The following is a 1,072,611-nucleotide window of genomic DNA, read 5'->3' as shown; positions in this document are numbered from 1 at the left end:
GATTTGAGGAAGTCATATCCCTGCTGCAGAGCCACATTCAGAATCTGATCCAGTCCCAGAAAGTATCCTGTCACAAGTGGGGCACTTGTGTGGTTCTTCTGTGGGAGGTTCTGGGTTTGAGAGGATGAGGAAGTGGCTCTGGTTATTTGCTTCTGTACCAGGTCGGGAGGGTAGTTGCGGGATGCGAAAGCTGTTGTCAGGTTGTTGGTGTAATGCTTCAGGGATTCCGGACTGGAGCAGATTCGTTTGCCACGAAGACCTAGGCTTTAGGGAAGGGACCGTTTGATGTGGAATGGGTGGCAGCTGTCGTAATGGAGGTACTGTTGCTTGTTGGTGGGTTTGATGTGGACGGACGTGTGAAGCTGGCCATTGGACAGGTGGAGGTCAACATCAAGGAAAGTGGCATGGGATTTGGAGTAGGACCAGGTGAATCTGATGGAACCAAAGAAGTTGAGGTTGGAGAGGAAATTCTGGAGTTCTTCTTCACTGTGAGTCCAGATCATGAAGATGTCATCAATAAATCTGTACCAAACTTTGGGTTGGCAGGCCTGGGTAACCAAGAAGGCTTCCTCTAAGCGACCCATGAATAGGTTGGCGTACGAAGGGGCCATCCTGGTACCCATGGCTGTTCCCTTTAATTGTTGGTATGTCTGGTCTTCAAAACCTGGTACCCATGGCTGTTCCCTTTAATTGTTGGTATGTCTGGTCTTCAAAAGTGAAGAAGTTGTGGGTCAGGATGAAGCTGGCTAAGGTAATGAGGAAAGAGGTTTTAGGTAGGGTGGCAGGTGATCGGCGTGAAAGGAAGTGCTCCATCACAGCGAGGCCCTGGACGTGCGGGATATTTGTGTATAAGGAATTGGCATCAATGGTTACAAGGATGGTTTCTGGGGGTAACGGATTGGGTAAGGATTCCAGGCGTTCGAGAAAGTGGTTGGTGTCTTTGATGAAGGATGGGAGACTGCATGTAATGGGTTGAAGGTGTTGATCTACGTAGGCAGAGATACGTTCTGTGGGGGCTTGGTAACCAGCTACAATGGGGCGGCCAGGATGATTGGGTTTGTGAATTTTAGGAAGAAGGTAGAAGGTAGGGGTGTGGGGTGTTGGTGGCGTCAGGAGGTTGATGGAGTCAGGTGAAAGGTTTTGTAGGGGGCCTAAGGTTCTGAGGATTCCTTGAAGCTCCGCCTGGACATCAGGAATGGGATTACCTTGGCAAACTTTGTATGTGGTGCTGTCTGAAAGCTGACGCAGTCCCTCAGCCACATACTCCCGACGATCAAGTACCACGGTCGTGGAACCCTTGTCCGCCGGAAGAATGACGATGGACCGGTCAGCCTTCAGATCACGCACGGATAGCCTGGGCTTCAGCAGTGGTGATGTTGGGAGTAGGATTAAGGTTTTTTAAGAAGGACTGAGAGGCAAGGCTGGAAGTCAGAAATTCCTGGAAGGTTTGGAGAGGGTGATTTTGAGGAAGAGGAGGTGGGTCCCGCTGTGACGGAGGACGGAACTGTTCCAGGCAGGGTTCAATTTGGATAGTGTCTTGGGGAGTTGGATCATTAGGGGTAGGATTAGGATCATTTTTCTTCGTGGCAAAGTGATACTTCCAGCAGAGAGTACGAGTGTAGGACAGTAAATCTTTGACGAGGGCTGTTTGATTGAATCTGGGAGTGGGGCTGAAGGTGAGGCCTTTGGATAGGACAGAGGTTTCGGATTGGGAGAGAGGTTTGGAGGAAAGGTTAACTACTGAATTAGGGTGTTGTGGTACCAGATTGTGTTGATTGGAATTTTGAGGTTTTGGAGGGAGTGGAGCTGGAAGTGGGAGATTGAGTAGATGGGAGAGACTGGGTTTGTGTGCAATGAGAGGTGGTTGAGGTTTGCTGGAAAGGTTGTGAAGGGTGAGTGACTTGCCTTTCCGGAGGTGGGAAACCAGGAGATTGGATAGTTTTTTGAGGTGAAGGGTGGCATGCTGTTCTAATTTGTGGTTGGCCTGTAGGAGGATGCTCTGAATAGCCAGTGTGGATCAGACGAAGCGGGACCCCTTTCTTATGAATCTTGGGTAGGCCGTATAGTCTCGGTGGCACGGCAGCTTCGCTTCGCTTCATCCGATCGTGAGTAACTTGGGTGCTCCTACCTACAATCTAGCCAAGTATTTAGCATCTGTTCTTGGCCCTCACGTCGGTAAATGCAAACATCACATTACCAATTCTATGGTGTTTATTCAGAGATTGAAGTCCTTGTCTCTTAGTCCCTGCGATTTGCTTGTGAGCTTTGATGTCATGTCGCTTTTTACCCGGGTTCCTCTGGAAGAATCCTTGCAATGAATTGGTGAGAAACTGGATGAGGAAACAACCAGGCTTTGTCGCCACGTGCTGACGTCGACGTACTTTTTATTCAATGACACATATTTTGAACAGACTGACGGAGTGGCTATGGGGAGCCCATTGTCCCCAATAGTCGCCAACCTTTTTATGGAAGATTTGGAGGACATGGCGCTGAAGACGGCGTCCTTAAAACCAACCTGTTTCTGGAGGTACGTTGACGACACGTTTATGGTGTGGCCTCATGGGAGAGAAGCTCTTGACCGCCTCCTAGACCATTTCAATTCCCTGCATCCTAGCATCACGTTTACCATGGAGGTGGAAAGTGATGGAAAGCTTCCGTTTATGGATGTTCTGGTGTACAGAAAGGATGATGGGACACTGGGACACAGTGTTTATCGAAAGCCTACGCACACGGACTGTTACCTGCATGCTTCTAGCTGTCATCCATCGTTCCAGCGTACGGGGGTCCTGCGGACTTTGGCGAGAAGAGCTTATGCCATTTCAGATGGAGAAAACTTGACACAAGAATTGGACCACCTTAAGGCTGTGTTCAAGCAGAATGGCTATACAGATAAACAGATCCATCGTGCTTTCCAGTTTGGACCATCGCCTGAACCACCAGAAGATACTTGCAAATCGGTGGCTTTTCTGCCTTTTGCTGGGAGCACATCCTCGAAGATAGGAAGAATTCTAAAAAGATATCACATCAAAAGTATTTTTCGTCCGCCAGCCAAGATTAGAGCGCTTCTTGGCTCTGTTAAGGATGACTTGAGTTTGAGGAAGCCCGGTGTGTACAAGATCCCTTGCCACTGTGAGAAGGCTTATATTGGTCAGACAATCCGGACCATTCAGGACCGATGTGTTGAGCATCAGCGGCACACACGGCTGCTTCAACCTGAGAAATCCGCAGTGGCGGAGCACTGTCTCACCGAGGGACACAGAATGCTATATGATGCGACACAAATGGTTGCCCCTGCATCTCGCTATTGGGACTGTGTTTTAAAAGAATCCATAGAGATTCGTTTATCTGACAATCTTATTAATAGAGACAAGGCTTATCTTTTAAGTAAGACTTGGGACCCGGTGTTATCTGACATTAAAAAACAACGGTCTGTGTTTCAATCGTCAGAATAAAAATTTTTTTCTTTTATTTTTGACAGCGATATCTCGATTTCGCCTCTTTCCACCACTGGCGGCGCGGCATGTTTACTGTGCTAGAGGGCAGCTACAGCACCTTCTCACGCACGTGTTGTGGGTCTTCTGTGGCCTATATAGGGGCTGCCGCTTGTGCTGGGAAGTCATTTCCGGCGAGATTGTGCACCAGCGCTCTCACCTGAAGATGGCGGCCAGTTGGACCGCGGAAATATTGTGTCATGAAGACGTTATGATCCGGCTGCATACCTGAGAAGAATATTATCAATTATTACGCCAGGAAAGCCTTCGTAGTCACACTAGTAGCAGTTACTTCTGTAAAATATCTGGGAGTATGCGTGCGGAACGATTTGAAGTTTAATGATCATATAAAATTAATTGTTGGTAAGGCGGGTACCAGGTTGAGATTCATTGGGAGAGTCCTTAGAAAATGTAGTCCATAAACAAAGGAGGTGGCTTACAAAACACTCGTTCGACCTATACTTGAGTATTGCTCATCAGTGTGGGATCCGTACCAGATCGGGTTGATGGAGGAGATAGAGAAGATCCATAGAAGAGCGGCGCGTTTCCTCACAGGGTTATTTGGTAACCGTGATAGCGTTACGGAGATGTTTAGCAAACTCAAGTGGCACACTCTGCAAGAGAGGCGCTCTGCATCGCGGTGTAGCGTGCTTGCCAGGTTTCGAGAGGGTGCGTTTCTGGATGAGGTATCGAATATATTGCTTCCCCCTACTTATACCTCCCGAGGAGATCAAGAATGTAAAATTAGAGAGATTCGAGCGTGCACGGAGGCTTTCAGACATTCGTTCTTCCCACGAACCATACGCGACTGGAACAGAAAAGGGAGGTAATGACAGTGGCACGGAAAGTGCCCTCCGCCACACACTGTTGGGTGGCTTGTGGAGTATAAACGTAGATGTAGAATATTATGAAGAGGATAGACTGCTACTCACCATATAGTCTAGATGTCGAGTTACAGGCAGGTACAAGGAAAAGACTGCTAACCAAGTAAGCTTTCGGCTGAAAGGCCATCTTGTGAATTAGACAACATAAATACACACACATTCATGCAAACACAACTCACACATAACCAGTTTCTGGATGCCAACGCCAGACTACTGCAAGCAACAGTGCATGATGGGAGAAGCAGTCTGGGTTGTGGTGGTAAGGAAGGTAATGGGTTGGAGAGGGGGAGCAGTCAAGAGGTTAGACCGCGGGGGGTGGTGGTGGGGGGTGCAGAAGAGGGGAGAAGTAAAAAGACTGTGGGTGTGCAGTAGATGGCTGTGTAGTGCTGCAGTGGGAATGACAGTCACTAACAAAGATTAAGGCAAGAGGGTTACAGGAATGTACAATGTATTGCAGGGAGAGTTCCCTCCTGTTCAATTCAGAAAAGCTAGTGATGGTAGGAATGATCGAGATGGCACAGGCTGTGAAGTAGTCATTGAAATGATGAACTTTCTGTTGTTAAGAAACTGGGTGGTCTGGTTGTTTCTTGGCCACAGTTTGTTGGTGGCCATTCATGCAGACAGCTTGTTGATGGTCATATCCACATAGAACAAAGCACAGTGGTTGCAGCTGAGCTTGTAGATCACATGACTGGTTTCACAGGTAGCCCTGCCTTTGATGGGGTAGGTGATGCTTATGACTGGACTGGAGTGGGTGGTGGTGGGAAGATGTGTGGGACAGGTCTCATATCTAGGTCTTCTACAGGTATAGGAGCCATGAGGCAAGGGGTTGAGAGCAAGGGTTGAGTAGGGATCAACAAGGATACTGTGTAGGTTCGGTGGGCAGTCAAATACCACAGCAGGAGGAGTGGGAAAGATATTGGATAAGATATTCCTCATTTCAGGGCATGACGAGAGGTAATTGAAACCTTGGTGGAGAATGTGATTCAGTCTGCTCCAGTCCTGGGTGGTACTGAGCGATGAGGGGAACTCTTCTGTAGATGGGCAGCATGACTTTGGGAGATGGTAGGTGACTGGAGAGATAAGGCATGGGAGATTTGTTTCTGTACAAGGTTGGGAGGGTAATTAAAGTCTGTGATGGCCTCAGTGAGACCCTTGGTATATTTTGAAAGGGGCTGCTCATCACTACAGATGCGATGGCCACGGGTGGCTAGAGTGTATGGAAGGGACTTCTTGGTATGGAACTCTCTACAGTTCCTGTTCCTTTACCACACTGCCCTGCTCATCACTATTGGTGCCACCTTCCTTTACGCTAACATCCCTAATGCCCAAGGCCTTGCCACTATTAAACACTATCTTTGTCTACATAACTACCTCCATCCAGAGCAAACCTACCAACCACAAGGAATACCTTCACTTTGACAGCTGCCACCAAATCCCTACACCTCTCGTAATACATCTCAGTTTTTAGATTACACAAAAAAATTTACAAACTAGATATGTATTGCATTGCATACAAACATGTTTGGTCCACTTTGGCTATTTTGTTGTTTATCAGCCTGATTATTTATTTGTAATAATTTTTATTGCATGAACTCTTTAACTGAATAAAAATTATTTTTAATAAATATACTTTATTATTATATGTTTTATATTTACACAGTGTCAGCTCGATAGCTGAATGGTCAGCATGACGGGCTGCCTTCCTAAGGGGCCCGGGTTCGATTCTCAGCTGGATCGGGGATTTTCTCCACTCAGGGACTTGGTGTTGTGTTGTCTTCATCATCATTTCATCCCCATCCAGCACGCAGGTTGCCCAATGTGGCATCAAATGTAATAAGACCTGCACCGAGGCGGCCGGACCTGCCCCATAAGGGGTCTCCTGGCCAATGACGCCAAACGCTCATTTCCATTTTTCCATTTACACAGTTCACTCATATATTTGAAATCTTTTGGCACTTTATTACATAATTTCAGTCCATGGTAAAACATACAGGTTTGGGTCTCAACATTATTTCTTCTGTCCAGGCAAAAGCAACCATTGTATCTGATTTGGTGGTGATGTATGGAGCTGTTTGCTGTGTAGTACTCAATGTTTTTCTGTATAAAAACAGTAGTCCGAAAGATGTATTCACTTGTAACTGTCAGAATACTCCCATTTTTTAAATAGCTCAATGCAGCTGACCCTTCTGTGACTTGCCCATTATTCTGACGGCCCATTTTTGCAGTTATAAAACATTTTCCATATTCTGAGCAGTTGAATCCCAGAAAATTATGCGATAACAGATGTTGGTAGAATTTATATGTGCAAAGAATGTTGCTCTTAGGCATGAGCTATTAATATTTGTAGGGCACAGAATACTTTACTAATTCTTTTTACACATATTCTGATATTTTTTTGTGCTGCCTACACATGCTATGCTCTCATAAGTACTTTAAGTCTTGTTGTATTAGGTTCCTTAATTATATAGAAATTAATATTATTAGTCCTACCATTTCTGGTATCTTATTTACTATATTACTGTCAAAAACAAATAACACTGTTTCACCTTGTGTGATACACACTGGGAAATCAATCTGTAAATGGGAAACAGTATTGGGACTAACACACTCTCTTAAGGGACTCCAGAGTTAAAATATTCTGGATGTGAAAGATATTTTACCATATATTGTGAGCCACTTGTAATTTGAGAGATCCCTACCCCCTGAACTCTGCTAATGAAGCACAAAGAGCTCTTTATGTGGGTAAGCTGCAACTTTATACATCAATTTTGTAAAATGAAGAAACCGTACAACAGTTGCTGAAACAACAATTTTTTATTGTCTGCATAACTGGTTTTGGAACACTTGAAGTTCCATCTCATCTGTGTAAACTGTAATAAAGAAAACATTGTGTTACAAGATAGTGGGAGGGGATCCTCAAATTAAAAAAAAAATGTTTATTCAGCATCTGTTGTATGGTTTCTTCCTTTTATTGTACTGCTAAGTAAGGTCAAAACAATTTATTTATAACCTCTATTACCCCCAGTTCTTCAAGTTTACCTATACATATTTCATGATCAGCTGTGTCAAACAATTTATTGGGATCTAGTAAAATACCTGTTACATGTTCTCCTTTATCTAGGGCTTCTAAAACTACTTTTGTAAATTTTGTTACAACAACATCTGTTCCCTTTCCAGATTTAAAATAGAATTATTCTTTGCACAGAAGGTGGTATTTATTAAAATGATCCCTAAGTGTGTTTTTCATAATAGTTTCAATTATGTTTGAAAAAGAAGACAGGTAATCAGGGAAGCAATTCAACCAAATGTAACTGCCTCATTTATAATGTTAGTTAAGGGTTCTTTTACGCTGCTAATGCAATGTTTTAGTAGACACTGTCCAGTTTTCATTGCCGATGGTGGGTACCAGCAGCATTGTATAAGATACATAGTTATTTGTAACTACATGTTGTACTTTTGAAGCTTTTCTTGCACTTGTTGCTAAACAACTAAAGTAATAGTTTACAAAATTGGCCAGGTCCTTAGGGTTACTACTAAACAATTTTTGTTCTTGAATATGGGATGTGTTGCTTGACATTTGTAAGTAGATGAAAATCACCCTGACTACTGTCTAACGATTGGAGCTGTTGTGAATCAGTGTTGTGGAAGAGCTCCCAAGAATCATGTACCTGTGATACTGGTACCAGAGGTACCTCAAGTAGTATCCTCTCTGGATCCTGTCTCCTCTGCAGGAAGTATTGGATCTGTCATTACTTGTCCACTTGACTGTGAGTGCCATACCAATGGTAGATTTTGGCATCCTCTACAGGGTTTGAAGGGAACCAGGGAGTACTCAGTGTATTGTACCGATCACCCTAAGCAAGAAATTTGAGGTGCTATCTTTCACTAAAACTGAAACTGAACCAGTGGGACTCACTTCATCTGTTTTGGGGAAACCTGTTTTGTCTGATGTCAGGAGGAGGCAAACACAAAAGTGTAGGCATCTGTTAATCAGCAGCAGTTCAGATTTACAGTGAATGATGGTACTCCTTAGGGAAATGGCAGCAAGAGACAGAAAAGAACACCAAGTGCACTCAGTTTGTATGCCTGGGGACCTCATTAAAGATGTCAAAGAGGCTATTCCAGCAGCCACAGAGGAAACAGGGTGCAACCAACTGCAGATTGTGACACATGTTGGAACAAATGATGCCTGTTGTCTGGGCTCCGAGGTCATTCTTGGGTCATTCCAGTGAATAGCAGCAGAGATTGAGAAGACCAGTCTTGTGCATGGAGTTTCAACGAAGCTTACAATTTCCTTATTGACTGAGACTATTGTCTCAAAATATGGTAGAAAACCCAAAGAGATTCTGGTCATATGTAAAGTACACCAGTGGTAAAAAACAGTCAATACCGACACTACGCGATAGTGATGGAAACGTTACCAATGATGGTGCCACTAAAGAGGAGTTACTAAATACAGTTTTCCATCATTCCTTCACGTAAGAAGGTGAAGTAAATATTAAAGAATTCGAACCAGAACAGCTGTTAGCATGAGTGACATAAAAGTAGATATCTTAGGTGTTGCGAAACAACTCAAATCACTTAAGAAAAGCAAGTCTTCCAGTCCAGATGGTATACCAATCAGGTTCCTTTCAGAGTATGCAGACACAATAGCACCTTTCTTAGCAATCATATACAACCACTCACTTGATGAAAGGTCTGTCCCTAAAGACTGGAAAGTAGCACAGGACACACCAATATTCAAGAAAGGAAATAGGAGTAACCCATTGAATTACACCCAAATCACTGACCTCAATTTGCAGTAGGATTTTGGAGCATATACTGTACTCACACATTGTGAATCACCTTGAAGAAAATGACTTATTGATACATAACCAACACGGATTCAGAAAATATTGTTCTTGTGCAACACATGAAGTAATGAGTGCTGTCGACAAGGGATCTCAGATCGATTCCTAGATTTCCAGAAGGCTTTTGATACCGTTCCTCACAAGCGACTATTAATCAAATTGCGTGCATATGGAGTATCGTCTCAGTTGTGTGACTGGTTCATGATTTCCTCTCAGAGAGGTCACAGTTCATAGTGATAGATGGTAAATCATCAAGTAGAACAGAAGTGATATCTGGCATTCCACAAGGTAGTGTCATAGGCCCTCTGCTGTTTCTGATTTACATAAATGATCTAGGTGATAATCTGAGCATCCCCCTTAGATTGTTTGCAGGTGACGCTGTAATTTACTGTCTAGTAAAATCATCAGATGATCAATTCCAATTACAAAATGATCTAGAGAGAATTTCTGTATGGTGCGAAAAGTGGCAATTGGCACTAAACAAAGAAAAGTGCGAGGTCATCCACATGGGTACTAAAAGAAATCCGATAAATTTTGGGTATATGATAAATCGCACAAATCTAAGGGCTGTCAATTCCATTAAATACCTAGGAATTACAATTACGAGCAACTTAAATTGGAAAGACCACGTAGAGAATATTGTTGGGAAGGCGAAACAAAGACTGTGGTTTGTTGGCAGACAAACCCACTAAAGAGCCAGCCTACATTACACTTGTCCGTACTCTGCTGGAATATTGCTGCGCGGTGTGGGATCCTTACTAGGTAGGATTGACAGAGGACATCGCAAAAGTGCAAAGAAGGGCAGCTCGTTTCATGTTATCGCGCAATAGGGGTGAGAGAGTCACTGATATGATACGCAAGTTGGGAAGGGAATCAATGAAACAAAGGCAGTTTTCTTTGCGGCGAGATATATTTACAAAATTTCAGTCACCAACTTTCTCTTCTGAATGCATAAATATTTTGTTGGCACCCACCTATTTAGGGAGAAATGATCATCATAATAAAATAAGAGAAATCAGAGCTCGAACGGAAAGATTTAGATGTTCTTTTTTCCCATGCGCCATTCAAGAGTGGAATGATAGAGAAGTACTATGAAAATGGTTCAATGAACCCTCTGCAAGACACTTAAGTGTGAATTGCAGAGTAACCATGTAGATGTAGATGTAGATGTGGCCCTGAATTGAGTGGAAGGACTGAACCAGAGACTTTGATGGCTCTGTGATAAGCTGACTGTGTGTGGGGTGCACATAAGGGTTTTTCAGATTAGGTGACTCTCCACCCAGTCCAGATAACAACAGCTGTAGGAAACCCAGAAGTTTCAGTGTAAGATCAAAAGCAGTGCCTCTCATAGGTGAGAGTATTAAAATCCTAATGGTAAACTGTTGAAGCATTCACAACAAAGTGCCAAAGTTTGAAGCACTCATGAAAGGCAGTGGAGGCCCCATAATACTAGATACAGAAAGCTGATTGAAACCTGAAATTGGTAGGCAATTAGATTTTAGGAGAAAAAATTTAAGTGTATATCAAAAGAATAGTCAGATAGGAAATGGAGGTGTTGTATTTGTTGCAGCAGACAACAAACTCAAAGTCACCAAGAAACAGAAGCTGCATATGAGTTTGTTTGGGCAAGACTCAGTGTCAGGGGTGGGCATAAAATGATAATTGGATCATACTGTTGCCCTCCATACTCATCACCTGATGTTAGCATAACCTTTAGTCACTTTCCTTGTACATAAGTTCCCCATTCATACTGTAATCATCGGTGGAGACTTTAATCATCCAACAGTTAATTGGGAAAATTACAGATTTGTTATTGATGGGCCTGATAAGACATACTGCAAGACATTGCTTAATGCCTTCTCTGAAAACTATCTAGAACAGATAGTTAGGAGCCCCACTCATGATGGAAATGTATCAGATCTAATGGGAACAAACAGACCTGACCTCACTGAGGATTTCCACATGAAAATTGGTATCACTGACCATGACGCGCTTGTGGAAACAATGATTACCAAAGTTCTAAGGACACCTGAAACAAGCAGAAGATAAATGTGTTCAGTAAACTGGATAAAAAATCAGTATTGTCATATCTGAATGAGGGAATTGAAACTTTCAGCAGAGGGCAGGAGCAGGTAGAGGAACTATGGCTCAAGTTTAAAAGAATAGTTGCCCATGCATTGTATAGATACATACCCCTAGTATAGCCCATAATGGGAGGGAACATCCATTGTACACAATCACTGTGAAGAAACATAAGAAAGGAACTGAAATAGAGGGTAGCAAAGCAAATGCTGAAGTGCTTAACTTAAAATTCAATTGTTCTTTTTACAAACGAAAACTGAAGAGAGTTGCCACAATTTAATCCTTATACCACTGAAAAGATGAATGAAATAAGTATTAGTGTCAGTGGTGTTAAAACTGAAATTGTCAAAACTGAACAAAGGTCAGGGCCCAATGGAATCCTTGTCAGATTCTTCTCAATTTGCGGCTGAGTTAGCTCCATTTCTAACTATAATCTGTCATAGACCCCTTGAAACTGTGCCCAGTTCTTGGAAAAAAGAAGCATGTCTCCTGCATCTAAAAGAAGGGTAGCAGAAGTGGTCCACAATACTATGGTCCAATATCCATGTCATCAATTTATTGCAGAATCTTATAACATATTCTGATCCCAAACATAATGAAGTATCTTGAACAGTATGACCTCCTCAATGCCAGATTGTGAAAACATTGATCATGTGAAACACAACTTGCACTTTTCTCACATGACATTCTGAAAACTTTGGATGAAGACAATCGGGTAGATGCAATATTTGTTGGTTTCCGAAAAGCTTTAGACTCAGTGCCATATATACACTTACTGTCAAAAGTATGATCATACAGGGTATCACATGAAATATGTTACTGGAATGAGGACTTTTCGGTTGGGAGGACACAGCATCACGGATGGAGAGTCATCGTCAGATTTAGAAGTAACTGTGGGTGTGCCCCAGGGAAATGTGTTGGGATCCTTGCTGTTCATGTTGCATATTTATGACCTTGCAGATAATATTAATAGTAACATCAGGCTTTTGCAGATTATGCAGTTATCTGTAATGAAGTACCATCTAAAAGAAGCTGCATAAGTATTCAATCAGATCTTGATAATATTTCAAAGTGGTGCAAGATTGGCAACTTGCTTTAAATATTCAAAAATGTAAAATTGTGCACTTGACAAAACAAAAAAAAAAAAAATAATATCCTATGATTATAATATTAGTGAGTCACTGTTGCTATTGGCAAACTCTTGCAAATACCTGGGCGAAACACTTTGAAGCGATATGAAATGGAAAAATCACATAGGTTTAGTCATGGATAACAATCATTCTTCCCATACTCCATATGTGAATGGAACAGGAAGAAACCCTAATAACTGGCACAATGGGATGTACCTTCTGCCATGCACCTCATGGTGGTCTGCAGAGTATAGATGTAGACGTAGAACATTTCCACTATTTAAGTTTATCTGTTTTGGTTTCATGCTATATGTTTCTTGTTTTACTATATTCCAAATTGCTTTGATTTTATTGTTTTAATTCTGTATGGTCTTATCATTTTTGATTCTTTATTCATCTTGCAGCTGTTTCTTGTATGTCCTTTTGCATCTGAGAACAAACTGTAAGAAGACTGGGTTACTCCATTATCTTTGATAGAACTGAGATATTTGAGTGTTTCAGAGGATTTTCTAGTATGTTTCATTACCCAGGTCTTATTACTGGATTCGTCAACAGAACATACTATTTTAGGAAATGCCTTATCATATTTTAGTGTGAACATAGTCATGAATTTGTAGAACTTTTCATTTACATGTTTTCTTGAATATACCCCTTACTGTGGTAAGCTGGTCATCTGCACTGAAAATTCACACTTTTTTAAATATGAAGTACACCCTTCTGTTGCTAACCATGTGGTTTTTTTTGTGGTGATATTAAGCTTTGCAGTTTCAACAAAATGGTCTGATACCTTGAGGTTTTCTGCAGCTACCTCACAATATTTTCAGTTGATAAGTGCATCAATGAGGACGAGTGTTTGGTTATTCTTGTTACGCTTGCTACCCACAGTGAGATGCCGTAACTGTACAAGATATTCAAGAACCTGTTACTAACTTCATCCACTTCCATTATAATGATATTTAAATCTCCATATACTAGAATATTTTGTGTAGGAGTAAATATCTTGTCTAGCACTTGCATTGATTTTATGAAAAAGATATTGACATCAGCACTGGGAGATTTATACAGGCACAGTATAGTCAGTTTCTTAAGTGTATTTTGTTCATTAACTCTACCACCAAAAGCTCAAAATGTTTTCCTTCACTGAAAGAAATCATATCACTTCTAACTATGAATCCTTAATATAAATAAGTGAGTCTACACTTTTTTTAATTATCTGCTATTTTAACTCACTAATTCATAAGATGTATTAGTTTCAGTTCTTATACACTAGTGTTCATTAATGTATACTACCAAGCTATCAATAGCTCCCAGTTAAAGTTCTAATTGTTGCACTTGTTCCTTATTGATTGAACATTCTGGTGAAACACTGTAAAATAATGTTTCTTATCTTTGGCACTTCTGCATCCTTTCTTCTTTTAAAAAAATCCTTCAGCTGGGAGGGAGGCAAGTCCTTTTACTCACAATGTTTGGTTCTTCTCCTGTTGCTGCTCCTAATGTTACAGCTGTGTGTGGTAATGTTATTGGTGTCACTACCATTGCTTCTCTTGGGTCATCTGTGATATGAGAAGTGGATACTGTTCTTTTTTTGCCCACTTCATTGCATCCTGGATCATCATTGTTACTCATTTCACATTCCTTTGATGTTGTAGTAGCTGTTGGTATCATTCTCCTTTGTCAATGATATCAACATTGTTCCATTTGCAACTGCTACTTCTATGACATCTTGAGGAGGAAGGCAGGGTTGTCTTCATTTGTCAGTTGCTGCTTGCCTTCTTGAGGTTAGCCTCTTTTGTCTGGATCTTCTGCTGTCTTCATGGTGTTCAGTCATTTGTTTTGCTGTTTGTGAAGATAGTTTTCATGAACTCGCCAAGTTTTTTTACATTAATAGGATTTGCCTTTCTTGTGTAAGTTCATTTCACTTCTTGTGAAACACATTCTTTCCAAATCAATTATGTTAAGAAAGGAAACATTATTTATAGCTTTGCAATGTTTTTGTAGACTATATTTGCTTTCTGGATTTCCTTGTTTACACATGAACAGTTCATTAGATCATGTCTGTGAGTTGTATTACAATAACTGTGTGATATTTTATTCTATTTAAGACTGTCTTCAGTGTTTGAGAAGCTTCTCTAAGCTTGTATGTACATATATTTTGCACTACCAAATGTTACTATGAACTAATTTTGCAATACCTGATTACTATAATTAGTCTTTGAAAATTTCTTTCATACATGCACCCTGTTTAATAAAACTGTAGCTTTGGGTCCATTCTGATATCATAGCATTTCTGCTAATCCTCTTTCATGACTTTCTGAGTAGAAGATAACATCTCTTGTTCTACTGCTCAGAATGTTTGGTTTTAATTGATGTCCATTATTAAGCATTTCACATCCAATTGGTCACTTGGGATGTTGGTTTTGATTGTGAATACATTGTTCTTCTCTCCTCATGGATGCAGAATTGTTGTTTACATGACATACAGATGAAAGTAAGATCTATTGAAAATTCCTGATTTGGAAAGCCAACACATGAAAATCTAACAATCCCACAGACCTTCATACTTGGCCATTACTTACAGCACCATGACTGTCAGAAGGGGAGCGGGGACTTTCATCATTGCTTGTGGCGATGTTTCATCTACATATTAGTGATGTACATGGTGTCTTGCTTTTCCTATGATGTCTCTAGTTAGTACAAGTTATTTTTGACTGTTTATAACTTATCCAGAAGAATAATTTTGTAGATATAGTCCATCTCTTATTGATAACTTACTATTGCCACAAGAGCATTCCATTTCAAAATAGAAATAGGTCAACTGAAACTGTGAACTAGGTGTGGCAACTTTGTTATGAGGTCAATGATATTTATAGTAAGTGTAGTTGTTTTCATATTTGAATTTGAGTTGAGTTTGTAATAATTTATCTTTTTTCCTAGTCAGAAAATCATTCAGATCTGCAAACACAAGGGAGCTGCGTAGTATGCAATGATTCAAATATGGAAAACAGCCAGACAACAGCGCATTCAGCAGGAAGCACATTTTCAGAACCAGCTACAGAAGTTAAAATGCAGGATGTTAAAACAGAATGTGAAGAAACCGTTCCCTTAGATTCAATGGACTCTGAACTGCACAGGCAAAGTATCAGTACTGTACATAATGGTATATCTCAGCTACTGAAAGATGCAAAAGATCATAGAGTACCAAGAAAAGCATTTTGTAAGCATGGAACACCTCAGTATAACAACAGATCCCTCTGCTATAAGCAACATGGTCTAAATCATGATGAAATTGCCAAACTAAAGTCAATTCTGAACTGTATTTGGAACATGGAAGGATCTGATTTCATTAAATACCCTTACACATCAGAAAAAGTAAGTATAAATAATCTTGATGCTTTCAAAATAACAGTAAAATTGTCCATTTTATTGATTTTGAAATATATTTAATTTGATCCATTACAAATGAGAGAGAGAGAGAGGAAGACAAGGTAAGAGGGATACGGATATAGTTAATATCTGCTCAAGACATAAGCTTTGTACTCAGTTCAGGCAGGAACAACTGTATTGTGTATTTTATTGTATAATGGACTTTATGATAACAACTATAGCCATAGCTATTAAGTCAACAGTGCATTACTGTTATATAACTAACAAAGAGATAGAGGGGCTGGCCAGTACTTACCTCAGCTCAGTACAGCCGATAGATAACACAAAACAGAACAGAAAATTTTCATTCCTAGCTTTCTGAACTTTGTTCCTTCATCAGGGAGGAGAGAGGGGAAAAAAGGGGAAGAAGGGAAAGTGGATTTAGTTACTCATAACCCAGGTTATGAAGCAACAGGGAAAGGTAAACAGGGAGGGTAGCAAGGATGGAGGCATGGTTGTCAGAGGGAAGCCAAAGATATTCTACTGTAAGTACTGTGCCAGCATCAAACCAAAGAGGATGCATACAGAAGTAAGAGGTATATAGTATAAAAGATAAACACAACTATGTAGGATGAAAAGATGCGTGAATGGCTAAAGAGGAAAGGGAAAGAGGAGAAGACTGAAGAGTAAATGGGAGTGAGGTTGTTTAACGTAGGTTCAGTCCAGGGGGATAGCGGGATGAAGGGATGTGTTGGAGTGCAAGTTCCCATCCCCGCAGTTCCGAGGGACTGGTGGTGGGTGAGAGAAGCCAAATGGCACATACGGTGTAGTAGGTTCCTAGGTCCCTAGAATTAAGCTGGACGGCATGCTCTGCTACTGGGTATTGGACATCTCCTAGGCAGACAGTTCATCTGTGCCTGTTCATGCGCTCAGCCAGTTTTGTTGTCGTCATACCGATGTAAAAGGCTGTGCAGTGCAGGCATGTCAGCTGATAAATGACATGTGTAGTTTCACACGTGGCCCTGCCTTGAATTGTGTATGTTTTACCAGTAGCAGGGCTGGAGTAGGTGGTGGTGGGGGGATGCATGGGGCAGGTTTTGCAGTGGGGTCGGTTACAGGGGTAGGAACCGCTGGGTAGAGAAGGTGGTCTGGGAACATTGTAGGGTTTGACAAGGATGTTACGGAGGTTAGGGGGGCGACAAAAGGCAACTCTGGGTGGTGTGGGGAGAATATTGTCAATGGATGATTTCATTTCAGGGCTTGACTTGAGAAAGTCGTATACCTGGCGGAGCAATCTGTTGATGTATTCGAGGCCAGGATAATATTGGGTGACAAGGGGGATGCTTCTGTGTGGTCTGGGGGTAGGAACATTGTTGTTGGGCAGGGAGGAATGTATTGCTCAGCAGATCTGTTTGTGGACAAGGTCTGCAGGACAGTTACGGGAGAGGAAAGCACTGGTCAGGTTTTTTCTAGGATGATGTTCCTGAGTGTGTTCTCCAAGCAGGGATTTGAGAGGTGGAGGACTTTGAAGAGAGATAGGAGCAGTTGGGAGTGGTGGTTACACGAAGTAGTGTGGAGATTCAGGACAAGTTGGGTAAGGGCTAAGGATTGAAGGTTTTGGAAGTCCAGGAGAGACTGGTGGAAGGAGGGATTGCACCCAGAGATGGGAACTTTTAAGGTAAGTCCTTTAGGGGTAATTCCAAAGGTTAAGCAGGACCGGAGGAAAAGGTTAAGCAGGACCGGAGGAAAAGTATGTGGGATTGCAGTTTGGCTAGGGTGAAAGCATGTTTCCGGAATGAATGTAAATAATGTGGTATAGGATTAGGGTACATAGTGGATAACTGGTGGGTAGGGAAATTAAATAACCTGCCCCATGCATCCCCCCACAACCACCTACTCCAGCCCCACTACTGGTAAAACATACACAATTCAAGGCTGGGCCACATGTGAAACAACACATGTCATTTATCAGCTTACATGCCTGCACTGCACAGCCTTTTACATCGGTATGACGACAACTAAACTGGCTGAGCGCATGAACGGGCACAGATGAACTGTCCGCCTAGGAGATGTCCAATACCCAGTAGCAGAGCATGCCGTACAGCATAATTCTAGGGACCTAGGAACCTGCAACAACGTATGTGCCATTTGGCTTTCCCTCAGAACTACGGAGATGGGAACTTGCACTCCAACACATCCTTTTATCCCACCATCCCCCTGGACTGAACCTACATTAACTGACCTCACTCCCATTTACTCTTCAGTCTTCTTCTTTTTCCCTCTCCTCTTTAGCCATTCATGCATCTTTTCATCCTACATAGTTGTGGTTATCTTTATACTATATACCTCTTTACTTCTGCAAGCATCCTCTTTGGTTTGAAGCTGCACAGTACTTAACAGTAGAATATCTTTGGCTTCCCTCTGACAACCATGCCTCCATCCTTGCTACCCTCCCAGTTTACCTTTCCCTGTTGCTTCATAACCTGGGTTATGAGTAACTAAATCCACTTTCCCTTCTTCCCCTTTTTTCCCCTCTCTCCTCCCTGATGAAGGAACAAAGTTCAGAAAGCTAGGAATGTAAATTTTCTGTTCTGTTTTGTGTTATCTATCGGCTGTACTGAGCTGAGGTAAGTACTGGCCAAGCCCTCTATCTCTTTGTTAGTATTTGTTTCACATCTTTATATGAGATTTTTCATTAATTATTTGCATTACTGTTATATGAATTTTTTGTATTAATGCTACATTGTAACTGATATAGTGAGAGCAAAAGGGGCTGTTGGATATTACTTACTGGGAAATAATTAGTGATTTTCAGTGCATATATTCTACCATAAATATAGTTTTTGGTTACTCACTGCTGCTCTAACTACTTTGTTATATTGCTATATCCTTGTGGCAACCCAAAATTTCAAATATGAGTGTATACAGGTGTACATTTTTTGCAACATGACTTTGATGCAATTCAATTATTACACTGGAATTTGTGTCTCTTAAAAACCACTTCATACAAGTGCATGGACTATAACAGACTATAAATAGAATTTATTACCATGCACTATGGTTAATAGTTCAGTTTAAACTGCAGATCCACTATATTTAGCTGCATAAATCAATTCAGAGACCAGTCTTCCATTAAGAGCATGCATAGTAAAACATTGCAGTGTTTGAACCAACCTTCAGGTGGAGGACAGTTTTTCTTTTCTTAAAATAATGAACGAATAAGTTATTTACTTTTTATGTTTTTTTTCTTTTACTGCAGGGATCTGAAAATGAAAAATCTCCTGATGGGTGTATAAGTCTCCAGACAGTTGCCTACAAACTCCAGAATCATTTATATGCCTCCATTGACCAATTCGTATATGATTTTCACCGAATATTCCACAAGTCAAAAGATGATAATAAGGTAAGTTGACATATTATTTATAAATTATGTATGACATAATCCAGAACTGAGAATATTCTTTTAGTTGTCTTGCCAAATAAAGTGTATCAACTTTTGATAAGGAACAAGCTAAGGCTGAGTCAGTCAGAATGCCGTTAATGTCTGTTACTGTCAGTTTTGAGCTAACATGAGGAAATAAAACTATATCTACAAAGTCATTATGTGGGAATCAGAAGTAAACTATACAAAATAAGAATGGATACTAAATGTGAACAAACTATGAGATGCAGTCATGTAATGGAAATTTCAAAAGTGTTGTTTTTATCTACATTTATTATTCATATAATTCCTTTTGGTTTGCATTAGGTATATTTGTTACAAAACAATAGTTGCCAGAAATAATTAAGGATGGAAAGAAAAGCCAGAATTTATAGAATATGATGCGAGAGTGCTTAGATCACAGTCCTGATCACCTCCAGAGAAAACTACCTTAAACTTTTACCAAATTTTTGTAGGATGAGGAATAAGTGAGTGTGGATAAAAGAAACATATTGACTTTTATATGTTTTAGCTCCACCTGTTTGACGGAACCTAGGACTACAGGGTGTTGCCTGTAAAAGCCCTAAAAACCAAATTATACATACATTTGTTGGTAGCAGTGTGTGAAGAGTAGAAGTTCTGTAATTGCAATGTCTCTGGTTTGTTTGATATTATCATTATGTGTTAGTCATGATTGAAACTAGAAGCATGTAAGTTTTCATAGAAATGATTCTCATTTCAAGTATGTTATTTACTGTCTTGTGGTGTGGTTTCCTCGTTAGAGTCACAACCAAGGCTGACATCAAACACATCACTGAGATTACTCCTTGCCTTTCAAAGAGCATACCAAGCTTTGAGTAGTACCAGACAAGCCTTGAATGGGATGTTCTGCGGACATAGATGTTCACACACAACTGTGGTTAATGTCCCTCACTTGTTCCAAATACAGTGTGGTCTGGATCTAAATTTTTCTGGTAAAGGGCAATGTGTACAGAGGCAAAAAGCAGTGTTTTCAGACAAGCCTCACAGTGGTGGCCACAATCAGGCACACAAAATTGTTGAACACCATAGTAGATGAATGATAAGTGTGACGGTTTGGGTTGCCACTGAACACAATATGCAGCCTTGACCATTACATGTTATTATTGTAATATGAACACAAACTGCTATATGAGAAAAGTTTTGGAGCCTGAGGAACTGCAAATTCAGTATGTTTTATTCCAGCAGAATAGTGTGGAGTAACATTTGGGCCATCAAAGCATTCTTGAAAGCATTCTAAGATCAGGATATTCACTTGATGTTTCCGTCAGCAAACATGTAACAGATATGGTTGGTGATGAAGTCATGTGTAACAGTTCTCCAGGAGCCACTGTTTATGTTTTGTGGACAAATTTTATGGAGGGAGATTTCCCAGTAACATATACAGTCTGTGTTTAATACCATATATAATGTTTATAGTCTGTGGTTCAGCACATGGAGTCTTAACAGCATACTGCATTCTCAAAAGTCAGAGATTATGTACAGATCTGTAACACTAATCATTTGTGTATAGTCACATACATTATCTGTGGTGTAAAAATTATTTCAGTTAGAAGTATATTTTTGGTATCGCAGTTTCCACAAACATGAGTGTCTTATTATTTACAAGGTATATTTGTTTGTATACCATAATAATTTACTGTAATTAAACATTGTGTCAAAATTTTCAGGTGCAGAAATAGTTGTGTGGTTCAAACACATTGCCTAATTTCACTCAGATATTACCAAAATGAATTCATCTGAAACTTCCTGGCAGATTAAAACTATGTGCCAGACTGAAACTCAAACTCAGGACCTTTACCTGTCGCAGGCAAGTACTCTACCAAATGATCTACCCAAACATAACTCACAATCTGTCCTCACACCTTTACTTCCACAAGTACCTCATCTCCTATCTTCCAAAAGCCTACCAGTAAAGCCGTGAGGATGGGTCGTGAGTCGTGCTTGGTAGCTCAGTTAGTAGAGCACTTGCCCACAAAATGTAAAGCTCCCGAGCTCGAGTCTAGGTCCGGGACACAGTTTTAATCTGCCAGAAAATTTCATATAAGTGCACATTCTGCTGCAGAGTGACAATTCACTCATGACTTAATCTATTTAGAAACACTGACATCCTGAGAGTGTCAGAGTTACAGTACGGCCTCACCCAGCTTTGTCTATTGTGCATTATTATATTAGGGCTGTAGTTTTCATGGGTAGTTTTTAATTATGTGTGTAACCTTGACAGAATGGAGTTCCCAGCAACACCTTCCAATGTGTGAGAGCTGGACATGAGTATAATCACTTCATATGCCAGGTGCATGCCAATGAAGGAAGCATCTTCTTATGGCTGCAAGTGAGAACTGACTCAACTCCATTCTGTAGAGGGCAACTTGATTTACAGTTCATTCATTATATTATGTAGGTACATCAATGCAGAAGAATGTTCAGGGATGTGGAATGAGTCAAGATATACATTAACCAAGTGGAGTGGCTGTTGGAAACTGCGTTTACAGCTCTCTCTAACATGCTATAAACTATTTGTATTTATTTAATGCAAGCCTGACGTAATAATGTTAGAAGGAGAGCTATTATTCTGAAAAAAAGTTGCAATCTAATGTGTATTAAGTAGCTGCATTTTGCCTCCTTCTCCTCCTTATTATCTCTCTAGTGCTCTTTCAATGGCGTTTGTCAAGACCAAGTAAAAAACTTTCTCAAAATCTGTAGATCAAAGACAAAGAGTTAAATTATGTTTATTTCTCCATTCTATAATTCAGTTTCTTTTGGTGGCTATATATTTACTTCCTCCCCCAGCATTTACATAAGAGCAGGAAGCAGAAATACACATAATGGGCAGTCATTCCACTTGCTTGCTGGGGATGTTCAATTCATGACCGAATCACTGCTTTGATTGAAGAAAGCACATTTTCATTAGGGATATGGGTGGCACCTACTACAGCAAAGAGGTGTGGAAGAATTATTTTGAAAGAGGTACTACCAACAGGAAATCCTCACTCAGGCAGAAAGAGATTAAGCAAACACCAGGAGAACAGAGAACTTGCATGTAATTTCTGACAGCTTCTATTCAAAAAATGTGAAGCATTTGTGGTGAGGACAACTTCCACAGTTCCAATGAAACAGTTTGTCATAGGCTGAGGGGAGCTTTGCTGTATGCATAATGATCCAACATAAACATGAACTCACCAAGGAAATTGTTTTATATCGACTGGTCCTGGTGGATCTCCATCTGAGCATGGTGTGGGATGACATAATTTTTATTCATGAAAGCACGTTTTCCATGAGGGACATGTCCTAGAGTCCCAGAGTGATTTATGGGCCACAAGAGACTAGGCAAAATGAGGAATGAAGAAATGGGCAGCTATGGCTTTTTGTTTAAGTTGAATTTCTGCAAGAGGAGCAAGAATACTTCATAAAATTGAAGGAACTCTTGATAGCAGGCAGTATGGTCATGTACTGAAGAACGTATTTCTGCCTTTAGTGCAAATGGTCTGTAGTGAAGGAGATTTCACATTGCAGTATGAGCACTGTTCTGTCTGTAAGTCCACATTCACCCAGCAGAAGCTGTCCAACAAGGGTATCAACATCACAGACTGGCTGTTTTGGGCTGCTGATGGACATCCAGTGCAAAATATATGGGCTGAGATTAGATGAACACCATCAGATTACTGCTCAGTTAACCAATCAGTTACAGATGTCTCCTTTGAGACTGAGTTTTTGAGGTGTAGAAGGAAGTTGCTTATTCTGGCAAATATGTCCAACATTTAAGAGTTTGATGCCTAGATGCATAATTGAAATTTGAAATAATCATGGGTTCTGGACAAGATACTGTAGTCCTGAAAACACTTAATCATCTTTACTTGTTCTTGAGCTCAGTTTTCTGTCATTGAGAACCAGTGGAAGATCACTTGGTGACAGAGAAATATCAAACCTGAGATAATAAAATATGAGTTTTTCATTAAGTTACCTTTTTACTTGAAATAAGTTCCTTTTGAATATATATTTTTTTCAAATATTCCATTTCTCTTGCATTTGCTCCCTGCCCATATACTTACAAAAGGAATAAGTTAAAAGGGACTTTTTTAAAAAAGCTTTTTTTGATATTCCAAATTCATGTCTCTCTTTCCTCCAACCATTGTTTCACCTCTCTGTCCTTCCAAAAATGCACAGAAAATTTCTTGTAATGTTAATTCTGCTTTAATATCTATTTATTTTCCCTCCTTCTCTCTCCCTCCAAAATTTCTCTCCATCTCTCTCTCTCTCTCTCTCTCTCTCTCCCTCTCCACCTCCCCCCCCCCCCCCACCCTCTCTCTTCTCTTCCCTTGCCCTGTTTTCAATACAGAATACAGTCTTGTGTTTTTCCAACCCAACAAGGATGCAAGTGATGAGTGTGAGGGCTACAAAAATGCTGAAGTGCAAAATAAGACTGCTTTAGTGGAAAAAATTCAAAGACATCTGAAGAACAAAGAAACAGCTCAAGCAGAAAAAGATTGCTGACAAGTTGAAGGTGCAAACTGAGAGTACATTTCTGTGTGCCTGTTTTAATTTCCAGCAGGTCCTCAGCACTCCACACTGTGAAGTATCCTTGCTCTGTTACCAAATAAAGTTGAGCAACTACAATTGACCATCTGCAATGTGGAAATATGAAAGGGAATGTGCTTCATGTAGCACAAGGAAACTGAACATAGAGGAAACATAGCTAGCTATGTCTACAAATTCCTAAAGCAGCAAGGAAGAATGACTACAGAGACGCTTCTTTCCTTTCTGACAATTGCACTGGTCAGAATAATGTATCTGTACAGTGTGAGTGTACTCTACAAATTGATTAAGTTGTCCATAAGATTCTAGAGAAAGGGCACATCCAGAAAGAAGGATACAGCATGCACAGTGTTATTGAGAAGGCAAAAAAAGGCATGAAGATGTATGCACCACAGTAAGTGTTACACTTTAATAACAAGCAAAATGGAAAAAGATGATGTATATGAAATGTCACAGAAGGATTTCTTAAGATTTCAAATGGGCTTCATCAATGGTCTAAAACTGGACTAAAGCCAAAGGGTAAGTTGGTCTGATATCAGAGTAATGATCGTGAGGAAGGAAGAACCATGGATACTGCCTCTTAAATATGATAATTATGAGTCAGACTACACTACAATTGATTTACTACACAAGTTTTGAGGTCATAGGCCAAGTATAGAGCATGCTGTAGCAGACTTGCAAATGCAAATTCGTCGTCACTACCTATTTCAGAGGAAAAATCTTCTGATCTAATGCTCCTCTGCCAGAACAACATCATTCCAACAATTTATCATGAATCCTACCACAATCTGAAGCATGGGGAAACTCATAATACTGAAGAAGAAAATGAATGAAGTGTTAAAACAATTTAATTTTAATATTAAATTTAAGATACAGTCTTTAAATTTTTCCTGGGAACTATTTTTGTTGTGTTGTGTGTACATGTCACCATATCTGTGTATTAGAAAGCTTTGGTAATAAGAACTGTCATCGAGGCATTTATGAAATAAAGATATTCACATTTGTAGCCACATGCTGATGTAGTACTATATCAGTGAAATATGATAGTTAATGACATTAATGTCAGACATCAATACCCTCATCAATAATACAATCTCTACAGTAACTTCTGGAACATTCTTGGTTATAAAGTACTTAATAACAGTGGAACAATGGGACTTTCTAAGAATCATTCACAAGTGAATGTTTCCAGGTTGATTTCTGGTAAATAATGGAATTTCCAGTTCATCATACTGTAAAGTTTAAGAAATGCTAGTTTCAATGGTATTGTTCTGAATTGTCATAGTGAATGCAACTTAATAATAATAATAGCTTTGTTCAACATCGAATGGTACACTGCACATGTACAAAGAAACAGCAATGATTAAAGTTATTTGTACAATACACAAGACACATTCTTCTGAATACGTCATTAATTTACAACAAAATTACAATAAGGTGTTTACTTATTTCTATTCACATAATTTCACAAAGTATTTGTTGTTCTTCATATAAGTATGGTACTCTTCTAATGTGTAGAAAGGGTGTTTCACTAAAAATTTCTTAAGCTGATGTTTCAGTTTAATTGTAGGAAGAGCCATGACTGCTCTAGGCAGTGCATTAGCTAATTTTATACCTGCATACTGAGGCCCCTTTTCGTAAAGTGCTGTTCTGTGGCTGCCAATGTAAAATCTTTCTTTATTTCTAGTATTGTACTGGTGGAAATCTGAATAAGTGTTTGGGTGCAGTCTTTTCACAAGCAATATGGCTTTTAGAATGTATGTGTTTATAACAGTTAACACCTTTGTTTTTGGAAACAAGTTGCAACAAGATTCCCTATATTTTGCTCCACAGATTATTCTCACACCCCTTTTTTGAAGAATGAGTAGCTTATCTAGATTAGCTTTGGTTGTTGCCCCCCAAATTTCAATACCGTAGTTCAAGTGAGAGGAGAAAAGAGCACGGTATGCAGTCTTTAGGACTACGGTGTCTCTACAGAACTTGCTAATAGTACTGATTGCAAATATATTTTTTGACAACTTAGTTGCTAGAGAGTCAATATGTGTGTCCCATTTCAGGTTGCTTTGGATTCTTACGCCAAGGAATTTTACACTAGACTCTTTCTTTACCAATTTGTTGCCCATGTATAATTTAATTTCATTATTCAAACTACTTTTGTTAAACTCCATCAAACATGTTTTAATAGTGCTTACATGTAAGTGGCTTTCATTAAAAAACTGAACAATTTCTTTTGTCACATTATTACACTCGGCCTCTAGTTCATTACATGATTCTTTTTTACATACAATGGACGTGTCATCGGCATACAGAACAATTTTGGAATTTATAGTACAGTATTTAATATCATTTACATAGATCAAGAACAGAAGGGGGCCCAATACCGAGCCCTGGGGCACCCCATATTTTATGCAAGTGATCTCTGATTTGTAGACACCACTTTCCATTTTATGTAGAACAAACTGCTTTCTATTGCTCATATAACACTTTATTAGGTCATGAGCAGCGCCTCTAATGCCCATGTTCCATAGCTTGTCTAATAGGATGTCAACGTTCACACAATCAAAGGCTTTTTCCAGGTCTAGGTATACACCTGCCACATGTTCCTTGCTTTCGATACCCCCTAACACCTCTTCAATTAGTTGAGCAGCTGCAGTGCTAGTTGATTTACCTTTTACGAATCCATTTTGATTTTCGAACATCAGGTTGTGTTTGTTAAGAAAGTTTATAATCCTGTTGTATATAACTTTCTCAACTATTTTGGAAAAGACAGGAAGGATTGAGACTGGTCTGTAGTTTTCTATTTTGTTGTTGTCACCTTTCTTAAAAATGGGTGTTACCTGTGCTATTTTTAGTCTGTCTGGAAAGGTGCCTGATTCTATTATATTGTTGACTGCTGCAGACAGAGGTACAGAGACATTTTGGCTACAGGCTATTAAAACATTAGTATTTAGGCCATCATGCCCAGCTGAATTAGAGGGTTTTAGAGAGCTAATGATGCCCATTATTTCTGCACAGTTTGTGGGGGCTAGATATATACTATGGTCACATGTATTACCTTTAAAACTGTAGTGCATGTTTTTATGTTTGTCATTTATGGCTTCCCCTACGGAAGAAAAATATTCATTAAAAATATTTGCAATTTCCAGTTGGTCTTTTATGAGCATGCCATTGTGGTTAATAGTAAAGTCCATACAGGATTTGTCATTGCCAGTTCTAAAACTGTTTATGACTGCCCAGATGCCAGTAGTTACGTTGTGTGAGTTTTGAAGCTTATTTGCAACATAGTTGCTCCTGGTCTGTGTAAGTAAGTCCTTATAGTGTTCTTGATATATTTTGAACGCTTCCTTTAGCTCAGGAATCTCTCTATTATTCAGCATTGCACTGTGAAGTAGTTTTAATTTTTCCCTCGCTTCAGTGACATTACTATTTACCCAAATATTTTTGTTTATATTTTTTGTTTGTTTCATTTTTGTGATTACAACTGGGCATGTGGTATCAAAGCAGTAATAGAAGTCAGCAGCAAAGTTATCATATGAAAATCTATTATTTTCAAACCATTTTATTTGTACTAGCATCCAGTTTAGTCTATTTATGTTGTCATTATACATTATTCTTTTAGTTACAAACTGTTGCTTTGTGGTGATAGTGGGGGCCTCATGGCGTTCCAATTTAAGCTGTACTGCATGGTGATCTGAGATGGCTAGTTTTAAAACTGATGCACTGTGGGATAGGTGGGTCATGTTTGTTATTATGTTGTCAAGACATGTTTTACTATTGCCAATTTCTGTAGTGGGTTCCCGAATGAGTGGGGTCAGGTTAAATTCATCACACAGATGATGTAACTTTTTGGTGCTGACATCATTTGTTAAAAAAACTATATTTATATCCCCTGTAACTATAATATTTACATGTCCATTTGGCCCAGAAAATGTTGTGTCTATATACACAAGCAAGTCAGAAAGATTTACAAAAAAGGTATCTGTATTTGCTGCAGGTGGCCTGTAAACACCAATAACTGTTATGTTATCTCTACCCCATTTCAGGTTTATTGCAGCAAATTCTGAGACTCCTACCAAGCAGAAGGCACTCACATCAATAACATTAAAATTACTTTCATTTACAGTGAAAATTGCTACACCTCCCCCAGTCTTGGCAGTCTTGTCTTTTCTACTGAAGGCTGTGCAGAATTTCATACACAGTGGTTGACTAATGCTAATCAGAGCTTCATTGTACCAATGTTCAGTTACAACTAATATATCGGGTTGTCAATCCGTGAAATTACATCTAGATCATTATGCTTATTTCTAAGACTACCAAGATTCTGGTGTATGATTTTAAGGCTGAGTTTTACCTGCTGGACCTTAGAGGATAATTTTGGACTAGCAATGAGGCCAGCAGGCTTCACAAGTTTCCCTGGCTTGCCAGCAGTGGCTGGTGTTGTGGCAGATTTTGTTGAGGTGGGTTGTACCACCCCATGCCAATGGACTTCTTTTCATCACTTTGTGAACAATGTCGCCTGACTTCCTCAATAATTTTGCTACTAATGATCTTTTTGCCTCTTTTGTTCATGTGCAGACCATGAGATGTGTGCAGCTCCCTTTCTAGATAGCTGACATCTACTAGAGACACATTCTGAAATTTACTACACAGATCTTGAATCCTGTCATTTGTTTTATGAACTTCCTGGTTCACAATAGACTGTTTCATAAGATCATGCCTCTGTGGAATGTTGACAACAACTGTTTTAGTGTCATTTAACTTACCCAGTACCATTTTCATATGTCTAATTGCATCATTTGCTTGATTTCTTGCTACATCAAATGAACCTCCCATAATAACGACACAGTCATTGGATGAGAAGGAGTCACACTCCTGCATGCATGGCTTCACCACAGCAGAAAGAGGGGCTCCAGGCTGGATGTGGCCTACAGCTGCAAAGTTGTCTTGCATGTTTGCGATGTTTTGCGCTATTTCACGTCCATGGCTGTCTCCATATAATAGAATCTGGCCCTGCTTGTGATTCTGATTGTCGTCGTTTCTTCTGTTTTTCTCTAGGGATGGTTTCTTGCATGTAATTTCACAGATTCCACTTCCTTGGACGGTTTGTTTACGTTCAGTTTCACGTTTTGCACACGAGTTTGGGACTTCGTGTTTTCTGAACTTATCACTGACAGTTTTTTTGCTGCTTGAAGGATTACTTCTAGTTTGCACGGACTGAACTTGTCCTTGTTCCACTATTTCTTCGAGAATTTGAAACCTGTTTTGAGTATTGACGGCAAGAAAGCTTTCCTTGGTTTTTAGTTTAGGCCTGCAGTCGTTCATCAGGCGCTGTTGTTCAAATTCACTCACCTTCTTATTTAAGAGAGTAACTTCAGCCTTTAGGCTCTGGATTTCACTTACCATATCGCCGACTAGAACAGATAATTCACACCTACAGTCACAAATTTTTGCTTTATGATAATTATCTGAGTTCTGAACGCAGCACTGACTACAGTTCCAGCATGTTATAAATTCATTATTTTCTTTCACAGATGAGTCCACTTTTGCACATCGAAAATGATACGAGTTGTTACATTCCTTGCGCGTGAATCCGGTTTTCAGTACTTTTCCGCATTTTTTACACTTTTCCACGTCAAAACACAAGTTTTTACGTAAGCTAATAACTTTACCATTACTATTTGCGCCATCTTAGATCTAGATCTTGATTGTATTGTTTCTCACGTGGAGCTTGAAATCATGATCATTCAAAAGAACTAGATCTCAAAGTCTTCTTACAGAGTTCTTTCAACATTGAAAGCTGTATATGTCCTACAGCTGTACGTGTACTGTCAAGCCATTTGGGATCACCAAATGAACAAGTTCCTTTTCCAAAAGAACAGACACCTTGCATTCATATACCAGAAATAGTTGCATGTTTCAAAGAAATTACCTGATTTCATTTTCAAGGCAACATTTTCAAGTTTCAATAAACTATCTTAATGAAACTTGATTGGTGTGTAGAGGGGTAATATTTGTACCCAATTTCACTTTTTAAGGCAAAATGACACCCCAAAAGGTATTTTCGTAGTTTAGGTTTAGAGGGAATGTCTTTAAAATGATAATACATAAAAATTATTATTCACATAAAAGCTGATATGTAATTAATGTTCTTGAAAACCATATAGTCAACTTTTGTAATAGTTTGAAATTATGAAAAATACCCCACCACATTAATTAATTTGAAAAATGAAAACTTTTGTTAAAACATAAATTAAAGAAGCATTCAAGCTACATACATCCTTGTGTATACCACATGGGATTCGCATCAGTGATACATATTACATGTCACCGCTTAGTCTACAAGAGGCCTCGATGCAGCTGGTACCATTAGTTCCTGCCCCCCTTCCCCTTCAATTTGCATAAAACTATTTCTGCGCATGCAAATGATAACATAATGTTTAATTATAGTCAAATATTATGGTATATAAACAAACATTCTGTGGAAATAATAAGACATTCATGTTTGTGGAAATTGCAACACCATTATACACTTGATTGAAATAAACTTTACACCACAGATAATATATATAACTATACACATATGCTGTTGCTTGAAGTATCTCACTAGTTTCTGAAGTAGAAGGGAAATAATTGAATTACAATGCAACTGATACAGTAAGACCAATTATTTCATTAATCTTACATTGGATTTCATAATTTGAATGAATATTATTTTGTAATTTTGCTGTTTTTTTTTTCTTTCTAGTGCATTTGTTTGTTGAAATAATAAATAAATGGAAGCATCAGTATTTGAAATCCCGTATTTTCAGATTATCACTTCACATCTCTAACCATTACACCATGAGAAGTAGACATGAGAGTCGTCTCCTTTAATACAATAATCCTTTTGCTCATGTAGATAACTTTCTAACATTAATCTTCACTTCAAAACATGCAGGGCTGTTATTTCAGTTTGAAAAATACTTTAGAAACAAAAAACATGTTGGTATAATGGGACTTAGATTCTTAGCCATCTTCAATTAAACATTTAAGCCCTAATGAGCACATTCTTAAAAGCTGCATAGCCCCAGTGCCTCAAATATGTTGGTATTTAGTTGCAACTACTTTGGTTCTAACATTCAGTCAGGTCCATAATCTGTCTCACAGCCACCAGAAGTTCTGGAATGACCTCGGCCAGCTAATCAGGTAAGCAATTGTTGGCACACTAACATTTGAAATTACAGAATGAGTATCAGACATCTCTCATTTCCCATACCAGTGACTCAGCATATGGTAAGAATTTTCTGCCATTTTGGCTATAAAAGGTACAATTTTTTTGCTGTTGAGTATATTTTATAGAGAAGTGTTGATAGGTCTGTAGTTTTTCAGATCTCTTATGTCTCCTTCCTTGTGAAGCACAATAATAACTGTATTTTTCCCATTTTGAGGAGCTGTATCCCTCTGATAACATTCTGTACACAAATCTGTGAGTTCCTTTTGAATTACTCTTTAACCTTGTCTACTGAGACACCATCATCTGTTGGCAGCTTTATTTTCACACATAAGTGTTGAATGATGTAATTATGGCTGTAATGAAAACTAAAAGCTAAAACCAAAACTTAGACTTGTTGCCAGTGAAGCATATAGTCGACTGACCAAGAAAGTTCTTAATAGATTCCAAGAGATAAGTAAAGTACCATATATCATTATTTACCTTAATTTTGTTTCTCATTCATGTATCAAATTACACAAACATTTGAAAGAGTCTTAGATGGTTGACACTTTGTTTGCTGCTGTTAGTTACTTTCCTGTCTGCTATTTTAGTTGATGACATAAGTTTCTGTTTGTGTCTTTTGCACTCTTGTTTTAGTTATATATCTTAGCATAATTTCATCATATTTTCTCACATTCTCTCAAGGACTTTTTTTAATTGTTGTTTTTAATTCAGTATATTTTACTATGAAATGAATTAAATGCATTGAAGTGAAGTGAATTGATTAATGGGGATGAAGTTAATGAAGATGAAGTGAAATGAAACGATGCCAGTGCAAACCATTTAAATATACTGAACATTCAGTGTAATCAGCCTTTTGGTGACAATTGAAAAATTTTTATAAGACAAGGACTAGAACCTGGATTGCCTGCTTATTTCATGTCATTAATCTTTGTTGATTTCACCCCATTAATCATCTATTTCATTTCGGTGCATTTAATTAATTTTATAGGTACCCTTGAGGTAGGGTAAGCCAAAGTCCTCTACTGATTCCGTTCCTCCAATGCTACTATTCCCCATATCCTGTGGGAGAACGTCTGATAGGTGCATTCTGAAATCATTGGTGTAAACATCACTGACATTGAAAGTTTGAATATTTTAATTTTGTACTTATTTTACTATATAATGATAGGCAGTAAATATTGTAATGATGTTCTCCATATGTAAAAGTAAATTATACATGAAATTATTACAATGCAATGACACATTCAAGTATATACATAAAATAGTACACACAATACACAAAAAAGTAACACAAATAATAATAATGTTATAAATTCATACTGATAAAAATTTATATACATACGTGCTTCAGTTATTAAAAATCATGGTCCGTTCTTTTATCCTCTTCAGCCAGCAAATCCTTCTATACACCAGTGATTCAGTAAAATATGGGATGGTTAAAAGGACATATAAATTCAGATACTTGGGAGAATGTGTTCAACCCAATGGACTCGATAAAGAAAGGAAGAGCAAGAGAATTAGACCTTGCTTAAAAAATAACACAGAACAGGTGCCGCAAGTGAGTGATATCATACAAGGCCAAAACCAGGCATTGTAATTCAGAATGTCTTATTTTAAATAAAAGGGGATAGCTGGCAGAACTTGAAAAGAAGGGAAGGAAGATTTTCAGAAAAAATCTGGGACCCCAGAAGACAACTGATGGGACTCAGAAGAACAGGAAAAACAAGGAATTTTACACATATACCAAAATATCACAGACACAATGCAGAAATGACCGTTGAAATAATTTTATAGACACCTAGCAAGAACTGAGTGCTTCTGTATCTGAGGATTTGCATAATGTCAAGTGCCTGTAGCAACTCAGACCTCCAGTCAGTATTGTCATTTGGCAATTACTCAATCTTTGTGTCATCCACTATATATGTAGTCCAGAGGGCATTAGATTTTGACTCAGTATGGTGTCTGTGGTGCATGTTGATGAGCAGCCCATTCATATAATTGCTCATAAAGTGATTTTGCAATATTATTAGCTTTTGCATAATAGCAGCTACATGGTATGAACATCTGAACACTGGGATTTATACTTGTTGATTCACTTAATTCTCACAAAGATGTAACTAAAGGATTTCCCACAATTCTTTGATCATTTTATATAATGACATTGACAAGTCACTTAGAAAAAAGATTACAGAATGAAGACTATATAGCATATGCAAACAAATTTTTGTCTGAATTATATACAGGTGTAACGAAAATGATATGTTCTAATTCATATCTCTTCAGTTCCACACAAACACACACACACACACACACACACACACACACACACACACACACACACATCCTTATCAAATTAACTTGAATTAAAGTAATGCTGAGTCTCTGACCAAATATCTGTAGTATCACAGACAGCAAACTGTGTTCACTGTCAATACGTATGATAATCATTACCCATACTACAACGTCAGAGTCCTGTCTGTGATTATGGAATGTATAATGAAGTAATTGTGCTTGTTCTAGGAGAATCATCAGAGCAGTGAAGTAAGCTCGATGCTGTGTAAAAAATTTGATAATCTCATTGAAGAACAATTCTGTGGCTTAAACTTCAAGTTTATTTCTGGATCATATTCGCAGAATGCAGGTATATCATGCACAAGAAATAATTTCCTTGATCACCATAAGAAACATAATAAAAAGAATTCGTTTAAAGTTTCAAGCCCAAAAAAATCTGATGCGCCAAATGTTGACACTACAGTTAAATAATATGTAACATGCTTTCATTTTGTTGGTTTTTGTAATCATTGTAAATGTGAGCATTTTGTTGATGTACTTAAAAAGTGATATATTTTCCAGTATATTTCCATCCACATACAAGAATTCTTTTATGAAGGTGGAAATAAAGTTCAGATCGAGCTAGATATTATAATTCCTCTTCATAAATGTTCCCAAAATTATGTAAGGCATTATGATGTACCGTGTGTTTTCAGCTCCCACTGTTGTTTGATTACAGCACTTAGGAATTTGTTCATAATGTAATGAAATATTCAGTGATAAATGTCCAAATATATGTTAAGTATTACAGATTTTTATTTAAACTATGTAAGAAAAAAATGACTGAATGGTTTAATACATAAATAAAATAGATATATAATACTATGCTAAGGACTGTCAATATTACAATTTAAAAACATCTTTTCATCCAGATACAAGAATTCAGCTACAAAAGTGGGAATAATGTTGACATTGAGCTACATATACCAGTTTTAATTGATCCAAAATTAAGCATTATAATGTCCAACATGTTTACAACTTCCTGTATTGTTTGACTACTTAGTTAGAAATAATCTGTAATCCAATGTACATTCAGTTATAAATGTCAAAATGTATGCTATATATTATAACTGTTCATTCAAACTATGCAAAAGAAAATGATTCAGACAATGTCAAACTGCTTACTTAATGTCTAATGCTATGAGGGAAGGTACTGGCATCATAATTTTGACAATAGTTCTATATTTTGTGAAAACTTAAATTTAGTTTTCTGAACTTGTTTCACAATGTGTTTGATATGTACATATTTTCAGTCAGTTGAAGTTACAGCTGTGATTTAAGTTACACATTTCACGAATAGTTTTCCGGTTGTTTCAGTGTTGTCAATCATGTTAAAGTGTTTGATTCTATGGTTAATGTATTGAAGATTTCTGATAAAAAAAATTGAAAATTACTTGTAATTGATAAAAAATGAAAATATTTTTCAATTTTTCACAGTCTATAATAAATTGTAACTAATTCTGAATTTAATTTGAGAGATATATGCATTACATAAGACTGTATACCAATAAATGTGCAGTACTGCATCATAAGCATTTGACTTTTATTTCACTAATATATGTAACAAAAACTTTCTTGAATACACACACACACACAAACACACACAAAAAATGTCCAGTTGTATGATTTTGTAGTAAATTCTCATAATTGTAATTTTTAGTTATCCCTTAAATTATCTGTAGTACACCTATGTACTTGTAACATAGGATACGTCTTTATGCTTAGAGTCTACACTACATAATATACATATAACAGCTTGCACAGTGTATACATAATCATACGTGACACAATGATTTACAATAAATAATCTTTTACAATACATGATGTTCCTGACTATGTTACATAATGATATACAATACCAGAGCTTAAAAAATTAGTTTTGTTAACATTATCTTTGAATGTACATGAATGGTTATAATTCTAGTTTACATTCTAATACTAGTTTCCCTTAATGTGGTGCATAAAATTTGTTACTCAAAGAGTGAACATTAGCCCACTGTCTGCACAGATACTCAGCCATGCCATAGAGCTCTTTTTCCATCAGAAACTTATTGGGGTTACAGGAAAGTCTTCTCAGTTTTGAAGTTTTGTAATTATCTTGAAAATGCTCATATTAATTTGATACCAGACTATGGAGGTCCTTTTTCAACAATCTGTAGCTCTGTCTCTGACGTGCAATAACATAGAGAGACTAAAATAAGCTGAAAGACGAAACTACAGATCTTGCTGGCACTGTCCAGTTAAGTTTCATTAAACAAAACTTTTGGTTTTTCAAACAATGGAAACTCCAGACTGGCATATCAGCAGTAAAAGGAAAAAATAGATTACTATTTACCGTAAAGATGACACTTTAAGTTAAAGATGGGCACAACTAAAAGACATGGAAACATTGGCTTTTGGACACAGCCTTTTTCAGAAAAAGCGACACATACACACTCATTCACACAAGCAAGTGCACTTCTGCACACATGACCACCATCTCCGTCCGGCATTCAGGTCTGGGCTGTGTGAGACAGGTAATGTGTGCTTGAGGTATGTATGAATGAAAGTATGCATATTTCTTTCTCTGATGAAGGCTGTGGCTGAAACTAAAGTGTAAGTGTATTTGAGTTTGCCTGTCTGGAACTCAATGTTTCATCTTTACGTTAACTAGAAAACTAATTTTTTGTGACATGAAGGAACACACAACAGGTATCTGATGTATTCTTGCTCACTGGGTGTACCAAAACATAATGCATCTTTTGTAAAGTTAGAGAAAGTGTGGTGTCACCGCCAGACACCACACTTGCTAGGTGGTAGCTTAAATCGGCCGCGGTCCATTAGTACATGTCGGACCCGCGTGTCACCACTGTCAGGATCGCAGACCGAGCGCCACCACAAGGCAGGTCTCGAGAGACTTACTAGCACTCGCCCCAGTTGTACGGACAACGTTGCTAGCGACTACACTGACGAAGCCTTTCTCTCATTTGCCGAGAGACAGTTAGAATAGCCTTCAGCTAAGTAAATGGCTACGACCTAGCAAGGCGCCATTTGTACCATTGCATGTATCTCAAGATAGTCTCACTTGTATCATCAAGAATGCTGTATACCAAAGGACGATATAAAAGTTAAGTCTTCTAGTAGCTACGTTCTTTTCTTTATCACATTCATTACAAATCCTGTTCCAGACTTCGCGCCAGTCGGCGTGTGTGTACGTGTGCCCTTTCGGCTACCCGTCACTGTGGACTGGCTGCCTTGTCAGTCCACTACAGAAAGTACCATTCAAAACATCAGTGTACCCAACACTGCTGTTTTAACAGTTACTTTTCATCAGTAAATGTGCAGTATAACATAAAACATTTTATATTTATTTCACCACCCTGCGTAATAAAAACTGTCTTGAATATGACAAAGTACAAATCTTGTGAGTTTCTAGCAAATTTTTGTTAACATCTGACACTTCTATGCATTAGCATACACAGTCCAAAATAACCTGAAGGTAGTGGAAGCTGAAGAAGCTATTTACTGTTGTTTTGGTCTTCAGTCCAGAGACTGGTTTGATGTAGCTCTCCTTCCTACTCTATCCTGTGCAGGCTTCTTCATCTCCCAGTACCTACTGCAAACTACATAGCTTCTGAATCTACTTAGTGTATTCATCTCTTGGTCTCCCTCTGTGATTTTTACCCTCCACACTGTCCTCTGCCTCAGAACGTGTCCTACCAACCGATAGCTATATACTATCTTATACATAAATAATATATTTCTGGATTTGTTTAGCAACTTTTTCAGCTATCTTTTCAGTACATGTGATAACTGTTGTAGGTGATTTAAAAATGAAGAAACTAGTTTATGCTACATATTTCCATTCACTAATGAGTTATGGAATCATTTTCTGGAGAAATTCAAGTTACAGGGATGGTATTTTCAGCAAACAGAAGTGCATATAAGACTTAGACCTCCTGTTAATTCAAGAGCATCTTGTAGAGACCTCTTCAGGAAACTGGCATTTTGACACCTACAATACATATATTGATTAATGTTCTTTGTCATTACAAGTATTCCAATTTTCACAAAAAAATAATGAAAATCAGGAATATAAAACTAGGACCAAAAACAAGTTCTTCATAGACCCCAAGGAATTAATGTACATGGGTATGTATAAATTCAGCAACCTACCAGAGTACATTAAATGCCATGTAGGTAATGTAGTAGAGTTTAACACATTCCAGCTAGGCCACAGTAACTACTGCTGTCCCCCATGCATCATAAAGTTTTTCGACTTCTTTGTATGGCTCCTGCTTGTAAGATAAAGGTTTATCCGATTACTGTGATTTCAGAAATACTGTCATCAGTTTCGAAACCATTATGATCAATTTTTGAATGAGATTTTCAAGCAGCCTTAGAATTTCTTCATCAGTCAAACTGACATATTTTATGACAAACCTTTGCAATCAAGGCAACTACAGAAGCACACTGCAACAACTAATATGTGGGAACTTATTAAGCTTGTAATGTGTCTTTCAAGTCATTCAGCACTTCGTGGAATCAGAAATATTCATTTAGTGTCTCTCCAAAGTATGAAAAGAGTGATGAACTGACTTCAATCCATCACTGCTCGGATTAATGCATCATAAAGTAACAGTCAGGAAAGCAATGCTTGGAGATTCTTTAAACACTGACTGTTAGGGGTATCACAATGTGCCCATAGTTTATACATCAGAGACCACAATATGTTAAGGATGAACTGAAGAATTTTATGTTGGACAACTCTTCTACTCCAATTAATAGCAGCTTCAGAAAAATACTTTAATGTATTAGGTTGAAGTATAATCAGAATTACACTGTACTACAGTAATGTAATGTCATTTTGCTGTTTTTCACGTATATTAAATCAGATCTACATTACATCTTTGACTTCTTTTCACATCTCAGAGAGACCTATCCATGGAATGCAACTAATGTAAATGGCAAAAGTACAATGCCCACAGCAAACAAAGGTTTAGTACACAAAGCAGACAAGATTTTGAGCATTTAGTGATGTAAGAATAGTATTTAATTTAATGGCTACTGTTTCAGTTTGACAATGATGTGACAGGTAATCCCAGCGGTTGTTGTTGTAAGAAATATCTGGGCATTTGCCAGAATTAATTTTGGGAAACCATACAAAAACTAAATCAGAATACATATTAGAGTCTCCATTCTTCTGAATACAAGGCTAGTCTATTAAAAACAAAGCAACCTCACTTGGATTATACCTAGTGCACAATACTGTCTTATGTTCCTGCAAAGTCATTATTTCATAATGTAATAAGATAGTGATACACCATTCATTTCATTTCTGAATACTAATCACTGTGTACACTATACACACATTATTTCATAATGTAAAAAAAATGGTGCTACACTGTTCTTTTCTGAGCAACCCCACTGTCCACAACACACACACACACACTTTTGGTTAGCAAAGGACCATGATGGTATGTTTGAGTTCCATTTTTAAATTTTTCTTTGCTTTCCTGGAAAACTTAATCAACATCTTTCGATGATGAGTGAGGTGTTGAGCTCAGGCAGAAGACAAAATGTTAACATTACTCATAGCAGAGCTTTGGCATGTGCTCTTCCAGAAATTCAAAGATAATTTATAGAAAGAAAACTTAAGGATTTTAAATTACCTATTAAATATGGAAAACTGGACAGGAATGTATGATGAAAATGACACTAACCCTTTTTCACACTTTCATGTCATTCTTTGATTAAATGCTGTGTGGACTGCCTGTGGCTGGTAACTTTCCATGTAACTGTGCTGTAAAGCTACCTTTCTTTTCTATTTTTACACACATACCAGTTTGTGTAATGTATGACTTCAGTGTGAGTTATGATTTCTACTTGTGATTGGGTTCACTCTGGGATATGATTATTATAAAAAGTAAAACTGTTTTTGAATCCTGAACATTGCTTTGCGATAACTTTCATTTATTCTCCAAACGCAGACTTACAGGAGTCACATATGTCAATTGTCATGTTCTTGCATTTTGATGCACTGCACTGCAGTCTATATTTCTTACTCAATGGTTTGTCTGTGTTATTTGATTCCTGCTGATTGCAGGAAATAATTTTGGTATCTATTTTTCACACTTTCATGTCGTCATTCTTTGATTAAATGCTGTGTGGACTGCCTGTGGCTGGTAACTTTCCATGTAACTGTGCTGTAAAGCTACCTTTCTTTTCTATTTTTACACACATACCAGTTTGTGTAATGTATGACTTCAGTATGAGTTATGATTTCTACTTGTGACTGGGTTCACTCTGGGATATGATTATTATAAAAAGTAAAACTGTTTTTGAATCCTGAACATTGCTTTGAGATGTTGTTGTTGTTGTGGTCTTCAGTCCTGAGACTGGTTTGATGCAGCTCTCCATGCTACTCTATCCTGTGCAAGCTTCTTCATCTCCCAGTACCTACTGCAACCTACATCCTTCTGAATCTGCTTAGTGTATTGAACTCTTGGTCTCCCTCTACGATTTTTACCCTCCACGCTGCCCTCCAATGCTAAATTTGTGATCCCTTGATGCCTCAAAACATGTCCTACCAACCGATCCCTTCTTCTAGTCAAGTTGTGCCACAAACTTCTCTTCTCCCCAATCCTATTCAATACCTCTTCTTGTCCAAACTATTTATCGTCCATGTTTCACTTCCATATATGTCTACACTCCATACAAATACTTTCAGAAACGACTTCCTGACACTTAAATCTATACTCGATGTTAACAAATTTCTCTTCTTCAGAAACGATTTCCTTGCCATTGCCAGTCTACATTTTATATCCTCTCTACTTCGACCATCATCAGTTATTTTACTCCCTAAATAGCAAAACTCCTTTACTACTTTAAGTGTCTCATTTCCTAATCTAATCCCCTCAGCATCACCCGATTTAATTTGACTACATTCCATTATCCTCGTTTTGCTTTTGTTGGTGTTCATCTTATATCCTCCTTTCAAGACACTGTCCATTCCATTCAACTGCTCTTCCAAGTCCTTTGCTGTCTCTGACAGAATTACAATGTCATCGGCAAACCTCAAAAGTTTTTACTTCTTCTCCATGAATTTTAATACCTACTCCGAATTTTTCTTTTGTTTCCTTTACTGCTTGCTCAATATACAGATTGAATAACATCGGGGAGAGGCTACAACCCTGTCTCACTCCTTTCCCAACCACTGCTTCCCTTTCATGCCCCTCGACTCTTATAACTGCCATCTGGTTTCTGTACAAATTGTAAATAGCCTTTCGCTCCCTGTATTTTACCCCTGCCACCTTCAGAATTTGAAAGAGAGTATTCCAGTTAACGCTGTCAAAAGCTTTCTCTAAGTCTACAAATGCTAGAAACATAGGTTTGCCTTTTCTTAATCTTTCTTCTAAGATAAGTCATAAGGTTAGTATTGCCTCATGTGTTCCAACATTTCTACGGAATCCAAACTGATCTTCCCCGAGGTCCGCTTCTACCAGTTTTTTCCATTCGTCTGTAAAGAATTCGCGTTAGTATTTTGCAGCTGTGACTTATTAAACTGATAGTTCGGTAATTTTCACATCTGTCAACACCTGCTTTCTTTGGTATTGGAATTATTATATTCTTCTTGAAGTCTGTGGGTATTTCGCCTGTCTCATACATCTTGCTCACCAGATGGTAGAGTTTTGTCATGACTGGCTCTCCCAAGGCCATGAGTAGTTCTAATGGAATGTTGTCTACTCCCGGGGCCTTGTTTCGACTCAGGTCTTTCAGTGCTCTGTCAAACTCTTCACGCAGTATCTTATCTCCCATTTCATCTTCATCTACATCCTCTTCCATTTCCATAATACTGTCCTCAAGTACATTGCCCTTGTATAAACGCTCTATATACTCCTTCCACCTTTCTGCCTTCCCTTCTTTGCTTAGAACTGGGTTGCCATCTGAGCTCTTGATATTCATACAAGTGGTTCTCTTCTCTCCAAAGGTCTCTTTAATTTTCCTGTAGGCAGTAGCTATCTTACCCATAGTGAGACAAGCCTCTACAGCCTTACATTTGTCCTCTAGCCATCCCTGCTGAGCCATTTTGCACTTTCTGTCGATCTCATTTTTGAGACGTTTGTATTCCTTTTTGCCTGCTTCATTTACTGCATTTTTATATTTTCTCCTTTCATCAATTAAATTCAATATTTCTTCTGTTACCCAAGGATTTCTATTAGCCCTCGTCTTTTTACCTACTTGATCCTCTGCTGCCTTCACTACTTCATCCCTCAGAGCTACCCATTCTTCTTCTACTGTATTTCTTTCCCCCATTCCTGTCAATTGTTGCCTTATGCTCTCCCTGAAACTCTCTACAACCTCTGGTTCTTTCAGTTTATCCAGGTCCCATCTCCTTAAATTCCCACCTTTTTGCAGTTTCTTCAGTTTCAATCTGCAGTTCATAACCAATAGATTATGGTCAGAATCCACATCTGCCCCTGGAAATGTTTTACAATTTAAAACCTGGTTCCTAAATCTCTGTCTTACCATTATATAATCTATCTGATACCTATTAGTATCTCCAGGATTCTTCCAGGTATACAACCTTCTTTTATGATTCTTGAACCAAGTGTTAGCTATGATTAAGTTATGCTCTGTGCAAAATTCTACAAGGCGGCTTCCTCTTTCATTTCTTCCCCCCAATCCATGTTCACCTACTATGTTTCCTTCTCTCCCTTTTCCTACTGACGGATTCCAGTCACCCATGACTATTAAATTTTCGTCTCCCTTCACTACCTGAATAATTTCTTTTATCTCGTCATACATTTCATCAATTTCTTCATCATCTGCAGAGCTAGTTGGCATATAAACTTGTACTACTGTAGTAGGCATGGGTTTCGTGTCTATCTTGGCCACAATAATGCGTTCACTATGCTGTTTGTAGTAGCTAACCCGCACTCCTATTTTTTTATTCATTATTAAACCTACTCCTGCATTACCCCTTTGAGATAACTTTCATTTATTCTCCAAACACAGACTTACAGGAGTCACATATGTCAATTGTCATGTTCTTGCATTTTGATGCACTGCACTGCTGTCTATATTTCTTACTCGATGGTCTGTCTGTGTTATTTGATTTCTGCTGATTGCAGGAAATAATTTTGGTATCTATTTTTCACACTTTCATGGCGACATTCTTTGAGTAAGTGCTGCGTGGACTGCCTGTGGTTGGTAACTTTCCCTGTAACTGTGCTGTAAAGCAGCCATTTATTCCACTGAAGTCAAATAAAATGTAAAGCTTTTGTCCTGGCCATCTCCTTAAAGGTGCTGTTACTGAAAAATTTCTAGCCATTTGTTCCAGTAGATCCACTCTTTGTTTTATTATAAAATTCTACAGTTGTGGAAGACACTTTGAATCATTCCTAATTTCCCATTGAAGTGTAGTGAGAACAGCATTACTATTATTTTTGTTACCTTGATAACTGCACATTGTTGTCTCTCCATGCTTCATAACAGTAAGTTTTTAATGGTGTTTGTTGCTGCTATGGTCAATGGTTTAATTTCTCTGGACACAGAACACACACTTTCACATGGTTCAGCACTGTCTGGAAATATTCCAGTAATTATTTCTCTGACAGCTAATGAGCCACTTTCAAAATCAGTATCACTCCTTGATACAACCAGGTATTTTAGGTATAGTGAGATGCAGTGATCAACTAAGAAGCTAAGCAAACATTCTAGCATCATACCACAGTCATGTGCAACATAACTGAGCATTCGCTGTTCTCTCAGACAAGATAGGTGCATAAAGAAACATAAAGCAGTGAAAATGATAGCTGTTGTCGTTTTAGGTATACAGTGATAGAAAAGAAATGAAATTCACAAGATTTTAGTTTTCCAAAAAATATTGTCATTGCAGATAGAAAAACTTCAACAAGTTAATTTGACTGTTTCAGTGATTTTAGTGTTAACATAGTGTTTGATTCATTTTGTAAAATATTTCTTCACTCTTTCTACTGAAACCAATGAAAATTTGAAAAAAAAAATCATGCATTGTTGGCTAAAATATTGGTGTAAGAAGGTTCCTTACTTTACTGAAACAAATAACATGATGTAGGTTGGTTCTTTACTTTATTGAACTAAGTAACACATTAAGTTACAAACACAAAGGACAAGTCTGCATGTGGCTGCAGTAACACAGATGGACTCAGGTTCAAAAACGTAAATTAGTCACTCATTCGAGATGCAAATGCACAAGCCAGGCGCAGTGCAGTAGCAACAGAGGAGTTAAAGAAATCATTGCCTTGTCCCAGTGTTCACTGCACAATAGCTGCACTCAAGATATCAACACTTAAACATGCAACACGAAAATTATAGTCTGCACATGAGCATGATGCAAAAAGACAATATCCTTGGCAATTGCGTGCCAGGTGTAAAGACAGTGAGGGCATCTTACAACATTGCAAAAGGAGCAGCGTCAGGTGTGTCGTCACGTTGCCAGTTCCTCATGGCACAGCCATGGAGCAGCAACTGAAGTGGATACAATGAGGGATGGACAAACACTGAAGAAACTCAGTCTGCGGAAATCTCACTGTGGGCAGCTATTGTTCTGCACCAGTAGTTAGCAACCATAGTGGTGAAGTGTCCAACCACACAACAAGATCAACAGTCATGAATGGAAGTACTGCATGTGGGATGAAGCTCACTCCTGTAGCAGATGGCCGTAGCGAGCTGTGAGCATAGGGAACTGCTAAGACCGCTAAGTGGTGATTGCTGGGTCACTTCTAGGCTCCGGGAGAGATAGAGAAACAGGGAAGTGAGAGTCCTCTGTGTGTGTGTGTGTGTGTGTGTGTTGGCGACAGCTGGTGGGTCAGGTGCAGCGCTGGTGTAGCATGGTGAGTTTTCCGTAGTGTTTTTGGCTGGAGTGTTGTGGGCGTGTATCCCATGGGCTTTGGTGGTGAAGGCAGATGGCAAGGTGTCGTCGATGGCTTCGGTATCGTCAGAGGGCCTGGCATTGACGGAGGAAGCATGCATCAGTGGGTTGTTGATGTATATGGTAGTCAAGCTGGGCAGCATGGGGTCAGACAGCATATAGTCAGACAGCATATAGGCGAGCTTCAGCCTATCAATGGAAACACTGTTTGGCATGCATGGAGATGCAAGGTGAATGTCTTGGAGCCCATTTCAGGATTCAGTGAAGGCTGGAGTAGTGCGGCTGGAGAGGTGTCTGGTGAGCATTGATGCACAGCGTAATGTGGGTGCTTGACACAAGGTCACTGTGAATGGAAGTTCTGCGTTTGCTGGGGAAGGTGGGTTGCAGGTGGACTATGGAGTACTGCAAGTCGGCGGCAAACTCAGGACTGATGTCATCTGCAGGTGGGTCAGCAAGCTCCAGGAAGTTGCCCGGGACAGCAAGCAGCTGGCTGTAAACAAGATCGGCCTTGTGAGCATCAAGAAGTACCAACGGCAGGGCAACGATCCACCTGTTGTTGTGGCAGGAGAGGACGGCCTTCAAGGTGCGATGGAGCTGTTCCATCATGTGGTTGGTGACAGGGTGGTAGCTCAGTGTCAGGTGCATGTCAGTCCTGCACAGAACTGTCAGCACATGAAAAAGGCTGATGTAAACTGGCGCCCGTGGTCCATAGTGATGTGACGTGGCCTGGAGACAAAGATGGCTGCTATCTTGGTGTTGCTAATTTTGGGTACTGGCGTTGCCTCAGGCCAATGAGTAAACCTGTCCACCATACTAAGAAGCTAGTGGCAGTCATCAGATAAAGGTAGGGAACCAACAATGTCCATATGAATGTGGGCGAAGCGATGCCTGATGTCTGGGAAAACTGATGGGAGCTTGTACATGGTGGCTCACCTTGACAAGTGAAGCAGGTGTAGGCCCAGGTTCTATAGCCCATCTGAATACCTGGTCAGGCAGAGTGCTACAGTACCAGAGTGGCAGACACATGCATGCCGGGTGCGCCAGATTGTGTAATCGATCGAATGCAGCCTTGTGCAAAGCAGTGGGTAGCAAGGGGTATGGTGAGGTGGTGAATAAGTCACACCAGATATTGAACTTGGAGCCAGGAGCCAGCATGCATTGAAGGTGGAGGCCAGAGGCAGCATCCTTGTGGTGTTAAGTACCTCTTTCTTCAGTGATGAAATGATGGTGCAGGTTTGTCGAGGTAGCCATTGATGACATTGTCAATTATGGTGCTGTGATGAATGTCAGTTGTAAATTCTGAGATGAAAGATAGCTTCTGGAACTGATGAGGGGAGCACTGGTTAATGTCTTTTGTAAGGGTAAACATTATGGGTTTGTGGTTGGTGCAGACCATGAAATGACGGGCCTCCATCAACAGCCAAAAGTATTTGATAGCCTTGTAGGTGGCAAGGGGCACTCTTGTAATATGTGCTCCCATGCTGTTGAGGGTGAGAGGGCTGGCAAGAGAAGAAAGCAAGTGGCTGCCAGGTGTCGCCAACATGTTGCTGCAGGACAGCACTGATAGCCATCTGGCTGGCATCGATCATGATGGCAAGTGGGGCGGCCGGGTGGGAATGGACAAGCAGGGTGGCATCTGCTAAGTCGCACTTGGTGACCAAAAAGATGTGTTCCATTTATGGTGTCCATGGCACTGGCTTGTTGCCCTTTTGCTGTGATGCCATGAAGGGTGGCAGCAAGGAGCTCCTGCTTGGCAGTGGCATTTCTTAAATGGCAGCGAAAAAATTTAACATGCCGAGGAAACAGCAGAGGTCCTTGAACGTCACTGAGCATGTAAGATCGAGTATAGCTTGTACTTTGTCGGAAAAGAGATGTGAGCCAGTGATAGAGATGGTGTATCCCACATATTGATCTTGCTGGTGCCGAGCATGCATTTTGCTGCGTTGACAGTGATACCAGCATCATGGAGACTTTCAAAAATACTGCAGAGTTGCTCACAATGTTCCTCTGGTATTGAGGAAAAATTGAGTACATCAACCAGGTACTTGAAACAGCAGGACGAGCCTTGCAGGATGCTGTACAAGAACCGCTGCCACGTTTGGGCAGTGTTATGGAGGCCAAAGGCCATAAAGTCTGAATGGTGTGATGATGGCTGGCTTCTGGATGTCCTCAGGTGTGACCAGAATCTGGGTGAAAGCCTTGTGCGGTTGGTCGTCATGAAGATTGTAAACCAAGCCAGCTCATTGTAGTAGCTGCATAGGAATGGCAATGGGTACTGGTCAGGAATAGTGTGGGTGTTTAAATTCCATTAATACCTGCATGGAGCCATCGTGCTTCTTGGTGAGGTGAAGAGCAGATGCCCATGAGATCTTCAAAAAATGCAGTACACGAGCTGCAAGCAGCTTGTCAAACTTGTCCTTGGTGATCTTCAGTTTATGTAGTGCTAGGTGGTGTGGGCAGCCCAAGACAGGTGATTAGAGGGTGGTACCAAATTAGTGAAGAGTAGAGTGGCAGACCTCCCAAGGTGCACTATACAGCTTCAGATTGAAGAGAACAGCAAAACGAGTGGTGTACGTTTATGAACTCCCAGTGTCGCTGCCAATGAGGAACCAGCTGACAACATCAGGGAGCAGGCGATAGTGTCTGATAAAGTCCGATCCAATAATGGGCTCAGTGACATCGGCAATGGTGAAGGTCCAGGGCATCCCGTTGCAGGCCGAGATCAAAAACATGATAATGAATGCCGCATGTAGCAAAGGTGGAATAATTCGCTGCTGTCAGGAGGATGCCTCAGGTGGTGGCAGAATTCTGTATGAGCCATGATAGGACGATAGACAACTTGAAGCCAGTATCAGTGAGGAATAGTGTGGCAGAAAGGGCATCACAGAAAAACAAAAGCTTGGAGACCGAGCAACAACCGGGCACACCGAATGCCAATAGTTGTTGGTGCCAAGAGCAGGGTTCTCTGCAGTTCACGGTTTCCAGGTCAAAGCGGTCATGATGCTGGCAGAGGCCAGCCATGTCGCAAAGGGCATTGGCAGGTTGGCTGGAGCTGCGGCATTGGTAGTGGACATTGTACCAGAGAATGGGGCTGTGCTGACTGAGTCAAGTCAGGCCATGGTCACTTTCAGTATTGTCATGTCAGTGCTGAGGTGGGAAAGCACGTCATATATCCTGGCTGCTGAGCACAGTGCTGCAGGCTGGCAGGGAGGAGCAGGGCCGGTGACATCATTAGCAGTGCGCCGAGTGACGAGGATGAGCATATGGCAGGGTGACTTGCAAGATAATGGCCAGCTGGCTGCATCGGGTGTGGGTGAGGATGGTGCATGGTGGTGGCAGGGGTCGGCAGAGACACCAGCATCTCACACACCCTATCAGCGAAGCCGAGTGACGAGGATGAGCATATGGCAGGGTGACTTGCAAGATAATGGCCAGCTGGCTGCATCGGGTGTGGGTGAGGATGGTGCATGGTGGTGGCAGGGGTCGGCAGAGACACCAGCATCTCACACACCCTATCAGCGAAGCTGGCGGCATTAGTGAGGGAGAGCTCAGTGTGTCTGAATTGGGGCTGGGAGGTGAGCCAGCCAGGTATTATAAAGAAAACCATCAAAGACAATATGTGGCTCCATCAGATAATGGAGGTGGTGCCGGAATTGAGAGGGTTGGTCCTGACACTGCTCGAGGAAAAGGAGGATCCACATGTGCTGCATTTTGAAAGAGGTGAGTTGCATCTCGAGGCAGCAACAGCATCTCTCGTAGTGGTCAGTGGCAGGGCATTACGAGGTGACATCGCGGACTTACATTATGTGTTTTAGCTCAAGCTGCTGATCACCACAGCGAACTTTGTGGCATCCGGGGTGATTACACAGCTGGCGAAGATACCATACACCAAAGAAAATCATAGGTGTTGGTCCCAGAGGTTGAAGGGCAGTTGAGCTGCAGGACACCCAGACAGAGTGTTGGCAGTGTGCGGTGGATCAGTCGGCTGCAGTTAGAGCCTGGTAGGAGCAATGATGGAGGTGATGGAAACCAGGGCTGGAGTGGATGGCGATGTGGGGTCCAGCTTTGGGGGCTGGGCCACTGGCAGTCGGGTCACGGTGAGTTGTACACAAAGGTCGGCATTACAGTGTTTCAGCTCCAAGAGGCACATGGTCAGCTCAGGGATAATGTCGTGTGGCCCTCGTGTGGCAGCTGCGCATGGTGGGGCATAGTTGGGAAAGTAACATTAGCCACTGGTCTCTATGTTGCACAAGAGGTGGCAAAACACATGTAAAGGAATGAGATCATAGTGCAAAGCACACTAGCATGCACAGTATGAAAACAGAAGTTGCTGGGTGCATACATGCATGAGCATGTGCCTAATGGGGCGAGGTGGCCAAAAACGTGCCAAAATAGAAAATTAACTGGCTGAGTTCATCATCGGGTCACAATGTACGAATATCGATTACTTATTGAAACAAATAACATGGTGTAGGGAGGTTCCTTACTTTATAGAACTGAGTAACACAAGAAGTTACAAATACATAAAGGACAGATCCGTATGTGGCTAGAGTAACACAAACAGACTCATGTTCAAAAATGTAAATCAGTCACTCACTTGAGATGCAAATGCAGTAGCCAGGCATTGTGCGACCAGGAACGGCTGAGTCAGAGAATTCGTTGCATTGTCCCAATGTTCACCACATCATATCCACAGTTAGACACAAAATGCAAACTTTTACAGTCTGCAAAGGAGCATGATTCAAAAACGCAATAGCCTCAGCAAAAGCATGATAAATTTGTCACCTTGAAACCCTGTGGCAGGTATCCAAGTAAAGTTGTGAGTGATGGGGTCACAGTCATTGGAACATATGGAAGGGCCAAAGTGATTGAGGAGGCTGCCCGCAACAAGTGGGAAATTCATGTTTGAGTCTTAGTCTGGCAGAAATTTTGAAGCATCAGTAAAGGTAATATTGTTACCTTAATAAAATACGAACATGAAAGTTTTGACCCCTACCATCAACAAAATATTGGCAGAGTGGTAAAAAAGAAACTACTTGTGATTGTCATCAAAGAGTAAAGGTTAGTAATAAGACTAGTAGGGGACTGATGCAGGAAATTTTGTCAAACGAGAATTTAGATCTCACACCGATTGACATTTTTTGGTCTGTTACCAGAGGCAGAAGGGTGATATTGTCATGTCTTTGTGATCATTGATACTTTGCTTACTAATTTACTATGTTTTCCTGTGGCTCCTCTAATTTTTTCTCCAATTACTGGTATTTCTACAAAACTTGTCCCATTTTTGATTTAAAGACTTTGTGATATTTCTGGTATAAAACTCCCTGTTGTAGTACGTGCTGTATGTACACACACACACACACACACACACACACACACACACACACACGCACACACACACTAATAGTCTATAGTCTGATTTGCACACCCTAAAATGAAGGTGACTTTTGTTTTCTTTAGAAATCATTCACATATCTGTCATTATAACTGCATCAAAGTACAATGTTTGCTTATGCTGTGATGAAGTGTTTATCTTGCTTGTATGTTCTTTTGTGCGCTTCTCCACTGACCTGAAAATGTACGTAATGTTTTTAACAGTGTTTTTAACAGAGAGTGTGGTTTCAGTTGCCTGAGATTGCAGTCATGTGTGTGAGTTGCCTTTGCATGAGTATGTGTTATTGTGTATGTGTGTCTATTGTTGACAAAGGCCATTGACCGAAAGCTTTAAGTGTGAAAATCTTTTTGTTGTGCCTATCTACGACTCAGCATCTCCACTATATGGTGAGTGGCAACTTTCCTTCTCATAACATTGTTACATTCCATCCAGGATTTTCCATTGTTTGTAAAGGTTTTAAATAATATTTATAAATAGGCATAGACAAATTCTCAGGAAACTCTGAAAGTGGTAAGCAAGTGCAGGGTGCAGATACACTCACCATTCCACTGTGTGGTTCAGCTTTAACTTCATATAAAAAGTTCAAGTGCATGCTGTGGATGCTTTGACAAGATGACAAACTTTGCTATCTCTGAAACAATCAACATAGGTTTCACAGGAATGCTGGTTCTACCAAGTGAAGTTTCGTACTCATACCTCTTTTAATAGTCTATATTGTCCAAAAAAGTACCTCAGTCCCTACTGAATATACAATCACTTTCAGTATTAATCGTGTCTAATTTGTCTATAGGGTAGAGACAGTACAATGTGTCAGTGAGGCACTTACCTTCCCACCAGTCTATTTTAACTTCAATGTGTGAACAACCTACCTCTTTATCATGTCGCTTCCCTTCTGAAACCTCATATAAAAAATAATTTTCAACATCTTTGAAATTTCCCCCATTTCTATCCCTTTCAGTTTTGATTAAATTATAGAGGCATCAGAATCTTCATTATCAACATTAAATTTTGATGTTGGTTGCACACAAAACAATTTATTATTAGTTATACATTTTTTACTTACTTTCTTTTTTACTGCAGTCCAATATAATGCTTTCTACTCATTGCTAATTGACTTCAAAATATTTCTCTGTCAGTACTGTGCAAAACTGATCCTATAGTGATCTTAATAATATCTCCCCCCTACCTTCCAGACTTATATGCAAATCTAAACAACACATTATTGTCATTCTTATGTCTACATTCTTCACTGACTATGGACTGACTAGCATGGGCACACAACAACTGTTTTTCAGAAGCAGTTTCATCAACAAAAACATCATCAGTGCCAAGTTTTGACATTTCATTTCAATCTACTTCATTGTATACTTTATATTTATCTAAATGATCTCTTTTCCCAACAGTAGTATCCACATCATTATCATCACCTCGTCCCCTCCCCCCCTCGCCTTCCCTGCATCATCCTTACAGCTTCATATAGCAACACCTTCATCTAAGTCGTCATCCTTTTATTCAAATAATTTCCCCAACTGCAAACCATTGCACTCCCACTTTCCTCATTATTATTTATTCACAATTAGCCCAGTTGTAAAAATTACTTATATCCTCTGTACCTGGATCTGGATTCTCAACTCTTTTCTGAACACATTTATTCCTTAATGGATCATTCCACACAGTATCCCAAATTTTTTTTATTGAAACTTTATGATTCATCTGATGATCTAACCGTGCGCTTTGACTCTGTATATTATCATTAGTCAGCCTATTTGAATTCCAAAAGTTGTCCTTTTGTAATTTGATCTATTTGTCTCGAAACTATGAACCTTCATTGAGGTGTTCCTATTTCTTCTGGATGGTTTCCCCTATTTCTGTGTCTCCAATTAGTTTGAATTCTATGTCCCCCATCCCATCTTCTATTTCTCTTATCAACATTTCTTTCCCAACCTTTGTCTCTTCTGTTTCCATTGTAATCTCTTGCCATACCATCATGATTTTCATGTCTGAAGTTCCCATGATCCCTTCAATTAATGTCCCCACTAAGATCAGAGTTTCAACCTTCGGAGTGATAATTCTATTGACTAAAGTTTTGTGAATGATTTCTCTCCATAGCCCTATCTAATTTGCTTACATATTTAAGAACGTTATCAAGTTTATCACCTGACCCATGAACTAGATCCCAATGGTAAACTTTCTGGGAACCTTCTTTTGAGTATGTCTCAGACATTTCATCAAAAGGCTTATCTAAATGTACTAATTTCTTTAATTGGTTTCTGCAAAAATCTTTGATAGTTTCATTCCTCCCTCAAAAAACAGGCCCACTGAAAAAAAAATCATTCTTAATTCTAGCTTGCTCAAGACTCTGACCAAAACTTGTTCAAAATATGTTTCTTAAAATAAAAATTTTCCCACTGATCAAAATCTTGATTGCCCATGACAGTGCCTCCTCTTAAGAAACTTTTTGACAAATTTAATCTTTAAATTATCTTTCATGCAAGGTACAAGGTTATCTATTGCAAGAAGTCGACAGGCTGTAAATTATCACAAGGAAAGCTTCTCACTGGTAAGCTGGACCACATTCTACCATTATCCACACTCAAGTTTTTTCATAGAAAACTTTCATGAATTTCATTTACATTTTTACTGAACACATTCACATCATTTGTAACAGTTTAGTCACACTTTAGTTTGCTGAAGAACACAGAAAGGTAGTGCTTCAGCTTACATTGTTGATAGCATAGAGATTAGATGTCCGGAAGATTCCAGACAGATCTAATTACTTTCTACAAGGGAAAACTGAATGAGAAGAACTGACCATAACAGGATGACCATCAGCTGGCACATGTTCAGCATGTGAACTGGTCATGTCATCCACCCTTGACATTTACAAGCAATTGGAAATGGGCTGAAATTGCTGAGACCAGCTCGTCTGATGTTGGTGTCTAGAACTGGACTTGTGTCTCGGCAAACTTAATGAGTCAGACACACTAGTGTAATATGGACAGAATTGTCAGAGGTCCTAATTGTTATATGAAATTCATAAGATGTCAATATCTCAGACTGTATTACAGTATACTAGAAGTAGCAGACTGAGGGGTGTAAGAATAACATGGACATGGACAGCTGGTGTTACAGAAAAACTTTACTACACAGAGTCTGTTTAATACATACATACATGCACACACTGTTGTTGTTGTTGTGGTCTTCAGTCCTCAGACTGGTTTGATGCAGCTCTCCATGCTACTCTATCCTGTGCAAGCTTCTTCATCTCCCAGTACCTACTGCAACCTACATCCTTCTGAATCTGATTAGTGTATTGATCTCTTGGTCTCCCTCTACGATTTTTACCCTCCACGCTACCCTCCAATGCTAAATTTGTGAGCCCTTGATGCCTCAAAACATGTCCTACCAACCGATCCCTTCTTCTAGTCAAGTTGTGCCACAAACTTCTCTTCTCCTCAGTCCTATTCAATACCTCCTCATTAGTTACGTGATCTACCCACCCTATCTTCAGCATTCTTCTGTAGCACCACATTTCAAAAGCATCTATTCTCTTCTTGTCCAAACTATTTATCGTCCATGTTTCACTTCCATATATGTCTACACTCCATACAAATACTTTCAGAAACGACTTCCTGACACTTAAATCTATACTCGATGTTAACAAATTTCTCTTCTTCAGAAACGATTTCCTTGCCATTGCCAGTCTACATTTTATATCCTCTCTACTTCGACCATCATCAGTTATTTTACTCCCTAAATAGCAAAACTCCTTTACTACTTTAAGTGTCTCATTTCCTAATCTAATCCCCTCAGCATCACCCGATTTAATTTGACTACATTCCATTATCCTCGTTTTGCTTTTGTTGGTGTTCATCTTATATCCTCCTTTCAAGACACTGTCCATTCCATTCAACTGCTCTTCCAAGTCCTTTGCTGTCTCTGACAGAATTACAATGTCATCGGCGAACCTCAAAGTTTTTACTTCTTCTCCATGAATTTTAATACCTACTCCGAATTTTTCTTTTGTTTCCTTTACTGCTTGCTCAATATACAGATTGAATAACATCGGGGAGAGGCTACAACCCTGTCTCACTCCCTTCCCAACCACTGCTTCCCTTTCATGTCCCTCAACTCTTATAACTGCCATCTGGTTTCTGTACAAATTGTAAATAGCCTTTCGATCCAAGGAAGTGCAGAACACTCTTCCCCGAGGTCGGCTTCTACCAGTTTTTCCATTTGTCTGTAAAGAATTTACGTAAGTATTTGGAAGCTGTGACTTATTAAACTGATAGTTCGGTAATTTTCACATCTGTCAACACCTGCTTTCTTTGGGATTGGAATTATTATATTCTTCTTGAAGTCTGTGGGTATTTCGCCTGTCTCATACATCTTGCTCACCAGATGGTAGAGTTTTGTCATGACTGGCTCTCCCAAGGCCATGCATACACTATGTGATCAAAAGTATCTGGACACTCCAAAAACATACATTTTTCATATTATGTGCATTGTGCTGCCACCTACTGCCAGGTACTCCATATCAGCGACCTCGGAAATTATTAGACATAGTGAGAGAGCAGAATGGGGTGCTCCACGGAAGTCACAGACTTTTAACGTGGTCCGGTGATTAGGTGTGACTTGTGTCATATGTCTGTACATGAGATTTCCATGCTCCTAAACATCCCTTGGTCCACTGTTTCGGATGTGATAGTGTAGTGGAAACATGAAGGGACATGTACAGCACAGAAGCGTAATGGCCGGCCGACCTCATCTGTCGACTGACAGAGACCGCCAACAGTTCAAGAGAGTCGTAATGTGTAATAGGCAGACATGTATCCAGACCATCACACAGGAATTCCATGCTGCATCAGGATCCACTGCAAGTACTATGACAGTTAGGTGGGAGGTGAGAAAACATGGATTTCATGGTCGAGCACACACCAATCCAGTAAATGCCTTGCTTGGTGTAATGAGTATAACCATTGGATGATTGAACAGTGCAAAAATGTTGTGTGTAGTGACGAATCACGGTACTCAATATGGTGATCCAATGGCAGGGTGTGGGTATGGTGAATGCCCGGTGAACATCATCTGCCAGTGTATGTAGTGCCACCAGTAAAATTCGGAGGCATTGGTGTCATGGTGTGGTTATGTCTTTCATGGAGGGGCTTTCACCTCTTGTTGTTATGTGTGGCACAATCACAGCACAGGCCTACATTGATGTTTTACGCTCCTTCTTGCTTCCCACTGTTCAAGAGCAATTCAGGGATGGCAAACTGGCCTGAATCCTATAGAACCTTTGGGATGTTTTGGAACTCTGACATTGTGCCAGGCCTCACCAACTGACATTGATACCTCTCCTCAGTGCAGCCCTCCATGAAGAATGGGCTGCCATTCCCCAAGAAACCTTCCAGTACCTGATCGGATGTATGTCCACAAGAGTGGAAGCTGTCATCAAGACTGGGGATGGGCCAACACCATATTGAATTCTAGCATTACCGATGGAGGGGGCCACAAACTTGTCATTTTCAGCCATGTGTCCAGATACTTTTGATCACATAGTGTACATACATTAATCCTTGTTCCATAGATCATGAATACGACATTTAATAATGATGTGGAATGAGTTTAAAATAAAGTATTATGATTCATAAAGACTTGACACAGAAATCTGTACCCAGTTCTTGGAAAAAGACACAGGTCACACCTGTCTACAAGAAGAGTAGTAGAAGTGATCCACAAAACTGCTGTCAAATATCCTTGACATTGATTTGTTGTAGAATCTTACAACATATTCTGAGCTCAAACATATTGAGGTATTTTGAACAGAATGATCTCCTCAATGCCAACCAGCATGGATTTCGAAAACATCAATCATGTAAAAGCCAACTTGCACTTTTCTCATGACATACGGAGGGCTTTGAATAAAGGCAACTAGGTAGATGCAGTGTTTATTCATTTCTGAAAAGCATTTGACTCGGTACCACCACACCTACACTTACTGTCAAAAGTATGATCATATGGGGTATCAAGTGAAATCTGTGACTGGATTGAAGACTTTTTGGTAGGGAGGACACAACATTTTATCTTGATGGAGTTATCATCAGATGCAGTGGTAAATTCGGGAGTGCCCAGGGAAGTATGTTGGGACACTTGCTCTTCATGTTGTATATTAATGACTTTGCAGAAAATATTAACACTAAAATCAGGCTTTTTGCAGATGATACAGTTATCTATATGAAGTACTATCTGAGAGAAGTTGCATAAATATTCAGTCAGATCTTGATAAGGTTTCAGTGTGGTGCAGAGATAGGCAACTTGCTCCAAATATTAAGAAATGGAAAATCGTGCACTTCACAAAATGAAAAAATGCAGCATCCTATCACTATAAAATCATTGAGTCACTGTTGGAATTGGCCAACTCATACAAATACCTGGGTCTAACACTTTGTAGGGATATGAAATGGAATGATCACATAGTTTCAGTCATGGGTAAAGCAGGTGGTAGACTTCGTTTATTGGTAGAATACTGGGGAAGTGCAATCAGTATGCAAAAGAGATTGCTTACAAATCACCTGTATGAACCATCCTAAAATATTGCTCAAGTGCGTGGGGCCCACACCAGATGTTGAAGGTATACAGAGAAGAGCAGCACAAATGGTCACAGGTTTGTTTAATCCATGGGAGAGTGTCACAGAGATACTGAAGAAACTGAACTGGCAGACTCTTGAAGACAGATACACACTATACTGAAAAAGTCTATTAACAAAGTTTCAAGAACAGGCTTTAAATGGTTACTCTAGGGATACACTACATCCCCCTACATATCACTCACATACGGATCATGAGAATTAGATTAGAATAATCGCTGTATGTGCAGAGGCTTTCAAACAATCATTCTTCATGCACTCCATGCGTTAATGGAACACCATGATATCCTAGTAACTGGTACAATGGGATGTACGCTCTGCCACGCACCTCATGGTGGTTTGCAGCATGTAGATGCAGATGTAGACTGCTTCTACCACACTCCACATAGGGACCATCAACTGTAGGGCACTTAGGCCAGAAGGTAGGCTAAAGGGACAAGAAATTTAGCTAAATAGTATCAACTGATGTATCGTTATGGTGTCAACTGTAGGACACATAGGACAGAAGGTAGGTAAAGGAACTAGACGTTTAGCTAAATAATATCAAATAGAGTATCATTATGGTGGCAAAGATATGATAAAAGGAAGAGGATTAGATAAAATTTCATACAGGAAATATCTTTTACCATAAGGAACACGTATGAAGGCAGGTAATCATTAATAAAAAAAAAACTTAAATATTCCATTGTTAACACTGAAGTAAACTCAGACAGAATACAAAGAATGGTATTAAAAATAAATAACATAGAACTTCCCAATAACCACACTGCTGAGGAAGTCAAAGATCTTTGTGAGGAGTTACAAGAACCGTTAAACTAAAGCAATTTTCCCCACTCGCCTGATTCTTTAAAGAATCTAACTCCCACATATAAAACAACTCCAAACATCTGATTACTGTGCAAATGAGTGAATGTGATAAATATTTGACATTAACAATGTAAAACCTTTATGACTGGTGGTGCAAAAAACTACTTATGTTGGTTTTATTAGTTTTGCATGATCCACTAACAGGGTAAGAAAAATTTAGAGAAGGATTGGAATTATGTTTAAAGTTTGTTGGAAGTCAAAGAGTGTTATCATTATAAAACCCTGGATGAGTCCAGTCTGGGTAATTTATGCTCAGTCTTAATCTGAAGCTAGTTTTTCACACATCTCAAAGTTTATGAAGTCATATTCCTGAACTAAGCGTCATACAATAGTATAATTTTGCAAGTACTTTCAACGTTATATGTGTTTGTGGAGGGAGGGGGGGGAGGGTGTCAGTGAGAAAAAGTTTCATAAGGGTCTCAAAATACGTGTGTGGTTCATTGTATGTTGCTAAGGGCTCTCCTTCTCCAATTCTGGATGAATATACTCCATTTAATTTGTGTACCATGACTTATGCTGCTTCAAGATATAGAGGTGATTTCTAACTGTAATATTTGGCTTGCAGTGTTTTGCCTTTTAATGAGAATATTACAACAACATTTTAAATTTTGTCATTAATTATATGAAATGTAGAAGGATGATATATTGTATTTTAAGTACAAGTTTTTCACTGCACTATTTATTTATATGCTTGTAATGATACAAGTTACACGATGAGCTCATTTCAGTGTTTTTTCATTGTCAAGTGAATATCTTAGCTGGTATCATATGGCCCATACAGTATCTTGGAGCATAAATGATGGTTGTCTTCTTATTGTGACATCAACATGTTATTTAAATGTTTACCTTTTATTTGTGTGATATTGTAAAGATATTCTAGCAGCTTTTTTGACAGCTTACATGATCATGCAAGCAAAAAGCTAAAATATAAATAACATGATCATATCATAACAAAAAGAAAACCAACATTTATGCTCTGAGACGTGATATGGATCACATCATACCAGCTAAGATGTGCCCTTGACAATGACAAAATGCTTAAATGAGCTTGTTGTTGTTGTGACTCGCCGATCATTCAAAGTGCCGCCGCACAATTACGCGCATCCTCTACGTGCGGCGCTGTCTGCCAGCCATGCAGCAGCTGCGCCACCTAAGCGGCCGCTAGACTTGGACTCAGTGCTCATTCGAATGTTACTGTGTTCATATGTATTGCTTGTCAACTTGCTCTGTGACTTACATGTGTTGTGTCGTTTTGAAATATATGTGTTCAACTTGATGTTATAAAAGTTGTGTAACCTGTATCACTACAAATATATACATAAAGAGCACAGCAAAAAACTTGTACTTAAAAAATAAAGTTTGTCATTCTTCAACTTCATGCAAACAGCAGGCCCAATGGAAAGGAAATTCTTGAAATATTGAAAACCAAATTTTTGTTGCCCCTGGAAGCTGTTAGTTAGGCAACCTGCAAGTGAGACATTACACCATGCACTATGCATTAAGTTACCCATTTTGTAATATAGGTGGGTGATTGTGATGTAAAAGTGAGGATAAAGTTGAAAAATTTATCTTCAGTAGGGAACCTTAGTTTCAGTATCAGGCACAACGCATCAGGCATGCTAGTGAAATTCACTGAGAAGAACCAAATGTACATTCTAAACACTATTTTTATGATAAATTCAGGCAGTTAATGAACATGGAAGGAAGAAACTGCATTGAAAATGAGACTTACTAGGTCTAGTCAAATAACAAATAAATTGTGCAGGATGCGCTGGGCTTAAACTTGTTCAGGGTCTGGCTTCAGTAGCCAGAGACTGGTAATGCATGTGAGAGTTGCATTTGTGTGAGTGTGTGGGTGCATGTGTGTGTTTGTGTGTGTGAGTGAGTGTGTGTGTGTATATGTGTGTGTTTGGATGTTGTCTTTTTCCAATAAAGGCCTAGTTGGCCGAAAGCTCACAGACTTTTTGTTGTGCTGTCTGCAACTCAGCATCTCCACTATATGCTGAGTAGTAACTATCCTTTTCATTATATTTTTCAGGGTCTTTAGTGGCTGTGGTTAGTAAGCAGAGGGGGGGGGGGGAGTCTAAATTTATTCAGGAAAAATCCAATTCAGTGTTTTAAAAAAGTTTGGTATAGAGAAGGAAGAACACCAATTAAAGCTGACAAACAGGTTTAAGGCTCTAGAGAATGAAGGATCCATAGACTGATATATGAAAAATTATGCTTTAACAAATATTACATGGAAAACAGTTAATGTGCTTCACTGGTGGAGATGAACAAACAAAACAGAATTTCAAAAGCCACAAGACACAAGAAGAGAAAATAATTAAATATAAACGATAACTGATGTCAGATGGAATTAATGACACTAGTCAAAAACACCCACAAGAAGATCACTGATATAATGATAAGAAAATTAGAAAAAAGGCAGCTGGGAACAATCAAACTATGAGTGAAATCGAAAGTAGGCACATATGTTACATAGATATCAAATCACATAAGATAGGATGTCAGATGGCATTGTAATGACAAACCAGATGTCTGAAGATTTTTTCAAAAGTTATATACTGAACCTAAGGCCTCTAGCATTCAAATAATAGACAGACAAAATGAGTGTATTTTAGGAATACTACCCAATAAAATATTTATATTTGTTTATTTAGCATCATCATGTTAGAGCCTTCAGGCCCTATCTAACATCAGATGAGTATTTTAGATGTAAAAATCAAACAATACCAGAGAAGGAAAGATGCTACTCACCATATAGCGGAGATACTGAGTCGCGATAGGCACAATAAAAAGATTCACATACTCATAGCTTTCGGCCATTAAGGCCTTTGTCAGCAGTAGACACACATACACACATGCACGCACACACACACTCATGCAAACGCAACTTGCACACACGTCTGCAGTCTCAGAGACCTGAAACTACACTGCGAGCAGCAGCACCAGTATGCTGGGAGTGGTGACTGGGTGGGGATAAGGAGGAGGCTGGGGAGGGGAGGGGGAGGCATAGTATGGTGGGAGTGGCGGACAGTGAAGTGTTGCAGTTTAGACGGAAGGCAGGAGAGAAGGTTCGGAGGGGGAAGGGGGTAAGTAGCGGAAAGGAGAGAAATAAAAATAAATTAAAAGACTGGGTGTGAAAGTGAAATGACGGCTGTGTAGTGCTGGAATGGGAAGAGGGAGGGGGCTGGATGGGAGAGGACAGTGACTAACGAAGGTTGAGGCCAGGAGAGTTACAAGATCGTAGGATGTATTGCAGGGTAAGTTCCCACCTGCGCTATTCAGAAAAGCTGGTGTTGGTGGGAAGGATCCATATGGCACAGGCTGTGAAGCAGTCATTGAGATGAGGGGTATCATGTTTGGCAGCATGTTTAGCAACAGAGTGGTCCACTTGTTTTTTGGCCACAGTTTGTCGGTGGCCATTCATGCGAACAGACAGCTTGTTGGTTGTCATGCCTACATAGAATGCAGCACAGTGGTTGCAGCTTAGCTTGTAAATCACATGACTGGTTTCACAGGTAACCCTGCCTTTGATGGGATATGTGATGTTAGTGACTGGACTGGAGTAGGTGGTGGTAGGAGGATGCATGGGACAGGTCTTGCATCTAGGTCTATTACAGGGGTATGAGCCATGAGGTAAGGGATTGGAAGCAGGGGTTGTGTAAGGATGGGCAAATATATTGTGTAGGTTTGGTGGACAGCGGAATACCGTGGTAGGAGGGTTGGGAAGAATACTGGGTAGGACATTTCTCATTTCAGGGCACGACGAGAGGTAATCGAAACCCTGGCGGAGAATGTAATTCAGTTCCTCCAGTCCCGGATGGTTCTGAGTTACGAGGGGAATGCTCCTCTGTGGCCGGACTGTGGGACTTTATGAGGTGGGGGGAGACTGGAAAGATAAGGCACAGGAGATTTGTTTTTGTACAAGGATGGGAGGATAATTACGGTCCGTGAAGGCTTCAGTTTAGAGAAGGACTGCTCATCACTGCAGATGCGACGGCCAAGGGTGGCTAGGCTGTATGGAAGGGACTTCTTGCTATGGAATAGGTGGCAGCTGTTGAAGTGGAGGTATTGCTGGTGGTTAGTAGGTTTGATATGGACGGAGGTACTGATGTAGCCATCTCTGAGGTGGAAGTCAACATCAAGGAAGGTGGCTTGGGTTGAGTAGGACCAGGTGAAGCAAATGGGGGAGAAGTTGTTGAGGTTCTGGAGGAATGTAAATAAGGTGTCCTCACCTTCAATCCAGATAGCAAAGATGTCATCAATGAATCTGAACCAGGTGAGGGGTTTAGGATTCTGGGTTTTTAGGAAGGATTCCTCTAGATGGCCCATGAATAGGTTAGCATAGGTTGGTGCTATGCGGGTGTCCATAGCCATACCGCGGATTTGTTTGTCAGTAATGCCTTCAAAGGAGAAGTAATTTTGGGTGAGAATATAGTTGGTCATGGAGACTAGGAAGGAGGTTGTTGGTTTGGAATCCATAGGGCATCTGGAAAGGTAGTGTTCGATAGTAGTAAGGCCATGGGCTTTAGGAATGTTAGTGTACAGGGAGATGGCATCAATAGTGACAAGCAGGGCACCGTGTGGTAAAGGGAAGGGAACTGTGGAGAGTCGGTCGAGGAAATGGTTGGTATCTTTTATATAGGAGAATAGATTTTGGGTAATAGGTTGAAGGTGTTGGTCTATGAGAGCAGAGATTCTCTCAATGGGGGCACAGTAAGTTGCCACAAAAGGGCGTCCTGGGTGGTTGGGTTTATGGACTTTAGGAAGCATATAGAAGGTGGGAGTGCAGGGAGTGGTAGGGTAAGTAGAGAGATGGACTCTGGGGAGAGGTTATGGGACGGGCCTAAGGATTTGAGTAGTGACTAGAGATCCTCCTGGATTGTTGGAATGGAATCACTTTAATAGACATAGATGCAAGACCTGTCCCATGCATCCTCCTACCACCACCTACTCCAGTCCAATCACTAACATCACATATCCCATCAAAGGCAGGGCTACCTGTGAAACCAGTCATGTGATTTACAAGCTAAGCTGCAACCACTGTGCTGCATTCTATGTAGGCATGACAACCAGCAAGCTGTCTGTCCGCATGAATGGCCACCGACAAACTGTGGCCAAAAAACAAGTGGACCACCCTGTTGCTGAACAAGCTACCAAACATGATACCCCTCATCTCAATGACTGCTTCACAGCCTGTGCCATATGGATCCTTCCCACCAACACCAGCTTTTTCTGAATTGCGCAGGTGGGAACCTTCCCTGCAAAACTTCCTACATTCCTGTAACCCTCCTGGCCTCAACCTTCATTAGTCACTGTCCCCTCCCATCCAGCCCCCTCCCTCTTCCCATTCCAGCACTACACAGCCATCATCTCACCGCCACACACAGTCTTTTAGTTTATTTTTATTTCTCTCCTTTCCGCTACTTACCCCCTCCCCCCTCTGCACCTTCCATCCTGCCCTTCGTCTAAACTGCAACACTTCACTGTCCGCCACTCCCACCATACTATCCCTCCCCTCTCCACCCCAGCCTCCTCCTTACCCCCACCCAGTTGCCACTCCCATCATGCACTGGTGCTGCTGCTCACAGTGTAGTTTCAGCTCTCTGAGACTGCAGACGTGTGTGCAAGTTGCGTTTATGTGAGTGTGTGTGCGTGCGCATGTGTATGTGTGTCTGCTGCTGCCAAGGGCCTTAATGGCCGAAAGCTACGTGTGTGTGAATCTTTTTACTGTGCCTATCGCGACTCAGAATCTCTGCTATATGGTGAGTAGCAACTTTCCTTCTCTGGTATTTTACCAAAGTATTTTTTACATCATAGCATCCACAGCCCAAGGTGTAGTGATTAAGTGTCACTGCATGTTGATTGCAGGTTCCCGGGTTCTATTTCTGACCAGGCCGGAGATTTTATTCACTTGGGGACTGTGTGCCTAGGTTGTCATCATTTCATCTCATCTTCATTGTCACACAAGTTGCCAAAGTTGTGTTAAACAGGACTTGCACAAAGTGGAGGAACAATCCCAGATGAGGTTTCCTGGCCAGTAATGTCACATGATAATTTCATTCTCTTACATCACAGTTACTTGAGAAATGACAATAATTTTAGTACGATGAATAGTAACACAATGATGTTAACATAATTAAAAATGAACTGAATGTGTCTAATGACAACATGAATACCAGTCCTGACTAAGAACTAACGATATTAATATGAAAGGTACTATTACTAACACAATTACTACTTCTGCTGATGCTACTGCCAAATAGGTGTACAAAAATTATATTTTTTGAGTTAATGAGTTTTGATGGAGGGAAATTAGGTAACCTGCACCAACTAGGAGGCTTGGGAAAGAAGAAAAATGTATTTGGAAAGATGGATACTAAGCTGTAATGGGCCAATGAGTGCATACATGAAGGAAGGCTGACATTGTTATTGTTTTAGTCATTAATTGCCTTTTGAAGCTGTAGCTGTTGTTCAGTTCCCTAGCATAAGGAATGAAATAATTCCAGAGATGGGTTCCTGCTACTGAAAAGGACTTCCAGAATGTGGCTGAGTGATAGAGTGGGACAGAAAGGACTTTGCTCTGGTGGGAATGAGTGTTTCTGGTGTGTTATTCAGTCAAGAGTGTTAAGATTGAGGAGAGATATAAGGGACAGTGTACATTGATAAGATAGTTGATAAGACAGATGGTATGGAAATCTCTGCATTTGCCTGAATGCAGGCAAAATAGCTGTGCAAAAGATGGTGAAATATGATCAGGAAGTCAAATATCATAGACATAATTATCATATGCAGATGTTCATCACCAGTTCCAACTGCCATTAGCTTTCCTGAGATTCATGTGCAGAGCAACAGTCCTGTAATCAATAACTGGAAGTGTTTGTAGACCTTTCTTGTACAGGTCCAAAGCAAAGGGCTTTCTATCCTTTGTAGGGCATGGAGAGATGCTGATGCCTTCTTGCACATTGCAGTTATGTGCTCATCCCAGTTTAGGTTTTCATCTATTATTGCTTCTAGACACTTTGCTGAGCAAGAGAGATTGACATTTGTCTTATGCAAGATTAAAGATAGTAGGGATTTCCCGCATTTCAGGCTAATGAGCCTATAATGACCAACCACAACTACATGGGTTTTGAGTGGAGTGAGTTTAATCCTATATTCTATGCTAATTTTAATAATGCACACAGGTCAGCATAAAAAATTCTTTATAGCTGTTTTCAAGTTGATTGGTTTTGCACTTGGATATAAGTGGAGGGCATCAGCATACATGTGGTATTTACAGTAGGACCGAAATGATGACACATCACTGATATACAATGAAAAGAGTACAGGATCTTGTACCACATCCTGTGAAATGCCCAACATTACCTGTCTCCTTTGGGACTTTATGGACCAGATTGACAACCATTAGCAAGGCGTCACATGACTGAAACCACTGCACTGTATTAAAGAAAAATTTAGGTTGCTGAGTTTGGCAAGTAAAATATTGAAGTCAACAGTTTCAAAGGTTTTGTTAAAGTCTAAGAAGCAGATAGTAGTCACCTCTTGTCTGTCCATGGCTAACTTCAAGTGAACTGTAATTCATATGAAAGCAAATGTTGTGCTGTGATGTTTGCAGAAACCTAATTGGTATTTGTCTAGTAGGTTATTTGTAATTAAGTAGTTGGTTAGCTGCTCACAGACTGTATATTCTAAGGCCTTACACAGGGCTCAAAGAAGAGAAATAGGTCAGTAATGAGAGAATGTTCTTGTGCAATTTTCTTTTTGGGTAGTGGCTTCACAAGTCCTCATTTCCTATCCTCAGGTACAACACTTGCAGCCAAAGACTGGTCGAAAATATGTGTTATTATGGGTGATAGCATGTCAATAATCAATTTCACCATTTGAATTGTGATGTTATTGTGTCCAGTGGATGTTGATCTGATACACATGACGAATTTTTTGACAGTATTGACACACTTAAGACAGAATTTTTCATGACTACCATAAATTACCCCTATGAAGTAGTCAATAAGTCTCTGACTTGTTTACGTTCAGTTGTGGTTGCAGCTAATCTGAAATACTGGATTAATTCCTTAACTAGGACTGTAGGATCAGATGCAAATTTTTCTTTGCCTGAACCAAGACCATGCAGATATTTCCATTGTACAAATGGTCTGTGTCTGTTGTCAGATAATGTATTTCATGTATTCATGAACATAGCATTTCTTACCAATTGACTAACTCTGTTCCACTTCTGCTTGTAACCAAATAATTTTCAAGGGTTGTGCATAGTTTGTGTGCTCCCTGTAAAGCATATCTGAGATTCATGCACTATTTTAGCTCAAGTTTAGCCAGTGTGAAGGTTTCCTTCTCACTTATCTGGCCTTAAGGGAAGTGTTATTGTCATATAGTCAAGTACATTTGTTGGTAAATCTATGGGGTTTGCTGTATATGTCTGGGAAAGGAAGTCATCTCTCAAACTGTTTCTTGTTCTTCAGTGGCAAGTTCTGATAGATTGGTGCATTTCAAGTCTCTGTTTCTTTCTTGGACATCATAACAAGTACATCATGAAAAAGACGTCTTGGGGACTTCATTTCTATGAGATTGTGACTGTTGGCAGTATGATGGGTAGGTGCAAGACGATGTAGTATCAAGTTTGAGGAAAAAAGCATAAGCTAGATTTTTACAGTGGTGGGACTGCTGTATTGAACATTTATATTAGTGTCACTGGCAGTATTTATATGATTGTATGTTTATTCAAGATGTGGGAAGACAGTTTCAAAACCTGTTAACCCTTCCTACTTTCACAGGTTTGTACGGAACTCATATTTGGCGTGTCTGTTAAGCAATTTGATCTTTATGAACATATATTCCACTTGTTTATCTTCATTATTTTTTGTTATCTGATAATAAATCCAAGTGCATGTACATTCTTACTCCATGTCCTTGTCTGATACATCTGTTGTGTCTTAGAAAGACATGCTGGCGCCCTCTAGACTGAGGGAACTGGTAGTAACAATACTGCTAGCTGATACAACATCCAGCTGTGGGTCAAAGCCTGCACAGGGTCAAACATGAGGACTGGACTTAGTTGAGAAAGCTGAGGGATGCAAGAGGGAAAAGCAGATTGGGTAGGTGTAGGAAGAAGGGAGCTGTTGCAAACAAGGCCAACTGGATTTGCAGCAGTCATGTGACAAGGAGTAACATATCATTTCTGAACCATGATTGTCAGTGAATGCTGGTCATTATTGTCAGCAACAGCATTAGTTTCTCTGCCTCCAAGGGGTGGGAACTGTTCTCATGCCTGGAACAAATTGTGTGCTCATTGCTTAATCCAGCTAACAGGTGTGGCATGGCCCAATTGGGAGGCTTACAAAGGCAAGTGTTTCCCACAGAATGGCTGGCATTTCCTAGTATCCTTTGTGAGTAAAATACTGAGTGTCAGGCAGCAGCACTCTGCAGTAGTACTACGACAATCAGTGGGAGGTGACCAACAGAGTGCCTACTTTCCTTTCTGGAGGGTGATTGGCTGAAATCTCGGCATGTGAAAAGAATTTAATTGAGCTGTGAGAAATTGGAAAAATCACGAAAGCTTTGGTGATCCTGGTAGAGTGCAGGAGATGAGTTGGGCCCTTCGGGGTGGACATGGTTTATTTTGGAAGAGATCAGTAAGGTTGCTCTCTATGTATTGAAAGTTCAGATAGTGTTCCCTTGTGCAGGCATGTGAAAAATCTTAGTCTATTGCCTGTTTTTGAGATGGGCATTGCTGTTTAGTGAGTGTACTCAGACTGTTTAGCAAGAGGACGCATAACAGTGTGTGGAGCAACTGGCTATCTGGAGGTGTTGTCTAACTGATGAATCAGATTTGGTGAGCGTTATTAGAAGTTAATAAACTCAATCTTGCTCTAAAAGAAATCTGAAGTATGGAATTCTTGTGTACGCCCTTACCCTCTTTGACTTTAGACTGGGTTTGTGTTTTGTTTACAGAAGACATGGGAGAAACTGGTTCATGTAAATGTGGTGACTGACTACAGTGTTTGTTGTCCAGTCCAGTGGTTGGACTTGGGAGTTTTTGAAAGTAGTCAGATGGCTACTGGGTAATGAGTAGTGGTGTAGAGGAAATGACTATTATAACCCTGCTTCACATGTGTAAGTGAGGCTGCCAATCCTGATTTAATCTGTTAGCATGTATGTAGCAGTGTGTAGGAATTATTCAGGTCTGCCAACAAACATTTTGGAGGAAGTTTACAGAGCAATGCATCATGTGATTTGTCTCATACAATGCATGGTGCTAAGAGTACATGGACTCTGGCAACAGCCATGACAGGACTTTACCAGATGCTGCAGAAGCTGTGAGACAACATACTAGGAGGAATGTTTCACTTATTGATGCCTGCCAGGATTGTAATCACTCTGCAGAATTTCATATTCACCAGCTGGAGGGATCAACTATTGGGTGTGCACAATGGAGAAAACTGAGCTACATAAAAACTACAGCTCAGTATGGTGTTGTTTTGATCAACTGTTTGGCACGGTTGCTCACTTTTGTGCATGTGGTGGCTGTTTCCATTGAGTGCAGCAGCCTGCTTGAATCTGTTGTGAATGTGTACTGTTTAAATGAGAAATCTGCGAGTAAATAGCTAGGGGTGTCTCTTGTGATGGAGTTTAGAGACGGTGAAACAGAGAATGAAGCTGAAAGAACTTAGTGCAGATAACATGGATTTAATAGTAAAAGTTTTGGCATAGAGGCAGATAAGAAAGAGAGGGAGGCAGAAAGAAAGAGAAAAAAGCTAGGGGAACACAGAAGGAGGCTGAAAAGGAGACAGAGATGAGAAGAGGGTCAAGAAAGAGCATAAGATGAAGGGATGGGAGAAAGAAAAAAAAGTAGCTTGAGGATATATCAGAACAGTTCAAATTAGTGTAGCAGGCATGTAAAATGGAATTAGAAGAGAGAAAATTAAATCACTACATTGGAAAGATGATCATGATAGTGATTCCAATATTGCTCTTTTTCAAAATAATAGGGAGGAGGATGCACAAGAAGTCGATGGAGTTTTCTCTCTTGTCTCTAATAGCAAAAGTTTGGAAAATGAGGAAGAGACATTTTCACCTGAACCAGAAGCTGCATGTGAAGAGAGGAGATCAGATTTTGAAAGTGTTGTGTTGCATTAAGGTATTGTTAAGACAGGTATTGTTAACGACAGTTAAAAATTAATTCTCAGAAGTAAGTTCTCTATAAAAGCTGGAAGCAGAAGATGAATCAGAGGTCTGGGGTGAGAAAACACTTATCCTGTGATCAAGTATGGGAGGACTTAGCTGAAATATCCATAGCAAAAGACTAGTGGGAAGAAGAAACAAAGACGTTGGATGGAAAAAGATCAAGGATTTTTTGTTAATGTAAGATCCAGGGGAAATCAAAATGAAATTCAGAACTCTGTAGCGTTTGGCGTAAATGCATGTGAATCATGAAGATCATGGGTGTTCAGTTGGCCTAAGGTGTCTATGTTTTTGTGCTAAAAATTTGCTTGGTGTGTGGCTTCCAATAATGAGCATTACTAGATGGGTTGATAGCAACAGTATTATAATGTATGTAATAATTAAGTAGATTTCATTTTAATTTCGTTTGGATTAGATTCAATATCTTATTTGAATTTTTTTATCTGCTGATTTCTTATGCAGTTAGTTTCCAGAAATGTGATGGACAGGAAGATCTTTAAATTTTGTGCCCTAGTTATTTAGTGTTTCTTAACAGTGCTTCTGAGATGATAATTTATTGTAGAGCGATGTAAGTTTAATCCATTATATTTAAAAATTTAAAGATGCCGTACAACTTTCTTTTCCTTTTTTAGTTTGGTATAATTTTTTTATTCATTATTGAGTAGAGTGCTGCATCCTTAGGATATTTTACTTTGAACTGATGGACCCTGAATTATTGTTTCTGAATATATATACTTGTATTTGTGGCTAAGGATAATTTTATGCACTATGGGATTTCTCATGCCTAGAATTAAGTGGGCTGTCTTTGCCTGGCCCAACTGGAAGGTTTTCAAAGACAAGTGTTTTCCACAGAGTGGCTAGCATTTCCTAGTACCCTTTGTGAACAAAATACTTAAAGTGTCAGCAGACAGCAGCATTTTATAGTAGTACTATGAACATTAGCAGGAAATGGGCCAATGGCAGTGTGCACTTTCAGCTCTGTTGGGAGGGGGGAGTGATTTTCTGCATGCAAAAAGAATATCCTGGAGCTGTGAGCAGCTCTCAAAATTGGAAATCTGTCAGTGGCCCTGGTAGGGTGCAGGAAGTGAGTTGGGCCTACTGGGGGAGGTGGTGCAGAGATATATCTCGGAAGTTTGTAGTCAGAGATCAATAAGGTTCTTCTCTATCTACTGAATGTTCAGAAAGTATTCAGCAATGTGTTCCTTCGTGCAGGCATAGGAAACATATTAGCCTACTCCCTTTTTTCATGGTGGGTGTTGCTGTTTATTAAGCATACACAAGACTGTTTAGGAAGAGAGTGCCCAACAGAGCATGGAGCAACTGGTTATCTGGAGGTGTTGTCTAAAAAATGAATCAGATTTGGCAAGGGTTATTAGAAGTTAATAAACTGAGTTTTGTTCCAATAGAAATTTGAAGTGTGGAGTTCTTGTGTATGTCCTCACCCTCTTTCCCTTTAGACTGAGTTCATGTATTGTTTATAAAGAAGATGTGAGATTGTGTGACTCAAAACACAATTATGTATATTCTATATGTGAGAATACATGCACCTGAAACTCTCAAACTCATGAAATATAATTACTTTTGAGTGAATCCAGTACCTCTAATTAATGAATGTTCTGCCTGAACTGTGATGTGATCAATAGGTCCTGTGAACTATCATCGTCATTGGATTGATTCAGTGATTCAAGTGAAGGAATCACTTAAATCACCAAATTGTAATCTTCTTCAACATATTACTAAAGAACTGTGCTAAGTTAGATCTATATTGTTATAAATGGGAACTGTGGTATCTTAGTATAAATAGTAACATTGTTTTGGATGTGGTGGGGGTGTGAGTGGTAAGATAGAGAGGATTCCCCAGCATACTGAGGCAACCTTCGGTTGGCTGATATGAACCCTTGTTAATTAAACCAGTAGAAAAGTCTGGATCAGGAAGGTCACTGGGGAAGTCATATGGACCTCTTTGTGCAGTCCCACAAACCAACACATCTTAGAAGTGTTCTTCTGCAAACACTTGTTTCACACCCAAAAGTTTTTCCAGTAGTATGTAGAAAGGCCGGACACCTACCCTTGTTATACCGAGCAGCCTCCCTCCAGTATTCAAGCATGATGTTATTTCTTAAAGATTCCCATTTCTTCCTAATGACCTTAGGAAGGTGGTCATCAAATGACCACAGGTTGGAAAGTGGCAAAGTAATAGGGAATGTGAACATAAGTTTGGAGGAAGTGGTCCTATGAGTCTCACACATGGCTGTGTTAAGGGCAAAATTAAGCCATGCAGTGGATTCATTCCAATTTGGCTTCCAGTCGTAGATGATCAAGGTAGACTCAACATTGTAGTTCACATGCCATGAAAAGGAGGATTGTGGGTTGTAGGGTGTAGTGGTTACATGGGAAATAGCACTGGTAAAGCTTAACCTTTTAAATTCATGGGACACAAAAGCTGGCACATTGTCACCAACCAGAACTTTTGGGGTCCCAAAGATAGAGAGAGAAAATTACACTATGTTGCTTAACTGTTGTACTTGTAGTACCTGCTCTCCTTGGCAGTACTGCAAAAAAATGGGTGAAGATGTCCACCACTACCAACATGTAATAATAATAATTATAATAATAATATTTTATTCAACCCACGAACCTACTACATTGCTGTAGCAGGTGGACAGATGGTACTCCGATGTGCCGCATCCCAGGTGGCGAATAGGGGGGTCCTCACCGGCTTGCCGGCGAACTTGAGTGAAATAAAATAGCTCTCGCGGACCAAATACACAACATCAAGAAATCCAGTAGTGTCTGTTTTGGTATCCAGCGATTAGTGGTCAGCGTCTGTTCACCTAGCTGGTGCGGCTGTGAAATATGGCTTGATCTCAACAATCAAGTCTGCAATCAATGTGATCTTTTTCAAAGATCACCGCAACTAAACTCAACTTGAAGTGATCATGATGGAAAAAAGGAAATGAATCCACTACCCCAGGCACAAGTCAACGCACTGGATTTTCCTGGTCATCAGATTCTAGGGACCAGGAACATCATGAGAAAAAGAATTGGAGCTTTTCAAAATCTCTTCGCAAACACTACATTGGCACTCTCAATACAAACACACTTTGAAACTTGGAAAACTAAAACAACTCAAAGACACACTAGAAAAATTTCATATCAAAATTCTCGCCATTCAAGATACGCATTTCAGAGATGAAAACCATTTCAATACAGAAAATTACATGATCTACAAATGGAAACCTGCTGTCAGAAGAGGCATACCATCATTGTTTGGTACAGGATTTGCTGTACATAAATCAGTCATGGATAACATCATGGACTTAAATTCCATATCAGAACGTATTTACACACTCTCCTTCAAATCAGGTAATAAAGCATACACAATTATCAATGCTCACACACCACCAAATGACCATAATAGAAAAAATCCACAAGAAGTTGAAAACTTCCAGGAAGACATGGAAGAAGTAACCAACAACATTCCAGAAAGACACGTGAAAATTTTAATGGCAGATTTAATGCACAATTAGGTAAAGAAAAAAGTACAAACAAATCACAGGTCCACACTGAGCACATGTTCGTACAAACAAAAATGGAGAACACCTCATAAAATATTGTCAAAATTTCAACCTCAAAGTTATGTCAATGCAATTTCAAAAGCCAAGATGAAAATTTACAACATGGAAAGCATCCAACATCGTGTGGGGAGAATTAGAGATTGATCATGTTGCCCTTTCCACCAAATGTATGTGGGAAATTCTAAATGTCAGAACACATAAGGGATTTTTCGGATCTGATCATTATTTACTACAAGTTAAGATCGGGACAACCCCAAGACAGAAAAAAACAGCACAAAACAAAATAGTCAAACCTGATCCAGAATATTTGAAGATAAACAGGGACAAAGTTGTTGAAGAGATTAACAGGCATTGACACTTGGACAGACTTTGCAAAAACAATTCAGAAGGCAATGCGATGGGGGCAACCTCCTAGGAAACGAACACATAGATGGTGGAACGCGAATTGTGTTCCAGCCATTGAAAGAAGAACACAGCATGGAAGAAATTCAGCAGTAATAGAACATCAGAAACATGGAAGGAATTTCACGAGGCTCAGAAACAATCAACAAAGGAAATCAGAATAGAAAAATGGGCATATGATAACAACAGGTTGAAGGAGCTGAAGAGCCTTCAGTAACAACAACAAAAGTGAATATGCAGTCAGGGTCATCAAGGAAAACACCAGAAACAGTTTTAGAAAAGAAGAAGGTATCCACAGTCAACACTAAGTCACCAACAACATCCTATGCAAATATCTCATCAAGTGCCACAAATCAGTCAGCCCACGACATCCAAGTGGAAACAACAAAAAATGTGCAGCCACACTCCAAATCAGTATCACTGGAAACTGTGCCAAGATCTTCAACACGAAAACGCAGACCTCCAGCCCACAGCCAGGATTTTTTATGGGCAAGAACACCAGTAGCTCCCTGCTAGCAGCAAACCAAAGGAAAACAGGTGCAGAGCAAAATTTTCATGAACCAAAGCTACAAGAAAACCCAGTGAGTGGTGTCAAAAATCATTCCATTGGAAAACAGTCACTATTATCCTTTAAAATATTACACCATAATGTGTAGTCAATGTTTAATAAGTTACTAGAAATAGATCTCTTCCTAAAAACAAAGCCACACTTAAATGTTCTCTGTATTACTGAACACTGGTTAACAGAAGACAAAATTAAAAAAACCCCACTTGGCGAATTTACTCTAGCTGGTTATTCTTGTCGGAACAAAAGTAAGGGAGGTGGTACAGCAATCTATGTCAAAAAATATTTAAGATACAAAAGCCTCACAAAGTACAATAATATGCAAATAGAAACAGACTTTGAATTCTCCTTAATTATCTTAACAGACTTGTGACACAAAATTGTTAAGGCTTTCGTGGCCACTTGTTGACAAACTGCCTATTGGCTTCTGTCTCGGGTTCTTCGGCCGACGTTCATCTAATGATTTTTCTGACGTTTCGCCAGCACGAGTGGCTGGCATTGTCAAAGCTTCACCCTCCATTGCCGGTGGTGAACTGGAGGCGAGCTCGCGGCCGCAGACTATATGTACCTGGCGCGCCAACGTCCGAGGGCTTCTCCGCGGTCATTTCCGGTGCGGTTCTCCTCTTGCTACCTGCGACGGTCGTTCGCTGCAGTACGGGAAGCCAGGATCCGTTTACCTTAAGGCTTTCCTCTTTCTTGTTGTTTCAACAAGAAAGAGGAAAGCCTTAAGGTAAACGGATCCTGGCTTCCCGTACTGCAGCGAACGACTGTCGCAGGTAGCAAGAGGAGAACCGCACCGGAAATGACCGCGGAGAAGCCCTCGGACGTTGGCGCGCCAGGTACATATAGTCTGCGGCCGCGAGCTCGCCTCCAGTTCACCACCGGCAATGGAGGGTGAAGCTTTGACAATGCCAGCCACTCGTGCTGGCGAAACGTCAGAAAAATCATTAGATGAACGTCGGCCGAAGAACCCGAGACAGAAGCCAATAGGCAGTTTGTCAGACTTGTGACAGCCAGAGCGAGAGCACCAGCAGCAGCGAGTACTGTTTGTATAAAGCGTTTATTTTGCATTTTGTTTACGACCTTCCACTAAGGAAGGGATTCTATTTGTGCTTATCTGCTCTGCATAGAAACTAACAGTTCTTGATCGTTAGGAGAGAAATTTATTTTGTACTTATTTGCTGCGCTTAGCTTCTAAATAGTTTTTCTGGGAAAACCTAGCGTAGTTTTCGCGTCTCGTATTTCAGTGAGTGTTTCTTGATTATCAGAGTAGCTCATCAGAAGATTATCTTGGGAATTTGTCACCGTATAGAGTAGGGTAAACATAGTCATGTGTAGGGACTGTGGTTGTTGTGAGAGGACGCAAGGAGAATTGGCCACTCTTCGGGGGCAGGTGGAGGCTTTGTCTGTTAGGCTCATCAAGCTCGAGGCGCAGGCGTCGGCTCGTAGTGGCGTTGGGGCAACTGTGGTGAGACCTATGCCTACTTCGGTGGCCTTGGAATCACATGGAACCCCTGATGTCGCTGCGTCTTCCGGCAGTGAGCATCTTACCGGTCAGCCATCACTCCAGGGTGAATGGCGGACAGTGGTGGGCTCGCGCGTGCCTGGCCGAAAGGCGAAGGTGGGATCTGGCCGCGTGGCAGCTGCCTTACCCCTTTCCAACAGGTACGGGGTGCTTCCTAGCGGTGATGACATCGTTTCCGAGCCACCACAGGATGCCTCGCCTGTTGGGCCAGTGGCCGATTCTCCGGCAAGGTCCCGACAGTCACAGAGGGCGGGCCTATTAGTTATAGGGAGCTCCAATGTTAGGCGGGTTATGGAGCCCCTCAGGAAAATAGCGGGTAGGTCGGGGAAGAATGCCAGTGTGCACTCGGTGTGCTTGCCGGGGGGTCTCGTCCGTAATGTGGAGGAGGCCCTTCCGGCAGCTATTGAACGCACTGGGTGTGACCGGCTGCAGATAGTAGCACATGTCGGAACGAATGACGCCTGCCGCTTGGGTTCTGAGGCCATCCTTGGTTCCTTCCGGCGGCTGGCTGATTTGGTGAAGACAACCAGCATCGCACGCGGAGTGCAAGCTGAGCTTAATATCTGCAGCATAGTGCCCAGAGTCGATCGCGGTCCTCTGGTTTGGAGCCGTGTGGAGGGTCTAAACCAGAGGCTCAGACGACTCTGCGACTATAATGGTTGCAAATTTATCGACCTCCGTTATTGGGTGGAGAACTGTAGGGCCCCCCTAGACAGGTCAGGCGTGCACTACACACCGGAAGCAGCTACTAGGGTAGCAGAGTACGTGTGGCGTGCACACGGGGGTTTTTTAGGTTAGAGGGACCCCCCCTTGGGCGAAACGATAAAATACCTGACGGCTTACCAGAGAGAACATCAGCATCGTTGATAAAGAACGTCCGTCCTCAGAGACCAAAAACAGGAAAAGTTAACGTAATATTGGTAAACTGCAGGAGTATCCAGGGCAAGGTTCCTGAATTAGTATCGCTTATTGAAGGAAATAGTGCGCATATAGTATTAGGAACGGAAAGTTGGTTAAAACCGGAAGTGAACAGTAACGAAATCCTAGACACAGAATGGAATATATACCGCAAGGATAGGATAAACGCCAATGGTGGAGGAGTATTTATAGCAGTAAAGAATTCAATAATATCCAGTGAAGTTATTAGCGAATGCGAATGTGAAATAATCTGGGTTAAGTTAAGTATCAAAGGTGGGTCAGATATGATAGTCGGATGCTTCTATAGACCACCTGCATCAGCAACCGTAGTAGTTGAGCGCCTCAGAGAGAACCTGCAGAACTTCGTGAAGAAGTTTCGTGATCATACTATTGTAATAGGGGGAGACTTCAATCTACCAGGTATAGAATAGGATAGTCACACAATCAGAACTGGAGCCAGGGACAGAGACTCTTGTGACATTATCCTGACTGCCTTGTCCGAGAATTACTTCGAGCAGATAGTTAGAGAACCAACTCGTGAAGCTAACGTTTTAGACCTCATAGCAACAAATAGACCGGAACTTTTCGACTCCGTGAATGTAGAAGAGGGTATCAGTGATCATAAGTCAGTGGTTGCATCAATGACTACAAGTGTAATAAGAAATGCCAAGAAAGGAAGGAAAATATATTTGCTTAACAAGAGTGATAGGGCACAAATCGCAGAATATCTGAGTGACCACCATCAAACGTTCATTTCTGAGGAAGAGGATGTGGAACAAAAATGGAAAAAATTCAGAAACATCGTCCAGTACGCCTTAGATAAGTTCGTACCGATTAAGGTCCAAAGCGAGGGGAAAGATCCACCGTGGTATAACAATCATGTACGAAAGGTACTACGGAAACAAAGAAAGCTTCATAATAGGTTTAAGAGTAGTCGAATCATAGCTGATAAGGAAAAGCTGAACGAAGCGAAAAAGAGCGTAAAGAGAGCAATGAGAGAAGCATTCAACGAATTCGAACATAAAACATTGGCAAACAATCTAAACAAGAACCCTAAAAAGTTTTGGTCATATGTAAAATCGGTAAGCGGATCTAAATCCCCTATTCAGTCACTCGTTGACCACGATGGCACCGAAACAGAGGACGACCGAAGAAAGGCAGAAATACTGAATTCAGTGTTCCGAAACTGTTTCACTGCGGAAAATCGTAACACGGTCCCTGACTTCAGCCGTCGCACGGACGCCAAAATGGAAAATATTGAAATAAACGATATCGGAATTGAAAAACAACTGCTATCACTTAGTAGCGGAAAAGCATCCGGACCAGACGAGATACCCGTAAGATTCTACAGTGATTATGCTAAAGAACTTGCCCCCTTTCTATCAGCAATTTATCGTAGATCTCTGGAAGAACGTAAAGTACCTAGCGACTGGAAGAAAGCGCAGGTCGTTCCCATTTTCAAGAAGGGTCATAAATCAGATGCGAATAATTATAGGCCTATTTCGCTTACGTCAATCTGTTGTAGAATAATGGAACATGTTTTATGTTCTCGTATTATGACGTTCTTAGATAATACAAATCTCCTTCATCATAACCAACATGGATTCCGCAAACAGAGATCATGTGAAACTCAGCTCGCCCTATTTGTCCAAGAAATTCACAGTGCCGTAGACACTGGCGAGCAGATTGATGCCGTATTCCTGGACTTCAGGAAGGCATTTGATACGGTTCCGCACTTACGTTTAGTGAAAAAAATACGAGCTTACGGAATATCGGACCAGGTTTGTGATTGGATTCAGGATTTCCTAGAAGAAAGAACACAACATGTCATTCTTAACGGTTCAAAATCTGCAGATGTAGAGGTAATTTCGGGAGTACCGCAAGGAAGCGTGATAGGACCTTTATTGTTTACAATATACATAAATGACTTAGTTGACAACATCGGTAGCTCCGTGAGGCTATTTGCAGATGACACGGTTGTCTACAAGAAAGTAGCAACATCAGAAGACTCGTACGTACTCCAGGAAGACCTGCAGAGGATTAATGAATGGTGCGACAGCTGGCAGCTTTCCCTAAACGTAGATAAATGTAATATAATGCGCATACATAGGGGCAGAAATCCATTCCAGTACGATTATGCCATAGGTGGTAAATCATTGGAAGCGGTAACGACCGTAAAATACTTAGGAGTTACTATCCGGAGCGATCTGAAGTGGAATGATCACATAAAACAAATAGTGGGAAAAGCAGGCGCCAGGTTGAGATTCATAGGAAGAATTCTAAGAAAATGTGACTCATCGACGAAAGAAGTAGCTTACAAAACGCTTGTTCGTCCGATTCTTGAGTATTGCTCATCAGTATGGGACCCTTACCAGGTTGGATTAATAGAAGAGATAGACATGATCCAGCGAAAAGCAGCGCGATTCGTCATGGGGACATTTAGTCAGCGCGAGAGCGTTACGGAGATGCTGAACAAGCTCCAGTGGCGGACACTTCAAGAAAGGCGTTACGCAATACGGAGAGGTTTATTATCGAAATTACGAGAGAGCACATTCCGGGAAGAGATGGGCAACATATTACTACCGCCCACATATATCTCGCGTAATGATCACAACGAAAAGATCCGAGAAATTAGAGCAAATACGGAGACTTACAAGCAGTCGTTCTTCCCACGCACAATTCGTGAATGGAACAGGGAAGGGGGGATCAGATAGTGGTACAATAAGTACCCTCCGCCACACACCGTAAGGTGGCTCGCGGAGTATAGATGTAGATGTAGATGTAGATTGCATGTGTTCATAACCTTGTCGTTGGTTAGGCAGCGTCAGGGGGCGGCGGACGGCGCAGCTCCACACCTCGCCGTCTCGGAAGCAACTCACTTCTAACTTCTCCTTACTACAATTTACCGAGGTTTGTTTAAAAAAAGCTATCTGGCTGTGTTTTCAACTGACCAATCAGGGTCTCAATGTTAACCTTAAGCTCCGCCTACAAAAATTCTGTCTATCCAATGAGAAACGTTATACTTTTCGTGGTGGGGCAATGTTTTTAACGTTTGCAACGTAACAGAGACGCGAAAAAGTCTTACGCTAAAACTTGCAGCTGGTGTGGCGCTTTTAGTTTTATCGTAAGATCTGTACTGTTCTTCTGGAGGGCTCTATCTTTTAACATGGGCTGGAGGGCTCTATCTTTTAACATGGGCTGGGGGTGATTTTGGCGGTCGGCTGGCGACGTGTGTGTCCGTCCCTTGTTGTAGGGCCTCCTAGCCTACATGATTCTGCTCTCGGCTTCTGTTGTCGTTTCTCCCCTCGGAACTACGACTGTTTCACGGTGGGAAGGTATGACATGCATTTAGGCGTTCTTGTGTTAGTCTGTGGTATTCCATTTGCTCACTCGTTGATCGTATTACTTTGGTTAATTTAATGTCAGGATTCATTTGGAGCTATGTGACATACTGCCGGATTTGCTATTCATGTCAGGGTTTTCATGGAAGGTGTTGGATTTGCCTGACACCTTACATGTTGAGTGCTACCGACCAAGGATTTCAAATTGATTCTGTATTTCTAGACTTCCAGAAGGCATTTGACACTGTACCTCACAAGAGGCTTGTAACTAAATTGCGTGGTTATGGAATATTGTCTCAGTTACGCTACCGGATTCGTGATTTCCTGTCAGAGACGTCACAGTTCGTAGTAATTGAACGAAAGTCGTCGGGTAAAAGGAAAGTAATTTCTGACGATCCCCAAGGTAGTATTATAGGCCTTCTGTTGTTCCCTATCTGTATAAACGGTTTAGGAGACAATCTGAGCAGCCGTCAGGTTGTTTACAGATGATGCTGTCATTTATCGTCCAGTAAGGTTATCGGAATACCAAAACCAATTGCAAAACGATTTAGATAACATACATGTATGGTGTGAAAAGTTGCAATTGACCTTATATAGAAAAAAGTGTAAGATCATCCACATTAGTGCTAAAACGAATCCATTAAACTTCGGCTACACGAGAAATCAATGAAATCTAAACATCGTAAATTCGATTACCTAGGAATAACAATTACAAAGAAACTGTAAAGAACACATAGATAATGTTGTGGGGAAGGCGAACCAAAGACTGGCAGAACACTTAGAAGACGCAACAGATCTACTAAAGAGACCGCCTAAGCTACGATTGTCTGTTCTCTTTCAGAGTGCTGCTGCGCGACGTGGCATCGGTATCACACAGGATTAGCGGAGCTCGAGAAATAGGAGAGAAAGTATCATGGACACGACACAATATTTGGGATGAACATCATTAAAACAAAGGCGTTTCTCGTTAGGGCAAGATCTTCTCACGAAATTTCAGTCAGCAGCTTTCCCCTCCGAATGCAAAAATATTTTATTGATGACTACCCACGTAGGGAGAAACGATCATCGCAAGACAAGGGAAATCAGAGTTCGCACGGAAAGATATAGGCGTTCATTTTTCCGAGCGATGGTCGAGAGTGGAATATGAGAGAATTATTGTGAAAGTGGTTCGATGAACCCTCTGCCAGTCACTTAAGTTTGATTTGCAGAGTATCCATGTAGATGTAGATGTAGAGTATTACGCAGCTCTGTACTTTTTAGCTGAACAACTGTACATTCACATGAACTGAATTGCTGGTACGTCTTTACATGATGGGGACACTTTTTGGAGTAATACTAGCATTGCTTCTCGTCACATGAAAAGTAGAGTCCCTGCCAAGAGTCCAGCTATTATGATTCACATTTTCACAGACAAACTAAAGAAACGTTGCTAATGAACTTTCAGAGGTATACTTATGACGGCTGATGCCTGAAGTAGTAGATTGAACAAAAGACCAGGGATGACAATTTATTGATTTATTTTCTCATCCAGGGATCAGCTTACAACAATATAGACTCGTCAACATAATAAAATGAAAATAAATAGCTCAAAATATACATAATACGCAGAATACATAAATACTCTTTTATTGGGACAGAAGGACAGGATAGGTTATTGATCTTGGCTTTGGTGAAGGAATCATCCTGGTTTTTGCCTGAAATGATCGAGAAAGACGTAAATCAGGACAGTAGGAGAAAGAGAACTCCAGTCTCCTGAACATGAGATCACTGTCTTAACAGCTACACTGCATGATTTGGTTGGCTTTGTTGTACGGTGTTCTTTGACAAACAAACAATTTGTACCAGGTATTTATGTTTATTTATTTATTTATCTATCCATAGACAATATAAATTGTATGAATGTTGTTAACTCATAAATATACACAATACAAATACAAAGACACATAACTGTATACAAATACAACATGTAAACAATTACTTATATTATTTGCCTTTGTTGCATGTTTGTAGATAACATTTCAGTATTCTATTGAACATAAAATGGCTGTTAGTAATTACTAATTTGCATGATTATCAACAGCATAAAAACACTTTTCTGTCAGATAATTGTTTAGGGTATTCCTGAGGGCAGGTATTTCCCTTTTGTCTTTGTCCTGTTGTGGAAGTTTATTGTATAGTTTAATTCCATTATATAGCACACTATTTTGGATTTGTTTAGCTGTCTTTTGTTTTATTCTACTGAGATGTAAGTGGTGGGTGGATCTGCTTCAATCTTCATGTAGAGACCTGTTCATTGGGTACCAATCGAAGTTTTTCTTTATATAGATCACTGTTTGCAATATGTGTTAACATGGAATGGTCAAGATTCCCAAAGATTTAAATAACTCATTGCAATGAGTTCTCTTGCTTCTTTTTGTAATAATTCTTACAGCCATTTGTTGTACATTAAAGACTGTTTGCAAACTTTGCTCATTTGTTCCAAAGAAAATATCCTATAATTAATTACAGACCGAAAACACGGAAAATATGTTGTTATGGTGCATGAGCTACTACAAAACGAATTTATTATTCTAAGTAGAAAGCATTCTGAAGCTGTTTGCTCCACATGGGCAGTAATATGCTCAGTCCACTTTATTTGTGCATCAACACCCATTCCTAGAAATTAAGTTTTTGATACGCATTCTATGAGCTCATCTTTCTCTTCTAAAGAGTTATTTTTCTGCTTGTAAGGAAACCAATACTGTTTATTTTTTCATTTAAGGCTAATTTGCTGCTCTCTACCCACCTGTGTATGTTCTTGATAGTTTCTTCAACTTTGTCATTTAGTGCACTTGGTGATACATCACTGAGAGAATGTTACTGTCTTTACCAAACTGTACTGTTTCACTGTGTTGACACCCTAGACATAGTCGCTGACATATATGAAGAACAGTATCAGCCTAAGCTAATTTCCTTGGGGGACTCCAATATTAACGTACACTGCGTTAAGAAGGTGTTTTATGGTGTGACTGAAGTTTGTTTGAAAGTTCTCTACCCGCTGCAGTCAATTTCTCAGATATGAACGAAACCATTTATTTGCTTCTTATTATTAAATGGAATTGTGTGGTCTACTGTATCAAAGGCTTTGCTAAAATCGAGTTATATGATCTCATTTGTCTAGTGCTTCCATGACAACATTTGTACGTTGAGCTATATTGTTAGTGTGCTTTTACCAGGCTTGAAACCTAACTGTTCATTACACAGGAGATTGTTCTTTGTTAGGAACTCCATGAGTCTAATTTTCGTTATGAATTCTACTACTTTTGAAAACGATGACAGTAAGGAAGTGGGCCTATAATTTTCTGTATTTTCAGTGCCGCCTTTCTTATGTAGAGGCAGGACCTTTGCATGCTTTAGTGTCTCTGAGAAACAATCTGTGGTGAAATGATTTACTTATGCTGTGCAAGTACATAGGCATTTCATCTACACCTGCTGACATTTTATTTCTTAGATTTTTTTGTTTAGTTCTTCTGCATTGGTGGGTCATAACATCATTGTGTTTGGAACATAGTTCAATGATTGTACAGACTGTATTTTATCAAATTTGTGTTGTAGCTTGTTAGCTATGTTTCTGAAGTAATAATCTGCAAAGTTAGCTGTTCTTTTTTTGTGATCATATATTGTGGTACCAGTGTACTGAAATTGTATGGTCACCTGTTTTGTCTTTTTTCTGTTTATCTCCTGTTTGGTGACATTCAAGGCTACTTTTATCTTGTTTAGTATAGAAACCAAATGACAGTCATAAGAGTTGAGGGGCATGAAAGGGAAGCAGTGGTTGGGAAGGGAGTGAGACAGGGTTGTAGCCTCTCCCCGATGTTATTCAATCTGTATATTGAGCAAGCAGTGAAGGAAACAAAAGAAAAATTCGGAGTAGGTATTAAAATCCATGGAGAAGAAATAAAAACTTTGAGGTTCGCCGATGACATTGTAATTCTGTTAGAGACAGCAAAGGAGTTGGAAGAGCAGTTGAACGGAATGGATAGTGTCTTGAAAGGAGGGTATAAGATGAACATCAACAAAAGCAAAACGAGGATAATGAAATATAGTCGAATTAAGTCGGGTGATGCTGATGGTATTAGATTAGGGCATGAGACATTTAAAGTAGTAAAGTAGTTTTGATATTTGGGGAGCAAAATAACTGATGATGCTCGAAGTAGAGAGGATATAAAATGTTGACTGGCAATGGCAAGGAAAGCGTTTCTGAAGAAGAGAAATTTGTTAACATCGAGTATAGATTTAAGTGTCAGGAAGTCGTATCTGAAAGTATTTGTATGGAGTGTAGCCATGTATGGAAGTGAAACATGGACGATAAATAGTTTAGACAAGAAGAGAATAGAAGCTTTCGAAATGTGGTGCTACAGAAGAATGCTGAAGATTAGATGGGTAGATCACATAACTAATGAGGAGGTATTGAATAGAATTGGGGAGAAGAGAAGTTTGTGGCACATTTTGACTAGAAGAAGGGATTGGTTGGTAGGACATGTTCTGAGGCAGCAAGAGATCACCAATTTAGTATTGGAGAGCAGTGTGGAGGATAAAAATCGTAGAGGGAGACCAAGAGATGAATACACCAAGCAGATTCAGAAGGATCTAGGTTGCAGTAGGTACTGGGGGATGAAGAAGCTTGCACAGGATAGAGTAGCATGGAGAGCTGCATCAAACCAGTCTCAGGGCTGAAGACCACCACAACAACAACAACATTCCCACTTTTATAAATTTATCATTTTGAGACTTTTTGCTGTTTGTAAAATTTTCTATACATGTTTTTGTATGTTTGACACTTTTTTAAAAATGCAGGATTATTTTAGTTGTTTTTTATGCTGCTGAGGTGCTTGAGGGTACAGAAAATTTTCTTATCCTGGTGGTACCTAGTTGCTTTTGTTTCGTGCTTTAATGACACTTCATACTTTTGGGAACGCTTCCTCTAATTCGAATTTAAATATTGATAGAAAATTTGAGAAGTTCCCATCCATACTAGTCTCTATGCACAATGCTTCCCATATTTCATTCTTCACCTGTGTAGCAAATTCAACTGTTTTTGGCTTAGAGAAAATTCTTCTGTATATATTTTAGTTCTGCTTTCTACAGCTATTGTTAATTGTAAGAACTAAGTGGAATGATCTGAAAGGCCTAGGTTATCTACAACATCACAACTTTGTTTCTCCACTTGGTTAATATATGGTCAATGAATGATGCTGTTTGCTTGTTTACCCTGGTGGCAGTGTTAATCACTGGTAATATTCTATGGCTGCACATAATATTCAAAAGTGTGTTGCAGATCCTAGACAGGCTCAATGTGTTGATGTTTAAATCTCTACAAACGAAAATTTTGCCCTTAAAATTAAAAATCATGTCCGATACTTGGATTAATTTTGCTATGGAAGTATCTATGTCACCAATGGGTGAATGTTAAATACATAGCATAGTTAGTCTTTGAAATATATGTGGCTTTCTTGTCTGTATAGCTGATATATCTACATGGTTTTCCTCACTTGATGAAATAACTTTCTAACCTCATTTACATATATACATAACTTCCTTTACATATATGCATGATCTACCATCTCTCATAGTGATTCTACTATAATGACATGCTAGATAATACGAGTTTAGAGCCAAATACGTTAGTTCATATCCTCTTTAGCAGTGTTCTATTATTCTGTGCTTCTTTGTGGCTGAACAGTGGGTATGTGGGAGGTGGCAGGTAACTGGTGAGGCAAGGGATGGAACATCTCCTTCTGGAAAAAAATAGGAGGGTAATTTCTGTCAGTGAAGGCCTCCATGAGACTATTGGCATCTTTGGAGAGGGACTGCTCCTTACTACAGATGTGACGAGCACAGATGGCAAGGCTATATGGAAACGAGTTCTTGATATGGACTTGATGACAGCTGTTGAATTGGAGGAAGTCTTAGTGGTTTGTAGGTCTGATACGGCTAGATGTACTGATGTAGCAGTCCCTGAGGTGGAGGTCAACACTGAAGAAGGTGGCTTGGTTGGTTGAGGACGATGAGGTGAATTTAATGTGGCAGAAGGTGTTGATGTTCTGGAATATTGTCCATAGGATGTCCTCACCCTGAGTCCATATCATAAAGATGTCATCAATGCATATAAACAAGTTGCAGAGTTTGGGGTAATGGATGATTAAAAACGTTTCCTCTGGATGGCATTGGATGGCACTCTGTGGTGGCCATTGCTGTATCACAGACGTGTTTGTAGGTGATTCCTGGAATGCAAAATAAGTGTGCATGAGGATATAGTTCATCCTGGTGACCAGGAAAGAGGCAGATGTATGAAGTTAGTTGGGCATTGGGAAAGGTAGTGTTCAGTAGCGGGAAGGCCATGAACATTGGGGACGTTACTGTAGAGTGATGCATTGACAGTGATGAGGAGAGCACCTGGTGGTTAAGGAACAGGAACTGTGGAGAATCAATGAAGAAAATGGTTGGTGTCTTTTATATAGAAGGATAAGTTACAAATAACAGACTGTAGGTGTTTGCCCATGAGAGCATGGAGTGGTTGGGGAGAGGAGAGAGATAGACTTGGGAAGATGGACCTAAGGATCTGAAATGGTACTTTATATCCTACTATATATCTGGAGTGAGGTGGCTGCAACAGGATTAGCATGTCGCTGAATCTGATAGCTGGCACATTCCCTGCAGCAGATAATCCCTTTCTTCAGCAGGTAGGATTATAAGGTTGGCGTCAGTCTGTAGGTGGTGGATTAAGGTTCTTTCTGTGGATGTTAAGTTGGTTTCCATGTTGAGGGATCTGGGGAATGATGGTGATGTGAGGTTTAAGGTTAGGAAAGTCTGAGAAGTTAACAGGGGGTGACTTGGGGGTAGTGGAGGTGGAACACAGTGAGATTGAGAAGTATAGTAAATCAGGCAAGGTTCAACGTTGCCTTTGGATTGTGCCTGATTCGTAGGGCTGACTCAGTCGAAGCCCACGTTGAAACCTGCCTCCTTCCACATTTGCTATTTTTGCTACACATGCAATGGCAATTTATAATTAAGTACAACAAATGTTGGAGAGTAGTTACATTAGTATGCAGTACTTAGACATTATTATATGAAGGCATAATATCACTGAGCTAATTTTTATTGTTATATGACCTGCAGTTACCATACCTTAATTGCATTCTCTCAAACAAGCATATAGCATCCCAATTTCTGGAATTTCCGAAGATGACATATCCATAAGTGAAACTGAACTCCATGAAAATGGAGGAAACAATAATATATTCATCTGTTTTTTCGGTTAAGCCAGTCATCTAGATTGTGGAGAACATCAGACCTTCCATGCTCTGGAGATGTGAGGCCTGCTTCACTGTCCATAGTCGTAACTGGAACTCCTTCTTTGATAACGATCTTTGTCTGTTTCCGTTCTTATTTCATGGTTTCTATTGTACTAAGTGTAATAAACACGTTTTCTCACTTTGCTCATACCCTTCATTTCTTGTATTTTGCGTTATCACTACCATTAGTGTTGGGTTGATTTGGGGGGAAGAGATAAAACAGCAAGGTTATCGGTCTTACCGGATTATAGAAGGATAGGAAAGGGAGTCGGCCATTCCCTGACAAAGGAACAAATCCAGCATTTTCCTGAAGCGATTTATGGAAATCACAGAAAACCTAAATCAGGATGGCGGACGATGCGTTGAACTGTCGTCCTCCCAAATGCGAGTCCAGTGTGCTAACCACCGTGCCACCTCACTCGGTTATCACTACCTTGCCAGGAAAGCATTTCCTGAAAGTTTGTAACCACTGTGCTGAAACATCCTGTATATGTTTCAAAATGGCTCTAAACACTGTGGGACTTAACACTTGAGGTCATCAATCCCCTAGACTTAGAACTACTCAAACCTAACTAACCTAAGGACGTCACACACATCCCTGCCTGAGGCAGGATTCGAACCTGCGACCATAGCAGCAGCGCGGTTCCGGACTGAAGCGCCTAGAACCGCTCGGCCACAGCGGCCGGCATCCTGTATATAGGATAAACAACTTGTGTAATGGTTTAAATGCTCTACTGTCGTAGTTAAAACCGACTGTGAGTAAGAAAACATGCACATTTTCGCAGCACAGAATTTTCTTTCTGATGTTTTGATTTAACAGCAGACCTGTACATTAGTGTTCAAAACAACATGCAGCCTATGTCTGTCTGATTATTATTTACTGGAGTATTGTGTAAAAATTTGATGTAATTCGCTTAAGAGCTTTTCGAGATGTTTACTAAAAACCTTTCCCCTGTATATTACTATAGCACACTTGAAGTCTAGAAAGTAATAGTATTAAAAGTACTCATTAATACGTGAGATCGTAGAGCCACTGATTGCCCTACTGCAACAACCATAAGTTTGCCAGATCAGTTCTCTGTAGTATGCACTCCATGCTACACGCACTGTGTATGCGCTGCGAGAGGAAAAGTTTTCATAGCAAGTGACGGCAGTGCGAGTGATTATTTATCTTCGTAATTACCATGTCTGCTCCCCAATAGTTACAAATACATGAGATGGGCATCAAACTTTAAGTATATTTGTAGTAATGGTAACAAAAAAGAGAAATAATTATAATGAAGACCATTATTAATTACAGTAATTCCTCAAGTGTGGAATATAGCTTTTGAGTATCTGCATATATGGCATTTTACACTATTTCGTAAATAGAGCCTAGAATACTGCATCTGAGAAAACTAGTAATAACTTTTTGTACATGAATGAAGATATTTATTTTCATATATTGGAATATGTATGCTTAAGCAATAATATTTTCGGATCAATATAAGCAAGCTTAAAGCCACGTTCACACATGCAACTAAAATGACACAACTTGTAACATCTCATAAAGTCATCATGAGCTACTGTTCACACAGGACACCACAATTCTATGTAGTTGCATAGTTTTCAGTATGGTGTCAACTGAAATCTTATGGACGAGTACTAATGTTATAGTATAGGTTAGTTGTAGGGTAAACTATGTATGGCCCCTCACTACATTGTGGCCGAATTTATTCAAGATTGCGCATCCAAGATGGTGGCGATAGATATGGCAACTTCACAATGACATCATGGCGGGAAGTTCAAATTTTGGCGGGAAAATAGGTCAATTGGGCTACGTCTACTAACCTAACCCCCTCTCCCTCTTCCTTTCCTCCCGTCCCCCATAAAATGGCGAGAAGTTCAAATTCCAGAAGGACAATGCAACACACCACACCTACCTACACTAACTAAAATGGTGGGGGAAAAAGGTCGCTTGGTCTACCTACACTAACCTAAGTCATCCGACTGCCACCTCTTCCTAGGAATTGGTGGGAAAAGGACTCAGCCTGTGCTGGGCTGCTCCATAGGCTGGATGTAAGTCTTTACTTTGCTTGCAGTTTTTATTTAAACAATTTAAGGCAGTAGCTGCATCCAATGTGTTCACCATGAGGTCCAGAATCCAACTGACCTAGTACACAGTACCGTCACCAGAGGGCGCTGTCGTCCCTTCTGCGGACTGCTGGAGAGAGGAAGTAGTGTACTTTATTTATTTTGGAACAATTTATTTAGGGATGGATTTCATGTAGTTCATTTATTACACTGATACAAAACACTTAACCTGACATGCTTGGGGTCACACATACAGACACGCAAACAACTCGTAAATTATCGAAACAATGCAGTGCACTGACGTACAGACACGTAAACAACTCGTAACTTACCGAAATAATGCAGTACACTGATGTAGAGACATGCAAACAATTCGTAAATTACAAAAATAATGCAGTACACTGATGTGCAGCAAGCAAACAACACGTAAATTACCGAAATAATACAGTACACAGCATACAGAACTGCAAACTACTCGTAAATCATCGAAATAACGCTGTTCACTGATGTGCAGACACGCTCACTAATAAAACACTGTCAAAATAATGCATACAATTTATTTAGGTACGGATTTCATGTAGTTTACTTATTATTGTGGCCAAGATATACACGAAGCCCACGCCCACTACAGTAGTACAAGTTTATATGCCAACTAGCTGTGCAGATGATGAAGAAATTGATGAAATGTATGATGAGATAAAAGAAATTATTCAGATAGTGAAGGGAGACGAAAATTTAATAGTCATGGGTGACTGGAATTCGAGTGTAGGAAAAGGGAGAGAAGGAAACATAGTAGGTGAATATGGATTGGGGCTAAGAAATGAAAGAGGGAGCCATATGGTAGAATTTTGCACAGAGCGTAACTTAATCATAGCTAACACTTGGTTCAAGAATCATGAAAGAAGGTTGTATACATGGAAGAATCCCGGAGATACTAAAAGGTATCAGATAGATTATATAATGGTAAGACAGAGATTTAGGAACCAGGTTTTAAATTGTAAGACATTTCCGGGGGCAGATGTGGACTCTGAACACAATCTATTGGTTATGAACTGCAGATTAAAATTGAAGAAACTGCAAAAAGGTGGGAATTTAAGGAGATGGGACCTGGATAAGCTGACTAAACCAGAGGTTGTACAGAATTTCAGGGAAAGCATAAGGGAACAATTGACAGTAGTGGGGGAAAGAAGTACAGCAGAAGAAGAATGGGTAGCTCTGAGGGATGAGGTAGTGAAGGCAGCAGAGGATCATGTAGGTAAAAAGACGAAGGCTAGTAGAAATCCTTGGGTAGCAGGAGAGATATTGAATTTAATTGATGAAAGGAGAAAATATAAAAATGCAGTAAATGAAGCAGGCAAAAAGGAATACAAACGTCTCAAAAATGATATTGACAGGAAGTGCAAAATGGCTAAGCAGGGATGGCTAGAGGACAAATGTAAGGATGTAGAGGCTTGTCTCACTAGGGGTAAGATAGATACTGCCTACAGGAAAATTAAAGAGACCTTTGGACAAAAGAGAACCACTTGTATGAATATCAAGAGCTCAGATGGAAACCAAGTTCTAACCAAAGAAGGGAAAGCGGAAAGATGGAAGGAATATATAGAGGGTCTATACAAGGGCGATATATTTGAGGTCAATATTATAGAAATGGAAGAGCATGTAAATGAAGATGAAATGGGAGATGCGATACTGCGTGAAGAGTTTGACAGAGCATTGAAAGACCTGAGCCGAAACAAGGCCCCGGTAGTAGACAACATTCCACTATAACTACTGACTGCCTTGGGAGAGCCAGTCCTGACAAAACTCTACCATCTGGTGAGCAAGATGTATGAGACAGGTGAAATACCCTCAGACTTCAAGAACAATATAATAATTCCAATCCCAAAGAAAGCAGGTGTTGACAGATGTGAAAATTACCGAACTATCAGTTTAATAAGTCACAGCTGCAAAATACTAACACGAATTCTTTACAGACGAATGGAAAAACTGATAGAAGCGGACCTTGGGGAAGATCAGTTTGGATTTCGTAGAAATATTGGAACACGTGAGGCAATACTGACCTTAAGACTTATCTTAGAAGAAAGATTAAGGAAAGGCAAACCTACGTTTCTAGCATTTGTAGACTTAGAGAAAGCTTTTGACAATGTTGACTGGAATACTCTCTTCCAAATTCTAAAGGTGGCAGGGGTAAAATACAGGGAGCGAAAGGCTATTTACAATTTGTACAGAAACCAGATGGCAGTTATAAGAGTCGAGGGGCGTGAAAGGGAAGAAGTGGTTGGGAAGGGAGTGAGACAGGGTTGTAACCTCTCCCTGATGTTATTCAATCTGTATATTGAGCAAGCAGTAAAGTAAACAAATGAAAAATTCGGAGTAGGTATTAAAATCCATGGAGAAGAAATAAAAACTTTGCGGTTCGCCGATGACATTGTAATTCTGTAAGAGACAGCAAAGGACTTGGAAGAGCAGTTGAACGGAATGGACATTGTCTTGAAAGGAGAATATAAGATGAACATCAACAAAAGCAAAACGAGGATCATGGAATGTAGTAGAATTAAGTCGGGTGATGCTGAGGGAATTAGATTAGGAAATGAGACACTTAAAGTAGTAAAGGAGTTTTGCTATTTGGGGAGCAAAATAACTGATGATGGTCGAAGTAGAGAGGATATAAAATGTAGACTAGCAATGGCAAGGAAAGCGTTTCTGAAGAAGAGAAATTTGTTAACATCGAGTATAGATTTACGTGTCAGGAAGTCGTTTCTGAAAGTATTTGTATGGAGTGTAGCCATGTATGGAAGTGAAACATGGACGATAAATAGTTTAGACAAGAATAGAATAGAAGCTTTCGAAATGTGGTGCTACAGAAGAATGCTGAAGATTAGATGGGTAGATCACATAACTAATGAGGAGGTATTGAATAGAATTGGGGAGAAGAGGAGTTTGTGGCACAACTTGACGAGAAGAAGGAATCGGTTGGTAGGACATGTTCTGAGGCATCAAGGGATCACAAATTTAGCATTGGAGGGCAGCGTGGAGGGTAAAAATCGTAGAGGGAGACTAAGAGATGAATACACTAAGCAGATTCAGAAGGATGTAGGTTGCAGTAGGTACTGGGAGATGAAGAAACTTGCACAGGATAGGGTAGCATGGAGAGCTGCATCAAACCAGTCTCAGGACTGAAAACCACAACAACAACAACAACTTATTACACTGATACACTCACCCTGGCATGCTTGAGCTCGCAGTAAATAGTCTACAGACCTGCAAACTTCTCTTAAACCACCGAAATATTACATTACACTGATGTGTAGAGACGCAAACAACTCGTAAATTGGCCGGCCATTTTGACCTTGTGGTTCTAGGCGCTTCAGTCGGGAACCGCGCTGCTGCTACAGTCCCAGGTTCGAATCCTGCCTCGGGCATGGATGTGTGTGATGTCCTTAGGTTAGTTACGTTTAAGTAGTTCTAAGTTTAGGGGACTGATGACCTCAGATGTTAAGTCCCATAGTGCTCAGAACCATTTGAACTATTTTTGAACTCGTAAATTGTCAAAATAATGCATGTAAAAGACTCTGCAAACACGCTTGCTAATCGACAACTGTCGAAATCATGCATTGCACCCCTTGCACACCTGTTCGCAAAATAATGCAATAGAGACGAAAACAACTCGTAAATTGTCAAAAGATAACGCATATGTAACGATAGGCAAACATGCTCAGAATGCTTAAACAGCCGAAAAGGCAATGCTCCAACAATCATTGCACGTAAAAGAAAAAATGGATTCGAACTATCGTCAACCACGACATATCAGCGGCTCCAACATGCGCACACCTCGACGCCACCGCTAGCCACTACGAGATAGACGAACGCATGGGGTGCTTCACATTGCTCTCAGGCCGCTACCGCATACAGCCAGCAGGTGAAAGTCATGTCTGAAGTTAGAGTTCTTCCAGTGTTATACTGATGTCACATGTCTATATAAATAAGAGCCAAGTCACCCTCTGGAGTGCGCACGCGTGTTTAGCATTGCTGGAGCGATACCTCTCTACCTGTGGATATTGATGTCACAGGTCGTGCTATAGAAATCAGTTCCAATGCTTCCCAGAATTGCAAAGGATGCATTGTTCATAGCTATCCTAAAGGGACATTTAAGCTGCATCTAGCTGTGCATGAATGTATAGTTGCCCAGCGTGACACATCCCCGCAAAATGTTTGAGCAGCGACTCACCATCTAAAAGGCTCTCAGTGTTATATTGATGTCACATGGCTATGTAAATAAGAGCCGAAACAAGCTCTCGGGAATTGTATAGAGTCCCAGAAATAGTTAACAGTCGCTTTTGTAGGAGCTTTTGTGATGTCTCAGCTTGTCTGCATCGAAATTCTTGTCCTAACAGAACCTGTTTAGGAAAATAGCGCAGAATAACGCCGAATGCATTCCTCCTGATGGCCCTAAAGTGGCATCAAGTCTTACCCTTCCTGGAAATCGTTAAGTCCTGCTTTCAACAAACATCTCTGAAATGCAAACGTTGTCACTCCTATGTAGAGACTCCTATGTCCTGGCACAAAGGATGTCTTGTGAATGAACTGAGCTTTATGATTGGCCCTTACTGAATTTACCTGCGAAATTACTGACGCCACAGTTGTGTAAGAACTGCAGCTTTTTTTTATTTCTGGAGACGTGGCTTTCAGTGGCAAAAAACTATTTTATACAGATTGCCATATTGCACCAACAATTAAACCCTGAAAACTGACCTACATATAGTCAAATACGGAAAGACTCTTACTTAATTACACTGGTCTGCCACTAAGGACAGAAGCTTGAATGTTAGAGCGCGAAACAGATCCCGACCTGACAATATACAAGTATCACATCATACCTTGGCAATGTAGTATTGTATTGTATGTTAACCGGGAACCTAGAAACGACAGAGAGGCTACGTCCCCGCTGCAGCCTCAGTGGTCCACAGCCCTACGACGACTACAGCAGTCCACTTTACCCCTCCGCCGCCCCACACTGAACCCAGGGTTATTGTGTGGTTCGGTTCCCGGTGGACCCCGCAGGGAACGTCTCACACCAGATGAGTTTCTCCCCTACGTTTGCGTGGTAGAGTAATGGTGGTGTACGCGTATGTGGAGAACTTGTTTGCGCAACAATCGCCGACATAGTGTAACTGAGGTGGAATAAGGGGAACCAGCTCGCATTCGCCGAGGCAGATGGAAAACGGCCTAAAAACCACCCACAGACTGGTCGGTTCACCGGACCTCAACACAAATCCACCGGGCGGTTTCGTGCCGGGGACCAGGCTCTCCTTCCCGTCGGAAAGCCATGTGTTAGACTGCTCGGCCAACCGGGCGGGATTTGTCAATATAGTAGTAAACATACAAATTGTATCCTGCACCAATACAAAATCACCCCTTTAGCATCGTTCATATAGCTATCGACCGTGAGGCACTCGTATGTATACTGCAAAGACTGTTGTACAAAGGCTGGGTTGGTTCCCCTTGGCACAAAGACATCACCATTTTGGGTCCCGATCTGCTTGGTTGCTTCCTTCCTGCACCAATCTCAGACTCTGGAGTTACAAAAACATATGTAATTTCACATGTTTTGTCAGAATATCATACCATTTTTTTCGAGACACTTTTCGATATCAAGCACAAAGCAGTATGTTACCGATCATTTGCACGGTATAATTCCGAAGATAGAGACTGGAAATTATTTCCCAAGAAACCCATACCTTTATTCAGGTGAAACATGCTGTAAACCACTGAGTAAATGGAAACTTATACCGCCTGCTAAGATCTTTACGTGAAAATTCGAAAAAATAGAGGGAACTCATATTTCCACCCGCGAATATCGATGTCGGTGTTATAGCAGATTTCAAATGATCCTTATACTTTAAAAAGTCAACTAAGGTGTGTCTCATGTCTATAGAACCAGCAAACCTGTCTTCCATCTGTCTTTCACCTGCTAGATGTGCACACTACAATCGATATTCTCTCAACTAAATAAAGACGGGAAATGTGAAGAAGCAGTCAATCTGTCAATTTACATAGGAGGGAATAATGGTCCAGCGCTAACACACGTCCATATTGAATCTTCTCAAATTTCCACGTGATCACGAAAGCTATCCAACACATACTGTTAGTTCCCTATTTGGCTGTCTAGAGGACGACAAAGTTATGTCAGCTACATTCCTGACTCCCAACAAGCGTCTCTATTCGGACAGCTCCTACCCTCAGAGTGATTGGTGGGCCACGTTATCGATAAGCAGCCCGTTTCAATACACCCCAGGCATGTTCGATAGGGTTAATTAGGGTTAATGTCTGGAGAACATGCTGGCCACTGTAGTCGAGCGACGTTGTTATCCTGAAGGAAGTCATTCACAAGATGTGCACGATGGGGGCGCAAATTGTCGTCCATGAAGACGAATGCCTCGCCAATATGCTGCCTGTGGTGTTACCGCCAGACACCACACTTGCTAGGTGGTAGCTTAAATCAGCCGCGGTCCATTAGTACATGTCGGACCCGCGTGTCGCCACTGTCAGGATCGCAGACCGAGCGCCACCACACGGCTGGTCTCGAGAGACTGACTAGCACTCGACCCAGTTGTACGACGACTTTGCTAGCGACTACACTGACGAAGCCTTTCTCTCATTTGCCGAGAGACAGTCAGAATAGCCTTCAGCTAAGTCCATGGCTACGACCTAGCAAGGCGCCATTTGTAACATTGCATGTATCTTAAGAGTCTCACTTGATTCGTCAAGAGCGATGTACCACAAGGATGGAATAAAGTTAAGTATTTCCGCAGCTACGTACTTTTCTTTATAGCATTCATTACGTATCTTGTTTCAGACCTCACGCCATCCTTCGTGCGCTTATAGCGTGCATTTCGGCCCCCTCAAACACACTGTGTCGGCACCTCAGTCGACACAACACTGCCAATATGGTTGCACTATCGGTCGGAGGATGGCATTCACCTACCGTACAGCCGTTACAGCGCCTTCCATGACCACCAGTGGCGTATGTCGGCCCCACATAATGCCACCCCAAAAAAGCAGGGAACATCCACCTTGCTGCACTCGTTGGACAGTGTGTCTAAGGCGTTCAGCCTGACCGGGTTGCCTCCAAACACATCTCCTACGATTGTTTGGCTGAAGGCATATGCGACACTCATCGGTGAAGAGAAAGTAATGCCTGTACTGAGCAGTCCGTTCGACATGTTGGGCGCATCTGTACTGCGCTGCATGGTGTCGTGGTTGCGAAGTTGGACCTCTCCATGGACGTCGGGAGTGAAGTTGCGCATTATGCAGCCTATTGCGCACAGTTTGAGTCGTAACACGACGTCCTGTGACTGCACGAGAAGCATTATTTAACGTTTTGGTGTTGCTGTCAGGGTTCCTCCGAGCTAAAATCCGCAGGTAGCGGTCATCCACTGCAGTAGTGACCCTTGGGCGACCTGAGCGTGGTGCGTGGGTCCCGGGGGCAACTTTGAAACCTTCAATTTACAGATTACGATTCTAAGGCAAAATCTACATACGTTTTGTCTGAAGCTTTTCCTTTGTTTCTCTACAGATGGCGCTGGGAGGAACAGGAATGGATGCACAAAATCGGAACCCCACCTACATGCTGCGAGGGTAGGGCAGGGCAGAATTTCATAACTGCTAATTGGAAACCCTATTCACAATGTTATACCTCCGACATATTGAACAGGGCGAAAGACTGCGAAACTGACGGTTTCGTCGACTTTCACATTATCGATATCTGTGACGAAAATTATGTAGAGTGATACGTAGATCGAATTAATTCGATTGGAAAATATGTTTTTTTTTATGAAAGATGATCCGATAGCGAAGTACTTATAGGCGTTTTATTTCTTGAGAATTACATTTGGTTGGGCTGGCAATTTCGCAGACAGATGGCAGAGCAAAGCGAGGCGAAGGATACCATTAATTTAACTCAGGCTGTAAGAGGTGATGCCGACGCCATGTAGAACAGCGTTCGGCGAAGGCTGTTGTGAGTACTGATCAGGGCGAGGGGACGCTCGTGCGAGACGACACAATGCAGACAGCAGGTAACGCCGTCGGGATTCTGCACGAGATGACCGCCGCTCCCATGTACCTAAAGTGTTTTTCTGCGCTGAGCGCGTTGTTAAGTACAGTAAAGGTCCCGGAAAGCGGGCAGCAATGAGCCTTGGGCGCAGAATGCAGTAAAGACGGCGCCAGTCTGCGACAGGAGAGGAATATACCGGTGGATATTATGGAGGCTCTGCGAAAGCTACAGGTATTTATGGCTCTATGCTCTCGGCAGAGCAAGGTATTTGGGGAGTGACGATTCTAGAAGTGTGAGATTTTCTTATATCAAAAATACGTGTAGCTGGCCCCTCATATATGTAGATATGAAACAGATCTTAGGAGGGTCATAGGAAACAACATCTTAACGTACTCCTTTGAGGCACCGACAGTACAGGGACAAAACACATTTCTGTAGGCATCTGGGCTCGAAAATACGGGAATTTCTTTGGTGAGCCTGATCTGACGTAGTAGTTTTCATTCATTACATACACACACCACGTGATCAAAAGTATCCGGACACCCCCAAAAACGTACGTTTTTCATATTAGATGCATTGTGCTGCCACCTACTGCCACGTACTCCACATTAGCGACCTCAGTAGTCATTAGACATCGTGAGAGAGCAGAATGGGGCGCTCTGCAGAACTCATGGACTTCGAACGTGGTCAGGTGATTTGGTGTCATTTGTGTCATACGTCTGTACGCGAGATTTCCACACTCCTAAACATCCCTAGATCCACTGTTTCTGATTTGATAGTGTAGTGGAAACGTGAAGGAACACGTACAGCACAAAAGCGTACAGGCCGACCTCGTCTGTTGACTGACAGAGACCGCAGACAGTTGAAGAGGGTCAAAATGTGTAATAGGAGACATCTATTCAGACCATCACACAGGAATTCCAAACTGCATCAGGATCCACTGCAAGTACTATGACAGTTAAGTGGGAGGTGATATAACTTGGATTTCATGGTCGATCAGCTGCTCATAAGCCACACATTGTGCTGGTAAATGCCAAACGATGCCTTGCTTGGTGTAAGGCCGTGGCCTACGTGAGCATCAGAAGCAAGTGACAGCGAGCGACTTCTGGATACGCGACACTCCAGCGACAAGCAGCAGCATCAGGCGAAAAGCTTGGATGTCCTGCGTGTGAGCGACCATGTCGCGCTACAAGATGGCTGCTTAGAGCCAACCAGCTGTTTCTCTAAAATGGCGTCCCTAACCTGTAGAATACTGTAGCTGGAGAGTAAGGCCACAGAATTAGGTTTACTTAAGAAAATAAAGCGAAAAGGAATGCTGTACATGAAATTTACAAAGGGAGAAATCTCCATAGCGAATTTCATAAATATCATCAACTACAAAGATCACCAGGCAAATAGTTCGGATGAGCAGAGGAGCATTAGACTGTCTCATCAATAAATTAAATACGAATGTTTTTTTTACATGATCAAGAACTTTTAACAGCCAATAACTGCACAGGAATGACTACTACATGACTACATGTACATCTACATCTACATCCATACTCCGCAAGCCACCTGACGGTGTGTGGCGGAGGGTACCCTGAGTACCTCTATCGGTTCTCCCTTCTATTCCAGTCTCGTATTGTTCGTGGAAAGAAGGATTGTCGGTATGCTTATGTGTGGGCTCTAATCTCTCTGACTTTATCCTCATGGTCTCCTCGCGAGATATACGTAGGAGGGAGCAATATACTGCTTGACTCTTCGGTGAAGGTATGTTCTCGAAACTTGAACAAAAGCCCGTACCGAGCTACTGAGCTTCTCTCCTGCAGAGTCTTCCACTGGAGTTTATCTATCATCTCCGTAACGCTTTCGTGATTACTAAATGATCCTGTAACGAAGCGCGCTGCTCTCCGTTGGATCTTCTCTATCTCTTCTATCAACCCTATCTGGTATGGATCCCACACTGTTGAGCATTATTCAAGCAGTGGGCGAACAAGCGTACTGTAACCTACTTCCTTTGTTTTCGGATTGCATTTCCCTAGGATTCTTCCAATGAATCTCAGTCTGGCATCTGCTTTATCGACGATCGACTTTATATGATCATTCCATTTTAAATCACTCCTAATGCGTACTCCCAGATAATTTATGGAATTAACTGCTTCCAGTTGCTGACCTGCTATTTTGTAGCTAAATGATAATGATTGTATCTTTCTATGTATTCGCAGCACATTACACTTGTCTACATTGAGATTCAATTGCCATTCCCTGCACCATGCGTCAATTCGCTGCAGGTCCTCCTGCATTTCAGTACAATTTTCCATTGTTACAACCTCTCGATACACCACAGCATCATCTGCAAAAAGCCTCAGTGAACTTCCGATGTCATCCACCAGGTCATTTATGTATATTGTGAATAGCAACGGTCCTATGACACTCCCCTGAGGCACACCTGAAATCACTCTTACTTCGGAAGACTTCTCTCCATTGAGAATGACATGCTGCGTTCTCTTATCTAGGAACTCCTCAATCCAATCACACAATTGGTCTGATAGTCCATATGCTCTTACTTTGTTCATTAATCGACTGTGGGGAATTGTATCGAACGCCTTGCGGAAGTCAAGAAACACGGCATCTACCTGTGAACCCGTGTCTATGGCCCTCTGAGTCTCGTGGACGAATAGCGCGAGCTGGGTTTCACACGACCGTCTTTTTCGAAACCCATGCTGATTCCTACAGAGTAGATTTCTAGTCTCCAGAAAAGTCATTGTACTCGAACATAATACGTGTTCCAAAATTCTACAACTGATCGACGTTAGAGATATAGGTCTATAGTTCTGCACATCTGTTCGACGTCCCTTCTTGAAAGCGGGGATGACCTGTGCCTTTTTCCAATCCTTTGGAACGCTACGCTCTTCTAGAGACCTACGGTACACCGCTGCAAGAAGGGGGGCAAGTTCCTTCGCGTACTCTGTGTAAAATCGAACTGGTATACCATCAGGTCCAGCGGCCTTTCCTCTTTTGAGCGATTTTAATTGTTTCTCTATCCCTCTGTCGTCTATTTCGATATCTACCATTTTGTCATCTGTGCGACAATCTAGAGAAGGAACTACAGTGCAGTCTTCCTCTGTGAAACAGCTTTGGAAAAAGACATTTAGTATTTAGGCCTTTAGTCTGTCATCCTCTGTTTCAGTACCATTTTGGTCACAGAGTGTCTGGACATTTTGTTTTGATCCACCTACCGCTTTGACATAAAACCAACATTTCTTAGGATTTTCTGCCAAGTCAGTACATAGAACGTTACTTTCGAATTCATTGAACGCCTCTCGCATAGCCCTCCTCACACTACATTTCGCTTCGCGTAATTTTTGTTTGTCTGCAAGGCTTTGGCTATGTTTATGTTTGCTGTGAAGTTCCCTTTGCTTCCGCAGCAGTTTTCTAACTCGGTTGTTGTACCACGGTGGCTCTTTTCCATCTCTTACGATCTTGCTTGGCACATACTCATCTAACGCATATTGTACGATGGTTTTGAACTTTGTCCACTGATCCTCAACAGTATCTGTACGTGAGACAAAACTTTTGTGTTGAGCCGTCAGGTACTCTGTAATCTGCTTTTTGTCACTTTTGCTAAACAGAAAAATCTTCCTACCCTTTTTAATATTTCTATTTACGGCTGAAATCATTGATGCCGTAACCGCTCTATGATCGCTGATTCCCTTTTCTGCGTTAACTGTTTCAAATAGTTCGGGTCTGTTTGTCACCAGAAGGTCTAATATGTTATCGCCACGAGTCGGTTCTCTGTTTAACTGCTCAAGGTAGTTTTCAGATAAAGCACTTAAAAAAATTTCACTGGATTCTTTGTCCCTGCCACCCGTTATGAACGTTTGAGTCTCCCAGTCTGTATCCGGCAAATTAAAATCTCCACCCAGAACTATAACATGGTGCGGAAATCTACTCGAAATATTTTCCAAATTATCCTTCAGGTGCTCAGCCACAACAGCTGCTGAGCCCGGGGGCCTATAGAGACATCCAATTACCATGTCTGAGCCTGCTTTAATCGTGACCTTCACCCAAATCATTTCACATTTCGGATCTCCGTGGATTTCCTTCGATACTATTGCACTTCTTATCGCTATAAACACGCCTCCCCCTTCACTGTCCAGCCTGTCTCTGCGGTATACATTCCAATTTGAGTTTAGGATTTCATTACTGTTTAGTCTGGTTTCAGCCAACTTTCTGTCCCTAGTACTATATGGGCGTTGTGACCGTTTATTAATGAGAGCAGTTCTGGGACCTTTCTATAGACGCTCCTGCAGTTTACTATTAGCACATTAATATTGTTATTCCCTGTTGCATTTTGCCTACTCCTACCTTGCCGCGTCTCAGGAGGCGTCTTGTCGGGCCTAGGGAGGGAATTCTCTAACCTAAAAAACCCCCATGTGCACTCCACACTGTAAGGGTCCGCAGGCCCTTACTACTAAGTTTGCATCAGCACAGGTCGACAGGGCAACTATCGATAGTGTGTTGGGTCGCGAGAGGAGAGTCAGTTGAGCAGTGTGTGTGTGTTGGGTTCCCGCGAGGCGGGCAGAGAGAGCTGTGCAGAAGCCAGCAGTTGTAATAATTACTAGAATTACCGACAAAGGGAGTGGCCATCGCCGCGGTTTAACCCCTTTGTGTTAGTATTATACGGGAAAGTGAAGAAGTTTAATTACGAGTGTAATCAGTGATATTTGTGTGCCGTTATTGAGATTCCGCGTCTACCGCGCCGGCATTATTTGGATTGCAGTGTTGGATTACAGTGATTGTATTTTGCGTGTGACGATTATGATTAACGAAGAAACCTGTGCTGAGATTAGCCGTTATTAACAGTGTATGACGAAGGCAGTGGCTGTCTCCTTATTTTGGTGTTTTTGATACGAATATAGGTCTTGATTAGTGAAGCTGTGTTTGTTGTTCTTCTTGCCAACAGACAGTTCATTATTACAGCATTTGAGAAGGACAGAATGGAATGTAACAACTCCGAAGCAGTCCAATCCGATTGCCAGCCCCATTAGGTACACGGTCACATTAATTAATTATTTATTTGGGCTGCTATTCAGATCCCGAACGAACGGGCTATAATAAGAAATTATAAGGGAGTGTTACAACATGTCCTCCGCTACCCTTGTAGCCGCTTCCGGCGTGTAGTGCACGCCTGACCTATTCAGGGGGACCCTACATTTCTCCACCCAATAGCGGAGGTCAAGAAATTTGCACCCCAGATCTCCGCAGAATCGTCTGAGCCTCTGGTTTAAGCCTTCCACTCGGCTCCAAAACAGAGGACCGCGATCAGTTCTGGGAACGATACTACAAGTAGTTAGCTCTGATTCCACCCTGCGAGCGAGGCTTTCCGCCTTCACCAATTCTGCCAACCGCCTGTACGAACTGAGGATGACCTCTGAACCCAGACGGCAGGAGTCACTGGTGCCGACATGAGCAACAATTCGCAGTCGGGTGCACCCAGTGCTCTCTATCGCCGCCGGTAGGGCCTCCTCCACATCTCGGATGAGACCCCCCGGCAAGCAGACAGAGTAAACACTGGCCTTCTTCCCCGACCTTTCTGCTATTTCCCTAAGGGGCTCCATCACCCGCCTAACGTTGGAGCTCCCAATAACTAATAAACCCCTCCCCCCGTGTGCCTGCTCGGACCTTGCTGAAGGAGCAGCCACATGTCCACTCACAGGCAGAGTGGGCGATGCCACACGGCCAGCCTCCACATTTACCCTCTGCCTCGTGCGCTGCGAACGCCGCTGAACCCGCCACTCCCCTTGGGGAGAGGGTGGCCCAACTGCGTCCGGTATCCGCGAAGATGTCTCGACAGCAGCGACAGTGGGTGAAGCATGCAGCAGCCTGAAGACGGCTGACCGCGGCCATCAACACGTTCAGCTGTTCGCGAACAGTGGCCAGCTCCTCCTGCGTCCGTACACAGCAGTCACACATCCTATCCATCCTAAGGAATCAATTTACTGAAGAGAGTTAATAAACTTTTAACTAGACTGCTAATTCACTAAAGGCGGCTTATTATTGACTAAACCGTGATTGCTAGCCACTTCTTGTAGAAAACAATGAAATTAGCACTACCTGTCTCTGGACTGTATTGAAAACAAACACTAGCGCTACTGGCACTATGGTTGACTAAAGGGACTCTCTCTGACTGTAGTCAAAAGACTAACTACGCTAAATACAAAAATAAGTATACAGATTGATACCAGTGAACTAAAGCTAGGTGTGGCGTATGGGTAGCATATACAGTTTATGGTTATGTGTTAGGAAAATGTCCTGGGTTCGATTCTGACCTGTTTTTACATTTTTATTGACTCAGTTACAGTTCTGTATACTAAGCTTTATGTATACTTTTTACAGTGCATCGCTAAGTATGTATTTGAGGTCTTGCCAAAGAACTTGATCTTCATACCTATCCAAATATAACACACACATTTAATTCGTAATAAATTACAATGAATCATAAAATTTTACAGATATTTTATGTTGCGAAGGTAATTCATCAGCAGTCGATGTTAAGGCCAAGCGTTTCAATTACTCTAAATAGTCTGTAAAACTTACAAAATTTTTGAAAAGAAAGTAAAATGTTTTGTGTAATGATTTGTCTAAGAGTATGAAATAAAAAATATTAGTGAAACGTTTGGTGCACCTCATCTTCTGTTCATGATTTCGAGCAGCATTCAAAGGCACGTAGAATGTTTCTCTGATCTACTTATTTCTTTTACACAAATCATTTCATAAAATATTTGACTGATTTCTTTCATTTTTTAATTTCAAGTTTTATTCAGAAAGCATGTTCTTACTGACTCCTTGTTTGCCTTTCCTAATGTACTTGATTCGAAGGAAGCCTGTTTGACATTTAAGTACCGCACTAATGTATCTTTTTATGTGCAAAATAACTAGGTCTTGAACAGATGAAATTTCTGACACTTCATTTACAGCAGCTTTTTGTGAAATATTTCAATTTTTCCTCAGATTATTCATTAAGTTTTCGTTAATTACCCTGATTACTTTAAAGCAATTAAATATTTTCATGCCAAACTAGACATCATGCTGGTCACTTTGATACCCCGTTTAACTGTTTCTCTCCCTTTGTTTGGGTATGAAAATTTGGACAAAACCTCATGGCGTAGAGTTATAGCGAGTCTTTGTTTTCGCTCTGCTCATGCGTTTACAAAAACGTATCGAGTGTTATTCATATGATAAAATAGTCCTTTCTGCGCGCTGTTATTTCCGAAATTCGTCGTTTCGATATCTTGAACCTTTTATGAGATACGACGATTTTTACGACCACTTGATTACCGAAGCGCAGGAAAGGTTCGGACGCGCCGGGAGCGACTCGTTCGCGGATATAACAACCAATTTCTCAAGAATGAAAAGAGATATAATTCCGGTCTCAACTTTAAATATATTTAGGTATATTGGTAAAATTTCCTACGCAATAATGTATGGCCTTAATTGAACTATACGGAAAGTCTACACAATGTGATTTTACCTCTGCAAATTCTTAAAAATATCGTGCAGCCATGTACTCAATTTCGTGCGGCACAGTAACTATGACGAATAACGAAAATAAATTCAGACCGTTATCGTTTATAGATATCAAGCTATAGGTTGCGACAGAATCAAATTTTTTCACCGAATAGTTTTCTTAAATTCGGATGTTACGTAATTCATAGCTGCCGTCGCGTCCGCTCCAATGCTTTGCCAAGAAGACACGTGCCTGTCGCTCTGTGTCACACGTGCTGCAGCGACAAGATTCAAACACGTTTAAATTCAAACGTCGCCAGTTGCAGTGGGAGACAGGCAGCGACACAGATGTCGCTCACGTAGGACACTTCCGTAACTACATCTGTGGTTGTGTTTTGTCGCCTGAAGCTGTCGCGCGCTGTCACTCGCTTCTGTCGCTCATGTAGGACACGGCCTTATGGCGTGGTCACGATTTTCGTGGAGGGGACCTGCACCCCTTGTTGTTTTGCGTGGCAATATCGCAACACAGGCCTATATCGATGTTTTGAGCGACTTCTTGCTTCCCACTGTTGAAAAGCAATTCGGGGATGGCGAAAATTTCTTACCTATAGTTAAATCGTTTCACATAAAACAATCATGTGTAACTTACTGATGCAGAGATTTCATCTGCAATAAGAGGTCAAGGGCGCTCTATGACAGTATGAATTTCTAGAAACAAGTATTGTTTCAGTGTACAACTGTCCTTTCAACACGATCGAGAACCTGTTCATAATACACGGTTTGTGGCGGAGTGGTTACACGACAGTTAACATCCCTGTAATGGACTGGCCTGCACGGAGTCCTGGCCTGAATCCTATAGAACACCTTTGGGATGTTTTGGAACGCCGACTTCGTGCCAAGCTTCGCCGACTGACATCGATACCTCTCCTCAATGCAGCACTGTGTGAAGAATGGGCTGCCATTCCCCAAGAAACCTCCCAGCACCTGATAGAACGTATGCCTGCGAGAGTGGAAGCTCTCATCAAGGCTAAGGGTGGGTCAACACCGTATTGAATTCTAGCATTACCAATGGAGCACGCCACGAACTTGTAAGTAATTTTCAGCCAGATGTCTGGTTACTTTTGATCACATTGTGTATCTCACCTGCTCTGCCACCATCCTTTTGAAGTCTGTACGGTCATAATTTAGCCTGTAAAAGAAATCGTTGCTGAAAAAATGATAGTTTAAAGTCTTCATTGAACATCTACATACCGGGACATGTTACTTACCTAAAGACGTAGGCAGTTGGGTGGTACGTTTCTGGCGTACCCATGCCAGGATCATGACAGTGACTGGAGACTTTGTTATGTAGTCAGGAATAAGTCTTACACTTTTAAATTTTTATGACTATTTTTAAAACATTTGCCTAACGTAATGCTCATAGAGCAAAGTGAGAAGTAAATTTTCGAAAATTAAAGTTAGACTGTTTTGTAATCAAAATTCTAGAGACACAAATCCACGTTAGTCATAGAACTTCTGCTGTCGCAGTTTAAATAATCCATGTATGTGATGTTTCGGCTTTCTCTGGTTCGTGTGGATTTTACTCCACATCCTATGGATCTATCAGCCTTTATGCAAAGTCGAAATTATTATGGCTGGGTTTAATAATATTTTATGTGCTTGCATGTGAGGTGTTTTGAATACGTGTTTGAATGTGGACTAAGAGTCAGTCGAGAGAAGCTAGGGAGTTATTTAAATTAACGGAAATTTCGAATATGGAGCGAGATCAAGATGGGGAATAATCAGGTATAGTTGAGGAGCACATGTTCTGTTACTCTATGGCAGCTTCGACTGCTCCAGAAGTGTTCTATAATATTTCAGAAGTAAAACAGTCTTGGTTGCAGGTGAAACAATATTTTTATTGATGTGTTACGCTCTTCTGCCACTGAATCATCAGAAACGTTATAGGAAAAAGAAAATCGTATTCGTCAGGGTATGGTCCTATCCCGCAGAGCTATATTGGTAGTTGAAAGATGTGCTATAATAGATTTCACTTTTTTAAATAAATTGGGACATGTCCCCATTTGTTTTGTGCATAGCTCACATATTCAAAAACTGTTATTAAAACAGTTTCATAAACCGTTAACAAGTTTTTGCAGCAATATTCTTAGACAAATGTACGTTAGTTTTCTTCTAGTTTCAAGAATCACAAACCAAGGGCACTGCTTAGTGTTAGAGTAAGTATTTACCTGGCGTCAAAAGGAGCCAAAGGAGCCAGCAGAGTTATACTGCTACTAGTGTAGCACTACGTCAAAATTTCTTCTATAAATAACAAAGGTCCATAACAGAGGATAAACTGCAGCTGGGTTATATGAAAGCAAAATAACTCTCAGTCTAAAATTAGCAGCACTTCTTGGATGTGAGGAAGATATCAATTTATGATTAAATAACAGCATAGATTAAAAAGCAGAAGCCTTTTGTTGCAGTAGGATAAGTTGTACCTTAAAAATGATTACCTTTAGTCATGTTAGAGTATCGACCTGGTTACATGTACACCAGTTCGCACATATTTGAATTCCTTCTTTTCTCTGGGAACTAGGATTATTTCTGTTTTCCCCTCATGTTGCAAAACACCTACCTTACGTGTTTTGGCTCACCTCTTCTTCTAATAACACGTCAAATTTCACTGTTTTTCACTCAACCAAAGAGTGATATACAGAAATCAGGCGTTTTATCTGTTTGGTGAAATGAAAAGATCGAGGGAAGTTTTTTATTATCACAAAATTTTATCACTCTCTATACATTATATTTCTTACAATCCAGAATATCTGGGCCCACTATTATTATTGTTATCTACATAACAACTACAATATAACATAAGCTAAATATATTGTTGAACAGAAGTCAAGATGACACTTATATAATGTTTTCAGACTATTTCGTAAGACATATGGCTGACACTGGAGATCTGTCAAAAATTTCTGTTTGGAAGAAATTTTCACAGCTCTGAGATCCCAAATTGTCAGAATTTTAATTTTAGCTTCCTAACTATTGTACAAGTAAGAAAAGATTTTCATTCACACTAAGAACTGAAATAAATCTGTGCATTACTGAGAATTGTAGTACTATGTGGCAAATATTTCATGGAAAATAATAAGTTTATAATCTAACAATGGAAAATCCAGGATGGAATAACAATATGGGAAGGATAGATTGCTACTCACCACATAGAGAAGATGCTGAGCCACAGACAGGCCCAATGAAAAAGACTGCTAAATCATTAGAGCTTTCCAACAAAGTCCTTCCTCCAAAACAGAAAGCACACACACATTCACACAAGCACAAGTCACACAAAAATAACCACAGTCTCTGAGCATTGGGCCCAGACAACCATTCCCAAGGGCCCAGAGACAGTAGTCATGTGTGAGTGAGTTGTGCTTGTGTAAAAGTGTCTGTGTTTTCTATTGTGAGAGAAGGAATTTGTCCAAAAACTTCAGTATTCTACCAGTCTGTGACTCAACACCTCCTCTATGTGGGGAGCAGCAACCTATCCCTTCCATATTGAAGTTTAAAATCTAGTCACTTTAATGACTGTTAAATTGATAGACAGATCCAGATGAAGTTGTAAATATATTTCACATGGTTTTTCAGTAATGAGAGATATGAAATACCAGTGCTTAGACTCGTATGATGTTTGCAACAGTTGATGGTTAGCAGCAGATGAAAATATTCAATAAAACTAAATGTTTTTGTGTATTACGTTCTGAGGAAAATATTACAGATATTTCATGATTTTCTCTGCAGATTATTTGCCACAATTAATGACAATTCATTATTTTTGGCCAACAGTCCTCTTACACCTTGGATTTTTCACGATTTTGCATGTAATATTTTGAAAACAATACAGTTGTAAAACATTTTATATTATTCTCTGTAGAAAATTCACTGCAATATGAACTAGACATTCTTTGTTATTTCATTGTCAGTTGGTGTTATACAATAAATATCTTATTTCATTTCTAGTTTGTCTGTTTTCCCTTGTAAGTAAATGAGTTTGTAGTCAAATTTCCATTACAAGGTCAAATGTTTGCATCACTTTTCATTTAAAAAATTAGGGGCACGATGGCAGATAAAACAGTTTTTACAATATGATTTAACTTCTTTCTATATCATGCATGTTAGTCAATAGACGACATAAATTAATTCATAGATGTAGGTTTGAATTCTCATCCTTTCTGTACTGTTGACTTCTAGAGCATCAACAGAAACCATTCTGATATTATAACAAAACTATTCAAAGATTCTGTTTAATTTACAATATATTATGGATGATTGAATGGTCTGTCTCCTGGTGAAGTGCAGAGGAAAGGTTGAATTTCATGGATGAAAAGGAATGCCACCTAGTCACATATGAAAATCCAAAATGTTGGAGCATGACTTGGTGACCGGGCCTTAGTTCAAGGCAAACTCCATCCTTATACCTTTGTCTGTTATACATTATTTGTAATAAGACAATGATACAAAACATGAGAAATAGACAATAATTGGCACATAGCTATTATTCAATTTAAATATAATATATGACTGAGCACCATCAAAATAATCATTACTGAACATCTCAGATTTTAAATTTTGTCATTTTAGTTTTAGCAGGTGTTTTATCATTAATCTACACCACTAAGCGAAAATTTCTTACCTATAGTTAAATCGTTTCACATAAAACAATCATGTGTAACTTACTGATGCAGAGATTTCATCTGCAATAAGAGGTCAAGGGCACTCTATGACACAGTATGAATTTCTAGAAACAAGTATTGTTTCAGTGTACAGCTGTCCTGCAATTAACTCTTTTCTTTGTAATGAGAGTTGATTGTACATCACCTAAATATTAATATGTCAAACAAAATAAACAATAAAAACAACTCACTGCAGATGTATATGATTAGTGTTACACAAGTAGCAACAAAGTGAGCATTTTTGTTTCGATAGAATTGTTTCAAGCACTTCATAACATCAACAAATCTAATATATCTGTAATTCCTTTGTAAAGCAGGATATGAATCAGCATTTACCAACATTACAGAATGTAGTCAGTAATAACATATTCTCCTATAGATAAATTGTTTCATAACATTTACAATGCATTATTTTGACATAAATTTCAATTTTATTGATCTGTTTTATTACATTGGTGAATAATGTTATTGTCCTATTAACAATGAATGCCACTCACTCACAACACATATAATCTACTGGACAAGGCAGGTTATTTTTGAACACAGAAGAATTGGTGTAATGACCAAAATTCAGTCTGCAGATTCCCTGCATTAAGTCACTTTTTCTAATTGCTATAATGCCAATCTGGCTTTGAATTATTTTTTTCTGCACTCAGTAATCTTTAGTAGTGCAGTTGACTAAAATAAAAGTTTGTATTAAAATGAAATTTGCAGATTGGAAATTTATTGTAAAAAGTCATTTTTGCATTATATATAAAACAGAACATATTCGTGAAGATTTCTCTATAATATCAATGCTGGCTGTGACATGATGTTTCATCTTCTTTATCAATTCAGTGAAGCAGCAAAATTGTATGATATCTTGGTGATAATGTGTAATATCTGAGTACAGTTTATTCACTATGGTATTTTTCATGTGGCTGTAAAGTATAATCCTGTGTGGGCTGAGGTCATATACAAAATTACAGAGCAAGAATATTCTAGTAATACGGTCACAAAATGACATGAAATGGTGTGTCTTAAAGTTACAGTTACCTTCTGTTGAATAAATGCATCAGAAAAGCATAAGTTCAAAATGTAACCAACTGCAAAAAACCAATATAAAAATAATGCACTGTTGCTTTTTTATTTTTGGGTTTAAAAATAGGTTTGTGCATCACTATTGGAAATGAAAATAATGGTTTTGTGCAAACATGTTCCCACGAAGATAATAAATTTGTAACAATAAATATGCACAGTTTGTAAGATGAAGGCAGTAAAGAGGGAAACATGCTTTTCACAAACAAAATTTTCATCAAAGATGAAGAAGCATATTTTGCTTACAAACAGAATGTCCCACATGTGGTGAAAGAACCATATTGTTGTTGTGGGTATAATGATTATTTGCTGTTCTGTAGTCAATAGCACTAAGTTCAGAATAAAAATCTGGCAATATTGAACACAAGTACAGCCATAGTACTTGCACTAGTGAAAGATATTGGAGCGGAGTTGCAAAGAGGCTTGTCACATGAACACACTTCCTGTCGACCACCAAACCCAGAGCGGTGATAGCAAGCATTTTGGTAGTTTGAGTCATCCCATCCGCAAGTTCGAATGATGCGCTTCTCTGGCTTATCTGCAAAAAAAGGGAACAAAGTGTACAATAACTGAACAGTAGAGTAGTGTGAGATATTGTGCAATTATAAGTGAATCAATTGACTACATAAAGTTAAATAGTGTTCCCTATTTGTATCGTTATTTTACATAAAAGTCACATGAAGTTTGGTAGGAATTATCACAGTCAGTCTGTATTTTATGTTTCATAAAGGATGTGCTTCCAAAAATTTGCGTATGGGATAATCATTCAGTTACTGGATAGAATGTAATACGGAGTAGTGGCTGCTAGTACACAAATGAAGGTTTTCATTGCGTCAGCATGCGCCGTGGCAGATTAATAGACTTTAAACAATGTGCTGCTTAAGAGAGTGCACAATGAGGTAATAAATAAAACTTTTTATTCATATTGTATACACAGCACTGAAACTACCACTGCAGATATAAGAAAACTTTTATGATTCTTGTTTTCTCCACCTAGTTATGTATGCAGTATGTGGCATTTCCTCCTGAGCAAAAAAATAGTTAGTGAAAAAGAATGTCAGACGCATCTACAGAATAATAAACATGAATATTATAGGCCACATTAAAAAAGTGCAATCAAGAAAACCAACAAAATTTCAAACTGTAATGGTCTGTCATGAGTACAACATTTATCAAACAACTGACATCTCTGCTATCAGATTTAGCAAGACACAAAATAGTTACAACCACAAACACACACACACACACACCCTTATAACACCGGGTCCGACAGCCGATCAGTTCCAGTCATTCCACTAGGAAGGAGGTACACAGCTCGTGTTGGCTGTAGTTCAACCATGTCTAGACGGTCAATAACGCGGTTCGATCGCGTCCACATTGTTACTTTGTGCCAGGAAGGGCTGTCAATAAGGGAAGTGTCCAGGTGCCTCGGAGTGAACTAAAGCAATGATTATGCCTCGGAGAAATCCTGACAGCAATGTCACCATTACTGCTTTTCCTGAAGTCACAGGATGTCGTGCTACGACTCAAACTGTGCACAATAGGCTGCATGATGTACAACTTAACTCCCGATGTCCATGGCGAGGTCAATCTTTGCAACCACGACACCATGCAGCGCGGTACAGATGCGTCCAACAACATGCCGAATGGACCGCTCAGGAATGGCATCATGTTCTCTTCACCGATAAGTGTCGCATATGCCTTCAAGCAGACAATCGTCGGAGACGTGTTTGGAGGCAGCCCGGTCAGGCTGAACGCCTTAGACACACTGTCCAGCGAGTGTAGCAAGGTGGAGGCTTCCTGCTGTTTTGGGGTGGCATTATGTGGGGCCGACGTACGCTGCTGGTGGTCATGGAAGGCGCCGTAACGTCTGTAAGATACGTGAATGCTATCCTCCGACCGATAGTACAACCATATCGGCAGCATACTGGCGAGGCATTCGTCTTCATGGACGACAATTCGCGCCCCCATCGTTCACATCTTGTGAAAGACTTCATTCAAGATAACGACATCGCACGACTAGAGTGGCCAGCATGTTCTGCAGACATGAACCCTTTCGAACATGCTTGGGATAGTTGGAAAAGGGATGTTAATCGACGACGTGACCCACCAGCCACTCTGAGGGATCTACGCCGAATCGTCGTTGAGGAGTGGGACTATCTGGACCAACAGTGCCTTGATGAACTTGTGGATAGTATGCCACGACGAATACAGGCATGCATCAGTGCAAGAGTACGTGCTACTGGGCATTAGATGTACCTGTGGGTACAGCAATCTAGACCACCACCTCTGGAGGTCTCGCTATTTGGTGGTACGACATGCAATGTGTGTTTTTCATGACCAATGAAAAGGGTGGAAATGATGTTTATGTTTATCTCTATTCCAATTTTCTGTATAGGTTCCGGAACTCTCGGAGGCGAGGTGATGCAAATTTTTTTTGTTTCTGCAGCTCTCAAAGGCTGTTTCCGCCTTTGCCTTTGGTGCAGATTTGATTTGGAGTGCATTAAAATGGCGGTAGTCCAGGAGAAGGTGCAGTGTGTTATCTGGTATGCAGAATACAAATCTGCGTCAAAGTAGTGCAGAATTATCGAAGCCAGTATGGGAGGTCACCACTGAAAAAAAAAAAAAAACATAATGAAGCAGTTCAAAAACTTTAAAGAGACAGGATGTGTCGAAGACTTTTCTTGAAGTGGACATCACCCTGTGTCTCAATCACGTGTTGACAGAGTGCAAGGTGTATTTCAACGCAGCCCCCAGAAGTCAATTAGTCGTGCTTCATGCGAACTGCAGGAACCAAGATCAACTGTCCAGCTTTCCTGAGAGGTGGATGGGCTGTGATGGTCCCATCGCATGCCCTGCATTCCTTCCCAGGGTCACGCCATTGGACTTCTTTTTGCGGGCCTAAGTCAATAATTGTGTGTACACAACACCAGTCAATGACACTGCTACCGTTCATGCATGTGTCACTGAAGTAATCAGAACTGCTGATACTGCAATTCTGACCTCAATATAGGCAGAATTCGAATATCACTTTGATGTCCTACAGTCGACAAATGGAGTACGCATTGAAATTATGGCATAGAAGGAAAACATCAGAGCCACTAAACGTTTTACAACAAACCAGAGCGCTGTATCTGTAGCAGTTACAATTTTTTGCAAATTATAGAGGGACTTTAAGGACGTTTTCGAAATTATAGTGGGACATTATGAGCACCCCTGTGTTATTAACCTGTGTCTTACTATGCATACATGCTCTATCTCTAAAACTAGTTTCAGCAGTCACAGAAAAACGACTGTCTAGACTGGATTGGAAAAGAAAGGAAATCCAAATTCTGGAAAAGAAAGTAAATAACCTGAGGTTTGCCGATGATACTGTGCTACTTTCAAATCGTGTAGAACAGCTTCAGATTTTGGCTAACGAAATTTCGTTAGTCTTTTCTGAAGCTGGCCTAAAAATGAACTGTGATAATCCCATGATCATGATGAGTGAATGGATACCGGAGGGAAATATATCTGTTGGAAGTACATGTCTGCAAACGGTTACAGAATATGTCAATCTGGGTCAACTTGTAAATATGAAAGGAGGCCGAAAACCCAGAGATATTTCGACGTATTAAATTATGCTGGAAGCTTATGGAATATATTCTTTGGTTTTGAAGAGTAAGATATCAGCTGAGCTGAAGAGAACAATTTTTGACCAGGTATACTATCAGTAATAACTTATGGCTGTGAGACATGAAATGAATTCATTGTTATAAACCTAAGAGTGACTCAAACAGGAATGGAAAGATCAATGTTGGGCTACAGAAAAAGAAAGGCAGGAAGAAAGCAGTGGATATCAGACGGACAACAAAGAACAGGGATATAATGGAAAGAGTGAGTAGCTTGAAATGGCAGTGGACTGGTCATGTCACTCAAAGAAAAGATGGCAGATGGTCAAATCAAGTACTACACTGGAGCCCAATTTACCATAAAAGACCAAGGGGAAGACCACCGGACATATGGAACAGAGACTTAAGAAAGATAGCGCGGCTGAACTGGCAACAGGAAGCTTATGACAAGTAGAAATAGAAGGAGCTGCAGGGATTCTATTTTGCACGCCGACTCAAAGAGGCGACCATCAGGTAATCGAACTGGCTGATGATGATGATGATGATGCCAATGATGACGCACACATGATATGTATTTAAAATTATAACATTGATTACTTGGAAATGTTTATACATGGGTAAATGAGTAAGTCTAAACCTGAATATCGCCACAAGAAGACTTTACTCGTACTGTTTATTGGATCAGTTATCGAGCCCGACAGACGCTATTCATTCCTCCACTGTCATATATACTTTCTCTTGAAGGTACAAGTCTGTTCAGGCAACCTAAGTAGACACGACCATAAAAGAACTGTAATACTATTTACAGGTTTCTTAAACCGACATTTATGGAAAACGTCTACAGCCTGGCTGACATTCTTCCACCGAATATTTGCCGAAAAGTATCCGTTGTTAGTGATAGATGAAATGAAATGTGCGCTATGCGTGTATCCAAAACTCCAATACGAAGTACTCGGAGAAATACAGCAACCAGTCACTTTTTATATAGCTTTGTTTGTGTCAAGACGCTTTTACTTATAAGGGGCAGTCAAATGAAAACGAGACGGACGGAAAAAAAGTAAGTAAACTTTTTATTATTTCAAAAGCAATCGACGTAACTGTTAATACTGCGCCAGAGCTTTCATGGAAAAATGTTTGTGGTTTCCTACGGAACTGTTATTGTACTGAGGCGAGCACCTCTTCGTCCGAAGCAAACTGACGGCCACGAATGTCTTCTTCAGGGCTCCAAAAAGATGGAAACCACACGGGGAGAGATCGGAACTGAATGCAGGATGTTCAAGGGGTTCCCATCGCAGTGTAGTCGGAACAACGTTGGCAACATGAGGGCGGGCATTATCCTGAAACAAAATGGTGCTCTCCCTCAACATCTGGGACTTTGCGCGCTTCAGTTTTTGCGAAGTGTGCGCGTACCGCTGTGCGTTAAATGGGGCGCCATGTTCCAGAAAGTCAATGAGTAGCGCGCCTCTCAGTCAAAGAAAAGGATCATCTTGATTTTCCCTGAGCTGGCGTGCATGGCTTTGAATGTTTTCGTCGCGGTGACTCCATGTGCTCGCACGGCTGGCTTTGACGTTCACTCTCCGGCTCAAAATGATGCCATCATATTCCATCTCCCGCGACAATAGGGGATAGGAAAGACATTCGTGGCTGCCGATTTGCATCAGAAGAGGAGATGCACGCCTGGGTACTATCATCGTTTCGTGGGCAACCGCAAATGTTTTCCCATGAAGGCACTGACCGTCTTATCTTACAGTTGGATAAATACATTAACAGCTATGGCGATTACTTTTGAAATAAACAGTTTATTTAATTTTTTCCATCTCTATCATTTCATCTGAATTCCACTTATACTGTACTTGCACGGGGCAAGAGCCCTATCGACCACACGCCTACTTTACGAGCCTCTTCCATTTCTTTCTATCGAGTGCACTGTTTGTCCATTTGGTGATGATGCTCATTCTAGCTGTGTCCTCTCTGATGATATTTCGTCTTCCTATTCTGAATCTTCCCCTTCTTTTAGTTCCATCTATTGTCCCGCAGAATGCCATAATATGTAATATGTTCTCCGTCATTTTTGCTACATGACTAGCCAAGTTCAGCCTTCTCTTCTTTAGCATTTCGACAGTATTAGATATTTGTACAGTTCTCGTAATTCTTCATTTTTTTCTCGTTTTCCATTCCATGTTGTTTTCATTAGTATTTTTTTAGAATTTTTCTTTCGAATCTTAACAGTATTTCTTCATCTTTATTTCCAAATAACTTACTATAGCTTCAAATTCGCATAATGTTACCTGTGCAACATGCGATTGACACAAACGAATTCTGAAATTAGTGCTAAGTAATCTCTTCCTTAAGATTTTGATACAACTAAAAAGTTTTTTGTTCGCTGCTGCTAGACGGGTATCTGTTTCTACATCCATTCTGTTGTTGCTAGAAAGCTTCTCCAAATACTTGAAGCGGTCAACTGTTTGAAACTGAAACAGTCTACAGCCAAAGATGCATGACTTTGGATTTTCTTTCTTATGGGCAGATAATCATTCTTTTCTTCATTAATACGTAACCCTATCTTCTCAGCGAATCTGTAATAATTTTGCATCATTCTGATTAATTCTGTCTTGGAACTATTTATTAATGGTACATCATATGCGTAAGCAAGTCTAGTAATGTTCACCTTCTGCAGTTGGATACCTCGTGGATTATTACTGATCTTGCCGGCCGCTGTGGCCGAGCGGTTATAGGCGCTTCAGTATGGAACCGCGCGTTCCCTACGGTCGCAGGTTCGAATCCTGCCTCGGGCATGAATGTGTGTGATGTCCTTAGGTTAGTTAGGTTTAAGTAGTTCTAAGTTCTAGGGGATTGATGACCTCAGACGTTTGAACCAGTTATTACTGATCTTCTCTAAGATGATGTCAAATAAAACAGGCAAAATGGCGTTCTCTTTTCTCAGTCCAGCGTGCACCTTAAGAATTTCAGCTTGTCCTGCAGATGTCTTTGTTCGACATAAAGTTACGTCTATTCACATTTTAACTAAACTGATCAATTCTGATGGTATTCAAATTCCCTCTTTATACACTGACTCAAAAAAATCGGAGCACCAAAAAAATAATTAACGTAGAGTAATGAAATTTTGGGAATACATTTGTCTAGGTCAAGTACTTAAGCGATTAACATTGCAAGATCACGGTTAAATATAAGCGCGAGATAAGGCATTATAAATGTAAAATGCTGGTACATTAATAACCAGTAACGGAAATGCCGTGTGGCTATGGCCTCCCGTCGGACAGACCGTTCGCCTTGTACAAGTCTTTCGAGTTGACGCCACGTCGGCGACTTGCGTCACGATGGGGATGAAATGATGATAAGGGCAACACAACACCCAGTCCCTGAGTGGAGAAAGTCTCCACCCTAGCCGGGAATCGTACCCGGGCCGTGAGGTATGACATTCCGTCGCGCTGATGACTCAGCTACCAGGGGCGGGCATCAACAACCGGTGTAACCACCAGTATGTTGAATGTAAAAATACGAACGTACATGCATTGTGCTGTACACTTGCCAGATTACAGTTTGCGGGGTGGAGATCCATGCCTGTTACACTTTATAATTCAAAGAGTTCAAATGTGTGTAAAATCTTATGGGAATTAACTGCTAAGGTCATCAGTCCCTAAGCTTACACCCTACTTAACCTAAATTATCCTAAGAACAAACACACACATCCATGCCCGAGGGAGGACTCGAACCTCCGCCGGGACCAGCCGCGCAGTCCATGACTGCAGCGCCTTAGAACTTCATCAGTCAGTACGGGTACGATTAATGATGTTTGTGGATGACGCTGGGGTTATCGTCTGATGATGTCCCATATGTGCTCGACTGGAGACACATTTTGTGATCGGGCAGGCAAAGGCAACACGTCGACACTCTGTAGAGCATGCTGCATTACAACAGCGATGTGTGGGCGACCTACCTGCCGGAAGACACCACCTGGAATGCTGTTAATGAATGGCAGCACAACAGGTCGAATCGACCGACTGACGTACGATTTTGCAGTCAGAGTGTGGGGTAAGTAAGAGAGTGCTCCTGCTTTCATATGAAATCGCACTTCAGATCATAACTGGCCATCAACGGCACCAAGGCAGAATCAGCTTTCATCAGAAAAAAACAGCAGACCTTCGCCGTACCATCCAATGAGCTCCTGATAGACACCACTGAAGTCGGAAACGGCGGTGGTTAGGAGTCAGTGAGCCGGCCGCTGTGGCCGAGCGGTTCTAGGCGCTTCAGTCCGGAACTACGCTGCTGCTAGGGTCGCAGGTTCGAATCCTGCCTCGAGGTTCGAATCCAGCCTCGGGCATGGATGTGTTTGATGTCCTTAGGTTAGTTTGATTTACGTAGTTCTAAGTCTAGGGGACTGATGACCTCAGAAGTTAAGTCTCATAGTGCTTAGAGCCGCTTGAACCATTTAGGAGTCCGTGAAACGTACGCTGCAGGGCGTGTGGCTGGGAGCTGACCTTGAAGTAACCGATTTGTAACCGTTTGTTGTCTTCACTTAAAACTTCCGGGTTGATAGGCCATGGTCGAAGTATAAAACTCTCTCCTGACGTTTCGTCTCCAACTGCGGGAGACATCCTCGGAGGTAAAGCGGCGAACTGCTGTTGTGTCACTTTTGTGCCAGCTGCTGCTCAAATTGCTACTGAAGATGCAGTATGATGCCATACTCCGAACACGATGGTCTTCCCGCTCGGTTTTGCCAAGCGGCTCTCTGGAGCCCGGTCTTCTTGCGACCGTACATTCCCGTGACCACCGTTGCCAGCAGCCACGTACAGCGACTACATTCCTGCCAAGTCTTTATGCAATGTCGCAAGAGGAACATCCAGCTTCTCGTAGCCCTGTTACACCATCTCGTTCAAACTCAGTGGAGTGTTGATAGCGTCTTTGTCGCCTTAAAGGAGTTTTTGACTAAAATCAACTCACTTCGTCCAATCTTAAAGGTAACTACGCTCATGGCCGTTACAGTGCGTGTTTAAAGCAAACCTGATTTGCATCGTCATACTGGTGCCATTAGCGCCACTCTTTTGCGACTAGCACAAAATTTGAACAGACATTACCTTTCAGGTGTAAAAACACGCCTAGCAACTTCCATTAATGTCGAAATTTATTTATAACTTCATAAATACAGACTTCAGTCGCCAAAAACGTTGTATTTATGAAGATATAACTGTAATTCGCTAACTGAATATGGATGAAAGCCTGAAACGCATCTCGACATAAATGAAGCAGTATAACAAGTGGCCAGACGCTTTATTTTTTGAAGTAATTCAATCCACAGCCACAGAGTTCAACCACCATTAACATGGATAAATTAATCAAAGTAATGAAACATGGATACAGCTAACGCACTTCATCATCTGTATTAAATATGACACGTCAAAGAGCCAGCGAGAAGCATAACGGGCGATGAGAAAGTTCCCTTTCGAAGGCCGTACAGTTCCGAATCGGGGTGCCAATCTGGCAAAATCACCATAAGCACTGAGGCAATCAACCTACCGAGGCAGCAGGTTAAAGATATCCGTTTGGTAGAACACCGGGTTCTGCTGTGTGAAGAGGTCCGTAACTACTTGCTGCAAATTCTCGTCCGACAGGACTCGTCGATCCTTCAAGGCCTTTTTGAAGCGACCGAAGGCATGATAATCGCATGGGGAAGGATCAGAACTATAGGGCGGGTGCTCGAGTGTCTCCCACTTGAGTTGACACAACTTCTGCGTTACGAATTTTGCGATTTGGGGACGTGCGTTACGATGAAGCTTGTCCGCAGCGGTGGTTTTCGACAGACATGCTGCCTCATACATAGTCTTCGTTCTCCTAATGTCGTCGAAACGTTTACCAGACAGAGATAGTCACAGCTGCCTCATGTACAAGTAATTGAATAAACGAATAGAGCAGCTGCGAATAAATCGAAGATGCATGAAGTTGGTATACTGAAGAATTTATCGCAATATAATCGCGGAAAGGAGTACACAGTGAAATTTATGTGCAGGTACCTATCTTTCCCCATTTTGTGCAGAGAGGAGCGATTGCTCAAGCCTAAAGACAAATTCAAGATTGACTACAAATGAGATATAATACCTGATGAAACAGTTCCATGCAATGAGCCTGACGTACCAAATATCAACAGAGTTGAGCAAATCCTCATAGACACAGTGGTGGATACATTTGGGGGGGCGTCCCCCCCCCTCCCCCCCGGCGGGGTCACCCGCATCCACCCGCGGCGCCCACGGTAGTCAGCACTCACGCTATTCGTTTCTTTCGTCAGTCGTCTCGACTGAATCGAGCTATCGAGTATTTGCACTTTCCTATGCAGCAAGCGCGTCCGCGTCATCGTATTTTACACGTTTCTGTCTGGCACACAGAAAGCTAACACATACCTACGAGAAAAATCGCGGCCATTCTACTGATCTCGATACGTTAATTCTGTCTGGCATTTGTTCGAGAAAAGTCGCGAATATTCTACTGCTTTGTTGTACAGAGAACCTTTGATACGTAGCGTTATAAATACGGACAATTCGCCAAATGGGAAGGTAGTTTACATTCAGAAGCAGAAATATTAAGATCCAAGAATGAATAAGTAAAAACTCGTAGTTGTAGCAAGTGAAAGTGTGAAGATTAGTCGAGAGTGAGGGTGATCAGTTGATTGTGAATTATTAATAATAGTAATTTGTAGCAATTTCTCGGTAAAATATTGTTACAAGACTCGTAACAAAATTTTTACTAATAACGTAACAATAGTTTCCCATACCCAAATATTGATGCGTATATCTCCGGTAATAGTGACTTTCGAGAAGTTTCCTGAAAACGCATTGTTACTATGTAGGCCCTCTATCGATTCCACTAGAAAGAAACAAAATCGATAATAAAAGTTCCACACAAATAAATTGCCAGATGACGTCATCATGACATATTGGAAAAGAACTTTTTTTATTCCAACACTGGACCACGTTACGACTGACACGAGAGAACATTTTGATGAAGGAAATATTTATCATTTAAAATTCAACATACTTCTGCCCTTACAACTACTGAAACATGACGGTAATGATCTGGCACATAAATTGAATCAGTGCTTAACTGAACTACTGTCCTTTGAAGAAGAATCACTCTTTATGATTAAAAAGAAACTAATGGGAGAGATTCTTCAATACAAGCAAACGAGCATAAACGTCCTTAATGATTGTGATTCTGTTATGCAAGCGTTGTCTGTTTGTACTAGATCTGACTATCCTACTTTGCACACGCTGTACAAAATATTTGCTTGCCTACCTGCGACTATTGCTACAGTAGAAAGAAGTTTTTCAGCATTGCGGTGTACAAGGACATGGCTGAGGTCGACAATGAAGGAGGATCGACTTAATGGCTTAGCTCTGTTGAACACTCATCCTGACAATGATTGTCCTATTGACGACGTAATTAACCAATTTGCCAGGAAGAAGAGGCGCATAGAATTCATCAATAAGGAAGAGAACCACAATTGTAATTTTTTTATGTAATAAGATGGCATTGTCTTGCATATGTGTATACTCAGTTTAAATAAAACTTTCTTAAACTTTGCATGTGACTTGATTATTTTTTATTACAGTAAAAGTAAAGGAAGCTCAAGATATCTTTAGCGCCCCCTCCTTGAGGTTTTTTTGTATCCGCCACTGGATCAGCATGACTATAACCAACACACACAATCTCCCAGCCGCCCGAAACGAGCGGATGACCATAACTGGGGTCTGGCAGAAGTAAAAGACAATCGGAAATAAAAATTTCTGCACGTATAAGTAGACTGCGAGGAACCTACAGGACGCAAAACTGCGTCCTGCGCTCTGCTGGCAGATGCTGAAGGCGAGGCTGCGACTCCTACAAAACTGCGAGAAGAGCGAGGTGGCGCAGTGGTTAGCACACTGGACTCGCATCCGGGAGGACGACAGCTCAAACCCGTCTCCGGCCATCCTGATGTAGGTCTTCCGTGATTCCCCTAAATCGTTTCAGGCAAATGGAGGGATGGTTCCTTTGAAAGGGCACGGCCGGTTTCCTTCCACATCCTTCCCTAATCCGAGCCTGCGCTCCGTCTCTAATGACCTCGTTGTCGACGAGATATTAAACACTAATCTCCTCCTCCCTCCTCCTCCGTCATCGGATAACATACGAAGGCAGGTCACAAAGTGACTGCGAACATTTTTCCGATTTATTCAAAACATTTGGAATGATATAATTTTTCATCATAGCCACGCTGCTTTTCGATGCACAAGCTTTCCAATATCACCAAAAATAAAATTAAAAAAAATCCGTTGAGTAGTAAGTCACCGTTTACCTACATCTGCATATATACTCTGAAAATTACTGTGACGTAAATGGCACAGGGTGTTTCCATTGCACTAGTTATTAGGGTTTTTTTCACATTCCATTCTCATAAGGATCGCAGGGAGATTGATTGCTTGGATGTCTCTGAGAACGCTGCAATTAGCCTTCACGATCCTTGCGTGAGAGATACTTAGGGCGTTGTAGTACGCCGGTGTGCAGAACTTACGGACGGAAGTAGCTTTCGTATGATGTATCAGTGGCAAGTAACATAGCTCGATGAAACTTGGACTGTACATAGAAAGACCTGCTATAGTATAGTATAGTATGGTATAGTATAGTATATTATACACTGAAGAGTCAAAGAAACTGGTACATCCGCCTAATATCGTGTGAGGGCCTCCGCGAGCACGCAGAAGTGCCACAACACGACGTGGCATGGACTCGTCTAATGGCTGAAGTAGTGCTGGAGGGAACTGACACCATGAAGCCCATAGGGATGTCCGTGAGGGTACGAGCGGATGGAGATCTCTTCTGAACAGCACGTTTCAATGCATCCCAGATATGCTCAATAATATTCATGTCTGGGGAGTTTGATGACCAGCGGAAGTATTTAAACTCAGAAGGGTGTTCCTGGAGCAACTCTGTAGCAATTCTGGACTTTTGGGGTGCCGCATTGTCCTGCTGGAATTTCCCGAGTCCGTCGGCATGTACAATGGACATGAATGGATGCAGGTGATCAGACAGGATGGTTACGTACGTGTCACCTGTCACAGTCGTTTATAGACGTATCAGGGGCCCCATATCACTCCAACACACGTCTCACACCATTACAGAGCTTCCACGAGCTTGAACAGCTCCTGCTGACATGCAGGGTCCATGGATTCCTGAGGTTGCCTCCATACCCGTGCACGTCCATCGGCTCGATACAATTTGAAACGAGATTCGTCCGACCAGGCAACATGTTTTCAGTCATCAACAGTCCAATGTCGGTGTTGTCGAGTCCAGCCGAGACATAAAACTTCATGGCGTGCAGTCATAATGGGTACACGAGTGGGCCCTCGGTCCCGAAAGCCCATATCGATGATGTTTCGTTGAATGTTCTGTACGCTGACATTTGTCCAGTATTGAAATCTGCAGCAATTTGCGGAAGGATTGCACTTCCGTCGCGTCGAACTATTTTCTTCAGTTGCCGTTGGTTCCGTTCTTGCAGGATCTTTTTGCGGCTGCAGCGATGTCGGAGATTTGATGTTTTATCGGATTCCCGATATTCACGGTACACACGTGAAATGGTCGTACGGGAAAATCCCCACTTCATCGCTACCTCGGAGATGCTAGTTCCATCGCTCGTGCTCCAACTATAACGCCACGTTCAGACTCGATTAAACCTTGATAACCTGCCATTGTTGAAGCATAACCCATCTAGCAACTGCAATAGAAACGTGTTGTCTATATAGGTGTTGCCGACCGCAGCGTCGTATTCAGGCTGTTTACGTATCTCTGTATTTGAATACGCATGCCTATACCAGTTTTTTTCGCGCTTCAGTGCAGTATAGAAGACAACTGAAAAAAATACACAATGAGGCGATCAGAAATGACATTTATTCAAAGACAATAATTACACTGAAATTACCTCAATTTATGATGGTCTTTGGACATTACAAAAGGCAGCACATGGTTCTTAACAGGGTGTGTGATCACCACGAACAGCACTCCATGCTCTGCAACGTGGTCCCATGACGGCAGCAAATTTGGTAAGGAGTTTTTGCGGAAAGGTGTTTCATTCCTCCTCCAGCGCGATTGACAACTGTTGCATAGTCGTTGGTACATTTGGACGTGGTGGCAATACGTCACCCCAACCCATCTCATACGTGCTCGATGGGATTTAAGACGGGGGCACGGGCAGATCAATCCATTCGCCGAATATCCTCTCATTCCACGGGTTCCTCCACGTAGCTGTTCATTGCGGTAGCGCATTATTATCCATAAAAACAAAGTCAGTTCCATAAACGCCCCTGGAAAGACGCACTTGAGGAAGGAGAAGAGTGCCACAATAACGTTGACAGGTGAGTACACTATGTTCAAAGATTGGGAGGTCAATACGTCCATGCAACATTATTCCTTTCCACGTCATGAGTCATGGACCAACAAAACGATCATGTTCGACAATGCTAGGCGCACCCTGATATGGTGGGAGATGGGAACACATAATAAAACCACGTACATTATCGAACATGATCTCCAAAATAAGGTACACGCACGCACTAGCCAACGTTATTGTGACACTATACGTCTTCTCCATCTGCAACTTTTCAGGGGTGCATTCCGCCTTGACTCCGTTATTATGGATGACAATGCACGACCGCATCGAACAGCGCTGGTGGAGGAGCTGTTGGAACGAGAGGATATTCGGCGAATGGACTGGCCTGTCCGTTTCCCCACCCAAATCCCATCGCGCACGTGTGGGATGGATCTGGACGACGTGTTGCACCAGCGACCAAACAGCAGTTGTTAACCGTGTTGAGGGAAGAATGGAACGCCCTACCACAAGAACTCACGAATCTTGGGCCAGCAAAGCAGCACGTTGCAGAGCATGCAATGCCTTTCGTGACGATCACGCATCCTATTAAGAACCATGTCCAGTCGTTCTTAATGGCCAGGGACCATCATGAATCGCGGTGACTTCAGTGTAATTATTGTCTTTGAATAAAAGCGTCTTTTCTGTTAGTCTCATAGGGTTACCTTCTATACCATGCTGTAGTAGTTCTGTCTATGTATGATTCAAGTTTCATCGAGCTATGTTACTTGTCAGTGACACATCATGTGAAAGTTGCTTCCATCCTTAAGTTTTGCACGCCAGTGTATATTCTTTGATTCATCAGTCAAAATTGGATCGTTGAGCTTTTTAAGTATGCTTTCACGAGATAGTTGGGATCTATCTACAGGCGTTTGCCGGTTCTGCCTTTTCAGCATCTTCGTCAGACTCTCCCATGGGTCAAATAAACCTGTGCACAAACGCTCCACTTCCTTCAACTTTTCATCGGAGGTGACTCGACGACTTCTTAAGAGGGTGGGGAGGGGGGAGGGGGGGAGGGGAGGGGGGGCGAGGACGCCAAAAATTTAAAAAATTCATTTTTTCAAAAATATGCCTGTTTTGTAGCGTACAAAATGGTTCAAATGGCTCTGAGCACTATGGGACTCAACTGCTGAGGTCATTAGTCCCCTAGAACTTAGAACTAGTTAAACCTAACTAACCTAAGGACACCACACACATCCATGCCCGAGGCAGGATTCGAACCTGCGACCGTAGCGGTCTCGCGGTTCCAGACTGCAGCGCCAGAACCGCGCGGCCACTTCGGCTGTAGCGTACATTTTCCTGAATAGTTTGGTGTATAAAACATGTATATTTGAGAGATTATAAGGCACGTATTTGGTCTTAAGTTACCAAGATGCAGCGCCACACCTTTTTGCACAGCATTCTGTCATATGTAAGTGTATTTCGCTCTGTAGAATTCGAATGTTTATATCGGCGCCAGAGATTGTCATTCGTGGAACAAAGGACTATTGATATCGATACTTTCTCGGTTGCTATCGACGTGAATTGTTTTGATCGCTGACTTTGTTATCTGTTTTGAAAGGGTTGCAGTGTGGTGTTGTGAATTTCGAAACGATTTACATTTGCCTGTGTCCTTTTGTGTTCGTTTGTGGCATATTATCGCACAAGATGTCTAGAATTCGTTGCTTCAACCGTAAACAATGTCACCAGGGCAACAGATACACAGTAAAGGATGCTACAACAAGTGTTACACCAACCTCTCACAGCCGGTAAACAAACCAGCGCCGAGTGCTTCAAAAAGGAAACTTGTTTTTGGTGCTAATGAAAATGAAGGCTGTTAATCTGAAGGTTCGTGTAATATTATTGTTGATGTTAACATACTGTTACAGTTAATATTGGACAATGTTATGTGCAAGCATTGCTTTGGTACGCAGTGTGTTTCTATGGTGGAAGACGAGTGTGCCACGAAAGGGTTGCTACGAACTTACCTGTGATATGCACCGAACGCTACTTTGGTGCGTCTTGCATGACATCTAATATCGTAAACAAAGGTTATGATGTGGATTTGAGAGTAGGATAAGGCACGCGCTGTATTGAGATGGGAGAGAAGGCAGCAAGAACACTTTCTGCAGTGATGAATGTTCCACCTAACTCAGAAAAATTTGATAGATGTTATGGCTTACTGCTTGGGGCTGTAAAAGAAACTGCAGAATGAAAAGTGCTGCAGAAGAATATACTATCAAAAATGGGGACATAGTTCCCGACACTGCATTGAATCGTGTTGTTACAACATCTGTTGACAATGGCAAAGTATTAGATGTTGAAGTGTTGAGCAAATTTTGTCGTAGTTGTGTGAAAAGGATTCCAATCATGAATTTAATCTGAACTATAAAGGCTCAAGCGGAGGTGTGGAAGTGCAGGGAGTTGACAGCTTGTTTACCAGATCCTGTTCCCTCCCGTGGCCTGCGATACGTAAAGTACCTTAGTGATGGTGATAGTAAAGCTTTCCTTGAGGTTCAAAAATGTGCTCCATATGGAGCTGAGACTGTTGTCCAGAAGTTAGAATGTGTGGGACATGTGCAGAAAAGATTTGGCTCTAGACTTAGAAGGCTGAGACAAGATTTGTCAGGAGAAAAAATTATCTGATGGGAAGGGAAAGGGGGACTGACGGACGCAGAAATTGACTAGCCCCCCCCCCCCCCCCCCATGAACCATGGACCTTGCGTTGGTGGGGAGGCTTGCGTGCTTCAGCAATACAGATAGCCGTACCGTAGGTGCAACCACAACGGAGGGGTATCCGTTGAGAGGCCAGATAAACGTGTGGTACCTGAAGAGGGGCAGCAGCCGTTTCAGTAGTTGCAGGGGCAACAATCTGGATAATTGACTGAGCTGACCTTGCAACACTAACCAAAACGGCCTTGCTGTTCTGGTACTGCGAACGGCTGAAAGCAAGGGGAAACTACAGCCGCAATTTTTCCCGAGGGTATGCAGCTTTACTGTACGAGAGCTGCATCAAACCAGCCTCTGGACTGAAGACCACAACAACAACAGACATATTATGGCTTGGCAATATGAAGGAGCACAGGGGACTTGAAAAATATGAAGCAAGCAGTTTGGGCCTTATACTTCCACAAAATGTCCACAGACAATAACCCTATCCACAACTTGTTCCCAAAAGGAAGTGAATCGTTGTTTGGTTACTAGACGTCGATTACCGGTGGTGAAGAATATCATCACACGAATTCTCTACCAACTGCCGTAATGGAAGCCATCAAACCTATATTTAGAAACCTTGCAAATGAACACTTATTGAAGAAGTGCCTTCATGGCGGTACCCAGAACACAAATGAAAGTTTTAACCAACGTTTAGGGGAAAGATTGCCAAAAACCATTTTTGTGGGAAGAAATGCACTTCCTATTGGTGTTTATGACGCAGTTTCATGTCCTAATGATGGTGTGCAAAGCAGGATATATGTTTTAGAGAAAATGGGAATTAAGCCCGGAGTGAACAGCATCAAAGCTTTGTACGCGACAGACAGAGGGCGTGTAGGGTAAGAAGATAAATCATTTTTGGAGGAGGTAAAATCAAGAAGAGTTCATCATAGGAATGTGAAAAGGGAGAAAACTGATTTAGAAAATAAAAACGAACCTGCTTATGGTGCTGGACTGTTCTAAAAGAATGCCAAATACAAGCTGAAACTTTAACGGCCATTTTCCGCAAAATACAAATTTCTGTACTTAGGTACATGTAATATAGAAAATAAATATGGCTTTACTTTCAAACTTGGTATGCTTATCAAACACAAACTCCTTAATGCGAAACTTATTGTAGTCGAGTTTATTAAGTGGGTTAAAACTGTGGTAAAAATTGAGATAATTAACTATAAAATACGTGTTTTTTCTAAACATAGAGTTTAAAATGTAACAGCTCATTCATTTTTTTAGTAAATTAAATAAATTATAGAGTTTTATACATCTGTAAGTATGGTTTGTATGCTGTGCAAAATTCATCGAAGAATCTCTCTTATAAAGAAAAGTGTACCTATAGCAACAAATGCAGCCAATAGTAAGTGAAAAAATGATGAAATTTCGCATGGAAAAAAATTATTTTGCTATGTTTTTGAACTTCCACTGCTATAAGTGTGAATCCTGATTCCTTCCTGGTCATGCTGACAAAGTTTTATGAATTTATTTGTAAAGGTATAGACAGTGGAAATTAAAACGTCCTGTGGTGCCTCTCCTGCTCCAAGGCGGCCACTGTGACGCCATTAGACCCCTTACGCCACCTGTAAGAGGATCCAACAAATGAAAATACGACAGGGCAAGATGGATATTGGACGTAGGATGCCCTTTTCTTTTTTCTTTTTCTGAATCATCAGTCTGGTCTGCTGCAGACCGCCACGAATTCCTTTCCCGTGTCAACCTCTTCATGTCAGAACAGCACTTGCAACCTATGACCTCAATAATTTTCTGGATGTATCCCAGTCTCAGTCTTCCTCTACAGTTGTTGCCCTCTACAGCACCCTCTAGTACCACAGATGTCACTCCTTGATGTCTCAGCAGATGTCCTATCATCCGGTCCCTTCTCCTTGTTAGTGATTTCCACATATTCCGATACTGTGCAGCACCTCCTCATTCGTTACCTTATCAGTCTACCTAATTTTCAACATTCATCTGTAGCACGACATCTCAAATGCTCCGATTCTCTTCTGTTCCGGTTTTCCCATAGTATATGTTTCACTACCATACAATGTTGTGCTCCAGACATACATTCTAAGAAATTTCTTCCTCACATTAAGGCCTACGTTTGATACTAGTAGACTTCTCTCGGCCACGACTGCCCTTTTTGCCAGTGCTTATCTGCTTTTGATGAGCTCCTTGCTCCGTCCATCATTGGTTATTTTACTGCCTTGATAGTAGAATTTCTTAACTTCATTTACTTTGTGACTATCAATCCTCATGTTATGTTTTTCGCTGTTCTCATTTCTGCTACTTTTCATTACTTTTGTCTTTCTTCGAATTACTCCTAATCCATATTCTGTACTTATTAGATTCTTCATACCATTCAGCAGATCATGTAATTCTTCTTCACTTTCACTCAGGATAGCAATGTTGTTAGCGAGTAGTATCATTGATAGTCTTTCACCTAATTGCACTACTGAACCTTTCTTTTATTTCCAGCATTGCTTCTCCGATATACAGATTTAACAGTAGGGGCGAAAGACAACATCCCTGTCTTACACCCTTTCTAATCCGAGCACTTCGTTCTTGGTCGTCCGCTCTTATCATTCCCTCTTGGCTCTTGTAATACTGTGTATTACCCGTCCCTCCCTATAGTTCATGCTATTTTCCTCAGAATTTTGAACATCTTGCACTATTTTACGTTGTCGAACGCTTTTTCCAGGCCGACAAATACGATGAAAATGTCTTCATTTTTCTTTAGTCTTGCCTCCATTATCAACCACAAGGTCAGAATTGCCTCTCTGGTGCCTTTACCTTTCCTAAAGTCAAACTGATTGTCTTCTAACACACCCTCAATTTTGTTTCCCAGACTTTTGTATATTATTCTTGTCAGCAACGTGGATGCATGAGCTATTAAGCTGACTGTGCGATAATTCTCATACCTGTCAGCTCTTGCAGTCTTCGGAATTGTGCTGATGATATTCTTCCAGAAGTCAGATGGTATGTCGCCAGCCTCATACGTTCTACACACCAATGTGAATAGTCGTTTTGTCGCCACTTTCCCCAATGACTTTAAAAATTCTTATGGAATGCTGTCTGTCCCTTCTGCTTTATTTGAGCTTAAGTCCTCCGAAGCTCCCTTAAGTTTGATTCTAATACTGGATCAGCCATCTCTTCAAAACTGACTCCTTTTTCTTTTTATATCACATCAGGATGCCCTAACGCTTCAAAATGTATATTCTAGGCAGTCTGAACGGTGTGGGCAGCAATATGTGAATTTATATCGACAACAGCGTTTGTTTCGAATTGCAGGCCTCGACTCGTTTTAAGACATATCAATGGAACGTTGACTATTGACCAATCTCCCTGGCAATGTTTCAGAATTTGCCCATGTGCGTCCCAAAAAAACAGTGAGCTTCACTTTTCCTGCAGAGGTTTGATTCTTGAATTTCCTGCTGGCTGGAGATCCATTCCATTGCTCCCTCTGGCGTTTGCTCTCTGGTTCAAAGTGATGGACTCAAGTTTCATCTCCAGTGAGGATTCGTTCAAAAAGCTTTTCATCTTCATTAGCATCGCAGTTCAGTGGCTGTTGAAGATTCTTATACGATCACACTTGCGTTCTCCATTTTGCTGATTTACAACCCATTTTTGCACGGACTCTACGAAAGATTAGCCTGTTATGGATGTTGTCACATGCAATACCGTGACTAACATGGCAATTCATCAACAGACACTCATCAGTTGTTTAAAATTTACAAACCTGCACAATACGGCATCAGTAGTGGAGGTGACCGGACGTCCTATTATTTCCTTGTCCTTCATGTCTGTTAGGCCATTTTGAATCGTGCAGTTAACTAGTAAATACACTATGTGATCAAAAATATCCGAATACCCCCCAAAACATACGTTTTTCATATTAGGTGCATTGTGCTGCCACCTACTGCCAGGTACTACATATTAACGACCTCAGTAATCATTAGACATCGTGAGAGAGCAGAATGCGGCGCTCCGCGGAACTCACGGACTTCGAACGTGGTCAGGTGATTGGGTGTCACTTTTGTCATACGTCTGTACGCAAGACTTCCACACTACTAAACATCCCTAGATCCACTATTTCCGATGTGACAGTGAAGTGGAAACGTGAAGGGGCACGTACAGCACACAAGCGTACAGACCGACCTCGTCTGTTGATCGACAGAGACCGCCGACAGTTGAAGAGGGTCGTAATGTGTAACAGGCAGACATCTATCCAGACCATCACACAGGAATTCCATCAGGATCCACTGCAAGTACTATGACAGTAAGACGGGAGGTGAGAAAACTTGGATTTCATGGTCGAGCGGCTGCCCATAAGCCACACATCACGCCGGTAAATGCCAAACGACGCCTTGCTTGGTGTAAGAAGCGTAAACACTGGACGATTGAACAGTGGAAAAACGTTGTGTGGAGTGACTAATCACGGTACACAATGTGGCGATCCGATGGCAATGTGTGGGTATGGCGAATGCCCGGTGGACGTCATCTGCCACCGTGTATAGTGCCAACAGTAAAATTCGGAGGCGGTGGTGTTAAGGTGTGGTCGTGTTTTTCATGGAGGGGGCTTGCACCCCTTGTTATTTTGTGTGGCGCTATCACAGCACAGGCCTACATCGATATTTTAAGCAACTTCTTGCTTCCCACTGTTGAAGAGCAATTCGGCGATGGCGATTGCATCTTTCAACACGATCGCGTACCTGTTCATAAAGCACGGCCTGTTGCGGAGTGTTTACACGACAGTAACATCCCTGTAATGGACTGGCCTGCACAGAGGCCTGACCTGCATGTTTTGAAACGCCGACTTCGCGCCAGGCCTCACCGACCGACATCGATATCTCTCCTCAGTACAGCACTCCGTGAAGAGTGGGCTACCATTCCCCAAGAAACCTTCCAGCACCTGATTGAACGTATGCTAGCGAGAGTGGAAGCTGTCATCAAGGCTAAGAGTGGGCCACCACCATGTTGAATTCCAGCATTACCGATGGAGGGCGCCACGAAGTTGTCATTTTCAGGCAGGTGTCCGGATACCTTTGATCACAAAGTGTACTTCACTATGGTAAGGCATTGTCCCGTATTGTACTGAAAGTCTTTATGGATTTAGCTCCTGGTACCCCTCCAGACCACAGAAAACTGAAAACAGAACGCTGTTCTTCATTGGCGCAAATGGAGAATACCGCAGACCTGTTTAGTTCGCGCAAAGTGAAATGATGTAATAAGGCTGGAACCCGCCATAAGCGAAGAAAACGTTGCCAACGAGCGGCTGGCATGCATATTGCCAACCTTAAGATGATCAAAGTCATTTGAAATGAGATAGCCAATAAATAATAGTTATAATCGATCACATCTGAATAAACTTACTGCCGTTCACTTCGAAGTCAATGTACTGAATGATCTTGCGGCAGAGCTTGTACTTGGCGCCTTCTATGTGCGTGGAGCAGTCCTTCTTCAGAGTGTCAGGAGGCACGTCCTTCGCGCAGTTGCTGTCCGTGTGGCTGTTGCACTCGTAACATTCCAGGGACTCCACTGCAAACAGAAAACGTTCTATGTAATACATTGTAGTACCGAACATGAAAGATGAAGAACAACAATAAAAACATGTAGAATTCAGAGAAACGTAGTTCCTTCTCGGATGAGGTTCCTTAGCGACACAAAACAGTCAGCAATACAGCGAAGCTATTACACAGTAGACTAAAATAACTAATAGGTCGAACATGGTGTTTGCATCTCACCATTGTTCTCCACCCTCACAAAATCCTGATTCGACCAATCCTCTGCTATGCAAAATGTTGCATGGCTATCCATCCCACCAAAGTTCTAAATGTCCCTCTAAGCCCTCGGACGACATACACTCCATCTAGCTTTCTGTAACCGTTTACCTTCCCCCACATGGAACCTCTACTACCTTATCAAATCTCCACCTCTCCTTGAGCCCCAATGGCCTGCGAAGACGTGTTTGGGCGCATCCCAGACAGTGGTGTGGCACCAACTTGACTGTCGCCAGCCGTACGGCCCGACAATCAGGAGAGGTGGTCTTGAGTGCCTTGTCTTTTCATAATAGGACCCCATGGGTTGTCGCCGCGCGGGTTTAGTCGAGCGGTCTCAGGCGCTGTAGTCATGGACTGTGCGGCTGGTCCCGGCGGAGGTTCGAGTCCTCCCTCGGGCATGGGTGTGTGTGTATTTGTCCTTAGGATAATTTAGGTTAATATATATACAAAGACAGTAACTTGTTCTCGAAAGAACAGTTATTGTTGATGACCGTGCAGCTTTTCCCTGAAATAAATGATGACTAACTGACAACCTCAGCTGCTGACAGGTGTTGTTGTTATACCTCGATGTGGACAACTGAAAATGTGTGCCCCGACCGGGACTCGAACCCGGGATCTCCTGCTTACATGGCAGACGCTCTATCCATCTGAGCCACCGAGGACACAGACGAATAGCGCGACTGCAGGGACTTATCCCTTGCACGCTTCCCGTGAGACTCACATTCCCAACTGTCCACAATTCTACATATGTATTGTACCTTATAGACATTTGCCCACCCACTCATTACTCGCGCACGCGTTGGCGATTCCCGTAAGAGTTTGGGCAACCTGTGCGCATTGGCAAATGTCTATAAGGTACAATACATATGTAGAATTGTGGACAGTTGGGAATGTGAGTCTCACGGGAAGCGTGCAAGGGATAAGTCCCTGCAGTCGCGCTATTCGTCTGTGTCCTCGGTGGCTCAGATGGATAGAGCGTCTGCCATGTAAGCAGGAGATCCCGGGTTCGAGTCCCGGTCGGGGCACACATTTTCAGTTGTCCACATCGAGGTATAACAACAACACCTGTCAGCAGCTGAGGTTGTCAGTCATCATTAATTTAGGTTAAGTAGTGTGTAAGCTTAGGGACTGATGAGCTTAGCAGTTAATTCCCATAAGATTTCACACACACCCATTGGTTGTCATCCGCAGCACCAATACAGCACAGCGGTACGTCGACGATAATCTATGACCTTTTTTGTAGCGCTTCGTCGTAAACCATCTTGGGCTTACATTTAATCATTTTCGTGCTTGCCAAAAGATATCTTGGCCAGAAAGTTCGCCAGATCTCACTCCAACTGAGAAGATTCGGAGCATTATGAGCAGCACTCTTCAACAAGCTCGGGATTTTGACGATCTAACGCGCCAGTTGGACAGAATTTGGCACGATGTCCCTCAGGAGGACATCCAACAACTCTGTCAATCAATACCAAGCCGAAAAACTGATGGCATAATTGGCAGAGATCGTCTAACGCGTTATTGACATGCTCAATTTGTGAAGCTCTTTCTTCTGAATAAATCATTCAATTTTTCTGTAATTGTAATTATTTATCTGTACCTGTACACCAAACCTCCCAGTTTCCGTCCCATTCGGATAATTCCTTCGTGCTGCGTCTAGTTTTTGTTAAAGTGTATCAATACTACCTCTGGTCTTCGTTTATGGCTTCGCTAGCATACGCTGTTACACTGGATCTCGACTCAAATGTAGCATGTTCGAGTCTTTAAGTTGGAAGACGTTTTCGTCATCTGAATTTGGCCGGCAAGGAGAGGTTAATAGCAACGTCAGTGTCTAATCACCAGCCCTTGGCCAACGAAAGCAGTTAAATCGTGAAATCTGTTAGTTTTATTCTGTACATTGCTCTCATTTCTATAACCAGTCGTAACAACAAAAAGAAATCACGCACGAGTACTTACCGCCGTAATTCACATGATAGGTGTATGTCATATGAAAGGAGATCAATGAGAAGCTTACAAACGAATTCAGACACAGTTTTCTTAAAAATAGCCTTGTTGTTGTTGTTTGTTGTTGTGGTCTTCAGTCCTGAGACTGGTTTGATGCAGCTCTCCATGCTACTCTATCCTGTGCAAGCTTCTTCATCTCCCAGTACCTACTGCAACCTACATCCTTCTGAATCTGCTTGGTGTACTCACCTCTTGGTCTCCCTCTACGATTTTTACCCTCCACGCTGCCCTCCAATGCTAAATTGGTGATCCCTTGATGCCTCAGAACATGTCCTACCAATAGATCCCTTCTTCTAGTCAAGTTGTGCCACAAACTTCTCTTCTCCCCAATCCTATTCAATACCTCTTCATTAGTTATATGATCTACCCATCTAATTTTCAGCATTCTTCTGTAGCACCACATTTCGAAAGCTTCTATTCTCTTCTCGTCCAAACTATTTATCGTCCATGTTTCACTTCCATACATGGCTACACTCCATACAAATGCTTTCAGAAATGACTTCCTGACACTTAAATCTATACTCGATTATCCTCATTTTGCTTTTGTTGATGTTCATCTTATATCCTCCTTTCAAGACGCTATCCATTCCGTTCAACTGCTCTTCCAAGTCCTTTGTTGTCTCTGACAGAATTACAATGTCATCGGCGAACCTCAATGTTTTTATTTCTTCTCCATGGATTTTAATACCTACTCCGAATTTTTCTTTTGTTTCCTTTACTGCTTGCTCAATATACAGATTGAATAACATCGGGGAGAGGCCTAAACCTGTCTCACTCCCTTCCCAACCACTGCTTCCCTTTCATGCCCTTCAACTCTTATAACTGCCATTTGGTTTCTGTACAAATTGTAAATAGCCTTTCGTTCCCTGTATTTTACCCCTGCCACCTTCAGAATCTGAAAGAGAGTATTCCAGTCAACATTGTCAAAAGCTTTCTCTAAGTCTACAAATGCTAGAAACGTGGGTTTGACTTTCCTTAATCTAGCTTCCAAGATAAGTCGTAGGGTCAGAATTGCCTCACGTGTTCCAATATTTCTACGGAATCCAAACTGATCTTCCCCGATGTCCGCTTCTACCAGTTTTTCCATTCGTCTGTAAAGAATTCGCGTTAGTATTTTGCAGCTGTGACTTATTAAACTGATAGTTCGGTAATTTTCACATCTGTCAACACCTGCTTTTTGGGATTGGAATTACTATATTCTCCTTGAAGTCTGACGGTATTTCGCCTGTCTCATACATCTTGCTCACCAGATGGTAGAGTTTTGTCAGGACTGGCTCTCCCAAGGCTGTCAGTAATTCTAATGGAATGTTATCTACTCCCGGGGCCTTGTTTCGACTCAGGTCTTTCAGTGCTCTGTCAAACTCTTCACGCAGTATCGTATCTCCCATTTCATCTTCATCTACATCCTCTTCCATTTCCATAATATTGTCCTCAAGTACATCGCCCTTGTATAGACCCTCTATATACTCATTCCACCTTTCTGCTTTCCCTTCTTTGCTTAGAACTGGGTTTCCACCTGAACTCTTGATATTCATACAAGTGATTCTCTTTTCTCCAAAGGTCTCTTTAATTTTCCTGTAGGCAGTATCTATCTTACCCCTAGTGAGATAAGCCTCTACATCCTTACATTTCTCCTCTAGCCATCCCTGCTTAGCCATTTTGCACTTCCTGTCGATCTCATTTTTGAGGCGTTTGTATTCCTTTTTGCCTGCTTCATTTACTGCATTTTTGTATTTTCTCGTTTCATCAATTAAATTCAATATTTCTTCTGTTACCCAAGGAGCCTTGTGTAACATAATTCAGGCAGCTTGATCTCCGGGTCGTTTGTGGAGACAAAACTGCTGCTGCGTTTAATTAAACGCTCAGCCCGTCCACAGACTAAATTGTCAGAGTAAACAAGTTTCTTGTGGTGGCCATTCTTTTAAACCACTGCAATTTATGTTAGAGTAAAACTGGTTCCATTGCTCCTGGTAGATGGACGACAAAATGATATGAAATAGTTTCTGTTTTGTTGGGCTGCAAGTATCTCTCCCGAGTAATAACGACTATGACGGTGAGATCAGACAGTTTCGGGATTATGTGTGTACGTACCGATAGCCGCCTTTCTCACACGCCATAAAAAAGTGAAGCACAACAGGGTGGGAATATTTTGGTACACTTTGCACTCTCTGCTACAAATCGGACAACGAATTACGTAACAAAGACGTAGACGTGAAATTGTGCACGAACAAAACTTCGAAATTCGGCAGCAGACCGTTTCCCTAATAAGACGAAGAGCACACAAGTTGACATTTCCCCGTAATGCACCGGTCTTAGTTTCAGCAGTTTATGAGAAGGATACTGTTTGAGCTACCGTACTATGTTAACAAAAACGCAAGTAGTTTATTACTGGCAAGGATTTCGACTTGTGGTGTACTGTGGCCATAAGTTTTGAGGGATCGATGTGTCGAGTTGCTAGTTCTTCGGCAGCATATAGTGACGCCGCTGGTGACGTACTGAATATTAATCGCTATAGCGTATCTTTTGTTCTCTACCTCTCTCCTCATCCGTCCCACCCACTGGGTTCAATCCCCTGCGGTAGTACTGTCGCAGGAGCACGACTTCACTTCATTTACTAAGTGTGACTGACCATCTCCATTCCCCACACTGCACACATATTAACTGCTGGACAGTCACTTTCTATGCGAATGTTATAGCATCTTGTTGGCTTTTAGTTCTCATTGTGTCTTTCTTTTGTTGAGGCGACGTCCAATATCAAATTTAACCAGATCATTTCAAATGGCTCTGTGCACTATGGGACTTAACTTCTGTTGTCATCAGTCCCCTAGAACTTAGAACTACTTAAACCTAACTAACCCAAGGACATCACACACATCCATGCCCAAGGTAGGATTCGAACCTGTGACCGCAGTGATCGTGCGGTTCCAGACTGTAGCGCCTAGAACCGCTCGGCCACCCCCGTCGGCCCAGATCTTTTGTTAACGCTTTACATCATTGTGTTTGCGACAAAACTTTCACTGACTTGTGTATATAGCCGGCCGTAGTGGCCGAGCGGGTCTAGGCGCTACAGTCTGGAGCCACGCGACCGCTGCGGTCGCAGGTTCGAATCCTGCCTCGGGCATGGATGTGTGTGATGTCCTTAGGTTAGTTAGGTTTAAGTAGTTCTAAGTTCTAGGGGTTTGATGACCTCAGATGTTAAGTCCCATAGTGCTCAGAGCCATTTGAATGCATTTTTTGTGTGTATACCGGGACTGCTATCTGCTGGTAATTAACACACAGTCATAAAAAGACAGAGTTCCATGGCATCACTGGATGGGAGACACTGAGAGGCTATTCAGCGGCGTAATTCGGGTTTCTGCCTCCATGGACATTGGCAACCCGCTTTTCGAAGACAATATATTGTGCCTTAAATGTATCTGGGTTGTGCAGACGAGTGATACTTGAGATTAGTGTGACGTGCAGCTATTCAAAGAAGTAAGTAAGATTACATTTCAGCAATCCATTGTCCCTGAAGTCGTTAAGGAAGGAGCAACAGGTCGTACATTGGCAAGAATGGCACAATGGTAAAGTATGGCCCTATTTTTCAAGGGATACATCTAGTTCTAGGAATTAATCAATTCAGGGAAACCTAGATCTGCATGGTCAGGCAGAGATTTAACTTCGATTCCTACCGATTCCGAGTATCTTGAGAAGGAGGAGACGGTGAAGCCTGGTATCTAGTCATGAACTCCTCTTCAAATGCACCGAGGGTTCGGGCGAGCTTAACGTCTTCATTCGACGAGCGGGTCACCATCCTCATTTCATGAGAGGGATAGAGATACAAATAATGATAAAATAAAATCTCTGTTGTACGGTTACGTAATTATCTTCTTCTTCTTATTATTTTTCTTCTCCAACTCAACAGATGACGAACTGAAGAGCTACACAGTAGTTCTTGACATACAGACATAAAGCGCTGCACGGGACATAGTTTTATAGAAACATAAAGTTATCATAGAGTTGTCACTGAATTTAATGTAACTGCGGAAGGTTTGACATAAGACCCGATACGTTTCCATCGATCATCGGTCGAATCCCTGTGGCCCCGTGCCCATTGCAATCATAACTGACGATGTCGTTGCGTAAACATTTGAACACGTAGGGGGGCAGAGCTGCATGTTCGACAATGTACGATGAGCGGCGTGCTCTGAAACACATGTGCGTGCACCAGCATTGTGCGTTTTCGGCAGAAATGCCACAGAACACCACCTATTCTACTTCACAGAGTAGACAGGCCTCCGGATCCCACATTCTGCGACGAGTTGTGGACGTCCAACCATTTAGCGCCTAGTTGTAGTTTCACTGCCCTTCTACCGCTTTCCCTAGATGCTCACGACAGTAGCACGCGAACATTCGAGCAGCTTCGCCGTTTTCGAGACATTCGTTCACAGGCCCTGCGTAATATTAATCTGCCTTTTGTCAAAGTTGCTTATCTCAACGGATTTCGCCATTTGCAGCCCATATCTTCACTAGGGTTTACATACTTTCGTTACGCGTCGCGTGCTTGCAACGTCACCTGACGGCATCCAACGTCGCGGTGGGCAGCAGTCATGTTTTGGCTGATCGGTGTATATGGAAACAGAAGTTACTGACTACTATAAACGCCAGAAACGTACGTTAACAGAATGTATGCTGCATTGCACAGCTAGACGGTGACCTGCTTCTGTGCGTGTACGCCAGGTAAGGTGTGTTTCCGGGAAAGGTCTCTTCCCCCACCAGAAACACTCCTTGCGCTGGTGGTTTGCAGAGAGAACGCTGCCGGTGCGTGAGGAGGGAGCTATCGGAAGGTGCGGGTGTGAAGCTGAGGTCAGTGCTGGGAACTCGGCCACCGCCGCGCCGCGCCGAGCTCAGCCGATCAATACGCGGCCACCGCCCGCCGCAGGACCACGCGAGGCCGGAGGCTGGAGGCTGAGCTCCACACAGCAGCTGCCTTACAAGGGGAGGCCACGACGTTTAGAACGCGGATTTACTGCAAACTTCGTACAGTCGTAGTACTCCATGAGGACAACAAAGTGTGTAAGCAGTAGCGCGCACTTCCCAAGCGTTATTGAGAAAATCGCAAGATAATTTCGGTCGTCGAATATATACAGTGTGAGTCACCTAACATTACCGCTGGATATATTTCGTAAACCACATCAAATACTGACGAACCGATTCCACAGACCAAACGTGAGGAGAGGGCCTAGTGTAATTGTTTAATACAAACCATACAAAAATGCACGGAAGTATGTCTTTTAACACAAACCTACGTTTTTTAAATGGAACCCCGTTAGTTTTGTTAGCACATCTGAACATATAAACAAATACGTAATCAGTGCCGTTTGTTGCATTGTAAAATGTTAATTACATCCGGAGATATTGTAACCTAAAGTTGACGCTTGAGTACCACTCCTCCGCTGTTCGATCGTGTGTATCGGAGAGCACCGAATTACGTAGGGATCCAAAGGGAACGGTGATGGACCTTAGGTACAGAAGAGACTGGAACAGCACATTACGTCCACATGCTAACACCTTTTTATTGGTCTTTTTCACTGACGCACATGTACATTACCATGAGGGGTGAGGTACACGTACACACGTGGTTTCCGTTTTCAATTACAGAGTGGAATAGAGTGTGTCCCGACATGTCAGGCCAATAGATGTTCAATGTGGTGGCCATCATTTGCTGCACACAATTGCAATCTCTGGCGTAATGAATGTCGTACACGCCGCAGTACATCTGGTGTAATGTCGCCGCAGGCTGCCACAATACGTTGTTTCATATCCTCTGGGGTTGTAGGAACATCACGGTACGCATTCTCCTTTAACTTACCCCACAGAAAGAAGTCCAGAGGTGTAAGATCAGGAGAACGGGCTGGCCAATTTATGCGTCATCCACGTCCTATGAAACGACCGTCGAACATCCTGTCAAGGGTCAGCCTAGTGTTAATTGCGGAATGTGCAAGTGCACCATCATGCTGATACCACATACGTCGACGCGTTTCCAGTTGGACATTTTCGAGCAACGTTGGAAGATCATTCTGTAGAAACGCGATGTATGTTGCAGCTGTTTGGGCCCCTGCAATGAAGTGAGGACCAATGAGGTGGTCGCCAATGATTCCGCACCATACATTTACAGTCCACGGTCGCTGTCGCTCTACCCGTCTGAGCCAGCGAGGATTGTCCACGGACCAGTAATGCATGTTCCGTGGATTCACTGCCCCGTGGTTTGTGAAACCCGCTTCATCGGTAAACAGGTAGAACTGCAACGCATTCTCTGTTAATGCCCATTGACAGAATTGCACTCGATGATTAAAGTCATCACCATGTAATTGCTGAAGTAGCGACACATGAAACGGGTGAAAGCGGTGACGATGCAGTATGCGCATGACACTACTTTGACTCAGTCCACCGGCTCTCGCAATGTCCCGTGTACTCATGTGTGAGTTCATGGCAACAGCAGCTAACACACCAACTGCACCCGCTTCTTCTGTGACGGGCCTGTTACGGACCCGTTTGCGTGCTACGACCATACCTGTTGCATACAGTTGGCGGTAGATGTTTTGCAATGTGCGGCACGTTGGATGCTCTCTGTCCGGGTACCGTTCTGCATACACCCTGCAGGCTTCAGCTGCATTTCGTCGACACTCGCCATAGATGAGTATCATCTCCGCCTTTTCACAGTTAGAATACACCATGGTCACAGTTACTACAACACTACACTATCACAGACGTCTGGTAACACGGTGTACTACAGCTGGTCTGCGTGCGGAGACGAATGCAGAATAACAATAGCAGCAAGCGCCACATGCGGACACTAAGACAGCTAGACCAAACTACAACAGTGCACTGCAGCCACACTCGTAAACACGGTCGTCATCGTAAACATGTCCCTGCAGATGCTGCTCACCGACCGTGGCCCGTGTTTGTTACAACACGCAACTGAACGTCGGAGGTTTCAAGCGTCAACTTTAGGTTACTATATCTCCGGATGTAATTAACATACATTTTACAATGCAACAAATGGCACTGATTACGTATTTGTTTATATGTTCAGATGTGCTAACAAAACTAACGTGGTTCCATTTAAAAAAGAACGTAGGTTTGTGTTAAAAAACATACTTCCGTGCATTTTTGTATGGTTTGTATTAAACAATTACACCAGCCCCTCTCCTCACGTTCGGTCTGTGGAATCGGTTCGTCAGTATTTGATGTGGTTTACGAAATATATCCAGCGGTAACGTAAGGTGACTCACCCTGTATATATATGTGCGTGGCCATTTTAACCATTTAGCGGCAGCAAGAGTAGAGCCGTGCCGGTAGCTCAGTGTGTTCGGTCAGAGCGTTAGCTACTCTTTATAATAAAAAAAAAAACTGAGCGAACGGATCATCGACAAACTGAATGGGTGTCATTGGACGTCCGCCCTGAACAAATTCAACGAACAATATAGAACAAATAAAAAAAAAACTGTTTGGCGTTCAAGCCGCTGGATCGCTGGATCTAGTTGCGTTCGTCAGTTTTTTTTTATTTTCAACACAGTCATTTTCTTTATTATTTGTATTACAACTGATCTAATGGGGAAAGTACGTGTAATCGAATGATATTTTATTAAATTTACAATGTTATTTGGCAGTCTAAAAATTTTTATTATCACAAATAATGTAATATTTATAACTATCGACTATAGTTCAATTCTTTTATCTTGGCGATTCGCGCATGCCCACCCATACGCGGGAGAATGCTGCGTTGCCTGTTGTACGCGCCAAGAAAAGCAGCGCCATAGTATAGTTCGCAAACTTACGTTTAGGAGGGAGCGCGCAGTTTATGAAGTAAAGCTACCACGGCCGCATTAATCCTTTCGCTGCTACAGAGACATGCTCCCCGCGATGTGCGCGATTTTGTCATCATTGCACTGCTCGCCTGTGCAGACACATGGTGTTTCGACTGCTTTGACACACTTTATCATTCTATTTCACAAAAACTATTTGGCCCAAAAATTTGATTTTTACATATCTTCTTGACTGATACCTTCCTCCCATAAATGACTTAATTTTGTTTCGATGTTCAACGCAGTTATAGTGCAGCATTAGATGTAGTAAACTATTGCACGAAATTTTGAAGAGTTTGCAGAGGTAAAAGTCCATAGCGTATACTTTCTGTGTGGTCGATTTTAGTTGCCACTAGAAATTTCAAAAAATTACATTCAAACGAATAAAATTCATGAAGTAAGACACTTCGATATTGTTTTTAAATAAGGAAAATGTTAAGCATCGATCAAGGTTTGAACCCAGAACCCTTTACTTACCAGCCATACAATTTAACCATTACGCTAACGCAGCTCATCGTTCAATATGTCTCCCGGAGGACTCAATACTGACAAACACTGTTGGTATGATTATGAATTACTCACGTTTCATCGAAGTACAATAGGAAATAAACAATTATCACTGTTCTTTATTGCGAAAAAGCGGTTAGTGAGAATGATACAAACAACTTTCCTTGCTATGGCCTGAATTAGGAGGCTTATTGCTTGTTTGGTTTAATTAATTAATAGAATATGAAGCAATTGGTAAAAAGAATGCTTTTTCCAAGGTTTCTATAAAAGAAAGTCTGCTATCAAGACATTGCTTTTGTTCAATTACTTTGTTTATGACTGAACGTTTCTAAAACTGAAGACATTCGTCCGTGCTCTGCACTGCAGTCGGGCTCTGGCAACGTCGTTCTCTGTTCATTGGCTGACTGTGTTTTGTGACGTCAGATGCGCAGAACGAACCTAAACTCGCCGCCGTCAAAAATGACGCGCACTTTAGTAAACGACCAATTGCATAAAGTCATACTGAAAATATATGCTTGTCCGTGATTTGAGAAATCCCTTATACATGGAAGGAGCCCGAAACGACTTGTTACCTCCGAGTTTTGACCGGCACAGACGGCTTTCGAAAGATGTACAATTAATTGTCGCTTTCGACGTTACGAGCACAAGTTGCAGGATGGTATTTTTCGTAAAAACATGGAAAACATGAAGTTAAACGGCACCAGGTCCATTGAATAAATGCTATGTTTCCGCATACGCAAGGTCTTCTGACGTTTTCTGTGGAAAAACAAACCTTGTTAACATTTTGAAAAACCTCCGTTTCAGACGATAGTTGGGAAGCAAACCATGCATAACGCAGTATTTCCTTAAAACTCGGCGCTAATAATGGGTTATGCAGTACCGAGTGTATTTTAATAGCGTCTTAAAAAAAAAACCATTTTGTTCAGGGCAGACGTCCGATGACACCCGTTCAGTTTGTTCGTTCATCTGTTCGCTCAGTTTTTTTATTAGAAAGGGTAGCTAACGCTCTGACTGAACACGCTGAGCTACCGTGCCGTCACCACTCAGCTGCAGTCGCTTCATTGTTAAAATGGCCACGCACAGATATATATTCGACGACCGAAATTATCTTGCGATTTTCTCAGTAACGCTTGAGAAGTACGCGCTACTGCTTACACATTTTGTTGTCCTCATGGAGTACTGCGAGTGTACGAAGTTTACAGTAAATCCGCGTTCCAAACGTCGTGGCCTCTCCTTGTTAGTCTGTGCCGCAAGCGCGCAGTATCGCCGACTGCCACCGGCGCCAGTACCTAAGAAATTAAACCAGCTCACTCCACCTCTCTTGCTGGCCGGAGTGGCCGAGCGGTCAAAGGCGCTACAGTCTGGAACCGCACTGTTGCTACGGTCGCAGGTTCGAATCCTGCCTCGGGCATTGATGTGTGTGATGTCCTTAGGTTAGTTAGGTTTAAGTAGTTCTAAGTTCTAGGGGACTGATGACCATAGCAGTTAAGTCCCATAGTGCTCAGAGCCATTTGCACCATTTTTTTCCACAACTACGAGAGGTACTCAGAAAAGTTTTAATTATCACATAGAAAAATTTAAGTACGTAATCAATTTTTGTTTGTTTGCAGATACGAGGCGTGTGAGAAAAGTAGGGAGACTGACAATACTGCGAGCGATCTGGCAAAGCCGTGTTGTTCTGCTAGTGTGGACCGGTGTGTTCATCCCTTCCAGATGCTCAGTCCGAGTTTCAGTTCCGTACAGCCATCACGGGATATTTGAGAGCGCCGTCTCTGAAGCTGTGTCTTTGTTGCGTGTTACGAAAATGGGTCAGCGGAATTTAGAGCAACGTTTTGTGTTGAAATTGGTGAATCCGGATATGTGACCTTTGAAAAGTTGAAACAGGCGTGTGGGGAGCACTTCTCATCAAGAGTACAAGTATTTCGCTGGCACGAATTGTTTTTGGGAAGATAACCTCGCTCAGGGAGATCTTCGACTTAAAAAAACAGACGACAATGTCCAACGCGTGCCTGCTCTTGTGAGACCAGACCATCGTTTAATCATACGGATGATGGGTGACCTGTTAAACGCGTTCACCGTACATCAAATTTTGACCAAAGTTTTGCACATGCAAAAGATTTGTGCCGAAATGGTGTCGAAAAACTTCACAACAAAGCAGAAAGTCAATCAAGGTAACGTGTGCGTCGAATACTATCTCAGAGCCAAGCGGCAAAGTGAGGAGTGGCACTCTTAGACATCTCCTCGACCGAAAAAAGCCCAAAGGACCGAATCAAAGATCAAAAAAGTGCTGATCTACTTTTTTGACCGTAGGGGTATCGTGCATAAAGAATCTGTGCGTCCAGGACAAACTGCTAACCAAGTGATTTATAAAGATGTCCTTGAAACGTACAGCAAAAGGGTGAATCGAGTGAAATCTGGCAATGCAGACAAGTGGACACTGTATTATGACAAAGCCCGATGTCACTCGGCCACTTCCATCAAGAAAATTTTGAACTCAAAAGGCATTCCTGCAGTCCCACTGTCCCCCTATCCACCTGATCTGAGTCCTTGTGACTTCCTTCTTTCCCCGAAATTGAAAAAGTCTTAAAAAGGCGTTATTTTAGGACTCTGGAAAACATTCAAAAGAATGTGGCCGATATGTTAAAGGCCCTGCCAATTGAAATCCTTTCAGCGCGTATACCAAGATGGGAGCAATAACTCCACCAGGGCACAGCTGCCGAAGAGAACCACTTTGAAGGGGACAGTATTGATGTTTGACAAAAAAATAAAAGCTTAGTTAGATAGAAAATCAATCTCACTACTTTTCTCGCATACCTACTAAACGTCTGCAATCCTAACACATTGCAATCACTGCGACAAAGTACCGGAGCACGCCACAGCAGCGCGGTCCACTAATAAAGTTACTCGTTTTCTGCATTTCAAGGAGAACAACGCTGCAACAGACAATTCTGAGTTGATGAAAGTATGCGGAAACAGTGGTAAGGTAGCGGAGATGCTTCCAGTGTGGCGATACAAGTCTGAATGATGAAAACGAAGTGACAGACCATCTTTCCGTGAAGAACCTGGGAGCAATAGTGGTGGAGACCCTGGGGCTCGAAGATCAGCATATCAGAGGTGGCAAAAAGTAACCTATGTTACACAAATAACCGGTTACTGAGACGAAGCAGTTACTGAAACAATTGCTCATCTGTTGCTAGCAGTTATTTTAATACAGTGCTCGGCGCCATCGTTTTACCGAGGTCTGTACTACGATTTCGCGTCATCTAATGTCCGACCACGGATAAATGAACACAGCAGAGAGACATATCATCTAGAATAGTAGTCGTGAATTTTTTTTTGTTCAAGAGCCAATAATGATATTGTGCGACGGCACCTCGGGCCGCATAATCACTTATCGTATTATTAATTGGTAACCTATACAAATTAGTATGTTACGAGCGCCCAGTACACTAGCTCTAGTAACGGCGTAATAAGATGCCCACTGACCACCAAGTATTGATCGTTAGAAATCGGCACCATTTGGAACGTTTCGTTTCGACTGTTCTGTTTCAGATGCCTGCCAATCTCAGCGACTCCAAAGTTGTTACACGGTAACGACCTGAAGAAGTGTTGTTTCTTTTTTATTTCACGCGTCTATCACCGTAGGACTACATTGAGGAGCAAATCTCCGTAGTCCTGGAACGTGTCAGTAAATAAAATTTCATCAAAAAGTAATAATAGATAAAATAAAATGTTTAATAATTCTAAAAAGACAACAAGCTATAAGTTTGTATAAACGCAGTGAACAATGTAACACAGGATTTAGCTCCATTTTTCAAGGTGTTCCTCAACAGAACAGGAGGGGCCCATGAGGAAACTCTTCAGTTTAGATTTGAAAGATCGTGGATTACTACTAAAATTTTTGAATTCTTGTGGCAGCTTATTGAAAATGGATGCAGCAGAATACAGCACGCTTTTCTGCACAATAGTCAAGAAGGTCCGATCTAAATGCAGATTGGACTTGTGATAAGTATTAACAGATTGAGAGTTGCCAATTCTTGGGAATAAGCTGATACTGTTAAGCAGAAGCGACATTAAAGAATATATACTCATGTTCAAACTTTGAACGACTAGAGATAGGATGTTCATATTCGTAGGACGTGTACATTAGTATGTTCTGCAGAAATTATTAGCAGTTGAACCATGTGGGCTCGCAGGTTCAAGGTCAACATCGACATCGCGGCGCAACACCACCTAGCGGCAAAATGTGCCTGCGGCTCCCGTTGTCGCTATAAACCTAAGGTAGTGGGTGAGTGTGACTTGAACAGAGGTGTAGAAGGCCTCGCAGACGTATGAGCGAATACTGCCTTCAGATCAGTGGGTTCGAAAGCGGGCGTATTATTGGCTTGAGAGAATGTGATGAATCCATCCAGGGAATTGCTACTCGTGTGGGACGTTTCGGCAGTGCAACGGGTGTGTGCAGAATGGTTCACTGAAGGCCGTAGAATACGATGAGATAGGTCAGCTCTCACCGTACTTTTGTGGTATAGAATCACAGTGAAGAGGAATTTTATAGTTTCTTGGTGCATTTAAATAGTATTATCCAAAGATACAATTTACTATGGAGAAAGAGAGCAATTGACAACTAAATTATTTGGATGTATCAGTAATCAAACGGGCAGATGGAAGTCTAGGGCATGAAGTGTATAGAAAAGATACACACACCGACCGTTACCTCCATAAGGATTCGAACCATCGTTGCAGGCAGATGAGAGGTGTCATTAAAACATTGGTGGACAGAGCTAATAAGATCTGTAAGCCAGTTTATTTGCAAGATGAAATAAATCATTTGCGAACGACTTTTAAGAAAAATGGACACGGTGACAACGAGATAGTTCGAGCACTTCATCCCAGAAGAAAAGTGTCTGACAGCAACAACTACAGTCATCTGGAAAAGTTTTTCTTTCATTTATTCGCAATATTACGGACCGTATTGGGAAAGTTCTGGCCAAGTTTCAAGTTGAAACAATCTTTAGAACCACCAAGAAGGTTAGTGAGTGTTTAAGATGGCGAAAGACGCACGACACCCATTAGCAACTCCTGGGGTGCATAAAATTGCATGTAGTTGTGGGAAGGTTTATATTGGAACAACGAACAGAAGTGTCAATACGTGCTTAAGCGAACCAAAAGGAACTGTCGGCCAGGACATACCGACAAATCAGCTGCAGCGGAACATGTTTTTAAAGACGGTGATCATGAATTAAAATTCAGTGAGACGAGAGTGCTAGCCAGGACATCGCATTATTATGTACGTATGTATAGGAAAGCTACAGAGATTCATAATCACCACAATAACTTTAATAGAAAGGAGGAAGGTTTAAAGTTGGACAAGTAATGGCAGTCGACTTTGCACCAACAATGTGACATTCGATTACCTTTAATCGAGAATAATGACGTTAGAGATAGACTTACAGTCGGCCCCACGTGACGTATTGTGGTGCCCTCTATGCGCTCTACGTAAACGGGACCTCGACGGCCTGGCAGCCAGTCGCTGACTCACCTCGGAAGATGTTGCCCGCAGCTGGCAAAGAAACGCCAGGAAGAAGAAGAAGTCTTACAAATCGTCCACGGCCTCTCAACCCGGAAGCTTTAACTAATGATGACGCTGGCCGTGAAAGCCTACACCATATGACCGCTGTCAGAGGAATCACAACGATTTTCGCTTATAATTTTCAATTCAGTCCCTATAATATACGGCGACGATTTTTAAAGCACAAACCGATTTTTAGTGGAATAAAAGAAACTTTATTTACGAACGTAAATTGTATCACAAACCAGAATATACACCTTTTTTTCACTTTTCAGCAAAGTCGTCATGAACATTTTAACATTTGTCTAGTCGTGGCACCAGTTTTTGAATCCCAGTATCAAAGAACTCAGCTGCTCAGTAATATCTTTAGTTACAAGGAACTCTGCTGCCTGACCGTTAAACCAGTCAGTAACAGTTTTTTTCAACATGACATCATTTTCCAAGCGCTTTCCACCAAGAAATTCCTTCAGTTTTGGAAACAGATGAAAGTCTGATGGTGCTATGTCAGGGCTGTATGGTAGATGATCCAGTGATTCCCGATGAAACTTGTCCAGTTGCGTCTTTGTTCTTGCCGCAACGTGAGGCCGAGCATTGTCGTAAAGCAGAACGACGACGCTAGAGAGCAATCACCGCCGGAGATTTTGAATGGCGTGCCTAAGCTTTAATAATGTTTCACGGTACCTCTCACCATTTATTGTCATTCCCTTGGCAAGAAATCTAACCGAAGAATGCCTTTCCGGTCAAAAAAACCGTGGCTATGATTTTCCGTGTTGAAGGTTCTCGTTTGAATTTTCGTGGTTTCGTCGGGGACTTTGAACGATGCCACTCACTGGATTGACGTTTATTCTCTGGAGCGGGTGCGCAATCCACGTTCCATCCCTGGTCACAATGTGACTCCAGAACTCGTCACCATCCCTGTGATAGCGCTAATTCGTCACCATCCCTGTGATAGCGCTAATTCGTCAACATCCCTGTGATAGCGCTCCAAAACAGACAGTGAATGTGCCATTCGCTTTGTTTTGTGTTCTTCCGTCAACACTTTCGACACCCATCTAGCCCACCTCCCGTAGCTCAATGGTTGCCGGCACGCTAGCTCAGCGTGTTCGGTCAGAGGCCGATTGTCCTCTGTAATAAAAAAAACCGAGTCGAGGAATTAACGATCAACTTGAGCGGATGTCTTGTGACGTCCGCCGAGACCAAACGCAACGACCTGTATTGAGAAAAAAAAAAAATGGTCAGCGTGACGGATTGTCAATCCTCTGGGCCCTGGTTCGATTCCCGGCTGGGTCGGGGAATTTTCTCCGCCCAAGGACTGGGTGTTGTGTTGTCCTCATCATCATCCTCATCCTCATCGACCGCAGGTCACCGAAGTGGCGTCAATTTGAAAGACCGGCACCTGGCGAACGGTCTGCCCAACGGGGGGCCCTAGCCATAGGATTTAAAAAAAAATCTCGCACACATATTTTTATAGTGAAGTTTAACAGTAACAATGTGAAAAACTACTGGTCTTTAAACGGAAATTTCTGGTGCAGCTCGTCAGTAGTGAGGCGCCTGTTTTGGCGAATTGCCTCATCAACTTTTTCTGGCAAGTCGTCATTCACGACAGTAGGCCGTCCAGATCGTCCTTCATCATGGACACTTGTCCTTCCTTCATTAAACACTCCATTTACGCACGTAGTTCATTACACCAGCGCCAGAAACTTCAACAAGCTATCGGTGAATTTCAGCAGGACGAACTTGCTTTGAATTTAAGAACCGAATAACCGAGCGCACTTTACAATCGGCGGGATTACTGATTGAGATGGCGACAAACGAATCACTATAACCATACAACCAACACTGGCAGATTGTGAAACGTAATGGCGGCGTAGTGAGAGACTGACCAAGAGTGGCCGACCGTGAAGGACGTCACGTGACAGGATGCGATGGTACGATGCGCTAACGGTTCTTACTTGAGAAATGACCCTCGTACATTCACGAATCCACTTCCGTTTGAAATGTATACCATAGCAGCTGATCGGTATTAGTCGAGCACGCCCGTGAATTTTCAGTACCGAGAGACAAAGCATAAAACATTCCCTCCTTCACATCCCCTATGCCTCTGAAGCAAGCACCGTAGTCACTAACGTCAATTACAGTTAAGCATGTCTTAATACCGTGTTTGTAACCATTTTTGTTTGCAACTGAGAAGGAGAACCACGCTTTTAAGAAGCTATTGACGTTTTTGGATTCAGCTGTTAGTTGCTAAATGTGTGTTACTACAAAATAATGCCGAGAATCGTGGACCACACGACCGCAATTTGACGACCACAGATCCAGGAGGTATTCTGCAGCTTAAATAACTGTGAGACTGCGCGCCATCGGTTTATCGTAGTGTACTAGTCTTTAATATTATCTAACTACACAGTGTGACCATTAGCATTTTTTTATCCAATTTATTGATTTTCGGAACTAGCACATACGGCCATCTCAAGAGTGGAATGTCAATTACGACGACACAAACGTAACAACAATGCCCAGTCTCCGAGCGGATATAACCTCCGACCCGGCCGAGAATCGAATCCGCGCTCTTGCGGTTAGCAATTCGCCGCGCAGACTGGCAGCTGCCGAGGCGCAGAACTGTTAGATTCATTCGTCTATGGAAATAACCGGCAGTGAATAAGTATAAGTTTTCTTCTGCCGCACTTATACTATTCGTCCACAGTTCTTGTTCTCTGAGAGTTAGGGCTACCACTACAGTTAACCTGGAAGTTGATAACTGTGTCCCAGACTCCAGTAGGTCGTAGCAGACGCTGATGCTTCCAGAGAGCATATATATTCGAGTGAAACAAGTATTTTCGTACTAATACGGAAATAACCGCCGGCCATCAGAGGGTTTCAATCTTTCATTTATCAACGTAAGCCTGTTTTTACTAAATACGACGTGCTCCCTCTACTGTTAACTGGTCTGCTACAAAATGGTGATTTTACATCTGGAATTTCGTGGGGAGCCAATATTTTTCTTGATTTATGGCCAACTTGAAGCCTGACAAGATCTTAAGTGTCCTGCAATATATGTCGAACACATAAAATCAAATACTTGAAAATGGTTAAAAGGCCGAAACCTGAGATGTACTGAAATAAACAACACAATAATCAAATGGCGGTGTGTTCCTTTAAAAAAGAAAACTCCTAACGATGGACCTCCGCAGCCGACGACCTTTGCACGTGTCAATGTTAACACGACGATATCGGAAACTGCGACTTAAGTGGGTACGTGACTATCAGCAATGGACGTAGACACAGTGGCAGTGCGTTGCATGGTCTGATGAATCCCGATACATTCTTCATCATGCGGATGGGGGAGGGGGGGGGGGCGTGGATCCGTCGACGTCCAGGGGAACAGCTCCTTGACACCTGTATTGCGCCGGCCGGAGTGGCAGAGCGGTTCCAGACGCTACAATCTGGAGCCGTGCGACCGCTACGGTCGCAGGTTCGAATCCTGCCTCGGGTATGGATGTGTGTGATGTCCTTAGGTTAGTTAGGTTTAAGTAGTTTTAAGTTCTACGGGACTGATGACCTCAGAAGTTAAGTCCCATAGTGCTCAGAGCCATTTGAACCATTTGAACTTGTATTGCGGGACGGAAACGAGCTGGTGGCGGCCCCATTACAATCTGGGGAGCATTTACGTGGTCCTCCATAGGTCCAGGGGAGCTCGTGCAAGACATCATGACGGCCACCGAGTATACCGAGTTCATCCCTTCATAATGATCATGTTTCCTGAAGGCAGCGGCATTTTTCAAAAAGATAATGCACCATGACACAAGGCCAGTAGTGTGATGGAGTTCGTCGAGGAACACAGCGGCGAGTTCCAGTTGGTGTGCTGGCCCCCAACTAGTCAGATCTGAACCTGATCGAACACATGTGGGATGTGATTGAATGTGATGTCAGAGCTCCTCTCCCTCCTCCCCGGAATTTATGGGGATTACGTGACTTGTGTGTGCAGATATGTTGTCAACTCCCTCCAGTGACCTTCCAAGGCCTCACTGCTTCCATGCAACGACGCGTCGCCGCTCTTATCCTCACCAAAGGTGGACATACCAGCTATGAGGTAGGAGGTCACAATCTTTTGTCTGATCAGCGTATACGCTGTAAACCATATTACAGTTGGTGGCAAAGTATACATTTGTTCCCCTTATTGTTTTACCTCACTTTCCTATTCCGTTCACGAACAGTATGAGTGGCTGTTACTCAGCCTCCGTATGGGTCATAATTCCCTTAATTTCCTCAAAAATGGTTCAAATGGCTCTGATCACTATGGGACTTAACTTCTGAGGTCATCAGTCGCCTAGAACTTAGAACTACTTAAACCTAACTAATCTAAGGACATCACAAACATCCATGCTCGAGGCAGGATTCGAACCTGCGACCGTAGCGGTCGCGCGGTTCTAGACTGTAGCACCTAGAACCGCTCGGCCACCCCGGCCGGCTGATTTCCTCGGCATGGTCATTTCGTGAGATGTGTATGGAAGGAAATAAAGCTGCTTGATCCTTCTTGCGATATGAGCTTTGTGGAAAGTTTAACAGTAAACCTCTCTGTGATACGTAAATCTCTAATAGTATCTACCATTGAAATTTGATGATCATCTCCGTAACACCCTCACTCTCTCCGAATGGACCAGTGACGAAACGCGGCGCTCTTCTTTGGATCTTCTCTTCCTCCAGTATTATGCGTAACACTACCTGTTAACGATCACAGGCAAAAGAAAATTTGGAAATTTGTGGTAAGGTCTTATGGGACCAAACTGCTGAGGTCATCGGTCCTTAAGCTTACGCACTACTTAATCTAACTTAAACTAACTTACGCTATGGACAACACACACACCCATGCCCGAGGGAGGACTCGAACCTCCGACGGGAGGAGCCGCGCGGACCGTGACAAGACGCCCAAGACCAGACGGGTGCTCCGCGTGGCCCAGACTAAAGAGCACACTGGACTTGCATTCTGGAGGACGACGGTTCCAACCCGCGCCCGGCCATCCCGATTTAGGCTTCCCTTAATCACATCAGGCAAGTGCCGGGATGGTTCCTTTGAAAGGGCACAGCCGACTTCCTTCCACATCCTTTCCTAATCCCATGGGACTGATGACCTCGCTGTTTGGTCCCCTTCCACAAATCAGCCAAAGAACTAAAGAGCAGCTCTCAAAAATAAGTTGTGTGTTTTGTGAGCCACTTACTTTGTAAATGAGCTACATTTAGTTTATACGACGTTTTAAGGCAGTTGTGTTGCATGTACACTCCTGGAAATGGAAAAAAGAACACATTGACACCGGTGTGTCAGACCCACCATACTTGCTCCGGACACTGCGAGAGGGCTGTACCAGCAATGATCACACGCACGGCACAGCGGACACACCAGGAACCGCGGTGTTGGCCGTCGAATGGCGCTAGCTGCGCAGCATTTGTGAACCGCCGCCGTCTGTATCAGCCAGTTTGCCGTGGCATACGGAGCTCCATCGCAGTCTTTAACACTGATAGCATGCCGCGACAGCGTGGACGTGAACCATATGTGCAGTTGACGGACTTTGAGCGAGGGCGTATAGTGGGCATGCGGGAGGCCGGGTGGACGTACCGCCGAATTGCTCAACACGTGGGGCGTGAGGTCTCCACAGTACATCGATGTTGTCGCCAGTGGTCGGCGGAAGGTGCACGTGCCCGTCGACCTGGGACCGGACCGCAGCGACGCACGGATGCACGCCAAGACCGTAGGATCCTACGCAGTGCCGTAGGGGACCGCACCGCCACTTCCCAGCAAATTAGGGACACTGTTGCTCCTGGGGTATCGGCGAGGACCATTCGCAACCGTCTCCATGAAGCTGGGCTACGGTCTCGCACACCGTTAGGCCGTCTTCCGCTCACGCCCCAACATCGTCCAGCCCGCCTCCAGTGGTGTCGCGACAGGCGTGAATGGAGGGACGAATGGAGACGTGTCGTCTTCAGCGATGAGAGTCGCTTCTGCCTTGGTGCCAATGATTGTCGTATGCGTGTTTGGCGCCGTGCAGGTGAGCGCCACACTCAGGACTGCATACGACCGAGGCACACAGGGCCAACACCCGGCATCATGGTGTGGGGAGCGATCTCCTACACTGGCCGTACACCACTGGTGATCGTCGAGGGGACACTGAATAGTGCACGGTACATCCAAACCGTCATCGAACCCATCGTTCTACCATTCCTAGACCGGCAAGGGAACTTGCTGTTCCAACAGGACAATGCACGTCCGCATGTATCCCGTGCCACCCAACGTGCTCTAGAAGGTGTAAGTCAACTACCCTGGCCAGCAAGATCTCCGGATCTGTCCCCCATTGAGCATGTTTGGGACTGGATGAAGCGTCGTCTCACGCGGTCTGCACGTCCAGCACGAACGCTGGTCCAACTGAGGCGCCAGGTGGAAATGGCATGGCAAGCCGTTCCACAGGACTACATCCAGCATCTGTACGATCGTCTCCATGGGAGAATAGCAGCCTGCATTGCTGCGAAAGGTGGATATACACTGTACTAGTGCCGACATTGTGCATGCTCTGTTGCCTGTGTCTATGTGCCTGTGGTTCTGTCAGTGTGATCATGTGATGTATCTGACCCCAGGAATGTGTCAATAAAGTTTCCCCTTCCTGGGACAATGAATTCACGGTGTTCTTATTTCAATTTCCAGGAGTGTATTTCGTTGCGAATCCAGGGCTGGCCACGATGCGCCAAACCGTACGCCAGTCCGATGTGCGGATCGCATGCCGGCCAAGGCTCGGCCTGTCTCGGCTTTGTTCGCCCTTCTTGGAAGTACCGAGTACAGTGCGACATTTCATTTAGTATCGCGGTGCGGCATTTTTCGGTCGGCAGACTCTCCTCATTTTGACGGAATCTTGGTGTCAGCTGTTTACCCTTCGCTATTTGTTCGTGGTATGAAGTACATTCACAGGTCCCGTGGCTGTTTGCAGAAAAAGAGGCAGTCTAGCGACCGATCTTCACAAAACTTTAAAAATGAATGGCAATGGTAGAAAAGAGCGATGATAATTCTCAATATCTATTGTGCAGTCGCATTATCGACTCACTCCTCAAATTAACTATGAAGCGGCATTACAGTACCAAGCAGAAAGAAGTTAAATATTTAGTTCGCAGTCAAACAGCAAAAAATTGCAACGATCGGCAGAGAGGATTTATTGTTCTGTACATCGGGAAGTGCACTGTGCAAAATTTGTATGGTGGTATGAATAGTAGAATTTCTGAAGTCGCATGCATAAAAGTTTTCGATGAAACAAATCGAAACGGTGTGAAAACTTTAAATGTTACTGCAAAGAACATTTGTTATTTCAAGGGCCATGCCTGGCACCTTATTTCCATTTCAAAACCCACTATTGTTGAATTTCTGAATGAGAAAGGGGTGCATGAAAGACAATTAGAACATCCGGAATGGAGTGCAGACCTCGCATTTTAAATGAAGTTGACTGTATATTGCCCACAGCAAGTCATTGCAAGATGATAAATAACTTATTTCAAATTTTCTGGGAATGCATTTAAAAAGAAAATCACGTTGTAGAAGCCACAAATTCTGACAAGAAAAACACACTGCAATTTCCTAAGCTCACTGGCCTTAAAGAACAGGCAAGGATTGAAGAATTCATTGTGGTCTTCAAGTAACAAGGATATTTTTCCAAATGTTTTGAAGATACTGCCAGTCATACATCTTTTTACGAGCTCTTTCAAGACTGCTTACCGTTTCAGTTGAAAGTGCCCCTGCACTTGTGCAGATGTAGCTGATTGTTCTGCAGTGTAATTCCGAGTTTAAAGACGAATCCTTTGACGATAAAACTGTCCAAGATGTCTACATTGTTTACCTCAGGTAGAATTTCCACAACTTCATAACGAGGCCCCCGAAAGAGTTACAATACTTCTATCAACATATGTGTATGAAAGACCTTATTTCGATTAAGAAACTAAAGAAGACATTACATAACTCTTCTGGACCACATGGGTGAAAAAAGTGGGAATAGGCCTGTCTGCAAAAGAAAAATATCTAAATGATGCACCAGCCTACATAGATTCCTTGAGAAAAGTGAAAACTGAGAAATATGAAGACAAACTGCAATGAGTTAAAACCAGAAAATAAATGGATTTCTGACATAAAAAGTTTATTTATATCATTTCTCTTGAGGAGGTAGGTAGAGCAGAAAGGAAGTTCTGCCCAGCAGACAGATTGACAAGGGGTGGTGGGGAAGAGTGAAAGGGCGTGGTGCAGTAAGGACTGAACAGGTTCCGCCTACCCCATGCAGTGCATGTACAACACGTCTCAATCAGTACTTGGTGACACCATTAGTTATTTCCTCATATGACATATTTTAGAACATATTTTATCTGAGGAAGCGTAGGTAGCTGCCACAATGGAAACAAAATTGCTTCATGACCCATTTTGAAATAAACAAGCTAACAGCCATAACATAATTTATTATTCAGAAACGTCCTAATGGTTTTGATAGATTTGACATTTAACCCCTTACGATTCTAAGCCAATATGTTGTTACGAAAGTAACTCCACAAGTCGTCATCTAGCGCTCATGGTCACTTATATTCCGCTAAACGACTTGATGTGTTACTACTGTAACAAGATACTGGTTCTGATGACGATTCATTGGAGTCGAAACAAAAGAACGGTCATAAATCCAATAAATGTGATCAAGACATTTGTCAATAATAAAGTATTTTTTAAAATAGGCAGTGTCCTTCAGTATGCAACATTGACAGTTGCAGGACATGAAATGCTAATGCCCCGAAATTTCAGATTGTTGTTGTTGTTGTGGTCTTCAGTCCTGAGACTGGTTTGATGCAGCTCTCCATGCTACTCTATCCTGTGCAAGCTTCTTCATCTCCCAGTACCTACTGCAACCTACATCCTTCTGAATCTGCTTAGTGTATGCATCTCTTGGTCTCCCCCTACGATTTTTACCCTCCACGCTGCCCTCCAATACTAAATTGGTGATCCCTTGATGCCTCAGAACATGTCCTACCAACCGAACCCTTCTTCTAGTCAAGTTGTGCCACAAACTCCTCTTCTCCCCAATCCTGTTTAGTACCTCCTCATTAGTTATGTGATCTACCCATCTAATCTTCAGCATTCTTCTGTAGCACCAAATTTCGAAAGCTTCTATTCTCTTCTTGTCCAAACTATTTATCGTCCATGTTTCACTTCCATACATGGCTACACTCCATACAAATACTTTCAGAAAAGACTTCCTGACACTTAAATCTATACTCGATGTTAACAAATTTCTCTTCTTCAGAAACGATTTCCTTGCCATTGCCAGTCTACATTTTATATCCTCTCTACTTCGACCATCATCAGTTATTTTGCTCCCCAAATAGCAAAACTCCTTTACTACTTTAAGTGTCTCATTTCCTAATCTAATACCCTCAACATCACCCGACTTAATTCGACTACATTCCATTATCCTTGTTTTGCTTTTGTTGATGTTCATCTTATATCCTCCCTTCAAGACACCATCCATTCCGTTCAACTGCTCTTCCAAGTCCTTTGCTGTCTCTGACAGAATTACAATGTCATCGGCGAACCTCAAAGTTTTTATTTCTTCTCCATGGATTTTAATACCTACTCCGAATTTTTCTTTTGTTTCCTTTACTGCTTGCTCAATATACAGATTGAATAACATCGGGGAGAGGCTACAACCCTGTCTTACTCCCTTCCCCACCACTGCTTCCCTTTCATATCCCTCGACTCTTATAACTGCCATCTGGTTTCTGTACAAATTGTAAATAGCCTTTCGCTCTCTGTATTTTACCCCTGCCACCTTTAGAATTTGAAAGAGAGTATTCCAGTCAACATTGTCAAAAGCTTTCTCTAAGTCTACAAATGCTAGGAACGTAGGTTTGCCTTTCCTTAATCTTTCTTCTAAGATAAGTCGTAAGGTCAGTATTGCCTCACGTGTTCCAGTATTTGTACGGAATCCAAACTGATCTTCCCCGAGGTCGGCTTCTACTAGTTTTTCCATTCGTCTGTAAAGAATTCGTGTTAGTATTTTGCAACTGTGGCTTATTAAACTGATTGTTCGGTAATTCTCACATCTGTCAGCACCTGCTTTCTTTGGGATTGGAATTATTATATTCTTCTTGAAGTCTGAGGGTATTTCGCCTGTTTCATACATCTTGCTCACCAGATGGTAGAGTTTTGTCAGGACTGGCTCTCCCAAGGCCGTCAGTAGTTCCAATGGAATGTTGTCTACTCCGGGGGCCTTGTTTCGACTCAGGTCTTTCAGTGCTCTGTCAAACTCTTCACGTAGTATCGTATCTCCCATTTCATCTTCATCTACATCCTCTTCCATTTCCATAATATTGCCCTCAAGTACATCGCCCTTGTACAGACCCTCTATATACTCCTTCCACCTTTCTGCTTTCCCTTCTTTGCTTAGAACTGGGTTTCCATCTGAGCTCTTGATGTTCATACAAGTGGTTCTCTTTTCTCCAAAGGTCTCTTTAATTTTCCTGTAGGCAGTATCTATCTTACCCCTAGTGAGATAAGCCTCTACATCCTTACATTTGTCCTCTAGCCATCCCTGCTTAGCCATTTTGCACTTCCTGTCGATCTCATTTTTGAGACGTTTGTATTCCTTTTTGCCTGCTTCATTTACTGCATTTTTATATTTTCTCCTTTCATCAATTAAATTTAATATTTCTTCTGTTACCCAAGGATTTCTACTAGCCCTCGTCTTTTTACCTACTTGATCCTCTGCTGCCTTCACTACTTCATCCCTCAAAGCTACCCATTCTTCTTCTACTGTATTTCTTTCCTCCATTCCTGTCAATTGTTCCCTTATGCTCTCCCTGAAACTCTGTACAACCTCTGGTTCTTTCAGTTTATCCAGGTCCCATCTCCTTAAATTCCCACCTTTTTGCAGTTTCTTCAGTTTTAATCTACAATCTACAATCTACAATTTAATTTCAGATTACTAATGAAAAAATGAAATGTCGTGTGGCTAGGGCCTCCCGTCGGGGAGACCGTTCGCCGGGTGCAGGTCTTTCGATTTGACGCCTCTTCGGCGACCTGCGCCTCGATGGGGATGAAATGATGATGATTAGGACAACACAACACCCAGTCACTGAGCGGAGAAAATCTCCGACCCAGCGGGAAATCGAACCCGGGCCCTGAGGATTGACAGTCTGTCACGTTAACCACTCAGTCAGCTACCGGGGGCGGACAGATTACTAATGACTCCTACCAATAGAGAAGTAGAGCGCACAGCGATCAGAAATTCTCGATTAACGATAGTTTTTCTCTTACTGACCGAACACTTTTCACCTTTCCCATGAATATCGTCCCAAATTGATGTCGTCACCTCAGCTACACTGTAAAAGCAAGGACAGTAAGTGTCCTTACCACCATCTGTCTATTTATCTCAAAACAGAATATGTCATCCCGCATTTTCTATGATGTATTGTACCTTTCATCAGACTTCTGTTGTGTTTACTGTTACGAAGACATACTTCACGGAAACTGCCCGAGTGTGAGCCAGCTGACTTGGATGCGAGCCGCTGATAAATGCCTCAATAAAAACAGCCGTAGGACCCAAGTATCGCTGACATCGAACTAGTGACGGCTGTGAATGGTTGCACTCGGGCCAACACACTCTTTTCCATTCGGGGGCGCATCTGACGTCTCCAAACAGCTGCAACCGCACAGCCGGCCGGAGTGGCCGAGCGGTTCTAGGCGCTACAGTCCGGAACCTCGTGACCACTGCGGTCGCAGGTTCGAATCCTGCCTCGGGAACGGATGTGTGTGATGTCCTTAGGTTAGTTAGGTTTAAGTAGTTCTAAGGGACTGATGACTACAGCAGTTTAAGTCCCATAGTGCTCAGAGCCATTTGAACCATTTTTTGCAACCGCACATCAAAGTCAAAACTCACAAACACGCACCTTTTTAGGAGCGAAACAGTTATGACTTGAAGAGATGAACTTTTTGGCACTTCATTTCCCTTCCTAGTGTCCTCTGTCCTCGAAATATCTTAAAATCAGTACTTGATTCGAAGGAAGCTCTTTCGACAGTTAAGTATCAGAGCAATCAGCAACCGTTTACATGCAAAACAGCTATGCTTTTAAGAGATGAACTTTTTGACGCTTCATTTACATAGCCGCTGCTCGTAAAATATTTGAATTTTTCCTCAAATAACTAATTGAGTTTTTCTTAATTGCGCTAATTAGTATCAATCAATTTCTTTGCAAAACTACACCTCACCCTGTTCAGTTTGATATTCCATTTGTGCTTTTCTCACTCTTAGTTTGGATATGAAAATTCAGACAAAAACCCATTGTGTAGTTTGCACGGGGTCTTGTTTTCACTGCGCTCAAACATTCTACCAAAAAAATTCAGTTTCTGATTTTTTGGCTATCTTGTAACAAAGAATGTAAACACAAATTAAATGCCTAGTCATAAGTACTAAAGGAAGGTTACTATTTTTAATCGTGAAATTATGAGTTGAAAATAGTCGTCGAATCATTTATCTACGATAATATCATCAACATAAGTGCAAACTCGATTTTTTTACGTGTAAAACGTGGCAAATGAAACTTAGAAAAATTGTAAAGAAGAAATATGTTTTCAATGCTTAATAGCTCTGACGCATCTGCTTGCCATCAATGCTACATATTTGTCCTGTCTCAGTTACTAGCATAAGTGTTTAAAATGACATTTTCGGTTTTGAAACATGTTGCATGAAAGGATATTCGGTGACACGTTTTTTCATGTACAAGGAGTAACTGCAGTTGAATTTCGTGTCCACTTGTTTCCCTGTGTCGGAGAGATAAGCTGAAAGTCTTGTCATATGAAACCCATAACTACTGATGCGAATGCTAAAAATCTTGAGAACTGCCCTCTAGCACAGGAAGGGGCCACTTACAGTCGCTTCGCGGACAGGAAGACTCCACTTATCGACGTCCTTCTGCCTTGAGGAGGTCCTGTAAACAGACCGACTTAAGTCCCTGGAAAATAGCCTTTATAATGTAAATGGAACGTGGAAGACTGTTAGAAGCATGTGCAACACGAGTGAAAAGTTCTGGTGTTTCCATATTATGACGTCAGACTTCGTAGTGAACTGGCATAGATTTTCGCGTAGCTAAACGAACATTTAGCTGGGAAGAAATCGAAATAGTCAAGTGATAAAATGTAAGAATTCCAGTGGAAGCTCCCACCTGCATCAGCGACATATTGCTTTCTGCCAGCGTGAAATTTGTTTGAAATCAAGGGTGACTATGCAATTTCTAAGAAAGGCTGGCTTCCTTCAGTGATATGTGAGAAATTTTTCCTGAGACAGTTAGAGTGCAGATACATGGATGATATGTCAAGGAATTACAGACACACTTTTCTCACAACATAACAAGAAAAACATAAATTGCCCGCAAAGTAACGTAATGAGATTAACGTAGAAAAAAATTTAGAATTGCACATTAGCCGATCTGTTTCTACATTAGACGATCTGTTTGAAATTTTCAAGTCATAAAAATTGTTATAATGTTACCAACTTGTTGAAAATACTAAAAATCTCCTCTAGTTTCTGTTTATTCAGGACCATTGGCTTGGCGCCTTTTAAACGACCACCAGAGGGTGTTTAAAGGTCTTGCTAGTTTCCATGTCACGTTGAAAAAGCGTCCAGTCATTTGAATGTCCGTTGTACAAGCTAATTGTTTTAGGCTCCCACACGAATAAAAATGTAAAAAGAAGAGAAATGGGATCGAGTGAACTTGCAGCGCTTGAAACTATTCTTCTACCTGCCCATTTATCGTAGTAGACATCGGCAAAGGTATCTAAACACAATGCGAATGTGCTTCAATCCCATCATGATTCTTGTTGCTGCTTGGAGTATATTCTGTAGAAGATATTGGGGAATTTATCAACAGATCTACTTTACTCGCTAGCTTAATATAAAATGATTTTTCAGTGGTACGTCAAGAACTGAACATTTACAGATTGTATTTTCTTTCCTTTGGTCTGACTTGTAGTTATTTTTGATAGTTTCCAACTATTGCCTAAGGCTTATCGACGAGCGAAGAACTGGAACCTCATTTTCTGAGTGAAAAACTCTCTACGCCACCAGTAACAGAGCTAATGATATCAGTCGAAATAAAGCCACATTTGGAAAAGATTAATAAATTATTACTAACGTAAGAATGAAAAACACGAACAGGGTATAATCTACTGTATCGTTGGAAGAATCTATTAATATTTACGAACAACGCTTACTGTACCGAGTAACTGTTAGGTGATTCAACGTCAACATTTAACATAACAATGAATAATGTCGGATACTGCACGAGGGGCCTGAAAAACAGGCAGATGTAATGAATGGGCACAAATCTCGGTAATAACGGCAATATTTGTGAATTATTGTCTTGTAAAGTGAAGTAAAGCACGAAACAACAGGAATATTGGTTATAACGCTCTAATGTGTTTTAATTGAAGAAAGAAGAAAGTATAAAAACATAGCAAGTGAAGCAGGCAAGAAGGAATACAGACGTCTAAAAAATGAGATTGACAAGAAGTGTTAAACGGAAAGCAGGAATGACTAGAGGAGAAATACAAAGCTGAAGCAGGATGTATTACTAAGGAAAAGATGGATAATGCCTATAGTAAAACTAAAAGACACCTTTGGAGAAAGGAGAAGGAGCTATATGGATATTAACAGCTCAGATGGCAAGCCAGTACTAAACTAAGAAGGGACAAATGAAGGTGAAAAGAATGTATAGAAGGGCTGTACAAAGGAAACGAAATAGAAAAAAGATATGGAAGCAGATGATGATACGGGAGATATGATACTGCAAAAAAGAATTTGACAGACACTGAAGACCTACATGGAAACATGGAGGATGGAGTGGACGATATTTTTCCTGTATTACTGTAATCCTTGGGAGAGACAGTAATGGGAAACTGTTCCACCTGGTATGCAAGATGTATGAGACAAGCAAAATACCCACAGGCTTCAAGAAGAATGCAACAATTCTATTTCTAAAGACGGCAGGTTTGAATATTATTGAACAATCAGTTTCATAAGCCATTTTTGCAAAATAATGTCATGAGTTATTTACAGAGGAATGGAAAAATTGGTAGAATCCGATCTCGGTGAAGATTAACTTGGATTTTGGAGAAATGTAGAAATCCTCGAGGTAATACTGACCCGACGGTGTAGAAGATAGACTGAAGAAAGGCAAAAATATACATTCATAGCATTTGTGGATTTAGAGAAAACTTCAGATAATTTTCACTGGAATACACTCTTTGAAATTTTGAAAGTAGCGGGGAGACAGAGATCATCTGCAACTTGTACAGAAACCAGCCTACAATTGAGAAGTGGGTGAGGCAGGACTGTAGCCTACCTTATTCAATTTGTACTGTGGACAAACAGTAAAGGAAACAAGCGAAAAATGTTGAAAGAGAATTAAACTTCAGGGAGGAAGAAATAAAAACTATAAGGTGTGTCGATGACATAGCAATTCGGTGATAGACAGCATTTCAGTAGAACGGAATGGATGGTATCTTGAAAAGAGGCTGCATGAAGAACACCAACAAAAGTAAAACAAGAGTAATGGATGGATTCGAAACAGGTCAAGCGGTACTGAGGGAACTACATTGAGAACTGAGACACTAAAAGTGGTAGATGAGTTTTGCTATTTAGGCGGCAAAATAATTGACGATGGATAAGTAAAAAGAGGAAAAAATGCAGACCGGCAATAAAAAGAAATACGTTTCTCAACAAGGAAATTTTGTAAGCATCGAATGAATGGTTCAGACAAAAGGAGAATACAAGCTTTTGAAATGTGGTGCTACAGAAGAATGCTGAAGATTATATGGGTAGATCGGGCAACTAATGACGAGTAGTGAATAAAATTGGAGAGGCAAGAATTTTAAGGCAAAACTTGACTAAACGAAAGGATCTGTTGTTAGGACAGAACCTGTGGCTCCAAGGAACCGTCAATTTGGCAATGGAGGAAGGATTTTCAGGATCAGACAGTACTAAAAAAATAAACAATTCGAATTGTACATGAGATGGGTGAAATTAAATGCGATAATGAAACGAAGTGTTTGTTGCCCAAGGTAGAATATCTGACGCTGTTTTCATTTCTAGTGAGAGGCGCCATTCTGTCCTCAGTATCACAACTGATTTCATCTGCAACGTTTGTATTCACAGCTCTCGGGCTACATTCATTTATTATTTACCTTATGACCCATATCATATAAATTACTACGTGGTCTGAGGTTGTGTTATGTTTCAGTAGACCCTGGACGTCGAGGTTATCAGCGTATTCATCTGTATTCATAGGCTGGGCTGAGGTAGAAGACCGAACCGTCTGACGGCGTAGCTATGGCACTCGGTGCTCCAATAAGCCATTTTTGAGTCCTATGAAGCGTGCATACACAGAGTGTACAAAAACATGCGTCAGAAACTTTAGAAATTTATTTTCGACATGACACGACAAAATTTCATACGAACATTGGTCCGAAAATCCTTCGTTAGGGAGGTATGAAAGGAATTTTCTATAGTGACTACTGGTTGTGTAATTAACATCATTTGTACTCATTTTCTTGTTCATAGGAGGTCATGATATTTTTTTTCTTTATGTCTGATTGTTGTTTGCTGTTTCAGGGTAAAGCCGATATTACATGATACACCTAACGTGTACAAGTTAAGTGTGGGCGGCCAGCCATCTAGCGGCACAACTGTTGAAGCTGCAATTTTAGCTGACGGTTTTTCTGCTAGGGAAAAATAGGAATCATTCTGGTCTTTGAATGAGGTGAAATGCATGTTCCTGTCTGATGATAGGTTATGAATTTCGTACGTCATGTGCGGAAAATAGGTGCGAAACAACGGAAAAAATGAATAGTGTAAACTTACCACGTAATACAAGAAAAGCGTTTTTAACTTTTCAACGCCAGCGAACATTGGGTCTTCCAGCCTGTTCATGCATATCACTTCACTCAACAGGCAAATTTGCTTACATATTTTTGTAAACACTTCACAGATGTTGTTGTACATGGTGTGATGAAAGATGAATTTATTCGTAGTGCCAGAGATCTAATTATTAAACAATTGACATATTCAGGGAATAACTTTGGGATAGGTCTTTAAAATTACTGAAATAGCTGTGGCATGAAAAATCTGTCTGTTCATTTAACGTAGATTCTGGTTTTATGATTTTATTGAGGTATACCTTCAGTTGTTCTAACAGATTTAGGGTCTTGCCTTTGGTTTCATTGTACCAAATTGTTTTCTAGACGATGATATATTTACTTTCCAACATATGTTCTGCAATAACTGATTTTTCCGAGTGGTTGAGCCTGAACGCATTTATGTTTTCTTGAAAACGTGATTTGAAGTTTCTGCCCGTTTTCTCTACATAAAAGGCAGGACAACCGGGGCGTGATACTTTGTACACTCCACTGCTGCTGAATTTTTGTACATTTGATTTTATGTTATGGTCGTGTAAGTTTCCTAACTTGTTACTAGTTGAGAATGCAACTGGTACATTTGTTTTTTTTGAAAGGGTTAGTGGTTTTTTTGTGATATGGAACTCATTTACGGGATACTTCTTTCGCACTGTGGCCATTTGCTGTCTTACTTTTGTGTATATGTCTGTCTAAATTGTCAATAGTTTTAGCTGTGTAACCGTTATTTATGGCATTGGTTTTTAGTGTATCTAGCTCATTCCTGAGGCTGTTTTTTTTTCTAAGTCAATGTACTCTTTGTAACATGGACCTAAATGCAGCATATTTCTGAGTGGTAGGATGATATGGTGAGTTGTCCAGTGTTATTATGTCTGTGTATGTGTGTTTTCTGTGTATGCTGAACTTGTGTTTTGGTTTGTGGTTGGTGATTTTGAGATCCAGAAAATTTATGGTTTTGTTCTGTTTTGAATTTTGTTTTTTTGTGGAAATAACTTAATAATGTTAGTAGTTCTTCAATCTCCTCTTTTGCTCTATCAAATAGCAGCAGCGTATCATCAACGTATCTCCAGTAATATATTACTTTACTTTTGAATCTATCGTTGTCTTTAAAGAACTTACTTTTCTTATGATTGAGAAATATATCTTCCACGAAACTAGATATGTTACTGCCCATTACTCATTGTTTTTCATTTCTGGTCAGCAAACGAGAAATACGTGAACTTTCGACTGTTTTGGCCATTGAGCGAGGTATTCTACACATTTTTGAGTGAGTAATTTTTTATAAATACTGTAATAAATCAAATCAAAATATATTTTTTGTTTTGTTGTCGAGAAAAGCTATATATCTAATGACAGCTTAATATTGTAGGAATAGAATGAAACAAAGAAAGTAAATGAGAGCTTACTGAGGCATACAGCAAGTAATGGTGTCTATATGATCCTCTAGATACTCTGTACCATAGTAAGGAATGTCTACAAATGTTTAATACGGATTTCATACGTTTTACGTTAATCTGCAGCTAATTGTACCTTCGATAGTCATCTTCATTGATGAAAGTATCGCACGTGTTTCATTTCATTACATGTTTTGTGTTATTTCAGTATGCTAGGAAGGACAGTATTTATTGAATACCCCAAGAGTCAGAGCAGTTGTGCCGGACCGACCAATGAGGACTGCAAAACCGTATTGCATATTTGCGGACGCACTAATGTGAAATAGCTTCCCTCACGACTGTGTCAGTTGCGCGAATCCCACCATGTACGATCGATAAGGCACATGCATTTTGACAAAGTTCCTAAGTTCTTGTGGATCTTCGGGCGTCAGCTCTGTCATTAACAGGGGGTAGACGTCCTGGCATTATGTCGTCGTTCTGCCCTTCTCCGAACGACTAAGGCGGATACTGTCACGGCAAATGCTGCATGGGTAATTGCGCCCTCCGTGTCTACAGTGCTGCGAAAGGTAAACATAGCTAATCGTCTGCTTGTACCACCATGACATAAATCCATAATCCTTTATAATCATAACACAATTTCGTTCAAGCTGCACAAGATAACAATAACTGTTTAATAAATACGAATGTAGACCTCTCAGAAGTTTCAATATGAGAATATTGCAGCTATAAAAAAATATTGACTTTCACTCTCAACGACGTAAACAAGCCTGTAGTTCCGAATATGTACCCTTAGGGTTCTGATGCAGACTAACTCGTTATGTATATCCTACATAAGTAACGCCACCATATAATAGGGCTAATGAATAAGCTGGCAATTTCAGACTTGTACGCTCGGGGCGCAGGTATAGGATAGGTGTGTCGTGTAATGCTGGCTTAACTTCCATCATAACAATGTATTCATGCCTGAAATGGCTAATACGCAGTACATGTACGGAGCAGCAGATTGCAGTGTGTACGCAGCAAGTCAACTGTATGTTGTGCGTTATTCTGGGAGGCAGTTACCTTGTGCAAAAACGTTTGTACGACTCCACCAACGCTTGCAGTGACAATATGCAGAATACGTGCTTCATACAGTTGCGTAGGTTCCCATTGCAGTTCTGTTTTGGACAATGTCATTGGCAAAATGTCACTATTTATAACGGAATGAATATTTCTCCTACGTTAGTGCGCTGTGAACAGAGAGATATACGCTCTCTGTTGCGCGCCGAAGCCGGTGAATTATTTGTGTTGTAGCTCTGCATCAAACTGGTTAGTTGTTTGCACACACTCGTGAAGTTATCTAGGATTATTCTCTACAGAGAGGAACGCTAAGTATTGTATGTGCCACGTGTAACAAAGAAAGACACAATGTCAAGCAGTAACCTTCAGAACGTCGTATGTTCCAAACTATGAAACAGTTACGAAACAAAGGGCAATTTCATATCAGAATAACAGAGGAGACTTCTTTTGCCTGTGGCTTGTGTCGTTTAAATGAGCCTGACAGTACGATAATTTTCTAAATCAGAACACTTTCGACTCCGTTCATGAGGTAATTTCAGCTCATCTTTTCGATTACTGACTTGATCCTAGTTTATGCCTGAAGGAAGGTCAGGGCTTAACGTCCCATAGCTTCGTTAAAGATGGTGCACTGCACTAGTGACGTCACACAAACGAGAAGCAAAACGTCATTAACCTGTTGTACGGCGAAAATCTGCACAGACTGCGAAAATTTCCCGCCGTTGGAAACACGTAACACTCGCTTAGCCGATATATTGGAGGCAAGAGAAGTCAGCAACTGTACAGACATTTAAAAATTTTATATAGCGTTTTCTACCTTTCTGCTTCATCTGCAGATCTACGTACTTGCGTCTCAGTATGTCGCATCTGTATCGGAACTACACATCAGAATACAGTATTTTGATGTGTAGCTCCGATACAGACACGATAGGTTGCTGATGCAACTACGTAGTATATGAAGATGAACCAGCGACATCGAAACTATTAGTACTATAAAAATATGAATCTTTGACTGGAAAATAAACAATACGTAAAAATTTTAAACACCAAAGACTCTCTGCAATAACTCAGTTTAAATCCAAAACTTCACAATACGTTTCGGTGCATTCACTCATGCAAACCTTTTTATGAAACGCATAACATATAGCTGTTTATAAATCATTCATTAACGTTACGGTTTACCGTTAATGACTATCATCACAGTATAAAAGTTCAGTACTATTTACGTATCCTGTGATGTCACATGAAAATGACAATGATACTACGTAAATAGCATATGAAGTTTTATACAGCAGTGATGGTTATTGACGGAACGCGGTAGAGGTAATACAGGACATACAGACAGCTGCATGCTATGCATTTCATAAGGTGCTTAACAGCTGTTGTCAATCGTCTTAAAATGTTTAATTTCCAAACCAGATGTAATGTATTCTGACAGTTATTCTTGTGAATAACATTTTAGCTGAAGCATGTGCTTACGATGGCTTTGTGGGAGCAACCTATGAGCATTAGTGACTCTAGCTACGCCGCAAAATCGTGTAAGAAATTTGCAAATTGCGTTATTCATTCGATGACGAGCGTATTCATTTGATGATGGGAGTTTAAATTTGCTTAAATGAGTAGTGAGATCATAAATGTAAAGGAGTCTTCATTGATAGTCCTCGGTGTTTCCAACTGATACTCAGAACAGTCCTGTCTAATCAAACTTTTATTGGCGATTCCGAAATTCTAGCCATAGCATCTTGTGAAGAAACAGCATACTTTAGGAATATTATCGCTGCAGGAAAACCTACAGCTTACCTCTTGCCTCGTGACTCATGACTCATAAGGCACTGTTCTCGTGGAAAGTTCAAGTATGCGAACGCTAAAGAGAAAAACGACGAAATGCTTGTCCGTGTATTAGCTGTGACTGGAGAAATTAAGCAGAGACGTGCTTCTTTGAACGAGGCTGACAGTTATTATTGTAATTGCATAATTAATGAAGTCAAGTACAGGGTAGGTACTTTGAACAAATTGTGCAATTAAAGGATGAATAAATTAATTATTTAATTTGTTTCGCCACATAATACGTGAGCACAGAGCACTGTGATTCGTAGCCGAGTACAGTTTAAGGTAATATTTTAACAAATATTGTAAATTGCACTGCAGTTAAAGGCTAGCTACAACACAGATTTGAAACTTCCTGGCAGATTAAAACTGTGTGTCGAACCGAGACTCGAACTCGGGTCCTTCCCTTTTCGCGGGCAAGCGCTGTCTCAAGTGAACTACCCAAGCACGACCCGTCCTCACAGCTTTACTTCCGCCAGTTTCTCGTCTCCTACTTTCCAAACTTCGCAGAAGCCTTCTGCGAAACTTGCGGGACTAGCACTGTTGGAAGAAAGAGTATTGCGGAGACATGGCTTAGCCACAGCCTGAGGAACGATTCCAGAATGAAATTTTCACTATGCAGCGGTGTGTGCCCTGATAGTAAACCTATTGGCAGATTAAAATTGTGTGCCAGGATCGAGACTAGAATTCGGGACCTTTGCCTTTCGAAGACTAGTGACAAAGATAGCGAGTTCGAGTCTCGGTCCGGCACACACATTTAATCAGCCAGGAAGTTTCCTATCAGCGCAGACTCCACTGCAGAGTGAAAATTTTACTCTGGAAAAACAGATTTCATTGCCGTCGTTATGTAAAACGTGGCTACAGGGTACTCGAGGTAGTCAACACATGCTCGTACTGTGGTGATAGACAACAGATGTAGCCGGTTCATCTGCCTACTTTGTACGAGTTCCAAGTCCCCCTCAATTCGTCCTTTTATGGTCCACAGAAAGTGAAAGCTAGAGGCAGTGGAATTGTTGTGCAGTCCATTACAAAGGCATGTTTTCTAAACTTCCTCAAAAGCGTTTCCGAAAATATATTATCGCGTTCCGAGACACACACAGAGTGAACCCGAACTCGTGTACTTTGATATAAGGGCACGTGGGTCGTCACAGAGTGCTAACGGAATTATGATTTATTCGTTTTGTTACCACAGTTACCTTTTTTCTGTCCGCCCCAGTAGCTGAGTGGTCACTGCGACAGAACGTCAATCCTAAGGCCCCGGGTTCGCTTCCCGGCTGGGTCGGAGATTTTCTCCGCTCAGGGACTGGGTGTTGTGCTGTCCTAATCATCATCATTTCATCCTCATCGGCGCCCAAGTCGCCGAAGTAGCATCAAATCGAAAGACTTGCACCCGGCGAACGGTCTACCCGACGGGAGGCCCTAGTCACAATACATTTACATTTACCTGTTTTTCTGTAAAAAAATATTTTCACAACATTGAAAAAGGTTGTAATGTGTAATCACCGCAACACGGAAGGATCCGGTTACACGTAAGAAATCGGGTAGCCAGGGGATTATGGTAAACTCATCCTGGACTTTTAAGCGGAATCAGCGGCGACGAGTGAAAATTTGTGCTGGACCAGGACTTGAGCCCAGGATCTCATGCTTACTAGCCAGTTGCGTCAACCACTGCGTCATCCGGAGAGAATTTTTTGCTGTGAATGCGCGGACTATCTCGGTTCGCTCCTCGACTGACCCACATTCCCACCTAGAGGCATCAATCCGTAGTTCCCGTCCGTGTCCTCCACGCTCGCTAATTTTAGATTCCCGCTGGACCTCGAACGTAAATGTGCATCTGTAACGAAGATTGTGAATTAATTGTCCATCGAGGCAAATCGGTTATATGAATGCGTGGTGTCTGTTCTTTCTTCTAAAACTAGTGAGTATGGAGGACGTGGATGGGGACTGCGCCCGCATCTCGTGGTCGTGCGGTAGCGTTCTCGCTTCCCACGCCCGGGTTCCCGGGTTCGATTCCCGGCGGGGTCAGGGATTTCCTCTGCCTCGTGATGGCTGGGTGTTGTGTGCTGTCCTTAGGTTAGTTAGGTTTAAGTAGTTCTAAGTGCTAGGGGACTGATGACCATAGATGTTGAGTCCCATAGTGCTCAGAGCCATTTGAACCATTTGATGGGGACTGCGGATAGGTGGCACTAGGTGGGTCAGCTGGGGAACCTGTCAAAGTAGTCCCCGCATTTGTGACAAACACTATTGGCTAACGCAACTGCCGAGTAAGCTGGAGGTCCCGGGTTCGAGTCCCAGTCCTGCACATAATATCAGTCACTGCCACTGATTCCACATAAAGTACCGATGCAACTGATATCATTAGTTTCTTCCCTTCCCTTTACTTTCTCTCCACTCCAGCTTCAATTTACATAATTCCTATTCTGGCTTCTGAATATTGTAGAGGGGACATAGCAGATGAAGTTTTGATAAAGAAATCTCCGGAAATGTAGCGTTTGGATGTAAAATAAGGTTGCAAGTCGGATCTCTGTCGAATGTCCCTCTTTACGGTACGGACGTATCGGAGACATACAGCTCTCATCGGTGTGCTCTGCAGGAGCCCATAGCATGGGCAAGATTTCATGCATATGTTGTCGTCTTCTACCTTGAGAGACCGACGCACCACAGTCAACCATCCTAACTGCGAACGTACTAGTTTCTCTCCGCCGTTACTGTAGTCGAAAAAAACTGTCTGTGATGTCGTAGTTAGAACAGGGAATGACATCATCGCCCTCTTCTCTGGGGCCGGCGAGAAATTCGGGTCCAGCAGCGAACTTGTGACGTCACACTAGTTGCCTTGCGCGACATTCATGGCGAATGATCGGCTACGTCCGAGGTCTTGCGGGAAATCTGTGAAACAAAATGTCCGCCTCAGCAGCGTAGAGGTAGCGTTTCCACCTACCACGCAAGGGGGCCCAGGTTCGATTCCCGGCAGCGGACTGAGTGTTGTGTGTGTCTTTCATCATCATTGACCCGCAACTCATCGAAGTGACGTCAACTAAAGAGTCAACTAAAGAGGACTTGCCATACGGGGGTCGAATTCCCCCGCATGGGGCCTCCCGGCCAACAATGCCATACGATCATTTCGTTCATTTTTGTGAAAGAAAACGCACCCACTAAATCCCTTAACTTTGCCGTGGTATCGAGAGCTTCACTGTATTTAAACGCGCACCTGCGAAATATTAAACTGATTATGAAGTATTAAATTGGTGTGAAATAGTAACAGGCTTCCCGCCAGAGACGGTCGCTGGCACTCGTATGACCGTGTAAGCGTACTGTAGTATCTCTGCCTATACCGCTTGCGGAAATCGGTAATCTCCTCTCTGGCAAAGTACGGATTCCAACTGTAGTGTCGTGGCTAAGTTTCCATGGTGTGTGTATTGTACAGTGTTGGTGCCGCGGCTGCAGAACGCTGTTTGCAGTTCGTTGCCGTATTAATTATTATTCACACCAAGGGTCTTGTATATTTCATATGAGTGTGGATGGTTCAGAATTTGTGACTTACTTGAGAACGATGATTCCGAAATCGTATGTCGTGCCGGGAAAACAACAGTCCAAACACGTCTGAAGGATAATGGGCAAGTAACGTATACAGAACAGTTATCCGCGTGAGCACTAGAAGTGAGAGGGAGAGATACAATCCGTCTGACTAAATACGAGGGCTATCCAGAAAGTAAGTTCCGATCGGTCGCGAAACTGAAAACATTGTGAAAAATCCAAAATGTTTTATTTGCAACAGTAAACCACACCTTCCAGCCACTTCTCTACCTAATAACCGCTTCGACATAGACATAATGTCGTAGCGTTGTACTCACTTTCCAATTCCCTCGTCATACAAGGCAGCCGCCTGTGCTTTCCGCAAATTCTCTACGCTGATCTACATACAGCTCGTTGTCTGTGCCAAAACGTTGTCTTCATAGTCAGCAGTTCATGTGAGCAGAGATGAAACTCAGCGGGAGCCGTTTACGGACTGTATTGTGGGCGATCAAAGATCCGCCAGGATAACCGAGAGCGCTAACGCGCTGCTTCCTGGACTGGGGAGGCGCGCCGGCCCCGGATCGAATCCGCCCGGCGGATTACCGACGATGGTCGGTGTGCCGGCCAGCCTGGATGTGGTTTTTAGGCGGTTTTTCACATCCTACTAGGTGAATACCGGGCTGGTCCCCACGTCCCGCCTCGGTTACACGACTCGCAGGCATTTGAAACACATTCACACTATATCACGATTTACACTAGAGGCAGACAGCTGGGGTACACTAATTCCGTTCTGGGGGGTATGGGGTGACGGCAGGAAGGGCATCCGGCCACCCCATAAAATTAACCATGCCAATTCCATACTTAACCCTGCCGACCCTGCGTATAATGCGGGATAAAAGGCAGTAGCCAAAGAAAGAAAGATTGTGGGCGATCAAACACCTCCTATCGGAAACGCTGCAGGAACACCTTCATTGCTCCTGTAGATTGCAGCCGACAATTGTCATGAAGAAGGAACAGTATGACAGGCGATCAAACACCTCCTATCGGAAACGCTGCAGGAACACCTTCATTGCTCCTGTAGATTGCAGCCGACAATTGTCACGAAGAAGGAACAGTATGACAGTTACGTTATGTAGGCTGCATGTCATCAGGCGAAATCTCTCGCCAGGCCCTCATACTACGCGGGAGACACTATTGTTCTAGGCGTCTTTACGTGGTCACTGTGCGCTCAGAACTGAAAAGAGCGACATGACGCGATCGACGGGCATACTAGAGAACTGCCCAACACATACGTGCAAAGCTTCATCGGATTTTCACAGTGGTTTCTATTTCGTGATGGGTCGAAACTTATTGTCCGGATAGTCCTCGTATTACGAGCGTAGATACACATCGTCCGGATATCATACAGCCACATCATCTACTACAGTAGTACAAGTTTATATCCCAACTAGCTCTGCAGATGATGAAGAAATTGATGAAATGTATGATGAGATAAAAGAAATTATTCAGATAGTGAAGGGAGAGTGTAGGAAAAGGGAGAGAAGGAAAAATAGTAGGTGAATATGGATTGGGGCTAAGAAATGAAAGAGGAAGCCGTCTGGTAGAATTTTGCACAGAGCATAACTTAATCATAGCTAACACTTGGTTCAAGAATCATAAAAGAAGGTTGTATACATGGAAGAATCCTGGAGATACTAAAAGGTATCAGATAGATTATATAATGGTAAGACAGAGATTTAGGAACCAAGTTTTAAATTGTAAGACATTTCCCTGGGCAGATGTGGACTCTGACCACAATCTATTGGTTATGAACTGCAGATTAAAATTGAAGAAACTGCAAAAAGGTGGGAATTTAAGGAGATGGGACCTGGATAAGCTCACTAAACCAGAGGTTGTACAGAGTTTCAGGGAAAGCATAAGGGAACAATTGACAGTAGTGGGGGAAAGAAGTACAGTAGAAGAAGAATGGGTAGCTCTGAGGGATGAAGTAGGTAAAAAGACGAGGGCTAGTAGAAATCCTTGGGTAACAGGAGAGATATTGAATTTAACTGATGATAGGAGAAAATATAAAAATGCAGTAAATGAAGCAGGCCAAAAGGAATACAAACGTCTCAAAAATGAGATCGACAGGAGGTGCAAAATGGCCAAGCAGGGATGGCTAGAGGACAAATGTAAGGATGTAGAGGCTTGTCTCACTAGGGGTAAGATAGATACTGCCTACAGGAAAATTAAAGAGACCTTTGGAGAAAAGAAAACTACTTGTAGGAATATCAAGAGCTCAGATGGAAACCCAGTTCTAACCAAAGAAGGGAAAGCAGAAAGATGGAAGGAGTATATATAGGGTCTATACAAGGGCGATGTACTTGAGGACAATATTATAGAAATGGAAGAGCATGTAAATGAAGATGAAATGGGAGATGCGATACTGCGTGAAGAGTTTGACAGAGCATTGAAAGACCTGAGCCGAAACAAGGCCCCGGTAGTAGACAACATTCCACTAGAACTACTGACTGCCTTGGGAGAGCCAGTCCTGACAAAACTCTACCATCTGCTGAGCAAGATGTATGAGACAGGTGAAATACCCTCAGACTTCAAGAAGAATATAATAATTCCAATCCCAAAGAAAGCAGGTGTTGACAGATGTGAAAAATACCGAACTATCAGTTTAATAAGTCACAGCTGCAAAATACTAACACGAATTCTTTACAGACGAATGGAAAAACTGGTAGAAGCGGACCTTGGGGAAGATCAGTTTGGATTCCGTAGAAATATTGGAACACGTGAGGCAATACTGACCTTAAGACTTATCTTAGAAGAAAGATTAAGGAAAGGCAAACCTACGTTTCTAGCATTTGTAGACTTAGAGAAAGCTTTTGACAATGTTGACTGGAATACTCTCTTCAAAATTCTAAAGGTGGCAGGGGTAAAATACAGGGAGCGAAAGGCTATTTACAATTTGTACAGAAACCAGATGGCAGTTATAAGAGTCGAGGGGCATGAAAGGGAAGCAGTGGTTGGGAAGGGAGTGAGACAGGGTTGTAGCCTCTCCCCGATGTTATTCAATCTGTATATTGAGCAAGCAGTAAAGGAAACAAAAGAAAAATTCGGAGTAGGTATTAAAATCCATGGAGAAGAAATAAAAACTTTGCGGTTCGCCGATGACATTGTAATTCTGTCAGAGACAGCAAAGGACTTGGAAGAGCAGTTGAACGGAATGAATAGTGTCTTCAAAGAAGGATATAAGATGAACATCAACAAAAGCAAAACGAGGATAATGGAATGTAGTTGAATTAAGTCGGGTGATGCTGAGGGAATTAGATTAGGAAATGAGACACTTAAAGTAGTAAAGGAGTTTTGCTATTTGGGGAGCAAAATAACTGATGATGGTCGAAGTAGAGAGGATATAAAATGCAGACTGGCAATGGCAAGGAAAGCGTTTCTGAAGAAGAGAAATTTGTTAACATCGAGTATAGATTTAAGTGTCAGGAAGTCGTTTCTGAAAGTATTTGTATGGAGTGTAGCCATGTATGGAAGTGAAACATGGACGATAAATAGTTTGGACAAGAAGAGAATAGAAGCTTTCGAAATGTGGTGCTACAGAAGAATGCTGAAGATTAGATGGGTAGATCACATAACTAATGAGGAGGTATTAAATAGAATTGGGGAGAAGAGGAGTTTGTGGCACAACTTGACGAGAAGAAGGGATCGGTTGGTAGGACACGCTCTGAGGCATCAAGGGATCACAAATTTAGCATTGGAGGGCAGCGTGGAGGGTAAAAATTGTAGAGGGAGACCAAGAGATGAATACAAGCAGATTCAGAAGGATGTAGGTTGCAGTAGGTACTGGGAGATGAAGAAACTTGCACAGGATAGGGTAGCATGGAGAGCTGCATCAAACCAGTCTCAGGACTGAAGACCACAACAACAACATCAAACAGCCGCGTACAGATCAGTCATGCGTATGTAAGTGAGAACAACTAATTTCGTCACTCGGACGGATTAATGCCAGTTGCAAGAAGTGAGTCACTCATCTATGCTTATAACAGCATGTTTGAAAAGTGGATTTCATGTGCTGTACCCAGTAATAATTTTTCGACAACAGACATTCCAACGGACTGTGTGGTAGAAATGCTAATGAATTATTAGATCGATTATTTGATATATTCGTTTTGAAGAGTTCAGCCCAAAAAATAAAAGGTTTGATAATCAGAATATATTTGGGACTTGCCAGTTAAATCTGTATCTCATTGTGTGTCTCCCCAACCTGCCACAACTAATTACCAGTATATGAGCAAATCTTTAGCTAGCAGTGGATGGAGTAAAAATACGGACGAAACCAGATACGTAGGGTTTAGGTACGTGGTAAATATCCAACCCTTGTCCCTGTGTTTCATGTGACTTGTGCTGTGTACTAGAAGTACCAGTAAACACCGATCAGCCAAAATTTTATGACAACTGCCCACCACGACGATGGATGCCGACTGTTGGCGATTCGGGGATGTGACGCCGTAACGGAAGTATGTAAACCAAGCAGACAAGGACGGGAGATCACCCTCGCGAAGATATTGCCTGCAAATGGGGAAATCCACTGAGATAAAGGACAAAGGGCAGATTATCATTACGCAGAGTGTGTGAACGAGTATCTCGAAAACGGCGAAGCTGGTCGAATGTCCACGCGCTGCTGTCGTGAACATCTACGGAAAGATGTAGAAGGACAGTGAAGCTACCACTAGGCGCTAAATGGTTGGACGCCCACGACTCTTCGCAGAATGCGGGCTTCGGAGGCCTGTTTGTTCTGTAAAGTAAGACAGATGGTGATCTGTGGCATCTCTGCTGAAAGAGCACAAGGTTGCCTCACGCACAAGTGCTTCAGAGGACACCGTTTAACGTACATTGTTGAATGTTGAACATGGAGATGACTCCCACGCGTTCACTTGTTGACCCAACGACACCGCCAATTACGATTGCAGTGGGCACGGGACTATCAGCATTCAATCGTCGATCAATGGAAACGTGTCGGCTCTCTGGCTAAATCACATTTTTGCTACGCTAGGTCTCCACAAACGCCGTCATCGATGTGCACGGCTGCTCGAAACGTGCAGCACGCCACGCACGCAGGCTGGTGGGAGCAGTATTATGCTATGGGAGACATCCTCCTGCGCTTGCATGGGACCAGTGGTAGTAATCGAAGACACGCTGACAGCTACGAACCACATGCATCACTTCATGCTTGATGTCTTCCCCGACGGGGATATAATCTTTCAGTAGTATAATGTCCGTGTCTCTGAGCCGGAACCGTGCTACAGTGGTTTGAGGAACATCGTACTGAAATAACTTTGAGGTCTCGGTGACCAAATTTTCCTGCTGTAAATCCTATGTAGTCCGCGGTGGTCAGCGCGGCGGTCTGTCACGCCAAGGGGCCCGGGTTCGATTCCCGCCTGGGTCGGAGATTTTCTCCGCTCAGGGACTGGGTGTTGTGTTGTCCTCATTATCGTTTCATCATCATCAGTGGAAGGCAACGGGAAACCACCATTGGAATCACTTCCATAGATGCTCATGAGGTGAACCTGTCTGACGAGGCTTCCCCATGACAAGAGCTGCCGTAAGGCAGAACGAAAAAGTTTTTTAAATCCTATGGAGCCCCTCTGGGTCGCTAACGGGCGCCATCAACGCGTACGCAAATCAGCGACTGGTTATTTACACGAATTACATTACTTCTGCGTAGACATCTAATGCCACATACCTCCACAAACCTACTAACAACCTATCGGATCCCTGATACGCAGAATCATTGATATACTTTTTTCCAAAGACGAACAAGCAAGCTATTAAGCAGTTGGTCACAATGTTTTGCCTCATGAGTGTATTTAGGTGTTTTTTACTCCCGGATGTCTTACAACCTGTAGTGTCACGTACTGCGACACACGCCACAGGACCGGTCCTCTTCTCATTTGGTGCGCGTACCGTGAAGCGGGAGATTTGAAAGTGATCCAAACTTCAAACTTATTCTACACTACTGGCCATTAAAATTACTACACCAAGAAGAAATACAGATGATAAACGGGTATTCATTGGCAAAATATGTTATACTAGAAGTGACATGTGAATTCATTTTCAGGCAATTTGCGTGCATAGATCCTAACAAATCACTACCCAGAACAACCACCTCTGGCCGTAATAACGGCCTTGATACGCCTGGGCATTGGGTCAAACAGAGCTTGGATGGCGTGTACAGGTACAGCTGCCCATGCAGCTTCTACACGATACCACAGTTCATCAAGAGTAGTGACTGGCGTATTGTGACGAGCCAGTTGCTCGGCCACCATTGACCAGACGTTTTCAGTAGGTGAGAGATCTGGAGAATGTGCTGGCCAGGGCAGCAGTCGAACATTTTCTGCATCCAGAAAGGCCCGTACAGGACCTGCAACATGCAGTCGTGCGTTATCCTGCTGAAATGTAGGGTTTCGCAGGGATCGAATGAAGGGTAGAGCCACAGGTCGTAACACATCTGAAATGTAACGTCCACTGTTCAAAGTGCCGTCAATGCGAACAAGAGGTGACCGAGACGTGTAACCAATGGCACCCCATACCATCACGCCGGGTGGTACGCCAGTACGGCGATGACGAATACACGTTTCCAATGTGCGTTCACCGCGATGTCGCCAAACACGGATGCGACCATCATGATGCTGTAAACATAACCTGGATTCATCTGAAAAAATGACGTTTTGCCATTCGTGCACCCAGGTTCGTCGTTGAGTACACCATCGCAGGTGCTCCTGTCTGTGATGCAGCGTCAAGGGTAACCGCAGACATGGTCTCCGAGCTGATAGTCCATGCTGCTGCAAACGTCGTCGAACTGTTCGTGCAGATGGTTGTTGTCTTGCAAACGTCCCCATCTGTTGACTCAGGGATCGAGACATGGCTGCACGATCCGTTACAGCCATGCGGATAAGATGCCTGTCATCTCGACTGCTAGTGATTCGAGGCCGTTGGGATCCAGCACGGCGTTCCGTATTACCCTCCTGAACCCACCGATTCCATATTCTGATAACAGTCATTGGATTTCGACCAACGCGACCAGCAATGTCGTGATACGATAAACCGCAATCGCGATAGGCTACAATCCGACCTTTATCAGAGTCGGAAACGTGATGGTACGCATTTGACCTCCTTACACGAGGCATGACAACAACGTTTCACCAGGCAACGCCGGTCAACTGCTGTTTGTGTATGAGAAATCGGTCGAAAACTTTCCTCGTGTCAGCACGTTGTATGTGTCGTCACCGCCGCCAACCTTGTGCGAATGCTCTGAAAAGCTAATCATTTGCATATCACAGCATCTTCTTCCTGTCGGTTAAATTTCGCGTCTGTAGCACGTCATCTTCGTGGTGTAGCAATTTTAATGGCCAGTAGTGTCTATTGAACATTTCTGGACATGGACTTTTTCTAGAACCGCAAGAAGTCTGTAATAGCAGTCGTGAAACACCCTGTATAGATGTAGATGCTTGTTCCAGCGACGCAACGCAACTGTTTCCAGGAAAGACGGGCCGGCGTGCAGCAGGAAGACGCCCGCTGCCGGTGTTGCGATGTGCGACGTGCGACGGCTGTCGGCAGCGTCATAATGACGCAACTCGCGAGCAGGAGTGCTAGCGCCCGCCAGCTGCGTCTGCAGAACCCGCGGCAAACAGCGAGCAATAATGGCGCGTGTCTCCAGGCGCCTCACGGAACTCTGACGAGAGCCTGTTTACCAAGCCGGCGGTCGATGCAGCAGCCTTTCTGAAGCGGCCTCGCCGGCGCTGTCAACAGGCTATACACCGAGCGCGGATAGAGGTCTCAGCGACACGCTGCTCGGTTTTAACGCTACTTGCGTCTCTAATCGAATCAGTTCCCAGGATGCCCACGAGGTTACCGGGAAGAATCATCCTTCACGTCATAAGGCGAATTGACTCAGCGACAAGATCTGTACCAAACAAGCAGCAATAAACTGTTCCATCTGTACATCGAAGACGCAATGATGGAAATAGAAGAAAGCTTCAAGAGCAAGATTAAAATTCAGGCTGGAAGAATAACAGTGATAAGAATCGCTGATTAGTTCGTTATCATCAGGAAAGGTGAAGAACCACAGGAGATGTTGACTGGAACGAATAGTCAGGTTGCAATGTTCGTCAAAGTGCGGCGATCCGAATCAGGCCGGCCGGAGTGGTCGAGCGGTTCTAGGCGCTACAATCTGGAACCGCGCGACCGCTACGGTCGCAGGTTCGAATCCTGCCTCGGGCATGGATGTGTGTGATGTCCTTAGGTTAGTTAGGTTTAAGTAGTTCTAAGTTCTAGGGGACTGATGACCTCAGCAGTTAAGTCCCATAGTGCTCCGAGCCATTTGATCCATCTGATCCGAATCGAAAGTTCATGCGGCCCGAGGTTGTCAGTCGGATGCATCTACAGCAGAACCCAGAAACGCCAAATAATTTTACGAGCTGCGTAAGTGTAATATTTCTGCTCAGTAACAAACAAAAATACAGAGGCAGTAATATTTTAAGATGTGCTTAATTTTGACGTTGGTGATTTCGTTTGTGAGCTAAGTTAAACTGACCGCAGTGACAGAGGGTAAGTGGGACGGGCACTGCAGGGTTAAGAGGATGTGAGAGGATGAATGTCTTATTACACGAGGGTTGTTTTTTAAGTAAGGCCCGTTTTTATTTTTAAAAAAAGATACAAATGCGTTTGTAAAAAACTTTTATTTTCTGATTCTACACACTTTTACCTATTTTTCTACATAGTTGCCTTGTTTATTTAAGCACTTGTCATACCGTACAACAAAGTTTTTAATTCCCTCTTCAAAGAATTCGGCCGCCTTCTCCGACAGCCAAGCGTTCACGGCCGCTTTCACTTCATCATCGTCATTGAAGCGCTGCCCGCCAAAATGGTGTTTCAGGTACCGGAAAAGGTGAAAATCGATATGAGCAAGGTCGGGGCTGTATGGTGCATGGTCCAAAACTTCCCAGCCAAAAGAATCAATCAAATCCCGAGTCTTTTGAGAGGTGTGAGGCCTAGCGTTATCGTGCAGGAGCAAAACTCCTTTTGTCAGCATGCCGCGCCTTTGGTTTTGAATTGCTCTGCGGAGCTTCTTTAGAGTTGCACAGTAGGCATCTGTGTTGATTGTCGTTCCTCGTGGCATAAAGTCCACTAGCAAAACACCGCGCCGGTCCCAGAACACAGTTGCCATAATCTTGCGCTTTGACAGCGTCTGTTTGGCTTTGACCTTGACGGGTGAGGTTGTGTGTCGCCATTCCACCGATTGTCACTTGCTTTCGGGAGTGATATGGGATACCTATGTTTCATCTCCAGTGACAATTTGACTCAACATGTCTTCCCCTTCTTCCTCGTAACGAATCAAAAAGTCCAATGAAGTGGCAAATCTCTTCCCTTTGTGGTCCTCTGTGAGGAGTCTGGGTACCAACCGAGAACACAGTTTCTTAAAGTTTGGGTTTTCAGACACAATTTTGTACAAAACCGATCTTGAAACTTGTGGAAATTCCAAAGAAAGAGTGGAAATTGTGAATTTTCTGTCCTCACGAATCTTTGTTTCGACTGCAGCCACCAAATCATCAGTGATCACAGAGGGCCGGCCTGAGCGTTCTTCGTCATGGACGTTTTGACGGCCATTTTTAAACTCTCTAACCCATTGACGCACTTTACCTTCACTCATTGCATTCAAGCCATAAACTTCTGTTAACTGACGATGAATTTCTGCAGCTGATAGGCTTCTCGCGGTCAAAACACGTATCACTGACCGTATCTCACACGCGGCGGGCGATTCAATAATCGTAAACATTATAAAGTAGCACAGCGATGCGTTCACGTCAGCTACAGAGCTGCAACTTGCACCAGTGTGAACCGGAAGGATGCCGGCATGTGGCGCTGTGGCTTGTTGCGGCGTCCGCGCGAACTACGGGACTATACGCGCGAACGGCCCTTACTTAAAAAACAACCCTCGTATGTCTACCAATGCTGACAAATGGGCGTGCGCGACTCATACTAATCAGCCGCTATAGTACAAATTTTAACACGGCGCTGACACAGATTCGTGAATGCACGTTATAGAGTTGGTCATCTTCAAATGCGGTACGTATATGTAGTAAGCAATATGAAATTAAAAATGACGCAAATACATTTAGCAAACATTTGTGATTGTGTCTCATACTGCACAATACATTTAAATGTAAGTACAGTTACTGTTGTTAATCAGGTAATCATTCGCTCACACAGAAAAAACAACAAAAACAACTCATGAGGCGATTACAGTTACCTCACTCCCAAAATCGGATTTCGTTTTCCAAGACAGCTTCTGGGTGGTCATGTAAGCACTCCAATACGGATTCTGGAAATCCGCATCTAGTTGCCGGTTTTCCAACTCCGCAATCAATTTTCGCTCCCATGTAAACGCAACAGGTTTTGGAACGTGCTTGGGCTCTCATCTTTCGCCTTGTTTTTAAAAACTGTTGACTAATATCGACGGAGTGGCTTTTAGCACAGTGAAAGATAAGTAGAAATATTAGACTGAAGCTGTTTACACTTCGTCTAATTGAAGAGAAATAGTGACTGTGCTCACTAAATCAGAAAGTGGAACAGCTGTTTTCGAGGAGCCATATTTAACTGGGCTAACAAATCCGCTTCAAACCTTAACATATAACCATGTCAGCGAAAAACGGTTTTTGAAATTTGGTTTTCGTCTTTCGGAAGTTGTGTCGCATTTAAACGTAGTGAGTGTCACAACTTTTGCAGTGTTGCGAACAGCCACCATACTGGAGCTAGTTGTGTTTTTTATCTCGTGCGAACAGACACCAGACTATCGCCGTGTTTTTTAAATTGTGCCTGTCTATTTATGTTATGTTAACTGGAGACCTAGAAACGACGGAGAGGCTCCGTCCCTGCCGCAGCCGCAGTGGTCCACAACCCCACGACGACTACCGCAGTCCACTTCACCCCTCCGCCGCCCCACACCGAACCCAGGGTTATTGTGCGGTTCGGTCCCCGGTAGACCCCCCCCCCCCCCCCCGCCCCCCAGGGAACGTCTCACACCAGACGAGTGTAACCCCTATGTTTGCGTGGTAGAGTGATGGTGGTGTACGCGGACGTGGAGAACTTGTTTGCGCAGCAATCGCCGACATATTGTAGCTGAGGCGGAATATGGGGAACCAGCCCGCATTTGCCGAGGCAGATGGAAAACCGGCTAAAAACCATCCACAGACTGGCCGACTCACCGGACCTCGACACTAATCCGCTGGCCGGATTCGTGCCGGGGACCGGCGCTCCTTCCCGCCCGCAAAGCCGTGCGTTAGACCACACGGCCAACCGGGCGGGCTGCCTGTCTATTTACTATGTGTTTTAATCAGCATCGCCGACCGTTTTGTTTTTACATTTTCTTCGTGTCTTTTTCTCCATGTTTCAGTTTTTAACAGTCACCGTTTTATCGCCTGCTTTCGTTTGTTATTCATACCTCCTGATTCTATTTTTTAACTTTTGTGTAGGCTGCAGAGCGGCGTATTGTGCTGCTGCCAGCCCGGCCCCCCTCTGGGGGGTGGGGGGCGAAATCCAATAAAGAAAAAAAAACACAACTTTGGGATCGCTGATGGTGGCAGCGATAGTAGCCGCAGTCTGAAACAGTGAACAGTCGACACGAAGTTTACCGAATGGTAGCAACTTTCAACGATTAGTACTCGGGGCTGGCTGCTATCTTACAACGTCCTCACTGCAGCTAATCTACAGCTCACAACACATAAATGTGTGTATGTTACCAATTAATAACAAAATCGGTACACATGCTGCCCAAGGTTCCGCCCTACAATGCCAGTTTGACACCACTGGTTTACTGGGCACAGAATATAGATTGAGAGTTAACCGAAGAAAGACGAAAATTACGAGGAATAATAGAAATGGATTAACGATAAATTCACCATCAAAGTTGGTGACCAAGAAGCAGGCGAAGTTAAAGAATTGTACTATCACTGAAGCAAAGTAACAGGTGACAGACGAAGCTAGAAGCAGCTTAAAAGGCAGACCAGCACTGGTATTAGTATCAAACATCGTCGTTAATTTCAGGAAGAGGTTTCTGAGAATGTTCATACATTTTGAGCACATTATTAATTGGAAGACAATTACGGACTGACGGAGAAACGAAAAAGAAGAGAATCGAAGCTTTTGAGACGTGTGCCATAGAAGGATGTTGGCAATTGGGTGGACTTACCTATATTACTGAACAGCTAACGCAGTTCATGGTTCACGGCTCATGGTACATATTCTCAGTTGCAGGTGTCCTACCTAACGGCTCCCAGAGGCACCAAAAATTTCAGTTTCAGTACTTCATACAATTATGAACCGAATTTAAAAATTTGAAATGCTGTCGTAATCTACTCAGTAAGAGGTATAACGTTATGTTAAATGAGTAACACATCTTGACAAGCTTTAAACTGTGTATATGTTTTGAGGCAGCATAACTCATCGGGCGCTAATACTCAGAATATATTCATCCAGTATTTCAGAAAGGGAACTCTTAGTAACTTGCAACAAACTTTACACTTAATTTCAAACTTTTTAGAATCTTTTTCCTGCTGATACCCTCTCACAAAGCTATGAAAGGAAAAAAAATACCACTCCACAGGCATCATAGCAACGAAATCGCAAGTTTCCATCAGATGTTGACAGTGGCCGCGGGTGATCTGGTGGACCCCTTAACGCGTGCCCAATGAGCCAAACCTCCAGTGGCTCCGTACGACAAGCGCCCTCTGGCGCTGCAACATAGGGTGGTCGGGGGCAGCGACACAGCCCTTTTGCGTCTGGAGCCCGGCTGCATCTTGATCGTTCGTGCTTTAGTAAAGACGGCCTTTTCCTTGGGGACATGGTGGTAGCTGGACTTTTTTTTATTGTCGCATTACTTGTAACGAGTGTTCGTACACTTTGAGAAATACAAGTTATGTAAATCTCCTGATTGAGATGTTAACTTGCTCACTAAGCATTTCTGCTGCTTCCAGTTTTTGTACGATGACAGCTGCCACATCGCTCCGTAGCCCACCGCTCCTTACCACTGTGTACGAAGTCGTATTCAACAAGAAGTACATCGCTTAGGACACTTACCAGTTATTGCAGTAAAACTGCCGTATCAGGCATGAGGTTTTAATTTATTACTTATTTACTACTAAATTCTATTTGCAACACGTTTTGCAGACAGTTTCTACAGATACCACTGAATGTACCTACAAAATTTTATCATTATACAACATGTAATTCAGGAGATATCGAGTGATAAACATTGTGATGCGTCAAAAATTAGTTTTGCTTAATACGGAGTGCGATTTACACAGATTATCCGCATCCACAATTTGATAATGAGAGCGCTTCATGACTTCCAACAAATTTTATACGTAATTTCAAACCTTTTATATTGTTCTCGCTTACATGCTTAACATCAAATATTTAACGCCTTTATTTATTTGTGAAGTATTCACAGTGCAGCTGTATTATTCACCGAAGTTCGATGCTTCAAAGAAACTGTTGTTTACTGGCAAGATAGCAAATGAGGAAACCAACATGTGGAGAACACCATCAAGACAGAGAGACAGGTTGACATTACTTCTGTTAAAGACAGTAGGGCAACACTTGCATAGTAATGAAGCTGTAGAGGTTTAAAACAGTGCAGCGGGACAGAGACTGCAATATATCGAACAAAAAATTGAAGAGACTGGATGCAAATTCTGCTATGAGAGTAAGATATTGACGCACAAAAGGATCGTTGTGGGTCGCATCAAACTTGACACCGGCGAGTGGGGCTCGCACTCTGAGAGTTACTTTCAAACTTAATTAGGTACACAGATAATAACAATAATAATAATTCCATGTGGCTGACAGACAAGGAGCAACTCTTTCTATTGGATGCTGCTTATCGTAGAATCCGAAACACGTGTTACCTCGGGCGACTCCTCATATCCTTGGTAGGTGAAGGCTAGGCTTAAACGAAGACTGAAAAAAAAACCCTGGTCCGCGTTTGCTTCCTAATATGTAACAAGAAGGTCTGGTTCTGCCTTGAGCAAATGTAATATTTCTTGTTTTACTACCCATACATGTTTCGAAGCAGTTTCTCAACTTCAGTGGGTTTTATTTATTATCTGTTGAACAATGTACAAAGAAAAATCATATTTACCAGTTTTTGAGATTACAGTATTTACATTACTATAAGTTGGCAATTTATGAAATGCCATCATGCAAACTTGTAGAGGAAGAAAAAGATCCATACTGCGCATTGATGGCTACTGTATTTTTGATTCAGGAAGACTAAAGGAATTTCTTCGCAGAACGAGATTTGGATGTGGTGACTCCCTTGTGAAGGCTGATAGCCAGTGGCCCAAACGTTTTGGTCGGGACTGTTACCGAGCAGGTATATAGGCATCAAATCCATGGTGGAGTAAGGGAGTTGAAAGGGACGGAGATTATCTAGAGAAAGTTCATTTCGTCTCTCAAGAATGTATCAAAATACCACAAAAATGTCAAAGATATGGAAAATAAACAGGACGTTTTCCGAGTCACCCACGTACCAATATGTGCAAAGGCACTGAAGTATACCAGTAATTACATTGAGGTGAGCGATGTGCCTATTTACAGATGGCGGCAGTATCGCATTCACAAGGTATAAAAGGGCAGTGCACTGGCTGAGCTGTCATTTGCACTCAGGTGAATCATGTGAAAAGGTTTCCGACGTGATTATAGGCGCACGACAGGAATTAACAGACTTTGAACGCGGAATGGTGCAAGAAGAATGGGACATTCCATTTAGGAAATCACTAAGGAAATCAGTATTCCGATATCCACAGTGCCAAGCAGGTGCCGAGAATACCAGATTTCAGTCATTACCTCTCGCCATTGACAACGCAGTGGCCGACGGTCTTCACTTAACGACCGCGATCAGCGGCGTTTGCGTAGAGTTGTCAGTGATAACAGACAAGCAACATTGCTTGAAATAAGCGCTGAATTCAATGGAGAACGTATGACGAATGTATGCGTTACAAGAATGTGGCGAAATTTGGTGTTAATGGATTAGTGGGCTATGGCAGCAGACGACCGAAGCGAGTGACTTTGCCAACAGCACGATACCGCCTGCAGTGCCTCTCCTGGACTCGTGACCATATTGGTCGGACGCTAGACGATTGGAAAACCGTGGCCTGGTCAGATGAGTCCCGACTTCAGTTGGTAAGAGCTGATGGTAGGTTTCGAGTGTGGCGCAGTCCCCACGAAGCCATGAACCCAAGTTGTCAACAGGGCATAATGCACGCTGGTTGTGGCTCCATAATGCAGTGGTTTGTGATAACATGGAATCGATTGGTTCGTCTGGTCCAAATGAACCGATCATTGACTTGAAATGGTTATGTTCAGCTACGTGGAGACCATGGAGACCATTTGCAGCAATTCATGGACTTCGTGCAAACAATAATGGAAGGTTTATGGATGACAATGTGCTATCTCCCCGGGCACAACTGTTCGCCACTGATTTGAAGAACATTCTGGACAGTTCGAGCGAATTATTTGGAAACCCATCTCACCCGATGTGAATCGCTTCAAACATTTATGGAGGCTAATGGAGAGGTCAATTCGTACACAAACACCTGCACCATCAAAACTTTGGGAATTATGTATGGCTGTAGAGGCAGAGGGTGCAAGAGAGATGCAACAAATGTTAGATGATCTAAACACAAAATTAGAAGAATATGGAATGAAGATTAACAAGAAGAAAACGAAAAGCATGGTAATTGGAGGAAAGGGGAGAAAATGCCATATGAAAATAAGGGGAGAAGAAATAGAGCAAGTGAACGACTTCAATTACTTGGAAAGTGTAATAATGGATGATATGTATTGCTCAACAGAATGGCAAAAGAAGGATTCAAGAAGAAACAGAAATTACTTTGCGGACCTCTAAACAAAGATCTGAGGAAAAGACTTCCCAAGTGTTACATCTGGAGCGTTGCACTGTATGGTGCGGAGACCTGGACATTGAGGAAGATGAAAGAAGATTGGAGACACTAGAGATGTGGATATGGAGAAGAATGGAAAAAGTGAAATGGGAAGATCGAGTAAGGAATGAAGAAGTATTAAGAAGAGTTGGAGAAGAAAGAAACATGCTGAAAGTCATTAGAAAGAGAAAACGGAACTGGATTGGACATTGTTTGAGGAGGGACTGTTTATTGAAGGAAGGCATAGAAGGAATGGTGGAGGGAAAAAGGGGGAAAAGGAAAAAGAAGATATCAAATGCTGGACAATATCTAAGGAGACAAATATTCTGAAATGAAAAGACTGGCTATGGACAGACAAAAGTGGAAGAGGCTTAACCCATGACAAGATCTGTCGTAAGGCAGAATACCTACTACTTCTACTACTACTCCTATAGAGGCAGCGTGGCTCAATATATCTGCAGCAGACTTTCAGCGACTTGTTGTTACCATGCCACGTCGAGATGCTGGACTACGCTGGGTAAACGGAGGCCCGGCACGATATCAGGAGATATCCCATGACATGTCAGCACAGTGAAAACTGGATGCTTCAAAATGAAGTGTATTTCTTTTGGGTGACTCTCGTACCAATATGTGAAAAGACATTCAAGTAAACCACTAATTTATTTGGTAGTGGAGGCAGTAGTAGAAGGAAATTGTACACTAAAACAAAGATTCTAAAATGAAAACATTACGCAGAGCCGAAGACGTTGGCAAGGAATAGGAGATGAAAGACCAAGTCGGAGGACTAATGAGTCTGAACAACAGAAGGGAATAAAACAACAGAAATGAGGGACTTCATTGACTGCATGTGGTCAGCTGCTTTCGAAATTGTCTCGTGCGTTAACCTTGTGCGTCATCTTCCAGCCAGCCTGTTTGACGAACGGAAAGAAAACGACGTCTTTTGAAAAGGCTTTTCAGTGCGAAGACGCCTGCATTGTTTGAGAGTCTGGGCTCCCTCCCTTTGAAAGTAGAGGAGTTGCTGATTTAGAGAAGAGCTTGCACACAGGCAGAACGCCGGCGACGGCGCGTATTGTTCTGCAGCGCTTGTGTCTGGTAAGAAAAAAAAGAGTGCGAAAGGGAACTGCGGATGGCTGTGGCGGGCCATTACAGATCCCAGTCGCGAGGCCGCGGCATTTAAATTAACGGAAGACAGCAATGAAGCAGCCAGCTACTGGGATCACACGCAATCCGTCTGGCTCTCCGACTCGACTAAAGGCCCTCCACTGAGAAGGTAACAGCAAGGAACTGTACAAGCACAAGGGATAGAATGGCATTTTAACATTTCATTCCATTGCCAACAAAAATATAACTTCCGTAAGGTTCAACACGTATTTTGGAATACCGGATGTTATTATGCAAGCAAGAATTTATTTTCTGAAATATGCTGCTAACTGAACACTTACTACTAATAAGGCAATAAGTCCTTCCGAATCTCGAGGACACTTACACTGGATTACTCAAAATAGCTAGATCGTTAGATAAAGATCGAGTATTTAGCTTTGAACTTTTACATTACTAAAATTGATGTCGTTTATTTGAACGGCATTTTCTGTTTGTTCAGGATGCTGCTTTCCGCACGAATTTACTATCAGTACAGCACTTTAGAAAGACTAAACTGACGGAAGATAGTTCTATAGCTCAAAAATGTTCAAATGTGTGTGAAATCTTATGGGGCTTAACTGCTAAGGTCATCAGTCCCTAAGCTTACACACTACTTAACCTAAATGATCATAAGGACAAACACACATACACTCATGCCCGAGGGAGGACTCGAACCTCCGCCGGGACCAGCCGCACAGTCCATGACTGCAGCGCCTTAGACCGCTTTTTTTTATTTTTATTTTTTTTTATTTTTTGGAATATCGATGGAGCGTGGTATTCCAAGTTACAACTCAGATTTAAAGTATTTCTAAGAATTCACAGACTGGAAGAAGTCAGTCCCGCAGTCGTGGCATAGACCAGATATCTACTGAAACTTCCTGTCAGATTAAAACTGTGTGCCGGACCGAGACTCGAACTCGGGACCTTTGCTTTCGCGGGCAAGTGCTCTACCAACTTTTTTTTGTTTTCTTACTTTTTTTTATTTTATGTTATTTTTTTTAGTGAGGGGTTTTATTTATTGATTTTATATGAAGGAAGGTAGGAGAAACAGAAACCTTTATTATTCACAAAATAAACATAGTACGTCCTGCCACATGATAACTGTTCTGGAAGGATCCTCGCTGCCGTCCTACCATGCAGCATGAAATAACAACAAAATCGAAGTGGGCCACCTCCGGCACCCTAAAGAAAAGTATGTTGGATATGAAAACAAAATGTGAAATACATCCATTTGATAACTGTTCAAGCGTGAGTTTTTCGTAGGTCGCAAACTCGCATAGTGTTCTTAGTCGATCACTTTAACTTGGTCGGTGTCACAACGACAGCACCGCCGCTCATCTTTGCGCACCCGGCACACCCCAGGTATATGGCGGGTCCGCAAAAACCGTTACTAGGAAATTGGCATACCAATCCTTGTACTTTTGTAGCCGTAATAGTGTTGTGTGTCCATCTTGCAAGTATTGCTAGTAATCCAGGACGTGGAGTAAGTGCGTACGTGAGTCTCTATAGATGTAATGGACCGTCATACCTGTGATCCACGCCACCGCGTTCGTCTTATGACGCGGAAAATACGTTTCTTCTGGAAAAAATACTATGTCAGAAGAGACTGCTGTATAGATAGTGCGCCGCATGAACGCTATTATCTTTCTTGCGAGAGTCCAGACAGCCAATGCCTCGCCGCAGACCAGCCGATGGTCGTCCGTATCCAGCACGCCGCATTGCTGACACAAGGGCGAATCCGCCAAATGTATTGCGTACTTTCTATCGTTTGTAGGGTATTTTCGGTTGACGACAATGTACCATGTTGATCTGACTGATGTAGGTAGGTGGGGGTGGTGGACCGTCCGCCACACCACGTGCCAATTAACAGCTGGATGTTTGCGTTCCACCTTATTCCGGGCGATCTGTCGAAGAAGCAGATGGTACACGTCCTTCGATGTCGACTGTCGGGTCGTCGGTAAACGCTCTCCAACGTAACTGTGTTCCACGATGAACGTGCGCACATACGTTAAAGGGGGCGATATATGGCCGACACTGACTGGAGGAAGATGCGATGTTGGTACGAGTTCTTCGATGATCGTCCCCGTAAGCGAGTGGTTCCTGTTGCGCCACCGTTTGAGCATAGTATTAATAAACATGGCACGCGCCTTCTCGTGCACGTTCACTAAACCAACGCCCCCCTCTCGCGCTGGGAGGGTAAGCGTGTTGTACTGCACCTTAAAGAGTTGTCCCAGGCACACATAGTACCCAAAAGCCGCCTGAATCCTCATAGCCATCGTACGCGTCAAGGGGAGAAGGTGTGTCAGGTGGCACATCATGGGCGCAAGATAAAGGGTGACGAGTAACACTCGCTGCAGCATATCCATCGATCGTAGGGCGTTGAGTCGTACTGCCGTGCGGACTCTGAGTAACAGTCTTCGGTAGTTGTCCGCAGCCGTTCCCGCTGTCTCTTTATGAAAGGTGATACCCAAACAGCGGAGTGTTTCCACCGCAGGTAAGGGCCCTTCCGTTCCCGGTTCTAGTCCACGCCGCCCCACATGCATGAATTGTGATTTTCGGTAGTTGACCACACTTCCAGCTGCCATCCCATACGTCACTAGCCAATCCAGTGCTGTTTGAGTCTCCCTCTCATTCCGCACGAGGAACACAATATCATCCGCGTATGCTCTGCATTTGAATGATAAATGCCGTAGGGAGATCCCGGAAGACGGCGGCGAAGGCCTGCGAGGCACGGTTCTAAGGCGATCGCATAAAGGAGGATCGACGAGGGGCAACCCTGTCTCACTGATCTTAAGATCGTAAAATACTCAGTTCTCCCTCCGTTGACCACCATCGCTGATCTGGCGCCGTGCAACAGCCGCATCACAGCATTGGTCAGTAATGGCGAGACACCCATCCTTTTCATCACCGCCGCGAGGTACACATGATCCACGCGATCAAAAGCATGATCGAAATCTACAGCAACCATCGCCCCCCGAAGGCGGCATGCAGCCGCGAGGGCGACGACGTCACGATAGTCTCCCAAGGCTGTGTGGATATTACTGATGCCGCCAAGACAAGTCTGATCGGCATGTATTCGATCGCTCGGATAATCCCTTGCGGCAGTTCTATAGCTTGTACTTTGCAACACCTAATCTTTGGAAGCAGACATCTTCCCTATCGTTACATCCCATTCTCTTCCCCCTGTCCGTCAGAAAATCAGTACCTCTATCATATCGTGAATGTTATCCCCTCTTCCTTGTTTGCCTTCTCTCTTTGTCTTGGGTCATGATAACTTTTCCTTTCATTATATGTTCTGCTTACTTTCCCCATTAATTTCTTGCTCTTCCGTAGACCAATTAACATCTACTTAAGATTTTATTCTTTCCGTGTTGTGCTAAACCTTCAGTATTATTTATTTATTTATTTATTTTGTTTATCATTATTCCATGTTGAGAGGAACATTATCTTATGAGGAATGTAATTTTAACCGACTGATATTGTTGTAATATTTGTGTTTATTCCAATAGCTGTTTTCATTATCATCATCACTATTATTATCATTATGTGCAACTCATTTATTAGGCGAAACGAAATATTATCAACAAACAGAATTTCTAACGTGCCAGGTTAAATGTACAAGAGGGGCTAAAGACGCTAATTACGCGTAATAAAATATAAAATTTGCTTGGGCCTCCACAATTCTGTAAAACAAAGATGAAATGCGTCTTTCTTAGCGATAGTGTTGTAATAACTTGCCAAAACACACTACAGCTGAAAAACGACAGAAAGTCAAACCATCGCTGTCAACATGTTCACATTTGTAAGGAAAATTGTTTTCGACTGCTGGGCTAACGCAGGCATACAACACAACTGCACACGTCCACTTGTAAGAAACGATTAAAACCTCCTCTTAGTTCATGTATAGTAGGGAAATATACCCTTTTCTGCGCTATTTTATTATGTCACATAACATTCACGAAGTGAAGTCTGTAATATAAGTGTTTGCTGATAAGACACTCTAAGAGAAAAGACTCACCAGGAAAGAATTATTAGAAGTATTCGGAAATCGGTAGATGTGACGTACATGCACAGCAAACAAATCACTACAGTTTCAGAAAAATTGTATGATCTATCCAAGAGGAAGAGCTTCAGAAACTGAGCAAGTCAGTAACGTGCTAATCAACCTCTGGCCATTAAGCAGACAGTTATTCGTCTTGGAATTTATGGGCAGAGTTATTGGATGGCCTCCCGAGGGTTACCATGCCAAATTTTTTTTCAATTGGGGCCTTACCTCTTCAAAATCCCGAACTGGCTGGAGCGCCTTGGCCATAATGATCCCCATTTTGTCCACTGGGAAGAGATCCGGCGACAATGGTGAGCAAGGTAGGATTTGACAAGCACGAAGACTTTCGCTGTGTGTGGGCGGGCCTTATCTTGCTGAAATGCAAGCCCAGGATGGTATCCCATCTACAACTACGTCTACATGGATACTCTGCAAATCACATTTAAATGCCTGGCAGAGAGTTCATCGAACCACCTTCACAATTCTCTATTATTCCAATCTCGTTTAGCGCGCTAAAAGAATGAACACCTATATCTTTCCGTACGAGCTCTGATTTCCCTTATTTTATCGTGGTGATCGTTCCTCCCTATGTAGGTCGGCGTCAACAAAATATTTTCACATTCGTAGGAGAAAGTTGGTGATTGGAATTTCGTGAGAAGATTCCGTCACAACGAAAAACGCCTTTCTTTTAACGATTTCCAGCCCAAATCCTGTATCATTTCAGTAACACTCTCTCGCATATTTCGCGATAGTACAAAACGTGCTGCCTTTCTTTGAACTTTTTCGATGTACTCCGTCAGTCCTATCTGGTAAGGATCCCACAACGCGCAGCAGTACTCTAAAAGAGGACGGACAAGCGTAGTGTAGGCAGTCTCCTTAGTAGGTCTGTTAAATTTTCCAAGTGTCTTGCCAATAAAACGTAGTCTTTGGTCAGCCTTCCCCACAATATTTTCTATGTGTTCCTTGCAATTTAAGTTGTTGGTAATTGTAATACCTAGGTATTTAGTTGAAATTACGGCTTTTAGATTAGACTAATTTATCGTGTAACCGAAGTTTAACGTGTTCCTTTTAGCCTTCATGTGGATGACCTGACACTTTTCGTTATTTAGGGTCAACTGCCACTTTTCGCTCCATTCAGATATTTTTTCTAAATCGTTTTGCAGTTTGTTTTGATCTTCTGATGATTTTATTAGTCGATAAACGACAGCGTCATTTGCAAACAACCGAAGACGGCTGCTCAAATTGTCTCCCAAATCGTTTGTATAGATAAGGAACAGCAAAGGGTCTATAACACTACCTTGGGGAACGCCAGAAATCACTTTTGTTTTATTCGATGACATTCCGTCAATTAGAACGAACTGTGACCTCTCTGACAGGAAATCACTGATCCAGACACATAACTGAGACGATATTCCATAAGCACGCAATTTCACTACGAGCCGCTTGTGTGGTACAGTGTCAAACGCCTTCCGGAAATCCAGAAATACGGAATCGATCTGAAATCCCTTGTCAATAGCACTTAGCACTTCATGTGAATAGAGAGATAGTGAGTTTCACAGGAACGATGTTTTCTAAACCCATGTTGACTGTGTATCAATAGACCGTTTTCTTGGAAGTAATTCATAATGTTCGAACACAATATATGTTCTAAAATCCTGCTGCATACCGACGTTAACGATATGGGCCTGTAATTTAGTGGATTACTCCTACTATCTTTCTTGAATACTGGTGTGACCTGTGCAACCTTCCAGTGTTAGGATATGGATATTTCGTCGAGCGAACGGTTGTAAATGATTGTTAAGTATGGAGCTAATGCATCAGCTTGCTCCGAAAGGAACCTAATTGGTGTACAGTCTGGCCCATAAGACTTGCTTTTATTAAGTGATTTAAGTTGCTTCACTACTCCGAGGATATTTACTTTTACGTTACTCGTGTTGGCAGCTGCTCTCGATTACAATTCTGGAATATTTACTTCGTCTTCTTTTGTGAAGATACCAGCTACCTGCGGGTGCAGCGTCACCGAACCGGCGTGCGTTAGAGACCTGGGATACGGCGGGATAAACTGATGTCGTATCCATCTCCGAACACTTTTTTGTGTGGTCTGTACCCGTACTTGTTTATTCATTCCACAACAAATAGCCCCGTCATCATCGTGAGTGCAATTTGCAATGCCAGATGTACATCATGCAGAACAGTTTGTTTGCCATGACAATATTCCGAGGAAGTGCAGCTCTTAAGGTAAGTTCTGTAGCTCTGCAAAGTACTGACTTTCAGACGTTCTTGTGTTTCGGCGTGCAATAAGAGCTCGATATTGGAGCTGTTGTGGGACGGCTATTCCTGCTGGGCCCGTACTGGCCCACGAGGAACATTTCCCGATATGGCGATTATCGCCAAAGCTTTCACTTGACATTCTAAGTTACACTGAGCGCTGCTAGCCCTGCGGTATGTGTTTCACGTCACTAGAATTCTCTGTAAAATATGGCCCATAAGGCGTCTTTGTTGTGTTACGTCGTACGCTTGACTCGCCCCGAAAGTTCAAGAAATATTGATTCTTTGTGGGACTTACGTTTTGTTTTTCTTTATCTGTGTACCATGTACAGGGCTATTACAAATGATTGAAGTGATTTCATAAATTCACTGTAGCTCCATTCATTGACATATGGTCACGACACACTACAGATACGTAGAAAAACTCATAAAGTTTTGTTCGGCTGAAGCCGCACTTCAGTTTTCTGCCGCCAGAGCGCTCGAGAGCGCAGTGAGACAAAATGGCGACAGGAGCCGAGACAGCGTATGTCGTGCTTGAAATGCACTCACATCAGTCAGTCATAACAGTGCAACGACACTTCAGGACGAAGTTCAACAAAGATCCACCAACTGCTAACACCATTCGGCGATGGTATGCGCAATTTAAAGCTTCTGGATGCCTCTGTAAGGGGAAATCAACGGCTCGGCCTGCAGTAAGCGAAGAAACGGTTGAACGCGTGCGGCAAGTTTCACGCATAGTGATGTGAAAGATTCAGTGTTTAAACCTCCTCTACCAAGAAACGTGCCAGAACTGCGAGCTCGCATTAACAATGCTTTCGAACTCATTGATGGGGACATGCTGCGCCTAGTGTGGGAGGAACTTGATTATCGGCTTGATGTCTGCCGAATCACTAAAGGGGCACATATCGAACATTTGTGAATGCCTAAAAAAACTTTTTGAGTTTTTGTATGTGTGTGCAAAGCATTGTGAAAATATCTCAAATAATAAAGTTATTGTAGGGCTGTGAAATCGCTTCAATCATTTGTAATAACCCTGTACTTACTCTGCTACGTCATGTCGTCAATATATTCAGACTCAACAATGACCCTTGCGCTTCTCAGCAAACCTTTCTATAATACAAGTGTATCTCTTCAAAACAACAGCGTCTTTTGACGACTAGTTTGTACATCGAAATTAGCGGAAGGTAAATTCGACTGTAACATCCTCTGTGTATTGCCCTAAACTGAAAATTCTACGCAGTGGAGGCACATACAACAACATCTGTATAAAACAGATAATGAAGTGAAGTCTTTGTAGATTGCATACAGCGGTCATGGCTTACGTGACAGCGAGACATTCGATGTGACTTGACCCGCCCGACGGCACCAGTGGCGTGACACATGAAATTCCCAGCAGACGTTGTTGTAGATGTCGGTCGATATCCCAATTCCATTACGTCGTACTGTGACCTCAATCAGCTGAGCATCCGCAGTTTTACGACATGAATTCAAAATCCTATTTCAAAATTATGTTCGTCGGATACAGAGGAAAATAGCGCACGAAACTACAACCAGTCGCTTTCCAATCTTTTAACAGCTTTTACTATCCATTATCTATGCAGGCTTACCGTGATGTGCTCGGTATTTATAGGAATTGTTGGCTACCTGGTCGCAAATAGTTCTTGTGATCTCATACAGCAGCATGTTGCGACCTTGGCGCTTAAGAAGGGTCTGTTACATACCACCATCGAAACACAGCATTTGGATGTACGTGCTTTAACGTATATAGCGTATCAATGCCTTGTGTCCCTTTTGGTATATAGTAGACCTTTTTTTAGTGCCATACTCATAACCTCCTGTACAGTACGATGCTTCCACTATCCCAACGCCTAATGGCACATGGTATACAAATAAAGCTCCTGCATTACCCATCATCTTAAGATGAGCCTGAAGGCCCTAGAAAGCTGGCGAATGGTAACGTAAAGGACTTAAGAACATTATAAAGCAGCTAGTTGCAATTTCCACGCAAATTAACAGCTATTTAATCACAGTTGCAGTATTCAGCTTTCGTGATGCAGAAAACAAATTTACAGAGTAGAAGTCTTCACGATGCTACCTATCGTTGAGCTGTTCTGCTGTTCCTCGTAATAACGCCACGGCATGTGATTTTTAGAAAGCACTGAACAAAACACCACGTTGTTATCACCCTGGTTGTTTTACGTACCATCTCAAAGCCTACACGAAAGTAGGTGAGAGGGAACACGTGTTGAGGTCAATCTGCTATCGCACATATGATCTCCATCTGTTAGCTGTTTCGTCAAAGAGATTAGGACACTGTGCTGCTATCGGCAGTCAGTCGCCTTGACATCCAAGGTGCTACGCAAAGACAGTAGAACACTCAGTCTTGTGGACTGCCAAGCTGCCGCTCTATTGATGGGCCGAAACCATTCACATCGTAACTACTGCGTTGCTTGCATCGCAGCTGTGGATTTACTGAGTTTTCGAACATAAGCATACCGGATAAAAAATTATTCACTCTCAGGAGACATCACGGTAATACTGTGTAACACCGCTTCGGACCTTGATAGATGGTTTCCGTTCCGTAAGGAAGAGAGTCCGTAAGTTTCTTCAGGTGCTTGTCATCTGTGGCACATCCTGCTGAAGCCATACACTGATGATTAGCTTCCAAACTGCGGAAGTGTTGACTTAAGATCAATAGGTGTAGTGGTCCTGTCGAGGTACGATGAGGTGCGTAATTAGGGCTTACCTTAGCCCATCAGCTGTACAGTTTCATGATTATTCTGTAACGTTTCCGATTGTCGCTCGTCATTGGTGCTCATTCCGAAGCGGGAATCATAACTGAAGACAGTGCCAAGCCACTCAAGAGATTGTAGGCCGAAGATGTTTGTGGAGACGGCACGGGAAGCGGTGAGATACCAATCTGACTTTCGTCCTCCGTGTTGTTGTTGTTGTCGTGGTCTTCAGTCCTGAGACTGGTTTGATGCAGCTCTCCATGCTACCCTATCCTGTGCAAGCTTCTTCATCTCCCAGAACTTACTGCAACCTGCATCCTTCTGAATCTGCTTAGTGTATTCATCTCTTGGGCTCCCTCTACGATTTTTACCCTCCACGCTGCCCTCCAGTACTAAATTGGTGATCCCTTGATGCCTCAGAACATTTCTTACCAACCGATCCCTTCTTCAAGTTGTGCCACAAAGTCCTCTTCTCCCTAATTCTATTCAATACCTCCTCATTAGTTATGTGATCTACCCACCAATTGCCTCTTCTGTAGCACCATATTTCAAAAGCTTCTGTTCTCTTCTTGTCTAAACTATTTATCCCCATGTTTCACTTCCATACATGGCTACACTCCATACAAATACTTTCAGAAACGACTTCCTGACACTTAAATCTATACTCGATGTTAACAAATTTCTCTTCTTCAGAAACGCTTTCCTTGCCCTTGCCAGTTATATTTTATATCTTCTCTACTTCGACCATCATCAGTTATTTTGCTCCCCAAATAGCAAAACTTCCTTTACTACTTTAAATGTCTCATTTCCTAATCTAATTCCCTCAGCATCACCCGACTTAATTCGACTACATTCCATTATCCTCGTTTTGCTTTTGTTGGTGTTCATCTTATATCCTCCTTTCAAGACACTGTCCATTCCGTTCAACTGCTCTTCCAAGTCCTTTGCTGAATCTGACAGAATTACAATGTCATCGGCGAACTTCGAAGTTTTTATTTCTTCTCCATGGATTTTAATACCTACTCCGAATTTTTCTTTTGTTTCCTTTACTGCTTGCTCAATATACAGATTGAATAACATCGGGGAGAGGCTACAACCCTGTCTCACTCCCTTCCCAACCACTGCTTCCCTTTCGTGTCCCTCGACTCTTATAACTGCCATCTGGTTTCTGTACAAATAGTAAATAGCCTTTCGCTCCCTGTATTTTACCCATGCCACCTTTAGAATTTGAAAGAGAGTATTCCAGTCAACATTGTCAAAAGCTTTCTCTAAGTCTACAAATGCTAGAAACGTAGGTTTGCCTTTCCTTAATCTTTCTTCTAAGATAAGTCGTAGGGTCAGTATTGCCTCACGTGTTCCAATATTTCTACGGAATCCAAACTGATCTTCCCCGAGGTCGCCTTCTACCAGTTTTTCCATTCGTCTGTAAAGATTTCGCGTTAGTATTTTACAGCTGTACTACCCGACAAACTACTGGTGATGGTCTGGGATGCCATGTCATTTCACAGCAAGACCCCTTCGCTTGCCATCCGTGGCACCCATACAGCGGAGAGGTGAGTCGACGATATTCTACGCCCCATTGTGCTGCCCTTCATAAAACCAAGCCTTCTGGTCCAGACTGTATACCAATTAGGTTGCTTTCGGAGCATGCTGATGCATTAGCTCCCTACTTAACAATCATTTACAACCGTTCGCTCGACGAAAGATCCATATCCAAACACTGGAAAGTTGCACAGGTCACACCAATATTCAAGAAAGATAGTAGGAGTAATCCTCTAAATTACAGGCCCATATCGTTAACGTTGATATGCAGCAGGATTTTAGAATATATATTGTGTTCGAAAATTATGAATTACCTCGAAGAAAACGGTCTATTGACACACAGTCAACATGGGTTTAGAAAATATCGTTCCTGTGAAACACAACTAGCCCTTTAGTCACATGAAGTTTCGAGTGCTATTAACAAGGGATTTCAGATCGGTTCCGTATTTCTGGATTTCCGGAAGGCGTTTGACACTGTACCACACAAGCGGCTGGTAGTGAAATTGCGTGCTTATGGAAAATCGTCTCAGTTATGTGATTGGATCTGTGATTTTCTGTCAGAGAGGTCACAGTTCGTAGTAATTGACGGAAAGTCATCGAATAAAACAGAAGTGATTTCTGGCGTTCATCAAGGTAGTGTTAAAGGCCCTTTGCTGTTCCTATCTATGTAAACGATTTGGGAGGTAATCTGAGCAGGCGTTTTCAGTTGTTTGTAGATGACGCTGTCGTTTATCCAGTAATAAAGTCATCTGAGATCAAACAAACTGCAAAACGATTTAGAACAAATATCGGAAAAAAATGGTTCAAATGGCTCTGAGCACTATTGGACTCAACATCTGAGGTCATCAGTCCCCTAGAACTTAGAACTACCTAAACCTAACTAACCTAAGGACATCACGCACATCCACGCCCGAGGCAGGATTCGAACCTGCGACCGTAGCAGTCACGCGGTTCCAGACTGAAGCGCCTAGAACCTCTCGGCCACCGCGGCCGGCCAAATATCGGAAAGTGTGAGGTCATCCACATGAGTACTAAAAGGAACTCGTTAAACTTCGGTTACACGATGAATCAGTCTAATCTAAAAGCCGTAAATTCAACTAAATACCTAGGTCGAACAACTTAAATCGGAAGGAACACATGGCAAATGTTGTGGGGAAGGCAATCCAAAGACTGCGTTTTATTGGCAGGACACTTAGAAAATGTAACAGACCTACTAAGGAGACAGCCTGCATTACGCTTGTCCTTCCTCTTTTAGAGTACTGCTGCATGGTGTGGGATCCTTACCAGATAGGACTAACGGAGTACATCGAAAAAGTTCAAAGAAAGGCAGCACGTTTTGTATTATGGCGAAATATGCGAGAGAGTGTTACTGAAATGATACAGGATTTGGGCTGGACATCTTTAGAAGAAAGGCGTTTTTCGTTGTGACGGAATCTTCTCACGAAATTTCAATCACCGACTTTCTCCTCCGAATGCGAAAATACTTGTTGTCACCGACCTACATAGGAAGGAACGATCACCACGATAAAATAAGGGAAATAAGAGCTCGTACAGAAAGATACAGGTGTTCATTCTTTCCGCTCGCTAAACGAGATTGGAATAATACGATGATCCCTCTGCCAGGCACTTAAATGTGATTTGCAGAGTATCCATGTAGATGTAGATGTAGATGAACCCTCATAAAAGAAAAAAAATTCAGGGGGGAAGGGAAGTGTTGGTGGCGCTGCTCTAATGTCCTGGATTAAATTCCATACATTCCACGGTGTTTCATAGAGTGAGGGCAGGTGACTCTGTCGATAGAGATCCTTCCGTCAGATATCAACGCGTCAATGTTATTCACAGAAAGCTTAACTATTATTGAAGTTTCATTAAATGTTATTAAATCAAATTATATAAGATTGCTATTGAGTTCATTTAAGCCAGAGTTACTGTCCACATCCCAAGAATCAATTACTTTTCAAAAAATATGAACCAAGAATGATAGCAATGTTTTTAGAGAACGAATTGTACCTTTGCATATCTCAATAGTTAGATTTTGCAGCTCTTGTTAACGAGATGCGGCTTTATCCACTGCGACCCCGAGAATCCAAATAGTGTAGAAAACAGATTATTCCTTTAATTAAGTTCCACATGGATCAACTAAAGTTTCAGAGCCACCAGTTGTTCATCAAAGTTCATAGTCAATTTTTTGATAACAATAAGCTTCAGATAGGGCTTGATTTTCTTAGAATCCTCGCAGTTAGATTTCTCCTTCCTTTTGAATTTTGTCACTGAGATCATTACGCAAGCTTTAAGGTCTGTTATGCGCATCATCCAATACAGGAAGCCCAAAGTTTAGCATTTAACAGACAATTTAATGTTAAAAAACAACCAACATTACAGATCCGCTTTCAGTAAAATACACTACTGGCCATTAAAATTGCTACACCAGGAAGAAATGCAGATGATAAACGGGTATTCATTGGACAAATATATTATACTACAACTGACACGTGATTACATTTTCACGCAATTTGGGTGCATAGGTCTTGAGAAATCAGTACGGGTCGTAACACATCTGAAATGTAACGTCCACTGTTCAAAGTGCCGTCAATGCGAACAAGAGGTGACCGAGACGTGTAACCAATGGCACTCCATACCATCACGCCGGGTGATACACCAGTATGGCGATGATGAATACAGGCTTCCATTGTGCGTTCACTGCGATGTCGCCAAACACGGATGTGACCATCATGATGCTGTAAACAGAACCTGGATTCATCCGAAAAAATGACGTTTTGCCAATCGTGCACCCAGGTTCGTCGTTCAGTACACCATCGCAGGTCTGATGCAGCGTCAAGGGTAGCCGCAGTCATGGTCTCCGAGCTGATAGTCCATGCTGCTGCAAACATCGTCGAACTGTTCGTGCAGCTGGTTGTTGTCCTCTAAACGTCCCCATTTGTTGACTCAGGGATCGAGACGTGGTTGCATGATCCGTTACAGCCATGCGGATAAGATGCCTGTCATCTCGACTGTTAGTGATATGAGGCCGTTGGGATCCAGCACGGCGTTCCGTATTACCCTCCTGAACCAACCGATTCCATATTCTCCTAACAGTCATTGGATCTCGACCGACGCGAGCAGCAATGTCGCGATACGATAAACCGCAATCGCGATAGGTTACAATTCGACCTTTATCAGAGTCGGAAACGTGATGGTACGCATTTCTCCTCCTTACACGAGGCATCACAACGACGTTTCACCAGGCAACGCCGGTCAACTGTTGTTTGTGTATGAGAAATCGGTTGGAAACTTTCCTCGTGATAGCACGTTGTAAGTGTCGCCACCGGCGCCAACCTTGTGTGGATGCTCTGAAAAGCTAATCATTTGCATATCACAGCATCTTCTTCCTGTCGGTTAAATTTCGCGTCTGTAGCACGTCATCTTCGTGGTGTGGCAATTTAAATGGCCAGTAGTGTAAATTTAAACAAGTAACTTTCAGCATTAATGAGTGAAGAATCTACTGCGAAGTTTTGATAACGTCAGCCGCAAGTTGTCTGGCGACGCGACGCCAGGTTGATGAGCTGTTTGGAACGGTCGTGCTCTGTCCTGGCTGAGGTCAGATAACGCTATCTGCGGCGCGCAGGTCTGTGCGGTCAGCCAAGTCACCTTCCCAACAGCTCTTCCTTATCAGTTGGTCGCTTCCTTTCCGGTGAACACGACACTGCATTCTCTTCACTGTATTTGGCCCGTGTGCTCAAAGAACTGGTAGTAGTCTGACAAGAGTTGTTGTACTGATGAGGTCTCAAAGTGTAAATCAAGCAGTTTTTGTATTACCTGTTTTGCCCCATTAAACATTGTGATTTCATTTGTGTCATCAAATGGTTCAAATGGCTCTGAGCACTATGGGACTTAACATCTGAGGTCATCAGTCCCCTAGAACTTAGAACTACTTAAACCAAACTAACCTAAGGACATCACACACATCCATGCCCAAGGCAGGATTCGAACCTGCGACCGTAGCAGTCGCGCGGTTCTGGACTAAAGCGGCTAGAACCGCTCGGCCACCGCGGCCGGCTGTGTCATCCCACTTAGTTTTCTGAACTTGTATATGTCTGAGATTCTTTGGGTAAAAGCTTCTAGATCGCTTAAGATGTGTCTTTATTTGTAACATCGTGTCGGCTAGTTCCATCATCAGATCCAACTTAGAGCTTGTAAAGCAAGTTTCAATGTTGGTATCAATAAAACCTAGACTCTTAGCAGGGGGATAACGCAATCAGCCACAAATACTTTTCAAAAACTTCCATTTCAGAGCCATAACCGATTTCGGACATTCGTACCCATCTTCAGATAGCTCACGTTCCCAGTTACATAAATCATTTCCTCGCCAATATGTCTTCAGCTCCAGCAATGCAAGAAAATTTCAGTATTTAGTGCCACTTTTATGTTGTTTCGATGGCAAAAACATGCTAATACACCTGCATTTGTTTAGATACAAGATGAAAATCTCACTGCGATCTTTGCTCAGGCTGTTTCTTTCGTCTACATTCGATATGACCCGTGCACCTGTGCGTTCTTATATCGTGGGACACCATACGCCACTTCTTCCAACCGAAAATGTTCATCATCGACTGAAGGCATCGGACTAATATAATAGTCAATCAAGTATCTGTAACAGTTTTAAATCGGCAACAGTTTCGGGTGTGTCAAGGTGAGCATGCCAGAAAGACACTCCTTTCTAAAACAACGTCGCCTGACACCAAAAAATGTTTCGTTTTATATGCAAGACACATTTAAAAACGATCGTTCGTTGGAGCGGAAGGTTAAAATGTGGTGAATGTCCACGATAGGTCTTAGTCTTTTCTTACCATCAAGTTCTCCTCCAGTAGGAGCGCCCATATAACACAGGACTTCAGAATCATTGATCGTGTTCATCTGCTCTAAGCAGATTCACGTTATGGACATAAGCGCTCTCAGTTCAAGAGAAAGAAGAGCCAAGCGTGCCCGAATAGGAAAAAAAATGTGCCAGCTTGAATGAATTACTGCACGGGCAACAAATGCTTTACTGTGTATTTTGATTCATACACTGTCACTTTATGAACATGCTGACAAATTTACAGAACTTATGGAGGAACTTCCCGATGTCTTCGCAGCTTGGTGAAGCTGTGACGACAAAAGCAGAGAACCGTAGCTGTACTTTGAGTTATACGATACATATATTTTCGATTAATGACGTACACAACTAATTAAATCAGTTGCAGGAAGTTTATTTATTTAAATTTGACAGAGGATTTGATACCACTGTTACTATCTTCTTCAGAAGTACATGATGTTCTTTGTTACAGTAATTAGAATATGTCACATGAATAATTAATGTAACGAAGAACATCATGAACTTATGAAGAAGTTATTCATGGTAGTATTGAAAGCTAGATGAAGTATAGGTAAATAAACTTAATTGGCTATTTACTTTACTAACTGAAGCTTACTCACAGTTGCTGTTAACATCGACATTCAATTTTTGATACACTCATTTTTGTGTATCCTATTAATAGCCTATATACTACATATAACGAAACGAATCACTTGATCCAACACAGCTAGAAACGATGGTTAACATTCCAGAGCAGTTACAATCCCGTAATCCAGAGAGATACGCCTGAATGGTCTTGTTATGACTGCTTTATGGAAGATATTGTATTTAAGCCCTTCCTTCATTGTTGCGGGTGTCCTACAGCTGTCGCCGCTTCCCGCATCTCTGTCACAAAATGCCTCGATCTCGCCATTCTTCCTCATCCTCTTCCATTCCTCTTCTCTCCATCGCTCCTTGGGTACCATTTAGCCACACTTTCCGTGGTCTCCTTCTCAATCCAGGAGGTTGCCATCAAATTACCCTCTTGGGGCGTCTGCCTTCGTCCATTCTTTTGATATGCCCAAATCATCCTTTCTTTCCCTTACTTCCTCATTTCTTACATGGTCAAGTCAGGAAATACTACAGGCATTTCTAAAGTGGCCAATTCCTAAAGCTCTAAGTCTCTTTTTTATTTCATTCTATGAGTTCTGAGCACTTACTCCCACAGGTTGTTATTCGTTACACGATAGATTTATATAACTGAATTTTAACCTTTAAACTCATTTTTTATGACCAAAACATAGGGTTTAATTTTTGGATAGCCGCTCTTCCCTGTCTGATCCGTCGTTGGATATTTCTGTCACATCTTCCATCACGTGATATGATACTACCCAGGTACGCTACTTAAACTCCTTACATAATGTAATAAGATATCCGTCAATGTCCAGGTTACTTCCCTCCTCCACAACATACATATTCCGTCTTCTCAAAATTAATTTTCAAGTCCAACTTTTTATATTCTTCCAACAGCTCCTTGAGCATATAAGAAATACACTCTTCATCGTTAGCTGCAATGACCTGATTTAGGCCAAGTGTTAATTATGTTTTCAGAGTATCATTCCAAAACACATATTGTGATTCTGGCGTGTTTTACTACGAAACATGAAATGGGTGTGTGTGCTTATAGTCAGATTCATGTGTGCGCTCGATAGAGAGACGAAGGTGGCACGGAAAAGCGGGGAATCTTGTTACAATTCTACGGTTCACTGTCCCATCGGCAATAGTGGGAGAGAGTAAGGCTACGCCAACATGTGGTATTCCTCGAACGAGACTCGAGCTGGAAAAACGCGGCAGAAATAGAACTGCAGTGTCTATAACTCACGCCGCTGCTGCACAGACGGGGCTCGCTTTCAAGGACGCACACAGCAGGATGCTGCAGAATTCTGACAGGCTGCCTGTGGCTGTCCACACGAGCAGTTTTCCATGCGGAACTCAGCCTCTCGCGCCTCCCCCCCCCCTTCCTCCCCCCCCCCCCGACTAGAATGATATGGATTATTTGGACAGTGACCTGTTACATACAGTCGCAAGCAAGTTCTTCTTCAAATTCCGTTTAGGTAAACCATTAAACCATTTAATATTTACTCATTACAAGAATTTTGCCGAGGAACTGTTCAACAACTGCCGGCCGCTGTGACCGAGCGGTTCTAGGCGCTTCAGTCCGGAACGGCACTGCTGCTACGGTCGCAGGTTCGGATCCTGTCTCGGGCATGGATGTGTGTGATGTCCTTAGGTTAGTTAGGTTTAAGTAGTTCTAAGTCCAGGGGACTGATGACCGCCGGCTGCGGTGGCCGAGCGGTTCTAGGCGCTTCAGTCCGGAACCACACTGCTGCTACGGTCGCAGGTTCGAATCCTGCCTCGGGCATGGATGTGTGTGATGACCTTAGATGTGTGTGATGTCCTTAGATGTGTGTGATGTCCTTAGATGCGTGTGATGTCCTTAGATGTTGAGTCTCATAGTGCTTGGAGCCATTTGAACCATTTTGATCCACAACTACAAAAGATATAGTGGGTAAAGTGGCCTCAGACGAATTTGGCGCATGTGTTGCCTCTAGTCTCGCATTCAGACATACGAAGGTCATTCAATAAGTAATGCAGCACATCTTTTTTCCTGAAAACATGATGGTTTTGTACAGGATTCTAATACACCATATTATTCCCCACTCTTTTGGCAACAAAACCCTATTTTTCAACATAATCTACCATCAATGCGACGGCCTTACGCCACCTTACTTGTAGAGTCTTCATGCCCGCAAGATAACACTATACTGGTCGACGTCGGAACCAACTTCCTGCTGCATCAATGACTTTCCTACCATGCACGTACTGCTTCCAGCGGAGTGCATCCTTCATCGGGCCAAACAAATGAAAGTCGGAAGGTGCGAGATCCAGTCTGTAGGGTTGATGAGGAAGGAAAGTCCAATGACTTGTTATGTATTTCACTGTTATTGTCTAATATGCTTCAGAAAACACTTGATAATGGCACTTTGAAGCCGAAATCGTGATCGCGTAAGTGTAAATGTAACACGCAAATAAACAACAGTCTAATGGCCGTACTGACTTTAAAGGAAGTCCAATGAAGTTTTGTGAGATCCTCTCGGGCGCGCAGACTTCTCTGAGGCCTTGCGTTCTCACGGAGAAGTTCTTTTACATTTTTGTGACGACGAATACGCTGAAGTTGTTGTTCCAGTTTCCTGAGGGTAGCACAGTAAACATCAGAGTGATCGTTGCACCATGGTGGAGGACATCAAACAGAATAATCCCCTTAGGAGTACCAGAAGAGGGTCGCCGTGACTTTATAGGCTGGGGTCGCAGCCTTGTACGTTTTCTTCCGAGGAGAAGTGGTGTGACATCACTTTATGGATGGCAATTTTGTTTCCAGTTCGAGGTGATGAACCCATGTGTCATCGCCGTTGACGATGTTCGGCAAAAATTGGCAGGATGAGCCTCACAACGAGCAAGCAATTCTGCATAGTTGATCCATCGTTACTCTTTATGGACTTCTGTTAGGTGGCGAGGAACCCAGTACGCAAACCGCTTTCGAGTACCTCAACTGGTGGACTAGTGTGTCAGCATTACCAACAGAGACGTCGAGATGAGCACCGAGATGTTTGACTGAGATCCGTCGATAACATGACATGAGAGTATCTGCGTGTTCCAACAATGCAGGAGTCACACAGCTGGGTGTGGGCGGCCGGCACGTGTGAGATCGGACAGGTTTGCACTGCGTTGTTGCGATGATGACAGACGACTCACCCAAAGACACACCTGCTTGTGTTCACTGCCAGGTCTTCGTAGACATTCTGCAAACCCCTACGAATGTCGTCTCTCTGCTTGTAAAGCACCGCCGTCGCAGACGCCAACTTGAAGGTTACGTATAGCGCCGCCACCTATCGAAACTTCATGAAACCATAGAGAGTGAAGCGGGGGAATATTCCATGACGTGCCACAACGAACTCCGCATTTCTTCAACCGAAAATGGGTGACAAAAAAAGTGTTGCTTCACTTCTGAGGATGACACGGCGGTCGGATGGTCCCGGTAGGCCACTCGTGGCCTGAAGACGGAGTGCTTTTTTTTTCACTTACTGAACGCTCCTCGTACTTGTCACGTACATGTCCAAGTGTCCTAAAATTTGTAACTGTCAACAACGCTCACATAACCCAGTACCCAGTATGTTGTAACTATAATGTCAAAAAATTCAACAATCACATTTATCGGGCAGTGAAAAATTCGTCATTTACTTGCTAAAAAACAAACGCTTCAACAAAACGCCTAATTCTTAATAATTGTAGTGGATTTTATTTATTTATTAATTTATTTTTAAGGTGTCAAGTTTTGTTCTGGGAAACGTTTAAAAAGGTTTCGCATAGATTGACTGCTTCATCAGTTACAAATACAAAAGGAAGAGGTGTACTAAACTAGTTTCGCATGGGACAAATTTAATGCCCGTGCGTAATTTTTTTCTCTCTAGATCAGCTGCTTTGAATTTCCTTCAAAGTCTGCCACATCAATGTATCTGAATAGTAATTGGTATCTGCCACAGCTACAACGACTAGGTGTCGAAAAGAACAATCCCTGATCTGTTTTCAGAAATGTCAGTTTTCACAATAGATAACCCGTTTTCGAGTCAAGTAACTAACATCCACAACATCCAAAAAATATACAGGGCTGATTCAGTTCCTATGGTATAAGGATGAAATCTCCCTTTGTTTACTTGTCACTTTCTATGGGATAGAAATGTCTGATAATAAAAATTTCACTGCCACTAATAAATGGTTTAAAACTAATTCACTGTTATTAAACTTTGCAAAGACCCACTATATGCAGTTGAGAACCTGTATGAGATTTCCCTCCAGCATGCGTACAACATATGAAGACACATGTATAGAGGAGGCTGATAGTGTTAAATTTCTGGGATTACAACTCGAAAATAAATTCAGTTTGGAAGGGCATGCTACAGAATTGCTGAAGCTCCTAAACAGGTCTATATTTGCGATACGAATTACGTAAGATGCAGAAGACACAAATATAAAAAAAAACTTGCATACTTGCTTACTTTCATTCTGTTACGTCATATGGGACCATATTTTGCGGTAACTCGTCAAAACGAGCAAAAGGTTTTAGAGTGCAAAAGCGTGTAATAAGATTTGTGGTGTAAGTTGAAGAATATAATGTAGAAACCTGTTCAAGGAAATGGGTATTCTAGCCACTGCTTCTCAGTATATTTATTCCTCAATGAAATTTGTTGGAAATAATATGTCTCTATTTCCCACCATTAGCTCAGTATATGAAGGACTTATTTCAACAGTGGTACAAGTCCATTTTTGTTCATTTTGAGATACGGAGTCCTAAAGTTAACTGAGCGGTAAAAAATCTGCAGTTGAGATACCAGAAATATTCAAGCATATGGCCTCTTGCTAGAGATGAACCTTTCTTCTGTTTGTTTGGATCATTAATTTCAGAAGCATTATAGGCAGAAAAGCGGAGGTAATGGACTTGTACCACTACTGAAATAAGCCCTTCATATAGTATCAGTACTAGGAATAAGATGATCTACATAAAGACCTAAAATTACTTATCTTGATAAAAAAAGGGGGTCCAATATTGGGAAAGACACATTTTCAATAAATTGCCAGCAACTATTAAAGACTTCGTTTCAGATCAAGTACCGTTTAAACAGAGTCTGAAAGACTTCTTGGTAGGTAAGTCCTTCCACTTTATAGATGAGTATCTTAACAGGAACTGTTAGACCAGCTTAACTAAAAATGTCTGTTAGAGTTCAGCTTTGACAGCACATGGTCACAAGTCAAGATTAAGTGTTTTGTGTATGATAAATTTACTACAGATGCATAACTATGTTTCATTCTGACAGTATATTAATTCTGTAAATATTGGCTGCTCCAGTTTAGTATAATGTTTTCACATATTTTGACAATCCGCTGACAAGTGATCAGGGAAGTGAGTGTTATGTTCAAATGCTCTATGTTTTTTATGTTATACTTTCTGACATGTTCCACACCCACGAGAATCAAGTCATTTTTGGGTCTATGGAACGAAAACTGAATCTAATCTAATATAAAACTTCCTGGCAGATTAAAACTGTGTGCCCGACCGAGACTCGAACTCGGGACCTTTGCCTTTCGCGGGCAAGTGCTCTACCAGCTGAGCTACCGAAGCACGACTCACGCCCGGTACTCACAGCTTTACTTCTGCCAGTAGCTTGTCTCCTACCTTCCAAACTTTACAGAAGCTCTCCTGCGAACCTTTCAGAACTAGCACTCCTGAAAGAAAGGATATTGCGGAGACATGGCTTAGCCACAGCCTGGGGGATGCTTCCAGAATGAGATTTTCACTCTGCAGCGGAGTGTGCGCTGATATGAAACTTCCTGGCAGATTAAAACTGTGTACCCGACCGAGACTCGAACTCGGGACCTTTGCCTTTCGCGGGCAAGTGCTCTACCAGCTGAGCTACCGAAGCACGACTCACGCCCGGTACTCACAGCTTTACTTCTGCCAGTACCTTGTCTCCTACCATCCAAACTTTACAGAAGCTCTCCTGCGAACCTTGCAGAACTAGCACTCCTGAAAGAAAGGATATTGCGGAGACATGGCTTAGCCACAGCCTGGGGGATGTTTCCAGAATGAGATTTTCACTCTGCAGCGAAGTGTGCGCTGATATGAAACTTCAAGGTAGGAGACGAGGTACTGGCAGAAGTAAAGCTGTGAGTACCGGGCGTGAGTCGTGCTTCGGTAGCTCAGTTGGTGGAGCACTTGCCCGCGAAAGGCAAAGGTCCCGAGTTCGAGTCTCGGTCGGGCACACAGTTTTAATCTGCCAGGAAGTTTCATATCAGCGCACACTCCGTTGCAGAGTGAAAATGTCATTCTGGTAATCTAATATAGATCTAAATCTAAGCACCATTTTCTCAGCTGTCTTTGACTTCGACGACGGAGTCGTTTTCCGTCGTCACGGGGCGTCGTATGAATGGCGCGATGATGAGTACTTGTTTGGACTGACTCTGGCTACACATTGAAAAAACTAAATTGCTAATATCTGCCAAAATGCCAGAGAAAATGTGCCAGATGACGTTTAGGAGGGACGCCATATACAGGGTGATCAGAAACAGTCTGAAAAGCTTGTAAGGGTGTTGCAGGGAAGGTTGTGTTGTGAAATAATTGTTTGCAAGTTGATCAGCATTAAAGTTATCCAACCAGGCCGTTGCGTGCTCAAATTCAAGCATGCGGTCAGAGATGTTTGGTCTCCTAGAACGGAACAAGAGAGCGATACAAGAATTGGATGTAGGACGATAGTAAGTATCATTACGTAATACCAAAATAGTGTGACTCGCTATTCGCCAATGACTGTCTCCCTCGTGACTTCACAGGGAATTGTAGAAGCCTGCGGCCGGTGAGCTGCCTTTCAGGGATTAATTTATATGTTCCATCGTGTACACTACGGCCTTAGCTTTCCTGGTCTTTTTTTTTTTTTCTTTTTTGTCACGCTCTGTCCCAGACGTGGTCTGAAGGACCATATATTTAAATGACCATGAAAATTGCATTCAGAAATTTTAGTGAAACAGTTCGGTTTTTTAATGTAAAAGGGTACGTTAATATCACACAAAAAATATACCGTATTCAAATAAATTTTAAAGTTTATTTTTTTCGAAAAAAAGGCATTTAAATGCAAAGCTGCACAAAATGAACATAATATTACATCATGATGTTAATGTTATGGAAACTCAAATGCCCTGCACTCTACATTTTACTTTTTCTTTCAATTTTATAGTTTATTATACATGTAATAATAAAAACGTAAAAAATTATAGAACTAATAATAAAAACATTAAATCTCCCATAAAACAATAAAAAATGAAAAACTGCACTAGTACATCGTAGGTTTTTAGTTTTCTTCTCAGAGGTCTTCTTTACATTCGCTGGAAATTTTTGTAGAGAGTTCAAGTCAGGTTGGCTTCTTGCAACAGTGGCAAATATAAGGAGTTTTTCTCTTCTTTTGGCTCATGGGTGGATCGTGTTTTGCGTTTTTCCAATCGTTCTACAACGACTTCTAATTCTGGTTCAGCTACACTTAAAACATAGTGAATGGGCGCACGAAGTTCATCGGCTTTGTGATAGTTGTTGACTCGCTTTATGTTTGTGCTGTCACCAACGAGTTAGCAACTTCTTCAAAAAATGAAAGCGGCTCGCTCGAGTGTTATCTTTGTAGGAATTGTGAAGGAGAAACGCATTCACCCCACTCATGTCTAACATGCGGAGAAATAATGCCATTGGCTGTCGTTGGAAGAGGCTTCGACGACCAGTGATATTTGTTTCAAAAATGACTCTCAGCACTATTGGACTTAACTTTTGAGGTCATCAGTCCCCTAGAACTTAGAACTACTTAAACCTAACTAACCTAAGGACATCACACACATCAGTACCCCAGGCAGGATTCGAACCTGCGACCGTAGCGGTCGCGCGGTTCCAGACTGTAGCGCCTAGAACCGCTTGGCCACCCCATATTTGTTTCGACCAAATAAATTTACAGCAGAACCTTTCGCTAAACATTCAGTCTCTGCTCATCTGTCTTCATCTCAATGATCACTTGTTTCATTTAAGGACTTCACAGGTGGCAAAAAAAGCTCTTCTTCACTTTTGCACTGTTTCTGTTCTGAATTACGTTCACTTTAAACTTCGTTGTCACTGTCTGGGATACAACATTTCCCAAACGGTCCTCAGACCATTTTAGAACAGTATTCTCAAAGTCAGGGTCCGTAACATGAACAGTAGAAGAAGACCTGGTTACTGAATCCGTTACGCAAAGTTCCAGGTGCGGTCTGAGAGACTGCTAGCATGAAAGAAGCGGTAATGGTATAGGTCCACGTCACATTCAAGTGGCTAATGAGAAAGGAAGCGATAGAATCCTCGGAAAAGAAAAACTACACAATGCTGTAATCTCCTACCCCACTACTATGTATTAACAACAGAGCAACAATGAACAGTAGCGCTTTGCGAGACCGTACCTGAGACTCTTCAGGGTTAAACTGAAGTAAGAAGCATGGAGGGAAAAATAGTACATTAGCAGACCTGCTATTCTTGCATGAGAAAGCAAGAAGCCGACCTACTCTGTCATGACACAGTTAATTATCTTCGATTTACCAGGGGCATTACGACATGGGGTGAGCCTCAAGCTAGAGAACTTTGCTCACTTCTTATGTTAATGTAAAGTATTTATAGCTGAGTGTTCAAGAAACGTCGAAAGCAGAGATAACACCAGTTTTCTTTTTTCTGTACTGCTCTTAGTTCAGGCTCAAAAGGAAAAAAATGGTACCAGAGCGCTGATAATTGTATTCGTTCAACATTTTCGAATTCTACAGGCATTTGATTTTCATTGCTCGTTCATTGCTTCAGAATCTTTACAGTAAACGTTTTGTAAATATTTTACTCGCCTGGATTGCTGTACTGTCACGAGTAACTGCAAATAAAGCGCATGCAGAGGTCACCTAGAGATAACCCACTGAGTTATCTACTCACAGCTCTGTGACTGTGCTGTGTACTGCGTCCTTCCATGGGAGGTACGATATCATTTTACTTGTGCCAAATAATAACACACTACTGTAATTACAGGTGTACAGATGACACCACTGATCTAACTGTACAGTAATTAGTACTCTAAATGTTTCCGATGATAGTTTCAAAAATTCCTGTCGTTGTCTGAACGCCTTCGTTCTGTTACTTCAGCATATTAATCTGTTCTGTCTGCAGCACCAGAGAATTTACGTTTTCTGATTTGGTTCCTCATTCACAGTTGGTGTTCCACACGTCAGCTATTTTGTTATCTAAAGAAATATTATGTGTCTCAAAAGAAATTTCATCTCACCCCGTACATAGTCACAATATCGTATCACTCTTTATTTGTAAATTTACATCCAGACACCCCAGGCCATCATACTTTGGGTATCACTATCATGATCTCACATTTATGTTCCATTCGAGCAAATGGTTCTCGGGAAGAGGCCTCCGTATGTTCTCTGATTTTACCGCCATAGTCACTTTCCGAAGTGTATTTGGGAGGACGTTATATACTGCCTGCCTCTTCTTGGCCCGTCCGCTCTCGAAATTGCAAAAGTAAACCTTTCCGTAACGCCCCAGCGCCTCTCTTATAGCTCCTGCCATTGGAGTCGGATGAACATCTCCATCATGCTGTCATGGTTTATCAGACGAAACCGTTTCGAAAAGCACTGCACTTCTTTACCTCCATCTTACTTGGTGAGGGTCCCAAACTAACGAACAATAATACTAGGTCGAATGAACATCTTGCAAGCTGCTCTCTCTATGTATTAATTACGCTTCCGCAGCAGTCTTCTGCTGATAGTTCTGATACAGCTAGTTCTACTGAGTTGCTCCTAAATAGTTTAGGGTATTTTTGTTATAATGGCTGCGATCTTGTTTATCGGCTAGAGTTCTGTTACGATGTTGCTCTCACGCAAGGTATTATTGTCGTAATTCCTGTCACAAACAGTCACTACTTTCCTAGCTAGTACAAATGAATGTTATTGCATAAATGTCTCGCATCCATTAACGCATACACCAATTGCAAACCTGAATCTTAAAGGTTAGCAACTGCCAGATCACTACATGGTACCGTATTCCTAAATCGTCAAGTTTATTATAGTGAAATATTCGCATAATAAGTTTTATGGTTTCGACATACAAGATCAGAAGTGGTCTGAAAAGCTTGTAAGGGTGTTGCAGGGTAGCTTGCGCTGAGAAATAATTTTTCCGAGTCATTTAACATTGAAGTTAGTCAATCAGGCCATTACGTGCGCAAATTGAAACGGACCGCGAGATACAGTTAGTGTCAGTTATAGCATAGACGAAGCTGCTCAGACTTTGGCTCGATCCTTCCTTCCCACTTTTCGAAAAATGTTCGAAACACAAAACATGCTTATTTTTCGTAAGTAGAACGCTAGTGCGACCTCCGTGTGACCATATGAGAGGAAACACCGATGCCAACTAAAACCATGAAGAAACGTAAGTCATCACTTATTTACATAAAAAGCGAGAAGTGAACTGTTTTGTAATTTACGAATAATACGTATCAAAACAAAAGTGTCCACATACGAAGGCTGTTCAGAAAGTAAGATCTGATAGGTCACGAAATGGAAACCACTGTGAAAGTCAAAAATGGTTTATTTGCCACACTTAGCTGCTCCTTCCAGCTACTTCTCCACACAGTCGCGGCTCCGACTTAGACATCTGTGGTAGCGCTGTGCCAGCTTTTTAATATCCTCGTCATAGAAGGGAGCCGCCTGTGCTTTGCTCCAATTGTCTACGCTGGTCTACAGTTCATTGTCTGTGCGAAAATATTGTCTTCATAGCCAGCGGTTCATGTGAGCAGAGATGAAACTCAAGATGAGGCAGTTACGGGCAGTGTTTTGGGTGAACAAACGCTTCCTTTCGGAAATGCTGCAGGAGTATTTTCATTGCTCCTGCAAAACGCGGCCGAGAACTGAAGAAGGTAACGCATGGCAGTTATGTTATGTGGGCTGCTTGAAATCAGGCGAAATCCCTCACCAGGCCCTTTACTTGGCGGGAGCCACTGTTATTCTAGGCATCTTGACGTGTTCGCTGTGCGCTCAGAACTGACAAGAACGGATTGACGCGATCGATGGGTGTACTAGACACACTGCCCAACACATCTGCGCAGAGCTTCATTGGATTTTCACTGTGGTTTCCATTTCGCGCCCCATCGTACCTTATTTTCCGAATATCCCCCGTACATAATTACGTTTGTACAGGAACTCTCGGTGCGCGAGTCCTACTCGCATTTATAGGATTTTTTTCCTTAAGTCACTTTTTCTGCCACCTCTCTTCCTGCACTCCTCGCTGAGGCCAATCTTGTCACCCCATCGGATATGGGCGTAATTTCTACGAGGTCGTCGTAATGTGTACATAGATAAAGAGGGGCACTGTAGACTATGAAGTCAATGAAAGTGTGACAAGCAGGATAACAAATGTCAAGAGCTTTCTTTTGTAGTGACGCAATGTGCATACAGTTCTTTCAACGTTTGAAAGCTGCTGACGACACAGCCCTGCGGAAGGGCTAGAAGCGCTAGTGGCGTGGCCGCCGTGCGGTGGGCGACGGGGGCTTCGCCTTTGTGGTCGCCGCCGGCACACAGTCTGAATTATTACTGAGCTGGCGGCAGGGTTTTGCTGCCACAGTTTAGACGCGCCACCTCCTAAACTCAGCTTCCTTTCACGGCCAGACAGTGTTCACCCCACACCCAACCCCCGGGACGAGTTGTATCTGTTTGCAGATGCTTATGTTTACTTCTGTCGCCACAAGAGAATCATTTCAAATGGTTCAAATGGTTCTGAGCACTATGGGACTTAACATCTGAAGTCATCAGTCCCCTAGAACTTGGATCGACTTAAACCTAACTAACCTAAGGACATCACACACATCCATTCCAGAGGCAGGATTCGAACCTGCGACCGTAGTGGTCGCGCGATTCCAGACTTAAGCGCCTAGAACCGCTCGGTCAAAACAGCCGGCTCAAGAGAATCATTTAATACAGTACAAGTTGTGAGATATTTTTGTGAGGGGGCTAATCTACATCTACAAGCCGAGCGAGGAGGCGCAATTTTTAACACGCTGGGCTCGCACTCGCGAGAACGACGGTTCAAACCCGCGTCTCGCCATCCAGATTTAGGTTTTCCGTGACGGTTCCTTTGAAAGGACACGTCCGATTTCCTTCCCCATTCCGAACTTTTGCACCGTCTGTAATGACCTCGTTGTCTACGGGGCATTACACACTAATCTTCCTTTTTTTCTACGAGGGACGTTCAATAAGTAACGGAGCACATATTTTCTGGAGGCACGGTGCTTTCATTCAGGATTCCACTACATCACATTATTCCACATCCTTCTGGCTACAAAACCCTATTTTCCGACAGCCTTACGTCACCTTACTGGCAGAGTTTGTAAACTCGCAAGGTAGTACTCTACCGGCAGACGCGTCTTGCTGCATCATGTGGAAGAACAGTCATACGAAGTTTTTTGAGCTCCTCTCGGGTGGGCAGACTTGTATCAGGCCTTAGGTTGTCATGGAGAAGGAAAAGTTCGTATGCATTTTTGTGATGCTAACTCGCTGAAGTCTTTACTTCAGTTTCTTGACGGTAGTACAATACACTTCATAATTGATCGTTGTACAATGAGGGAGGACATCGAACCGAATAGCCTCTCAGAGTCTCAGAGGATGGTAGCCATGACTGTACCGGCTAAGGGTACGGCTCTGAACTTCGGAGAAACAGAGTGTCGCCACTCCATGGATTGCCGAATTGTTTCCGATTCCAAGTGAAGATCCCCTGTTTTATTGCCTACGACGATGTTCGACAGCAAATTGTCGCAATCAGCCTCGTAACGCTCAAGCAATTCCGCACAGACGACGCTCCGTTGCTGTTTATGGTGTTCTGTTAGGGGGAACCCATCGGGTACACACCTTAGAGTACCCCAACTGGTGGACGAATGTGTCAACACTGCCAACAGAAACGTCCAGTTGAGCAGTGGGGTGTTTGATTGTGATCCCTCGCCCGCATCTCGTGGTCGTGCGGTAGCGTTCTCGCTTCCCACGCCCGGGTTCCCGGGTTCGATTCCCGGCGGGGTCAGGGATTTTCTCTGCCTCGTGATGGCTGGGTGTTGTGTGCTGTCCTTAGGTTAGTTAGGTTTAAGTAGTTCTAAGTTCTAGGGGACTGATGACCATAGATGTTAAGTCCCATAGTGCTCAGAGCCATTTGAACCATTTTTTGTGATCCCTCGATCACCTCGAATGAGAGTGTCCGCACGTTCCAACACTGCAGGAATCACAACTGTGTGCGGCCGGCCTGCACGCAGGAGATAGGAGAGGTTGCATAACCTTGTTGCGATGAAGACAGACGTCTCGCCCAACGACTCACCGTGCTTTAGTTCACTGCCAGATCTCCGCACACATCCTGTAACCACCTATGAATATCTGCAGTCCTCTGGTTTTCCGGCAAAAGAAACTCAGTGACAGGTCTCTGCTTGGAATGCAACTCCGTTACAGAAGCCATTTTGAAGGCTACGTATAGCACCTAACGGATCTTCATGAAAGTACAGGTGCTGAAGCGGGAATATTTCACGATGTCCCAGAACAAGTTCCGCTTTTTTTTTAAGCGACACTGGCATGTTGAACACCTCTCCTACATCTACAACACTACTCTGCAGTTTACGCTTACGAGACTGACAGACGTTCATGGTACACTTTCATACTATTTCTCGGTCGTAACACTCTCCAATAGCACGTCGCAAACGTGAAAACCTAAATCTATCGGTGCGAACTATGATTTCTATTGTTTTAATACAACGGTCATTTCTTCCTATGCAGCCGAGAGTCAACAAAATATTTTGGCATTCGAAGAAGAAAGTTTGAAATTTTATGAGTAGCTCTCGCCCCAACTCGCATATCATATCTATGACCTGTTTTCCCCTATTCCCCGATAATAGGAAACGAGCTGCCTTTGTTCGGTCATTTTCCATGCCCTATACCGCGCAACCATACTCCAGAAGAGGTGCAGGCAGTCTCTTTAGTAGATTTGTTGTATCTAAGTGTACTGCCAATAAACGCAGTTTTTGGTTCACTTTCCCCACAACATTTCTGTGTGATGGGTCTAGTTTCACGTGTTCGTAATTATAATCTCTAGGTATTTAGTTAAGTTGACAACCTTTAAATCTATTCTTGACCTCACATTAATTATTTGAAGTCAACTGCCATTTTTCGCACCATCAGCCAGCTAATCGACAACCCTTTAACTGACATTTCTTTTATTACTTCCTTTAGACCTATTTATTCTATTCTATTTCTGTAATAGGCTGTTATGTTTTTCGACTGATTACAAAGTTATGTGTGAGTGTAATAATAGAAATAATAATATTAATAATAATAATAATAATAGTAATACTTATGTTGATTATACAAATACAAATAAAAGGTGTAATTATAATAGTTCGCAGTGGGCAAGTGGATAGAGGAGTACGTTGATGCTAAGGACAACGAGGCAGAGGGGAGCAAAATGACCGCTGTGTCGCTACCCAATCCACTCCTCTCAAGTAGCAACTGGGGAGCCGTCCAACTTAACAGCGCTATCAGACAGGCGAATCACCATCAACTGTGGGCTCACCATGAACTACTGGAGGGATACTGCAATTTGTCCAGGACATTAGCCTACGTAGCGGTCGATAGAACTGAATGCAGATATGTGTCGTCCTGTTCGGATCAAATAAAACCGCACACAGTATTTTAACAATGTCACGGCGAACATTATCATCTTCTTTTGCCTCTCTAACAACAGCCAACAGAAAAATGCTACTACATAATTAACTAACCATTAAAATGTTATCGTATTTACCTCGCCTACAGTAGTGTACCTGTGTTTATGGGGGCTGAAATACTCGAAAGTAAATCATGTCTTTTAGTCAACGAGTGTTTTTTCAGTGACATCATCTTCACAACCGCCTTAGCTGGTGAAATTTTATATTTATTCTTATGGTACAACTGCTTCTTAACTGTCGTAACAACTAAGTAAGTATTTATGCTGTGACATATGTACGTAATGAAACGAAACTCAGCCCGAACAGGCCATGAAGGCCCAACGGCGCCGACCAACCGCCGTGTCATCCTTAGACCACAGGCGTCACTGGATGCGGATTTGGAGCACATCGCTCTCCCGGCCGTATGTCAGTTTACGAGACCGGAGCCGGTCCTTCTGGATCAAGTATCTCCTCAGTTTGCCTCACAAGGGCTGAGTGCAACCCGATTGCCAACGGCGCTTTACAGACAGAATGGTCACCCATCCAAGTGCTAGCCCAGCCCGGCAGCGCTTAACTTCGGTGATCTGACGGGAACGGTGTTACCATTGCGGCAAGGCCTTTGGCGACATCTGTGCGTAAACATTGTTAATTCTGCTCATTTTCATATCGGACTTTTGATAATGCATTTCTCCTGAAACAAGTGCGCAAGTTCATGAATGAAATATTGATGCAGCTATAAGAGGTTTGTGAAGATGATGTCTTTCAGAAATGTGGAATGCTTCCCTCTGCCTCATAATTTGTAATGACATGACAATGCGTACACATTTTCCTGTCAGAAAATGACGAGTTGTGATGAATTCGCAGATATCCACAAACTACTGAATAACACCACTGCTACCCCAATGAGTCAATTTATAATCACTGTACGGCTACAATGACTTCAATTTTTCTTATTTCCCACTATTTTCGGGTAAGTACGCAAATACTTGCTCATCTGAGAGCTTAGCAACTTCACAATAAGCTACGAAATGATGTTTTGAGATACTGGTATGCACTGAATTTTCAACAGTGGGCCTTTCTATAATATTCAAACCGTTTTGTTAGCAGAAAACTTGGGAAGGAGAATAATAAGAATACAACTCCATGTCGACGCCACGGTCTCTCTTTACAGTCAGTGGTCTTGTTCTTTTGGATGTGAAGGAGAAAGGAAATCACAAAGGTGAGCTTAAAAATCCTTCCTGGAGTTCGCCTAGAATTATTCAAGGACTCCACGAAAAATTCAAATTAAGCTTCTCAGCTAAGAAATTGACGCACATCTCTCTGTTATGTTCGTAACCCCATAACCTTCAGTTTTTGTTCAGAGTCGAACAATTTATATGCTTGCGGTCTGTTTATAGCTGTAAATCCGCGTAGATTTCCTTTCATTTTCATCATTGCTGGCGATAGTAACCGCATTATGAACAGTACAAAATTCTTTTGGACGTGGTTCACTAGTTGTCTTGGCTAATTGTATAGCTGATCACGCCCGTACGACAGACTAAACTTGGTCCTCCGTTGTGTCAATCACCTTCAGATCTCGTATCAATCGAACGTGACATTATAAGCAATGAAATGTGGGTGCAAGTATTACAGAAGTATCGTGTAATAGGCCTATACATCGTATTCAGAAAAAAGATCATTCAAAGCATAACTGCGGCAGTGATTGTAACGAAAAACCACATCAAAAGCTTCGGGAATGAATTATGTAAATAGCGTCTGATTAAAATATAATTGAATTTACTTAGTCCATAAAAGGAATTTCGCACAGGGGACTATCACATTAATGTTCGCAACGCCATTGTGTGTTAGAGAAATGTACTTATTTTTACTCTGCAAATCGATTTCGGTCATAGGCTGATCGTCCTCGGCCCATAAAAGACGTATTTAACCGTGTATTTCACAATTGTAATAATTAATCAAAATATTCAAATGCTCCATCTTCGTATAACTTGTGATACAGCTAATCATTACATCTGACTAGCGGTGTAAACTGTAAGTACTGTTGGAAGAACCCTAGTGCCTTGTCTGTTGTTAAAACTGCCCAATTTTAAACAACAATGGAGCATTTCAAACCTTTGATTAATTTTTGCAATTGTGATACGCACAGTTAAATTCGTCTTTTATGATCCTAGGATGATCAGATCGTGGCCGAAATCGACTTTAAGATAAAAGTAAGTAAGTTTACAGCTGTGTGTTCCACGATGCAGTTCCTAACATTTATTAAATTGGAACTTCCGGGCAGATTAAAACTGTGTGCCGTACCGGGCAAATACTCTACCAGTTGAGCTATCCAAGAACTACTCGCGACCTCTCGTCACAGTTTTACTTCCCACAGTCCTTCATTCCTTACCATCCAACATCACGAAAGTTCTCCAGCGAAACTTGGGGGACTAGCATTCCTGGAAGAAAACATAGTGCGGAAACATTGCTTAGCCAAAACCTCTGGGGGTTTGTTTCCAGAATGAATTTTCACCCTACAGCGGAGTGTGCGCTCACATGAAACTTCCTGGGAGATTTGTTAAAGCTATTCGACTCCCCCTAAGCAATATATTTATAACAGTGTTTGTTCTGGTGTTTCTAAAGAGGAAGGGCAAAACCGGCTACTTTACGCTACAGCGTTGCTAGTTTAAAACAGGAGGCTACGTTGTGACACTGTGTGTAATCGTTTCGAGGATGTAAGTTCACAGCATTTGAAAAACGTACAAGGTGAATCAAGTTTAACACATTTAACTGGGTGGAAAATCATTTTTACTAGACGTACTGTCGAATAAAAAATCCTCCGTCCCATATAACTGCAATAAATAGCACGGAAACTAAAAATTTATTTCTATCCAACAACCACGTTCATGAGCTTAATATTTCCACAGTTTTATCTCCTATTTCGATCTACATCGGTGTGCAAAACTTAAGGATGAAAGTAACTTTCTCAAGACGTGTTACTGCAAAGTAATATAGCTCAATGAAACTCGGACCACACATAGAAATAAATGCTGACTACAGTACAGTACAGTAGGGAAGGTAACAAAAAGCGATACGCGATGAGTTAAACAAAAATGACACTTGTATTCAAACACAATAATTCACGTCGATTTATGATGGTCGCCTGGCTATTACAAAAGACGGGACATGGTTCTTGCCGGCCGGCCGGTGTGGCCGTGGGGTTCTAGGCGCTTGTCTGGAACCGCATGACCGCTACGGTCGCAGGTTCCAATCCTGCCTCGGGCATGGATGTGTGTCATGTCCTTAGGTTAGTTAGGTTTAAGTAGTTCTAAGTTCTAGGGGATTGGTGATCTCAGATGTTAAGTCCCATAGTGCTGAGAGCCATTTGAACCATTTTTGAACACGGTTCTGAACAGGGTGTGTGACACCACACACGGCAGTGCATGGTCTACAACGTGCTCCAATGCTGGTCACAAGGTTGGCAACGAGTTGTTGTGGTAGGGCGTTACATTCCTCCGACAGCGCGGTGGATGGCCGTTAGCGCATGTGGATGAGCTGTAATACGTTTCCCCAAAGCATTCCACACCTCTTCGACGGGATTTAAGAGGAGGAATGGGCAAGCTCGTTCCAAGAGCTCCCCCATCTCCGCTTTTCGATGCAGTTGATCGTTTTCATCCACAAAAATGAAGCCAGGCCGAATGTAGCCCTTAAAAGACACACAAGGGGAAGGAGTACAGTGTCACAATAACGTTGACAAGTGAGTGTCCTGTGTTCAAAGATCTGGAGGCCAGTAAACCCATGCAACACTATGCCTCCCCACATCGTAATACATGTACCACCAAATCGACCATGTTCGACAACGTTCTTGAGTGCATTACGTGTTCCGACCTCTCGCAGTATGGGGGTACGACCGGAATCACTGCTCACGATGAATTTTGTTCCCTGCGAGAAGAGCACGCGATATCACTTCTCTTTGGTCCAGTCCCTAAGCACTTGGCACCTTTGAAAATGGGGCCGCCGATGCAAAGGCGTCGACGGAACACAACACACTGGTTGTCGAACAAATGTAATGGAGTCAAAAAATGGCTCTGAGCACTATGCGACTTAACTTCTGAGGTCATCAGTCGCCTAGAACTGAGAACTAATTAAAACCTAAGGACATCACACACATCCATGCCCGAGGCACGATTCGAACCTGCGACCGTAGCGGTCGCCCGGTTCCAGACTGTAGCGCCTACAATCGCACGGCCACTCTGGCCGGCTGTAATGGAGTCACCGTGTCACTGTGGAGCGTGACAGTCTTTCTCTTGCAGTCCTGTTCTATGTGGTTGCAGTATTGCATCCGCTGCTTCAGGTTGTTCCCTTCTTGCCTGTGAAACCTCCCCTTAGAAAAATTATTGAATTACTGTGCTGATAAACCTTTTACATTATTTGATTTTCAAACAGCTGAGCAGAACTGAATGTACTCAGACATTTCGCTCTTTGCCTATTCTGATCAACACTAAACTGACACACAATATATTTAGCGCAACGCAATCTGACTTTCAAAAATGCCTACAAAAGAATAACCCTGACTAACATTAACCCATACCTTTCACAAATCACTTACCTCACAAAAATCTTCGTTACTCGAACTACTGCTATACAGCGAGCGCCACTACTGCCAGCTAAGTAAAAGATTCTAACTACTGAAGGCACTAACTACTGATAGGCATAGCTAACAAATGAAAGATTTTGATAGAGAACAAACAATGTATTTACCTTAATGGTGTTCAAAAGTCAGAATATATATAGCAGTTCATGACATCCAGTCTTACAAATTTACTGTCCCTGATGGACACACGTCCAGATCATCCGCTCTCAAAACTCCGCCGTTTCTCTCCCCACATCCACCACTGCTGGCGGCTTATTTCCAAGTGCGTAACGCTATGCGCTGTTAACAGCCAACTGCCGAACACTACAATTGCGAATGTTACAACAATGCCAACCAGCCACAGACTGCTCACAGCACAGCCAGTGAATTTCATACAGAGCGCTACGTGGCGTTTCCAATATAAAAACCTAAACAGCCTACTTACACCTGTTGTGCTCAATGTAGCGGTTATCTGTTGCTTTGCTGACCGTGATCGACCACATCACCTCCTTTGGGCAGTAGTGCGTTTGGTTCGAAACCAAGCACGTGAAACAATGTTGTGGGCAATACCAAACTCCTGGGCTATACTCGTCACACTCCTTTCGTCTTCCAGCTTCCCGATGACTCTTCCCCATGTATTGTAAAAAAGAACACTACCACACTGCACCGTAAGGTTTGCTGACTGACACACACCTACTTCCCCGTTGGGCCCTATAGCCACCCTTACTTAAGCCAAGCGATGTCCGCCGGCCGGTGTGGCCGAGCGGTTCTAAGCGCGTCAGTCTGGAACAGCGCGACTGCTACGGTCGCAGGTTCGAATCCTGCTTCGGGCATGGATGTGTGTGATGTCCTTGGGTTAGTTAGGTTTAAGTAGTTCTAAGTTCTAGGGGACTGATGACCTGAGATGTTAAGTCCCATAGCGCTTAGAGCCATTTGAACCATTTGAGCCAAGCGATGTCCAGCATTCTGTGCACGGCTGGAAGCACCCCCACCTCAAGATAGTGATGCTGGAAGACCTCTGGCAACATGCTACCGCTCTTTCATTTCCACCGAGTTGTTAATATGTTATGTTACTTTATCCACCTCGTCCTCAAGTTTTGCAAAGCACAGTAGTTTTAAATTTACATGCTTCCAGGAACTTCTTACGTAATGTGTATATAGTACTTTACACATCTTCAGCCAATCTAATGTATTTGTGATATTGTCAATAAATCAAATATCAGCAATAATGCAAATAGCCGTGAAAGCCTACGTAATATGTAAGTGTATTTGTTGGAAAACTCTTTTGTGCAGCTGGTTGCTGATTTATTTCAGCGAATATATGCCTTACTACATTAAACTGCACACGTGCCTGGTCATCAGTTTAACCTACAAAGGCTAATTGCTTTTAATAGTGAGCTTCGAACGTGATTCGATTATTGATTTGCTTAAGCTGATTTGACTGACCGGACACGACTGATCTCATTTACAGCAACTACAGGGGAGAATGTCTGCTTCTGACGTCGCCAGGAGGATTACTAGGCACTCCGTCATATGAGCTTCTCCGTTACCATTCAAATGACTTAACTGACGGGTGAGTGTATTCGGGCATGCATGACTACAGTTACACTGAAACATACATTTTTTCGTGATATTTCCATATGTGACATGCTTTTCCTGTCATGAACCAATCACATAATACAAGGCACAACGTATCCGCTGCAACGCAGGACTCAAGTATGCAATACGCCTGGAGAGTGCACTGCGTATTCGTGTGTGCCACTGGCCATACCAAGGCGTGGCATATAGACCGGTCTTACTTTCAAGAAGCTCTGAATGTTCGATAATAGATACATGGAGTAAAGCAGTAAGGTTCATGGAAAGTAGTAGATTCCTAGGTGATAATGATTGTAATAGTACACGCGACTCGTACAAAGACATCACAGTTAAGAGTGATAGTGGAAAGGATTCCGATAAAGAGCAATGCAGCCAGTGATACGTAAGTGACGATGGGACTGAAGCAACCTTACGTTGACGAAAGCCTGCTCTCCCAAACCACAGTTGAATGTGAGCTGCAGAATCTCAACATCCAAGTCCTACCGAGCGTGGTGGCGCAGTGGTTAGCATACTGGACTCGCATTCGGGAGGACGACGGTTCACACCCACTTCCTGCCGTCCTGATTTAGGTTTTCCGGGATTTCCCTAAATCGCTTCAGGCTGGGAAGGACCCTTTGAAAGAGCAAGGCCAACTTCCTTCCCCACCCTTCCCTAATCCGATGGATCAATGACCTCGCTGTTTCGTCCCCTCCCTCAAATCAACCAACCATCCAAGACCTAGTGTGAATTTCCAAACTTAGAATACGCGTTGAGACGAATAAAACGCCAAAGCAGCTGTCCGCTAAATACTCAGCATGTTTCCAACAAAATCAGTGAAAGTCCAAAAAATGTTATGCGTCATAAGGCCAATTCCACTCGATTGAATATGATGACGGTCGTTTCACAGTGATACAATTGCTACTTTCTACGAAATAAATATGTGCCTCGCTGATGCGAGCTGTTAGGCATTCCAGGGCAAGCTATAAGAAAGGAATTATATCCCAGCCAAGACGCCATCTTAATTCACGCTACTATGTCTCTTCAGGTTAACATCTCAGTTACGTGACAAACATTGCTGAGACCTGCCATTAGCGTCAGAGCGTAAAATCTGGTGCAGATTTTCTTCCTCATTGTCGGAACTACAAGGTGTATTGTGTAGCTAATGGTACAAAATGCCTCTAGAAGCAGTGCACAAAAAGCTGTCACCAAACTAAAGGTGTTCCAGTAGGTACCGATAGTATTCGCTTAACCGCTCTCATTGCATTGTATTCTCAATGTACACTATTTGGGGTAAAATTTCTTCTTACTTTGTTTCTTCTTCGTCGTCTGCATCTGTCTTGTAGAGTTTAGACTGAATCTGCTCCGGTTTCAACATCTTGTCCTTGGCCCTCCCACACAGTTTCCTCCTAAAGGGTTTTTATAAAAGATCTGTCAAGAAATTTGGTTTTTTTTTTTTTTTTTTTTTTTTGTTACTGGTTGCATACTCCACTCCTTGATGGTACAACCAAACTCTGAGAAACTGGAAAGTCGGAACAGCCCAACCACCTGACTCACTCTGAAGAGATCGCCATCTATTTATAGAAGATTTATATTGTATTCATGTTCGATACACAGTCTCGGATAAAGAGGTACAATACGGATTCATTGTCTTGGCGACGGTGTAAAGCTGTTGATTATCTCGGAATGCAAACTGAACCTGGATTTACTGCAACTACTCCGTAGGATGAGCCATTAGAGCGTAACTCAGAAGCCATGTAACAGATCCTCAACACTTCCCTATAGCGATGGTCTAAACTGTGACTTCCCGAAATCAGTGATTTCAGTGAATGCTACTACTGTTCGGTATCTGCGATTTTTAACTGCGATTGGTCAGAGTTTACAATAGCAGTTCACGAATTCACAACTTGTATGCTCCGCTCTCTACCAACGTTAAAATGCGACTTCTGTGATTTAATACCGTAGATGTTACATTGTGATTAGTCGTTAGAATCAACTAACAGGCACTGGCAAGTATATCTGCTAACTGCTATTTCTGGCAGGTGAACTGTGTCAATGCAAAGAAGCGATAATACGTTATCTCCTGCAAAGTGTGCGATTTGAGTATTTCAGCAGTGTGTCATTGATGTAGCTAGGCGATTTGAAAGGGGTGATAAATAAATCTGAACTACACTGTGAGTGAATAATGAAAATTCTGTTGTCCCCTTGTTAAAGCCGTCCATACCCCTGAACTTTCTACCAAGTAGTTATTGATGAAGGGTTGACTTTCTTCCAGCGCTTGGCTGAATGACCAGCGCGCGTCTGACTGCCACACAGCAGGTCCAAGTTCGATCCCCGAAGGGATTGAAGATTTTTTCCTCTCGGGGACTGAATGTTCCGTTGTCCTCATAATCATCATCATCATCATCGAGACGCAAGTCGCCAAATGTAGAGTCAACTGAAAACACTTGTAAATCGGCGGCCGAACTTCCCGGCCGTCGGGCCCTTACGATCATTTCTTTCACTTGGTTATGTGTTTTAAGACTGATAATATGCAAGCGTAAACTATGAGAAGTACAGATCTTACAGTTATAAGTTGATATCGGAAATAGTTTAAGTGCAATATCTGAAGATAAACATAAAAATTTACTTGTACGTATACTGTAGTGTTGAAAAACAATCCACTAACCACGTAATGGACACACCCTTGCATTTTTTCATTGTTGATGTACATTATACGAATATAATACGCATAAAAATAATCGTCGAAGGCTTGTCCATTATTTAATGTACGTTTACTGCGTTTACCTTACAGTTTCAGTTTTTATGATGGAAAGTGCATTAAGTTTGTTTAAATACGGCGCGAACGCGAACATTAGGCTTCACTATAGGTGAATCTATTACCATAACTTCTATTTGGCATTGATATTCGTTGGCTTCATCGACTCTCAATCGAATTATCATCTTTCAACCTAAACTAGACCTCGGGCTACGCCACACAACCAAGGGGTGCAATATCACACTCAGGCCAAAAATTTAAGTGCTGCTGCCAGGTAAAATAACAAGTGTAAATTTTATCTCAGAGAAAATTAGGTTCTTTGTTCATTTCATCGACCACATTTAGGTAATACGTCGATAGCATGAGACACGAGGTTCTTACAACAATGTTCGAACGTCGATCAACAGACGACACACGGTGTTGAATGTTAAATGTTACTTTTAGTTGCTACTTGCTTCTTCTGACTTCTAGTTGTGACTGAAATCGCAGACAAACACTGTAAAACTGTTGCTGTGGAAACTACGACTTGTCAACTACAGTGATTTGCAACAGATACGTGGTTTCTTACCCATCCCTACTCTCCCCTGTTGTCCGAGTCTGGTCTTCGTTGCGTGATGTTTGTGGAATCTACCTGGCAGTTTCCAAGGTTGCTTACGGAGAAGAAAGAGCCTGCAAGGGTCAGCAGCTAGTAAATAAGGGACACAGGATACCCCGCAAGTCAATTCACGCGGAGAGGAGGGCAGTGAAGCAATATGGGATCTGTGAATCCGCCTTGATTCACGCTTCTTGCGGCGATAAAATACCCATCATTTTTATATTTTTTATGTTTCTATATTTTAAGTGTCACAAAAATATTAAGAGTAACGTGTTTCCTCATACTGCATGTCATGTGTTGGTCTCGATCTACTAGCAGACCGAAAACTTCATTAAGTGTGTAGAAAAACGCAGCTGGTTAGCCGGCTGCAACAGTGTGACAGAGAAGCTGTTTTTCATGGGATTGCGTCTACTGTTCGAGCTTCAGTTTTTCTGAACGGGTACACACACTTTCACTGACAGTCATCCAGTGATGACCAAAGGAACTGAAACTCGCCTGCCGGCCGCTGTGGTCGAGCGGTTCTCGGGGCCTCAGTCCGGAACCACGAGGCTGCTACGGTCGCAGGTTCGAATCCTGCCTCGGGCGTGGATGTGTGTGATGTCCTTAGGTTAGTTAGGTTTAAGTAGATCTAAGTCTAGCTGACTGATGACCTCAGATGTTAAGTCACATAGTGCTTAGAGTCATTTGAACCATTTGTAACTCGCCTACGCGGCAAATCAGAGTCAAAATCTGACCAGAGTAGCGGAATGTCGTGTTCCGCCAGAGAGTGTAGCCAGCGGCAGCGTACACTCCAGTACTCCTACAATTTAAATGCTACACTTCTACACGCCAGTGTCCTACTGAGCACAATTAAAACTGGTCGAAAACACGCCTAGCACACTGTCACTGTCACAACATTTATTCACAGTGTAATGTGTCTCAATAACTCAGAGGTTGCTTTAAACGTGATGCTTCATATTTTTTGTAAAGTTTTTTGAAACATTTGCATCTATACTCCGCAAGTCACCTTTCGGTGTGTGGCAGAGAGTACTTTGTGTACCACAGTCACTTTCCGCTTTTTCCAATCGCGAGTGGTTCTTGGGAAGAACGACTTCTGGTAAACTTCCGTGTGGGCTCCAGTCTCTCTCGTTTTACTTTCGTTTTCTTTCCGCGACATATAAACAGGGAACCACGCCTTGATGCAGAACTCCTCTCTTCCAGCGTCTGCCACTGGAATTACTGAGCAACTCCGTGAAGCTCCCGTGCTTACTAGATGAAGCTTTAACGAAATGTGCTCCTCTTCTTTGGGTCTTCTCTGTTTCGTATTTCAGTTCTATCTATTACATATCCCAGAATGACAAGCAGTATTAAAATATCGGTCGACGAGGGTCTTACAAGCAGCCTACTTCGTTCATGGACTGCATTTCCTCAGGATTCTTCCAAAGAATCTCAGTCTGGCGTTTGCCTTACCTGCAATTAGTTTTATCTTTTTGATGTTGTTGAGCAACAGTCATACAATATTTTTTAAAGGAACACACCCTGTGCTTAGTTAACATCCTTGTAATAAATAAGATCTGTATCTATTGTAATTAAGAAGGACTGTACACATACACTAACCTATTTATGCTTTGTAAAATCAAAGTGACTTTCTTTAGGTGCGGCTGCTACTCTATTTCATACAAGTGTAATGCATTTTTACATTTCCATAAGCATATTATGATTACTATATATTCTCCGACTTCTACTGTATTTTATAAATATTGCACTGTGACTGCAGTCCCATGTTTTCTATCCACCTTGGACCGCCCCCCCCCCCCACCCATCCCCCACCTGTACCTCATCCCAACTCCTCCCCCCCCTCCCCCCTCCCGCCATGTCTTCTGTTCTGGTCTCTCTCCAATTCTCTTATCCCCTGCTCTCCTCCATCCTGCCATCAGCATTACTACACCAACCTAATCTAATGGATCACTATCCTTCCTCACACAACCGCCGCTCCCCCCCCCCCCCAGTTCCTCAATGCTTTGTTCGTCATTATATATCACAATCTCTTGTCTCCCCCCCCCCACTCCACTTTGAGCCTTCAACACTCACCTATGGGTAGGTCCATTGAGGTTTATTGCTCCGTTCCCCACCTCCCATCCACCACCCCAACTTTCTCCCACCTCTTCATTCTCATTTTGTTTTTCCTGCTTCAACATTTAATCAAATATGCATTCATATCCCTACTGTCTTTTATTCAGCCCCCTCCCCTCCCCATCCCATACATATACCCACCTCTAATACTGATTTTCCCATTTCTCCATCTTGCTATTGTCCTTTGACACTGCCACCCTCCTCCCCCCACACTTGATTCGACACCTATTTCTCTCTCTTAATTAAACTGTTAACCATCTGAATTTTATTAATTTTATAAGTCTTGGCTTAACAATGTATATTCCTGTATCTCTCCCATTCCTCTTCAGCCACCATCCATTTACCCCTCACACTGCCCCTCCCATTGTTAACTTTCTTATTTTATTTCGCTTTGTTCCTTTCAGACTTTAGTTCCTCATCAAAATTAATGTAGGTTCACTTAGAGTTGCTGACAATGTGATGTATAAATGTTTATTGCAAATATGATGGTGCACAGTACCACCCCAAAGATACTTATACATAGTCTGAAGATATGTACCATTAATATTCATATATCTTCTATGACACTTTGTCATTTCAGTATTCATACTGTCTGACTTCACTACGATTACGTTTGACCAACATAGGAGGTGCGAAAATAAAGTAATAAGACTGAAGTGAAAAAATGTTGCTTACCGTTTTAGTCAAGTTTAGTGTTTTCTGCTTCAAAGTAGTTCCCTTCTGATTGCACACACTTTTTTCAGCGCTTCTGCCATTGGTGGTAACATTTCTGGAACTCATCTTCCGTAATATCCTCCAAGACCCTCGTCACAGCTTTTTGGGCATCTTGTGTTGTTTGAAAATGGTGTTCCTTGACCGCCGTTTTGACTTTTGGAAATAGAAAAACGTAGCACGGAGCGATATCTGGTGAATAAGGTGGCTGTGGTGGTACTGAAATTTGTTTTGAGGTTAAAAATTGCTCTATTGACAGAGCAGTATGGGATGGCGCATTATCGTGATGCAGATCCAATTTTGCACAAATCTTTCTCATACCAAGCTCTTCGTTCTAGGCGCTCAGTCCGGAACCGCGCGACTGCTACGGTCGCAGGTTCGAATCCTGCCTCGGGCATGGATGTGTGTGATGTTTAGGTTAGTTAGGTTTAAGTAGTTCTAAGTTCTAGGGGACTGATGACCTCAGCAGTTAAGTCCCATAGTGCTCAGAGCCATTTGACCCAACCAAGCTCTTCAGTTACTATTAGACGAAACGTTTCTCGATTGATGTTCAGTTCTTCTGCAATCATTTTCACGGATAATCTTCGATCAGATCGTACGAGTTCACGCACCCTGGCCAAGTTGACATCCGTCCGTGAGGTTGATGGTCGTCCACTACGGTCTTCATCTTCAACACTCGTTCTGCCTTCACTAAACATTTTCTGCCAACGAGAAACTTCAGTTCTTGACACAACCTCCTCTTCAAAAGCCTTCAGAAGCTTATCATAAGTTGTCATCGCGTTTTCATCCAATTTAACGCAAAAAGAAATGGTATACCGTTGCGCAATATTATGTGGTTCCATTTCCGTGACGAGAGACACAAACACATGTTAACTTATTACAGCACAACTCACGACTGAGCAGTTTCACCGATGTGCCGCTTGGACTAGAAGCAACTTATAGACCAAGGTCAAAGATATTGTTCCTACGCAAGCCTGTAGTGTTGCCACATCTTGCAAAGAAAGTCAGTCTCATTACTTTACTGTCGCACCTTGTATGCTCATCTTTTATTTACCAAAGTAGGCCTGTTTTTACTAAATATGACTTGCTCCTATGATTATTTACTAATCTATTACAAAATGGTGATTTTACATCGGGCGTTTCTTGGGGAGCCAATATTTTTCTTAATTTATGGCCAACTTTGAGCTTGACAACATATTAAGTGTCCTGCAATAAAGACATAAAATGTAATTACACACCAATTTCCATTCATTGTTTAAGACATTTTACATCTTTTGAAATTTCGCATGGTCATACTGTATGAAATTTTTGCTTTTAGCAAATACTTGAAAATGACATCAAAGGCCGAATCCTGGATTGTATGTACACAAACAATAAAATTGTTTTATCTTGTTGTTCCACTTTAAATTGCTCCGTTCGTATACTCCTAGATGTTTATTGAAGTAACTGCTTCCAATGGTTGCTCTGCAATCGTGTAATCAGACAGTAACGGATCTTTCTGTCTATGTATACGCAATACGTTACATTTGTTTATATTGAGGATCAGTTTCCACTCCCTGCATCAAGAGTCCATCCTCTACAGGCCTACCTGCAGTTCGCTACAATTTCCTTGCTTTGTATATATAACATTTCTCTGTGCATATAACAGCATTACACGCGAAAATTCTCACGGAACTTCGGACGTTGTGTAGTAGGTCATTACATATTGTGAAAAGTTATGGTCCTACAACACCCCCTTGGTGTAAGACCGAAGTTACTTTCTTGTCTTACGATCACTCTCCGTTGAGAATGACATGCTGTGCTCTATTTGCTCGAAACACTTCAGTTCTATGACACAGTTTGGTCTGATATATCATAAGATCAAACATTTACATTAGGCGGCAGTGCGGGACTGTATCGAATGCCTGCTGGAAGTCAGGGAACAGGGCATCTACCTGGGAGACTGTATGTATTGCTTTCCGATCTCATGGAGGGAGAGAGCAAACTGGATTTCACAAGATCGTTGTTCTCGGAACACATGTTGATTCCTACGGAGAGGCATTTTTGTCTCCAGAAACGTCATACTACGCAAGCATAAAACATGTTCCAAAATCCTACAACAGACATAGTCCTATAGTTTTGTGAGTCTGTTCGACGGCCTTATTGAAAACGGGAATGACTTGTGCCTTTTTTCCAATCACTAAGAAAGCACCGCTCCTCCACGACATGCGAAACAGTGTTGCTAGAAAAGAAGCTAGTTCTTTAGCACAGTCTACGTAGAATCGTGTTGGTTTCCCCTTTCCTTTGCTGAGCGGTTTCAGGTACTTTTCTATTCCACGATCACTTATTTCGAAATCAGCCATTCTGTAGTTCGTGTGACGATTTAAAGGAGGTACTACAGTGCGATCTCCCCGTGAGAAACAGTTTTGGAAAAAGAAATTTAGTGTTTCGGCCTTTTCTATGACATCCTCCGTTTCAGTGCCATTATGGTCATTATGAGAAACTTAAAGTAGTAAAGAAGTTTTGCTATTTGAGGAGCAAAATAACTCATGATGGTCGAAGTAGAGAGGTTATAAAATGTAGACTGGCAATGGCAAGGAAAGCGTTTCTGAAGAAGAGAAATTTGTTAACATCGAGTTTAGATTTGTCAGGAAGTCGTTTCTGGAAGTACTTGTATGGAGTGTAGCCATGTATGGAAGTGAAACATGGACGATAACTACACTCCTGGAAATTGAAATAAGAACACCGTGAATTCATTGTCCCAGGAAGGGGAAACTTTATTGACACATTCCTGGGGTCAGATACATCACATGGTCACACTGACAGAACCACAGGCACATAGACACAGCCAACAGAGCATGCACAATGTCGGCACTAGTACAGTGTATATCCACCTTTCGCAGCAATGCAGGCTGCTATTCTCCCATGGAGACGATCGTAGAGATGCTGGATGTAGTCCTGTGGAACGGCTTGCCATGCCATTTCCACCTGGCGCCTCAGTTGGACCAGCGTTCGTGCTGGACGTGCAGACCGCGTGAGACGACGCTTCATCCAGTCCCAAACATGCTCAATGGGGGACAGATCCGGAGATCTTGCTGGCCAGGGTAGTTGACTTACACCTTCTAGAGCACGTTGGGTGGCACGGGATACATGCGGACGTGCATTGTCCTGTTGGAACAGCAAGTTCCCTTGCCGGTCTAGGAATGGTAGAACGATGGGTTCGATGAGAGTTTGGATGTACCGTGCACTATTCAGTGTCCCCTCGACGATCACCAGTGGTGTACGGCCAGTGTAGGAGATCGCTCCCCACACCATGATGCCGGGTGTTGGCCCTGTGTGCCTCGGTCGTATGCAGTCCTGATTGTGGCGCTCACCTGCACGGCGCCAAACACGCATACGACCATCATTGGCACCAAGGCAGAAGCGACTCTCATCGCTGAAGACGACACGTCTCCATTCGTCCCTCCATTCACGCCTGTCGCGACACCACTGGAGGCGGGCTGCACGATGTTGGGGCGTGAGCGGAAGACGGCCTAACGGTGTGCGGGACCGTAGCCCAGCTTCATGGAGACGGTTGCGAATGGTCCTCGCCGATACCCCAGGAGCAACAGTGTCCCTAATTTGCTGGGAAGTGGCGGTGCGGTCCCCTACGGCACTGCGTAGGATCCTACGGTCTTGGCGTGCATCCGTGCGTCGCTGCGGTCCGGTCCCAGGTCGACGGGCACGTGCACCTTCCGCCGACCACTGGCGACAACATCGATGTACTGTGGAGACCTCACGCCCCACGTGTTGAGCAATTCGGCGGTACGTCCACCCGGCCTCCCGCATGCCCACTATACGCCCTCGCTCAAAGTCCGTCAACTGCACATACGGTTCACGTCCACGCTGTCGCGGCATGCTACCAGTGTTAAAGACTGCGATGGAGCTCCGTATGCCACGGCAAACTGGCTGACACTGACGGCGGCGGTGCACAAATGCTGCGCAGCTAGCGCCATTCGACGGCCAACACCGCGGTTCCTGGTGTGTCCGCTGTGCCGTGCGTGTGATCATTGCTTGTACAGCCCTCTCGCAGTGTCCGGAGCAAGTATGGTGGGTCTGACACACCGGTGTCAATGTGTTCTTTTTTCCATTTCCAGGAGTGTAGTTTGGACAAGAAGAGAATAAAAGCTTTCGAAATGTGGTGCTACAGAAGAATGCTGAAGATTAGATGGGTAGATCACATAACTAATGAGGAGGTATTGAACAGAATTGGGGAGAAGAGAAGTTTGTGGCACAACTCGACTAGAAGAAGGGACCGGTTGGTAGGACATGTTCTGAGGCATCAAGGGATCACAAAGTTAGCACTGGAGGAAAGCGTGGAGGGTAAAAATCGTAGAGGGAGCTCAAGAGATGAATACACTAAGCAGATTCAGAAGGATATAGGTTGCAGTAAGTACTGGGAGATGAAGAAGCTTGCACAGGATAGGGTAGCATGGAAAGCTGCATCAAACCAGTCTCAGGACTGAAGACCACAACAACAACATGGTCACAGATCCGTTTGATGATTCGATAGACCAAAACTTCTTAGCAATTTTTTTCTGTCTAGTTATCTCGCCTGTTGTTTATTCTGGCACCTCGCAAAACCAAATCTCTTTTTCTCCGAATTTTCTCGCTAGCCTCGCCTTCCTTTTATGTGCATCAAAGTAGTGAAGTTTTCGCAACTGGCGCTTCTTTATTTTGTTCATAATATCGCGGAGGCTGTTGCCTAAAATCAAACACATTTACCCATATCGTCAATGGGATATTTTTTGTGTGCACTTTGCTTCTTGTTATTGGAAATAGATACTTGAGTTCCACTCTATTAGACATCGTGTACCTCTTTCCGTAACTTGCACACCATCGACTTAACTTTAACATTTCGCTTGCATCTTTTCCTTGTACTCTGTCAGTACTTTCTCCTTTTCATCGTCAATACATCTGTGATGTCATTAGCAAGCCGTTGTGCCTGTTTGCAAAACTTCATTTTACGCGTTCACTTTCCAGGCTTGGAGTGCGAGATAACAACGCACATTACTTTGAACAGGTTGCACCTAATCACGCGATCATCAATACCGTCCTAGCAAGCAGGAGACCACTATACCAACGATTCCCAGAAGCACACTGCTGTTTTCCTCTCTCACCAGAACAATGCTTCGCCGAACTGCAGTCTAGGCACTGGATGAGCCGAAGGAGGATAGAGTTGTGGAAAGAGGCCGTACTCATATTCGCGATTAGTGGATTAAAATACACATTCGGATACCAGCGTCTCTACATCGCTTCGGGCTAAAGCCGTAACAATTCCTTATAAAAGGGGAGGGTATCCTGCTTCATCCAGATGATTTTTGGTCTGTTGCTAATTACTTCGACGTCAAAATGATGATAAGCCGTCACATCCTTTCTTCTACCCCTGGATGACAAATTTGTTGGGTGTAGAACAGCTCTGAAAGTCCTGTTATGTAAGATTCCAACCATTTCGCAGCACTGCCTGTGACACCGTAATATTCTAATTTACTTAAGACAATGCTGTGATTCACACAATCAAAGGCTTCTGACAGGTCACAGAAAGATTAGGGCGTACTTTGTAGACAGATATCTCTCAGGCAAGGGCAAAGCTACACATGGCTCTTCCACACATGTGACTGTGCCTTACGGAGTTGCTCCTTGTACAGACAGAGCCTGATAAACACGGGCGGTGATGTCGAAAACACAGAGGCGTCACGAAGCTGCAGACAGTAGCTGAGCGCGCTGTTGCGTGCCTTGCGTCACTTGGGTGGAGCGCCCACCTGTGACCGTGTGCCCTTGGCCTATCGAGCTACAAAGCTGTCTGTGATGGGCTGCACCGTTCTTCCCAGTTACACCACCACTCCTGGTCATTTTTAAATAGGAGCGGAACTCGTCAATGCCAGTCTGCGGAAAGGTAGATTTTACCTAACAAGAAATTTAACCTCTCGCGTATGTGTTGGTGCTTGAGAGATACAAACGAAAACCTTAGTAACTCATTATTATACAAATGAGGTAATGCAGAAGACTGCAAATACACTTTCGACGTAGTCCTCACGACGTGTAATGCACGCATTCTACCGTTTCGGAAGTGCATGGACACCTCGGTACACGGATTCTTTCAGTTGTGAATGTAGGCAATCGTGCACAGCGGTTTTCACATCATTGTCACTTCTCAAATGCTTGCCTCTCAGCACTTCTTTATGCCGTCCGAACACATGAAAGTCACTCGGGGTGAGATCTTCAGAGTAAGGTAGATGTTCGAGACACTCAAGTTCCATATCCTCTATTGTTGCTAAGATTGAGTGGGTAACATGAGACCGAGCATTGTCCTGTTGTCACAGAACACCTCCTGCGAGGATTCCTCGTAGTTTACTTCTATATAATTGCATAACAAAGGAGATTTCGTACAAGATTCGATACGTAGTATTGGTGATTAATAATCACCTCGGAACCTAAAAGAGTGAGTACGACTTTTCCTGCCCTGATGGTTAAATGCAGATTTTTTTTAGTTTTGAGAAAAATCTGTGACGCCATTCATTGTTCGATCTTTTCGTTTCAGGTTGGTGATAGAGCATCCAGGGTTTCATCTCTTGTAACATATCTGCTCAGAAGCCCATTATCTTCGACCCAGAAACGCCGCGCAAGTTCCTCACAGGCATCGACGCAAAGATTTCTGGATTCGATAGAAACCTGACGTGGCACTCATCCTGCAGACGCTTGATTGAATCGTAGCATATCATGGATAATTTTTGATACTGAACCAAGACTTATATCCAAAACAGTGGCTATTTCGTTTACAGTAATACTCCCGTTTTTCTTCACAAGCTCTTCCACTGCGGCTGTGTTTTCGTTAGTCAAGGTGTGCCTGGCCGAGCGCATAGTCTTCCACAAAAGTTACGGCTCTCTTAAAATACCTGTACACTTGCTGCAAGAATACACACGAATCGCCGTTCTGTACTTTTACCCAACGTTGCAATTCCACACGTTTAATAGCTTCACTAATCAAAAAAGTATCACAGGTCGATGCTCCATCACGTTGCCCAAGTGGAAAACGGGGCGGCAATCTTTGCACTTACACAGTTTCCTTCGCTGTGATGCAACGACGAGCTACCAATTACTGACGAAAGACTAGGATAACTCTTCCCAACTTCCAAATAGACAGTAAAACTTTCAGTAATTTCATTGCACTTTTAGTGTTTCATTTTTGCGATTTTACATAGATGAAAAAATAAATTTTTCGTGTCATCTCAGTAGAGTCGCCGAGAGAGGCTGCAAAATCATTGGCAAGCTAGCTCCAGTGCAACTGTCACTTATAGTTTACCGTTTCCAAGAATGAAGCAGTATCATATTGCCATGGTTACTGCTATTGTTGGATTTCAAGAAAGTGTATGGGCACAGCAATTGTGGTGACTACATGCGAAAGCATCTGTAATGGGTACAACAATAATACAGTAGTTTTGGTAATATTAATTTTGGTAATTGTTAAGAACATAGATGCCCACCCTACCTGCACGGAAATAGGCAACAGATGACGAAAACTGATAATGTTTAAAAACTTTTTAAAAATATTCATCCATAAGAGGGCTGCATGTATACTGCGCAAATATACGTTGTGGGATCGCTAATATCCCATTCTACGAGTATAAATGTGATAACAGGAAATGTGAACAACAGTTCTTAAAGTTGACAGCGGTATTGTTAGACGCAGTGAATATCCCATTGACTTAAGAATTTAGATTTAGTGCAAGTAAAGGATCAGGGAACATTGTAGCTTTATTTTGATGCCTTCTAAAACCGGTTATGCAGCAGCAGTGAAGAAGTAGATGTTTCGAACAGGCGACTGTATTGTTGCTAAAGGACCAACACAGAACGCTAGAGAAAAGCATGTTCTAGTCGTCAGCTTCTTGTATCTTTACTGATTTCATAAGATGTAAGCCTTGATAAGAATGTCGAGAGTGGCATATACTGAAAGAAAGCTGTCAGCCGAGCAGATTAGGCATCAATCATACACTCCTGGAAATTGAAATAAGAACACCGTGAATTCATTGTCCCAGGAAGGGGAAACTTTATTGACACATTCCTGGGGTCAGATACATCACATGATCACACTAACAGAACCACAGGCACATAGACACAGGCAACAGAGCATGCACAATGTCGGCACTAGTACAGTGTATATCCACCTTTCGCAGCAATGCAGGCTGCTATTCTCCCATGGAGACGATCGTAGAGATGCTGGATGTAGTCCTGTGGAACGGCTTGCCATGCCATTTCCACCTGGCGCCTCAGTTGGACCAGCGTTCGTGCTGGACGTGCAGACCGCGTGAGACGACGCTTCATCCAGTCCCAAACATGCTCAATGGGGGACAGATCCGGAGATCTTGCTGGCCAGGGTAGTTGACTTACACCTTCTAGAGCACGTTGGGTGGCACGGGATACATGCGGACGTGCATTGTCCTGTTGGAACAGCACGTTCCCTTGCCGGTCTAGGAATGGTAGAACGATGGGTGCGATGACGGTTTGGATGTACCGTGCACTATTCAGTGTCCCCTCGACGATCACCAGTGGTGTACGGCCAGTGTAGGAGATCGCTCCCCACACCATGATGCCGGGTGTTGGCCCTGTGTTCCTCGGTCGTATGCAGTCCTGATTGTGGCGCTCACCTCCACGGCGCCAAACACGCATACGACCATCATTGGCACCAAGGCAGAAGAGACTCTCATCGCTGAAGACGACACGTCTCCATTCGTCCCTCCATTCACGCCAGTCGCGACACCACTGGAGGCGGGCTGCACGATGTTGGGGCGTGAGCGGAAGACGGCCTAACGGTGTGCGGGACCGTAGCCCAGCTTCATGGAGACGGTTGCGAATGGTCCTCGCCGATACCCCAGGAGCAACAGTGTCCCTAATTTGCTGGGAAGTGGCGGTGCGGTCCCCTACGGCACTGTGTAGGATCCTACGGTCTTGGCGTGCATCCGTGCGTCGCTGCGGTCCGGTCCCAGGTCGACGGGCACGTGCACCTTCCGCCGACCACTGGCGACAACATCGATGTACTGTGGAGACCTCACGCCCCACGTGTTGAGCAATTCGGTGGTACGTCCACCCGGCCTCCCGCATGCCCACTATACGCCCTCGCTCAAAGTCCGTCAACTGCACATACGGTTCACGTCCACGCTGTCGCGGCATGCTACCAGTGTTAAAGACTGCGATGGAGCTCCGTATGCCACGGCAAACTGGCTGACACTGACGGCGGCGGTGCACAAATGCTGCGCAGCTAGCGCCATTCGACGGCCAACACCGCGGTTCCTGGTGTGTCCGCTGTGCCGTGCGTGTGATCATTGCTTGTACAGCCCTCTCGCAGTGTCCGGAGCAAGTATGGTGGGTCTGACACACCGGTGTCAATGTGTTCTTTTTTCCATTTCCAGGAGTGTATATACTTCAGCTTTTTGATTTATTATTGGTTCTTTGCCCTTCTGATAACGTGATCATGTCCGTTCACGACTTCCTAATTGTATGATATGAGACAGTTGTTATTCGTTCATCATGGCTGGCAATTCTCGTTGTGCAATGCACTAATATTTTCTCTGCTGCAGTGCTGAATTCTTTCACACAACTGAATAGTAGTGGGCATATGGAGTGGCTAAAATCTCACCTCGGTACCTTTGCCTTCTAGAGACCACACAAGCATTTCTCTCTGGTGAAATGGCTGCACAGGGCCGTGTCTCGTACTCTATCACGAAGACGGGAGCGCTATTCTGCTAAGAGCTGTAATGTATCTTTTCTACGTCGGTAAGGCCTGTTTGACGGACATGCAGCTTTACTGTATGATTAAATGATGATGGCGTCCTCTTGGGTAAAATATTCCGGAGGTAAAATAGTCCCCCATTCGGATCTCCGGGCGGGGACTACTCAAGAGGACGTCGTTATCAGGAGAAAGAAAACTGGCGTTCTACGGATCGGAGCGTGGAATGTCAGATCCCTTAATCGGGCAGGTAGGTTAGAAAATTTAAAAAGGGAAATGGATAGGTTAAAGTTAGATATAGTGGGAATTAGTGAAGTTCGGTGGCAGGAGGAACAAGACTTTTGGTCTGGTGATTACAGGGTTATAAATACAAAATCAAATAGGGGTTATGCAGGAGTAGGTTTAATAATGAATAAAAAAATAGGAGTGCAGGTAAGCTACTACAAACAGCATAGTGAACACATTATTGTGGCCAAGATAGACACAAAGCCCATGCCTACTACAGTAGTACAAGTTTATATGCCAACTAGCTCTGCAGATGATGAAGAAATTGATGAAATGTATGACGAGATAAAAGAAATTATTCAGGTAGTGAAGGGAGACGAAAATTTAATAGTCATGGGTGACTGGAATTCGTCACTAGGAAAAGGGAGAGAAGGAAACATAGTAGGTGAATATGGATTGGGGGGGGGGGGGGGGAAGAAATGAAAGAGGAAGCCGCCTTGTAGAATTTTGCACAGAGCATAACTTAATCATAGCTAACACTTGGTTCAAGAATCATAAAAGAAGGTATACCTGGAAGAATCCTGGAGATACTAATAGGTATCAGATAGATTATATAATGGTAAGACAGAGATTTAGGAACCAGGTTTTAAATTGTAAGACATTTCCAGGGGCAGATGTGGATTCTGACCACAATCTATTGGTTATGAACTGCAGATTGAAACTGAAGAAACTGCAAAAAGGTGAGAATTTAAGGAGATGGGACCTGGATAAACTGAAAGAACCAGAGGTTGTAGAGAGTTTCAGGGAGAGCATAAGGGAACAATTGACAGGAATGGGGGAAAGAAATACAGTAGAAGAAGAATGGGTAGCTCTGAGGGATGAAGTAGTGAAGGCAGCAGAGGATCAAGTAGGTAAAAAGACGAGGGCTAGTAGAAATCCTTGGGTGACAGCAGAAATATTGAATTTAATTGATGAAAGGAGAAAATATAAAAATGCAGTAATTGAAGCAGGCAAAAAGGAATACAAACGTCTCAAAAATGAAATCGACAGGAAGTGCAAAATGGCTAAGCAGGAATGGCTAGAGGACAAATGTAAGGATGTAGAGGCTTGTCTCACTAGGGGTAAGATAGATACTGCCTACAGGAAAATTGAAGAGACCTTTGGAGAGAAGAGAACCACTTGTATGAATATCAAGAGCTCAGATGGCAACCCAGTTCTAAGCAAAGAAGGGAAAGCAGAAAGGTGGAAGGAGTATATAGAGGGTTTATACAAGGGCGATGTACTTGAGGACAATATTATGGAAATGGAAGAGGATGTAGATGAAGACGAAATGGGAGATAAGATACTGCGTGAAGAGTTTGACAGAGCACTGAAAGACCTGAGTCGAAACAAGGCCCCGAGAGTAGACAACATTCCATTAGAACTACTGATGGCCTTGGGAGAGCCAGTCATGACAAAACTCTACCATCTGGTGAGCAAGATGTATGAGACAGGCGAAATACCCTCAGACTTCAAGAAGAATATAATAATTCCAATCCCAAAGAAAGCAGGTGTTGACAGATGTGAAAATTACCGAACTATCAGTTTAATAAGTCACAGCTGCAAAATACTAACGCGAATTCTTTACAGACGAATGGAAAAACTGGTAGAAGCGGACCTCGGGGAAGATCAGTTTGGGTTCCGTAGAAATGTTGGAACACGTGAGGCAATACTAACCCTATGGCTTATCTTAGAAGAAAGATTAAGGAAAGGCAAACCTACGTTTCTAGCATTTGTAGACTTAGAGAAAGCTTTTGACAATGTTAACTGGAATACTCTCTTTCAAATTCTGAAGGTGGCAGGGGTAAAATACAGGGAGCGAAAGGCTATTACAATTTGTACAGAAACCAGATGGCAGTTGTAAGAGTCGAGGGGCATGAAATGGAAGCAGTGGTTGGGAAGGGAGTGAAACAGGGTTGTAGCCTCTCCCCGATGTTATTCAATCTGTATATTGAGCAAGCAGTAAAGGAAACAAAAGAAAAATTCGGAGTAGGCATTAAAATTCATAGAGAAGAAGTGAAAACTTTGAGGTTCGCCGATGACATTGTAATTCTGTCAGAGACAGCAAAAGACTTGAAAGAGCAGTTGAACGGAATGGACAGTGTCTTGAAAGGAGGGTATAAGATGAACATCAACAAAAGCAAAACGAGGATAATGGAATGTAGTCAAATTAAATCGGGTGATGCTGAGGGAATTAGATTAGGAAATGAGACACTTAAAGTAGTAAAGGAGTTTTGCTATTTAGGGAGTAAAATAAATGATGATGGTCGAAGTAGAGAGGATATAAAATGTAGACTGGCAATGGCAAGGAAATCGTTTCTGAAGAAGAGAAATTTGTTAACGTCGAGTATAGATTTAAGTGTCAGGAAGTCGTTTCTGAAAGTATTTGTATGGAGTGTAGCCATGTATGGAAGTGAAACATGGACGATAACTAGTGTGGACAAGAAGAGAATAGAAGCTTTCGAAACGTGGTGCTACAGAAGAATGCTGATGATAAGGTGGGTAGATCACGTAACTAATGAGGAGGTATTGAATAGGATTGGGGAGAAGAGAAGTTTGTGGCACAACTTGACTAGAAGAAGGGATCGGTTGGTAGGACATGTTTTGAGGCATCAAGGGATCACAAATTTAGCATTGGAGGGCAGCGTGGAGGGTAAAAATCGTAGAGGGAGACCAAGAGATGAAAACACTAAGCAGATTCAGAAGGATGTAGGTTGCAGTAGGTACTGGGAGATGAAGAAGCTTGCACAGGATAGAGTAGCATGGAGAGCTGCATCAAACCAGTCTCAGGACTGAGGACCACACCAACAACAAGGCCTGTTTGATGGACGGGTGATTATTCTAGCGAAGGAGCGGCCTTACTTGCTATAATTGCGATGCGAGAAACCACATAGAACTTGAAACTACTGTGAACATTGCCGGTGTTTTTGAAAGTTGTTCTGAACCGAGCGTGGTATGATATTCAGGAGAGCTTTCAATGCTTTGCTGAAACTTCAGGGCCTAGCTTAGAACTGACAAGGGTAGAAAGGGATTTCCGTGACGTCGCGCAAACTCTTATCGTCATAACTTGTTCTGCCAGGAGGGAGCACCGAATGCAATTGATTTTAGCTGTAGAGGACAGTGAAACCATTGAAAGTGCCCACGGACGAGTGACAAGCCAATCATTCAACAGCCTCAGCACTGATTAGGTAAAAGGCCTCAAATGTTTTACCAATTTTGAGCGTCTTTCTATATAATACTTGAGAAACTTTGGAGTCGGCCAGCCACTGTGGTCGAGCGGTTCTAGGCTCTTCAGTCAGGAACCACGCGGCTGCTACGGTTGCAGGTTCGAATCCTGCCTCGGGCATCGATGTGCGTGCTGTCCTTAGGTTAGTTAGGTTTAGGCTGTTCTAAGTCTAGGGGACTGATGACCTCAGATGTTAAGTCCCATTGTGCTTAGAGCCATTTGAACCATTTGAACTTTGCAGTTGGTCATGGTCCCACGGTGGCAGTTACGAGTTACGTAGGTGAATGTTGCGTTATTAGCAAAGGCGAGCGTGATTTTACCGTGGCGTCTCTGGTATAATGACAGGTGATTCACAGTTTCCAGCTTTGCGTTCCGTGATTTAGCCTAAATGACGTCGTTGTTGAGCGATAGTCTTATACTAGATCGGAGAGCTGATAGTTGGAGGATGTACTAGTCGAAGAAACGGACTTTATGAGATTTATTAGAGTAAAATAAGCTATGTAGTTTGAGCACTTACTGCAGTGACGTTCTAGTGACAATTTCTGGTCTTCAAATCTTTCAACAGCTATTTTGTTGCTCACTCTTTGTTGAGATGACAACGATGTTGCAAGCAGCCAGTAGGAGTTTAAAAAGAGGCTGGTAGCGATGTAAACTTGAATTCCATTGCTCGGATTTTGGAATTTGTCTGAGTGCAGACGGTGTACTCCTGGGACATGAAACTGAAAGAGATATCGCAATAGGGAGACTATGCGTTGCTATTCGGGAGAAAGGCGGTTCGAATCCTCTTCCGTCAATCAAGATTTCTGTTAAAATGAACAGTCGAGATCGCAAAAATATTTGTTTATTGGCCGGTTTCATCTTCAGAATTTTTGTCCCCCTATGGCTGATATTGGCGGCTCGTCGGTTTTCTCGTGATACCACGAGCCACGAGCACCAGCCATAGGAGACCAAAAATTCTAAAGGTGGCTTCTACATAAGCTGAAGCCAGTCAATAAACAAATATTTTTGCGAACTCGACTGTTCATTTTAACGTGAATATAGCATCAGGGCGCTATTTTACATAGACTGAATAAGATTTAGTTTTTCCGTGATTTGCCGGGCGGAGTGACCGAGCGGTTCTAGGCGTTACAGTCTGGAACCGCGCGACCGCTACGGTCGCAGGTTCGAATCCTACCTCGGGCCCGGCCGGAGTGGCCGTGCGGTTCTAGGCGCTACAGTCTGGAACCGGGCAACCGCTACGGTCGCAGATTCGAATCCTGCCTCGGGCATGGGTGTGTGTGATGTCCTTAGGTTAGTTAGGTTTAATTAGTTCTAAGTTCTAGGCGACTGATGACCTCCGCTGTTAAGTCGCATAGTGCTCAGAGCCATTTGAACCATTTGAACCTGACTCGGGCATGGATGTATATGACGCCCTTAGGTTAGTTAGGTTTAAGTAGTTCTAAGTTCTAGGGGACTGATGACCTCAGAAGTTAAGTCCCATAGTGCTCAGAGCCATTTGAACCATTTTTTCCGTGATTTCCTTAAAGCTTTCCATCGGGTCGTCGAAGAGACACTCTACTTTTCCTTCCTTTCTGGGCCTCAATCAGTTGCATCAGACTCGTGTCATTTTACTTGGACTTCTGTCATTTGAAATGCGCCTCGAGGGTCATAACGCGGCTGACGACGATTATTCACAACAATGTTAGGCATTTTTCGAGACTTGAGATGCAAACAACTATCTTGGCTGTTCGGAAAATGCTTAAATATTCCCTCTAACGTCATCTGTTGACAAGTGCGTCAGACCTAGTGGAGTGCTTTGAAACTTGTCAAAACGGTTCCAGCAGCTTGTAGCCTTACATGTAACGTCACTATTGTGCTGTGACGGACACGGCACCTCTTAATTTACACCGTGCTGGGAACGGCACCGTTCAGCTTGAATTTTCCGGCGTCACTGCCTAACGAGGACACTGGAGGGGCACTGTTGTCCACGTCTTGGCCGAGATGGCCGGTTACGCACAGAGCGTGAAGTCTGATTCAGCGGGAGTTCGAGCAGACAGCAACCAGCAGGTAGGCCGCGAACCGGGCGTGGCTGAGTTGGTGGGAGGGCCACTGACCGAATTCACACTGCGGCCTTCAATGAGCTGGCGATGCGGTCATTGTATGTTGTTGTTTACGTCGGTTCGATTGTTGTCCTCAGTAATTTATTAGGTCATTTCGGTTGTCAATAGAGTCACCAGTTAAGAGACCAGCCTTAAGGGCGCTATACACACACCAATTTATCGGCCAGCCGAAATCCCGACCAATTTCATTGCAGCCTACACACGTCCCGACCGACTTCTCTCGGCGATTACAGCGTCGCCTTGTTCCTGCTGCTGATTGTGGATTGTTGTCTTCTGTTTGTTAAGGTTGGTATCACACAGACACAAAAACTGGGATTTGCCTTGGCTGTTTTGCAACTAATAAGGAAAAAAAAACCGAAAGAAAGTTTTGGGCACAGAAATAGTTAACGCAACGGATGGTTCAAATGGCTCTGAGCACTATGGGACTTAACAGAGGAGGTCATCAGTCGCCTAGAACTTAGAACTAATTAAACCTAACTAACCTAAGGAAATCACACACATCCATGCCCGAGGCAGGATTCGAACCTGCGACCGTAGCAGTCCCGCGGTTCCGGACTGCAGCGCTTAGAACCGCTCCACCACAACGGGCAGCTAATGCAACGGAAGAAATTCACGCACGCTCTGTTACGTAATGAGCTGGGAACCGAACATTTTCGAAATTATTTAAGGATGGAAGAAACATTCTTTTCGGACCTGCTGAATTTCGTCAAACCATATTTGACGAAAATGAGTACACTCATGAAAGAACCTCTAAGCTGTGAGGAGAGGCTGTTACCTATAATTCGGTTTCACCACTATCAGAAATTACAAGCACTTCATTCACTCCAGTAATATCCCCACAATTATTATCTAAAATTATTCCTGAAACCTTAATTGTGGCCGGCCGGTTCTAGGCGCTACAGTCTGGAACCGCGCGACCGCTACGGTCGCAGGTTCGAATCCTGCCTCGGGCATGGATGTGTGTGATGTCCTTGGGTTAGTTAGGCTTAAGTAGTTCTAAGTTCTAGGGGACTGATGACCTCAGAAGTTAAGTCCCAAAGTGCTCAGAGCCATTTGAACCATTTTGACCCTTAATTGTGGTTTATAGCTGCCTGAAAAGTACATCATGGTAAAGCTAAATAAACAAAACAAACGCTATGCAAACTTCACTAGTTTATTTACTTATGTAGTATTAAGAAACTTACTTCAGAACAGAAGAAGAAAGACTACAAATGATGGTGGCACACATCATACAATAAAGAAATGAAGCCGGCCGGAGTGGCCGTGCGGTTCTAGGCGCTACAGTCTGGAACCGAGCGACAGCTACGGTCGCAGGTTCGAATCCTGCCTCGGGCATGGATGTGTGTGATGTCCTTAGGTTAGTTAGGTTTAAGTAGTTCTAAGTTCTAGGGGACTGATGACCTCAGAAGTTAAGTCGCATAGTGATCAGAGCCATTTGAACCATTTGAAAGAAATGAAGGCTGTAAATTCAAACAAATACTTAGGGATTACCATTACAAATAATCTAGATTGGAACGATCACATAGATAATGTTGTGTGTAGGGCAAACCAAAGACTGTGATTCATTGGCAGAACACTTAAGTGATGTAACAGGTCTACTGAAGAGACTGTTTACCCCACGCTTGTCCGTCCTATTGTAGAGTATTGCTATGCGGAGTGGAATCCGCATCAGGTAGGACAAACGGATATCGAAAAAGTTCAAAGAAGGGCAGCTCGTTTTGTAATATAGCGAAATAGGGTAGATAGTCACAGACATGATATGTGAACTGGAGCGGCAGTCATTAAAACAAAGGCGTTTGTCGTTGCGAGGAGATCTTCTTATAAAATTTCAATCACCAGTTTTCTCCAGCGATTGCGAAAACATTCTGTTGGCACCCACCGACATAGGGAGGAATGATAATCGCGAGAAAATAAGAGAACTCAGGGCTCGCACAGAAAAATTTAAAGCTCGTTTTTTCTCGCGCGCCGTTAGAGAGTGGAACGGTACAGAGACGACAGCTTGAAGGTGGTTCATTGAACCCTCTGCCAGGCACTTCATTGTGAATAGTAATCACGTAGATATAGATGTAGATGATAGAACTGTAAAAAAAATCCTACGCTTTGTTCTTCGTAAAAAGGCGTGGCGATAGGCTGGATTTTTTTTAACACTTGCTACAATGAAGAAGTAGCTATTTTACGAATAAAAATCTCTCGACTGCCTATATTTCAGTCTTTAGATTTTATTTCCGATTCGTAAGGGAAGTGAAATGTGAAATGTGATCTGTCTGTATTTCACTTCCGATAAATCGAATATGTAATCTGTCTCTGTTTCGGCTTTTCAATTTTATTTCCGATGACTACCGGTACTGGAAATAACACGTAAGACTCGAAACACAGAAGATCGATGGACTTTCATTCATAAAACTATAATCTTTTACTGTCTGTGTGTGCCACATGATATTTATTCATTAAAAATTTATTTTCTTTATTCGTTAAAAAATTATACAAGAGCTTCATTTCTTGCATCTCTATTGCTATACTCCTCGCACGACGTGTCGCACAAACATCAGAAACTTTGTCATCAAAATTTCATCCGCCTCATTAGAACAGCATTTAATCCAGCGTGCAGTGGCAAAAGACGAACTTTTGTCGGGCAACGCACTGCAAGTTTCGTTGAGTGAAGTGTGCTGCGGTTGGTGGAGAGGGGTGATGGGGTGGCGGGGAGGAGGGGGTTCGCTGTCGTGTCCACGTCATACCCAACCGAACATCCGACAAGAACATTTCGTCGGTCGGTTGGCCAAAGCGCCTACACACGCCCATTTCATCTGTCAATTCTTTGTTTCAATATTTGGTTGACGGATTTCGTTAGTGTTTCTTATAAAGTGGCTATCATGAAAGACAAATTCTAATCTTTAAGGCAGTGATGTAGTTCTGTATTATGTAAATCCTGCAAAGTTAATTTTTGTTTTCAAAATGGTTTTAGTGTCAAAAATGGCTCTGAGCACTAAGGGACTTAACATCTGTGATCATCAGTCCCCTAGAACTTAGAACTACTTAAACCTAACTAACCTAAGGACATCACACACATCCATGCCCGAGGCAGGATTCGAACCTGCGACCGTAGCAGTCGCGCGGTTCCGGACTGAGCGCCTAGAACCGCTAGACCACCGCGGCCGGCCGTTTTAGTGTCGTACAGTGCGTTATTGTTAAATGTGATTAACGGTTCTCAGGATTACATATTCTGATTTGTTAAAATGTTGAATTTGCACTGTAGAGATAACGCTGGACGTCATAAATTTTAATTATCTTTTTTAGAATTTATTTAAGAAATTAGTTTTGAATAATTGTAAAATAAATTGCACGCAAGCAGTATCTTTCTCTCAGTCCCCTTCCGTCCAGTATCAGTTACGCAGAGCTACATGTTGTTGAAAATGATACAGTACGTACCATAGCACTCTACAAGGTTTTAGGCATTTGTTGTCAGATGATGTTGGATGAATGCAGCCGGTTGTGAAAGTTTAAAGATTTCCTATACAACAGTTGCAGAGACGGTATAACTTCAAGCTTTTCATTAATACAGTAGTGTAGAGAATAGGTGCGGGTCCGTTCATAAACCGTCTCTTCTTCGACAGAGCTGTAGTTATGTCGTGTTGAGGAATCGCGTGCGTCGTAAGTTGGTGCAGAGCGTGTTTTCAGGACCTCCAGCAGTTAAGACTCGACAAGCATAATGCCACAAGGTGAGTAACCATTTGTAAACTCCACACTTTCTTTTGACTGATGGACGAACATTATGTGCCTGACAGACGTATTACCAAACTCTGGAACAGTATTTGGGGCACGCAGCCACTGTTTGATTACTCAGGAATTATTCAAGCGCATCGATCCTACTCGTTATGGCTTACGTAATGGGTAATTTCTGACAAAGTTTTCGTGACTATATTCGGAACAGCGTCCCCTTGGTCGTAAGCTCTCCTGATCGATGGAATGCTGACAAATCTGTAGTGTTCCTAGGACAATGTTGTAAACTGTAGAGCATGCTGGGCTACGTCTATAAAAAGTTATCTCTCTTATTTACCAACAATGGTGTAACGAATGTGGCAGTTCTCATTAAGAGACACAATTAATGTCTTTTCAAATAAAGATGTAGTGTTTTTAACAGAAAACCCGCATGTCTGCGCAATATACACCGTGTCCCAGGTGGAGTGGCCAGTATTCAGGAATATGACAGGCACAGCCATTCGAAGCAAAAAAGTCTAGGAAACAGGGCTTCTAAAATGCATACCTTAAGAGTTACGAGCACTTCTTCATCTTCATAATGTAAAACAAATCTCTTCAACTGCAAGCTCTTTGCTATCCTCATTTTGGCAGTTGGTAGTATGGACCAAAACAAGAAAATAAGTCCAGTAAAAGTGCGTACCTTAACAGCTATAAGCCTTTTTTCATCTTCCTTATTGTGAAACTCATCTCTTCTACTGAATTATTGCTCGAAGCTCTTAAGGTATGCTTATTAGCTACAGTGCACAGCAAAGCCCGTTTTTGCTTCGAATGATCGTTTCTGTCACATCCCTGAATATTGACATTCTTTCCTGGGATACCATGAGTAACTTGGCTCTTCAATTCCTCAACTCGCAAAACTTCTGTTATGGAAGTGAGACGCCTTTTATGCTGTCTCCTTCCCTTGAACTTGTCAAGGATCGGCGCAGTACTTCTTCATGAAATAAAACGTGGATGGAGTAGAGAGCAGCTACTCTTTGAATATACTTACTGTCTTCTGTTACTGTGAACTGCGAAATGTTCGAGCAAAATCTTTTGGGATAAAAAGTTCTCGGGTTTCCAATCAATTCGTGGAAAATGTGCGACGTTTCGAATAGTGTCTCACCCATCATCTATATTTATAAAGAACGACATCGACACTACTTCGATACTTTTTCAGAATATGATGTGACACTCATCTAAACGTCTCACTATTTCGATGAACACACCCTCTTGGAAAACCGAGAACATTATGATATTAATGATTTTTATGTTAGGACCCTCTTTTTGCAACTGAAGAAAGGCAATATTAGTTTTGCAAGACCAAAAAGTCATTAATATAGTATTAATAACAACTGAGGGTTGACAGATCAACATTAAAAATGTAACACATTAGTCCAACTCGCCGGGAAAAACAAAGACAAAGAGATCATATTAAGACTTTAATTTGTGATGCTTTCCCGGAATGAGAGAAAAGTATATGGACCGGATGAGATGCCTGTGAGGTATTACAAAATCATGTAGAAGAATTCCTGAAAAATCAGTGAATAAATTACTGAAACAGTAACTACCATACAATACCTAGGAGAAGGAATGGCAACGTAAAGCAAATTATAGGAAAAGCAGAAGCCAGTCTGACATTCATTATGAGACTCTTAAGAAATATAATGTATTCATGAAACAAGTGGCTTCCAAAACACTTGTTCGTCTGATACTTGAGTACTGCTCATCGGTATACGACCAGATACAGGTTGTATTAATGGAAGACATGGAGTAAATCCAACGAAGAGTGCCGCGTTTCGTCGCGGGATCAGATAGTCGAAGAAAAGCGTTGCGGAGATGCTCGACAAACTCCCGTAGCAGACGCTACAAGAGAGGCACTGTACATCACGGAGGGTCTCATACTGGAGTTCGGAGAAAGTACGTCCCGGGAAGAGTCAGACAACATTACTTTTTTCTACATACGTCTAGCGTAATCACAACGAAAACTTCAGAAAGACTGGGAGCTCATACGGAAGTTAATTCTTCGCACGCGGCATTAAAGAAGGGAAAATAGAAAGGGGGGAAAGAGGGAGGGGGAGACGAGAGTGCTACTTGAAGTACTCTCCGCCACACACCGGAAGACTGCTTGGGGAGAATAGATGAAGGTAGAAGAAGTATTAGTTATCCAGCTGATTACGATTCGTTTCTTCTACAAATACTTCGACGAAAAATACAGTACTTCGTCTAGGGCAAATGAATCTAATGAGTGTCCGACAGGTGTTACGACAGGAAAACTTTTAGACGTACTCAGTGTCTCGACTCTAACCAGACTGTGATGCATTGATTGCACTCCAGCCGCTATTTATACTCAGATTCGATTAACAGCGTCGGTCACGCCACCGTCGTTAAATGTGCACGTTTGCTTCCGGCGTTGGCAGCTGCCTTCCGTAATCCGTTCATTCACTTAGCATTATCCAAATCTGGCGCGGCAGATCTTTGTAATTTAGGTGTCCAATTCCTGGCCGTATCAAAATCGAAGCTTCCATCCCTGTTCAACAGGTTTCTCGATACTCTTATTTCCACTGACTCATTAATTAAGAAGCTGGAAGACTGGTCGCGGTACTGTTTTGCACCTGATCCAAAAAAAGGTACTCAGTGGACTCCGACAAATGTGTTGCTTACTGCTCTAGTCAAATGTGCCACTGGTACTCACTCCATCTCTACTCAACTCTACTGCCCCATATACGATATGCCACAGATCTCGCGAAACCTGAAGAAAACCTTTGCACTCTATTTTATTCCTGAAGAGGTTAACCCTTCATTTGAATTTTCTTACGAGCTGCAGTCTGTCAACAGCGCTCCATATGACCTGTATGCCATACTCGTCCTACCTTGTAGCATTTTTTAAATTTCTTCTCAAAGATACTTCTATTATTTTAAGCCCTGGGTCCACTGGAAAGGAATTGTTGAATACTCCCATCAGTTAACATCGTATCAACTCATACCTGATGGCACAAAAGTAAAGACAGAAAAAGATACATTATTGTGCCAAGGACATACATTTACTGGATAGAGTTGCTTTAGTGCTTTTCTGTTAATTAAAATAAATATGTACTCAGCACCCTTTTCAAGCAGAAATTAATCTGTAAATCAGGGGGAAATATTCAGTACGTTGATTGCAAAATACTTATGAAGCTGTTTTCTAATTTTGCTGTAATTTTGTTGTAATGGTGACTGAAATGCTGCAGTCCCAGGTCATCAGTAAATTTTTGTAGTTGCTGTACATTTTCCAAAAGGCGTGTGTACATAACAGCATCAACCTAGCATCTCGAGCTTCGTCTATCAGTCACGCCAGGAATGGGCAACCTTTGGTGAGCAACAGGCCTGATTCACGTATTTAAACTCGCGGGACGTCTCTACACGAGAAAGCACCGCTCATAGCGCTTCAAGTCAAAACTGTAGCTTCCGTGAGATTGATGTTTATGGCGAGTTGCCCACATGTGAGTTAAGCGTATTAACTGGCTACAAAGGCTGGATGCACACATAGGCTGGTATGACAGTTTTCAAATGCCATGAGCAAATATCTGTTCAGTAAGCAGTTCTAATCCTTAATGAATAGATGACAATGTGTAAATGAGCTCGAATACTATCTTCATGTGTGTGATCGCGTGAGATGAACGCTATTAATATTAAAGAAAGAAAGGAAGAAAACAATCATCAGCCTTAATGCTGGCATGAAGGGCAAATGGTTTGGTTGGTACAAACTTTGTCGCTTTGATCGGTAAAATAAGGCACTGTACCAACATTAGACCAACTAAGCCATCATGCCATTCCTATGAATGATCGATAATGTATATTTTATTTCCCACGATGTCGGCACGTCGCTATAACTGAGGGTAACTGTAACAGTTTAACGACAATTCTATACGAAGTTATTAGAGGTAAACCACTGTCTTGGTGATGATAGGGAGATTCAGCAGCGGGCGAGAGCCATTCTGGCATGCTTTTGTGGTGGTTGGCCTACAAAATTCGTGGCTGTTTCATGCAACGTTTCGCTCTCTGTAAATAAGGGCACGAAACAGGTATCTCACGAAAGAGACTCGAGCAACTATTTTGCTAGGCAGGTTACGCATAGTGTAAACGCACCTTAACACTTGACAGAGGACAGCATTTCCACTAAACTCTCCCTACCGACGAACAATTCTGTAACCAATCGCACTGCGTGTCTTTGTACACGTCGTTTGTTAGTCCGAACTGACACGGATCGGCAAAATCTTGACAAGCATTCCACTACAGATCGTGCGTTTTGTGTGAAATCATCTTCGTTGGCAACCTGCAGTTTCCCAGTATCCCGTAATTAAATTGAACCCTGTAATTTGATTTACCTATAACTGATAGCATTTTATCATTGTCCTTCAAAAAAATGGCTCCAAGCACTATGGGACTTAACATCTGAGGTCATCAGTCCCCTAGACTTAGAACTACTTATACCTAACTAACCTAAGGACATCACACACATCCATGCCCGAGGCGGGATTCGGACCTGCGACCGTAGCAGTCACGCGGTTCCGGACTGAAGTGCCTAGAACCGCTCGGTTGCCCTTTACTCTCAACTCATTATTACTTCCAAGGATTTGTTTGACTTGATTGACTTAGTCTATGACTCATTAACCCTGCAGTCAAAGGCTGCCACATTTTCACATTTCATGAAATGCACAGCCTTTCACTTCTCTACATGAACGGCTAGTTTACCAAATTGCGCAAATGTTATATTTTGTCCTTATTCGGTCGGACATTGTAAAAATTATTTCTGGACTGCAGTTTTCGGTAGATACCCGCATCACCCGAAAACGTCTGAGAATGAAACTAATAATACCCACTAGAACATTAATAAACTACTGTTTGTAGAAAGTGAAACATTCAGAAGCAATGGTCTGCAACACAGCACGATAAGAGGACGTGTAGAAAGCAGAACCATAACAAGTGATTTAAATGGAAGAGAGGTGGCGTGCACGTAGGACCAACAGTGCCTTCTAGCGTGACCAGACAGGTCAGTATTACATAACACCCAGTCGTTGCGGGGCCGTCATTAAAAGTGGAAATGTGTAATCAAGTGCCGCTGTGCTTCGCATACATACAGGCTGGAATGTCGACATGTGAGTGTGTTGGAACGCGGCAGAATGATTCGTCGCCGGGAGTAACACTGCAGCTCGCCTAGGCCACGCTGCTTCAACAGTGAGGTGTATATGAGACCAGTGGAGAGAAGCGGGCCGTACACAGCAGTGTACTGGATGACACATTGTGACCACAGCGTGAGATGACCGCCATCTTGTCCGCTTGGCCGTAAAGCACAGAACACCTCCGCCCACACTGTTGGCGCAACGTTGGAGCACTGCCACATGTATGGACATATCTGAGTCGACGGTTCAATGCCCTCTTCTGCGTCTGATTCCACTGACCAGAACCCACCAACGGTGCAGACTGCAGTGGACATGTGAATGCTGACACTGGCGTCCTGAGTGACAAAATGTAGTTTTTCGGACGAGTACCATTTCAAGTAGTCCTACAGTGATGTCCACATACGAATTCAACGCTTCCGTGGTGAACTCAATCGGGCAGTCTATATTCCTGAACGGAATAGCAGACAAACGCCAATTGTGATGGTTTGGGGGGCCATTGCGTGTAACACAGGATCTCGTCTCGTAAATGTTGGGGGCAATTTGAACATCTACCGCAATATCAGGGAGTTTTTTACAACCCGAGGCACTCCCCCTCCTGTAGGCCGTTCCACATTCCAGACTTCAGCAGGACAATGTCCGGCCGCATGTGGTGAGGAATGTGCAAACCTTCTTCACAAGGGGAGGTTATCACTGCTTCCCTGGTCTACCTGTTTGCCTGACATGACGCCCATCGAATATGTCTGGGATATGGTCAGGCAGCAACTTGTTCGTTCAGGTCATACTGCAGCCACAATTGAAGCTTTGTGGACGTGTCTACAAAACGCGTGGCAGTGTACTCCCCAGCAGTGTATTCAGGTGCTCTTTGATTCCATGTCGCGACGTCTAGCGGCTCTGACTGCAACACGTGGTGTTGCTGCTCCGTACTGAATTTCCGTAGTCCACAGTGTACAGTCCACAGTGCATGTACAGGTCTATAATGCTTATCATTTGTGTAGTGTCGTGTCCCTAATCGGTCGAACAAATTTCACTCTCTTTCTTTCTTGCTTGCTTTCTTTTGCTGGTGCCCTGTCCTGCAGTGTCGCAGGGTCGGCACGGTTAGGAACGGATTTGGCAAGATTAGTTAGAAGGGGTGGCCGAATGCCCTTCCTGCCGCCGCCCCGAACCCCCCGGGATGGAATTAGTGTACCCCAGCTGTCTGCGTCTAGTGTAATCCATGAAATAATGCGAACGTGGTCAGATGTCTGCGAGTCGTGTAACTGAGGTGCAACATGGGGACCAGCCCGGTATTCACCTAGCAGGATGTGGAAAACCACCTAAAAACCACACCAAGGCTAGCCAACATAGGTAATCCGCCGGGCAGATGAGACCTGGGGCTGGCGCGCCTACCCTAGTCCAGGAAGCAGCGCATTAGCGCTCTCGGCTAACCTGGTGGGGGGTCGAACAAATTTCACCGTGATCACAAAAAAAGGTTCAAATGGCTCGAGCACTATGGGACTTAACTTCTGAGGTCATCAGTCCCCTAGAACTTAGAACTACTTAAACCTAACTAACCTAAGGACATCACACACATCCATGCCCGAGTCAGGATTCGAACCAGCGTCCGTAGCGGTCGCGCGGTTCCAGACTGTAGCGTCTAGAACCGCTCGGCCACCGCGGCCGGCCACTGTGATCACATTTCTCGGTCTTCGTGTGTCACTGTTTCCATACAGCAGTATGTGCAACTAGAACAGCAGTGGTCCTGTCCATCTTCCTGGGGTACATCTGTGTCTATGGATGACTATCCTGAATAAAGCTCTGTCAGGACGCTTTTTCTACACAATAAAAAAACCCAGTTACACATCCCATACAAATCAATTTTTTTTTCGATGCGTGACGGTGCAGCTCTCAATGGAAAACTGAAGGACTATGAACGCCGAATCGATCTGATTTCTTCTGTGCAGTATTCTTGAATACGTGTTACGTGAATCAGTACCGGTGTTCTTTCTATAGATGAGTGTGACCTATGCTGTTTCCTAGTTGCCGGTAACGCTTATCTGCTCAGCTGATGTTTGGTAATTATGCTTTAAGGCGTAGCCAGTTCACTGACAAAATATGGGAAGCGCTGTGACTGCTCTTGGAGAACTGAGTCAATTTCAGCTGAGAGATAAATATAAACTGTAGGGGTTTACTTAGTGTTCGCTCTTTTATCTACTGTCAAAAAAAAAAAAAAAGAAATTAATAGCTTCATCTGATTCCCGCCAAATCCCAGATACCCACTTCGTTTGGTCACGTTATACAGTGAATCAATATAGGAGGCAGGAGATTCCAGATCATCTCCTGAATTGGAGTTCATTGTATTAACATGGTGGAGACTTTGCTTCCTGAAAAGATTTCCCCACGGTTTCCAGGTTTTCCGGGTTCAAAGTTCCGGACGCACCTGAACCATTTTTTCTTGTATGTGAGAGTGTGTTTTATGTTGGTGTACTTTTCAATGATGACATTCACTTTATATGTGCTGCTGTCTGTTTCTGAAAATAAAAATATTCGTCCGGCAAATTAAGGTTTTTCCAAATGTGAAAACGTGTTCCAAGGTACAAAATGCTCATGACCCTAGGAACACATATTCCATTTAAATTTAAAGCATTTCAATCAAGAAAATAGTCTATCTTTTACATTATTAGTCTACTACACACCAAAAATCAGTAAGCGAAATCAAATTATGCTGAAGTTTTATAAAAAAAGTTACAATTAAATACATTTTGAAATAGAAGCTACTGGAAAGTAATGCAGAGTCACACTTTCAAGACAGTTAAAATAATACATTAAAGAAATTAAGTTCATTTGCAGGAATCACATGTTCCACATTAAAACACCTTCTGTTTCAAGATACAAGATAGTGCACGACCGACGAAGTATGACTTAACTGTCTACGTGTTACGTAACTAGTTCTAAAATTTTAGCGTGTTACACACAGTAGAATTCTGTACCTGAAGAATTAACAATATATTCCAAACAGATTTAATAGCAAGGGTGAGTCACTAACTATTGCCACCAAGAATAACTCCGAAAGTATGATAGGAGCTGAAAAGTTTGTGGGACAAAAGTTGCATGGGACAACGGGGACCATAATATGACGTTAGTTTTTTGTTGCTAGGTCGGGTCACTTCAGAGATATGAAGGTAAACTTTATTTTTTTTTAATGGGATGCTGTAGTTTGGTACTTATTTTCTGATAGCGACTATCGAGTCGAATCCAGTGATGTGAAACAGTAAGGTCTTTGAAGGTCAACGATGGTCTCAAAGGTGGTATGAACGTCCATTTACAGAATGTGTTCGAAGTGATGACCATTGGTATCAATGCAGTGCTGCAGTTCTTATCATAGATTGAGTGGTATTCCTTATCACATCAGTACTTATCGAAGCACATGCTCTGACAATTCTCTCCGCATATCTTAATGCGTAATTGGAACATCTTTATAAACAATGTCTTTTACGAATCCCCACAAGAAAAAATCCAGAGGCGTCAAGTCTAGCGAACGAGGGCCACGACACATCTCCTCCGCGTTCAGTCCAAAGATTTTGGAATTGTCTCTGCAACTCATTTCTAGCCATCAGCAAAAAATGTTCCAAACACCCATCGTGTTAATGCCACATTCTGTTCCTTCTTATTAAAGGTATTTCTTCCAATAACAGACCTAATGTTTCTTGCAGGAATGTGGTGTACTTCTTACTGTTAAGATTTCCTTCGATGAAATAGGGGCCTATAATTCTGTCCCCCAGAATCCCACACCATACATTGACAGACCATACATTCACAGACCACGGTTTTTGGTGTGCAACGTGCCGCAGCCAACATGGATTTTCAATTGCCCAATAATGCATGTTATGTAAATTAACATTTCCACGGTTAGTGAATGTAGCCTCGTCAGTAAATAAAATCAAATTAATAAATGTGTCATCCCTTTGGATCTGAAGTTGAGCCTATCGGCAGAATTCAGTGCGACGCATACAATCCGTACCAGTTAATTCTCTGTGGATATTGATATGGTAAGGATGATATTTATGGCGATGCAGAACACAAACTACACTACTCAGGCTTATGCCAAATTCCCTTGAAATTTGACGCGAACTAACACAACGATCTCGAAACAGTGGCAAGAGTACCAATTTCCGTTTCCTCGTTAATAACTTTCCTTTGCCGGATATGTTTCAGATGCGTTTAAGTTCCAGTTGTTCTCAATTTATCATACACATGTTTAAATGTACGACGTGTAGGGTGAGTACGTTCAGGATATCTTCAGCGTATAAGTCTCTAGCTCTCACTGAATTTCGTTGGCATTCTCCGTACATGAGAAGCATATCGACTTGTTCTTCGAAGGAATACATCATTCACATTGCTTGATTCGACGATACTAGTCTTACCCTTCCTACTAGCGTCGTATTGCGAAACCGTCGAATGGTGTTTACATGTCAGTGGCACGTTAGATGGATACGCTGTATTCAGCGAATATTTTCTACTTGCATGATATACGAGAGAGAAGTGACAGAGCATGTGCTTCGATAAGTGCCGAAGTGATAAGGAATACCAGTAAATCCATGATAAGACGATTGCAGCACTGCATTGATACCGATGGTCATCACTTCGAACACCTTCTGTAGATGGACGTTCATACTACCTTTGTGACCATCGTTGACGTTCAAAGACCTTACTGTTACACATGATTGGATTCGACTCGACAGCCGCTATCATACAAAAGTACCAAACTACAGCGTCCCATTAAAAAAAAAAGTTGAACTTCATAACTCTGACGCGAGCCCACCTAGCAACAAGAAACCAACGTCGTATTATGGCCCCTGTTGTCCCACGCGACATTTGTCCCACAAACTTTTCAGCTACTATCATACTTTCGGAGTTAATCCAGGTGGCAGTAGTTAGTGAGCCACCCTGTATTATAACGGACGTAAAAGTGTAGAACGCAAATTATATACAAATTCTGCACAAAACACACTTCGTGTCTAACAACATCAGATACTGTGGAAAATGGCAGTTTCTAATGCGCATTTCTTCATGTAATTCTAAAAATCAGTCACTAGATGGAGCACCAACCAAAAAAATTCTGTGTTCCAGAAATTCTCTGCCCCTACTAGTTTTTACGGCCGCAAATGAAATGTTTGAGTTGACATTGTATTTGGGCTGCTTCTGTGTTGGCAGAACTGTGTAGCGCTTTGCATTGGATCTCTGACTGCACTTTCTTTGTAAGAAACTCTGTGGCTGGTCGGACTCGTTGGAAGTTGTCTCTGGCAGGGATGGAAGTACAGTTGGAGGTGAACAGCCAGCAGTGATGGATGTTAGATGTAAGAGGTTAGCATTGATGGAGGGTGGACGTCTGAACTGTTAGCGTAGGCTAACGATCTGTGCGTGTTCGATGTTCGATTTATATTCGTGTCTGACCGGGATGTCACATTATTAAGGTAAAAAAAATACATTATTTGGCTTGCAACAAAATCTTTCCTTTTGCTAACCACATGCCCATTAGTAGTTAGGGGCTTTTATTTAGCTGGCAGTATTGCCTCTCGCTGTATGCTGTAGTTCGCGTAATGAAGATTTTTGTAGGTAAGTGTTTAATGAAATGTATAGGTTATTGTTAGGATTTCTTTTTAGTCATGGCCATTCATTTGAATTAATTATTTGAAGTCAGATTATCTTTTTTTTGAGCAGTCAAATTGCAGTGCGCTAGGATATAGTGGGTCTCGGTCATTCAGCAGTTTAAGTACAGACAAACTCATTTAAATAAAGAAGTTTCAACATGTCACTTGTTACTGATCACTCCAAGTTCAGCTTTGAATTACAGTTTTATCAATAATACTGTAGAGTTGCTAGATCTTGGCGCCCCTGAAGATACCTTCGTAGCGTCTTTCGTCACTTTTCCGTGCCATGTGTATCATTGTGCTATAACCTCAATAATACTATAAACACTCGCTGTAACACGCGAAATTTTGGTACTGGAATATAATATCAAACGACTTTGATAGCAACGACGCACTATGTTCGATATTAAGTGCTTTTCACACTAATGCCGCTGTTACCTCGAAGCATGTCGCTGCAAGAAAAGTTGACAAAGTGCTACTTTTCACTGAAGTGATTAAAAGAAGAAACCGAAGCCTCGGTATTCAAAGCTGCTGTACAAAACATGCGTGTTCGTGTATGGATCCTTCTGTCATTTTCTATGACATTGAAAAACATACCATTGCTTTTGTTCAAATGATGAATTCATAGCTACGTGACAGGCTGTAAACCGCACGTTACACTGCGTCACACGGTCTATCAGGCGATATGAAACAGACCTTGAGTCCAAGGACCCATCGACAGTAACGTAGTAGATTTCGTCGAGTTCCTTGGGAGTAACTGAGAAACGAACATTACAGCAATTCAGTGTGCAGTAGTCCACCTTTCCTTACACGACTTCAATCGAATGTTTCTGGCGCAGAATCTCTGAGTCGTTTGTAACAAAATGATTCAGAACATTTCTTTCCGTCATCGAACGGTTCAAGTCTGCCGAGAGTCTCTCAGAATTCCATTGATTCTTTTTCCCTCACACACACACACACACACGCACACACACACACACATTCACACACAAACACCATATATTCGGGCAGGCGCTGAACTGCGCGTACCCTCTGTAAACACATGGCTCCCTCAATGAACGCCTGCAGCTCGTGGCTAGCCACAAAGCGACTGCAGCCAAGTAACAGCGCGATAAAAACCGGGCGGCGTTTTACGACCAGCCAAGGGCAAACTACCTAGCCGAACAGTCTGATGGACTCGCGAAAGAAGAGGGAACGCCAACTGCTTCTTACTGTGGCAGTCTATCTGCTGCATCGGAGCGTTAATAACACGCGAATCGTGTTTTTGTTTGTCATCTGTCTTCGGTGTACATAATGAAACCAGCATCATACACTCCTGGAAATTGAAATAAGAACACCGTGAATTCATTGTCCCAGGAAGGGGAAACTTTATTGACACATTCCTGGGGTCAGATACATCACATGATCACACTGACAGAACCACAGGCACATAGACACAGGCAAAAGAGCATGCACAATGTCTGCACTAGTACAGTGTATATCCACCTTTCGCAGCAATGCAGGCTGCTATTCTCCCATGGAGACGATCGTAGAGATGCTGGATGTAGTCCTGTGGAACGGCTTGCCATGCCATTTCCACCTGGCGCCTCAGTTGGACCAGCGTTCGTGCTGGACGTGCAGACCGCGTGAGACGACGCTTCATCCAGTCCCAAACATGCTCAATGGGGGACAGATCCGGAGATCTTGCTGGCCAGGGTAGTTGACTTACACCTTCTAGAGCACGTTGGGTGGCACGGGATACATGCGGACGTGCATTGTCCTGTTGGAACAGCAAGTTCCCTTGCCGGTCTAGGAATGGTAGAACGATGGGTTCGATGACGGTTTGGATGTACCGTGCACTATTCAGTGTCCCCTCGACGATCACCAGTGGTGTACGGCCAGTGTAGGAGATCGCTCCCCACACCATGATGCCGCGTGTTGGCCCTGTGTGCCTCGGTCGTATGCAGTCCTGATTGTGGCGCTCACCTGCACGGCGCCAAACACGCATACGACCATCATTGGCACCAAGGCAGAAGCGACTCTCATCGCTGAAGACGACACGTCTCCATTCGTCCCTCCATTCACGCCTGTCGCGACACCACTGGAGGCGGGCTGCACGATGTTGGGGCGTGAGCGGAAGACGGCCTAACGGTGTGCGGGACCGTAGCCCAGCTTCATGGAGACGGTTGCGAATGGTCCTCGCCGATACCCCAGGAGCAACAGTGTCCCTAATTTGCTGGGAAGTGGCGGTGCGGTCCCCTACGGCACTGCGTAGGATCCTACGGTCTTGGCGTGCATCCGTGCGTCGCTGCGGTCCGGTCCCAGGTCGACGGGCACGTGCACCTTCCGCCGACCACTGGCGACAACATCCATGTACTGTGGAGACCTCACGCCCCACGTGTTTAGCAATTCGGCGGTACGTCCACCCGGCCTCCCGCATGCCCACTATACGCCCTCGCTCAAAGTCCGTCAACTGCACATACGGTTCACGTCCACGCTGTCGCGGCATGCTACCAGTGTTAAAGACTGCGATGGAGCTCCGTATGCCACGGCAAACAGGCTGACACTGACGGCGGCGGTGCACAAATGCTGCGCAGCTAGCGCCATTCGACGGCCAACACCGCGGTTCCTGGTGTGTCCGCTGTGCCGTGCGTGTGATCATTGCTTGTACAGCCCTCTCGCAGTGTCCGGAGCAAGTATGGTGGGTCTGACACACCGGTGTCAATGTGTTCTTTTTTCCATTTCCAGGAGTGTAGTTCAACTGATAAAAAACGGCATCGCGAAACCACCAAAGCTTCTGTAATGTGAATTTAATTATCGATATCCAGTTTGGTTCCAGTGGCCGTCTTCGAGTGTCTGACACATCAGATTAACGGAAGCTTCCTCGGCGTCTCGTAATTACAATACTGGCCATTAAAATTGCTACACCAAGAAGAAATTCAGATAATAAACAGGTATTCATTGGACAAATATATTATACTAGAACCGACATATAATTACATTTTCCCGCAATTTGGGTGCACAGGTTCTGAGAAATCAGTACCCAGAACAACCACCTCTGGTCGTAATAAAGGCCTTGATACGCCTAGGCATTGAGTCAAACAGAGCTTGGATGGCGTGTTCAGGTACAGTTGCCCATGCAGCTTCAACACGATACCACAGTTCGTCAAGAGTAGTGACTGGCCTATTGTAACGAGCCAGTTGCTCGGCCACCATTGACGAGACGTTTTCAGTTGATGAGAGATCTGGAGAATGTACTGTCCAGGACAGCAGTCGAACATTTTCTGTATCCGGAAAGGCCCGTACAGGACCTGCAACACGCGGTCGTGCATTATCCTGCTGAAATGTAGGGTTTCGCAGGTATCGAATGAAGGGTAGAGTCACGGGTCGTAACGCATCTGAAATGTAACGTCCACTGTTCAAAGTGCCGTCAATGCGAACAAGAGGTGACCGAGATGTGTAAACAATGGCACCCCATACCATCACGCCGAGTGATACGCCAGTATGGCGATGACAAATACACGCTTCCAATGTGCGTTCACCACAATGTCGCCAAACACGGATGCGACCATCATGATGCTGTAAACAGAACCTGGAGTCATCCGAAAAATGACGTTTTTCCATTCGTGGACCCAGGTTCGTCGTTGAGTACACCATCGCAGGCGCTCCTGTCTGTGATGTAGCGTCAAGGGTAACCGCAGCCACGGTCTCCGAGCTGATAGTACCTTGCTGCTGCAAACGTCGTCGAACTGTTCGTGCAGATGGTTGTTGTCTTGCAAACGTCCCCATCTGTTGACTCCGGGATCGAGACGTGGCTGCACGATCCGTTACAGCCATGCGGATAAGATGCCTGTCATCTCGACTGCTAGTATACGAGGCAATTGGGATCCAGCACGGTGTTCCGTATTACCCTCCTGAACCCACCGATTCCATATTCTGCTAAAAGTCATTGGATCTCGACCAACGCGAGCTGCAAGGTCGCGATACGATAATCCGCAATCGCGATAGCCTACAAATCGACCTTTATCAAAGTCGGAAACGTGATGGTATGCATTTCTCCTCCTTACGTGAGGCGTCACAACTACGTTTCACCAGGCAAAGCCGGTCAACTGCTGTTTGTGTATGAGAAATGGGTTGGAAACTTTCCTCATGTGAGCATGTTGTAGGTGTCGCCACCGGCGCCAAACTTGTGTGAATGCTCTGAAAAGCTAATCATTTGCATATCACAGCATTTCTGTCCGTTGAATTTCGCGTCAGTAGCACGTCATCTTCGTGGTGTAGCAATTTTAATGGCCAGTAGTGTATTATCAGTTGCAGCATCGTCGCTCATACATACGTCTATTGCCTTCGGTTACAGACCAAAGTCTGTACATACGTTGCGCGCAGAATCGCGGTTTAGGGGGTGGGGGCTCCTATTTGAACTAAGAAAATGGGGTCTGGTCAAAACAGTTGCTCTCGTTCGGATTTTACGTGCAAAAACAGTCACCCTTAAATAACTCTGTACTGGAGCGGGTAATCGTTCAAATGTTGTCCACCAGTGTACTGGACCTTGGTCCAAGGTCAGTCGTAACCGTTTGAAAAAACGTTGCTGCGTTTGCATTCTACGTGCAAAAAACAAGTTTTTCTGGGAGGTTTTTACTCGCGCCGCTTCTGTGTTTCAAACCCCTGCTAATCGGTTCAAACTTTGGACGATGGTAGACAAATGAACAAAGTTAAAACTAAATCTTTTTATCCAATAATGTTTATCCGTTATCGAGATGTGATGGTGTAAAGTCAAGCTAAATGTAGAGCTAAATGTGGCTCGTAAAATTCGTTCTTACGTGAAGTGAATGAGCGGAAACGGTTTAAAGTGAATCAAATAAACAAAAAATACGTTGTTACGATAAAATTGAAAACACGCTTTCAAAAAGCTGCCTTCATTCGTATTTTGTGTGCAAAAAATACATGTTTTGTGAGTTTTTTTACGCGTGCTGCTTCAATGTTTCGAACGTGTGGGAACAGATCCAAATATACGTCATTAATGGTCGTCCTGTTGTTTTGTGAAAGCCTTAGCCGTTTCTACCATACAAGCAACACGGCTCGAAACACAATAGAAGAAACTATACGGGTTCAGTCGTCGTCTGAGTCAACAACAATCTACATCAGTTGCAAAGCTGTGGCGTTCTAATGTCAAAATTATGGTAGAGAAAAAACTGGGAACCAGATTGAAAAATGCCCCTAACGTAGCATAAAAAAGGTGAATATGTGTTGGGCAGTGTTAGGGATGTAAAAGAAGCGAACTATCTTTTCGACTTATCTGGCAGCTTCAAAGATATTGGAATTGAAACACTTTGACATATTTGAGAATTTTTAGAATTAACCCTACTTCCCCAGCGCAGTGAGCTCTTTCATCTTCGAGGTGTTGGCGCACCTGCCAGCCATAGTAAACGAAACATACTATCATATGGAAAAAGAGCATAAATGTAATAGCTAAAAATGTTTAAATGTTTTTCTGGGGGGATAAAATTTGTGGGGAGGATTTGTTCCTGCGGGGAGGGGGACACTATAACAATTTTTTGATTTCCGGAAGGGGGGAGGGGTTGATTTTTACCCCGAGGAGGCCATTTCTCCCCCCCCCCCTCCCGTTACATGTATGGTGAGAATTATATATTCTTAATCTGAAGATTTAGATTGCGTACACTCTTGACTACGCAGTTTGTAATCTGAGGAAATCCCTTGCATAATTTCTAGGCGAATGCCACAGAGAAATGCACACATTTTAAAATTTCATTGTAAATTTCAGCGTGTAATTCCAAGAAAAATATTACGATTTCCGCAAACAGGTATGAACACTGGTCATAACAACCAGAGCCACTTCACAAGTGTGTACCGCTTTTCATACAAACAAATAAATGAAATTGTGTTTGTGTTTGTGTACACAGAGATGCCGCGTGTTCCAGAAGCCTTGAATTTCAGTCTTAAGCATTAAATATCAGCGATAAAATGTTGTTATGCTACTTACCGTTTCCCGATAAGATATCACGTAATACTATCATATTTCAGGAAGGAAGGTTAGAGCTTAACGTCTCGTAAATATCGGGCTCGTCAGAGACACAATCTCAATTGGACAAGGATCAGGAGGTAAACTAGCACTGGCCATATTACAGGTTATACCGTGTAGCAATCCGATGGCAGGATTTGGGTTTGGATAATTCCTAGAGATCATTACCTGCTGTGTGCAGTGCCAACAGTGGAGTGCCGAGGATGTGGTGTCACATCTGCGCCTGCCATCCGAGAAGTAATGGACTCCTTTTAACATTCTGTGTTAAATCGCACCATCGGCCTGAGACTAGCAGCAGCCGGACAGGGGAATTACCGTCCCATGCGTAGTCCGCCGTTATTACCACAACACAAACGGCTGTGTTTTGAGTGTTGCTGTGACCTGGAGGCATAGGATGCCAGAAAATGGCGTCGCATTGTGTTCAGCGATGTATCTCGGTTCTACACCTCCATTCATTATCGTCATCGGCTTCTGAAGGCGCTGAACTGGGAAGAGGTCTCATTCTTACAGTAGTGTTACTTCTAGTGTCATGGTGTATCCAATTTCAGATTCCGGCTGCTAGTGACTGAGGAAACTGACTGCACAATTGTAACTAACGGGTATCATGCATCCTCTCCTGCGAGAGTATCGTCATGCCATTTTTCAACAGGACAACGCTCGTTCACACATGGCGCGTGCCTCTGAGTTGTCTACGTGATGCTGAGGTACTTCCGTAGCGCCGGCCGCGGTGGTCTAGCGGTTCTGGCGCTGCAGTCCGGAACCGCGGGACTGCTACGGTCGCAGGTTCGAATCCTGCCTCGGGCATGGGTGTGTGTGATGTCCTTAGGTTAGTTAGGTTTAAGTAGTTCTAAGTTCTAGGGGACTTATGACCTAAGATGTTGAGTCCCATAGTGCTCAGAGCCATTTGAACCATTTTTTTGAACCATTTGAACCATACTTCCGTAGCCAGCACGATCTCCGGATCGTTTTTTTTTTCTTTTTTTTTGTTGTTGTTCGGCTGTCTATTATCTACCTTCTGTTCAAAAAATAATACTGGAGAGATAGAAATATCAGTTGTATACTCCCTATAGCGACCTATGACTGACCATCCATTGCGCCACCTGAGGCGTAGTAGGTCTGTGACGCTTAGCAGCTCGTGGGAGTATTTTTAGCCTAGCTTGCCCTTCCTCTATCTCCAGCCCATTTCCACTCCCCTCCACTAGTCGCGCAAAGAAGAAACAGTGACGGGAAGAACAAACACTTCCGAAGCGTATAGAACAGTCCGGTTGGATACAAAGGGCTTGCACAAGGCGACTAGTTCAGGGTCGATGATTTCGCAATGCCCTGTTTAGAAAAACAGTTTAAAGCCCACCTGCCGCTACTACATTAACGTTCTCATACTGAGAGGCACGGGGCAATTATTTTCGGAGGAGCAGCGTTCTGCGTTCGACCTCGTTGATTTACGTGTTCCGTCGTTTCTGTAAACAACTGCAGGCCCGTGGACACAAATGATTTCCTCCTTAATCCCTGCTTCGACTGAGTTAATATACGTTATCGAAGGTTCTCGACGTCGACGAGATTGAAACTCTTGCTGTACTTTAGTTAAAACTCCTATTCTTCTGTGCTCTAAGCTTGCTGCAATACTCAAAGCGTATCTTAAAGTGCGAGGTGGGGCAGTGGTAAATCACTGGACTCGCATTCGACGGACGCCTGTTCCAATCCCAGTCCGGCTATACAAATTCAGATTTTCTGCGATTTTTCTAAATGGCAGAAGGCAAATAACGAAATGACTCCAGAATGAGATTTTCACTCTGCAGCGGAGTGTGCGCTGATATGAAACTTCCTGGCAGATTAAAACTGTGTGCCCGACCGAGACTCGAACTCGGGACCTTTGCCTTTCGCGGGCAAGTGCTCTACCAACTGAGCTACCGAAGCACGACTCACGCCCGGTACTCACAGTTTTACTTCTGCCAGTACCTCGTCTCCTACCTTCCAAACTTTACAGAAGCTCTCCTGCGAACCTTGCAGAACTAGCACTCCTGAAAGAAAGGATATTGCGGAGACATGGCTTAGCCACAGCCTGGGGGATGTTTCCAGAATGAGATTTTCACTCTGCAGCGGAGTGTGCGCTGATATGAAACTTCCTGGCAGATTAAAACTGTGTGCCCGACCGAGACTCGAACTCGGGACCTTTGCCTTTCGCGGGCAAGTGCTCTACCAACTGAGCTACCGAAGCACGACTCACGCCCGGTACTCACAGTTTTACTTCTGCCAGTACCTCGTCTCCTACCTTCCAAACTTTACAGAAGCTCTCCTGCGAACCTTGCAGAACTAGCACTCCTGAAAGAAAGGATATTGCGGAGACATGGCTTAGCCACAGCCTGGGGGATGTTTCCAGAATGAGATTTTCACTCTGCAGCGGAGTGTGCGCTGATATGAAACTTCCTGGCCGATTAAAACTGTGTGCCCGACCGAGACTCGAACTCGGGACCTTTGCCTTTCGCGGGCAAGTGCTCTACCAACTGAGCTACCGAAGCACGACTCACGCCCGGTACTCACAGTTTTACTTCTGCCAGTACCTCGTCTCCTACCTTCCAAACTTTACAGAAGCTCTCCTGCGAACCTTGCAGAACTAGCACTCCTGAAAGAAAGGATATTGCGGAGACATGGCTTAGCCACAGCCTGGGGGATGTTTCCAGAATGAGATTTTCACTCTGCAGCGGAGTGTGCGCTGATATGAAACTTCCTGGCAGATTAAAACTGTGTGCCCGACCGAGACTCGAACTCGGGACCTTTGCCTTTCGCGGGCAAGTGCTCTACCAACTGAGCTACCGAAGCACGACTCACGCCCGGTACTCACAGTTTTACTTCTGCCAGTACCTCGTCTCCTACCTTCCAAACTTTACAGAAGCTCTCCTGCGAACCTTGCAGAACTAGCACTCCTGAAAGAAAGGATATTGCGGAGACATGGCTTAGCCACAGCCTGGGGGATGTTTCCAGAATGAGATTTTCACTCTGCAGCGGAGTGTGCGCTGATATGAAACTTCCTGGCAGATTAAAACTGTGTGCCCGACCGAGACTCGAACTCGGGACCTTTGCCTTTCGCGGGCAAGTGCTCTACCAACTGAGCTACCGAACCACGACTCACGCCCGGTACTCACAGTTTTACTTCTGCCAGTACCTCGTCTCCTACCTTCCAAACTTTACAGAAGCTCTCCTGCGAACCTTGCAGAACTAGCACTCCTGAAAGAAAGGATATTGCGGAGACATGGCTTAGCCACAGCCTGGGGGATGTTTCCAGAATGAGATTTTCACTCTGCAGCGGAGTGTGCGCTGATATGAAACTTCCTGGCCGATTAAAACTGTGTGCCCGACCGAGACTCGAACTCGGGACCTTTGCCTTTCGCGGGCAAGTGCTCTACCAACTGAGCTACCGAAGCACGACTCACGCCCGGTACTCACAGTTTTACTTCTGCCAGTACCTCGTCTCCTACCTTCCAAACTTTACAGAAGCTCTCCTGCGAACCTTGCAGAACTAGCACTCCTGAAAGAAAGGATATTGCGGAGACATGGCTTAGCCACAGCCTGGGGGATGTTTCCAGAATGAGATTTTCACTCTGCAGCGGAGTGTGCGCTGATATGAAACTTCCTGGCAGATTAAAACTGTGTGCCCGACCGAGACTCGAACTCGGGACCTTTGCCTTTCGCGGGCAAGTGCTCTACCAACTGAGCTACCGAAGCACGACTCACGCCCGGTACTCACAGTTTTACTTCTGCCATTCTGGAAACATCCCCCAGGCTGTGGCTAAGCCATGTCTCCGCAATATCCTTTCTTTCAGGAGTGCTAGTTCTGCAGGGTTCGCAGGAGAGCTTCTGTAAAGTTTGGAAGGTAGGAGACGAGGTACTGGCAGAAGTAAAACTGTGAGTACCGGGCGTGAGTCGTGCTTCGGTAGCTCAGTTGGTAGAGCACTTGCCCGCGAAAGGCAAAGGTCCCGAGTTCGAGTCTCGGTCGGGCACACAGTTTTAATCTGCCAGGAAGTTTCATATCAGCGCACACTCCGCTGCAGAGTGAAAATCTCATTCTGGAAACATCCCCCAGGCTGTGGCTAAGCCATGTCTCCGCAATATCCTTTCTTTCAGGAGTGCTAGTTCTGCAAGGTTCGCAGGAGAGCTTCTGTAAAGTTTGGAAGGTAGGAGACGAGGTACTGGCAGAAGTAAAACTGTGAGTACCGGGCGTGAGTCGTGCTTCGGTAGCTCAGTTGGTAGAGCACTTGCCCGCGAAAGGCAAAGGTCCCGAGTTCGAGTCTCGGTCGGGCACACAGTTTTAATCTGCCAGGAAGTTTCATATCAGCGCACACTCCGCTGCAGAGTGAAAATCTCATTCTGGAAACATCCCCCAGGCTGTGGCTAAGCCATGTCTCCGCAATATCCTTTCTTTCAGGAGTGCTAGTTCTGCAAGGTTCGCAGGAGAGCTTCTGTAAAGTTTGGAAGGTAGGAGACGAGGTACTGGCAGAAGTAAAACTGTGAGTACCGGGCGTGAGTCGTGCTTCGGTAGCTCAGTTGGTAGAGCACTTGCCCGCGAAAGGCAAAGGTCCCGAGTTCGAGTCTCGGTCGGGCACACAGTTTTAATCTGCCAGGAAGTTTCATATCAGCGCACACTCCGCTGCAGAGTGAAAATCTCATTCTGGAAACATCCCCCAGGCTGTGGCTAAGCCATGTCTCCGCAATATCCTTTCTTTCAGGAGTGCTAGTTCTGCAAGGTTCGCAGGAGAGCTTCTGTAAAGTTTGGAAGGTAGGAGACGAGGTACTGGCAGAAGTAAAACTGTGAGTACCGGGCGTGAGTCGTGCTTCGGTAGCTCAGTTGGTAGAGCACTTGCCCGCGAAAGGCAAAGGTCCCGAGTTCGAGTCTCGGTCGGGCACACAGTTTTAATCTGCCAGGAAGTTTCATATCAGCGCACACTCCGCTGCAGAGTGAAAATCTCATTCTGGAAACATCCCCCAGGCTGTGGCTAAGCCATGTCTCCGCAATATCCTTTCTTTCAGGAGTGCTAGTTCTGCAAGGTTCGCAGGAGAGCTTCTGTAAAGTTTGGAAGGTAGGAGACGAGGTACTGGCAGAAGTAAAACTGTGAGTACCGGGCGTGAGTCGTGCTTCGGTAGCTCAGTTGGTAGAGCACTTGCCCGCGAAAGGCAAAGGTCCCGAGTTCGAGTCTCGGTCGGGCACACAGTTTTAATCTGCCAGGAAGTTTCATATCAGCGCACACTCCGCTGCAGAGTGAAAATCTCATTCTGGAAACATCCCCCAGGCTGTGGCTAAGCCATGTCTCCGCAATATCCTTTCTTTCAGGAGTGCTAGTTCTGCAAGGTTCGCAGGAGAGCTTCTGTAAAGTTTGGAAGGTAGGAGACGAGGTACTGGCAGAAGTAAAACTGTGAGTACCGGGCGTGAGTCGTGCTTCGGTAGCTCAGTTGGTAGAGCACTTGCCCGCGAAAGGCAAAGGTCCCGAGTTCGAGTCTCGGTCGGGCACACAGTTTTAATCTGCCAGGAAGTTTCAACGAAATGACTCCATTGAAAAAAACACGGCTGATTTTATTTCCCAACCTTCCCTAATCGGAGCTTGTGCTCCATCTCCAATGTCCACGTAGTCGCCGGCCAGGGCTGCCGAGCGGTACTAGGCGCTACAGTCTGGAACCTCGCGACCGCTACGGTCGCAGGTTCGGATCCTGCCTGCGGCATGGTTGTGTGTGATGTCCTTAGGTTAGTTACGTTTAATTAGTTCTAAGTTCTAGGGGAATGATGACCTCAGATGTTAAGTTCCATAGTGCTCAGAGACATTTGAACCACTTAGTCGTCGGCATGTTAAACAATATCCTTTCTTTCTTTCGGAACGAAATATTAAAGTAAATTTCAATGTATTTCCGTGCATGAGAATGTTTTGTAAATTGCGGGAAAGGCAGCACTTGAGAAATAGTAGCGATTATAGACGGATGCAAAAAATAAAGTCTAAAATGAACAAGCAATAAGAATAGGTGAGAAAAGACATCTATGGAGAAGTGATAACAGAACAAGGGATTGGTAAAACAAACACATTACCATGATAACATAGTGTAGAAATACCGTTACCATTCAAAACTGATTCCAGTCGGCTCAGAATGGGTAAAAGCAGGTCCTATATGGTTTTCAATGGTATCTTATGCTATTCCTCTTGCAAAGTAGTGCCACTCTCAAGTAAAGGTGGTGGGGGTGGATAGTAATTCGGCACAGTTCTCTCCAAAGTAGTCCACAAAGGTTCAATAATATTGAGATCTGGTACCTGTGGTGGCGAGAGGGGTTGCGCCAATTCATCCTCGTGCTCTCAAAATCAGTCCTACGCGATGCGAGCTGTGTGAACAGGGGACTATCGTCTTTGAACACAACATCACAATTGGGGAACAAACATTGTACCATGGGATGGACCTGATCAGCCAAAACAGTTGCATAATCTTTGGCAGTAATGAGAAATTGCAGACTAGCTACGAGGCCCATAGAATACCACGATACGGCTGCCCAAATTATCACCGAACCACACTCATGCTTCACTCTTGGAACGTGAACTCGACCACAAGTTAGAAATAGTGTGCAACAAAATATCCGATCAAACGACATTCTTCAGTTGCTCCGTAATCCAGTTTTTATAGCTTCTGCACTGCCGTTTCCAGTTAAGTGCATTTTCATCACTGATGGGTTTGTAATTCCAGCTCGTCCTACAGTTCCCTGTTTCTGGAGCACCTTCTAATTGTTTTGCTACTGATAGGGTTCGCGGCTGCGACATTCAGTTCTGCAGTGAGTTTTGCAAAAAATGGTTCAAATGGCTCTGAGCACTATGGGACTTAACTGCTGTGGTCAACAGTCCCCTAGAACTTAGAACTACTTAAACCTAACTAACCTAAGGACATCACACACATCCATGCCCGAGGCAGGATTCGAACCTGCGACCGTAGCGGTCGCGCGCTTCCAGACTGTAGCGCCTAGAACCGCGCGGTCACCCCAGCCGGCCCGCATCTGAATTTTATAACTGTATTACATATTGGGTGACATAATAATAACGCATATTCCATTGCAGCTCTGACCTTTCCTACTGTTAGCAACGCTCGTTGTTACCGTGAAGCGCTTCACTTTCGCTGAGACCAAAAGAGGTTTACCACTGAAATGTGACAGGCGCATTGCAACTGATTGACAAGTATAAATTACATGTTACCAACCGTAGAGTCCTTCCGATCACGTTGAGAGACAGCATGTGCAGTGCCGGTGCTGCTGCAGTTGACACTAGTGTTAAAAATACCCACGAGATATATGGGGAAACGGGCGCCACTCGCTGTCGCTAATTCTGAGCGGCCAGAAATGACACATGGTGCAGATGGTCAGTCGTATGCGCTGGACGACAAGACAATGGCGAATAAGCAGAAGAGCTACGTCACAGCATTGGCACGATTTATTCATTAACCAAATGGCGAATACAGCTGTCTCTTAATAGAGACAAATATATGCCTTATAAAGTAACTTCAGCTACAGCTTTTGGTGTGGAACGAAGTGAGATATTCTGGTCTGCCAACCGTCCCGTATTATATGGGATTTTCCGTATTTACGGAATAAAAAATTGAACTCGTATTTGATATTTTTCCGTTATTTTATCCCATTCGTGTAATTGATTTTTCGAATTTACTTGAATGTCAGGCCTACATGTCGCTGATCAATGTATGGAAGTAAGAAATCGTCGTATAACACGTTTATCATGAGCACAGTACGGTACATCATCAATTTACTTATTTATTATTGGACAGTGCAATTAAGTTTGAATTAACCTTATTTAAATTGTGGCCGAAGTCAATTGTCAGAATAACTTAAATAATATGAACAGTCTTAAACATTGGCGACAGCAGCAACTGTAAACAGACGTTCAATAAATGATCTACATCCACTTCAACATCTACATCTATACTCTGCAAACCACCGTGAAGTGCATGGCAGAGGATAGATGTAAACAGTCAATCGACTTATTCTAATAAGCTTCATGTGACCTGTTGGCTGTATACATTTATTGAAAATTTAAATAATACGGTTTATGTATTATTAAAATTTACTTTTTATGGTTTGAAAGGTTGCGACAACAATGAACGATGCTTTATTTAAAGCAGCTAATACTAACTGTGGCTCCGAACCAAAGGAAATTACGCTAGACCGTATGGCATTGTTGGCCGGGATGTCCCATTCAGGTTCGGCCGCCAAGTGCAAGTCATATTTCATTCGGCGCCACATTGGGCGACTTGCGGCCGATGATGAGGACAACACAACACCCAGTCCACGGGCGTAGAAAATCTCCGACCCGGCCGGGAATCGAGCCCGGGTCCAGTTCATAGGAGGCAAGCACGTTACCACCCAGCTAAGCAGGCGGACCGCTAGACAATAGACATCAATCATAAACAGTCGACATCAGTAGTGTGTTGCACGAATACGATTAACATCGAAGTAATAATGTCTAACTCACCTATTAAGTGAGTTAAATAGCTGTGTGTTTTAAACAGAGTGGAAAAGAAATATCCATGGCTATCAGCCGTCAATAACAATTCGTTTACGGCGAAATATGTTAGTTGTAATTTCTCTGTCGCTGACGGGAGGGGAAGCGGTAACTATATCTGCACAAAACGGTTTCGTGAACAGACCTCAGTTGTGGCGTTTAAACGTCGTTTGCGTTATCATATCACAGTACCGAAAGATGTAAAAGACATATTGAAGGACCTCCTCGAACGCACACAGTTAAAACATTTCCTTCCACTGATGCTTCCAAGAAAAGGAAGCACAAAAATTTCCGTTCCATATGCTCTGCGTAGGAATACGGTGGAAACAATTTATTTTTATTAGGGTTAACGGGCTATATAACTTTCAACCTTGATTTCGTTGTTGGTTTTGAATGTAACTGAAGATGCTGACGAATTAGTGTCCAGTGCTTATGAAACCCTAAAAAAATTCGCTCAGTCATTTAGGCTGTCTCCTATAAGTCTGGCTTCATATTCAACAGATATTGCCAATGCTAACTTTGCTAAAAGTGAAAAATGATGATAAAGGAATATTAAAAACTAATTGCAATGCTTATGTGACACATAACTGCTATATGCATGCTTGTAGTATTCTTTACGGAGACATGGAAAACATATTGCCATTTTTCTTGCTCAGCTAGTAGGTGGACTGATCTGATATCACTTTTTGATTTTGCTGAACCAATAGACAGTGCATTCTAGCGCCTAATATGGAACTATTGCTACCAACATATGATGCACTCGATAACACAACAGACAACGTGAACATTTTAATCCTTCCTAAGTAGAGTGTTAGCTCGTCTTCCGCAGACTCCTCCAACTACGACGTTTCCCAAAATTGTAAGACAATGAATGTTGCTTCCAGAATGCTCCCGCGAAAGGCAAAGGTCCCGAGTTCGAGTCTCGGTCGGGCACACAGTTTTAATCTGCCAGGAAGTCTCATATCAGCGCACACTCAGCTGCAGAGTGAAAATCGCATTCTGGAAACATCCCCCAGGCAGTGGCTAAGCCATGTCTCCGCAGTATCCTTTCTTTCAGGAGTGCTAGTTCTGCAAGGTTCGCAGGAGAGCTTCTGTAAAGTTTGGAAGGTAGGAGACGAGATACTGGCAGAAGTGAAGCTGTGAGACCGGGCGTGAGTCGTGCTTCGGTAGCTCAGACGGCAGAGCACTTGCCCGCGAAAGGCAAAGGTCCCGAGTTCGAGTCTCGGTGTGGCACACTTTTAATCTGCCAGGAAGTTTCAATTAATGTTGCTGTTATAGATTTAAATTAACCGCGTGACACACGAACTACTCCAATTTTCCGATTTATGCTTTTATGATTTTCTGAATTGCAAAGTCTTAAACGTTCTGGTAAGGCAATGCACGGCTACTGATGTAAACAAATGAATATTATTACATGACAGTATTTTATATGTTGAATAAAAACCGCTGCAACTGTTATATATCCTTTACTAAAGACATGATCGGTTTCGTAATTTTAAATTACATAATCAGGTGCAGATCTGAATAAAAAGAAGAAATTTTGAAGAAATTGTGATAATCTTTAAGATTTTTATAATTCTATATGTTATGTTTGTAAATGGCCAACAAAAAGCTTTAGGGTTTTATCTTTAGACTATATCTATAAGTTATTCACTTGACAGTTGCTATTTTTATTGATACGTTTATTTTTTAACGCCCGGTTTCTAACCATCTCCTTTAAAGACCAGTCACTCCGTGTATTCGTCCGCAGCTCATGGTCTATTAGCTAGCGTTTTTGTCTCTGTATCGCGTGATCCTGGGTTCGATTCCCGGTCGGGGCTCGGGATTTTCTCCGCCCGGAGACGGGGTGTTTGTGTTGTCCTCTTCATTTCATCACCAGTCGGGAAAGTGGCAAGGCTGGACAGTGAAAAGATGGGAAATTTGTACGGGCGCTAAGAATCACGCCGTTCACTACTTCACAAGCCAAAATCAACGTGATCACCACTTTTGTATGGGAGACGCAGCGTTCCGTCACGGCGCGGCTTCAGATGCGACAGCGCTTAACTTCGATGACGTGAGGGTAACCGGTTTTACGTCTGCGGCGTGGCTGTAAACTGTAATATTCTATGGTAACTAAACAGTGTATTATTATATCAAAGCATTTTATGTTTTACCGTTGTTAATATTAAAATCATAGTTATCTGAGACACGTTAAAAGTGAGGATGGGGGGGGGGGAGGAGTGACCGTAAGTTACATTTGGGAGAAGGGGGGGGGGAGGCGGAGACAGTAACAAACCATGATCTCACGTCCGCCCTCCCCTCCGCACCCCCGCCACCGAACAGAGCCCCGATTTCACACTGCAATAAAGTGTGGTTTAAAGAAAAATCCATCATGAAAAAGAAGAAAATTATTATAGCCCAAAGCAGAAAGGTTTTGCAATACATATTAATAACAATCTAATTAGCTGGGTAACAATGTGCTCGGGAAGGACGCAGGTCTTATCATATCATCAGAAACAAGGCAACACGGCGGAGTCCCACAAGTCCTCTCTCTTTATGTTTTACGGTCTGCCTTACAGGAAGATGGCAGTGATCGTTAAGTCCAAGCACCGGCAGGCTGCTGGCCACCGCAGCAGCTAACGAGGGGAGCAGCATGCAGAAGCACGTAGGCGACGAGGGAAGGAAGGGGGTGAGGGCGGGGTTGCTCCTTATGGAGGCTGTTCGCGACCGAAGCTGGGCAACAGGGGGGACTGGCTGCCTTAGACGCGGAGGATTTCGCCGATAAGGCCGAGCTGCGATCTTATTATCTGGGACTAGGGCGCGGCGAAGACATCGCGCAGAGTCATCCTAGGAGTGGTCTCTGAGTAGAAATAGCTGTCTGCTGCCTCTCTCTCACTACAGCACGCTGTGCCAAAAGTGTAATTTGGAGCAGAGTAACACTAATTGTACTACGTTACGCGGTCACCAATAATTATATTATTGAAGATATCACAGAAAGTTTTCACTAAAGCATAATCCACTATGGGGCCAGCATTTAGAAGTAACTTTTGCGCGTAGAGACGGAGGTAAGGTAGGAATAGTAAACGGCATCTGTATATGTGTGAGATTCTGCAGAGACTGTTTGCTCCCCTCCAAGCAGTGATATTTCGTAGGTCGCTGTACCAACGAAGGATACTTAGCGAAGGGAAAAAAAGAGAAGGCCATTCCCGCGTTCAAGAAGAGTCCGGGGGCAGATGCACACAATTATAGGCTTATATCGGAAGTCAATCTGTTGCAGAAGTGTGGAATACGTTTCATGCTCACGTACTATGACGATTTTTGGAAAACGATGACCTCCTAGTTCTAGGGGACTGATGACCTCATGTGTTAAGTCCCAAAGTGCTCAGAGCCATATGAACCATTTGAACCAACTACCTTCGGCTTAGAATGGCACTTCGTCAGCTCGGCAACGCAGGCAGACGAATTAACTCTAAGAAGGTGCGGACGAAGTACGTGTACTCAAGTAGGAGATTTGGAAGACCTAATAGTGAATGAAATTTTGGCGGCGAGAGCTGATCAGAAACGTCATCTGAAAGACAGTTCCCTTTGGGCAACATCATAAGGGCATGGTGGGGTAGTGATATACTATTGCAAAATACACGAAATAAGTGTGAGTATGGAAAAGTCTTACCAACTTTTATTTGCAGCATTGTCCCTTGTAGTAACATCTAGGTTTTCGTAACTGATAAAGTTTCAAAAATGGTTCAAATGGCTCTGAGCACTATGGGACTTAACATCTGAGGTCATCAGTCCCCTACGACTTGGAACTACTTAAACATAACTAACTTAAGGACATCACACACATCCATGCCCGAGGCAGGATTCGAACCTGCGATCGTAGCGGTCGCGCGGTTCCAGACTGAAGCGCCTAGAACGGCTCGGCCACAGAGCCCAGCGATAAAATTTCAATGCATTTAATTTTTGCCTCTTGTAATTCTACGTATTGTTTGCCTATGCTGGCATGCCCACAACTGTCTGTGTAATGCTGATTAACACATTATACACTGAGGTGACAAAAGCCATGGGATACCTCCTAATGTCGTGTCTGGCCTTCTTTAGTCCGGCATAGTGCAGCAGCTCGACGCGGCATGGACTCAACAAGCCATTAGAAGCACTCTGCAGAAATACTGAGCCATACTGCCCAGTAAGCTGTCCTTAAAGCGAAAGTGTTGCTAGTGCAGGATTTCTGCACAAACTGACCTCTAGATTATGTCCCAAAAATGTTCGATAGGTTTATGTCGTGCGATCTGGGTGGCAAAACATCGCTAAAATTGTCGAGAATGATCCTCAAATCAGTTGCGAGCAACTGTCACCCGCTGACACGGCGTGTTGTGTTGTATGAAAATCTCATCGTTGTTTGGGTACATTAAGTTCATTAATTGATACAAATAGCTCTACATAACCATACAGTCAATGATCAGCTCCATTGGACCAGAGATCCCAGTACTTTCATGTAAATACAGCCGACACCATTCTGGAGCCACCACCAGCTTGCATAGTGCCTTGTTGACAACTTGAGTCCATGGCTTCGTGGGGTCTGTGCCATACGCAAACGCTACCGTCAGTTTTTACCAACTGACATTGGGACTCATCTGACCGAGCCACGGTTTACCAGTGGTCTAGGATCCATCCGATGTGGTTACTAGCCCAACAGAGGTACTGCAGGTGATGTCGTGCTGTCGTCTCAATCGTCTGCGGTCATAGCCAATTAATGCCAAATTTCCCCACCCTGTCCTAAGGGATACGTTCGTCGTACGTACCACGTTGATGTCTGTTATTTCACGCAGTGTTGCTTGTCTGTTAGCACTGACAACACTACGCAAACGCTGCTGCTCTCGGTCGTTAAGTGGAGGCCTTCAGCCACTGAGGTGCCTGTTGTGAGATGTGATGCCTGAAATTTGGTATTCTCGGCACACTCTTACCCCTGTGCATCTTGGAATATTGAATTACCTAACGATTACCGAAATGTTCCATGCATCTAGCTCCAACTACTATTCCGGGTTCAAAGTCTGTGAATTCAATTCGTATGGCCATAATCACTTTGGAAACCTTTTCATATGAATCACCTGAGTACAAAAGACAGCTCCGCCAATGCATTACCCTTTTATACCTTGTGTATGGGCTACTTCCTCCATCTGTACATGTGATATTGCTATTCCGTGACTTTTGTCACCTCAGTGTAGCATGGACCGGGTACAGATGCAGTAAATGCGAAAACTCTTAAAACTTTTAAAATAAAACAAACGTTATTAACATTCTACATCGTTATTCTGCATGTCTACGTATCTGCAGCCCTCTGCCGCTGCAGGGCTCCGAACTGTAGCGTATAACATGGCGGTGTGTAACGAAGCTATTCAGGCGCACGTGAAAGAGAGTGCTGTAACCGATTTTCGAATTCGAAGAGTTCGTCCGCTCATGGAGCACTCTCTCCTTCAGCGTGAAAATGGCATAGCGACATCGGCAACAACCCTAGGTCTTGGGTTCACTGTCATCTAGCATCCTCCATAAAGTCCCATCTTGGCACCATGGGATTTTCATCTATTTCCAAAACTTAAAGAGCACCGTCGAGAACTAAACTTTGATAGTGATGAAGCGGTGTAAGAGAGGAGAGGCCGTGGCTCCGTCAATGCAAACATTCTACAGTGGTAGTACCAACAAACTGATCTCTCGTTGGCAGAAACGTGTTCGCCGCCAGGGTGATAATATTGAGAAATAAACATGTAGAATAAAGATGTACAATGTTAACAACGTTTATTTTATTTAAAACGCTTTAAGGGTTTTCACATAAAAATACGAAGGCATTACTTTTCAGCACACCCTAATAGAACACGATAGAACGAAGTACACTACTGGCCATTAAAATTACTACACCACGAAGATGACGTGCTACAGACGCGAAATTTAACAGACAGGAAGAAGATGCTGTGATATGCAAATGATTACATTTTCAGACCATTCACACAAGGTTGGCGCCGGTGGCGACACCTACAACGTGCTGACATGAGGAAAGTTCCAACCGATTTCTTATACACAAACAGCAGTTGACCGGCGTTGCCTGGTGAATCGTTGTTGTGATGCCTCGTGTAAGGAGGAGAAATGCGTACCATCACGTTTCCGACTTTGATAAAGGTCGGATTGTAGCCTATCATGACTGCGGTTAATCGTATCGCGACATTGCTGCTCGCGTTGGTCGAGATCCAACGACTGTTAGTAGAATATGGAATCGGTGGGTTCAGGAGGGTAATACGGAACGCCGTGCTGGATCTCAACGGCCTCGTATCACTAGCAGTCGCAATGACAGGCATCTTATCCGCATATCTGTAACGGATCGTGAAGCCACTTCTCGATCCCTGAGTCAACAGATGGAGACGTTTGCAAGACAACAACCATCTGCACGAACAGTTCGACGACGTTTGCAGCAGCATGGACTATCAGCTCGGTGACCATGGCTGCTGTTACCCTTGACGCTGCATCACAGACAGGAGTGCCTGCGATGGTGTACTCAACGACGAACCTGGGTGCACGAATGCCAAAACGTCATTTTTTCGGATGAATCCAGGTTCTGTTTACAGAATCATGATGGTCGCATCCGTGTTTGGCGACATCGCGGTGAACGCACATTGGAAGCGTGTATTCGTCATCGCCATACTGGCGTATCACCCGGCGTGATGGTATGGGGTGCCATTGGTTACACGTCTCGGTCACCTCTTGTTCGCATTGACAGCACTTTGAACAGTGGACGTTACATTTCAGTTGTGTTGCGACCCGTGGCTCTACCCTTCATTCGATCCCTGCGTAACACTACATTTCAGTAGGATAATGCACGACCGCATGTTGCAGGTCCTGTACGAGCCTTTCTGGATACAGAAAACGTTCGACTGTTGCCCTGGCCAGCACATTCTCCAGATATCTCACCAACTGAAAACGTCTGGTCAATGGTGGCCGAACAACTGGCTCGTCACAATACGCCAGTCACTAATCTTGATGAACTGTGGCATCGTGTTGAAGCTGCATGGGCAGCTGTACCTGTACACGCCATCCAAGCTCTGTTTGACTCAATGCCCAGGCCTATCAAGGCCGTTATTACGGCTAGAGGTGGTTGTTCTGGGTACTGATTTCTGAGGATCTATGCACCCAAATTGCGTGAAAATGTAATCACATGTCAGTTCTAGTATAATATATTTGTCCAATGAATACTCGTTTATCATCTGCATTTCTTCTTGGTGTAGCAATTTTAATGGCCAGCAGTGTATCATCGTCATTATCATAGTCATCATGCATATTCCCCTTCATCTTTTTTCCACCTCTCACCTGCCAAATTCACTCCCCTGATTTCCCCCCAAAAATTTACTTTTCTTTGCTCACACTCCCCACAATGGACCGGGCGGAAACTGGTGAAAAGTGGGTCAAGGCCGAAAAGCGTCTGCGTCTCTACGCGACCGAAAATCAATAGCTGCGATGCCGCACTGGCGAGAGGCGGCCCCACTTTCTTCCGTCTCTGGGGAGCAATGCACCCTCCGCTGCTGTTACGAAACAATGAGGTGCTAACAGGGTGCATTAGTGCCCGGCGTCAGCAGAAACTACACCCATTAAAAGCGCCGCGCTGCTTCTCTTACTTGACAAGTTTGCTATTGCTGTAATCATTCATGTGCGGTCTCTTTCTCTCTCTCTCTCTCTCTCTCTCTCTCTCTCTCTCTCTCACTCTCTCTCTCTCCCTCGCCTTCGGAGAGGTTCATCAGTCTCTTTGTCGTCTTTGCCACATTTCTTTGTGTGGAACTCGAGTAAGTTACACCTTTCTGAAGAAATTACTAGTTATTTTTACCTTTGTTCTATTTGGCGATACGCAAACGCACAGATTCCCAACCTTTCATAGAGTGCAGTCAGGCTTTAGCTAGCACTCCCCCCCCTCCCCCTCTCCCTACCCCACTGCCAAGACATTTCTTGGAATAATTCGATTTTTAAAATGATGAAAGGTGAATTGTGTGTATGTGTGGGGAGGGTGTTCCTCACGATTTCATCATCATTTGAGGAAGAGCGAGACTGGACACTGAAAGGATTCAGAATTTGTACAGACGCTCATAATCACGTTGTTGAGCGCCCCACAAACCAAGTATCATCGGCATCATGTATAACCCTCTTCACTTCTTTTCCATCTCTCGCCTGCCAAGGCATTTCGTGGTGCTTCACAAATGATACCTACAACTCTTTCTCAGATAAGAAAGGTAACTATCCACATTGAGGGTAGATACTCGTTACAAAACATACTTCCCTTGCATTACTCCTCTCCATTCTGGCACTTGCTTGACCTGCACACTGCAACCCGATTTAAAATCAACGAAGTTAGTGTACATTATACTTACTGTTTGTAAGTCACTTGATTGCTGCGCTCCTTACTTCTGAACTGGCAGAAATTGGAAGGTTTCAGGATGTTAATGCTTAGTGTCTAGCCATTCTAATAATAATAATAGTAATAATGATAATACTGTGTACAGCAGTATAGTAGCTATTATGTAGTTTCTGATGTGTAATTAGCCCCAGATTAAGAACCACTGGTCTAACTGAATGTTACAGATTCGAATCTCGCTTGGGCATGGATGAGCATTTTAAACACTACGCTTTCCAATACATAGTGCTCAATATTTCCTTTCGGCGTTGTTTATGCTAGTACTGGCCGATGGCCACAATCTTACTGTGCACACAATTAATGCTAGATAAACGTTACGGAAATATAGTTTCCGACAGTTGATACAACTCACAGATGTGAGTATTTTGCTGTGTGGTCATCTTTTCGTGCTGAAATACTGGAATGAGTGTTTTATAGTTCGAAGGGATGCTGCATTTTTATCATAAGTGTAGAGCTTTTGTAAGGTGGAATATAATATTACAACAATTTTTAATAAGTGTAATGTTTCTGTAGAAGTAGTGGTGGCTGCTGCATAAGAGCCTCAAATATGCTAATTCACTCACTGTATACTGTAGTAAAATTAGTTCGGACGTCAGTATATTTTAAAGTTGTACTGACAGTAAATCTATTTTGTGCATTTCTGAAAGAGTTATTGAATATTACGTTATGAAATTTATCGTACAGTATTCCATTTGAGGCGCTGAGAACCACAAGGACCTAAAACACATCACCGTCGATTGTAAGATTGTAGCATTTATTCATGCTTCTGAAACCTGTTGATCTTATTGTGAGTCAGGTTTATCTGTGCTATAGGCCCACATTGTATATAAAAAATTCACGAAAAGCTTTATCACTGTGTGCTTCAGGCCCTTACGGATCTCAGCGCCTCATTTGTATTCTACTCAAGTGACCATGTTGGTAGACTTGAGTTTAATCATTTCCATAAACAGCACATTGTGTTTGGAGTTGATTGTTGACTGTGAGGACGGGTCAGTCGCGGCTGAGTAACTCAGACGGTAGAGCACTTGCCCACGAAAGGCAAAACTACCGAGTTCGAGTCTCGGTCCGGCACGCAACTTTAATCTGCCAGGAAGTTTCATATCAGCGCACACTCCGCTGCAGAATGAAAATCTCATTCACGGAACAGAAAATAAAATTGTCAGGAAAAGTTAGCCTCAAAGGAACTAGGTCCTCCGAGAACAGATCCTTTGATTGAGTGACGGAATGAAACAAGCGTGCCTGCAATTTCACATTTAAGAAGACAGTTTACAGTTAGCACAAAGTTGACTTGTAGGTGCAGCGTAAGAATATTTAATTTTCAGCCCAGAAGTAAATTCGTGAACTAATATATCTGTTAGGGATCCTTTACCTTTGTCCGAAAAAATGGAAAATCACGAAAACTCCCATTTACACAAAAAAGCGAAATGGAGAGTTGCGAACGCTTACGCATTATTTCTTTATTACCCTAAACCGTACTTACTGTGTACAAAACAACAAAATTCCAGAAAACAATTCTTTCGTCAGATAGGTTTTGCTTATTCTTCTTCTTATTATTATTATTAGAGTTATTATTATTGGCAGTGGTTGTAGTTGTATAAACTTGTTGATAAGCGCAACTGTTATACAGTAGATGCTATTAATTTCACACACTCAAATTTTTCTGAGTCTAAAAACTTGTGAACACCCAGAATTTACACTCGCGACCGCCTCTGCGTAGAAGTAACTGCGGTATCTAAAAAATGACTACGGGTGCAGCACTGTTTCTCCTCCATCGGCATAGTAAACTTCATAGAACAGACCTGGACCTATCATTTGACCCTACAACTGTGTGTGAATGAAAGATATTTTACCCCGATTTTCTGGAAGTTTCCTTTCTCGCCCTAATCTGTCTCAAAGGAGGCAAACCTGCAAACTATTAATGAATTAAAGACATTCAGACAAAAGAGAAGTGCATATCCAGAAAAATGATAGTGTACACGTAGCAGTACACGGGCAACATATAATTCGAATACATTCATTAATCACGACGACGTAACAGCAGTCATTCGCTAGGAGTACAACATTGCAAATGTCATAGTTAAATTTGCAGACATGGTATCGCATCTCGAGGGTAACAAGACTTGCGTTGGTTTTCCTATTATTGTGACGCTTCAGCATTCAGCAAATAATACTGTCAAAACGGCCCCTAAGCAGTGGACGCGTATGTATTCCTCACAGGCTATACAGAATGTGAAAGCGCGTGTTGTCCCTCCGAAATCTAGCTAGATAGTGAGGTCCTATTTGCAGAACCTGTCTGGAGAAAAACTGTCGGTTGTTTGTCAATTGGAAGTCCTTATAGTGGCCTACCTAAATGGGTCGTTCAGCAGCAAGTTCTGAATGAAGCTGTTGCTTAAAATTTTGCGTAGGCATTTCATCAACGTGCACAAAACCGGACACGATACTCGGTCAGGGGTTTTGGGCATTTTTTCGGAACATCATCTATTCCACAACTGTAGTCTGTGAGACTCATTACGTATGAAAAAGGTATATCTTCTCGCTTCCTTACGCCTTCAGATCCATAATTCTTGACTCTGCATTATGTCATAGTCCTTGGGTGTTGCAAGACTTCTACAATGCTACAATGTTTCTAGCAGAAGGAACCTAACTTCCTGCTTGTTGCGGACTACGTCAGACGATTCGTTATTGCACAAAAGATGTAATAATAGTCCTACTATAGAAATATTGCTAGAGACAGCATCACAACCGTTCGAGAAGCAATCAGTCACTGTATGTTGTCCCTGAAGTCGCAATACGCCGCTCATCTAAAGTAGAACTGCATCCAGTTCCAATTTTTCTTGCTTTTGTATTTTCTCTTACTTATTTCCAGGTAATGTTGGAACGGATTTTGTACGGAGGAAATACTTAACGACCGTTGTCCCCAAACGTTACACCATATTCTCTTACAGAGGAATATGGAACAACGGTTAGTACACTAGGCGCTCATTCAAAAGGGCGGCGATTTAGGCCACACATTTAACCATCCAACTTAATGTTTTCTGTGATTTCCGTAATTGGTAAGGCAAATGCTGAGATGGTTAATTTGAAAAGAGCATGGCCTATTAGTTTCTCATCCTGCCCTCAATCCGAGTTTGTCCCTCGTCATTAATGAAGTTCTTCTTTCTTGTCGTACACTGGCTCCGCTACGGAAATTTTAGCCGCCGGAAAAGCAGAACGCACAATTCCTCAGTTAATTCTGCTCAGTACTGACCGAGACACATCCGTATTGACGATTGACATAGTGCGTCGGCCAACCTTGGAGCGAATACTGGTCGGTTTTCTGTGCCCATTCTGCCCCAAGTATATTACAAACAATTAAAGTACTAAGGCACAAAGAACAGCGTTTGTACAGTCAACGAATAAAGAGGCATATCTGTAGTGCTATTAAAAGTGGAAAAAGAAATGAAGCCTGTAGTGCTATTAAAAGTGGAAAAAGAAATAAAGCTTATAGAGACAAATCCTGCAAAAGTGGGACAAAACGAAACAATCAAAATTAATGCTTTCTAAGACTGGGTCCCCCTTCTTTCAACAGATCATAAATCCATTCTTATTACTTTTTACAGCAGCGAATACAGTATAACAGCCTGTCTGACCTACAATTTCGACGCTTATGCCAGTTCGAACAAATGACGTATTATCAGCTGTGAAGTACAGTTAAAAGAACTGCTGTCTCGTGAACAGTGTTTTCTTATCAGTGACTACCGACTGTTTTCTCTTGGCGTATCGGAACCGGTTTAGTTGCGTCGCAGTACGCTTAGCCGCGGATAAGGCACTGCTTTGTTCCACAACAAGCAAAACACATTCTACACGCGGAAACGACAGTTGGGCGAGCGAAGGTCAGCAGCTCTTCCACTCCTACGACGAGTATAAACTCCATGCACAGCATCTAGGATCAGAACAGTAGGTTCTACCAGATGCATTGAACACCCAAGAGAGGACAGAGATTTGGATTACGTTCTACATCTACATACATACTCCGAAAGGCGCCATAAGCTACGTGGCGGAGAGTACCTTCCCTTTCCACACGCAAATGGAGCGAGGAAAAAACGACTGTCTCTATACTTCCGTACTAACCCTGAGTTCTCAAATGTCGTTGGGAGTACGACCGTTCTTCAGTCAGCCACAAATTCCTTTTATCTCAACTTTCTCAACAGCGTTTCGCTAAAGGAATGTCTCTTTCTCTGCAGGGATTCCCTTTACTTCATTTCCTTAATATTCGCATCTGCAGTCTGGCGCAAAAGCAATTTCTTAATACCCGTGTTTTGATCGGACCTGCTGGCAACAAATCTAGGAGTCCGCCTCTGAATTGCTTCGACGTCTTCCTTTAATGCGACCTGGAGGGATTCCAAGCACTCGAATAGTACTAAAGAATGGGTCGCACAAGTATTCTATACGCGGTCTTCTTTATAGATGAGCTACACTTTCCTAGAATTCTCTCGATAAACCGATGTTGACCATTCTACTTCCCTGCAACCGACTTTACGTGCTCGTTTCATTTCATGTCGCTTTGCAATGTTACGCCAAGATATTTAATCGAAGTGCCTCTGTCACACAGTACACCACCGAGCATTATTTTTCCTACTTGTCGGCATTACATTTTTCCACATTTAGAACAAGCTCTCATTAATGAGATCAAATAATATTCCTGAGTAAGTCATTCTGCACCCTCCTACAGCCACCGAACGACGACAGTTCCCCGCAAACTACAGCATCGTCAGCAAGCGGCCGCAGTCTGCTGCCCAACCTATTCATCAAATCGTGTATGTATAAGCTGGCTGGTGTGGCCGAACGGTTCTAGGCGCTTTAGTCTGGAACCGCGCGACCGCTACGGTCGCAGGTTCGAATCCTGCTTCGGGCAGGGATGTGTGTGATGTCCTTAGGTTAGTTAGGTTTAGGTAGTTCTAAGTTCTAGATGTTAAGTCCCATAGTGCTCAAAGCCATTTTAACCATTTTTTTTTTCGTCTATGTATACAGGGAACAGAACAGCAGCCTTATTAAAATTCTCTGAGACACTTCTGACGATAACCTTTTCTGCAATGAACACTCGCCGTCCAGGGCAACTTTCTATTGTCTTCAAGTGCTCACACATCTGAGAAGCTGTTTCGCACGTTCGGATCGTCGTTAACAGTTATAATAGGATGCACTAATTATGCTCTGTACGAAAATAAATTGTGAAAAATTGCGAGTCCTCTGTCAACAAACATAAAGACTCTAATGAGTCTGAATAATATCGAAATGAATCATGTGGTAGCATGCTCTCTGTAATAATCCCATACAAATGTCTGACTAATGAAGTATTGTGATCTGAAAAAATTATTTATGTATAACTAAGTTTATATTTTATATTTTTCTACGTCAACTAGAACCTTTAAAATCACCGTTGATGATCAAAGATGACTGAGTTGGAAGTTGACACGCATGTGGTTTTGAGGGTACATATTAACGATTTCTAGCTTCTCTCTCTTGTTAAGCAGGTTCCATTAAAATATATTGTTGTGAAAGAAATTAGGTACAAACAAGTTGATGACATTCATTTTTAATTACAAATAAGTAATCCACCTTATAATTAGAACGTTTACATGAGCTCCTATATTCGTTTTATCCTATTACCAATTTCCCAATACGGCTTTTGGTTCATCACGTAAACACTCCACTAACGATTAGGGAATTGTGGATTCTCTCTATGTAAAAGCTATACCGCATTTGAATTGTGACTGGGTTGTCAGATTGCTAGGTTCTTATTTAAACGTCAGTTAGTTTAGAGAAAATAATTTTGTACAGAACGGAGGAAAAGAAACTGTGTTGGACTCGATGGGATGTTAATAATTTCTCATGTTTGCTCTAAAACACACACATTTTAACTTTTATTACACGGAAAGAGTCATAGATATTGTGTTAAATTTCCTAAATTAGCAAAATCGAATTGTTGACGACCTTCCATGTCGCACAGATGGCTAATTTGTAAACTTCTTTCCCCATTATCTCTTTTTGTACCAAAGGCTCACACATACAGTGGATGATGATAAAACGTTTGGTGATACTGTGCACGGGAATACGTCTATCGGTGTCTCGCGTTTGGAAGTTTTCCAAGCCATCCAGAGTCGCCAAATTGTTGGAGTACAACAATGTTTTCCACCAATGACCACTTTGCACATTTTTCCACATAGCTCGTGATCTAGATGACTATAATGAAAGTTTCCCAGGTATTAATTGGCCTGGGTAAGATTTTCGCATCTTTTCTTAAACAATCTCATCGCCTCCCTATGATCTCAATATCAGCAATGAGTAAATCGTGTTCTCTGTCTACTAAAACATGACGAAGCTACTAATAACCTCATCTGAGAAAACTTACAAAGTCGAAACAGCTGATTCCTAAACATAGTTCCTGTTAAACAAACTCTGCTTGGAAAACAGGTATATGATCGGGCTAAACATGAAGGCGAAACACGGTTTCTGATAGTCGGTTTTTGTCTTCCGCAAGTTACGTTACATGGAAAAGTCAGTGACTGTGAAAATTAGTTTTGCTTGTAGGTGATTACATTGCTTAGGCTTACAACAAAAATCCGGTCACAAAAAATGTCATTGTCTGTGAATGGCACCGTGACAAGTGTCTATGAAATAACTCTGCCCTTAGCGGTCGAAAGTAGTGAAAGGAACAGTGTAAATTGACGAATTTATCTGTCAGTAGCCAAAAACTGTTTTGAGGAAAACCTAAAGAATAATGGCAGGCGAACTGATGCAATAAATAAACTGGAGGCTGTCGCTATTAGGAACGTGAGGTTATACAAGATGGCCGAAGCAACGAAGGTTTTAACTATAAGGCTATCAAAGGTGGAGAGAAGATACCTTTATCAAACGAAATTACCTGGTGTCTAATACTGGCCTACAATGTAGAACATAATGTCTGAAACTGCATATTAAGGTCTCAGCAGCACTGTACGTAAGCGAGACCTAGACAATGGGCAAACAGAAATGGCAGAGACTTTACGTTGTTGAAATGCGGTGACGCAAATAACGTTAAAAATTAAATAAATAACTGTCACAGGAATTTTAAGTTTACAATTTAAAGGTAATGTTGCGAACGTGTTCATTTTTCATTTTTTGTTCTCGAACACTCTAATATCGAGACACGATTTAGAGCCCTGAAAATGTCGGGCCGTGTACCCAGATAAATTATAGTGATTACCGTCTGACTACGAGTCCAAAGGTCTGGCTCTGAATTCTCACCTGATCCTAGGATTTTTTTCTGTTACCGCATCTTTCTCTGGCAACAGTTTGTATATTATAAGTCGGAGAAGACAAGGGGACGCCACTCCAAGTAGGACCATACCTACTCAGGCATTGAGGTGATCAAACGAACCCTCCAACTGACAACTTTACTCTGCAGATCAGTAATATGTTCGTGACAGACAATACTTTACCCACCTTCGTAGTCCGCTGACTAACGTCGCTAGATGCTGAGGAAGAAATGGTGGTGATCACTTACCTAGTTTTGCTGGTGGTAAAGATTGAAATGAGACCCACTCGATCCAAATGGGAAGCTATTTGATTAAATAAGTTGCTAAACTGACACACGACTCACCGAAGTGGATTCAAACCGAGACTGATAGCCATACATTTATACAGGGAGTTAGGGGGAAAACAGCAGATACCGTGATCATTGGTACCTTAATTGAATCCACTTGTGTTAGTTGTTTTTTTCTGTGCATTTAAGCCTTCCCGCGAACACGTCAGATAATTTATTACCTGATGTTTTCTACACGGTCGTAACTGCATCACTAAGTGGGCTAGATCTGTCACTATAGACTAACTGTTTCGCATCCTCGCGTCCACACTTGAACACCTTACATGTTACATGTCTGGGATTAATGGGTTGCTCTTGCCACATGCACTTGGAGGTACTAAACAACCTAAAAACATACTACTCCCAATAGCTATAATTATTAGTCTGCAAATGTAGTAAGTGATGATGTAATGTTGTTCAGCACACTGTCCTCGATCCCCAATAACAATATCTGCACTACCACCTTGTATATTACGATTTCTTACTGTATCATTGATGGACAGACCCCAAGAAGAATGATTGCTTATGGGACCATGTGTGACCTCTTACTAGTGTTTCTTCGCGATCCCTGAATGGATATGTATGGAGGTAAAGAATGTTAACAGATTTTGAGGGTGAAATTCAGTTCCGGGACTATTCTTAGCAGATTTTTGTGAGATTTTAGGCGTCTTTCTTCAAGTGCCTGATTATTTAAATTCCCCCTGAATGAAATACGCCTGTTACTAACCGCGTTTGCTGGCCGGAGTGGCCGGGCGGTTCTAGGCGCTGCAGTCTGGAATCGCGCTACCGCTACGGTCGCAGGTTCGAATCCTGCCTCGGGCATGGATGTGTGTGTTGTCCTTAGCTTAGTTAGGTTTAAGTAGTTCTAAGTTCTAGGGGACTGATGACCACAGCAGTTATGTCCCATAATGCTCAGAGCCATTTGAACCATTTTGAACTAACCGCGTTTCTTTTCGTTGTGCACATTCCATGTCCACTATCAATTTCGACACAGATGCCACTCATGTACACAGTATCTCAATAAAGGAAGTGGAAGACTGTGGACTGCATCGTAGAGGGCTACCCAAACCGCTCATTTGGAGACTTTTAAACGGGGTTATTTTAAGTGATGTGGAAGGTTTGTCAAGCTAAAATCCTAATTTTTAATTATTTCGATTTATGGCAGTATTGCTAATCTGTTAGTGGATACAGGTCGTACAGGTGATTTATAAACAGTATCTTGCGGAGGCAAACTTCAGACAGTGGGAGATGGCGCTGTGGTGAGACACGGGACGCGCATTTGGGAGGACGGGGGTTCGAGTCCCTGACCGTCTATCCAGATTTAGATTTTCCGTGGTTTGCCTAAACAGCTGAAGGTCAATGCCGGGATGATTTCTTTGAAAAGGAAACGGCCGGTTTCTCTAAGCAATCCTAGCTTGTGCGTCGTCTCTAATGACATCATAATCCACTTGACGTTAACCCATATCTTCCTTTTTCTCCCTATAAACTTCGTCTTCTTAGTATGTTAACGAAGAATCGAAATATGCCATTAACTGTACCTAGAACTGAGCGTACGCGACCGTTTAAACCTTTCAGCACTGTTACTTCCAAACTTCGATGTGACATGTAGTCCTTCATTTTTGACTGTGTAGTCAAAGTGCACAACTTTATATTTCTCTCCGTCTACATTTTACTGTCAATCTCTTCGCACCAGGAAAGTAGTTCGTCAAGATTTGATCGCAAAGACTTTGGAATATTTTCATTTTAAGAAGTCATGCAATGATTTTGGTCTGGATAAACCGTGAATATTTTCGTTTAATGACTCGTACTCTTTGAATGGTCTTTCAAAGGAAAAATGTTTACGGTTGTGCACTCCCGCAGACGACTAGGTCTTCAGAGACCAGAATACAGCCTTGGACTGGAGAAGAAAATCGACCGTACCGCCCCCCCCCCCCCAAAAAAAAAATAACATCCGGTACTTACCGTAAGCGATTTAGGGTAATCACGGAAATCTTAAATCTGGAAGGCGATCGAGGCCTTGACCCGTTTCCTCCTGGGGGGCTTTCAGAACAGCGTGTGATCGCACTGTGTTGTACAACAGGAAGACAAATCACCGTCAGACCAATATGATGAATCAATTTTCAATGGGGATGTCTACAAACATGCTTGCAGAGTGATTGCAACGAATCAGTTACATGAAGTGTTATTTCGTGTGTCGAAGGCGACAACCGTTGCCTTGAGATGTTGCTGTGTTTTACGAACTTAAGAATTCTGTTGGGCGTGCCGTGATAACCGCCTGTTTCGTCTGTAACCATAAACTACATCTGCCTTTGACACTCTTAAACAACTCATATCGATCGGAATTGGTCTGAAGCGCTAACGCTTCATTCTCCAGCAGTACTGCGCAAGGAAGACCGATTGTACGAGTCATTGTGAATGAGAGTATCTGTTTCAAAGAAACACTGCCAGGATCCGAACAAATGGTTGAAATTTTTAATCTTCCAGCAATGTCGTTGACACTGTTCTCAAATTAACGATTTCCCTGCCTAAGTAGCTGCTTCACTGGAGAGGAATCCTGGAATGCAACACTGAAAAATGCCGTTTAAGTTTCTACTGAAGTCAGAATACAAGAGGAAATTTTGTTCTCTATAGGAAAATCAAATGGCAGCTTCTCGCTCCAGCATTGTCACCAATATCCTGTCATGCAATAACATCAAACATAAAACTTAACCTTTCTAAAGCTGTTATAGTACAAACTTACTGAGACAGATTACGGTAAAGTAATGTAAGAATAAGGACTCATGCAGTCAATAACAGAAACGACTGTTGTGCGACACCATGAACCCATCTTCATGACAGGAAAGTAGCGTAAATGCCATAGCAAGAAAAACACAATTTAATGTGCGACGTGCATTTCTAACAAGTGCATGGGAATGTTTCACATAATAGTCGTCCAGTAAACGCATTCTCGATTTTGTATGGATACGACAAAGTACGTTGTTGGAATTTTAACTGAGCTAAATGTGCCAATCTGAAGGACGTCCGTTGTTAAACTTCTCACATTACGTTCTCTAGAAAGCAACGACTTATTGCACAAATTGTCTTTTTTTGTGATTCTTTTTTCAGCTGAAGATCTTCTGCAGTCCTACAAAGGCGGGTTGATTACAGACGTTAATGTAAGGACATTCCACAGTGAAGGATCTAGCACAATGCTTTAAATTGTCGGGAAGCTGAATTAGACCTACGTATTTTGTTTTTAACGCAGATTTGAAATGTGAAGCACCCACTTCCGGTAATCCTTTTAATACGTACTTTTGTACAGACAGCACAGATTTGTGTCGTATAAAGTGACTGCTGAAATATTATATGTCAGAAACAAGAGACTTCTGAGTGCAAACAAGCGTAATACTTCACAGAAGATTGATTGTAGACAGGTGTTCCATCGCTAACTGCCATTACCTATGACACACACACACACACACACACACACACACACACACACCACACACCACACACCACACACACACACATTCATTCATTCTTGCTGAAGCACACATCGTACTACAGCGAACCATTCATGATAGAGACGTCGGCTCACCTGCGACAAGCGTGCAGAGGACCAAGAATCCCGCCAAAGCGACTGTCGACCCTGCCGTCACCATCTTGCGCCTTGATGTATCTATCGACCAGAACCCGCGTGCCGTGTCCTGCAGGATCCACCGAGCCGCCCGTTGCCTGACTGCAGACCCAACTGGGTTGCGCGCGCACCTCCGCTACCCCCGTCTCCCTCACAGCGACCCCTACTCCCCTACCGCTGTGACAGCATAGAGGGTCACGTGACGCGGCGCCTCAGTGACGTCACCGAGTCGCGGATGCTGGACTCGCAGAGCGGAGCGATCGGTGCGGCGCCGGCGTCTAGCCGCGGGCTGTGCACCAAGGTCGCTGGACCCCCCGCTACAAATAATATCTCTGTGAGTGTGCCCTCCACTCGGCGGCGGGGGAACGACGTACGAACGAGCGCAGCCCATTGGCAAGTGCCCTAAACGTTCTGCGCGCAAGCTTTGACCTACTACCGCACTTCACCGAGTGCGTAACGATTTACTACGAGCCTGTTTTTGAGTCATCCCTTTCTGAAGTGCAACAAAGGAGCGGACAAGCACGTCGGAGCTGATCCGTCTACCACTCGTCTTGTTATAAATAGCGATATTTTATTTTATTTCAACTTTGTCGTATATTTTTTGGTTACTTTACGTCTATTTCCGTTTTATATTTATTTTTATTACACACTATCCTAATCTAAATATAAACTGGAATATGAGAAACAGGAGAATATTTATTTCTTGAAGTTAATTCCGTCTTCTTCCTTTCTAGGTCTGATTTTAGAGCCTATACACTGTATTCAATTTTAGAATGATATCTGTAATCAGTTCTTCTTTTTTAACAGTTTGTTAAATTCTGACCAGTTTAATCTGTCAGAAGGCGGATACATTTTATATGAACAAACATTTTTTACATTAAAATAACTGCCTTCTTATAATCAGCTGCGAATAAAGACGTGTAATTTTAAATGAACGTCATGCATGTATCAACCATCTCTAGGATTGCATTGCATCCTACATATAACTGGTTGATGCGTGCATAGCAGTTTTGACTCGTGTTTTTTTACACGTTATGACTTATTGCAGTGCAGTAGAATGGGAGGTATATTTTTTATTATAATTTCTGTCATTTGTTTTTAGTATGTTAATGTATTACTTAGTAATGTACTTTCTTTTACTTCTATTGTACTGAAGATGACTATTGCATAACAGAAACCGGCAATTCAGTCCAAAAAGCTGTCCGATCAAGACAAATAAAAATTGTGTTCATCATGATCGTTCTCCAGATGGCAATTTTATGCCAAATTCTGTCCAGTGAGCCTAACATTGTTGGCTTCGTGCATAGCACCTGCCGCTCTTGAGGCTGACGACCAGACAAAAACTTAAATAAAATAACATCGACTTTTGGTTTAGAATGTGTTTTACAAACGGAACATACCCATTATGTTTTTCTGTCTTAAGCAGACAGCAATGTAGGACAGGGTTACATCAGACGCACTTTACTTTCATTTGCAAAGCATGTTCAGCGTTGAGTGGTGTTTATTACTCAAAAAGAGGCTCAGAGCACTATGGGACTTAACATCTGAGGTCATCAGTCCCCTAGAACTTAGAACTACTTAAACCTAACTAACCTAAGGACATCACACACATCCATGCCCGAAGCAGGATTCGAACCTGCGACCGTAGCGGTCGCGTGGTTCCAGACTGTAGCGCCTAGAACCGCTCGGCCACCCCAGCCGGCTTTTATTACTCCTTCTTACATGAATGAAGTTGACAGGCTAGCAGAAGCTGTAGCCGCGAGAAGACACGGTTGTGCTTTAACCTTTCGTAAGTTTTATGCTTTTTGGAACTCGAATTTTATTTTTCCAAATTTTCATTTTTTGCACTTCACTTCTGTAAAACTTTACACAAGTTATCCATGAATTCGAATGATAACAGCCAGTGTCAATTTTTGCAGCTCTGTCTGTATCCGCCAACATTCTGTAAATAATTTCGCAGTTTTCTTTTCAACTTACACTGTAGATATAGTAATTCATATTGAAATACACTCTTAAAAAAATCAAAAAGGAAAAAAGAAAAAAAAAAACGACGCACCGCGAAGGAATTATCCGAATGGGACAGAAACCTATTGATGTAATTTACATGTACGGAAGCCGGCCGCTGTGCCCGAGCGGTTCTAGGCTCTTCAGTCTGGAACCGCGCGACCGCTACGGTCGCAGGTTCGAATCCTGTCTTGGACATGGATGTGTGTGTTGTCCTTAGGTTAGTTAGATTTAAGTAGTTCTAAGTTCTAGGGGACTGATGACCTCAGATGTTGTCCAATAGTGCTCAGAACCATTTGAACATGTACGGAGCCGGCCGAAGTGGCCGTGCGGTTAAAGGCGCTGCAGTCTGGAACCGCAAGACCGCTACGGTCGCAGGTTCGAATCCTGCCTCGGGCATGGATGTTTGTGATGTCCTTAGGTTAGTTAGGTTTAACTAGTTCTAAGTTCTAGGGGACTAATGACCTCAGCAGTTGAGTCCCATAGTGCTCAGAGCCATTTTTGAACATGTACGGAAAAGCAAATAATTACAATTTCAGTGAAACTGAATTATTTATTCATATTGAGGAAACCAGTAGCGCGTTTGCCCACCTTTGGCCGTCATACAAGCAGTTATTCGGGTTGGCATTGATCGACTAAGTTGTTGGATGTCCTCTTGAGGGACATCGTGCCAAATTCTGTCCAGCTGGTGCGTTAGACCGTCAAAATGCTGAGCAGGTTTGAGGATCCTGCCCATAGAGCTCCTAACGTGCTCTGTTTGGGAGAGATCTGGCGACGTTGCTGGCCAACGCAGTGATTGGCAAGAACGAAGACAAGCAGTAGAGTTCTCACCGTGTGCGGGCGGGCATTATCTTGCTGAAATGTAAGCCTAGAATGGTTTACCATGAAGGATAACCAAGCGGGGAGCAGAATGTTGTCGACGTACTGCTGTGTTGTACGGGTGCTGTATGAAAAGAAAATGCACTGCAGACCATCATTCCTTGGTGTGGGTCCATATGCCGGGCGTCACTCTGGTTGGTATCACATTGATATCTGGGGCATCTTCGGACACATCTTCGCTAGTCTTCGGGGCTTAATTGGACGTGGGACGCAACACTGAAGGCATTTCTACTCCAGACAATAAAATTCCAGACGGAGGCGTGTCTGGTGACACCTGGACAGCGGTGGAATACCAATCTGAATATCGCCCTCCATATGGCCAGACAACCAGGAGTGGCAGTGTGGAATGCCATTTATTTTGGTTGGTTGACGTGAGGGAGGGGACCAAACAGTGAGGTCAAATTGGTTCAATCGGATGAGAGAAGGATGGGGAAGGAAATCGGCCATCCCTTTCAAAAGAACCCTCCTGGAATTTGCGTGATTTAGGGAAATCACGGAAGTCCTAAATCAGTGTGGCTGGACGCCAGTTTGAACCGTTGTCCAGAGTGCTAACCACTGCGGCATTTCGCTCGGTCCATTTCTTTTCTTAGCAGGACCCCTGTGGTTGTCATCCGCGGCACCCTTACAGCAAGGCGATACGTCGACGATATTCTGCGCCCCACTTGGTAGCCCTTCATGGAAAGCTAACCTGGCCTTACATTTCAGCAAGTTAATGCCGCCCGCTCACAGAGAGAGTTTCTACTGCTTGTCTTCGCCCTTGCCAAATCGCACCTTAGCCAGCATGTCAGCGGATGTGTCCCCAACTCAGAACGTTTGGAGCATTATTGGCAGGGCCCACCAACCAGCTCTAGATTTAGTCTATTAAATGTCCCAGCTGTTGTTGTTGTGGTCTTCAGTACAGAGACTGGTTTGATGCAGCTCTCCATGCTACTCTATCCTGTGCAAGCCTCTTCATCTCCCAGTACCTATTGCAGCCTACATCCTTCTGAATCTGCTTAGTGTATTCATCTCTTGGTCTCCCTCTACGATTTTTACCCTCCACGCTGCCCTCCAATATTAAATTGGTTATCCCTCGATGCCTCAGAACATGTCCTACCAACCGGTCCCTTCTTCTAGTCAAGTTGTGCCACAAACTCCTCCCCAATTCTATTCAGTACCTCCTCATTAGTTATGTGATCTACCCATCTAATCTTCAGCATTCTTCTGTAGCACCACATTTCGAAAGCTTCTATTCTCTTCTTGTCTAAACTATTTATCGTCCATGTTTCACTTCCATACATGGCTACACTCCATACAAATACTTTCAGAAATGACTTCCTGACACTTAAATCTATACTTGATGTTAACAAATTTCTCTTCTTCAGAAACGCTTTCCTTGCCATTGCCAGTCTACATTTTATATCCTCTCTACTTCGACCATCATCAGTTATTTTGCTCCCCAAATAGCAAAACTCCTTTACTACTTTAAGTGTCTCATTTCCTAATCTAATTCCCTCAGCATCACCCGACTTAATTCGACTACATTCCATTATCCTCGTTTTGCATTTGTTGATGTTCATCTTATATCCTCCTTTCAAGACACTATCCATTCCGTTCAACTGCTCTTCCAAGTCCTTTGCTGTCTCTGACAGAATTACAATGTCATCGGCGAACCTCAAAGTTTTTATTTCTTCTCCTTGGATTTTAATTCCTACTCCGAATTTTTCTTTTGTTTCCTTTGCTGCTTGCTCAATATACAGATTGAATAGCATCGGGGAGAGGCTACAACCCTGTCTCACTCCCTTCCCAACCACTGCTTCTCTTTCATGTCCATCGAGTCTTATAACTGCCATCTGTTTTCTGTACAAGTTGTAAATAGCCTTTCGCTCCTTGTATATTCTAACAAGTCTCTATTATCGTTTACTTGAAATACATTTTCTGTAGTAGCTGCTTCTTTCTATTTTATGTAATTGCTTTTGTTATTTGCGTAAGTATCTTTTGTCTTTTTCTGTATAGTGTTATCTTTAAAAGAAGCTCAGCTTGTTGCTTGAATTCATCATTTACGTCTCCCTTTTGTTAAGTGTCACCATGTACAGGGTGTTTCAAAAATGATCGGTATATTTGAAACGGCAATAAAAACTAAACGAGCAGCGATAGAAATACACCGTTTGTTGCAATATGCTTGGGACAACAGTACATTTTCAGGCAGACAAACTTTCGAAATTACAGTAGTTACAATTTTCAACAACAGATGGCGCTGCGGTCTGGGAAACTCTATAGTACGATATTTTCCACATATCCACCATGCGTAGCAATAATATGGCGTAGTCTCTGAATGAAATTAGTCTCTGGCGGAATGGCTTCACATGCAGATGAGATGTACTGCTTCAGCTGTTCAATTGTTTCTGGATTCTGGCGGTACACCTGGTCTTTCAAGTGTCCCCACAGAAAGAAGTCACAGGGGTTCATGTCTGGCGAATAGGGAGGCCAATCCACGCCGCCTCCTGTATGTTTCGGATAGCCCAAAGCAATCACACGATCATCGAAATATTCATTCAGGAAATTAAAGACGTCGGCCGTGCGATGTGGCCGGGCACCATCTTGCAAAAAACCACGAGGTGTTCGCAGTGTCGTCTAAAGCAGTTTGTACCGCCACAAATTCACAAAGAATGTCCAGATAGCTTGATGCAGTAATCGTTTCGGATCTGAAAAATGGGCCAATGATTCCTTTGGAAGAAATGGCGGCCCAGACCAGTACTTTTTGAGGATGCAGGGACGATGGGACTGCAACATGGGGCTTTTCGGTTCCCCATATGCGCCAGTTCTGTTTATTGACGAAGCCGTCCAGGTAAAAATAAGCTTCGTCAGTAAACCAAATGCTGCCCACATGCATATCGCCGTCATCAATCCTGTGCACTATATCGTTAGCGAATGTCTCTCGTGCAGCAATGGTAGCGGCGCTGAGGGGTTGCCGCGTTTGAATTTTGTATGGATAGAGGTGTAAACTCTGGCGCATGAGACGATACGTGGACGTTGGCGTCATTTGGACCGCAGCTGCAACACGGCGAACGGAAACCCGAGGCCGCTGTTGGATCACCTGCTGCACTAGCTGCGCGTTGCCCTCTGTGGTTGCCGTACGCGGTCGCCCTACCTTTCCAGCACGTTCATCCGTCACGTTCCCAGTCCGTTGAAATTTTTCAAACAGATCCTTTATTGTATCGCTTTTCGGTCCTTTGGTTACATTAAACCTCCGTTGAAAACTTCGTCTTGTTGCAACAACACTGTGTTCTAGGCGGTGGAATTCCAACACCAGAAAAATCCTCTGTTCTAAGGAATAAACCATGTTGTCTACAGCACACTTGCACGTTGTGAACACAACACGCTTACAGCAGAAAGACGACGTACAGAATGGCGCACCCACAGACTGCGTTGTCTTCTATATCTTTCACATCACTTGCAGCGCCATCTGTTGTTGAAAATTGTAACTACTGTAATTTCGAAAGTTTGTCCGCCTGAAAATGTACTGTTGTCCCAAGCATATTGCAACAAACGGTGTATTTCTATCGCTGCTCGTTTAGTTTTTATTGCCGTTTCAAATATACCGGTCATTTTTGAAACACCCTGTACATTTCAGACTTCCTGTCTGATGAGTCGTTTCTTTTTTCTTGTGTATCTATTTTAATCTGCATTTTACGGATCGCTTCAAATTCGGAAATGGTCATATCCTATAAGATTTCTGTATCTTTAGATTAAATGGGTCTGTTTCAGTTGATCCATGTCTATTTTATATTTCTTCTGTAAGGGCAGATATGTTATTCCAACGGCAAATTCGTGTATATGTGGTCTCTGTCATTTCTGGTATATTACTCGAAGTTTCCCACTGACAAATTGTAGCTTAGTCGTCGTTCGATTGTCTCATCTATAGGTGGAAAATTCTACTTGCATCAGTATGGGGTAGATAATGAGATTTTAATGGTCCTTTGCAGAGTATTCGTCTGTCCAGAATGAGATTTTCACTTTGCAGCGGAGTGTGCGCTGATATGAAACTTCCTAACAGATTAAAACTATGTGCCTGACCGAGACTCGAACTCGGGACCTTTGCCTTTCGCGAGTTCGAGTCTCGGTCAGGAACACAGTTTTAATCTGTTCGTCTATGATACACAATATCACTACAAAATATTGCAACATATACTTTCCATTCGTGTGAATTCATTTTATACTCTAGTTACACATAAACGTATCTTGTTTTTTTAGTTACAATACATTAACCATATCTCACCACATAAATAGTTGCTCTGTATATTGATTAGTTCTTGCAGTGCACAATGGAAACAACTATCCGCAAAAATACCATACATATGCCACATAAGATAGTATTTCAAGCGGGTTGTGAATCACCAAAAAAATTTAGTAAAATGTGAGCTGTTCACTTCATAATCTGTACTGCACAATTCAAGAACCTTAACTGGAGTCAGTCATATCACTCGATGAGAGTAACTGTGGTGGATATAAGAAATCTGAGGGGTAGATTGGTTTTGGATGCTGGATAATTGTTTTGTCTAACAAAGAGAACACTCATGATCCCCTTATGTGACCGATAATGGAGATTACTCCCGTGCAGTATCAGTATCGAAGTCAAGGTTGTAAATAGGAAACTTTTCTAATAACACAGAGAACCCACGTTAAGAAGTCCCAACGACCATTTCGTTTAGCGTTACAAAGAAGGGTACGTGAAATATTTAATTAGTGTAAAATCCGACAGCAGATTCGAACTGTAAAAGAGATGACAAACCAGACAACTGCAATCATGGATGATTGCAAGGATAATTAACGAGTTGCTGATTTTGATTGGCAAATTCCACCGTTAAAAGTAATTTTCCCAGTAATTTCGAACCGACCATTGTATTGCCAAGGAAAAGGACCTCAGTAAGCAAAATCCACATAATGTTGTTTAGATTTATGGAAATTAGTATAGTAAAATAGTCCGAATATGGCTTGTTCGTTGAACCGGGGGGACATGAGCCGCCGAGTTCAAACCCACTTCGAAAGATATAGTTCCGTGGAGGGAGACGTTGTTCTCACGAGGGGTGCTGATCTGGCGTCCCCACAGAGTGTCAAGCCTAAAACTCCAGGGGACCCCAGCCTCTCCACCTGAAACCAACTCCACCTAGAGACAAGGCCAAACGACCATACTGTAACGCCAAATGGTTCAAATGGCTCTGAGCACTATGGGACTTAACATCTGTGGTCATCAGTCCCCTAGAACTTAGAACTACTTAAACCTAACTAACCTAAGGACATCACACACATCCATGCCCGAAGCAGGATTCGAACCTGCGACCGTAGCGGTCGCGCGGTTCCGGACTGAGCGTCTAGAACCGCTAGACCACCGCGGCCGGCCTACTGTAACGTCATAGCCAAGCGGAGATCGTAATACGAAAGAGCCAACGGCAAAAGAACTATGTGGTTTGTAAAATTATTGAGTTGTACTTAAATGAAGTTAATTAACAGAGACATCACATATACACTCCTGGAAATGGAAAAAAGAACACATTGACACCGGTGTGTCAGACCCACCATACTTGCTCCGGACACTGCGAGAGGGCTGTACAAGCAATGATCACACGCACGGCACAGCGGACACACCAGGAACCGCGGTGTTGGCCGTCGAATGGCGCTAGCTGCGCAGCATTTGTGCACCGCCGCCGTCAGTGTCAGCCAGTTTGCCGTGGCATACGGAGCTCCATCGCAGTCTTTAACACTGGTAGCATGCCGCGACAGCGTGGACGTGAACCGTATGTGCAGTTGACGGACTTTGAGCGAGGGCGTATAGTGGGCATGCGGGAGGCCGGGTGGACGTACCGCCGAATTGCTCAACACGTGGGGCGTGAGGTCTCCACAGTACATCGATGTTGTCGCCAGTGGTCGGCGGAAGGTGCACGTGCCCGTCGACCTGGGACCGGACCGCAGCGACGCACGGATGCACGCCAAGACCGTAGGATCCTACGCAGTGCCGTAGGGGACCGCACCGCCACTTCCCAGCAAATTAGGGACACTGTTGCTCCTGGGGTATCGGCGAGGACCATTCGCAACCGTCTCCATGAAGCTGGGCTACGGTCCCGCACACCGTTAGGCCGTCTTCCACTCACGCCCCAACATCGTGCAGCCCGCCTCCCGTGGTGTCGCGACAGGCGTGAATGGAGGGACGAATGGAGACGTGTCGTCTTCAGCGATGAGAGTCGCTTCTGCCTTGGTGCCAATGATGGTCGTATGCGTGTTTGGCGCCGTGCAGGTGAGCGCCACAATCAGGACTGCGTACGACCGAGGCACACAGGGCCAACACCCGGCATCATGGTGTGGGGAGCGATCTCCTACACTGGCCGTACACCACTGGTGATCGTCGAGGGGACACTGAATAGTGCACGGTACATCCAAACCGTCATCGAACCCATCGTTCTACCATTCCTAGACCGGCAAGGGAACTTGCTGTTCCAACAGGACAATGCACGTCCGCATGTATCCCGTGCCACCCAACGTGCTCTAGAAGGTGTAAGTCAACTACCCTGGCCAGCAAGATCTCCGGATCTGTCCCCCATTGAGCATGTTTGGGACTGGATGAAGCGTCGTCTCACGCGGTCTGCACGTCCAGCACGAACGCTGGTCCAACTGAGGCGCCAGGTGGAAATGGCATGGCAAGCCGTTCCACAGGACTACATCCAGCATCTCTACGATCGTCTCCATGGGAGAATAGCAGCCTGCATTGCTGCGAAAAGTGGATATACACTGTACTAGTGCCGACATTGTGCATGCTCTGTTGCCTGTGTCTATGTGCCTGTGGTTCTGTCAGTGTGATCATGTGATGTATCTGACCCCAGGAATGTGTCAATAAAGTGTCCCCTTCCTGGGACAATGAATTCACGGTGTTCTTATTTCAATTTCCAGGAGTGTAGTTGTATGAGTGGAAATCAAACAAAAAAATTAAGAACGCTTAACTGCGATTAATTTGGTGCATAGCATATACAATATAACTAACACATTTCTAAACAGAATTCACGTCTTTGAAAAAATGCGTTATTGTTTTCTTCTGTTAGGAATGTCTGGAGCGTTTTTAAATGTACTGTAGTTATTTAATCATCTTGGGGTTAAGCTCTTTTTTCCGTGTTTGCTTTAATAATACGTATGTTTTTGGATAGGGCAGACAAGCAGAAACTTTACTACCAGATACACAGAACACAGAAGAGCATTAAAAAGTAACAGCTGTCATTCCACTTTTGCTGAACACCTCATGGACAAGAAACATAACCCAACAAATATCAATACTGATTTGAAAATTCCCAAATGCAGAAACAGCCCCCTCCCCCCACAAAACTAATAATTGAAGAAAATTATCAGATACAAAAACCATAGCGGGATTAGCCGAGCGGTCTTAGGTGCTGCAGTCATGGACTGTGCGGCTGGTCCCGGCGGAGGTTCTAGTCCTCCCTCGGGCATGGGTGTGTGTGTGTTTGCCCTTAGGATAATTTAGGTTTAGTAGAGTGTAAGCTTAGGGACTGATGACCTTAGCAGTTAAGTCCCATAAGATTTTACACACATTTGAATATTTTTGGAAGGAAAGCAAGTGATAAATGAATACACAACTCTCTGCAATGGAACTCTGTTCTCTGCCCTCAAAGAATATGAGACAAGACCAACCTATAGAACTCTCTCCCCCCCCCCAGGCACCCCCCTATACACACACAAAAATCGTAAAACCTACTGTCTCTCTGTCTCTCTCTGTCTCTGTCTCTCTCCCTCTCCCTTTTCACACACACACACAAATTCAGACACCTCTGAAAGATTCAGAACAACTGCCAGGAACACCTTCAGCTGTTCTACTGTCAGCCATCTTGTTTGTACACCTTCAACTGTTCCACTGCCCGCCATGTTTGTTTTTGCAGCTGGTAAACAGTGACAGTGACAGTGACAGTGGCAGTGGCAACTCAATATATAGTATTTGACAGTGATGAAGACGAGGAAAAAGAAAACGTAAGTGAAACATTATGTAAACACACACACACACACACACACACACACACACACACACACACACATACATATAGAATTAATTAATTTCAGGCATAGATATAACAATTTTCAAATCGTAATTTTTGCTTAAACAATTTATCTAAGGTGTAAGTGGTTGCAGATGACAAACTGTGGAACAAAACAGTCGTTGTAGAAACACAACACATCAGAAAAACCACACCATGTGGTAAAAAGGTATGAATTCATAATTTATGTGTTTTTTCAAATATCTGTAATTACGATTTCAAAATGGTTCAAATGGCTCTGAGCACTATGGGACTCAACTGCTGTGGTCATCAGTCCCCTAGAACTTAGAACTACTTAAACCTAACTAACCTAAGGACATCACACACACCCATGCTCGAGGCAGGATTCGAACCTGCGACCAATTACGATTTAAAAACGAATAGTTACATGTATACAAACAGTAAAAAAGATTCTTTATCTTTAACAGAACGAAAATAAAAGCCCACTGAAGATTCTGCAACTGCAGTGAATCATGATTGGGTTAAAAAACAAAACTTTGTTTTTATAAAGGCAGACGCTATCCAGAAACATACGTATTGCAATTATTTAGTAAAGCGTTCACACATTTCCAAACAATACGCCTTCAGACAGCAGAAAAGAAAGAAAGAAAACGAAAGGACGCATCTCGAAGGAATTGTCCGAGTGAGACGGAAATCGGTAGATGTGATGTAGATGTACAGACAAAACAAACGATTACAATTTCAGAAAAATTGGTTGATTCCTTCAAGAGAAAGAGTTTCACAAATTGAGCAAGTCAGTAACGCGTTGGTCCACCTCTTGCCCTAAACACTAAGAAGAATCGCTTCTCGGCTTTTAGCAAGATCAAAGTTTGTAGTAATGATTATTAATAAATTAATTTACTCTATTAAGGTAAAAGATATCTACCCTAATGAAACAAATACCCTAAAAAGGAATTATTCTGCAACAAGGTCCTAATAATACTAGGTCCCTTGTCGCTGCAGAAAACAGAACGGGGCGTACAGCATCGTCGACGTACCGCTATAATGTAAGCGTGCCGCTGATGACAAGTAAAGGGGTCCTGCTATGAAAAGAAATGGTACCCAAGACCATCTCTCCTACTTGTCGGGCAGCTTGGTGGCCGAAAGTGAAGTTGGTATCCCACCACTGTCCGGGACGTCTCCATACGCGTCTTCGCTGCTCATCGGAGCGCAATCCGAACCGGGACGGATCACTGAAGACAGTTCTACTCCAGTCAACGAGATTCCAGGCCCAAGATCTGTCTGGAGACGCACCGGAGAGCGGTGGGATACAAACCTGACTGCTGCACTCCGTGTTGCCCGACAGTTAGGACTGACAGTCTGGGGTGCCATTTATTTCATAGCGGGACCATTTTGGTCGTCATACGCGTCACCCTTACAGCACAGCGGCACATCGACGGTATTCTACGACCTGTTTTGTTGCAAGGTAATGCCCGCCCGAATACGGCGAGTTTCTATTGCTTGTCTTCGTGTTTGCCAAGCCCTACCCTAGCCAGCAAGTTCGCTGGATCTCTCCAAAAGTCAGGAAGTTCGAAGCATTAAGGGTCAGCCCCCCCCCCCCCCCCCAAACCATCGCGGGATTTTGATGATTTAACGCACCAGTTGGGCAGAAACTGGCACCATATCCCTCAGGAGGACACCCAACAACTCCGTCAATCAGTGCCAAACCGAATAATTGCTTGCATAAGGGCCAGAGGTGGACCAACGCGTTATTTTCTCAGTTTGTGAAGCTCTTTTTCTTGAATAAATTATCCAGTTTTTCTGAAATAGTAATCATTTGTTTGTCTGCTCACGTACATCGTATCAACCGATTTCCGTCCCATTCGAATAATTCCCTTGTGGTGAATCGTGTTTTCTTTGCCTTAGAGTGTATTTCTATACAAAAACTGTAAGACATGCACGAAACAGTCGGTTGTATTCACACAAGTCTCTGTACCAGTATAACCCAAAGAACAAGTTCAATGACTAGAATTTTGTTTAATGAAACTCCTTTTCAATAGATTTACACTTTTGACTGATTAGCAATCACAATATAAAACTTCCTGGCAGATTAAAACTGTGTGCCAGGCCGAGACTCGAACTCCGGACCATTGCCTTTCGCGGGCAAGTGCACTACCATCTGAGTTACTCAAGCACAACTCACGACCCCTCTTCACAGCTTCAAGTCTGCCAGTACCTTGTCTCCTACCTTCCAAACTTCACAGAAGCTCTTCCGCGAACCTAGCAGAACTAGCATTCCTGGAAGAAAGGATATTGCGGAGACTTGGCTTAGCCACAGCCTGGGGGATGTTTCCACAGTCTGCAGCGGAGTGTGCGCTGATATGGAACTTCCTGGCAGATTAAAACTGTGTGCTAGACCGAGACTCGAACTCGGGACCATTGTGCCGGCCGCGGTGGTCGTGCGGTTCTAGGCGCTCCAGTCCGGAGCCGCGCTGCTGCTACGGTCGCAGGTTCGAATCCTGCCTCGGGCATGGATGTGTGTGATGTCCTTAGGTTAGTTAGGTTTAATTAGTTCTAAGTTCTAGGGGACTAATGACCACAGTAGTTGAGTCCCATAGTGCTCAGAGCCATTTGAACCATTTTTTTCGGGACGATTGCCTTTCGTGAGCAAGTGCTCTACCAAGTTTTGCGGAAGAGCTTCTGTGAATTTTGGAAGGTAGGAGACGAGGTACTGGCAGACTTGAAGCTGTGAGGACGAGTGGTGAGTCGTGCTTGGGTAGCTCAGACGGTAGAGCACTTGCCCGTAAAAGGCAATGGTCCCGAGTTCGAGTCCCTTTCGGGCACACAGTTTTAATTTTCCAGGAAGTTTCATATCAGCGCACACTCTGCTACAGAGTGAAAATCTCATTCTGGAATCACAATATACACCAACTAATGGGACTCCACAGACAGCTCGATGTATTAAAAATAATATACTCTTCTTTTATTTTTTTAAACCAGTTCTTATGTGAAGATATCAGATTAACTTTATCTTTCACTTCCTGGACGCTGTTATGTGACACTCTTTTTAAATACTCATTCTGGCTGGCTACATCAATCTTGATGCTTTCTTGCAATGCTTCTGCCTCCAACGTGCTCCTTTTTTCATCTGGTCCCTCTGTGGATGGTCCTGTAGCTGAGGGTTGTTAGGCTGGACAGGTAGAAAAAGTTGCATGACACTACATTTGAATCAAGCCGCTGTAATGAAAGTGAAGCAGCTATGGTTTTTCCATCTGTGGCAGATACTTCCCAGATAATGACGTTAGCTTTGAAATGTCTGTGACGCTCCTGAAAAGTGAGCCGTACAGTACAGGAATATCGTAGCCAAGCCAAGTGGTCCGGTAATCTGTATACCATAATCTAAAACAAGCATTAGTAAATTTCATTCAAATCAAAGATACGAGTTAAACTTACCAGTGAATAATTTGTAATTGTGAAATTCTGCCTTGGAATTGAAGGGGCCATCTCTGTCTCATTATATCGTCTTCAGGAAATTTGAACACATGAACCTTGTTTTCTTCTGTGTAATTTCCTTTACCTTTCGGTACGCAGCACATCATAATCATAATGAAGATGAAAGTGAATAAACTTGTATTATGTTGCTTTAAACTCATAGAAACACAACTTAGTAACACATAATGATTTCTGTTTACTGAAATACCAACCTCGTAACTATCACATAGTGCAATGAGCTTTTTTGTGTCCAACATTTCGTTGATACAAAGCAAGACAGCTGTTGACTTTTTGCCGCTTCTCAGTGACGTCACAACTTCGAGTTTTCTCAGTTGCAGGGCTTTTGCATCTAGGTGGCGTCACTGAAACACCACAAGAGGTCAGAACTGCCGCTTGGTCAAGTTTCTTTCCGGAGTAGCCACGCCACCGCTGACGTAATAATACTGAGATGCTCGTTCCGGAGACCCACTCTGAAGCATCTTCTAGTCGCAGTCGGTTGATTTCAGTACTTCGGGAAGTTGGGCCTGCAAGGTAGCCTCTATATTAGCTGGAACATGTTCTGGACTTGACTGCTTTGAAGTCAGACGAGTACAGTAAAGTCAATTTAGGAATTTGGACACATCTGAAGTAGATGCATGTAATGGCCGTGATCGGAGTAACGAGACGCAGTCGCGGTTCTACAAGCTTCCACCGAGTGCTCGTAAGTGCATCTGTGAAAATCAATGCGTTCATCTGCCCGCCTCTTCTTTTTCCGTTTCTACTGCTCTCGTGGCTCATTAACTGCTTGTTTATTTCCTTCTGATTAGTTCTCTCTCAATGCAACGAGTAATTTTCCCCGTAGACTGGAACGAACACCCACTGTTATTTTCGTGTTTAATTTTTATATTATTATACTGTTGATAGTTCGCTTGTGGCAGTAGTATCCCAGAATTGTCGATTTATGGCTTTTCCAGCATTGTGAAAGCTGCCTTACTTTTTTCCCGTAAGCAATTCAAACACGCTTCTAGTCAAACATAATACACTCCTGGAAATGGAAAAAAGAACACATTGACACCGGTGTGTCAGACCCACCATACTTGCTCCGGACACTGCGAGAGGGCTGTACAAGCAATGATCACACGCACGGCACAGCGGACACACCAGGAACCGCGGTGTTGGCCGTCGAATGGCGCTAGCTGCGCAGCATTTGTGCACCGCCGCCGTCAGTGTCAGCCAGATTGCCGTGGCATACGGAGCTCCATCGCAGTCTTTAACACTGGTAGCATGCCGCGACAGCGTGGACGTGAACCGTATGTGCAGTTGACGGACTTTGAGCGAGGGCGTATAGTGGGCATGCGGGAGGCCGGGTGGACGTACCGCCGAATTGCTCAACACGTGGGGCGTGAAGTCTCCACAGTACATCGATGTTGTCGCCAGTGGTCGGCGGAAGGTGCACGTGCCCGTCGACCTGGGACCGGACCGCAGCGACGCACGGATGCACGCCAAGACCGTAGGATCCTACGCAGTGCCGTAGGGGACCGCACCGCCACTTCCCAGCAAATTAGGGACACTGTTGCTCTTGGGGTATCGGCGAGGACCATTCGCAACCGTCTCCATGAAGCTGGGCTACGGTCCCGCACACTGTTAGGCCGTCTTCCGCTCACGCCCCAACATCGTGCAGCCCGCCTCCAGTGGTGTCGCGACAGGCGTGAATGGAGGGACGAATGGAGACGTGTCGTCTTCAGCGATGAGAGTCGCTTCTGCCTTGGTGCCAATGATGGTCGTATGCGTGTTTGACGCCGTGCAGGTGAGCGCCACAATCAGGACTGCATACGACCGAGGCACACAGGGCCAACACCTGGCATCATGGTGTGGGGAGCGATCTCCTACACTGGCCGTACACCACTGGTGATCGTCGAGGGGACACTGAACAGTGCACGGTACATCCAAACCGTCATCGAACCCATCGTTCCACCATTCCTAGACCGGCAAGGGAACTTGCTGTTCCAACAGGACAATGCACGTCCGCATGTATCCCGTGCCACCCAACGTGCTCTAGAAGGTGTAAGTCAACTACCCTGGCCAGCAAGATCTCCGGATCTGTCCCCCATTGAGCATGTTTGGGACTGGATGAAGCGTCGTCTCACGCGGTCTGCACGTCCAGCACGAACGCTGGTCCAACTGAGGCGCCAGGTGGAAATGGCATGGCAAGCCGTTCCACAGGACTACATCCAGCATCTCTACGATCGTCTCCATGGGAGAATAGCAGCCTGCATTGCTGCGAAAGGTGGATATACACTGTACTAGTGCCGACATTGTGCACGCTCTGTTGCCTGTGTCTATGTGCCTGTGGTTCTGTCAGTGTGATCATGTGATGTATCTGACCCCAGGAATGTGTCAATAAAGTTTCCCCTTCCTGGGACAATGAATTCACGGTGTTCTTATTTCAATTTCCAGGAGTGTAGATTGCGAGTTCCGAGGCTGAACGATCAAGGAGATATTTAGTTTTGATGGTGAGCCCAAATTGCTGTGTAAAATTTCTGGAAGCAGTGACGTAGCTGAAGGTACATTTGTGACCGATCGTGCCCCATATTTTCATTTAATTAATCTCGTCACGAGAGGTGACGAATCAGCGATATCACTCCCTCTACGGCTTCACGGGCCTGGATATTTGTATCCCCAGCAAGAGGAGTTACATGATGAACAAACATTGGCATGCCGTATACAAAAAGGCCTGCGCAGATATTCAATATTTGCATGATATAAATTTAACAGCAAGCTGACACAAAGAGATACGCTTTAATGTCGGAGGGCGGAATTGCGAGGTTTATCCGAAAGCGAGCGAGGCGGTGCGGTGGTTGTATTAAGTCATAGTATTAGTGCGCTGTGCTCGTGGAGAGCGGGGATCAATACCCACTCGCCCCTTCCGATATAGGTTTTTCGTGGTTTCCAAAATAACAACAGGTGACGAACGGTATCATTCCTTAAACAAGCTGGAACTTCATGCCACATTCCGTGCCGGACCGAGAATTGAATTCTGAACCACTCCTTTCGCAGACAATATTCTTAGCTATCGGGGTATCCGGGTAGGCTATTACTTCACATAATTATGCGTTCAATGTCAACAATTCTTTCGTCTGATTTCTTTTGTGGTATAGAAGACCTCATTAGTATTACACACCAACGTAGAAGGCTAAAACGGCCGTGCCGTCCAGTTATTGCGTTCTTCATTATGCTCAAATGCAAACTGAAATTACATTCGTGTGAAATTCCAAATTTGCAGGAAAAGAAAAGTTCTTACCCGTATTGTTCTCATAACAGTAATGAATGCACGTTAAAATCTCTTTCACATGGTTAAAATCTCGCATAATGACGTTAACGACAAACTTAACAGAATTAAAGGATAACTCTTTCGGAATCCCGTAACGCTCATGTTTGAAATTTAGCTCAAAGATGAGTACAATCTTTCTCTGCAATGGCGGAAAAGCGTGGCGTTCAGCGTCGAGCTCGACGCGCTTTGAACAGCAAGGTGTCCACACATGCGGAAAAAAGGCTACAACCCAGTAGTTCACATGACGTCTAAGGTGGGTTAATGATGTCATATTGGCACCAAATTTCACCGTAGTTCTGACCAATACCATCATGGACGTTATGCACAATCGAAGTGCCGTAACACTCCCTCTTACCCACAGTTCATCCACTCTTTTGACGCCTCTGCGATGGAGGTCAGAGCCGCGACCCCCAGCGTCGAAACCACGCGGTTTTGTTATGGATGACCGAGGAAAACATTCTAACTCCGGCACATTTTGCGGTCGAAAACAAGAGTTTGCAGTGCGACGAGAAACAGGAAGACGTTCTTCACACCCTTTGTCACCGCTGACACCCTCGGGCGTTTCAGTCCTCCTCTAAGGACAATGTACGGCTATCGAATGTGATCGCACCCTTTTTGAGTGCAGCGCGACCACAATTTTTGCTCCCGTGTACAGGTTAGAACTACTAGCGACCATTCAAAACCACTCGACGACATTTGAACGTGATTCAAATCAGTAAAAGGTACTTATGTTTTTTCAGCGCTCCTGTTTTGTGGCCTTCTGTGGCGTGATCGCATGGGGATGCTACACTGACACATGCGTGAATAAAACGCCAAAGAGTCACCCTAAGAGCCCCTCCCCCTCCCCCGCCCCCTCCTCAGTTCAACAATACCCTCGGCGGCATCCGCGCCATTACAGAAGAAGGTTGTAAGCAGCTATGAGCCAAATTTCAGACTTAAGTGTTGCAATAGGTGAGAATTACGGAATTTCGAGAAAGTGATCCTTTAATTCTGCGTTTGATAGAGAAAATAAATGTACAATCTATATCTACATTTACTTCCACATTCGTACTCTACAAATCACTGTGAACATCATGGCCTAGTGTACCACATAATACAATTTCATCACGTTGCATTCGCGAACAGAGGGTGGAAATAATGATTGTTTAAACGCCTCTGCGTGTGCAGTGATTAGTCTAATCTTGAATTTGAGGTCACAATGGGAACCATACTTGGGAGCTGTAGTGTATTCCTAACGTCTTCAGTAATACTGGTTCTTGAAAGTTTGCAAGTAGGCTTTCGCGGGAAATTGGCGTCTGTTATCTAGCGTGTGCAGATTGAGCTTTTATCAGCGTTTGTGTAACCACTTGTGCTTCCTTTCTTTGTATATGTTCAGTAGCATTATATCCATTGCGGATAGCGAACTGAAATTGTGGTTTAAATTGGTGGTATATGAAGGTATAATTGGGAACCAATCGCTTTTTGGTTTATTGTAGAGACAACTGGTTTTCGACCCACTGCAGGCTCGTTGTCATATTGACGTATTACTAAATGGTTCAAATGGCTCTGAGCACTATGGGACTTAACTTCTAAGGTCATCAGTCCCCTAGAACTTAGAACTACTTAAACCTAACTAACCTAAGGACATCACACACATCCATGCCCGAGGCAGGATTCGAACCTGCGATCGTAGCGGTCGCGCGGCTCCAGACTGTAGCGCCTAGGACCGCTCGGCCACCCCGGCCGGCGACGTATTACAAATTGTGGTTTAAATTGGTGGTATATGTAGGTATAATTGGGAACAAATCGCTTTTTGGTTTATTGTAGAGACAACTGGTTTTCGACCCACTGCAGGCTCGTTGTCATATTGACGTATTACAAAATGGTTCAAATGGCTCTGAGCACTATGGGACTTAACTTCTAAGGTGATCAGTCCCCTAGAACTTAGAACTACTTAAACCTAACTAACCTAAGGACATCACACACATCCATGCCCGAGGCAGGATTCGAACCTGCGACCGTAGCGGTCGCGCGGCTCCAGACTGTAGCGCCTAGGACCTCTCGGCCACCCCGGCCGGCGACGTATTACAAATTGTGGTTTAAATTGGTGGTATATGTAGATATAATTGGGAACCAATCGCTTTTTGGTTTATTGTAGAGACAACTGGTTTTCGACCCACTGCAGGCTCGTTGTCATATTGACGTATTACTAAATGGTTCAAATGGCTCTGAGCACTATGGGACTTAACTTCTAAGGTGATCAGTCCCCTAGAACTTAGAACTACTTAAACCTAACTAACCTAAGGACATCACACACATCCATGCCCGAGGCAGGATTCGAACCTGCGACCGTAGCGGTCGCGCGGCTCCAGACTGTAGCGCCTAGGACCTCTCGGCCACCCCGGCCGGCGACGTATTACAAATTGTGGTTTAAATTGGTGGTATATGTAGATATAATTGGGAACCAATCGCTTTTTGGTTTATTGTAGAGACAACTGGTTTTCGACCCACTGCAGGCTCGTTGTCATATTGACGTATTACAAAATGGTTCAAATGGCTCTGAGCACTATGGGACTTAACTTCTAAGGTCATCAGTCCCCTAGAACTTAGAACTACTTAAACCTAACTAACCTAAGGACATCACACACATCCATGCCCGAGGCAGGATTCGAAACTGCGACCGTAGCGGTCGCGCGGCTCCAGACTGTAGCGCCTAGGACCTCTCGTCCACCCCGGCCGGCGACGTATTACAAATTGTGGTTTAAATTGGTGGTATATGTAGGTATAATTGGGAACCAATCGCTTTTTGGGTTATTGTAGAGACAACTGGTTTTCGACCCACTGCAGGCTCGTTGTCATATTGACGTATTACAAAATGGTTCAAATGGCTCTGAGCACTATGGGACTTAACTTCTAATGTCATCAGTCCCCTAGAACTTAGAACTACTTAAACCTAACTAACCTAAGGACATCACACACATCCATGCCCGAGGCAGGATTCGAACCTGCGACCGTAGCGGTCGCGCGGCTCCAGACTGTAGCGCCTAGGACCTCTCGTCCACCCCGGCCGGCGACGTATTACAAATTGTGGTTTAAATTGGTGGTATATGTAGGTATAATTGGGAACCAATCGCTTTTTGGGTTATTGTAGAGACAACTGGTTTTCGACCCACTGCAGGCTCGTTGTCATATTGACGTATTACAAAATGGTTCAAATGGCTCTGAGCACTATGGGACTTAACTTCTAATGTCATCAGTCCCCTAGAACTTAGAACTACTTAAACCTAACTAACCTAAGGACATCACACACATCCATGCCCGAGGCAGGATTCGAACCTGCGACCGTAGCGGTCGCGCGGCTCCAGACTGTAGCGCCTAGGACCTCTCGGCCACCCCGGCCGGCGACGTATTACAAATTGTGGTTTAAATTGGTGGTATATGTAGATATAATTGGGAACCAATCGCTTTTTGGTTTATTGTAGAGACAACTGGTTTTCGACCCACTGCAGGCTCGTTGTCATATTGACGTATTACTAAATGGTTCAAATGGCTCTGAGCACTATGGGACTTAACTTCTAAGGTCATCAGTCCCCTAGAACTTAGAACTACTTAAACCTAACTAACCTAAGGACATCACACACATCCATGCCCGAGGCAGGATTCGAACCTGCGACCGTAGCGGTCGCGCGGCTCCAGACTGTAGCGCCTAGGACCTCTCGGCCACCCCGGCCGGCGACGTATTACAAATTGTGGTTTAAATTGGTGGTATATGTAGATATAATTGGGAACCAATCGCTTTTTGGTTTATTGTAGAGACAACTGGTTTTCGACCCACTGCAGGCTCGTTGTCATATTGACGTATTACAAAATGGTTCAAATGGCTCTGAGCACTATGGGACTTAACTTCTAAGGTCATCAGTCCCCTAGAACTTAGAACTACTTAAACCTAACTAACCTAAGGACATCACACACATCCATGCCCGAGGCAGGATTCGAACCTGCGACCGTAGCGGTCGCGCGGCTCCAGACTGTAGCGCCTAGGACCTCTCGGCCACCCCGGCCGGCGACGTATTACAAATTGTGGTTTAAATTGGTGGTATATGTAGATATAATTGGGAACCAATCGCTTTTTGGTTTATTGTAGAGACAACCGGTTTTCGACCCACTGCAGGCTCGTTGTCATATTGACGTATTACTAAATGGTTCACCGGGCGAGGTGGCGCAGTGGTTAGCACACTGGACTCGCATTCGGGAGGACGACGGTTCAATCCCGTCTCCGGCCATCCTGATTTAGGTTTTCCGTGATTTCCCTAAATCGTTTCAGGCAAATGCCGGGATGGTTCCTTTGAAAGGGCACGGCCGATTTCCTTCCCACTCCTTCCCTAACCCGAGCTTGCGCTCCGTCTCTAATGACCTCGTTGTCGACGGGACGTTAAACACTAACCACCACCACCACCACCACTAAATGGTTCAAATGGCTCTGAGCACTATGGGACTTAACTTCTAAGGTGATCAGTCCCCTAGAACTTAGAACTACTTAAACCTAACTAACCTAAGGACATCACACACATCCATGCCCGAGGCAGGATTCGAACCTGCGACCGTAGCGGTCGCGCGGCTCCAGACTGTAGCGCCTAGGACCTCTCGGCCACCCCGGCCGGCGACGTATTACAAATTGTGGTTTAAATTGGTGGTATATGTAGATATAATTGGGAACCAATCGCTTTTTGGTTTATTGTAGAGACAACTGGTTTTCGACCCACTGCAGGCTCGTTGTCATATTGACGTATTACAAAATGGTTCAAATGGCTCTGAGCACTATGGGACTTAACTTCTAAGGTCATCAGTCCCCTAGAACTTAGAACTACTTAAACCTAACTAACCTAAGGACATCACACACATCCATGCCCGAGGCAGGATTCGAAACTGCGACCGTAGCGGTCGCGCGGCTCCAGACTGTAGCGCCTAGGACCTCTCGTCCACCCCGGCCGGCGACGTATTACAAATTGTGGTTTAAATTGGTGGTATATGTAGGTATAATTGGGAACCAATCGCTTTTTGGGTTATTGTAGAGACAACTGGTTTTCGACCCACTGCAGGCTCGTTGTCATATTGACGTATTACAAAATGGTTCAAATGGCTCTGAGCACTATGGGACTTAACTTCTAATGTCATCAGTCCCCTAGAACTTAGAACTACTTAAACCTAACTAACCTAAGGACATCACACACATCCATGCCCGAGGCAGGATTCGAACCTGCGACCGTAGCGGTCGCGCGGCTCCAGACTGTAGCGCCTAGGACTGCTCGGCCACCCCGGCCGGCGACGTATTACAGAAACATTATGTTGTGAGGTGACATTTGAGCTGTTTAGCATGTCCCTAAGATGCTATAGATCCTATCCTTGGTAAGCTAAAGGGATGGAAAGCTTCCCACGAGAACAATCATAATTTAAAGGACATAAGGTTGTGCAACGGATAACAGATTATTAAATGAAAATTACTAGGGGTGCACCAATTAAGCACGAAAGCGTGGGTATCTGACGTTCCACGGATATATTTATAACGGGACCCATGAAACTATGAAATGTAATTAATGGTCATTATAACACAATGGTTTATTGCCAAAAGATTTAAAATGAAAATTTACGTACCGAGTTAAAAATACAAACATTTATCAGGTGGACTGGAAATATGAACTATAACCTGGTAGTGGATACATAAAAGAACAATATAAAACTGTATTGCGGATAAGATTATTAATTTAAATAAAGGTCCCGGAAAAGCAAGAACGAACACGAATACACTCGCCCAGGTGCAGGATGAGTGTAATTACCTGGCTGTGAAAGTTAGATCTGCGAAAAGAAACCCTGATGCAAACTGACTGACTTCTCGCTCGTCTCATCCCATTGGCTGCAACAAACGCCCATGCTTACTACTCTTAAGCTGTGCGAGAGCAGAAGATAGCAGCAGTGACAGCTGAAAATTCCAAGCTCAGCTCGGCCTCTGTACTCTGCTCTACGTTGGAGACATCTTTCTCTGCAGCTCTCTGCAACGACCTGGAGCAGGTATCTTCTGCGGCTGCCTAAGGAGACGTGTGTTCCTACTTTACTCTACGCAACTTAGCGTCGGAATTTCTATGGGCAATTGCGGCAGACCTTGCGGGTTCCAGCCAATGGTAATTTAATAAACGACCTAAACAATTTCCTACTCTTGCAGATTTTGCCGCGGTTAACCAATAAGGTATATTTCTCCCTTGGCACAGGGAAGAAGGCAGAAAATCTCTCATACAATATGACAGATTTTCAGTCATGACCAACTGGAAGACGTGCATTTACACACGCGCGGGACCTCTCCCTGCAACTGAAATAATTATTGAGAGCCAAAGAGAGAACTCCTTTCTAAAATTTCAGCAAACATTGCAGCTGCGTCCACTGGACATAACAGCTGTTCCCACATTTAGTAGACTCATGTTCTCTCCTGTCTTTCGGCGTCTTATCTTAGCTAACAAGGATTCCTTTTGATTTTCATGCAATATAGTTTTATGGCACACTGCCAGTTGCATTCCATGCCCTGCTGGGTTGTGCTGGTAGATTCTCCTCCTTTGCTCTACTTATGTATGGAGAATAACTTTCAGCAGAAATCAACTTCACGATCACTCATTCCCCTCAGTGAAACTTCCCTTTCGTGAGCCAGGTAAAAGCCCAAGGCTGCCGTAATGACACGACTCCCTCACTGTACCAAGAGGTAAGGAGATATCGAAGTAATTAGAAATGCAATCACAAGCAGTGGTGAGTATTTCTTGCGCTTCTTATGCAGCGTTAATGATTTGACTATGACTGTTGTGATCTGCTTATTAAATAATAGAATAGGTTACGGGACAATCTGAAATAAACTGCCACATAACAGCCGCGCGGGATTAGCCGAGCGGTCTCATGCGCTGCAGTCATGGACTGTGTGGCTGGTCCTGGCGGAGGTTCGAGTCCTCCCTCTGGCATGGGTGTGTGTGTTTGTCCTAAGGATAATTTAGGTTAAGTAGTGTGTAAGCTTAGGGACTGATGATCTTAGCAGTTAAGTCCCATAAGATTTCACACACATTTGAACATATTTTTGCTACATAACAAAGAAGTGGAGAAACTGCAACTAGACTCTAGGGTTGTGGTGCTGGCGGAAATAACGGAAATTTCGTTACAGTAACGAAATATTTACGAAATGAAAAGATCATTTGCACTGGATTGCCTCGTGGTATTCATGACAAGTTCATTCTGATAATCTAAATTTGCTCAGCTTACAGATACACACACACGCACTCAGTATTAACTGCAATTGGTTTCACAGTAAACAATAAAGAGTATGAAGGTGGTAGGTGTCACACTTTGCCACATGATGATCTTTGACATGAGATGCGTAGATAATGAACGTAGGTGAAAACCGCAAGCTACAAATATGTATTGTCAAAAGTTGGACACATCTGCAGCTTGCAATCTTTATTTACGTCTATTCTCTATGCTTATAAATATTTTATTCTGTAATTTAATCCATCTCGTTTTCAGGTTCACAAAATGTGATATATTGCGTCTTCATGCTCTTTGTGCATACGTTTGGTGTTTTGTTTACTGTTAAACCAGAAATAAAGTGCATCTAAATGTAGTTAATGATACAATAAATACGTATCACATTCAAAAAGCGACTGTTTGCATACTGTAACTACACATACCGCCATGTTCATTATCCATTGTTAGTCTCTTTTGGTGTGGGATCCATATACTTGAGCATATATTCTAGGATAGAATAATCGAGTGGATTGTAGGCAGTCTTCTTTACAGACTGACAGCATTTTGTCAGTATCTGCCTATGAACAGAAGTTTGCTTTACTTAAACTGCACCTACATGATCATTCTATTTCACAAGTCCACAAATCGTTACCACCAAATATTTATGTGTTGAGCGAGTCATGGGTATTTGTCATATGATACTGTGTTTACTATGTGGCAAAGCACTTTTCTGGAAACGAAAAGCCGGTCGGGGTGTCCGAGCGGTTCTAGGCGCTTCAGTCTGGAACCGCGCGACCGCTACGGTCGCAGGTTCGAATCCTGCCTCGGGCATGGATGTGTCTGATAGGTTAGTTAGATTTAAGTAGTTCTAATTTCTAGGGGACTGATGACTTCAGAAGTTAAGTCCCATAGTGCTCAGAGCCATTTGAGCCATTTGGAAACGATAAGATTACGCCATCGAATACCGGTCGGACCAAGGAAATTTTGGAAATTTTGTCTGCCTTTAAACTAGTCTTCCCTCTCAGTGACGTGAAGAGTCACCGGTAAATGTACGTGATTTGGACTCCACGTTAAACTGTAGACCCTGTAGATAACTGGTGTAGATTAGGGACTCGCAAAGCGATGAAATAGCGTCCAATTGAAAGACTTTCCCCCGGTAACTGAAACACACGACATTATTATTATTACCCGGAAATCCTCTATCGAGCCATATATTTCACTTGATGTCCCACTCTATCATAGGAAATGGATATCGTATGAAAAAAAAGCGGGAACTGAGTTTCACTCCGTTAAAACCACTAAAGCGCTGCAGTCATGGACTGTTCTGCTGGTCCCGGCGGAGGTTCGAGTCCTGCCTCGGGCATGGGTGTGAGTGTTTGCCCTTAGGATAATTTAGGTTAAGTAGTGCAGTAGTGCGGCCATAATCACGTCGGAAAACTTTTCACACGAATCACCCGAGTACAAACGACAGCTCCGCCAATGCACTGCCCTGTTACACCTTGTGTACGCGATACTGCCGTCATCTGTATATGTGCATATCGCTATCAAATGGTTCAAATGGCTCTAAGCACTATGGGACTTAACATCTGAGGTCATCAGTCCCCTAGACTTACAACTACTTAAAACTAACTAACCTAAGGACATCACATACATCCATGCCCGAGGCAGGATTCGAACCTGCGACCGTAGCAGCACCGCGGTTCCGGACTGAAGCGCCTAGAACCGCTCGGCCACAGCGGCCGGCTAATCGCTGTCCCATGAATTTTGTCACCTCAATGTATTTGTAGAAGAAAGGTCCAGGAAACAGTTGAAATCTCAATGAATGAATGCAGTTTCACTAACGACGACGGCTAGAGGTTTCTGGCGTTGTGGCTACTCATCATCAAGGAAATAAATACCTAGTCACTGCGCACGGGCGACATAAAAAACTACCAGGAAACCACAGCGGCGGAACAACCAGAACTATATTTTCAAAACACGCCCCCTGTCTTTCACTGCCGCCTATGAGTATCTGTTCAATGATAATGTCTCACCAATGGCAGGCTGAAGACTTTCACCCAGTAACTCCACCAGAAAAGCGCAGGGAAACAGCCTTCTATAAGTGGACGCGACGCTGTTTGTCTACACGGTTCAGCCACCTGATGACACTAGTAGAATCCCGAAGAAGATCGCACCAGAGAGATCGAAACGTCGAGCATGCTAGATGTTTTTGGAGAAATATGACACAGCCTTACAGCTGAGAAGATTTTATCATCAATAACGTACGTATAGCCTGGAAACGGAATCCTTCCATTCTATTTCCACAAATATCGTTCAAATTATCGACAGAGTGTTTAAATAACTAACCAAAAACACGCAGATGACAAGTTAGAAAATTTTGTTTTGGCATTTCTCACTGACTATAGAATCATTGTACTGGAATGTTCTGTAGTTGTATATATATACTGTATGTGTTCTGGCCGGAGGCAGTTCGCTCCGCGCTCTTGTATCAATCGGTTATTGACTGGAACGTTAGTTGGAGACCATTTGCAGCCTAGAAAATTTTGTTTTGGCATTTCTCACTGACTATAGAATCATTGTACTGGAATGTTCTGTAGTTGTATATATTTACTGTATGTGTTCTGGCCGGAGGCAGTTCGCTCCGCGCTCTTGTATCAACCGGTTATTGACTGGAACGTTAGTTGGAGACCATTTGCAGCCAGTCATGGACTTCACGTTACCAAACAACGATGTCATGTCACTGGGCCACAATTATTCGCTATTGGTTTGAAGAACATTCTGGAAAATTCGAACGAACGATTTGGCCATCCAGATCACGCAACACGAAACCCATCGTCCTAATCGAGAGGTCAGTTTGTGCATACGAGGGCTATCCACAAAGTACATTACGTTTTGGAATTAAAAATAAATAAAGTATAGGAAATTTTCTTTATTATATACAAGGAGTATATAGAGGGTTTATACAAGGGCGATGTACTTGAGGACAATAATATGGAAATGGAAGAGGATGTAGATGAAGATGAAATGGGAGATATGATACTGCGTGAAGAGTTTGACAGGGCACTGAAAGACCTGAGTCGAAACAAGGCCCCCGCAGTAGACAACATTCCATTGGAACTACTGACGGCCTTGGGAGAGCCAGTCCTGACAAAACTCTACCATCTGGTGAGCAAGATGTATGAAACAGGCGAAATACCCTCAGACTTCAAGAAGAATATAATAATTCCAATCCCAAAGAAAGCAGGTGTTGACAGATGTGAAAATTACCGAACTATCAGTTTAATAAGTCACAGCTGCAAAATACTAACACGAATTCTTTATAGACGAATGGAAAAACTGGTAAAAGCGGACCTCGGAGAAGATCAGTTTGGATTCCGTAGAAATGTTGGAACACGTGAGGCAATACTAACCTTACGACTTATCTTAGAAGAAAGATTAAGAAAAGGAGAACCTACGTTTCTAGCATTTGTAGACTTAGAGAAAGCTTTTGACAATGTTGACTGGAATACTCTCTTTCAGATTCTAAAGGTGGCAGGGGTAAAATACAGGGAGCGAAAGGCTATTTACAATTTGTACAGAAACCAGATGGCAGTTATAAGAGTCGAGGGACATGAAAGGGAAGCAGTGCTTGGGAAGGGAGTAAGACAGGGTTGTAGCCTCTCCCCGATGTTGTTCAATCTGTATATTGAGCAAGCAGTAGAGGAAACAAAAGAAAAATTCGGAGTAGGTATTAAAATACATGGAGAAGGAATAAAAACTTTGAGGTTCGCCGATGACATTGTAATTCTGTCAGAGACAGCAAAGGATTTGGAAGAGCAGTTGAATGGAATGGACAGTGTCTTGAAAGCATAATACAAGATGAACATCAACAAAAGCAAAACGAGGATAATGGAATGTAGTCGAATTAAGTCGGGTGATGCTGAGGGAATTAGATTAGGAAATGAGACACTTAAACTAGTAAAGGAGTTTTGCTATTTGGGGAGCAAAATAACTGATGATGGTCGAAGTAGAGAGGATATAAAATGTAGACTGGCAATGGCAAGGAAAGCGTTTCTGAAGAAGAGAAATGTGTTAACATCGAGTATAGATTTAAGTGTCAGGAAGTCATTTCTGAAAGTATTTGTATGGAGTGTAGCCATGTATGGAAGTGAGACATGGACGATAAATAGTTTGGACAAGAAGAGAATAGAAGTTTTCGAAATGTGGTGCTAATGAAGAATGCTGAAGATTAGATGGGTAGATCACATAACTAATGAGGAAATATTGAATAGGATTGGGGAGAAGAGAAGTTTGTGGCACAACTTGACCAGAAGAAGGGATCGGTTGGTAGGACATGTTCTGAGGCATCAAGGGATCACCAATTTAGTATTGGAGGGCAGCGTGGAGGGTAAAAATCGTAGAGGGAGACCAAGAGATGGATACACTAAGCAGATTCAGAAGGATGTAGGTTGCAGTAGGTACTGGGAGATGAAAAAGCTTGCACAGGATAGAGTAGCATGGAGAGCTGCATCAAACCCGTCTCTGGACTGAAGACCACAACATCAACAACAACATATACAGATGAAAGCCACACTTAAATACTACTTTTCTACATAGTTGCCATTTAAATTAAGGCACTTATCGTAGCGATGGACGAGCTTGGAAATTCCTTCATCGTAAAATTCGGCCGCCTGCGCCTTCAACCACGTGATTACCTCTTCTTGAAGCTGTGCGTCGTCATCAAAACGCTGCATAGCCAACCACTTCTTCATTGTTGGGAATAAGTGGAAGTCGCTCGGTGTCAGGTCGGGACTGTATGGCGGATGAGGAAACAACTCCCACTTAAAAGATTCGAGAACTTCACGAGTGGCATTTGCCGTGTGGGCCCGGGCGTTGTCGTGAATCAGCAAGATCTTTGAGCCCAACTTTCCCCTGCGCTTGTTTTGTATTGCTCTTCTGAGGTTGTGCAGAGTTTGGCAATACCTTTGAGAGTTTATTGTAGTGCCTCTTTCCAGGAAATTCACAAAAATCGCACATTTTCTGTCCCAAAAGAAGAGGTAACCGCGTGGTTGAAGGCGCAGGCGGCCGAATTTTACGACGAAGGAATTTCCAAGCTCGTCCATCGCTACGATAAGTGCCTTAATTTAAATGGCAACTATGTAGAAAAGTAGTATTTAACTGTGGCTTTCATCTGTGTATAATAAAAAAATTCCAATACTTTATTTATTTTTAATTCCAAAACGTAATGTACTTTGTGGATAGCCCTCGTAAAATCCAGCACCGGCAGCACTTTCGCAATTATGGACGGCTATAGAGGCACCTTGGCTCAAAATTTCAGCACGGGACTTGTAACGATTTGTTGATTCCATGCCATGCTACGCCGGGCAAAAGGAGGTCTGACGCGATATTAGGATGCATCCCACGACTTTTGCCACCTCAGTGTTTTGGTTACTTTGGCTGACACTCAAATGCTCTTAAAAACTACAGTACAACCACATTCTTCTTGGCACTGTGCTACTGCACATTCAACACTTTGTCTTAAATTTGTGTGGCGTTCGTGGATTTCAGCTGTAGTGGCGGCATGACAACAATGAGATTCTGATAACATATCCCTCCTTTTCAATGGCTGCTATCAGTATTTATCCAATGATGATGGCCAACCAATGGTAGCATAAAGATTTTTGCTCTTGAACTCCACTCCTTCGGAAAAGTGCTGGAAGACAGCCTTTTATATGTGAATGCGGTACTGTTTTTCATCATTGTTCAGCGTGTTACATGAATGTTTTATCCAAACTGTTCTGTAACTTTTGTGAAATCTGTTAGCGATGATCATATTAAACTGGAGTAACTTAATCCTCAGCCGGCCGCGGTGGTCTAGCGGTTCTAGGCGCTCAGTCCGGAACCGCGCGACTGCTACGGTCGCAGGTTCGAATCCTGCCTCGGGCATGGATGTGTGTGATGTCCTTAGGTTAGTTAGGTTTAAGTAGTTCTAAGTTCTAGGGGACTGATGACCACAGATGTTAAGTCCCATAGTGCTCAGAGCCATTTGAGCCTTAATCCTCACCAGATAATGAATCTGAATTTACTAGTAAATTGCCAAAACATAACTACATATATCTGGATTTCACATGTTAAAGTGCATGCCTAGCTACATGAGAGGCCTCTGTAAAAGCAAGTTGGACGTTGATGAGTGTCAGGGGCGTGGTGTAGGCCATAAAACCTGTGTGAAGGAAAACGTGAGGCATGTGAAATCGGTCAGAGCAATGTTTTGCTGAGAGGGAGAAAGAGTGACACAGTTGACACCGTGTCTGCCAACTGGCAATGCAGAGTACATATCATAAATGTGCAGAACAGCAGTTTGTTTTTTACAAGCCATGTCCACAGGATGCGTGCTAACTACTGTCCGGAGTCCCAGAAGAACTGCGTGTGTAAGGGGAAAGAGCATGAAGTCAAATTTCGCCAAGGAAGATGGACTGTTAAGATAACAGCTTAGAGTGTGGAATGGGAGAAGAAATTGAGACTCCTTTGTAGCACATGAGATGCCAACACCCGACAGTGTGACTGAATGAATGTTTAAATAAATGTAAAGAAAGCTCCTATTGGCTCACATAAAGAATGTAGGAGTGGGAGAAGAGAATCTAACCATATTGCCCAGCATATGATGGAAGGCAAAGAGAAGAAGTGAATCGAGCACATTTTAGAGCCCCAAGACTATCAAATTTCTTAACTAGGTGACCATATGAAGCAGTTCTATGTGGAGTGGGGAGTGGCCATGAACATAAAGAAGAGTATTCCATTTGAGTCCGTAGATGTATCACGGCATTGCACTGAACAGGTATTTGAATGTTGAGCAGGGGCAGTCGAAATTAGTGAAACTAAAATTCTAATTGTTTTTGTTTATAGGTCCACTAATTCTGACTTCAGAGCATTTCTGCTCAGGCTAGAGAGGGTTCTTGGTTCACTTTATAGGAAGTAACAAAAAGTAATTATATTTGATGGCTTCAATATTAATTTTATGTGTGATTGTGCAAGAAAAAGGACGTTGGAAGATTTTTTACATTCATATGATCTGATGCAGCCTGTGTGTTTTTTTTCAACCAGTTTGAAAGGGAACAGTAGCACAGCAATAGACAGTATTTTTATTCATTCTTCATTACTAGATGGGCATTTTGTTAGAAAAAGGGCGAATGGCCTTACAGATCATGACGCACAAATTTTAACACTAAAAGGCTTTTGTAGTCAAACGAATGTTATATATAATTACAAACTATGAAGAAAAGCTAATCAGACAGCAATAGATAGTTTTTCAAAGCTCGTTAAGGAACAAGAATGGCAGGATGTTTATAGTGCTGATAACATAGATGATACATGTAATGATTTCCTTAACACATTTCTCATGCTCTTTGAAAATTAATTTCCTTTAGAACGTAACAGGGTAATTGCAGTAAAAGGGAGCCTGCGTGGCTGACAAGCGGGAAATTGATATCTTGTAGAACAAAATGGTAATTATGTCAAAATGTTAGAAGTAGTCACAATCAGGCTACAGTAGCTCATTATAAACAGTGTTGTAAGGTACGTAAATATGTTATTAGGAAGGCAAAGAGTATGTGGTACGCAAATAGAATAGCTAATTCACAGGATAAAATTAAAATCGTATGGTCAGTCGCGAGAGAAGTGTCTGGTTAGCAGCACGTGGTCGACGATATAAAGTCAGTTCGTAGTAAAAATATTTCTGTTACTGTTAAGTCAAATATATATGTACAGCATTTAACAATTATTTTCTGAGCATTGGTGGTGAATTTCTACAGGGAATCATATAACTCTCTTTGAAAATGCCTTTCCAAGATTGATATCTGAAATACTCCTCTGTGATATTGACAAGGGGGAGATTGCGTCAATAATTAAATCTCTGAAGTCTAAGGACTCTCATGGATATGACGGACTGCCTAGCAGAATATTAAAGCGCTGTGCTGCTCATGTCAGCCCTGTAGTTAGACATATTTGTAATTTTTCCATTAGGAATGGTCAGTTTCCTGAACGATTAAAGTACTCAGTAGTAAAGCCGCTTTATAAAAAGGTAGAAAGGGATAATGTAGGCAATTTTCGACCTATTGCTATGCCATCAGTGTTTGTTAAAGTTATTGAAAAGGCTGATTATGTAAGGATAATATTGATCATTTTATTTCACATAGTTCTCTACCAAATGTAGAGTTCAATTTTAGAAGTGGTTTAACAACTGAAAATGCTACGTTCTCTTTTCTCTGTGAGGTACTGGAGGTATTAAACAAAATGTTTCGAACGATAGGCTTCTTTTTTGTTTTATCTATGGCATTTGATGGTGTTGATCACAAAATATTTCTCCAGAAATTGGTCTGTCATGGAATACGGGGAGTAGTTCACAGTTAGTTCACCTCTTACTTTAACAACAGACAGCAAAAGGTCATTACCCACAGTGTTGAGAATGGCTATGATGTGGGGTCTGAGTGGGGCACAGTAAACTGGGGGTTGCCCCAGGGATCAGTGCTGGGGCCACTCCAGTTCCTTATGTATATAAATTATATGTCCTCTAGTATTACAGTTGATTCTAAAATATTTCTGTTTTCTGATGACTGAGATAGCTTGATAGTAAAGAATGTTGTGTGCAACATTGACACCGTTTAGAATTGTGCAGTTAATGACATAAATTCATGGCTTGTAGAAAATAAACTAACGCTAAATCACAGTAAGACTCAGTTTTTACTGTTTCTAACACACAATGCAACAAAAGACGACGTTTTAATTTCACAGAATGGGCACATGATTAGTGAAACTGAACGACTCAGAAACGGGCGGTTTGGGCAATAAATGGTGTAAGTTCGCGAACCTCTTGTCAACACCTGTTCATCAGTCTGGGTATTCTGAGATTGGGCTCTCAATATATATATTCTTTACTGTCGTTTCTTAGTAACAATATCAGCTTATTACCAAGAATTAGCAGCTTTCACTCTGTTAATACTAGCCAGAAACCCAATCTACATTTGGATCGCACTTCCCGACCCTTGTGCAGAAATGTGTGCAATATAATGCCGCATCCATTTTCAGTAAGCTGCCACAAGAATTCAAAGATCTTAGTAGTAATACACGCGCTTTCAAATCGAAACTGAAGAGTTTCCTCATGGGTAATTCATTCTATTCTGTCGAGGTGTTCCTTGAAAAATTAAGCTGATTCCTGTGTTATATTGTTGATTGCGCTTACATGAAGTTATGACTTTTATTTTTTGGGTTCATACAGATTTAATTTTATCTGTTGTTACTTTTATGCTGTAATTTCATGTACTGACACAATCCATGACCTTGGAGACTTGATATTCAATTTGGTCCTACGAAACTAGACCTGTGAAATAAAATTTAAAAAGTAAACGAGTAAGAACGGGAGGCCCGAATCTTGTAAAACAACGTCTTACTGGTCGGTACTCACAAGAATCAGTACACCGCAAATAAAAATTACGCAACCCCGAAAAACACAGAGCTAAAGTTTTCCCTATCGGAAGCGCTCTGCAGATCTCCAGATAAAAAATGCCTGCTCCTTTTTGTGATAGGCAAGTACGGTTATAGATTTCTAATTACATATGAAAAAATTCAGTGCTGAATCCAAAATTAAAAATTGTCTGCATTATTTATCAAAGGCAAATAAAATTTGGAGTATAAAATACACTTGTAGCATTAATTTCGTAACTTCAGTGTTCTGTAGGAACTTCCAGAATAATGGAGTAGCTTCAGTCAGCAACGTCTATTAATCAGTAGAACGAAAAACCAGTCTGAAGTTGCAAATTTTTACTTTATATTCATTCGATGATTGTTTTGGGCCTAGATCCATTTTCAAATCATCCTAACATAGTAGAAAATGGCATTTTCGAAGACGTCAAAAATGTGCAATACAGATAACTGTAACGTCAACAAAACGAAGCAGAACTTCAGACAGAGGAAACATTGCTAAGAAATAGCATAATACAAAGAAATACACACTTGAAAGTGGGAATCATTTCCCGAAACGCGTCGTGTAAAACATAAATAAAAGAAAATCGTGACTGGTAGCATTGTTTTCTCAGTGGCAGGTTTTCAGGAAAACCATTTATAATGGATAGAAACATATTAAAAGTCAGAACACTTTTATGCATCTCTCACACTGTAATAAATGGTTCAAATGGCTCTGAGCACTATGCGACTTAACTTCTGAGGTCATTAGTCGCCTAAAAATTAGAACTAATTAAACCTAACTAACCTAAGGACATCACACACATCCATGCCCGAGGCAGGATTCGAACCTGCGACCGTAGCTGTCGCTCGGCTCCAGACTGTAAAGCCTAGAACCGCACGGCCACTCCGGCCGGCCTGTAATAAATGTTTAAAAGAAATACATAGGAATATAGTAACATGCATGGTTGAAAATGTAACATATGATGTAACTTTTTGGGTCGGTAGTCCCTCATTCGGGAAAGTTCGGCCGCCGAGGGCAAGTACTTATTGCACTCTACGCCAAGTTGGGCGACTTGCACGTCGGAGATGGGAATGAAATGATGCTGAGGACAACACAACACCAAGTCCCTGAGCGGAGAAAATCTCCTGTCCCAGCCGGAAATCGAACCCGCTGCGCTGACCACTCAGCTAACGGGGACGGGCATATATACTGTACAAACTTATTAATACATGATTATTCTTCTTTCATCATAACCATTTGGCATACCGCAATATTCAGCAAATAATTGTCTTTTGTGCACGTTAAATTTTGTGCTGCTATGTAATCACCCAATTTGATGCCCACTGAAACTTTAAGTCACATTGCACATTCCAGCATGTTATTGACCACTTTATCTACACTGTCAGTTAACTGGCATATTCTGTCTATGGCAAAAGACACAGCTTCAAATGGACTTCGTATGCGTAAAACATTTTGCTGTTTTAAACATACACTAAGTGTAGCCTCAAGATCCAGTGGTTTCAGTGCTGTACCACCGGACACTGTCACTATTGAGGCTGCTACTGCTGGTGTTGTTGTCCACCTTGTGTGGACTGTGTTTTGCAGTGAGTTGACTTTTCGATTTATGGCAGATTTTTGCACTAGCACCTCCACTCTGTTTGATCAAACTGAATATTTCTGCACTGTTATGCACTCTCTCATTCAACAAACACAGCAAACTCGAAGTCTGGCACTATTCAAATAATAATACATTTTGACCTCCAAGAAGTCAAATAAAAGGTACATATGAATGGCAATACTGCTTTGACAGCTACATAGATGGGTCAACTGCAGGATTTACAGCCACACAGACTCAACCCACGCTGGTTACTGTCTACCAATCAAGACAGCCGATGTCAGCCTCGAGTGGTGGGGAGAGCTACCAAATCAATCAGTCCATGGTGAACAACCTGGAGCTTGTTCAAACCTGTCAATCAAGGGTGATGGGGTAGAGTGAGCAAACTGAAATAAGTTAGTCCAGGATGGCCAAGATGGGTGGAGTGGTGGGGAGGGCTACTATTTTGAATTTCCTGGGTGTAGGACCTTTCACAGCAAATCAGTAGGTCATAGGCTAAAAATAGAATTGAAAGGATATCACGAACTGTTTTTGTAAGCAAGAGGGAGGGAAGCAGTGCTCTGTAAATAATAAAGTGGGTACAGTTTACTTCGATTATTGTAAGGAAAGGGCATTCTACTATGTGCTACATAGTCCGAATATGAGCCTGTGACCCAGAACATAAAGCATGCGTTTTGTGAAGACGGCACTGTCTGGGGACACTTCACCAGTTAGTCAAAGATGCAAGTATGAGATCGCAGTAATCAAGAATGTTGACAATACATTGAGGTTTGCAGTATGTATCGCTTTACTGCACAAGGACGCAGTGTACATATACACCGCTAAATTTCGTCCCTAGACTGATGTTTTGGGGCGTAAAGCAGATGTTAAGCAGATTACAGTGGCAGTCGCTACAAGACAGGAGCTGTGCATCACGGAGAGGTTAACTGCCAAAAAATACATTGGGGTACGTTTTGGGAAATATAGTATTTCCTCCCGCGTACGTCTTACAAAATGATCACAATGAGAAATTAGAGCTAATATTGGGTTCTTATTGACAGTTTTTTTTTTTTTTTTTTTTTTACAAGAATGGAGTATGAACATGGGTCAAAGGCTGGAAACCATTATCTTAAGGTTGCATGCGGGTGTTGCACCTTTGATTTTCTGTATAGGCACTAGGTTCATCTCGGAAAGCTGTTGTCTTTTTTTCTTGGAATCCCATTTAAGTTGCTACGGAACACACACGTAGGTTACATGTCATGATCCTGTAGTATGATTGTAAATCACTCATTGCTACGACAGTGTCAGCATTTTGGAACTTAATGAGGGGAAGTCCATCGACCTTTCTAAGGTGTTGCTTTTTTGCTTGGAATCCCAATTCAGTTCCTACAAAACACACATGTAGGTTGCGTGCCATAATACATTAATGAGATTATAAATCTCTGTTACGATAGTGTTCGCATTTTGGAACTTAATGAGGGGAAGCCTATCGCCCTGTCTAATGCCCTAACGTTGGTGGTGATATGTGGTCTACAACTGAGTGCAAATGAACCATTATAATATATAGCAGTTTTTTGCTGTCATGCAGAAGTACTAGGAACCTGCCAATCTCGTAGTTGTGGAAGGGGTATACCATTAGTTGTCGAAGGAGTATACCATTATGGAATCAACAGTGGATTAGTACATTTTGGATGAAATCCAGTTTAAAATGTAACAATTACAGAAAGAGATGTGCTGACAACAATAAGCAAATTGCATATCAATATCAGGAAAACGGGAATTGGGGATGCATAATGAAGACTGTAGTTTTTATGTTTCATTTGATAATGGTAAGAATATATGAAAAATTAGTAACAAGCAGTAACATAAAAGCAGACTGAGAGATGTAGTGTAGACAATATCTTTTTAGTATGGATTTGCTGCCAAGAATACTAACAAACATTTGTTTGGATTTACTTCGAAAAGGATGTTTACTTTATATCAACATCTGATGCACTGGACACTGTGCATCGTAGTATTCTATAGCATTTAAGAAAAATCACTGTAAACTGTTACTGCTCCCGTAAACTCTGTTACTCCACAGGTATTAAGAAGATGAGGCAATGTAAGAAATAGACTTAAGCAGATCCCTATTTAAAAAATTGCTTTTAGCTTTCTAAAATACAGGGATGAAATATATACTACCCTGCACTAAATCCAGTATGAATGTAATCCCACACTTGAATAAGACATGGGAGATGAACAATGCCTGCATCAAACCCCTATATCTTACATACGGTATCTTGTTGTTCGGTGTGTAATATTGTTAAGCGACGCATAGCTCAAAGTATTAAATCCACTTTTCATCCCAAATAGACCCATACAAATACCACAGATCACTCTACACGTCAGAGTGTTTCTTCATACAGAGTTTAGCCATTTTTCTGCCCTGTATGCATATTGAGCAATGGAATAGAGGTTGTATACACATACTCTAAACTCTCTAATCTTGTTCCTGTGCCCTCTACACAAAATATATTTATGATGGTAGCAGTATGATTATCATACAGTTTGCCTCAAAGGCTTGTTCCTTAAAATAACCCAATTAGCTTAAGGACCTAGTTGTTCTTCCACAAAATCCCATTTGCTGTGGAAATGAGAAATCAACCCAGGAATTGCACATTATATGTTTGAAAAAGTATTTGATTGACGTGTGTAAGAGACAAATGGTTGCAAATCCTGCGGTGCATATACACTGAAGAGCCAAAGAAGCTGGTATACCTGATTAATATCGTGTGGGGCCGCCGCGACCATGCAGAAGTGCCGCAAGACGACGTAGCATGGACTCGACTAATGTCTGAAGTAGTGCTGGAGGGAAGTGACACCAAGAATCCTGCAGGGCTGTCCGTAAATCAGTAAGAGTACGAGGGGGTGGAGATCTCTTCTGAACAGCATGTTGCAAGGCATCCCAGACATGAACATTGTTTGGTGGCCAGCGGAAGTGTTTAAACTCAGAAGAGTGTTCCTTTAGCCACTCTGTAGTAATTGTGGACGTGTGGGGTGTCGCACTGTCCTGCTGGAATCACCCAAGTTCGTCGGAATGCACAACGGACAAGAATGTATGCAGGTGATCAGACAGGATGCTTACATACGTGTCACCTGTCAGAGTCGTATCTAGACGTATCAGGGGTCCGCTTCACTCCAACTGCACACGATCCACACCATTACAGAGGCTTTACCTGCTGACATGCAGGGTCCGTGGATTCATGAGGTCGTCTCCATACCTGTACACGTCCATCCGCTCGATCCAATTTGAAACGAGTCTCGTCCGACCAGGCAACATGTTTCCAGTGATCAACAGTCGGTGTTGAGCTGCCCAGGCGATGCGTAAAGCTTTGTGTCGTGCAGTCATGAAGGGTAAACGAGTGGACCTTCTGCTTCGAAAGCCCATATAGATGATTTCAATGAATGGTTGGCACGCTCACACTTACTAATGGTCCAGCATTGATATCTGCAGTAATTTCCGGAAGGGTTGCACTTCTGTCACGTTGAACGATTCTCCTTAGTCGTCGTTGGTCCCGTTCTTGCAGGTTGTTTTTCCGGCCGCAGCGATGTCTGAGATTTGATGTTTTACCGGATTCCTGATATTCACGGTACACTCGAGAAATGTTCGTACGGGAAAATCCCCACTTCGTCGCTACCTCGGAGATGCTGCGTCCCATCGCTCGTGCGCCGATTATAGCACACTACTTTCAAACTCACTTAAATCTTGATAACGTGCCATTGCAGCAGCAGTAACCTGTAGTGGACTGTTAAGGCAGCCAGTCCACAGTGAAGTAGCCGAAAGGGCACGCGTCAACTCACGCCGTCTGGCGTTAAGTCTGGAACAGGATTCGTAATGAATGTGATAAAGAAAAGAACGTAGCTACTAGAACACTTAACTTTTATATTGTCCTTTGGTATTCTGGATGATACAAGTGAGACTCTATCTTGAGGTACATGCAACGTTACAAATGGTTATTGGCGCCTTGCTAGGTCGTAGCCATTAACTTAGCTGAAGGCTATTCTAACTGTCTCTCGGCAAATGAGAGAAAGGCTTCGTCAGTGTAGTCGCTAGCAACGTCGTCGTACAACTGGGGCGAGTGCTAGTCAGTCTCTCGAGACCTGCCTTGTGGTGGCGCTCGGTCTGCGATCCTGACAGTGGCGACACGCGGGTCCGACATGTACTAATGGACCGCGGCCGATTTAAGCTACCACCTAGCAAGTGTGGTGTCTGGCGGTGACACCACATAACCAATCCAACATCTGCCCCAGGCACTTGTCGTATATAGGCGTTGCGGACCGCAACGCCGTATTCTGCCTGTTTACATATCTCTATATTTAAATTCGCATGCCTATACCAGTTTCTTTGGCCCTTCATTTTGTAATGAGTATGGGACCGATGACCTTGCTGTTTTGTCCCCTGCCTCCATTAACCAACCATGCTTGTTTATAAAATAATTTTTCTTCTACCACTAGCAATAATTTTTTTATTTTTAAAGAAAGGTTGTAATACGAGAGGTGGGAACACCACATATTAAATGTCGACTGGTTGGTCTGCAGATACTTTTCATCGCACAATGTAAGTGGAATGTAGATTGTGTATTGCTAAGATCGAAGCAACTTTTATAATTAGACGTGGATCTGTTAAGAGTTGTATATGATTGTCGGATCATGAGCATTAGTTTTACAAGCTGTTTGGGCTGGTCACGATGGTTGCATGCGTGGTGAACAAAAGAGGAATGGACGGTGCCAGAGTTCGAAGAGAAAGGTCTATTTGTTTCTGCTGCTGCTGGTTGCGGTGACCTGTTTATGCAGGTGTCCTGCAGTAGCCCCTTGGCAGTTGTTCCATCCTTGCACAGTGTAGCTGGCATCGCTATTAAAATCATTTGAGACTTCATTTCCGACTTGAGTAGACGCAGCACGTATGGTGACTGCTTGCTGCATGTCAGGCACGGTGATCACAGAGGTGGTGCCGGCAGTGTGAGTGAAGGCAGTGGCAGAGGCAGAAGCAGTGGCAGCATTGGCGGCCTGACCGTGTATGGAATGATGTCTATATGCCTGGTGTGTCATGGCGCGAACGGAGCAGATCATGGAAGATACTCTCCCACGTTTTTTCTTATTTATAATAAATACTTCGTTATTGTTTCTCTCATATTCCAGTGGTGCTGGTAGCAGCACAATTGGGTGGGCGAAATTGTTTAAACGTAGGATACCAGTATAATTTGGTGATGTCTTACGTCTGTCTTTTTTAATATTCATTCATGGCTGTAGAAATGTTCCTGTTTGTTATGAATTTCCCGCCATTATTTACGAGTCTACTATAATCTTATAGTTGAAACATCCCCTTAGAAAAATTAATGAATTACTATGCTGATAAACCCATTACGTTATTTGATTTTCAAACAGCTGAGCAGAACTGAACGTACTCAGACATTTCTCTCTTTACTTATTCTGATCAACACTAACCCGACACACAATATTTTTAGCGCAACGCAATCTGACTTTCAATAATCCCTACAAAAGAATGGCCCTAACTAACAGTAACCTATAACTTTCGTGAATCACTTACCTCACAAAAATCTTCGTTACTCAAACTACTGCAATACAGCGAGCGCCAATACTGCCAGCTAAATAAAAGATTCTAACTACTGAAGGCTCTAACTACTGATAGGCATAGTTAGCAAATGAAAGATTTTGATAGAGAACGAACAATGTATAATATTCAAAAGTCATCATATTAATATATAGGTTCATGATATACAGTATTTCAAATTTACTCTTTCTGATGGACACACGTCCAGACCCTCCGCTCTCAAAATTATGCCATCTCCCTCCCCACATCCACCACTGCTGGCGGCTCACCTCCAACCGCGCAACGCTACGCGCTGTTCACATCCAACTGCCCAACACTACAATAGCGAATATTCCAACAATGACAACTAGCCACAGACTGCACACAGCACAGCCAGTGATTTTCATACAGAGCGCTACGTGCCGTTACCAACATAAAAACCTAAACAGCCTACTTATATAGCCCCCGTGAAAGTTTAAGATTGCTTTTTATTCATTCAAAAAGTCTACTCCCAATATAATTTCCGTCGACAATAATGGAACAATAAGAAAGTTCATAGAGAAGCTCTGGCTTTGACAAAAGAATTCTAAGTTGGTTTGTTGGCGTACATCTACACTTTTTCCAAAAATTGCACGTTGTAATTTAATCTTACGTAAAGGAAGTGTGGAGCAATCGTTCGATTTGTTGCTTTTGCTAAAAGCTGTTTCATTAATTACTGAAATGGGACTGCCAGAGTCAAGTACTGCCGTAAATTTTACGTCATTTACTGTAATGTGAATTACAGGATAAGGAATGTTGTTATGTTTTACTTCGTGTTCCTGGAGTAATATGTCCCTAATGTCTTCCATTTTTACATAATTACTAGCCACGGCAGCTACGTCGTTAGCTTCATAAGTACGTTTTGTGGATGCTAGCGGTGTGAGTCATTGCCTACTGTCTCTTAGTAGGCGCGCGTCGTTATTGGGATTAGGAGACCTGACTTCTACAAATTCACCTTGTCGAGAGGGCCCTGCCCTGTTTGAATCCCGCCAGTTCTGACTGAATTCTGGCCTATTGTTAAGGTTAAATCGTCTGTCGTCATGTCGGTAGTTGCTGTAATTTTTTTCTTGTCGGTCACGTGGTGGAGAATTTCTCCATGAGTCGTAATTGCGCGGTGGACCGTTGCGTCTGAAGTTATTCTATCTCCTTTGATAATAATTATTTTGGTTCCCACATTGTCTGTTTCTCTGAATGTCTCTGTCATAGTCATTACCGTGAAGAGGTGATTTTTCCCTGTAATTATTACTACTCTGCCAACGGTTGTCATACGGCTGGTGTCTGTTATGGTCACGACTTGCGTTTTAAGAATAGCCTTGTCGTGTCCAGTTATTTCTAGATGACATCATGCCCCTTTCACAGTAGCAAAGCACATGGGCCAACTTGATATAAACATCACTCCTGCAGCCTTCCAACCTGGAGGAGTGTTGGTCTATCCTGTCCTCATTAATACTGTCTCCAATCTCTGATGGACGAGCACATCCTACCTGGAGGATACTGCAAGCCTCAGTGCTGTTCTTTCAGTCAGGTCAATACGTATGGGGATGACATCAGCCAACAGGCTTTCTGGTGGGTCGAGGAAGCGGTCAACAATCGACACTGTGGGGGGCGCGCTGTAGCCACTGCCTGCCTTCCGTTCCTGTGGGCGTACTTTGGTGCTGTGGGCCTTACTACTGTCGGAGGCTGCAATGTGAAACAGCCGGACTTTGCACACTCTGTGCAAAACCAATGGGTACTTCCTGGGCCGCCGTCTACGATGCCAACAAGAGTATCCTGAATGAGATTTTCACTCTGCAGCGGAGTGTGCGCTGATATGAAACTTCCTGGCCGATTAAAACTGTGTGCCAGACAGAGACTCGAACTCGGGACCTTTGCCTTTCGTGGGCAAGTGCTCTACAATCTGAGCTACCCAAGCTGGCCCTGTCCTCACAGCTCAGTTGGTAGAGCACTTGCCCACGAAAGGCAAGGTCCCGAGTTCGAGTCTCTGTCTGGCACACACTTTTAATCTGCCAGGAAGTTTCATATCAGCGCACACTCCGCTGCAGAGTGAAAGTCTCATTCTGGAAACACCCCCCAGGCTGTGGCAAAGCCATATCTCCGCATTATCCTTTCTTTCAGGAGTGCTAGTTCTGCAAGGTTCGCAGGAGAGCTTCTGTAAAGTTTGGAAGGTAGGAGACGAGGTACTGGCAGAAGTAAAGCTGTGACGACTGGGCTGAGTCGTGCTTGGGTAGCTCAGTTGGTAGAGCACTTGCCCGCGAAAGGCAAAGGTCCCGAGTTCGGGTCTCGGTCTGGCACACACTTTTAATCTGCCAGTAAGTTTCATATCAGCGCACACTCCGCTGCAGAGTGAAAATCTCGCTCTGGAAACATCCCCCAGGCTGTGGCAAAGCCATGTCTCCGCAATATCCTTTCTTTCAGGAGTGCTAGTTCTGCATGGTTCGCAGGAGAGCTTCTGTAAAGTTTGGAAGGTAGGAGACGAGCTACTGGCAGAAGTGAAGCTGTGAGGACGGGGCGTGAGTCGTGCTTGGGTAGCTTAGTTGTTAGAGCACATGCCGGCGAAAGGCAAAGGTCCCGAGTTCGCGTCTCGGTCTGGCACACAGTTTTAATCTGCCAGGAAGTTTCAAGAGTATCCTGGTTCCCCCACATCCCCGCCAGTCCTATTAGCAGCTGAGGCAGCACAGAAGACTGTGGCTGAGCTGCGTCTAGCGATACGTGACGCCGCTGGACGGTGAGCCCGTTCTTCCATCTCTGCAGGGAGCGAGACAGCGCGGCGTACATGGGCGTCTTTGCGTTCTGGCGGGGCGTGCGCCACTTCTGCCCACCTTTAATGCTGGCAGTCACTTATTTTGAACAATAAATGTTCGTTAATGATGTTTTATTAGCGCCTTCGGGCGTCGAACGGGCCATCTCCCACCGAGCCCCTGCACGCCCACGCCCAAGGGTGACGGGCTGGCCAAATACTTGCACTGACAACCAAACGCCGACAACTGACGTAGCATCCGGTTTAGTGGGTGGTACATATACACGTGGATGTACAGTGGAGGCACAGGCGAGCAAATTTGATTTGGTCAGTAGTTTTAGTGGATACATTATGCAATTAAGAGTAACATTATGGAATTAGGAGTAACGTAGTACTTACTGTTTCATGCTTCAGGAGTCGAGTAACCATTTCTTCTAGGATGGGGTCGTTGAATACGTTGCACTGAAATTTTGAGGCTGAATCTCACACAGCCACATTTTCGACCTTCGTGTTATGAACACCGAGGCGAGAAATTGATACTAACAGAGGAATCATCACTGCTGTCACTGCCACTTTTGTTTATGGTCACTTGAACCGAAGTCATAAGTTGCACTTTTAACTCAGACAAGTACCTTATCTTCCATCACACTTTTTCCTTAAGATCCATTCAATAACGCTTGCAGCTGATGAACCGCCTCAGCCAATTTTTCTTCTGTCGTATTTTCTACAGTTTCACTAGATCAGTGGTTCCCAACCTGGGGGTAATTACTGCATAAGGAGTAAAATGAAATTTCCTGAGGGGTAAAAACTAAACGATTCGATTCTTTTTCTGTCACGAAAGTAAATTATTTTCAAAAGATCATTACTATTATCACAATTTTGTAATACTCTGATACTGATTATCAATAACTACTTTTTCTCGATTAGGAGCATTAAAGCGATGGAGGTTATAGGTTCCTCACATAGTCCATCCACTACACACATATGTTGTTATTTTTCCCGTACATCGCTGATGATAAAAGTGAAACATATACATAACAATTGCTAAATATCTCAAGAAAATGTCGTCTCCAAGTTGTAGATCTCAGCTACAGTAGTCCAGAAATATGCTTCATTACTCGCTTCGAAACAGATAAACGAATTAGTTGACAGTATGACACGGCAGTAACTACATAAGGACTGCTATCGTAATGTACACAGTATTATTATTATTATTGCTATTGGTCAGACACAAAGCATTAAGAGCCTGAAGTCTTCCTATTTCTGCAAGTTCAGAAGTAAGAAGTGCAGCAAGCAACAGTAAGTACAGTGCACAGAGCTGAACTTGGTTGGTTTGAAATGGGGTTGCAGTGTGTAGGTCAAGCAAGTGCCGGAATGGAGAGAAGTAATGCAGGGGAAGTATGTGCTGTGACAAGTGTCTACCCTCACTGTGGGTAGTTAGCTTTCTTATCTGAGGAGGAGTCGTGTGTAGCACTTGCGATGCTCCACAAATTCCTTCGTCATTCATTCTAATACCCTCCCCCCCACAAACTACATACCATTCATCTCTCATAACTTTAAAAATAGAAGTATTCCAAGAAAAGTCTTTCATTCTGTAGTTTAGTTGGGTGCTAAAATTGGTGATAAAGTGGAGCAGGGGGGCGGGAGGGGATACAGACGGCAGCGGGATGGGCAAGGAGGAGGGGGCGGTGGGGGTATAGCTAGTGTCTAATTGCACTCAAGAGTAATGGTCTAAGAAAGGTTGGGAACCACTGCACTAGATGGTTCCATAACGTCTTACATTTGCTTCAGTCATTTATTTCTGTGAACCTAACATCCATGATAATCTCATTTCTACATTAAAATCTTTGTCGTGCATAAACATTTTTTCCGTCTTCTGTTCGTTTCAATTCCAGGTTAACTACATTTTGATGTTTTGTCAGATATTTCCTTCAGCTGTTCCTTCTTCTGCCAATGACTTTCAACAGACTTATTCCTCGTCTTTCATTTTGTATCTAACTCCGTGCTGCTTCCATACATTTACATAGTACGACGTTCAAAATTCTTCCAGTTCCTGCTTTCAGGATTTCTCACCACTAAAGTTTCACTTACATACAATGCTGCACCCAGAAACATCTTTTCTTTCTTGTCAGCATTTGGTATCTGCGTATCTCTTTTGTCCAGGAAATCTTTGTTTACAAATTCCAATCCCTTTTAGATGTAATATATGTACCAGAATAGTTTCCTTCTTTGTAATCTGAATTCTCCAATTAATTTCCTGCTTTACCATTACCACTTGCGTCTTCACATTTTTCTCGGCTTCGCGTATTCGTCACACAAGTCTTGCACTAATAGGCTTTCTTCTGCATTTCATATATGTTCTACGTCTCCCTCAATCGACATTGTGGTCGTTACAGGCATCCAGGAGTTCGCTATTACTGACGATGCAGGTATAATCCATGTATTCTTAGTAGCTCTCTCTTTTCCTTGGGAGAGAGTTTGGAATTAATCATGCAGACATTTCAGTATCCCCGCCCGTGATTCATTTACCCTTTGCAACCCATACGGGCTCAAGTACTGGATGTTTCGTAAGTTAATTGTTTTCAAGTGTGGAACCGACACTCGGATAGGTTTTACCTGGCCAAACTACATAATGAGATATCTTAATTATTCATAACCTGGAGCCGATAGATTGCCCTTCCCGACAGAAGACAGTGTAATCTTTTTTACGTCAGTAATGGAGAACGGTTCTTTATCTTCATTTGAGAGATTTTAAAAACTGAGCACTTTCAGAAACAACTGATTTTCAATTTAGTCTGTAAAATGAATAACTACAGTTCCAGGTACCATCGTGTTCAACAATGGCCGTTATGGTCCATTCAGGACTACCAAAAGCTATTATTCCTTTATCATTCTCACGAGATTGTTTCTGTTCTTTTGCAACCATAATATTGACCTGATTCACTGTTATTTGGACCGTATCACCTTTCCATGATCGCGTTCTTCGTTTTTCAGTGATTGACTGCATGTATTAGCCTCCACATGCACTGTCGGAATGTTGGTGACGAACCTGAAACCAAAAAGAAAAGTAACAGTAATAGCAATATGATAATGCTGCACAAGGACAAATGTTAAATGTAAGGCTTTCTTTCCTCCATTATCCAGTGAAATTAATTATTGAATGGTTTAGGTTTGTACATAAAAGTTCTACAGCTGTCTGAAATGTTACGATAACTGTGTATCTGTGTATTGTTTACTTGACGCAATGGTTGTTGGTGGAAACTGGTAAACGTGTTGTGGAATTCATTACAATATGATATATCCCCTATGACTCAAATTACTTTCCCGAGTTATAAAATATATTCTTGCTGAATATTATTAGTGATCTATTAAACAATATAATTCAATTATTTTAAGAAAATAGCTCATTACATTTTTTGTTAACATTGATTTTTGTATTAATAGAGCTTTTTTTTTATTAATAGACATTTTGCTCTGAGGCCTCATTGGATCACAAGGTCTTACAGAAAAATTCTTTTTGAAAATAGGCCGACATGTCGATCGAATAATAGGAGGCAAGAAGGCCTGCAGTCGTTAAGATTTCATTAATATGGTATAACGTGAAACCCTGGAACTGTGTGTAGTGATAATAAATCATACCAGCAACATGATTCTCCTGTCGAGGACCGTGATAATAGCGACTTCATCCGCGTAGCAGGCTCAAGAAATATTCGTTAATAACCTATAAACGCAAAAAACGCAAACTGCATGGAAGTAAACCTTATATACGAGGGCGGTTCAGAAAGTAACCTCCGATTGGTCACAGTGCGGGTTGTGGGGGGAGTAGCGACGCCATCTGTGCGTTCACGCACTCAACAGGTCTGTCGGCATCAAGCCGTGGTCGAGTGAACGTCGTACCTGCAATAGTTTAGTTTTTGTGGCAGTTTGAAATGTGTGCTGCAATAGAAAACCCCGCCAAATGTGAAGTGCGTGCTGTCATAAGGTTTTTTACAGCCAAAGGATATTCTGCAGCAGCTATTCATCGTGAGCTTTGTGCCGTGTACGGACCAAGAGTTATGAGTGAAGGAGTTGTCCGTGAATGGGTACGTTTATTTAAAAGTGGACGAGAAAACGTTCATGATGAAGAGAGGAGTGGTAGACCATCATTGGTGACTGACGAACTCGTTCAGACAGTTGATGCAAAAGTTCGTGAAAATCGACGTTTCTCAATGTCGGAGTTGTCTACTGGTTTTCCACAGATTTCTAAGACTCTCTTGTACGAGATAGTGACAGCAAGAGTTCAAAGATGCGGTCACAGGCTGGCTCCAGGCACAAGCGGGTGATTTTTATGCAGAAGGAATTTCAAAGCTTGTGAAAAGATACGATAAGTGCCTCAATCGCTATGGAGACTATGTAGAAAAATAGTGCAAAGATGTAGTTGTAAGATGTATATATTAAAATATTTTTATTTAACTTGGTGTATTTTTTTAAATCAATCGGAGGTTACTTTCTGAACGGCCCTCGTATATAATAAGCACATACTGAGGTGTGAGTTGTTAACTCTCCTGTTCCTAACTGTTTGGAGTATGTTAATTTAATGTGCCTGGAAGGTATTTGTTCCTCACGTATTGTGTTGGTTCAGTTTAAAGTCAAAATATGACGATTATAGTTTCCATGTATCATGTCTTGTCTGTTATGATAAATCCCTGAACTGGACAGGACGTAGCGTAATGGTTAATAATTTTTTTTATATGTTATATTTGTTCTAAGGCGCGTGGCCTGATATTTTTATCTTTCTTACTTTTTGCAGGTAGTTGTTGATAAAACGGCCGATGGAGCTCCAATCAATATTTTGCGGAAAGTGAAGTAAATGTTACTAAGATTATCCCTCCCCCTCATTTCGTATATGAGAAGAGTCATATGTTGTCTTTGGTGGCTTGTGTTCATGGTTGATTACTTGTGTAGTAAAATTGATTTTGACCTATATCACTGAACTCAATCGAATGCTCCATTCGCATTCCTGTCCGATGTTTCCACTAACGCACCTAACTCCACATTTCAAAAGCTGCTACTCTCTTCTTGTCGAACTGCTTATCGTCAACGTTTCACTTCCGTACAAGACTACACTTCAAATACCTCCAGAAAAGACTTTCTAAATTTATATTAGATAATAAATTCCACTTTTTTTAAAATTTGCCTACTTCTTTTAGTGTTTCATTTGCTAATCTAGTTTTCTCAGCCTCGCCTGATTTAATTCGACTTCATTCCTTTGTCTTTGTTTTACTTTTTTAGTGTTCATCTGATAATTTCTTTTCAAGACACTATCTATTTCGACAACTGCTCTTCCAAATCCTTGGGTGTTTCTGACAGAATTACAATGTCATTGGCAAACATCAATTTTTTTGTAAGTACTACATGAACTTTAATTCCTTTTCCAAATTTCTTCTTGGTTGTCTTTACTGCTTGCTGAACGTACGGATTGAAAAATACTGCTTGCCTTGCAAGCCCTTCGATTCTTATAACTGCAGTGTGGTTTCTGTACACTTTGTAAATGACCTTTCGCTCCCCGTATTTTATCCCAGCTACCTTCAAAACAGTAAAAAGTTTAGTCCAGTCAACGTTGTCGAAAGTTTTCTCTAAATTTACAAATGTCAAAAACATATATTTGTCTTTCTTCAACCTAAGATATGTCATAGTCAGTATTGCCTAGCGTGTTTCTGCATTTCTCCGGAATCCAGACTGGTCTTCCCGAAGGGAACTGATGATTCAGTAGTTTTCACACCTATGTTCTTTTGAACTGTTATTATATTCATCTAGATATCTGTATTTTACTTGTCTCGTATACTGTATTTTGCTCACCAGGTGGGATAGTTGACATAGCTGGCTGTGTCAAGGATCTCAGAAATTCTGAGGGATGTGGCCTGATCCAGGGGATCTTCTTTCCACTTAAGTCTTTCAATGGATTGGATTGTTTTGGGGGAAGAGACCAAACAGCGAGGTCATCGGTCTCATCGGGTTAGGGAAGGAAGTCGACCGTGCCCTTTCAAAGGAACCATCCCAGCATTTGCCTGGAGCGATGTAGGGAAATCACGGAAAACCTAAATCAGGATGGCCGGACGCGGGATTGAACCGTCGTCCTCCCGAATGCGAGTCCAGTGTGCTACCACTGCGCCACCTCGCTCGGTCTTTCAATGACCTGGCAAATTATTCTTGTAGTATCATATTTCCAACCTGTTCTTCATTTACTACCTTGTCCTTTTCTCTATCACTGCCTTCATTTCCGTTGTATAACCCCTCTACATATTCCTTCCACCTTTCAGTTTTCCCGCCTTTGCTTAGTACTGGCTTTCCATTTGAGCTCTTGTTATTCATACAGCTGCTTGTTGGTGCAAATGGCTCTGAGCATTATGGGACTTAACTTCTGAGGTCATCAGTTCCCTAGAACTTAGAACTACTTAAACCTAACTAACCTAAGGACATCACACACACCCATGCCCGAGGCAGGATTCGAACCTGCGTCCGTAGCGGTAGCGCGGTTCCAGACTGTAACGCCTTGAACCGCTCGGCCACACCGGCCGGCACAGCTGCTTGTTTTTTCTCCAAATTTCTCTCTAATTTTCCTATGGGTGGCAGCTATTTTGCCCTTAATCATACATGTTTCTACAACGCCGCATCGTCCTCGAATCATTCCTGCTTAGTTATTTTGTATTTTCAGTCTCTGTTTTTAGACGTCTATAGTTCTTTTCGCCAGCTTCAATTGTTGCATTTTTATTTTGCCCTTTAGTCAATTAACTTCAGTATTTCGTGTGTCACCCAAGGATATCTATTAGATTTTGTCTTTTTACTTATTTGAACTTTTGGTGCGTTTAGTATCTCTTCTCTCAGAGCTAACATGCGTCGTATGTTGAATTCCGTTCCCCTCTTTCAGCCAAACTTTGCCTTATGTACGCTCTATTACGGTAAACAGCTCATAACACAGCAGGTGCGCAGGAATTGTGTGATGCAATGAGATAATGAAAAATGTGTTCATTGTAGGAGTTTGACCTATTGTGTTGAATCTGAAGGACGTTTTCACTGTTGGAGTATTGGGCCTCGTGGTCTGGCGTGTCTGGAAAACCAAAGGTCACGGATTCAGTCCCTGTCAGACATCTCATCTTTCAGTCTGTAGTTGCTCCAACATTCACTTTTCAATGTCTGTGGAGATTCTCCAGAAATGCCACTAGTCAGGTTAATAAGTTGAGAAATTTATTTGACAACAAACTAAAACATATACATACACCATACATGAACAAAATAAAAATTCTTTTACAGTTAACAATACGTACTACCACCCGCAGCGCCGATAACTGCTTGGAATCTCCGAGGCGTGTCTGAAACCAACTTTTCCGCATGTTCACGTTGAAGAGAGCTCCAAATGCGTCACATCTGAATTGATAGCTGTTTCAATGTGAACGTCTTTTCTCCTTGTAACTTATTTTTGATTGGAAACCACACATTTTCAAAAGAATTAGCGTCAGGTGACTGTGAGGACCAATACAGTACCTGCACACCTTTCTCCTTTTCCCAGTCGCTGCAAAGCCTGCTGCTGAGCTTCGGATCATTGTCCTCCTGCAGTATCCAATCTCGATTTTTGCCGATGAACCACCGTTTGGCAGTCGGCATCAAATATCTTTGATAAATTGTTAACATCTTCTGTGTGTTTAAATCTTCAGTAAATACGTGTAAAATTCAGTCAAGAATTCAAAGTAAACTAATGCCTTATGGACATTGCACGAAGGACAAAATTTCCGTCTAGGGGACTGTGAAAGAACTAGGATGATATCTTTTGCCATCATGTGTGTAATTCCAATCATGTTCTTACTTAACAGACTGTATCTGCATTGGTTATAGTGACCAAAACTGTGGTGTCTTTGGTGTGACAAAGAGCACACGTTGGTGTTTTGTCTCCACTGCGACCGCAGTGCTAATCAGAGCGCCATTAGGCCGTGATTCACATCATGGAATAAATTCGCTGCGTAAAGTATGTCCATTTCAGGAGCTGCAGACATTGCGACAGATCAGATGCCGTGTTTCTAGGTTGAGGTTAATGAGACTCAACAAGTACCGGAATAGCTCGCAGTAAAGCTAAGCAGCCCAAGGCTGTGTCAGTTGCTTTGCTATCGCGAACCCCCTAACCTTCGTCACTATTGTAAGATGGAACTCTAGACCAGGTCACCGTACCTGTCGTTTGCAACGCAACGTAAGGTGGCTTCCTTGTTAGTGGAATAGTATGGCACATACTGCACGCGACATCCTTAACTAAACCCGCATAACATAATGTTATTTACACACGCTACATGTTTGTTTGTTACCGGGTGTGTGTTTCCTGGAGGAATAGCTGTTGTTATGATACTGCATACGCCAATTTATTTTATAACTAGCTGTTCTGACCAGGCTTTGCTGTGGCTTGGTCTGGTTGAGTGGAAAAGAAATAAGAGAGGAAGCACACATTTTTAATATGTTTGGGAATTGAATATACGTCCTATTCTCCTTCTTTCCCCTGTCTCTATCCATCTCCTCCTCCTCCTCCTCCTCCTCTTTTTGTCAATCTCCTTTTCTCTCCTCTCTCTGTCCATCTCTTCCTATTCTCTCTCTCTCCATCTCTTCCTGCCCTCTCACTCTCTCTCTCTCCATATTCTCCTGTTCCCTCTCTCTACCCCTCACTCTGTCCATCGCCTTCTCCCCCCTTTCTATGTTCATCTTCTTCTCCCTCCTCTCTCTCCATCTCCTCCCGCCCTCTCTTTCTATGTCCATATAGTTATAACATACATTAAAAATATATTTAGCCTATATGTGTCCAAAAGTTGATTATAGTAACGTGTAAAAATCTGAAGTAAATCGGTCGAGTACTTTTTGAAATTTTTTTAACAATGTTCCCATTTATATATTACATATATATTTACATATTACATATATGATAAAATATATTGCTTACGTACTTCGGAATGTTCATTAAAGTATTGTTTAAAAATTTGAATTAAATCGGTCAAGAACTTTTCCAGATTCTTTGTAATATTTTCCCCTTTATATATTATATGTATTAAAATAATAGCTATATAAAAACACGCGCGCATTCGCATGCAACATTGTGCCAAAACTTCAAAGCAATAGGTGAAGAACTTTCGGTCATACACAATTGTGAACAAACTAACATTTACATTTTACTTATAAAGATATTATTTTTATCACTTTTATAATTCTCATGACAGGTCTTGTTCTTTCGAAAGCCGTGAAATCGTTTTGCATTGTAAAAGGTGGTTGAGGCTAAATTTTAACATTCATTTGAGGTTCTGCCACAGAAGCCCTCTGTCGTAAGCTGCTATCACTAAAGTGTAATGTGTTACTTAATCGAACAACCCCCAACAATAACTTTCTATTTTTATATTTGACACAGCCTCAATATAACTGCTGTATGTAACTGCTACTAACGCCGTTCGAATTTGACTTGTTGGCTTTCAAGACGGATTAATACTTGGGGATTCGAAAAGGGTTACCTGCCTTTTAATACCACTTCACCATTTCAAGACCCTATTACCTATCTCCTTCCCTTTAGGTCCTTGCTCCTGAAAGAAAGTTACACAGATTCGAGGCCCGATCCGAGCGTAATTGAAGTAAGTCGTGGGTGCTGCAAACAGCGAAATACTTTGCTATTAGGAAAAGAGGTAAGCAGTTCGTCTTTTGTGGATTCAGCACTGCGTCATTCGAAACTTAATATCTATTTAGGAAGTGACGGTCTGTGTAGTAAACTGAGGTACGCTGCACTTTACATGAATATACATCTTGGCACTGTCATCGCCTTGTGAGACAAGTCCTTAAGGAAAATATGATTGGCTGCACTGATAATGAACTGAAAAATCTTACATTGTCGTGTGTACACAACTGTTTCCCGTACACTCATTACTTCACTGAAGTACGGTCGTGTCATCGCTAATCTAACAATGGTGGGCAAGAGCAGAAAGCAACTTCGCAGAAAACACTACGAACTCATGAAGCATGCTATCCCTCCTTATCAGATTAGGAACGCCATGAGAGAGAGCCGGAAGAGAGATGGATCAGGATTCAAAATTTACTACCCATGCCCTCTCGATTCGTCACTGTCACGTGTTTTCAGTTGGGGGAGAACGCACTGTCCATTACGGTAATGGATCCTGCAATCTGCCGAGAGAAGTGGGTTGTTTATCTAGGTTAGAGACTATGATTCTGATACCGTCTGACAACATAGCTGTAAAAGAAGCGAGTGCCTGTTGTGCATCGCTTATCACATTCTCGTTGCTAATTAGTGCGCTGTTGGAGCTTCATTAACACATTAGAAACGTCCGTCACTTAACTGCCGTTGTATAACTCCTGGCTAAGTGAGACTGATCGGAGGCGCTTTCTGAGGAAAACCTAAATGCGTACAATTTTAGACAATATGTACAGAAACAGACGTGTAGTCATCAAATGTAAGGACGTCTTATACAGACATCTGTTGTCGGGAGTCATGTGTGGGAAGCAAATAAGAGAAACTCTCGAGTTTTGGTAAATGAAAAGCACTATACTGCTTATGTTCTAGAGGACTGATTTATTGCGTTAACCGGTTCTCAGTTTGCAAGACCATCAGACTTTAACTGGGTAACGTCGCCAAAGAAGTTACAATATTTGTTATCATTGGAAAGACGTTGCACATCTAGACTGAGTCACAAACAGACAGTAATGACATGTTTGCCAATGTTGTGGTAATGCAATTTAAAAGGTAAAAGGTGAAAGGCATATCAACAAATAAATATAAAGGGAGCAAACGGGAAAAAAAACATTTATGCTAAACTGGAAAACGGTGCCTACATACCAGTTTACATTAATAAACAACTTCAATAAAATAAAATTAGTACTCGACAAGGCTACTTGAAGGTGTCTTAAATATGGAAAGGGTCACAGAAATCAAGTAAAGAGAAAGAATTAATATTTGTAACTACAGAATATATGGAATACATAGGTAATCCGAAAAAATCAACAAATACAGGGAAATGGAGGAATATGAAGGAACAGACAGCGTGGGATGCAATGGAAAACCGAGAGGATTGTGTGGAGTTAAGACGGAAAATATTAAGCTGTGTTTTGTCATTTGAGATTATATCAGGGTGTGGGCTGTATGTATATCGATTTTCATGGCTATCAGCAGATTGAGTCTTTAACGTTTGTTTGCTAAGTGAAGAACATGGGACTGTGGGTGATTGTTGTGACCCTCACTCAGTACATGCTCAGCAAATGTGGAGTGAGAATTCTGCACCCTCCAGCTATGATCATGTTCAGCCAGCCTTTTTGCTATGTCTCTGGCTGATTGACCAATATAAAATTTATCACTATCAGAACAAGTAATTTTGTTGTATACCCCCACTCCCGACTACTAACTGGGTCTTTCCTTGCTGTTGAAAACAGTCTGGGCTGTGACGTTCTTCACATAGTAGGAAATCTTATAGCTGTAGAGAGGGGCAGTAGTTGGGCATAGAGAAGGGGTATAAATTTTAATTTTTGTTTCCCATGTAAGATGTGGTGAATCAGGATGGGATTGTAGCTGTCGGTTGAGGCAATAAAATTTATCGTATCTCGATTTTTGGCTTACAATTTTCACGTATTTATCGCAAATCAAAAACAGAATGGAATATCTTTATTAGTCGTAATTCAACAAGTTAGAAAGCTCACCGCCAATTTCACAATTGCAATTTTACTACATAAACTTTTTACAAATTGGTATTATGATATTATTATATACATATCACAGAAATCTCTTATCGGTTCTCCATACATACATTCGTTTAGAAAGTTTTTTGGGAAAGACGTGACGCCAGTATGACTAGCTCTTATAGGTTAACGCTCAGCGTAGAGTCTTACGAGACAGCGAGGTGAGGCAGACCCAGATCGAGTACTCGCGTCGAATTTACAGCTATGGGTTTGGGTCACTGGCCAACCTGAATGTACCTTCTGGGATGTTTCACAAGCTCTTTTACGGAAGTGCAAAGTTCTTTTAGGGAAACGCCACTCTCCGCCTCACACTCCATTGAGAATCTTTTGTAATGTCCAGGGGACCATCATGAATCGCGATAACTTCAGTGTAATTATTGTCTTTGAATAAATGTAGCATCTACATTGGGATTTGACTTTGTTATTATGAATGAAAATGCGCGACCGCATCGAACCGCCCATGCTCTGCCAATTACTGTGAAGAAAATGGCAGAGGGTATTTCCCATTGCACCAGTTGTTAGGGCTTTCTCGCATTCCATTCACGTACGGATCGCAGGAAGTCTGATTACTTAGATGTTCCCAATAGGGCGGTTCTTCGAGAGTTGCTGGTGAACAAAACTTACTGACGAAAGTAGCATTCGTGTGGTGTGTCAGTGCCAAGTAATATAGCTCGATGAAACTTGAACCATACACAGAACTGCCTCAGAATTGTATGGTATAGTATAGTGTAGAAGGTAAGTCAAAGAAATACACAATGGCAAAACAGAAATGACACTTTTATTTGCTGTTGTTGTGGTCTTCAGTTCAGAGACTGGTTTGATGCAGCTCTCCATGCTACTCTATCCTGTACAAGCTTCTTCATCTCCCAGAACCTACTGCAGTCTACATCCTTCTGAATCTGTTTAGTGTATTCATCTCTTGGTCTACCTCTACGATTTTTACCCTCCACGCTGCCCTCCAATACTAAATTCGTGATCCGTTGATGCCTCAGAATATGTCCTATCAACCGATCCCTTCTTCTAGTCAAGTTGTGCCACAAATTTCTCTTCTCCCCAATTCTATTAAATGTCTCCTCATTAGTTATGTGATCTACCCATCTAATCTTCAGCATTCTTCTGTAGCACCACGTTTCGAAAGCTTCTATTCTCTTCTTGTCTAAACTATTTATCGTCCATGTTTCACTTCCATGCATGGCTACACTCCATACAAATACTTTCAGAAACGACTTCCTGGCACTTAAATCTATACTCGATGTTAACAAATTTCTCTTCTTCAGAAACGCTTTCCCTGCCATTGCCAGTCTACATTTTATATCCTCTCTACTTCTACCACCATCAGTTATTTTGCTCCCCAAATAGCAAAACTCCTTTACTACTTTAAGTGTCTCATTTCCTAATCTAATTCCCTCAGCATCACCCGACTTAATTCGACTACATTCCATTATCCTCGTTTTGCTTTTGTTGATGTTCATCTTGTATTATGCTTTCAAGACATTGTCCATTCCGTTCAACTGCTCTTCCAAGTCCTTTGCTGTCTCTGACAGAATTACAATGTCATCGGCGAACCTCAAAGTTTTTATTTCTTCTCCATGGATTTTAATTCCTACTCCGAATATTTCTTTTGTTTCTGTTACTGCTTGCTCAATATACAGATCGATTAACATCGGGGATAGGCTACAACCCTGTCTCACTCCCTTCCCAACCACTGCTTCCCTTTCATGCCTCCCGACTCTTATAACTGCCACCTCGTCTCTGCACAAATTGTAAATAGTCTTTCGCTCCCTGTATTTTACATCGTCCTTGTATAGACCCTCTATATACTTTTTACACCTTTCTGCTTTCCCCTCTTTGCTTAGAACTGGGTTTCCATCTGAGCTCTTGATGTTCATGCAAGTGGTTCTCTTTTCTCCACAGGTCTCTTCAATTTTCCTGTAGGCAATATCTATCTTACCCCTAGTGATATACGCCTCTACATTTATTTAAAGATAATAATTACAGTGAAATCATCTCAATTTATGATGCTCCCATGGACGTTAAGAAAGGCGGGTCTTTGTTCTTTCTTAGTAAGGTGTGTGACCACGACGGACAGCAATAGACCCTGTGCAACGTGCTCCCATGCCGGTAAGGAGTTCTTGGGGTAGGGCTTTCCATTCCTCACACAGCGCGGTTAACATCTGCTGGATGGTCGAAGATGCATGTGGCCGTGCTACAATACGTCTTCCCAACGCAACGCCCACGTACTCGAGGGATTTAAGTCGGAGTAACGAGTAGGCCAGTCCACTCAGCGAATATCTTCTCGTTCTCCGAGATCCTCCACGTATCTGTTCTCTGCGATACTGCACTTTCTTAAAAAAGCAAAGACTAGTGAGTGTACCTAGTTCAAAGATTACGCCGATGCGACATTATGCCTCTCCATACCATAGCACATGGACCAACAAAACGATCATGGTCGCACACCCTCGTATGCCGAGAGATGGGAACACGTAATGCATCTTCGTGCATTATCGAACATGATCGTTTTGATGATACATGTGTTACAGTGTGGTGAGGCATAATCCTGAATAGGCATACTGATCTTCAAATCTTTAATCATGGTACACTTGCCGGTTATTGTGGCTCCGTACTGCTTCCCCATATGCGGCTTTCCAGGGGTACTCTAGGCACCGACTTAATTTTTATGAGTGGCTATGCACGACCGCATCGGACTTCGCAGGTGGAGAAGCTCTTGGAACGAAAGGACATTCGTCGAATGGACTGGCCTGCCCGTTCCTCCGACCTAAATCCCATCGAGCACTCTTGGGATAGGTTGGGAAGACATATTGCAGCACGCCCACATGCACCAACGCTCATCCAGCAATTGTCAACCTCACCAGGGGAGGAGAACGCCCTTCCACAAGAAGTCCTTACCAGCTTCGTGGCCACCGAGGGAGCACATTGCAGAGGGTACAATGGCGTCTGTGGTGGTCACGCACCCTACTAAGAACCATGTTCCGCCTTTTTTATGTCCAGGGAACCATCACGTCTCGCAGTGACTTCAATGTAACTATTGTCTTCGAATAGAAGCGTCATTTCTGTTTGTCTCATTGCGTATTTGTTTCAGTTTCTTTCATTTACATTGGGTACTACACTACTGGCCATTAAAATTGCTACACCAAGAAGAAATGCAGTTGATACACGGGTATTCATTGGACAAATATATTATACTAGAACTGATTTGTGATTACATTTTCACGCAATTTGAGTGCACTGATCCTGAGAAATCAGTACCCAGAACAACCACCTCTGGCCGTAATAACGGCCTTCATACGCCTGGGCACTGAGTCAAACAGAGCTTGGAAGGCGTGTACAGCTAAAGCTGCCCATGCAGCTTCAACACGATCCCACAGTTCATCAAGAGTAGTGACTGGCGTATTGTGACGAGCCAGTTGCTCGGCCACTATTGACCAGACGTTTTCAATTGGTGAGCGATCTGGAGAATGTGCTTGCCAGGGCAGCAGTCGAACATTTTCTGTATCCAGAAAGGCCTGTACAGGACCTGCAACATGCGGTCGTGCATTATCCTGCTGAAATGTAGGGTTTCGCAGGGATCGAATGAAGGGTAGAGCGACGGGTCGTAACACATCTGAAATGTAACGTCCACTGTTCAAAGTGCCGTCAATGCGAACAAGAGGTGGCCGAAACGTGTAACCAATGGCACCCCATACCATCACGCCGGGTGATACGCCAGTATGGCGATGACGAATACACGCTTCCAATGTGCGTTCACCTCGATTGCGCCAAACACGGATGCGACCGTAATGATGCAGTAAACGGACCCTGGATTCATCCGAAAAAATGAGGTTTTGCCATTCGTGCACCCAGGTTCGTCGTTGAGTACACCATTGCAGGCACTCCTGTCTGTGATGCAGCGTCGAGGGTAAACGCAGAAATGGTCTCCGAACTGATAGTCCATATTGCTGCAAACGTCGTCGAACTGTTCGTGCTGATGGTTGCTGTTGACTCAGGGATCGAGACTTGGCTGCACGATCCGTTACAGCCATGCGGATAAGATGCCTGTCATCTCTACTGCTAGTGATACGAGGCCGTTGGGATCGAGCACGGCGTTTCGTATTACCCTCCTTAACTCACCGATTCCATATTCTGCTAACAGTCATTCGATCTCGACCAACGCGAGCAGCAATGTCGCGATATGATAAACCGCAATCGCGATAGGCTACAATCCGACCTTTATCAATGTCGGAAACGTGATGGTACGCAATTCTCCTCCTTACACGAGGCATCACAACAACGTTTCACCAGACAACGCCGGCCAACTGCTGTTTGTGTATGAGAAATCGGTTGGAAGCTTTCCTCATGTCAGCACGTAGTAGGTGTCGCCACTGGCGCTAACCTTGTTTGAATGCTCTGAAAAGCTAATCATTTGCATATCATTTCGCGTCTGTAGCACGTCATTTTCGTGGTGTAGCAATTTTAATGTCCAGTAGTGTATATTGTAGCAGTTCTGTCATTGAACTAGGCTATTTTGTAGTAACAAATCATGTGAAATTTACTTTCATTCTTAAGTTTTGCACACCGGTGTAGTATATGCTTGTGAGTCTCAGCTGTGTGCTGGGTGAGACTTATTACTGTTTATCTTTTGGGGAGCTAGAGAAGCTGTGTGTCCCTAACAAGATGGAAAAGTTTGCTGAATAGCTCAACAGATAGTAATGTGAGATTTGGGTATTTTTCAGTGTAGAGCGCATGGGCTCGCTGAAAAGTACAAGCGTATTATTTGTGAAGTAGTAGACCTCCACTGCTAACAAGTGATGCCAAAGAGAATAGAAAATGTGTCTAGCCGTTCATACCGGGTGGTTTTAGATTCTTATGTCTGTTCCTGTTTTCTCACAATCCATATTTCACTACTATATAATGCTGTGATCAAAGCGTACGCCTATGTTTGGTACTAGTAGACGTTTGGCCAGCAACGCCCTTTTTGCCTGTGCTAGTTTGCTTTTCATGTCCTTGCTCCGTCCATCGTGTAATATCACTTGGCCCGTGCTAGCTTCTCGTCAGAGAAGTCCAGTTGGACTGTAATTATCTTATGGCAACGAAACTTGATAGAGAAGCTAAAGCGTTAATGCGGAACGTTTTTACCCTGGAAAAAATTAGTTCCAATTTTGATCACCAGGTGCAAATATGGCGCTGGGAATCACGGAATACGTATAGAAACCTTACCATATTTCATGGATTAGGAACGGGACGTCGGCAGAAAAACCAAACAAGAGGGAGAGGCATGATGTTGATTTTTGTTGATTTTATCATCAGCTGCCGCTTGCAGTTCGTTCAATATCGATTTCGGAGACTTCGACGAGACGTTGCATACGTAAATCGACGTGATCAACAGTTGCTCGCAGCAGTTCCGGTGAGTGTGAGCAACGTGTTCCTGTATGCTGGCCTTCAGATCAGGTCGAGCGAAGAGTCGCAGGTGAGCTTTAGGCCCTGCATCTGGAAAGCCTCTGAAGATAATACATTGGTGGATGATTGCATTGTGGGCGAGTGACATGAGGTGTTGCCTCATCTCGCATGAAAATAATGGTTCCCATACAGTTGCACTCTTCCAAAGAGCAAGTTACTGTACATCTGGCACACGCTCAGGGAATATTCTCTTCAAAGAAGAACGGACTGAGAATAAAGATGTTTGCGAATCCACACCGCATAGTCACAAACCGACGAATGCAGTGGCTCTTCGCGCCCATCTCGCAATTTAACACAATCCCAAATTCGGCAGTCTGTGTATTCACTGTACACTGTTGTGTAAAATGTCACTCAATAGAATACTGCCCGGCCATATATCATCAACTTCGATCCTTCCCAGAAACCGAAGACAAATTCAAAACGTTGTTGCGGATCAAGAGGTCTCAGTTGCTGCACCGTACTGACCTTGCATGGGTATCAGTGAAAAATAGGCCATAAATCATTCCATACTGCTGACCATGGGATAGACAATTCTCAGGAGACTGCACGAGCTCTAACACTACCCAGGGGACGTGCTTCGTGGTCAGTTACAGCAAGAGCAAAGAGCACCCTCGTCAGTAACTTCCTCCGGGACAGAAAGCTCTCCTCTTTCAGATGCCAAACCAGGTCACCCGTGTTTTCGAATTTCATTATCAACTTCTTTACACCATTTAATGACATCAGGCCTCTTTTCAGACCTTTTACTTGGCGATACTCTCTCCATGGATCACTGTAATTGCCACGGTTCACATAAAACAGTTTCGTTAACAGCGCACGGTCTCTCCTCCCGATAACCACACTGTTTACACACTTCATGGCTTGTCAGATAAGAGCGTGGATGTTATACCGTCATAAAAACAGTATACTATGCCGGATTTGCACCCGGTTATCAAAATTGGAACTAACTACACTCCTGGAAATGGAAAAAAGAACACATTGACACCGGTGTGTCAGACCCACCATACTTGCTCCGGACACTGCGAGAGGGCTGTACAAGCAATGATCACACGCACGGCACAGCGGACGCACCAGGAACCGCGGTGTTGGCCGTCGAATGGCGCTAGCTGCGCAGCATTTGTGCACCGCCGCCGTCAGTGTCAGCCAGTTTGCCGTGTCATACGGAGCTCCATCGCAGTCTTTAACACTGGTAGCATGCCGCGACAGCGTGGACGTGAACCGTATGTGCAGTTGACGGACTTTGAGCGAGGGCGTATAGTGGACATGCGGGAGGCCGGGTGGACGTACCGCCGAATTGCTCAACACGTGGGGCGTGAGGTCTCCACAGTACATCGATGTTGTCGCCAGTGGTCGGCGGAAGGTGCACGTGCCCGTCGACCTGGGACCGGACCGCAGCGACGCACGGATGCACGCCAAGACCGTAGGATCCTACGCAGTGCCGTAGGGGACCGCACCGCCACTTCCCAGCAAATTAGGGACACTGTTGCTCCTGGGGTACCGGCGAGGACCATTCGCAACCGTCTCCATGAAGCTGGGCTACGGTCCCGCACACCGTTAGGCCGTCTTCCGCTCACGCCCCAACATCGTGCAGCCCGCCTCCAGTGGTGTCGCGACAGGCGTGAATGGAGGGACGAATGGAGACGTGTCGTCTTCAGTGATGAGAGTCGCTTCTGCCTTGGTGCCAATGATGGTCGTATGCGTGTTTGGCGCCGTGCAGGTGAGCGCCACAATCAGGACTGCATACGACCGAGGCACACAGGGCCAACACCCGGCATCATGGTGTGGGGAGCGATCTCCTACACTGGCCGTACACCACTGGTGATCGTCGAGGGGACACTGAATAGTGCACGGTACATCCAAACCGTCATCGAACCCATCGTTCTACCATTCCTAGACCGGCAAGGGAACTTGCTGTTCCAACAGGACAATGCACGTCCGCATGTATCCCGTGCCACCCAACGTGCTCTAGAAGGTGTAAGTCAACTACCCTGGCCAGCAAGATCTCCGGATCTGTCCCCCATTGAGCATGTTTGGGACTGGATGAAGCGTCGTCTCACGCGGTCTGCACGTCCAGCACGAACGCTGGTCCAACTGAGGCGCCAGGTGGAAATGGCATGGCAAGCCGTTCCACAGGACTACATCCAGCATTTCTACGATCGTCTCCATGGGAGAATAGCAGCCTGCATTGCTGCGAAAGGTGGATATACACTGTACTAGTGCCGACATTGTGCATGCTCTGTTGCCTGTGTCTATGTGCCTGTGTTTCTGTCAGTGTGATCATGTGATGTATCTGACTCCAGGAATGTGTCAATAAAGTTTCCCCTTCCTGGGACAATGAATTCACGGTGTTCTTATTTCAATTTCCAGGAGTGTATTTTCCAGCGTAAATCCGTTGTGCTTTAGAATGGTTAACAAGTTTCGGTGCAGTATTATAATTACAAAAATGGTTCAAATAGCTCTAAGCACTATGGGACTTAACATCTGAGGTCATCAGTCCCCTAGATCTTAGAACTACTTAAACCTAACTAACCTAAGGACATCACACACATCCATGCCCGAGGCAGTATTCGAACCTGAGACCGTAGCAGCAGCGCGGTTCCGGACGGAAGCGCCTAGAACCGCACGGTCACAGCGACCAGCTATTATAATTACAGCCAACACTGGATCTCCGCGAGTGGCTGTATATTAAATATAATCACACGGTACGTACAAACTGTCTAATTACAGGGATCAGAATAGTGAAGTCAGTTTTGTGAGTGTTTAAGCGTGTACTGTATCCAGGCTGCGACATCTCGCATCACCAAATGTGTACGGGAGGACGAAGATTCAAACGCCCGCCCATCCCGATTTATGTTTCCCGTGACCTTCTTACACTGAACTCGTAAATGCCCGGATGGTCCCTTTGGAAAGGAAACGGCCAATTTTGTTTTGCAGTCTTTCCCAGTCAGACCTAGTGCTCCGTATCGAACGACCTCGCCGCCGATGGAACGTTGGACCCTAATCTTCCACCTTCATACTGGACCAACCCTACGCATCTTGGTGTGGGGGGCGGGGGGGACCACAGTTTTCTTTATTACGTGGATAGAAAACTGTTCTTGGAGCAGAGCAATTTCGCGTGCTTTATGTTCTCGTTATCTGCATCGTGCGCAATATTACGGCAGAAATATTCGCTTGGCCTCCATTGCGATTAAGGTTAATCAAAAATGCTAATTTTTTGCCCTGCTTTCAATTGCGAAAACGGGTGGAATAAGAAGACCTATCTGATATTGCGTGGCAAAACATTACAAAAATTGGCTTCTTCAGATCAGGAGAGCGAGCGCAGTTTCTGCAGTTCTTTATTTCTGCTTCGATACGATAAGCAATCGGAAGTGGGGAAACATTGAGTGAGAACAAAATTCGTTAAATAACGACTATCTCCCCCTCAGAAACCAGTTAACTTAAGCCAATATATTGAAAATCTCTCTAGCGTAATGAATTATTTCATATCCTAAGTACAGAACAAAGTACAATGTACAGTCGCACTAATGCGACTACCTGTCAAAAGTCTGAATAACCACCTTCTTCAGCGCGAACCGCTGCGAGATGTGCAGGAATGGAGTCAGTGAGGTTCTTTAATGTACGGACAGTGGTGTGTAGCTATGCCGACGCCAGTGCCGTGGTCAGCTGCGTTAGGTTTCTCTGTTGAGGACCCATGGAGCGATCAGCCCGATCGCAGTGATCCAACAGATTGTGGACTGGGTTTAAATCCAGGAAGTTTGATGGTCAGGGGAGTAAAACAATCTCATCCTGGTGCTCTTTGAACCACGCACGTACATCTAAGCTGTGTGACCAGCAACATTATCCTGCTGGTAGATGCCATCGTGCCGAAAAAAACAAACTGTGTGTATGGGTGAACATGGTTCAAAATGGTTCAAATGGCTCTGAGCACTATGGGACTTAACTTCTGAGGTCATCGGTCCCCTAGAACTTAGAACTACTTGAACGTAAATAACCTAAGGACATCCCACACACCCATGCCCGAGGCAGGATTCCAACCTGCGACCGTAGCGGCCGCGTGGTTCTAGACTGTAGCGCCTAGAACTTCTCGGCCACCCGAGCCGTCTGTGAACATGGTCCTCAGGGATAACTGCATACTTGTGTTGATCCACTGTGCCTTTCAGAATGACGAGATCACCCAGAGAATGCCACGAAAACATGCCCCAGACCATAAAGCTCCCTCCTCCGGCCTGGACTCTGCCAGCGATTGTTCAAGGGCTGTACACATCAAAGGTCATCTGTCCGATGGAGCATGAAACGTGATTCATCCGAAAAGGCCAACTGTCACCACTCAGTGGACGTCCATTTTCGGTATTTGTAGTGTCTAGGAATCCTGTATACTCGGTTTGCTAGACAAACAAGCAAACAACTCGTATTAATGAGTTTTATTGCAATAAGGCAATTACAAATACTTTTTGATAGATGTGTCGCAACAAAGGGCGACAAACAAAATAATCAGTCTTCTTCAGAGCTGGCTGGTGTGGCCGAGCGGGTCTAGGCACTTGAGTCTGGAACCGCTACGGTAGCAGGTTCGAATCCTGGTTCGGGCATGGATGTGTGTGATGTCCTTAGGTTAGTTAGGTTTAAGTAGTTCTAAGTTCTAGGGGACTGACGACATCAGATGTTGAGTCCCATAGTGCTCAGCGCAATTTTTAGTCTTCTTTAGAATAGACAAACACAAGTCTGCGCTACATGCAGAATACTAATGATATAGGCTAAGGTGCATCTGCTAACGAAGTGGCTAACATTGAAGCTGCTATCAAGGTGGGCCACCACCAGTCGGGGGCGGCGCTTATGTCCTCTTCACTTAGGGACCGCTGCCGTTGCGTTGTCGTCATGGAGGGAGGTCAGTCACCGTGCGATTGGCTGACCTTTTCTCACAGCTGTCTCTTCTCTGTCGTTCCCGGCTGGCGTGCCAGCACTGGCTTTACGCCGTAACAGTACTGGAGTGCCAATTCCAGCCCTCGTCGTCGATGATCAGTACGAGTGCATCAATAGGCTCCTACTGCGGAGAGCTATACTTAGCAACGTTCGCTGGATAATCTTTAAGCAGACACTGGTGGTAGACTACTGGCTCATCCGTGTGATCGGTTGCTCAACAGTTGTACATCTGATCTTCCGTAAACATCTCGGTAGGCGTCATTCACCAGTCATCTGTGGCCTGGGGTACACCACAGTTCCTACGGCGCCGGTTTTGGATAGCGCCATTTTGCTATGCACGGTATACTTTAACTTCAGCAGCAAGTGAACGATTTGCGGGCTTAGACGTTTCAGAAATGCTTTCACCCGTGGCCTGAAAGCCAATGATCATTCCATTTGGACGTCAGATAAGTCACTACGTTTCCGCGTTGCAACCAGGACTGCATTGTTTTCCGTGTCATTCGACAGGCATTATTTACTCCACCGATAGTAATGCCATCTACCGTCTGTGAATGGTTGTTGTATGTTGACGTCGAATATAGACGGAGGTCACATTAATGTGACTGGACGACGTATTTTGATTTAAAGTGAGATTAATTAATCTTGGCCGGCCGAAGTGGCCGTGCGGTTAAAGGCGCTGCAGTCTGGAACCGCGAGACCGCTACGGTCGCAGGTTCGAATCCTGCCTCGGGCATGGATGTTTGTGATGTCCTTAGGTTAGTTAGGTTTAACTAGTTCTAAGTTCTAGGGGACTAATGACCTCAGCAGTTGAGTCCCATAGTGCTCAGAGCCATTTGAACCATTAATTAATCTTGATTATTTTGTGTTCAAAAAAATGGTTCAAATGGCTCTGAGCACTATGTGTCTTAACTTCTGTGGTCATCAGTCGCCTAGAACTTAGAACTAATTAAACCTAACTAACCTAAGGACATCACACACATCGATGCCCGAGGCAGGATTCGAACCTGCGACCGTAGCGGTCATTCGGCTCCAGACTGTAGCGCCTAGAACCGCACAGCTACTCCGGCCGGCTATTTTGTGTTCCGCGACTGTATAAAGTAACTGTTAAAAGAACCACCAGAGATGTATTTCAGGTACGTTTATTATGCCACAGTCAGATTCGTTCTAGAAGAATATCCTCAGGTAACACAAATTTCACCAACAGTCTTCACAGATAATTCTCACATAGTAGCATAACGTGCCGTTGGCATTATGTTACACATTTTCAAGGTTGTCCTGTGTTATCCGTCAGCGGGATATACTCGCCCGGCAGTAATTACGACGCAAATGTCGGTGACGTCACACACGGCGGGAAGCATCATTCCATGTGTTTGTAATCTTTGCCTTAGCTAATGTGTCAGCTGCAACTACGTGCTACGTTCTTGTCAAGAGTTTCGCAACTGTGAAAAGCGAGCTCTAAAAACTTAGTGGCTGTGAAACTGAAAGGATTGACGGAAGGAACTGCTAACCAACGAGAGCATTATTTTAAGTTACTGCACGTTACATGTTGGTTAAATTATAAGATAATAATACAAGTACAGTAAGACAAAGCAGTTCATACAGTAGAGAGTTCCTTCCAGCTGTTCTAATGTACGAAGTGGCCGTGCGGTTAAAGGCGCTGCAGTCTGGAACCGCAAGACCGCTACGGTCGCAGGTTCGAATCCTGCCTCGGGCATGGATGTTTGTGATGTCCTTAGGTTAGTTAGGTTTAACTAGTTCTAAGTTCTAGGGGACTAATGACCTCAGAAGTTGAGTCCCATAGTGCTCAGAGACATTTGAACCATTTGTACTAATGTAACTATTTGTTACCAACATTGAAAACGTAATAGACAAAGGAATGATACTACTCATGGAGAAATTGTGGGCTAGTACAGGATGTTTCAAAAATAATATACGTATTTTGAACGCATGTAAGACAAACAACTATCAAACTTGGGACACATATTTACGAAACTCTCAAGTTTAGATTAGAGATATTCAATATGTCCTCCGCTAGCGAAACGAACAATATCACATCGATACTCGAATTCTTCCCATACTCAGGTAGGAATGCTGCTCGTCACTGACGTTGTGGCAGTACGTATCAGGTGCTTTAATCTTTTAGGTTCTGTGCTAGTGTTGGTGCATAAACCCCACAGGAAGAAGTCACAGGGCGTCAAATCCAGTGACCGTGGAGGCCAGCAGGGAAGTACTAATTCTCTGGCTGTTTGACGATCAATCCAACGGCTCTGTAGAGTCTCATTCAGATATTCACGCACTTGACGACTCCAGTGAGGGGGCGTCCCATCTTGTTGAAAAATGAAGTAGTTCTCGTTCAGTCGCGGAAACAACCAGTTTTGTAACATACTGTTGACCGTTAATCGCGTTTTCATCAAAGGAAAAGGGGCCATAAACAGATGAGTTAGGTATCGCACAAAACACATTTACTGTGAGTGAATCTCCTGCATGTTCAATGTTTGCATGTGGGTTCTGTAGGCCCCGAATTCGGTCTCTGTGTTACATTACTCTTCCAGTAGGTGGAAAGTCGCTTCATCACTGAACACGATACGTTGTGCGGAAGTGTTATCATAGTCAAGAGCATTTTGAAGCTCGTCAGAAAATGCCACACGTTTGCGTTCGTCGTCATGTCTTAGACCCTGTAACAGCTGCAACTCGTATGTTCTACGCAGTTATAACTTCCGACTGCTTCTACGAGTTGATTTCGTAGGACTACGTTGGAAAGCGGTTTGAATTCGTGCGACATTTTCGTCGGAAACACAGAGCGGCTAGGTTTCTCTCCTTTACATACACATCTTGCGTCTCCCAAATGTCTAAGTCCTTGCACTCTAATCACGGAATCAAACCTCGCAAACTCGAGAACACAAAATGATTATTGCTGCAGAGTAGCCGTTTTGCAACATGTGACTAACACCAAGTTAAGAGAAGACAACTGACTTATAGCAGCAATGAATACCAACTAGGCAATGTGTTCACTCCTCCAGTAACTGAACCGTGGCCCAGCGATCGATAATTTGGACAATATAATACTTCGTAATACGTATATTCTTTTTGTAACACCCTGTACCTTCATCCACCGACCGTTTCAATTTATATTGTGTCGCAATAGGGCTCGTTATCAGCAAACATCGAAAGTGTTTAGCCGTTCAGCCGGAGAGTATAATGATTTGAATAAGAATGCATGAGCGGAAGAGGTAGCTATTGCTTGATACAAATGATACAAAATCAGGTCGAGGAATTAATTGTTCCTCACTGCCGAGACAGCGCACAGCGTCCTGAGGTGGAGTTCATGTTGGCGTATCAATAACTAGACATTTCAAGTGGTCCTAGAGGGGAATACCAAGAGGAGTTAAAACTGGCCTTCAGGGATTCCAAATAGAAGCGCCATCTCCGCCTACCCCTCCGATAGCATGTACTGCGTCTGATCGTGTGCTGTTTGCCTTTATCGTATGCAAACACAAAACTGTGGTGGCTATTCGAAAGAGAACATCAGAAGGGTGGCGTTGCATTGTAATTATGCAGAATTCGCCGCCCTTTTTGTCAATTTCAGATCGACTGCAAACACTAGATCTACATCTAATCCATTGCTGCTGACGTAGGGTACTTTATTCATCATAATCTCAATTTTCACGTAAAAACATTTGGTTCTGACGTAACGTAACAGACACTCTTTGTTGTAATAAATTATTCATCTCTTTTCGTATCAGTATTTTAACTTCTGTGATGCACGTTTTCGCTAAGGGCTTTGATATTTACAAAGTATGCCCAATATTAGTAACATTTATTGGAAGTCAGAAACCCACTTATTCGCAGTGACGTAACAGATTTTGTGGGAGACAGCTGCAATGGACTAATCCCGCTGATCGTGATAAGATGGCACGCCACACCTTATTTTTTGATAATTTCTTAAAAAACCGTTTTGAAGCTATCGATGTCCTCAGTCGAAATACGAGGTCAAGTAATGCCGATATAGGTAATTTGTTTCATCTAATTAATTAATTAAAATATCGATAAATGTGCATCGACAACTTCCAAGATACTTTGCTTGAACAAAAAACGATTCCAGATTTGTAATCAACCAATGAAATCATGAAGTACGTCTACATCCACGTGATTACTCTGCAGTGCACTGTTGTCCCTGATAAAGGATTCGCTGAACCACTTTCACACTATTTCTCTACCGTTTCACTCTCGAACAGCGCACAGGAAAAAAAAAAAACATCTTTCTGTGCCAGTTCTGCTTTCTCTTATTTTATTGCAATGATAATTTCTCCATATGTAGGTTGGTGTCAACAAAACATTTTTGCATTAGGAGAAGAGCATTGGGGACTGAAATTTCGTGAAAAGATCTCGCCGCAACGAAAAACGCCTTTGTTTTAATGATTGCCACGCCAATTTGGGTATCGTATCTGTGACACTCTCTGTCCTCCTTCGCTATAATACAAAACGATCTGCTCTACTTTGACTTCTTTCGATGTCCTCCGTCAATCTAATCAGGTGAGGATTCCAACAACTCGCAGCATTACTCCAGAAGAGGACCACCAAGCGTAGTGTGGATGATCTATGTAGTAAATCTGCTGCATATTCTAAGTGTTCCGCCAGTTAAACTCAGTCTTTGGTTCCTCTTTCCAACACAATTGTCTATGTGATCTTTCCTTTTTAAGTGGATCGTACGAGGACTATTCGGAAAGTAAAGTCCGATCAGGCGCGAAATGGAAACCACAGTGAAAGTCCGGTGAAGCTTTGCACAGATGTGTTGGGCAGTGCCTCTAGTATGCCCGTCGATCGCGTTACGTCGCTCGTTTGTTCTCAGCGTGCAATGTGCATGTGAGCATGCCTAGATAAATAGTGAGTCCCACCAGGTATGAGGGCTTCGTGAGAGATTTCACCTGATTTCATGTAGCCCCACATAACGTAACTGTCACGCATTTCCTTCTTCGTGACATTTCTCAGCCGTACTCTTTAGGGGCAATGAAGATGCTTCTGCAGCGTTTTCGATGGTTTGATCATCCACAATACATCCCGTCATTGGCTCTCTGTGAGTTTCACCACTGCTCGGATGAAAGTTGGCTATGAGGATAACATTATGGCACAGACAACGAGCCGTAGGGAAACGTAGAGAATTGGCGGCGGAAAGAACTGGTGGCTGCCTTCCATGACGATGGTATTGGAAAGTTGGTTGAATGTCACAACAAATTTCTAAGTCGGAGCAGTGAGAGTGTAGAGAGGTAGCTGGAAGGTGTAGCTCATTGTTGCAAATAAAATATTTTGGATAATCATAGTGCTTTCGATTTCGCGACTCATCGGAACTCGTAATCCTTACACATTTAGTTAAATTAACAGCCTTTACATTTGTGTGATTGATTGTGTAACTGAAATTTAACGGACTTCTTGTCCGCCTGCTTAGCTGAGTAGTAACGTGTTTGCCTACCATGCAGCAGGCCCCGTTCCCATTCCTGGTCGAGTTGGAGATTTTCTCCGCTTGTGAACTGGGTGTTGTGCTGTCCTCCTCATCCTTTCATCATCATCATCATCGACACATAAGTCACCTCAAATAGGACCTGCAACCCGGCGGTCGAACGTCCCCGCATGGGGCCTCCTGGCCAACAATCCCACACGATCATTTCATTTTTTCCAACGGATTCCTTGTAGTACTCACGTCAATGTCATCACACTTTCCGTTATTTAGAATCAGTGGCCGCTTTCTGTATCCTACAGATATCTCGTCTGTATTATTTTGCAAATAGTTTTGATCTCCTGATGATTTTACTTCACGATAAATGACAGCACCATCTGCAAACAATGTAAGAGGACTGCTCAGATTTTTGCCCTTAATTATTTATGTAGCTTACGAACAGCAGACAGCCTATAACACTTCCTTGGGGAACGTCAGATGTATTTCTTCCGTTTTACACGATGGCTTTCCTTCAGTTACTACAAACTGTAGTTTTCGACAGAAAACCACGTATCCAGTAGCTCCAGTCGCTCAACTCCATAGGCACGCAGTTTGATTAGAAGTCGCTTGTTAGGAACGGTGTCAAAAACATCCTGGAATTCTAGCAATATGGAATCAATTTGAGATCCCCTGTCGACAGCGCGCATTACTTCGTGTGAATAAAAAGCTATTTATGTTTCACAAGAACGATATTTTCTGAATACATTTTGGCTTTGCGTCAACAAATTGTGTATGAAAACAGTATAGGTTCCAAAGTCCTACTGCAAATCGACGTCAGTGATATGGATCTGTAATTCAGCGGATTACTCGTTTCCTTTCTTGACTATTCATGTGACCTGTGTAACTTTCTAGTCTTTATGTGCATGTATTTCGTTGGGTGAGCGGTTGTATATGATTGTTATCTGTAAACTATTATATCAGCATACTCTGGAAGGAACCTAATTGGTATACAGTCTGGACCCGAAGACTTGCTTTTATTAAATGATTTAAGCTGCTTCCCTACAGCAGGGATATTAATTTTAGTGTTTGTCATATTACTCAAGACATTCTTGATTCGAAGGTAGGCTGTAAACATTAGAGGGCAGTTGCAGCAATAAATACCTAGGACTTGCGTTTTGGAAATAGGAGGAAGAAGTGTCTGGAGCGAGAAAAGAATTGCTCAGAGGTCACTACAGACATGGCAGGTACCTACAAGCCCAATAAAGTAACAACTGTATCCTTCAGACGTGATGTTCCGCCAAATGTGCGACACATTGCACACTGAAATTAACCATGTCCTCGTAACTATTAAGAAAGAAGTTCTCCTTTCCATTGTGTTTTAATTAGGTCTTACCCTGCAAACAGTGGGTGTTGTATTCAGGCAAGTGGTATCCATTCACCGTATTTAAATTTTCTTTCCTTCCTTATTAAATACATAGGATGTTAAAGAAAAGTGTTCAATATTTTGAGAGGTGGCGCTATAGACCAAAACAACAGAAAAACGTCCAGTAAACATGGGCTTTAAAACGCCTAGTTTAAGAGCTATGAGCACTTATTCATATCCGTTATTGTGAAACATCTTTTCTGTTGCTAGCTCTTTGCTTTCCGTATTTCGAGTATAGACCAAAGCAAGGAAAAAAGTCTTATAAAAATGAAATTCTAAAGTGCCTACCTAAAGAGCTACGAGTACTTGTTCAGTAGAAGCGGTTTGTTTCACAGTAGCCAAGAAGATCAGCTGCTGACGTAGGCGTTTTGAAGCCCATGTTTACTGGACTTCTTATCTTGGTTTGGTCCATACCATCGCCTCTCAAACCCTGTATACGTTTATTATTTTAATATCCCTAGCATCCAGAAACACGAAGATTGTAATCTTTTGTAGAGAAAGTATGCACTGTGGCTATTTTATACCACTACGTAAATCCGTCTGATGCCTTAAATCTACGTTTTTATTTCTGTCATTTAAAATTAAATGTAAGTCAGTAGTGTTCGTGTTTTCGTATTTCGAGGAAGAGACTGACAGCATAGCAGGCAAATATGTAATACATGATGTGGATGAGAAGTATCATGACTTAAAATCAAAGAACTTCTGCCCCAAAATCTTACTGACGCTAGTGTTTTCTAACGAAATATTTGTGATTTGAATTGTTAAAGCCTAAAATGGAATTGATACGTTACGTATGCTGCTGCAAAGATCAAGTGGTGGCTTGTGCGTGATCAATGTAGATGGAGATGTTCTGAGATTTATATTCCTAACAATTTCATATGAGGCACTGGTTGACTTTAAGGCTATATATACAGAAATCACAAGGCTGTCGAAGAGGTGTTACATCAGTGTGCTTACTTTACTGACATAGTTGAAGGCAACATACATGAATTGGCACCAGTGCGTCACGTGCAAAAGTTTTCTGTGAGCATTAAAAAATAGAAGCAGTGATTGGTTAGTACTTCCCTTCGTTTATTAACTACACTACTGGCCATTAAAATTTGCTGCACCAAGAAGAAATGCAGATGATAAACGGGTATTCATTGGACAAATATATTATGCTAGAACTGACATGTGATTACATTTTCACGCAATTTGGGTGCATAGATCCTGAGAAATCAGTACCCAGAAAAATCACTTCTGGCCGTAATAACGGCCATGATACGCCTGGGCATTGAGTCAAACAGAGCTTGGATGGCGTGTACAGGTAGAGCTGCCCATGCAGCTTCAACACGATACCACAGTTCATCAAGAGTAGTGACTGGCGTATTGTGACGAGCCAGTTGCTCGGCCACCATTGACCAGACGTTTTCAGTTGGTGAGAGATCTGGAGAATGTGCTGGCCAGGGCAGCAGTCGAACATTTTCTGTATCCAGAAAGGCCCGTACAGGACCTGCAACATGCGGTCATGCATTATCCTGCTGAAATGTAGGGTTTCGCAGGGATCGAATGAAGGGTAGAGCCACGAGTCGTAACACATATGAAATGTAAAGTCCACTGTTCAAAGTGCCATCAATGCGAACAAGAGGTGACCGAGACGTGTAACCAATGGCACCCCATACCATCACGCCGGGTGATACACACTTCCACGTGGCTTCACGATCCCTTACAGCCATGCGGATAAGATGCCTGTCATCTCGACTGCTAGTGATACGAGGCCGTTGGGATCCAGCACGGCGTTCCGTATTACCCTCCTGAACCCACCGATTCCATATTCTGCTAACAGTAATTGGATCTCGACCAACGCGAGCAGCAATGCCGCGATACGATAAACCGCAATCGCGATAGGCTACAATCCGACCTTTATCAATGTCAGAAACGTGATGGTACGCATTTCTCCTCCTTACACGAGGCATCACAACAACGTTTCAGCAGGCAACGCCGGTCAACTGCTGTTTGTGTATGAGAAATCGGTTGGAAACTTTCGTCATGTCAGCACGTTGTATGTGTCGCCACCGGCGCCAACCTTGTGTGAATGCTCCGAAAAGCTAATCATTTGCATATGACAGCATCTTCTTCCTGTCGGTTAAATTTCGCGTCTGTAGCACGTCATCTTCGTGATGTAGCAATTTTAATGGCCAGTAGTGTATAATGGATGCTACTGATCCACCTAGATTCTGTGCTGATAACGACACAGAGAAGGACTCCTTCGTGCCGTAATGAATCGAATGCCACAGTACCACTAACACTGCACATCAGAGCACAGAGAGTGCTGGCGAACTGACTTATTTAAAGAAGGCGCTGCACCTGCCCGGACTGTTAGCGTGTCGCATCCCGTGTTGTTGCGAATTGATCACGGCAGGTGGAAAAAGCCGTCCAGTTGTGCAGCAGTAGCGGTAGCACGGGCTGCGAAGTCTGCCTTGCGTAACGTTTCGGTAAGTGTGAGTCTGTTGGTTTCGCTAGCGTGTCTGGCTGCTTTACGGGAGGGCGATAAGGTGCTATGGCAGACGCGGCGTTCTCAGCTGTGTCTCAGGCACTGTACGAGCCGTTGATGAGAGAGTTGTGTCAAAACTCTAGCCCACAGTTGGTGTCGTAGCAGGTGCAAGTATCAACATTGCACCTCGGAAACTGACAAAGGGTCTAACAATTATGAAAGGTTGATACGCGGTGTCAGGTATTCCCTAATTAAAAGTCCAAATACCAAAGGTACTGAAATAGTAGACTTATGAAATGATACATGAGATTGATTATGTGGTAGATGTTCTATGTAATGTTTCCACCATTGATATTTCGTAGATATATCACGTCAAAGTTTCCGACACCAGGTAGTAGGCACAAGGACAAGTATTTTGACTGAATGATTCGTGATCGAAGTCAGTCGAGATTTTCAGTCAACTAAGTTTTTTTGAACAGGCCAATATGCTTTATTTTGCTTCATTGTAGAATTCATTAGAAGAGCTACTGAGATTTGATGCTTTTTAAAATTCGCAGTGAATCACAACAAAAAAAAATTGGAAAACGTGCTGAGTGTGGAACTCAAAGCTGCTCTCACTGACATTTCGCCCAGTTGTGTGATATTTACTGTACAGCAGACATTACTTCTCGTTGGCGTTTAGGCTTTGCATTTAACACGTTTTTGTAATATTGTCAATTTATCAGTATAAACTATACTTGAAATATTGGACCCTACACGACAAGTGGTAATGTGCTACACGGTCCAGTCACATCGATATAGCAAACTGTCAAAAGCTCGAATAACCATCTTGTGCAGTATGGACGCTTAGGAAGAGAGTCAATGGGATCCTGGAAGGTACTGACAGGGATGTAAAGCCATGAATATTCCCGTGCCGTGGCCTGCTGTGTTATGTTTCTCGTTTGAGGACCCATGGCGCCAAAAGCCCGATCGAGATGGTCCCCGACATTATCGATTGGATTGAAATGTGCAGAGGTTGGTGGCGAGGGGTGTAGGGTACATTCACCCTGGTGCTCTTCGCAACGCTCTCACACAGTAGGGGTTGTGCGACACATTGGATTGTGCTGCTGGTAAATACCATCGAGGCGAAGAAAAACCAAACTGCAGGCAGGGGTGGGCATGGTTCCCAAGGATAGATCACTTGTGCCTTTCAGAATGACGAGGGAACGCCGCGAAAACATTCCCCAGGATCATAACGATCCCTCCTCGAGCCTGGACTCTTCTGACAATTCTGCGGGGTCGTATACACCAACGGCCATCTGTCCGATGGAGTATGAAACGTAATTCATCTGAAAAGGTTACAGTGGACGTTCAGTTGCGGTACCGGCGAGCAAATTCCAGCCTTCATCGCCAATGCACGAACCAAACGCCTGCTGCGGAGGCCCATACGCAGCAACGTTCTCTGAACGGTCGTTGAGGAGACTCAGTTGATAGCACAACGGTTCATCTGGGCGATCAGTTGCTCAACAGGTGCACGTCTATTCGCCCGTACACATCTCCGCAGCCGTCGTACACCTCTGTCATCTATGGCCCGAGGTGCGCCACAGTTTTCTCGGCGCTGGTTTTGGATAGCGCCATTTCCCTATGCACGATATACGAGGGCTATCCACAAAGTACATTACGTTTTGGAATTAAAAATAACTAAAGTATTGGAAATTTTTTTTATTATATACAGATGAAAGCCACACTTAAATACTACTTTTCTACATAGTTGCCATTTAAATTAAGGCACTTATCGTAGCGATGGACGAGCTTGGAAACTCCTTCGTCGTAAAATTCGGCCGCCTGCGCCTTCAACCACGTGGCGACTGTCTTTTCGGACAGAAAAGGTGTGATTTTTGTGGATTTCCTGGAAAGAGGCACTACAATAAACTCTCAAAGGTATTACCAAACTCTGCATAACCTTAGAAGAGCAATACAAAACAAGCACAGGGGAAAGTTGGGCTCAGAGACCTTGCTGATTCACGTCAACGCCCGGGCCCACACGGCAAATGCCACTCGTGAAGTTCTCGAATCTTTTAAGTGGGAGTTGTTTCCTCATCAGCCGTACAGTCCCGACCTGGCACCGAGCGACTTCCACTTATTACCAGTAATGAAGAAGTGGTTGGCTATGCAGCGTTTTGATGACGACGCACAGCTTCAAGAAGAGGTAACCACGTGGTTGAAGGCGCAGGCGGCCGAAATTTACGACGAAGGAATTTCCAAGCTCGTCCATCGCTACGGTAAGTACCTTAATTTAAATGGCAACTATGTAGAAAAGTAGTATTTAAGTGTGGCTTTCATCTGTATGTAATAAAAAAAATTTCGAATTCTTTATTTTTAATTCCAAAACGTAATGTACTTTGTGGATAGCCCTCGTTCAAAATGGCTCTGAGTACTATGGGACTCAACTGCTGAGGTCATTAGTCCCCTAGAACTTAGAACTAGTTAAACCTAACTAACCTAAGGACATCACAAACATCCATGCCCGAGGCAGGATTCGAACCTGCGACCGTAGCGGTCTTGCGGTTCCAGACTGCAGCGCCTTTAACCGCACGGCCACTTCGGCCGGCAGGATAGCCCTCGTAATTTAACCACGGCGGCACGCCTTTGGTCCAAAAGCCAATGATAATGCCCTTTGGACGTCAGATAAATCTCTCTGTTTCCGTATTACGACAACGACTGCACTGTTGTCCGCGTCTTCTCCGACACACTTTATATACCCTCCACTGGTAATGCTCCTACCTGTCGTCTGTGAGTCGTTATTGCACGTTGAAGTTGAACACAGGCGGTGGTCACATTAATGTGACTGGACCGTGTATAAACAGAACTCAGTATTTGTACACTACTGGCCATTAAAATTGATACAGCACGAAGATGACGTGCTACAGACGCGAAATTCAGCCGACAGGAAGAACATGCTGTGATTTGCAAATGATTAGCTTTTCAGAGCATTCACACAAGGTTGACGGCGGTGGCGACACCTACAACGTGCTAACATGAGGAAAGTTCCCAACCGATTTCTCATACACAAACAGCAGTTGAACGGCGTTGCCTGCTGAAACGTTGTTGTGAAGCCTCGTGTAAGGAGGAGAAATGCGTACCATCACGTTTCCGACTTTGATAAAGGTCGGATTGTAGCCCATCGCGATTGCGGTTTATCGTATCGCGACATTGCTGCTCGCGTTGGTCGAGATCCAATTACTGTTAGCAGAATATGGAGTCGGTGGGTTCAGGAGGGTAATACGGAACGCCGTGCTGGATCCCAACGGCCTCGTATCACTAGCAGTCGAGATGACAGGCATCTTATCCGCATGGCTGTAACGGATCGTGCAGTCACGTCTCGATCCCTGTGTCTACAGATGGGGACGTTTTCAGGACAACAACCATCTACACAAATAGTTCGACGACGTTTTCTGCAGCATGGACTATCAGCTCGGAGACCACGGCTGCGGTTACCCTTGACGCTGCATCACTGATAGGAGCGCCTGCGATGGCGTACTCAATGATGAACCTGGGTGCACTAATGGCAAAACGTCATTTTTTCGGATGAATCCAGGTTCTGTTTACAGCATCATGATGGTCGCATCCGTGTTTGGCGACATCGCGGTGAACGCACATTGGAAGCGTGTATTCGTTATCGGCATATTGGCGTATCACCCGACGTGAGGTGCGTATATCGGAACGCAACTAAAGTAAGTTCTCAGGATATTCTCTGAGCAGGCAAGTTGTATTTGTCAACAGATCCATCTAGGAGACATCTGACGCCTCCTGTTCAGTGGGAACAGTGCTAATGATAGCATAACGCAACCTGAGAGGCGAATTTACATTAGAAGAAGCAGAGCTTGCATTAAGACTCTTTAATCAGCACTCTGTTAAGTGTGCTGCAAATAGGAGTCGAGCACGGTGAACGCACATTGGAAGCGTGTATTCGTCATCGCCATACTGGCGTATCACTCGGCGTGATGGTATGGGGTGCCATTGGTTACACGTCTCGGTCACCTCTTGTTCGCATTGACGGCACTTTGAACAGTGGACGTTACATTTCAGATGTGTTACGACCCATGGCTCTACCCTTCATTCGATCCCTGTGAAACCCTATAGGTGGCCGAGCAACTGGCTCGTCTCAATATGCCAGTCACTACTCTTGATGAACTGTGGTATCGTGTTGAAGCTGCATGGGCAACTGTACCTGTACGCGCCATCCAAGCTCTATTTCACTCAATGCCCAGGCGTATCAAAGCCGTTATTACGGCCAGAGGTGGTTGTTTTGGGTACTGATTTATCAGGATCTATGCACCCAAATTGCGTGAAAATGTAATCACATGTCAGTCTAGTATAATATATTTGTCCAATGAATACCCGTTTATCATCTGCATTTCTTTTTGGTATAGCAATTTTAATGGCCAGTAATATAGATATAAAATATATTTTATTATGATAATACAATTCTAATCAGGTACATACTAGGCTAGTAATAGCAGATAAACAAGAGATATATAGTATAAGTGAGGAGATAGCAGCTTTTCTTCAAAGCAATAGCTTGCTTGCTAATGTACTCGATTAAATGTAGATGACGTAAGCGTTAATAGCATTAAGCAGTAGGTAGCAGTTTGTTGGCGATACGATATACAAACTAAGTTTCTATAATTGTCTTTTGACTCCACAGCCACGAAGATTTTCCTTCTTGATGGCATCTACGGATCACGATAAAAGAATGAAAGAATGAAAACTAATGTTACTTGTTCCGGGAATTTGAAAAGTTCATATGAAATACGAAAGATGGCTACGTTCCAAGGAACACACTGTGCAGTATGCACGGAGGTGACAAAAGTCGTGGGGTACCTCCTAATAACGTGTCGGACCTTCTTTCGTGCGGCGTTATGCTACAGCTCGACGCGGCATGGACTCAACAAATCGTTGAAAGCCCCCTGCGGAAATATTGGGCCACGCTGCTTCTACAGCTGTCCATAATTGCGCAAGTGTTCCCGGTGCAGGATTTTGTGCACGAACTGACCTTTCGATTATGTCCGATAAATGTTCGATGGGATTCATGTCGGATGGTTCAAGTGGCCAAATCAGTCGCTGAAACTGTCCAGAATGTTCTTTAAGCCAGTCGCGTACAATTGTGGCCCGCGTACACAGACTACTGTCATCCGAAAAAATTCCATCTCTGTCTGGGAACATGAAGTCCATGAATGGCTATAGATGGTCTCGAAGTAGCCGAACTCAACCACTCCCAGTCAATGATAGGTTCAGTTTGACCAGAGGACCCAGTCCGTTCCATGTAAACGCAGCCCACACCATTATGGAGTCACCACCAACTTGCACAGTGCCTTGTTGACAACTTTGATCGATCATGGGGTCTGCGCCAGACTAGAACTCTGCCATTACTTCTTACCAACTGTAATCGGGTCTCATTTGACCAGCTCAAGGTTTTCAAGTTGTCTAGGGTCCAACCGATACTGTCACGAGCCCAGAAGAGACGCTGCAGGCGATGTCGTGTTGTTAGCAAAGGAACGCGCGTCGGTCGACTGCTACCAGAGCCCATTAACACCAAATTTCGCCACAGTGTGTTAACAGATATGTTCGTCGTATGTCCCACATTGCTTTTTGCTCTCGTTTCACGCAGTCGTGCTTGTCTGTTAGCACTGACAACTCCACACAAACGCCGCTGCTCTCGGTCGTTAAGTGAACACCGTTGACCACTGCGTTGTCCGAGGTGAGGCGTTGTGCCTGAAATTTGATATTCTCAGCACATTCTTGACACTGTGCGTCTCGGAATAATGAATTCTCCAACGATTTCCCAAATGGACTATCCAATGTTGTAAGTAGGCTGTTTAGGTTTTTATGTTGGTAACGCCACGCAACGCTCTGTATGAAAATCACTGACTGTGCTGTGTGTAGTCTGTGGCTGGTTGGCACTGTTGGAATATTCGCTATTGCAGTGTTGGGCAGTTGGATGGGAACAGCGTGTAGCGTTGCGCAGTTGGAGGTGAGCCGCCAGCAGTGGTGGATGTGGAGAGGGAGACGCCAGAGTTTTGAGAGGCTGCTGTAAGCGGACGACCTGGCCGTGTGTCCGCCAGAAAAAGAAATTTGTAAAGGTGGATGTCATGAACTGGTATATGTATATACACTCCTGGAAATTGAAATAAGAACACCGTGAATTCATTGTCCCAGGAAGGGGAAACTTTATTGACACATTCCTGGGGTCAGATACATCACATGATCACACTGACAGAACCACAGGCACATAGACACAGGCAACAGAGCATGCACAATGTCGGCACTAGTACAGTGTATATCCACCTTTCGCAGCAATGCAGGCTGCTATTCTCCCATGGAGACGATCGTAGAGATGCTGGATGTAGTCCTGTGGAACGGCTTGCCATGCCATTTCCACCTGGCGCCTCAGTTGGACCAGCGTTCGTGCTGGCCGTGCAGACCGCGTGAGACGACGCTTCATCCAGTCCCAAACATGCTCAATGGGGGACAGATCCGGAGATCTTGCTGGCCAGGGTAGTTGACTTACACCTTCTAGAGCACGCTGGGTGGCACGGGATACATGCGGACGTGCATTGTCCTGTTGGAACAGCAAGTTCCCTTGCCGGTCTAGGAATGGTAGAACGATGGGTTCGATGACGGTTTGGATGTACCGTACACTATTCAGTGTCCCCTCGACGATCACCAGTGCTGTACGGCCAGTGTAGGAGATCGCTCCCCACACCATGATGCCGGGTGTTGGCCCTGTGTGCCTCGGTCGTATGCAGTCCTGATTGTGGCGCTCACCTGCACGGCGCCAAACACGCATACGACCATCATTGGCACCAAGGCAGAAGCGACTCTCATCGCTGAAGACGACACGTCTCCATTCGTCCCTCCATTCACGCTTGTCGCGACACCACTGGAGGCGGGCTGCACGATGTTGGGGCGTGAGCGGAAGACGGCCTAACGGTGTGCGGGACCGTAGCCCAGCTTCATGGAGACGGTTGCGAATGGTCCTCGCCGATACCCCAGGAGCAACAGTGTCCCTAATTTGCTGGGAAGTGGCGGTGCGGTCCCCTACGGCACTGCGTAGGATCCTACGGTCTTGGTGTGCATCCGTGCGTCGCTGCGGTCCGGTCCCAGGTCGACGGGCACGTGCACCTTCCGCCGACCACTGGCGACAACATCGATGTACTGTGGAGACCTCACGCCCCACGTGTTGAGCAATTCGGCGGTACGTCCACCCGGCCTCCCGCATGCCCACTATCGCCCTCGCTCAAAGTCCGTCAACTGCACATACGGTTCACGTCCACGCTGTCGCGGCATGCTACCAGTGTTAAAGACTGCGATGGAGCTCCGTATGCCACGGCAAACTGGCTGACACTGACGGCGGCGGTGCACAAATGCTGCGCAGCTAGCGCCATTCGACGGCCAACACCGCGGTTCCTGGTGTGTCCGCTGTGCCGTGCGTGTGATCATTGCTTGTACAGCCCTCTCGCAGTGTCAGGAGCAAGTATGGTGGGTCTGACACACCGGTGTCAATGTGTTCTTTTTTCCATTTCCAGGAGTGTATATGACTTTTGAACATTATTAAGGTAAATACATTGTTTGTTCTCTATCAAAATCTTTCATTTGCTAATTATGCTTATCAGTAGTCAGTGCATTCAGTAGTTAGAATCTTTTATTTAGCTGGCAGTGTTGGCGCTCGCTGTATTACAGTAGTTCGAGTAACGAAGATTTTTGTGAGGTAAGTGATTCATAAAACGCATAGGTTATTGTTAGTTATGGCCATTCTTTTGTGGGGATTATTTAAAGTCAGACTGCATTGCGCTAAAAATATTGTGTATCAGTTTAGTGATGATCAGGATAATTGAAGAGAGAAATGTCTGAGTACGTTCAGTTTTGCTCAGCTGTTTTAAAATCAAATAACGTAAGAGGTTGTCCAGCAATGTCATTTCTCAGTTTACTTCCGAGCCTAGTGTTACGTTTTTCACACGCCCCAATTGTCAAAATATTTCACACGATAACACAGAAAAGCACAATCAGAAGAGCACAATGAGAAAACACATTAACGTAGCACTGACAATAATGTCTGCGAAATACTTGTTGCAAATCTACATGCATGCCACAACTGTTTTACAGTACAACAAAGAAAAACTACAACTACAAAGGAGATTAGTCAGATTGTGTTGCACTAAAAATATTGTGTCTCAATGAAGTGATGATTAGAATAAGTAAAGAGAGAAATGTCTGAGTACGTTCATTTTTGCTGAGCTGTTTGAAAATCAAATAACGTAAGAGGTTTTCCAGCACTTCTAAGAGGACTTTTCAATGTGTCTAGCTCCAACTATTATTCGGCGTTAAAAGTCGGTTACTTCCCGTCGTGCGCCCATAACCACTTGGGACACCTTTTCACATGAATCACTTGAGTACAAATGACAGCTCCTCCAAAGCACTGCCGTTTTATACTTTGTGTACGCGATACTGTCGTCATCTGTATACGTGCACATCGCTATCCCATGACTTTTGACACCTCAGTGTACTCGTACATGAATCCTAATGCTTGATGACAGTTAGTGTGAAAGTGACCAAAAGAAACAATCCACCAAGGGACGCTCATCCAGTGTGGATAGGATTAAGCTGAGAGGACGTTTTGACGCCTGGTTCGACAGGATGTTAATGCTGCAATGTGAATATCTAATATCGAGATGGTGTACCTAGAAATACGGTGCCGAGGTTTGAAGATGCAACTGGAGTTAGCGTCTTGCATAAAGAACAGAGCGAATTGACGTGGCTACAGTATGGATTTCACACACAGGAGAAACAGGGCTCAAATCTACATTTCGTCAATCTTTATGCAGTCTTACGAGTTCCTTCAGCTAATGGGCAATGTGTCGTTTAAGTTACTCCACGGACTATTCCGTTCCTCGTCCTTTTCTATCTGAGCTAATAGTTCGTGTCTGTTGACGTCGGTATTGACGGGACGCACAATGACAACTTCTTTTTTATTCACGTGAAAGAGATACGTCTTTTGGACCTTTGTGGAGTCTGCAGTGACTAGTATCAGAAAATCAATTACCAAAAAGAGTGTAGCATCTTGATCCACGGTGTTAGATACAAGTATTTCACCGTTGCAGTAAATCTTTTCTACTGTCTGTGTGGAATGTTTGCAAAATAGTAATAGAGCGGCTAACAACACTATGAAATGCCTCCCTCAATACTCTTGTGTAGTGTATGTGTTCATGACAAGTAATGGAGTTTTAACGTCAAGGTTCTGACAGCTGAGGCTGTACTATAAAAATAAGTTATGGGATTCATATTTTTCTCTATCAGTAGAAGAGAGATTCCAGTTACAGAGAATAATATATAAGAAAATAATCCCTGCAGCAATTGAAGCAGACAGTCAGATAATCATCGTTTTGCTTTGAGCTCCGACAGTAATCGTGTTTTCAGACTAAAATGTGAGAATTCAGCTCCGCCTGTTATGTAAACAATTTCTGTTATTTGTAAATAACCTAAGAGATTTCGGCACTATCAGTTGATACCCTTATTCGAGTCTTATTCCTGTGTAACCCGACATTCTAGAAAATACGACCGGAATAAAAGTACCCTCTTATGATGCCACAAAGGTGCCGAAATATGTTAGGGCATTAAAAGAAGAAAAAGAACGATTTCTGAGAGTTCACGCAGCCATGAGTGGATTAAATAATTCAAGAACCAGATGATGAAAATTTCAGCCATTATCACTAAGGCTTGGTTGATGCAGTTTCCATGTATATCCTCTTAATTTCAGTATGACTGCCATGTCACACAACGCCAACAGTCTGACATATACAGTCGTATCTAGGTCTGCCTCTATGATTCCTTCCATCTACAGTCCCTTCAGCTGCTGTTTTTAGGAACGAAACATCTCAGAATATGTACTCAACCGTTTAATTCTTTGATTCACTATTTCTGAGACATCATTAGGTGGAAATAAAAAAGAAAAATCTGTATAAACCTAAAGAAACACCTCCTTGTTTGTTTTCGCAAAACTTCATTTTCTTGCGTTCCAGTTTTCGGACCATAAGCCCATTTTTGTTATTCCAAACGTAGCAACCAAGTAAACATAAACACAAAAAAAAAATGGCTCTGAGCACTATGGGACTTAACATATTCGGTCATCAGTCCCCTATAACTTAGAACTACTTAAACCTAACTAACCTAAGGACATCACATACATCCATGCCCGAGGCAGGATTCGAACCTGCGACCGTAGCAGTCCCGCGGTTCCGGACTGAAGCGCCTAGAACCGCACGGCCACCGCGGCCGGCAAACATAAACACATTATCAGCTCCTTAATCTATCGCCGGTTCACTAATAAACGTGGGGATACACACAACTGTTTTTTTTTATTTCTTTGACCAAAATAAATATTAGAAATTAAAAAGTAGATGTATGCTCCCATATTTATGACTGAACGAGCAGCCTCAATTCAGTTAGTCATTCCTTTTAGATAATACTCTACCTCATAGGAATCGTGCTGATAACAATTTTGGAAACCTTCTGGCTTTATTCAGGTGTAAGTGTTTCATAAATAAAATTGTCAACAGAGATAATTTTCACAGTTTAACTCAAGGAACGACGGATTAATAAACTGACAAGTATTTGTCTTTGCTATGTTACTATCTTTGGAATCAGTTGGGTACTGGAAAATGAGCTTACAACCAGAAACATAGATCGTACGAAAATAAAATTTGGTGTTTCGTTCAGTTGATATAATACCAGCTGCAATTCTTCACGATGTTTAATATCTGCTAAATAAAGTTACTTGCCCTGTGGCTTGCTGGATACTCATAGCGAATTCAAAATGCATGGGAAATTGCAATCGCTTTAAATCGAAGGGCATTTTTAAATAACTGGGTACCAGTGGAATGCGGGGAATGAATACCTTCATAGCCAGCCTTGTTCTGTTCCAAGTGTAACAACGATAACTAATCAATAAATAAGAGTTCGCAATCATGTTTCTGTCAAATTTTCGAGATTTCGCTCGTCCCGCGATTTAGTGACGTCTTATGGAACTATCTCCAAGACGGGTACTGCCGCTGTAATTTATTCTCGCTATAGAAATTACAGTCAGTTTACCACGATATATTTCGTTTGTTAGGCACTTAATTTATCATTAATTTTCTGCATTGTTTCGAAATTTTAAGTAAATCGGCCAAGAACTTTGAGATTTTTTGATAATAACATTTCATCTTTATATGTTATATTCATATATGTTTTAAGTTATATTATGAAATATTATGCAGATAGTGATCTTCCTCTTGTTTTGAAGGTAAAGTGGACAAAATTTCATCAAAATCGGAATAAAACTGTGGATTTGTATAAATTACAAACAAACAAACGGACCCTCTTCTTTAGTTAAAGTGTTTGTGTTTTGCTGAGTGCAGTGTCCTCGGATTGTGTCATCGCTTAGCAAAAAGTGACCTTCAAACCCCTGTGTAGATAAGCTGTTCTTTTATTTGTTACTTGTAGTCGTGTACCCCGGGAACTCCTCACAATCCACTGCCTTGTAACCTATCCAGACTACCCGACAGAGTACCAGAAGTTCGCAAGCAATGAAGCAGCCGCACATCCAACGTTCCAGAAAGGTACGCACGGCCGTACCGACGGCGGCCAAGTCTTCTCCGGCCGGTTAGGCCTCATTACTGCTGTAGCACAATTAGCGCTCGGGGTTGGCCAACCTGTTTACTGCACGGCCCTCAACCAATTTTCGACGGTTCGCTAAATCCGCCCTGCAAGGTACTGTGACCGACTTTTCGTACGGACTGCCTTCTATAAATTACGGTAGATAGTGGAAAATTGTGAAATAGTATTTGTATCTTATTCAGTGCTGTTTTATTTTTGGTGGTGTTTGCTGTTCATCCATCCAGTCAACACTTTACAGCATAGGCAGTAAATCTGATGATTAAAAAGCTATGGACGAACACAAAGAGCAAAACTATAGAAGGAAAAAGTCAAACAGTAGTACAATCACTAAGTTGTGTTATTCTTTGACATTGTCTGTGGGGGGGATACGTGATCTGTTCATTTAAAACGGGTGTGGATAAAAAACCTACATCAAGATCGAAAATTTTCTTTACTGATTTCCGGTGTCGGCACATTACCGTGCCATCTTCAGATCAAACTAAAATGCTGTGCAGTGTATGACACTCATTACATGTTGTCATATTTTTTAGAGCTAAGACGCCCTAGTTAAATACAATCCTAAAGTGAAACTCTTAGTCGATTATATAAATTGACAATGGCAATCACTAATCAAATGTTGTTACAGCAGTGCCCAATTTGCCACACATATGTACAAACACTGCCCCCCTGCCCCCCCCCCCCCCTTCCCATGAACTATGGATATTGGCGTCGGCGGGGTGATTTGCGTGCCTCAGCGATACAGATACCCATACCGTAGCTGCAGCCGAAATGCAACCCTAATGGATGCGTATGCATCCATAGCATAGTCGCCTACAGTCGACTATGTTGTCTATTGCTTTAAAAACTGTAAGACGCGAACGCCTACATCTCCTAAAATAACGTGGCATAACTAATCTGCCTCGATGCTGCTGCACGTGCGGCTGCTCGACGACTGACGCCATCTTTCCAGATTCATTACTTATATAGCTGCCAGTTATCAAACCACAACTTCCTGGCTGCGGCGCAGTGGCAGCGGAAGCGATAGGTCGTTGGCCGGAAGTTTTGATTTTACAGCAGCGGCCGTCTTGTTAAAACTAGAGACGGCCTGGCGCGGCAGATAGGCAACCAGCTACAACACTTTCGAAAGAGATTTCCGCCGATATGAACAAATATTAAAGGGCTAGATAATTTCAATTCACGTGATGTCATCGCTTATCGGACAATTCAGATTTGTGAAGTTTACAACAGAGATAGGGGTTCATCGTATTACATGTCGACTATGCCTTTGGTTTTCAGGACCAGGACTCGTCGTAAAATAAATGAATCGGAATCTGTCTCAGTGTGGGTAAAAGGTGTTGACAACTGTAAAAAGATCGCAACCGTTTGTGATCTGACTCATTATTAAAGAAAGTAAATAAAGTTCCCTTCCTTTTCAGTAGTTGCAGGGCAACTGTCTGGATGATTGACTGATGTGGCCTTATAACATCAATTAAAATGGCCTTGTTGTGCTGGTAATACGAACGGCTGAAAGCACGGGGAAACTAAAGCCGTAATTTTTCCCTAGGGCAAGCAGCTCTACTGTGTGGTTAAATGATAAAGGCGTCCTCTTGGATAAAATATTCCAGAGCTAAAAAAGTCCCACTTTCGGATTTCCGGGCGGAGTCTACTCAGCTGGATTTCATCATCTGGAGAAACAAAACTGGCATTCTACGGATTGGAGTGTGGAATGTTATATCCGTTAATCGGCCAGGTTGGTTAGAAAATTTAAAATGGTAATTGATGGGTTGAATTTGGGTATGGTGGGGATTAGTGAAGTTCGGTGGCAGTAGGAGGAGGCCTCTGGTCAGGTGAATACAGGATTATAATTATAAAATCAAATGGGAGTGATTCAGGAGTAGATTTAATAATGAATAAGAAAATAGTTATGCGGATTAGCTACTATGAACAGTATAGTGAACGCATTATGTAGCCAAGCCACACCCACCACAATAGTACAAGTTTATATGCCAACTAGCTCCGCAGATGATGAAGAGACTGAAGAAATGTATGACGAGATAAAAGAAATTATTCAGATAGTTAAGGGAGACGAAAATTTTATTGTGATGGGGGAAAAGGAAGAGAAGAAAAAATAGCAGGTGAAGATGGACTGGGGAAAAAGAGTAAAAGCGGAAGCCGTCTCGTAGAGTTTTGCACAGAGCATGATTTAATCATCGCTAACACTTGGTGTAAGAATCATAAAAGAAGGTTATATATGTGGAAGATATCTGGAGACACCGAAACGTTTCAGGTTGATTATGTTATGGTAAGATAGAGATTTAGGAACTAGGTTTTAAGCTGTAAAACATTTCCAGGGGGCAGATGTGGGCTCTGGTCACAATTTACTGGATATGAACTGCAGATTAAAACTGAAGGAATTGCAAGCACGTAGGAATTTAAGAGATGGGACCTGGATAAATTGGAAGAACCAGAAGTTGTTGAGAGTTTCAGCGGGAGCATTACGCGACGGTTGACTTGAACAGGGGAAATTAATACAGTAAAAGAAGAATGGGCAGCTTTGACAGATGAAATAGTGAAGGCAGCAGAGGGTCAAGTGGGTAAAAAGACGAGGGCTAGTAGAAAGTAGGTAATAAGACCAGGGGTAGTAGCTATCCTTGGATAACGCAAGAGATATTGAATTTAAATGATGAAAGGAGAAAATATAAAAACGTAGCAAACGTAGCAAATGAAGCAGGCGAAAGGGAATACAATCGTTTAAAAAATGAGACTGACAGGAAGTGTAAAATGGGTAAGCAGGAATGGCTAGAGGACAAATGTAAGAATTTGGAAGCATATTTCATTAGGTGAAAGATATATACTGCTACAGGAATATTAAAGAGGCCTTTGCAGAAAAGAGAAGCAGTTGTATGAATATCAAGTGCTCAGGTGGGAAAACAGTCCTAAGCAAATAAGGCAAAGGTGGAGGGTGGAAGGAATATACAGAGGATATACACGAGGGACATAAACTTGAAGGTAATTTTGTAGCGAAGGAGGTGGAGTAGATGAAGATGAGACGGAAGATATGATACTGCGAAAAGAATTTGACAAAGCTCTGAAAAACCTAAGTCGAAACAAGAGCCTGGGAGCAATGTTCTTGTAAGAACCACCATGACAAAACTCTTCCGTTTGGTGAGCAAGATGTATGAGACAAGCGATATACCCTCAGACTTCAAGAAGAATGTAATAATTCAAATTCCAAATAAAGTAGTTGCTGACGGGAGTGAAAATTACTGAACTATCATTTTAATAAGTCATGGTTGCAAAATAATAACACGAATTCCTTACAGAGGAATGGAAAAACTGATGGAAGCCGACCTCGGTGAAAATGAGTTTGGACTCTGGAAAAATGTAGGAACTGCTTATCTTAGAAGATAAAGGAATGCCAAACATACGTTTACAGCATTTGTAGACTTAGAGAAAACTTTTGACAATGTTGGCTGGAATATTCTCTTTGAAATTCTGAAGGTAGTATGGGTAAAATACAGTGAGCAAAAGGCTATTTACAACTTGTACAGAAACCAGACGACCGTAATAAGAGCAGTAATGACAGGGAAGCAGTGGTTGAGAAGGAAGTGAGACAGTGTTTTAGTCTATCCCCGACGTCGTTCAATATACAAGCACTAAAGGAAACCAAACAAAAATTTGGAGTAGGAATCAAAGTTCAGGGAAAAGGAATAAAAACTTTGAGGTTTGCCGATGACATTTTAATTACGTCAGGGACAGCAAAGGACTTGGAAGATCCGTTGAACGAAATGGACATTATCTTGAAAGGAAGATATAAGATGAGCGTCAACAAAAGCAAAACTAGAATAGAGGAATGTAGCAGAATTACATCAGGTGATGCCGGAGGAATTAAATTAGTTTTGCTATTTGGACAGCAAAATAACTGATGACGGGCGAAGTAGAGAGGATATAAGGCGTAAAAATGGTTCAAATGGCTCTGAGCACTATGGGACTTAACTTCTGAGGTCATCAGTCACCTAGAACTTACAACTACGTAAACCTAACTAACCTAAGGACATCACACACATCCATGCCCGAGGCAGGATTCGAACCTGCGACCGTAGCGGTCGCGCGGTTCCAGACTGTAGTGCCTAGAACCGCTCGGCCATCCCGGCCGGCTATAAGGCGTAGCTAGGCAATGACAATGGCAACAAAAGCGTTTCGGAAAAAGAGAAATTTATTATCATCGAGTGTAGATTAAGTGTTAGGAAGTCTTTCCTGGAAGCATTTGTCTAGAGTGTAGCCATGTATGGAGGTGAAGCATGGACTATAAATAGTTTAGACAAGAAGAGAATAGAAACTTTTGAAATGTGCTGCTACAGAAGAATATTTAAGATCAGGTGGGTAGATACGTAACTAATAAGGAGATACGGAATTGAATCGGGGAGACAAGAAATTTTTGGCACAACTTGAGCAAAAGAAGGGATCGGCTGATAGGACACATTCAGAGACAACAGACGATCATGAATTTAGTACTGGAGGGAAGTGTGAGGGGTAAAAATCGTAGAGGGAGACCAAGAGATGAATACAGTAAGCAGATTTAGAAGGATGTAGGTTGCCGTAGTTATTCGGAGATGAAGAGGCTTGCACAATACAGAGTAGCATGGAGAACTGCGTCAAACCAAAACAGCATCATGTACAAACGGTTGAATACCATTGCTGTCAATCGCTTGTACATATGTGTGACAAAAGTGGCACTGTAACAGTATTTGATCAGTGATTAACATTGTTAGTTTATATACAGGGTGAGTCACCTAACGTTACCGCTGGATATATTTCGTAAACCACAACAAATACTGACGAACCGATTCCACAGACCGAACGTGAGGAGAGGGGCTAGTGTAATTGTTTAATATACACCATACAAAAATGCACGGAAGTATGTTTTTTAACACAAACCTACGTTTTTTTAAATGGAACCACGTTAGTTTTGTTAGCACATCTGAACATATAAACAAATAGGTAATCAGTGCCGTTTGTTGCATTGTAAAATGTTAATTACATCCGGAGATATTGTAACCTAAAGTTGACGCTTGAAACCTCCGACGTTCAGTTGCGTGTTGTAACGAACATGGGCCACGGTCGGCGAGCAACATCTGCAGGGACTTCTTTCTGTGGGGTACGTTAAAGAAGAATGAGTACCGTGATGTGCCTACAACCCCAGAGGATATGAAACAACGTATTGTGGCAGCCTGCGGCGACATTACACCAGATGTACTGCGGCGTGTACGACATTCATTACGCCAGAGATTGCAATTGTGTGCAGCAAATGATGGCCACCACATTGAACATCTATTGGCCTGACATGTCGGGACACACTCTATTCCACTCTGTAATTGAAAACGGAAACCACGTGTGTACGTGTACATCACCCCTCATGGTAATGTACATGTACGTCAGGTGTTAGCATGTGGACGTAATGTGCTGTTCCAGTCTCTTCTGTACCTAAGGTCCATCACCGTTCCCTTTGGATCCTACGTAATTCGGTGTTCTCCAATACACACGATCGAACAGCGGAGAAGTGGTACTCAAGCGTCAACTTTAGGATACAATATCTCCGGATGTAATTAACATTTTACAATGCAACAAACGGCACTGATTACGTATTTGTTTATATGTTCAGATGTGCTAACAAAACTAACGGGGTTCCATTTAAAAAAACGTAGGTTTGTGTTAAAAAACATACTTCCGTGCATTTTTTTGTGGTTTGTGTTAACCAATTAACTAGCCCCTCTCCTCACGTTCGGTCTGTGGAATCGTTTCGTCAGTATTTGATGTGGTTTACGAAATATATCCAGCGGTAATGTTAGGTGACTACCCTGTATATCCATCTAAGATCTTCACTTTACGGCGATGTTGCTCTCAATAATACGACGATGTGTAATGAGTGTTACACTCTGAATATTATTTTAGATCGATCTGAAGATAGCTCGGTAATGAGCCGAAACTGGTAATTAGTAAGGAAAAATTGTGATCCTGACATAGAATTTTTATCCACACGTGTTTTACACTAATTTGTTGTGAAGTTGCTACATAGCTTCTGTTTATACGATGGCTTCCATAAGGCAAAGACGAAGCAATTTGTATACATGGCACTGTCATCTGTTTTAATGTTGTAAATGTCACTGCAAAATGGTTCAAATGGCTCTAAGCACTATGGGAATTAACATCTGAGGTCATCAGTCCCCTAGACTTAGAACTACTTAAACCTAACTAACCTAAGGACATCACACACATCCATGCCCGAGGCAGGATTCGAACCTGCGACCGCAGCAGCAGCGCGGTTCCGGACTGAAGCGCCTAGAACTGCTCGGCCACAGCGGCCGGCAACGTCACTGCACATATCGCGTTTGAGATTACATCAGTGCTATTCGTAACAACTGGGTTTAATCTACGTGATCTGGCGACATACAGGTAATCGTTATGTATTACTTGGTTTCATTCCAAAAGGAAAACCATAGAAATGATGGTATTTTTCGTTGCAGCCGATCGTATTGTACTTCTTTCATGACCCTGGTAGTGTCCCATTGGATCTACCGATCATTGTTCGCTTTATTATTCGTTGTTATTCGTTAATCACAGAATTTTACGGTAAGAATGCTGTATTGCGAAATCTGCGGTCTCAAATCGTTTCCCAGCCCTGTGGATGACCACTTGAACAGCCACCCTTAGTACACCCGTATCTGTCGTAGTGTTCAGGGTCGTGCCTCTTGTGTGTTTTGTGTGCCTACAGGTGGGAAATGAAGTGTCAACGACCATCCGTGATAAGCCGTGTGGCCACTATTAAGGTTACTCGTATATCATAAAGCGAATCAAAGCAGATGCGACAGCGATCTGATGCTGTTCAGTACAGAAATCAACTTATTGACAAACAGTGCTTACGACCGGAGGCTGACGGTGCTTGTATCAAACGAGCGTCAAAATGGATGACGTTCGGTTTAGAATAAAAGATACTCTGAATTACGCGGAGAAGAAGGCACAGGTTATTAAGATCACTTTCGAATGTAAAGATTCTGACATTACAGTTTTTGCTCGAGCAGCTACTGTTCTCTCCATCAGTAGTTGTATAAAGACATACACCTGTTATAAAGTCAGACACCCTGTGAGAGCCTTCGAGTAATCTACCTGCCACGCAAGTCGGAATTTCGGACATGAGTATCAGAGAATCTTTTCTCGACCTTTTCTGGGTGCAAATTTCACTGGGCGTAATTTCAGCGGGCACAGTTTACAGGAAACCGAAAGTCCACAATTTTGTTTAAATAATGACATGTTGTTGTTGTTGTCTTCAGTCCTGAGACTGGTTTGATGCAGCTCTCCATGCTACTCTATCCTGTGCAAGCTTCTTCATCTCCCAGTACCTACTGCAACCTACATCCTTCTGAATCTGCTTAGTGTATTCATCTCTTGGTCTCCCTCTACGATTTTTACCCTCCACGCTGCCCACCAACGCTAAATTTGTGATCCCTTGATGCCTCAGAACATGTCCTACCAACCGGTCCCTTCTTCTTGTCAAGTTGTGCCACAAGCTCCTCTTCTCCCCAATTCTATTTAATACCTCCTCATTAGTTATGTGATCTACCCACCTAATCTTCAGGATTCTTCTGTAGCACCACATTTCGAAAGCTTCTATTCTCTTCTTGTCCAAACTATTTATCGTCCATGTTTCACTTCCATACATGGCTACATTCCATACAAATACTTTCAGAAATGACTTCCTGACACTTAAATCTATACTCGATGTTAACAAGTTTCTCTTCTTCAGAAACGCTTTCCTTGCCATTGCCAGTGTAAATTTTATATCCTCTCTACTTCGACCATCAGTTATTTTGCTCCCCAAATAGCAAAACTCCTTTACTACTTTAAGTGTCTCATTTCCTAATCTAATTCCCACAGCATCACCCGACTTAATTCGACTACATTCCATTATCCTCGTTTTGCTTTCGTTGATGTTCATCTTATATCCTCCTTTAAAGACACTGTCCATTCCGTACAACTGCTCTTCCAAGTCCTTTGCTGTCTCCGACAGAATTACAATGTCATCGGCGAACCTCAACGTTTTTATTTCTACTCCATGGACTTTAATACCTACTCCGAATTTTTCTTTGGTTTCCTTTACTGCTTGCTCAATATACAGATTGAATAACATCGGGGGAGGCTACAACCCTGTCTCACTCCCTTCCCAACCACTGCTTCCCTTTCATGCCCCTCGACTCTTATAACTGCCATCTGGTTTCTGTACAAATTGTAAATAGCCTTTCGCTCCCTGTATTACATAACGACATAGTGGCACCACTAAAAGTTGCTGTAAGGTTTATTTCTTTATCGAAAACCAGGTTGGATCGAGCGGCCATTTCCAAGTTACAGACACCATTACATCAGATTACAGAAAGGCTCCTTGGCGTCGAGTACATAATTATTGTCAGTTGCAGTAGTTATAAAACGTTAATTATACGACTTTAGTGAGATAGTATGCGGAACAGTGCCAATGGTCTGTCAGTTTGTGCACAAAGTAACAGAAAAATGTGGAAGACAACAGAATCATGTGTGACAGAAGCGTTAACTGTACTTGTCACCAACGAAACTTCCTTTACACTGATGTAATGGTACCCGTGACTTGAGCAACTCTGGCCCATAAATAAATACACATTACACCAGCTTTTGGTAAGATCTTGGAGTAATATTTTAAATACATTGAAGGTGTGCACAACAGTTTACAAAAAATATTCGATCATGTAGTATTTCATCTAACAAGGGAAGGCCGCCAATTGTGAAATTCAGATTCAATTCATACTGCGCATAAAAAAAGCTCATGGCCAGAGGTGTAATGTGGCAAAGCACCAAGATGCACTTCTCAGCCGTTGTCGAGAAAATGGACAGTTAAAATAAACCGTTGCTGTGAAATACTCTCTACGATTAACAACTTCCTACAGTGTCGTGGCGCAGCGGTAAGCGCTCGGGTTCGTAATCAGCAGGTCGCCGGATCGAATCTCGCGCCATGCAACTTTTTTTAAGTATTTTTTTTGTAATATATATATATATATATATATATATATATATATATATATATATATATATATATATGCAATTCCCGGCAATCAGTTGCAATAATTATGCATATAATAAGTTGTTGAAAGCCGTCTGTCGTGGAAAAACTGGCGACTTCGAACATCATTATGTTTTCCGGCAACAAAGTTGTATTTCACAAATGTTATTAATTGTCTTCATAATGTTAACCACGTATAGTTAACGGAAGACGTAGAAACGATATTCCGAAACGAATACGTATAGCGTAAGTCAAACGTTCGAATTAGAATAGAAACCCCACGAACACAAATTTGCTGTGGCAGGTATGAAATACAAACTCCGTTACTCGCTCGTTACACTTGAAGGACAGACGTTGAATGGGCCGAAACGAGCCGCCGCATAACAGCGTAGTTGCCTGCTAACTTCGAAAGAAGGTAGATGCGGTCCCTAGCGCAACTTATAACATCGCCGAAAATCAGTGCGGACGTGAGAGCTTTGGTACACCCTGTTAAACAAACGGAAAAATGGAAGCGGTACAATTGGAGAGCGATCCGCCTTCACCAACATGCATAAGCAATTCATTAATATATATATATATATATATATATATATATATATATATATATATATATATATATATATAAACTATTAATGAATTGTAATTCATATATATATATATATGAATTACAATGAACTAATACTAAAAAAAATGTTGCATGGCGCGAGATCCGATCCGGCGACCTTCGGATTACGAACCCGAGCGCGTACCGCTGCGCCACGACGCTGTAGAAAATTAATGATCGTAGAGAGTATTTCACGGAAACGGTTTGTTTAACTGTCGATTTTCTCGACAACGGCTGAGAAGTGCATCTTGGTGCTTTGCCACATTACACCTCTGGCCATGAGCTTTTATTATGCGCAGTATGAATCGAATCTGAATTTCACAATTGGCGGCCTCCCCTTGTAAGTTTATAAGTTGATTGGTTGGAATGTCCAGCATTTCATTATGAGAGATGCTACTAAGGCCTGCAGTCTGTAAGCTTACTGTCGTTCACCCCTGCTACATGTGCGATGACGGGTGTACGAATAATAGACACAGATTTATGTGCTTGTAGAGAGTGAAATGAATCTACATTTGGAGGTAACCGATACTGGGCGTCCACCTACATAACAGGAAGTATCCCAGAGTGGGGATGCATGCGTCCTAAACTTTAATGATACATTGTCTGAAATAGCACGACATTACAAATGCCATATTGGGGAATATGGTGGCATGTGGCATGTTGTACGTCATGAGATCATTATGTTACTTTACTTGACACGATGCATTATATTGCATGCCATGGGTACTAATAATAGCAAGTAAAAAAGCGCGACTATGTGAAGATATTTCGATTTAAATGTCTTTGAAGCTGCCAGATAAGTCGAGAAGCTAGTTCCCTTCTTTTACGTCCCTAACTCTGCCTAAGACATATTCGCCTTCTTTATGCTACGACAGGAGCATTTTCTGCTATGGTCAGAAATTGTAGTTGACAGACTCATAGGGCCACACACTTTACCCAACATATGAACAGGTGTTGTGTATCACGGATTTGTGCATGGCGAATTATTACCAGTGCTATTGGAGAACTTCACCCTCGCTGAAAGACAATGATTGTGGTTGCTGCACCACAGGGCACCTCGCTGTTTACTATGTATCGTGCTACATACAAGCTCCTGGAGCATGGCCTCCCCATTCAACGCATCTGAATCCGTCGGATTTCTGGCTATGGGGACACTTAGGCACTGGTGTATGCCCAACCCATCGACAACGTACAGAGGTTACAGGAGCGTGTGACCAATGCACGTGACGCAATCCGGAAGAAAACAAATGTATTTAAAAGAGTGCGTTCTTCATAGCTAAAGTGACGCACAAGCACTGATTGAGTGTAACTAGCAACTGTCGACGCGTAGTCAACACTGTCGACGAGTACGCGCCACCAATTATGGTCAGAGCGAATAGGCGTATGCAGGGCGTCACCTACTCCTGCAGTAGGTACTATTGGTCGAAACTAAAAGAAAAGTCCCAATAAATGTCCTGAAACCAACATTTGATGAGGTATTGGTTGATCTGTCCTTTCATTCTCATCTGCCTGTTATGTAGAAGCAAACAATATAGTCACTTTAGCGGTGAAGAACGCACTGTTTTAAATACATTTGTTTTCTTTCGGATTGCGTCACGTGCATTGGTCACACGCTACTGTAACCTCTGTACGTTGTCGATGGGTTGGGCATACACCAGTGCCTAAGTGTCCCCATAGCCAGAAATCCGACGGATTCAGATGCGTTGAATGGGGAGGCCATGCTCCAGGAGCTTGTATGTAGCACGATACATAGTAAACAGCGAGGTGCCCTGTGGTGCAGCAACCACAATCATTGTCTTTCAGCGAGGGTGAAGTTCTCCAATAGCACTGGTAATAATTCGCCATGCACAAATCCGTGATACACAACACCTGTTCATATGTTGGGTAAAGTGTGTGGCCCTATGAGTCTGTCAACTACAATTTCTGACCATAGCAGAAAATGCTCCTGTCGTAGCATAAAGAAGGCGAATATGTCTTAGGCAGAGTTAGGGACGTAAAATAAGGGAACTAGCTTCTCGACTTATCTGGCGGCTTCAAAGACATTTAAATCGAAATATCTTCACATAGTCGCGCTTTTTTACTTGCTATTATTAGTACCCATGGCATGCAATATAATGCATCGTGTCAAGTAAAGTAACATAATGATGTCATGACGTACAACATGACACATGCCACCATATTCCCCAATATGGCATTTGTAATGTCGTGCTATTTGAGACAATGTATCATTAAAGTTTAGGACGCATGCATCTCCACTCTGGGATACTTCCTGTTATGTAGGTGGACACCCAGTATCGGTTACCTCCAAATGTAGATTCATTTCACTCTCTAGAAGCACATAAATCTGTGTCTATTATTCGTACACCCCTCATCGCACATGTAACAGGGGGTAGGTATAAGAGAGATCACTGCACTAGGGAAGGAGGGTTAACAACTAAAAAGATGCGAATATATCAAGACGTTTTGATTTAAATGTCTTTGAAGCTGCCAGATAGGTCGAAGAGCTAGTTCCCTTCTTTTACATCCCTAATTCTGCTCAGGACATGTTCGCGTTTTTTGTGCTACGACAGGAGCGTTTTTATCCTGGTTCTCAACTTTTATTCTATCATAATTTTGACATTAGACGGCCATAGGTTGAAAACGGATGTAGATTTTTGTTGACTCTGACGACGACTGATCCGGTATGATTTTTTATTGTCTTTCGAACCATGGCTCAAATGGTTCAAATGGCTCTGAGTACTATGGGACTTATCTTTCGAACCATGTTGCTTATATAATGGCAACGGATAAATCTTTCATAAAACAACAGGACGATCTCTAATTAGATGTATTTTTCTATCTTACTACATGATTTTCGCACGTAAAATGCGAATTAAGCTAGATTTTTGAATGCGAGTTTTCAGTTTTATTGTAAAAATACATTTTTTATTTATTTGATTCACTTTAAACCATTTCCGCGCATTCAGTTCACGTAAGAACGATCTTACGTGCTACATGCAGCTCGAATTTAAACCACCGTATTTCGGCAACGGATGAAGATTATTAGATAAAAAATTTCCTTTTGACTTTATCCATTAATCTACCTTCGTGCAAAGTTTGAAATGCATTGTACAAAGTTTAAAGTATAGAAGTGGCGCGCTTCAAAAACTTCCCAGAAAAACGTTTTCTTTTTCATTTAAAATCCAAATGAAGCTAGATTTTTCAGCCTGTTAAAACTTATCGTAGACCAAGGTCCGAAACACCAGTGGACCAAATTTGAACTATCAGTCTCGCCCAATCCCGAGTTATTTAAGGATGGCTGCTTTTTCACGTAAAATCCGAACGGTGCACATGCAGAGGGTGTCTTTAACTCTGCATTAATTTCAGCCAAATTAAAATCTCTTGCAAAAGAAATTAATCGAGACGCACAATTTTCCCAGGCGCCAGCTCTGCTTCGTAGTTCAAACTTTGCTTATTATACTGTTAACAGCTACAGTAAGACAGATGTTCGAATGGCTATACAAATGGCCGCTGTCCCGAGCTACACCAAAAACTTTTCATCCCATCTTTCTAGCTCAAATAGGAACAGAGCGCCAAGACCCCCTCCCCGCTTCCCAACAAAGCCGCGATTCTGCGCGTGGCCTTTTCAGACACGTTTGTTACAGCGCTTCCGCGCTGTGACGATACGGAAGCGATCGTGATGCCTCATCTCCATGACTGTTCGAGGATGTGCATGTGCCCACACGTGCGTATGATGGTAATTTACTATGCCACATCTTGTGAATCCGAATACTACACATTACTCGCCACAACCGTGTAAATTTTAAACAAGTAATTGTGTAATTTTTAAATTCCATGTAAACATGATGTGTCCAATATCTTTGTACAGAATGATATACGCACAAATAAAACTAATACTATTACTAATATTACGAGTAAAATGGCCCACATTTCAGCTGGTGTTGGCATCTGGACATACACTCCTGGAAATGGAAAAAAGAACACATTGACACCGGTGTGTCAGACCCACCATACTTGCTCCGGACACTGCGAGAGGGCTGTACAAGCAATGATCACACGCACGGCACAGCAGACACACCAGGAACCGCGGTGTTGGCCGTCGAATGGCGCTAGCTGCGCAGCATTTGTGCACCGCCGCCGTCAGTGTCAGCCAGTTTGCCGTGGCATACGGAGCTCCATCGCAGTCTTTAACACTGGTAGCATGCCGCGACAGCGTGGACGTGAACCGTATGTGCAGTTGACGGACTTTGAGCGAGGGCGTATAGTGGGCATGCGGGAGGCCGGGTGGACGTACCGCCGAATTGCTCAACACGTGGGGCGTGAGGTCTCCACAGTACATCGATGTTGTCGCCAGTGGTCGGCGGAAGGTGCACGTGCCCGTCGACCTGGGACCGGACCGCAGCGACGCACGGATGCACGCCAAGACCGTAGGATCCTACGCAGTGCCGTAGGGGACCGCACCGCCACTTCCCAGCAAATTAGGGACACTGTTGCTCCTGGGGTATCGGCGAGGACCATTCGCAACCGTCTCCATGAAGCTGGGCTACGGTCCCGCACACCGTTAGGCCGTCTTCCGCTCACGCCCCAACATCGTGCAGCCTGCCTCCAGTGGTGTCGCGACAGGCGTGAATGGAGGGACGAATGGAGACGTGTCGTCTTCAGCGATGGGAGTCGCTTCTGCCTTGGTGCCAATGATGGTCGTATGCGTGTTTGGCGCCGTGCAGGTGAACGCCACATTCAGGACTGCATACGACCGAGGCACACAGGGCCAACACCCGGCATCATGGTGTGGGGAGCGATCTCCTACACTGGCCGTACACCACTGGTGTTCGTCGAGTGGACACTGAATAGTGCACGGTACATCCAAACCGTCATCGAACCCATCGTTCTACCATTCCTAGACCGGTAAGGGAACTTGCTGTCCCAACAGGACAATGCACGTCCGCATGTATCCCGTGCCACCCAACGTGCTCTAGAAGGTGTAAGTCAACTACCCTGGCCAGCAAGATCTCCGGATCTGTCCCCCATTGAGCATGTTTGGGACTGGATGAAGCGTCGTCTCACGCGGTCTGCACGGCCAGCACGAACGCTGGTCCAACTGAGGCGCCAGGTGGAAATGGCATGGCAAGCCGTTCCACAGGACTACATCCAGCATCTCTACGATCGTCTCCATGGGAGAATAGCCGCCTGCATTGCTGCGAAAGGTGGGTATACACTGTACTAGTGCCGACATTGTGCATGCTCTGTTGCCTGTGTCTATGTGCCTATGGTTCTGTCAGTGTGATCATGTGATGTATCTGACCCCAGGAATGTGTCAATTAAGTTTCCCCTTCCTGGGACAATGAATTCACGGTGTTCTTATTTCAATTTCCGGGAGTGTATAATTATAGGAACTTTACTTCTAGTTTTTACCAGTTCTAACTCCCGTGGGAATATGTGACACTTGTAGTCATTTAAAGATACGTGTGGCCTCTGTTCTTTCAGACATCTCGTTGGGACAAACAATAAACGATTGAGGTTAAGCAGTCTTTATATTCATAACTAAAGGGAAATTTGTATGCTTTGGGCTTTGAAATAATTCAACAGCTGCACGTGAAACTTTGTGACCAGCCGGAAGTCGAACCCGGATTCCCCGCTCCTCGCGAACTGTTGCCTTGACAACTTCGGCAATCCACAGACGCTTCGCTTCCGACTCAGATTAGGTGTACTGCTCACCACTGATGTTGTGACCCCGTTCATTTTCCTCTTTGCTCTCAGCCTTGAGAATTTGAGTCGGACGAGAGGCTTGTTCGGGTGGCCGGTGTGATCAAGATGACCATTCGCGAGAAGCTGAGAATCCGCCTTTGAGTCCTGGTCCAGCACGTGTTTTCAAGTCCAGCTGTTGAATTATTTCAAATCTCAAGGCAGTTAAGTCATACGAATTTCCCTTTACCTTTAACCATGCGACGTCCGCAGTATACAAGCACCATTAAGTTACTATTACGTTAAAATACGTTGTTAATGAGGTTGCAATTGTGTAAAAGCGTACGGATTTTGTTAGAAAAGTGTACTTAATGAATATCTGATGAATATAAAGTGACTGCCTATAGGAGCAACAATTGGTATGTTCAAAAAATAACGTAATTTTTGTTTTTTTGGAACTAATATTATTTATTCGTCTACATCAACATAGTTCTCTTCAAAATATTCCCCACTGGATATTATACACTTACGCTAGCGCTTTCTCCAATCCCTGAAACACTTTTGGAACATGATTTTTGGTATAACTGTTAGCTGCCCCAGATATCAGTTTTGAATTTCATCTGTGCTTTTAGAATGGCGATCCCTGAAGGTGTTCTCTATTTTTGGGAACAGAAAAATTCGCATATTTGACGAATGTGGGTACTGGGGCCTCAGTATAGTACTGTTTTTGCCAAAAATACACAAACACGAAAGGAAGTGCTAGCAAGTGCAGTATCGTGATGCAAAGGCCTCGAACTGTCTTGCCAAAACTATGTGGTTCTTTCCATATTATTTATTCCATTCTTAAACCAAAATTTAATACAAATTTTCTGATCTATTATTAAACAAAATAAATAATCGCCATTATTACCAAAACACATGTAACATTTTGGCAGCTGACAACACATTAAATATCCGATATGTATAATACTGCGCAGATATTTCTCATACATGTTTACCAACACAATAATTAAAATGATAGTCGGACTGATACAAAAAGTGAAGTTACAGAATTTTTAAACACGCGGCACTGCCATGTCAGCAATACCTTTAACTTTGAAATATTTTCATAATATGATAAGACATATTGATATTCGTATATTCAACAGCGTTGGAAGTAAATCAGGGCCAGAAGGATTTTGGTAATCAAAATTAAACCTCGTGTGACTAACGTAGATTATACGGGCTTTATAACTACAATAGTGATCTGCCAATAGATTCCCATGGCTACAAGTAAATCAATGTGTATAGGACTGTGTTAAAAATAACTGTGTGCTGTGGACGAACACTTCCATAACATAACCAAATATAAGTTCGAAGGCTTCCATGGTCGGTGTAATTTTGAATAAAATAATTTTGCTTCTTGGGACGCGTCGTTGTAAACTACTAAAGCAGCTAATTACTGACGGCTTTTCTGGACCACCCTGAATAGGTCTGCAGCAAGTCGGTCGAAACGTCGGCAGTTAGTTGCTTTAGTAGTTTCATGACCAAAATTGTTTTATTCAAAATAAGCAAGTATGTTCACAACTTGTGGAACTTTCTTTAGTGTGATCTCCATCTGTGCAGTATGATGAAAGGGTAGGTGCTGTCCGGATTGGGCACAGCGTGTGGCTGAAGTACAAATCAACGCAGAGGTGAGTGATTTCAACGAGCTGTGTTCGAGTGACGTTGTCACCCACTCAAAATTATGCGCAGGCTTTATATTTGTGATGCGCCCCGCATGAGGATTAGCACACCGCACACTGTCAATAACGGTTTACTACCGTTCCAGCAGGAATAGGAAACTGATACCTGTGTGCGTTTGTAAGCTATTACGGTGTTTTCAAGTGCCTCAACCTGGAGGTTCTGTAAAACTGTATATAATTCTAAGCGGCACCTTTTGTTCAATTGAAATTTTTGAGCGTGACAGTATGCCTAGGAAATCAGTATCGACATACTGCTCAACAGGACGAAATTACGGCGTTCACTCTCGTGCAGTCGAACGAGAAGCTGCTTGAATAAATAAGTAGGGAACTAGACACGCAAGCCACCGAAGTGGCGTCATATTGAAAGACTAGCACAATTCTGGGAACACCACAAGAAGACGAAATGCTATGGAGTACATCAGAAGATTGAAAGTAGACCTTGGGCAATGGTCGTAAAGAAAAGGTGATTATGTGGACGCCCTTCTGTTGTTCATATACTACCAACAATTTATAGCTCAAGTTCCTCCATCCAAGCCGGCCGCTGTGGCCGAGCGGTTCTAGGCGCTTCAATCCGGAACCGCGCTGCTGCTACGGTCGCAGGTTCGAATCCTGCCTCGGGCATGGATGTGTGTGATGTCCTTAGGTTAGTTAGGTTTAAGTAGTTCTAAGTTCTAGTGGACTGATGACCAGACTCTGTGTCGCCTGGCCACCAAGAGACGTTGCATAACGATTTGATTCACAGATCCAGTTATATGGCTCCTTCCGTGTATAGCGTGTTTACGAATATGACGTGTGGGGCCTGAAGATGGCATCAATGTAATGCCGAAACTGGTAGCACATAGAAGTTCATAAAATAAATTTCTACAATACATACGGCTGTTGGTAAATTATTGCATCACGAAATACATGCCAGCCGTTGTCCCACGGTCCATAATGGATCAACGAAGATTTTTGCATTTAGTCCTCTGTTTGCACATTTAGTCTTCCCCATTTTTTTTAGTTGTTCTTTACTATACCGCCAATCACGAATCGTATTTTTCTGTTGATGGAGAGCCGAAATGCCGCTCAGCTACTCTGTTTCCATGATTTTCTGCATATACTATTTTTGAGCATAAGAAACACCTGAATTTGTGAAGCAATTTTTCGAAGAAAAAAGTGCGTCTTATAGTCCGTAAAATACGATAGTAGAATGGATAAGGTGTGTACATGCTGTTTGCGGACACAGTAACAGTTGGCCGCAATTCGCGATTAACTGATGATGCTTACAGCCGCAGTCACCTGTCTGCAGATTGTTACCTCGGGGTGTGGCGGCAGTGGAGATACTGACGCATCGCATGGGATAGCTCAGATGTCGTTTGTGTCGCTCAGGGGTCCTGCTGTCGAGGCATCTACCTGTGTACCCGACGCGATGAATCCATCCTCAGTGCAGAATGAGTGGTGGCTCGTTACGTCGTCGCGTCACTCCAGACAAAGAGTCAGTGTGGAGGCTGGCCGTCTGGTCTTGCCCATTCACCTTGTGAGTGGACGGGTAGCTACTCCTTCGTGAGCCGGCCGCTGTGGGCGAGCGGTTCTAGGCGCTTCAGTCTGGAACCACGCCACTGCTACGATAGCAGGTTCGAATCGTGCCTCGGGCCTGGATGTGTGTGATGTGCTTAGGTTGGTTAGGTTTAAGTAGTTCTAAGTCTAGGGGACTCATGACCTCAGATGTTAAGTCCCATAGCGCTTAGAGCCAATTGAATCATTTTGAACTCCTTCGTGAGGGTCCGAGCAGACATACGGTGGAGGCGGGGGGGGGGGGGGGGGGACGCGATTTACCAGTTATCGGGAGATTCAAAGTTAGGTGCGTTATGAAACTCCTCAGGGTAGTAGTGTCTAGGGATGGAAAGAGAGCCACTGTGCACTTGGTGTGTCTGCGGGGGCATCATCAGATGTGCAGGAAGCCCTGCCTTTGGCTATCGAGGGTGCAGAGAGCAGTAGGCTGCAAGTTGTTGCACATTTCGGCACGAATGACGTCTGTCGCTTGGGTTCTGATGCCATCCTCAGTTTCTACAGCCTGGCGGAAATGGTGAACGCTGCTAGCCTCTTTAGAGAGGTGCAAACAGAGATCACTATTTGCAACATTGTACCCAAAGTCGATCTAGGTCCTTTGGCCGAGTGGAGGGTCTCAACCAAAAGCTCCGTCGATTCTATGACAGTCATGGCTGCTGATGTATGGACATGCGTTTTGGGGTGGAGAGTTGTAGAACTCTCTTTGATAGATCATGGATGGACTACACGAAGGAAACTGCTACCCAAGTAGCAGAGTAATTGTGGAGTGCACATGCCTCTGAAGAATGCTCGAAAGTCGATACGCAGAGAGCGAAATCAACCCGCGTACGAAATTGTAATATTTACAGTTTTGTCTTGTCGTACATTTTTGTGATGGCGCATGTGAGCCGACCGCAGTTTGGCAGCAGTTAGTACAAGCTGCCTGTCACAGTTGCCAACTCAAAAAACGATTAACTCAACAAGCAATTCTACGCCTTGTATGTCTACAAAACAACGGAATGGCAATGGCAACTATAATCACTCATGCCACTCAGAGCAAATACAGTGACGTTTAATTAGCAAAAATAAAAATAAAAAAATTCTAAAAAGGAAATGAAACAATTTACGTTCCTGGTTAATCAAAAATGTTCCTAGTAATAGTATCTCCTTTATACTGGAACACGGACACAGTGGGACCACAGTTCCATCATATATAAACAACTAACGATATTTATTAAGACTGAAAAAGGGCGCCTCATCAGACAGCTGGCGGACAAAAATGATGATACTGAAGGTGTTAAAATTAAACATTTCTTGACCTTGAAAATGCTTCTCAGATCAAGATAAACTACAATTACAATTCAAGGATAAAAATTAATGAGGGAGGAATTATGGTGGTGGTGGTGGTTAGTGTTTAACGTCCCGTCGACAACGAGGTCATTAGAGACGGAGCGCAAGCTCGGGTTAGGGAAGGATTGAGAAGGAAACCGGCCGTGCCCTTTCAAAGGAACCATCCCGGCATTTGCCTGAAACGATTTAGGGAAATCACGGAAAACCTAAATCAGGATGGCCGGAGACGGGATTGAACCGTCGTCCTCCCGAATGCGAGTCCAGTGTGCTAACCACTGCGCCACCTCGCTCGGTCTGGAGGAATTATAAAAAGTTACTTTAAGCATTGGTGAGACAACATTCCAATCAATTCTGAAAACACTGCACAAATGCCGAAACCACCTGAGTGCTATATGGAAGATTGCTACTCAAAAAGCAAATGAATTTTCAAACTCTGAGCAGCTCGCGAATGCGAGAATACTGGTGAAGATCGTCTGACATTCACTGTACAAAAAATTAATTCAAAAAGCAAACTCACGTTGCGAAATAAACTCCCAGATTGTGTGCTGTGCAGAGGAAGAGCACGCGACACTTACTCAGAAGACAGCAAAAGAAGCGTCAGGATGGGCTATACACCTCTCGAGGTCTCTGCGCCTAACCGTCGCCCTGCTGTTCAGAACGCCAAGTGTAGTGTACCGTCTACGATCTAACCCGCTGACGAGCGCACCACGCGGAAGGGAGGCTGCGCGGGTTTTGCCACCGTGACAACCGAAAATTTTTTCACACCTTCCAAAATTCAGGGAATGACCACAGAACTTTCTCAACAACTGCTTGTTGTATTTCCATAAACTTACTAGAAATTGGCAATGGACTGGCTGAAAATTTATCTGGTCACGATAGGTACCCTGTTTCCTCACGCTTTGTACGGTGAAATGGCGGTGGTTCGTTACCTGCATATGAAGAGCACAAGGCAAAAATGATGATAGTCACTTTTTTGTAACTTTTGAGGACGACGAATTTTCTGCTCTAGTCTCTTGTATATCATAAACGTTCACCGTATAATTATCACAACAACATTTTTATTGTTCTATATCTATTTGTTTAGGTAATAAATGTAATACAATAAAAACATTTTCAATTTTAAGGTACTTTATTAATTAAAAACTTAAATAGGTACACAAAAAACATGGTAAAAGTGATGGAAGTCATAAAAAACTTGGTAAAAACGATGAAAGTCCAGTATCTTTCTGTGTTTCTTCAGTGGATCTTGTAACCTGTTAACAGTTTCTGTTTACTGTTTATTTTATAAGATTTATAATATTCTAGATTTTAACACATTAGGCCCATATAGATTTTATTTTAATACTGTTAATTACAACTTACGTTTTGTCAATGAGGATGTTCTTCAAAGTACTTTTGAGCAGATGGACTGCAAAACTGCTTCAGCTGCTGCAGGTCTTGGTACTTTCCAGGTTTTAACGGCAAAAATATTTCCTGTACTGATAAGTTTTCATTACTTTCAAGGTTACACTATTGTTATGAGGTATTATTCTATAACTCATTATAGGTCTATAGATTATCGATATGTGAAAGCAAAGGTAAAGTGTTCAGTCATTTTCTATTACCTTCACGCAGAATTGGTGGTAAAGGGAAGGACGTATTATCACCAGGGTCTTCTGTCTCTCTTGAAAGCTTGGTAAGTTGGTGTTGTGTTAGGATCAGTGACATCAGAAAGTACCCAGTGTAAGATGATCTGCGTTCAACTAACCTACAATGGTCTTTTGAAAATTTTATTTCACGAATTGTCGTGTAGCAAATGGGCATTTCTTGTGATAGTGATTTTCCAAAAAAGCAGTCCATTTTCTAAATAGGTTTTGGTCAGCTTCAATCACAGTGGAAGGCGAAGGCTCTACTCTGGCATTCTTTATTTCAGTGCAACATCGATACTACTTCGTCTGCACCTTTTCCTCCTTCTGTTTCTGGATAAGCAAAAAAAGTTGCATTTCCCGTAGATAGGCTGTGGACATTGAACAAATACAATGACAATTGACGGCGGTAGTAAACGTCATTTGTGGTCAAATTAGGTAACCTTCAATTTTTTTGAAAATCAATGGTAAGCGCCTGAGTATCCTCCCTTTTTTTTTGAAATTTTTCTACATTTTCTGTTTGTGTCATAAAACATGTTAGCTTTCCTCAAGTGTAGTTCTTTCTCACATTGTTTTGTCTTAATGCTGCTTGAAATATTTGCTTTTTCTTTGTCATCATTAGTCTGTTCCAGCTGGAGGTTTAGAGCTTTCATTTCTGCTTGGTACCTATCACATGCACTGCAGGTGTCGCTTCTGGGATATCCGAAAGCTATGTTAAACTTCGATACGAATATCTGTCTATAATATTCATAGGACACAATCTTACCATTAGGCCTACCTGTCTTGTACAATGTGTACATTTTTTTCAAATTTAAAGTGTCTGGCAAGTATGTTTTTTTTTAGTTTTATCAATACTATAATGGCTTGTACGGCCCTTAAACGATGCAATGTGATCAGTGACACTTTGCTTAACTTCTTCTGTGGTCCTAAAATGTTTGTGGTCATACTTTCTTCTCTTGCCTATTGGGGGTTCACCTGTTCCTTTCAGACTCGTTTGAATAGTTTGAGCCGGCCGCGGTGGTCTCGCGGTTCTAGGCGCGCAGTCCGGAACCGTGGGACTGCTACGGTCGCAGGTTCGAATCCTGCCTCGGGCATGGATGTGTGTGATGTCCTTAGGTTAGTTAGGTTTAAGTAGTTCTACGTTCTAGGGGACTGATGACCACAGCAGTTGAGTCCCATAGTGCTCAGAGCCATTTGAACCATTTGAATAGTTTGAACCCTTCTCCCAGTTGCACAAAAAATAGACAAAAATGCTTTATAACACACAGGGGTGTCAATAAAATTATCACCATCCTTTATTCTTACTTAGTAGGCATAGCTCTTATCATTAAAACGTGATTCATTTTCAGGCTTTCTTGGTCTGTGATTTTTGACGTCATAAACATTGATAAGCCCAGCCAAGTATGTGGACTGAGCATCATTAGATTCTAAACGATTATAATGGGAAATTAATCTTTTTCTTTCACCTTCACAAACTCTATCAAAACACTGTAGTCTTTTACATGTGCAATCGGGCCCAGTATTTTGAGTACACACTTTAAGTTTTTTCATCACATCTCTTACCCTTCCATGGGATTTTCTCTTCTTTGTGCTAGGTTTGCTGACGTTTTCACAATCTTCATCTATACTTGACTCACTTAATTCACTCGTTTTCCCTGAAACTACTACCAAGAACACAAGCTATAAACGTTGGCAACTTTCTAACCACAAACAAAAACATGAAGACAGCACGTTGAACTCCTGATCAAGCAGGTTTTGCCACCATTATGAAATGACTCTCATCATATGTGCCGTGAACACAGATGACGTTCATCAGTTTTACCATGCACAACAAAAATAAAATGGCAAATAACTTAGTAGCTGCCAGCATTCTTGCCGTGTACACCTCCCTACAAATTCGGCCGTATTTGAGCTACAAATTCCTGTCCTAACCTGGAAATGGGAAAAAATTGACTGTCATTATTTTTGTCTTGTGCTCTTCATATGCTTCTAGGAAAGTCCGTGGGCATTTCTGCCTACTCGCTAGGGACCTCTCGAAGTTCGCACAGTTCTGAAGAGGCGCTTTGCTGTTCCCTGCCCTAGGATCACCGTTTCGTGCATCGGCCTTCTCACGCGGCTACGTCGTCCATGAGGGAATTCGGGGAAACTTCCCGTATGTCGGCTACTCAACCACCCAGCGCCTAAAGCCTGCAGCTGGGCTTTCACCACGTTCCAGTAAAGGGGAATTTTACAAGCTCAAACTACAGACTTCAATAAGCCTTGTTCCTTCATCCAGAAAATTTAGGGTAATGCAACAGCAAAGAAATAGTTTATCATCGCTTAGCGACATGTGAGTAACAAGTTACGACACAAAGTAAATACTTTATTACTGTTAAATTTTAACGTGGCATGAAACGTATATCGAAAAGACAGATTAGGCGCCATAGGAGGTATATCTTTCTATCTCTTTATTTTTGTAAAATGGTTTGTTACGTTTGGAATCGTGGATGAAAACATTTCTAAGTCGTGATGTCGAGTATATTTAGCGCACTCGTAGTAGCGGCTAAAATACATGCTAACAATAATCAGTCTTGCTACGTAGGCAAACAATTCTGAGTTGGGTTGTAACAATTTACGTATGTTGTCAACACACACTGCTAGCTCAAAAATTCACATGGTTTGTTTAGAACTGTAGTAGTTAATGCACGATAAATAAATATTGTTGGAGAGAGAGAGACGATATAATCATCTACGTAGCTGCGCTACTGTTCTCAGTGTTACGTAAATTCTGTATTAAGCACTGACATTTTATAGTGTTAATCGTAATTTGAATAATATTTCTGGCAGTGAAAATAAGATTATCAATGATTTACTCATAAGAAAGCCTGAACTAGTATTATTATTTATTATCTTTGCGTTCGTCGTGTATATTTAATGAAAAATTTTCGGAAAAAATTTGTTTTCCTGATACCAAAATATTCAAAGTCTTTTTTGTTATCTTGTGGGTGAAGCCTTAAAAATCATGATTAATTATATTTCACTTAATGGCTGCCAATGCGCCATTACAACAAAAGAATCGCATTTGGCCAATGACAAAACTTGAATTCTAGCGATAATCAATTATTTCCTCTTAATTATAATCACATGGAGGGAGACGTGTGACATGAGAATAAAAGGGCAAATACTTTTTATACATAGATTCTGAAAAAATTTACGCACAAGTAACAAAATCGTGCGTTCAGAAGCAGCCTCGTACAAAAGGATTTAATAGCTTCGAGAGTTAACACCAAAGTTATAATTTTATTCCTCACACAATTATATAGAAATTCCATGACATGATATAGTCTTTGTTAATCTTAGTATTTGTTACACAGAAATATATTTGTTATTAATAATATTTTATGTTCAAAACCTGTAAAGGGGGAGAGCTTCCTTCGTTCAAAAATAATATTCCATGCTTAAGAACACATTTACATTCAAAAAACACATAGTTTTGTTCGTTATTGACACATTTCACTCGTGTTTATCCTAACATTTTACTACGGTTTTTAGATGGCTTCCCGGGAGACGGTACAGAGCGAGTTTTCATTGCTGTTGACAAACATATTGTGCACATTTACATGCAAAAAACACGCATAGTTTTGTTCGTTATTGGCCCAGTTCACTTGTGGTTATAGTAACATTATGCTACGATTTTTAGATGGCTTTTCAGGACACGCTACAGTCGGAGTCTTCGTCGCTGTTGATAAAACTGTTGTGTCTATCGAGGTCGAAACTGAGCCTGACTGTAAAGTCATCTGGACACCAGTAGCGGATCAAGGTGAATTCATATTGATCAGCGGATGTTTTTACCGGCCACCCGATTCCACCGTAACACTTGTATAATCACTGAAAATAAGTCTATGCTGAATAGCGCGGAAACACTCAGATATTCAGATGCAATATTACTTGTAGGCGAGTGTGCACTGCGACGTCTGTGGATTCATCGCTGGTGGTACAGGCAGACAGTCTCGTAAAGTACTTGTGAACTGCGTTAAACAACTACTTAGACAACCCACACCAGAAGGAATTATTTTAGACTCTGCAGCTACAAACAGGGTTGAACTTATAGACACTGTCATTAAAGAGACAGCATTGTTCATGATGACACTATAGTGACGACGGTTACTGAAGGTAATAAATCGTTCAAGAAGCTTAGGAGGGTGTTTATGCATCCCAGCTACACAATGAATGGAAATCAGTTAGTTTAAATAAGACGGACGTTGTGGAATTATAGGCAAAGTTTAAACTGATTGTAAATTGCGCTCTTGAGACGTGTGTACCACGTAAGGAGACTAAGGATGGAAAAGACATAGGTTAATAACAGAATACGGCAAATGCTGAGGAAGAGGAGACTGTTGCACTCTCGGTGCAAAAAGAAAGGCCCAAACGTCGTCTGGAAAAAGTTAGTAGAAATTCGTGCGTCAGTAAGACGATTCATGCGCGGAGCATACAATTTCCACCATCATATCTTAACGAAATATCTCGCCGGAAACCCGAGAAAATTCTAGTCATACGTAAAATCACTATGAAGGTGTGTAAGTAGGCTGTTTAGGTTTTTTTATTGGTAACGCCACCTCTGTATGAAAATCACTGGCTGTGCTGTGTGCAGTCTGTGGCTGCTTTGCATTGTTGTAATACTCGCCATTGTAGTGTTAGGCAGCTGGCTGTGAACAGCGCGTAGCGTTGCGCAGTTGGAGGTGAGCCGCCAGCAGTGGTGGATGTGGGGAGAGAGATGGCGGAGTTTTGAAATTTGTCATGAACTGATATATATATATATATATATATATATATATATATATATATAATATCAAGGTAAATACATTGTTTGTTCTCTAATAATATCTTTCATTTGCTAACTATCCCTATCAGTAGTTAGTGCCTTCCATAGTTTGAATCTTTTATTTAGCTGGCAGTAGTGGCGCTCGCTGTATTGCAGTAGCTTGAGTAGCGAAGATTTTTGTGAGGTAAGTGATTTGTAAAAGGTATAGTTTAATGTTAGTCAGGGCCTTTCTTTCGTAGGGATTTTTTGAAAGTCAGATTGCGTTGCGCTAAAAAAAAAATACTGTGTGTCAGTTTAAGCACAGTCGCGTATCATTGTTCTAAGGGGACGTTTCAGGTGACCGCACCAATTTCCCCTGACCTATTTGATCCATACTGACAGGATTTTAGGGCGCAACTAGGACTTTAGCAGCTGTAAACACGAAGGCACAACTCTCAACCGCTGTCGAGAAAATCGAATTTTAAAATTTTAAGTGTATTATATGCGTCGTATGGTCGGCACTATTCAAAGATTCCGCAGCCGAGCGAGTAGGCGCCTATTTTCGTGAGCGAGAGGTCTGTAGATCGAATGTCGCTGCCCATAATTTTTTTATTCCTACGTAATTCTAACAACAGATATGCTTGATGTGCCACGAAATTGTATGATGACCGAGAATCGTTTACTAATGTAAACAAAGTTTTTTTTTTTGCAACAGACAATGATAAAATCATGCACATGCAAAAATTCGGTATTCATTTCATCTGCTGTACCTCACAGTAATTACTAATTTCATGCTTATACGACTAGTATCTCATGATTCGTGCAATGCTTCATAGGTTAGGTATTATACTTGTCACAAATGTAGATACAACAGTATAAATAAAATGACTATACTTATTTGAGTGAAAGTTCTTGTGCATGCTTTTTTATTTCGAGTCTCCTTACGACAATTTTTCTCATTTTTTTCGCCGTAAATATTACGAAAATAGTAACTGAATCATTAAATGTTGATAATTTGCACAGTCATGGTAAATGTTTTGTTGGGACTATGTGAGGATTAGTAAAAAAGAAGAGACAGCTGGCTGATTCGCTTCAAAGATCTGACGCTTTTAAGCTACGCGCTTCCACTCTCGGCGACGTACTCGTTGAGTAATAGCGACCATATAAAATATACACGAGCGAGTAAAACGTTCTAATTGTCGGTTAAAGTTGAGAGTTGCATCATCCTGTTCACATGTTGAAGTCCTGATCGTGCTGTATATATCCTGTCAATGTGAATCATATCGGTGAGGGGAACTTCGTACGATTCCCTCGTAAGCGGGTGGAAGTCTTCTATTGAGTCATCTACCTGTCTGGTGTGGCAGTAGAAGACATCAAAAGGAAAGCTGAAGTTTTAATCTTCACGTTTAAGAAATCATTAGCGCTGGAGGATCGTACGTACAAACATATCGTCGTTTGACCGTCATAGAGACTCCCGTATGGTGGACATAGTAATAAGTATCCCTGGCGTACAGAAGCAATTGAAAGAGTTAGAAACAAATAAGCCGCCAGGTCCGAATGGAATCCCGATTCGGTATTATACACTCCTGGAAATTGAAATAAGAACACCGTGAATTCATTGTCCCAGGAAGGGGAAACTTTATTGACACATTCCTGGGGTCAGATACATCACATGATCACACTGACAGAACCACAGGCACATAGACACAGGCAACAGAGCATGCACAATGCCGGCACTAGTACAGTGTATATCCACCTTTCGCAGCAATGCAGGCTGCTATTCTCCCATGGAGACGATCGTAGAGATGCTGGATGTAGTCCTGTGGAACGGCTTGCCATGCCATTTCCACCTGGCGCCTCAGTTGGACCAGCGTTCCTGCTGGACGTGCAGACCGCGTGAGACGACGCTTCATCCAGTCCCAAACATGCTCAATGGGGGACAGATCCGGAGATCTTGCTGGCCAGGGTAGTTGACTTACACCTTCTAGAGCACGTTGGGTGGCACGGGATACATGCGGACGTGCATTGTCCTGTTGGAACAGCAAGTTCCCTTGCCGGTCTAGGAATGGTAGAACGATGGGTTCGATGACGGTTTGGATGTACCGTGCACTATTCAGTGTCCCCTCGACGATCACCAGTGGTGTACGGCCAGTGTAGGAGATCGCTCCCCACACCATGATGCCGGGTGTTGGCCCTGTGTGCCTCGGTCGTATGCAGTCCTGATTGTGGCGCTCACCTGCACGGCGCCAAACACGCATACGACCATCATTGGCACCAAGGCAGAAGCGACTCCCATCGCTGAAGACGACACGTCTCCATTCGTCCCTCCATTCACGCCTGTCGCGACACCACTGGAGGCAGGCTGCACGATGTTGGGGCGTGAGCGGAAGACGGCCTAACGGTGTGCGGGACCGTAGCCCAGCTTCATGGAGACGGTTGCGAATGGTCCTCGCCGATACCCCAGGAGCAACAGTGTCCCTAATTTGCTGGGAAGTGGCGGTGCGGTCCCCTACGGCACTGCGTAGGATCCTACGGTCTTGGCGTGCATCCGTGCGTCGCTGCGGTCCGGTCCCAGGTCGACGGGCACGTGCACCTTCCGCCGACCACTGGCGACAACATCGATGTACTGTGGAGACCTCACGCCCCACGTGTTGAGCAATTCGGCGGTACGTCCACCCGGCCTCCCGCATGCCCACTATACGCCCTCGCTCAAAGTCCGTCAACTGCACATACGGTTCACGTCCACGCTGTCGCGGCATTCTACCAGTGTTAAAGACTGCGATGGAGCTCCGTATGCCACGGCAAACTGGCTGACACTGACGGCGGCGGTGCACAAATGCTGCGCAGCTAGCGCCATTCGACGGCCATCACCGCGGTTCCTGGTGAGTCCGCTGTGCCGTGCGTGTGATCATTGCTTGTACAGCCCTCTCGCAGTGTCCGGAGCAAGTATGGTGGGTATGACACACCGGTGTCAATGTGTTCTTTTTTCCATTTCCAGGAGTGTAGATCTGCGGCATTGGCCCTTAAGCCTAGTTTAGACGATGACATTGGGTGCGCCGCTCGTTGCGTGGAATGAGTTGCACGCAAATGGTTTCATATTTGACTGTAGACAAGGCGAAACCAGTATACACTTCAGTTTCGTCGTTTTGTGGGTTCCTGAGGCGTGTCTGGAATGAAAGTTTTGGCAGCTGCAGGTCGGACGAATTGTGATGGTGTTAAATGTGTGTTCAAACGTGTGTAAATTTCTAAGGGATCAAATTGCTGAGGACATTGGTTCCTAGACTTACACACTACTTAAACTAAATTAATCTAACTTATGCTAAGAAAATACACACACCCATGCCCGAGGGAGGACTCGAACCTCCGGCGGGATGGGCGATGGAGTCAAAACTTGTTGCGTGGAATCGCTGCATAAGAAAAAAATAAGAAATGTGTTTCGATTCGTGACTGGTTGAAGAAAAGACGTCAGCTCGGTTGCTCAGCATCCTTGCTGAAATAATTTGTAATGGAAGACCCAAGAAGTTCTTTTAGTTATCTTAGAATGTCACCAGAACTGTTAACGTTTCTTCTAAATAGAGTTAATTATGCGATAAGGAATTTTTTTATGTCGTGTGACTAGGGCCTCCCGTCGGGTAGACCGTTCGCCGGGTGCAAGTCTTTCTATTTGACGCCACTTCGGTGACTTGCGCATCGATAGGGATGAAATGATGATGATTAGGACAACATAACACCCAGTCCCTGAGCGGAGAAAACCTCCGACCAAGCCGGGAATCGAACCCGGGCCCGTAGGATTGACATTCTGTCGCGCTGACCACTCAGCTACCGGGGGCGGACGCGATAAGGAATAAATATATTGTAATGCATGAATCACTGTCGCCACAACTGAAATTACATATCACATTGCGTGCATTACAATCGGGAACACTGGGCGCATGCTGTAAGATTCGGTTTTAGTTGGTGATGACGCTTTTTCATTAACACCAATAATTATTAACAGTAATAATTATTAACATTAACAGCAGCAATTATTCTAAGCTGGCCGCATTAAGAAGAGAATAGTTTGCAAACTATTCTCTTGAAGACAGAACTGTACAGTAGCAATATTTCAAAATTCAAACATATGTGAATGGGGAGCACTGCTGCGACGTTTTAAAGAGATGAATATTGAATAACGAATGTAGCTTCTTGATTTGCGTAGCCTTCCCTCCTGTAAAAAATATTCCTTAAAAAAAGAAAGAGTGGACTAACTCGAACGATGGGATTTTAATCTTGTAGACAAGAGCATTTCTACAGCTAGAATTACATTTGCTTGTATTTTTCTTAATTCAGTTGTATATGTGCTCCTAATTCAATAAATTTTTCCCTGCAGCTCAGATATTGTCAAATTATCTGTTCGCACAGACGGTCTCAAGAGCAGCAAAATGTTGCTTATTTTTGTAATCAGCATCGTTGAAACCCCACAAACACATATGCAAGGCATAGATATCCAAAAAGCGAACGTTATTCTCCGTTCCCCACTTCATATTTCAGTTTGCCTACACTCTACGAACACACGTAACCTCAAAACTCACGCAGCTAGTGTCGCCAAAGTTGGAACACGCCAAAACCGTTTAGTTTCACCACCGAGTTGCGCATGCGCAGTGGCTGGTAGCGCAGTTGTCTGCAACGTAGTGTTGTCGTGTAAACTAGGCTTTACTTATCTTACATTTATCGCGAATATCTCGCCCTACGCAAAATCCCGAGTGGAAAAAAAAGTGCAGGTGACACCTATATACGAGGTGTGGCTAGAAAAAAACCGGACTAGTACTGGTGAAACAATAAAACGAATGCAATAAGGCTGAAAGTCGCGTGGCCTGTCACGTGACTCTCGCTCCGCCTACTGCTCGAGTTTCATCTGCCTCCTGCACTCAGTCTGCCCGTGGCGTCTGTTTTAAGTAGTTGACGTTTTGTCTGTGCGTCGGAAAATATTGAGTGTACAGAAAGAACAGCGTGTTAACATCAAATTTTGTTTCAAACTAGGAAAATCTGCAAGTGAAACGTTTGTAATGTTACAACAAGTGTACGGCGATGATTGTTTATCGCGAACACAAGTGTTTGAGTGGTTTAAACGATTTAAAGATGGCCGCGAAGACACCAGTGATGACACTCGCACTGGCGGACCATTGTCAGCAAAAACTGATGCAAACATTGAAAAAATCGGTAAACTTGTTCGACACTTTCCTTGTCAACTCCTGTTAACTCAGACACTGCTCTGATTGTTAAACGGCGATCTTGTCGAACAAGTTTACCGATTTTTTCAATGTTTGCATCAGTTTTTGCTGACAATGGTCTGCCAGTGCGAGTGTCATCACTGGTGTCTTCGCGGCCATCTTTAAATCGTTTAAACCACTCAAACACTTGTGTTCGCGATAAACAATCATCGCCGTACACTTGTTGTAACATTACAAACGTTTCACTTGCAGATTTTCCTAGTTTGAAACAAAATTTGATGTTAACACGCTGTTCTTTCTGTACACTCAACATTTTCCGACGCACAGACAAAACGTCAACTACTTAAAACAGACGCCACGGGCAGACTGAGTGCAGGAGGCAGATGAAACTAGAGCAGTAGGCGGAGCGAGAGTCACGTGACAGGCCACGCGACTTTCAGCCTCATTGCATTCGTTTTATTGCTTCACCAGTACTAGTCCGGTTTTTTTCTAGCCACAACTCGTATAAGAGAGGAAAAGGGACGAATCCCTATAATTACAGACCAATATGCTTAACATCAGTTTGCTGCAGAATTCTTGAGCGTATTCCAAGTTCGAATATAATAAATTTTCTTGAGACGGAAAAGCTTCTATCCACAAATCAACATTGATTTAGAAAGTATCGCTCGTGTGGAACTCAGCTTTCCCTTGTCTCACAGGCCGGCCGTGGTAGCCGAGCGGTTCTAGGCGCTTCAGTCCGGAACCACGAGGCTGCTACGGTCGCAGGTTTGAATCCTGCCTCGGGCATGGATGTGTGTGATATCCTTAGGTTAGTTAGGGTTACGTACTTCTAAGTCTAGGGGACTGATGAACTCAGATGGTAAGTGCCATAGTGCTCAGAGCCATTTGAACCAATTTTTTCCATTGGTAGCGCCGAGCCCCGATTACGTCAGCATTTCCTCTCACGTGTCTCCCGCCCACCGCAAAGGTTCAAATGGTTCAAATGGCTCTGAGCACTATGGGACTTAACATTTGTGGTCATCAGTACCCTAGAACTTAGAACTACTTAAACCTAACTAACCTAAAGACATCACACACATCCATGCCCGAGGCAGGATTCGAACCTGCGACCGTAGCAGTCGCGCCCACCGCAAAGGCCAATCTTGCCATGTAGGTTTTTGTTCATCACTTTCAGCAACTGTTTTTGAAGAATGCCGGTGTGAAGAAATAGCACACTAGTTGCGTTAAAAATTGGTTTTTGACCCAAATGGTGCGCTATTTCCTCACATCTGTTATTGTGTTGTTCTATCAGCCCCCCCTCCCCCTCCCCGTGCAACTGGACTTCTTCTTTGTGCCATCGACACTTGCTTCACACAGTGAAAGAGAAAGATGGGACCTGATGAAGGCTCAAAAAGTAGTAAGACTCCTCCACACAGTGAAAGTAAAATTATGTTCTGCTACAATGTCAAAAAATCAAATTCAAATATTTACGAAAATTGCGAAAAAAATAATATAAAATAAAAATATCAGCACTCGATCCTGCCATTTCGATATCAATATTTAGGTGAAAATACATCGTTTATGAATGTATCAACACCTTTTAAAAATTATCGATATACCTATATTTTGTCAACGGCCCTAATACGTATTATGTAGTCTGATACGTTAATGGCTCGAAGACCTGGTAAGTTGTTCTCGACGGCGAGTGTTCATCAGAGACAAGGGCATCGTCAGGAGCGTCCCAGGAAAGTGTGATACGCCTGATCTTCTTCTCTGTATACATAAACGATCTGACGAACAGTGTGAGCAGGAATCTGAGGCTGACGACTCTGTAGTCTACGGGAAGCTATCGGCGTTGAGTGACTATAGAAGCATACAAGTTGACTGAAACAAATTTCTAGTCGGTGTGATGAATGGAAGCTTGTTCTAAACGTAGAAAAATGTAAGTTAATGCAGATGAGTAGGAAAAACTATCCAGTGATGCTCGAATAAAGCATTAGTAGTGTGCTGTTTGACACAGTCGCTTCGATCAAATATCTAGACGTAACGCTGCAAAGCGATATGAAATTGAATGAGCACGTTAGGTTGGTAATAGGGAAGGCTAATGGTTGACTTAGTTTTATTGGAAGAATTTTGGGATAGTGTAGCTCATCTGTAAAGGAGATGGGATACAGAACATAAACGCGACCCATTTTTGAATACTGTGGGATGTTTGGGATCGCCTCAAGATCCGACTAAAGAAATACATCGAAGCAATTCAGAGGCGTGTAACTAGATTTGTTACCGTAGGTCCGATCAGCACATATTAGGGAGCGCTTCGTGATCTTAAATGGGAATGTCTGGAGTGAAGACGACGTTACTTTTGCGAGGCACTGTTGAGGAAATATAGAGAAGCGGGATGTGAGGCTAACTGCAGAACGATTCTTCTGTCGCCAATGTACATTTTGAGAAAAAAGGATTAGGATTCGTACAGTGGCTTATAGACAGTCGTTTTTCCCTCACTCTATTTGCGAGTAGGACAGCAAATGACTAGGAGTGGTTCGTGGTATCCTCTGTCATGTACCATGGATAGCTTGCAGAGTACGTATGTAGATGCAGATGTAGACAAATGGAATAGGACATATTGTCACGAATTACTATGCTAAGGTGCCTTATACAGATAGCCGTCAAACAGAGCACGGTGTATTTACACGTTTTCAGTAATCATACATACAATATGTCACTAATCCTCATTACTTCATTTCACACTGATATGGGAGTTAAATGCCTATTTCGACTTCCTCTTTCAGACTCGAGTACACTGTCTCAACTAGCCAGGATATAGCATTCCCGCTCAAGCAGCATTTAATCCACTCGACCAGAAGTGGCACATCCTCAGACTCGATCATCACTGCTCACTAGACATGTAAACAATATTAAAATTGCCCTAAAATCTCGAAGAGTTAGGATCCTGAAACCTCAAGCAGTTTCGAGACAAAACAAATCTATAATCACTTTGGATACTAGGTCGGGACTCCTCCATGGAAGGAACGGTTCTCTCTGATTTGTAGGTCAGTGTGTATGTGTGTGTGTGTGTGTGTATATGTATATGTGTGAGTATGTGTGTGTGTGTGTGTGAGTATGTGTGTGTGTGTCGCCATGGCCACCACAAAGGTTTCCTCGTGTGAGTAGTGAGCACAACGTAGTTCACGAGCGTCCACTTAAAATAAGTATGTAACTGATTTTAATGTGACTCTTATATGGAGAAGAAGGGTTGGTTACACACACAGATCTGAGAATGATCAACTTTAATTGAAACTAGTCAAACCACAAAAATAAATGCGAATGAAATGACACAATTTCAGATACTTTACTGGTCTCATACAGATATGATTTTATGTATATAGACTGAAGAAGCGAGTGACAATTTGTACCAAGGCTGGGAGTCGAACCTGTGTCTCCTGGTTACTAGGCAGTTACTAAGTCGCCTTGGCACAGCAGTTCGCACAACTGCACGAATTATCCTGGCACGCCTCCCTTCTCGATCCACATGATCACTGCCTCCCCAGTCTACTTTAAATTATCTCTTACACACAAACTGAACCGTCGAGGCTCTTCGCGTTCTGGAATAGCACCTCAGCAGCGAATGTAAATAGGGGACCCAGCCTGAAACCTAGGTGCAGGTGCCAAGATAATCCGTAGAGTTGTCTGAACCGCTATGCTAAGGTGGCTCCGTAGCTAACGTACCTGCCTAGTAAGCAGGAGACCTGCGTTCGATTCCCGGCCTTCCCGCAAATTTTAACTCGTCGCTTCAGTCTATATACACAAAAATAAATATGGAACTAAGACAGCATAATAAACAATATGTTTTAAAGGACGATTTTAGTGGAACAAAAACGCAGGGCGTTTGTTTTTCAACGTTAAATATTAAGTTGTTCTACCTAGAATTCATGAAAGAATCCATAAATACGAAAGTCTTTGACGTTAATTGGAAAAAAAATTGTTCACAAAGATAAAATATTAGATTATCTCAATTAATGAGGGGAGTAATGAATATTTTTATGATACAATGGCCGGCCGCGGTGGTCTCGCGGTTCTAGGCGCGCAGTCCAGAACCGCGCGACTGCTACGGTCGCAGGTTCGAATCCTGCCTCGGGCATGGGTGTGTGTGATGTCCTTAGGTTAGTTAGGTTTAAGTGGTTCTAAGTTCTAGGGGACTTATGACCTAAGATGTTGAGTGCCATAGTGCTCAGAGCCATTTGAACCATTTTTATGATACAATGAACCGTTTGATTAGGAACACAGCAAAGTAAAACTGGGTTGGAAAATATTTAGTGGACTTTAAAATATGCAACCCAGCTCATATTATCCACACCTGGGGCAGATTGTGTGTGCTGAGTGGTATATCTTAGGGTGCATGAAATATTTTCCGGGCCAGTTTTATTTTGCTCTCCCTGTAAAAATAAGTCGTAGCGAGGATCTTATTATGAGGCAGAAGGTAGAAGGTGTGCGAAATCAGTTTAACTCTCGCCTCAGTGAGTTAATGTGCGGTAAAAGTAATGACCTTTCCTCTCTGAGAAGGCACGTTGCGCGGTAGAAAATTCCTCCACTTGCGGAGTTTCCGACATTAAAGGGAGTGTAGGGCTGGCAGCGCCAAACACCGGCAGCCTTTAATCTGTCAGCTGGCGCTGGAAGCCCTTTATGCAGCTGGACAGCGGGACCAGATGGCTGGCAAGTGCCCGATTACGCCGAAGAAAACAGCTGAAATTGTGCTGAAGGAGGCACGGAAGAAAATAACAGTAACCGTCAAGCAAGGAAGCAAGCAATATCGTATTTCGCCTAGTAAGCATACAATGCATCACGCGAGGCATGATACACAAGAAAGGCAAAACAAGGCACATAGATTAACTGCTGTTTCCTCCAGAGGATACGGGACATATTCTACATAGAAGAGTGCTGAGCTGCCTACGACTCAGATGGAACATTGATAAGGTTAGGCTCCAGAGAAGGTGCTCACAACAAGAACTACGTTACGCATCTGCCTTACGTCACGCAAATAGTTCTCAAGTGGACCTCCATCCGCCAAACTGAATACAAGCGGACATACGGCTCCACCCAGCAAGTGGTACCTCAGGACAGTTATTGGACAATCGTAATACAGTATCAGGACATTGTTTCAGGAAGCATTTACAGTCGCTGCCAAGCAGGGCCAAACATTAACGTCAGCCATCGTTCACTGCATTGGGAATTATACTAGTGACATCCTGAGGTGTAGGGTATTCTGCAGGTGATGAGGGTCGTTCATGAACGATATTTCGACGTGACTTGTTATCTTCCTCAACTGCTACCTGATAATGCTCGTCGAGGTGTTTTTGCGCTTTTCATTCCTTTCCCTGAAGGGCATGGGCGGGATACGTGAGGACTTGCTACGCCCTTATTTCTTTACTTATTCATATTTCATGCACAACTGCGATTAATCATTTTTGACAAAAATTTTTTTGAGCTTCATATTGAATAACTGTACATATATAAGTTATAAAATTAAGGTTAAAATTATTAAACATTATATAATTAGTAAAAAGAATAAATTTTTAAGGCAGATGAGTTAATAACAAAGGAGACTTCATATTTCAGTCGTTTTGAACTTAACACTGAAAGCAGTAATTTATTTTATACAAAATGTATGGAACTGGTAAAAATAATTTACCGAGGTTAATGAATTAATAAAGTTAAGGTTACAGGTTTTAAGGTGACTGTTTTATGTGTTTTGGTCCAAGTCTGTGGTGTTACATTAGTTGTGTTTTTGTTGGTATTCATTTAGACTACTACTGAAATCACTTCTTAAGGGAGCAGAGTACTAAAACTAACGAATATGACGAGTGCATGAGCTTGAGGAATAGTTGTGCAAACGAAAGAATAATTAAATTAATTCTTGTTGGCGTGTATGTAAATTTGCTTCCTGATAAGAGGTAGGCCTAAAAATTCTAGCTCTTTTCGTTCACCATATTATGCTGTTTTATTGGTGGGAGGCGAGGATAATTTTAGTACAATTTACAATTTATTTAGTCGTATGGCTAGAGCCGCTCCACCGGGCAGACCGTTCGCCGGGAGCCGGTCTTTCAATTTGACGCCACTTCGGCGACCTGCAGTCGATGAGGATGATGATGAGAACAGCACAACACCCAGTCCCTGGGCGGGGAAAATTCCTCACCCCAGCCGGCAATCGAACCTGGGCCGAGAGGACTGACAATCCGTCACACTGACCATTCAGCTACCGGGGGCGGACACAATTTACAACGCAGCCTTAGTACAATTTACAATTTGTTGTTTGTGTCAGCTATCCCCGATTCTACACCAAAGCCTCCTGTCACCGTAGGAAGTTAACTGAAGTGGGCAATTATAAGATTCTTTAACCTGAGACAGGCGACCCTAATTCAAATATATTCATCCAGCGCTTACAGTAGCCCATAACACTAGCAAAAAGTACCCGGACCTTGCCCCCACTATGGAACCTTTAACATGAGAGTTCCCACTACCTCAACACCTGGACCAAACGCAGAATAACTAACCACACAAAAGACAAACACACTATATATATATGAGAGAGAGAGTCTGTTTGTGTGTTTGTTCGTGATTGAGCCTAGTGTCGGTTTCCTTGTGGTGTGTTTGTCTTTTGTGTGGTTAGTTATTCTGCGTTTGGTCCAGGTGTGGGAGCAGTGGGAACTCTCATGTTAAAAGTTCCATAGTAGGGGCAAGGTCCGGGTACTTTTTGCTGGTGTTATGGGCTACTGTACGCGCTGGATGATTGTATTTGAATTTGGGTCGTCTGTTTCAGGACGTCTTCCATGTCTGGGCGTTTCGTCAGCATGTGTCGTCCATAGTTTGTACTACGTTTAGTCAGTCTGATCTGCAGCGGCTGTACTCCAGTAATGTCATGTAGGTCATCACTGGGTGTAAGCCTCGGCAGTCTGGAGACGGTACTTAAGAGTCGCCTTTCAGTCGAGTAAAGTTGCTACTGGTTTACGTATGCACCGTAAGGGGGTCCGGCGTATTCTATGACGGATCTAATGTATGTCTTGTACGTGTGAATCGCGGTTTGGTCGTCGCAGCCGTTGGATCGTCCGTGGACTCGTCTGATTAAGCTCTGCCTCTTTCTTGTCTTGTCTAATAGGTATGTTAAGTGCGTTTGCCAGTTTAGGTATTTGTCTAGGAACACACCTACGTACCTAGCAGTATCATCAGGTCTCAGTGCTGTGCCCCAGAGGGTCAGCTCTATGTTATCTATGTTTTGTCGTCGTTTCTTGTTCAGGTGTCTACGTGTGAACGGGGTCATTTTGATTTTTGGTGGGTGTAGCTGGAATCTCCACTTAGCTATCCAGTTTTTTAGTCGTTGTAGGTAGGTCTCTGTCTTTCGTTGTATGGTTGTCGTCTTGAGTTCTGAACATCAGTGAGCCGTGTCGTCAGGATAGAGTCCTATTGTGTCTGAGGGAGGTTGTTACGTGAGTCATGACAAGCACCTACAATAGCGGGGACAAGATGCCCCCTTGTGTTACTCCTGCCTGAGTTGTGAATTCTTGGGAGGACGCACGGCCGACATATACCTCACACTTCCTGTTGATGATATACGTCTGTATCGTACAACGCTGATCAGGACGTCCAATTGGTGTATCAGAGCTGGTCGAAAGCACCTTGTCGAAGGCTCGCTCTATTACTAAGAAGACAGTGAGTGTGCAATATCCTCTGTTGAAGCCTTAAGTTATTCCGTCGGTCAGTTTGATCAGCGGGGCGTTGGTCAAGTGGTTTTGTCAGAGACCTGATTGAGTGAAGTCGATTAAAGATATGGGTGTGTAAGATAGTTGGGTCAGTCTTTGTCTTGTCAGGTTTTGGAACCATTACTGTTTTGATAGTTTTCCAGGCGTTCGGTAAGGTTTCGTTGGTCAGGCAATAATTCTAGACGAGGGAGAGGATGGGTATTAGGAAGTTGGAAACGTCTTTCTGCAGATGTATGCGTTTTCTGTCATTCTGTCCAAGGGCTGAGTTGCGCCCGGAGTAGACTGCTTTTATAGTTTTTGTTTCGGTGATTTTTTTGTCAGTGTGTTTTCTTCTTCTGTCTGTGTTGATGGTGTACTCGTATTTAAAGTCAAGGTTAGTTATTCCTGTATACGTTGCCTGAAGTTGTCATTGAATTGTCGTCTTGTTGGTAGATGTATACTTATTGTAGAACTTGTTCCGTTTTGTCTGTTGGTGGTTTGTTATCCACTATTAATGTGGTGTGGGATGATTGCTGTTGTCATGTCAGCGTCTTAAAGTGCAACCAGAACTTACCTCCTTCCTTGTAGTCTAGTTGCCTGCACGTATCGTCCCACTGTCTTTGTCTGTAATCAGAGATGATTTTTTTTTATTTTCGCTTTAAATCTGTTGCATTGTCCTTTCAGGACTGGGCTGTTGCCGCGTCTGATTTGTCTGTAATTCTTTTGCTGTTGTATTAGGCTGAGAGCTTCTTGGGAGGTGCTTTGTTTCCAATTTTCAACTTCTACAATATGGCTTCGTGAACTGCTTGGTGCATGGCAGTTTCTAGTCTGCTGATGGCGTCTTGGGGGTAGTCGTCGTCTGTTATGGCTACTGGTATTGATAGGCATTCTCAGAGTACGCCTGCCGGCCGGTGTGGCCAAGCGGTTCTAGGCGCTTCAGTCTGGAACCGCGCGACCGCTACGGTCGCAGGTTCGAATCCTGGTTCGGGCATGGATGTGTGTGATGTCCTTAGGTTAGTTAGGTTTAAGTAGTTCTAAGTTCTAGGGGACTGATGACCTCAGATGTTAAGTCCCATGGTGCTCAGAGCCATTTGAGCCATTTTTTTGAGAGTACGCCTTTGTATTTGTCCCAGTTTGCATTTGCGTATTTGCGAATCGTTCGTCTTGTGGGGAGTTGGTCTGGGTGCAGTGTGGCAACGGTCGTGAAAAAGGCTGGCAGATGGTCGAGCGTTATAGTGATCCCGACGCCGGGCTCTGACTTTGTGTCGCTAGTGTTGTGGCTATATAACACGTGGTCCGATGTTAAGTGACCTTCGTGGTCGGTAGAGGTCGGCTGGCTAACTGGTAGTCTGCGGCGCTTTTCCGTTATCAGCTTGTCCCTTTCAGGTGGTGCCTTGCATTGATAGCAGCCTAGGATTATACAGAGGGTTCCAGAAAAATGTAGACACTCTTTGATAGTTAATATCTTTGGAATAAAATGACATATCGTTGCAATTTAGTGCGGTAGCGTAATCTATTGTTTTCTTAACAGATCTTAGCAGGTATTTTCCAGCAGGCCGTACTGAAATGGTACTGGAAGAACAAAAACATGATGGAGATACATCAGCAATGGCGTAATGTGTACGGAACTCAGCCACCAAGACGTACAACAGTTTATCATATTCGGGATAAATTTGAAGGTGACAGTACTGTTCAGTATGTGCATAAGGAAAGGTCTAACAGACCAAAAACATCAAAAAGTCCAGCTTCCAGTGCTGCTGTGTTGCAACATTTTATTAGATCACCTAAAAAAATCTGTGAAGAAGGGTGCACGTGAAAGCGGGGTAAGCCAATCAAGCGTACGACGAATTCTGAAGGCTGCAAAGTGGAAAGTGTACATTCCAAGACCGATGCATGATATGTAGGACGACGACCCGGATCGAAGGATGGAGTACAACAAGTGGTTTAAAGGCATGCTCGGCGAGGATGAATTGTTTGCGCGGATTCTTATCTGGGCTGATGAGGCGCAATTCAAACTCAACGGTACTGTAAACCGCCACATCTGCGTTTGCTGGGCTCCTGAAAATCCTCACGTTCTCGTAGACAAACATGTTAATCTACCGGATGTTAACGTTCGGTGTATCTGTCATCGCGCGATTTGATTAGCCCATTCGTCTTTTAAGGCACCGTAACATGTGAGGTGTATCTTCATATGCTGCAAACATCGATTTTACCTGCCACCCGAGAGGTCTTTGGAAATGAAATATTTTATCTGCAACAAAATGACCTCCACCTCACTACAACAGAGATGACAGAGTCTACTTGTATTGAAATCTACCTGAACGATGGATAGGTCGAACAGCAGCTGTTGAGTATCCACCATGATGTCGAAACCTTACACCTCTTGACTTCTGCTGCTGGGGGACCTTGAAAAATGAAGTTTAACAGAAGATAGCTACATTGAACGAGCTACGAGAAACCACCGAGGCGTCCTGTTCGGCTATCACACCGACAGCCGTAGTTCTGTTGCCACGACGTTGTAAGATGCTAATGGGAGTCACTTTGGACAAAAAAAGAACCTTCGCCCCGTACAAGGATTGTAATAGCATGTCATTTTGCTCCATTAATATTAACTATAAAAGAATGGCTATGTTCTTCTGCAACACTCTGTACATCTATTGTACGTCATGAGTCGTAGGAAATGACGTGGTATAGGATTACTGATGGGTTGTACACACAGGCTGTGGTGATGGTGCGAATGTTTCTCTTATCCAAACTATTATTAATTCTATATTGTTAAGTGCTACTGGTAGAATGATTTCCTTTGCTGCTATTGTATCTCATATACACTCATGGAAATTGAAATAAGAACACTGTGAATTCATTGTCCCAGGAAGGGGAAACTTTATTGACACATTCATGGGGTCAGATACATCACATGATCACACTGACAGAACCACAGGCACATAGACACAGGCAACAGAGCATGCACAATTTCGGCACTAGTACAGTGTATATCCACCTTTCGCAGCAATGCAGGCTGCTATTCTCCCATGGAGACGATCGTAGAGATGCTGGATGTAGTCCTGTGGAACGGCTTGCCATGCCATTTCCACCTGGCGCCTCAGTTGGACCAGCGTTCGTGCTGGACGTGCAGACCGCGTGAGACGACGCTTCATCCAGTCCCAAACATGCTCAATGGGGGACAGATCCGGAGATCTTGCTGGCCAGGGTAGTTGACTTACACCTTCTAGAGCACGTTGGGTGGCACGGGATACATGCGGACGTGCATTGTCCTGTTGGAACAGCAAGTTCCCTTGCCGGTCTAGGAATGGTAGAACGATGGGTTCGATGACGGTTTGGATGTACCGTGCACTATTCAGTGTCCCCTCGACGATCACCAGTGGTGTACGGCCAGTGTAGGAGATCGCTCCCCACACCATGATGCCGGGTGTTGGCCCTGTGTGCCTCGGTCGTATGCAGTCCTGATTGTGGCGCTCACCTGCACGGCGCCAAACACGCATACGACCATCATTGTCACCAAAGCAGAAGCGACTCTCATCGCTGTAGACGACACGTCTCCATTCGTCCCTCCATTCACGCCTGTCGCGACACCACTGGAGGCGGGCTGCACGATGTTGGGGCGTGAGCGGAAGACGGCCTAACGGTGTGCGGGACCGTAGCCCAGCTTCATGGAGACGGTTGCGAATGGTCCTCGCCGATACCCCAGGAGCAACAGTGTCCCTAATTTGCTGGGAAGTGGCGGTGCGGTCCCTTACGGCACTGCGTAGGATCCTACGGTCTTGGCGTGCATCCGTGCGTCGCTGCGGTCCGGTCCCAGGTCGACGGGCACGTGTACCTTCCGCCGACCACTGGCGACAACATCGATGTACTGTGGAGACCTCACGCCCCACGTGTTGAGCAATTCGGCGGTACGTCCACCCGGCCTCCCGCATGCCCACTATACGACCTCGCTCAAAGTCCGTCAACTGCACATACGGTTCACGTCCACGCTGTCGCGGCATGCTACCAGTGTTAAAGACTGCGATGGAGCTCCGTATGCCGCGGCAAACTGGCTGACACTGACGGCGGCGGTGCACAAATGCTGCGCAGCTAGCGCCATTCGACGGCCAACACCGCAGTTCCTGGTGTGTCCGCTGTGCCGTGCGTGTGATCATTGTTTGTACAGCCCTCTCGCAGTGTCCGGAGCAAGTATGGTGGGTCTGACACACCGGTGTCAATGTGTTCTTTTTTCCATTTCCAGGAGTGTATATACTGGTTTAATAGCTTCCATCACTGCAGATGGTATGCTGTTTTTGTATCTGCTGCCTGAGCCCCCCGGTCGACAAAGATTATGTATAAGGTTATCATCGCTGTATGATCTGTGGAAGAATGTAGCCCACACTGGAGTTTCCATTTCTTGTAGGTTATATAAGTCGCATCTTATTGACATTCCACAACAATGCTGTTCATCAATGTTTTTATCTTATGTCCTCCTTCAGCATTTAGGATTTATTATTTTTACAATTCAGTATTTAGAAAGCACTAAAGGTATGCAAAATACAACCACTTCTGTTTGCATAGCGTAAACCTCTTAACATGAGCATGAAATCAAGGAATAAATAACTGAAAACGACAGCCTTCTAGACTGAATACTTCCAGAGATAGAGACAGTTAAGTAAACCGTTGCAGAACAGCAGGATTTTATTGCGTTATCTTTGAAATGATAAAAGGTGCACTTCCAGTTGAAATTATTTGATAAATAATACATAAAATTTTCCAGGAGACATAAATAATTATTATTAAGAAATAATAATTTTAAAATGTCACTTGTAAGCAAATTTCACCATGCTTACTTCCCTTGAGTTTTCCAGTGTTCTGGGCGAGCATTGCAATTGAAATGAAATGATTGTATGGCGTTTTTTGCTGGGAGACCTAGTCCAGGCTTGTTTGGTCGCCTGGTGAAAGTTTTTCTGTATCACACCACTTCGCGACTTGCGCGTTGATGAAGATCAGATTAAATGATTTTGGCACCACAAACACCTAGGAGGCGATTGAAGAAAATCCTTGACCTAGCTGGGAATCGAGCCTGGAACCCAGTGACCTACAGGCGGCGACAGTAACCACTACATCATGAGATGTTGCCTTTAACGCGTTTACACCAGCGTGTACCACCTGTGACTCACATTAGACTGTCCCACGAGGCAGCGTGTATCACTGGTGGCTCTGCTAGGCTGTCCCACCAGGCAGTGTGTACCATCAGTGGCTTACGCTAAACTGTCCCACCATGCGATGAGTATTACCGGTGGCTCATGGCAGACTGTCCCACCAGGCAGTGTGTACCACTGGTGACTCACACTAGACCATCCCGTCAGGTGGTGTGTATCACCAGTGGTTCATGTTAGACTGTCCCACCAGGTGGCATGTATCACCAGTGGCTGACGTTAGACTGTCCCACCATGCAGTATGTACTACCTGTGGCTCACACTAGACTCTCCCAACAGGTGTCGTGTACCACTGGTGACTCATGCTAGATCCTTCCACCAGCCAGCATGTACCGCCAGTGACACATGCTATACCACCCCATCAGATGGTGTGTACCATTGGTGACTCATGCTCTACTCAAAGAATTACGCTACGAGCAATACACTAACGTATGATCTACTACCTATTCACTGGGTGCAGCAAACACCTGTGAATACAATTTTGTGTGACCCCTCAACGAGAGAGCTTTCTGAACATATGAGATACCACATAATATGTGATTAATTGAGTGTAAATTTTTTGAGATCTCTCGTTGTTTTAAAAGAAAGCACTCATGCCAATTTTAAAATAAAAAAAATGGAAGACTATTCAAAAAGTGGTCTAGGGCGTTCGAGTACGATCACCGCCCCAAGGCGAGGAATAGGAAAAGCGGTGCCGCTACATGAATGGGAGCATGAATACGTGTGCCGTCTCACAGTGAGAGACACAGCGCCGGCGTGAACGTGTTAAGTGACCATGCACAATTACACATCTAATCACAGCCCTTACATCATATTGCTGAGTCAATAGCTGGCTGGACGGTAGTGTTTTTGTGATAGAGATGGACTTGGCGAGGTTTAACAGAAGAAAATAAATATAATCTGTTTCCGCGAAAATTTGCTCTCTGTCTATTGATTCTGAACTGTACTCCTATTACTTTGTTGCGGTGGTTTTCGGCGGGTGTTGCTATTAGCCAGTTTGGGACGATTTATTGAAACGTTTGGGGTGAACACATGACAGTGCAGTGATCAGGCGTCGGAATCTTTCCTAAAACTAGGTAGTTTCGAGGAGACTACAAAAACTAAGTTAAAAATTATTATGCCGGCCGCTATGGTCGAGCGGTTCTAGGCGCTTCAGTCCGGAACCACGCGGCTGCTACGGTCGCATGTGTGTGGTGTCCTTAGGTTAGTTAGGTTTAAGTACACAACTGGCCATTAAAATTGCTACACCAAGAAGAAATGCAGATCATAAACGGGTATTCATTGGACAAATATATTATACTAGAACTGACATGTGATTACATTTTCACGCAGTTTGGGTGCATAGATCCTGAGAAATCAGTACCCAGAAGAACCATCTCTGCCCGTAATAACGGCCTTGATACGCCTAGGCATTGAGTCAAACGCAGCTTGGATGGCGTGTACAGGTACAGCTGCCCATGCAGCTTCAACACGATACCACAGTTCATCAAGAGTAGTGACTGGCGTATTGTGACGAGCCAGTTGCTCGGCCACCATTGACCAGACGTTTTCAATTGGTGAGAGATCTGGAGTATGTGCTGGCCAGGGCAGCAGTCGAATATTTTCTGTATCCAGAAAGGCCCGTACATAACCTGCAACATGTGCATTATCCTACTGAAATGTAGGGTTTCGCAGGGGTCGTATGAAGGATAGAGCCACGGGTCGTAACACCTCTGAAATGTAACGCCCACTGTTCAAAGTGCCGTCAATGCGAACAAGAGGTGACCGAAACGTGTAACCAATAATGGCAACCCATTACCATCACGTCGGGTGATACGCCAGTATGGCGATGACGAATACACGCTTCCAATGTGCGTTCACCGCGATGTCGCAAAACACGGGTGCGACACTCATGATGCTGTAAACAGAACTTGGATTCATCCGAGAAAATGACGTTTTGCCATTGGTGCACCCAGGTTCGTCGTTGAATACACCATCGCAGGCGCTCCTGTCTGTGATACAGCGTCAGGGGTAACCGCAGCCATGGTCTCCGATTCCATGTTATGCTAACAGCCATTGGATTTCGACCAACGCGAGCAGCAATGTCGCGATACGATAAACCGCAATCGCGATAGGCTACAATCCGACCTTTATCAAAGTCGGAAACGTGATGGTACGCATTTCCCCCCCTTACGCGAGGCATCACAGCAACGTTTCACCAAGCAACGCCGGTCAACTGCTGTTTGTGTATGAGAAATCGGTTGGAAACTTTCCTCATGTCAGCACGTTGTAGGTGTCACCACCGGCGCCAACCTTGTGTGAATGCTCTGAAAAGCTAATCATTTGCGTATCACAGCATCATCTTCCTGTCGGTTAAATTTCGCGTGTGTAGCACGTCATCTTCATGGTGTAGCAATTTTAATGGCCAGCAGTGTAGTTCTAAGTCTAGGGGACTGATGACCTCAGATCTTAAGTCCCATAGTGCTTAGAGCAATTTGAACCAACATTATTATGGCAGACCAAGTAACTATTACTGAATGCTGCAGTACACTTCGGACTGATATAGATACACGATCCTACTTTTTAACAATCACCAGGCCTCTCTAAACAACGAACAGAACGTTGTAGCAAGGAGTTTCTCGACGTTAGAAAGCTGCTACTTGGTCATGGAGCCATTTGCGAATCGCTGTGTGAAAGTCCTAATTGTCGTAAAATCTGCGACTGCTGCGTGAACATTGTCGTCTGTGATAGCGCTTAATTTCTGAAATTTGAGGGACCGAAACCGCAACTTTCGATTTTTGAAACCTTGTGCTATTTTTAACAAAATAGTGTTACGAATTTAAAGTTTTTAAAACATAATTTCTTACAATCGAAGTAATAAAACCGCAAGATTTTATATAAACTACAGGTGCGACAGCCTGTCCCAGTAGCAGTGTCGCCGCGCGGTTTCAGGTGTCATGTCACGAATTGCGCGGCCCCTCCCGTTGGAGGTTTGAGTCCTCCCTCAGGCATGGGTCTGCCTGTTGTTCTTAGCATTTTTTTTTTTTGTCATCAGTCTACTGACTGGTTTGATGCGGCCCGCCACGAATTCCTTTCTTGTGCTAACCTCTTCATCTCAGAGTAGCACTTGCAACCTACGTCCTCAATTATTTGCTTGACGTATTGCAATCTCTGTCTTCCTCTACAGTTTTTACCCTCTACAGCTCCCTCTAGTACCATGGAAGTCATTCCCTCATGTCTTAGCAGATGTCCTATCATCCTGTCCCTTCTCCTTTTCAGTGTTTTCCACATATTCCTTTCCTCTCCGATTCTGCGTAGAACCTCCTCATTCCTTACCTTATCAGTCCACCTAATTTTCAACATTCGTCTAGAGCACCACATCTCAAATGCTTCGATTCTCTTCTGTTCCGGCTTTCCCACAGTCCATGTTTCACTACCATACAATGCTGTACTCCAGACGTACATCCTCAGAAATTTCTTCCTCAAATTAAGTAGACTTCTCTTGGCCAGATATGCCTTTTTTGCCGTAGCAAGTCTGCTTTTGATGTCCTCCTTGCTCCGTCCGTCATTAGTTATTTTACTGCCTAGGTAGCAGAATTCCTTAACTTCATTGACTTCGTGACCATCAATCCTGATGTTAAGTTTCTCGCTGTTCTCATTTCTACTACTTCTCATTACCTTCGTCTTTCTCCGATTTACTCTCAAACCATACTGTGTACTCATTAGACTGTTCATTCCGTTCAGCAGATCATTTAATTCTTCTTCACTTTCACTCAGGATAGCAATGTCATGAGCGAATCGTATCATTGATATCCTTTCACCTTGTATTTTAATTCCACTCCTGAACCTTTCTTTTATTTCCATCATTGCTTCCTCGCTGTACAGATTGAAGAGTAGGGGCGAAAGGCTACAGCCTTGTCTTACACCCTTCTTAATACGAGCACTTCGTTCTTGATGGTCCACTCTTGTTATTCCCTCTTGGTTGTTGTACATATTGTATATGATCCGTCTCTCCCTATAGCTTAGCATAAGGTAGTTTAAGTTAGTTTAAGTAGTGTGTAAGTCTAGGGACCAATGAGCTCAGCAGTTTGGTCCCTTAGGAATTCACACACATTTCGACATTTTTGAAGTAGCAGTGTCACTTTATTCTCTATTTGTGCTCGATGCGTATTGGCACAAGTCGGTAGTCTTCGTGGCTATGACGCCATGTTTTAAAATGCTGCCAGCCGCAACTTTCAAACAGTTGCATTGCAGCTACTCGGTGAACGTTATTTATTCCTCATTGACACACGTTACACAAGAATTAGGCGTACTGGTAGATCGCTGAGGTTGCTGGCAAACGTAAACAAGACAGTCGACATTTCGTTGGTCAGCCACTGTCACGTTCGCTGGTGCCGGCACAGCGACAAATTATAGTTGCGTTGCGATTTAATACATGCGTAGTGTTTTAAATTTTTGATACCGACTTGTTCCACTGACTAAAAAAAAAAAAAAAAAAAAAAAAAAAAAAAATCCCTGCGTTCCGGCCGAAATTAAGCCCCGATCTATGGTCATTGTCGATGAGCTTCCTTCCCTAACAGCATCACCCACGGTTTTGCAGCCTTGTTCAAAGTGTTGACACCGTTTTAGTATGGCCTCACGCGGTGGTGGATTTCGTCCATGTGGAGCCAGAGCTACATGATGAATACGTGTGTTTAGACGTTTTCCCCGCAAGAATCGCACTGTTCCGCGTATTTCAACGTTTCCAGTTGCTGCATCTTTTGACTCCCATTGTGGGATGCACGTCTCATCCGTACCGCAGCATTACTGTGTCTGCAGGACACACGTAACCAGTACTCCCTTCAGACAAAGCGGCAGTCGTGTTGAGCATTGTTCTTTGCTCTGGACGACGTGAGTATCTTATTTCTTGAAGTCCCCTCGCACAAGGAATTGAATTATTGACTTTGCACTTGTGGCGAGCTTATCGTTGTCTCACTGGTCGAAGCGAGGCTGATGTCCCTTACTTAGAATGATTGGAAGTGTAGCAGAGCAGAAAATTAATCCCTGTCGGAAATACGTGTTTCCGATTAATTCTGCCGAGCAGTTCGTAATTTATTCCACTCGCCTCACGTTGCTATGTGGGACATCGTTTAACGCCACAGAAGCTACGAGGTTCGGACGAAAAGAACGTTGCAAACTATACTATGGAAATTCGGGTATGGAGATAACAATCAAACCAAGTTGGTTAAGAGTCACAGACAAGAGAGTGAAGAGTAGGATTATGGTATATCTCTCAGTATACTGTCCAGGAGAGAACTACATACAGCCATCACGCTTGAGGAACGCAGATCCTTGTTTCCTTCGAAAGAATGGTATGAGATGGGCTATTAATAGGAGAATTCATTATACGTTTCCATCCCCTTTTAACAGTTTCGATTATTTGGAAGATTAAGTCTGGAATACAGTGGCATCCCTCATGGTCGTTAAGTGCAGCGAACAACGGGATACTTGTTTTCATAGTAACTTACTTGGCTCGAGAGAGACTGAGGAACATTGTGCTGCAGGTTTTCTGCACAAAAGCATTTACCTGTAGATCTGCATCCACCCCACGATTCACACATTATGCAAGATCTTATGAATGCCCGACCTGCCACAAGCAGTTCACCTACAAAATAACCACGAAAGTTCGAGAACACACAGTTTATACTATTCTCGACAAGTGAAGTCTGTGGAATCCTGCCCATTCGTCTCTTATAGGGTGCCTAGGAAGCTATTCTCTCGGATAACTAGACAACTTACAAGCAAATAATATGAATAAAGTTTATTACATTAATTAAATTGACAATACTTAACTTTCGTTTCTAGGTGATGGGTCGCAAGCAATCAGCGACATGCAAATAATCAATGTCCTATGATATACACACATCAAAAAAAGTTTTGCATCACACCGGTTCCCAGAACTCCTGAAGATAGACGTTGACTGTGGATAATGTATCACAGACACAGTCCCTCTGACTGTTCAGAGATGTCGCTAAACCCGCCCAACGATGTAAACAACCATGCATGAGCAGCGCCTATTAGACGGAGGGGTTCGACAGGCGATCAATTCCAGTCATTCCACCAGGAAGGAGGTACACAGATCGTGTTGTCTGTAGTTCAACCATGCCTAGACGGTCAATACCGCCGTTCGATCACGTCCACATTGTTAATTTGTGCCAGGAAGGGCTATCAATAAGGGAAGTGTCCAGGTGTCTCGGAGTGAACTAAAGCGATGTTGTTCGGACATGGAGGAGATAGAGAGAGACAGGAACTGTCGATGACATGCCTCGCTCAGGCCGCCCAAGGCCTATTACTGCAGTGGATGACTGCTACCTACGGATTATGCCTCGGAGGAACCTTGATAGCAACGCCACCATGTTGAATAATGCTCTTCATGCAGGCATAGGACGTCGTGTTACGACTAAAACCGTGCGCAGTACGCTGCGTGATGCGCAACTTCACTCCCGACGATCATGGCGAGGTCCATATTTGCAACTACGACACCACTTTGTACGGAACAGATGGGCCCGACAACATGCCGAATGGACCGCTCAGGATTGGCATCACGTTCTCTTCACCGATGAGTGTCGCATATGCCTTCAACCAGACTATTGTCGGAGACATGTTTGGAGGCAACCCGGTCAGGCTGAACGCTTGTCCAGCGATTGAATCAAGGTGGAGGTTCCCTGTTGTTTTGGGGTGGCATTATGTGGGGCCGACGTACGCCGCTGGTGGTCATGGGAGGCGCCGTAACGGCTGTACGTACGATACGTGAATGGCATCCTCCGACCGATGGTGCATTCATGTCGGCAGCATACTGGCGAGCACTCGTCTTCATGGACGACAATTCGCGCCCCCATCGTGCACATCTTGTGAATGACTTCCTTCAGGATAACGACATCGCTCGACTAGAGTGGTCAGCATGTTCTCCAGACATAAACTCTATTGGACATGCCTGGGATAGATTGAAAAGGGCTGTTTATGGACGATATGACCACCAATCACTCTGAGGGATCTATGCTAAATCGCCCTTGAGAAGTGGCACAATCTTGATGAACTTGATGAACTTGTGGGTAGTATGCCACGACGAATACAGGCATGCATTAATGCAAGAGGACGTGCTAGTGAGTATTATAGGTACCGGTGTGTACAGCAATCTGGACCACCACCTCTGAAGGTCTTTCTGTATGGTGGTACAACATGCAGTATGTGGTTTTCATGAGCAATGAAAAGGTCGGAAATGATGTTTATGTTGATCTCTATTCCAGTTTTCTGTACAGCTTCCGGTACTCGCGGATCCGGGGTGATGGAAATTTTTTTTTTGATATGTGTATACAATTTCAGCGCAAGCTAATTACTGAAGTTCATAAGTCACTGCTATCATTAATATAACTGCGGTCTCTTCTAGTGCGCGTCTTATACTGTGGGTCTACTAGTGCGACCGAGGCTAGGCGGCGCGTCTGTTTCATTCTCTTCGTGTAGATGCCGCTCCAGTCGTGGTGACATCATAGTCAGCGTGCTATTGGCTGACGTCGTCTCACAGCCCTCTCTGCTGTATCGGTCTTGATTTTCGTGCCGGCGCTCGTGTTATACCGGAACAAATACAGTACCCTATTTTTCTCCCTTAAAAACCACAAATTAGGCTTGCTACTACATGCTGTGGAAATTTCTAAATTTTGATGTCTTGCGTAAGTCTTGATGCAGAGTAATTAATCTGCAAGTATTCGAGCCAGGCTTTTCTATATGCCAAGCTGATCACTAGCCTGAACAAATTCCAACAATATACAGGGAGAACAGTAATAAAATCGACAAACAGTAGAGACGGCTTCCTGATTGGAAATGGAGGGAAAAAGGTTCTACGAACATGTGTCCAGAAATACATCGTTGGCACGGTAGATGGAGCTGACGAATGAGCATCCTCTGACCACGTGCCGTGTGGAGCTGACGAATGAGCATCCTCTGACCACGTGCCGTGTGTTCTTCCTTGTGCAAAAGGTGTTCAAAAAGTTTTACACAGTCGTTTCTAGTTTTTTTTCTTTCTTTTTTTTTTGCAGGAGGAGAATGAAATTTTTTGTGAACATAATTGGAACATTTAGCTATACGTTGAAATATAAAAACATTTAATTTTATTTACTGGTGAGCCACAGGGGACGGTGAAGTAGATGTCAGGTTTCGACAACCGTCTGTGATGGAGTTTCTCTTCAAGACCGGCGTTGACTCTGCCACGTCGATTCACAGGAAGTTGCTCCCTGTTCATGGGGAGGACACAGTGAATCGCAGCAGTATCCAGCAGTGGTTGCAGAGCTTTAAAGAAGGTGATTTCTCTCAACTGGACAATTCACGATGCTGTAGACCATCGACGGCAGTGAGTGATGTGAATAAGGAGGCCATTGATCAAATCATCCAAATTGACAGATGTGTGACGACACGAAAGCTTGCTGAAATGACTCGTTTGTCATTTGGTAGAGTGGTATCACTGGCACAGTTACTAGGATACAGAAAAATCTGTGCACGTTGGGTGCCTAGATTATTGACAAGAGAAATGAAAACGATGAGGGAGAATGTGTGCGACGGTCTCATAAAGACCTTTACAGAAGAGTGGAAACAGTGTTTTGACGGCGTCATTATCCAGGATGAAAAATGGTTGTTTTTGTCCGAACCTGAGAGCAAAACCCAATCCATGATGTGGCATCATCTGGGTTCCCCTTGGAAGAAGAAACCAAGACATTCACGAACAGCGGGCCGAAAGTTGATGGCCTCCTTCTTCTGGGATCAGTGTGGTGGCATTTTCATTGACTTTTTGGAACCTGGCTCCACAATTAACAGGGACCATTACTGTTTGTCATTGGACAAGCTGCGACGTGCCATTAAGACCCATAGACCACAGCTTCAGGGACAGCTCATCAGACTACATCATGACAACGCCAAATCCGTACAGCCCTTATGACGCAGGAGGAAATCGGAAAACGGGTTGGAAAATTGTTCCTCATCCTCCCTACAGCCCGGACTTGGCTCCGTCTGATTTTTACCTCTTTGGTCGTCTGAAGGTCCACCCGCACGCTAAAAATTTGATAGTGAGAAAGACCTTATTTCCTGTGTCAAGCGACGGTGTAGAAGTCAATCCCAAGAATTTTACAGTACGCTGCGTCAGTCGCACAACCTGCAACACACCAGGAACACAGGCACAGGGGCGTAGGAACTGTCAGTTGTCACCGTCATCTGACCGTGGCAATTCTGCATTTCCGACACATGTTCATAGAATCGATTTTCCTCCATTTCAAGTCAGGAATTCGTCCCTGCAGTTTGTCGATTTTATTAAATTTCACTCTGTATATTTGGCTGAGTGATAGTCGTGGAACCCCCATTTGTGGCTACGGGTGATATTATTTATTCACACTCATCTTACTTGTGTGTGTGTGTGTGTGTGTTTATTACCTTTTGATTCGTGTCCATTCAGCCATCTCAGTATTGGAAAGGCGGTAAGACAGCTTACTGGAGACAATTCATTTGTTATTTACGACGATAAGAACTTAGGGTACAACGCAAGACCCAGTCCCCAAACGGAGAAAAACTCCGACCCCTCCGGGAATCGAACCCGCGCCACTTCAGTAAGCTATGTGCCACGCTGATCCCGCCACTAGCGAGGCGAATATCAGACTTGTATTTATAGCTCAATAAACTTCTCGTATCTGCCTTCTTTCCGTCTCCTTGCAGTTTATCAGTCCAAATACGCTGATTTGCGTCTTCGTGTAGTTCAAGAGAAAGCTCCCTGTATAGGGTAGCGTGTTTGATCAGTAATAAAAACGTCCACGGTCCCGGGTTCGAAACGTGACACCACTTAAATTTTCAATAAAAGTCATCATGAGGATGCAGAAGGCAATGGAAATCACTGCATTAAAGACACATAACGTGTATCCACAGGACATATGGCCTGTAACTGAAAAAGTGTCATGATGATCTCTCCATTGGCAAAAGATTCCCGATTTGTCTCCCTCCCCCCTTTCTGTAGTATTCAAATTCATTTCCCTCGTACAATCCTTTCATATATTCCTTCCACCAGCTGTCCCTTCTTTGCTTATGATGATGATGATGATGATGTTAGGTTTGTGGGGCGCTCAACTGCGTGGTTATCAGAGTCCGCATAAATTCCCAATATCTTGCACTGTACAGCCTCGCCACTTTGTCGAATGATGATGAAAGGATGGGTACAACACAAACATCTAGTTCCCAGGCGGAGAAAATACCCGGCCCGACCAGCAATCGAACGGGGGACCCCGTGATTCAGAGGCAGCAACGCTAGCCACTGGACCATGAGCTGCGAACTGCTTAATACTGCCACGTCATCTGATCTGTTGATAGTAGTATCGGTGCTTCTCTTTCTTCCAAAGATCTCATTAATTTTCCTGTAGGCGCCATCTGTCTAGTTGTGCATGTTTCCACATCTTTGCATTATTCGTCTAGCCACTCGTGCTTAACCATTTTCTGCAATATCTGATAATCTCATTTTTAGAGGTCTGTATTCCCTTTTGCATGCTTCATTTGCTACTTCCCTTGTTCGAGAGAGAGGTACTTCATTGAAATAGCATAGATTTCGAGATAATGAGGCAATCCGCCAGCAGATGGAGTCCATAGATGGTACCCTAGTGACGTCAAGGACATAAAATAAACGTTGCTAGATCCGAAAAGCAATGGCTTGATGATTTCAGGAAAACTGTTGGATAGCGCCAGCACTAGGTACGGAACCGAGTGATGTGAAACAATATGGAGGATGACTGCATTCAGCAGAGGATGGATAATGGCTAAAGAAGGACGTACAGGGTGTTTCAAAAATGACCGGTATATTTGAAACGGCAATAAAAACTAAACGAGCAGCGATAGAAATACACCGTTTGTTGCAATATGCTTGGGACAACAGTACATTTTCAGGCAGACAAACTTTCGAAATTACAGTAGTTACAATTTTCAACAACAGATGGCGCTGCGGTCTGGGAAACTCTATAGTACGATATTTTCCACATATCCACCATGCGTAGCAATAATATGGCGTAGTCTCTGAATGAAATTACCCGAAACCTTTGACAACGTGTCTGGCGGAATGGCTTCACATGCAGATGAGATGTACTGCTTCAGCTGTTCAATTGTTTCTGGATTCTGGCGGGACACCTGGTCTTTCAAGTGTCCCCACAGAAAGAAGTCACAGGGGTTCATGTCTGGCGAATAGGGAGGCCAATCCACGCCGCCTCCTGTATGTTTCGGATAGCCCAAAGCAATCACACGATCATCGAAATATTCATTCAGGAAATTAAAGACGTCGGCCGTGCGATGTGGCCGGGCACCATCTTGCATAAACCACGAGGTGTTCGCAGTGTCGTCTAGGGCAGTTTGTACCGCCACAAATTCACGAAGAATGTCCAGATAGCGTGATGCAGTAATCGTTTCGGATCCGAAAAATGGGCCAATGATTCCTTTGGAAGAAATGGCGGCCCAGACCAGTACTTTTTGAGGATGCAGGGACGATGGGACTGCAACATGGGGCTTTTCGGTTCCCCATATGCGCCAGTTCTGTTTATTGACGAAGCCGTCCAGGTAAAAATAAGCTTCATCAGTAAACCAAATGCTGCCCACATGCATATCGCCGTCATCAATCCTGTGCACTATATCGTTAGCGAATGTCTCTCGTGCAGCAATGGTAGCGGCGCTGAGGGGTTCCCGCATTTGAATTTTGTATGGATAGAGGTGTAAACTCTGGCGCATGAGACGATACGTGGACGTTGGCGTCATTTGGACCGCAGCTGCAACACGGCGAACGGAAACCGGAGGCCGCTGTTGGATCACCTGCTGCACTAGCTGCGCGTCGCCCTCTGTGGTTGCCGTACGCGGTCGCCCTACCTTTCCAGCACGTTCATCCGTCACGTTCCCAGTCCGTTGAAATTTTGCAAACAGATCCTTTATTGTATCGCTTTTCGGTCCTTTGGTTACATTAAACCTCCGTTGAAAACTTCGTCTTGTTGCAACAACACTGTGTTCTAGGCGGTGGAATTCCAACACCAGAAAAATCCTCTGTTCTAAGGAATAAACCATGTTGTCTACAGCACACTTGCACGTTGTGAACAGCACACGCTTACAGCAGAAAGACGACGTACAGAATGGCGTACCCACAGCCTGCGTTGTCTTCTATATCTTTCACATCACTTGCAGCGCCATCTGTTGTTGAAAATTGTAACTACTGTAATTTCGAAAGTTTGTCTGCCTGAAAATGTACTGTTGTCCCAAGCATATTGCAACAAACGGTGTATTTCTATCGCTGCTCGTTTAGTTTTTATTGCCGTTTCAAATATACCGGTCATTTTTGAAACACCCTGTAAGATACAAAGACGCAGTAGAGAATCTTTCTCTTTACAGTGGTACTTGAAGCGCGGCTAAACTGTCCAGGTTCCCATGTCACTGCTCGGAGTGCACAAGAAGCGGTGTTCGCATGGCAGCATTCTTCCGTTGGTACCAAGAAGTGGACGTCAGATCATTGTCGGACATGTTTAATTGACTAGTAGTAAACAGACAGCCTGCTGGTGGCGGGATTAGCAACACTGCCGACACTAGTAAACACTAATCGTTACGGAGGGCTCGGCCAGAAACAGGAATAACCAATAGCATTTCACGGCATTCGTGTCGGGTCACGTGACGTCGCTCGTTTTCTACTTGGAGAGTCCATATTGAATTTCACGTATGCTATTGTTTCTGTATTACAACTTGCGTGTTATGACAGTTTGTCGTTTCACGGAAATGACCCATGGAAGACATCACAGACGTCACTCTTGGTACGATTTGTTAAAATTAAATGTAAGTTAACGACAAATAAGCGGTTAAAAAAACGCTTTAACAGATCGTAAGGGCGAGTTTCTAACGTGAATGGCGTGGTGTTGCGGTTAGACATGTGGTTTTGGTGCTGGAGGAAGTAGGTTCACATACTGAGTGATGGAATTTTTTTTTTCATTTTCGTGTTCGCAACAGATTCAGGTTATTTCTTATTCGTGTAATAGAAGTATGTTCTGCAATGTTTAGTGTCACTCACATATACGAGCGGTGCTCTCACAGGAACAGGTTACTCCTATTTTGTGACTTCAGGCCTATTAAAAAACCAAATATGAAACTTCCGCAAGTGAAACGACCAGCAGTGATAACCACTTTCTAGTTTGTTACTAATGCTTTGCTGATAATTCCGAATATGTGGCAATTTCCGAGGACACCTTAAATCGCTGCAAGTGAAACAAGCAGCAATAATTTTTCTAGTTTTGTTTCTCAGAAATACTTTACCGTTTATTCATAAATGTTGCGATTTCGGAGGGTGTGATTAGGCAGGAACCTAAGAGTGCAGCTTAAATAGCTGCTAGTGAAACGAGCAGCAATGACATTTATATTCTTGCTTGTCATACATATTTAGCTACGATAGAATTGTTAACAACACTTAGATGAGCTGTGAACACAAAAGATCGCACCACAGAGCGAGTATGGACTTTGTGCAAAATGGGGCATGTACAGTGATGTTATGCTGTCCGACTCTGATTTTACCATAATTCCATATTCGTTACAGTCTGGAACCACGCGACCGCTACGGTCGCAGGTTCGAATCCTGCCTCGGGCATGGATGTGTGTGATGTCCTTAGGTTAGTTAGGTTTAAGTAGTTCTGAGTTCTAGGGGACTGCTGACCATAGATGTTAAGTCCCATAGTGCTCAGAGCCATTTGAACCATTTGATTTTACCCAAGAGGACGCCATCATCATTTAACCATACAGTAAAGCTGCATGTCCTCAGGGAAAATTACGGCCGTAGTTTCCCCTTGCTTTCAGCCGTTCGCAGTACCAGCACAACAAGGCCGTTTTGGTTAGTGTTACATGGCTAGATCAGTCAATCATCCAGAATGTTACCCTTGCAACTACTGAAAAGGCTGCTGCCCCTCTCCAGGAACCACACGTTTGTCTGGCCTCTCAACAGATACCCCTCCGTTGTGGTTGCACCTACGGTACGGCTATCTGTATCGCTGAGGCACGCGAGCCTCCCCACCAACGGCAAGGTCCATGGTTCATGGGGGGGTCGGTGTAGGTATGTTCTCGAAACTTCAACAAAAGCCCGTACCGAGCTACTGAGCGTCTCTCCTGATGAGTCTTCCACTGGAGTTTATCTATCATCTCCGTAACGCTTTCGCGAGTACTAAATGATCCTGTAACGAAGCGCGCTGCTCTCCGTTGAATCTTCTCTATCTCTTCTATCAACCCTATCTTGTACGGATCCCACACCGGTGAGCGATATTCAAGCAGTGGGCGAACAAGTGTACTGTAACCTACTTCGTTTGTTTTCGGATTGCATTTCCTTCGTATTCTTCCAGTGAATCTCTGTCTGGCATCTGCTTTACCGACGATCAACTTTATATGATCATTCCATTTTAAATCACTCGTAATGCCTACTACCAGATAATTTATGGAATTAACTGCTTCCAGTTGCTGACCTCCTATATTGAAGATAAATGGTAAAGGATCTTTCTTTCTGTGTATTCGCAGCACATTACACTTGTCTACATTGAGATTCAGTTGCCATTCCCTGCACCATGCGTCAATTCGCTGCAGATCCTCCTGCATTTCAGTACAATTTTCCATTGTTACAACCTCTCGATATATTACAGCATCATCCGCAAAAAGCCTCAGTGAACTTCCGATGTTGTCCACAAGGTCATTTACGTATATTGTGAATAGCAACGGTCCTACGACACTCCCCTGGCACACCGCTCTCTGGGCCTTATGTCAGTTTCCGAGACCGGAGCCGCTACTTCTCAATCAAGTAGCTCCTCAGTTTGCCTGACAGGGGGTGAGTGCATCCCGCCTGCCAACAGCGCTCGGCAAACCGGATGGTCACCCGTCCAAGTGCTAGCCCTGCCCGACAGTGCTTAACTTCGTTGATCTGAAGGGAACCGGTGTTACCACTGCGGCAAGGCCGTTGGTTTTATACTGATTTCTGGTAAAATAAACGCAAACTTGCAATATTTCCGTTTGTTGCTTTAATTTTGGAACCCAGTGGTGTGTTTACACATACAAACGTGTGTGTGTGTGTGTGTGTGTGTGTGTGTGTGGGTGTGTGGATGTGTGGGTGTACAAAATTGAACCAAAATTCGTACACTAGGATCTCACAGCGCAATTCCTTGCATACTAACACAAATATGTGTCTATCAAAATTTCGAAATGTGAGTATTTTCAGTGGACGTCTGAGAGCAATTTGGCAACAATGTAATTATATGTATGACAAGTGCCTTCGTTCATTATTGTTTATCAGTGGTGCCTAGTTAGTGCAATGGATAGTGTATCGCATTAGAATACTCGAGTTCCACACTATGATTCTGGGTATAGATGTATTTTTTTAATTATGATGTGCTCAATAATGGTGTTACCTGTTTTATAAACGATACGTATCTTACAAGTTTTTAACGTTGAACTTAACAGTTAGTGGTCAGAGCGTCACAAATATCAGTCTGTCACAGGACAAATAGTTCAAATGGCTCGGAGCACTATGCGACTTCACTTCTGAGGTCATCAGTCGCCTAGAACTTAGAACTACTTAAACCTAACTAACCTAAGAACATCACACACATCCATGCCCGAGGCAGGATTCGAACCTGCGAGCGTAGCGGTTGCTCGGCTCCAGACTGTAGAGCCTAGAACCGCACGGCCACTCCGGCCGGCGTCACAGGACAGAAATAACTACAAAACTTACTGTGGAGATGGTAAACATACATACTATATTCATGAAGAACGGCCAGTTGACTAAACGCTGAAAGGCATAGCTAGTTTTTATATCATGATGGTGATAAAAATAGTTACATAGTTGAGTAATTAGCTATGATGAGTGTTGCTATTCCTAATGGTAACGTAATGTCCTAATAAGATATAATAGACATTAAAATGGTAAGCAAGGTAGTTGGTACTAGTCGAGTTAAGTAATGTCTGGAAAGTACAACGGAAACCAGTTTCGTATGCAGTCGATGAAGTAAAGTGAAACGATGTGATTTTCATGGTAGTGAGGGGACTACCCGGCACACAGCGACGACTGACGGAAATCTTTCATTCGAGCACAGATCCAGTAGCTACACTTGTAAGTTTGAAGCACATTTTATTAATGTTCGCCATCCTCACTTTGTCTCGGGACATAGTAACTTACACGCAATTCCATCAGTATAGATTTAGGGTCCGAGGCTCTCTGGTTGTAGTAAAACAAACTGTAGAGCAGATTTTTGAATGGGTTAGCTAACTCCTAATATTCCTTTCAATCATGTCGTAGCTCAAAAGAAAAACTCATGTTATAGTAAGGTTTTGTGTGACCATCCTTCTGATTGACGGGTTGTGGAACTACGGGCGTTGATTCACGTAACAAAATTTCACACCTGCAGCCGTCGTTTTGATGCTGTTTGTAGGCCGGCCGTAGTAGCCGAGTGGTTCTAGGCGCTTCAGTTTGGAACAATGCGACCGCTACGGTCGCTGGTTCGAATCCTGCCTCGGGCATGGATGTGTGTGATGTCCTTAGGTTGGTTAGGTTTAAGTAGTTCTAAGTTCTAGGGCACTGATGACCTCAGACGTTAAGTCCCATAGTACTCAGAGCCATTTGAACCATCTGTTATTTGTTATACTGTAATCAGTTTCGGTGACTCAATACATCGTCTTCAGGCCTTAACTGACGCTGAAGGTGTGAACTCCAATCGTATACACGATCCCATCAGAGGCCAACATCTAATTGGAAATTTTTGGAAAGTTCCTATGGGGCCAAACTGTTGATATCATCGGTCCCTAGGCTTACACACTACTTGAACTTACGCTAAGGACAACACAGTCACCCATGCCCGAGGGAGGACTGGAACCCCCGCCTGAGGGAGCCACGCGAACTGGGGCGAGGCGCGGCTCCCAGGCGCGGCACCGAACATCTGTGAACTGGTTTCTGTAGAATTCTGTAACAGCGATGATGTGTCTGCAAGCATCAACTGCAAGCAGCTGGTGGTTGATGGTTGCCCATCTTTTGGTCATAAATTTCTACAGCTTAGTATTCCCTATACTACTTAACACAGATCAGCTATCAAAATGAAACTCTTACCGAAACTAAATCACAAAAACTAGCCTTCCAAAACCATAACTGCCAAAAACTATGACCTTCATTATGCATCCCTTAGTCTCAGAATCTTTGATACTGCTAGATGAACTCAGAATTTATCGTTCACTTTGTTAAGCAAAGTATTGATCAGACCAATGTTATGTGTGAAGGGAGTTTTACTCTGTCTTTTTGAATACATACTTCATTCTAAAATTCTCGTCTTGGAATACCATTTCATAGGAATGGTTACTCTCCACGTCCCACTGTTTAAAGCAGGTTTATCATTAGGCATTACCACATTGCACCATGTGGTATGCAACAGTTTGAATACTGTTTGGAAAATTTATTTAAAAATATAAATCTAGCTCAGTCGCTGCCTGCTTGCTGTTTGCTGTTGTGCTTTCGAGAAATCTGCAACAATGTTGTCAAGACGCGAGGTAAGTGAAAATTTTAATTAGAGCCTAATAATTGTTTTACTTCAGCTGCGCATTTGATACACTGAAGCGCGCAAAGAATCTGGTAAAGGGATACGTATTCAAATACAGAGATATGTAAAGAGGCAGAATACGGCGCTGCGGTCCGCAACGCATATGTAAGACAACAAGTGTCTGGCGCAGTTGTTAGATCGGTTACTGCTACTACAATTGCAGTTAATTTAAGTGAGTTTGAACGTGATGTTACTGTCGGTGCACGAGCGATCTGGGCAGCATATCCGAGGAAGCAATTAAGTGGGGATTTTCCCGTACGAGCATTTGACGAGTGTATCGTGAATATCTGGATTCCGCTAAAACATCAAATCTCCGACATCGCTGCGACCGGAAAAAGATCCTGCAAGAGTGGGACCAACGACGACTGAAGAGAATTGTTCAACGTGACAGAAGTGCAACCCCTCCGCAAATTTGGCCGTGCGGTTAAAGGCGCTGCAGTCTGGAACCGCAAGACCGCTACGGTCGCAGGTTCGAATCCTGCCTCGGGCATGGATGTTTGTGATGTCCTTAGGTTAGTTAGGTTTAACTAGTTCTAAGTTCTAGGGGACTAATGACCTTAGCAGTTGAGTCCCATAGTGCTCAGAGCCATTTGAACCTCCGCAAATTGCTGCAGATTTCAATGCTGGGCCATCAACAAGTGTCAGTGTGCGAACCTTTCAACGAAACATCATCGATATCAGCTTTCGGAGCCAAGGGCCCACCCGTGTACCTCTGACGACAGCACGACACAAAGCTTCACGCAGAACCTTGGCCCTTCAGCACCGACGTTGGACTGTTGATGACTGGAAACACGTTGCCTGGTCGGAAGAGTCACGTTTCAAATTGTATCGAGCGGATGGACACGTACGGGTATGGAGACAACCTCATGAATCCACAGACCCTGCATGTCAGCAGGGGACTGTTGAAGCTGGTGGAAGTTCTGTAATGGTGTGGGGCGTGTGCAGTTGGAGTGATAATAGGACCACTGATATGTCTAGATACAACTATGACGGGTGACACGTACATAAGATTCTGTCTGATCACCTGCTTTCATTCATGTCCACTGTGCATTCCGACGGACTTGGGAAATTCCAGCAGGACAGTGCGACCCCCACACGTCCAGAATTGCCACAGAGTGGCTCCAGGAAAGCCTCTTCTGAGTTTAAAATCTTCCGTTGGCCACCAAACTCGCCAGACATTAACATTACTGAGCATATCTGGGATGCCTTGCAACTTGCTGTGCAGAAGACATCTCTACCCCCTCGTATTCTTATGGATTTACGGACAGCCCTGCAGGACTTATGGTGTCAATTCCCTTCATCGCTATTTCAGACATTAGTCGAGTGCACACCACGTCGTCCTGCGGCACTTTCGCGTGCTCTCAAGGGCGCCCTACACGATATTAGGCAGGTGTATCAGCTTTCTTGACTGTTCAGTGTATGAAGACAAGTTGTATTGAGATCAGTTACAGTTTATTTCAAATTGGGTTCTGTTTAGTCAAAAGTTAGCATACGAGTTTATGTCGGAGAACAGTTTGTGGGTATATAGTTTTGGTAAAACGTATACTTCTTATAGAGTGGGAGGTAAATTTGGACTAAATTTCATACAGAAACACACAGTGGCGAACTTATAAATGTTTCACATGTAAACATTCAGCTTTTGTTGTGTCTCCAACAGCGCCCACAGAACACTAAAGATAAAAATGTCACCACACGACGGTACACAGCCTCATGGAGAACGAGCGGTCCTGTTGGGTCTCGCTACTCTGAAATGCTATGGGTTATTTAGGTTCCGGGCCGAGCTGTCCCTAATGATAAGTGTAGTAAACAGAGAGGCTGCCGGTGGAGGGGTCCGCAACGCCGGTGGAGAGCGGACGGTGGTGTGCTGAGGGCCGCGCGGCGCTCTCTCACGTGGCGCGACCTCGCGCTAACAGGTCACGTAGGCGGTCTCACTTTATCTGTTGAGCACAAGTAGCCCGCCACGCCACGTCAGCCGCTCCACACACGGGATCGCGGGCCGCCGGCGCGTCCCACTCGTCGTGAGGCCGACACCGGCTCTTCTGCTCGCGATTTTGTTCACCGCCCTCGTGCTGGATACAGTAACGCATGCCGTAAAATCGTATTTGAGAAACAAGAGACAATAAGAAGCGGAGCACTCACCGCCAACTAGGGCTACTTGACATCAAAACAAGAAAGGGACATCTACAGGATGTCTCATAAATAATAGCGAAAACTGAGTCTGGTGAAAGTGTACCGTAATGGAAGCAAAGACCTTCCAGTAACATGAGTTAGCAAACGAGCCCATTGCGTGACACGCTGATGAGCAAAAACATGAGCGCTGTCTATCGTGAGACTGAATTCCGCCTGGTGGCGCTGTGGGCGTTCCAGAAATGTTGTACCAAACTCGCAGGGTAGGTGGGGCACATCATGAGGGCTTGGCAAGCACTTAGATGGTTGACCGTCCGGTCTGCCGAGCGCTGGTGGTAAGCGGGGTGCACTCAGCCTTTGTGAGGCAAATGAAGAGCTACTTCGTCTCGTAGAGGAGGAGGAGGAGGAGGAGGAGGAGGAGGAGGAAGTTACTGTCTAACGTCCGTCGACAACAAGGTCATTAGAGACGGAGCACAAGCTCGGATTAGGGAAGTATGGCCAAGGAAATCAGCCGTGCCCTTTCAAAGGAACCATCCCGGCATTCGTCTGAAGCGACTTAGGGAAATCACGGAAAAACCTAAATCGGGATGGACGGACGCGGGTTTGAACCGTCGTCCTCCCGAATGCGAGTCCAGTGTGCTAACCGCTGCGCCACCGCGCTCGGTACTACTTGCGGTAAACTGAAAACGTCCGGGAAAACGGTGTGTTGACCACATCCCCCTCCACATTCACATCCATTAACGCATATAGGCCCAGGATGACACGGTGTTCGGTCAGTACCGTTGGGCCTTATGAAACCTGTTCGGACGAAGTTTAGTGTTTTAGTTCTTTTTTTATTAACTGGCCTAACTCACATGCTTGCTCACTGCGTGTTACGATACACGAGCAGGTCAACAAACGAGTTGTGATAGCAATAAAATATAAACTTACAATTTAAATTCTTTGAATGATTCTATGTATGTATTGTATTACGCAAAATTTTGTCACAGCATGGTAGTAATTTATCGCCTTTGAGGTTGCGGCATACGTTGGTGTAGCTTTTGACGTGTGATGCACTTGACCGAGTCGAGGATATGAAATACCTCGTTGTGGACTCGCATTCGGGAGGACGACGGTTCAATCCCGTCTCCGGCCATCCTGATTTAGGTTTTCCGTGATTTCCCTAAATCGTTTCAGGCAAATGCCGGGATGGTTCCTTTGAAAGGGCACGGCCGATTTCCTTCCCAATCCTTCCTTAACCCGAGCTTACGCTCCGTCTCTAATGACCTCGTTGTCGACGGGACGTTAAACACTAACCACCACCACCACCTCGTTGTGGAATGACAAATTCTACAAACAACTGGAAAACGTTTTGGATAGTCCATTTAGTCCAGTAGTGGCCAGGTTCTTCATGGAAAATTTCGAAGTACAGGCACTGGACTTGGCTTCTTGGAACCTAAGGCGCGGTACAGATATGTCGACAATATCTTCGTTGTGTGGAGCCATGGTGAGGACCAGCTCTGTGACATCCTGACACCTGGACAGTCTCATACAAACATAAAATTTACCATAGAGGTACAAAAGGACCAACAGCTACCCTTTCTTGATGTGCTGGTCACAGGGGATGATGAAAACCTGGGGCAAAGAGTGTATCGAAAACCTACACACACGGACCGATACCTGCACTAACAGTCACGTCACCACCCAAGCCAGAAAAGAGGCATGATTAATTCGCTCGTAACGCGAGCAAGACAAATATGTGAGCCGGAACACATCAGACGCGAGGTGCAACATCTACAAAGGGTTCTGAGGAGCAATGGGTACTTCACAGGTGGTCACAGATTCAAACACAAGGGCAAGTGACACTTCTGGAAAAGAAATGTCGTGTTCGGCCTTTTTGCCATACATTCCCAGAGTGACGGACAGAATCGGACGTATACTGTACAAACACGGCGACTATTTATAAACCGACAAAGAAGATCAAAGGTGGTCTCATATCGGCAGTGTCGAGAATATACTGCATAACGTGTACATGTGGAAAAAGTCTGTGTTGCAAATGACTTTACGATCAATCAGAAACCACGATCACCTAACATATGCACCATTTCATGTTGGGGCAGGTGGAGAAATCGGTCGTGGCGGAGCACTCGCAGTATGAGACCGAACACATAGTAAAATTAGCCGACACGGAAGTTGTGGCCGTAGAGAAGAGCTATCTCAAACGCTTGTTCAAGTAAGCTATAGAAATATAAAAGCATGAAAATAGCTTCAATGAGAAAGAGGAAAACCTCAAGGTGAACGGAACCTGCATTCCAGCGCTGCATGAAAGACCAATGCAGATACTAATGGGAAAAGAACACCGGAAATGACCACGGGAAAGCCCTCGGACGTTGGCGCGCCAGGTACATATGATCTACGGCCACGAGGTCGATCCAGTCCACCACTTGTAATGGGGCGTTAAGCTTTAACAATACAAGCCGCTAGTGCTGGCGAAACGTCGACCGAAGAACTCGAGACAGAAAACAAAAGGCAATTTGTCTTCAGACTTTGTTGACACTGGCGGTGAACGTTCTGCTTCCTGCTTTCCACATATGAAAAGAACCACTACCCTCGAGCTTTTACCCTTACCTTACAACGTTCCAATTTACACAAAAGAATTGGATGGTCAACTCAAATGCTTTTGTTGAATCAAACCAAACACCTAGTTATCATCAACCTATTTGTTAGCTCAGCTAACGACTCACACACGAAATAATAAATTGTAAATTGCATTTTCTACAAATACTTTTTCCTGAGCCGAGACTGCGAGTTCAAGAACAAATCATTAGCACTAAGATGTGCTATCAAACACTCCAGTAAAGATTTATATAAAAATTGGCTGTAATTGTCTACATCATCTCTTTAACCCTTTTTATACAGTGCTTTCACTAGCGAGTATTTTAGTGTCAGGAAAGTGACCACACCTGAAACACAAATGGTTCAAATGGCTCTGAGCACTATGGGACTTAACATCTGTGGTCATCAGTCCCCTAGAACTTAGAACTACTTAAACCTAACCAACCTAAGGACATCACACACATCCATGCCCGAGGCAGGATTCGAACCTGCGACCGTAGCAGTCGCGCGGTTCCGGACTGCGCGCCTCGAACCGCTAGACCACCGCGGCCGGCCCTGAAACACACACTGCAAGGTGACTGAGGCCAAAGGCACGGATCTTCATGTATCTAATTGATATTTCATCATACCATGCGTATCTTTACTCTTTAATTATTTAACAACTGATTCAGTTTCATGTTTGCTCGTATCCTGTGCCTGGGTGTGATACAGCTGCCTCGGAATATCAGCTTGTAAGAGCGAGCCCCTGTGTAATAAAATCTTGATTTAACTTGCTGGCTATTGACAAGTAGTGATTATTGAATATTTTGGATAACCGTGGTAGATCACTAACAGTTTCATTTTCACCCAAGAGAGGTGTAATATGTTGAGCACCTAGAGTCTGTCCTGACACCTCTATCGCAAATGACCAGGTAATTTTCATTTTCTTCCGAGAGCCATCCATTCTTTTGGTGTGATGCGATGGTGTAGAGTGTCTGATGACATTTTTCACCACTCTGCAGTATTGTCTGTAGTACAGAAATACTGTAGTAATAAGATGTACGTACAGCAGTGGTAACTTAAAGACAAATGTAATTATCGGAAGAGATGACAGAACTAATAAGAATGCCCGATTTGGAAACAAAATCTGGTTAACCTTTACGCGGAGAGCTGATCAGCTGGAAGGTCAAACTGTCAATTCTGAGTTCTTCTAGCAGTATCAAAGATTCTGAGACTAAGGGATGCATAATGAAGGTCATAGTTTTTGGCAGTTATGGTTTTGGAAGGCTAGTTTTTGTGATTTAGTTTCGGTAAGAGTTTCATTTTGATAGCTGATCTGTGTTAAGTAGTATAGAGAATACTAAGCTGTAGAAATTTATGAACAAAAGATGGGCAACCATCAACCACCAGCTGCTTGCAGTTGGTAGTTGATGCTTGCAGACACATCATCGCTGTTACAGAATTCTGCAGAAACCAGTTCACAGATGTTCGGTGCCGCGCCTGGGAGCCGCGCCTCGCCCCAGTTCGCGTGGCTCCCTCAGTCGGCGGTTCGAGTCCTCCCTCGGGCATGGGTGTCCTTAGCGTAAGTTCAAGTAGTGTGTAAGCCTAGGGACCGATGACCTCAACAGTTTGGCCCCATAGGAACTTTCCAAAAATTTCGCCGGCCGCGGTGGTCTCGCGGTTCTAGGCGCGCAGTCCGGAACCGTGCGACTGCTACGGTCGCAGGTTCGAATCCTGCCTCGGGCATGGATGTGTGTGATGTCCTTAGGTTAGTTAGGTTTAAGTAGTTCTAAGTTCTAGGGGACTGATAACCACAGCAGTTGAGTCCCATAGTGCTCAGAGCCATTTGAACCATTTGAACCAAAAATTTCCAAATAGATGTTGGCCTCTGATGGGATCGTGTATACGATTGGAGTTCACACCTTCAGCGTCAGTTAAGGCCTGAAGACGATGTATTGAGTCACCGAAACTGATTACAGTATAACAAATAACAGATGGTTCAAATGTCTCTGAGTACTATGGGACTTAAATTCTGAGGTCATCAGTGCCCTAGAACTTAGAACTACTTAAACCTAACCAACCTAAGGACATCACACACATCCATGCCCGAGGCAGGATTCGAACCAGCGACCGTAGCGGTCGCATTGTTCCAAACTGAAGCGCCTGGAACCGCTCGGCTACTACGGCCGGCCTACAAACAACATCAAAACGACGGCTGCAGGTGTGAAATTTTGTTACGTGAATCAACGCCCGTAGTTCCACAACCCGTCAATCAGAAGGATGGTCACACAAAACCTTACTATAACATGAGTTTTTCTTTTGAGCTACGACATGATTGAAAGGAATATTAGGAGTTAGCTAGCCCATTCAAAAATCTGCTCTATAGTTTGTTTTACTACAACCAGAGAGCCTCGGACCCTAAATCTATACTGATAGAATTTCGTGTAAGTTACTATGTCCCGAGACAAAGTGAGGATGGCGAACATTAATAAAATGTGCTTCAAACTTACAAGTGTAGCTACTGGAACTGTGCTCGAATGAAAGATTTCCGTCAGTCGTCGCTGTGTGCCGGGTAGTCCCCTCACTACCATGAAAATCACATCGTTTCACTTTACTTCATCGACTGCATACGAAACTGGTTTCCGTTGTACTTTCCAGACATTACTTAACTCGACTAGTACCAACTACCTTGCTTACCATTTTAATGTCTATTATATCTTATTAGGACATTACGTTACCATTAGGAATAGCAACACTCATCATAGCTAATTACTCAACTATGTAACTATTTTTATCACCATCATGATATAAAAACTAGCTATGCCTTTCAGCGTTTAGTCAACTGGCCGTTCTTCATGAATATAGTATGTATGTTTACCATCTCCACAGTAAGTTTTGTAGTTATTTCTGTCCTGTGACGCCGGCCGGAGTGGCCGTGCGGTTCTAGGCTCTACAGTCTGGAGCCGAGCATCCGCTACGCTCGCAGGTTCGAATCCTGCCTCGGGCATGGATGTGTGTGATGTTCTTAGGTTAGTTAGGTTTAAGTAGTTCTAAGTTCTAGGCGACTGATGACCTCAGAAGTTAAGTTGCATAGTGCTCCGAGCCATTTGAACTATTTGTCCTGTGACAGACTGATATTTGTGACGCTCTGACCACTAACTGTTAAGTTCAACGTTAAAAACTTGTAAGATACGTATCGTTTATAAAACAGGTTACACCATTATTGAGCACATCATAATTAAAAAAATACATCTATACCCAGAATCATAGTGTGGAACTCGAGTATTCTAATGCGATACACTACCCATTGCACTAACTAGGCACCACTGATAAACACTATTGAACGAAGGCACTTGTCGTACATATAATTACATTGTTGCCAAATTGCTCTCAGACGTCCACTGAAAATACATTTCGAAGTTTTGATAGACACATATTTGTGTTAGTATGCAAGGAATTGCGCTGTGAGATCCTAGTGTACGAATTTTGGTTCAATTTTGTACACCCCCCCCCCCCCACACACACACACGTTTGTATGTGTAAACACACCACTGGTTTCCAAAATTAAAGCAACAAACGGAAATATTGCAAGTTTGCGTTTATTTTACCAGAAATCAGTATAAAGCCAACGGCCTTGCCGCAGTGGTAACACCGGTTCCCTTCAGATCAACGAAGTTAAGCACTGTCGGGCAGGGCTAGCACTTGGACGGGTGACCATCCGGTTTGCCGAGCGCTGTTGGCAGGCGGGATGCACTCACCCCCTGTCAGGCAAACTGAGGAGCTACTTGATTGAGAAGTAGCGGCTCCGGTCTCGGAAACTGACATAAGGCCCAGAGAGCGGTGTGCCAGGGGAGTGTCATAGGACCGTTGCTATTCACAATATACGTAAATGACCTTGTGGACAACATCGGAAGTTCACTGAGGCTTTTTGCGGATGATGCTGTAATAAATCGAGAGGTTGTAACAATGGAAAATTGTACTGAAATGCAGGAGGATCTGCAGCGAATTGACGCATGGTGCAGGGAATGGCAACTGAATCTCAATGTAGACAAGTGTAATGTGCTGCGAATACACAGAAAGAAAGATCCTTTACCATTTATCTTCAATATAGGAGGTCAGCAACTGGAAGCAGTTAATTCCATAAATTATCTGGTAGTAGGCATTACGAGTGATTTAAAATGGAATGATCATATAAAGTTGATCGTCGGTAAAGCAGATGCCAGACTGAGATTCACTGGAAGAATACTAAGGAAATGCAATCCGAAAACGAACGAAGTAGGTTACAGTACACTTGTTCGCCCACTGCTTGAATATTGCTCACCGGTGTGGGATCCGTACCAGATAGGGTTGATAGAAGAGATAGAGAAGATCCAACGGAGAGCAGCGCGCTTCGTTACAGGATCATTTAGTAATCGCGAAAGCGTTACGGAGATGATAGATAAACTCCAGTGGAAGACTCATCAGGAGAGACGCTCAGTAGCTCGGTACGGGCTTTTGTTGAAGTTTCGAGAACATACCTTCACCGACCCCCCCATGAACCATGGACCTTGCCGTTGGTGGGGAGGCTCGCGTGCCTCAGCGATACAGATAGCCGTACCGTAGGTGCAACCACAACGGAGGGGTATCTGTTGAGAGGCCAGACAAACGTGTGGTTCCTGGAGAGGGACAGCAGCCTTTTCAGTAGTTGCAAGGGTAACAGTCTGGATGATTGACTGATCTAGCCATGTAACACTAACCAAAACGGCCTTGTTGTGCTGGTACTGCGAACGGCTGAAAGCAAGGGGAAACTACGGCCGTAATTTTTCCTGAGGGCATGCAGCTTTACTGTATGGTTAAATGATGATGGCGTCCTCTTGGGTAAAATCAAATGGTTCAAATGGCTCTGAGCACTATGGGACTTAACATCTATGGTCAGCAGTCCCCTAGAACTCAGAACTACTTAAACCTAACTAACCTAAGGACATCACACACATCCATGCCCGAGGCAAAATTCGAACCTGCGACCGTAGCAGTCGCGCGGTTCCGGACTGAGCGCCTAGAACCGCTAGACCACCGCGGCCGGCTTGGGTAAAATATTCCGGAGGTAAAATAGTCCCCCATTCGGATCTCCGGGCGGGGACTACTCAAGAGAATGTCGTTATCAGGAGAAAGAAAACTGGCGTTCTACGGATCGGAGCGTGGAACGTCAGATCCCTTAATCGGGCAGGTAGGTTAGAAAATTTAAAAAGGGAAATGGATAGGTTAAATTTAGATATAGTGGGAATTAGTGAAGTTCGGTGGAAGGAGCAACAAGACTTTTGGTCAGGTGAATGCAGGGTTATAAACACAAAATCAAATAGGGGTAATGCAGGAGTAGCTTTAATAATGAATAGGAAAACAGGAATGCGGGTAAGCTACTACAAACAGCATAGTGAACGCATTATTGTGGCCAAGATAGATACGAAGCCCACGGCTACTACAGTAGTACAATTTTATATGCCAACTGGCTCTGCAGATGACGAAGAAATTGAAGAAATGTATGATGAAATAAAAGAAATTATTCAGATTGTGAAGGGAGACGAAAATTTAATAGTCATGGGTGACTGGAATTCGGCAGTAGGAAAAGGGAGAGAAGGAAACGTAGTAGGTTAATATGGATTGGGGGTAAGAAATGAAAGAGGAAGCCGCCTGGTAGAATTTTGCACAGAGCACAACTTAATCATAGCTAACACTTGGTTCAAGAATCATGAAAGAAGGTTGTATAAATGGAAGAAGCCTGGAGATACTGACGGGTTTCAGATAGATTATATAATGGTAAGACAGAGATTTAGGAACCAGGTATTAAATTGTAAGACATTTCCAGGGGCAGATGTGGATTCTGACCACAATCTATTGGTTATGACCTGTAGATTAAAATTGAAGAAACTGCAAAAAGGTGGGAATTTAAGGAGATGTGACCTGGATAAACTAACTAAACCAGCGGTTGTACAGAGTTTCAGGGAGAGCATAAGGGAACAATTGACAGGAATGGGGGAAAGAAATACAGTAGAAGAAGAATGGGTAGCTTTGAGGGATGAAGTAGTGGAGGCAGCAGAGGATGAAGTAGGTAAAAAGACGAGGGCTAGTAGAAACCCTTGGGTAACAGAAGAAATATTGAATTTAATTGATGAAAGGAGAAAATATAAAAATGCAATAAATGAAGCAGGCAAAAATGATCCCGACAGGAAGAGCCAAATGGCTAAGTGTGGATGGCTAGAGGACATATGTAAGGATGTAGAGGCTTATCTCACTAGGGGTAAGATAGATACAGCCTACAGGAAAATTAAAGAGACCTTTGGAGAAAAGAGAACAACTTGTATGAATATCAAAAGCTCAGATGGAAACACAGTTCTAAGCAAAGAAGGGAAAGCAGAAAGGTGGAAGGAGTATATAGAGGGTCTATACAGGGGCGATGTACTTGAGGACAATATTATGGAAATGGAAGAGGATGTAGAAGAAGATGAAATGGGAGATACGATACTGCGTGAAGAGTTTGACAGAGCACTGAAAGACCTGAGTCGAAACATGGCCCCGGGAGTAGACAACATTCCATTAGAACTACTGACAGCCTTGGGAGAGCCAGTCCTGACAAAACTCTACCATCTGGTGTGCAAGATGTATGAGACAGGCGAAATACCTTCAGACTTCAAGAAGAATATAATAATTCCAATCCCAAAGAAAGCGGGTGATGACAGATGTGAAAATTACCGAACTATCAGTTTGATAAGTCACGGCTGCAAAATACTAACACGAATTCTTTACAGACGAATGGAAAAACTAGTAGAAGCCGACCTCGGGGAAGATCAGTTTCGATTCCGTAGAAATATAGGAACACGTGAGGCAATACTAACCTTACGACTTACCTTAGAAGCTAAATTAAGGAAAGGCAAACCTACGTTTCTAGCAATTGTAGACTTAGAGAAAGCTTTTGACAATGTTGACTGGAATACTCTCTCTCAAATTCTGAAGGTGGCAGGAGTAAAATACAGGGAGCGAAAAGCTATTTACAATTTGTGCAGAAACCAGATGGCAGTTATAAAAGTCGAGGGACATCAAAGGGAAGCAGTGGTTGGGAAGGGAGTGAGACTGGGTTGTAGCCTGTCCCCAATGTTATTCAATCTGTATATTGAGCAAGCAGTGAAGGAAACAAAAGAAGAATTCGGAGTCGGTATTAAAATCCATGGAGAAGAAATAAAAACTTTGAGGTTCGCCGATGACATTGTAATTCTGTCAGAGACAGCAAAGGACTTGGAAGAGCATTTGAACGGAATGGTCAGTGTCTTGAAATGAGGATATAAGATGAACATCAACAAAAGCAAAACTAGGGTAATGGAATGTAGTCGAATTAAGTCGGGTGATGCTTAGGGAATTAGATTAGGAAACGAGACAAAGTAGTAAAGGAGTTTTGCTATTTGGGGAGCACAATAACTGATGATGGTCGAAGTAGAGAGGATATAAAATGTAGACTGGCAATGGCAAGGAAAGCGTTTCTGAATAAGAGAAATTTGTTAACATCGAGTATAGATTTAAGTGTCAGGATGTCGTTTCTGAAAGTATTTGTATGGAGTGTAGCCATGTATGGAAGTGAAACATGGGCGATAAATATTTTGGACAAGAAGAGAATAGAATCTTTCGAAATGTGGTGCTACATATGAATGCTGAAGTTTAGGTGGGTAGATCACATAACTAATGAGGAAGTGTTGAATAGGATTGGGGAAAAGAGACGTTTGTGGCACAACTTGACTAGAAGAAGGGATCGGTTGGTAGGACATGTGTTGAGGCATCAAGGGATCACCAATTTAGTATTGGAGGGCAGTGTGGAGGGTAAAAATCGTAGAGGCAGACCAAGAGATGAATACACTAAGCAAATTCAGAAAGATGTAGGTTGCAGTAGGTACCGGGAGATGAAGAACCTTGCACAGCAAAGAGTAGCATGGAGAGCTGCATTAAACCAGTCTCAGGACTGAAGACCACAACAACAACAACAACCTTCACCGAAGGGTCAAGAAGTATATTGCTCCCTCCTACGTATATCTCGCGAAGAGACCATGAGAATAAAATCAGAGAGATTAGAGCCCACTCAGAGGCATACCGACAATCTTTCTTTCCACGAACAATACGGTACTGGGATAGAAGGAAGAACCGGTAGGTATACTCAACGTACCCTCTGCCACACATCGTCAGGTGGCTTGCGGAGTATGGATGTAGATGTAGATATCCACATCCAGTGACGCCTATGGTCTGAGGATGACACGGCGGCCGGTCGGTACCGTTCGGTCTTCATTGCCTGTTCGGGAGGAGTTTAGTTTTTTAGTTTTAAAAGTAAAGTAGAAACAACATAAAGAATACAGAACGTAAACTAATGCGACGTACTTAACAATAGACGAAAATGTTCTTTTTTTCCACCTTTACAGATTTGCACACACATTGCGACAACTGATTAAGGTGTTCGCTATGGAGTGTCACCACCTCTGGCAGCAATACAGGCTTGACAACGAGGGAGCATGCTGTGAATAACATCAGTATTATGTTAAGGCAATAACGCCCATTCTTCCTGCCTGGCTTCTAGCAAATATTGGAGAGTGGTGGGTGGATGTTGACGTGATGCAGCCCGTCTCCGTTGTGCATCCCAGACATGCTTTATGGGATTAATAGTGGGAGAGCGACCAGGCCACGCCATGAGTGCGGTATCTTCCCTTTCGAAGAAAACGTTAACCACTCGTCCATCAGCACGAAGTCTGGGCGCACATCACATCGCAACAACCGAACATGAGGTTCCAAGACCTTGTCACGATGCCTGACAACGGTTAAACCTTTCCGATTCACCCATACAATTTCATGAAGAGGTGTTAGAGTGGTTAACATAATCCCTACCCACACTTTTAGTTGGCTCTGAGCACTATCGGACTTAACATCTGCCGGCCGCGGTGGTCTCGCGGTTCTAGGCGCGCAGTCCGGAACCGTGCGACTGCTACGGTCGCAGGTTCGAATCCTGCCTCGGGCATGGATGTGTGTGATGTCCTTAGGTTAGTTAGGTTTAACTAGTTCTAAGTTCTAGGGGACTGATAACCACAGCAGTTGAGTCCCATAGTGCTCAGAGCCATTTGAACCATTTGAACTTAACATCTATGGTCATCAGTCCCCTAGAACTTAGAACTACTTAAACCTAACTAACCTAAGGACATCACACAACACCTAGTCATCACGCACTTTTAGTTATCCTCCTCGATATCGGTCTCTTTCCACAATGTTCGGCTCTCGAAATCGTGTTCCACATTCCCTTCACGGGCGAATCCGTCGAGAAACACTCTCCAGATCAAATAGGGAGTCATCAGTGCAACGAACATTGGCCCACTCTTCGACTGTCCAAGTAGCATGCTGACGACTCCACTATAGACGTTCCCTTCTGTGAAGACGCGTCAGAGGCACAGGTACAGCAGGTCTCCGACAATAAACGCTACTCTGTGGAAGCGTTCTCTACACCGTTACCTCAATACAACACGTCCAGTGGACGCTGCGAGGTTCGATACCAGTTGCTGCGCAGTACTAAGACGGTACCGTCGTGTCTTTACAGCGAAACAACGGTCCTCTCTTTCTGATATCACACATGGTCGGGCCTGCTCTGGTCTCCAGGATACAGTTTCTCTATAAATTCTCTGTGTCGTACTACATCGTCTGTGACTGTGTACACAGCGATTGTGGACGTGGGACTACCCAACAAAAACTACTCCGTTTGATAGGTGCCCTGACGTCATCGTTGGCATCTTCAGTGCAGAACACGATCTTACGGACATCTGTTGACCGTTTGTATGATAATGTCGTGAATTAGACACAGGATATAGGTAAACAGCGATTTATTGCTTTAATTTTGGACACCAATCTGTATATACAGAGGGGCCCAAAAAATGTATCCACTGTTTAAAGGTCCATAACTTGCAAACTAATTGATGGAGTTGTCTCATTTTTGGTGAAAGTGTGGCTTAAAGTCCAACTTAAAGATATCACTGTACGAAATGGTCACTATTAACATCCACACACAAACTATGCCTCCGAACTGCAGCATGAACTACTGACTGCAACGTGTTCAGCTGGATATTTGCACATGAATGTACGATGGATTCTCGAAGTAGCTAGTAGTGGATGTCTGAAGCTTCTGAAGGTACGCCTCACCGATAACTGTGCCGTCAAAGAAGAATGACCCAATCAAGCCCCGGTAAGACAAACCACACCACACATTTACTCCTTGCAAATTCACGGCTTTGTCTACATGGACGTACGGATTTTCGGCGGCCCAGTAGATGCAATTGCGGCGATTTACTGTACTACTGAGTCTGAATTGTGCCTCATCGGACCACACAATCATCTATGCAAACTCTTCATCGTTGCGCACCATTCTACGATGTGGGTCGTCCTCGTTCAATGCGTGTAGCAATCGTGGGATGTAGCACTTCCACTTTGCTGTCTTCAAAATTCGCCGAACACTTGGGCGACTCACTCCAGTTTCACGGGCACACTGTCTCACAGACTTCTGTGGTGAGGGAGTGAATTGTTGTAACACACGTCGGGAGTTAGCTGGACTTGTTACTGTTACAGGTCGTCCAGATCGTTGTTTGTGTACATCTTTAATACAGCCTTCGGCTTCAAATTTGTCTCGAATGCGACGAATCGTTAAACGTGTCGGTGGCTCAGTTTGACACTCATTTCGTCATTGTCGTTGAACCTCATTAATGTTTTCCTACTTAAAATACCACTTCGAAACTTCCTTCCATCGAATGTAAGCCTTGCGCCAGCCATGTTTACTCGAGTAAGTAGGTGCAACTAAGAACAAAACACTGACTATCTGGCGACTGTCATCTGACAAAACAAAACACGGAATACAATGCTTGTGTGGCAAATGCCGGAACTACAAACTATTACACTACCAAAGATGAGATAACTCCGTCAATTAGTTTGTCAGTTATGGACTTTTAAACAGTGGATATATTTTTTAGACCCCTCTGTATATGTATATATACATTGGTGTCCAATATATATAATCGGTGGAGTTTTGGTTCACCCTGTATACCTGTATATACAGGCTGTTTAAACGTTTTTCTATCAAACATACTGGGGTGATAGAGCGCGTTATGAGGAACAACTTTAGTTAGAAACAGAATGTTGGCTGACGCTTCCTGGTAACGCTACGCCTCCAATTAATGAATTCGCCCGCCCTGGGACAACTCTAACAAAAGTCTTCCTCATGGCATGATCTATCACACTTCGATGCAAAGACTTTCCTGAATATAAATACATGCAGGGTGTAAAAAGAATACGTATACAAAATTTTAGAGTGTTTAGAGGAGATAAAATAAACACTTTTTATGTGACAATGGTGCCCTTACTATGGGTCCATTTAGGTTTTGATACTAGTGATGTTCAGAGAAGGTGTTCAAACTGCCATGGGATGAATGTTGTTTTAGAGATGTTGCTGACCTCCTACGGCCTTCTTTTTGTGGTGAGAGATGAAGCATTCGGTGTAATAGATACCGATAGACACTCCACTTTTGTTGTTTGCCCATTTGGTTGAAGCTGCAGCTATTATTTGTGAAACAGGGGAAACAGTTTTGAACAGGTCTTGACGAGAGGAATATGTATAGGGTGGTCAGGAAGTCTGGAAAGATTGTAAGAGTGTTGCAGGATAGGTTGTGTTGAGAAATAATTCTTATGAAAAAAAATTCGATACGTTCCGTCATTTTAGAGTTAATTAGCATTAAAGTTAGCCAATAAGACCGTTGCGCATGCTAATTCTAGCGGCCCGCCGATATAATTAGTGTCAATTGTTTTCATAGAGCAGTTGATAGCACACGAGAGTGCTCAGCCTTTGGCTCGGGTTCGATCCATGTCCAATTTTTGTATCTCTCCCTTGTTCGGTTTTAAGAAACCAAATGAAGAACACGTTCGGTGCTACAGTCTCTGGCGAGCCAGTTAAGTATCTCGGGAACGGAACAACATATTGAATTTTGTAACCATTATTTCTCAGTACAACCTGCCCTACAACGCCTTCAAAACCTTCTCAGTCTGTTTCCGAGCACCCTCTAAATATAGGATACATGTGTGTGTGTCTAGCATACCGTCCAAACATCATTGGATCTATTTCAACCAAATTTCGTACACATACTGCTTACTATATTAGAGCCAACACTTTGGGGGCTACGATCCCTAGCTTCCATAGGAGTGGCGATATGGGCGAGATGTAAGGTGCCTTGCACAGATGGTATCAGCAAACCTTGCAGGGGTTACATGTGTTGCTGGGTGTGGATGAGCTGAGAGAGGCAGGGAGGAGATGGATATTGAGAAAGGGGGAACACAAGATGGCCAGAGAAATGGAAAGGAGGAGATGGACAGGGAGAGGGAAGGAGTTGATGGACAGAGAGAGAGAGGGGGGCAGCAGGCAATGGACAGAGAGAGTGTGGAGGAGGAGATGGAGAGAAAGAGAGGGGAATGAGGAAATGGACAGAGAGAGTGTGGAGGAGGTTGTGATGCACCAGGAGAGGAGGCAGCTAGATATGGATGAAGAGAGGGTTGAGGAGGGGACAGAGAGAGTGGACGGAGGAGTTGTGCAGAAGAGGGGGAGGAGGAGGTGGTCAGAGAGACTGGTAAGGGGAGATGGACAGAGAGAGGAGGGACGAGGCGTTTTGTGCAGGTAATATCAGTATGTCTCGCAGAGGCTACAATACGGCTGGGCATGGCTGCACAGAGGGGGTAAGGAGATGGATAATGAGAGAGGGGTAGGATGAGGTGGACAAAAGGGGAAGAGGAGATGGAGAGGCAAAGAGGAAGGGAGGAGGACAGTCCGAGAGTGGGACTAAGTGAAAGAGCGAGTGGAGAAGGTGTACAGAGAGTAGGGAGGAAGGAGAGATATAGGAGGCAGGTGGAAAGTGTAGAGGAGCAGTGGGCAGGTGGAAAAGGAAGAGCGTGGAGGAGGAGATGGACAGAGTGAGGGGTAGGAGGATATGCACAGAGTGAGAAGGAAGGAAGATACGGTCTGAGAGACAGGTCAGAGAAAATGGACATTGAGAGGGGAAGGAGGAGATGGACGGGTAAAGGTGGGAGGATGAAGTGGACAGAGAGGTGGGGAGATGAAGATGTGGGTACAGAAAGGGAGGAGGAAGATAAAAGTGCAGTAAATGTGCCGAACACGTACGGGAGCCAAGCTGCGAGGAAAGATGGTCACGGTAAATGGGACACAAGCAAATGTTGGTCAGCCAGCAATTGGGGTGTTATCCAGCTTTTCTTGTAACTTTATTCGCTACGAAGATATGAACAGTAGTATTTAGTACTGTAATTCATTGTGACCACAAAGAGGGGTAGGTCATTCAAAGGTGCTCACAGTGATGACCGTGGACAGTGACTCAACGGTCTACGCAATGGATAAAAAAAATCATATATGTAAAAGATGGTGGGTAGGTATTACTAACTCACATCTGTGTATCAAGACGAATGTTTAAATGGTCAGCATGTGGCCATATTTATATAGGAATATGAAACATGAAGGTAAAAGAACTCGTTCTACATCATTACTAGTAATCGTAAAGATGATTCAGAGAGCCTGAAGCTAACTAAGTGTGGAGTTCTGCTATCGAATGGTGTCTTCATTGATGATTTAAGACACCTATCAAAAGGGTCTGTTAGCGGGTCAAAAGAGTGTGTAAAATAATGCACAATATGATATTGCGGAACTTGACTACACATCAAATTTGCAGGATCTGTCTGAACTACATACGGACACTGCAGCGAGTCTTGAAGCGCACGCGGCCCTGGTGACCTGGGAACAGGGGCCGTCGGTCAGTGGTAATCGATGAACCAGTGACCGGCATCGGCAAGTAGCCGCGATGTGCAAAGCGCGCTGTGATCACGGCCCCGGAGACTGCGGAAATGACAGCGCGAGACGCTGGAAACGCCGAGGCTTCCGTCGATCTCTGCAACATTTACCTCTTCTTTTTGTGTTAATTTTTTTAAATAAGTACCTGTTCCGTCTTCGTGGACAATTCACGTTGTTTTTTTCTGTGTAACATAAAGCTGCATCTTGAAACGCTTTTCCTGTGGTATCGATCCCTGTACTTTATGCTCAATCCGATAACCAAACTACTAATCTCGTTAGAAGTGGTATCAGTAAATTCGCTTGGCATTTTTTCGCTATTAAGTAAAGGTTAACGTTCGTAACTTGAATAACAATGTTATCAATTCTAGCACGATAGTTAGCGTGTGCTTGCTATCGTAAAAGATGAATTGATCCCTTTCATATTGTGCCATTTAATAATAAGTCAAAATCTCCACGTAATAAAAAGTACCAACTGATGGTAAAAGGAAATGATAATCTAGTCTCTGATAGGCGACAGCTTGTAAACAGACTTTAAAGCAACCCAAACACGGAAGCAACATTTAATTTCAAGTGACACAAAATTTGCGAAAATTCGTAAATGGAAAACTAATTACCTTTTGCAGAAGTTTATATCTCATTGGAAATCTCAGGAGATGAAGAATCCAGTAAAACTCGCACTTTCCTTCAAACTTGCTGGTTTGAGAATTATTCGACATCAATACGAATTTTATTACGTCTTAAACAACTTTTTGAAAACGGAACTTATTCAAACGTTTGTCATTCTCAAAACGTGAAGTTTTTTGATACTGTCAAGTTAATCAGATAACAAAAGCACCGCAGATTTGAGGAACATATAACAAAATATCATTGTTGACAAACTCGCCCAGAGTACAATAAGCGAGTCAAATTACATTGAGTACTTACAAAAGTGTTTGTAGAAGCGTATCTGCATATTTAAGCACTAATACGAGTACCTTAAAATCCCAGTTATGCACAAAACACGTCAATATCTACACTAAATTTCACGTCTATTGTAAACTCTTCTTAACATTTGCGTCCGCCTCTCGTGGTCTTGCGGTAGCGTTCTCGCTTCCGGCGCACGGGGTCCCGGGTTCGATTCCCGGCGGGGCCAGGGATTTTCTCTGCCTCGTGATGACTGGGTGTTGTGTGTCTTTCATCATCATTTCATCCCCATCGACACGCAAGTCGCCGAAGTGGCGTCAACTCGAAAGACTTGCACCAGGCGAACGGTCTACCCAACGGGAGGCCCTAGCCACACGGCATTTCCATTTCTTAACATTTGCACCCAGAACTAATATTGTAAACAACAAGTTGACTCTGAACTTATTCGAAAGACCCCAAGCATTTCTGAAGCGAGACACACGTGTAAAGTGAACGTTCTTGAGACCAGACGTCTATTTGGCTCTGTAAAAGGATTGCGAACACTAAAAAATGTGTTGCAAAGTAAAATTTGGATAGTGGAAAAACTGTCAGCCAATAAATCCATATATCTATCACTATAAAAGCGGTTTTACTTTATCGAACAACAACAGAGACGATTTCCTCAAGGATATGTCCGCAGAATCAACGAACCTGGAACACACAATACAACTCACAGAAGACGACGCTGGAAAACCGAAGTACTAACTTTATTAACATTTACGTTGGCAGACAGCCGTCTGGCATCATCAGGACTTGGTCGTGCGTATCTCATGTCACACACTATAGCAAGACAAGAACGCTGAGTGGACGTTACAATCTGTAGATATAGAATCCTACGTACCCTCGACATACCGTATCCACTTAGCCTGCGTTTTTGCCGTCACATATTCGCTGGTGCAAATTTCGTATGCATCCCACTTCTCGTTATGTCTTTTTATGATTTCCCTTGATTTAATCTCTAATATAAAATGATTGTTATAGCAGTCACGAATTTTATTTGTTCAACCCCGTAAGTGTGTGTTTTTCGTGTGTGCTCCTGCTCCTCTGTAGGTAATTTCCCGTAGCGCTGGCATTACTTATTCGTTAAAACATTTCTTTATTGATTTTAAATTATGGACCCATCCTAAAGTGGTTTAGCATCGAAAAGAATGTACTAAAGAAGAGAATCAAATTTTATTTTCACGTAATTACAGGCAAGTCTCTATGTGAAATATGTATAAAAATTGATGCTAGACGGAGAGAAAGTTCACATTCTGCACAGCAATAAGATGTGTCTTTTCGAAGGTTTCATCTCGTACATGCTCCACACTTCCTTGTTGACCTTTTCTTCTTTGTGGTTGGCAAAATTTCTAGAAAATGCCTGGCTATAAGGCGAGTCGCTTTTGGCATCCGATGTGGGCGTCCACACCCTTGTTCTGGAGAGGATACGGCTAACTGTTCCCCGAGGCTTATCATGAATTCCAATCTGCTGTTTTCACCGCCTTGTTTTTCATACTGAACGTACGTACTGAAGCATGCAATGTCCAACAAATGGAGAAAACTCTTCTGAAAATATTGTTTTCAGTTTGCTCATGACCAACTGGGAATCGTCTCTACTCACGCCTCCCATATTCTTCTTTCAATCCATGACAACACTGGGCTTTTGCACGATGCCATTCTTGGCATTTACTTGTTGAAATGCATCACTCGCGGAACATACCGACCATCGTGAGGTCTCTCTTGTCTGTTTATTTCACCAACACGTGCTTGTTTGCATACCCCGTTGCCTATTCTCCCTTCTTCCGTTTTGCCGCATCATACCGACGACACTGGTGCTCTTATTCATGGGTTGCTGATGAATGGCATCGCACAGTGTTTAACGATGAATTGTGGTTCCTCCCTACCTCAGATGACCATCATTTGCCAGTATAGCACCAACCTGTGGAACGGTCGTAAACTTTCAGTGTTGTGGAATTGCACAGCAGTGTTACTACTGGCACTATGATGTGAGAAGCCATAAGGTATGACTTCATGTCCCAGCTGGTAGTGGTTGACGGAACTCTGACGGAAGAATGGTATGTCACTGACATCCTACATCCTCGTGTGATACCTCTCGTGCAACAGCATCTTCATGTCATTCTTCAACAGGACAATGTTCGTCCACACATCACACGTGTGTCTATGAACTCTTTGGGTGATGTTGAGGTATTCCCGTCACCAGCAAGATCCCAAAATCTTTCCCCAATAGAACATGTGAGGGACCAGCTCGGACATCAAGTTTGTCCCAATGGCAGTATCCATGTTATCAAGGACCATTTTCTACATTTGTAGGCTAGCTGGCCCCGGGAGAGGACACAACAGCTTTATTACAATTTGCCCAACCGAAACAGTGCTTGCATTTAGGCCAGAGTGGGTGCAACGTCACACTGATAAGTGGGGTCAGACTGGTAAGTTCTTTGTATACATTACTCGACTTTGTCAGCTCTGAAATAACATAACATACCCTCTCAACCCGTGAAGCTTCATTTTGTTTCCTCCTTCCCCTATGGGTGCTTCTTTCGTTTTGTCAGACAGCCTATTTCCTGTAACTTAGGACAGGCAACACAACTTATATCACCTGCCTCGGGCGAGGATAATGTAAACGGGGTTGCCTATTTTATGGTTTATGAAATATTTTCGGGACCAGTTTTATTCTGCACGCCCATCACGTTACTGTATATCCCAAGCCATTTTACAGCTCTGCGATCGATCAATGGTCACATTATTGCTGTTTAACCCTGAAAGCATGATCAAACCGATGTCCCTTCATCCGGAGCTCGCTTGTAAATGATATTTAATGTGAGTGATAATTCCAGCTAATGAGTCATAGAGTGGCGTTAATGTGAAGAATGTCTATCGTCAATTTCTCTTAATGAGCACAGGCACAGTTAAAGTTGTTAATGAGCCATGGGATAATTAATCCCAGGCAGAGACTGGACTAGGGTATTGCTTCTCATTAAAGTATACCAAACTCTTGTTTCCGCTTCAAGGTTTATACCATAAAACACCCAGTTCTTTAATAGCTTTGATAAAGAATAAGTTTTTGGTTACATTTTTCAGTACGTTAGACTGAACAAAAACTGCTTTGAGAGGCCCAACTTTTTGTTGTTGCTTTAAAGCTTGACTCTTTAGAGGTAATCAGGAATGAAGAGAGCTACTCTGGAGTAATCACGTATAACTGCCACAGAAATTTGAGATCGTCTAAAGGAGGTGTAGGCACTTGGAGGTCAGTTTCCACAATAGCATTTAAAATTGAAATTTGATATTGTTCTTGTGTTGTTTTGGAATTTGAATGACTCATCAGCTGGAAGTTTAGCCTTCTATCAACTATGAAATGCTTCGTCAAGACAGTTCCTTGATCAATAGTGTACGACCTTTAGAAGAATTTCAATGAAGAACAGTGATATCAATGTATATGAATTAGTTTTATACCCGACGTACAATCTCATTAAAGTCTTGACAGTGCCGACGGCTTGGTGGGTTGTGGGGTGGGGTGGAGTGGGGGAACGTTCCTCGAGCCTCTTCTTACCCCTTCCCCTCCACTTATTGGTGTGCCGGCCGGAGTGCCCGTGCAGTTCTAGGCGCAACAGTCTGGAACCGGGCGACCGCTACGGTCGCAGGTTCGAATTTTGCCTCGGTTAGTTAGGTTTAATTAGTTTTAAGTTCTAGGCGACTGATGACCTCAAAAGTTAAGTCGCATAGTGCTCAGAGCCATTTGAGCCACTTATTGGTGTCACTCTCTGCATGTCTGTATTTTTCCTGCTTCTGTGTTATTCAAGACAACTATATTTTGATTAGTTAACGTGACAGGGCAATCAAAGTTTGGCAGTATAATTTCTTTTGCGTTTCTGAGCATCTGGACCACACCAAATGTCAGCATTTCACACACAGCAAGCATCACATTTTAGTGTTCATTATGTAATCAAAAATCTCGTCCAGCGCAAGATCCATCTTTAAGTGAACTCAGATTATGACAATTGAGCCGTGGTGCGGCTGGCGCCAGTGTTCTCGCACTTAGAATGGCATCGCTGCCATCGATTATACGTCACCATCTTTGCCTTCTCTGATTCAGGCCGGTAGTCGGGTAGTTAACGGGGAAAAAAGAGACAGCGGAGTGGATATTCGCAGGGTCGGAGGTGGCTTGTTGACGTTTACCGTGAGGCCTGTGGGACGACGCCTGTACGCTATGGGCAGGGTCAGCGGGAGATCCCGACAGTGACTTGATGGGACCTCGGGTTTGGTATCGCGGTGCTGCTCTGTTGTGTTTTGTGGCTTTTCTGCTGTGAGGGCATGTACAGGTTCTTGTTACTGGCCATTGAAATTGAGATGTGTCTATGGCGTGACCGAGGAAATGTGTGATGCTCGACGCTGTTGCACGTGAAAACGCTTCGTCTGCCTTGTGTCTGTGCAGGAAATTATGTGAAGTAAATAGCTGATACCACGGCGACGTCTTGCTCTCACGCGTTGTTGAAAATATTTCGGATATCACTGAATGGTGAAGATATCCCACGTGTAAAGCAAATGAAGCCATTTGCGCCATACTAAGGTACTGTTTTATTCTGCTTGAATCTGTGTCAATTATATGTGCATTTATATGCCCTTCTTTAGCTGGAGAAGTTATAGAAGTGTGTAAACAGAGAACTATGTGGAAAGGGATGTAAAGTTGAAACTCTTCCAATAAGTGAATACGCTCGAACCCTGTATTACTAAAGGTGCCTTTCGACACCAGCACCTACCTTGGGTAACAAGTGTTATTCGGAGGTTGTCATGGTACTGCAAGTAATTATTATACACAAAACTGTTTATTCTGATTATTCTAAATTGGAGATGTAAGGGCTGTTGTGCGCCGCTGTAAATTACTATTGTCTCCTCTGTGTGGCAGCCTAGCATTGTCAGTGGCTTCAATCATTATTCCTGTCATATTTCGAGTTTTGTATTCGCGAGTTCACTTAAGACCTACGAACAGGCAAGTCAAACTGAGTATTTTATGAGCTCAAGACGATATTCTATTACGTGGTACCTTAGTTTGTTATAGGTTAGAAGTATTTTACGTGTTATTAATATTCTGCCGTTTGCTTTGTCCAAAGAGGAGCTAGTTCTGTGAGGTAGTCGTTTATATTTTATTAGTGTGTTACGCGTTGTGCCTTTTCATGTTAATTGTTTTTAAGAAGCTACAAATGATTCTGTGTATGTTGCAGGTAGCTGAAACTGACGTGTTCGTGGAGTCACGTCCTGACGGTGTTGATAGGGGCCCTCTTTACTGCGGCACATCCGGCTATCCTCCTTCAGTACATTTGTCTCACTTATATCGTTACTACGTTTGTCGAGTGGAATTAGGGCTTACTGTAATCACATTATATGCTGAAGTTATGTAGCTCCCTTGCCAGGGCGCGAACCTTCGTGGATATAGTCGTATTCTCATCTGTAAAGACTGATAGTGTTATTCATTTGTTCTCGTCATATGTTTGATTATTTATCTTGTTATATTTAATGTGATTAAAATGTAAGTGTTAGCGAGGTCAGAATTGGGACGTTGTATTCTCCTCTTGTGGAAACTAATTTAAGTGATTTTATTCCTTTTTTAAGTAGCCTTTAGATGCGTACATTTTGCCTCCATGTTTGCTGTTTTCATGGCTTCCACGTTAATTAAAATTACAATAAAGGTAAATTTGGCAACGGAGGCTTTCGTGTATTTATTAGTTGCTAAGTGGATCCTAAGTTAAGTACCAGGAACCCTACCAACAATCACATAACTCCAAACGCAGCCGCTTGTTTTCTGTTAACGGCAGCCAAGCTTGTTTCCTGCTAACGGCAAGCCAAGCTTGTGTTGTGGTAACGGCAGCCAACACATGGGACGGTAATTCCCTAATTTGGCTGTTGCTAGACTCTGACCAATGATGAGGGATGCCACCGAATGTTCTCGGCTTGAAGGCGCAAATATGAAAGGAGTACATTGTGTTTGGTGCGCAATACGGCGCTAGTCCCTTGCGGTGGCCAGACATGATCGACAGGAAACTTGACGATGAGTACAGGACTATTCAAAAAGAAGGAAAAGATTTCAAACATTTATTGCTTCTGAAGTGCAGATGACAGAAACACAATTCCAACGTCCCTGGAAAGAGAAAAGATCAAATTTTAATGCATTCAATGTGAGCGCCATGTGTTACATGACAAATATCTAAACGGTGGCTCGTTACCTGCCACACACGAAGCAACTGGTCTCTCGTTATCGAGTTCACAGCTTCTACAGTGCGATGTCGCAGGCTTTCAAGACTGTTAGGCATTTTGTTATCGAGGTCTTCAGTCCTAAGACTGTTTGATTGCATCAAAAAGCTCTCTATGGTACTCTATCCTGTGCAAGCTACTTCATCTCCCAGTACGTAATGCAGCCTACATCCTTCTGAATCTACTTAGTGTATTCATCTCTTGGTCGTCCTCTACGATTTTTACCCTCCACGCTGCCCTCCAATACTAAATTGGAGATCCCTTGATGCCTCAGAACATATCCTACCAACCGATCCCTTCTTCTAGTCAAATTGTGCCACAAACTCCTCTTCTCCCCAATTCTGTTCAATACCTCTACATTAGTTATGTGATCCACCCAACTAATCTTCAGCATTATTCTGCAGCACCGCATTTCAAAAGCGTCTATTCTCGTCTTGTCCAAATTATTTATCGTCCATGTTTCATTCCATACATGGCTACACTGCATACAAACACTTTCAGAAACGACTTCCTGACACTTAAATCTATACTCGATGTTAACAAATTTCTCTTCTTGAGAAACACTTACGTTGCCATTTCCAGTCTACATTTTATATCCTCTCTACTTCGACCATCATCAGTTATTTTGCTCCCCAAATAGCAAAACTCCTTTACTACTTTGTCTCATTTCCTAATCTAATTCCCTCAGCATCACCCGAGTTAACTCGACTACATTCCATTATCCTCGTTTTGCTTTTGTTGATGTTCATCTTATATCCTCCTTTCAAGACACTGTCCATTCCGTTCAACTGCTCTTCCAAGTCCTTTGCTGTCTCTGACAGAATTACAATGTCATCGGCGAACCTTAAAGTTTTTATTTCTTCTCCATGGATTTTAATGCCTAATGCATAGGAGGGATAAAAACGCGGTCTTTTACGTAACCTCAAAGTAAAAGTCACGAGGTGTGAGGTATGGAAACCTGGGAGGGCACCGGCGATTAAGTTCATCCACCGTCCTGGAACGGTGTCATTCAGGTTAGGTATGACGTGCTTAGAGAAATGAGCCGAGGCATCATCTTGCATGACAATGAAGTCATCTGAATCGCCTTCAAGTTGAGGAAATAACCAGTTTTGATGCATGTCTAGAGAGCTTAGTACTAATACCATTCCATGACGTTGGATTGGAAGAGGAAAAGCGGAAGATGAACATCGCCGGTTGCCTCCCAGATCTTCAGACCTCACACCTTCTGACTTTTATCTGTGGGGTTACGTAACAAACCGCTTTTTTTATCGCCCCTATGCCAGTCACTCTTGAATGTCTATGACATCGCATTGTTGAACCTGTGATTTCGATAATGAGAGACCAGCTGCTTCGTGTGTGGCATGACATGAGCCATCATTTTGATATTTGTCGTGTAACTCTTGGTTCTCATATTGAACGCATAAAAATTTGAACTTTTCTCTTTCCAGTGCTTTGGAATTGTGTTTCTGTCTTTCGTAATTTGGAAGCAATAAATGTTTGAAATCTATTACTTCTTTTTGAATAGGCCTGTATATCTCCCATCGTGTTTCTATTCGGTCCAACATCAGGCCACCGTCACGTCCAAAGCTCCACAAAAGTGACCATTTCATGATTCGACCAGCCGCCCAAATGTAGATCCACCATAAAGCTCTTTCCAAACTCTTTGAGGTGCTGATGACGCTGTCTCACACGATAAACAGCACCTCCGTGTCATTGGCAGCAGCACCTCCGTGTCATTGGCAGCGATACTCATCATTTTACGCTGTTCACGTCCCTTATATACCTTATCAAGACTGTTAATATTAAACACGAACAACATTAAAGCACTCTGATCGCTCTTGTAACAGTCAAAGAGAATTGCAGCTCTAATCATATACATATCTGGCGATAATGTGAAGGTTCAAATGGTTCAGATGGCTCTGACCATTATGGGACTTCACTTCTGAGGTCATCAGTCCCCTAGAACGTAGAACTACTTAAACCTAACTAACCTAAGGACATCACAAACATCCTTGCCCGAGGCAGGATTCGACCTGCGACCGTAGTGGTTGCGCGGTTCCAGACTGTAGCGCCTAGAACCGCTAGGCCACACCGGCCGGCAATGTGAAGGTGTATGCAGTTACACTGGCATACGACCATGTCCTCTGGGTTCTTCATTTTTGTTGTCAAACAGTGTATTTTCCGGAATAGTTTCATTTTAACCAAGCTGTGTGACTATTATTTGGGCTGGTCTCGAAAAATAAGTTGTGAATACGGGAAGCCTGATTAAATCCGCGTATGTCATCAATGAAATTCATACGAACAAGCTGTGATGAGAAAAACACACAGAATTCCACTGAGCATGTGACAAATCAGTGGTATAATTGCGTCAAGTAGAGTTTACATGCATACTGCAAACCAGTTTGCTGCGGCGACAGTGGCTTCAGTGACGCGCGGACTAGCAAGCAGAGAGGCTCATCTCCGTAGGAGACGGTCCTACGACACGTCTGCCCCCTCACACAGTCCGTCTAGAAGTAGCAACTTGTTGGACCGGAAATACGTTGGCCTATCTTTTTCCGCGGTTCTCATCGCAGAGTCTCGTCTCTAAAGTAGCCAACTCAATGGCCTTTGTAGGCCTGTGGCTCCTCCACACACGAACCAGAACGACAGAAAAACTTGTCTCTGTTAGGCTTCCTGTTAAGGTGTAAATGACATCATTTTCGTCTTCTAGACGAAGCTTAAACTTACAGGCGAGGCCTCGCCGTCGTGCGGGGTGGCCATTGTACAAAATCGTCCCAATACGCAACCAGGGGCCAGGTGTCGCCAAATGTGCTCCCTGCTGTTCTTTTGTTATCACTCACGCTCTCTTCATTCTTTGAAGTGTAGCCTATATCTTTAAATACGTAATATTGCCCCATTAACAACTGTCCAGCTGTATGGTAACGAACCAAAATGTTCGTATTACTACGTCTGTGACGTAAATATAAACAAAAAAATCCCCTTCCGGAAACTACATTTTTTTGCATAGTTTAAGAGGCCTCTGCTGAGTTATTTTACAACTTATGCAGTAAAGTGCTCTACTGACATCATTAACACCATCAGCTGACAGAAAACGCGGCTGAAGAGCATAATATGGGTGAAGAGCGTCTTTCAAGTTTGTTTTTATTACAATTTCACTGAGAGTAAAACATAAAAATAATGAAAGTGCAAGACTATATAATAGATAACGTTTTCTAAAATATTCAGTTTGCTTTTTGTGGAAACTACTACGTATGCTGAAGTTATAATTGCTCCCCATAACAATACTCTCTAAAATTTGGTTCTATATTTAACGTTATAATTCAGTTACAGCTTCATCACCAAAAGAAATAGACACGAAATTGTAACTGCAGATATAGTTCTTATATAACTAACTCCGTCCGAATAGGCCTCGGAAGGCCCAGTGGTACCGACCGACTGCCGTGCCATCCTCAGCCAATAGGCGTCACTGAAAGCGATATGTGGGCAACACATCGCTCTCCCGAGCATTCTCAGTTTTCGCAACCAAAGCCGCTACTTCTGTCTAGTAGCTCCTTGATTGGCCTCACAAGGGCTGAGTATAACCCACTTACCAACAGCGTTTGGCAGAGTTGGGTTGTTTGGGGGAAGAGACCAAACAGCGAGGTTATCAGTCTCATCGGATTATGAAAGGACGGGGAAGGAAGTCGGCCGTGCCCTTTCAAAGGAACCATCCCGGCATTTGCCTGGAGCGATTTAGGGAAATCACGGAAAACCTAAATCAGGATGGCCGGACGCGGGATTGAACCGTCGTCCTCCCGAATGCGAGTCCAGTGTGCTAACCACGCGTTTGGCAGGCCCAGACTGTCACCCATTGAAGAGCTAGCCAAGTCCGACAACGCTTAACTTTGGTGACTTGACGCGAACCGGTGGCGGTAAGGCCATCTAATGGTTAGTACTAAATTTTGGACGATTTTTATTATCAACTACAGAATTTGGTTTCTTATTGCGCTTATTTACAAAAAATGCGTGGAACACAACAAAAAATTGAGTTTTTATATAACACGCATATTATAAAATATAGTTCCAGTTACTTAATTACTAATTATTCACAACCCCACAGCAGGCCACAGCAGTCCACCCACCTCACCGCCGGCCCACTCCGAACCCAGGGTTATTGTGTGTTTCGGTCTCCTGTGGACTCTCCCAGGAACGTCTCATACCAGACGAGTGTAATCCCAAATGTCTGTGTGGTACAGTAATGATGCTGTGTGTGTACGTGGAAACGGTGTTTGTACAGCAATCGCAGACATAGTGTAACTGAGGCGGAATAAGGGGAAGCACCCGACTTCGCCGAGTTAGATGGAAAACCGCCTTAAAAACCGTCCACAGGCTGGCCGGTACTCTGCACCTCGACACTAATCCGCTGGGCTTCCCGCTCAGGAAGCAGCGCGTTAGACTGCGCGGCTAGACGGGCGGGCACATTCATACCTTACTGGGTTATTGTAGCATAGAAAACGCCGGCCGCAGTGGTCTCGCGGTTCTAGGCGCGCAGTCAGGAACCGTGCGACTGCTACGGTCGCAGGTTCGAATCCTGCCTCGGGCATGGATGTGTGTGATGTCCTTAGGTTAGTTAGGTTTAAGTAGTTCTAAGTTCTAGGGGACTAATGACCTCAGCAGTTGAGTCCCATAGTGCTCAGAGCCATTTTTGAACCATAGAAAACGTCAAAGAAAGATTCTCGGTTATATAACAGCTACGTGGTTTCTTTTTCTGCATACCACTGTTTTAATTTCGTTTTACTTAAGGAACGGTCAAAACGTCTGAAGAAACTTCCTGAAGGCTTTCTGAAATTTTAAATACACAATTTTGTTTCCATATTTCTTGGAAGAGTATTATCTATGTAGATTTTCAATCTGTGAAACACTTAAAACATTTCGTTCCACGTTTCCTAATAGATACGTGTTGTGTGTACATGTTGCTGCTGCTAATCTTGTATCACAATCATATGCGGAAGCATTTATGTGTTATTAATACCTCTTGGCGATATCCTAGCTAGGTACAAAGTAGAATATTTTTGGCTTATTGTTTTATAGACACCAGAAACTTAAAAGTGGGTCATGATAACAGTCTATACTGTGCATTAACTTCTGCTCCAGTTTATATGATGCAGAGGATCCTATTGTTATGTAGTGTATTCTGCTATACTGCCAGTACATGATAGTTACTCTTGTACTCTTCTCTTATTCTACTTCTGCACCACATTTTGTATCTGTATATTTATTTATTTTTTATGTAAATTCCCTACAGTTCACGAAGAAAATTCGTTGCATATTACTGTTTGTTTCATTGCGTATTTTTTTTAACGAATTTTCTTTACTGAAAGGGATTAGAGTGTGACTGGATTAGAAACCGGGTGTGACATGATGTAGGAATTGTGGTATTAGTCACTGCCTCTTTCCTATGAATTTTGTTTGTTTGTGTGCTGTTGTGATAGGTACGACGAGATAGTTAAAGTTTTCGTTTTACCCATGTTCCTCTATGAATACTAATTTATTGTGTATGCGGTGTAAGGAATATGGATTGTTCGTTCACTTTTTACTGTCTCTCTTGATTAGCTGAAATATATCGCCTACGTATCTTCTGGAATACACAATTTTCTTCGGACAAGATTCTTGGCTTTTGAATAGTTTCTGTTGTAAGTGATTTATATACAAGTCAGTTATGGTAGCAGAAAATTACATTATTTAAATCGTGGGTGGCAGCAGCAAATGTTTTTATGTTGAAAACGAAAATCTTTTTTGACAGTCGTATTATTTCTCAAACTACACTCCTGGAAATGGAAAAAAGAACACATTGACACCGGTGTGTCAGACCCACCATACTTGCTCCGGACACTGCGAGAGGGCTGTACAAGCAATGATCACACGCACGGCACAGCGGACACACCAGGAACCGCGGTGTTGGCCGTCGAATGGCGCTAGCTGCGCAGCATTTGTGCACCGCCGCCGTCAGTGTCAGCCAGTTTGCCGTGGCATACGGAGCTCCATCGCAGTCTTTAACCCTGGTAGCATGCCGCGACAGCGTGGACGTGAACCGTATGTGCAGTTGACGGACTTTGAGCGAGGGCGTATAGTGGGCATGCGGGAGGCCGGGTGGACGTACCGCCGAATTGCTCAACACGTGGGGCGTGAGGTCTCCACAGTAGATCGATGTTGTCGCCAGTGGTCGGCGGAAGGTGCACGTGCCCGTCGACCTGGGACCGGACCGCAGCGACGCACGGATGCACGCCAAGACCGTAGGATCCTACGCAGTGCCGTAGGGGACCGCACCGCCACTTCCCAGCAAATTAGGGACACTGTTGCTCCTGGGGTATCGGCGAGGACCATTCGCAACCGTCTCCATGAAGCTGGGCTACGGTCCCGCACACCGTTAGGCCGTCTTCCGCTCACGCCCCAACATCGTGCAGCCCGCCTCCAGTGGTGTCGCGACAGGCGTGAATGGAGGGACGAATGGAGACGTGTCGTCTTCAGCGATGAGAGTCGCTTCTGCCTTGGTGCCAATGATGGTCGTATGCGTGTTTGGCGCCGTGCAGGTGAGCGCCACAATCAGGACTGCATACGACCGAGGCACACAGGGCCAACACCCGGCATCATGGTGTGGGGAGCGATCTCCTACACTGGCCGTACACCACTGGTGATCGTCGAGGGGACACTGAATAGTGCACGGTACATCCAAACCGTCATCGAACCCATCGTTCTACCATTCCTAGACCGGCAAGGGAACTTGCTGTTCCAACAGGACAATGCACGTCCGCATGTATCCCGTGCCACCCAACGTGCTCTAGAAGGTGTAAGTCAACTACCCTGGCCAGCAAGATCTCCGGATCTGTCCCCCATTGAGCATGTTTGGGACTGGATGAAGCGTCGTCTCACGCGGTCTGCACGTCCAGCACGAGCGCTGGTCCAACTGAGGCGCCAGGTGGAAATGGCATGGCAAGCCGTTCCACAGGACTACATCCAGCATCTCTACGATCGTCTCCATGGGAGAATAGCGGCCTGCATTGCTGCGAAAGGTGGATTACACTGTACTAGTGCCGACATTGTGCATGCTCTGTTGCCTGTGTCTATGTGCCTGTCTTTCTGTCAGTGTTATCATGTGATGTATCTGACCCCAGGAATGTGTCAATAAAGTTTCCCCTTCCTGGGACAATGAATTCACGGTGTTCTTATTTCAATTTCCAGGAGTGTATTTTGTAATGACTGAAATGGAGTTATTAGAAATACTTCATTGTAGCTATTTTATAGTCACACAGTCCTCTAACTTTCGTAGTGATGGGATAAGGTAGGAAGAGGAATTTACAATTGTACTGTTGTATTTTTTCGACTATTCCTTCTATTCTTGTGGAAAGCAAATGTTGCAAATAGTTTGCAGCATATATCCCTTTGACATTTAAAGAGTTTCACTTCCTGGTCGGTAACGCCAGTATGGCTAATAGGATAGTGAAATTAATTAAAGGTGACCTTCGTTATTATTTTATATCAGAGAAAATTGTCTCTAATATGCAGTGACTGTATATTTGCCTCAGTCCTTTCATATTTCATAAAGCGGCTACTCACATCTGCAATCCCTTTTTACCGTTTCTTCCTTAAGACAGTATTGAACGCTGTCCCTGTTTACCAGCTTTATATCTCTCTTCACTGATGCAATATACTCAATGTCACCATTTAAGTTCGTAGTTCTGCTTCCACCCAGATGAATTGTAAGATAATTCTCGCAGAGATACGTACGATTCCTCTCATAACAACATTAATCACCCATTCGCGGTACCAATTTTTTTTCCTGTGGGCTATAGTAAATTCTAATATTAGTATCGTTGATATAAAAGAGACATATTTAACAGCGTTCCACCGAAATCTGAATAGAATTTTTGGATAAATTTCGATATTTAGAATTTTATTTCTTTGTTTTCATGGGGGAAGAAGAAAATGAATATTTGCCCCACTGCTGCTTTTGATTGGTTCCCCCTTTAAAGACATCGCAACAGTGCAATAACCCGTTTCATTCCTATCCGCGGGAAAATACGGATTTTAATAAGTCAGAGCGCCATACCCCTCTTCAGCAGTAACGGTACCTCCAACGTGATTCGTTGCTGGATAACATTTCTATTCCAGTAAAGAGATTATAGTACCTATAGATTGAGATCTTGCACTCATTAAGAATCACACTTCAGAGGTGGGTCTACTCGCACTGAAAACGTCGGACGATGGGCATTGGCGTAAAAAGAGAATTCTATCACTTGAGACTTGTCCCGCAGTGACAACCATCGTTAATCGGATTTGGCATGTTAATGTTTAAGGGGTGGCCGGATGCCCTTCCTGCCGCCACCCCGTACCCCCTGGGACGGAATTAGTATACCCCAACTATCTGCGTCGAGTGTAATCCACGGAATAGTCCGAATGTGTTCAGATGTCTGCTAGCCGTGTAACTGAGGCGGAACATGGGGAGCAGCCCGGTATTTACCTAGCGGGATGTGGAAAACCGCCTAAAAACCACATCCAGGCTGGCCGGCACATCGGCCCTCGTCATTAATCCGCCGGGCGGATTCGATCCGGGGCAGGCGCGCCTACCCGAGTCCAGGAAGCAGCGCCTTAGCGCTCTCGGCTACCATGGCGGGTTGTCGTAAAAAGAGAACACGCTGTAAAATAGATTCAGTTTTGAACTGAAGACATATTGACTGGCAAACATTTCCAAAACGGGGTGGTGGCGTCTCTTTAATCTCCCTTCTTCTTCTCCTTTGGTAGAATATTGTTACATAGGTCAGTTTAGAGGTCGTTCCGTCGCAGCCAAGATACCTTCAATACGCTGGTGACGCAAGACGAGGTATATGAGAGAGGCGAGCTAAGTAACCAAGTTAGAGCGACAAGATGTGCTGAAGAGGAAGGCGCGCGAAAATTGGGAGCACGAAATACAATTTCAGAGTTGCTGACGGGCGACAACGCCGGTACTGTGTTAGGGCGCGTACGCTCGCGGCAAACATGGACAGGCTGCAGAATTCGGTCTAACGTGACAGCGGCGCATCGCTCTCAACTTTCGCGACTAGCGGGCTGAACACTAGACATGTCGACGTTAACAGTGTTGTGTAGAGTTTGTATCGGTCTATGTCAACCTGCAGATGGTCATAGTCAATCGAAACCTGTAATTAAATAAAATTTCTTTCAGTTAAGCCTGAAACAATTCTGCATACTCTGGATCGCTGTGCCCGTCATTCAGACCACGCTACATTTCGCTAACAATATTAGCCCCAGCTTGAAGACTGTACAGGAGGCCGGTCATTAGTGAAGCAGCACGCAATGACGTACACTCAGTAAATAGAGTTTATCTATACTCTATGAATCAGTACAGAGTATCTGGTAGGAGGTACTTTGTAGTGTGTCATGTCGTAAGATATCTTCCGCCTCTAATCACGATAATCAAACTTGAGAAGAAAGCCTGTACGATATGTTACTACTTAAATTTCAGTTTCACGGTCTCCTCCATAGCAATGCGTAGGGGACTGAATATCATTCGTAGATTTTTGCCCGAAACAGTGGTTCTCCGACTTTTTATCCAGGTTTTTGCGAGGTGTCCTGTATCTTTCTTTGGATGCTAGCCACTTGAAAATATTCAGTGTTCCTGCTACTCTCTCCCGCGAAGCAAGGACATTCGCAACGGCCTTCTGAGTATTTGCTCGATGTCCCTTGTTACTTCAAACTGATGTGGATTCCACACACTTGAGCCATATTCCCAGGTAGGAGGTTCATGTAGGTTCTGACTGGATTCCATTCAAGACTGTATGCTAAGGTTGCTTATTATATAGTGACATTTTTTTCCTCAGAAGTATTTTATCTTTTTGCATTTAGTTGCAGAGCTGGGAGAATGTATTATCTGCGTAACCATTCGCGAAGGAAGAGAACAGTTAACTGACAGGGATATTTACCTTCCAATATACCAGTTAATGTGTCTACGATTGCGCGAACCAACCAAAAAATGGTTCAAATGGATCTGAGCACTATGCGACTTAACTTCTGAGGTCATCAGTCGCCTAGAACCTAAAGACATCACGCACATCCATGCCCGAGGCAGGATTCGAACCTGCGACCGTAGTGGTCGCCCGGTTCCAGACTGTAGCGCCTAGAACCGCACGGACCCACCGGCCGGCGAACCAACCAATATTACTAATCAATTTTTATATGTCAACAGGAGTCGGACATGTATCAAACATGAATGTTATTTATATCTGCTATCCTGCTTTGCCTTGTGGTGAAATCTGTACCACTTTTCGTTAATCGTTATAAATATAACATTCTAAATCTGTTATGTATATGCTGTTTCGTGTCGCCCTTCATTGCCTGTGATTATTCCTGTCCAATAACTTCTCTGTTCCTTAGCAACTGTCAGGCAGGGTATATTAGGCCTAAAGAACTGTACAGCGTAACGTTAGCAGCGTAAAACATTGTCTTGAATGCTTTTCGTTTCGAGTAGTCCACGGACTTTTAAAATACTTGTTACACGTTTCAATGGCATATTCCATTAAGTCAAGAAAATCTCTTTGAATACATTACGAGGTTTTGGTGACGGTTGCCTCATAGATAGAATTCTCCCGGCTGTTACGAAGGAATACAAAAACTAGTTGGCAATCCAAGATTTCATCAACGTATCCAAACTGCCAGCTATTGCTCTGGGTGACCTTGATATGTCTTATACGACGTCGCTGATCCACGGTAGAGACAGAGGTTCTGGTTAATTCTCGAGACTTGTGTCAGATGGATGGGGAATTCAAAAGTGCGCATCATGTAATCCATAGAGGCAGAACGTAGGCGATGATGACATTAGCTGTCTCAGTAAATATGTAGCTAAGGCTACGTAACTGCTGCGATCCACTCCTCGTGGGGAACTTCTCTCACTTTCTGATATAGTGCACACCGCTAAAGTGACCTATTTACATGACAGGCTATAGTATTCACTGCATTCTATTCTCAGCCTTCTCGTATATAAGATTTTTATCTAGGAAGGGCAGTTATCTCACAGAAATTGCAGCAACATACAGTCCTGTAATGACAAAATATCACCCTGGTACAGAAAAAGGCCCTTGCGAAACGATTAAAGAGATTTAAAATCTACGACATATGGACTGCACCTAGGGAAATTTCAACATAGCATTGCCGTAAGGACCAGCAACTATATTTTGTTATTTATTTAGTTTCCTCTCGCAAGTGCGTACATATTTCCTAATGGTGACTAGTTTCGAACGAATCCTTTTATTTTCGAACCATCACTGCGTCCTTATCAAGCGACTGTAAAATAATGCCAGCGTAATGTTGATTAGACTCCCGTGAAGTATCGCATCTTGCTACATGCACGTATGAGTTCAGTTTATTTGGTTCGTGGAACAGTGTTTTGGGCTGCAGTGCGGTCCGGCAAGAGTTTGCTCGAAGCGGACGCTGGACGTTTTGTGTAGATTTGACGAAAAGAACGCGCTTTGCATGGCAGCGGCCTGCCATATACTTTTTGTTATTATATATTGGCTATTGATGATCTCTGGGTATTGAAGGTGATTTAAAGCTGCTCATAATCTGTTTTCGTTGTGGTCTTCAGTCCAAAGACTGGATTGATGTAGCTCTCCATGTTATTCTATACTGTGCAATCCTATTCATTTCCGAATAACTGCGACAAACTACATCCATTTAAACCTTATTACTGAACTCCGGCCACAATTCTTACCCATACACTTTCCTCCAATACTAAATTGATGATTCCTTGATGTCTCAGAATGTATCCAGTCGACCGTTGAGCCGTGCACGGCTGGTGTTCATGCCATTTATTGTTTGCCATGTTCTATTATGGTATTGCCGCCTCGTTTTCTTATTCCATTTTCTGGCGTCACTGACTTCCTGCCTTACTTGCCCGTGAGCAGCAGCAGCAGCGCGAATCAATAAGTGAACTGTCATACCATCACTGGAGCGACCGATAGTATTTCCGGGCCGTCGTGTGTCTGGCAGTCAGTTGGAGACGGACCAGCAGTGCAGACGGGACGCGGCAGCAGTGAAGTCGGGGACGGAGCGCCGGTGGGGCGCGGACAGCCAGTGCTCGCCAACCGCTGGCGACACACACGAACTGTCCGACGGAGGGAGAGTGGAGCGGGACGACCGTTGGTTGGTCGATGGGTTGGTCGTCTCATCGGCCGATGTATATTTGGTCATTTAACCGTTTCCGGGCCTGGGGAGCTGGGGAGTCGGTCGATTGGCGTGGAGCAGCAAGGAAGTCTCCTGTCGCGCATACTCTGGCCAGGGCCACTGGCGGTGTGCACGCGCAGTCAGAGTGTGAGGTGCCGCTTGCGAGTTATACGAAGTGCGTCGCCCACCGATCTTGGACATGAAAGTTGAGTCCTCACTGAACCCACTATCGAGCCTCAACTGTTTACATTTCTTCGTTTAATCCTGGTTGTCACTTTTGGCACATTCCCGCGAGCAACAACATGTGTGTGTTCAAGTCGGCCAAGATTCCAGCCGTCTTCCTGTGGAGTTTGACTTCATTTATTCCCTGTTATTGAAGTTGACCAGCGGTCTCTTTTGTCTTGTGGCTATTGACGTTCCGGTTACCTGCCCTGGTCGTTGACGTAATTTTCGACAGTGTATTTTCCTCGGGGTGTTGTTGCTGTCCAGTGCGGCATGTAGTTCGACAGCGCCAAGATTCTGTGTGTCGTTGTATTGAAATCTTGTGGTCGTTTTGCTGGTTCCGTGGAGCGGAACTGATTTTGTTGATGGGTCAGTCGGCTGACTGTCGGTTGGGTTGCCTTCAGATTAAGAAGTCGTTGGACAGGCTGCCTGTCTCACCTAAACGGGCGTTAGTGCTACCATCTCAGGCCGACCCTCGGAAACTTCTGAGCGCCGTTCCTTGTGTGTTACATAGTAATTTCCCTGTTTGGGTTTTAGTTACTTGGTTGATGTGTGGCCTTCAGCCGAGTATCGATATCTCTTAAATTAATGTTCTTGTCTTGCCCTTAAGGCATGGGATTGTTATTCTTTTATATGGGGGCCTTTAGCCGAATTTTACATGAGATGTTTTAAGATAAGGCCTTCTGCCTTTTAAATTGAAATTTTTCTAGGCCTTTCAACCGTGTCCTTCTTTCAGTCAAATTATATCATAAATTTCTTTTCTTCTCAATTGCACGCAGTACTTGCTGGTACACAATGTACCTATCTACAGCATGCTTATGTAGCACCGCATTTAGAAGGCTTCTACTCTCGTCTTGTATGACTTGCTTATCGACCACGCTTCACTTTCGTAAAAGGCAACATTCCAGACAAATAACTCCAGAAAAGACTGTTTTATAAGACTTTAAATTTATATTAGATGTTAACAAATTTCTCTTCTTCAGAAATGCTTTCCTTGGCAATGCCCGCCTACATTTTATATCCTCTATACTTCGGCCATTATCACGTATTTAATGCCCAAGCAGCAAAACTCGTCTGTTATTTTTAGGCCTCATTTCTTAATCTAGTTCCCTCAGCATCATCTGATTGAATTCGACTACACTGCATTACCTTTGTTTTGCTTAGTTAATGTTCATCTTATACCCTCCTTTCAAGACGCTATCCATTCTCTTCAGTTGCACTTGTAAGTCCTGTCCTGTCTCTGACAGGATTACCGTCTCATAGGCAAACCTCACAGTTTTTATTTCTTCCTCCTGAACTTGAATACCTTTTCTAGTTTTTTTCTTTGGTTTCCTTTACTGATTGCTCAATGTACAGATTGAATAACACAGGAGATAGGCTACAATCCTGTTTTACTCCATTCTAAACCACGGCTTCCCTTTCATATCCTCCGGATCTTATAAATGCCATCTGTACAAGTTGTATCTTACCTTTTGCTCCCTGCATTTTATCTCGGCTCTCTTCAGAACTTCAATGAATGTACTCCGATCAACATTATCAAAAGCTTTCTCCAAGTTTAAAAATGCGGTAAATGTAGGTGTACCTTTCTTTAATCTTTCTCCTAAGATAAATCGTAGGGTCAGTATTGCCTCACGTGTTCCTACACTTCTCTGGAATCCAAACTGATCTTTCCTGTGGTCGACTTCTACCAGTTTTTTCATTGTTCTATAAATAATTCGCGTCACTATTTTGCAACTATTATTACATCGATAGTTCGGTATTATTCACATCTTTTAGCATCCGTTGTCTTTGGAATAGACATTACCACATCCTTCATGAAGTCTGAGGGTATTTCATCTACCTCATACATCCTGCACTGCAGGTGGAATAGTTTTCTCATGGGTGGCTCTCCCAAGGACATCATAGTTGTTAGGGAAGCTCCTCTACTCCAGGAGCCTTGTTTCTACTTAGGTCTTTCAGTACTGTGTTAAACTCTTTTGCAGTATCCTATCTCCCATCTCATCTTCATCTACTTCCTCACTTTCTATAACATTGCCTTGTGTAGCTCCTCTATATATTCCTTCCACAGTTTCAACTTTCCCTTCTTCCCTTGGTACTGGTTTTCCTCCAGAGCTCTTGATATTCATGGAGCTGCTTCTCTTTCTCCAGCGACCTCTTTAATTTTCCTCTAGTAGTATCTGTCTATACCCTAGTTATGCAGGCTTCTGTAGTCTCACGTTTATGCTCTAGCCATTCCTAATGATACATTTTGGCCTTTTGTCTATCTCATTTTCGTAATACGTATCTGAAATTATACTTTAAAACATACTGATGAGCCAGAACATTATGACCACTAGCTTAGTAGAATGTTGGTCCAGCTTTAGAACGAAATACAGCAGTGATTTTGTGTCATATGGATTGCGAAAGTCCTTATTGGATTTCCGGTGGTATGTAGCAATAGGTGTGTACATTCAGTTCACACAATTCCCAAATAGTAAGGTCCGATTGTTTATGGACGGAGACCTGATAGCGTCCCAAATGTGTTCCATCACGTTCAGATCAGGCGAGTATGATGGCCAAAACATCAAGGTGATTTCAATAACATTCTCCTCATACCACTATAGTACGTTTCTGGCCTTGTGACACAGACAGTTATCCTGCTAGAAGATGCCACCGCCTTCCGGGAAAACACGGAGCATGAACGGGAGCATGTGGTGGGCAGTAATGTTCATATAGTCGACAGCTGTCACGGTGCCAGCGATTACTGGAGATTAGTCCCATGGAATTCCAGGTGAATGCTCCCTATCGTTCAGTACTGTTCCATCGGACTGCGTCTGTAGAGCAGCGTATGTTTCGAGCAGCCATTTGTCTGGATGACGCCATATCCGCACACGATCATCAACATGGTGTAACGAGAAACGCAATTCATCTCCTTGGGCCACACGTTTACATTAATGCACCGTTAATTTTCTGTTGAGAATGACAATTCGCAATTTTTCACAAAACACAACATTTATTGATAGAGTTCACAAGGTTGATGACTGAACAACAAACGAAAGGTAACAATAACGATGCCAGTAAAAGTCTCCTAATTGAGGCAAACGAAAGTTCACTTCTAATTTCCCACAAAGGTTCATGGTAACACACACACATACACTAGTAAGAGTCCAATTCAGAGACGAAGACGTAATCTCCAGCGGTCGAAGTACACGAGGTCGGCATCCGGAGAGAACTGAACTTCGGGGCTGGTTCTAGCCCCTAAATAGCTGTCTCCAGACAATCAGGTTTTGGAGCAGTGACATTTCCTGCAGGCCGTGGCTCGAGCTCCCCATGTAGGAAGTAGTGCTCGGATTGTCTGTTTCGATTATCTAGTACGTAAATAGCCGTTGTTTACCATGGGCGGTTGGTACACCTTGGAAATAGACAACCTCGTCCTCTGTGGTGTAATATGGGTTGGCGGCCCTCAGGGGCTACCTTGGCTCCGGCATAACATTTTCAATAATCAAACGGCCACTGCAGACGTGAATGACGATGTCGTTGGGGCAGCGTGGAAATACGTAGAAGTCGTCCTATATTCGAGAATGTGCGCCGAACGGCGTAGTCTAAAACACCTGCAACTGCACCTGACGTTAGATGAACCACAGTTCGCCACCTGTCGTGCTTTGCAGAGCGGGCAAACTCCCCCATCCGCGTTCTGTGATGAGGCGTGGATACAGCATCATCTTGTCACCTAAAGTTGGTTTTACCATCCATTAGCCACTTTCCGTAGATGCTCAGGACAGCAGCACGCAAGTAGCAGACGAGCGTCGTTCATGCAGAGATGCTCGTTCTCGGCCGCAAGTCATAACAGCCTGCCCTTGTCAAAGTCACTTATGTCAGTGCATTTCCCATTCGCGGACCGTATCGTCGCCAGAACGATTCCCTATTTGTATCTGCTTCACTTACACACCACAGAGGACGAGGTTGTCTATTTACAAGGTGTACCAACCGCACCGTGTCGTCGTAACGCTATCAATCGGCGTTCAGTCTCGCAGTAGGCAGCAGTCATAATGTTTCGGCTCACCACTGGGTGATTCAACTGTTGTCACGTCCGTCGAAACACTAGTTTACTTGCAGTCCATTGAGCTACAGCTTGTTTATTAAATAAGTATAAGGGAGGAGCAGATTGGGGGAGGGATGTTCGCTAACTGGCAAAATTTAAGCGTCTTTCTTATGGGGAGACAGAAGGCAATTTTTATGCCTATTCTGCCAATGCTAGTTTACCCTTTGAATAGGTAAACTTTTCAAAAGAACTATAAGTGATAAAAGAATGAAATTTTTACTGTATATATATATAACATATATGCTTAAATTTACAAGTAAAATGAACATAATACCTCTTATGGTTTTGAAGAAAAAAATTGTCCTTCCACTTGTAAAATTTAGCTTTTTTGTACATTAATTATTATAAAACAGTTTCTGATTGTTTGGTGGTTCTCAATTTACTTGTAATAATTTACTACCATCTGCAGTACAAATTGACCAAATATGATGTTTCTAAACCCATTAGTTTATCAACTAATGGTACCTGAAAGTAAAAAAATGTAGTTTTGAGAAAAATCCTTTTAAAGTTTAATATTGCTATTCTAGTATAGTTATTGATGAGAATTACTTGCCACTAATATTTTCCTGCACCGTACTGAGCATCATCTGAATCATACTGACCTTTTCTTCTCTTGGTCTCTCTTCTTTTCTGTCTGGCTTCAGGAAAACCATCATATCTCACGAAAAATAGTCGTATTTATATAAAACAAAAACTGTTTCACGCAAAAAAGACCAGGCATTTCAAATATGCTAACATCTAAAAATCGAGTTTTCGAAGCACACATGCCTTCTGTCTCCCCTTAAGCTCAGTGATAAATATTTATTTTAACACTGATTAGTTTAGTTTCTTGCTTGTTCCATGGATCACAATGGCGACAAGTTGCTATGACGTGCAACGTGTCACGTGTCATTAGCTTTACGAATAAGATACATTTTCTCTCTAAAAATTTTAATGCTTGCTGGTCAATACACTGCTGTCTAAATTTAAAGCAATAAACCGCTATTTCCCCGTCTAATTCAAGGTATAATCATACAAAATGTCAACAGATGGTCTGCACGGAAGGTGGCATTCCGGTCAATGGGCAACCACGCCAACGATGACGTCGGGGGACCTGTCAAAAGGGGCAGTGCTTGCCGGGTTCCCCACATCCACAATCGCTGTGTATACAGTCACAGACGGTGCAGTATCGCACAGAGAAGACGCCTCGCTTAATGTGAAACGTTCTGTTGTTTCTCGGATGTGACGACGATTTATACAGACCGAAACAATACCCCAAACACCAGGTCAGGGCCGACCACGTGTGATAAGAGAAACAGGTGACTTATTTCGCTGTAAGGGCACGACGGTACCGCCATAGGACTGCAAGTCAACTGGCATCTGAGCTCGCAGCATCCGCTGACACGTGTTGTATCGAGGCAAACGGTGTGCAGAAGGCATCAGCAGAGTGGCCTTTACTGCCGGAGATGTGCTGTATGAGTATCTCTGCCGCATTTTGCACAGAAGGGAACGTGTAGAGTGGAGTCGTCAACATACCACGTGGACGGTCGAACAGTGGGCCAGTGTTCTGTTCACAGATGAGTCCCTATTTGGTCTGGACAGTGATTTTTGCATCTGGAGGGAACGTCAAACAACGATTTCAGGGCCAAAGCATTGTGGAAATTGATCGATATCGAGGAGGATCCGTAATGGTATGGGCAGGGATTACTTGGATCATCCGAGCACCTTTTCATAAAATTGTACGGATGAATCGGCAAGATTTAACTGCTGTCGGGAATCGTGACGAGATCGTGGTACCTTGTGTGCGGTTGTTAGATGATGTGGACCTAGACGTCTTATTGATGGACGAAAACGCTCGACCTCATGGAGCACGGATGGTTGATGTTTTCTTGCAAACGGAAAATGTTGCACGCTTGGCATGGCCTGCTCGCTTCCCGTTTGGAATCCCATAGAGCATGTCTGGGGTGCACTAGGGAGACGGGTTGCATCACGTCAGCATCCACCAGCCAGTCTTCAAGACTTGCGAGCAGCTCTGCAGGAAGAATGGGCGTTGTTGCCTCAATGTGAGACTGAAGACATCATTCACACCATACCCCCACATTGTCAGACCTGCATTGCTGTCAGAGGTGGCCACACCCCATACTGAGTACATTAACCAATTGTCGGTATGTGTGTACAAATCGATTAAATTGGGAAAAACGAAGAACATTTTGTCTACCGTTACGCATATAGCAGCTATTTACGTTCTGTATTCTTTACATTGCTTCATCTTTACTATCACCTGTTTATACTGTTTCCTATCAAGATAAATGCAACCTTTCAAAATTTCCGTTTATTGCTTTAATTATGGCCAGCAGTGTAAATAACCGGAATTTAAAAAAAATTAATATACATAAAAATTTGATATTGTGACCTAATCATATAAATACTACTAAAAAATTCGGATGTGGTGTAGAAGGAGTTCTGAAGGAAGAATAACTTCAGTTATTTGTCATTCCCCTTAATTTACTAGCGAGTGTTCAAATTTTTTATGGCTGCACTGTTTGTTTCACCCTGTGCATAGCAAAGGTGCTGCTAGTGTTATACATAATTACAATCCTACTATTATTTTCAAATTTTCTCTGACTACACAACAAGCTACTTGATCTGACACCTGAGCGGTCGGCAGCAGACTGTGTGGTGTCGTAGACGTGGATCTCGCACGTATTGCTGATAGGTGATGACAGCCAGATGCGATCCCGAAAAAATTATTCCTAACGTTGATTGGATGTACGTATCAAGATAAATGCAACCTTTCAAAATTTCCGTTTATTGCTTTAATTATGGACAGCAGTGTAAATAACCGGAATTTTGTGTACCTGAAGATGGGGCTGGTTGTTCAGAAGTCGATAACGTAGTAAAGAAAGCAAAACCGTCCTTGCAGCCAGAAGCAAAATTTTTTATAACTGCAAGTCATCACATGGCTGTGTCCCCACCATCAACTACGATGGAAATCAAAAACAGTTAGTAGAAACAGTTAATAATACTTTTGAGTGTTTCATGTATTGTTCCTTATGTTGTCCAGCAGCTTCTGACTGGATTACGATACTTGCTGAATGAGCTGTTTAATATTGTCTTTTCCTTCTTATCAGTTAAATATGAATTGAATCACTTAGTTATTATCCATCGAAAGCACACTACACGGATCACTTTATTGATAAGGTAATGAGAAATTTGCACTTGTCTAGGAAAGAGAATGTTTTGTAACGTTATATTTCTTCCCAATTAGGGAAAGCTCAGGAATTTATACCCACTTAATTAATTGTTGGGAAAGGTAAGCAAGAGCTCGGGCGTGGTAAGGTCTGGTAGCGCAGAGAACAAATTTTAAAGTCTCATAAGGTATTTATTTTAACCCAGAGACATGTTGCAAGAAAATTTGACATGTTACAACAACCAAATAGAGCAACAGATAAATTATATCTTTTGCAAAAGAGAATGATAGTAAGTTTACTTTTATTTATACCAAATCTGATCTGACGGCACAATAAACTTTGAACGAAAAATGCCTTAAATTCTTGTGACTTAATTTGAGTCTTAATTCAACCGAAATTTATAATGGCTGAATTAAAATGCAGAAAACAATTTTAATGAATCCAAAGAGTCACGTAACGTAAAGATAAATATGTGTTTTTCCCTTTTTTTAGGCAAGGAGTACAGCTAATAAACTAACATCTGACAATTATAAGACACGTATTTTACAGCATGGAAATTCTGCAAGTGAAGATAATTGTAGGCAAATCACTCTCGACAGACGAGATTCAAATAGCTCCTTTCGCAACCAAACGAATCGGCGAAACACAGTGCAGGAAATAGCAGAGTGACACTTATAAACAATATTAAGAACCCTTCGTGACACCAGAACACACCAGCTACGATAATAAACATGAAGTCAAGTTCTCCGTGACATAGCAATTGACAACAATTAGTAATAACTTTAGCTGAATCACTGTAATAAGTACAATCCGTAAATCTAGAGTGAAATTTTAAAAATAGCGTCTCAACGGACAAAAGATCGTGACCGGAAAACATAACTGAGCAAACTTAAGCGTAGATTGAGTTTCTTTCACAGCGTGTGGCTATAGTCGGAGTACGGCCAGGAGACAACCAACTGTCAGGGGACACAGTGTTCAATATTTTCAAACGCAAATCCTCACCAGCAACAACGACCAAATGGGATAGATCTGAGCCGACCACGACTCAGACTCAGTAGAGCCCATTCTCATTGAGTACATCCTCCTCAAGTTGGTCATGTCTGACGTTTTCTTACACTCTGAAAGACATATGGGGTCAGAGCGTTATGGAGTACCCAGTTCCTTGCCCTTCATGTGAAGCTGTGGCACAAACAGTTTGCAGCACAAGGTCGACCTGAAGGTTGGTTTGAATGACTTTACTAGGTACGGTCCTATTGAAGGTGGTATGCCCATTCCTAGTCTGACCTTTGAACTGACTTACCCCGCCAACTGGCGAGAAATCTATAGTTCACCATCGACTCCAAAGCATTTGTCATTTTTCACCCTAGAATCAGTGACAGAGGTAAAAGAAACTTTAAGTCTTAGGATCTACAAGGTATTGAGTCCCATATCTTCAGAATTGCAGTCTAGTACTTACAAAGTTACTGAGCCACACAGACCATAGGTACATAGTTACTGAATTTGTGGGTACTTACGCCCGTTAATACACTAAGAGGAGTGAGACTGGGAACAAGCCATTAAGTTAATCGCGTTATCAGTGGCTGGCATATGTCTTTCTACATTTTCGAAGGTAGTTTTTTCAAATTAATAGAGGAGGCAATAATTTACATGGGCTAGTATTTCATGAGAAACGGGAAGGGACGTGGTTGGATGAAGTTCCGGATCATCAGACTATGCTCCGATATTGCTGATTAAATTTCAAATATCTCAGAAATTTTACATGGAAACACTGTTTCTGATCATCTCTTGGAAAGCAATGGCAAGAGGTATAGTCATTTGCTTCATTCTCTCCATTCGCTTTGTTTCGCGCTTCTATTATACTCCCGCAAAAGTCCTTGTAGCCATTAAATTTCAACACCTTGAAGACATCATGTATTAACGTAAAATTGTCATTAAGTGTACTACATGTTTAGATATGAATTTGCATGTGCTTGCATTGCAGCGCAACCGGAAAAAGCATGTAGGATTAATGGCATTTATATTCTTTCGACAAGGAAATATTACTGAAATGCCTGGGCTAGCAGGACAGAGCGGATTAAGTAGTGAAAAGGGGCCAAAATGAGTTCCTGTCAGTTCCGCTCAACATACAAATTTTATTTATGAACGCACAATATTACAACAAGGATACAAAGCACTCAAAATTTTAATCGACATCCTTTGATTAACTTTAGATCGGCTGAAGGCCACATTCAAAACCCAAGACACAAGGCTTAAGCAAAATTGAAATACAAGGTTCTTCTGGAAGCTTCACCCAAGAATATTTTCTAAATCTTCAATTTAATCGGCTGAAGTCCTTAGCAATTTAATTTTAATGGAACTAGGCTGGAGGTTGCATATTAAGCAATAAGAGGAGTTTCAATCAAAAGGCAGAAGGCCTTACCTTAAAACATTTCATACAAATTGGGCTCAAGGCCCCATTCAACAGCATAACAATCTTATGCCTTAAGGGCAAGAGAAGAAGATTAATTTAAGAGATATTAAAACATATCAACAAAATTCCTTTAACGGCTTAAGGCGTAGAAAGAGTTTCAATCTAAAAGGCAGAAGACCTTATTTTAAAACCTCTAGAGCACAATTCGCCTGCACGCCCCATATAAAAATATAACAATCTCATGCCTTAAGGGCATATTAATTTAAGAAATATTGATATTCAGCTGAAAGCCATACATCAACCAAATAACTAAAATCCAAACATGGTAATTACTACATAACATACAAGGAACGGCGCTCAGAAGTTTCCAAGGGTTGGCCTGGGGTTGTTACACTAGTGCCCGATTAGGTGAGAGAGGCAGACTTCTTAATCTGGAGGCAACCCAACCGACAGACAAAATACACTGCCTAAAATTACGTCAACGACCGGGGCAGGTAACTGGAACGTCAACGGCCACAAGGCAGAAGATACCGCTGGTGAATTTCCATAACAGGGAACAAATTAAGTTAAATTTCACAGGAAGACGGCTGGAATCTTAGCCGATTTAAATGCTCGCGGGAATGTCTTAAAAGCGGCAACCAGGATCAAACGAAGGAATGTTGGAGGCTCGATAGTAAGTTGAGGACTCAACTTTCATGTCCAGGATCGGTGGGCGACGAACTTCGTAGCACTCACAAGCAGTACCTCACATTCCAACCGTGCGTGCACGCCGCCTGCGGCTCCAGCCCGACTCTGTGCGACGGGGGCTTGCTTGCTGCTCCACGCCAACCGACCGATTGGACTGCTGCTCCGTCGCGACTGCACTGCTGGTGCGCCTCCAACTCACTGACTACCCGACACACGACGACCCGGAAATACTATCGGTAGCTCCAGAGATGGTAAGACAGTGCGCTTATCGATACGTGCTGCTGCTGCCACTCACGGGCAAGTAAGACAGGAAGTTAGTGACGCCAGTAAATGGAATAAGAAAACGAGGCGGCACTACCGTAATAGAAGATGACAAACAATGAACGGGATGAACACGAGCCGCGCACGGCTCAGTTACGCCTAGGGTTTCTAGTTCGGAAATCGCAGTTGAGTGTTGTTTGTTTCTGAGAAGATTGTGTTATGACTCGTCTAAGAAGGAAAAGATTCTGCCAGCGCTTCTCTGAATTCGACAGCGCCAAGATCCTCGCCTATAGAGGCTGCGGGTTCTCGTTCTGCGATGTTGCTTCTCGAGTTAGACGAGATTCCACGACTGTCGTGCTAATATGTTATCGACGCAGTTCAGGAGGGCCACACTCAGCACCATGCGGGATCTCAGTGGCCTCAGGGACAAGAGCTCAAAATGGTTCAAATGGCTCTGAGCACTATGGGACTCAACTGCTGTGGTCATCAGTCCCCTAGAACTTAGAACTACTTAAACCTAACTAACCTAAGGACATCACACACATCCATGCCCGAGGCAGGATTCGAACCTGCGACCGTAGCAGTCGCACGGTTCCGGACTGCGCGCCTAGAACCGCGAGACCACCGCGGCCGACAGGGACAAGAGCCCGAGAGAAGAGACGCACTGTTTGTGAATCGGTAGGAAGTAGGACTGTAGATATATTTAAAAATATCGGGAATCCAATACACCGATACTTATAAAAATATTGTTATCGGCTCTCGATACGTCGAGAAAAGTATCAGAATATCGGTATATCGACGGAAGAAATGGCGACTATCTGCCTATAAAAGTATCGGCTGCACATTGTAAATATACTGCCGGTTATAGAGCTGTATATATAAGTATTGATTTTATTATAAGATCATCAAAAGTTAGCAGCCTGCTTATCCCCCTGGGAGCAACAAGTGAAAGGAAAACGATGCACGTTCACACTTGGCAATAAACACTTTGCTAACAAAGGTAAATGCATGCAAGAGACACAATAGAAGGTATCCGATGAGCCCGTCGTTCGGTTTCGTCACTTATAGGGTTTGTACTAAAATGGAACACCTACAGCAGATATTACGATTTTATTATATGGCTACCAGTTTCGGTGCTTCAGTGCACAGTCTTCAGGCTTTAACGAACGCTGATGGGCTTAACTCCAATCATAAACACTATCCATCAGTGGCCAACATTTGTGAATTGGTTTTCAATGACTAGCTGTGACAACGATGTTGTGTCTCCATCCATAAAGTAGTTGAATGAATCGTGCATACGATTAGAGTTAACCTCCAGGCATTAGTTAAGGCCTGAAGATGGTGTACTGAAGCACCGAAACTACTAGCCATATAATGAATAGCATCGTAAGGACGGCTGTAGGTGTTCCATGTATTACCGAAGTCCCTCAAACCTCCAAGCGTACATATACGATTGTCTGGAATACTTCATTTTGACTTTCTTGTTTTTTTTTCAGTTTTTCAAAAATGTTCAAATGTGTGTGAAATTTTATGGGACTTAACTGCTAAGGTCATCAGTCCCTAAGCTTACACACTACTTAATCTAAATTATCCTAAGCACAAACACTCACTCACACACACACACACACACACACACACACACACACACACATTCATACACACACACATACATGCCCAAGGGAGGACTCGAACCTCCGCCGGGACCAGCCGCACAGTCCATGACTGCAGCGCCTGAGACCGCTCGGCTAATCCCGCGCGGCTTTTCAGTTCTGCCAACGCCAGCGACCTAGCAGTTGTAGCGTCAAAATTGCGTGGTGAAGCTAAACGTTGCAGTTTCTGTTGGTAGCGCCGAGCGCTGATTACGTCAGCATTTCCCCTCACACGTCTCCGCCCACAGCAACGACCAATGTTGTCATTTAGATTTTTGTTCAGCATTTCCAGCAATGGTTTTTGGAGAATGCCGATGTCAAGAAGTAGCACACTACCTGCTTTAAAAATGGTTTCTTAACGCGACAGGTATGCTATTTCTTCACGTCGGACATATTGTTATTCCATTCACACAGCCATCCCCCAGTGCAGCGGACTGCTTCCTTTGTGCCACATATACTTGCTTCACACAGTCAAAGAGACAGCTTGAACGTGATGAAGCTCAAAAAGTAGTAGGACTCCTCCACAGCGTGAAAGCAAAGTTATGATCTACTACAATTTCAAGAGAACAATTTCAAACACTTACCGAAAATTGTGAAAAAAGTATTATATAAAATAAAAATAACGGCACTCGATATTGCCATTTAGATATCGATATATCGTGGGAATAAAAACCGCCCTTATATGTAGTTATTTTTCGGAATAAATTTCGATATATACAGGGTGGCGCACGAAATATGTTACCAATTGTTTCTTTCACAATTTACGACGCACATTAGATATCCCGCTGGGATCTCTACAGCAGTACCAGCAGAGCTTGGAAAAACAAATGAGTTACGAATTGACGTGTAATTCACGATACTGCTGCTAGGAGACTAGTAAGCAGCAATGGCTGACAATGGAAGACTGACGACACAGCAACGATCGGCAATTGTGTTACTTTTTCATGAAACGAAAAGCCTTGTTGTGACTCAGAGGCGTTTTCGACAACTGTTTTAAGACACGATGGGTCCCTTGCAAGAAGACCATCCACAGGTTGTACGATAAATTTTTACAGGAAGGAACAGTATTGGAAGCGAAGCGACCTCGGCCTAAGGCTGTTGTTCGCCGGAGAATATTGAAGCGGTACGAGTTGTTGTACAGAGAAGTCCCGGGAATACTTGTAGAAAGGCAGCAGTGCATCTGGGAATATCCAGACGCTCCGTTCAAATCAAATGGCTCTGAGCACTATGGGACTCAACATCTTAGGTCATAAGTCCCCTATAACTTAGAACTACTTAAACCTAACTAACCTAAGGACATCACACACACCCATGCCCGAGGCAGGATTCGAACCTGCGACCGTAGCAGTCCCGCGGGTCCGGACTGCAGCGCCAGAACCGCTAGACCACCGCGGCCGGCTACGCTCCGTTCAACGCATTCTTAAAAGTGACCTCCATATGTACCCATACAAGATGACCTGTGCACAGAAGCTCACTGAAGAACACAAGCAGCAGAGACTACTGTTAGCTCAGTGGGTGGAGGATAGGGAAGAAACTCTCAACCATGTTTGGTTTTCAGACGAGGCACATTTTCATTTAGACGGTGTGGTTAACAAACAAAATGTACGCTTTTTGGCCACTGAAAACCCACAAATGCTTCATGAACGACAACATTATGCTCCGAGGATTACAGCGTGGGCAGCAATTTCCAGTCACGGTCTTATTGGACCCTTTTTCTTTGAAGAAACTGTGAACAGCGAGCCTTATTTGAGCATACTTCGCAATAGCTTCATTCCACAGCTTCTTGCTACTGCCTTGCCCTTCAACACGCAGTGGTTCATGCAAGATGGAGCAAGGCCACATACTGCAAACACTGTGTTGGAGTTTTTACACGAGCATTTCGACATGCGGATCATTTCACTCACGTTTCCACGTCGCTTCAATGACGGACAAAATTGCCCCCCCCCCCCTAATAGTCCAGACCTCAATCCATGTGACTTTTTTCTTTGGGGGTACCTAAAGGAAAAAAATTTCCCGAAACGTCCACGTGATTTAATGGAGCTCAGAAGACTTATTCTTCAAGCTTGCAGTGAAATTACGGAAGACATGTGCCGTAGGGTAATCACTAACTTCAGTGTTCGTTTGAAGGAAGTCAGGAAACGAAATGGTGGACATATTGAACATGTGCTGAGTTAGAACAAATCTCCATGGACGGCTCTTCATTGTAGTATATGTTCCTTTCAGATTGTATTGACAATAAAGTTTGTATTCAAAAACAAAATGGTAACACATTTCGTGCGCCACCCTGTAGATATTTTGTCAACAGCCCTAGTAGGGAGCCTGAATCTGGGAGTTAAGGCGCTGACTCAGAGGCCGTGGCCTGAGTGGATTGGGGCGGGCATCGTTGAACACCATTTCCCCCCGCATCGTGCAATACGAACCTATCAGACGATACGAAAGTGTTCTGGCAGTAAGCGTTTCGGGAGGCCCGTGCAGTTGACAGTAACAGCGTCCAGCATAGCGTGCCCATGCAACACAAACCAGCTAGTGTTTTTCTAGCGTGCAGCGAGCGGCGAGCCATGTTCTGTAAAGAAATGATGATAGGTGTACAACAATCGTCAGAAATTAGCCTTTCTAGTGATCCTCAGTATAAAAACATCTCGATCAGGATTAAGATATGGAGTGAAACAGCAATGAAGCTTAATGTTGACTATACGTAAATATTTTTATTGTGTCATCCTGTTATGACAAATGTAACTCACACACATCCCTCATATTTCTTGCCACTAGTGATGTTACATGCAATTTTTTAAATTGTGTAGTACTACTTTCGTTTAAGATAACATTTGAAATACCAAAAAGAATGTTGACCTCACTTTTACTTATGTAAAGGTAACTATAAATTTCTCCCCTGGCGATACGCTTGAATGGAAATTGGTGTAGGGTACTCTCAAGCGTGCATCTATCTTTTACAAAACGTAATCAAATGTGCAGACAGGCATTCTTGTACATTCATGGAATTTATCAGAATCTGATCGTTAACTGTCACACAATGCATTAAACTCTCCAAGCAATTATCTCTGTTCCACTAGAATAGTTGGACCTTTCCTTGCACCGAATAAATCGACTTTCAGAAATGTATTCGCTTCCAGTATCAAATCGGACAGCAATGTGTCCTAATCTATTGTTTGTCTGATCTCTGCAGAAGGCTACCACACACCGCTGAACAAAGAACTGCAAATCAGGACACCACAACTCCGCCTCCTGTTATGATGTCATCGAGCATCCTGCCGTCCTAAATATCTAGTGGAGAGGCTTGCTGCGCAGAAGAAATTCACCGATCCCTCAATGAGACGTTTTACATTTATTTTATTATTTTTGGGCTATATTTCACCGAAACTCACTGATTTAAATAAGTATTTCCAGAGTGGTTGTTATTATTGACTTACATGAAAAGATGTTAGAAGGATACAAGGGAATGTTGCTTTGCTACATGGATCGGCAGTGTGTCGTAACCAATAAACTAATGGACATTGACCCCAACAAAAGCTCAATCTTTCTTTCTGACAACCAAATATGTTTAGCAGTTGAACTTCTGAAGGCAATTCGGAAACCAGAAACATGTAATGAAAGGGGTGCCGTGAAAGATTTTTACAGCGCATGTAGGGATTTCATGCAGATGGGATATTCAGAACTGAAAAAAAGATACAACTTTGATGATGCTTTATTGCCATTGCTTGCAGTTTTGACGCCTAAAAGAGCTCTTTGAAATAAAGGGAAAAAAAATTCCCTCTCTTATAACTCTTAAACTCAAAATTGACAAAAATAGTCTCTCTAGATGACGATAAGCATCTACAACAAATCGATGATGAGTGAAGGAAACGTCCTGTCGAAAAAATAGACGAAAAGGTTAAGAAATGTTCACAAGTGGACGTATTTTGAGGCAACATACTCAACATGAAAAGTTTATTTGGCGAGAGAGAAAACGACAGCCTTACCAGAGTTTGCGCTTTCATGTTTATTCCTTTCACATTCAAAGGCTGACTGCGAAAGAGTTTTTAATAAGATGAATCCTATAAAAACGAAAAATAGGAATAGACTCGTTACTTCGACAGTGAATGGATGTTTGCTTCCCAGCCAGTGTGTGAGCAACAGCAGCTCATGCAAAACTTTTGTTCCTACTGAAAAAATGTTCAGTAGCATGAAAAAACCGCAGTTATATTCGAGGCCATCCGCTTCCACTTCTTATGTTCCTGACCTTCGAGACGAGGGAGATGACAATGATGATGGTGATACAATCCATTTTTAAGTCTTATTCCAAGGTAAGCAAATAAAGAAGTAATTTTTACATAATTTTATGAACCATATTTTATTTTTATAAATTGTTTTCTACTAAATGAATTAAAAATCAATGGCATTAAATTGTGGAGAAGTTAACGTGAAATACGCCTATTTCTATGTGGTACCGGTATAAAAGCCCCGGCAGAGGCCGGCCACGAGTTCTTCCCAATGCACTGCAACAATCATAACAGCCAGAATGAGATTTTCACTCCGCAGCGGAGAGTGCGCTGATATGAAACTTCCTGGCAGATTAAAACTGTGTGCCCGACCGAGACTCGAACTCGGGACCTTTGGCTTTCGCGGGCAAGTGCTCTACCAACTGAGCTACCGAAGCACGACTCACGGCCGGTACTCACAGCTTTACTTCTGCCAGTATCTCGTCTCCTACTTTCCAAACTTTACAGAAGCTCTCCTGCGAACCTTGCAGAACTAGCACTCCTGAAAGAAAGGATACTGCGGAGACATGGCTTAGCCACAGTCTGGGGGATGCTGGCAGAAGTAAAGCTGTGAGTACCTGGCGTGAGTCGTGCTTCGGTAGCTCAGTTGGTAGAGCACTTGCCCGCGAAAGGCAAAGGTCCCAAGTTCGAGTCTCGGTCGGGCACACAGTTTTAATCTGCCAGGAAGTTTCATATCAGCGCACACTCCGCTGCAGAGTGAGAATCTCATTCTGGAAACATCCCCCAGGCTGTGGCTAAGCCATGTCTCCGCAGTATCCTTTCTTTCAGGAGTGCTAGTTCTGCAACGTTCGCAGAAGAGCTTCTGTAAAGTTTGGTAGGTAGGAGACGAGATACTAGCAGAAGTAAAGCTGTGAGTACCGGGCGTGAGTCGTGCTTCGGTAGCTCAGATGGTAGAGCACTTGCCCGCGAAAGGCAAAGGTCCCGAGTTCGAGTCTCGGTCGGGCACACAGTTTTAATCTGCCAGGAAGTTTCATATCAGCGCACACTCCGCTGCAGAGTGAGAATTTCATTCTGGAAACATCCCCCAGGCTGTGGCTAAGCCATGTCTCCGCTATATCCTTTCTTTCAGAAGTGCTAGTTCTGCAAGGTTCGCAGGAGAGCTTCTGTAAAGTTTGGAAGGTAGGAGACGAGATACTGGCAGAAGTAAAGCTGTGAGTACCGGGCGTGAATCGTGCTTCGGTAGCTCAGTTGGTAGAGCACTTGCCCGCGAAAGGCAAAGGTCCCGAGTTCGAGTCTCGGTCGGGCACACAGTTTTAATCTGCCAGGAAGTTTCAATCGTAACAGCGCTACAACTCCGTTACTCTTGACGATAAGCATGTAAGTGTGAAAAAGTTTAGAAAACAATTGAAATTATACTTAAAGATTGTTGGAAGTCGCTAAGTCCTTTCATTACGAAGTACTGGATGATTATGGGATAGATGATTTCCGATTCATTTCAAGCAGAAACCTGGTTTTGACGCATACCATTGTTTCTGAAGTCACATCTCCTGAACCGTTTGCTGCACAGTGATATTATGTTGTGGTGCATTCAGCGATAGATGTAGACACTACATTCATAATTTGTTGCGAATGGCATTAGTAATAAAGAAGTGATCAAGTAATACATCACGCTTTATGCTGAAGCTTTACTGCACACCAATGTGAGCAGAATCTAGTTTTTTGACACGTCTAAGTGTCTAGCACGTTATACGCCCCTAAACTGTGTGTCGTAGAGTCATATCATTTTGCTGGTGCATTCAGTGATACATGCAGATACTGTCTGCGAAGTGTGTTGCGCGCAGCACAAGTAGGAAAGAAGTAAAAAATTAAAAATGTCATGGCAGATGTTGAAGTTTGAGCACATGAATAGCGAAAATGTAGTAAGCGATCGAATTTTTTCGTTCCATCACTTTGCGGGGGCCGCCAGCGAGAAAAATATTCGTAAAGGTTTGAAGTTACGCTACTGGCCATTAAAATTGCTGCACCAAGAAGAAATGCAGATGATAAACAGGTATTCAATGGACAAATATATTATACTATAACTGACATGTGATTCCATTTTCACGCAGTTTGGATGGATAGATCCTGAGAAATCAGTACCCAGAACAACCACCTCTGGCCGTAATAACGGCCTTGATACGCCTAGGCATTGAGTCAAACACAGCTTGGATGGCGTGTACAGGTACAGCTGCCCATGCAGCTTCAACACGATACCACAGTTCATGACGACTAGTGACTGGCGTATTGGGACGAGCCAGTTGCTCAGCCACCATTGACCAGACGTTTTCAGTTGGTGATAGATCTGGAGAATGTACTGGCCAGGGCAGCAGTCGAACATTTTCTGTATCCAGAAATGCCCGTACAGGACCTGCAACATGCGGTCGTGCATTATCCTGCCGAAATGTAGTGTTTCGCAGTGATCGCATGAAGGCTAGAGCCACGGGTCGTAACACATCTGAAATGTAACGTCCACTGTTCAAAGTGCCGTCAATGCGCACATGAGGTGACCGAGACGTGTAACCAGTGGCACCCCATACCGCACGCCGGGTGATACGCCAGTATGGCGATGACGAATACACACTTCCAATGTGCGTTCACCGCGATGTCGCGAAACACGGATGCGACCATCATGATGCTGTAAACAGAACCTGGATTCATCCGAAAAAATGACGTTTTGCCATTCGTGCACCCAGGGTCGTCGTTGAGTACACCATCGCAGGCGCTCCTGTCTGTGATGCAGCGTCAAGGGTAACCGCAGCAATGGTCTCCGAGCTGATAGTCCATGCGGCTGCAAACGTCGTCGAACTGTTCGTGCAGACGTTTGTTGTCTTGCAAACGTCCCCATCTGTTGACTCAGGGATCGAGATGTGGCTGCACGATGCGTTACAGCGATGCGAATAAGATGCCTGTCATCTCGACTGCTAGTGATACAAGGCCGTTGGGATGCAGCACGGCGTTCCGTATTACCCTCCTGAACCCACCGATTCCATATTCTGCTAACAGTCGTTGGATCTCGACCAACGCGAGCAGCAATGTTGCGTTACGATAAACCGCAATCGCGATAGGCAATCAAAGTCGGAAACGTGATGGTACGCATTTCTCCTCCTTACACAATGCATCACAACAACGTTGCAGCAGGAAACGCCGGTCAACTGCTGTTTGTGTATGAGAAATCGGTTGGAAACTTTCCTCATGTCAGAACGTTGTAGGAGTCGCCACCGGCGCCAACCATGTGTGAATGCTCTGAAAAGCTAATCATTTGCATATCACAGCACCTTCTTCCTGTCGGTTAAATTTCGCGTCTGTAGCACGTCATCTTCGTGGTGTAGCAATTTTAATGGCCAGTAGTGTATATGTGAAGTTTCAAATGGTTCAAATGGCTCTGAGCACTATGGGACTCAACTGCTGTGGTCATAAGTCCCCTAGAACCTAGAACTACTTAAACCTAACTAACCTAAGAACAGCACACAACACCCAGCCATCACGAGGCAGAGAAAATCCCTGACCCCGCCGGGAATCGAACCCGTATGTGAAGTTTGTTGGGAGTCACTAAGTGTTATCATTTTCATGTTATAAATGAACGAAGTTGGAATACTTGAGCGCCATCAGCTTAAATACAAAGACTTAATTTCTAATTATAATACTTATCGTGTTAAACTTGATTAATAATTAATGAGTAGTTTATGACAGCATGGTAAAGATTTAAATTCGGTCAATAATTACGCGAAATATAGAAAATGAACTTTTTGTTGCCCCTGGAAGCCGTTGGATGCACCACCTGCAACGAAAAGTGCGGAACTGACACCCAAAACGGATTTTATACTGTAGATTGTAGATATAAACCATCCCTTAACGAAATGTACGATAATTTCGATGCAATTCTGCGACCCAGTAACGATGAGAGGTTGGCAACCGTGGCGCTATATGTCTTCTTCAAAATGGCGTCTGTAGAGGAGGTGCGTTCCAAGCAGAGAGTTGTCGTTTGAGTTTCTTTTGCCAGAAAACTAGAGCATCGCAGTTATTCATAGGCGCTTGCAGAATGTCTACGGAGAAGTGGCAATGAACAAAAGCACGGTGACTCGTTGGGCGAGGCATCTGTCATCATCCCTTCAAGGCCGCGCAAACTCCGATCGCCCGCGTGCGGGTCGCACACAACTGTGACTCCCGCAGTGTTGTAATGGACTCACACTCTCATTCGAGGTGATCGGCGGATCACAACAAACACCTCGCTGGACAACTGAACGTCTCTCTTGGTAGTGCTGACGCACTTCATTGGGCTGTTCTTTCTCATCCACTCTACAGCCCGGATCTCGCACCTAGTAAGTTCCACCTGTTTGGCTCAACGAAGGGTGCAATACGCGGGAAGCAGTTCCTGTGTCGTTGGGAGGTTATTAATGCAGTAAGACGTTGGTTTCTATACCGACCAGTACAGTGTCACCATGTGAGCATATGGGCCGCACCAGCAGGGTGACCTGAGGCCGTCACATTGAACGGAGACGTTATTGAAACATAGGGTTTGGTAGGCATGTGAGTGGGGAATAATATGGCGTATTGGTATCCTGAATAAAACTAATCTGCTTTCAGAAAACCAAAGGTTGTTGATTTACTTATTGAAAGTCCCTTGTATTATTATTATGATTGTTTTCAATTTTTTTAAACAAATATGATTTCTCAAATTTGGCGTGATCGTAGGACAATGGAGCTTTATGGAAACATTTGTAAGGACATACGGGCACGAAATAACGAATAAACTATTAAAAAAACACGTGTCTTACATATAACGATTCTCTCGAACGTAGTCAAGTGAAGACTCGTCTCATACTAGACGAGTGTAACCTCTATGTATGCGTGGTAGAGTAATGGTGGTGTACGCGTACGTGGAGAACTTGTTTGCGCAGCAATCGCCGACATAGTGTAGCTGAGGTAGAATAAGGGGAACCAGGGGAACCAGCCCGAATTCGCCGAGGCAGATGGAAAACCGCCTAAAAACCATCTACAGACTGGACGGCTCACAGAAACTCGACACAAGTCCGCCAGGCGGATTCGTGCCGCCCGCGGACCAGGCGCTACTTCTCAATCGGGAAAGCAATGCGTTAGACCGTACGGCTAACCGGGCGGCCCGTCATCCCGAGTAACTTCCAAAGCTGATATTATTTCCACACAGTTAACATTGAGACTATAGCAGGCATCGTGACGTCTCGACCAGGTGTTTCTGAAGGTTGTTTTACGGAGATGGAATATTTTGCAGTAAAAATTAAATAGCTAAACGGCTCATCGAACCTGAGAAGAGTGTAAATTTGTTGCAACAAGCGTAAAAACTAAGCCGCTTGAGGACAACACTCTACAGCACCCGGTCCTAGAAAGTTAAGGGAGTGAGCCGCACACAGCAAGAGGATTGATTTGTTTAATTCTATCATGGAGACCAGAGTAAGTACGAGTGATATTGCTGGTATTGTCGTATGACTTGCACTCATAGGCGATGCGGCTATCACTGCTATCGATCTTCTGTAAATATGTGTAGCAAAATGGGCACTCTAACAACATTTTCTTAGTGATTAACATTGTCGATTCACATAACTAATTCCGATTTACACTTTTTTATTTTTTATTTTACTAGGGCGTCTTAGCTCTAAAAAATAGGAAGATGTGTTATGAGTGTCACATACTAAACAACATTTTAGACTGAAATTTCAATGAATTACAAACTTCAACTGTGTACGGGTCTTTGATAGATATCAACGGGGGGCTTGAAAATGCGTGCCCGCACTCTAACCCCCCCCCCCTCCCCCTTCTTTAATATCTCATTTTGTTGGTTATTGTTCGTTGCATTTGTTCGGGGCGGACGTCCCATGATACCCGTTGAAGTGCATTATTGATCCACTCATTCAGTTTTTTTATTACAAATGGCAATTAACCCTCTGACCGAATACGCTGAGATACCATGCCTGCTAACCCCTAACCCACCGAAGACACAGGAATTAGCGCTGCTGCGAGGACTTATCCCGAGCACGTGACTCCCCCACCTCCCCCCCCCCCCCAACTGCAGACTCACATTTCCAACTTACTCCACACGCTACGAAAGTAGTGCTCCTTGCCCATAAATCTCAATGCTCGTGGCAAGGCCTAATCCCGAATGAGTTCGAGAGTAAGTGCGTATCCGCACAGAAATGACCTTTGGCTTGACGCATGTTTTGGACTGATACGAAGATGGATCAGAAATGAGCCGAAATTGGTACAGTACAAAAATTACCATCTTGATGTAGGTTTTTTATCCAGAAATGTTTTATTTCAATTAAGGGGACGTTTACTATCTTTGGTCCGAAAAAAGCATGTTCTTCGAGAATTTTTTTCTCGTGGTGTGTTATAGATATCAATGTCAAATTTGGTCAAAATGTTTATAGATATATCCTCTACAAACTAGAATTTTTTCGACTGGAAATGTCGAAGAACAAAGGCGGAAGTGCTGTCGGAACGAAACAAAATTTCGATGTAGAACTCCACGCGTGGTATGTCACAGGTCAGCCGGCTCGTCTGAAATCAAAACTAAGTTGACATTAGCGAAGTATATAAGATTGTTTAGGAGTTGTACCTTGCTTAAGTTATTTGGACCGTAGGAAACAAAATAGCGGTCATTTGAAAAAGTAGGTTTTTTTTCATCGATTTTTCGACTTCGTCGGCCAAGTAAAAATATTTATAGTTGACGGATCGGAATAAAAGTGGTACAACTCCTAGACAATTTAGTTAGCTTCGTCGGAAACAAAGAATCACGCCAATTGGTTCAGTAGATTTGACGTTACCATACCGCGCGATAAAAAAAAAGTCATTTCGAGAAAAATGGGTTTGAAGTTTTGACTACATATAAATGCAATATTATGGAACTTACGTTCAGTATGCTATTCCGGGTCCATAAACTAGTCCTTCCTCTTCCTCATAGAGGGCGTTCTGGTCGATCTGGGCCATCCTGCGCTGCTCCAGAGCCGCTCGTACGGCCGGTGACAAGCGGTTTTCGGCCGCTTGAAACCGGTGGTCGTCCGAATGCTTGTCGAACTGCATCGAGTAGAGTCCCAGGGTGACGTCCATCGTTGTCATGGTCTTGAGAATTGCTGAATACACTTCGTTCAAGCTGCTCACTGCCAGGAAAGTCGCAATATCCACAGTCTTTGCACCAGAATGCAAATGCCTGGGGGCTAACTTGTAAACACACGCGTTCAAACTTTCATTTGAATTTTGTGTGTTTCCTCCCAAGCACCGGTACAATAACTTGTCCTCCGAAAGGGCCTCGTAGATCGGATGAATCACTTTTTGAACTTCTTTGGGGAGCGGCTGGTCGTGTTGATATTCGTCCAGATGTCCGGTGGCCTCTGCAATGCGCCACATGCACCAACTAGTTTCCCCAGCCGGACAATTTTGATGTTGTGGGTGGTCATCCGTCTAGTACTTGTGGAAAAACGTTGACCAAATTGCCTTCTTCATCTGTTCCACCGAAATGGAATGCTGTCGGATTGTCAAGCCGTAGTACGTCGTAAGCCCCTTCATCACTTTATCAGTTTTAGTCATGGGAAAGCACATAGAATAACTTTTTACGGTTACAAAGTCGAAATTCCCGAAAAAAAATGGTGCGTGAAAATGGCCGATCTCAGGCAGGTGCATTTTTTTGTTCAACAGCGAATAACAAACATTTCCGTTCCGTATTCGGAAAAACCGTTTCAGGGGTGGATTCTAAACACTTTTATGTATCCAAAATTGCAGTTTTTTAAAAAATCGATTTTTTGAACCGAAAGGTAGTAAATTTCCCCTTCATATCTCAAGGACAGACTGATGGTAGACGTCAGGACGCAGAAAATTATCCTGGTGTTTTGGATCGAGCACTGCATCGTTGTTCAGGAAAGCAGTGGACTAACAGTAGATCATGCGACTGATGGCCAATGTTCTTAGAGGAAAAGATAGATAAAGAAGAATAGATGAAGATCTATTACGGATTGGTTTATGCCACCATTTATGATTATGGAGCAGTTGGCAGACAGAGATATGTAACCCTATTATCTGCGCATTTGTGCGGTTTGTGCTGCGAGACGCGGCAATGTGCAGCACCGCATGACGCCGGCTGGCAGGGACGAATAGCCGCATCAGTTTTCGTCCGTAATGGGGCGCAGCGAAGCGGCAAACACGGCCCAATGTGACACTCACTAGCCGGGCAGCGAGTGGCTCCCAATCAATAACCCATCTCGCGTGGCCGCCGCCACCACCTGTCGCCGAGAGTGACACATCTGCTGCTAAATGCATGCGCTCCAGGCCGCCGTTCTTTGCAACTCTTTAATGTTACCTTCTAGCAGGACCTTAACGCAGGGATGGCGATGGTGAGAGAGGCCCCAGACGACGGCGAACGCACCTAGTCGGCTCCCATTCAAACACAGCAATCACAGTACCTATCCGTACTAAAGATGGTGTAACTATGTAACGTTATTAAACGCAGAACTGTGCCTATAGCCCGATTAAAATTACTTGATAGCTCTCGCCTGTCATTTGCCGTTACAGCGTTGCCACATCGGCTGCCGGTTACAGCATCACATCAAAACTGCTAATAACGTGTAACGCGTATCGATGTTGATGAAGTGGCCGCCGCAAGGTATGTTGGAAATGCGAGGTACTCTGCCGACAGATGATTTTAAGTGACCAGTGACTAAACTGCGGCAAAAGACGCGTTTTGTAGTCCTGATTTTAAACGCATGTCCTACGCTAAACAGATTCCTGATCCGCAACGTGCCCAAAAACCAGCGGCCAACTGTACGCCGGTTAAAACTAACCTCTACGAGAAAACTCGAGGCAGAAAAAGGTCAGTTTCAGCGCTAACAGCAAACCGCAATTTCTCGCTATCATTCGTTACCTGGAACTATTGTCACACTGGCTTCGCGATCTGCGCGTCTCCATCCGGAGAGAAGTCCTCATTGCCACCTGGTTACAGATTATAGAAGACACAGGCAAATTCCAAATGCAAAAAGAATGATGGAAGGAAAAATAAGAGTGAATTAAAAAATCAACACGATGATGATAGTGACGCTACTAAGTATTAGAAATAAAAAAATCTACATTTAAACAAATTAACTGAATAAAAATAATAACGAAACTCTTGATTAGATTTAGAAATAAAAACTTTCGCTACATTTGAACAAATTTGTATCTACGTGAAGTTTTTACGCTAACCACTGCACTACGCCAGACACCTGGGGTAAGCAGTCGCAACGATGAATTGCAGCCCTAAAAAATTCGGCTTCATACAGCGTCCTGCGAAGCTAATCTAATGTACACTGATCTCTGTGCTTTAGATAACTGTATATGTGACTCTGAATCGCGTCTTGTGCGGAAGCATCCAGTAGTGGTTTGGTTAGTGCTGTGTTTGAAACATCTGTATTTCATTAGCATAACTGAGTGTGTGTGTATGTGTATGTGATGTTTTGGTGTTGTTATCATGCGTGATAAAATACGAAATAAAATTGCCAGACACAATTTCGGGATCCAAACACATCAAGAAGGAAAGCCGGACAATGAATTGGAAGTGAAGTGACCAACTCTTGTGGCAGTTCGGCAACAATCAGCTGGCCGGTGTGGCCGAGCGGTTCTAGGCGCTTCTGTCTGGAACCATGCGACCGCTACGGTCGCAGGTTCGAATCTTGCCTCGGGCATGGATTTGTGTGATGTCCTTAGGTTAGTTAGGTTTAAGTAGTTCTAAGTTCTAGGTGACTGATAACCTCAGATGTTAAGTCCCATAGTGCTCAGAGCCATTTGAACCATTTTTTTTGGCAATGATGAACGGTTCGGACGTGACGTTGAGCACTCTGACTGGAGGAAACCAGCTACAACGCGTGAATTGCCACCAATCAAGTAATTTTAATCGGACTACAGTAAACACGCAAACATTCAAGAAATTTAATAATTTAAACTAAAAAGGAATATGTAGGGGATCTATACAACGCAACTAAAGTAAGTTCTCCGGATATTCTCTGAGGAGGCAGAATGCCAGAATTAAGGAAAGATGGGTTCTGTTGAAAAGATTTAAAAGACAGTGCTTCGATAAATGAAATGATGAGAACAGTCTGTGCAGTCTTTTACAAATTTGTTGAATGTTTGATTTACCTAACGGGGCACCTTTTTCATCCTTTGATATCTGACAATTCACTTAAGATATTTTGCAGGTTACAGCTTTTTTTTCATTTTAATTCTCTAGCCATGACGAATTTTAGCTACGTAGACTTCGGATTAAATTGAATAGAAAATAATACATAAGAGTAATGACCTACATACGTCCAGTCGAAAATAACTTACTAGGCATAGTAGAACACACTACCTCTATGTTGTGGACGCATTCGCCAAAAACAGTTTTGAAAGCAGATACATGAAAGATAGTCTTCTACAACAGTTTCTGGAACGAACAAGAAATTATAGGAGGCTATCGAAAAGATTGTGAACAGACACTAGTGTTCGCCTTACCCCTCCTGTCTCACACAACAGAAGGGCACTTCCACACCAACAGCCGCCACATTCAGTACGCATTTTAGGCGGTATTTATAAATAAGGCAGTTGAGAAATCGTACTCCAGTCGAATACAGAGGATACGCCGATATTCGGAGGCTTTCTGTACGTGCATGTAATATTATGCCCCACGTTAGACGGACCTGATGCATTCATTTCGGAAATCTCTCGTCGATACTGAAAGAGAAATATTCAATGCGAACAAGAGGTGACCGAGACGTGTAACCAGTGGCACCCCATACCATCACGCCGGGTGATACGCCAGTATGGCGATGACGAATACACGCTTCCAATGTGCGTTCACCGTGCTCGACTCCTATTTGCAGCACACTTAACAGAGTGCTGATTAAAGAGTCTTAATGCAAGCTCTGCTTTTTCTAATGTAAATTCGCCTCTCAGGTTGCGTTATGCTATCATTAGCACTGTTCCCACTGAACAGGAGGCGTCAGATGTCTCCTAGATGGATCTGTTGGCAAATACAACTTGCCTGCTCAGAGAATATCCTGAGAACTTACTTTAGTTGCGTTCCGATCTACGCACTGTTGTCTGAATCTTGTTTTCTAAAGCCCGGTAGAAATCGAACTATCAAATGTCATATCAAAATTATTCCAATGATCTGACTGCATTATTGAGGATACTTAGTCTAACTAGATTTTTTTATCTATTGACAGCACTATTATCGTTCCGGAACTCCCCCGAGATTACGTCGCTGGTTACATGAGCTGCCAGAAATTCTCCTAATGTTCCTTTCTCTAGCTGAAAGTGGACACCGTCTGAGGCAAAATTCCAGGTAAGCTTCCTGTAGTCTTATTAGCATACAGTGGCTATTGTGCTTGGATATCCCTCTAAGCTTACTGCGCCACAGTCGGCGTCTCTTTTCATAGCAAGTGAATAAAAAGGTGCAGGTATTATTAAAATTCCGAAGAAGATTCTACGCTTTGATATAAAAGTTCGGTAAATTTGCAGCAAGCGTGGTAAGCTTACCGCAACCGTTTCCTGAAACTACGAGTTCCAGACGACGCCAATAAAGTGAATCCCTATCACGAAATTTTTACAAAAGTAGTTTGAATTGTGTAAGAAACAATCATCGCTTCTACTTCGGGCTCACTGCACATATTTATGTGCTGCTGCAAGTAGGACTCAGGAAAGGAGCTTGGATAAAAAATAATGGAATTGTACGTAAGTTTCAAAACAAAGAACATGTAAATGGTTAATACATTTCGTCCACTTTTGTGCATCTTAATTAAAATTCTTATAATATGGACGTCTAATGATCTACAGGATATTTTTTAAAAAACCTGTAGTTCTGGTTAATAGGATCATAGTTGCATTAACACGGCTATTTTGGAGGATAAATATTTACATAAAAATGCTCATCTTTTTACGTATTTTCATAGTATCGCATCACAGCCGTGTAGGTGGATTTAACGAAATTTTCCGTCTTTTAAGTGAGGTACAATTTCTGCAGTTTATTTTAATTTGTATACAAGTGTACATATCGTAAGTAACACTTGTGTTATACACAGAAGCACCAAAGAAACTGGTATAGGCATGCATATTCATATACAGAGATATGTAAACAGCGACTGACAGAGGTGCAACCCTTCCGCAAATTGCTGAAGATTTCAATGCTGGGGCATCACCAAGTGTTAGCGATGGAGCCATTCAACGAAATATCACCGATATGGGCTTTCGGAGCCGAAGGCCCACTCGTGTACCCTTGATGACTGCATGACACAAAGCTTTACGCCTCGCCTAGGCCCGTCAACACCGACATAGGACTGTGGATGACGAAACAAGTTGCCTGGTCGGACGAGTCTCGTTTCAAATTGTATCGAGCGGACGGACGTGTAAGGGTATGTACACCACCTCATGAATCCATGGACCCTGCATGTCAGCAGGGGACTGTTCAAGCTGATGGAAGCCCTGTAATGGTGGTTGGCATGTGCAGTTGCAGTGATATGGGACCCCTGATACGTCTAGATACGACTCTGATAGGTGACACGTATGTAAGCATCCTAGCTTATAAACTGCATGCATTGATGTCCATTGTGCATTCCGACGGACTTGGGCAATTCCAGAAGGACAATGCGACACCACACACGTCAATAATTGCTACAGAGTGGCTTTAGGAGAACTCTTGTGAGTTTAAACATTTCTGCTGGCCACGAGACTTCCCAACATGAACATTATTGAGCATATCTGGGATGCCTTGCAACGTGCTGTTCAGAAGAGATCTCCACCCCCTCGTACTCTTACGGATTTATGGACAGCCCTGCGGGATTCATGTTGTCAGTTCCCTCCAGCACTACTTGAGACATTAGTCGAGTCCATGCCACGTCGTACTGCGGCCCTTTGTCGTGCTCGCGGGTGCCCTACACGATATTAGGCAGATGTAGCAGTTTCTTTGGCTCTTCGGTGTTTATTGTGTTAAAACTACAATTGCTGTCGGGCGATGATCTGTGGTAATCAATAACGCTGTACCACGTCAGGGTTAAATGTAGTATGCAGCACACACAATACCGGATTGTATGTCGTTTCACAACATACTTTGAAGACTCACAACATTAGACTCATTGTCTCCACATTGTCACAGAGTCGTAAATTTCGTTGGAGAACTTGGCAGCAACGTGTAGTCGACACCAGCTACGAAACGAGAACTAAGTTTTGTAGATGTAGCTGATTTCAAATTTGTGAGGGCCCGTATTTCCGCGAACCGCTATGGTCTGCTAAATGAGTGATGGTTTCGTTGATAAAATTATGTCTGGAAGCCCTCCACCCCTATCCTGAGAGCCAGTAAAGTTCCATATTTCATGGAACATTGTTGTGGATGTGAGATCCCGTCGTATTCGCAACGATGAACCCCGCTGACGCTGAGAATCCCACGCATCTTAGCTTGTAGAAGAAATATTTTATTTAGTAATTCCATCTACGCCCTGTACACGTTTCTGATTTACGTAACTGTTATCTAGCTTATGGCTTCAGTTTTCTTGCGTAATAAATATAGGGTATTGTTTACTTATAGTTATTATGAATTCAATAATTCCTAAGAAAATACAAATTTATTTTAATCTTACTATAAATATTACATAATAGGTGGTTCGTGACAGGCTTGTGTTTCAGTACTGCGCTTGATTACGAAATTTCTTTTAACTGCAGATGCTGTACGTTGGTTGATTGACAGTGAAACTCTTGCAGCGAAATATCAGTTATTTTACGTTGAACTGAGAGATTGTATGAGTACTTCATTCTGTTTAGTTTGTTGTTATCCTTCACCGTACAACCGTCCGTCGTGCCGTTTCTTTAAAATTAGCGGTGTATTTTTCAATGATTTCAGACTACTGATTTCAACAATTTTAATTTGTGGGATAGACAATATTTTTATTGTGGAAAATGGGCAAATCCACTGACGTAAACGATTTTGACAAAGAGCAGAACGTTCTGGCCTGGAGCCCGGAAACTTTTTTTTTGAGTCATCGGTCTTCTGACAGGATCGATGCGGCCCACCACGAATTCCTCTCTTGCGCCAACCTCTTCATCCCAGAGTAACACTTACAACCTACCACCTCTATTACTTGCTGGATGTATTCCAATCTTGGTCTCACTCTACAGTTTTTTCCTTCTACAGCTCCCTACAGTACTATAGAATTCATTTCCTGATACCTTAACAGATGTCCCTATCATACTGTCCCTTCTCCTTGTCAGTGTTTTCCACACATTCTTTTCCTCTCCGGTTCTGCGTAGAACCTCCTCATTCCTCACCTTATCAGTTCACCTAATTTTCAACATTCTTCTCTAGCACCACATCTCAAATGCTTCGATTCTCTTCTGTTCCGGTTTCCCCACAGTCCATGTTTCACTATCATACAAAGCTGTGCTCCAAACGTACATTCTCAGAAATTTCTTCCTTAAATCAAGTCCCATGTTTGTTACTAGTAGACTTCTCTTGGCCACGTTTGCTCTTTTTTCCACTACTAGTCTGCTTTCGATGTCCTCCTTTCTCCGTCCGTCACTGGTTATTTTGCTGCCTAGGTGGCAGAATTCCTTAACTTCGTCTACCTCGTGACCATCGATCCTGATTTTACATTTCTCGTTGTTCTCATTTCTGCTACTTCTCATTGCTTTCATCTTTCTTCGTTTTTCTGTCAGCCCATATGCTGTAGTCATTAGACTGTTCATTCCATTCAGCAGATCATGTAATTCTTCTTCACTTACACTAAGAGTAGCAATGTCATCAGAGAATCGTATCATTGATATCCTTTTACCCTGAATTTCAATTCCACTACTGAACCTTTCTTTTATTTCCATCATTGCTTCTTCGATGTGCAGATTGAACACTAGGGGCGAAAGACTGCATCCCTGTCTTACACCCTTTGTAATCCGAGCATTTCGTTCTTGGTAGTCCACTCTTATTATTCCATCTTGGCTCTTGTACACATGGTATATTACCCGTCTCTCCCTCTAGCTTACCTCTATTTTTCTCAGAATTTCGAACATTTTCCACCATTTTACATTGTCGAACGCTTTTTCCAAGTCTTGCTTCCATTATCAACTACAACGTTAGATTTGCCTCTCTGGTGCCTTTGAAAGGGTACAGTACCGCCCGACATTGAAAATAGGTACAACATACTTCATTATTTTTGTCAGAACAACACATTTTTTTGTAAAATAACTCAATTTCAATTAATACAGCGAAGCCGGATACCAGTGTGGGAAAGAATGACAATTCATTTATTTAATTGATCACATGAGCACTCCCACAAAATAAATCCCTATATCCAGTTTGGTGAGATCTGTGAAATGAATGAATGTATGGTCGTCTGCTAACCGCAGATAGTGAATGTGAATATATGATCATCTTTGAGACGATCCTTTGGCCACCTTTGGTGGGACCAAAGAGGTGAAATTTACCTCAGCTTTGAGCGCCTGAAATGTGGCTGACCAATACGGTAGCAAGGTGCTCCCCCACTTCAGCAGAGGTGCGAGAGGACCTGAAGAACGGCCATGTTCCAGCACTCTGCCGCTGGATCTTGCGCTGTTAAGAACTGTTTTAGTTGTGCTCCGTAAAGACAAAAGAGTGGAGACATGGTATGCATGTGGAATATTTAAGAGTAGTTTGAAATAATAATTTCTCTGTTTCAGGAACTTTTGTGGGGAGAATTAAATGTCAGGCAGGTAATATTAATGGGATTGTAGTAATCTTCGGAAGTGACCAACGGTCACAATGAAACCACGTGTAGCAATAAGTTGAAATACTTCCGTGTGCTTAAGTTAAGCTGAATAACTAGCGTGTGTACAATAAGTTGAAATATTTAAGAAATAGCGTGTGTACCATAAGTTGAAATATTTAAGAAATGGCGTGTGCAGGACTTGAAATTAGAGACGAGTACTTCCACGTGGTGAGTACTGTGTGAGTCTCAAACTGTGTATGAGACAAAAGATAAAGAGAAGTACTCGTCCATGGTATCAGTTGAGGACTCGTGTGTGTGATGAATACGTTCTTAATATTACTTTGCGTGAGATGATTCCGTGTGACGCTAGAGTCAAACTCTGAGAGAGAAGCAAGGTGAGTCGGCCGTCTATCCAGCAACGCCACTTGGCTTGCATTGCACAGGAAGACGTGCATATATCTCCAGAGTTCATAGTAGGAAAGTAGAATTACAAAGTGGGGCAGTGTCTTGTGAAACTGGGATAAACACTAATTGAAGTGGGAAAGCTGAAAGTGATAGTGTTGTGACTATTTATTGTATTGTATTCCATGTTGTAGTGTGGTGTATGTCATGTAATTTGGGTATGTGTGGTTTGCATGGGAGAGTAGCAAGGTAGTTTCAAAAGATTAGTGGGTTATGCTTGTTCCTTCTGTACCGCTCGATCTGGAGGAAAGTTTCGTGATGATGATTGTGAGAGTCGAAGTGTGAGATATAATAAAAGATCCACCATCCTATCCAGAAAGTGCACTGTAGCGTTAAATAATTACGAGGCCATAGGATAGAAAATCACCAATGTAAAGCCATGCCCACTGGGCGGAATTTCTCATGTGTTATTGTTGTAGGTTATAGAATTTGTGTGTTTAGGTTATAGAATTTATCGGAATAAATAAGATAGTGAAAGAAAAAAGATTGGTGGACTTTTCCTTCGAATTGTATGTTGTCGTGATGTCCCGAATTTATAATGTGTGCGCCATTCATATTCAGTGCGGTGGCCACGTGTTGATAAAAGCCGTTAAATAAAAGACAAAAAGAAAATGTGGTATTGCCAGTGCGTAGTCAACAGTCAGAGTTCTGTAAATCACTGATAGTCAGATGTGCGTTTCCGTTGCGTATTATTCACACAGGAGGATAATTTGTAACTTAATTGTGAGTACGAGAGTTCATGTTACTCGATAAATAAGAATGAATCAACTCGCTTGGCAGACCACTCATCTTGCAGGCCTGACTGCTTGATGCCACAGTATGAGCAACGCATGTGGGTGCCTCTCACCTTTACCTTTCCTAAAGCCAAACTGATCATCATCTAACACATCTTCAATTTTCTTTTCCATTCTACTATATATTAATCTTGTAGGCAACTTGGTTGCATGAGCTGTTAAGCTGACTGTGCGATAATTGTCCCACTTGTCGGCTCTTGCACTCTTCTGAATTGTGTTGACGATATTTTTCCGAAAGTCAGATGGTATGTTGCCAGACTCACATATTCTTAATACCAACGTGAATAGTCGTTTTGTTGCCACTTCCCCCGATGATTTTAGAAATTCTGATGGAATGAAATGTATTCTTTCTGCTTCATTTGATATTATGTCCTCCAAAGCTCTCTAAAATTCTGATTCTAATACTGGATCCCCTATCTCTTCCATATCGACTCCTGTTACTTCTTCTATCACTTGAGCCAAATCTTCCCCCTCATACAGGCCTTCAATGTACTCTTTCCATCTATCCGCTCTCTCCTCTGCATTTAAAAGTGGAATTTCCGTTGCATTCTTAACGTTACCACTCTTACTTTTAATTTCACCGAATGTTGTTTTGACTTTCCTATATGCTGAGTCAGTCCTTCCAACAATAATTTCTTTTTCGATTTCTTCACATTTTTCATGCAGCCGTTTCGTCTTAGCTCCCCTTTACTTCCTATTTATTTCATTCCTCGGCTACTCCTGAGTTTCCCTGAACATTTTTGTACTTTCTTCTTTCATCGGTCAACTGAAGTATTTCTTCTGTTACCCATGGCTTCTTCGCAATTACCTTCTTTGTACCTATGCTTTTGTTTCCAAATTCTGTGACTACCCTTTTCAGTGATTTCCATTCTTCTTAGACTGTACTACCTACTGGGCTCTTCTTTATTGCTGTTTGTACAGCCTTAGAGAGCTTCAGCCTTAGAGAACTTGCTTAGTACTTCCATATTCCACTTCTTTGCGTATTGATTCTTCCTGACTAATCTCTTAAACATCAGTCTACTCTTCATCACTACTACATTCTGATGTGAGTCTATATTTGCTCCTGGGTCCGAGTTACAATCCAATATCTGATTTCGGAATCTCTGTCTGACCATGATGGAATGTAACTGAAATCTTTCCGTATCACCCGGCCTTTTCCAAATATACCTCCTCCTCTTGTGATTCTTGAACAGAGTAATACTAGCTAAAATTTATTAAAGAACTAATTTAGTCTTTCCTCTCTCCTTTCTTGTCCAAATCTCATATTCTTCTGTAATCTTCTCTTCTACTCTTTGCCCTTCAACTGCATTTCAGTCCCCCATGACTATTAAATTTTCATCTCCCTTTGCTTAATGTATTAATCTTTCAGTATCCTCATATACTTCCTCTGTCTCCTCAACTTCGGCTTGCAACGTCGGCATGTATACCTGAACTGTCGTTGTCGGTTTGCTGTAAATTGTAATAAGAACAACCCTACACTGAACAGTTCACAGTAATACACTCTCTGCCCTACCTTCCTATTCATGACGAATACTAATCCCGTTATGTCATTTTCCGCTGCTGTTGATATTACCCTATACTCATCTGACCAGAAATCCTTGTGGTCTTTCCATTTCACTTCACTGACGCCTTCTATATCTCGTAGTCTGAGCCTGTGAATTTCCCTTTTCAGATTATCTAGCTTCACTGCAACGTTCAAGCTTCTGACATTCCATGCCCCGACTCGTAGAACGTTACCTTTTCGTCGGTTATTCATGCTTTTCCTCATGGTCTCCTCCCCTTGACAGTCCTCTCCCGGAGATCCGAATGGGGGAATGTTCCGTAATCTTTTGCCAATGGAAAGATGATTATGACACTTTTTCAGTTACAGGCCACATGTTCTAGGGATACACGTTATGTGTATCTTTTGTATGTACGTCTTTAATGTACTGGTTTCTGTTGCCTTCTGCATCCTCATCCAGTTGATCACTGATGATTTTTCCACCTTTATGGCAGTTGCCCATCCCAAGGACAAGAGAGTGCCCTGAACCTCTGTCGGCTCCTCCCTCTTTGACAAGGCCGTTGACAGACTGAGGGTGACTGCTTATGGCGGAAGTCTTCGGCCGCCAATGCTGATTATTAATCAAAATTTAAGTGGTGGCGGGTTCTGTACCCGGGATCGAGGACTTTCTGATTACTAATCAAAGATGCTACTTCTTTTATTTAATTATTGTTTTGTTCGTTTTTGTTCGCTGTATTAGTTCGTGCTGGACGTCCCATTAATCCATTGGTCATCGATTCATCTACATCTACATATATACTCCGCTAGCCACCAAGCAGTGTGTGGCGGAGGGCACAATTTGCGCCAAAGGCAAAATCCCCCCTCTGTTCCACTCGCGGATCGCACGAGGGAAAAACAACTGTCTGAACGCCTCAGGACGAGGTATAATTTCCCTATCTCTGAATGGTGATCATTGCGCGATTTGAAAGTTGGTGGTAATAATATACGCTCTACATCCTCGGCGAAGATCGGATTTCGGAATTTAGTGAGCAGCCCCTTCCGCTTAGCGCGCCGTCTATCTGAAAGTGTATTCCACTTCAAACTTTCTATGAGAATTGTAACGCTCTCGCGATGGCTAAACGTACCAGTCACGAATCTTGCCGTTCTTGTTCCATCATCTTTCGGGCGTGCACTCGGGACAGCGACAATTCTTCTTGCGATATTTCGGCTAGAAACCTCCCAGCCATCTTCAAGGCGAGTCAGAGACTGAGTTCATAGCGTTTGCGCGTGCCTATTTATACGGAGAGTCACGTGATACAAAGCTGCTGAGGATTGAAATCGCATCCGTCAAAGATATCAAAGTCGCCACTACTGCGCTAGACATAGATAAGATGTATATAGCAAAGATAAACATAGAAGCGCAGAGTGCAAACAAAATAGTGCTGCTGCGAATCCACCGTGCTTGTAAATAAATAATTAATCTTTAAAAGTGGTAACATCTGTCGGAAGTGAATATGCAGAAATTCTTTCCGAACGAACGTGTGAAATTTCTGCATCTTCACTTCCGACAGATGTTACCACTTTTAAAGATTAATTATTTATTTAGGTGGATTCGCAGCAGCACTATTTTGTTTGCACTCTGCGCTTATATGTTTATCTTTGCTATATACATCTTATCTATGACTAGCGCAGTAGTGGCGACTTTGATATCTTTGACGCATGCGCTTTCAATCCTCAGCAGCTATGTATTACGTGACTCTCCGTATAAATAGGCACGCGCAAACGCTATGAACTCAGTATCTGACTCGCCTTGAAGATGGCTGGGAGGTTTCTACCCGAAATATCGCAAGAAGATTTGTCGCTGTCCCGAAAGATGATGGAACATTATGTCCGCCGGGAAAACTTCAAGAATCACCTTGCCGCTCTTCTTTGGACCTTCTGAATCTCTTGAATCAGACCCAATTGGTAAGAGTCCCATACAGACGAACAATAAGACTGGACGAACTAACGTATTGTAAGCAATTTCCTTTGTTGAAGGATTGCATAGTTTCAGGATTCTACCAATAAACCACCTTGACCGTTACTTGTGTAATCTGATCATTCCATTTGAGACCATTTCCAATAGTCACACCCAGATACTTGACGGATCTTACCGCTTCCAAAGACTGCGCATTTATTTTGTACTCGTACATTACTGGGGATTTTCGTCTTGTTATACGCAGTAGGTTACACTTACCAGTATTGAGAGAGAACCGCCAGTCATTACACTACGCATTTATTTTCTGCAAATCCTCATTGATTTGTTCACAACTTTTGTGTGACACTACTTTCCTGTAGACTACAGCATTATCGGCAAACAGTCTAATACCGCTGTCAATACCATCAACCAGATCGTTTATGTAAACCGTAGAAAGCAGGGGACCTATTACGCTGCCCTGGGGCAGACCTGAAGTTACGCTTGTTTCTGTTGAAGTCACCCTCTTCAGCACGACATACTGCTCTCCGTCTGTTAGAAAACTTTCTATCCAACCGCATATGTCATCGGATAGGCCGTAACCGCGCACTTATTGGAGCAAGCGACAGTGCAGAACTGACTTGACAGCCTTTCGAAAGTCGAGAAATATGGCATCAACCTGGGAGCCGGTATCGAGAGCCTGTTGTATATCATGCACAAAAAGGGCCAGCTGTGTATCGCATGACCGCTGTTTCCTAAAACCGTGCTGGTTTATGCAGATGAGCCTCTCAGAGTCTAGAAAGGTCATTACGAACACAAAATATGTTCCATGATTCTACAACAAATCGATGTCAGTGAAATTGGCCGGTAAATATGTGCATCCGGTTTTCTAGACTTCTTATGGATTGCTATGACCTGGGCCTTCTACCAGTCACGTGGAACTTTCGCTCTTCCAATGACCTCTAATAGATGATGGATAAGAATGGTGCTATATTTGTAGCATAGTCAACATAAACTCTTACGGGGATACCGCCTTGGCCAGATGCCTTCCTGGCGTCTAAAGACCTTAACTGTTTTACAATCCGAGATACACTAAACACTATGTCAGCCATCATTTCGTTTTGTGACGTGACCTGTGCATTTTGTTAATATTTCTTGTCCAAATTCGCTTTTCTAGAGTCATCTTTTTATAAATACAAAATACAGTATCAAAGGAAGCGATACGGTTCCAAAAACCTTTTCAAGTCTCAGACATCTATAGTGTATATGTGCAGACTGGAGCGACGAATGAAAATTTTTGTACCACGGTCAGGATTCGAACCCAGCTCGGCTGCTCATTAGGCAGAGCCACTAACCACTACGCCACCCTGGCACATTGTCTTTGCACAACTGCACAGACTACGCTAACACACCCCCATCCTCAACCCAGGGTGGCATAGTGGTTAGCGCATCCGCCTAGCGAGCAGGAGACATGGATTCACAGGTATCGCAGGTATCGCAACCTCCTAATAGACCAGAAGACGTTCCTCTGCAGACTAGAGAAACCTGTGGTGCCAACATGATGAATGTGCAGCCCACAGTGCACGCCTTCGAGAACTGTTTTCCCAATCGTTGGACTGGACATGCGGGACCTATACATTGATCTTCACGTTCCCCGTATTTGACGGCGGTAGACTTTTTTCACTGGGGTAAGCTGAAAGAGACTGTCTACACCCTATGATATGCAACGAGTTATTACTGCAGCCTGCTCGGACATCTCGGCTGAAATGCAAGCGTGTGTGCAACAGTCGTTCCATAACAGACTGGAACCGTGTATAGCCGCTGCCGGTGGTCATTTTGAGCACAGCCTGTGATGGTCAGTCTCAGAATCCACGTAACTAGTACATGCACTGATGATGTTCTTTGATATGGACTGCCACAGGTATTGTATAAGTGTCGTAAACAAATCGCACCAGAATCCTGCAACAAACACCACTGAAATTCTAATTTCCCCTATTTTTAGTCTGTTAATGTCAATAGGCACCGTTCCATATAAAAAATGGACGATTTCACAAAAAATACGCTGTCCAAGTATTATTACAATGTGTTTATTGGCTAATAATACGAGCACCTCCATACCACTCTATTCTCCGGAAACGGCACATCAATAGCACTTTCCGTTTCCGCAATATTTGCGGTGCAAGTCTTAAGTTCAAATGGTTCACATGGATCTAAGCACTGTGGGACTTAACATCTGAGGTCATCAGTCCCCTTGACTTAGAACTACGTAAACCTAACTAACCTAAGGACATCACACACATCCATGCGCGAGGCAGGATTCGAACCTGCGACCGTAGCAGCCGCGTGGATCCAGACTCAAGCGCCTAGAACCGCTCGTCCACAACGGCCATCTTTTAAGTGATTCATCCTGTATATCTTCTGACTAGGAGATAGGTACAGCGTAATTCGTTAATGAAAAAAAAAGAACCTTTGCAGTAGTTGAAGCGAGTCCTAATGATTTTCTGTCTACAAAGACTGCTGAAGGCGTCGCAACAACATCAAGAAGACAGCCAATGGCTTACCAGTATATTGGCTCTCGCTACGTTTTACAGTACAAGACCATTGTTTGTTATGTTACGTTTTTCTCTGCTTCCCTGATTATCTGTGTTGTTGTTTTTTTTATCAAACTTGTATATCACACAGTGTTATAATTTCCATATTAATATTAGATGAGTAAAAATGTGAAATACAAATAAAGGTGGATTTTCCATACGCATTTAACTTTAATCTCTGTTTTCCTAGTTTCTGTTGCACTGCGTTAGTCAGTTTGGCCTCTGAATGGCACATTACTGTGCTTGTAAGGAGCACGCTATCGATATCTCCTGACGGGGATACTGGAGGCTGTCGAGACGAAGCGTCGCGAGGAGCTGCCCGAACGAGACTGTCTGCTCAACGAAAGTGCACCAGTCACGCATGTTGTTTCTTTGGGCTGTCAGATTCTGCCTCAACCCTCATATTCTTCTGACATCTTTCTTGGATGGAGAAAGCATTAGTTGGCAGCTATTTCAAGAATGACGAACATATGATTCCTGACGTGCAACATTTCCTGAGCAGGCTAAACATCCATTGTCGGAAAAAAATGTGTTGCATTAAAGGGCGAGTTAAATATAGGTTACCAGATATCATACTCACAGCTTCATTTTCTTAAATTGATGGATAACTAAGACTTTTTGATGTCTCTTGTAAACACATCAAAACAAGTTTTGCATCTCCCAGGTTCCCAGAACTCCTGAAGAAAGATATTGGCTGCCGATATTTTATCACAGACACAGCCCCTTAGACTGTTCAGAGATGTCACTAAAGCCGCCCAAAGATGTTAACAACCATGCATGAGCAGCGCCTATTAGACGGAGGGGGTCCGACAGCCGATCAGTTCCAGGCATTCCACCAGGAAGGAGGCACATGGTTCGTGCTGTCCGTAGTTCACCCATGCCTAGACGGTCAATATCACGGTTCGATAGCGTCCGCATCGTTACTTTGAGCCAGGAAAGGCTCTCAACAAGGGAAGTGCCCAGGAGTCTCGGAGTGAAACAAAGCGATGTTGTTCGGACGTGGAGGGGATACAGAGAGACAGGAACTGTTGATGACATGCCTCGCTCAGGCCGCCCAAGGGTTACTCAAAAACTGGCTCTGAGCACTATGGGACTTTACTGCTGGGGTCATCAGTCCCCTAGAACTAAGAATTACTTAAACCTAAATAACATAAGGACATCACATACATCCATGCCCGAGGCAGGATTCGAACCTGCGACCGTAGTGGTAACTCGGTTCCGGACTGTGGCGCCTAGAACCGCTCGGCCACTCCGGCCGGCCCCAAGGGTTACTACTACAGTGGATGACCGCTACCTACGGATTAAGGCTCGAAGGAACCCTGACAGCAACACCCCCATGTTGAATAATGCTTTTCGTGCAGACACAAGACGTGTTACGACTCAAACTGTGCGCAATAGGCTGCACGAGGCGTAACTTCACTCCCGACGTCCATGGCGAGGTCCATTATGCAACCACGACATCATGCAGCGCGGTACAGATGCGCCCAACAACATGCCGAATGGACCAGTCAAGAATGACATCACGTTCTCTTCACCGATGAGTGTCGCATATGTCTTCAACCACACAATAGTCGGAGGCGTGTTTGGAGGCAACCCGGTGAGACTGAACGCCTTAGACGCACTGTCCAGCGAGTGCAGCAAGCTGGAGGTTCGCTGCTGTTTTGGGGTGGCATTATGTGGGGCTGACGTACGCCGCTGGTGGTCATAGAAGGCGCCGTAACGGCTGTACGATACGTGAATGCCATCCTCTGACCGGTAGCGCAACCATATCGGCAGCATATTGGCGAGGCATTCGTCTTCATGGACGACAATGCGCGCCCCCATCGTGCACATTTTGTGAATGACTTCCTACAGGATAACGACATCCCTCGACTAAAGTGGCCAGCATGTTCTCCAGACATGAACCCTGTCGAACATACCTGGGATAGATTGAAAAGGGCTGTTTATGGACGACGTGGCCCAGCAACCACTCAGGGATCAACGCCCAATCGCCGTTGAGGAGTGGAACAATCTGGACCAACAGTGCCATAATGAAGTTGTGGATAGGCATGCATCAATCCAATAGGACGTGCTACTAGGTATTAGAGGTACCGGTGTGTACAGCAATCTGGACCACCACCTCTGAATGTCTCGCTGTATGGTGGTATGATATGCAAGGGCGGAAAATATATTTATGTTGATCTCTATTCCAATTTTCTGTACAGGTTCGGGAACCCTCGGAACCGAGGTGATGCAAAACTTTTTTGATGAATTTTGTCTGCGATTCTTAACATTGCCGTCTGTTTCCCTCCAATAGTACTAGATGGTAGAGTCACACTAATGTGACCGTCGCCTCAGTTCGACCTCAGTCGCACAATAGTCACTCACATAGGTCAAATGGCAGCACTAGCAGTTGAGGGTATGTAAAGCGTGTCGGGTGGATGCGGACAACAACGCAATCGTCGCAATGCAGAAACGGAGCGATTTATGTGACGTGCAAAAGAGCATGATCATTGGCTTTCGGGCGAAATGTGGAAACATTCCCGAAACGGCAAAGTTATAAACTATTCGTGTGCCGCCATAGTTAAAGTATGCCGTGCATGGCAAAATGGCGCTATCCAAAGCCGGTGCACCACGGGCCGTAGATGACAGGGGTGAACGACGGCTGTGGATATATGTACAAGTTAATAGATGTGCAACTGTTGAGGTGTCTGCTCAGTGACCATTGAGAGGACGTTGCTGCATGTGGGCCCCCGCACTAGGGCCGGGTTCATGCACCCACGCTTACTGTCGTTCATTAGCGAGGAAGGATGGAATTTGCACAATAGCACAACTGCACATCCACTGAGTGCTGACAAGTGGTCTTTTCAGATGAATCACGTTTAATGCTTCATCGGACAGGGCCGTCGCCCTGTACGTCGTAGCAAACAGCCGGCAACCAGGAGTAAGTGATATGGACTGGGGAATATTTTCCTGGAATTCCCTCGGTGATGTCAGCATTCGTTAATACGCAATGGGTCAACACAAGTATGTCTCTATGCACCCCTAAATGCGGTTTGTTTTTCCTGGCACCTAACAGCAGGACAATGCAACTTGTCACGCCATTCGCAGTGTACGTACGTCATTCGAAGAGTATCAGGATGAGTTTGTCGTACTGCCCTGGCCCCCAAACCCTCAGATTTAAACCAATCAAGAATCTGTGCGACCACCTCGATTGGGCTGTTCGTGCCATGAATTCTCAACCGAGAAACCTAGCTCAGCTAGCTACGGCAATGGAGTAGGCCTGGTTCCTCATCCCTGTCGGTACATTCTAGAACTCACTGATTCTCTTCGAGCACATCTCGCAGAGGTCTACGATGCAAAAAGTTGGTTTTCAGACTTTCATAGGTGGTCACATTAATGTTAGCTGACAGTGTAGCTACCTCATGTTTCGACAGTTCGTATAGTCACCACCGCGGGTCTAACATACAGGGTGATTCAAAAAGAATACCACAACTTTAGGAATTTAAAACTCTACAACGACAAAAGGCAGAGCTAAGCACTATCTGTCGGCGAATTAAGGGAGCTATAAAGTTTCATTTAGTTGTACATTTGTTCGCTTGAGGCGCTGTTGACTAGGCGTCAGCGTCAGTTGATGCTAAGATGGCGACCGCTCAACAGAAAGCTTTTTGTGTTATTGAGTACGGCAGAAGTGAATTGGCTGTTCCCTCAGCTCGAACAAGAAGCACAACAATTCATATTTCAGCAGGATAGAGCGCCACCACATTGGCACTTATCTGTCCGTAACTACCTGAACGTCAACTACCCGAGGCGATGGATCGGCTGCCAGGCAGCCCGTGACAGAGCACTTCATCACTGGCCTCCAAGAAGCCCTGATCTTACCCCCTGCGATTTTTTCTTATGGGGGTATGTTAAGGATATGGTGTTTCGGCCACCTCTCCCAGCCACCATTGATGATTTGAAACGAGAAATAACAGCAGCTATCCAAACTGTTACGCCTGATATGCTACAGAGAGTGAGGAACGAGTTGGAGTATCGGGTTGATATTGCTCGTGTGTCTGGAGGGGGCCATATTGAACATCTCTGAACTTGTTTTTGAGTGAAAAAAAAACCTTTTTAAATACTCTTTGTAATGATGTATAACAGAAGGTTATATTATGTTTCTTTCATTAAATAAACATTTTTAAAGTTGTGGTATTCTTTTTGAATCACCCTGTACTTTACTAACTATGAATGAAGTATTGTGTTTCAGCAAACGCTTTTATTGAAGATCTAGCACAGTTACTTCTGGGAAGTTTACATCTACATCTACATCGATAGTCCGCAGTCCACCTTACGGGTACCCCTTCCCATTACTACTCACAGCCTTCCCTTTTCCACCCCCATTAGTTGTAAAAGCTTACAATATGACAACCACGCAAATCCTAAGTGAGAAGTTAAGGGAAGCCTAAGAAATTTTGACTTTTCCGTAGGACATACCCTAATTGCTGTTTCTGTCACTAGGACACAGTATAGTTATTCCAAGAGTAAGGCGGATGAGCAGGAAAAACAAACTGTAATGTTCGGGAACATCATTAGCAATGTCCTGCTTGAGAGACAAATCGTTTAAATATCTGGGCGTAACGTTGCGGAGCGATATGAAATGAAACAAGCATGTGGGGATTGTGGTAGGAAAGGCAAAAGATTGACTTCGGTTTATTGGGAGAATTCTAGGAGTGTGTGGTTTACCTGTAAAGGAGACCGCATATGCAACATAGTGCGACCTGTTCTTGAGTACTGGGATGCGTACCAGGTCGGGTTCAAGAAAGACATCGAAGCAATTAAGAGGCAGGCTGCTAGATTTGTTACTGGCATCTTCGAACACAACGACAGTGTTACGGAGATACTTCGTGAACTCAAATGGGAATCCCTGGAGGGAAGGCGACGTTCTTTCCGAGGAGCATTATTGACAAAATTTAAAGAACCAGCATTTGAAGCTGACTATAGAACGATTCTATTGCCTCCAAAATATATTGCGCGCTTGGACCACAGAGATAAGAAATGAGAAATTAGGGCTCATACGGAGGCACATAGAGAGTAATTTTTCCCTCATTCTATTTGGGGGTGGAAAAGGGAAGGCTGTGAGTAGTAATGGGAAGGGGTACCCGTAAGGCGTACTGCGGACTATCGATGTAGATGTAGATGTAAACTTCCCAGAAGTAACTGTGCTAGTGAACCACTCCCGCTTTTCACCGATAGATGACAGCATTAATCTCTTCCAAAAACTGATTCTTCGAGAGCGAGCTACTGAAGTTGTGGCCAAAAACTAATTATGGACAAGTGTGAGAAAATCGAGTTGTTCTTTTAACAAGGTCGAAGTATTTACGAAGAAACATTGCTCATATCAGATATTTAGTCTGTAACATTCAAGTAGGCTTATTACTCTTCACACAACAATTATCTATTGAAAGAATAACGCTGGCTGTCTCAATAGCTGCAAGCATTTCGTATGGCATCTCCTTATACTGTACTACTATTTCCTCTTCGGTGATCAATATTAGGCAGAATGACAGAAAGCTACATGCTGCGGAGAGGGGCAATGCATGTGACATTACGTGGTTCCCCAGGAAGGTACAAACTCGATAACCGCTGTCAAGTCCAAGGTGAGCAACGTATTGCCAAGCTAGATGACTACTGAGAAGGAAACTGTCGTAAGCGTCCAACCACAGCGTCACGTGCTGCATCTGAGTTCTGTTACTTTTAACATGTGCGAGGCTCAGTATGGGTGTAAGTTTGTTTTCCTAGCTGGCATGAGAATCAGTACGGAACAGTTGCATAACAGTCACGTCAATGGACTTGAAACTGATAAATTCCGTTCAGCCTGAGGGAATTAATCTGGAGTTATCCGACAACATGTACTGCACGGGTTGGGTCATGCCTACTAACGACGGCAATGGGTAATAAAAGCCTTGTACGTCTGGGAGCCGTAGTTGGAAGTGGTCAGGAAACGGCTCCGTCTAGGAATCTCACCTGTGTTAGTCGTTCTATTGCCCTTACAACTGCGAGTGACTCTAAAGTTGTTAAGCAAACACAATATAAATAAAATAATGTGGCTGGTGATTGATGAAATAGTTCTCGATGCAATTTAAAAGCTAAAATAGCAGAAAATGATCCGTGAACACCATGAATGGCGCCTCATATTAGCTACAGGGAGGGCTTTCGTTCACTCCTAACCACTAATGTTGCCATACCCCGTAATTAACATGACGACTCCACGAAGATAGGGGATAAAGGCTTGGAAAAAGGAGAACATGAATACCAGCCAGCCGCAAAAAGATATAGCAATCAACAAACGACAAACACAGGGAACCAGGCTACATTACAAAGAATACAGCACGGCACATACTAATATACAGCAACAAAACCGTTCACAGGGTAGAGAACATTCTGAAGAAATAATGACTAGAAGTATCATTTCACACAGACAACACAGTACAGAAAAATCTAAACATTAAGAACACCAGGACAGAGAAATTTTCCAAAGCTGAAATTATCAGTTAACCTGCAGTTCATGCCAGTCTATCTGCATAAGTCAAATATACGTAAGTTTTAAAACTACATATTCTCAACACCTCATAGCCTTAAAAAGTAACAGTAGACACTCTGTTTTTGCCGAACATCTCATTCAAGAAAATCGCCACCCAAACAAAATGCACATACTATGGTTTTTGGGTCTAAAACAGAGAAACAACCATGAGTTTTATATGATATTTTACAGAGATAAATTGAGACCCACAGGAGATGACTCACAGGTGTCGAAACATGTCTGGGCAAATAAAAAAGAAATGCATCGTGTTTTACATGAGGCAGAGTAAATAAAATCTCATGAAATAGTTGGACAGTTGAAAGACCAAATTTCACAACTGAAATTCCAGCACCTCAGGATTCATACAGTATGAAAATGTGTTACCTTGAATCACATAAGGAATTTTCAGCATTAAATAGTTTTGTTCACATTTATGAAACTATAAGTAGGAATATTTTTCATAGCGAGGTTCTCGATCTATAAAAAAGAATGCAGTAGGAATCTAAAATAAACTTAATTGCACTGCAGAAATAAAGAATATAAAATATTAGGTATTCCGAAAATATGGTAATAACTAAGAGTTTTTATAGCACTGAGGCTTTCATAAATTATTCACGTTGGCACGGGCTTTGCACTTTTTTCACAGTACATATTATACAATGGTTTCCTCATAAAGAATGCATCTGCTTTTTGTCCTCTATTTTAGTTATTTTGGGCAGTCGGACGTCTAAAAAAGTCCTCAAGTGACCATGGCGAAAAGCAATAATAAATGAGTAATTGAAATTACATCTGAGACGCACTTATTGTTTATTTTAATTGGCATTAATTCTGGCCCCCAGTAATAACGCAAAATCCCAGATCCACAACCCCCCTAGACATATGTATCTTGTAGTCGTTCATTAGCCATGGTTGTTGGTCCACGACTTCGTATGCGTCTTTGAGATGACATTTTAGGTTTATAAATAGCAACCAACACTTCGAATAATCTTTATTTATTATTGTTGTGTACATAAAGAATATCCGAGCTATGCACTAAATGACTGAAGCATTTCGCTGCCTAGTGATTCAGTGGTCTCACCGTCACTAAAAGAAAAAAAAAAGAACAAAACAACACCAGCTTGGATACATGCGCACATCTGTCGACTGCTAAAGCTTCTGCCAAGACTCTTACCATAACAATCGCTCACGCATGAGCTACTGCGAAAAGAGATCACCCTTCAACTGAAAATGCTGCATTTATTGTAGTAGCTTACGACGTCAATCCTATGGCGTCAGACGAGCCTCACGTTACAATTATGAAGTAGCCTACGACTCAGATATAGTATCGTGCTAATCTAAGTTATGTTTCAACAATATCTTGCAGATTATGTTGATGGATAATAATACGGATAGTTCCAAATGACAATGAGAGATCTCACAAATTACCGGTTCCGGTTTATACTGGTTTGACTGAACCATCTTCCAAGGGGTTGGAAGAACTGAAAACATACAAAAACAAAAATCAATAGAAAAATGACAAAAATCTAACAATGTTACCCCGATCTACATCAGGCAATTCCGTTTGATCAGACGATTACAAGACGGTAACCGGTTTTCGCCTACGTACTGAAGTAGTATGAAAATTATTGGTATATCTTTGTTGATGTTTTAATTAATAAAGAGTAATCAAAACATCGTCTGGCAAGTGAAACTATTAGTCAGAAGCTAGGTATTTTGACCCCCTGGTTAGACTGAAATACATCAATTGCTTCAAAAGACTTTCCTAAAAAAAGTATCAAAATTAAGATGTGCAGTCTTCTCATATCAAATTTTGCAGGATCCATTGATGGAGGTCACCCGCTCCAGTACTTGTCACTTCACTGCGAATAAGATGTGATTCTGACTTCCAGTGCCTATTGGTAAAGCTGGGGATAATTGTTGTTGTTGTGGTCCTCAGTCCTGGGACTGGTTTGATGCAGCTCTCCATGCTACTCTATCCTGTGCAAGCTTCTTCATCTTCCAGTACCTACTGCAACCTACATCTTTCTGAATCTGCTTGGTGTATTCGTCTCTTGGTCTCCCTCTACGATTTTTACCCTCCACACCGCCCTCCAATACTAAATTGGTGATCCCTTGATGCCTCAGAGCATGTCCTACCAACCGATCCCTTCTTCTAGTCAAGTTGTGCCACAAACGTCTCTTCTTCCCAATCCTATTCAACACTTCCTCATTAGTTATGTGATCTACCCACCTAAACTTCAGCATTCATCTGTAGCACCACATTTCGAAAGATTCTATTCTCTTCTTGTCCAAAATATTTATCGCCCATGTTTCACTCCCATACATGGCTACACTCCATACAAATACTTTCAGAAACGACTTCCTGACACTTAAATCTATACTCGATGTTAACAAATTTCTCTTATTAAGCAACGCTTTCCTTGCCATTGCCAGTGTACATTTTATATCCTCTCTACTTCGACCATCATCAGTTATTTTGCTCCCCAAATAGCAAAACTCCTTTACTACTTTGTCTCATTTCCTAATCTAATTCCCTAAGCATCACCCGACTTAATTCGACTACATTCCATTATCCTCGTTTTGCTTTTGTTGATGTTCATCTTATATCCTCCTTTCAAGACACTGTCCATCCCGTTCAAATGCTCTTCCAAGTCCTTTCAAGTCCTTTGCTGTCTCTGACAGAATTACAATGTCATCGGCGAACCTCAAAGTTTTTTTTCTTCTCCATGGATTTTAATACCTACTCCGAATTTTTCTTTTGTTTCCTTCACTGCTTGCTCAATATACAGATTGAATAACATTGGGGACAGACTACAACCCTGTCTCACTCCCTTCCCAACCACTGTTCCCTTTGATGTCCCTCGACTCTTATAACTGCCATCTGGTTTCTGCACAAATTGTAAATAGCTTTTCGCTCCCTGTATTTTACCCCTGCCACCTTCAGAATTTGAAAGAGAGTATTCCAGTCAACATTGTCAAAAGCTTTCTCTAAGTCTACAAATGCTAGAAACGTAGGTTTGCCTTTCCTTAATCTAGCTTCAAAGATAAGTCGTAGGGTTAGTATTGCCTCATGTGTTCCAATATTTCTTCCCCGAGGTCGGCTTCTACCAGTTCCTCCATTCGTCTGTAAAGAATTCGGGTTAGTATTTTGCAGCCGTGACTTATTAAACTGACAGTTCGGTAATTTTCACATCTGTCAACACCTGCTTTCTTTGGGATTGGAATTATTATATTCTTCTTGAAGTCTGCGGGTATTTCGCCTGTCTCATACATTTTGCTCACCAGATGGTAGAGTTTTGTCAGGACTTGCTCTCCCAAGGCTGTCAGTAGTTCTAATGGAATGTTATCTACTCCTGGGGCCTTGTTTCGACTCAGGTCTTTCAGTGCTCTGTCAAACTCTTCACGCAGTATCGTATCTCCCATTTCATCTTCATCTACATCCTCTTCCATTTCCATAATATTGTCCTCAAATACATCGCCCTTGTATAGACCCTCTATATACTCCTTCCACCTTTCTGCTTTCCCTTCTTTGCTTAGAACTGGGTTTCCATCTGAGCTTTTGATATTCATACAAGTTGTTCTCTTTTCTCCAAAGGTCTCTTTAATTTTCCTGTAGGCTGTATCTATCTTACCCCTAGTGAGATAAGCCTCTACATCCTTACATTTGTCCTCTAGCCATCCCTGCTTAGCCATTTTGCACTCCCTATCGATCTCATTTTTGAGACGTTTGTATTCATTTTTGCCTGCTTCATTTACTGCTTTTTTATATTTTCTCCTTGCATCAATTAAATTCAATATTTCTTCTGTCACCCAAGGATTTGTACTAGCCCTCGTCTTTTTACCTACTTGAAAAAACTATTCACAGACTTGAAAACATACGTAATTTGTGTGATACCATGGTGTTAGACGTCGAAGTGCAGATATTGTAATTTTCGGTATCTTAATAAGTACCTCATTTAGTGTTTTAGTTGTTTTTTCTCTACGTCTAACAGTCTTCCCGCAGATGTGTCGCATAATTTACTACTTGAACTTCTCTAGCGTGGCCGCAATTACACCACTAAGTGGACTATGTCTGTCATTACAGTCTAATCGTTTTGCGTGCACCTGTCCATACTTCAGCACTTGACCTGCCGCCAAGGGGAAAACAAGCATTAATGGCTATCTCTTGCCGCACATACTTGGAAGTACTAATCAACCTAAAAATGCAACTCCTAATAGCTATAATTATTAGTCTGCAAATGAAGAAAATACGTATGTTGTGTTGTTCATTACACTATCCTCACTGACCAATAAAAATATATCTGTACCTATATCAACAATATCATATTTATATTTTACTTATTTATTTGTTTTGTGTGTGTGTGTCAATGACTCGAGAAGTGATGCTGTGGCACTATGAATTACAACACAAGGTTCTCATTGTATTTGGTCTTTATTAAGACAAAAATCTGTTTTATTGTTATATTATCTACCTTCTGTTTACAACTGACTTATCCATATCATTGTACAAAATGATCATATCAAGAACAAATATTATTACTATTATAATAATAATTATTATTATTTTATACCCGTGCCATCTTATTTGTGAAGAACGTAGACAGATTAGCATTTAAAAATTTAAAAGTTGAATAATAATATTCTAGCTTATACTCAAAATGTTCCTTTATGTACTGTAAACCATTCTCCATGATTTTTTCTAAATTAGCATATGACTTAGGTGTTGTTGCACACAACCTTACTATCTCATTGCAATATGCTATCGCAGGTTCTAATATGTACTATAGTCACCATAAATTCAGAACTAGCTACTCATCTTGATGGAGAAGTCCAGGAACGAATGTGTATGGCTCTGGAATCAAGACAGGGAATACGTGTGTCTACCTCAGAACACATGTGCTAACATGGACACAAAGCTGACAGCCCACGTCTTACTGGTTGGACAATTCTTCAGCGTGACTAGTCACTCTCAAACAAGATCTCCACAGGACCCTATTGAAATCCAGTTTATTGTAGAAACTGAGTGAGCCATGACATCCCATCTTAAACATTTACTAATCCAGTATGAAAATCCAACCCACAGACCACTGTCAGCACATCAGATACGTCTGCTATGAGGTCATTGTTCCCATGCTCAGCAAGTGAATTCTGGTGTGTTCATGGCTTGTAGTAAGGAGATGCCAGTGCTAAGACACTGTTAATACCAAATAGATATGCAAATTAATGAAACTGATCAATTAATTACCACCCACCGACGCCCACCCTGTCTATACCCCCACACCCCGATGATGTGATGTGTTATCCTCAGCCAGCACGTGGGTCCTCAATCCATCCCCCCTATTCGCCCCTCCCCCTCTCTCCTACTCCTACCTTATTATCAAGAATTTCAAATTTTGGCGGGAATTCCGAAATTTGACGGGAATTTCGTTGTCCCAGTGCAGTGCTGACATCCCCCCCCACCCCCCACCCGGGAATTGGTGGAAAGTGGTACCCTTTCTGGGACTCGAGCTCTGGTTCTTCTGGATAGAAAGCCCAAGTGCACCGCCCAGTGCATGGAAAATGATGAGATGCAGGAGAGGAAGCTTAGTGTACTTTATTTATTTTGGTTGGGAAGCTGAAGTAAAGATCGGTCCTAAGTACGTAATTAAAGATCGGTCCCAATTACACAAATATATGCATAGCACTAATTAAGGACTGACTAAAATCGCAACACAGCTCAAAAATTGACAATGTCATACAGTTGGCGTTATCTAGCTGCCAAAATATTTCATAATACCACTCGAAACTAGTGGCAGATGCACTCAAACTCTACGCTTCACCCACAACACGGAGGGAAAAAAAGTCTGGAGTAGGAGGTACTATCTTTTTTTCTGGTGGGAAATGTATTCAACTGCCGAGATGCTGGTGTTGGGCAGAGAGGAGTTTAGTAAGTATATTACCTGTAAGCACGCAGCTCAGGAGTGTACCTATCGCTGTTTGACGTCAGAGATTGCTACAGAAGCCCGGTCAACAGTCACACAGCAGTCAGTGTAATCGAAGCCAATACACGCTACCGCAGCTGATGGAAAATGCTTCACTGCTCTAATTACACATCGAAATTATCGTGAAAGAAAACAGCATTCATAATCAATGGGTCATAATGCAACACATATACTGGGAAATATTGTCGTCCCAAAAGATTGCAGAGGGAGCGGTAGTTGAATGTGCGTCCTCCTTGATGTACGATCACAAACTGCCACCTTCAGCAGATAGTCCTTCGCCAACCCAAAAGGACATAAAGCCAACTACACAACATGAGATAAATGAAGGCCGCCCTGCCCCACACGCTGCGCTCTGGTCGAGGCACAGCTGCCTAGGGCAACCACACACACTCACTGGAACATTCCCACACTGCCACCCAAGAGCCGCCATTCTGAATGTGAAAGCACTGCACTGTAATAATTGTACTCAACATTAATGCACCTCTTATAATCGGGCATCTTTTAAAAAGTAAAACACAGTCGCAACAAGAATAAATGTCCTCTTTCCACGAAAATAGGTGCAGTCCATTTTCTTTTAGTTTTGTGAACAAAATCTGTATAGTTTTTACATTCGACTGCAGGATATAATTAACATCTCATTCTGCGACTTCTAACGAAGTGCATCGCCGCCGATTACAGATGACCCCCTATACATGTCGACACTGCGTAAAATCGGAGAAAAAAAGACTCCCACTATTTTGCTGCAAAAAGTACTCATCACCATAGAATGTCCTCGCTATATCGAGCCGCCATCAGAGTAAAGAAAAAGCGAGAATTTAAACTTTGGAAAAAAATCTATGTTGATCAATTCTTTAGGCTTGATGGACAAATTACCCAACCAGAAAGCCTTTCTCGTGCTCAAATCAGTGTGTAAATAAACTTACATGCACATGTGTATTACAGTCATCTCAGAGATGTGAAACAAAGTTAGAGAATACAATATTTCACGCCATTTGATCACATGTCTGGAAAAAGAGAATCATTCTTCGTTCGACAGTAAGAAGCTGCAATTCAAGATGACGTTTTACCAATGCGAATCTATATCACACCGACGCTTACGAAACAAATCGTGAGAGCCTGTCTCGAAACAGAATCTCCTATAATATTTTATCACCTCTCTATCTATCTATCTATCTATCTATCTATCTATCTCTTCCGTTAAGTCGAAACCAAATACTGTCTGCCTGCCTACATTTGACGTTTTTGCTCCAGAATTCCCCCCCTCCCTCCCTCCCTCTCCTGACCGACAATAGCAGTAGGTTCTTGCTTTCTAGTCTTGTAAGCAATTTGATCATCACAGGCTGTTTCACGCAACTGGTCACACATCGGGAAAAAACACTATCAAAAATGGTTCAAATGGCTCTGAGCACAATGGGACTTAACTTCTGAGGTCATCAGTCCCCTAGAACTTAGAACTACTTAAACCTAACTAACCTAAGGACATCACACACATCCATGCCCGAGGCAGGATTCGAACCTGCGACCGTAGCGGTCGCGCGGTTCCAGACTGTAGCGCCTAGAACCGCTCGGCACCCCGAAAACACTATCATTTCTAGGTTTCACAACGAGCTGTAATTCAAATGGTGTCTACTTTGTTGTTAGAGTTTATGAAGTATCACCATTAGCTGAACTTGCCACTATTTTGCAGGGATAATACTATAAGATAGCCTTGAAAACCAGGCAGAAGCTGTACTGATCCATTCCGAGACAACGGGAAGCTCTTTTAAACGCCAACAAGTTTCCTACACGTACGTACGTGTTTCTGGTGTTTCCATATTTTTGACCAACCGCTGTATCATCCGCAAGTCTCTTCCCCTCTACATAACTACAGTAAGCTACATCCACCTGCGTCGTTCAAATGTAGTCAGTTCTTGTACGTCCATATCTGTCTACATCTATTTCTCTGCAAAATACTGTGAAGTGCAGGCAGACTGATCTCCCGCTATAATGTTTACATGTAGTATTTCCTGCCATCGCTAAATTAACTATTTCTTCATACACCAGGATGTGTCCTATTAACGTATCCTTTCCTCCAACAAAATTTCTTTTCGCGCCGATTCGGGTAATTAATTCTTACTTAATTTTCAGCATTCATCTGTAGCATAACATTCCACAACCTTAGATTCTGTTCTGCGTATGCTGTTTATGGTCCATGTTGCTCTACCATATAACGCTACACTCCGGACAAGTATTTTCAGTAAAAATTTGCTTACACTTACGTTTACATTAGACTAGCGAGTTGCCACGGCTTCGCAGGGACAGCACTAGGTATCTACGGCCATACGGCTTCTCAGGCGCAGTGGCAAGAAAGTATATATACAAATCTTCCCCGTGAATCAGTCTCTCTCTACTAGTCAAAATCGTATCAAGATCTCTGCAGTAGTTCCTGAGATTAGATTTCGCATAAAGATTGAAAAATTCGGCAGGAGCTTCAATTTACAATATGTATAGATGTTAACGAATTAATCTCTTTCACAGGTTTACTGCTACCGATCTGCCACAGTCGGTTATTTTGCTAGCGGAACAGCAGAACGCGTCTATTACTTTTAGTGTTTCATATGGAAGTACAAGGGGCGGTCAAATGAATACGAGAGAGATGGAAAAAACAAGAATACTGTTTCTTATTTGAGAAGTAACTACCATAATTGCTAATACATTTATCCCACAGTGAGACAAGACGGCCAGTGCTTTCATAGAAAAATGTTTGCGGTTGTCTACGAAACCATGATTGTAACCATGCGTGCAAATCGATACCCACGAATGTCTTTTCAGGGATCCAAAAATATTCAAATCGTATGGGGAGAGATAGGGAGTATGTGTAAGGTTTTCCCAGAGAAGTGTCTGCAGCGTAGTCGAAACAACCTTAGCGACATGTGGCCGGGAATTATCCTGGAACAGAATTATGGCTTTCGTCAACCCGCTGCTCACTGCCTTTCTGGAACACGGTGCTACAATTAACGCCCAACGGAACGTCGACACTTTGCAAAAATTGAAGCTTACCATCAAATCCAAACGTCCAGGATAGTTGACGGACAGCGTCATTCTGTTGTAGGATAATGCGCGTCGACATGTTACGACTACGCCGCAGACGTTTCGCTGGGTAACCCTTACACGTCCTCCATACATTCCCTATCTCTCCTCATGCGATTTCCCTATTTAAAGAGCTCCGAAGGAAGACATTCTTGGCCGTCGATTTGCTTCGGACGAGAAGGTGCATGCCTGGGTACAATCACGGTTCAGCAGGCAACTGCAAATATCGCCCCATGCAAGAGCTGACCGTCTTTCTTACAGTGCGGTGAATTTATTAACAGTCATGATGATTCGTTTGAAATAATAAACTGTTTACTTATTGTTTTGCATCTGTCTCGCTTTCATTTGACTGCCCCTTAGAGTTATCTAATTCCCTAAGATTCACTTGATTTAATTCTACTACATTATCCATTTCTGTTGTTATTGTTGATGTTCATCTTATAACCTCTAATAAAGTCACTATCAATTGTGTTTAGCTGGTCTTCCATGTCCTTTGACACCTCTGACAGAACTGCAGTATCACAAGTAAGCCTTAAAGTTTTTGTGTCTTTTTCATCGAACTTTAACTCACTTCCCAACTGTGTCTTTGGTTTTCTTTACTGTTTGTTGCACGTACAGACTGAGTAACATGGGGTATAGCCTGAAAACCTGTCTCACCCACTTCTCGACGACTGCTGCCCTTTGATGTCCTTCGGTTCCTATAACTGAAGTTAACTGGACAAGTCACCGATAGTCCTTTGCTTCATGTATTTTTTCCCTGATGACTTCAGAATTTCTAAGAGCGTGTTATAGTCAACAGTTAGAAAGTTTTTTTCTAAATATACATATCCTATATTTCTTTGATTTCTTGAAGTTATCTTCTAACATACGTCCAGTTTCAGTGTTAAAAAAATGGCTCTGAGCACTATGGGACTTAACGTCTGAGGTCATAGGTCCCCTAAAATTTAGAACTACTTAAACCTAACTAACCTAAGGACATCACACACATCCATGCCCGAGGCAGAATTCGAACCTGCGACCGTAGCGGTCGTGCTGTTTCAGACTGAAGCGCCTAGAACCGCTCGGCCACATCGGCCGGCAGTTTCAGTATTACTTCACCTGTTCCTACAGCTTTATGAAACCTGAACTATCTTCTACAAACAGGCTTCTGACAGTTGTCACGTCCTTCCGTAGGTAAGTCGTGAAACTATTTTTCAAACATTACTTATGAAAGTGATGGTTCGGTAACATACGCGTCACCACATGCGTTATTCCATACTGCGAAGTCTAAATGTTATTTCGCCTTTCTCGCATAATCCCCATAAGAGCTAGAACTTTACTGTCATCTTTAGATCTCCCAAGAATCTTAGAATGGCGAGGGAATTTCGTCTGCTTCAGGCACACTGTTTAGACTTAGGTCCATCAGTTCTGTACCAAAATCTTCTCGCAGTACCATCTCCCCCATGTCTTAATCCACTTCCTCTTGTCTTTCTATGTTATTGTTGTCAAGTTTCTTTCTTTGTATTCTTTCAATTTTTTTCCTCTTATACCTCCCGTCCGCCTCCGTAGCCGAGTAATCAACGCGATAGACGCTCGTGTGGAGGACCCTGCTTCGATTCCCGGTGCAGCCAGGGAATTTTCCTTGGTGAGAGGTCTGGACCGTGATGCCCTCGGTCTCGTGATGCCAATTGAAGAGCTACCTGACAGAGGTAGCGGCTCCAAGGCCGGGACGCCGACAACGGCATCCTATTATTAATGCTGAGGATGACATGGTGGTGGGTCGACTATCATGAGGTCTTCAAGTCCAGACTACCGGGATTCCTTTTCCCCTATACCTCCTCTCGACGTCCCAGCCTTCATTTACGACTTGTTCGTTACCCGAACAGTCAAAACGCAGTCTTTTACTACCCAGATCTCCAGCAAGTCATCCATCGGTGAAAAATGGTCGCACTGAAGGACATGTTTCATGGTTGCAGCTCGAATTTGGAGTAATTAAAACTGAATGAGGACACCTCGTAGTGGTAACGGCTTTTTAATGTGTAGCATTCCAGTTGTAACAACGTCCTAGGGGTAGACCTTCTGGCAGAAACCAGATATGGTCAGTCTGCAGCAGGCACTGCCTGTGACTCAGAGCGCCGCGGCGAGCGGACCGTGGTTAGCGGCCGGCAGGAAGCGTGCAATACCGCCCACGCGCGACCCACTGCCAAACACGTGCTTCCCCTTCCCCCCCCCCCCCTTCCCCACAGCTAAGGACATGCCAACTCCGCTCCACGACTCCGGAATTCCTCTTGCAGAAACGCCACTGTCCAGTCTTCCATCAACTGGCACATCTGCTAGCGGCTACTGTCTACATCTTGCTTTCCTGTTCCACTCTTTGTAAGGCTGGTATTACACTAACAGATTTCTTTGTCCAATATCTTTGTCAAATATCTTTGTCAAAGAAATTTGATGGTGTAATAGGGAAATTTGTCAAATGTCGTCAAATATTTGATCAAATCTAGGGCCTCGCTGTAGATTTGATCGAAGAAGTCGCTTGTCTTCTGTTCACTGCAATGTGACATGTTACCACATGGAGCGCTAGCATCGCTGCAGTGTTCCATCATCTGTAGTGTTTTCATAAACATTGCCGGTAAATACAATTGGTGTGTACTGACAACTACAAAATTAATAGAGATGTATGAAGCTGATGAGGCGCTCTACAACGTGAGGCACCCTGAATTCAAAAATAGATTAAAAAGAATTGAGACCTAACCTAACCTAACCTATCTCTCTCCTGTAGCAAGGAATCGGAGTGTTACATTCAGCCTGTCTTCTGCAGATATAGCAGTTCTTAAGTGAATATTGTGCTTTGTGATATGAGGATACACTTCACTGAGCACATACAGAAATGTATGCTCATCCATTCTTAAGTAATTGATGTATGACTTGACATTTTCCACTATAAGCTCACATACCAAGTTTTGTTGAATGCTTTTATTTTGTCATCATAAAACCCATAGCTTCACCCAGGTACATTTCCTTTTTCCCCCCACTTCTCTTCTGCGTGTGCACACAGTGCAATTGCGGTACATGTTACTGCTGCAGTTAATGACAAGTTATTGTTGTCAGCCATCTTAAACTTTGACGAAAAATATGATGACAGTGTAATACCCCGTTTTAGCGCCGTGTCAAAGATCTTTTTCAAATATATTTGATGAATATTTGATCACGTCTTTGATCAAATCTTTGACAAAGAAATTTGATAGTGTAATACCGGCCTAAGCTAGCTCCGAAAGACGAAGTCGAATAGGGCCTCGTGTAACGGTCTGGCCACGGTACAAAGAACATCTCACACAGGTGTTCACTGTCAAAGCGTGCGAAGTCAGCTGCTGCACAATCCATGTTGGAACCACATACGTGCGCGATGATCATATGGGATATCTTCAACTATCTTAGGGACTACTGCACCTACATTTACATGTACATACATATTCCGCAAGCAACGGTAAGGTGCGTGGCAAAGGGTATCCTGCACGACCACTAGTCATTTCCTTTTCTGATCCATTCACAAATACAACGAGGTAAAAACGGCTGTCAATATGCCTCCATACCAGCCTCAATTTCTCTTATCTTATGTTAGTGGTCGGTTTCCGAAATGTACGTTGGCGGCACTGGGATCGTTCTGCAGTCAGCCAGTTCTCTGAATTTTCTCAGTAGCATTTGAGTTCCTGAAGCATCTTGGTGACACTTGCACTTTGATCAAACCTGCCGGTAACAAGTCTAGCAGCCCGCCTCTGAATTACTTCGATGTCTACTTTTAATCCCAAACACTCGAACAGCACTCAGTACTGGGTCGCACTAGTGTTCTGTACGTGGTATCCTTTACAGATGAACCTCGCATTCCTCAAACTCCTTCAATAAATCGAAGTCAACCGGTCGCCTTCCCCACTACAATCCTTACATTCTCATTTCATTTCATATGGATTCGCAATGTCACGCCTTCATGTTTAATCGACCTTACTCCTCCCAAACAGGCCATGAAGACCCAACAGTACCGACCGGCCCCATGTCATCCTCAGCCCACAGACGTCACTGGATGTCGATATGAAGGGACTTGTGGTCAGCACACCGCTCTCCCAGCCGTATGTCTGTTTCCGAGACCGGAGCCGTTACTTCTCAATCAAATAGGTCCTCAGTTTGCCTCACAAGGGCTGAGTGCACCCCGCTTGCCAACAGCGCTTGGGCAGACTGGATGTTCACCCATCCAAGTGCTAGCCCAGCCCAACAGCGCTTAGCTTCGGTTATCTGACGGGAACCGGTGTTACCACTGTAGCAAGGCCGTTGGCACTATGTCAAATACCACACTATTAATGCTACAACGAACATTATGGGATTGTGTTGCCTACTCATTCGCATTAACTTAGATTTTTCTGCCATTCATTACAACAACTAAAAATTTTATCTAAGTCGTCTTGTACCCTCTTGCTTATTCAACGACGGCACCTTCCTGTACAACGTAGCAGAATCAACGAAGAGCCGCAGATTGCTCTTTACGCTGTCCGTCAGATCATTTTTGTATACAAAGAGTACCAGCGGTCCTGTCACACTTCCCTGGGGCACTCCCAACGATACCCTTGTCTGTGATGAATACTCGCCGTCAAGGACAACACTTACTAGTGATTTATATTCGCTGATGACCCAATACATATTGACACTTCCCCCCCGAAAGACTGAAGATCGCCTAGTGGCGGTGTGGGCATGTGACACAATAGCAAACTGTATAAAGCGGCACAGAAACGAATGGGGAATTTAACGACTATACGAGCCTAAAATGGAGAACGTCAGTGACGTAAGCGACAATGACGAAGGGCAGGTTGCTATGGCCGGTATTACACTATCAAATTTCTTTGTCAAAGATTTGATCAAAGATGTGATCCAATATTCCGTCCAATATATTTGACAAAGATCTTTGACGTAGCGCTACAAGGGGTATTACACTGTCATCAAATTTTTCGTCAAAGTTCAAGATGGCTGACGACAACTTGTTATTAACTGCAGCAGTTCTACGTACTCCAATTGCATTGTGTGCACATGCGGAAAAGAAGTGGGGGGAAAAAATGGAAACATACATACGAGGTTGACAGTCTTAAAAGTCCTGGGATTACAACTTGATAATAAATTCAGTTGGGAGGAGCACACCACAGAACTGCAGAAACGCCTTAACAAATCTGTATTTGCAATTCGAGTGTTAGCAGACATAGGCAACATAAAAATGAAAAAGCTTGCATACTTTCATTCCATAATGTCATATGGGATAATATTCTGGGGTAAATCTTGAAGTCAAACAAAAGTTTTCAAGGTCCAAAAGCGTGTAATACGTATTATTTGTGGAGTAAATTCACGGACCTCCTGCAGAAACCTCTTCAAAGAACTGGGTATACTAACTACTGCCTCTCAGTATATTTACTTCTTAATGAAATTTGTCGTAAATAATATATCTCTTTTTCCAACAAACAACTCAGTTCATACATACAATACCAGGAACAAAAATGTTCTGCACAAGGACTTAAAAGCACTTACTTTAGTTCAAAAAGGGTTCCACTACTCAGGAACACTCATCTTCAATAATTTGGCAGGAATCATAAAAAATTTAGTTAGAAATAAAGATCAGTTTATCAGTTTAAAAGGAGCCTGAAAGACTTACTACTGGCCAACTCCTTCTACTCCATTGGCGAAATTTTTAATAGAAACAAATGATGTATTGTATTTATTCATACTATTAGTATTTTTATTTCAGCTTAAAAAAATCGACATGTTCCACATCCACGGGGATCTCCTCAGCACGGATCTATGGAACGAAAAACTAATCTAATCTGGGTGAAGCCGTGGGTTTTACGACGACACGATAAAAGCATTCAACAAAACTTGTTACGTGAGCTTACAGTGGAAGACGTCAAGTCGTACATCAATTACTTAAGAATGGATGAGCATACATTTCTGTATGTGCTCAATGAAGTGTATCCTCATATCACGAAGCACAATATTCACTTAAGAACTGCTATATCTGCAGAAGACAGGCTCACTATAACACTCCGATTCCTTGCTACAGGAGAGGGTTATGTTAGGTTAGGTTAGGTTAGGTCTCCAATCTTCTTAATCTATTTTTGTATTCAGGGTGCCTCACGTTGTAAAGCGCCTCATCAGCTTCAGACGTCTCTATTAATTTTGTAGTTGTCGGTACACACCAATTGTATTTAGCGTCAATGTTTATAAAAACACTACAGACGACAGAACGCTGCAGCGATGCTAGCGCTCCATGTGGTAACATGTCACATTGCAGTGAACAGAAGACAAGCGGTTTCTTTGATCAAATATACAGCGAGGCCCTAGATTTGATCAAATATTGGACGACATTTGACAAAGTCCCTATTACACTATCAAATATCTTTGACAAAGATATTGGACAAAGATATTTGACAAAGAAATTTGATAGTGTAATACCGGCCTATAGCCCTGCGCCGGGGAACGAGTAGCTCGTCGGCTGTTCGCGTGCTGTAGTCGCGAGCATCCTTGGAAAGTGGTTGAAGGACTGCGAAGGTGGCAGATGGAGCTTTGCTCTCCTTTTAAAGTACGATAGGCAGTGATCTGGGGCGGATATCTGACGGTAGTCTACGTTTCTGGTGCAGACAAAAGTGTTTTGGAGTACACCATTCAGCGCGTATAATTGAGTATGGTGTTCTACAGGAGAGAACCCCATGTGTTCCCTTGATGACCCAATCACATCGTCAATAACGATAGCAGTGGAACCATCGAGACTGACTGTGAACAAATGGAAATGTGTCGCCTTGTCGAATGAGTCACGTTTCTTGTTACACCATATCGGTTGGTGTGTCTGGATACACCATCGCCCAGATTTATAGTTGGTCGCAACATGTATTGTGACATGGATTCATGTTGGTGGGACGATATTTTGCTGAGAAGGCATTCACCGGACTTCCATGGTACCTGTGGTAGTAATCCAAGGCATTATGACTATTGTGGACTACGTGGGAATTATTGTGGACCACCTGCACCCCTTCATCTTTGATGTCTGACGCAATGGCGGTGACATCTTCCATCAGGATAATGGTCCTGAAATCTGGCTTCGCAGGACAGAGCAAATCAGGTTGTGGAAAGGGGCCAAGGTCAATTACTGTTAGTTATACAAGAACACACACAACTTTATTGCTCAAACCAATGCACAGTTTTCTCTTTAAAACAACAAAGATCAATTCACGGTTGAGGGCCCAAGTAACTTCTCCAGAATAAGTTTAATTGATTGCTTTTAAAACACCAGGATTTAGAGTAACGCCTGAAGGTGTTATTTAAGTAAAATTACAATATCTTCTCAGCTGAAAGCCGAAATATTATTTCAGATCAGCTAAGTACATTCTTTAAAAGCTAAGCATTTACAAATTCCGGCTAAAGGCCATATTAAGGAAAATTCAAGTTAATTCTTTGGCTGAAAGGCCAGTTAAAAAAATTTTCTTTACATAAAAAAGAGAGACTTTAAAGATAAGCCTTTACACAGTACAACAGAAAAACATCTTAAGAAAACTTGAAGTATCTTGTCGGTTGAAGGCCCAAGCAATTACTGAAGAATAATTAACGATGATCTTAAGATAAACATTTACAGAACACGGCTGAAGGCTGTTTCAAGAATTCAAGATTATGAAAGTGAAACCTTACAGACAAGGATTTACATATTAAAGCCACAGATTCTCAAACAAACGCGGCTGAAGTCCTAAATGCAGAGCAACAAGAATTTTAAATGAAACACGGCTGAAGGTCTAATCTTAAAGTTGTTATGAAGTTCGGCTGAAGGCCATATACTAATCATAAAACATACAATATTAATTCACGGCTGAAGGCCTGGCACAGAACCTGTGACCAAATAAAATGACAATCACAAACAACAAACAGTGGTGCTCAGAAGTGTTCCAAGGGTCGGCCTGGGGAGGAAACTCTAAGCACAGTTTAGGTGAGACAGGCAGCCAAGTGTAACACTGAACAATCGGGTTGCAGCACGACCTACGGACGGCTGACGAACCAACCAACCGCCTAATCATTTTCCTTCCACCCGACCAACAGCACGACAACCAAAAGTACCAGCGAAGACGAGGATCGCAGCAGAATTATGTCTTAAAACACTCCTGGAAATTGAAATAAGAACACCGTGAATTCATTGTCCCAGGAAGGGGAAACTTTATTGACACATTCCTGGGGTCAGATACATCACATGATCACACTGACAGAACCACAGGCACATAGACACAGGCAACAGAGCATGCACAATGTCGGCACTAGTACAGTGTATATCCACCTTTCGCAGCAATGCAGGCTGCTATTCTCCCATGCAGACGATCGTAGAGATGCTGGATGTAGTCCTGTGGAACGGCTTGCCATGCCATTTCCACCTGGCGCCTCAGTTGGACCAGCGTTCGTGCTGGACGTGCAGACCGCGTGAGCCGACGCTTCATCCAGTCCCAAACATGCTCAATGGGGGACAGATCCGGAGATCTTGCTCGCCAGGGTAGTTGACTTACACCTTCTAGAGCACGTTGGGTGGCACGGGATACATGCGGACGTGCATTGTCCTGTTGGAACAGCAAGTTCCCTTGCCGGTCTAGGAATGGTAGAACGATGGGTTCGATGACGGTTTGGATGTACCGTGCACTATTCAGTGTCCCCTCGACGATCACCAGTGGTGTACGGCCAGTGTAGGAGATCGCTCCCCACACCATGATGCCGGGTGTTGGCCCTGTGTGCCTCGGTCGTATGCAGTCCTGATTGTGGCGCTCACCTGCACGGCGCCAAACACGCATACGACCATCATTGGCACCAAGGCAGAAGCGACTCTCATCGCTGAAGACGACACGTCTCCATTCGTCCCTCCATTCACGCCTGTCGCGACACCACTGGAGGCGGGCTGCACGATATTGGGGCGTGAGCGGAAGACGGCCTAACGGTGTGCGGGACCGTAGCCCAGCTTCATGGAGACGGTTGCGAATGGTCCTCGCCGATACCCCAGGAGCAACAGTGTCCCTAATTTGCTGGGAAGTGGCGGTGCGGTCCCCTACGGCACTGCGTAGGATCCTACGGTCTTGGCGTGCATCCGTGCGTCGCTGCGGTCCGGTCCCAGGTCGACGGGCACGTGCACCTTCCGCCGACCACTGGCGACAACATCGATGTACTGTGGAGACCTCACGCCCCACGTGTTGAGCAATTCGGCGGTACGTCCACCCGGCCTCCCGCATGCCCACTATACGCCCTCGCTCAATGTCCGTCAACTGCACATACGGTTCACGTCCACGCTGTCGCGGCATGCTACCAGTGTTAAAGACTGCGATGGAGCTCCGTATGCCACGGCAAACTGGCTGACACTGACGGCGGCGGTGCACAAATGCTGCGCAGCTAGCGCCATTCGACGGCCAACACCGCGGTTCCTGGTGTGTCCGCTGTGCCGTGCGTGTGATCATTACTTGTACAGCCCTCTCGCAGTGTCCGGAGCAAGTATGGTGGGTCTGACACACCGGTGTCAATGTGTTCTTTTTTCCATTTCCAGGAGTGTATAACTGCCACACCAAAGAAGTTACAGCAGTACTAGTACCGATAAACGCTGCTGCTGCCACTGATGAAGGCAAGTGAGCAACTCGTTCAGATAGTAACTGAGGGAGGAATAAGACGCCACTCGATGGTGACAGAATGCCCAAAAGGGAAAACGGCATTAACGCGAGCCAACCACGGCTCAGGCCCCAGTCACAAGACCAGTTTTTGAGGAGTGTTGGTAAACTCATGCTGTTGTCTTGGCCACTAAATTCACATGATCTGAACCTCATGGAATACATACCACACGAAATCGAACATCAGCTCCGCGCCTATAGCCAGCGGACCGTAATTTACGTGAATTGCGTGATTTGCGCATAGACATCTGATACCATATACCTCCAGAAATCTACCAAGGAATCCATGCACGCAGTTTCACTGCTATTTTGTGTTCCATAGGTGGACCTACAGGCTCTTAAACAAGCGGTAAAATGTTTCGGTTCATCAATATAAGTTACCAACTAAGCACCCAGGAGAATCCCACGAGCATCATGCTGATACGTCTAACACCGTCTATAGCCTTGATAGCAGACTCAGCTTGACGAGGATGGTAATCGACGAGTATTTTCGCCTACGTCATGTCCAGCTGAAGCCACTCATTGAGAATTACTTCCCGTAGAAATAGCAAACTGGGACAATATTGACTGGCAAGTTCCACCTGTTGTTCAAAACAGTTCCAGGAGCTTTCTGTCTTAAGATCTGGTGATTCAGTTAGTCAGTCGAGGTACGACTGGGTAACTAAGTGTCCGCCAAACCAGGAACATATCCTTGCAACCCACTAAACACGGCCTTCGTCACCTGCAGAGACGGACTGTCCACAGCACACTCAACATGATGTAGAATAAAATGTGATTGAAAGAAACCATCCTGGTGCATGTTCACGATAATCTGAATGAGTGTATTCAAGATATGGTACGAAAAAGTGCCAGAAAACGACAAAGAATAGCCTCTGGACTTAACAACATCCGCCACACACTGCGTGTTGGGCCGTCAGTATACTCGGTGCTTCGCTCATTAGAAAAGACACAGATTCACAACTTGCTGGACCACGCTTCTGTTTTGTTTGAGCACTGAGGACAGAAGTATGAGCCGATGCGAGAAATGTACCTGTGCGAAATATCCGACTCCGCATGTCCATTTCATACACATCCCTTTGCGACGTTCCTTCGGAAAGTGCTTGTGAAGGGTCTGCATTACCTGACAGCGTTTCGTCGAGTTTGAAACCGACGGTAATTGACAAGGCGTGATACTTATCTTCTCTCATTGTCGGTAACTACTTTTTTACTACCTCCGTTCTTCTCTTCCCTGTTACGTAGTTGCGAGTGGTACTCCATACCTTGAAGACGAATTGGACAGCCTGTGCTGATAGCCGTACAATACCGGAGAACTTCTTTGGCGGTGTGGTCATGGGCATCTCCTAACACAATAGCTCCTTTCTGTCGTTTTGAAAAGCCACCATACAACCGAATGGTGTCCGGTGAGCTTCATGAAACTACACTGAAACGCCAAATAGACTGATATAGGCATGCGTATTCAAATACAGAGATAAGCGAACAGGCAGAATACGGCGCTGCGGTCGGCAACACCTACATAAGACAAGTATCTTGCGCAGTTAGATCAGTTACTGCTGCTACAACTGCAGGCTATCAAGATTTAAGTGAGTCTGAACGTGGTGTTACACTCGACGCACGAGCGATGGGACACAGCATCTCTGAGGTAGCGATGAAGTGGGTATTTTCCCGTACGACCATTTCACTAGTGTACCGTGAATATCAGGGATCCGATAAAACATCAAATCCTGCAAGAACGCGACCAACGACGACTAAAGAGAATTGTTAAACGTGACAGAAGGGTAACCCTTCCGCAAATTGCCGCAGATTTCAATGCTGACCATCAACAGGTGTGAGCGTGCGAACCATCCAACGAAACAACATCGACATGAGCTTTCGGAGCCGAAGGCCCATTCGTGTACCCTTGACTGCACGACACAAAGCTTTACGCCTCGCCTGTGCCCGTCAAGACCAACATAGGACTGTTGATGACTGGAAACATTTTGTCTGGTCGGACGAGTCTCGTTTCAAATTGTATCAAGCGGATGGAAGTGTACGGGTACGGAGACAATCTCATGAAACCGTGGACCCTGCTTGTCAGCAAGGGACTGTTCAAGCTGGTGGATGCTCTGTAACGGTGTGGGGCGTGTGGAGTTGGAATGATATGGGATTCCTGATATATCTAGATACGACTCTGGCAAGTGACACGTACGTAAGCATCCTGTCTGATGACCTGCATCTATTCATGTCTATTTTACACTCCAACGAACTTGGGAAATTCCAGAAGGACAATGCGACACCCCACACGTCCAGAATTGCTACAGAGTGACTCCTGGAACACTCTTCTGTGTTTAAACACTTCCGCTGGCCACCAACTCTCCGGACGTGAACATTATTGAGCATACCTGGGATGCCTTGCAAGGTGCTGTTCAGAAGAGATTTCCACCCCCTCGTACTCTTACGGATTTATGGAGAGCCCTACACGATATTAGGCAGGTGTACCAGTTTCTTCAACTCTTAAGTATACATGTACTACTTCAGGTAACATAATCCTAACTGCCATCGCCACAGCCATTTCTGCAAATAATTAAGACCATATCCACTACTACAAATAAATACATCTTTTGACTACAAAGAGTTTCCCAGTTTTCCATAACCTCTCACTACTTCTGACTGGGATAGACTGTTGTTGTCCTCATCAATCCGAAGACTGGTCTGATGTAGCTCTCCACGCTACTCCATCCTGTGCAAGCCTCTTCATCTCCGAATAACTGCTGCAGCCTACATCCTTTTGACCACGATTACTGCATACATCTCATGGTGTCCTAGTACAACCCCCCCTCCCCGCACCCAACCATATTCCCTCCAGTACTAAACTGATGATTCCTGGATGTCTCATAATGTGTCTTATCAACCGATCCCTCCTTTTAGTCAAGTTATGCCACTAATTTCTTTTCTCTCCGATTCTATTCAGCACCTCCTTATTAGTTACACAATCTACGCATCTAATCTTCAGCATTCTTCTGTAGCACCATATGTCAAAAGTTTCTATTCTTTTCCTGTCTGTACTGTTTATCGTCCACGTTTCACTTCCATACAAGGCTACACTCCTGACAAATACCGTCAGAAAAGACCTCCTAACACTTAAATCTATATTCTATGTTAATAATTTCTGTTCTTCAGAAACGCTTTTTTAATATTGTCAGCCTACATTTTGTATCCTCTCTACTTCGGATGTCATCAGTTATTTTTACTGCGCAAATAACAAACCTCAACTACTGCTTTTACTAAGTCGTTTACTAATCTAATTCCCAGAGTAGAGGCTAATTTAATTCGACTACATTCCATTACACTTAATTCCCTTTTTTTGATGCTCATTTTAGATCTTACTTTCAAAGCACTGTCATGTCCTTCAAGACACTGTCAATTCCGTTCAAGTCCTTTGCTGTCTTTGAGAGAATTACAATGCAAGCGGCAAATCTCAAAGTTTTCAGTTCTTCTTCCAGAACTTTAATGCCTTCTTCAAATTTTTCTGTAGTTTCCTTTAGTGTTTGTTCAATGTACAGATTGAATAACATTGCGAAACAAGGCTACAATCCTGTCTCGCACCCTTCTCAAACACTACTTGCCCTTCATTGCCGTCTGGTTTCTGTACATGTTGTATATAACCTTTCTCTCACTGTATATTACTATTCCTGCTGCCATGAGAATATCAAAGAATGTATTCCAGACGACACTGTCAAAAGCTTCGTCCAAATCTACAAAAGCTGTAAATGTAAATTAGCCTTTTCTTAGCCTATGTTCTACCTGAAAGGCAAGTCGTAGTGTCAGTATTGCCTCACGTGTTTCAACATTTCCCCGGAATCCAGTCTGATCCTTCCCGAGGCGAGCTTGTACCAGTGTCTCCACTTATTTATATATTTCGTTTCAGTATTTTGTAACCATGACCTAAACTGACAGTTCCGTAATATTCACACCTGTCGTCACCAGCTTTCCTTGACGTAGAAATTATTACATTCTTCTTGAAGTCAGAATGTTTCGCCTGTCTCACACATCTTGCATATCAGGTGGAATAGTTCTGTTATTGCTGGCTCTCCCAAGGATATTAGTTCTGAGTGCATGTCGTCTACTCCAGGGGCCTTGTTTCGACTTAGGTCCTTCATTGCTCTGTTAAATTCTTCTCGCAGTATCATATCTCCTAACTCATCTGCATCCACATCCTCTTCTCTTTCTACAATATTACCTTCAGAAATATTTTCCTTGAATAGTCCTTCTATATAGTCCTTGCACCTTTCAGGTTCCCCTCTTTCCTTCATACTGTTTCGCCATCTGAGGTCTTAATAGTAGTGCGGGTGGTTCTTTTTTTCTCCAAATTCGCTTTCATTTTCCCATAGGCGGTATCTGTCTTTGTACAATTTATAATAATATATATTATAATAATCAGGTAATTATTGTCGCTAATAACAATTGTTTCCAGACGTCAGGTTCCACAACGCGCCTTATCTCCCTCTGGTCCGTAGGGACATCCTGCCGGTTCTTTGGTCACAGCGGCGGGAGTTGTGGCTAACTGACCTACGCCGTTTTCACCTATTCCGAGGAAACATCGTAGATGCTAACGAGGAGTGCGGTCTCACGCCCGCTCGCGTCAGCCCGACCCTGGCATCTTGGGTGACGTACCCACTGCTGCGGCTCCGTTCCATTGTTTTAGTTATGCTGATGAGGCAATATTATGACCACTTGCTTAACCCTGTGGTGCATATACCGACTGCAGTGCGGAGCTGTTAATGCCGCTTCGTTGCCTTTTCAGTCAGTTCAGAGATTGCAAATGCTCAGGGCCCACTCCATTGGAGCACCCTGGTGGTGCTGTACCCAGCGTGCATTTGGAGTCTCAAGACTTATTAAAACTGTCAACTGTTAGTCCACAGCCGGCCGCGGTGGCCGAGCGGTTCTAGACGCTTCAGTCCGGAACTGCGCGACTGCTATGGTCGCAGGTTCGAAATCTGCCTCGGGCATGGATGTGTGTGATGTCTTTAGGTTTGTTAGGTTTAAGTAGTTCTAAGTTATGGGGGACTGCTGACCTCAGATGTTAAGTCCCATAGCGCTCAGAGCCATTTGAACCATTTGTTAGTCCACCGCAGTGGTCATGCTCACCATAGTCTCAAGAGGGTTTTGGTCTGCATTTGGAACGCAATACAACATTGATTCTGCGTAGCATGGATTCGACATGCTCTTGACAGTTTTCTGGAAGTATGTAGTAAAATGGAAATGAGCGTTTGGCGTCATTGGCCGGGAAGCCCCTTATGGGGCAGGTCCGGCCGCCTTGGTGCACGTCTTATTACATTCGACGCCACATTTGGCAACCTGCGCGCCGGATGGAGATGAAATGATGATGAAGACAACACAACACCCAGTCCCCGAGCGGAGAAAATATCCGACCCAGCCGGGAATATGACTGGTGCGAATTGTGCCCTCCGCCACTCAACGCTTGGTGGCTAGCGGATTGTATGTGTAGATGTAGAAAAATTCAATACATTTAGTTCAAAGCACGCCGTTTTTAGAAATCGAATTAGCAAATGGATCAAATGACTCTGAGCACTATGGGACTTAGCTTCTTTGGTCATCAGTCCCCTAAAACTTAGACCTAACTAACCTAAGGACATCACAACATCCATGCCCGAGGCAGGATTCGAACCTGCGACCGTAGCGGTCGCGCGGTTCCAGACTGTAGTGCCTAGAACCGCTCGGCCACCCCGGCCGGCCCGAATTAGCACAAAAACCTGACCTGACGGAGAAAACCGATGTAAGTTTCGGAATCAGGATTTCCAAAACGTACAAAATATGGTTCAAAAAGTAAACAATTTGAGAACCCGTTTTTATTTAACATTGTGATGTAAGTGACAGGGCAGAATCGTAATTAAAGTTTCATTATTTTCTGACTTTTAACGAGACTCGTCAAATAGAAGTTTAGGACGGGTGCTAAAGACTTCGTTTTCGTGCACCCACGCTAACATATCTTCATCAGCTGTAGTGCCACACTGGAATCTTCTTCTTATGACAGTAGACAGTATTTGACAATTACATGAAGGCTGTTCTTTCGGACACGTGCTATGCGTGCTGTGCTATGCTATTGCGGTTTATTGGTAGAATCCTGAAGCGATGCAGTCCTTCAACAAAGGAAATTGCTTACAATACGTTATTTCGCCCAATCTTAGAGTATTGTTCGTCTGTATGGGACCCTTACCAGTTGGGTCTGATTCAAGAGGTGCTATGCGTTCATGTATTTGATTTGCCTCAATAGCTAATGAATGCACAATATTCAGTGTAGCTTCACATTTACGGGCGACCTGTAGCCTGAATCTAAAATTAGCGAACGTGGAGGACGTGGACGAGAATTGAGGATACGTGGCTCTGGGTAGAAGTGTGCGTCAGCCAGGGAGCGTGCCGACATAGTGCATTAGCAGTGATCTCTGTGTCCAGGTGGGGAAGTGGTTAAAGCCTAGTAAGCACGAGATCGCGGGTTCGAGTCCTGGCCCGGCACACATTTTCACCCGTCGTCGCTCATTCCGCATGCTGCTGATGTCATTACGTCCTTCCTTTTCCTTTCCTTTCTACTCCCTCCACCCAATATTTGACGAGCCTCCTGATACTCGAGGATTCAGAGAGTGCCGTGTTCTCAAACAGCCGGTGCGGAGCCGTCGCCCTCTCGGCTTTAAGCCGCGCTCGCTTGAACGCCGTAGGCGTGGCACTTGGCCCACTGCAGAGGCAGCGCCGCGCAGTCCCACGCGGACCTGCCCTCACTCGCGGACCCGCTGGACCGTGAAATCGCTTCCGCCCCGCTTGCAGGGCTCTCACACGCAGACACACTTCCTGGCGCCACCGACTTGTGTGGATCCCACTACCGATTCACCAGCCGCCCATTCTCCCCGTGTTGGTTGCATCGCGCGCCTCGCTTCTTTCACTTCTCCGCAACCAGAATGACCCATTGGAGATTACTACACTGAACCGCCAAAGGAATTGGTTTAGGCATGCGTATTCAAATACAAAGATATGTAAACAGGCAGAATACGGCGCTGCGGTCGGCAACGCCTATAGAAGACAAATGTCTGGCGCAGTTGTTAGATCGGTTACCGCTGCAACAATGGCAGTTTATCAAGATTTGAGTTTGAACTTGGTGTTATAGTCGGCGCAGGGACACAGTATCTCCGAGGTAGCGATGAAGTGGGGATTTTCTCATACGACCGTTTCACGAGTGTACCGTGAATATCAGGAATCCGGTAAAACTAGGCGGCCGGAAAAAGATCCTGCACGAACGGCACCAGGACGATTGAAGAGAACCGTTCAACGTGACAGAAGTCAACCTTTCCGAAAATGGTTGCAGATTTCAGTGTTGAGCCATCAACAAATGTCAGCAAGCGAACCATTCAACGAAACATCATCGATATGGGCTTTCGGAACCGAAGGCCCACTCGTGTACCCTTGATGACTGCACGACACAAAGCTTTACGCCTCACCTAGGCCCATCAACTCCGACATTGGACAGTTGACTGGAAAAATATCGCCTGTTTGGACGAGTGTCGTTTCAAATTGTGTCGAGTGGATGCACATGTAACGATATGGAAAAAACCTCATGAATCGATGGACCCGGCATGACAGCAGGGGACTCTTGAAGCTGGTGGAGGCTCTGAAATGGTGTCGGGCGTGTGCAGATGGAGTGATGTGGGACCCCTGAAACGTCTAGATACGACTCTGAGAGGTGAAAAGTGCTTAAGAATCCTGCCTGATCATCAGCATCCATTCATGTCCATTATGCATTCCGACGGACTTAGGCAATTCCAGCAGGACAATGCGACACCCATCCAGAATTGCTACGGAGTGGCTCCAGGAACATTCTTCTGAGTTTAAACACTTCCCCAGACATGAAAGTTATTGTGCATATCCGGGATGCCTTGCAACGAGCTGTTCAGAAGAGATCTCCACTCCCTCGCTCTCTTACGGATTTATGGATGGCCCTGCAGGATTCATGGTGTCAGTTCCCTGCAGCATTACTTCAGACACTAATCGAGTCAATAGCACGTCGTTTGCGGCACTTTTGCGCGCTACCGGGGGCCCTACATGATATTACGCAGGTGTATCAGTGTCTTCGGCTGTTCAGTGCATGATGACTAGCAAGGAATCCCTGGAGTGCGATGTGCTAGTTCAATCTTTAGTAAGGCTTATCTCAAAATGTTGTGTCAACAATTATGACGGGGAAAATATTAGCTGCTAATGACTCACCACGTTCATAACGAGGGCGACAGAAAATGGACATCGTCGACATGGTATGCAACCGAATGCGAAACAGTCTGTCGTGGAGCTTTCCCTAAAATTGGCTATGCTTTGAGGCGTAGCTGTAGAGAGTGGTAGAGAGTGTGATAATATGTTTTATAGGTACGGAAAAAATAAACGTGCAGAGGCTGAATTTGTACAGTGGTTTCAGGTCGTAAGAACTGCAATTTCAATCATTTTTCACGAGGGATAGTTTACTCTAAAGGAGTATGATTTTTATACTCAGACCAGAAATTAAGCTGTAGCAAGTTATTTTTACCAGCTATTGCCAAAAAGCAGTGTTCACACCACAGTTGCAGTTCTCTTACGCCCATTTTCCCACTCTTGTTTGCTGTGACGTAAATATTCCCTACTGCCCTTGCAATATTACGAACACAAGAAAAAATCGTAGGTGGTAGACCACCTTCTACTTCTCGGAGCATAATAAATAACTTTTGAGACAATTTACTATCCAGATCAACCGTCAATCTAATTCTATACGAATCCGTTAAGGCTTTGATCTTAGTTGATCTTGATACAACCCTCTTGCTACCTCAAATTTCCACGGTTCATTTCATATGAATCTTCTGTTCAGATCCCGACTGGTCGGAACTGAAAACAAATTCCTTACTGAAGCATGGGATAGGTTTGTTTACCTCATCGACACATGTTGGGGTATATTCCCCAGCTTGCCGTGCATCGTCAAGTTGACGCTTTGCTTGAAATTTCGTCATCTTACATCTTTCAATTCTGTAGCAGTATTTGAAGTTATGCACCCGTCCACTGCTTCCCCGGAAATCAATGTCGTGTATCTTATGCACTACACGGTCACATTGCTGCAGACTTATTCGAAATCTGTTCATAATGGTTTTTTTGTTAACTATGCTGGGGATGATCTTCCATGTATGAATTATGTTTAGTACCCACTCCTTGGATAACGGTAGTCCTTTACTAAGTTTCACTGGAGACGGGATCTGTGGCTCCCTGTCCGACAAGAATGATGAACTAAATGGCTCGACACCTGTTTCACTATCACATTCACTTGTTAAGCACGTATCGTCATCATCGTACTCCTCACATAAATTGTTCGCACAGTTGAGCGCATACGACACCACATATTCCACTACTCACCTTTCGGAAACGCTAATATTTCTCATCTACCACTTCTTTCACACTTTGGGCTGTAGCGGCTTTTAGCATGCCCGAAAAGAACCTACAATGAGTGCCGAAAATTGCGTAAAACAGGAAAGATTGGAAATGCAGCGAAATATTTCAAATCAAATTTTTACTTTGTTACTGAAGTTTATCCATCTTGAGCTGACTGCAATTTTATTAAAAAGAATGTCACCAGACGCGTTACTCTTTTATTTACACAGCATCTTCCGTGGTTATTCTGTAAATTGAATACATACGTTTGTACACTCTTTGATTGTTTTAGGTGAAAAACAGCGTTTTCTTTATAAAGTTGGTCTGCAAGCTACTTACGATGTTTCTTCACATAATCTGCTCCTTTCCTTCTTGCTAGCAGTGGTTAGTGTCGACAAGCTTCATTTCACATCTGCACATGGCAGTATTTCCTGCGCTGCACTGTTTAAAACTGACTTTCTTAACTGTTTTTCATTTTGCACTGCCACAGTGTTTGTGCCTATTCGTTTGTTTTCGTTCACGTTGTGAGCGTTGCCAACCTATGAAAGGATTTGGTGTGGGGGGGGGGGGGGAGGGAGGGAGAGAGAGAGAGAGAGAGAGCGAGGGAGAGAGAGAGAGAGAGAGAGAGAAAGAGAGAGAGTATGTGAAATTGTATGTAGGTAGAGTCGTGAGAGGAGTGGAGCTGTCTTATTTTTTCTTTTATTCGCAACTGGGGCGGGGGGGGGGGGGGAGGAGGGGAAACAAACGAATAGACACAAACACTGTGGCAGTGCAGAATGAAAAACAGCTAAGGAAGACAATAGTAAATAGTGCAGCGCAGGTAACACTGCCAAGTGCAGATGTGAAATGAAGCCTGTCGACACCAACCACTGCTAGCAAGAAGGGAAGGAGCAGATTATATAGAGAAACACCGTAAGAAGCTTGCAGACCAACTTTATAAAGAAAACGCTGTTTTTAACCCAAAATAATCAAAGAGTGTACAAACGTATGTATCCAATTTACAGAATATCCACGGAAGATGATTTGTAAATAAAAGCGAAACGCGTCTGGTGAAATTCCTTTTAATAAGATTGCTGTCAGCTCAAGACGGATAACCTACAGTAACAAAGTAAAAATGTGATTTGAAATATTTCGCTGTTTTACGCAATTTTCGGCGGTCATTGTAAGTTCTTTTCAGGTATGCTAAAAGCCGTTTAGCCCATTTATATGTAACTGAAGCACCACTTTGGACATATTTGTATATGAGGGTAGTGTCTATTATACAGACAGAGCGCTTCATTAAGTTTTATTGGTTAAAAAAAATGATGGCTAAAACGTAGTTTGGTGGCCTCAAAGCAGTTGCGATGACCCTACCACCCCTGTCATATGTTCACAACGTCAGTGAAAACTACATTCACGCCTCAGACCTGATATTACGTGCATATTTTACGTGCGTAAGTAAGGTAACTTTGAAACTCTAGATCTCGGTAACGGATAATGATATAGAAAAAAACTTTGGAAATTTCCCGAGAATATCATCTTAAAACATACTGTAAAAATTTCAGCGACTTGCCATGAATGGAAATTATAGAGTTGACCATTCCACGCAACTAGTACTCTTCGTACCCAAAAATCATTGTTTTACGGGGTTTTGATAGTAACCGCCCATGAACAAATGTTGCTTTTATAAGCTGACTGAGATCACCCTAGACAACAACTATTACAAAATAGCGAACCGATTTTCTCAATTTGTCTGGGCAGGCGGAAGAGTGCAAAAAATGGCTCTGAGCACTATGGGACTTAACATCTGAGGTCATCAGTCCCCTAGAACTTAGAACTACGTAAACCTAACTAACCGAAGGACATCACACACATCCATGCCCGAGGCAGGATTCGAACCTGCGACCGTAGCAGTCCCACGGTTCCGGACTGCAGCGCCTAGAACCGCTCGGCTACCGCGGCCGGCGGAAGAGTGCAGTGTTTAAATTTTGACTCTGTACTGTAGGGTAGCTTGCGAGCTAACATCCCACATATGTTCAGGCTCACATGTAGTTCCTCTTCGTCCATGTGTCTTGGCTCAAACTCGTCTAGGGGTTGAACCGCACGTGTTGCATTACACGCCCTAAATTAGACACTTGTGAGCCTTTGGTTAAATAGTCTGGCTGATGGCAAGTTTGCGACATTGTGTGAAACATACAACGTTAATATAACATATAAAAACAGTAATAATAATATCGGGAGTTGAATTAACGACTGCCACTCGGAGTGGCCCCGCGGTTAGAGGCGCCACGTCACTTATTGCGCGGCTCCTCCTGCCGGAGGTTCGAGTCCTCCCTCGGGCACGGTTGTGTGTGCTGTCTTTAGCGTTAGTTACCTTAATTAGTGTGTAAATCTAGGGACCGATGAACTTAGCAGTTTAGTCCCTTAGAAATTCACACACATTTGAACATTTGAACAAATTAACGACTCATAAATGATGTAGCTCACACAGTTGCGATTTGGTTAGAATAGCGTTAATTCAGAAAGCAAATAACGAAAGAAGTCGTATTTAGAATTACTATTATACTCGAGCGTATATCTATTTGACACAGTTCGATCATTCACAATCTCATCGCGAATTCCAGTCCAATACTCCACCTCGTTAACTACGCGAGAACTTAGAGTTCACACCAGGCGCGCGGCTGCTCACCGCTGCCGGCCGTTGTGGCCGAGCGGTTCTAGGCGATTCGGTCTGGAACCACGCTACTGCTACAGTCGCAGGTTCGAATCCTGCCTCGGGCATGGATGTGTGTGATGTCCTTAGGTTAGTTAGGTTTAAGTAGTTCTAAGTTCTAGGGGACTGATGACCTCAGTTGTTAAGTCCCATAGTGCTCAGAGCCATTTGAACCATTTTTTTTGCTCACCGCTCAGACACTAAATCCCGCGATACCACACAACGCGAAAGTTTCTAAGTCGTTTCACATCCTAGCTACCTAAAGACATTCCGTTTTCGCGTCTCCACCAGCACTGGCCCTCTGCCCGTCCCCAGCCGTGTTTCCTGCGTGCTGAGCCTCCTCGTTCCGCTGTCTAGGGCAGTTCCTTCTCCTGAAGCCGTCCATCTGATTGGCTACAGCTTATTCTACATTATTTTACATTTTAACATATTTAGTAATCGAAGCTTGACCACTTCCAGGTTCTAAATAAAGTAACAATAATATCCATTACATAATAAACATTAAATTCTTTTACATAAAACCAATACAATCTCCTTCGTAACTTCGTATGTCACTGCTTTCTGATAAATAAATAAAGAAGAAAAGTAACTAATACTAAACTTTAACAACAAACTTTACAACAAATACTCTCTTACCTAAGTCCGCAGCTCGTGGTCGTGCGGTAGCGTTCCCGCTTCCCACGCCCGGGTTCCCGGGTTCGATTCCCGGCGGGGTCAGGGATTTTCTCTGCCTCGTGATGACTGGGTGTTGTGTGATGTCCTTAGATTAGTTAGGTTTAAGTAGTTCTAAGTTCTAGGGGACTGATGACCATAGATGTTAAGTCCCATAGTGCACAGAGCCACCATCTCTTACCTAATGATTCAATAAGGTGTCATGCTCTCATCGTTCAGTGTGTTTTGTGTGGAGGAAATGGTGATCTGATGCTCAACTGAAAATACTGATGATTTAAATCTACTATATCTTTTAAAAAAATAAAGTTACACAGTTGATATTTAAAACATTTGTCATTTTAATGATGCGCTGCTATATGAAACGTCGATCGTTAAGATCGACCAAATCGTTCAGATTTTAGCATTCAGGTCTTTGTTACAAAACTTGTTAATTTCACTTTGACAGTAAATCCTAAACTCTTATAGATATGATCAATATTCAAGTTTTATTGGGATCACCATGAAAATTTATGAAGGATGGTAGATTAAAATTTCTGTGTCTTCACTCCCTGAATTACTACAGAATTAATTAGTTTTCATAGATGTTTCCCTCTACGGCCGATCTTATACTTAAATGAGAGCGTTCTTCCGACATATATATGCAAACAGTCGCTAGACCAAGGGCGGAATAAAACGCTTGACACCTTGTCTTTGTGATCAATAGAACACGAGAAATGACAATATGAAAAATCATATCTTCACGCGTGGCTTTTTGAAACGTATTGGTACTGTCGTGCACGGGCCGACATGTACAAAAAACGAAAGGTAACAATAAGAATGGAACACCAAGAATGAAGTGCTCGGATTAAGACGGGTGTAAGACAGCGATACAGTCTTTCGCCCCTATTCTTCAATCTATACATCGAAGTAGCAATGACGGAAGTAAAAGAAAGGTGGAGGAGTGCGATTAAAATTCAGGTGTAATGATATCAACGATAAGATTCGTTAATGAAATTTTTAGCTTCAGTGAAAGTGAAGAATGGAATGATAAATATAATGAGTGCAAAATATGGGTTCAGGATAAACCGAAAAAAGAAAATAATGATGAGCACCTGAAATGAGCTTAACAATAAACTTGAAATGAAAACTGATGACTACGAAGCAGAAGAAGCGAATGAATTCTGGTACCTTGGCAAGGTGAGGGACGAGGTAAAAGTAGCATAGCGCCGGAATAGAGGGCATTCCTCTGCGAGAGAAGGTCACTGGTACTGAACATCGGCCTTAATTTGAGGAAAAAGTTTTTGAGGATGTGCGTTTGGAGGGCAGCATTCTATGGTACTGAATCATGGACTGTGGGAAAACCGGAAAAGAAGAGAATCGAAATATTTGAGATGTAGTGCTAAAGAACAACGCTGAAGATTTGGCGGACTGATAAGGTAAAGTATGAGGAGGGAATCGGCGAAGAAAGAAACATGTGAAACTCACAAACAAGAAAATGGGACAAGATACACTATGTGATCAGAAGCATCCGGACATCCGGCTGAAAATGGTTTACAAGTTTGTGGCGCCCTCCATCGGTAATGCTGAACTTCGATATGGCCTTGATGACAGCTTCCACTCTCGCAGCCATACGTTCAATCAGGTGCTGGAAGGTTTCTTGGAGAAGGGCAGTCCATTCTTCACGGAGTGCTGCACTGAGGAGAGGTATCGATGTCGGTCGGTGAGGCCTGGTACGAAGTCGGCGTTCGAAAACATCCCAAAGGTGTTATGTAGGATTCAGGCCAGGACTCTGTGCAGGCCAGTCCATTAGAGGGATGTTATTGTCGTGTAATCACTCCGCCACAGACTGTGCATTATGAACAGGCGCTCGATCGTGTTGAAAGACGCAATCGCCATCCCCGAATTGCTCTTCAACAGTGGGAAGGGAAAAGGTGCTTAAAACATCAATGTTGGCATTTGCTGTGATAGTGCGACGCAAAACAACAAGGGGTGCAAGCCCCCTACATTTAAAACACGACCAGACCATAACACTACCGCCTCCGAATTTTACTGTTGGTACTACACAAGCTGGCAGATGAGGTTTACCGGGCATTCGCCATACCGACATCCTGCTATTTGATCGCCACATTGTGTACCGTGATTCTTCACTTCAAACAACGTTTTTCCACTGTTCAATCGTCCAATTTTTACGCTTCTTACACCAAGCGAGTCATTTACGTTTGGCATTTACCGACGCGGTGTGTGACTTATGAGCAGCCTCTCGACCATGAAGTACAAGTTTTCTCACCTCCCACCCAACTGTCATAGTAGCTGCAGTGGATCCCGATGCAATTTGGAATTACTGTGTGATGGTCTGGATAGATATCTGCCTATTACACATTACGACCCTCTTCAACTGTTGGCGGTCTCTGTCAGTCAACAGACGAGGTCGGCCTGTACGTTTTTGTGCTGTACATGTCCCTTCACGTTTCCACTTCACTATCACATCGGAAACAGTGGACCTAGAGATTTAGGAGTGTGGAAATGTCGCGTACAGACGTGTGACACAAGTGACACCCAGTCACCTGACCATATTCGAAGTCCGTGAGTTCTGCGGAGCACCCCATTCTGCTCTTCTGCTCTCTCGCGAACGTAATGACTACTAAGGTCGCTGAGATGGAGTACATAGCAGTAGGTGGCAGCACAATGCACCTAATATGAACAACGTATGTTTTTGGGGGGTGTCCGGATACTTTTGATCACATAGTGTAATACGACTTAAGACACCAGAGAATAACTTACGTGGCACTACAGGTAGCTGCAGGGGATAAAAACTGTAGGGAAGACGGAGACTGTAATATATCCCACAAATGACTGAGGCGGTCGTGTGCGAGTGCTTCTCCGAGATGAAGAGGTTTCCACCAGACATGAAGCTGTGTCGGGAAACAAAGGAGGCAAAAGACTGATGGGGAAAAACATCACTCCTGGCGACTGACAGCAAAGTTCTCTGAAGTGTATGTGAAATGCAATTTACCACTGTAGATGGCGATCAGTGAGTCTGTCATACAGAGGACCCAAATTCGATTTTTTTTCGTGTCAGGGATTTTCCTTTGAAGACTGCGGTGGACCAGGTAAGGAGTTACCTGAACGAGAAGTAGTTGACAACCGCTGTGAGAGTGTGTCCTGACCTCATGCTGCTCCTTGCCGCATCTAATTGACGGCACTGCCAGATACTGACACTGAAGTCTCCTGGACATGATCGCATCAGATAGTTTACGATCAGTGTGTATTACCAGCGATGAATTGTTGCAGTCATACGTGGACGTTTAATGCACAGATCATTCGAAAAGTGAAAGTCTATTTCGAAACTGATATATCTCGATCTCAGTTCAGTATTCAGTATCAGATGCTAAGACACTGGCTAGACGTTTTTCTGTCATTCTACTTGTTACTTTCTTTTCAAACGACGTATGTTACTTTTAGAATGGTACCGTGAAACGGTGTCGTATCCGAAGTGTCGTATCTCCTTATGACATTTATTTCCAATCTGTCGAATTTCTGCCGAGGCAATACAACCGCTTTTCTATAAGTGTTGTAGAGTTCCGACACTTTATTCGCGACAGCGTAAAAACCGGCAGGAGGCAAGTCGGTATTTACGTTCTGAGTTTTGTGCTGATTTTCTGGATTATGTGTAACATTGTCATAGTTTGGAGAGGAAATATAAAAAATATCAAGACGATATGCCAAGACGATATCACATAATCCAGCTAAGTGGCAGAACAATAGAGATAATGTGCGACAGTATGTTATTGGTATACAGGGTGGTCCATTGATAGTGACCGAGCCAAACATATCACGAAATAAGCGTCAAACGAAGAAACTACAAAGAACAAAACTTGTCTAGCTTGAAGGGGGAAACCAGATGGCACTATGGTCGGCCCGCTAGATGGCGCTGTCATAGGTCAAACGAATATCAACTGTTTTTTTTTAAAATAGGAACCCACATTTTTATTACATATTCGTGTAGTACGTAAAGAAATATGAATGTTTTAGTTGGATCACTTTTTTCGCTTTGTGATAGGTGGCGCTGTAATAGTCACAAAAAAGTCACAAACATATGACTCACAATTTTAGACGAACAGTTGGTAACAGGCAGGTGTTTTAAATTAAAATACAGAACTTAGGTACGTTTGAACATTTTATTTCGGTTTTTCTAATGTGATACATCTACTTTGTGAACTGATCATTTCTGAGAACGCCTGCTGTTACAGCGGGATCACCTGTAAATACCACATTAATGCAATAAATGCTCAAATGATGCCGGCCGAAGTGGCCGTGCGGTTCTAGGCGCTGCAGTCTGGAACCGCGAGACCGCTACGTTCGCAGGTTCGAATCCTCCCTCGGGCATGGATGTGTGTGATGTCCTTAGGTTAGTTAGGTTTAACTAGTTCTAAGTTCTAGGGGATTAATGACCTCAGAAGTTGAGTCCCATAGTGCTCAGAGCCATTTGAACCATTTTTTTGCTCAAATGATGTCCGTCAACCTCAATGCATTCAGCAATACGTGTAACGACATTCCTCTCAACAGCGAGTAATTCGCCTTCCGTAATGTTCGCACATGCATTGACAATGCGCTGACGCATGTTGTCAGGCGTTGTCGGTGGATCACGATAGCAAATATCCTTCAACTTTCCCCACAGAAATAAATTCGGGGATGTCAGCTCCGGTGAACGTGTGGGCCATGGTATGGTGCTTCGACGACCAATCCACCTGTCATGAAATATGCTATTCAATACCGCTTCAACCACACGCGAGCTATGTGCCGGACATCCATCATCTTGGAAGTACAGCGCCATTCTGTCATGCAGTGAAACATCTTGTAGTAACATGGGTAGAACATTACGTAGGAAATAAGCATACATTGCAGCATGTAGATTGCCATCGATAAAATGGGGGCCAATTATCCTTCCTCCCATAATGCCACACCATACATTAACCCGCTAAGGTCGCTGATGTTCCACTTGTCGCAGCCATCTTGGATTTTCCGTTGCCCAATAGTGCATACTGTATTTTGCCGGTTTACGTTACCGCTGTTTGTGAATGACGCTTCATCGCTAAATAGAAAGCGTGCAACAAACCTGTCATCGTCCCGTAATTTCTCTTGTGTCCAGTGGCAGGACTGTACACGACGTTCAAAGTCGTCGCCATGCAATTCCTGGTGACTTCAAATATGGTACGGGTGCAATCGATGTTGATGTAGCATTCTAAACACCGACGTTTTTGAGATTCCCGATTCTCGCGCAATTTGTCTTCTACTGATGTGCGGATTAGCCGCGACAGCAGCTAAAACACCTACTTGGGCATCATCATTTGTTGCAGGTCGTGCTTGACGTTTCACATGTGGCTGAACACTTCCTGTTTCCTTAAATAACGTAACTGTCCTGCGAACGGTCCGGACACTTAGATGATGTCGTCCAGGATACCGAGCAGCATACATAGCACACGCCCGTTGGGCATTTTGATCACAATAGCCATACATCAACACGATATCGACGTTTCCCGCAATTGGTAAACGATCCATTTTAACACGGGTAATGTATCACGAAGCAAATACCGTCCTCACTGGTGGAATGTTACGTGAGTCCACGTACTTACACGTTTGTGACTATTACAGCGCCATCTATCAGTAAGCGAAAAAAGTGGTCCAACTAAAACATTCATATTTCTGTACGTACTATACGAATATGTAATAAAAAATTGGGGTTCCTATTTAAAAAAAAAAAAACGCAGTTGATATCCGTTTGACCTATGGCATCGCCATCTAGGGGGGCCAACCATAGCACCATCTGGTTTCCCCCTTCAAGCTAGACGAGTTTCGTTCTTTGTAGTTTTTTCGTTTGATGCTTATTTCGTGAGATATTTGGCCCGGTCACTATCAATGGTCCATCCTGTGTATGAGATAGTAACTGCTCTCGAAATAACAGATACCACTGATGACCGTGCAGCTTCTCTAGAATAAATGATGATTAATTGAAACCCTCAGCTGCCGACAGGTGTTGTTGATATACCTCGATGGGGACAGCTGAAACTGTGTGCCCCGACCAGTACTCGAACCCGGGATCTCCTGCTTACATGGCAGACGCTCTATCCATCTTTTTTTTCGATTTGGTAGATCTCATTTTGTTCTGTCTTCTTCGTTGAATTTGTTCGGGGCGGACGTCCGATAACACCGGTTCAGGTTGTTTGTTGATCCATTCACTCATTAGAGAGGGTAGCTAACCCTCTGACCGAGCACGCTGAGCTACCGTGCCGGCACCTCAGTTCTTTCTTACTGAAGCACAATTTGACGCTGCAGGGGCTATCCACCATGCAAGGTAGATGACAAAAAGTATTTATTTCTTGGAAACATACAAGTTCTATGATGAATTTCATTTTTCACTGCATGAACATAATAGGATTTCTGATATTTGTATTTCTCTTATATGAAAACGAGTATAACTTATTCTCCATAAACTGTAAAACACTAACACTCGCTTATGCAATGTAACTGCCAGAGAGCAGTTTTATTTAAACTATTACAACTATTATTCTGCATATCTTGAAACAGAAATAAAATCAGCTGTTATCTGAGCCACCGAGGACGCAGATGCAGTGACTTATCCCTTGCACGCTTCCCGTGAGACCCACATTCCCAAATGTCCACAATCTACGTATCTACATATCTATTAGGTACATTACGTATGTAGATTGTGGACATTTGGGAATGTGGGTCTCACGGGAAGCGTGCAAGGGATAAGTCCCTGCAGTCGCGCTATACATCTGTGTACTCGATGGCTCAAATGGATAGAGCCTCTGCCATATAAGCAAGAGATCCCGGGTTCGAGTCCTGGTCGGCGCACACATTTTCAGCTGACCCCATCGAGGTATACCAACAACACCTGTCGGCAGCTGAGGGTTTTAACTAATTACCATTTATATGTTATTGGTGGTTGTCAGCATGCCCTGGCTTGCAAACGCACTGCCGGATGTCGTCAAACCAGTGAAATTGCAAAGAGGAGATTATCAGAACTTTTATGTATAGCTTTAAAGTGATAAACATAAACTTCAATTGGACAGTCTTTATTAACAACGCTATTCTGGTACAGAAAACTGAGAAAGAGAGGATGATGATCGGCGGCGAATGTTTTTAATAGCATATTTTGGCAAATACCGTTTGACAAACATAATGAAAAAGTATGTTGTGTTATCTTTTTCAGTGTGATTAGAATTAATCTCAAATGAGTGCAATGTTTACTTCTCAAATGGTCGTACAAGAGAGAGGAAAGGTGGTGCATGTATTAAATAAAAAGTAATTTTGATATGTGAACATATTCAGATGTTGAAATGTACGTCAGAAGATTATGGAAGACAAAAATAGGCTACCTTATTTATTGCTTACTTTATGAAACAGCTATTTTCATCAATAATTCTATGTATTTAGTGATTATTATTATTATTATTATTATTGTTGTTATTGTTATCACTCAATGTTTAGAGACTAATATAAATTTATTTTCTAATTCATCGCCTATTTTCCATCTCACTTCAATCATTGCACCCCCAGCTGTATTTTATTCCACTATAATACAGTGCCTCATCACAGTCACACTTTATTTTCAGGCATCACACAATAAGTACTTATCTTCAGACCTTAACATCAGGACGATTTGAAAACTTTTTGTGGAATGTTATAAGCATGAAGAAGAGACTACGACTTGCGAGTATCATCTCTGCCATAAAGTTTTACCACTGAGTTAACCATCGTACTGATATATGAAGGTACAGTGAGGAACGAAAATAGTGCCTTAAATCTGAGAAAAGTGAACAAAGAACCAAATAATTTCATCGTTTGATGGAGGACACTACGGTCTAAATATAATGCGTATTTCTTTACATCGCATTGACTAGGGCCTGTTCTCGCCAAATCTGACAGATTTGGATATCGTTTAGCACTATGGTTCTCGCTCTAAGTAGAGCCAATGAAGTTTACTTCTATACTTGGAGAGAATGTAACACTAAGCGTGGAATTTCAGACACCTACAGTGCAAGCTTCCATCACTGCAAAGACAACCCGGAAATTAGAAACATTTAGTTATTCTGTGATGATTGGGTGTATTGTTATCAGTACCAACCAAACTCAAACACAGGTAATGATATTTTTGAGATTACATTTCCTGCGCATGGTCTCAGTTACTTTCAATCGATAGGGCCTTTGGATGGGTGAAAAATTACTGCGAAAAACCGAACTTCTTTTACCTGAACAGCATTGCAAAGTTTTTCTGGATGTAGGCCAGGTGCATGCTCTTGGCGTCAGCTGGCAGTTTGTTAACTGGAAACTTGCAGCTAGTTCAGACATTAAGATAGACAGATTTTAAGATATTTAACACGAGAACGATCTGTGTGAGCTCGAAGTCTGTCTCTTCCAAACAACAGTATTCTGATTCACTTGCAATGTGTAAGCGCACAATGTTAAAACAAAGCGAAAAATTGTCTTCTTTTGAAGTTGTGGAATCACTGAGCAAATGCCTTAAGTAGGAAAATTTGGACAATGTCATTTAGCTTTGAAGTAAATTAAAGATATGTGATAGGCATTATGCTAGGCCTTTGAATGAAAAGATACACTCCTGGAAATGGAAAAAAGAACACATTGACACCGGTGTGTCAGACCCACCATACTTACTCCGGACACTGCGAGAGGGCTGTACAAGCAATGATCACACGCACGGCACAGCGGACACACCAGGAACCGCGGTGTTGGCCGTCGAATGGCGCTAGCTGCGCAGCATTTGTGCACCGCCGCCGTCAGTGTCAGCCAGTTTGCCGTGGCATACGGAGCTCCATCGCAGTCTTTAACACTGGTAACATGCCGCGACAGCGTGGACGTGAACCGTAAGTGCAGTTGACGGACTTTGAGCGAGGGCGTATAGTGGGCATGCGGGAGGCCGGGTGGACGTACCGCCGAATTGCTCAACACGTGGGGCGTGAGGTCTCCAAGTACATCGATGTTGTCGCCAGTGGTCGGCGGAAGGTGCACGTGCCCGTCGACCTGGGACCGGACCGCAGCGACGCACGGATGCACGCCAAGACCGTAGGATCCTACGCAGTGCCGTAGGGGACCGCACCGCCACTTCCCAGCAAATTAGGGACACTGTTGCTCCTGGGGTATCGGCGAGGACCATTCGCAACCGTCTCCATGAAGCTGGGCTACGGTCCCGCACACCGTTAGGCCGTCTTCCGCTCACGCCCCAACATCGTGCAGCCCGCCTCCAGTGGTGTCGCGACAGGCGTGAATGGAGGGACGAATGGAGACGTGTCGTCTTCAGCGATGAGAGTCGCTTCTGCCTTGGTGCCAATGATGGTCGTATGCGTGTTTGGCGCCGTGCAGGTGAGCGCCACAATCAGGACTGCATACGACCGAGGCACACAGGGCCAACACCCGGCATCATGGTGTGGGGAGCGATCTCCTACACTGGCCGTACACCACTGGTGATCGTCGAGGGGACACTGAATAGTGCACGGTACATCCAAACCGTCATCGAACCCATCGTTCTACCATTCCTAGACCGGCAAGGGAACTTGCTGTTCCAACAGGACAATGCACGTCCGCATGTATCCCGTGCCACCCAACGTGCTCTAGAAGGTGTAAGCCAACTACCCTGGCCAGCAAGATCTCCGGATCTGTCCCCCATTGAGCATGTTTGGGACTGGATGAAGCGTCGTCTCACGCGGTCTGCACGTCCAGCACGAACGCTGGTCCAACTGAGGCGCCAGGTGGAAATGGCATGGCAAGCCGTTCCACAGGACTACATCCAGCATCTCTACGATCGTCTGCATGGGAGAATAGCAGCCTGCATTGCTGCGAAAGGTGGATATACACTGTACTAGTGCCGACATTGTGCATGCTCTGTTGCCTGTGTCTATGTGCCTGTGGTTCTGTCAGTGTGATCATGTGATGTATCTGACCCCAGGAATGTGTCAATAAAGTTTCCCCTTCCTGGGACAATGAATTCACGGTGTTCTTATTTCATTTTCCAGGAGTGTATTTTATTTTCAGTTAAAGTGCGTGTAGTTCCTTGGAAATAATGATTAATTATTTAACTCTTTGTATGAAGCTAAAACTTCTCTTCTACATTTGTAGCCTAATAGGAATATTTCTTCTTAAATCCAGCAAATTAAACAGCGCTTGGTATGAAGTACATGATGATTGATTTTTTAGATTGTCGTTGTTGTGACATTCAGTTCGAAGACTGGTTTGATGCAGCTCTGCACGCTACTATATACTGTGAAAGCCTCTTCATTTTTGAATAACTACCGCAAACTGCATCCTTTTCAAGCTGCTTACTGTATTCATCTCTTGGTCTCCCTCTACGATTTTCATCCCCCGCACTTCGCTCCAATACTAAATTGGAAATCCCTTGATATCTCACTCAGACTGTGTCTTTTCAGACGATCCCTTTTTTCAGAGAAGTTGTGCCACAAATTTCTTGTCTCCCTAGTCCTGTTCAATACTTTCTCATTAGTTACGTGAGGTAGCCATTTGACCTCCAGCAATCTCCTGTAGCACCACATTTCCAAGTTCTATTCTCTTCTTGTCTACACTGTTTATCGTCCATGTTTCACTTCCTTACATGGCTACACTCCAGGTAAATATCTACAGAAAAGACTTATTAACACTTAAGTCTATATTTGATGTAAACAAATTTCTCCTCTTTAGAAACGCTTTTCTTGTAATTGCCAGTCTACATTTTTATGTCTTCTCCACTTCGGCCATCGTCAGCTATTTTGATGACTAAACAGCAAAACTCGTCTGCTACCATAAGTGTCTTGTTTCCTAATCTAATTCCCTCAGCATCGTCTGATTTAATTCGACTATATTCCTTGACCCTTGTTTTGCTTTTGTTGAGGTTCATCTTATATCCTCCTTTAAAGACGCTGTCCATTCCGAACAAGTCCTTTACTGATTCTCACAGAATTACATTGCCATCGGCAAACTTCAGATTACATTGAAAGGATAAAATATAGTATTTATTTTAATGACAAAATGCAGAAAAACCTAGAGATTTTCCTCCAAAACCGAAAGGTTCCTTATCACCAGTTATGTCAGTATTAATGTCATAAAAGTAGAGTCATGTGCCAAAAAGCAGGGTTCACGAACGAAAATTGAGCAGGTTACTTGAAATTTGTGTTTTTTCTAAATTTTCATTTCTTGAGGACAAGTCTCTTTGAAAGTAAATTTTGGGAATTAACTAGGAGAAAAAGGGAAACATACAAATGAAAACTGTAACTATAATCAAATTAAATGCAGATGGGCAGAACATGTCACTAAGCTAACAGACGGCAGATGAATGAAGAAATGTCCGTGCTTGATTCCAAGGGATAAAACTGAGACGAAGATGTAATGGGAGGTGGGTGAATGACATTAGAAAATATGCAGGTAGAAAACGGATGCACATGGCTGGAGACCATAATTCATACAGAAGTCTAGTTATACAGCAGAGGATGATAAGTAGCTGATGATAATGAAGGGACGAGATTAGCCCTATGTCCCTGCAGTACCCGTCCAGCTTGGTGCAATACGCACGGAAAAGACACTTCCTGAAAGTTTTAACTTCACAGGTTGCTCCCTCGGATGTTGAGTTACGTCAGATTGCAGTAATATCCTGTTGTGTATCGCAAGCGCCATGTAGGACGAACTGAGAAAGATAGATGTAGCTACTACCGTTACGTCCTAGCGCAATATGCTGTCAACGCGTCCTACATGTTATGGCGAGGAATTCGAATAAACTGTGACACTGCTATCATGTTACCAGTACTGTAGTGGACATCAATATATCGATTAAGAGCTACGATATGTTTAGCAATAAGACGCAGTTTTCTTCCTCAACTCCAGGAGTTACCAGTAATACTCGTTGTGGATCCTTTTTGCAGTGATAGTGACAACTCCAAGACACATACCAAAAGTAAACTGACTTTGTCTCACACGTCATATTCTGTAGCTCAAATAATGAAGGACATCGTACAGGAGTGTGAAACGAGGCAAGAACAACTATTGCAAGTAGAATTAGCTGTTATAACAACGTTAATATGGCACACAAATGAATCATTATTGGTGCTTGGCAACGTCGTTACTGAAGATTGTTAGTCTCATTCTGTATATTCTTGAAGTGATTCCGAGGAAACACCACAAATACCAGAAGAGTCGTTATGTTAACAAAGAAAGTTACTGCTTTCTGTAGCTTTCGGTCGCTTAGTTAGTTTTATATCAAATTGTTACCAGATATTCGTGGCTTGGGGCAAACTAAAAGACCGTCTAACATAACACAGTTTCATGTACTGTGCATGCGACCCTCATGCCAGTAAAAACAAAATTGGCAAGTTCCTTGCTCTGGAACCTCCTTCCAGTATCCATTGCATTATGTGGCACCACATCGGCTTGCCACTGAGGATGCGTTCACAGCAGTTAAATGTATTGTGGGTTAACCTCATGTTGTCATCAGGAGAGCGATGTCTAAATTTGAAAAATGTAATCTTCTTACTAGAGAAGATTTTTTGGTCCAGATCGTAATAAATACATATAGACAACTAGTTTCGGTAGTTCGAACTGCCATCTTCAGATCATCTACATACATCAACTACTGTGCCACTCAGAGCAGTAAATGACTGACTGTGCACTACGCTGAGTTGCACAATGGTTGATGTATGTAGATGATCTGAAGATGGCAATTTAAATTGCCTAAACTAGTTTTCTGTATATGTATTGCGATCTGCACCAATAAAACTTCTCTAGGAAGAAGTTACATTTTTCACATCAAATCTGTATTTATCACATAGTTGACAGTATATTAAATTAATGCTTAAATCTGCAAGAAGGCCTATCACAGTGATTCTGCTACAACTTATCCAACATTGCAGTTGCAGAAGACCACTGGTGTGTGGTCCACCTATACAGATTGCACCATTTCAGTGCAGTAATATGTCCATTGTAAATAAGTATTATAGTAGTTGTATTACATGTTTATTACCTTATAAATAAATTAAAAAAACTTTTTATTTTAAATTCAGTGCATTAGTCTTTGTAAAATGACTCTTTCATATAGTGTTCATTAAAAAATGACTATCATTCCACTTGGGACCTGTGGAATGGTACATTAGCTTATTTGTTTTAGTTGTAAATATTTGTCATATACTGTTCTATTTCTGACATGTTCCACTTCCTGGAGGACCTCCTCACTACGGAACAATTGGAATGAAAGTAAATCTAATCTAAAAAGAAAATTTTATGTGTTAGCTGGCGTCCACTTGACGATAAAAAATAAAGTAAATATTGTACCATGCTCTAACTAACGACCAGGCATTCGTAAACGTCCATGTGAAATATGGAAGAAGTCTTCTTCATTCCTCGACATTAAACTTACACCACCAAGAAGACGGTATGTAACAAAAATCGAACTGGTCAGGAGCGTAGGACATATTTGGATACGAAAATAATTTACATTACAGCGCAACCTACAGTGTAGATAGCTGTAGCGTCAAATAGATTATGTATACAAAAAAGATTACTCAGTGGGTTTCTTGTTCTGAAATCTCATTTAAATGTTAGTTGTTTGTGAGAAAATCTTCGTAAACCCCTCGTAAGGAGACACAAAAACAGCGTTCGATAATATGAGGTGATACAAAACGTTTTAAATTCACAGAAAAATAGGAGTAAACTGTAGGTAAAGACAGGTAACGTACGATATGTACCTGCTCTGAGAGGGAAAAATAAGAATGGAACATCAAGAACGAAGCGCTCAGATTAAAATGGGTGTAAGGTAAGGACACAATTTTTCTTCCCTATTGTTCAATCTACACATCGAAGAAGCAGTACAAAAATAAAGTAAAGGTTCAGGAATGAGATTAAAATTGAGGGTGAAGTGATATCGATGATAAGAATTGCTGATGACATTGCCATCCTCAGTGAAAGTGAGGGAGAACAGCAGAACCTGTTGAATTGAGTGAACAGTCCAACGAGAACACACTACGTACCGAGAGTAACTCGAATAACGACGAAAGTAATGAAGAATAGCAGAAAAGAGTTCACGATAAACTTGGCATAAAAATTAGGGACCCCAAAGTACCCTGAAAGTAAAATAACACACGACAGGAGTTGCACTCTACCTACAGTTTGGTAGTTCTGACAGCCTGTGTAGCTGACGTTGTATATGGTAGGAGTACCGGAAGTTTTGGTAATATTGATAGGGAAAGAAACATAAATGAATGCGTGAGAGAGGAACAGGGAGTCGACGACCTCTCTTTGTTTGTTTGTTTCGCACATAATTAGAACCAATGTCATTCAGTGTTCGACCTCTGTGTATTTTATGTCCTTACGAAATATAAATGGCATTTTAAAATAAAAAATACCCGCTCACATAACTTCTGCGCTTTTATGCAATCAAAGCAATTACTTTTAATGCAGGTACAGTTTACATCTGCAAACAAAAAAACTCTATATGATTATTTTTGTTATTTTGTGCTCAACGGTACGTTCTTTATCACTATCAAAGGCAAGGGCTTTCTGTTCTTATTAATAAGTGCGAAAGTAGTTTAGTAATAACAAAAATATGATTTACACGCACTTGACGAAGTATTGAAGCGATATTTGATTTGTTTCTGTTTTGCACATTTCTTTAATTTTACCTTTTTGAGGAAATTGCGTTTTCAAATGGTTCAAATGGCTCTGAGCACTATGGGACTCAACTACTGAGGTCATTAGTCCCCTAGAACTTAGAACTAGTTAAACCTAACTAACCTAAGGACATCACAAACATCCATGCCCGAGAATTGCGTTTTCTAGTGCTATGTGATCAATCTGAATATTTTTTATGTTTACCACAACATCCCGCTGTTTCACATTACAAATCAGCAATTTTCGAATAAAACCTGAATTAAACAATGAATGTTTCAATTTTGCTATAAATACTGTTAATTAAAAATAAACAGACAGGAGGTTAATTATGTAGAACAAAAACATCCCCTAAGTTACACGGCCCTTTAGATATCCACCCTCACTTTCTAGATGGTTCATCACCTCCCATATCCAGGGGAATCTAGTAGAAACTCATCGCATACCCACACAAAGCAGTCAAAATAAGATAACGCCCCGATAGGTACGCAACACACCTAACATACAGGTAATGCGGCTACGGTCTTAACTGACCAAAGCTACTAGGAAACCTACCATAATCTACGTTACTTACTATAGTCCATGGTAGTCCACGGCAGCTTTACAACTTATACACGACAGATGAAGCAAGGATGACAAAAAAAGTAGACTAGCACAGGCAAAGAAGGCATTCCCCGCCAAAATAAGTCTAAATTGCTAGTTTGCAATCAGTTACCTCAATATCTGTCATTTCGAAGTTCGTACGATGAGTCAAATGATGGACAATGTTATGATCTTGCGCTGTGAGACTGTTTCGGAAGATCAAATTTAAAAAATTCGGTCTTCTCTCTGTCATTTTCCTTTTCGGTGCCATAGTGGTCATTGAGTAACTGAATAGATGATTACGAACCGCTTATTGATTTTACGTAAGAGCAAAATCTCTTAGGGTATTTTCGTCACATCGGTTGACAAAACTTTACTTTCAAAGTTATTCAACGCTTCTCGCTCATTTTCTGTTCGTTCAGCTTTTGTTTGTCAGCTGGGTTTTGACTTCCGTTGAATCTATGATGAAGCTTTCATTGTTCGTGTAGCAGTTTTCCAACATGGCTACTAAACCACAGTGGGTCTTTCTCATCCCTTATGACCTTGCTCGGAACATGCTTGTCTAACGCATATTGAATGATGCTTTTGAATTGTTCCATTTGTGTTGGACGTCTTGCTCCTCAGCACTGAATATTTAATGCTGACTATTCAGATACTCTGCAATTTGTATCCTGTCTTTGTTGCTAAGCAAAAATATTTTTCCTACCTCTCTTAATATTCCTTTTTACTTGTAGTCATAGATGCTGTCGCAGCCTTACGATAATTGCGTTAATTTATTCTAGAAGTTTACGTCTGTTTGTTTCTAGGCGTCAGACGTTATCGTCTCGAGTTCATTCTCCAACCACCTGCTCGAAGTAATTTTCGGACAAGACATTCAGACTTTTGTCACACGAATCCATGTCTCTGCCAGCAGTTTTGATAGCATGACTCTCTCAATGCATGCCTGGCAAGCTGAAGTCATCCTCTATTAAAACAACACGATCAGGAAAATTACTCACGGTATTCCGTAAGTCATACGGCTCCAGCGACTGGAGGTTTGGTATGGGATGGAAGCACCTGAAAGAAGCAGAAACGAGAATTGAAAATGGTTAAAAGTACAAGAAACACGACAAACATCGTAAACAAAAAGAAGTTTTACATGGTTAATGAAAATAAATAAAAACAGCTGGATGAATGGTCTGTTATTTCGGTTTATGATCGATAGATATATCCTGCTAAAATCAGTGAAATTTATTGAATAAAGTCAAATTCAAATGGTTCAAATGGCTCTGAGCACTATGGGACTTAACATCTATGGTCATCAGTCCCTAGAACTTAGAACTACTTAAACCTAACTAACCTAAGGACATCACACAACACCCAGTCATCAGGAGGCAGAGAAAATGCCTGACCCCTCCGGGAATGAATAAAGTCACTTAATCTCAACATGCTACTAGCGATTCTGTATTGATTAGTTGTCCTTCAGCATGTTGATGGAAGGCGTCACACAGCCGCTGTTAACAAATGTCAGTTTTGTGATATAATTCTGTAGAACCAAAGATCGATCGTAAGCACTCAACCGATATGTCGTCGTTAACTTTCGACTAACTGTTCTTTGTTTCTTAAGACCTAAATTTTCTCGTAATAAAAGTTGTGTCTGATATAGTACAGCAGAGTTTCGGCCATAACATGAACTTGCTCGACATTATACGTTTATCTCCATACTAGTATTTTACTTACGCGAGTATGTTGAATCAACTGTCATTGTTTGATTCGAGGTCGCGCTTTTGCTTGACTTGCGTAAATTATGCCAGACATGACTTATATTTCTGAAAATGCAGTACAGCAGCGGTTCTGCCTCACATGAATTCCACGACCCATTTGTAGGTTTCCGGAGGTATGTGACACCAGATATCTACACCCAGGTTATACAGTTCCCATATATTACGGGCCTGTGGTTAGTGGGTGTGGAAATGAAGCCCGACACCGTCCCAGATGTGCTCCGTTGGGTTGATATAGACGAATTTGGTGGACAAGACATCAACACGATTTCACTATCAGGCTCCTCAAACCACTGTAGCACGATCCTGGTGGAAGAGGCCATCTCTGTTGGGGAAAACATCAAGCATTAAGGGGTGGAGGTGGTCAGCATTAACCTTCACGTAGTCCGCAGCCGCCATGGTGTCTTCGATTACTATGACAGGTCCCACGCAAGTCCAGGTCAATAACCTCCACAACATACCATTTCCCCGACCGACTTACATTAGTGGAGCACGTTTCGAACTGTCGTTCTCATGTATGACCGCGTATTCAGACACGATCATGAGCTTTGTGTAAGAAGACCATTGCCCATGCCTTCGACTGCTGGAGAGCAAACAGTTAGGAACTTATTGTCTTTGCTGAGGGTGTATTGTGAAACGGGAGATCTGAAAGTCTGAAAGTGATATCAGCCTCAAACTTACTTACATCCAAGCGGTACATTTTCGGAGATAGATTCCTCATCAAAAGTTTATCCACTAAATCCCACCTAAGAACTATATATATAATATGTGTAATACATATAATCTTCCTCGTCACGTGTTTCATACGGAAAACGTCGGTTTACACTGAAGCGCCAAAGAAACTGGCATAGGCATGCGTATTCAAATACAGAGGTACGCAACAAGGCAGAATACAGCGCTGCTGTCGGCAACGCGTACATAAGACGACAAGTATCTGGCGCAGTTGTTAGATCTGTTTCTGCTACTACAATGGCAGGTTGTCAAGACTGAAGTGAATTTGAACTTGATGTTATAGTCGGCGCACGAACGATGGGACACGGCGCCTCCTAAGTAGCGATGAAGTGAGAATTTTCCCTTACAACTATTTCACGAGTGTACCGTGAATATGGGAGATGAAGAAGCTTGCACAGGATAGAGTAGCGTGGAGAGCTGCATGAAACCAGTCTCAGGACTGAAGACCACATCAACAACAACAACCGTGAATATCAGGAGTCGGGTAAAACATCAAATCTCCTACATCGCTGCGGCCGGAAAAAGATCCTGCAAGAACGGGACCAACGACGACTGAAGGGAATCGTTCAACTTGGCGGAACTGCAACCATTCCGCAAATTGCTGCAGATTTCAATGCTGGGCCATCGACAAGAGTCAGCGTGCGAACCATTCATCGAAACATCATCGATATAGGGTTTCAGAGCCGAACGTCCACTCGTGTACCCTTGATGACGGCACGACTCAAATCTTTACGCCTCGCCTGGGCCCGTCAACACAGACATTAGACTGTTGATGAATGGAAACATGCTGCGTACACTGGACTCGCATTCGGGACGACGACGGTTCAGTCCCGCGTCCGGCCATCCTTATCTAGGTTTTCTGTGATTTCCCTAAATCGCTCCAGGCAAATGCCGGGATGGGATCTTTGAAAGGGCACGGACGATTTCCTTCCCCATCTTTACCTAACACGATGGGACCGATGACCTAGCTGCTTAGTCCCCTTCCCCAAGCCAACCAACCAACACTACTGTGACATGGCTGCCCTCTCTTCGGGCACAGCTCAGCTTCGAGTAATTGTGCCACTCTTGTACTGCGTTGAGGGAGCTCACATACGAGATGCATATCGACCAGCTCCTCATCAGTTAACGTATCCATACACGAGTGTATCACTGTTAATGTACTACTAACACCGCCGGCAAAACGAACCCCGCACAGCTCTGAGCAGTAATGAATGAAAGCTTGAAGGTCAAGTGCAAAATGGCTGCTACTGTTGTCATCAGTAGGTAGCGTGACCGAATGAAAACAAGACACAAAGAGTATACCATCAACGTTTGCACTGTAGCCGGAGATCGTGAGTCCTTATACCAAAGTACTCGGAAGTTAACCCTGTACAACCTCTTCAAGTTGGTCGGTGGAATTCTGATTCACCCTCTACGTACGAATTATTGCATTTACTACTATTTTAAGCATAGTCAATATGACATTGATTTCCAGATCCGAAAAAAATGCTGTTGCTGCTGAATCGTGAATTAAATCATGTATTGAAATATTCGTTTTAATCTAAGAGGTAGTTGTAAAAAAATATACAAAAATTATACAAAAAATTAAACAAGTTATACAAAATTATATACGTACAAAGAAATTATACAAAAAATTATAGAAATTAAAAATTATACAAATAGAGACTCAGGTTATTAGTGTCAAATTGGAGGTGCATTAAATTATTCGATGGTTTAGATAAATGAATAAGTAGAAACAGTTTAGGAAATGTAGGACCCTTTAATTTAAAAAATCAGCCATATGCAAGTGGGACTCGCGCACAGAAGGTTTCGTACAAATTCAGTTATGTATACAGACAGTTCATCGGTCCCGGAAATCGATAATCTCGACCATTTTTGCCTGTTATCGACATTGATACTGGTAAGATATTGGTCCCAGGGATTCCAAGTGTCGGCCGGTGTGGCCGAGCGGTTCTAGGCGCTTCAGTCTGGAACCGCACGACCTCTACGGTCGCAGGTTCGAATCATGCCTCGGGCATGGATGTGTGTGATGTCCTTAGGTTAGTTAGGTTTAAGTGGTTCTAAGTTCTAGGGGTGTGATGACCTCAGATGTTAAGTCCCATAGTGCTCAGAGCCATTTGAACCATTTGATTCCAAGACTTCCAATAACGTTTTAATTTCAGTATTACACATGTGGCATAAAGTCATGTAGAAGGCGGGCGACCATTATTATAATAATCAGTAGTTATGCATACAGGCTGACTGGGTCGCAGATGTGAAAGTCAAACATCAGGCGACTTTATTACTTACATGACGTGTTTCGAAATTTATTTATCATCAGATTTCCAGGAGCGATTGCTAATCTTCGTATGTTTGTTTCACATACAACTTGAAACACTATATCTATGTGCAGTAATCGCTCCTGCATACACGATGAGCGATAAGTTGCTAAACGCGTCGTATGAGCAATGAAGTCATTCCTTACCGGGTGTCTGTTACCATTGCGACACAGTCAGCCTGAATGCAGAACTACTACTTGTTTTAATTTCAAGTTTTACGTCTGACGAAAAATGATAAAATAAATATTTTTCGTGTGATCTAATTATAAGTTAACAATTTTCGGGTTTTTTCCTTTACTTGTTCTGTGAAACCTTACTCATTACTATCATTTTATTATTGTAGATCAATGGGAAGTACCGTACAGCCTCTGGTGACTGGATTTGCGAGTGTCAAAATGTGACGTAAATGGCCGTACCGTTTGACTGGATTGACTTAGAAGTTACAATTTTTTACACAGTCAAGCGACCATAGGCCTCAGCACCTCATGTAAATTTAAACTTGATACGTCAACCCCTCCTGAGGAAAGATGCTTTTAACAGTCTGGATGACAAACAGACAGATGGATGGACAAGTGAGCCTCTAAAGGTTCCGTTTTTATCGACTGAGGCACGGAACTCTAAAAATTACCCATTCGCTTTGTAACTCGTTACTCCGCAGCACGTGGTTAGCAGGAGTGCTCAGAGGCAACAGGACAACGACGAGTGAACACGCAATGCTCGCCTCTGAGGGCGACCGAGGAATTTTCCACGGCGTCCAAGGACGGGACAGGCTGCCCGAGCATCACGCCGGCGCGGCGGCTGGAATCGTCGTCGGCGCTGTGTCTGATTAGAACGGCCTCTCGCGCGTCTGATAGCCCCGTTCCGGTCCACCAGCCACGGGTACACACGCGGATCGGGCCAGCGCTCTCCAGCGCTCCTTGGAAGCAGTACTGCGCAGTCCGTTCCCAGGCCGACGACACGCGCGTCTACAGTAACGTTCCAAATGGAGCGTGATTCCACGGTAACAACGGCAGGGAAAAAAGCGCGAGTCATTCCCGTATGAAGAATGAACGTCACACAGCTACATATACAGGTGTTCGAGAAAAATAGGAGCCGGCCGAAGTGGCCGTGCGGTTAAAGGCGCTGCAGTCTGGAACCGCAAGACCGCTACGTCGCAGGTTCGAATCCTGCCTCGGGCATGGATGGTTGTGATGTCCTTAGGTTAGTTAGGTTTAACTAGTTCTAAGTTCTAGGGGACTAATGACCTCAGCAGTTGAGTCCCATAGTGCTCAGAGCCATTTGAACCATTTTTTGAGAAAAATAGGGACCTACCGCGACAAATTCATGCTTGAAGATAAATCTTGATGCTAGCCAAGCCTGCGCTGTTGTACCTGACCAAAAACGGACCTGTGCAATGCGCCCAATACGTTGCAAGTGTCAATCGTGGTCAGATCCGTGTTCTGAGTGCCGCCCGCGGTGGCCGAGCTGTTCTAGGCGCTCCAGTCTGGAACTACGCTGTTGCTACGGTCGCAGGGTCGAATCCTGCCTCGGGCATGGATGTGAGTTATGTCCTTAGGTTTAAGTATTTCTAAGTCTAGGAGACTGATGACTTCAGACGTTCAGTCCCATAGTGCCCAGAGCCATTTAAACTATTTCGGTGTTCTGTGTAGTCGTGAGTCCATAATGCCGCAGCTAAGAGAATTCGAAAGTAGACAGTTTATTGTTGCCCGTACGGTGGGTGCTTCCGGAGCCAAGTAGCAGAAGTGTTAGGCCCTTCAAGATTTATACCACATGCAGGGAAAGGGGAAAAAATCATCCACTAAGTCTCAACGCGGACGCAGTTGTTTGTTGAGTGATGGTGATAGGTGGCCATTGAAGAGGACTATGGCGAAAAGTAAGAGGTCGACAGCTGCAAAGTTAACTGCAGAACTGAAAATCGCACTTGCGAAACCTGTCAACACCAAAAAAAAATGTACGGAGCTCCATAAGGTGGGAACTGTAGGTAGAGATGGAATTCAAAAACCACTCATCTGTGCTGCAAGTGCCCATAACAGGAAAACGTGGTGCTGAAGTCATAGATCCTGGACTATTGAGCAATGGAGTAAAGTAAATTGTACGGATGATTCTTGTTACACACTGTTTCCAATTTCTGGCCTAGTTTGTCCTAAAATTGAAAGAACGCGGGGCTTTGGTGATAACGTGGGCGCCATATTTTGGTATTCCATGGGCCTCATGGTTACCCTGCAATGTCGCATTGCTTGTCTAAGATTAGGTAACCGTTTTGGCTGATTAGGGCCAGCATATGGCCCAATTTTTTTTTCCCAAGGGTGATGCTGTGTTCCCAGACGAGCGTTCCTGTTCGCAGATGGCTCTGAGCACTATGGGACTCAACTTCTGAGGTCATCAGTCCCCTAGAACTTAGAACTACTTAAACCTAACTAACCTAAGGACATCACACACATCCATGCCCGAGGCAGGATTCGAATCTGCGACCGTAGCGGTCGCACGGTTCCAGACTGTAGCGCCTAGAACCGCTCGGCCACCTCGGCCGGCCCTGTTCGCAGAGCTCACATCGTCCAGGACTGATTTTGTCAGCAAGAGGATGAACTGTCGCGTCTCCCCGGCCAACACAGCCACCAGACCTCAATATTATTGGGCCTTTGTGATCTACTTTGGGGGAAGGGTACGTGATCGCTGTCCACGTCCATCGCTACCTGAACTTGTCACTATTTTGTAGGAAGGGTGGTATAAGGTTCCCTTTAAAATCATTCAGGGCCTACATTTACCCATACTGAGACAACTGGAAGCTGTTTTGAATGGCAGCTGTTTTCCTACATCGTATTAGGCCTGGTAATGTGTATTTCCATATTTTTCTCTGCCCCGACAATAGTAAGCTGAAGTTGTCTGTTGCAGAGCTGTAGAACATGTTTCCTGCTCACAATTCATAACGTTTTTGACACTCAACTCGCACTGTTCTTCCATGAAATTCAGGACGCATTAGACAAGGGCACTCACTTTGATATCGTACTTCTTTCCTTCCGGAAGGCATTTGATGCAGTTTCACACTCTCTTGTACTATACAAAGTGCGCACTTGTAGAGTATCAGACTGGATTTATGACCTTTTTCAGGACTTCGTAGCAGATAGTATTCAAAACGTTTTTCTTATCATCAGAGGTAAAGGTGATTTCCCGAATGAGCTAATGGAGCATTATAGGGTCGTTACTAATCACAATATACATAAATGATCTAGTGAATAAAGTAATTGCAGAACACTGCAGCGAAAGAAATGAAAACCTACGTAGGTTCCACGATTTGTCCAGATGCTGACCATTCATCGCGAATGTAAATAAATGCACTGCAGTAATATAAGTCATTTGATAGCGATATGCACATCTGCAGATGGCGATAGTATCGCGTACACAGCATATAAAAGGGCAGTGCATTGGCGGAGCTGTCATTTGTACTCAGGAGATTCATACGAAAGGGTTTCGGACGTGGTTACGGCGGCGGGACGGGAATTAAAGACTTCGAACGCAGAATGGTAGTTGGAGCTATAAACATGGGACATTCTGTTTCGGTAATAGCTGGAGAATTCAGTATTCCAAGAACCACAAAGTCAAGAGTCTACCGATGAGCCGGCCGAAGTGGCCGTGCGGTTAAAGGCGCTGCAGTCTGGAACCGCAAGACCGCTACGGTCGCAGGTTCGAATCCTGCCTCGGGCATGGATGTTTGTGATGTCCTTAGGTTAGTTAGGTTTAAGTAGTTCTAAGTTCTAGGGGACTAATGACCTCAGCAGTTGAGTCCCATAGTGCTCAGAGCCATTTGAACCATTTTTGAAGTCTACCGATGATACCAAATTTCAGGCATTACCTTTCACCAAGGACAACACAGTGGCCGAAGGCCCTCACAAAACAACTGAGAGCAGCGGTGTTTTCGTAGAGTTGCCAGTGCTAACAGACAAGCAGTGCTGCTTGAAATAACCGCAGAAATCATTGTGGGAGGTAGGATAAACGTATCCATTGGGGCAGGGCGGCGAAATTTGGCGTTGATGGGCTCTGGCAGCGGGCGATCAACCCGAGTGCCTTTGCCAACAGCATGGATCGCATGAAGCGTCTGTCTGGGCTCATGACCATATCGTTTGGACCCTAGACGACTTCGGAACAGTGGCTTGGTCAAATGGCTCCCGATTTCAGTTGGTAAGAGCTTATGGCAGGGTTAGAGTGTGATGCAGACTCTACGAAGCCATGGACCCAATTTGTAACAAGGTATTGTGCAAGCTGGTGGTGGCTCCATAACGTTGTGGGCCTCGTTTACATGGATGAATGGATACTATGGTCCAACTGAACCGATCATTGACTGGAAATGATTACGTTCGGATACTTGGAGGCCATTTACAGTCATTCATGAGCTTCGCGTTCCGAAAAACGATGGAATTTTTGTAGGTGACCATGCGCCATTTCAGCGGACCAAAACTGTCTGCGATTGGTTCGAAGAACATTCTGGGTAATTCGAGCCAAAAGTTTTGCGGCCCACATCGCCCAACATGAAACCCATCGGACATTTATGGGACATCATCGAGAAGTCAATTCATGCACAAAATCCTACATAGGCAACACTTTCGGAATTATGAACGGCTATAGGGGCAGAACGGTTCAATATTTCTGCAGGGGACTTCTAACGACTTATTGAGTCCATGCTACGTCGAGTTCCCGCACAACACCGGCCAAAAGATGATGTGAAATGATAGTAGGAGGTATCCTATACTTTTATCACCTCACTGAATACGTAAAATATCGCTCGGAAATAGGGGAAAAGATCTATTACTGTGCGATTACGCTACTGGTAAAAAGTAACTGGAAACATTAACAACGGTAAAGTACCTCAAAGTAGGCGAGGGGAGAGATCTAAAGAGAAATGACCATATAAAAGCGGCTCCAAGAAAAGCTGGTGTCTAGTTGATATTCCATGGAAGAATCGTAAAGAATCTACTTCACCCACGAAAGAAGTGTGCCAAAAAGCAATTGCAAGACCGATTCTCGAGTACTACTCATCAGCCTGGGACCTCTACTAGGCTGAATTAATCGAAGAGATAGAGAAGACCCAACGAGGTGCGATGCGTTTCGTCATGGGATCACTCAGTGTGCGCGAGAGCGTCACTGAGCAGCGCGACAGACTCCACTGGCAGCAGCTGTAAGAGTGGCTCTGTGCATCACGTTTATTCATAAAGTTCCGTAAGCATATGTTTCAGGAAGAATCGGGCAATACATTAAATCCTCCCACATACGTTCCGCGAAATCATCGCGACGCGAAAGTCAGTGAAAGTAGAGCCGATACCAAGGTTTATAGTCACGCACGCATCGTTTGGAAATGGTGCAGGAAACGGAGGAAATGATGTACCTCCAGTATCCTCCTCCACATTGCGTAAGGTGACTTACGGAATATAGATATACACTACTGGCCATTAAAAGTGCTACACAAGAAGAAATGCAGATCATAAACGGGTATTCATTGGACAAATATACTATACTAGAACTGACATGTGATTACATTTTCACGCAATTCGGGTACATAGATCCTGAGAAATCAGTACCCAGAACAACCACCTCTGGCCGTAATAACGGCCTTGATACGCCTGGGCATTGAGTCAAACAGAGCTTGGATGACGTGTACAGGTACAGCTGTCCATGCAGCTTCAACACGTTACCACAGTTCATCCAGAGTAGTGACTGGCGCATTGTGACGAGCCAGTTGCTCGGCCACCATTGACCAGACGTTTTCAATTGGTGAGAGATCTGGAGAATGTGCTGACCAGGGCAGCAGTCGAACATTTTCTGTGTCCAGAAAGGCCCGTACAGGACCTTCGACATGCGGTCGTGCATTATCCTGCTGAAATGTAGGGTTTCACAGGGATCGAATGAAGGGTAGAGCCACGGGTCGTAACACATCTGAAATGTAACGTTCACTATTCAGAGTGCCGTCAATCCGAACAAGAGGTGACCGAGACGTGTAACCAATGGTACCCCATACCATCACACCGGGTGATACGCCACTATGGCAACGACGAATACACGCTCCCAATGTGCGTGCACCGCGATGTCGTCAAACACGGATGCGACCATCATGATGCTGTAAACAGAACCTGAATTCATCCGAAAAAATGACGTTTTGCCATTCGTGCACCCAGGTTCGTCGTTGAGTACACCATCGCAGACGCTCCTGTCTGTGAAGCAGCGTCATGGGGAACCGCAGCCATGGTCTCCGAACTGATAGTCCATGCTGCTGCAAACGTCGTCGAACTGTTCGTGCAGATGGTTGTTGTCTTGCAAATGTCCCCATCTGTTGACTCCGGGATCGAGACGTGGCTGCATGATCCGTTACAGCCATGTGGATAAGATGCCTGTCATCTCGACTGCTAGTGATACGAGGCAGTTGGGATCCAGCACGGCGTTCCGTATTACCCTGCTGAACCCACCGATTCCATATTCTGCTAACAGTCATTGGATCTCGAGCAATGCGAGCAGCAATGTCGCGATACGATATACCGCAATCGCGATGGGCTACAATCCGACCTTTATCAAAGTCGGAAACGTGATGGTACGCATTTCTCCTCCTTACACGAGGCATAACAACAACGTTTCACCAGGCAACGCCGGTCAACTGCTGTTTTTGTATGAGAAATCGGTTGGAAACTTTCCTCATGTCAGCACCATGTATGTGTCGCCACCGGCGCCAACCTTGTGTGAATGCTCTGGAAAGTTAATCATTTGCATATCACAGCATCATCTTCGTGTCGGTTAAATTTCGCGTCTGTAGCACGTCATCTTCTTGGTGTAACAATTTTAATGGCCAGTAGTGTAGATGTAGAAGCTGTGTAAGGCAATCCAGGAAAATTTCTATCTCGGTTGGCAGTCGAGGATTTGAACCTTGCCGGCCGGAGTAGCCGTGCGGTTCTAGGCCCTACAGTCTGGAATCGCATGACTGCTCCGGTCGCAGGTTCGAATCCTGCCTCGGGAATGGATGTGTGTGATGTCTTTAGGTTAGTTAGGTTTAATTAGTTCTAAGTTCTAGGCGACTGATGACCTCAGAAGTTAAATCGCATTGTGCTCAGAGCCATTTGAACCATTTGAACCTTGGACTTCTTGAACACTGTGCCACCTGGCACACTCCAACCCGAACGTTTGAGCGAGTTTCATGGTGCGTCTGGGAAAAACAACGCATTACTGCTTTCGTTATTTAAACTAGTATTCGGGGATATTGGTGTAACTGCACTGACCCCATTCGCTGACCCAGACTTAAATTTTCCATAGTTTCCATAAATCACCGTAGGCCAAATCCAAGGCGAGTCATTTAAATAGTCTGTGACCTTTCCTTTCCCCTTCCTTTTATAATTTAGGCAGTTCTCCGTCGGTAATGACCTCGACGTAGCCATGGTGTCTCACACTATCCCTCTGAGTTTTCTCGCCAGCTTCGTCTGTCAGGTGCGCTTGTAGACGACCGTGCTGGATGCTTGTAGTATAATTGTGTGTGATCAGGGATTCTATGGAAATTAAATGAAACGAGAACGTGAACTCGGTGACAGAATCTGACCTACTTCTCTCGAATAGAACCGAAAGGAGTGCAGAGTTCGACGTATCCATACGGTGGAAGGATCTTTACGAACAACGATCGACCTCACTCGATGAGACATTACGGAAGCGCTTTATCTTTAACCAGGAAATTGGTCTGATGGTTAGAAGCTGAAAGCTATAGCCTGTCCCCTATCCAGCCACTTGCTGCGTGTCAACACTTCTTTCTACTAGCACCCATCATTGGCATACGTTTACAGACTTCGGTGACAGAGATGGGGTATATTTTTACACAATACTGATAATCCTTCAGACAAGAGGAAGTAATGTAAGGTAAAGCTTTCGTCTGTTCCTCGACGTTTCCGAGACGTCGCTCTAACTCACATTCGGGGCCGCGCTCAGAAAGCGTGGGACGCGAGACCAATTACGCGACGTACTGCTCCGCGGATTAAATCGAAAACATTTATTGGCAGACCCAGATTAATCTTCTACTCTGCTCCATTATCAAATCACACAACATGAGGTCATCGGCTTCGCTTTGACCCGTAAGACAGTGTTTATATTCTCACTATTCCAAAGTCAATAACCAAAGTCCTATAGCTATCCAAATGTTTACTGAAGAATTCCGAGACGCGGCCACAGGACTGGAATAAATTCACCCACTAACAGCTCATGTCGATAATCTCCACACCACAAAACAGCGTCAAGGGACACAGTGTTACTGCACACACACACACACACACACACACACACACACACACACACACACACTAGTGCACGCTTCAAAATTGATCCCTTATACATGATTCCGAACCCTCAAATGAAATGCCCTCACGCTATTTCCATGTCTAAATTATGACAAAACACACATGCTGAAAAAATAACATCCTAAGCAGGAAGCTGACATTCCATTTATAGACCTAAATGAGATAGAGTACCAAAACAAACGTGACCACGCATATAATTGCACAAAACACATGTTGGCTAAGATGCTACATTAAGTAGGCAAGCACACGAACAAATAGGCAGTATGAATTAGCACCAGCTATTATAAAAGTGCAAAAAATGTGATACTAAGGCCGAATGAGAGTATGAACAAGAACAAACCTCAACAAGCACCATTTTAGCGGGGAAGAAGATAGAAATGCTCGCTTAGTATGTATATAAAATATTTTCTTGTTTAATGTGTCCGTCAGAATGACTAATATTGCCTTTTTTTCTTATAGTCTAGGCATACTCGACTTTATGTATAAAAATAAACTTTCAAGAAAGGCTGCGGCATTTATCTACCAAAATAATAGTGTCAAGGCTCTCCAAAAGTTTAAAGACTCTATTGCTAATCAACTACCGAATAATACCAAACCCTAATCGTAATACTCCAAAATACAACATGTAAACCAACAACTTAGCCAAGACAAATTAACTGACCGAACACCATTTTAGCATCCTTCATAGCAGCCGACGATGGTGCAATATGATTTTTGATAAATAGCTGCAAGCTGTAGGGCACTAACTACTGAAAACAATCAATTATGTTGTGGAGTCAGCCGCCAATCTTTGCCGAAAGTGTTCATGATCTTCTAGTCCGCCTGCATAACCATAACAATTTTCCAACGATGCTTTCTCCCAGTATAGAGAACGCGACGGTTAAAACTGTTTTGGGAAATGTATGGGAAACTGCACATCGGATTACAAAAAGGGTTGTAATAACAGTTGTTGGTCTAGAAGGGGGATATTCAGTAACACTACATTCGATCCCCCTGGCCCACCCCAAGGGGGTGGAAGGGTGTCAAATTTGAAATCTTCAATAGGAACCCCAAATTTTTATTACTGATTCAGATTCTCCGGGAAAAATACGTAACTTTTGTATGGAACAATTTTATCGTTGCGTGATAGATGGCGCTGTAATCGACACAAATCAAAATGGGTTCTAATCCGTTGAAATTGAAAGTATCTCAAGAAATTAGCCAACAGATTAGGATCCTAGGAGGGTAGAAGGGGGGTATTCTTATTTTCTGTAATGCGACACAAGTGTTTTATAGTAAACCAGAGTGAGTCTCCAGATCGTAACACATGAGGGTGTCTACATTATTGGTGTAATTACCTCCACAGACGGTGCCGAAGTGGAAAGCGGTTGGAACGGGTCATTGTTTGTTAATCTACGCAGTAACAACTACATTTAGCATTAACCAGGTTCCCTTTTCTCTCATCATTGGGGTGCTTGTTTTGGGTGAGTTCCCTTGCCTCTCACCATTGGGGTGCTTGTTCTAGGTGAGTCTGCTTGTCCCACACCAGTAGGGTGCTTGTTCTAGGTGAGTCTGCTTGCCTCTCATCACTGGGGGCTCGTTTTACGTGAGCCCACTTGCCTCTCACCATCAACGTGCTTGTTCTAGGTGAGTCCACTTGCCTCTCATCATCGGGGTGTTTGCCTTAGATGTGTCCCCTTGCCTGTCAAAAATCTTCGTGTTTTACTGAAGCAAATGTTGGAAATTGTGCCCGTTTGCTGCAATACACATTGCAACCCTATTTCCGAAAGACAATCCTAAGTCTCTAAGTGTGCCTCTGCTAATATTTGCACATGCACGAGATAATTCACTGCCGCATATTTGCAGGGGTTGTTGGTATGTCCATGTAACATTTTTCACCAGAGGAAAAAATCTGAAGGCGTCAAATTGGGTGAACGCGCAGGCCATTCATGAGGATGTTCTCATCTAATCCAATGACCAGGATAACACCGATTCAGAACTTCACGTGATATCCATGAATAATGCACTGGACAGTCATCGTGTGGAAACCACGTATCCATTGTTGTTTGAAATGGTACATTCTCGATTAGTATTGGCAAAATATTATCTAAGAAGTTGCCATACATTCGATCACTCACATTACCGTCTGTGAAGTATAGGCCAATTATCCGGCTGTCTAACATATCGCATCAAATATTAACATTCGAGGGACGTTGAAGCTCGACTTGGGTTAACCAGTGGGGATTCTCCACTGCCTGATAACGCATATTATGCCGATTTTCGTGACCGCGATTCATAAGCTTTGCTTCATCAGAGAAAAATAACTGTGAATGAAAATCATTGGCTGCTAGCTGTTGCTGCATCCAATTGCAAACGTTCATGAGGCTTTGAAAGCCGCTTCCACGAAGGGTTTGATGCAACGACAGGTGATATGTACGGTATTTGTCTTCATGGAGTATGTGCAGAACACTTCGTCGCGAAATTCCTGTACCACGTTAGATTCGCTGAGAGCTGATGTGAGGATATGCAGCAATTGCAGCTGAGGCATCCACTGCGGCATTTTCGGATTCTTCATGCAGGTTTCAGTTAAACAGTTGGATAACACTGCGAAATGTCGTTTCAGAAGGAAAATTCTTCTCAGGGAACAGGTTAGCACACCACTGACGAGCTTATCCTACATGGATAATCGACACAAAGTACGAAGCAATGGTATCTCCCCTCTTTGCAGTCGTCAATATTGATACACAAGTAGGAAGAGATGCTTGCGGTTCGAATGTTTGCAGTAAAGTGAAACGCAAACGCTTCGCGCCGCCGTTTCCTTGTCCGTCTTTCCCGGTACGACCACAGTCGCACTCGACACAATGGAACTACACTCAGTCGCATAAAGATTCGGACAGCACGTAACGGCGCATAATTTTGCAGTTTGCCGCATGAACAAATACAGAAATTGCACTTTGTAATGAATCTGGGGCTCTGGGCACGATGTCGCAACGTGAAACACGCGTCAAATACGAAGAATTGTTGTTGGACATGTGTCTGTTACGTAATATTTCCTGAAAACGGCATGGAAAGGTGCAACAAAAGTATTCGGACAAAGGCGGACAACGTGAGAGAATAGTTCATTCCGAACTCAGAGAGGGTGAAGCGACTGCAGTGTGTCCAACATTTCCGCGAGACGATAGCGATGATTAGTAAACACGTATCGCGAGCTGTACAGGTCGACGATGGGACGCAGAGCGAAGTGTTCTAAGTTCGAGCAAAGGCAACTTCTCGTTTATCATCACGCGAAGGGGAAAACCTGCAGGGAAATTGCCGCAATAGTGAACATGAAGAAAAGTACAGTTCACGACATTATTAAACGGTTCGAGAAAGAAGACCGATTGGAATTCCGTTGCAGTACAGGACGGCCACGGACATTTTCACAGAGAGATGAACGTGTGATTGTGCGAAAGGTACAACAGAATCCGAAAATATCTGCCACACGAATTTCAAATGAGGTGGAGGGAGACCTTGGTATGAAAGTTCATCCCGAAACCGTGCGGAGAGTACTACGACGAACGCAGTACCATGGTCGAGTGGCACGGCGAAAGCCATTCATAAATGCAGTGAACCAGAAGAAACGTATGCAGTTTGCGAGGGAATACGCCGAATACGATCAGGCTTGGTGGAATCGGATGATATTTTTGCGACGAATGTAAATTTACATTATGACAAAGCGACGGAAAGGCAAACGTGTAGCGAAAGACCAATGAAGAGCCGGCCGAAGTGGCCGCGCGGTTCTGGCGCTGCAGTCTGGCACCGCGAGACCGCTACGGTCGCAGGTTCGAATCCTGCCTCGGGCATGGATGTGTGTGATGTCCTTAGGCTAGTTAGGGTTAACTAGTTCTCAGTTCTAGGGGACTAATGATCTCAGCAATTGAGTCCCATAGTGCTCAGAGCCATTTGAACCATTTTGAACCAATGAAGAGCTGAATCCCAGGAACCCCAAACCAACAGTAAAATTGGAGGTGAGAGCATCATGGTATGGGGATGCATGTCCGGCAATGGTGTGGGTGATTTAGTGTTCATTGATGATATGATGAACAAGGAAGCGTATTTGAATATATTTCGAGGACATTTGAAGCAGAGTGCACGACATCTAGGTATTGCGAACAAGTTTCATTTTTATCAGGATAATGATCTCAAGCATACCGCGCATATTGTACAAATGTGGTTGCTCTTCAATTGCCTGAAAGTATTGCATCCCCCTCCCCAATCACCAGACCTTAACCCAGTCGAACATTTGTGGGATAAATTGAAACGGACCCTCCACGCGGGCAATATCTATACGAAGGAGACCTTGAAAGAGAAACTGCGCCAAGAATGGGCAAATATAGGCCCAGATTTCACGAAAAAACTCGTGGAAAATATGCCTAGTAGATTGGAGGAGGTATTGAAAACGAAAGGTGGACCCACAAGGTATTGACATTTTCGTCGTACAGCTTATGAACATTTATTGGACAGTGTCCGAATACGTTTGTAGCAGCAGGGTGTGAAGGATGTTTCATTTTTGTTGTTAATTTTTCTGTTATGTATATTTTGGAAACGAAATAATACAAGAATTCTTTTGTAATTAATGTTGTTGCGCATATATATTGCTAATAAATATGTTTGGGTTTCATAGTCAGTGTTTCTCGAGTACTCATTGTGAAACTTCCCACTGTCCGAATACTTTTGCGACTGAGTGTACATACTAGAGGTGTTGCACCTACAGCGAGGGACTGACTACGGGCTGCAAAGCGTGTTCACCAACCGTGCATCACAGACGCTTGCTTTAATTATACAAAACGTGTAGCAGACAATGATTAACGTCTCGAACATTCCCCTATCACTTCTGAATGGTTTGTAACCCGTTTTGATTTGCGTCGTTTACAGAGCGCCATCCATCAAACAACTATCAAATTGTTCCATACGAAAGGCAAGTATTTTTTTCAAGAGAATCCGAATCCGCAATAAAGATTGGGCCTTCCCACTGAAGACTCAAAGCTGACATTCCTCCCACACCCTGGGGTGGCGCAGGGGGTCGAATTTAGTGTCACTGGATGTGCCCCTTCGAAACGAACAACTTTTATTACAACCTTTTTTTCTCATCCTGGTTGTAGCGTTCCACATATTTCCGCAAACAGTTTTAACCAACCCATTCTGTATACCTGCCTCGTCTGCGAACTGCTTTACGCTACTTAAAACGTTTCAATTGTACGTTCAAGTGTATCGTTAACCGTAACGCGCCCATCACACTTTGTTTAGGTACATCAGTAACTACTTTCGTTTTTGAGTGTTTAGACCGGTAAGAGCGACACACTGAGTCCAATTTGCTAGCAGTTCTTCATTTCAAGTGCATAGCCGTGTTGGTTGCTATAGAAACGTCGTAGGGTTTACAAAAATGTCATCATATGGGAGCACAGAATAAAGGGCTGCTATAAATGAATCAATCGTTTTCAAACCGCTGTCTTTTCCAATTACATATACAAACAGGACTGATGTATGAACAGAACCATCAGCTCACAATGTTTGCAGTTCGAACTCTACAAATATTCTCTCGAGACGCGACACATGTCCAAGTAGTAGTGTAGTTTGTTCCATTCTGTATGTAGCAAGATCCAGTCAAGGGTCGTCAGAGAAACAGTGACACGTTCTCTGAGCTGTTCCAGTGTTCTTGGTAGTTGGGTTACATAAACACGGCCCTTAAACTACCCGCAAGCGAAAAAGTCACTACGAGCGAGGTCAGGCGACCTGGGGGACCAAGGGAAGAGAGCCACGATATCTTCTACAGGACGCCCAACACAGCGACACGGAAGTTCGTCGTTTAGGTGACGACGAATATCGATGCTCCAATGCGGGGGTGCCCCGTCTTATTGGACGATCTCGGAATTAGCAGGCGGCTGTGAAAACAACCACAACTGCCGCATATCTCAAGATACGAGGTACCCGTCACTGTCCTTTCACAGAGGAAAAACGAGCCAACAGCTTCATCTGTGGTATTCCACAGAAAACATTAACATTCGGCGATTATGGTTCTTGCGCCACAACTTCATGAAGGGTTGCAGTGCCGCTCTCCCTCACATTGTAGTGATTAACCTCTCCAGATAAATGGAAGGCTGTGTCGTCGCTGAACACCAGCTTGGAAGCGAAATGTTCTTTCTTGCTTTGTCGCAATTTTGTCAAGTCACTGCACTTTACGCTACTGGTAAGCACAATGCAAACTTGGCGTTTTTACGGTTCTATTCATGCACCAAGCATACGCTGATGAGCCAAAACATTGTGACCACCTATTTAATAGCTTGTTTGTCCGTCTTTGGAGCGCAATACATAACTGATTCAGCGTATCAGGGATCCGACTGTTTGTTGGTAGGTTTTTGGAGGTACGTGGCATTAGATGTCTACGCGCAGGTCATGTTACTCTCGTAAATAACGAGCCACTGATTTGTGTACGCGGTGATGGCGCCCGATAGCGACCCAGGTGGGTTCCATAGAATTTACAGCAGGTGAATTTGGTCGCCGAGACATCAACGGTGAGTTCACTATAGTGCTCCTCAAACCACTGTAGTACGGTTCCGGCTACGAGACACGGACAATTATATTGCTGAAAGATGACATCACCATAGTGGAAATATCAAGCATGAAGGCTGGCTCTGAGCACTATGCGACTTAACTTCTGAGGTCATCAGTCGCCTAGAACTTAGAACTAATTAAACCTAACCAACACAAGGACACCACACACGTCCATGCCCGAGGCAGGTTCAAATGGCTCTGAGCACTATGGGACTCAACTGCTGAGGTCATTAGTCCCCTAGAACTTAGAACTAGTTAAACCTAACTAACCTAAGGACATCACACACATCCATGCCCGAGGCAGGATTCGAACCTGCGACCGGAGCGATCGCTCGGCTCCAGACTGTAGCGCCTAGAACCGCACGAAGCATGAAGGGATGTAGGTGTTTCGTAGCTGTGAGTGTCTTCGATTACTACCACAGGTCTCGCGTAAACGTAGGAGAATGTCTCCCATGTCATAATACTGCTTCCACCAGCCTGTATCCGTGACGCGCTGCACGTTTCGAGCCGCCGTTCACCTCGATGACAGCATTTGTGGAGACGCCCAGCGACGTGGAGTAGCAAAAATGTGATTCACACGAAGAGGCGGCACGTTTCCATTGATCGACGGTCGAATACCTATGGTGCCGTGCACAGTATAATCACAATTGACTAGCTCCATGTTCAGCAATGTACGGTGAAAGATGTGCTCCCAAACCGTTTGGCTTACACCAGCGTTGTGCTCTTTTGGCTGAAATGCCACCATCTATCATACTCTACAGAGCAGACAAGCCTCCGAACCCCACGTTCTGTGAAGAATCGTGGCCATCCAACCTTTTGGCGCCTTATGGTACTTTCACTAACCTACCTCTTTCCCTTAACTCTTCACTACATTCGACCAGCTTTGCCGTCTTCGAGATACTCGTTCACAGGCTCTGCGTAATAATCATCTGCCCTTTGTTAAAGTCGCTTACCTCAATGGATTTCTCCTTTTGCAGCCCATGTCTTTGTTGGGTGATCCCCCATTCGTGTCAACTCCACTTCCACACTTTTGTTACTTCGTCACATGCCCGCAATGCCACCAGGTGGCATCCAGCGTTGCGGTGGGCAGTGGTCATAATGTTTTGGCTTATCATTATATACAGGGTGTCCCAGTTATCTTGTCCACCCAAAAGATCTCTGGAACAATAACAGCTATTGGAAAACGACTTTCACCGGTATCAATGTAGGGCTGGGGCCCATGAATGTACATATTTGGAAACATTCTAAAACGAAAGCATATGTGTTTTTTAACACAAACTTATGTTTTTTTTTAAATGGACCTCCTATAGTTTTTCTTCAGCAATCCATGGCATGACAAAGCACATACACAATGGCGTTGATTGCATCGCAATATTCCCATTACATCCCGAGATATTAAGACGCGAAGTTGACGCTTGAAACACCCGACATGCGCTGCTAGCGCACGTCCTGAGGCTCAGGCGTGAACCCCATGCTGCCCGTAATCGCGATGTGATTGACATGCGTAATCACACTTCCATACTTATCAAGAGGTCCGAAACGAATAATACGGTCTGCTGCCATCCTGCATTAACGCCGTACATTCCAGCAGGTATTTATCCCATAGGCTAGGGGTGATGCGGTTCTGTAACATATCTGTGTACCGCAACGTTAGTCACAAAGTTAACTTCGCTTATCGTTAATCCGTTACTAAAAAGGTAATGCCGTTCAACGTCAAAACTTTACTTTACTGTAGATCTAGCGCAAGTGACAGTTAATCATTCACTTGTAATAGTAAAATTCATGTTGATGGTTTTAGTGAAACGAGCAAGTGTACTAAAAGTTTTACTGTTGTTTCGGACCTCTTGATAAGTATGGAGGTCTGATTACACATGTCAATCACATCGCGATTACGGGCAGCATGGGGTTCACGCCTGAGCCTCAGGACGTGCGCTAGCAGCGCGTGTCTGGTGTTTCAAGCGTCAACTTCGCGTCTCAATATCTCGGGATGTAATGGGAATATTGCGATGCAATCAACGCCATTGTGTATATGCTTTGTCATGCTATGGATTGCCGAAGAAAAAATATAGGAGGTCCATTTAAAAAAACATATGTTTGTGTTAAAAAACACATATTCTTTCGTTTTAGAATGTTTCCAAATATGTACATTCATGGGCCCCAGCCCTACATTGATACCGGTGAAAGTCGTTTTCCAATAGCTGTTATTGTTCCAGAGATATTTTGGGTGGACAAGATAGCTGGGACACCCTGTATATGTAAATACAGCATTTTGAAAAATACAGAACTCTGAAAACGAACGATTTATTTATAGTAGTCCTTAATGTTCTATAATATTCTACACAATATACAGGGTGTTCACAATCCCTATTACAGGATTCTAGGTATTGTAGAGGGGACTAAGCACAGGGTGATTATAATTAAAGTGCACCTACTGACACTGGTCCCGTGTGGGCTCTAATTATCCTACGGCAACGAATCTTGGTAGATATTCTAAAGCGTTAATGTGAACCGATTGACCCTGGAAAATTAGTTCCCGTTTTGGTCACCAGGTGCAAACCTGGCGCTGTAAATGCAAGAAATACGTATAGAAAAGTTTCCATATGCAGCAGATTAGGAACGGGACGTGGGCAGAAAAGGTCAAACGAATGAGAAAGGCATACAATTGATGATATTAGTAACCGCCACTTACACAGTTTTTCAGTACGAGCACAGAAGTAGTTGACAGTACTGCACCAGATTTGCAACTGGTGGCCAAAATTAAAACTAATTTTTTTCTAGCGTAAATCGGCTGTGCATTAATGCACTAGAATATCTGCCAAATTTCTCTGCCACACGATAGTCGCAGTCCACACGGTACCTCTGTAAGTAGCTACACTTAAATTATAGCCACTTAGTACATAAAGTTTGCTAAGGATCCTATGTCCGGAATAATATATGCCATTTAGGCGTTTGTGCGATGGTTGGAAGGAAAACATATTACCATCTTCCGCTTTGAAACAGTTTCAGGTCACCAAATACAGTTTTTCAGTTCAGCTATCAGAATACATAGGAAAGAGACAAAGTTACTATACAGTATGATTCCAAGTGAATATTTGGTTTTTTACCTTCTTGTGTGTGTTCACGGTTGAGAATTTCTATCAGATCCTAAGTAAAGCAAGTGTTTTTACCGAGGGTAGAAATGATCCTTCGATTTCTCACTTTACGTCCGTAGATATATTATAAAAGTGGGTGTGTTTTTGTACGTTCCACATGTCCTCGTGAACCACTGGATCGATTTCAAGCAAACTTGGTGCACGTATCGTCGACTGTCTGGAAAGAGCCACTCGAGGGGTATGGACGACTTACTTCCCGAAAGGGTGGGGCTGGAGGTGAAAAAGAAACGAATCTCACGACGCGCAAATAGTCAGGCTGTATTCATCCTGATTTTGAGAATGGAAGCACTTAGTGATTTGCAACAGACTTTGCACATAATTTCAAATTTTTAAGACTTTTTCTCGCTGACACTCCACCTCCCCCACAGAGTGACGAAAGGAGAAAAGTTCATCGCTTACTATATTTTCGCTGCTCTTGTAGTACAGCTGCCACATCATGCATGACGTTTTAGTTTATTACTTCTTTACTTTTAACTTTATTCGCGGCACATTTCGCAGATAGTATTCACTGGATGAATCTGCAGAATTATATCATCTTACTAGACATAGTTCTGGAGATACGACATGATAAACATTTTGCTCCGTGAAAACGAAAATGCAGGGCGAAATTCGCTAGAGGAAAATTTAAATATGTATACATATATGTGAGAAATATGTCAAATATATGTGACATGTTTGTACTGTGGCAAATCTATGGATAAAATGCTCCTCCTAAACCCGTGAATCGATTTGATTTCAACAAAATTTGCTTCACATACTCGTATTACTTGACTTCTGGAAAGAGATACTATCGGGGTAAGAACTAGCAAATTTCTATTGGGGTGGGGGGGAAACGTGGACAGAGAATGGGGAAGGAGAAGGTGGACAGTTGAAAGGAGAAGATGGACGTTTAGAGGGGAGAAAATGAGATGAACAGAGATAGGGGGAGGGGAAATGGACAGAAAGGAAGAGGAGGTGGTGGATGCAGAGACGGAAGAGGACGAGACACACTGGAAAAGGAAGGGAAAGGAGATGGTCACAGAGAGAGAGGCCAGAGGAGACGAACAGAGAGAGGGGGAGGGGATATGGGCAGAAACAAACAGAAGGTGGGGACACAGAGAGGGAAGAGGAGGAGATAGGCAAGGAAAGGAAGGGGGAGGAGGAGATGAGAGAGGGAGGGGGGTGGAATGGACAGAAAGGAAGAGAAGGTGGTGGACTCAGAGAAGGCTACAGGCAGGGAAAGGTAGGGGGAGGAGATGGTCAGAGAGAGAGGGGATGGAGGAGACGAACAGAGACAGGGGGAGGAAATGGACAGAAACAAAGAGAAGGTGGTGGACACAGAGAGAGAAGGAGATGGACAGGGAAAGGAAGGGGGAGGAGATGGACTGCGAGAAAGGGGGGAGGAGGAGATGGACAGAGAGAGGCGGAGGGGAATGGACAGAAAGGAAGAGAAGGTGGTGGACTCAGAGAAGGCTACGGACAGGGAAAGGCAGGGGAAGGAGATGGTCAGAGAGAGAGGGGGCAGAGGAGACGAACAGAGAAAGGGGGAGGGGAATGGACAGAAACAAAGAGAAGGTGATAGAGAGGGAAGAGGAGGAGATAGGCAAGGAAAGGAAGGGGGATGAGGAGATGGACAGAGAGAGGGGGGATGGACAGAAAGGAAGAGAAGGTGCTGGACACAGAGAGAGAAGGAGATGGACAGGGAAAGGAAGGGGGAGGAGATGGACTGCGAGAAAGGGGGGAGGAGGAGATGGACAGAGAGAGGCGGAGGGGAATGGACAGAAAGGAAGAGAAGGTGGTGGACTCAGAGAAGGCTACGGACAGGGAAAGGCAGGGGAAGGAGATGGTCAGAGAGAGAGGGGGCAGAGGAGACGAACAGAGAAAGGGGGAGGGGAATGGACAGAAACAAAGAGAAGGTGATAGAGAGGGAAGAGGAGGAGATAGGCAAGGAAAGGAAGGGGGATGAGGAGATGGACAGAGAGAGGGGGGATGGACAGAAAGGAAGAGAAGGTGCTGGACACAGAGAGAGAAGGAGATGGACAGGGAAAGGAAGGGGGAGGAGATGGACTGCGAGAAAGGGGGGAGCAGGAGATGGACAGAGAGAGGCAGAGGGAAATGGACAGAAAGGAAGAGAAGGTGGTGGACTCAGAGAAGGCTATGGACAGGGAAAGGCAGGGGAAGGAGATGGTCAGAGAGAGAGGGGGCAGAGGAGATGAACAGAGAAAGGGGGAGGGGAATGGACAGAAACAAAGAGAAGGTGATGGACACAGAGAGGGAAGAGAAGGAGATAGGCAAGGAAAGGAAGGGGGAGGAGGAGATGGACAGAGATAGGGAGGGGGAGCGAATGGACAGAAAGGAAGAGAAGGTGCTTGAAACAGAGAGAGAAGCAGACAGACAGGGAAAGGAAGGGGGAGGAGATGGATTGCGAGAAAGAGGGGAGCAGGAGATGGACAGAGAGAGGCGGAGGGGAATGGACAGGAAGGAAGAGAATGTGGTGGACTCAGAGAAGGTTACAGACAGGGAAAGGTAGGAGGAGGAGATGGTCAGAGAGAGAGGGGGCGGAGGAGATGAACAGAGAGGGGGGGACAGGAAATGGACAGAAACAAAGAGAAGGTGGTGGACACAGAGAGGGAAGAGGAGGAGATAGGCAAGGAAAGGAAGGGGGAGGAGGATATGGACAGAGAGAGGGAGGGGGGGGAAAGGACAGAAAGGAGGAGAAGGTTGCTGGACACAGAGAGAGAAGGAGATGGACAGGGAAAGGAAGGGGGAGGAGACGGACTGTGAGAAAGGGGGAGGAAGAGATAGAGAGGGATGAATGTGAAATGGATAGAGAGAGGAGAGGAGGAGGAGGAGGAGGAGGAGGAGGAAGAGATGAACAGAGAGAGGGGAGGAGGAGGCCGGCCGGAGTGGCCAAGCGGTTCTAGGCGCTACGGGTTCGAATCCTGCCTCGGGCATGGATGTGTGTGATGTCCTTAGGTTAGTTAGGTTTAAGTAGTTCTAAGTTCTAGGGGACTTATGACCTCAGCAGCTGAGCAGAGCCATTTGGAGGAGGAGATAGGCAGAGAGGAGGGGAAGGAGGAGATGAAGTAATTCTTCTTCTTAGCGTGACTGTCCGCTTCGGACGTAGGCGATCATCATGGCTGTTCTGTCTTTACCAGTTACAATGCGAAACAGGTGAAATTCGCTCTATGCTTGTGCCTTTGATGTACAGATTCACACCTCGAATTTTCTTCCTGCTGATGATCATAAATTCTGTTTTGTTTGTGTTGATGTCCAAGCCATATTTCTTGCTTGTCTCTGAAATTTTGTTTATTAGCATCTGCAGCCCTTCCATTGTATTTGCAGATACCACGGTGTCATCTGCATAATGAAAATTGTTGACTGTGGCCCTATTCACTGAGATTTCTTCTTCCACGTCAAGAAAAGCTTCTTTGAATATGTGTTCTGAATACACGTTAAAGACTGTAGGTGATATTATACAGCCCTGCCTGTCACCACGTCGTATTCTCACTTGTTCTGATTGGTCTTGTTCTATTCTCATGACTGCAGATTGGTTTCAGTATAAATTGGCTATTATTCTTAGATCTTTCCCATCAATTCCTGTTTCCTTTAGTACTTCTACCATTTGCTCATGCTTCACACGATCAAATGGCTTCTAATAATCAATGAGGCAAGCAAATACATCACAATTGATGTCCCTTCATCTTTTGAATAATACTTGTACACTAAATACTGCTTCTCTTGAGCCAACGGCATGTAGAAACCCGAACTGGTTGGGCGCTATTTCGTCTTCACAAATCTTGTATATGCGCTTGTGGATCACTTTAAGAAACAGTTTTAGCAGTTGGCTCATTAAACTGATGGTACGGTAGTCCCCACATACTTTGGCATTTGGTTTCTGAGGTAGAGCAATTAACTCTGTTGTAAGCCATTTCGGGGGATTTTGGCCGATGAGGAAATGTGGTTGAATATTTCTGTGATCATTTTTGCTTTTTCTTTATTGACTAGTTTGAGGAATTCTGCTTGTTTGGCATCTGGCCCAGTTGCTGTCCCTTCCTTCATTTGATATATGGCCTCTTCCACTTCACTTACTACTGTATCTGGTCCCTCTGTGTCTAATATCTGTGGTTCTTGCCCCCTCGGGTCGACTTTGAATAACTGTTCTAGATATTTCTCCCATGCGCTCGTTTTTTCTTCCTTATTGTTTATGAGGTTGCCACCGTCATATACTAGCTTCCCACTGTTTGATTTGCAATATTTTCTTGTTGCACCTCTGACCTTCCGATGCACGTTAAAATCATCATACCTATTCCGATAAAGCTCAGTTCCAGCACTTAATTCAGTTTTCTCCTTCTCTTTGGCTTCTCTGATTTTCTTTCTGATTGTATTCTGTATCGCGTTGTATTCGACCAAATTACCTTTTTTCTTCCTCCTTTTTTCCATGAGGTCCAGAATCTCACTTATCATCCAAGTTTTCTTCTTTCTAACAAGGGAACCTCCCCATCGCATCCCCCGTCAGATTTAGTTATAAGTTGGCACAGTGGATAGGCCTTGAAAAACTGAACACAGATCAATCCAGAAAATAGGAAGAAGTTGTGTGGAACTATAAAAAAATTAGCAAAATATACAAACTGAGTAGTCCATGCGCAACATCAAGGACAAACGTGAGCTCAGGAGCGCCGTGGTCCCGTGGTTAGCGTGAGCAGCTGCGGAGTGAAAGGTCCTTGGTTCAAGTCTTCCCTTGAGTGAAAATTTTAATTTTTTATTTTCAGACAATTATCAAAGTTCAGGCACTAAGACATAATCAACTTCGCTCTCCAAGATTCCAGGACATCTTCAGATTAGCTTGGACATATGCAGGATTTGACGGTCTACACAAGGTAATATTTGAAAACGTTAAAACCGTTAAAAACATGTTTTGACAGAGCACAGGGAAAACTGTGCGACTGTGAAACTGTTGCGTTCATTTGTTGCAGTTTATGTGACACACTCTTATGCTTTCATCACATTTTTGGGAGTGATTATCCCATCCACAAGAAAACCTAAATCGGGCAAGATAAAACCCATTCACCAAGTGTACAAGTTAGGTAGGTCGACAACATATTCCTGTCATGTGACGCACATGCCGTTACCAGTGTCGTATAGAATATATCAGACGTGTTTTCCTGTGGAGAAATCGGTTGACCTATGACCTTGCGATCAAAAGTTTTCGATTCCCATTGGAGGGGCACGTCCTTTCGTCTGCTAATCGCACGGTTTTGCGGTGCGGTCACAAAACACAGACACTAAACATATTACAGTGAACAGAAACGTCAATGAACGAACGGACAGATCATAACTTTGCGAAAATAAACTTTTTACTCGAGGGAAGACTTGATCCAAGGACCTCTCGTTCTACAGCTTCTCACGCCAACCATGAGACCACGGCGCTCATGAGCTTGCAGTATCCTTGCTGTTGCTTATCTTGCACATGATCTACTCAGTTTGTATATTTTGGCCGACCGCAGTGGCCGTGCGGTTAAAGGCGCTGCAGTCTGGAACCGCAAGACCGCTACGGTCGCAGGTTCGAATCCTGCCTCGGGCATGGATGTTTGTGATGTCCTTAGGTTAGTTAGGTTTAACTAGTTCTAAGTTCTAGGGGACTAATGACCTCAGCAGTTGAGTCCAATAGTGCTCAGAGCCATTTGAACCATTTTTTTTGTACATTTTGCTTATTTCTTTTCATAGTTCCAGACAACTTCTTCCTGTTTTCTCGATTGATCTGTGTTCAGTTTTTCAAGGCCTATCCACTGTGCCAACTTATAACTAAATCTGAGGGGGGTGCCATGGGGAGGTTCCCTTGTAAGTAATAGGAGACTGGAACAAATACATACCCGGCCAAGGATAGGAATTCAGCAGGTGTTAACGATAATTGCAGGACAGAACACACAGAACGCAATTCTACATCTACATCTACATGACTACTCTGCAATTCACATTCAAGTGCTTGGCAGAGGGTTCATCGAACCACAATCATACTATCTCTCTACCATTCCACTACCGAACAGCGCGCGGGAAAAACGAACACCTAAACCTTTCTGTTCGAGCTCTGATTTCTCTTATTTTATTTTAATGATCATTCCTACCTGTGTAGGTTGGGATCTACAAAATATTTTCGCATTCGGAAGAGAAAGTTGGTGACTGAAATTTCGTAAATAGATCTCGCCGCGACGAAAAACGTCTTTGCTTTAATGAGTTCCATCCCAACTCGCGAATCATATCTGACGCACTCTCTCCCCTATTACGTGATAATACAAAACGAGCTGCCCTTTTCTGCACCCCTTCGATGTCTTCCGTCAATCACACCTGGTAAGGATCCCACACCGCGCAGCAATATTCTAACAGAGGACGAACGAGTGTAGTGTAAGCTCTCTCTTTAGTAGACTTGTTGCATCTTCTAAGTGTCCTGCCAATGAAACGCAACCTTTGGCTCGCTTTCCCCACAATATTATCTATGTGGTCTTTCCAACTGAAGTTGTTCGTAATTTTAACACCGAGGTACTTAGTTGAATTGACAGCCTTGAGAATTGTACTATTTATCGAGTAATCGAATTCCAACGGATTTCTTTTGGAAATCATGTGGATCACCTCACTTTTCGTTATTTAGCGTCAACTGCCACCTGCCACACCATACAGCAATCTTTTCTAAATCTCTTTGCAACTGATACTGGTCTTCGGATGACCTTAATAGACGATAAATTACAGCATCATCTGCGAACAACCTAAGAGAACTGCTCAGATTGTCACCCAGGTCATTTATATATATCAGGAACAGCAGAGGGCCCAGGACGCTTCCCTGGGGAACACCTGATATCACTTCAGTTTTAGTCGATGATTTGCCGTCTGTTACTACGAACTGCGACCTTCATGACAGGAAATCACGAATCCAGTCGCACAACTGATACGATACCCCATAGGCCCGCAGCTTGATTAGAAGTCGCTTGTGAGGAACGGTGTCAAAAGCTTTCCGGAAATCTAGAAATACGGAATCAACTTAAGATCCCCTGTCGATAGCGGCCATTACTTCGTGCGAATAAAGAGCTAGCTGCGTTGCACAAGAACGATGTTTTCTGAAACCATGCTGATTACGTATCAATAGATCGTTCCCTTCGAGGTGATTCGTAATGTCTGAAAACAGTATATGCTCCAAAACCCTACTGCAAACCGACGTCAATGATATAGGTCTGTAGTTCGATGGATTACTCATACTACCCTTCTTAAACACTGGTGCGACCTGCGCAATTTTCCAATCTGTAGGGACAGATCTATCGGTGAGCGAGCGGTTGTATATGATTGCTAAGTAGGGAGCTATTGTATCTGAAAGGAACCTAATCGGTATACAATCTGGACCCGAAGACTTGCCCGTATCAAGCGATTTGAGTTGCTTCGCAACCCCTAAGGTATCTACTTCTAAGAATTTTTCGCTGTGTCATCAAATAGGGCAGTTTCTTACAGTTAGCGCGAGTGTTAGCTTGTTTCCTGCCTCATCGCGCTAGTAGACGTTTGCCGGCCCCCACGGCCACGAGTAACGTCGTGGTGATAAGGAGAGGAGGCCTCGCCGATGACGAAACGCTGACGCAAGCCGACGCGCCACTCACCACCCCGGTCACGCCTGGGAGCTCCAAATTAGATCTCGGGACGCAGAATCTGGCACAGCTGTCGTAGCGCGCCCGTCGCGAACGTGTTGTCCCACCACAAGGGACGGGGCAGCCTGGCTAAACAGATTATACGAAGTAACCCTCTAAAACGTACATGGAATCGTATACTATCCATCTTCTTCCTTTATTGGCAACGGCACATTGTCTGGGAGAGCCAGTCCTCACAAAACTCTACCATCTGGTGAGCAAGATTTATGAGACAGGCGAAATACCCTCAGACTTCAAGAAGAATATAATAATTCCAAGCCCGCATCTCGTGGTCGTGCGGTAGCGTTCTCGCTTCCCACGCCCGGGTTCCCGGGTTCGATTCCCGGCGGGGTCAGGGATTTTCTCTGCCTCGTGATGGCTGGGTGTTGTGTGATGTCCTTAGGTTAGTTAGGTTTACGTAGTTCTAAGTTCTAGGGGACTGATGACCATAGCTGTTAAGTCCCATAGTACTCAGAGCCATTTGAACCATAATAATTCCAATCCAAAAGAAAGTAGGTGTTGACACATGCGAAAATTACCGAACAATCAGTTTAATAAGCCACAGCTGCAAAATACTAACGCGAATTCCTTACAGACGAATGGAAAGACTAGTAGAGGCCGACCTTGGGGAAGATCAGTTTGGATTCCGTAGAAATATTGGAACACGTGAGGCAATACTGACCTTACGGCTTATCTTAGAAGAAAGATTAAAGAAAGGCAAACCTACGTTTCTAGCATTTGTAGACTTAGAGAAAGCATTTGACAATGTTGACTGGAATACTCTCTTTCAAATTCTAAAGGTGGCAGGGGTACAATACAGGGAGCGAAAGGCTATTTACAACTTGTACAGAAACCAGATGCTTGGATCCTGGTCACCCCATGTTACATAATAACACAGAGATATTGGCATGCACGTCCAGCTATTGGGACAGTATTATTAAGGAGGCAGTTGAGATTAAGAAACTTCCTGGCAGATTAAAACTGTGTGCCGGACCAAGACTCGAACTCGGGACCTTTGCGTTTCGCGGGCAAGTGCTCTACCAACTAAGCTACCCAAGCACGACTCACGCCCCGTCCTCGCAGCTTTACTTCCGTCAGTACTTCGTCTCCTACCTTCCAAACTTTACTGAAGCTCTTCTTACAAGACCAGCACTACTGAAAGAAAGGATATTGCGGAGACATGGCTTAGCCACAGCCTGGGGGATGTTTCCAGAATGAGATTTTCACTCTGCAGCGGAGTGTGCGCTGATATGAAACTTCCTAGCAGATTAAAACTGTGTGCCGGACCAAGACTCGAACTCGGGACCTTTGCCTTTCGCGGGCAAGTGCTCTACCAACTGTTGAGAGCAAATTAGTTGAGATTAAATTATCGAGAAACCTCGTTAACAGGGATGAAGGTATTTGTTTAAACTCTGTTTGGAATCCGGCTCTCTCCCTTGTCAAAAAACAAAGGGACAGAGTCAATACTACCTCACCTGCGAGTTCGTAGTCTATCGATATCTCTGACTTTGGTCATCTATGGTGGCACTAGAGATCAGTGTGTGTGTTATCTTTCCTGAATCAGTTCGAGAACCGAGGTTTTAAGTTTGTACGTACGTCGCCTGTCCGTTGTAGTTTGCCTTGAAAATGGCGGGTCGGGTGTCGAAATATCGGCGGCCGCTGAAAAGTGTTACCTGGCTGAATTACCGGAAGTTATTTGAAAGTTTTATTTGTGTTTGTGGACTCACTTTGTTTACACGAACATTCACATAAAGCTTCCTCGCAAAAAAAAAAAAAAGGCTCTGAGTACTATGGGACTTAACTTTTGAGGTCATCAGTTCCCTCGAACTTTGTTGTTGTTGTTGTTGTGGTCTTCAGTCCTGAGACTGGTTTGATGCAGCTCTCCATGCTACTCTATCCTGTGCAAGCTTCTTCATCTCCCAGTACTTACTGCAACCTACATCCTTCTGAATCTGCTTGGTGTATTCATCTCTTGGCCTCCCTCTACGATTTTTACCCTCCACGCTGCCCTCCAATGCTAAATTGGTGATCCCTTGATGCCTCAGAACATGTCCTACCAATCGATCCCTTCTTCTAGTCACGGTGTGCCACAAACTTCTGCTCTCCCCAATCCTATTCAGTACCTCCTCATTAGTTACGTGATCTACCCATCTAATCTTCAGCATTCTTCTGTAGCACCACATTTCGTAAGCTTCTATTCTCTTCTTGTCCAAACTATTTATCGTCCATGTTTCACTTCCATACATGGCTACACTCCATAAAAATACTTTCAGAAATGATTTCCTGACACTTAAATCAATACTCGATGTTAACAAATTTCTCTTCTTCAGAAACGCTTTCCTTGCCATTGCCAGTCTACATTTTATATCCTCTCTACTTCGACCATCATCAGTTATTTTGCTCCCCAAATAGCCAAACTCCTTTACTACTTTAAGTGCCTCATTTCCTAATCTAATTCCCTCAGCATCACCCGACTTAATTTGACTACATTCCATTATCTTTGTTTCGCTTTTGTTGATGTTCATCTTATATCCTCCTTTCAAGACACTGTCCATTCCGTTCAACTGCTCTTCCAAGTTCTTTGCTGTTTCTGACAGAATTACAGTGTCATCGGCGAACCTCAAAGTTTTTATTTCTTCTCCATGGATTTTAATTCCTACTCCGAACATTTCTTTTGTTTCCTTTACTGCTTGCTCAATATACAGATTGAATAACATCGGGGAGAGGCTACAACCCTGTCTCACTCCCTTCCCAACCACTGCTTCCCTTTCATGTCCCTCGACTCTTATAACTGCCATTTGGTTTTTGTACAAATTGTAAATAGCCTTTCGTTCCCTGTATTTTACCCCTGCCACCTTCAGAACCTGAAAGAGAGTATTCCAGTCGACATTGTCAAAAGCATTCTCTAAGCCTACAAATGCTAGAAACGTAGGTTTGCCTTTCCTTAATCTAGCTTCAAAGATAAGTCGTAGGGTTAGTAATGCCTCACGTGTTCCAATATTTCTACGGAATCCAAACTGATCTTCCCCGAGGTCGGCTTCTACTAGATTTTCCATTCGTCTGTAAAGAATTCGGGTTAGTATTTTGCAGCCGTGACTTATTAAACTGATAGTTCGGTAATTTTCACATCTGCCAACACCTGCTTTCTTTGGGATTGGAATTATTATATTCTTCTTGAAGTCTGAGGGTATTTCGCCTGTCTCATACATTTTGCTCACCAGATGGTAGAGTTTTGTCAGAACTTGCTCTCCCAAGGCTGTCAGTAGTTCTAATGGAATGTTATCTACTCCCGGGGCCTTGTTTCGACTCAGGTCTTTCAGTGCTCTGTCAAACTCTTCACGCAGTATCGTATCTCCCATTTCATCTTCATCTACATCCTCTTCCATTTCCATAATATTGTCCTCAAATACATCGCCATTGTATAGACCCTCTATATACTCCTTCCACCTTTCTGCTTTCCCTTCTTTGCTTAGAACTGGGTTTCCATCTCAGCTCTTGATATTCATACAAGTGGTTCTCTTTTCTCCAAAGGTCTCTTTAATTTTCCTGTAGGCAGTATCTATCTTACCCCTAGTGAGATAAGCCTCTACATCCTTACATTTGTCCTCTAGCCATCCCTGCTTAGTCGTTTTGCACATCCTGTCGATCTCATTTTTGAGACTTTTGTATTCCTTATTGCCTGCTTAATTTACTGCATTTTTATATTTTCTCCTTTCGTCAATTAAATCCAATACTTCCTCTGTCACGCTAGGATTTCTATTAGCCCTCGTCTTTTTACCTATTTGATCCTCTGCTGCCTTCACTACGTCATCCCTCAAAGCTACCCATTCTTCTTCTACTGTATTTCTGTCCCCCATTCTTGTCAATTGTTCCATTATGCTCTCCCTGAAACTCTGTGCAGCCTCTGGTTTAGTCAGTTTATCCAGGTCCCATCTCCTTAAATTCCGTCCTTTTTGCAGTTTCTTCAGTTTTAATCTACAGTTCATAACCAATAGGTTGTGGTCAGAGTCCACATCTGCCCCTGGAAATGTCTTACAATTTAAAACCTGGTTCCTAAATCTGTCTTACCATTATATAATCTATCTGATACCGTCCAGTATCTCCAGGCTTCTTCCATGTATACAACCTTCTTTTATGATTCTTGAACCAAGTGTTAGCTATGATTAAGTTCTGCTCTGTGCAAAATTCTACCAGGCGGCTTCCTCTTTCATTTCTTACCCCCAATCCATATTCACCTACTACGTTTCCTTCTCTCCATTTTCCTACTACCGAATTCCAGTCACCCATGACTATTAAATTTTCGTCTCCCTTCACTATCTGAATAATTTCTTTTATTTCATCATATATTTCTTCAATTTCTTCGTCACCTGCAGAATTAGTTGGCATATAAACTTGTACTACTGTAGTAGGCGTGGGCTTCGTGTCTATCTTGGCCACAATAATGCGTTCACTATGCTGTTTGTAGTAGCTTACCCGCATTCCTATTTTTTAATTCATTATTAAACCTACTCCTGCATTACCACTATTTGACTTTGTATTTATAACCCTGTATTCGCCTGACCAAAAGTCTTGTTCCTCCTGCCACCGAATTTCACTAATTCCCACTATATCTAAGTTTAACCTATCCATTTCCCTTTTTAAATTTTCTAACCTACCTGCCCGATTAAGGGATCTGTCATTCCACGTTGCGATCCGTAGAACGCCAGTTTTCTTTCTCCTGATAACGACGTCCTCTTGAGTAGTCCCCGCCCGGAGATCCGAATGGGGGACTATTTTACCTCCGGAATATTTTACCCAAGAGGACGCCATCATCATTAACCATACAGTAGAGCTGGATGCCCTCGGGAAAAATTACGGCTGTAGTTTCCCCTTGCTTTCAACCGTTCGCAGTACCAGCACAGCAAGTCCATTTTGGTTAGTGTTACAAGGCCAGATCAGTCAATCATCCAGACTGTTGATCCTGCAACTACTGAAAAGGCTGCTGCCCCTCTTCAGGAGCCACACGTTTGTCTGGCCTCTCAACAGATGCCCCTCCGTTGTGGTTGCACCTATGGTACGGCTATCTGTATCGCTGGGGCACGCAAGCCTCCCCACCAACGGCAAGGTCTATGGTTCATGGGGGGGCCCTAGAACTTAGAACTACTTAAACCTAACTAACCTAAGGACATCACACACATCCATGCCCGAGGCAGGATTCGGACCGTAGCGGTCACGCGGTTCCAGACTGAAGGGCTTAGAACCGCTCGGCCACTCTGGCCGGCGCTTCCTCACAGATTTCTCGGATATTCATTTCCATATAAAGCACAACGCACAATTTTGTTGTTGCTCCGCGCTGTGCAGTTCTTATCTAGGATTGCCAACATAATTTGGTGGAACGTTAGTGACAATAAAACAAGAATAATGGATTGTAGTTGGTTTAAGTCTGGTGATACTAAGGGAATTGCATTTAAAAATGAGACACTACTTTAGCAGAAGAGTTTTGCTATTTGGGCAGCAAAATATTTACAACAGTATTAGTAAAGGGGACGTAATATTTAGCCTGGCGGTAGGAAGAAACTATTTTCTGAAAAATGAAAATGAAATAGCTATAAATTTAAGTGAGAGGAAATCTATGTAGGCTTATGTGGAAATGAAGGACGGAGTATAAACAGCACAGGGCTAGAAGATAGAAAAGGTGCTACAGAAGCACACTGAAAATTATATTGGTAGATGGGTAACTAATGAAGAGGCTCTACTGAATGGTAGTTATAGGTGCATATAGAGATGCAACTCAAGAACACCAGTGCTGACAGTTGCGGATGCCCTGCATTCAAGCAAAAATGTTGGACAAAACGACAATGAAGAGGTACGGAATCAAACTTGGGAAGACAAGAGTTGTTTGATGCAATTTGACTAAAAGAAGAGGTAGATTAATATGACATCCTGAGGCATTAAAAATAGTGTATGTGGTATTGGAGAGAAGAGCGATGGTACACACCTTACACGGAGGCGACACTTGAACACAGTAAGCCAGTCAAGATACATATACGATGCAGTAGTTCTGCAAATACGAAAATAGTGACACAAGACAGACAACCGTAGACAGCTTTCTCGTATATGTACCGGTGACAATAACAACGAAATCCTCCAAAAGCCCTACGTTGGGTAGAACGGCAGTTTAGTCCTGCACCCAGGTTTAGTTGTTCAGTCGCTCCTGACGCTACCAATTAATCAGAATGAGCAAACCGGATTCAGTGTACTTCGATTTGCTAATTCGCTGCCAATCCGTTTGAAACGAAAGCCGTATTCAATTAACCAAGTTTGTTACACTGTACAGTTTACACAGCATCTACGGAATTTCCACTTACCTTAATGGCGAACAAATTGCATTTTTTCCTGCTCAGGTACGTCAATAACACAGTCTAAGAAAAAACAAGACTCACCACGAGTGAGACAGAAATTGATATATTTGATGTACATATTGCTACGTTGGTGCCATTTGTTACGTTATATATAAAAAAATTGTATATATATTTTATATATATTTTAATTTTTAATTTATCAGCATGAATTTTTCTTTTGTTAGAGCATGATTCTTTCTCTCAGGGATATTATCTTTTCTTACCACTTTTACCTACGTGCATAAGTAAATATGAAACGGGTTCTTGAAGGACCGCTGTTATTCATGTACCAGCTTTAGATTTTGAACGTGATGACTAAAATATAGTTGCCGTTAACTGAACTGAATGTAATTTTGTTAATTTCTATTTACTGATTGCAAAGCAAGGCTCGAGAGAATTTCGATTGTTGCCGTGGAGCAGCCAAGATAAAACTTACTGAACTCATGGAATCTGTATAATTTAAAAATGAACTTTAACTTAAATTAATTATCTGTTGCAATTTAGAAAGCTTCTTACAACGAAATCTCTCACATTTACAGTTACTGGTAGCACTTTGACAAATAAATTAATACTTCGGAGCGTAACTGCCGACCAGAGGCTGGATCGGAAGATGAGCTTCTCGCAGCGCAAATTACTGAAAAAATGCTTATTAAAAATAATTAGCCGCTGCGACCATTTGAGGCGACACCAATTACAAAGAAATTCATTTTGTGATAACAATAATTAGTTTATTTTAGTAGAATACCGAATAACTTACATAAAATATGTGTAGCCGGTCAATGGCTGCCTTCCGTATCGCGAAACAAAACAGTATGTGTCCCATAAAGTACGTCCTTTCTCCTCGGCCGTAAAATCGCGTCTCTTTACGATCCGTTTTTATTTTCATAGACATCTTTTAAATAAAGATGCTTCGACCATAGATACTAGTAGACTGGCCTTGCTGTGCAGAAGCTATAGAGCTGGTGTGGCTCCAACATAAACCACGTGACTGTTGGCAAAACGTGGCGGGATTTCAAATCAACGGTCTGCCATCCTATGTTTGTATCGTATTTTCCCCACATTTCTCAACTGGCTGCCAAACGCTTCCAACAAAAATTACTTTTTTATTTGTGATAAATTATGCCAGAACTACAATTGACCTGGATTTGTTCACAGTACCATTTGTAAAAATCTGCCAAATACATCGAACGCCACTCTGGTGGGCAGCGGGACGAAATTACTATAAACTATCAATTAAAGTAAAATGTCGTTAAAATTCTTTTAAACAGTAAGAGTGGGCTCGTGTCAAAACTTTAATCATTGGATTCGCCGCGTTTTGAGCTCGAGTCACTTATAAAAGAAAATGGGATATGGGAATTATGTCAACTATAGGTGCCGAAATTGTTGACTTTAGGACCACGTCCATTTTAGAATATCAATTTTAGGTGGACTTCAAAGGTTCAGTTCCCACTATTTTTACAATAGTTTAAACTATCAGTTTTGAAAAAATGATATTTTAGATGAAAGGTGAGACTCTGAAGTTTCAGAAAATAATTTTGGAGCCTAGGTTTAAAAATGACACACACTGTAAATATAAATTATAAACATACATTGTAAATAATAACTAACCTATCAAAACACTTCTCCGCAAAGTGCTTCGAGCAAAGGCGCGTATGTGCAGATGGTTTAAAGTTTTTCCGTTTCTGGGGCTGTATCCAAAGCTGCCTGCGGTTTTCATCCTTAGGGAAGCTATGGGTAGGAACGAGAAACAATTATAAATACTTCTGTAACCGAATTATCACAGATACTTTCCAAAATGTAATATGAGTCTGACTTTACAGGCTTCACTTTCAACACTTTAATTTACGTGATACTCTATTTCAAGTGTAAAAAACGTATAAAAGTCACTTCAGCAGATTTCAATAAATGCAACTGCACTATCATAGAAACACTTACACGTGAAATGTAATGCCATTTCCCCCGACAAAACGCTGAGTACAGCCATAAGCGCAACACGAAACAACCATGTTTTGCCAACATTCACGTGACTTTAGCCCGGAGATGTTGGAGCCACGAAAATGACGTCAGGGCCAGTCTATTACATTTATGGTCGAAGTAAAGATGCTAATTTTAAATTATCGCTGCATATCAGTTGTTTCAAGAACATTAACTGTATCTTGTACACTAATTATGTTCATAAAATACGTTAACTACGGCTTACAACCGATAAAAAGGTCAATATTTATGTGACGTACCGTCATAATATACAGGTAAACAAATGATTATAATTTTAGAAAAATTGAAAATTTATTCATGAGAAAGAGCTTCACAAATTGGGCAAATCAACAATGCGTCGGTCCACCTCTGGTCCTTATGCAAGCAGTTATTCGGCTCGGCACTGATTGACAAATTTAGGATGTCTACTAAGGGGAGTCGTGCCAATTCGATCTAATTGGCGTATGATATCGTCAAACTGAAATGGCACCCCAGACTGTCAGTCCTGGCTGTCGGGCCGTACGACGGGCGACACCCAGGTTGGTATCTCACCACTGTCTGGGGTGTCTCCAGAGTCATCTTCGGCCTGGAAACTCATTGACTGGAGTGGAACTGAGCCCCGATGACCAGTGAAGACGTGTCTGTAGGCTCCCTGGACAGCGGTAGGATACCAACCTGACTGTTGCCGGCCATACGACCCGACAACAAAGAGTGACTGCCTGAGTTGCCAATTCTTTTCGTAGTAAGATCCCTTTGATGGTCCCTGCTGCACGCTTACAGCATAGCAGTATGTCAACAGAATTCTGCGTCCCATTTTATTGCCCTTCGTGGCAAAACATCCTGGGCTTACATGTCAGCAAGATAATGCTCGGCCGTACACGGCGAGAGTTTCTCCTGCTTGTTTCGTTCTTGCCATGCCCTGTCTTGCCACCAGGGTCACCGGATCCCTCTCCAATTGGCCCTCCAACCATCTCGAGATTCTGACGACCTAACGAGGCAGTTGCACAGAATTTGCCACGATATCCCCCAGGATATCTAACAACTTTATCAATCAAAGTTGTTGTTGTTGTTGTCGTGGTCTTCAGTCCAGAGACTCGTTTGATGCAGCTCTCCATGGTACTATATCCTGTGCAAGCCTCTTCATCTCCTAATAACTAATGCAACTTACATCCTCCTGAATTTGCTTTGTGTATTCATCTCTTGGTCTCCCTCTACGATTTTTATCCTCCACTCTTCCCTCCAATACTAAATGGGCGATCCCTTGATGCCTCATAACGTGTCCTGCCAAGCGACCCCTTCTTCTAATCCAGTTGTGCCACAAATTACTCTTCTCCCCAATTTTATTCAGTACCTCTTCATTAGTTGCGTGATTTACCCGTCTAATCTTCAGCATTCTTCTGTAGCTTCACATTTCGAAAGCTTCTTTTCTCTTCTTGTCCTATTTATCGTCGATGTTTCACTTCCATACATGACTACACTCCATGCAAATACTTTCAGAAAGTACTTTCTGCCACTTAAATATATACTCCATGTTGACAAATTTCTGTGCTTCAGAAACCATTTTCTTGCCATTGTGTTTCTCTTCTTCGACCATTATCAATTATTTTACTTCCCAAATAGCAAAACTCATCTATCTCATTTCCTAATCTAATTGCCGCGGCGTCACCTGATTTAATTCGACTACATTCCATTATCCTGGTTTTGCTTTTGTTAATGTTCACCTTATATCCTCCTTTCAAGACACTGTCCATTCCGTTCAGCTGCCATTCCAGGTCCTACGCTGTCCCTGATAGAATTACAATTACAGTTACAACATATCAATCGAAACCAAGCTGAATAACTGCCTTCATAAGGGCCAGAGGTGGACCAACGCCTTATTGACTTCCTCAGTTTGTGAAGCTCTCTCCACCGATATCCGTTCCATTCGGATAATTCGTTCGTGGTGCGTCGTTTTTCGTTTTAGAGCGTATTTTCATGAAACGAGCACTATAGTAACATCATAGCTCTCCCACAAAAATGTATTTAAATAAAGGAGAACTGAGAAACGCATCTGGGCTAACAAGTAGTTTACGCGGAAAATGACTCATATTTATTGCTTTAAGAGAAGACGAAAAGTCTCGATGGAAACTTTCAGATAGGTCACAGTGCGCTTATCTGTAAGCTATAAAGTGAAAGATAGCCATTGCCGTTAGCACAATAAGTGTTTATGGTGTACGCTTGTATACAGCTCAAGGTTTCTCACAAAGAAACGTAAAATTCTGGAAATTTTGAAACATGCACAACGTTTGGATTGGGATAAGCACGGAAAAACTAACTCCATGAACAATGATAATACACACCCATCCTGAGGCGAGACATATTTATTTCATTTTTGTTCAAAATGGTTCAAATGGCTCTGAGCACTATGGGACTTAACATCTGTGTTCATCAGTCCCCTAGAACTTAGAACTACTTAAACCTAACTAACCTAAGGACATCAGACACATCCATGCCCGAGGCAGGATTCGAACCCGCGACCGTAGCGGTCACGCGGTTCCAGACTGAAGCGCCTAGAACCGCACAGCCACACCGGCTGGCTTCATTTTTGTGTTTATGCATCTTAATAGCGGGTCTATTGAAAGCAGGTACTTCTAGTAACATGTATATTTCCAGCTAATACCCCTAAGATGGAATTGTGAGGAAGGGAATCCTAGTTCAAAATTAAATGGGCTTGAATTTTTGGGATGTATTCGGAAAGAGAAACAAGCCTTCTGAAAACCTCTGAGAAATGAACGAAGATTAAAGAGTTTACCGTTCGTCATTAGTGACCGAACATAAGCTGAATTAAGGAAGGATGGAGAAGGAATTCGGCAGTGCTCTTTGAAAATTTGCCTCATGCGATTTAGGGAATAAAGAAAACTTAAATGTGAATGACCGGACGGGTGTTTGAACCGTCGTCCTCGTGAATGCGAGTCCAGTTTGCTAACCACTACAGAACACCAAAATGTCACAAATGCAAGATCCGTGTTACTACGCTTCAACAGAGAACGACAGTTGCGCTCCAAGTGACGTGGCGGTGAACTGTGAATACGGAAAAGATGGCGCGAAGATCTGTATAGTTGCTTTTCCAAAAACTAGTACTGGGTGACAATATGTTTCATTTATACTTTACGGGTGGGTCTGATGGTCTGGTGGTAAAGTGTATTTATTTGTAAAACCCATTATTGCAATTTCGACCATGTGGCTGTTGTCATATGGAAATTATGTTCCTGATTCGACTACCTTGAGCGTATTGCGCTCTTTGAATTTCAACGTAAATATGTTGCTCATATTCTGCTTAACATTTGCTCTGGTCCATAGTATTGGGTGGGCTAAATAATTCCACATTTGTTTTTGTTTCGTACGAAATACAAGGGTCACTCCAAAAAAATGCACACAATTTTTTTAAAAATACATCTTTTATTCTGTATGTTTAAAAGTTTTACAGTGTTTAGATACATCCTTTAGGAACAATATTTTCATTTCTCCACATCATTTCCATCCCTCTCAACTGCCTTATGCCATCCTAGAACCAGCGCAGTAAAATTCTGGACCAACCTGTTGGAACCACTGTTTGGCAGCGTGCACAAGGGAGTCATCATCTTCAAACCTCGGTCCACGAAGACAGTCTTTCAGTTTCCCAAAGAGATGATAGTCACATGGAGCCAGGTGAGGACTGTAAGGCGGCTGTTTCAGTGTTGTCCATCCGAGTTTTGTGAACGCTTCCACGGTGGCCGTGCATTGTCGTGCAACGGCAAAACATCTTGCTTTTGCCGATGTGGTCGAACACGATTCAGTCGAGCTTGAAGTTTCTTCAGTGTGGCCACATATGCATCAGAATTTATGGTGGTTCCACTAGGCATGATGTCCACAAGCATGAGTCCTTCGGAATCGAAAAACACCGTAGCCATAACTTTTCCAGCAAAAGGTGTGGTTTTGAATTTTTCTTCTAGGGTGAATTTGCATGATGCCACTCCATCGATTGCCTCTTCGTCTACGGTGAAAAATTATGGAGCCATGTTTCATCGCCTGTCACAATTCTTCCAAGAAATTCATCTCCACCATTCTAGTACTTCTAATCAAGCTGTGGGCCTATGGGGTATCGTCTCAGTTGTGCTACTGGATTCATGATTTCCTGTCAGGAAGGTCGCAGTTCGTAGTAATAGACGGCAAATCATCGAGTAAAACTGAAGTGATATCAGGTGTTCCCCAGGGAAGTGTTCTGGGACCTCTGCTAATCCTGATCTATATAAATGACCTGGGTGACAATCTGAGTAGTTCTCTTAGGTTGTTCGCAGATGATGCTGTAATGTACCGTCTATTAAGGTCATCCGAAGACCAGTATCAGTTGCAAAGCGATTTAGAAAAGATTGCTGTATGGTGTGGCAGGTGGCAGTTGACGCTAAATAACGAAAAGTGTGAGGTGATCCACATGAGTTCCAAAAGAAATCCGTTGGAATTTGATTACTCGATAAATAGTACAATTATCAAGGCTGTCAATTCAACTAAGTACCTGGGTGTTAAAATTACGAACAACTTCAGTTAGAAAGACCACATAGATAATATTGTGGGGAAGGCGAGCCAAAGGTTGCGTTTCATTGGCAGGACACTTAGAAGACGCAACAAGTCCACTAAAGAGACAGCTTACACTACACTCGTTCGTCCTCTGTTAGAATATTGCTGCGCGGTGTGGGATCCTTACTAGGAGGGATTGACGGAGAACATCGAAAGGGTGCAAAAAAGGGCAGCTCGTTTTGTATTATCACGTAATAGGGGAGAGACTGTGGCAGATATGATACGCCAGTTGGGATGGAACTCATTAAAGCAAAGACGTTTTTCGTCGCGACGAGATCTATTTACGAAATTTCACTCACCAACTTTCTCTCCGAATGCGAAAATATTTTGTTGAGCCCAACCTACATAGGTAGGAATGATCATCAAAATAAAATAAGAGAAATCAGAGCTCGAACAGAAAGGTTTAGGCGTTCGTTTTTCCCGCTCGCTGTTCGGGAGTGGAATGGTAGAGAGATAGTATGATTGTGGTTCGATGAACCCTCTGCCAAGCACTTAAATGTGAATTGCAGAGTAATCATGTAGATGTAGATGTAGATGTACTGTTCCAAAAGTTCGCTGCATACCGTTTTTCTTGTTTCTTTGTGAGCCACTGTCAACATCGTGGGAACCCACCTGGCACAAACCTTTTTCAACGCCAATACTTTCAGTATTCTGCAAACACTTCCTTCCCCTATCCCAAAGTAGCATGACAATTCGTTCATTGTGATGCGTCTGTCAGCAGTCACCAATTCGTTAACTCTCTGCACACTGTCTGGTGTGTGTGCAGTACGAGACCTGCCGCTGCGAGGACAATCCTCAATATTGCCGTGCCCGCTCATCACGTAACCTGCTTGCCCACCGACTAACTGTACTGCGATCGACAGCAGCATCTCCATACACCTTTCTCAACCTCTTGTGGATGTTTCCCACTGTCTCGTTTTCACAGCACAGGAATTCTATGATAGCACGTTGGTTCTGACGAACTTCAAGTGTAGCAGCCATCTTGAAGACATGCTGTGATGTCGCCACTCACGGGAACAGATTGAACTAAGTTTGACAACAAGCGGGAAGAATGTATCTACACACTCTAAAACTTTCACACATGCAGAATGAAAACTGTATTTTTACATAAATAGTTTGCATTTCTTTTGGAGTGACCCTCTCAGAAATTCGTTTCCTCGCATGATATTCTGTGGATTCACGTCTATTTATTGCTGCTTACGAATCCACGTGTGCATTTAAATACGGTGTAAATTTATTGCTCGTATTCTAGGTTACTTTTGTTACAATACATTTTTCCTACTCTCTCATTTAATGGAAGCCACTGAAATTTTCAACGGCGCCACCTAAAAGTACTGTTTTTAGTAGCTGTTAACAATGTGTGAAAACATTTGCATAATTACTGTCGCATTTTTATAGCATTTACAAGGAAAAATGCTCTAGTTACAAAGACTACAAAGCATAGTGACCACTAATCTACGTCTACATCCGTACTCCGCAAGGCACTGTGAAATGTGCAGCACCCAGTGGGTGGCAAAATACTTGAAGGGCGTATCAAAAAGAATCATCCGATTTAAAAAAAAAATCATAACTGTATCTTATTTGAGACATGTGCGTGAACAACGTACTGTTGCAAAGAGCAAACTCTCGAATTTTACATGGTTTAGGCTAAGTAGCAGCAATGCGCGGCCGCTTCAGTTTTAGTAAAAATAGTGTCGGGACAATAAAAAGCGTTTTGTGTTCTGCGTTTTGAGCAGTGCAGGTCAGCAGTAATATCTGTTCAGGGTAACTTTAGTACTAGGTACGTTGTTGGTCCTCCTACAGCACAGAGCATTAGACGAGGGCATGAACAATTCCGAGAGAAAGGTTGTGTAAAGGAAAATCGCTGGGCGTCCCCGAGTGTCTGACACAGACGTCGGACGCATTCACCCATAGCTTCACTAAGAATCAGCAGAAAATCCGTTCGCCGTGCGGCTCGACAGCTCAATATGTCCCCGATGTCCATCTGACGAGTGTTGCGTCGACGTTTGCACATGAAACTAAACAAAATTCTGCTACTGTAAGCTCTTCGTGAAGGTGACAAACAAAAACGAGTGGAGTTCTGTAATTTCGTTCTTGGCAAGATGGGGGCTGACAGCTTCCTTCCACGCTTAGTGTTCAGTGGCGTGGCAACATTCCATTTAAATGGAAAGGTGAGGCCGGCCGGAGTGGCCGAGCGGTTCTAGGCGCTACAGTCTGGAATCGCCCTGCTGCTCCGGTCGCAGGTTCGAATCCTGCCTCGGGCATGGATGTGTGTGATGTCCTTCGGTTAGTTAGGTTTAAGTAGTTCTAAGTTCTAGGGGACTGATGACCTCAGAAGTTAAGTCCCATAGTGCTCAGAGCCATTTGAACCATTTTTTTTTTTTTTTTTTTTTTTTGGAAAGGTGAGCCGTCATTATGTGAGACTGTGGGGTGCGGAACAATCACATGAAGTTGTAAAACATGAGAGGGACTCTCCAAAATTTTATGTATTTTGTGCAGTTTCACGGGAAAAGATTTATGGTTCATTTTTCTTTGCCGAGAACACTGTTACAGGAAGCACGTATCTCGATACACCTTAGAACTTTATTTTCCCACAGTTGGAGACTGATTCAAACGACTTCATTTACCAAGACGTTGGGGCACCGCCAGTCCGGCGAAGCAAAAACAACTTACGTTTTGTATGATGCATAAACAAATTTGGAATCATTTACCCGTCCCAAAATTACGTATGGGAGAAGAACGCGTCAGAATACGAGTGAAATATTTCCAACGCAAATTGAAGAGAGCAGTACATACGAGAAGTCTTAATCAGAAGTACACTGTGATGAAGCCAATTTCACTTAAATACGAAACGAAAACAAAGGTGGAAGACTATAAAAATCAACCAATAAGAAAGCGAGATGATACACTGATAAACTTGTAGCCCAAGTGGCGTGGCAGCGTACCAAGGGCGTGTTACCAGAAGTTCTTAGATGAGTTTAACCCCCCTCGCTAACCACTACGCCATCTAGCCCGGTCTCCGAGTAATGAGACACTCTGGACACACACATATATTTTGTTAATGGAACATTACAGTCTCATTTAAACATACGAATAATATGCGTATCTAAATGTAGTTCTACTTAAATATGAGAAATTGACTGGTAGGTACACACATGGTTCACATAAGAGACTGTGGGATTTGTAGTCTCATATTTCTGAAATGCTCTTTATGGATACAATCACTGCATTCCTCTGAAAACTTCCAAAGATTACTCACAACGGCTCTCTAGGCGTCACGCTGAAGTTGACACATTGACATCTACTTTCTCTGTGGTGCTCCAAAGATATTCTCTTTTCAGTGCAGCGTTGTTCGTAGCTTACTAATACAGCAGCAAATATGTGTAATCCGTTACGAAGAGAAGAGAGACGAAAGACCTCTTTACACCATGTTTAAATTTAATTTTCTTTTCTTTGGAAGTAAGCTTATACTGTATGTCCGTTTATTCCGATTTTTTTCTGGGCTGGCTGAAGTTTACGTAGAACCACGGACAATATTTACCCAGATGAAGGTAAGGTAGATCATATTAAGATTTTTGCATTTCTCGGAAACACATGCACTGAAAACCATGGACAGTGGATGTTTGGACTCGAATGTTAGTATTAGATTGTTCCTCAATACTTGACAGTTGATGTCTGTAAGGGTCCAGATGATGTGACATCACAACAAGTGAAAATTCTGCATTTTCGCGAGATGAAGAAAATTTAAAATCTGTTGTATTTGACGTATTATTCATTTCTGTCTATCATTATTGCTCAGAAACGATTATATTGCTCATTATCGATGTTCCATGCAGACACTAACATTCAACATATTGTTATTTTGAACATAAAAGATCTGTAAGGGATGTGTCCTGTTCCGTTGTCTTGTAAAACGTCTTACAGTTGTTCATTTTTGTCCGTTCTAGGTTCCAACATCATGCGCTTTAACCGAGTTGCGATGGAAGTATGAACTTGATGTCTGCTGCTCACCTGATATTTATCCTTCAGTATTCAATAAGAAATGGTAAGAAATATGTATAGTTCGCTAGTTTCATTGTAAATACAGTTAGAAATCACTAACTCTTTCAGGAATAATTTAAAATAATTGTCACATTCAAAAAATAGCTGTAGTACGTGAACAGGAAAGACGTATCAACAGTGATGTTGAAAACAGAAAGTAATTGGTAACAACTCTGTTCCTACTGCATGACAGGAATGTGGCACTACACAGAAATTAATTGTTTTGTTTTTGAAGAGACTTGGCTGATAATATGGGATATTTTCTGCCGCCTGCTAATTGCTTGGCAACGTAACCATAAACATCTGTTTTGCGTTAGTTAGAAGACTTGGTTACGTACGTCTTTATTGGTGTTAGAAGTTACTTGAAAATTAACATTTTGTATGTGTGATAATGTTAGATGTTACTTGAAAATTAACATCTTATTTTTTTGTGCTTTATGTCCACCTTTTACGTGAAGGTTATTGGTACGAAAATTAAGTCTGCTTTCTTTTTCAGGAGAATAAAATTATCATGCTTCTAGTTAGACATGTTAACGTTTCTATTTATACTTAGATTACAGCATATGTTTAGTAAACTTGAAGATAAATAATATGGCCAATGAAACAAATGAAGACCTTTAATTTTTTTAAAGCGCAAGAAATATTTCTTAGTTAATATATCTTAATTTTCTTATCTCCACGTATCACTACCTTGAGCGTATAATTATTCTGCATTGTATTATACTGCGTTAAATTAGAAGTGGAACGCTAAAGTTCCTTTCTTTACGGAGCTTTGTGCACTGTTTCAGAACTGCAACTTGGATTTTTATTCGTTGTTTTTACAAAACACGAAAACGTAAATGGAATAACTATTTCCACAGCAAGAAAGCCGATGAAGTTTTAGTGCTAGTCTGAATGGAAGTCATGTTCACAAAATTCACAAAGCAGTTTTCGAGACTGTGTAGCGCGCTTCTTTCCCTTGTGTAGCGCCGACCGCTCCATCTCTGAGAGTGTGAAGCAACTAAGATGGCACGATGCCAGAACTGACATCTGGAGGTTCTTTTAGGAACAGAGATCTGTTTTCCGTTCGCCACTACAGATGGCATGCCAATAGTTGTTACTCTTCAGATATATTGCCAGAGGTTCCAGTGAAAGCTTGTCGTGCCCATTGGGGAAACCTTGCAATTTATTCAAGATTCCCAATGACACTTGTTTTTTAACGCATCCCGCATGGTGACAAAATAAGATACATGTTATTCCTCGTGCAAACGAAATGTGGAAGGAATAATAACTTGCTTGCTTCCTCAATGCTGTTATCGGATCCTATATTCACAATTTGCATAAATACGTGGCCACTTGATAATAAATGAATATTATTAAGAGAAAAGTTATTTTGAAATTTTGTGAGCACGTTTTCGTAAGACAATTGGAGGCTGCCAGACGCCACTGTCATTGAAGATTGTTTGGCACGTCCTCAGTGTTCTCCTACGAGAGTGAAGTTGACAATTACGGTGCCTGCCGGTTGATCTAGTGGATATTAATCTGCTTTATACTCCAATCTGTTTCCACAAGAAAGCTGGCATGTGTCACTACCACTTACAACTTCTTGACTTTGTAACAGAAGACTAATCTATTTTCTAGTTTACTGAAATATACCGTAATAATTTCCGTAATCTTCGCCCTGTTTCTAGACAAAATTGTTATAGGTTCCAAGCTGAAGATTATATTTTAGGATATAAATCTTTCATAGCTACAATTAACCTCTTTATCCACCTGGTCTGGCCATACCAAGCAAAGGGTCAAAGTGTACGGCTAAAAAAGTTAATTGTAGCTGGGGGTGATTTACTTCCTGAACCATTATGTTTTACTCAGTGAATGCTCGGATATATGCTACATTTTGAGGAGCATTATATTGCGACTGGTGACTGAACCTGTGTACGAGACTGAACCTATTTGTGTAGGCCCATGTGGATTTTTTGGGATAACCCTTTTGTGGTTTGTGCTATTGACAATCATTTATGGTCTTCATGAAGTACTTAGTTTTCTGCATCACTTATTATTGCTTGACCAGAACACGTATAAATTTTGGTCAGGGTGCAAAGGGACATCCAATTGGCAATGTTTGGCAGGGAATTTCCACTTCTGGCATTTGCCTTACAACTGTATAAAACATCCCAACAGTGTCAATCTGAACTAAAATAATGGAGATATTTTTAATTTTCACAGTGAGAACGTCTAGAGTACATGTGCCTGTAGGGTGTCTAACAATGACTTTCTCCACGAGCATACTAGTATACCTTCCCCAGAATCATAATAGAATAATCCAGGGAAGCGGAATTGTTTCGCAGTTACACTCCTGGAAATTGAAATAAGAACACCGTGAATTCATTGTCCCAGGAAGGGGAAACTTTATTGACACATACCTGGGGTCAGATACATCACATGATCACACTGACAGAACCACAGGCACATAGACACAGGCAACAGAGCATGCACAATGTCGGCACTAGTACAGTGTATATCCACCTTTTGCAGCAATGCAGGCTGCTATTCTCCCATGGAGACGATCGTAGAGATGCTGGATGTAGTCCTGTGGAACGGCTTGCCATGCCATTTCCACCTGGCGCCTCAGTTGGACCAGCGTTCGTGCTGGACGTGCAGACCGCATGAGACGACGCTTCATCCAGTCCCAAACATGCTCAATGGGGGACAGATCCGGAGATCTTGCTGGCCAGGGTAGTTGACTTACACCTTCTAGAGCACGTTGGGTGGCACGAGATACATGCGGACGTGCATTGTCCTGTTGGAACAGCAAGTTCCCTTGCCGGTCTAGGAATGGTAGAACGATGGGTTCGATGACGGTTTGGATGTACCGTGCACTATTCAGTGTCCCCTCGACGATCACCAGTGGTGTACGGCCAGTGTAGGAGATCGCTCCCCACACCATGATGCCGGGTGTTGGCCCTGTGTGCCTCGGTCGTATGCAGTCCTGATTGTGGCGCTCACCTGCACGGCGCCAAACACGCATACGACCATCATTGGCACCAAGGCAGAAGCGACTCTCATCGCTGAAGACGACACGTCTCCATTCGTCCCTCCATTCACGCCTGTCGCGACACCACTGGAGGCGGGCTGCACGATGTTGGGGCGTGAGCGGAAGACGGCCTAACGGTGTGCGGGACCGTAGCCCAGCTTCATGGAGACGGTTGCGAATGGTCCTCGCCGATATCCCAGGAGCAACAGTGTCCCTAATTTGCTGGGAAGTGGCGGTGCGGTCCCCTACAGCACTGCGTAGGATCCTACGGTCTTGGCGTGCATCCGTGCGTCGCTGCAGTCCGGTCCCAGGTCGACGGGCACGTGCACCTTCCGCCGACCACTGGCGACAACATCGATGTACTGTGGAGACCTCACGCCCCACGTGTTGAGCAATTCGGCGGTACGTCCACCCGGCCTCCCGCATGCCCAGTATACGCCCTCGCTCAAAGTCCGTCAACTGCACATACGGTTCACGTCCACGCTGTCGCGGCATGCTACCAGTGTTAAAGACTGCGATGGAGCTCCGTATGCCACGGCAAACTGGCTGACACTGACGGCGGCGGTGCACAAATGCTGCGCAGCTAGAGCCATTCGACGGCCAACACCGCGGTTCCTGGTGTGTCCGCTGTGCCGTGCGTGTGATCATTGCTTGTACAGCCCTCTCGCAGTGTCCGGAGCAAGTATGGTGGGTCTGACACACCGGTGTCAATGTGTTCTTTTTTCCATTTCCAGGAGTGTATATGTTAACGTTACTGAGAGGTAATTTTTCTGACGAAATATTTGCGACGAAATCTTTTACTGCTTCTGTTTAGGTAAACTTACAGAGTGCTTTTGAATCTTTGGTGAACTGACCAGTAACTAAATGGTAACGTCAGTAGAACTTTATGCTTACGCACCGGTATATGTGCGAAAAGGTATGAAGCGAATTGACACCTGCCATTGAACATATTAACAAAGAAACATCACGAACTTGACCTCATATTTTAAGTAGGGAAAAGCACACATGCAAGATATCAGCCCCAAAAATTCGATCCCCTGAAAAAATTTGGATTATAATCATGATAAAATGCGGTCATGACCCTGAGAAAGTACAGTTTTTAATTTTTTGCGAGCTCCGTTTGTTTTTCTCGCGCTCTGCCCCGTTGCAGCCACCTAATGTTTATTAGTTACCTGTTCCACAAATCATTTGAGCGGTTTTTTTTTGTCGAAATATCGTTGAACGGGTAAGTATATATGATTATTTTCAAGATTACCCGGCCGTTGTGGCCGAGCGGTTCTAGGCACTTCAGTCCGGAACCGAGCTGCTGCTATGGTCGCAGGTTCGAATCCTGCCTCGGACATGGATGTGTGTGATGTCCTTAGGTTAGTTAGGTTTAAGTAATTCTAAGTCTAGGAGACTGATGACCTCAGATGTTAAGTCCCAGAGTGCTTAGTGCTTAGAGCCATTTGAACCATTTTTCAAGATTAATGAACATATTACTTTTCACCCTGCTCTGTCAGCTAAACTAACGACCATTTTTAAGACTACCAGTTTTTGAATAAATATTCGTCAGTGGAATAGGAGTAGCTGTCCAGAAGGAATGATTTTAGGTCACATTTAAGTCTTGGTTTGCTGTATGCCAGAAATTTTACGTTACTGGGAAAATGATCAAAAATTTTTGTTCTTATAGTGGGGGGAGGGGGGATGGGGGGGGGGGGGGAAGAGGGCGACAGTTGAAATGCTAAATGCTTGAACAGGTCCCTACAAGGCGACAGCTTATTATTCTTATTGCTCGTTTTTATATAATTAATACTTTCTTTCTAAGTAATGAGTTATCCCAGAACATTATACCATAAGACATTACTGAGTGGAAAAATGCAAAATATTTTAGGAGGTTCACCAATTATAAGATGAGCAAAAGTAGCTGAACTTAATTGTTTGAGTAGCTCAATAATGTACTTGTTGAAATTCAGGTTTCCATCAGTAAGTAAAACCAAAACTCTGGAACATTCTATCGTGTTTACTGACTCCTGTTCAAGTGCTACATCAGTCGGTTTGACTGTTCTAAGGAACCAGTTACAGTGTGTTTTCTCATAGTTGTGGGTATGTTCCTTTTTAGAGAATCATTTAATAACTATTTAAAAAAACATGGTTAAAATTTATTCTGTTGACTTGTGTCTAAGGGGGTTACGATAATATTAGTATTGTCTGTAAAAATTGCCATTTCTACTTGATGCATGTTAAGTGGAATGTTGGTTACGTATGTAAGGAAGAGGTGTGGACCCAAAATTGATCCCTATGGATCTCGCTTTGTGATTTCTCCTAAGTCACTGAAATATTCTATCTTTCAAACTTTTTTGAATTATTCAGCGCAACATTTTGCATTCTGTGTGTTAAGTATGTGTTAAGTATGACTAAAACTAGCTTGTGTAAAACCAATAATTCCATAAAACTTTTCTAAGAAACTAACATGAATTGCGTAGTCAAAGGTCTTGGAAAGATCACAAAAATACTGAATGGCGGCGTGTTATTATTTAAGGCTCGTAATATTTGATGAGCGGTTTATGAATAGCATTGTCAGTCGAGCAACCCATCTGGAATGCAAACTGTGGTGTGCTGGCAAGGGGTCCGTACGAACATCCCCTGACCGAATAAATTCTTGTTGACAGGTTGTGTAGAGCACGATCAAGACTTCAATGTGTGTAAATAGGGAGACGCAACTGTCAACCAGTTTCGAGAAAATTTAGTTTGAAAATTATAGGCGTGCTTATACAAGTTTGCACCTGCTACTGGGCAGGCAAATATTAGCTGAAATCTCAAATAACAAAGCGCTGTCATCTATTAGAACTATTTTAAAGCAAAATCGGGGGGAAATAAAGTACTCCCCCATATTATTCTAGAGTTTAAGAACCACCAGGAGCTGATGTGAAATAAATCTTTAGCTTAAAATTATTTACATCAGCCCTACTGTTTGCGGACCTCGCAGCCGAACGAGTAATCGATTAGTTTAGTTTCATAAGCGCGATGTCTCTTCAAATGGCTCTGAGCACTATGGGACTTAACATCTGAGGTCATCAGTTCCCTACATCGTAGAACTACTTAAACCCAACTAACCTAAGGACATCGCACACATCCATGCCAGAGGCAGGATTCGAACCTGGGACCGTAGCAGCCTCGTGGTTCCGGACTGAAGCGCCTAGAACCGCTCGGTCACAGCGGCCGGCGCGATGTCTCTGGATCGAATCTCGCTGCCAGTACTAGTTTTTTGTGCGTTATTTGCACCAATATTCGGCGCTATGCTTCGATACGCGTGGTACGCCGCGAAATTGTGTGATGACCGAGAGAACCGTTTATGAATGCAAAACAGGTCTGTTTTGCAATAGACACATTGGAAAAAAAGAACTATTGACATGGAAAAATTCGGCGTTCATTACATATGCTGTCTGTCGCTATGATTATGGTTTTATATGTTTCTACGACCGATAGTATCCTGATTTGCACAGTGCCGCTATGGATAAAGACTACGCTTGTTACAAGTGTAGATACTATAGCATAAATGAAATGACTAAACCGAGTTGATTGAAAGTTCTCGTTCATCCTTTTTTATTTTAAATGCCCTTAAGAAAAAAAAGTCTGTTTTCCATTTTAAAGTTTAGGAAAATAGTAACTGAATGATTAAGTATTGATACTTTGCACGCTCATAATAAAACTGTTTCTTGAATTACGCTGTAAAATAAGTTAACTACCGGCAGCGTGATTCGTTCCAGAGACCTCGAGCATATCAGACTAAGCTCTTATCGCTTGGTTTCGGATTCTGTGAACATTAGCTGCACTACAAAGCAGGACTGCTGATAAGACATACATACATCGAAATTTCCTCCAAAAATATCGATGTAGATAGGCGGTGGTTTTTCGCCGAGATATCGATATATTGATGTGGAAATGGCAATACAGAGGGCCGATGTTTTTACTTTATATTTTTCGCAATTTTCAATAAATATTTGCAGTTGTTCTTTTGAAATTGTAGTAGAACATAATTTCACTTTCACTGTGAGAAGGAGTCTAACTACTTTTTGAGCTTTCATCACGTTCAGTCCTTCTCTATGACGGTGTAAAGCAACTATAGATGGCGCAAAGAAGAAGTCTGATTTTACTTGGGGGAGGGGGTGGGGGGGGTGAGGGGGCTGAATGGAATAACAATATTTCCGATGTGAAGAAATAGCATACCAGTTGCGTTAAGCAATAATTTTAAACGCAACTGTGCGCTATTTCTTCACATCGGCATTCTTGAAACTGATGAACAAAGATCTATATGACATCGGACACCTTTTATTGTGCCATTAGTCTGCAGTTACCATTGTTAGCAAATTGGTTACCGCCAAGCGTGAACGTGCATAGTTTTCCTTTCAATTCTTGCTCCAAGTGGATAAGCAGGCTGCTTGCTTGTTGATGTAGACGATATATAATAAAAATCAATACCTAAATATATAGCTCTATAACTGTCAGTATATTTACAGTGTGCAGCAGATATTTGTTTGGCTGGTACGTTGATACCACACCCGTCGATATATCACTAATATAGTTCGATATTTCGATAGCATTGTTCAATATATGGAGCCTCAGTAATGACACTTTTAAATATCGATGTATTGGGTTTCCTATAGTTTTAAAAATATCAACAGTCCTACTACAAAGCATGCAGCGTAAGCACACTTGTAATTTTCAAACTCGATTTTCTCAGAAGCGGTTGAGATTTGCGTCTTCCTGTGTACGTATGATAAGTCCTAGTCGTGTCCTACACGCCATGTCAACATGAATCACATCGGCGAGGGGAAGTTCGTTCGATTCCATTGTAAGTAGACTGTTTCTACTTAAATGTGAGTCTGTTTTTGAGTGCATTGCTTTATCGAATATTTTGGAAAAATATCAGGAAGTAATTTTAGCAATAGTAATTCAAGTCTTTGTGCTTATATTATAGCAAGGTATATGAGGTGTGTGTGTTTCTGTACAGCGCGCTGTATGCAGTGCTACCAGTGTCGCTCGGACCGCGACGAGGGCTGCTACGAAGCGCCCGTCGACGACAATTACCTGCTGAGCTGTCCAGACAACGACACGGGCGGCTCGCCCTTCTGCCGCAAGATACACCAGATACGTACGTACTACACCTCCGCACCTTCCGTCCTAGTTGTTATATCTCTCATACGAGAGGTATCGACAGTCTGTTTTTAATGGCGTCCAGTATTCCATGCCTTCTTCTTTCTCTCTCTCTTCCCTTTCCTTTGATGACTCATCACAGCACACAGTTTCTTCGACACACAGGATATTTATAAATTAGTTATACAAAAGTAAACTTTACTTACGAAAAAGGTAAATAACGTACAGAAATGTTTGACACAGCACTGAATGCAGTACACTGACATGACAAGGATACCTCTTAAACATCGTGTCGGATCTTCTTTCGCTAGGCATTTAGGCAGCAGATCGACGTGGCATCGACTCAACAAGCCGTTGGGAAGTCCCCCTGCAGAAATATTGAGCCATGATGCATCTACAGCCATCCATAACTGCAGAAACGTCGCCGGTGCAGGAACTGAACTCTCATTTATGTCCCGTCAATGTTCGATGTGATTCATGTCGGGAAATCTGGATAGGCAGAATTGTCCGGAATGCTCTTCAAACCAATCGTAAGCAACCGTAGCCCAATGACGTGGCGCATTGTCATCCATGAAAATTTCATCGTTGTTTGGGAACATGAACTCCACGAATCGCTTCATATGGTCTCCAAGTAGCCGAACGTAACCATTTTTAGTCAATAATCGGTTCAGAGTAGCCAGTCCATCCCATGTTAAAACAGCCCACACCATTACGGAGCCAGCAGCAGTGTGTCTTGTTGACAACTTGGGTCCATGGCTCTGGGGGCCTGCACCACTCTCCAACCATACCAGCAGCTCTTACCAACTGAAATCCACCGCGGCACTGTCTTCCAGTCGTCTAGGGTCCAACCGATATGGCCACGAGACCAGGAGAGACGCCGGAAGCGATGACTTGCTGTTAGCACAGGCACTAGCGTCGTTCGTCTGGTACCACAGTCCATTAGCTCCAAATTTCGCCGCAGTGTCCTAAGAGATACGTTCATCGAACTTCCACCATTGATTTTTGCGGTTATCTCACGCAGTGTTGCTTGTCTGTTAGCACTGACAAACGCCATTGCTGTCGGTCGTTAAGTGAAGGCCGTCGACCACTGTGTTGTCCCTGGTGAGAGGTAATGCCTGAAATTTTATATTCTTGGTACACTCTTGACTCCCGATTTCACAAATGTCCCATGTGTCTAGCTGTAACTACCAACCATTCCGTGCTCAAAGTCTGTTAATTCGTGTAGAACGGTCATAACCACGTCGCAAACCGTTTCACATGAATCACCTGAGTACAAATGACTGCTTGGCCAATGCACTGTCCTCTTGTACCTTGTGCACGCGATACTTCTGCGATCTTGCTTATCTGCATATTGCTACCACATGACTTTTGTTCACCTCAACGTGTATCATTGAGTTTTATTTATAAATGTGCAATGTGGGTAGCTTTTGTAAAATGACAAATGTCCCGTCTGTAAACAGTTTCCTGCCAAATCAGTTTATCAGGGTGGCAAGGATATTGTTCCACCACTTCCAATCCAACTCGGCACATCCCTATAGAGATACACAACAACTTCACGATGGAGATGTGGTGCCGCGCCACCCTGCTAGAAAACAACTTGTGTGTCCATATCCTGCCATAACTGAGGCATTGGATAATGTTCAAGCGTGACCAGATACAATAGGTCAGTTACATTTGACTCGGCAAAAAGAACGGACTGTCAATCGACGTAGTTTCTGCTCCTCGAAGATTATGACGGGTGTGGAAGGTGGCTTCGTCAAGGAACACAATTTTTTTAAGAAAATTATCTTCACTCTGCATTTTTAAACATTTCTACACAAAACTCAGCACGTTCTTCTTTGTCACCGTACAGCAGTTCCAATTTGAAAACTTTGAATGGTGTTTCCGTAATACCGTCCACACTATAAGACTAGGCAGATTCAGTTCTAAAAAGGGAACCTCCCCATCGCACCCCCCTCAGATTCAGTTATAAGTTGGCACAGTGGATAGGCCTTGAAAAACTGAACACAGATCAATCGAGAAAACAGGAAGAAGTTGTGTGGAACTATGAAAAAATAAGCAAAATATACAAACTGAGCAGTCCATGGGATACATAGGCAACATCAAGGACACACTGAGCACAAGAGCGCCGTGGTCCCGTGGTTAGCGTGAGTAGCTGCGGAACGAGAGGTCCTTGGTTCAAGTTTTCCCTCGGGTGAAAATTTTTTATTTTCAGACAATTCTCAGACTTCAGGCACTCACACATAATCAACTTCGCTCTCCAAAATTCCAGCACATGTTCAGATTTGCTCGGACATATGCAGGATTTGACGGTCTACACACGGAAAAATTTGAAAACTTTAAAAACATATGTTTTGACAGAGCACAGAGAAAACTGTGCGACTGTGAAACTGTTGCATTCATTTGTTGAAGTTTATGTGACACACTCTTATGTTTTCATCAACTTTTTTGGAAGTGATTATCACATCCACAAGAAAACCTAAATCGGACGAGGTAGAAGAATCTTTTTACCCATTCACCAAGTGTGCAAGTTAGGTGGGTCGACAACATATTCCTGTCATGTGACGCACATGCCGTCACCAGTGTCGTGTAGAATATATCAGACGTGTTTTCCTGTGGAGGAATCGGTTGACCTATGACCTTGCGATCAAATGTTTACGATTCCCATGGGATAGGCACGTCCTTTCGTCTACTAATCGCACGGTTTTGCGGTGCGGTTGCAACACACACACTGAACTTGACAGACAGTGAACAGAGACGTCAATGAACGAACGGACAGATCATAACTTTGCGAAAATAAAGTAAGTAAACTTTTCGCTCGAGGGAAGTCTTGAACCAAAGACCTGTCGCTCCACAGCTGTTCACGCTAACCACGGGACCACGGCGCGCCTGTCCTCATATTATCCTTGATGCTTCCTATGTTGCTCATGGACTACTCAGTTAGTATATTTTGCTTATTTTTTCATAGTTCCACACAACTTCTTCCTGTTTTCTCGATTGATCTGTGTTCAGTTTTTCAAGGCCTATCCACTGTGCCAAATTATAACTAAATCTGAGGGAGGTGCGATGGGGAGGTTCCCTTGTAAGCTGGGGAGTGTCGTCGATTACCCGGACTAAGAATGTAAGATGGCCGATCTTGTTAAATGCTGTGTCAGAGACTTTTGTCTGACCCTGACCTGGTGTCCTATGTGATGCACAGCCAGTTGCAATGAAACGATAATACCAATTAGTAACAGTTTATCTATGAGGTTGTGGTTTGCGATATTTAGTCCTTAATTGTCGCTGAACTGCAGTAGCAGATTTGAGTTCATGAAACTATAAATAACGCTGCGCCATGATGGCTGTTGGAATAACTCATTCGCGCATGCCACCTAGCGGGAACGTCGGGAACTAACAGTGATAGGAGGGAATAAAACTTAAGGATGTATTGCATTCAGAGCTGTATCAAATATTTCTGTAAGTTATTTACCCTTTTCGCAATTAGAGATTACGTTTGTATAACTAATTTATAAAAATCCTGTATACGTTGGTCATTCAGAATTAAATAAATAAATAGCTGCACAAAAAATTTCTTAAATCAATACAATTTGTTGTCAATTTTCGCAGGTACACCTCACCAATTCTAAGTACGTGCACCACCTGCTTATGAGTTTTATTATCCTCTCACAGAAGATTTCTTTCCCTTGATCTCGAAGCGGGTTACGTACTTTGGTCTATACCTCTTCGTTGCCGTTGAACGCGATGCCACGTGAAGCTTCTTTCGTCGGACCAAACAGATAAAAGTCCGAAGGGGCCAGGTAGAAGCTGTAAGGATGACGATGTAGCAGCGACCAATCCACTTGGCCAATAGTTCACAGAGGCATTTTTACTGCATGAGCTCGAGCGTTGTCTTGAAGAACAGCGCGCTTTTCCCTTGATGTCTCCTATCAACCTATTCCTTCTTCTTGTCAGGTTGTGCCATAAATTTTTTTCTTTCCCTGTTCTATTCAGTATTTCCCCATTAGTTAGGTGATCTACCCATGTAATCATCAGCATTCTTCTGTAACACCACATTTCAAAACCTTCTGTTTACTTCTTGTCTTAACTGTTTATCGTTCATGTTTCTTTTCCATACATGGCTACACTGCGTACAAATACTTAGACTTCCTAACAGTTAAATCTATATTCGATGATGACAAATTTCCGTTTTTCAGAAACGATTTTCTTGTCATTGCCAGTCTACATTTTATATCCTCTCTATTTCAGCCATGATCAGTTATTTCGTTGCCCAAATAAGAGGACTAAACTCCTACTGTAAGTGTTTCGTTTCCTAATCTAATTCTCTCACATCTGCTGATTTAATTCGACTACATTCCATTATCTTTGTTTTGCTTTTGTTGACGTTAATCTTATATCCTGCTTTTAAGACGTTGTTCATTCCGATCAACTGCTCTTCCAAGTTCTGTGCTATCTCGGCCAGAATTACAATGTCATCGACAAACCCCAAAGTTTTTATTTCTTCTCCCTGGACTGTAATTCCTACACCAAATTTTTCTTTAGTTTTCTTTCGTCCTTGCATAATGTACAGATTGAATAACATCGGCGATACGCTACAACCTTGTCTTACTACCTTCTCAACCACTGCTTCCCTTTCATGCCTCCCGACTCTTATAACTACCGTTTGGTTTCTCTACAACTTGTAAACAGCCTTTCGATGCCTGTATTTTACCCCTGCTACCTTCAAAATTTCGAAGAGAGTATTACAATGTCAAAAGCTTTCTCTAAGCCCACGAGTGCTATAAATGTAGGTTTGCCTTTTGGTAACCTATTTTCTAAGATAAATTGTAGGGTCAGTATTGCGATACTCTTCCAAAAAATCACAGAAAATGGGATCATGGGAATTTAAAAAGATAGTTATATCGGCCTTACCAACCAATGTTTGCGTTTTGAATTTCTTCCGCACTAGCGATTCAGTGTGTTTCTACTGCATGCTTTGACACTTGGACTCTGGCTCAAAATGATGAAGCCAAGTGTTATCGTAGACTTATATACTCCTCTTGACTTCTAGCATTAGGTGTCATAGAATTCTCAAACATCCAACGATACCTCGATGTTCATTTCCCTTTTCTGAAATGAAACTGATCCTCCTCCACATCATGATCAATTGTTCTATCAAATATCAGTACAATGCTACGTACGTCCTTTGTAATCCGAAATAGTAATCATTGTCCATTCTTTGGCGCTATCTTTCTTAAATAATCGGATTAGCATACCCTTAATTAAATCCTCCAGGTTGAAAGTCCTTAGCGAGCGAGGTGGTGCAGTGGTTAGCACATTGGACTAGCATTCCGGAGGACGAAGGTTCAAACCCGTAACCCCCTTAAGTCGCCTCAGGAAAATACAGGGATGGTTCTTTTGATAGGGCACGGCCGATTTCCTTCCCCATCCTTCCCTAATCTGAGCTTGTGCTCCGTCTCTAATGAGCTCGTTGTCGAAGGGACGTTAAACGCTAATCTCCACCTCGAATGCCCTCGTCATATATCCTCTCGGTAAGAGTAGTGAGTCTGCGTATTGCTCTGGGGGCCTAGAAACAACGGAGAGGCTCCGTTACCGCCGCAGCCGCAGTGGTCCACAATCCCACGACGACTACCGCAGTCCACTTCACCCCTCCGCCACCCCCCACCGAACCCAGGATTATTGTGCGGTTTGGCTCCCGGTGACCTCCCCCCCCCCCCCTCCCCCGCTACCGATACAGGTATCTCTGCCAAAAGCGTTTCGCAGCGATTAAATCAGGCTGTTTTGTATGCTCGGAATTCTGTTAAACCCACTTCAGCTACACCATCGTCGAGAAACAGTACGTTGGTGTAGGGGGCATGTTGGTTGTGGTCAGTAACAGTGATACAGAATGAAGTTCTCCGGCGAATCGCGTTACATTGTGGCAAGTGATTCCGGCCACCAGTTAACGTGGAGAGAGAGAGAGAGAGAGAGAGAGAGAGAGAGAGAGAGAGAGAGAGGGGGGGGGGGGGGGAACACGTCATACGCCACAGATGATCTTGGGTATGGTCCAGGTGTCATGCAGAATGGCCGAACACCGCTGCATACCTTGGTGACAGTTACCGTGACAGCACAGCGGTATTGCAGGTAGATTACCCTGTATGATGTCAGACTGTTTAGGGGTGCGGTGGGCCCCGACTTTGTTGATGGACGACAATGCCCGCACACACAGGACCGTTGAGCCGTCGGACGCGCTGGGAACTCAAGAAATTGAACATGTGGAATGGCCTGCATACTCCCCGCACCTAAAGCCTATAGAGCGTGCGTGGGATGCTCTTGGCAGATGTGATTCTCAACGAACACTCCCTTACGGAATCTTGCTAGAACTGAAAATCATATTGAGAGAGGATTGGCACAATATCCCCCAAGGACTCTTCAACAGTTTGGTAGTCAGCATGAATAACAGATGCAAAATGTGCTTAAGTGTCCGAGGAGGGCATATTCCTTGCAAAGAGTCCGGTGTCGACCTTTACGTTGGGAGTCTGACCTGTGTCAAACATGAACGTTATTTGTGTCCAGTTATCCTGCTTTCCCATGTGGTGAAATCTGTAGCATTTTCCGTTATATATACAACTCCAATACGTATGTACTGTGCTTTACGTCGGCCATCGTTTCCTGTGATTATTACTGTCCAACAATGTTTCGGTATCTTATCATTTGTCAAGCAGTGAAATTCTCATATACCCTTACCGTGCGTAGTGCATTTTACCACGCAGACATACATACCTGTTCGCAAATAAAATGGCTATAAACAGGAGTAACACAAAAAGTGGCGTGAATGAATAAAAAATGATTTGAAATAAAGTTGAAGATTTGCAATACATTCACTGATCTAAATACGAATTCAGTAGAAGGCGCGACAGCTGCTGCGCCTAAAATATGCTTCCCGCTCCACTCGGAGACCGTTTGGGTTGTCTAGAGACGTAGGCACAGTAAGTAGCAATATGACATTTGAGAAACGTTTCTAGAACACGGAATGCTTCATTAAACATAATAATATTTTGAGCAGATGGTTGTAAAACAATGTTAAGTCAAATGATTTGCTTAAATTGTGTACAATTTCTATTGCGCTTGAAGTGACACGTGCTTAAGACTTGTGAATACGACATATAACTCTAACTAGATTACGAATAAGTTACCAATGCAGCTGTTTATGAAGTGTCAGAATAAATTCTATATGGCTATATTAAACAACCAGATCATCACTATAGGTTTCAATTGGAAACATCACGTCAATGTAATGAAGTTTTTAAAACCTTTCTTCGTTCTTCTGCACGAGGAATTGTGGGAGAGGGGATATGAACAACGAGAAATTCCTTTCTTTATTGTGCTAGGTACCTGCCAGATATCATCATTCACCTGCATAGAAATCTGAACAAGCATCCAGAGCGTTCGTTTTAATGAATATAATGCCGTCGGTCAAACTGTCCTTTGGAAAACGTTATACTTATGTATCAGCCATGAATTTATGAAACATCACACAATAAGCTGCAGAGTGAAAGAGTCCTTCTGCAAAAAATCCATTAGGTTGCGGCTAAAGCATTTCTCCATAGTAAAAATTGTGTGATCTGGTCGTGAATGAAGCCTGTAAAGTCAGTCGGTTAGAGCATTATCCTCGAAAGGCAAGCTTTCCGGATACGAATCCTGGTCCAACTCACACTTTTAATCTGCCTGTTAGTTTCATGTAGGAGCTTATGTTTACTGAAAGAACATCCATAGGCTTCAAGTCAGAGGAAAGTGATCCTAGTAATCTTTGTGTAACTGTGGTTTGGTAACATTAAGGAACCAGTTACTTAATACCAAAATCGCACATTTCCACTCATTTTCTCATAATCCAAATAATAAATAATAATATTTAATAACATTACTGAGTACGTAAGGTTTTGCACTAAATCAGCTACAAGAATGTGAATAAAAGTTCATCTCTGGAACTGAAGTCTACTTTACAATTTAACTTTGCTAATGTTCGGGCTTCAATGACAATGGATAATTAATCAAAAGTTTTGTTAGTAGTATTACTCACTCCTTTCGGAGCAAAAGTGAGTTTTAATTAAGAATAATCAAGTCATTTTTCTTCTAGAGTTTTAAGTATTTTTATCATTATTCATTGTAAAATCTATGTATTATCTACACCAACTTTCATGAGAGGCAGTATGTATTGTACTTTGATGGTCTAGTTACAATACCTAACACCACATTTGGTTATGTGACAAGCTTTGGTGAGGATAAGATATTATTCATGTGGCGCACTTTTGTGTAACGACGAATTTATTTCGTGAGAATGAGTTACCCTAGAGTGTAATTTCATATGGAATTATTGCATACAAATGAGCAAGGTATTTTATTACACAGAATTTTTCCCCTCAGTACTTGCAACAACACAAAGTGCAGAAGTGACTGACCAGAGTTGATTCAAAAGCACTAAAATGTGTTTACATTTCACATTTAAGTTGTCATAAGTATGTGCACCCAAAAGTTTTGAAGGTACTTAGAAACACTTGTGCATGCTTTTAAATTCATTTTTGTTGGAATTGTACGCTTTTGTGTGCTGAGTTGAATATGTGGCGTTGCTTTAAAGTCTATGAGAGACTATTTGCAGATAAAGTCAATAATTATTTAAATCACATTATTTACAATTTTCTCTTTGGAGTTAGGTATTTTACTTGACTATCAAAGTTTACATATTCTGCTATATGTCTATTGGAACTGATTATTACTTGTGTAGTCTGTAAAAAGAATTAATTCTTTTTGTCTATGAAAAGAAAAATAATTTACACATATCAGAAACAGTAGTGGAGCTAACATTGAACCTTATGGAACTCCATTAATTATTCCTCCCTGCCCCCCAACTCTCCTCCAGTCAGAAAAACATCTTCTGTCTACAGTTGATGAAGTATGTAATACAACTTTCTGCGCCAAAATCAAAGTTTCGTTCTGCAGACAGAAATCATAGAGCCTATTTCACACTTGTCTGGGCACCATCTAAATGGCACTACGCTCATGGCATGCTGTTTCATTGATTTCACTTCTATCCGAATGCTGTGGTGCACAGTTCACGACGATTGTCAGTGTCTCCCTTCATTTCATTGCTTCCTGTATCTCATTACAGTTCCAGGAAAAGATAACTTGGAGAAACACTAGCATGGATTTCAGTTTACTGTCGGTTAGAAAAGAGGGAGACTCAGAGAAACGTTATTGATAACTAGACTTGAACAGGTATAAGCAGTTGGGCAAATATGTGGAGGAATTTCAGGAAATGTCAGGATAGTGATGACAGATTGCTTGTTGGTGTTATATGTGTCTCTGAAGTGACCAGACGTATAAAATATAGCTTTTAGAAAGATCTTTATTAGTCAGTTTCAGGCAAACACCATTTTTTGAAAATGGAACTATAAAAAATTAGATATTCACTTATTCGGTTCGGTTCTTGCTATTCATGTGTGGAAATAATCCATTCGATTCCAAGAATATATTACTCGGCAGTTTTTTTTATGAATACTGTCCTGGCTTGTTACACAGGCAGTTATGAAAACGAAAAGTAAGGCAAAGCAAAATGACACAAATGGGCATGCAGTGTTGAGTGGTAAGATGTGAAGGTCCCGGCGTGTACAATAGCTGAAACGAAATAACTTTGTGGTTGGCTCACTGCTGCGGTGGGGAGCAGTGCAACCAGCTAGACCTGAAAATTACATGTAAAACAGGCAACACAGAGACCATGTGACAATCGAGAAGGAACCAGGATTGATTGTTGGCTGGTCTCTCTAACATTCCTATCCTTGAGAAATCAATCACAAAGTTACTTTATTTGAAGTATAGGTCCCCGCTAACCTATGCTGCACCGTGCAGAATGTTCGACAGCTGTCCACTACAGAGGGAACGTCTAGCAGCTCCCCCGCTGCCATGTCCCATTTTTTCGGCACCAGCCTTAGCTGAGCAGATGTCCTAGTCACTATATGGTTTTCCGTACCAGTGCCACGCACTTGGCACCATTTAGACGGTTACTGGACAAGTGTGGAATTGACCTATGGCTGTTGGTGCGCACCGAGTTCGTTGAGTAGAAATGTCACACTTTGAAAAATTCTCTAGAGCAGTCTGTTCCAGTGCGACTGGCCACCAGCGGGCAGCCAGGCGCCCATGGACGCAAGTATAGTCGAATTGGCGTAAGGTGATTCCTGAAAACTGGCAGCATTGCCATAGACACGTTTACAAAATCGTATTAAGCGACTGGTTGAGGCAGGTGGGAAGCTGGTTCTCTCAGCCCTCTGCAGCTGTCAGAGAACTTCTTATGGCGACTTTACTATAGGCAGAGGTTTAAAACAAGCTGATGTACAGGCAGCCAGGCTCTGGCCTACGGACTGGACCGGTCAGCCACACGTGTGTGGTTGCTGCCGAGCAGCTCGCGCATGTGTAGGATGACTGGTCGGTAGCATGTAACAGCTGTACCTGTTTGACAGGGAGCTAACGAGGGAACATTCCAAAGAATAAATAAACGATCTTGATGAAACCAGGAAGGTATGTAGGGAGGTCAAAATAATGCAATATTTATTTTTTCGTTTTTGCTCAATTTTACTTTTAAGATGAAAATGCATTAAAAAGCAATATTTTGTATATTAGGTTTGGAAGGAATATCTTCGAATCCATGAAATATAAAAAAATGTGTTTCATATAACAATTGAAATGTAATTAATGTTCTTGAAAAATATATAATCAACTTTTGAAATAATCTGACATTTTGCAAAATATCGCAACATCAATAATTCTGAAAAATGAAAACTTTTCTTACAACATAAATTGAAAAATCTTTCACGCCACATACATCCATGGATAATAAAGCTGGTTTCTGAAATATCATTTTTAGAAAATGAGATGTACGCATTTTACTGCCAGTGTATTTTCAATATACCCAGTTAAAATATATAAACGCCCATTATTACTCTAATTATGTATTTTATTTACTTTTATGTTGCAAGTTGACATTTTTATTTTTGTTTTTTTAATTTAGCGTTCACATATGAATAGCTCCTTATTATGATACAAAATCATGATAATAATGATAATCTGTAAAGAAACGTTTAAAAAATAACTTTTCTTACACCATGCACATGAAATGAACACAATTTCTTCACATAATACACACGATGGACAACGCAATATATTACAAAATTCAGCAGAATTCTGAAACTGCAGCTCCTGATCCTTCAAATATACTGATTTGTGCAATGCACATTTGAGTACATGGAAAACCTTGGCGAGGAGAACTGATTATGTGCTAGTGGGTGCAGCTTGAATATAATGTGTCTCAAGAGGAGATTGACATCATAATCATTCAGCAGAACTAGATCTGAAAATCTTCTCACAAAGTTCTTCCAATATCGAAGATCATGTACGTCCCATGGCTGTGCCTACCCCAGTGCGTTTTGGGATCACCAGATGAACGAATTCCTTGTTCTCAGTTATGACACTCACTGAACCCCCACCTTTTCATAGTTGTAAAAGAAAGTAATGGAGAGTCTGGATCAAGAATTTGAGAATCTGTGTTTGAAGCCCCAAATCTGGTCAACAAACATCTGATCCAGTCGAAAGGTATTTGCAAAACGTTTTCTTTCCCAGTCTGGGAAAAAATCTGTATCATTGTTAGATCCTTGTTGTAGTCAATGGGAAACAACAGTTTTGAACATTGGATGCAAGGAAAAGGAACTAGTTCATCTGATGATCCCAAAAGGCTTGATAGGACACATGCCTTTATTGGCCATAAATGGAATTCGATGTGGGATGACAATTGCAAGTTCTAGTGCATGATTACCATATCACGTTTCCCTTGACAAACAATGTAATCAAACTGCAGCCAGTAGTAGGTAATCAATTCTCTTGACTAAGATTTTCCATTGCTTTGAAAATGCCTTGTACAAATGAGGATATTTAGAGGGTCACCCACCAACATTTGAGAATCCTGCTGAATTTCGGGTTGTCTTGTGTCGTCTGTCGTGTGTATTTTGTGTAGAAATCTTGTTCATTTTATCTGCATAGTGTAAAAAACGTTATGCTTTAATCATATATTTATGGATTATCATTATTGTAATGATTCTGTATTGTAATAATGAGTTATTGCTTATTAACAAAATAAGCATATGTGAAGCAGTAAACGGAAGAAAGTTAATGTAAGACGTAAAATAGCAGTTTTAAACAAAAAACAAAAATAAGTTATATCAACAGAATAATGTTGAACGTTTAGATATTGTCACGTCTGCCACAGATGGCCCCTGCCAGGAAGACCACACTCAAGACACCCCTGTGTACCATATAAAATACACAAGCGCTTGCAGGCGCAACCAAGAGGAAAACAACTCTTCAAAAAAAATATAACGTGCTAGAGACTAATGCAAACCTTTTTCTGCAGAGGTCACCTCACAGATACAGGGAAAGTTGGAGTACTCCGCCAACCTCCGCTGGCTTTATAACGCCAGCGCAGCAGCAGTACAGCCAGTTCCTTGCCGAGCTAGGACCAGCTCCGACGGACCTCACTGATGCTCTTGATGAATGGTCATCCACAGGTTTTTTTGTGTGTATATAGTGATTGTTCGAGAAGTGTAGTTCAGTTTCAATAAACGACATTAAACTGAGTGTATTGCTGCTGCGCTGGCCTTATAAAGCCGGTGGAGTACACCAACTTTCCCTGTATCTGTGAGGCGACCTCTGGTGTAAAAGGTTCACATAAGTCTCTAGCAAGTTCTGTTTGTTTTGAAGAACTGTTTTCCTCTTGGCTGCGCCTGCAAGTGCTTGTGTATGTTATATGGTACACAGGGGTGTCTTGAGTGTAGTCTGCCTGGCAGGGGCTGTCTATGGCAGATGTAACAGATGTTTTGATTGTAAATGTCGAAAATTGTTTGACAGCACATCGTGTACTGTTTATTTTCCAAACATGGTATTTCAGAAACCAACTTTATTACACATCGATGTATGTGGCATGCAAGCTCCTTCAATTTACATTGTAACTGTGATAGGATATTTTGGAAAATTTTAGATTATTAGAAAAGTTGGTTGCACAGTTTTCAAGAACGTTAATTACGTTCCGACCTTTAACTGAAACATAATTTTCAAGTATTATGGTTTAGAAGATATTCATTCTATACCCAATATGCCAAATTACCTTATGGGGTCGATTTTACCCATTAAAAATGAAACTGGGCAAAACCGAAAAAGCAGTTGTTGTTGTTGTTGTGGTCTTCAGTCCTGAGACTGGTTTGTTGCAGCTCTCCATGCTACTCTATCCTGTGCAAGCTTCTTTATCTTCCAGTACCTACTGCAGCCTACATCATTCTGAATTTGCTTAGTGTATTCATCTCTTGGTCTCCCTCTACGATTTTTACCCTCCGCGCTGCTCTCCAGTACTAAATTGGTGGTCCCTTGATGCCTCAGAACATGTCCTACCAACTGATCCCTTCTTCTAGTCAAGTTGTGATCTACCCATCTAATCTTCAGCATTCTTCTGTGGCTCCACATTTCGGAAGCTTCTATTCTCTTCTCGTCTAAAGTATTTATCGTCGATGTTTCACTTCCATACATGGCTACACTCCATACAAATACTTTCAGAAACGACTTCCTGACACTTAAATCTATACTCGATGTTAACAAATTTCTCTTCTCCAGAAACGCTTTCCTTGCCATTGCCAGTGTACATTTTATATCCTCTCTACTTCGACCATCATCAGTTATTTTGCTCCCCAAATAACAAAACTCCTTTACAACTTTAAGTGCCTCATTTCCTAATCTAATTCCCTCAGCATCACCCGACTTAATTCGACTACATTCCACTATCCTCGTATTGCTTTTGTTGATGTTCATCTTATACCCTCCTTTCAAGACACTTTCCATTCCGTTCAACTGTTCTTCCAAGTCCTTTGCTGTCTCTGACGGAATTACAATGTCATCGGCAAACCTCAATGTTTTTATTTCTTTTCCATGGATTTTAATACCCACTCCGAATTTTTCTTTTGTTTCCTTTACTGCTTGCTCAATATACAGATTGAATAGCATCGGGGAGAGGCTACAACCCTGTCTCACTCCCTTCCCAACCACTGCTTCCCTTTCATGTCCCTCGACTCTTATAACTGCCATGTGGTTTCTGTACAAATTGTAAATAGCCTTTCGCTCTCTGTATTTTACCCCTGCCACCTTCAGAATTTGAAAGAGAGTATTCCAGTCAACATTGTCAAAAGCTTTCTCTAAGTCTACAAATGTTAGAAACGTAGGTTTGCTTTTCCTTAATCTTCCTTCTAAGATAAGTCGCAGGGTCAGTATCACCTCACGTGTTCCAACATTTCTACGGAATCCAGACTGATCGTCTCCGAGTATTTTGAAGCTGTGACTTATTAAACTGATAGTTCGGTAATTTTCACATCTGTCAACACCTGCTTTCTTTGGGATTGGAATTATTATTAGTTCTTCTTGAAGTCTGTGGGTATTTCGCCTGTCTCATACATCTTGCTCACCAGATGGTAGATTTTTGTCAGGACTTGCTCTCCCTAGGCTGTCAGTAGTTCTAATGGAATGTTGTCTACTCCCGGTGCCTTGTTTCGACTTAGGTCTTTCAGTGCTCTGTCAAACTCTTCACGCAGTATCATATCTCCCATTTCAACTTCATGTACCTCCCTATAAACAAAATAAGCATATGTGAAGCAGTAAACAGAAGAATGTTAATGTAAAACGTAAAATACCAGCTTTAAACACAAAACAAAAATAATTAATATCACAGAATAATATTGAACGTTTAGATATTTTGATTGGAAATGTCGAAAATTGTTCGACAGCACACCGTGTACACTTTATTTTCCAAACACGATATTTCAAAAATCAGCTTTATTACACATGGATATATGTGGCGTGAAAGCTCCTTCAGTTTACATTGTAACAAAAGTTTTTCTTTTTCAGAATTAATTAAGTGTGATGTGATATTTTGCAAAATTTTGTATTATTAGAAAAGTTTATAGCACAGTTTTCAAGAACGTTAATTACGTTCCAATCTTTATGTGAAACATAATTTTTGAATATTATGGTTTAGAGAATATTCCTTCTATACCTAATATGCCAAATTACCTTATGGGGTCTATTTTACCCCTTAAAAATGAAATTGGGCAATACCTAAAAAGTAGGTATTGCATTATTTTGCTCCCTCTACATAACTGCGTAGTTTCATTAAGGTCTTTTGTGTGTAAGTACGTTTGGGAATCCTTCCTAGTGAGTGACGCTAGGTGACGTTCGCACTGGGTGGGCCAGCTCTGGAACAGACTATCCTAGACAATCGTACTGCAGCGGTTGGTAAAGAGTGCGGTGTTACACTGTGCAGTGTATTTCACGAAGAATAGTGACGAGGCGTACGTGCGGGAGTGCGGATACCTGCGGCACCCCGAGAAGGAGGCGTGCTTCCTGTCCCGGTTCCCACACACGGGCTACCAGCTCACCTGCGAGTGTGTCAACGACGCCTGCAACCGCGCCGAGGCTCGCCACCTGCCGACATTTGCCGCAGCCGCCACGATCACTGTCGTCATCGCCATAGCCATCTAGATCCAGCGGCCTACTGCCACTACCGTGCTGGCGCGAGCGATAATTGGGCACCAAGTATTTTTTCAGATGGAGAAACTTGCATGATTCCACACCTTTCACCGGATTTGTAAGATTCATTCCTATTCCTATTATTTATTGTATGTACACAAAAATAATGCTTCGAACTGAACGCTTCACATAAGGTGCGTCTGAAAGATCCGAAAAGATTTTATGGAAAACGAGGGGAGAAATGGGAACGAAGCAGCACGTTATGGTCTACACAGGCATATTTTATTAGACTGAGTTTTAGAAGTCCCTGCAGCAAGTGCATTGATTATGTGTCAATTTTTAGACCTTTTCTGTAGTATAGTATTTTGTATTTTATTATTTGTGGATGTTATGCATGTAATAAAGATAAAAGGGGAAACAACAAAAATATTTGCTGTAAATGTATCTTCATACTTACTGTATCTAGCAAGTAGTTTGGGGCTGGATAATTAAACAAATACTTCAGTAAAGAAAAACAAATTGTACCTTCTCTGCTGTAGACATACGTGAGGTCATGTTTCAGATATCATGAGCGAGGAATGCACTATGGGAAATCTGCCTCGGGGGATGAAGTAACAAAATCATAGCCACTATTGCATTCAACACAGTGAGTGAGGGGATGAGTTTGCTGGTTCTAATGCTGGTAGTGAAAGTTTGTGTCTTCATCAGCGTGTGGTCAGCAAACAGAGTGAGAACTGTAAACCAATGACTAGTACGAATTGCCAGACTTCTTCACAGTGAGTTATGGAATTGGGGCGAAGCACTCTGTCAATGATAATCTCATACCAGATCATGTGGTGCAGTTCCTAGGAGACTGGGCTCACAATTTGGTGGGACGGGGCTGCTTTCTTTGACAAGCCCATGGTCAATTTCTTCACCAGTCTTATTCCATCTCTAATTACTTCGATATTATTATGCCTGAAATTTCTGATAGAGGTATCACATAGTTGTTGGAGAACTTTCGTAACAGACGAGAATGTTCTAATTTGTGGAACTGCTCGCTGGGATTTCAGTTTATAGAAGAATTCGTTCCTGCTGCGTTCGTTCATGTTTGTTATTGTTTTGGCCTTCAGTCCAGAGACTGGTCTGATGCAGCTCTCCATGCTACTCTATCCAGTCAGAGCTTTTTCATCTCCGAATAACTACTGCAAGCAACATCTTTCTGAATCTGCTTGCTGTATTCATCCATTAGTTTCCCTCTACGATTTTTACCCGCCATACTCCCCTCGAGTGTTAAACCACTGATTCCTCGACGTCTCAGAATGTGTCCTGTCAACCGACCCCTTCTTGTAGTCAAGTTGTGCCACAAATTTCTTTTCTCCTCAGTTCTATTTTCTGTGAAAGACCCATCTAATATTCAGCACTCTTCTAATCCTCTCACTTCGGCCATCATCAGTTTTTTGTTGCCCAAATTGCAAAACGCACCTACTAAATTACTTGTCGCGTTCCCTAATGTAATTCCCTCAGAATCACCTGATTTATTTCGACTATATTTCATTATCCTTGTTTTGCTTTTGTTGATGTTCGTCGTATATTCTCCTCCTTTCAAGGCACTGTCCATTCCGTTCAGTTGTTGATGCTTAAGAAGTTTAATTACTTCTGTGGTCTGGGCGCCTAACTTGTTTCACCAATTAAAACATCCCACAGCGTTCATACAATCCTGAAAGGCAGAATGGTAGGAAAGTTATATGAAAATATGGGGTATAAGGAATGGAATGGAATGAAACATTAGTGGTATGAAACATTAACGTTGGCGAGTACAAGTATTAACCGCTGAAACACAAACACCGTGATAAAATCACGTTACAATGAGTGATTGACTGAAGAAACATTTGCGATCAGCTGCTCAGAGAGCAAAATTCTCCCGCGGTATGTTTCCTAGGTAGCACTAGAGACACATGATGTATGAAAAGAAGTCTGAACATATAGCTGATTGTCCTTTACTACACGTCATTTCTATCAGGCACCTGCCAGTCATCTTCAGGTGGGCCATTAAACTGATGAAGAATTCCCCCTCTGTTTCGAAGTTTATTAGTGCACTGTGTGTATTCCATGCAAGCGTTAAATTGCTTCAAATGGCTCTAAGCACTATGGGACGTAACATCCGAGATTATCAGTCCCCTAGACTTAGAACTACTTAAACCTAACTAACCTAAAGGAATCTCACACATCCATGCCCGAGGCAGGATAAACCTGCGACCGTAGCAGCAGCGCGGTTCCGGACTAAAGCGCCTAGAACCGCTCGGCCACAGCCGCCGGCCAAGCGTTAAAACTGTGGCAAACTGACCACGCTACCCAGTGGGCAGTGACATCGCTGGCGGAATTGCAGAACTCATCTGTTTCCAGGGATGCCACTCGCACTGACCATTGGTGTAATCTGTGGCTTTCGTCTGGATCAAATTATGGAAATGGGCTTTCACGCATTATCCTATTGATACCAGCTATCACGTTTCATCAGATTCAAATGCGGAGAAATACTCAAAACGGAGAATGTAAGGATCCGTGATAGCGGGTACCAGTTGGATAATGCATGGAACCAGATCATTCCCACAATTTTCTCTAAACGAAGACCACAGGTTACGCTGATGGTCAAGGTGAGAGACATCCCTGAGGACAGTTGAGATCTGCAGTTCCACCGGCGGTGTCGCTGCCCGCTGGGTACTGTGACCGGTCTGCCACCACGATCTTAATGCCTGCAAAGAATACTTACAGAGCACTAGTAAACTGCGGGACAAAGGGGTAGTTTTCGATGGATCACCTGAAGATGAGGGGCAGGTAACAAAGTCGAGATACTGTGGAATGTAGTACATAGTGACTGGCTACAAACTTCTGTGAACATTCGTCTAATCGATAATTTTTTAAAAAAATCAGATGTTATGAGATTACGAATTGTCTACAATATGACAAGGTTTATGAAAGTCAACACATTACTGCGCTGTGCAGAGGCAGGTAACATCAAGCTCTGGGTCGGCTGGCCACTGAGCAATGAAGACCAGAGCTGACCGTCTGACTCATATAATCAGGCAGTAGCGGATGGAAAATGTGCTGTGATTGTCGGAACCAGAGTGCGGACAATGTGGCAGTGGCCAGACTACCATCTCAAAGCAACAGTGACCACTGAGGCATCTTAGAGACAGAACTCTGGCTAAGTGTTCTTCTAACTTGCTGATTTACACACATAAAAAAGAAAAGTTTTGCATCACCCCGGTTCCCAGAACTCCTGAAAAGGGACGTTGACTGTGGATATTGTATCACAGACTCTGTCCCTTTGACTGTTCAGAGATGTCACTAAACTCGCCCAAAGATGTAAACAACCATGCATGAGCAGCGTCTATTACACGGAGGGGTCCGACAGCCGATCACTTCCAGTCATTACACCGGGAAGGAGGTACACGGCTCGTGTTGTATGTATTCAACCATGCACAGACGGTCAATACCGCGGTTCGATCGCGTCCGCATTGTTACTTTGTGGCAGAAAGGGCTATCAGCAAGGGAAGTGTCCAGGAGTGTCGGAGTGAACCAAAGCGATGTTGATGGGACATGAAAGAGATACGGAGAGACAGGAACTGTCGACGACATGCCTCGCTGAGGCCGTCCAGGGGTACTACTGCAGTGGATGACCGCTACCTACGGATTATGGCTCGGAAGAACCCTGACAACAATGCCACCATGTTGAATAATGCTTTCCGTGCAGCCACAGGACGTCGTGTTACCACTCAAACTGTGCGCAATAGGCTGCATGATGCGCAACTTCACTCCCGTCGTCCATGGCGAGGTCCATTTTTGCAACTACGACACCATGCAGTGCGGTACAGATGGGCCCAACAACATGCCGAATGGACAGCTTATGATTAGCATCACGTTATTTTCACGGATGAGTGTCGCACATGCCTTCAATCAGAGAATCGTCGGAGACGTGTTTGGAGGCAACCCGGTAAGGCTGAACCACTTAGACACACTGTCCAGCGAGTGCAGGAAGCTGGAGGGTCCCTGTTGTTTTGGGGCGGCATTATGTGGTGCCGACATACGCCGCTGGTGATCATGGAATGCACCGTAACGGCTGTACGATACGTGAATGTCATCTTCCGACCGAGAGTGCAACGATATCGGCAGCATATTGGCGAGGCATTCGTCGTCATGGACGACAATTCGCGCCTTCATCGTGCACCTCTGTTGAATGACTTTCTTTAGGATGACTACATCTCTCGACTATCGAACATGCCTGGGATAGATTGACAAGGGCTGTTTATGGACGACGTGACCCACCAACCACTCCAAGGGATCTACGCCGAATCGCCGTTGAGGATTGGGACAATCTGGACCAACAGTGCCTTGATGAACTTGTGGGTAATATGCCAAGACGAATACAGGCATGCATCAATGCAAGAGGACGTGTTAGTGGATATTACAGGTACCGGTGTGTACAGCAATCAGGACCACAGCATCTGAGGGTCTCGCTGTTTGATGGTACAACATGCGATGTATGGTTTTCATGACCAATAAAAATGGCGGAAATGAAGTTTATGATGATCTCTAGTCCAATTTTCTGTACAAGTTCTGGAATTGTCGGAACCGAGGTGATACAAAACGTTTGTTGATGTGTGCATATCCCGTGGCTTATTCACGTTGGTTCGGTCGTAGTATGTCCATGGGTTTTGGCGCTGCAGCCTCACTGCTTGCTCTAGGTTCCTTTGTGTCAACTTTATTCATCCACCAAACAAATACTGGGTTTCAGAAATTAGACGCTGTACTGACGCAAGATGGGTGGCCGCCTTGTCGGCAGTGGATTAATATCCGCTCCGTTCGTATTACATATCTGCAGTGGAAAACGGAATCTACCAACGTTCGCGTTCAGTTAGCTACTGCATGTAATGGCTTCACTGTGAGTGACTGTAATGCGTGCGTACGTTACTGTGAAAATAAGGGACGTATAAATACTCATCGTGTATTCGTCTGCACGTAACAATGGTTCACCGCGGCCCGGACCAATTGGAGCGCAGCTTACATTAGTAGCGTCACCGGCTCCATCTGTCACGCTGCCAGTTACGGGGGACAGCGGATTCGGCGGCGGAGGAGGTGTGGGACGACGGCGACTGTGGAGACAGCGGACGCGTTACTAACAACGGCGTGTGTACATATAGGTGAGTACCAACACATCAAGGCCTAGGTATCTCATCTACACATTATGAAACATGGATGAGGCAAAAAGCTACACAGAGAGAGCAACAAAGCCGTCCACAAAAACTTCCGATTACTCAGAAACAATGTACAGTCGAACGAACTTGAGGATATAATACACTAAAGAGCCAAAGAAATCGGTATAGGCATGCGTATTCAAACATAGATATATGTAAACAGGCAGAATATGGCGCTGCAGCTGGCAGCGGCTATATAAGACAAGTGTCTGGCGCAGTTGTTAGATCGGTTACTGCTGCTACAGTGTCAGGTTATCAAGATTTAAGTGAGTTGAACGTGGTGTTGTAGTCGGCGCACGAGCGTTGGGACAAAGCATCTCCGAGGTAGCAATGAAGTGGGGATTGCCGGCCGAAGTGGCCGTGCGGTTAAAGGCGCTGCAGTCTGGAACCGCAAGACCGCTACGGTCGCAGGTTCGAATCCTGCCTCGGGCATGGATGTTTGTGATGTCCTTAGGTTAGTTAGGTTTAACTAGTTCTAAGTTCTAGGGGACTAATGACCTCAGCAGTTGAGTCCCATAGTGCTCAGAGCCATTTGAACCATTTGAAGTGGGGATTTTCCCGAACGACCATTTCATGACTGTTCCGTGAACATCAGGAATCCGGTGAAACATGGAAACTCTGACATTGCTACGGCCGGAAAAAGATCCTGCAAGAACGGGACCAACGACGACTGAAGAAAATTGTTCAACGTGACAGAAGTGAGAACCTTCCTCGAACTGCTGCGAATTTCAATGCTGAGCCATCAACAAGTGTCAGCCTGCGAACCATTCAACGAAATATTATCGATACGGGCTCGAAGGTCCACTCGTGTACTCTTGATGACTGCAAGATACAAAGCTTTACGTCTCCCCTGGGCCCGTCAACACCGACATTGGACTGTTGATGACTGGAAACGTGTTGCGTGGTCGGCCGAGTCTCGTTTCAAATTGTAACGAGCGAATGGACATGTACGGGTACGGAGGAACCTCGTGAATCCATGGACGGTGCATGTCAGCAGGGGACGGTTCATGCTGATAGATGCAGTGTAATGGTGTGGGGCGTGTGCAGTTCGAGTGATATGGAACCCCTGATACGCCTAGGTACAACTCTGGCAGATGTCACGTACGTAAGTATCCTGTCTGATCACGTGCTTCCATCATGTCCATTGTGCATTCCGATGGACTTGGGCAGTCCCAGCAGGACAATGCGACACCCCACACGTCCAGATTTGCTACGGAGTGTCTCCAAGAACACTCTGAGCTTAAAGACGAGACATCAAACTCCCTTGACATTAACATTATTGGGCTTATCTGGGATGCCTTGCAGGGTACTGTTCAGGAGAGACCTCCAACCTCTCGTACTCCTACGGATTTCAGGACAGCCCTATAGGATTCATGGTGCCAGTTCCCTCCAGCACTACTTCAGACGTTAGTCGAGTCCATGCCACGTCGTGTTGCGACACTTCAGCGTGCTTACGGGGGCTCTACGCGATATTAGGCAGGTGTACCAATTTCTTTGGCTCTTTAGTGTACAATATATTGATGAGCAATTCAGCGAAACCACAAATGTTGCTGCCTTAAAAGTACTAGAATTGAAATACAAACTCACTCATTGGGCAATAGCGCACGCATAACTGACTAGGTGTATAGAACAGTTAGAAAAAGAAAATGCTAGACTTAGGGGAGAAAACAAAAACAAGAGGTGCGTTCGTTCGCTAGTGAGGTAGCCACTGCTTCAGTCGTTTAGAAGGTCGCCACAAAATCTAAGACTGAGAACACACAAGCCAAGGCAAGATAGCACACTATTCATCAAATCCATGAACACGATAGACGTAAAGAAAATACAGACACGTCTGACAGAGCTAATTGGTCCGAAGAAATAAAAGATAAGAATCAAGAAAATAAAGGCAGAAAATGATGTACGCATAACTGAAACAGAAACAGAATAGGAGTGAAATAATGAAATGACTAGCGAGCCGCCTAGGAAGCGTAGGCCGGAAGTGATAATGGATGACGTCCCAGTTACCATGCCAGGAAGTGAATTAATTGAGTCATTATACGACAGAACTTGGAGGGAACGACAGATAGGAAACAGTACTTAGAAGACACAAAGTCAGATTCAAAACGGGCACACAGCAGAAGATGACAGTAAATTATGTACTGGAGGTAAATCCAAAAGTCAAAGCACAGTTGTTCATTCAGAAAAGAAAATACATTGGATTTAGATCAACCACTGTCGACAGTCGATGAAGATGAAAAAACACAGTGCAGGAAGAAAGCTATTCAACCCGGTCCACTGACCAAAAAGATTATAAAATTACCTGCCATCTTTATATGAAACGGAATCCTCCATCGAAAAGAAAGCGAGATGCAGAAAGAGCCAAGATATTCTGGTCCAATGTGAAGGGCAGAACGAGAAGACATAGTAACACGAACAGAAAACGTGACTCACCTTGTAGACAAGGGCGATAACGAGCTATTCAATGGCATAAACAACAGAGAGAAGGTGTGGAGTTTCTGGAAGTGGCTGAGAAGAAAGGAAACCAAGGAACAGACAGCCTACCTCTAGACAAGAAAGGCATAAAGAATGACATACTATCAAATTCGGAATAAGTCTAAAGTGCAATAAATGCAACGTATGATAGCACGCAATATATTGTAGTAGCGGAGTGTGATAGCACACAACAGCTAACAGAGGAAGATTATGAAAATACACAAATCATAACACCTACAGTCTGCAACGGGAATTACGGAAAGGATGACAGTGATGGACATGATATGAAAAATGGTTGTTTCAAAAATAGAAGAAGATTGTGGTCGGACTCACGGGAAGTTTACGAAATGTGTGAAAATGGAATGAGACTGGCTAAATCAGGGGGGGATATGCATGTGTTAACCATAGCAATAAGACACCCGGTAGGCACAACCACCCAAAAAGATGTACCATAAATCTCCCTGTCATGGAGGAAGTTGATCACATTCAGCTCAGTGTCAACAGTCTGCCAACAAATACGAGGGAACTGCCGCCTCTGCTTGACGTCGTCTTTAAGAGGAGACAGAAGACACTTGATATTCAGCGTCTGTACAGGCAATTGTGACGACACGTGGACGAATTGTATATGATTACAGGTTAGACTGACCCCATAGCTGTGTGCTCACTAGGTTCCCGTAGCATACACTTCCAATCTAACCTTTACCCAACGGTAATAGTACAGAGACAAATGATAAAAATCAGCCAGAAGAAATGCGATGCGCAGTGCCATGACGACTAAGAACTCGGAAAGTATTAGAGGAGTTGAATCTACACATACTACACTGAAGTGCCAATGAAACTGGTATAGGTTCAAATGGCTCTGAGCACTATGGGACTTAATATCTGAGGTCATCAGTCCCCTAGAACTCAGAACTACATTAACCTAACTAACCTAAGGACATCACACACATCCATGCCCCAGGCAGGATTCGAACCTGCGACCGTAGTGGTCGCGCGGTGCCGGACTGAAGCGCCTAGAACCGCTCGGCCACAGCGGCCGGAAAACTGGTATAGGCATTCGTATTCAAATACGGAGAGATGTAAACAGGCAGAATAGGGCGCTGCGGTCGGCAACGCCTATAAAAGACAATAAGTGTCTGGCGTAGTTGTTACATCGGTTACTGCTGCTTCAATGGCAGCTTATCAAGATTTAAGTGAGTTTGAACGTGGCGTTATAGTCGGCGCACGAGCGATGGGACACGGCATCTCCGAGATAGCGATGAAGTTGGGATTTTCCCGTACGTTCATTTCCCGAATGCACCGTGAATATCAGGAATCCGGTAAAGCATCAAATTTCCGACACCACTGCAGCCGAGAAAAGCTCCTATAAGAACGGGACCAACGACGAGTGAAGCGGACCGTTGAGCGTGACGTAAGTGCAGACCTTCCCCAAATTGCTGCAGATTTCAATGCTGGGCCATCAACAAGCGTCAGCATGCGAACCAATCAGCGAAACATCATCGATTGTTGTGGAGGATGGTTGTAAACTGTGCCATGAAATCGCGAAAGAAATCGCCAATGAGATTTTAAACGCTACCAGTAGTACAGCTAACACAATGACTGTGCGTAGGGTGTTAAAAAGAATGGAGTACAATAGTCGAGCAGCTCCTCAGAAGCCACATACGCCGAAAAGCCAAAGAAAGTGCTACACCTGCCTAATATCGTGTAGGACCCCCGCGAGCACGCAGAAGCGCTGCAGCACGACGTGGCATGGACTCGACTAATGTCTGAAGTAGTGCTGCAGGGAATTGACACCATAAATCCTTCAAGGCTGTCCGTAAATCCGAAAGAGTACGGGGGGATGGAGATCTCTTCTGAACAGAATGTTGCAAGGCATCATAGATATGCCCAATAACATTCATGTCTGTGTAGTTTGGGGGCCAGAAGAAGTGATTAAAGTCAGAAGAGGGTTCCTGGAGCCACACTGTAGCAATTCTGGACGTGTGGGGTGTCGCATTGTCCTGCTGGAATTGCTCAAGTCCATCAGAATGCACAAAGGACATGAACGGATGCGGGCGATCACACGGGATGCGTACGTACGTGTCACCTTTTACAGTCGTATCTTGACGTTTCAAGGGTCCCATATCACTCCAGCTGCACACGCTCCATACCATTACAGAGCCCCCACCAGCTTGAACAGTTCCCTGGTGACATGCAGGTTCCATAGATTCGTGCGGTTGTCTCCATACCTGTACACGCCCATTCGCTCTATACGATTTGAAACGAGACTCGTCCTTCCAGGCGTTTCCAGTGATCAACAGTCCAGTGTCTGTGTTGACAGGCCCAGGCAAGGCGTAAACCTTTGTGTCGTGCAGTCATCAAGGGTACGCGATGTTTCGTTGAATGGTTTGCTCACTGACACTTGTTGATGGCCCAACACTGAAATCTGCAACAATTTGCGGAACAGTTGCACTTCTGTCACGTTGAATGATTCTCTTCAGTCGTTGTTGTCGAATCTTTTTCCGGCCGCAGCGATGTCGGAGATTTGATGTTTTACCGGATTCCTGAATTCACGGTACACTCATGAAATGGTGGTACTGGTAAATCCCCACTTCATCGCTACCTAGGAGATGGTGTATCCCATCTTTCGTGCGCCGACTATAACACAACGTTCAATCTCACTTAAATCTTGATAACCTGCCATTTTAGCAGCAGTAACCGATCTAACAATTGCACCAGACGCTTTTGTCTTATATAGGCTTTGTCAGCAGCAGCGCCGTATTCTGCCTGTTTATATGTCTCTGAATTTGAATACGCATTCCTATACCAGTTTCTTTGGCGCTTCGGTGTGGTTCCTTAGACACTAGAAAGTGAGGCTTGAAGTGATGTAAAGATCGAAGGTACTGGCCAGTGGATGACTGGAAGCGAGTAATTTGGAGTGATGAATCGTACTATACCCTTTGGGAATCCCATGGGAGGCTATGGAATTTGGCGAATGCCGGAAGAGCGTTGCCTTCCATCGTGTGTAGTGTCAACAGTGAAGTGCGGAGGAGGTGGTCTTCAGGTAAGAACACATTTTTTAGCATTGTGTACTGCGTACAGTAGAGAAACATGCCGTATACGATGATAGCTTTGTATCGGCAAGACAATGCACCCTAGCATAAAGTAACATCCATGAGTAATAGGTTCTGGACAATATCATTGCTGAAATGGACTGGTCTGCCCAGAGTCCCGACATGAACTCACTGAAACAGATTTGATACGAGTTAGAACGTAGGCTTCGCTCCAGGTTTCAGCGTACAACGTCCTTGCCTTCTCTATTTTCGGCTGTTGGGAAAGAATGGGTTAGCATTCCACCACAGAGACTCAGACACCTAATTGAAATTTCCTCCTGCAGAGTTCAAGCTGTCATAAAGGCGATGAGTGGGCAAATCCCATATTATTGCCCACTAAATGATACCCACATACTTTTGTTCAGATAGTGTTTTTTTAAAAAAGTAATCTTTATTTACTATCAGTAGCTGGTACTTAACAGTTCTCTATTTGCTACGAATTTCGAGCAAGTTGATCATCAGCCAACATGAAATTGTTACAGGAACCTAGTGGCATCGCCCTTACTGCGGCGTCAATAATAAAACTAAAATTACAACAGTCATGTAAATTTCTTTTGTCAAGGCTGAAGTGGATGTATAAATGCTATGTTATCGTTAACTATTTTATATTTCTTGACCATGATCAGGTCCATGTAAACTGGTAATTCAGCTGTGAGGTAATAAGAAAATTAAGATGGTATTAATAAATGTTTATATGCATAATCGTTGCCAATGATGTTCAGTCCCTTAAGGCCCGATCCTTCCGCCCAAGTCAATCAAACGCAAGTAGCGCGTTACAACGGGTTCAGTTCTATGGCTGTTCCTCGTATTTACAGTAGAGAAAAACCCAAAATACGAAGAGGATACTAATAACTAACTAACTTGTGGTACCGCCTCTTTTCTCAAAATCAGTCCACGGAATGGCTTCGGCTCCTGTTTTTTGTCTTCCTGTTGCGCCTCGGCCCCTGAGTTTATTGCAGGCCACGATTGTCTCCCCTCGACTTTAGAACTCTGCCGTGCTTGTCGCGATAAGAAAAGAACGATCGCGGCTGGCTAACAAAAACAGCCGGCAGATATGGCGAACTGGGAGCGAGGAGTGCGACGGCGGAAACTCTTCTTCGGACGCTATCAGCAGAGCAGAAGCCGTCCCACGGAATCAGGGCGACGCCCACGCGATAACAGTCCGGCGTAGCTTCCGGACTTGTGTCTCCAGGGGGCGAGGAGCGCCAAATAAATGAAGTGGCCGACCCGGAACAGCGAGCGATGTGTTTTACGGCGGCGATACAGGGGAGCTGTAGCGGATGAGCAACGGGTCTCTCATGTAAATAGCTGCGCTGCGACTGTAGATTTCTTGTATCTGGGGCAGCATGAATGATGCGGAAGATGAAGGGGAGACGTAGGCATGAGGAATTAATAGTGCGCCTTCAAAATATATAGCTATGACAGGCGGTCATGAAGTTTTGATTGTCACAGAAAAAAAGGTTGGGTAATTATTTTTCTTGTTTGCCGGTAAATGTTGGTAGCCCTGGTACGCACTGCTGTAGAACAGCACGTGGTTAGAGTTACACTCTACCGAAACTACGATTTGGTAGTTTGACAGAAACTCGAAACGGACGACTTCTTTCGTTTTTTTGGTTTCTTTGTTTTGCACATAATTAGAATCGCAAATAGTTCATTGTCAGTAAAATTAGCATTTTATAACTTTACAAAATATAAACTGCATTTTATAAGTAAGAAAAATTGATTAGCTGCCGAGAATTCTTCTATTTTGCCTGGCCATGGTTCATGGAACTCTTCTGTCCCTAACGATTCGTCCAAAGCTACGTTGGACATCTTCGAAGGTGCTCCTGATTGTGCTGAGTCTTGCCGACTGTCGGAAGAATTTTCGGCAGCTGAAACATCCTGTCGTGAAAAGCCTTTATTGTATGAACTGGTTGATCGCCTAACTTCTGTGCTTTTATGTAACCAAAGCACTCACTTTTGATGCAAGTATCGTTTACACGCACAAACATAAAAAGGTCTGTATAATTTTTGTTATTTTGTACTCAGTAGAACGTTCTTCATCATGATCAAACGTAAGAGTTTCCTCTCATTGCTGATAAATGAAAACGTTGTTTATGAAAACAGAAAAGTGTTTTGTATAAGTTTGACTAACTGTTGAAGCGATGTCTGATACATTTTTGCTTTCTGATGTTCTTTTTTTAACTTTATATTTTTATTGCGGAAATTGTGTTTCCTAGCGCCACGTGATAAACCAGTAATTTTTTAAAAATTGTCACCATAACATCCCTCTTTTTCGCGTTACAAATCGACAAATTTCTAATAAAACTTGAATCAAACATTGAAAACTTGACTTTTATTACTAATAGTGTTCATTTTTAAGTAACAGGCAGGAGGCTAACTATGTAGAACGAAAATGTTCCTGTGGCATTGGGCTCTTTACATATCCTAATTCGGCTTCTAGAGGGTTCACCGCTTCCAGGTTTAAGGGGAAGTTAGTAACACACTGGCTGCATACACAAACAAATCGATAGAAATAAGGTAACGCCTGATATGTGTGCAACACGGCTAACTGAGGGGTCATGTGGGTGCGATCTTAACTGACCAAATCTACTATGAAAACTACAGTAGTCTATGCTTCATTAAGATAATCTAGGGTAGCCTAAGGTAGTCTAAAAATTCCACACTTATATCAGTTGGCTGCACCATTTTGTTTTGGGTCCTCTAGCGGGATGGTACAGTACTGTGGTCCGCGGACTGAAGTGCGTACCAGTGCTGCAGACATATGCCTGTTAGTACTTCTAAAAATTCTAGATAATCTTTAGGAAGATATTTGCCGAACAATCGAGTATGACTAATACATTAAGTTGTGTTTCTTTCCAAGGTAGGAGACGACAAGTTAAAAATTTTCTTCTTCGATATGTGCAATTTTTCAGGCTTCAATTCCACAATACCGCTAAGTGCGTTGTCCTGTAATGCCGATGATGTAGTCTGCTAAATTACCGCGAATAGTTTTTGCTACAGTCACTTTGCAGTTTGTAACCGAGTCAGGTACTGTATCTTTAAGACCATTGCACTGCAAAGTATCGTAAAATTTTATTCCTTCTCAAGTGTGGACACATTTGTGAAGCACAACGACAACATTTTATTATGTCTTCCGAAAGTTCGAGGGAGACACTGAAAGATTACTGGAAAAACAGTCCTTATTATTCATTATTCCAAATGTACATCCAATATGTCTCGCTCTTGACAGACGTTAAACTCTCTCTTTACAGAAGATTGAGTTCTTTCAGCAAAAGGATGCATCACGTGTGTGAACAAAATTAATGCTTCGTGTGCAACAGACATATGTATCATATCTGTTTTTGAGACTTCTGGCAACGGTCGTGAGACAGACACATAATATGTCTAGAACTTTTCTTGAAAATCGGTTCATGTAAAACCGGCTGCAAGAAGTGGCTCACTCATTGAGGTGTATGGCCTAATTATCTCCTGCTATTGGAGGTAAAGCAGCGCAGTTGTAGCTTAAATCAGCCAATATTGCGCGAAACTGTACTCTTTTTCCTTTTCGTTATGCTTATTTGGCCTTTAGCTGTACAGCTGTTTATCCTAGTACATTACTCTTTAGTGTGATTAACTGCGTTCGACAGGGCGTGGTCTACGTTCCTCGAAAGAAGAATCCGATGGTGTAACGACAAACGTGAAGGAACACGTTACGGAATGTTGGCTTCAGTGTTAGACACATGATGAACGGATTCTAGTCAAAACACAATGACGATGACTTGGAACTGATAGTAGGCAGCTGACTGCTAGCGAGCCACCAAGCGAATACTGGCTGTTTGACGTGTACAAAGCCGATTTAGGACTCCAATGTGTGGTTAGTAACATTTTCCATAAGCTACAACGTTAAACATATAGAACGATATTTTAAAAATAAATATTGTAGGTTAGTAGATGTCCAGATTTATTGCTCGACACGTGGCTACTGACAGAACGTGTTCCCGTACTGCCACACTAAGGCGTCGGAAATTGTAGCGAAAATGCATAAAATTTTTGTACAACTGTTGCAAATGAACCACGCGACGTTTCATTTTCAACTTTTGGGGGGAGACTTTTTCACTGTGGGTTGGTACAGTGCCGTCAAACAGCTGATCGGTGAAGATTCAGAGCAGTGATATCTCCAGTGGAAGCCCACAGGAAATGCCTCTCCTCATGTAGCAATTTTTGACATTGTACCTGGCACAATAAAGTAATTTTCGTTCTTTAAAGTCAGCAGTGTATTTATGAAAGTACGGAGAATATTTCGCGCTACAGTACGGAACTGAAAATATTGAAGGTCATTCCACTGATGGCTGTGAAAAGTAAGAAACTGTTTAGATAGGATGAATTACTATTTTTTATGAATACTGGGTGTTTTTTAATGACACAAAAACACGGAGCAGCAAGCAACACATTTATACATATGGGCAGAAAAATGAGAAAACATGATTCGGTTTAAGAACGGTATTTAAGCGATGTTATTTTTTGTTCACCCCTGCCCACAAATTCAGACCGATGGGAAGAATTTCATTGATGAAGACACCGCTGTCTTGTCATTAAAAGTGCGTCTTCAGAAAGAAATGACTTTTTAGATCCAAATTATAAATATTACTATTATTAGAGTTTATACATTAAAAGCAATTGTTGTCAGTTACGGCTGCTGGCTAAACTTTTAATAAGCAAGAACTTAGCCGACGTTCTTTTCTAGCAACGAACTCTTTGTGCAGAAGTTACATTTCTATATCATTTCAGTGGGCGGGAAATGTGATAAAAGTAAGTTAAGGAATGATTTAGAGTCACCAACGCTTGAAAATGTGAAAATTGTCCTTATGTCTATCATGTTAGAAAAGTAAAACTTGACTAAAAATGTTATTCTTGTTGTTTTATTGTTTTTTTACTGTTTCGTGCCTGAATATGTGAAAACGGAACCTTTACAGAATCGCTTTAGTGTCCATCTCTCTGACTGTCTGTCTGTCCCACAGTTAAGAAACCAGTTTTATTAGGAATGGATAGACGTATCGAGTTCACATTATGTCACATAATAAGGTCTAAAGTCCCTTGGTGGTGTAAAAATTTTAAGCTACTAAGACAATGCAACGAAAAATACGGCCATATATGTCATATATTTTGATACTTGAAAACTCACTCATCATAACCTATCGGGTACTTCTCGCTGACCTACAATCGTGAAATTTGGTAAAAGGTAATGCTTCGCAGAATAACCAAAGGAAAAAATCCGAATATTGTTAATTTGTGATTATATAATACGAAGAATATGTTTTGTCGTTTTTTAAACCGCCTGTTTGTCATTCTGTCTGTCAAGTTGATGTATTAAGTTCAAATACGTGTTACACACCAAAGTCTATGGTTCCTTGGCGGTGTAAAAAATTTAAGTTTCTAAGTCAATGCAATCCAAAGATTCGGTCATTTATATCACATATTTTGCTGCTCGCAAACCCACTCATCAAAATCTGTAGGGTACTTCCCGTTGACCCACTATCATTAAATTTGGCAAGAAGCAAGATTTCACAGTGCAAGTAAAAAAAAATCTGAAACTTATCAAACTGTAATTATATCACATTAAAATATCTTCTTACCATTTGGACATACATTGCATTTATTATCCGTCAAAACCATAATAGACGAATATTATTATATGCAAACATAAAATGTGAGCTGAAGTCATGTTTTAGTAAGTAAATGAAAATGTTTTATTAAATCTTCTCTCTCTACATGCGTAAACAGAAGTCCCGTGCTCGCTTTCTTTATATATCCGAGCTAGTCTGAGGATCTACTGTAGAGATTTTGATGCTGTCTTCGAATTCCCAGGACCAGTATCTTGCCAGTATCGATACTGATACCAGGCAAAAACTGTTGAGATTCTCGATTGCCAGGATGGTTAAACTATATTGATAGTGACCTGGCCAAATATCTCACGAAATAAGCATCAAACGAAAAAACTACAAAGAACAAAACTCGTCTAGCTTGAAGGGCGAAACCAGATGGCGCTATGGTTGGTCCGCTAAATGGCGCTGCCATAGGTCAAACGGATATCAACTGCGTTCTTTTAAACAGGAACCCCCATTTTCATTACATATTCGTGTAGGAAAGACATATGAATGTTTTAGTTAGACCACTTTTTTCGCTTTGTGATAGATGGCGCTGTAATAGTCACAAACGTATAAGTACGTGGTATCACGTAACAATCCGCCAGTGCGGACGGTATTTGCTTCGTGATACATTACCCGTGTTAAAATGGACCGTTTACCAGTTGCGGAAAAGGTCGATATCTTCTTGATGTATGGCTTTTGTGATCAAAATGCCCAACGGGCGTGTGCTATGTATGCTGCTCGGTATCCTGGACGACATTATCCAAGTGTCCGGACCGTTCGCCGGATAGTTGCGTTATTTAAGGAAACAGTAAATGTTCAGCCACATAAAAAAAAAAAAAAAAAAAACGCCCCCACCCGCTTTTACAAGGCCCTCCAAATCCTTGAACGCCATGCGCTCCGCCTTGCCTTCCGTATCCGCCTTCCTTCCCCCACACGGCTCCTGTATGAACTGATCCCCTTCCCCCATCTCCTCCTGTTCCTCCAACATCTCCGCATCCATTACATTGTTCGCAGGCTTGATCCCCCCCACCCTCTGGTTTCCTCCTTCCTCTCCACCCCCCGCCCGTTGCCGCGCCTCTATCGCTGTATCCCTCCCTCTCTCCACCTCCACACCCTCCATCTCCTTCATCAGGGCAATTTCCAACGCCTCCCCCTCCCGGATGACGAACTTCGCCGTGACATCTACCCTTCCTTCCAACTATAGCCTGGCCTTGTTCCCCCCCCCCCCTCCCCAGGGCCCCCTTTTCCTCTTTCCTCCTTCTCCCAGAGTGGATTTTCCTCCGTCCCCCCCTCCCCTGAGACCCTGCACCCCATACTTGCCTCTCTCCTTCCCACATCCCTCCCTACCTGGCCCTCTTCCGCGCGCCCCCCGCTCACCTCCCCCATCTCTTCCCCTCCCTCCCTTCTCCAGGTCTCCCTCATCTCCTAGCGCCTGGCAGATCCTCTGTGTTGCTCTTCATCAGTGTGCCACATCAGTGTTGTTTAGTGCTGTTTCTCGTGTGCGTCAAGAGGTGTGTTTTAATTGTGTCCTGCCTTGAGGTTCGCCGCCAGTGTTACGTTATGTGCTATGCCGTCCGTCGCTACCTTTATGCTCCAGTCTTACTGTGCCTTGTGTTCTTTTAACCGTCGCAGTGTGTGGCTTTTTATGTGTGCTACTTTTAAATAGTTTTTTCTCTCCATTTTACAGTCACCCCGTTTTTTGTCTATTGCCTTCCATGATGTTCCCCTTTTTTATATCTATGTTCACCTTATTCTCTCCTTTGCTGTTTTTAAATATCTTCTGTTGTTTTGTTCTATGTCTTTCGGCTGAAGAGCAGCGCCTATGCTGCTGCCAGCCCGCCCCGATGGGGAATTGAAATACAATAAAGGAAAAAAAAAAAAAAAGTTCAGCCACATGTGAAACGTCAACCACGACCTGCAACAAATGATGATGCCCAAGTAGGTGTTTTAGCTGCTGTCGCGGCTAATACGCACATCAGCAGCAGACAAATTGCGCGAGAATCGGGTATCTCAAAAACGTCGGTGTTGAGAATGCTACATCAACATCGATCGCACCCGTACCATATTTCAAAGCACCAGGAATTGCATGGCGACGACTTTGAACGTCGTGCACAGTTCTGCCACTGGGCACAAGAGAAATTACGGGACGATGACAGATTTTTTGCACGCGTTCTATTTAGCGTCGAAGTGTCATTCACCAACAGCGGTAACGTAAACCGGCATAATATGCACTATTGGGCAACGGAAAATCCACGATGGCTGCGACAAGTGGAACATCAGCGACCTTGGCGGGTTAATGTATGGTGCGGCATTATGGGAGGAAGGATAATAGGCCCCCATTTTGTCGATGGCAATCTAAATGGTGCAATGTATGCTGATTTCCTACGTAATGCTCTACCTATGTTACTACAAGATGTTTCACTGCATGACAGAATGGCGATGTACTTCCAACACGATGGATGTCCGGCACATAGTCCGCATGCGGTTGAAGCGGTATTGACAGATGGATTGGTCGTCGAAGCACCATACCATGGCCCGCACGTTCACCGGATCTGACGTCCCCGAATTTCTTTCCGCGGGGAAAGTTGAAGGATATTTGCTATCGTGATCCACCGACAACGCCTGACAACATGCGTCAGCGCATTGTCAATGCATGTGCGAACATTACGAAAGGCGATCTACTCGATGTTGAGAGGAATGTCGTTACACGTATTGCCAAATGGATTGAGGTTGACGGACGTCATTTTGAGCACTTATTGCAATAATGTGGTATTTACAGGTAATCACGCTGTAACAGCATGCGTTCTCAGAAATGATAAGTTCACAAAGATATATGTATCACATTGGAACAACCGAAATAAAATGTTCAAACGTTCCTACGTTCTGTATTTTAATTCCGAAAACCTACCTGTTACCAACTGTTCGTCTAAAATTGTGAGCCATATGTTTGTGCCAGCTAAAACATTCATATTTCTATACGTACTACACGAATGTGTAATAAAAATGGGGGTTCCTATTAAAAAAAAAACGCAGTTGATATCCGTTTGACATATGGCAGCGCCATCTAGCTGGCCAACCCACCGTCTGAATTGAACCGGTAAAGGAATTGTAAAATGCCCTAGTGATTCTGTTATAGAAAATATAAAAAAAAGACTGACATATAATTACTCAGTCACTTAATCTCCATGGACAATATGCCTTTGCTACAAAAATGTTTATAAAATGTGTTTAAAGATTGTCTGCTGCATTTATCACAAGTAATTAAATTATTTTATGCAATTGTTAGAATCAGAAAAAATTTTCTTTTGCATTTTGTTCGTGTCATTGATCCCTTCCATGCGCAAAACCTGACGAGGTTACTTCCACATTTGAAGAGAGTGCTTCGACTTACTGCAGAGCTACATAAATTTAGCTAGAGAAGAAATACAACCGTTATGATATTTCTTGCAAACATAATTTACCAAACATGTTTTGCGACTACATTTCAAGAAAGGGTCGGTGAAGCGACGACTGTTAATTCACGTCTCATCGAAACCTTGCTGGATAGCGGCCACGTCGTTTCCTAATGATTCCATTAATTGTTAAATAACTTCATGTAGGTCTTCTCTTTCAAGTCTACCCCGAGTCTGGATTGCTGGTGACCGTTTCTCTTCAAAGTTGTAGTATAGGCATTCACGATTTTCGTGAACATGTTCCGTGTTTTGTCAACAAAAATAGCGGTCAGTTCAGCGAAGACATGTTCATAAAAATTACATCATAGGACTGTGGAAAAAAATCCTTTGTTTTTCTTTTTATACAAGTTTTGCTACCTCTTATTCGTCGCTGTGTTTAGATATGTGGCCGATTTAAACAAACACGTTTTTGTGAATTTGAAAATTGAAAACGCAGCTGCAGCAATCCCGTAAGTTGTTTGAAAACACGGTTTTGATTTCCATCAAACTGATCGTACATACTAAGTGTAGAAATTGGCTGTAGATTAAAAAATAACAATAACAATAAAAATAAAAAAACTAACGAAGACGCATCAAGAGAAGTAGGCTAAGGGTAAATGATTTGTCATCGCTGCCGAAAATTAGCAGGATTTCAGTAATTCTAGTCTGAGCGAAAGGCTATTTACAATTTGTACAGAAACCAGATGGCAGTTATAAGAGTCGAGGGGCATGAAAGGGAAGCAGTGGTTGGGAAGGGAGTGAGACAGGGTTGTAGCATCTCCCCAATGTTATTCAATCTGTGTACTGAGCAAGCAGTAAAGGAAACAAAAGAAAAATTCGGAGTAGGTATTAAAATTCATGGAGAAGAAATAAAAACTTTGAGGTTCGCCGATGACATTGTAATTCTGTCAGAGACAGCAAAGGACTTGGAAGAGCAGGTGAACGGAATGGACAGTGTCTTGAAAGGAGGGTATAAGATGAACATCAACAAAAGCAAAACGAGGATAATGGAATGTAGTCGAATTAAGTCGGGTGATGCTGAGGGAATTAGATTAGAAAGTGAGACACTTAAAGTAGTAAAGGAGTTTTGCTATTTGGGGAGCAAAATAACTGATGATGGTCGAAGTAGAGAGGATATAAAATGTAGACTGGAAATGGCAAGGAAAGCGTTTCTGAAGAAGAGAAATTTGTTAACATCGAACATAGATTTAAGTGTCAGGAAGTCGTTTCTGAAAGTATTTGTATGGAGTGTAGCCATGTATGGAAGTGAAACATGGACGATAAATAGTTTGGACAGGAAGAGAATAGAAGCTTTGGAAATGTGGTGCTACAGAAGAATGCTGAGGATTAGATGGGTAGATCACATAACTAATGAGGAGGTATTGAATAGAACTGGGGAGAAGAGGAGTCTGTGGCACAACTTGACAAGAAGGAGGGACTGGTTGGTAGGACATGTTCTGAAGCATCAAGGGATCACAAATTTAGCACTAGAGGGCAGCGTGGAGGGTAAAAATCATAGAGGGAGACCAAGAGATGAATATACTAAGCAGATTCAGAAGGATGTAGGTTGCAGTAAGTACTGGGAGATGAAGAAGCTTGCACAGGATAGAGTAGCGTGGAGAGCTGCATCAAACCAGTCTCAGGACTGAAGACCACAACAACAACAGTCTGGGTTTCACAACGTGAACGCAGTGGTTAGCACAGTGGGTCAACTTCTTCTTTTCTTCCTTTTTTCTAGGTAAGGGACAGAAGAATAGAAGTGGCTTTCCAAAGCACACAAAACATATACACATATGGAAAAAATCTTAATACAAAAAATAATGAATGTAGAGTAATGAAATTCCGGGAATAACATTTGTTTTGGTTACATATTTAAACGATTAATATTGCAAGGACACATATTAATGAAATGGCGATATGAATCACTGAAAATGTGAAATGCTGGTACACTGATAACCATGTAACTGGCAGAATGCTGAATTCAAGCATGCAAACTTGCATGCATTGTGTTGTTCAGGTGCCCCGCATGTCAGTTTGTGGGATGAGGTTAAAGGCCTGTTGCACTTGGTCGGTCAGAACAGGAATGGTTAATGCTGTTCGTGGATGAAGCTGGAGTTGTCATTCGATTTGAAAATAGATCTGGTGATCCAGCAGCCAAGGCAACTTGTCGACTCTCTGTAGGGCTTGTTAGGTTATAGCAGCGGTATGTGGGAGAGCGCTATCCTATTGTAAAACACTCCCTGGAATACTGTTGAGCCGGCCGGTGTGGCCGAGCGGTTCTAGGCGCTACAGTCTGGAACCGCGCGACCGCTACGGTCGCAGGTTCGAATCCTGCCTCGGGCATGGATGTGTGTGATGTCCTTAGGTTAGTTAGGTTTAAGTAGTTCTACGTTCTAGGGGACTGATGACCTTAGAAGTTAAGTCCCATAGTGCTCAGAGCCGTTTGAATGCTGTTCATGAATGGCAGTGCAACAGGTCGAATCACCAGAATGGCGTACAAACTTGCAGTCATGGTGCGTGGGATAACCAAGAGAGTGGTACCGCTGTCATATGAAATCGCACCCCAGACCGTAACTCCAGGTGTAGGTCAAGTGTGTGTAGCATGCACGCAGGTTGTTTGCAGGCCCTCAACTGGCCCCCTACTCACCAACGAACTGCCATCACTGGCACGGAGTCCGAACTAGCTTTCATCATAAAACGCAACAGATCTCCACCCTCCAATGAGCTCTCACTTGACACCACTGCAGTCGCAAAAGGCTATGGTTTGGGGTCAGTGGGATACAAGCTACAGGGCGTCTAGATCGAGCTGTCGTTGAAGTAACCGATTTGTAACAGTCCGTTGTGGCACAGTGGTGCCAACTGCCACACAAATTGCTGCTGCAGGTGCAGCACGATGCGCCAGAGCCATATGCTGAAGATAATGGTCTTCCTTCTCTGCAGAGCCACGTGGCTGCCCTGAGTAGTCTTTCTCCGACCGTACATCCTTGTGACATCGTTGTTAACAACGACGTGCAGTGGTTACATTCCTGCCAAGTCTTACTACAATATCACAGGAGGAACGTGCCTATTACATGACCTCGTTCAAACTCAGTGAGGTGTTGATAAAGGCATCTTTGTCGCCTCAAAGGCATTCTTGACTAACATCAACTCACCACGTCTAATCTCAAAGGTATCTAACAGCGTGTATTAAAAGCAAACCTGATTTTCATCCTCATAGTGTCGCTACTAGCGTCACTTTTATGCGACTGGTGCGAAATTTGAATAGACATCATCTTTCAGATGTAGAAACACGATTTCCGACTTTCGTTTATGTCGCACAGATCTTTCTTGGTGTTGCGGTTTTCTTCCGTCAGTGTAAACAAAAAGTGTTTTTCCACAAGCACGAAAATTAATCATTACAATCCTCTCACATAACCAATCTGTGTGTGTGCATTTGAGTGTCCCATCCTCTTTGAGAGAAGTGTTTAATAGAGGAATTAAGAAGAAAAGAGAGAAATATCTTGCAAAATATACTGGATCCAAATTTTGTAAAAAATCGAAACAATAAGTGTATTGTTGGGGTTGTTTGGAGGAAGAGACCAAACTACGAGGTCGTCGGTCTCATCTGACTTGGGAAGGACAGGGAAGGAAGTCGGCCGTGCCCTTTCAAAGGAACCATCTCGGCATTGGCCTGGAGCGATTTAGGGAAATCACGGAAAATCTAAATCAGGATGGCCGGACCCGGGATTGAACCGTCGTCCTCCCGAATGCGAGTCCAGTGTGCTAACCACTGCGCCACCTCGCTCGGTATAAGTATACTGTAAACTAGAAAAGTATGAGGACATAAAGAGGTTGTGAACGGAACGGTTACTTTTTACGGCAATATAGGAAGAATAAATAATTCCAAATAGAAGAAAGGCAAGTCTAATGTATTCGAATCTAAATTAGAAACACGTATTCCGTGCTATACGAACGTCAAAAAATATGTAGAGGAAATAGGGTCAAACCAGAAGGAGCGCAAAAACAAGATACCTTCGGAACAGCTGTAGTGACCTTACGGTCAGATTAACGCCCTGACAGACACTGTGCTTTGACGACAAACATCCGGCTTAAAAGAAAAAAAAAAAGAATAACGGAAAAGAAATGTCGTAATGGTTGTAAGCTCATCTTGGCCCTTAGATGACCAACTATCGAAATACCTAAATAAACATAATATGAAATACTTGGCCAACACAATTCTACCCACAGGAGAAGACTGAACTTTTAAAATTATGAATGCACTGATTCAGTCAGCCTGAAACAGAATTTATGTTCTACGATTACTTGTTGGAGCATTACAGAGTTACACAAAAAACTTTGGAAATTTGTGAAAAAATTTACCGTCTTTCAGCTATAGTTGTAGTTCCTAATGTGAAGCAAAACATGGAGAATCTGAAATTTTGTATCTGGTTTTGAGAGGAAGCAATTGCAAATTTTAATCGTATTTCATTGAAAAAGAAAAAAAGACTGTCATTCACGTCGTTGGTCTAAGTGGCGCAGTTATCCAATTAGTGCTAGGTATGCTCCATGATCATCGACATGTACAAAAAATTTATTTCAAACTTTTGAGGATCGATGTTTCAAAATCGATGCTGAAGTCTTAAAAACATCGGAACATCGATGTTAGAGGCAAGTATCGCAGTTCGATGTTGACATAAGAAGCGAGGCTACTTGTTAGCACAGTAAATAATTTTTTCGTCGTTTAAACAAAGCTTTTTCTAAACATATACTTAACGATGCCAGTACCTGTGCAACGCATTTGCGACTTATCAAACGTAGTCGGTGGGAGAGGGGGAAGGACGGAGAAAACTACATTCCTGAACGAAATAAAGCAGCAATATTGGCTGTCGTTGAAGTTGAGTTCATGCTTTCGTGATGTCAGGTAGTGTGGGCAACACGTTCATGCATTACGGGAAGAGAGAGAATGTAAATTTGAGTTCTGGAGTAAACATCACAAAATAACACACGAAAAGAAGAGTTCGCGAGCTGGAAATAATGAGTGCTGTCGACAAGGGGTGTCAAATATATTCCCATTTTTAAACTTCCAGAAGGCTTTTTACAGAGTTCCTCAAAGGGACTTCTAATTTAATTGCTTCTATTAAAGTCATCAGATGATGAAAGCGAATTGCGAAATGATTAGATAAAATACCTTTTTGAGGCAAAAAGGGACAATTGAATCTAAATAATGAAAAGTGGGAAGTCACCCACGTGAGTACTAAATGGAATTCGCCAGATTTCGGTTATACGATAAGTCACACAAATGTAAAGGCTGTGAACTCAACTAAATATGTAGGGATTACAATTACGAATAACTTACTCTGGAACGATCACATACCTACAGTTGTGGGTAAAGCGAACCAAAGACTGCGATTTATTGGCAAAACGCTTAGAAAATGTAACAGGTTTACGAAAGAGATTGCTTGTATTAGGCTTGTCCGCCCTCTTCTGGAGTATTGCTGTGCGATGTGTGATCTGCATCAGATACGTTTGACGGAGGACACCGAAAAAGTTCAAAGAAGGGCAGCTCGATTTGTATTATCGAGAAGTAGGGGAGGGGGGGGGGGGGAGAGTGACATGGATATGATACAGAGGGACGTGATACACGAATTGGTGTGGCAGTCATTAAAACAAACGCGTTTTCCACTGGAGCAGGATCTTCTCATATAATTTAAGTCACCAACTTTCTGCTCAGGGTGTGAAAATATTTTGTTGGCGCTCACCTACACAGGGAGAAATGGGCGTCATAATAAAATAAGAGAAATGAGAACTCGCACGAAGAGATTTAAGTGTTCGTTTACCTCGGAGGCTTTTCGAGAGTGGAACGGTAGAGAACTAGCTAGAAGGTGGTTCGATGAACCATCTGCCAGACACTTAATCGTGAATTGCAGAGAAACCCTGTAGATGTAGATGGGCCAGAACAGACCAATCATCACAGCTCAGTTTTCATCTGAAAATTCACCTCTTAGATCTTAAACGAGTTCTGTTAGAAGTACAGAAACACATAAACGGTATAACCTATCCAAAGACACAAAATTTGTCTTAAATACTTGATCTGTATAGCCACATCGTCAGCTTCTGTAAGCAGCTTTGTCAGCTACGCGACAGACTGAGGGGGAATCTTTTCTCAAAAATGTGGTTTTTACAACCTTTAGACAAAGGATTGTCCGGTATATAATGTTGACTACTGCTGTATTTATTGATTAATAAATATGATGTAAGATGTATTTGCAATTTTTTACTCCATTCCATAAATTCATCATTTAACATCAATGACAAAAACTTTTACATCTACATCTGCATGATTACGATCCACAATTAAGTGCCTGGCAGAGGGTGCATCGAACCACCTTTAAGCTACTTCTCTACCGTTCCACTCCGGAAGAGCGCATGGGGAAAACCAACACTTAAATCTTTCGGATGGGCTCTGGTTTCTCTTATTTTATTGTGATTATAATTGCTCCCTGTGTAGGTAGGCACCAACAAAATATTTCCACACTCTGAGGAGAAATTCGGTGGTTGAAATTTCACGAGGAGATCTGCTGCAACGAAAAACGCTTCTGTTTCAATGCTTGCCGCCCCAATTCCCTTATCGTGGCACCCCCTCTTATTTCGCTATAATACAAAACGAGCTCCCTTTCTTTGAAACGTTTCGATATCCTCCGTCAGTTTACCTGATGTGGATCCACACCGCACAGCAATACTGCAGAGGAGGGCGAACAAGTGTAGTGCTCTTTAGCAGACCTTTGGCATTTTTTAAGTGTTCTGCCAATAAATCGCAGTCGTTGGTTTTCTTTCCCCACAACATTATCTACGCGATCGTTCCAGTTAAAGTTATACGTACTTGAAATCTCTAAATATTTAGGTGAGTTTACAGTGTGATTTATCGTGTAACCGAAATTTAGCGGATTCCTTTTCGTACTCACGTGGATGACTTCTCACTTTTCGTTACTTCGAATTAATTGCTACTTTTTTCAAGATACAGATGTCTTTACTAAATCGTTTTGGAATTTGTTTTGATCATATGATGACTTAACAAGACGGCAAGTGACAGCAGCACCTGCAAACAATCCAGGAGGGCTGCTCCGATTGTCTGGTAAATTGTTAATGTAGACTTGCAACAATAGATGGCCTATAATCCTTCCTTGGGGAAAGTCAGATACTACTTCTGTTTTACTCGATGTCTTTCCTTCAGTTATTACAAACTGTAGCCTTTCTGAGAGGAAATCACTAATACAGTGATACAACCAAGACGATTCTCCACCGTAGGCACGCAATATTGTCAGAAGTCGCTTGTGAGAAACTGTGTCAAAAGTCTTCTGGAAATCTAAAAACATCGTTCTTTTGGGGTTGACAATTATGGGCCATCGACGTACGGATTTCGGTGATCAAACAGAAAACAACATCGATGATTTGCTGATTTTACACAATTCTAATTTGCTGCAGATAGAGTGTTACACACAAAAGCAGAGAACTCACCAAAAATTCGCCTACGAGGACAGGGTTAATGGTCACGCGACACTTGCTACAGCGGTATCGACGTTTGCTACAGCGGTATCGACACTATCCTCGACATGTACTCGGGATTCCAGAGCGCCACTCTCACTTCGCAGCTGCAGTACCGCGGCTTTGGACGGCGCAGCGGCAGAAGCGAACTGCAGCGGCGCCCTCCTCGCTGTAGACGCCAGTGGGGCGATTGTTGACCCCGTGAGACGATCCGGTGCGCGCCTGAACGGGCGGCCTTTCGCCCGAAATATCCGGACGCGCCGCCTCGCGCCAAGTCGATCGCCTCAAACCGCTGACTCCAAGGCCGCCGCCTGCTAGTAGGCTGTACGTGGCTTCAGCCCGATCTGCTGCGCGGGCCTGAAAGGAGCGCTCAGAGGTCGTTGCCTCAGAAAACAGCATGTCCGCTGCGTTCGCCTTCCTGACGTCCGTCTTATTGTTGTCGCTAAACTGGGAATCCTTCCTGGCAACCGCTACCCCCATTTGGACGGGACTACCCTGCCTTTTCTTTTGAAAATCCGAATCCAGGTTACAAACTTGTCAGGGTAGATGTTGTTGTTGTTGTTGTGGTCTTGGTCCTGAGACTGGTTTGATGCAGCTCTCCATGCTACTCTATCCTGTGCAAGCTTCTTCATCTCCCAGTACCTACTGTAAACTACTACATCCTTCTGATTCTGTTTAGTGTATTCATCTCTTGGTCTCCGTCTACGATTATTACCCTCCACGCTGCCCTCCAATACCAAATTGGTGATCCCTTGATGCCTCAGAATATGCCCTTCTTCTAGTCAAGTTGTGCCACAAATTTCTCTTCTCTTCAATTCCATTCAGTACCTCCTCATTAGTTATGTGATCTACCCATCTAATCTTCAGCATTCTTCTGTAGCACAACATTTCGGTAGCTTTTATTCTCTTCTTGTCCAAACTATATATCGTCCATGTTTCACTTCCATACATGGGTACAGTGCATACAAATACCTTCAGAAACGACTTCCTGACACTTAAATCTATACTCGATGTTAACAAATTTCTCTTCTTCGGAAACGCTTTCCTTGCCATTGCCAGTCTACATTGTATATCCTCTCTACTTCGGGTAGTAAAAAATAATATTTCAGTAAATGTAACTCCATCTGGGGTTCAAGAGCGTTGGGCTGCGGCTGGTCGATGAAATGTAATACAAGTAATACTGTACAAACAGCCGTTATTTTGATTGTTTTTATTAGGCAACCAGTTTCGAGGTTCCATTCACGTCATCTTCAGGCCTCTCGCACGAATGACACCAAGTACCACTCGTGTGTGTATAAGACACGGGAACAATAATCGTATCTGGTTCTATACATGTCCGAACTCCATTAGCATGTGTGCTATTCACACACGTGACAGCCAGTGGAGCATCTGAAACCTCCCCTTAGAAAAATGAATGAATTACTGTGCTGGTAAACCCCTTACGTTATTTGATTTTCAAACAGCTGAGCAAAACTGAACGTACTCAGACATTACTCTCTTTACTTATTCTGATCAACACTAAACTAATACACAATATTTTTAGCGCAACACAATATGACTTTCAATAATCCATACAAAAGACTGACCCTGACTAACAATAACCTATACCTTACATGAATCACTTACGTCAAAAAATCTTCGTTACTCAAACTACTGCAATACAGCGAGCGCCAATACTGCCAGCTAAATAAAAGATTCTAACTAATGAAGGCACTAACAACTGATAGACATAGCTAGCAAATGAAAGATTTTGGTAGAGAATAAACAAAGTATTTACCTTAATAATGTTCAAAAGTCATAATATATATATATATATATATATATATATATATATATCACTTCATGACATCCAGTCTTACAAATTTCCTCTTTCTGACGGACACACGTCCAGATCGTCCGCTCTCAAAACTCTGCCATCTCTCTCCCCACATTCACCACTACTGGTGGCTCACCTCCAACTGCGCAACGCTACACGCTGTTCACATCCAACTGCCCAACACTACAATAGCGAATATTCCAACAATGCCAGCCAGCCACAGATTGCACACAGTACAGCCAGTGATTTTCATACAGAGCGCTACGTGGCGTTACCAACATAAAAATCTAAACAGCCTACTTACACATCTTCTGTTGTCTTCTTTGACTGTTCGTTAGACAGTTGCTCAAAATGGTGCAAATTACTCTAAGCAGTATGGGACTTAACATCTGAGGCCATCAGTCCCCTAGACTTACAACTACTAAAACCTAACTAACCTAAGGACATCACACACATCCATGCCCGACGCAAGATTCGAACCTGCAACCGCAGCAGCAGCGCGATTCCGGACTGAAGCGCCTAGAACCGCTCGGCTACAGAGGCCGGGTTTGACAGTTGCTGTCACCTGTGAGAAGAGTACACATACTCATGAAGTTCGGATGTCTACAGAACCAGATGCGATTGTTGGTGCCTTATCCTATTGAACGAGTGGTACTTGCATACGACGGGCCTGAAGATGACGTGATGGGTACGTCGGAACTGATTGCCTAGCAAAAGAATAAAAATGACAGCTGTTGGCACAGTATTATTACGTTCTGTAATATTTCACCTAAGGTATGTGACATCGTAAGGTTGAATTTCAAGCTGCGTAGTATATGCTAACGTGAACAGCAGAATATATTACCTCGCACTTTCGCAACGTACTACTAGAGTGAACCAACTAAGGACATCAACAATTTTGCGCTTTTCATTCATAATTTTGAGGTTGTTCTACCAAGAAGCGACGAAAGAATCAATCAACAGGAATGAAGTTACGTTCTCAAGAGTGCTCCTTCATTTAAGCACTCGCATGTACGCTTTTCTTTATTTGCTCTTTATTTCGATTTGTTATTGTTCGGTTGGCTGATGTGATATTGTCACGTTGTTAGCATGTTTTACTAGAACAAATTCTTGACAGTCTGTTTGTTCACTGCAGATTTCGAAATTGATTTCAAACTAACATCCCAATTAGCCAGAGACTTGAAATCGTCGTCGTAGATCATGACATTGCAATATTAATTCACTCTCTTGTTTGGCATGTTGCAGATGGTACTTTCTTTAACACTGTCATTTCCCGATGAGCTTAAGACTTGAAACTTCCAGCATAACTCAGAACCTTGTGATAATGTAATATTAAATCTCTTTCTTGACTGATGTGCGGCGGAGGCTCATTTCTATACCACTGCCATTTCCACCTTCTCCTGTTCAAGTCTCGAATAAGTCGATAGAAGAACGACTGCTAGTAAGTCTCCTTATGAGTTCCAATCTCTCTAATTTTCACCTTCACGATCTTTCCTTGGCGAGATATACGGAGGAAGACGCAGGGTATTGATTGACTCAGGTGAAGAGAAACTCAAATAAAACCTAAATTTGCCATATGTCTCTGTTGTAATGTCATCAGAATGTTTGAAATCGACTGAAAAATCTCACACACGCATGACTAAAAATTAGAAAATATTTATTTAAATAAAAATCGATTTTTAATACGCCACGTTTTTAAATCAGATTAACACGTCCGATTAATTTCTCCTAAACGCATAGAGATTCCCAGTCCCATACAGATCGTCATGAAAGTTGATGATTGAGAATTTGTAATAGTTACGAAAACGCTTGTAAGATTTAAAACCACAAACGTGGGTAGCGTGCAATACGTAATAGTAAGGAGGTGCACTATGCGTGCGTCAGTTATGAACAGCATGCATGCCATGTTTTTCGCTTTCAATCGTAGAAAATTTTATAGGTATTAATAATAATTACAATCAAATTTTCAGGGCTATCTGTATGAGGTTAGGACTCTGTACACAGCTAGGACAAGTCATTTTATACTTTTGATGCCAGTTTAAAAATGTAGTATGTTAAAATTTGATTTTTATTTTAATAATTATTTCTTTTTTTCAAATTTATTTGTTAGCCGTTGGACCTCCACCCACACAATAATGTAGTTACAATTTGTAATACCCAGTTGCTAATTCATATTATTTGTTAACATGTTTACTAATTAGTTTAAGTATGTAGGATGCAATACATTTTGTTTTGTTGTATTGGATAGAGGGCTATACGATGGTTCAGAGCTAGACGTTACATGCTAATGTTATACTTTCTTCCCCTTTTTCCTTTTTCCATTCGGCACAATTGTATGAACTGAGGCAACGTAGTGATGGTGGTAACCAGATGTCCTTCATGAAGCCACCAGTCCCCCTGGGACGAAATCTGTGTACCCCGTCTGTCTGCGTCTAGAGTAAACCGATGTTCAACTGTTTTACAGATATTTGTGTAGCGTGTGTCTGGAGCGAAACGGGGGTACCAGCCCGGTATTCACCTTGTTAGCTGTGGAAAACCTTCAAAAAGCCACATCCAGGCTCTCCAGCTCACGAGATAACTTCGTTAACGAGCGAGACGGATGCGATGCCGGGCAGACCCGTCTCTCGGAAGCGCGGGCTTTAACGAGCTCGGCTATCCGGGCGGGTACGTGGTATCATAATTTACTCGTATCAGTTTGATAGAAAATGACTGAAAAAGAGTGGTTAAAATCTGCATTTTAATTTACACACGATATAGAACTAACGAGTAATAGACTTAGTTAAAGCCATGGGGTAACGTGAGTGATAAAAGTCCTACAGCTAGGCTACATATTCTGCATAGTTTCCTTACGAGTCAGCTGTACTTACTATATAGAACATTAGCTAGTAAATTTAAATGTAAGTGTTCTTCTATCAGATCTTAGCAGTTATTCCTTCATAGAGTTTTCCTAATTAAATAATTTATTTATGTATTTGACTTTCATGCATACGAAAAGGAAATAGCTCCTTTTATAGCTTGTAGGCCACTTGTCACCATCATTGTCAGCACAGAAGGTGGAAAAGAATATGTTAACGCATCAAGCGCGAACCAGCGTATTGAATTGTTGTCTTCGACTGGTGGTCCACATTGTTCGCGATTACGCATTCAGAAAACGGTGATCTGACCACCTGAATGCGGCGTAAATGCTGTCTGAAACATGAGTGATTGAAGTTCAATGTTGTGCTGTGGTGGATACAATCTATCTCCTATAACAGCTTTTCGCGTACCAGGATCTGCTTTGTTCCATTCATTTCTCGTTAGTGATGCATTCTTTTATACAAATTCGTTTGCCGGTACTTCAGGAAATTGATATATGGCGTCGTATATTGCAATTTGGCAGTACGCTGTATAGTTTTCTTTTATCTCACAGTGGCCGGTCGCTGTGGGCGAGCGGTTCTAGGCGCTTCAGTCCGGAACCACGCGGCTGCGCCGTCCACGGTGCCCACGCGGTTCTAGGCGCAGCAGTCCGGAACCGCGCGACTGCTACGGTCGCAGGTTCGAATCCTGCCTCGGACATGGATGTGTGTGATGTCCTTAGGTTAATTAGGTTTAAGTAGTTCTAAGTTCTAAGGGACTGATGACCTCAGATGTTAAATCGCATAGTGCTCAGAGCCATTTGAACCACGCGGCTGCTACAGTCGCTGGTTCGAATCCTGCCTCGGGCACGGATGTGTGTGATGCCCTTAGGTTAGTTAGGTTTAAGTAGTTCTAAGGCTAGGGGACTGATGACCTCAGATGTTAAGTCCCATGGTGCTTAGAGCCATTTGAACCATTTTTATCCCACAGTGACACCTGATATGGTTCTTCTGCTGTTTTATATTTTCTCTGGAACTATTCTGCGTGCTACAAGGTGATTTAATTTTTGCGGAATTGTTGCTCTTTAGCAAGGAGAAAGCTGGTGTCACATCTGAGGACTGATGTTACTGCTACCGATGATAAATCGTATCGTTCTCATGTTTGTGTTATTTGGCCTCCAGCGTTTGTACTATGTTTAGCCATCGAAAACAAATGTTTACATAGAATAAATAATTGTACAGGAAAAATACATAAATGCTTATTTACAGAATTGGAATCCCAAGCCGCCAAATACTTTTTTCCACAGTAAATATTTAACGAATAGGGTCATAAGTAAAATAGACATTTTTATCTTATTAGTTCACACTATTTTTTAAACTTAATCACGACCGGTACAAATGTATGAAGATTATTAAAATTACCACATTTTTCACTATACTCCCAATGAAGTCAACAGTCACTTTATAAAGGCGAACGTCTTTAGTAACCAAACGAGAAGACGCTGACTGAGTGAGGAGGTAGCCCATACTCATCAAAGTCTCCAAAAATTCCGATCGCTGTCAAATCTTGGACACGAAAACAAGATGTGGCTTATATCATCTTCGCACTCAGAATCACACTCATATGCGTACGAATCAAAAGTAGATCATGTTCAGACGCAGAGGGAAAGTGACATGCTTAAAGCGGAGGCGAATGATGGTGAAAATCGTTGATCGGTTCAAATGCGTCGTCGTTAGGCACGGAATTTTAAGGATTTGAAACTGAAATGCCGCATAATATCCATCTTTCATTTATTGGAATGCATTCCACATATCTTGGCATTGCTGGTTTCGGTGGCCTTTGACTTATCGTAAGATGAATTACCGTAAGTAGTCTGTATACGGCAATTTTAAGTCTAGAACACTTCTTATAGATGTAGAGCTATGCTAAGACGTCAGATCCCTCATTACGGAGTACGCCAGCGTGGAAATGCACCCGCAGCAGATTGTATGCCATTTCCACTCACAGCGAACATATTCAACTAGCACATTAAAAATATTACGGTCGATTGCTTTATTCCATGTTCGGCGTTTAATATTGTTAAGAGCTCTCCGTGAGTCGGACAGGATTAATATCTTTAGGAAGAAAGTTCAAGATACATACTTGATTGCTTCCACAATTGCCACAGTCACCAGCGTAGAAACTGAAGCACTCTTGTGTGTCTTGCCCTGAAGAAGGCCGTTTTAATACGGACGAAACGTTGGTTTTTAGTTTATAATTGAAGTACATCTAGAAGAGTTTTAATCATCATGACACCAACTGCGGAAGCCTACGTAGTTATTTTTCTTTTATGTAGTTTGAAGGCTTAACTGACATGGATCTGAGGGCATACAGAAGCATATGCAGTATACGCCTTTTGTGGAATTTTGGATCCATCGACATATATACAACCAGGCCACTGAGCTTCAACGAGCCGATTAAATCTTAATTTGCATTAAAACTCACTGAGCTTGTCATGATAATAGACTAGAATCTGGCAGCTGAATGTGTAAAGATTATACTCAAATAAAGGCAAATGCGAAGAACATCGCATGGAGTGAATCAAAACTGGTACAGATGATGGGAATTTTAGTTTTCTAATGGAGGCAGTCTACTCTTATAGACAGGACTATCCGTGAAGGCCATGGCTTGAATAAATAATTTATCTGACAGTATTTGAAACTGATACTTCAGGGTACCTCCTGCCTCCACTAAATGGGCGTTTGTAGGCGTCGAGCACATGGCTGCAAGACAGGCACGAATGGCTCCGTACTGAAGAGTATCTAGTTTGGTGAGATAAATCTTAGGCGCAATGTCATACAGTATACATCCATAATTCATTGTAGATGGAATAATACCTCGTTACGTTGTGAGTAGAATACTTTGGTGGGCTCCCCTCCACACACTGGTGAGAGAGTGAATATCATATTTAAGTCTTCTTCCCATTCAGTTGCAATAGACTGTATGTGAGGCGTGCAGCTGATTCGAGTCTCAAATATTATTCTGAGGAAACGAGCCTGAGATTTTATCTGGAAAGTATACTTTACGTAAGTGTTGTGACCAACAATGCGAACAGCGTTCGCTTTGTCAAAAGCTACGGCCATCCATTTCTCAGCCGAAACTCCAGCCCATCATTAGTCATTCACCGATGTGTTCTATAGCAGTGAATAATTCCGTTTTGGTCTGAAGATACGAGTCTGCAGTTGAAGAAACATAGACAGAATTTTCATATTGTAAAACTTTTGTGGGGAGAGTGATTTTTCGTTATACATAACGAGTATAAATAGTAAACGAGCACAAGAGGGTGAGCTCTGGGAGACAAGAAAGGGACCGAGCATGTTTCTTTTGAATTTGACGCAAAGTGTTCTTTGAGCGACCAGAGTACTGGTAACTTATATCTTCCTCGGAGGAATATTAAAATTTGTCAACTTCTTCAAGAGAATCTGTATCTGCAGTGGTCATAAGCCACGATAACGTCAAGAAAAGCTGCAACGGCCGTTTCTGTTTCATTTGAAAGCAAGTGAGTACAGATATTCCGTAGCCCCTTTGCCTTTCCTAAATCCTTACTTACTTCGAAGCATTGAATTACTATTTCCAAGCCACCATTCCATTTCATTTTAACCATTCGCTCCAATGTTTTTGCTACACAGACGAGAACGCGATCGGTTGAATATAAGGAAGATTTTCCAGGATTGCGACTGATTAAGCCGACACAGAAATTCGTTCTTTACGGGTTAAATTTTTTAGCATTTTGTCTTCTTGTGTCCAGTAGCCATTGCCTGTGCCATCTTCGTTGCTGGACCCTTTCTGAATCGCCGAAGGAAAAGCAGACAGAAGCTTTTATTCGTACCTCGGTGGCGTATATCTCAATACAATTTTATTGCTCTCCTATTTAGCAGAAGACGTTTGTGTCATTACCTTTAAACAGAAGCTTCTTTCTATTGTGGTTGCCCGCTCTTATGACTTTCGCATCTTGTTGCGTGTTCGCTAGCTCTGTAAGCGGCTTACTCTGCTTCGTCAGAAATCGGCGATGACCTGCCCCATTGCTCTTTACGCATGTTATCAGCAGAGCAGCAGGCACGTCTTGTCTGTAATCTGACCGAAATACAGAGTGGGTCGTAGCCTGAAGCTTGAGGCTTTTTCAGTGCCAACAAACAAATCAGAAAATACTTTTCGAATGATTTCAGTATGTAATCTGTTTCATTCTCTTGTTTCGCATTCTGACTATATTTCCGAAATCATTTCCCCATTACTGGCGTATATGAAGTTTCTCATATCAAAACCGAAAGGAATAATGGAACAGATGATAACCAACATAAGTCGCCTGTATTGTTTAATCGTTAGGCACTGTCCAGTCACATTGATGTTACCACATATCAAAAGCCTGAAGAACCACATATGGCAGCGTGGACCGCTGCGAAACGTGCAGCAAGAGAGTCAGTGAGGTTATGGAAGGTACCAACAGGGATCTGGAGCCATGCTGAGTTCAGTGCCATGACCCGACAGGGATCTGAAGCCATGCTGACTTCAGCGCCGTGGCCCAACAGGGATCTGAAGCCATGCTGACTTTAGCGCCACGACCTGAAAGGGATCTGAAGCCATGCTGACTGCTGCGTCGTGGGTCAACAAGGATCTGCAACCATGTTCACTTCAGCACCATGGGCCGACAGGGATCTGAACCCGTGCTGACTTCAGCACTGTGGCCCAACAGGAATCTGAAGCCATGCTGACTTCAGCGCCATGGCCTGACAGGTATCTGAAGCCATGCTGACTTCAGTGCCGTGGCCTGACAGGGATCCGAAGCAATGCTGACTTCAGAAGCCATGATGACTTCAGCGCCATGGCCCGACGGGGATCTGAAGCCATGATGACTGCAGCGCCGTGCCCCGACAGGGGTCTAAAGCCATGTTCACTTCAGAACCGTGTCCCGACAGGGATCTGAAGCCATACTGACTTCAGCGCCGTGGCCCGACAGGGATCTGAACCCATGCTGACTTCAGCATCGTGGCCTGACAGAGTTCTGAAGCCATGCTGACTTCAGTGCCGTGGCCTGAGAGAGTTCTGAAGGCATGCTGACTTCAGTGCCGTGGCCTGACAGGGATCTGAAGCAATGCTGACTTCATCGCTGTTGCCCGACAGGGATCTGATGCCATGGCCAGCTGTGCTGGCTTATCGGTTGAGCATCCATGGCTCGAAAAACCTGCTTGAGGTGGTCTCACTGTTCTCGAATGGGTGTAAATCCAGGACATTTGGTGGCCAGGGAAGTACGGTAAACTCATCCGGGTGCTCTCTGAACCATGCTTGTACAATGCGAAATGTGTGACACATTGGATTGTTCTGCAGGTAAATGTTATGACACCGAGGAAAAACGAACTGCATTTAGGGGTGGAGACAGCCCTCAAGGACGGATGCATACTCGTGTTGATCCATTGTATTTTCCATAATGACGAGAACACTCAGGGACTGCAACGAAAACATTCCGCAGACATGGAGCCTTTCGACGACTGTTGCAGGGAATTTGCTTCCAGACGATTCGCACCGTACACGCCAAAGACCATCTGTCCGATGGAGCATAAAGTCTGATTCGTCTGAAAGGGTCCCCACTGAGTACACACCTCGTTGCGGCATTGAAGCGCAAATTCCAGCCTTCGTAACCGATGAATAGCTGCCAGCAAGGGTGTATGAACCAGGAGCCTGCTGCGGAGGCTCATACATAACAACGTTCGCTGAACGGTCATCGAGGAGACATCTCCGCAGCCGTCGTTCACCCTTTTCATCAGTGGCCCCTGGTAAAGCATAGTTGCCTCGGAGCCGGTTTTGGATAGTGCCATTTTGCTTTTCACTTTGTACTTTAACCACAGCGGCGTGGGAACAAACTTAGCCTTTTCGGAAATGCTTCCACCTCTGGCCCGAAAGCCAATGGTCAAGCCCTTTCAGACGTCAGATAACCGCTCCGTTTCCGAGTTACGACAATGGCTACACTGTACTCCTCGTCCCCCCGAGACGCTTTGTGTACCCTCCAATGCTAGTGCTGCCGCCTGCCGTCTGTGAGTAGTAGTTGTTGTTGTGGTCTTCAGTCCAGAGACTGGTTTGATGCAGCTCTCCATACTACTCTATCGTGTGCAAGCTTCTTCACGCAGTGTCATATCTCTCATTTCATCTTCATCTACATCCTCTTCCATTTCCATAATATTGTCTTCAAGTACATCGCCCTTGTATAGACCATCTATATACTCGTTCCACCTTTCTGCTTTCCCTTCTTCGCTTAGAACTGGGTTTCCATCTAAGCTCTTGATATTCATTCAAGTGGTTCTCTTTCCTCCAAAGGTCTCTATATTTTTCCTGTACGCAATATCTATCTTACCCCTAGTGAGATATGCCTCTACATCCTTGTGGTGGTTATTGCACATTAACGTCGAACATAGGCGATGGTCACGTGTGACTGGATCGTATACAATGTTAAGTAGTATCAATTTAATTGAAATAAAGCCTTTCACTCTTATCAGTAAATGTTGCCCAACATTTCAGAAAATTTGTAATGGTAGTATTTGTGTATTAATTATATATTTACCAGTTATCTCCAATTATTGCTTCACTTAGTAAGTATTGCATTTTTTTCCTGTAGAGGGACATACATTCCAAACTGTTTCCAGTCCGTCATCAATATTTCCAGGTGACGAGGTTGTTGACGATATGAACTAACTGTTGGATACGTTAGACGAATATTGGATGAAAGAACCTTCTAATTCAACCTCTTAGCTCGCCAATATGGTGTATAGTAAATAGAACAATATGTAAAGTCAACTTATTGTTTCAGGTAATATACGCAGTGCTATCATGGTAGCCGTTTCAAGGCCAGATCAGTCAATCATCCAGACAGTTGTCCCTGCAACTACTGAAAAGGCTGCTGCCCCTCTTCAGGAACCACACGTTTGTCTGGCCTCTTAACAGATACCCCTCCGTTGTGGTTCCACCTACGGTACGGCTACCTGTATCGCTGAGGCACGCAAACCTCCCCACCAACGGCAAGGTCCATGTTTAATGTGCTGGTACTGCGAACGGCTGAAAGCAAGGGGAAACTACAGCCGTAATTTTTCCCGAGGGCATGCAGCTTTACTGTATGATTAAATGATGATGGCGTCCTCTTGGGTAAAATATTCCGGAGGTAAACTAGTCCCCCATTCGGATCTCCGGGCGGGGACTACTCAGGAGGACGTCGTTATCAGGGGAAAGAAAACTGGCGTTCTACGGATCGGAGCGTTGAATGTCAGATCCCTTAATCGGGCAGGTAGGTTAGAAAATTTTAAAAGGGAAATGGATAGGTTAAAGTTAGACACAGTGGGAATTAGTGAAGTTCAGTGGCAGGAGGAACAAGACTTTTGGTCAGGCGAATACAGGGTTATAAATACACTCCTGGAAATGGAAAAAAGAACACATTGACACCGGTGTGTCAGACCCACCATACTTGCTCCGGACACTGCGAGAGGGCTGTACAAGCAATGATCACACGCACGGCACAGCGGACACACCAGGAACCGCGGTGTTGGCCGTCGAATGGCGCTAGCTGCGCAGCATTTGTGCACCGCCGCCGTCAGTGTCAGCCAGTTTGCCGTGGTATACGGAGCTCCATCGCAGTCTTTAACACTGGTAGCATGCCGCGACAGCGTGGACGTGAACCGTATGTGCAGTTGACGGACTTTGAGCGAGGGCGTATAGTGGGCATGCGGGAGGCCGGGTGGACGTACCGCCGAATTGCTCAACACGTGGGGCGTGAGGTCTCCACAGTACATCGATGTTGTCGCCAGTGGTCGGCGGAAGGTGCACGTGCCCGTCGACCTGGGACCGGACCGCAGCGACGCACGGATGCACGCCAAGACCGTAGGATCCTACGCAGTGCCGTAGGGGACCGCACCGCCACTTCCCAGCAAATTAGGGACACAGTTGCTCCTGGGGTATCGGCGAGGACCATTCGCAACCGTCTCCATGAAGCTGGGCTACGGTCCCGCACACCGTTAGGCCGTCTTCCGCTCACGCCCCAACATCGTGCAGCCCGCCTCCAGTGGTGTCGCGACAGGCGTGAATGGAGGGACGAATGGAGACGTGTCGTCTTCAGCGATGAGAGTCGCTTCTGCCTTGGTGCCAATGATGGTCGTATGCGTGTTTGGCGCCGTGCAGGTGAGCGCCACAATCAGGACTGCATACGACCGAGGCACACAGGGCCAACACCCGGCATCATGGTGTGGGGAGCGATCTCCTACACTGGCCGTACACCACTGGTGATCGTCGAGGGGACACTGAATAGTGCACGGTACATCCAAACCGTCATCGAACCCATCGTTCTACCATTCCTAGACCGGCAAGGGAACTTGCTGTTCCAACAGGACAATGCACGTCCGCATGTATCCCGTGCCACCCAACGTGCTCTAGAAGGTGTAAGTCAGCTACCCTGGCCAGCAAGATCTCCGGATCTGTCCCCCATTGAGCATGTTTGGGACTGGATGAAGCGTCGTCTCGCGCGGTCTGCACGTCCAGCACGAACGCTGGTCCAACTGAGGCGCCAGGTGGAAATGGCATGGCAAGCCGTTCCACAGGACTACATCCAGCATCTCTACGATCGTCTCCATGGGAGAATAGCAGCCTGCATTGCTGCGAAAGGTGGATATACACTGTACTAGTGCCGACATTGTGCATGCTCTGTTGCCTGTGTCTATGTGCCTGTGGTTCTGTCAGTGTGATCATGTGATGTATCTGACCCCAGGAATGTGTCAATAAAGTTTCCCCTTCCTGGGACAATGAATTCACGGTGTTCTTATTTCAATTTCCAGGAGTGTACAAAATCAAATAGGGGTAATGCAGGAGTAGGTTTAATAATGAATAAAAAAATAGGATGGAAGTGGAACATGGACGATAAATAGTTTGGATAAGAAGAGAATAGAAGCTTTTGAAATGTGGTGCTACAGAATAATGCTGAAGATTAGATGGGTAGATCACATAACTAATGAGGAGGTATTGAATAGGATTGGGGAGAAGAGAAGTTTGTGGCACAACGTGAGTAGAAGAAGGGATCGGTTGGTAGGACATGTTCTGAGGCATCAAGGGATCACCAATTTAGTATTGGAGGGCAGTGTGGATGGTAAAAATTGTAGAGGGACACCAAGAGATGAATACACTAAGCAGATTCAGAAGGCTGTATGTTGCAGTAGTTACTGGGAGATGAAGAAGCTTGCACAGGATAGAGTAGCATGGAGAGCTCCATCAAACCAGTCTCAGGACTGAAGACCACAACAAAAACATCATGGTAGCCATCGCACGCTTACATACCACCTAGTTTCAGCAAAAATGAATACCTCTCCATGTCAGAACTGTAAGTTTATAGGTCCATAGAAGTGAAAATTCTGGAAATCAGAGAACACAAACCATTATATGAACTGAATAAAAGTGTTCTGACAACATCGAAGAGCTGAACAACATGTGGCTCGCTGTAAATTAACCACACTATATACAAAAATGTTGTTTTCCCGTCGGCGCTTCTGAACAGAAGATTATGTTTGTGGCGAAGTTAGAGCCACTATGTGAATGAAGAGCAGTGTGCTGCCGGACTTAAGTTTTGAAAATAAAATACTCTTTTGCCGTAGTGAGCAATACCGAGTTGAGAATGTAATTGTTTTTAAACTAAAAAAAAAAACGCCGCGCAAGATACTGAATGTATAATCTCTGGAAACAATTGTATGGTCTGAAAATAACAACAAGGAGATGAACGGTGCGAAAAAGCGAAATCATGAACTTGACACCTGTGCCATCAAAGACTTAACAACACATATATTCTTCCAGTATGGCAGACATACGAAGATACAGACGCTAGTGTGCACAATTAAGGACAATATTATCTTTCACATGGCTCTCCGTCAAGTAACGTAGCTCGATAACACATGAACCGTATAAGAGAGAACTGCTGCAATATAGTACACAAGGCAGCTGAAGTAAATACGCCATGAGACGAACAGAAATGACACTTTTCTTCAGAGACAATAATTTTACTGAAGTCACCGCGATGTACGTGTGATAGTCGCTGGACATTACAAAAGGGGCGACATGGTTGTTATGTGTGGTCACCACGTCCTCCTATGCTGGCCACAAGGTTGCTTCGGAATTCTTATGGAGGACGTTCCATCCCTCCACGAGCGTGGTTGACAAATGTTGGCTGGTCGTTGGTACATGTGGAGTTGCTGCAATATGTCCCCCATCGCATCTCACCCGTGCTCGATGCGATATAAATCGGTGAGGGGGGGGGGGAGGGGGGTGCGGCCAGGCTACTCCATTCGTCCAATATCCTCTTGTTCCAAGAGTTGCTTCACCTGCACAGTTCGATGCGGTCGCGCATTGTCAGCCATAGAAACGGAGTCAGTATTGAATTCAATCTTGAATAGACGCAAATGGGGAAGGCGTACAGTGTCGCAGTAGTGTTGACCGGTGAGTGATTTTCATAGATTTGAAGGTCACTACACCAATGCACCATTGTGCAACCCCACGCTATAACACTTGGACTACCAAAACGATGGTGTTCGACAGTGTTTGACGTACCCTCAGATAGCGAGCGGTGGGAACACACAATTCAGGCAGGAGAAATGCCGAAGGTGATCGTTTGGTGGTCCAGATGTCATGGTGTGGTGTGGTATAATGTTGCATGCCCGTAGCTACCTCGGAATCTTTGAACATGGTACATTCACCGGTCAACGTTATTGTGACACTGTACGCCTGCTCTCTGTGCGTCTTTGTAGGAGTGCATTCGGTCTTCACTTCGTTTTTATAGATGACAATGCGCGACCGTATGGAACAGCGCAGGTGAAGTAGCTCTTGGCACGAGAGGATATTTGAATGGGCTGGCCTGCTCATTCTCCCCCGGTCTGAAACCCGTCGGGCACGTTTGGGATCCGTTGGTGAGACGTACTGCAGCACATCCACGTGAACCAATGACCATCCAGCACTTGTAAGGCCGCGCTGGTGGAGTAATGGAACGCCCTAGAAGAACAGCTTAGCAACCCAGACGCCAGCATTTGAGCAAGCTGCATTACCGTCCGTGGTGATCACACACACTATTAAGAGCCAAGTCCCACCATTTTTAAAGTCCAGAGACCATCATGAATCGTCGCGAATTCAGTGTAAATACAGTGCTTGAATAAAAATGTTACTTCTATTCGTCTCATTTCTTATGGTTTTCACTTACCTTTTGCACAGTAATGTACGAGTCCTATTCGAAAAGTGAGGAACGATCGGTCGCGAAATGGAAAACACTGTGAAAATCCGACAAAGCTTTTCACAGGCGTTTTGGGCAGTGTCTCTAGTATGCCCGTCGATCGCATCAAGATGCTCTTTTCAGTTGTGAGCGCACTGTGAGCGAGTAAAGGTGCCTAGGTCGACAATGTCTCCCTCCAAGTAGGAGGGCCCGCTGAGAGGTTTCGCCTTAATGAATGCAGTCCACTTAACGCAATTACCACGCACTTCCTTCTTCATGGCAATTCTCAGCCGCACTCTGCAGGGGCAGTGAAGACGCTCCTGCAGCCTTTTCGATGGGAAGTGTTCGATCACCCACAACACAGCCCTTATTGGCTCGTCCAGAGTATCATCTTTGTTCACATGAAACGCTGGATATGAAGACATCACTTGGGCGCAGGCTACGCGCTATGGACCAGCGTAGAGAATTATCGGAAAGCACAGGCGGCTGCTGTCTATGACGATGGTGTTGGACATTTGGTATAACGTTCTGACAAATGTCTAAGTCGGAGTGGCGGCTATGTAGAGAAGTACCTGGAAGGTGTAACTAAATGTGCGATGAAAACAGTTTTGTTTTCCACTGTGGTTTCCATTTCGGGACCAATCGTTCCTTACTTTCCGAACAACCCTCTTACTATACCGTAACAGTTCTTTCTATATATGGTTCAAGTTTCATGTTACTTAGAAGTAACAGGTTATTCGAAAGTTACTTCCATCCTTGAGTTTTGCATACCATGTATTGGGAGGGGAGATGAGTTTCCAGCATTCATCTGATAAACAAGGGAATCGTCCAGAAATCCTTGGTCGTAACGGAGTGGCTTGAAGATTAAATCTCGTAGAGATACATAATTACAGAGATGTTGATGACTACGCTTCACTCACTGTTCCAAACAGTCCTAGAAGTTTGCTATGGGGTTAAAAGATGGGGTGAATTAGCGCCCCTATAGGAGTGAATTAGGGACCACTACACCAAGAGAAAGTTGTGTCCATGTTGTTAAATCAGTGTTCTGGTGACGTCAAGCGGATTTGCTTGCTGGGTGCTTTTACAAAATGAAGTAAACAGTAACTTATCGTCTAATCTGGCCAATATACGGGAAGCACAGCAAAAGTTAGTGGTGTATAAGGTTATATTTACTTTAAATGTTTCATCTAGCCAGGAAAACTGTACGACAAGTTAAATATAGGTCAAGTCTACATTTAACAAAATTTTATGAATTGTTAAGTTTCATTAAGGTTACGCAAAGATTATCAAACAACATGATTAACTGCTTTATGAAGTGACGTTAACAAAAGAGACGTTAACACTGGGGAGGTACCAAATGAATGGAAGACTGTATGGAGAATGAAGCACCAAATATGCGTATCTGTGCAGCTTGAGGACAGAAGTTTAAAGAAACATAGTAAAAACAGCAATGAAATCGACAATTCAGGTTATACAGCCGAAACACATGAGGAGCGAGCTACTGAGATTACGGATCACGCTATAGCAGACTGCAAAAACTAACATATCCTCAATTTCAGCGAAGTGTGCCAAACAGCCCCAGATAGTAACCAGCTCCTGACTCCTTCAATTGTCCATACCCCAGTTTCCCAAAAAATTGCTTCCTCCTGCCCAGATTCCAACTTTTCTTACAAGATGCACATCTTGCCGTCGAAAGGCTGGCAGTGGTGTGAAGCAGTGTTACGCTCAATGGTCGGCCTTCGCGCCATGTACTAGATGGCATGACGCAATCTCACTGGATAAACCAAAGGTTTGGAGCGAAGAGGGACCGACGCTTGCATGATTTCCGATCGTTACCTAGGTGTCTGGGCCTTTGAAGTTTGCTCAAAAGGGGAAAATGTCGTGCTCGGGTTATTTCGTGGGGATGAAAAGGTGAGCACAGCGTTCATTGTCCAGCGCATGGGCAGGCGCTGGCCGTCTTCACGCAAAAGGAACAGAGCAGGCCACATCAAGGGCGCCGATACCCGGGACCAAGGGGGAGCTGACCCCCCTCCCCACCAATAGCTCTCAGGGAAAGTGAAAACTATAGTGTAGTCATGCGTTTTTCTTTCAAGAAAATGCATTAAAAGTCGATATTCCGCAGGTTTGTAACAGAGTCGGTATTGGATCTTCCTAATGGCTATTTACAAGTCGCAATTCGTCTTCCTAAACATTAAAAATTCTCCACACCCGCACGTATAGCCCTCCCCACCGCCCGACCCCTACCTCTACAAACTACCGTATGAGCGCCCTTGGGCTACAGCCTGTCTTTCGCTAAGGTTGCTCAACACCCTAGGGATGTGTGCTTTACCTAATGAGAACCGCCGACTGCTCTCTGCCGACAAAGGAGACATGACACTATTCCGGGGCCCACCTGAACAGCTAGAAGGGTTAGAAGTTTCCAAGTACGCGTTTCCAGTGCCCACAAATATAACTGCAAAATAGTGACTCAAAAATAAATTGATATCACAGAGCGATATGTGACGGTAACATCATTTCTTTCTGCCGTTCTTTACGATTGTCCAGTGACTATACTTCTTGTACAGAACATCATCAGAAAATAATCTTACATGGTTGCTGATTCTGCAGGGAAGTCGTTCATGTAGACTAAAAATGTGAGAGAGACCATTACACTTCCTTGGGGCACACACTATGTTGCTTCCTTTCTGTGGGACATTCGCCTTCTGGTATATCGTATTGGGTTCTTTTAGCCAAATATTAATCGAGCGAATCACTCATTTCCGAAGATACTCCACGTGGTCATATGTTGGTCAGTGGTCTACGCTGTGGTACAGTGAGGAACGCGTTTTGGAAATCTAGGAAGACAAAACTCTCTTTTCGTCTGCCACTTTGTTAACAAGATGTTGTGCATGAGTACAGCTAGCTTTTTACATAATCAATTGTTCACTCCGCAATGGAGTGTGCACTGTTGTCCGCATCTCGTGGTCGTGCGGTAGCGTTCTCGCTTCCCACGCCCGGGTTCCCGGGTTCGATTTCCGGCGGGGTCAGGGATGTTCTCTGCCTCGTGATGACTGGGTGTTGTGTGATGTCCTTAGGTTAGTTCGGTTTAAGTAGTTCTAAGTTCTAGGGGACTGATGACCATAGATGTTTAGTCCCATAGTGCTCAGAGCCATTTGAACCATTTTGTGCACTGTTTTGAAACTTCCAGGCCTATTAAAACTGTTTGCCACATAGAGATTCGAACTAGAAACATTGCCGTTTACAGACAGTGCTCTTGCAGACCGAACCATCCGAGCACCGACAGCTCAGTTGGTAAAACCACTGCCAAAGAAGGGCAAGGTTCCACGTTTGTATCTGGGTCCGGCACACACTTTTAACCAGCCTGGAAGTTTCATTGGAAGCTGTGTTTCTCACAAGTCGTTTGTTTCTGGATTCATACTATACTGGTGTGTAAAACTTAAGGACTAAAGAAACTTTCACGTCATGTGTCACTGTCGAGTACTATAACTCGGTGAAACTTGGAACACAGGTAGGAATAACTTCTGCTGTATAGTACAGGAGATAACTGAAAGAAATACGCAATGAGACGACCGGAAATAAAACTTTTTATTCAAAGACATTAATTTTAGTGCAGTCACCGCTTTATGCGATGGTCCCTTGGACATTAACAAGGGCGGAACTTGGTTTCCAAAAGGGTGTGTGAGCACCATGGATGGCAATGCGCTCTCTGCAATGTGATTACAGGCTGGCCACAAAGTTGGTAAGGAGTTCTGGTGGCAGGGCGTCCCATTCCTCCACCAGCGCGCCTGGCAACTCTTGTGTGGTCGTGATGCATGTGAACGTGTAGAAATACTTCTCCTCAATGCATCCGACATCTGCAGTCCACTCTGCGAATATCCTCTCGTTACAAGAGCTCCACCGCCTCCACTGTTCGATACGGTCGAGGGTTGTCATCCATAAAAATAGGTAGAGCCGACTGCACTCCTTAAAAGACGCACATGGGGAAGGAGTATAGTGCCACAATAACGTTGACCAGTGAGTGTATTCTGTTCAAAGAACTGGAGCTCAGCATATCAATACAACATTATAGCTTCCCACACCATAGCGCGTAGACCACCAAAACGATCATGTTGGACAATGTTCCTGAGTGCATTACGTGCTCCAACCTCTCACCGTTTGAGGGTACGTCCAGAATCAATACTCAGACTGAATCTGGTCTCATTTGAGAAGAAGACGCGACCCCACTCCCCGATGATCCAGTCCTTAACTTTGCAATAAAGTGTCGTGTGACTAGGGCCCCCTTCGGGTAGACCGTCCGCCGGGTGCAAGTCTTTCGATTTGACGCCACTTCGGTGACTTGCGCGTCGATGGATATGAAATGATGATCATTAGGACAACACAACACCCAGTTCCTGAGCGGAGAAAATCTCCGAATCAGCCAGGATCAGCCCTTAGAATTGACATTCCGTCGCGCTGACCACTCAGCTACCGGGGGCGGGCAACTTTGCAATCAAGCCAAAAGATTAGGAATGGTACCCACAGTTTGGAAAACGGCGAATGTGACCATAATAAAAATTTCGTTGATAAGGACCCAGTAGACTTGAAATCTTATAGGCCAATTTGCCTAATCAACAAGCTGGCCAGAACGCAACAGAAGCTCTTGTGTAATCGACCTCAGACCCGTCGAAAACTTAAGAGACATGTATCAGGTTCAGTAAAGGCAAATCGATCGATGATGCAACAAATCAAGCCTTTAAGATTACAGGAGAAACCACCAGTAAGTATGCAGTCGCAATAATGGTCGACATCGCGGGCGCTTTCGATAATCTATGGTGGCCTGCGATGTTTGTGAGACTTAAGGTTATCACAAACTCTGTACTACACTAGACTACTGTACGGACAGAATAGCAAATGGGCAGCTGTAAAGTGATCAAAAGGATATCATAGGGATGCCCATATGGGGATGCCCATATGGCCCCATCTCGTTGGACACCAGCATTGAGCCACTCTTGATAATGGATGCTGACAATAGAACTGATGGTGTAGCGGCCTACACTGATGATTTACTTGTCGTAATCTCAGCAGGTACAGGATTACAGTTAGAGGTATGGACCAATGGTACACTATCAACAGTGCCACAATGGTGCAACCAAAACAAACTAACAATAGCAAAAAACAAAACCCGTACATTTTGGTGAAAGGTTCTCTGAAGAGAGGACCTTCCATTACACTTGTGGACACCAACATCGAGAGAACAAGTCACATGATACCTGCGGGTACACCTTGATGAACGACAGATCTTTAATGATCATATCAATATTGCAACAGAAAAAGCAGAAAATTTTTTACACAAACCAGCATGAATTAATACGCAACGATACAGAGTCTCACTAGAAACGATAAAAACATGCCAATGTGCTCTCTTTGATACGATACTAAGCTTTGCAGCCAGCACATGGTCACATCATCTTGCCTTTGTCACAAACGAAACAGCCCTCAGACGTGGGCAAAGGAGTGTGCTACTGAGGCTATCTGGAGCATTTAGCGGCATATCAGTGGCTGCACTGCATGTGGTGCTAGGTATTTACCCCGTAGACATGACAATTAAATTTCAAGCTGCAATGTACTGGCTTAAGTTAGGAAGAGACCGTGACAATAACAGGTGTACCAGTCGAAGATAAGTACCAACAAAAATAGTGGTGGGTTGACTCCAGGCAAACAGAATGGGAGTCATGTGTGAAAGGGCAGTGGATATATCACATATTCCATAATATCGGGGAGAGGCTGCAGATGGACCACATCGACCCAAGTCGTGGAATGGTTCATTTGTTGATTTGGCATGGTCTGTATCCAACCCAATTACATTGTATGAACCAATGGCAGACAACAATATGTACATGTGGGGAAGAAAGATCTTGAGAATGTATGGTTATACAGCATACATGAGCGATATCAACATACCTGCAAATGAAGGATTATACAATACAGTCAGAAACACTGAACACTGGGGAACATTAAACACACTAACAGACATTACCTCAAAGATCACACTTCACGATTTTTCAATGACATAGACCAACAAGGAATGACTAGAATGTGTGCCATATAATGCACAGTAGCATGAATTGCAAGACTGTACTATAAAACATTGCAGCTCAGTGCTGTACATCTATTTTGCAGATGCTATCACAGTAAATGTGCAGCTACTAAAAACACACAATAATATGAAATATACGTTTATACCTTGAAACACTGTAATTCAGTACTACATACCTGTACAACATGAAGTAAGCACGAGACGTTGTAATCTAGCATTGCACATCTATAGAATATTATGTATATATCTGCACATATGTGCTAAGAAATGTACATTTTTAGATCCAAATTAGGCTTACTATCAATACGTACTGAAAGAAAAAAGCTATTGCTAACAGTATTTGAAAAGCAAGATGAAATTGTCTGTCTGTAAATCTTAAATAATGTAGAGAAACCATTTCTGTGAGGATAAAATATCTGTCAGCACTTTATATAATAAAATTGTAATGTTATTCAAAGATTGTATCAGTATTAAGTTTATGGATCTAGCAGTTCTCACTCATTCCTGTCATCTATTCTCTTATTGTTAACATAACATTTATTTCATATTCTCCTATTCCCTCATTTTTGTATTATTTACAAAGTACATAAAGCTGCAGACAAGAAAACAAGGCATGTAAGATAGGCAAAAAAGAGGGATACTGGCATGGCCCGCTCAACCTAGTGGGACATGGGTAACGGCGTATATGACTGTGGAGATTAATGGATACTAATATGTACTAGCTGCCGGTTCTGTCAGTTGCTCCAGCCAGACCTAGCAGCTAAGTAGCCACATGACTCATCACAAGAAATTAGGTGGTGGGTCACAAAACAGCTACAGCATATGAAAGAAAGTGGAAAGTCCCTATACTCTTGGCACTACCGCAAATCATGTCACTGATGTGTAGGTGTGAATGTCGTTGGGCAAAGGGACCATCCCCTTGGAGTTACTGTGTCACTGTGTGGTACAGTTAAATGTGGTTGCTATTGCACTCACTGTTTCACATGGGTTCCTTCTTGACTCCTGCACAAAATGTAGCTGTTGACTGTGCCATGCCAGACCATCTCCCCCCCAGGAGTGCATGTTGGTCGGCAGACTCCCCATATCCCATATACATGAAACAATGATGTGAGCAATACAACCTCCTGAACAATAGCCGACATACTTCACTTTGTCTTTCTTCTAGTTTCTCGATTACTCTTCGTTGTGTGAAGTATCCAGATGTTGTCTCTAGGACATGTTGTAGTGAAGAACACCACCAAAGTGCATCGTAAGTGGCTCTGAGCACTATGCAACTTAACGTCTGAGGTCATCAGTCCCCTAGAACTTACAACTAATTAAACCTAACTAACCTAAGGACATCACACACATCCATGCCCGAGGCAGGATTCGAACCTGCGACCATAGCGGTCGCTCGGTTCCAGACTGTAGTGCCTAGAACCGCACGGCCACTCCGGCCGGCTGCGCTGTAAGTTCTCGATGTTTGACACACACTATCCTTTTCCCGCCCTGTGTAACAGGGCTAGCCCCATTTGGCACTACAGTCACGCTGACTTGACGTCATGTGACATCGAGCTTTCTGTGCACGACTGGGAGACCTCTGGCAACATGCTCCCTTACTTCCACTCATTTCCAGCGACTAGTTAATATCTTACATAACTATGTCGTCCTGAAGTTTGTCAGAGCATCACTTAACACTTCCAATCTGAGATGCTGTGGTCCATACATAAGACTCTCCCCTGACGTTTCGCCTGAGAAATTGCAGGGCACTCTCACTTCTGATTCAGTGTAGGGAATACGATCCACTGTGATTTGACTTCATACATTATGATGAAATGGTGGGAAGTAATTTATGGTCTTGTTTGCATGCTCTAGGGAAGGAAATACGGTGAGCTTTACCTGCGCTCGAAGGAACAGGTTGCCGACTTAAACGACTGCAGTAAAAGCATGGCGTTGGTGGGCCGACAAAGAGCGTTTTTTCTGGAGAACGGTGAGGAGACATTTCCTGACGGCCGCGTGCCACGGTCGCATTGTGCAGAAACACATTAAGATGGCGCCGGACGACTGGCAGATAATATTGGTATACGGCCTAGCGCCGAAAAGTCGCCGACAGCACATTGTAGACTGGGAATAAACCAGAGGATGGACCCTTGTTAGCGAGCAAGCCACCAAAAGAAATGAAAACGTTCTGCAAATGTCTGTGGGACAGGGAAACTGGCGCCCAGATGTCCAGACTTTGTTTCAAAACATGTATTGACAATGCACGAAGCTGCTTGCGAGTTTATGGCCGTTCTTTGCAATGGACGCAACAGGGGAGACAACAAGCTGTTTATGGAGGGCTGTGCTTCCACAGCAAACGTGTGGGAAAGAGGCTGCGGAGCTGAATTGTTTCCGTTTTCTACCAATTAACTTTAATGTCTCTGATTGGCCAAATCGGTTTGCAGTTCAGAGACCATTCTCCGAGCTTAGAATGCCAGGCTCCAGATCGTGATTAGCTTGTGCAAAGTGGAGGAAACACAGATGTAGGAAGAAGGATCACTCTAGTACAAGTCTCTTGTACTGGCGCTTCGCTAGTAAAGAACTGCAGGTCTCTACCTAAACGGTGAGACTTGTGTCCATACCTAGTGTGCAACTTAGAGCCTGTGACAGTCACCTTCTGAACCGTCAGAGGTACTGCTTATATCATCACGGTCACAATGAGTGACACGTGCGTGTACTTATTTGTCTTGAGTTGGCCGTCTAAACATTTGACGTATGCTGACACGTACAGTAGTGGCACGGAGTCAAATTCTTTTGGCAGACCATCAAACGGGTCCACCTGCACACTGGAACCCATCGGGATTTCAGAGGCTCATAGGGAAGTATCTGCATTCTGAATTAACTGAACGCGAGACTGGATACTTGCATTTTTCGGGAACGCGCATTTAACAACAGATTGCCGCTGTCCATGACTTCAGTCGCCGAACGCATCATGGTGTGCCGCCTTCACCAGTAGGACAGTACAGTATTCGCTCCTGCGACGTAGGGCTATAATATATATTTCTCAGCACCCTGTTATTTCAAACCATATTTTTCCTTTTTTTGTATGGTAGAATATAGATGCTTGGTGGTGGCGTAGTTTGATGCCATAAACTGGGTTCACGTCTATGAAGTGAGATAGTAGTGTTCTGGTTAGTGTCGTGTGTCGATCCCCAGTAGATCACATTGTCCACCATAGATCCCATGTTAGTAAGGCATTTGTTAAATAAAAATGTTTTTGTATGATGTTTCTTCAATAATTTTGTTGTCTTGTCATGTTTAAGATCAATAAATCGATTGTGAATTAGACTACAACTACTCCCTGAGTTCTGATTAACAGTTCCTTCGCATTTTTTTATGGCAGTCTAGAACTGAAACATAAGGAGTAGCTTTTTCACTTGGTGTCCACTGCGTGGATCTTTTACTTCATTAACAATAATCCTCTTTCACGTCTTCAACTGCTGAAGGCATCCTCTGAGGACAAAGGACGCAAGAAGAAGTCACAACAACTGTGTTCGCTCACCTTCCTGTTACGCTGCAGGGACACGTCAACCGTTCCGAAATTTCGCGCAAGTGAAGAGGAAGTTCCACTCGGCACAAGCTCATCGAATTTACAGCCATATGGAATCTGGATTCCAGCGGCTATCTGATTTGGTGAAGGCTGCCGGTCTTGCTTACGAGATGAAGGCAGAGCTCACCATCTTCAGCATCGTTGACAGAACCGACTGCGGACCTTTGGTGCAGAGCCGGGTGGAGGGTCTGAATCAGAGGCTCAGACGGTTTTGCGACCGTGTTGGCTGCAGATTCCTTGACTTGCGCCATAGGGTGGTGGGGTTTCGGGTTCCGCTGAATAGGTCAGGAGTTCACTACACTCGGCTGGCGGCTACACGGGTAGCGGAGGGTGTGTGGCGGGGACTGGGCGGTTTTTTAGGTTAGAAGGCCTCGGGAAAGTACGGGGTGGGCTGCAATCTCAAAGGCAAATACAGGACGTGGTTGGATCAAGGAACAGTCGGAATTGTAGTTGTAAATTGTTGTAGTTGTGCTGGGAAAGTCCCTGAGCTTCAAGCGCTAATAGAAAGCACAGAAGCTGAAATTGTTATGGGTACAGAAAGCTGGCTAAAGCCTGCAATAAGTTCTGCCGAAATTTTTACGAAGTCTCAGACGGTGTTCAGGAAAGATAGATTAGGCAGAATTGGTGGTGGAGTGTTTGTGTCTGTCAGTAGTGGTTTATCTTGTAGTGAAGTCGAAGTAGATATTCCGTGCGAATTGGTTTGGGTGGAGGTTATACTTAACAGCCGAACTAAGTTAATAATTGGCTCCTTCTACCGACCCCCAGACTCCGATGATATAGTTGCGGAATAGTTCAGAGAAAATTTGAGTCTCGTAACAAATAAATACCCCACTCATACGGTTATAGTTGGTGGGGACTTCAACCTTCCCTCGATATGTTGGCAAAAATACTTGTTCAAAACCGGTGGTAGGCAGAAAACATTTTCCGAGATTGTCCTAAATGCTTTCTCCGAAAATTATTTCGAGCAGTTAGTCCACGAACCCACGCGAAATGTAAATGGTTGCGAAAACACACTTGACCTCTTAGCCACAAACAATCTAGAGCTGATAGAGAGCATCATGACTGATACAGGGATTAGTGATCACAAGGTCGTTGTAGCTAGGCTCAATACCGTTTCTTCCAAATCCACCAGAAACAAACGCAAAATAATTTTATTTAAAAAAGCGGATAAAGTGTCACTAGAAGCTTTCCTAAGAGGCAATCTCTATTCCTTCCGAACTGACTATGCAAATGTAGACGAGATGTGGCTCAAATTCAAAGATATGGTAGCAACAGCAATTGAAAGATTCATACCTCATAAAATGGTAAGAGATGGAACTGATCCCCCGTGGTACACAAAACAGGTCCGAACTCCGTTGCAGAGGCAACAGAAAAAGCATGCGAAGTTCAGAAGAACGCGAAATCCCGAAGATTGGCTAAAATTTACAGACGCGCGAAATTTGGCACGGACTTCAATGCGAGATGCCTTTAATAGGTTCCACAACGAAACATTGTCTCGAAATTTGGTAGAAAATCCGAAGAAATTCTGGTCGTATGTAAAGTACACAAGCGGCAAGACGCAGTCAATACCTTCGCTGCGCAGTGACGATGGTACTGTTACCAACGACTGTACCGCTAAAGCGGAGTTATTGAACGCAGTTTTCCGAAATTCCTTCACCAGGGAAGATGAATGGAATATTCCAGAATTTGAAACACGAACAGCTGCTAGCATGAGTTTCTTAGAAGTAGATACCTTAGGGGTTGCGAAGCAACTCAAATCGCTTGATACGGGCAAGTCTTCAGGTCCAGGGTGTATACCGATTAGGTTCCTTTCAGATTACGCTGATACAATAGCTCCCTACTTAGCACTCATATACAACCGCTCGCTCACCGATAGATCTGTACCTACAGATTGGAAAATTGCGCAGGTTGCACCAGTGTTTAGCCGGCCGCGGTGGTCTAGCGGTTCTGGCGCTGCAGTCCGGAACCGCGGGACTGCTACGGTCGCAGGTTCGAATCCTGCCTCGGGCATGGGTGTGTGTGATGTCCTTAGGTTAGTTAGGTTTAAGTAGTTCTAAGTTCTAGGGGACTTATGACCTAAGATGTTGAGTCCCATAGTGCTCAGAGCCATTTGAACCATTTTTTGCACCAGTGTTTAAAAAGGGTAGTAGGAGTAATGCATTTAACTACAGACCTATAATATTGACGTCGGTTTGCAGTAGGGTTTTGGAGCATATACTGTATTCAAACATTATGAATCAACTCGAAGGGAACGATCTATTGATACGTAATCAGCATTGTTTCAGAAAACATCGTTCTTGTGCAACACAGCTAGCTCTTTGTTCGCACGAAGTAATGGCCGCTATCGACAGGGGATCTCAAGTTGATTCAGTATTTCTAGATTTCCGGAAAGCTTTTGACACCGTTCCTCACAAGCGACTTCTAATCAAGCTGCGGGCCTATGGGGTATCGTCTCATTTGTGCGACTGGATTCGTGATTTCCTGTCAGGAAGGTCGCAATTCGTAGTAATAGACGGCAAATCATCGAGTAAAACTGAAGTGATATCAGGTGTTCCCCAGGGAAGCGTCCTGGGACCTCTGCTGTTCCTGATCTATATAAATGACCTGGGTGACAATCTGAGCAGTTCTCTTAGGTTGTTCGCAGATGATGCTGTAATTTACCGTCTAGTAAGGTCATCCGAAGACCAGTATCAGTTGCAAAGCGATTTAGAAAAGATTGCTGCATGGTGTGGCAGGTGGCAGTTGACACTAAATAACGAAAAGTGTGAGGTGATCCACATGAGTTCCAAAAGAAATACGTTGGAATTCGATTACTCTATAAATAGTACAATTCTCAAGGCTGTCAATTCAACTAAGTACCTGGGTGTTAAAATTACGAACAACTTCAGTTGGAAAGACCACATAGATAATATTGTGGGGAAGGCGAGCCAAAGGTTGCGTTTCATTGGCAGGACACGTAGAAGATGCAACAAGTCCACTAAAGAGACAGCTTACACTACACTCGTTCGTCCTCTGTTAGAATATTGCCGCGCGGTGTGGGATCCTTACCAGGTGGGATTGACGGAGGACATCGCAAGGGTGCAAAAAAGGGCAGCTCGTTTTGTATTATCACGTAGTAGGGGAGAGAGTGTGGCAGATATGATACGCGAATTGGGATGGAAGTCGTTACAGCAAAGACGTTTTTCGTCGCGGCGGGATCTATTTACGAAATTTCAGTCACCAACTTTCTCTTCCGAATGCGAAAATATTTTGTTGAGCCCAACCTACGCAGGTAGGAATGATCATCAAAATAAAATAAGAGAAATCAGAGCTAGAACAGAAAGGTTTAGGTGTTCGTTTTTCCCGCGCGCTGTTCGGGAGTGGAATGGTAGAGAGATAGTATGATTGTGGTTCGACGAACCCTCTGCCAAGCACTTGAATGTGAATTGCGGAGTAGTCATGTAGATGTAGATGTAGCAATGTTACGAGAGAGGATTCACTAGACGCGACGAGCACTGGCGGAAACCAACAGTAAGCTATTTCAACTTCATATTCTCATTAGTAATACCATGCAGTATGAGGATTGGAATAAGATTGACAACCTTCCAAAAAAAAGTCATGTATGGACCACGGCATCTCAGCCCGGAAGTGTTAAGTGATGACAACACCTGCTGTGAAATCCTTCATTCTATGATCGTTTGTCAGAGCAGTCTGATTCTTTGGCAGATGCTTGTTACCCTCCAGGAACGTCATAATATTTCCACTTAAGAGTACGCTTAAGGGTCCAGCAAAAGATGGTCATTAGTTGTAACCGTTTAGATGCCACTTTTCGATGTGAACTTTCCTTGAGTTTGACAAACCGTGGCATAGTGGTGCTAGACGGTGTTGACACCTGCGTACAGGCAGTGCAGTGACTACCTGCTGGTGTCCGGCACGTGGCGGCCAGATCGTACAGGCAAGTGGGTAGTTCACGACAGCAGAAGCGAGAGCAGCCGTGAAAGGCCGTTGAGTGGCTGCCCGCCATTGTCCTCGCTGCTGGCGCACTAGCCGCGCTACTCCGCTGGCGCCAGCCTCTCTCCTCTTAGCACCCAGCTTTTCCTCGACAGAGATAATCTTTATTCAAACGAGCAGCCACTGCCCATTACGAAAGTACAGAAGTTCCGTCTAGGACCGCGACTCTAGGTATAAATGCGCTGACTGCAAAGATTTACAACCAAATTGAAGATTCCTCGATGCCTCCAGTTACGTCATGTCAAGCGAACGCTTCTCCTAGTCAAGTTGTGTAATATATTCCTTGTTTCCTCACTTCAGTTCAGTAGTTCCGTATTATTTGCTCGACCTACGCTTCTAATCTTTGGCATTCTTGTGAGCACTACGTTTCAAAAGCTTATTCTCTCCTTGTTTGAACCGTTTATCGTAAAGATCTAACTTCTGTACTAGGCTTAAATACGTAGAGATACCATCAGAAAAGTCTTCCTAACATTTAAATTTGTATTGGATACTAACAAATTTCTCTTGTGCAGTAATTCTTTTCTTGCTATTGGCACTCTGCATTTGATATAATCTCTACTTCAGACATCGCCAGTTATTTTGTTGCCCACATAAAACTCATCTACTACTTACAGTGTCTCATTTCCTAATCTGATGCGCCTAGCATTAATTGATTTAACTCTAGCACATTCCGTTAACCTTCTATTCCTGCCGTTGATGGAAATTTTATAACCTCTTTTCAACACATTATTCATTCTGTTAACTACTTTTTTAACTCCTTTGTCGTCTCGAAAGAATGGCAGTGTCGTAGGCAAACCTCTAAATTTCTATTTTTTTCTCTGAACTTTAATTCACTTTCATGATTTATCTGTAGTTTGTTTCATTGCTGGCTTAGTGTACAATATGAATAACATTGAGGATTTGCTAAAACCGTGTCTCATTCCTCAACTAAACCCTGTCTCGCTCCTCAAATACTATTTCCCTTTCATGCCCTGCGACTCTTAGAATTGCAGTCTGGTTTCTCTACATGTTCTAGATAAACTTCCTCTCCTTGTATTTCACCCCTGCTACCCTCAGAATTCTAAAGATCATATTGAATTCAACATTGTCCAAAGTTGTCTCTAAATCTAGTACCTATATGTGTTTGAATCAACACAGTATGAAACTCTTTAGGGCTCTTGAAGAATGTGGGGAGGAGGATTCCTACTGATAGCGACTATCGATGTGCCCCGCCAGACGTTTAACTAAAATTTGACATTTAGGGAGAATACTACTTTGATCTTCCACTCATATACGTGCTCTGCTAACATAGCGCATTTATTCCTTGCCCAAAGTTTATAAAGATAGTGATCTTCTATGAGTAGATGGCATCAGTGACAACAGATTTGTAATCAAATAGAACAGGAGCGCCTTTGAAATTGAGCCTTAATAGCAGAGAATGTCACAAAACGCTCCCAACAACAGACCCATCAAATGGATGCATAGAGTTTGCCACGAGGTAAACTTGCATTCGTCCATTGGAAATTGAAAATTGTAAGGTGTATGCTTCGCCGGCGATGGGCGAGGCATGACAGAATCTCTGACCAGAGAGTAGTTTCTTGTTAGTTGTTGCTTGTCGTGAGTCTGTGCTAGTCTGCGCGAGACGACAGTAGTAGTCAGTCGGATACAGTAGTAGTCAGTCGGCTTTAGTAGCGAGTGGACGGTAGTAGTCTGCGGGTGTCGGCATGCGTCGGCTGTGTGCTCTGCTCGCGACTCTGGTCAGGATTCTGGACGATGGGTTTTGTTGTAGAAGGTAAAGAAGCAGCATTGCTCATATTTAATAATGTATGTTAATTGTAATCTAATTTGTTCAAAAAATGCCCCAATAATAATTTTTATAATATAAAGTAACTCTTTTGAAGAAAAAGCATTCATTTCAATTTAAAGAATTTTTCCAATGCATTATCATTGCTTCCAAGAATAAAAAAAAATACACGCCAGCATTGCACGAAGCTGTGTCGATAAATAAGAGCAGAAATAGCTGCAGTTTTTATTGAGGTAAGAATTTTTGCTTTTGTTATTCAGAATACAGGGCCGAAGGTCAGCTCTGCTGTCCTTATAAAATTTACCAGATATTATTATTTCTGTTAGGAGGTTACATTTCGTTCATGGTTCATTATTTAATTAATATTATTGTTGGTTTATGGTCAATTTTCATTCCTTAATTTTTGTGGGGAGGTTACGCTTGGCTCCATTTCCTTTTTCATTTAACAAAATTTCGTGTGGAGAGGTTACACTTGGCGACATCCGGCCAGGATCGTATTTCTTTGTGAATCTTCTGATAAGTAGTCATATATCTGCTCTTATTTACTTAAATGTAATTAGCATTTGGCGCAACGCATTTACTAATTTGTCACTCTTTCTTCCACAGATCATCGGCAATTTGTTGCTCTTTGTTATAATTGTGTTTGTTGCATTTTGCATTGTCTTTGTTTCATTTGTGAATAATTTTGATTAGTGAAAAATGCCGCGAAAAACTGTTACCAGTACATCGCGATGTGTAATGAGTGAAATAACCGATTCGAATAATTTGAGCGATAGTACTTGCGACACGCAGTGTAATGATGACAATCCTCCATTTACAGACAATCAGTGCGTACCGACCGCTAGTAACGATTTTGATCCTAATGATGAACAAAGAAATTCAATTGTGTCCTCTGTTAATTTGACGACAATTGATGACGCGGGACGTTCTGTTACAATGACACACCCGATTTGCAAAATTTACGTAGCAAACAGATAATTATTTCTAACGAAAATGAACAGTGTACTCAAAATACGGCAGATTTATTAGATTCCGAGGTAGTGACTAACAGTACACATCCGATTGGGAAACCTTTTCGAGAATCACAGAATGACCAAATGGTTACACAAAACGTGACAATTGCAGATACTCCATTACACAGTACAGAGAATACAGCGGCTAATATTAGCATGGATCAAGTTATGGCATTATTGGTGCAACTTAGTGAAAATTTCAAACAAAAACTTAATGAAAATTCCATACAACAGAATGAAAGACAAGACTACAATAACAAACAACTTAATGAAAATTTCAAACAACTTAGTGAACAGAACAAACAACTTAATGAAAAACAAGACAATCTTAATGAAAAATTAGACAACAATTTCAAACAACTTAGTGAACAGATTACAGCCGTTGCCGTGCAATGTCATGATACTAAAGAACAATTACGTGAGGAAATTAAGGCTTGTGCTAGGAACAGTAGTGAAGAAATTAGATCTGTGGCACAAGAATTAAGTAACACATGCAGCCACAACTAAATTACTTAGAGATGAAATTAGTGCAGTCGCTAAACAATGCTCTGAAAACGCAACACAGTTACGCGACGAGTTTAAATTAATGTCAGCAGAACTTTCACGCACGCTGGATGCGAAAGTAGACGCGAAATTTGACCAACAGAACAGCCAAATTGACGAACGTTTTAATCACCACCTACAAAACAGTGAAACGCGTTACAGTAAATTTATACAGGAACAGAATGAAGTAAAGCAACAAGTCATGGAAACAATTACTGCACATACAGAGGAAGATAAACGTAAATTGTTTACGAAAGCAAAAACATACGTAGACAACAATATTGCTACAGTATCAGACGAAATTAATACCATCAAACAGTTGAACACCGAATTGCGCGATGAAATTTCCGATCTTAAATCAAAAACAGATACACACACTGTAGACTTTCAGACAGTGACCGACAGACTTGAACAATTAGAACTAATTCAGGATCCCGATGTCATCAAAGCAGACGTTAAAAAATTGAACGAAACCACACGTAGAATACAAAAACAAATTAATACTTGTGACACTAAAAACGATGATCAGGTAAAAATACTGACTGAAAAATATGATGAATTGGCCAGTCGTATTGACGTTATTGAAAGTAATAATGACAGCAAATCAGACGATACTTCACCGATTTCGTTTAATCAAACACCTGAATTCCAAAATTTACAGCAGACGATCAGTGAGATAGATTCGTCTAATAATATATTGCGTAGAAAATTGTCAACTTTACAACAAGAAGTGACAGAGATAAAAAATATTTCAGTTAATAACACGTCACAGCATACGGCACATTCCGAACATTTGTCACACTCACACAGCCAGTGTAACTTAAGTAATTTACAGAGACTACGCGACTTAAAATCCGAAGTGACACAGACAAACAGATTCTTATGCAATCGTGAATCTGTTCACACATTCAGTGACGAGAACATTGATTATAAGCAATTTGTATGTGTAAAGCCGGCCGCGGTGGTCTAGCGGTTCTAGGCGCTCAGTCCGGAACCGCGCGACTGCTACGGTCGCAGGTTCGAATCCTGCATCGGGCATGGATGTGTGTGATGTCCTTAAGTTAGTTAGGTTTAAGTAGTTCTAAGTTCTAGGGGACTGATGACCTCAGATGTTAAGTCCCATAGTACTCAGAGCCATTTTTTGTATGTGTAAAAAAATCTAAGGTATTTGAAAATGACACAGCACAGGTACACGCATTGAACTGGATACGTCGATTTATTTTTGTACTTTCACCGCCATTACCTGTAATGCAGAACTACAATTAGCATGGATACAGCAATTTATTTTTGAATTTTCACCGGCATTGCCTGTAACGCAAAAGCTAAAATGTAATTGCAGTGCGTAATAGACCTCAGGGGATTCATTACGCTTTAATGAGTATGTGCCGTAGCGTGCACAGGGCCCCGAGCCGTAGTAGTGCTGTTTCATCTTTAGTTTTCTGCACTGCTGCCTTCCCTTCTACTATCCTTTATATCTACCATAACAGCTTTTTACCTATCGCTCTATCTAGGATTAAGAAATGAGTCAAGAAAACCCGATATGACAAATTTTACCGAAAGTGACAGTTCTTTTTAGACACTCCCGAAATGACAACTATCGCCGTAACATTAATAACAGATAAAATTATAATCATTAGTATGTGTAAAATTATCAGCAATAGGAACCACATTTTTAGTAATAATAGAGGTTTTTCTTCGCAATAGCAACAAAACCAGCCGTTAGCATACCTAACCAACAATGTAATGTACAAGGTCAACCGAGCTTTATAGCGTCAGCTCCAACAAATAATAACGCACAGCAACAAGGGAATCAGTACGTACAGAAAACATACTATTTCAATTCCTATCGCAATGCGCCGTATAGAAATGACTATCACGACAGACGTAAAAATAATGCGCACAATTTTCAGCGTACATTTAATAACAGTAGGTCTTATCAGCAGCAAGAACATCAGCAACAAGAAATAATCATGAATGAACCAGACAGTAGGTATCATCCAGAACGTAATACGTGAGGAAGAAGTAATAGAACAGTACAAATAGTTGAAATGCCACAGCATCCTCCTGAAAATAATAACACGCCAGATAGAATTTGATTAAATGCAGTACAGGTTGCATATTCCAGTAACGCAAGCAATACTTTTGATACGCAGAATCTTGTTCACGAGAATGTTATTTGAAACATGCTTTGTTGAATGCACCACTTTTATCGCACCCAGATCTTACCAGAAATTTTTCCATTGCCACCGACTGTTCTAACACCGCTTTAGGCGTACACATTTTTCAGGAAATTGAAGAAGATGGTTGTACAGTAATTAAAAACATCGCCTTTGCGAGTCGCATTCTGTCACTTGCTGAACGAAATTATTCTGTTACAGAACTTTAAACATTATGTGTTGTATGGGCTTTTACCAGATTTAGGCATTTTCTTTATGGAAGACACACTACAGTTTACACAGATCGTAAAGCGATACAATTTTTACTTTCGGCTAAATTTACACACGACAGATTAAGCAGATGGAAAATTTATCTACAGGAATTTAATTTTACAATTGTTCACATTCCCGGCACACAAAATATTGTAGCAGATACACTATCCCGTTCTCTCAGCAACAATCAGCAAGACATCGCAACCAACTTCTGCAAAGCAAATTTCAGCGTCATGTACATTCAACAAGTTGCATTTGGAAATTTAATTTCGTCGTCATTACAAGACATAGCACAAGAGCAGAATAAAGGCAACGTATGGAAAGAGATTAAACACCTTTGGCAAGATAGGAATAATGTTACCATTAGAAACCATTACACTGTACGCAATGACATTCTGTTTCGCCGCTCTCATCCTGACAGCAACAATTGGTTACTATGCATTCCTGACGAACTTGTTAACAAATTAATCTGGTATACTCATTTAAGTTACGCACATTACGGAGCCAGAAAATGTTTTCTTATACTGCGACAGAACTGTTATTTTACCAACATGGAGAAACGTATACGACGAGTTTTGGCGTCATGTAAAATCTGCCAGAAAGCTACATCAGATACGACTTCACATATCCCTCCATTACATCCCATTGTACCTGTTAAATTAAAACACATGGCCGCTGTAGACATTTTTGATCCGATTCCCAGAACTAATAGAGGTTTTTGCTACATCTTTGTCGCTGTTGAACTCACTTCAAAATTTGCTACCTTCACTCCGTTACGCAAAGCTACTGCTAAAACTGTTTCGAAAGCATTTGTAAAACATTTTCTATTTCATGTAGGGCATGTGTTGAAAGTAATTTCCGACAATGGATCACAGTTTCGATCTGCTATATGGACACGTATGTTACGAGCTAGAAACATTTCTCCGGTCTATATATCCAGGTACCATGCATCTTCGAACCCTTGTGAACGATTAATGAAAGAAATTGGTAAACTGTGTAGAATATACTGCCATAAAAAACATATTGATTGGGACACACACATACTCTCATTCCAAGATGTAATTAATTCCATACCAAATGAATCTACTGTACTATGCTATCTCCGTCTGTTATACTGAAAAATGTTGAATCACCTAACAAAATTAAAGAATTAGTAACATTTCCTACATCTCGTCGACTACGACACCATGAAATAATTGACATTGCGCTGAACAACATCAAACGTGCCGCAGAGCGCCGGAGAAGACAGCAAAAACAGGTTTGTATACGCCGTGACTTTCACATTGGACAGAAGATATTAGTACGTACACACTATTTATCCAACAAAGGAAAGAGCAGATGCAGTAAATTTGAGCTTCTATACGCAGGTCCATATCGAATTCGCAGCATTCCTCACCCCAATGTAGTACACGTCGAAGCTTTGAGAGCCAGAAAAACCAAAGGGAACCACCACGTGTCGAACGTCAAACCTTTTATTGAATGAACATAGTTTATGATTTATCACACTGTAATGCCATTTCCTAATTTTTTTATGACCACTTATGCAATCATATTCACATGAACACCTACTGATGATTATCGTATTTTTTTTTCTTGGCAAGTGCCCGGCAAGGTAAGATTAGCAGGTAGCTTTTCTTGTCGTTACACACCAGACCGTGCATATTTTTCCAGATGAACTTACACATTTTATGACCACTTATGCAATTATATTCACATGATTAATTATTGATGACTATCGTATTTTTTCTTGGCAAGTGCCCGGCAAGGTAAGGTTAGCAGGTCGCTTTTCTTGTCGTTACACATTAGACAGTGCACATTTTCCAGATAAAATTACGTATCTTACGAATAATTATGCAATTCTATCTAGTGATATATTAATTTTATCAAATTTTCTCTCTATTAAAGTCTTCAATTCTCGTCTGTATTAACTACACAACGTACAAGATGTACACAAACAAGATCACATTTCTTGTCGTTATACACCCTAGACCGTGCATATTTTCCGTTTTTATGTATGTATGATTGTTTTCCTGTTTTGTTTGTATGTACTATGAAATATTTAAGATATAACAAACACCAGTTGACTTTAACATTTTGCCTTATGATAGCTAAACGTCGTGACTACTTTACTTTTTTTTGCTGCTACATTGTGATACACTGTGTACATTTTTGCTTCTGAACACTGTCCATGATTTGACATATTACGTTTTCTGTCATGCTATGCTGTATGCTCAATTATGTTACTATAAACCAGTTTTTATCTAATGGGTATATGAATTAAATGCAAGACATTAATCTTTGTTCATCATTTTCAGAAAGAAATAACGTGTAAACGAAATAAATTAAATAGAAATGGGAATTTTACCTTCGGAATGAACGAAAGAGGATGCAATACCTCGTGATGAAGAATAAATGGATCAGAATGAACAAGCATTAACAAGAATATGCTATACACATCGTAGAATAGCAGTCTTAACTAATTTTTTCTTTCAGAATGCGAGGCGATTGATGCAGGCTGTCAGACAGAACTACACATATTAGTTTTAGTGATGAAATATGCTAGAAATAAGGAATAGTTGTATAATGAATAATGAAGTGACTCTTTTGCAGATGATAATGAATGGTGATGAATAATGATGAAGAATATGCTACTATGGATAATGAAGTTTTTCTTTACAGGTGATGATAATAATGGAGTTATAGTGATATGGATAATGAAGTTTTTCTTTGCAGATGAAAATAACGATGAAGTTTAGATATTTGCTGTTAGTTAAGAGATGCTATGTAGTTATTTAAGTATTTGTTGCAGTTCGTTTTGACAGTATGTCTTATATCGCATGGTATGATGACTGAAGGTTTTGGAAAGGACAACTAGAGAACATATATATTTTTATACACATTTCACTACCTGTTAATTCGAAGTTCACTACTTTTCAGCATAATATGCGTTTCTTCTTTCAGTTTCATAATCCATTTTGTATATTTTGTAGGAGAAATTATTCATGAAAGTAATGTGGTATAATTAGTTGTTTATTAAACCTATGTCGTTTATGAATGTGATCACATATACTCTACTTGTTTCATAACCTTGCTACAGCTGACTCATGACGAATGACGTTACACATCTTCATTTGCAGCAATAACTCAAAAGCAAACAAAGTAATTACCAGTCCCAAATAATGCTACTAGTTTAAGAGAGATCTGAATAATACTGATCAGCTCTGAATAGTATGTCACTCCAATAATGACTTCTGAATAATACATAAAAAAATGCTTTGTAACTGGCCAATGAATGCCACTGTTTATTGTAATAAGATTACCTATGATGCCAATGATAACTATAATTGGATTAATTATGTATAAATGATATGCCAATAATTAACTCATTTTGAATGATGACTTCTGAAGAATACAAAAAAAAAATGCTTTGTAGCTGGCCAATGAATGCCACTGATTACTGTAATAAGATGACCTATGATGCCAATGATTACTATAATTAAGTGAATTATGTTAATACTATGCCATTCATTAGCTTCTGTTTTGAATGATGACTTCTGATGGTTTGTAACTGGGCAATGAGTGCCAATAATTACTATATTCAGATAATTTTATGAACATTATTCTGTAATACTACATACATGGTACAGAAATGTTCAGTAACTGGGCGAAGAGTGCCACCAATTACTCAAATCAGTTGTTAGACTAGTGTAATTCTCAATGAAGACTACTATGTGACTTAATGTCCTTCACCTTCTGAGCTAATTACCAGAAATTACTGCAATATCCATTTGTCCTGTCTATTCTCATGATCATGGAGCACTATATTTGGTTTTTGCACTAATTCTACGTTGGTCTACTTTACAAGAACATGGTGTTGACACGACATGCTGTCCACCACCTTGAGCGATGGAGATGTTATTATGGTCCCACTGTTTGGTGTACCTAGTGTACTACCAAAATGATAGCATGGAATATTATTACGACATTTCAGTGTCTTGGCTACACTGATTAATACTTCAAGGAAAAGAGCTTCAGATTGTCTCACTTGGTGTTGTGCTTCTGTAGAAAGATATGGACTTTCAGTGCAGCTGCGTGCAACCTAAGTGCTATAACCATGACGCAATCCTTCCCATTCCTTTCCTAATTCTTGTAAAATGATAAAGACATATACTGTGCGTGTGCACTTCCTTTCATTTGTTAATAAGATCAGTTTTCCTGAAAATACTAAAGACTTCTATAGTGCATGTGCACTTTATTTCACTCCTTGACATGTTTATTTGTTGTAAAAAAATGCTAGAGAGTTTTACAGTGTGTGTGCACTCTATGCCATTTGTTAATATGATTTGTACTCATTACGTATACATTTTGTGATTCCCAGATATGTTCTGTATTACAGTGCGTGTGCACTTTCGTCATTTTGTTAACATGATTTATATTCATTGCTTATACATTTTGTGATTTGCTGATATGTTCTGAACTACAGTGCGTGTGCACTTTTGCCATTTGTTAATATGTTTTGTACTCATTGTGTATACATTTTGTGATTCCCAGATATGTTCTGAACTTCAGTGCATGTGCACTTTTGTCATTTGTCAATATGATTTGTACTCATTATGTTTATTAGAGAGTTTTACAGTGCGTGTGCACTTTATGCCATTTGTTAATATGATTTGTACTCGTTACGTATACATTTTGTGATTCCCAGATTTGTTCTGTATTACAGTGCGTGTGCACTTTCGTCATTTTGTTAACATGATTTGTATTCATTACTTATACATTTTGTGATTTGCTGATATGTTCACTACTACAGTGCGTGTGCACTTTTGCCATTTGTTAATATGTTTTGTACTAATTGTGTACACATGTTGCCATTGCTTGATATGTCTGTACTCAGTGCGTGTGCACTTATATATCTGTAAATATTCTGTGATTGTAAAGTTAATTAATTAAGAAAAATTTGTTGCTCATGGCAAGTCCAATTGACTCACCATCACTGCCAAATTTTTGCCCCCCCCCTCCCCCCCAGTGGAGGGTTATGTAAGGTGTATGCTTCGCCGGCGATGGGCGAGGCATGACAGAATCTCTGACCAGAGAGTAGTTTCTTGTTAGTTGTTGCTTGTCGTGAGTCTGTGCTAGTCTGCGCGAGACGACAGTAGTAGTCAGTCGGATACAGTAGTAGTCAGTCGGCTTTAGTAGCGAGTGGACGGTAGTAGTCTGCGGGTGTCGGCATGCGTCGGCTGTGTGCTCTGCTCGCGACTCTGGTCAGGATTCTGGACGATGGGTTTTGTTGTAGAAGGTAAAGAAGCAGCATTGCTCATATTTAATAATGTATGTTAATTGTAATCTAATTTGTTCAAAAAATGCCCCAATAATAATTTTTATAATATAAAGTAACTCTTTTGAAGAAAAAGCATTCATTTCAATTTAAAGAATTTTTCCAATGCATTATCATTGCTTCCAAGAATAAAAAAAAAATACACGCCAGCATTGCACGAAGCTGTGTCGATAAATAAGAGCAGAAATAGCTGCAGTTTTTATTGAGGTAAGAATTTTTGCTTTTGTTATTCAGAATACAGGGCCGAAGGTCAGCTCTGCTGTCCTTATAAAATTTACCAGATATTATTATTTCTGTTAGGAGGTTACATTTCGTTCATGGTTCATTATTTAATTAATATTATTGTTGGTTTATGGTCAATTTTCATTCCTTAATTTTTGTGGGGAGGTTACGTTTGGCTCCATTTCTACTTTCATTTAACAAAATTACGTGTGGAGAGGTTACAAAATGTCTGCATATACATATACACAAAAGTTGTTTGGGATTTGAAAAGGTCTCTGGAACCATATAGTTTCATCTGATTAGAGCAATGATGCCTGTGATTCAGGCAGGATCCCCCGATGATGGGGGTGCTATTTAAATTCTCTAGGGGAGCCTCTGCAATGTTGTTCGAGTTTAGGTGGAATACCAAGTGGACTAAAGCGTGGATGGGAATTTAGATTGAGGAGGGTGGCTTGTTAGCGTAGTCTGAGCGGTCGTGCAAAACCACTGTGCCAGGGGACGTAGTGGTTAGTGCATACGTATTCTGAGCAGGTGACCTGGCTTCGAATCCTCGCCTCGGTACAAATTTTAATTCGTCGTTTCAGTGTGCATATACATACCTTAGATGTCAGAGACTTGAAAAAGTCTCTGGAACCATATATCTACTTCGAAGACTCAGTAGGATTTGTTGGCCCTGGATTCTTCAGACAGAACAGTTTAACAATAACACGTTGCTTATCTTGAAACACTCTCATAGTCTACATTAACCTTCGACAGCAATGCTTTGTGAAGCTTTACTGTTTCTTCGAGTTGTTGAGAATGTTGTCTCTAATTAACAGATGATACTATTTCCCCACAGAGGCACGCAAAGCTCTCACAAGCTTTATAAGTTCAGAAATAGTGCCCCACTTGGCCTGAAAGTTGAGGAGCTTCAGATTGAATCGCGTCTGTTACGCATGACTGCAGTGAGCAAAATGCGCACACGTCCATTTCTCTTAAAAAAAAAAAATGCGTCGTCAGTCCTCCTTATGCTCGCAATATTAGACTACATTTTTAGTTAGTATCGTAATAATGTGCTTCGACAGGATGTACTGGTCTCCAAACGTCAGAGCTTAACATTAAACTGTCATAAAACGTTTATTATACAGGCAAAGCGGGAGACCTATGCAACAAAATACAACAACTTTCTGATGCAATAATACTCATTATTCGTGTGCTACAAACGATGTTTATTAGCACTATGACGAACTTTAGCAGACGCTGTGCCACTGGTATATTACGTATACTGTTTTGAACTGGGCAGTCGTATGTAAAAAAGGGACAGCAACCTTAATTTCAGCAGGTAAGATTGTCATAATGTCATTTATAGAATATGTCACTATGTGATCTCCATTGCTCTCTATCCACAAAGAGCGACTGCTGACAGGTGCTGTGAAGTCAAATTGTTAATGTATGCCGCTGTTGATAAACACACGGGCGCAATGGAAACTATTGCATCATGAAGCACTTGTCTGACATTTGTCAAACTTTCTCGTCCTGTTATAACTGTGGGTTCTTTGATTGCTCTGTGAGGTGCCACATAGGAACTGTTACTCACAAAATATCAGTCACTTTATTGCATAAATGAATAAAATATTTACTTCACTTTGGCACACTTCTTTGCCACAGGATTATTGTATAATTTACAACTGTCATTGGCTAACAAAATATCACTTGATGCACTCATTAACGAACTATTCTCTAGGAGTGCAATGTTTCGCGTTTACAAATGTACAAGTTCGTCTGAAACTTTAACAACTCGTTGATCCTACGCTATAGTGCTGAGGTCACGAACTGGGCCGAGCTCTTGCGTGATTGACACTATATTGACCTCAGTGTGAGGGCGCTGTATGCTAGAGGGAGGTGTGGTCTTCTGGAGTGCTTCCCATACGTTGTTGAGGATTGCGGCGGAGTCTAGCTAATGTCTGTGGTTTGATTCTAATTTCAGAGTTTGGTGTGGTACCGTGATCTCTGGGCAATATCACATATATGTCTACCAAAGGTATCCCACACGTGAACTACAGGTGAGAAGTAAGAGGATTAGGAAGGTTAATGAAGGATACATAAATTACTCACGGTGTTTGTGGCGTGAACTGTAGTGTGGGGCTTGCATTTTTCTGATGGATATGAGATTTGGTATCCTGGTTATGAAGGGCATGACAAAAAGGTTTACCATCCTTGCCATGTACTGGCGAGCAATAAGTTTCTGTGCAACATTTACCAGATCGTTCATTTTCTCATACCCTGTAGCTTCCCACAGCACGATTTCAAGAGTTCAAGAGGCATACACCTTGAGAATTGCTGATTCCTATGACCTTGCACATGGTTTCCTCTGGACATGTTGGCACTGATCGGACCACCACACAGAGAAGGAAGGCTCATCGCTAAACACTACAGAATACTTCTCAATGCCACATTTGACTCTGGGTCTGCAGTATGTGCGTCTTTGTTGTGTGTGGTATGGCGGCCGCAGTAAATGACGCGTGGAAATTCCACTCAGCTTCCAGAAATCTATTCCCGGCTGGTCGTGGTGAACCGGTGGTACTCGAATTTCACCCGCTGTCATCTGTTAATTAATAGGGCCAGTCAAGCAATTCTTTTGGAGGACCCATGCCTACTATTCTTGCCACACAGCTGTCCTGAGTCCATTTCTTTGCCACTGGATCAGCAATCATTGTACTGCAGCCAACTTGTCAGTAACGTCTATCAGCATGAAGTTCCCATGTCCCTCATACTAATAGTTTCCAAAGTTTGCAAGATGTCAATGAGCTGCTTGCCAAGTCCTCTGGTTGTGCTGTGTTGTAATATCCACCTGAAAAGTTCCACTAACACCATGCACACAATAAATACTCACAACATTCTTCATCGATAGGCATGACTTTTTCTGTACTAAAAGTACTGAAAAGGAACTCTCATAAGGTTGAAATATCAATCAAAATGTCCAAAAGGCGTAGATAAACACTAGCATCAGTTTTGTAGCGTTCTAGCACGATATTCATTTTCGTTTTCCGTCGATGTGCCTCGTTAATTGTGTTGGCAAAATATTTGATGTTTTGCTTAATTTATTTGCACAACCAGAAGCAGAGTTATACTCAATAAGTTATGTAGCGAATGTTAACTTAAACGACGTTTCTAAAGTTGATTTTATCTCTGTTTATTCGCCATGGACACGGGACATCGGCTAGTTAAGTAATTGTCAATGAAATTCACCAACAGCCGTGTAGCTTATGATGTTATTTTATTTTGAAGACCACCAGTTTCAGCATTTCAGTATGCCATCTTCAGACCCCATATGCATCTCTACAAATAAACATTCGCTCTTAATAAGAAATGAAGAAATACGCAACGTTGCATTTTGAATAAAAACGTCATGAGTTGTTACACCTTTACAGCTACGACAAGAGAAAAATTTTATTTTAAACCAGCAACACCGGCAAAGCTTAGCAAATGCTAAATATGTATGGGATTAGATGTATGTCCTGATCTCCGTTTCTCCCCCTCTCTCTCTCTCTCTGTCTGTCCATCTCCTCATCATCCCCCTTTCCTTGCCATCACTCCTCCCCCCTCTCAATCCATCCCCTGCTCCTCCCTCTCTCCACGTCCTTCTCCTCTCTCCATCTCTCTCCTCTCTCATCTTCTCCCCTGTCCATCTCCTCTTTCCTCTTCTATGTCCTATTTCTTCCATCATTTCTCAGTCCATCTACTGCTCCCCTCTCTGTGATCTTGAGCCTTGTTTATTGTTACTACAAATTCATAGTCCGAAGTAACAGCACGTTATTGCGTGTGCAGTTCTTGTTTAAAATATGAGATACTGTTGTATCGATACTCGCGATCAGAAAGTCTCTTTACGCTGCGCTGAGCTCCGGATTCCGTGACGGGAGGGCGCATTACACGCGAGTGAGGAGATTAAAGGTCCAGGACAGGGGCTGGAAGGGGAGATTGCTGCTACTGACTAGAGCGCCAGCGGAGAGACGCCACGTTAAGTCAGCGGCAGGTCAACGCAACGTTTGAAGAGCGGCTTGCTGTTCGATGTGTGGGGAAAGGATACTAGAGGAGCGCACGATAATTGTCGCTGATGGTATTGTGTCCGCAAGCCATCGAGCAAGTTCTCTGTTCCCTGTTGCTCACCTACGGGTTCGCCAGCACATCTGGATTTCAGTCTTAGAGACGGTGAGCATCATTGTTAAATTGTGCTCTGAATTTCCTGACAATGTGATAACTGGTTATCAGTGTTGTGTGGTTATGCTAAATGATGTCATCATTCAGTCCTTGCTGGTAGTTAAAGTCTGCTGAACCAGCGGTAGAAACTGTTGCGGCTTATTAATAACTTGACTTCTAATGGCGGTTCTTTCATGACGTCCATTCACTGGCGTTGATGCTTCAGTTTCTAAAGATGCAGCGCTTCTCACTGGGTCAGTGAATACTGTGTGGATTTTCTTAAAGAAGGTTAATGTTGGTAGTAAGGCAAGTTGTTTGCTGGTAATCAGTTTAATTACGCGGTACCTTTCGTGCCGTGAATGATTGTGTTTTATGGGATAATGAATGCTCATGTTTTCTAAATATAACAGACTCGTCTCTAGCGAAATTAACTGTGCAGCATTTCTTTCGTACATTCAGTAGTAACTGTTTCCATTCAAGGCAAACACAAAGCGCCAGCAATTAGTAAATGTGAGTGAGCAGTAATTTCCACCGTGCACTAAAGGACTGTGTTAACTCTAACTGTTTGTTAACAGTCAATGTTGTCGGGTAATTTGTTATGTGTTTTAGCCACGTGCCTTTTAAGTGTGTTATTAACCTCGAAACTGACAGGTATTTCTCTGTTTAAGGAAGTGTATGAGGTGCGGCTAGAAAAAAACCGGACTGATGCTGGAAAAAACATTTATTTACAATTATTTACAATTTCATGTTATCTCCTTCAATGTACTCTCCTCCCCGGTCTCTACACCGCTCCATACGAATTTTCCACTGTGAAACGTGGCTACACTGAGCCACAGCGCCAGAGATCGCGCTAGAGAGCATTGTTCCGCCGCCTCCACTGGCAGTGATTATTGAGAACTCGTAGTGGGCAGTGCTTTGGGAGAACTCGTGGTAGTCAGTGCTGAGATGTCGTAGTGAGGAGTGTTTGTTGAGATGAGCTAGTAGGCAGTGCTTGCTGAGATGTGATACTGAAAAGTTCTTGTTGAGATGTGATAGTAGCGAGTCGGTGTGGAGAGATTGTAATGTCTAGAGTGCTTTTCATCAATATAAATTAAGGTAACAAACTACTTTTCTTTTCTTTCTCATTATTTCAATGTCCTGAATAATGCGTCATTACAGGTTCAGTCAACAAAGCATCTGGCTTGTGTTCTTGTATTAGAGTGTAATTCTGGTTTTCTTGAGTAATTATGGTATTTCTATTTTCTTTAATTAATTCAGTATAAATGATATTTAAAATTTCTTGTGTTGTTGAAGAAGAACCGTGCCAGATGCGTACGTTGAGTCATACTTCCACACACAGAACAGTTACACTTGTGCTTTGGTTTCGTAGGTTTTATAGTTGCTGGGGACTTAATTAATTAATTGTGTTAATGAAAATTTCCATTTCATTCTTTGTTGTTGTTCTATGCAGTCAGATTGCGTAATAATACTAGTCAGGGCCAACCGTTACGAGACTTCGTAACCGAACAGACAGCTACTAAATCAAAAAATTAAAATTATTTGCATTATATTTTAATTAAGCCCCCACGCACGTGGCGACCGCTGCTTCGGATCGTCCCTTGGAATTCTTCTGATTGTAGAAATAGTAGACAGTAGGATTGTTGTAGTAATTTGTAGTTTAGTAATTGTAGTCTATATTGCATGTGTAGATTTGGTAATTGTCATTCTTCTAATGGTATTTTTTTTTGCAAAATTTCATTTCTGTTGTCTTTTCTACGGGTTTGACAATTTAGTGCAATTATTTCAATTGTTCGTTTATCGTGTTTGAGGGAAACATTTAATGTAAATGGTATTGTTGGAGATAAAGAGTCATTGTGTATAAATTTCGTACAGTGACGAGTTTTGTATATTTTGTAAATGATTACGCGATCGATGAAAAAGGCAAAAATGATGAATAGTGAGAATGACGAAATTGTTAACATGGCGAACTCGCCAACAGGGGAAAACAGTATGATGGATAATGAAGTGGAAAACAATTTAATAAGTCGGGAAAATAGTCCGGAACCATTTCAAAATTTTTCTCAATCAGAAAATTCTCAGAATACGAGATTAACGACAGAAGATCCTGTAATAGTATCGAACACAGATGGCCTTACAGCTATGACGAAGGAGGCTGGTTTTGTGGGAAATGTTAGGGGCGAAAAGAATTTCGAACAAGTTAGTACGGAGCAGTTGATGAGTGCAATATTAAATTTGGGATCACAGTTACGATCTGAATTAAAAACACGATTAGACTCACAAATAGGAACAATTAAAACAGAGATGGGAACTTTGGCAACACGGTTAGACTCACAAATGGGAACAATGGAAACTCGGTTAGGATCTGAATTTAAAACAGAGATTGGAACAATTAAAACAGAGATGGGAACTTTGGAAACACGGTTAGATTCACGAATAGGGACATGTTTCAAAAATATGAAAGATGAGTTAAAGAAAGAAATCAGAGAAGAAGTACAACCGATTTTGAATTCTCACAATAATAGATTAATTGCAGTAGAGATTAGACAAAGGGAACAAGATAGAGAACAGGAAGAAAGAGATCGCGTGATAGTACAAAAATTTTCAGAGTTAAATTTACAACGTGCATGGGGGCTTAATTAAAATGAAATGAAAATAATTTTAATTTTTTGATTTGGTAGCTGTCTGTTCGGTTACGAAGTCTCGTAACGGTTGGCCCTGACTAGTATTATTACGCAATCTGACTGCATAGAACAACAACAAAGAATGAAATGGAAATTTTCATCAACACAATTAATTAATTAAGTCCCCAGCAACTATAAAACCTACGAAACCAAAGCACAAGTGTAACTGTTCTGTGTGTGGAAGTATGACTCAACGTACGCATCTGGCACGGTTCTTCTTCAACAACACAAGAAATTTTAAATATCATTTATACTGAATTAATTAAAGAAAATAGAAATACCATAATTACTCAAGAAAACCAGAATTACACTCTAATACAAGAACACAAGCCAGATGCTTTGTTGACTGAACCTGTAATGACGCATTATTCAGGACATTGAAATAATGAGAAAGAAAAGAAAAGTAGTTTGTTACCTTAATTTATATTGATGAAAAGCACTCTAGACATTACAATCTCTCCACACCGACTCGCTACTATCACATCTCAACAAGAACTTTTCAGTATTACATCTCAGCAAGCACTGCCTACTAGCTCATCTCAACAAACACTCCTCACTACGACATCTCAGCACTGACTACCACGAGTTCTCCCAAAGCACTGCCCACTACGAGTTCTCAATAATCACTGCCAGTGGAGGCGGAGGAACAATGCTCTCTAGCGCGATCTCTGGCGCTGTGGCTCAGTGTAGCCACCTTTCAACTGTTCATAGCAATGCTGCAGATCATTTTCGGTAAGTCCATACATTACTTCCGTCGCTTTTTCTTTTACTGATTCAACGGTCTCAAATCTAGTTCCTTTCAAAGCTGACTTGACTTTAGGGAAAAGAAAAAAGTCACAGGGGGCCAAATCAGGTGAGTAGGGTGGATGATCTAAGATGGGAATGTTGTGTTTTGCCAAAAACGTCTTCACTGACAACGCACTGTGAGCTGGGGCATTGTCTTGGTGAAGGATCCATGACTTTTTTCTCCACAAATCGTTCCGTTTTCTCCGTACTCGCTCACGTAGGGTAGCCAGGACGCTAATGTAGTAATGCTGATTCACTGTTTGTCCCTCTGGTACCCAATCAATGTGCACAATCCCTTTGATGTCAAAAAAAAAAACAATCATCATTGCCTTGAATTTCGATTTTGACATTCGTGCTTTTTTTTTTGTCGTGGAGAACCAGGAGTTTTCCAATGCATCGATTGGCGTTTAGTTTCGGGATCGTAAGTAAAAAACCACGATTCATCGCAAGTAATAACATTTTGTAAGAAGGTGGGATCACTTTCAATGTTTTCCAGGATGTCAGAACAAATCATTCTTCGGCGTTCCTTCTGTTCAATTGTGAGACACTTTGGAACCATTTTTGAACACACTTTGTTCATGTTGAAACTTTCATGAAGAATCTGCCTAACACTTTCCTTGTCAACTCCTGTTAACTCAGACACTGCTCTGATTGTTAAACGGCGATCTTGTCGAACAAGTTTACCGATTTTTTCAATGTTTGCATCAGTTTTTGCTGACAATGGTCTGCCAGTGCGAGTGTCATCACTGGTGTCTTCGCGGCCATCTTTAAATCGTTTAAACCACTCAAACACTTGTGTTCGCGATAAACAATCATCGCCGTACACTTGTTGTAACATTACAAACGTTTCACTTGCAGATTTTCCTAGTTTGAAACAAAATTTGATGTTAACACGCTGTTCTTTCTGTACACTCAACATTTTCCGACGCACAGACAAAACGTCAACTACTTAAAACAGACGCCACGGGCAGACTGAGTGCAGGAGGCAGATGAAACTCGAGCAGTAGGCGGAGCGAGAGTCGCGTGACAGGCCACGCGACTTTCAGGCTCATTGCATTCGTTTTATTGTTTCACCAGTACTAGTCCGGTTTTTTTCTAGCCACACCTCGTATTCTCTTCTTGTTACGCGCCCATTCTGTGGGGCGACGGCCTGTTTGTACAGCGACACCTAATGGAGGGCCGGCCGTTGGTGGCCGAGCGGTTCTAGGCGCTTCAGTCTGGAACCGCGCGACCGCAGGTTCGAACCCTGCCTCGCACATGGATAGGTTAGTTAGGTTTAAGTAGTTCTAGGGGACTGATGACCTCAGAAGCTAAGTCCCATAGTGCTCAGAGCCATTTGAACCATTTTTTTGAACCTAATGGAGGCGTTAAGCTGCGCCATCTGAGTCACAGTTACGCAGGCCGGCGTGTATTTGATGTCACTGTACTTTAAAAAAAATATTTTAATGGATTCAGCTTCATTCTTCACGAGGTATTAACCGGTTTCCCTATGTTGTTGTTGTTGTGGTCTTCAGTCCTGAGACTGGTTTGATGCAGCTCTCCATGCTACTCTATCCTGTGCAAGCTTCTTCATCTCCCAGTACCTACTGCAACCTACATCCTTCTGAATCTGCTTAGTTTATTCATCTCTTGGTCTGCCTCTACGATTTTTACCCTCCACGCTGCCCTCCAATGCTAAATTTGTGATCCCTTGATGCCTCAAAACATGTCCTACCAACCGATCCCTTCTTCTAGTCAAGTTGTGCCACAAACTTCTCTTCTCCCCAATCCTATTCAATACCTCCTCATTAGTTACGTGATCTACCCACCTTATCTTCAGCATTCTTCTGTAGCACCACATTTCGAAAGCTTCTATTCTCTTCTTGTCCATACTAGTTATCGTCCATGTTTCACTTCCATACATGGCTACACTCCATACAAATACTTTCAGAAACGACTTCCTGACACTTAAATCTATACTCGATGTTAACAAATTTCTCTTCTTCAGAAACGATTTCCTTGCCATTGCCAGTCTACGTTTTATATCCTCTCTACTTCGACCATCATCAGTTATTTTACTCCCTAAATAGCAAAACTCCTTTACTACTTTAAGTGTCTCATTTCCTAATCTAATTCCCTCAGCATCACCCGATTTAATTTGACTACATTCCATTATCCTCGTTTTGCTTTTGTTGATGTTCATCTTATATCCTCCTTTCAACACACTGTCTATTCCGTGGTTTCCCTATGGCGCCTATTATATGAGTAATTTTCTTGTAAGCCTTCTAGTTGTACGAGGGCTATCCACAAAGTACATTACGTTTTGGAATTAAAAATAAATAAACTATTGGAATTTTTTTTATTATATACAGATGAAAGCCACACTTAAATACTACTTTTCTACATAGTTTCCATTTAAATTAAGGCACCTATCGTAGCGATGGACGAGCTTGGAAATTCCTTCGTCGTAAAATTCGGCCGCCTGCGCCTTCAACCACGTGGTTACCTCTTTTGGGACAGAAAAGGTATGATTTTGTGGATTTACTGAAAAGAGGCACTACAATAAACTCTCAAAGGTATTGCCAAACTCTGCACAACCTCAGAAGAGCAATACAAAACAAGCGCAGGGGAAAGTTGGGCTCAAAGATCTTGCTGATTCACGACAACGCCCCGGCCCACACGGCAAATGCCACTCGTGAAGTTCTCGAATCTTTTAAGTGGGAGTTGTTTCCTCATCCGCCGTACAGTCCAGACCTGGCACCGAGCGACTTCCACTTATTCCCAGCAATGAAGAAGTGGTTGGCTATCCAGCGTTTTGATGACGACGCACAGCTTCAAGAAGAGGTAACCACGTGGTTGAATGCGCAGGCGGCCGAATTTTACGACGAAGGAATTTCCAAGCTCGTCCATCGCTACGATAAGTGCCTTAATTTAAATGGCAACTATGTAGAAAAGTAGTATTTAAGTGTGGGTTTCATCTGTATATAATAAAAAAAATTCCAATACTTTATTTAATTGTAATTCCAAACGTAATGTACTTTGTGGATAGCACTCGTATCTGGCTGTAATTGTTTTTAACTCCTAGTACCTGCTTATGCCATATCATCCTACAACAGAGAAAAGAAGTAGTAAATACTAGTGTTCGAGTGTTACTAGCTGTCTAATGAAACTTTTACACAACGAGAGCAACACTTTTTTGCGTTTTAAATTCTCTACTAGCGTAGTTATGACTGCGAGAAACAAAACAAAACTGAACATATTCACAGCAGAGAGAGCCATAACATTTTTTTCGCTTTCGGTTTTAACATGTACATGGTTGTTTAAAAAAATAGATAGCCTATGACCACACGAATGTTCATTGGAGTATAGTGTAGAAGTATAAGTAAATTAATCAAGAACAGTCGAGATTTATTATAACAACGTTTCCCCTTTGTATATTACATTGAAGAGCCAAAGAAACTGGCACACCTGCCTAATATTGTGTAGGGCCCCCGATAGCAAGCAGAAGTGCCTCAACACGACGTGGTATAGACTCGACTAATGTCTGAAGTAGTGCTGGAGGGAACTGCCACCATGAATCCTGCTGGACTGTCCACAAACCCGTAAGAGTACGAGGGGTTGGAGATCTCTTCTGAACAGCACGTTACAAGGCATCCCAGATATTCTCAATAATGTTCACGTATGAGGAGTTCGGTGGCCAGCGGAAGTGTTTTAACTCACAACACTGTTCCTGGAGCAACTCTGTAGCGATTCTGGACGTGTGGGGTGTCGCATTGTTCTGGTGGAATTGCCCAAGTCTGTCGGAATGCACAATGGACTTGAATTGATGCAGGTGATCAGACAGGATGCTTACGTACGTTTCATCTGCCAGAGTCATATCTAAACGTATCAGGGATCCCATATCACTCCAACTGCACACGCCTCAGAGCCTCCACCGGCTGTAACAGTCCCCTGCTGACATGCAGGGGCCGTGGATTCACGAGGTTGTCTCCATACCCGTACACGTCCATCCGCTCGATACAATTTGAAACGAGTCTCGTCCGACCATGTAACATGTTTCCAGTCATCAACAGTCCAATGGCGGTATTGACGGGTCCAGGCGAGGCATATAGCTTTGTATCGTGCGGTCATGAAGGATACACGAGTGGGCCTTCGGCTCAGCCCATATCGATGATGTTTCGTTGAATGGTTCGCACGCTGACACTTGTTGATGGCCCAGCATTGAAATCTGCAGAAGTTTGCGAAAGGGTTGCACTTCTGTCACGTTCAACGATTCTTTTCAGTCGTCGTTGGTCCAGTTCTTGCAGGGTCTTTTTCCGGCCGCAGCAATGTCGTAGTTCTACCGGATTCCTGGTATTCACGGTACACTCGTGAAACGGTCGTACGGGAAAATCCCCACTTCATCACTACTCGGAGATGCTGTGTCCCATCGCTCGTGCGCCGACTATAATATCACGTTCAAATCTTGATAACCTGTCATTATAGCAGCAGTAACCGATGTAACAACTGCGCCAGACACTTGTTGTCTTATATAGACGTTTCAGACCGCACCGCCGTTTTCTGCCTGTTTACATATCTCTGTATTTGAATACATATGTCTATACCAGTTTCTTTGCCGCTTCAGTATATATTAAAAATATGTAGCCGATGACGTCCAAATGTTCATTAGAGAGTCGAGAAAAATTTAAAGTAAATCAGTCAATTACTTTTGGAGATTTTTGGTAACAACCTATCACCTCTCTATATTAAATTTGTATTTACATGTCCAGTAGGTGTATAAAAACGCGCTTATTCGAATGCGACATTTAGTCAAGATTTCAAAGCAATCAGTGAAGAGCTTTCAGAGATTTAAGACTTTGAACAAACAAATATTTACATTTTTATTGATACAGATTGTGTTTGCTACAATTTTGTGTAATTGAAAAGCAAATTTTACATCACTGATAGTTTTCCAGCTGCAGTCATTGGTTTCTTGAATTGATGCACGTTTTTTTTCTATACATTACTTTGTACAAGTTCCCAAACATCTGGTAACTGACTGACTGTTAATCTAAAATAAAGTCTGCATTTTATGTAGTCATTAAAAGGCGCCTATTAGTCAAAATCAGGCGCGGCTCGTGATTTCCATAATGGGGAAGGTTTCGACATTTACAGTTCGGAACTAATCTATACCTCAGGTTACGCTACAGATCAGTCTGCCACCATAACCAAGATTTCAGGACGGTGGGGAGGATGCAGTATCACACTCCACACTCTAACCAAACGTTCATATCTTCTTTCTGTTTCATAATCAACTATTAAATAACATAAAAAGCTAACTCGAGGATAAAATCTATAGGTAGCTTATTTATCCTCCAACGTCACATTTCCCGATAGTTTACCACAACAAACTGCACTAAAACACGCTTTTTGGAGAGATTTTTAATGTGGTGTATCTTCACTTCTTTGCATGCATATAGTTTCCTGTATTTTCATTTCTAAACTTCAGACGTTCATTGTTTTGTGTACTCAAACAGCAATGTTTATGAGATTGCGTGACCAAACAGTGATGTTGCCACGGTGTCATGCGGCTTCTGCTGTGATCGGCTGCCATAAGCAACCTGAACAACCACCATGGAAATGTACAAACCGTATTTGTCGTATTTACATTAGTGTGTTAAAAAAATACACATTTTAAGTGATGCTGCGTTGTACATTGCTCTGTTAAAATTGTGTGGACACCCTTGCTTGGTTTGCACTAGTTTTGTTCTTGATTCATGTTTACGTCGAGTCTAGGCGCACCAAGTTCCTTCACTTCTATCCTACCCTCAAGTTCCAAAATTTTATTTGATAAACTGCGCACTAATTTCATTATGTGTTGTTTTCGAACTCATGATATACTGCTCGCAAGAAAGCAAAACTCGATAAACTCATGCATAATACATTCACATACAGAAATCTGCTAGTAATGCAAGTTACCCGCAATCAGCAAAGACGGAAACTAAAGTGACAGGACATATTTCGCTTAAGAGGTATATTGCGGGGGTCTTTAATCATTTGTCAGACTCTCGCTAGGTGGTGATACTTATGCTACTGTACTCTAGTGCACTCTGGCGATACTTTTGCAAACTTATCCCAGCAGTCCATAGGATAGCCAATGGCAGAAACGAAAAACCTGTCTGAAACACTATCAAAGCACTAATACTAAAAGTCGATCACAGACCATCAAAGAATAATAGAGATATACTGAGACAGGGATTCGATAGCGCAGTTTCAGAAACTCTGTTCATTCTCTTTTGATGCAAGCGGTGGAATGGGAAAATTGTGTGTAGGTTGGTAAGACACCTTTAGGCTGAAACACCAGAGCCTCCGTGACGTCCGTAAGTGGTGGACTCCGAGGAAAATGCGCTCCCGAAGCTCTCCTGCATGGAGCTAAGCTGGACATCAAGGCACAGCCTTAAGACTGACTACTACCCGTTCGAAAAACATCGCGTGACATCACATAGCAACAGTTCCGAAAATGTTGACCGACATTATTTAAATCCGTGTGGGAAATATGCGAACTGCGTTGAGATAATTTAAATTCTCTAATACGTTACTGAGAAATTAATTTTAATATATATTTCGGCGCGGCTCCAACTCAGAGCCTTTAATTACGAGCTGCGCCTGATCAAAATGTTATAACAAATTTCACTATAATGTCAGGCACATACGCTCAAAATTTGATGGTGGCTCATTGACCAATGGAGAAGTGCATGTTGTAAATTACTTGGAGGGAAAGGAACGTAGGTAAGTGGATTCGGGAACAGACTAGAACGCTAGGCAACTTTGATAGTGACGGAAAAACTAGCGGAAGTGGGGTGGGTAGTAAGCAGAACGGTGGTAGGTGGTCAAAGAAAGTTCTTTTCTGGATCGCAAGAAATAAGAAAAGACTGGGAAGACTACTTATGGAAGGTAAGCAGACAGATTAAAAGATACCCAAGAGAAGCGTTGATTCGTATTTCTGATGATCCCAATGCATGGAAATCTCTAGAGAAGGCTTCTACCTAGCAGTGGATATCAGCTGGCTGCTGTTGCTAATGATAGTGATGTGTTATACGTTGAAGTGCACCAAAATTTTGATAATAGAGAGTATTTTCAACAAATTAATTTAGAATGGTTCGTAAACGTTCATCGACCGCATTTTGTTTTTACCCCTCAGGAAGATATGAGTCCTGATTGTGTCTCCATTTGTTCTTGCATATTTCGCTTGAAATACCATGAATATAGGTTTAATAAAAATAAAAGTTCACTAGCTTAATTAAATTTTTCCATCCTTGGCATCAGGAGAATTTCATCCATCTCTAGCGATTTCCTCCCAAATCTCTGCAGGATACATCGCTAGAACTGTGGAAGAGGTACTGTCCACATTTGCCTATACACTTTCTCCTATCTTCATCTATAATCGGTTAGCCACCTTTCGGTGCGTGGCGGAGGATACTTCGTGTATCACTGTCATTTCCATCTTTTCTTGTTCCAGTCGCGAATGGTTCGCGGGTCGATAACTGCTGGTAAGTCTCCATGTGGGCTCGAATCTCTCTGATTTTATTTTGATGGTCTTCTCGCGAGATACAGGATATCCAAAAGAAAATATCTTTGGTCGTGTAAATACGCAATAATTAAGTTAATTACTTTAGCGTTTTAAGAAATTGTTTTGTAACTGTACCTCTGGTTTTATACGTAATGCTCTGTGAATGTAACTTGTAAAAACTCTTTATGCTTTACTGGTCAATAAGCGGGGAAGCTAAATGTAAGACCTGTAGTAAAGCCCCGCCCCTACGGAAGTAGTCTGACGGGACTTGAGGAAGTGGGGTTAGGGCGCAAGGCGCTTGATTCCTTTGTGGCGAATAGCAGTTCGGAGCTGACTGTGATACTGAGTGGTCAGCGGCAGCGTTGGTCAGCTATTGTGGTTAATTTGGTTGTATAAATTGAGGCAAGAAGAGCTTGCGAGCATGTAAATCAGCCTCGAGTGGAATGTAAAGTGCCCTATCGATCATGGTATCATTAATAGTCCTGTATGGCTAAATTTACGGTGCCAAGAAGAGTTATATCAGGGCATGGCTAGCATCAAGAATCATGGTTAATTTACGCCAATTTTATGGCCATTGTAATTTGCCACAAGTGCCACCACCTTCAGTAGAACTGTACGTACGTCCAGTGGATCAGGCATTGTATATTGAATTATAACTTTTTGTGGAACTTCTAACTTACCTCTAGACACCTGTGATTAACCAGTCACATTTCTAGACAGGTTCCTTTCCAAGTGAATTAATTCCGAGTATCCTGTTTTTATTAAACTACAGGTTTTACAATTAGCTTCCCTACTTATGGACCAGTAAAATATACAGAGTACATTTTGCAGTTTTATTGTGGTGTATTAAATTTGGCTAGTTTTCTGTACAGTAGTAAATGATTTACTCTACTAATTTTTTATCTTAAAGTATCCTAAAGGTTTGTTCGTAAAGAAAGCTCTTCATTAAATAAGAAACTGCCATTATAATAATCAATGACAAAAATATAAAGAGCTTGTAGCTGTCTGTAAGTAAAAGTATTATTTCACTTTGAACAGGTTTATAAACTTGTAATTGTTTGTTAGTTGCTAGGTCCCCTTGTTAACTGTTGAACTACATTTGCATTATTCATTATACTTAAAGTCGTTACTACAGGTATTTTCCATTTTCTTGATTTTGTGTGTTACCATTTAAAATTAATTATTAGGTTTCAAGCCATACCAGTTTAACGGACCCCATAAGCTACTTAACTTCTGTGATAAATGTAAGTAAAGACTGCTTCTGAGCAAGCGTAGCAATCAGTACAATGATTTATTCTGCATCAAAACTCTTCTTGTAAATAATAACTGTACTGCCCATTTGTATAGTGTATCTTCATGTGCAAATTTCTGTAGCCCATAGTAATCAGTACTGTTTCAAATGATTATGACCTTTTTCGTGATAGTTAATTAAAATAAAAGTAATTCGTGCTATTGCCAGTCAGACTTTGTTAATGGGTTCATATGCCCTTCTGCGTTTGTTCATTGTACTGCATAATAATTTTGTCAATAGTAAATGTTGTTGTAAGACAGTGTGTAATGCTGCATTTATTCGCCATTCTACGTTCTGAATAAGGGTTAGCCGTTGCGTTGTTCGCTAAGGCAAGTTGCTGTATAATATTGGGAGTAACTGTGTTAGAAGAGATTAGTTATTGTATCAAGTGAGGTTAGTTTTCTTAGGTGAAGTTTATTTCCTCTTTGCCATAAAACTTGATACCACACTGCCTGATTAGGCTGGCGACCGCATGTATATATAATTACATTTTACTTTCGTAATAGTAGAACCTAAGTTAAAAACTCGTTTGCTTTGCTGTTGTTACTGTTTCACGTACTTCGTGATTACAAAATTATAGTCCGATTCCTTGTCATTTGGTTCAGCCACGGTCAGGCTAAACCCTGCATTGGAGTTTAACATTACCAGCGATTGCCAATTTGTAAAGGTCCGGTGGTGTTACACAGTAAACGTGAGTCCAATAACTCATACTTTCCGAGATAAACAGTAGTTTATAGGAAGGGCTGCGGGACTCTTAGTTATGGGTATTAGCACAGTTGTTGCACCGGAGTTCCGTCAAATGTGTCGGCAGGATGTTATGATGTCTTACTCATTGTGCTCTACCTAACATTAGGTAGCCTGCAGTCAGTTGTGTGGTTCAAGTCTTGTTGTATGGTACGTTAGTTTTCGTCATGTTTGTGTTCCTTATTGTACAGTGCTGTCAACCCCGGGTAGGTATCGTGGTGTTCTACCTTCTTCCAAACGCGGATTCACATGTGTGTTTACTGTTATTAAGCTGTTTGTACGTGCAAATTGTGTAGTACATTCACATTTTCTCTCTTCCACCACTTGTTAGCAATGGAAGCATACTACTCGACAAGTGAAATGGCTTATATGATAATCTGCTATGGTTTAGCAAATAAACATAGCCTGCGACCCCCTGCCTTTTAAGTTGAAAAATATCCACAGCGCAGAGTGCCCTCTGATAAGCTGTTCGGCTGACTTTTTCCAGCGTTTAAGAGACACAGACACCCTTGCACGTTGGAAGATTGACAGTGGTTCAAATGGCTCTGAGCACTATGGGACTTAACATCTGAGGTCATCAGTCCCGTAGAACTTAGAACTACTTAAACCTAACTAACCTAAGGACATCACACACATCCATGCCCGAGGCAGGATTCGAACCTGCGACCGGAGCGGTCACGAGGTTCCAGACTGAAGCGCCTAGAACCGCACGGCCACAACGGCCGGCTCGTCGTGCATGAACCACATGTTGTGTCGTACTTGTGAAGACACATGTTCTAGCAGCACAGTTAGAGTATCCCGTATGAAATTATGATAACGTGCTCCATTGAGCATAGGTGGAAGAACATGGGGACCAATCAAGACATCACCAACAATGCCTGCCCAAACGTTCACAGAAAATCTGTGTTGATGACGAGATTGCACAATTGCGTGCGGATTCTCGCCAGCCCACACATGTTGATCGTGAAAATTTACTATTTGATCACGTTGGAATGAAGCCTCATCCGTAAAGACTGCACTGAAATGAGGATTGTTGGATGAACCATTCGCAGAAGTGTACCAGTGGAGGCCAATCAGCTGCTGATAGTGCCTGCACACGCTGTACATGGTACGGAAACAACTGGTTCTCCCGTAGCACTCCCCATACAGTGACGTGGTCAATGTTACCTTTTACAGCAGCAACTTTTCTGACGCTAATATTACGGGTGTACAAGACGAGCAAGAGACCAGTACTAACATAATTTTGATGACTCACATAATTTTGTTGACCCTACACTAAATAACTGTATCTGCTAACATAAATCACAATAATTTCTGTTCTGTTTAGTCACTGATTTTAACTGATAATTGTTTACAGTGAAGAAATATGGTAATATTTGCTAGAAAGCCTTCTTAATAAGTGGCCTAAAGCCTAAATTGTGTGATGCTGAGAAAAATAAATCCAAACTGATTGACAGCTATAAGCGGTATGGTCTTATAAAAGAAGTAAATTTAAAAATCGATGAATCAGTTTATATGTGTGAAGTTTGAAGAAATTCGAAAATGTAAGAACCATTCATCAACCAATTTTCCACTATCGCCATTTCTGAAACACTGGCTTGTGGGACAAAGCAGTAATATTAACTGTATCACACGTCACCATAATGCTAATGAGATAGAGTTCTTTCCCTCCTATAAAGATAGAATAAAATGAAAATAGTTTGTTGTCCAAAGATTTCTACAAAATTAATTTGATAGGTGCTTCCTAAAAACAAAGAAAAGTAATGATTGTATTAAAAACTGATTCGATAACGTTAATTGTTTCTTTATTTACTTGATACTATATGATACATATTTTTTGACCAAAGATAAATACCCTTTTTAATACATTTGTCTTATTGTTTCATAACAACTAATACGGATGTCCCCAGCCCCTCAACAATTCTTGGTCAGCCTTTGTTGTTCTTCCAATGCAATTATGACGAATAATTCCCCTATAAAATTCAACTTCCGGGACGTTCATGTTTGTTAGCAACACTAACAAATGTGCTGTTTAAGACTTTCCCGACGTAGTAACTGCTTCCTTGGTTCACGGGCATCGCGTCGGAAAATGTTGTGGAAGCTGCACAGTGTTTCGACTAGACAACTGTTCGTCATCCTCAGGTGCTTATTAACGTGTTGCTGCAATGGCTCGCCGAAACATGCGCTGATAAAAACCTTAATAGGCAAGTGGGCGCAAAATTAGTGCCTTTTCCAACATCGACATCGCAGCGTCACTCAGTTGTTAATCTGTGAGATTAAACACAGTACTTCTACGTGGTTTATGTTCTTGCGATGACTGGCGTGTAAGGCGATAGAGCTTCGAAGTTTGAAGCGCCATGGCCTGCTGCCGTTGAGCAAGGTGTCTTGAAACTTCCGAGTGAGACTGATGAAGAAATAAGGCGAGAGTTTGCAGGGTCATAACCAGGACGCCCGCATCGAAGCAGAACATCAACGGTGGAGAAAGGAAAGCTCTCCGTTCTTTAAGAGAGGACACAGAAATTGTGATTTTACCTGCTGACAAGGGAAAAGTACAGTTCTTTTGCCTGCAACACATTATTTTGAAGAGATGACAGATTTACTGCAGGACTCAGCGAATCGCCGTCTCAAGAAGGATCCAACTGTCACAGTACAACGGAAGACATCCTACGATCCATCATCAGCAATACAGGAGCCCCAAGATATTATCTGGCAAAACGTCTGGCTTCTTTTCTAAGCCCACTGGTAGGAAAATGTGAACATCACATTCGAAACACGCAAGATTTTATACAACGACTGAAGACTTTGCATCTCGAACCAGCTGACATATTTCGACGTGGTCTCTTTGTTCACACGAATACCTTTGGTGGACTCATTTCAACTTATAGGAAATAAGTTGGAGGAGGACATCGTACATCTATTCAAACAAGTGCTTACCTCGACGTACTTTTTATTTAACGAACAATTTTTTGAGCAGACTGACGGCGTTGCTATGGGTAGCCCTTTGTCTCCAGTAGTAGCTGATCTTTGTATGGAAGACTTCGAGGATAAAGCACTTCAATCAGCGATGTAGAAACCTAAATGATTCTGGAGATATGTGGACGACACTTTGCAGTTTGGTCACACGGAGAAGCAACGATTCCTGCATTTCTGGAACACCTTAACTCCCTCCATCCCAGCATTTGCTTTACCACGGAAGTGGAAAAAAATGGACACCTCCCGTTTCTTGGTGCCTTGGTCCACAGAAAAGAAGATGGTTCCTTGGGTCAAAATGTGTTTCGCAAACCGGCTTACACTGACCTATATCTACGAGCTACAAGCTGCCATCACCCATCTCAACGCAGTGGCGTGTTGCCGAATCTCGTACATAGGGCCAGAATTATCTATGATGCAGGGAGCTTATCAGCAGAGCTTAGCTATCTTCGATCTGTGTTTGCACAAAACGGGTACTCTGATAAACAGATCCATAATACATTTAATGCTGCACCCTCTAAAGCTCAAGAACAGCCAGAAGAAACAGAGAACTCGAAGAGAACGGTTTTCCTACCGTACGCTGGTGGCGTGTCCTTTAAGATTCGCAGGCTCTTCAAAAAAACATCAAATGTGTCTTCCGCCCTCCAGCGTGAGTGAGAACTATGCTCGGTTCTGTTAAAGACGAATTAGGTCTAAGCAGACCAGGGATACATAAAATCTCGTGCCACTGTGGGAAATGATACCTTGGCAACACGTGTCGCACTGTGAAGGATAGATGTGCTGAACATAGACGTCACACCAGACTGGGTCGGCCAGAAATGTCTGCTGTGGCTGAACACTGTCTTGACGTGGAACACAGCATGAACTACGGAGAGAGATAAAGATCCAATCATCTGCTTCCACGTACTGGTACTCCATCATTAAAGAAGCAGTTGAAACTCGTGTAAGTAACGACCTGATGAATAGAGACATGGGATTTCAACTCAGCAAGGCATGGGAACCAGCACTGGCAGTACTGAGGCATCGTCAGCCGCAGACGAACGAATCTGAGTCAACACAGACGGAGAATGAAAGGCTGCACACTTAAACTGGGCGCCAACAGTCTACCTGCATCCGCACTGGGCTGCTGTTTGCGGTCGCGCTTTTCCCGCGTCGCGAACAAGAAATCGCGTGGTGCGTTTGTACGGCAGGGGGCACTGGATGTCGCCGTGCTCTAAGATTCGTCTACGATGACGTTATGGCATCAACCCTCGTCGCCTGCGCTTTCCTTGCGAATTAGCGTATGTATTGGCGAGCCATTGCAGTAACACGTTAATAACCACGTGAGGGTGACGAGCAGTAGTCTCGTCCAAATATTGTGCAGTTTCCACAACATTTATTTTATTTACTTTATCGTGTGGCTAGCGCCCCCCGTCGGGCAGACCGTTCGTCGGGTGCCGGTCTTTCAATTTGACGCCACTCTGCGACCTGCAGTCGATGAAGAGGAAAGGGTGATGATGAGGACAACACAACACCGAGTCCCTGGGCGGAGAAAATTCCCCGAGCCAGCCGGGAATCGAACCCGGGCGCAGAGGATTGACAATCTGTCACGCTGACCATTCAGCTACCGGAGGCGGACATTTCACAACATTTTCCGGCTCGACGCCCGTGAAACAATGAAGTAACAATAACAAGCTTTGGGATAAAAAATCTCATTTCGTTTATGCTTCATTGCACTGAAGTGTATAGTCATATAATTTAATTTTTTGTGTATCTGTCTGTGCCATAATTGAGTAAACTAGCTATTTTTTTTTGTCTAGTGGTGCCTGACACTCAATAAATAAATAAACATCTCTGAGAAGTTGTCAGCATTTTGAAGCCGTAAATGTAAGGATGAGTTGAGAAAACAGACGTCTATGCTAGTGAAATTGCGGTTGTTATACTGTTTTATGCCATTTTTATAAATTGTATGTATTTTTTGAATACATATGAAGATCAGACTGGCAAAAGTAATATTTTGTGTAGATTTTCATATAACTGCATAGTAACAAAGAAGCCAGTGAGAACAGACTGTCCACCAATAAACACAGGACCTGTAATGAAAAACTCAGAGGCAATTTATGGGAAGTTTGGACAACAACACATTGCAGTGTTATATTGTACTATACATTGTGCAGTTTTTAAATTGGAAAAAACATTCGAAACAAAAAATTTAAATAAACGTACTAAATATGGGAATAAGATAAAAGTCACTTAAATGGCGACCAAACAATAGCTCTACATCAGTTGCAAGTAAAATACTGTATTGTTCTACGGTATATAAAATACACTTAAAATACACTACTATTTACAATACTGTCTGCAAACTATTGTAGATTCATTCTTCCACTCCTTTAAACAAGTTACGTTTTCTGGGGGTCATTTCACGCCTATTCCTTTGTACGTACTATTTTATGTTCTTCCGGTGCTTAACCGAATGTGGGTTTGTTCGCTTTGTCTCTTCACGTAAGTAATTAAATTATACGATCTAATCCTCTATGCATTCTTCATCCCATCATCATCAGCAGCAGCATCTGTATTATCATCATCGTCATATTCGACAGATTTGCCACTGTCATTTCGTACATTATCTACAGAATCTTTGTGATCTATGATCTCTGATATCGGTTCCTCGTTATCGAAGACTGCACCGTGTTGTATCCGAACCCGCGATATGTTGGACCGCTGTATACTGGACATCTACTGTAACTGCAGTGATTCACGTAACCGCAGTAGTTCATTGGAAAGAACCCAGCAGCCTCATTTTATTTGCAGATATTGAGGGAAAAAAATCTGTAAACATAAGTCATACATATCAAAAATGTCAGTCGTGAGAAATTGTGGCCTGTACCAGTTGAGAGAAGAGTTTACAAAAGAGGTCAAGAGTTTTAAATCCTCAGGAAAATTTTTCAAGAGAGAAGGGCAGTGCACTTGACTGGATAATGTAAAACAATATCTCACATGACAGGCAACGGAGTGAGAACTTTGACGGCTTTCTATGATGACTCGGTATCTAGTAAGCCACGAACAATTGCAAGGATCATTGAGCTCATACCTGCCAGACAGATACGTTACAGTAATTACAGACGTCTCCAAAGTCGTCTGAATATTTTACTGTGGGTGATTTACCTAATCACATGTTACATCTGAATGACAAAGTTAATAACAGTAGCTTCATTGATTAAAAGAGATACTAAACAGCAAAGCACAAAATTCATTTATGTGACAGTGGTGGACGTTTTCAGTTTTGAAAAAAGAAAAATGGTCGAAGTAATCGAATATGTTCTTAGCAGGGGCAGTGATAGACACCTACGCAGTATCACAGTAACAGTAGATTCGCGGCTAGCGAAACAAGAATAATCAAGATCACTTCTTCACATACCCCCATAATACTTTCTGGAAAAACTTTAAAAAGTACCGCAGAGGAACATTTTAATAACAACTACATAATTAAACCGTAATGATTGTTAAAATAGCGCCAGAAGTAATTATACAATCACTAGATATTACATGATGGTCTCCGTGATGCAACGATTACAGTAAGCAGGTGATGTAACATTTATAGTGTACGCAGGCAGACGAGACAGCAGTTGCGAAGTCTGTCTATATTTCTTACAGTATCGTACTACGTTCTGCGTTACCACAGTAGGCCCTAAAAAACCTTTCACTTTATTTGAAGGATATACTGCGCTGTAATTAATAGGAAATCAAAGTACAAGGTGAGTCTGGAGGAAAGTTAAAGCATTTGAGGGATACTAGTATTGGTAATGCAGAACAAAAAACTTCACTTGAACTTATGCTGTTTTCTTAACCGTATCCGGCTTACAGTTCCCTGAAAATAACGGGCGTCAGTCGCATGTGTCTCTTCACCAGAACTAACATTCGAATGCTTGGAGGGCATTCGTTTCGCAACATTACGTCGTATGTACTTTCAAAACGACGGAGCTCCTGCACATTCCCTAGGGCCAGTGACACAGTACCTCACTGAAACATGTGTTCGATCGGACGCCGTGGAGTCATTTCTTGGCCACCGAGGTCACCTGATCCTAATCCATTAGCTTACTGTTTGTGGGGTTGATTAAAGAGAGAAATCTACAAGGCAGAGCGGAAGCAAAGGAGGAACGTCTCGCTCATATTTTACATACGTGTGCTCAAATAAACAACCGTACGGATGATCACAGATCAGCAACGCTGTAGCTATCCACAAGAGATGCAAAACCCTTATATGTAAGTTCTCACTGCGAAGATAGATATCGTTCTTGTGGAACCATCAAAAAATGGTTCAAATGGCTCTGAGCCCTATGGGACTTAACATCTGAGGTCATCAGTCCTCTAGAACTTAGAACTACTTAAGCCTAACTAACCTAAGGACATCACACACATCTATGCCCGAGGCAGGATTCGAACCTGCGACCGTAGCGCAAACTGACGACTTCTCGAATGAGATTTTCACTCTGCAGCGGAGTGTGCGCTGATATGAAACTTCCTGGCAGATTAAAACTGTGTGCCCGACCGAGACTCGGGACCTTTGCCTTTCGCTGGCAAGTGCTCTACGGCTAGAGCACTTGCCCGCGAAAGGCAAAGGTCCCGAGTTCGAGTCTCTAGTACTCTACCACTAGAGCACTTGCCCGCGAAAGGCAAAGGTCCCGAGTTCGTGTCTCGGTCGGGCACACGGTTTTAATCTTCCAGGAAGTGACGATTTCTTGATCTTCCAGGACATATCCCACAGACCGATAATCTTTTCAGTGAAGTTGTGCAATAAACTTAGTTTCTCCCGAGTTCGATTCAGTACATCTTCATTAGTTTCTCGAAGTACCTACCTAGTCTTCAGTATTCTTCTATAGCACCACATTTCAAAACCTTCTGTTACTTCTTGTCGGAAATGCTTACCGTCTATGTTCAGTACCGTACAAGGCTACATTACAGACAAATACTTTCCAAAACCCTTCGTAACACCTAGATTTACATTACACTGACGAAAAATAAAACAGCAACACCAAAAACTAATGTAGAGTAAGGAAATTTCGCAAATACGTTTGTGTAAGTAACATATTTAACTGTTTAACATTCCAAGACCACAGCTTACTGTATGTGTGAGATAAGGTATTGGAAACGTCTGTAGGATACGTCCTGAAACATCAAGAAATCGTCAGTTTGCAAGGAAGTGGTTCAAATGGCTCTGGGCACTATGGGACTTAACATCTGTGGTCATCAGTCCCCTAGAACTTAGAACTACTTAAACCTAACTAACCTAAGGACATTACACACATCCATACCCGAGGCAAGATTCGAACCTGCGACCGTAGCAGTCTCGCGGTTCCGCACTGAAGCGCCTAGAACCGCACGGCCATGCAAGGAAGTATTGGGCGTAAAAAATGTAGTGGGTGAGGAAGGGATGAGTACAGTAATCTGGAACAGATGGATTTAGGTCGTAGCAGTTATACAGAGATGAAGATCTCCCATAGTAGGATAGACTAGCGTGGAAAACTGCATCAAATCGGACTTAGGCCTGATAGCCACAAAAGCATCAAATCAAAGTATGGGACGTTAACAAAAAAAAAAAAAAAAAAAAAAAAACTGTGCAGTATCAGTTGGAGCATGTGTCATATATAACCACGGAAGAAAGATAGCTGGCCGGTGTGGCCGAGCGGTTCTAGACACTACAGTCTGGAATCGCGCGACCGCTATGGTCGCAGGTTCGAATCCTGCCTCGGGCATGGATGTGTGGGATGTCCTTAGGTTAGTTAGGTTTAAGTAGTTCTAAGTTCTAGGGGACTGATGACCTCAGCAGTTAAGTCCCATTGTGGTGTCACCGCCAGACACCACACTTGCTATGTGGTGGCCTTTAAATCGGCCGCGGTCCGTTAGTATACGTCGGACCCGCGTGTCGCCACTATCAGAGATTGCAGACCGAGCGCCGCCACACGGCAGGTCTAGAGAGACTTCCTAGCACTCGCCCCAGTTGTACAACCGACTTTGCTAGCAATGGTTCACTGACAAAATACGCTCTCATTTGCCGAGACGATAGTTAGCATAGCCTTCAGCTACGTCATTTGCTACGACCTAGCAAGGCGCCATGTTCAGTTACTATTGATATTGTAAATAATGTACAGACAAGAGCTACGTTCAACATTAATGGATTAAAGTTAAGTATTCCACCAGCTACATCCTTTTTTTTCTAGTCTAAATTCCTTGTCCTGTTCCAGACCTCACGCCAGCCTGCGGTAGCTAAAACGCGTGCCTTTCGGCTTCCTCTAAAATTCGTGGGTTGGCTCTCCTGCCAGTCCACAACACCCATAGTGCTCATAGCCATTTGAACCATATTTTCTGAAGAAAGATAAAGATGATAAGAAATATTATACACATTATACAGCGAAAGAGGCTGCTATGGTGTTCAGGTGTTAGAAGGACGGAGACTGAAAGGGGAATTATAAAAATACCAAATCGGGTGCCTTCTGAAAGTGAGATATAAAGAAGAGAGAGGAGAACGTGTGGTCAATGCGTACAGGAAGCCATGGACAGTAACAAAGTGTGGGATAACTATGGCATAATAAAGACTTCCGGGGCACTAGACGCAGGAAATGGAAAATGTCGGAAAAAATATCTGTAAATAAGGAAAAAAACATTAAAAAAGTGTATTACCTTCCATTGTTGTAGCTGTGGAGATATTACAGCTATAATATAGCAAATAGGATAATGGAGATAAAGAGAGTATTTGTAGGAAATATACCGAAGTGTAGCGTCGTCTGTGTTGCAGCTCTACAGAAAACTTGCCTCTCTGTCCTTGACTTTCGAAACTCTTACATCCGCGTCAGCGCTTTTGTTGCGGCCTCTCATATGCCAGGTGTATACGTCGTTCCTAATCTCATGGCGACTGTAAGACAACGTTTTGAAATGTGAGCCATAAAGTTTTAACGTGAGCGATAAGAGCGTTTCTTAGCAAAGTTAGTTCTCGGCCAGGGAGAAACTTGGCTTTTTTCTTCTCTACCATTAGACATACAACAGATAACTAATGGAAAACTCGTGTTAACTAAGTTTTATGAGACTGAGTTTTAAAAATAACGTTGCCATTATTCACTCCAAGACTCATTATAGCGTCCGTAAACACCTGCTATTAATAGTTGTATGTTTTTCTGCACTCATACGAATTTATGCTGGATTTTTTAGTTACAAAGCTTCTCACAGGAAATACAAATCCGAGAAAGCAAATTTAAGTAAATCGAAGATGTACGTATTTTGTCAGAGACTGGTTGTATTAACATCAAGTAGTTTTCGGAAATGAATACTAGCAGCATTTTTTGTTGTTATTCTTTTGCTATAGAATTTAGATGTTGCACTCTTTGTAGTTATTATATAATGCGTTATTTAAAAAAATAACATTCTACGAATTTCGACTGATGTAATTTCATTTTGAAGGCGTAGGGAATCGCTATCTAGTAGCTTGAAACGTCTAACAAAGAATGTCTCATAGTCTAATGGGAGCTCAAATTCGTCACACGTCCTTCGAGATTTGTACATCTACATCTATACTTTGCAAGTCACCTTATGATTTATCACGAAGTTTATCTCTGGTACCATTATCATTTCCTCCTTGGAAGTGGGGCAAGAAGTTCACTGTCAGAGAAAAACCGAGAAATAATAGCCTAAGATTACTTGAATGATTGGTTATGGATAAGTCGTAAGCTACACGCAGTTTGTTCTCCAGTCGTAAGACAGAAATGGAGAAGCAGCTCGAGAAACATTTCCTGTCGTGCATAGATGCTGGACGTATCCGATCTGGTATTGTAGTCACGAAATATCATCATCATTTCGTGACTACAATACCAGATCGGATACGTCCAGCATCTATGCACGACAGGAAATGTTTCTCGAGCTGCTTCTCCATGTCTGTCTTACGACTGGAGAACAAACTGCGTGTTTGGGGCGCTCAACTGTGCGTCATCAGCGCCCAACACGAAATGATGATAGGTATCTGATACGTGGGAAGAGGAAATGGAAACACCAGTGGCTAAGAGACTGACGAAGTAGACAGAAGGCGTGAAAATTAAGTCACCTATTTGGTCGAAAACAACCTGAGTTGTTATAGTTGATATAGTTGCAACAGCAATTGAGTGATTCATACCTCATAAATTGGTAAGAGATGGAACTGACCCCCATGGTACACAAAACAGGTCCGAATGCTGTTGCAGAGGCATGCGAAGTTCAGAAGAACGCGAAATCCCGAAGATTGGCTAAAATTTACAGACGCGCGGAAATTTGGCACGGACTTCAATGCGAGATGCCTTTAATAGGTTCCACAACAAAACATTGTCTCGAGATTTGGTAGAAAATCCGAAGAAATTCTGGTCGTATGTAAAGTACACAAGCGGCAAAGACACAGTCAATACCTTCGCTGCGCAGTGCCGATGGTACTGTTAACCGACGACTGTACCTCTAAAGCGGAGTTATTGAACGCAGTTTTCCGAAATTCCTTCACCAGGGAAGACGAATGGAATATTCCAGAATTTGAAACACGAACAGCTGCTAGCGTGAGTTTCTTACAAGTAGATACCTTAGGGGTTGCGAAGCAACTCAAATCGCTTGATACGGGCAAGTCTTCAGGTCCAGATTGTATACCGGTTAGGTTCCTTTCAGATTACGCTGATACAATAGCTCCCTACGTAGCAATCACATACAACCGCTCGCTCACCAATAGATCTGTACCTACAGATTGGAAAATTGCGCAGGTAGCACCAGTGTTTAAGAAGGGTAGTAGGAGTAATCCATCGAACTACAGACCTATATCATTGACGTCGGTTTGTAGTAGGGTTTTGGAGCATATACTGTATTCAAACATTATGAATCACCTCGAAGGGAACTATCTATTGATACGTAATCAGCATGGTTTCAGAAAACATCGTTCTTGTGCAACGCAGCTAGCTCTTTATTCGCACGAAGTAATGGCCGCTATCGACAGGGGATCTCAAGTTGATTTCGTATTTTTAGATTTCCGGAAAGCTTTTGACACCGATCCCCACAAGCGACTTCTAATCAAGCTGCGGGCCTATGAGGTATCGTCTCAGTTGTGCGACTGGATTCGTGATTTCCTGTCAGGAAGGTCGCAGTTCGTAGTAGTAGACGGCAAATCATCGAGTAAAACTGAAGTGATATCGGGTGTTCCCCAGGGAAGCGTCCTGGGACCTCTGCTGTTCCTGATCTATATAAATGACCTGGGTGACAATCTGAGCAGTTCCCTTAGGTTGTTCGCAGATGATGCTATAATTTACCGTCTAGTAAGGTCATCCGAAGACCAGTATCAGTTGCAAAGCGATTTAGAGAAGATTGCTGTATGGTGTGACAGGTGGCAGTTGACGCTAAATAACGAAACGTGTGAGGTGATCCACATCAGTTTCAAAAGAAATCCGTTGGAATTCGATTACTCGATAAATAGTATAATTCTCAAGGCTGTCAATTCAACTAAGTACCTGGGTGTTAAAATTACGGCGTGCAGTCCGGAACCGCGCGACTGCTACGGTCGCAGTTTCGAATCCTGCTTCGGGCATGGATGTGTCTGATGTCCTTAGGTTAGGTTTAAGTAATTCTAAGTACTAGGGGACTGATGACCTCAGAAGTTAAGTCCCATAGTGCTCAGAGCCATTTTTTGTTAAAATTACGAGCAACTTCAGTTGGAAAGACCACACAGATAACATTGTGGGGAAGGCGAGCCAAAAGTTGCATTTCATTGGCAGGACACTTAGAAGATGCAACAAGTCCACTAAAGAGACAGCTTACACTACACTCGTTCGTCCTCTGTTAGAATATTGCTGTGCGGTGTGGGGTCCTTACAAGGTGGGATTGACGGAGGACATCGAAAGGGTGCAAAAAAGGGCAGCTCGTTTTGTATTATCACTTAATAGGGGAGAGAGTGTGGCAGGTATGATACGCGAGTTGGGATGGAAGTCATTAAAGCAAAGACGTTTTTCTTCGCGGCGAGATCTGTTTACGAAATTTCAGTCACCAACTTTCTCTTCGGAATGCGAAAATATTTTGTTGAGCCCAACCTACATAGGTAGGAATGATCATCAAAATAAAATAAGAGAAATCAGAGGTCGAACAGAAAGGTTTAGGTGTTTTTTTTTTTCCCGCGCGCTGTTCGGGAGTGGAATGGTAAAGAGATAGTATGATTGTGGTTCTATGAACCCTCTGCCAAGCACTTAAATGTGAATTGCAGAGTAATCATGTAGATGTAGATGTAGATGTAGATGTAGAGTATAGGGACTGATGTGACCAAACAGCCCTCACATTGCACATCGTCCCCCTATGAATGGAACTGGGCAATATCAGTCAACATAGTTATCAGTCAGTGCAATGTGTCACACAACTTCTACATCAACATCTACAGCTACATGGTTACTCTGCAATTCACACTTAAGTGCCTGGTAGAGGGTTTGTCGAACCATTTTCATACTACTTCTCTACCATTCCACTCTCGAATGGCACGTGGGAAAAAGGAACGCCTAAACCCTTCCGTTCGAGCTCTGATTTCTCTTATTTTATTGTGATGATCATTTCTCTCTACGTAGGTGGGTGTCAACAAAATATTTTCGCATTCGGAAGAGAAATTTGGTGATTGAAGTTTCGTAAATATATCTCGCCGCAAAGAAAACCGCCTTTGCTTCAGTGACTGCCATCCCAACTCGCGTATCATATCAGTGACACTCTCACCCCTATTGCGCGATAACACGAAACGAGCTGACCTTCTTTGCACTTTTTCGATGTCCTCCGTCAATCCTACCTGGTAAGGATCCCACACCGCGCAGCAATATTCCAGCAGAGGACGGACAAGTGTAATGTAGGCTTTCTCTTTAGTGGGTTTGTCACATCTTCTAAGTGTTCTGACAACAAAGCGCAGTCGTTGTTTCGCCTTCCTCAAAATATTACCTATGTGGTCTTTCCAATTTAAGTTGCTCGTAATTGTAATTCCTAGGTATTTAGTCGAATTGACAGCCCTTGGATTTGTGCGGTTTATCGAATACCCAAAATTTATCGGATTTCTTTTAGTACCTATATGATTATCTCGCACTTTATTTGTTTAGTGGCAATTTCCACTTTTCGCACCATACAGAAATTCTCACTAGATCATTTTGTTATTGGAATTGATCGTCTGATGATTTTACTAGACGGTAAATTACAGCGTCATCTGCAAACAATCTAAGGAGGCTGCTCAGATTTTCACCCATATCATTTATGTAAACCAGGAACAGCAGAGGGCCTATGACACTACCTTGCCGTAAGCCAGATATCATTTCTATTCTACTCGATGATTTACCGTCTGTCACTACGAACTGTGACCTCTCTGAGAGTAAATCACGAATCCAGTCACACAACTGAGACGATAGTCCATATTCACGCAATTTGATTAATAGTCGCTTGTGAGCAACGGTATCAAAAGCCTTCTGGAAATCTAGGAATATGGAATCGATCTGAGATACTGTGCACAAGCTGTTTTGCGAGATCCGATTTTCGTATACCAGGGATCCTTGTAGTTAAGTACCATTGGTAAAGGACTCTCCATAGAATGGGGTTGATGCTTGTGCCATGTCCAGTAGCACGTTTGTTTGGCCTGTGGCCAGCGTTCAGCTTGGCAGCTTGACGTGGCGGCACGCCGTCAGAGGGTGGTCTGCCCACGCACGTGGATGATGCGACACACGAGTCTCGCTGTGGTCAAGGTACGAGGAAAAGCGGACGATGGAGTGAGTCTGCGGGCAGCCAGGAAAGGAAAGCGTTCTCTAAAGCTGACGTGGGCAGGAGCTGAATTCGAAGCTACATTAACGGTCAGTGTGAGACAAGGCCGCTGTGTGGGAGCAAATAATCAAGTGGGGCAATCGGTTCCTTTTTCTGGGCGAGAGGACGGCCATTCCAGAGGAGATGCAGACAGGGTCTTCCACTTTACAAGAGGAGTACTAGTAGGTTGATTACTGACTGACGGAGGAATATTGGTCGGCTGAGTGATGCAACGTGGTGTAGTCAAGACTACAGGCTGTGCATTCAGCGTGACGAATTATCAGTAATATGCTACGGAAGGCCTGCGTGTTCAGGTTATTCTGTGTTGATACACTGGGCATGTAGTTGTCTCTAAGCGGAAGCCATACAGACAGAATTAATTTTAAGCAATGAGTGTGATTGATTTTATATGTGCCATATGGAAAATTAATTTTATTATTACTATGTTGTGAGTGTGGCTGATATATGCCATTGTACATAAAATTATCGTGTTATTATTAAGCCGTGAGAATGTTTGATTCTGTATGTACCATTGTACAGTAAAATGTATTTGCTAGTCTGCTACCGTCGCAGGTTCGAGTCCTGCCTCAGGCATGGATGAGTGTGATGTCCTTAGGTTAGTTAACGATTAAGTAGTTCTAAGTCTAGGGGACTGATGACCTCAGATGTTAAGTAGCATAGTGCTTAGAGTTATTTGAACCACTTGTACTTGCAAAATGTACGTAGGTAGTATTGTAGTATCTATGAGTAGCGTTGTTTTGGTGAGTAGTCGGTAATGAGAGAGCTCATAGATCTGAATTAATAAATGAAAAACAAATTATTGTGTGTGCTCCTGTAGAACATTTTAACATTGTGCTTTTTATTTATAATTATGCTGTTCTATCACGAAACAATGGAAGCATCCGTTAACATGATCTACATTTGTTTGAGTGCTACTAAAAGTAAGTCCTAATTAAGCCATGGAATTGTCTTCTGTTTGTTTGCTTGTTCCAAGTGGTTATTTGTGGAAGTTACTTTCTTTAATTATGTTGATGTCCGTTGCCACGGACGATATATTGTAAACTAGTGCTGTTGTTGGCCCAATTTTCCTTACTGGAGCGAGGAAAAATGTAAATTTTGTTACAGATATTGTGCTGAGGGAACGTTAGGATTTTAGCTTTGGTTTCAAGAACTGCAGTTGCGCTGCAGATTAAATGCAGTTGCATTAATCACTGTCAGTTGGAAATACGAATATTTCATGTTTAATACACTGTTTCTAAAATTGAGCTTATATCTGCACAAGCCTCAGTGTGAAACCCACTCCATCCAAATCCTAGGTGACACGCTATATGTGTAAAGCTTTCCAGGACGCCTTGGTATTTTCACCTCACAAAATATACCAACAAATTTCGAAGGCGCCATGTCACGGATTGCGCGGTTCCTCCCGCAGGAGGTTCGAGTCCTCCCTTGGGCATGGGTGTTTATGTTGTTCTTAGCATAAGTTAGTTTAAGAAGTGTGTAAGTCTAGGGACCTACGACCTTAGCAGTTTGGTCTCTTAGAAATTCACTCCCATGCACACATACATTCAAGTACAATTAACTTCTGCTGCGATTAAATCTGTTAGCTATGGATTTGGAATTTAAACAAAATTCACAAAGTCAGGCTCTGAATTTTTATTTAGTTTTTCTAATAGGGAGAACAGGACAAATGTCGGTAAACCAATTTTCCAGAAATTTCTTTCACTGGAAGAGGTGTCAAAAAGCGAACACGTGTCTCGGCTTATCCATAGGTACTCGACCGTTTCTGAGAAAACCACCGTCGAACATTTCGACGTAATTTAGATGCCTTTAGTGGACGATACACTTCGCTCAAATGATGGCGTAGTGGCTAACATCGCGGCCTCTCTCCCTCTCTCTTTTGCATCTTCTGAACACGATTATTGTTCTTTTATTTATTTATCCTTGTCCGTAGAGGGTTACTATACGAACGTTTCTTTTCAAGTTATGGGATAGAAGGGTTCACAATAAGTGTCATAGATTTATTATACAGTATACAGAGTGTTCGGAAATTGCCGTTACAAACTTTTAGACTTGTAGAGGGGAGTCAGTAGGTAATAGTTTGAACTGGATTCCATGTCCGAAAACGTACCGTTTCCGCTCTACAACCATTTGAAAACATGGTGGTAACGTGACCACTTTTACAGTTAGCTGATTAGGTGTTACCCAGTACAAGGCTTGTTTTACAGTTGCACTAATTATCATCCACAGAAATCTGCTATTGTACTCGTTAACGGATTATCTTCAATGTGGCTGGCCGAGCGGTGCTAGGTGCTTGAGTCCGGAACCGCGCTGCTGCTACGGTCGCAGGTTCGAATCCTGCCTCGGGCATGGATGTGTGTAATGTCCTTAGGTTAGTTAGGTTTAAGTAGTTCTAAGTCTAGGGGACTGATGAACTCAGATGTTAAGTCCCATAGTGCTTAGAGCCATTTGAACCATTTAAAAAAATCACTCACCAGACACACGACTAGTAGAAGAATAAGGACAACGTTATTCAATATACCCTGGAAATCATTCGTGTACTAATCTTCTATATATACGGGTAGATAAATAAAAATGGGAATCGGGTTTCGAACACGGGGTGCAAATGCGTGAAGCCGTTAGGCTTCGGATGAACTGCGTACTCGCTAAAAAGCACATGAGCTACCTCGAAAACTTTGACCGTCGCTTTCTCAGAAACGCTCAAGTATCTACGGATAAAATGAGACACGTATTCGCTTATTTTGGCTCCCACTGAGGGAAATTTCTGGAAAATCGGGTTAAGGCAACTGCCGTTTATCCTTAAGTATAATAAACACAACAGATTCACATAGCAGAGATTTTAGTCATCAATAATATATTCTCCTTCATTGTTTACATCAGTCTGCCAACGCTGGGGTAACTTTTCGATTCCGCAACTGTAGAAATCACGTCGTTTTGAGGCGAAGAACTCGTCGTGCCATGTTCGGAGCGCATTTTCATCCATAAATGAAGTTCCTTGAAGGTCGTTCGATCGAGAACGAAAAAGATGAAACTCTGAGGGCGCAGGATCAGGTGAATATGGTGGGTGTGGAATGACTTTCCGACCTGATTCCTGTATAGTGTCAGTCTAACAGAATGCGGGCGTGCGTTATCGTGGAGTAGAATCACTATACGCAGTCTTCTTGGTCGTTGTTCTTGGTCTGCGTCTGCAATGTCTCACTTGCTGACACTAAATGTCACCTCGGGGAAATAATTCGTATGTTGTTGTTGTTGTTGTGGTCCTCAGTCCTGAGACTGGTTTGATGCAGCTCTCCATGCTACTCTATCCTGTGCAAGCTTCTTCATCTCCCAGTACCTACTGCAACCTACATCCTTCTGAATCTGCTTAGTGTATTGATCTCTTGGTCTCCCTCTACGATTTTTACCCTCCACGCTGCCATCCAGGGCTAAATTTGTGATCCCTTGATACCTCAAAACATGTCCTACCAACCGATCCCTTCTTCTAGTCAAGTTGTGCCCCAAACTCCTCCCCAATTCAATTCAATACGTCCTCATTAGTTATGTGATCTACCCACCTTATCTTCAGCATTCTTCTGTAGCACCACATTTCGAAAGCTTCTATTCTCTTCTTGTCCAAACTGGTTATCGTCCATGTTTCACTTCCATACATGGCTACGCTCCATACAAATACTTTCAGAAACGACTTCCTGACACTTAAATCTATACTCGATGTTAACAAATTTCTCTTCTTCAGAAACGATTTCCTTGCCATTGCCAGTCTAGATTTTATATCCTCTCTACTTCGACCATCATCAGTTATTTTACTCCCTAAATAGCAAAATTCCTTTACTACTTTAAGTGTCTCATTTCCTAATCCAATCCCCTCAGCATCACCCGATTTAATTTGACTACATTCCTTTATCCTCGTTTTGCTTTTGTTGATGTTCATCTTATATCCTCCTTTCAAGACACTGTCCATTCCGTTCAACTGCTCTTCCAAGTCCTTTGCTGTCTCTGACAGAATTACAATGTCATCGGCGAACCTCAAAGTTTTTATCTCTTGTCCATGGATTTTAATACCTACTCCGAATTTTGCTTTTGTTTCCTTTACTGCTTGCTCAATATACAGATTGAATAACATCGGGGAGAGGATACAACCCTGTCTCACTCCCTTCCCAACCACTGCTTCCCTTTCATGCCCCTCGACTCTTATGCCATCTGGTTTCTGTACAAATTGTAAATAGCCTTTCGCTCCTTGTATTTTACCCCTGCCACCTTCAGAATTTGAAAGAGAGTATTCCAGTTAACGTTGTCAAAAGCTTTCTCTAAGTCTACAAATGCTAGCAACGTAGGTTTGCCTTTTCTTAATCTTTCTTCTAAGATAAGTCGTAAGGTTAGTATTGCCTCACGTGTTCCAACATTTCTACGGAATCCAAACTGATCTTCCCCGAGGTCCGCTTCTACCAGTTTTTCCATTCGTCTGTAAAGAATTCGCGTTAGTATTTTGCAGCTGTGACTTATTAAACTGATACTTCGGTAATTTTCACATCTGTCAACACCTGCTTTCTTTGGGATTGGAATTATTATATTCTTCTTGAAGTCTGTGGGTATTTCGCCTGTCTCATACATCTTGCTCACCAGATGGTAGAGTTTTGTCATGACTGGCTCTCCCAAGGCCATCAGTAGTTCTAATGGAATGTTGTCTACTCCCGGGGCCTTGTTTCGACTCAGGTCTTTCAGTGCTCTGTCAAACTCATCACGCAGTATCTTATCTCCCATTTCATCTTCATCTACATCCTCTTCCATTTCCATAATATTGTCCTCAAGTACATCGCCCTTGTGTAAACCCTCTATATACTCCTTCCACCTTTCTGCGTTCCCTTCTTTGCTTAGAACTGGGTTGCCATCTGAGCTCTTGATATTCATACAAGTGGTTCTCTTCTCTCCAAAGGTCTCTTTAATTTTCCTGTAGGCAGTATCTATCTTACCCCCAGTGAGACAAGCCTCTACATCCTTACATTTGTCCTATAGCCATCCCTGCTTAGCCATTTTGCACTTCCTGTCGATCTCATTTTTGAGACGTTTGTATTCCTTTTTGCCTGCTTCATTTACTGCATTTTTATATTTTCTCCTTTCATCAATTAAATTCAATATTTCTTCTATTACCCAAGGATTTCTATTAGCCCTCGTCTTTTTACCTACTTGATCCTCTGCTGCCTTCCCTACTTCATCCCTCAGAGCTACCCATTCTTCTTCTACTGTATTTCTTTCCCCCATTCCTGTCAATTGTTCCCTTATGCTCTCCCTGAAACTCTCTACAACCTCTGGTTCTTTCAGTTTATCCAGGTCCCATCTCCTTAAATTCCCACCTTTTTGCAGTTTCTTCAGTTTCAATCTGCAGTTCGTAACCAATAGATTGTGGTCAGAATCCACATCTGCCCCTGGAAATGTCTTACAATTTAAAACCTGGTTCCTAAATCTCTGTCTTACCATTATATAATCTATCTGATACCTTTTAGTATCTCCAGGATTCTTCCAGGTATACAACCTTCTTTTATGATTCTTGAAACAAGTGTTAGCTATGATTAAGTTATGCTCTGTGCAAAATTCTACAAGGCGGCTTCCTCTTTCATGTCTTCCCCCCAATCCATATTCACCTACTATGTTTCCTTCTCTCCCTTTTCCTACTGCCGAATTCCAGTCACCCATGACTATTAAATTTTCGTCTCCCTTCACTACCTGAATAATTTCTTTTATCTCGTCATACATTTCATCAATTTCTTCATCATCTGCAGAGCTAGTTGGCATATAAACTATTACTACTGTAGTAGGCATGGGCTTCGTATCTATCTTGGCCACAATAATGCGTTCACTATGCTGTTTATGGTAGCTAACCCGCACTCCTATTTTTTTATTCATTATTAAATCTACTCCTGCATTAACCCTATTTGATTTTGTATTTATAACCCTGTAATCACCTGATCAAAAGTCTTGTTCCTCCTGCCACCGAACTTCACTAATTCCCACTATATCTAACTTTAACCTATCCATTTCCCTTTTTTAAATTTTCTAACCTACCTGCCCGATTAAGGGATCTGACATTCCACGCTCCGATCCGTAGAATGCCAGTTTTCTTTCTCCTGATAACGACGTCCTCTTGAGTAGTCCCCGCCCGGAGATCCGAATGGGGGACTATTTTACCTCCGGAATATTTTACCCAAGAGGACGCCATCATCATTTAATCATACAGTGAAGCTGCATGTCCTCGGGAAAAATTACGGCTGTAGTTTCCCCTTGCTTTCAGCCGTTCGCAGTACCAGCACAGCAAGGCCGTTTCGGTTAATGTTACAAGGCCAGATCAGTCAATCATCCAGACTGTTGCCCCTGCAACTACTGAAAAGGCTGCTGCCCCTCTTCAGGAACCACATGTTTGTCTGGCCTCTCAACAGATACCCCTCCGTTGTGGTTGCACCTACGGTACGGCCATCTGTATCGCTGAGGCACGCAAGCCTCCCCACCAACGGCAAGGTCCATGGTTCACGGGGGAAGTAGTACAACACATTTTCGCTGTTTCACCATAAGCGTAACATTGTCTTTTGTGGATGCGCCCACGTCTTTGTGCGGGTAGTAGCTGCTTTGTTTGGAATCATCCATTCCTTTTATTTCCTTATCTTGGCATAAAGACACCGTTTCTCGTCACCAGTAACGACACAGGGTAGAAATGGTAGTGTTGTTTCACGAGCCAATTCATGATGAGCAAGCAGAGGTGCGCAAATGGCAACCCGCTGATTTTTGTGATTAAGGCTTTGAGCATGCAAATGTCGCACTCTGGTGGAATGTTCACAGCTCATCACCTTTTTTAAAAATCTTTATTAATACAATGCAATAATGATGATACAAAATGCAATACAATAAAATGCTACAATACAATGCAATACAATTCAGTATCGTGATACAGAATAGCCCACCACCTTAATTAATTTGTGGATCTTTTTATAATAAAAAAATCAGGAGCAGCTTGTACTTAATTGACTGGCACCAAGCTATGAGCAAAGTTAATGTAATCTATTAATCTACTCTAATGCTAATCTACTCTGCAGCGTTACAGTTGTGCCAGAAGATCTACAAACGTACTTTTGTGGCATACTCACCGGGCTAATCCCAGTGAGCATGCCCCTGGCACTGGGCTGGCCGAATCACATTTGTCAGTTATCGAGTTTACTGACATAGCTAATTTTGGATTAATGCTTTTAAACGATCTTTATTAAAACCCGAAAGTCTTCCTGAACGCGGAGTGTCACAAATGTCAAAACGATTTTCCTTAAAACGATTAAACCATTTCCTTACTGCGCTCTGTCCAATGGAATCATCCTCATACACGGCTCCGGTTCTTTCACCCCACTATTGAACTCAAACAGAAGAATATGTCGGAAATATTCGAATTTCTCCACTTGGCACTCCATTTTCTAGAGTCCACAGGTCCACCTGCAATCTCCAAATAATAAAATAACAATATGTAAGCCGCAATAGCAAAAGTGAACTACAAATAAAGTGAAAATCTATAAATAACCCATAGCAACTGGAATACCAAAATGCAAAGGAAAACGCTACGAACCTATGCACTAGCCTAATACATACGAGTAGAGGTTCATCCAGAAAACATGTTCTGATGACCGATAAAGAAAATATAAACATCACCAAGTACGAAATGTTTATTTGAATATTTACATATATTGACTGGCTACGTCTCAAAATAGTCGGCATTATTGTTATTTATCGTAACGGTGCACCAACAATTGTATGCCCATATCAGATGAGTCTGCCGCCAAAGTCCGGAGCCATGAAGCCACTTCAAAATGGTTTCAAATGGCTCTAAGTACTACGGGACTTAACATCTGAGGCCATTAGTCTCCTAGACTTAGAACTACTTAAACCTAACTAAGCTGAGGACAACACATACATTCATGCCCAAGGAAGGATTCGAACCTCCGACCGTAGCAACAGCGCGCTTGCGGACTGAAGCGCCTAGAACCGCTCGGTCACAGCGGTCGGCGAAGCCACTTCAGTCTGCACCTCAGCATTGATGTGGAAACGTTTTCCTGCCAGGAAACGCTTCATGAGACAGAAGACATGAAAGTCATACGGAACGATGTCGGGGTTATAGGGTGTATGGTCGATGATCTGCAAAATGGTTCAAATGGCTCTGAGCACTATGGGACTTAACTTTTGAGGTCATCAGTCCCCTACAACTTAGAACTACTTAAACCTAACTAACCTAAGGACATCACACACATCTATGCCCCAGGCAGGATTGGAAGCTGCGACCGTAGCGGTCGCGCGGTTCCGGACTGAAGCGCCTAGAATTGCTCGGCCACCCCGGCCAACTGTGATCTGCAATCCAAACTGATGAAAAACATTTCTTATGGCGTTGGCTGTATAGGGTCCTGCACTGCCATGGATAAGCGTGGGCCTCTTGTTAACATCCCACGTCTCTTGTTCTGGATTTCCATCCTCAGATGTTTCAATGTCTGAAAATACCGATCAGCATTTATGGTCTCAAACGAAGTTAAGCGCTGTCGGGCTGGGCTAGCACTTGGATGGGTGACAATCCTGTCCGCCGAGCGCCGTTGGCAAGCGGGGTGCATTCAGCCCTTGTGAGGCAAACTGAGGAGCTACTTGAGTGAGAAGTAGCGGCTCAGGTCTCATAAGCTGACATACGGCCGGTGTGCTGACCACATCTCCTCCATATCGGCCTGTGGGCTGAGGATGAACCGGTGGCCGTTCGGTACTGCTGGGTCTTCATGGCCTGTTCTGGCTGGGTTTAGTTGTAGTCACGGTAAAATCTCGCACAGGAAGACACCATATCGAACCCAGAAGACAGTGCACATTTTTTTGGCAGAGACTGTCTGCTTGAATTTGATATTCGCAGGTGAACCAGTATGCGGGCAATGCACGAATTGTTGCTTTGTTTCTGGTGTGATATGCGACACCCAAGTTTCATCCCCAGAGACTATATGGTCGGGAAACTCAACACCGTTCTCTGCTTACCGCTGTAGGAATGTCAATGCTGCGGCTATACGTCTGGTTTCGTGTTCATCTGTCAGTTGCCTTGACACTCTCCTTAGACACAGTTTATGAAAACAAAGCCACCTGGAGACAATTTCGTACAAAAATAAGCGAGACATGTGGAGGAACTGACTAGAGAGCTCTGAAATTCTGAAGCGCCGGTTCTGCAAAATTGCTTGCAGCATACTTTCCATCATAAATATTGGTTCGTCCTTCAGCGTAAATAAATAAAATGTTTACACATGTCTACTGAGCGTGTTTGGAAAGATTACTTGAGAAATGCATGAGAGAGTCAGCTGTTAACTTACAAAATTAATTTATAGAAGAATAACACACACTGATGAAACGAAAAATTATGACCAGTGCCCACCGCAAGACAAAATTGTGCATGGTAGCATTTTGAACGCGTAACGCGGTAAGGAAAGTATACGAGCGGGGTACAGACGAATAGAGATTCATTGTAAGATCGATACAGGCCACAAGTGGAGAAACTCTCTGACGTAAGCGACTTTGACAAAGGGCAGGGCGTTATGGCCCTTCTCCAGGAAAACAGCATCTCGGGATTCGTGAAGCTGATCGGCTCCACGTGTGCTGCTGTCGTGTGCATGTGAAGTGGTCCAAGAATGATGAAAACCCGAGTAGGCGACAAGACGTTGGACGTCTCCGCTTCATCGCAGAAAGTGGAACTCGTAGGCCTGGCCGTTTTTTAAGACAAAGCAGGCGCGGTCTGTGCTATTGTGATGACGATATGTTGTTGTTGGCTCAAACCGCAATGTCTTGAGCGCCAGCGATCTGTGACTGACCCTAGGACAGAGTACAGACAAAAATGTTTCGGAGCACACCTTTCTGTCAGTGTACAGGCACAAGTGTCTCGGAGCATGGCGTTCAACGCACATAACTGAACAAGGAGGACCGCAACAGACGTCTGTATATTCCCATGTTAACACAGCGACGCCGTGAGTTATGACTTGACGGTCAGGGGACCGTCGAAACAGGAAATGTGTGTCGCCTGATCGAATGAATCACATTTGTTGTTACAGTAGGCTGATGGTCGTGTCCAAAAAAGTCGTCATCCGGGAGAAAGGCTGCTCGCAACATGCACCACACCAAGGCCGCTTACGGGCGGGAGGAGGGGGTTTGTATGCTATGGCTGTTTCACCGGGGCTTCCATGTTACCTCTGGAATAATCGAAGGCAAGATGACAGCTGTGAACTACGTGAAAGACATCATACACTACTGGCCATAAGAATTGCTACACCAAGAAGAAATGCAGATGATAAACGGGTATTCATTGGACAAATATATTATATTAGAACTGACATGGGATTACATTTTCACGCAATTTGGGTGCACAGATCCTGAGAAATCAGTACCCAGAACAACCACCTCTGGCCGTAATAACGGCCTTGATACGCCTGGGCATTGAGTCAAACAGAGCTTGGATGACGTGTAGAGGTGCAGCTGCCCATGCAGCTTCAACACGATACCACAGTTCATCAAGAGTAGTGACAGGCGTATTGTGACGAGCCAGTTGCTCCGCCACCATTGACCAGACGTTTTCAATTGGTGATAGATCTGGAGAATGTGCTGGCCAGGGCAGCAGTCGAACATTTTCTGTATCCAGGAAAGGTCTGTACAGGACCTGCAACATGTGGTCGTGCATTATCCTGCTGAAATGTAAGGTTTCGCAGGGATCGAATGAAGGGTAGAGCCACGGGTCGTAACACATCTGAAATGTAACCTTCACTGTTCAAAGTGCCGTCAATGCGAACAAGAGGTGACCGAGACGTCTAACCAATGGCACCCCATACCATCACGACGGGTAATACGCCAGTATGGGGATGACGAATACACGCCCCCAATGTGCGTTCACCGCGATGTCACCAAAGACGGATGCGACCATCATGATGCTGTAAACAGAACCTGGATTCATCCGAAAAAAATGACGTTTTGCCATTCGTGCACCCAGGTTCGTCGTTGAGTACGCCATCTCAGGCGCTCCTGTCTGTGATACAGCGTCAAGGGTAACCGCAGCCATGGTCTCTGAGCTGATAGCCCATGCTGCTGCAAACATCGTCGAACTGTTCGTACAGATAGTTGTTGTCTTGCAAACGTCCCCATCTTCTGACTCATGGATCTAGACGTGGCTGCACGATCCGTTACAGCAATGCGGATGCCTGTCATCTCAACTGCTAGTGATACGAGGCCATTGGGATCCAGCACGGCGTTCCGTATTACCCTCCCGAACCCACCGATTCCATGTTCTGCTAACAGTCATCGGATCTCGACCAACGCGATACGATAAACCGCAATCGCGATAGGCTACAATCCGACCTTTATCAAAGTCGGAAACGTGATGCTACGCATTTCCTGATTACAGGAGGCATCACAACAACGTTTCACCATGCAACGCAGGTCAACTGCTGTTTGTGTATGAGAAATCGGTTGGAAATTTTCCTCATGTCAGCAATTTGTAGGGGTCGCCACCTTGCGTGAAAGCTCTGAAAAGTTAATCATTTGCTCATCACAGCATCTTCTTCCTGTCGGTTAAATTTCGCGTCTGTAGCACGTCATCTTTATGGTGTAGCAATTTTAGTGGCCAGTAGTGAATTATACAGCATATTTTACACCTCAATATGGCCTTGCAATTTTAAGGCGAATAAGATAGTAAATAAATTGTTTTCTTTAATAGCTTAATTTACTTGGGGAACAGTTTAATCAAACAATCGTCATTTACAATGTACAACGGTTTTCAGTACAAACATGTTGAATTCTGAAATACACTGACGAGCCGAAACATTGTGAACGCTTACTTTATAGCGTGTTGCTCCACATGTGTAACGCAGTGGAGATGAGTTTCTGCGTTACATGTATTCAACTAGTCCAGAGGTATGTGGCACCAGATGAATACACCCACGTTACGCAGTTCACTCGAAGCACAGGCCGGCGGACTGTAAGCGCGTAGCTGGCAGCCGTAACGTTCCAGATGTGCTCCGATAAGGTTCAGATCGGACGAATTTGATGGCCAAAACATCAACGTCAGCTAAATATCATGCTCCTAAAACCACTGTAGCAGCTATCTCACTGGATGAGACCATTGCCCTCGAAGAAGATTCGAAGCATGAAGAGATGCAGTAATTAACTTTTTATACCTGGGATTCACAGTCATGCAGAACTTTATTTCACGATTACAATTTCGGCCTTGGCCATTATCAAGTGGAGATTTTATGGCTTTAAACCATGGCAACATAAAATGAGCACTATGGGACTTAACATCTATGGTCATCAGTCCCCTAGAACTCAGAACTACTTAAACCTAACTAACCTAAGGACATCACACAACACCCAGTCCTATTTATGAGTTGTTGCCATTACTATTTGACATGTCTCAAAGCCACAAAAGTCTGCACTTGATAATGGCCTAACGCCTAAATTGGAATCGTGAAATAAAGGAAGTGTTACAGTAACTGGCGTAAATACACTACTGGCCATTAAAATTGCTACACCACGAAGATGACGTGCAACAGACGCGAAATTTAACCGACAGGAAGAAGTTGTTGTGATATGCAAATGATTAGCTTTCCAGAGCATTCACACAAGGTTGGCGCCGGTGGTGACACCTACAACGTGCTGACGTGAGGAACGTTTCCAACCGATTTCTGATACACAAACAGCAGTTGAACGGCGTTTCCTGGTGAAACGTTGTTGTGATGCCTCGTGTAAGGAGGAGGAATACGTACTATCATGTTTCAGACTTTGATAAAGGTCGGATTGTAGCCTATCGCGGTTGCGGTTTATCGTATCGCGACATTGCTGCTCGCGTTGGTCGAGATCGAATGACTGTTAGCGGAATATGGAATCGGTGGGTTCAGGAGGGTAATACGGAACGCCGTGCTGGATCCCAACGCCTCGTATCACTAGCAGTCGAGATGACAGGCATCTTATCCGCATGGTTGTAACGGATCGTGCAGCCACATCTCGCTCCCTTAGTTAACAGATGGGAACGTTTGCAGGACAACAACCATCTGCACGAACAGTTCGACGACGTTTGCAGCAGCATGGACTATCAGCTCGGAGACCATGGCTGCGGTTACCCTAGACGCTGCATCACAGACAGTAGCGCCTTTGATGGTGTACTCAACGACGAACCTGGGTGCACGAATGGCAAAACGTCATTTTTTCGGATGAATCCAGGTTCTGTTTACAGCATCATGATCCGTGTTTGGCGACATCGCGGTGAACGCACATTTGAAGCGGTGGCCTAGCAACTGGCTCGTCACAATACGCCAGTCACTACTCTTGATCAACTGTGGTATCGTGTTGAAGATGCATGGGCAGCTGTACCTGTACACGCCATCCAGGCTCTGTTTGACTCAATGCCCAGGAGTATCAAGGCCGTTATTACGGCCAGAGGTGGTTGTTCTGGGTACTGACTTCTCATGATCTATGCACCCAAATAGCGTGAAAATTTAATTACATGTCTGTTGTAGTATAATATATTTGTCTAATGAATACCCGTTAATCATTTGCGTTTCTTCTTGGTGTAGCAATTTTAATGGCCAGTAGTGTATATTGGAATACGTTTTGTACCTTTTCCAAATCTGTTGAGGCAGATGAAATGGAGCAAACGAACAGTTACTGATTTAAATATACCTCTTCCGAGAAGTGTTTAGTACCTGTAATTTGTGTAAATCTTGATTTCGTATTTCAGGGCATCTGGAGTTGATTTCTCCATCGTGTTTTAATAATAGCCACTATTATTGGATTTAAAACGGTGTTGTTTAAACACACAAAAATGCATGTTTGACCGTGTTATGCATTCAAGATGTACCACATGTCGTTCCTTACAAATTCTACTATCTCATTCAGTGTGCAGATGCAGTATCGCACAGGTACTGGTATTTGTCTAAGACGTTTGCGAAAAATAAATTTATCAACACCACAAATATGTAACCAAGCATTTAATTTCTGCCGGTGGGGTCGGAGTCAGTTTCGATGTCATTTGGTTCACAAACCTTGACGGGACTGCTTTCTTTTATTTTACAATAAAGTGCCCTGTAAAACTTCCATGTTTATAACATACACATAAAGTAGATTTCCAACCAGTAAGTCAACAGACTCACAGTGTGAATTTTAGTAATCACCTCTATATTCTAGCGTGAAAAATAATAATTTGGAGCGGCTGTTATATGTTTGTCAGAAATTATCCTTTGAAATGGTTTCATTCGTCCAGGGTGGACTCGATTTCTTCAAGATCTGATACTAGTTCGTCCGCGTCTTTGTCTCGAAATGACTGAGAACACTAATGCCATTCTGAAGTCACCGACTTATTAGGAATTGTTTTTTTCAGGAGTGATATTAGACATGACTTTCAAATACAGTTACGTATAAATTGGCCCTTGATCTCACACTATTATGACAATCAATTAATAATTTTGTAACAATATGTCCGACCTGCATTACTTTTCAAAACCAACATCCGGGTAACTAAATGTAATACTCAGGCTGGCCTTAGCTGCCAAAGGTGGCGGTTGCGTGTGCGTGAGGTGTGCTTGCTTGGATGAATGAATAGTGTGTGTTTCTGTTTATCTGACGATGTCTGTGGCCGAAAGCTAATGTGTAAGTGTCTTTTAATTGGGTCTGTCTGCAATTTAACGTGTCATCTTTACGGTGAGCAGCAGTCTATCTTTTCTTGCATTGTAAATAGAATATAGTTACTAATAACAAAGTCTACAAGCCAGACACTCTGATCAGCCAGAATATTATGACCGCCAACCGAATAGTCGATATGCCTACCTTTGGCATGGATAACAGCGGCAACACGTCGTGACATGGAAACAATGAGGCCTTTGTAGGTCACTGGAAGGATCTGGCACCACTTCCGCATACACTCACTCCGTCTTCAGGCCACGAGTGGCCTACCCGGACCATCCGACCGCCGTGTCATCCTCAGAGGAGGATGCGGATAGGAGGGGCGTGGGGTCAGCACACCGCTCTCCCGGTCGTTATGATGGTATTCTTGACCGAAGCCGCTACTATTCGGTCGAGAAGCTCCTCAATTGGCATCATGAGGCTGAGTGCACCCCGAAAAATGGCAACAGCGCATGGCGGCCTGGATGGTCACCCATCCAAGTGCCGACCACGCCCGACAGCGCTTAACTTCGGTGATCTCACGGGAACCGGTGTATCCACTGCAGCAAGGCCGTTGCCCTCCGCACACACAGGTCATCTAATCCCCCTAAACTCCGGGAGGGACGCGATGAGCTCTGAGGCCACATTCCATCACATACTAAATGTGTTCGATTGGGTTCAGATCTGGCGAGTTACGGGGACAGCACATCAAGTGGAACTCGCCACTGTGTTCGGCGAAACAATCCATCAGACTCCTGGCCCTTGTGACGTGGCGCTTCATCTTACAGAAAAATGCCACTGCCGTCGGGAAACATGATCGTCATGAAGGAGTGAATGTGGTCTGCAGCCAGTGTTCGATACTCGTTGGCCGTCGTGGTACCTTGCACGAGCTCCAGTGGATCCATGGATGCCTACGTGAATGTTCAAATGGTTCAAATGGCTCTGAGCACTATGGAACTTAACTTCTGAGGTAATCAGTCCCCTAGAACTCAGAACTACTTAAACCTAAATAACCTAAGGACATCACACACATCCATGCCCGAGGCAGGATTCGCACCTTCGACCGTAGCGGTCGCCCGGCTCCGGACTGTGGCGCCTAGAACCGCTCGGCCACTCCGGCCGTCTACCTGAATGTTCCCCAGAGCATAATGGAGCCGACGCTAGCTTGTATCCGTCGCGCAGTATGGGTGTCAAGGATTGTTTTCCTGGAGGACGACGGGTTCGCTCCTTCCCACTGTCTTGATGAAATTATCGGGATTCATCAGGCCATGCAGTGCTCTGCCACTGCGCCACCGATGGTCAAGTGCCCATTTCAGTCGTAGCTGCCAATCTTCTGGTGTTAACATTGGCACATGTATGGGTCGTCGGCTTTGGAAGACCATCGTTAGGAGTGTTCGTTGCACTGTGTATTCAGACACACTTGTACTTCGTCCAGCATTAAAGTCTGATGTTAGTTCCGCCACAATTCGCCAACTGTCCTATTTTACCAGTCTGCCCAGCGTACGACATCCGACATCTGTAATGAGGGATGGCCGCCCAACCCTATGTATGTACGTGGTTTCATCTTGGTTCCGCCACGTGTTGAAGACACTCATCATAGCACTCCTCGAACACCCCACAAGTCGTGCAATATCCGAAATGCTCGCAGAGACTCCGGGCCATCATAGTCTGCCCTTCGCCAAACTCAGATGGATCGCGCGGCTTCACCAATCTACATAAGGACAGCATGCTCACTGATGCTACACGCACCTTGCGTGTGTCCGACTGGCAGTTATTCCTCCACAGAAGACGCTGGTATCGCCTGGACGAGTTTATATCGATAGTAGATCGGTAGTCATAATGTTCTGGCTGATCACTGTATATACAGGGTGTTTCAAAAATGACCGGTATATTTGAAACGGCAATAAAAACTAAACGAGCAGCGATAGAAATACACCGTTTGTTGCAATATGCTTGGGACAACAGTACATTATCAGGCGGACAAACTTTCGAAATTACAGTAGTTACAATTTTCAACAACAGATGGCGCTGCAAGTGATGTGAAAGATATAGAAGACAACGCAGTCTGTGGGTGCGCCATTCTGTACGTCGTCTTTCTGCTGTAAGCGTGTGCTGTTCACAACGTCCACGTGTGCTGTAGACAACATGGTTTATTCCTTAGAACAGAGGATTTTTCTGGTGTTGGAATTCCACCGCCTAGAACACAGTGTTGTTGCAACAAGACGAAGTTTTCAACGGAGGTTTAATGTAACCAAAGGACCGGAAAGCGATACAATAAAGGATCTGTTTGAAAAAGTTCAACGGACTGGGAACGTGACGGATGAACGTGCTGGAAAGGTAGGGCGACCGCGTACGGCAACCACAGAGGGCAACGCGCAGCTAGTGCAGCAGGTGATCCAACAGCGGCCTCGGGTTTCCGTTCGCCGTGTTGCAGCTGCGGTCCAAATGACGCCAACGTCCACGTATCGTCTCATGCGCCAGAGTTTACACCTCTATCCATACAAAATTCAAACGTGGCAACCCCTCAGCGCCGCTACCATTGCTGCACGAGAGACATTCGCTAACGATATAGTGCACAGGATTGATGACGGCGATATGCATGTGGGCAGCATTTGGTTTACTGACGAAGCTTATTTTTACCTGGACGGCTTCGTCAATAAACAGAACTGGCGCATATGGGGAACCGAAAAGCCCCATGTTGCAGTCCCATCGTCCCTGCATCCTCAAAAAGTACTGGTCTGGGCCGCCATGTCTTCCAAAGGAATCATTGGCCCATTTTTCAGATTCGAAACGATTACTGCATCACGCTATCTGGACATTCTTTGTGAATTTGTGGCGGTACAAACTGCCTTAGACGACACTGCGAACACCTCGTGGTTTATGCAAGATGGTGCCCGGCCACATCGCACGGCCGACTTCTTTAATTTCCTGAATGAATATTTCGATGATCGTGTGATTGCTTTGGGCTATCCGAAACATACAGGAGGCGGCGTGGATTGGCCTCCCTATTCGCCAGACATGAACCCCTGTGACTTCTTTCTGTGTACCGCCAGAATCCAGAAACAATTGAACAGCTGAAGCAGTACATCTCATCTGCATGTGAAGCCATTCCGCCAGACACGTTGTCAAAGGTTTCGGGTAATTTCATTCAGAGACTACGCCATATTATTGCTACGCATGGTGGATATGTGGAAAATATCGTACTATAGAGTTTCCCAGACCGCAGCGCCATCTGTTGTTGAAAATTGTAACTACTGTAATTTCGAAAGTTTGTCTGCCTGAAAATGTACTGTTATCCCAAGCATATTGCAACAAACGGTGTATTTCTATCGCTGCTCGTTTAGTTTTTATTGCCGTTTCAAATATACCGGTCATTTTTTAAACACCCTGTATATACGGGGGTTGAAACTTTAATAGTGCCAACTATTTTTTTTTTTTTTTTTTTTTTTTTTGCAGCTCGTACAAATGGATAGATGTTTCAAAGTTTTAATGACCTTCAGAGTAGTCACCAGCATTGCGTATAACCCGTTGCCAGCGATGTGGAAGTGGTAGGATACTCTTAGCAGTGACAGTTCTGTTGATACTTTCAGCGGTGCGGTCGATTGCCCGACGCATTTGTTCTGAAGCGAATGCCGTGAAGTGTTTTCTTCAGTTTAGAAATCGAGTTGAACTCACGAGGGCTTAAGTCAGGGGAGTGCAGTAGGTGGTATAGCATTAGCAGCTCCATCAGTCAAACAAATCAGTAACAGCTTGCACTGTACGTACTTGAGCATTGTCCTGCAAAATAATGGTCAGGTCCTGCAGAAAGTATCATTACATCTGTCTCTAGTCTGGTCATGTGTTGTGTTCCAACAATGAACAGCATAGAGATGCAGTATAAGAGTCAGCTGGTGGTCGCAGCACGGCGCAGTGTGTTGCAAAATGGTTCAAATGGCTCTGAGCACTATGGGACTAAACATCTATGGTCATCAGTCCCCTAGAACTTTAAGAACTACTTAAACCTAACTAACCTAAGGACATCACACACATCCATGCCCGAGGCAGTATTCGAACCTGCGACCGTAGCAGCAGCGCAGTCCCAGACTGAAGCGCCTAGAACTGCTCGGCCACACGGCCGGCCCTCTGGCTGTAGTCAGTATAGATAGTGATAACGAACACAATTTTGAATATTAGACAAACCAAATATTCAATGTTAAAGCCTCCTTTTACGAATTTTAGAAATGTTTTAGAGGTTGCTTGAAGTACTTTTTTAAACCAAATATGGCTTGTTATCATCACCATTTGAAGAATTTAAGACAATTAGTAGACGTGTTGAAATAATGAGCAAAAATTTTTGTCTACTGTTATGCTATATAGTAATTGAAGATGATACAAGTACTATGTATAATTTATCTACTAACGTTTTTGTCATATATCGAAAAATGCACTCTTAGTGGTCCTAAAGGAGAAATTATAAGATGCATACGATGACACCACTCAAGAATACATGATGAAGGCAGACGGTGCCTCTCAAATAATTCGAGCCACATTTTCCTAACAAGTGGCTCAGTCTGTAGCAGTTAGTGGCACCAAGGAGACAAAATTTATTCAGACGTGAACTCTTGTGAACAGCTCGAAATGTGAAATTGCTATACTATGACATTATTTCATTAATTACGTGGGAGCGACTCAGGTATGTTATAACTAGACCGTTGATTTTAGGTAAAAACCTATTTTGTTCCTGTGTTCCTATCTGCATAAAAATTTGTACCTATGCGTTTTATGACTATTTACACTTAATAGCGTTAATTCTATAGGACCTAAAAAAGCCTATTTCGACGTTAGTGCCTATTTTTGCCTATTTCGGCTTTAATATCCTAAAAAGTGCCTATTTCATCATATAAGACAGTGGCTCCAAGTTTTTCCACACTATACGACAGATGGAAAAAAATATTTTCTGCCCATCGTGCAGCAAGGTGGCTAGTTGATATGCGCTCATTCTTCGTATTGCCTAACACTTCGGTGTTTTTTTATTTTTTTATATCGCTATCCCTGTTAATACCAAATACTCTTTATAGGTGTTTTATTATTCATATGTAAAAAATAGATCACGGATCCTAAGGTTAAAACCTATTTTTTTTCCTAAGCTCCAATTTGCATGTAAGTTGGTACTTATGCTTTTCATGACTAACTAAACTGAATACCGTTAGTTCTATAGGACCTAAAATTGCGTATTTCGACGTTGACGCCTAATTTTGCCTATTTCGGCATCAAAATCCTAAAAAGTACCTATTTCGTAAATCTGACATAGAGTTCTTGTGTTTTCAAAGATTACGTCCCGTCGAAGGCGAAGGTCGTTAGAGACTGTTTACAATTCCTTTGCTTGCCTTACTACCAATAGCACTCGGCATGATTGAATGGTCATCCCTCCAAGTACGCGCCGAGCGCGACAGTGCTTAACTTCGGTGAGCGAATGGGAACCGGTCAAAGATTTGAGTTACACATTAGAATCGAACGTGGGAGTACTAAATGTTATATTTGAAAATATTTCGTTCGTAGGATTCTCGCCAGCTGTGTATTTGCGCAAAGAAACGGTTTCATAGGCCTTAACCTGAGCACGGATTAAAAAATCACAATGTTAATCGTAGACGCCCTCTATAGCTAAATTACTGCCCTTCGCGCATTTTCTCGCTCCAGTAGTGAGATGTTTTCATCTGAAGCACCGGTAGATTCCATTCGCTTGTTCAGAAGGGGCGGCCATCTGTCAGATGTCAGGTGTCCAGCAACGAGTAAGGTACTTCCCGTACCGCTTCCATGCACCGCAAAAAAAAAAAAAAAAAAAAAAAAAAGTTAGCGTTCACTTTTTTACAGCGAAACCAAATCAGTACATTGTGTAGCGACCGACGTGTTAAGTGTTACTGACGTTCTAAATGCAAAATAAATTCTAGTGAGAATGCTACGCCATGCCGAAAACAGCTAGTTCAAAGTCTACTCATATAAGGCAGTGGCTGCAAGATTTTCCGCATTATACAACAGATGGGAAAATTATTTTCTGCCAAGCATGCAGCAAGGAGGTTAGTTGATGTTTTTCTTAGACTTCTTATTTTCCTGTCACTTAGGATTCTTTTTCATCGCTATCCTTTAGTAATACGAAATACTATTTATATGCGATTCTAAACTGCATTTCCCTTTTCTCTCGTATTACGTTTCGAGTGCTAAGAAATCACACTTAACTCAGCATGCAGATGGAATCGCACATAAAGCTAATGTTGAACGAAAGTCAAAATTGAAGCAAACTCTTTTAACCAATAAATCTGGTGAATCCTCCGAGAAGAACAAGTTCTGCAGTGACTTGTGTCATGCACTTGTGGCAGCAAACATCCCCTTTCGGAAACTAGAAAACCCTATTTTCAGAGGTTTTCTTGAGATGTACTGTCATCAGTCTATTCCTGCAGAGTCAACTTTACGTAAGAATTATGTGGATTCAGCTTACAATGCTGCATTGCACAGAATCCGAGAAGATGTTGGAGAAACTTGTATATGGATTTCTGTGGATGAAACTACTGACAGTCTTGGCCGTTACATTGCAAACCTGATTATTGACAAGCTAGATCCAGATGCTCCATCCAGGGCTCATTTGATTTACTCAAAACAGCTTGCAAAAACTAACCAACAAACAATAGCACAGTTTGTGAACAATGGGCTTAAGGTGCTATACCCAAACGGAGTGGATGAGAGTGCTTCTGGCCGTCACTGATGCTGCTGCATGTATGATAGCAGCGTTTCAACTATTAAAAGTATTCTACCCATTCATGCTGCACGTAACTTGTGAAGTGCATGGGAACAACCGCATAGCAGAGCAAGTAAGGCTACAATTTCCTAAAGTAAATAAAGTAATATCTATGGTGATGAAAATTTTTGTTAAGGCACCCAGAGAACAGCTTCCAGATGTCCCATTGCCGCCAGAGCCTGTTGTCATCCGCTGGGGCACGTGGCTGATAGCAGCAGAATACTATAGTACGCATCTCTCAGCTGTCCAGAAGGTGGTTGAAAATATACCGGAGGATGCTGCATCCGTAACTGCAGCAATGGAGTTACTCAAAGATTCTTCTACACATTTATGGCAAGAATAATTTCACAATTAGAAGGCTCAGGGAGACCTATCTACGACAATATTTCTTTGCTTGAAGAAGTCAAAATGAAAAGCCAGGTGAAGTAGGGGAAAAAGTACGGGCAAAACTGCAAACGGTTTTGCAGAAGAACACTGGCCTGAAGGAGTTGTGTGCAGCTGCCGACATACTTAGTGGAAAATCCAGCACTCCTGACTGCAGCATTCCTGTCCAACATGTGCCGAAAATGAAGTACGCCCCTGTCACATCTGTTGATGTAGAACTTTCTTTTTCAGCGTATAAATTGATTCTGGCTGACAAGCGCCACAGTTTTTCACTAGAAAACCTAGAAAAGATTTTGGTTATTTATTGTGAAGCCAACTATGGTCAGAATATGTGAAACTACGAATGTATTCTTTAAACCATTGTCACATCTTTTTTACGGAGATCTTTATCTTGCAGGAACTCAAAAATATTTGGAGTTATGTTCAACATTAATGTTGTAGATTGCTGTGCTCTGTAACTGTGTAAATATTCATTCTCCTTGTTTTAATGACTAATAAGATGTTCATACTGTCAACAGTGTGTATGTTAATTTATTTTTATTTTCTCTGCATCATTTTTATTAGATCCTATTTTAGGTTTTATATAGCCTTAATGAACTACTGAAGGAGCCTATTTTAGGTGCCTAAAACACACTTTTTTACGACCTAAAAATCCGTGGTCTAGTTATAACCACTGTAATGAACCAACGTGATTTTTACATACAGAATGCTAAAACACTGTATACTTTAATATTATGCATTCGAAATTTTGACTAATAATGAAATTTTAATGTTGATAATGGTCTGAGAAATGGAGAAATATTTCGAAACTACTCACCATTAAATCAAATATGAATGGAAAAGAAAGAAATAGTACAAAGAAGAGAATACTTCCTTGCGTGTTGAGAAAGTGCTTACTTTTGTTGTCAGAGTACCCAGAGTAAGCTCCGCTAAAGGCTGCCGTTGCTGATAAAGTAAAAATATATCGTTCCTACTCCTCATAGACTCTCTTTTTCCGGTGATTGACACTAGCTTTGGTGGTAGTTTATCTTTCGCGCCTAGTGAGGCCTGATAATCAGATACGTTGTTGTATAACAACCACTGACCCCATTATACCACGAAAAGTGTTACTGTGTCCATACTGTGTACATAGTGATGTAGCGATCTGTAGTGTGATTTATAGCGTGAAAAGCTGAATATCAAATCTTACATGACGTCTTTGTGTTAGTACAGACGATTATTTCAAGTCACACAGATTACGTCGTTGAGTGTAGGCAATGACTTGTCAGAACAACTTATTGTAGTATTACGAGAGTGCGCTTATTGTCCGACATTGCTATACCTGGCGAATCTACACTCTACCAAAGTCGGCGAAATAATCGCTTTCTACACAAGCCGATAATCTTCTCAAACTGTCTTTCTAAACGACGTAGAACTGCTTTGAGTTCTATCCCCGTTGCAGACTAATTCTCGTACCGTACTCGTGAGCCGAATCTCATCACACTCTTGAGATAATCTCTCTCGAGGCTCCCTACTCGAACAATACTCGAATACTCAACGCAAATTCGAAAAGGACAAGCCAAGAACCATTCTCTCCGAACAAACATATCACGCTAACTCTCTCTTTAACAATAAGTGTTTCTTCTCAGCAGTCGCCTGCAAAGGTTTCTAGTTGCCAGCTGCTTCGTACTTATTATCTTCGCCGCACGCCGCGACTCAGCAGTCGGCCGGGTGTAGTAAACTCGCTGACTTGACAGACGTAGCTTTCTTCGACCATCAGGTGTCACAATCTGCAACATTTTAAAACAAAATATAAGACAATTATACAAACAACTTAACAAAAGCTTAATTCTCTGGAAACATTAAAGTCGATGATACGTTGAGGCAATATTATGAAGTGATGCGCCTTTCCGAGTTGAAGGCCTTGGGCGCATTGCACTTTATACATGATCCTTTCATTCTCTTTTTCTTGTCGACATGTATTTATTTCTAACTTGTGTATCACATTGGTCCCTTATCGATACATTTCTTCCCTTCTCCCTTATGTCTATTCCTTGGATCTGTCTTAGTACCTTCATTTCGATTGCTGTTAAGCTTTGTTTTATCTTTTCCGTTTCCCCTCTAGTTTTTGCAGCGTAAAATCATAAAATACTGGTCCATGTATTTTCAGTAATCTGAGTGACTGGGACAAAGTCATGGTACGAAAAATATCCCCAAAATGTTATGGAAGCACGTCCAGCTTGAACTACAGCGTCGATACATTGGGAGTTAAACATCTCTTTGGACCGTCGGTACTCTCTGAGCCTTGCATAATTTGAAAGCAGGCAAAGTACCGTTTTATCTGACGACACTACAGTCAGTTACTGACCACTTTTATGTTCAGTGTCATTTTGCGAGATAATCGATGCCAAATGTCCATCGCATGCAGTTCCCTTCGCAATGTTCTCTCGGAAACTGGTTGAGATAGATCCATGTACACTGACAGTATCAATTTTCGTCGGGTTTGAAACCAACATGTCATTGACAAGGCACGACACTTGTTTACATTCGTTGTCACTTATATTTCCTCGACCACTGTTCTTATGCCCCTATTACATGGTTGCGAACGGTGCATCATTCCCTGTGGTCTCGTTGATCGTTGGTACCTCATCAAATTGTGCGTCTTCGTTGATAGTGTGGTTATGGGGAAGTCGAAACACGTTGCTTCCTTTCTGTCGTTCTGTCACGGCTCCACATTGACCAGCGTTATTGCACTGATTCCACATAACCTACTGTCACATACACACCACTTCAGCGCCATGGCAGCGGTGGTGGATCGCCTGAGCGCTTGGTACCAGTTCCACACCATTTACGGCGCGTCTAAGCCAATGATCAACCCTCTTGAGAGGGTGTCTAATACTTTACCCTTTGCGCTTGGATGATCATATTACGAGTGTTGTTCAATAAGTTATACAACAGATCTTTGTTCTCGACCAGTTTCGGTTGCAAAATGCGGAATTTTCGGGACATCGTGGTACATTCTCGCTTGATCCCCTACAGCTTTATGAAGAACCGATAGATTTCAGCGCTACGTGTAGCCTTGAAAATTGCGTCTGTAACGGAGTTGTGTACCAAGCAGGGAGCTGTCATTGAGTTTCTTTTGGCGGAAAACCAGAGCATCGTAGAGATTCCTAGGCGCTTGCAGAATTTCTACGGAGACCTGACAATGAACAAAAGCACGACGAGTCGTTGGGCGGAGTGTTTGTCATCATCGCAACAAGGTCGCGCAGATCTATCCGATCTCTCACGTGCCGGTCGACCCTCAGGAAATCGAAGCAACGACTTCAACATGTTTGTCGCCACAATAATTCAAACGATCTTCTCCTTCTCCATGACAACGCAAGGACGCATTTTGCGGGAATCAGTACGTGGATGATGGGGAGCTTATTGATGCAGCCAGTAGACTGGTACCATGAGGGCATACGGGCCCTGCTAGTAAGGTGTTGTAAGGCTGTCGTATTGAATGAATATTATGTTGAAAAATAAAGTTTTATAGCCAAAGGAGTGGGTTGTAATATGGTGTTTGGGATCCTGAATAAAATCAGCCTGCTTTCAGCAAAATGTGTGTTGCATTTCTGATTGAACGCCCATCTTATAAATACACTAAATTTCAAAGTGAGATATACATTACATCCTTTCTGATTAAGAACTGATAGCAACTTTACAGAATAATTCGTCACACATTGTATAATGGAACATATCACACTTATAAATAATATTTCTAAATCCAGAGAACAGGTCTGACTGATCGATTCTCTAAATATAGCATCCATATGTTGGCCTTTCTTTTCAAAGCATGTCTTCAGACTGTACGTATAACTAAATTTCGTAATTCTAAGAATTACTATAACAATCGAAGGCTGTCTCATTCTTCTAACCTAAATCGCTTGGCACCTGATACTTCGTACATGAATCGTCCCATACCATTTTTCGTCGAATTACCTTGATCTTCATGTTTTGTTCAAAAACTCTACTTTCCATTACTTAGTCCTGTTTTGCTATTTCATTACTCGTTTTATAAATGACGAAAACATTTGCGTATGATTTACATGAAAAAGGGGTTGACTCCAAAAAGGTAATCTAGACAGTAGAAAGATTATTACATATAATCTGAATGTCTTTGATGTTGTCAAAAACAAAGTAAACATTAATTTTACTGAAAATATTTATACTCAGATATACAGGGTGTTTCAAAAATGACCGGTATATTTGAAACGGCAATAAAAACTAAACGAGCAGCGATAGAAATACACCGTTTGTTGCAATATGCTTGGGATAACAGTACATTTTCAGGCAGACAAACTTTCGAAATTACAGTAGTTACAATTTTCAACAACAGATGGCGCTGCGGTCTGGGAAACTCTATAGTACGATATTTTCCACATATCCACGATGCGTAGCAATAATATGGCGTAGTCTCTGAATGAAATTACCCGAAACCTTTGACAACGTGTCTGGCGGAATGGCTTCACATGCAGATGAGATGTACTGCTTCAGCTGTTCAATTGTTTCTGGATTCTGGCGGTACACCTGGTCTTTCAAGTGTCCCCACAGAAAGAAGTCACAGGGGTTCATGTCTGGCGAATAGGGAGGCCAATCCACGCCGCCTCCTGTATGTTTCGGATAGCCCAAAGCAATCACACGATCATCGAAATATTCATTCAGGAAATTAAAGAAGTCGGCCGTGCGATGTGGCCGGGCACCATCTTGCATAAACCACGAGGTGTTCGCAGTGTCGTCTAAGGCAGTTTGTACCGCCACAAATTCACGAAGAATGTGCAGATAGCGTGATGCAGTAATCGTTTTGAATCTGAAAAATGGGCCAATGATTTCTTTGGAAGAAATGGCGGCCCAGACCAGTACTTTTTGAGGATGCAGGGACGATGGGACTGCAACATGGGGCTTTTCGGTTCCCCATATGCGCCAGTTCTGTTTATTGACGAAGCCGTCCAGGTAAAAATAAGCTTCGTCAGTAAACCAAATGCTGCCCACATGCATATCGCCGTCATCAATCCTGTGCACTATATCGTTAGCGAATGTCTCTCGTGCAGCAATGGTAGCGGCGCTGAGGGGTTGCCGCGTTTGAATTTTGTATGGATAGAGGTGTAAACTCTGGCGCATGAGACGATACGTGGACGTTGGCGTCATTTGGACCGCAGCTGCAACACGGCGAACGGAAACCCGAGGCCGCTGTTGGATCACCTGCTGCACTAGCTGCGCGTTGCCCTCTGTGGTTGCCATACGCGGTCGCCCTACCTTTCCAGCACGTTCATCCGTCACGTTCCCAGTCCGTTGAACTTTTTCAAACAGATCCTTTATTGTATCGCTTTTCGGTCCTTTGGTTACATTAAACCTCCGTTGAAAACTTCGTCTTGTTGCAACAACACTGTGTTCTAGGCGGTGGAATTCCAACACCAGAAAAATCCTCTGTTCTAAGGAATAAACCATGTTGTCTACAGCACACTTGCACGTTGTGAACAGCACACGCTTACAGCAGAAAGACGACGTACAGAATGGCGCACCCACAGACTGCGTTGTCTTCTATATCTTTCACATCACTTGCAGTGCCATCTGTTGTTGAACATTGTAACTACTGTAATTTCGAAAGTTTGTCCGCCTGAAAATGTACTGTTGTCCCAAGCATATTGCAACAAACGGTGTATTTCTATCGCTGCTCGTTTAGTTTTTATTGCCGTTTCAAATATACCGGTCATTTTTGAAACACCCTGTATCTACTTAAGTACGTAATTAAGTCAGTACGGAACATTCGTTGAGCGAGCCCTACTTGTACTCATCCGAATTTTTTCATTTTTTACATTGTTATGTCTTTTACATTTTGACTAGTGATGTATACTTAAAGTAGGTAATGATCTGAAAACGAACAAATACTGTGGTGTCACCGCCAGACACCACACTTGCTAGGTGGTAGCTTAAATCGGCCGCGGTCCATTAGTACATGTCGGACCCGCGTGTCGCCACTGTGTGATCGCAGACCGAGCGCCACCACACGGCAGGTCTCGAGAGACGTACGAGAACTCGCCCCAGTTGTACGACGACGTTGCTAGCGACTATACTGACGAAGCCTTTGCTCTCATTTGCCGAGAGACAGTTAGAATAGCTTTCAGCTAAGTTAATGGCTACGACTTAGCAAGGCGCCAATTGTATCAGTGCATGTATCTTACGAGTCTCATTTGTATAGTCAAGAGAGATGTACCAAAGGAAACATTAAAAGTTAAGTATATTCCAAAGCTACGTATTTTCTTTATAGCAGTCATAATGTATCCTGTTCCAGACTTGACGCCAGTCGGCGTGTGTGTACGCGTGCCTTTCGGCTTCCTTCTCAGTGTGGCGTAGCTCGCTTGTTACGCCACAACAAATACGACAAATCGTTCCAAACCAGTCACCATTAACTCAAATGTGGAAGCATTAAGACAGGAAGTTAAAAAAAATAGTAAGATTAAATTAAATTGCTGATCCTTTTGCCAACGCTATGTTGGTATACCGCTCTGCTCTTAGTTGAGACAATATCCGTATCATGATCCAACCCGTTCCTGATTCTACCCTGTGAGGTAAAGTTTTTATTCCAATTATGACACAACACAACACAAGCTGCATGATGTCTGTCAGCTTACTTTGCCAACACGATCCACTGACCTGCTCCAATGACATAGCTGTAGCGTGGTAGGCAGTGTCATTTACGATGCTCAGCATGTAGTACTAGCAATATCACATCACTAAAAGTAACAACAGGTGGAACCAGTTTCAAGCGGCATATCTGATGACGCCATTCGCCAGTTCTGTGTACGGTTGCAGGACTGCAGGAGTGCTTACTGAATCTATAGTCCAAGAGAGTCTATTGGTGTGATACCCAGTAGGTATGATCATATTCAACGTAATAAACAGGGTGACTCTTCATGGGATTGCGATATGCACACATACAGACGGCGGTAGTATCGCGTGCACAAGCTACGCTGCTGGCCATCAAAATTACTACACCACGAATATGACGTGCTACAGACGCGAAATTTAACCGACAGGAAATAGATGGTGCGATATGCAAATGATTAGCTTTTCAGAGCATTCACACAAGGTTGGCGCCGGTGGCGACACCTACAACGTCCTGACATGAGGAAAGTTTCCAATCGATTTCTCATACACAAACAGCAGTTGACCGGCGTTGCCTGGTGAAACGTTGTTGTGGTGCCTCGTGTAAGAAGGAGAAATGCGTACCATCACGTTTACGACTTTGATAAGGGTCGGATTGTAGCCCATCGCGATTGCGATTTATCGTATCGCGACATTGCTGCTCGCGTTGGTCGAGATCCAATGACTGTTAGCAGAATATGGAATCGGTGGGTTCAGGAGGGTAATACGGAACGCCGTGCTGGATCCCAACGGCCTCATATCACTAGCAGTCCAGATGACAGGCATCTTATCCGCATGGCTGTAACGGATCGTGCAGCCACGTGTCGATCCCTGAGTCAACAGATGGGGACGTTTGCAAGACAACAACCATCTGCACGAATAGTTCGACGACGTTTGCAGCAGCATGGACTACGAGCTCGGAGACCATGGCTGCGGTTACCCTAGACGCTGCATCACAGACAGTAGCGCCTACTATGGTGTACTCAACGACGAACCTGGGTGCACGAATGGGAAAACGTAATTTTTTCGGATGAATCCAGGTTCAGTTTACAGCATCATCATGGTCGCATCCGTGTTTGGCGACATCGCGGTGAACGCACAATGGAAGCGTGTATTCGTCATCGCCATACTGGCGTATCACACGGCGTGATGGTATGGGGTGCCATTGGTTACACGTCTCGGTCACCTCTTGTTCGCATTGACGGCACTTTGAAGAGTGGACGTTACATTTCAGATGCGTTGCGACCCATGGTTCTACCCTTCATTCGATCCCTGCGAAAGCCTACATTTCAGCAGGATAATGCACGACCGCATGTTGGAGGTCCTGTACAGGCCTTCCTGGATACAGAAAATGTTGGACTGCTGCCCTGGCCAGCGCATTCTCCAGATCTCTCACCAACTGAAAACGTCTGGTCAATGGTGGCCGAGCAACTGGCTCGTCACAAGACGCTAGTCACTATTCTTGATGAACTGTGGTATCGTGTTGAAGCTGCATGGGCAGCTGTACCTGAACACGGCATCCAAGCTCTGTTTGACTCAATGCCCAGGCGTATGAAGGCCGTTATTACGGCCAGAGGTGGTTGTTCTGGGTACTGATTTCTCAGGATCTATGCACCCAAATTGCGTGAAAATGTAATCATATGTCAGTTCCAGTATAATATATTTGTCCAATGAATACCCGTTTATCATCTGCATTTCTTCTTGGTGTAGCAATTTTAATTGCCAGTAATGTATAAAATGGCAGTGGATTGGCGAAGCTACCATTTGTACTAAGGAGATTCATGTAAAAACTTTTCCGTCGTGATTATGGAAATTAACAGACTTTGAACGCGGAATGGTAGTTGGAGCTAGACGCATGGAACACTCCTTTTCGGAAATCGTTAGGGCATTCAATATTACGAGAGCCACAATGTCAGGAGTACCAAATTACAGGCGTAACCTCGCACTGCTGGCAACGCAGTTCCCAACGGCCTTCACGTGACGACCGAGATCAGTGGCGTTTGCGTAGATTTATCAGTGCTAAGCGACAAGCATCACTGCATGAAGGAACAGCAGAAATCAATGTGGGACGTACGACAAACGTATCCGTTAGGGTAGTGCTGCCAGAGTTGGCGTTAACGGGCTATGGCAGCAGACGGCCGAAAGGAGTGCCTTTGCTAACTGCTCGACTTCGCCTGCAGCGCCTCTCCTGGGCTCGTGAACGTATGGGTTGAACCCTAGACGCCGGCCGGTGTGGCCGAGCGGTGCTAGGCGCTACAGTCTGGAACCGCGCCATCGCTACGGTCGCAGGTTCGAATCCTGCCTCGGGCATGGATATGTGTGATGTCCTTAGGTTAGTTAGGCTTAAGTAGGTCTAAGTTCTAGGGGACTGATGACCTCAGCAGTTAAGTCCCATAGTGCTCAGAGCCATTTGAACCATTTTGAACCCTAGACGACTGGAAAACCGTGGCCTGGTCGGATGAGTCCATATTTCAGCTGATAAGGGCTGATGGTGAGGTCAGAGCGTGGTGCAGACCCCACAAAGCCATGGACCCAAATTGTCAACAAGGCATTCTCAAAGCTGGTTCTGGCTCCATTAATAGTATGGTCTTTACATGGAATGGACTGACTCCTCTGAACCAACTGAACCGATCATTGGCTGGAAATGCTTATGTTCGGCTTCTTGGAGACCATCTGCAGCCAACAACAACGGAATTGTTATAGATCATAATGCTCCATATAGATGGGCCACTATTGTGTGCGATTGGTTTGAAGAATATTCTGGATAATTCGAGCGAATTATTTTTGCGAGCCAGATCTCCAGAGATGAATCCTGTCGAACATTTATGGGACATAATCTAGAGGTTAGTTCGTGCAGAAAATCAAGAACTGGCAACATTTCGCAATTATGGACTGGTATAGAGACGGCATGGCTCAATATTTCTGCAGGGGACCTCCGAATTGTTGAGTCCACGCCACGCCGAGCTGCACCATTACACCGGGCAAAAGGAGGCCCGACACAATATTAAGAGGTAAGCTTTGTCACCTTAGTTATAAGGCACATGCAGCCGCAAATGTCGAAAATACCCGGAAAGTGAATGAGAAATGTTGAACATTTGGCGTCAACAGATGATGTACCTCGCCACACGTGCAGCGGTTGAGCCTATTGCTCTGTCACACCCGAGCACGCAAACACAAGTCAAGTATTCACGTCGCTGCGGTTCTGGCCTACGTGCGCGACTATAGCATGTGATTTTGAGGGTTCGTGCCTTGCGAGTTGGTTACAATGACGTAATATTTATTATTTTCTTTACTGGCCTCGCAATCTCTGCTTGTTTATTGCAAACTACAGTAAAACTAAAAACTAATGTATTGCATCACAAGTTAATGGTTCAAATGGCTCTGAGCACTATGGGACTCAACTGCTGTGGTCATAAGTCCCCTAGAACTTAGAACTACTTAAACCTAACTAACCTAAGGACAGCACACAACACCCAGCCATCACGAGGCAGAGAAAATCCCTGACCCCGCCGGGAATCGAACCCGGGAACCCGGGCGTGGGAAGCGAGAACGCTACCGCACGACCACGAGATGCGGGCACCAGTTAATGAGTATAAGTAAATAAGCTTCCAAACTGCGTCGCTACCAGTAACTGACTTATTTTTTCTTTACTAAATAAAGTCTATAAATAAAAAAAGGAGGGAGGGATGGAAAAATACACAAAATAAGATCAGCTTTCGCTTGGTTACAACAACTACACCGTCCGAACAGACTTTGGAGGCCCAACGTTACCGACCTGCCGCCATCTTATCCTCAGCCCTGAGGCATCATCGGATGCAGACACAGAGAGCCACGTGGCCAGCACACCACTCTCCTGGCTGTTGCTAGTTTTCGTGACCGTTGCTGCTACTTCTGAATCAAGTAACTCCTCAATTGTCCTGACAAGGGCTGAGTGCACCCCGCTAGCCAACAGCACTCGGCAGACCTGGACGGTGACTCAGCAAAGTGCTAGCCAAGCGCGAAAGTGCTGAACTTCAGCAATCTGTCAGTAACCAGTGTTACCACTGGCATTTTGCTTGGTTGCAGCGAGGACAATAATTTAGTAGCTTCTAGGTCTACAACAGATCACATTTGCAAAAGGTGATTGAAAAAGGAATAGCCTATAGGAGCTATGTTCAGCTGCTGCACATGTGGCAAGGTACATAACCTGGTGACGTCACATGTTCAACATTTCTCATCCACTTTACGGGTATTTCTTGACATTTGCGGTCGCATGTGTTTTCTATTAAATTAGTTGTCTCGGTGTCATCTAAGTAGACAGGGGTTTTTAAATGCTAAAAAGAATCACCTTGTATGCAATATATAAAAAAATGGTTCAAATGGCTCTGAGCACTATGGGACTTAACATCTATGGTCATCAGTCCCCTAGAACTTAGAACTACTTAAACCTAACTAACCTAAGGACATCACACAACACCCAGTCATCACGAGGCGTATATATATTGTCACAAGTAAATGAGTATAAGTAAATGAGTATAAACTTCCAAACTGCGTCACTACCAGTAACTGACTTACGTTTCATTTACTAAAAAAAGTCTGTAAATAAAAAAGGATGGAGATACGGAAATACACAAAATAAGAACAGCTTTCACTTGCTTACAAAAAAGTTTTAGAGTGTTTAGAGGAGATAAAAAGAAAAACTTTGTTATGTAGCAAAAATGTCACAGATACACCGTTTTCCCTCGAGGGAGTCATCAAAATTTTGACTATCAGAGATGGTGTTCAAATTGCCATGTGATGTTTATTGTTATAGAGATGTCGCTGAAAACGACGTCCGGTTACCTCAATGCACAACTGACATCTGCGTTCTAATGATTATCTAACAGGATAAAAACAAACAGGCGTTTCCTTGAATCAGTTATGCCGGAGTGTTTATCTGTGTCTTGTACACCCAACACTTAATCTCCCTTCACTACAAAAAGATATCTTTAGGAGCTCAGCAACATTTAAGAAATAATATTCATCGCACAACAGTTTCAAGACTGTCTCTGAACATGTCTAGTGTCAAATGGTCGTGGATCATACGATGGGTAACGTTGTGCCTGTGACATTTTTGTTACATAAAAAAATGTTCTCTTGCTTGTCCTCAAAACACGCAAAAAATTTGTATACGTACTTTTTTACACCTTGTTTATACAAGGTGTTTGACAGTCTTTGCAATTATCGTCTAGGGGTTACAGCTCACCTCATGGGGAACAATTTTTGCGACAAGCAAAATATTTGTGCTTCTTCCTGGCGACGCTACGCGTTTTTCTGTTGATTTCATCATCTCTGGGACGACAGAAGTTCATCAAACTAGTAGTGTCTCTTAAGCAGGTGTGTTACCTCTGCATACTATCTACCCTGTAATTTTCAACAAGAAAATCTCAATAATTAGTGGTTCTAAGTAGCGAAAGATAATTTAGAAGCGAAACATATGTTCGACCTGCCCTCTTTCACGCAGAGCAGAGGACGAGACCACAAGCAACACAGACTGCATGCGCACGCCCTAGTTGCCGAAGACCTACCACCTTCCACTGGCATAACTTATAACAAAGAGACGCCTAGCGTCTCCCAGAACTATCAGTGAACTTGATCCCCATGTAGTAATCCATCATCCCTAGACATCTGCTGCAAAATTTTCAAACGCTTTGTAAACAGCATGTTTCACGCGGAATTTATATACTTAATATTGTAAATTTTCGTTTGTTCAAAACCTTAAATATCCGAAAGTTCTTCACCTATTGCCTCGAAATTTTGACACAATTTTGCATTCGAATACGTGCGTTATTTCATATTTTCTTAATATATATAACATGCAGATAAACATGTAATATATAAAGGATAAACGTTATTGCCAAAAAGCCAAAACGTTATTGATGGACTTAGTTCAAAATTTCACACAACAATCTGATGAAAAAAATGGTTCAAATGGCTCTGAGCACTATGGGACTCAACTGCTGAGGTCATTAGTCCCCTAGAACTTAGAACTAGTTAAACCTAACTAACCTAAGGACATCACAAACATCCATGCCCGAGGCAGGATTCGAACCTGCGACCGTAGCGGTCTCGCGGTTCCAGACTGCAGCGCCTTTAACCGCACGGCCACTTCGGCCGGCAATCTAATGAAAATTCGGATGGATATGGTCCATTGATAGTGACCGGGCCAAATACCTCACGAAATTAGCATTAAACGAAAAAAATAGAAGAATAAATCCGTTCGATCGTGACGGGGGAAAACAGATGGCGCTATGGATGGCCCACTAGATGACACTGCCATATGCCCAACTGATAGAAAATGCATTTCCTTTAAATAGGTACCCCCATTTTATAACATATTCGGATAATATGTAAATAAATGGGAATGTTTGATTTGGAACATTTGTTTCGTTTTCTGTTGGATGGCGCTGTAATATTCTGACAAATTTAGTAACGCAGATAGCTGTGTCTGCAATTCAATACTTAAACTAGGAATGATAATACGCTTGTTCAGTCATAATAAATAATTACGAGGAAGACACAATCTTGTTAAAATGTAACGTTTAACAGTCACAGAAAAGGCAGATATGGTGTTTATTTATGGCTGTGGTGATCAAAATGCCCAACAGGCTTGTGCAGGTAAATCAAACCTGAAAATGCATTTATACTGACGTGAAAGCTGTAGATGCGAAAGAAGCACCTTCATACAGCTATATGGCTTTTGGAAACACCTCATCATTCTTGACGTGTTAATTCTTATGATTTTTATGATAATTTTAATGAGTGTTGAGTGTTTTTATTGTTACTCACTTATACAGAGATAAATTCAGACATCCTCATCTGCTTGGTAATGATACCACATTTTAGCTTCAGTCTCTATATTCACTGAATTAATATCTAAAAATGTATCACAATACTGTTTGTATTCTTACAACAATTTTCACGTATTCTTCGCTGCAAGCAAACGCTGCACGTGATTTCACTACTGTAATAATGAACCTTTGCCCCCCTCCCGAAACTTCTACAGTTGAGATGAATGGAAAATATTCCTAAGTCGCCTGTAAGTGGATGCTGCCAGTAGCTAACTGATCGAGATGTTGTTTTCAACACAGGGTGATTCTTCTTAATGTTTAAACACCTCCGAAGGGACGTGGATAACACTGAGACAAATAATTTCATGTAAGACACATGGGGTTGCAAATGTCGGGAAATACCCCAAAAGTGGATGACAAATGTTAAAAATGTGACGTCACCAGATGACGTACCTCGCCACCGCACGTGCCAGGGTTCAGCCTGTCGATCTTTCGCACCGGATCGTCGCAGTCTAAGTCAATTCATGTCACTGTGGTTGTGGGCTCAAGGTTCGAGTCTTGCGACTGGAAGGCAGTATTTTTTTATTGCATTAGACACTTACGTGTTTACATCGAGGTAAGATTTATTATTTTATTCATCGGCCTCGCCGTCTCCACTGGTTTATTGCAAGTACACAAAAACCTACCATACTGCGTCGTAAGTAAATGAGTATAAGCTTTCGAATTGCGTCGTTACCCGTAAATGATCTACGTTTTCATTACTAAATAATATCTGTTAAAAAAAAGAAGGGACGAAAGAGAAGAAACACAAAATAAGAACAGCTCTTACTTGGTTACAGCGAGGAAAATAATTTTGCAGTTTCCACGTTTATAAGAACAGACATTTACGAAAGGTATTCGAAATTTACACCGTTTGGAAGTATTGCATCGCTCAATCATCCCTTCACACGCAAGCCCAACCTCTGCGCATGTGGCGACGTACTTTTTCTGGTGACGTCGTATGTTCAACATTTCTGATTTATTTTTGGGCTATTCCCCGACATTTGCGCCCCCTGGTGTGTTATATCAAATTACTACGTCGCTCCGGGAATTTTTAAACGTTAATAAGACTCGCCCTTTATAATGACACCGAGCGCTGTTTGTATCATCCACGGCCTAAGCTTTCACTGGGCGGCGCAAAACGAGACAAGACAATTTTTCAGACGTCAGCGACACGTCTGCTTCTTAGCGCGTTGTTTGTGCCTCTCGACCGCGTACCATCGCCTCTTGCGCAGCGAGTGCTGACACTAGTTCAGCATTACCGCTTCCACCGTAATCCAGTTCGCGTCGGTTGCCCCCGCGTGGATGCGACCTTCGCCTCTTTTCCCCGATCAGCCAATACGGCGATACACGTATCGTCCCCGCGGGACATGGCGGCCTTTTTTGTGCGCGGCGCGGTGACGCAAGCCGTCGACGACCGTAGCGGGCACGCCGCGCCGAGCCGCCGCTGCACAGTGTTTTCCGGCGCGGCTGGAAATATCGTGGAGAATCTGGATGGAACCGCGCTTCCTGTCGAAGGGTGCCGGCCGGCGGCTCGAACCGGACTGATCAGCTGAGTGCGTGGAGTGGACTAGGTGTCTGCTAGGCGCGGGGGAGAGGGGGGGGGGTGTTCGGCGTGCCTATAGTGGGAGGCGGGGGACCGCGTGGCCGGGCAGTCCGGCCGCACTACTCAACAGCGTCGCACGGCTACCGCTCACTGGACGCCTTCCATTAGCTGCTCGCTCCTCCGCCGCGCGAGGGACACCTCTGCGAAGTCTGCTACTTGCTGCTGCAGGTTTGTCAAGTTACTTCCACCAAAATGTTCCACGTCACTTAGGTTTTTCTTGAAGAGCCACCGTCCTTTACATTGTATACATTGTGATAAACGCATCCGCTATTGAAACGTCCATGGAACGAATCCTATAACTCTAAATGATGCTTTCTTCTGTATTTACATTATTGTTCTGCAGTTCACAATTAGCGGAACTCGGGGCGAAACGGGATACATAATGTTTAACAATTTCTATAAAATAAGGTAACACAAGGAAACACTTCTTAAAGTGTAGTGTAACCTAATGTACCTTATTTTAAAATCACTTGAAACAATACATTTTGCATTTTTTACAGTTTTTAAAAGAAAGTCTTGCATATTTCCCGTTCCGCCCCACCCACGGTGCAGAATTGGATGTTGTTGTTGTTGTGGTCTTCAGTCCTGAGTCTGGTTTGATGCAGCTTTCCATGCTACTATATCCTGTGCAAGCTTCTTCATCTCCCAGTACCTACTACATCCTACATCCATCTGAATCTGCTTAGTGTATTCATCTCTTCGTCTCCCTCTACGATTTTTACCCTCGACGCTGCCCTTCAGTACTAAATTGGTGATCCCTTGATGCGTCAGAACATCTCCTACCAACCGATCCCTTCTTCTAGTCAAGTTGTGCCACAAACTTCTCTTCACCCCAATTCTATTCAATGCTTCATCATTAGTTATGTGATCTACCCCTCTAAACTTCAGCATTCTTATGTAGCACCACATTTCGTAAGATTCTATTCTCTTCTTGTCCAAACTATTTATCTTCCATGTTTCACTTCCATACATGGCTACACTCCATACAAACACCTTCAGAAACGACTTCCTGACACTTAAATCAATACTCGATGTTAACAAATTTGTCTTCTTCAGAAACGATTTCCTTGCCATTGCCAGTCTACATTTTATATCCTCTCTACTTCGACCATCATCAGTTATTTTGCTCCCCAAATAGCGAAACTCCTTTACTACTGTAAGAGTCTCATTCCCTAATCTAATTCCCTCCGCATCACCCGACTTAATTCAACTACATTCCATTATCCTCGTTTTGCTTTTGTTGATGTTCATCTTATATCCTCCTTTCAAGACACTGTCCATTCCGTTCAACTGCTCTTCCAAGTCCTTTGCTGTCTCTGACAGAATTACAATGTCATCTGTAAGCCTCGAAGTTTTTATTTCTTCTCCATGGATTTTAATACCTACTCCGAACTTTTCTTTTGTTTCCTTTACTGCTTGCTCAATATACAGATTGAATAGCATCGGGGAGAGGCTACAACCCTGTCTCACTCCCTTCCCAACCACTGCTTCCCTTTCATGTCCCTCGACTCTTATAACTGCCATCTGGTTTCTGTACAAATTGTAAGTAGCCTTCGCTCCTTGTGTTTTACCCCTGCCACCTTCAGAATTTGAAAGAGAGTATTCCAGTCAACATTGTCAAAAGCTTTCTCTAAGTCTACAAATGCTAGCAACGTAGGTTTGCCTTTCCTTAATCTATTTACTAAGATAAGTCGTAGGGTCAGTATTGCCTCACGTGTTCCAACATTTCTACGGAATCCAAACTGATCTTCCCCGAGGTCGTCTTCTACCAGTTTTTCCATTCGTCTGTAAAGAATTCGCGTTAGTATTCAGAATAGGATAAGGGTATTTTTTGTTAAATTATTGCATAAACGTTGAATCTGAATTACGAATATCGTATCAAACTATGACAAAATGTTGTATAACAGGCAATTCAGACTAAGGAATGTGTAATTTAAACAATTAAAAAGTCATTCTTCAAAATAAGAAAATATTTAAATGACATTCTGAAAGATGTCAATGCTTAATAGCCACCAAACAGCTAACTACTAGTCCTTTCGACAATAGTCACAAATCAGTATTTCCTCTTCATCTTCACTGTCTATGCCAGCACATGAATTGTGTGCCCACTCCGGCATGTGACCCAGCCCTCATTAGAAACGGAGTAGAAGTCCCCACAGCAAAGACACTCAGCACCCTCTCTCTCTGATTCTCTCTTGTCCATCATCTTCTTCCTTTTATTTTTTTTAAGGTCTTTGATGTCCTCTGTTTTTTTTTTTTTTTTTTTTTTTGGGTGCACAGTTTGATATTTTGGCCTTAAGTTGCATTGCACCTGACGTCTCTGTCCTGACATTTTTTTATATTTGTGCACCCTCCTCCTTTCTGTAGGCCTACTTTACGTGCGACAGCATTCTACAGTTCCTTCTTATAAAGAGAATCTGTTAATACGCCGGTTTTTCCTTTTCGTCTTGTAGTCCGCCGAGTATTTTGACAGATTAGTGGGATTAGAATGACAGCCTCGGGCGATATCTGGAAAGCTGAGTTGTTCGGCGAACATAGCTGGTTGGGAGAGTCTGGCATCCATGAACATCCAGGCTGGGTTTGCTTTCTACTTGCATCAAAATATGACGGGGCAGAACGGGACATTATCCCATTCTGCCTCGTCCCGTTCCGTCCCAAGAGCGCTTTTGAGGTTAACAACTTTTATGGAGTGTAATAACTGACGTATTTAAACGCATTAAATAACTAAAGTATAACAAATGCCATACACTTTAAGGGAATGTGTCGTTTTAGGGTATACAATTAACAATTAACGGCTTAACTGGTGTTGAAATTCATCAAACGTTAGAACAACGCAAGCGGTAACGTGACGGACAACAATTCACTTAGATCTCGCACTTCAAACTAGATCAGAATGGCTGCCCTCACTTCTCTTCCATTCGGAGAAATAGTTACATGCCCACACAACAGGTTGCAACACGGTCCAGTCTAGAAAAGAGCAATTTCCCATTGTGCCCCGCTATCCCGTTCTGCCCCGAGTTCCCCTGTCTGGCACAGGGTTCATCGAAATAATTTCACACTACTTGTTGACCGTTCCACTCTGGAATAACACACGATCTACATTATTATTCTGCTAATCACAATTAAGTGCTCGGCAGAGAGTTCAGAGACCCACCTTCAAGCTACGCCTCTACCATTCCACTCTCGAACCGCGCGCGGAAAAAACGAACACTTACATCTTGCCGGGTGAACTGTGATTATTCTTCACTTAAAACTTCCGGGCTGATAGGCCGTGGTCGATGTATAAAACCCTCTTAGCGGAGAGTTTTATACATCGAACATTTATACATCGACCACTTAACGGAGAGTTTTATACATCGACCACGGCCTATCAGCCCGGAAGTTTTAAGTGAAGACGATACCGGCTGTGAAAGCCTACATTCTCTGATTACTCTTATTTTATCACGATAGTCATTTCTCCCTAAGTAGGTGGGCGCCAAACAAAATATTTTCACGCTCTGTGGAGAAAGTTGGTGATTGAAATTTCATGAGATGGTCCTGCCGCAGCGAAAAATGTCTTCAATAGTGCCACCCCAATTCGTGTATGTCTGTCCTATATCGCTATAATACATAGCGAGCTGACATTCTTTGAACTGTTTCGATGTACTTCGTCAATCCGATCTGATGCAGATCCCTCACCGCACAGCAATACTATAGAAGAGGGCGGAAAAACGTAGTGTAAGCAGTCTCTTTAGTAGACCTGTTACATTTTCTAAGCGTTCTGCCAATAAATCGCAGCCATTTGTTTGCTTCACCCACAATATTAGTTCTGTGATCGTTCCAGTTTAAGTTATTCGTAATTGTAATCCCCAAGTATTTAACTGAGTTTCAGCCTTTAGATTTGTGTCACTTATCGTGCAACCGAAAGTTACCGGATTCCTGTTAGTAGTACTCATGTGGGTGACATCACACTTTTTATTATATAGTGCCAATTGTCACTTTTTGCTCCATACAGATGACTAAATCATTTTGCAATTCGCCTGATGACTTTACAAGACGGCTGCAAACAATCGAAGAGGGCTGCTCACATTGTCTCCGAAATCGTTTATGTAGATCAGGAACAGCAGAAGCCCCACAACACTTCCTTAGGGAACGCCAGATATTACTTCTGTTTTACTGGATGACTTCCTTCAGTTGCTATGAACTCTGATCTTTCTGACAAGAAATCACGAGTCACAAAACTGAAACGATGCCGCATAGCCAAGCAATTTCATTAGAAGTCGCTTGTGAGAAACAGCATCAAAATCCTTCTGGAAGCCTAAAAAGTTGGAAACAATTTGACGTTTCCTGTCGATAGCACTCATTACTTCGTAAGAATAAAGAGCTAGTTGTGTTTCACAAGAACGATATTTTCTGAATCCCTATTGGCTGTTTGTCAATAAATCGTTATCTTCGAGGTGATTCATAATATTCGAGCACAGTTTATGTTCCAAAATACTACTGCAAATTGACGTCAGTGATATGGGGCTGTAATTCAGCGGATTACTCCTATTTCCTTTCTTGGTAATGTTGTGACTTGTGCAGCTTTCCGTACTTTGGGTACGGATCTTTCTGCGAGCGAGCTGTTGTATATGATTGCTAAGTATGGAGCTATTGTGTCAGCGTACTCTGAAAGAAACCTGACTCGTATACAGTCTGCACTGGAGGCCTTGGCTATATATAGTGTTTTAGTCGGCTTTGCTACACCGAGGATATCTACTTCTAAGCTACTCCTGAAGCTAGTTGTGCTTAATTCGAATTCTGGAATATTTAGTTCGTATTTTTTTTGTGAAGGAATTTTGGGAAGTCGTGTTTAGTAACTCTGCTTTAGTGGAACTCTCATCAAAAAATCACCATTGTTATCGTGCAGTGAAGATGTTGATTGCATCTTGCCGCTGGTATACTTTACATACGACCAGAATCTCTTGATTGTTAGTCAACGATGTAATATAATGTCGGAAGCAAGCCTTTTTGGAAATCCGAAAAAAAGAATTTATCTGTTCTTCAGAATCTTCTCTCTGAAAGACGCGGTGTACGAATTGTGCAAGCCGTACTTCACACGATGGTTTTTCGTGAATGTGTAATGACTGAGAGAGCTTAAAATGTCTCCAGGAAGTGCTACCTGACAGCTCGCAGATCTTTGAAAAATGTCCTGCTTACCGCCTTGGGTTGCTGATAAAATCTTTAGTTGAACAACCCGTTTTGGTCGAGTGACCATCATGAGGTTTCTGTGTACGAAATTGGAATAACACGTAAGGAGGATTAAAAGAGTAAACTGTCACAAATCTGTTAATTGGTGTATGTCTGAAGAACATAACATACGTAATAAAATGTCACAACTCAATATAAAAGCATCTACAGCATCGTATCACGCGAATATAAAATCATTCCCGTCGGTTAATAAAACCATGAATTTGTCATTGAAAATAAAAGTAGGACTAGACAGTCATGTAGCCCATTATGAACAAATCATATCACAAAAACATAAATGATTCGCATTTATACATAGTTACCTGTTGCAACGTCGTAATTTAAATTACATCGTCTGTATATAAACTGTGCTAGGCAGTGCACTCTTTCATGTCACATCAGCAATGGGCGTTAACGCTGAGATCGGACGATACCTCATAGAGCCGACTGCACATCTGACATCTATTTACCGGTAGAACCAAAGATGATCATTGAGGACACATCAACAGCGACTAGTTTCTTACGATTATACAAGCTGTGTGTATGTGACAGTCGTAACAGGTACGCTATATGTTGCACCTAATAAACGCTTACGCTGGTTACAGTTACAGTTGCGCTCACAGATATACACGCATAAAAGTAAGAACTTACCTACAAGCATAGACACTAGTGTGAAATAAGCTACAGTCTCATTTCACATATCGTACAGAAACTGTTATCAAAAAGTTCATATAACAAGCTGAAGAGTTAGTTGCGTCTAACGTAACATCAATTAAAATTAGACACAGTAACGGAGTCGTATGCTGAATTAAAACCATGTGTTATGTAGTGTACAGCTAACCCAAGTTTACTAAATGTTCTGAATTATAACATATATAAGTCCTAACTCTTACGTAGACAGACGTGGCACCAGAATGAACCATATCAATAGTGAGCGTCTAAATCTAGCCATGTTTAACATGTATACGTTGAGGTAACAAGGCGATACAGATACAGCAACTATTTTTACAGAAGTCTGAAAATGAATGAAAATAATACCGCAGCTATTTTACATTTTTTAAGATGAGAGATGTGCTTTTCCTTTCAGGAACGACATAACGTTTGACCTCAGTGTATGCTCAAGGTTACTGCGACGTGTGTCCCTTTTTGTAAGTGGGGATTGTCCTACGTTCTTTCGCAGCTACGCGAAACTGTTTGCTGTTGAACAGATTGTCGTCAAACATTGAAATTGGAGTACTACTTTATGCCGTGCGGCCCTACACGATAACGGAGATTGATTAAAACGTGTTGCATTCTCTACACGGACTCTACTAGCGACGTCAGGTGCAGTATGTTTTTCGGCCTTTTATGTTCTATCTGTGAAAGTACATCTGATCGAGGCCATATCGTTGAAGCCCAGCGCATGAGGCACAACATTTGAGAACGAATGTAGGCACTAGACTTTTCACGTCTGACCAGAGGAGAATGCACTGCCGGTACGACGATTCGGGGAAACCGTTACGCTGCCAGTTAACTGCCATGGGCAACGACGTGTTGACGGGATGGGTTCCCCGTAACAGGTAAGTCGGATATAAGTCTCAGATTTGTTAGAAGGTTTCTGGGAAAGTTGGAGTGCATTTCCAAAGGAGAACGCTTACAAGACGTGTGGGACGAGTTCTTGAAAACCGGTTTAGCGTTTGGAGTAGGCATGAGACCAGACCTCGAAGGAATTTATAAAGGCACCACTAGGATCGTAAAGGGTCGGTATAGCATTGTCAATGGTGCAAAAAAGATGGCTCCGAACTTAAATAGGATTCTTTGGAAGAAATCTGAAGCTGTTCTTGCGAAACCTTCTTGAGTAAATTTAGAGAACCGGTAGCGGTGGAAAGCTCTACTATAATTATCGTACTACAATTATCATACATCTTGCGTACGGATAATGATAGATAGATCAGGGAGGTTACACCACATACAGAGGCAGTCTACAGCCATTATTCCGTCGCTCAATATGCGAATGAAATATGACAGAAAATCAACAGTAATGGTAAGAAACATTTTCCTCCAAACACTGTGCACAGGTTTGCAAAATATTTATTTAGATGCCAGTGTAGAAGACGCTACCACCGTCACTTCAGGTAATCTTGGGATGGAACCTTCTAAAAAACCACAGACGACAACCTGCACTGTTCTTGAACTTCTTGCTTTGTCTCTAATGACTCTGACACCGGCTTCCTTCTTTTCTTCGTTAATGGTGACAAGAGTAAGACTACGGATTTATTCCACGTAAGATCGAGCTTCTCGAGGTGTCTATCAAACTTATATACAGAATTCACCGTAACAATAACTGTCATACTAGTTAGCTGTTTTCTTTAGCAGCTGTTTATGTAGCCGCGTATCAAAGCAAATCAAGAGGCTGCGGAACAGCAGCCAGAATACGTTGACACCTTACCAAGATATTTCGGCTGACAACTATTCAGTCCTCTTCAGGTGTTTTAAAACACTGGTCTGAATATGGCAGAGTGGGTGTTAGCCGAAATATCGTGGCGAAGCCACCAGGCGGCAATCCCGAAAACTCATAGGACGCAAATTACTGCGGGAAAACTTTAAGAATCACATAAAAAGAGTGTTTAGATACATTGCAGTTGTAACGATGTGAACTTCAAGACGGTTAGTTACTAGTCCAAACAAGTAATCAAAAATGTTACTTTTTGCGGTCAAGATTGTGGATAAATTCACCACTCAGTTCAGAAAATGACCACTGTATCCTCCATCTCACATTAAACGTAATGTAGAGCCTTAAAATGATCTACTTTTAATCACGCAGATTTACTTGATACGCATATGCCAAAATAAGCTTTCGAAATTACAAAAAAGAAATCTGTACGTGGCCAACGTTTTTATGTCCCACGTGTTTATATGATGCTCCCGCCTTAACCGAACAATTACGTAAGGATACAAGGATACGTAGTGGCATAACAGAACTAAAGAAAAGAACACACACACACACACACACACACACACACACACACACACACACACACACACAACCCCGGTTCCGACCAAACTTTTCGGGAGGTTTCTCTTGGTCATCAAGCGAATCTTGGACTAGAATTCCCTTCCAAATATTTTCAATAATCGGGAACGTCTGCCTCATTCACAGCCTACCGTGATATTTGGCTGAAAAGAAAAACACTTATGCAACAGTCCAGCAGTACCTTTGACATTTCATGCAAACACTATGGAAAAGTATATGTTGGTTAGTCAGGCAGAGATAAGCTAGGTTATCGGATCATCATGTAAGTTGGGAACTAACAACCTTTGCGAAACATCTTTTTAGAAAAAGCCATCAATGCAATGCACATCGTAAGTATTAAAGCAGGTATATGAAAGTACTGGAAACCTATGTCACAGAGTATACCTTAGTTGTAAATGCACAAACTCAGTTTATTTTTTCTCCTTCTGTACATTTCAGCTATACAAATTCAATGGTTTTGAAACTTCCTGGCAGATAAGAACTGTGTGCCGGACCGAGACTCGAATGGTTTATATGGTTTTGTTTATTTCAACTGTTTCTGCGTAACATGAATGTAGTACTTTACTTTGTAAACACTCCGTACATTCTGTGTCAGTAATATCTGTGTAAGGCGCACGTCATATCATCTGTGGTTGCGACATTCAGTTGTCAGCTGACGGTGGCATAGGAAGCCGTAAGTGTTTTCGTGATCCAGTAAAAAATATTTTGCAGAACGCCAGAGAATTGTTTTCTACTTAAAAATTTCGTAGGTTTTTTCAAGGATATATACCATTATATATTTAATGAACTCAGAGCGATCTATGCCTTGTCGGTAACTGTTTCACTACAACGTTTCTGTGTAGTGAGGACTTAGCGAGAGACATTAGCATGAGGGAACAGCTGCGCCCCGTGGCAAGTAATGTCGTCGTTGTATAACACTTCACCATCCGTAATGTGCCAGTGACCGGACTAACAGCCATGATAAGTAGTGACCTCACTGTGTGCTCCCTCTGCTGACTGTGTGAAGTACACTGCCAGCCATACAGGCTCCGTGCTAAGTTTTGAACAATTTGCTAGCATCTCTTACGTCACCTTATGTTTTCTCATGTGAATGACACGAAATCAAGAGTGAGGAATTAGAAATATCCATCGAACGACGCTGTACTTACGAAGTTAATTTGTCTTCGTATCTGTTACTTGGGATTCGCACCTCGTTCGTTTGTTGAATTGCTCCCATGCTGTCATAAATTATCCATCTGTCGCATTGACTATTTCAGGAAATGAATTTTCAAACAATCATGCAGATGCTTAAGATAAAACGTACTCTGTTTCTCTTTGCAGTAACCTGCATCCTGCCTGTTTCCAACAAGCCTTTTTTTCCCTTTCTTTAAAGGAATCTAGTGATCTCATGCTGCGGTGTCATCCCTAAAAAAATCGAATACAAGAACGATGGATGAAACATCACTTCTGAGAGATTCGCCAACAAATGGAAATCATTGACAATCAAATTTACGGACATTATTTCATCCTGATTTACGAAAGCAGTATTAGGGTGTGAAGGTAACTTACATGAAGCACAGAAATATATCAAGTGCTTTTCGTGACTCTACTTCTTGAATTTCGGTGCCCGTTGCTCTATTTGCAAACGCGAAGGCGCCATAGGAATTCGTAGTCCAACAGTTGCGCGTAATGGTATGGTGCCGGGGAAACTGCAGTACGGTTTCGTTACACAAATTCTTCCGTTAGTAATGGAGCCTTCATGATTCGTCGTGGTGTCAACAGAGGATACTGATGTCGAAACACCTCTCCAAGTTCTGCACCAGAAGTTATAACTTCTTGCTGTTCGCTACTGCTTCAGAGTCGATATTGTTTTATTAGAAATGAGAAAGGGTATCAGTACATGCACCTTGCTCTGAATTATCTACTTCTGATGAACTCCACAAGGGAAGTGTTGCGCCTCTACTCACGTGCTTGAGTCGGTGATTAGTATACTTCTAAAAACCATATTTTTTGGAGAATGACTACAGGAAACTGCCATCTGAGTTCATCACAGTTTCACAGCTTCCAGAACAGAAACGGTATATTACCATTAAAAGAAATTCATGGAAGCTCGTCATGGTTACTACGTTACGGGCACTGCGTTTCTTACATGGCTGACATTTGAATGGAAAATGAGATGCCTCGCGGAGGCGGGACTGCCGGTAAGAACTGCAGTCTGCTACACGATAGCTACAGCGAATACCACTCACTGCTAGATAAGACGTAATTTCTTGGAAATTACGTTTATCCCATTAAATTATGCTATCTCGTTACCGGTAACTCGTACTTGCTTTCAAAAAAATGGCTCTAAGCAGTATGGGACTTAACATCTGGGGTCATCAGTCCCCTAGACTTAGAACTACTTAAACCTAACTAACCTAAGGACAACACAAACATCCATGCCCGAGGCAGGATTCGAACCTGCGACCGTAGCAGCAGCGCGGTTCCGGACTGAAGCGCCTAGAACCGGCCGGCCACAGCGGCCGGCGTACTTGCTTGCACTTCGCCTGTTGAGTTACGAGCAGCAAAGCAATATCTAACGATATTTCTCGGCATCTTTAGCAACTAAAAGTGAAACAGGAAAATCTTGTTTGGGCACAAATGCTTTTCTTCCTCTGATCGTTTCCTGATGAACTGAGGGTCTACATTTGTAGTGCAAGTAGTGTTACTGATCAGTAGTGTCTCTTTTGCTGTATCTTATGAGGATCAGAGGAGATATCGTGAACCGTCATGTAGTCCACTACACGTGAAGAGCAAGTGATTACAAAGGGTTAACGTTCCTACCCCGACATACGCCTCCCTTCGGCTCTCCTTAAGGGTTTTCGAGACTTACGATTGAATGCAGGACGAAGATGTACTGACACGTGACGAAGTATTTACCCTTTGCTTGTGTTGTATCTGTTACTTACCAATAGCCCCTCACCTCTTGTTTTTCTTGACTTCAGTCCGAAGACTTGTTTGCTTCCTCTCTCCACGCTAGTATAGGCTGTGTAAGCCTCTTAATTTCTGCATAGATACTGCGACCTACTGCTTACTGTAGTCAGGCCATGCTTTTCCTATACAGTTTTACCCCTCCCCTAGCAATTCACATCTATTGCCTAACTGACGATTCCTTCACTGCTCAGGCGGTGTCCTACCAACAAAGTCAAGATGTGTCATAAAATTCTTTTTTCTCTGTTATGGTTCGGTACCTCCCCGTTAGTTAATCGATATATCTGTCTAATCTTTAACATTCTTCTATAACACCACATTTAAAAAGCTTCTATTTACTTGTTGCCTGAACTGCTCACTGTCCACGTTTCAGGTTCGTAGAAGGTTACGCTTCATACAAAGATCTTCGGGAAAGACTTACTAACATTAAAATTAATGTTCGATGTTAACAAATTCCTCTCTTTCAGAAATACTTTTTCTGATGTACAAAGTCTGCAGTTGATATCTTCACAACTTCGGCCAACTGGTGGTGCACCACGGACCATCGATGACAGGGGTAGACGACGGCTGCGGAGATGTTTACGGGTCAATATTTGTGCAAATGTCGAGAAACCGACTGCCGGGATGGGCCAAGGGGTTACCAATAGTGTCTCCTCCACGCCTGCTCGGCAAACGTTGCTGCGTATGTGTTTTCGCAGCAGGTGTCTGCTTGATGCAACCATGCTAACTGCTCTTTATCGGCGAGGATGACTGGAATTTGCACGCCAGTATAGCAACTTTATGTCCACTGAGTGGCGACGTGTGGCCTTTTCAGATGAATCACTGAATGTGGCCCATTGGACAGGTGGCCTTTTCACTGTGGACGAGCGGCTCTAGGCGCTTCAGTCAGAAACCGTGCTGCTGTTACGGTCGCAGGTTCGAATCCTGCCTCGGGTATGGATGTGTGTGATGTCCTTAGGTTAGTTAGGTTTAAGTAGTTCTAAGTGAAGGTTCAAATGGTTCAAATAGCTCTGAGCACTATGGGACTTAACATCTTAGGTCATCAGTCCCCTAGAACTTAGAACTACTTAAACCTAACTAACCTAAGGACATCACACACATCCATGCCCGAGGCAGGATTCGAACCTGCGACCGTAGCAGTCCCGCGGTTCCGGACTGCAGCGCCTAGAACCGCACGGCCACCGCGGCCGGCTCTAAGTGAAGGGCGCTGATGACCTCAGATGTTAAGTCCCTTAGTGCTTAGAGCCATTTGACTCACTTGAACAGGTGGCCTTTGGAGTGTACGGTGTGAAAGATCTGAAAGTAAACACACGGCAACAAACGTCGGAAGTGTCCAGTACGGAGGACAGAGCGTTATGCTCTGGGGAATGCTTTCGTGGCAGTCCATGGGTAATCTCGTCATCCTGGACGGCACAATGGAGGAACACAAGTATGCATATGTGCTGTGGGACCATGTCGACCCCTACATGCAGGTCTTGTTTCCTCGAGACGATGACATGTACCAGCAGGACAATGCGACGTGTCACATAGCTTACAATGCATATGCGAATTTCCAAGAGCGCCAGGACGAGTTTAACGTACCTCCACGCCCACCAGTATCCCCGAGAATCTGTGGGACAACCTCTGTCGGGCTGTTGATCATCAATTGAGCAACCTAGCGCAGCTGGCAAAGGCACTGTAGCCAGTATGGCTCCATATACCTGTCGGTACCTTCGAGAACCTCATTGACTCTTCCAGCACCTCTCACAGAAGGCTGCGTTGCAAAAAGTGGTTAGTCACGCTTCTCACAGGTGGTCACATTTGTTGTGGCTTGGCAAGACAGCCAAACCACTATGAGGAAGCCGAAAGGCACGCGTTTAAGCTCACGCAGGCTGGCGTGAGGTCTGGAACAGGACAAGGTAATTATAATAGCCAATAACGTACGTAGATGCTGGAATACTAACTTTAATCCATAATTGGTGAACATCGCTCGTGACGGTACATGTTTTACAGCATCAATAGTAACTGGTAATGGCGCCTTGCTAGGTCGTAGCAAATGACGTAGCTGAAGGCTATGCTAAACTATCGTCTCGGCAAATGAGAGCGTAATTTGTCAGTGAACCATCGCTAGCAAAGTCGGCTGTACAACTGGGACGAGTGCTAGGAAGTGTCTCTAGACCTGCCGTGTGGCGGCGCTCGGTCTGCAATCTCTGATAGTGGCGACACGCGGGTCCGACGTATACTAACGGACCGCGGCCGATTTAAAGGCTACCACCTAGCAAGTCTGGTGTCTGGCGGTGACACCACAACATTAATGTCACTGGGCAATTTATCATTCACTCTAAAACTATTTCTTCATGGGGACAATATTCGATACGCAACGTTTTGACAGTATTGTGGAATATCAGAATCAAACCGATTCTGTGAGCGTCGGCTGCGCGTGCTCGTGAATAAATATTGTGCTTCCGCTGACCACGTGTTCCAGAGAAGAAGTGTCTTTCGTGAGCGGCCTAGTCGCCTGATCAGCTCCAACAACGTATTTGTGGATCAGCGAAACTGGACACGATTCCTCCCTCCACATAAGGCTATTTATAATACCTGAAAGATTTTTAAATACAAAAGACTTACAACGCTGTGGTTTGTTGACTCAGTATTTGGCGGATACTGACGTTTCCCGTTAGACTGGACCATTGAACCCACAGCGTAATCAACACATTTGTCTGGAGACAGCCGTCACTTGCCTCCCTCTGAGAAACATTTCACAAGACCGCGTGCAAAGAACTACTCCCTCTCTTCAAATATTCTGTCGGCACGTACCTGTCAGTGCGCTACTTTCCACTTGCATAAGCACAGCTCCTTTTTTTATGTCATCCGTTGTGTTGCACTGGTTGCCACTATCTGATGCTCCGGCCAACATAAAGAATCATTTAACCCGCCACAAATCAATAGGCTCGTGAGTGGGTAATGACTCGTCGAATATTTTTCCTACCCTTGTATCACAGATGAGGAGGTCCTTGACAGTCCCCATAGGAACAAGTAGCTGCTGTTGGCGGTGAGAGGCTGTTATCGGCAGCTCGTGGGAAGGGTGATGTTCTCGCCAGTCGCCCGCAGTGCCAGCCAGCACCGCTGCTGATAAGCCTAATCTGTGTGGTCCCTAGACCTGCCGATAAGACCGACGGACGTCCTCCGCCAGTGGCGAATGAACTTGGCTTTCCCGTTGCAGACAAATTTATCAGTACCCAGCCCAGATGCAGAGTCCGTTAGCTGCTAAACTGCGATTCCATCAATGAAATCGCCATCACTGGAACCCCTTTCTGTTTGCAGCGGCTTAGGTATTATACACGTGGCAAACTAGTCATCTGCTTTACTGGGTAGGCTTTTACAAAAAAATACCTACTCGTACACTTAGCTTTCAGAGCTTTTCGGCATCTTCTACCTGAATTAAATTGAAATCAGCCCCCATCCCGCCGATTCTGAACAATGTTCTTAGGAGGTTTCCGTTGGTTGTCAAGCAAATGTTGGATGTGGAAACATTCCCAAGTGTCACTATGTCTGCTCGACTATCAAAAATGTTCAAATGTATGTGAAATCTTATGGGACTTAACTACTAAGGTCATCAGTTCCTAAGCTTACACACTACTTAACCTAAATTATCCTAAGGACAAACACACACACCCATGCCCGAGGGAGGATTCGAACCTCCGCGGGGACCAGCCGCACAGTCCATGACTGCAGCGCCTGAGACCGCTCGGCTAATCCCGGCTAACAGCTCGCTCTGTCTGGCTGAATTTATTACGATAAATTGTAGTAGTCGGCTACGTACCGAATTTTCTTAATAGTTTCAGCTGTTATTTGTTAATTCCAACGAAGGTACGCTTCCTTGCAACTTTATTATTTATTTCATTTTCATGTTAATCTCATGTATGTACGGACAACAGACATCAAGACAATATTGTCTCATCTTCAGTAAGTGCCTAGATATCATTGGTACTCACATCAGTCATAGTAGCTTGTATTTCGTAGGAGACGCATATAGACACATTCCCACAGGCTATAAGCAGAAGATTTCTATAATTATTCCCCCTTTCACTAGAGGGATTAAGTATCTTCAGAAAGGAAAAAGCAAATGTATCTTCCACAAGAACAAGCAGAGACTCTGTAATAGTTTAACACTACAATACTACTCAAAATTTCTAAGAAGAGTTATTAAAAATATCAAGGAAAATGCACATTATGTCAGAAATCAGTAATTCCTACAACAGGGTTGGGGTTTGGGTTGTTTGGGGAAGGAGACCAGACAGCGAGATCATCGGTCTCATCGGGTTAGGGAAGGACGGGGAAGGAAGTCGGCAGCCCTTTCAAAGGAGCCATCCCGGCATTTGCTTGGAGCGATTTAGGGAAATCACGGAAAACCTAAATCAGGATGGCTGGACGCGGGATTAAACCGTCGTCCTCCCGAATGCGAGTCCAGTGTGCTAGCCACTGCGCCACCTCGCTTGGTCATTCCTACAACAGGCTCAAGGCTATACGGAACGTAGTGAAACGAGAGACAGAACAACCAGCGACAGAACAAGATAATATAACTATTGGACTGAATGAAAGGGCTATAAATGGTGAGTCAGAGGTAGCAAAAACATTTAATAATCATTCCCTAAATTTCGCAGAAGGTATAGGTATTAACACATCAAGAGAAAAATCACAGCAGTATGTCGAAAAATCCTCATAAAATTCAGTGATATGAATGCACACTATGTGATCAAAAGTAAAAGTATCCGGAAACCTCGCTGAAAATGACTTACAATTTCGTGGCGCCCTCCATCGGTAATGCTGGAATTCAATATGGTGTTGGCTCACCCTTAGCCTTGATGACAGCTTCCACTCTCGCAGGCATTCGTTAAATCAGGCGCTGGAAGGTTTCTTGGGGAATGGCAGCCCATTTTTCACGGAGTGCTGCACTGAGGAGAGGCATCGATGTCGGTCGGTGCGGCCTGGCACTAAGTCGGCGTTCCAGAACATCCCAAAGGTGTTCTATAGGATTCAGGTCAGGACACTGTGCAAGCCAGGCCGATACAGGGATGTTATTGTCGTGTAACCACTCCGCCACAGGCTGTGCATTGTGAACAGGTGCTCGATCGCGCTGAAAGATGCAATCGCCATGCCCGAATAGCTCTTCAACAGTGGGAAGCAAGAAGGTGCTTAAAACATCATTATAGGCCAGTACTGCGATAGTGCAAGCCCCCTCCATGAAAAACACGGCCACACCATAACACCACCGCCTCCGAATTTCACTGTTGGCTCTACACTCACTGGAAGATGAAGTTCGCCGGGCATTCGCCATACTCACACTCTGTCATCCAGTCGCCACATTTTGTACCGTGATTCGTCACTTCACACAACGTTTTTCTACTGTTCAATCGTCAAATGTTTACGCTCCTTACACCACGCAAGGTGTTGTTTGGCAATTACCGCCGTAATTTATGAGCAGTCGCTCGATCGTGAAATCCACGTTTTCCCACCTCCTGTCTAACTGTCATAGTACTTGCAGTGGATCGTGATGCAGTTTCGAATTCCTGTGTGATGGTCTGGATAGATATCTGCCGATTACACATTATGAACTCCTTCAACTGCCGGCGGTCTCTGTGAGTCAACAGACGAGGTCGGTCTGTCGCTTCTGTGCTGTACGTGTCCCTTCACGTTTCCACTTGACTATGATAGCGGAAAAAGTTGACCTAGGGATGTTTAGGAGTGTGGAAATCTCGCGTACAGACGTATGACACAAATGACACCCAATCACCTGACTACTAAGGTCACTGTTGTGGAGTACCTGGCGCTAGGCGACAACATAATGCATGTAATATGAAAGACTTACGTTTTTGGGGGTGTCCGGATGCTTTTGATCACATAGTGCATCACCAAGTTTTCCTTCTGAAATTAAGACTTATACGTTCTCTGAACAATAAAAGCTCATCTAGTTTTGATGGTCTTTCCAACAGAATACTAAAGTTTTGTTCCCACATAATAAGCACAGCCTTACCTGACGTATATAATGCATCACTGAAATTAAGACTCATGTTATATATTATCTATTGGTCTTTCCAATAGGGTACTAAAGATTTGTTTCATACAATGAGCCCAGTCTTATCTGAAATATGTAATGCATCATTAACGCAAGGCATTTTTCCAGGGAGAAATGTCATTGTTAAACCTTTCTTCGCCTGGAGATGACAATTAGGAAACTTGTTGAAAAGTTGCTGCAGAACGACGCCTTAACTTGGCTCATAACGCTAAAAGACTTTATCTCCGACATTAGCTGAGAAAGTCTAAATTCGCGTATAATATGTCAATTTGCCAACAATAATATCCTCAGAGAATTAAATAATACAATAGCACCGAATGGTATTTTATCAGACCTATCTAAGGCATTTGTATAAGTGAATCACAATATTCTCCCAGATAAACTGAAATTTTATGGAATTCGTGGTAGAGCCAACCAATGGGTAATATCATATGTAACTAAAAGAACGCAGAGAGTTGTGCTTAGTCATTAAACCAATCTAATGAAGGGAAATTTTTCTGACTTTACAGGAACCATGTATGATGTACCCCAAGACTCAACCTTGGGTCCGCTATTATTCCTCGTATTTATAAACGATCTTGTGTCTTTTATACAACAAGCAGGATTAGTTCTTTTTGCGGATGACACAAGTATTGTAATTAGTCCAAGCATACATACAGCAACGGAAGCAACGGCACACTATGTTCTTAGTAGAATTATTGACTGGTTTCCTGCGAATGGTCTCACACTCAATTTTAAACAGACACGATATATTCAGTTCTGCATACCTATAGGAATTATGTTCTGAGGCAACTCATCTTTAATGAAGTCTTCTTTGTTCAGAAACGTGCTGTAAGAATAATATGTGATGCTCACCCACAATAATCCTGTAGACAGATTTTTAATAAGGTGTTGGGCATTTTGATTACTGCTTCGCAATATACTTATTCCCTCATGAAATTGAGTTCAAAACGAATAATGATGTAATAATTACAAAAAGAGAAGAAAAATGACATTCATTACTCCACATTTAGTTTGCCTTTACCACAAAGAAGGTGCACAGTGCTGCAAATAATATTTTTGGTGCTCACTCAGTGATATAATATGTCTGACAGACAGCAAAGTAGAATTTCAAAATAAACTGAAAAAGTCTCTCCGTGGAAACACCTTCCGTTCCGCAGAAAAATTTCTATTATTGCAGCGTGTAAAAGGTGGTGGGTAGTGGTTTCTAACTCAGATATGAATATTTTTAAATAAAATAAGAAAAAATTTATAAATGTTTATCAAGTAGCCTTATTTACGCCTTAATTTTCGATGTGAATGTAAAGCGATACGTCCCAGCCCCTTACGATTTATAGTGGAAGTGATCCATGGAACATTAAACTGACTAACTAACTTCGATGAATACAGTGATATATGCAAACGCACTGATATTTTATGACTACCATCCTAAGTTAGACTCCCTCCTAATAGTTCTATATAATTTTAGATGTGTTTGACGGAAATATCTTCACACATGGGTACACCGCAAGTAGGATTTTATACTACTGACAAAATATTATGCAAATTCTACGGGTATGGTTATCTGTAATTATTTTACTTGACTACCAAATCACGTGTACCTTCGGGAATATCAATCGAGGAATACTTGACTAATACCTGCAGTTACATCATAAGTGTAATGGAGGTGGTCACACGCGTGCTTCGTGTGGCGTAGATACCTGAAGATGAGACAATATTGCCTTGAAATCGATGGTACTTGTGCGAGGCGAACATTCTAATAAACTAAAAAATACAGCCACAGGAAAAATGAATTTCATTGCAATTAATGAAAGACCTACAACGGGCCAAAAGCCGAGTAGTTCATTCCATTAGGAGTAGAAATGAAAAGTGTGCGGGGTTTCCCAGGAGGAATGGTTAATATTCAAGGATATCACAGGAACGATCATTCAGAACAAAAAACTCTAGTAAACACTGGATGTAAAGTGCAGAGCTATGAGCATTTGTTCATTTCCGCTACTGTGCAAGTCATCTCGTCTACTGAACAAGTGATCATCTATCTTAAGGTATGCAAGTTTACTTTACTAGAACTTTGTGCTTTGAATTATCGTTTTTGTCATACCTTTTCGTTGTTCCTGGGACACCCTGCGCAAGATATGCTAAATTTATTAATACACACACACACACACACACACACACACACACATACATACATACATACATACATACATACAAACAATTGTTTGATATTTGACTGCGTCAGCGAACTACATGGGCCCAGAAATCTGTTAATATAAACCCAGTCCCCCAGCTCTGAGCAAGATTTTCAGGATAGTGCCTTTGGTTTTCAGTTCCCAGTTATTTGGGAATCATTGCCCCCAACTTTCACTCTGCTGGGATATTTGCCTGGGAAAAGCGAAGTTATACAGCTATCCGCCTTGTTCTAATAAGTAGGGAATGAAATCTACACGAAAACTGAAACTTTCTAGCAGATTAAAACTGTGTGTCGGACCAAGAAGAACCTGGGATCTTTACCTTTTGCAGAGCAGAGCTCTACTGATCGAGCACTCCAAGCTCTGCACACGATTCGCCATCGCAGCTTTACTTCCTCCAGTACCTCTTTCTCTTAGTAATATTTGGTGAAATATTTAAGATTGTAGCAGTAAAGATCACAATTATTTATTTATTGATTCTTGTATTCAAACCACTTCGTGAACCGGCTCCACAAGTCATCAAGGCGCGTCTGACCTGTAGATGGTCCCCTAGTCAGAAACCGTTTACTATAATGTTAAATAAATAATTACTGTGACTTGCGCCGCCTTTTTCTGTTGTACTTTATCTTCTAACTTCCAAACATCACTGGTCTTAATCCACCAGGAAGTGCAAGGCACAATATCTCGACGAAACTCCTACCAAGTTTTACATGGAGTCAGCTACGGAATTGGACCCTTTCCTATCTCGTATTTGTCGAGAATCTTCCGCGCGGCGAGTAATTCCACGTGACTCTCAAAGGGCGCTCTATTATCTAAGAACGGTCTGGCCTTGTGTTATAGTGGTGACGTGTATGCCTGGAAACCAAAATGTCGCGGGACCGAATGCCGGTCGGACCACGGAAAATTTCAGTCTGCCTTTAAAGTAGCCCCCAACTCTCAATGACATGAAGATTCGCCAGGAAATACATGTGGTTCGGATTCCACGTTCAACTATAAGTTTCATTTCCCCGCGTGGATTACACGTGTAGCTCAGGAAAACGGAAGTCGCAAAAATTTAGTTCAATTGAAAGACTTGCACAAGTCCATCAAGCCACACAGAATTATTATTGAGGAAGAAATTTACTGTTCATAAATCTTCCTAAGGTTGAAAGTCTGCCGCTTGAGACCTACTTGCAGCTTATCCCATTGTTTATTTTATAGTAGATTCTGAAAATACTCAACTCCTCTAGTTATACTTATCTTGTGGTCATTGTTTATCCAGCGTTGCAGGTCGATGGTTCCAATATATTTTTGACATAGTCTTAATTTTATAAATAACATCCAGAAACTTCTAGCTATGACTGATTATTATTGTTCGGTACAAAATAATAACACGAACATGACGGACTGAAATAGTTCGCTGCCGCAGTATTGTAACCTTGTCCCTAGGTAAACACAGTACAACGCCATCTTGAAAACGTGCACTTTAATGTGCATTTATGTTTTGTTTTCATACAGTTCATATGCATTGTAACCATATGTTTTAAGATGGATACATACGGTACACACTCTGGAGGGAGAAAGGAAGCATCCGAATGACATCGGCAGTCACAAATTGTTGGTTCTGAGCGCGTTTATAATACAATGATTGAAACATACCGAAATGCGGAAGGGCTACAAACATACAAAAACAAAAATTACTACAAAAATTGCAAGGTATTTCGACTTCGTGCTTGGACTAAAATACTTCAAGTCCTTTCTACAGACAGTGACAGAATTAATATCAGGCTTTGCAGGATAAATTTTCAAAGACAAATCAAATACAAAACTAGAACTTCAGAAAGCTGATAAGGTAAATACAAAAAACGTTTCGATGTGGAAAGGGACGGATAATTTCAATTAATTTTATGTAGTGGGCGAAAGTGTCTGTTATGTTACATCAGAGACAACTTTTATTACGTAGAATTTAGGTAATGACGAACAAAGCAGTTGTCATTGATTAGCAATTGGCAGTTTGCATCGAAGCATTGTATTTGGAATATATCGAGTAGCAGGAGTCGATCTCGGCTTTATAAAAATTGTATGACACGCTATGGGAAGTAAATAGCATTTGTATTTCAAATGCGTGCATCCTACCGCTCGCGCCATCTTTTCCGCAGTTTCGTGGTGCGCACGCTACGTCACAACGCCTTCGTTACCCCGCTGACAGACTTGGCTCCACGATCCTGGCACACTGTCTCGTATTGTACTGTGCTGGCGAGAGCTTTAGTGAGGTAACACTGAAGTATCTCGTTTACTTCGCACGCCCAAGGTCAGGAAACGCGAACAACTGTATCTGTTTCGCTTGCAAGGTCACTCACGCAGGTATTCTTCACCACTTGTAACCGAGGACTGTCACTGCACCTCTTGAACCTCTCTAGCATTATTATTATTACAAGCCGCAGTATAGCGTCTGCGAGCCTGTAGGAATGTGCAGGGACTTGACTCATCGTGAAGCGGCAGGTGGCGTCCAGGAATAGACTGGCGCAACTGTACAGGGCGTGGGCCGCTCTCACTGGTACACTTGCGGCAACTAGCAGCCAAGTCAGCGACCGGATCTGTCATACGACTGTTGACATGCGGCATTCGACTTTGGAAAAATCCTTCCGATTGCTTTAGATAGACACTATGATGACTTCTTCAGTAAAGCCAGAGCGATTTTCTTTGCTCATCTATGATCTGGGTGCGCGACCTCAGTCGGTAAGAACGGAACCCTGATAGGATCAATTTGTTGTCCGTCTGGTATACGTCCGTCAGCCTGTCCGACTGTTTAGACCATTTTTCTCAGGAAGCCGGCCGAAGTGGCCGAGCGGTTCTAGGCGCTACAGTCTGGAGCTGCGCGTCCGCTACGGTCGCAGGTTCGAATCCTGCCTCGGGCATGGATCTGTGTGATGTCCTTAGGTTAGTTAGGTTTAAGAAGTTCTAAGTTCTAGGGGGACTGATGACCTCAGAAGTTAAGTCCCATAGTGCTCAGAGCCATTTGAACCATTTTTTTTCTCAGGAACTGGTAGAGGTATCAAATTGAAATTAATGTCAGATACTAAGGTCTACGGTCTCTCAACAGGATAAAAAATTTGATCTCCTAAGTCAGCGCAGTCGAAACATACGGAAGTGTATGGGTCATATTTTTATGCTCCCAAACTCACTCATCAAACCTGTAGATTAATAGGTTTTTTAATTGTATTTCCGCTCTTTTTAAATGACTTGTAGCCTGCCTGTTTGTTTAACCAATGGCTTTTCTCCATAATAAAAATGACCAGTTACAGCTGCCGATTCTAGTGATCTGTAAGCTTCCTACTTGCTTAATGCTTCTTACCGTATGTTAAGAACGAGCATTTGTAACTGTTGTTTGCTCATTTTTTCTTCAACTTTGTTACTTAGTCAAAATGTCTTTGAGCTTTTCAACATAATTTACTTTTTCCAGTTTTTAAATACGTTTTAACTGTGATGGCTAGTCAGGTAGATGTGCTGTGCTGCAGCTAGTATTTATATTAGGTGTAGATAGAGGTCCTAAACGGAAATACAACTTGTAAATACGCACTGGTAGCTCGCGCTCGCCATCGAGTCGGATGTCTAAGCCGTGGCGGACCCACTTACTCACGTCGCTGAAAACTCGTATCCAGCGGCCGGCCTCTGCGTCAAGATACTGGAAAGTTCACTATAGCGCCGCTTCTCCATTGGCCCAAGGCGCCACCTTAAGCTGATTATTAAATAAACCTCATCATTGTACCCGTTCTTCAGCCCCTTTTTACCAGTGTATAAATTTTAAACGCTTGATTAGCACGTGACGTAAGGTCCTAATGGTGTTTCATTTGTTTAAGACTGACGTTCAGTTTCGTTTGACTTATGTTACAGATACGAGCGCCCTCATTGTGTTTGATATTGGTAAGCTTTAAGGCACTCTAGCGGTCGTTGCTTCTTATACACTGAATAGCCAATGAAACTGGTACAACTGCCTAATATCGTGTAGGGCCCCCACGAGTACGCAGAAGCGCCGCAACACGACGTGGCATGGACTCGACTAATGTCTGAAATAGTGCTGGAGGGAATTGACGTACGGGAAAATCCCCACTTCATCGCTACCTCTCAGACGCTGTGTTCCATCGCTCATGCGCCGACCACGTTCAGACTCAAATCTTGATAACCTTCCATTGAAGCAGCAGTAACCGACATAACAACTGCGCCAAATACTTGTTGTCTTATATAGACAAAAATGGTTCAAATGGCTCTGAGCACTATGGGACTCAACTACTGAGGTCATTAGTCCCCTAGAACTTAGAACTAGTTAAACCTAACTAACCTAAGGACATCACAAACATCCATGCCCGAGGCAGGATTCGAACCTGCGACCGTAGCGGTCCTGCGGTTCCAGACTGCAGCGCCTTTAACCGCACGGCCACTTCGGCCGGCACTTATATAGACGTAGACGACCGTACCGCCGTATTCTGCCTGTTTACATACCTCCGTATTTGAATCTGCTTGCCTGTACGGTTTCTTTGGTGCTTCAGTTTATAAGGGATATCTTTTATAGTCAAACTATCAGTCTTTTGGTGCTAATTTTCTTGTGTCTCGTGGTTTTCTATATTTTACTTATGATGCAAAGTTCTTTGGTCACCATGTCTTCGCGTTTTTTATGTTACTTTTTGACAGTTTTTCAGTACTAGGTAAAATTTTTAACGAATGTACGTTTATAATCTGTTTACTCTGGTACATTTACAGCCATTAATCTGCTGTTAATTGTGATCTAACCCTGGTAATCACTAAATTCTTATTCTACATCCATTCTTGTAGAGCTGTATTGTCCAGAGTTTGCTTGACGACTGCTTTCCGATTTAAGCTTAATTGCACGATCTTCCGAGGATGGCAAATTAATTTGCCGAATAGTCAAGAAGTTATATTAATAAAAATTTGTGCAGCTAACGCCTGATTATTTCTATTCTTAAAACGTGTTTCGCAGCTGCTGATTGACAGCCACGAATAAAATTTTAAACCTACAGATTAGCATAGCCTATATACGTCGTACCCGGTTGTTCAGCGATAAAGCGTGTGCCTGGAAACCGAGAGGTCACTGGATTGAGACTCGGTTGAACAACGATTTGTTTTCAGTCTTCGTTTTAACCTAGTCTTCACCTCTGAACAATGTGGGGAGTAACTGGAAACAACTTGTGGCTGGGATTCCACTTTGCACTGTAGAACACGTTTCCCAAGTTGTACACGCAAGTCTCCGAAGTGTCTTCCAATAGTAAGACTTGCAACAGACCACTGAGCCACATGAAATTATTCTTATCACCTGTATGTACATAATTTTTTTTTTTTGTATGAAATTCTTAGGATGTGAATCTTGCTCGGCCCTGTCTGGTTTTTATTTTTTCTTGCTTTTGATCTATACAGAGAGTTCATCCGAGGGCAAGCACCCTATGGAGAACCCCTCTGGTTCGGATAAAAGTAATGGTTCATCTTATTACCAATAAGCGAACCCCTTCTTTTATAAACAAATCGTACAGAACTGGTGAACTTGTCTGACCCGAGGCCATGTGAGCTGCGCTGACGAATGTACACGGTTTCCAAGCAGCCTTTGATAGCGTAAGGCATCGCCTGGCAACAGCCAATTGACTAAGTTCACACGTATAGTGAAAGGGAGGAAGGAAGATAGGTGTTTACCGATTCATTGCAGACGGCATGTCAGTCAGGATTCTTTTTTTATGGGTCATTAGCGTTCTCTTGTGACAACCATTTCAATCTCGGCACTTGCACTCAACATCCTCAATTTTTTTTTTGAATGTTTCGCAATCTACGTATTCGCCTACAACTTCTACCCTGCACAGCTCTCTCCAGCACTATGGAAGTTATTCAATGGTGTCTTAACCTGTGTCCTATTATCCTGTCTCTTCTTCACATCATGTTTTCTACATCTTTCGTCACTCATTCTACGGAGTACGTCCTGATCTCTTATCTTACCGATGCACCTAATTTCAACATCCTTCTTAGCACCACATCTCAAACGTCTCGATTCTCTTATTTTTCTGTTTTCCCACAGTCTATAAGTCACTACCACGGGATGCTATACTTCGAACGTACTTTCTCACAAATTTCTTTTAGATTAAAGCCTATATTTGATACTAGTTTTCTTTTGGCCAGCAACGTGCTTTTTATCTGTTTGTCTACTTTCTGCATTCTCCTTGCTTCGTCTGTCATGTGTTATTTTGCTTCCAAGGTAGAAAAATTTCTTAACTTCGTCTACTTCGCCGTGCCTAATTTTGATGTTAATTTTGCAGCTAATTTAATTTCTGCTACTCCTCATTATTTTCGTCTTTCTTCGGCTTACTCTTAATCTATATTCTGTATTCATTACTGTTCATGCGTCTAAACACATCCGGCAATTATTTGTCACTTTCACTGATGATGAAAATACCATTAGTGAATCACGTAATTCATATCCTTCCACCCTGAATTTTAATCCCACTCCTAAATAGTTCTTTTATTTACGTCATTGTTCCTTCGATGTATAAATTGAGCAGTAGGGGCAAAACTACGTCCCCAGCTTACACACTTTTCAAACAGACCACTTCTATCTTAGTCTCCCATTCTTATTTTTCACTCTAGGCTCTTGTATACATCGTATTTTGTACTTTGGTTTCACGACAAACGCGATAATTGGTCTCCTGTTGGATTGAACGCAACGGCTTAGTCTGTTTGTAGTGGTGTAAAATGGTTATTACCGCTTACCTCTCTCAACAATTTTTATTTATTTTTAATTGCAGCTTGAAGCATTTCTAATATCCAAGTAAATTTTTTCGTTGCTGTATTGATACACTACTGGCCATTAAAATTGCTACACCACGAAGTTGACGTGCTACAGACGCGAAATTTAACCCACAGGAAGAAGATGCTGTGATATGGGAGTGATTAGCTTTTCAGAATATTCACACAAGGTTGGCACCGGTGGCGACACCTACAACGTGCTGACATGAGGAAAGTTTCCAACCGATTTCTCATACACAAACAGCAGTTGACCGGCGCTGCCTGGTGAAACCTCGTGTAAGGAGGAGAAATGCGTACTACCACGTTTCCGACTTTGATAAAGGTCGAATTGTAGCCTATCGCGATTGCGGTTTATCGTTCCGCGACATTGCTGCTCGCATTGGTCGAGATCCAATGACTGTTAGCGGAATATGGAATCTGTGGGTTCAGGAGGGTAATACGGAACGCCGTGCTATATCTCATCGGCCTCGTATCACTAGCAGTCGAAATGACAGGCATCTTATCCGCATGGCTGTAACGGATCGTGCAGCCACGTCTCGATCCCTGAGTCAACACATGGGGACGTTTGCAACACAACAACCATCTGCACGAACAGTTTGACGACGTTTGCAGCAGCATGGGCTATCAGCTCGGAGTCCATGGCTGCGGTTACCCTTGACGCTGCATCACAGACAGTAGCGTCTGCGATGGTGCACTCAACGACGAACCTGGGTGCACGAATGGCAAAACGTAATTTTTTCGGATGAATCCAGGTTATGTTTACAGCATCATGATGGTCGCATCCGTGTTTGGCGACATCGCTGTGTACGCACATTGGAAGCGTGTGTTCGTCATCGCCATACTGGCGTATCACCCGGCGTGATGGTATGGGGTGCCATTGGTTACACGTCTCGGTCACCTGTTGTCGCATTGACGGCACTTTGAACAGTGGACGTTACATTTCAGATGTGTTACGACCCGTGGCTCTACCCTTCATTCGATCCCTGCGAAACCCTACATTCCAGCAGGATAATGCACGACCGCATGTTGCAGGTCCTGTACGGGCCTTTCTGGATACAGAAAATGTTGGACTACTGCCCTGGCCAGCACATTATCCATATGTGTCACCAACTGAAAACGTCTGGTCAATGGTGGCCGAGCAACTGGCTCGTCACAATACGCCAGTCACTACTCTTGATGAAGTGTGGTATCGTGTTGAAGCTACATGTGCACGCCATCCAAGCTCTGTTTGACTCAATGCCCAGGCGTATCAAGGCCGTTATTACGGCCAGAGGTGGTTGTTTTGGGATACTGATTTCTCATTATCTATGCACTCAAATTGCGTGAAAATGTAATCACATGTCAGATAGTATAATGTATTTGTCCAATGAATACCCGTTTATCATCTGTATTTCTTCTTGGTGTAGCAATTTTAATGGCCAGTAGTGTAAACATGTCTGAAAATTGTCTGTGCGTTGTTAGCCATATCGTGTATTTAGTCTGCTGGAAACTGTCAAACGAGCTCAGGGTGTTTTGATTGCATAGCGGTAGTAGCTCGGACCAAGCCGCTACTCAGCCACTGCTGAAGTACTGCTTATTCTTCGTATTTTACTGTCCCTAACGCTACATATCGATAAAACAAATATCAGACTGGGCTAATTTGGGACAGCTCTATCGAATGGGCACGTATAATTCCGCTTTGATTATACTTTTGCTCGTAAATGGAAATAAACTTATACTTCTGGTGGACAGTGAGCGTCACAATGAAAGACTTGACGAGCGGTGTTTGTTTGGGCTGAGTTCAGCTGCAAATTGCAAAACCAGAATTGCAGATATCTGCCGAAACACCAGAGAAAATGACGGCTGCTAGGAAGGACACTCGGCACATGTAGATGTTAGTCTGGGTAAAGTCGCATCTCGAAAATAAACAGTGCTTAGCGTGCAGTGGACATCAATATTACAATGAAGCATGAATTCAAGGGGAAAGATAAGGGGAACGAAACTGGGTATGATCTTCTTATATGAACCGTTCTGTCATTCTCCTGAATGCACTTAACAAAATTATTGAATTTCCAGATGGCATAAAGGAGGTTGGTAATATTTAATGATCACAAGAGTGCAGGGAGAGATAATTAAGATGACGTGCGCTACAAAAATACGTGTAGGGGGAGTGGGGCAAGTTGATACGTGAGCAAGTTGATACAGATGGGACTGTGAGCTACCACGCATGCGCCGGACGTACATGAGTGAGTAGAGGCTGTTGTTACCGCGACGCAGTGCCACACGGCGTCCAGCTGTCAACACTGTACTCTACGCGTGTTTATTGTTGAAATTGTGTTTTCATGAGTAGAAAGTAATTGTTGGCTAGTGTGTTTGAGTTGGCGTTCCAGCAAGAGGATATTCTTCAGTAAGTTCACTGTTGGCACATTTAAACGCCTGTTTCTTGGTAAGAATTTCATGGTAGTTTCATCTTTCTAGACTTTATATTTTAGAGACTTATGTTTGACTTAAGAGACACTTATTCAATGGGGCAAGTTGATAGCGTAGCTGGGGCAAATTGAGACTGTGTATCAACGTACCCCAATATTGTAAAAATTAGAATTTTGTTCAAAATGGTTCAAATGGCTCTGAGCACTATGGGACTTCTGGGGTCATCAGTCCCCAAGAACTTCGAATTACTTAAACCTAACTAATCTAAGGACATCACACACATCCATGCCCGAGGCAGGATTCGAACCTGCGACCGCAGCGGTCGCGCGGTTCCAGACTGTAGCGCCTAGAACCGCTCGACCACTCCGGCCGGCTAGAGTTTTGTCTTTTCTTACAGAAACATGGTGCGGAGGGAAAGTCCCGAATGAGAGCTTTGAAAAAGCCTATGAAGCCGTCAAGACCAAAACCATATCTTTACGTGAAGCAGCTTAGCCTTCGCGATCGACAAAATGACATTGTTTAGATTTATAAGAAAAAAAACAAGGATGAATCGCAAAGTCAAACGGTTACAATGGGGTGTGCCAAAAAAAGACAAATTTTTCCAGACCAATTAGAATCTCAACTCGAAGAGTATATAATACACTCTTCTAAAATCTACTACTGTCTTACACCACAAAACATCAAAGTTTTAGCTTACGAACTTGCTGTGGCTAATAGGAATATCATTACATAGCCTGATTCATGGATTAACCATAAAATGGCTACAGAGAACTGGTTTAGCTTATTTATGAAAAGACACCCTCGACTATCAATCAGCGAGCCTGAGGCTACGAGCCTTAGTCGCGCTACCAGTTTCAATAAAGCCAATGTTGATCTATTTTTTGACAATTTGAAGAGTACTTTAGATAAACACAAATTTGAATCTAAGGATATTTGGAATGTCGACGAGACCGGTGTGCAAACAGTTCAGAGACCAAACAAAATCGTTGCTCGGAAAGGAGTACGCCAAGTAGGGAAAGCTACGTCAGCGGAAAGGGGGCAGACTGTCACTAGGGTATTGGTTGTCAGTGCCATCAGCAACTCAGTTCCTCCGATGTTCATATTTCCAAGAGTATTCTTCAAAGATCACTTCATCATTAACGGACCACCAGGATGTATTGGAACTTCCTACCCATCCGGATGGATCACATCTGAATCGTTTCTGAAGTTCATTAAACATTTTCACGGCCACGTAAGATCTACCAAGGGCAATCCCTGCTTGTTGGTTTTGGATAACCATGAATCACATTTATCTATTGAAGTGCTCAACTTCTGCAAAGAAAATGGTATCGTCATGTTGTCGTTTCCCCCGCACACTTCCCACCACCTGCCACCGCTTGACAGATCAGTTTATGGTCCTTTCAAGAAATTTTACTTCGCTTCAGTCGACGACTGGATGATCAACAATCCAGGGAAATCTGTAACAATCTACGACATTCCTAGCATAGTAAAGATGGCACTACCTAGAGCAATAAATGCTACAAATATTATGTCTGGATTTAAAGCAACAGGAATCGCGCGATACAACAGAGAAGTGTTTACTGATTATGACTTTTTGTCCAGCGCAGTCACGGATAGAGAGATGACTTCACAAGACAGCACTGTCAAGACTTCTCAGGCTGGGACAAGCAAAGTGAACCGAACTGAGACTACAACTGCAGTTCCATCTACAAGTAAGGATGTTTCTCTAGGTGTATTCACTGTAAGCCCTCAAGACATCCGCCCATACCCTAAAGCTGGAGAGAGAAAAAATATCAAAAAAGGGAATAAACCTTTAAAATCCGCTATCCTTATTAGCACACCAGTAAAGGATAGATTGGAAGAGGAAGCCAAAGAAAAGGAAGCTAAAATGGTAGCCAAGTCAGAAAACGCAAAAAAGGCTTTTTAAAATGACAGGGAGTCAGACTAAGGAGAAGAACAAGGTGAACTAAAAGAAATGCGTCCCAAAGAATAAAATGAAGGTTGCATCAGAGTCTGAAGAAGAAAACGACGCCTTGTGTCTCATATGTTTGGAGCCATTCTCCGAATCCAAGCAATGTCAGGACTGGATACAGTGCATTTCTTGCAAAGAATGGGCCTATATAGAATGTGGTAAAGTCTGTAAGATGTATACTTGTATTCACTGTACATATGACTTTGTAATCAGTGATTCTGAGTAGGTTATGGACACAATCTCATGATCTGTGTGTTTAAAATAAGTTAATAATATGTCTTACGTTACCTTTGTACTATATTCTGCTTAATAAATGTTTTCGATTATCTATTGAGTGATTATTTGCTACCTTAATGTCAATTAGCTTATTATTTGTACATTTGTATCAACTTGCCTCTCGCTAGTATCAACTTGCCCCCATGTGGGGGACATTGATACACTTTGCAGCATTAAACAAATATTTTAATTTTGGGAGATACAAGTGGTTAATCAAAGCGTCAATACCATAGAAAAGTGCACAACTAATCGAAGTATAATATTATAATTTTCCCAATTAAAACAAAATTAAAACAAAAATGTAAGAAATAAAATCTGAAATTTGTCTCAACATGCCTACGCCAAGTCATTACCAGACTCGTTTGTGAGCTTTGCGGACGCATTCTCGGCAGGGATAATTCACTATTCGGTTCTCTGCATTGTTACTAAATTCAGTTGTGTTGATAACCGATATGAGTGCATGGACAGTGCAGTGTGCAATATGGTTGCACTGTTGAACACGATTAGGGAAACGAAAGGAAGAAGAGGATGAAAGCAGGTGGTGCCACCATAGTCTGTTCTTCTGGAACAACAACAAGGGAGTCGCCGAGCTTAACTTCCCGATATGGCGGATGGATCAACACCAACTGCGCAACGTGTTCTGGCTCCATGAGGCACTGTGGACGGATTTAATTTTTTAAACTTAAGAGATTCTTAAATAGTTCAGTGAACAGAAACTGTTGACGACCACCTCTGCTTTCCTCGCCAGTGACACACTAGTGATAAACGTTTCTTATGCTGACATCACTCACACTGCTTACCTTGGGCTCGAAGGGCACGAGCGAGTGAAGGGAGCGCGTGCTCGGAGGATCAGTAATGTGATCAGTACACATGCTGCGCCATCGCAGTGATAATACGCAGCAGTACTAGGCAGGAGCGTAACCAGTTTAGACGTGGGCAGAAGAAAACAGCCAGTGTGGCTGATATGCGGTAAAGCAGTGAGTATAATGAACCAGGTGAAATAAAGGAATATACAGAGTGTCCATAGTTAAAGTTCCAGTTTCAAAACGCTGTCGAAAGACCTATTGCTCAAAATGACGACAAACTCGAACAGTCCCGAAACATTCCTACAATTCGATATTTCATATATTTCAGATAGCTTTTAGTTCTTTCGGCGATGAGTTTTCAATCTTATCTATGCTTGTAAAACGACGGACCTTTAATGTTTACGTTATTTATGGAACAGAAAAAGCTACATAGGTCCATAACGCGAATATACAGGTGGACGCGTCATTATAGTACTGCTTTTGTCCAAAAATCCAGGAGCAAGCAATGAATGGTGGGCAGGGGTATTATCGTTGTGCAGACGCCATGAATTGTTTCACTACAAATCTTGGTGTTTGCATGAGTTGAACTCCTTATTGATCCAACTCATGAGAACGCATGGTCCATTATGCCGCTAAAATCAAAGAACACAGTGTGCACAGCCTTGGCATCTGACAGCACTTTTCGAGCGTTTTACCGACCTGGCGATCCAAAATGCTACCTCTGTGATGATGTAGCCAAGTTTCGAATTCATATGTGTAAGACCATGTGTAACCACCTTAATAAGACATGTTTCTGTCGTTCTGCATCGTTGCTGACTTCATCTGGCGACTCAAAAGCAACTTGCATTCGCCGCTGCTTTTGTTCAAAATTCAAAAATTTTAGAACAGATTTTGTTGTCGCACGTTCCATATTCAAGAAAACCATAAAATTTCGTGGTATGAGCCAGCACTGTGTTACCACCGTCGGCGATCGTTCTTAATATTTTCTGTCACTTATTTCATCAGTTTAGGGTTTGCTGAACCGTCCAGGGCGCTCGTCATATTCATCTTCGGGGCCTCTTCGAAACCTTTATAGCACTTTCCTCATACTTAAAAAAGGCAATACTTACCATTTCTAATTCAGTGCTGCATTTTATCCAGTTCCTACGGCAAAATTTAATACAAATTCTCTGATCCATTTTTATATAACACAAACAAGCGCTGTTACTGACAAAACACATGTTATCCCTTTCGTAGCTCAAAATAGACTAAATATGCCATGTAGATAAATCCGTACTCATAATTAAAAGACTTGTTTATTAACACAACAAGCTCGATTTGGACTAACAGCTGGCGAGGAATTGCTAAATTTCCATTACTTTCCGGATACATCACATAATTTATGACACTGAACTTGATATCGATCACAAACTGAAAACGTACAGGGCATATGTGTTACAATCCAAGGAACATTATCTAGGAAAAAGAGAAAAGAAACAAGACTGAAATTTTCTGAATTAATAACCCTGGCAATTTTGCTTAGCGGCCCAGAGACGTGGGTGGCTAGAGGCGAACATTTTAGTAAGATACAGAAGTCATAAATGAGACACCGAGACACGTGAAAGGCTCCATATGACTGCATAGATTTAAAAACGCCTACATACAGTGAGAACTGGACATTTTTGAAATAGAATCAACCAAAATGGAGAGACGCGATTCTCACATCTGATTAGAATGCCAAGAAGAGAAAACACCAAAAGAAGTTTTATGATGCGAAAGCTTGCAGGAGGACCTGATATTGTTCCTACTAGTGTTCTTCTATGTTGTTGTTGTTGTTTTGTTGTTATGTTGTTGTTGTGGTCTTTAGTTCAAAGACTGGAAGACCAAGGAAACGTTGGCAACAACTTTCTCCGTGACCGAAAAAGCGAATCACCTACTGTTTGAAGAATAAGAAGAAAAAGGAAAGAAGAAGGAGAAGAAGAAGAATGAAAAGAACTTTATTCTAAACTGCTGCATTGAGACTCGAACCCCGCTCCTCCCGAATTCGATCAGAAGCTAAACTATCTATGGTGTTGCCTGGATCGGTGAGCGCATTAAGTCCGTTTCACACGAGCGACTTTCTATCAAAACTGACTTCTCGTTGTGGATACGCATCACGTGACTGCAAATCCGCAGCAAACCACGTTGCGACTGGGTCAGTGACGTCCATGCTCAACTGACTGAATCGAGTGTAGAGTTCTAAAATCTTTATTGCTGCAAAATGTGCATGAACCAAAACAACTGCTAACATCGGAAGTTAACCTGTTGTCAACGATCTTTCTCCTACTATATGAAGTAATAGGTTTTATGATTTATGTCTTCTTAATCTATATTTCGTTGTTTGTTTTACTTTTTCAGCGCATTACAAAGCTTGCAGGAGGACCTGGTATTGTTCCTCCTAGTGTTCTTCCATGTTGTTGCTGTTGTTTTGTTGTTATGCTGTTGTTGTGGTCTTTAGTCCAAAGACTGGTTTGACGCAGCTCTCCGTGCTATTCTATCGTGTGCAAGGCTTTTCATCTCTAAGTGACTACTGTAACCTACTACATCCTTCTGAACCTGCTTGCTGTATCCCTCTCTTGGTCTTCATCTACGATTTTTACCCCCCATGCTTCCCTCCAGTACTAAATTGGGATCCCTTGATGCCTTGGAATGTGTCCTACCAAACGGACCTTTCTTCTAGTCAGGTTGTACGATAAATTTCTTCTCTCCCCAGTTCTATTCAGTACCTCCTCATTAGTTACGTGATCTATCCATCTAATCTTCAGCATTTTTCCGTAGCACCTCATTTCAAATGAATCTATTCTCTTCTTGTCTAAACTGTTTAGCGTCCTTGTATGGCTTCCATACATGGCTACACTCCATACAAATTAGAAAGTACTTCCTGATATTTAAATCTATATTCTATGTTAACAAATTTCCCTTCTTCAGAAATGCTTTTCTTGCCATTGCTAGTCTGCATTTTATATCCTCCCTGCTTCGACCGTCATCAGTTATTTTGCTGCGCAAATAGTAAACTCATCTACTACTTTAAGTGTCTCATCTCCTAATCGAATTCCCTCAGCATCCACCTAATTTAATTAGACTGCATTCCATTACCCTCGTTCTGTGTTTGTTGATGTTCATCTTATATCCTCCTTTCAAGACCCTGTCCACACCGTTCAACTGCTCTTCCAAGCAGCAAGAGAGGGGAAAAAAACCAATGTGCACTCCGTGTGCATACCGGGGGGAGTCATTCCAGATGTGGAAAGGGTCCTTCCGGATGCCATGAAGGGTACAGGGTGCACCCATCTGCATGTGGTCGCTCATGTCGGCACCAATGATGTGTGTCGCTATGGATCGGAGGCTATCTGATTTGGTGAAGACTGTCAGTCTCGCTAGCGGGATGAAAGCAGAGCTCACCATCTGCAGCATCGTCGACAGAACTGACTGCGGACTTTTGGTACAGAGCCGAGTGGAGGGTTTGAATCAGAGGCTGCAGATTCCTCGACTTGCGCCATAGAGTGGTGGGGTTGCGGGTTCCGCTGGATAGGTCAGGAGTCCACTACACGCAGCAAGCGGCTACACGGGTAGCAGGGATTGTGTGGCGTGGACTGGGCGGTTTTTTAGGTTAGATGGCCTCGGGCAAGTACAGAAAGGGCAACAGCCTCAAAGGGTGCGGGGCAAAGCCAGGACATGCGGGGACCAAGCAGCAATCGGTATTGTAATTGTAAACTGTTGAAGCTGCATTGGTAAAGTACCGGAACTTCATGCGCTGATAGAAAGCACCGAAGCTGAAATCGTTATAGGTACAGAAAGCTGGCTGAAGCCAGAGATAAATTCAGCCGAAATATTTACAAAGGCACAGACGGTGTTTAGAAAGGATAGATTGCATGCAACCGGTGGTGGCGTGTTTGTCACTGTTAGTAGTAGTTTATCCTGTAGTGTAGTAGAAGTAGATAGTTCCTGTGAAATATTATGGGTGGAGGTTACACTCAACAACCAAGCTAGGTTAATAATTGGCTCCTTTTACCGACCTCCCGACTCAGCAGCATTAGTGGCAGAACAACTGAGAGAAAATTTGGAATACATTTCACATAAATTTTCTCAGCATATTATAGTCTTAGGTGGAGATTTCAATTTACCAGATATAGACTGGGACACTCAGATGTTTAGGACGGGTGGTAGGGACAGAGCATCTAGTGACATACTGGAGTGCACTATCCGAAAATTACCTCGAGCAATTAAACAGAGAATCGACTCGTGGAGATAACATCTTGGACTTACTGATAACAAACGGACCCGAACTTTTAGACTCTGTAAGTGCAGAAGAGGGAATCAGTGATCATAAGGCCGTTGCAGCATCCCTGAATATGGAAATTAATAGGAATATAAAAAAAGGGAGGAAGGTTTATCTGTTTAGCAAGAGTAATAGAAGGCAGATTTCAGACTACCTAACAGATCAAAACGAAAATTTCTGTTCCGACACTGACAATGTTGGTGTTTATGGAGAAAGTTTAAGGCAATTGTAAAATGCGTTTTAGACAGGTACGTGTCGAATAAAACTGTGAGAGACGGGAAAAACCCATCGTGGTTCAGCAACAAAGTTAGGAAACTACTGCGAAAGCAAAGAGAGCTTCACTCCAAGTTTAAACGCAGCCAAAACCTCTCAGACAAACAGAACCTAAACGATTAGGGAGGGCTATGCGTGAAGCGTTCAGTGAATTTGAAAGTAAAATTTTATGTACCGACTTGACATAAAATCCTAGGAAGTTCTGGTCTTACGTTAAATCAGTAAGTGGCTCGAAACAGAATATCCAGACACTCCGGGATGATGATGGCATTGAAACAGAGGATGACACGCTTAAAGCTGAAATACTAAACACCTTTTTCCAAAGCTGTTTCACAGAGGAAGACCGCACTGCAGTTCCTTCTCTAAATCCTCGCACAAACGAAAAAATGACTGACATCGAAATAAGTTTCCAAGAAATAGAAAAGCAACTGGAATCACCCAACAGAGGAAAGTCCACTGGACCTGACGGGATACCAATTTGATTCTACACAGAGTACGCGAAAGAACATGCCCCCCTTCTGACAGCCGTGTACCGCAAGTCTCTAGAGGAACGGAAGGTTCCAAATGATTGGAAAAGAGTACAGGTTGTCCCAGTCTTCAAGAAGGGTCGTCGAGCAGATGCGCAAAACTATAGACCTATATCTCTGACGTCGATCTGTTGTAGAATTTTAGAACATGTTTTTTGCTCGAGTATCATGTCGTTTTTGGAAACCCAGAATCTACTCTGTAGGAATCAACATGGATTCCGGAAACAGCGATCGTGTGAGACCTAACTCGCTTTATTTGTTCATGAGGCCCAGAAAAGATTAGATACAGGCTCCCAGGTAGGTGCTATTTTCCTTGACTTCCGGAAGGCGTTCAATACAGTTCCGCACTGTCGCCTGAAAAACAAAGTAAGAGCCTACGGAATATCAGACCAGCTGTGTGGCTGGATTGAAGTGTTTTTAGCAAACAGAACGCAGCATGTTGTTATCAATGGAGAGAAGTCTACAGACGTTAAAGTAACCTCTGGCGTGCCGCAGGGGATTGTTATGGGACCATTGCTTTTCACAATATATATAAATGTCCTAGTAGATAGTGTCGGAAGTTCCATGCGGCTTTTCGTGGATGATGCTGTAGTATACAGAGAAGTTGCAGCATTAGAAAATTGTAGTGAAATGCAGGAAGATCTGCAGCGGATAGGCACGTGGTGCAGGGAGTGGCAACTGACCCTTAACATAGACAAATGTAATGTATTGCGAATACATAAAAAGAAGAATCCTTTATTGTATGATTATATGATAGCGGAACAAACACTGGTAGCGGTTACTTCTGTAAAATATCTGGGAGTATGCGTGCGGAACGATTTGAAGTGGAATGATCATATAAAATTAATTGTTGGTAAGGCGGGTACCAGGTTGAGATTCATTGGGAGAGTCCTTAGAAAATGTAGTCCATCAACAAAGGAGGTGGCTTACAAAACACTCGTTCGACCTATACTTGAGTATTGCTCATCAGTGTGGGATCCGTACCAGATCGGGTGGACGGAGGAGATAGAGAAGATCCAAAGAAGAGCGGCGCGTTTCGTCACAGAGTTATTTGGTAAGCGTGATAGCGTTACGGAGATGTTTAGCAAACTCAAGTGGCAGACTCTGCAAGAGAGGCGCTCTGCATCGTGGTGTAGCATGCTGTCCAGGTTTCGAGAGGGTGCGTTTCTGGATGAGGTATCGAATATATTGCTTCCCCCTACTTATACCTCCCGAGGAGATCATGAATGTAAAATTAGAGATTCGAGCGCGCACGGAGGCTTTCAGACAGTCGTTCTTCCCGCGAACCATACGCGATTGGAACAGAAAAGGGAGGTAATGACAGTGGCACGTAAAGTGCCCTCCGCCACACACAGTTGGGTGGCTTGCGGAGTATAAATGTAGATGTAGATGTAGATGTAGATGTAGATGCTGTCTCCGACCGAATTACAACGTCATCGGCACACCTCCAAGTTTTTATTTCTTCTCCTTGGACTTTAATCCCTACTCCAAACACTTTTGTTTGCTTTACTGCTTGCTCAATATACGGATTGAATAACGTCGGGGATAGGCTACAACCCTGTCTAACTCCCTTCTCAGCCACTGCTTCCCTTTCGTGCCCTAAATTCTTATAATGCCATCTGGTTTCTGTAGAAATTGTAACTTGTCTTTCGCTCCCTGTATTTTACCCCTGCCACCTTTTGAATTCCATAAGAGAGACGAAATATCTTATGGCAAAAATACTGGACAAGGGAAAATATTACACCATGTATAAATAAATACTTAAAAGGAAACGTTCTTTAACGAAAATTCTTTAAAAAACGCACAAGTCAGCTCTGTTCAACAAGGAAAATAGCTGTCGGTGTTATGTGGCATTTACAAAGAAAACAAACATTAAAAGATAACATTATATTGTTCTTGAAAAATCGGGTTCGCCAAGATCGTCTCTAAATCTTTTTGTTGATTACCGGTTTCGGCAGATCTGTGTTGCCATCATTGGATTTTTTAGCAGCAAAGATCTGTGGAAATCAGTAATCAGTAAAAATATTTACAAGAGATGTTGGTGGACTTGATTTTTCAAGAATAATATAACAATTTAGATCGCCCCAAATGTTGACACAGTGTCAAACTTTTATAAAGGATAACGTATTCTAAATATTGTTTGATGTGTTCTTCAGTAAATGTTTTCTATAGCAAATAAATGTAGAGGTACTGAAATGTCTGGACGATTCTTTTCCCATTCAGTTCTCAGGAGGGAATTTTACTACACGATCTTTGTCCACCATAAGTTTTGGGTTGGTCATTAATGAAGTATTATCACAGCTTATTTCTACATTCTGTTGCTGTATTTCTATTTTTTCATGAAGTTCCTGCTTTCAACGTTCGGGTGCCAAACTGCAAAGCGGACAGCTGTCGTAATACACATAATTTTGGCACTGACGTGTAAACGAAAAAAGACACTCGTGACGTACGAGAAAACAGGAGTAAACTCCAGGGGTGCTGCAGTAGACTCATTGGCCACGGGTAGTCGAGTGAAACAAGAAAGTCGCTCACGTAAAAGGGCCTTTATAGCCGGAGCACAAACTCACTTGGGAAAAGATGAGGAAGGTAGACTGCCGTGGCCTTTGAAAGGAACGGCTTCTTCTTGCGTCAGCGTGTATGTAGCGCGTAAAGAACCAGCCATTAAGCTGTTGTGTGCTTTACGAGTTAGTCCACAAATCTCGATCTCGACTGGTCGACCCGACAGAGGAGAAAGCTGCGTTTTGTATGCTGGGATGCTACGGGCTTTTAGTGCCGTCTGTGCGGCTGGAACTAGATGTGTCTCGAGCGACATGGCGTCTTCACGAGCTCTGAGGGAGTCTGATGTTGCTTTTCCAGCGTCATGTAATGGGCGTAGGAGCAACAAGCTCTACAAAGATACGTCTCTAACGCCCTAAGTAACAAAAGACGTAAAAGGTAAGGAAAGTTTCTTGTAACAATAATTATCTTCGCTCCTTCATTTGGACGTCTAGCACGGGCAAGTCTATTCCTGGCACTATTTTATGAACAAGGGTTTCCTCCTTCTTATCCCATCACAGTCACGGTAATGCGCACTTAGCCAGTGTTAAGTTACTGTGATACGTCCGTACGAAAAACTGGTCGTTATTCGTGCACCATGTGTTGTCAGCTGAGCTGACTCTCTCGGAATTTCCTATTCGGCATTGAATGTAACACAGCTTCACCAAGATCAGCCTGGAATTGAGCATAAAATGCGTGACACTCTGTAACACCAATAACGCAGCACCTAACTTTGTACAAGCCTTGAAAAATACATCTCTGGGAAGTAACTGTCAAAGTCAATAAAATTCACCAACAGCCGTGTAACTTAAGATATTATTTTATTTTACTTTATTGTGAAGGCTACCAGTTTCAGCATTACATTATACCATCTTCAGGCCCCATACGCTTCAGTCCAAATAAAATAGCAATTCTATCACGTCTTAGAATGAGGCCAATGTGTAACGATTGATTTCACGATATCCAGTGTGTTATGGCTCTATACGACATGTCCGTTTATTTGAATAGAGGCGTATGGTGCCTGAAGATGGTATAATGGAAAGCTGAAGAGAAGCCTTCACAATAAAATAAAACAATATCTTAAGTTATACTGCTGTTGATGAATTATATTGACATTGACAATTACTTAACCAGACGATGTTCCCTGTTCATGATGGACCAACAGAGATCTCTGGGATGTGTCGATAGAGCTGTAATATTTCCAAGCTGTCTTTATTCGAGTACAGTGACAAAGTATTGGGTGCCGCTTTCAGTTATTAGTTTAACTCTAGACGCTGCCGGAAGTAGAGTAAAGCTGGCTGATAACAATATTTAATGTCCATTTATAGTGTAACTTGGTTACTCCTACAAGACAGTTGCAACACCAGAGAACTGTACCGAAATGCAGCACGAAATTGACCAATGGTGCAGGGACTTACAAGGTGACCAGTAAGGCGAGGTTTACTATCTTTGGACCGAAAAAAGCATGTTCTTTGAGAATTTTTTTTCTCGGTATGTGTTATAGATACCAATGCCAAGTTTGGTCAAAATATTTATTTATATTTCTTCTACAAACTATAATTTTTTAGACCGGAAATGTCGAATAGCAAAGGCGGAAGTGCCGTTGGAACGAAACAAAATTTCGATGTAGACCTCCATGCGCGGTCTGAAATCAAAATTGAGTTGATGCTAGAGAAGTATATAAGATTCTTTAGGAGTTGTACCTCCCTTAAGTTATTTGGACCATAGGAAACAAAATGACGGCCATTTGGAACAAAATAGGGTTTTTTCATTGATTTTTCGACTTAGTCGGCTAAGTAAAAATATTTATAGTTGTTGGATCGGAATGAAAGTGGTTCAACTCCTAGACAATTTAGTTAGCTTCGTTGGAAACAATCTTTTCAGTAGATTTGAAGTTACCATACCGCGCGATAAAGAAAACAAGTCATTTCGAGAAAAACGGGTTTGAAGTTTTGACTACATATAAATGCAATATTATGCAACTTACGTTCAATCTGCTATTCCAGGTCCATAAAATAGTGCTTCCAGTTTGTCACAGACGGCGTTCTGCTCGATCTGGGCCATCCTGCGCTGCTCCAGACCCGCTCGTAAGGCCGGTGACAAGCGGTTTCCGGCGCGCGCTTGAATCCGGTGGTCGTCCGAATGCTTGGCGAACTGCGTCAAATAGAGTCCCAGGGTGACGTCCATCGTTGTCATGGTCTTCAGAATTGCTGAATACCTTTCGTTGAAACTGCTCACTGCCAGGAAAGTCGCAATCTGCACAGTCTTCGCACGAGAATGCAAATGCATGGGGGCTAACTTCCAAACGCACGCGTTCAAACTTTCATTTGAATTTTGCGTGTTTCCTCCCAAGCACCGGTACAATAACTCGTCCTCCGAAAGAAAAAAAACTGGTGCTTGAAAAAGGCCGATTTCAGGAGCGTGATTTTTTTTGCTCAACCGCGAATAACAAACATTTCCGTCCCGTATTCGTAAAACCCTTTTCAGGGGTGGATTCTTAACACTTTTATGGATCCAAAAATGCAATTTTAAAAAAGTGGATTTTTTGAACCAAAAGATAATAAACCTCCCCTTAACCCAAATACATCGCCTCGAAAAAAAAACAGTACACCGTTTTAGAGGTTTACAATTCACTCAAGATTTATTGCTGCAAGAGTGCATATGGAGTACATGAAATCATTACATTTACAGATCAATGGCATAAGCGGTTCTGATGTACCTTATTCGCCTGATCTTGCGCCCCAAGATTTTCACCTTTTCCATTTTCTATCATACACCCTTCAAGGAACTTTCTTCTCGGATGAAAATGCGCTCCGAACATGGCTCGCTGAGTTCTTCGCCTCCAAATCACATAATTTCTACAGTCGCGGAATCGAAAAGTTACCAAAGCAGTGGTAGGCTGTTGTCAATAGTGAAGAAGAATATATTATTGATGACTAAAGTCTCTGTTACGTGTATCTCTTGTATTTATAAGCTTATGGAAAAATGCTACGAACTGATGCCACCAACCTAATATAAGACAGTACACGTACTACGTTGAGGAAAGGAAAGGAAGTGTATCTTAGTGTTTCAATACAACCTACTACCACCCGTGAAAATAGGTCACAAGTCACAAAGAAACATTCGAGCTAATGGCTAGCCATTAACAGTGACTATTCTTGGAGATGAGTTTTTAAAAGCCCCTCTGCAGTATTAAAAACAAACATTCAGCGGCAATTTTTTTTGTATAACGTTCCTTTTACTTGTCGCAGTAGCCAGCCGAGATTGATCTACGTGGTGTGCTTACAGTGCAAAGTAACTGTCTGGATGATAAGTTGTGGTAAAAAGGAGCCTCACATCATTCGTATCTGCCTGTTTCCTTGACACGCAGTCTTGGTAATAATTAATCCATGAAAAGTCTCCTTGCTGAAAAACAGTACAGTAGAAGAATTTGTAACCACTTAAATACAACCCACAGGTATCAGGATATGTGTTGCTTTGTGTTATGTGTCGTATCAGCCGCTACAGAATGAAGGGGACTATCCCAGGCTATCACACTGTATAGGTCTATTGGTCGACAAGGATGTACGAGGGCTGTTTCAAAAAGTAGGTGACTTTTCAAATTGAGCGGCAACGTAGATTCGACTATCGACCTTTTTTTTGTTATATTGGCTCACATGTCCAGAACATATGTTCACAGTTTCGTTTGTTTTTGACAGAAGAAAGGTTAGACGTGTTTTAGTGGGCTCGGCGATTTTTGATTATTATAAAAATGGAGCAAGGAATTTGCATCAAAATTTGTGTGAAAAATGGAATCAAGTGCTCCAAAACACTTGAAATGTTGACAATGGCATACGGTGAGTCTGCTCTAAGTAAAAAACGTGTTCACAAGTGGTACAAGCTCTTCCACGATGGCCGAGGAGATGCCAATGACGAACCTCGCTCTGGACGCCCCAGAAAGTCAACAACAGATGATAACGTCGAAACTGAGAAGAATATTATTTTGGAAAATCGTCGAATCACCGTAAGAGAAGTTGCTGAGGACTCTGGAATATCGGTCTGCTCGTGTAAAGCATTTTTCGGGCATGAGACGTGTGTCAGCGAGTTTGTTCCAAAGCTTCTCAATTTTGATCATAAGAACCGTCGCATGAGCATCGCTCAAGAGCTCTTGAATGATGTCAGTGATGATCCCGATTTGCTCAGAGGAGTAATAACTAGTGACGAAACATGGGTTTACGGTTATGACGTCGAAACCAAAGCCCAATCGTTCCAATGGAAGCATCCCGGAGAGCCAAGACCGAAAAAAGCACACAAATTTTGATAAAATTTTAAAGATTTGGTCACTGTTTTTTCAATTACAGTGGTGTAGCCCATCATGAATTTTTTGCTCAAGGTTGTGCGATTAATAAGGAGTATTACCTTGACATTATGCGCCGTTTGCGAGAAGCAACGCGCAAAAAACGTGTGGAGAAACAATTCATGACTTTTGCATCACGATAATGCACCTGCTCATTCATAGTTGCTTGTGAGAGATTTTCTGGCCAAGTGCAACATGACAATCATGCCTCAGTCACCACATACACCGGATTTGGCCCCCTGCGACTTTGTCCTGTTCCCAACAGTGAAGAGACCTATGAAAGGACGAAGATTTTCAACGACTGAGGAAATAAATACTGCATCGCTGGAAGTATTCAAGGCTGTACCAAAAAGTGCTTATGAGAAGTGCTTCGAGGATTGGGAGAAGCGTTGGCATAAGTGTATTGTATCTGAGGGGGATAACTTTGAAGGGGACAGCGAAAATATTTTTTTTTTCATAAAAATACAGTCACCTCACTTTTGGAACACACCTCGTATTTGTAATTTCCACGCCGATACACAGTGCTTAAGATGCTGCAGGCACTTTGCCGGCCGGTGTGGCCGTGCGGTTCTAGGCGCTTCAGTCTGGAACCGCGTGACCGCTACGGTCGCAGGTTCGAATCCTGCCTCGGGCATGGATGTGTGTGATGTTCTTAGGTTAGTTAGGTTTAAGTAGTTCTAAGTTCTAGGGGACTGATGACCTTAGAAGTTAAGTCCCATAGTGCTCAGAGCCATTTTTTTTTTGCAGGCACTTTCTCCTGATCGTATTGCTGGCTCAAGTAACATACTTTCTACCGCGCTATACGGTATAGTATCCATGCTTTACCCCTTCTCTAGCCATCGTAATTTATTTTGTACTAGGTTTCCATTAAGCACTATACGCAACAGGTATTACCACATTTGAAAGCCATATTGGCTGTTAATCGACCGCGAGTCTTTGAAAAATGTAAACTGTTTTTCAGAAACCGTTTCCAGGCACGAATTTCTGCGGACATACTTAAATTATGCTATCAAGAAACATGTTTCAAGATACGAGCCTCGGCCTCAGGCTAAAAATGGTTCAAATGGCTCTAAGCACTATGGGACTTAACTTCTGAGGTCATCAGTCCCCTAGAACTTAGAACTACTTAAACCTAACTAAGCTAATGACATCACACACATCCATGCCCAAGGCAGGATTCGAACCTGCGAGCGTGGCGGTCGCGCGGTTCCAGACTGTAATGCCTAGAACCGCTCGGCCACTTCGGCCGGCGCCTCAGGCTAAGATGGCTAAGCAAAAAGCATTTTTCCCAAAGTTCACACAGACTACCCAGTCACGTTAATGTGACCAACTTTCAGCAGCGTGAATGGTCACATTTTGCAGCGCCGACCGCTGCGAGAAGTGCAGGAAGACAGCCAGTGAGATTCTGCAAGGTAGCGACAGGGATGTGGAGCCATGCCGACTCTGCTGCCTTGGCCAGTTGCTCTAGGTTTCGCGGTTGAGGATCCACGTTGCGAACAGCTCGATCGAGGTAGTCCCACAGATTCTGAGTTTGGGGTTCAATCCAGGGAGTTTGGTGGCTAGGGGAGCACGTTGAACTCATCCTGGTGCTCTTGAAACCACTGTGAGCTGTGTGAGACGTTGCATTGTCCTGCTGGTACATGCCATCGTGCCGAGGAAACACAGGCATCGTAAACTACATCTACATCTATATCTACATTTATACTCCGCAAGTCACCCAACGGTGTGTGACGGAGGGCACTTTACGTGCCACTGTCATTACTTCCCTTTTCTGTTCCAGTCGCGTATGGTTCGCTGGAAGAACGACTGCCGGAAAGCCTCCGTGCGCGCTCGAATCTCTCTAATTTTACATTCGTGATCCCCTGGGGGGGGGGGTATAAGTCGGGGGAAGCAATATATTCGATACCTCATCCAGAAACGCACCCTCTCGAAACCTGGACAGCATGCTACACCGCGATGCAGAGCGCCTCTCTTGCAGAGTCTGCCACTTGAGTTTGCTAAACATCTCCGTAACGCTATCACGGTTACCAAATAACCCTGTGACGAAACGCGCCGCTATTCTTTGGAACTTCTCTATCTCCTCCGTCAAGCCGACCTGGTACGGATCCCACACTGATGAACAATACTCAAGTATAGGTCGAACGAGTGTTTTGTAAGCCACCTCCTTTGTTGATGGACTACATTTTCTAAGGACTCTCCCAATGAATCTCAACCTGGCACCCGCCTTACCAACAATTAATTTTATCAGATCATTCCCCTTCAAATCGTTCCGCACGCATACTCCCAGATATTTTACAGAAGTAACTGCTACCAGTGTTTGTTCCGCTATCATATAATCATACAATAAACGATCCTTCTTTCTATGTATTCGCAATACATTAAATTTGTCTACGTTAAGGACCAATTGCCACTCCCTGCACTATCCGCTGCAGATCTTCCTGCATTTCGATGCAACTTTCTAATGCTGCAACTTCTCTGTGTACTACAGCATCATCCGCGAAAAGCCGCATGGAACTTCCGACACTATCTACTAGGTGATTTATATATATTGTTAAAAGCAATGGTCCCATAACACTCCCCTGTGGCACACCAGAGGTTACTTTAACGTCTGTAGACTTCTCTCCATTGATAACAACATGCTGCGTTCTGTTTGCTAAAAACACTTCAATCCAGCCACACAGCTGGTCTGATATTCCGTAGGCTCTTACTTTGTTTTTCAGGCGACAGTGCGGAACTGTATTGAACGCCTTCCGGAAGTCAAGGAAAATAGCACCTACCTGGGAGCCTGTATCTAATCTTTTCTGGGCCTCATGAACAAATAAAGCGAGTTAGGTCTCACACGATCGCTGTTTCCGGAATCCATGTTGATTCCTACAGAGTAGATTCTGGGTTTCCAAAAACGACATGATACTCGAGCAAAAAACATGTTCTAAAATTCTACAACAGATCGACGTCAGAGATATAGGTCTATAGTTTTGCGCATCTGCTCGACGACCCTTCTTGAAGACTGGGACAACCTGTACTCTTTTCCAATCATTTGGAACCTTCCGTTCCTCTAGAGACTTGCGGTACACGGCTGTCAGAAGGAGGGCATGTTCTTTCGCGTACTCTGTGTAGAATCAAATTGGTATCCCGTCAGGTCCAGTGGACTTTCCTCTGTTGGGTGATTCCAGTTGCTTTTCTATTTCTTGGAAACTTATTTCGATGTCAGTCATTTTTTCGTTTGTGCGAGGATTTAGAGAAGGAACTGCAGTGCGGTCTTCCTCTGTGAAACAGCTTTGGAAAAAGGTGTTTAGTATTTCAGCTTTAAGCGTGTCATCCTCTGTTTCAATGCCATCATCATCCCGGAGTGTCTGGATATTCTGTTTCGAGCCACTTACTGATTTAACGTAAGACCAGAACTTCCTAGGATTTTATGTCAAGTCGGTACATAAAATTTTACTTTCGAATTCACTGAATGCTTCACCCATAGCCTTCCTTACGCTAACTTTGACATCGTTTGTCTGAGAGGTTTTGGCTGCGTTTAAATTTTCAGTGAAGCTCTCCTTGCTTTCGCAGTAGTTTCCTAACTTTGTTGTTGAACCACGGTGGGTTTTTCCCGTCCCTCACAGTTTTGATCGGCACTTACCTGTCTAAAACGCATTTGACGATTGCCTTGAACGTTTTCCATAAACACTCGACATTGTCAGTGTCGGAACAGAAATTTTCGTTTTGGTCTATTAGGTGGTCTGAAATCTGCCTCCTATTACTCTTGCTAAACAGATAAACCTTCCTCCTTTTTTTATATTCCTATTAACTTCCATATTCAGGAATGCTGCAACGGCCTTATGATCACCGATTCCCTCTTCTGCGCTTGTAGAGTCGAAGAGTTCGGATCTGTTTGTTATCAGTAGGTCCAAGATGTTACCTCCACGAGTCGGTTCTCTGTTTAATTGCTCGAGGTAATTTTCGGATAGTGCACTCAGTATAATGTCACTCGATGCTCTGTCCCTACCACCCGTCCTAAACATCTGAGTGTCCCAGTCTATATCTGGTAAATTGAAATCTCCACCTAAGACTATAACATGCTGAGGAAATTTATATGAAATGTATTCCAGATTTTCTCTCAGTTGTTCTGCCACTAATGCTGCTGAGTCGGGAGGTCGGTAAAAGGAGCCAATTATTAACCTAGCTCGGTTGTTGAGTGTAACATCCACCCATAATAATTCACAGGAACTATCCACTTCTATTTCACTACAGGATTAGTGGTGGGGGCTCTATTGTGAATCGTCACTGTGCAGTCGGTGAGTTACTTAATGTAACGCTACATTTGTTCCCTGTTTTAATCAGCCAGGAAGTTTCATATCAGCGCACACTTCGCTGCAGAATGAAACTCTCATTCTGGATACATCCCCCCGGCTGTGGCTAAGCCATGTCTCCGCAGTATCCTTTTTTTCAGGAGTACTAGTTCTGCAAGGTTCGCAGGAGAGCTTCTGTGAAGTTTGGAAGGTAGGAGACGAGATACTGGCAGAAGTAAAGCTGTGAGGACCGGACGTGAATCGTGCTTCGGTAGCAAATGCAATCTCGTTGATAGTGTGCCTCATCGTTACACATCTGGAGATCGGATTATCAACTGGTGGTGGACCAAGGAGAAAATTGCTAAAATAACACGAACTTCAGCAAACACTGTACCGACTAACATTTTCTTCAGACCAGAGGAAAGTTAATACCCTCTGGCAAAAAATAACGCAGTGATTTGGTTAATGGGCAAATATACAAGTTATGTTTTTAACAATATTGGGAGCGATGAACATATTGCATACAAGATGTATATGGAAAATGAATTCGAGAAAATACTTAAATATCAGAATCACAATAAGAAATATGGTAACATGCTCCGAATTGTCTTCAACAGAATGGGTATAGGTTAGGAACTGGATTCCTGGTAGAGGGGAAATGGGTTGGGTCACGTTCCCGACCCTAACCTCACCTGTAAGTCACACATGAAAAATAAATCAGTAGTGCAGCAGATACAAGAATATGGCGACAAACATCTGGTGTCTGATTTAAAGGAAGATCTTGAACTCCCTATGGATGCGTTTAGAAGGCTGGAACTGACAAAAATAACAAGGCAGTGAAGTATTTTGCGATGTCGCTGTTCTTCTGTCCACGTAATTTACCCTGGAAGGAACACACATCAAGGATTTACTGAATGATTAATTTGGGTCTGGGAAATGATGATGTGGAACCGGCTGCAGAAGAAGAAAATATGCATGCTGAACTGCCACCAGTTGAAGGTGACAGTGAAGGTGCTAAATTGTGCTACTGCTAAAGACTCATTCTTTGAGTGCTGTAATTTATGACTGCAATTATCTGTCACCTTCAGAATGAGATTTTCACTCTGCAGCGGAGTGTGCGCTGATATGAAACTTCCTGGCAGATTAAAACTGTGTGCCCGACCGAGACTCGAACTCGGGACCTTTGCCTTTCGCGGGCAAGTGCTCTACCATCTGAACTACCGAAGCACGACTCACGCCCGGTCCTCACAGCTTTGCTTCTGCCAGTATCTCGTCTCCTACCTTCCAAACTTTACAGAAGCTCTCCTGCGAACCGAGCAGAACTAGCACTCCTGAAAGGAAGGATACTGCGGAAACAAGGCTTAGCGACAGCCTGGGGGATGTTTCCAGAATGAGATTTTCACTCTGCAGCGGAGTTTGCGCTGATATGAAACTTCCTGGCAGATTAAAACTGTCACCTTATTTATGTCATTTCATTGTAGCCATTTTTGTTACTGTTTTTGTGGAATTAAAAAGCGGTTAAGGAGTTGGACTTAAAAAAAAAATAAAAAAAAGATGGCGGAGCACTTGCCCGCGAAAGGCAAAGGTCCCGGGTTCGAGTCTCGGTCGGGCACACAGTTTTAATCTGCCAGGAAATTTCATATCAGCACACACTTCGCTGCAGAGTGAAACTCTCATTCTGGAGCATTTATAATTTTTAAATTGGGTCAGTAATCATTTGAAATACTGAAGATCAGTTTTGCTGCGTCTGGAAGCCGTTAGTTAGGCAACGTGCAACAGGGACCGCGCGTCGTTTAAGCTGCTTACAAGGGAACCTCCCCATCGCACTCCCCTCAGATTAAGTTATAAGTTGGCACAGTGGATAGGCCTTGAAAAACTGAACACAGATCAATCGAGAAAACAGGAAGAAGTTGTGTGGAACTATGAAAAAAAATAAGCAAAGGTGCAAACTGATTAGTCCATGTGCAAGATATGCAACATCAAGGAGGATGTGAGCTCAGGAGCGCCGTGGTCCCGTGGCTAGCTTGAGCAGCTCCGGAAGGAGAGGTCCTTGGTTCAAATGTTCCCTCGAGTGAAATGTTTAATCTTTTATTTTCAGACAATTATTTCGCGAAGCTGCACAGGTACACAGAGCAGTATTGTTTACGTGATCGTGTGTCAATTGTTAATGTTCCGGCACTCACACATAATCAACTTCGCTCTCCAAAATTCCAGGACATGTTCAGATTTGCTTGGACATATGCAGGATTTGACGGTTTACACATGGAAAAATTCGAAAACGTTAAAAACATATGTTTTGTTTTGACAGAGCACAGGGAAAACTGTGCGACTATTAAACTGTTGCATTCATTTGTTGCAGTTTATGTGACAAATTCTTATATTTTCATCACTTTTTTGGGAGTGATTATCACATCCACAAGAATCTTTTTACCCAATCGCCAAGTGTACAAGTTAGGTGGGTCGACAACATATTACTGTCATGTGACGCACATGCCGTCACCGGTGTCGTATGGAATATATCAGACGTGTTTTCCTGTGGAGGAATCGGTTGACCTATGACCTTGCGATGTTTTCGGTTCCCATTGGAGGGGCACGTCCTTTCGTCTACCAATCGCACGGTTTTGCGGTGCGGTCGCAAAACACAGACACTAAACTTATTACAGTGAACAGGGACGTCAATGAACGAACGGACAGATCATAACTTTGCGAAAATAAAAAAAAATAAACTTTTCACTTGAGGGAAAACTTGATCCAAGGGCCTCTCGGCCCGCAGTTGCTCACGCTAACCACGGGACCACGGCGCTCCTGAGCTCACACTCTCCTTGATACTGCTTATCTTGCACATGGACTACTCAGTTTGCATATTTTGCTTATTTTTTCATAGTTCCACACAACTTCTTCCTGTTTTCACGATTGATCTGTGTTCATTTTTTCAAGGCCTATCCACTGTGCAACTTCTAACTAAATCTGAGGGGGGTGCGATGGGGAGGTTACCTTGTTAGTAACGTGGACAGGGAGAGTGTGTTCCGCCAGTGATTGGCGGTCGCGGCAGTGGCCCCGTTGGCAGCGGCAGTGCGATGCGTGCTATAAACGTAGTGCCGGGTGTCGTGGCGAGAGTGTAGTGCGGCGAGTTCTGGTGTAAACTGCCCAGATCTGGCCGCGGCAAGCGCCCACGCCAGGCCCACTCGCAGCACGGCAGAGCTTCGCCAGCTGGGGAGACGATCGCTGCCCACTGGCCACCGCCGCGCAGTGTGAGGGACGCAAGCCGAGCGTCCGACTACAGCAACCGCCGGACGCTGCTTGGGGATCCGCAGCGCATCTGTGCAACAGCAGCAGCAACCTCAGCCGCATCGCGTCCGGTAGGCGTCGCTCACCACTCTCTCGTCACATTTGTTTGGCACCGTAGCGAGCTCTTGCCCTTGTTTAACACCCGAGTGGTTACTAACTGTATCTGCGACATCTTTGCCCGAAAATAGTGACTAATTTGGGTGTACCTAACATATGCGACGTTAAGTGGTCGTATCTTTTGATTGCACTGACTTAGAAGCTTCACTTTTTCACACCGCCAAGGGACAGTACACATCAGTATGAGAAATAAATTTCGACTTGAATTTCAACTTGATACCTCTACTTGTTTATGAGGAAAATGTTTTTTGACAGTCAGACAGACAGAAAGACGGACAAGAAAGTAATCCTGTAAGGGTCCCCTTTTTACCGATTAAGGCACAGAATCCTAAAAATGTGCATGAATTCCGCAAATACAGCCTGAAAAGTATTTAAACCGACAAACTCTGGGAAGTTTTAGGGGATATCAATACAAATATTTTTCCCTAATGTCATTTTTTCCTCTGAGGATTATTTAAACCGGTGGAGGCCGTATTACGCTCTTCATTTATCAGAGGTCGTATTACGATCTGCACTTGTTAGAGGGCGTATTACTCTCTTCAGTTGTAGGCAACTGCTGTCCACCAGAGTAGTAGAGCATTGTCTCTGTTTACTAATGGAGCGACACACCTGGAGTGAGTACACTGATATGGTTGGTGCGTACTATGTAGCGCACCACAGTGGACGAGCTGCACAGCGGGTTTATTAACAACATTATCCTAATCGCCGTATCCCGCATCATACGACCTTTGCTGCTGTGTACCAACGTCTGCGTGAGACCGGGTCATTTAGCAGATTACCTGGACAGGGAAGCCGTCGCACGGTAAGAACGCTGCAGTTTGAGGACGCTGTCTTGCAGCATGTGGAGCGGGATCCTTCAATCAACACTCGTGCAATTGCATGTAAGATGGGGAAGAATCAGACGAATGTAAGAACAGCCCTTCGAGAGCAATTGTGACGTCCATTTCACTTACAGCGTGTCCACAACCTGGAACCAGTTAATTATTCACCCAGAGCACAGTTTTCGCAGTGGTACCCGGAACAGTGTGAAATGCATCCTACATTTCCATCCTGTGTGTTTTTTACCGATGAAGCAACGTTCGGGCGTGATGGAGTCTTCAACATGCACAATTCGCATCTTTGGAGTGAAGATAACACACATGCCACAGTTACTAGCGCTCATCAGGTGCGGTTCTTCGTTAATGTGTGGGTCGGTTTTGTTGGGGATTGTTTAATTGGGCCGTATCTGCTACCTAGGCCATTAAATGGCAGGCACTATTACAATTTTCTCGCCAGAGCGTTGCCAGAAGACGTCCTGCTCCCTAAAAGACAATGCATGTGGTTCCAACATGACGGGGCGCCGGCACATTTCAGTCGTAGTGTGCTTCGATTCCTGGACCGACGGTTCCCAGAAACGTGGATTGGCAGAGCTGGTGCTGCTCGATCCCCAGATATGTCCACTCTGGGCTCTTTTGTGTGGGGAGAGATGCGCAACCTTGTTTACGCAACTCCTGTTACATCAGAAGAGGATCTGGGTGCCCGGATAGTAGCAGCAACAGGAACAATTCAGGATACTCCTGGGGATTTTTCCCATATCAGACAGAACATGATCCGACGGTGTAACCTTTGTTTACGTGTCAATGGAGGCATTTTGGAAAGTCCACTGTAATTGAAATTGGGTTGTGTTAATGTGTTGTCTCTGGGTCACAGAAAAATGGAAAAGTGTTCGTTGGTTTAATTAATTTGCCGCTAGAGAAATCTTCCTCTACCGGTTTAAATACTCCTCATAGGAAAAAATGACATTAGGGAAAAATATTTGTTTTGATGTCCCCTACAACCTCCCAGAGTTTGTCGGTTTAAATACTTTTCACCCTGTAGAGATTTTGCGCAACTCAGCTCGCTCTGTACTGAAGAAATCCGCAACTCCGCACACAATGGCGCTCAGGCTTATGTCGTAATCCTTAACTCCACAAAGGTATTTAACACAGTTCGGCGTTCTTGTTCAGTGGAGGAAATATCAACTCGCCCGAGTTTCGGACAAGATTTGTGACTGATTTCGGGACTTCCTTGTAGACAGAGCTCAATCCGTCGTTTTTAACGCAGCAAAATTACTTCATTTCCCAAATGCACAGCGTTTACCAGTAGTGATTTGACTTGATTAGTGATCCAAGTGAAAGATATTAAAAGAGGTAACATCACAGACGCAACATACGGCTGTGAGTGAACACACAATCATGTCAGATGTTTTTAAGTTTTGTCATTTCCTAATGCACAGTTCTACCACTTTATAATGCCCATGTGGTCCAAATTGTAAGGTAGATAGTAGAAATAAATAGTTTTACAGTCAAAGATGACCCTCATGTTATGTACAAAATTTTACGTGGGACGTTAATTAGATTAATGACATTTCTCTTTTGTTTTTCCCTCGCCTAGCCACTAGTAAAGGAAACCAAGGAAATATTTGGAGAGGGAATTAAAGATCATAGAGAAGAAAGAAAAAAAATTAGGTTCTCTGATGACATTGTAATTCATTTAAACACAGCAAAGGACTTTGAATGTAAGCTGGACGTACTGGATAGTGTCGTCGAAAGAGATTATAAGATGAACGTCAATAAAAGAAAAACGAAGCTAATGGTCTTTTCGCGAGATACACGTAGGAGGAAGCAATATATTCACTGACTCTTCCAGGAACAGACGAACGGAGTCAAGTGGTACATGTACTTACCACTGGTATTACCATGCATAATGTTTCTGCTCCTGACTCATCGATATGAATATTTACCATCCTGCAACTCTTGGTAGACGTAGAAATACATAATAAATTGACCAGGTTTATTCACTAGTAGTCCCAAAGGGTACATAAACGACAATAAAATTTGTTATGATATAATTACAAATTAATAGTTCCCTGCCGGGAATGGAAACTGGGCCCGTTCATTTGACATCCAGTCAAACTGGCCACGCAGTTACCGAGGTGTACATATCCGTATTGAAACCATCACATATTAGCACATACATGTATGTCACTTTTGTCACAGCAATTCACACTATGAAGCATAACGCCTGTCCTGCTGCAGCTGTCACTAGGAACTAGATGACCATCTGCGTGATGCTTTTGGGCTTAGTAAATGTAACGCGCTGCTTTCCTTTGGATATCATCTATGTCCTCTCAGTCATATCTAGTAAGGGTCCCATACTGATAAGCGTTACTCAAATCACCCGAATAACTGTTGCATAAGGCAGTAGCGGGTTGTATAAATGAATAATTTGACAGTCAAAGGCGACCATAAGATCATTTACGAAAGGGAAAATTTCACACACCTGTGCTATTACAGACAATATTCCAATTTGTAACTGTTACACTCCTATGGGTAGTGGACTGCTTTACTTATCGTTTAGAGTCCAGGAAAAATGCATTAGTTAGCATAGCTGACCTAGAATTGTGAATTTTGCCAAGAAACAAGGTTTCACAATACAATCAAAGGAATTGTCAATTTGCTGCCGGCCGCGGTGGTCTAGCGGTTCTAGGCGCTCAGTCCGGAACCGCGCGACTGCCACGTTCGCAGGTTCGAATCCTGCCTCGGGCATGGATGTGTGTGATGTCCTTAGGTTAGTTAGGTTTAAGTAGTTCTGAGTTCTAGGGGACTGATGACCACAGATGTTAAGCCCCATAGTGCTCAGAGCCATTTGAACCATTTGTTGTCAATGTGCTATTATATCATACGAAAAAATATTTTTTTCATTTGTTATTTGATTTCAAACTTGAGGTTCAAACATTCTCTTAAGTCTTGGAATTCCCGGCACAGTTATCTTGCGAGTATCAATGTCGATAACAGGCAAAAGTCGTCGCAATTCTCGATTCTCGGGATGGATGAACTGTCTATACACACAATTAAGTTTGTACGGGACCACCAGCATGCGAGTGCTACTCGCACCCGGCCAATTTTCAGAGGAAATTTTCGTTCTCCAAATACGTCAAAATACTTGAGTGAAAAATAATTTCTACAATTCTACACCAGACTGATTTCAGTGATGTAGGCTTATAATTATGTGCAGTACGACCAATACAAGCCTTCTTTGAAACCGGAACGTCTTGCTCGTCGTTTCTTGCATGATACAAATTAAAAACTGCAGTCCATACTGCTTGACTATAACTGTGCCTGCAAAAGGTCTCCAGTCGTGACAGTTTACGCAGTATTAGTGGTGTACAGTTTATGTGGGGGGACTCGGCCGTTTGCTGTTGCCGTTCCGCTGGCGGAAGGCGGCGACAGCTGTGGGCGCCGGCGACCTTGCGTCCGGCAATGTCTGCGAAGCCGCGTGGCCGCCGTCAGCACGAGCTCTGCTGACGCCGCGCCGCCGTCCTTCTCCAAACACTGCTGCTGTCACGAGGGCGCCGTCGCGTGCCAGACAAGAGGCATCGGAGCGCAACGTGCGCGAGTAAACTGCGCTAAGCCGTCCTCACACGGGACGAGTTAACTAACGCTGACGGGGACGCGCACGAGTTAAGTGACGACCACTTGCTGTCATTTCACGTTGAGGAGCCATTTCGTTACGTGAAACACAAAATAAAGGCCCCTACACACGCACCAACCGACCGACTGACAAATCAGACGTGTGTAGGCGCTTTGACCAACAGATCCACCAACTTTCCTTGTCCTGAGATCGGTTGGGTACGACAACAGCCGCCGCCTCCCCCCCCCCCCCCTCTTCGCCCACCACCTCAAACACAAATTGTGCCGTGCGTAGCGATGTCATGCCAACTGCTACCAGACAAAAGTTCGTCTTTTGTCCCTGAGCGCGGGTTTAAACGCTGTTCTAATACACATGACACAGTGCGAGGTGGACGAAACTTTAATGACAATTTCTGGAGAAATTTAAATGTTGGAGATGTTTGTGGGATACATCGTGCAGGGGAGCACTGCAATAGAGATGCAAGAAATGAAGCACTTGTTTCATTTTTTAACGAATTCATAATGGTTTCATGTCACACGTACAGACAGTGAAATATATTTTATGAGTAAAAAAATGTCGTGTGATGAGGGCCTCCCTTCGGGTAGACCGCTCGCCTGGTGCAAGTCTTTCGATTTGACGCCACTTCCGCGACTTGTGCATCGATGGGGATGAAATGATGTTGATGAGGACAACACAACACCCAGTCTCCAGCCGGGAATCGAACCCGGGCCCCTCTTTTCTTTTCTTCTTTTTTTTTGCATTTTTTCGTTATTGATCGTTGTGTTTGGTCGCTGCGGACGTCGCAAGACATCCTGTTCAAGTTCGGTGATTGATCCTTCCACTCAGTTTTTTTATTACAGAGGCCAACCGGTTCTCTGACCGAACACGCTGAGCTACCGTGCCGGCGGGCCCTTAGGATTGACAGTCTATCGCGCTGACCACTCAGCTACCGGGGGCGGACTTTATGCGTAATAGTCTGACGACCTCTGTATTTCGGTTTTATTTCCGGTACCTATCATTAATGAAAAGCCGAAATACAGACAGATTAGATCTTAGATTTCATTTCCGATACGTATCAGAAATGAAACCTACAAACCGAAACCGAAACATATACAGTCAACGGATTGATAATAAAATGCAGCCTGTATTAATGCCATCGGTTATGAACACCAAAGTGGAGGACTTTCTTACTCTTCCAAGCCGGCCGCTGTGGCCGAGCGGTTCTAGGCGCTTCATTCTAGAACCGCGCGAGCGCTACGGTCGCAGGTTCGAATCCTGCCTCGGGCATGGATGTGTGTGATGTCCTTAGGTTAGTTAGGTCTAAGTAGTTCTATGTTCTATGGGATTGATGACCTCAAATGTTGAGTCTCATAGTGCTCAGAGGCATTGGAACCATTTACTCTTCCAACCGTTGCTAAATGCTTCATTTCTCTTGTGTCTGTTGTATGTATTAGATGATGTGCGCCAAACCATTTGTATTCTTCATTATTCTAATTTAAAATGAGTTACTGCTGATAGTGTGTGTAGCGTTATATTATGAAATAATGTGTGCATACTGTATGCAATGATTGGTAGTGAGAAATGTATCGATAGTGTAGTACTGGCATTTTACGTTTTAAAGTAACTTCTTTGCAAAACAGAATAGCGCACCAGAGAAGAACGAAATGCTGTTGCGCTGATTTAAAATGACTAAGCTTGCATTCGTAAGGATCTAGGCATCAATCTCCACCTTGCCATCCTGATATAGGTATTCCATGTTCTTCCTAAGTTTCTTCTGGCAAATTGCGGGATTCTTTAATAGGTGGTACATTGTGAAATGGAAACATGCGACCTTAAACAGGGTGAATCACCTAAAACTTGCACCGCAGATATTGCGGAAATGGAGAGTGCTATTGATGTGTAGTTTCCACAGAAAGGATTGCTATTTAGGGGATCACACTGTTAGACAATCAACAAATTCTAATCGTACTTAGAAACTGTACTTCTTGGCAAACACACATTTTTTTTAAAAGAAACAATTCCTACTGACATTAACAAACTAAAAGAAGGGTCAGTCAGAATGTCAGTGGTGTTTATTGAAGGATTCTAGTGCTAGTTCTTTACGAGATACCACATTTTGGAAAGTTTCCACACCGACACGTCTTTGTGGCATTCAACCTGCGTGATTCGTAAGTACGATGTTGTCATATTTGATTACAGTGTACTTGTGTATTCCTCCCCCCCCCCCCCCCCCAGTCAGTGTGTGACTGTGTAAGCGGTAGGTGGTGAGTGGACGATGTGATTTACCAATGCAGAAAAGTCGACAGGCTCATGGTGTATCAAGTGTAGTAAGAATCAATTCGTTCATGTACGGTGTATCCAGCAAGACATCCCAATAGACCTCATCTATCCCAGCAGTTGTTTATCAACTTCTCCAACCAGTTACGTGAAAGTGTAACACCTAGACAACGTAACAGCAGGAAATAAGTGACGACAGAAGAGGCGAGATCTTAATGTTCTTGCTGCTGTTGCAGTTGATCCTCACGATAGCCCCCAAGTAATCGCACGAGAAAGTGTCATGAGGTAGCAAGTGTCCTACGCATTTTCCATCGACATAGGTTCCATCCCTATCACTTCTGTCTCCATCAAGAATTGCATGGAAACGATTATGAGAATTGTGTTAACTTCTCCAGATGTATGATGATACTCCAGAGGTATCATGTATCTTGTTTAGCGATGAAGCCACATTTACCAATCATGACCATTTAAACCGCCGAAACGTGCGTTATTGGTCTGTTGATGATCCCTGTTGCCTTCGTCAAGCGGAACGTCGGCGTCCATGTAGTGTAAACGTTTGGTGTGGGATAGTGAACTGTCAGCTCACAGGTCTGTTCTTCACACTCGGGAAACAGAACGCGCACAAGTATCGCAGCCTCGTAACAGACCGTCTTCCACGGATGTAGAAGACGTTCCTCTGCAGACTAGGAGGAGCCTGTGGTACCAACATGATGGATGCCCAGCCCATATTGCAAGAAGTGCTACAGCATGACTTCACGAATTGTTTCTAAATCGTTGGACTGGACGCAGAGGGCCAGTAAAGTGGCCGACCCGTTCCCCGGATTTGACGCTAGTAGACTTTTTTCTGTGGCGGAAGCTGAAAGACGCTGTCTACAAGGACATATCAGTTACATCCGACGATATGCCACGACGTATTACTGCAGAATGCTCGGATATCTCCGCTGACATTCTGCCAATTGTGTAGCAGTCGTTCCATACCAGACTGGAAGCGTGTACTGCCGACGCCGGTGGTCGTTTTGAACACAACCTGTGATGGTCAATTGTATCGTTACTGGTCAGAACCCAGATACCTAATGCATGCAGTTTTGTTGTACCTTAGTGTGTGCTACCACAGGTATTGTACAAGTTTCGGTGCGGATGCTTTCCAAAATAAGATACTTCGTAAACGACCTGCAATGGAACCCTACAACAAATACCGCTGACGTTCTGATTGACCATTCTTTTAGTTTGGTAATGTCAATTGGAAATGTTCCATTTGAAAAAGTGTATATCTGCACAAAACTACAGTTTCTTAGTATTATTACAATCTGTTGATTTGCTAACATTACGATCCTCTGACTACGAATCTGTTCTGTTGAAACCACAATATTTACGGTGCAAGTTGTAGGTGATTCAACATGTATATGTTTGTGCAATAACTTATATTGTCGCGATAGCCACTAATTGCTACAAACATTCATATCGCTGGTTTTGACACATTAACTACATTCTTCAGATGTGACAGTAATTCACAAACAGTTTTGTAATAATGTATAAACACTAATTACAAATCATGAAAAAAAGGTAAAAATATGTCAGTAAAATAAGCATACATCTTGCCGTCTTTTATCACGTGACTAGGGTCAGCAGCTGTATAAAGCTATTAAGTGAAATAAATTTTCCTTCACTTTGTTCTAATAATTAGAAAATAATGTACATATTTTACCCAGTCAGCTGGCCTAAGCCTCTGTGACCATTTTCAAGTGTAGACAAATCAGAAATGTGCTTATAATGTCGAAATTACATTTACATCTCCGACGAAAATGTAGCAGCTCTGTGTACACTCTCTCGAATTGATTTAGTGGTTAACAAAGACGTACCTCCATACTCAGTAACTTCCAGATGTTAACGCAGGATTAAAATTGAGTGTCGTAATATCATTTACTGTAATTATAGAAGCAGCAGTTTTCATTGGCAGCTTCGGCAGATATCGTATGCATGTTTCATTCTTCCCAAGTTATTCCTTTCGACAGACTGACTTTCGCTGCTGGAAGTTTGTAATAGAGACGGCTACGCAACATTTGCCTGGTTGACCGCAGGTGCTCCTGTTTGTATCAACAGACAGTTGATGAATGTAAGCAAACAATGAATGAAAAAAGACTTGCAGAAACAGTGCCAGCGCGTGAGGGAAAGGTGGCATTTCGCGAAAGTTCAACAAAAACTTAGCACGAAGCGAGTGAAACTTTCGTACTCGCCCTGGTGTACGAAATGTGCTTCTGAATCCGATTTCTCCGTTTCTTACTCACTGGAAGTTCTTTCAGAGCAGTATCTGGTAAGAAATTGCATGGTCACATTCCTGAGCCCGTATTGTAAAGGATCGGCTATAACCGGTTCCGACAAGATTGCAGGAGGTGACGTTAGCCGACGAATCATGACCTACAAAGGTGAATATAAACTGATTGACATAATTCTTCATTACTGATATAGCTGTTTCGTAACAAATGACAAATACTGACGCAGCGCTAGAAAAATATATATTGTTACACGTATGTAAGATTCCAAAAATTTGTACACTTCTCCTTTATCCTGCTAATAAATCTTTTTTTTTTTTCTGAAGACATTCAAAATGTGACCGTCGTTAAAAATTAAATGTGAGTTGAGATACTACTGTACTTCATTTGAGGGTCTTGGTTACCTACTGTTGAGTTCAACTGCTTGTAATGACTGTGGTGAGCTATTTTAGACCTTGCTGTTACTTTCTCATCGAGTCTAGTATATATTTCGGAATAAAATTGAGACGCCAGTTGCACAAATATTTTTATTTCGCGTTACCGGCTGCACCTGATTAATCTGTGATCTTCAGAAGCTTAGAATTGGTTTATCGAATGTCAGTATCTTCACGGAAGCGTACTGCCATTACATGTCCAAAAATGTATATACTCGTATTGTATGCGATTGTTATAAACACACATTGACGGACTGACAGTTTACAGTGAAGGAGATATTGACATCTGCTAAATCAGTATTTAGCTTCTGAGGATAACAGATTAATCTGTTGAAACCAGTAGAAATAAAAATATCCGTGCAACTGGTAAATGAATTTTATTCTGAAATTGTGATGGTACAGTTTTGCAGCTTGTTCTACTTTTTGAATTTTTGTGATAGTTTCTTATCGCTTTTTGAGTACAACGTGGTGAATTAAAAGGTAGTGTTATAAGCATTATACAGTTGTAATTTCATTCTTTATACTCAGAAATAAGAAGCACTTTAACATTTTAGCTTAATTTCAACGTACTAAGTACTGTTTTTCAGTGAAGGAGAAACGTGAATGGTATGTAATAGTTACATGGAGATAATAGATTCTGAAATGTGGCGCTACAGAAATTGGGGAAAAAAGAGCTTTATGACACTAGCTGAACTAAAAGAAGGAATAGGACAGTCATGGCAACTACGATACATCGTGCGAACATATGACATCATCGTAATCGCAGTAAACATATTCGAAAGCCCGCGGCAAACAGTACTTCAATCAACTGACAACTACGATCGAGATATCTTGGTACCATCACCTGCACAATTCGGTGTGAGCTTGGCTATGCTGCAAGATGAGTGGAACAGCGAGAATACGTGAAAATAGCCTTATTCGCTGTCAGAAACGCTACTCGGTGCCAAGCGTAACTACGGAAAGTCGTAGGTGACAGGGCATCGATCACCTCATAGCCACGCTGATCCTGTCGTATGAGGGCCCCGGTGTTCTGGAGAGTCACCCTGTTAGGGACGGCCCCACCGTCAATGACAGTTACTACCGTAACTTTCTGCTGTACCACCTGCGATATACACTTCGGCGAAAACGTCTGGCACTGCTGTGTAATGCAATTATACTCCATGATAACGCTACAGCCCACAGTGCAGGCGTCATCAAGATCCGCGGTGGGGGTGGAGAAAGCTCCCCCACCCACTCGAATCAGGGAATCTCAGTCTATGCGACTTCGACCTTATTCCACAACAGAAGAAACGACTGCGTGGGAAGGGCTTTGCAAAGAGGGCGGAAATCCTCACGACATTTCGGCGACAGGTAACACACATATTGATGGCAATGACAACGGATTCGTCGGTTTTCTCACCGTTGGCAACGCTTGTGCACTGGGGGCTATTTTGAAAGTCAGTAGAAGATTTTGATTCATTTTTGTTCCATTTGTTCGCGTGGGCAATAAATGTACACAGAGTTCCAATGAGCGTGTTACATTTCAATTTTTTACCTCCTGTACTGAAATCTTATTTTATGTTGGCATTCAGATACACCCTGCCTTACCGGTTCAGTATATATCGTGGGATTTCCGTGTCGCATTATCACAATATATGTCATCGTTGCCAAGAGTTATGCCTGGAACAGTATATTCACGAAAATAAATTAAAAATGATGATGACAGCGTGATATTGTGGCTGTTGGACACATCTGGCCCTTAGTCCAAATCCTCCGGTTTCGACCAAGTGTTCTGGAGGTTTCCTTTGTTTATAGGGAAAATACCGGAACTAGTGTGCGCTTCCAAAGATTCCCGGATAACAACACCCGTGACCCACTCTCACATCGCTGGGAAAAGCAACCAGAGCACTATAGCAAACTGTCCTGGTAACTAGTACAGGAAATGAAAGACGAGATAAACGTGATTCCGATATCTTCTTAAATTCACTCATGTTAGTCAGTTTGATTGTGTAACAGAGGGTGCTCCAAGGCAATTTTTGTATGACGTTTCACATGAAGTGGCAGGAATGAATAAGATAAGGATCGGCAGAATGGCCAGTTATCTGAAATCGTTAATCGGTGAGCGCTTATGAGCTAATAGGCAGGATTAACAGCTTTAAGTGCCAAGTCCGCTAAAGAGCGCGCCGCGTCTAGCGTTAGTTGGAATCATCCAGTGCCAACCAGTCCTTTCACGATTGGGGCAATCGATTCTGGTAAGCTCTTTAGTGAAGCTGCCTTCATCCGAGAACTTTTCTGCAATGTGTGAAAAGCAAAACCAATCTCATTCTTTTTTAATGCTTTATTACATAAGTACTGTAGTTTGGTGACATAACAGGATAACGATTAACTGACGTCACTTGTGTTTAGATGTCTGTGTTTGATCATTTGCCGGTGTATCAGCGGTTGTGTTGCAACGTTACTCCACGCTCGGTTTCAGCGCGGCTCGTTGATTGCTCTTGGCGCAGCCTTATCGCCTCTATAACGCGGAACTACGAGCGTCCACCGTAAACTGGTGTGATACAAGGTCGTCGGCCTTAGGTTCTTATCCGAATAAATCGATGTACTTAGCGACTGGCGGACTCATTGTGAAAACGGAAAAAAGGAGTTTGGATAGGTTTAATCACCTTGCATGAGTACAAATTAAAGCAACTGTACAAATAAATTAGTTACAACTAGCTGTTTCCATTGCTGCACAAACCGTTGTTTTACAATGCTCGCATCAGAACTGCAACAGGCATGAGTTGAATTGACTCCCCGGGCCGTATATTAGCTACCCTTGGATTGGTACTGCAGCGAGGCACAATATCAAACTTAGAGGGTTTTGGTTGGTTGGTTGATTAGGGGTAGGAGACCAAACAGCGAGGTCATCGTCCCATCGGATTAGGGAAGGGTAGGGAAGGAAACAGGGCAAATCAACCTGTGTGTGTGTGTGTGTGTGTGTGTGTGTGTTGTTCGCATTTAAGTAGTGTAAGTCTAGGGACCAACGACCTCAGCAGTTTGATCCCTTAGAAATTCACATACGTTTGAACATATTGAAACCACGCTGGCATTTGCCTGAAGCGATTTAGGAAAATCACGGAAAACCTAAATCAGGATGGCCGGACGCGGATGTGAACAGTCGTCTTCCCGAATGCGAGTCCAGTGTGCTAACCATTACGCCACCTCGCTCGGTATGGGTTTCCCTCACTTGTATCAGTACAGTCGTTTCTCACTTCAGCCTGACAAATAGTGTCCAAACAGAGGTAATATGAAAACTCGGGATAAAATAACCAAGCACATGTGAAAATTGGAACACCGAGGAAAAGACACGTAACTGAAACGATGTACAACACTCTCTGCGTGACAATATATACGTAATGACTATGACAGAATTGTGTATAATTTCAGTCTCTGAGGCGGCAGAAGAATGTGGTGCCCCGGTTAAAAAATCGTTCAATATTCTCATTAGTATCCGACTAAAATTTTGCACATTTTCCCTCTTTTGTAAACAAAGGTTTCAGACTGTGTTTATTCTTGTCACCAGATGATTTCGTGTACACCTGTTGCCGTAATAAACAGTTCTTTGCTGTTTCTGGTTCAAACGCTATTTAATTTTCCGTTTTTCTCGTGCCGTTTTCTTTTTATTTTGTTTCATTACGATTATAGTCACGTAGGACGGTTGATGTCCGTCATTCGATTATTTGTGGCCTTCGGCTTATAACTGAATCTGCTTAGCTTTCTCCTGGTTCTCCTGTCTCTCGTCTCACCCTTGTGCAGGTAGCCTAATTGTGGCTCATCAGTAACATCTAAATTACTTCCCAGGCGATGTATGTGGGTTCTTGTTCCTCAATCAATTCCTTCCAGGTTATACGTCACTCAAAGATAGACAAGCGTTGTGCGACCACGCATGACTGCAGGACATGCACTGTGATGACAATTTTCTCCAGTCTGTTGCGATTTACAATCATTTGCATTGTTTAGTGATAAATAAAAGCGTTCTAATTCCCATACACTATTGCGAAAATGATCTGATATTGTCTACACTCTAGGAAATAACACGATACTGCTAATTTAGAAGGCGCAGCATTCGCTTGAGACTGCACCTTCTCATGGCGCCTCACTACTTGATTATCTGTATTTATTTCGCCTGACATGGTTAGGTCCTCCACGGCGACACAGATCTTTTCTTCCTCAGCAAGGTAGCGCAGTAATATTAGGGGCGACCAAAAATTTTCCGTTTGAGTGCGTTTCTACACCGTATTTGCAACGTAGTGTGACTCCGATGCGCGTATATAATCACCGACATGCAGGCAAGAAATTAGTGTGGCATTCGTACCGTTTGGACGTGTGTACGGTGTACGTTGGAATGTGAACTATGGCGACATTATTACCAAATGCCTCCAGATACGACTAACTTGCTATTATTTTCATGGCTGCCTGGCCGGCCGCGGTGGTCTCGCGGTTCTAGGCGCGCAGTCCGGAACCGTGCGACTGCCACGGTCGCAGGTTCGAATCCTGCCTCGGGCATGGATGTGTGTGATGTTCTTAGGTTAGTTAGGTTTAAGTAGTTCTAAGTTCTAGGGGACTAATGACCACAGCAGTTGAGTCCCATAGTGCTCAGAGCCATTGAACCATGGCTGCTGAAGGACAAATGCCGTACTCATCTACAGTGGGATGAACAATGTCTATGTGGCAGCATGTTTGCCGCAAACCACCCCTATGGTTCAAATGGTTCAAATGGCTCTGAGCACTATGGGACTCAACTCCTTAGGTCATCAGTCCCCTAGAACTTAGAACTACTTAAACCTAACTGACCTAGGGACATCACACACATCCATGCCCGAGGCAGGATTCGAACCTGCGACCGTAGCGGTCTCACGGCTCCAGACTGTAGCGCCTAGAACCGCACGGCCACTCCAGCCGGCCACCCCTATGGAATGATATGCGCGTTGATCGCGATTAGACAGAAGACATCGATCGATCTTGGGTTCTTTGTAGCAGGTGACGAAAGCTGGTGTCACGATTCGGAACCGGAGCCGAAATCGTCGACGATGCAGTGGTGTCATCCATAGTCCCTTTGTCCCAATAAGTTCAAGAGCCAACCATCTGCTGTGAAAGGTGATGCTCATCCTGTTCTTTGAATACCATGGCCCAATTCTTCAAAGAATCTGGTATCTCCATCACTGGGGAACGGTACTGCACAACACGAGAGCAATTAGGGTCTGCACTTAAGGCGGAATGTCCGGGAAAACTGCGACAAGAGGCGTTGCTGCTTCGTGATAACGCACATCTCGGTGTTGTGAATGTCACGACACAGAAGTTACGCCAATTCAAGTGGGAGACACTCGAATACAAGCCCTATAGTACTGATCTCTCCCCATGCGACTATCACGTCTTCGGTCCCTTAGTAAGGACCTTGAAAGGTCGACGGTTCCTGTCGAACGAGGATGAGCAGTAGACTGCCACGGACTTCATTGCGCAGCATAACAAGCTATTTTACCAAAGTGATATCTTCAACCTGGTGCATCGCTGCGATGATTGCCTCAATGCTCATGGCGATTTTGCCTGACTGGTTTACCGATTCTGGACTGTAAGACTTACGAACGGAAACACTTTGATCACCCCTTATACGTGTAGTACATGAACAGTAAATAGTAATAATGATAATAATAATAATAATAATCGTAAGAATAATACCAGTCAGATTAAAGGTTATGCCTCTCAATCGAAGTCTAAATCCCGTGTGATGGGAACATTAAAGATACGGCGGCACAGAAGAAAATGAAGTATTATTATCTGAGGTAGCTTCTTCAGAAAGCTGGATGTGAACTGCAGTTGAATTGATTACACCAATCGATGTAAGCTATGTTGTGCAAAACAAAGACAACAGTAATGTGACAATATGCGGGATGATAGGGGGTATTAGCACAGATATTTCTATTGGTGACAATGTATTGAACGACGTTACATTCATATTTACCTCATTTGCAGACTAATAATTGTAGCTATTAGTAGTAGAATGTTTTTAGGTTGGATATCATCTACAAGTACATATGGCAAGCAAGCCATTAATGCTTATTTTTCCCTGTGCGGCGGGTTAGGTGTTGAAGAGTGGACACACGGATGCAAAACGATTAAATTATGCTGAGACGAGCAGTCGACTTAGTTGTGTATGACCGAGCAGAAAACATCAGGTAGTAAATTATGTGACGTATTTGTGGGAAGATTGGTTCTAATGCAGAGAAAAACAACACACTGAAATGGGTACATGTTAGCGTACCTACGGTAGCTATATCTGCAGTTACACCCACAAGACTGTACATCACAACGATATCTAAAGGAATGTATGGCAGCAACACAGAAGGAGTGAACGTTGGAGAATAAGCTGATCGTCAGAGAGAAGAGCGTAAAAGAGTAAGATTAGCAGAGGAGGTGGAGGGCTGAAATAAACGTTGACAGCCAAATGTTTTTTATTCCAGTCTCTGATCACAATATCAATTCTTTAGACGATGACCGGTTTCAGTCCGTAATGACCATCCTCAGATCTTTTTTACACCATGTCCTAAAGTGATAAGGCCATCATGGCATCGTCAAAACATATAAATATAATCAGCACAGCATCGTCACATAGATCTAACACAGGGCTTCACAACATACGTGCTCGCGGAGCAAGCTGTGAGCAGCAAGGCGCGAGCACGGAGCAGCGCGAGCACGCTACCCCCACTACCGGACCTGAGCGGAGAGTGGGGAGAGTCACGTGGGGCACACAACAGCTGCCGCCAGTCAATGTAAATCCGCGGCCACCTGCAGGGATATCACTCACGAATTATTACTGCGACAATTGAAACAAATAAAGGAGAATGTACACATGCCACATAATTTTATTAGCTTAGTGTATGCCTCTACATTCGCATTAATTTGTGAACTGTTACACAATAAAAGGTGTCACTGAAGTGTGGGATTATCGGTTATCTTGTACTTTTTGCCCTTTACAATTGCGTCTATGTTCGGAGTAATTGTTCTTGTGCATTTTAGGCGCAGCGTGCAGTTTAAATTTCGATCAGACAACGCGTTTCTCAGGCGCGTCTTGTTACATTTCATTGCAGAGAACAGTTGTTCACAAACATACGTGGAACCTAACATTGATATTATTGTAGCCGCCAGTTTGTGCAAACGAGGAAATCTATCCTGAGGGAAGTGTCTGTAGAATTCCAAAATGTTTTTCTCGTTCTGAAATTTGTTTCTGTATTCTCTGTCCCACTGCAGGTCAATAATTTCTTGCTGCAGCTCAGGACGAATCTGTTAAATATTCGCTGAATATGGAGAGAACAGATCAAAATCACTGTCTAGTGCTGTCAGATCTTGAAAGCGCCGATCAACTAAACTATGTGAATAACGTTCACAGTCTTTGTGAACATCTTGCATGGATGATAATTTAGGAAAATGAGCTAGGTTTCCTGTTTACAGCTGACTCACCCAAAGTGTCAATTTCATTTTAAAATCTCGTATTCGATCTATGAAATGAGTAATTAGCAGATCTTTACCTTGTAGTAAAATGTTCAAAGCATTCAGATGGCTAGTTAAATCTGCTAAGAACGCGAGATCACATTCAAACGTGCGCGCGCATTTCCCCTCCCTCCCCTCCCTCCCTACTCAGCGACCTTGCACCCGCTCGCGAGCACGTGCGTGAGCAGACGCGAGTACTCGCGCTCAAAACCGGCCCGTTGTTAAGCCCTGATCTAACATAAGGTGTAGAATAGGCCACATCCTCCACACAGTGATTATTGCAATAATGTGGCCTATTCTACACCATATTTTAGATCTATGTGACGATGCTGTGCTGATTATATTTATATGTTTTGACGATGCCATTACGGCCTTATCACTTTAGGACATGGTGTAAAAAAGATCTGCTGATGGTCATTGCCGACTGAAACCAGTCATCGTCTAAAGGATTGATATTGTGAGCAGAGACTGGAATAAAAAACATTTGACACTATTGGATCACTGTTTGTATACGCGATTATGTCGCAGCTGGTGGAACGTTGACAGTGTTGACAATATGCCACGAGTAATAGTTCGTTGTTGAACATATGGAAGCTGGGACATCCCGTGATAGAGGAGTCTAATCCCCTCTTTTATGCAGAGTGGCTTTGAATAGTAACTGGGTAGTGTGTTCAAGATTCGTATGGGCTGATATGAAGAAGGAGATGGAGAAAAATTTAGTGTTATGCATAGGAAAAAATCAAAATTCAAGACGTATCAGATCTTGTTGTTAGGGAATGCTGGTAGATGTCTGATATGCGGTGAGGGGCATTGACGACACGTGTCGTTTCTTGAAAGCTCCTTATATTTTCTGGGGCAGATGGGTGTATTAATAGCTTTCTGACTGATTTGACGTGGTCCACCACGAATCCCCTTCCTGCGTCGACCTTTTCATCTCAGGGTACTGTTGCACCCAACATCCTCAATTATTTGTTGGATATATTCAAACCCCTGTCTTCCCCTGCAGTTTTTGCTTCCCTCTAGTACCATTGACGTTATTTCTCGATGTGTTAATACATCTCCTATCTTCTTTTCCCTTCTTCTTGTCAATGTTTTGCACACATGCCTCTCCTCGTCGATTCTGCAGAGAACCTCCCCATTTCTTGTCTAATGTGACCACCTGGCTCCCCATGACGGTTAACTGAATTTTATTGCTTTGTTTCAGAGAGAATTCCACCAACATGGCCAGGTCACTGCTCCCATCGCAGCTTCTCGCCCAGTGTGGGAGTTCGCTACTTGTGCTTCTGCTGGTCTGCCTGCCCGCTGGTAAGTCATTTCGCGTCTGTATTCCAACAAGACATGTGTTTTTGTACAAACTCTTGACAGTGTGCTCGTTGATACATAGCAGAAGGATAATTGTGTAGGAAGCCGAAGCCCAGGATTAATACAGGGTTATTTGCAACTACAACCAGTGTTTCAGGAGACGACTACGTGGAAGGTACATACGGAAAATAGACATACATCAGTGGATGGCATCTCTCCAAGTTTTCAGCTCACAGTTCAGGTGCTCAATATGGGCATTATTTGCGACCTAGCAAACGTCAATACGATGGTCAAATTCTTGCCATAAACGTCCCAATACGTCATGGTCCATATCAGCTACCATATTAGCTTCCTTGAATTTCTTCCAAAGGCAGGAACACACGATCTTTGACATAAGTAGAACTCTCATGGCTCCAAGCGAGGTGAGCATGAGGGCCATTGAAGAACAGAAGATTCATGATGGGAAGCAAATCCCCTCCAATGCTGAGGCAGTTCTGCTCTGAGGTAATGGCAGAAAATATGGTGGAGCGCCGTCTTACTACAAAATGAGGTGCCACTCTCTTTCTATAATTGTAGCATAAGCCACTGCAGCAGCATGTCCGGGTAAACGAAACCAGTAACAGTTTTTCCGAGAGAAGAATGGTCCATATACTTTTGGAGAGACAAGAAAGACGTTAACTTGAGGTGAATCACGAATGTGTTCCACAATCTGGTGTGGACGTTCTCTGCCCTAAACACGTACGTTGTAAGCATTCTGTTTTCCACACACATGGAACATGGCTTCGTCACTGAAGAGCAAGTGTTTAGAACTGGCTTCCTTCAGTAGATACGGCAAGTCACTGCAGAACTCAGAACGAAAGTTCTTGTCCTGAGCAGTTAGCGCATGTAATGCAATGGTTTGGGTCTAAACGTAGAAGGCGCCGGACAGTAGACTGCGGTTCCCTGATAAGGAGCGCCGTCGGTTTCTTCTGGCTTCTGACGAAATGGTTCCCGCACACGGTCCACCTTCCCTGCAAACGCTCCTGATCGGCCTGTTTGATTCACACAACATAAGCACCCAATCTCACGAAATATGTTGTGCCGTCTTTTGACTGTTTTGTCCCTCGGAGCTCTCACCTGTTATACGGCACGAATCAATGGCTGAAACATTGCAGGTGACTCACACGTAGCGAATTCAAGAACACAAAAAGCACACGTTTCTCTGTTATACATTTGTTCTAACGTACCTGCCCTCCCCCCCCCCCCCCCCTCCCCCGCCAAGATGCTACGAATCGAAACTTGGAAAGAGGCTCTATCCACTTATATGTATGACTTTTCTGTATGTCTTTCAGTTTTCAAGCAGTATTTTTCTGAAACACCAGAAGTTTTTATGAATAACCTCATGCATTTGATGGGATAAAGCCTTCTCCTTAGACACAATCAGTGGCCTCAAATATGATCAACATTGGCGGATAAGGCGGAAAGTTACATGTAAATAATGTATATTGCCAGCTTAACTAATCGAGTATTTTCAGTGAAACAAACACTAGTCACACGAAGCTACTCGCTGGGAAGCGTGATGCCCGACTGTTGTGTACGACTGTGTACACGATGGTACGGAGGGGTGGGCTACAGAGTGGTGCGGCAACTGTTGCTGTAGGAAAGCTGGACGCGAGCAGAAGTGATAAGTGAACAAGTTAACTCAATAAACAGAAGATTTAATTAACTTGTATTTCCCTAAGCGAACGTAGACTCATTACCGATGATGCAGCAAGAAATAATATCCACCTCTCAACGTCAGCCAGAGTGAGGCTCTCTGAAGTAAGCACGAACGATGGTATAAGAGCTGCGACTGGGCGGCGCCTGCGTAGCTTCACGTCGTGAAGTAGCTCCCGGCGCTAGTGAGGTGAGTTTCTGTATTGCGACCGCAAAAGGTGCTCACAGTCCAGAGCCGCTGGAGACATGGCTCAGCGGACGCTCACCATTGGGTCCGCCAGATCCTGTACAAATGTTATTTGCGTCTGATGGAAACGTGCAATTCTGTTGAAAACTTCGAAGCCCTTGGTGTGGTAGTGATATGCGATACCACACTGACGATAATATGAAGGGACCAAATATTTGTGTCCAACGATGTGACTTCTGAAATTTTCCCGGCGTATTTCTTCTTCTAATAATTTCCGGGTATGCAGCCGGATCCCGTCGACATTCTGCCACGATATTTCGGCACAGCCTACGGTCTTCTGGCGGTACGTAGATGATACTTTTGCTGTATGGCCTCATGGCAGACGGGAACTGGAGAAATTCCTTCATCACTTAAACTCATTACATGAGAACATCAAATTTACGATGGAGATTGAAAAAGAGGGCACTTTACCATTTCTAGACGCGCTAGTACGCCGTAAAATTGATGGGTCATTAGGACATTCTGTGTACAGGAAACCGACTCACACAGATCTGTATCTCCAGGCGTCAAGCTGCCATCACCCAGCACGAACAGCCGGTGTTCTCAGTATCTTAATACATCGAGCGCATATAATATCGGATGATGAAAACCTCCACGCAGAATTAGAACCCTTGCAGAAGGTTTTCAAAGAGAATGGCTACACTTCTCGCCAAATAAGGAAGGCCATGCGCAAGTGTCATGACAATCAGCAACGCACTGAGGACGCAGATGACGACTTTAAATCAACTGCGTTCCTTCCATACGCCGGGAATGTGTCTTCGAAAATAGGCCGATTACTGAAGAAAAATAAAATCAAGGTTATCTTCCGTCCACCAGCAAAGAACCGGGCTCTGGTTGGATCCGTTAAAGACGATTTACAACTGAAGAAAGCAGGCGTCTACAAAATTCCCTGTGAATGTGGCTCTGCATATATTGGCCAGACGACAAGAACTGTCCATGAACGATGTATAGAACATGAAAGATACACCCGTCTGCGGCAACCGTCAAAATCGGCAGTAGCAGAGCACTGTATTTCATTGGGACATTCAATGGAATACAATGGAACAAAAATTTTAGCCCCGTTTTCCGGTTTTTGGGATTCCGTAATCAAGGAATCAGTGGAAATACGTCTTGCCAATAATCTTATAAATCGTGACAACGGCTTTCAGCTGGATAAAAATTGGAATCCTGTTATTAAAATTATACAATCACAGCGGAATCGACAGTGTCATTCGATACTCAATGACTAGATGAACCTTTATTTTCACCACCGAGGGCAGCACGTACAACTCGGCTATGCTGCGCATGTCAACACCTGACGCATACGCTGTAGGATACCAGTACATTTCGCATGCGCGAGATTCGGCATAAATACCGCGACTGCACCTGGGCTCTTCAGTAGTTGTGTACTCACCTGATGATGGCCGGGCGTCTCTGGGCCGGAATATCGTGGCAGAATGTCGACGGGATCCGGCTGCATACCCGGAAATTATTAGAAGAATTTGTGTCCAACATTAAAAGGTGCAGGTGATTTGTGTGCTTTGCTCTGGACTACTGATTAGAGTCACAAATCAGTCCCATATAGGGCTTGCACAAAGTAAGATGGATGTGGCGCAGAAATACGTTTTCACACTGAGCACTGGACAAGTCAATCCCATCGTTCTGAAGTGATGAACGCATTGACTGAGCCTAACGACCTGCGCATTTTGGGTGTCTTCGTTGCTCTCTATTTATTAAATAGCATGGACGTGCAGTCTTCACACTCTATACCTAAAAGAGGCAAATGAGGAAACAAAAATCTCATTAAAAATGTGCATGAGAGGATTACAGGAACCGCTAGCTACTGCAATGCCACAATAACGTGAATAGAAGGAGATGGGCAAACATAGCTAGAATTATTTTCCAATCCTACATTACTTTAGAGAGATGCAGAAGAAAGAGAAGAAAATTTTATACTTAGGCAATAAGGGCGAACAGGTTGCCGGAGGACTGACACTTCCACGTGACACATGTTCTTCATTTTACACTAGCTGAGTAACCACTGCTTCGCTCATGGACTGTATACTCTAAGTAAGACCATAAAGCATAGACTTTCCCGAGTGTAGTTCTGACCAGAACACGATTGATAGTTGGAGTCTGAAGTTTTTATTAATCCAACCTTTTGAGTTATTGTAGTGATATTTCCATAGAAACTTTCAGTCTTTAACACGTTTTTCTTTATTTCGAACCGAGATAATGAAATATTTTCATAGAATTTTTCATTCCCAGTGTCACGCCCTAGGAGTTGAATTTTCAATATCGAAGTACGTATTTCTTTATTTATGGCGGGGAAGTCAGATACCAGATTTTTACAGATGTAGCTTTAAAAATGCTGTAGTAGTTATTTTATAACCATTTCTTTAAAAAAACTTTCACGCTTTATTTCATCGCCTTACGGATTGAGTTTCCAAATATATTGAAACAAGTATTTTTGTTTTACTGACCGAGAAACCAAATACAATTTTCGTATTTCCAGCTTCAAAATTGCCTTAATAGCGACATATTTTCAGAAGGTTTTACATCTCCTATTTCACCCCCGTAGAGGTCGAATTTCTAAAAATCGCTTTTCAAAGGATACCTACCGTATAAGATCGACACCCTTTCCAAATTTGAAGTTTCTATCCTCAGCGATTTGGGCTTGGCAATGACGAGTTAGTCAGTCAAGACATTTCCCTTTGTGTATAGAGATTGTAAGTGTCGTACTAAGTAACGTTGTTGGCTGCGCTACATTTTTACATCTGTGTTCTTTTTTTTTTTTTTTTTTTTTTTTGAGACCAGTTTTTCTTTGTTTTATCCTTCGTATATGAAAAAAAAAATTTGGTACTCTAGGGTGAAACTATTGACTTTGAATTTTAACTTATGTATTTGGCGAATTGTTGGTTGAACTAACATAGCCTGTTAATATTATTGTTTGCAGCCCCGCTAGCTTAGCTTACAAGTTACACATTTGTCCATAGGCTTCATCTGTCGAACTGTAACTCACCTACTGGACAGTGACCATTCACAATAGAGCCCCCAGCACTAATGTGGTCTCCTCCCTAACACCCGCTGTGCAGCTAAAGGCCAAGTTATTTTACGTGCGCCCTACTCTTGACCTAAGTCCAAATTTTCAATTTTTGTGAAGGTATTTATTCTTTATAAACACGTGCTCTGATAACTGGAACCCAAAACATCTGAAAATTTCCGGCTGTGTCTTCCAGTAAGTATTTCATTCACAGCCATCGTTCGTGTGATGTCATGGTCGCAGAGGTGTCGTTAGTGAAATGGAAATGCTATCCTCTTTTTTTTTTTTTTTTGTTTCGATCTGCAGAGCTAACGAAAATATTAAAAAAAAAACCGACGTATTTCATTTCTAAAGCTACTCACTGTAAATGAGTGCAATACTGGTATTTGTGAGGGCATTGACTTTACAATGGTACGGGCATTACGCAAAGGCAATGTACTATAGTCCCTACAAATGGCACTATTTCATCGGGGACCTATTAGTGTTGCGTCCACACTTGAACTTAATGACACCTTGAATGCTGTAGGCAATTTCAGTGAGGTGTCTCAATGTCTGTGAAGGAACAGCGGCCCATTCGTCCTCAGGAGCCGTAGCCAGAGAAGGTAATGATAGTCGACGCTGGCGTATGGAACCAAGTCGGCGTTCTAACTCATCCCAACGGAGTTCCATTGAGGTGGGACCGATTAGATCAGTCCACTTTTGGGAATATTACAGTCCACGAACCATTGCTTCACAGTGGACTGTGGAAAAACCGATAAAGAAGAGAATCGGAATATTTAACGTGTGGTGCCATAGAAGGAGGTTGAAAATTAGGTGAGTTGATAACATAAGGAATGAGGAGGCTCTCCGCATAATCGGCGAACAATGGAACAGATCAAATCACTGAAAAGGAGAAGAGGCAGGATAATGGGACCTGTTTTAAGACATCAGGAAATAGCTTCTATACTGCCAGATGGAGCTGAACAGTGTAAAACTATTGGGGGAAGACAGAGATTAGAATCCGTTCGACAAATAACTACTAACATAGGGTGCAAGTGCTATTTTGATATGAAGAGGTTTGTGCAGGAGAAGAATTCGTAAAAAAAAGAAAAATTCTGGGACGGACCAGGCACCTGCTTAAGATAGCAACCAAGAACGTCAGTATCCCACTTACCTGCTAACCTAATGGAAATGCAGACTTGAATAGCTGCCTCTATACTCTTCTGTGACGGTCATTAGGCGTCAGACAAATCCTGAACCCGACACCACTGACCCAGCCGGCCGAAGTGGACGAAAGGTTCTAGGCGCTACAGTCTGGAGCCTCGCGATCGCTACGGTCGCAGGTTCGAATCCTGCCTCGGGCATGGATGTGTGTGATGTCCTTAGGTTAGTTGGGTTTCAGTAGTTCTAAGTTCTAGGGGACTGATGACCTCAGCAGTTAAGTCCCATAGTGCTCAGAGCTATTTGAACCATTTGAACCACTGACCCAAGTTGCTCACCATGTGTTCCATCGCCTACCTCATTCGCCCACCATACTGCTTGAAGGTTTCTACTGTTGATCTTGTTGTTCGTGGGTGACGCCTGAAGGCGAAACTGATTGACTGGAGGCGACTGCGTACTCTATGGATTCAGTACAGCATCTCCAGTCGTCTCCAAAACGAGAACGCTCAATACTGCCTCATTTTCATCAGAGTGCACTCAAGCCACAATTTGTACATAGCGGTCATCAGCTGCTGTTGTTGAACGTGTTGACAGTGACTGGTCATTAGGAAACAGGTCTTCACTGTTTTGTGTCTAGCGATAGCGTCTGAAAGTTGGAATGATGACGCTGTTGCGTACACCGGGTTGGCGGGCAACACCACTTTTTGAGGATGTTTCTTGTCCTAAACAGAGCAATGTACACAAGAGACGCAGCGTCCTGTTCAACAATGAAGACGCAGAGATCTCTACTCAGCTGCGTAGAGAATGCACTTATACCTTTACATCTACATCTCATCTTACGGTGTGTACCACTTTGCTGTTCCAATCGGGAATGGTCAGCGGGAAAAACGATTGCTGGTAAGATTCTGCAATTTCACTAATTTTACTTTCGTGAAGTTTTAGAAAGATATAAGTAGGCAAAAGCAGTATATTGGTTGACTCTTACACCATATTTATGGATGTCCATCTCACTGCATTGGAGACAACACGCTGCCGAATGTAGATTCCTGGTGAAAGCTAGTCCACGTGTGCTAGCAACAGGGATCCCACAGTAAATACGCCAAGGAAGTGAAATAGTCGTTTGTTAGTGGTGGGCCCTGAGGATGGCGGTAATGTGCCACCGAAATTAGTCGTGTGATAGGTGAAAGGCTATCTCAAGATACAGCTGTTGCGATACCTTTTCTCATAAACTACTTCTTCTTCGCTTTGATCACGTCTGGTTCGCGGTCCAACGTACCCAAAAATGGCTGTGAGCACTTTGCGACTTAACTTCTGAGGTCATGAGTCGCCTAGAACTTAGAATTAAACCTAAATAACCTAAGGACATCACACACATCCATGCCCGAGGCAGGATTCGAACCTGCGACCGTAGCGCCGCCCGGTTCCAGACTGTAGCGCTAGAACCGCACGGCCACTCCGGCCGGCAACGTACCCAAGATTTTTGAAATTTATTTCGTTTAACCCTATCGCCGGATGCCCTTCCTGTGGCCTCAGTCGTCAGTTACCTAACGCAGAGAATCCGCGGGGCCCGTCTGCGAATCTTGTAAACCCTGTCGTGTGTGTGATCGTATTTTAACCGTTTGTGAATCGCATTTTATGATTCGGAAGTTTGGGACCAACCTAGAATTTACCTTAATGCACCTAAAAACCACACTGAGGCTGGCAGTGCACAAGACACGGTCGTTAACCCCGCAGGGCAGATTCGATCCGGGTCTGGCACACCTCCCTGTCCCTCAAACCAGCGTGCTGAGCGTTACGCAACATGAGCCAGTCACTTCTAGTAAAGTACGATCTCTGACTTAACCATCAACCACACCATTACACACAATACGTTTCACGTAGGACCAGCAGGAACTAATACCGTAGACGAGAAAAAGGAATTGAGAAGTGCTGATTAGTCCGGTGAACTGAATAGCAAGGAAGCGTTCCTGACAGGTAGCGGTTACTATATGGCAACGCACCTTTTGGTTTCAAGAGAGAAACTATATGTGATCCTGAGAAGCAGTTATAGTTCAATTAACACTATGTGGTGCACTTGTCCACTGCAGTGGGCAGCTGTTAATAGTCATTTCCTTAGCGTTTTTAATCAGTCCTAAGGCTGCAAATGCACGCAGTTCACTCTTGCGGATACTCCCCACTGGTGCTGTACTTCCGTCCATTTGAAGCCTCAGGACTGATTAAGATCGCCAAAGAAACCACTGTTAACAGCCGTCCACTGCAGAGGACAAGTGTATCACATTGTTGATTTCCAAATAAAGGGCTCCAAGTGCGGGTTCTCCGCAACATAAATTTATCTGACAAGAACTGGCATGTGTCTGCACTTTCACGTTTAGCTTCGTTATTACAGTAAATGAAAATGCCCGTCGTGGTCTGGCCAGTATTAACATTGGTATTTGCTCTGTCGTTGCTCCTTCGTCATTCGAGTTAAACATCAGTCAGACTGCAAATATCGATGACGTGCAGACATAAACAACAGATATTTATGGGAGGGTCGGTCTTATAGTAAAGCGTCGGATTTCTGATATAACGGCAGCCTGGCGGTCTGACACGCGCTTCGGCTATACGCAGTGATTGCCTGGGATCTAAACGAATTTGAGTTTTGAGCATTTTATGTCCGAACTACACAAAATATTATAAAGTTCGAACAGTTAAAATTAAATTATTTCCTCCGTTGATTACAGAGCGCCACAGAGGGAACGGTAGCACTGACGGCAATGAAAATAAAGTCATGTCACGGTGTCGCAAGCTGTGCCCTTTCCAAGGACAAGGTTGTCTCCAGGACTCTTACCCTACAACACAACTGACTGCGGAGGCTGTTACGCCAGTCTTCCAGTCTGAAGGTAATAAAGGAAGATGTCAGAGTCACGGGTGTTGGCCATCACGTTAGCGTCCCTGTCAGAGAATTTGACTAACAAATTGCTTCGCTCTATTTGTTCCGTCTCACGCGTGGTTAAGCAATTCGTGCCGGTTACGGAATGAAACCACTCAAGGACGGTAAACTGACGTCAGGCAAACATCTTTTCGGCGGAGTGAACGATGTAAGCATTTCAATTACAGCACTTTAGGCGCTTTGCTGCTAACTGCAGAACATACAAACGTGCAACTGGGATATTTATTAATCGCCCGGGGAGAAGATTTCTTAGTGGCAACTTACGAGTTATTTAAAAACTGTAGTCTAATTTATAGGCTTTGATGGTACAAATGACTGATGCAAGTAATGAAACATTAATAATTTCATACTAAGTACTTGCGAGTACAAAATTAATATCATTTGCTGTTGTGAAAAATAAATACTGGTTGCTTCATTTGTTTCTGAGCTATCACGCAGGTTGATGACATACGAAATGAATACCAATCAGGCTTCTATTAACATAAAACACAGCATCTGCTCGAGTAAAAGTTACGGACGACTAGAAGATACCAATGGACACGCTAAAAGCTGCAGAAGTGTGCTTTTTAGGTTTTAGCAAACCTTTCGACATTTTCTTTGACAAAGTTAGCAGACAGAATTTTCCACCACGCGTTATACAATTTTTTCGCTTGTACATGACGTCTCGTCAGTATTACATGATATATGACACTATAAATTCATCGTGGACATGCATTGTCAGGCGTCATCCTGGCTTCATATTCGCTGTGAGGGTCTTTTCACAGTATGTCAGTGACATATCCTCCGTTCTGTCCCACTGTCAAAACCACGTGACCTCCAGTTATAGGTAAGTGCATAAGAAATTAACTTGAGAGCAGCCACCGAGAAGGTCAACGTCGACATGTGCATCGTAATAGGCATGGAATATTGGGTTAAACTTCAGACTGCAAAACCCAAGCGATACTGGTAAGGCATTCAAGGGTTTTAAATTCCTCCGAACTTTAATATTAAATGGAACTAATGTGAATTGCTCTTCCTTAGCAATTGATCTGGGAATGATACTGGATAAAGACCTAAACTGAGCAGAATACACAGATGCAACTGGACTGTAGGCATTGTGATTCTCCACATCTTACAAAAAGATAAACTGGGGTCTGACAGTGACACATGCCTGAATAAAATGGCAAAGGGTCCCTTTGAGACATCCAGTTTTGTAGCAACCTCAGTGCCACCTGCACACCTTTCATGAGCATTTTAAAAAATGTATTTGTACAGAGACAACCCATGACGAATTCCTAAGCCCCTGCAGGCAGGCAACCACTCGACTCTCTTCAGCTGAGTGGTAGTAAGCTGCTGCTCTAGTGCCTGCTTGCAGGCAAGCGGAATCTAAAGGATGTCGAAGGGGTTGCTTCAATGTAGGCACATGAATTTCAGAGCTGAGGACTTCTTTTCTCATGTGTCGACACCTTGTTGTTTGAAACCTCATCGAGCAAGAGGGCGGCGTCAGAGGACGCCATGCTTCTGCACCGTTACAGAGGAAGATTGCAAGTGCCTTTGAGCCAAATTTCAAAGCTTTGTATCTCACTGGGAGACAGTTACGAACTTTCGTAAAGTTACCCTTTCATTGTATTGTGTAGTATACAAGGTGTCCCAGAAATGTTGCGACAAACTCCAAAGGGCTGTAGAGGATCTCTCGAGGATAGGAACCCATGTCCAGCAACGTCACTCAACGACGCTACAGAGCGTCGAAGTTATAGGCGCTGGAACCTGCCACTACGCCACCGCTTCAGCAGCGAACGTGACTTTGTACGCTGACAGACGGTAGGTGGAACGTCTTGCGACTTTGGTTGTTATTCAGTGATCGCAACCGATTGCCTCGATCGCCAGTGGAGAAGATGGAGCTAGCTGCTGCCTAGACAGACCTTGAGTCCTATGAATGCGACGCTCTGTTGCCTTGATGGAGGATGGTTTCAGACACGGGTTTCTATCTGCAGTTAGTTTTTCTCGTGGGACTCTCTAAAATCTCCGATGTTTTACATCGTGCAGGAGTATAGATACACTGCTGGCCATTAAAATTGCTACACTACGAAGATGACGTGCTACGGACGCGAAATTTAACTGACAGGAAGAAGATGCTGTGATATGCAAATGATAAGCTTTTCAGAGCATTCACACAAGGTTGGCGCCGGTGGCGACACCTACAACGTGCTGACATGAGGAAAGTTTCCAACAGATTTCTCTTACACAAACAGCAGTTGACCGGCGTTGCCTGGTGAAACGTTGCTGTGATGCCTCGTGTAAGGAGGAGAAATGCATAATACCACGTTTCCGACTTTGATAAAGTCGGATTGTAGCCTGTCGCGATTGCGGTTTATCGTATCGCGGCATTGCTGCTCGCGTTGGTCGAGATCCAATGACTGTTAGCAGAACATGGAATCGGTAGGTTCAGGAGGGTAATACGGAAGGCCGTGCTGGATCCCAACGGCCTCGTATCACTAGCAGTCGAGATGACAGGCATCTTATCCACTCCGCTGTAACGGATCGTGCAACCACGTCTCGATCTCTGAGTCAACAGATGGGGACGTTTGCAAGACAACTATCTGCACGAACAGTTCGACGACGTTTGCAGCAGCATGGATTATCAGCTAGGAGACCATGGCTGCGGTTACCCTTGACGCTGCATCATAGACAAGAGCGCCTGCGAATGTGTACTCAATGACGAACCTGGGTGCACGAATGCCAAAACGTCATTTTTCGAATGATCCACGTTCTGTTTACAGCATCATGATGGTCGCATCCGTGTTTGGCGACATCGCGGTGAATGCGCATTGGATGCGTGTATTCGTCATCGCCATACTGGCGTAATACCCGGCGTGTTGGTATGGGGTACACGTCTCGGTCACCTCTTGTTGGCATTGACGGCACTTTGAACAGTGGACGTTACATTTCAGATGTGATACGACCCGTGGCTGTACTCTTCATTCGATCCCTGCGAAATCCTACATTTCAGCAGGATAATGCCCGACCGCATGTTGCAGGTCCTGTACGGGCCTTTCTGGATACAGGAAATGTTCGACTGCTGCCCTGGCCAGCACATTATCCAGATCTCTCACCAACTGAAGACGTCTGGTCAATGGTGGCCGAGCAACTGGCTCGTCACAATACGCCAGTCACCACTCTTAATGAACTGTTGTATCGTGTTGAAGATGCATGGGCAGCTGTAGCTGTATACGCCATCCAAGCTCTGTCTCAGTCAATGCCCAGGCGTATCGAGGCCGTTATTACGGCCAGAGGTGGTTGTTCTGGGTACTGATTCCTCAGGATCTATGCACACAAATTGCGTGAAAATGTAATCACATGTCAGTTCTAGTATAATATATTTGTCCAATGAATACCCGTTTATCATCTGCATTTTCTTTGGTGTAGCAATTTTAATGGCCAGTAGTGTGGTTTTAGTGTTTACTACGGACAGTGTACTGCTCAACATTATATCAGAACTTATTTCATTTGACACTAGTAATTATAGCTATTAAGAGCACTATGTTTTCTGTTTCGTTAGTACTTCCAAGTACATGTGGCAAGAGCAAGCCATTAATACTTACACCGAGGTGACAAAAGTCTCGGGATACCTCGTAACATTGTGTTGGACCTCCTTACGTCCAGTGTAGTGCAGCAACTCGACATGGCATGGACTCAACAAGTTGTTTCAAGTCCGCTGCAGAAGTACTGAGTCACTGTCCATAATTGTGAAAGTTTGCCAGTGCAGAATTTTGCTCACGAACTGACCACACAATTGTACCCCATAAATGTTCGATTGGGTTCATGTCGGGCGATCTGGGTGGCCGAATCATTCTCTCGAATCGTCCAAAATGTTCTTTAAACTATTCGCGAACAGTTGTGGCGCAGTGACATGGCACATTGTCATTCATAAAAATTCCATCTTGGTCTGGGATCATGAAATCCATGAATGGCTGTATTTCGTCTCCAAGTAGCCGGACATGACCTTTTCCAGTCAATGATTGGTTTAGTTGGAGCAGAGAACTCAGTCCATTTCATGTAAACACAGACCACATCATTATGGAGCCACCACCAGTTTGCACAGTGCCTTGTTGACAACCTGGGACCATGGCTTCGTGGGGTCTGCGCCGCAATCGAATCCTACCATCAGCTCTTACCAACTGAAATCGGGACTCATCTGACCAGACCACAGTTTTACAATCGCCTGGCGTCCAACCGATATCGTGACAAGCCCAGCAGAGGCGCTGCAGGCGCAAAGGCACTCGCGTTGGTTGGGTGCTGCCGCAGACCACTGACGCCAGATTTCGCTGGAATGTTCTAACAGATAGATTCACCATATCCCACGTTGATTTCTGCAGGTATTTCACGCAGTGTTGCTCGTCTGTTAGCACTGACAACTCTACTCAAACGCCGCTGCTCTCGGTCGTCAAGTAAGGCTCTCGGCTAGCACGTTGTTTCTGGTGAGAGGTAATGCCTGAAATGTAGTATTCTCAGACATGCTTGACATTGTGGATCTCGAAATACTGAATTTCCTAAAGATTTCCGAAATGCAATGTCCCGTGCATCTAGCTACAACAACCATTCAGCGTTCAGAGTCCGTTATTGCCCGTCGTGCGGCTACAACCACGTCGGAAACCTTTTCGCATGAATCACCTAAGCAGAAATAACAGCTCCGCCTATGTTAATGCTCTTTTACACCTTGTGTATGCGGCAATACCGCTATCTGTATGTGTCCATATCACAATCCCTTGACTATTGTTACCTTAATGTGTAATCCCTGGGCAGCAGGCCAGATGTTGAAGTGTTGACGCACAACGGTTAGCCTTTGCTCACAGGCAACACTTACAGGTGGAGCCACGACTTTGAAAACTACATCAGGTAGTAAACTACGTGACACGTTTGCGGGAAGACGTTAGAGAAAACATAAGTAACAGAATGAACTGGGTACATATTAAGATAACAATGGTCACAATATCTGCATTTACACCCCCTAACACCCGATATATACACTCCTGGAAATGGAAAAAAGAACAAATTGACACCGGTGTGTCAGACCCACCATACTTGCTCCGGACACTGCGAGAGGGCTGTACAAGCAATGATCACACGCACGGCACAGCGGACACACCAGGAACCGCGGTGTTGGCCGTCGAATGGCGCTAGCTGCGCAGCATTTGTGCACCGCCGCCGTCAGTGTCAGCCAGTTTGCCGTGGCATACGGAGCTCCATCGCAGTCTTTAACACTGGTAGCATGCCGCGACAGCGTGGACGTGAACCGTATGTGCAGTTGACGGACTTTGAGCGAGGGCGTATAGTGGGCATGCGGGAGGCCGGGTGGACGTACCGCCGAATTGCTCAACACGTGGGGCGTGAGGTCTCCACAGTACATCGATGTTGTCGCCAGTGGTCGGCGGAAGGTGCATGTGCCCGTCGACCTGGGACCGGACCGCAGCGACGCACGGATGCACGCCAAGACCGTAGGATCCTACGCAGTGCCGTAGGGGACCGCACCGCCACTTCCCAGCACATTAGGGACACTGTTGCTCCTGGGGTATCGGCGAGGACCATTCGCAACCGTCTCCATGAAGCTGGGCTACGGTCCCGCACACCGTTAGGCCGTCTTCCGCTCACGCCCCAACATCGTGCAGCCCGCCTCCAGTGGTGTCGCGACAGTCGTGAATGGAGGGACGAATGGAGACGTGTCGTCTTCAGCGATGAGAGTCGCTTCTGCCTTGGTGCCAATGATGGTCGTATGCGTGTTTGGCGCCGTGCAGGTGAGCGCCACGATCAGGACTGCATACGACCGAGGCACACAGGGCCAACACCCGGCATCATGGTGTGGGGAGCGATCTCCTACACTGGCCGTACACCACTGGTGATCGTCGAGGGGACACTGAATAGTGCACGGTACATTCAAACCGTCATCGAACCCATCGTTCTACCATTCCTAGACCGGCAAGGGAACTTGCTGTTCCAACAGGACAATGCACGTCCGCATGTATCCCGTGCCACCCAACGTGCTCTAGAAGGTGTAAGTCAACTACCCTGGCCAGCAAGATCTCCGGATCTGTCCCCCATTGAGCATGTGTGGGACTGGATGAAGCGTCTTCTCACGCGGTCTGCACGTCCAGCACGAACGCTGGTCCAACTGAGGCGCCAGGTGGAAATGGCATGGCAAGCCGTTCCACAGGACTACATCCAGCATCTCTACGATCGTCTCCATGGGAGAATAGCAACCTGCATTGCTGCGAAAGGTGGATATACACTGTACTAGTGCCGACATTGTGCATGCTCTGTTGCCTGTGTCTATGTGCCTGTGATTCTGTCAGTGTGATCATGTGATGTATCTGACCCCAGGAATGTGTCAATAAAGTTTCCCCTTCCTGGGACAATGAATTCACGGCGTTCTTATTTCAATTTCCAGGAGTGTATATATAGGGTGTTACAAAAAGGTACGGCCAAACTTTCAGGAAACATTTCTCACACACCAATAAAGAAAAGATGTTATGTGGACATGTGTCCGGAAACGCTTAATTTCCATGTTAGAGCTCATTTTAGTTTCGTCAGTATGTACTGTACTTCCTCGATTCACCGCCATGATTTCATACGGGATACTCTACCTGTGCTGCTAGAACATGCGCCTTTACAAGTACGACACAACATGTGGTTCATGTACGATGGAAGTCCTGCACATTTCAGTCGAAGTGTTCGTACGCTTCTCAACAACAGATTCGGTGACCGATGGATTGGTAGAGGCGGACCAATTCCATGGCCTCCACGCTCTCCTGACCTCAACCCTCTTGACTTTCATTTATGGGGGCATTTGAAAGCTCTTGTCCCGGTACCAAATGTAGAGACTCTTCGTGCTCGTATTGTGGACGGCTGTGTTACAATACGCCATTCTCCAGGGTTGCATCAGCGCATCAGGGATTCCATGCGACGGAGGGTGGATGCATGTATCCTCGCTAACGGAGGACATTTTGAGCATTTCCTGTAACAAAGTGTTTGAAGTCACGCTGGTACGTTCTGTTACTGTGTGTTTCCATTCCATGATTAATGAAATTTGAAATAATAAAATGAGCTCTAACTTGGAAAGTAAGCGTTTCCGGACACATGTCCACATAACATATTTTCTTTCTTTGTGTGTGAGGAATGTTTCCTGAAAGTTTGGCCGTACCTTTTTGTAACACCCTATATATATATATATATATATATATATATATATATATATATATATATATATTGTGCGTATGTGAAGACACACACTTTTTATAAGAAACAGTGCCTATTGACATTAACAAGCTAAATGTAGAGGTAAATTGCAATGTCAATGTCAGTAAGCATTATTCCATTTAAAACGTGTATGTTTACACAGAAAATACACTTTCTAAGTGTGTTATTACAATCTTTTGTATTGGCTAACAATACGAGCCCCTTATTACCAATCCATTCTCTGAAAACCGCACATCAATAGCGTTTTCCATTTTCGCAATATGTGCAGTGCAAGTTTTAGGTGATTCACCCTGTGTATAACGACAGATTCCTTGGATTTCCGTATCACTTCGCCCCTTTCCTGTTCCGTTCATGAAAGGTGTACTGGAAGATCGACGGTTGGTAAGAGCAATATATCTAATTTTCCCGATTTTTACCGTTATTGCCATGTTAGTGAGTGGAAGTATATGTTGCCTAACTCTTGCAATATATGTTCTCGGATTTTTTAACAGTAAACCTCTCCGTGATGCACAACGCCTCTCTAAGTAGCATCCACCAGTAGAGTTTGACGAGTACGCTTTTTGTAGTGTCACCGCCAGACACCACACTTGCTAGGTGGTAGCCTTTAAATCGGCCGTGGTCCGTTAGTATACGTCGGACCCGCGTGTCGCCACTATCAGTGATTGCAGACCGAGCGCCGCCACACGGCAGGTCTAGAGAGACTTCCTAGCACTCGCCCCAGTTGTACAGTCGACTTTGCTAGCGATGGTTCACTGACAAATTACGCTCTCATTTGCCGAGACGCTAGTTAGCATAGCCTTCAGCTACGTCATTTGCTACGACCTAGCAAAGCGCCATTACCAGTTACTATTGATGCTGTAAAACATGTACCGTCAAGAGCGATGTTCACCAATTACGGATTAAAGTTAAGTATTCGAGCAGCTACGTACGTTTTTTGTTAGTCTCATTTCCTTGACCTGTTCCAGACCTCACGCCAGCCCGCGTGAGCTAAAACGCGTGCCTTTCGGCTTCCTCTCATAGTGGGTTGGCTGTCTTGCCAATCCACAACACTTATAATCCAGGTATCCGCTTTTATAACCTACTACAGTGTTGGAAATCAGAGAGAGAGAGAGAGAGAGACTCTTGAAAAAGCAATACAAAACGTCAATACAACTGCAGTGAACGAGACACCCACACATCGATAACATTGAAGATGCTCCAAGAACCAGCAGCATGATGAGCTTGATCATGGGTTGTTGCAGTTACGAGTGTGTTTATGGAACATGTAAATGTAGGAGCCGGCCGGAGTGGCCGAGCGGTTAAAGGCGCTACAGTCTGGAATCGCACGACCGCTGCGGTCGCAGGTTCGAATCCTGCCTCGGGCATGGATGTGTGTGATGTCCTTAGGTTAGTTAGGTTTAAAATGGTTCAAATGGCTCTGAGCACTATGGGACTCAACTGCTGAGGTCATTAGTCCCCTAGAACTTAGAACTAGTTAAACCTAAGGACATCACACACATCCATGCCCGAGGCAGGATTCGAACCTGCGACCGTAGCGGTCTCGCGGTTCCAGACTGCAGCGCCAGAACCGCGCGGCCACTTCGGCCGGCCTAGGTTTAAGTAGTTCTAAGTTCTAGGGGACATGACCACAGCAGTTGAGTCCCATAGTGCTCAGAGCCATTTGAACCATTTTTTTTTTTTTTGTAAATGTAGGCCGCAGATGCTGTGTTGGTGCTGAAGTTTGTAGCTTTATAAGTACCGTGTCGCGTCACCAGTACAAAGTCCCGAAGCAGCAACTGGTGCTTACCACAAGACAAGTGCTAAGGGGAAAGCAAAGATTTACGTAGATTTTACACTGATTTCTGCAGCCGTTAGTTCACAGGTGTCTAACATTTCTGTTTTGAATCTTACTCTTTCGATTGCAATTTCTACCAGTTCCTGCTTAACTGGTCGGCGGTTCTCTAGACGATTCGGACCATCCTCAAAATTCTACGAAAGCGGATCAGCAGGTATGTTCAGTTGGTTTATCCTGATTTGAGAGAATTTAAATCAGTTTATGTTGAACAAAATACGGTGAAAAATCGTAGTTTTCATCTAAAATCTGTAGGTTTGCTTCAGGTGCTATTCGAGCTGTTGAAATAAAAATAGAAGTAATTTATAATGGCAAGCAGCGAACATGGCTGGACGGTGAATACTTTGCGTAACGGACGACATCTTTGAGAGGAGGAACGTCTGGGAATAACTTAACCACTGAATCTGAGATTTATAACATACAGTCAGAAACTTCGATTTGGACCATGTTTCAAATTAAAGATGTCCTAAATTTTGGCTTCTGATATTGCTACAAAGCCATTATGTCTAATTCACAATTTTTAGTTTAGGTACTGTCCACGTACTCAGCACTTATTCTTTCTGGTTTTTTGGTTCCCTGTAAAACTAACTGCTAATTATGCGGGAAGTGATCGGTATTGAAAACTTGATATTACCTCATGTTTTGCCTGCGAAATGTCCAAAAAGTTCTGGAAAGTAGAATCCACGTTCGAGGACAATTTTTTTTCATATCCAGTGCCATAGTCACATTTAAGAAGTCCCTCCATTTTGTGTGCATTATGACCACAGCCGTAACTTCACACGATTAGCTGATTTTGACGATGTGCCGGTATAAAATGGTTAGTTCCGTCCTCATAATTTTACACTCTCACTTAAATATACAGTCGGTGTAGTATACTCGAACGATAGAAACATTCCGAACTCGTAAACTGCACGCATCAAAAAAAGTTTTGCATCACCCCGGTTCCCAGAACTCCTGAAGACAGACGTTGACTGTGGATATTGTATCACAGACACAGTCCCTTTGACTGTTCAGAGATCTCACTAAACCCGCTCAAAGCTGTAAACAACCATCCATGAGCAGCGGCTATTATACGGAGGGGTTTCGACAGCCGAACAGTTCCAGTCATTTCACCAGGAAGGATGTACACGGCTCGTGTTGTCTGTAGTACAACCCTGACTAGACAGTTAATACCGCGGTTCGATCGTGTCCGCATCGTTACTTTATGCTAGGAAGGGCTCTCAACAAGGGAAGAAGGGAAATGTCCAGGCATGTCGGAGTGAACCAAAGCGATGTTGTTCGGACATGGAGGAGATGCAGAGAGACAGGAACTGACGATGTCGAGCCTTGTTCAGGCCGCCCAAGGGCTACTACTGCAGTAGCTGACCGCTACCTACGGATTATCGTTTGGAGGAACTCTGACAGCAACGCCACCATGTTGAATAATGTTTTTCGTGCAGCCACAGGATGTCGTGTCACGACACAAACTGTGCGCAATAGGCTGCATGATGCGCAACTTCACGCCCGGAGCGGGCCGGAGTGGCCGTGCGGTTATAGGCGCTACAGTCTGGAACCGCGTGACCGCTACGGTCGCAGGTTCGAATCCTGCCTCGGGCATGGATGTGTGTGATGTCCTTAGGTTAGTTAGGTTTAAGTAGTTCTAAGTTCTAGGGGACTGATGACCACAGTAGTTAAGTCCCATAGTGCTCAGAGCCATTTGAACCATTTTTCACGCCCGACGTCCATGGCGAGGTCCATCTTTGCAACCACGACACCATGCAGCGCGGTACAGATGGGCCCAACAACAAGCCAAATGGACAGCTCAGGACTGGCATCACATTCTCTTCACCGATGAGTGTCGTATATGCCTTCAACCAGACAATCGTCGGGACGTGTTTGGAGGCAACCCTGTCAGGCTGAACGCCTTAGACACACTATCCAAAAAGTGCAGGAAGGTGGCGGTTCCCTTCTGTTTTGGGGTGGCATTATTTGGGGCCGGCGTACACCGTTGGTGGTCATGAAAGGCACCGTAACGGCTGTACGATACGTGAATGCCATCTTCCGACCAATAGTGCAATCATATCGGCAGCATTTTGGCGAGGCATTTGTCTTCATGGACGACAATTAGCACCCGCATCGTGCGAGTCCTTCAGGATAACAACATCGCTCAACTAGAGTGACTAGCATGTTCTCCAGACATGAACCCTGTCGAACATGCCTGGGATAGATTGAAAAAGGCTGTTTATGGACTACGTGACCCACCAACCACTCTGAGGGATCTACGTCGAATCGCCGTTGAGGAGTGAGACAATCTGGACCAACAGTGCCTTGGTGAACTTGTGGATAGTATGCCACGACGAATAGAGGAATACATCAATGCAAGAGGACATGCTACTGGGCATTAGAGGTACTGGTGTGTACAGCAATCTGGACGACCACCTCTGAAGGTCTCGATGTATGGAGGCACAAAATGCAGTGTGTGGTTTTCATGAGCAATAAAAAGGGCGGAAATGATATTTATGTTGATCTCTATTCCAGTTTTCTGTACAGGTACCGGAACTCTTGGAACGGAGGCGATGCAAACCTTTTTTTGTTATGTGTATTTGAATAACACTAATGCCGTAGTGACATGTGCATTTAAACACAAAAACTATTGATGTACTGATTGTTTGACACGGTGTCAAATCAACTTGTGGAAAGCAATGTTCTAGACAATACAACATGATATTTTATTTTCACGTACTTATTATTATATGTGATAATAATAGTGAAGGTAGAAAATAGAAGTGTGTTTCAGTGTTATAAATCACAACGAGCTCTTGCAGACACAGTGGCACGACAATCAGAAGTGACGGTCTGGGGTGCCCTTTCTTCTCATAGCAGGACCCCTTTGGTTGTCATCTGTGGAATCCTTGCAGCACAGCAGTACGTCGACTGTTTTGTACTCTCCTTTTGTTGCCTTTCATGACAAGCCGTTCTGAGCTTACATTTCAGCAAGATAGCGTCCGACTGCACATGACGAGAGTTTCTACAGCTTATCTTCGTGGTTGCCAACCCCTACCTCGGCCATGAAGGCCACCGAATCTATCCCCAGTTAGTAAAGTTTGATGTATCTAGGAATTTACACTATTTAAAGCGCCAATTGGACAGAATTTGACACGATAATCCCCGGGAGGACACCCAATGAATCTATTAATCAATGTCAATAGTCAGAGGTGGACCAAAACTTTACTGACTTGCTCAATTTGTGAAGCTCTTTCTCTTGAATGAATCACCCAGTTTCTCTGAAACTGTAATCGTTTGTTTGTATGTGGATGTGCACAACATCTATCGATTTCCATATTATTCGAATAATTCTTTCGTGATGCCTCGTTTTTTCTTAGAGTGTATTTATTAATAGCTCACGAGTCAAGTCATGAGACCTCCTACAACAGCCATTATTGTCAGGGTTGTCTCTGTTTCTTCTCCCAGTCAAGTTATCGAACTGAAGTTCGAAGTTTTCATAGGACACTGGCGAAAAACATGGAGACTAAGTTATGAGAAAGCACTTGTCGTAGACTGATACGATTTATTGTGGAATATGCCGATACGTTTCTGATTATTTGATTGGACATTTTTTCACATCTCAATTCTACAAACTGATAAGAAGGACACATAACGTCCTAGTCGTCTTACGGCGAACTCCAAGAGTACATTGTGGCTGATGTAGAATTTGTGCAGGCTGAAAAGAAGGAATATTAGGTGATATTGTTGTCCACCTGTATTGTTGTTTTCAGTTTTATAAAAAATACATCCTAACTCGTTCCGGTCACAGCCATAGTCATAATCCGTCAGATAAGAAACAGAACAAATGAGAAGTAATATCTACACAAGCATCAGAATAATATATCTATGGGTTACAATAAAATTATACCACATTTAAAACGTCGGTACACTACATCTTGTCAGTTCTCATGGCCGGCCGGAGCGGCCGAGCGGTTCTAGGCGCTACAGTCGGGAACCGCGCTACCGCTACGGTCGCAGGTTCGAATCCTGCCTCGGGCATGGATGTGTGTGATATCCTTAGGTTAGTTAGGTTTAAGTAGTTCTGAGTTCTAGGGGACTGATGACCTCAGAAGTTAAGTCCCATAGTGCTCAGAGACATTTGATTCAGTTCTCATGTATACCTGTACAACAGACTTGTGCTGTTTACTGAGGCAGTATGCTTAAAATAAGAATCTGTTGCCGCTTGGTAGCATCAAATGCAAACAGACTTCTACAATTTTTTTCTACTATTCTTAGTTAGCAGCACTAGTCTATGGTACAAATAGGCATGAGAACTGACAGGATACAGTGTATTGAGATTTTAACAGTCATATGTTTCCGTTTCGTCCTTTATATGTATTATTATAATAATTTTAGAAATACAGCTTCTGATTTGTTCTACTTCTAATCTGACAGATTCTGATGATGGCTGTGGCCGAAATACGATGGGGCGTATAATTAAAACGCGTAACGATCAAAATGGACAATTGTGTTGATTGCTAACTATGATCGCGGAATCGCATAATGATGTTAAGTCATTTATAGACAAGGAAGATTTGGATTTAGCGCCTCGTCGACTCACGTTAGGGTTGTAGCTTAAGGCCGGAATGAACAGAGAAGAAGGTGAAACTCGACTGAGTCCATTTCAAAAAGAACCGTCCTAGCATGGGCGTTAAATGATACAAGGAAACGACGAAGAATCCTAATCCATTGGCTGAACGGATATCTGAATCCTTTACATAGCGAAAGCGAGTTTGGTGAGATTTCTTGTGCGTCACCTCACTTAGGTGTAGCAAACAGACAAATGCACCTGAAACCCAAAGCCAATATACAGGGTGATTCAAAAAGAATACCACAATTTTAAAAATGTGTATTTAATGAAAGAAATATAATATAACCTTCTGTTATACATCATTACAAAGAGTATTTAAAAAGGTTTTTTTTCACTCAAAAACAAGTTCAGAGATGTTCAATATGGCCCCCTCCAGACACACGAGCAATATCAACCCGATACTCCAACTCGTTCCACACTCTCTGTAGCATATCAGGCGTAACAGTTTGGATAGTTGCTGTTATTTCTCGTTTCAAATCATCAATGGTGGCTGGGAGAGGTGGCCGAAACACCATATCCTTAACATACCCCCATAAGAAAAAATCGCAGGGGGTAAGATCAGGGCTTCTTGGAGGCCAGCGATGAAGTGCTCTGTCACGGGCTGCCTGGCGGCCGATCCATCGCCTCGGGTAGTTGACGTTCAGGTAGTTACAGACAGATAAGTGCCAATGTGGTGGCGCTCCATCCTGCTGAAATATGAATTGTTGTGCTTCTTGTTCGAGCTGTGGGAACAGCCAATTCTCTAACATCTCCAGATACTGTAGTCCAGTTACAGTAGCACCTCCGAAGAAAAAGGGACCAAAAACTTTATTGGCTGAAATGGCACAGAAAACGTTCACCTTAGGCGAGTCACGTTCATACTGAGTTGTTTCCCGCGGATTCTCAGTGCCCCATATACAGACATTGTGACGGTTGACTTTCCCGTTAGTGTGGAAAGTTGCTTCATCACTAAACACAATCCTTGAAACGAAAGATTCATCTTAGCATCAACTGACGCTGACGCCTAGTCAACAGCGCCTCAAGCGAACAAATGTACAACTAAATGAAACTTTATAGCTCCCTTAATTCGCCGACAGATAGTGCTTAGCTCTGCCTTTTGTCGTTGCAGAGTTTTAAATTCCTAAAGTTGTGGTATTCTTTTTGAATCACCCTGTACAACAGTTTGTGCCCAGCCAGAAACAGTACATATGTTCCGTATAATTTAGTCCTTCAACTTCCAGAAACAACCATGCTCTGCTACCAAAATGGTGCACACTACTGTAGTAAGGTTTCCTGGGAATGGAAGGACTAGGCAAAACAGTGACTGAACATCATTCGTGTCAAGATTTTTATTCACACTCCTCCGAAAAAGTAAGTTTACCATTGAGGTCAGCGGAACCTTGACATATTAAACAAAACAATTCAGATAAGATAATTTAAACATTCTTAAGGTTTAAGCTTCTTACGGTTTAAGTACAAAACTCAAGAAAATAAGAGTTTTTTACAATAAGTGTAACATAATCGAAGAACAGTCCCTGCTCGATATGAAACCACCATGCATTGGGCAATGTGGTCCGGACGAACGGTCCCAAAATTACTTTATGCAGACCTGATACGCTATTGACCATGCTCCTCCTTTTCTAAGCAGCCAAAGGGCCCATGCCCCAAGGCACAAACATACAATGATAGTTTGAAGAACAGAAGTCTTTTTAAATAAAACAAGTAAAAACTTAAGTCATCAGATTAGACACTGACAGCGTAGACAAAACAGTTGTGGTGAGTTGTTAAAAGATAATAAGGTAACTGTCCAAGACAATCCTACGCACTTACACCTGACTGGAAGGAAGCTCAGGAGATTCAGTTTCAAATAACGCTATGCGGTGGAACCGGTAAATGCCTATCTGTCGTGTGGGACGGAAACGCAGGTGGAAGGAAGAAGCGAATAGTTGGCTGATGAACTTCACTTATGTCAAACACAAGCTTGGCTTGGAGTTATAACCCAGCAAAATACAGTACAAGCTACAAGATTTGCCCCCTAGAGCACATGAGCTTGCGGGCTCCAAATAGCTAAAGAAAACGACTTGGCGATTTATTGTCAATGTAACAATAAAAAAAATAAGAAATATAAAAAAATTAACGTCTTGAATAGTGATACGCTAAACATAAAAAAATTTACAAAACCTCAATAATTTAAAAGAGATAATCAGATCACAGCTCTACGACTATTAGCAAACTGAAGCTATTATATTTTCACACGGGTGACATGCTCCTCAGATAGCCGGCTAGACATAGGAACAGGGAACAACAACAGGAGGCTGAACTGAGTCCTATATAGAAGCAGCAGGGCACAAATACAAGCTGGAAGCGAACCAGTCACAGTCATCACACTCACAGCGGGGAGCAAGATCAGTCTTTACGCGTGCCGCGTTGTCTCGGCACCGAAGCAACGAACTAAAAACAGCTCGCCGAGCATCCAAAGCCGCTGTGCGGTGGCGAACAGTGGAAAAGCTCGGAGCCGCCAGAAGATGTGTGGATGACGATGACCCACCGCTTGCCTCCGAATCTGGCCAGCCAAAGGAATAATGTGTCCACTCCCATTTCCGATGCACGTCCCTCGCGTCAGGAAGATGCTCAGCCAGGCAAACTTGTAAGTCACACGGGCGGTAAAATAAACAAGCCAGCTCGTTGCCTCAGAGACCTACGCTGTCCGTGCTGCTTCACTCGCTACCTCTCCTGGAAAAATGCCTCAACGTCACTCGCATCAAACGTGCCTCGCCACTTAACGCCAAAGATCGTGTTCCAGGAGACATGGAGTGAGCTTTCTATCGTGCAACGGTTCATTATTGTTATTAGTTGCAGCAGATGCAGTACTAGAAATACTTTCAATATTAACTTCATTAGTGCATAGTCAGTATTGTTTACTCCTACCGTCACTGTAGACATTCAGATCATTTTGGTACTATCTGCCATACTATAATTGTTATTTCTTAGGGAACTACGATGTAAAGAAAGTACTGTATGTGTGAAACCCTGGTGTGATGTAGAGAGGAGCTGATGGCCCTAATCAGGTCAGGTTAAATGAGTGAATAAATAGGATATGTCAGAGGATTTTAAGGTTTGACGTGAGTTGAAGTAAAATATTTTGGGGTACCGCTTGATAATGGCCTTAAGCTCGAAACTGCAACTGAGAAATGAACAATCCCTGCAGTCAACGACGAATATGATGCCCTTTAAAAAATTCTACGTGACTGTGAATCACAATCATGAGATGTTAATCTAGTGGTCAGTTACGTATTACGTAGGACTGTCCGGATGGTTACGTTCAGATAGTTATAACTATCAAATGATTACATTTTAATCATCGATAATACATCTGGTCTTGAATTTTTTTAGGGAAATGTATGTCGTAAGTTAACGATTCGTTTGTATCAATGTTTTAATTAAGTGATTTTAATTAAATCATCGGCTTTGGATGAAACAAAGAACTTGTATCGAGGCTTTTCCACCATGTACGTAGATTGTTGTACTTTAACTACTTAAGACTACTTTCTAAAAAAAGTAGTTGAGTATTACAGTCATATTGGGCTTTATAAGCTTTGCTCAGTTTAAATATCTTTGCTTGTGATAGGTTGCCTTGTCTTCCAGTAACTACTAGTCGCCCTGGGGACAATTTCTGAAAGATGCATGGGGGCTTAATTAAATAGAATGCGCCCGCATCTCGTGGTCGTGCGGTAGCGTTCTCGCTTCCCACGCCCGGGTTCCCGGGTTCGATTCCCGGCGGGGTCAGGGATTTTCTCTGCCTCGTGATGGCTGGGTGTTGTGTGCTGTCCTTAGGTTAGTTAGGTTTAAGTAGTTCTAAGTTCTAGGGGACTGATGACCATAGATGTTAAGTCCCATAGTGCTCAGAGCCATTTTAAATAGAATGCAAATAATTTTAATTTTAGTCGCTGTTTGTCCGATTACGAAGTCTCGTAACCGGTTGGCCCTGACTAGTATTAGTACGCAATCTGACTGCGTAGAATAACAACAAAGAATGAAAGGAAATTTCCGTTAACACAATTAATTAATTAAGTCCACAGCAACTATAAAAGCTACGAAACAACAAAGCACAAGTGTAACTGTTCTGTGTGTGGAAGTGTGATTCAACGTACACATCTGGCACGGTTCTTCCTCAATACGACAAGATGCTTTAAACGCCATTTACAATGAAGTAATAAAAAAAAAACCAGAAATACTATGATTGCACATAGAAACCAGAAATACACTCTAATACATCAACACAAGCCAGATGCTTTGTTGACTGAACCTGTGACCAAGAGACATTGTTAGTTAGGAAATTTGAAATAAAAAAAATTTTTTTTTACCTTCATATACACTCCTGGAAATTGAAATAAGAACACCGTGATTTCATTGTCCCAGGAAGGGGAAACTTTATTGACACATTCCTGGGGTCAGATACATCACATGATCACACTGACAGAACCACAGGCACATAGACACAGGCAACAGAGCATGCACAATGTCGGCACTAGTACAGTGTATATCCACCTTTCGCAGCAATGCAGGCTGCTATTCTCCCATGGAGACGATCGTAGAGATGCTGGATGTAGTCCTGTGGAACGGCTTGCCATGCCATTTCCACCTGGCGCCTCAGTTGGACCAGCGTTCGTGCTGGACGTGCAGACCGCGTGAGACGACGCTTCATCCAGTCCCAAACATGCTCAATGGGGGACAGATCCGGAGATCTTGCTGGCCAGGGTAGTTGACTTACACCTTCTAGAGCACGTTGGGTGGCACGGGATACATGCGGACGTGCATTGTCCTGTTGGAACAGCAAGTTCCCTTGCCGGTCTAGGAATGGTAGAACGATGGGTTCGATGACGGTTTGGATGTACCGTGCACTATTCAGTGTCCCCTCGACGATCACCAGTGGTGTACGGCCAGTGTAGGAGATCGCTCCCCACACCATGATGCCGGGTGTTGGCCCTGTGTGCCTCGGTCGTATGCAGTCCAGATTGTGGCGCTCACCTGCACGGCGCCAAACACGCATACGACCATCATTGGCACCAACGCAGAAGCGACTCTCATCGCTGAAGACGACACGTCTCCATTCGTCCCTCCATTCACGACTGTCGCGACACCACTGGAGGCGGGCTGCACGATGTTGGGGCGTGAGCGGAAGACGGCCTAACGGTGTGCGGGACCGTAGCCCAGCTTCATGGAGACGGTTGCGAATGGTCCTCGCCGATACCCCAGGAGCAACAGTGTCCCTAATTTGCTGGGAAGTGGCGGTGCGGTCCCCTACGGCACTGCGTAGGATCCTACGGTCTTGGCGTGCATCCGTGCGTCGCTGCGGTCCGGTCCCAGGTCGACGGGCACGTGCACCTTCCGCCGACCACTGGCGACAACATCGATGTACTGTGGAGACCTCACGCCCCACGTGTTGAGCAATTCGGCGGTACGTCCACCCGGCCTCCCGCATGCCCACTATACGCCCTCGCTCAAAGTCCGTCAACTGCACATACGGTTCACGTCCACGCTGTCACGGCATGCTACCAGTGTTAAAGACTGCGATGGAGCTCCGTATGCCACGGCAAACTGGCTGACACTGACGGCGGCGGTGCACAAATGCTGCGCAGCTAGCGCCATTCGACGGCCAACACCGCGGTTCCTGGTGTGTCCGCTGTGCCGTGCGTGTGATCATTGCTTGTACAGCCCTCTCGCAGTGTCCGGAGCAAGTATGGTGGGTCTGACACACCGGTGTCAATGTGTTCTTTTTTCCATTTCCAGGAGTGTATATTAACAAAAAATACACTCTGATCATTACAACATCCCCATTCGAACAACATCTGCTGTCTAGCCCATCAAAACAACTGCACACGACATGCCCTCAACTAGTACAGCTATCGACATCCTCTCAGCAAGCACTGTCCACGGCAACTTCTGAACTACCGCTGCCCTCGACATTCTCTGAACAACTACTGCCAGTGGAGGCGGAGGAATAAAACTCTTTGGCGCAACCTCTGCCGCTGTGACTCAGTGTAGCCACCTTTCAAAGAGAGTGATTCAAATGGCTCTGAGCTCTATGGGACTTAACTTCTGAGGTCATCAGTCCCCTAGAACTTAAACCTAACTAACCTAAGGACATGACACACATCCATGCCCGAGGCAGGATTCGAACCTGCGACCGTAGCTAGCGCGCGGTTCCAGACTGTAACGCCTAGAACCGCTCGGCCACCCCGGCCGAATCTAAAAGAGAAGCCAAGTACGAAATCTTGAACTACATTGAGGAAGATAATAAAGAAAAAGCAAGTAAACAGATCGATATACACTACTTGCCATTAAAATTGCTACACCGCGAAGATGACGTGCTGCAGACGCGAAATTTAACCGACAGGAAGAAGATGCTGTGATATGCAAATGATTAGCTTTCCAGAGCATTCACACAAGGTTGGTGCCGGTGGTGACACCTACAACGTGCTGACATGAGGAAAGTTTCCAACCAATTTTTTCATACACAAACAGCAGTTGACCGGCGTTGCCTGGTGAAACATTGTTTTGATGCCTCGTGTAACGAGGAGAAATGCGTACCATCGCGTTTCCCAATTTGATAAAGGTCGGATTGTAGCCTATCGCGATTGCAGTTCATCATATCGCGACATTGCTGCTCGCATTGGTCGAGATCCAAAAACTGTTAGCAGAATATGGAATCGGTGGGTTCAGGAGGGTAATACGGACCGCCGTGCTGGATCCTAACAGCCTCGTATCACTAGCAGTCGAGACGACAGTCATCTTATCCGAATGACTGTAACGGTTCGTGCAGCGACGTCTCGATCCCTGAGTCAACAGATGGGAACGTTTGCAAGACAACAACCACGAATGGCAAAGCGTAATTTTTTTTATGAATCCAGGTTCTGTTTACAGCATCATGATGGTCGCATTCGTGTTTGGTGACATCGCTGTGAACACACATTGGAAGCGTGTATTCGTCATCGCCATACTGGCGTATCACCCTGCGTGATGGTATGGGGTGCCACTGATTATACGTCTCGGTTACCTCTTGTTCACATTGACGGCACTTTGAAGAGTGGACGTTACATTTCAGATCTGTTACTACCCGTGGCTCCACCCTTCATTCGATCCCTGCGAAACCCTACATTTCAGCAGGATAATGCACGACCGCATGTTGCAAGTCCTGTACGGGCCTTTCTGGATACAGAAAATGTTCGACTGCTGCCCTGGCCAGCACATTCTCCAGATCTCTCACCAATTGAAAACGTCTGGTCAATGGTGGCGGAGCAACTGGCTCGTCACAATACGCCAGTCACTGCTCTTGATGAACTGTGGTATCGTGTTGAAGCTGCATGGGCAGCTGTACCTGTACACACCATCCGAGCTCTGTTTGACTCAATGCCCAGGATTATCAAGGCCTTTATTACAGCCAGAGGTGGTCGTTCTGGGTACTGATTTCTCAGGATCTATGCACCCAAATTGCGTGAAAATGTAATCACATGTCAGTTCAAATGGTTCAAATGGCTCTGAGCCCTATGGGACTGAACATCTTTGGTCATCAGTCCCCTAGAACTTAGAACTACTTAAACCTAACTAACCTAAGGACATCACACACATCCATGCCCGAGGCAGGATTCGAACCTGCGACCGCAGCAGTCGCGCGGTTCCGGACTGCGCGCCTAGAACCGCTAGACCACCGCGGCCGGCACATGTCAGTTCTAGTATAATATATTTGTCCAATGAATACCCAGTTTATCATCTGCATTTCTTCTTGGTGTAGGAATTTTAATGGCCAGTAGTGTAGAAAGAGACGAACAATGTTAATCAGTTTTATGTCATACCAAAAGTGACTGCTACGTTACATTAGAGCCGAATTGTACTGCGCGAACATATAGGTTGTGATGATCAAAGGGCTTTCGTTCTGAAGCAATCGATGAGATAGAGATTTAGTGCTCCAAAGGTTAATCTACGAAATGAATGGCGAATAGAAAGAATTATATGGCACAGTGAACTTAGTATCAACTGTTGTGTATGAATTGTGGAATCTGTCGTTCTCATGTAATAGGATAGCCTCCGCAGTTGCTACTGGAAGTGTAGAAGGTGGCGGCCTCTGCATCGGCAGTGGATCTGCGCTGACAACGGCGTGTCTCGATATGTTGCAGCTCGCGCCATCAGCTGCTACCAGTGTAACTCCTTCGAGGATCCTGACTGCGACAAGATAACGATGGGCAACGCGACGTACGATCGCCTTCTCAAGCCGTGTGACGGCGACTACAACGGGGCGGAGCCCTTCTGCCGCAAAATGGTTCAAACGCGTGAGTACTGCACACATTTAGTTAACAATCTGAACTGCTTTCGCAGAAATGAAAAAAATTTCTTCCGCTACTGTCGTAGTAATACACTGTTGTGCCAAAACAATACGAGAAACGGGTGAACAGCGTGTTGGTTGACGTTTGGAACGCAATACAGCAGCAATTGGCTGCTCTTCTTTGGATCTTCTCTATCTCCTCCGTCAACCCGATCTGGTACGGATCCCACACTGATGAGCAATACTCAAGTATAGGTCGAACGAGTGTTTTGTAAGCCACCTCCTTTGTTGCTGGACTACATTTTCTAAGCACTCTCCCAATGAATCTCAACCTGGTACCCGCCTTACCAACAATTAATTTTACATGATCATTCCACTTCAAATCGTTCCGCACGCATACTCCCAGATATTTTACAGAAGTAACTGCTACCAGTGTTTGTTCCGCTATCATATAATCATACAATAAAGGATCCTTCTTTCTATGTATTCGCAATACATTACATTTGTCTATGTTAAGGGACAGTTGCCACTCCCTGCACCAAGTGCCTATCCGCTGCAGATCTTCCTGCATTTCGCTACAATTTTCTAATGCTGCAACTTCTCTGTATACTACAGCATCATCCGCGAAAAGCCGCATGGAACTTCCGACACTATCTACTAGGTCATTTATATATATTGTGAAAAGCAATGGTCCCATAACACTCCCCTGTGGCACGCCAGAGGTTACCTTAACGTCTGTAGACGTCTCTCCATTGATAACAACATGCTGTGTTCTGTTTGCTAAAAAATCTTCAATCCAGCCACACAGCTGGTCTGATATTCCGTAGGCTCTTACTTTGTTTATCAGGCGACAGTGCGGAACTGTATCGAACGCCTTCCGGAAGTTAAGAAAAATAGCATCTACCTGGGAGCCTGTATCTAATATTTTCTGGGTCTCATGAACAAATAACGCGAGTTTGGTCTCACACGATCGCTGTTTCCGGAATCCATGTTGATTCCTACATAGTAGAATCTGGGTTTCCAAAAACGACATGATACTCGAGCAAAAAACATGTTCTAAAATTCTACAACAGATCGACGTCAGAGATATAGGTCTATAGTTTTGCGCATCTGCTCGACGACCCTTCTTGAAGACTGGGACTACCTGTGCTCTTTTCCAATCATTTGGAACCCTCCGTTCCTCTAGAGACTTGCGGTACACGGCTGTTAGAAGGGGGGCAAGTTCTTTCGCGTACTCTGTGTAGAATCGAATTGGTATCCCGTCAGGTCCAGTGGACTTTCCTCTGTTGAGTGATTCCAGTTGCTTTTCTATTCCTTGGACACTTATTTCGATGTCAGCCATTTTTTCGTTTGTGCGAGGATTTAGAGAAGGAACTGCAGTGCGATCTTCCTCTGTGAAACAGCTTTGGAAAAAGGTGTTTAGTATTTCAGCTTTACGCGTGTCATCCTCTGTTTCAATGCCATCATCATCCCGGAGTGTCTGGATATGCTGTTTCGAGCCACTTACTGATTTAACGTAAGACCAGAACTTCCTAGGATTTTCTGTCAAGTCTGTACATAGAATTTTACTTTCGAATTCACTGAACGCTTCTCGCATAGCCCTCCTTACGCTAACTTTGACATCGCTTAGCTTCTGTTTGTTTGAGAGGTTTTGGCTGCGTTTAAACTTGGAGTGAAGCTCTCTTTCCTTTCGCAGTAGTTTCCTAACTTTGTTGTTGTACCACGGTGGGTTTTTCCCGTCCCTCACAGTTTTACTCGGCACGTACCTGTCTAAAACGCATTTTACGATTGCCTTGAACTTTTTCCATAAACACTCAACATTGTCAGTGTCGGAACAGAAATTTTCGTTTTGATCTGTTAGGTGGTCTGAAATCTGCCTTCTATTACTGTTGCTAAACAGATAAACCTTCCTCCCTTTTTTTATATTCCTATTAACTTCCATATTCAGGGATGCTACAACGGCCTTATGATCACTGATTCCCTGTTCTGCACTTACAGAGTCGAAAAGTTCGGGTCTGTTTGTTATAAGTAGGTCCAAGATGTTATCTCCACGAGTCGGTTCTCTGTTTAATTGCTCGAGGTAATTTTCGGATAGTGCACTCAGTATAATGTCACTCGATGCTCTGTCCCTACCACCCGTCCTAAACATCTGAGTGTCCCAGTCTATATCTGGTAAATTGAAATCTCCACCTAAGACTATAACATGCTGAGGAAATTTATGCGAAATGTATTCCAAATTTTCTCTCAGTTGTTCTGCCACTAACGCTGCTGAGTCGGGAGGTCGGTAAAAGGAGCCAATTATTAACCCAGCTCGGTTGTTGAGTGTAACCTCCACCCATAATAATTCACAGGAACTATCCACTTCTACTTCACTACAGGATAAACTACTACTAACAGCGACAAACACTCCACCACCGGTTGCATGCAATCTATCCTTCCTAAACACCGTCTGTACCTCTGTAAAAATTTCGGCAGTCGTAACTGACGGTGTCTTGGGTCGGCATGGGGTGGCGTAGGTTTCATCTGCTGCGCAGCCTCATGTTCAACAATTCGTACTGAATCATGTGTTCCAAAACACTTGTTCCGCACTGGTATTGCAGTCTGCCGTCAGATCTGTCAAAAATTACCACTTGTCCCCTGCGCGTGGTTTCACCATCTTTCAACCACTTTCCATATATGTTCACAACAGTAGCAAGTGAACATCTAATTAGCTTCACTCTTTCCAAGATGCTCGTTTTCAGTTGCTGGGCCATAATTATCTATGTCAGTGAAAATTTCTCCATCTGCAACCCGCATCGTCTCTAGAATCAGTCCCCACTCTAGTCTGCTCCACTTACATACTTTCCCTAAGTCTTCAGTTCATTCAGTAAGATTTGCTGTAAACGTACTTGCTGGCTTTCGCCACGGTTCCCAAGTAGGCTCTGTCGACTGCTAGCTGGCATCTGTGCAAGGAGATTCGTTTGTTTTCCGTAATAGCCACAGTACTATTTCGCGAGTAAAGTTCTTTGATTGCTACATGCTGGCAAATGAGGAGACCTGTTTGGGGTCTGATGTCACAGCCTGCTAGGCAGGATCTCACAGGGAACGCTGGTTAACCACCCCAAATGAAATATGACACGCCCGCCGGATATACACAATTTTCTCAAAAAAGTTTCTGGTAAAATTCTATGATTACTCGCATCTCTTACTCCCATTCATGAGCTTCTTAATGAACTGCCTATAATTTTGTTAATGATCATAGTTATTGTCGTATCTCGACAATATGCAACATAATGATCGAAATTCCAATAGTTTGCACTGAAAATTAAGGGTTGCTATGTGTTTGCATTTGGTGCATGTTAAGTCACACATTACTGCATACGAAATGTAGCTAAGATACTGAACTTTTCCTTAGTGTTGGGAGCATATCATTTATCTCCAATGTATGTAGCTCACACAGTTCCGCTCGAGACCTGGAGTATAGATGTGGAATGAAACATTCGTAACATCCCTTCTATCTCAAACTGTTTGAGATATCGAAAAGAGATTTTGGCAAACGTTAGCCCACAAGAGGAGAGAATTTGGCATATGGTTAATGCGCAGAAATTACTTTTAACCGCTATATGCAAGTAACTTCAGATATCTTCGATGGAGTAATGTAATTTTAAGGGTCATCAACAGTTGATGAGAAGAAAGTGCTGTGGGTTTTGCAATAACATATGTGAATAAATTATTCGTTTATTTTTGTACCATGAGTGGGCTCCTTCATAAACTATTGGCCTGTCTTGGCCCTCTGTTCTTAGGTTCATAATACACTGTTTCAGGATTCTGACGCAATGTAAACTACATTACACTGTTAGTGAGATAAATGTTTGTGAACTCTAACTTTTTTTAATAAAAGAAGCAAACTTTAACAAAAGAGCAAGAGAATTCGTCACTGATGACACTTTTATGAAGAAAGTGAAAAGGAGTAAGAAGTCTGGAGAAAATGAAACGCAACTTCTTTTGTTATTTCAGCACAATCCCATACCCTAAGTATTTTAATAATAAACTTCTGGAACTGAAACTTCTCAGAGAATTATATTTCTGTATATCAATGATCCGATAAATACGAAAACAATTCACCGCTCATTGTATAATAACTTTTAGTTCTTATTCCTATATTGACTGAAGGACTCTATTTGTCACCTCAACTATATTTTTTCACCTGAAACACCTTTTAGCTCGCCAAAGACACTGATAATCTGTTTTCACCTTCCGCTCATGAACACAAACTATAAAGTACACACCCACCGCATGAGCGAGCTTTGACCAAAGCAAGAACGTTTGATTGGTTTAAACGGCTTATAGATGGTCCGGAGTGTTTGAGAAATGACAAACACTCTAGCCGACTGTCATCAAGTACATCTTCCTCAGTTGCTGGTTAAATAATACACTATTTCAGGATTCTTTTGCAATTGCAACTGCATTGGAGTGTCTGCACTAAGAATGTATGTAAACTCTACGGTGGTTCGGCAAAAGAAGCAAATTTTAACATAGCATCAAGAAAAGTTAGATACTCGTGTAGTTCAAAACTCGTCACCAATGACACATACCTGAAGAAAAAAAAAGGAATAAGGAGTCTTGCGAAATAAATCGCCACTTTTTTTGCAATTTCCGCAGAAATCCTATATCCCACGATATTTTTGGTAATTAATGGCTGGGACTAAGAATTGCCAGAGGATTTTATTTCTAGATCTCATTGAGCTGAGTGACAGGAAAATAATTCAGTTTTTAGAATCCTGTTCGACATATTTCCCCAAACGGCAACATTACCATTTATGATCGCAAACTATCTAAACTTTATACATACTCTTTACTGAAATGGTTCAAAGAACACAAAGCGAATTTTTTTATAATCGTAAATTGGAATCAAACTTATTAGATATCAGTTTTACTGGCCACTTTCTGGGGTATCACAGAACAATGCACTAGGTCACGCTATAAAGCTTCCACTTTCCTTCATGGGTTGTTTAGGTGAAGATACCAAACAGCGAGGTTACCGCTTTCATCGGATTAGGGAAGGACAGGGAAGGAAGTCGGCCGTGCCCTTTCAAAGGAACCATCCCGGCATTTGTCTGAAGCGATTTAAGGAAATCACGGTAAACCTAAATCAGAATGGCCGGACGCGGGATTGAACCGTTGTCCTTCCGAATGCGAGTCCAGTGTGCTGACCACTGCTCCACCTCGCTCGGTTTTCCTTCATGTGTAGGCACCGAACGCACCTTCGCACCCTGCGTTGTTCACGTAGTTGCATTAGGTTGATCGTCATGCATAGCAAAGACACAATATGTTTGACTTCCTGATTTTCTGAGACTGCTGTTACGATCTTGTTTTTATATGGATGTACAAATGTTGTACAAGAGTCGAGGGGCATGAAAGGGAAGCAGTGGTTGGGAAGGGAGTGAGACAGCGTTGTAGCCTCTCCCCGATGTTATTCAATCTGTATATTGAGCAAGTAGTAAAGGAAACAAAAGAAAAATTTGGAGTAGGTATTAAAATCCATGGAGAAGAAGTAAAAACTTTGAGGTTAGCTGATGTCATTGTAATTCTGTCAGAGACAGCAAAGGACTTGGAAGAGCAGTTGAACGGAATGGACAGTGTCTTGAAAGGAGGATATAAGATGAACATCAACAAAAGCAAAACGAGGATAATGGAATGTAGTCGAATTAAGTCGGGTGATGCTGAGGGAATTAGATTAGGAAATGAGACACTTGAAGTAGTAAAGGAGTTTTGCTATTTGGGGAGCAAAATAACTGACGATGGTCGAAGTAGAGAGGATATAAAATGTAGACTGGCAATGGCAAGGAAAGCGTTTCTGAAGAAGAGAAATTTGTTAACATCGAGTATAGATTTAAGAGTCAGGAAGTCGATTCTGAAAGTATTTGTATGGAGTGTAGCCATGTATGGAAGTGAAACATGGACGATAAATAGTTTAGACAAGAAAAGAATAGAAGCTTTCGAAATGTGGTGCTACAGAAGAATGCTGAAGATTAGATGGGTAGATCACATAACTAATGAGGAGGTATTGAATAGAATTGGGGAGAAGAGAAGTTTGTGGCACAACTTGACAAGAAGAAGTGACCACCTCGGTTGGTAGGACATGTTCTGAGGCATCAAGGGATCACAAATTTAGCAATGGAGAGCAGCGTGGAGGGTAAAAATCGTAGAGGGAGACCAAGAGATGAATACACAAAGCAGATTCAGAAGGATGTAGGTTACAGTAGGTACTGGGAGATGAAGAAGCTTGCACAGGATAGAGTAGCATGGAGAGCTGCATCAAACCAGTCTCAAGACTGAAGACCACAACAACAACAACAAATGTTGTGCTGAAATTCTATTCCTTTTGTACCATAATGGCTCGCTCTGCTTAAAGGCATTTAATTCTCCAATGTGTGAAGCTACCAAGGATCTCCAATGTAACTTTATTAACAAGTTTGATAGCGTTTCTTCTGACATTCATTTATTTCGATTTCCGTTTCTTGAGTATTAATAATAATGTGGCTTCACTTTTTTGATCGACGATAGCGTCATTAACTCTGTTTCGGTTGCGTTACGCACTGTCGACATACAGTCTCATCAGCTGGTGGATGACATTACGTCTCCGGTAGTGTCTGGTGTTTTGTCTGTCATCCTGCACTGTCATTCCTCGGATGTCAATTACACCAGCTACGAACAGTAAATAGCATTACTAATTGTGACTTATATGTTCGACATGCGAGGGGCGTTCAACATGTAATGCAACACATTTTTTTATGAAAGCAGGTTGGTTTTCTTCAGATTCCGGTACACGATTTTATTTCCCACTGTTTTGGTTACTAAAACCCTATTTTTCAACATAATCTCCTTTTAATGCGACCGCCTTACGTTATGATACTGGGAGGACCTGTATGTTCGCATGGTACCTCTCTCTGCATCAATAACCTCCACATCATCCACATACCGTTTCGCGCGGAATCCTTCCTTCATTAATCCAAACCCGTTGCTCGTTATGGTCTCTTGTTAGGCGACGAGAACCCAGTGGCAGTACACTTTAGAGTACCCCAACTGTTGGACGAGTGTGTCAGTACTGCCAACTGAGACGTCCAGTTCTGCAACAAAATGTTTGTTTGTAATCTGTCGATTACCGAGTGACCGCAGGTTCCAACTTTGCGCGACTCACAGCTGTGGGCGGCGGGCTGGCACGCGGGAGATCGGACAAGATGGCGCAATCTCGTTGCGATGATGACAGACGACTCGCCCAGCGACTCACCGTGCTTTTGTTCACTGCCAGGTCTCCGTAGACATTCTGCAAGCGCCTACGAATATCTGCGATGCTATGGTTTTCCGCTGAAAGAATCTCAATGGTAGCTCACAGCTTGGAACGCACCTCCGTTACAGACGCCATTTTGAAGGCTACGCATAGCGCCATCACCTATGAAATTTTAAGTGCTGAAACATGAATATTTCACGATGTCCCACAACACATTCGCATTTTTTCAACCAATACAGGCCGAGAAGAAAAGTGTGTTGTACACTACTGGCCATTAAAATTGCTAAACCACGAAGATGATGTGCTACAGACGCGGAATTTAACGGACAGGAAAAAGATGCTGTGATATGCAAATCATTAGCTTTTCAGAGCATTCACACAAGGTTGGCGCCGGTGGCGACACCTACAACGTGCTGACATGACGAAAGTTTCCAACCGATTTCTCATACACAAACAGTAGTTGACCACCTTTGCCTGGTGAAACGTTGTTGTGATGCCTCGTGTAAGGAGGAGAAATGCGTACCATCACCTTTCCGACTTTGATAAATGTCGGATTGTAGCCTAGCGCGACTACGGTTTATCGTATCGCGACATTGCTGCTCGTGTTGGTCGAGATACAATGACTGTTAGCAGAATATGGAATCGGTGGGTTCAGGAGGATAATACGGAACGCCGTGCTGGATCCCAAGGGCCTCGTATCACTAGCAGTCGAGATGACAGGCATCTTACCCGCATGGCTGTAACAGATCGTGCAGCCACGTCTCGTTACCTGAGTCAACAGATGGGGACGCTTGCAAGACAGCAACCATCTGCACGAACAGTTCGACGACGTTTGCAGCAGCATGGACTATCAGCTCGGAGACCATGGCTGCGGTTACCCTTGACGCCGCATCACAGACAGGAGCGCCTACGATGGTGAACTCAACGACGAACCTAGGTGCACGAATGGCAAAACGTCATTTTTTTTTGGATGAATCCAGGTTCTGTTTACAGTATCATGATGGTCGCATCCGTGTTTGGCGACATCGCGGTGAATGCACATTGGAAGCGTATATTCGTCATCGCCATACTGTCGTATCAACCGGCGTGATGGTATGGGGTGCCAATGGTTACACGTCTCGGTCACCTCTTGTTCGCATTGACGACACTTTGAACAGTGGACGTTACATTTCAGATGTGTTACGACCCGTGGCTCTACTCTTCATTCGATCCAGGCGAACCATACATTTCAGCAGGATAATGCATGACCGCATGTTGTAGGTCCTGTACGGTCCTTTCTGGATACAGAAAATGTTCGACTGCTGCGCTGGCCAGCACATTCTCCAAATTTCTCGCCAATTGAAAACGTCTGGCCAATGGTGGCGGAGCAACTGGCTCGTCACAATACGCCAGTCACTACTCTTGATGAACTGTGGTATCTTGTTGAAGCTGCATGGGCAGCTGTACCTGTACACGCCATCCAAGCTCTGCTTGACTCAATGCGCAAGCGTATCAAGGGCGTCATTACGGCTAGCGCTGGTTGTTCTCGGCACTGATTGTTCAGGATCTATGCACCAAAACTGCGTGCAAATGTAATCCCATGTCAGTTCTAGTATAATATATTTGTCCAATGAATACCCGTTTATAATCTGCATTTGTTCTTGATGTAGAAATTTTAATGTCCAGTAGTGTATTTCTTACTGAACGCTCCCTGTAACGACGACATTACAAGTGAAATATCATGAAAAATTGAACATTAGTTTTATCAGTAAGCATTTTCTCTTCAGGGGAGTTCCACGCATTCCTAAAACTTGCATATAATATCAGTGTTTGAAAATAAAATACTTTCCACAGTTAATTATGTCTCTGTTGTCATGGCGTAAAAATAGCCTTTCCACTGTCTGAGTAAGCGACTAGTTGTCTGTTCTATTTATGGCAATGTGACATGCTAAACACTTTCCGCATAAGAAACGCGTTTTTACGCCTTATTGTTTGTGTTAAACATTTAACATGAAATTAAGGGTCCGTGGGAAGACAATTGGGTACGACCACAGTTACATGAAGTGATGAGCCTGGCGTTATTATCACTTGATTAATAGCATGTTGGTCCACCTGTGAAACGCTGTATAGCAGTGATATTGTGAGGCATGCATTCGACAAATTCTTGGTAGGTGCCTGATATCTACGTACAGGTCGCGGAATTTATGTAAATTGTGGGCCAGTGGACTGTGGATGTGGAGCTGGCGCTCGATAGCGTCCCAGACGTGTTGCATCGGGTTCAACGTCACAGACGTGTTGCATCGGATTCAGACCAGGTGACCTTGTGGCGAAGACAACAACGTGAGTTCAGTACCATGCTTCTGAAACCTCCCTGGCACGAGTCTGGCCTTGTGATAGGGACAGTTATCCTGCCGGAAGGTAACAGTGAGATCCTGCAGAGGCGTTGTAATTTAATCCAGGACGCTGGCACAAAAACTGCTGATCAGGAACTCTACATAAACACATCTCCTCCCCTTTCTGACCGAGCACTGGCAATGCATATTTCCACCACCACTATTTAAGCCTTGTGGCCTACGAGTCGAGTGCCACTGCAGAAGTGTGCTTTATCAGCATTGGCTACGGAGTAGGGTTATATTTGTTGAACAGAATTGAATATAGTGTACCCTTTCAAAATTAAGATAGTCTATTCTCAAGGAATCACCAATTAAATCTGTGGAAAACATCATTAACGATTTATTCTGTGGCATACTATCTAGGAGGATTTACTAAAGCGCTAGTATCATTTGCAAAAAAACACACATTCTGGTTGACGAATTATGGGTGAAAGTTCGTCCACACTAACAAGTGTGTCTCCCACGGACCGCCAGGCGCATATTCTCAGGTATTTCGGCAGGAATTCGCAATTTCGTTTCTGCAATGTGTAGCTGGAGTCAATCCCACCCCCCTCCCACCCAAAAAATACTGCTCAACAAGGCTTCCATGCAACAGCCAGTGACACCAGAAAGTGCCGATTTGTTTCCCATTAGCAGCAAAATGGTTTTTAAAGCCCAGTTTTAAGTGTCCATTCGATCGAACGGTCCCAAATTAGTCTAGGAGATATTCATTTTATCCATTTGTGTTAACAGCAACACTGAAATACGAAGAACAACCAGTACTCCAGCAACGACAGCACTGCCCTGGCACATGCTGACAACTACCCCCATGCAGGAGCGCTGCTCCATTGACGCTGGAGTACTCGTTTTTCTTCGTGTTTTAATGTTCCTGTTAACACAAATGGATAAAAATTATCGCACTACATTAATTTGCAACAGATCAATCGAATGGGCTCGTAAAATCCCGCTTTAAAAATGATTTTGCTCATACTGGGAAACAAATCGACACTTTGTTGTCACTGGGTGTTGCATGAAAGATTTGATGAGCAGCATTTGTTTGGGCTGACTACAGGTACACACTGCAAAAAATAAGCTTCAATTATCAATGGAAAAATCACGGAAGATGCGCCTGTCGACGCTTGGGAGTGACACCCTGTATAGCGAACAGGAGTAGACCCAAAGTAGAGCCCTGTGGGACATACCTCCTGCATTGTACCGAAATACTAAAATTTTCATTCCAGCGAACGTTGTTTGAAATATTCCACATAACTTTTTGCTTTGTTTTTGTTAACTGTGATGGAAACCAGTTATGAGTGAAGCCATCAGTTCCATAAAACTTATGTTTTTCTAAGAGAGTAATAATTTACGATTTAGAGCAGGGGTTGCCAAACAAATTTTCTCGAGGACCCCCTCATCGAACATGATTGGTACCTTGTATATCACAGTATCAAGTACCTAAAAAGCCAAATTAAGAGTCTTTTTATACTTTTTCTATTTTTGGTACTTAGAAAAAACATTGACATATTCATTACTGAAAAAAATTGAGATTAAAACTTTTTCAGTTTAGACATCATTGTTATTGTTAAATTTTTGATTATTGCCCAAAAACTTTGTCTTCAAATCTGGGTGTTTAGTATAACAAACTCCTTAAAAAATAAAAATTGAGTATGAACTGAAAATGACAGGAAAAAATGAAAACTGAGTGTATTGGTCTATCAAATATACTACACTTCAGATTGCATTGAGTAGACATGTGTGAAAAATAATGAACCACTAATTTCATGCAGGGTATTATTTATTTGAAAAAATACACTTACTACTCCATCAGTATACAGTTAGTTTTAATTTTCAGTTCTTAGTTGTCAGCTGCAAAGAGGCAGCACACACAGTCTAACGGCATACAGCAGAACTATTTGCCTCTATCTAATTCTAGTTTTGCTAGTGTGCTAGTGTCAGTTGGCTCTAGGAAGATGCTAGACGCAGAGGCTAGCGTTCGCTAAGGCTCTGCTCATGCAGGAAGCGGCCACAACAAAAAATCTGTTATCATACGTGTTGTGGATTGGCAAGACAGCCAACCCACTATAAGGAAGCCGAAAGGCACACGTTTAAACTCACACAGGCTGGCGTGAGGTCTGTAACAGGACACGGAAATGAGAATAGCCAAAAAAGTGCTAGGAAGTCTCTCTAGACCTGCCGTGTGGCGGCGCTCGGTCTGCAATCACTGATAGTGGCGACACGCGGGTCCGACGTATACTACCGGACCGCGGCCGATTTAAATGCTACCACCTAGCAAGTGTGGTGTCTGGCGGTGACACCACATTCCTCCCCCGCAAATCGGCGTACGGTTGTTTTATAAGGCTTCCGCCCGCCGTGGGGAGGACCCCATGTTGACGTATGCGACGAGGTGGGGAGCCTAAATCCAGGCGAGGCTGTGCCACCCGCACCCTGTCATTCGGTCCGAGGGGAGCTAGGAAACGCATGAAAACCTGGTCCAGGGTGCACGCCAACATGCGGTGTATGCGCCCGTAGAGAGAGAGGAGGGACCGAAGGGTCGACCTCCATCGGGTCGGGGCACCCGACGGGCGAAGACGACATATGGTCCGGAGCGGGCAAGAGTTCCATGGCGGAGGACAACTGGTCACGGGAAGCGATTGGCGGCGCGTGACCCAGGGAGGCGTCCGGCGGCTGCAGCAAAGCGTCCACTGCGGGCGTCGCCGGCGGGAGAACAGGCGGCGGCGGCGGCGCGTCGCCATGGGGCAATATGGAAGGCAGCGTCGGTAACACCTGGGGTTGAGGTGAGCCAGTAGATGGGTCCCCAGGGAGCTGACCGGACGGCACCGTCGCTGAAAGCAGACGGGGAGCGGCAGAACCCGTGCGACGACAGAGGCGCAGCTGATGGAGATGCTGACGCACCTCACCAGAGGCCCCCAAAACCAGATACAGAGTGCGTCCGAGGCAGCGAAGAATGTGCCCTTCAAGCCAACGCCGTGAACCTCGATAGTGACGATAGTAGACAACGTCGCCTGGAGCAAAAGCATGTGTCTGCCGCTGCACAGGAACCTGATGCGGCGGATGTAGCAAAGACATCAAGGTTCGATGAGGACGACTGTGGAGCAACTCAGCCGGCGAGCGACCATCTCGGGGCTGAGGGTGATACGAGAACAAAAAGGGCAACAACGCGTCGTCCCGAGAATGCGACTCTTTCAACTTCAACATCTGGGTCTTGAAAGTCCTGACCAATCGTTCAGCGGCACCGTTTGACTGAGGCGAAAACGGCGCGGGTGTCAGATGTTGAATACCATTGGCCTTGCAGAATGACTGAAATTCTGCAAACATGAATTGTGGGCTATTGTCGGAAACAATAGTCTGTGGAAGACCTTCAATGCCAAAGATAGCAGATAACGCTTGGATGGTGGCATATGACGTCGTGGAAGACATCCGGACAACAAAAGGAAAATTACTGAATGAATCGACCAGAACCAACCATCGAGCATTCCAGAATGGAGCAGCAAAATCGATGTGTAAGCGTTGCCAAGGGGAAGTGGCTTTTGGCCATGCAAAGAATTTCCGCGGCGGTGCGGATTGTTGTTCGGCACACGCCATGCAAGAAGAGCACATATTCGTAATCGCTGCATCGATTCCGAACCAAGTACAGTGCTGACGAGCAAGTTGTTTCGTTCTCACTATACCCCAATGTCCTTGGTGGAGAAGCCGTAAGACAGAGGACTGTAACGAACGTGGAACCACGACCCTGGACTGATCATTATCAGAACGCAACAGCTAAACACCACGTCGTACAAAAAGTCTCTCCTTGTGAGCAAAAAATCGGCGAACCAACGGATCCCCGTGACTTTGACAAGGGCCATTGCGTAGCAACAAAACGCAGAACGGTAGCAAGGACAGGGTCGGCAGCTGTGGCTGTAGCTACACGACGGAAATCTATCGGAAACGATTCGACCACGTCATCGGTTTCCGCATCAATGAACATGCAAGCAAGTTCGGAAGAATCGAATGCTCTATCCTCAGCAACAGGCAAACGGGACAACGCATCGGCGTTTCCGTGCGTAGCAGTGGACCGATACAAGATATCGTAGCGGTACTGCGAGAGGAAAATAGACCAGCTAATGAATTTCTGCGCTGTACGTGGGGGTACAGGCTTGGTTGGATGAAAAACGATGTCAAAGGTTTGTGGTCTGTGATGATGGTAAAGTGACGACCATACAAGAAATCATGAAACTTAGTAACACCAAATACGAGAGCCAATGCTTCTTTCTCAATCTGTGAATAATTTCTTTTCGCAGACGAGAGCAATTTGGACGCAAAGGCAATAGGGCGATCGTGCGGTCCATCTTTGTGCGCAAGCACAGCACCGATCCCGAAATCCGATGCAGCCACCATCAACAAAAGGGGTTTCTGGGGATCGAATGGCGTAAGGCAAGTATTGGAAAGCAACGCCGATTGCAACTGGCGAAAGGCGCGTTCGCATTCCGTCGTCCAGACGAACAGAACACCTTTACGGCGTAAGCGATGAAGCGGAGCTGAAATGGAAGAGGCGTGGCGCACATAGCGATGATAATAATTGATTGTTCCCAGCACACACTGTAGCTGCTTCAAATTCTGCAGCGAAGGCAAGTCTTGTATGGCGCGGAGGTGCTCGGGACTGGGATGTATGCCTTGGCCATTGAGTACATGTCCCAGGTAGGGTAAGTCACGAGCAAAAAACACACATTTGTCCTTCCGCAAGCGAAGACCATTTTGTCGCAAGACCTGAAATAATGTTCTGAGATTGGCTAAATGTTCTGCTTCCGTCTTTCCGGAGATCACAATATCGTCCAGATAGTTTGCTGCAGTAGGGACCCACGCACAAACAATTTTCAGATATTGCTGAAACAATGCAGGGGCGGATGCACACCCGAATGGCAGTCGTTTGAATCGATACAAACCAAGATGCGTGTTAACCACCAAAACGCGCTGGGATTCTTCGTCCACCGGTATTTGCAAGTACGCATCTGCTAGTTCCAATTTCGAAAAATATTTACCCGGGCACAGTTTGTCAAAAAGATCTTCCGGGCGGGGTAAAGGAAAAGTTGCCATCACTAGTTGTGGATTCACCGTTGCCTTGAAGTCCACACAAAGTCTCAATTTTCCCGAAGGTTTTGGCAAAATTACTAAGGGTGATGCCCAGAGAGAAGCCTGCACACGTTCAATCACACCTTGTGATTCCAAATCATTTAATGTTCTTGCGACCTCATCACACAATGCGTGGGGAACATTGCGCGCTCTGAAAAATTTCGGTTGCGCGTTTACTTTCAGTTCTAAATGTGCTTTATAGTTCTTAGCGCAACCAAGGCCCGGTGCAAAAATGTCTGCAAACTCTTCACATAGACGAGAAACACTGTCTGAAGGCACAGTCTGGTTCACTGATAGGACCTGATTGACTATAGACAAGTTAAACAACTTAAACAAATCGAAACCAAACAAGTTCACTGCAGAAGAAGAACGAAGGACGTACAATGACATTAGTTTTGTTTGTCCCTTGTATGTTGCAAGAAGGCTGCACTGTCCTAACACAGGGATCGCTTGTCCTGAATAACTACTTAACATTTGCGGCACGCAACGGAGGTGTGCCCAGCTATTTGTACGTGTCTTGATTGATCAGGGAAACTGCAGCTCCGGTATCGAGCTGGAATGGTATCACTTTGCCGTTAATGTCCAAGTCTACAAAAAGTTTATTGTCCCGTTGACGACAAGAGCGACTGTCTCGTGCAATGTGAACTGACACTGGTACAGAATCACTTGCGACTTGACGAGATTTCCGGCGATGTCGACGCACACTATTTGCGGGACGAACACAGTCACTGTTAGAGAGAGTGGCACTGGGCGGAGTGGCATGAACTATATGAATTTCCATGGGCGAAGTTTCACGAGCCGGAGTATCCTTGGTTCGATTCCGATTCCAGCGCAAAGCAAGGGGCCTGGAATGGTTGTGAGTGTCCGATCTGAGCTTTTTCTGGCAAACACTCTGAAGATGTCCTTTTTTATTACAGAAAAAGCAAATAGCCTGGCGTGACAGGCAATTCTCACGCGAATGTCTAGTAGCACACTGCGGGCATGATTTCACTGCATTTGCTTGCTGCCGCGGTACACGTGGCTGAGAGCCAGGGGGCTTTGGCGTGGCCCAGTGCGAGGACTGTTTACTGTTCCGTGCAGCTCGCCCGGCGGGCCAGTTAACCTGACACACGGGTGGCGAAGTTTCAAACGATTCCTGAGCAAAGTCAAGTGTGTCCTGCCGATCCAATATGTCCATCACTTGTTGAAGGGAGGGATTGACTAGTTTCAAAATCTGTTTCCGTATACGAACATCAGAAACGTTCTGTGCAATTGCATCACGGACCATAGTATCTGAATAAGGGAGTCCACATTCACACTCAAAAGCACAATCCCTAGTAAGGCCCTGCAAGGTTGCAACCCACTCCCAATTAGTCTGACCTGCCGTACGTTTTGTACGAAAGAACGTATACCTTTTTGCAACTACATTTTCTGATTCTTTGAAATATGCATCTAATGCAGACAAAATTTCTTCGTAGGACAGAGTTGCTACGTCGCGTCGGGGAAACAATTTGACTGTGACACGGTACGTGGACACCCCGACACACGATAATAAGAAAGGCTGCCGCTCGTTACCTTGAATTCTGTAGGCGGCGAGATGGAATCCAAATTGGCGTGACCACTTCGTCCAGCTTTCCAGTGCAGCATCAAAAGGACGAAAAGTTGGTGCAACTGCATGTTGTGGCTGCGTGAGCGGTGGAGCGGCGGCTGCCGCATCGTTTTACATTGCACGTTGACCCTGGACGAGCTGTCCAAAGGCATCCAGTAAGGCCTGCATCTGCTGATTCTGTAAGCGATAAAATTCGGACAGTACATCTGGAGATTGTGGCGAAGACATTACACAAGTAAATCAGGGCAGTATAGTTACGAACGCGGTGTGGCCTCGTCGCCAACTGTTGTGGACTGGCAAGACAGCCAATCCACTATGACAGGAAGCTGAAAGGCACGCGTTTAAACTCACGCAGGCTGGCGTGAGGTCTGGAACAGCACACGGAAATGAGAATAGCCAAACACGTACGTAGCTGCTCGAATACTTAACTTTAATCCATAATTGGTGAACATCGCTCTTGACGGTACATGTTTACAGCATCAATAGTAATTAGTAATGGCGCCTTGCTAGGTCGTAGCAAATGACGTAGCTGAAGGCTATGCTAACTATTGTCTTGGCAAATGAGAGCGTAATTTGTCAGTGAACCATCGCTAGCAAAGTCGGCTGTACAACTGGGACGAGTGCTAGGAAGTCTCTCTAGACCTGCCGTGTGGCGGCGCTCGGTCTGCAATCACTGATAGTGGCGACATGCGGGTCCGACGTATACTACCGGACCGCGGCCGATTTAAAGGCTACTACCTAGCAAGTGTGGTGTCTGGCGGTGACACCACAATACGTGTTGTGTACATAGTTCCACGTAGTCAGCGTGTACACAACTTTCCCACTAGAGCGCGCCCCGCTAAGCACTACAGCGCAGGCGCAGTGCTCGTCCGTCTCCGCACTACAAGATGGCGCTGCCATAGAGACGGACCAAATTCTGCTTCCACCGAACCGCATATTAATATGTAATGCAGGCAATGAGATTGCTGCTAACATAGAACCTTTTCTCCTTGCGGATCACACTCTCGCACAGTGATACATGAATGCGCGAGGTATTATAACGAATGTACAGACCTCCGATTAGTCAGTCTGCATTTGTCTGTACCAGTCTATAGACAAGTTTCAGTCCGCGCCTAGCAAGATTCTCATATTCCTGTACACAGCCATGAAGATAAATGTATAGACACTTTTGTCAAGTATCAGAGATATGTGTGAGAATAAGATTAACGTACCAATACCAAAGGAACTTCAGACTGTCAATTGTAAATAGCACCCAGAACCAAGTTACGTAATTTTTATGCTTGTTATTATTTTAATAAATGTGTGTGAAAATTAATCGAGTTCTGTTTAATGTTGGTCACCGTCAATCTGCTACTCTAAGCGTGCAAGTGGCATTTCTATCGTCTGATCTAATGGCAGAAGATAAACACGCCACGATAAGACCACGAGACATATTGCTAACATTCGCCTATTTCGTTAGAGCGACAAGCCAAATAATCTGATGGTGCGTGTACTGAAGGCCTTACAGTACGCACACCACAATACGGAATATATTTAACGTATTTTTTTTATTCTAATGGCATCTTGCGGACGCCTCTGGAAAAGCTCGCGGACCCCTGGGGGTCCGCGGACCACCTGTTGGGAACCACTGATCTAGAGAATCAAATGCCTTGGCAACACCACGAAATTTACCGACTGGCTGTAGATGATCTTCACGCCATTTTTCTCGGGGATGACTAATTACTTTTACATAGTGCTCACAACGGCCTTTGGGAGGCTGCGTGAAACGTCGTTTCCCAGCGAGTTGCTTTCCCCTGCCTTCAGGCCTGCCGCGTTGAGACACGCCCCCAAGTCTCATTTCCTGTGTTGCAGTGCAACGCCACGAGCCGGTGGTGCGCGTGCGCCGCACGTGCAGCTGGGAGCGCAGCCGCAACCCGTGCTACCAGTACGAGGACGACGACCACCTGGAGGTGGTGTGCCAGTGCTTTGCGGACGGCTGCAACGCGGCCACGGCGCCGGCGTCGCTGGGCGTCGCGACGCTGCTGTCCGCCCTGGCGCCCGTCACGGCCTTCCTGCGGCCGCACTGACTGCCCCCCTCCAGAGCTCGCTCTGGAATCCAGGCCTCTGCACCGCACCACATCCAGCTGGCCGGAGGCCGCCGCTCGCCTCGTCCGGCGAGGTCGTCGTCTCTCCGTGCGGACATCCGCGGCGAAGGTGCTCCGTGTTGTGCTGCGACCCGGTGATCCGAAAGACCAGCGATCCCAGAGGCGAAAACTCATCGCGTCTCGCCATCACGATGGCTTGCCTTTCGTCATTTCCATTTCTTACTTCAACCGTATTCTAGAGGCGAGGACAGCACGACAGCAATGTATCTCATCATAAACGTGACTGCAGTGAGATACGCCCAAATTGCCGCTAATCGCAAGAGTTCTGTCACTGTCCTTGCCTCCACGTATTATCTCTATTTCTCAGCCATCATCATCAGCAATCTTACATTCACTACTGCAGTAAGACACAGCCATCTCCACGCAATATGATCACTTGCATAGTAAATACTCAAAAAAATTCAGTTACCTCCGAGAACACTGAAAAGCTCTAACTTCTGCCCCTCTCCCAGATACCTCTCATTTACATTCTGAAGTGAAAATCACTACCCATACAATTTGCACTGTTCACGTGACGGTGGGATTTTTACACTACGAAGAAACGTCAGGTAACAGGACAAATACTCATGAAATTGATTACATTCTTCTAGAAATATTTGTGACAGCCGTGTAGACACAGTATGTCAGTATGTTACCATTGAAAAGTACAAAGGGACAAATTTTGAAACATTGATACTAATAGAATGTGATTATCTGGAAAAATGCTTGTATCATATTATTGTTACTCTACAGACAGATAGAAAGTGCGATAGGAAACGATAAGTGTGCAGAAAATGCAAACGTTTTTATTACATTCCTCTTATCGAACAACATAGTCGTTGTGTCCTTTGTTAATGGAACCCTTTAAATTCGCCTTTTCTTTCATCTCTACATATATGTGCTTTTTGTAGTACCAAGTAATCGCACATATGTACTGGATGCGCGATTCACATCTAATAGCTTATTTACTTCCCCTGCAGCTAATTTTTGAAAATGTGATATGAAGGAGAATACCCTGGACAGGCAGTAAATTTTTAATTCCAAAATAATCAGTATTTTTTCCTTTTTATGGCCCTGTGAAAATATCAGATATGTAATGCATTCAGAGAATTTCAGCTTCCAAACGTGCTCCAGGAAATTCTACTCTGCAATATGCGTAAAAGTACAAATCTTCAAATATACCAATTTTTTGATGTATATACGACTTGCCACAATAGTGAAACCAATTGTTGTTAAGGTGTAATTTCTTTTTGGAAACGTAAACGTGTGTGAATACATTAAAAACTAAGTTTCGAGCCACAGTGTAGTCTTTGTGACTCTGAATAAAATATTATATAAAGAAAATATAAACATCGTCATTCATCTGTTGATTTTATGTTGAAATGGATTTCCAAGATGGGATTCTGTGCTTTATTACACTGTTTGTTAATATGTGAAAGGCTGTGAAAGTGATGTAACTACTTTGAAAGGGAAGTTAATAGAAATTCAACACACACTACCACATGTACATCCAATTAACATGTACATCCAATTAACATTTGTTCATTTTACTATGTTTGTATTTATGTTGTTTCATTACCGCATCTTTAAAAAAACTAGTAAAAGTACACATCATGTCTCTCACACTCACAGTAGTGAATTTGTACCTAAGGGTTTGTTGTCATGTAGAAGTGGATTTCTGGGTAAGCCAGTACATGGTGGATAAATGCTTTATCCAAGATTCTCCTTCGCGACTGTAATTTACGAGCGAGAGAGATAAGTGATTTTTTCTGTTGTTTCCTCGTTTCTCTTTTCCACTCAGAAGAATTTCTTCTTAGCTTTTACTTTTCTTAATTCTTTTAGAGACAATCATTTATGAATTTATGTTGGAATACGTTTTCAACAGAAGGACATTTCAATAGCGCAGGAGGACTTCCTACTCAAAGAGGAATCTGAGATTCTTAGACATATGTGTACCTGACAGTCTGAAGCTACTTTTTTACATCACTCTCTATGCGGGAACTAGAAATCGGATTTCTCTTAATTTTCTTTGTGCCTTGTGGACAGCTGGTTATAAAACTATATCGATACTTTAAAAGCGTATTATTTGCCTGCTGATCTCAAACGGAGATTCGCTTAATGTGCAATGCAAACAGGCAAATCTAACTGAAAAAGGGATACTCTTCAAAGTGTCATTTCTACTATGTTAAGCAAACTTGTACATCCACAAATTGTACATCCACCTTGAAGTTCACACAGGTATATCCAAGGAAAATCATCTACGAGCAATGATTGTACATGTGCCAATGATCGCGCAGTAGAACGAAATCTATTGGTTTCAGCGTTCCACGGGAGAAACGAAGGTGAGCAACCAAATCTCTTCAAAAGCGATGTATATTGCCAAAAACATTCATAGTGCAAAACATGTGTTTTAAGAACATGTAAAATCCTGCAAAATTAAAGGTGCGTTACAAATAAAGAAGATATGAATTGATGTTTGTTTTAGCGAGGATATTGGACGACAGTAGTCCATGCAGTCTCTTAGCTGTAATGTTGTGGTGGTGTAATTGCTAGCAACCTGCCTAGTACACAAGGTAACCCGGGTTCAAGTCCTAGCCATGGCACAAATTTTAATTCATTCCTTCAGCTTCCATCATTATCGTCAAAATAAAGAGTTGATATCGTTTGCTACCTTATCAGTTGTAAAGCACTAAACAATTCGCTACAGTATTTGTATGTGAAGCTTTATACATTGTTTGTGAGCACTAATCATCTCTGATCAATGGGATTACTCAAGAAAGTATCTTGAAATCTTAAAGTTTGCTTGAGATCTTCTAGGTTCTCCAGGGACTCGCAAATCACTTTGTCAGTGCAACAACCAAGGTACATAATCTTATATCTGTATCCCGTAAAAGTTTGGTTTTTAGGCGCAAAGTCTACAGACCATGCTTCCAGCACCTTATAATGTAAGTGCTACATCTGATAAATACAAAAAATTTGCAAGGACTACATAGCACATAGTACCTAATATAAGGTCATAATGTCACAATAGTTCTTTCAAATCGTTGAACAATAAACAGATAAAGAATAAAACAATCGCAATTAACAGAATCTTCCGTCGATTCTTGGTAGAACAACATTATAATAAATGTGTCATACTCCATGTTCCATATCTCCTGATGCAGCCTTGTCTAGTACTAATTTTATTCTATTAGTTTTGTTTATTAATAGAAACTGTTATGTAGGCATGCCATTCCTATTTTGTCCTAAAGGTTTTCCTGTCAACTACATTGTTATTTATGTACTGTTCAGTTTTTACTTTTTCGTTGCACGATGTTACTTACTGTATGTTTCTACTTCAGTCTAGATGTGTTACTTCTCTTCCAATGTTGTTTGCTAACATTTAACTTCTTTGGTGATTGTACTCAGTAAATGTCTGAAGATGGCCATGTAAGCCGAAAACCGGTTAACAATCGCAATATTTTTTCTGAAGCGATACTGCAAGGTAATCGTTTGGGTACACGATGGGATCTACAAGGTAAGCTTTAGCTTTGAAGCTTTAACAATACCCGCGTTTACAGACAAAACTATGGCTGCAAGGTCTGCCTATCAAATCCAGACGTGTGTCAGTACCTTTGTATTTTTTATTTAGTTCTTTAAAATGTAAACGAGTTTTAGTGACATTTATTGTAACGAAAATTAGGCCTAAAACAATTATTGTAGGTTGTTATCATAACCTTGGATAATGCAGTGCCCTCTGTACAGTATTGGATATTAGCATCTACAAGTATCCATAAATGTATAGAGGACCTTATATAACTCAACAATGTAAAAATTAAGGCACTGATAGCAACAGACGGAAACTGTCTTTAGGCCTAATTTTCGTGAGAGAAATTGTCACTTAAAACATGTTAATATTTTATAAAACTAAATAAAGAATATCTACTGACGAAGATGCTGAATCATGTTTGGCTATTATATGAAGAAACAGCGGTTTGCATGGTAGAATGACAGTATATCCATAATATTAAGCGATATGTACATAGAGGATTAGACCTCGCTGGCATGGTATGGAAGTTTTCTGTAGGAATACACTCAATTACATGTCTACATTACAGTCCATTAAAAACTCTGTTATCATGTTTAATTCTCTGATACGAAGACAGTGCTATACAAGTGGTAAGCTGATATTTCAACTTCCTACAGCACCGTGCACGAAGGACTTAGGGGCCATGATTACTCACGCGAAAAGGTGTTTTAAGTCATTTTTCCAGATCCCTGTCCGTCGGGTGTTCGCCATTATATTTTATATGATATCGAATAATTACGAAGTTCTTGAAAATCGGTATTGAAATGTGGCCAAGAATTACGCAATAAATGAAAGATAAACTCTCGAAGCTTTTCATTTTTGTTAAGTATTTTGTGTGGCTACTCTTCGTCACAAGACACACATCTACTCAGTAATCCTATTCTGCCAATGCCCAACCCAGCATTTCAAGAGCGTCGGTACGAATAGCTACCGCGACGCGTTGTCGCGTGTTTTCGAGGTTCTGTGGTAGAGATGGAACATAAACGCTGTCCTTGATGTAACCCCACAAGAAAAAATCAGTGACTGGTGAACACACGAGTAGCACCAGATCAGCGGCCGCAACACGACCTGTCCATCGACTTGGCAACGTCTCATTCAGGTAATCTCGTACACGGCTTGTGTTGGAACTGATGACCATGCCCTTTAGCCCCTTTACCCAACAAACAAACCAACCAACCAACACAACGGTGGAAATGTGGAGGGGCGCCATATTGTTGAAAGATGAAATCCATCCTATCAGTGTGAAGCTCTGGTATGAGCCACATTTGCGGCACGTCGAGATAGGTGGTACTATTGACAGTTCTCTCAGAATAGAAGACGGGTCCATAGACTATGTTGTTGGACATGGTACAAAACACACTAATTCTCTCGGAATCCCAGACGAGCTCGACAGCTGCTTGTAGATTATTTGCCCGCATATTCGTGTGCTGTGCCTGTTGAATTTTCCCGAAAAGTGAAAGGTGGCTTTGTCACTTAAGATTAATTTACTAACGAAGCCGTAATATTTAGATTTTTCTGCAATTGTCGAGGAGATACGGACAACACAGTTTTTAGCCACGGTTTATTGCTTCCTGGAGCTGCACTTCGTACGGGTTCACCTTCAGTCGTTTTAGATTCACGCTGCTGAATGAGGTCCGTTCTCACAAATTAGAAAGGTAGACTGTATGGGACATCGCAACATCATGACGCTCACACGGTCCACTATATGTTTTGACACTACTGCTGAGCTCGAATGTTTCTTTTCGCACAAAGGGCCTTTCTTTTCGAGAATTTCTTGTACCAGTTCACTGTACTGTTGTAATTTTGCCACGGAAAAACACTTCGCACATGCACTACCGATTGGCAACGTGTAAATTCTAATAACCAAAATGCTTTCTCTTCGCGGTTCACCGCCATTTTCAGCAACTACAGTCAGTGGCGCCCTTGTCGGTGGTTTTCCAAACTAACTTGCCAGCACTAAACACGTTTAAAAAAGAGAGAGAGAGGGAGAGATTTGTATTCACATACTGTATCATTTCTTACATTGTTACATTATGTATGACAGTCTACCTACACCAGTTTTTTTTTAAATGAATCATATGCTTTAGAATCTCCTCGCGTTATACAATTATGCCACTTTATTTGATGCTACTTGGCTGCCACGAATCTGTAGGCAAACAAACTTAATTAGAAGGACTACTGGCGACTGTAACTAATGTAGCAGAATGCTGACGCTTCTTAGAAACTCATTGTGTTTTCTTCATTGAACTTGATACAATATGAAGGAGAAATTAAATACTTCACCCGACAATATTTAGATATCAGCCTCGACACATTTATTATAGAAAGAAAGCAGCTGAGTTCTTCAATATGCGGCATCTGAATAATGAGCTCTGACCAAGGTGACCACACAGAATGCGACTCACAATCGATCTTTATAGCGAGGCGTGTATGAAAAATAAACTTAACATTTTGATGTTGTGGTCTTCAGTCCGAAGACTTTATTGATGCATCTCTCCACGCTATACTATTGAGTGCAAGCCTCTTCATTTCTACACAATTGCTGCAACCTAGAGCTATTTGAAACTGCTACTCAGGTCTTGGTTTCCTACAATTTTTATACGCCACACTTCATTCCTTTACCTAAATGACCTTACCTTCACGTCTCACAATGTGTCCATTCAACCGATTTCCTTCTTTGAGCTAAGCTGTGCCATATTTTCTTATTTCCCCAATTCGATTCAGTACCTTCTCATCTAAACTTCAGCATTCTTCTACAGTACCACATTTCAAATGCTTCTATTATCTTATCTGAGCTGCTTATTGTCCATAATTAACTCCCATAGGAGGCAACACTGCTTACATGTACCATCTGGAAAGACTTCCTAAAATTTGAATTTATATTCAGTTGTAACAAATTTCACTCTTTCAGAAAGTCTTATCTTGCTGGTTCCAGTCCGCATTTTACATATTCAACACTGCGGCCATAGTTGGTTATTTTGCTGCCCAAATAACAAAATTCATCTACTGCTTTGAGTCTCTAATTTCCTAATATAATTTACTGTGCATCACCTGATTTAATTCGACTATATTAAATTAGCCTTGTTTCACTTTTGTTGATGTTCATCTTAGATACCTTGCTTCCATCTTTAGGCTAGTGGAGGTAGCGCAAGTGCCCTTTTTCCGCACTGTTTCTTAGGCTAGTAGAGGCAGCCATGGTGTGTTGTATTGTCCTGATGGAATTTGAACTTTCCGCCATTTTCTGGGGGAGGGGCAGGCTTTAGGTTAGTGGAGGTAGCCCAATTGACCTATCTTCCCGACATTAAACTTCCCACCATGACGCCCTTGCGATGTTGCCATATCTATCGCCGCCATCTTGGATCCACCATCTTGAATCAATTTGGCAATAATACAACGTGGCGTGGTACGAACTTTGCACCACTACTGCCGGGTAGTGACAATTATCAGTGTGAAGTTACCAGTCAGTGTGAGTTGACTTCCAATAAACAAGTCCCAACGTGCCATCATCCATGTAGGGAAGGCAGCGAAAAATCGATCGATTGGTGAAAATTAATAGCTATAAATTGAATGGTGTTTCATCATCCTTGAAATCTTCTACAAACTATGATCTAATTTTCGTTTCTCTCTCGTCTCAAGAAAAATTTGGAAATTTGGTGAAGTTCCTATGGGACCAAACTGCTGAGGTCATCGGTCCCTAGGCTTACACACTACTTAATGTAACTTAAACTAACTTAAGCTAAGGACAGCGCACGCACTCGTGCCCAAGGGAGGACTCGAACCTCTGACTGGAGGAGCCGCGCGAACCGTGGCAAGGCGCCTTAGACCGCACGGCTACCCCTCGAGGCTCTCGTCTCAAGAACTTTTAGAAAATTGCTATGCAAAATTTAGTATTTATCAAGTAAAACATATCGCATAAGGGAAATACCCATTTCAATTGAAGCAAGTTTCCTAGATCGTCTTTTTTTCCGTTTTCTGTCGTTCCTTAGTTGCTTCAAAATTCATGGAGGTTTGTTCCGTCTTTGCAACTAAATGAAAGACACTTTGTTTTTTGCTGTACGCGTTTCGCTTCTTTTACTTATTAAGCATCTTCAGTGGCCTGTAATACATGTCTGTTTGGATATATGTAATAATTTCATCATGCAGTGGTAACAACAATGTTACGATGTTACGTTTCCTCATGTTTTTCTCTTGTTTTCCAGATTAGAAACAACTTTTGTAGCACAAGTTTCGTGAGGTTAAATCATCATTTCGTGTTAATGACGATTTCCAATGTTGCTAGTCCGTGTTCGTTGTCCTGGAGACGTGTTCATGCGGTCACCATGCAAAGGGACCTTGCAATGAAAAAGAAAGTAATCAATGATCAAATCAATGTAAGCAGTAGCTCAGTGATCATAATAGCCATTAAAACAATAACAAAGAATAATATGAAACATAACCTAACTAAGTAATTAACGAATCGTCCTCTCCTGGCCGTCACTCTCTCTCTCTCTCTCTCTCTCTCTCTCTCTCTCTCACACACACACACACACACACACACACACACACGCACACACATAAAGAATAAAAAGAATAACAGATCCTCATATGTAAGCACTCTCACAGTGAATGACACATTCACACATAACAAAACACACTCACAAGGAACACACACATACACACACACACACACACACACGCACACGCTGACATAGACACACACTCACAGACACACAAAACAATTGAAAAATATCAAACCACAAACTCTACACAAACAAAAGGAGAAAAGGTAAGCACACAGCGACATATGACAACACTGCAAACAGTAAACACACACATGTTGATCACACAATGAAAAATGTAGATGATGAGCTGTAATAAATGATGCTGGAAAATGCCGGAAATCGGCCATCTGGAGTATGCGGACTGAATGAATACATCTCCAGGACCACATACACGGACTAGCAACATCGGAAATCGTAAGTAACACCTAACGATAATTTAACCTCACGAAGACGCTTCATAAATAAAAAAATAAAAGAAACGAAACGCCATGACAGAAAACAAACTGTTTTTCATTTATTTGCGAAGACTGAACATACCTCCATGAAGTTTCCTAATCAGATAATTTTGCTAAAATTCCCACATCTCTGGCTGCCGCACTACGTGCGGAGAGCTTTCCCAGGTACCTAGGATTGGAAAAAGTACTGAAGAAGACGCCCTCCTTCCATCAAGAGTCATTATTGTGCTGTAAGCCTAAATGTCGAAACAAGTCGTAGCTGTAGAAGTTCTTTGCGGTTGTGACTGAAAATGATATTATTTTGTGAAGTGTGAGGTGAACGCGGGAATATCATCCAGTAATAATCCCCTCAAGTTTTTTTACACTGCGTAAACATTATTCCTTTTGTGAATGGACTACGTACTTGTCAAACTCATTCAGCTTAGGTTTCGCTTGTGTGCTTCCTTATGAACAGACGACTGAGCACTCGAATCGTTCCTTACCTACCAGCAGGAGACGCGCACACTAGGCAAATGAGATGAGACGCCCGCTGGAGTGGCAGGTAACGAGATCTCGGCGCTGACATCTCCGGCAGACGACGCTGGAGTGTCACGTCGACGAAAAGGCGTCTCACGTGTTCCCGCCACGTCGGTAACCAGCAAATCACTGATTCGCGCCCACTGAAATTTACTTCACAGGAAGACTATATCTGTCGCTTTCTTTTCACTGAAATATATACAGAAGTTTGCTAGGTTTCGAGATATAAAGTACCGCACTGTCGTTTACTGAACAAAATACACTGTGTCCGTGCTTAAAGTTCCAGTTTCAAAACGCTATGTAAAGAGAACCACTGTTCAGAACGACGTCAAATCTGAACAGCAACTTATTGACTCAGGGGGAAGCTTCGTGGGACAAAAAATAATTTAGCAAAAATTTTACCAGTAGATAGCACTGTAACCTACAAATGACAGATAAAACACAATACGACGGCTACGGTTTGTGTTGCACATTACACCATGTGTACTGTTCAATGTGCATGACTGCACAAGTTCGGCAGTCAACTGTTGTGGCACTGTTAGGTAAGCCCATCCACCAAGGCGAGATTGTACCGCATCGGATGGGAAAAAATCAGGTTTTAGTCGTCCTGAGGCGAAAAACCGCATAAAAAGCAAAATGACATCACTTTCCCGCTGTTGTGAGACTGACACAAGACACGTTCAGCGTCCTGACCACTGTTTTCTGCCACAAGTGTAAATCGAGAAACTGCATGTTCCACAACAACGTTCAGAATGCGTTGCGCAATGTGTATCTGTAATTCAGCTACGTTCGTAAGTGGAGCAGTGAACGCAATATCTTTCAGAGAACGCCACAGCCAGAAGTCACACAGTTTAAAATCAGGTGATCTTGGCGGCCAGGCTGCAGGGAAATGACGGCTGATTATTCTCCCATTTCTGAAATGCCTCTGCAGCAGCCGCTTCACTGGCTGTGCAATGTGCAGAGGAGCGCCATCTTGCATAACACATCCACGCTGTTGAAGGGCTAGAATGACGGTGGTGCGCAAACTCTTATAGCGTTTACCAGTGGCGTTACAGGCAACAGGACCCGCAGAACGAATCTCGTCGAAGAAGTACACTCCTGCCACAAGCCGTCAACTCTCACCACGCAGTCACTTATGTAGAATGAAGCGGTATCGGTTGATTTGCGTCATGAGTTTCTGTTGCCCATATTCTGCAGTTCTGCGAATTGACATGTCCTTGGTGGTGGAAATGGGTTTCGTCTGTGCAGGGACTGATCCATCTCCGTTCATTGTTCACTTCCACGTGCGAAAGAAACTCCGTAACTCTTCAACACAGATGATTTTGTATAGATAACAAAGCAGGATATTTCCTAGGATTTGTGCACCGTGCTCGCAGGCATATCCAACGTTCGGGCAGTTCCCCGTGTAATGCATGTTTGTACACCAACTATCGACCTCGCCTGTAGTGCTGTAGCCATATCTTCGGCAGACGTCGAATCCCTGCTCTCCTCCCTCTGTAACATTGCTCTTCGAATTTTATAAGCATTTTCTTCTAACTCTTAGCAGGCGTCGGACCAATGCCTTATTTCATACCCGTGAATGTCCGAAACGTCTGCAGGGCTACTGGCGCACAGTCAGGATTCTTTTAAAAGCGCGTGTCTGTTTGTATACATATTCTGTCGCTTATCTAATGCTTAAATTTTCGTTTTCTCTTTTCCAAAGACGTTTGCCCCTGCGCCTGTAAATAAATGATGTGTGGCTAGGGCCTCCCGTCGGGTAGACCGTTCGCCTGGTGGAAGCCTTTCGAGTTGACGCCACTTTGGCGACTTGCATGTCGATGGGGATGAAATGATGATAAGGACAAAACAAAACCCAGTCCCTGAGCGGAGAAAATCTCCGACCCAGCCTGGAATCGAACCCGGGCCGTTAGGTATGACATTCCGTCGCGCCGACCATTCAGATACCAATACTGCGTCGGTAATATGCTGCTCAAATGTCAATAGCAGTGTTTGAGATTAAGGGGAATTGGACAAGATGGTAATTGGATCAAAAACTTGCTAGCAAACAGAAGACAACAAGTCGTTCTTAGCAGAAATAACAGACAGATGCAAGGGTAATTTCAGAAGTGCCTCAAGGAAGTGTGATAGGACCGTTACTGTTTGCAATTTACATTAAGCAATGGATGATACTGGAAGCTCCATACCTGTGTTCGCAGATGATGCGTTAGTCTATAAGCAGGTAGCAACACCATAACACTGCAGCAAATTTCAAGAAGAACTGCAGCAGGTGGATTAGTAATGCAAGGCCTGGCAGTTAATTCTGAAAGTAAATAAATGTATCGTGTTGCGCATAAATAGGCGAATAAATCCGCTATTTTACGATTAAGCTATTGGCGACAAATCACTCAAGATGGTTACTAACACAAAATACCTACGAATAACTATCTGCAGAGAGCTAAAATGGAATAACCACATAAAACAAATTTTAGCAAAAACATTCCTGGCAATCAGTATTCTAATAATATCAAACATAGTCTTTAATCAGAGGGAGAAATTTCGGAGACCGTACATTTGGAGCACAGTACTGTATGGTGGGGAAACACGGACTGTGGGGAAACTGCAACAGAAGAAAATCGAAGCGTTTGAGACCTGGTGCTACAGACAAAAGTTAAAATTAGATTGACTGATAAGATAAGAAATGAGGAGGTTCTCCGCAGAATCGACGAGGAAAGAAATATGTGGAAAACACTAACAAGGAGAAGGGACAGGATGACAGAACACCTGTTAAGACATCAGGGAATAACCTCTGTTGCACTGGGGTAAAAACTGCAGAGGAAAAGAAAAATTGCAATACATCTAGAAAATAATTTAGGACGTTGGTGGAAAGTGCTGCTTTGAGATGAAAAGTTTGGCACGGGTGAGAAGATTCTTTACGAGATAAATGACTTACAGAAGGCTTTTTCGACCAATTCTTGAATATTGCTCATCATTCTGCGAACCTTACCAGGTTACATTAATAAAGAAGAGAAATTTGCTATGGAGTTTCCGAGAGAGTACGTTCTGCTATGAGTTGGGAAACATGTTATTTCTTCCGACATAAGGATCATGAAATGGAAACAGAGAGAAAATCTGAGAATTTAGAACGCGAGACTTTAGCTACAATCATTCTCCTCACGCCCCATTCACGAATGGAACACAGACGAGTTGGTGGAAAATGATACCAGAAGCACCCTTCGTCACCAACCGTCACGTGGCTTTCGTAGTAGCGAAGTGAAAGTAAATGAACCCAAAAACAATGGCCAGACTTCAAGGACACATTAGTCCAACATAGAACGAAATATAAGCTCTGCACGGATGAGAGAACTACTGTCCAAATCCGCACTTTATCTAAAAATCCGTTATCCGCATCCGATCAGTATTTTATCCCCGTCAGCATCAGTGGATACAAAAATATTGTAAGCCAGTGCAACGGGTTCGATAAGCAACATTTCTGACGTAGGCGTGCCCCTGGATTGAATTTTCGTCTGTTCAATTCAGACCTCGGAATTTATATTTCTTGGACTAAGTACATAGAGGCTGATCATGGGCATATAGTGTAGTCATATTGTTGATACGTTGCTCAAGTGGCGTCTTTCTATCTGAATTACCGAAACAGATTTTATGAAATATGCTGCATGATATTTCCTCGGGTTTGGGAAGTCAGTTGATCGTGTAACAAGTTGTCACATCTTGCACACTATTAACTGTTAGTCATTTTTGCATTTATTAACGCACGTCAATTCTCTATAATTTGAAACCATATTACAGTGTGGTAACTGTTAGTGTAGTAAGCGTTGCCCTGTATACTTGCAAACATATTTAAGGGGCTCCGGAAAGGCTCAAAATCATGAAAAGTTCAATTTTTACTTTTTTGCGTTTTCTGAATCTGCAGACTATTACCTTTTAATAGATATATAATTTATTCAATTCCGAAGACTACAACTATTTTTAAATTTTTTTTGAAATGTGTTCTACATGGGCGTGACCCACTGTGGCGCTGTTAAACTGCTGTCAAATGGTGTTATTATTAACGTCCGTGTTCATCAGGTACATTTTAGTGATGTGAGATAAAGTATGTGTTGTGGCTAACCTGTGATGGTTCAATATATATCGCTGGTGTGATTGTCGATTGTTTCATGTTTATTTACTCTGTCGTTATCTCGAAAATATTCGTAATTAATTCTGTTTCTTGAGTCTCTGTTTTGTTGAAGTATAATAATGAGTAAAAGTAAAGTTATTAGAAATCCTCTGAAGGCTTTTAAGAAAAGGAGAAATGTTGGAAAGCCAAAGGTATGTGTTATTACTGTAAACAATAAAGACGATGAAAATCCCCAACATAGCTTGTGTCCCAAAGAAGAAGACAGTTGGTGTAAATATAACAAAGGATTGCTAACTGGTGAAGTGTACACTCATAAGCATAGTCTGCCTCATGCAATAATGGAGGTGATAAAACCTATTTTCAGAGACTTAGCAGCACCTGAACTGTTGAAAAAGAGCATTCACGGAAAAACTCAAAACCCCAATGAAAGTGTAAATGGTGTTATATGGTCGAGAATCCCCAAGACTGTATTTGTTGGAATAGAAACACTTCACTTTGGTGTGTATGATGCTGTTGCGACTTTCAATGATGGCAACATTTTAAGGTGCAAGGTATTTAGAAATATGGGAATGAAGATAGGTTTTAACATGGTACGAGCGATGCTTGCTTTAGACAAGGAACGCCTTCGGGCTGCAGACAGGGATGTAAAGAGTCTAGAAATACAAGCAAGAGTAAACAGGAGGAGGAACAAGAGGAAGCTGGAGGAGGAGTTTGCAGAGGATGAAGATAATCCATCCTATGGACCTGGAATGCACTAAAAAGTTAATCCAATCTTTGTCGCTCGATTCCCAAAACTTTTATTTTCTCATACTAATTACATGTTTTCTAAGGATCTTCCAAACATATTTGTTTCAAACTTTCAGTAAATGTTACACAGTACCTTCTGCATAATTTAACACAGCCTTTTTCCAAAAAAACTGTATATTTTTGAATATATAAATAAAAAATTGCAAAAAAATGTTGTGAATTTTCATTACAATTGAAAAAAATCATCTTTAATAACTGAACTAAAATTTTGTAAAATCCCTGTGTTAAGTTGTAGCCCATATTCCAATAAATAATCTGTAAAAAGTTCAACTTCCTACCTCAAATACTTTGTGAGGAAATATGTAATTTATAAGCGTTATTTTAACATTGCAAGTATAGGGCGTTCCGGAGCCCCTTAAGAGAAAATTCGGTTGTTTTATTGACTTTAAGCCGAAGATTATTTGCGTCATGTGTGACAAGTCAAAAGCGAAGATTCCACTGGATGAAGTGTATTAGAACGTAATGTGAATGAAACAGGAGTGAGACAGACACAAGGCAGCTGCTGATTGAACGAAAGCAGGATGTATATGTAATTCTGCCAGAGGCAAGAAAAACTGACATTTTACTAACTGTAGACCTTGTAAACGCCAACAGTGTATCTACCGCCCCCAGTAGAATGCACATTCAAATAAATATGCTGGCATTCGGTCCAAATGCTGTACTAACAGTCCTATAAAGTATACTCGGATTACAATCACGGTGTTCTACATATATAGATGTAATGACAGCGTCTGGAACCTTCCAGAGAGGGCCAGAGGACGACTGCATGGGAGGCAAGCTGTGCAGCTCCTAGCGGCTCCGTCCGCTGCGGGACCGGGTGACGTCATATGGGGCCAGCAGCAGGCGCCACGTTTGAACCTGCCGTTTCCGCGTCCCTAAAAGCGTTAAGCCTACGTCGTTGCTTTCACTCAATGACCAAAGCCCTCCCTCATGGCCTACTAAGTGTGTACACCTGGTCTCTGTTAATACTATTGCAGTTTATTCTAAATCCGGCCGCTTCTCTGATAACAGAATACCGGTATGATGATATACACTGCTGGCCACCGTAAATGCAACACCCTGAAGGAAGCATCCGAATCAAGTGAAATTTACACCATGAGTTTGCAGCGATGAGATATGCAACTGATTAGGATTTCAGCGCAGACGCACATCACGCGCGCCTGTGGCGCCACCTCATAGCGCCATTTAAGGCTTGGCAGGGTATGTGTTAAAAAATCGAGCTCTTATGAGTGTGGCATTGTCCGCTAGACAGACTGGGCCAAAACTGTTGTAGCTGGTTCCTTATAGCCGTAAACTGTCACTATGACACAGTTCACTCCCGATATAGTGCCGCACATGTTCTTTCGGGCTATCGAGGACGAATGTGGCTATTTTGCTGGCCACGCTAGTACCTCAACATCACGCAGAAAATTCATAGAGACACGTGCCATACGGACGAGCATCTTCCTTTTGAAAAATGGCACCATGGTAATGTCACATAAGTGGTGACACATGAGGACGCAGGATGCCCGTGACGTACCGTTGTGCCGTCAGAGTTCCCCCAATCAACTGCGCCCTGAAATCATATGAAACCTGAAGATAAAGGTTGCGATAGGAAAAGAATCACATGGAAGGGTAGGTCCACAGTTTTTGCATCATTTGTCCTTTGAATGATTACGTTTATTTACAGTGCACATGATAGCACAAAATAAAATACAATAATCACCAAATATCTCTGAATATAAGAGGTTATTAAATGAAAATAAGTCCTTTTAAATTTTAACCACAGACTGACATGACTAAACTTTTGATTCTTGGTACCACGAGGAATCAGTGCCAGCAATAGAGAAAAATAAACCACATTAAAACCTCTCTTAAACAGTAAGTAAAAGATAACTCTTGCACAGTCCTTTTTAACAAAAAATCCTTAGAACGTAAACAATGACAAAGAATTCTATTCTATCGCTTGAGCCTTGTCGCGCAGTCACGCAGGGTCGGCCCGGACAGCAGGCGCAGATGTGAAGAGGTTACAAGATGCTGGTGCACTACTGGGTGATTCTTCCTTCCGATGACTATTCGGTCAGTCGGAGCCTTGGTGACGTGTATGCTTGACCACGCGTTCCCTTATGTCCAACATCGTGCCACTGTCACAGCAAAATGCGCCAAAAATCTGGATATTTCACGATTCGACCGACCACCTAGCCAGATGGAGGCCCACAGTGACATAACTTTCGAACTCAGCCTGGCTGATAACTATGTCTTACACAATTATGCGGCATATCGATGTCCTTCACAGTGATCACTTAACATCAGAAGCTGTTCACGTCTTGTAACAACAGCAACATAAACAATGCTAATGCGCTCTGTTGACCATTGTACCAATAACAGAGAACTGCAACTCTAATCGTCGATATACTTGCTGTTGATGTGTGCATCTGTGAAGTTACATTGACATCCGAACGTGTCTTCTGCGTGCTTCACTTTTTTTTGTCAGGCAGTTAATATCTTCTACACGAATGAACGTGTAAGTTTGGAGTGAATTTTAACTTGCGAATCGGCGCCGGTTGTGTGCTTATGGTTATGTTATTGACGACAGGAGTTCTCCCGATAGTCGCTCACTCATTCATTGCCAATATGCGTCTAGTTAAAATGGAGATAATACAGGAACAAAAGGCGACTGGCGATCTTCGGTTAAAAAGGTGCGATGAAGTTACAAGTTGTGAGGAGTACTTTTTGTCTGAGTACGACGCTGCAACTCCTACATGTCAAAGCATTCGAAGATGACAATAGCAGATCAGAATTTTTCCACAATTGCAAGAAAACGCCGAAAATTCCATTACTAGACACGATAGGCCAATACCGCACTGGCACCACTATGTGAGATCGTTTCTTAACAGCCGGCCGAAGTGGCCGTGCGGTTCTAGGCGCTGCAGTCTGGAACCGCGAGACCGCTACGGTCGCAGGTTCGAATCCTGCCTCGGGCATGGATGTGTGTGATGTCCTTAGGTTAGTTAGGTTTAATTAGTTCTAAGTTCTAGGGGACTAATGACCTCAGAAGCTGAGTCCCATAGTGCTCAGAGCCATTTGAACCATTTTTTTCGTTTCTTAACAATAAATTGCCTTAACAATGAATCGCCGAAAGGGACGTACGGGGATGGGGATGCACCATTCGCCTCAAAGGTCACTTGATTTCAAGGTATGTGTCACTTTTTCTAGGCTCCAAACATCTGCCTCCCCTTCTAATAATTTTGAGTGATAGACAACGGCACGTATCAACAGCAGTGAACATCATAACTCCAAAGATGCTCACAAAAGCACTTGACGAGTTTGACTGTGGTTTGGACGTCTCTCGTGCTTCCGGTGAAGGGCACTCTGAACATTTGTGAAAGCGAAATGAAAGCTTTGGTATTAAACGTAGCTGTAAAAAGTAGTAGAATGTTGTTCGCGAATGAATGTAGAAGACATACTTTTAAACAAGTATATGGTTCTTTTGAGTAAGTGGTATGCAGATAGAATAGCTAAGTCTCAGGATAAAATTGAAACGATATGGTCAGTCGCAAAGGAAGCTGCTGGTCTGCAGAGACAGGTCGAGGACATAGAATCAGTGCGTAGTGGGAATGTCCGTGTTACTGATAAGTCGCATATATGTACAGTATTTAATAATCACTTTCTGAATATAGCAGGTGAACTAAATAGAAACCCAGTCCCAACAGGGAATCATATAGCGCTCTTAGAAAAAAGTGTTCCGGGACTGTTACCTGAAATGCTCCTCCATGATACTGACAAGAGGGAGATTGAGTTAATAATTAAATCACTAAAGACCAAGAACTCTCATGGATATGACGGGGTATCTAGCAGAATACTGAAGTATTGTTCTATGTATGTTAGCCCAGTTCTCAGCCATATCTGTAACTTTTCCTTCAGGAGTGGTCGGTTTCCTGACCGATTAAAGTACTCGGTAGTGAAGCCACTTTATAAAAGGGGAGACATTGATAATGTTGACAATTTTAGACCTATTTCTATGCCATCGGTGTTTGCTAAAGTTATCGAGAAGGTTGTATATACAAGGTTACTGGAGCATTTAAATTCACATAATTTGCTGTCATATGTTCAGTTTGGTTTTAGAAATGGTTTAACAACTGAAAATGCTATATTATCTTTTCTCTGTGAGGTTTTGGACGGATTAAATAAAAGGTTGCGAACGCTAGGTGTTTTCTTTGATTTAACGAAGGCTTTTGACTGTGTTGATCACAAAATATTACTGCAGAAGTTGGACCATTATGGAGTAAGGGGAGTAGCTTACAATTGGTTCGCCTCTTACTTTAAGAACAGAAAGCAGAGGGTAATTCTCCGCAATATTGAGAGTGGTAGTGATGTTCAGTCCCAATGGGGCACTGTTAAGTGGGGCGTTCCCCAAGGGTCGGTGCTGGGGCCACTGCTGTTTCTTATTTATATAAATGATATGCCTTCTAGTATTACAGGTGATTCAAAAATATTTCTGTTTGCTGATGACATCAGCTTGATAGTGAAGGATCTTCTGTGTAATATTGAAACAGTAACAAATAATGTAGTTCATGAAATAAGTTCGTGGCTTGTGGAAAATAATTTGATGCTAAATCACAGTAAGACTCAGTTTTTACAGTTTCTAACTCACAATTCAACAAGAACCGATATTTTGATCAGACAGAATAGGCATATTATAAGCGAGACGGAACAGTTCAAGTTCCTAGGCGTTCGGATAGATAGTAAGCTGTTGTGGAAAGCCAATGTCCAGGATCAGAAGCTAAATGCTGCTTTATTTACCATTAGAACAGTATCTGAAATAAGTGACACTTCAACACGAAAAGTAGTGTACTTCGCATATTTTCATACGCTTATGTCGTATGGTATTATTTTTTGGGGTAATTCTTCTGATTCAAAAAGGGTATTTTTGGCTCAAAAACGGGCTGTTCGAGCTATATGTGGTGTAAGTTCGAGAACCTCTTGTCGACCCCTATTCAAAAATCTGGGAATTCTGACATTGCCCTCGCAGTATATATTTTCTTTAATGTCGTTTGTTGTTAGCAATATTAGCCTATTCCCAAGAGTTAGCAGTTCATACTAGGCAGAAATCAAATATGCATGTGGAATGCACTTCCTTGACTCTTGTGCAGAAAGGAGTGCAGTATTCTGCTGCATCCATTTTCAATAAGCTACCACAAGAACTCAAAAATCTTAGCAGTAGCCCAAACTCTTTTAAGTCTAAACGGAAGTGTTTCCTCATGGCTCACTCCTTCTATTCTGTCGAGGAGCTCCTGGAAGAGCTAAAAAATTAAGCAAATTCGTGTTACATTGTTGATTTTCTTCATTTAAACTTACGACTTGTCACCTGAATTTGTTTTTTTATATTTCATTTTATCTGTTTCTAATATCGTGTTATAATTTCATGTATTGACTCGTTCCATGACCATGGAGACTTCTCCTTAATTTGGTCCCACGGAACAATAAATAAATAAATAAATAAAAACAAAGAATTCGTTGCCTTATACACGAGAGAAAATCTACCAAAAGTTCCCATCTTCATTTGTGGAGAAATATATCTTGTGAGATGACCCTGAGGAGGTCTGCGCTGATGCGGTTTTTCGCAGACATATTCGCGGTCATTCACAGTAATACTTAGTTTACCGACAAAAGATAGAACCGATACGAATATCGGTGAGTATACCTGCAGACATCCGAAAAAAAAAATACATTGCTGTTTTAAGTTAAGTGACAGTGCGAATATTACGATTTTCCTCTTTTTCCATTACATGCGATGGATAATTGTTGGGAATGCTACAACTAAAAGCTGTTATTAATTCTGCCCAAATATCCTCGGTAACAGAACAGAGGTTTCCTGCTACTGTTGAATAAATTGCGTGGAAACGCCATGATTGAACTAGCAGCATATATACTCGCTTGACAGTGTAATGTTACGCTTATTTATGCGAGCTAGTCCGCCACTCAGAAGGTGGGCTGAACGGAACTGGGCCTGGGGCTCATGGCAGACCTAGCGGCTGCTCCAGGCCCACCCAGAATGAAGACTAGATGTGGGTGAATCCCAACAGAGCGGAGCTGGACAATGGTCGCTCGCCTAGCAGAATGCGGAATGACCAGGAACGGTGGGCTTTGAGACAAACTGAAAGATGGCTTCTTAGAGTTCTACAAGAATCTGTAATAATTCACAATCAGCAAACCTCAATATGTTTGACAGCTCATAAAAGTCTGGTGCGTACAATGATACAACAATATTTCAATGTCTTCAAAACTAAAAAGTTAATATTTAACAGCGAATAAAAATTTTTATAATGAACCTCTGAATTAACAACTTTTAAGCGCTTCATGTGATTTCAGCGTATCATATCTCAGATGACAGCATTGCACTACAGCTATTAACAGTGAAAGCTACTTATATGTATCTATTTAATTTATTAGTTTATTGTCTTTTTTATATCTTTTCATTGTGCAAATGTTTGTCAGAACAGCGTATCCTCAACAGTTGCACAACAAACGAGTACAGCATGAAGACTTCATATTTTGTCATATTTGTTTGTCTCTCTTAATGAACAGTTTTCTATTTTGCCAGCAACTTTATTCAAATTTTGATTGCAAGTGTTATTCCAAAACTGTGCAAATTTAAAAGCGGTCAGTTGCATATTGTAGCGGACACCACAGTTGGACAGAGAACCAAAAGAGGCTTCTATTAGGCAGCCCTAAATAATTGTTTAAATAGTTTGTAACGACAATTCGTTATCGTTTAACATGAGTGCACTGGCGCAAAAACACTAACTTATTTATTTATGACAACGCTTTATTTGTAATTATTCTGAACGATCTGTCTGTGACTCAATATTTATAACATTTCTTAAACATATCTTCCTGTAACGTATTAGTTTAGTCTGGGAAGTGGTCATGATGAGTCACATCATGTTTGTAGCATGTAAGGAGGTTGTAGTTTTGGTGAGGACGGTCTTCAACCAAAGGAAAAGCAGACAGTAACAGAACTCTATGGAAGTCAACTGAAGACTGGGACTTTTCGAGTAAAGAGCTCATGGGTGCTATTCTGCTCACTTTATGTTGAGTGCAGAAAGAAAGTTGATCTGTCTACAGTAACATGCGTGATTCGGTTGTATAGGTGATTGAGTCTGGGTGGTGAACAGCCGATACCAGACTTTAATCTCTGAAGGGACTTTAAACTTTGAGAGGTCTGAATATGTGCCAGAGTAGGATTCTAACTTTTTCCATTTGAATTACGGAACTGAGGGTAGGCAGAGTATGCGTTACTATTCATTGTATTGCTTGTGTCAATTTGTGAGTCATCATGTTGAAACTTCCCAGCAGATTAAAGCTGTGTGCCAGACAGAGACTCGAATTCGGGACCTTTGCCTTTTGCGGGCAAGTGCTCTACCGGCTGAGCTACCCCAGCACGATTCACGACCTGTCCTCACAGCTTTACTTCCGCCAATGTCTCGTCTCCACAGTTCAAACTTGCTCGCAAAAAGTAAAGATCCGAAGTTCGAGTCTGTGTCCGACACACAGTTTTAATCTGCCAGGAAGATTCATATCAGCGCACACTCCGCTGCAGAACGAAAATTTCATTTTGGAATCATTATGTTGAACTCTGAACTGTTTTTAGATAGTCAATATAGTGTGTACTGTGATTACAAAATGGACTTAATGTTTGCATATCTTTGATGACTGTTTAGTTTGGAGATATTGCTACCTTTCTCTTAACGCTCCCGACTTAACTTTACTACATTTGACATGGGTATTTTCTGTCTGTATTTTAAATGGATGTTGTAGGACCATTTCCTGTTTATTTGAGATGTCCATTCGTGAATAAGCATTATTCAATGTAGTTCTCTGTCACTCACATCAATTACAGATGTTAGAGCAGAGCCTTTGTTATTAAATTATTAATATAACTTTTTTTTGCGTTTTTGCGTAATTTATTGATTCGAAATGTAACCAGTGCACAAACTGTTTGACTGTAGGATCACGGCTACAGATTATTATTCACAGCGAGTTAGTTACGGAGCATGAAAGCAGATGTGCGTGGCTCGACACTATGACTACATTGAGCTATTCTTCTTAAACAGAGCCCTGCATAGACAAAGTACCTAAAGTATCAGTAACTATATTTAGAGACGGAACTGGTTTGCTTGTATGGGATTCTGCTTGGAAGAGCACTAATATTCGCTCAAGCTAAGATGACAGTTGTAGCCGTGGATGACAGGAGAGACTGCAAATGGGAAATGTCTTTGCGGTCGATTCCATCAGCCCCCAAGCCGAGTGTCAACATAGTCTGCCCTCGTCGTACACTCAGTAGCAGTATCAGTTAGGTAATATCGCAGCAGGACTGCACTACAACCGAAATGTGGGAACACAATAAGAAATAACGAATAACATTTATTAAGAGTATGTTACAAAATGGTACTTAACTTCGGTGCAGTTTGATGTTTGGCACTTGATGTCCTATCTCCTACAGAATGAAGTGTAAATTACTTTGTTGTCTCTTGCCTATCTATGATATTTTCACTACGAGTGAATGTAATTTTTCAGACAGTCTTGGTTGTCTCAGTACTCTGTAATTAGCGACTAATGCGTCGGAATGTTTTGTTCTTAACGGAACTCGTAGAACTGTGGCAATAGCATAATTGCAGGCAGTGAACTGAACTGTTTGACTGCAGGATTTGAACTGTCTCGTCCAACTATAGGATCGGAATTGTACGAGTGGCTTGTGACTGTTAGAGGAAGGATTTCCGTCTCTGCCAGGTACAAGTCGGAATTAATGTGGTCAGTGGTTTACAGCGCTCCTTTTGGGGCCTAGAAACACTATAGGTGGACGAGCATGACGCAGAGATGGACGTGGTGCAGAAGCAGAAAGTGGTCCCAGTTGGTGAGCGCCATATGGAGGCTGCTGCTAGAAACTGAGAGACCCAGGCTTCTCTTGGTATTTGTTGTGTACGTTTAAGCCAGTTACACATCAATAACAATACATTTACATTGTAAGGTTTTGAGGACAGAACAACAACTGTGTAAGCTGTAAATATTTTTGGTTTAATGTAGCAATCTTATCACAGAAATACACGCATTTACACAGTTTACAATGTGACAATGTTACGACAGTTGTCAAACGAACGCATCTCCTCCGCAGAAAGTGAAATAATCCTATAGACAACAATGGTAAATTTTAACTAGAAGTTTATTTACAACACTATTCTTACGCCTACGTCATGATGTTGGCCAGTACTATGATAAATCATCTGATTCCGGTTCAAAGTTCACTACTATTTAGGATGACAATCAAGTCTACTAAGGATGGTTAGTTTTGGGATAAGTTGAGCAAAAGATTACCCAAGGTCGCTCGAGTTTACAGTGGACACAAGCTGGTGAACCAACAACTTTACGCCTTTCCTCACGATATTTACCTTAGCTGCATGAGCTGTCATCTGCATGGCTGCTCCTGTCCTCTGAAATTCCTATGAAAATTAATTAAGCCTCTGCTGATTTTTCCAACAGAAACTCTCCCTAAGTTTCTTGTTATGCGAGAAAACATGTACTGATCGATAGTCTTGGAATACGGCGATATGCAAGCGCATGGCTGGAGCAGCGTGCATATCAAAATGCCCTCTCAGTCCTTGCAAGAACAATTAACTAACTAGCTGGTTCGTTTCTCCACAGCAGGAGCTCAACGATTCTACAGCTAATATCTAGCTGAATGTCAGCCGCAGTGATAGCAGTGTTCACACAAATTTCTCCTTTGCGTCGTACAGAGCGTTATGCGCCCCGTTCTGCACTTGACGCCAGTTCAGAGAAGAGTCCTCGAAAATTTCGGTCTTGTCTTTCTCGTAGCCGAGCTGTCTCCCTACCTGGGTTCTTTCGTTCTCCATGCCACGGCTTTTTTCGACCAATGGGAGTGTTCCTCTTATTTTGTGGAAGCTCTCTGCGCCAATTGCAAGGGCTCTACCATTAAACTGCTTCGAAATCTCGGCACTTTACTCGTTCCTAGTTCGTTTCCGACAATCGGACATTTCTTGCCCGCTCCAGACGACTATAAGTTACATGTGTACATCACATGTGTACCACTCGCTGTTCGCGTGATCAACTGTGTCACTGGTTTTGTTTGTATCCATTAGAAATTCCGAAACGCAGCTTTCTAAAGCTTCTTTCTGTCCTACTTCTGGTGGCTCATTACTTGCTCTCCAGTATGCGTCACCTGACTGGTCGCTGACTCACGCTGCGGGACGCCCCCGAAGAGCTTTTCGTTGTGCCTCCCATGGTGCGGTCTCTGCTTCTGCCCCTGACTGCTACTACACAAAACATTTCCTTTTGGTGTTTGTTTCACCTTCGGCTCATTGACATGCATTATATAAGGAGCGGCGTGTTAATACTGTCGACTGAGTGTCATCCCTTTTGCATTACATACTTACAGGCAAATCTGCTCTTTAACAAAGTAAATTAGGTGTCATATTCACCTTCCCATTATGATGTATAAAACTCTTATGTAAGGTGCGAAATTGACCTTCATTTATTCTGCCACCTTGTGACATCCGTGTTATTACACGTGTGTCCTTGGAGTCTTTACAGTTGCATGTTTCGATAAAGTCCTCTCAGTTTACAAGCCAAGTCATTTCGAATAAAACACTCGGGCTTTCAATAGATGTCTATGCCGTCGTAGTCAGGACACTCTGGGTCTTTCGGTCCAACAGTTTTCACCTGATATTGTAAGCCTGTTCTGCCAAGACTCAACGACAATGTCCTTTCTATACTGCAACAAATAGTACGAGATGACCGATGTCACAGCCATCGGCTTCCCACAGTCTCTAGCCATCGTGAACCTTTCCATGAAGCACATTAAGAAGCAAGCTCTGAACTCTGCGAGGTTGCGACTATTTTGCTTCCTACTATTGTTGACAAAGTCTTCTTCATATTGCCTCATTCTGAAAATGCACTGTGGCAGTTCGAGGACAAGATAAGTGGTGTCCATTCCAACATTAAATTTACTGCCGAGTTGGACATGGGTGACCTTCCATTCTTGGATGTTTCAGTTAAACAGAAGGAAGGATCATTCAGTGTTCAGGAAATCTAGGTACACTGACCTGGTCTTAAACGCCAACAGGTTTCATCACCCTGAACAAAAGAAAGCGCTACTGAGCACGTTTTCAGCAGAAGGAAGGGACATGGGCTGAGACCAGTGATCTGGCCTGCCTCCAAGATAGGAGATATGTTGCGTCCCATTAAAGTCAATATACGTCACTGAGCTCCTGGTGTGTATGGTATCAAGTGTGAATGTGGTAGCATCTCCATTGGTCAGACTATTCACACTGTTGCCGAATGTTGTGCAGGGGATTCAAGACGTATCAAACAAGGGGACCTTCAGACGTTGGCCGTGGCTAAAAATTGCCTGCTGTGAAACGGGCATAAAATACAATTTAAAACACGTTAGATTTGGCTCATACATTGCTGGCCACCGTAAATGCAACACCAAGAAAGACAAGAGGTAGCATAACAAAATTTGTTTTGTAGATAACATGTTGACCAAGTATCAAATGATTACGTTTACAGACGTCTGTGACATGTGGTTCCTGCCAGAATCAGTAGCCAGAGTAGCTGCCATTGTTGGAGATCACCGCTGCCACACGTCTCAGCATTGAGTCAAAGAGACGTTGGATGTGTTCCTGGGGTACAGCAGCCCAAGCAGCTTCCACACGTTGCCAAAGATCATCTGGTGTGGCAGCTGGGGATGTAATCTGGGTCACTCGTTGAGCAACCATGGACCACATGTTTTCTATCGGCGAAAGATCCAGAGAGCGAGCCGGCCAGGGAAGCAATTCAATCTGGTTATTGGCGAAGAACCTTTGGACAATGCGTGCCACGTGTGGTCGCGCATTATCCTGTTGAAATGTGGCTGTGGCCGAGACCTGAAGGTAAGGAAGGACAACTGGCTCCAGCACCTCGGATATGTAGCTCCGGCTATTTAAAGTACCGGCAATGCGTACTAGAGGCGTGCGAGAGTAATATCCAATACCGCCCCATACCATAATACCCAGTGCAAGACCAGTGTGGCGGTGCATAATGCAGCTGTCCAGCATCCTCTCTCCACGGTGTCTCCACACTCGAATCCGACCATCGTGGTGCTGCAGACAGAAGCGTGCCTCGTCAGTAAAGACAACTTCATTCCATTCTGCCGTCCACATCCGTCTGTCATCACACCATTGGCGACGGAGACGTCTGTGGTTCTGCGCAATGGTAGACGAAGCAATGGACGTCTTGCGGACAGACCACTCTGCTGTAAACGCAGACACTGGATGATGCGTTACAGACGCAATGTGCTGTGCTATGGTTCGGGATGTCACTGAGCGATCCGTCACTGCCATGCGCACAATTTGCCTATCAGCACGTGCAGTGGTGCACCGAGGTGAATGCGATCGACCACGTCGGTCCGTCGTACCCTCCTGCATCCAACGGTCACATATCCGCATTACAGTTGTTTGGTTTCGTCCAACACGACTAGCGATTTCTCTGTATGATAATCCACAATCTCGGTAAGCCACTATCCTTCCTCTGTCGAACTCGGATACTTGATCAAAAGATGTTCGCTGTTGTCTACGAGGCATAACTGATCGTCTTGTGAAACAACCACAAGGTAAACACACGTGCCGAACGTACACTCGTCGAAATCGCCAAGCCTTAAATGCTTCTCCGCTTCTGCTGCTTACACTTTTTTCGTTAGACAGTGTTGTCTTGTGAAACCAGATGAATCTGTATGAAACAGCTTGTATATTAATAATAAGAAGCAAACAACGCATTATTATACCACACGAAAGTTCCTCTGACAAGCAACGCCCTCTGCTGCCGTTGACACATGCACCAACTACCAACATGATGAATCATGGACGCAGTGACGCTTCACATTCCTCCACAATATGCAAACGAAGATTCTCTGTATCTTGTACTGGGGACTCTCAATATTTCCTATACATAAAAGAATAGTGAATTTAAGTCCTGAGAACGTTGATGACAGAGAACGCCTACATCTCTTCCCAGGCACTCACGACGAGTCGCCACTACAACTACTGAAGGATTTCTAGCGTCCAGAATCGGCAAAAAAACTTCTGGATAACGCGTTCTTAATAATTACAGCAAGTCATAGTGAGACTGTTGAAATTAACAACTAAATTTTTATTTTATTAAAATTCGTAGTTAGTTTTTCGTTTCAGTTTTTAGATGTAAAACAGGCACTTACAATGAAGTCTGCCAATTGAGGTTTACCTCTCCAAAGCTTAGATGACTAAAACGATACTCAATTAATATTCGAGGATGAGTCAATAAATAATGAACCACAAATGCCAGAATACTGGATGCCATTTTGACTCCGTGTGGTTCTAGACGGCGACAGCTTAGGTCTGGTGGAAGATAGGCTACCCACAGTTAGTGGGTTCCAGCTAGTGCAAGATGGCAGACGAAGCTATAGAAATTAGCCGGACTAGAATTGAGCACCGGACTAGAATTGAGCACAGTTGTGCGATTTGCGGCCCATGGGGTATTGTTTCCTCAGTCTTCGTTGGATTTGTCAACATTCAATAATCGACTGTACTCAAATACAGAATTTTACACATTACTTATCTTCATTGGTGGTAGAACAGACATATCTCCGTATTTTAAGATAATTTTTATTCGATTCAAGCTAGAGTATCTACCATGTCAGTGTCCTGTAGATGGACCAACTAAAAATGCAGTTCGTGTTTTGTTTCAGATGCAAATGACAAATATCTGTGTAAATGATGGTACTGTGAGATGAACAAGAAAAGTAACACTTACGTCCAATAGCAGCGTTTTGATTATGTTGTATTTTTCGAAAACTGGGAGTGTACATGGTCGCAGGCATGAGCTGAAAGTGTACCAACGACTACGAGTGACGACTATGGGGTCACGCATCACACATCACTTTACTACGCGAACGTGATATGCATGTGCGTTAGCCCGAGGTTGCTCCACGCGTTATGAAGTACCCCTTTATCAGTCCACATAGCATACATGACGGTAACATGGGTTGCCTAACTATCAGGTAACCACCTGTTCGCTTTCCTCCTAAATAACGTTTCTTTCTGCGCTAACCGTAGGGATTAGCGTTTATTACCAAAGATATCTTTGTTTTAATATCTCTTTGTATGCTGATTTCTAACACATCCTGCAAACTTGGTTCATGTTCACGATTTCAAAGCTGTAAGCAGCATTGTGAACACCTGTTTCATGAATGATGGGATGTAGTCTCCGTAATGACACGTGCGATAACGTCTCATGCCGATGTTTGCTGTATGTCAATTTTCATTGTTTCTCCGCAAGAATATTCTCATTCTTCTTTAAGTGTCACATTTGAAACCCCAGTTACCCGGTCAACAACCCATTCTAAAATCACATTCGATTTTTTCGACTGTTCATTCCGTTAGTTCGTACCTGGGCTAATGTTCGAAAACAGTTCTTGCTACCCAGTCAACAAGAGCCAGAGGAACATTTATGGGATAACTAAAACAGGATCAAAAAGCCGATAAATCGCTCTCTGTTATCCACGTGTCGACTTCTGACCTGAATAAGAAGTATCTTTTCAAGAACATGAGGAAAATTGAGGTAAAATCTGTGTTAGGGTATCTAAAAGTTTTCTGTTGAATTAATAAAAGTTCCTGCATGGATTAATAACGGTGCACTGATTCCGCATCTAGAAACCCTGTTAGAAAAAATCGGTAATAGCGTCTTGCAACTTGGAACTGAAAAGCTAGGACGTTTGCAAGCCATGAAGTCGATATGTGGTGCCGAGAAACTTCTACTTGCCACGCAGTGTGTCATGCAGGCGGCACAAAATGCAACAAAAAATTTCTAAAATCTGAGAGGCAGCTGACTTAAATAACGTCACAGTTCCATAAGAGTGTTGCATACAAAACTACATTAAATAAGTTTTTCACATCTTGAGAAAGCAATTCTTTTCGTTATACTGTTCCGTCATCTCAAAAGTAAATTTTTACAAGACCGTACGACGCTTTTCTAGTACAGTCGTCCCAGGTACGCATGGCTGTATAGCGGGGACGAGCTACGGACGCTACTACGACTTTCTAGCTGACGCTCTAGGCGTATCCGGGCGCAGATGACATACGAAAAATCTCTCTGAAATTCTATGAGAAATTGGCCTGTGTCAATGAAATACCTCTAGTTCTTTAATTAGTTGCTTGTTAGTTGTCCAATTATTATTTTATTTCTAATAGAGGGCTGAAGCCAGCGAAACTGGAGAAAAACCATCACAGTACTTCAGTAAACATTGCTAAAATAACGTAAAAACGTTGCTGAACCATAGTCCTTCACCTCCAACAAAATACACTCCTGGAAATTGAAATAAGAACACCGTGAATTCATTGTCCCAGGAAGGGGAAACTTTATTGACACATTCCTGGGGTCAGATACATCACATGATCACACTGACAGAACCACAGGCACATAGACACAGGCAACAGAGCATGCACAATGTCGGCACTAGTACGGTGTATATCCACCTTTCGCAGCAATGCAGGCTGCTATTCTCCCATGGAGACGATCGTATAGATGCTGGATGTAGTCCTGTGGAACGGCTTGCCATGCCATTTCCACCTGGCGCCTCAGTTGGACCAGCGTTCGTGCTGGACGTGCAGACCACGTGAGACGACGCTTCATCCAGTCCCAAACATGCTCAATGGGGGACAGATCCGGAGATCTTGCTGGCCAGGGTAGTTGACTTACACCTTCTAGAGCACGTTGGGTGGCACGGGATACCTGCGGACGTGCATTGTCCTGTTGGAACAGCAAGTTCCCTTGCCGGTCTAGGAATGGTAGAACGATGGGTTCGATGACGGTTTGGATGTACCGTGCACTATTCAGTGTCCCCTCGACGATCACCAGTGGTGTACGGCCAGTGTAGGAGATCGCTCCCCACACCATGATGCCGGGTGTTGGCCCTGTGTGCCTCGGTCGTATGCAGTCCTGATTGTGGCGCTCACCTGCACGGCGCCAAACACGCATACGACCATCATTGGCACCAAGGCAGAAGCGACTCTCATCGCTGAAGACGACACGTCTCCATTCGTCCCTCCATTCACGCCTGTCGCGACACCACTGGAGGCGGGCTGCACGATGTTGGGGCGTGAGCGGAAGACGGCCTAACGGTGTGCGGGACCGTAGCCCAGCTTCATGGAGACGGTTGCGAATGGTCCTCGCCGATACCCCAGGAGCAACAGTGTCCCTAATTTGCTGGGAAGTGGCGGTGCGGTCCCCTACGGCACTGCGTAGGATCCTACGGTCTTGGCGTGCATCCGTGCGTCGCTGCGGTCCGGTCCCAGGTCGACGGGCACGTGCACCTTCCGCCGACCACTGGCGACAACATCGATGTACTGTGGAGACCTCACGCCCCACGTGTTGAGCAATTCGGCGGTACGTCCACCCGGCCTCCCGCATGCCCACTATACGCCCTCGCTCAAAGTCCGTCAACTGCACATACGGTTCACGTCCACGCTGTCGCGGCATGCTACCAGTGTTAAAGACTGCGATGGAGCTCCGTATGCCACGGCAAACTGGCTGACACTGACGGCGGCGGTGCACAAATGCTGCGCAGCTAGAGCCATTCGACGGCCAACACCGCGGTTCCTGGTGTGTCCGCTGTGCCGTGCGTGTGATCATTGCTTGTACAGCCCTCTCGCAGTGTCCGGAGCAAGTATGGTGGGTCTGACACACCGGTGTCAATGTGTTCTTTTTTCCATTTCCAGTAGTGTATGTTCATTTAGTGTGCTTTCAACTATTACAAATTCAAATTATGTACAGCATTATTTATTCCTTAACTGGAATACCTAAATTGTTCTCGCAGTTCTAACAGTTAACGTAGCATGTTTTTAGTTTTATACTGGAAAATAACATTTGCTTAATAGCTTGCAAATAATGAATATATTCTAAAATGGCCTTTAGGGAGATATTTTCTATAGAAATCCACAGGAAGGTTCAACGCTTTGATGACATAACCGACATTCTAGCCAAGGCGAGGCGCGAGTTGAATGACATCCGCAAGACGTGAGAGTTTCACATGGTTGTGTGGACGTTCTGTGCGGTGTACTCGAATGAGGGTACGGGGGGCGGGGGGAGGAGGAGCCGGCGTGGGCGGGGGGGGGGGGAAATATGCAGAACACCCGTAGCATCAAAACCACCATCTTAAATGTTCTCTATTTTTGGTTAATTCTTTCTCGAAACTTGTCAGACTGTTTCTGGCTGATGTGGTTGTCGTTAGTGGTCCCTCTCACACAGATAGCTCGCTCATTAATTACCCAATAGGTTTTCAGTCGAGATGGTGACAGCGCAGCAAACAAAAGGCGTTTTGTATTTAACGTTTCAACAGACACAGCTCAGTTACAACGGCGCGGAGAGTTTTCATGGGGTCTATGACACTATAACCCATACAGCTCAACGCTTTCGACGATGACAGAAGTTGTTTTAAATGGTTCAAAAGGCTCTGAGCACTATGGGACTCAACTGCTGAGGTCATTAGTCCCCTAGAACTTAGAACTAGTTAAACCTAACTAACCTAAGGACATCACAAACATCCATGCCCGAGGCAGGATTCGAACCTGCGACCGTAGCGGTCTTGCGGTTCCAGGCTGCAGCGCCTTTAACCGCACGGCCACTTCGGCCGGCAGAAGTTGTTTTAAGGACAGGTTGTTTATGGATGGAGAAATCCACAGGTCGCCCTCCCGTGCTTGTCCAAGAAGTAGACAGCATTTAAAAGAGTTGTGCACGCAGTCCACAGACGTGTATGGCTCAAATGGCTCTGAGCACTATGGGACTTAACTTCTATGGTCATCAGTCCCCTAGAACTTAGAACTACTTAAACCTAACTAACCTAAGGACATCACACACATCCATGCCCGAAGCAGGATTCGAACCTGCGACCGTAGCGGTCACGCGGTTCCAGACTGAAGCGCCTTTAACCGCACGGCCACACCGGCCGGCTACAGACGTGTACTCATCGTGACAGCCAAGGGGTAGCCATGCCTCATATGTTTGTCTGGCGTGTTATGCGATGGCGTTTCAGTTTGAAACCATACACATTAAATTACTACAAGCCGCACGTGACGATGATAAGCAACAATGTGTAGAATTTTGGGAACCTGTTCTGGATGCGAAGGTGGAAGATAACAAATTTCATTTATGTTAAGTACTACTTAAAAAACAGTCGTAGGTTGCAAAATATGCTTTATTATTTTAAGAGCAACTAGTTTCGTCCGGATAGCGCATCATCAGGTTATGTTAAAAAATCAGAAATTTTCTGCGAAAAAGCATCCGTAAGGAATGCGAGATAGCATGAGATTGCCTTTTAGTACGTTTTATTCGATATCTTGCCCTGTTGACGGATGCCTTTTGGCGAAAAATTCTGATTTTTTAACATATCTGATGACGCCCTATCCGGGTGAAACGTGTTTTTCTTTACAGAATATCGTGCAACCTAAGATTCTTTTTCAAACAGTAGCAATAGGTTTTCTACCACCACGTCAAGATGGAATGGAATAATTTTCATGTTTAGTGTTCAGTTACGCGGCTACGTTCCATTCACGCGGAAAGTGAAGCTCCAGAAAGAACGAATATGGGGAACACAATAGCCATGCGCCGTAGTCCAGTACGAAAGGGCTAAACCACATCCGGTTTGGGCTGATCCCCAAGAAAATATTTACGGTTTTATTTCTCGGAGACTGCGGTTACGGAAATTGCATAATATGTAGAGTTCACATGGCGAAAATTTAATTTATCAGCAAAACGGAGCGTCATAAGGCTCCGACGCCGATTCTTTAAGGACTCGGACTCGCAGGTATCAAACAGCTTCACATGGCGCCGACTGCTTTACAAATGACTCAACGTGATAAATATTTGACGTTAAGGATGTTGTTGTTGTTGTGGTCTCCAGTACTGAGACTGATTTGATGCAGCTCTCCATGCTACTCTATCCTGTGCAAGCTTCTTCATCTGCCAGTACCCACTGCAACCTACATCCTTCTGAATCTGTTTAGTGTATTCATCTCTTGGTCTCCCTCTACGATTTTTACCCTCCACGCTGCCCTCCAGTACTAAACTGGTGATCCCTTGATGCCTCAGAACATGTCCTACCAACCGATCCCTTCTTCTAGTCAAGTTGTGCCACAAACTCCTCCCCAATTCAATTCAATACGTCCTCATTAGTTATGTGATCTTCCCATCTAATCTTCAGCATTCTTCTGTAGCACCACATTTCGAAAGCTTCTATTCTCTTCTTGTCTAAATTATTTATCGTCCATGTTTCAGTTCCATACGTGGCTACACTCCATACAAATACTTTAAGAAACGACTTCCTGACACTTCAATCAATACACGATGTTAACAAATTTCTCTTCTTCAGAAACGCTGTCCTTGCCATTGCCAGTCTACATTTCATATCCTCTCTACTTCGACCATCATCAGTTATTTTGCTCCCCAAATAGCAAAACTCCTTTACTACTTTAAGTGTCTCATTTCCTAATCTAGTTCCCTCAGCATCACCCGACTGAATTCGACTACATTCCATTATCCTCATTTTGCTTTTGTTGATGTTCATCTTATATCCTCCTTTTAAGACACTGTCCATTCCATTCAACTGCTCTTCCAAGTCCTTTGCTGTCTGTGACAGAATTACAATGTCATCGGCGAACCTCAAAGTTTTTATTTCTTCTCCATGGATTTTAATACCTACTCCGCATTTTTCTTTTGTTTCCTTACCTGCTTGCTCAATATATAGATTGAATTATGCTTCCCTTTCATGTCGCTCGACTATTATAACTGCCATCTGGTTTCTGTACAAATTGTAAATAGCCTTTCGCTCCCTGTATTTTACCCCTGCCACCTTTAGAATTTGAAAGACAGTATTCCAGTCAACATTGTCAAAAGCTTTCTCTAAGTCTACAAATGCTAGAAACGTAGGTTTGCCTTTCCTTATTCTAGCTTCTAAGATAAGTCGTAGGGTCAGTATTGCCTCACGTGTTCCAACATTTCTACGGAATCCAAACTGATCTTCCCCGAGGTCGGCTTCTACTAGTTTTTCCATTCGTCTGTAAAGAATTCGCGTTAGTATTTTGCAGCCGTGACTTATGAAACTGATAGTTCGGTAATTTTCACATCTGTCAACACCTGCTTTCTTTGCAATTGGAATTGTTATATTCTTCTTCAAGTTTGAGGGTATTTCGCGCATCTCATACATTTTGCTCACCAGATGGTATAGTTTTGTCAGGAATGGCTCTCCCAAGGTTGTCAGTAGTTCAAATGGAATGTTGTCTACTCCCGGGGCCTTGTTTCGACTCAGGTCTTTCAGTGCTCTGTCAAACTCTTCACGCAGTATCATATCTTCCATTTCATCTTCATCCTCTTCCATTTCCATATTATTGTCCTTAAGTACGTCGCTCGTGTATAGATCCTCTATATACTCCTCCCACCTTTCTGCTTTCCCTTCTCTGCTTAGAACTGGGTTTCCATCTGAGCTCGTGATATTCATACAAGTGTTTCTCTTTTCTCCAAAGGCCTCTTTAATTTTCCTGTAGGCAGTATCTATCTTACCCCTAGTGAAATAAGCCTCTACATCCTTACATTTGTCCTCTAGCCATCCCTGCTTAGCCATTTTGCCCTTCCTGTCGATCTCATTTTTGAGACGTTTGTATTCCTTTTTGCTTGATTCATTTACTGCTTTTTTATATTTTCTTCTTTCATCAATTAAATTCAATATTTCTTCTGTTACCCAAGGATTTCTACTAGCTCTCGTCTTTGTATCTACTTGATCCTCTGCTGCTTTCACTGCTTCATCCCTCAAAGCTACCCATTGTTCTTCTACTGTATTTCTTTCCCCCATTCCTGCCAATTGTTCCCTTATGCTCTCCCTGAAAGTCTGTGCAACATCTGGTTCTTTCAGTTTATCCAGGTCCCATCTCCTTAAATTACCACCTTTTTTCAGTTTCTTCAGTTTTAATCTGCAGTTCATAACCAATAGATTGTGGTCAGAGTCCACATCTGCCCCTGGAAATGTCTTACAATTTAAAACCTGGTTCCTAAATCTCTGTCTTACCATTATATAATCTATCTGAAACCTTCTAGCATCTCCAGGGTTCTTCCACGTATACAACCTTCTTTCATGATTCTTGAACCAAGTGTTAGCTATGATTAAGTTATGCTGTGTGCAAAATTCTACAAGGCGGCTTCCTCTTTCATTTCTTAGCCCCAATCCATATTCACCTACTACGTTTCCTTGTCTTCCTTTTCCAACTGTCGAATTCTAGTCACCCATTACTATTAAATTTTCGTCTCCCTTCACTACCTGAATAATTTCTTTTCTCTCATCATACATTTCATCAACTTCCTCATCATCTGCAGAGCTAGTTGGCATATAAACTTGTACTACTGTAGTAGGCGTGGGATTCGTGTCTATCTTGGCGACAACAATGCGTTCACTATGCTGTTTGTAGTAGCTTACCCGCACTCCTATTTTTTCATTCATTATTAAACCTACTCCTGCATTACCCCTATTTAATTTTGTATTTATAACCTGTATTCATCTGACAAAATGTCTTGTTCCTCCTGCCACCGAACTTCACTAATTCCCAGTATATCTAACTTTAACCTATCCATTTCCATTTTTTAAATTTTCTAACCTACCTGCCCTATTAAGGGATCTGACATTCCACGCTCCGATCCGTTAAGGATATAAGCGAAAAAAGGTTTAGAAAAGCTTGTTGGAAGTCGCTAAGCGCTCTCAATACCTAGCAATGGATGAGCGTATCCTCGGCATTTGAAGGAAAGATCGTCCATCAGCGAAGCAGAATCCTAACCAAAGGGGCTCGGGTTCAATTCCCAGTCGGGTAGGGGGTTTTCTCCGCTGCGGTGCTGGGTGTTGTGTTATCCGTACATTCATATAATCATAAATGACGAAAGTCCCCTCAACAAACGGTATTATATCGTCTTTCCACTATTGAGATGGCTGTATGGGTACAAACAGAAAGTCGAGAGAGTGAAAAAAAAAAAAAAAAAGCAGAAGCTAGTTTTTCAAGAATTTCAGTGGTTATTACGTGATATCTCCTGCACTATGAGTCGCACAAAGATATAATTTTGCATAAACATTCTCTAATATATGGTGGATACTGCCTACAAAATATGTTGCGAACAGTTTTAGTAGTTAAGACATACCATATGAAAACGTTACCACTGAGGCTGAAATTTTAGTGCAAAAAAAGCGCAAATGTAATATCGTATGTGTGATAATTTGCGCGCCGTCTGCTAACGCTGCACTAATATCTATTCAGAGTCTCTAATTGGAATCCTTGCCTTATATCTATATCTTGTCGTTCAAGAGTTGGCTGCATCTACATCTACATACTCCGTAAGCTACCGTATGATGCGTGGCTGAGGGTATTCTGTACTACTACTAGTCATATCCTTTCCTGTTCCACCCGAAAATAGAACGAGAGAAAAGTGACTATCTGTATGCCTCGGTACGAGTCCTAATGTCTTCAATTTTATCTTCGCACTCCTTACGCGAAATGTACGTTGACGGTAGTAGAACTGTTCTGCAGCCAGCCTCAAATGCTGGGTCTTTGAATTTTCTCGATATTGCTCCCCGAAAAGAATTATCGCCTTCCCTACAGCGATTCACGTTTGAGTCCCCGAAGTAACTCCGTAATATTTGCGTGTTTTTCTGTAACCTACAGGTAACAGTTCTAGCAGCCTGTCTGATTCGATGTCTTCCCTTAACCGACCTGGTGCGGATTCCAAAGACTCGAGCAGTACTCAACCATGGGTCGCACTAGTGCCCTGTATGACGTTTTCTTTAAACATGAACCACACTTTCGTAAAATTTACCCAGTAAATCGAAGTCGACCATTCGTTTTCCCTACTACAATCGTTAAATGCTTATACCGTTTCTTATGGCTCTGCAACATTACGCTTATATACTTAATCAACATAACTGGGTCAAGGAGCACACCACTAATGTTGTATTCGAACAGTGTGGGCTCCTACCCACCTGCAATAACTTACACTTTTCCACATTTCGAGCTAGCTATCACTCACCACACCAACCAGAAATTTTGTGTACGTCGTTTGGTGTCCTCCCACAGCCACTCAACGCCAACACCTTCCCGCAAACCTCAGCATCATCAGCTAGAACCTCAGATTGCTACTCCCTCAGCCAGATCATTTGTAGCAAATAACGATAGTCCTATCACACTTCCCTGGCGCATTCCTGACTGTACCTTTGTCTCTGAGGAATACTTTCCATCGACCATAACATCTTAGGTTCTTCTACTTAGGAAGTCTTCGAACCACTCACATAACTGGGAACCTACTCCGTATGCTTGTACCTTAGTTAATAGCGGGCGCCGTGTCAAACCTAGGAAACATAGGAATATGGAATCCACCTGTTTCCCTTCATCCACAGATCGCAAAATATCGTGTGTGAAAAGGGCAAGCTGAGTTTCGCCGGAGTCACGCTTTCTAAAACCGTGCTGATTTGTGGTTCAAATGGCTCTAAGAACTATGGGACTTAACATCTGAGGTCATCAGTCCCCTAGATGGTTCAAATGGTTCTGAGCACTATGGGTCTCAACTGCTGAAGTCATAAGTCCCCTAGAACTTAGAACTACTTAAACCTAACTAACCTAAGGACATCACACACATCCATGCCCGAGGCAGGATTCGAACCTGCGACCGTAGCGGTCGCGCGGTTCCAGACTGTAGCGCCTAGAACCGTCGGTCTCAGCTGCCGGCGCTGATTTGTGGACACAAGAACTTCCATCACAAGGAAATTTATTATATTCAAACTGCGAATATGGTGTCTAGGAAGCCGGCATTCTCGGATCGCTATACAAACATATAAACAAATCGTACTAATGTGTTTTATTACAAAAAGTAAATTAAAACTTAACTTTTGCAGTTACACAGATGTGTCGCAAGCAAAGGGCGACGTAAAAAATAAATAAGCTTCTTCAGTATAGACAATTCTAAGTCTGCGCTACATAGAGAGTACAAGGGAAGTGATCCAGCGTTGACGCTGCTTCACAAGTGCCTAATCTTGAAGCTGCTATTGAACTGGGCCGTCGCCAGTCTGTCGCGGCGCTTATGTCCTCTTCACATAGTGCCCGCTGCTGTCACGATGTCGTCCTGGAAGGAGGTTCGATCAGCGTGCGATTGACTGGCCACTGCTCACGGCCATCTCTTCTCTATCGTTCCCTACTGACGTGCCGGCGCGTGACTTTACAGCGTAACAGGGAATATGTTCAAGGATTCTGTAGGAAACCGATGTTGTGCTGTCAGGCAGAAACAGCGAGGTGTTTGCTTGTGATCCGTGGATCTTCTCGAATGAGAGTGTCCGCACGTTCCAACATTGCAGGAGTCACAGCTGAATGTGGCCGGCTCGCATGCAGGAGATCGCACAGCTTTGCGCCACCCTGTTGCCATGATCACAGACGCCTCACCCGACGACTCACCGTAATTTTGTTCAGTGCCAGATCACCGCAGACATTCTGCAAGCACCTACTAATATCTACGATGCTCTAGTTTTTCGCCAAAGAAACTCAATAACAGCTCTGATTGGAACGCACCTCTGTTAGAGACGCCTATTTGAAGACTACGTACAGCGGCGCTACCTAACAGAACTTCCTGAAACTATATGGGCTGGAGCGGGAATATTCCACGATGCCTCACCACAACTTTCGCAGTTTTTCAACTGAAATTGTCTGAGAAAAGACAGTGTTACAGTAGTTATTGAATGCCCCTCCTAGTAACTCTCTTATCGACCGTCCTGTGTGTGCAGTTATCTTGAGCATGCATTCAAGTAATAACTGTCAAGAAAGCTTGTATGTGGTGCTCTCGCCGAGGTACAGCAGTTTATTTTGAGTTTGTATGTACACTACTGGCCATTAAAATTGCTACTGTTTACAGCATCATGATGGTAGCATGCGTGTTTGGCGACATCGCGGTGAACGCACATTGGAAGCGTGTATTCGTCATCGCCATACTGGCGTATCACCCGGCGTGATGGTATGTGGTGCCATTGGTTACACGTCTGAGTCACGTCTTGTTCGCATTGACGGCACTTTGAACAATGGACGTTGCATTTCAGATGTGCTACGACCCGTAGCTCTACCCTTCATTCGATCCCTGCGAAACCCTACATTTCAGCAGGATAATGCACGACTACATGTTGCAGGTCCTGTACGGGCCTTTCTGGATGCAGAAAATGTTCGACTGCTGCCCTGGCCAGCACATTCTCCAGATCTCTCACCAATTGAAAACGTCTGGTCAATGGTGGCCGAGCAACTGGCTCGTCGCAATACGCCAGTCACTACTCTTGATGAACTGTGGTACCGTGTTGAAGCTGCATGGGCAGCTGTACCTGTGCACGCCATCCAAGCAATGTTTGACTCAATGCCCAGGCCTATCAAGGTCGTTATTACAGCCACAGGTGGTTGTTCTGGGTACTGATTTCTCAGGATCTATGCACCCAAATTGCGTGAAAATGTAATCAAATGTCAGTTCTAGTATAATATATTTGTCCAATGAATAACGGTTTATCATCTGCATTTCTTCTTGGTGTAGCAATTTTAATCGCCAGTAGTGTATTTTAGATTTTTTTAATAGTAGTACTTTTTTTGATGGGGAGCTCTCTGTAATTCAGTTATTCTGGTTGTTTTACCATTATGTGAATATCCTTACGATCCGTTACCCGTTTTTGAATTTCTTTATGAATATTGCAACGCCTTGGAAATTTGGCCTGATTCAGAGACTATCATTCAGTGCAGAATAATGTTGTAAGCTTAAAAACAATATCATTTTTAAAACTGCGGAAATTCATTACCATATTGTTTCCTATTTTTCGTATGTTAATAAATGTAAGTTTTAGAGGTTATAATCACTCACAGCTCAACCCGGCCCCACAACTCCTTATTATGGGACAGGATAAAAGATTGATGTAGTATCTTGTATCTGGCACACAAGAATAGTAGATGGCTTACGTCTCCTTCTTCAATGCATAAATCACACAACGGAATTTCCTTCAGTCCTATTCGGAACAGATGGGGGAAATTTGGCGTGGTTTAAGCACGTAATCGTTGTTATGAGTCGTCTGCTTCTATTCGACTCGTTAAACAAAGGAGTGCATTCACAAGCGTTTCGTAGAGCGCATTAAAACTCCCAGCCCGCTTTCTGTGCACGTCTCTCGAGTTAAAAATTTGAATGCGGACCTCGTTTCTGCTATTCGGTGATGTGGCGGTGGTGAGGAATGGCGAACAGAGGTGGTGCAGCTACCTGACGTCAGAGGCAGCTCGCCAGTTATCGGCATAATGCAGCCCGTTTAATTAGCCACCATTCACTGCGCGGGCTGTGTGAGCCGGGAACCCACACACGCCGCGGAACAAGTTACGTCACACGGCAAACCATAGCCCCGCTGCGAGACCGAGCCGTGAACTGGAAAACTAATTGCTACGATAAACGTATAAATTATATAATGAGATAATGGTTAACGAATAAACAGCGTTAAACTCACTGCATCGAAAAAATCATTTCATACAACAGCGCCTGTAACTCTCGCTTCTGTTAAACAGGTATTTGCATCTACATCTACACACTGCGAACGACTGTGAAGTACATAGCAGAGGATATGTCCTACTGTAGCAGTTATTAGGACTTTTTCCCTTTTGAATTCACGCATGGAGTGCGGGAAGAACGATTGTTTAAATGCCTCTGTGCGTGCTGTTATTAGCCTGATCTTGTCCTCACGACCTATATGGGAGCAATTTGTAGGGGGTTGTAATATATTCCTAGAGTGATCGTTTAAAACCCCTTCTTTGTTAGTAGACTTACTCGGGATAGTTTTCATTTATCTTTAAGAGCCTGCTAGTTCAGCTTCTTCAGTATCTCTGCGGCATTTTCCCACAGATCAAACAAACCAGTAACCATTCATGCTGCCCTTCCCTGTTTACGTTCAATAGTCCCTGTTAATCGTAACTGCTAAGGGTCCCACACACTTGAGCAAATACTCTAGGACCGGTTGCACGTGTGATTTTTAAGCAATCTTCTATGTCGACCGATTTCATTTCACTCGTGTTCTACAAATAAACCGAAGTCTGCTACCTGCTTTACTCACGACTGAACTCATGTGATGGTTCCATTTCATGCCCCTACTAACTATGAGGTATTTAAGCCCGCCCGGTTAGCCGTGCGGTCTAACGCACGGCTTTCCGGATTGGGAAGGAGCGCCTTATGCCCGGCACGAATCCGCCCGGCGAACTTGTGTCGAGGTCCGGTGAGCCAGACAGTAAGTGGATGGTTTTTTGGCGGTTTTCCATCTGCCTCGGCGCATGCGGGCTGGTTCCCCTTATTCCGCCTCAGCTAATGTCGACGATTGGTACGCAAACAAGTTCTCCACGTGCGCGTACACCACCATTACTCTACCAAGCAAACATAGGGGTTACACTTGTCTGGTGTGAGACGTTGCCTGGCGAAGTCCGCCGGTGGCCGAACTTCACAATAACCCTGAAAGAGTGGTTCGGTGTGGGGCAGCGGAGGGGTGAAGTGGACTGCGGTAGTCGTCGTGGGATTGTGGACCACTGCGGTTGCGGCGGGGACGGAGCCTCTCCGTCGTTTCCAGTAGTAGTAGTATGGTATTCTGCCTTACGGCAGGTCTTGTCATGGGTTAAGCCTTGTCTGTCTATAGTCCGTCTTTTCATTTCTGAATATCTGCCTTCTTTGACGTTGTCCGGCATTTGATATCTTCTTTTTCCTCTTCCCCTTTTTCGCTCCACCATTGCTTCTATTACTTCCTGCAGTAAGCAGTCCCTCCTCAAACAATGTCCAATCCAGTTCCGTTTTATCTTCCTGATGAGTTTCAGCATGTTTCTTTCTTTCCAAATCTTCTTAATACTTCTTCATTCCTTATTTGGTCTTCCCATTTCACTTTTTCCATTCTTCTCCATATCCATATCTCTAGTGCCTCCAATCTTCTTTCATCTTTCTTCCTCAATGTCCAGGTCTCCGCACCATATAGTGCAACGCTCCAAATGTAACATTTGCCAAGTCTTTTCCTCAGATCTTTGTTTAATGGTCCACAAAATAATTTGGAAGGTAGGAGACGAGGTACTGGCGGAAGTACAGCTGAGAGAACGGGGCATGAGTCGTGCTTGGGTAGCTCAGTTGGTAGAGCACTTGCCCGCGAAAGGCAAAGGTCCCGAGTTCGAGTCTCGGTCCGGCACACAGCTTTAATCTGCCAGGAAGTTTCAAAGTAATCTGTGTTTCCTCTTGAATCCTTCTTTTGCCATTGCAATTCTGTTCCTAACTTCTGTTGAGCAATACATATCATCCATTATTACACTTCCCAAGTAACTGAAGTTATTCACTTTCTCTATTTCCTCTCCCCCCTATTTTCAAACGGCATTTTCTCCAGTTTCCTCTAGTTATCATGCTTTTCGTTTTCTTCTTGTTAATCGTTTCCATGCCCCCAGTTAACATACAATACAATACGATACAATGAGGTATTTATATGAGTTTACCGGTTCTAGCTGTGACTCACTATCATATTCATAGATTACTATAGTTTTTGGTTTAGTGAGCTGCATAATTTTACATTTCTGAACATTTACAGCAAGCTGCCAATCTCTGCACCACTTTGAAATATTATCAATGTCTGACTGAATATTTGTGGAGCTTCATCTACATCTACTTCTACATGAATGCTATGCAAATCACGCTTAAGTGTCTGGCAGAGGTTTCATCGAACCACCTTCACAATGATTGTCTATTATTCCAATCTCGAACACCTCGCCGAGCAAAAGGAACACTCATACCTTTCCGGGAAAGCTCTGATTTCCCTTATTTTATTATGACGACCGTTCATATCCATGTAGGTCGGCGTCAACAAAGTATTTTTGCATTCGGAGGAGAAAGTTTGAAATTTCGTGAGAAGACTGCGCCGCAACGAAAAACGCCTTTCTTTTGATGATGTAAATCCCAAATCCTGTATCATGTCAGTGGCACTCTCTCCCCTATTTCCTGATAGTACAAAACGTGCTGCTCTGCTTTGAATTTTTCTCGATGCTCTCCGTTAATCCTATCTCATAAGGATCGCAGACAGTGCAGTATTGATCAAAAGATCCATTGCATCTTCTAAGTGTTATGCCAATAAACCGCAGTGTTTGTTTTGCCTTTCACACAACAATTTTTGTCTATTCCTTCCAATTTAAGTTGTTCGTAATTGTAATTAGTACGTATTTAGTTGAATTTAGGGCCCTTAGATATGTCTGACTTATCATGTAACCGAAGTTTAGCGGATTCCTTCTAGCGCTTATGTGGATGCCGTCCCACTTCCCATTATTTAGGGTCAACTACCAATTTTCGCACCATACATAAATCTTTTCTAAATCGTTTTGAAATTTCTTTCGATCTTCTGATGACTTTACTAGACGATAAACGACAGCGTCATCTGCAAACTGCCTAAAACGGCTTTTATGTAGATAAGGTACAGCAGAGGGCTTATAACATCACCTTGCTGAACGCCAGAAATCACTTCTGCTTTACTCGATGACTTTCCGTCAATAACTACGAACTGTGACCTCTCTTATAGGGAATCACGAATCCAGTCGCGTAACAGACGATATTCCATAAGCAAGCAATTTCACTAAACGCCGCTTATGTAGTGCAGTGTAAAAAGCCTTCTGGAAATCTAGAAATACAGAATCAATCTGAAATTCCTTGTCAGTAGCACTCAACACTTAGTGTGTGTAAAGAGCTAGTTGTGTTTCATAAGAACTATGTTTTCTAAATCCGTGTTGATGGTGTGTCAATCGAGATAATTCATAATGTTCGAACACAATATAATTGTTGAAACTTGGCGTATATTACGTTGGAAACACTGCCTACATGTATGCGATGTTAACTCAAACATTTGCATTGTCGTTTCGGTAGTGTCAAGCTGTAAAGATTGTTGAACGTTCGTGGGGTCTTGATCATGCCAGTGTGCGTTCCGTGAAGCTTATTTATGCAGATTGAAAATAATAACTTTTTAAATATACAATACTGAAACATATATTGTGTATAACTTATAACTGTTTCCTTTCAGTATAGCCCTACATTATTTTATTTTATTTTTCAGCGACAATGAGTAAACGACTCGTAACAGATGACAATATATATGCACTTATGGACGAATTGGACTAGGAAGACGATTTATTTAGAGATCTGGATTCTCATGAAGATCCTGATTTTGTTGAAATACAGGATCCATCAGGTACAGAAGAGAGTGGAGAAGACGATGATGATAGTCATGTAGTTCTTCCTTCTAGGTAAGAATGGCTATAAGTGGTCTTCAACCACACCATCTAAAGGAGGAAGAACTAAATCCAGAAATCTAGTTACTCACCTCCCAGGACCAAAGGGTCAAGCAAGGTCTATTTCTAATCCAATTGAAGCATGGCAATTATTAGTGGCAGGTGAAATGCTGGACTTGATTGTCCCTTACACGAACGATGATATTAATCGCAAACGTTCTTCAATCGGAAACCCTGAAAGTTAGGCGCTACAGTCGGGAACCGCGCGACCGCTACTGTCGCAGGTTCGAATCCTGCCTCGGGCATGGATGTGTATGATGTCCTTAGGTTAGTTAGATTGGAGTAGTTCTAAGTTCTAGGGGACTGATGACCTCAGAAGTTAAGTCCCATAGTGCTCAGAGCCATTTGAACCATTTTGAACCTGAAAGTTGCCATAACACTAGAAATATTGTAGAGCTAAGAGATTGGACTCTTGTATCTCTGCTTTCACAAATTTAGAAGAACTTTGGTCTCCTAAATTTGGCAATGCCTTGTTTCGTGCTAAAATGTCACAAAGGTGATTTCAGTTTTTGATTAGTTCTCCAAGATCTGATGACTAAGCAACAAGCATGAGAAGAAAACAAGAAAAAAAAATTGCACCCATTTGGGACATTTGGACTAAATTTATTGATAACTGTAAATCCCTATACATCCCTTTCAGATACTGTACAATAGACGAGTACAATAGACGAGCACAATAGACGAGCAGCTAATGGGCTTCCGTTGCAGGTGCCCATTCAGAATACACATGTCTTCGAAGCAGGACAAATATGGAATTGAGATTTTGATGTTGAATGATTCCAAGGCTTATTACATGCTAAACGCTATTCCATACATTGGCAAGGTAGTAACAGAAAAAAATTATGCTGTCCCATCTTACTGTGTGAAAAAGTTATCAGAACCCATTCATGGCACTAATAGGAACCTGAATGTTGAAAACTGGTTTTTGTCAGTTCCTCTTTATCAGACATTCCTCATCAGTTCCTCTTTATCAGACATTGATTGAAAACTTCGTTTTGACACTGTTGGGAACGGTAAGAAAAAATAAACCTGAAACACCACAATCGTTTTTACGTTCTCAAAATGTCGGAAAAACACAGTTTACCTTTGATGTGAATAAGGTACTGCTGTCACATGTCCCAAAGAAGAATAAAGTTGTACTCTCGCTGTCTACCATGCACTACTCAAACGACATCGACAAAACAACAGGAAAACCTGGAATGATAATTTCATACAAGAAAACAAAAGGTGGTACTGAAACTTTTGATCAGCTGTGCAAAACTTACAACACTATGCGTGCAACTAGGATGTGGCCTATGAGGTTTCTCTGTGGCATTTTGGATCAAAGTGGGATGAACACCATGATTCTGTTTACCCTTTTCAGCACGAAGTAAAGAAGCCATGTAGGACATTTCTTCATAATCTGGCATGGAATTTATTTGCACTTCACCTAAGGGCTAGATTGAATATATCTATAAAGGAATGTGTAGAGAACTTAGAAAAAATATTGAAAATAGACACTGTGCCACCAGACAGACCAGAACCTATAACCAGCAAAGTGAGATGTTCACTACGTTCAAGAAAAAGGGACAGAAAAACAAAACTGTGTTGCCAGGATTGTAAAAGGGCGATCTGTAATGAACGTAGAGCCCTAATTTGCACCGAGTGTGCTCACTGACATTGCAAATGTTGACTTGTATATTAGTTACAGTTTTTCACTTGATTATAATATACATTAGTTTCATCTTTCTTATGTGTTTTTGCACAAAGATGTTATAACAGTAATTTTGTAAACACCCTATGCCAAAATATCCTGTAAAAATCAAATAATCCGTTGTATTATATTACATCATATTACTTTATACATTCAAGTTCAGATTCATGTCGAATATATATATATATATATATATATATATATATATATATATATATATATATATATATATAAACTGATTTTCAGCATAGTGTGGCCGCGCGGGGTAGCCGCGTGCTCTAGGGCGCCTTCCCATGGTTCCCGCGGCTCCCCCATCGGAGGTTCGAATCCTCCATCGGGTATAGGTGTGTGTGTTGCCCTTAGCGTAAGTTAATTTAAGTTAGGTTATGTGGTGTGTGATAGTGTGTAAGCCTAGGGACCGATGACCTCAGCAGTTTGGTCCCACAGGAACTTACAATTTCCGAATTTCAATATAGTTTTGAAGTGCAACATGTTCCAAATCTGCTACTACTGTCTGTCATTGTAATAACTAAATAAAGTCAAGCAAGACATTCTGTTGCATTACACACATTCAAATATGAGAAAGCTAAATACAAAGAAATACAAAATATTATTTTTTAATAATACTACGCACATTTTATGAATACCATGTGTTACTCATTGTTGTAATAATAAAAAAAAATCACTACAGTTAACTACATAGTTATTTACAACGTCCCTTATACATAAAAGCCGCGAGGGATTAGCCGAGCGGTCTGAGGCGCTGCAGTCATGGACTGTGCGGCTGATTCCGGCTGAGGTTCGAGTCCTCCCTCGGGCATGGGTGTGTGTGTTTGTCCTTAGGATAATTCAGGTTAAGTAGTGTGTAAGCTTAGGGACTGACCTTTATCAGTTAAGTCCCATAAGATTTCACACACATTTAAACTTTTTTTAATACATAAAACAGTCCAATGTGTATATTAATGACCTTATATATGATAACATTTTAGCGGGGCCCAGTGCACCCCAGTGCGAGGTGCAGGGTAATTAATATCAAGTGTGCGGTGCGTTGGTTAATATTGTCCGCAACACGATTAATACGCAACGTGAAGAGAGACGGAGCCAACACATACTTCTTTGCGTGCGCCCGAAGTTCTCCATCCAAGATAACATGCTACGTCCTCCCTACCAATAAATTTTCAGTTCAGTCACAAATTTTTCCCGATAATCTATACGATCGTACTTTTGATAATTACCGTTGGTGGTACTGAGCCAAAGGCTTTTCGGAAATCGAGAAATACTGCATCTACCTGACTGCTTGGCTTTCCTGTTGCCGTGTGAGAAAACTAAGAGTTGGGCTTCACACGATTTATATCTGAGGTCAGAAATCGTTATAGCATGAACATACCGAGCGAAAACTACTGTCGGATATTGTAGAGCAGGATTTTATGGAGTGGAATTTTGGGCTGGATTGTGCTAGCTTGCACAGTTTTACAACAGCATTTATTTACCAACATATGTAGACATTCATAGCCAGAGGGAAAAAAGTTTAAAGGAAGACAGAGTTTGGAATACATCTAGAAATAACTGAGGATGTAGGTCGCAAGTGCTGGACTGAGATAAAAAGGTTGGTAGACCTACAGGCAGGAATTCGTGGCAGGCCGCATCAAACCAGTGTGAAGACTAACGACTCAAAAAATTAAATAAGCATCCACTCCAGCTTGTTCAGTCATGATGTGGGGAGCTATTGGATGTGGCAACAGGACTGATTTGGTAAATGTTGAAGGGAGGCTGAATGCTCACCAGTACGTGGCAAGAACGATAAACCCTGTTGTCACGATCGTCGTATCGAATGGCATATACCATTAGGATAAGCCAGACCCCACACTGCAGTCCACACCACAAATGACTTGAAGAATATGTGGAGTGGCTTGACCAATCTCCTGATCTGTCACCCAAGGTGCACGCATCTCCCGTGCAATCGCGGAAGGCAGAGGCATAAGTCAGGCAAGTGTCGTAGGCATACATTCTCTTTCGACGTAGGTTCCATCCGAAACACATCTCTCTCCATAGAGAGCTGCATGGAAACGATTATGACAATAGTCTTAACCTCTGTACATGGGTATTAAGAGAGGATACTCCAGATTGTTTAGTGATGAAGCCACATTTAGCAATCATGGCCACGTAAACCGCCGAAACATGCACTATTGGTTCAAATGGTTCAAATGGCTCTGAGCACTATCAAACTTAACATCTGAGGTCATCAGTCCCCTAGAACGTAGAACTACTAAAACCTAACTAACCTAAAGACATCACACACATCCATGCCCGAGACAGGATTCGAACCTGCGACCGTAGCGATCGCGCGGTTCCAGACTGAAGCACCTAGAACCGCTCGGCCAAGCCGGTCGGCTGCACTATTGGTCTGTTGATAATCCCGGTTGGCTTTGTCGTGTGGGACGTCAGCGCCCATGGAGTATAAAAATGTGTTTCTCGTAGATGGGTCATTGAAAGCGCACAATTGTCGCAGTCTCTTAAGAGATCATCTTCCATGGATGATGTAAGACGTTCCTCTGCAGACTAGGAGGAACCGATGGTACCAACATGATGGCTGTCCAGCCCATAGCGCACAAAGTACTACAGCATGTCTTCAGAACTAGCTTCCAAATTGTTGGACTAGATGCATAAGACCTGTATCTTGGCCGGTCCGGTCCCAGGATTTGACGCTTGTAGCCCTTTATCTATGGGGCAAACTGAAAGATGTCCTCTACAAGGACATAGCACTTCACCCGATGATATGCAATGACGTATTGCTAGAGCCTGCATGGACATCTCCTCTGAAATGCATGCACGTGTACTGCATTCGTCCCACACCAGACTGGAAGCGCTTGTTGCCGTTGCCGGTGGTGGTCATTTTGAACAAAACCTGTGATGGTCAATCGTCTCATTACTAGTCAGTATCCACACAACTAATGTATGTACTCGTGCTGTGTGCTACCACAGGCTCTGCACAAGTGGGAACTTTTCAAAATACGATATCTCGTAATCGTCTTGCATTAAAATACTGCAACAAACAACGCTGACATTCAAATTCTCGCTGCTTTTAGTTTGTTAATGTAAAATGGCATTGTTTCATTTAAAAATTCTATGCTTGCACAAAAAATACACTTTCTAAGTATTATTAAAATCTGTAGGATTTGAGGTCCGCCAGTTAGGCAAAACACCGTTTTTTTCTCAGTACCCAACCATGTTTCACCACCACTGTGCCATCATCAGTGGGTTTCCGTTTTATTTAATCTTTACACTTGGTGTACATGATTTTTCAGGACCTGAGACATGTTTGGGTACTTGAAAAACGGTGTTTTGCATAAATGATGTACCTCAAATCCTACAATTTTAACAGCAAACACGATAAACACAAGGAGCTGACAATCCAAATCATGAATATTATTAAAATCTGTTGATAATAGATGCCCCTGACTATGCCTATGAAAATCAATAGCACTTTCGATTTCCCCACCAGCTGCAGTATAAATTTTAGGTGGTTCACCCTTTATATGCAGACTGAAACTTTATATTATGTTATACTGTTCTCAGTAGATTTATTTTTACTTTGTTGCAAACGATAAGTAACATTGCACCAACAAAATAGAAACACACGTTATTATGGACTTCAGTTTCACAGACAGTTTTATCGTAACGTGTTAGCACAGGAACTGTGGTAGATGAGAGAAGAGTTGGTGGCGGAAGTAATGTGCACTCGTGAGTCGTGCTTGGATAGCTTAGCCGACAGATCACTTGTGCAAGATAGAAGAAAGTCCCAGGTTCAAACCCCGCACATTTCTACAGGACGGCCAGCCAGTCAAGGAATATTTAGTACTAGCTGACCCAGCGAACTCTGTTCCGCCTTAAAGCCAATAAATAATCAGATTTTGGATGTTAATTTAAATTTTTTGTTAGGAAATACAAATAAGTAATTAAGTATTTTAATGATTTTTTATTCTTTATGGTTTTTGGTGCATAGCTTCCACTCTTCAATTAAGTACCTTGTGATACACGATATTTTTTGTTTTATTATCAGGTGCAAGAACAAACAATGCAGATGGTCTTCCGACCCGTGAACATGTCACATGTAATTGACTACGTGAAAAACATGGATATTCAAGATTTAAACCACAAAATTTCAAGGATTGGCCTTGTGATTTGTTAATGGTCATGGCGAATGCAAGACGGATCGGAAATTGAAGTCTTTTAAACTCAAACGGCATATCGGTTGGGATCATCGGGATCCTCGGAATGAGAACTTCCTCACCTTCGAATTTTCCTTTGAGTATCGTCACGTAAATAATATTGTTCATCAATTTAGTTACCACCAAACGCCTACCGTTGCACAGTTTTGGTTGGTTTATGTTTCGAATCATGATTACTAGGGAGCCAACTTTTAGGCGTAAATTTTGAGGTGGTAAGCCAGACACGTCAAAGGAGTTTAAAAATTCAATTGGATAGTTGGTGGCTTCATCTTCATTTGTTACACAGTCAATAGATTTGAATGAATGCATTTTACCAATGATCTCATTCTGAATTACGTAGTTTGGGTCATCTAGATCTTTATTCTTAGCCGCTAAAATTGCTCGCTCACTCAACCATTCATTAGTTTTGTAGTTAGCGGACATTTGCGTTTTGTTATTCCATGCCAGATGCGTTTTTGTTATACCACGTTTTATAGCGGTCGAACGAGATAAAAAGTATGCTATGTCCGTCTCCTGGTTCTAAGCTACCTCTCCACCAATTTTCAGCCAAATTGGTCCAGCCGTTCTTGAGTTATAAATAGTGTAACTAACACGACTTCCTTTTATATACAGGGTGCGTCAAAAAAATGTATAGAAAATTTATTTCCCGTTCTAAAATGTTAAATTTCTGGAAATGGAAAGCTTAAAGTCCAATTGGAAAAAATAAATTTACTTTGCAAATGTGATTAATGTTCAAACTGGTGGCCTTCAGCATCAATACATTTCTGAGTACGAGTCACCACTGATTCCGTACATCGTACCAAAGTGTCCAATGAGATTTCTGCGCACACCGCCTGAATCTCATTCCAATGTGTGTCCAGGTTACGTGGTTTACGTTTGTACACCTCATCTTTTACTGTGCCTCACAAGAAGAAATCCTGCGGCGTGAGGTCTGGAGAGCGTGCAGGAAACTCGATTGGTCACCTGCGTCCTATCCACTGGCCTGGCACATTGCGATCGAGGTATGCTCGTACGTCTCTATGATAGTGCGGCGGGGCGCCATCTTGTTGGAAATAAAACTCATCATTACCGTATAATGCACGAATGGCAGAAAATATGGAGTCAACAAGCATTGTTAAGTATGTTTCTCCAGTAACAGTGCCTTCAAAGCGGAAAGGCCCAATGAGTCCCCTTGCAGACAAACCACACCACACATTCACACCAGGCAAATTCACAGCCTTTTCAACTGTAATGTGAGGTTATCTTCAGCTCAGTACACACAATTGTGCCTATTGACAGTTCCATTGAGTTTGAATGGGGCTTAATCCCACCAAATTATGCTACCCATAAAAATTCTCCCCTCCATGAACCATGGACCTTGCCGTTGGTGGGGAGGCTTGCGTGCTCAGCGATACAGATGGCCGTACCGTAGGTGCAACCACAACGGAGGGGTATCTGTTGAGAGGCCAGACACACATGTCAGGTTATCTTCAGCTCAGTACACACAATTGTGCCTATTGACAGTTCCATTGAGTTTGAATGGGGCTTAATCCCACCAAATTATGCTACCCATAAAAATTCTCCCCTCCATGAACCATGGACCTTGCCGTTGGTGGGGAGGCTTGCGTGCTCAGCGATACAGATTGCCGTACCGTAGGTGCAACCACAACGGAGGGGTATCTGTTGAGAGGCCAGACACACATGTGGTTCCTGAAGAGGGGCAGCAGCCTTTTCAGTAGTTGCAGGGGCAACAGTCTGGATGATTGACTGATCTGGCCTTGTAACATTAACCAAAACGGCCTTGCTGTGCTGGTACTGCGAACGGCTGAAAGCAAGGGGAAACTACAGCCGTAATTTTTCCCGAGGACATGCAGCTTTACTGTATGATTGAATGATGATGGCGTCCTCTTGGGTAAAATATTCCGGAGGTAAAATAGTCCCCCATTCGGATCTCCGGGCGGGGACTACTCAGGAGGACGTCGTTATCAGGAGAAAGAAAACTGGCGTTCTACGGATCGGAGCGTGGAATTTCAGATCCCTTAATCGGGCAGGTAGGTTAGAAAATTTAAAAAGGGAAATGGATAGGTTAAAGTTAGATATAGTGGGAATTAGCGAAGTTCGGTGGCAGGAGGAACAAGACTTTAAGACTTTTGGTCAGGTGATTACAGGGTTATAAATACAAAATCAAATAGGGGTAATACAGGAGTAGATTTAATAATGAATAAAAAATAGGAGTGCGGGTTAGCTACTACAAACAGCATAGTGAACGTATTATAGTGGCCACGATAGACACAAATCCCATGCCTACTACAGTAGTACAAGTTTATATGCCAACTAGCTCTGCAGATGATGAAGAAATTGATGAAATGTATGACGAGATAAAAGCAATTATTCAGGTAGTGAAGGGAGACGAAAATTTAATAGTCATGGGTGACTGGAATTCGTCAGTAGGAAAAGGGAGAGAAGGAAACATAGTAGGTGAATATGGATTGGGGCTAAGAAATGAAAGAGGAAGCCGCCTTGTAGAATTTTGCACAGAGCATAACTTAATCATAGCTAACACTTGGTTCAAGAATCATAAAAGAAGGTTGTATACCTGGAAGAATCCTGGAGATACTAAAAGGTATCAGATAGATTATATAATGGTAACACAGAGATTTAGGAACCAGGTTTTAAATTGTAAGACATTTCCAGGGGCAGATGTGGATTCTGACCACAATCTATTGGTTATGAACTGCAGATTGAAACTGCAGAAACTGCAAAAAGGTGGGAATTTAAGGAGATGGGACCTGGATAAACTGAAAGAACGAGAGGTTGTAGAGAGTTTCAGAGAGAGCATAAGGGAACAATTGACAGGAATGGGGGAAAGAAATACAGTAGAAGAGGAATGGGTAGCTCTGAGGGATGAAGTAGTGAAGGCAGCAGAGGATCAAGTAGGTAAAAAGACGAGGGCTAATAGAAATCCTTGGGTAACAGAAGAAATATTGAATTTAATTGATGAAAGGGGAAAATATAAAAATGCAGTAAATGAAGCAAGCAAAAAGGAATAAAAACGTCTCAAAAATGAGATCGACAGGGAGTGCAAAATGGCTAAGCAGGGATGGCTAGAGGACAAATGTAAGGATGTAGAGGCTTGTCTCACTAGGGGTAAGATAGATACTGCCTACAGGAAAATTAAAGAGACCTTTGCAGAGAAGAGAACCACTTGTATGAATATCAAGAGCTCAGATGGCAACCCAGTTCTAAGCAAAGAAGGGAAGGCAGAAAGGTGGAAGGAGTATGTAGAGGGTTTATACAAGGGCGATGTACTTGAGGACAATATTATGGAAATGGAAGAGGATGTAGATGAAGACGAAATGGGAGATAAGATACTGCGTGAAGAGTTTGACAGAGCACTGAAAGACCTGAGTCAAAACAAGGCCCCGGGAGTAGACAACATTCCATTAGAACTACTGATGGCCTTGGGAGAGCCAGTCATGACAGAACTCTACCATCTGGTGAGCAAGATGTATGAGAGAGGCGAAATACCCTCAGACTTCAAGAAGAATATAATAATTCCAATCCCAAAGAAAGCAGGTGTTGACAGATGTGAAAATTACCGAACTATCAGTTTAATAAGTCACAGCTGCAAAATACTAACGCGAATTCTTTACAGACGAATGGAAAAACTGGCAGAAGCGGACCTCGGAGAAGATCAGTTTGGATTCCGTAGAAATGTTGGAACACGTGAGGCAATACTAACCTTACGACTTATCTTAGAAGAAAGATTAAGAAAAGGCAAACCTACGTTTCTAGCATTTGTAGACTTAGAGAAAGCTTTTGACAACGTTAACTGGAATACTCTCTTTCAAATTCTGAAGGTGGCAGGGGTAAAATACAAGGAGCGAAAGGCTATTTACAATGTGTACAGAAACCAGAAGGCAGTTATAAGAGTCAAGGGGCATGAAAGGGAAGCAGTGGTTGGGAAGGGAGTGAGACAGGGTTGTAGCCTCTCCCCGATGTTATTCAATCTGTATATTGAGCAAGCAGTGAAGGAAACAAAAGAAAAATTCGGAGTAGGTATTAAAATTCATGGAGAAGAAGTAAAAACTTTGCGTTTCGCCGATGACATTGTAATTCTGTCAGAGACAGCAAAGGACTTGGAAGAGCAGTTGAACGGAATGGACAGTGTCTTGAAAGGAGGATATAAGATGAACATCAACAAAAGCAAAACGAGGATAATGGAATGTAGTCAAATTAAATCGGGTGATGCTGAGGGGATTAGATTAGGAAATGAGACACTTAAAGTAGTAAAGGAGTTTTGCTATTTAGGGAGTAAGATAACTGATGATGGTCGAAATAGACAGGATATAAAAGGTAGACTGGCAATGGCAAGGAAATCGTTTCTGAAGAAGAGAAATTTGTTAACATCGAGTATAGATTTAAGTGTCAGGAAGTCGTTTCTGAAAGTATTTGTATGGAGTGTAGCCATATATGGAAGTGAAACATGGACGATAACCAGTTTGGACAAGAAGAGAATAGAAGCTTTCGAAATGTGGTGCTACAGAAGAATGCTGAAGATAAGGTGGGTAGATCACGTAACTAATGAGGAGGTATTGAATAGGATTGGGGAGAAGAGAAGTTTGTGGCACAACTTGACTAGAAGAAGGGATCGGTTGGTAGGACATGTTTTGAGGCATCAAGGGATCACAAATTTAGCACTGGAGGGCAGCGTGGAGGGTAAAAATCGTAGAGGGAGACCAAGAGATGAATACACCAAGCAGATTCAGAAGGATGTAGGTTGCAGTAGGTACTGGGAGATGAAGAAGCTTGCACAGGATAGAGTAGCATGGAGAGCTGCATCAAACCAGTCTCAGGACTGAAGACCTCAGCAGCAGCAGCATAAAAATTCTAACCTTCGATCTGGATCCTCGTCACTTAGCTGTTGCACCAGCCTTGGAATGTTCACACGAAACTTGCCTTTCTTCAGAATGCGTAGCACACTACTAGCACTTACATTACTCTAACGGGCCGCTTGCCTTGAAGATTTTTGAGGCAAACACTGAAACAGTTTCAAGACCGCAGTTGTGGAATCATCACTTGCAGCTGTACGAGGTCGCCCTGATCGACCTTTATGAGCATCACACACTGTTCCATGAATTTCGAATTTGTCTCGTAGACGTATAATTGTTAACCTTGAAGGTGGTTCTGTACCTTACTAACTTCTCCACTGTCTTCGAAGTACCACTTAATTATCTGCTTCCGCGCTTCAAAGCTCCAATGCACGTCCGCCATGTTGCAGTTACTTCCTTGCCACTGTTGCCACCTGTTGAAGAAACATAACATTACTTTCTCACAGATATTTATCCCTGTAGAACGGGAACTATGACAGTTCAGTGTGTATACATTTTTTGACGCACCCTATATATATATATATATATATATATATATATATATATATATATAGATTATTTGCAAAATTTTATTCGAACTTTGTTTTCCATTAAGTCGTTCAGTTACTCTCCCAGTGGACCGCCACTTCTGCATATGTGCCAAATCCGTCTGTCCTTCAGGGTAGCAACAGTTCATTCCAGTAAAATTCGCTGACAAGAAAATCCTTCAGCACTCTGCTGAATAGACTGGTGTACGCACAACACCGGTTCAACGAAAAAGGAACGTGGGAAATTACTCACGCTTGTGGCCACTGGAGAGCCCTGACGGGCGGAGCGCAATTGCCTCTCTTCCTTGAGTCGTAGTACAGAGCCTTGTGTCGTCCGCCTCTGCTCTGACTTGGTTTTCAGCTTTGAGGCAGAGCCGACACTCTCTGGCGTTCAGTCCTCAGCCAGAGTTGATGGCTCCCACCGTCCAGCGCTGGCTCTGCTCAACAGGACTTGCCATCAGCCACACTAACGTCAACAGCGACCTCTCCCGTTCCCCCTTCCTTTATCATTTCTGACCAGACTCCTCAAATGGCAGTCTAAATTTACCGCCACCCCTGACGCGAGACCTTTTTTTAGTCCGGTACACAAAAAATGTGTCCCAAGTTCAATGACTTTAACTCTTTTACTTTGCCACCTTCTCTCTGACGCTTGCCCATCCCGCTCCACGTCCTTTACATATTTTTAATCGGCCAGGAAGCTACAGTTTACCATACACTCCACTCCTCAGTGAAAATTCATTCTGGAAACTAGATTTGTCTACGCACCAGATAGCTAACTCATAATAAATGTTCTTTTGACACTCTTGTGTGCACATCTGCTTTTTAATAAAGATAAATCCTTAAATATTCTGTGCATGAAGATGCAGATTTCTAGCGTCATTTTTAAAAAGCGAGTGTTTTTCAGATTCAGAAGCTTAAAACTTTCTTCCTATTGACTGAGAAAAAAGCTTTGGAATCGAATATATGTGGGATAACCACTATTAACGAAAAAAATATTTCTGGAACCAACAATTTAATTCTAAAACAAGTTTTTGGGTTTTTGTTCAAAGTAGCCTGTGAGGTTTATGGGGTCTTTTATAAATTCTCAATTCAATAAATTAGTCCTTATTTATTTGCAAATAAACCTAGTTGGTTTCCAGATTTTATATAGAGAAATTAGTGATGAAATATCGTGTGGACATTCTCAAGTCTTAGATCAGTTTGATAGACGGTGTAACATTTTCACGGGAATCCATCTCTGTGTTTCAGAAAATGTTAATAGAAAAATAATAGCAGACTGGATGACAACGCAGTTAAGATGTGACTCAGCAAAGGATTCTAACAATGGGCTATTTCTCTATAGATTAATGAGAATGTTTACTTTCTTCTCTGTCAGCTAGTTATCGACCCCAATTATCATCGAATTACGGGACACTCCTTATGGACGTGTTCACTGTGTAAACTCAATTTGCGGCCATCTTGTGCTTTGGATGAATCGATGAACTTATCCTCAAAGTTCTCTCGGACTGGCATTCCACGTCATGAAGTCCACACCTTTCATCGAATAAGTTGAAATGTAGTTGTCAGGTGTGCTTCTGTCCAAAACTCAATCAGATTTTTCAATAACAACTGCAACACTATGGACTCCGAAAGTGTAAAGTAGTCTTCTTTAAGTGGCAAGTCATGTGTGTGGTTTCATAGACGTTTAGAAGAACACATGTCAAGTAGTTGTGTTTCTATCTGATACGAAACTTCGACGTATATGGTCTTAATAAGGGCAGTAGCTACTCTCAGTAAAAAAATTCTTGAGTTGGTCTGAGGCACAGATGTAAAACATTCTCGTCGAACTGACTCCAACAATGAACAGTGATCCTATTGCTTATATGATGTAAAACAGTGGTCTGTTATATGTCTACCTGGATTGTAACCAATCTCAATACCCATTTTACCAGGCTGCCTGTGACATCGATCAAGAAACTTTAGCTGCAGTGATAAAGCCGCGATTATTAGTAGCGAGCTTTCAAACCAGATCTCGCCCCACAGAAAGCTGCCTAGGGCTGATGGGAACACTGTTCTAACATCTGACACATTCCTCGAGCTTTCATGGAACACCATGAGGTGCTACCTTGAAACACAACTATGCACAATAGAAAACTAGGGAGATTGTGCCGTCCTTCCAAATAAGCAATGATGTCTACACGTTGGAAGACGAACTTCAAAAAATTTTATTTACAGTAAGTGTTCTTTGCAAGAAGACTGAAGCACCAGAATGCTGGTGGGGTGGGGGGGGGGGCGTAAGATAGGGAGGAAATGAAAGCAATCTTCACGGGTTGAGAGAGTATGTGATGTCATTTCGGTGATTACATAATCGAGTCAAATTTATGAAGAACTCAGCAGAATCGTCCCACACGTCACTATGACGTTAAATACACTCTGAACTTGATACACGCAAGTATTCTATTGGGCAGAGTGTCTTAAAGCCGTTGTACCTCATTCTGCCAACGGCCTTGTCAAAGAGAGCGGAGGAAGGGACAGAGGTTCAGGGCACTCTCTTGTCCTAGGGGTGGGAAACTGCCCCTGAAGGTGGAAGAATCAACAAAGATCAACGGCATGAGGATGCAGAAGGTAACGGAAACCACTGCATTAAAGACACGTAACGTGTATCCACAGGACATGTGACCCGTAATTGAAGAAGTGTCATGATGATCTCTCCTTTAGCAAAAGAGTCCTTAATAGTCCTCAGTTCGGATCTCCGGGAGGGGACTGCCAAGGGGGAGGGTACCATGAGACAGAGACTGAATTATCAACGAAATAATAACATTTTACGAGTCGGGTCGTGAAATGTCAGAAGCTTGAAAGTAGTAGGGAAACTAGAAAATCTGAAAAGGGAAATGCAAAGGCTCAATCTAGATATAGTAGGGGTCAGTGAAGTGAAGTGGAAAGAAGACAAGGATTTCTGGTCAGATGAATACAGGGTAATATCAACAACAGCAGAAAACTGTGTAACGGGAGTAGGATTCGTTATGAATAGGAAGTTATGGTAGAGAGTGTGTTATTGTGAACAGTTCAGTGACAGGGTTATTCTTATCAGAATCGACAGCAAACCAACACCGACAACGATAGTTCAGCTATACATGCCGACGTCGCAAGCTGAAGATGAAGAGATAGAGGAAGTGTATGAGGATATTGAAAGGGTAATACAGTATGTTAAGGGATATGAAAATCTAATAGTCATGGGAGACTGGAATGCAGTCGTAGGGGAAGGAGTAAAAGAAAAGGTTACAGGAGAATATGGGCTTGGGACAAGGAACGAGAGAGGAGAAAGATTAATTGAGTTCTGTAATAAACTTCAGCTAGTAACAGCGAATACTCTGTTCAGGAATCAAAAGAGGAGGAGGTATACTTGGAAAAAGCCGGGTGATACTGGAAGATTTCAGTTTGATTACATCATGGTCAGACAGAGACACTGAATTTAAATACTGGATTGTAAGGCGTACCCAGGAGCAGATATGTACTCAGATCACAATATAGTAGTGATGAAGAGTAGGCTGAAGTTTACGACATTAGTCAGGAAGAATCAATAGGCAAAGAAGTGGGATACGGAAGTACTAAGCAACGACGTGATACGGTTGAAGTTCTCTAAGGCTATAGATACAGCAATAAAGAATAGCTCAGTAGGCAGTACAGTTGAAGAGGAATGGACATCCATAAAAAGGGCCATCACAGAAGGTGGGAAGGAAAACGTAGGTACAAAGAAGATAACTGCGAAGAAACCATGGGTAACAGAAGCAATACTTCAACTGATCGAGGCAAGGAGGAAGTACAAAAATGTTCCGGGGGACTCAGGAATACAGAAATACAAGTCGCTGAGGAATGAAATAAATAGGAAGTGCAGGGAAACTAAGACGAAATGGCTGTCGGTAGGACTGACAGCGTACAGGAAAGTCAAAAGAATCTTCGGTGACATTAAAAGCAAGGATGATAACGTTAAGAGTGCAACAGGAATTCCGCTGTTGAATGCAGACGAAAGAGCGGATAAGAGAAAATAATACATTGAGAGCCTCTATGAGGGGGAAGATTTGTCTGATGTGATAGAAGAAGAAACAGGAGTCAATTTAGAAGAGATAGGGGACCGGTATTAGAATCAGAATTTGAAAGAGCTTTGGAGGACTTAAGATCAAATAAGGCAGAAGTGATGGATAACGTTCCATCAGAGCTTCTAAAACCGTTGGGGAAAGTGGCAACAAAACGACTATTCACGTTGGTGTGTTGAATGACTTTCGGAAAAATACCATCCGCACAATTCCCAAGATCGCAAGATCTGACAAGTGCGAGAATTATCACACAGTCAGCTTAACAGCTCATGCATCCAAGTTGCTGACAAGAATAATATGCAGAAGAATGGAAGAGAAAATTGAGGATGCTTTAGATGACGGTCAGTTTCGCTTTAGGAAAGGTAAAGGCACGAGAGAGGCAATTATGACGTTGCTGTTAATAATGGAAGGAAGAGTGAAGAAAACTCAAGAGTAGTTCATAGGATTTGTCGACCTGGAAAAAGCGTTCGACAGTGTAAACTGGTGCAAGATGTTCGAAATTCTGAGAAAAATAGGGATACGCTATAGGGAGAGACGGATCACATACAATATGTACAACAGCCAAGATGGAATAATAATAGTGGACGACCAAGAACGAAGTGCTCGTATTAAAAAAGATGTAAGACAAGGATGTAGTCTTTCGCGCCTACTCTTCAATGTGTACATCGAAGAAGCAATGATGGAAATAAAAGAAAGGTTCAGGAGTGTAATTAAAATTCAAGGTGGAAGGACATCAATGATACGATTCACTGATGACATTGCTATCCTGAGTGAAAGTGAAGAAGAATTACATGATCTGCCGGATGGAGCGAACAGTGTAATGAGTACGGAGTATGGATTGAGAGTAAATCGAAGAAAGAAGAAGGTAATGAGAAGTAGTAGCAATTAGAACAGCGAGAAAATATCATGCTCGATGGTCACGAAGCAGAAGAAGTTATGGAATTCTGCTATCTAGGCAGTAAAATAACGAGTGACGGACGGAGTAAGGAGGACGTCAAAAGCAGACTAGCAATGGCAAAAAGGATATTCCTGGCCAAGAGAAGTCTACTGATACCAAATATCGGCCTTAATTTGAGGAAGAAATTTGTGAGAATGTACTTCTGGAGTACAGCATTGTAAATGAAACATGGACTGTGGGAAAATTGGAACAGAAGAGAATCGAAGCATTTGAAATGTGATTCTACAGACGAATGTTGAAAATTAGGTAGAGTGATACGGTAAGGAATGAGGAGGTTCTGTGCAGAATCGGAGAGGAAAGGAATATTTGGTAAACACTGATAAGGAGAAGGGACAGGATGATGGGACATCTGCTAAGACATGAGGGAATAACTTCCATGGTACTAGAGGGAGCTGTAGAGGGCAAAAACTGTAGAGGAAGACAGAGATTGGAATACATCCAGCAAATAATAGAGGACGTAAGTTGGAAGTGCTACTTTGAGATAAAGAGGTTAGCACAGGAGAGGAATTCGTGACAGGCCGCATCAAACCCAAAAAAAAACCTTCTAATAAAGAGAGCTGGGCTACAACTGTTGTAAGCGGTCCTTGATATGCTGGATACCGGCACTGGGGTGGGTTCGACATCTGAGATCGTCCCACACATGTTCTGCCCGTGACAGGTCTGGGAATCTTGCTGGCCACGGGAATACCTCAACATCACACATACAGATCATTGAGGCACACGTGCATTGTCCTGTTGAAACATACCATCACGATATTGTCGCTTGCGAGTTAATACATGAAGTCGCAGAATGTCTGTGACGTAGTTGTGCCGTCAGAATTCCTTCAGTCACTACCATCCGCCTCCTGAAGTCATCCTGGATGGCTCGCCACACCATTATGCCAGGAGTAACGTCTCTCCATAAATTTAGACAACATGGTCCACTGAGTACAACGACCTGGTGCTATATTTAGGTTAAAATCAACAGTCGAAATCGCAATAACATTTGTTTATTTACCTGTTTCGGGTTATGTTAAAGCCATCTTCAGAATTTTTGGCCCCCTTTGGCTGGTGCTGGCGGCCCCTCGTTTTTCTCGTGATGCCACGATCTTACACAATGGCTCTCCGAAATATTGAAAGAACTGGATCCCTCACCAGGTTGCCTCCATATTCCCCGACTATAGTCGTCTACATCTGTATCTAAATCTCCACTCTTCAAACAACAGTGAAGTGCATAACAGGGGGAATGTCCCACTGTACCAGTCATTAGAGGTTTTTCCTGTTCCATTCACTTAGCAAGCCCGACGGGAGCGATACGTACGTGGTTGTAGTACGTTCCTAGAGTCATCATTAAAGCCGGTTCTTGAAATTTTATAAGTAGACTTTCTGGGGATAGTTTATTTCAAGATTCTGTCAGTTCAGTTTCTTCAGCCTCTCTGAGACAGTCTGCCACGGATGAAACAAATCTTTAACCATCCGTAATGCTCTTCTCTGTATACGTTCAGTATCCTCTGTTAGTACTGCTTCGTACGGGTATTGAGTCATATTTCAGGGTGGGTCTCACGAGTGACTTGTAAGCATTCGAAACTTTGCCACTCAAGTTGCCCAGCGCTGTTTGTGCTGTATCCGTCTCGATTAGTACTATGTGAGCAATTCGTGGTGGAAGCTACATAGTGTATCAGCATTAATTTACCTTCTCTCGAACACACTCGTGAATTGTACTCAGGGAGGACTATTATCGGAGATCCTCTGTCTAAACCAGTAATTCTACCCTCGCGATCATTGCATGAGATTGATTTTGGCCAATTAATATGTTTGTTGTTTTGGTCTTTTACAAGGAAGCCTTTACGTGGCTCGAGATATCTGTCTTGTAGCTTCTACCACTGAAAATGTTTGGGCAATTCTATGGTGCTGTCGTGCAGAGTAAGAAACAACTACCGATATAAGTGATGGAAGCTAACATTCATTGAGGTCACGCGAATCTTAATAAATTTCTTACATCAGGTCAATTTCCTGGAATACCTGTACCAGTCCTGTGTCAATAACAAAATCGAATCGCAACATTCCACTGTATCCCCAACCCGTGAGGAACGTAAACTACTGCTGGACTAAAGCCACGCCTCTATCACCATATCTCATCTTCATTACACCTGCTCACAAACCCTATGTCCTTTTACAGGGCATTTGAAACCAGCACACTATCCCCATTAAATCATTCCTGAGATCTACCCATCATACCAATTATAGCTTATCTCACTCCTTCCTTTCCAAATAAAGACTTCAACCCAACCATTCACTGTAAAGCTAAGTTTTCTGCCTCCTTTTTCCTACATCCTTGACCCTCTCCAGTGCTTATACTACATGCTTTTAATATATCACCTCCCTGCAGTCCCATTTAATTCCAAATCCGTTACCTAGAAAATGTTACTAAGAGCCCGCAGCATGATCCCCACAGGACTCGAAACCACGCACGTCGCCAGTACCCCATCAAACTGCAGACCATCGATTTTATTCGTATCAGTTTTTATGTATTTTGTTTTAATTCAAAGACTGAAGATTACAAACTTAGGAGCTGCTGTCAGCCAGCCCCCTACTGTGAGGATTGGAGATAACGAACTACAAAAAGGAAAAAAAAGAAGAAAAACCTAAGGAGAACGTGGTTTGTGGGCATTTTACGGAGTGCTACTTTAAGTGAGTGCTTTAGGATGGCAGAGGAACAGCTTCGGATCCGCGATGGACGGACCCTAGTTGGGACCCGCGATGGCGGCAGACCTCTTTGTGCAGACTGCGCGGCTATTGATCTAGCCTCCCTCCTGGCCACGAAACAAAGGCGTCACAAACACACCGCTAAGACAACAGCGGTCGACGTCCGCTGGCCTGGTGTTCAACAACCGCGGGGAGGCCCCAAGTTGCCGTTCCGAGCCGCGCTGCGTACGTCTGTCAGTTCAGTTTCTTCAGCCTCTCTGTGACAGTCTGCCACGGATGAAACAAATCTGTAACCATCCGTGATGCTCTTCTCTGTATACGTTCAGTATCCTTTGCCCCGACTGTGAGTTCCGTCAGATCTGTGACTTCGTGCTTCGGAGGCGTAAGAGCACTTGGGAAAGAGAATTTCACCCGCAGAACTTACTGAACGTGGTGACTGACCGAACCAATCAAAATTCGGGTCTTACTCGCCAACCCTTTCGTACTCGGGGCATAAGCGCCTTCACTCACCTACATGTGTCACAGCTAGAAAGACTACGGATTTTTTTTTTCTTTTTATGTTTGTATCATCAGTCTTCTGACTGGTTTGATGCGACCGCCATGAATTCCTCTTCTGTGCCAAACTCTTCATCTCAAAGTAGCGATTTCACTTAACGTCCCCAATTTTTTTTAACATGTACTCCAATCTCTGTCTTTCCCCACATTTTTTGTTCTCTACAGCTTCCTAAAATACCAAGGCAGTTATTCTCTGATGTCGTAACAAATGTCCTATCATCGTATACCTTTTCTTGTCAGTGTTTTCCACATCTTCCTTTCCTTGCCGATTATGTGGATAACTTCCTCACTCCATAGCTTACCAGTCCACCTGTTTTTTTTTCCCCAGTCCATAATTCACTACCATGCAGTGATATGCACCAAACGTACATTCTCAGGAATTCCTTCCTGGAATTAAGACCAGTGTTCGGTAGTAACAGAATTCCTAAGATTGCATGAGGCGACAAGTTCGAGCATTAACGCACAATCAGCTTAATAGTTCATGCATAAGAATAATACACAGAAGAATGGAAAAGAAAATTGAGGATGTGTTAGATGAGGATCAGATTGGCTTTAGGAAAGGTAAAAGGCACCAGAGAACCAATTCTGACGTTGCGGTTGATAATTGAAACAAGACTAAAGAAAAATCAAGACACGTTCATAGGATTTGTCGACATGGACAAAAAGCGTTCTACAATGTAAAATGGTGCAAGTTGTTCGAAATTCTGAGAAAAATAGGGATAAGCTACAGGTAGAGACAGCTAATATACACTACGCATAACAGCCGAGGGGGCATAACAAGAGTGGACGACCAAGAACGAGCTGCTCGTATTAAAAAGGATGTAAGACAAGAATGTAGTCTTTCGCCCCTACTGTTCAATCTGTACTGCGAGGAAGCAATGATGGAAATAAAAGGAAGGTTCACGAGTGTAATTAAAGGAAGGATAGCAATGATACTGATGGCATTACTATCCTGAGTGAAAGTGAAGATGGATTACATGATCTACTATAGGGAACGAACAGTCTAATGTGTACAGAATATGGACTGTCAGTAAATCGAAGAAAGACGAAAGTAATAAGAAGTGGCAGAAATGAGAGCAATGAGAAACTCTACATCAGGATTGATGGTCACGAAGTAGGTGAAGTTAAGGAATTCTGCTAGCTAGGCAGTAAAATAACGAGTGACTGACGGAGCAAGGAGGACGTAAAAAGCAGGCCATCACTGGCAAAAAGTGGATTCTTGATCAAGAGAAGTCTACTTTTATCAAACATAGGCCTTAATTTGAGGAAGAAATTTCTGAGACAGTACTTTTGGAGCACAGCATTGTATGGTAGTGAAATGTGGACTGTGGAAAAATTTGAAGCGAAGAGAATCGAAATATTTGAGATGTGGTGCTACAGAAGAAAGTTGAAAATTAAGTGGACTGATAAGATAAGGAATCAGGAGATTCTCCTCAAAATCTGTTAGGAAAGGGTTATATGGGAAACACCGATAAGAAAAAGGGACAGGATGGTAGGGCATCTGTTAAGACATCACTTTCATGGTACTGAAATGACAATTTGTGCAGTTCCATAACAATAAAAACAATATAAGATTGTCGGTCATAGTATTAAAGTCGCGACGACGCGAACGCAATAACTCAAGCGGTTGCTCCACCACCTCTCATACGAAGCGACCCTGCCGTGGGCAGAGCGCAAACCCATGTCGACGGATGGCAGTAGTCAAAAACATTGTAAATAGGTTGTAAAGATTTAGTTATCATTATTAGGTTAGTGTTGAAGCGCTATTTGTTTGTATACATCCCATGTCCTTCCCCTCCTATCAATGAGCGTAGCCAACGTTAGCTGGGAAGCAGAAGACTTTTCATAGCAGAGAAGCTCTACAGAGTAATACCTACTTCGTTTCTTCCACTCTGGAATGAGAGCAGAGAAGATACAAACAGGTAGTCACCAGAGATAGTCGGTTGACTGAAAAAAGCTTGGAGGTGGAGATGTTGGTCACGGCAGTTTTGGCGTGTTCATGTCCTGCACCGAAGCCATTCCTCGCCGCGTGATTGCCAGTGCTGAACTTTAAGCCTCTTACGTTCCCCTATTACAATACTGGCCATTAAAATTGCTACACCACGAAGATGACGTGCTACAGACGCGAAATTTAACTGACAGGAAGAAGATGCTGTGATACGCAAATGATTAGCTTTTCAGAGCATTCGCACAAGGCTGACGCCGGTGGCGACACCTACAACTTGCTGCCATGAGGAAAGATTCCAACCGATTTCTCATACACAAACAGCAGTTGACCGGCGTTGCCTGGTGAAACGTTGTTGTGATACCTCGTGTAAGGAGGAGAAATGCGTACCATCATGTTTCCGACTTTGATAAAGGTCGGATTGTAGTCTATCGTGATTGCGGTTTATCGTATCGCGACGTTGCTGCTCGCGTTGGTCGAGATCCAACGACTGTTAGCAGAATATGGAATGGGTGGGTTCAGGAGGGTAATACGGAACGCCGTGCTGGATCCCAACGGCCTCGTACCACTAGCAGTCGAGATGACGGGCATCTTATCCGCATGGCTGTAACGGATCGTGCAGCCACGTCTCGATCCCTGAGTCAACAGATGGGGACGTTTGCAAGACAACAACCATCTGCACGAACAGTTCCACCGCGTTTGCAGGAGCATGGACTATCAGCTCGGAGACTACGGCTGCGGTTACCTTTGACGCTGCATCACAGACAGGAGCGCCTCCGATGGTGTACTCAACGACGAACCTGGGTCCAAGAATGCAAAAACGTCATTTTTTCGGATGAATGCAGGTTCTGTTTACAGCATCGTGATGGTCGCATCCGTATTTGGCGACATCGCGGTGAACGCCCATTGGAAGCGTGTATTCGTCATCGACATACTGGCGTATCACCCGGCGTGATGGTATGGGGTGCCATTGGTTACACGTCTCGGTCACCTCTTGTTCGCATTGACGGCACTTTGAACAGTGGACGTTACATTTCAGATGTGTTACGACCCGTGGCTCTACTCTTCATTCGATCCCTGCGAAACCCTACATTTCAGCAGGATAATGCACGACCGCATGTTCCAGGTCCTGTACGGGCCTTTCTGGATACAGAAAATGCTCGACTGCTGCCCTGGCCAACACAATCTCCAGATCTCTCACCAATTGAAAACGTCTGGTCAATGGTGGCCGAGCAACTGGTTCGTCACAATACGCTAGTCACTACTCTTGATGAAATGTGGTATCGTGTTGAAGCTCCATGGGCAGCTGTACCTGTACACGCCATCCAAACTCTGTTTGACTCAATGCCCAGGCGTATCAAGGCCGTTATTACGGCCAGAGTTGGTTGTTCTGAGTAATAATTTCTCAGGACCTATGCACCCAAATTGCTTGAAAATGTAATCACATGTCAGTTCTAGTATAATATACACTCCTGGAAATGGAAAAAAGAACACATTGACACCGGTGTGTCAGACCCACCATACTTGCTCCGGAAACTGCGAAAGGGCTGTACAAGCAATGATCACACGCACGGCACAGCGGACACACCAGGAACCGCGGTGTTGGCCGTCGAATGGCGCTAGCTGCGCAGCATTTGTGCACCGCCGCCGTCAGTGTCAGCCAGTTTGCCGTGGCATACGGAGCTCCATCGCAGTCTTTAACACTGGTAGCATGCCGCGACAGCGTGGACGTGAACCGTATGTGCAGTTGACGGACTTTGAGCGAGGGCGTATAGTGGGCATGCGGGAGGCCGGGTGGACGTATCGCCGAATTGCTCAACACGTGGGGCGTGAGGTCTCCACAGTACATCGATGTTGTCGCCAGTGGTCGGCGGAAGGTGCACGTGCCCGTCGACCTGGGACCGGACCGCAGCGACGCACGGATGCACGCCAAGACCGTAGGATCCTACGCAGTGCCGTAGGGGACCGCACCGCCACTTCCCAGCAAATTAGGGACACTGTTGCTCCTGGGGTATCGGCGACGACCATTCGCAACCGTCTCCATGAAGCTGGGCTACGGTCCCGCACACCGTTAGGCCGTCTTCCGCTCACGCCCCAACATCGTGCAGCCCGCCTCCAGTGGTGTCGCGACAGGCGTGAATGGAGGGACGAATGGAGACGTGTCGTCTTCAGCGATGAGAGTCGCTTCTGCCTTGGTGCCAATGATGGTCGTATGCGTGTTTGGCGCCGTGCAGGTGAGCGCCACAATCAGGACTGCATACGACCGAGGCACACAGGGCCGACACCCGGCATCATGGTGTGGGGAGCGATCTCCTACACTGGCCGTACACCACTGGTGATCGTCGAGGGGACACTGAATAGTGCACGGTACATCCAAACCGTCATCGAACCCATCGTTCTACCATTCCTAGACCGGCAAGGGAACTTGCTGTTCCAACAGGACAATGCACGTCCGCATGTATCCCGTGCCACCCAACGTGCTCTAAAAGGTGTAAGTCAACTACCCTGGCCAGCAAGATCTCCGGATCTGTCCCCCATTGAGCATGTTTGGGACTGGATGAAGCGTCGTCTCACGCGGTCTGCACGTCCAGCACGAACGCTGGTCCAACTGAGGCGCCAGGTGGAAATGGCATGGCAAGCCGTTCCACAGGACTACATCCAGCATCTCTACGATCGTCTCCATGGGAGAATAGCAGCCTGCATTGCTGCGAAAGGTGGATATACACTGTACTAGTGCCGACATTGTGCATGCTCTGTTGCCTGTGTCTATGTGCCTGTGGTTCTGTCAGTGTGATCATGTGATGTATCTGACCCCAGGAATGTGTCAATAAAGTTTCCCCTTCCTGGGACAATGAATTCACGGTGTTCTTATTTCAATTTCCAGGAGTGTATTTGTCCAATGATAACCCGTTTATCATCTGCATTTCTTCTTGTTGTAGCAATTTTAATGGCCGGTAGTGTACCTAAACTGCAAGCGCTTATAGCGTGTGCAATGACTAGATTAACGGAGGATAAGATCTCCGTTCTGACCAGTGAATTTCGTGACGGTTCGTTCTTTGTGACCCATGAGGCTTCATGTGGACCACGTGCTCAGTGCCGCTCTCAAAGCGACTGTTGCCCACCGCTGATAAAATCAGATGCCGAACGGAATCGATTCAGTAATCCTTGCCGCTTGACGGCCCTTTTCACGCATGCGTTAGGTCAATTTTGCGAACAGGATACCAGGTAATGTGTATGACCAGGACCACGTGGTCTTCGGGACAATAGGCGAGCACGGTAAGCTAGGCGCGCACAGACGAAAGAAGTTTAGATAGTGAAACGTTTTCTTGTATGCAAAAGGTAGCCTCGTGTCCGTTAAAGATTTGAATGCGAGTAGTGAATCTCTGCTCTCTCCCCAGCACTCTCTGTCTTATTAGATTCCTGTCTTATTGCATTTGATTTCTCATTTTGTTTAGTTGTATGCATGCACACTACACTAACGAATTACGGGTTGTGGCATGTTGGCGAAACGCAATCCCAATCATTCCCTCACGTGTTCACGCAGTGTGCGCTCATAGTGATAATAATTCTCTATCTTAATTGTATTGTGTGTCAATGAAAGTTGTGTCTAAATCGTAGTGAAACTTTTGTCTAAATCGTAGTGTTGTTAATATTTGTCTTATCCCTGGTGTATGTCGATGACGATATTGTTATTCAATTAATTCAGTTAATAAATAATTAAATGACGAAAATAATCTTTAACATACAGACAAATATCCCCTGTAAATCAGTAGAATAAGTCGATGCCATTAGCACAAGCCGATTACACAAAGATACACTACTGACCACTAAAATTGCCACACCAAGAAGAAATGGAGATGATAAACGGTTATTCATTGGACAAACATATTATGCTAGAACTGACATGTGACATTACATTTTCACGCAATTTGGGTGCATAGATCCTGAGAAATCAGTACCCAGAACAACCACCTCTGGCCGTAATAACGGCCTTGATACGCCTAGGCATTGAGTCAAACGCAGCTTGGATGGCGTGTACAGGTACATCTGCCCATGCAGCTTCAACACGATACCACAGCTCATCAAGAGTAGTGACTGGCGTACTGTGACGAACCAGTTGCTCGGCCACCATTGACCAGACGTTTTCAATTGGTGAGAGATCTGGAGAATGTGCTGGCCAGAGCAGCAGTCGAACATTTTCTGTATCCAGAAAGACCCGCACAGGACCTGCAAAATGCGGTCGTGCATTATCCTGCTGAAATGTAGGGTTCCGCAGGGATCGAATGAAGGGTAGAGCCACGGGTTGTAACACACCTGAAATGTAACGTCCACTGTTCAAAGTGCCGTCAAAGCGAACAAGAGGTGACCGAGACGTGTAACCAATGGCACCCCATACCATCACGCCGGGTGATACGCCAGTATGGCGATGACGAATACACGCCCCCAATGTGCGTTCACCGCGATGTCACCAAAGACGGATGCGACCATCATGATGCTGTAAACAGAATCTGGATTCATCCGAGAAATGACGTTTTGCCATTCGTGCACCCAGGTTCGTCGTTGAGTACACCATCGGAGGCGCTCCTGTCTGAGATGCAGCGTAAAGGGTAACCGCAGCCGTGGTCTCTGAGCTGGTAGTCCATGCTTCTGCAAACGTCGTCGAACTGTTCGTGGAGATGGTTATTATCTTGCAAACGTCCCCATCTGTTGACTCAGAGATCGAGACGTGGCTGCACGATCCGTTACACCCATGCGGATAAGATGCCTGTCATCTCGACTGCTAGTGATACGAGGCACGGCGTTCCGTATTACCCTCCTGAACCCACCGATTCCATATTCTGCTAACAGTCGTTGGATCTCGACCAACGCTAGCAGCAGTGTCACGATACGATAAACCGCAATCGCGATAGGCTACAATCCGACTTTCATCAAAGACGGAAACGCGATGGTACGTATTTCTCCTCCTTACACGAGGCATCACAACAACGTTCCACCTGGCAACGCCGGTCAACTGCTGTTTGTGTATGAGAACTCGGTTGGAAACTTTCATCATGTCAGCACGTTGTAGGTGTCGCCACCGGCGCCATACTTGGGTGAATGCTCTTAAAAGCTAATCATTTTCATATCACAGCATCTTGTTCGTGTCGGTTAAATTTAGCCTCTGTAGCACGTCATCTTCGTGGTGTAGCAATTTTAATGGCCAGTAGTGTATTTTGGCATGCGCAACCCCAGTCCCTTTGATAACCAGTAAATACGAAGGACTAAAGACACGTTCTGCTCTTTTGTTTGGACCTCCCTTATTCTCTCCCCAGTTGTCCGTTGCGCTCTGGTAATATCAGTCAATATTAACTCAAGTAACTATTTCCGTAAACTGGCGGTTTTCTCTCATTCTCAACCTTTTCCCGCGGTTGTGGACCGGAAGTAAAAGAATTCCACGCGTTTTGAGGGCTGTTCCAACAGAAAAGTGGAGCGCTCCAAAGAACAATTTGAATAATAATAAAGAAGGGACAAATGCGAGTGATCATACAGAAAAGGTATAGGAAAGCAAGGAGCCGTAAAGTTTCATTTGGTCTCTCCCTCTCCCAGAATTATCAATTCTCTTATGTTTCTCACCTCCCCACAAGCGTCTGTTTTCAGTACTAGAGGGAGCTGTAGATAGTAAAAACTGTAGAGGAAAACAGAGTGTGGAATACATCCGGCAAATAACTGAGGACGTAGGTTGCAAGTGCTACTCTGAGATGAAGAGATTGGATCCGGAAAAAGAAGTATTCTGTCGGCCAGAAATGGGCTCTTTACCTGTGATAGTGTACTGTAGCAGAATTCCTCCGTGGTCCCTAATTATGATGTTAAGTTTATCACTAATCTCATCTATGTGCTACATACTTACCTTTCTGTTAGGTTTACTCTTATCTCATGTTCTGTACTCATTAGACTGTTCATTCCATTCAGAAGATATTGTAATTCTTCATCACCTCTAGTGAGGACAGCAATGCCATCCAACGAATGTTATCACTGACAATCATTCACTCTGAATTTTAATCCCACTCCTTAATCTTTCTTGCATTTCTGTCAATGTTTCTTCGTTGTATACAAGATATTTCCATGATGCTGCTGAAAACTTTCAGGCGTGATAGAGAAGTATAAATGTATCAGTTTGAGGTAAGCTATCCAGGTTCGGAAATGACCATATCGAAAGTTGTAAGCGAAAATCCTTTTGATTCACCTGACAATAGACCTCTTCTACTGCAAGCTTTTTGCGTTCCATATTTTTGGAAGAGGTAGTATAGACCAAAACATGAAAAAATTTTCCAGTGAACATGGTCCCTAGAATGTATACCTTAAGAACTATGAGCACTTTTTGAGTGGAAGAGATTTGTTCCACAGTAGCAAAAATGATCAAGTGGTCGTATCTATTGAGGTATGCGCTTTAGAGGGCATGTACACTGATCTTGTTTGTTTTATTCCTTACTATCTCCTCCCAAAATATGGAAAGCAAAGAGCTAGCAGTCAAAAAGGTTCACTGGCAGAGGAATCAGAACGATTTTAATTTATATCTTTCGGTTCAGTCGTTTCCGGACCATGGTCGCTTATCTCAGATTGATACATTTGTCATCATCCCGGAATGTTTGCAACATAGTTACGGAATTACTTTGTAGATTGAACAGTAGAGGCGGCAAACCGTATACCTGCCTTATAGCCTTTGTAATGTATGAACTTGGTTTATGATCTCCCATTCTTGTTTTTACCTCTTGGGTCTTGTACAAGGTGTAATATACACTACTGGCCATTAAAATTAATGGTTTTCCCCTATAGTTTGCGGAAGTTTTACTGAGACATCGTGTACGATTTAGTAGTATCATCCGGCAATAGGATTTGGAAAAGCTTATCTCAACGAGGTTTCTACTGCCAAAATATCCCACCTCCTATTAACGTAGTATACTGACAAGAATTAATCAACAACTCTCCACCGCGACATTCGGCGCCACCTGGTGACGTTTCAGGCACGTAATGTGCTAAGAAAAGTACAAAGAGCGATTTAGATAACACGTTCACCTTAGATGTTTCCTGACCCTCTTGAGATATCGCAATTTGCTTTAAGCCACATAAAGTTTGTGAAAGACGTCACTAAATGACGAAAATTCTCTTTTCATAGCTACATTAATTACAAAGATATCGGTATCAACTTTGCTTTTTCGAATGAAAGCATAGTAACGTCTGCCGCGCGGGATTAGCCGAGCTGTCTGAGGTGCTGCAGTCATGGACGGTGCGGCTGGTCCCGGTGGAGGTTCGAGTCCTCCCTCGGGCATGAGTGTGTGTATTTGTCCATAGGATAATTTAGGTTAAGTAGTGTGTAAGCTTACGGACTGAAGACCTTAGCAGTTAAGTCCCATAAGATTTCACACACATCTGAACATTTTTGAACATAGTAACGTCTGCTGCTACTATCGTATTTCTAAAATAGAGGAATTAAACGGCAGTTCATTCTTCATAACTACATTATTAGTTTCAGAGAGACTGCTATATTGAGAACATAGCATTTACCGGTTTTGAACACAAAACCAATTTCTTATGTGGAAGTTCGTGTCAAATCGATGGAACAATACAGTCTGAAGCAGCGAAGAGAAGCTACTTACAAACGCGGTATAACAGAGGAAAGTTTAATTTAAAACCAGTGCTAATCACCATTGGATCGTATAATTTAGCCTACACACCAACGGAATGGCAAATCACATGGCATCTAAATATGATTCATCAGTTAACTACGGCAAAAGTTCTCCTCTAGTTCCTGCCGCAATCTTGAAAGAAAGGCACACATACAAATTCGAAAGGATTTATAAAATAACTATTGGAGAGTAAAGACTGTTAAATAATAGCTCCGCGTCATGGGTTTGGTGTTAAGACACTCACTTACAGTGCAAAGTTACATCAGCAACAAAAAGGAAATCACAAAAGAATGTGGTCAGAAACACTTCCCTAAAACAGCGTTTATGACATCAAGTTTAGAACCACAGTTTTTAATACAAAGAATTTGGAAGGCAGGTGATGTGTTATTCCTTTCGGCACATCGAAATTAAACACATAACCAGTTTGTAGTTGCCGTACACTTCTTTTTTAGAAACACATGCTCTTATTGAAATTAACATAGGGGCCGGCCGCGGTGGTCTAGCGGTTCTGGCGCTGCAGTCCGGAACCGCGGGACTGCTACGGTCGCAGGTTCGAATCCTGCCTCGGGCATGGGTGTGTGTGATGTCCTTAGGTTAGTTAGGTTTAAGTAGTTCTAAGTTCTAGGGGACTTATGACCTAAGATGTTGAGTCCCATAGTGCTCAGAGCCATTTTTTTGAAATTAACATAACAACGATTATAATAAAAGCCACCTGCCCTACCGAACCATCAGTAGGACTCAGGTTAAAAGATTAATGCATTTAAGCCCGATACCCGGCCGGAGTGGCCGAGCGGTTCTAGGAGCTTCAGTCTGGACCAGCGCGACCGCTACGGTCACAGGTTCGAATCCTGCCCCGGGCAGGGATGTGTGTGAAGTCCTTAGGTTAGTTAGGTTTAAAAAGTTATAAGTTCTAGGGGACTGATGACCTCCGAATTTTAAGTCCCATAGTGCTCAGAGCCATTTAAGCCCGATAGACACAGATCTGTCCAAATTTACTTACCCAATTTTCACTAATTACAACCATGTTCATAAAACCACCATTCATCAAATTTAGCTGATGTAACTGAATCACTGCCATGTAAGCAGGAGATCCCGGGTTCGAATCCCGGTCGGCACACACATTTTCAACTGTCCCTATTGACTTACATCAACGTCTACATGCAGCTAGTGGTATTCATTTCATTGTAGTTTCATTCTAACAAGCTGCGTGGTCACCGATGGCATCTGTTCCTTCGGACATGTCGGAAAGAACATATATATATATATATATATATATATATATATATATATATATATATATATATATATATATATATATAGTTAAGGCTCACCGGCCATTTGACGATCTTTTTCTGTGCGGATGCACGAACAGTGCCCGAACTCTTACGGGAATCGGCAGTAAAGCCGCGAGTAATGAGTATAATGGGCAGGGGCACTATGAATGTAGTGCGGGACAGTAAGTTGCGAATGTGGGTCTCACGGGAGGCGTGCCAGAGATAAGTCCCTGCAGTCGCCCTATCCTCTGTGTCATCGGTGGCTCATATGGATAGAACGTCTGCCACGTATGCAGAAGATCCCGGGTTCGAGTCCTGGTCGGGGAACACATTTTCAGCTGTCCCCGTTGCCTTATATCAATGCCTGTATGCAGCTAGTGGTATTCATTTCATTGTAATTTCGAACATATATCGGATATGCTGGCAGCTGCACGCCCATCCCCAGCACGCAGATGTCAGGCTTACAGAAAGCTCAGAGTTCGGAGAGATTGTCACTAAGCAGTCGACTGATCAATTGACGCGGGGGCAATAATCGTCCAGTGCTAATACCCGTCAGTTTGAATCTTCTCATGCAACACACATGTCCACTTCTGTCGCCGTTCACCCAGCAAACTGGTCACTTCGATAGCCCTCGCTGCCACGTACTAGAGCAGACGGGTCGGCGCACTGCGCCCATAACAGGCTGAGCTAATCCATGGCTTCCAGTCGCTGACTCCTCGTAACCACTGCTGCAGCCAGCCGCGGCGCACCGCTGGTCAGGAATCAGTGGCTTGGATGTATACAGTAATCCTAACCAATTCCATCCCGACATGGACCCCACAGTTTCAAAAATATACTTAACCCAATTCGAGGCATGGATGTCGTTGAACATACACCTTGAATTTCTTATTCAAAACGTAGATTCTCCCTTTTATACGAGTTATTTACGAAGACAGAACAAATTGTGGCATACACGCGTTTTCACATCGCTTTAGTTGTTGTTGTTTTTGTTGTGTTCTTCAGTCCAAAGACTGGTTTGATGCAGTTCTCCATGCTACTCTATCCTGTGCAATCTACACCCTTTTGAATTGGTTTAGTGTATTCATGCCTTCGTCTCCCTCTACGATTTTTACCCTCCCCACCTCCCTCCAATACTAAACTGATGGTCCCTTGGTGCCTCGAACGTGTCCTACCATCCGATCCCTTCTTCTAGTCAAGTTATGTCACAAATTTCTCTTCTCCCCAATTCTATTCAGTACCTCCTCATTAGTTACGTGATCTACCCATCTAACATACAGCATTCTAGTCTCTTCCTGTCTCAACTATTAATTGTCCGTGTTTCACTTCCAATCATGGTTGCACTCCATACAAATACTTTAAGAAAAGACTTCCTGACACTTAAATCTATACTCGATGTTAACAAATTTCTCTTCTTCAGAAACGCGTTCCTTGCCATTACCAGTCTACATGTTATATCCTCTCTACTTCGACGATCAACAGTTATTTTGCTCCCCAAATAGCAAAAGTCATCTACTACTTTAAGTGTCTCATTTTCTAATTCCCTCAGCATCACCTGACTTAATTCGGTTACATTCCATTATCCTCGTTTTGCTTTTGTTGATGTTCATCTTATATCTTCCTTTCAAGACATTGTCCATTCCGTTCAACTGCTCTTCGGCGTCCTTTGCTGCCTCTGACAGAATTACAATGTCATCGGCAAACCTCAAAGTTTTTATTTCTTCTCCATGGGTTACTTTTTGTGAAAATCTTGTACAACACTATGGCGTAGGGTATATTTCCTCTAAGTATTTTCTCATTAGATAAAAAGATATCTTTTGGTGTCTGCTTAATATCTGATACGTCCTTCATCACAGGACTAGAATATAAATCTCATGATGGAGTGCTAAGAGCATGCTCTACCTCTGACGCAAGTGGCGCCCTCACTTTCTGTCTTAAAGTAAACAAATGCCACGTCACATACGAAGTCTCCGAGGCCCACGAGAAAGACAGGCGGCGGCACGTACGTCGATAAGGCAGTCCTGAACTCGCTCGCTCGCACAGCTCAGCAGACAAAATGCGTTTCTAAACATGTTAAGTCGCAGCTGGCCGTGTAAGTACTAACGAGAATTGCATCTCCTACTGGAATCTGCTATTACGAAGTCTTACTAATTAACAGTACAACAGCAAAATTTCATTTAAGATCAATACTAGACATAAATGGTATAACGGCTTGTTTAATGCATTTAGTCTCTTCTGATTTACGGTACTCATTTTAGCATGATTTTATTTTACTGTACGCCAGTAAAATCGTAACAAATTATAAGTAGGCCCATGGACTAGCCAACATTATAGGACTAATAAAAGCTCTGAGCGTGTTTTTTAGGTTCAAAATGGTTAAAATGGCTCTGAGCACTATGGGACTTAACATCTATGGTCATCAGTCCCCTAGAACTTAGAACTACTTAAACCTAACTGACCTAAGGACAGCACACAACACCCAGTCATCACGAGGCAGAGAAAATCCCTGACCCCGCCGGGAATCGAACCCGGGAACCCGGGCGTGGGAAGCGAGAACGCTACCGCACGACCACGAGCTGCGGACGTTTTTTAGGGAATTGACTAGTTTGAACCTGGGACCTTTTGCTGGTAAGGAGACGCCAGACCACACATGACATCTAGAGTTCAGAAGAGTTCAGTGAGACTAGCGATGATATAACCAAATACTTAATGATTTCAGCTTCAGCTCCACTGCACTCCCTGTAAAAGAATCTTAATATTAACTAAATTTAGTGGAAGGGGTTCAAGGCTTTCCTATTTTTAGTTAGCTGGTAAAATAACGTCGAAAAAGCAGTTAAGTTTACCATTGGAAATTTTATTCTACTCACAAAACATTGATTATAAATTGCACTATTGATAAAAGGAAATGTTTTAATACAGGATGATAAAAACCAACTGCGTTCAACAAAAAATGTGAACGAATATTCCCTGAATGGGTTTCCAAGTTCTACAATGGATCGAAGGATGACCTATGCCATATCACATCTATAATCTAGGTTTAAATTAAGTTTCACAAAAGAGAAAACTATCAAATGGTCTACAGTGACCCTCAATTATCTTTAATTACTTATCTAACTTGTCGTAAATTACAGTGGCTGACGTGGCTTCTCAATAATTATACAACAGAAAAATCATCGCGTTTCAGATTTTTACTTCAAGTAGCAAATGTGAACACCTTGAGATTTAATTGACGATCGACACTAGTATGACGTAAAAATGGGGTGTAACAGATGAGACTTCTGCAGTTCTGAGTGAAGCTTTATGCGCTGTTATGCGGCATAATGTGCGTACATTACCTTGTCGTTGGTTAGGCAGCGTAAGGGGGCGGCGGGCGGCGCAGCTCCACACAGCTCGCTGTCTCGGAAGCAGCTCCCTCCTAACTTCTCCTTACTACAATTTACCGAAGTTAGTTTAAAAAAAACTATCTGGCTGTGTTTTCAACTGACCAATCAGGGTCTCAATGTTAACCTTAAGCTCCACCTACAAAATTCTGTCTATCCAATGAGAAACGTTATATTTTTCGTGGTGGGGCAATGTTTTTAACGTTTGCAACGTAACAGAGACGCGAAAAAGTCTCACGCTAAGACTTGCAGCTAGTGTGGCCCTTTTAGTGTTATCGTAAGATCTATACTGTTCTTCTGGAGGGCTCTATCTTTTAACATGGGCTGGGGGGTGGTCCTGGCGGTTGGCTGGCGACGTGGGTGTCTGTCCCTTATCGTAGGGCCTTCTAGCTTAACACGGTTCTGCTCTCGGCTTCTGTTCTCGTTTCTCCCCTCGAAACTGCGTCTGTTTCACGGTGGGAAGGTATGACATGCATTTAGGCATTCTTGTGTTAGTCTGTGGTATTCCATTTGCTCACTCGTTAATCGTATTACTTTGGGTAATTTAATGTCACGATTTATTCGGAGCTATGTGACATACTGCCGGATTTGCTATCATGTCAGGGTTTTCATGGAAGGTGTTGGATTTGCCTGACACTATACATGATGTGGCCGGAAACATTGGAAAACGGCCGTTGCAGTGCGAGCATCTTTCACAAGTCGAGCATCCACGTGCATGCACTCGTCAACTGATAGACCATCCTTTACCAGCCGACTCTGTCCGCTGGGGCGGTGCATCTCTGCAACTGCAACAGGGAGGTGCCAATTGAGGAGACGCGGAAGCTGTGGTAAGTGCCGGCCAGTCAGAGTGCTGGGCAGGCGATTTTCAGTTGAACGCTTCGTATCCTTTTGAAATCGGTCTTTTCCAGGGCAGCGCATAGAACAGAAGTCATTTCCCAGTAAAGACTCGTGTATCTGATATGGGCGCATTCTATAAGCACTTTCAGCATAATGATGAGACTGCAGCAAACTGTGAGCATTGCGTTGCATTCAAAATCGATAGTGTGTTGAGGTGACATAAAACTGTCCTTTTCGCATTGTGTTTTGCGTTCCGGCTTCCCGTGGAGAATGTTGCGCCTCTGTTCTCGTTTTCGATTTCATCAGAACTTGTGATGATCGGTATCCGTTTCTGAGTTAACCATACGTAAATTAGTCACATACAAGCAGATCTCTTATTTGGCAAGTCACATTTCAGAAGTGTGTGAATTTATTTTTGCGTTTGCTTGTGCCACGATTTTAAGAGTATGTGTTAAACGGCTTAATCCGATGTTTGTGCTTTTACTTGACGACTGACTTCGAGTACCTTGCTTGCTCGAACTTTGCACTGGAAATGTGTGTGAAATCTTATGGGACTGAACTGCTAAGGCCATCAAAAATGGTTCAAATGGCTCTGAGCACTATGGGACTTAACGTCTGAGGTCATCAGTCCCCTAGAACTTAGAACTACTTAAACCTAACTAACCTAAGGACATCACACACATCCATGCCCGAGGCAGGATTCGAACCTGCGACCGTAGCGGTCACGAGGTTCCAGACTGACGCGCCTAGAACCGCACGGTCACACAGGCCGGCTAAGGTCATCAGTCCCTAAGCTTACACACTACTTAACCTAAATTATCCTAAGGACAAAAACACACACCCATGCCCGAGGGAGGACTCGAATCTCCGCCGGGACCAGCCGCACAGTCCATGACTGCAGCGCCCTAGACCGCTCGGTTAATCCCACGCGGTGAACTTTACACTGGATTTGTCACACGTTTCGTCTTAACGAGTTTATTATCCTACACCTTTTCCTTTGTTTACAAATTCCATCATGTATTTCCGTGTGTGAATATTTCAGGATTGCTTCAAAATAAACATGCTGTTCACTTATACTGCAATTTGCTCACGGACTACCATGTATATATGTTCAGTACTTGCAGATATTTTCCATAACAGCTTTTCAGCAATTCAGCTGAGGTGAAAATGTCGTGCATCGCGACACGCGGTGAAAGACGGTGTCATCATAAATTCTTCTTGCAACACAAAAGCTACCAGTTTTTAAGTTATTAAGCTGTGCAGGCCACAAAGGACGAACAAAGTTGTCCGCGACGGCAAGTTCTGGGTTTCCAACTGAGTGGCAACACTCTTCGAAATGTCTGGGTATTTTAACCATGTCACATGGCAGGAAACCCGAGAGCAATTCATCAATAGTATACGCCAGGAAAGTCTACATTCACACATCTGTCCAGCCAAACTGAGCTTTAAGGCTCAATTTATCGTGTTTTGAGATAGGATAGGATGGTGTTTGCATTCAATATTCTAATTCAGATCTTAGCAATATGACCTGCCATTTACTGAAGTGGCTGAGAAAAACTCGTCGCGAAAACTACAACGCCCCATCGGGACGGTGCATGGGTCCTGAGGTAGTAATCAACAGAATTGAGAAAACATAACTACTGTGAATAGAATTATTATTATTAGTACACTCAATTTTTGTACATCGACCCCTCGCTGAAATCCAAATACAAGTTCTTGGGAAGTGCTGATACAACTTAGACACTTTCTTTCCTTCTTTTGCTTGTGCCTTTTTTACCGTGGAGACGCAGGGTCGGCATGGTTAATCGGATGTTGCAATGTTAGTTTAAGGGGTGGCCGGATGCCCTTCCTGTTCCTGCCGCCACACCGTAACACCCCCCCCCCCCCCGGAAGGAATTAGTGTACCTAAACTGTCTGCGACTAGTGTAATACACGGAATAGTGCGAAAGCGTTCAGATGTCTGCGAGCCGTGTAACTGAGGCGTGACATGGGGTCCAGCCCGGTATTCACCTAGGGAGATGTGGGAAACCGCCTAAAAACCACATCCAGGCTGGCCGGCCCACCGGCCCTTGTCGTTAATCCGCCAGGCGGATTCGATCCGGGACCGGCGCCTACCAGAGCCCAGGAAGCAGCGCGTTAGCGCTCTCGCCTAACCTGGCGGGTACAACATAAACACTTCAATTCACGATAAACATAAGTTTGGATACTGGTTCTAAGGCACGATTTCCCCAGAGTAAGTTATGTCCCCACCAAGATTATACTACACTACTCTATACTGGAGCCACAGAACAACTCGGCTAGAACTCCGTGAGAACTCGGACGAAATCAACTGAGGACGAAGTGCCTCAGCTGCAACAGGACGGTCACTCTATATCCTTGTGATCAATGACACAAGTTATGCTCTCTTCGAAACTTGATACTTGTAGTCAGACTACATTGTTGATTGGATCACGTTCAGTGCTTCCGGATATATTTCAGAGTAGAAAGTAGGCTCATAATCTTACCTAAACACTAAAAAGATATAGCTGGTGTTCAATGCACAGTATGCCTATGACGCTGTTGACTAACAAGGGGAGCGTACGAACTTCACCTTACCGATTTCATTCACCATGACGGGGCGTGCAGCGCACGACTGCGAGCTCAACGTATGTAAAGAGGAAGAAGCAACTACCAATCGTTTTCGACAAAATTAACTTTTCCGGCCGGGGTGGCCGAGCGGTTCTAGGCTACAGTATGGAACCGCGCGACCGCTACGGTCGCAGGTTCGAATCATGCCTCGGGCATGGATATGTGTGCTGTCCTTAGGTTAGTTAGGTTTCAGTAGTTCTAAGTTCTAGGGGACAGATGACTTCAGAAGTTAAGTCCCATAGTGCTCAGAGCCATTTGAACCATTTTGAAATTAACTTTGAAAATTTTAGCCCTCCTTATATGCTTTGTAGAGTCGCTGGTATTCAAGGAGTCTGCAGGCGAGGGATAAGCTCTTAGCCTCAAAAGCGTGAAGTCTCTGGACTGAAACTCGGTTCTGGAACTTGTTTTCATTCCCACGTAATTCTGGCAACAGATTTCCTATTACTGTGCCAAGTAGCAGTATTTATTGATTTATTTATTGTTTTGATAATCTTTATCCAGAATAAATTGAAAAAGGATTTTTTTCTTTCCTTTTTTCTTTCTTTTTTGTTTAGAGAGATTGGAAATAAAAATGGATGCAGAAGAGCTTTCAATCAAATCAGTATAATAGTCACATATCTATATTATTGTATCTACATATGTGAGAAGTATAGTGTGTAACCTATGGAGCACTGTGTAAGAGGTCCGTGATTAAGGAATTTGTTGCTAGCGCACTCGAGCAGATGTAATTTCGATGGATTGCTCATGCACTGCCTGCGATATGTGAGCTATAAGAGAATCTCAGACCAGAGGGCAGTGTTGTCAGCAGTAGGAACTCAGTGGCAGTAGGAGTAAGTAGCAGCGAGCTGTCTGGTGTGTCGAGTTGGCTGGGCCGGTCGTGTGGAACGATGGTGGTGCCTGAGCTATGTAGTATAAGGTAAAAGCAGCTTCTTATGGGAGCAGATATATACGCGTTATCCGGCGACCTTGATGAGGTAAGAATTTTCAATTTATTCATAATGATCTTTTAGGGCCATGACGCAGCACTGCTGACGTCCAAAATTTACCAGTTTAAATTCACAGTCAATTATTGAAAGGTCATAAGTGAGCCACAATTTTATTGAGAAGTTAGTCATTTTATTATTAATAGGTTACGGAATTTATTTATTGCGAGGTCACGCTGAAATGTGAACGCTATACATATTATTTTTATCTGTTGGGAGCTTACAGTGAATGTGAATGATATAAATAATTATATTTTACTGTTGGGAGGTTTCGGAATTTTTCCGTTGGGAGGTTATAGCTGTACGAATCAGGATGATACTGATCGTAGAAATATAGAAAACAATAATTTTTGCGTCTTATAGCACACGTAAATAATGCCGAGTTTCTGCATGTACAGTTTTCTGTGTGCGTCTTTTGCAAAACAAACTTCCGTTATACATATAAACAATTCTCGGTTATCACAACATTTCGTGGCGTGCCACATATATCTGTCGTCAGAATTACGTGAAAACAAAAGAAAAAAAAAAAAAACAGAAGTGAGATACGATACAGCAACCTCACACAATCAAGCGGTTACTCATTCGGCTGAATAGTAACGACCGTACAAAGTACATAACTACGCCCAAATTCTTCAAACACGATTTTCACAAAAACGGCTGAGAGTTGTGCCCTCCTGTTTACAAGTGTTGCAGTCCTAGTCGTGGAGGCGCTTCAGCCTGGAACCGCGCGACCGCTACGGTCGCAGGTTCGAATCCTGCCTCAGGCATGGATGTGTGTGATGTCCTTAGGTTAGTTAGGTTTAAGTAGTTCTAAGTTACAGGGGACTGATGACCTCAGATGTTAAGTCCCAGCCGGCCGGAGTGGCCGAGAGGTTAAAGGCGCTACAGTCTGGAACCGCACGACCGCTACGGTCGCAGGTTCGAATCCTGCCTCGGGCATGGATGTGTGTGATGTCCTTAGGTTAGTTAGGTTTAAGTAGTTCTAAGTTATAGCGGACTTATGACCACAGCAGTTGAGTCCCATAGTGCTCAGAGCCATTTGAACCATTTTTTTGTTAAGTCCCATAGTGCTCAGAGCCATTTGAACCATCCTAGTCGTGCTCTAAACACCCTGTTAGTGTGAATAAAATCAGAGGAGGTAAGCCTTAAACTCAGCCGTTAACAGGAGACAACTCTTTTTTCTTCTGCGTCGTTTAGCTCACGGTGCCCCGTAACATGTGACAGATGCAGCGGCGGGGTTCGCGGCTAAGCGGGCGCGGCACTGGTGACGTCAGCAGAGGCAGCCCGCCCTCCGGCTGTCAGGGCGCAGTGCGGAGCCCGTCTGCAGCCGACGACTGGTGTCAGCTCCGGCGTTAGCTTCAGCTTCAGTTTCAGCGGCCGCCACCTGCCGCCGCGGAAGAGGTGCCTCCTTGGCTGCGGCCGCGCTATCGATTACGCAAGGAGGCGCGCGGCGCGGCGCGGCACGTGGACGGCGACGCCTTGCGGCTCCGGCGGCCACGTGAGCCCGCCGCCTGACGGCCGCTGGCTCGGCTGACGGACGCCGGCCGCCTGTCCGCCGCAGCCGCGCCGCCCACGCAGCGACAAGGCGCCCGCCCCCACCCGTCTCTCTGCCGCCGACACTCTGGTGGGGCCGCACGACTCCTCCGCTTTGTTTACACTGACGCGACAAATGTCATGGGATAACTCCTACACTACTGGCCATTAAAACTGCTACACCACCAAGATGACGTGCTACAGACGCGAAATTTAACCGACAGGAAGCAGATGCTGTGATATGCAAATGATTAGCTTTTCAGAGCATTCACACAAGGTTGGCGCCGGTGGCGACACCTACAACGTGCTGACATGAGGAAAGTTTCCAACCGATTTCTCGTACACAAACGGCAGTTGACCGGCGTTGCCTGGTGAAACGTTGTTGTGATGCCTCGTGTAAGGAGGAGAAATGCGTACCATCACGTTTCCGACTTTGATAAAGGTCGGATTGTAGCCTATCGCGATTGCGGTTTATCGAATCGCGACATTGCTGCTCGCGTTGGTCGAGATCCAATGACTGTTAGCAGAATATGGAATCGGTGGGTTCAGGAGGGTAATACGGAACGCCGTGCTGGATCCCAACAGCCTCGTATCACTAGCAGTCGATATGACAGGCATCTTATCCGCATGGTTGTAACGGATCGTGCAGCCACGTCTCGATCCCTGAGTCAACAGATAGGGACGTTTGCAAGACAACAACCATCTGCACGAACAGTTCGACCACGTTTGCAGCAGCATGGACTACCAGCGCGGAGACCATGGCTGCGGTTACCCTTGACGCTGCATCACAGACAGGAGCGCCTGCGATGGTGTGCACAACGACGAACCTGGGTGCACGAATGGCACGACGTCATTTTTTCGGATGAATGCAGGTTCTGTTTACAGCGTCACGATGGTCGCGTCCGTATTTGGCGACATCGCGGTGAACGCACATTGGAAGCGTGTATTCGTCATCGCCATACTGGCTTATCACCCGGCGTGATGGTATGGGGTGTCATTGGTTACACGTCTCGGTCACCTCTTGTTCGTATTGACAGTACTTTGAACAGTGGACGTTGCATTTCAGATGTGTTACGACCCGTGGCTCTACCCTTCATTCGATCCCTACGAAACCCTACATTTCAGTAGGATAATACACGACCGCATGTTGCAGGTCCTGTACAGAAAATGTTCGAGTGCTGCCCCGGCCAGCACATTCTCCAGATCTCTCACCAATTGAAAACGTCTGGTCAATGGTGGCCGAGCAACTGGCTCGTCCCAATACGCCAGTCACTACTCTTGATGAACTGTGCTATCGTGTTGAAGCTGCATTGGCAGCTGTAGCTGTACACGCCATCCAAGTTGTGTTTGACTCAATGCCCAGGCGAATAAAAGCCGTTCTTAAGGCTAGAAGTGGTTGTCCTGGGTACTGATTTCTCAGGATCTGTGCACCCAAATTGCGTGAAAATGGAATCACATGCCAGTTCTAGTATAATATATTTGAATACCAGTGTATCATCTCTATTTCTTCTTGGTGTAGCAATTTTAATTGCCAGTAGTGTAACACCGAATCGGACCTCCTTTGGCCCGGCTAGTTCAGCGACTCGACGTGGCAACTACTCAGCAAGTCGTTGGAAGTCCCCTGCAGAAACTGAAAGGAGGATGTTTTATTTTCCATTGCGATTTTCAATAAGTTTTGGCAATAGATGTGAATGAAGTTCTGCATTTGATAAATATATTCAACCTCTGTAGAATCGATATAACCATACTAAGTCTGTCCCACAGACCACAGATCTTGGTCTGAGAGGTCACTTCTGTTGAAGAGAGTAGCAGGCAGTGTGTTTTGGATGCAGTCTGGCAATGGTCTCGGTTTCAAATGAATGTAAGCTGGCCTGTCGTGTAGTGGAGCCAGCATTATTTAAGGATTTTGTTTTGTGTGAAAAAACTAGATTATATCCGTAGAATAAGAAACGTCTCCTTTGGAAATATTTATGAATTAATGTGCTGGTGAACCCCTTACATTATTTGATTTACAAACAGCTGAGCAGAACTGAACGTACATTTCTCTCTTTACTTATTCTGATCAACACTAAACTGACACACATTATTTTTAGCGCAACGCAGTCTGACTTTCAATAATCCCTACAAAAGAATGGCCCTGACTAACAATAACCTATACCTTTCATGAACCACTTACCTCACAAAAATCTTCGTTACTCGAACTACTGCAATACAGTGTGCGCCAATACTGCCAGCTAAATAAAAGATTCTAAGTACTGAAGGCACTAAGTACAGATAGGCATAGTCAGCAAATGAAAAATTTTGATAGAGAACAAACGATGTGTTTACCTTAATAATGTTCAAAAGTCATCATATATATATATATATATATATATATATATATATATATATATATATATATATATATATATATACACTCCTGGAAATTGAAATAAGAACACCGTGAATTCATTGTCCCAGGAAGGGGAAACTTTATTGACACATTCCTGGGGTCAGATACATCACATGATCACACTGACAGAACCACAGGCACATAGACACAGGCAACAGAGCATGCACAATGTCGGCACTAGTACAGTGTATATCCACCTTTCGCAGCAATGCAGGCTGCTATTCTCCCATGGAGACGATCGTAGAGATGCTGGATGTAGTCCTGTGGAACGGCTTGCCATGCCATTTCCACCTGGCGCATAAGTTGGACCAGCGTTCGTGCTGGACGTGCAGACCGCGTGAGACGACGCTTCATCCAGTCCCAAACATGCTCAATGGGGGACAGATCCGGAGATCTTGCTGGCCAGGGTAGTTGACTTACACCTTCTAGAGCACGTTGGGTGGCACGGGATACATGCGGACGTGCATTGTCCTGTTGGAACAGCAAGTTCCCTTGCCGGTCTAGGAATGGTAGAACGATGGCTTCGATGACGGTTTGGATGTACCGTGCACTATTCAGTGTCCCCTCGACGATCACCAGTGGTGTACGGCCAGTGTAGGAGATCGCTCCCCACACCATGATGCCGGGTGTTGGCCCTGTGTGCCTCGGTCGTATGCAGTCCTGATTGTGGCGCTCACCTGCACGGCGCCAAACACGCATACGACCATCATTGGCACCAAGGCAGAAGCGACTCTCATCGCTGAAGACGACACGTCTCCATTCGTCCCTCCATTCACGCCTGTCGCGACACCACTGGAGGCGGGCTGCACGATGTTGGGGCGTGAGCGGAAGACGGCCTAACGGTGTGCGGGACCGTATCCCAGCTTCATGGAGACGGTTGCGAATGGTCCTCGCCGATACCCCAGGAGCAACAGTGTCCCTAATTTGCTGGGAAGTGGCGGTGCGGTCCCCTACGGCACTGCGTAGGATCCTACGGTCTTGGCGTGCATCCGTGCGTCGCTGCGGTCCGGTCCCAGGTCGACGGGCACGTGCACCTTCCGCCGACCACTGGCGACAACATCGATGTACTGTGGAGACCTCACGCCCCACGTGTTGAGCAATTCGGCGGTACGTCCACCCGGCCTCCCGCATGCCCACTATACGCCCTCGCTCAAAGTCCGTCAACTGCACATACGGCTCACGTCCACGCTGTCGCGGCATGCTACCAGTGTTAAAGACTGCGATGGAGCTCCGTATGCCACGGCAAACTGGCTGACACTGACGGCGGCGGTGCACAAATGCTGCGCAGCTAGCGCCATTCGACGGCCAACACCGCGGTTCCTGGTGTGTCCGCTGTGCCGTGCGTGTGATCATTGCTTGTACACCCCTCTCGCAGTGTCCGGAGCAAGTATGGTGGGTCTGACACACCGGTGTCAATGTGTTCTTTTTTCCATTTCCAGGAGTTTATATCAGTTCATGATATCCAGTATTACAAATTTACTCTTTCTGATGGACACACGTCCAGATCGTCCGCTTTCAAAATTCTGCCATCCCTCTCCCCACATGCACCACTGCTGGCGGCTCACCTCCAACTGCGCAACGCTACGCGCTGTTAACAGCCAACTGCCCAACGCTACAATGGCGAGTATTACAACAATGCCAACCAGCCACAGACTGCACACAGCACAGCCAGTGATTTTCATACAGAGCGCTACGTGACGTTGCCAACATAAAAACCTAAACAGCCTACTTACAAAGAATGTTAAAAGAGGAAATTTCAAGGTAATTCAGTTTATTATACACTGAAGAGTCAAAGAAATTGGTACACCTGCCTAATATAGTGTAGGCCACGCCGCGAGCACGCAGTAGTACCGCGACACGACGTGGCATGGACTCTACTAATGTCTGAAGTAGGGCCGGCGGGAAATGACACCATGAATCGTGCAGGGCTGTCCATAAATCCGTAAGAGTACGAGGGGCTGGAGATCTCTTCTGAACAGCACGTTGCAAGGCATCCCAGATACGCTCAATAATGTTCATGTCAGGGTAGTTTGGTGGCCAACGGAAGATTTTGAGCTTAGAAGAGTGTTCCCGGAGCTACTCTCTAGCGATTCTGGACGTGTTGGGTGTCGTATTGTCCTGCTGAAATTGCCCAAGTCCGTCGGAACGCGCAATGGACATGAATGCATGCAGGTGATCAGAAAGGATGCTTACGTAGGTGTCACATGTCAGAGTTGTACCTAGACTTATCAGGGGTCCCATCTCACTCCAACTGCACACGCCCCACACCATTATAGAGCCTCCATCAGCTTGAACAGTTCCCTGCTGACATGCAGGTTCCATGGATTCGTGAGATTGTCTCCATGCCCGTACACGTTCGCCCGCTCGATACAATTTGAAACTTGTCTAGTCCAACCAGGTAACATGTTTCCAGTCATCAACAGTCCAATTGCGGTGTTGAAGGGCTCAGGCGAGGCGTAAAGCTTTCTGCCGTGCAATAACAAAGGGTATACGAGTGGGCCTTAGGCTCCGAAAGCCCATATTGATGATATTTCGTTGAATGGTTCGCATGCTGATACTTGTTGTTCGCCCAGCATTGAAATGTGCAACAATTTCCGGAAGTGTTGGTTGCACTTCTGTTACGTCGAACGATTCTCTTCAGTCGTCGTTGATCCCGTCCTTGCAGAGATGTCGAAGATTTGACGTCTTACAAGATTCCTGATATTCACGGTACAGTTGTGAAATGGTCGTACAGGAAAACGCCCACTTCATCGCTACCTCGGAGATGTTGTGTCGCATCCCTCGTGAGCTGACTATAATACCGTGTTGAAACTAGCTTAAATCTTGATAGCCTGTCTTTGTTAGCAGCCGTAACAGTTCTAACAACCGCGGCAGACACTTGTTTTATATAGACGTTGCCGACCACAGCGCCGTATTCTGCCTATTTACAATCTCTGTATTTGAATTACGCAGGCCTATACTAGTTTCCTTGGCGATCGGTGTATGTATATTTATAACTGTCTAATTTCTTATTGTTGTACCATTGCGTACGACTGAAGTTTACTGCAGGAATGCTATAATTCAAAATAAGGTTTTGTCTTATAATTGAAACAAGTGTTAAAGAAGGTAATTGTACACACGGGAGTTATTAGGAAATATTTTGCTAACTTGTCTAGGTGTGGGGACTTTATAAAAATGTGTGTTTTGTCATGGCTTAATGAACCATAGTTTAGCTTGGAGTCTTTGTTGTCATTTATCAGTCGTTAAGCTTAGTTCGTCGTTTATCATTCTTTACCTTTATAAATGTGTTTGTATGCTTGCATTACACATCGCGAGTTGTGTGCTGTAGAAGGATTTTATGAAAATTGGTAAGATACCGTCTTGCACTGCACATCGCAAGTACAGAAAATGAAATTTATTCTTGGACAGTCAGATCAATATTCCTAATAGTAACAGGTTGCAGGACAAACGAGCGTCCCGCGCGCACAAGTAGGCCAACAAATTTAGTTATCGTCAAGATTCTTGTCCACTGTAAGGTACAGTGAATATCGGAATGGGAGAGGTTGCAAATCAGTAAAAAATTTCGGAATGGTGCTATCTTGTAAGTTTTCAAGCAATTTTATCGGGAAGTCAGATGCGTTAAACTTTATGTTCATTTGCTGTGTAATTAAATTAACAGTTGTGGTACAGTCATTATTTGCAGGACTAAAGATAAAGGTTAACAATATTCAGGGCCAACATTTTAATCTGAGTCGTTTGCTTTACAGTCAAATAGCGACGCGCAAGTTGCCGAAGTGGCGTCAAATCGAAAGACTTGCACCCGGCGAACGGTCTACCCGACGGGATGCCATATGAATTGTGCTACTGGAAGATGGCTCTGAGCACTATGGGACTTAACATCTGAGGTCATCAGTCCCCTAGACGTAGAACTACTTAAACCTAACCATCCTAAGGACATCACATACACAACCATGCCCGAGGCAGGATTCGAACCTGCGACCATATCAGCAGCGCGGCTCCGGACTGGAGCGCCTAGAACCGCTCGGCCACAGCGGCCGGCCCTACTGGAAGAGCTTCGAGTCGGTCAAGAGTACGACATTCCGGGAGACAGCTTCCCTCTGTCCGCGACCTGTGGGCTGTCATATGGACACAGCTGTGCGCCAGTCGCCGCGACGTTTCTAGACTTCGCTTCCTTCTTCCGCTCCATATCCCTTGAAAGGCGCACGGGAGACCAGAGGATTTTTCACAGTAAAGACGTGAGAAGAGGAATCGATTTCCTGGGAACGTCCTTGCGTTAACGAGAAACGTCCTGTCGGTATTCCGTAGGTTACTAGTGACCGACCTAGCTGCTTTCTTGCTTCTATATCAGTCGTCTAATACAGTCAGTAGCCATTTTTTTGCGTTTGCAAATTATATTTACTCTTTGGAAATTAGCAGTCTTCAAATCACAATACTTCTCGAGTAACGACATTCTTGCATCTTCACCACTGCACACCTGTTTTCACTTCAGAGTACAGAATATGTTTCACATTTGGTGCCCATTTTCAAGTATCTCAGCAGCAGATGTAAAAGTGATAATCATGGCAGTCCAGTCGCATCCAAGACATATACTGTTTCGAAATGTAATCTAGAGCGTGATATAACGTCTTTGCTTATAGGTAAGCAACGATGTGCTCCGCCTCGTGCCAGCATTCTTTTCCCCAAAATAATTATTTAGCATCTAACGGTTTCACATAATAACATCATATATCAGAACATAATAGAAAACAAAAACATTTTATAAATAATTATGTACTGTACACGAAAATCATATTTCAGTCTTCAATACGGAAATCTGTAAGAAATGGTCCATTGAGCTACTCTATGTGATCCGGACAACCACAAAAACATACGTTTTTCATATTAGGTGCTTTGTGTTGCCACATACTGCCAGGTACTCCGTATTAGCTACCTCAGTAGTCATTAGACATCGTGACAGAGCAGAATTCAGCGTTCCGCGGAACTCACGGACTTCGAAGGTGGTCAGGTGACGGGGTGTCACTTGTGTCATACGTCTGTATGCGAGATTTTAACACTCCTAAACATTCCTAGGTCCACTGTTTCCGAGGTGATAGTGAATAGGGAACGTGAAGGGACACGTACAGCACAAAAGCGTGCAGGCCGACCTCGTCTGTTGAATGACAAAGATCGCTGACAGTTGAAGAGGGTCGTAATGTGTGATAGGCAGACATCTATCCAGACCATCACACAGGAATTTCAAACTGCACCAGGATGCACTGCAAATATTATGGCAGGCGGGAGGTGAGAAAATTTTGATTTCATGGTCGAGCGACTGCTCATAAGCCGCACATCACGCCGGTAAATGCCAAACGACACCTCGCTTGGTGTAAGGAGCATAAACATTGGAGGACTGAACAGTGGAAAAACGTTGTGTGGAGTGACGAATCACGGTACACAATGTGGCGATCCGATGGCAGGGTGAAAGTATGCCCAGTGAACGTCTTCTGCCAGCGTGTGTAGTGCCAATAGTAAAATTCGGAGGCGGTGGTGTTATGGTGTGGTCGTGTTTTTCATGGAGGGGGCTTGCACCCCTTGTTGTTTTGTGTGGCACTATCACAGCACAGGCCTACATTGATGTTTTAAGCACCTTCTTGCTTCCCACTGTTGAAGAGCAATTCGGGGATGGCGAGTGCATATTTCAACACGATCGAGCACGTGTTAATAAATGTACGGACCGTGGCGGAGTGGTTACACGCCAATAACATCCCTGTAATGGACTGGCCTGCACAGAATCCTGACCTGAATCCTCCTGAGCACCTTTGGGATGTTTTGGAACGCCGACTTCGTGTCAGGCCTCACCGACCGACATCGATACCTCTCCTGAGTACAGCACTCCGTGAAGACTGGGCTGCCAGCACCTGACTGAACGTATGTATGCCTGTGAGAGAGGAAACTCAAGGCTAAGGGTGGGCCAACACCATATTGAATTCCGGCATTAACGATGGAGGGCACCACGAACTTGTAAGTCATTTTCAGCCAGGTGTTCGGATACTTTTGATCGCATAGCGTATTTCTTAGATTACGCTTTTGTAGAATTCCCATTATACTTCTTTTGTTTAAAGTAAGGTCTTAGTCAAAATATTTTTATAACATTTACATAATGGAATCTTGAGAAAATTCGTGTACATACTACTGTAATGGGATGACGATTACTTTCTCGTGTTCATCCCATAATTAAGCCAGATAATGTAAGTTGTCCGTTAACTGAAGTCCAAAAAACGGATTACTTGTGGGCGGCAAGTTGTTGGATGTCACTTTGGGAAACTTTTTCCATTCGAGCATTATTGCGTTAGGAACCTGTACATTGCTTATGTCCGTTCTGTTTGATCAGTGGAATCGTGTCCCCTGCAGCGTCCCATATCGCGAGAAATTTTGGGCATTTCAAATGGTTCAAATAGCTCCAAGCACTATGTGACTTACAATCTGAGGTCATCAGTCCCCTAGGCTTAGAACTACTTAAACCTAACTAACCTAAGCACATCACACACATCCATGCCCGAGGCAGGATTCGAACCTGCGGCCGTAGCAGCAGCGCGGTTTCGGACTGAAGCGCCTAGAACCGCTCGGCCACAACGGCCACTTTTGGGCACTCAAAACGATGTTAATTGTGTCCTCCGAATTAGTTTCCGCAAGCGTCTGACGGTTTTAATTGTAGGGAGTAAAGTTTAGAGCTGATCGCTATTGTCCGGTTTATCACTTTGTGCCTTGTCTATCTGACGCCTTCTGGTATTATTTTCATGACTAAATTTTCCCAGACTATTTTCCGATCGTGCTGCGGTAATTCCATCTCTCATTTATTAGCACTTGGTATTCCTTTAAGAGCTATGACCATTATATCCACTTTTCGTTGTTTTAGGACTTCTTTTGCTATGTCACTTTTATTCAGATAGTAATGTCGGACGAAGTTTAACGAATGTGGATATTGACAACATTAACCTGCACTATCACTTATTTCAGCTGTTGGCGAGTGAGGTTACTTTTCTATTACACACTTACTTCTGTTGACATGTAATGCCGCAGATTTTGCGTTCAAGTCCGTTAGTCCAGTTAGTCCCAGTCCACCCTCATTTAAGCCGAGGGTGCAGGTCTTCAGAGAAAACTTACAAATTTCACACCTCTGTATAAACCAATATATCGCTTCCTGTACAGCTCGCCATATTTTCTGTGTGCCGGCAGGACCTGAGCTGAGTACCAAGCTTTTGCTAGAGGGGGTGCGAGCGGTCTGCCGCGCCGACTTAACGGCGGACCGCATCAATAGGCTCTCAATCTGTTACCGCCGATAGCTAGAAGAAAGCCATCCTGGGGGAAGTCCTAGCAGTCATGTGAGACACGGAACTTCTGAGCAATTACTAGAATTCAACATTATCTGCAGCGGGTGGCTGAGCGATATTCGGTCAATTTACAGCCCTGGCCAGGTCGTTCGGGTTTGTTGGATGACGGGGCTACAGAATGCACGGGAAAAGTGGAATTATTGAATCATAATCTTGTATTTGCTTGGTGAGTCAGTAGTGTATTGACTGAACAGTCATTCAGAGGTGTCTGCTCTATTATAGGATCCTTTTATTATGTGTTTTTGTTTGGAGTTCATTTGCTTTCGATAAGGATAGAATTAAAATCTGTGCCATCGCCACGATTTCAACCTGGATCTCCTGCTGTATTAGCCACAAAAGTGTAGTGGATAGCATAGCTACCTAGTACGCAGAGACCTGTGTTCAATTTCAGGCACTGGCACAAATTTTAATACATTACTTAAGCTTCTATCTTTATCGAAGATATACTTGAGGCTCAGTTTATCTCCAGGAGAATGTAATTACATAATTGCATTTCAGTTGAAACGTTCACTGATGGCTGGCTTTTTATTGTCTACTTATGGTATGGTCAATTTTATTTAGTGGGTTTGAGTCTGGTTTTAATTTATCGATATTTGTGCTGCATTTCTGTCATGTAATTTACTAGTCAGGGTTAATTTAATCGCTTACTTAGTGTGTGCTATTATTTAAATTCTATTTGTACATTCTTTTGTGCATTAAACCTGTCATTTGTATTTTACCTAAAGGGTTCAAGTAATATTTTTCCGACTTAGCAAGGGCTTGTATGCTATGAATGCCCATTGAATGACCCACTCGTTTGAGGCAAGGTTGAAGAAACAAGAATAAAGGAAGGAATGTCAATACCACACCAGTACAAATACCAGTGCTCCAAAACGGTGTATGTGCTCGTGCTTTGGCTCCTGTCAGGCTTTCGCACATGACAAGCAATCATTCCCGATGGCTAGGCGACCACAGCAAAAATTAGGACCAATGTTGAGCACATCCAAATTTTCAACTGCGACCATAACGAACGGTCTAACGACAGTTGCGACAGGTGGGCTGCAATGAAGGGTATCACCCCCCCCTCCCCCTCCCCCCTCCACCCCTACCCCCTGCTTGCTACCTTACCGTTTAATCACAAGGTTCTAGCGAAAGAGCAAACTAAGCGAATGGAAGGTGCACGAAAGGTAACACTTAATGAGGATCTCTAATTCTGCCTTGCTATCAGTGACGTTCAGTCCAAAATGTACCGTTCAGGAGAACTGCAGGTAACAGACACCGGCATGAACGACCAATTCGGCGCATCATGCTGTAGGGAGTTGTATCCTAATTCACATTCACCAAACACCTCTGTGGACTATTGAGGAAACAATTTACGGTGCGTGACATATCCCGAACATCATTATCATGATTCTCTTCCAATAAGATAACGCTTATAACTGCTCAACACGCTTTCCTAAATGTCCATCAGTTTCTCTGTCTAGCAGACCCGAAACCTATCCTCCAATGAGCATGTACAGCAGGTGCCACGGCTTATCGTCTCGTCATTTCCGGCAACATGGAACAATAAATAGCGGCAACTGCCCTCGCAGATGACATTCAAAACTTTAAAGTTTTGTTTTACTTAGTTGTAAAATAGACGACTGTTTAATACAGCTAAATTATAGCTGAGATAGACTCTCCATTGGTGTACGGCTATGTGGTTATGATCGTACTCAGTGTCCGATGTGAATAATTCGTGTTGGACCACCGGCTCAGGGCGTTCGTTCCATATTTCCCAAGAGTATATTAAACCTCTCCATATACAAGGAGCAGCCTAAGCTATTCTTTTGAAAATTTCAGTTTAAAGCCTGTGTGTAGATTCTTGCAATACTGCATAAACAGTGCTAAATTTAAACAGTCTTACAAACAGACAAATGAATAGATAATCCATAAGTATAAAAAAATCTACTAAATTACAACAATATGTTGTTTCGTTCATGTTAATGTTCTATGAATAGTGCTGTAACGTACTTAGATTTTGTTATTAATATTGTCGCCACTATTACCACTTATCATTTCTCTTTCTCTTATCACGGTTGTCTGTAGTTCACTGGTTGTTTAAAAATCTTCAAATTGAAAATTATGAAAATTTAACATGACCGCTTGTATGATTAGTACTGTTTATAATTATAAGTGCTATCAATCACTTTTGACGAAAATGTTATGTATGTTGAACTAACTAATTATACATTAATTTTTTGCATCTAAGAAACTGTATAATAAGGTCATTACAGAATTTAGATGTCTTTAATTCCTGATCTGTTGCAAGGTAGGACATACACGAATTATGAGACGAAAAGATGTCATTAAAGAATGGCAGCCGCGCGGGGTAGCCGCGCGGTCTAGGGCAACTTGTCACGGTCCTTGAGGCTGCCCCCGTCAGAGGTTCGAGTCTTCCCTCGGGCATGGGTGTGTGTGTTGCCCATAGCGTAAGTTAGATTAAGTAGTGTGTAGGCTTAGGAACCGACGACATAAGTAGTGTGGTCCCATAAGACCTAACCACAAAAACCAAATAAAGAATGCCAGTTAGTCTTTAAACGCTAACGCCCATGAAATGTTGGTCCAACGAGACCTTACCCTCACCAACCTGTGAGGGAACAATGAATCCGTGCTATTACTACAAGGCCGTTACATGGTGCACCAATAACACCGCGTCTTTACTATGAGACGAAACAATATTTTAAAACCATTGACTCTTATCAGTGTAGAATTATAATGCGTAACCAATTAACGTTTGAGTTCTATCCTCCTGTTCCTCTTTCATGTCTGAAGATGTGTTTTGAGTGAAGTAATATTTAAACACACCTTTATTGAAATGTTTAATAAATCTCATATTTCTTTTCAGTTTTCTTATACTTCTATACTGTCGACTGATAATGAAAGGAAATCATGAAATTATAGCTACAGGAGATCGTACATTAGCGTTCCAGCAAATATATAAATCTCAGTATCAATAGCAAATAAAAAAATAGTATTTCAACCACACATCAAGTAGTGTGGAATAGGTAGTGTGGAATAGCGTTTCTTATTGTTGATCATAGCTGGATATTTCTTTTCGGAATGAAGATGTCAGAATATGTACTCTTGTTTGTTACACAAGGTTAATTCAATATTTGAAGTAAAAAATAATAATTAAAAATTTTGTCGTGTAATACATAGCTGTACCTTAGTATTTTTATTAAAAACGATAGATTTCGGTCATGAATCTGCCAACCCTTTGGGCCACAAAATGGTCTTTAGCTATGCATTCCGCAACTGCAATTCCCGATGAAACTCTTAAATTGTAATGTGCACATCAAGCAGTATTTCTCCCTTACTCAATCTGTGCATTTTTGGAACACAACTTACAATAAGCATAAAGACAGAAGTGATGTCACTTTCTGCAGGACCTGACCATCAGGACAGTGCGCAAACACATACAGTGCAAGCTGTTACTGATTTGTTTGACTGATGGGGCTGCTAAGTGCTATACTACCTACTGCACTCCCCTGACTTAATCCCTCGTAAGTTCAACTTGATTTCTAAACTGAAGGAAACACTTCACGGCATTCGCTTCAGAAGTGCTACAAATTCGTCGGGCAATAGACCGCGCCGCTCGAACTGTCAACACAACTGGCAGTGCTAAGAGTTTCCTACAACTTCTACATCGCTGGTAAGGGTTTATACACAATGCTGGTGACTACTCTGAAGGTCAGTAAAACTTTGAAACACGTATCTATTTTGTACGAGCTGTAAATAAATAGTTGCCACTAATAAAGTTCCAACCCTCGTAGTAAATATCCGCCGAATACTTTGTATCCATCTAACGTGCCATTGACATGTAAACACTATTCGACGGTTTCACAATACAACACCAATAGTATCGTCGAATTAAGCGAATGTCAATGATGTATTGCTTCGAAGCACAAGTCAATATGCTTCTCATTTACGAAATTCAGTGAAAGCTAGAGACTTATACCCTGAAATATATCCTCAACGTTCTCACCCTACACGTCGTACATTTAAATATGTGTATGAGAAACTGAGAACAACTAGATCTTTAACACACCGGGAACATATCCGACAAAGGAAAGTTACTAACGAGGAAACGGAAATTGGTACTCTTGCCACTGTGGTTCGAGATCCTTGTGTTAGTTCTCGTCAAATCACAAGGGAATCTGGCATGAGTCAGAGTAGTGTTGTTCGTGTTCTGCATCGGCATATACATCATCCTTACCATACCACTCTCCACCAAGAATTAATTGGTACGGATTGTATGCGTCGCACTGAATTCTGCCGATGGACTCAACTTCATATTGAGAGGCATGACACATTTATTAATCTGATTTTATTTACTGACGAGGCTACATTCACGAACCATGGAAATGTTAATTGGTATAACATGCATTATTGGGTAACTCAAAATCCATGTTGACTGCGGCAAGTTGCATACCAAAAACCGTGTTCGGTGAATGTGTGGTGTGGGATTCTGGAGGACAGAACTATAGGCTCCTATTTCGTCGAAGGAAATGTTAATCGCAGGAAGTACACCATATTCCTCCAAGAAACATTAGGTCTGTTATTGGAAGAAATACCTTTAGGAACAAAGAACAGAATGTGTATCAACACGATGGGTGTCCGGCACATTTTTCGCTGATGGCTATAAATGAGTTGCATAGACAATTCACAAATCTTTCGATTGGATGCGGAGAAGATGTGTAGTGGCCGGATCTTTCGCCAGACTAGACACCTCTGGATTTTTTCTTGTGGGGATTCGTAAAAGACATTGTTTATAAAGACGTTCCAACTACACCTGAAGATATGCGAGAGAGAATTGTCAGAGCATGAGCTTCGATAAGTCCCGATGTGATAAGGAATAGCCCTCAATCCATGATAAGAAGGTTGCAGCACTGCATTGATACACCTTCTGTAAATCGACGTTCATGCCACCTTTGTGACCTTCGTTGACCATCGACGACCTTGCTGTTACAGATATTGGATTCGTCTCGATAGCCGCTATCAGAAAACAAGTACCAAACTATAGCATCCCATAAAAAAAAAAAAAAAAAAAAAAAAAAAAGTTGACCTTCATGTCTCTGAAGCGACCGCACTTGGCAACAAAAAACCGACGTCATACTATGACCCCCGTTGTCCAATGCAACTTCTGTCCCACAAACTTTTCAGCTCCTGTCATACTTTCGGAGTTATTCTTGGTGACAATAGTCAGTGACTCACTCTGTATAGTTCATCCATGCTAGTAATTTAGAATTTCAACGGTTTTTGCCTGTTATCGATATCGATACTGGCAAGATACTGGTTTAGGGAATTCCAAGGCCATATCAGAATCTCTGCAGTAGTTCTCCGGACTAGCCCGGATATATAAAACGAAGCGAGCATGGGACATCTTTTATTTACTTGCTGAAACATGGATACTACTTACATTTTACATACATACAGGCAGTAATGTTCGTTTATTATGCCTCTGACGGATGAATGCAATGTATATTCGAATGGTAGAAATATATTTTTTAACGAGTTTCGGATTTTTTGCTTTACTTGTACTGTGAAACCTCTTTGACTGTCGAATTTCGTGATTCTAGGTCTACGGGAAATAGCCTATAGGTTTTAATGAGTGAGTTTGCGAGTTTCAAACTATGTGACATAAATGACCAAACCTTTTGATCGCATTGACATGCAAGTGTAAATTTCTTACGCCACCAGGGGACCATAGACTGTAGTATCTGACGTAAATCTGAACTTGATACGCCAATCTGTTCCAGAGAAAGAGGATCTCAACAAACGAAGAGAAAAACAGACACATAGATAAAAATTGAGCAAAAAATATTTTTTCGTTTATATAATTACTGATGAACAGTTTTCGGATTTCTTCCTTTACATGAACTATGAAACCTTGCTTCGTGCCAAATTTCATGATTTTAAGTCAACTGGAAGCACCCTGTTAGTTTTGATGAGTGAGTTTTCGAATATCAAAATATGTGACATAAATGGCAGGATCTTTTGATTGCGCTGACTTAGAAGCTTAAAACTCTTACACCACCAAGGGGACATACGCTTTGATGTGTGACAGAAATTAGAATTTCATATGTCTACTCGTTCCTGTGAAAAAGTGTTCTTAACAGTCGAGCAGAAAGACAGACAGACAGGCAGACAACGGACAACAAAGCGATCCTATAAAGATCCGTTTTGACAGACTGAGGCACTGAACACTAAACAAGTATTAAGTCCCAAATCACCAAGCTTTAACTCGTATAAAGACACCATCTACCATGTTCGTTGTAGAAATCATCAACCACGAAGCCCTCAATAACTGTGGAGAGTGCTTGAGACATCAGAGCTCCAGATACCGGTTGAGAGTTATCGGCAACCACGTAAGGCGGCACTTTATGTACGGCATTGGACCAGCATTATAGAAAACAGGGCGTCATATCCTATCTGGGCGTCAATATTTATTGTTTCTGTGGTTTCCCCAAGTTACTTTAGACAAATGGTGGCACGATTCGTTTGGGAAAGGAAGCGGCAGAATCCATCCACATCTTCCCCATTCTGAGCTCTTTTTGCGTATTTAATGACCTTATCGTCGACGGAACGTTCTACACTAATGATGCTTCCCTCCTGTCAGCAGATATGTGAGATAATCCCATCTCTTCTAGCCTTTGTGTATGCTGCATAATGGGGCTACCTTATGCATCAGCAGTGGCTATGAAAGACGAACGTTATCCTATTAACTACATACGGTATTTTATCATTTTTATATGCCACCTTTATCATTTCGTACTCGGGTCAATGTTTATGGGAAGTGATCTGTGGGATAAGTGTTTTATTTAATCCTAAATTTCTCGCTATGATCAGCAGCCTCTATTTCATGAACACTCCTTATTTTGGATGAAATCAATTCTGTTGGTTTGGCAGTAGGCTAATTCTGCTCTCTCCGAGCTTATAAACGGAGTGGAATACACAGTACGATAGCAAGTTGGAGGGGGGGGGGGGGGCAGCCCTTTCTGTCTCTGTCTTGGCATTTGCGACATGGAGCCCGTAGGTGGAATTATCTTTCCCACCGCATTCGTGGGCGAGTATTTCCATTGGCTGCCTGATGTTCGCCGTAGAAGCTTCGAGTTCCTTCTACAAAATCTGTCAGTTAGAACAGACGAAGAAGGGCTCTATACGGAGCGCTTTTTGACGCCAGCCAATTGGGTTGTTGTGCTGTGGGCGGAAGCTAGGCCCGTAACTCGAATACACACCAAAAGTGCGCCCTCTCGGTACTGTTGAGGAACAAACGGGAGGCAGCTGAAGACGGATCGAGCTGCAGTGTGGACCTTCCAATCTTCACAGAAGCTTGAAACTTTCTGTCAGATTAAAACTGTGTGCCGGACCGAGACTCGAACTCGAGACCTTTGCCTTTCGCGGGCAAGTGCTCTACCAACTGAGCTACCCAAGAACGACTCACGCCCTGTCCTCACAGCTTAAATTCCGCCTACTGGCTAACTCAGTAGCGAAAGGCAAAGGTCCCGAGGTCGAGTCTCGCTATTGGCGGAAGTTTCATTTGGTATGATACTTCGTAATGTGTAGATTCAAAATGTGGTAAGCTTCTATCAATATCCATAGTTTATGAAAACAGAATTTCTGAGGTGCCCCCCAACCTCCTGCCCCTCCCCCCCCCCTCCCCCACCCTGTCGTTCCTATGCGGGTCGAGGCGTGCGCAGACAGCAGCGAGAGCAAGGCGTGGCTACCCGCTCGTCGGCGCCAGCGCCAGCGCCGTGTGAAAGGTCTGCAGGCAGCAGGTGTGCAAACACACGGCCGCAGGCACTGCGCAACTTCAGCGGTCGACACAAATGTCACGTCACTCACTGGCGATATTATTGCGTAAAAATGAAATGTCTCTCTGGAGGCAAAACCGCAGCGCCACGTTAATTTCGCGGGCAGTTTTAGAACAAAAGCAATGAAATGGTTTCCCATACGCTAGTCGCTGGAAAGGTGAAAGGCTATTCGTTATGACAAAAAAGCGAGGAACAGAGAAACGTACAGCCGGCCGGGGTGGCCAAGCGGTTAAAGGCGCTACAGTCTGGAACCGCGCGGCCGCTACGGGCGCAGGTTCGAATCCTGCCTCGGGCATGGATGTGTGTGATGTCCTTAGGTTAGTTAGGTTTAAGTAGTTCTAAGTTCTAGGGGACTGATGACCTTAGAAGTTAAGTCCCATAGTGCTCAGAGCCATTTGAACCATTTTTAGATAAACGTACAAAATATTCAAAAGCTGCGCATCATTGTCTCAATAATGATAATTTTAGAAGAAGAAATACAAATAATAAAAATAATAGTGATACAGATACGGAGAGACCTCCGAGAACCGTACAAGACCAGGTCAGTGGGTCTGGACGTTATAGGATTTACCGGATGGTGATAACACTACTCTCAGACGTCTTGTATCGGCTATAGTTATCGTATGATAGCGAAGTTTAATAGACATACTAATGTGTTAATGCGGAACCGATATATGCCGGAAAGAAAATTAGTTCCAATTGCCGCCACCATGTGCAAATCTGGCGCTGTACACTTTTTGTATGACGGCAAAGACATCCACGGTGTCACCTGACAAGCCATAACGTCAGTGAACAGTATAGCTATCGAGAGAGAGACGGTGCAATTGAAACTCTTTTACGTGATCGGCAGCAATTGCAGCTCTACATCGAGAGAGTTTCGCCGACTGAATGGTGTGAGGAGAGGCTCGATGTCGGTAAATGCTGTAAAGAAGTTCATAATGTACGAGAAAATATGGGTGAGCTTGGTGTGACACCTGGAAGAGGAAAACGTCCTATACCAATGGACGTTACTGACAAGGTTGCCGTTGTTGTAGCTGACCATGCAGCACGTGCCTCTGGTAATTCCGGTGCATGTGCAGTGTCACCAGAATAGTCCATCCCATGATCAACAGCACGGAACGTTTTGCAGTCTATTTTTCACTGGCGCCCAAACAAGGTCCAGGTGGTGCAGCAACTGAAACCTCACGATCCGCAGAAACGTTTTGAATTTGCTCTTCGGTTTTTGGCGCGGACTGATATTGATGACATGTAGCCGGGCAGCATTCTGTGGAGTGAGAAGGCACATTTTACACTACAGAGTGCAGTGATACACAGAAATGCTGATTCTGGGATATTATTAAACCGCTTGTTGTGCACGAACAGTGATTTCGCTCTCTTTACGTGAAATGGCGTGGATTCACAAGCGTCTTTACTCTCGGTCTGACGTTCCCCAGAAGGGCTGTCAGATATTCCGTGACGTCTGCACGTTATCGAGACCTCCTTGTGCAGCATGTGATTCCTGCTTTGGAAAGCGCTACTGTGTAGAAAACACAGTTTTCATGCAAGAAGGAGCAACTCCTAATGTCGCTTTCCCAGTGAAAGATCTGCTTAAAGAAACCCTCCACGGACGTGTTACCTCAATAACTTATCTATATGCGCGGACTGCAAGATCACCTGATCTTATTCCAGATGACTTTGGCTTTGCCAGGGACACATTCCCTCTGTACCTGATGTGAAGACCAGTACACAGGAACATGTTGTTCAGATTCCACCGGAGCTGCTGCGAGCAACTGTTGATCACGTCATTTTACGGATGCAGCACCTCGTCGATGTCTTCGGTGCTCAAATCGAACGAACTGTATAAATGGCGGTTAATAATAAAGTCAACATTATGCCTTTCTCACCTGCTTGACCTTCTCTGCCCATGGCCCGTTCCTAATCGATTACAAATGGAAACGTTTCTATATGTCTTTCTTGCATTCACGGCGCCAGATTTCCACCTAGTGGCCAAAACTGGAACTGATTTTTTCCAGCGTAAATCGATTCTGCGTTAACGCATCACAATATTTACCAAGTTTGGTTGGTGTACGATGATTACAGCCCACACTGGACCTCTCCGAATAGCTGTACTTTAATTATAACTACCCGCTATATTCTGAAGCAGCAGAAAGTATATGGTAGCTGCCAGAAGTGGAGGGGTCAGAATTAAGCGATAACACACATTATATCTGGATGCAAACCTCTGGAACCCTCCGAAGCTTTGAAAAGACATAACGTCATCAAAATAATACATCAAAAGTTTGGGCAGTAGTTTCAGTTAATGAAAGACGTCGCCTCGCGCTACAGACATGATCCTGTTAATTTTACATAAAACTAAAAATTTAAAAATGTAGGAAACACAGCATATTGATTGATAAGATATATACTTTAAAATAAACATGAATAAAAACTGTGCAAGTCACATACTCAAGAGTAGTTGCATACTTAGATGGAACCAATTTGCTTATCGTATCAAAGTTTGGATTCTAGAAAGGCTGCTCGTCTGAAAATGTTTTTTATACATTCACTAATCAAATAGTCTAGTGTGATAATAAATCTCATTAGTGAGAAAGCAACAAAAGAGTTGGCAAATCAATACATTCAGTTCTGTACAACAAACAGAGCTATACCAACTGACGTAGCACGTGAGCAGGAGTTAGTAAATGGGGTAGAATGTTCCAAATTTTTGCGTGTACATATTGATGAAAACTTGAGCAGTAAAAAGCACATTACTGAGCTTCTGAAACAATTAAGTTCACGACTTTTGCTCTTCGTTTAATTGACAATCCTGGAAACAGAAGTACCAAACTCCTGGCATATTTTGCATATTTCAACACAGTTAATGTCTAATGGAATAATTTTCTGGCGTAATTCATCAATTAGAAAGAAAGTACTGATTGTAAAAAAGCAAGCAGTAAGAATAATATTGTGTTCACCCATGGACGTCATGTAGATCTCTTCGAAGAGCTAGGCATTTTAACTGCACTGTCATATTGCATATACTGTCTATAGAAATTCGTAATTAATAATCTATCAGAATTTGAGAATAACAGTGATGTCCACGCCTAACACACTAAAGGAAATATTAATCTTTATTACTCTTTGTTAAAGATGTCAGTGGCTGAGAAATGAGTTCAATATGCAGCAACAAAGTTTTTCATCATTTGCCCCACAACAAAAAATTTCTGATAGGTAGCAAACCAAGTTTGAAGTCTTATTTACAATAATTTCTCCTGGGCAACTCCTATTCCGTTCTCGAATTTCTACTTAAAAACGATAGCCAGTAAAAAAAAAAAATGTTATTACATGAGTAGGACTAAATGATAATGTGGTTATTAATATTAACACTAACCATGTACATATATCCTGTAAACTGACTCGTTGCACATCATTTCGATAAAAGAATCGTTCAAATGATCAATGGAACATGTAACTAACTAAGCAAGTCACAGGCCGACCGCGGTGGCCGAGCGGTTCTAGGTGCTTCAGTCCGGGACCACGCGGCTGATACGGTCGCAGGTTCGAATCCTGCCTCGGGCATGGATGTGTGTGATGTCCTTAGGTTAAGTTAGGTTTAAGTAGTTCTACGTTTAGGGGACTGATGACCTCAGATGTTACGTCCCATAGTGCTTAGAGCCATTCGAACCATTTTAAGCAAGTCACAGACTCATGTTTATCCAAAAATGTAATAGAAAACCACTTGCAATGGGAAGACAAATATAGAAATCTAACAAACGAAATAAAAGTCACGTGTAAACAGAAGTCTGCGAACATCGTTGCTGTAGTAATATCAAACGCGGATGGTATCCCAAACCGGTCTCAATTATGATCAAAAACAGCATCCTTCGTTCTGATGGCAACTGCTTTAGGTAGTTGCGCTGAGTGCCAGCAGAATATTCAGTCGAGCTCCTGAAAATTAGTAACGTACCGATAATTTGCTGCTTAAGCCGTCTTCATTTTCAATACAATGTTAGAATGAGTGAAAAAAAGAATAGAAATATAATAAAATCTTTCAAAATTAAAGATAACTATGCTGCAAGTGTGAGGTTTTTCTGCACGCTTCATTCAGTACTCCTAGAAGTAGAGTAGGCTGTTTAAAAGCTGATTGTGGAAGCTAGTAGAAATAAATTATTCTCAAGGGCCAATAGAACTGCTAGATACTTACCATACCTGCTGAATTGTCGGTCCCCAGACTCTAGATTACGAATTACAGATCCACCATAGCATCCAGAGGGAAAAAAGGAAAAAAAACCATTAGAGAAAATGCACGATATTATTACAAACCCCAAAAAGGACGAGATAATTAAAATATTAAACATGGCTGCGAACCAGCAATTATATAAATCTGAACAGTTGGAAAAAATCAGCCAACAAGTTTCAAAAAAAAAAAAAAAAGGTTACTAGACCGTGACCTAGTTTTCGATATTTATAAAAATATCTCCTTCAGAAGGAGTGGGCTCCAAAAATGGATAATCAATGGCCACACCTGTTTTTAAAATTTTAAAACTAATGTCCATATACTTTGTGACAGCCTTTGAGACCTAGACAGGCACATATTTCAAAATCTTAAACATGGCTGCGAATCAACAACTGTATAAATCTGAAGAGGTTGAAAAAATCAGCCAAACAGTTGCAAATCAAATGTTCATTAGCTCTTAATCCAGGTTTCGAAGGTTTCAAAGGTTTCCACCAAATATATGGACATTAGTTTCAAAATTTTAAAAGCAAGTATGGCCATAGATTTTCATTTTTATGGCCCATTTCTTTTGAAGAAGGTACTTTAGAAATATCTAAATCTAGGTCAAGGGCTAATATACCTTTGTTTTTCAACTGCTTGGCTGAATTTTTCAACCTCTTAACAAGATAACCAGGTAAAAGATTCTACACCAGCAGAAATGTTACATCTAAGATGTCAATAAATAAATTAACCTGTATTTGAGATTTATTTCTTAGAGCTGTCAGCGCAGTGTTAATTTGTTTCCTTCTCCAACACAAAAAGTACGCTAATGTTGATGTTTGTGAGAAATAATTAGAAATTCTTATTCCTACCTTCTATTGTCAAATATGATAAGCAGTCTGCTTTTCCATAGTCGTAGGCACACTCTCAGCTAAACAGCGGATCAAATCCTGAGAAATATCCTTTGTATTTTTGCTGCCTTTGATATATTAGTTCTTTGTGTTTACTCCTGGTTTCTAGTGAATTCTGAAAAATTTCACGGTAGAATAAATTTCAAAAGGGAATGGATTTATGTTACTAACAAGCCTCTCCTATTTTCAAATGTTTTGCAAATCGACGTATTGCGCTGGCGAATTACGTTTATTACCCCAAACCCACCAAAACACAGCAACGGACATCCCAAAACGGTTCTGCCGCACTAAAACTTTACTTTCACTATGCCTCAGACGACGCACTTTTCCAGGAACGCCAAAATAAACTGTTGATGGTCATAGCACACATATGGGATTGCTTTCAGCAATAGAATTTCGACGTTTAATTTTCATCCACAGCAAACTATCTGCGTGAGAACCTACTGACTTTCTCATATGCACCGATTCAGACAAACATTTTTTGCATACATAATTTCTTCTCAAATTCATCCGACAGCACAAAAAAAAAAAAAAACAAAAGCTGCTATCCATTTGAAGTTCGAAATGCGCGGTGAATCTATTGAAATCTCATTTACTTGAATTTAGAGATATACATACAAAATCATTTACACAAGAAATTCCAGTTTTGTAATTTTTATAGTGACTTGTCACTATTTTACATGTTTATCGTTCAAATTCCAATGTTTTTACATTATACATATACATGTATATAAGCATACAGAGCTGTTAGCGACACAATATTAGTGATTATCGTCACTTGTATTCCACTGTATCCTATAGAAAATCGTAAGATCTTGGAACATGCAACTTGACTCTCAGGGAATAAAACAAACTTGCCAAGGAGGAAAGCCAGTAGGCAACAACGTATAATTTCCTGGGAAGTCACCAAGAACGAGAAACAACTAGAGAATGACTATCAGAAGAAAAGAGCTCAGGGTGACCAAAAGCGTGACAGAAGACTAATATGGACAAAAATTCCCTGAAATGCGGACAAACTAAGTTGAAGAGAGTGATAAGTTCATATATCTTGTTGAGACTGTAGAGGTTCTTTGAGACGGAATCTTAGAAATGGTAAGAACACGTGGACTTGGAAAAATGTCTACAGTAAGAGGTTTATCACCTGGAACGTCAAAATGAGGCTCTATAACAACGAAAACAAAACTGAATACGGTATCTCTATGTCAATGACTGCCTTTCGATGAACTACTGCGCTACTTTAGGAATTAGATAGTGTAGTAAATTTAATGGGTGCAATCCCGAAACAACAAATCATGACAGAGGCCTACCAAAACGTGCGCAGATGTTCTAAGGTGACGAGGAAGAAGACGTTAACATTTCCACGACATCTGACCCGAATGAATGGAAACTGGTTATTCAAAAGACCGCTAGAGAGCAGATAAAGGAAATTTAAAAAAATGTAGGAAACGTTCGAGTATTAAAAGTATATTTAGGAGCTGACTACAAAATCTGGAATGATGTCAGGCTGAAGCAATACAAAGTGAGCGTTATTAGGCAGGATAACAAATGAAGCAAGTCAACGGAGCCAACAGGAGTACTATAGACAGAGAAACTCCAGACAAAGAAAAAGGAAAAAAAACTGTGGACAAAGTAAAAAACGGTAACTGTAGCGCGATCTGAAATGGTCAGCATGAGGAAAAACATATTGAAAATCCAGCTGTCCGTAAATAACAATTCGTTAGGTATTTCAGTTTCCTCGTGTCTGTTACCTGTATTCATAGTAAAAATAAAATAATAATTCTCGTCTAACAATGCAGTTCACTGTTCCAGATGGGCTAATTAACACCACTGACTTGCAATAATAATATTTTCTGACACTTGAAAATACGTTAACTTTATTTTCACTGTCACTTTCATATTCCAGATACAAATCACTTAAAGAGAGAATGGAAACGTAAAAACGCGGTTAAAATCTATTTCTTTGTGCAGATAACCCTACTCCGCATTCTAGAGAAAACACTCAGAGTTTAATACAAAAGAAACTATTTAGTCCTACAGTTTCGGTAATGAATCGGGGTTTCACTCACCAGACTGTACTGTTTGCTGTTCACCAGACCACCGTAGTAGTCATATTGCCGTATAAAATTATTCCATATTGCTCTGGTATAAGAAGCGTGATAGAATCGCTATAGACCTGTTTGTAAGCTTAGAGTTTCATGTGGGAGAAAAGCTTACCATGGCTGAGTGATGGACGACAGTGGGTCTCAGCTTCGGATCAGTTCAAAGTACCTCTCATATCTTACCAAGATAATTAATGATAAAGTGAGACTGCTATGAGAATGATCCTCCATTGTTCTCCAGCCATTCGCCGTACTTGCGAAATTTTCTGAGGTATTAATACACCGATTTTTCGATGAATTGTCGGATATGGATGTTGACGAAACATTGTGTTTAAAATATCAATCCAACGTATCTGACTTTCAGTGTATCAGATTGATTCGTTTCCATCTGGAGGAAAATCTGCCATTATTTCGATTTCTTTTATGCAAAATTTGTTAATGATGATTTATAAATAAGTTTTACCAACAAATTTGAATAATTATACAATATGCGTCAGATACATATATATGCGTGCTACGCGGTTTTTTGTGGATTTTCAACTATTTTAAGATTAAGCCCATTCCTTTATTGATAATTTTTTGTACCTCTTACTGTAGACATTTTTCCAAGTCCACGTGTTCTTACCATTTCTAAGATTCCGTCTCAAAGAACCTCTACAGTCTCAACAAGATATATGAACAGCTGCCCATGCAGCTTCAACACGATACCACAGGTCATCACTAGTGACTGGCGTATTGTGACGAGCCAGTTGCTCGCCACCATTGACCACAAGTTTCCAATTGGTGAGAGATCTGGAGAATGTGTTAGCCAGGGCAGCAGTCGAACATTTTCTGTTTCCAGAAAGGTCCGTACAGGACCTGCTACATCGGTCGTGCATTATCCTGCTAAAATGTAGGGTTTCGAAGGGATCGAATGAGGGGTAGAGCCACGGGTCGTAACACATCTGAAATGTAACGTCCACTGTTCAAAGTGCCGTCAATACGAACAAGAGGTGACCGAGACGTGTAACCAATGGAACCCCATACCATCACGCCAGGTGATACCGCCAGTATGGCGATGACGAATACACGCTTCCAATGTGCGTTCACCGCTATGTCGCCAAACACGGACGCGACCATCATGATGCTGTGAACAGAACCTGGATTCATCCGAAAAAATGACGTTTTGCCATTCGTGCACCCAGGTTCGTCGTTGAGTACACCATCGCAGGCGCTCCTGTCTGTGATGCAGCGTCAAAGGTAACCGCAGCCGTGGTCTCCGAGCTGATAGTCCATGATGCTGCAAACGTCGTCGAACTGTTCTTGCAGATGTTTGTTGTCTTGCAAACGTCCCCATGTGTTGACTCAGGGATCGAGACGTGGCTGCACAATCCGTTACAGCCATGCGGATAAGATGCCTGTCATGTCGACTGCTAGTGATACGAGGCCATTGGGATCTAGCACGGGGTTCCGTATTACCCTCCTGAACCCACCGATTCCATATTCTGCTAACAGTCATTGGATCTCGACCAACGCGAGCAGCAATGTCGCGATACGATAAACCGCAATCACGGTAGGCTACAATCCGATCTTTATCAAAGTCGGAAACGTGATGGTACGCATTTCTCCTCGTTACACGAGGCATCACAACAACGTTTCACCAGGCAACGCCGGTCAACTGCTGTTTGTGTATGAGAAATCGATTGGACACTTTCCTCATGTCAGCACGTTGTAGGTGTCGCCACCGGCGCCAACCTTGTGTGAATGCTCTGAAAAGCTTATCATTTGCATATCACTGCATCGTCTTCCCTGTCGGTTAAATTTCGCGTCTGTAGCACGTCATCTTCGTTGTGTAGCAATTTTAGTGGCCAGTAGTGTATCACGTTCCATGGGAACCCATACGAGACAGATACTTGATCGTGGAAAGCATTAGCACGTAGTTTACAGAATGTATATTAGAAAATTTATAAACAAAACTATTAATAAAAGAAGACACAAATTGTACAACAGAATACGAAAATATAACACATTACAGAGAATAATTTCGAACTACAGTGGGGAACTCCTGTACAGTGTAGAAAAGGAGTGTGCCACAAGGAAATTTTTCAGCTTAAAGTTGTAGACTTGTGGTTCAAATGGTTCAAATGGCTCTGAGCACTATGGGACTTAACTTCTAAGGTCATCAGTCCCCTAGAACTTAGAACTACTTAAACCTAACTAACCTAAGGACATCACACACATCCATGCCCGAGGCAGGATTCGAACCTGCGACCGTAGCGGCCGCGCGGTTCCAGACTGTAACGCCTTTAACCACTTGGCCACCGCGGCCGGCAGACTTGTGGTATAATATCCCTTATTTACTTCTGGAAGCCTACAGATAATGGAACCTGCTGAATAGTGAAATTGTCAAGGAAGTGTTAGCAGAGTGCAAATCAGATTTTCGTCTCCTCTTCAAGTAGACAAGCCTTTGCCTTTCAGTGTCACAAAGAGAGGAGATCGCTCATGTAGTGAAGACAGAAGCATTCAGTTTCTGAATAGGCTTTGAACGGGATACTTCCAAGAAAGCTTTTCATCTATCCTAAGCCGTAAGAATTTTAAGTAGTGAATTTCACTGACTGTTTGGTCATTATAGGACAGTAAAATTTAGCTTTCGAAGGCGTTTCGTGTCGTGAACTGTATTTACTGCGTTTTGTTGCAGTTGTGCCTTAACCTGTCCTTTGAAATCTCTCTACTTTCATAATAGTATTTGATTTATCTTCAAAGAGAAACTTTCTCCAACAGAAACTATCCCAAAATTGAATTCTATTCGGAAAGATAAAATCTCAAAAATCGATATAAATATGTAAATAACTGTACCCAGTCACTTAATTGATCTTTCCACTACGTTTAGAGATAATAACTTTTTCCAGCAGCATGTCGATTTATTACAATCAACGAGGTACAAACGAGTCGTAAACGTGACTTCCTCTTCTACGTTTGTGGCGCTGTCTGTCTGTGGTAATAGGCTGCTTTTCCGAATATTTACATTCTTTTGCTCCTAGTGTACGTGTTTTGCTTATTTCAGTTTGTAGAAACTACGTTTAATGCAGAAACACTAAAAAAACCGCCTGTGACCACTGAAAGACAGTACCACCGTGTTTTCCTAGAACAAACAAATGAACAAGCATTTATGTCTTGTTGATGTACATACAGGAAGATTGACGAAGATTTTCAAATATTTTAATATGTTGTTCTACAAGTAAACCTAAGAAAAAAGTTTATATAAACGTAAGTCAGCAAATATTTAGTTAGGGCTAATAGAAGATTTTGCCTGAAATTTAGCATTTCGCTAATATGAAGCCATCGCAAAACTGTACGGGGTTAAAGTAAAGCACGATATCCATTTATTTTGTTGTTATTGGTCTGGTGAATCTAATAAAACATGTCCCAGATGTGTATCTGCAGTAGTTTCCAGAACATCCAGAGAAGCAAAGATTATTATACAAGTAAATTTGTTCACTTTCTATTAAGAACGCAGAAACGTTTATGTCATTGTTGGCAACCGTTAGTGAGTTGTTTCAGTCGTTTCCTAACCTTGAAATGTGTTAATTTTCTGTATTGTTCAATGAAAGAACATAATAACAACAACGTATTTAAGTGAAACCACATAGTATCTGTTGTAGTTTGTAGAATATTTGTGAAACAGGGATGCCTTTCAAATTTACGACAGAGAAATACGCCGATATGGCGTTTACTTAATGTAAATGTGATGGTAACGCTACGGCTGTAGTTAATGAATATCGTGTACGTTATCCAGCTCGGAGGATTCCGAATGCACGAACCATCAGTACAGTATTTCGAATATTACGGGGACAGGTTCTCTACCTTCATTCATAATCAGTACGAGCGCTCGATGCGTGAAAAACGATGATGAGGGTATTATGGATGCTGTTCAAGTATCCCGGGTTACTACACATTTAAAGGAACATTTTCCCCAGAAATGGATTGGTCGTGGCGCTACACGACTGTGGCCACCCAGATTGCATTTAACACCTATGGAGTGTTTTGTATGGGATGGATGAAAGACATAGTTTATGAGGACAAAGTCAACATGCATGAGGCATTACTTGCTCGCATTATGAGTGCAATAGACGAAATTAAGAACAACCCTGTGAAACTGAAACGAGCACCAAAATCTGTTCATACACGTGCAACTAAATGCATTGAACTCGATGGAGACATTTATTGTGAATGTATTGTGAAATGGTATGTACACTGTACAACTTCTTTAACACTTAGCTTGTTTTTTTCCTGTTTAACATGAATTCACGTATGGTATGGTATTTATAAAAGCATAGTATATGACACATTCACACAGATTCAGTTAAAGCTATTACCACCATTTTTCCAAAATTAAATTCTCTACAACTTATGCTGAAAACTTTGTGCAATTGTCTGGAATTTAAAAAACAAATTGGGCCAAGTAGTCAATAAGTTAAAATTTTACCAAATAACTTCCTTGCTTCTCTGGATGTTCTGGAAAACTACTGCAGATACACGTCTGTGACATGTTTTATTAGATTCACGAGATCAATAAAAACAAAATAAATGGAACTCGTGCTTTTCTGCAGCTGCATACAGTTTTACGATGGTTTCATACTAGCGAAGATGCTAAATTTCAGGCAAAATCTTTTATTAGCTTTAACTAAACATTTGCGAACCTATGCTTGTATGCAACTTTTTTCTTTAGTTTTACTTGTAGAATAACATATTAAAATTGTGGTGTCACCGCCAGACACCACACTTGCCTTTAAATCGGCCGCGGTCCGTTAGTATACGTCGGACCCGCGTGTCGCCACTGTCAGTGATTGCAGACCGAGCGCCGCCTCACGGCAGGTCTAGAGAGACTTCCTAACACTCGCCCAGTTGTACAACCGACTTTGCTAGCGATGGTTCACTGACAAAATACGCTCTCATTTGCCGAGACGATAGTTTAGCATAGCCTTCAGCTACGTCATTTGCTACGACCTAGCAAGGCGCCATTATCAGTTACTATTGATATTGTGAATCATGTACCGTTCAGACTGACGTTCACCATTAATGGATTAAAGTTAAGTATTCCAAGAGCTACGTCCTTGTTTCTAAATTCTAATTTCCTTGTCCTGTTCCAGACCTCATGCCAGCCTGCGTGAGCTAAAACGCGTGCCTTTCGGCCTCCTCTAGTAACACACGGTGTTGGCTCTCCTGCCAACCAAAACATTGGCGACGAGGCAAAACCGCGTTATTATCGATATTGCCCTGATTTACTTGTGTAATGGCTTCGCCACAATCTCCAGTTATACTGACCGAATTTTATCGCTTACAGAATCAGCAGACGCAGGCCTTACTGGATGTCAACGGGCAATGCAAACCTATGCGGCAGCCGCCGCTCCACCACTAACGCAGCCACAACACGCTGTTGCACCAACTTTTCGACCTTTTGATGCTGCACTGGAAAGCTTGACGGAGTGGTCACGCCAATTTGGATTCCATCTCGCCGCCTACAGAATTCAAGGTAACGAGCAGCAGCCTTTTTTGTTATCATTGGTCGGTGTACAAACATACCGTGTGATAGTCAAATTATTTCCCCGACGCGACGTAGCAGCTCTGTCCTACGACGAAATTTTGTCTCCATTAAATAAATATTTCAATGAATCAGTCAATGTAGTTGCGAAAAGGTATACCTTCTTTCGTACAAAACGTACGGCACGTCAGACTAATCGGGAGTGGGTTGCAACCTTGCAAGGCCTTACTAGGGATTGTGCTTTTGAGTGTCAATGTGGACTCCCTTATTCAGATACTATGGTACGTGATGCAATTGCATAGAACGTTTCTGATGGTCGCATAAGGGAACAGATTTTGAAAGTAGTCAATCCCTCCCTTCAACAAGTGATGGACATATTGGATCGGTAGGACACACTTGACTTTGCTCAGGAATCATTTGCAACTTCACCAGCCGTGTGTCAGGTTAACCGGCCCGCCGGGCGAGATGCACAGAGCAGTAAGCAGCCCTCGCGCCCGGCCGCGCCGCTGCCGCCAGGCTCTCAGCCACGTGTGCCACGCAGGCAAGCAAATGCAGTGCTAAAATCATGCCCGCGGTGTGCTAATAGACATTCGCGTGAGAATTGCCCGTCACGCCAAGCTATTTGCGTTTTCTGTAATAAAAAAGGACATCTTCAGAGTGTTTGCCAGAAAAAACTCAGATCGGACACTTACAACCATTCCAGGCTCTTTGCTTTGCGCCAATTTCAAACCGAGGATACTCAGGCTCGTGAAACTTCACCCATGGATATTCATGTAGTTCATTCCACTCCTCTCAGGGCCACTCTCTCTAGCAGTGACTGTGTTTGTCCCACAAATAGTGTGCGTCGACATCGCCGGAAATCCCGTCAAGTCGCAAGTGATTATGTACCAGTGTCAGTTCACGTTGCACGAGACAGTCGCTCTTGTCGTCAGCAGGACAATAAACCTTTTGTAGACTTGGACATTAATGGCAAAGTGATACCATTCCAGCTCGAAACCGGAGCTGCAGTTTCAATGATCAATCAAGACACGTACAAACTGCTGGGCACACCTCCGTTGCATGCCGCAAATGTTAAGCTAACTAGCTATTCAGGTCAAGATATCCCTGTGTGAGGACAGTGCAGCCTTCTTGAAACATACAAAGGACACACAAAACTTGTGTCATTTTACGACCTTTGTTCTTCTTCTGCAGTGAACTTGTTTGGTTTCGATTTATTTCAGTTGTTTAACTTGTCTATAGTAAATCAGGTCCTATCAGTGAACCAGACTGTGCCTTCAGACAGTGTTTCTCGTCTATGTGAAGAATTTGCAGACATTTTTGCACCGGGCCTTGGTTACCCTAAGAACTGTAAAGCACATTTGGAACTGAAAGTAAACGCGCGACCGAAATTTTTCAGAGCGCCCAATGTCCCCACGCATTACGTGATGAGGTCGCAAAAACATTACACGATTTGGAATCACAAGGTGTAATTGAACGTGTGCAGGCTTCTCTCTGGGCATCACCCTTAGTAATTTAGCCAAAAACTTTGGGAAAATTGAGACTTTGTGTGGACTTCATGGCAACAGTGAATCCACAACTAGTGATTGCAACTTTTCCTTTACCCCGCCCGGAAGATCTTTTTGACAAACTGTGCCCGGGTAAATATTTTTCGAAGTTGGACCTAGCAAAATGGTTCAAATGGCTCTGAGCACTATGGGACTCAACATCTTAGGTCATAAGTCCCCTAGAACTTAGAACTACTTAAACCTAACTAACCTAAGGACATCACACACACCCATGCCCGAGGCAGGATTCGAACCTGCGACCGTAGCAGTCCCGCGGTTCCGGACTGCAGCGCCAGAACCGCTAGACCACCGCGGCCGGCCTGGACCTAGCAGATGCGTACTTGCAAATACCGGTTAACGAAGAATCCCAGCGCGTATTGGTGGTTAACACGCATCTTGGTTTATATCGATTCAAACGACTGCCATTCGGGTGTGCATCCGCCCCTGCATTGTTTCAGCAATATCTCCAAACTGTTTGTGCGTCGGTCCCCACTGCAGCAAACTATCTGGACGATATTGTGATCTCCGGAAAGACGGAAGAAGAACATTTAGCCAATCTCAGAACATTATTTCAGGTCTTGCGGCAAAATGGTCTTCGCTTGCGGAAGGACAAATGTGTGTTTTTTGCTCGTGACTTTCCCTACCTGTGACATGTACTCAATGCCCAAGGCATACATCCTAGTCCCGAGCACCTCCGTGCCATACAAGACTTGCCTTCGCCGCAGAATTTGAAGCAGCTACAGAGTGTGCTGGGAAAAATTAATTATTATCACCGTTATATCCCACACGCCTCTTCCATTTCAGCTCCGCTTCATCACTTACGCCGTAAAGGTGTTCCGTTCGTCTGGACGACGAAATGCGAACGCGCCTTTCGCCAGTTGAAATCGGTGTTGCTTTCCAATACTTGCCTTACGCCATTCGATCCCCAGAAGCCCCTTTTGTTGATGGTGGATGCATCGGATTTCGGGATCGGTTCTGTGCTTGCGCACAAAGATGGATCGCACGATCGCCCTATTGCCTTTGCGTCCAAATTGCTCTCGTCTGCGCAAAGAAATTATTCACAGATAGACATAGAAGCATTGACTCTCGTATTTGGTGTTACTAAGTTTCATGATATCTTGTATGGTCGTCACTTTACCATCATCACAGACCACAAACCTTTGACATCGCTTTTTCATCCGAACAAGCCTGTACCTCCACGTACAGCGCAGAAATTCATTCGCTGGTCTATTTTCCTCTCGCAGTACCGCTACGATATCTTGTTTCGGTCCACTGCTAAGCACGGAAACGCCGATGCGTTGTCCCGTTTGCCTGTTGCTGAGGATAGAGCATTCGATTCTTCCGAACTTGCTTGCATGTTCATTGATTCGGCAACCGATGACGTGGTCGAATCGTTTCCGATTGACTTTCGTCGTGTAGCTACTGCCACAGCTGTCGACCCTGTACTTGCTACCGTTCTGCGTTATGTTGCTACGCAATGGCCCTTGTCAAAGTCACGGATCGGGGATCCGTTGGTTCGCCGATTTTTTGCTCACAAGGAGAGACTTTTTGTTCGACGTGGTGTTTTGCTGTTGCGTTCTGATAATGATCAGTCCAGGGTCGTGGTCCCACGTTCGTTACAGTCCTCTGTCTTAGAGCTTCTCCACCAAGGACATTGGGGTGTATTGAGAACGAAACAACTTGCTCGTCAGCACTGTACTTGGTTCGGAATCGATGCCGCGATTACGAATATGTGCTCTTCTTGCATGGTGTGTGCCGAACAACAATCAGCCCCACCGCGGAAATTCTTTGCATGGCCAAAAGCCACTTCCCCTTGGCAACGCTTACACATCGATTTTGCTGGTCCATTCTGGAATGCTCGATGGTTGGTTGTGGTAGATTCATTCAGTAATTTTCCTTTTGTTGTACGGATGTCTTCCACGACGTCATCTGCCACCATCCAAGCGTTATCTGCTATCTTTTGCATTGAAGGTATTCCACAGACTATTGTTTCCGACAATGGCCCACAATTCATGTCCGCAGAATTTTAGTCATTCTGCAGGGCCAATGGTATTCAACATCTGACGTCCGCGCCGTTTTCGCCACAGTCAAACGGTGCCGCTGAACGATTGGTCAGGACTTTCAAGTCACAGACGTTGAAGTTAAAGGAGTCGCATTCTCGGGAGGACGCGTTATTGCTCTTTTTGTCCTCGTGTCGCTCTCAGCCCCGAGATGGTCCCTCGCCGGCTGAGTTGCTCCACGGTCGTCATCATCGATCCTTGATGTCTTTGCTGCATCCGCCGCATCATGTTCCTGTGCAGCGGCAGACACCTGCTTTTGCTCCAGGCGACGTTGTCTACTATCGTCACTATCGAGGTTCACGGCGTTGGCTCGAAGGGCGCATTCTTCGCTGCCTCGGTCGCGCTATGTATCTGGTTTTGGGGCCATCTGGTGAGGTGCGCCGGCATCTCAACCAGCTGCGCCTCTGTCGTCGCACGGGATCTGCCGCTCGCCGTCTGCTTTCAGCGACGGTGCCGTCCGGTCAGCGCCCTGGGGACCCATCTACTGGCTCGCCTCAGCCCCAGGTGTTACCGACGCTGCCTTCCATTTTGCCTCATGGCGACGCGCCGCCGCCACCGACGCCGCCGCCTGTTCTCCCACCGGCGACGCCCGCAGTGGACGCGTCGCTGCAACCGCCGGGCGCCTCCCTGGGTCACGCGCCGCCGATCGCTTCACGTGACCAGTTGTCCTCCGACATGGAACTACTGCCCGCTACGGACCATATGTCGTCTTCGCCCGTCGGGTGCCCCGACCCGATTGAGGTCGACCCTTCGGCCCCTCCTGTCTCTCTACGGGCGCATACACCGCATGTTGGCGTGCACCCTGGGCCAGGTTTTCAGGCGTTTCCTAGCTCCCCGCGGTCCGAATGGCAGGGTGCGGGTGGCACAGCCTCGCCTGTTGTTAGGCTCCCCACCTCGTCGCATACGTCAACATGGGGTCCTCCCCACGGCGGGCGGAAGCCTTATGCCGCAACCGTACGCCGATTTGCGGGGGAGGAATCTGGTGTCACCGCCAGACACCACACTTGCTAGGTGGTAGCCTTTAAATCGGCCGCGGTCCGTTAGTATACGTCGGACCCGCGTGTCGCCACTATCAGTGATTGCAGACCGAGCGCCGCCACACGGCAGGTCTAGACAGACTTCCTAGCACTCGCCCCAGTTGTCCAACCGACTTTGCTGGCGATGGTTCACTGACAAAATACGCTCTCATTTGCCGAGACGATAGTTTAGCATAGCCTTCAGCTACTTCATTTGCTACGACCTAGCAAGGCGCCATTATCAGTTAATATTGATATTGTGAATCATGTACCGTTCAGACCGACGTTCACCATTAATGGATTGCGCGGATTTTATTTCTTTTTGCTTTTCCTTTCTCTTTCTTTAACCAGAATTTATATTCCACCAGCTACGTCCTTTTTTCTAAATTCTAATTTCCTTGTCCTGTTCCAGACATCACGCCAGCCTGCGTGAGCTAAAACGCGTGCCTTTCGGCCTCCTCTAGTAACACGGTGTTGGCTCACCTTCCAACCAAAACAAAAATATTTGTATATCTTCGTGAGTCACCCTGCATATCCTTCTAACGATGAAGGTTTCATATTTTGAAACAAGTTGTGGGAAAATCAATAAAAGTGGCTTACCTGTGTATTTCAATTGACATTTATGATTGTATAGATATGGTGTCTGTTCTTTCGAGCATGGGTGTCCGAAAGAACAGACAAACTATTCATATAACACAGCATATGCTCCTTACAGGATATCGATCTGTCAGTGCAGATGCACAATAATGTACGACCCCCCTTTATACGGTATGGCTGTGAGCGAAGCTGAATAATAGACATGGGACAATAGGCTGTAGTGTGCTACATAAGGTAGCTTTGGGGCAGACGGAAGTGGTCAGACAGCCGGAGCGGTTAAGGCAAACGCTCGCGTAAAGCGGGAAATCAGGTGTGATTCCCAGTCCAGCACAGATTTTTATCTGTCGTCATCGAGTTATTTCAGCGTTCCAATGCTGGAAAAGTGGGAATTTATTTCGTCAAGTGATATTCGTAAGCCATTTTTAGCCCTTATGTAAAACATATATACGTAATCTCAAATACCACTTGACTCCTTGCTTGTAGGGGAGAAACCTGTGACAAACCTCTCTTCACGTCAACTTATCAAATGACAGCATGTACAATGAGAGAAAACTTAGGTTCGATAATGTCTGAGGTAGTCATCTCCGCATTATCCTCATACAAACCACACTCATGTTCAGAAAAAAAACAGAACACCTTGAAGGCCTAGAGATAGGACGTTCATATTCAAAGGACATGTACATTAGTATGTTCTGCAGAAACGATCATCATTTGAACCATGTCGTCGCGGGGGTTCAAGGTCAACATCGATATCACGGCGTAGCGCCACCTACCGATTGAATGTATTTGCGGCTGTCATTGTCGGTATAAACCGATGGTAATGGATCAGTGTGACTTGAATAGACGTGAAGGATGCCTCGCAGACGTATAAGCGAACAGTACCGCAGATCAGTGAGTTTGAAAAAGAGCAATTTATTGTTTTAGTTGGACCACTTTTTTCGCTTTGTGACAGATGGCGCTGTAATAGTCACAAACATAAGGCTCACAATTTTAGACGAACAGTTCGGTTGTTCCAATGTGATACATGTACCTTTGTGAACTTATCATTTCTGAGAACGCATGCTGTTACAGCGTGATTACCAGTAAATACCATATTAATGCAATAAGTGCTCAAAATGATATCCGTCATCCTCAGTGTATTTGGCAATATGTGTAACGACATTCCCTCTTCAAGCTAGACAAGTTTCGTTCTTTGCAGTTTTTTCGTTTGACGCTTATTTCGTGAGATATTTGGCCCGGTCATGATCAATGGACCACCCTGTATACGTTATAGATGTTTGAGACTTGAAAAGGTCTCTGGAACAACATAGTTTCATTTGATTACACCTAGGTTTCAGGCAGGATCCCCCAATTCGTTCACGCTGAGGTGCTCTTCCAGTACAGAGCCTCTGTATTGCTGTTCGAGTATAATGGAAATACCAAATAAGGCGTGCATGGGAATTTGGATTGAGGAGGGAGGCGTCGTAAGGTATCCGTACAGTTGTGCAAGAACACTCTGCCAAGATGGCACAGTGGTTTGCGCATCTGCATGGTCAGCGCGAAACCCGGGTACAAGTCCCATTCACCGCTTCAGTCTATATATATATATATATATATATATATATATATATATATATATATATATATATATATATATATATTAAAACTGTGTGCCTGTGTCGTGAATTAAAGCTGTGAGGACCGGGCGTGAGTCATGCTACCGGTAGCTCAGACGGTAGAGCACTTGCCCGCGAAAGGCAAAGCTCCCGAGTTCGAGTCTAATCTGCCAGGAAGTTTCATATCAGCGCACACTCCGCTGCGGAATGAAAATCTCATTCTGGAAACATCCCCCGGGCTGTGGCTAAGCCATGTCTCCGCAGTATCCTTTCTTTCAGGAGTGCTAGTTCTGCAAGGTTCGCAGGAGAGCTGCTGTAAAGTTTGGAAGGTAGGAGACGAGATACTGGCAGAAGTAAAGCTGTGAGAACCGGGCGTGAATCGTGCTTCGGTAGCTCAGATGGTAGAGCACTTGCCCGCGAAAGGCAAAGGTCCCGATTTCGAGTTTAGGTTTAAGTAGATCTAAGTATAGGGGACTGATGACCTTAGATGTTAAGTCCCATAGTGCTCAGAGCCATTTGAACCATATTTTTAATTATTTGCGTGCGCGGTGATGGCGCCCGAAAGCGACCCAGATGGGTTCCATAGGATTTACTTCAGGTGAGTTCTCTGCAATAATCCTCAAACCGCTGTCGCACGATCCTGGCTCTGAGAGACGCACAGTTTACTGCTCAAAAATGATAAGCTGTTGGGGAAGACATTAAGCATGAAGTAATGCAGGCGGTTCGCAGCTGTCAGCGTGTCTTAGATTACTACCACGTGTCCCATGCAAGCGCAAGAGAATGTCTCCCGTAGCGTAATACCGATCCCGCTAGTCGCCGTCCGTGGGGCGCTGCACGTTTCGAGCCGCCGTTCACCTCAATGACGGCCTTTATTGAGACGATCTTCGACCTAACGTAGCAAAAGCACCCGAAGAGCCGATACGCTTCCATTGATCCATTGTCGAATGCCGACGGTTCCGTGGCCAGCGCAGTCGTAACTGACGATGTCGTTGGGTCAACATGATAACACGTAGGGGTTGTCTGCTGCGGAGCTCCATGTTCAACAATGTACGATGTACGGTGTGCTCCGAATCACTTGTGTGTGAACCATGAAGTGTGCTCTTTAGGCAGAGATGCCATAGATCACCATCAATCCTACTTTCCAGAGCAGACAAGTCACCGTACCCCACGTTCGGTGAAGAGTCGTGGACGTCCAGCCATTTAGCGTCTTGTGGTAGTTTCACTGTCCTATCTCTTTCCGTAGATGCTCACAACAGTAGCCCACGAACAGTCGACCAGGTTCCCCGTTTTCTAGATACTCCTTCACAGCCTCTGCGTAATAATAATCTTCCATTTGTCAGAGTCGCTTATCTCAATGGATTTCCCCATTTGAAGCCCATATCTTCCTAGGGCGATCCCCCGGTTCCGTGTCTGCTCCGGTTACGTACCCTGTTACAGCGTCATGTGCCTGCAACACTACCAGGCGGCAGCCAACGTCGTGGTGGGCAGTGGTAATCATGTTTTAGCTGATCACTGTACACTGCATATGCAGTTACGACTCGGCAATGTGAAGCGACTTGCTAGATTGATGAACAATATGTTGTAAAAGTTTTGAAGCATAAGAACCGATGATGATAGTCTAGCTCTGTTGAAGCTATCCAATAAAGTGCTTTTTTTAGCAATCTTGGCTCTTGAAGATTTCTTCAGTTAGCAAATCGTTAAGACTCAACGTCAAAGACATAAGTGTACTTTCGAAAATTTACCTCAAGTGCATATTCTACTATCTATGGTAATTTCGTTTTTATGTTTTGAAAAATGTAAAAACGATGTAAAACACACTCTTGTTCCTCTTCCTCTTCGAGCTTTTACACGAGAAGATCCTTTATATTTTGTTGGAGTAATTATACGATGAAATAGTGATGAAATGCTTAAAATGCATTTTTCAATTTTGATTTGGTAAGAGGCATATTTAGTACCATACTACACTAATTAAAAACCTGTTATGTTTTTTTTCAGCCTGTTAAATTAGTTAGATGTGGTCGATTTGGTGACACAACAAGCCCGTTATCATTTCAAAATTACAACGTACATCATTCGAGCCGGCAGTTTGTGCGAACGTCATTAATATTTTCATGCAAAGAAAACTTTTTTGCGTTAATTGTGACAACTATACGGTTTGGCGTCATTAAGCTCACTGTTTTTCAACTATGATCACTGGTTGTGACAACCTCCAAGATAAGACTGTAAAACGTATATTACAGCACTAAAGGTAAACTTGCGCTATATCATTAAATTTAGCAGAAAAACATTTTACTTTTTAGTCAGCTATGTGTTGTTCCCTTCCTTTGTCAGAAATTTAACTTTCAAACATTTGACTTTCAAATGACGTATCGTCACGTAAGAGAGGGCTACGTTACAATAACCAAGGGAACCGAAGTGTTTGGTGTTTCAAGAAGCACCGTATCGAAGATTTATACTGAGAGCAGGTAAAGCGGAAAAACATCGTCCGCTAAATCATAACGTAGGCCAAAGTACGTCTTGGGCAGTCTTGAAAGACGGCCATTGAAGAGGATTGTGACGAAAAATTAGAGGACGAACTGCAGAACTGAGCGTCGTATTCGCGAGCCCTCTCAGCACCAAAACAACACAAAGGGATCTCCATAAGAAGGGAACTGCAGGGCGATCTGGAATTCCCAAACAAGTCATCAGTGATGCTAATGCACGTGGTGTCGAGGCCATAAAACCTTGATCATGGAGCAATGGAAGAATACTGGATGACTCTTGTTTCACACTTTTCCCAACTTCTGGTCGAGTCTACACGCCAAGAGTGAAGCATGCCAGAGGTCAGATCATGACTGAGGCGGCCGTATCACGGTATTCCATGGGCCGCGGGTTTCTCTGCAAGGACGCATTAGTGCCAAGGATTACGTGACCATTTCGGCTGATCGGATCCATGATATGTTATAACGTTTCTTCCCCTGTGGTGATGCAGTGTTCCAAGAGGACACAGAGGAGTTTACACAGATCGTATCGTACAGGACTATCTGGGAGCGCAAGGATGAATTTTCGCATCCTGCCTGACCACCAAAGCCGACACATATCGGTATTATTGAGCCTCTGTGTTCTACGTACTTTGGAGAGAAGGATCCATGATCGCTATCCACCTCAATCATTGTTGCCTGAACTTGCCTCCATTTTGCATTGAGAATAATAGGAGATTTCCTTTACAGTACTTGTATTTGTCCATTACGAGACAAGTGGAAGCTGCTTAGAATGGCCACGATTTTCCTACGCCGTATTAGGCTTGCCAGTGTGTCGTGTTTGTGGTTTTTCCACGCTTCCGGCCAACCACTGTATTCTAATATGCACCAAGTTGTTGTCGGTGATATTTACGTTCACACCGTAAAAACACTGCTACTTGTTGCTGTTGTGTTCTTCACTCTGAAGAATGGTTTGATTCAACTCTCAGTGCTAGTATATCCGTATAAGCCACGTAATCTCCACATAACTGCTGCAGCTCACATTCATCTGCATCTACTTACGCTATTCATGCCTAGGTCTCCCTCTACAATTTTAATCCTCCAATTTTCCTCTGTACGTCTGCTTAGCTGGGTGGTAACGTGCTTGCTTCCCATGCAGCCGGCCAGGGTTCGAAACGCAGCCGGTTTGGAGATTTTCTCCGCTCGTGGACTGGGTGTTGTGTTGTCCTCATCGGAATTTCATCCTAATCACCGGCACGCAAGTCGCCCAACGTGGCGTCGTCTGAAATAAGACTTGCGCGTGGCGGCAGAACTCCCCCAGACGCGGCCTCCCGGCCAGCAATGCCACACGCTCATTTCATTTCAATTTTTTCTCCATTACCAAACTGACTAATCCTTGACGTCTCAGAGTGTGTCCCATGAACTGATCAGTTCCTTTAGTGAAGTTGTCTCTTAAATTTATTTCGCCCCCAAGTTAGATTCAGTAGACGCTCATTATTTATTCGGTCTACCCATGTAATCTCCAGCATTCTCCTGTAACACCACGTTCCAAAAGCTTCCATTCCTAACTGAACTGTTTGCTGTCCACGTCTCACATCCGTACAAGTCTATATTCCAGACGAAGACATCCAGTAAAGGCTTGATAACACATAAGCTTATATTAGTTGTTAATAAAAAGAAACATAATGAGATTTTCACTCTGCAGCGGAGTGTGCGCTGATATGAAACTTCCTAGCAGATTAAAACTGTGTGCCGGACCGAGACTCGAACTCGGTACCTTTGCCGTTCGCGGGCAAGTGCTCTACCGACTTTTTTTCTTTTCTTTTTTTTTAGACCAGCACTCTGCCACTTTTTTCTTTTTTTTCTCTATCCATTTTTTTTGTATTTGTAGTGGACCGGTGGGGGCTCGGGGAACAAAGTGGGCAGGGGTCGAAACCCGAGGCCTGGCCACAGTGTCCTCCTCACCACCACCGAGCCTGCGGTGCTTAGGGAAGTGGGAGACACAGGAATCAACAGTAGTGGAAGGCGTTGTTATTTATTTGGATGTGTTTTTGTAATATTTACTAATATCATGAAATTATGTGAACACATCGGCGAAAGAGAAAAGAGATATAAATTCTGGTTAAAGAAAAAGAAAGGGAAAAGGAAAAGCAAAAAGAAAATCCGCGCAATCTGCGACGCGCTCTCCCATCCGCGGAGGTCAGAAGTAGAATAGATCGTAGGCGGTTGAAACTCAGACACCGCCGGGGGAGGAGGGGTAAGTGCCCTCTGAGCCAGGCACTCAGTGGAGGTCTAACAAAGACCGCTCGAAGATAGTTAGCAAATAATGTTCGGTAACGTGGCGTGTTTTCTAGAACTGCATGGGCTGTTCCTAAATACGTCCAGAAGTCGAGGCGGGATTTAGGTCCCTCATGAAAGAGATAAGCGACCGCCCACCCTTTGACCCACGTAATAGCATGACATTTGGCGGCGGGAAAATGTCTGTCCTCCGGGTATAGAAACATTCGAGGTTCGATTGTGTCTGGTGGCACCCGGAGATAGCAGGCAATGATTTGCTGCACGAAGCGCCATACATCTTGCGATGAGGCGCATGTCAGACGGTGTTCATCAGTGTCCAGTTGCTGGCAACGGAGACAAAGCGGGGAGTCTGACAAGCCAATGTTGTGCAGGCGCTGCTTCGTGGTAAATTTCCTGTTGACTATGTGATACCACAGTGCCCGGACGTTCGTAGGGAGGAAGGGCTGGTGGACGGTAGTCCACACTATGGGCCACTGGTTGGAGGGATGTTTGGTCTCCATCACATTCCGGGGAACACAGCGCAGCAACAGGCTGTAAAAATCCTTAGTCCTGGGTGGGCGTGTATCTGGGAGACTGGTATGTATGTAACTGTAGTCGACGAAAAAGGCCGAAATATGGGACAAATGAGGCACGATATGGCCGACAGACACCGGTGGTGAAGTGGAAGCAAGCTGTACAAGGCTGCAGCTCGCATACGGACATTGACGAGCCCGACGCCACCATACCGTGAGGGCAGGGTAAGTGTCTCATAACGGACTTTAAACATTGAACCAGCCATGAGATAATAGCTAAAAGCCGCCTGAAGGTTGCGCCCAATTGCAATTGGCAGAGGGAGGCCTTGCGAGATGTGAACCAATTTTGATGCCACGTAAAGATTAAGAAACTCAACCCGTTGAAGTGTGTCCTGGCGGCGCAAGAGATTCTGGCGGACGTCGTTGCGGATGACGTGTAACAGGCGACGGAAATTCGTTGCCGCTGTGCGTGTGACCGTGGGGGTAAAGGTAATGCCCAGGTACCGGAAAGTCCGTACAAGCGGCAGTGGTGCCACTTCACCCTCCTGGAGGCCTCGTCCAATGTGCATTGCAGAAGATTTGGCGACATTCATGGCACTGCCAGCGGCAGCCCCATAACTGGTAATCAATTCGAGGACTTCTCGAAACTCAGAGCCGGAGCGAATGAGGAGGAGGAGGTCATCAGCATATGCCCGACATCGAAAAGTGTGTTGGCGTAGGGTGAGGCCAGAGAGCTTGGTCGTCGAGAACCCAATAAGGGGCTCAAGGGCAATGGCATACAGGAGGGTAGAGAGGGGGCACCCCTGCCGTATCGAACGGCAGATAGGTACCGGCCCTGCTAAACGTCCATTGACTTGGACACGTGAACTGGCACTGTCGTAAAGACGCCGGATGGCGTCGAGAAACGGAGGGGGGATGCCCATTCGGGCTGCCACCGAAAACAGGAAACGATGACGCACTTTATCGAAGGCGCTGTCGAAGTCTATAGCGACGACCGCTGCACGGAGTCTGCAGGCCGCCGCCATCGCAATTAAGTCGCGGCATTCCCCTGTGGCAGTCTGTATGTTAACCTGTCCTCCAGGCGTCGTTTGCTCTGGCGAGAGGATATGAGGGAGTATTGTTCGGAGCCGCTTTGCCAGTAAGCTCGCGAAAATCTTGTAATCGGCATTGAGTAGGGTGAGCGGTCTGTAACTCGTGACCATCGAACCACGGGCTGGTTTGTGGACTGGTATGATGATGCCCTCAGCAAAGGCGGGTGGGATTGCTTGGTCAGATGTCATTAGTTCTTGATACATAGTCGTCCACCGTGGTGCCATGAGGTCCCGAAATGTACGGTAAGACTCAATTGGTAAGCCGTCAATGCCGGGCGATCTGTTGACAGCACCCTTGGCGATTGCGTTGATGACTTCGTCTAGCGTGACCGCCACTGTCAAAGCCTCCGCCTCCCTGTGGAGGAGGGTGCTCGTGACGTAATGCAAAATGGAGTCGTCTGCTGCAGTTTCAGCGTCTTCTTCACTATAAGTACGACGGTAGTGCTTGACGAATGCGTGGACGATGTCATTCTGAGTGGTCACCTGCGTGCCATGAGGCGTTGTCAGAGTGCTGATGATCTGTCGACGACGCCGTCGTTTGTCGGACACTATATGATTCAGAGATGGAATTTATAAATCCGCGTGATTGTGGCGTCGCGTCCGTATCACGACCCCTTGCAGTTTCCGGCGTGCCAGCGCAATGATCTTCGCCTTAGTTCTTTGCCGTTCCAACTGGTTGTCCGGGGTTGGCGGTTGAGCGTCCAGATCTCGGAGGATCGCGCAATAGAAGTCAACAGTGGTGCGATGCCAGTCGGCCATGTCCTTCCCGTATCTCATCAGTGTCCTCCAGATCGCCGGCTTGGCGCAGTCCAACCACCATGTCAATGTCGAGAGGTAGCGGGGAAGGCGTCGTTCGCAGGCTGTCCACGTTTCAGTGACTTGTTGGCGACACGCCAGGTCATGCAAGTGTGAAGTATTGAGTTTCCATGGCGCACGGCTGCGCCATACTGATTGCGGCGGAAGGAGGACCGTACAGATGTAAGCGCAATGGTCAGAAAAGGCCAGCGGCCAGCGTTCGGCGCCCCGTATCGCAGATCTAAGAGTGTGTGAGACATATATCCTGTCTAGTCGGCTTGCGGAATGACTGGTAAGAAAGGTATGGCCAGAACGGTCGCCGTTGTGAACTTCCCAGGTATCGTGAAGCAGGAGGTCTCGCACCACTATACGTATTTCCTGGCATGTAGTATAGTGGGGAATCTGATCTTTAGGATGCAGAACGCAGTTAAAATCACCTCCTAGTGGGCAATGGTCATAACGCCATAAAAAGAGGGGAGCGATTTCCTCGGAATAAAACTGGGCTCTGTCATGACTCCGGTCGGTGCCTGAGGGAGCGTAGACATTAATGATGCATGTCCCCATGGCAGTGAGTGCCATGCCCCGAGCTGATGGAAGGAAGGCGACATCGGTCACAGAAATCCCGTGGCAGACGTAAATGGCCACTCCGCGGCCCATAGGATCACTCGCAGAGGCATAGGCGGTATAGCCATTTATATCCGGGAGACTAGCTAAGTGAACCTCCTGCAGAAGGGCGAAATCAATATCCGAAGCCCAGAACATCTCCTGCATAAGTCGGATTTTCACCCTGGAACGGATGTTGTTGGTGTTGATGGTTGCTATCCGGTAGGCCTGGTGTCGGATTGCTGGAGGCTGGTCCACTCCGCTGTCCGCGCAAGGGTGTGGGCGTCGCAGCGGAACGTTATCCCGCTGGCCCGCAGGGGAGTCTGGGGAGAGTATGATTAGTGGTGCGGCCGTGACGGCGCAGGGTCCCGTAACGGGTCCTGCTCCTCGACCTCCTCCTCGTGCCACGCCGTGGAAGTGGACACTGGTGTATCTTCCATTTTGTCTGCAGAAGATGTTGTAAAGGTGCGTGGTGTAGTGTCGCCTGTGATATACTGAGCTACCTAAGCACGACTCACGCCCCGTCCTCACAGCTTTACTTCTGCCAGTACCTCGTCTCCTACCTTCCAAACTTTACAGAAGCTCTCCTGCGAACCTTGCAGAACTAGCACTCCTGAAAGAAAGTTCGAGTCTCGGTCCGGCACACAGTTTTAATCTGCCAGGAAGTTTCACATCAGCGCACACTCCGCTGCAGAGTGAAAATATCATTCTGGAAATGTCCCCCAGACTGTGGCTAAGCCATGTTTCCGCAATATACTTTCTTTCAGGAGTGCTAGTTCTGCAAGGTTCGCAGAAGAGCTTCTGTAAAGTTAGGAAGGTAGGAGACGAGGTACTGTCAGAAGTAAAGCTGTGAGGACGGGGCGTGAGTCGTGCTTGGGTAGCTCAGTCGGTAGAGCACTTGCCCGCGAAAGGCAAAGGTCCCGAGTTCGAGTCTCGGTTCTGCACACAGTTTTAATCTGCCCGGAAGCTTCAAAAAGAAACATGTTTTCAGAAACACGTTCCTTGCTATTGCCACTCTGGAGTGTGTATCCTCTCTACATCGGTCATTATCATTTAATTTTTCTGCCAAAATAGCAGAAGTCGTCTACAATTTTCGTGTCTCGTCTCCTAATCTAACTCCATCAGCATAACCTGATTTAATTCGACTACAGTCTATTGTTCTTGTTTTACTTTTGTGGGTGTTAATCTTACATAATCTTTTCAAGACACTATCCATTTTTGTCAACTGCTCTTCCAAGTTCTGCTGTCTCTGACAGAATTACAATCTGAACGGCAAACCTCAAAGTTTTTGAATACGTTATGGGAGTGACACTGATCAATGTGCTACAAATATTTACTATTAAAAACTGTTTATTTATTACGGTGACCGGTTTCGACCACTACTGTGGTCATCTTCAGACCAATGAGTAGGAACCTCTTTCTGCTGGAGAATCACTACTCATTGGTCTGAAGATGACCACAGTAGTGGTCGAAACCGGTCACCGTAATAAATAAATCGTGGTCAAGATTGCTTTTAATAGTAAATATTCTCAAAGTTTTTATTTCTTCTGATTAAAAGTTAGTTCCCGTTTCAGATTTCTCCTTGGTTTCCTCTATCACTTGCTCAAGGTGGACGGAGATTGAATAATATCGGGAATGGGCTAAAAACCTGTCTTACTCCCTTCTCAGTAACTGCATGTCCTCCGTGTCCTATCAGTCTTACAAATGCAGTCTGGCCTCTAAGTAAGTTGTAAATTACTTTTCGTCTCCGTATTTTAGCGCTGTTACCTTCAAAATTCCAGAGAGTGCACTGCAATCGACACTGTCAAAATCTCTCTCTCAATGTGCAAATTTTATAAATGTAGGTTTGTCTATTTTTAACCTGTCTTCTACGACACATCGTAGGGTCATTATTGCCTCGCGTGGTCCTACATTTCTCCAGAACCTAAACTGCTCTTCCCCGAAGTTGACTTCTACCACTTTCCCATTCTCTTGTACACAATTCGTGCCAATGAGGATTCTGTAACATTAACACCTGTCCGCACATGCCTTCTTTGGAACTGAAATTATTACTTTCTGTTGACGTGTGAGGGTATTTTGTCTGTCAAGTATATGTTACACACCAGGTGGAATAGATCAGTCACTGATGACTCTCTAAAGGCTCTCAGTAATTCTGTGAGAATGTTATTTATTCCAGGGGTCTTGTTTCTACACTCCTGGAAATGGAAAAAAGAACACATTGACACCGGTGTGTCAGACCCACCATACTTGCTCCGGACACTGCGAGAGGGCTGTACAAGCAATGATCACACGCACGGCACAGCGGACACACCAGGAACCGCGGTGTTGGCCGTCGAATGGCGCTAGCTGCGCAGCATTTGTGCACCGCCGCCGTCAGTGTCAGCCAGTTTGCCGTGGCATACGGAGCTCCATCGCAGTCTTTAACACTGGTAGCATGCTGCGACAGCGTGGACGTGAACCGTATGTGCAGCTGACGGACTTTGAGCGAGGGCGTATAGTGGGCATGCGGGAGGCCGGGTGGACGTACCGCCGAATTGCTCAACACGTGGGGCGTGAGGTCTCCACAGTACATCGATGTTGTCGCCAGTGGTCGGCGGAAGGTGCACGTGCCCGTCGACCTGGGACCGGACCGCAGCGACGCACGGATGCACGCCAAGACCGTAGGATCCTACGCAGTGCCGTAGGGGACCGCACCGCCACTTCCCAGCAAATTAGGGACACTGTTGCTCCTGGGGTATCGGCGAGGACCATTCGCAACCGTCTCCATGAAGCTGGGCTACGGTCCCGCACACCGTTAGGCCGTCTTCCGCTCACGCCCCAACATCGTGCAGCCCGCCTCCAGTGGTGTCGCGACAGGCGTGAATGGAGGGACGAATGGAGACGTGTCGTCTTCAGCGATGAGAGTCGCTTCTGCCTTGGTGCCAATGATGGTCGTATGCGTGTTTGGCGCCGTGCAGGTGAGCGCCACAATCAGGACTGCATACGACCGAGGCACACAGGGCCAACACCCGGCATCATGGTGTGGGGAGCGATCTCCTACACTGGCCGTATACCACTGGTGATCGTCGAGGGGACACTGAATAGTGCACGGTACATCCAAACCGTCATCGAACCCATCGTTCTACCATTCCTAGACCGGCAAGGGAACTTGCTGTTCCAACAGGACAATGCACGTCCGCATGTATCCCGTGCCACCCAACGTGCTCTAGAAGGTGTAAGTCAACTACCCTGGCCAGCAAGATCTCCGAATCTGTCCCCCATTGAGCATGTTTGGGACTGGATGAAGCGTCGTCTCACGCGGTCTGCACGTCCAGCACGAACGCTGGTCCAACTGAGGCGCCAGGTGGAAATGGCATGGCAAGCCGTTCCACAGGACTACATCCAGCATCTCTACGATCGTCTCCATGGGAGAATAGCAGCCTGCATTGCTGCGAAAGGTGGATATACACTGTACTAGTGCCGACATTGTGCATGCTCTGTTGCCTGTGTCTATGTGCCTGTGGTTCTGTCAGTGTGATCATGTGATGTATCTGACCCCAGGAATGTGTCAATAAAGTTTCCCCTTCCTGGGACAATGAATTCACGGTGTTCTTATTTCAATTTCCAGGAGTGTACTTAGGTCTTTCAGTGCTTTGTCAAATTTTACTAGCAGTATTTTGTTCCTCATATCATCTTTACCTACTTCCTCTTCTTCCATAATATTGACATCAAATTTGTCTCCCTGTATATAACCCCTCCACCTTTCAGCAGTCCCCTCTTTACTTAGTACTGGCTTGCCATGAGAGCCAGGGATATTCTGTTTTTTCTCGTTTCTCCAAACGTTTCTTTACTTTTTCTATAGACGGCATATGTTATTCCCATAGTAATGCATTTTTCTACAGTCTTGTGTTTGTCTTCTGGCCATTCCAGCCATTTTGGATTTTCTGTCACTCCTATTTTATAAACAGCTATATTCCCTTCCGCCTGTTTCATTTGCTGCATTTTAATATTTTCTCCTCTTGTAAGTTAACTTTATTATTTCTCGTGTTATCCATGGATTTCTCTTAGGTCTTGTGTTTTTAATTACGTGATGGTTTGCTAATATCACTGTTTCATCACCCATATCTAACCATTTATCTTCTATAGTATTTCCTGTTCCAGTCCACCGATGCCTAATGCTCCCTCTGAAACTCTAAATTACTTCTTTGCAATTTCTACAGTTTTAATATGCAGTTCATAACCAATAAGTTATGTTTGTCTAAATATGCCCATACAAAAGTTTTTCAGTCCCAAATCTGCTTTCAGAATCTCTATTAAGTAACCTGTTTGAAGCCGTCTTACGCCTCCAGATCTCCGAAACATATACCGCCCACTTTCATGATCTTTAAACCCAGGATTAGCGATGACTTAATTATCTTTCTCGCAGAATTATACCAGGTGCTTCCCTCTTTCATTCATTTCCCAAATTCTATGTCCCATTCCTTTCTTTTTCTACTATCGAAGCCGGCCGCGGTGGTCTCGCGGTTCTAGGCGCGCAGTCCGGAATCGTGCGACTGCAACGGTCGCAGGTTCGAATCCTGCCTCGGGCATGGATGTGTGTGATGTCCTTAGGTTAGTTAGGTTTAAGTAGTTCTAAGTTCTAGGGGACTAATGACCACAGCAGTTGAGTCCCATAGTGCTCAGAGCCATCTACTATCGAATTCCAGTCACCCATCGAAATTAAAGTTTCGCATCCCTTAACTACCTGAAGAATTTCCTTTATCTTTCAACACAGACCCAATACCCACTGCAAAAGTGTAAGTTCCGCAGAGAACTTATACTTTTGCAGTGAGTATTGGCTCTATATCTGCTACGATAATGTGTTCACTAGCTGTTCATAGTAGCTTGGCTGCACTCCGATTTTCTTATTCATTATTAAGCCTACCTAAGGCTGTATTACTTTATTTGAGGGTTGATAACCTATTACTGGTCTGACAGAAGCTCTGTCTTCCTGCCACTGCACTTCACTAATTCCTTGTATGTAACTTAAATATAAGATCTGAAACGCAGAACTGCGCGCTGGGAAGGAGCCAAGCAATTTGGTCACAGACTGATATTCATACAGTGAAACATCCCCTTTTGAACAATTTTACAGGACTGTGCTTAAACTGACGCACAATATTTTTTTAGCGCAACGCAATCTGACTTTCAAAAATCCCTACAAAAGAATGGCCCTGACTAACATTAACCTATACCTTTCACAAATCACTTACCTCACAAAAATCTTGGTTACTCGAGCTACTGCAATAAAGCAAGCGCCACTACTGCCAGCTAAATAAAAGATTCAAACTACTGAAGGCACTAACTACTGATAGGCATAGTTAGCAAATGAAAGATTCTGATAGAGAACAACCAATGTATTTACCTCAATAGTCATAATATATATAGCAGTTCATGACAAATTTCAAAACTCCGCCATCTCTCTCCCCACATCCACCACTGCTGGCGGCTCACCTCCAACTGCGCAACGCTACGCGCTGTTCACAGCCAGCTGCCTAACACTACAATGGCGAGTATTACAACAATGCAAAGCAGCCACAGACTGCACACAGCACAGCTAGTGATTTTCATACAGAGGTGGCGTTGCCAATAAAAAAACCTAAACAGCCTACTTACAACAGGTATCGAAGGAAAATGCTAAATTGTAAACTTTGTCGGCCGATGAATGAATATGTGACGCTGCAGAGCAATTTCACCGCTCAGCTGCCCAGGATAGCAAACTTGTGGATACCAGGGCATAAAATCTTTGCGAATTTCATTCCATGTACCCAGTTGGAAGTATCTTCGCCTTGAAAATAGGTGTCTGAATAACATATGTAAATGTTAACATTTGAGAGAAAATGTGTAGTTGGGCTCGAAAAAGCCGGTTGCAGTAATCAGCGAATAACTAGTCAATAGAAACCATGTCACTATGTGACCATGTTGCCATGAATGGGTGAACCATGGCCGAACACAGTATCAAGAGGGCGGCCGCGGTGGCCGAGCGGTTCTAGGAACTTCAGTCTGGAACCGCGCGACCGCTACGGTCGCAGGTTCGAATCCTGCATCGGGCATGGACGTGAGTGATGTCCTTAGTTTAGTTAGGTTTAAGTAGTTCTAAGTTCTAGGGGACTGATGACCTCAGATGTTAAGTCCCATAGTGCTCAGAGCCTTTTGAACCATTTTGAACTGGGTTAGAACTGATCAGTGCCGAGTTCCACTTTGAACAGACCCGATAACCAACGACGATGTGTCAGCAGGCGTCCCAGACAGCAGTGGGATAGCAAACTGACTCTCTACCGCCATGCAGACCGACATCCAGGAGTGATGGTCGGGAGTGAGATTTCATTTCATTGGGCACCTTTGGTTGTCATCCGCAGCATCCTTAGAGCACAGCGGTACGTCGACGATATTCTACGCAGTGCTTAGTTGCCCTTCATGGCAAGCCATACTGAACTTACATTTAAGCGAGTTAATGTTCTCTCGCAAACGACAAGAGTTTCTGCTTCTTGTCTTCGTGCGTACCAACCCATACCTTACTCAGCCAGATCCCTCCTGAATTGATAACGTCTGTAGCATTAAGGGCAAGGCCCTCTAACCACCTCGGGCTGGTTTGATTGAGGCACAACATCCTTTAGGAGGATATCCAACAACTAAATGAATCAACGGCAAGCAGAATAATGCTTGCATAAGGACCAGAGGTGGACCAACGCATTACTGACTTGCTCAATTTTCGACTCACTTCCTCTTGAATAACAGACCCAATTTTTCGCAAAGTGTAATCGTTTGTTTGCTGTACATGTACATCACACCTGCCGATTTCCGCCCCATTCAGATAATTCCTTTGTGATGTGTCCAATATTCCACACTCCGATCCATGGGATGCTAGTTTTTGTCTCTCCTGATGACAATATCGCCCTCATTATTTCCTGTGAATGGGAGATTATTTTATCTCCAGAATATTTTACCCAAGAGGACGCCTCATCATTTGACCATACAATAGAGCTACGTGCCCTCTGAAAAAAATGAGCTGTAACCTTCCCTTATTTTCAACCCTTGGCGCTACCAGAACAGCAAGGCCACGCTGACTGATGTTACAAGGTCAGATCAGCCGGTTGTCCAGACCGTTGCCCATGTAACTACACTACTGGCCATTAAAATTGCTACACCACGAAGATGACGTGCTATAGACGCGAAATTTAATCGACAAGAAGAAGATGCCGTGATATGCAAATGATTAGCTTTTCAGAGCATTCACACAAGGTTGGCGCCGGTGGCTACCACGTGCTGACATGAGGAAAGTTTCCAAGCGATTTCTCGTACACAGTTGACCGGCGTTGCCTGGTGAAACGTTGTTGTGATGCCTCGTGTAAGGAGAAGAAATGCGTACCATCACGTTTCCGACTTTGATGAAGGTCGTATTGTAGCCTATCGCGATTGCGGTTTATCGTATCGAAACATTGCTGCTCGCGTTGGTCGAGATCCAATGACTGTTAGCAGAGTATGGAATCGATGGGGCCAGGAGGGTAATACGGAACGCCGTACTGGATCACAACGGCCTCGTATCACTAGCAGTCGAGATGACAGGCATCTTATCCGCATGGCTGTAACGGATCGTGCAGCCACGGTCTCGATCCCTGAGTCAACAGATGGAGACGTTTGTAAGACAACAACCATCTGCACGAACAGTTCGACGTCGTTTGCAGCAGCATGGACTATCAGCTCGGTGACCATGGCTTGACGCTGCATCACAGACAGGAACGCCTGCGATGGTGCACTCAACGGCGAACCTGGGTGCACGAATGGCAAAACGTTATTTTTTCGGATGAATCCAGGTTCTGTTTACAGCATCATTATGGTCGCATCCGTGTTTGGCGACATCGCGGTGAACGCACATTGGAAGCGTGTATTCGTCATCGCCATACTAGCGTATCACCCGGCGTGATGGTATGGGGTGCCATTGGTTACACGTCTCGGTCACCTCTTGTTGGCATTGACGGAACTTTGAACAGTGGACGTTACATTTCGCATATGTTACGACCCGTGGCTCTTCCCTTCATTCGATCCCTGCGAAACCCTACATTTCAGCAGGATAATGCACGACCGCATGTTACAGGTCCTGTACGGGCCTCTCTGGGTACAGAAAATGTTCGACTGCTGCCATGGCCAGCACATTCTCCAGATCTCTCACCAACTGAAAACGTCTGGTCAATGGTGGCCGAGCAGCTGGCTCGTCACAATACGCCAGTCACTACTCTTGATGAACTGTGATATCGTGTTGAAGCTGCATGGACAGCTGTACCTGTACACGCCATCCAAACTCTGTTTGACTCAATGCCCAGGCGTATCAAGGCCGTTATTACGGCCAGAGGAGGTTGTTCTGGGTACTGATTTCTCAGGATCTATGCACCCAAATTGCGTGAAAATGTAATCACATGTCTTTTCTAGTATAATATATTTGTTCAATGAATACCCGTTTATCATCCTCAGTTCTTCTTGGTGTAGCAGTTTTAATGGCCAGTAGTGTACTTTAAGGCTGCTGTCTCTCTTTATGCTCCTTGGGTTAGCCTGGTGCCCCTATATACATTTCTCCATTGTGAATGCACCTGTCGTACGACTTCCTGTATCGTTGAGACACGCAAGCCACCCCATCTTGACAAGGTCCGCGGTTACTGGGTTGGGCAGTGTTACCAAAACAAGTGAAAATCATTACCTGCAAACCATTTTTCTCCCAACTGTTCAGCACCTGGGGCCGCTGGGAAGTGGAGGAGCTGCCACTCTCAGAGGCCGCGCTCGAGCGGCGACGTCGCGTGAGTGAGGCGGCGGCCGCGTGGCGGCGCTGGCGTCGCGGCGTCGGCGCCTCCGGCCTCCGGCGTCAGCGTCAGCGGCTCACACTGCCGGCCGCCGGCCCGCAGCGCAGCGCACCAGGGCAGCCATGCCGGCCGCCGCGCCGTCCACGTCTGCGTCTCCGGTAGCCGGCGCCGCGACGCTGCTGGCCGCCGCCGCTGCGCTCGCCGCCCTCAGGCTGCCGCACGGTGAGTAGGCAGTGGTCCTCGTCCAGCGTCAACACGTCCGTCCAAAAATGCAGGCATCACGTTTTCCACCCGCTAAATTATCTTTCAAATTCATTGGACGAAAACTCGCTTGAAACTAGCTTTTCAAATGTAGTAACGCCAAGATTTTCTCTACAATTGGCTATTACTATGATACTAATTAAGAACTGATAACGACCAATCACTGTTCAGCTTTGTAGAACTACCCCATATCTCGAACAGTTTGGGCTATTTTCAAATTGATCATTGGCCGATGCATATTCATGTCTTATCCCAACACTCATGTCAGTGCTATGTTTTCCGCGTGTTTTCGTTCTGGTATTTATGGTGACTTGGTCCATTTTAATCAAAACACAGATTTGTCTGATTTCACCTAGAAACGTTTCATCGTGCAGCAACACTGTCAGTCGATATGCTGTTTTCTCAAGAACTAAGTGAACGTTAGTTGAAATTATTTCTTATTGTTTTAATTTTAGGGACATAATATATTTTATAATCAGTTACGCTGCTATAATATTATTTTACTTGAACTATAGGCCAATTTCGGCTATACAGCCGTCGTACTGTTATCTGCAATAGAAAAAATATAAACTTTGGTACATTCGTTGTATTACATGTAATTACATATGAATAGTATGATTTTACATACGTTCTCCAGTCGTGATTTCCATGCAGTATCGTTCCTTCTGTTCCTGTCTATTTATTACTTTTTATGTTTTGTGTCGTTGTAGCAGTTATCATCAGTTTTGTAACATGTTCTGATTTTTCTTTTAGCAGTGGTCAGAAATAAGTCTTAGTCTTTAATTCATACATAGGACAGCAGTTGTGACAAATGATCAGCGTTTTCGTTTTTTTCTGTTGCTGTATATTTGTTTACTGATCATATCCTTTCGTTGTTATTCTAGTCACAACTGCTGACAATAAATGTCAGCTAAGGAGTAGGAGGAAATGGATGACGTGGCTAGTCTTTTAACGTCCCGTTGACAACGACCTCATTAGAGACGGAGCACAAGCTCCGATTAGGGAAGGATGGGGATGGATATCGGCCGCGTCCTTTCAGAGGATCCATCCCAGCATTTGCCTGAAGCGATTTGGGGAAATCTCGGAACACCTAAATCAGGATGGCTGGACGCGGGTTTGAACCGTCGCCCTCCCGAATGCGAGTCCAGTTTTCTAACCATTGCGCCACCGCGCTCGGTAGCTAAAGACTAAGTTTTATTTCTAACCAACACTAAAGGAAAAGTAAGAACACACAGAAAACAGATTATTACTGCTACAGCGACGTAAAATATAATCAGTAATAGACAGTAACTGAAACAGCGATGCTGCATGTAAGTCAGGACTGGAAGACGTATGTAGAATCACATTATTCCTAAGTAATTTACATGCAACAAACGAATATACCAAAGTTTATAGGATGTTTTATTACACGTAGCCTGATGAAGGCTATATGGCCGAAATAGACCTATAGTTCAAATAAAAATAATATTCATAGCATCATAACTGATTACAAAAATGCATTGTGTCGTTTGAAGACATTTGCTACGCTGAAAGCCCAGAAGATTACAATTTTCTTATTTGTTTACTCATATGTTTAAATTTTTCTTACATATTGAACTATTGCAAAACGTGTTTATCTGAAAAAGAGAGTTGACCATCCAACGTCCACAGATGGCTATATTCAGATACTGGTAACATTTGAAAAGAGAGGTAGTCAAGATGACTTCTTTCTTATATGAAGCCTGTAACAACGCTCACATTGACAGTAAGACCGAAAGACGAACTTCTCAACATATCAAAACATCCAAAGCCGGACAACTTTAGTAAACGTGATTTTGACTAGTTACTGCGAGTCCTTCATCACTGAGCAGGCATCGTACCAGTAAACACATGTATCATGTTATATTTACAACCATGTTCCACACACAAAAGATTTAGTGCATGGAAAAGACTCATTGAAATTTTCCAAATAATTTATTATACTATGACACGTAATAATGTTAAACGAACTAACAAAAGGGTGTATAATTTTCGACCGATTCTATTTTTATCGGATGTGGAGATGGCAGTTCAATGAAACCGAAAATTCTCACGTATGTAAATTTGGAATTAAGCGGAAGCAGATTACTTAAGACTAAAGAACGTCATCTACCAAAATAACGTGTAGGATTTATCTACATTCGGAGGAAAGCCGATACATATTTTCATGAGAGCGCTTATTTTTCGTTGGTGCCGAAACGACATCGTTTTTAACAAAATGGTTCAAATGGCTCTGAGCACTATGGGACTCAACTTCTGAGGTCATTAGTCCCCTAGAACTTAGAACTAGTTAAACCTAACTAACCTAAGGACATCACACACATCCATGTCTGAGGCAGGATTTGAACCTGCGGCCGTAGCGGTCTCGCGGATCCGGACTGCAGCGCCTAGAACCGCACGGCCACTTCGGACGGCTGTTTTTAACAAAAACCGTGGTTTTTATATCTGAAGAGGTCGAAACATTGGCACCAGCGCTAGGCATTCGTGATTATTCATAAGAGACATTATTATTTGAAGTACTATTCATGAAACACAATTCCGTGAAGGCACTTTCACGTCTGTACCTAAGGCCTTAAAAATACGATTGTTTGCGAACGAAATATTACGAGACCTTAACCTTTTTGTGAGTTCCGCGAACTATACTTTATTCATGTCGGTGAAAATGGAATATAAATGGTAAATATAAATATTTGAATAATACATATAGGACTTATTAGTCAGCGCCTTAAATACAGACAAGTCCCAATTACTGAGGCAATGAATACAGAAAATTGATTAGTGAAATTAAGACATTAATCATTTACCATTTATTTCATCTGTTGTTTGAGCAAAACAGTTGAGACTACTGTACAACTAAAAAAGGCATTACACTGCGTAAAATCAGTCGCAAAGCAAGTTTTCAGTTTTTACGACCTAAATAATTTTTTTCCATGAAACCGTGAAGAGCTGCTACACTGTAGCTCGTTATGAGGCCTGTAAAAATTAAAAGTCAATTTATTTGCGTGCTGCTTGACACCTGACCTCGACGAATCTTGTCCGAGCCAAACAACTGCCTTAATACAAGTGAAAAGTAGGCCTGCTGAGACAAGGTTAATTTGCAAAGATGAAATATACATCGAAATTGTAATTCTATTGTAAAACAAGCAGAACAACTTTTGCAGATTTATCAGCCATGAAGCGGTATCTGTCTCCCAAAATAATGTGTAGAGTATATTTACTTTTGGAAATGTGAGAGTATAAATTATGGCTTCGGAGCAATATTTTTTTCCTTCAAATGAGATGTTAGTTCTTTCCAAATTTCGTTGTATATCAGCATTTTGCACCGCTCTGTTACGATTAATAGTCAGCATATTTTACTTTCTTTCAGTAAACCAGCGTGAACACTTCAAGAACAAGGGCGTGGTGCTGGGTTGTTAATCGGAAGATTTGTTTATTATGCTTGTGTATTATAATTCATGTGACAGACAAAAATATTCACATTCGCGAAGCCTTTAAACTTCAGTGTTGGATTCAGCGTAATCTGTTTAATTTTAATTTTTTTTAAACTGTAGAGCAAGTAGTATTTTGTATGGACTTTTGAATTTAGTTTGTAGAACATGCGAAAATTACCTCTAAAGCTAATATCCGTTCTTGAATTATTGCTTCACTGATACTGCAATATTCCATGTGTACATCCAGCAATATGATGCAGTTTATAGCAGCATGAATACTTTAGTAAGAAGTTTGAGTGTTGAAATTTTCTTCTCTTTTTCTCTCTCTGTGAAATAATACTTTTTACGGTATCATTCGTATTTATTTTCTATAAGTAAAGGCACTTCTTTGTTGAGGATGAATTCCAGCCTGTATGCTCTCGTAGAACTTCAAAGGTTTCTTTCTTTTTCCTTTCCCTTTTTTCCCGCTCATTAGAGGTCTGCTGACAGCGAAGCCATCAGAAGCAGACTTGCATGCAGCTATTGTTCCTGAGAAAAGTGCTTTTGTCGTGCTCCTCTGAGAGGCTGGCAGACATTGGAGGGGTACAAGGCGGACGCAGTTTTCGAGTTTCTTCGTAAGGTGTGCTAGGCTAGCATGAAATGTTGGAAACACAGGTATCCGGCCTTAATACCGGGAGCGAATGTGCCTCAGAACCCTGTTTTTAATGGAATATGAAATAAATCATATTTGATCTGTGCTATAAACTGTTTAATATGAGCCACGAGCGTTGCCTGACGTTTGACTAATGTTATATCCATTTAGTAGCGTATGAACTGATACTCGTTTCATTTTTGCCGTAAATCCGTACATGCTATAAAAATGTATGTTTGTATGTGGATACGCATATTCCACATCTCCTCGTAAACCACAGGACCGATATCAACCAAATTTGGTACGCATATCCCTTAGTATCCGTCATTAATCGATGTGTCGGTAAGACCTTCCTATCTATTATAGTCAGGAGGTATGGCGTCTTAAATAACAAGATACGTGATAGAGTACCACATCATACATCACGCCTTAAATTACTACTTCTGTTCTGTTAACCCTATTCGCAATACATTTCGCATACAGTAACCACATATGGCGATAAATGCACGTACAAAATTATGTCATAGAGCCACACAGAGTTCAGGAGATATGGCGTCATGAAGACTGAGATGCACGAAAAACTACAGCGTTGTACCTGCCGTTTACATTTATTACTTCTTTGCTACTAACTACACTGAAGAGCCAAAGAAACTGGTGCATCTGAATAATATCGTGTAGGGCCCCCGCGAGCCTGCAGAAGTGCCGCAACACGGCGTGGCATGGACTCGACTAATGTATGAAGTAGTGTGGGAGGGAATTGACGCTATGAACCCTGTAGGGCTGTCCATAAATCTGTAGGAGTACGAGGGGATGGAGAACTCTTCTGAACAGCACGTTGCAAGGCACCTCAGATATGCTCAATAATGTTCATGTCTGGGGGGTTTGGTGGCCAGCGGAAGTGTTTAAACGCAGCAGAGTGCTCCTGGAGCCACTCTGTAGGTAATTCAGGACGTGTGGGATGTCACATTGTCCTGCTGGAATTGCCCCAGTCCGTCGGAATGCACAATGGATATGAATGGATCTGTCAGAGTCGTATCTAGACGCACAAGGGGTCCCATATCACTCCAACTGCACACGCCCCACACCATTATAGAGCCTCCAACAGCTTCAACAGTTACCTGCTGACATACAGGGTCCGTGGATTCATGAGGTTGTCTCCATACCCGTACACGTCCATCCGCTCGATACAATTTGAAACGAGTCTCATCTGACCAGGCAACACGTTTCCAGTCAGCAACAGTCCAATAACGGTGTAGACGGGCCCAGGCGAGGAGTAAAGCTTTGTGTCGTGCAGTCATCAAGGGTACACGAGCTTGCCTTCGGCTCCGGAAACCCATATCAATGACGTTTCGTTGAATGGTTCGCACTCTGACGCTTGTTGACGGCAAAGCGTTGAAATCTGCAGCAGTTTGCGGAAGGGTTGCACTTCCGTCACGTTCTACGATTCTTTTCAGTCGTTGGTCCTGTTTTTGCAGGATCTTTTTCCAACCGCATCGATGTCGGAAATTTGATGTTTGACCGGGTTCCTGATATTCACGGTACAATAGTGAAATGGTCATAAGGGAAAATCCCCACTTCATCGCTACCTCGGAAATGCTGAGCCCTAGCGCTCGTGCACCGACCATAACTACACGTACAAACTCACTTGAATCTTGATAACCTGCCATTGTAGCAGCAGTCACCGATCTAATAACTGCGCCAAATGCTTGTTGTCTTATATAGGCGTTGCCGACCGCAGTGCCGTATTGGCTCAAATGGCTCTGAGCACTATGCGACTTAACTGCTGAGGTCGTCAGTCGCCTAGAACTTAGAACTAATTAAACCTAACTAACCTAAGGACATCACACACATCCATGCCCGAGGCAGGATTCGAACCTGCGACCGTAGCGGTCGCTCGGTTCCAGACTGTAGCGCCCAGAACCGCACGGCCACTCCGGCCGGCTGCAGTGCCGTATTCTGCCTGTTTAACTATCTTTGTATTTCAACACGCATGCCTGCACCAGTTTTCTTGGTGCTTCAGTGTATATTCGCAACGCATTTTGCAGACAGTATCCACATATTCCGCTGAATGTACGTCCACAAATATATCACTCTACGACACATAGATCAAGAGATAGAACCTATGACGTCGTAAACACTGAGATCTGTGAAAAATGCCGCATCATAAATAAAGCCTTACTAGCTTTATTCTTTACCACTAAGATACTCCTGCAGTCTAGTCAACTTAAGGAAGTCCATGACATATGGTTACGATTTTGACAGCTTTTAACCGGTTCAAATGGCTCTGAGCACTATGGGACTCAACTGCTGAGGTCATTAGTCCCCTAGAACTTAGAACTAGTTAAACCTAACTAACCTAAGGACATCACAAACATCCATGCCCGAGGCAGGATTCGAACCTGCGACCGTAGCGGTCTTGCGGTTCCAGACTGCAGCGCCTTTAACCGCACGGCCAATTCGGCCGGCAGCTTTTAATTGCGAAGTGCAAACGGCTGTGGGTGAAAATACACTACTGGCCATTAAAATTGCTACACCAAGAAGAAATGCACATGATAAATGGGTATTCATTGGAAAAATATATTATACTAGAACTGACATGTGATTACATTTTCACGCAATTGGGGTGCATAGATCCTGAGAAATCAGTACCCGTAATAAATGACAAGATACGAATGGGCATTGAGTCAAACAGAGCTTGGATGGCGTTTACAGGTACAGCTGCCTATGCAGCTTCAACACGATACCACAGTTCATCAAGAGTAGTGACTGGCGTATTGTGACGAGCCAGTTGCTCGGCCACCATTGAACAGACGTTTTCAATTGGTGAGAGATCTGGAGAATGTGCTGGCCAGAGCAGCAGTCGAACATTATCTGTATACAGAAAGGCCCGGACAGGACCTGCAACATGCGGTTGTGCATTATCCTGCTGAAATGTAGGGTTTTGCAGGGATCGAATGAAGGGTAGAGCCACGGGTCGTAACACATCTGAAATGTAACGTCCACTGTTCAAAGTGCCGTCAATGCGAACAAGAGGTGACCGAGAAGTGTAACCAATGGCACCCCATACCATCACGCCGGGTCATACGCCATTATGGCGATGACGAATACCCGCTTCCAATGTGCGTTCACCGCGATGTCGCCAAACACGGATGCGACCATCTTGATGCTGTAAACAGAACCTGGATTCATCCGAAGAAATGATGTTTTGCCATTCGTGCACCCAGGTTCGCCGTTGAGTACACCATCGCAGGCGCTCCTGTCTGTGATGCAGCGTCAAGGGTAACCGCAGCCGGGGTCTCCGAGCTGATCGTCAATGAGGCTGCAAACGTCGTCGAACTGTTCGTGCAGATGGTTTTTGTCTTGCGAACGTCCCCATGTGTTGACTCAGGGATCGAGACGTGGCTGCACTGTCATTTACAGCCATGCGGATAAGATGTCTGTCATCTCGACTGCTAGTATTACGAGGCCGGTGGGATCCAGCACGGCGTTCCTTATTACCCTCCGGACCCACCGATCCCATATCCTGCAAACATTCATTGGATCTCGACCAACGCGAGCAGCAATGTCGTGATACGATAAACCGCAATCGCGATAGGCTACAATCCGACCTTTATCAAAGTCGGAAACATGATGGTACGCATTTCTCCTCCTTACACGAGGCATCACGACAACGTTTCACCAGGCAACGCCGGTCAACTGCTGTTTGTGTTTTAGAAATCGGTTGGAAACGTTCCTCATGTCAGCACGTTGTAGGTGTCGGCACCGGCTCCAACCTCGTGTGAATGCTCTGAAAAGCTAATCATTTGCATATCACAGTATCTTCTTCCTGTCGGTTGAACTTCGCGTCTATAGCACGTCATCTTCGTGGTGCAGCAATTTTAATGGCCAGTAGTGTAGTAGCTCTCTATAGAGCTATGAAGAGGCGTTGCCTTAGAGACGTTTACAAAAGCATTGTAGACACGTGAAGCAGTTGCGCTCAGGGTATAGAAGATATCTGGAATCATCGGGTCTACTGCAAGGATACATAAAAGATTCTGTTGCTAACTGAAAATTGGAAAATGAATACTTGGACAATGCCAGATTTATCAGCTAGTCGCTCATAAAACTGTCAGAAATACAAAACTTATTCCGGCTCACAGATACGTTGTTATTTTCTAAAACGGCTGTAGCGGCAATAGTCCGTCAACAGAAATTGCCCCCATACAGAGTCAATCAAACCCACGCTTTTCTTACTATTAAGTGACATGTATGACTAGTCACCTATGGGAAGAAAGTGACATGCTACTACCTGCATATCAGAAGCTCTTGAATAACTAGAAAGGTCATTTTAAATTAATCTTAATAATCTCCATCTATCCCGAAATTTTTAGGATGAACTTCTCAGAGTAAATCGTAAAATATTTCGTGAATTAGTTACGTAATGCATATACTGCGATCGGTTGACGACGTGCACCCTGAGGCGTCAGGGAATAGTTAATTTGATAAAGGAGGAAGGCCTGTGGGGGAGGGTTGGTGGGATGGTACAGCTTGAGGAGGAGAGAAGGGGGGGGGGGGAGGGTACAAACTGCAGAGTGATGCCAAGGCTTGAATACAATACGCAGGTTCGAATGCATACAGGCTGCAATAGTTATAACGGGGTGAAGAAACTTTGGCAATGTAAACTAGCATGGAGAGTTGCATCTAAGCAGTCTTATAATTAAAAATAACGAGAACATATTGTTGTTGTTAGTCTTCAGTCCAAAAACTGGTTTGGTCTCACTTAAGTCTATCCTGCACAACCTCTTCTCATAAAAACTACTACAATCTACATCCATATGAGCTTTCTCACTGTATTCATGCATTGGTCTGTCTCCAATTTTTAGTTCTCTCAGTTTTCTCCATTGCTAAATCGGCAACTCCTTGGTGCCTCTGGTCTATCAACCGATGGGGTCAATATTTAGTTTCAGTTGTGCTACAAATTTCTTTTTACCGAATTCTGTTCAATACCTCCTCATTAGTTTATTGATGTACCCATACAATTTCTGATCTTCCTCTATACCATCATGGTTTAAAAGCTTCCATCCTCATCTTTTATGAACTGCTTATGACCCACGTTTCACTTCCGTACAAGGCTGTACTCCAGACTAATACCTTCAGGAAAGACTTCCCAACGCTAAAATATATATTAGATGTAAACAAATTACTCTTTTCAGAAATACTTTTCTTACTACTGTGAACTGTGTACTTCGGGCATAATCAGGTAGTTTGCTCCCAAATAATAAAACTCATTTACTACATTCACTTTCTGATTCCCTCATCTAATTCCCTCAGCATCGCGTGGTTTAATTCGATGATATTTCGTTTATCTTGTTTTACATTTGTTGATGTTCATATTACAACTTATTTTCAAGACGCTGTCCATTACGTTAAATTGCGTTTTCGAGTCTGAAAGAATGTAACTGTCTTCGGCAAATATCATACTGTTTGTTTCTGTTACCTGAACTTCCCAAATTTATTCTACTTTTTTCTTTACTGCTTGCTGAATATATAGAATCAATACCATAGGGGATAGGCTACAGCCATGTCTCACTACCTTCTCAAGTGCAGCATCCCTTTCATGTCCTATGACTCTTATTACTGCAGTCTGGTTTCTGCACCAACCAGTTGCACCTAACATTTCGCTCCCAATATTTTGTCCCCCCTAACTTCAGAATTTCAAAGAGAGTATCACAAACTGCGACGTATGCACGAATAAAAACAGCGACCCAGGAAGTGTATCATTTATTATTTTATTCCAGTGTATGATCACGGAAAATTTTCTGTTCTCAGGCTTTTTGAAGGTGTTCACAACTGATCGAAATCGATAGTCTTCGGTCAAAGAGAGTATTACAGTCAACATTGTCAATAACCTTCTCTAACTCTATAAATGCTATAAATGTAGATCTGCCTTTAGTCGGTGTATCTTCTGAGACTAGCAGTAGAGTCAGTATTCTCTCTTGTGTTCCAACATTTATTTATAAACCAAACTACTCTTCCATGTGATCGGTTTCCACCGAATTTTCCGCACTGAATATATCGAAAAAAAGCTCTAAATACTAAGAAACCGTTTGCCGCGTAGCATTAGAGAGCAACTGCTCCTTGAGTTGAGCTGTTCCCTTAGCCTGCGAAAAGATTCGTCAGAACTGATGAGCTCAGCAGTGCTATACGAGCAGCTTACCACAGACCTCTTCACACGCTTCGCAAAATCGACTCTTCTTCCGCGCACCCGTTCAAGAAATCACACACGAATATGTTTTTGGCAGTGGGTTTCAGAAGCATGTGAATCAGATAAGTCATATTTTGATGGAAGCTACCACAAATCAAATAGTTTTTGTAAGTACACAGATTTTTGCCACAGCTCATGTTACTTTTTCTTCAGACGTCAAATGCCAAGCTTCCAGCAGAGCACATTAGTAGTAAACTGCTCCACCACTGCCGCCGAGTTGATCGAATTTGATGGAAAATGCCACGGGGTGATGACACAGTTTGTGGTCGGTAAGTCGATAACTGTACTCTCAGTAGCCAACGGCCTTGTCGCAGTGGTAACACCGTTTCCCGTCAGATCACCGAAGTTAAGCGCTGTCGGGCTGGGCTAGCACTTGGATGGGTGACCATCCGGTCTGTCCAGCGCTGATGGCAAGCGGTGTGCACTCAGCCCTTGTGAGGCAAACTGAGGACCTACTTGACGGAGAAGAAGTGGCTCCGGTCTCGTAAACTGACATACGGCCGGGTGAGCGGTGAGCTGACGACATGCCCCTCCATATCCGCATCCAGTGTGGGCTTAGGATGCCACGGCGGCTGGTCGGTATCGTTGGCCCTTCCAAGGCCTTTTCGGACCGAGGAGACTCACAGTGACGTAACAAGTTCGTTACTTATACGAGCAGTTTCTTGTTTTCCTGTTGTATATATGACAGCGTATTTTTGTCTTCGACACACAGGAAGAAAATTAAATGTAAATGACGGATTCTGAAAAAAGTAATCTTTTGCTAGTGTGGATGTGTTAAGAGAGACACTAAAAGCGGTCAATGAATTTGCCATTTGGGCAGCAAAATAACTGACAATGGACGAATATCGCTATTACTCAACACACACTAGTAGCACAGGTGAGAAAGATATATCATTAGAAAGGCTTTTTAATCGGATTTCAACATGTACAGAGAACAGACTCTGGTGACCGAGTTGTGATTTCAAAGAGCGATCATGTTATGATCAGAATAGTTATCTAAATTCGTTTTTGTGTGCTTCAGTTTTGCAGTCTCCTTTATGGTTGAGGCACCATTGTGGTGCATTATGATTTTAAAACTTTATTTATTTTTGTTTTCAGAAGCTTTCGGAAGAAAACGAGTACTATTTTGTTGACACTAACGAATTTAGAAAGGTGATAATTGGGTGGTCTTACTGTGTAAAATTTAGCCGATTCAGTGACAAGATGTTTAGGATTATTTTTGTTTGAATGTTATGGTAAGAACTAATCATGGCATGTGGAATATTTGTTTTATAAATGGGTTTTAGAGTTTTGTGGACACTCGTTCACTATTGTCGACTGCTTCTGAATATGAAAACAAAATAAAGCTGCTGTGAGTTAAAGTGAATAAAACTCCAACTCTTAGGTCACCCTATAATGGGAAAGAAAGGTAAGGAAAGATATTTTCTCCTTGAAGAAAGCACAAGCTTCATTTGAATGAAAATTATAAAAAGTAAAATTAAAGGAAATATTAGCGAATGATCAATCAGAAACAGTCTCTGACGTTAACATCGAGGTCACTAAATGTCAGAGAAGTTTTAGTTAATCGGCAAGCCTAAAATAACATTGACAAACAGTTCTTACGTCAAAAAAATACAAAATACTCCAATCAGTCCTCCTAACTTAAAGATAGGAGATAAATAAGAAGGAAATAATACTGAATGGCTACGTGAAAGAGAAGTAAACGAATTCAGCACGTAACAAAGATATTGATTTCAAGAAACAGAATAGAGAAAATTTGCAGTGAAAATTTTTTTATTGCTGACCAAGTGATCTGGCACTTCTATGGATTTAAATTTCTTGGCGTATATAAATGATAAATATTCACGTCTATAAATATAATTTTATCGTAAGTAATTAGTTATTTGCTAGATATATCAGATAATGACGTTGCGTTTCAGGCAGAAGACAATTGCTAAATGTGTAATTAACCGTAATATTTGGTTCGATTTCATCTGAAAAATATGTTAAGAGCAAGAATACAGGTGAATCCACTGCCTATGGAGAAGTTTCTTCTGATTACCATTTCCCTGAAGAGGTTTATTTATTATTCACATACTTCATGTGAAAAAACCCCACTGCGATTTCGTATTAATTATTAGATAACAGTAATTACTTACGGCGAGATTTGTGCTGTGTTAATACTAAATGTATAGACTATACAACTTCTTTATCCACAAAACAGTCAGTTCAGTTAAATACACTTGGAAAGCTGACTGTACGCTAGTAAAGAGATCTGCTGGATTTACTTGTAATATTAGTATTTATCCTAAACTCACGACTTCATGTGTACAAGCAAAGTGTTCTAGAATACTGGAATTCGTGATCACTATCAGTTCAGATGCGTTGACGTAACTAATTGTTTGAAGGACGTTAATAACATGTTAATTAAATAGTCTGGACATGGAACGGAGTAACCTTCGACGAATACTAAGGTCTGTAGCACTCATTTATAATTTCGTCGTGTGTAGTAAGTACTAGTGGTTGGTATCGCACTGTAAGGAGTAACGTGTGTAACTGACTACAGTGTTAAGCATATTGGTACCTACTCTCCTTTTACGTAAGACCGAGCAAGAAACACCAAGCGTCGTTAGAAACGCACTTGGTACAAATCAGCACAATGGAGTGTCTATAGTTACTAAGCAGATACAAAAGGATTGTTCCGCCACACTGCACACTTCAGCATTCGCCTTAATTGTTTCAGGTACACAAAGAAGAATATAAATTTAGGGTGGTTAGACTGGACTATGACTTTCGCTTCCTCCCCCCCCCCCCACCGCCCATTCGATTCCAGTACATTAAAAGCTGTGCCAAACCTACGTCTTAATTTGTGCAATCCACAGTCCACCTAATGGAGTGTTTCGGAAGTTATTTGTGCAGCCTTTATCACCATTTCCTGCCTTTCTTGTTGCATTCGCTACCAGTGCGTTGGAGCAACGGTAGACATTGTGGTGTTTTGCCTATAGGGAGGTGAATATAGGACGTTCTTAGCCGCGCAGAGTGGCCACGCCGTTTGAGGCGTCATGTCACGGATTGCGCGGCACCTTCCGCCGGAGGTTCGACTCCTCCCTCGGACATGAGTATGTCTGTTGTTCTTAGTATAAGTTAGTTTAAGTAGCGTGTAAGTCTAGGAACCGATGACCTTGGCAGTTTGGTCCCTTGGGAATTCACACACAATGTTCTTACATCGTATTTCTATCTTTCCACACTTCCGATCCTGAACCCGCAAAGAATATTAATTCCAGTCTAGGACAGATTAGCCGCAAAGAGGCCTAAAATAAATCACCAGTGAATACGGCATGATTAATTAGAGAGAGCACCCTCATTAAAATATTCATCTGACTGTGTTCATGTTAGCTATCTTCTGCACGCGAAATCTAAAAGTGTCAATTCTCTAAGAGTTTCTAGAATTTCCAAGTAATAAATATTCTACATTGTTCGTAATTACTATTTTCACAATACAGAAAACTTGTTTAATATATTAAACCACTGTCTAACATAACAGTCGCGACACTCCGTCTCGTTTTTTTAGCTATAGAGATAGCGGCGTTCCAAGTGGCCAGCTAGTATTAATACTCAGTATCATAGTCTGATACTAACGCTTGTACTGATTTGTAACCCAGTTTTATAACAGAGAGTGTATTTAGTGCAATAAAAATAAACAATAATAAATGACACCACATTTGTCGTTCCGTAGTTTCCTACGGACCCTGGAAGATACGAAACGGTACATTACTTGACAGTTTATTTACGATTCTCTTGCAACTTACAGATGTTTTCTGAATAATGTCTTTTTCCTTTAATTACGAAAATATAGCTAATAAACACCAGAAGACGTGACTTTTGTAGAAATACGTCATATATCTACTCAACAAAGCGGAGTTGTGTTCACTACACTTTGAGCCAACCAGTGAATGTCCAACGTAGGAAACCTGTATGGAATGTAATACCTACATTATTTAACTTACCAAATAGACAATGACCTGTAGCTTAAAGAAAAACCACAAGAGACGTGATGATAAATCGTCAAAAGCAATAAAACTCTTTCCCAATACAGAGGAAACCAATTCACAATTATTGCGAAATCTGAGCTACAAAAGGCAAGAATCTTCAACAAATCCGCTTTGGAAGCAAAAGTAATTACATTTACAGAAATATTCATGTATTAGAAAGTCGAGTGAAGTGTAAGAATGGCCGAATCATTAGACTCCAGAAATTTTTTTAAGCCTTATGATAAATGCTTATGATAATAACAACAGATATAGATTCTTCTCATGCATCAAATATGCGTTCATATTCTCTTGCTTGCAGCTGTAAATATATATATACACAGACAGTGGGATTCGAAGGCTTCTCTTCATTGTAAAGTAGGATATATGGTGATTTGTGGCATCTCTGTCGGAAGAGCACAATGCTGATGCACGCAGAAGTGTTTCGGAGCAGACCGTTCACCGTACATGGTTGAACATAGAGCTCCGCAGCAGACCACCCCTACGTGTTCACATATTGACCCAACGACATCGTCAGTTACGACTGCAGTGGGTACAGGCTATAGGGATTCGACCATCTACCAATGGAAACGTGTCGGCTCTTCGGGTGACTCAAATTTTTGCTACACTCGGTCGAGTCTCCACAGACGCCGTCATCGTAGTGAACGGTGGCTCGGAACGAACAGCTCGCCACAGTCGCAGGCTGGTGCAAGCAGTTTTATGCTTAGGGAGACATTCTACTGCGCTTGCATGGTGCCTGTGGTAGTAACTGAAGGCACGCTGACAGCTGCGAACCACCTGAATACCTTCATGCTTGATGTCTTCTCCGACAACGATGTCATCTTTCAGCAGTATAACTATTCGTGTCTCGGAGCCAGAACCGTGTTACAGTGTTTTGAGGAGCATTATAGTGAACTCACGTTGATGTCTCGGTGACCAAATCCTGTGGAACCCGTTTGGGTCGCTACCGGGCGCTGCCACCGCGCACGCAAACGAGCGGTCCGTTATTTACTTGTATTACATGACATGTGCATAGACATCTAACGGCACATACCTCCACAAACCTACCAACAAACTGTCGGATCCCTCGTACGCAGAATCAGTGACGTATTTCGTTCCAAAGACGGACAAACAAGCTATTAAGCAGGTGGTCATAATGTTTTGGTTCGTCAGTGTACATAACAAGTTACAACGAATGTTCCAATAAAATAAATTGAGCAATAAACTTTGGTGACTTGTTCCAAGGGAGTGGCGTAACATATTGATCGTGTCCCTTTAACAGATCATAAATTACATACTGGTAAGAGACACTAGTAAGATGAAGCAGCTGAATGAAGCAGCTGCGAGTGTGCAAAGTAAAATTTTAGTAACATGAGAAGAGAAATTATACTAAATGAAATAAAAGAAAAATGGGGCATGTGAGTCAGAGGGGTAATTTAAAACGTGATGTGGATGGGAGTATGAGTAGTATCTACTGTTAGTAGTGACTAGAACGGGAATTGTGTCCGGTCATTCGGTACTAAGCATTGGCAAAGAGCCATGTGCTTATTAATTTCCATTATTTGAAGGTAGTTTTATCTTCTTTCCTTTGTGGATATGGTGTAGAAGCCCTACTTCTTGTTTGTAACTACGGTCGCCTTTAAGCAAAAGCAGCGTCTCCTTTTATAAGTTTCAGCTTCTGTAGTGCGTCATGAGGACCTGTATCTATATCTACATGATTACTCTACAATTTACGCGTAAGTGCGTGGAAGAGGGTTCATGGAACCACCTTCAAGTTATTTCTCTACCGTTAGACTTTCGAATAGCGTGCAGGAAAAACGAACACTTACATCTTTTCTTGCGAGCTCTGATTTCTCTTATTTTATTACAATGATCATTTCTCCCTATGTAGGTAGGCGACAACGAAGTATTCTCGCATTCACACGAGAAAGTTGGTGAATGAAATTTCATGAGAAGGTCCCCCCACAACGAAAAACGCCTTTGCTTAAAGATTGCCACTCCAGTTCGCGTATCATATCCGCAGCACTCTGTCCCCTGTTTCTCGATAATTCAAAACGAACTGCCCTTCTTTGAACTTTTTAGATGTCCTCAGTCAGTTGTATCAGCAGCGGATCCCACATAGTGCAGGAATACTCCAGAAGAGGACGGACAAGAGTACTGTCGGTTGTCTCTATAGTAGACCTGTGGCATCTTCTAAGTGCTCTGCCAAAAAAACGCAGTACTTGGTTTGCCTTCCCCACAACCACCGCAATGGTCTCGCGTTTACGAAACAACATGTCATGACACGTGCCGCTCTTCCTGGGAATTTCTCCCGTCTTCTCTATTAATCCGTCCTGGTACGTGTGGCTGAGTTATGTCTCCTACGGGTTCTTGGAATGAATCTGAGCCGGGCAACAGTCGTAAAGCTCTCGAGGCTTACGAAAGGAATATCTGGTGAAACGCTTTGACTCTAGCTGGTAAGGTAGGCTGAGTCACGTTTTCTAAGGAGTCTTGCAGTGAATTTCAGCCGGGCATCTACTTCTCTTACATCTATTTTTAAGTGATTGCTACTCTTTAGATCTGTCGGACGGATACATCTAGATATATAACATCTGTCTTTTTGTTGCTCTTTCACATTGTGTCAGAAGTTGAAGAAAGTTCTTCAGAATCCTCACACAAAAAAGAACCAACTCCACATTGAAATACTTTCGAAGAGCGTCAGCTGACGTGTCCCTTTTCCCTCTGAATAGAGACTTCAGGTAGCCACATGAGTGATTGCATTACACCCTGTAACATAGGCGTCCGCAAGAGGTAGGGGGAACGGGGGTGAGTAGAGGGGAGGGTAAGAGGAGACACGGACTCCCGAATGTACGTGCAGTCTTGTTATTCATTACAGAGCATTCACTCGTTTCTAGCTATAACTTAGGTTTGCCGGGAGCAACGGGAAATGCCAGTACTTAACCAATCAGTATAGTATACTGGATTTCTTCGGTTGTCACACGATATTATGCGATTACCTTCGTTACGAGGGCATGCTGAGAAGTAATGCCTCCGAATTTTTTATGTTAAAACTGTTAAAGCTATTAAAATTATAGACCTTTATTCTTCATGTCTATATATTTGTTTCTCAAAATAGTTACCTTAGCGCAGAACACATTTCTCCCAAAGGAAGACCAGTTTGGTGATACCGTCACTGAAGAACGTTTGACTTTGTTAACAGTACCACAACCTCACCTCTGCTAGCACCCCCTTATCACTGCCACAGTGAAGTCTGTAATAGAACAATACATAAGTCCTCTGATAACGTTAAAGATATCTGTCGAATATATAGGACGCATCTGACCAGGCCACCATTTCCCAGTCGTCTAGGGCTCATCCGACATAGTTTGAGCCGAAGAGAGGCAGTTTAGGCGATATTCCGGTATTAGTAAAGGCACTCGCGTCGTTCTGCCTTGGATCATTAACTCCAGATTTCACCGCACTACCCTAATGGGTACGTTCTGATTCGTTGGAAGTTATTCCACGATGTCTTAATAGATATCCTATCTTCCTCCTTGTCAGTGTTTCCCAAATATTTCTTTCCTCTCCGATTCTGCGGAGAACCTCCTCATTCCTCACCTTATCAGCTTGATGAGCTTCCACTTTACATTTTTTTCGCTGTCCTTCTCTGTTTACACTACTAGCATCAGGTGCTCTCGTATGTTCTTTGTGCTAATTAGAATATAATGTCTGTTTGAAAGATAGATACTTCGCACTAGTGTAATCGTTATTCCTTGTAATAACTTTGAACCTGAAATAGTTTTTCAGACCCTTTTAACGCTGATCATCGAGGTTAGTTACACGTTACAACTACGGTAATGCTGTTCACCGGCCGCCGTTCATGCAGCATTGAATACAAATCGCATGGTCTGTAAAAGAATCTGTATTTACTCTAAATTCCTGTAACTAAGTCCGATACTTTGCAAAGAAGTACTGCAATGCAAAACTAATGCTGGCATTGAATTAGTGATATTTATTCCCGCTGCCATGCATCTCCCTTTTAGAAACGAGCCAGCAGTCACTGATTACACCGAGTTTCTCGTTGTGCGACGTATCCGTTATTGGCAACAGGCTCTTCTTGGTTTACGAGCAGCTTGAATAGCGTAGGGCCAATCAGTAATCTTTCTTAATTACCAAATCTTCTCACAATAGTGAAAAGTCATGGGATACTCCTAACATCGTGTCGGACCTCCTTTTGCCCGGCGCAGTGCGGTAACTCGAGGTGGAAAGGACTCAACAAGTCGCTGGAAGTCACTTGCAGAAATAATGAGCCATGCTGTCTCTACAACCACCCATAGTTACGAAAGTGTTGTGCATGAACCGACATCTCGACTCTGTACCAAAAATGTTCGATCGGATTCATGTCGGCCGATCTGGGTGGCCAAATCATTTTCTCGATTTGTCCAAAAATTCCTTTCAACCAATCGCGAATAATTGTGGCCTTGTGACTACGTGAATAGTAATTCTATCCTTGTTTTGCTGCAAATGTCACCAAGTACCTGTACATAGCCGTATCCAGTCAATGATCGGTTCAAAATGGCTCTGAGCACTATGGGACTTAACATCTATGGTCATCAGTCCCCTAGAACTTAGAACTACTTAAACCTAACTAACCTAAGGACATCACACACAGCCATGCCCGAGGCAGGATTCGAACCTGCGACCGTAGTAGTCGCGCGGCTCCGGACTGAGCGCCTAGAACCGCTAGACCACCGCGGCCGGCATGATCGGTTCAGTTTGACCAGAGGACCCAGGCCATTCCATGTAAACACGGACCACACCACTTTGCAGCCACCGTCAGCCACCAGCTTGCACATTGCCACCGTCCATGACTGCGTGAGGTCTGCGCCACAAAAAATGGTTCAATGGCTCTGAGCACTATGGGACTTAACTTCTGAGGTCATCAGTCCCCTAGAACTTAGAACTACTTAAACCTAACTAACCTAAGGACATCACACACATCCATGCCCGAGGCAGGATTCGAACCTGCGACCGTAGCGGTCACGCGGTTCCAGACTGTAGCGCCTAGAACCGCTCGGCCACTTCTGTACCACACTCGAGCCCTATTATCAGCTAGTACGAACTGCAATCGGGACGCATCTGACCAAGACACCATTTTCGAATCGTCTAGGGTCCATCCGACATACTCATGAGCCCAGGAGAGGTGGTTCAGGCGATATTGTGGTATTAGTAAAAGCACTCGTGTCGTTCTGCCTTAGACCATTAACGCCAGATTTCGCCGCACTACCCCGACGGTTACGTTCGTCGAACGTCTCACATTGATTTCTGCTATTATTTCAAGCAGTGTTGCTTGTCTATTAGCACTGGCAAATCTACGCATATGCCGCTGCTCTCGGTCGTTAAGTGAAGGACGTCGGTCACTGAGTTGTCCGTGGTGAGTCATGATACTTGAAATCTGGTTTATCGCCACACTCTTGACACTGTGGATCTCGGAATGTTGATTTCCATACCGATTTCCGAAATGGAAGGACCCAGGCATTTAGCTTCAACTGCTACTCCGCCTTCAAAGTCTGTTAATTGCCGTCGTGCAGCCATAATCACGTGGGAAATCTTTTCACGTGAACCACCTGAGTCCAAATGACAGCTCCACCAATGCACTGCCCCTTCATATCTTGTGTGCGCGATACTCATGTCATGTGTATATCTACATACCGCTATCCCATCATTTTTGTTACTTCAGTGCTTCAGAAACCAATTCGAGAATAATCTGCATTTGCCATTAGCCCGTCAACACATAACGTCCGAATCTCACCACAGATGATTTCCAGTTCCCTTCTTTGCCTCCACTACTACGACTGCGCGTGATCGTGCCAATGATCTTATTGTTACAGTAATAGGTAATCTTTTGGCTAAGTGCAGTTAAATACCCTTAACATTGCCAGCGTGTTCACTACAAGGCTTTGACTTTTTTTTTCCTTTCTTGTTCTTCTAGCACCATATTAGAGTTTCACAAACGCTAATTACTGACGAAACTCGTATGTAGAAATAATTACAAAAAATAGTTTTAAACTCATAGACTCAAGTGATTGTAGATTACGTGAGGCACTATGGTGTTGTCAAATATGTTCAACATTTCGCGGCCCTGTCACCAACTGTGTAAATATTAATTTTAATAATTAACAGCCTCAGTTGCACCGTTTACCTAGAATTTACCTACGTTTCAGTCGGGATAACACAACCTTCTTCAGAATAACAGTAACTACCGTTCTAGTACAGCACTCGTGGCAACCGCATCAAAAAAATGTGTGAGAAATCTTATGGGACTTAACTGCTAAGGTCATCAGTCCCTAAGCTTACACACTACTTAACCTAAGTTATCCTAAGGACAAACACACACACCAATGCCCGAGGGAGGACTCGAACCTCCGCCGGGACCAGCCGCACGCAGCCGCATCGCGGTCGCGAAGTGGGGCTGAGGCAGTTCCAGATAAGCTTTATAGTCAGACGGTAATTTATGGATTTGTAGTTTTAGCTTGACGATGTCCACTATGGACAAACGGTAGTTACTGTTATCCTGAAGGAGGTTGAGTTATCCCGACTGAAACCTAGGTAAATTCTAGGTAAACGGTGCAACTGAGGCTGTTAATTATTAAAGTTAAAATTCCTATGTTGTAGTGTTACAAATTGTCCGTGTCACGTGGGCGAAACCGTGCTACAGACGTTTGAACGGCGTAACGAAGATGACACATTGCTGCCCTGGACTCAAGATACGCCTGATCTGAACCCCGAGGAACACATCTGACGCGCTTTCGGGCTTGAGCTATGAGCCGACAAACCACTGGCATGTGTTTTAAGGGGAGTGCATGACCTCTACGTAGACATATGGAGCTACATACCTGCGGAACCCTACATAAAGTACTTGTCGCATCCATGCCACACAGAATGTCTGTTGTACTGCGTTCCACAGGTGGGCCAACAGTTACTAAGCAGCTGGTCATAATGTTTTTTGCTGTTCATTGTAAATCTTGTATGATACGGGGCACCGTGATTTGATAACAGCGCCATACTGTTCCTTTTTCGTGAGATGTGTGTGTCTGACGGCAACAGTGAAAAACTATGAAACCTATTGCGAGAAGAAAAAGTACCACTTCTCTGCAACACCATTGTGAAGCATAAGTTTGAAATTTGGCTCAAATGTGGCTACAATGTTCCTGTGTAATGACGTAAACGCATGGCGCCCGCTATATCACACTAAACAGCGAGGTGTCGGCACATGCGAAAAAAAAAAAAGGCCACAGCTCAGAAGTTCATGCGGGCTGTAAGGTCACACAGCCGTTGACAAAATATACACATATCAATATATCGACCGTTATCCATCGATACATATAAGCGAAAAGTGTCCCATTCACATATCGATATATGCATATCGATGTGCCAATGCCGAGTGCCGATATTTTTATTTTATACATTTTTTTTCAATTTTCTGTTCGTATTTGAAGTTGTCCATTTGAAATTATAGTAGAACACAATTTACAGTATTACTACTTCTTGAGTTTTGATCACGTCTAATCTTTCACTTTGAATGTGTGAAGCAAGTATAGGTGTCACAAACGAAGAAGTCGAGTTGCACTGAAAGGGCGGGGGGAGAGTGAATGGAATAACAAGTCTTTTTAGGTGAAGAAGTAGCGCAACCGGCCGCGGTGGCCGAGCGGTTATCGGCGTTTCAGTCCGGAATCACGCGGCTGCTACGGTCGCAGGTTCGAATCCTGCCTTGCGCATGGATGTGTGTGATGTCCTTACCATGGTTAGGTTTAAGTAGTTCTAAGTTGTAGGGGACTGATGACTTCAGATGTTCAGTCCCACAGTGCTTAGAGCCATTTGAACCACTTTTGGAGACGTGTGAGGGGAAATGCTGACGTAATCGGCGCTCGGCGCTAACAATAGAAACTGCAACGTTTAACTTCACCAAGCTATTTTGTCACTACAACAGCTAGGTCGCTGGCGTTGGTAGAAATGAAAAAATGGGAAAGCCGACAGATGCGATAACTGACGAAACCGAACGACAGATCCATCGGACACACTTTAATGTGCCACTCACATGCAACTACCATTGCTAGCAACGTAATTATCGCCAAGCGTGAAAGTGTATTGATTTCCTTTCAATTCCTGCTCCAAGAGCGGATAGAAATGCTGCTAGCTTTTTGATATACAGAATATCTAATAATAAATTAATACTAAAATACTCAGCTCTAAAAGCAGCAGCATATTTGCGACGTGCAGCCGATATTTTTATAAGCCGGAACGTTGACACCTTTCCCGTCTGTACACCGATATATCGGTACTTTTTGCGATATATCGAGAGCCGATAATGATTTTTTGAAGTGAATCGGATTCCTGATGTTTTATAAAACTATCAGAAGTCCTATAAAGTGAGCTAATGATGTCAGCTTGTAATCTCCCCACGGAAAATTACCCTCTACCAAGCAATAATTAATAATTATCAATCAAATCATCCACATTTATTCACTTTTGGAAAGTATCTGATCGGATTTTCTAGTAATATATGCACCGACAGCTCGTCGACGCCAAGGTATTTTTCTAGTACGTTTATTCTTTGGAAGAACAGAGATACATATATGCATTCTCCATGGTTGTTAGGGAGGAATAACGGGAACAGCTTCGGAAGTATCGGTTGGAAGATTGTCGGGCTGCTAAAAGAGACATATTTGCTCTTCTTCTCGCTAAAGCGAGCTATTAACGTTTGTGCCACTAGCGGGTTATTTGGAGAGAGAGAAAAACTGTAAACGCAAATTAAGTAAGACTTGGAATCCACAGAAAACGGAACATGTACTGGAGATGGATTGAATATACAATTTTTCCTCAGAAATAAGACTTGTGACCCTTTTATTCTAGAGTGAATGACGAATGAGTTCTCTGTCTGAATCATTGATGATTGTCTTGGCCCTGTAATTAGTGGGGAAGTTTCAGTTGTGACGAAGAGAGCCTGCAATCACCGCTATTTTATAAAATCGTCCAAAAAGGCTTCGGACACATCTGAAATTCTAAATCTGTCGTAAAATGAACGAATTGTTCAAACGATCGATTTTCCCAACTGAATGCAGCGCTTAACAATAATAATAGATATAAAGATCTTTTACAGCAAGCCAGCCGCTGAATATTAAGACGAAGGGCTCCACCAGAGATTCTATTGGGCTGAGTTCATGTAATTAAATAATATATTTAAAACTGTATATAGATAAAGGACAGAGAGAGAGAGAAAGAGAGCGAATGAAATTAGAGAAAATACGCAGAATACTCCATTAGTATAATTGTTTGTCTGTCTTATCACGGATCAGCCCAAAGATAAAACAGGAGGCCCTTCTTTTACTGTACAGGTTTATGTGTGAGAGACATTACACCAAGTTAGCGGCAAGCTGCATTCACATACTTTCATCATTTACAGTATAAATCTAATTATAAGCTGGCATCAAATTTCACCAGCGTCCTCGTGGGCGTGTCACACGATCGAAAGGTCGTCACATCCCCTCTTACCCACATATAACCCCTCCTTTTGACGCCTGTGCGATGGAGAATAAAACGGCAAACGGCTGTTTTAGGGGGTTGGCCGTTCTCAGGCACCATAGCAGCTGCCAGTTACCAATCAGCTGAGTGATAGTCGAGGTCTCTCACACGTACATTTATAATGTGTTCAACAAAGGTGTGTGGTTGGTACCGAGGGTGTTGCAGAAGTTATGGGTATTGGGGGGAGAGGGGGTCTTATAAGGACCATTTACCGTCAATGTCGTATGCTTCCGTGACCACGCTACAGGGAGGCCCGAAACGGGAGTGCTGGAAAAGCGTAAACACTCTTTGCTGCTTCGGATCAGGTTCAGATTTTGTCGTATGGTTTTGAACGGTCCGTCCTGGTTCCAACCTGTATACCACGGTAAAAATTGCGGTCGCACTACATCCACAGGAGTCAGATCACATTCAACGCGGTTTCAGACCCACGATATCCTTAGAGTAGGGTTGAGCCGTCCGGAGGGTGTCAGTAGTGTGGAACGTTGTCAAGTACATTGTACTTTTGCTCATTAAACTGAGAACTATCGTTTCCGATCGTTAAATGTGTGGGAATCAACGTCTCAAGAGAAGGGGTGGTTTCATTGACGCCCTTTATGTCACCTTCTAAGAGTTTTTCGTGTCGATTCCGAGCGGTGCTGTCTCTGAAATGTTTTTGTTGGCCACCCACAACAAAACGGCTTGATTTCAACGTTGGGTGTCACCGGTCTGATCTCCATCGCAAAGGCGTCAAAAGAAGGTGTGAAATGTAGGTAAGAGGGGATGTGACGACCTACGCATCGTGTGACACGTCCAAGAAGGTGATGGGCAGAGTTGCGACGAAATTTGGTGTCAATGCGATATCATTAACACATCTTATCACTCACATGAACTTCTGAACTGTGGCCTTTTCTTCGGGTGTGTCGACACCTTGCACCGCCGAATGCGAGGTTGACGTCGCAGGGCCCCACGTATTTACACCATTACAGAGAAGCTTACACGTCGCAATAGGAGACAATTAAGTGTTTTTGAAACATTATAATCATTCTTTGAGCAGTGTATTTTCTCAAATTCAAATGAAATGAGATTCCGCAATATATCCTGATCAGTCGTTGGGATGACAGTGAATAAATTCTAAAGACCTTATGTACAGAGACTTCTATGTTGTTCTTTGATATATACAGGGTGAGTCACCTAACGTTACCGCTGGATATATTTCGTAAACCACACCAAATACTGACGAATCGATTCCACAAACCGAACGTGAGGAGAGGGGCAAGTGTAATTGGTTAATACAAACCATAAAAAAATGCACGGAAGTATGTTTTTTAACACAAACCTACGTTTTTTTAAATGGAACCCCGTTAGTTTTGTTAGCACATCTGAACATATAAACAAATAAGTAATCAGTGCCGTTTGTTGCATTGTAAAATGTTAATTACATCCGGAGATATTGTGACCTAAAGTTGACGCTTGAGTACCACTCCTCCGCTGTTCGATCGTGTGTATCGGAGAGCACCAAATTACGTAGGGATCCAAAGGGAACGGTGATGGACCTTAGGTACAGAAGGGACTGGAACAGCACATTACGTCCACATGCTAACACCTTTTTATTCGTCTTTTTCACTGACGCACATGTACATTACCATGAGGGGTGAGGTACACGTACACACGTGGTTTCCGTTTTCAATTACGGAGTGGAATAGAGTGTGTCCCGACATGTCAGGCCAATAGATGTTCAATGTGGTGGCCATCATTTGCTGCACACAATTGCATTCTCTGGTGTAATGAATGTCGTACACGCCGCAGTAAATCTGGTGTAATGTCGCCGCAGGCTGCCACAATACGTTGTTTCATATCCTCTGGGGTTGTAGGCACATCACGGTACACATTCTCCTTTAATGTACCCCACAGAAAGAAGTCCAGAGGTGTAAGATCAGGAGAACGGGCTGGCCAATTTATGCGTCCTCCACGTCCTATGAAACGCCCGTCGAACGTGTACCTCACCCCTCATGGTAATGTACATGTGCGTCAGTGAAAAAGACCAATAAAAAGGTGTTAGCATGTGGACGTAATGTGCTGTTCCAGTCTCTTCTGTACCTAAGGTACATCACCGTTCCCTTTGGATCCCTACGTAATTCGGTGCTCTCCAATACACACAATCGAACAGCGGAGGAGTGGTACTCAAGCGTCAACTTTAGGTTACAATATCTCCGGATGTAATTAACATTTTACAATGCAACAAACGGCACTGGCTATGTATTTGTTTATATGTTCAGATGTGCTAACAAAACTAACGGGGTTCCATTTAAAAAAACGTAGGTTTGTGTTAAAAAACATACTTCCGTGTATTTTTTTATGGTTTGTATTAACCAATTACACTAGCCCCTCTCCTCACGTTCGGTTTGTGGAATCGATTCGTCAGTATTTGATGTGGTTTACGAAATATATCCAGCGGTAATGTTAGGTGACTCACCCTGTATAGCCGAGACATACAACGGGAGACATAGAATTAAAATCATGTATATTGTTATAAGTAAAAGTAGTATTATATGGAAAGACCAGTGCGTTCTTGTAAAATCGAAGAATTAGATTTATACACTGAAGAGCCAAAAAAACTGGTATAGGCATGCGTAATGATACAGAGATATGCTAACCGGCAGAATACGACGCTGCCGTCGGTAACTTCTATATAAGACGGCAAGTGTCTGGCAAAGCTGTTAGATAGGTTACAGCTGCTACATTGGCAGATTACCAAGATTTAAGTGAGTTTTAACGTGGTGCTTAGTCGGCGCTCGAGCAATGGGGCACAATATCTCCGAGGTAGCGATGAAGTGGGGATCTTCAGATACCACCATTTCACGAGTACACCGCGAATATCAGGCATCTGGTAAAACATCAAATCTCCAGCATCGCTGCCGCCGGAAACAGATCCTGCAGATCCTGCAATAACAGGACCGACGGCGGCTGAAGAGAATCGTCCAACGTGACGGAAGTGCAACCCTTCCGCACATTGCTGCAGATTTCAATGCTGGGCCATTAACAAGTGTCAGCGTGCGAACCATTGATCGAAACATCATCGATATGGGCTTTCGGAGCCGAAGGTCCGCTCGTGTACTCTTCATGACTGCACGATACACAGCCTTATGCATCCATCGCCTGGGCCCGTCAACACCGTCAATGGGCTGTTGATTACTGGAGACATGTTGCATGGCCGGACGTTTCAATTTGTATCGAGCGGATGGGCATGTGAGGGTATGGAGTCAACCTCATGAATCCATGGATCCCGCATGTCAGAAGGGGACTATTCAAGATGGTGGAGGCTGTGTAATGGTGTGGGGCGTGTACGGTTGGAGTGATATGGGAAATTTGTGGTAACGACTTTTGGGGCCAAACTACTGAGGTCATCGGTCACTAGGCTTACGCACAACGTAATCTAACAACTAACACACCCATGCCCGAGGGAGGACTCGAACCTCCGACAGGGGGAGCCGCGCGAACCGTGACAAGACGTCCCAGACCGTACGGCTACACCGCGCGGCTGGGACCCTTGAAACGTCTAGATACGACTCTGACAGCTGACACGTACGTAAGTATCCTGTTTGATCACCTTCATCCATTCATGTCCATTGTGCAATTCTACGGACTTGGGCAATTCCATCAGGACAATGAGACACACCGCACGTCCAGAATTGCTACAGAGTGGGTCCAGAGACACTATTCTGCTAGCCATCAAACTCCACAGACATGAACATTATTGGGCATATCTGGGATCCCTTGCAACGTGCTGTTCAGAAGAGATCTCAACCCTCTCGTACTCTTACGTATTAATGGACAGCCCTGCAGAATTCATGGTGTCAGTACCCTCCAACACTACTTCAGACTTCAATCGAGTCTGTGCCACGTCGTGTTGCAGCACTTCCGTGAGCTCGCGGGTTGTCTACACGAGATTAAGCAGGTGTACCAGTTCCTTTGGCTTTTCAGTGTATATCCGCAATGGAACAAGGTTAGCATTAACCTGGCGTATTGGTGTATTATAAACATGATTTCAGCACTGTGTGTCGTGCCTGGCAGCCCTAAAGCCGCAATTGACTGTGTTTCATAAATGTTTAGTGATTATGAGGAACTGGTGACGCAACAGATTCGTTAACGATACACTGTACTGGTCAAGCAATGTTTCAGCCTTCCTTCGAAGTTATAGCTTCAAAACATTTTCGAATAGTATTTTTATGTTCAGAAAAATGTTACACGTACGCCGAGGCGAAATATTTGCCAACTTCGCAACGACGCCACAGTCCGCAAGCTCTCTTTAATTAAGTGAAGCCGCAGTGCTGCAGGATGAATTGCCCAGAAAGCGCCGAAGCTTTCAATTGAAATAAACCTCTGATGTCCGACATGAAATAATTTCCTTTATTGCTGTGATGAAAATATCCACTGCCGGCACCGAAATTACTTTTTAGAAAGCTAGAGAGAGATTTTCCTTATTTAATCCGATATTCAACCTCAATCGTTTTCGACGCGTACTTCTTCCTCCTCTACGAACTTCCTCGATTGCTTTGCAGCGCTAATCGTCTCCGGTAATCATTTAATCTGTGTGAGGAAACGAATTGTTTGGCTCGCTCTTTCATTTCCGCGCGGTTCTCGCCTCGAAATTGAGGTGAAGTGTTTTAATCTTTCACTTCGAACACGAGACTAAAACAGGTCGGAATGAGTACATGTAATGTCATCCAGAATCAGTTTTCTTGTTGACAGCAGAGCACTATACGAAATTCTTTTCCAATGATACACTGAAAACCATTACGTGCAGTATAATTTTACTAAATTTGGACAAACTTACGATGTCTGATATGATTAGGAGTAAAAAAATTATATGGAAACATGGCCGGAAAGGCTCTTCAATGAGAAGTACATCCACTTGAACGTGCCGGCTGGGGTGGCCGAGCGGTTCTAGGCGCTTCAATCTGGAACCGCGCGACCGCTACGGTCGCAGGTTCGAATCCTGCCTCGGGAATGGCTTAGGTTAGTTACGTTTAAGTAGTTCTAAGTTGTAGGTGACTGATGACCTCAGACGTTAAGTCCCATAGTGCTCAGAGCCATTTGAACCACTTGAACGTGGAAATAAAAGATCTTTGACAGTATAGGTTGCAATGACTGAAAACGCGCAAGACAAGACATCAGATAAATGAGAACGTTCTTTCCGTATCAGTGCTGTAGCTGCACATTCAAGAGTCCATGCATACTGCCTATGCTACAGTCTCGTCGTATAACTAAGTCCGTGGGTAATGAGGCCCGCTCGCGTTGTAAGTGATGCGGATAGTGGCATTTGTCTTGGGAAGAATTATTTTGCCCTGTTGAGTGTGGAAACAAAACATTAAAGGAATATTACGTTTAACGTTCTGTTGACATGGAGATCATTAGAGACGGAGCACAAGCTCGGATTGTGTCAAAGATGGGGAAGGAAATTGGCCGTATCGTTTCAAAGGAAGCGTAACGACATTCGCCTGAATCCATTTAGGGGAATCACGGAAAACCTAAATCTGGATGGCCACAAACAGGTTTGAACCGTCGTCCTCCCGAATGTGAGTCCAATGTCCTAACCACTGCGCGACCTCGCTCGGTAACTAACACATTAGTGCCGGCAGAGCATTCCTGCTTGGATGCCCTCATATCTCGATAAAAAGATCTTTGTATAGTCCAAAAGTCTTTTGTCTAACA

At 43.2% G+C, this 1,072,611-nt stretch overlaps 3 protein-coding genes, 1 non-coding gene and 2 pseudogenes across 6 annotated transcripts; 3 read left to right on the top strand and 3 right to left on the bottom strand.

The window, feature by feature from the left end:
• Nucleotides 1-106,366: 106,366 nt before the first annotated feature.
• On the bottom strand, nt 106,367-297,042 carry LOC126237328 (uncharacterized). Its single transcript, XM_049947296.1, has 3 exons — nt 296,882-297,042; nt 131,495-131,659; nt 106,367-109,961 (listed from the first exon to the last, which is right to left on the bottom strand). The coding sequence occupies exons 1-3, from the start codon at nt 296,943-296,945 to the stop codon at nt 109,759-109,761; spliced, it is 432 nt and encodes a 143-aa protein (XP_049803253.1). The 5' UTR covers nt 296,946-297,042; the 3' UTR covers nt 106,367-109,758.
• LOC126237329 (uncharacterized) lies at nt 262,426-649,038 on the top strand. 3 transcript variants are annotated; one of them, XM_049947297.1, is made up of 5 exons: nt 262,426-262,558; nt 512,360-512,478; nt 624,823-624,920; nt 632,923-633,063; nt 648,442-649,038. In XM_049947297.1, the coding sequence occupies exons 3-5, from the start codon at nt 624,863-624,865 to the stop codon at nt 648,657-648,659; spliced, it is 417 nt and encodes a 138-aa protein (XP_049803254.1). In that variant the 5' UTR covers nt 262,426-262,558; nt 512,360-512,478; nt 624,823-624,862; the 3' UTR covers nt 648,660-649,038. The 3 variants fall into 3 exon arrangements, with proteins under 3 accessions (XP_049803254.1, XP_049803256.1, XP_049803257.1); XM_049947299.1 differs by lacking the exons at nt 262,426-262,558; nt 512,360-512,478 and adding an exon at nt 624,303-624,426; XM_049947300.1 differs by lacking the exons at nt 262,426-262,558; nt 512,360-512,478 and having other exon boundaries at nt 624,786-624,920.
• Trnaa-cgc (transfer RNA alanine (anticodon CGC)) lies at nt 318,804-318,876 on the top strand. The gene has a single exon. It is a non-coding gene; the product is annotated as a tRNA-Ala (tRNA).
• LOC126238123 (5S ribosomal RNA) lies at nt 543,920-544,038 on the bottom strand (annotated as a pseudogene).
• A 114,962-nt stretch (nt 649,039-764,000) lies between the features above and the next one.
• Nucleotides 764,001-764,118, bottom strand: LOC126238653 (5S ribosomal RNA; annotated as a pseudogene).
• A 21,744-nt stretch (nt 764,119-785,862) lies between these two features.
• Nucleotides 785,863-906,097, top strand: LOC126234757 (uncharacterized). The gene is made up of 4 exons (XM_049943506.1): nt 785,863-785,977; nt 855,236-855,336; nt 886,196-886,348; nt 904,532-906,097. The coding sequence occupies exons 2-4, from the start codon at nt 855,252-855,254 to the stop codon at nt 904,744-904,746; spliced, it is 453 nt and encodes a 150-aa protein (XP_049799463.1). The 5' UTR covers nt 785,863-785,977; nt 855,236-855,251; the 3' UTR covers nt 904,747-906,097.
• The last annotated feature ends 166,514 nt before the right edge of the window (nt 906,098-1,072,611 follow it).

This window comes from Schistocerca nitens, chromosome 2 (genome assembly GCF_023898315.1).
Source record: "Schistocerca nitens isolate TAMUIC-IGC-003100 chromosome 2, iqSchNite1.1, whole genome shotgun sequence".
In the NCBI taxonomy this organism is placed as follows: Eukaryota; Metazoa; Arthropoda; class Insecta; order Orthoptera; family Acrididae; genus Schistocerca; species Schistocerca nitens.
The sequence above is the reverse complement of the archived record's forward strand: the minus strand, read 5'-3'. Positions and strand labels throughout refer to the sequence as shown.

Bases quoted from the DNA above. Each gene is read 5' to 3' on its own strand.
- LOC126234757 (XM_049943506.1), top strand. From the start codon at position 855,252: ATGGCCAGGTCACTGCTCCCATCGCAGCTTCTCGCCCAGTGTGGGAGT. The intron at 855,337-886,195 runs GTAAGTCATTTC...GATATGTTGCAG, and splicing joins GCTGGTCTGCCTGCCCGCTG to CTCGCGCCATCAGCTGCTAC. The intron at 886,349-904,531 runs GTGAGTACTGCA...CCTGTGTTGCAG, and splicing joins CCGCAAAATGGTTCAAACGC to TGCAACGCCACGAGCCGGTG.
- LOC126237328 (XM_049947296.1), bottom strand. From the start codon at position 296,945: ATGGTGACGGCAGGGTCGACAGTCGCTTTGGCGGGATTCTTGGTCCTC. The intron at 131,660-296,881 runs GTGAGCCGACGT...TTCTGTTTGCAG, and splicing joins CCTCTGCACGCTTGTCGCAG to TGGAGTCCCTGGAATGTTAC. The intron at 109,962-131,494 runs GTAAGTTTATTC...CTTTTTTTGCAG, and splicing joins TGACTTCGAAGTGAACGGCA to ATAAGCCAGAGAAGCGCATC.
- LOC126237329 (XM_049947297.1), top strand. From the start codon at position 624,863: ATGAACTTGATGTCTGCTGCTCACCTGATATTTATCCTTCAGTATTCA. The intron at 624,921-632,922 runs GTAAGAAATATG...GTTTCTGTACAG, and splicing joins TCAGTATTCAATAAGAAATG to CGCGCTGTATGCAGTGCTAC. The intron at 633,064-648,441 runs GTACGTACTACA...TACACTGTGCAG, and splicing joins CCGCAAGATACACCAGATAC to TGTATTTCACGAAGAATAGT.